We start from the raw sequence: 1016922 nt of genomic DNA on the forward strand, positions 1-1016922 counted from the left end.
GGTACAAAGATGGCAACAATAGCAACACATGTTTTATGTTGAAAGTGGTTTGGCAAGAAGATCAAAAAGGTTGTGAAAGTACTAAATATTCCCCGACATTTTAGATGACTTTCCAAGAGAAGCATGCATTCATAAGTCAAATGAGAGCACATGGCTACCAAGACACATTACTCTGTCTACTAAGGGAAAAAGAAATGGGCACAATGAGGCGTGTCAAGCATTACTCTGATCAGTAATTGAAACTCCATCTTTAAAAGAACTGTAAAATTGAGATTTGAGAACAGTTGAGACTAAAAACCTGTCACCACTTTTGGGGAGTATGTTCAGTTTCTGTGCTAATTCCCCTTAACGAGAGACCCCCCCAGCACTTTTGCTGGACTCTGAACTTTTGTTGATTTTAATCTCCTGAGTGAGGGGAACATTTTACTACTACCTCTTTTTCTGACGGATTTTTATTTGTGCAGTGGACTTCTCTGTTTAAATACACTTTTGTGTGAAAACTACAGTTCCAAGAATAGTAAGCACTTTTATCTATCTTTTGTGGGTTCAGCGCACAACACCCTATGTGGGGTGCTGGGGGGAGGGGAGGTTACATTGTAACTCCACACACTCCCGTAAATTTTCGTTACAACTGACTAACTTAAATGGCAGCTGGTAGTTTCTTTTTACTTCATTTTGTGCAGGTTACTAGCAGGCTGATTTCTCAGCTGCAGTACAGCACCCATGGGTGACCATCTTCACAAAATGGCTCCTGTTGTCTTTTATTCACCATTTTTTGTTTCAGTTCCTTCTGGGCTTTTCTATCCTTTAAAGTAGATTAGTTCTTTGAGTTTTGCCTTTGGCAGGCTTCAGCCCTGAAGCCTGCTTAGGCTTTAGTGTGTCTGGGAAGGTTGGAAGTGAGTTGCGCAACTTGCAGAACCTGCAGTTCCTGATGGGCAGGTTACGGGTAGTGCCCACCAGGAAATTGAATATTTTGTTCTGATGCTTGTATCTGTTTAGAATCACATGCTGTGCTTCTATCAGGGTAGGAACCCTGTAACACCTTCTCCCTCCTCGTCGGGTGCCGGCGCTGCACCATGCTGCAGGAGCAGCTAGGATTCGAATCCCATCAAATCTGAATCGCACACCACTGACCAGGCCTCTTCGTGTGTAAAGGCCACATCTCACCACCACTGCCTGCTAAGAGGGGCATCTAGGCCTCTATCCAGTGCATCCAGGCGCTACCTGGGCCCCACTGCCAGTCTGCACTCGAGCACGAAACAGCCAGCCTTAAGATGGCCACCCGCATCATCGTGCCCGTAATGTTTACATCGGTTGCCTAGCAACCTGCTCAACGATCGCATATTCCGGCGTTTGGAAAACCAGTGGAGGAAGCCATCGCCATAAGGCCCGCGAACCAAAGGCCCCTTCCTGTCTGCACCTGCGCTACGGCGCTGGGCTCTGCTCCGCAACTGCCTCGCCTACTTCGGCACCACGCTCTGTGAAGCCTTCCTCATTGGCGCTATTCTGGTAAGCCATCCAACAGTATTAACGTTGCTGAACTGAGCACTGCACGCCGTTATGAACGTGCACCCTTAACTGCACCGACCAGAACAAAGCCTATTGAACGTACTTTTGGGGCCAACTACCACGTCACGCGCACATTCCTGTCGCTGTAACTGTACTCCATCGTTATGTTCACAAGCCGATCTGGCTACCTTTACTGCACATGCGCATGTATGCATTTCTGTCTGCTGATACTCTGGTGAACAAACACACTTAATACCTGGTATGTTCATCCAACCCTATTGATTCTCTCCACTTGCCTGTTGTGCTCTTTCCCATACTGCCCACGTTGTCACGCCGGGCCTTATGCACTAGTTATTTGGCATGCCCAGTCAACTATACTTAGCCACGCCTTCACCATACCAATCGTGACTTTGCACATGTACCTGTCTGGATGATACTCTAGCCTTGCTATTGACCTCACTGATTGTGATTTGGGAGTACACCCTAGATGCTGCCCACCTGCCTTTTAGTCATTTGTGCCGATTTCAAACTTAGCTGCTGCCTACCTGTATTTTAGTCATCTGTGCCCATTCCAAACTTGCATATATCCTACCTAATATGACATCTGTTCGACTATTGAGTGAGGCAGTATACTTGGCACCAACATGCCACGCTATGTCAGATATCCTACATTTGAATTGCCAGAAATCTAGGTGTTACTAGCTAGCAACATTATCGTATCCCAACCTGAGGTGCTTCTCAATGTTTCGCAGCTAACTAGCTCAGCCCTACTCGGGTGTTACCGTAATGTATCTTAACCTTTCTGTGGTATGCCAACCTAGATGCTATACCAACGTACATCGGTCTAACCAGTGTTAACCAAGCCTACTCCCTGGTCACCTAACACTATTGCCACTACTACTGAGCATGTGTCCATTAATTACCAACTTGCTTGCCTGCATTTTGATCCTACTCAACACTGCACTATGGCCGAGCATGGCTCCTCAGCTACCTCAGCCACCTAACATGCTATACCCAGCTATGCCTAATACCAAGTCCTCATAACCAAATATCAATTACCCTCAAACACTGCAATTTACCAGTCTCCCTCGTTCTACGATCAATCGGAACCTAGGAGCCAGACTAGCCAAAATCTATGAGCCCCTCGCCCGCTCACTGCCAACCTCACAGAACGCGAAAACTCTACCGAGCTCTTCTACTAAAAAAATCTAACTTGCCCCAAAACTCCAACCCTAGACCTGCACTCAGCCCAACTCAGGCTACCCCTGATTCAACATAGAACAAATGCCACACCGCTAAAAATACAACCAGCCCCAAAATAAAGGGAGCCTTGATCAATGCCAGATCATTAGTAGCTCACGCTACTGAAATCGCTGATTTGATCCTCAAAGAAGACCTTGATCTTCTTGCTATCAGAGACTTGGCTACACCCAGCAGCAGGCCCCATGCTTATGCTGGCAATCCCAGACAATTACTCTATCCTGAGACAAGACCATCCCAATTCCAGAGGAGGAGGTATTGCCATCATTCACAAATGTAGTCTTACCATGAGACTAACACCCATTAATGTCCCATCATGTGAAACACTCTCAAAGTCCCACCTCACAAACACCCAAACTCTCAACATCCATTTGATCTACCGCCCACCAGGCCCCATTGGCACCTTTGAAGATATTAACACTATCCTCTCCAGTACCCTCACTAGCTCTACCCAATTTCTCACCCTGGGCGACTTTAACTTGGGCTACAGTGACCCCCGAAGACCATTCCGCCAGCACTATAGTTTACTCTTTCGGAACTAGGTTGCACACAAAGAAGTATGTCACCCACACATTCCAAAGGCAGAGCACTCAATTGGGTGGCCGATTACAACTGTCTAGCGAACATTACAAACATCTCACCATTAGCCTGGACCGACCACCACCTGGTCTCGTTCCTGCAGTCTACCGACAGACCACCCCCCCATTATCAGGGCCCCGCCTATCTTCACAAGAAACGAGAAGAATATGACAGCTGAAAGACTCATCCCGAACTTACTCCCTACACTCCCAGACAACCTCGACACAGAGACCTTAGTTGAAGAATAGAAGATCATGGCCACCTCACTGGACCTAATTGCCCCCCCTCCTTAAACTGAGACCAAGTAAACCGAATACACATCTAAACAAATGGTATACACCTTTCCTTAAAAATTTAAGGCAGCAAAAAAGGAACTGTGAGGCCACTTGGAAAAAATCCCCCTCAGCCGCAAATGAACTGAAACCTTCCAAACTAGCCACACTTTATAAAAAAAAGAAATTTACCTGGCTAAACGAACCTCCTATGACTCTCGTATATCCCACGCGAAATCAAACATCAAGGATGGAGAATAATTCCTTCAAGTAGAAACCACCATTGTACCACCTGCATCAAAGACAAAAAATGGTGCTCAAATCCAAAGTGCCCTAGCAAACAAAATTGCGACCCTCCAAAGTAAAATTGCCCGCAAAAAAGTATCCCTCAATGACACCCTCCCCTCCAAAACACTAGATAAGCCCACGCTTACAGATCTTACTTGCTTCAACTTCTCTAAAGTCACGATTCTTGAAGTAGAAGTAAATCCTGTCTCTGAAACCTTCCAACTGTCAGACCTATGCCCGGCACAGCTTATCAAAGACGCCGCTGTGGCCTCTGCCCTTTTATCACAAAACTAATCAATGCCTCCTTCACCACTGGCTCCATCCCCACCAATCTGAAACAATCCTGGGTACTCCCACTATTAAAAAAAACACACTTGACCCAGCCACGCCCACAAACTACAGGCCCATTATGACTGTTCCCTTTTTACTAAAAATCCTGGACAAGGTGGCCTATGTACAAATTCAGAAGTACCTGGAAGAACACCATCTATTAGGTTCCAGACAATTAGGGTTCCGCCCTCAACATGGGACTGAAACTGCCCTCATTGACTTGAAAGCTCAGATTGATACGCTCGGACAACGGCCAAGTTGCCCTACTGCTCTTCCTAGATCTGTCTGCGGCCTTCGACCTGGTCGATCACGCTGTCCTCTGCACACACCTCCACACATCAGCTCATTTCTCCACTGAGGCCATCACCTGGATTACCTCTTTTCTTAATGGCAGACCCCATACCAATCACTTGTGGCGTCCCTCAGGGCTCCTGTCTCCCCCACCCTGTACAACATATTTACCAAGCCCCTTTTCGATCTGGATCATCTCGCTATCACCTACACGAACTATGCAGATGATACCCAGATCCTTCTCCTGCTTTCCGGAGATTATGGAAAGGATTTGGCCTTGCTAAATAGGGTGTACATCATCATCCTGGCATGGATGGCCACCCATGGACTATGCCTGAATGATGATAAAACGGAACTCATCATCCTAGGCACCATGACCAGCATAAAGAAACTTGGCCCTGCCTACAACTTTTTCACGATCAATGGTAACATCGAGGTTGGACAAGAGGTCAAAACTTTGGGTTTCTACCTGGACTCTAATTTCTCCTTCAAAAGACAGGTGAGCTCCCTGCCTTCCTCCACGGCCTACACGTGTAAATTAATCCGCACAGCTAAACCATTTCTATCTGACACTAGTTGCCTTACCTTAGCTAGAGCCCTTATACTATCCCGCCTGGACTACTGCAACGCCCTCTATCTGGGATCCTCTAAAGCTACCACTAGCAAACTACAAACTCTGCAGAATAATGCTCTTGGAGCGGCTTTGGGCTTTTCCAGAAGAGAGCACATTCAGGACTTAGTCAACAGAACAGCTGGCTCTCCAATGACAAAATTCTCTTAAACTGCATCGCTCACTCACATATCCCTAAACAACGCTGCCCCTAGTTACCTGATCAACAGATTCCATAGACGGACCTCCCTGAGACCTACCAAAACTGCATACAAAGACTGCCTCTCTGTCCCTAACTTTAAATGTGCCACCATAGGCAGCAATAGCTTCCCAGCAAAAGCGGACAAACTGTGGAACTCCCTACCGCCTAATCTCTGAATGGACCTGCCCTACCAGAACTTCCGATCCAAGGTAGTCGCATGGCTGAAAACGTAGGCCTTCAAGGATATTCCATTGCCAGGCCGTACTTTTCTATGCTACCCACACACAATGTAACCATGTGTGCCCCATTGCTCATTTGTATATAACATCTGTGTACCTTATTGTTATGTATATAATTTCGGTGTACCTTTTCTCGCTCAATGTATACACTATGACCTATAACCAAGCTTTGCATATTCTTGGAAAGGCTGCGCCCTGATACCCTCGGGTACGCTCGTGCATTATAAATAATACAAACATGGTCCGACGTCCAGTGGTAACCGCAGAATATTGCACGTTGTCTTTCGGGGACTGAAAGGGGAAGTCGGCATAGGCATGTCTAACACTATCCCTATCATGTGTAGTGTATACAAAATCTATCACGCGCCGAGGACCCTCAAATTTTTTTTTTCCGCCCAGATAACTGGTTGCCCTATAGCACAGCTCTTACATAAGACATTGTTTATCTTAAACCGATTTATCGGTTACTCCCCCTTTAAGTCACTTCGGTGGCTGGAACAACTTCGACTAAGACTGAAGGGGATTTGTCTATGGCGGTGGATTTCGGCGGCTGAAGCATCCACGTGGCTGGGCCCTCTGGCCGGCTTTCACAGTAGGGAGTGGGGTCGTGGTGGCCATATCTTTAGGTCTTTCCTCTTTCGCCCTCTAGGTCTGGTCATCTTTGTTTGCACCTTTCGCTATGGAAAGGACTCGTTTAGGTTCTGCCTTAAGTGTAGGGTCAGATACCCGTGGAAGGACGAGCACACAACATGCAATTTCTGTCTCCCCTTAGATCATGACGAGAAGCAGTGTGCGGCTTGTAAACTCCTTCGGCCTAAGACCCTTCAGGAGCACCGTGTAAAGCCGTGGGCCGCATACAGTATGTCGCGGGCAGAACCCTCTTCCCCCACCGCCACACCCGCCGAAAGTGACAGGGGCACCTCCGATGACCAAACATCCGTTACGGATATGATAGACCTCGAGACGGACACTTCTAGGTCTGCCACACCTGTCCCTGACCCTTCAAGGCCTGACTCTAGTCTTGCTTAAGGGACGACACCCGGCGACAGGGGCGTACAAAGTACGCATCAATCTAAACACACAACCCCTCTACCTATTTCGACGGGTATGTCAAAGGGTGAAAGCGCCAGCAGGGCCGTCAAATTTCGGTGGATTCCTCTGATCGTTCAGATCAGCAGCCTTCCCTGCATCCGCAGCAGCATTTTGCGATTGGGCATTCCAAAACAAACCAGGGCGCTTCCACTAAATCAGGTTTACACGTCGAAGCGCAGACTTTCACTGCTCCGACGGTCCCTAAAGGCCCGGTAGGCCCAAAATCTACAACTAGGCCTCAAGGCAGGAAAAGTACCGCTAGGTCCTCTAACGCCACAGTAGGCGGTAAATCTACCAATAGACCTTCGGACCCACTAACTCGCGCCGATTCGGCAGTGATTGAACACAGTATCGCAAGATTTACTTCGGCGGTTGGGCTTACACCTACTGTCGCAAAACATGGGGCAGACCGCAGGCAAATCTATAGATACGCCATGATGCCCCAATTCTCGCCAAACCTACGAGGACAGTCTGGAGCCCCTTTCCAACACCCTGAGTGACAGATTTCGACGCCAAGTGGCGGAAGACAATGTTTTTCCACCCGTAGCCCCTTTTTGGTTCCTCGAAGTGGACAAGGGAGAAATTTGAAGGGTGCATGGATAGTCTTGAAAAAATTATCAATTTTTCTGAACATCCTTCCCCTAAATAAATCTTGTGGACAACCTAATCTTAAATCTGCTTCACATTTCCAAGATCATCCCTTGGTCCCCGTCCATCATGAAGACCTCGTCCAGATGGATACTTATCAGGACATTTACAGTGAAGATGAAGAACCTTCCTGCAGGGCTACAATGAGGACCAGGCAGATGCCACGGACAATTGGGAAGAAACCCAAGTGGGGATGAACCCATGAACGCTCTCCCAACAAGATCAGGACACTGTTCTGTGCCTGGATTCTCCTCCGTCCGCCTCAGCTCGCCAGGCCTCGCCTGTAGACCAAATGGCCTTCAATGCCATTTTAAGGAAGGCAGCAGATAACTTCCAAATCACTACTCAAGAAGCAGTACCTGAGCTGGACTTTGTGGAGTACATTCTCAAGGAGATACCCCCCCCCCCCAGCCAGGCCATTCCCCTCCTTAATTATGTTAAAAGAATATTGGCCCCCCTCCCTATTTCGGCCAGCTTCTTCGGACCCTCAATACGCCACCCCTGACTCCCTGGTAGTGACTACCACCCTGAAACGGGCAGCAGAACCCCTTGCTACGGGGGCGGTGCCTCTGGATAAAGAATCCAAGAGGTTGTATGCCTTAGGTAAGCGGGTTACCTCGGCTGCTGCATATACCACACGCATAGCGAATAAAACTATGCTGCTGGTGAGTTATGCAGATGCTCAATGGCACCTAGTACAGGAAGGTTTCCATGAAGTACCAGAACCAGTCAGGTCCAGGCTTCTCACCATTGTGGCCGAAGGCAGGCAAGTGAACCAGAATGTAATAAAGAACACTCTGGACACTGCTGAGACATCAGGCAGGTCTCTGGCCCAGGGCACTTTACTTAAGCGGCATGCTTGGCTTCGTAACTCAGGTTTCAAGCCTGAGACACAGGCTGCTCTCAACAAACCCATTGAAGAAACTAGCCTCTTCGGAAAGGCGGTCGATGAGGCTCTGGAAACGGCCAAAAAAGAGCATGAGACTCTTAAATCCCTGCAACAGATTACTCAAAAAACCTCACACCCCAACCTCCCTACCCCCCAACCCCCACCCCCCCAAAGTCAGAACTATAGCACGGGAAACTTTAATGCTGGACAAACATCATGAAGCCCTGCATAATACCCACCAAGCGGTCAGTGATGTGGCAGAGGTAGAGGCCCCAATCCTAGAGGAGCCGAAGCCTCTGGTCAGAAATGACCATCAGATCCAGGTCCCCTCCCATGTCGCCCCGTTCGGGGGGCGCTGAACATCTTCCTCACGACATGGGCGAGGATAACTTCAGACCAGTGGGTCATAAAGACGGTCGCCCATGGGTACTGCGTGAAATTCGCCCGACCTCTACAGTTCAGACAACCGCGCTCACAGTGCCTCTCACCGGACCATCTGGAGATCTGAATCAAGAGGTGGAAGCGTTGCTGGGGAAGGACTCCATAGAAGCAGTCTCTATTCTTCAGGTAAACAAGGGTATTTATACATTGTACTTCCTTGTACCCAAAAAGGACCTCGCCATGCACCCTGTTCTAGACCTGCGCCCAGCGAACAAGTTCATAAAACATCAAATTTTTTGCATGGTAATGCTACAGGAGGTGATCCCACGGTTGAAACGGGGGCTAGATAGATGTTGCCAGCGCACAGGAAATATCAAGGTCCATGATGGAGGACAGGCATTAACGATTCAAGGTGCTCCCCTCCGGCATCGCCTCAGCGCAAAGGGTGTTTACAAAGATCCTGGCAGTAGCAGCAGCACACCTGCGCAGACTATCCGTCCCGGTTTACCCTTACCTCGACGACTGGCTTATAACAGGGGATCATACGACACAAAAGACAGTAGACCTGTTCAGTCTGGGGCTATCTATCAATGAGAAAAAATCCAGTCTAGTCCCCAGTCAAAACAATTTCTCTGAGCTCTAATTCGGACCCTCCTGGGATGCTGAAAATTCATCGGAGGGTTCAGAACATGCTTTTTCAGATCCCTCAATATGTAGCCAGTCGGGAGGTGACAGTGCGCAAAGCCATGCATTTGCTAGGAATGATGGTGTTGTGCATATACTTGGTTCCCCACGCGTGGCTGCGCATGCATCCCATGCAAGAGTGGGTCAACAGCCAGCGGACAATGGGAACATCTGGTAGTTGTCTCGCCAGCCCTCGTTCTCGCTGCTGTGGTGGTCAAGGGAAAACATCTTGAACGGGAAAACCTTCACCACCCCTGCAATGGAAGCCACTCGCACGACACTCATCTCTCACCGGGTTGGGGGAGGGGCCCCCCCCTCACCTGTTTCAGCAGACAGCGCATGGAGTGTGGTCCCTACAAGTAGCGCCCAACCATATACATTTACTGGAGCTATTAGCAGTGTTCAAGGCATTAAAGGCCTTTCAGATGCCACTACAAGGGAAGACAGTGCTGATTCTAACAAACAGCACTACAACCATGTATTACCTGAACAAACGGGGGCACTTACTCTCCAGGGCTAGCCAAGCTGTCCCAAAACTTTTGGATGTGGGCTCTCATGTTCCAGGGGAACTCAATCTTCTGGCAGACGTGCTCAGTAGAGATTTCCCTCTGCGCATAGAATACGAATGGCGTCTGCACGAAGACATTGTGGCCAAAGTCTTCGCAGAATGGGGCTTCCCATAGATGGACTTGTTTGCGACTCAGGAGAAAGCCTATGCCAAGACTACGCCTCCAGTTACCCACAGAACCGCTCCAAGGGGAACGATCTCTGGATAACAGTCAGGGAAATTTGTCTATGCTCCACCCCATCCTCCCTCGACTCCCTTTCTCAACAAGTTGGTGCACAAGATGCACCAGGAACCAGTTACCATGATACTGGTGGGCCCGCCAACCCTGGTTCCTTCATCTAATGGAAATGTCCCTCTCCCCACCAGTAAAACTACCCTGCCCGTACAACATGTTGTCTAAGGACAGGGGGAGACCCTACGCCACTGCCCACAAACTCTGAACGTAGCAGTCTGGCTCCTGAGGTCATAGGGTAGGAACACCTACAGCTCCCTCAGGGGTGCATGGACATACTCTGGGAAGCTAGAAAACCGAACACCGTTATTGCTCTGCCAGCAAATGGAAACGTTTTGTCTTCTGGTGCAATACCAAGTTCTCCAGCATGGGGTCTGGCATGGATTCACATGCTCATGAATATTCCCCGTCGTCAGGCTGGGAATCCTCGGTAAAGAAAAAACCAGTATCAGTTTCGTTTCTGATCTGTCTTTCGTAGTAATAACCAATCACTGGTCTCTGCGTCATACTGACCACAGCCAATGACTGCCCTCTACCTAAGCACCGCCTCTGGCAGCCATCTTCAGATTTTTACCGCACGTTCATGTGTTGGGATCCTCGTGCTATTGCTCTCGAGCGTTAGTGCTATTTTTCGCGCTTTTTCACAAAAAACTTCGATTCTTTCGGTCAAAAGAGCCTCAAGCTCCACCGATCCTACATCCGATCAACGGGGACCCGTGTCGGATTCGTCTGCGCCCCTCAAGGGTGAAGATTTCGTCGAGCTACACTTCGGAGGACTCCAGAAGCTTCTCAGGCCCGGTCTCGGGTATGGCCCAGGAGAAGGGAAGCTCGACGCCCGGAAAGCTGTTCAGGGTCTGCCCTGGATGCCAGCTGCAGAACGTCTTTAAGGAGGACGAACACTCTTTCTGCCTTTACTGCCTTCATGAGGACAAGACGCACGTGGAGAAGGACTGTGCGTTTTGCGGCAACATGTCGGAACGGACCATGAAGGACCGCCATCAACGTCTCGCCAACTGGCTGGAGGGTAAGAGCCCGTCTGGCGAGAAGAAGAAATCCGAGCGGTCTTCTAAGACCTTTGAGGGCGCCCCGGCGACGGGGGCCCAACATAAGGCTAAGCACCGCGAGTCCGCTGGCACCGGGAGCGCCGAACGGTCGGGCTCTACGGGCGCTAGGCAGGGCGCCCCCTCCCCGGCACCATCAACCACGAGCCAACGCTCTGGGTCGGGTAAGAGGAAGGCCGAGCACCCGGCGAAGCTCCTGGAGAGGCCCCGGTCGAGCTCTAAGGCAGAGGAGGAGCGTGGCAGTGCCCCCTCCCTCAAGGATAAGGCGGTGAGCGCACCTTAGGTGGTGAAGGCCTTGATCCATCCGACCAAGCCCTCTATCGAAACGGTCGCGGCGGCCCTGGCTCAGCCTGTGGAGGCTGCACCAGTGTTGGCGACCTCGGGGCCCAGAATCTCCCTGCCTCCTCGGAGGGAGTCTTCTTTTGTGCCCATCGATAGGACCCCCGTGAAACCCTCCGTGGGGAAGAAGAAGAGGGGGCAGGGCGTTGTCGTAGATTCGGCCTCAACCTCAGAAGAGGAGCTGATCGAGGTCTTAAGCCACGGCCTAGGCGTGGAAGAAGGCCAGCCCGTCGGAATGGACCCCGACGCAGGTGACGACGACATCGTCGAGGATACTGACGGGGCCCCTGCTCGCCCGTCGGATTCCCCTCTGCCAGCGCCGCAAGACAACTCGGCGGCCATTTTGTTGGCCATACAGTCCTTATGCTCCGAGATAAGGACGAGGCTACCGTTACCGACGGAGGAACCTCTCCCGTCGGGGGATCCAGAACCGGGACCTTCTGGTGTTCCCCCTACCAAGAAAAGAAGGATCCATCCACCACCTCCTTTTCAACCGTCGCGCCCCGTCCAGCCCTCCTCCCCGTCCACCCGAGGGGATGATATGGGGACTGACACGGCAGCGACGGGTACGGACGACGAGGCATACGACGAGGATATTCCGTCGTCGCCTCCCGCCAGGGCTTCTCCGCCCGACGAGATCGGATCTTTCCACTCCATGATCTCCAGGGCTTCCGAGCTTTTCCAACTCTGCCCTGAGGAGAAGAAAAAGGAAGGCTTCCTTTATCAGCGGCGCGAGGCCAAGAGGAAGACGGTCCTCGCAGTGCCTCTGTTGGACGACATTTGGGATGAGGGCCTTTCCCTCCTCAAGAACCCTTCCACGACGCCAGCTAGAAGAGACCGGTACGAGAAAAAGTACCGGGTCCCGGACACGGCCCCCCTGTGCCTCCGGGCGCAGCCTACCCCGGACTCCGTCGTCTCCGCGGCAGCCAGGAAGAAAGCGGGGGGGGGGGTGCGGCCTCCACATCGACTTCCGCGCCGGATGGCGAGGGAAAGAAATTGGATGCTATGGGACGTAGAGTCATCTCGTCGGCAGCGACGACGATTAAAGCGGCCAACGCCTTGGCTATCGTGGCCCGCTACGACGGAGCTCTGGTACAAGATAGCTCCCCTGCTGGATTTTCTGCCGGACGACAAGAGGGCGGAGGCCCTTGAGATCCTGCAGGAAGGTGAGGTGGCTTCGGACCACGCCATCACCGTGGCGACGGACATCGCCGACACTGGGTTCCGCCAGCTGGGCAACGGCGTTTGCCTTCGACGTCGTGGATGGCTCAAAGCTACGGACTTTCGGCAGGACGTACAGACCAGAGTCCTGGACATGCCCTTCGACGGGAACAACCTGTTTGGGAAGACAGTGGACGATTCCCTTCAGGCCATCAAGGCGGATACTGAGACGGCCCGGGCCCTTGGAGTCCTGCAGCAACGACGGACGCCCTTTCGGAGCGGCGGAGGCAAGGGCGCCTCCAAAGGTTCCGGCGGCGGTTTCGCTTCCTACCGTCAAGCGGCCCGCTCGTCGTCGCAAGAGGCCTACAGAGGACGAGGCAAGTCTAGCGGACCCCGCCGTCGTCGCCAAGGAGGTCAAGGCGGCAAGGCCGCGTCCAAGCAGGATTGAACCGGCCGTGGGGTCGGGCCCCCACCGAAGCACCCCGGTGGGAGGCCGGCTGGCGGGCTTCGTCAGCGTGTGGGAGTCCATCTCCACCGACCGTTGGGTGCTGGACGCCCTGGCCCGGGGCCACGCGCTCGAGTTTCAAAGAAGGTGCCCGCGCGTCCCCCCCGTGGCCAGGAAAGAACTTCACGTCCCTCAGCTTCTCCTGGAGGTAAAGGCGATGCTCAGAAAGGGCGCCATCGAACTCGTCCCAAAGAGGCTTCGGGGCTCCGGAGTCTACTCGCGATACTTCCTCGTGAAGAAGAAGACGGGAGGATGGCGCCCCATCCTAGACCTGCGACGGCTGAACAAGTTCATCAAGGCGCAGAAGTTCCGGATGGTCACCCTCCAGCACGTCCTGGGTCAACTGGAGGAAGGAGACTTCCTATCGTCGTTGGATTTGGAGGATGCCTACTTCCACATTCCCATCCTAAAGGGGCACCGAAAATTCCTCAGGTTCGTGGTCCAAGGGCGTCATTACCAGTTCAAAGCCCTTCCCTTCGGACTACGGTCGGCACCCAGGGTGTTCAAGTGCCTCGCACCGGTGGCGGCGCAGCTGCGCCGCGAGGGGATTCACGTCTACCCCTACCTGGACGACGGGCTCATCCGCGCCAAGACGAGGGAGCTCGCCGTGGTCCACACGGCAAGGACCGTCCAACTCCTCACGGACCTGGGATTCTCCGTGAACTACGCCAAATCCCACCTGGTGCCCGCGCAAGACGCACTGTTTCTGGGAGCGAGGCTCGACAGTGTCCCTTCTGGCCTCCTCGTCGGAGGAGAGGACCAGGACCATCTTGGGCAATGTGCAACGGATGTTGGTGGCCGACGCGGCCAAAGTGAGGTCCATCAAGTCCCTCCTCGGGATGATGTCTTCCTGCATCTACCTCATCCCCATGTGCAGGCTCCGGATGCGCCCGTTGCAAGAATTCCTGGATGCGCGCTGGATCCAGACGACGGGCAGCTTCGAGGAAAGGATCAAGCTCGACGAGAGTTTCCGACGAGCGATACGGTGGTGGGGCACCCGCGCGCATCTTACGGCGGGCATGGACTTCCAGACCGCAGCCCACCAGGAGACTGTGACCACGGATGCCTCCCTGGAAGGGTGGGGAGCGCACACCGAAAATCTGCACGCAAGGGGACTCTGGCTCCCGACGGAGAAGTCCCTGCATATCAACGTCCTGGAGCTCCGTGCAGTGTTTTGGGCCCTCAGGTCCTTCCTTCCGTCCCTCAAGGGCAAGGTGGTGAGGATCTTCACCGACAACACCACCACCATGTTTTACATCAGGAAACAGGGCGGAACCAGGTCCCCAGCGCTGTCCAAGGAGGCGCAGGACCTGTGGCATTGGGCCGTCGCCCAAGGGATCTTTCTGGTGCCGTTTCATCTGGCAGGGATAAAAAACACCATCGCCGACTCACTCAGCAGGGAGCTGCGCTCGTGCCACGAGTGGGAACTACGGCAGGATCTGGTGGATCGCCTCTTCCGACGGTGGGGCACACCCCAGATCGACCTGTTCGCGACGGCGACGAACACCAAGTGCCGGAGGTTCGCCAGCAGGTTTCCCCAGACGAGGAGCATGGGCGATGCCTTCTCGTTCCCCTGGGAGGGCCTGTTCCTCTACGCGTTCCCTCCCTTGCCTCTGCTAATCCGGCTCGTCAACCAGCTCAAGAGGTCACGGTGCAGGATGATCCTCGTCGCACCTGCGTGGCCGAGGCAGATATGGTTCCCGGACCTTCTGGACTTGTCAGCGTCCCCGCCGATCAAGCTGCCGGCGGACGCGGATCTACTCTCCAGGGAAGGAGGCGCCATCCTCCACCACGACCCGAAGTCGCTGAACTTGCAGGCCTGGCTCCTGCAGCGCTAGAGTTTGGAGGATACGACATACCGGCCGATTGCAGAGAGGTTCTTGCAAAGGCCAGGGCGTCCTCGACTCTTAAATGCTACGGACACAAATGGAAGAGGTTCTCTGTCTGGTGCCACGCACAGAAGATTAACCCTCTACGGATTACGGCTCCCCAAGTACTGCCGTACCTGCTGACGCTGGCCAAAGCTGGTCTGGCACACGCGTCCATCAAGATTCATCTTGCTGCGATCTCCCGATACACCAGAACCACGGGGCGGACGTCCTTGTGGTCTCATCGTCTGGTGAAAGAGTTCATGAAGGGACTGTTCAGATCGTTCCCGCCGGTGAAGGCTCCGGCCCCGGCGTGGGGGCTCAACGTGGTGCTGACCAAGCTCATGGGACCTCGGTTCGAGCCTCTGCACTCGGCCCCGTTGAAGTTTCTATCGTGGAAAACAGCTTTTCTTGTGGCCATCACCTCCGCACGACGAGTGGGAGAGATCCAGGCCCTTTCCTGCAAGGCCCCGTACTTGACTTTCCACGACACGAGGGTAGTGCTCAGGACGCACCCCTCCTTCATGCCCAAGGTACCGTCGGACTTCCATCTCAACGAACCCTTGGTGTTACCTGTGTTCTTCCCGTCGCCGGCTGAGAGGACTTTGCACTCGCTGTATGTAGCTAGAGCGCTGAAGTTCTACGTGGACCGCACGAAGGGTTTTCGGAAGACGTCACAACTCTTTGTGAACTTTGGACCTGTCAATCAGGGGAAGGCTCTCTCGAAGGCTTCCATCTCCAGATGGCTCTCCGGCTGTATCATGTGCTGTCACCGGTTGGCAAACCGACCGCTGCCTGGCCGTCCGAGAGCCCATTCCACCAGAGCGATCGCAGCTACCACGGCGTTCCTATCTGGTGTGCCCCTGCTGGACATATGCAGGGCTGCTACGTGGAGGTCGACGCACACCTTCACGAAATTCTACCTCGTCGACCGGGATTCCAGGGAGGAGTCCAGGGTCGGCCAAGCAGTGCTGCGCAACCTGTTCGCCTGAGGTGAGCCTGGTGAGGAGGTAAGATGCTTAATGTTGAGTTGATGTGATGCTTAATGTTGAGCCTTTGCCACCTCCCGTGGTTGTGCATGTGTGTACTGCTATGTATTCTTTATTCATGAGCATGTGAATCCATGCCAGACCCCATGCTGGAGAAGGAACAAGTTACTTACCTGTAACTGTTGTTCTCCAGCATGGGTCTGGCATGGATTCACATGCGAACCCTCCCGCCTACCCCTCTGCGGCTCTTCACTTGGTCATATTGCCACTTCACGTGCTTCCAAATCTGAAGATGGCTGCCAGAGGCGGTGCTTAGGTAGAGGGCAGTCATTGGCTGTGGTCAGTATGACGCAGAGACCAGTGATTGGTTATTACTACGAAAGACAGATCAGAAACGAAACTGATACTGGTTTTTTCTTTACCGAGGATTCCCAGCCTGACGACGGGGAATATTCATGAGCATGTGAATCCATGCCAGACCCATGCTGGAGAACAACAGTTACAGGTAAGTAACTTGTTCCTTCACCCTCCACCTCCTTTTCAGCCGTCGCGCCCCGTCCAGCCCGTCCACCCCGTCCACCCGAGGGGATGATACGGGGACTGACACGGCAGCGACGGGTACGGACGACTAGGTGTACGACGAGGATCTACCGTCACCTCCCACCAGGGTTTCTCCTCCCGACGAGATTGGATCGTTCCACTCCATGATCGCCAGGGCATCCGAGCTTTTCCAACTCTGCCCTGAGGAGAAGAAAAAGGAAGGATTCCTTTATCAACGGCGCAAGGCCAAGAGGAAGACGGTCCTCGCGGTGCCTCTACTGGATGACATTTGGGATGAGGGCCTCGCCCTCCTCAAGAACCCTGCCACGACGCAAGCTAGAAGAGACCGGTACGAGAAGTACCGGGTCCCGGACGCGGCCCCCCTGTGCCTCCGGGCGCAGCCTACCCCGGACTCCGTCGTCTCCGCGGCGGCCAGGAAGAAAGCGGGGGGCGGGGGGTGCGGCCTCCACATCGACTTCCCCACCGGACGGCGAGGGAAAGAAATTGGACGCTATGGGACGCGGGGTCGTCTCGTCGGCAGCGACGACGATTAAAGCGGCCAACGCCTTGGCTATCGTGGCCCGCTACGACAGGGAGCTACGGTACAAACTGGCTCCCCTGCTGGACTTCCTACCGGACGACAAGAGGGCGGATGCCCTGGAAATCCTACAGGAAGGCGAGGTGGCGCCGGACCACGCCATCACTATTGCGACGGACATCGCCGACACTGGGTTTCGCCAGTTGGGCAACGGCGTGTGCCTTAGGCGGCGTGGATGGCTCAAGGCTACGGACTTCCGTCAAGACGTACAGACCAGAGTCCTGGACATGGCGTTCGATGGGAACAACCTGTTTGGGAAAACAGTGGACGATTCCCTCCAGGCCATTAAAGCGGACACTGAGACGGCCCGCGCCATTGGGGTTCTGCAGCAACGACGGACGCCTTTTCGGAGCAGCGGAGGCAAGGGTGCCTCCAAAGGTTCCGGCGGCGGTTTCTCCACCTACCGTCAAGCGGCCCGCTCGTCGTCTCAGGAGGCCTACAGAGGACGAGGCAAGTCCGGTGGACCCCGCCGTCGTCGCCAAGGTGGTCAAGGCGGCAAAGCCTCGTCGAAACAGGATTGAACCGGCCGTGAGGTCGGGCCCCCACCGAAGCACCCGGGTGGGAGGCCGGCTGGCGAGCTTCGTCAGCGTGTGGGAGTCCATCTCCACCGACCGTTGGGTGCTGGACGCCTTAGCCCGGGGACACGCGCTCGAGTTTCAAAGAAGGTGCCCGCGCGTCCCCCCCCGTGGCCAGGAAAGAGCTTCACGTCCCTCAGCTTCTCCTGGAGGTAAAGGCGATGCTCAGGAAGGGCGTCATCGAACTCGTCCCAAAGAGGCTTCGGGGCTCCGAAGTTTACTCAAGATACTTCCTCGTGAAGAAGAAGACGGGAGGATGGCGCCCCATCCTAGACCTGCGACGTCTGAACAAATTCATCAAGGCGCAGAAGTTCCGGATGGTCACCCTCCAGCACGTCCTGGGTCAGCTGGAGGAAGGAGACTTCCTGTCGTCGTTGGATTAGGAGGATGCCTACTTCCATATTCCCATCCTAAAGGGGCACCGAAAATTCCTCAGGTTTGTGGTCCAAGGGCGTCACTACCAGTTCAAAGCCCTCCCCTTCGGACTACGGTCGGCACCCAGGGTATTTACCAAGTGCCTTGCACCGGTGGCGGCGCAGCTGCGCCGCGAGGGGATCCACGTCTACCCCTACCTGGACGACTGGCTCATCCGAGCCAAGACGAGGGAGCTCGCCGTGGAGCACACGGCGAGGACCGTCCAACTTCTCACGGACCTGGGATTCTCCGTGAACTACGCCAAGTCCCACCTGGTACCCGCGCAAAACGCACTGTTTCTGGGAGTGAAGCTCGACAGTGTCCCTTCTGGCCTCCCCGTCGGAGGAAAGGACCAGGTCCATCCTGGGCAAGGTACAGCGGATGTTGGTTTCCGACGCGGCCAAGGTGATCTGTAACGCTCACCTGATTCTCGCAGAGGCGCCGGTCTTGCCTGGGCGACTACCGTATCTCCAAAGGTGATGTGTAGCACCCGGTTGGCTCTTGGGCTGGACCTCTGTGCACTGTATGCCTGATGTGTAGAGTAAGATGTCTGCAGATAGAAAATATGGGGTTAATGAACTGGGGTTATTGGGGTGTCCCTATCTCTTTCCTCTTCTCCTCTCCTGTAGACCCCCAAAGGTTAACGCTCTCACCTTAGGTAAGTGAATGCCGAGCTCTCCATCTGCCTCGGGGCAGGGTGCTGTAACCAGTTTCTTCACTGGATAGGTAGCGCAGGCCTCTTGACTTCAGAGGACTGCTGTCCGTCGTTTACTGCACGAACGGTAAGTTTCGAGTCATTCAAATGTCTTTAAAGTCTTTAGTAATGTCTCTTGTTTTGCAGGGTTCCGGCGATGGCGGATGACTGGCTGAAGTGAGTTGAAGATGGAGCCCGTGTGATGAATAGAAGCGCCTGGAAGCACGTAAGTAAGCGCTTGTTGCCTGCTTCACGATGCGCTCTAACTGTCTTTTTATTTTGCAGGTACGAGTTCGGAACGGCTGCAGGGTGCCGGAATACCCACTGGATTAGATGTGGAAAGGAGTAATGGCACGTGAGTATTAAAGTTCCCCAATGTCTTTAAACGCACCTTGTTTTGTCTTTCAGATGCGGGATGCAGCGCCGAAGGCCTCCGGAGCGTGCAAAGAGTTGGTAAGCCTTTGCCTTTCAGATGCCGGAATGCTAACCTGTTCTTTCTTGTCTTTATAGGTGTTGCTAAAGACTGGAATCAGGATGGTAAGCCTTTTTCCTTAGGCCCAGGACCGGATGCAGAAGACACGATGAGCGTTCTGCTGCAGAGGTTGCAGAATAACGCAAAGCAAGATTCATCCACCGGGTGTGGTTTAAATAGCCTCCTGTAGTGCTTCGGTGTCTCCTTCCACAGCCACGCCTAGGTAAGAAAAGAGTTCCTGCTTTCCAGAAGAGTTCCAGTGTTCTGAATCTAGGGAGTGGCTCCAGCCCCACCCAACAGGAAAAGTAGTTCCAAACAGAAGGGGATCAGAGGCTCAACTGGCAGGCAAGTAAGCAGCATGGTCTGCTGCAGGTAAGTCCACCCAAGCATTATGAGCCCGGCGCTTCCAGCGCTGGGACTGGGCATATTTATGAGCCTGGTGCCACTGGCGCCAGGACTGGGTCCAAAAGGTCCCAATTGGGACTGGTTGGCACTCGGAACCTGGGTTATGGATCTGCTTCCAAGGGAGTTGGGAAAACCCTGACCTTTTGGAAGCAGAGATCATGACAGTGAGGTCCATCAAGTCCCTCCTCGGAATGATGTCTTCTTGCATCTACCTCATTCCCATGTGCAGGCTCCGGATGCGCCCGTTGCAGGAGTTCCTGGACGCGTGCTGGATCCAAACGACGGGCGGCTTCGAGGAAAGGATCACTCTCGACGAGAGTTTCCGCCGAGCGGTCCGGTGGTGGGGCACCCGCGCGCATCTGACGGCGGGCATGGACTTCCAGACCCCAGACCACCAGGAGACAGTGACCACGGATGCCTCCCTGGAAGGGTGGGGAGCGCACACCAAAAATCTGCACGCGAGATGCCTTTGGCTCCCGACGGAGAAGTCCCTCCATATCAACGTCCTGGAGCTCCATGCAGTGTTCTGGGCTCTCAGGTCCTTCCTTCCGTCCCTCAAGGGCAAGGTGGTGAGGATCTTCACCGACAACACCACCACCATGTTTTACATCTGGAAACGGGGCGGAACCAGGTCCCCAGCACTGTCCAAGGAGGCGCAGGACCTGTGGCATTGGGCCGTCGCCCAAAGGATGTTTCTGGTGCCGTTTCATCTGGCAGGGATAAAAAACACCATCGCCGACTCACTCAGCAGGGAGCTCCGCTCGTGCCACGAGTGGGAACTACGGCAGGATCTAGTGGATCGCCTCTTCCGACGGTGGGGCAGACCCCAGATCGACCTGTTCGCGACGGCAACGAACTCCAAGTGCCGGAGGTTCGCCAGCAGGTTTTCCCAGGCGAGGAGCATGGGCGATGCTTTCTCGTTCCCCTGGGAGGGCCTGTTCCTCTACACGTTCCCTCCTTTGCCACTGCTAATCCGGCTCGTCAACCAGCTCAAGAGGTCACGGTGCAGGATGATCCTCGTCGCACCTGCGTGGCCGAGGCAGATATGGTTCCCAGACCTTCTGGACTTAGCGTCCCCGCCAATCAAGCTGCCGGTGGACGCGGATCTACTCTCCAGGGAAGGAGGCGCCATCCTCCACCACGACCTGAAATCGCTGAACTTGCAGGCCTGGCTCCTGCAGCGCTAGAGTTTGGAGGATACGACATACCGGCCGACTGCAGAGAGGTTCTTGCAAAGGCCAGGGCGTCCTCGACTCTTAAATGCTACGGACACAAATGGAAGAGGTTCTCTGTCTGGTGCCACGCACAGAAGATTAACCCTCTACGGATTACGGCTCCCCAGGTACTGCCGTACCTGCTGACGCTGGCCAAAGCTGGACTGGCACACGCGTCCATCAAGATTCATCTTGCTGCGATCTCCCGATACACCAGAACCACGGGCCGGACGTCCTTGTGGTCTCATCGTCTGGTGAAAGAGTTCATGAAGGGACTGTTCAGATCGTTCCCGCCGGTAAAGGCTCCGGCCCCGGCGTGGGAGCTCAACGTGGTGCTGACCAAGCTCATGGGACCTCCGTTCGAGCCTCTGCACTCGGCCCCGTTGAAGTTTCTGTCGTGGAAAACAGCTTTTCTTGTGGCCATCACCTCCGCACGACGGGTGGGAGAGATCCAGGCCCTTTCCTGCAAGGCCCCGTACTTGACTTTTCACGACACGAGGGTAGTGCTCAGGACGCACCCTTCCTTCATGCCCAAGGTACCGTCGGACTTCCATCTCAACGAACCCTTGGTGTTGCCTGTATTCTTCCCGTCGCCTTTGTCGCCGGCTGAGAGGACGTTGCACTCGCTGGATGTGGCTAGAGCGCTGAAGTTCTACGTGGACCGCACGAAGTGTTTTCGGAAGACGTCACAACTCTTTGTGAATTTTGGACCTGTCAATCAGGGGAAGGCTCTCTCGAAGGCTTCCATTTCCAGATGGCTCTCCGGCTGTATCATGTACTGTCATCGGTTGGCAAACCGACCGCTGCCTGGCCGTCCGAGAGCCCATTCCACCAGAGCGATCGCAGCCACCACGGCGTTCCTTTCTGGTGTGCCCCTGCTGGACATATGCAGGGCTGCTACGTGGAGGTCGACGCACACCTTCACGAAATTCTACTGCGTCGATCGGGATTCCAGGGAGGAGTCCAGGGTCGGCCAAGCAGTGCTGCGCAACCTGTTCGCCTGAGGTGAGCCTATTGAGGAGGTAAGGTGCTTAATGTTGGGTTTGATGTAATGCTTAATGTTGAGCCTTTGCCACCTCCCGTGGTTGTGCATGTGTGTACTGCTATGTGTTCTTTATTCATGAGCATGTGAATCCATGCCAGACCCCATGCTGGAGAAGGAACAAGTTACTTACCTGTAACTGTTGTTCTCCAGCATGGGTCTGGCATGGATTCACATGCGAACCCTCCCGCCTACCCCTCTGCGGCTCTTCACTTGGTCATACTGCCACTTCACGTGCTTCCAAATCTGAAGATGGCTGCCAGAGGCGGTGCTTAGGTAGAGGGCAGTCATTGGCTGTGGTCAGTATGACGCAGAGACCAGTGATTGGTTATTGCTACGAAAGACAGATCAGAAACGAAACTGATACTGGTTTTTTCTTTACCAAGGATTCCCAGCCTGACGACGGGGAATATTCATGAGCATGTGAATCCATGCCAGACCCATGCTGGAGAACAACAGTTACAGGTAAGTAACTTGTTCCATCCCCTGTGTCTAGAAACTCATGTAGCAGTCAAATGCTACCCTTTCCTATCGAAATGGCTGGTGGCAGTGGTTTTACAACAAACTAACATGATTTTTCCCGACTGCCAACGCCGGAAGTTAAAATCGCGGGAGCTATGTTTTGCAAGATGGTGCCTTAAGCCCCTTTGTTTAAAGGGGTCCCGGTCTTTTTTCGCCATTTCTTTTTTGAAAGGTCCTTCTAGTGTTTGTCTCTGCTCGTCAAACCAGGTTTGGTCCTTTTGTTCGTATGCCTTTGGTGGGCTTCTGTGCTGAAGCCCTCCTCTGGTGCCAGAGTGTATGGGGTGGGCAGGAAGTGAGGGAGGTGCCCGAAACGCCATGCTTGGTCTCCTAGGAGACCCAAATGCACTCTGGCGTGATTGGCTCGCTGACTGATTCTAAGCAAATTAACAAACATCAGAAAACATGCATTACTTACCGTAATAGCATTTCTGCAGATTGTATCTGCTTAGACCTGCCCTTATGTAACCTGACTTCCTGACCTCTATTTCTCTTGTATTATGGACAGGGAAGAGGACACTTCCTCAACCACCCTCCCCCAATATGGGCTACTTGTTGATCCCCCAAGTGTATATTTCCAGGTCCCAACTTGTAGCCAATTCCATGCTTGTCTTTACTGGTTCCCCTCCCCTTTTTGGGAGATGCTTGTATTCATGTAACGCGTCTTGATGGGAATGTTTGTGTGCAAGACTTCCTAAAATGGAACCGAAACCACTCTTGCCTCAATCTGGGACGATTTTAAGATCAATGCTCACTCTGCAGGATGCGCTGCACTAATTCTCCTCGACCTGTCTGCGGTCTTCGACACAACCATTCAATCCTGCTTGACCGCCTCCATTCCCTAGGAATTTGTGGAACCGCGCTCAAATGGATTGCCTCCTTCCTTAACAGGAAACAAGTAACCCTCCTGGGATGCTGAAAATGCATCGGAGGGACAGGGCCCCGTATCCTTTACTGCTTTGTATCGTGTGTTCTGGTGTTTTTTCTGCGCAGGAGATAATGTGGACTCCTGGCTGTGTAGCTCTTGGTTTGGTGTGCAGACCCATGTGATACACTAAGGGCACAGGGTTGTAGGTGCCATAAGGGTATGTTTTTGGGCACCTGTGAGTGGCCCTCAGAGCAGGGTATGGGTTGGTGGCAGCTCCATGCTGAATTGACTGGTGCCCGGAGCGTCCTCCATTTTTGGGATGTCCAGGCCCTGTCATTGGAATCGGTTGTTTCCTGATGGAAACGAGATGGAAGTCCCGGGAAGCCCTGACTCTGTCCCTTCCCCCTGACTGACTGTTGGGTGGAAGTTCCATATATGGTAGTGTGGGGAAGTGCGTACCAGACTGGCTGGAACTTTTCCAAATACTGTATGTTGTGGGTACACCTGTGGGTGGGACCTGGGTGAATGGAGTGTGACGAATATACACTTCGAGGGGATTGGGTCCTCCGACATATTCCATATCTGACATGTAATGTCCACAGCTGTGCTGCTTCGGAAAATCTTTGGCGTCTGCGTTGATGACGTCGATGCGCCATCCCCGAGGACCTCCTTCGACGGCCGACGTCACCCGATGTGATAAGTAGGACGCACAACGCCCATAGCCTCAGTTACGTTTTTTCCGCGAACGTGTTCGCTTCGTGAATCTCGGTACGCCTCGACTCGGAGTTTGCTGTTTTCTATTCTCGGTTCGTTGAACCTGTTCGGTTTCTTGTGAAGACCTGTTTGTGGCAATGTCTTTCTCGTCTTCAACCCCGCATCCGTGCTTCAAGAACTGCGGGGACTGTGGCTCCAAGATGTCGGTCACGGACTAGCACGATGCCTGCCTCTGGTGCCTCGGGGAGGCCCACGATACGGACTGTCGACTGCCAGTCGCTCACTGCAAAGGCCTTGCGGGAACGCAAGAAGCTGTCGGTAGGCCGGGTGTCTAAGCCCCGGAAGTAGGTCTGCGGGGCTTTCGACGGATGACTCGAGGGGCGACTCTCCGCATCATCCTCGGAAGTCCGGTGGGTCTCCTTCCAGGAGTCGGTCTCGCCACTCCGCCTCTTCGAGGCATTCCAGGAAGCGCCGGCATAGGTCGCCTTCCCCGTCCTCTTCCGAGGACTCCACCCGTCGGCGGGTCGCTTATCCCTCCATGCAAGCGACACCGGAGGAATGGGCTTCCTTCGGGAAGCAGATGCTAGCGATTCTGGAATCGCAGGGCACCGGTCGAGAGACACCGCTCGTACGCCTTTGGGCTCGAGTGGCCGGCACGGCTCGCGGGAGAGGTCATGCTCAAACAAGGGTAGCTGTTCTCGCCATGCCCGTGCCAGGTCCCGGTCCTCGACGCGCTCGAGACTGTGATCCTGTGCCGTCTTCGAAGAAGTCGACGACGCCTGTGGCTCCGAGGTCGACGATTTCTCTCAAGGCTCCACCTTCAAGGGGGTCGTCGGCGCCTAGGTTGTCGAGACATGCTCGGAGCTCCGGCTTCGAGGACTGTGTCGACGCCACCAATGCTGGTGGCGCTGCAGCTGATGTCGACGCCGATTCGCTCGACGCCTTTTCTGCCGGCGCCGGCTCGTTCGGCACCCTCGACGCCTTTTCTGCCGGCGCCGACTCATTCGGCACCTTTCGAGGCGGTGGTGTCGGAGGGGCCCCGTTGCACGGGGTTTTCCCCTAGAAAGGCTATGGCGGCTAAGGTCCGGCACTGCTTTGGTCCACAGAGGTCTTCCTCTCCCCGCCTGGAGTACGTTTCAGAGGGTGATGAAGGCTCTGATGGCGGCCTGGTTCCGGTTACGGTTCCAGATTACCTTATCTCGGGGCCATAGCCAGAAATTCAAGCCCTGCGCGAGAAAGGCGCCATAGAACTGGTGCCTGTAGCGGAGAGGAACAAGGGATGGTATGCCCCTTATTTTTTGATTTCGAAGAAAGACGGGGGATTGAGACCCATCATGGACTTGCGCGTTTTGAACTAACTCCTCAGGAAGGTAAAGTTCAAGATGGTGACTCTTAAGTCCTCCAGGCCCTTCAACTTCAGGACTGGTTGGTTTCTCTCGACCTCAAGGATGCTTACTTCCATGTGCTGATCCATCCCAAGCACAAGTACCTGAGGTTCGCGGTTGGCGACTCGCACTTTCAGTTTCGGGTCCTGCCGTTCGGATTGACCTCCGCCCCGAGGGTTTTCACCAAGCTCATGGTGATGGCAGCGCATCTCAGGAAAAGGGGATTCACGTCTACCCCTACCGGGATGATTGGTTGATCAGGGGGAGCTCTCCCGAGCAAGTCCTGGATCATCTGTCCGTCACCTGCCACTCCCTTCACAGGCTGGGCTTCTCCCTCAATTTAAAGAAGTCCCATTTGACACCGACGCAGCGGCTCCAGTACATCGGGGCAGTGCTCGACACGTCCCTGTGGCAGTGTTTTCCTCCTCAGGTGAGGGCTCTTCACATTCAGCAGATGGTGCACAAGTTTCAGCTTGCCCTGAATCTCCCAGCGTCTGAATTCTTGAGACTGCTCGGCCTCATGGCATCCTGCATTCTTCTGGTGCCAGAGGCTCGTCTGCGGATGAGATCTTTGCAGTGGGCACTCAAGCTCCAGTGGTCTCAGTCCTCCGGCAGGCTGTCGGACCCTGTTCAGGTGCCGCCCTCGGTAGCCCGGGATCTTATGTGGTGGGCCATCGAGGGCAATCTGATGAAGGGGGGGGGGGCCCATTTTGGCTGCCCTGGCCGGAGGTGACGATCGTGACGGACGCATCCCTCACGGGATGGGGAGCTCATGCCAACGAGTTGAGTCAGCGGTCGTTGGTCTCCGTCGTACAGACTCCATATCAATCTGTTAGAGCTGAGGGCCGTCAGGCTAGCCCTGAAGGCTTTTCTGCCGACTGCGTGAAAAGTTTCCTGGGGGGGGTTGGAGCGGGGGTGTCACTTCCGCTGTGCAGGGAGGCGATGCAGCTCGAATTCTGGGCCATCCAGCTCGAATTCTGGGCCATCCAGCAGGAAGTTTCTATCTCGGCTGTTCATCTGGCCGGAGACGACAACGAGACGGCGGACGCTCTGAGCAGGCAGAGTTCGATCTCTCACGAGTGGGAGCTGGCTCAGGAGATTCTCCTGGAGATCTTCGCCCTTTGGGGGACCCCTCAAGTGGATCTCTTCGCCTCCAGTGTCAACCGGAAGTGCGGAAGGTTTTGCTCGCGGAAATTTCCTCCAAAAGGAGCCTTAGGAGACACGTTCGTGGTGGAGTGGTCATTCCCACTGCTGTACGCATTTCCTCCAGTCCCCGTCATCCCGCAAGTGCTGCGGAGCTTACGGAGGTTCGGTTCCCGGATGATCCTCATTGCTCCGACGTGGGCCTGGAGGACGTGGTACTCGGACCTTCTCGACTTGTCCATCTGCCCTCCACGTCGTCTTCCCTACCGAGGCGATCTGCTCTCATGGGAGGGGGGTCAGGTTCTCCATCCAGAGGTCAGATCACTCAATCTTCACGCTTGGAATCTGAAAGGTTGAGGTATAAGGATTGGGACCTCCCTGAAGACGTGATGGAGGTGTTGCTCTCGGCCAGCAACTAAGTCTCTGTACTGTTGCCGTTGGAGAAAGTTCTGGGACTGGTGCAGAGTTCAGAATGTGGATCTTTTTGATTGTGACATTCCCATGGTTCTGTCTTTTCTGCTTTCTTAGCCCCACAGGTGCTTGCAAGTGGGGACCATTAAAGGTTACCTGGCGGCGCTGTCCATATTTAAGCGCTTGTCTGAAGAGTATTCCTATTTTAAAATTCCTTTAATTTTGCAGTTTTTGAAAGGGCTCACTAATGTGTTCCCTCAGTCACCTTTTCTGGTGCCAGTTTGGGATTTGAACCTTGTTAAGTTTCTTATGGGTGCTCCGTTTCTTATGGGTGCTCCGTTTGAGCCTCTACATTCTTGCCCTTTGAGGCTGTTAACTCTGAAAACTGTTTTTGGTTGCGGTTACTTCCGCTCGCAGAGTGAGTGAGTTACAGGCACTTTCAGTTAAACCACCCTTCACTGTTTCACAAGGACAGGGTTGTCCTTAGAGTTCGTCCTTTTCTTCCGAAGGTGGTTTCGGAATTTCATTTGAGCCAGAAGGTGGTTCTTCCGGCGTTCTATCCTCCTCCACATCCTGGTAAGGAAGAGGAGAGGCTCCATAGGCTTGATCCTAGGAGAGCATTGAGCTTTTATATCTCGCGCATGTCCCGGGTCAGAGTGGACGATCAACTTTTCATTGGTTACGCTGGAAAGCGTTTGGGACAAGCTGTGACAAAACAGACTTTGTCTCGTTGGATTATTTTAGCTATCTCCGAGTGTTACCGCTTGGCGGGTAGGGACCCTCCGGCTGGCGGGCCCATTCTACCAGAGGAGTGGCTGCGTCTGCTGCCTTGCAGAGGGGAGTTCCTATTCGTCACATCTGTGATGCAGCCACCTGGGCTTCAGTACATACTTTTGTACGTCACTATTCCCTCGATTCCATCAGAGGGCAAGATTTGGCCTTTGGCAAGGCAGTTCTCTATTCTGCAATTTGATTTGGCATGCTAAATTTGTATTCTAAATTCTTTCCCACCTCCTTGCTTTTGTACTGCTTTGGGAGTCTGTCATAGATATTGGGAGTCTGTCATAGATATGGAATACATCAGAGGACCCAATCCCAATCCCCTCGAAGAACAAGTTACTTTCTTACCGCTGCAGAATTTCTTTTGCGATTGCAGCTTGTGTTCCGCAAGGCCTTGTGTGTCTGACTGGCAGAAAACTGGTGGCACACGTTCTGGGAAAAAAAACTGAGGCTATGGGCGTCGTGTGTCCTTATCACATCGGGTGACGTCGGAGGAGGTCCTCGGGGACGGCGCATCGACGTCGGACGGAGACGCCAAAGATTTTCCAAAGCAGCACATCTGTGGACATTACCTATCATAAATATGGAACACGTTGTCGGACCATCCCATCGAAAGAACGTTACCAGGTAAGAAAGTAACTTGTTCTTCTTGTGGATGTCTATCTGGTGTTTGACACAATGACAGACAGCCCTGCCCGAAACTGGTATGAATGCAGTGTGTAGTGTTTGGTTTATTTATATTGCACGGCCAAACCCTCAGGTAACTGGGCACATTGGTCTTGAGGAGCAACATAGTTACACAATGGTTGCACATGCGAGATGCATAAACGGAAAATACAATGGGTAGCATAAGGACTGGGCTACAGTGTGGTCCAATTCGTGGCACAGGCTGACGAGGTTACAGAATAAAGTTACAGATTAAAGTATAGAAATGCATGCCGGTACCATTCTTACTGGGTAGTGAGCCAGGATTTCACCATAGCTCTGAATGACCAGAATGAAGCATCAGACCGGATTGTCAAGGGGAGTGTTCCAACATTTCGCTGCTAGCACAGGGAAGCTGTCATGATGCCTACCCCCAGGCATCCGGACCAAGCCCATCAGCCCCGGGAGCAGGCATCTAGACATTTAGTAAAACCTCAGCAGCCCCGGCTAGGGGCTATCTGGGTTCAGTCCTGGCGCCTTAGGCGCCAGGCTCATATTACTTACCTCAGGCAGACCATGCTGCAAATGACTCCAATCCGACATGAAGCCTGAAGGGGACTATTTTTCTACAGGGACTATTTTTTTTACTCGGGTGTGGTTCTAGGGACTTCTTACCTGGGACTACTTTTGAGGCTATTTAAACCACGCCCGACCAGCAACACACAGTTTGTGTTATTCTGCATCCAGTCTCTGCCACGCCCGCCTCTAATCCAGAGCTCCTAAAACAAAGTAAAGAAAGGGACAAGGTTAGAAAACAAACTTATTTCTATTCCACACCTGATTCTGGATCCATCTCGTCTCCGGACCTGTAAAGAACATCATTTCTACACGCGCCGCACCTCCAGCTGCAGCACTGTGCCATACTCGCCAGTCTTCACAGCATCCTTCGGGTCGGCGCCTCCATTTCTTCGCCGAACTTTGTCACCTAGGAGACAAAAGAAAACCACAAGTTGAGCCGAGGGAACCAACAAATATAATTCTTACCACCATAGACTTACCTGATTTGCCACCGGAGGCATCCTTTTGTGACTCAATATTTTCACGTGCCGCATCTGTAAAGAGACAAAACAACACGTTTTCCACGTGCAACATTTACCGGACAGCGCTGGGTAATACAGACTCTTGCCTGAGTGCCACCAGCTGCCACAAGAGCATCTTTTCACGAGCCAGCTGCAAGACAAAGGAAGGGGGTAACAAGAGTGAACATCGGACGTATTGAACTCTATGAATTTAATACTTACTGGTCCTCACCAGGAGCCTCAGTCAATACTCTCGAACTCTCCCGAGCCTTCAAACCAGTGAAGTAACTGGAATCGAGGCGCCCCTGCAAATCCATGCAGGATGGAGAGCTCATCTTTCAAGAATATAAGGTGAGATTGCTGTGAGGGCATTTCGGAGGTGATTAGTTGGGGAGGACTATAGGGGTGCCATCACTTGAATCCACAAGTGGCTAAAGCCATCTCTCCACTTGCAGGAGAATATTTCTACGGGTTAAGCAGACAAGATTAGGAGGGCAAATCCAGTCAGTCATCGCTGCACTACGCATCATGTGGGTGGAGACCGCAGCTGTCTGGGTCCAACCGACGCCCCTGTGGGAGCCAGGTGAGCGTAACAGAAGCTAGATCCTCCTGCTATTTTCAGATTGAATTTGGGAATGTTCAGTTGGTGCATGTAAGGTGTTCTGGTGGGTCTAGAGGTGCTATGCCTGGAGAATTTGTCTGATAAATACCGTGGGGCAGTCAGTGAAAGGCATTTGTGTGTGATGACAAGCGATCTTAGTGTTGAATGGTGTGGTACTTGTCCGAATCCACATTCTGTGTTATGAGTGTCTGGATGGAGAAGAATGGCCTGATTGCATTGTGCACCTCATTGGTTGACTGCAGAATGCCATTCTGAGTGATTGGTTGCCTGAGTGTGACCCAGCAGAATGAATGTGAGATCAACTAGTATATCCGGGGGCCTCTCACTGCTAGAAATTGTTCAGGAGCTAAAGAGCAACTCGAGTTGAAACAAGCTTGACCTTGAAGCCCTGCTGGAAGAGGAGAATGGCTGTTGCTCTACTTCGCCGATCTGAAAGCGGTTGTGTCCAAGAACTGATCGAGAGGACCTGCTAAGGAGACCTCTCTCCGAGCTACGAGGGACGATCGTGCACCACCTGATCTTTGCCAAAGCTCCCTGGTAGACCTACGGAAAGCTGCCGACCGGAGAAGGGGACTGCTGCTGAATCGCAAAGCGAAGCACACGGACTGTTGTCCGTCACTGTTGATGGCCGCCATCGCCGACCGGAGCCACAGTGCTCCCGTTGCCTAAGAACATTTGATCCAAGGACGCTCTCGTCTGCACAGTCGACCACTTTGTCCCGCAGGAGAAAGTCTAGGCCGTCGACGTGCCGAGGAGAATCCGGTGGTGGGTTTCTGCCACCTAAAGACCGGAGACTGACTCGACGCCCTTGCTGGGCCACAGTTCTTCAAACTTTGCGGTCCTGAACTATCGATATCGAGGTGCACCGCACGCCTCTTCCTTGCAGGACGTCTACGCTCTGTCGACGAGCATCGCTAGGAACTAAGCTGCCACTTCACTGCCATAGTTCACCCTGTTCATCGCCGGACGTTCGACCCGTGGCTCCTGCCTTATAGGGAGTGCACTGAAGAAGAGCGGTCTATTTCCTGACAAGGAACTCTACAACACCAGGTACTTGGGGTTGTGAAACTATTGGAAAGACTCTTTTGAACAATTCATGGACTGGGCTTGTGATGCATCTTTATTCTGCAGGTTGCCCAGGTGGGGGGGATTTCCATACAACTGTCTAGCGGTAGGGCCCAGTATTCTGCCAATTGTTCTAACTAACTGCTTATATCGATTCTTGGTTTCCTTTACAAACTGATTTGTGTGACATTTAACCGTACAGTTGATGCACTTTAAAGAGATCGAATTGTGGTACCACGTAGAACTGTAAAGATAAGCCTTTGTAGATAACCGAGTACAAAGTGAGTTATCGTGATATTGTACATAACCGTGAGCTTAATTATATAAAGACTTAACTAATAGTGTGTGGACATTCCTTTGTGGGTGCTTGGACTACACTGTACTTAAGAACCAGCCTGCATCACCTCCTGAGAAGCTAGGCCCTGATTGCTCGTCCATTGCTACAAACGATAGAGAATCTTTGCTGGGGTCCTCTGTGCCTCTCCTCTACCATATAGAGAGCAGGAGTACAGACACCCCTCCAGTCTTTATACCTCCTCTCCCCTTTTGTCTGGCTGCTCGCCCAGTTAATACTAGAGTACTGCAAGGCACCTGTTTATCAGCTCTCCTATTCAACCTCTACATGTCCACCCTCCCTGTAATCATCCGCATGCACAATATACTGTTACAACTATGCTGATGATACCCAAATCATCCTTAAACTCCACAACTCAGATGTCAAACCTCAGCCTGATCTCACGCCCGCGCAGATATCGACCGTTGGATGACCCCAAACCACCTCCTCCTAAAACCCGGTTAAAACTGAAATCTTGGTGGGCGGCAACACTGCGCTTCTCCCTCCGCTCCCTTGGCCATTTTCCATGGGCCTACCACCTGCCCCCCCTACGGCACAGTAAAAAACCTTGGATGCACTATGACTCTGACCTAACCATCTCCTGACAGATCAACATATCAAAATCTTGTCACTGCATCTCAAAATTCTCAGGCGCATCTTTACCTATCTCTCCTTCCCGAACAGAGTTCGCCGTCATGTCCATTGTAATTTCGAAATTGGGCTATGCAAACTCCCTTTGCCTAAGAGTACCTGCATACCACCTTAAACTCCAAAGAGCGCACAACACTTCTGCTAAAATATTACTCGCACTAGGTCCAAGAGACCACACCTCTCCAGCTTTCAGAACCCTCCACTGGCTTCCAGTTGGACGAAGGGCCACTTTCAGGACCCTGTGCATCACTCATCGTGCATTGCACAAGACCAGTCCTCTACCTGCACGATAAGCTAAAACCTTACCTCCCACCCGCACCCTAAGATCAAGCTCTGCCCTTTTTTTTCGTGATCCCAGCCACCAACTCCGTCGGGATCGGAGGATCCCCGGTTTCCACATTGGCCCCGGCTCTGGCTCTCGCTTCCGCCTCACATCCGATACACCCAAGACTACATAACGTTCTGCAAATGACTAAAAACATGGCTCTTTCCATGACACTAATGACAACCCTAAAGGTATGTCTGAACTCCCTACAGCCCAAAGACCAAATTCACAATGAGACTCTCAACCATGTGTTCATTGACCTCTCCTACCCACAGGTTAGGAAGGATGAAGGGAATGGATCAAGGGAATAAATAGATGTAATGAGAGAGGAATAGATCAAAATGGCGAACGGAATGGAAAGAATGTTGTTGATGCATGTATGGAGTGACTAACGGAACAAATGGAAAGGCTGGAATGAATGGAACAGATAGACGCATGTGAAATGAACTGATTGAATGTATGAATAGAAGGTATGTTTCTGATGCTTGTTAATCTGCTTAGAATCACATGCTGTGCATATGGTCCGACATCCAGTGGTAACCGCGGAGTATTGCATCTTGTCTTTCAGGGACCGAAAGGGGACATCGGCAGAGGCGTGTCTGTAACACTATCTCTATCGTGACGTGTGTAGTACCCAAAATCCCTCGCGTGCGGTCCCTCAGATTGTTTTTTTTCCGCCCAGATAACTGGCCACCCTATAGTGGAGCTCTTACTAGAGACATTGTTTATCTTTAACAAATTGTTGGTTTATTCACTGTTAAGTCACTTCGCCAATAAGAAGATCTTCGACGAAGACTACAGGGGGATTGTCTACGGGTTCGGTGCCTAAAATCCGGCGGCCGGATTTCCCACTTTGTCAGGCCCTCTGGCAGACCTATGCAGTAGGGAGAGTGGGTTCGGGGTGGCCATATTGTTTAGTATGTCTTTCCTCCTTTCCCCTCTTTTCCCTTTCGGGCTGTTCATCCTTCCCTTTTGCTATGGAAAGGACTCCTTTTAGATTCTGCCCTAAGTGTAGGGTCAGATATCCTTGGAAGGACGAACACAGGACGTGTAATGCCTGTCTCCCCCTAGAGCACAACTAGAAGCGGCGTGCAAACTCCTTCGGCCTAAGACCCTTTAGGAGTGCCGTGTAAAGCGGTGGGCCGTGTACGGTATGTCACGCGTGGACCCCTCCCCCCCCCCCCCCCACCACCACGCCAGCCGAAAGTGACGGGGGTACTTCGGATGACCAAACGTCCAACGCGGATGTTATCGACCTTGAGGCGGACACTTCTAAGTCCGCCACGCCTGTCCCCGACCCTTCCAGGCTTCACTCTGGTCTTGCTACAGGGACTACACCCAGCGACCGGGGCGTACAAGCACATCGCACTAAGCACACAACCCCTACGCCAATTGTATTTGTATTTTATTAAATTTATATAGCCCTTTAATCCAAAGTGCTTTACATAAGAACAGTAAATATACAGCAAGCATTAGATGACAAATGAACCACAACCAGATAACTGCATAAAGAGCAACTTACAGTAAGGTAGCAGTGAGGAAGGTGTGGGAGGGGGAAGGTGAGCAAGGGAGTGGTAGGTGTAAGAGGAGGTAAGTACGGAGGAAGAGCAGGAGTGTGAGGTGGAGAATGTGAGACGAGAGTCAAGCAGGGGGAAGGGAGGGAGGGGATCGGAGGGATGGAGAGGGTAGGAAGAGGAGTAAGAGGTAAGGGGAAGGGAGGAGAGGTAGGGAAAGGTGGGGAGTTAGAGAGGTGAGCGGAAGAGGTAAGATTTTAGAGGAGCAAAATGAAGGGTAGGAGGGAGAAGAGCGGATGTGAAGGGGGAGGCGGTTCCAGTGGAGTTGGAAGGAGCGGGAGGGGGCACAGGGTGGAGGAGGAGAGTAGGAAAAGATTAGCATATCGGAGAGGACATGAGGGGGTGTAGAAGGAAAGAAGTGAGGAGAGGTAAGGGGGAGCAAGATCATAGAGGGATTTTAAGACAAGACAGGAACTTGAGTTGGGAGTGGAAGGAGAGCCAACCTAGCGAGGTGAGGGAGGATGAGATGGAATCAAGAGGTGAGAGAAGGCATAGGGAGCGGATGGCAGAGTGGTAGATGGATTTGAGAGGAAGGGAGTCCAAAGAGAAGAGAGGAACAGTAGAAGAGTCTGGACAAGAGGAGGGATGTAATTAAGTTTAGTGGCGTGGAAGGTAGGGAGGGGTCAAATTTTACAAATGTTATAGAGGTGAAAGCGACAGGATTTAGCAGTGAGAGCGATGTGGTGAGAAAGAGAAGTGAGGGTCAAGATGGAGACCGAGGTTGCGGGAACGGGGAGAGGAGAGCTGGGTGTGGGGAAAGAGAATGAAGGGGGGATGGGAGGGAGGAGGAACAGTGGTAGCAGGAAAGTAAAGGAGCTCAGTTTTGTCAGTATTCAGAGAGGAAGTGTGAGGACATCCAGGATTTAATAGAAGAGAGGTAAGAAGAGTTTATCGTGAATCTCGGGAGAGGAGGAGAGGAAGAGCTGGGTGTTTCGTTGAAAAATGAGAATGCGCCAGCGGGGCCGCCAAAGTCTTCTCCGGTTCCTTCGGATCGCTCAGATCAAAAGCCTTCCCTGCATCTGCAGCAGCGTATTGCGACTGGGCTATCAAAACAAACCAAGGGCGCTACTCGAAAAGCTGCACGCGTCGAAGTTCGGGAGCCCGACTATTACCATGGCGTCAGTAGGCTGGAAAACCGACCGCTAGGCCTCCTGGTGCCGCGGACGGTATTTCTACTGCCGTCAAATCATCAGAGCCTTTGTCTCACGACGATTCAGCGACTATCCAGAGAAGCATCGGAAGAATCGCAGCGGCGGTGGGCCTTACTCCGGTTCTACCTAAAATTATGGGCCAAGCCGCGGAAAAGATTTTGGCAGATTTGATCCTCGATTCCGATGAGACTTGCATAGATGGTCAAGAGCCCCTCTCCGACACCCTGAGAGGTTCCTTGCGATGCCAGTGTGGAGAATGTCGTTTCTCCTCTCGTAGGCCCGTTTGGGTCCTCTAGGTAGACTACAGAAAAATGTGAGGGTTACATGGATCGGCTGGAGCAGATTATTGGTTCTGATCATTCTCCCCCAGAAAAGGGCTTGGGTAGACCCTAACCCCCAAATTCAAGAAGTTCAGTCATGTTTTCCAACAAGACGTGGTCCATATGGACACATATAGAGTAATCTATAATGAAGAAGCTTCTTTTCTCGAACACTATGAGGAAGATCAACAGGATAAGACTGACAACTGAGAGGAAACCCAGCTGGAAGGTAAAGACACTTGGACACAGCAAGATCGGGACACTGATATTTTGTGCCTAGACTCTCCTCCGTCCACCCCGGCTCGCCAGGCCTCTGCTGTGGATGACCAAATGGCTTTCTATTCCATGTTGAAAAAAGCAGCTGGATACTTCAAATTGCCACTCAAGAGGCGGTACCTGAGCAGGATTTCGTGGAGGATATTAAGGAAAAACCTCTGGAGAGTCAATCCATCCCCCTCCTTAACTCTGTTAAGAGACGGGTAGCTCCCTCATTGATCACACCTGCTCAGACATGGGCAGCGAACCCAAGAGTCAAAATTATTTCGGCCTTCCTCCTCTGACCCTCTGTATATCAAAGGGCACGCCATCCCAAACTCACTGGTAGAGACTACCACTCAAAAGAGGGCAGGGGTACCCCTTGCCACGGAAGAATCACCACCGGACAAGGAGTCTAAAAGGTTGTATGTCCTGGGCAAACGTCACATCAGCAGCTGCATACACCATTTGGAATGCTAATAATACTACGCTATTAGCAAGCTATGCTGATGCCCAATGGAACTTACTCCAAGAAGGCCTCCAGGAGATTCCTGAACCCGCCAGGACAAAGCTTCTCTCCATTGTTTTGGAGGGAAGACTGGTTAACCAGGATGTGGTGAAGAACACCCTGAACACTGCAGAAACAGCAGGCAGGTCTCTTGCACAAGGGTCTCTTCTGAAAAAATACGCATGGCTGCGTACATCGGGATTTAGACCTGAGACTCAGGCCTCGCTCATTAATAAACCCATGGAGGAGACTAACCTCTTCGGGAAAGCAGTGGATGAAGTGTTGGAGACGGCCAAGAAGGAGCACAAGACTATAAGGTCCTTGCACCAAATTACACAGAACCCCTCCTCCCAGAGGGGTAATAATTCTCGGCGGTCCTTTCGAGGGTGAGCCCATGCTGGTCAGAACTGCGGCATGGGTAACTTCAACACAAAACAAACATCTGGAAGCCCTACTTACTACCTCCCCACCCCAAGGGGTCAGAAACGCGGTAGAGGCAGAGGCCCCAATCCCAGAGGAGCCACAGCCTCTGGTCAGAAATGACCACCAAATCCAGGTTTCCTCCCATGTCTCCCCGGTCGAGGGGCGATTTAACATCTTTCCTCAAGGCATGGGAAGGGATAACTTCTGACCAGTGGGTCTTAAAGATGGTCGCCCACAGTTGTTGTGTGGAATTCGCCCGCCCTCCACAGTTCAGACCGCCGCGCTCATGGCGCCTTTCACCGGACCATCTGGAGATCCTGATCCAAGAGGTAGAAGCACTGCTGAGAAAGGACACCATGTAAACTGTCCCTATTCTTCAGGTAAACAAGGGTATTTATTCAGTCTACTTCCTTGTACCCAAAAAGGATCTCCCCATGCGTCCTGTTCTAGATCTGCGCACAGCGAACAAGTTTATAAAACCCCAGAAGTTTTGCATGGTAACAATGTAGGAGGTGATCCCATTGCTGAAACAGGGACTTCATGGCAACATTGGACATGAAAGATGCATACTTTCATATTTCAACGTTGCCAGAGCACAGAAAATACCTAAGGTTCATGAACCAGGACAAACACTACCAATTCAAGGTACTCCCCTTCGGCATCGCCTCGGCGCCAAGGGTGTTTACCAAACTCCTGGCAGTGTTAGCAGCACACTTGCGCAGACTATCAGTCCCAGTTTACCCTTACCTCGACGACTGGCTCATTACGGGGGACTCGTTCGACGCTCGTTTTTCGAACACCCAAAAAATTGTATATCCCCTCTTCAGCCTGGGTGTTACAATCCATGAAAAGAAATCCAGCTTAGCCCCCAGCCAAGTAAAACAATTTCTGGGAGCGCTAATTCAGACGGAAGATGGCCTTGTCTTCCCCTCCAGCGAGAGGGTTCAGAACATGCTCTCTGATTCCTCAATATGTAGCCAGTCGGGAGGTGACGGTACACAAGGCCATGTGTTTGCTAGGGATGATGGCGTCATGTATATACTTGGTTCTCCACATGCAGCGGCGCATGCGTACCATGCAAGAGTGGCTCAACAGCCAGTGGTGTCAGGCCAGCGGACAATGGGAAGATCTGTTAGTTGTCTCGCCAGCCCTCATTCTCTCTGCAGTGGTGGTCAAGAGAAAACCTTTTGAAAGGGAAGATCTTCACCACCCCTGCAGTGGAAGCCACTCTCATGACAGACGCATCTCTCACGGGGAGGGGGGGGGGGCTCACCTGCTTTGGCAGACAGCACACAGGGTGTGGTCCCCTCAAGTAGCGCCCAACCATATAAACTTACTGGAGCTACTAGCGGTGTTCAAAGCATTGAAGGCCTTTCAGGTGCAACTGCAAGGGAAGACGGTGCTGATCCTAACCGACAGCACTGCAGCAATGTATTACCTGAACAAACAGGGGGGCACTCATTCTCCAGGGCTATCCAAACTGTCCCAACACATTTGAATATGGGCTCTCAAACATAAGATGTTTTTGTTGTCCCAACATGTTCCAGGGGAACTCAATCTTCTGGCAGATGTAATCAGCAGAGATTTTCCCCTGCCGGAAGAATACGAATGGCGACTGCACGAAGACATTGTGTCCAACGTCTTCGCAGAATGGGGTTTGCGAGAGATCGACCTGTTCGCTACTCAGGAGAGCGCCCAATGCCAAGACTATGCCTCCAGGTACCCACAGAACCGATCCAAGGGGAACGGTCTCTGGCTAACTTGGTTGGGGAAATTTGTCTTTGCTTTCCCCCCCTGACTTCCCTTATCAACAAGATAGTGCACAAGATGCACCAGGAACCAGTTACCATGATACTGGTGGCCCCCATGTGGGCCCGCCAACCCTGGTTCACTCACCTGATGGAAATGTCCCTCTCCCCACCAGTCAAGCTGCCCTGCCCGTACAACATGTCTCAGGACAACTGTTGTACTCCCTCAGATGCATGGACATACTCAGGGAAGCGAGAAAACCTAATACACGTTATTGCTATGCCAGCAAATGGAAACGTTTTGTCATCTGGTGCAATTCCAAGGGTGTCGATCCCATTGATTGCCCACCCTCACACATTGTGTTGTATCTAACCCACCTGTTGGACTATGGGTTAGTCTTCAATTCCCTAAAGGTTCATCTGGCTGCTGTCAGCCTACACCATATCACAACAAAGTATCGTGGTGGAAAATACCAGCAATTAAAGCCTTTATGGAAGGGGTTAAGAGGATTTATCCTCCCATCGCTCACCCAGCCCCTGGATGGGATCTGAATGTGGTTTTGACCAGGCTCATGGGAGCTCCCTTCAAGCCCATGCATAAGTCAAGTCTGAAAGACCTGACTTATAAGACAGCCTTCCTAGTGGCTATCACTTCTATCAGAAGGTTTGGCGAACTGCAGGCTCTTTCTGTTTTAGACCCCTTTGTTACAGTCTACAAAGATAAGGTAGTTATGCACATACATCCCAGGTTTGCGCCTAAATTCATTTGGAAGTTCCATGTGAACCAGTCAATCGAACTACCAACTTTCTTCCAGAACCCTAACATGGCCGAAAGAAGCCTTCACACACTAGACGTGCGCAGGGCAGTCATGTTTTACCTGGAAAGAACTAAACCACTAAGGAAGACTAAACGATTCTTCGTTTCAGTGGCAGCTGGTAGAGAAGGGGATCCTGTCTCTAAATCAGCTATCTCAAGGTGGATTGTCAAATGCATTGCACTGTTACACTCTTGCTAAGGCAGAACTGCCCTTCAAGCCTAAAGCACACTACTCGAGGCCCTTGGGCATCCATAGCATTCATTGCAAATGTTCTTCTTGAGTCCATTTGCAAAGCGGCAACCTGGAGTTCTGTACACACCTTTACAAAACACTATTGCCTAGACACTCATTCTAGGTCTGATTCTCAGGTGGGAAAAGCAGTACTAAGACATCTCTTCTCTACTGTTCCTTCTCACAACCCACCTCCAACTCGGGGTACTGCTCGCTAGTCTATGCACAGCATGTGATTCTAAGCAGATTAACAAGCATCAGAAGACATGCATTACTTACCGTAATAGCATTTCTGATGATTGGATCTGCTTAGATTCACACGGGCCCTCCCTACCTCCCTGCTCGGGGTGGAAGGAACATAGACGTCTTACTACTTGCTCTCTTTATATACTCACTCACTATAGCCTTGGGCTCCCTCATGGCAGAATAAAATACAATCGGAGGGACCTCGGCACGTGAGGGATTTTGGGTACTACACACGTCACGATAGGGATAGTGTTAGACACGCCTATGCCGACGTCCCTTTTCGGTCCCCGAAAGACGAGATGCAATACTCCGCGGTTACCACTGGATGTCGGACCATACGCACAGCATGTGAATCTAAGCAGATACAATCGTCAGAAATGCTATTGCAGTGAGTAATGCATGTCAGATAGAGTGGATAGAATGTATGAACTAGTGAAAATAGACAAAATCAATTGAACTGAGTTGATGGGTGGATGGATGGAGGGGATTGATGGAATGGGGTTAGGGAGAATTCTCATAAATGTGCTGATTCCCTTCACCGTAGACACCCAGCAACTTTGCTGGATTTTGAGATTTTTTTCCTAGCAGGAGCGAGCCTCCCTCCCCACCCCCACTCTTTCGTAGTTTGCTGTGTGTTTTACTCTGTTTTTTTGATTATGGAGTTTTAGATAACGCCATAGGCATCATATTTTAATGTGTTACAAAGCAGCCTCAGTGCAATGACACAGGGATGTCTTTTAGACTTCCCAAAGGTTTAAATACCTTCTCTGGGATAAACTGTTTCCCAGAGAATGTAAAGTTAAATTGACTTTACTAGTGTTTTAAAATTCCTAGACCCAGCACACACCATCTTACTATAGAGTGCTGGAGGGGTTACCTAGTATCCCCTGTGTCTAGAAACTCATGTAGCAGTCAAAAGCTACCCTTTCCTATCGAAATGGCTGGTGGCAGTGGTTTTACAAGGAACTACCATGATTTTTCCCGACCGCAAACGCCGGTAGTTAAAATCGCGGAAGCCATGGTTTTCAAGATGGCGCCTCAAGCCCCTTTGTTTAAAGGGGTCCCGGTCTTTTTTCGCCATTTCTTTTTTGAAAGATCCTTCTAGTGTTTGTCTCTGCTCGCCAAACCAGGTTTGGTCCCTTTGTTCGTATGCCTTTGGTGGGCTTCTGTGCTGAAGCCCTCCTCTGGTGCCAGAGTGTGGGGTGGGCAGGAAGTGAGGGAGGTACTCAAAACGCCATGCTTGGTCTCCTAGGAGACCCCAATGCACTCTGGCCTGATTGGCTCGCTGACTGTCTGGCAAGGACAGCCACCCTGCTGGGTGAGTGACAGCTAGGCTGGAATGAAAAGGAGAAACTGTTTTTAAAAGGTGAGTCTCTTGGACTGGAAAGCAGTCGGCCACTGGAATGAAAGAACCGAAGACAAGCTGGAAGAGGACAGCTGCTGCAACTCCTGGACCGTTGATTTGCGCGGAGAAGCCCCTAAAAGGAAGACTTCTTCCTTTTTGAGTTGGTGGGACCAATCAACTCATAAGCCGCCTGGATTCTCTGGCTGGTTAGGATTAACCAGGGGGAAGGACACCAGCTTGTGTGCTTGACGACAGCAACTCGAACCGAAGATCTTCCATTTTGCAACTGTTTGACCAGTCCCTGTGCAGTGCAGGAGTCCCCAGATGTCCTCCCTTTTGTCCCCACGACTGAGGCTCAGGAACTGCGAGATCTGCCGGAACTGCCAGGAACCAACGTCTTCAGCTGCATCTTTTCTTCATATTAAGGCAATGTGCCAACCCGATTGAGAGAATTTACCGCTCGCAGTGAAAGTGTGGAACTTTCCCAACTTGCAGGCCTAATCAGCTTGTGACCCAACATGATTCTTTTTCGTACAAACTATTTCTGAGAACTTTGGCAAAGACTTTACCGTTTACTACAAGAACTGCTCTTTCCTATCCAAGACACTAGTCCATTGACTTTGGCCTAGGCCTCTTCAACTGAATCGAGTCCTCTAGTGAACTGAAACTATTTGCAATGCTTAAAGTATTTGATCTATTTTATTAACTTGTGCCTTTTTACTCCCATTGAAAATAACTGAAATGCCATTTTCCTCCTATTTCAGGGGAGCCTAATTTAATCCAACTTATTGGTTTGGTATTGAAGTGTTTGTGTATAGTAAGTTGCCTCCTTCTAGTGAATGTTTTCTAAATGACTGTGTAATAAATTAATACTTATTTTACGAAGAAACCTGGAGTATAAGTGTCTACTTGAACCACTGTGATTGTAAAACCTCTGTGTAACATCCTTTTACTGCTCACATTCCCTCTTGATGAGCCTGGCTGCTCAGCTAGTTACCACAAACTGTAGTACAGACTTATACCAAAGGTTGATTTTGCTTACACCTGTAGTCTTAATTGTATGTGGTGGTCCCAGAGGGTACTGCATGCAATTCTGCCTAACGGATTAAAAAGACAGACGATTAGAAGGAAGGAAGGGATGGATGGATGGCATGGATGGATTAGATGGATACAAATGGGGCAAGTGGATGGATCGAATGGTGTGGACGCATGAACTAGCGAGAATAGATGAAGTCAGAACTGATGGATGGAGGTGATGGATGGGATTGTTGGAATGGATGCTGGTTGGAATTGATGGACGGATAGGATAGATGACATGGATGGAGTCATATAGGGCAAGTGGATGGCATGCAGGCGGAATGCTTGGAAGATATGTACAGAGAATTGACCGTGGATGGAGTGGGCAGAGTGGATGGGGTGCATAGAACGGTTGGAAGAGATGAAATGGAAGGCCTGGATGGAGTGGGCAGAGTGGATGGAATGGGCCAAACTGAGTATAGTGGAACCCTGTTCACTTCTCTGGTCTTGTGCGCTTTAAAGATGACTATCTTATCACATCACTACGCTTAGGCTCTACTCTGCACCATCATTCAACTAGAACACAGCTATACCCCTGATTACTTTGGCCTAGCTGTTCACATATGAATGACCACATGATCACCTCATCAACCTAATACACTCAGCTAGCCAAGCACATTCCGGCCTCGTTGCTCACATATGCGTCCTTCAGGCCTAACACAGCCAGAGCCCAGTCTAGGTGTCCATCGACCAGACTGCACACACAACTATCTCCAGCACCACATTTATCACTAGGATGCAGCTACCACCCGGCAATTGCATCAGCTGCACACATCCGGTACACCCACACACCCTGCAACTCTCTACGGACCATAACTACAGTTCCCGAGGGTGTTCAACCTACCAGCGCTTTGAGGTCATACCAATGATGTATAGAGTGCTATGTAGATGGCAAGTAACATAACGGGATCCCAAAACTTGACTGCCCTTGGTGTGGCTGGCTGAAACCAGTTCTGAGCAGCTGGCTGTCCTGTAGGACAGCCAACCCCCAGGTGATTGACAGCTCAAGAGTGTGAATGAATGGGATCCAGCATAAAAGGCAAGGATTTTGGGACTACAGTTGACCACCAGAACAAGAAATCGAAGCAGAAGACGAGCAGGGACGCAAGTAGCACCTTCGAGGACTGCAGAAGCACCAGTACAGCCCTGCAGCTTTGCTGAACCTGTTTTCACATACAGTGAAGTCTTGCCAAAGACTACTCCCTTAGGGTTGGGGACCAACTAGCCTCAAGACCTTCTTTATTTTGGGCCATCCCCCAGCTTTCCTGGGCTGCAGAATCCCAATCCCTGGGTACCTGGAAACTGATAGTGCTTAGTCTTTCGAAGATTGAATCCAGCTGAAACTGCAGGCATCTGTGTGGACCTCCAGAAGCAGGAATAATTCACCAAAAGCACCCTCACCCGATTTCAGGACAGAGTTATCAAAGAGAATCCAACCAGCGATATTGGTTTCTTCTTGGTGCTAAGAAAAAAGGGACCAAAACCAGGACTGCTGGAGTGAGCTCAATCCATTGCTGCTGACCCCTTCTTCAGAGTGCCGCATAAACCCACCAGAGGTCCTCCCTTTCGTCACCATGACCAAGGAGCAGGAATCTGAGTCTGCAATGTTGCATCTAGTGTAAAGCCAGCTTCAACTTCACTTTCAAGGTACTGTGGAGCTTGGGTTGTAATTACCTTGTGCCATTTTCAGTGCATCAGGCAGGCTCTCCTTGAGCTCCTGTTAAGCTTACGTCCCGTCCCCTTTTCTCCATACTGCACGGGCGTCCCTTCTAAGGGACGGGAGACGGAACCTTTTTCACCAGAAAAAAACCTTCTTCCCCTTTACATTTATAGGCGCGGCAGGTTGCGGCCTAGGGAGCATGTGCAGCCCTGACTCTGCCCTCCGCTGGAACACCACAGTCCCCTTTTCCGCGCCGACGGAAACGGGCTGAATTAACCAGTGCTCCTGGGTTTGGCTTCGGCCATGTAATTCCACGCGCGGATACTTTGTCTTTGTTTCTTGTCTTTTATCATTCAGGTACTGTCATGCTCCTCCCGGCACATGTCGACTTCCACAGGGTACAGCAGATGTCCATCCTGCAAGGGGCTGTTCCCAACTTCAGACCCTCAAACCCCCTGCCTATGTTGCCTTGGCCCAGACCACGGTTGGCAAGCTTGTACAGCGTGTGGATCGCTGTCATCGAAAGCGCTGAAGAACAGACTGGCCAGGTGGAGGGAGCTCTTCCAGAATTCTCCTCCCGAGGACCTCAAGAAATTAGTGAAACGCCAGGCCCAAGGAAGGGCAGCTATTTTCTATCACACCCCGCAAAGGAGACTCCTTTCCAAGGACTCTCCCGCACTGGAGGGACCGTTCAGGTCCTTGTACCAGCACGTGCACCAAGGCTGCTGCAGCTACCGGCTTTCGAGCTGAGCGATCCTCGGATCCTCCTGGTGGCAGTGTTGAGGGACTGGAAGGTTCTTGTACCAGATTGTCCGAGGGGCTCTGCCCTAGTACCGGCAATACAGCCAAGGGGGTGCCTAAACACAGCTTCTACCGACCCCCGTGTCGAGGGTGTCTCACCTACCAGGCCTAGGCCCAAGGAGCAGTGCACGCCTCGTGATCCACATTCAAGAGTCCTGGAGGAGGCTGGGCTACACTTCATAGGCAGCTCAACAAGATGGCCGCTGTGCCAGAGGCACCCGTCCAACACCATTCCAGGAGTTTTGCGAAGAACGAGTGTCCGGGTGGGACTGGCCTCAACCAGGTACGTGGCCAACAGCCTATCCTTATGCGCAGGGCAGCTTCCTGCTGCGTCCTTACGGGCAGGGTATGCAGCCCCCGGCTACCCAGTCAGTGCCCCCTACCACCTCTCAGGCCAGTTAAGAGGGGTTCGTCGAGAGGTTCCTCAGGCTTATGAAGTCACCTCGGATGGGGTTTATCCTCAAGGACGCCATGAGGGAAGACCTCCCGACTATGCTAGCAGCGCCTCCACCGGCGCCCCCGACTACGGTGCAGCCGCTGTCCATGGCTCCCCAGCCGACTCAATGGGTTCTGTACCAGCTTCCTTCTGCGGTCCCTGTGCCCCAGCCTCCAGCTACTACTCCACATCCGCAGGATCCTCCTGATCTGCAGGACATGGATGTCAAGGATCAGGACATGCTATCTTCAGCCAGGGCCTTCCATGAACATCTTGCTGGGCTGGCGGAATACTTGGGCCTACCCCAGCCTGAGGTTGAGCAGCCGGCAGAGGGGGTTCTGGCTGAAGTCCTCGCGTGAGGCCCCTCTGCCAAAACGGGGATTCCTCTGCAGACCGATGTAATCTCCCTGGCCCAGAAGGGATGGCTTTAGTCCCACTCGGCCCAGCTGGTCAATCGACGCCTGGACGCAAAGTACAGGCAGATGGAGGGGGATTCACTCTTGCTCTCGGCCCATCCTCAACCACACTCCTCAGTGATCGCTGGGGCATCACTATACTCAAAGCCTCAGTCGTCCTCAGCTTCCTCTGTGGCTCTACCAGGCAAGGAGGAAAAGTTCTTGGAGGCGTATGGAAAAACTATTCCAACGCGTCCCTGCATCTTCGTCAGGCCAACGCTGATGCCATGCTGGTAGCCACTAACAAAAGGTTATGGCAGGAAATTGCGGACTTCCTCCTGGAACGCCCTATGCAGATCCAATCACATTGTAACGCGGGGCTGGCAGAGGCCAAGCTGGTGGCGCAGGACCTCATGGAAGCCACTGTGGCCCATATTGACACCTCTGGCTGTGCCATCTCGATCGCCTATTAACGAATATTAGATATACTGTTTGAAGGGGAGGCGGGGGGGCCTCGTCCAGCTCTTCGTCCGTGGTGGAGTGGAAAAGAAAAACGGCAGTCAAGCCTTTATCCATCTGGACAAAGACCACGCCCAAGTCGTACACTCAGTCACAGCAGTGCCCCGACAGGGGGCGTATGTATGGAGGGTTCCGCAGCGTCCAGGAACAGAGATCAGGCAGCTGGACCAGTCGCCGTCTCAGAACTGGCGCAAGCAGTAAAAAGGGAGGTGGGGGGGAGAGTAAGGGCTTTTTCCAGTCCCCCTCCTCCGTGACAGACCTGACGCACCCCTTTGGGTTCACTTGTCTCCAGTGGTGGGCGGGTATTTCTGGTGCCAGAATTTCACGGACCCCTGGATCCTCTCCGTAGTATCCACTGGGTACTGTCTACCTAGCCCAGCCTCTCCTCCCTCAGGTTGGGACAGCAACTCTTCTGGCGGAGATCTGGTCGCTCGTAGAGAACCTGGCAGTGGAGGCAGTCCCAGCCTCCCAGCGAGGCTTGGACTTTTATTCCAGGATTTTCACCATTCAGAAGAACCAGGCGGGCCTCAAAGTTCCGCCCGCAACCTCTCCTTACCCCTTCAAAAATTCAAGATGGTTACGCCAGCTTGTATAGCAGAGACATTGTGCAAGGGAGACTGGATGTGCTCCCTGGATCTGAAGGACGTGTACTTACATGTCCCGATTTGGCAGCCCCATTGTTCTTTACTACTGTTCAGGATCATGGGCTACTATTTTCGATACAAGGTCCTTCCTTTTGGCCTCATTTCGGCCCCCAGGGTCTTTACCAGGCTCATGAATATAGTTGCCGCCTGCCTCAAAGCGCAGGGCCTCCACATCTACCTATACCTCGACGACTGGTTAGTCAGGGCTACATCTCCGGAAGCGGTTCACCACTCTTCCCATGCCCTTTATGAACACACTGCACGATCTGGGCTTCTCGCTCAATCTCAGTCACGGCTGTAGCCCACGCAGACTCTTGACATTCTTGGGCCTCATCTGGGATACATACTCCGAGAAGGTATTTAAGTCAGAGGACAAGATCTCGGCCATGAAGAGGGCCACCACCCACTTACTCAGCAGAGGAGTGACCTCTGCATGGTGGTACCAGCATCTCCTGGGTCTCTTGGCGACGGTCCTATTAGCCATTCCACACATGAGATTGAGGATGAGGGGGATTCCGCTGCACTTTGCGACCTCATGGAAACAGGAGCGGTGCTCCCAATCCGAGATGATCAACGTTCCTACAGCTTTCCACCCAGACCAAGGTGATGCATGCCCTGCCGTCATCATTAAGGAAGCCGCTCCCAAGCTCGCCCCATTTATTACCTCCTTCATAAATGCCTCCTTTGAATCAAGCACCGTGCCTAACAACCTCAAAGATGCCTGGGTCATACCATTAATTAAAAAAGCCAATCTGGACCCTAACAACCCTTCAAACTACAGGCCCATCACTACTGTGCCTTACCTGCTTAAAATCCTCGATCGCGCAGCCTATCTCCAAATCCAGGAGTATCTCGAAAGCAATAATCTACTCGGGCTTAGACAATCCGGTTTCCGTCCCAGGCATGGCATTGAGACTGCATTACTAGATCTAAAAACCCAAATTGAGGACTTGAAAGACAAGGGCAAAATGGGACTCCTGCTCCTCGTTGATCTTTCAGCAGCCTTCGACTTGGTCGACCACCAAATCCTCTGTCACCACCTCAAAATTGCCGCCCACTTCTCGGACGCAGCTACTTCCTGGATCAGCTCATTTCTTGCCAACAGAACCATGAGGGTTTTCTCTCCACTGGCAGCGGCCGACCCTTCCCACGTCCCTTGTGGAGTCCCACAAGGATCTTGTTTATCGCCCACACTTTACAATGTGTTCACTAAACCACTCTTCGATATCCTTGACTTTCTGGGTGTCTCCTACACTAATTATGCGGATGACACCCAGATACTCATCCCTATCACTGGTGATTTTGTAACCGACTCTAAATCCCTCAACAAGGTCTACACCGTCATCCAGGCTTGGATGGCTAATCATGGGCTCTGCCTTAATGACGAAAAAACAGAGTTAATCATCCTGGGCTCCCAATCTAAACTCTCGAAACTCGATGCTAACTACAAATCCTTCACTATTGATGGGATTGACATCAAAGTGGCCAATGTCACCAAAACCCTAGGAATCTACCTCGACTCCACCCTGTCTCACGCGACAAACCAATGCAGTTGTCTCTGCATCTTCCTACACCTGCAAATTGATCACAGCCTGCAGGCCATTCCTGACTCCGGATAATTGCTTGACTCTTGCGAGAACCCTCATCTTATCCAAAATCGACTACTGTAACGCCCTCTACCTTGGGACTAGCCAAAGAAATCTGGACAAACTCCAGGTCACACAAAACAACGCCATAAGGGCAGCACTCAACTTACCTAGACGGAATCACATCTCCAATATTAGACGCAACATCCAGTGGTTACCTATCTCGCACCGCATATCACTCAAATCACTTGTGCTCACACACAAGGCACAGAACAATGCAGCTCCTGCCTACTTAGTATCACGCTTCTCGCAACACACAACCACTAGACCCTTGAGAGCCGCCCAGGTGCACACACTGGATATCCCCAGATTCAAACTACGTTCGGCAGGAGGGTCGAGTTTTCCGGTCCTTGCTGCCAAGCTATGGAACTCACTTCCCAAAGCCCTAAGGAACATTCCGCAATGCCACACATTCAAAGCCAAAGCTAAACTTTGGTTACGGGAACAAGACAGCTTGTAACTTATAACTGCACACAGCTCGTACCCCTATTCTGTAACCTCCGGGTACTGCTACTTTGTTGTTACTATCTATGTTACTTGCATCTGTAATGGTATACTGTATCACCATGTCTGTAACCTGAAACGTCCTCTCTGTAACTTGCTACTGCCTACCAAACATGCGCCCGCAAGCCTTTGGGCAAGGAGCGCAATACAAATAAATAAAATACAAAATACAAATACCAATGATGGTCCAAGGACTGCAAACTGCAGGGGGGCAAGCCCTTTCGGCCGCCCACCCCGCAGGTCACAATCACCAGACTCACTCGAGTGCTAGGGAGCCACCCTGGACGATCTCTCGGTCCACGGCACCTGTACTTGGCAGGAGCAGGAATACCACATCAATTGGTTAGAGCTGAACGCCATCTGACTACTACTCAGAAAATTCCTACCACTTCTCAGGGGCAAGTTTGGCCTCATCCAGACAGACAACTCGACTAGCATGTACTACGTCAACAAGCAGGCAGGCACCAGATCCCCTCCTCTGTGCAGACTGGCAATCGTCATGTGGGAGTGGGTCCTGGAAAACGACTGCTACCTCACGGCAGTCCACCTCCCGGGGGAATCCAACCTGGAGGCGAACAGGCTCAGCAAGTTGGGAGCAGACCATTACGAGTGGCAGCTAAACGACCTAGTTATTCAGATCTTGAACAGGTGGCCGCCATATCCCGCTGGATGGTCTCTGCCATCAAAGAAGCATGTTTGGATGCCGGCTCCAGATCTGACGCGGCTTTCGGACAGGCGGTTCTCCGGAACTCATTTGCTTAAGGAGGGTCTCCTCTCCACCCTGGGGCTACATTCAGTTGTAATCACCCATGCAGTATGGAGGAAAGGAGACCGGACGTAAGAATAATTTTAAGTTGGTCACTGTAGTGACTAACGTCCTTCGTCCCCTTTCCTCCATATGTCCCACCAACCTCCCCCTTATAATACTGGTGTCATTGGGCAATGTTAAATCTTTTGTCATCCCCGCGCACCTCTATTTAAATGTTTTTTTCTGGAGAAAAGGTTTGTCTTCCATCCCTTGGAAGGGACGCCTGTGCAGTATGGCGGAAAGGGGACTAAGGACTGAGTACGTTAGTCACTACAGTGAGTAACGTATCATTTCTTCAAGAACCACTGACTGGTTTACGTTTCCTCTAAACATCTATCAGCACCTGAACTGTCCATTTGACTTTGGCTGTCCTGGTTTCCCAAAGGCCCATCTTATTGATCCCATTGACTTTGGCAATGCTTGTTCCTCCATAGGTTTTAATTAACACTTTTATTGCTAGGAAACAGACTACCTATGTCCTTCTGGGTAGTGTACTTACCAGTTGCTAATTGTGTTCTGCCTAACTTTTAAACTTTCCCTCCCATCTCAATGTTGCAAAGATATACAAGTGCTGGTACTAACCTAAATTGACATCACTCTGTGCTGGATATGTAAAGCATAGCAAGTTACTCACCTGCATTTCTTTCTTATATAAATTGATTGCATTTCACATTGAATGTTGTTGTTGCATTTTAGATTTGCTTGTGTGTGTTGTATATACATACATTTTAATATAACTAAGGGAATAAGTATTTACTTGGATAGCTGTGTGCACTTTTATCATTGTACTGCTCTACAGCTTACAGCTCCCTCCTAAAATGAGCCTAGCTGCTCAGCCACTCTACAGACTTGTGTAGTACAGGCCTATATTAAGAGTTGGGTCCCTAATGCCAAGAGATGTCTCCACGCCCCAGTTGGACATTAGAAAAAACGTATCCAATAACCCATAAGGTGCGCACACTACATCAGCCCCATTCTTAAATCTAAAGCTGCAGAAAGTATGACCTGGCTACCACTGACAGTTTTTTTTTCCAGATGCAAAACCACAAAGCATGACTTGTACAAGAATTTTTCAGATGATGCAAATGTATTTTTTTCGTTTTTCCCAAAAACGAGTAGAAGTATTTTCACCATGGTGCATTTCACAAGTCTACATTAGCAATTGCACTTCAGATTGTCATGTATATTTTGGAATGCATATGCTGAAAGTGCTATTCTACTGCTCAAAGGGATCCGAACACAATCTGATTATATATTTTTTAATCTAACACATTCCGCTGCACCCATTTGGGGGGGGGGGGGGGATAGAGGGTCAGTGGATTAAATCTGGGTAATGCTGTGAATCGAGATGGCAGTGTATTGTGCACAGGTGAAAGTCGTCTGCAGAGGTGGTAACTGCGAGTGAATGTGCGTGGCTCCTCTCCGTCGGGGGGATGGGGCAAGGTTGGAGGTTAAGAGGGCAAGTGGTGCCAGTGTGCATGGTGGGATTTGGTGGGGGTGGGGTAGTGTCTTGGGGCAGGGGGTGCTGCAGCAGGGATGATGACTGAGGGTTTGTTGGTATTTTTGAGTTTCATTTTGCTAGCCTGAGTATTCGTCCTAGATATTTTGCTTGCTTTTTGTGCTCCTAGACTTTCTGCTGTAAGTGAGTGATATTGAAGTGGCGCTTTAACCTTAGAAACCCCCAGCTCTTTTGCTGGACTCAGGCTTTTTAATGTTAACTCTTGAATGAGTGGGACTTTTTCTGACTAGGTCTTACTGTTTACTGGAGTCTGGAAAACTCCACAGGCATCTGCTTTTTGCATTGACATAGCACCTTTTGTGGAAGTGCCACTGTACAGTTTCTTGGACTTGTCTTAATGTGCAACTACATTTTCTTGGGTCAACTACTGTTCCCAAGAATAGTAAGATGACCCCCCCCCCCCCTGTCTTACGATTTCCTTTATGGGTCCAGCACACGCTAACCTATGTGGAGTTCTGGGGTTGGATAGTAACTGTTTTATACACATGTAACATTCTGTTTGTAAAAAAGAAACCACTTCCACCAGCCATTCAAGTGAGTTAGTGTACCTTGTGCCATGTATCTGCAGGCTAAATCCTCAGCTTCAGTACAGCACCCAAGGGTGACCATTTTCCCAAAATGGCCCGGTCTTCTTTTTTGCCATTTGTCAGTTTATTCTGGCCTTTTACTCTGAATCTGGTTGAGTCCTTTGTGTGTTTTGCCTTTGGCTGGCTTCAGCCCTGAAGCCGCCCAGGCCCCAGTGTGTCTAAAAAGGCAGGAAATGAGGAAGGGTCCCGAAACTTCCCTGCCCTTTGCCTCTCGGTGTGCCTGAGTGAAACAAGTTCTGATTGGCCGACTTGGGGGACAGCCACCCTGCTAGGGCTGTGAATGAATGGTAACTTGCTTAAAAAGTGAGGTCGAGACCAGAGGCAGTCTACCACTGGACACACAACATCCGACAAAGACTTGCAGCACCCTCCTGGACCACGAAGTGCCTGGTGAAGCCCTGCCGCTGTGCTGACCCCATTTTCATTTTGATTGGGAAGACCTGCATGGGACGACATCCTCCTTTGGGCTGGTGGGACCAACTTGCCTCAAGACCGACTCCATATTGGTGGAACCCCCGACTTGTGACTTTCCAAGGATGCAGAATCGCAATACCCGGGCACCCTGGGCCACCATAGAGTGCATACTCCTATGTTCCATCCCCTTTCCTCCATACTGTATGGCCAGCCCTCGATAGGGATGGGAAAACAAACCTTTTTCACCAAAAAGTCTTCCCCTTTAAATGTAGGTGCGTGCTGTGGCTCGGGCCTGGGTGCACGCGCTCTGCTGATGTCACCCACCGGCGCCACTCCCCAGCCCTCTTTTCCATGTTGAATGGAACGGACCACTTTCACCAGTGCTCCTGGGATAGGCCTCTGGCCTTATAATTCCACACGCTCTTCCCCCACAAGAAGTTACTTTTTCTCTTTTAATCTCCATTTGTTGGGTACTGCTGTCCTTCTCCTCCAGAGGACCTCATAGCATATTTGAGGAGGAAGACCAAGCACAAGGTAGTTGCTCTGTTCTCCTCTGCACCCTGTAAGGGTGACTCCTTCCTCTGGAAGTGCCTGAGCGGGAGGGATCCCCCAGGTCCTAAAACCAGCAAGAGGACTAGGCTACTCCAGCTACTGGGTGGAGGGGTCGCAAGATCTTATCAGTCGTACCGCTGAGGGGTTGTAGGGCTCTTTTACCAGGCTCCGACCTGAGAGGCTTTGCCCTATTACCGAAACCATGTCGGAGGGTGGTGCCTGTACGCAGCATTACTGGCACCATGGCTGAGGGCACTCCGCCTCCCAGGCCTCGACATGAGGGGCAGGAAAGATCTCTGCCTTCGGTATCCAGCATGCAGGTAGACTGGGCTCAACTCATCCACCATGCCTTAGGACAAAATGGCCACCACGCAAGAGCAGATGGTGGCTCACCCGGCGCCTTTCCCGCTCTGAGATCAGGCAGTGGAGCGTGCATCCAGATGGTAACGGACAATGGCCGTTAGCTGGTCCATGTCCTACCCCTCCACTTGGCAGGGATGGTATGCATCCCCCAGCCTGGCAGGACAGGGACCGCCCAGGACACTGCAGCCTCAGTGCCGTGCCCCGTCCCCTACTCAGCCGCAAGGACAGGTTCTTCTAGAAGTTCATAAGTTCACCACAGATGTGTACCATCCTCGTCGATGTAATTGGGGACACTGGTGTCCAAGCCTTTCTAGCTGAGCCCTTGGCTCCCACACCCTCTCCAATCCTCGCAGCTCGGGCCCCAGCTCCACCCCCTCGGCACACCACAGCTGCCTGCGCCCAACACTACGGCAGACACAGACTAGAAGGAAGATCCTGGCACTCAATTGTTAAAGCATTCCATGAGAGGCTGGAGGAGTACCTAGACATTCCTCATTCACAGGCAGAGCAGCCCGAGTCGGGGGTCCTGGCAGACATGCTTACTCTGCATCCACCCCCGAGAACTGGCATCCCTCTCCAGAAGGTTGTGGAATCCCTTGCCAAAAAGGGCTTGGTCAAACCACACTTCACCCAGATTGGTAAGCGTTTGGACGCAAAATACAGGCAGATGGAGGGGGAATCCCGTTCTTGTTGGTGCACCCCTAGCCACATTCCTATGTGATTGCAGCAGCATCACTGTATTCCAAACCACAGTCTTCCTCAGGTGCATCCGCTTCATCACACCTGGGCAAGGAGGAAATGCTTTTGGAGTCCTTCAGGAATGCCTACTCGAACACCACACTCCACCTGCATCAGGCCAACGGCATGTTGGCAGCGGTTAAGCAAAAGCTCTGGTGGGAGATCGCAGACTTCCTTCCAGAGCTTCCTGCCCACCACCAGACAGGGTTCAAGGCAGGTTTGGCAGAGGCCAAAATTGTGGCCCAAGATGTAATGGAATCTACGGTGGCCCACATGATACCTTGGTCAGAGCCATATGTGTCGCCACAGGCATGATGGCCTTGCTCAAGGCAACAAAGTTCAACCTGGATGTGCAGGAGGGAGCGCATCCTCGACCTGCCATTTGAGGGGGGGTGACTTGTTCCACTAGACAAGAAAAAGAATAGGGGGAGGGAGGTGGGGGGGGGAGGGGGCGGTAGAGACTTTGTGCGAGAGAGACTGGATGTGCTCCCTGGATCTGAAGGATGCCTACCTACATGTCCCGATTCGGGAACCCAATCAGTCCTTTTTGCGCTTCAGGATCATGGGTTTTCACTTTCAATACAAGTTCTACCATTTGGACTCAAATCTCCCCAGAGGGCCTTTACAAGGCTAATGAATGCAGTGGCAGCCCTACTCTGGGAGCAGGGCCAGCACATGTATCCATACCTTGACGACTGGCTAGTCTGAGCAAGGCCCCCAGAGGCAGTACACCACAGCTTCCACTCTGATGCACACCTCGCACGACCCAGGTTTTTTCTTTCTCAATGTCACAGCTCCTGTCCACCCAGACTGACATTCCTGGTTCGGATATGGGATACAGGGGCAGAGAAAATCTTTCGAAGGGATTGTGTCCTCTGTATTCCTTATCTTTGATAGATCATCTCCCTGCTTGCTGGCCTCGGAAATTTATTTTCAGTAGAGGGCGCTGCGCGTCGACGTCCCTCGAGCCGATGTCCCTCGACGGCCTCCACGCTTCGTGGGGCCTCGGAATATCGTTGCACAGTTCTTCAGTCAAATATACCGATATATTCCTCGTGAATACCGACTCGTACTCGATGGCTTCCTCACCCGAGCCGACGACTCCACGGTCCGGCTTCAAAAAATGTCGAGACTGTGGAAAGAAAATGTCGTTGATGGATCCTCACAGGATCTGTGTTTGGTGCCTGGGAATCGAGCACCATTGTTCGGAGTGCGAGGACTGCATGTCCATGACGGCGAAAGCCTTGGAGTGTAAGGGGAAGCTCGAGGGAGGTAAGGCAGTTAAAACTTCTTCGAAAGTTTCCTCGGCGGAGTCGAGACATTAGTCTCCTCGCCATCATAAGACATTCTCGTTCTAGGTCTCGAAGCAGTTCCCATCACTCTTCGAGATCTAAGCATTCAAAAAACAGACTTCGAAGATCCCCTTGCTCGTCGTCTTCCGTTTCCCCAAAAAGGGTCTCCTGCCCCACAAAACATAGCTCTCAGGCTGAGTGGGAGGAATTCAGGAAGATGCTAAGCGTCTTCGAGAAAGCGGCCTCGACCCCCCTCGAAGACTGCTGAGAGTGATACCCTGGGTGAAAGACCCGAAAAATCAAGAAGCCGTGAGTCGCAGTACCTGGCGAAAAAAGCCACTCGAGAGCGTCATGAACCTTCGAGTAAAGGCAAAGTTGCGTCTTCGCAATCGTCTAAGATCCCTTCGACACATAGATCGTCGTCGACGGCGTTATCGAAGGGTTCTTCGACGCACAGGTCAGTCGAGTCGACGCCGTCTTCGACGCCGACAAAGGATAAACCCACGGCCACCTCACAGCCAGTGGCCATACCCAGAGCCTCGAGCACGAGAATGTCGACAACCTCGAGTAGAATCCCGATACTCTCAAGTTCGATGCCTCTAACACCTTTTTCGATGGCTTCGAAGTCTTTAACATCTGCATTGACGTTTTCTCAACCAATCATGACAAATTTGGCTCCTTCTGCTCTGGAAATGGGATTTATACCATTTTCAGGACCTGACCACTCCAGGGTCTTATCTTCTATTTATGTAGAAGGGGAGGATTCAGATCAGGTAACACCTTTTGAGTTGCAGGGATCTGCAACTCCTGCACCAGAGGAATTTACCTCTGAGGAAGGTAGGTTGAAAGACCTCCAAGAAACCCTACAGGAAGCAAGTGGGTTGGACACTTCCCCAGAAGTGGAATTTGCCACACCAGACCCAGGGGAACATGCTGAAACCCCTTACAGAACCTTGATGGCAAGAATAATAGAGTTTATGGGATGGTCCACACACTCACCTGCTTTTCAGCAAGACGACCTCACAGACATCCATCTTGGTCAAAGGTCCACAGGAGGATCCTGTGGTGCCATTTCATGCGGCATTACAAAGGAGAATATTGGCAAACTGGGAAACACCTGAGGTAATCCCAGCAGTTAACAAAAAACGATCAGCTAAATATCGGGTGTCTTCTGCTGACCCTGAATATTTATCCAAACACCCAACTCCGGAGAGTCTGGTTGTTCAGGCAGCTACTTCAGCAGGTAGTAAATTGGCTTACCCTACTGTTCCACAGGACAGGGATGATAAGAGATATGACTCTTTGGCCAAAAAAGTATTTTCTGCATGTAGCATGGTGTTGAAATCCATCAATGCTACTTGTACGCTCACAAGGTTCAGCAACACACTTTGGGAGTGTGTTTCATCAGCGGCTGACTGCCTCCCGGAGGGAAAAGAAAGGGAAGCGTTTCTCAACATCATTAAGGATGGTAAGAACGCAATGTGCGAATCCCTTCAGACGGGCATCGATTCTGCTGACAGTATCAGCAGGGCCATGGCGGCAAGTACAACAACCAGGAGATTTTCTTGGTTGTGAAAGTCTGGTTTTGTTCCAGATGTGCAAAGCAGACTCTTGAATATGCCCTTTGACGGCTCTTCTTTGTTTGGTAAGAAGGCGGATGACAGTTTAGAAAAACTTCAAACATCAAAGGCAGCAGCAAAATCCTTAGGAGCTGCAACCCGTCAGACACCATATCGCCCCTCAGGAACCTCTTGGAGAGGTAAGTCCTTTCGCTTCTATTCCGCATTCGGAAAGGGCAGAGGACAGCCGGTTCAAAGGGGTCAGAAGAAATTCACCTGAGGTGGACGGGGTAAAAACACAAAAGCCGCAGCAGGTGCCTCTTTACCCTCGGCATCAGCCGCCTCCAAACAGCTCTGAGGACTCTCTTCACAAAACACCAGTAGGGGGCAGGTTAACTCAACATCTGACGGAATGGCTGGCTATTACGTCAGATGCTTGGGCATTGGAGACAGTTGCCCAAGGTTACTACCTGCCTTTTCTATGCATCCCTCGGAGTCATCCACCGGGAAACAGCTGAGAGTTTCAGATCCGCTCCTCTGGCAGGAAATTGTAGACTGCTAGAGAAAGGTGCCATAGAACCGGTGCCTGTAGCGGAGAGGAACAAGGGCTGGTACTCCCCCCCTACTTTCTCATAACGAAGAAAGACGGAGGACTGAGACCTATCTTGGATTTACGAGAATTGAACAAGTTCCTCAGGGAAGGACAAGTTCAAGATGGTAACTCTCTCTCAGATCCTTCAGGCCCTCCAGCTCCAGGACTGGCTGGTATCTCTGGACCTCCAGGATGCTTATTTCCATGTGCCAATCCATCCCAAACACAGGAAATACCTGAGGTTCGCAATTGGCGGCTCTCATTATCAATTTCGAGTTCTGCCATTTGGGCTGACCTCCGCCCCGAGGGTCTTCACCAAGCTAATGTCGGTAGTGGCTGCAAGTCTGAGGGAAGGAATCCACGTCTACCCCTACCTGGACGATTGGCTGATCAGAGCTGTATCTTCAGAACAAGCTCAGATCCAGCTAGATTGTCTGCCACTTCCTTCACAAACTGGGCTTCTCCCTCAATTTAAATAAGTCACAGATGATACCATCACAGAGACTCCAGTTCATTGGAGCTGTCCTGGACACTTCCCTGGGAAAAGCCTCGCCACCAAAGGTGAGGGCTCAAGATATTCTGCAGATGGTCACTAAGTTTCAAAATGCCCAACGTCTCCCAGCCTTCGACTTTTTGAGCTTGCTAGGCCTCATGGCATCCTGCATCTTCCTTGTGCCAGAGGCTCGCCTGAGAATGAGATCTCTTCAGTGGGCACTGAGGACTCAGTGGTCACAATTCTCAGGGAGAATGACAGACCTTCAGATTCCAGACAAGGTGGCTCGAGACCGTCAGTGGGGGGCCTGCCAGAAAAACATCTTGAAAGGGGAACTGTTTTGGCAACCATGGCCCGAGATAACAGTAGTCACAGATGCCTCACTCACGGGGTGGGGAGCCCATATCAACGACTTGACCATCAGCGGTCGTTGGTCTCCATCGGAGTCCAGATTACATATCAACCTGTTAGAGCTGAGAGCAATCAGACTAGCGCTGAAAGCTTTTCTGCCATCTGTACAGGGGAAAAATGTCTTGATAATGACGGTCAACACAGTGGCCATGCACTATCTCAACAAAAGAGGTGTAGGATCACTATCACTGTGCAGAGAGGCAATGCAGCTCTGGTTTTGGGCAATTCAAGAAGGAATCTCTATCGGCAGTCCATCTAGCCGGAGAGAAGAACTTGACGGCGGACGCTCTGAGCAGGCAGGGCACAGTCTCCCACGAGTGGGAACTAGCTCAGGAAGTCCTTCAGGAAATCTTCGCCCTTTGGGGAACCCCTCAAGTGGATCTGTTTGCCACCTGTACCAACAGAAAGTGCGATCTGTTTTGTTCAAGGGAATTTCCCCTGAGAGGAGCTCTAGGGATGCGTTCGTAGTGGTCTGGGAGTTTCCACTCCTGTACGCGTTTCCACCAGTCCCTGTCATTCCTCAAATGATCAGGAGGTTGAGAAGATTCCGGAGAACCATGATCCTAATTGCCCCAGACTAGGTACCTGGACCTTCTGGACATGTCCATCTGCCCTCCAATTCGTCTTCCACTCAAGGAGAATCTTCTCTCACAGAAGGGAGGTCAGGTTCTCTATCCAGACATCAGAACCCTCAACCTTCACGCCTGGCTTCTGAAAGGTTGAGATACAAGGATTGGGACCTCCCTTATGACGTCATGGAAGTGTTGCTTTTGGCCAGAAGGCCAGCAACAAAGTCTTTATACCGCTGCCGTTGGAACAAGCTTTGCAGCTGGTGTAGAGAAGAGAATATCGACCCCTTTTCATGTGGTACACCAACTGTGTTATCCTTTCTACTCTACTTGGCAAATTCAGGCCTTCAAGTTGGCACTATCAAGGGCTATCTCGCAGCGCTATCAATCTTCAAGCGCACTGTGGAGGAACCTTCGTATTTCAAATTACCCTTAGTAATACAATTTCTAAAGGGATTAACTAATGTCTACCCTCAAACCTTTCCAGGTTCCTTTATGGGACTTAAATATAGTCTTAAATTTCCTGATGGGTACTCCTTTCGAACCACTCCACTCTTGTTCGCTAAGATTTCTCTCCCTTAAAACTATCTTATTAGTGGCTTTAACATCTGCTAGAAGGGTGAGCGAATTACAAGCTCTATCTTGTAAACCCCCTCATACAATTTTTCATAAAGACAAGGTTGTCCTACAGGTGAAGCCTAATTTCCTCCCTGAATAGGCTCTGTGATTCCCGAAATTATTCACGTAGATGGCTCTGATGGTATGGCTTGAGTTTGTGGGGAGCGAGGGGGAAGGACTGGAACGTATAATGTGTTGGTTTGACATTGATTACGAATGTCCTAAAGTTGTAATGTTTGGTGTGTTGCATTAAAATAATAAATAGTTTTTAAAAGAAAGTTGGTTTCTGAATTCCACAACACTCATAAAATTGATTTGCCTTCATTCTATCCACCTCCCCATCCGGGGAAAGAGGAAGAAAGGCTACATAGGCTGGACCCAAGGCGGGCTTTAAGCTTTTACATCAGCAGACTTGCTTGGTTTAGGCAAGCTGACCAACTGTTTGTGGGTTACTCAGGGCACAAGTTGGGACTACCCATAACAAAACAAACCATTTCCAGATGGATTATTTTGGCCATCCTGGAATGTTACAAACTGGCAGGGAAAGAGCCTCCTCAAAATCTTAGGGCTCATTCAACCAGGGGTATCGCAGCCTCCTCGGCCCTCCAAAGAGGGGTTCCGGTTAGAGACATATGTGCGGCTGCCACATGGTCGTCCGCACATACCTTCACAAGATTTTTCAACCTGGATTTCTCCTAGTCAGGAGACTAGGTTTGGCAAAGCCATATTAGATTCGGTTCATTCCTAAAGGAAACATGGTGTTTTACTCCCACCTCCAATTGCACACCACTGCTATGGGAGTCTATCAAAGATAAGGAATACGTCGGAGGACACAATCCCTTTGAAGAACAAGTTACTTCTTACCTTGTAACGTTCTTTCGATGGGATGTTCCTCCGACGTATTCCTTATCGCCCCTCCCATCCATCCCCGCAGTAATACTTCCCTTGTGGTTGCAGCTTACGCTCCTTCAAGGTGACTAACCAATTCATGTAAAACAACTGCTAACGTTAAAACGGAACTGAGCAACGGACGCTGCGCAAGTCTATTTATACGCGTGGTGACGTCGGCGCCGATACGGAGGCCGTCGAGGGACATCGGCCCGAGGGATGTCGACGCGCAGCGCCCTCTACTGAAAAAAAAATTCAGAGGCCAGCAAGCTGGGAGATGATCTATCAAAGATAAGGAATACGTCGGAGCAACATCCCATCAAAAGAACGTTACAAGGTAAGAAGTAACTTGTTCTTCCCTCTCAGACAAGATCGCTGCAATCAAGAGGGCCACGAGATATTTCCTCAGCAGGAGCAGTAACCATAGCCCGGTGGTACCAACACTTGCTGGGAATTATGGCGGCATGTCTCCTCGCTGTGCTACAGACTAGACTCAAAATGAGTCGTCTGCAACTTCATTTCTCAGCTTCCTGGAATTGGGACAGGGGCTCTCAGGCAGAGCAGGTCCGCATACCACAACATCACCAGGAGCTAGTCTGGTGGGGTACAGACACCAACCTGCGGGTAGGCAGGTCCTTCCATTCACTTTTATCACAGATTACCATTACACAGACTCCTCCCTGGACAGGGGAGCACATTGATGATGGCCATCTGGTTTGCTCGCAAGGATTTTCTCCCCATAAGCATCAAATCAGTCTGCATCCAAACAGACAGCTCCATCTGCATGTATTACATAATCCAGCAGGGCGGAGTGGGCACTGTCGAACAGCTTTTACTTGTCAGTAGTCCACCTACCCTGGGGGGACTCAAGGAGGCAGGTAGGCTGAGCAGGCTGGGGGATGGACAATTATGGGCGGCAATTGAACAAAAGTCCTACAGGGATCTTAAGCAGGTGGGGGCACCCCAAGGTGAACCTGTTCGCCATGAGAGAACAGGAGATGCCCACAGGTTGCTGCAGGGGCTCCTTGGGCGATGCATTACACATTATGTGGAACAATACAAACTTGTACGCTTTCCCCCTACTCTTGATTCACAAGGTCATCGGCAGGGTTGGGCATTCTCGGAACCTTTGGCTCATCCTTGTGGCCCGCAAGACACTGGTTCTCGTATCTCTTCAGTCTGTTGGTTCACCCCCCAGTACACCTCCCGGTGGGCCCTGCCCATTTACTTTCACAGCAGGGGGGGCACAGTAGTACACCCCACCCCGCAGAAGTTAACCCTTGCAGCTTGGTTACTGAGCAGGTTGCCCTGAAGCATCTGCACCTGTCACATGATAACCTGGCTATTATACAGGGGCCTAGAAGCAACTCCACCAGGAGTCCATATAAGAGCAAATGGAGCATTTTTTCTCACTTGGCAGAAGCAAAACAGATTGATCCACTAACCTTCTGCCTGGATGATCTATCTTTCTTAGCGCATCTGGCTGTCATGATGCCTGCCCCCGGAAGACTGGACCCAGCAGCCACGGAAGCAGGCATCATGCCACTTGGAGCATGCCCAGAAGCCCCAGTTAGGGGCTGTTTGGGTCCAGTCCTGGCGCCTATGGCGCCAGGCTCATAAAGATAAAGTCAGTCCTGGCGCCATGGGCGCCAGGCTCATTATTGATAACTTACCTGAAGCAGACCATGCTGCATACTCACCTGAGGCAGACCATGCTGCATGAAGACTCAAGCCAAATGAGGCTTAGGAGGGACTATTTTACTGAAGGGACTATTTTGTTACTTGGGTGGGGCTGTGGAAGAATACTTACCTGGAACTTCTTCCAAGGCTATTTAAACCACGTCCGGACAGCCACACGTGCTTCGCGTTATTCTGCTTGCTGCAGCGTAACGCTCACCGTGTTTTAAGCAGCTCCAGTCTTCAGCCACGCCCGCTTCAGTCCTGGGACTCCTGAAACGAGAAGAAAAGAAGGATAAAGGTTAGAACAGGAGTTTTAACTTTAATCCTTACCTGAATCCTGATCCATTTCGCCACGGAGCTGAAAGACAGAAGTCTTTGAAGCATCGCTTCGCATTCCTACGGCGCCGCGCTGAACTCGCCTGCTTGGCGGTACTTCAGAATTCCATCACACTCTCTCCATCTCGCGGCCGCCCTCGACACCTAAGGAGACAAAGACAGCAAGGTGAGCAAGGGGACTCTCTAAGGCTATACAAGCTACCCCCAAGTACTTAACCTGATTTACCACGGGGGTACTCACCTCATCTCGGGTCGGCGCAGTCAACTCTGCTTCATCGCCGTACCCCGGCCCCTAAGAGGAAAACCACAATAGACTTACCTGAATCTTACCAATTGCCATTTGGAAATCTTCGAGTGGATTAATCGGCAACCTGCAAGGAATCGGACAGAGTGAAGATCAGACATTTGAACTCTTATGAACAATTGGACTTTAGAGTCAATACTGGAACTCACCAATTCCTCTACGCCAGTGAAGTAACTGGTCATCAACGCGCCCCTGCGGTCGACGCAGGATGGAGAGCTCATACTTCCAAACCATCAGGTGAGACTAAGGAGGGGACATCAAGAGTGATCTGTGGGAAGACAACGGGAGTGGGGAAGGTGGGTTGACACTCAATTCCACGTGTGGTTAATTCCTCTTCTCCTTTGCAGAAGAATATTCCTGCGAGCCAGACAAACTAGGCTGGGTGGGCCAGTCCAGTCAGTCATCTCGGCGCTACACGTCACGCTGGTGGAAACAACAGCAGCCCAGTTCTGGTCAACGCCCCCGTGGGAACCAGGTGAGCGTAACACTGGCTCATTCAGTTGTCCAGGTGGATACATGCCGCACTCTGGTGACAAACTGTATCTTCCAATCCAGTTGTTGAGACACCTGGCGGATCTAACCAGATTATCTGGCAGTAAAGAGGCCACATCCAGTCTGGGACCTTAACGTGGTGCTTGGCGCACAAACCATTTGAGCCCATGGCATCTGCAGACATCAGGCTGGTTACCATTAAGATGGCCCTGCTGGTGGGCCTTACATCGGCATGCTGTATCTGTGAGATTAAAGCCTTGGTGGCTTCAGATCCTTATACGTTTCACCACGACAAGGTGGTGCCCCTAAAGGAGATAGTGCTCACAATGGTATTTGCCGACCCAAAGGATGAGGCTTGGAAGTTATTGCACTGGCTGGATGTCAGGCGTGCTCTAAGATTCTACCTAGATAGGACTAAGAGCTTCTGTAAATCAGAGGCCTTTCATCACACTTGGAGGATCAAAGCCAGGTTCTCAAGCATCCTATGCTTCCATAGCAAGGTGGGTGGTTATGGCCATTAAGGAGGTGTACAAGGGGCAGCAGACCAACCCCATTAGAGCCAAGGCAACGGTGGTGGCTTTTCAAAGACCTGCCCCATGGCAGACTATCAGCAAAGCGGCTATGTGGGCTACTCCTCTGCCTTTTGCAAGCACTACTACTTGGAGGCCAGCGTCGGGTTGGACACAGCATTTGGCCAGGCAGTTTTGAACAACTTGTTTACTGAAGAGGGGCAACACTCCTCCCTGGGGCTGCAAGTTGTAATCGCCCATACAGTATAGAGGAAAGGGGACAAAGAAGAGTAATTCTAAGTTACCGTAGTGACTAACCTACTCCTAGTCCATAGTCCTCTTTCCTCCTTATGTCCCACCATCCTCCCCCCTAATACTGGTGTCATTGGGCCATCTTAATATTGTTGACGCATCAATGGGGACTGATGAGTGGCGCCTGTGGGCGGCGTCAGGGGAGTGCATGCTCCCAGGGCCACACCCGCGCGCGCACCTAAATTTAAAGGGGAAGACACTCATTTCTGGTGAAAAATGTTCATGTTTCCCATCCCTAGCGAGGGATGCCCATACAGTATGGTAGAAAGGGAACTATGGACTAGCGGTACGTTAGTCACTACAGTGAGTAATTTATCATTTGTCCTTCGGTGTGAATCCGGCCAAAACATTGTGACCATCCAGAGGACCCTGCAGAAGCAGGAAATCTTCATCCATAGTCCCCTCACCAGAGTCCAGGACTGAGGAACTTCTGACCGGAGCTATTAGTTCACCAGCATGGGGTCTGACATGGATTCACATGCTCATGAATATTCCCAGTCAGGCTGGGAATCCTCTGTAAAAGAAAAGTTTCACTTTATTTTATAAACGGTCTTACTCCTAACTCCTGTCCCCTTTGCTCCATACGGCATGGGTGTCCCTCGCTAGGGATGGGAGATGGAACCTTTTTCACCAGAAAAAGAATCTTCTTCCCCTTTAAATTTAGAGGCTTGCGGCCCTGGGTGCATGTGCTCCCCTGACTTCACCTACCAGCGCCACTCCTCAGTCCCTTTTTCCACTTTGATGGGAACAGGCTGATTTCACCAGTGCTCCTGGGTTTGGCTTCGGCCTTGTAATACCACAGTCTTCCCTGGATATTTTCTGTCTTGTCTTCTATATTGTTTTTGTCAATTAGGTACTCAGTCCTCTGGCACCATGCTCCTCCCCGGTGCATGTTGACATCTGTAGGCTTCAGCAGGTGTCCAGCCTGCGAGGAGCTTTTCCCTCCGTCCAACCCCACCCCCCCCATGCTCTGCCTCCGCTCTGATCACGGCTGAGAGGGTTGTACAGCATGCAACACGCTTAAACTGCATGCTCTGAACAGGTTAGCTTAGTGGTGGGAACTCTTCGAGAGGTCTCCTCCAGAGGACTTGAAGGACTTCGTCAGATATAGTCCAGGCCTAAGGTAGGGCCGCTTTTTCCCATTGCACCCCGCATGGGTGACTCCTTCCCAAGGAAACGCCCGAGCGGGAGGAACCTTTCAGGTTTTTGCACCAGCTCTGGTACGAAGGCTTTTTCAGCTACCGGCCGCCAGGCTCATTGGATCCTTCTGGGCACAGTGCTGAGGGACCGCAAGGTTCTTTAACTGGTGTACACCTGAGGGGCTACACCCTTGTAATGGGCAGATGTCCAATGGTGCGCCTGCACGCAGCACTACCGGCGATACTGCCAAGGGCAACACTCCTTCCAGGCCCTGTCCTGAGGTGCAGGATAGGTCTCGTGCTCCACGGCCAAGAGTCCTGGAGGAAGCCGGCCCAGCGAGCCAAGCACCACGACTTTGTCACGCAGCTCGACAAGATAGCTGCAGCGCCAGACAAAATGGCTGCTTGTCCGACACCACCCCTTGGTGCGGAGCAGGTTGGAGAACAAGTTACCAGGTTGGACTGGGGTCAACCAGGTACGTGGCCTATAGCTTATCCTTCAGCATCGCAGGGCAGATTTACCCCTGAACCATCAAGACAGAGTACGCACCGGCCCCAGCAGCAATCCGCTACCCAGTCAACATCACCTGCCGGCCTGCGAGGACAGGTTCTTTGAAAAGTTCCTCACTTTCATGCGATCTCCTCAGATGGGGGGCCATCCTTAGGGATGTGATCAGGGGCATGCTCCCTCCACCAGCGCCTATAGTTCTTCCAAACCCCCATACAGCCCCTGCTGCCCTTGCCGGCTCCTTTGAGTCCAGCTCCCCTGCCTCCCACAGTTCAGGCATTTCCATACCAGCCTCCACAGCAACTACCGGCTCCGGGTTTCTACACTGCAGCCCTCTGCGCCCAGCACTCCTCCACCCACTGCAGACCAACCAGACACTCTGGTGGACACTGACTAGGAGGAGGACCCAGACACGCAGTCTTCATTCCAGGCCTTCCATGAATGGCTTGCAGGGTTGGCAGAATATTTTGGGCAAAGAACCGGAGGCGGTGGTCCAGGCTGAGGTCCTCAATTTACGCCCCGTAGCTAGAACGGTGATCCCGATGCAGAAGGACGGTGTCGCCTTGGCCAAACAGGATGAATTAAACCATTTTGGCCCAGCCTGTCAATTGGCGCCTCGACGCCAAGTATAGGCAATTGAAGGCAATCCACTCTTGCTGTTGGAACACCCTCAACTGCACTCCTAGGCGATTGCTGCGGCGTCGCTCTACTCCAAGCCTCTTTCGTTCTCAGCCACCTTGTCTTCTGCGCTTTTAGGCAAGGAGAAGATCTTGGAGGTGTACGGAAAGGTTTATTCCAACGCCTCACTACACCTTCGTCAATCCAACGCAGACACCATGCTGGCAGCTGCTAATTGGAGGCTTTGGCAGGAAATAGCTGACTTCCTCCCTGAACTTCCGGTGCAGAGCCAGGCACGTTTCAAGGCGGGGCTGGCAGAAGCTAAATTGGTGGCTCAGGACATCATGGAGCCGGACCAGTGTGGCGCACATTGACACCTCAGGCCATCTCATTTGCATCGCCACGGACATGAGGACTGCCTGGCTACGGGCTACCAAGTTCAACCCAAATGTCCAGGAACGCATATTGGACCTTCCATTCAAGAGTGGCGACCTCTTCCCTTCCACCACCGATGAGGAGCTAGACAAAAAGAAAAACCGTTTCCAAACTGCAAACTTATCCTCGCTAAAGCCACACCGAAGGCTTACACCCAGTTGCATGAACGCTCTGATAAGCGAGCGTTCGGTGGGTTCCGGGGCTTCCAAGAACAGGTCTAGACAGCCTGGCCCTTCTCAGTCAGCACTGGTGCAAACCGCAAAAGGGGTGGGGGCAAGGGCTTCTTTCAGTCCCCCTCCTCCGCACCAGCCTCAGAGGGAAAGAAGGCATGACGCACCCCTTTGGGGCCACGTATGGACAATTTGGGCTTCGGAGGTTCACGGACCCCTGGATGCTCTCAGTAGTTTACACTGGTACCATCTACAGATTCCTCTCCTCCCCTCTCCCACAGATTCGGACAACTCTGCTGGCTAAAATTGGTTAGCTTGTCGAAAGCCTGGCAGTGGAAGTCCCAGCGAGGCTTGGGCTTCTACTCCAGGATTTTCACCATACAAAAGAACCAGGTTGGCCTGAGAGTTGTTGGACCTTTCCACACTCAAACTCTTCCCTCTCTCCATCTTTAGAAATTCAAGATGGTTCCGCCAGCACTTTGCAGAGAAACTGTGCAGGGGAGACAATGTGCTCCCTGGATCTGAAGGATGCTTATCTACACGTCCCGATTTGGCAGCCTCATTGCTCTTTTCTACCGTTCAGGATAATGGGCTTACATTTCTGTTGGGGAGAATTCTCAGACATATGCTAATTCCGCTCTACCTTAGAGAGCCCCAGCACTTTTAGGATTTGTAACCTAGAGTGACCTTTTTCTCTTTCTCATGTGATTTGAACTGTTTCTTTTGGTTTTTGGAGTCTGACAATCTCCATAGGCATCATCTTTACATTGCCACACAGCATCTTCAGTGCAGTGACACGGGGAAGTCTCTTGGAACTCCCAAAGGTTTAAATACCTGTCTCTTGGATAACTACAGTTACCAAGAGCAGTGAAGTGAAATTGACCTTAATTAAATTTGTAACTTTCTAGACGCAGCACACACTATCTTACAATAGGGTGCTGGAGGGGTTACTTGGTAGCCCCTTGTCTAGTTTCTCCTGTAACATTTTTGTTACCCTTTCCACAATTAATGGCTGGTGGCAGTAGTTTACTTAACAACCGGTGTGTTTTTTTTTACCACGGGCTGCATTCACAGCTGCAGTACAGCACCCATGGGTGCCATTTTTGTCAAAATGGCACTGGTCATATTTTTTCAGCATTTCTTGCTGGAACGGTCGTTCTTCTCCAGCATTGGTATCTCTCATGGATTCACATGCTTAGAATATTCCCCGTCGTCAGACTGGGAACCCTCGGTACATTTATAAAGCCATTTTCCATAGGAAAAATTTCAACACTTTTGTGTCCTATCTACATCGTTTTGGGCTGCTTACGCATGCCCCAATAGGACATAGCGGTATAAATGCCCCGCCCCCGCGGCTCCCTTCAGATTTCAACCGTCTTCCAAAGTAGTGGGATCACCTCGCGTCATCTAATATTTTTGCTAGGTTGTTTTCATCGTTTTCCTAATGTCTGGGAAAGCTCTTTTTCGCCCGTGTGCTACATGCGGGTAAAAGAAAGTGTATGGAGATGGCCATATGGACTGTATATATTGTCTCCACCCTCAGCATTCTCCTTCCTGTGGACAGTCAAGTTTCTGTAAGCCTTTCCCCTGTTTCCACTCATACGGCAAACCCTGCAGTGGATTCACAGATACCGATGTAGAGTGATCTTGGTGGCTCCTTATTGGCCGAGACGGGCGTGGTTCTCCGACCTGCTTTCCATAGCGTGGCCGGTAACGTTTCAGAAAGTCCCGAACCTCCTGTCCCGGGACAAGGGAACAGTGTGGCACCACGACCCGACAGTCCCAACCTGACAGCTTGGCTCCTGACTTCTCGGAGTTTGGTACTCTGAATATTTCGTCGGACTGCCGTCGAATTCTGCAAGCCGCACAAGCTCCGTCCGCACTTCGTATGCATGTAAGTGGAGGAGATTCTGCGTGTGGTGTCAATCAGCCAGGGTTGCAGCCCCTGAATATAACTCCGGAACAGCTTCTACCATATTTGCTGCATTTAGCGGAGAGTGGGTTATCTTTCATCGATAAAAGTACACCTGGCAGCCATTTCAAGGTTCACGCGGAGAAGGCAGTCGTCGCTGTTGTTTAGTGATAGGCTGATAAAGCACTTCATGAAAGGTTTTTTGTACATTTCCATCACCGATTAAATGCTTTTCTCCGACCTGGACTCTTAACTTAGTGTTGGCGGAGTTAATGAAAGCTCCCTTTCAACCTATGACTTCTTCCACGATAAGAACTTCATAGACGAGGAAGCCATAGGTAGTAGTGGGATCACCTCGCGTCATCTACTATTTTTGCTAGGTTGTTTTCGTCGTTTTCCTAATGTCTGGGAAAGCTCTTTTTCACCCATGTGCTACATGCGGGTTAAAGAAAGTGTATGAAGGAGATGACCATATGGACTGTATATATTGTCTCCACCATCACCATTCGGCAGACAATTGTGACATCTATAAGGGCTTCTCCCAGAAGACTCTCAAAGACCGGAGTCGGTAGTTGGTGGCTTGGTTGAACGATGGAGCGGGTGCGTACCCCCCTTCGGAGGTAGGCTGCACAAAGCTTGGCCTCGACAACTAAATCTTTAGGGGCCCCCTGCTGTCGCTATGTCCTATTGGGGCATGCGTAAGCAGCCCAAAACAACGTAGATAGGACACAAGTGTCGAAATTTTTCCTATGGAAAACTGCTTTATAAATGTACCGAGGGTTCCCAGTCTGAGGGGGAATATTCTAAGCATGTGAATCCATGAAAGATACCAATGCTGGAGAAATTGAGTTACAGGTAAACTATTCCCTTCTTGAGATTTACTCTGCGCGCCAAACCAGGTTTGGTCCCTTTGTTCGTTTTGTCTTTGGCGAGATTTGCGAGTGAAGCTTGCCTCCTGGCTCCAGTATGTCTGGCAGGGGCAGGAAGTGAGGGAGGTGTGCCGAAACTCCCTGTGCTTAATCCTCTTGATTACAGAAATGCACCCAAAGGTGATTGGCTGGCTGGCTGGCCGGCCGGCCGGCCGGCCATCCAGCAAGGACAGCCACCCCGCTGTTTGACTGACAGCTGGGCTGGAATGAATGGGAGAAACCTGCATAAAAGCGAGGCTTTTTGGCTTGGAAGGCAGTCGGCCACTGGACAAAGGAATATGAAGAAGAACTTGGAAGAGATGCCTACTGCAACTCATGGACCGTTGATTTGCCCGGTAAAGCCCTGCTGCTCTGCTGAAGTTCCGATTTCACCTTTGACTAGAGAAGCCCTGCAAGGACGACTTTTCCCCTTGAGTTGGTGGGACCAATCAACTCCAAAGTGAGCCCATATTGACATCCTCTCCAAGCTGGCTGTACTTCCACTGCTTCTGCTGCTGGAACCAAATTGCCCGGGAGAGGAACACCAGATAGAGTACGTCGCTTTTAAGTCTGACCCAAGCTCCAGGAAGATCCTCCAGATTTCCAGGAAGCAGGACTGACCAGCTTGAGCCGCCCCACAGAGTGCTGGACCCCAGATGCGAGGAAAGTCTGAAGTGTTATCTGAGAACCACAGGGGTGCTATTTGCTGGAGACGTGAGTAGCTGAAGCCACAAAGTGCCACTGATTTGTAGTTTGACCATTGCTGCCGCTGACCGTCCCATTGCAGAGCAGGAGTCCCTGAAGTCCTCCCTTTTGTCCCTGTGACTGAGGAACAGGATCTGCAGAGCTACACAGGAACAGAAGCCAGCTGGAACCATTTCTTCTAACCAAAGGTACTATACAGCCCAAGACCTTACCTCTTGTTGTGTAGCCTTGTTCTCAGTTGAGACTTGTCTTGGTTGCTTCTGTAGAGTTGATTGTATTTTCTACCTCTCACAAGCCTAACAGCTTGTGGACCTACATTGATTCTACTTTTTCTACAAAGACTTGTAAAACATTGTGCAAGACTTTTACTTACCTGCAAGAAGTGCTTCAGTTCAGCTAGATTTTTGCCTAATTGACATTGGCTGGCCTGGCTCCCTGAATGACTTTTCTTACCTCTGACATACCTTTCCTCCATACTGTATAGGGGCGTCCCTTCCAAGGGATGGGAGAAGGAACCTTTTTCACCAGAAAAAACCTTCCACTTTAAATTTAGCGGCACATGGGGTGTGGCCCAGGGAGCATGCGCTGCCCTGATTCTGCCCTCCGGCACCACACCTCAGTCCCCTTTTCCGGGTCAATGGGAGCGTGCCGAATTCACCAGCGCTCCTGGGCTTGGCTTCGGCCATGTAATTCCACGAGCGGATACTTCTTCGTCTTTTTTGTCTCTTCTATCATTCAGGTACTCGGTCCTCAGGCGTCACGCTCTTCCTGGCGCATGTCTACTTCTACAGGTGTCCATCCTGCACAGGCTCTTCCCAACTTCGGCACGTACACCTGAGGGGCTCTGCCCTTTTACCGACACCATGGCAGAGGGGCATAGCCCTAATACCGGCAATACGTCCAAGGGGGCGCCTAAACGCAGCTCTACTGACCCCCAGGTTGAGGGTGTCGCACCTACCGGGCCTAGGCCCGAGGAGCAGGGTAGGCCTTGTGATCCACACGCAAGAGTCTTGGACAAGGCCAGGCCCAGGGGACTGAGCACCACACCGCAGGCAGCTTGACAAAATTGCTGCAGTGCAAGAAAGAGGCACCCGTCCGACGCCATTCCAGGAATTTGGCAACAAATGAGTGTCGAGGTGGGACTGGCCTCACCCAGGTATGTGGCCTACCCCTCAGTTGTGCAGGGCGGCTTTCCTTTGCGTCCTTTTGCCCAGGGTACTCAGTGGCTCCAGCAGCTCCCCGCTACCCTGTTGGCACCCCCTGCCACCTTTTTGGCCAGTGATGAGGTGCTCTTCAAGAAGTTCCTTGGCCTCATGAAGTCACTTCAGATGGGAGTTATCATCAAAGACTCCATCAGGGAAGTAATTCCCGCCATGCTAGCAGCACCACAGATGCCTCCATCCGGCCCCCAGGCCCCGGTGCAGCCGCCGCCTCCTCCGGTTCCACAGCCAACTCTGCAACCTCTGCCACCTCCTCAGCCTCTGGCTGCAGTCCCTGTACTCTGGTGCCATCTACTCCACAGGATCCTCCAGATCCGCAGGATACGGATGAGGAGGATCCGGATGAGGAGGATCCGGACACGCCGTCCTCAGCCAGGGCCTTCCACGAACGTCTTGGTGGGCTGGCGGAGTACCTGGGCCTTCACCCAGAACCGCCTATGCCGGCTGCTAGACCTCAGATTGGGGAAGTCAATAGGCAACGCCCCTCTGCCAAATCGGGAATTCCTATGCAGACCGATGTAGTCTCCCTGGGCAAGAAGGGCTGGCTCAAACCACAATCGGCCCAGCTGGTCAAGTGATGCCTGGACGCCAAGTACAGGCAGGTGGAGGGGGATACACTCTTGCTTTCGGCCCATCCTCAGCCACACTCTTTGGTGATCACTGTGGCATCACTATACTCCGAGCCTGTCGTCCTCGGCCTCTTCCGCTGCGGCGCTGCTAGGCAAGGAGGAGATTATCTTGGAGACATATGGCTAGAAACTCTATTCCAACGCCTCTTTACATCTACGTCAGGCCTACACTGATGCCATGCTGGCTGCCGCTAACCAACGGTTATGGCGGGAAATTGCAGCTTTCTCCCGGAACTCCCCTCCCAATGAGTCATTCTTCAAGGCTGGGCTAGCGGAGGCCAAGCTCGTGGCGCATGACCTCATGGAATCCACGGTAGCGCATATTGATACCTCAGGCCATGCCATCTGCATTGCCACGGACATGAGGCGTACAGCCTTGCTCCGGGTGACGAAATTCAACCCGGACGTCTATGAGCGCATCCTAGATCTACCGTTTGATGGGGTGGTGAGGGGGGACCTTTCCACTCCTCTACGGACAAAGAGCTGGACAAAAAGAACAGCTCACAAACGGCAAAATCCTTGTCCATTCTTATAAAGACCACACCCAAATCTTACACCCAATCTCTGCAGCGCTCAGAGAAGGGTCTTACATATGGAGTGTTCTGCGGCTTCCAGGAACGCAGGTTTAGGCAGCCAGACCACTTGCTATCGCAGAGCCGGCGCTAACAAAGCGGGGGGAGAAGTATGGGCTTTTTCCAGTCCCCCTCAGCCTCTGAGGGAAAGAAGGCATGACACGCCCCTTCTGGTCCACGTGTCTCCGGTGGTGTCAGGCTTGCTCTCCATGCACATTTCTGGTGCCAGAATTTTGTGGACCCCTGGATCCTCGCCGTAGTATCCACTGGATACGGCCTACCCACCCCAGCCTCTCCTCCCACCGGTTGGGACAGCAACTCCTTTGCAGAGATCTGGTTGCTCGTAGAGAGCCAGGCAGTGGAGGAAGTTGTAACCTCCCAGCAAGGCTTTGGCCATTCAGAAGAACAAGGCAGGCCTGAGTGTTGTGCTGGACCTTTCCACCCTCAACTCTCCTTACCCCTGCAAAAATTCAAGATGGTTACACCAGCTTTTATAGCGGAGACATTGGACAAGGGAGACTGGATGTGCTCCCTAGACCTGAACGACATGTTCTTACACTTCCCAATTTGGCAGCCCCATTGTTCTTTCCTACGGTTCAGAATCATGGGCTACCACTTCCAATACAAGGTCCTTCCGTTTGGCCTCCACTCGGCCCCCAGGGTCTTTACTATGCTGATGAATGCTGTAGCGGCCCTCCTCCGAGTGCAGGGCCTCCACATCTACCCATACCTCGACTGGCTGGTCAGGGCTACATCGCCGGAGACGGTTCACCACTCGTCCCATGCCCTTATGAACACACTGCACGACCTGGGCTTCTCGCTCAACCGCAAAAAGTTACAGCTGCTCCCTACACAGACTGACATTCCTGGGATTCATTTGGGACATGGGCTCAGAGGGTTTTCCCGTCGGAAGACAAGATCTCGGCCATCAAGAGGGCCACAGCCCACTTCCTCAGCAGAGAAGTGACCTTGGCATGGTGGTACTAACATTGCCTGGGTCTACTAGCGGCGGTTCTGTTAGCAGCCCCGCTTACGAGACTAAGGATGAGAAGGATTCAGCTGCACTTGGCGGCCTCATGGGATCAGGAGCAGGGCTCGCAATCCGAGATCAACGTGCCTCCATCCCTCCAACCGGACATAACTTGGTGGTCCATGGACTGCAACCTACGGACGGGCAAGCCCTTTCGGCCGCCCTCGCTGCAGGCCACCATCACCAGACTATGATCTCTGTCCACAGCACCTGGACTCGACGGGAGCAGGAATACCACATCAATTGGTTGGAGCTGAACGCCATCTGGCTAGTGCTCGGAGCATTCCTCCCACTGCTCAAGGGCAAGGTTGTCCTCATCCAGACAGACAACTTGACCAGCATGTACTACGTCAACAAGCAGAGACCCCAGATCCCCTCCTCGGTGCAGACTGGCGATCAGCATGTGGGAATGGGCCTTGGAAAACGACATTTACCTCTCGGCAGTCCACATCCCGAGGGAATCCAACCTGGAGGCGGACAGGCTCAGCAGGCTGGGAGCAGACAATTACAAGTGGCAGCTAAACAACCTTGATCTTCAACAGGTGGGATCTCCCCCACGTGGATCTCTTTGCCACCTGGCACAACGAGAAGTGCCCCCAGTTTGCATCCTGGCAGGGGAGGGGCCCCGGCTCTCTGGGCGACCTATTTCACCTGCAGTGGACGGGCATGAAAGCCTACGCCTTTCCTTGATCTTGCAGATTACTCTGTATCAGAGGTATGGGCGGAGTCTCACCGACTCCTTATGGATGGCTCCATGGTGGCCGGCCAGGCCATGGTTTTCGGAGCTCCTCAGCCTGAGGTGCCACCTATACACTTTCCGACGGGCCCAGCACATCTTCTGGCACAGCAGGGGGGCAGAATCGTCCACCCCGCTCCAGGGAAAGTAGCCTTCACAGTGTGGTACCTTAGCCTCTCACAGGCCAATCTGGAGCTAATACAGGGTGCCAGGAGCAAAGCCACCAGGGCCCAGTACAAGAGAAAATGGACAAGGTTCTGCCACTGGGCAGACTCCAAGGGAATTGTCCCCTTGGCCTGCAATTTGGACTACATGCTCTCCTTTTCGGTGCACCTCGCTGATTCGGGTGTACAGGTCGACACCTGCCGTACATACCTTGCAGCCATTGGGGCTTACAGGAACTCGGAGGAGGGCATTTTCTCCTCCAATCCTATCATCAAGAAACATCTGATGGGTCTCGCTAGGCTCTACCCGCCCGTCAAGAGACCGCACCCTGTGTGGGCCCTTAATATAGTCTTGGGCGCCCTGGCGCACAAACCATTCGAGATAATGGCGTCTGTGGACATTAGGCTGGTCACCATCAAGACGGCCTTACTAGTTGGTCTTACCTCGGCTTGCAGAGTCAGCGAGATTCAGGCGCTGATTGCCTTGAACCTTGTACCACTTTTTCACAAGGACAAGGTAGCCATGCGGACGCACCTGGAATTTCTGCCCAAGGTTCCATTGGCATTTCACTTGAACGAGGAAATAGTCCTTCCTACATTCTTTCCTGATCCCAAGGATTAAGCACAGAGTGCTGCACTGCTTGGATGTCAGGTGTGCTGTGAAATTCTACTTGGACAGGACCAAGGGCTTCCGCAAGTCGGACGCCCTGTTAGTCACGTTTGGTGGCTCGAGGCCAGGCGATCAGGCCTCGAAGGCTTCCATATTCTGCTGCATGGTCTATGCCATCAAAGAAGTGTATGAGGGTCAGCACAAACCGCTCCCGGCCAACATGCATGCCCATGCAGTCAGGGCCAAGTCAACAGCCATTGCATTCCAACGCCATGTCCCTTGGCAAGTCATAAGCAGGGCGGCCACTTGGGCCTCTCCCTCGGCTTTCTGCAAGCATTACTGTTTGTATACCGCCTCTAGATCTGATGCTGCTTTTGGACAGGCAGTTCTCAGGAACCTGTTTGCGTAAGGAGGGTCTCCCCTCCACCCTGGGGCTGCAATCAGTTGTAATCGCGCATACATTATGGAGGAAAGGGGATGGGACATAAGTAATTATAAGTTACTCGCCGTAGTGACCCCAACCTCCCCCCCTAATAATACTGGTGTCATTATGCAATGTTAAATCTATTGTCGTCGTGTCAATGGGGACTGAGGTGTGGTGCTGGAGGGCGGAGTCAGGGCAGCGCATGCTCCTTGGGCCGCGCCTCTAAATTTAAAGGGGAAGGTTTTTTCTGGTGGAAAAGGCTGTATCCCGTCCCTTGGAAGGGACGCCCGTATAATATGGAGGAAAGGGGACTATGGACTAAGAGTAGGTTAGTCACTACAGTGAGTAACCTATCAGCCTCATGGAATCAGGAGCGGGGCTCCCAAATGGAGCTTGTCAGCATTCCTCCTCTCCACCCGGACCTCATCTGGTGGTCCAGGACTGCAACCTGCAGATGGGGAAAACCCTTCCGGTAGGTAGCCCCTCAGGTCGCCATCACCACAGATTCCTCTCTGGAAGGCTGCGGGGCTACGCTGGACAACCAGTGTCCATGGAGTCTGGTCCCTTCAGGAGCAGGAGGTTCACGTCAACTGCTGGAACTGAAGGCTATCTAGCTCGCTCTCAAAGCTTTCCTTCCGCTCATCCGGGGCAAGGTTGTCCTCATCCAGACGGACAACCCACCAGCATAGATTATGTGAACAAGCAGGGTGGCACCAAGTCCCCTCCGCTGTGCAGCTTGGGGATCTGCATGTGGGAATGGGCCCTGGAGAACCTGACGGCTGGCCACCTCCCAGGGGAGTCCAACCTGGAAGTGGACCTGCTCTGCAGACTGGGAGCAGACAATTACGAGTGGCAATTTAACGATCGGGTCCTGCTCAGGATCTTCAGCAGCTGGCGGCATCCTCAGGTGGATCATTTTGCCTTGTGGTCCAACAGGAAGTGCCAGCAATTTGCATCCTGGCACAGGCAGGGCTCCTGCACCCTGAGCGCCGCATTCCAGATACAATGGGCCGGCATGACAGCTTATGCATTCCCTCCCACCCCCTGGTCCCACAGGGTGACCTGCAAGATAAAGGAATCGTGTCAGCTCTGCATTATTCTGATAGCCCTGTGGTGGCCTGCGAGACCCTGGTTCTCAGAGCTCCTCATCCTCTCGGACAGGCCACCCATTCACCTGCTGCTGGGCCCAGCTTACCAACTCTCAGCAGGGGGCAGGGTCATCCAGCCAGCTCCACAGAAGTTGGCCCTTGCAGCGTGGTTCCTGGACAGCTCGCACTGAAGCATCTGAGCTTGTCAAAGGCTAACCTGGACATTATTCAGGGCACTAGTAGCAGTAGGTTCTGTCACTGGGCGGCCTCTAATGTTAAAGGACATTTGTACCGCCCACTATCACCACCAGAGTGGTCCCCCGGCACTTTGGTGGCTCTGAAAGAGGAAGGGAGGGGGGGTTAGTGGGAGTGAGCCGGAAAAGTGATGTGCTGTTGACGGCCTCAGCCCGGGGTGTTTGCGGCCAAAAGTTGTCGTGTACTGTTGCGTGAGGCTGTTTTTTTTCCGTTGTTGCCTTGTAGTGAAGTTTGTGCGGTTTGTTGTGCTGAAGGTTTGTGGTTTGGTTTGGAGTTTGAGAGATGTATGCAGAGGGGGAAATTGTTAGTGCAATTGGTTAGTTGGCATCTCTATCCTGACTTCAGGCGGTGGGCTTCTGTAATCGCCCCAGATGGGTTTCGGGAGCACCCCTGCGCCTCTGCCCTGATCTGGGTCCATCCGGCCTTCAAGGTCCCTTTCACATCTGGCCCCCTACTCCCCCAGCCTGCCTCGCAGCTCTACCTATCTTCCCTTCCCACTCATACGGCCAGTGCACCTGCCAATGTCCACAGCTCAGCTATTGTGATTGCCAATATCCCGACAATTCCACTGTGGTACCTGGTGGCAACTAAGGGGCGAGCGCAGATGTTGGGTGGGGTTGTTGACTCCGTCTCCATGGGTGTCGCCTGTGTTGCACTCTACCCGTTGTCACTCGTCTGGGTGCCGTGGGAGCTTCCTACTCAGTTCTGGGAGTTGTCTGTGTCTAGTCTAGTCATCTCTTTTCCTTTCTGTTTGAGTGTGGTGTTGAAGAGCCAGGTTTTTAGTAATTTCCTAAATTTTAGGTGATCGTTTGTGTTTATTTCTTTTGGGATGTTCCATGTTTTTGCAGCTAATTGGTAGAAGGAGGTGCCTACACGTTTTTTCTTGAGGTATGGTTTTGGTTCCAGGCGGATTTCGTTGCTTGACCTGAGGAGTCTTGTTGGTTTGTAGATTATTTTCTTTTGTAGGAATTCTGCTCGTTGACCGCTGATTGACCTGTGCGTTATGCACATTGTTTTGAAGGTGATGCAATGTTTTACTGGGAGGCAGTGTAGTGTTTTTAGAGCAGGAGTGATGTATTCTCTCTTGGTAGTTTGAGGAGTAGTCTGGCTGCTGCATTTTGGATCCGTTGTAGTTTCTTCAGGAGGTATTCTGCTATTCCGAGGTAGAGGCAGTTTGCATAGTCGATTCTTGACATGATGAGGGCAATGATAGCGAGTTTTGTGCGTGAAGGAGAGGAAAGAGAGGATTCTTCTTGCCGTGTGGAGGAGGAAAAAGCATTTCTTGACTGTTGCATTGATTTGTGGTTCTAAGGTTAGGGTTTTGTCCATCAGGACTCCCAGATTTTTTACTACCTCAGATGGTGATGGTGATGGTGCGGTTCCCATTTCCATTGGCCACGGGATGGTGGTTTCGTTCTCTTGGTCTTTGGATGTGATCATGATTTTTGTCTTTCCTGGGTTGATTTTCAGGTTGTTGGCAGTCATCCAGTTGAAGACTTCTTTTAGACACTCGATTAGGGTTGCGTGATTGGCTTGGATGTCTTTGATTTTGTAGATGATTTGAGTATCATCTGCGTAGTTGTAGCATGTAATGTACTTTTTGAATATTCTGATAACCGGTGTCTGGTAGATGTTGAAGTACAGTGGTGATAATGAGGGTCATTGTGGCACTCCAGAGTCGTTAACTCTTGGAGTGGATTTGAAGGATTTAATCCATACGGTTTCTGTTCTGTCTGCTAGGAATGATTTAGTCCAGAGAAGTGCTGTGTTATGCCTATGTCTTCTACTCTTTTGGTTAGGGTGTCATGACTAACTGTCGAAGGCTGCGGAGAGGTAGAGTAGGATAAGGGCTGAGGTTGTGTTTGAGTCTGCGTTAGTTTTTAGGTCGTCCCAGATGGATATTATTGCTGTTTCCATTCCTCTTGCGGGTCTGAAACCGGCTTGAGCTTGGTCTAGCAGGTAGTGTTTTTCTACGTGTTCTTGGGTTAATTTATATACGTAGGTTTCCAGGAGTTTTGCCGGGTAGGGAATGTTTGAGATCGGCCTGTAGTTAGAGAGGTCTTCTACGTTGCCACTTGTGTTTTTCAGAAGTGGTTTGATATATGCTGATTTGAAAGTCCTCGGTACAGTTCCTTTTGCTAGTGATAGGTGCAGAAGGTTTCTATAGTATTCTGCTGCCGTTCCTTGTGTGATGATTGATTTGTAGATGTCCAGGGGACAGGGATCCATGGGTGATCCAGCTTTCTTGCTGTGTTTTACCAGCATTGTGAATGCCTCTGCTGATATTTCGGGAAAGTTTTTGAGTTTGTGCTGAGGTCCTGTGATACAATCGCTTGGTAGTATGTTGTGGTCGGTTGGTATGTTTTGTATGGTTTGTCGGATGTCATTGATTTTTTTTCTTTTCTTGAAGTGGTCTGCCAGGTCGTTGCATAGTTTCTCTGAGGGGGTTGGTGTGTTGTCACCGCCTGGTGGGTTACTCACCTCTTTAATTATGTTAAACATTTATTTTAGTGTTGGTGGCATTGGTTATTCTGTCATCATAATGCCTTCTCTTCGCCTTTTGAATTTCCTTCTATGCACGGATTTGTCTCTGGAACAGTGTTTTTTTTGGTCTGGGTTGTATTCTTTCCTCCATTCCATTTCCATCTTTTTGTTTTCCTTTTTCATGATGCTTAATAGTAGGGTGAACCATTTTGCTATTGCTCTTTTATTTTGATGGGGTGAATGGTTTTTCTGAGGCGATCTTGTCGATTGTGTCTGCAATCCATTTGTGTAGTAGCTCTGCTTTCCCTTCTAGGTAGTTGAGGGTTTGGTTAACTCCAGTTGTTCGAATAGGTTTCTTTGACGTGTTTCCAGTTTCTTTTTGTGGTGGTTGTGGGTGTATGAGGTTGGATGCAGACTTGAGTATGCAGAGTGATCACGAATGGGATGATGAGATCGTCGCTCCACAGTATTTGTATCGGCGGTGCCGTGGTGAGTTTTTCCCTTGGTGAAAATTCCGTCGAGGGTGTGTCATGCCGAGTGTGTTGACCCTTTGACTAGTCATAGTTTCATGGTAGTGAGTTGTTCAATCAGTGAGTTTTGGGAGTTGGTGTGACTGTCTTCAAGCCAGATGTTGAAGTGCCCCAGGATGATTAGGTGTTTGTGGTTGATGGCTTCTATGAAGTTGTTGAAGGTTGCATCGTATGTTGGTGGTCTGTACACCAGGATGAATATGATGTTGGTTTTTTGGCTTGCTGTTAGGTGTTTTACCATGGTTTTGCAGTTGAGGATGTTGAGCGGATCATCTGTTTTTATTTTCCGTTGTCATTTGAGTGCGATTCCTCCTCCTTTTTTGTTTTCCCCGTTTATTTGAAGGCATTTGAAGTCTGTTGGAAGGCAGCTCTGGAGTGTGATATTGTAGTTGTCGTCCAGCCATGTTTCTGTGATGAACAGGATGTCAATGCTGTTGTCATTAAGTAGGTCGAAGAGCTCTGAGTGTTTTGACATGGATCTTGCGTTTATAAGATTGCAGTGGAGTTTGGAGGTGTTGTTTGGTTTGGACTTTCTTGTTGAGGTCGTCTTCTGGTCAATCTCTGGTTGAGGTGTAGGTTTTGGGGTGTCGGCGTCTTCGAAGAGTTCTTCTAGGTTCTCTCTTGGGTTTTTGTTTTCATTGGGTTCGTCTTCCATGAGTTGTGGTTGTCGATTGGAAGTTCTTCTTGCTTTGGTGATGTGAGGTGTTATCGTATTGGTCGTGTGTTTGTTTTTTTCTTGTGGTGTTCATCCTTCTGCGTGTTCGTGTTGGGTAGTTTGATGTTGCTGCTTCTAGCATTGGGTTGGTTTGCTCTGGTGACCAGTTGTCAGCGAGGTAAGGAGTTAATTAGAGGGATTTGTCTCTTCTCTCGGTGTTGGTTCGATTCTTGTTCCTGACTGCGGGAGTGTGTTCTGTAGTTGTGGTGGTTTGTTGCTGTTCCGGAGTGTGTGTTCCCTCGGAATGGGTAGTTTGGGCAGCATTATAAGATAGTTGTTTAGTCTTTGTTTGCTGATGTCTGGTTGGTTCTGCTTTGATCTGGTTGTCTTGTGGTGTAGTAAAGGGTGTGGAGGGCTGTCTGCTAACAGGGCTATGTCTGGAGGTGGTATTTCCGGCTGATGTAGCCGACTCGTTCAGCCGCTGTCTTGAGAGAGGTAGGGGAGGTGGTTAGGTGTTATATAGTTGGGTTTTATCGGTGGCTCTCTTTAGTGTCCGTCACCCTATGCGCAGTTCACTGCAGTGAAAAAGCAGTGTGGGTTTAAGAAGGATATCTACTAGTTGAAGGTGATTTTGAGGGGCGAAGCTAGAACTTGAGCCTAAAGAGGCGTGATCCCCTAATTGGGGTGTCACTCCACAGTAATTCTGGTGGTTTCTGTCTCACTTCAGAAGTGAGTTTGTCAGCGTGATTTGGGAGACCTGTCTAGAGGTCTACCTATGAGATCTGAATATCGTACTATGCAGCCCGGAAATAGAACCCCTGCTAAACTTGAGAGACCTGTATGGTGGGAGAGGGGCCTATCGATGCAATCGAAGGAGACCCCCTTGCGTGCACACTGGACGATGTGCTCTCCTCTGCACACCTGACTCAGGGGGGCAAATAGACACATGCCGCACCTACTTGGCAGCCGTAGGGGCCTACTGGAACTCTGAGGAGGTTGTCTTCTGATCCAACCCGGTGGTTAAACATCATCTGGCGGGCCTCACCAGACTCTACCCACCCTTCAAGAAGCGACACCCGCTGTGGGATCTCAATGTAGTGTTGGGAGCCCTGGCGCACAAACCTTTCGAACCAATGGCGTCTGCAAACATCAGGCTGGTCACCATTAAAGCAGCTGCTTTGGTGGGTCTCACCTCTACCCGTTTTAGTTGGTGTGATCCAGGCACTTGTGGCATCTGAACCCTATACTACCTTTCACAAGGACAAGGTGGTCCTCAGAACGCACCCCGTGTTCCTACCTAAAGTAGTCTCTTTCCATCTAAATGAGGAGATGGTGTTGCCTATGTTTTTTGCTGATCCTAAGGACGGGTCTTGGTACTGTCTGGATGTCGGACGCGCTCTGAAATTCTATCTGGTCAGGACCAAGAGTTTCCGCAGCTCAGGCGCTCCATTTGTTGCCTTTGTGAGGGAGCGGGAATCGAGGCCCGAGTATCGAGCATCCAAGCCTCTATAGCAAGGTGGATGGTTTCGGCCATCAAGGAGGCCTATGAGGGACAGCCCAAAATGCTTCCAGCGAACATGCACGCCCATGCTGTCAGAGCCAAGGCCCCGTCCGTCACATTCCTGAGACCGGTCTCGTGGCAGGTCATAAGCAGGGCAGCCACCTGGGCCAACCCATCGGCTTTCTGGAAGCACTACTGTTTGTACGCCGGCTCAAAGTCTGCCTCGGCTTTTGAACAGGCGGTTCTACGGAACTAGTTTTCTTAGGGATGGTCACCTCTCCACCCTCGGGCTACATTCAGTTGTAATTGCCCATGCAGTATGGAGGAAAGGGGACATTACGTAGAAGTAATTAAGTTACTCACTGTAGTGACTAACATACTCCTAGTCCATAGTCTCCTTTCCTCCATACGTCCCACCGTCCTCCCCATAATACTGGTGTCATATTGTCTACTCATCAATGAGGACTGAGTGGCCCTGGTGGGCGGAGTCAGGGGAGCGCATGCTCCCAGGACCACACCCTTGCGCACATCTAAATTTAAAGGGAAGGTTTTTCTGGTGAAAAAGTTTCCATCTCCTGTCCCTAGCGAGGGATGCCAATGCAGCATGGAAGAAAGAGGACTATGGACTAAGAGTACATTAGTCACTACGATACTATTAATTTCTCCTATAAACCAATTACTGAGCTCTGGGTCATATTGACCCAGGCAATGACTGCCCTCCTCTGGCAGCCATCTTCAGATTTTTACTGCACGTTCAAGTGTTGGGATTCCTCGCATTTCGCTCTTGAGCTTTCTGCGTTTTTCACGCTTTTTTGGCTAGGAAAACTATTTTGATCAATTGAGCCTTTGTGCTCCATTTATTAATCTGATTAATGGGGACCAGTTTTCAGCAACTTTCATCACCCCTCAAAGGCAGAAATTGTTGAGCGTTTTCTTCTTGGAAGTTTCCAGAAGGCAATCGGGCCTACACCGCACTGGATCATGTCGGAAGAGGACAGGGCTTCCCTCTTAAAGCTCTGCACCAGCTGCGGTTTGCGCAATGTTTTCATGGACGACAAGCATTCCCAGTGCCTTTGTCTTCACCCAACGCACAAGAAAAAGATTGCGAGATCTGTTGTGGCTTTTCCAAGTGCACAATGAAGGATCAGCACTTTTGACTGGTGGCGTGGTTCAAAGCCAGAGCCTCTACCCTGTGTGGTCCACAGGGGCATGCCTCATCTGGATCCAGCCAGCCAGAGCAGGCTTTTAAGTCCTTTGAGGGTGCTGCATCCGTGGGGGCCCAAGTCATGGCCAAGCACTGCAAGTCTGCTTCCCTTGGGGTTGCCGCGCATGGTGTCCTGCAACAGTCCGGGCGCGTTCATAGTCTCCATCAGCCTCTCGATCGATAGCTCCAGTTCTTCGTCAAAAGAAGTCAGCTACCGCGGGGAAGCTGCGAGAGAAGCAGAAGGCCAAGCAGGACAAGGTGTCCAGCCTGCCAGGCAAGGCCTAGGTGGTCCAGGCCAAATCGTCTTCCATCGAGATGGTTGCTGCCGCACTTTCAAAGTCAAAAGGGGCTGACCCGGTCCAGGGTACCCCGGTTGCGGCCAGGGTGGCTCTTCCTCCCAGGCAGGAGGCTTCGGCCAAACTGGTGGGGAAGACTCCAAAGAAGAGGATGCCGGACGTTAGCCCGATTCCTATCCCTCGGGACCGAAAGAAGATGGGGCGGGGACGTGGAAGAGCTCCAGGGCACGGTTATCTTTGTCCGATGAGGACATAGCTTTCATCCACACTATCCAGGAGGAGGGAGGGGGTGACTGTGGCGACGAGAGCATTGAGGGGGATGCCTGCCAGAGGTGACGACTGGGATGACGACATGGACACTGGGCCCGGTGACCCTGCTCCCCAGGCACTGCCCAGAGATTTGTCGCAGGATATTCTCTCAACCCTCCACACTCTGGTGTCAGAGATTCAGAAGAGGATGCTGATCGCACCACCGGCAATGACCTCATTGGCACCGGGAAAACCACCGCTAAAGAAGAGGAGACACTGCACACCTCCGCTCCAACAGTCACTGCCCCCCACCCTCTTGGGAGACTGGGACGGACACGGCAACGACGGATAGAGACTATGGCGAAATCCCTCTGCCACCAAGGGCTTCTCCACCGGACGAAATGGGTTCCTTCCACTCCATGATCGCCTGTGCATCAGAACTCTTCTAACTCACCCCGGAAGAGGAGGAAGGCTTCCTGTATCAATGCCCGGAGGAGAAAAGGAAGACCATTCTGCTGGTACCTCTCCTCGACGACGTCTGGGATGCGGGTCTAGCACTGTTTAGAAACCCCGGCGAAGAGGAACCAGCTAGAAAAGAGATACCAGGTGCTGGAATCTGCACCCAAATGTCTGCGGTTACAACCATGGCTGGACTGTGTTCTCTGCTGCAGCTAGGAAGAAGTTGTCCAACCTGTTGTCAGCCTCTGTCCCCCTCAGCCTCAGTTCCCCCCGACCCCTGGATGGCGAAGTGAAGAAGTTGGATGCCGTGGGACAGGTCATTTACTCTGTGGCAATGGGGATCAAGGCGGCAAATGCCTTAGCGATCCTGGCCAGGTACAAGATGGATCTGGTCCTGGATTTCCTCCCAGAGGACAAGCAGGTAGAGGCAATGGCGATCCTTCGTGAAGGCAAGGTGGCGTCAGACCATGCCATCACCATGGCCCTGGTTGTTGCAGACAGTGTTCTTCCAGATCATAAACTGAGTCTGCCTCTGTCGTGGCTGGCTGAAGGCCACCAACTTCAGACAAGAGGGTCCTGGACATGCCGTTGGATGGGGACAAGCTTTTCGGCAAGGCCTTCAATGAATCTCTCCTGGCCATCAAGACTGACATGGACGCGGCCTGTGCCATGGGCACTCTGCAACAACACCGTCCGTCCTTTTGTACCTCCAGGAGGGAAGTCTGGTGGGTCTTAGAGTTTCGGCGGTTTATTGTCCTCTTACCGCCAACCCTCCCGCTCGACCCAGGAAGCCTAAAGGGGTCGTTTCAAGGCCTTCGGAGGTGGCCGGCGTCAAGGCTCCCAGGGTGGTGTGCTGGCCTCCAAGAAGGACTGAACCGGCCAAGACATCTGGCCCCACCCCTACACCCCAGTGGGAGGCCGGCTGGTGAACTTCGTCAGTGTGGGAAAACCTCTCCACCGATCGATAGGTGCTGTACGCTCTCACCCACAGACACACTTTGGCGTTTCATCAAAGGACTGTTCCATTCGTTCCCATGGGTGAAGGTGCCTGCCCCGGCGTGGTAACTGAATATGGTGCAGACTATTCTTATTGGGGGCGGCCCCCAATCGAGCTGATGCATCAAGTTCTGTTTAAGTTCCTGTCTTGGAAAACTGCTTTCCTCGTGGCCATCACCTATGCCAGGAGAGTAGGTGAGATCCAGGACCTGTCCTGCAAGCAGCCTTATTTGGCTTTCCATGAGACAAGGGTGGTGTGGCCGCACCCCTCCATGCTCAGGGTTCAGTCTGAATTTCATCTCAATGAACCCTTGGTGTTGCCTGTGCTTTTTTGCCAACGCCTTCATAGCTGGCTGAAAGGGCTTTGTACTTGCTGGATGTGGCTCAAGTGCTGAAGTTTTGTGGCCCGCACGAAGAGTTTCTGGGAGACTTCTCAGCTTTTTGTGAACTTTGGTCCTGTGAACCATGGGAAGGCCTTGTCTAAGGCTTCCATCTCCGGGTGGCTCTCCGGCTGCATCACTCATTGTCACTGGTTGGCAAACCGACCGCTGCCTGGCCGTCCGAGAGCCCATTCTACCAGAGCTATCACTGCAACGACAGCGTTCCTGTCTGGTGTGCCCCTGCTAGACCTCTGCAGGGCTGCTATGTGGAGGTCTATGCACACCTTCACTAGATTCTACTGCGTCAACAGGGATTCCAGAGAAGAGTCAAGATTCGGCCAAGCAGTTCTACACAACCTGTTTGCTTGAAGGTGAGCCTGTTGAGGAGGAAAGAGTAATTGCTTCCATTGAGCCTTGCCACCTCCCCGTGGTTGTGTATGTATGTACTGCTATGTATTCATTCATGAGCATGTGAATCCATGCCAGGCCCCATGCTGGAGAAGGAACAAGTTATTTACTTGTAACGGTTGTTCTACAGTATGGGTCTGACATGGATTCACATGCAAACCCTCCCTCCTGCCCCTCTGCAGCTCTTCTTGGTCATACTGCCACTTTACCTGCTACCAAATCTGAAGCTGACTGCCAGAGGAGGGTCTTGTGGAGAGGGCAGTCATTGGCTGGGGGCAGTATGACCCAGAGCTCAGTGATTGGTTTATAGGAGAAAGACAGTTTATAAACGAAAGGACACTGTTTTTCTTTTACAGAGGATTCCTGGCCTGACAGGGAATATTCATGAGCATGTGAATCCATGCCAGACCCATGCTGGAGAACAGTTACAGGTAAGTAACTTGTTCCTCCTTTGGCGCTGAGAAAAAGGCGCCACACACATTGAGGAAAATCCATTGCTGCTGAGTTACTCTATTGGATGGTGCCGCAGGAGCCCGCCAGACATCCTCTTTCGTCACCAGGAACAAGGGTCTGCTGCACTGCAACCAGAAGACATCCAGCTAGAACAAATTCTTCAATCACAGGTACTGTGGGGCTTGGGGTACATCAACCTTTTTGCTCTTTGTGGTGCTTCCAACCTTGGGAGTGCTACTTTCCCCTCTTTAGAGTTGACCTCCACGCACTTGCCCTGGCCTTTCAACTTCAAGGCGACTCCTATTGAGTTGCTGTGATTTTCTATTTTAACTACTTTTTCAAAACATTTGTCTAGGAATAGAGCATTGGAACTTTGAACTGGCCCATTGAAAAGTCATTGGGATGTCCTGGCTCCCTAAAAGCCCCCTTCTGGACCTGTTTGGAGTGCTTGTTCCCTTACAGGTTTTATTTGTTGAACAGTATTATTGCTGGGATAAAAGACTGCCTGCATCCCTCTGGGAGAATCAAACTTTTTGTAGAAAACCAGTATGCTGCGATCGAACTATACCTTTTCCCTCCCTTATAACTCAATACTTCAAAGGTGATGAAGTGTTATTACTGACCTCAAATGACGTTGCTCTATGTGCTGGAAAATAAGATATGAAAGAATTACTCGTCTGCTTTATTCTTTGTGAATTGAATCCTAATTTGGAATTATTGTTCATATTAGTTGCTGCTTTTTAAAGAATGCCTTAAATATCTTTGTATATATATTTCTGAGGCTTGTGGAATCTGCTTAGATCACATGCTGTGCATATGCCGACATCTAGTGGAAGCTGCTGAGTATTCGTTTTCGAAATTTGAAAAGGGACGTCAACCGGGCTTGCCAGTAATACTAACCCTAGTGAAGGACCATGTGACGTCCACTGTACCCATGGTCCTTCGCGCGTTGTGGTCCCTCAGATAGTTGTTTTCCACCATCGTAGACAGACGCTAAATCGCCGAGTCCTGGTTTTGGCGTAACGCCATTGATTATTCTTATTAGTTACTCTTCCTATCCTTTCGTTCACTGACTATAGAACATCTACGACAGTGGTAAAGAAAACGACCGTCAAAGACCTATCAACGGATCCGTTCAGCCTTGGAGGACCGCATCAGGCTTCAGCCCACACAGTAGGGAGACAGGGGGGGGGAATATTGGGAAACGTATTTACCCCTTTTCATACATTATCTTTGCCTGGCTGCCATTTACTTTAATCATGGATGGAACCCCTTTCAAGTTCTGCCCTAGTTGCAATAAAACATTTCCGTGGGTCGACAAGCACCTGGTTTACAATCTCTCCTCCCACGAGACCACGTAGACAACTGCAGAGCCTGCAGGCTCTTTAAACCGAAGACGTTAAAGGACCATAAGACTAAGTGCTGAGCCCACCATGCCTTGCAGGCCGAGGCCACCATGGACATGGAGGGGACCTACAGCGATGGCAGCAACGCCGCTTTTTTGGACGGCAAAGGCAGCAGGAGACTGTTTCCAAAGTGAAAGCCCCTGACCCCACTATAGAGGCTGGCGGCCCAGTTACAGGGACAACCCCCCGCAGCATCAGCCCTGTGGATGAACTGGTCTGGGAGATTTTCTTGCGCTTTTCCTCCCACTCCCCTCATGAACAAGGTGGTGAACAAGATTCACAGGGAACAAGCAACGCTCATCCTAGTTGCTCCTATGTGGGCAAGACAGCCATGGTATCCACATCTGCGCAAACTGGCGATGTGTGATCCCATCAAACTACGTGCCAGAGCAATTTACTCACTCAACACGGGGGGAAATTGGTGCACCCTCAACCTGTCTATGAACTTGGCAGCGTGGCTCCTGAAGTCAGAGTTCGGACATCTTAATCTACCACAAAGGTTTATGAATATCCTAAAGGAGGCCCGAAAACCTAACAAGAGGGTCTGTTATTGGACATTTGTAATTTGCTGCAAGTCTAAGCATACCACATTCTAAATGATATGTTCCACTTGCTAGATTCAGGGTTAGTATTCTTCTCCAGCATGGGGTCTGGCATGGATTCACATGCTCATGAATATTCCCCGTCATCAGGCTGGGAATCCTCGGTAAAGAAAAAAATCAGTATTAGTTTCGTTTCTGATCTGACTTTCGTAGTAGTAACCAATCACTGATTTCTGTGTCATACTGACCACAGCCAATGACTGCCCTCTCCCTAAGCCCCGCCTCTGGCAGCCATCCTCCGATTTCTACCGCACATTCAAGTGTTGGGATCCTCGTACTATTGCTCTCGAGCTTTAGTGCGTTTTCGTGCTTTTTTCATAGGAAAAAGTTCTCTTTTTTCGATCAAAGAGCCTCAAGCTCCACCGTTTCTATATCCGATCAACGGGGACCCGTGTCGGATTCTTCTACGCCCCTCAAGGGTGAAGATTTCGTCGAGCCACGCTTTTGGAGGACTCCAGAACTTTCTCAGGCCCATCTCGGACATGGCCCAGGAGAAGGGAAGCTCGATGCCCGGGAAGCTGTTCAGGGTCTGCCCTGCATGCCAGCTTCAGAATGTCTTCAAGGAGGACGAACACTCCCTTTGCTTCTACTGCCTGCATGAGGACAAGACGCATGTGGAGAAGGACTGTGCGTTTTGCGGGAACATGTCGGAGCGGACCATAAAGGACCGCCATCTGCGTCTCGCCAACTGGCTGGAAGGGAAGAGCCCGTCAGGCGAGAAAAAGAAGTCTGAGCGGTCTTCTAAGACCTTTGAGGCGCCCCGGCGACGGGGGCCCAACAGAAGGCCAAGCACCGTGAGTCCGCGGGCACCGGGAGCGCCGAACGGTCGGGCTCTTCGGTTGCCAGGCAGGGCGCAGCCTCCCCGGTGCCATCGATCATGAGCCAACGCTCTGGCTCGGGTAAGAGGAAGTCCGAGCACCCGGCGAAGCTTCTGGAGAGGCCCCGGTCGAGCTCGAAGGCCAATTCGGAGGGGGAGCGAGGCGGTGACTCCCCTCCTCCCCCCCAAGGAGAAGGCGGTGAGCGCACCTAAGGTGACGAAAGTCTTGATCCACCCAGCCAAGGCCTCTATCGAGACAGTCGCGGTGGCCCTGGCTCAGCCTGAGGAGGCTACACCAGTGGAGGCGTCCTCGGGGCCCAGTCTCCCTGCCACCGCGGAGGGAGTCCTCAACTTCTCTTGGAGGTAAAGGCGATGCTCAAGAAAGGCGCCACCGAGCTCGTCCCAAAGAGGCTTCGGGGCTCCGGAGTTTACTCAAGATACTTCCTTGTGAAGAAGACAGGAGGATGGCGTCCCATCCTGGACCTACGACGACTGAACAAATTCATCAAAGGCACAGAAGTTCCGGATGGTCACCCTCCAGCACGTCCTGGGTCAGCTGGAGGAGGGCGATTTCCTGTCGTCGTTGGACTTGGAGGATGCCTACTTCCATATCCCCATCCTAAAGGGACACCGAAGGTTTCTCAGATTCGTGGTCCAAGGGCGGCACTACCAGTTCAGAGCCCTTCCCTTCGGATTGAGGTCGGCACCCAGGGTGTTCACCCAGTGCCTTGCACCGGTGGCGGCGCGGCTGTGCCTGGAGGGGATCCACGTCTACCCCTACCTGGACGACTGGCTCATCCGAGCAAAGACAAGGGAGCTCGCCGCGGAACACACGGCGAGGACCGTCCAACTACTTACGGACCTGGGATTTTCCATAAAATACGCCAAGTCCCACCTAGTGCCCGCGCAAGACGCACTGTTTCTGGGAGCGAAACTCGACACACTGGCGCTTCTGGCCTCGCCGTTGGAGGAAAGAACGAGGGTGATCTTGGGCAAGGTGCAGCGTATGCTGGTTGCGGACGCGGCCAAGGTGAGGTCCATCAAATCCCTCCTCGGAATGATGTCGTCTTACATTTATCTCATCCGCCTGTGCAGGCTTCAGATGCGCCCGTTGCAGGAGGTCCTGGACGCTCGCTGGGTCCAGAAGACGGGCAGCTTCGAGGACAGGATCACACTCGACGAGAGTTTCCGACGAGCGATCCGGTGGTGGGGCACCCGCGCGCATCTGACGGCGGGCATGGACTTCCAGACCCCGGGCCACCAGAAGACAGTGACCACGGATGCCTCCCTGGAAGGGTGGGGAGCGCACACCGAAAATCTTCACGCAAGAGGCCTTTGGCTTCCGACGGAGAAATCCCTCCATATCAACGTCCTGGAACTCCGTGCAGTGTTTTGGGCCCTCAGGTCCTTCCTTCCGTCCCTCAAGGGCAAGGTGGTGAGGATCTTCACCGACAACACCACCACCATGTTCTACATCAGGAAGCAGGGAGGTACCAGATCCCCAGCCCTGTCCAAGGAGGCGCAGGATCTGTGGCATTGGGCCGTCGCCCAAGGGATGTTCCTGGTGCCGTTTCATCTGGCAGGAATATAAAACACCATCGCCGACTCGCTCAGCAGAGAGCTGCGCTCGTGCCACGAGTGGGAACTATGACAGGATCTAGTGGACCGCCTCTTCCGACGCTGGGGCACACCCCAGATCGATCTGTTCGCGACGGCGACGAACTCAAAGTACCGGAGGTTCGCCAGCAGGTTTCCCCAGCCGAGGAGCATGGGCGATGCTTTCTCGTTCCCTTGGGAGGGCCTATTCCTGTAAGCGTTCCCTCCTTTACCGTTGCTGATCCGGCTCATCAACCAGCTCAAGAGGTCACGGTGCAGGATGATACTCGTCGCACCCGCGTGGCTGAGGCAAATATGGTTCCCGGACCTTCTGGACTTGTCAGCGTCCCCGTCAATCAAGCTGCCAGTGGACGCGGATCTTCTCTCCAGGGAAGGAGGTGCAATCCTCCATCACGACCCAGAGTCGCTGAACTTGCAGGCCTGGCTCCTGCAGCGCTAGAGTTTGGAGGTTACGACATACCGGCCGACTGCAGAGAGGTTCTTGCAAAGGCCAGGGCGTCCTCAACTCTTAAATGCTACGGACACAAATGGAAGAGGTTCTCTGTCTGGTGTCACGCAAAGAAGATTAACCCTCTACGGATTACGGCTCTGCAAGTACTGCCGTACCTACTGACACTGGCCAAGGCTGGACTAGCGCACGCTTCCATCAAGATTCATCTTGCTGCGATCTCCCGATACACCAGAACCACGGGACGGACGTCCTTGTGGTCTCATCGTCTGGTGAAGGAGTTCATGAAGGGATTGTTCAGATTGTTCCCGCCGGTGAAGGCGCCAGCCCCGGCGTGGGAGCTCAACGTGGTGCTCACCAAGCTCATGGGACCTCCGTTCGAGCCTCTACACTCAGCTTCTTTGAAGTTCTTGTTGTGGAAAACAGCGTTCCTTGTGGCCATCACCTGCGCACGACGAGTGGGAGAGATCCAGGCCCTTTCCTGCAAGCCCCCGTACTTGACTTTTCACGACACGAGGGTAGTGCTCAGGACGCACCCCTCCTTTATGCCCAAGGTGCCATCGGACTTCCACCTCAACAAACCCTTGGTGTTGCCTGTTTTCTTCCCGTCGCCTTCATCGCCGGCTGAAAGGACTTTGCACTCGCTGGATGTGGCTAGAGCGCTGAAGTTCTACGTGGACCGCACAAAGAGCTTTCGGAAGACGTCACAACTTTTTGTGAACTTTGGACCTGTCAATCAGGGGAAGGCTCTCTCAAAGGCTTCCATTTCTAGATGGCTGTCCGGCTGTATCATGTACTGTCATCGGTTGGCAAACCGACCGCTGCCCGGCCATCCGAGAGCCCATTCCACCAGAGCGATCACAGCTACCACGGCGTTCCTATCTGGTGTGCCCCTGCTGGACATCTACAGGGCTGCTATGTGGAGGTTGACGCACACCTTCACGAAATTCTACTGCGTCGACCGGGATTCCAGGGAGGAGTCCAGGGTCGGCCAAGCAGTGCTGCGCAACCTGTTTGCCTATGGTGAACCTGGTGAGGAGGTAAGAGATGCTTAATGTTGAGTTGTTGTATTGCTTAATGTTGAGCCTGTTGCCACCTCCCGTGGTTGTGCATGTGTGTACTGCTATGTATTCTCTTATTCATGAGCATGTGAATCCATGCCAGACCCCAAGGAACAAGTTACTTACCTGTAACTTTGGTCCCCCATCATGGGTCTGGCATGGATTCACATGCGAACCCTCCCTCCTACCCCTCTGCGGCTCTTCATTTGGTCATACTGCCACTTCACGTGCTACCAAATCTGAGGATGGCTGCCAGAGGCGGGGCTTAGGGAGAGGGCAGTCATTGGCTGTGGTCAGTATGACGCAGAAATCAGTGATTGGTTACTACTACGAAAGTCAGATCAGAAACGAAACTTATACTGATTTTTTTCTTTACCGAGGATTCCCAGCCTGACGACAGGGAATATTCATGAGCATGTGAATCCATGCCAGACCCATGCTGGAGAACAACAGTTACAGGTAAGTAACTTGTTCCATCTCTATGAAGGTCCACCTGGCAGCTTTATTGGTTTACACCACCTCCCACAAAAAGGCATTGTGGTGGAAAGTGCCTGTCATCAAAGCATTCATAGAGGGAGTGCTCCCCCTCCCATTTCAAACCCACCGCCAGGATGGGATCTCAAAGTAGTTCTCACAAAGTTCATGGGGGACCCTTTCGAGCCTATGCATAAGTCAAGTCTTAAGCACCTGACCTACAAGACTGCCTTCTTAGTAGCTATTACTTCCATAAGAAGAGTTAGTGAATTACAAGCATTGTCAGTGCAGGATCCGTTCTTTATCTTGCACATGGACAAACTGGTTTTATGTACTCGCTCTAGGTTTTCCCCTAAATTCATCTCGAAATTTCACATAAACCAGTCCATTGAGCTACCGGCTTCCTTCCAGAACCCCACCAGCTCAGCTGAGGTAAAACTCCACACACTAGATGTGAGGGCGGTCCTTTACTATGTAAACAAGACCAGACAGCTAAGAAAAACAGACCAACAGTTTGTCTCCGTAGCACCAGGCAGAGAAGGAGAACATATTTCCATGAATGCCATCTCCAGATGGATAGTCAAATGTATACAACTGTGCTATTCTTTATCAAACAAGACACTGCCTTTCACGCCAAGAGCTCACTCCACAAGGAGCACAGGAGCCACTCTAGCTTTCATTGCAAATGTCCCCTTAGACAGCCTTTGTAAAGCAGCTACATGGAGCTCAATACACACTTTCACTCAGTACTACTGCATTGACACCCATTCCAAAGCAGATACTCGGGTGGGACAAGTGGTTCTAAAACATTTGTTTGCAAATTAACCTTCTCACAACCCACCACCTTCTCCTAACACTGCTCGCTAATCTATGCAAAGCATGTGATCTAAGCAGATTCCACAAGCCTCAGAAGGGATACATTACTCACTGTAATTGTATTTCTGTAGCTTGGATCTGCTTAGATTCACATGCGCCCACCCTTCCTCCCCTTGGAGAGGAGATGCCATGGATGCTTTGAGCTTGTCTGATACAATTCTGCTTGGAAACACCTGTACTCACTATACACTTCATGCTACCTCGACACGTGAAGGACCATGGGTACAGTGGACATCATTCTAGTGATAGTATTACTGGCACGCCCTGCCGACGTCACTTTTTGAATTTCAAAAACACCTGTAATTGTAACGCTCACCTGATTCCCGCAGAGGCGCCGGTCTTGACTGGGTGAATGCCGTATCTTCAAAGGTGATGTGTAACACACGGTTGGCTCTTTGGGCTGGACCTCTGTGCACTGTATGTCTGACTCGAAGAGTAAAATGTCTGCAGATAGAAAATATGGGATTAATGAACTGGGGTTATTGGGTGCCTCTCTCCTCTTCCCTTTCTCTTCTCCTGTAGAACCCCAAAGGTTAACACCCTCACATTAGGTAAGTGAACGCCGAGCTCTCCATCTGCCTCGGGGCAGGGTGCCGTAACCAGTTTCTTCACTGGATAAGGGTGCAGGCCTCTTGACCTCAGAGGACTGCTGTCCGTCGTTAACTGCACGAACGGTAAGTTCTGGGCACTTCAAATGTCTTAAAAGTCTTTTGTGATGATATCTCTTGTTTTGCAGGGTTCCGGCGATGGCGGATGGCGGGCTGATGAGAGTTGAGGATCGAGCCCGCGTGAGGAATAGAAGCGCCTGGAAGCACGTAAGTAAGCGCTTGTAGCCTGCTCACGATGCGCACTAACTGTCCCTTTTATCTTGCAGGTACAAGTTCGGAGCTTACGAGAAGCTGAAGGGTGCTGGAATACCCACTGGATTCGGCGTGGGAAGGAGTAATGGCACGTGAGTAATAAAGTTGCCCAATGTCTTTAAACGCACCTTCTTTTGTCTTTCAGATGCGGGATGCAGCGCCGAAGCCCTCTGGAGCGTGCGAAGAGCTGGTAAGCTTTTGTCTTTCAGATGCCGGAATGCAGTGCGAAGACCTCCGGAGCATGCGAAGAGTAGGTAAGCCTTTGTCTTTCAGATGCCGGAATGCAGCGCGAGGCGTTGGTGACAGCCGATGGACCAGGTAAGAGATGCGCTGCCACTGAAGACCGTAGTGCTAACCTGTTCTTTCTTTGTCTTTACAGGTGCTGCTGAAGACTGGATTCCAGGATGGTAAGCCTTTGTTCCCTTAGGCCCAGGATCACAAGCAGAAGACACGATGAGCGTTCTGCTGCAGAGAATGCAGAATAACGCAAAGCAAGATTCATCCATCGGGTGGGGTTTAAATAGCCTCCTGTAGTGCTTAGGTGTCTCCTTCCACAGCCACGCCTAGGTAAGAAAAGAGTTCCTGCTTTCCAGAAGAGTTCCAGTGTTCTGAACCTAGGGAGTGGCTCCTGCCCCACCCAACAGGAAAAGTAGTCCCAAACAGAAGAGGATCAGGGGTTCAACTGGCAGGTAAGTAAGCAGCATGGTCTGCTGCAGGTAAGTCCACCCAAGCATTATGGGACTGGGCATCTTTATGAGCCTGGTGCCACTGGCGCCAGGACAGGGTCCAAAAGGTCCCAATTGGGACTGGCTGGCACTCGGAACCGGGGTTATGGGTCTGCTTCCAAGGGAGTCGGGCAAGTCCTGATCTTTTGGAAGCAGAGATCATGACAGCACCCCCCCTCAAGGCCCCTCCCAAACCGGCCTTCTCCGGGGGTTTGGGCTTGTTAGGAAATGTTCGATGAAATCTTTTGATTAGACGAGGCGCGTGGACATATTCTGCAGGTTCCCAGGATCTTTCTTGGGGACCGTAGCCTTTCCAGTCAATCAGGTAAAATAGTTTAGATTTGGAGATCTTGGAATCCAGGATGCTTTTGACTTCAAACTCGAGTTCTCCATCAACTAGAATAGGTTTTGGAGATGTAGTTAGTCGGGTTTGAGGTTGCACGGGTTTTAATAGAGAGACGTGGAAGACCGGATGTATCTTCATGTGAGGGGGCAAGTCCAACTTGACCGCTACTGGATTTACTATGGTAGTGATGGAATAGGGACCAAGGTATCTTGGGTTGAATGTGCGTGGTCCTTTTAGAGGTAGATATTTGGTGGATAACCAGACTTGATTTCCTACTTGATATTGGGGGGCTTCCTTCCGATGTTGGTCTGCTCCTTTCTTGTATTGTTCTTTAGCCCTTTGAAGGTGAGAAACGGCTTCCTTAAAGGCTTGGGTGATTGTAGAATGCAGGTGGTCTACTGCTGGTGTTCCAAGATCTTGGAGTGGATCCAACTCCGAGGTTCGAGGGTGACTACCGTATAAAAGAAAAAACGGGGTCTTCCCATTTCCCGAGTGGACAGAGTTATTGTAGGCATATTCGGCTATCCAAAGGATATCTTTCCAAGTTTTTTCAGTTTGTTGTAGCATGCAGCGCAACTACTGTTCCAGAGTTTGATTGGTCCTCTCGGTTTGTCCGTCGGTTTGAGGGTGGTGGCTGGTCGAAAGTCTCACATCAATTTGAGCCGACCGACAGCAACTTCGCCAAAAATGAGAAATAAATTGACTACCTCGATCCGAAATTAGAACTGAAGGAAAACCGTGCAGTCGGACGATGTTTTCGAGAAATTCTCGGGCCAGAGTTGCTGCTGTTGGTAAGCCTTTGAGTGGAATGAAATGCGCCATCTTGGAGAATAGGTCCACGATTACTAGGATCGTATTGTATCCGGAGCATGGAGGTAGATCGGTGATGAAGTCCATAGAAAGCATATGCCAAGGGCGAGGCGGGATGTCAATAGGGCGTAAGAGGCCGGCTGGTTTTTCCTTTTGACTCTTGTTTTGGGCGCATACTCCACAGGACATTATAAAGTCTCTGATATCTTTTTTCCAAGACGGCCACCAGAAGTAGCGCTTGATCTTTTCCGAGGTCTTGGTCATACCGGGATGTCCTTCCATTAAAGAATCGTGATAACAAGAGATTACCTTTTTCTATAAATCTGTGCTGGGCAGGTATAACCGTTCTTGGAAATATAATAGGTTGTCCTTCACCGTAAAGTCCTTTCCCTGCAGATGCCAATTCTGTATGTCTGCTGGAGTTACCAGTAGCCTGGCTTTATCCTTAACTTCCTCTATGGATTGTGTGGCGATTACACCTAGAATTCTTTGTTCGGGAATGATAGGTACAGGTTTAGGATTGATCAAATGTTCTTCCACTCCCATCCGAGAAAGGGCATCAGCTTTACCGTTTTTTGTACCAGGTTGATAGGTAATTATGAAGTCAAACTCGGCAAAGAATAGTGCCCAACGGAGTTGCCTAGAGGATTGAGCTTTTGCGGTTTTCAAATATTGCAGGTTTCTGTGATCTGTAATCACAGTAATGGTGTGTCGGGCCCCCAGAAGATCATGCCGCCAAGCCTTAAAGGCGGACTTGATAGCTAGAAGTTCCTTATCAGTAATAGTGTAATTGATTTCAGGAGGCGAGAATTTGCGGGACCAAAATGCCACGGGATGCAACTGATTGGTTACTGGGTCCTTTTGTGATAGAACTGCCCCCATGGCAAGGCTCGAAGCATCAGTTTCAACGATGTAGGGGAGTTCTGGGCGAGGATGTTTTAAGATCGGTGCAGAGATCAATCTAGTCTTCAAATTCTGGAAAGCTTGTTCCGCCTCAGTAGACCATTCAAAACATTTGTTTTTCTTTAACAAGGCGGTGATGGGCTGGACTATTCGAGAGAATTCGGGGATAAACCTGCGGTAAAAGTTAGCGAAGCCTAGCATGCTTTGAACACCTTTTACGGAGGATGGCGATGGCCATTTGAGAATTGCATCGACCTTCTTTGAATCCATACGCACTCCGCTAGGTGATAATATGAATCCCAAGAATTCAACTTCAGTCACGTTGAAAACACATTTTTCCAACTTAGCGAAAAGTTTGTGTTGACGCAATCTCTCGAGGACCATTTTCACGTGTTTCCGATGCTCAGTTTCCGATGAAGAATAAACGAGGATGTCGTCAATGTAAACAACAACACACACATCTATGAGCTCTCTGAGGACATCGTTCATAAAATATTGAAAGGCGGCCGGGGCATTGCAAAGTCCGAAGGGCATGACCTGATATTCAAATAGCCCATACTTGGTGCGGAAGGCCGTCTTCCATTCATCGCCCTCTTTTACTCGTACCAAGTGGTAGGCTCCTCTAAGATCCAGCTTTGTATATATGCATGCTTTTCTGACTTGGTCCAGGAGTTCAGGGATCAAAGGTAACGGATATCTATTCTTAACGGTGATCTGGTTCAGGGCGCGATAATCTATACAAGTTCTAAGGTCCCCTTCTTTTTTTGGAACGAAGAACAAAGCTGAGGAAGCAGGGGACTTGGAAGGACGAATAAACCCATTCGCTAGGTATTGATCCAGGTATTGTCGGAGGTGAAGATTCTCAGGCTCGGTGAGGGCATAAATTCTACTACAAGGAGGAGTAGATCCAGGTATCAGGTCTATCTGGCAGTCATAAGACCTATGAGGAGGTAGAGAGTTAGCCTGATCCTTCCGGAAAACATCTTGGAATTCTAGGTATTCAGGAGGTAACTGGGGAGCCTCCGAGGAAATTGCTGCCAGTGCAACACCAGGTCGAGGATGACAAGTAGAGACACATTCTGGAAACTGAACCGTTCTTGCTCGCCAATCGATCTGAGGATTGTGCTTCTCTAACCAAGGAATTCCTAGAATAATCTGGAACTGAGGGGCCTTGATCACATCGAACACGATCTTCTCATGGTGTCCATCTTGACTTACTAGCGTCACTTCTTGGGCGGTATGCGTTACTGGTCCGGAGGCTATCTCCGTACCATCCACCCTAGTAATGACGTCCTTTACAGCCTTTGGACAAAGAGTCAGATTCATCCTCAAAACCATTTCATGATCCACATAATTGCCGATGGCACCGCTGTCGACGTAAGCTTCAATCGCATGTAATCGATCCGGATGTTCAGGGCTAATGAGGACCATAGGTATCACGAAATGCGAGGTCACAGAACTGGTTTTAACGCTCGGCAAGAGGACCTCTATTCTTGTCGGGCGAGGTCATTTCCCTGCTCAGAGTTTGTGACCCTGGTAACTGCAGCTCCTACTGCCTTCTTGGCTGGTTTCACCGGACAGTCTCGAAGAAAGTGCCCCGAGTTTCTGCAATAGAGGCATAATTGCAGCTGTTTTCTCCTTTCCCGCTCCTTTTGTGTTAGTGGTCCTTTCAGGCCCCCTATTTGCATGGGTTCCCCGGAGTCCACTCCTTTGGTAGGAGTTGGTGGTTTGGAAAATACTCGAGCATCAAACTTGGAACGATCGGCCTTCCTGTTCTGCAGTCTGTGGTCAATTTGAACGACTAAGTCAATATAGTCCGAACAGTCTTGCGGGGGATTCACTACTTGGGCTAACGCATCTTTGAGCTCTCCACGTAGACCTCTATAAAACAGCGTAATCCTTTTGTCCTCAGGCCATCGAGTTTCCACTATCAGTCTGTTGAAAGACGCAATATAAGCCAAAAGGTCTTGATTACCCTGTCGCAATGAAAGGAGCTCATTGTCCAAGGCCTGCCCCTGTGAATGTCTTGCAAACAGTTTTTCCATACTGAGCTGAAAAGCTTGAAAATCATGGAGAACCGGATCATCTTGATTAACTAGAGGGATCGACCAGTCTGCCGCATTGCCACTAAGGTACGAAAGCACGAAAGCTACCTTAGCTTGATCAGTTGGAAAGGCTGCTGGCCGGCATAAGAAGTGCAACCGGCACTGATTAATAAATACTGCAAACCTCTTTGGGTCACCAGAAAATCGTTCGGGCGGAGCCAGAGGTACATTCCCAGGTAGGTTGATCTGCACTGGGTTCGTAGAGGATGTTGAAGGAAGATTTGCCCCTGATGCGGGTAACGGAGTTTGTCCGGCTTGTGACTGTAGCAATTGTCTAGCGAGATCGTCTGTTCGCTCCTTGGAAATAATCAGTTCCCTTCTTAGAGCATTTGTTTCCTGATGGGCTGCATGCACTTCTGCTCTTAGTTCCCCAAGTAACTGGGCTAGCTGGTCAGTATCCGAGGTTTCCATAGCGCCTGGGTGGGAGTTTTGCGATAGGCTTTGCGTTCTGTAACGCTCACCTGATTCCCGCAGAGGCGCCGGTCTTGACTGGGTGAATGCCGTATCTTCAAAGATGATGTGTAACACACGGTTGGCTCTTTGGGCTGGACCTCTGTGCACTGTATGTCTGACTCGAAGAGTAAGATGTCTGCAGATAGAAAATATGGGATTAATGAACTGGGGTTATTGGGTGCCTCTCTCCTCTTCCCTTTCTCTTCTCCTGTAGAACCCCAAAGGTTAACACCCTCACCTTAGGTAAGTGAACGCCGAGCTCTCCATCTGCCTCGGGGCAGGGTGCCGTAACCAGTTTCTTCACTGGATAAGGGTGCAGGCCTCTTGACCTCAGAGGACTGCTGTCCGTCGTTAACTGCACGAACGGTAAGTTCTGGGCACTTCAAATGTCTTAAAAGTCTTTTGTAATGATATCTCTTGTTTTGCAGGGTTCCGGCGATGGCGGATGGCGGGCTGATGAGAGTTGAGGATCGAACCCGCGTGAGGAACAGAAGCGCCTGGAAGCATGTAAGTAAGCGCTTGTAGCCTGCTCACGATGCGCACTAACTGTCCCTTTTATCTTGCAGGTACAAGTTCGGAGCTTACGAGAAGCTGAAGGGTGCTGGAATACCCACTGGATTTGGCGTGGGAAGGAGTAATGGCACGTGAGTAATAAAGTTGCCCAATGTCTTTAAACGCACCTTCTTTTGTCTTTCAGATGCGGGATGCAGCGCCGAAGGCCTCCGGAGCGTGCGAAGAGCTGGTAAGCTTTTGTCTTTCAGATGCCGGAATGCAGTGCGAAGACCTCCGGAGCATGCGAAGAGTAGGTAAGCCTTTGTCTTTCAGATGCCGGAATGCAGCGCGAGGCGTTGGTGACAGCCGATGGACCAGGTAAGAGATGCGCTGCCACTGAAGACCGTAGTGCTAACCTGTTCTTTCTTTGTCTTTACAGGTGCTGCTGAAGACTGGATTCCAGGATGGTAAGCCTTTGTTCCCTTAGGCCCAGGATCACAAGCAGAAGACACGATGAGCGTTCTGCTGCAGAGAATGCAGAATAACGCAAAGCAAGATTCATCCATCGGGTGGGGTTTAAATAGCCTCCTGTAGTGCTTAGGTGTCTCCTTCCACAGCCACGCCTAGGTAAGAAAAGAGTTCCTGCTTTCCAGAAGAGTTCCAGTGTTCTGAACCTAGGGAGTGGCTCCTGCCCCACCCAACAGGAAAAGTAGTCCCAAACAGAAGAGGATCAGGGGTTCAACTGGCAGGTAAGTAAGCAGCATGGTCTGCTGCAGGTAAGTCCACCCAAGCATTATGGGACTGGGCATCTTTATGCGCCTGGTGCCACTGGCGCCAGGACAGGGTCCAAAAGGTCCCAATTGGGACTGGCTGGCACTCGGAACCGGGGTTATGGGTCTGCTTCCAAGGGAGTCGGGCAAGTCCTGATCTTTTGGAAGCAGAGATCATGACAGTAATGCTCTGCAGCTTCCACTAGATTTCGGCCTATGCACAGCATGTGAATCTAAGCAGATACAAGCATCAAAAATATGATTACGGTGAGTAATGTATCCTATTTATTACACGGCCTGCAGTAGCAGCTGTGTAGTTAGGGCTAGGTTGCTCAACTCATAGGAAGAGCAGTTTTTGGGCGGCTTAGAACTTTGCTTCCCCTGGATGAATCCTCACCAAACATTGCAAAAAGTATAGGTCCCGCTCTGAATTCTTTTGCTAAGTTTGTTGAGGTTTCGTCAGGGGGAGGGGGGCAGAGTTTTTGGGGGGGTGCCCACATTATTTTTTTCCATAGACTGAATGGAGAAAAACTTTGCTCACGCCTAAAGCGCAAACCGCGGGACGGATTTTCACCAAATTTGAAGCAGGAGTGGCAGCTTAGTCCCGAAAGCGTGCTTATGTAAATTCAGTGAAAACCTGTGCAATAGATGTTTAAAATGGGCGAAGAAATTATTAAAATATATGGGTCCGCTCCACAGACAGGACTCAGATTGTCCCGGGGGACACCACAGCATTATGCGGACATGTCCGTAGGCGAACAGGTTCTGTGGTGACTAGGCAGACTTCATTAGGGTAGGGGAATGGAACGTAGATGATATGCAGATGTTTGCATAGGTAGTTGCCTCTGGTAATTGTGGACAGCTACTGGAGCTGTGGGTGCAAGAGTCTGCCCACTGGCTGCAAGTAGTGTAATAGTATGTGTAGAAAACTGCACAGGGCATTAGGCGGCTGATGTATTGGATCCAAGAGTGTGCTGAGTGGTTGTACGTACTGGAATAGTATGTGTACAGAAGTGGATAGTGCCTTAGGTGACTGGCTTATGTGTGTGGGTTGTGGCCAGTGTACAGATTGTTGGGTGCATGGCTGTATTATCCTGTGTTGATTGTGAGCAGCTACTAGGCTTGCACCCAAGAGTCTGTCCACTGGCTGGAAGTAGTGTAATAGTATGTGTAGAAACATGGACGGGGTTTGTGCCAGGTGGCTTGTTGGATTGTCCCGATATTCTTGGTGTATGATAGTCTATGCAGTGGGAGGCAATTGTGGCTAGCTACTACAGTCGTTTGGACTCAAGAGTCCAAGAGTGTGTCCACTGGTTGAAGTACTGTAATAGTATGTCTAGGAAATAGCACAGGTCCTCAGGTGGCTGGTTTATTGAACCGAAGTGTGCGGAGTGGTTGCACTATACTGGAATAGTATGTGTACAGAAATGGACAGGGCCTCAGGTGGAGGCCATGCACCCATGAGTCTGTCCACTGGCTGCAAGTAGTGTAGTAGTATGTGTACACAAGTGGACAGGGTGTGTGGCAGGTGGCTTGGTGGATTGTCCTGAGATTCTTGGGTGTATGATAGTCTATGCAGTGGGAGGTAATTGTGGCTAGATACTACAGTCTTGGCTGGAGCCCATGCACCCAAGAGTCTGGCCACTGGTTGAAGTACTATAATAGTATGTGTACAGAAGTGGATAGGGGTTGAAGTACTGTAATAGTATGTATAGAGAAGTGAACAGGGCCTTGGGCGGCTGCCTTAGTGCATTGGCTGCAAGTAGTGCAATCGTATGTGTACAGAAGTGGACAGGGTGTGACACAGGTGGCTTATTGGAGTGCTCAGAGGGTTGTGGCCATTGGGCAGTTTCTTGGGTGTATGCTTGTATTCTGCTGTGGTAATTGGGTTTAAGTGGATGCGTGCTGTTAGAGTTGTGGCCACTGGGTAGATTCTTGGGTAGTACACTGCATTATGCTGTATTAGTTGTGGGCAGCCAGTCTTCGGTGCAGAGGCCATGCATCCAAGTCTGTGCATTGGCTGGAAGTACTGTAACGGTATGTCAAATGAAGTGTATAGGACCTCAGGTGGTTGTGTTGTGTGTGGGTTCTGGTCAGTGGTCAGATGTTTGCATAAGTGGCTGTATTAAGCTGCAGTGGTTATGGCCAGGTCCTAGACTCTTGGGAGTCATACACCCAAGAGTCTAGGCCCTGGCCACAACCACTGCAGCATAATATAGCCATGTAGTCAAAATTGTAACACTTGCATATGGATTGCATACATGTTTATAGAATGTAGAGAAGTGAGCAGGGCCTCAGGTGGCTGGCTGTCTGCACCGAAGTGTGCGGACTGGTTGTATTTACTGGAATTCTATGTGAACAGAATTTGACAGGGTCTCGGGTGGCTGGCTTATTTGTGTGTGTTGTGGCCAGTGTACAGATTGTTGTGTGCATGGCTTTAGTATGCTGTGGTTGTGACCAGCTACTACAGTCTTGGGTGCCCACTCGCTGCAAGTAGTGGAATAGTATGTGTACAAACGTGGACAGGGTGTGTGGCAGGTGGCTTGTTGGCCTGTCCTGAGATTCTTGGGTGTATGATAGTCTATGCAGTGGGAGGTAATTGTGCCCAGGTACTACAGTCTTGGGTGCATGGCCAGAGTGCGCCTAGTAGTTGAAGTACTGTAATAGTATGTGTAGAAAAGTGCACAGGGCATTAGGTGGCTGGTGTATTGGATCCAAGAGTGTGCAGACTGGTTGTACGTACTGGAATAGTATGTGTACAGAAGTGGATAGGGCCTTGGGTGACTGGCTTATGTGTGTCGGTTGTGGCCAGTGTACAGATTGTTGGGTGCATGGCTGTATATGCTGTGTTGATTGTGAGCAGCTACTAGACTTGTACCCAAGACTCTGTCCACTGGCTGGAAGTAGCGTAATATTATGTGTAGAAAGGTGCACAGGGCCTCAGGTGGCTGGCTTATTGGACGTAAGAGTGTGCTGAGTGGTTGCACGTACTAGAATAGTATGTGTACAGACTTGGACATAGCCTCAGGTGGAGGCCATGCACCCAAGAGTATGTGCACTCACTGTAAGTAGTGTAAAAAGTGGACAGGGTGTGTGGCAGGTGGCTTGTCCTGAGATTCTTGGGTGTATGATAGTTTATGTATTTGGAGGTAATTGTGGCCAGCTACTACAGTCTTGGGTGCATGGCCGTAGTCTGGCCACTGGTTGAAGTACTGTAACAGTATGTGTACAGAAGTGCACAGGGCCTTAGGTGGCTGGCTTAGTGCATTGGCTGCAAGTAGTGCAATAGTATGTGTACAGACGTGGACGGGGTGTGTGGCAGGTGGCTTATTGGAGTGCCCTGAGGGTTGTGGCCACTGGACAGTTTCTTGGGTGTATGGTTATATTCTGCTGTGGTAATTTTGGCAGGTACTAGTGTTGCGTGTGTTCGGGAGAATTCTCGCCCAAGTGCTAATTGCCTCAACCTTGGAGCCCTCCAGCTCTTTTGCTATATTTTGGGACTTTTAACATTTCATTTTTCAATGTGTTTTCTGTGTTTGTGTTCTTTAGATATGGAGTTTTAGACAACTCCATAGGCGGCATTGTTTTATTTTGTCACACAGCACCCTCAGTGCAGTGGCACAGGGATGTCTTTCAGACTTCCCAAGGTTTAAATACCTTCTCTGGGACTGGCTACTGTCTCCCAGTGCATGTAAAGTTAAATTGACTTTGCTAGTCTTTTTAAATTCATAGATCCAGCACAAACTATCTTCCTATAGAGTGCTGGAGGGGTTGCATAGCATCCTCTGTCTAAACCCTCCTGTAACAGTCAAATGTTGGCTTGAAATGGCTGGTGGCAGTGGTTTTAGAACGAACTACCATGATTTTCCCCAACCGCGAACACCGTTAGCTAAAAATGGGGTCAGCCATGTTTTTCAATCTGGCACCCAAGACCCCTCTGTAAAAACAGATTCCGGTTATCTTTTTTTTGCTGTTTCTTTTAGGAAAGGTCCTTCTAGTGTTTGTCTCTGCGCGCCAAACCAGGTTAGGTCCCTTTGTTCGTTGGCCTTTGGCAGGCTTCAGTGCTGAAGCCCTCCTCTGGCGCCCGAGTGTCTGGGGTGGACAGGATGTGAGGGAGGTGCCTGCAACTCCCTGTGCATAGTCTCCTAGGAGACCTGAATGCACTCTGGCGTGATTGGCTGGCTGGCTGACTGTCCGGCCAGGACAGCCACCTTGCTGGGTGAGTGACATCTAGGCTGGAATTAATGGGATAAAACTGTTTAAAAGCAGGTCTCTGGGACTTGGAAGGTAGAGGCGACCATTGGAACGAAAGAACCGAAGACGAGCTGAAGGAAGACAACTGCTGCAACTCCGAATTGCCTGAAACTCCTTCCACAGAGAAGCCCCTTCATGGACGACTGCTTCCCTTGAGCCGGTGGGAACAACCACCTGGACACAGTCTCCATACTGTTCGAATTTTCTTCAGAGTGCTGTCGAAAACCAGATAGCCAGTGAGAAGGATACCAGTTTGTGGACTTTAAGGCACTAGCACCTTAAAACCGACGTTTAGCCAAGCTTGTGGCTTCCCTGGACAGTGCAGGAACCTCCCGTCGTCTGTCTCCAAGACTGAAGCTCAGGAACAGCAAGATCTGCAGGAACTGCAAGGAACTGCCTCAGCTACAGTTTTTCTTCAATAAGGTACTGTGCAAACGCAGTGTGGGAATCTTTTCTGCCGCCGGGAAAGCTTGTGAAACTTTCCCAACTTTGGAGTCTTGTTCGCTCCTAATCCGACATATAATTCTTTTTGGCGTATTCTAACTGTTAACCATTTCTCAGTTGTGCTGGGTATGTCTTCAAGCACGTTCATTCTTGTTGGTGGATTGACATTTTTCACTATTGTGAAGTGCCTTTGCAGTATTATGGGTGCAGTTCTATGTAGTTGCGTATTTCTTGCTTTGGTATGGGCCTTGTTAGACAGCTGTTACCTTAATCTACCATTTGGTGGTTTCAGAGGTTATTGAGGTTAGTTTGTAGACCCTGATACTCAGTATTTTCCTTTTTAAGTACTATGTGGGAAACAATATACTCTTACGTCCTGTCCCCTTTCTTCCATACTATATGGGCTCCCTCTTGAGGGACGGGAGATGGAACCTTTTTCACCAGAAAAATCTTCTTCCCCTTTATAATTGGAGACGCGCGGGTTGCGGCCCTGGGACCATGCGTTTGCCTAACACCACCCACCGCCGCCACTCATCAGTCCCCCTTTCCGCGTCGATGGGAACAGGTTGTTTTCACCAACGCTCCAGGGTTTGGCTTTGACCATGTAATACCACACGCTCTTCTCCGGATATTCTATCTTTGTCTTTTTTTCTTTTAGATACTTGGTCCTCCGACACGCTCCTCCCCACGCATGTGGACTTCAGCAGGTGTCCAGCCTGCAAGGGGCTCTTCCCCACTTCAGACCCCCGCGCCCTTTGCCTCCGCTGCCTTGGCCCCGACAACGGCTGGGAGGGTTGTTCCGCCAGCAAAGCCTTGGCACCACGGGCACTGAAGAACAGGCTGTTACACAAAAAGGTAGGGTAGCCCCTGAAGTGTCAGTGTGGATTCAGGGCAATATATAACATAAAACAGAGAGGTCCACACTGTGGTCAGTCACAAAAGTTACTATCCTTATTTTACTTTTCTTTAACAAAAAATGTTCTGTGCTCATATATAGAGTCACAGGTAAGAAAATACCAAAGATATGTATGAAAAACCATTGACCATTTATTAATGATAAGACAAAGAATTCAAAAAGGTAGACAAAACCAATCTTAATAATGAATTGTTCAAACAGAGAAAAAGTACATTTTTTAGACATGAAAAACCAATTCAGGTAAATTATTACATTCAGCAATAAATTCCAGAAAAAAACACACAAAAATAATGAATAAGAACAAATACAATTAAAATAATGCTAGACAGGAACAAATCCAATTATTACTCTAAAGTGAACTCAATAACTATTCACAAACTTTAGTGAAAATATCTATTCCTAGAGGGTTCTCTAGCTGTGTCATGATCAATGTATGATCATGTTTTGTGATCAGCCAACGCGCCAGTTTTTAAGCAAAGTAATTTGTATCAGTGCTGCTGATATAAATATTCAAATAAATGAGTACTGAAGGCATGTTTCGGCTGTTGCCATTATAGTGGGCATGGATTTTGAGCCTTCCTCAGGGCAAGACGGACCTAGAAAGAGTCCTGGAAAAAAGGAGGCAGATGTATATAATTGTCTGTTTTTCAAGCATATACAAGATTTACTTACCAAGAACATTTTTTTTGAAGTGAAATAGTACTGCTTGTTTAAATTCGAAATGAAAGGTGTCTACATAATACTCACCCTGTGTGTTAAACAAGGGGTGTGTAGACTAAGGGACCTTTTTGGTTGCTGGCCCTTATTAATATTTTTTATGTCAAATTCTTTGAATCTGGATGATGAACCCTTATATAACGCCCTTCTCTTTGAATCCCCCTGACCTCACTGAGCCAAGAAGTAGGTTTATTTTGCAAACTAAAAGGTTTATTGGAACAATTAAACAATATATGTATATATATCACACTTTTATGAACAAATTAATATCTGATAGCACACTTATGAATATAATAGTGGTCAACAATGGGTAATATTACAATAGCACACTCTCTTTAATCAATGGGGAGTTGGTATAGAAAGGATAAGGTAGCAGAGAATACTTTTATGGTTTCAAGGAAATGCAAGGTGGGAAAGAATGCAACACAGAAATAAACTTGATATGATTTCATCAAGAGATAATATGATCACTTTTCCCTTGTGACAACTCACTCCCCCCTTATGCAATAGGAAGAGATGGAAATGAGGACACACAGGTTTCAAGAATACAAGTAATAATGCAGTTCAATCCCAGTTCCCACCAGCAAGCTTAGAGAAAACCGGTATGATTTTAAACAGGCAAAATACTTTTAAATGTGATTGCAAGGAAGTGAAAATATGCTAAAATGATTTTAATTCACTAAAGGAGATTCAGGGTAGGTGATGGCTACTTTTAATTGGTACAGGTCAACACTAGCAATGATTCATGAATGATTATCAGATTGAAAACAAAATAATTCAGCAGTTGCAAGCAAAAGACAGCAATTTTTAACATGTGGTGAAATGGAGCTAATTTTCAATTCGCTGCACTTTTTCCGCGTGCGTATATCGTGATTACGGAAAAACTATATGGAGTGGGAATGTTGTTTGTTTGGGTTTGTTGGAAAGCTGATGATCTTAGCTTTAAAATGAGTTAAATTCTGCTTCTAAGACATGCGGTTCAAAAGATGGACGTTTTTGTGGAGGTAGATTTTCAGAATGACAGATGGCGCTTTTACAGATTTGAAATCACAGAATGGACACACAATTTCTATGCAGTTCTGGTCAGGTTGAAATGGTTCAAATAAGATTATTTTAACTAAGAGATTGGTTCTGTACAGTTCTTAGACTGGATACTCACTCCTAGTTTTGGAATAGAATGGACCTCGTCCCAGATCTGGTCAGGTTTGGACTGCACTCATCACCAGATGGTCAGGCACTGGTTCTGCTCACAGCATGGCCTCTGGTCTATCGGCACTGCACAGCGGTCTGGTCTGGGTCTGACGGGTTCTGGATACAGCACTGCTCTCTCTGGATCTCGGTTCTGGCACAGGGTTCTGGGCCAGAAGCAAACAGCACGGCAAGGCTGTTGAATAGTTTGGTTAGGTTGCTGGATTCTGGGGCCTGCTGAGAAGGATTCAGCTTGTGGATTAGGCCTCTCTTCTCCAAGGTTCTAGATTTTAGGTTCTAGAGTTTGGTTCTGGAATCTGTCTGGAATCAGGAGTCTCAGGAGTCTTTGTCTGGATATGGTCGGGCAGCGTGTTGCGCAGGAATCGATGAGTAGTGGAAAAATTAGTGTATCTGGGTCTCAGCAGTCTCTTTTTATTTGTCCTCAAAGGGGGGGGGGTGGAGGCTGACTTTCTAAGCTCAACCCTCTGAGGGTCCTGATAGGTTAAAGGATTTACTGTCCTCTTACTGGAGAAGGGAGTAGTGAGTCAGAATGAGTCATCAGGTATCCTCTTTATGGCTGAAGGAAAGAACACTCCCCTTTGGTTTCTCAAGAAAATCATTATTTCATAATCAAACCTGCTTCCCAGATACACAAGTTGTTGAGAATACATGTAATACATGTACATATCACATATTAATAAAGACAGGTCTCTGTTTAACCCTGCTCTTTCTAAGAGCTTTCGATTTTGGTAGGTTTCGCAATATTGGTTTTGCACCAAATCTTACACGGAGGTGCACCCCCTCTCTGGGCATATTACAGTAAGTTTTCATTTTTCTAGCATAAGCACAGTGTCTACAATATTAATAAATATTAATAAATACGGGGCTTGGCCTCAGAATATCCCACAGCGTCCAACTTCGTCTTCAACTGTGAGTGAAGGTGTCATTTTAAGAATCTCAAAATTGTACATTTCTATCAGCTGGTTACAATTAGTTATCAGTATTCTTATAAAACATATATTTGCCTTCACTTCAGTACACCCATTGGTTTGTCCCCACCCATAGAAGCTTGGCTTGACTCAGAGGTCACATGTCTTGTTTTTCCTAGAGCAGTGTGGACAGTTACACCTCAAATCAGCATATTTTATTCATCCCAAAGCCCCCATTGTTCCTTCCTCCAGGCTGCAGGGAAACTCTCCTCCCTCTTAATCAACAGGACCTTGTGATATCCTGCCTACTGGTGTGGAGTCCCCAGGTGTGAAGGATTCCCGGGGACAGCAAGCCTTTTGAAGTCTCAGCTAACTCAGGTTACTGTTTAGCTTCTGAAATACAGGTCTCCTGTCAGAATTTAGATCACTAGCCCCGGTCAGTGGAGAGCACCGGTACTGCACCTATTTTTGACAGCTGTTTTACCAGTAAGCAATCCTCAAAATATACTTTGTTCAAATATAGATACACTTTTGTGGACCTCAGATTCATGTAGATTCTTGCGGGAGAATGATGTTGACCCCCCCAACAAGGAGGTGGGACCTTTTTAGTGGTTTTGGTGAGCCATGATTTTAGCAATTTTTGACATCAAATAAAACATATTTTGAACAGCTCTATATTCCTTTGCACTGATTTTGCTCTGTGTGCAGCCGAAGGATGGGGTCTGACAATGGTCTCCTGTATTAACACTGACAGAGGCAAAAGAAGATGGCAACCTATCTTTCAGATTTTTACTGAGCATTTTGGGATGATTTCTGGCGAGCAGCATGCTTTCCGGCGTCCATTATGATGTTTCCGCTGCCAGTAATGCACAGTGATGTTGCAGGGCTTGATGCGTGGGTTGAAACATCCCACAACTGGGACTAGCAGTGCAGAAACTGAAACGCATGATGCATGCGTGCGCTAGCGCATACGTGAAAGATGTATGAGTGGCTTGATGTGTATAAAGTAAAATAAACAGCATTGAGTATATTGTTGCTAGGACAGAGCGGGGAACCCCTGGGTTGGGGGACCACGGATCATAATGTATGAGCAGAGAAAGAAAGAGAAACAGAAAGAAAAAGAAAAGGAAAACCCAGGGTCTTAAACAGTCCCTGGTTAGTGACATGTCGAGGTGGATAGAATTAGTGTGTGTTCTGATGGGAAAGGTCCACAAACTCTTGCGTACCGCCATGATAATGTCGCGGTAAAAGAAGTTGGAATGAGATGAGGGGCCCGCACCAAAGGCGTGGGAAGTTCTCAAAGCCCTGCCTTGTGGAGAGGCTGAGCAAGAGTCATGGTTCTCGCATTATTGTGTGGTCTACAACCTCCTCAGGGTTGGAAAGCGATCCCAAATATGTGCCTTACGTTGGGCAGAGAAATTCTTCATTGAGGCTGTAATGAAAAGAATCTAATCTATAGATCCATTGGGCTTCTTTTTGTAACGAGCTAATTACAAGGTTTATTGAAGTTACAACTGTCTACCACCCACCACAGTATGTCATCAGCTTTGTGTTTGGCTTCTATAAAGTGATTTACGAGTGGTGCACTCAAGTTCTTACATCTTATTCTCGATTGGTGTTCACATATTCGTATATGGATTGGTCTCAAAGTCTGACCCACATATCTTAGGCCACATGGGCATTTAATCACGTATATTGCGTTTTTGGTTTTGCAGTTGGTGAGGCTCCTGAGGCTCCATGATCGATCATGAATTCCTTTGTCTTTTTTGTGAATTTGCAAGAGGTGCAGTTTCCACATGGAAAATGCCCGACTGTTGTCCTTAGATTCCATAGTCCCAGTCTCGGGGCTGGACTGGTGAATCTTGAGTGTACCAGTCGGTCTCTTAGATTGTTTGCTCGTTTGTATGTGAACCGAGGTACCGGTTCATTGGGTAAGCTCAATCTGGTAAGTGACCAATGTTTAGTTATGGATTTTTGAATTTGGGACGTATGTGTCCCATGTGTAATTACACAGGTTGTTCTGGGTTGCCCTTTGTCGATGTCGTCTTTTTCAGTAAGGAGGGCATCTCTTTTAAAAAAACCTAGCTCTTTTCTGTGATTTCGAGATCACATGATGAGGGTAACCTCTTTTTGATAAGTCTGTGGTCCAAATCAGTAGCATGTTCATAGAAGTCCCCTATATGTGCAATTTCTTCTGATCCTAAGATATTGTCCAAATGGCAAGTTTTCCCTCCAGTGTTTAGGGTGATCTCTCTTAAAATGTAGAAGAGTGTTTTCTGTCACTTAATTTTCAGAATAGGTTGCATTTCAAGGAACCGTTGTCGTTTTGGATTTTAAGGTCCAAGAAGTTAACCTCTGTATTGTTAGATTCCATTGGGAACTGGATATTTTTATCCACGTTGTTTAGCCATTGCAAAAAGTCATCCAAATCTGGCCTTGAGCCTTCCCATATACATAGAATGTCATTGATGTATCTTTTCCATTTTTTTATCTGGTTCTTAAAGGGGTTCTTTTCAGACAGTATGTTTGTTTCTTCAAACGCTGCCATGAATAGTATGGCCAAACTTGGCGCAAAAGTAGCTCCCATTGCAGTACCTTTGGATTGAAAATAGAACTGCCCGTCGAATTCAAAATCATTTTTTGATGGGCCAGTGATACTAGTTCAATTATAAAATTCTCTGGTACTCTGTTCTGCAAGTTGAATTGTATTAGGTATCTGCGTATGCATTCTATTACTCGATTCCTGTGGTATACTGGTGTAAAATTAGCAGATGTCTAAGGTTGCTAATAGGTTGGTCTTGTCATCGAAATCTATTCCCTCAAAAGTTTGAATGGTTTGAGTTGTATCCCGCAGATGGGTGTTTTTGTACTCATAGGTTTGAGAAATGAGTCTATGAATTTGCAGACCGGTTCTAGAATAGAACCGCATCCAGAAACAATCAGACGTCCGGGTGGATTTATGGGATTTTTGTGAATTTTTGGGAGTGCATATATTGATGTTATTCTTCCTTGGTTCGTGGTAAGGAAGTCAAACTCCTTAGTGGTAATCCACTTACGGTCCCTGGCATATATAGCCATTTCCATAATTTCTGCCAGAATATTCTTAGTTGGGTCCTGTTGGATTTTTTTTATAGCTTTCTCTATCAGATAAAAGGGTATGTACCATGGCTTTGTATTGTGTGCAGGCAAGGAGCACAATGCCCCGTCCCTTGTCAGCTGGTTTTATAACCAAGCCTCTGTTTTTAAATGGCTCCAAAATGGCGTTGTTTTCTTGTGTCTGAAAATGCTTGTTGGTCTTCAGTTTTCTAAGGTCAGCCATGATGCACTTTTCAAAAGCAAGAATTTCAGAAGGCATTTAATTATCCGTGGGGCAGAAGGTTGAGGGGACACGTAAACCTGAATCTTGTTCTGTTTCAATCATCTCTTCTTCCTCGAAAAACACCTTTAGTCGAATTGTCCAAAAGAATTTTCTAATTTCCAATTCAGTGTTGTACCAGTCAGTTTTATGGGTAGGGACGTATGACAGACCTTTAGATAATATCGACGTCTTTGCTTGTTCCATCTTGGCCAAGTTAAAAATTGGAATAGCTGATTCTCTTATCGGGTTCGTCTACTGCGGCCTCTGCTCCACATCATGGGGGTAAACTGGTGGAACCAAGGGGGTCAACTTGGTCCTGCCATCATAGGGCCGCCTCCTAAACAATGCTGCTGTTGGTGTTGTGGTTGTTAATTTCCATATGGTCGTGATCTGTTCTGATGACTTTGATTGTCCGACCCACTGCTGCTCGTATTTGAAAAAGAAACCCATTTTTTTCTAGTTTGATTACTTGTCTGAGAGGATTGTTGTAATTTAGCAGCCTTGATTTGCTTTATCAGTTGTATAAGGAAATACTAGTTCTAGTTTAAAGTCCTGTATGTCCTTATTTAGTTTTTTAGTTTTTTTTCGCAATGTTGGAATTTTTAAAGTCTTCTAGCAGTTTATTTTTAGCTGCTAATTGTTCACGAGTGTCTTTTATGGAGTTGTCATTAAGGAATATCTGTTCCTCTATTTCTAAGTCTTTTTGTATCTCTTTACTGATTATTTGTGCTGTGCTAATTGTCAAGACTATCAGATCCCTACCACATTTTACAGCTATATGGCTGAATGTAGTGGTGTATTCTTTCAGTTAGAAAGAGACAAGGTTCATTTCTAACAATCGGACTCGCTGGGATCGTATTGGATCGTAAATACTCTCTTAAGAAGTGGCCATGCAGGTCGGTTCTGAATTTTTTTCTTGAAGTAGGGGCACTGTTTGGGTTTGATGCAGTAGGATCAAAAATGGAGGGGACTTTTATATCTGCTGCTTCCTCAATAGTGTAACTAAAGGTCTGACCTTCAGCCATCGTATTCTATACCAGGCCGTGATTGAATTCTTTTTTAAGATGAATGCAATGACACAAAGTCGCGGATTCCCAATTAGATAAAGCCTGTCACACCTATATTTCGCAAACCAGTGCAGTTACCATTAGCCAGATGTAAAAATAGTCTTGGCTATTGCCTAATTGAATTAGGTCAAATTTAAACACTCCCTGAAGAACAGGCTAGCCTGGTGGAGGGAGCTCTTCCAGAAGTCACCTCCGGAGGACAAAAAGGAACTTTGTTAAACATAGCTCGAGGCCAAAGGCAAGGCCTCTATTCAGCATCGCACCCCACAAGGGCGACTCCTTTCCAAGGAAGCGCCCGACCAGGAGGAACCTCCCGGGTTCTAGCACCAGCACACGTACCGAGGCTAGTCCAGCTACCGGCCTCACGGCCGAGGGGTCTCCGGATCCTTCTGGCATCAGTGCTGCCCTCAGCACCGCAAGGTTCTTCTACCAGGGGTACTCCCGATGGGCAACGCCCTAGTACCACCATGTCTGAGGGGGCGCCTTCACGCAGCACTACCGGCAGCAATACGCCTACAAGGCCCCAGTCTGAGGTGCGGGATAGGCCTTATGTTCCAACACCAAGTATCTTGGACAGGGCTGGTTCCAGCGAGCCAGGCACAGCGACTTTGGCACGCAGCTCGACAAAATGGCCACCTCACCAGACAAGATGTCTGCTCGTCTGACACGTCCTCTAGCAGAGCGATTGGAGGAACGAGTCACAAGGTGGGACTGGTGTCAACCAGGTACGTTGCCTGCATCTTATCCATTAGAAGTGCAAGGCAGGTTCCCCCTATACCCCAGGCAGAGTGTGCCCAGTCCCCAGCAGCCTGCAGCCACACCGTCAATATCTCCTGCTGCCTCTTCCACCTCCGAGGACAGGTTCTTCAAAAGGTTTCTGGCGCTGATGCGAACACCCCAGATGGGGCCCATCCTTTCGGATACTCTCATGGACACATTCCCTCAGGTCATCCCACCGGTACCCATAGTCATTCCTCCAATGGCTCCGGTGCCTTGGGCCCCAGCGCTGCCCACGCTGCCCTTGCGGACTTCCATTTTGGCCCCCTGCCTCTGGCAGTACAGGTGGTTCTGCACCAGCCTCTGCAACAGCCTCCGGTCGCCACACCGCAGCCCACAGCGCCCAGTACCACGCCGCCAGTTCTGGACCCTCCGAGCACTCGGGTGGACACAGACAAGGACCTCTACATTCCATCTTCAGCGAAGGCCTTCCACAAACGCCTTGCAGCCTTGCCAGAATACCTGGGCCGTCCTCGGCCCAAGGTCTAACAGCCCGAGGAGGGGTTTCTGGTAACGGAAGGGACAGCCCAATTGGTGACAGGACTTGTGGGCTAACCGGGATTGAAACAAAGGGGGGGGGTCCTGCCATCTACATTTGACTATTCACTTTCACTAGGTCACCCTTCTGCCTGGCATACCAGACCTCAGTGAGGTCCTGAGAAAGAAGTGTGACACTTAGCACTGTCCAATAGGAGTATAATATCTAGCACGTGCTAGAACCAACAGAGCCCTGATTTTCTCGGAGCTATGATTGTCTATTTTTATCTTCCACTTTGTTGATTTTCGTACCAATATTTGTAATAGAACGTAATAGAACGTTGTCACCTGGTTATGTAGTAACATGATATACACAGCTACCTGTCATTTGTTGTGAGTCTTTTTTTCGCTGTTACTCATTGTTGTACTGCTGATTGTGTAATTACTGTACTATGACAAATGAGTCAAAAAGTCAGTCATTAAAATTATAGATGTAACAGCAAAATGAAAATTGCTGATAGAACTCTTACCAGTTCGAGTGTTCTTCTCTTACAGACAGAGCTTACCTTGTCTAGTGAAACATGAAGACTTCAAGATATTCGCATAAATAAAGTGTGAATAGTCGAATGTAGATTCCCTGGGGGAATCCAACCTGGAGGCGGATAGGCTCAGCAGACTGGGGGTGGACAATTACGAGTGGCAATTGAACAACCTGGCACTGAAAGATCTTCCTCCGGTGGGGACACCCCCAAGTGGATCTGTTTGCCTCCCAAGACAACAAGAAATGCTAGCAGTTCACCTCCTGGCAGGGACAGGGCCCCGGCTCCCTCGGCGATGCAATCCAGATACAATGGAACTATATCCTTTCTGCCCACACCCCTGGTTCACAGGGTGATTTGCAGGATAAAACAATTGCGTCACCTCAGCATCATTCGGATCGCTCCTTGGTGGCCGGCGAAACTGTGGTTCTCCAAGCTACTCAGCCTATCTGACAGGCCCCCCATTCATCTACCACTAGGCCCAGCACCGCTCCTGACCCAGCATGGGGGCAGGGTTCTCCACCCAGCTACGCACAAACTAGCCCTCGCAGCGTGGTTCCTGAGCAGGTCACTCTGGAACACTTAAACCTATCGCAGGCTAACTCGGAGATCATCCAGTGCGCCAGAAGCAACGCTACTAGGAGCCAATAGAAGAGCAAATGGTCTAGATTCTGTCATTGGGCCAACTCTAAGGAGATTGAATGCCATAGGTGCTCATTGGATGACGTACTCTCCTTCACGGCATACCTCGCCCACTCTGGAGTGCAGGTCGACACATGCCGCACTTATCTGGGAGCCATAGGTTCCTACAGGAATACGGAAGAGGCTCTCTTTTTCGCCTCCAACCCAGTGGTCAAGCGGCATCTGGTGGGCCTCCCCAGGCTCAACCGGCCCATAAAGAAGCCACACCCGGTGTGGGACCTCAATGTAGTGTTGGGCACCTTGGCACACAAACCTTTCGTGCCAATGGTGTCCGCGGACATCAGGCTGGTCTTTCCAAATACAGCCCTACTTGTGGGCCTCACCTCCGCTCACTCAGCGAAATCCAGGCCCTTGTGCCATCAGAGCCCTACACCACTACTTTTCACAACGATAAGGTGGCCCTACGGACGCATCCGGCTTTCCTACCCAAGGCCTTGTCTGTCTTCCACCTGAACGAGGAGATTGTTTTACCCACCATCTTCGCTGACCCCAAGTATGAGCCTCGGAGGGTTTTGCATCATGTGGATGTCAGATGCGCTCTGAAGAACTACCTGGACATGACCAAGGAATTCGGAAAGTCTGATGCCTTCTTCGTCACCTTTGGTGGTTCAAGGCCAGGTCATTAGGCTTCTAAGGCCTCCATCATAAGGTGGATGGTCGCAGCCATCAAGGAGGCCTTTGAAGGGCAGCACAGACCAGTTCCGGCTAATTTGCATGCCCATGCGATCAGAGCCAAAGCCACGGCCGTTTCATTCTAATGGCATGTAGCGTGGCAAGTCATCAGCAGGGTAAGCAGTACTGTCTAGACGCTGCCTCTAGGTCAGACGCGGTTTTCGGGCAGGCGGTTCTAAGAAACCTGTTTGCTTAAGGAGGGTCTCCTCTCCACCCTAGGGCTACATTCAGTTGTAATTGCCCATACAGTATGGAGGAAAGCGGACGGGATGTAAGAGCAATTAAGTTACTCACCGTAGTGACTAACGTACTCTTAGTCCATAGTCCCCTTGCCTCCATACGTCCCACCATCCTCCCCCTAATAATACTGCTGTCATTAGGCAATGTTGTATATTGTTGACTCATCAATGGGGGCGGAGTCAGGCGAGTGCATGCTCCCAGGGCCGTGCCCCCACGTGCCTCTAAATTTAAAGGGAAGATGATTTTTCTGGTGAAAGGTTCCGTCTCCCGTACAGTATGGAGGAAAGGGGACTATGGAATAAGAGTATGTTAGTCACTACGGTGGGTAACTATTAATTTAGTGTGCCCTTTCAACAGTTTTTGATTTGGTGACTATAATCACTGGGTCATGGAGGAAAAAAACTGTATAGCAGCACAACTGATGTGTTCATGGGGCAGTTGCTGTATGCCAACTTCTAGTTTCACAGGGTACAAGGTTATTTTCCTTTTTTTTTAAATTGTGCAATTAGTTTAATTTATTAAAACTTTAATCACATTTCATTTCAAAATACATCTCCAAATTATCAACATGCACATCTCTTATTTTCCTTTTGCAATTACATAGGTGATGGTTGGTATTGGGCAGTAGGTTATTATACTTTTGCACATCGGTGAGTACATTTTGGTTTCAAGAATATTAAGTAAGCACTTGAAAGATTTGCTGGTAATCTCTGCTTCAGAATAATGGAACTATCATTGCATTCAAACATCCACATTTCTTTTTAATGTATAAGGTATAGTAACCTGCACTGGTTGTGGTGCCCATCTGGTAGATTATGCCTACTGTTGTGAAGGTTTCTTGCCAAGTGATACTTGCCCGTGTGTGAAGCTAGTAAGCTTGCAGTTTTTGGTACCATCTGCATTGTATCGTAAAAGCATTGCAGTTACGTATTGGCTATGTAAGTGGATCAGTACTTAATATGCCATTGTTTGCATTTTGTATGAGCTGGTGGAATGGAATTGATTCACAATAAGGTATAGATACATACACAATTCTCTCATTAGGGACTTGTTCCTGCACCACATGACTGCAGAGTGCATGTATGTTTCCACATGTATGAAATCTGCAAGATTTCATTTATAGGTATGTTTTTGCTTTGCAGTAAGTACATTAGAAATTCTTGTGGATCTTCTTGTGTGTTTCTAGTGAATCTCACCATTCCTGCACAATAGTCCAATTGCTGCCTTATTCGTGAGACACTGTGTGTTGTCAGGTTTATTTGTTGCATTTCTGTGAAGGAGTAGCATTTGCAAACACAACTGATCCGCATCGTTTAAATGTTTTCAACAATAAGTGGCAATTGGAATAGAACATTGATTGCTGCATTTGCATAGCAATTTACACCAGCTGTATTGGAGAATTTGAATGGACCAGACAGTTGTGAGTCTGAGTCATTTGCTGGAAGTCCATGTGGATTTTTTGAAGAGTTAGTTCTTTATTTGTGCAGTTGGGTATGCATTTGCCTTTTCAGTACAATCTTTGTGGTTGTGGTAATTGGCGGAATAGCTGCTTTTAATGTTTTGGGTGGTAATGTTGAGAGATCATGTATAAGTTGTGTTTGCACTAATTTTCTTTTACAGACTGACTTTCTGAGGAACAGGGTACATTTTAAGATGGGGTGTGTAGAGTGCATGTAGTCTGTTGTACTCTGATGTACTCTGATGCAAGGAATGTCAGCCTTGACTTTATTTGCATCAAAATTGACTAGAAATAGTCCTTCAAGTGTACGTAGACATGACAGTGCTACGTAGCTCACGTAACTCATGCCTTCTTTAAAGACTGTGCTGCCAATGTCAATGCTTGATCTAGGGTTAGACTTTGCGATTTATGAATAGTAACTGCGTATGTTAGAGACGGAGAGAACTGTACTGTGCGTACATACATGTCTTTGAAAAGAAGGAATCGGGCTGTTGAGCGTCCTTTTAACTTCTGAAAGTTTGTCAGTGAATATTGACAAAGATAATGCTGTTGTCATGTGGGTATGTCTGGAAGCCAACAACTGTACCAAGTGCTCCATTATCTAAACCTTGTGCCACGTCAAGATTACGCTTTAGCATTCCTCTACAGTTTAAACACAATGTTAAAATGTTCTCCAAACCAGCTGTTAGTTTTCTAAGGTCTTTAGTCGTGCTGTGGCTTGTTGACACATAGGTACTGTCATACTATTTATGTCGAGTTTGTGGAGTAAATGTGCACTAGTGGTTGCATTTCTTTTTTCAACATTTTCATTGAATTGTGCACAGCTTGCTAGGGTTGGCATTAAGGACCTACAGTTTACATTTTTCTGTGCTAATTGTCCCATGACATCAGTAGCACATATGTTATGCCCATATAGCTCATGGGTGCATCTGCTATTTAAGATGGACTTTTCTTCCTTAGAAAGCACACCAGTCCGAATGCTTTTCAAAATGTTGGCATAGGTGAGGTCTGCAGACTGACACATGTTTTCATTTAGTTCTCTGTATTGGCAATGTTGCCAGAGATTTACATTTCCTATGCTGCCATGTGTCTTACGACACAGTTTGTGTCCTAAAGTTTTAAAAATAGGTTCACCTTTCACTGGTGTTGATTGAAGATCTCTGAAAACAATAACAGGTTTTCTTCCAAAGAGTTCTTCGTAGTCTGTTTTAAGAACCTCTTGTAATTTGAGGTGAATCAAAGTCAACATTAGGTTGTCGACCATGCGCACCTCATCTATTAGGGGCATTTTCATTTGTTTCAAAACTCTGCATAGCTCCATAGCAGCTTCTGCTGAAAGTTTGTAATACTAATTTGTTTTGGTGTTCTACTGGAAGGAGTAGCAATCGGTGTAAAGTAACACCACCTATGTTGTAGGCAGTTTAAACCTGTGGGGGCAGTTGCAACAGCAGAACACTTGTGTGTCAATTGTTGGAGGAATTTGCTGATTTATATTAAGAATGTTTTCTCTGAACCAGCTTGACCACTTCACTACCAGAGTACAGGCTTATAGTTTTGACAGGTACAAGTTTTAGTTTCATTATGCACACCATGTTAAATTTCTTCAGTTACTTCTAGGAAAATGCTACGCTGCTCATTGTTTAGTTGTGATTTCATTACTAAGTTTTCTGCAGATTGCTCATACTGACACATGGTGTGTTCTACTTCAGTCATGGCTAATTCTGCCTCATTTGCTATGAGTGGATGTCCAAGTGGTTCTTGGCTTGCTGTAAGAGAAGGTTGACTACTCTCAGGAGTGTCTACATTTAGTTGTGCTTGAAGTTCTTCTTCTTGTTGGCGTTCATTGTCCAACATGTTTTTGTACTGTGTAAACTTTATATCTGGTATAGTGCTTTCATTTGCACCGAAAGCATCTCCATAGGAGGTATGGGTGTCCAATAAATCTTTTCTCCACAGTTTAAAAAGTTGCAGTAGAGACATGTAGTACAGTTCTCCATCTTGAGGAGTTTTTAATGATAGCTTCATATGATTAATTAGGCTGGGTGAGTTTAACCAGGCTGCCCTCACAACATTTGACCATAATTTCCTTTTTTTCTCATCTAGTTTAACATTGTTTGAAGTTTTGGGCTATGTGGTATAGGCACATTGTTTCCAAAGCAGTAATCCTGTTTGGGTAGTAGTGTCTGATAAGTTGTTGGGATTGTTTTGGCTATTGTTTCTATGTCTTGGTACCATTTAAGAACTAGTTTTCTGGATGCAGCAGGACCAAGGCTTAGCCAGACTATATTTTCAGTTTTCCCATACAAGGTGTTGCTGGATAAACAATCTGCGGCTTTGTAGCAGCCACATTCTCTATGGCAGAGAATTTTTATGCCAAAGCTGTAACATTTTTGACAGTGTTTTGTCAGATATGTCATCCCAGAGGTCTTTCAGCTCTGTTTTCTCTGCTTTTGGTTAAGTAGCCTGTGATATATTGTGTAACTGCAGTGGAATTGTCTGCAATGTACTGCACATCTGTTTGCATTCTATAGGAGGGCACTGATTGCATTGTAATCATTGATGTACTTTGATGCTTCAGTTCTTTTTATGCAGTATGTGTTCTTAGTCTATCTGCCTTTCACACTTTCTAACAGAAGACATGAAACAGTTTACTTATCCTTTTGCTGAAACTGGTCTAGGGAAACTAAAGCAGCAATTGGTGCAGTATTTGCCTTTATTTTTAGATTTGCATCGACAATACTTGCCCCACTTGTTTCTTTGAAACTGCAAAATGTGTGCATGTAGGGCACTATGTGCACGTTCTGAACGGATTTCGCAATTGTCATATTTGTGAATGAACTGTAAAATAGTGGTATCAGAGTCCTGACCAAATTTAGGAGCATCCTTAATCCACAAAAGGATATGTGGTGCTCCTTTGGCTTGATATTCTTTTCTCCAAAAGAAGTGTTCCACTTCTCTGAGGGAAAGATTTGTTTTATTACAAATGAAGTACAGTATGGCAATAAAGCGATGATGGAAGTACCTTGACACATTTACAGGGTCAAGAGAGCAGAGTTCTGCTGGTGTTCATGTCTATGCTTGTGCAAGTCTTCCCATGCATACTCTGCACAACTTAGTGACAAACCATGTGGGTGGGCCAAGGTTGCATAGCATACACCGTACATCTGTGCGATGTCTGAACCAGTATTCTTTCGTATCACACGTTTGCCAAGAGATCTGTAATACTTGACTGTAAAACTTCATCTTTCTCTTGCACCTTTTGAAATAGCTGTGTAGCAGTTTAGAAAATTGGAAGCTGTTTTCAATGTATATGCATCTCCATAACAGAGTTGCTAGTTCACTTTCAAAGAAGAGGTGCAATATGTGAATCTGGGGTCTTCAGAATACATTCGTAAAGAGCTGTTTTCTGATGCTGTTATTTGTGTGCATCTTTCATCGTACCTTCCACCTTTTCCAGTTTGAAACAGTGGAGTGAAAGGCTTGTGCTTCTACACTTTTTTTCCCATATGCTGATTGGAGATCATTTGGCTTGCAGCATTTGATATGCTTCTAGTGCATAGTCTATGGTGTCTTTGGAGTGCAGTGGGTGAATTGTATACTGGTCTAAAATATTGGACACTGTAGTATGATCCACAAGTTAAAAATGGGCAGTTGCAGGGGAATCCTGAATTATTTCAGTGGTTTCTCTCAGGTTTTCTTCAATGTTTTTCTTTGTAGTATTCATTGTTGTCTTAAAGATATTGCAGTACCTCTCTAACTTTAAATCCACTAGTTGTTGCTAAATATGTCTTTTGTAGGTACACCATTCACTAGGATAATTAAAGATTTTTATATTGGCTTTTGTACTCCTAGTGTCTCTACGTTTTCTTTGCGATCTAATCGCCAATTAACTACTTTGCCACAAATGCCATTTAGTAATTCCGAGGGAGGCAACTTCGCTGTTTTCGGTTGAAGGCGTATTATTGCTTGAAATGGGTGCACTCATTGGAATTATGCTTTCATACAAACTAAGCTGTTGGGGTGGTTTTGGCAGTCTAAATATTTCCAACTTATTAGTGATAGCCCGTGAAGGCATTTGGTTATTGTCAAGTTTTTCAGTGCCGTATGTGCAAAGTTTTGAGGGGTTGGTAATGTCATATTTTTTTCTGCTATAAGATAGAGAGCTAATTGGAACCACTGGGGTTGCTCATTGTCTTCTATTTTGTATGTTATAAAGTTTTAGTGTTCTTTGTATAACAAGTGCTTCGCAACACACACATACCTGGTTTGGTATTTCAGCAGATGAGCTTTGAAACTTTGCGATTTCTTTTTTTTGTATTTGTGTAATAGAAGGTTTACATCTGCAAGGTTGTTGCTACTGTCTTGTAAAGCTACTGGATTTTGTAAGTGCTCTTCAGTTCCAAAATATTTGCTTTGGATGTGGTCTATTTCTTCGAGCACTTTGCCTGTACCATGTAGCAGAATATAATTTAAATGCTCCACTGCTTATTTCCTTTTGAGGAGCCTTTCACCGTCTGAGAGCTTCTAGGATTTGTTTTTTGCAGTAGGTTTTAAGGTTGGAGCGTGATTTCTCTCCTGTTTTTATAAGGTTCTGAAGGATTCTTTGGTGGAACATTTTTTTGTAAAATTAATTTTTTGGATTGCTTATTTGTGGGTATGTTACCATTGGTACAGGAAGTGTTTGCACTACTGGTAGTTGCATTCTTATTAATACTTTTAGTTTTACATTTTGAAAGAGGAGTCACACTTTATTTCCTATTAGCTGCATCAGTTTTGGTCACTGACTGCATTAGGTGTTTTGTTTGAACATTTTGTACAAATTCTGCTAGAGGCGGATGGCTATTTTGGATGCTTTTAATTTGATCTCTATTTCTGCGTTGTTTTCTGTGGAGTTGCTTCTTGGTAGGCATTGTGTAGTGTCTGTTGGAGAAAAAAGGAAAGTGTGGGTTTTGGGGGTTGTGCAATGTATGTGTGTGCACTGTGCATGAGTGTATGAATATGAGGGTAGGAATATGTATAGAGGTGTGTGATTGTGGAATGGGCTGTTCCTTTAGGGTGGGAAGGCTGTACTGGTATCTGTGTTACTCTATATTGGTGTTCAGATGACAATATGTGTGCGCCTGCTGAGGTCCAATGAGTAAGAGAGAAGGAAATGCTGTTGGATTGAGAGAATTTTGTAGCCTACAATAGAACACTGCGCTCGCTAGTAACAGGCAGAACACTGACAGTATTACTTTGTTGGATCCAAAGAATAGATTTCTTCTGGGTTCGATCTTCCACTTGAAATGCCACTGGCTTTCAGGAGACTGTTCTTCATTGTAATTGCGAAAGAAGGAAGGTAGTACATAGGTGTGTTAATGGAACAGTAATTGCAGTTGTACAACGCATTATTTAAAATTGAAGGAGGATTTGTTGATGTGTGTGTGAGAGAAATTGCACAGCACTGTATATGATTGGGGACTTGGGAGCATCAGAATTGCTGCTGTGTGGCCAGTGGTGTACTTATAAATGTGCCCTATGACATGTACTTTTGCACGTATGTGAGTTGCTGTTGCACTACTTGTTTTGGAAAGGATTAGTGCTAGTCGTAGTAGGGTGAGAAAAAGGCTCAAAGATGTACAGATTGGAAAGAACAATGTGTGTGGAATTCCATTAATTTCTCCCACATAAATGGCTGCTATGAGTACAGAAATCCTTTGTTTTATTTATCCACATTTACAAATGGCACTGTTTCTAATGTACACATGCATTTCTTTGTTTTTTAAGCAATGGTGCATTTTGTCAATTGTGCAAAGTATGTACTTGCTATGGTTTACCACAATACATGGTGTCCCTTTTCTGTGTGCATTGTGGGCATTTCACATAGGACCTACCACTTCAATTAGCGGTAAAAAAAAAGTCAGTGTGGTTTTCATTTTCAAATACATTAGAGAGTGGTGATAGAATGGACATTTGAAGTTGGAAACACTTATGCAAGTGGGCATTACAAGAAAAGTTTGCAAGTAGACAGTATTGTAAGTAAGTGCCACTTAATGTTAGGAGATGGAAGGAATGACAGTCCGGTTATTTGGTAGGTTATGTAAGGTAAGTGGCAAACCCCCTGTTCATATGCGTGCTATTTATGTACTTGCTGTGCTTTGGTAAGATGCATGCAGTTTTCCGTTTCTGTATGCATTCTAGGAATTTTATAGCTGGTATGTTAGTGGGGGAAGTGGTTGTAAAAATGACAGAGGAAAAAAGATATTCACAGTTTGCACATTACAATGGGTGATATGGGTAAAGAGAACTTTTAAAGCATACCGCATTGTAGTGCCACTTGATGGTAGGAGATGGGACAAATGGCAGTATTCTTATTGAGTAGGTTATAAGGGTAAGTGGCAGGTACCCTGTTCAAATGCATTTATAAAAGAGTTGTAAATGTCCTACATAAAATATATGTATACCTGTAGGTTGTGTTGATAGAAGTGGATTAATCTGGAAGCAGAAATCTTAGACAGTTTTACAGTACATTTTGTTGGCATTGCTTTGAATCACAGGAGACTTGTACTCCATGTTGAACAGTACATTTAAAGTGCTGATCAGAGTTAGATGTAGAGTTCTTGGATGTGATTGGTGGATGGGTGTGTGACTGCTTAACCAGACCCTCCACCTTATATCGATTTTGCTATCCCGCAAAATGCTGTGAAAAATTGCAGTTTTTTAAAAAAAAAGCACAAAAACTGAAATTTTTGCAAAAACACCCACAAAATGTTTTTCCAAAAAAAGGGCCAGTTTATCAACTTTTCGTTACTCAAGAAATGAAATGCACAAGCACATCTAATCACTTGCATAAAAAAAAGCAGTCCAATCCAAAAAGGACAGCTGAATGGACGCTTCTTACATGCGCCCATTCAGATGTCCTTTATCACCCCTTTGCACAAATCAGAGGGGCATTTCTGTGCATTTAAAAGAACATCCCAAATTGACGAACAAAATGCGCTTTTAAATGTGCAGAAATTGTAGGCAACCAAATATGTGTCCCCTTTGAATACGTGCACGAGGGGTGCCACTGCATTACAGGCTCTTTCCTGACCCTAATGACTCAAAATAATAATATAAGAATAAAGAAATGTAAGTATGACAGCTGCTGTCTCACTTACATTTATGTTCCCCAAATGGGATTGAAATGTGTTTTTGGGTTGCATTTTACAGTGGCAGGACTCTTAAGGGCCAATCATTGTGAAATGCACGGGCAGCCTATAGACCATTGTCGGGAGAGCGCTTCCAACACAATTCAAGGCGGCTGGCCAGTGCATCATTTGCGCATTTTGAGAATAAGGTGGCCTGCTCATTTCCAAAAATGGGGTATCTAAAAACAGCACATCCCCTGTTCTGTTTTTAGATGCCCCATTTTTTGAGGATCTGGGCCAAAATCTACAGTTTTCAAAAATTAATAAATGGTCACAATATGTGAGAGAAAGGAGAGGGGGCTGAGTAATGGGTGAGCTGTGGAGTGGTAGGAAAGAAAGCAGAGGGAGAGCAGTGGGTCAGAGGGGGAAGCAGTGGAAAAGGAGCAGAGCGGATGCAGTGGCCAGAAATCAGAGGGGGAGCAGAGGTGCAGAAAGTGTAAGGAGCGCCTATGGGGTAGTAGTGGGGCAAAAGCAGTGGGCGGTTAGCCGGAAAGAGGCAGTAAGCTGCAGATTGGGAGAATGGATGAGGGAAGAGTGTGCATGAATGGGATAAAGGATGCAAGATGCAGAAACAGCACACAAGAATGAAGGACTGTATACTGCGGTAGGAATTGGGGAGAGTAAGGTATGAGTTGGGAGTATGATTTGAAGTTTGGCAGGGACTGGAGAGTGCCAATTGTGGCTTGGCAGCGTGACAGAGCATGTGAGTATGTGTATGACTGAAAGTGAGGTTCAAAAATACAAGTTGTGATGGGGAATTGGTGAGACATGTGTTGGGTGAGAGGTGTGTGGGTGTTTCAGGGATTGGAGAACATAGAAGGGGAATATTCTCAGCATTGCAACTGATAATGATTAACCCTGCTAATCATTTTAAATAGGCATTCACATTAAACCAAAAAACATAGCCAAAACAACACTGTTCTGCCAAGTCAGAGACATCTAGGACTCTATTACATTGATACAAAAGATGCATATAATGACACCCTGGCTCTCTTGTAGCCTTGCACATGGCCTCTTTCCTGCAATGTACCAATCAGGCACCCTCCAGTCAAGAATTGTACTGCAAAAAATGCTGCCATAAATAAAAGGTTTGTGCTGCAAAATTTGCCATTTCATGCCGCAAAATCCTGGAGGGTCTGCTTAGCAGTAGCCAATGAGGGGGTGCTGCAAAGAGTGAAGTGGAAAGTGAAGAAGGGCTGCCCTATGTTACGGGGTCTGCGGACACCGCGGTTGTCCGCGGAAATAGCGTGTCACATCCGGGGCTTCTCGGCATGCCTGGTATGGAAATGGGACTGTGGGGATTAGCCAATCAGGTGTTGAGGTTGTGATTCATAGGGACAGAGAGTAATACAGTTTTGCATTGCTGTGTACAGTGAAGATGGCAGAGATGCAGAAAGTCAAGTTGCTGATAGTGATTCATTTGTAAATGATTGGGAGAAGTATGCAGAGTGAAGAGGCATTTCTGCTAATCTTGGATTTGAAGGAGTGGAGGCTTTGTGGTGCAGTGTGCCTGGCTGCAATTTGCAAGCACTGCTTGCAAATTGTAAAGATAAGGCCATTTTCAACACTCCTGATGTAGTAGTGCTGCATTGTGGTATACTGCATTTGGGATATATCTGTGCTCCCAGTTTGGTGAGTGCACTTAAGTAGTTGGTGAAGGCGATGATGCTGGTTTTTCCCAGTGCCAAGATGGTCTTCTCATACATACCACCTAGAGCAGCATGGAACAACCCCAATGTACTGGGTCCCCCCCCCGCAAGATGCCGGAAGGTGTCTTGTAAACAGAGGCATGGCTGCATTTTTGTGTAGTGCTAGAATGTTCTTTTGACAATGAGAATGCTACTTCTCTTAATGTGTACTTTTTCACTGCCGATGGCATTTCTTTGTCATCCATTGGAAATGCCATTTTGTTCTACAATCTAAAGGATGCTTTGAAGAGGTTCATGTAAGATTGTAAGGAGAAGAGAAAAACCCAAAGAAAACACAAATCAAAAGGTGTTTGTTTAGAAGCACCTTAAAAAAAAACAAAGGCTCTTTTCAGAGCCACCACTACAGAGGAAATATCCTAATTTGGTTTAAATTTTAACCCCACCCCTGTGAATTGCATGGTACGTTCGTAGACACCGCGGTAGTCAGCGGATCACACGTGCTACATTTGGCGCTTTTGAGGATGGCAGGCATGGAAATGGGACTGTGGAGGCCAGGGTATTGGTCAGTAAGGTTTCCTGGGTGTGGTGTGTAAGGAGAGACTGTGGCAGAAGGTCTGTTTACTGAGAGCAGTACAGATGGGTGTGTCTTTCAGGAGGCAGATTGTCTGGATTTTGGGAGACTCTTGGATACATTGGTAGCAGGTGTATGCAAAGCACCGTGGAGTGGCTGCAAATGTTGGATTCCATCATGTGGAGGTGCACTGGTATGGAGTGCGTGGAATGAAGTGGCTAGATTTGGTTCCTTTGTGCCAATTTGGTGACACACCATCATGCAGACATTATCATTCATTGTGGAGGGAACAGTTTAGGACATGTTACCAGAATCTCACTGCAGTTTGCGATGGAGGCACTTGGGAAAGTCATGAACAAGTTTCCAAACTCCGGAGTAATTTTTTCTTGCATTGTGCAGAGAAAGATGTGACTGTGCTCTTCTTCATTTGATCCACAAATGGAGAAAGCGAGGCACAATGTCAACAAGGCTGTTTGCACTTTTCTGAGAGATGTTGGCATGTTTTCTTTCCACAATTAATATATTACATTTCGTAGCAGCAACATTTTTTTTGCAGAGATGGAGTCCACCTAATGCTGGCAATCAGATTTATTTTGTGAAATATCCAAAAGCATTGCAACCGTTTTTGCAACTATAGGAAGCATTTTTGCAGTAGGTATTGGCCACTTCAAATCTTACAAAAACAAAGAAACACTGCAAAAAGGCTCTTTTCAGAGCAACCACTTTCTCCCAGAAAAGAGGGCAATGTTTTTGATGGAGCCACCCCTAACATTTTTCAGAAGTCTGTGGACTTCAGACTGCCCAGGGGCCTGCATCATTTCATTGGCACTTCTATTTTTAAACTGTGAAACCTGTTTTGTATTTTCTTTTGGTGGTTTTAAACACGACACACAAGGAAAGGGAGAGTACAGAAGGGGCACCAACTACAGGGATAAGAAAGGGCAGCTGGAGAGAGGAAGATGTTGGGTGGGCTTCACTTAGGTAGGTGGCAGTATTTCTCATGCTCCCGCACTGTAGCCTCGAAAGCACTTCAAAATTGCTCCCCCCTGCAGAGTACTGCGATACATTACATGCACAATACAGTGACCCTTGAAAGGTAAGGGTCTACTGCGCTGTGTATGGCCTGCGAGGCATGTTCAAGGATCTGCTGCCCCATACGAGTGTCCCTTGTGGGGACGGGAGCAGATACAGAGGATGCAGGAGTGGAACTCAACCTACTGCCCTGTTCAAAGGGAACAATCCTCCGAACTGCCACCTTGTGGATGGACCTCAGGTGTTGCCGCAGCTGTACAGCCCAGACTCATGCTGGCAGCCAGTAGGAGGGACTTCTGCTACCTCATCCTCTTCTTTATCCCTCTCCATCACCAAACCTGTTCCCCTCCCCAGGCCCTTGGAAAGGTGGTGCAGAGGCAGCAGGTGCAGCCATGGATACCATCACCAGAGGTGTCAAGAAACAGGAAGACAGCAGGAAAGATCAAGCAGTAAGGTGCAGCAGAGCTGAATAGTCACTGGTATCCAAAAACACGAGGAGCAGCAGTGGGTGTGGCCTCTTATAGGGTTCCTGGGGAGCGCTCCGTGGACACTTCAAACCCCCAAAAGGCCCCCAAAAGTTGTAATAACTGTCTAGATCGCCAGGGGCGTTGTGTAGGACCTCTGCAAGTGTGAACCTTCACCTTAAAACCCCTTGGAATGGTCAGAAAAGCACTTTTAGGGTGTCCGGGGTACGGACCTGGTCTGTAGATAAGGACAGACGCTTAGCATGGGTGCAGTCACATGGTGATGCCACGAGTAGGATGGCTATCGTTGGACACCTATTGCACGGATCAGTTATGCGTATAGGTGTCCTATGGACAGGGTTGGGATCCCCGAATTAATTAAAAGTGCAACACGCGTGCAGCAGACAGTTCCAAACAGGCGCAGTGTTCGTAGGACCAAGGCGATGAAATGTGCATGTGCCGAGGTGTCCGCTGGACAGGGATGGGCTCCCCGAACTAAGTGTCACAACTTTGCAGACAGGAGTGAAGTTCTACAGACACCTCCATTTTGAATGCGGACATCCCAGACAGGCGCAGTGTCTGTAGGACACCCCCATTTTGATTAATTGCGGACATCCCAGACATTTGCGTGCTCCGCAGACTCCTACGGTGCTTTTAAAAGAGAAAATACAGGAAAAGTATACACATATAATTTTATTTACACACCTAAATGCACCCAAATTCGGAAAGGTAAGGGGTAGCTGAAATGGAGACACATACAGGGGACTTGGGGTTTGAGGTCTCATAACATCTTTGTGAACAGGGAATTGGACGGGATGGTTGGCTGGGACAGGGGTAGGGGGTGCAGGTGGAGCAGTGGTATTTAATATTGTCCATTATATGTCTTTATACAAAATCTTTTAAGTCTGCAAAAGTGTTCATTAATTTGTCATTTTTTGCCTCCAGGCTCACTAATTGATTCTGGACAGTGTTACTTTGGTGTTGTATGTGCTCATGGATTTGTGGAGGAGCTGCTACTTCTGGGGCATGCCCTTCATTTCCTGTATGTACTGTTAAAGAAAAATATATGTCAGGTACATGTGAAGCAATGTGTATTAATTGTCTTACTTTTGAAAGTGAATTGTGTACCAATGGAGTTACTGTCTTCACTCATTTCATCCCGAGGGAAATTCTCTTCAAGCCACTCCAGGGTGCTTCCCACTTCTGTATGAAAACAAAAGTGCACGGTGGTAGCGAGTGTTATGGTTGCTTACCTTACCATAACTGGCAAATTTCTGGGGTTTTTCGGTTTTACTTGTAACCATAATATGGACAGGTTGTTATTAGTGCAAAGTAACTATATCATCCCTGTAACAAAGTTTTTGCACTGCATTTGATAGGTTTATATCAGGGCAACGGAACCATAATGTCCCTTTTTAACAACGTGTTTTCACTGAATATTATATATACACATATATATATATATATATATATATATATGTATGTATGTATAGCTGTATTTACTGATTTAATTGCGCAGCTCTACAGCTCACATTACCCCTAAGATCTCAGTCACACTAACAATTTGTGAAGTACAGGCCAATATTAAAAGGTTAATTGCCTAATACCAAGAGAAGTCTTTTGTAGTCCCACACCAGTTGGACTGCATCAATTCTTACCTAACACTTCGCAGTCCATATGGCTACTTGGGCAGTGGTGCTCTTACAAGTCACCATTCTTTCTCTGAGTGGGTTTTCTTACCCCAAAGGTTGGTAGGAGCTTTGGCTGCTGAACTCTGTGCCTTTTTTGTGTTGATCGAGGTTTGCCCCCCCCCCTTTTTTTGTAAGTCTCCCCCCACCGGCCGCCCCCCCCCCAATAATTATGATTTGGGGTCTGTTTGCACCACTAAGGCCATTCTGCCTATGTAGACTTTGCAAAGAACACAAAGGCACATTGTGGCATTTCAAAATGTGAGTAGGCCATAAGCTGTACTGCGAGAACATTAGGTTATCTGTGCGCATCTGCTTGCCTTCCCACTGCCTCACTCCCGACCCTCCTACCCTAATTGCCCATCGTGACCCATTTAGAACTTCCACCCAGGGCAGCCCTCCTGCCCGTTGCAGCTGCCTCAGCTGGAGGTGCTGAGGCAAAGGGCAGCTCCTGCAGAAGCCGCACCAGTCGCGTTGGCCAGTGAGCCAGCAGCTGTCAACCCGCACCATCTAACAAAGTGTAGCAGGGGGGCGGACAGCCATTAATGTAACCCCCAGTAATCTACCCCAACAATCTCCTAACCCACTATCTTGCAGTATGGTGCTCATATAGCCCACACGTGTGCACCTTGTAGGTTAGTTAGATTCCCCTTTACTTTGTGTAAGTCAGCTATGTCTTGCATACAAGCAAATTGTTTTAGATAACAAGGTGTACCAATTCTAGGTTTTATTGCATTTACTGGTGTGCCCCATTTTATGCAGCAACTCATATTTGGGCCTCATCTCCCACTGTTCAGGTATATCTGATCTAGCCACCTAGCACCTGCTGCCATTGTCCCAACGTATATGTATTTCACATCTAGAGGCTTGTCCTCTCCAGCTGCAACCTCTAAGCTAGGTGTTTCCCGCCAATCACTAAGATATCTCACATCTAACCAGTTTCGGCTGGTTACTTTCGTTCCAAATCTGGACATTTCTCCCACTACTCGGTTGCCACACACCTAGCTGACGGTTTCTGCTGTAACTACCTCTGATTCGTGCCCCCCCCCCTCCCAATAGTGAGATACCTCACATTTAGTTGCCCGGTACTTGTCATGGTTATCCCGGATTCTGGTACTCCTGCCATTAAGGTATCTCACATCTGGCCAACTACCACTACCTGCCATAGTGTAGAGTGTAGACATTTCCCCCACTGTGTAAGGATCTCACATCTAGTTAGTTGGGTCCCTGCTGCTGCTGCTCTCTCAAACCTCGGTGCTTTCCCGCTATCCAGGTGTCTCACAGCGTGCTGTTTGACTGCCTACTGCAGTGATATCGGGTTTGGGCATCGCCCGGACAACTCAGTAATGCCCCGCCAAACCCCCCCTCTAGCCCGAACTGCTGCAGTACCTCAGACTTGGGTGCCTCTCCTTTGTCCCAGGCACCTCCGACCTAAGTGCTCTCTACCTGCAGCTATTCACGCAGACCTGACAATTTTTCAACTGATGCAATGCTCCCTTGCATGACCATGACTGGCAATGCCAATCGGACAGGAACGCAGCGACAACTGAGACCACCTCTGCCCCACACCTCTGATCCATCTACACTACACTCACCCATAACATCATTCCCACCACAGCCACTCGCCACACTCTTCTCAACCCACAAACAAAAGAAACCCTCTGGCAAGCCAAAAAGCACCTCACCCGGCCCACCCCTCCATACTAGCACCATCATTCATGAACCCTGGCTACACGCCACAACTCCTCTCTGACTTCAACCCTGGCACCGGAATCCGCTTACACACTGACCTTTTACACCCCCTCCCACCCACTTTCAGACCAGAGGAGCTATTTGGCCAACCAAGTATCGCCCCTTCCATACCCTGCTCCTATACACTTCCGCACAACCTCCCCTCATGCCTCCCTCTCCCTCCTGTTGACCCTCATCCCCCCTGCCCACTTATACACACTGCACAACATCCACCTTTCAAGCTAGATGAGCGCTCTGGTGCTCAAAACTGGACTGCGCTGCCACTACCACATCTACACCACCTCACAGGAATTCCCCTCTCAAATCAAACATATTGTGTTTGTGTGTTGTCGGTTCCTGTGTGAGGGTGTCTGCATTTTGTGAAACTGTGCATGAGCGTTTGTAATCAGCCTGCATACTGTGTTTTACTCTGCGGCTATTGAACTGTGAACATTCAAATACTTTAGTTAGCACAGCTAGATTGATCTTTGTTGTAGTTAGCCTAGTCAGATGCTTCCCTGGCGCTGTGGGTCCTTGCAGCTGGCTTGTTACACCGTAGCTGCTTACTGCCAATCGTGAGCTGCTTGTAGTTTTGGAATAATACATTTCTCAAGTTGTTCAGCTGCAACTTCACTATTTAGCGCCAGCGTGTTGGCCAGACCGGTTTTCGCCGGTTGGTGTCCAGGGAGCTTTGGGGCTATGCAGGCTTATTGATCATACTTGCAGGTATTTTCTTTCTCTTTGTACCATTTTGTACTTCTGTGTTGAACCAGTTCTACATTGGTCCCATGCCTGTATTCGATCCACATAATATGATGCTCCCTTCACCACGCGCACTGAATATTTCCAGCAGTATGGGAGAACAGCCCCATACGGTGCATATGGCAAGTACCTTGCCACACATAACAGACATACCAGTTCAGCCATCACAGGACGGGTTACTTTGCTTTTCCCTTAACACCAGATCCTTCCTATTAGAGTCAAAATTTAGGATCTTTTGTCCCGTGAGACACTTGACTTCCTGTTAATTACTGAATATTGGCTCAATGAGTCTATTCCATTAAAGGCCACGTTGGCATTCTCACCACAGTACAACCTAGTGCGGATCGACCTGCAGGGCAAAAAGGGTGGGGGTGGGAGGAGGAGGGTTGCAATCTTTTACAACAGACTCCTTAATTGTCATGTGGTCCCTGTGTGGCGCCTGACGAGGGTGAGTGTCTGGTGATAAGTTGAAATAAACCATAAGGTATCCCGGACCTATGCCCTCATTTGAGGAACAATTAATAAGCTTTTTAAATGAACTCACTAGAGTCAGTACCCCCGTTATTATCCTTGGCGATTTCAATCTTTGGGCAGATGACCCCTCGGACAAATTGGCCTCCTCTTTGTTGGCCGTGTTGGGCTTCACAGGGTACTCCCAAGCAGTGAGCAAACCAAACACATCACTAGACGCACTCTTGATTGGATCCTCTCACACTGCCTGTCTGTGTCTGACATCTCTGTTCGATCATGTCCTTGGTCTGATCAGTTGTGTCCTCACTGGTTCATCCCCCTGCCCCTCCTCTGAGGACTAATACCACTCCTAACCTCAAATATTTGTTTAAAGGTTGTTCATGAGAATTAGCACCCATCCTTAAAACTAAGTTCATTGGGCTCGAACAATTTCATAAGGTCACTGACATGGCCCTTTTCTTGTGCATACCTTGAACAAAGCCGTCAACCTTCTTGCCCCGACTCAAACTAGAGTAATTAAACCAGCTAACATCAAGAACTCCTGGTTCAACCAGGATATCCTTGATTGGAAACTCTAAAAGTGTAGCAGAAAGAATTTGGTGTAAATCTCCTCTGCCATCTACATTGCCTTTAGTGGTGCAGCTCATTTGTACAAGGCCATCTACATTGGCCTTGTACAAATGAGCTGCACAACTAAAGGCAGGTATCGTGGCTGAAAAAAAACACTACCTTCAATCACAGGATTTCTCAGGCTAAGTCTAGTTCCAAAGAGCTTTTTACAATTCTGAAGGAATTCGAAGGTAAGCCAGTGGTGGGACCTACTCCCACTAAGGACTCAAAGTGGCATCTTGCAATCCACGATGAATTTAAGCAAAACATTCTTAAGCATCAGGAGACTATCTGTGCTGATAGGAAGGCTATGCCACCTGCGGGGCTGGACGTTTCCATCTCCAGGTCTAATCCTAGACCCACCCCAGCCCCCAGTTCACCTTCTCCCCTTGTTCTGAAAAGGTATCCCAGATCATAAACTCTCTGCAACCCACTGTCTGCCATGGGGACTTTTGTCCCTCAATGGTGTTGAACGATTGCTCGGACATCTTAGTCATGTGGGTTACCAAGTTAGTGAACTTATCTTTCTCCGAAGGACAGGTACCCCAGTTTCTGAAGGAGGCCTGGATTACATCACTTCTCAAGAAGAGCAGCTTCGATTCATTTAAAGCTGGGAATTGTCGTCCCATCACAAAAGTTCCCTTTTTGCTTAAAGTGCTGGACCCAGCAGCCTTTTTACAATTCCAGAGCTACATTGAGATAAATAACAATTTCGGCCCACATCCATCTGGTTTCTGAGCCAGACATGGCACAGAGACCGCCTTCTCGATTTGAAGTCTGTCCTTTCCCCTCATTGTGGACTATGGCCACCCTGGCTTGCTTATGCTATTGGACCTCTCTTTGGCCTTTGATTTCGTGGATCATTCCCTCCTGGTCACTAGGCTGCGAGAGGTGGCAGGTTGTTACAATGCGGCTGCTTGGTGGGGTGCATCCTTTCTCAGACCGCGCAATGCTAGCGTTGCAGCGGGTGATGCAGGATCCATCCTGAAGGCTATTTACTGTGGTGTACCACAGGGATCCTGTATCTCACTAACATTTACATCTCGCCGTTCCTGACTGTTCGATGACCTGGGTGTGCAGTATGCTAATTATGCTGACGACACCCAGGTTGTCCTGAAGCTCTCTGGTATCCACAGCCAGGACTTGGCAACTATCAATATGGTCTATGGCGCCATCCTGGCATGGATGGCAACCAATGCGTTGGTCTTGAACAAGGACAAGACTGAGCTGATTGTTGCCACAGAGCCTCTGCTGAAAAAACTACCAGCAGCTTTCCACAGTTTTTATTTTTAAAATTGTTTTTATTGGCATTTTATTTTAAACAAGAACATTGAGACTCAACAGTGTCCCTCAACTCCCCCCCTCACCGGTTTTAATGTCTTTGCACTGTCTCTGCAAACCTTGGATGGTTTTGTTTAGGCTGTGAACATATCAAGTATGCGGATGTTATGGGGGCACCATTGCTGTATATAGTCGCCGTGCAGAAATTCAATGGCTTCTCCCCAGTCCGTGGCGAACTTCTGTCTGTCCCCTTGGAGATCGTACGTGACCTTTTCCATAGCTACATGTGTCCAAATCCTTCGGAGCCATTCTTGGGTGGTTGGGGGGGCCTTTTGTTTCCATTTTTGCGCAATGGCCAGCCACGCTGCAATGAGGAATCCCATGAAATTCCGTTTTTGCGTCTTTGTATAGGATTTATCTCGGTGGGGGGGCCCACATGCCGCACATTCAAATTTCCTCTCCCAGATTGGCCGCACCCTCAAAGATTACCTGCATTTGTGCTTTCACTTCCTTCCAAAATTGTTGTATTTCAATGCAGTCCCACCAGATATGTCTCCAGGTGCCCAATGTGTCGCATCCCCTCCAGCATTTGCCTTGTGTTGTTGGGAACATTTTGTGGATTCTCTCTGGCGTATAATGCCATTGAACCATTATTTTTGTCCAGGCTTCCCTCGTTTGTACTGCCCGTGTCCATTTTCGGGATTACTTGCCAGAGGTATGACCATTGTTCCCTCATAATTCGTTTCCCTAGGGTAACTTCCCATTTTTTCATATACTGCCAGGTAATGTTTTCTTCTTGGGCGTTGATAAATTTGTATAGAGTGGATACAAATTTCGAATCTCCCGTATTGGTCATGATATAAGTCTCGAATGGGGTAAGGTCTCTTGACCAGGCCTTTGTAATTCTTGGTGAAGTGAGCCAGTGGTGGAGTTGCTCATATTGAGATCTGTCCCTTTCCGTAAGGCCCAGCAATTCCGGGTGTTTTGGAAGGATCTGAATTGTTGACCCTCCATCAAATCTCCCACTTTCGTGCAGTGTGCTTCGCGCCATTTCCTAAAGGAGCCTCTCTCCTGGCCGGGGGGGAAGTCTGGGTTGTCGAAGAGTGGGATGGGTCGATTGTCAGAGCGCCCTTTCTTGTAGCTCTGTTCCAATGGCGGAGCTGAGGTTTATGTTGTGGTGTCTGTGTTCGGGTTTCATCCAGAGGAGGTGACGTAGATTCGCTCTTTCCTGCTCTGTCCTGTACCGCCCACCACTTTTCTGAGTCATCCGTGATCCATTCGTGTAGGACCCACAGTTGTGCAGCCTCGTAGAATTTCTTCATGTGGGGAAGCGCCATTCCTCCGTCCGACTTATGTGCGGTGAGTGTTTGGAGTGAGACTCTCGGAGTTTTGTTTTGCCACACGTATTTCGAATTGGTTTTGGAGAGGGTTCTAAAGAATGTCGGTGGGACCCGGATGGGGAGAGCCTGGAAGTAGTATAGTAATCTTGGTAATATTGTCATCTTGATGACTGTGATTTTGCCCCACCATGAAATTGTCAAGGGGTTCCACCTGAGTAAATCGTTTTTGACGTCTTCTAAAAGTTTGGGGCAGTTTCCTTTGTAGAGGTCCTGTATCCGCGGAGTCAGTGTCACTCCGAGATATTTGACACCCATTTCTGCTTTTTGTAGTTGGAGGTCTGTCGTTGTCTTGTATATTTCTTTCTTGTCGCCCGCCAGTGCCATCACGGATGATTTCTGTTTATTTATCTTCAAACCCGGGATCACTCCAAAGTTGTCTATTTGCTGAATAAGGTGGGGGGGCTGTTTTGCTTGGGTCTGCTAGAGTTAGCAGCATATCATCTGCATATGCCACCGTTTTGTGCGTGTTCCCTCCCATTTCTATGCCCCTGATGTCTGGGTTTGCTCTAATCTGAGTTAGGAGGGGTTCTAGGAATATAGCATAGAGAAGGGGTGAGAGGGGGCACCCCTGTTTCGTGCCCCTGCTGATTCTGACTGTATCCGAGAGTTCTCCGTTGACTGCGATTCTGGCCATCGGGAAATTATAGGTGGCCCGTATCATGTTGATAAAGTCCATTCCCATGCCCATTTTCTGTAATGTGGCTAACAATAGTGACCATTCCACCCGGTCGAATGCTTTTTCGGCGTCTAGCGCAATTATTGCCGAGGGGATTTCCATGATTTCTGTCTTCTCTATGAGGTGTATAATTCTTCTAATGTTGTCGTGGATTTTCCTTTTAGGGATGAAGCCAGCTTGTTCCTGGTGGATTAATTTGGGGAGTAAAGGAGCTAGTCTGTTCTCCAGGACTTTTGTATAGAGTTTGGCGTCAATATTGATTAGAGCGATTGGGCTGTATGAACCCGGAGCCTCAGGGTCTTTCCCCTTCTTATGGAAGACTAGTATTTTTGCTTCATTCATTGATGGTACGAAGTTACCTGAAGTCTTGAAGGTGTTGAAAAGTGTAGTTAGATGGGGTGTTGGCGCCATCATTCCAGTGGCAAAGTGTTAAGACTCTAGGGGTTGCGCTTGATACCAAAATCTCACGTCACCCTTCCCAGGGCATCCTGTGGCTATATTAATAAACTTCTCAGCCACATCTGTCCATTCCGGACTCTTGGGAGCATGTCTCTTGCATCAGCATTGGTCAACTCATGCTTGGACCACTGTAATAGTTTGTATTTGGGTACTTCCCAGGAAAACTTGGCAGCACTCCAGGTGATTCAGAATGGGGGCAGTCTGGGGCGTGAAGCGCTTAGCCAGACGAGTCCACATTGCTCATGCTAGGAGGGAGCTTCATTGGCTCCCTGTGAAACACTGTTACTCGCAAGGCTTTAACGTTGAGTCACAAATGCCTCAATATCTAGGCCCCCCTCTTATCTTTGTTAACGCACCAGGGTTTACCAATCTGGTCACTCGCTTCGATCAGCTAAACAGGCTAGCCTCCCCCAACCTAAATTCAAATTGAAAGGGTTTGGCGGTACCTCATTCAATGTCCAGGCTCCCTTCGCGTGGAATTCTCTCTGTCTCTCTGTCTCTCTGTCTCTCTGTCTCTCTGTCTCTGTCTCTGTCTCTGTCTCTCTCTCTCTCTCTCTCTCCCTGTCTCTCTCTCTCTCTCTCCTCTCTCTCTCTCTCTCTCTCTCTCTCTCTCTCTCTCTCTCTCTCTCTGTCTCTCTCTCTCTCTCCCCCTCTCCCTCTCTCCATCTCTCTGTCCCCCTCGCCCCCTCCCGACCTTAAAAAGACCATGTCTCTGGTGGACTTCAAGAAAAAAGTTAAGACCCACCTCTTCAACCTTGTATAAACTGAGCTTCCTCTCCCGGCTTTTCTTCTGATTCGGCTTCTGTCTGGGTTTTGTCTGCGCCCTGAGACCTACGGCTGTGTGGCGCATTATAAAAATTAAAATAAGTACCCCTGCTTTAGCCAGAATTCCAAGGACCCTGTACGTCACACCATATCAAATATTCATACATGGGGATCTCTGTGTTGCAACACTAACCCCGTTCCTCTGCCGATACGCATACCCTCCCTTCCACCTACGACCAGCCCCACCTCACCCCCAGTCTCCAACCCATGAAAACCTGCCACCCCCTAGACGCCCCATCTCAATCATAACCGCCCCCGACCCCAAACTTGACTCAGGCCCCCTTCACCTGCCATGCCCCCCCCTCTATCCAGACCCCAACTCCTTTCCCTTCTCTCAGCATGGCACGCCTTGCTCTTTCCAAAAGCATTGCTTCTTCCCTTTTCCTCTGATCCACCCCACCCTTTCACACACACACCTCTTTCACCCAAACGCATACAACTCTGAATCAGAGACCGCCCTCACCCTTGTCTCTTCTTGCTTGCCCTGCATCGTTCCACCCGCCCCAGCCCAGCTGTCAAGAACTCCTTGCTAGCCACTCCCTGACTCTCCCTCTTTGATCACGTCCCCTTCCCTTACCACATCTACACCTCTAACCCCCTCTGGTCTCGTACCCTATTCATCAGCTAACCGGAACCTACACACCACACCACACCCTTGATTCACCTCCTTTGATCTCATGCAAACCGGCCACCTCCTGCTTACTCTTTCTGCTTCCAACCCACCTCACTCACTGCCCTGTCAAACAACATCCCAAACCACCACCCACCCCTCAATCGATTTCAATCACTCTGTTCAAACTTCTACTGCATGCATTGTGCCCCACCCTCCTTCCCTGCAACCGGCACATCCCCAGTGGCCACCCAGTCCTGCTAAGCCCATCTGGCCATAAACATCAGGGGAACCACACATCCCCACAAGTCACATGCCTCCTATTCGATGCCTGCTCTGTGTCCAAAAAACAGTCACAGCATCTTACAGATAGAGCATCTTTGACCTATCGTCTGACAATTCCGATCTCATCTGCATCACTAAAACATGGTTTGCTGACTATTTCAAACCAGTCGCACACAAGGCTTTCCCACCTGACTACTCGGTCATCTCCCACAATAGACCTTCCAGAGGTGGCAGTATAGCCGTCCTCCACAAACCTCACATCTCCATCTAATTTACCAAAACCCAGCCCTGCACAACTAATTGCGAACCTCACCTAGTCAGACTCACTGTTGCCCACTCTCACACAGCTTCCTACTCATCTACAGGCCACCTGGCTACAACAGACATGTTGCCAACAGTCTCTGCAACTCACTAGCCACCACTCTGGTCGAGCACCCAGCACTTGCACTGCTGGGACACTTTAATATCTGGTTTTATATGCCCAACTATTCCATGACCCAACCCCTGGTCGACAGTCTAGAGGCGCTCTACCTTTCCGGGCATATCACAGGTCACATACCAATCAGCCATACCTTTCTCTGTCTGCACACTGCCCCAAAGCTTGCCCTGGCACCCCCACCTCCGACCACAAATGTTGGGTCAAGGTAGTTAGTGTGTGTGTCTCTCTCTCTCTCTCTCTCTCTCCATGGAAGCCCGCACACAAGGCATGCAGAAGCCTGCGAAAGCTAGGTGTTTCGTGTGAAAATGCATTCCCAAATAAGGACTATCCTGGGTCGGTTCGACCTGGTAAGGGGCAAGGTGGCCAAAGGACAGGATAAAGAACCTCGTGGCATGGCCATTTTGGAGCCAGGCCACCTATTCGTGCCAAATGCAGTAACCGTGGTTTATCTGGCAGGGAAACATTAGAAATACATGAAAAGATAAGCTGCCACCAGCCCTGTCCAAGGCACAAGCCTCTGGAAAGTGGCAGGTGCCTTCTTCAACCCATAAGGCATTACCCTGAAATGATAAAGACCCTCTGGTGTTGAGAAAGCAGTCTTTTCCTTAGCATGTTCTGCAAGAGCTATTTGCCAATAGCCTGCAGTGAGGTCAAATGTGCAGAGGTATTTGGAGGCACCCAAAGTATCCACCAGCTCATCTGTTCTAGGCAAAGGGTGTGGATCTGTCTTGGTGACAGCATTCAGAGCCCTGTAATCCACATAGAACCTTAACTCAGAGGTACCTGCCTTTGAACCCTCTAGTAGTCCTTGGTCCAGCCCTGTGGTTTTGGTTCCAATCGCCCCAAGATCCAACATTTTGTTGACCTCTGTCTTAATGTAAGACCTTACTTTGTCTGACATTCTGTATCACCTATGTTTAGTAGGTACACTGTCTCATGTGTCAATGTCATGTTTGCAACAAGGTGTCAAACCAGGAGTTTGTGAGAACAAGCGGGAAATCTTGCTCAGCAAACTTTTCACCTCAGCTTGTTGATCAGAAGTCAGGTGAGGGGCCACTTTGACATCCTCAGTGGAGCTTTCTGAAGGACTGCCCTGGAACAGGTCAGGGAGATGTTCAGACTCCTCCTCCTCCTCCCTGTCTGAAGCCAGCAGCAGGGCAGCGATTTCAACTCTTGGGATGAAAGCCTTCAGTCTATTTAGATGGAAGTCTTTTGGAGCCTGTACTGCCCTTCCAAGGTCCACTAAATAGTTGACCTCATCCAGTGACTCCACTACTGTGTAAGGGCCTGACCATTTGTCCTGTAAAGCTCTAGGCCATATAGGATTCATGATCAGGACTTGCTGACCTGGTGAGAAATTGATGATGACAGATTTCTGGTCATACCAATGTTTCACCAGTGCTTGCCCTGCCTTCAGTTTCTCACTAGTCAGACCCATCAGGAGTACCATCCTCTTTCTGAGCCCTAGCACATAGTCTACTACGTTGGTTGTGATGTGGGGGGGGGGCATCCCCCATCCCTCCTTGACTATTGCTAAGGGTCCCCTCACAGAGTGACCAAACAGAAGTTCGAAGGAGCTGAAGCCAACACCCTCCTGAGGTACCTCTCTGTAGGCAAACAGTAAGCATGGCAATAGAAGATCCCATTTTCTTCTTTGGGGCTCTTGCAGAGCCCCAATCATGCATTTTAAGGTCCTGTTAATCCTTCCTACAAAACCATTTGTTTGTGAGTGGTATGCAGATGAAAGCCTATAGGTGACACCACATTCCTTCCACGTGCCTGTATATTCTTTGACATAAAGTTGCTGCACCTATCAGACACAACCTCTTTGGGGATGCCAAACCTAGTAAATATGCCAAGTAAAGCTTTTGCAACTGACTTGGTAGTCAGTCTTCAATGGGATGGAATCGGGATACCTTGTAGCATGGTCGACCAGTACCAGGATAAACCTATTGCCTGAGAATGTTTGGTGGTCAAGGGGGCCAACAATGTCGATCATCCCTACCCTCTCAAATGGTACTCCCAACAACTGGGAGTGGTACCAATGGAGCTTGGATTGTTGTGCCACTTTTTCTATATAACTGGCAGGTGGCACAACTCCTGCAGTGACTTTCTACCTGCACCCCCATCTTGGGCCAGTAGAAATGCATGGATAACCTTTGCTTGGTTCTCTTGATGCCAATGTGACTAGTAAGGGGCACTTCATGCACCAACTGCAAGAGGAAGGGTCTTACAGCAAGGGGAACCACCAACCTCCGATGGTCTCCTTCTGTAGACTCTGTAGGCTCACTGTAGAGGAGCACACCTTCCCAATAAATCCTATGCTTCCCCGGAGGTTCACCCTCAAGCTGGGAGCAGGCCTGTCTCCTTAGGCCTTCTAGAGATGGGCACTCACATTGGTCCCTACTGAATTCAATCCTGTCAGGACCGCTTTCTACTAACAAGCCTTGTAGTTCAGGATGGTCATTGGGATCAAAAACTTCAGGTAACACCTTCCTCATCAGGTTCAGGTGTTGGACCAACTACCTCCACCTCAGTGGTAGGTGAGTTAGGGGGAATATTTAATTTCCCTCTCTTGTCTTTCTTGACTTCTTTAGCCTTGGGCTTTGCATTGGACTTTGTAAGAGGATTCAATTCAACACTACAGCTAAGTCAATGCCTAGTCTGGGATACTGAATGGAAACCCTTATTAATATATCTTTATGTCCAGTTCATGAGTTCTGGATGGCTACCCCTATATAACACCCCTCTCTTAGAATCCCCCTGACCCCACTGAGCCAAGAAGTAGTTCTGTTTTGCAAGTTTAAAAGGTTTATTTGAAAAATAATTAACAGTATATATATATATATATATATTTATATCACACTTTTATAATGAATTAATAATTGAATATCACACTTAATCTGAGCAGTAATCAATAATGGATAGTCTGGCACTAGCACACTTCTTTATAATCAATGATGAGTGGGTATAGAATGGACAAGATAGCAACAATACTTTTATGGTTTCAAATAGATGCAATGTGGCATGAAAATGCAGTACAGAAAATAACTTGATAGGATTTCAGCAAAAGACAATGTAATCACTTTCTTGGACAATTCACCCCCCCTTTATGCAATGTAAGTAGATGAAGATGAGAGCACACAGTTCTTAGGAATGTAATCAAATAGAATTCAGTTCAATCCCCCCCCCCCCAGCAGCTTATACAACAGATAGGAGTTTTGAAACACAGGCAAAATGCTTTGAATATGGTGGCAATGCAGTGAGAAATATGCTGAAAATGCTTTTAATCCCCTTTAGGAGGTTCAGGGTGAGTGAGAGATACTAGGGATGAGTGCGGGCTCACTTTAGCAATGATTCAGAGATGGTGATTAAGAGGCAAACTAATTTTTAGCAAGGAAAGAAATGACTGCTGATGGTTACACGTGGATGGATTTTTAACCAAATCGCAAATCGCGGTAAACTTTGCAAGTGCGTGAATCGTGATTTTAAATAAAGGCAGTTTTTCGGATTTTAAGTGAACTCAAAATGACAAGTGACAGCTATGCAGCTGCAGAATTGACAAGTGACAACTTCTAGGGGGCAGTTCTGGAGAGATTAAAATAGTTTGGATTAGATTATTTTAACTAAGAGATTGGTTCTGCACAGTTCTGCTAGGTACTCACAATATATTTTTGAAATAGGCCTCGCCACGGATCTGGTCAGGTTTTGGACTGGACTCCGGTTCTAGTCTTGGCACTTCACAGTGATCTGGGTCAGCTCTCTGGTTCTGCTAACAGCGGTCTGGGTCACTCTGGATCTCTGGCCTCTGGTTCTGGATACTGCTCTGCCTTCTCTGGGTACAGCACTGCTTCTGGATCTTTCTGCACAGCTTTCTCTGGACACAGCGCTGATCTGCACGGCTCCTGGATGCTGCTACTGCTGTTAGGTTTGCTGGATGCTGAGGCCTGCTGAGAAAAGTTCTCAGTTTGTGGGTTTAGGCCCTTGCTTTGAGTTCTGAATCAAGTTCTTTGGAGTTTTAAAGTCTAAGTGTTGGATCTGGTATCTTCTGGATGTTGTGTGGTCCGGCAGAGCGCGTTGCAGCAACTGGATTTGAATGTCCTCTCTAGCTTCCAGTGGCTCTTTTTATGTCTTTTGAAAGTGGGTGTGTGTGCAGCATCACTAGCCAGCCCCTCTCTCAACTGCCCATTGGTCAAGTTTTCCGCACTGCTTTGATTGGGGGAAGGAAATGTGTGTCATGGTGATGCTGTTTTATGGTCTGCAGAAAGGATACTCCCCTGTCAAATTGCACACAAATCTATATTTGACCCAAATACATATTTGCACAGGTACACATTTGTTTAACATTACATGCACCCATCACATATCACATGAGGTATACTCTGTTCAAACTCTGCTCTTCCTGAGGGCTTGCATCCAGAAATGGCAACATTTTGTGCTTTTTAGTGGGTTTTGCAACATCAGATTTTTCTCCAGATTTATACACATGTACACCCCCCTCCCACACATATCTCAGTAACTTTCCAGGTCGCTAGCTTAAACACAGAGTATGTGGTGTTAATAAATAGCGGGGTTTTGCCCCAGAACATCACACAAATTCCCAACGCGTCTTAAAACGTGCACAGAAAAATCACAAGAATTATGGTATCATTTAGCTAATTTTGACAAGTCTGCACCATGAGTTATACATCTTTCTTAAAATCATATTCTGGCCAACAGGGGTGTGTCTTCCCAGGTCACATGGTGTAGAAACCAGTTTCTGCCAAGCTCAGAGACCCTGCCCCTCCCAGCTTCTGCCAAGAGGAAGCTATTTTACGGTCCCCCCAATAAACCATCTGCCTGAGTCAAGGCAGGGCTTTGTTCAAAAGGAAGCCATTTACGACCACCCCAATAAACCATCTGCCTGGGCCCTTGCTTTAGTTTCTTGCAATCCCCTGGTAATTCAATCAGAGAGTGTGTGACCTCCTTTTGGCAGGAGCAACAGAATGCAGCCAGGCCTGGGAATGCATTTGTTGGGCAAGCCCCCACTCCTGTCGGGGGTAGCTGTCTGGCAGAATTCCAGTTTCCTTAAGCCAGGTTTCAGGTAAAATGTCACTTTTTGTTCCCCAGTTTAAGTCAAGACAATTTTTACATATGCAGCTAGAATGCTGATTCTAAGTTCAAAACTATGACATTTTAACAGTTACAAACTATGTGACACTCAAAAGTAGGTTACTCAGTTAATTTAAACATTTCGATTTTGGTGGTTTTTATCCAGTTTCAGTTAGGCTGCTGCAGACCTGCAGAGCTCAGCCAGTCTTGTTATGAACATTGTTTTGGGGCTCTTCAACTTCCCAGATTTTGTATGCACACATACATCATTCTGCCAGATGTCTGCTGGTGTTCAGTGAGATTTTTGGATATGTTGCAATGTTTGAAATAGGCATTTTGAGCTGGCATTCAGGGAAACAAAAGGTGATTTTAAAGTGCGGTTTTTCCTTTGGCACACATTTCACTCATGGCACCCCGGTGTCACGATCACTGCTTCCAAGGAGCCAGGACCAGCCCAACGTCCTTGGAAGCAGGCCCCTAATCCTAGGCACCAGCCGGTCCCCACAGGGACCTTTTGGACCTTGTCCTGGCGCCGGTGGCACCAGGCTAATCAGAATCATCGGTCCCGGCACTGGAAGCGCCGGGCTCATAGTATGTGTGCAGATGCTTGGGTGGACTTACCTGCAGCAGACCATGCTGCTTACTTACCAGGCACTTAGAAGTCCTCGGTGAACAGGAACTACTTTCTTACCTGGGTGGGGCACGCTCCACTCCCTGGATTCAGCACTGGAAAGTTTCTAGAACTGGAACTCTTTTCTTACCTAGGCGGGGCCGTGGAGGAAGACGCCTCATCACTCCAAGGCTATTTAAACCACACCCGATTGAACAAACGTGCTTCGCGTTATTCTGCATCTGCAGCAGAACGCTCACCGAGTCTGTTCCAGCCTTTCTTCTTTCGATCCTGAATCTGCAAGAATCATACTCACCATTCCTGTATTCAGTCGACAGCAGCACCTGCAGAGACAAGAAACAGCAGGTTAGCAAGGCAGTCTTAACTCGCAGTGCTTACTCACCTGATCCATCGGCTGCGGTCATTTCGGCACGCTGCATCGCCGCCTGCGGAGATAAAAGCATTGTATTTACTTACGGACATTCCGCGGACTCCGGCGCTGCAATCACACTTCTGAAAGACAAAAGAAGAGACATTATACAGGTATTTACTTACGCTCATCGCGCTCTTCACAATAGAACGCCTGCAAATACTCTGGTGCCTCTTCAGCACGATCTACGCTGCAAGGGAAAAGACAGCTAGAGCGCTTGCATTTACTCACGCATTTCCAGGCGCTTCATTTCATCTTCCTCAAGAGTCCTGCAAGCAAAAGGGGAGAAAAGCATCATACGAAGTCCTGTTCAAATGTTAACGTGCCTTGCACCTAAAGACTCTAAAGACTATAAAGACTAAAAAGGTGTCTGGAAACTCACCGCTCGTGCTATTAACGACGGGAACGGTCCTCTGAGTCCAAGAGGCCTATGTTTCACCAGTGAAGGAACTGGCAACAGCGCCCTGCATCAGACGCAGATGGAGAGTCCAGCATTCACCTATCTAAGGTGAGCACGTTGACCAGGGGGCTCTACGGAGAAGCTGGGGAGAGAGAGGAAGAGAGGCATTACACAACCCAGACCATTAACCCCTATATTCTTTCACCTGCAGAAACCTCACCCTACGAGTTCATCACACAGTGCGAAGAGGTTCGACCCCAGAAGCCCATCGAGTCCTGCACATCACCTTTCGAGTCACAGACACCTTCCTGCCACGACCTGCGCCTCCGTGGGAATCAGGTGAGCGTTACAGAACGCGAAGCCCACCGCAAAACTCCTACCCAGGCGCAATGGAAACCTCAGACACTGATCACTTAGCCCAGTTGCTCGGGGAATTAAGAGCAGAAGTACATGCAGCTCGTCAGGAAACAAGCTCTCTACGAAGAGAACTAATACTTTCCAAGGAGCGAACAGAGGCCCTCGCTAGGCAATTGCTACAAACGCAGGCAGGACAGACACCTCTGCCCGCTCCAGGAGGAAGCTATCCTTCTGCACCATCTGTAAATCCAGTGCAAATCAATCTACCTGGTAATGTGCCCTGGCTCCGCCCGAACGTTTTTCTGGTGACCCAAAGAAATATGCAGTGTTCATCAACCAGTGCCGCTTACATTTCTTATGTCGACCAGCTGCATTCCCAACAGATCAGACCAAAGTGACTTTCGTGCTTTCTTATCTCAGTGGCAGCGCCGCAGATTGGTCGATCCCTTTAGTCACCCAGGATGATCCGGTTCTACATGATTTCCAGGCCTTCCAGTCCAGTATGGAGAAACTGTTTGCAAGACATGCACAAGGGCAGGCCTTGGACAATGAACTTCTTTCATTACGACAGGGTAATCAAGACCTCTTGACCTATGTAGCCTCATTCAACAGACTCATAGTGGAAACTCAATGGCCCGAGGATAAGAGAATAACGCTTTTCTACAGAGGCCTGCGTGGAGAGCTCAAGGATGTGTTAGCTCAAGTTGTGAACCCTCCACAAGAATGTTCAGACTATATTGACTTGGTCGTCCAATTGGACCACAGATTACAGAACAGGAAGGCTGATCGCTCTAAATTTGATACCCGAGTGTTTTCTAAACCACAGACTTCTACTAAGGGAGCGGACACTGTGGAACCCAGGCAAATAGGGGGGATGAAAGGTCCTTTAAGCCAAAAGGAGCGGGAAAGAAGAAGACAGCTGCAATTATGCCTCTATTGCGGGAACTCAGGGCACTTTCTTCGAGACTGTCCAGTGAAACCAGCTAAGAAGGCTGTAGGAGCCGCAGACACCAGTGCCACAAGTTCTGAGCACGGAAACGACCTAGCCCGGCAAGTGTAGAGGTCCTCTTGCCGAGCGTTAGGATCTGTCCTGTGACCTCGCATTTCGTGGTGCCCATGGTCCTCATTAGTCCAGCACGTCTGGATCGTTTGCATGCAATTGAAGCTTACATCGACAGCGGAGCAATCGGCAATTATGTGGACCGTGAAATGGCATCAAGGATGAATCTACCCCTTGTCCCTAAGGCAGTAAAGGACGTCATTACTACAGTGGATGGCACGGAGATAGCCTCCGGACCAGTAACGCACGCCACCCAAGAAGTGACGCTAGTAAGCCAAGATGGACACCGGGAGAAAATTGTGTTCGATGTGATCAAGGCCCCTCAGTTCCAGATCATTCTGGGAATCCCTTGGTTAGAGAAACACAATCCTCAGATCGACTGGCGAGCAAAGACGGTTCAGTTCCCAGAATGTTTTACCACTTGTTATCCTCGGCCTGAAGTTTCAGTGGCGGCAATTTCTTCAGAGGTTCCTACATTACCTTCCGACTACCAGGAATTCCAAGATGTCTTTCGAAAGGATCAAGCTAACACCCTGCCTCCTCATAGGTCTTACGACTGTCAAATAGACTTGATACCCGGAACAACTCCTCCTTGCAGTAGGATTTATGCCCTCACCGAGCCAGAGAATCTTCACCTCAGACAATATCTGGACTAATACCTAGCTAACGGGTTTATCCGTCCTTCTAAGTCTCCAGCTTCCTCGGCTTTGTTCTTCGTTCCGAAAAAGGAAGGAGACCTTAGAACTTGTATAGATTACCGCGCCCCGAATCAAATCACCGTTAAAAACAGATACCCGTTACTTTGATCCCTGAACTCCTGGACCAAGTCAAATAAGCCTGTATATATACAAAGTTGGATCTCAGAGGAGCCTACCACTTGGTACGAATAAAAGAGGGCGATGAATGGAAGACAGCCTTCCGCACCAAGTATGGGTTATTCGAATATCAAGTGATGCCCTTTGGACTTTGTAACGCTCCTGCCGCTTTCCAGTATTTTATGAACGATGCCCTTAGAGAACTCATAGATGTGTGTGTTGTTGTCTACATTGATGACATCCTTGTCTATTCATCATCTGAAGAGGAACATCAGAGACACGTTAAAAAGGTTCTCGAGAGACTGCGTCAACATAACCTTTTTGCCAAGCTTGAAAAATGCGTTTTCAACGTAACTGAAGTTGAGTTCCTGGGATTCATATTGTCACCTAATGGGGTTCATATGGATTCGAAGAAGGTCGATGCAATCATCAAGTGGCCATCACCAGCCTCGGTAAAAGGAGTTCAAAGCATGTTAGGTTTCGCTAACTTTTACCGCAGATTCATTCCTGAATTCTCGCGGATAGTCCAGCCCATCACCGCTCTGTTAAAAAAGAACAAACGTTTTGAATGGTCTACTGAAGCAGAACAAGCTTTTCAGGACTTAAAAGCAAAATTAATTTCTGCACCTGTTCTGAAACATCCTCGCCCAGAACTCCCCTACATTGTGGAAACGGATGCTTCTAGTCTTGCTATGGGGGCAGTTTTATCACAAAGAGATCCAGTCACACACCAATTACATCCTGTAGCCTTTTGGTCCCGCAAATTCTCGGCTCCCGAGATCAACTATTCCATTACAGACAAGGAACTTTTAGCTATCAGATTGGCCTTTAAAGCCTGGCGACATTATCTTTTGGGAGCCAGACACACAGTCACCGTAATGACTGATCACCGCAATCTACAATATCTGAAGACGGCCAAAGCTCAGTCTTCCAGACAGCTTCGCTGGGCTCGGTTTCTGGCTGAGTTTGACTTTATAATCACTTATCGACCCGGCAGTAAAAACGGAAAAGCAGATGCCCTCTCTCTAGATGATGGAGTAGATGAACATTTGACCAATCCAGAACCAATACCCATAATCCCAGAACAAAGGATTTTGGGGTTAGTCAGCACTCAATCCTTTGAAGACATCAAGACTTCAGTCAAGTCACTCCTAACTCCGGCCGATTTGCAGGACTGGCAATTAAAAGGAAAAGTATTCTCAGTTGATCAAGACCTACCATATTTCCAAGGACGATTGTACTTGCCCTGTGAGAAAATACAAAAACAAGTAATCTCCGCTTATCACAACTCTCTGATGGAGGGTCACCCTTGCATTACCAAAACCATGGAAAAGATCAAAAGACATTTCTGGTGGCCATCATGGAAGAAGGATATTAGAGACTTTGTAATCTCCTGCGGTGTGTGTGCCCAGAATAAAAGTCAGAAGGAGAAACCAGCCGGCCTTTTACACCCTCTGGATATTCCTCCCTGTCCATGGCATACCCTGTCCATGGATTTCATCACAGACTTACCTCCATGCTCAGGGTATAATACCATTTTAGTAGTCGTGGATCTATTCTCCAAGATGGCTCTTTTCATTCCCCTGAAGGGCCTACCTTCGGCTTCGGTATTGGCCCGAGAATTCTTAGAAAACATCATTCGGTTACACGGTTTTCCCTCGGTTTTAATCTCCAATAGGGGAAGTCAATTCATCAACCACTTTTGGCGAAGTTGCTGTCGTCTAGCCCAAATTGATGTAAGACTTTCAACCACTCACCATCCCCAAACTGACGGACAAACCGAGAGGACAAATCAGACTCTAGAGCAATATCTGCGCTGCATGCTCCAACAAACTGAAAACCCTTGGAAGGATATTCTGTGGATCGCTGAATACGCTTACAACAATTCGACTCATTCTGGAACCGGGAAGACTCCCTTCTTCCTATTATACGGACATCATCCTAGAACCTCTAATTTGGATCCTCCCCAAGAATTCGAAACACCCGCTGTGGATCATTTACACTCTGAGATTACCCGTGCTTTTAAGGAAGCCACTGCCCATCTGCAAAGAGCTAAAGCTCAAGTCAAAAAGGGAGCAGATCGACACCGTAAAGAGGCCCCTCACTACGCAGTAGGAGACCAGGTCTGGTTATCCACTAAGCACCTGCCTCTAAAAGGATCCCGCACCTTCAACCCGAGATACCTTGGACCCTACACCATCTCTACCATAGTTAATCCGGTGGCAGTCAAATTGGAATTACCTACGCATATGAAAATACATCCAGTATTCCATGTCTCCTTATTGAAACCAGTACAACCAGAAACTCGATTGACTGAACTCCCAGAACCCGTTTTGGTAGACGGAGAACTCGAATTCAAAGTAAAGAACATCCTAGACTCCAAAATCTCCAGATCTAAATTATACTATCTGGTTGATTGGAAAGGATACGGTCCCCAGGAAAGGTCTTGGGAACCCTCAGAACATGTCCATGCACATCGTCTGGTCAAGAGATTCCATCTGATTCACCCCGACATGCCAAAGCCCCCCGAGAAGACACGCTTAGGAGGGGCCTTGATGGGGGGTACTGTCATGATCACTGCTTCCAAGGAGCCAGGACCAGCCCAACGTCCTTGGAAGCAGGCCCCTAACCCTAATCCTAGGCACCAGCCGGTCCCCACAGGGACCTTTTGGACCTTGTCCTGGCGCCGGTGGCACCAGGCTCATCAGAATCATCGGTCCCGGCACTGGAAGCCCCGAGCTCATAGTATGTGTGCAGATGCTTGGGTGGACTTACTTGCAGCAGACCATGCTGCTTACTTACCAGGCACTTAGAAGTCCTCGGTGAACAGGAACTACTTTCTTACCTGGGTGGGGCACGCTCCACTCCCTGGATTCATCACTGGAAAGTTTCTAGAACTGGAACTCTTTTCTTACCTAGGCGGGGCCGTGGAAGAAGACGCCTCATCACTCCAAGGCTATTTAAACCACACCCGATTGAACAAACGTGCTTCGCGTTATTCTGCATCTGCAGCAGAACGCTCACCGAGTCTGTTCCAGCCTTTCTTCTTTCGATCCTGAATCTGCAAGAATCATACTCACCATTCCTGTATTCAGTCGACAGCAGCACCTGCAGAGACAAGAAACAGCAGGTTAGCAAGGCAGTCTTAACTCGCAGTGCTTACTCACCTGATCCATCGGCTGCGGTCATTTCCGCACGCTGCACTTTCGCCTGTGAAGACAAAAGCATTGTCATTACTTACCGGCACTCCGTGAACTCTGGAATTCTTCACGCTGCATCGCCGCCTGCGGAGATAAAAGCATTGTATTTACTTACGGACATTCCGCGGACTCCAGCGCTGAAATCACACTTCTGAAAGACAAAAGAAGAGACATTATACAGGTATTTACTTACGCTCATCGCGCTCTTCACAATAGAACGCCTGCAAATACTCCGGTGCCTCTTCAGCACGATCTACGCTGCAAGGGAAAAGACAGCTAGAGCGCTTGCATTTACTCACGCATTTCCAGGCGCTTCATTTCATCTTCCTCAAGAGTCCTGCAAGCAAAAGGGGAGAAAAGCATCATACGAAGTCCTGTTCAAATGTTAACGTGCCTTGCACCTAAAGACTCTAAAGACTCTAAAGACTAAAAAGGTGTCTGGAAACTCACCGCTCGTGCTATTAACGACGGGAACGGTCCTCTGAGTCCAAGAGGCCTATGTTTCACCAGTGAAGGAACTGGCAACAGCGCCCTGCATCAGACGCAGATGGAGAGTCCAGCATTCACCTATCTAAGGTGAGCACGTTGACCAGGGGGCTCTACGGAGAAGCTGGGGAGAGAGAGGAAGAGAGGCATTACACAACCCAGACCATTAACCCCTATATTCTTTCACCTGCAGAAACCTCACCCTACGAGTTCGTCACACAGTGCGAAGAGGTTCGACCCCAGAAGCCCATCGAGTCCTGCACATCACATTTCAAGTCACAGACACCTTCCTGCCACGACCTGCGCCTCCGTGGGAATCAGGTGAGCGTTACACCCGGCCCATCCTGCTCACACTGGTGGGTGGCAAGGTAGGCAACCATTTTAGTGTGCGCAAACTGCGTGGTTCTCCCGGAATTTTGGCACACATGTGGGCTTTTTGGCCATCTTGGATTTTCTAAGCCCACAGCACCAAATGTTGCAGCATGATAGCTCAAACGTGGGTCAGGACACCCAACAAATCCCCCCCACGCAACTGCACTTTGAATTTGAGTCGATGGGGAGTCGGGTGCACAGAAGGTGATGACCCACGCACTGGTATGTCCGCATAATCTTCTTCCAATTGTGCAAATGGCACAGTTCAGCATCTTTTCCTCCATCTGGTACTGATCGATCGGTTCTCCTCGCCGGTGCTGATGGGAATATTGGGCGGTACCACGGGCCCCTTGGGTCTCTGCTCCTGGTCTCCGGATCGTCCTCCCTGGCCAGTCTCCAGGTTTTCTTTCTCCTAGGACGACAAAGGAAAAGCGGCAATACATATTCATGGACATTTCTCCCCCACCATTGATATAGTGGGGTGGCATATATATTTTAGAACTCAACAGATATGAACATGCACATTTTTTTTAAATTAAGAGACAGGAACACATAAACTTGAGAAACACAGAATTTGATAGGCTATACGTAGGATATTTTAGGGTTGGAATTGAATTACTCTGGAGCGGTACCCTCTGGGATTGCAGAGGACTCATCCAGTTGCTGCAAAGTGTGCCTGGGATGGCAACACTTCAACTGGTTTATGTGGACCCACTTGTCTTCCCCCTCTGCCAAACTGCCTTTGGGGATGCGGATCTTGTAGGCCACAGGGGAGATCTTGTCTATAATCTCAAAGGGTCCCTTCCATGTAGGCAAAAATTTGCGCTGTCTTGCCTGGTTTCTTTGGAAGTTGTATAAATAGACCCGATCCCCCACCTGATATTCCTTCCTGGAAGTTTTCAGGTCATAGTGGGTCTTCATACTCTCGGCTGATCTTTCTAGATTCCGCTGAGCATAGGCAAAAGCATGTTGAAGGTGTTTCCTTAAATTCTCCACATACTCATGAGTTGTGGAGGCATTTATCAACGTTTGCTCTTGGGTTCTGTAGAGCAAATGCTGGGGAAGCACCATCTTGCGTCTAGTCATCAACTCAAATGGTGACATTTTGGTTGCAGATGAAGGGGTAGATCTGATGGCCATTAGGACCAGAGGTAATCGGATATCCCAACTTGGCCCAGAATCTGCCACAAACTTTTTTAAGATGCTCACAATTGTCCGGTTGTAGCGTTCCACTGCTCCAGAAGAAGCTGGCCTGTAAGCAATGTGTAGCTTTCTCTTGACCTCCAGTATCTCCCACATCGTTGTCATTACTTCACTAGTGAAGTGGCTGCCCCTGTCCGACTCAATCCTTTGAGGTAGACCAAAACGGGAAAAGATGTGGTTAATCATCAGAGCAGCTGCTGTTTCTGCCTTGCAATTTGGAGCTGGGAGACATTCCACCCACTTGGTAAACAAGCATGTCACAGTCAACATGTACTTATTCCCCCTAGCGGAGCGAATCATAGGGCCTACAAAGTCGATTTGTAAATCTGACCATGGGAGTGTCATTCCCCTCTTTTGGAGAGGCGCCCGGTGTGTGAGGGATGTTGGCTGAAATTGTGCACACACAAGACACCCCTTCAAGTATTGGCCGAGGTCCTGCCCCATGTGTGGCCAGTATTCAACCTCTCTTAAGATTTCCAGTGTTCTGTGAAACCCCCTATGACCGGCGGTGGCCGCATCATGGGCGTGACTTAACATCAGGCTTCGGAATGAGGTAGGAACCACCCACTGATCGTGGCCAGCTTTGGATTTCCTTACCAGCAAACCGTCTTGGATTCGGAACATTTTTGGACATTTCATCAACACTCTTAGGTCCTCTTTCCCAATGTAATCGGTATCCGTCAGGGGAAAGTTCTCAGGGTCCTCAAGGTGTTGGTAAAACTTACCAATAATTGGATCCCCCTTCTGAGCTGTAATTAAATCAGCATCAGGGGTCTCCTTACTCCATTGTGTAGTTGAAAGATCATTGTGAGCATTTGTCTCGGACCTAGTGATAGCAGTGACCTGGATTTCCCCCAACAGGGACTCTATTTCGATTAGATCCCCTTGGATGGCCCCGGTTTTGGCCAGCTGATCAGCTAAGTCATTTCCAGTTTTGTCTGGTCCCTCTACTTTGGAATGACCCTTGATCTTTTTCCAGTAAATGGTCATCCCATTCGATGTGACCAGATCATCAATGTTTTGGATTAACTTCCCATGTTTCAAGGGTTTGTTATTAGCGCATAACATGCCTCTGGTTTTCCAGTTGACAAGGTGCTCCACGAACCCGTTCCGTACATAATCCGAATCTGTGATTATGACCAGTTCGTGGAGTTGATGCTGGACAGCAGTGAGGATGGCCTGATGCACAGCCATCAATTCTGCCACCTGACTACTTCGGGGACCAATTTTGTATCCAGCGGAGGGTTCTGGGAACTCCTTCACCCATGCATTCCCTACAGCAGCCACCAGCTCTTTCTCCCCGTCGTTGTCAACATGGTAAGAGCATCCATCCACATAGACAGTGGGCATTCCCTCACACTTGTCTTCTTCAAAGACTGTGTGTGGGGAATTAAGGTATGCCTCCCTGTTGTCCTTGATTTTTAGACTTTCGTCCTCGAGACAGTTTTCTCTGGCACAATCATGCAAGTCAGCCAGACCTTGCGCGAGGGGACTCTTCTTGTTTTGGCCATATCTGACCTCCACAGGAAAGCCTTGCATTGACAGAATCCAGGAAGTAATTCGGGAATTACTCACATTTCCGGCCCGGATTCTGTCACTTTGGAGATATTGCAGAGGCTGGTGTGGAGTCTCCACTATGATGTGTTCCCCATGGATAAACGGGAGGTAATTCTTCAATGCCCACACCGTTGCCAGGAGTGCCTTCTCACAATCGTTGAATTTTTCCTCCACAGAGGATAAAGTTTTGCTCGCATAGGAGATTACTTTATTGACCTTGTCATGCTTTTGGTATACTACTGCCGTCAAGCACGTATTAGAGAACCCCGTCTCCAGGAAGAACTCCTTGTTTCTTACAGGGTAAGCTAGGAAAGGAGCTTGAGAGAGGCTTCTTTTGAGTTGTCTTACAGCCTCGGATTGTTCTGGACCCCATTCCCACTTGACCCCCCCCCCCTTCAAGAGATGAATCAGGGGTCTAGTGATCTCTGCGTAGCCTTCAATGAACTTTCTGCTGTAATTAGTCAGTCCAAGGAGGCTCCTAAGTTCCCGCAGAGTTGTGGGGTCTTTCAGTTTCTGGAGTGCTTCCACTTTCTTTTCTTGGGGACAGAGACCCTGAGGAGTAATCTCATGCCCCAAGAAATTAAAACGGGTTATACACCACTGTGCTTTCTGAAAGGAAAGTTTTGCTCCGGCGGCCCTCAACTGTGTCAGAACATAACGGATCTCCGCTATGTGTTCCTCCACAGATGAACTTTTGATGAGGACATCATCTATATAAGCCAGGTTACCCCTCGCACCCAGGTCGGGCATGGCCTTATGTAGGAAAATGTTGAATTCATTGCCGGAGTTGAGTATCCGAAGGGAGTCCGGGTCCATGTGTACTGCTGGCCCTCAAAGGTAAAAGCCAGTTTGTATTGGTCCTCCCTACTGACAGGCACAGTCCAGTATCCATTGGTCAGGTCTATTGCAGTGAATACCTGTGACCCCTGGATCTGGGCCAGCCCTTGGTCAATGTAGGGCAGAGGCCATCGGGAAGTATGGACCCGTTTGTTGAGCTCCCTAAGGTCGGCGCAGAGTCTCCACTGGCCGTTTGGCTTCAATATTCCCAGCACCGGATTATTGAAGGTGCTGTGTATTGGACGAATTATTCCCCGGGACTCAAGGTTCTTAATTATTTCAGTAAGGGACTCCATGGATACGAGAGGCAAACGATATTGCTTCACAAACACTGGAGTCATGCCAGGGTCCGTGGGGATTGTTGTTGTGTGGATGTCGGTGCGGCCACAGTCATATGAGTCTACCGCAAAGAGATCTTGGAAATCCAAGAAAACTTGTTTCAACTTTTGCTTTTGTTCCAGAGTCACACAGGCATCAGCTAAGTTGACTCTCTCTTCCACCATCTGCCTGAAGCCTGGAAAGACTTCTGGTTTGGCTATCTCAGCGGCCTCCTCCAGCTGGGCGGAGAAGTCCCTGGTCAGAGTGCTGATTTGGACTGGAGGCCTCCGGTGGGAAAGGCAACGCTCATGGACCTGGAAAATCACCTCATCCCTCCTGAAGTCACAAGTCACATCTTCCTTACCATAAGGGCAGGAAGTGTACACCAGGAAGTTCCCCCCATGCCGGGTAAAAATCCTGTCTGGTGTTGTATTGTCATCACTGTCACTGTCAAAACAGTCCTTGGGGATTGGTCCTAACAGTTCATTTCCTAAATCAATGGAAAAATGTCGGTCATCAACCGTCATTCCAATAATGGTGCCTGCGGCTAGAGTAATACTCTTTAAGTCGCTGTTATCCACCTCTATTGGAATGGTGTCATGTTCTATGTTGACTAATGGTGTTGGGTTTACCCCCAACCCTTGCTGTTGGAGAGAAGCATTTAGATGTATATAAGCATCAGGGTTTTGCAATTTTTGTCCTCTTTTAACTTTCACTTCCAGGGAGAATTGTCGGGTCCTTTCTGGGATGGTGACTTCCTCTTTGATTTGAATTTCAACTGCATAAGGTAGCAATTGAGCTGACCTAAATGCTTTTTCTGGATCATCAAATCCCATGGGATTATCCGCTAATCGGGACCAAGCTTTGAAGTTTATTAGGTCCAAACTAATGGCAAAGCGATTGAGAATGTCACTGCCTAAGTAAAAGGCGGCAGTGACGTCTCGCACGACCCAACAATTATGGACTATGCTCTTGTTGCCAATGGAGATTTTGAGCATACACCTGCTTGGCAGGAGATGTTTGGAATTAGGTGCTTCCAGGTCCATTTCCCATTTGTCTATCAGTTTGAATGTGGGAATGGCTGGAGCTTTTGGGAGTTGGCGGAACATGGCTTCGCTGATGAAGCTCTTACCGTTGTTCACGCACACTCGAGCGAGAACAGAGTCCTTCCCATCATTTAACTGAACAGGGATGAACAACTGCTCTCCAATTTGCTGAATATCGGCCAGGCTCTGAGCTGATTTCACATCTTTCTGGACTATATGAGTGGGAGTTTCTGATTGTGGATTAGTAAAGAATTTCAGGGTGTTTCCTTCCAGTGTGGAATACCACCTTAAACTGGAAGGAAGGTTGATTTTCAGAAATAGAGAGGACCCCCCATCACCAGTCAGTTGTCCTACTGCTATTACTGTCACGTCTGGAATTTGGTTGTTCTGGAAGTGAAATTCTACTTGGTCAGATTTTTGTTCAACCATGTGGCAGGTGCTGTTTAAACTAACATGGTTGACACTCTGTTTTAAATTTATTTGTCGGCTAGCCTGGGTCCAAAGGACCTTGTTTACGCAATCTATTAGGGGTGACAACCTTCTCAGGAGGTCATTCCCTAGTAAACAAGGGGTGCCCTCTGGAGTCACTACTATGACCGGGTGTTTCACCTTGTGTCGCCCAATTTTGATGTCCAAATCTGCAGTCCCCTCGACAGGAATTTCCTTCCCGTCAAAGTTCTGCAGTTGTCCAGAAAGAGAGGTGAGAGGAATACAGTAATTCTTCCCACTTCCTGCATTTAGTTCATCAAAGGCCCTTTTGGACAGAAGGGTAGCTTGGGATCCAGTGTCCACCAGTGCCAAAATTGTACCCTGCCCCTGTACTTGTACCGGGGCATAGTATCTTCCCTCCTTCTCCTCAAGGGGGCACAGATAATGCACATTAATGGACAACTGGTGGGCTAATTTTCTGGTTTTGGACATTGCTAGCGAAGGGATTTGGGCAGAATTCTGTGGAGAGCCTTGGGAATCTGAAAGAAAAAGTTGGCAACTGGAGTTCAGGGCCATTGTGGGTTCCCCTGGTTCCAGTTCTGGGCCACCCCCCCCCCCTTTTTGAAGGCAGTCACCAGGATGGGTTTGAACCAGGGGATTTTCTTGCTGTTGGTTCTGGGATGAGATGGTGGGCGGCGGTAGCTCAGTCTCCACATCTTCCCAGTCTGGATTGGCATCCCTAGGGACCCATTTTTCTTTGGGAGGAGTTCCCCCACCTCTGAAGGAGAAGATCCTTTTCCCAGAATCCTCTGAGGATCCCTCTTCCTCAAATTGGAAGATCTGTACCTCCTCCACAAAGTGGGTCTGTTTGGTTCCTTTGTTTCTCCTACCCCCCCTCTGCTCCTTGGGAGGCAGGCTTTCAGGGGCAGGAGATTTTGTTTCCGGTTCCTGGTTTTCCAGGGGCTGTTTACAAGTTGTGAAGGAAGCTTCCTCCAAGGCTTTCCACCCCCCTTCCCCTTGTGCCTCCTCCCTGGGAACCGGTGGGTTATCGGGGTGCTGCCCCCGTCATTGTTCTGGAGCACCAGGGCCAGAGTTTGGGGCATTCGGCGGTGGCATGCTCATCTGAGGGTTCTGTTGAGCCCTCAGTTTGTGACCCAGATCCTGTGCCATTTTTTGGACCTCGCGCTCTAACTGGGAAACCCGCTCAGGCTGATACGGGGCTCTATTTTCTCCCCTGGGCTGATCCCGGGAAGGGTAGCTATCCCTTCTCTGGTAGTACCCCTGGTTGGGAGATTTGGGTACCCCTCCACCCTTGGCCTCCCCTCTCCCGGATTAGGTTGTCTGGGCTCAGGGAATTGGGGAAAGAAGGATGGATGATTTTGGGGCTGGAAATTGGGTGGATACCTGGGGAAAAAGTTCTGCCCAGGATTTGGAGAATTTCTGCTCTCCTGGGGGAAGTTGGGAGGGAAGTTCCCTGTGTTAGGTGCTTGGCTGGATCCCCCCCCCCCCTTGGGCTGGAGGAGTCCACACATAACCCAGGATTGGCCGGTTTCCCTTGTAGCGGGGACTTACATAGTCAGGGGGGCGGGGGACCCCATTTGTGGGACTACCTCCTCGACTCCCTGTCTGTGACTGGCCCGAGGGCCTTCTGGGCTGTGAGTTATTTGGTGCAGGCAGGTTTTTAGGCACCCCATCTCCAAATCTAAAACGGGGGCAACCTTTACCTCTGCCACCTTGGCAGCAGCAGGGGTGCTGTTGGTTTTGGGGTTTTTCGGCGCGTTATTTTTATTTTCGATAGGCTTCTGCACCTCATAGATCCGAGTAGCCTGTTCAATGACCCAGTCTAAAGATCTTTTCTCATGAAAATCTCTCACGAGCTGGGTCATTATATATTTAGGGAGAGCATGGAAAAATGTATTGACAAACTCTTTGCTGCTGTGCGCACCCTTCTGGTGGTCTGCGCAAAAGCACGCTTTAATTCTTGCACAAACTCTTGTGGGGCCTGATCCTCCCCACATTGCAAATTGTAGGCTGCCTTGCGAGCCTCTTGAGGATTTCTGTGAACAGAAAAATGTTTCGAGATGGCCACCTTATAGGTGGACCATCTTAAATGATTTTGGTCCTCCAGCCCTGCAAAGAAACTGGAGTATTCTGGGGAGATTGTCCATTTGACGTACTGGATGCAGCTACTGCTGTCCTTCAAATGGAAAGTCTCCATCATTTGCTCATAGAGCTCCAAGTGTTCCCAAACAGAGTACTTGGCGTTCTTATGATAAGGCGTGATGACACTCCTGATTGCCTTAATCTGTTTCAATGGGTCCTTAAGCACGGCCCTTTTTGCCTTATTGGCCTTTTTGGTTCGGGTAACCCTGGTCCATTCATCCTCTGACTCAGAGGCACTGCTCCCAGAGGTTCGTGTCTGATCTTCCAGGTTTTCCCGGATTCTGCGAGCCTGGGAATGGCTGGCAGAATGTGGGGACCTGGTCTCCTGTGTCCTGCGCCGTTCAGAGAAGTCTTCAGATTCCTCCTTGCTGCCAGGATTTGATGGGTACCCCCCCCCCCCCCACTGACCTAACTGGGCAGAAGTTTTCAGGATGCCCTTAATGGGCCTATTCTCCTGGGGTTCCCCACTAAATTGCACTGTGCTTGGGTGCCCATACCCGGATGCCCGCCCATCCATTCCTGGGACGTACTGGCCTATGAGCCCCATGCTTCTGGCTGGATAGTAATCTGCCATCCCTGTGGCCCGGTGCTCATGTGCGCCAGTGGACATGGGGGTGGCAGAGTCCAGGGACTGAGAGAGATAAAGGCCTCTGGTACTAGGGCTCCTGAGGTTATGCTCAGGAGTTTCCCTTTCCCAGCGAACCTGGTCTCTATTCGCCCCTGCTCCCTGTTGCAATGCAAGAGCCTGCGCCTTCAGTTACTCAGTTAAGGACTTACTAGACTCTATCAGTCTCTCCTGCATCGCTACCTGTTGTTGGAGCCTATCATTGTGCTGGCAGAGAACCTCATTCTCTCTCTGCGTTTCCTGATTGGTCCTGGAGCACTGGGCCAGTCTTTGCTGCAGGAGGGTTACCTCATGAGTCCCATCCCTACTGGCCTGCTCCTGTCTTGCCAGAGCCTCCTCCACCCTCCTGGTGTGCTCTAGCAAGTTCTGGTGTTCTTTTTGGAGGTCACCCAGTCCCTGGAGGGCCAGGTGATTTTCTTCCATTTTCCTTTTCAAGTGGCTGACTTCCTGGCCTAAGGTATCCCTTTCCTGACTAAGAGTCTGCATCTGTGTCGCCAGGTCGTCCCTTTGCCTTTGGAAGGCACCAGCTTTCTGGTGTTCTTCATCAAACTCTGCCTGGGTGTCCAGGTCTTTCAAAATCAATTTATTGCTTTCCTCTTTCTCTCTGTCTAGTTGGATTTGCAGGGTGGCTACCTGCTCTATGCATGCCCTGTTGAAATTGATCTGTTGCTCCATCTTTTTCTGGCTCTGCAGTAAGGAGTCCACACTGTCTTGGTGCTCCTTCTGCAAAGCCAGAATTCTGGTATCCTGATCTGTCTTTTCCTGTTGCAGGATATCCATATCCTTCTTTATTTTAATGATGTACTGTCTACTCTCATTTTCGGACTCCTGGCTTCTGTGCAGCCTCTGCTCAGAAGAGACCAGGTCAGATTGGGCCTTTTCTAATGCCAGCAGTTGCCTACTTGCCAGATCCTGGCCTTCAGCACATTTGTCCTGCATGGCTCCCATATGTAAATATAAATATGCCGCTACCCTGGCAATTTTGTTGTGCTCATCCTTGGCCTTAGGGGCCATATATAGTTCACTCAGGGCCACATGCAATGGACCCTGATCTCTCCATGTATCTGACCCTGTTTCAGTGACCTGTTGCGCGATGGCCTGCAACCAGACCGTTTGGTCCTGGTGAGTCCACTCACCTCTCACAAATAGCTTATGCAAGAGGTGCTCCCTCGCTATTTTTATGTCTACTAAGGTCGTCATTCTAGAGATTGATCTCTGTCCTGACTTACAGAATTTAGTATTTTATTTTTGCAAAACAGACCTTTTCCTTAGAGTGTCCCTTTTGAGGAGTGCTTTACAGCGTAACACAGCGTGGTGATCCGACCGGATGTATGTATCCCGTCAGTTAGCACACTGTATTAAGCTGCACAAGTGACAGATCTAACCCAGACGTCCGGCTCGAGCCCCCAATTTGTAAGAGGATTCAATTCAACACTACATCTAAGTCAATGCCTAGTCTGGGATACTGAATGGAAACCCTTATTAATATATCTTTATGTCCAGTTCATGAGTTCTGGATGACTACCCCTATATAACACCCCTCTCTTAGAATCCCCCTGACCCCACTGAGCCAAGAAGTAGTTCTGTTTTGCAAGTTTAAAAGGTTTATTTGAAAAATAATTAACAGTATATGTATATATATACATATATATATTTATCACACTTTTATAATGAATTAATAATTGAATATCACACTTAATCTGAGCAGTAATCAATAATGGATAGTCTGGCACTAGCACACTTCTTTATAATCAATGATGAGTGGGTATAGGATGGATAAGATAGCAACAATACTTTTATGGATTCAAATAGATGCAATGTGGCATGAAAATGCAGTACAGAAAATAACTTGATAGGATTTCAGCAAAAGACAATGTAATCACTTTCTTGGACAATTCACCCCCCCCCCCCTTTATGCAATGTAAAGAGATGAAGATGAGAGCACACAGTTCTTAGGAATGTAATCAAATAGAATTCAGTTCAATTCCCCCCCCAGCAGCTTATACAACAGATAGGAGTTTTGAAACACAGGCAAAATGCTTTGAATATGGTGGCAATGCAGTGGGAAATATGCTGAAAATGCTTTTAATTCCCTTTAGGAGGTTCAGGGTGAGTGAGAGATACTAGGGGTGAGTGCAGGTTCACTTTAGCAATGATTCAGAGATGGTGATTAAGAGGCAAACAAATTTTTAGCAAGGAAAGAAATGACTGCTGATGGTTACACGTGGCAGGATTTTTAACCAAATCGCGGTAAAATTCGCAAGTGCGTGAATCGTGATTGCAGAAAAGGTATAAGGAGTAGGAAGTCGGTTCTAGGCTTGTTGGAAAGGTTAGATTCTAAGCTTTCAGAGGAGAGTTAAACCAAGTTTGTAGCCCAAACGGTTCCAGAGATACGGACGATTAAATGAAGGCAGTTTTTCGGATTTTAAGTAAACTCAAAATGACAAGTGACAGCTATGCAGCTGCAGAATTGACAAGTGACAACTTCTAGGAGGCAGTTCTGGTTAGATTAAAATAGTTTGGATTAGATTATTTTAACTAAGAGATTGGTTCTGCACAGTTCTGCTAGGTACACACAATATATTTTTGAAATAGGCCTCGCCACGGATCTGGTCAGGTTTTGGACTGGACTCCGGTTCTGGTCTCGGCACTTCACAGTGATCTGGGTCAGCTCTCTGGTTCTGCTAACAGCGGTCTGGGTCACTCTGGATCTCTGGCCTCTGGTTCTGGATACTGCTCTGCCTTCTCTGGGTACAGCACTGCTTCTGGATCTTTCTGCACAGCTTTCTCTGGACACAGCGCTGATCTGCACGGCTCCTGGATGCTGCTACCGCTGTTAGGTTTGCTGGATGCTGAGGCCTGCTGAGAAGAGTTCTCAGTTTGTGGGTTTAGGCCCTTGCTTTGAGTTCTGAATCAAGTTCTTTGGAGTTTTAAAGTCTAAGTGTTGGATCTGGTATCTTCTGGATGTTGTGTGGTCCGGCAGAGCGCGTTGCAGCAACTGGATTTGAATGTCCTCTCTAGCTTCCAGTGGCTCTTTTTATGTCTTTTGAAAGTGGGTGTGTGTGCAGCATCACTAGCCAGCCCCTCTCTCAACTGCCCATTGGTCAAGCTTTCCGCACTGCTTTGATTGGGGGAAGGAAATGTGTGTCATGGTGATGTTGTTTTATGGTCTGCAGAAAGGATACTCCCCTGTCAAATTGCACACAAATCTATATTTGATCCAAATACATATTTGCACAGGTACACATTTGTTTAAAATTACATACACCCATCACATGAGGTATACTCTGTTCAAACTCTGCTCTTCCTGAGGGCTTGCATCCAGAAATGGCAACATTTTGTGCTTTTTAGTGGGTTTTGCAACATCAGATTTTTCTCCAGATTTATACACATGTACACCCCCCTCCCACACATATCTCAGTAACTTTCCAGGTCGCTAGCTTAAACACAGAGTATGTGGTGTCAATAAATAGCGGGGATTTGCCCCAGAACATCACACAAATTCCCAACGCGTCTTAAAACGTGCACAGAAAAATCACAAGAATTATGGTATCATTTAGCTAATTTTGACAAGTCCGCACCATGAGTTATACATCTTTCTTAAAATCATATTCTGGCCAACAGGGGTGTGTCTTCCCAGGTCACATGGTGTAGAAACCAGTTTATCCAGTTTCTGCCAAGCTCAGAGACCCTGCCCCTCCCAGCTTCTGCCAAGAGGAAGCTATTTTACGGTCCCCCCAATAAACCATCTGCCTGAGTCAAGGCAGGGCTTTGTTCAAAAGGAAGCCATTTACGACCACCCCAATAAACCATCTGCCTGGGCCCTTGCTTTAGTTTCTTGCAATCCCCTGGTAATTCAATCAGAGAGTGTGTGACCTCCTTTTGGCAGGAGCAACAGAATGCAGCCAGGCCTGGGAATGCATTTGTTGGGCAAGCCCCCACTCCTGTCGGGGGTAGCTGTCTGGCAGAATTCCAGTTTCCTTAAGCCAGGTTTCAGGTAAAATGTCACTTTTTGTTCCCCAGTTTAAGTCAAGACAATTTTTACATATGCAGCTAGAATGCTGATTCTAAGTTCAAAACTATGACATTTTAACAGTTACAAACTATGTGACACTCAAAAGTAGGTCACTCAGTTAATTTAAACATTTTGATTTTGGTGGTTTTAATCCAGTTTCAGTTAGGCTGCTGCAGACCTGCAGAGCTCAGCCAGTCTTGTTATGAGCATTGTTTTGGGGCTCTTCAACTTCCCAGATTTTGTATGCACACATACTTCAATCTGCCAGATGTCTGCTGGTGTTCAGTGAGATTTTTGGATATGTTGCAATGTTTGAAATAGGCATTTTGAGCTGCCATTCAGGGAAACAAAAGGTGATTTTAAAGTGCGGTTTTTCCTTTGGCACACATTTCACTCATGGCACCCCAGCCCATCCTGCTCGCACTGGTCGGTGGCAAGTTAGGCAACCATTTTAGTGTGCGCAAACTGCGTGGTTCTCCTGGATTTTGGCGCACATGTGGGCTTTTTGGCCATCTTCGATTTTCTAAGCCCACAGCACCAAATGTTGCAGCATGATAGCTCAAACGTGGGTCAGGACACCCAACAACTTGGCCAGTGCAGCCCTGGTCTGTGACCTTGTGCAGGGGGTCTCTGCTGTGTTTCCCACAAGCCCTGGAGATCTAAGATCATTCCCCAGCAAGACCTTTCCTGGGACATATCTCTGAATGCTCACTGGAATCCTGACCACTGTACCATTTATAGTAAGATTTACAGGCATAACTGAGAACTTGAGAGGTGGGCCATCAGCCAACTTAGTGGGTAACAGGGGAGCTCTGGCAACTTCCTCTGGGTCTACCCAGGTCGAATCCACCACAGTTCTGCAGCACCCACTATCCCTAAGGGCAGGGGTATCTACTCCATTAAGCAGCACATTGTCCTTAAAGTAGTGCTTGGTATTATCAGGAATCCTAGCATAAGCCTCTAAGACTTTAGGCTCCCAGGGAAACTAAAACTAGCTTAGAATCTAGCCCACTGGGGAACGAGTCTGAGGTGAAGGATGCCCCTGTAATCTCTTCTTCCTCATAGGAGGAGAAGGCCAGATTAGCAGAGTGGACCCCCAAGGTTTTGACCTTACACCTGGGTCCCCTCTTCACAAGCCACACAAGATCCACTGGGTCTTGGGACATAAGGAGTCTCATTGTAACCAGAGTTCTGTTTTGGAGGATAACCTCCACTACCTTGAGTATTCTCTTGTGACTTACCCTTACGTTTCTTTTTCTGGCTCTTTTGGGAGGAAGTTTTATCAGATCCCCCACTTTACATATCTTTGGACCCCCCCCCCCCCTCCGGCTTACCTGGATGAGTCTTGTCCTTATTGGACACTGTGACACCCACAAATCTGCTGCTATGGCCAGCTTCTTAGGTTCTAACTCCTTTGAATCTGCCAGATGCTGCTTAAGCTCAGGGGAACAGGATGCAAACATATGTTCAAGCATGACAAGACATATCATACTCTCAATGGTGGAGACCTAATAGCCTTCAACCCAGCCAGTCAAGTTCTTTAAAGAATCACACATATGACACCCAAGTACTTCCTTCTTTCTTCTTGCACTCTCTAAACCTCTTTGTATTGGGCAGGAGTCTTCCCAAGCTATAAGATGAGAGTTTGCTTCAACATTGCAAAATTCTACTCTTTCAGCATTTCCATAATAGCACTGCAGCCAGAATGGGGTAGTCTGATGAGCAACCATGCAATCTTATCAGCATTCACAACCTCTTGAACTTCACATGCATTCTCAAAAGCATTCAACCAGTCCATAATGTCATTCTTCTCATCATACACACTGAGCAGATCTTTAGGAAATCTTGGATGAGAGGCGGATCTAGACCCATGTCCAGATCTCTTGGATCCATTTGAAACTTGACGCTTGGCCACTTCCAACTGGTGATCCCGGTCTTCCTGTCTTTCTGCCTGCTCCATCTTCAGCTTAGTCATATGAAAGTTAAGATCCTTCTGCTTAAACAGCTATTGTTTCTTGAATTCCAGCATGGCCTCAGCATCAGAGCTTGCAGAGGGAATATTGGACATTGCATCCTCCCTGTCCTCATGGGCACCATTGATGAGGGCAGCGACAGGACTGCAAGTTCTGCCAGTGGATGCAGCTCCACCTCCTTCTGCACTCTCATCAGAGGTTATGGCCTCAAGTTGCAACTCTTGCCATTCCATGCTTCTCTGAATCATTTCCACTTTTGTACCTTGAGCAAGTAAGCCTCTCTCAGTACATATCTTTCTCAATGTTTCTGATCTAGAAGCATTTAAGGTTATAAAGGTGCTTGTTTCCATTATATCAGACAGGTCTATGGCCTTTACAGTTATCACTACTAGGTCACCAGGATATGTGTGCTGGGTAGGAGTAATCTGAAATGCCTTCACCAGTGTGCACCACCTTCAGTCCTATCCCACCGCTGTACACCAATTTGTTAAGATGGATTTCTGAACTCTGACCTTGTGGGGAGGGGCGAGGGTGACTGAAAGAACTCAATGAGCACAAATCACTCCCAGTCAAGTGTATATATATTTACAAATACATTTATTTCAATGCCTTTGAGTTTCAACACAATATTTATTAACAGTAACACTTTTACACCAACACAATCCTACTAAAATACATATATTCAAGATCAAGGGGGGCCTAAAGGGTTAATGCACGAAATGGGGCCACAACCTAGAAAAGGGAAGGAAGCAGTGCAAAGAGTCTTTAGGCAGTTCTGCAGTAATCACAAGCCTAACTGAAAGGCAGTCCAGTCCCTAACATAAGAGGAGCCTATTGCTGAAATGTACTTGTAATGCTGGCGCATGCGGTAGTGCAGATGGGCGAAACAGGATCTCTTGTAGGGTCTGTAGCAGCTCAGGAAGGTGGGTGGGTGAGGTGGTGCAGAATAGGTTCCTACTATTTGTGGAGGGTCTCCCTGAGAGGGCAGAGCAGGTTCCAAGAGTAGGGAATAGTTTTCTAACTCAGGCTAGCTGTAGAAAGGAGAGGGGCCCTCAGGGGCCCCTCATGCATAAAAAGGGATGGATGCAATTACTCACCAACCCCTGGCGCACTCCGGACTTAACTTCGGCAGTTGTGTCCCATTTGGTTGCAGGTTTAAATGTGGTAATCTCGTGGCTCTGCGGCTTTCAGCGACAAAGTTACAGCGTTGATTCCCAAACGGGACAGTGGCGATTCTCTGCTCCTGGTGGATGTATCAGGACAGTTTCACTGTAGCAGGCTTCAGGGCACAGAGGGTCACAGCTGCAATGCACTTGCAAAGTTTGTCACCACGTCTGGGCAACACGGTAACCGTGTGTACTCCAGTTAGGGCGCTCTCTTTACTCCAGACCTGGGAACGCCAAGTGTACGAAAATGGGTGTGAGAGTGCCATGATCACAGGGCCTCCTCGAAACGGTGGAGGTGACAGAGCAAAGGTCCTGCATAAGCTGGTCAGCCCACTGGTCAGCCCAGGGACACTTCTGAGAAGGCTTAGTTGCAGGGTTTGATGATGGTGCTGAGAATAGTTGGTCCCACTATTCCTTTTTCTTCAAATCTTTTTATTAGTATGTCAACAAATATAATTCATCCCAATATGATACAATGGTTTCAGTTTACATCAAGAACATAAACTTTCTGTCTAACCATAGTACAAGAAGTACATATTTCAAAGTATACATTATAATTAACCCGACACACCCCCATAGACATACTTAACATTTTCAATATATGCAAACATTAAAAATTCCAAAATATATAACCACCACTCCTAACAGAACACAAACACGAGACTACACACAGACAAACACCAACCAAACCACTGTGAAAAAGAGAAAAGAAACTGATGAAGGAACATAAAGAGAAGAGAAGAGAAAGAAGGAAGAAGACAAAAAGAGAAGAGAAAAAAAGATTTCCCATTCCTTAAAAATCAACCACCTCTTAGATATTCAGTCATATAAGGCATTAAATGGTCCCCATATCGAATTATACTCCTCCTCCTTCTCTTTTGCTTTGAACAAAACTTTTTCATAATTAGACAAGGTCTGCAACTCCACTAACCAGTCCTCCACTGAGGGTTTTTTCCTGGTTTTCCAAACCCAGAGAATCAGTCTCATTGCTACCAGCAGAACTATCAATCCATACGCTGTATTTCATAGAAACTTCACACCGACCTTTATGCAGAAGAATAATGTTATTAACCGCCGACCTCTGTAAAATTACACTCGGGGTCAACTCAATTCTGTCAATTACCTCATTCCAAAAGCTACAAACTCTCCGTCAGATCCAAAAAAGGTGTAACAAGGTACCTCTGTCACTCCCACACCCCAACACAATTCATCTAATTGCAATTTCAATCTATACATTTTAACTGGAGTCCAGTATACCCTGCCTATTAGTACAAAAAAGAAGGTGGGTGAGGCGCACACTCCCGGTCCTACTCAATTAAACCTGTTGCAAAAAGTAAGTAGCTTGGTCACATCCCAAAACGGACAAATATTCACAGGGTTAGATCCCTTCTGCTGCAAATCAGGTACTCGGTATTAACAGGGTTAGATCCCTCAGCTGCAGTTCTGTGGTCTGTAGTTGTTCTCCTCCTAGCGCTTTCTTATCTCAAATAATCATCAGGGAGGCTGTTAAGCACGTGTGTCTAATTAGACTCAAAGGATTCTGGTAGCTGTAGTGAAAAAGGGTTTTTCTGTTCAGGTGACCAGCAACCGACACCCCTCCAAAGCACAAGTCCTTCCCAATTTTGGGGGAGGGGAGAGAACCATCTATATGATTCTCCAAAGTGGGGCACAGTCACCCCGTGGCGCTGCCTCTGGAACCCGGGACTCCCATAGCATTCAGTACAAAAAAGAAGGCGGGTGAGGCACGCACTCCCGGGCCTGGTCAATTAAACCTGTTGCAAAAAGTAAGTAGCTGGATCACATCCCAAAACTGACAAATACCCTGTTAATACTGAGTACCTGATTTGCAGCAGAAGGGATCTAACCCTGTGAATATTTGTCAATTTTGGGATGTGACCCAGCTACTTATTTTGTGCAACAGGTTTAATTGACCAGGACCGGGAGTGCGCGCCTCACCCACCTTTTTTGCACTGAATGCTATGGGAGTCCCGGGCTCCAGAGGCAGCGCCACGGGGTGACTGTGCCCCACTTTGGAGAATCATAAAGATGGTTCTCTCCCCTCCCCCAAATTTGGGAAGGACTTGTGCTTTGGAGGGGTGTCGGTTGCAGGTCACCTGAACAGAAAAACCCTTTTTCACTACAGCTACCAGAATCCTTTGAGTCTAATTAGACACACCTGCTTAACAGCCTCCCTGATGATTATTTGAGATAAGAAAGTGCTAGGAGGAGAACAACTACAGACCACAGAACTGCAGCTGAGGGATCTAACCCTGTTAATACTGAGTACCCTATTTGCAGCAGAAGGGATCTAACCCTGTGAATATTTGTCCATTTTGGGATGTGACCCAGCTACTTATTTTGTGCAACAGGTTTAATTGACCAGGACCGGGAGTGCGCGCCTCTCCCACCTTCTTTTTTACCCTGCCTATTATTTTCTGTCTGATCAAATGTAGATTTAAGTCCACTCCTAAGGTGGCACTCACTAAGTATATCCCTCCAATCTGTATCCGTAAAGTTTGTATTCATATCCACTGACCAAGCCTCTCTTAATTTCCCCCAAGTCTCAACATGTCTATTATCCAAGTACATGAAGTTCATGTATGTACGAGTATTATACTCTTGTCCTATAAGTAGTTGGCACAAATCCGGTCTAGTTCCCATTGAACAATTGAACATGCCTCTCCGAAGATTAATTAACGAGCTTAGATCCGCATATCTATTTCTTTCTCTAATATTCAGACCAAATTTCCTCTGCATCTCTTCAAAAGACAGCAAAGGATCTCCATCAGATAAATCCCCTAAAGTGAAAATACCCTTCCTAATCCAACTTTGCCAGTTAAGACATCTGTTATTGAGATGTAGAACTTCATTATACCATAGTGAAGCATCTTCACTAAATCCATACGACTGCTTATTCTCTCCAAATAGTTGCCAGTACCGATTTAAGTTGCAGTCTATTAGTCGACAATTTCCCCATAGTATAAAGGCTCTTCAAATGATATGGACTACATATATCCTTTTCCATGCGCAACCAAATAGGTCCTTTACAACCATCATCTCTATAATAATCAGATCCTTTCTTAAGCAAGAATGCCTTACAGTATTTGTGCAAGTAAGGATAGCCAAACCCACCTTCTTCAATCTTCTGCATTAATACATACCATGGAACATGAGGTCTTTTATCCAAGCACCATAAACAATTATGGAAAACCTTATCAACTCTTAATATCTGCTTCTTACTGATCAAAAATGGGATCGACTGAATAATATAGAGTAGTTTTGGTAATAGGACCATCTTAAAGGCATTTATTTTCGCCCATAAAGAAAGTTGAAATCTTTCCCATCTTCTTATAGAGTAAGTCATATTGTCCAACACCTTATCGAAGTTATTTTGCACAATTTAATTTAAATCATCAGTAATATGAATACCAAGATATTTAACCCCCTCAGGGGGACCATTTACAATTCCACATATTCAGAATTTCTTTATTATGATTTCTAGATAACGGGAAAAGCTCAGTCTTGTCCCAATTCACTGTATGTCCAGATAACGTACCCACTTCCTCAAACATCTGTTTCAATAACAACCCACAAACTTCCGGGTTTGACAACATGAGTACCATGTCATCTGCATAGGACAAGATTTTAACCTCAACTCTCCAACACACAATCCCTTAATTTCTTCACACTGCCTAATATAAGCAGCTAACGGTTCAAGTGCCAAGTAAAATAAAAACAGAGACAGGGGGCATCCTTGTCTCATTCCTTCAGTGAACGGAAAAGACTCAGAAATCAAACCATTCACAGATACTCTCGCTTTGACCTCACGATGAACACATGTAATCATAGACATGAAAGTCGGCCCAAAACCCATCCTCAGCAAGGTACATTCTACAAAAAACACCAATTAACCTTGTCAAATGCTTTTTCTGCATCAAAAAACCCTATGATTCCTTTTGAGCCCTTGTTATAATGCTTCCCAACAACGTTCAATACTGTCCTGATGTTATCATATCCATATCTCCCTGGAATAAAGCCAATTTGGGATTGATCTACCAAATCCTTCATATTCGCCATACGCCTATTTGCCCATATTCTTGTAAATATCTTAAAATCCACATTTAGTAATGAAATCGGCCTATAGCTCCCACATTTCCTGTGATCTTTACCAGATTTTGAAATAACAACAATTATGGCGTCCGTCATCGATGCACAGATAGATCCTGTCTTTAAAAAATCATTAAAAAATGCACACAAAAATGGTGAGAGCTGTTCAGCAAATTTCTTATAAAATTCTGAGATAATCCCATCAGGCCCCGGCGATTTTCCATCTTTCAATTGTAGGCTAGCTGTATTAACCTCTGTCACAGTAATCATTGATTCAAGTAGCTCACATGTATCCCCTTTCAATTTAGAAAGATTTATCTTATCAAAAATATTCTGCAGATCAGAATCATCAGGATGCAAATCCTCCTTATATAACTTCTCATAATAAGATCTAAACGTTGTACAAATGTCAGCACTCCTGTGGAACGACTCCCCTTCATCATTATCGATGGAAGGAATGTACGTATCGGTCATTAGACCTTTAAGCTTATTTGCCAATATCTTACCGTTTTTGTCACCAGATTCCCAAAATAATTGCTTTGTATAAAACAATCCCTTCCCCGCCCGTGTCTGCTCCTGATTCCTTAAGTCTTCCTCAAGTTTTTTCAATTTAGATTTCTTGAAGGCAGATTCAGCTTGTGCACAACATTGTTGCAGTTCCACCACCTCATTCTCTAGACGCTCAACTTCCTCCTTTTTCTTTGCATGTGAGGTTCTGCAAATCATTTCACCTCTCAACACTCCCAAACCACCTTGATATCTGACGTGCCCACATTCTCCATAAAAAACATCTCAATATAATTATCTAAATCTTTACCAATTACTGAATCATTGAGAGCATTCCTTTGCATTTTCCACCTATTATTCTTCCCACCCATATCAGTTAAGCTAATGCTCAGGTCAATTAACGCATGGTCAGAGATAAGTCTCGCCTTAATATTAGAACAGAGTGTTTGATCAACCAGTTTATCACTAATTAAGAAAAAATCTATACGTGAATAAGAATTATGAATCAGTGAGTAAAATGAATATTCCCTATCTACTTGATGTAGCACCCTCCAAATGTCCACAAGATTGTACGTAGACGCAAATCGTTTCAATTCCATACTAAATTTCTCACCATTGTACCTACAATCTGATCTCCTATCCAGTGTACTATCCATTACCAAATTGAAATCACCACTATTCCAATGGGTCAATCAGATGCAGAGGGGACCAGCAGGACGACTGCAGGCTCAGGGTGCCAAACCTTCCAGTGGGTCACCAGCGGTTCCTCAACTCAGCTTCTTAGTTTCTGGATACTTTGATCCTAGCCTTCATTCAGTGAGAACTCAAGAGATCGACATGGTATGGTTGTTTGGAGCCCTCTTATCCAGAATCTCCTTTGCGTCAAAACGAAGAGGACCCAATGGGAGATCTGCTCACATATAGGCACACCATATGTGGACCAATCACGGAGCACAGTGGTCCCAGGCATTCCGAGAACACCAGACTCTCTGGCACCCAGGATGTGTATTGGAACCAGAGAGTCCAGCCCACATCCTGGAAGCACGCACACAAGGCATGCAGAAGCCTGCGAAAGCTTGGCATTTTGTGGGAAAATGCATGCCCAAATAAGGACTGACCTGGGTCGGCTCGACCTGGGGGAAGGTGAAGGGGCAAGATGGCCAAAGGCAGGTCAAAGAACCTCATGGCAAGGCCATTTTGGAGCCAGGCCACCATCCTGTGCCAACCGTGGTAAATGCGGTTTTGCATGGCAAAGGGTTAAAAATATGTGAAAAGATAAGCTACCACCAGCCCTGTCCAAGGCACAGCTGCACTTCTCCTAAAATATCCTTTGAGAGTATCTAGGGACTTTTGAAATGGCTGGAAGACCCAGGTGCACTATACTGGAAGGTACATTGTGCACTTGCAACATGTTCCAGAAAAGTTGCAACATTAACAAGGCCTAAGGGAAACAAAGTCTCCCAGTACTGACTACTTTGACGACACCCAAATTATCCTGAAAATCCCCAAAACGAGCTCCAATTCATGACCCGACCTAGCAGCTTGCTTCCGATATAGACCTATAGATGATGAGAAACTACCTCCTTGTGAACCCAGGGAAAACGGATCATGGTATGCAGCAACATAGCTCTACTCCTGCAACCACTCCCATGGACCACCTCAGCACTCACCCCCCACAACCTCCAACACTGTCAGGCTGCACAATGGACTCTGACCTAACACTGTCCCACCAGATCAATAATGTATCTAAATTCTGTCACTACCATCTCAGGCTTCTGAGACCCATTGTCCCTTACCTTGTGTACCCCAACGGATTGGCTGCTATTCTCCCCATTGTCATGTCCAGACTGGACTATGCGAACTCTACTTGGATGCACTGGCCTACCAACTTAAACAAGAGTCCAAACGTGGCTGCCAGACTCCTTGCACTAGGACTAAGGGATCACATCTCGTCTGTTCGCCGCAGTTTCACTGGCTACCTATTGGACAAAGGGGCACTTTCAAAATCATATGCCTCACCCACGGAGCAGTGCACAAGGCCGGCCCCGCATACCTACACAAGAAGATTTCTCTACCTCCCAACATACACCCTAATGTCAAGCATGGCCCACATTTGAGTGATTCCAGCCTCCAATTCAGCCAGGATTGGAGGGTCTGCCTACTCTGCCTTGGCACCAACACTGCAACTCACTGCCTCCCCACATTTGACACAACCAGGACTACGTGGCCTTTCGTAAAGCATTGACAACCTGGCCTTTTCCCTGAACCATCCACCAACTGCCAGAATTCAGCTAGAATGGCATTTACTCAAAGTAAAAACAGGTGGGCCCCGGAAGCCAGCTAAGAAGGCATCACCATGGAAAAATAGGAACAGTCGGGGCAAAAAAGCGTCTCCAAAGACCAACAGGCTCTGGGCTAGGCAGCTGTGGGTTTGCCACCCCCTGGCTCGCCTGCAGTGGCCTAGCAGCCCCCCTTGTGCCAACAGGTTGGCCATGCCCCCAGCGCTCCCAATCCTATGGCCCATGAATCCAAACCTAAGACTTGACATCCCTATAATCATATGCTATGACCGGGCAAGCTCACTACCACTCGACCAGACATGCCCGAAGACTCAGAGATGTCTGTCTGTACACATCAACCTAGAGTCTAGGGCATAACGGAGCTTAATCATCATTCTCCTATAGGCAAGCACAGTGATATCACTCCAGGAGATGCCAACCGCTGTTATAAAGGCCTAACCACAGACTCCTGCATTCCTGGAGCGAAGCTTGCTCCTCAGACAGCTAAATGTGATTGTGCCTGCTCCTGTCAAACTTTACCCATTTGGGAATTGGCACACAGAGCCACTGTCGCGGCCCAATCTGTCAGCCTTATATGTTTGACCATGTCCCTGTCAAACCTGTGCCAAGCTCTGTCCATCTGGGAATTTACATGCAGTGCCACTGCTGCAGAACCTCCTCACACTTGTGGTTCGGACATTGTTTTTGGGTCCTGACTTGATGCCTATTGGGTACACGGGACGGTATATGCTCAGGTTGGGCAATCGTGGCCTGCCTGGGAGTGAGGCTGGGAACCCCCATACGGAGGTGGTATAGCAACCATGCTCGGTTGTACTCTCCTGAGATTTGAGCAGTAACCAGAGACGTGTCAGGAATTACCCAGCCACCCGCCATGCTATGACCAATGGGTCCTGTGACACCTACAACAGAGCCTTTGGAAGAGAGACCACCCAACTAGGCAAACACAAAATACTCTGCACCAGCCAGAGAATCTGAGATCCACTACTGTGAATTACCAGTACAGACACTACCAGCTCATAGGGTTCTGGAAGGTAGCCAGGAACAGGGGTCTCCTACCAAGAAGCACAGACACTCCTACCAAGATGCTCATTCTCCACTTTACACCAGGAAACAATAGAACGCAGCTATACCCCGTCGATAATTTTCAGCCTAGCTGCACACATACCTTTACTGCTCCTGAACACCCACTGTCTGTGTGCAGCTAGACCGATTTATTTGCGGGGTATAACTGCGTTCTAACAATCTTACACAGGCCCCACAGCAGCCAGAATGCAGACTGAGGCCAACTACCTTTCTACTCATGTTCCACCGATCTCTCAAAATTACCACACCTAGCATTAGAATGCTGGCATCTGTGGGCAAACCTGCACTGGCTGCACACATACCAAATGCACCCTAGCAAAATTGCTACTCTTTCAACGCTGACCTGGACTGTGGTCCACAAGGGCGTTCAACCCACAGCGCTTTGAGATCATATCAATGATATATAAGGCGCTATACAAAAACACAATAACCGAACAGTATCTAGTTTAAACTGGTTGCATGCATCTGTGTATAACTGAGAATGGAGTTTAACTTACCAATCGAGTTTGGATGGGTGCCAACATGTTGAAAGGTGCACATGTGTGGATTGGTGATCACAGCTAACCCTTCCTGTGTCTCTCTAGGGAGAGGCCTTGGCCAATTGTTTAGATTCGTTTTCTGATGCTTACCTTGAAAGCCGCTGGAGAGATTGTATGTTCCTGAGGTTGGCTATACTTCTGATCTTTCCTTTGCAACTCTACATCTCTGTGCTGTCACATCTTGCTTCAATTTCTTCACCTTGCATCCAGGAGTCCTTGATCTGTGCCTGCAGCTTCTGGTGCACCTGTGAAGCTCTCTAGACCCATGCTGTTCACCTGACCTGAAGTGGGAGCTCCTGCTTGAATGAAACTGGAGCAGCTTGCTGTTATACTGCCAAACGTTCCTGCTTGATTGTGGAATATCCTGACTAAGACTTTTTAGATGTTTCTTGTGGTAGGCCAGTTACTGCAGCCTCTCAAGAGTCCCTTTGTCCTTACCAAAGCCTCCTAACACCTGGCTTAGTCACTTCTTTTCTTCCTTGCTGCCCGTGCCATGCCCTCTCTTTCTTGAATTGCTTGAAGGAGAGGGTTCTGCTATGTAGATTTCCCTGTCCTGCCAAATTCCAGTGCTTTGATTGTAAAGCCAGAGTCTGGAACTGGCTGCTACCTGACCAAAATCCCAATGCCTAGAATATGTTCTATACCTGAGACTCCTGGGCCTTCTCGACGGCACTCTTCATCGCGAGTAGCCTTCCCTCGCTAGTCTGGTCTCCATCTTGGCCATTCAGGATCTGTGGGCTCCAGGTGCAGTTCAAGGCCCATGCTGACCGGGATTATTTTCTTCAGTGAGGTTGATACTGCTCTGTAACCATCCACCCTGGACTTCGGTTTATTGAACCCAGGTCTGAATTGTCTTCTAGTGGTGTCCTCAAAGACTCCAGCTCAATGGCTTCCATCTTTTTTGCTCCTGTTACCATTAACACTTTACTCATGGTTATAGTGACAGTGTAGTTATCTATTGACTTTCTCCATTTGGTTTCTAGGTATTAAATTTCTCCAGCATGGCGTCTGGCATGGAGTCACATGCTCATGAATATTCCCAGTCAGGCTGGGAATCCTCGGTAAAAAACAGTTTCACTTTAACTTACAAAACTGTATTTCTCCCATAAACCAATCTCTGTCCTCTGTGTCATACTGCCGCCAGCCAATGACTGTCCTCTTCCTAAGACCCTCCTCTGGCAGCCATCTTTAGGATTTTACTGCACACTTCAGTGTTGGGAGTCCTTGAGTTTTTCTCTGCAAGCTACTTCTAGATTAGTGTTTTTTTCACAGAAGAGGGTTCTATTTTTGTTCCAAAAGAGCCTGTGTGCTCTTCTATCCATCTGCTGACAGCGGTGATCCATTGTCAGTGAAGTTCAGTACCCCTCAAAGGCGAAGATCGTTGAAGTTTCTGGAAGTCCATCGGGGCTACTTTGCTCCCTCCGACTATAAGGGCGGAGAAGAAAGAAGGAAGATCCCTCACCTAGCCCTGCACCAAGTGCGTACTCTGGAACGTATTTGTGGGGGACAAGCACCTACAATGCCTCTACTGCCTGCATCAAGAAAACAGGGAAGCGGATTGCAAGATTTGCTGTGGATTCCCCAAGAAGACGAAAAAGCACAGGCACTGTAGACTGGCAGCGTGGCTGAACGCCAAGGCCTCTGTCCCATGCTCCGAGCAGGGACATGCCTCACCCAAGACCAGTCGGTCTGAGGAGCTGTCTTTTAAGTCCTGTGAGGGCGCCTCATCCGTGGGGCCCAAGATAAGGCCAAGCACTACAAGTTTGGGTCTTCTGGGGTTGCTGCAGAAGCCAGTCTCACAGCAGGCAGGGTGCAATCGACATCACCCTCCGCCTCCATTGCTAGCTGGCAATTGAGCTCCTCCAACCCGGATGAGCTGCAGGAGAAGCCTGAGAAGCCGCAGATGTAGGAGTAGGCCGAGCTGCAAAAGAAGGCCCAGGCGGCACCAGAAAAGTCTTCATCGACGATGGAGCTGGTGGAGGCTGCTCTTTTGTAAACGAATGGTGCTGACCCTGAGAGGGTAAACTCACAATGCTGAAGGTATCCCTCCCTCCGAGGCGATAAGCCGCAGTGGTGACTTTGACAAGGTCTACTGGCACTCCTGAGGAGGGGACACCCCCTCAGAATGCAGTTCCAGCCCCTCAGGTTGGGAAAAGGGGGGCAAGGAGGCCCCCCGGATCAGGCCCAGGCCAGTGCTCAAGCCATGGAAATTTCGTCCACGCAGGATGAAGATATGGAGTCCCTGCACACGGTCCACAAGGACGTGTAAGAGGACGAGGGCACATGGCCCAGTGCTCCGATCACACCAGTTCCGCAGAGGGATGTGTCACTGGACATCCTATCAACCCTCCACACCTTGGTGTCAGAGATCCAGAAGAGGATGCCACAAGGGCCTGTTCCAACAGTCCCACATCCCCCCGATCAACCGCCTACGAAGAAAAGAAAGCGCCATCTGACGCTCCCTTTTCAGCCTCCACACCTGCGTCCGGTCCCAAGATTGAAGGGAATTCTCCCTAACATGGTGAGCGTATTTGCAATTGGGAAAGTAAATTAATGCTTCTATGTTCATGAGACTATGTATATATGTGAAAATGTTGATTTTTATGCGTGATTTTTGTTGGTCTGAGAATGTTCTAGCCAAGACAAAAAATTAAAAACAAAGTGTTTTGTTAAAAATGGGTGGTAATGGCAAAATCGGCAGTGTTCTGCAAATACCGCCATTTTATTTTTACTTCTTTATTTATGAACAGCACAGAGGAGAACAACACAATAGCATTACATATTACCTAACAGAGCATGTAAAACATAACCTCCCATCCCCCCACCCCATGGTATCGCCGAGGCATTGTTCCCGATCTTTATTCGGCCTGACCAGGTGGCGAGGAATCACCCATAGATTGGAGGGCTCTCGCTACCAAGCGTGGCTTAAAGGTCAGGGCCGGGTAGTTCTGGTCATAGTCCAGTACTGGGGTCCAGATATCGGTAAATCAATGGAGGGCCCGCTCTTGCTGCCATGACCTTTTCGGCTATCAGGATATCCCATAGTTTAATCCACCATAGGGTCATCAAGGGTCCTTCCACAGACTTCCAGGTGCGGGCCACCGTAATTTTGGCGGCCAACAAGAATTGGGATATCAGCATGCCCCCCCCCCCTCCCTGTTCTCGGGTAAGCGTCAGGGAACAGGATCCCTAGGAGGACCTGCTCAGGCATTAGTGGAATAGCCACTTGCGTGATGTCTTTTATGGTGGCAAGGTACTGGGTCCAGAACTCTCTTACCTTCGGGCAGGTCCACCACATGTGGAAGTAGCATCCTGGACGGCCACAGAGGCGCCAACAGTGAGGGTCCAGTGCCTGATGGAAGTGATGGAGGTGCAGGGGGGGGTGGGGGGGGGTAATACCAGTGCAAAAGCAGTTTATGGGCACATTCCCGGTTACTGATACAGCGGGATGCTGTGCGCGTCCTAGTCCAGATGTCCACCCAAGTGTGGTCCTCTATGTCATGGCCCAGGTCTGCCTCCCATTGGGTCATATAGGAGGGCTTAACGCGAAAGGGGTCTTCTTGCAGTAGTTTATAGAGGGCTGACATTTTTCCCCCAGGCGGGCAGGTCATTCACTGTGAGCTCTAGTGGGGTGAGAGGTCGCACTGCTGCTACTCGGGTCTGGGGGCTGGAGCACCAGTGTCTTAGTTGGGCGTAGGTAAATCTGTCCGTCTCCGCTAGTCGGAAGGTCGCCTTACATTGTTCGAAGGTGAGGGGGGTGCTCCCTGTGAAGAGCTGCCCCAGCGTTTCGAGGCCTCCTGCGACCCAGTTCCTGAAATTCGCTGGGTGAGGTCCCAGAGAGGCGGCCGGGTTGAGAAAAATCAGGGAGAGTGCACTTAAGTCTCCTGGGATCCCTCCATATCTGCGGGCCCACTCCCACACCTTCACCGATTGCCTTGTGGCCGTCAGGACTTCCGGCCAGTTCCAGCGTAAGGCGGCGGGGACGAACGAACGGAAGGAAGCGAAGAGGGAGGGGGAGGCGGGATTGTTCGATGTCTACCCATTTTGGGTGACTTGCAGCCAGCCCTCATGCTTGAAGGTTGGCCAGTTCTGCTGCTATGTGATATTTACGGAGGTTCGGGACTCCTAACCCTCCAAGTCTCGTGCTGGTCACCATTGTTCTCTGGGGAACCTGCACCTTCTTACCCCTCCAGATGAAGTCGATCATTTTCCTTTGGAGTCTCTGCAGGGGGGGGGGATTAAGATAGGGAGGGAGGCGCAAGCATAAAGGAAGCGGCGGAGGAGGTTTATTTTGCAAGTCGTTATGCGGACCAACAGCGAGATTTCTTGCGTCCGCCAGCGGATAAGGTCCCTTCCAATTCCTCGAAGAGTGGGGGAAAGTTGGCCTGGTAAACTTTCATTGGATGTGCGGGGATCTGAACCCCAAAGTACGGGATCGCTCGGGCGCTCCATTGAAACGGGCTCTGCTTCTTTAGGGCCTCCCTTTCGCCTGGGCTGAAGCCCACTCCGAGGGCTGTAGATTTGGAGAAATTGATGGCAAACCCCACTTCCTCCCCAAAGCCCTGGATCTCCGTCAGTGCCGTACTCAAGGCGGATCTGATGTTTGTGATGGTTAGCAAGACATCGTCCGCGTAGAGAGCGATCTTGTGTTGCGTGTGGCCTATCCTCAGGCCGCTGAGGGTGGCTCCATATCGAGGGTGAAAATCAGGGGGGATAGTGGGCATCCCTGTCTTGTTCCGCATGTGAGAGGGATTGGGTCCGACAAATGCCCATTCACTCTCAGCTGGGTTTTGTGGGATTGGTAGTTCTTTAGGATCATTGTCCTGAAGGTTGGGCCGATGGCGAAAGCTTTGAGGGTAAGGCGCAGGTAGGGCCAGTCCACCTTGTCAAAGGCTTTAGTTGCGTCCAATGCCAGCAGAGCCAAATACCGCCATTTTTGCCGTTGGCCCAATTCAGAGTTTGCTCAAATACCATCAGCAGTATTCCACCGAAATACCGATGGCAGTGTTTTAAGCAGACTTATCAGAAAATCTGTTTATTTTTTCCTCCACCTAAGAGGTGAAGTTAAAGCCAAATTGGACAACATTTTGGGGAAACTGTTTTTCCTGTACAGATGGAAGTCCAGACACTTTATTTCAATAGAGTAAAACATGTTTTACAAAAGGCCATGGCCCACGTTTTGCATAAAAGGGTCAGAATGGACCCTTTTGTGCAGAGAAAATGTACAGTAGTTGTATAAATCACTAATGTGCATAATCCATTTCCACCTTTACTTTGAAGGTGGAAATGGCTGTTTAAAAAAAAAAAAAAGAATTACGACATGCAGATGCGGCATTTCTAAAATACCTCAGAGGTATTCCAAAATGACTATCCATCAGTGGTACATTTCTCCAGTGAAATAAATCCACCCAACTATGAATGACTCCTTTAGTTTAGAGTCCAAAAATAAATACTTGAATGTTACATCTTTCTGTGTGTGATTTTTCAAATGTGCCCAATGATGAGTACCACAAACAATGCAACAGTCATTTCTATAAGCCTTATATAGTACTATCCATCAGATCTATTCAGAGTGGTTTTAAAATCTTACTCTTACCTCCCCTTTCCTCCATACTGTATGGGCGTCCCTCGCTAGGGACGGGAGACAGAACGTTTTTCACCAGAAAAAACCTTCTTCGCCTTTAAATTTAGAGGGGCGTCCCTGGGAGCATGCGCTCCCATGACTCTGCCCACCGGCGCCACTCCTCAATCCCTTTTCCTGCATCGACAGAAAAGGGCCGATATCGCCAGTGCTCCTGGGTTTGCCTTCGGCCATGTAATACCACATGCTCTTCCTCAGATACTTTCTCTTATTTTTTTGTCTTCTTTTTGTCAATCAGGTACTTGGTCCTCCGGCACCACACTCCTCCCCGGCACATGTCGACTTCAGCGGACTTCAGCAGGTGTCCAGCCTGTGAGGAGCTCCCCTACCTCTGATCTCCACTCTCTTTACCTATGCTGGGAATGTTGTACCGTGTGCAACGCACTTACTCCATGCACTCTGAAGAACAGGCTAGCTCTTCGAAAGGTCGCCTCCAGAGGACTTCAAGGACTTCGTCAGACATAGATCAAGGCCCAAGGGAGGGCTGCTGTTTTCCACTGCACCCTGTAAGGGCGACTCCATCCCATGGAAACGCCAGAGCGGGAGGAACCTTTCTGGTTCTTGCACCAGCACACGTACTGAGGCTAGTCCAGCTACCGGCCTCAGGGCTGAGGGGGTCATCAGATCCTTACGGGAACAGTGCTGAGGGACCGCAAGGTTCTTTTACTGGGTGTACACCAGAGGAGCAACGCCCCAGTACCGGTCTAATGTCAGAGGGGGCACCTGCAGGCAGCACTACCGGTGACTCTGCCGAGGGCAACACGCCTTCCAGCCTCTGATCTGAGGTGCAGGGGTAGGTCTCATGCTCCACTGCCAAGAGTCTTGGAGGAGACCGGGTCCAGTGAGCCAAGCACCACGACTTCGGCACGTGGCACGCAGCTCGACAGAATGTCTGCAGTGCCCGACAAAATGGCCCCCTGCCCGATGCCGCTCCTAGGAATGGAGCAGGTGGGAGAATGAGTCACAAGGTGGGACTGGTGGCAACCAGGTACGTGGCCTACAGTTTATCCATCAGCAGCACAGGGAAGGTTTGCCCTGCAATCGAGACAGAGTGCGCACTGGCCCCAGCAACCTCCTGCCGCTCCGTCAATATCACCTGCCAACCCTTCAGCCTCAGCGGACAGGTTCTTCGAAAGGTTCCTAGCTCTGATGAGAACTCCTCAGATGGGGGCCATCCTTCAGGATGCTATCAGGGACATACTCCCTCTGGCCCCTCCGCTGGCGCCCATAGTCATTCCTCCTATGGCTCTGGTGCATCAGGCCCCGGTGCAGACCCTGCTGCCTCCCCTACCTCCTCCCCTACCTCCCACAGTTCAGGCGGTTCCGCACCAGCCTCCGGTTCCGGTTCCTACACCACAGCCCACGGCGCTCAGCACTCCTCCACACGCTCCAGACCAACTAGACACCCTGGTGGACACAGACTAGGAGGAGGACCCAGACATGCCTTCGTCAACCAAGGCCTTGCACGAACGGCTTGCAGGTTTGGTGGAATATTTGGGGCTTTCTCAACGCGAGGTCGAGCAGCCAGAACGGGTGCTGGCCGAAGTCCTCGCTCTACACCCCCCAGCTAGAACTGGGATACAGATGCAGAAGGATGTTGTTGCCTTGGCCAAGAAGGGGACGCTCAAGCCAAACTCAGACCAGCCTGTTAATCGGCACCTCAAGGCCAAGTATTGGCAAATGGGGGGGATCCACTCTTGCTGTCAGCACACCCTCAACCGCACTCTTCAGTGATTACTGTGTTGTCACTTTACTCAAAGCCTCAGTCGTCCTCGGCCACCTCGTCCTCTGCACTGTTAGCCAAGGAGGAGATGATCTTGGAGGTGTACGGAAAGAAGCTGTACTCCTCTCGACACCTATGTCAATCTAACGCGGAGGCCATCCTGGTAGCCGTTAACCAGGGACTTTGGCAGGAAATAGCAGACTTCTTTCCAGAACTTCCAGTGCAGAGCCAAGCATGATTCAGGGTGGGGCTGGCAGAGGCCAAACTGGTGGCACAAGACATCATGGAGTCCACCACGGCCCACACCGATACATCTGGCGGGCCATATGCATCGCCACGGACATGAGAAGGACTACATGGCTTCGGGCTACTAAGTTTATCCCTGACGTCCAGGAATGCATATTAGACCTTCCATTCAAGGGTAGTGACCTCTTTCACTCCACCAACGATGAGGAATTTGATAAAAAGAACAGTTCCCAAACTGCGAAGTCTTTATACTAACGAAGGCCACACCCAAGGCATACATCCAGTTGCATCAATGCTCCGATAAGGGGCGGGTGTTCAGGGGGTTCTGGGGCTTCCAAGAATGGAGGTCGAGATAGCCTGACCATTCTCTGAGCCAGCAGCGGCGCAAACAAAGGGTGGTGGGGGGCAAGGGCTTTTTCCAGTCCCCCTCCTCCGCAACAGACTCGGAGGGAACGAAAGTATGACGCGTCTCTTCGGGTCCACGTGTCTCCAGTGGGGGCAGGCTTGGCTTGAATGCACAGTTTTGTCAACAGAAGTTCACGGATCCCTGGATCCTCGCGTTAGTATCCATGGGGTACTGCTTACTGATCGCTCCCTCTCCTCCCCTCCACTCCCACAGATTGGAACAGCAACTCTGTTGGTGGAAATTCGTTTGCTCGTAGAGAGCCAGGCAGTGGAAGAGATCCCAGCCTCCCAGTAAGGATTGGGCTTCTATTCCAGGATTTTCACCATACAAAAGAAGAACCAGGCTGGCCCGAGAGTAGCGTTGGACCTTTCCACCCTCAACCTCTCCCTCCCTCCCTCTTCAAAAATTCAAGATGGTTACGCCAGTACTCATTGCAGAGACACTGTGCAGGGGAGATGTGCTCCCTGGATCTACAACTGGCTGGAGCTGAAGGCCATCTGGCTAGCTCTCAAAGTTTTCCTCCCGCTTATTGGTATCAGACAATTCCACCAGCATGTACTATGTCAACAAGAAGGGGGGTACCGGGTTACCTCCACTATGCAGTCTGCCTATCGGCGTGTGGGAATGGGCCCTGGAGAACAACATCTACCTCGGGCCATCCACCTCCCGGGGGAGTCCAACTTGGAGGCGGACAGGCTCAGCAGACTGGGAGCAGACAATTACGAGTGGCAATTGAACAATCAGGTGCTGCTGGAGATCTTTAGCGGATGGGGGCATCCTAGAGTGGATCTCTTTGCCTCCTGGGACAACATGAAGTGTCAGCAGTTTGCGTCCTGTCAGGGGCAGGGCCCAGACTCCCCGGATGCCGCATTCCAGGTACAGTGCAATGGCATGTCAGCGTATGTCTTCCCTCCCACACCTCTGGTCCACAGAGTGATCTGCAAGATAAAAGAATCTTGTCACCTCAGCATTTCTGATGGCTCCATGGTGGCCGGCGAGACCATGGTTCTCAGAGCTTCTCAGCCTATCGGACAGGCCACCCATTCACCTGCCGATGGGCCCTACCCATCTTCTGGAGCAGCAAGGGGGCAGGGTCATCCACCACGCCCCACACATTCGCTCTTGAAGCATGGTTCCTGAGTAGGTCACGCTGAAACTCCTGAGCCTATCACAGGCTAACCTAGAAATCATTCAGGGTGCTAGGAGCAAGGCTGCTAGGAGCCAGCACAAGGGTAAATGGACTAGGTTCTGTCATTGGGCGGTCTCTAAAGAAATCGACCCCACCCCTCTTAAGTGCACTTTGGGTGATGTGCTCTCCTTCTCTGCACACCTTGCTCACTCCAGCGTGCAGATTGACACATACTGCATCTATTTGGCAGCCATAGGGGCCTGCAGAAATTTGGAAGAGGTGGTCTTCTCTTCCAACCCTGTGGTCAAGTGGCATCTGGCGGGCCTCACCAGGATTTACCTGCCCATCGAAAAACCCCACCCCGTGTGGGACCTCAATCTAGTGTTGGGCGCCTTGATGCACAAACCATTCCAGCCTATAGCATCCGCGGACATCAGGATGGTCACCATTAAGACAGCTCTGTTGCTGGGCCTCACCTAGCTCTGGTGGCATCAGAGCCCTATACTGCCTTCCACAAGGATAAGTTGGTCCTGAGAACGCACCCCCGCATTTCTTGCCAAAGTAGCTACTGCTTGGGCTCTATCCCCTATACCCCCTCCACCATCTGCCATTCCCGCACCCCTCCAGCCCAACATGAAAATTTCACATCCCTAAGTGCAGCCTGCACAACCTTGACCAAGACTACCCATTCAACAGACTCTCACCACCCACTGCTACCACCTACTGAAGCCCCTCTACTCTGACACCCTGCGGCAATCCTCCCCACCCTCCCTCTGTGACCTCATCCTTCCCCCCTCTCCTATACCCTCCCCCACCCAGTCCATCTTCTTCCCCACCCTGTCCGTCCTGTTCTCCACCCTGTCCATCCTCTTCACCACTCTGTCATCCTCTTCCCCTCCCCATGAAACTCCAGTAGCCCCCTCGCCCCTTCACCCCGCACAAGCAGCAAGCCTCCTTGCTCTTCCCTAGTTCACCTCTCCCCTCCTCCCACCCTTCACCCACTGTCTTCATACCCCCCCACTGGTTACTCAGTCCCACCCACAGCACAATCCCACCCCATCTCCAGGCCACTGCTCTCTGCACCCTATCTCATGCATACTCATCAACGCTAGATCTGTCACCAGAAACAAAAACATGATTTTTGACCTTTTATCTGATGTAAACCCATACATCTTCCCTGAAACGTGGTTCTCGGACTTCCTCCCCACTGCGCATGAGACCCCCCAAGCCCCCTCCCTGCCTATCCCCGCCACTCCCCATGCCGAATCCTACAGGATCCTGCCCTGGAACAAGATTACTATCACCCTCCCTACTCTCCCCCCTTCCCACTCTCCCCCCTCCAAGTAGAAACCCCTTGGCTTTTGATGAATGACTCTCTGATCCTCTATCCCCTCTAACCCCACCAGACCTCCCAGCCCCGAACCGCATAGGCCCTTAACCAGGTGGTTTAGACCGTTCCTCAAAACCCTCAAGCATCGCTTGGAACACCATTGGTGGACCAATCCTCCACCATCCCCAAAACAAAGTCACTCTTGCTAGACAGACCAGAGCCTACTGATTAGAAATCAGGGAAGCCAACCATTCCTTATACAGCTCTGTTATATCCAACATCACTAACCCCTGCAAAGAACTGAACAAAATTACTGAGTTCCAGCCCCCTCTCTGTTCAACCTCTCCTTCCTCCATCTCCTAAGCACTCTGTAATGCCCTATCTGACCACTACTTCAACACAGCCATTGAATGGAACCTTGCCACTAATACTAAACTATCCGCTCCCCACCTCGTGCCTCACCCCCTATCAGTGCTCCTGACACACACCCTCTTAAGCTGCTTATCTGCAATCTCCCAAATTGAATTCTCAAGGCTACTCTCTAATAACTGCCCCTCAGGATCCTCTGGAGACCTCTGCCCCCCAGCCCTCCTCCACCTACGCAGTTAGCCTCGCTAGATCTATAATCAACCACTCACTGACTCATAGGACCTTCCCAGAAGCATACGAAATCTGACGTCCAACTGCTGCTACTAAAAAGCCCTCCCTTCACCTTCTCCTCCCTTCCAATTACCGCCCCATCTCTAACAATCGCTTCTTAGCCAAACTACTACATCTCCCAGCCTATTCATAGCCTCTTCATAGAATCCCATGGCCGCCTTGACCCTTCCCAGGAAATCTTCAGAACCCTCCATGGAACTGAAACCTCCCTTGTCTCAATCTCGGATGACCTGAAAAGCACACCATACTCTGAAGGCTGTGCTACACTCCTCCTCCTGCACCTCTCAGCAGATTTTAACACGATCAACCACTCCATTCTCAAGAACAGGCATTTTGTTTTAAATCTTATATTTTTATAATTCTATGAATTCTGGAGAGCTAACGCAGGATAAACTTGTCCAGCCATCGATTATGCCACAAGTATTAGACCAAAAAGGAGCACATGGTGTGAGCTGGACCAGAGCTCACGAACATCTGAAGGAGGAAGATGCGAGGCAAATCAGTTCTAAGAGGCCTTCTTGACAACACTTGTTTTTTTTGTCTTAACCAAACTCTAAACTAGTTGGATACATTGGGCCAAAGGTCGTTATGGTTTTTTTTTTAGAAAAGCAAATCACAATTCTCTATGTGTGGCTGATGTGTGTATATATTTAAACATTCTTATCAAGCGTGAAGTGTATATTGAGGCGGGTCTGTGCTTCTTAAAACATGACACTTAAAATACAGAAAAATTCATAAAGACTCAAAATAAAAAAAGACAATCAGTAAACGCAAACAAAAATAGAAAACAAGTCCGCTACAAAGACGGGGGAGTGGTAGGGGCATCAAACCTGAAAGATCTTAAGCGCTGTCCCAAAAAACCAGGTCTTAAACCTTTTCTTGAACCTGTAGAGGTCAATGTCCTGGCGCATGAGAGGAGGTATAAGTCACAGCAGCTGCTGAGAAACCTCTCTCTAGTGTGGAAGTGCAACAAAAAAGGGTTTATACCCCTCTGACCCCTGGACCGTCCTGAGACCACGAGTTTAGGGGCCAGATGACTGTCTCAACAGTGGCATAACACAAAATGTGGGGGCATCCAACACGTCTCCCACCCACCTTGACAAATACTCTGTGTCGCAGTGTGTCGCAGTGTGTCGCAGTGTGTCGCAGTGGACCATGAACCAGGCCAGTGTGTAACAAAGAAATATTTATTTATTTAAAAAATTCAAAGGAAAAATCAGAGTGAAACAAATGTTAGGGCAGCAATCACTAGTGTTGTGACAATATAATGCAAAATGGTATACAATGAATTCAGCTTTCTGACTTCATCTATATAAACAGAAATGGAAGCAAAATTACTTTATTTTCACACTCATTGATGGCACTTATGTTATGCACTCCCCTGCAACACTCCCCCCAAACACCTGCTAACTGAAATCTGTGTGGATGGAAAGCAGTGGCAAGAAGAAGGAAAAAACTGTTTAAATTCGACAAAACCACCCCAGGAGAAGAGGTCAAAGAAGAAAATGAAAACCTTAAAAATAAGCAAAATAGCATAATCAGATTATACTAGTTACTTAGAGATCAGTTTACATTTGTGGTAGGATAGGTAGGACGGCAATTCGTGTGGCTGCAATAAAGAGACAAGGAAGCTTACAGGCTATTGATCAGGGTACTAAAGCAACATGAACACAGGTGAGGAAATCGATTTTGGGAGGAAAACAATGCAACAAAATCACACGCGGCAGAATTGCAATTTCTTATTTCACAGAGGCTTTAAATTGGGAAACAGCTAAGAAAATGGGGTTAGCAGGCAAAATCAGAAATCGGTTTTAGGGATGGGAACAAAGACACAGAACAGACAGTATACTAAGGGGAAGGGATGATTCTTGTGGGATGGTGATGTGCTTTTTTTTAATGGGAAATGCAAATAGGATTTTAAAAGGAAAGCAAATACACTGGCAAAATTGGTTTTGTTAACACAATGATTAGTTCCACTGAGACTATATTTTAAAGACTATGGGCCTCATTACAAGTTTGGCGGTAAAACCGGCAGGCTGCCGCCAAACCTGTAATTCTTTCCGGCACCCGCGAATGGGCAATTACCGGGTCATTACAGCCCCGCCGGACCCAGTAATTGCCCATTCGCGGGCGCCAGAAAAAAAATGTTCCCCATTCCCATTGAGCCCGATAGGGTTCAATGGTAATGGGGAGGTCGGATGCACCGGCACCATTCAGAATGGTGCCGGTGCATCTGACATGCTCTGCTCGCGGGTGCCGGTCTGCACGCCAGGTCAGACCTGGTGGGCAGAGAGGCACCCGCGAGCACAACTCGTAGTTTGTCAGTCCGGTAGCAACGGTCATGAAGAGGTCGAGTTCGAATTACAACCAAATCACTATGAATCTCTTTATAGGGGAATTAATTTGAGTTATTCCAAATGATACTAGGGACTTACACAGGTAACTGTAGGAAATAAAGAACAATCATGCTAGCAGATATGGACATACACAGATGATTCTTCTAGGGAAAAGTGTGAACAGAGGATACTGGCAATTTGGAAAATGACTAGGGTTTTTATGGGATTTAATGGGGTTTTGAACAAGATGCCAGGTAAAATAGCTAGATATGCATTTTTTGGGTACCGGGAGATAGGATACTTACAAGGCAAGCCTGGGTTTGGTAATTTAGACAGCCAGCACGGTCTCTAGGCAGCAGAGCCACAGATCTGGTCACGGGCTGTGGGGGTCAAGAGATCAGGTTACTAGGTCTGCTGGACTCTGCTGGTTAGGAACAGCTGAGCAAAGTCTGGTCACTGTGGACAGCGGGATGGGTCAGCTGGGCAAAACGCTCTGGTCAATGGATTCTCCTAAAGGGATCAGGAGCCTTTCCTCCTTTCTCCCTGAATTATTAGGATGAAGGTGGTTCTGGATAGGTTGTTCTGTCTGGATCTGGGTCAGCTACCTCTGGACCTGGTTCTGGAGTAATGGAATCTTGCAGGGGGAAGTTTGAATGTTGACTATCCCTGTGTCTCCCTGTCTACCCTTTAAATAGCCAGAGTGACATCATAGAATGTTTACAATATGGGCGGAAGCACCCTGGATTTTACCCCTTGCATGGGAGAGGCCAGGCTATTGGTGTCGCCTCCTCACTCTGGGCTGATTGGTCCAAGGAAGTGACATCAGTTTAAGTGTGTGCATTTTATGACTTGCTTTGTCTCACCACAGTTACTTTTTACCAAAATAAGTTATGGAACAAAAACCTCATATTTACAATAGTCACCATCATAAAAATTAGATAGGCAGATCCCATATTTTACAAGGAATATGCCGGTTCAAATGCCAATTCTGTGCGATGTTGACACGCTCTTGCGCACAATTTCAGTTTTCAGGAAAAACATAATACCTAAAATTCTGCAAATGGCTCCACATAAGCATAATACGATTTGGCATATTTTTCACAAGTTTAATATCCGTGCCTTTTATGCTTTCCCCAGAATTGCATTTTCCCTGCCATTTCATTTCCCCATGTGCCAGAGAGATGCACATAGTCTTATTATTCTTGTCCAAAAATCACATTAAAACTATCATAATATCACATTACTGCTTAACAGATTGCAGAGAAAAATGTCTTAATATGAAAAGGTCTTTAAATCAAATGGGCTGGATTTGTCCCCAAATGTGGGCGGTCTTTCCAATCCCCCCAGCCAAAATGACTTCCCTTGGTCAGCTTACACAGGGGTCGCCATGACTCCATGTTTGAAGTCTGCCAGTGGATACTGGGGATGAATGGAGAGGAAATCACACCTTACTGTTATGCCCAGCCCAACCTGGCCTCTTTTGTTCATTCTGGCAGAGTTGCCAGTCAGGCTGACGAGGCCACGAACTTCCACACTTTGGCCCATCCATATGCTCATGGGGGCTGGTCCATTTGTGGAGGGAATTATTTTCCCATGGGGGGCAGATCACCTGTGAAGTGCCTGCCTACGCCTTGCTGATTTCAAAAATATTTTTTTTTCTTCCTTTCAACAGAAACCAAGTCTTTTTGGTAATAAATATAATATTCATTTTAGAGCCAAACCCCATCCCCACATATATAATACTGTTTCTGTGTGAGCAATGGTATTAATTCACATTTAGATTTCCCAAGGTAATTTTTTGCTTTGCAGCAACAGATTTACATTTGTTCATTTTTTTTCTCATGTTCATTTCAGAAAATGCGTGTTTTCCCGCTCACTGCTTTCCTTTGCATTTACTTTCTAAAAGGCCTTTTATAGATCTGATCAGTTTCTGGAAACAGAGATATGCTTGAAAATGGTTTCTTAGTAATTGACACGAAGCAAGAGAGCATATTTCCTTTGAAGTACTTTCCGTGAGTTAGTTTATTTCAAACAAGTAAATCGAAGCTGTGCAAACTTGAAGCAGAATTATTTTGCTTTTCATGGACTTTACTGATGAAACATCTTCATCTTGTATCCTGGCTTGCAACATTATGTGTTACTACTGACTTCTGCAATTGTATTCTCTCTCCACTCTTGCTTCTCCACTCTTTTTGACTGCTTACTCTCTTTTCTCTCTTCCTTTCCCTTCTCCCTTTTCCTATCTCCTCCCCTTACTTTCTTCTATGCACTTACTCTTTCAGAATTGACCCTGGACCGAATATGATAGCAACCTCGTCTGTTTCCTCTACCCTCCCATTACTGTTTGTTTCCTCCCCACCACCCCTCCAGCACTATCTGAAAAGTCATCAGGCCTAGTATGATAGTCGCTTGTTTTGTTCCTCCCCTCCCTTTCTGCACCCCTCTCCCTCACCTTTTATTTTTCTCCGGCTCTACCAGAAATGTCGTCAGGCCTAGTACGGTAGTCGCCGGTCTGTTTCCATTTCCTTCTCACTCTCCATCTCCCTTCCTTTTCTAAGTCTTAGCTCTTGCACAAACTGAAATGTCGTCAGGCCGAGTATGATAGTTAATTTCACATCCTTACTGTTCATGGCCTGTAAGAATGTGGTTGTATTTTCCCTTGTTCCCTCCCTTGCCTTGAAGCGCTTTGAAACACATTGTGTATAGGCGCTATATAAATAAACAATCATATCATAACAATGCTGTTCTGGGAAGGATGGCCTTATCTGATGGTGTTCAAAATGATATACAAGGCCAGGACTGTGGATTAATAGAACAAAACAGTGTGATGTTTGACATGAAAGTAGGCACCAGTGCGATGCCGTTTGAAATGCAGGTCATATTCTTATGCAGCTTTGAATGTTTAAATGACAGTAGAGCAATGCACAGCCATTCTGAATTTGATTTGTTTTCTCGGGATTCACATGAATGAAAACAAAATGCAGCTGTTCTTGGGGTGGCTGTGTTAAACTCTCGCCCTAGGTGTGCTCAGCAGACAAAAGCACAGCCATTTATTTTGTAACTGCTAAAATGTAGTTTTTGTTATAGGGAATTTCTGTGGGGCTGGTGAATGTACCCCACAATCGTCAAGCCGAGATGCACGAATTAGGGAATCGAGGGCACACGCAGTTTGATAGAGTTGCTGGGGTGACTCCTCATTAAAAAGGCACTGCAGAATGGAGGGGGTCACACTGGGCACACTCAAATCTGAGCACAAGTCCCGAAAGCCCAGCTGGAACTTCAAAGGCTGGCAAATCCTGTGCCCCTACAGCTCTTCCAACCCTTGAATGCCATCAAAGGACTCGATAATGGCAGGACAGCACACTCCCAGCTGAGACACAAGATGGGCCATTCCCAAGGGCAGAAACCTCGAGGGCATTCCTGGACAATGTGGTGGCCCTTCCTAAGAGGAGCCTCAGGTAACATACTCTCGATGGCATGGGCAAATGCAAGCATTGATGAACCCCCGCCTCCTCCAGTTCTACCTACCCAAATTCATACATATTCTATTTCCAATAAAAATTTGCGTCAGTGATGTGGTCCAGTGGTTTTGTAACCTACCTAAAAACCTGCATTTCAATCTCGGCACTGGAATTACTTCAACGTATTGTATAATTCTACAGAAATATTTAATCTCCCTGTGCTATGTATAATGAAAATGCCAACTAGACTATTAGGCTTTTAGAACTGCCCACCCACTGCCAACACACATCCTTCTGACCAATCACATAGTGGTGTCTTTAATCCGGTCTCAACTAGACCCCACATGACAGACTATGCTCAGCACCTCTTGCTCAAGATCCCTCACCACAATAAATGTGTTTGTAAAGCACAGTGAAGTGCCTTGAAACCAGATCAGCCTATATCAACTACCTGTTAGTAATTTGCAAAAATGGTTGTATTTGAAACTGCACATATCCCATCCGGATGGATTATGGAAATATATATATGCCACTTTGTAACCGATTTCTTAAGCGCCCTTCTACCTCCGGGTCTGGAGCGCTATATAAATAAAATAAACAAACAAACCTACAAATGCAAAAATGTTGGTCCCTGAAAATTTGAAAGAAAAAAATGTGTGTGCTAAAATGCACATATAACTCTAAAATACTGTTATTAGTAATTAGTAAATACTGTTAATAGACGTCAGACCCTTCAGATAATAGATGCAGAAAGCTCCTAGTTCTTCCTGCGGTCCGTCGTTTGTTGAGCACACTAGAAACAGGGTTAGAAGTTCAGCAGCGACTGCCGCCTCCAGTCAGGTGTCAGGGTGAGGCTGGGCTCGGGCAGGGACTGCCTTCCTTTTCACCCACACTGCACATGCGTACGTTGTGGAGCGCACACATGTAGCAATATAAAAGGCCGGCGGCAGCCCTTCCTGACCCTCATCCTGCTGTTGATGCGTCTGCCTACCGACAGTGTCCCTCCACCTTTATGGTGTGTTTCCCTTGGCGGCGGTAGACACAGCAGCACCCCCAACAGAGAGGAGCACGAAACAGCGAGCGATGTGGCTGGCATGGAGGCCCTCCGCACCGCGTTGGCCCCTGCTATGCCACTGCATCTCAACAGCTTAAAGGGCCGGGAATACCACTTTGGATTATCCTGGCACTAAGCGATAGCTAGCACTTTTGCATTAGGATGGGGATACATTATTATATGAGGGGTGTGGTGGGTGTGAGCTTTAACACCTTGCATCTTCCTCTTGTTGGAATTATTTTGTCATTATTGTAAATTATGCATTTTTAGTTTCTGCCAGACTTCAATGTGTTGTGTAATCCTACCCTCTGGTGTCTTCCTACTTCTACACCAGCCTCTATGTATATTTTGTTTGTCACCAATTTTGACCAGTGACTCATTCCTCAATTCTGATTTCTTCTTTTGTTACCATATTTTACACGCCGGCACGGCTGCGCACATGTAATCCTACATACAGCAGTCTAAAACACAGCGCACAACATCTCTGCCATCAGAACGTAGCCAAGTCCCACAACAATTCGGTCTAGCTGGTCACATACTGAGTCTCCTGCACTTGGGCCTTCTCCTGACCACCTCTCAGCAGCCATCAACATGCCTGATCAAAATGGGGCCCTGTCATCCCACCCAACTTCCTTTGGTCAGATGCACACATGCATTATAACCTCTCTGACAATTTTCCCATACCTTGGACTTCAGCTTTGATACCATTCCAGTGGGATAAAGGCACTTTATAAATGACAATGCTAGTTGTGATGAATCCTATGGTGTCATCACTGAAACCCAGGATAAAGTCTCCTACAATGTGACCAGTGAAATGCAGCCACTACCTAATCCTGACCCTGGGATCAGGTGGGATCAGGTACGATGCGGTATTCTTCTCTTTCCTGTGAAGAAGACCCTCTAATTCCAGAATTCCTGATGGCATTTGTCATTATTCAGAACCCTTCAGTTGCAAAAGCCTGAAACCCCCTCTTGTCAAGCATTCTAGACAGAATACTATTAACTCTTAATGTGTACATAACACCCCATAAACACATTTAACATCAACTGTTCAATGGTTGTTTTTTAAACAAAGGTTTCCAGCAAGATTACTTAAAATGGTTTAAAATTCCTGGTACTCCCGAGTGCCAGAAATTCTCAAGTACTGAGGCAAAGAAGAGGAGTAAGGAGCCAATGTGCAATGAAAGTAACATCAAGCTCAACGTGCGGTCAGGTTCACGGGACACTTTAACCTGAAGATCACCTGCAAAAGGAGAGTGCAGAGGAGAGCTGCAGAGAATGGGAAGCGGACCCAGAGGCAGACACACTGAGATGAGCTGTGTTAGAACAGCCAAACGCTTAAAGACAACCGCTTGGAGGTGTACCTTATTGGAGGAGCGGGAGTCCGGTAAACCCACAGCGGATGCCCTGGAGGGACCGCTGGAAGAAAGACAGTGCTGCAAAACCGTAGAAGACGCAGTGCTGTGATATTACCTTGGTTCCATCTACGAGTAGGTGGAAAGCTGCCACTGGAACCGAACGAGAGTCTGCCTGAAAGGGGAAGCCTGCCCAACGGTAAACCTTTGCCACAGCTGCATGTTACACCGGTGAGTCACCCAGAAAATGTGGGGGTCCGGGACGTGTAAATATTTTGAATACCAACCGAGTAGAATTGAAGGGCATAAGCAGTACAAATCTCTTTATATGAGATGTCAATTTGGGGAAAATCGGAAAGAAGTTGACAGACATAACTTGATCGATCTCCCATATATGTCAAAACGGGGGAAGTTGGTCAGTGAAGAAGTGCAACTGTGTTCTACTTGACAGGAAAGTGAACATTGTAGAAAGATCTAGTGAAAGATATACATCAAGCATTGAACCCTTTTTGGAAAGAGATACCTGGCAGGAGAATACATACAGCAGGGGATCTGCAAGAACCAAAGGGGGGGGGGGGGGTTCCTGGCAGGGGAGTACACTAGGGAATCATTTGGGAGCAGTTGTGTGAAAGAGAAACTGTCATTTTCAAGCAGTTGCTGCAATTCAAAAGATTTTGCCATCCTATAAAATAGAAAATACTTCTTTTTGCTAAATTCCAATCAGTGTTGTGAAAAGGATATTGAAAGACATTTTCATTAACTTTAACAGAACATTGTTGGAACAGAACATTTCGAACAGTTTTACTGAAACGTATCCAGGGGTTGGTTCCCTTCCCCTGAACCAAGTTTTGTTTTTGTTGGATTTACACATTTGGAGGCAGCCCTACAGACCCTACCCGGATGACGTCACCGAGGGAATAAACCTGCAGACGATGAAATGACTGAACGAGCTGTAATCATGAAGAAGGTAAATGATGTCATGGTTGAGGCAAACACACCTAGGTGCATTAGACACTAAGCATATACACAAACACTATGTCAAACCAAACTTAGACACGAAGAACATGCTTGCATCCAGTAGGCTACAAAACATACTCTCTTTTCTATGCTGAAACGCAAGACACACAAGAATACACATTAAGCTTGCTTAAGGCAGAACGCAACCAAAACGAGTGGCCATGTAAACCAATATGGAGGGGCAGTCACACTTAGGTGAATGGGGGACATCGAGAAGCCTCAAGACTGCAGAGGGACACTGGCCCGCTGAGCCAGCAGAAAACCTAAACCTGAACAGCTCAGACAGCAGGTGCACAGTTTGCCAAGTGTACCAGGGAAGGAAAGGCTTGGACTAGCACTCGAAAAACACAGACGGTAAACAGGTGCCAGGCGTGAGACACAATCCTTCCAGAGGAAGCAAAGAAACAAATGTAGCTGGAAGCTCAGATTCCCACCAACTCAGACCTGACATCAAAGGAAAAGTAGCTCAAACAAGCCTCTAGAGGCCAAGGAAGGTAATGACACTCACATTAAAAGGGTTAAAATCCTCATAAAATACTGAGCAGCATCATTTGAAATGCGGTCTCTACACATGGGACATGCAGCTGGCAGAGAATGCCCATTCATTAGAGCCAGATAGAGACCTTCATTCCCATCCATTTCTTTGGGACAAAAGATACAAGACAGAATCAGAAAATGTTAACCTTACGGGGACAAGCAGCACTGGGGGGACATTCTCATCACCTTCAATTGCTGCTCATGTGCTGGTAACCGTCCAGGGTGCCAAGGCTGAAAAAGCCACCACTGACCAATCCCTCTTCTTCTTTGACGTCCTTCTAAACAGTGTTGCAGCCACCACTCACTAGTGTGCCCTGATGACATGTTTCCCCATGTATCTTTTTGTAAGTGGTCTCAGGCGGAGCTATTAGACATGGCCTGACCAATCGGTGTACAAACCCCCTATAGAATCCATAATTAGTTGAGTCCCTTAACCTATCCCTATTGAAAGAGATTGGAAGTTGCAGTGACGTCCATTGCTGTCCCTGCTTCATATGTTTTTGTTGAATAAAACACTACTTTGTTACATTACTAGACTCTTACGTTTTTGGGCGTGTTAATCCCCCGGGCCCATCCGTTTGTTTATTCATAGGAGGTTTGCTCCCCATAACATATGGTAGCAGAGGATGGATCGCCAGTGCCCTTGGTAATTTACCACTTTTTCCTGCTGCACGCCTGAAGGACTGCATTGTGTCCGGGGAGGAGCGTGGTGTCAATCACGCGTGAACTCGGTCGCCAGGAGCACCCGTGGTGAAATTCCTGGCAACTCTCTGCGCGACGCCCTGCAGAACAGGAGGTGGAGTGGCAGATTGTGGGAGAGGCGGTTCCAAAGGCACCAGCTGACCAATGGATGCAAGTATGAGAATATTAATCTGACAAAGGTGGGAGGGAAGTGTTGTGTAAGTTGTGGGGAAGAAGTGATCGGCTGTCTGTTTGTGAGAGTTTTCCTCTAGTTAGGGCTGTAGCCACGGTTGTGGAAGGTGGCACCTTATTAAGTATTATGGAAAACATAAATTAAAAAAAGAAGAGAAGGTTATCCTGTGTCGAGGCATAGAAGAAGGGCCATGCCCCTAAGGGACAGGTACAAGAAGAGAACGATGCCTTGTCATAAGTGAGACAAGAAGACGGCTGTGGGTTTCGGGTCTTTTCGTTATTGTGTTGTTTAGGGTGTGCATTCATATGTTGCATGTGTATAGAGGTTATTGACGTCAGAATAGAGAGACGAGGAAGATTGGCGGAGGAGTATTCACCAGAAATAGGATTTGGAGGATTGATAAGAGGAGGTTGTTATCTCATGGTAGGGGGCACATAGATTGTAGTGAAGTGACAGCAATAATCTTGGTCTTGTGGCGTGAGGTAATAGCCGGAGAGTGGGGAGCCGGCTCGAGGTTGTGAAAAGGTTATTTTGGTATTGGTGTGGGCTCCAGGAGCACATGGAGGTTTGGGCTTGATCTTCAAGGGCGGAGTTCGAAGTATGGGCGGCGGTTTTGGTGTACACCACAATTTGTGTTGGTGAAGCCAGAGAGGCTTGTGGTAAGGCTTGAGAAGTGTTGAAATTTGGAGAAAGTATATTGATTGTTGATAAAAGATTGTGAAAATAGAGTGAAAAAATGTGGGTACAAACAAAAGCCCATTTTGAGGTCAAGTAAGTATCGGCAGTCAGAAGTGTGACATGCCATCATGGGAGAAACTCCCCTAATGCATCTGTGCAAGTCCCTTCTGCGGTATAAAATTAGGATTTGTAAGTATAGCGTGGAAGGGACTCGCGAGACTGGGCAATATGGTAAAACCTTTGCCCCAGGAAGGCAGTCTTTTGAAACCTCCGCTGCAACAGATGGCCACGTACTTGCATGCCACATACAATGTCAAGAAGCTGCAAAGCAGGATAGCAATTCTAGAATTATGGAAGATGTTCGGAGACGAGGTGGAGGACCCACTTAGTAGAGAGTCGATCCTAAGTCAGCACGATGTGGGGGGATGCGCCCACGGCTCCTCCTCCGCAGAGCAGCGATCCATCACTTGAGGGACATTGAAAGAATTTAAAGCAGCAGAAGCAGCAGCTTATACTAACCCTGTGTATGCACCCCCTGCATATAGAAGTGAGCCAAGTTAAATAACTCAAAGGCACTACCCGCGCGCAAGCTGCAGGCAAAGCTAGCAGAGAGTGATTTTGAAGGGACAACAGCGAACACGAGTGAGCGGGTGTGAGGACAGATTTTGCCTGAACCAAATGGACAACAAAAAAGCGACCCCAAAGACAGAGAAAGAGAAGCTTAAGACAAACAAGAGGAAGAAGAAGCATGACAGAGAAAGAAGAAAGAGAATGGGAAAAAGCGATAGAAGAGGTGGAGGGAAAGGAAGGAAAGAAAACAGCAGGAGCAAAGGAGGAGGGAATTAGAAGCAAAGAGAGAAAAGGAAAGAAGACAGGCAAACGATGAGAAAAAAGGAGGAGAAAAGGGAAAGGCAGAAGAGAGGGCAAGATGGGAAGGAGAGGAAGAAAGGGAGACACGGGTGCAATTGAGCAGAGAGAGGAAGAGAAGGGAAGTTGAAAGCCCTTTTCTGAGAGCGGCTACGCAACAGTGAGGAGAAAAGTAAGGGTCAGGAGCGGGAAAGAGAAAGGAGTTGGGAGAGACAGGTTAGGGAAAGGAAAGAGAATGAAAAATAAAATGCTTCCTGACGAGGATGAGAGATGGGGGGATAGGAAGGAGGTTTGGGACATTATATCAAAGCAGAAGGGATAGTGGGCTACCCTTAAGGTAGCGAGGAGCACAGCAGGGTGTGAATAATCCTGCAGCTCCTTCACTAAAACCCTGCCTAAAGTCTCCTCCCAGGTAGCTGATCCTTACCTTGGGGTTGGTATACTGAGGAAGGAAGGATCACCTGGGTGGAGACAGGGCCCAGGGTAGTGAGGAGATTTCTTGGGATGAGACAGTATTTTTACTCTGAAAGGAATACTTTTACCACTATGCCAGAAGAGGTATGGCTTATTGTCAATTTAATATCTCCAAACCTCCTGATAAAATGGAGAGGGTAAATCTTAAGTTTGTAACCCCACAATATATTATAGCAGAACAACACACCTTGTTTATCCCTAAAAATGAATGTCTTCCTCAATACGAAAGGTACACTACATGGAATGGCGGAAATGTTGCCTTCTCTACACCTTCTTCCTCTCATAATGTTGAAACCTACAAAATGATAAGGCAATTAATCTACCGTAATATTATTATAGAAGTAGAACAATCTAACTTCACTAAAGTGCATTACATGTTCCAGAATCCCGTAGGGACTGAGACGAAGAAGAGGGCTGAAGAGGCATGTAGAAGTGAAGGACAGGCAAGTAGCCCGAGCAGCCTTTGCCAGGGCCAGGCAATTAACATTAAGGGCATGCACCTGAAATTAATTACCCCACCTGAAAGGCATAAAAGGCTGCAGCAGGTGGGGGAAGAGAGAGGCAGCATGAGAAAGAGCTGGAAGGCTGGCAGTAGTAGCAGAAGAGTACGAGGCTGGCAGCTCATGAGGAAGTGTGATCCCTTAAGGGACGCTGGGATAAGAGGAAAGCAGATTTCACCTGCACGTTTTGAGAGGGTCTTGTGTTCACAAACCCTGCCCTGCTGTGGCTGCACTGAGAGAGACGGTCTTCCCAGGTGCACCTAGTGGTTGTAATTGCAGAACCGTGATCATGCTGCAACCCGAGGCTCATGTAAATAAGCAAGCTGAGGGAAAGAGGAGTAAAAAAGACTCCCCGTTGGTAAGGCCAGACCCAAGACACCCATACTGCAGAGGGGTGTGGGTCCCGAGTGTGCCTACCGTGTTAGAAGAAGCAGAAGTCAGAAGTGAAAGCAGCTCACAACCGCAGTGTTCCTGGAGCCGGTGAGTGAAGCTCCATTTTCAGGATCACTCTGAAACCCTTGCCAGTAACAGGTAGCAAGCTCTTAATTAACTCACGTAAGATTGGGAGCTAGTCGAAACTGTTTGTCGTTGTGACGAGTCCTGCAGAAAATGGAAATGTATCACGCAGCCTTCTAGTAAAAGTTGGAGTGCTCGCGTATAAAGGAACACTTTTTTTTCCCACTGTTGAATGTTAACGGAGTGGTCGCTTGTCTACAATTAAAGGGGAAGACGCTTTTCAAATCACTTGGAATCCTAACTTTCACAAACTCTTACATGATCTTATTACATCAAAGAGAGGTTCTGTGTGAACAATTGTGGTTCCTGACAGGAGTCGGAGAAAATCTCTTTGTTAATAAGTGGGAACACCATTATTTACGGTTCTTTAAGGTTAACAATGCTCCTTAAAGAGTGGTTGCGTGTACCTACATCTGTTTCTCTTTTGAAGATTGAACCTTGTAACACCAAGAACAAGTATTCTGTAAAAGTAGAAGTTGTTGATCTGACGACAAGAACATGCAAAACCCAAGCCAAGAGGCGAACCCTTTCTATAGTGAAACCAGCCTTGTGAAATCTATCCACCTGAATTCTGAGGTTGCTAAAGGTCCAGTGTCCTCTGATACAAGTGTGACATTGTTATCCCAAGCTGGCAATACGGTTTCAGGGTAGCTACTGGAACCAAGAAGGTGTGAATGAAGATGGGGAAGGGAGCTGGGTGCTTGTAAAAAGATTACATCAATAATCTGTAATGCTGAGACTGTTGAAGTTGAGAGAAAGGCAGTCTGGAAGCAAAGGAAGGTTATAACAGTGGCACTAAGACAGACAGAAGAGGCAATGAGGCTGCCCTTTTCTTATAGCATAGGAAAGAGGAGTGCCTTGCCTACCTGTGGAGGACGAAGAGTCTTGTCTTAAAATGCCTATTCATCCTAAAGTATAAAGTTGTAGATGAAGTACCTGAACTGTGGATGTGTATAATACTGTCAGTGGATGCCACATGGAAATAGTAGTACACTGTGGCATCATGGAGTCCATTTCCACAGTAACAGTAGTAGAAGGCTGGTTGTCAAGAGGAAAGCAAAATCCTAAGAAGCATCCTGGCCATTATACGCAAGACACTGCAGAGGTCATAAATACTTGGAAAGTTGTTGAAGGAGTTGTTCATTTATTCTTTGAACTGTGGCAAAACAATCTTGGAAAGAGGATATCCAGGATTACCATTGGTGCTGTTTTCTTGGCTGGAATTGGAAATTGTACTTTTCAAGAGAAAGCTCAAGAACTGTTACAAGTGGATTTTTGTTTGGTGAACTTCTGTTTCATTTGGAACTTATAAGAACCGGTTCAAGACTTTACTTTTCTTTTTGAACATTTGGGGAAATTGACTTGGAATTATCCTGGGGAAGGAATGTATCCAGGACAGGTGAAGGTCAACCAAATTACTGGTTGTTGGTTATTCACTTGTTTATGGTTTACTCTGAATGTTTTTGTGTGGTTTAGTGTGAGGGCCAGTTTTGCTTATGCTAGGAGTAATCCCCTTAGTTATTAGACTAGGTAGGGAACTCCGATATAGTAGGTTTAGTAAGGGTTTATTTGGACTTTTTATTGTTAATAAAATGTTTAACTCTGAGAAAAACACAAACAGTTGTCCGCCTCGCATTAGTGACCCCCTCACAAGGGTCTCCCTAAAAGGCAGAAGCTGGGATCGTTAGAGCCATAAATGGGCGGCAGGGGAAAAGCATATTAAAACGGTTGAATTTTGAGGAGGAAGAGGAGAGTTATGACAGTTCTGGGACAATGGGGTCAGATGAGGGAAAAGGGGGCAAGTGAAGATGAGGAAGAGAGGAGAAGCCCACACTGCCCCTCCGACTGGGCAAGCCTAGAACAGGAGGCAGAGTGGTCTGAGGGGGGAAGAGATAGAAAGAGAAAGGTCCATACTTAAGACACAAACCAAGGTCCCAAAGGGCCATTCACATAGCCTAGATAAAGTCACTCCGTATGCCCAGAGGTTGAGGGCATTACCAAGATGAAAGAAGGGGAGCATGACTGGAGCATTCAGACTAACGAAAGGCATGAGTACACCCATGAGTTAAGCAGAGATAACCCAATTCCCGCTATTAGAGAAGGGGGAGGATGGCCACAATACATACCATGGCCACAAATGGACATGGATAACCTGAGATGTAAATTGCCATTGTTATCAGCATGGGTAGGAAAATGGATTTATGAGCTAGAGAAACTGACAGCAGGGATGACCTTAGCAGTGTGACATTAAAAGCTTGCTCGCTGCCATTCTTGGGGAAAGGGCTGATGACATCTGGAAATGGGCGGGATATCCTGGGGTGACAGCACAGAACACGATACATGGCTAACTCCTGTTCAAATTCACTCTGGTCACTGATGATCCTTTTCAGGTGTAGCATTTGCCAATAAGGTAAATTCTGTAGAGTATTTTGCGGATGAAATCTCATCCGTTGTAGCAGATTGTTTCTGTCTGTAGGTTTTGTAAACAAGGATGTTGTTATCTGTTGGTTGTGTACATTGACGTTTATGTCCAGATAATGGATCCCAAGGTTGCCTTTCTCAGATGTAAATTGGATACAGTGGTCTATGCTGTTAATGTATTGAAGAAAGTCTTCCAATGCTTCCATTGTATCCAGCCATATACCAAAAATGACGTCAATGTATCGTACCCACAGTTTTAGTTTATCCTTCCATTGTGCTTTCTGTAAAATGTGTGTTATTTCGAATTGATACATAAAGGCATTTGCGTATGATGGTGCCATAGTTGCTCCCATGGCTGTGCCAGAAGTTTGGATGCAATAGTCGTTCTTATATTTGAAATAAAAATTTGTTGAGATAAAAATCAATAGAGCTAAAATAAACTCCTTAATCGCCCCTATCTCGCCTTCCCGTAAAAGGAGCCACTCAACTGCTTCTTGGCCTAAGTCATGAGGGATGCTCCTATAAAGACTTGCAAAATCAATTGTGAAAAGAATGTCTTCATCTGTTAGCTGTATGTTTTCAAGAATATTTAAGAAGTGTGTACTATCCTTGACATAGGTTTCGGTTTTCTGTATGATAGGATTGAGGAAGTAGTCAATGTAGGTTCCCAGTGGTTGTAATATTCCCCCTGTTGCCGCTACGCTTGGTCTTCCGGTGGGTTTGTTTATCCCTTGTGGATCTTAGGTAAGAGGTAGAAATGTGGGGTAGTTGGTCTTGGTGTCTGTAAGTATGCGTTGGTCTTTTTTGTAATCATTCAATTTTCTTCTGCTCTGGACAGAAGAGTTGCCAAGTTGTTGCAGATGTAGTCGGTGGGATCTTGTTCAATTTTTGAATAAACTGTGTTATCATTTAATTGTCTCATGCATTCGTTTTCATAGTCTTTCATGTTCTGAATCACCAATGCTCTGCCCTTGTCTGCCGGTCTTATTGTTATACTGTTGTCAGAGTATAAATTACGTACTATTGCCATTTCGCCTCTGCTTAGATTTTTCTTTTTGGGTGCTCCATATTTGATTTTTTTCAGATCAGACATGACCATTTTTTCAAAAATATCGATAGCGGGGTACACTGACGGGTGGTGTGAAGGTGCTTTTTGGTTTAAACTAGTGTAGTTCAGTTGGTTCACTTTCAATACTCTCATGTTCCATTTCTGAGAAAAACACTTTTAATTTTAGTTTTCTTGTCAGTTTGTGGAGTTCGACCTTCGTGTTGAACAAGTTGGTACCAAAGGTAGGTACAAATTTCAAAACTTTCTGTAGTACTGCTTCTTCTTGTTGGCTCAGTGTGCGGTTAGAGATGTTAACCACCAAGTTGCTCGAGCTTGGTATCTTGTTGTTACCCCCGGACCTTTTCCTCTTCCCCCCTCCTCGTTCGCTTTCTCTTTGGTTTCTGTCTAAAAAAGGCTGTGACGCTGTGCCACTTGTACTTGGTCTTGCAGATCCACTTGCCCCAACTTCTGTTTCTGTCATCGTTTGTTGTGATTGTGGATTTTGTCCGTCCCTGCTGGAATCTGTGTCCGAGCTGCTGTTATCCGAGTTAGGGTTTGGATTCCTTGTTCGTTGCGGTTGGTTTTGATATTTATCGGCCCAGGTGTAAACTTCGTCTCGCAGATAATCAAATGTATCACGTCTAAATTTCCCTATTTTTCTTGCTTCCAAATCTGTTTTGTAGCTCTCTAGTTTGTTGTTTATGTCTGTCAGAATATCCTTGAATGTGTCCGCACTTGTAAGTGCTGTGATTTCGGTAGTCCGTTATTTCTTGCTCCAAAGACAGTAGATTTGCCGAAAGCTCTTTGATAGTTAGCAAAATCAGATCAAGGGATCACTTATTGAGTATCTGCTCCCATTTCTGTACAAACTCTTTACTTTCCTTACATAAGGTGGGTTTCAATCCAATTCTGAGTCCTCACAGTATTCTCTGTGCCTTGTATTAACGACCTAAGGTCATTGCATGTAATTTGCGATTGATGGTTTTCCTGATGATGTATTCTAACTGTTTAATTTTTTTGTTAGGATCAGTGTCCTGTGTAGTAATGTTGGTTTCCTTTATAAGTCCAAGGATTGCATTTGCCTCTTCAGCTGAAAAGCCTAATGTGGTTGCTCTTAGATTAGTTAGTTTCTCGATTTCATTGTAAGACATTGCAGCGTGCTACTCCTCAGTTAATAGCATGGAAGTGGGATTACTGAAATGAAGAGTGGGAGAGGGCGCACAGCTAGTTTCAAGAATGCTTAAAAAATTAGTATGCTTGGTGCTCACTTTAATTTAGTGATACTTAGTAGGGTGCAGCCCACTATATAGTGCCTCTGTGCTGGGCGCTCGTAATAGACTGAAAAAAGAAAGGACCTAGGCTAATTTAGCCGTCGGTGTGGGCCGCACACCTGTAGTTCCCACTAGGGGTTAAACATCTTCTGATATATTTTTGAAAGTAGTAAGAACCATTTGCAAAAAATGTTCTTGATAAATGCTTTTATTCAAAAAAAGATTTTCCTTTATATGTCATTTGGCACAAACAATTGATTCGTCATCAACAATTTATTTGATGCTGTTTGTTTCTGCAAATGAAAAACTCTATGGCTAATGCATTTCGGAAAATGTATTACTTCCTCAGAGCCAGGTTTAGCTACACAGTATTTTTAAACCATAATACATTGCAAATATACATGGCAGTTTAGCAAAACAGGGTGCCCACAAGTGACACACAAACACGTAACACAAAAGAAAAAGAACATATATGCCTATTAGTGACTTGAATTTGAAAAAACTTTTGCTCTTTAGTTTGTCATCAATCTCATCAGGTATCGTGGTTAAATGTTAACACTGTTGTGCTCTCCCAATACCAATACAATAGCCATTATACGTATCTAGTAGGATGTTTAGCTGGGCGTTTGCGTAATACCATGTTAATGTGGTTAATAAATCGTGAGTTTAGGTAGCTATCTAGTGTTAGGTGAATCACCCTCCTTCACCATGCCGTGACACTGACCTGATAGATGTTCGTTTCACTGAAAGCTGTTTGTGATGGATTGCATTACTCGTAAGCGTTCGCAAAACGCTGCAGAAACAAAACATAGAGTCACTCTTTAGGCGGCTCCTTAGCTGATGTGAGATCTGCTTATTAACATTGCTCTCTGACTATAAGGGTCAGTGTAACTGCTATCTCTCTACAGGGATAATATTAGCCCATGATACGCTCGGGAGATTCTTGGGACATTGGCGTTCGGGGCTGTTCTGCAGCCTAGTCACTGCCTGCAAATACAGACGTTGCCTTGGCGACGTTTCTAAAATGGACGTTCCTAGATGAGCGTGTCAGCCGTAATGTCGGCCATACTGGTGTGGGCAGGGTGCCAAATGTTGGCCAAATACATCAGAAGATGTTTAACCCCTAGTGGGAACTACAGGTGTGCGGCCAACTCTGACGGCTAAATTAGCCTAGGTCCTTTCTTTTTTCACTCATAAAAAGGACACCATAATTTCTTCAAGACGACTTGGCACACATGCCAGCCACCTTGTGGATCAACAGTCCTTATGACTGTCTACGTAAGGGAGTAGGGGCGGTAAAGATTAAATTGAAGTCAGGAGCAATTTTACCCAGAGTGACGCAATATCCCATGTCCAGAGAAGCAGATAAGCCTTTTTTTTAATGATTTCAGTGCTAGTGCCATCGGAGTCCCCATGTAACACGGCTGTGTACCCAGTGAAGAAAGCAAAGGGTGGCGGGGGGGCGGGTCCATGGAGATTCATTCAGGATTTGCACCCCCTAAACAATATTGTCAAATATTGACAAAATTATATATTTTTTCCACTTAAATTTAATTGAACATTTTCCAAACATCGTAAACATCGATAAATGACAAATGACATCCACAAAGTTCCAGAAATAAAACCCAAACACCCTCCACCCTCACCCACCCCCCGCTCATATACAACCAAACCCATATGGGTGTTGAAGACTTAGTTACAAATCAGCCAGGGACCAAACAAATTACATGGGCTGACACGGAGGGCTCAACCAAAGAAAGGAAAAGAGGTGTCAGCTGTTGGAAGGCATAAGCATAGCTTCGATCAACCTATATGAGGAGGTCTCAGAGTCTCATAGATCCACAGTCCTTGTGAAGCAAAGCCACTGTCCAATCTTGAAGAAATGCACTCATAGTATCGTGGGTCAATGCTGTAAGCTTCTCATAAGGGAATAGCACCAGAGTCTGGCAAGCCAGTCTGATTTAGAGGGCATCAAGTTGTTTTTACATTTCTGAGCAAGGGACAGTCTTCCCTGCTCGTAACATGGCCTGGATCACTCTAGGCAGAGCAGATGAGTCCGCTTCCAGGGCAGGGCTACCAAAGAGAAGTTCGAGGGCCAGCAGAGGCAGGGAAATGCCCACAAACTCTTTAATACAGCTCAGGAACTCTGACCAATATACCTGTATAGCAGGGCATTCCTACCAAAGATGGAACCACGTTCCGCGTTGACCACATTCCCTAGGACAAAGGGGGGCACCAGGGTACATTTTAGTGAGTCTCTCTGCGTGAGGTGCCATGCGTGGAGTATCTTAAAGTTGTGCTCCATGGCTGCTGTATACAAGGAGTCAGAGAAAAGGGATTCAAAGATCGCGGCCCAAGTAGTTTCTTCCACCACACTCCCCACCCTCTCCTCCCACTGCTTCTTGAAACCCTGCATACCCTCCACATCCGCTGTAATTAAGGAGTTATAAAATCTGGACAGGGACCCTCTCCTCGATAAGGCTTCCACAATGATTTTTTCAAGTGGCGTAAGGGGATGGGCAAGGGCTTCTACCCTCTGGGCATCCGTCAGGATCCCCTTCACCCGATGATAGTCAAAAATCGACATCAGACTATCCCCCATTCTTCCGCAAGGCTGTCATAATCGATGAAGGCACCCTGTCGGAAGAGCTGAGCAGCGTGTTCCAGGCCTAAATCTGACCACCTATGCATCCCTCGCAGACCCCTTTTGCCCAAGTCAATGGCGGGGACCCCATAAAGAAGACAAGGGGGATTGCCAGGAAGAGAGAGAAGAGTTCGCTTTGTCATCTCTCCATAGCGCCCACAAGACAGATAAAGTGGGATGATTCCAAATGTTAATTGGGAGGTCCCTTACTTTTCTGGGGTGAGCATGTACGTCCTCGATATAGGACCAATAGGTTTGCATGTCGTCCCTCGAATGCTCCAAAATTACTCTTAATTGGGCTTCCTTGTGGTAGAGCCGGAAGTCCCGTAGACCAAACCCCCCGTAGGATCTCGGGAGCATCAAGGTACCGTGTTTAACCCTTGGTTTTTTGCCGTTCCAGATGAAACGCTGGACCATAGAGTCAAAGGATCTGAAATATGAGTCTGGAATGGCGACTGGAAGGGAGGCAAAGAGAAAGAGATAGAGAAGCTGAGGTAGAATATTCATCTTGATTGACACCATGCGCCCAAACCAAGAGAGAGTCAAGGGGGCCCACCGTTGCATATCAGAATTTTATCTTGGCAAGGATGGGAGGGTAGTGCACTTTAAACAGGAGGCTCAAGTCTCTCGGGAGGAGGGCCCCTAGGTAAGGCATGGCTTTCATTGGGTTGATTTTTAGCCCGGAAAGGGCACCGAAGGAATTGATCAGGGCTAGGGGGTTTAGGAGAGAGCTCTGAAGGTTGGTTATGTAAGCCAGGACGTCATCTGCGAAGAGTGAAAGCTTAAAGTCAAGATCCCCACACTGGACCCCCGTAATCCCTTGGTGATGTCTTATAGCTATCACTAAGGGTTCCATTGCAAGAGCATAGAGAAGGGGCAATATCGGACAGCCCTGTCAGGTCCCTTGGAAAGAGAACGGAGCAGAGACCGTCCCATTCACCGCCACTCTAGCCGTTGGGCCATTGTACAGGGCGGCAATCCACCTGCAAAATCTAACTCCCAAACCCATCTTCTGCAAGACCTTGCTCATGTATGACCATTCGACACAGTGGAAGGCTTTTTTTCAAGACCAATGACAGGAGGTAGGCCTCCTCTTCGTTAACAGCTACATTGTGCATCAGATCTAGCGATTTCCTAATATTTGTCTGCCCCCTGCCTCCCAGGAATTAAACCAACCTGATCACCATGCACCAGCGAAGGAAGGTGCTGGGTCAGTCTGTTAGCAAGTAGCTTAGCCAGGACTGTCACGTCCGCGTTGAGTAAGGAGATAGAGCGATAGGACTGGCAATTTGTTGGATCTTTTCCTCCCTTAGGGATGACCACAATACGGGCCGATAACAGACTGAGGGAGGGAACTTCAATCTAAAACTGCGTTGAAGAGGCATAGGAATGGGGCTAGGGCGGAGCGGAAGGATTTGTAAAAGAGGCCTGTGAATCCATCATATCCCGGGGTGGTGCCTGCCTTCATAGAACTGATAGTATCAATCACTTCTTGGGGTCTAATGGGTCTCTCCAGAGGATCTGATTTCTCAGGGGGGAGGCGGGGGATTGGTATGGCGTCCAGGAAGCTATCTATATCAGCTCCGTCCCCAGCGTATTCGGTCTTGTACAGGCGTTCGTAATATAAGCAAAATTGCTCCGCTATCCCAGGGTCATCATTACATTTCGATCCACCTGGAAGAACCAATGAGTCTACCCTTCTACTAATTCTAAGCTCTTGTAGCCTCCAGGCTAGAATCGTGTCGGCTTTCTCCCCCTTCTCAATGTACCTTTGCTTAAGAAAGGATGGTTTCCTCTCAGTTTGCTCAACTAGGAGAGTGGCGAGTTTTGATTTTAGTTGCTGGAGCTCTGCCCACTTACCCGGAAACATCTGGGACTTTAGTTTACCCCTGGGCTGGAGGGCCTTAATTTTGTTCCTAAGAAGTGTCTGCTCCCTGCCCTTCTCCCGCTTTCTCGTTGCTCCCATCTCTATGAGAACACCCCTGATTGTGGCTTTAAAAGCCTCCCAGACACCTGCCACCCCCACTTGCCCATTGTCGTTGATTGCGAAATACTCTTTTATGGTAGAAAGGAGAGACTGAGACAGCTCCTTATCCTTTAACAGGGGATCATTACATGTCCACCTCCTAGGCCCTGGGGATTCAGGGGAATCCCTAATTGAACCATAACTAAGTCGTGGTCCGACCAAGGAGTCAGTTCTACACTCACTTCAGTAATCTTCCCATAGAGCAAGTTGTTGACCAGGATATAATCAATTCTGGAGAATGACGAATGGGCCCCAGAGAAAAATTTAAATAAAGGGTCCTGGCCAACACGTATCGAATGGGAGTCCCTGAGCCCTAGTTTGTCATTGGTGTTTTGGAAAGAGGTGGCCAATCGCCTCCGTGTCTGAGAGTCCGTTTAAGGCCGCTCAGCTCTCCTGTCACAGTCCGGGTCCAGAACCATATTGAAGTCCCCTCCCACCAAGAGAGCGCCCTCAGTGAAGGTCATGATTTTGGACTTCACCTCCAACCAAAAGCAGTCCTGGGCTTTGTTAGGGGCGTAGATTGAGATTAGGGTCACCTTGGAGCCCCTAATTTCCCCTTTGACCACGATATAGCAGCCCTCCGGATCCCTGCTTTGGGCCTTCCGGGAGAGGTGTGCTTTCGGAGAGACCACTATCGCCACCCCTCTTTTCTTAGCTTGGCATGAAGCATGAAAGATCCCTTTTATAGTCTTAGCTTTGAGGGACGGTTCACCACCCCTTACCCAGTGGGTGTCTTGAAGAAACAAAGTCCAGCTTCAACCTATTAAATTCCTTCCCAACTAGGGACCTCTTATGCGGGGAGTCGAGTCCTCGCACATTCAGAGAGCCCAAAGTTAGCGAGTGATTTCCTTCAGCCATCAGGGGGGAATCGTCTAAACCCTGATCCACTAGGGGTGCAAACTCCTCTGAGGCACCCCACCCCGCCCTTGACTGGCTCTCCTCAGGCCCCCACTGAACATGTCAAGCTCCAATGAACAGAGACTCCAGACGGTTGGTACAAATAGTTGTAAACTCCAACGAGATGTAAGAACCCCTTCATCCCCCCTCCCTCCCCTTTCCCGAGCGCCTGGACTGCTTGCGATATTGGAGATGCCGCATGACCCGGCCACCAAAGACCGCCTCCACTAGGGTGGCTAACAACAAGAAACCCCAACATTCTGAGCCCCCTGCCCCCAAAAATTTTAAACAAGACCAATTGCTTCTGCCATCCCAACCCCCCTCCCTTCCATTAAGCACAGCTGAATGCATAAACAATACCACCATGAAGAATATCCTTGGACGGGGGTGCCCCCCGTCCCCCGAGTAACCCAAGAAAGACACCCAGGTCCGAGCCCCGCTTCACATCTCTCCGGAGCAAAAAGAACCTGGGACCTGATCAACTAACAGGCTGGTCGGGGGAGGTCGGTGCTACTCTTCTGTATTTTCTGTGGCCACAGACAAGGCGCCTTCCTGCAAATCTGTTAGTATTTCGGGGTTCCACTGCATCCTTTCCCCCGCTCTCTTTGCCTTCCCCAGGGGGGATCCCCCAAGAGCTCCTGAGTCACTCTCTGTATGTCGTCCTCCGTGACCAGGGAGTACTTATAACCCTCAAACTGAAACGAGAGCGAAAATGGATGTTACGCTCACCTGGTATCCACAGGGACGCCACCCAGCCGGGTTACTCGCTGGTATGCTTCTCAGCTTTGCCCTGATGTGGTCTGCAGGGAAGGTTCTTCCTGAAAATACAGGAGGACTGTGTTCAAGACTGACAGACTGGGGTAAGTATCCTCTCTCCACCCCTGTATGCTTTCAGTCCCTCTGGCGCCCTCTCCTTACCTTGTGGTAGAATTAGGCGTGCTCTCCGTCCTGCCTTCTTTGCAGGGGCGCGTTGTCTTACATGGGCGAGTGCGGTCCAGTTACTTCACTGACGCGGCCCGTTTGATATTGTTCAGGTAGGTCTTATTGCTGTTCTTTAGTTTTGTTGCTATCCTGCATGCCTTTCTTTGTTTAAAATGTCTCTTTTTCTCCCTTAAGTATGCGGAGCTTCAGCGCGGCGAACTTGGTTGAGCCCCGCTGGTAAATGATGGCGCATTAAGAGCGCTATGATGCGGTAAGTAAGCGCTATGCGCAGCGCTGCAAAGTCTTGCCTTTGCTAACCTGTGTTTTCCTTCCTTGTAGGTCGTGGTGTTCTTTAGCGCAAGTGGAATGTCCGGAGTGGTGCCAGCCGAGAGGCGACCAGCCAGGTAAGCCTTTTGAGCAGTTCGTAATTTGTAAATGTCTCTACAGCTTTCTTTAATGTTGCCTCCATCTTCCTCTTTCAGGTCGTTCTGACCGGGAGGCGTGCAGATTCGAGGAAGCTGTTCTCAGTAGCTGCGAGTGTTTAAAGATGAAGACTGCAGGTAAGATGATGCTGCTAATGATGTTCCTTTTGTCTCCTTGCAGGTTCTGCTTCTCCTAGTTTCGAGGGAACAGCTGGATACGGTGAGCGTCACGTTGCAAGCTGCAAAGTAACGCGAAGCGTGTTGTCTTGCTCGGGTGTGGTTTAAATAGCCCCAACAACATAGTCCAGGTAAAGTAGTCCCTAGGCTACCACACCCAAAACACTAGACCGCATAGCTTGGTTCTCAGGAACCAAGCTATGTGGATGCCTCCATGTTGGCTGACAATACAATAAAGTAGTTCCCAAGCACATTGTTTTTCATGGTGTATGAGCTTGGCGCCATAGGCGCCAGGACTGGCCCCATGAGGGCTTTTGAAGAGGATGCCAGGCTCTAGAGGCCCGAGTCCTGACTCCACCTGGCCAATGGGTTTGCCAGAGGGGCTTTTGGGCGAGGGTCGTGACAATGGATGACCCCACCTGTATCTCACACCTCTGAACTGTAGCCATTTCGTTAGGGGGCCGCATAGCCGCCGGCGCGCTAGAGTAAAGGCGGAGAGGTCTTGGTAGATCGTGACTTTGGTGTTTTCCCAGTCAATGGCCCCTTCTTCCGTGCGAGCTCCAGAATCTTAGCCTTTTCCGAATAGTAGTGAAATTTTGCAAGAATCGATCGGGCCCTCTAGTGGAAGCCCCTACTCTATGGGCCCTATCCATTGTTGGCTCGCTAGTGTTGCCCTCAAACAGTTTACTTATAGCCGCATTCACTATCCTTGTGATGTTCGCTTGGGTCTCCCCCTCTCGTTCAGGAACTCCCAGGAATCTTAAGTTACTGCGCTGCTTTCTTTTTTCCAAGTCATCCAGTTTGAGAGCAACTTTCTCCTCTCGCCTCTCCAATTCTGATAGGCGCATGTCGAATTGGGTCTCAAGGAGGTCGACCGAGTTTTGATTGGCTTCAAGGGCTTGGACTCGGTCGTCCACAGAGTCCACTTTTTTGTCCAATGAGTCCAGTCTTTTGCTGATATCAGCCCTGAATCCACGGATCTCCTCCAACAAGGCCGTCATACCTCTGCTCATTGATTGGGCATCCATAGCTTCTGGCTGGTCCATAGCAGGCATGATACGCTCTTCCCGTGACACCTTAGGGGAGTGCTGGAACTTTTGCAGGGATTTCCCCCAGTCCATCGGGGGGGTGGGAGGGGAGTCCTCCAAGGCAGTCCCTCCCGATAGGTGCGGGAATGCACCAAGTAGGGGTATTGTTAAAGGAGCCCTCCGAGGGTCTCAGAAGAACTGCAGGGGCGACCGTAAGAGGGGTCTGCTAGTGATCAGGTAATCGAGGTGTAGCCGAGGTTCGAAGATCTTGTCTGGTCCAGGGCTCTTAGAACTGCTCAGAGAGTCATATGCAGTGGTAGCCGTGTTATGGTTCAAGTGCTCTCCTTTCTTCTTTATTCCAGTGTATATTAAGGGAACCTGGGCCTGGGCTCAGCTGGGGGCCAATGATCAGACAGCTCAGGGGGTAGGTAAGGATGATGACTTCCACAAAAGTTAGCTGGGACAGGGAGGGGAGCCGTCTGTCATACTCTGGGAGGGCAATACACAGTTCAATCAGGCTCTCAACCAGATCGGGTTCGCGAAAGGTCCCGAGAGAGCAGAGCTCTCCTCAGTGCTGGGTTCAAGGGTGATTGCTGCACGTTGCAAGAAAGGTCCCAATCTACACTCGTTCAGGACTGCTGTATGGGGCTCTCCCATCGGTGGCTCAGAACTAAGGAGGTTCAGCCCCCTGTCCGAGGGTCCAGGGATGACTCGGGAAGCCCACTCCTTTGCTTGCTTAACACAGGATTTGAAGGGCTGCGCCCCAAGGAGTCACACTTTCTCAGGGGAGGCACTGCGTTGGGGGCTCCGCTCGGTATGCCTCTAGTGCTTAGAATCAGTGGCCTTCTAGATCAGCATGGCCTGCGCTAGGCTGTGCTGGGCAACAGACTCAAGGTGGGGCACTGGAGACCGGCTGCAGGCTCGAAAAGACACAAAGGCTTTCAATATTTAGTGACCACCAGGGACCAGGCACAGACTCAACTTAATACGGGACTAGGAGCCGCCTGTACTGATGAGTGATGGCCCCACTTGCAAAGTCGGGTAAGCTAGTGCGGGTGCTTCGGTCAGCCTAACCATTAGGTCCTAACAACCTCCCACAAGAAGTGTGCGGCAGGAGCTCACCTTGATGTTTGCGGCCGGGGAGCTGTCACACCCCCTTTGTTGTCGAAGGGCAGGTGATGTGAAGCAAGTTCTGCTCGAAGCTCTCAGCTGACAGGGGTGGGGGGGGATATTCTGCAGGTCGAATTCTCCACGGGATGCTGTGTGCCACACAGATGGGGGGGGGGGCGATTACTCCTTCAGCCACATGGGCCCCCGTTCAGCCCAGGGCCGGCCACAACAAGCGTTGCCAGGCGGGCGGGGCTAACAAGGCAGAGACACCGGCAACCAGGGCATGCTGTAGCACTGAATACTCTGGCTTGTTGAGGCGACATCGGCCCGTCCTCGCCCCTCACTGGGTGCTGGAGGTTGCGAAGATCTCACTGTGATGTTTAGGCACCCCTCATCCACTTGGCGCCCCAACACCTTCCGGTGCTTCGGCTGGCCTCTTCTTCCAGATGGGGGTGTTACTCCTCTTGAAGACCCTTCTTGCTCAGGGTGCTCCAAAGTGGTGTCGGGGGACGGGGAGCTCAGACGATGCTCCACGGAGACAGGCTCCCACTCCAACGAGTGTCTCTGATGCGCGTCTTCCTGTCAGCGCCGCCACCTGCAGGGTGCCATGTAGAGGGGGTGCTCTCCCCGTCACAGGATGCAACCCTTCCGGGGGTGGCAGATCCCCAGCCACTGTCGTATTCAGAGGACCCCCACAATCAGGACTCCATGCCGTCCGACTTAAACCGCCATGTCCTCTTGATAGTAGCGGGCCTCAGGAGAGCGCGTCCTAGAGCGGGAAACATCGACTTCTCGCTCTCAGTACGGGGGCACAAAATTCAGGTTTGCAGGCCCCCCCGGAAGACCGGGTTTTCTCTCAACTGGGTCTCTGTTACTCCAGGGTGCTTGTAGGGGGGGGGTTGAATCTCGTTCCAGGGATTATTAGGGGGGCTCAGACCCTTAAATTCGCCCTTGAGGAGGAGACTGGTTTAGAGAAGTCAGTACATCTCGGCACCCCATGGTGGCTCCGACAAGATTATATTGAACAGATTACTTCAAATGGATTTGAGGAACGTACACATGGACAGCGCAGTAATTCAGTATGTGGGCGATGGTTTGGTGTATAGTGAGACAGAAGAACAGTGTTGAAAAGACTCCGTACAGGCAATGACAGTCATGGCAGACAAGAGGGTCAAGGCCAAATTACAGTATTGTCAGAAGGAGGTTCTATATATTAGGCAGTTGATCTTGCAGGAAGGCAGGAAAGTGACCCCACAAAGAGCAGATGCGATCACCAAAACACCACAGCCAAAGCCGGTGAGGGAGATGCAGAAATGTTTGGGGTTATGTAATTATTGCAGGTCATGGGTTTTTGATTACAGCACGTATGGTAGGCCCCTCCTTGTAGCACTTAAAGAGGCTCAGAGAGACGACAGCGAAATAGCCAGGACAAATGAAAGGATAGAAGCCTTTGAGGAATTGAAACAAGCAATATGCACAGTAGAAGTTTTGGAAAACCCTGATTACAATGAAGAATTCTATCTATTTTCACAGTCCAATGGGGTTGGTGATGACACCAGTGTTCACACAGAAGACTACTCTGGAACACTTACTACAGCAGGCTTTTACATCCAGTAATGAAGGGTCATTACCCCTGTGAACAAGCATTGGTTGTGGTAGCCTTTGCACTTGAGAGGTCCGCAAATATTACAATGGGTTGCGGAATAACGCTGTATGTGGAGCATGTCCTATTTGCCATTCTTGAGAAACCCAAAAACATATTGACAACATAGAGAGTATCTGACTATAAAGTAGTGAATCCAGCCACCTTCATAGCAGAACCAGTGGAAGAAGGAGATTACGTACACGGCTGCGCCAAATACACTGAATACTCTGACGATATATCCCATGTCAGAGAAAAAGCCCTCGGAGGGACGGAAGTTCTTTTTATTGTCGGGTCCTTGACAACTGACCAGGCTTCACGGGAAAGACACACTGGGATGGCAGTGGTGAAAGCGAGGCAGAGTGAGATCTTTGAGGTAGTGGAAAGATTGTCCTCACACTTTTCAGCCCAAGCAGCAGAATTAGTGGCGCTTATTGTAGCTTTCGAGGCACACAAGGACAAGGAAATCACAGTGCACTCCAACTCTACCTAGATGACATCAACAGAACACGCAGGACTGTCATGTTGGAAAAGGCCCTTCGTGCTGACAGCACACCAGTGCAGCACGCGCCCCTACTGAACAGGCTCATAAACATACTACAATTCCCAGCAGCCATTGCCGTGGTGAAGTGTGCTGCCCACACAAGGGGGAGGACTTAACTTCCCACAGCAATGAAGCCGCAGACACAGAGGCCAAAAAAGCAGCATATTTTCCTGAAATTACTGAATTTGATGCCCCACCCAACAAACACACGCGATCGTGCAACATGATATTGAAGGAAGGATTTAACTCACTGCCTGTTACACAGATATCCAGATAATAGAACTACAGGGAAGAGCCCCACCAGAAAAGCAGCAGCTTTGGAGGAGGATGGGGTGTTCAGTATCCCCACAAATGCTCTATGGCAACAGTAGAGTACCGGTAAACCATGTATGCCCTCTTGCATTACTGCAGGTAGCATTAGAGCAACTCCATCATCCAACCCATACAAGTAAAGAGTTGCAGTGCAGATTGTAGAAGATTGGTTCACTCCAATTTTGGCAGAGCATGTTGCTCACTGGGCCATTCCAACATCTGCTTATAGATTATGTGGATATGATTCACAACTGTAATGGCTACAAATACACGCTAGTAGTCATATGCCCTTACTCTCACTTGATTGAAGCTGGCCTGTGCACCCACCCTGACTCCATCTGTGTTGCAAAATTCCTCACACGAGAGGTATTCCCGCAAATGGGGTGTGTGTGAAGTCCTCTGGTCTGACAACAGACTGAATTTTGTGAGTGAAGTCTTTGAGCATATCACAACCCTGCTGAGAATTAAGCATACGTTCTCCTGCGCTTATCACCCACAAGTTATTAGTTTGTGAGCGTCTCAAGGAGAAAATAGCAAAACTAAAGAAAACATTGAAAAAATGATGGCTCCATTGCCTGCCCCTAGTCCTTTTTGCACTACTCAACCAGCCCGGCTCATACCACCACGTAACTCCTCAAGAGGTGGTGACAGGATGCCATTTGCTCCTCCCACTAGAGCGCTAACCAATGCCCAGAATGCTGCTGCTGTTGTTTTGGGAGCTGAAAGACAAACAAATTTCTTTTATTTCCCAACAGCTTTGAGCGCGGCAAAGGAGGTCGGAGAACAACAAAGAAGATGTATGATCAGTAGACCGACAAGAACTGCTCAACCCCCCCATATCCTGGAGACACAGTTTTGCTGAGAAACTTTAATAGCATGTGGCACAAGCCGCGTTTTGATGGACCCTTTACCATTGATAGTGTCACCCCTGCAGCTGTTAAATTGGTATGTAGAAGTTGGTTCCATTTTTGAGACGTCAATCTCTGTACAGGTGAGACCCCCTTCCCCACGTCCAAGATGAAGCAGCGCAAGAAGAACAAAGAGTGGAGACACGTGCCATGACAAGAAACAATTAGTGTAGGCACACTGGGCCTAATTAGGAGTTTGCTGGTCCAGAAACAAGGGTGCTGGTAAACTCACCGGCAAACTCTGAGTCTACCTGCCGTGGCCGCTGTGCCAGACAGTTCTGACCCTGCCGGGCGCAGCGGCCACAGTAGGAAGACCCGTCACGGAAGAACTGGCAACATTAGCAACAGTGCTTGTGCTTTCGTGTCCCCACTCCCATAGAGTCCCATAGAGTCCTCTGGGACTCTATGGGAATGGGGACTTACAACTTACCGGCGCCTGACTTCCCGTGCCACTGGACTCGTAATCATCCGGTGCCGGTAAAATATTGCAAGTCCGGTGGCAAACCGGCGGTAGCACGGGCAGGGTTACCGCCGTACTCGTAATGAGGCCCACTGTCTTTTTTTACACAAGCAATCAACTTACTTGCATGAACTGCCTCTCTAAAAGATTTTTACCTGCAGAGTAAAACAAGGAGTCTTTAAGAACAAATGTAAAATGTTGCCCTTTCAGCTTTTAGTCTATGCCTTTCTCAAATATGTAGAAATATCTACACAGTACTGAAGAAAAGCAAGGTACCCATTACTGCCTTACTCAGCAACCCAAAGACCCAATTTGTCTTTGAGCGTATATTATTGCCAATTTTGAGTCAATTATTTTTGTAGAGTTTTAGTATTTATAAAATAAGGGTGCGAACATAAAGAAGAGAAACACAATACAATGATGGTACGCAATGCCGTATATTTTGCTAAGCATTGAGTTATAGCTTACAGACAAAGAAATGGGGGTGCACACTTCAACACATGAATTACACTATGTGAACGCATTATGAAGTAAGACAGACAACAGATTCAATGTTAAATAACACTTTAATTTACTTAAATGTCAGCATGGAGTAAGGCCCAACTTGCCCTATACTAAGGTGGGATTTCCCTACCTAAAGAAACTAAGGATAGTCTGAGTCAGTAAGTTCAAATTAAAAGTCTGTCTAGGTCCAAAACCTGTATTTGCCCGCACAACTAAAGCTAAACAATGCGTAGGAATGTCTGCACTAAAAGAAACTGTGTTAAAAGTAAAGTTCTGAGCTTCGGTCAGCTGTAGTGTGTTTCAACTTCCCCTAGTTCAAAAAAGTTCCAAAAACGTCTCAGGGTTCCCTTCCACAAGTTCAACACAGTTCCAAGATATCTCAGGGTTCCCTTCCTCAAGATCAAGTCTTGTGGCTTTCAATAATACTTTCAATTTAGCTTTGTAAGCTTTTAGGCTCTTTAATAGCTCAAACAGATGATTTATTTCACTTCAGCACTTATACCACACAGCCTCGGTATCTTGGCTTTTCTTGGCTCATTCCACGTAGGGGCTATTCGGTCTTGGTGCAGTTATCGGATCACACGGTCCACCCATCACAGGCCACGCAACCGATTGCCCATGATACTTGGGTATGTATCTTCTCTGTCAACCTGCATCAATTGTCACCACTTTGTGCCACTCTTCTTTACCGACTTCCTGATTTTGTCTTGATACCATTCGTATTTCTGACACTCTGTTAAGTCTTTTGCCAGCACTGACTCCCTCTCTCTGAACCTGTGTCATAATCAACATGTGCTCTGCTGTTTTCTTTGATAGTCCTTTGGCTTGGCTACAACTTGTATTCAATTTATTCTGTGGGGATTAACCTCTTCCACCACCTTGCTTTCTCATTGTCCATTCAATTCAGCAACTTGTCTTTCACAAATACTTCACTTATTTCATAAGTATTCATTGCAGGCTTTCACTTTGTTCATCAATGCTTTTAGCAGTCACAACTTTCATTACAGCACATCATTCCCTTTTCACTCGTACTGCAATTTCACATAATTTCCATATCTTTTCTTCTGTTCGATATTCAATATATGTTGTTGTATTTCACAAAATACTTGGACATTTGTTTGTGATTCAATATTCCTTTGTTTGGGTTCCAAACCCCATTCTTAACAGATTCATTTTGTCCGGTATCAGCAAATGCCATATTACCACCTCTGGAGTGCCCCAGCCCAAGTGTTCCCCCTCTTATACTCACCAGGGCTGGTCTGCTCCTCCGGGCGTCTTCCTGCTTGTCTCTGGCTTCCTTTTGCTTCCCGGGTATGCGTCAGGAGCTCCAGCGAGCAGCGATTGCCACCTGTGAACCTTGCGCCAGCAGCCCACAGCAATTCAGGGTCTTCTGTGTTCCCCAGCTCCAGCTGAGGACACGCAGCAGAGGGGACTGCAGGGGCTCTGACCTTCGCACGGCCCACTCGGGTCGCAGTGACTCTTTCACCCCTCTGCAGTACCCAGTGTCCTCTACACCGGCCCCTGTCCAACCTGCTCCTCCCCTGGCAGCTCCAGCCTTCTCAGCAGGCAGGTTCTCCTTTCCTCTCTGCCGGTCTCTCCATGTATGCACCTGTAGCCTCTCAATAGGTTGCAGGTGCAAGCCCTTTGCCTGACCACAATTACACCTATTAATGGGACATTCCTGACCTTTGCAATGACTTTCCTCCCTAGTCCTCTTCCTCATCTCAGTACCAAAGAAGTGAAATTGACTAGAAGTGTGCATCACTCTTAGTTGCCTCTTTCTTGTCCCAGTGTTATCTGATTGTGGAACAATAAGTGTGTGGAAAAGACTGACAATACTCTACGAAGGCAGGGGGAGGGTAGGACTCATACGGGAAAGGGGGATACAATGTCTCACCTGAAGACATCCTCTCCCCAATCCCCAAGGTCCCTCCACCCAGGTGATCCTACCTCACATATCCACCCCCAGGATCAGGATCCAAAGGAAATGGCCTTTCCTTGGCCACCTGAGAGGAAGATGCTGGGGAGAAGGAAGTGAGGACGCCCTCGGGTTTCTCACAACTTGTAAGGAAGGCATGGTATCAACAGTAAGACAGACACAAGTGTGATGAATCACCTTCCGGGGCACCAGGGGTCCCGGGATGAATATTGGTTCCTAAACCATCAATCAACCCTACACTCTAGTACACCAGATTGGAATACAAGTGAAATGTAAGACCTCCTTGTCCAATTTTGGTAAAGTGGACAGAACTACAGGCTTATCTACGCAAGGTCCTGGATCGTTGGTTAGTTGCAACACAGCGAAAATACAATTATTACCCAATGATAAAAGGCACTGTCCAGTCAAGATTGTATAAAAATATCTACTTTATTACTACAACAGACAGTTCTAGCACACTACAATTACGACCCACCCTGTAAATGAACAGAGAGGACAGACAGTTTCACGAAGGGATGCATTCTCGATACTGACAATATGGTAGTTGGTAAAGTAATCAGTCTTACTGTTCAAGGTTACTCGGTTCCAGCACCAAGGGAGCAAAGCGTTGTAACGGTCTCTAGGGGCCTTTGGAGAAGGACCAGGGGGCAGAACCAGAATGTAACTGGTTCTGAAGATATTCTTGGTCCTCAACATCATCGAAGCGGTTTCAGGGCGCTTCACAGCCCTTGAGACAGAGTTAGTGGTGGGAGACAGCTGCGGGTACCCAGCGACAGGCAGTTCGGCAAGCGAGGCTGGACGGACATCTGCAGGCCCTCCGGCACGGCGGCTCTGTCGACTCTTGTGACTGCAGTGTGACAGTCTGTGGTGCAGCTGTAGGTGATTCAAGGGCTCGACTATCGCAAAAATGTCCTTAAAAGATGGACGCTGGATGATGTTTGTGTGGCACTCCTCCTAGCTTCTTCGCAGGGCTCATGTCCTTTCAATGGCCCAAAGCTCGGGAGAGTGATTGCAGGTAACTGGCTTGTCCTTTGTCCAGAAGGCTCCTGCACTTCCCAACTAGGAAGCTTGCTGGCAGAACCTAGCAGGGCAGGCTGTGTGCTGGCTGGGTACCAGTTCTGGAGCTGCTGGGCGGGTCCTCGTATCTCCAAGGGAGATGTTTAGGGGAGGGATCTTGCTTCCCTCTTGGAACTCCTGGCCTTCCTTCACTGCCAAGTGAGGTAGCCTTTGCCTTCAGCTCGGGTCCAAATGAGTCCTCCTTCTTACTCCTTTCAAAGTCTTCAGATGATCTGCTAAGTGAGGGGTTCAGCCCTCTTTTAAAGCCAACGGGGCCCATTGATTGGTGCAGGCTAAACCTACCTTAATGAACCAATCCTGGGTCCCCACCAACAATCTTCTGTTATGCAAGAGGTCAGGACCAGGGTGTTCTGCAACAGGACAGAGAAGGGGTGACAACATATACCTAAGCCCCACCAGTCTTCCTGTCAGTTAACCAGAGAGACACTTTGATCTACAACAAAGTCCTCTGACTCTTGATTAAAGCACAGGCTTCCCTTGCAGTATGTGCTGAGAGCAGACTTCCTGTCTCTCTCAAATCACATCCTTCGTCCCTCTGAAAGGGGTAACTGCTGGACCCAGACAGCCCATGCACTGCCTTTCATACAAAGAGTTGGGAACTAGCTTCAAATTGACACATTGCATACCAAAGGGGTGTTAGTCCCGCCTTCCTGTTGTCTCTTCTGGCAACCAAGCCTCTCCTGTAGGCTTGCTTCAATTATCTCATTAGTATGCACTGCCACCACCCAGAGTAGTCAAAATCCATGGAGCCTTTGAAATTTAAATGAGGCTGCTCATGGCTGGAGGAAGGTGTGCCTTCACCCTTCTGGAGATGCGTTGATGTTCAAATTCCAGCTAAATATGGCTGTCACATGCCAGCTAAATATGACAGGGGAAGACAGCACCTGTAGGCTGTGCCTTCCCGGAGTACACGTGACTATGCGTTTTGTGCGGGAAGCAGATGGACTGTGTGCGAATGGCCTCACATAGTCCTCGGAGGTTGATCTCCCATCACTCATTCTTATTATTAAAAAATCAAAAAGCCCAGGCGAGTGCACTTTCCCCGTGCAGATGGTCGAATTCCTCACAAAAAGTGACCACAGTTCATAAACTTCAAATAGGGTTTGAAAACCACCTATCTAATCATAAATCGAAAGATGAGAGCAAGCTACGAACATCAAATAATAATAACGCAGTTCTAGTGGTGTCTTGTCAAAATGAAAGGGCCTATACTAATAAACCTATTGCCAATCCTTATCTCTAAATACAAACTGTGTGCGAAACAATGTCCACACGACCTATTTAATCTTTGTGTTAATCTTTAGTTATTACACGATTTCGACAACACACATTTTAAAGATGGCGCGCTGCTTCAACCTCCATTTCAGCCCCAGGGACTATTTCTAAACATAAGCGCATGGCTCAGGTTGCATAGCAACTGGATGCATTGCGGCATGCGGACAGCAGCACTGCCTGAGCGCGCCTGTATCGTCACTCCGCACCTGCATTGGTAAGTCTATGGACTCACTCGTCCCACTAGCATAACCTAAGCACTGCCTCGTCCCAGAGTGAGCGGCAGCACCAGATTAATTTCCTGGACACTTAAACATCCGTATTCCATCTTATTTCTTAACAGCCTTTTTGTCCCACAGGAGTGTATCTCACTTTATACCTATAAAGTGAACAGGTTTTAGCTCTGCAAAGCGGTCATGACGTGGGACCCAGCGCTACTATCTAGCGACTTGTCCAATGTTTAACCGCCCACAATTAACTATTTCTGCATCTTGTCAACTCCAACAATCTAAATGCAGTCAATAGTTTGTCACCAGATACGGCGAAGGTCTACCCAGTTAGTGAAGATTTACTTTGTCTCCCTGAAAACTCTCAGGTCAGTTAACTGTGCGCACAGGACACACAGGATACTTTTCCTCTTGCAACGAACATTATTACTTATACACTATCACTTTAATCCACAGCAGACACATAGAACCATAGATATAACTTACCTGATGAAGAGCATTATCGCACAAAACGCATCGTAGCGAATAGGAGAGACGCTGAACCATACCACCTTGTTTCAGCCTAGAAATTGTCCCCACTGAGATATCTGTTCTCATGAATTCTTCAATTGTGAATGTGACCATGTTATGTTACAGTTGGGTACTCAAATGTACTTACCAAATTGGCTAACTCACAAGTAGTGCAAATTGTGTTAACATTGAAAGCTTTTTTCTTTTTGGAATGAAATGTTAATTTCTGTGTTCTGTAACAATTGAATTGCCATAATTTTCATTCAATCCTTGTAATAACTTTTCTTTATCAGTAAATAATTGTACACTATCTAAAAAAAATAAAATTGTACTGTGATTGAATTTATCCATGCAATTGATTTTGCCGTAGCATGCCCAGGTCGTGGCTCCCGAATTACTTGAGGAACCTCTTTTTGTACCTTAGTTTTGACCTTGTAGCCAAGATCAGACTGGGAGCACCTAAACCCTTAATCTTAATAAGCAATAATCTTGGAACTATTTCTTGAAACTGAGTAATTGAGTGTGCACCACTACACACACCTTTCTCTCTGATTCTTCAGAGGGTGTCACTTCTCCCGAAGCGAGAACCCTCCTCCATGAAGATAGGGAGGTGAGGCAGCTAACCAATAGTTCCCCTACGGGTGGTAATATGCGGGAGGATCTCATGGAGAGAGACTAAGGACTGATTGGGAGGCACAGCCCCTTTAAACCACAACCCGGTGGGCTGATAATAGGACAGTGAACCTCATGGGTCTAAACTGTGGCCTTGCACAAGTTTAGTACATGCAAGCTGCACAGCCCCCCCCTTAAAACAATATTCTTGGTATGGCTGAGGCAGGAACTGGTGCCTATAGGGCCCCCTCTGACAGAAAGCCCTGGGCCACCGCACAGACTGCCCATGCCTCGGCCGGCTCTGGGTGCAAGATGTGATAACCATAGTAAAGCAATACAAGGACACAGAGGTAGAAATGCAATAGGATTTCCATGCATTGAAAACAATCGAGGGACCATGTGTAAACACTCTGATAGACCCACAGATTAGACAACAATCTTAGGCCTGTTGCATTTCCTGAGTGTTTCCATGTATGTGCATTTTACTAAACGTGGGTTAAGTAGGACGGGGCCATGGAGCATTTTAAGATTGTACATCATGTAAAAGGCTTGGATAGAGGAAAGTGCGCACTTTTGAGTAGATCTTCTCCATGGACACACGATCCTGAGCAGAGGATCCTTTACACGTCTGCCCAGAAATACACCCGCTACTCCTCTCCCCTGCAAGAATTCTAAATATTACACCTCGTCCAAGCTTCTGCTTCACCAATCCTCTGCAGCCTGCCTCACTGTAGGGCTTAGCCTGGAGCTTCCAGTCTGTTCTTGCAGAGGTTCTCTGGAGCTCCTTACCATAGTGCACCCAAAATTTGAGGGAACCCTTCTCTGCCAGCGAGGCAATTAAGACCCGCTTTTCTCCCTTTTACCTTTCTGCTCCCGCTCTCTAGTCTTAGCCCTTTAATCTTCATTATGTCTTGCACTCCAGCCCGAGATCCCACCTCGCTCATAAACACATCAGATTCCGACCTTTCCTCGAAAACTAGTTAATATCAAAATGCCCTTGCACACAATTACTGCAGAAGTGAACACACAAGAAGCGGGTTCTGCATTGCTTTGCATTGTGAATCAATAACATAGTTTAATATCTGAACAGTAAAAAAAAAAAAAAGAAAAGCCACTGTTGCACTGGTGGAAATGCAACCAACACGCATTAACGAGGCGCTTGGAAAACCTCATACAAGATCTGCTAAATTCAAGCTTTTGGCAGGTTAGCAAATATCAAACAATACTGATTTCAAACCACAAATCCTACGTCCATGAAAGCAGTTTCTCAGTTCTGTACGCGGCACACACAAGTCTTTGGATTGGCATCCAACCACCATTCGCCCAGCAGGTACTAGGGGGCGACTGTTCAGTGCACAGCACTATCAGGGCAAAACGGCCTCAAGTCACGCCCTCCCAGGCCCGCTTCAACCTCCCAAAATCAAACAATGGTCTCCTTTGAGTTCCTCTTGAAGGACTGAAGGTTTAGCAAGGCCTGCTGGGTGGAAGGGATTGGGACAGTCCTTGGGATATGGAGTATCACTCTCTGATTGGTCCGGCGCCATTCATTATATAATCGGCAGTGGTATCTGAAAGACACCTAGGGAGAAAGGAAACAACATGTCATGGTTTCATCACGCGGGATTCATGTCTTTACAATATCAAAGCTCACATGGGAATTTCAAATGCGTAAGAAACACGGTATGGAAAGCAACCGCCCTGTATTCCACTCTTTCTTTCTTTTTTCACATGCACCCTACATCTTCATACAGTTATTTCTGACGGCCTCAAATGTAAATGAGCACTACTAGGACAAAAAACAAGGAGCAGCACTCGAGAAACCACAGCACACAACGGGCATAGAAAACCTCATTTATTGTAGGGTTGGTGCACTGGGTCTGGCAAGGCAGGTGCACTGTGCCTAATCGGCGGCTGAATTCTGCCTCTTGGCCAAAAGGATCTTTTTGCAGACTCGCTCGGATTTTAGTGATGAAGAAAACACCCCAATGTCAAGAGACCGAAATGCACAAACATCCTGTTTCAGGTTCCAACGGGTAATACGTCACAGTCCTGGCAGCGCAGAGGCAGGAAATGGAGTGGTGGAGCTAGGCTATGCCCAGACTCAACAAGGAAGGGGCACCGATACATACTGTACAGCATGCGCGTCTACCATCCTTAACACAATTAGAACACGTGGACACTAACACGCGCCTTTTAGATAATGCCAAAACTTATCTGGCAACGTCATCACACATCTCTATAGTATGCACGCACTGGCTGCAAACGCAATTCATTTTTTGTCATAAACCAGGCACTGTAAGGAGAGAAAATATACCCCACTCCCAATCACATAACATGCCACAGTCCTTTTCTATGAGGAGAGGTTTCCTATTTGCCAACGCTTTAGGGAACACACTTCCTTACTTTTGTTGTGGACATTTTCGTTAGGAGTCGTGCTACCAATTCAGAACAGCAAAATCCCATTGCTGTCTATGCTTTCCTATTTCAATCTCCAGTATTCGAATTTCCTCGGGAAAAGCACTGCCACACTGTAGGGCAGTGGTATTCCATTTTTTTTCTACTGAACTTTTGAACTTTCTACTGAACAGTTTGAAGCACTTGTGTATAGGCGCGTTATAAATGCCATATCATAACTTCCTACCACCGTGAGTAAAAATATTGTTTCCAGTAACCCCTGCCCCGCCCCTTCCATGATCTGTTAAAAGCAGGCAACGTCATCCAATCCCTTTTTAAAGAACCCCCGCATCCCACCTTGGCTTCCTTCAGGCCCCCCTCATTCCTGAGGGGCCAGCCCCACAGTTTGAAGACTGCTGCTTTAGAGTGTTTAGGGTGTAGTGCCCGTGTTCTTTATAGTTTTCATTTGCTACCAATGCAATTCGCTTTTGGGTCTAAAGCAGCCTGCAAATTGAGTAGTGTGTGGCATATCTCCATAGACAGGAAGGTGCTGGCGCAGCCAGAGATGTCACCAGAGCAGACAGGAATACGCTACTTCCGTGTAACGCCTGTTCTCCAGCATTGGTATCTTTCATAGATTCACATGCTGTAGAACAAGTAACTCTCTTACCTGGTAACGTTCTTTCGATGGGATGGTCCGACGACGTATTCCATATCTATGACAGGTAATCGGCACAGCTGTGGTGATTACCTGTCATAGATATGGAATATGTCGGAGGACCCAATCCCCTCGAATTAATATTTCCGGTCGTCAGGCTAGGAAACCTCTGTAAAATAGAGCAGTTTATTTTTTAAACTGAAACTGCAGCCATTTAGTGCGCTAATATAGTAATTTCTTGGGGACATATCGCCCACAGCCAAAAGAAAGGGCTCCCTTAGCTCCGCCCATGGAGGCCATGTTTAGATTTTTTTTACTGCAATTTATGTGTTGGGAGCCCTCTGAAATCTCTCTCAGAATATTCAACGTTTTCTTCTGTTTATACAAGTTTTTTCATTTTCATAATGTTTGTTGAATCCTTGACTAAGATGACATCTGTGGTTGCTCCTGTTCCAGTGGCAATTGCCCCATCAGAGCGGATTGTCGACTTCTACCGTGAGGCCTTCATCCAGCCATGGCAGGAAGTTACGCTGTTCACGCGTGCAGAGGTAAAGGGTACATTCACTACAATGATGCCGTAACAGCTCGATTGGGCCAAGGACCTAATTTCAGAGAGTTCGGAAGGAGTAGCAGTGCTCCTTTTGCATGCTGGGGGACTGCTCCAGCAGCAAGGAATGCTGGGTGTTGGCCCTGGCATGGTAAAGATCCTGTCCTGTGTTTGAGTGGGGTGATAACTAAAGTGGATGCTGCTGGTGCGGTCATGGGATCAGGAGTGGAGCCTTGCAGTTGGAGAAGTCGTGTGTGAGGGGGTAGAGTATGCGGAGAAAGCGCTTGAAGCAGTTTGCTGTAGTGACTTTAGAAGGGTTTGTGCAGCTCAAATTTCCTCGAGTTATTCTAGTCTCCAAACTTGGTCATACTTCTGCATTCTCTGTCGGTTCCCAAACAACCACATAATGCAACAGCGGGCAGAAAGAAAACTAAGTCCTTGCTAAGGATTTTGCGGAAAACCTATAATATCAAGAGGCATTTAAATATAGTATGTTTCGACTGTATGCCCAAGTATGGTACAGGAGGTATAACTAACAGGACTAACAGATTGAATCCCGCATTTATTTTATCTCCATCCTAAAGATGGTATTACAAATATGAGACACACAAAAAAAGATGTTGGGGACCCCAAATAGATGGATAATGTGGACAGTTGGTGAGCAGGTGCAAGTGAGTCTAGGTCAAGTGGCCTAAGCCCCGCCAAACTGTCAATCACTGCTAAACTGTTGCTGCCTTCCTGGTTTGCTGCCCTTTTCCCCTACTTAAGCAGCTCTACAGCCTCTTTTCCTTTGCAGTTCGTGAGCAGGTGCAAGTGGATCTAGATCACGTAGCCTAAACCCCACCCACCTTCTTAGCCCTGTCTCTTCCTTTCTGTTCTTAACTCTTAGATCAATGGCGTCCAAAGTGAAGGGCAGATGAAGAAAAGGGTATTTCCTGTTTGGACTGGGAGTACCCAGGGCCCAAACCCCTGCTCAGACAACAGGTAAGCACGCACTGACACTTGTTTTCTCCCTCTGTCCTCACAGGCCATCGCCACCATCACCAGGCAATGCCAACGACATCGTCCCTTCTGTAAGGCTTGCACTCAGCAATGCTCACCCACATCAGCCTCAAGCCCATCAGCACCCCCTCACCATGCCCAACACTGAAGTTGATGCTCGCCAACATCCGCTCAGCTATCACCCATGCAGCAGGCGACGCCATCTTCATCACCGAGATCTGGCTGACACCCACCTCCACCCACATCCTAGGCGTCCTTGTCCCTGATGGCTGTGGCATCCAACACAGAGACTGGCTGAACAAGACAGGCGGAGGCCTCGCAGTCATCCTCATGGCCCTGCAGCAGACTTGACATCGACAACATTACAGACCTGGGTATCAACCATGAACCCTGAGGGCTACTCACCTGATCTCACCTCCTGTGCCAAGTCCCTCAGATTCCACATAGACAAACACCTCTCCTTCAAGACACACATAAGTAAGAAAACTCAAGACAGCTTGGTATCAGCTCTCCTTCCTGCAGAAAGTAAAGCCCTTCCTCCCTCCGGACAGCTTTAGACCCACCTTTCAAAGACTGATCCTATCCAACCTGGATGGGGGCAATGCCCTCCTTGAAGGCCTCCCATTGTCCTCCCGTGTGCCCCTGAGAAGTGTCCTACATCAAGGTTCTACGCACAGACTACATCACACCGGCCCTCAACGACCTTCACTGGCTCCCACTGCACGCACAAATCACTGGCAAGTCTTGCTGCATCATCTATAAGGCAGTTTGTCCTGAAATCGCCCAGTCGCCGAGAAACTCAGCATCTCCGGCAGCCAGCGCACCACCAGATGCCAGGACACGTGCAGACTTGAAATCCACCGCAGCAAAAAGGAAGAAGCCAGAAAACAAGCCTTCTCTGCCTACACCCCAAGACTAAGGAACCACCTTCCCGTCAGCATCAGATTCGCCCCCACACTCCTAAAATTCCAAAAATAACTCAAGACCCACCTCTTCATGGAGTCTCTCCTCCTCAACACCTAGGACATCATGTCGCTCTCTCTAGACGCCATCGGTCCCTCTCCTCCCTGCCATCCTGTACAGCTGCACCCCTCAATTCCCCTCTGTATCCTACCTCGCTGTATGTCTGTTCTGTTACCCCTGAAAAGATCTCTGTTATGTATCTGCACTGTTGTATACCGCTGTAAAGTGCTCTGTTGCTTCTGAAAGCTAGGTCTGCGCTCAATTAATACAATATTAATAATAATGTGACAAATACTCCATTAAATCAGGGCATAATCGTTTGACATTGGTTCAATGGTTCTTTTAGGTCTTGTGCATCATGTTAATGGGTTAATCCCAGTTCGGTCTACTCATTCATCCCACGCGGATGAATGAGTAGACCGAACTGGGATTAACCCAGTAACAATCTCATGATCAATTGGTGCATGTCTTTAATGGAGTATTTGTCACATTAGTAGAACTAGCGGCATTTGCTTTTTAATGTGATACCCACATAAGACGCGACAATGAAACTTTAGAGTTATTAGGATTCAAGAAGTCGCAGAGTTTAAAAGTTGGATTTAAAAAGTCCCTTTCTTTGTGTGAATACAATATTATTAATAATCTAAGATGCCCACTTTCTTACCCCACTCTGGTTTGCAGAGAAATGCACAGATGGTTTAATTAATGGCCCTTTTGTTCATCTTCCTGGAACAGCAGTTGTGTGAACCGCTGCGCTCCTATCTGAATTTCAGTTTATCAAATAGGGATAGAAATGCATTTTTTTCCATGTTAGCGTGCATCATTTCCAAAATACTGCACGTCTGCTATGCATTTGAGGCTCTAGAGGCGTTAAAACGCATAATCCTGAACGAGCCCCAGATTTTTGCATTCATTAATGGGAATTACAGAATGCGGAAATCTACTGCAGAACAACGCAAAACTCCTAACGATAGCCTAAGCCCAATCAAAGGCTCTGCAAATAACGAAATGCTTGTGGGTATCAAAGACCTATGAAGCGACCCATAGTTTGACATCAACAAATGCACAAGATGAAGACAGCAAAGCACTTACTAGTGTCCAAAAGAGGTAAATAGTGAAGAGTGCAACAGTTAGTGCGATGAGGCCGACAGCTTCGAGCCGGCTGCTAAAGTGCAGATGGTCCACGGCCCCGCGCAGACACAGCCATCCCGAGATGGTGGCCAGTGGCGTTATGAACAGGAAGCACACCATGTCGCCGAAGAGAGTCCGCTTCTCATGTTGCGGACCGGGGTTGCGCAACCACTGCAGAAGGAAAAAACAGACCACCAAGTGCATGAGCAAAAACAGGTGTTCGGCTTATGAATGAGACAGTTGTTTTAATCTGAAGGACATTCTTTCGTTGGAAAAAACTGCAATAAATGTTCTTTGTGTTCCACATCATCCTCTTTTGACCAGTAACATATGCGCACAACCGGTGTTGCATACTAAAAACATCTGTTTTACATAATAAACATTGCTGGTATGATAAAAGGAGGAGTTAGCTCCTGAAAGGTGTTCGCCAAAGAAAAGGAACCATGAGACATTGCTAAATTAAAAAATCAAATGGCCGTATTTCCGCCCAGTTAACATTGTACTGCAAATGTAAAGAGCTCAAGTGCACACCTTAAATTGTTATGATTTCAAAAGTATTTGTGTAAAAAATGTCTATCAATGTCCAAATAATTCAGGGTGCTGTGGAGGTGCAATCATCCCAGGGACATGGTTAACCCTGTACTGCAGCCCATTCTGCATCCATCTTATAAAAGGTATGAATTGGGGCACACCATTGGGTTAATCAAGCTGAATGTATGCCAGGGTAATCTTCACGACACCTACTCATCATCGTCCCAGTATTACTCATGAAACGTCCTGTTTTAATTCTAACCAGTTCCCACATTCTTGGCTCCCACATGCAGACCCCTATATGGGTCAGGGACGTATCCAAGAACCTCATGGCCTATAGCAACATAACCTTAAGTTACCCAGCCCTAGTGGAGGAGGCGTCTGTACTGGGGGAAGGAGTGCGACAAGGAGCGAAGATTACTACTCATGGCATTATCCCCACACCCCTCTTTCTCATTACAGTCCTTACTCATTAAGTATACTAAAAACAAATCAGCAGTGCTGGAAATGGACAAAAGGTACTGGGGGAACTTGGGAGGGGTGGAGTTTTTGGATTTTCGGCAGTGTGGGTGGGACTCGGGCTGGATTGTCAGTGGTGTGGGTGAGTTGAGTTGGGTGGGTGTTCGTGAATATAGGATGCTGGCATCTTTGCATAAAACCAAAGTGCATTTTAGGAACATAAGAATGACCATCAATTCATCAAACAGGTGTCTAGACGGAACGGCACTCCGGCAAGACAGTTTTTGCTGGAGCACAACTCAGTCTTGTTCTGGCCCAGTTCCTCCCCTGCAAATCAGTAGTGCTTAAAACCCAAATTAAAACATAAACACTGAAACATAAACATACTTCACGCCTAGTGATCTTTAACCAGTGAGAGTTCCTCAGAAAGATACTGCTTGAATAACAGAGTGGCTGAAACCCTGACCCATCTGACTGTGGGTATGGGGTGGGAGGGGACTATATACCTGCACAAATGTAAAAGGTAACGCCCAAGTGGCCATTTTACAGACTTTCATGAAATGAATGCCTGTCATCCTCTCAAAGTAAGAAAGACCGTACATCCAGGCATGCCACAGCCATGGCATCAGCCAAGCCCCCCAGGAGCATGGTTATGACTAAGTTCTTGAGAAGGGTGGAAAGAGGACACCACCTTCGGCCTACAAATGTATTTCGCAATGCAAGATTATACTACATAGAAGTGAGTAAAGGAGGGCCCCTAGTTCCCTAATCCACCTTGCTGATGCAATGGCCACCTTGATGCGTTTTTAACCTGAAAATGTTCAAGTCCACAGTAGCTGAAGGCTGAAAGGGAGCCCCAGAAAAGCCCTCAAGACACTTGGGAGGTGCCAAGATCGATCCACAAATCCCAGGGGCGAGCAAGAGCAAAACCTTTCAGTAGAATGGTCATGAAGGGTTTGCCTCCTTAAAATACCCTCCCGGGATCTCTAAATGCCTGTATCACAGCACAATTCTCTCGGAGAGCGGAACGTGCAAATCCAAAGTCAATTCTGCCACCTCACACTCCAAGGGTAGGACCTCCTGTTTCCAGGCATCAGAAGACAAAGGAATCTCAGTTTTGGGCAAAAGACTTAAGGCTTGCCATCTTCCAAGAACCCTGGGGACCATCTCACAAATGCCCCAACGCCTCAGCCCCTCCATTTCAACAGCCAAACCTCAAAGCCCAACTGTTGTTCAGTGGAAAGCCCACCGATTCCAGCACAGGTGGATGAAACTGATGCAGAAGAAACACCTGATGGTCCACCAACTGGATTGGATGCGGAAGTTAGGCTCTCTTGGCTCACTCGGGTGCCAAGAAAATTCCCCAGGATTTGCTTCCCCAGATTTTCTGGATAAAAGGAATATCGGAAATCTTGGCTGCACCCAAAACAGATGGCATCGGTCGCTCAGCCTTTGACTCCTAGGTAGAGGAAACATTCCCATGCTAGGCAATCTGATTACCGGAGTGATTAGTCTGAATGCTGCCCTCAACAAACACCCATCCGAGAACGTTGGAAAAGATCAGCTCATGGTGTCTGCCAGAGCGGTCCCCACCCTGCAGATATGCGCACCCCAGAGAGATCGTAGATTGGCTTCTGCCAAAAGCTGCAGGGTCCTGGCAGCCAGTTCCAGAACCCTGGATCTGACCCCTCTTCGACCCCCCACCCCTTGCAATAACAATCCATGGTAGACGTGTTGTCTGTCCTGATCAGAACCGGACAACCCCAAATTACTAGGATAAAGACTAGCATTGCCCAGTGAATATCCTTTAGAGCCTTTTAATTTGAGGACATTGATCGCTCCTCCCGAGTCTAACAATGTTGGGTTGACCTCTGTCCCATGAAGGCACCCCAACCCACAAAGTTGGCACTGATAGTATTCAATACTGGAAGTAGGGGAATTGAGAGGGAGATCTTTCCCTCCCCAAAAAGGTTTGCTGAGCCCAGCCACCACTGCAACTGACCCCAGAGTTCCTATCAACATAGGAAGCTTGAAATCCTGAAAGCTGGGGAGCCATTCCCAGCGGAGGTGTGACAAAACTGGGTGCAGATGTAGCAGAGACCACAGGGTCACAGACTATGGCAGCTATGAGGCCATGAACCCTCAGCAAAGACCGACCAGGAGCCCAAGGATAATGGCATGACCCTCCACACTGCCTCCCCGAGTATGACACCTCGGGGAGGCTGCACACACCCTACTTTGGTGTGGAAGACAGTGCCTATGAATGACAGTCTCTCCGTCTGAACCAGTTGATTTTTTCAGATTGTTGAGACACCTATGCTCTTAAAACCTCAAATCCTGCACACACGTCACTTGACGAGACAGCCCCCTGCACCAACCAATTGTACAGGTAAGGATACAGTAAGCTCTCCCCCTCGTGAAGGTGGCCCACCAATGGCACCGGAACCAAACTCTAGGGCACCACTTGAAACTTAAAGTAGTCATGCCCCACTGCAAACTGGAAAGAGGAATGGTGAACTTGGACAAGGGAGCTAGGCATTGATGAAATGCAGTGATGCCAACCAGCCCCTCTGGGACACAAGGAAAATTATCATCTGTAAAATCTTCATCTTGAGCTTGAGATTAAAGAACTACTGACGTGAAGATTTTTCGGAGGATTGACCTAGATAATTGGTGCTCTCAGAACAGGGAGGTTCCATGTGATCTTACCGAAAATAATGTTAACGAATAGAATATTATCGGAAATGTAAATAATTTTTTTTATTTGGGAGGACCCCCCCAAACCTCTGTTTGCCCACGCTTCTAACCCCACCCTGAACCAATCCCTACCCCTTTACCCCCACCCCGGCATATTTAGTATTCTGTATTTTTTGCGGTAACATTTCACTCATTATCTTTTCGATAACATCACTGGATACCCAACAAGGACTGTGTATTGGTGGGATGTGGTGACAGTAATCTTCCATTCTTTTTGAGCATTTGTAAAGACTTGACTAAGGGTTCTTTCAATTTAAAATTAGTAGTGGGTCTCAAGTAGGACCTCTAGCACATTTCCGGATGTGGTTATGTGCAGAGTTTGTATTCGATTCTTTTGATTGACCTGGCTTTGATGGCTTTTGCTGCTAGATTAACTGCTCTGTAATTTTGGTTTGTATTTGTTTCTTGTCCCTTTTATGTTGCGCTCTAAGTCCTTCGGGTGTGTGGTGCTTTAAAAATATTCAAATAATAAAATAATAATAACATGGAAAGTCTCCCTGTAAGGCTGGACAACAGCGATTATGCCTTTACTGAAGAGGACAGTTTGGCTTCTTCTGGTAAAGAATACAATGTACTCACAAACTAGGGGGATCAAGAGCCTCTTTGAGTCCTTCCTTTTTTAAGCCGGGATAAGAGGAAACCCTTCTTAGCACCGTCCTCAAACTGTAGGACAGTTGCTCTCCCTCCTTCATCAGAGGGGTAACATTTTCAAAATTAATAAAGGTGCCACATGCATTAGCGTCGTGGACACCGCCTTACAATCAAGAAGTTTCCTCCCGTGCTCGCCTTCCTCATCAGAATTCAAAGAGGAGGAAGAAGTGGAAAAGTATGAGGACCTCTCTTCAGCTAGTTTCCCCTTTACTTTCTCAGTCTCCTTGTGTATGGCATCACTAATAAGCCTTTATCCACTCATTAGATGAAAAGATTCTCCCCTTGGCCCTTTCCCTGGCTGGGAGATTCCCCATTTTAGCACTATTCCTCCCCATCTCAGTGCTTCACATGAGACATTGCCAACACCCTAACGCTCCAGAGTCCTGTAGAGTCACTTTTAAAGGTCAAGGCCCGCGGAAAGAACATGAGACAGGCCCACTCCTCAAGCCCCAGGCAAGGAATAGAGCACTCACAGCTCAATGGGAGAGGCTGCAGCCTTTCTCCCCCTCCCCACACTTATCCCTGCACAACAATAGGGCTACTCTTGAAGCATACGCACTTGAGGAGAGAACGCCCCGAGAACGGGGTCCTCAACTGATGCAGCCCCAGTGCGGATCATAGGGCTGTTAGTGGCTCCCCGTAGCCACCACATTATGCCCAGGCGACTGTGCTACAGACCTCGGAGCTGCCGGCCTGGCTCGGGGACCATCACAGCCCCTGTTGTACTGCCTCTGCTCACTCTGCAGGGGAGAGGAGTGGTCCTCTGCATGCCAGCAGACACAGGGGTATCCCCCAAGCATCCAGAGTGAGAGGCAAGCCCTGCAGGCTCTCGGAATCACCGCCTGGAAGGACCAGAAACAATAACAAGAGGATCTTGGTAAGTTTCTTCCTTTCTAGGGGGTCATGGGTGGAGCAAATAATTTGGGAACTAGTTGGAATTACTGAGAGGAAGGTGGGAAGCTTTCATGAGTAAGGGATTGACGAGTAAGGGGGGGATGGGAGTAAAGAACAATCTCTTGGCATCTTGTGTACGAGCGCAATAGAAATAAAATATCAATATCAATTGGCCCAGAGCCAAGGAATTCATGGCATTCCCCCGAGAACCTCTCCATGAAATAGTGCACTAATAAATGGTCACTTTCAATTACATCATCTTGAGCATCTAGGTAGGGGCGCAACTAGATAATGTCAGGGCTTGGGGGGGGGCCTAAACAATCAAATGTTGGGAGAGGGGCCAACTTCAGAGACAATGGGAGCGAGGGATACTTATTTGTGTGTGGGCATATAACTTCTTTTCACACTCTAATGAGACTATGCTGGTGGAGCTCCAATGTTAAAAGTTGTAACCCTCTCCTTCACGCCTGAAACCAGACACTTCAGGACTGCTATGCGAGTGACCTTTCTCCAGCGCCTCCTACCCTTCTTATCACTCCCCCGACATGAAACACCCCATCACGATTTTAATTTCCTAAAAATGTATGAATACGAATGCAGTTGCTAACACTGAAATGCCTTACTAATTAATTATTAATAATTAATAATAATTGCCGGGCCTTTGTGAACTGTACAGCCGCAGTTTATTGTCCGTGCCCTGTCCAGCTCTGTAGGTCAGCCAGGCCAGGTCAACATAACCCAAAGATCTGGGGGATGCTAAAGCCCAATCTGCCAAAGGGTGGTTGCACCACTGCATCTCAGACACTCCCCCCATACCAAGATATCACCCTCAGAGGGAGTGGGCACCCTGGTCACAAAACTTGAACACATGATCACATCTTGTGCAATTCCGCTTGAGCATAGGGTATGTAATAGCAGAACATGTACAGCATTAAGAGACAAAGGTGCTGGTGAAAAATCCTCATGTTTTTTGTGCTGAATAGTATTGATCCCCCAGAGATGTCCTGGCAGTGTGCCAATGACTCCACTGCTGTGCACAATAGTGCCAAAAGGCTCATTGGAAGGATTGAGTGTACTGTTGTGTATGTGGAACCTACAGATGGACCCAGCGATGCACCATTTAATACCACGTGCAAAGATTCTGGAATAAAATGAAAATCTGCTCAGGAGGGTGTACGGGAACCTGCCCCATTGCAATTTCGACTGTCCTTTCTGTAACAATAGCGTTACTGGATGTTGTGGGGAGTCAGAAATGGAAGGCAGACAACTTTTAGAGGATTTTTCAAACAATGTAATTTTATTAAATCAAAAGTGCCAAACTAACGCCTCACTTGCGCCACTCCAACAGGGATTTCCCAGCCTAAATAAACTAAGGAAAACACTCCAACATAACATTTCTGGCCCTAACACTTATGCACAAACATAAAAAAAGAAAATATATGGCAATTCACAATGTCAATACTTATTTGAAACACCTTCAAAGTCTTTGACTGCAACCTGAGCGATAAGTCAAAGTCAGCTTCGTTGAATAACACAAAACAACAAGGAAATCAAGGAGTTCCAACACAGTTCTTGATAAAGTCAGGTTGTTAAAGAAAACTTCCAACACTCCACAGTTCAACACCGACAAAGGTCCTTCTTCTGCAGGAAATGTATAGTTCACATTCCCTTAAACAGTACCAAAGGGATTCTTGGTTAGGATGATTTCTGTTGCAACTCGTATGATTCACAAAACACAAATAGGCTAAAATGGACTTCTCTTCAGTGCTTCTCTTGCAGCACCATGAGACACCACAACTTCTTTGTCCAGGAATTGCAACAGTGTTTCTCCCTTCGCACAGTAAACACCACCGACTCTCTTCACAGTGCTACCCTCTTACCACCATGAAACACAACTTCTGTTTGAGAATCACTTCACAGCAAATTTAACTTCTTTGTGGGTAATTCAGACCCAGTATTCTACTTCCAATCTGTCTGGTCCACCCTCCTGCCACACCTAACTCCTTCAAAGATACACCATGAAGTTGCACTTTTCTGCTTCACACGGTTTCAAATGTTCGGCTTCTGGAGTTTCAGCTCCAGTGACACTTCCAAAGTGTAACACTTCTTCAACTTTAAACATCTTTAAACAACTCTTTACAACTTTGTAGCAAGGACAAGATTTATACAAATGCCCCTTTACCTCTGCTAGACAAGCAATGTCTCTATTTCTTCTTAACACCAACTTTCTTCCAAGGCTGCTTTTCAACCAATCTTGCATTTTGTTAAGCCACCAACCAAGTACTTTCAATTTAACCTCTATTGACTTTGGCAAGGTGAGTTAATGACTAATTGCTGTTTCCTCCACACCAAGGTCATTCATTTAAAAGCACTAACTTTAAATATGTTATATCAGCCCCTTTTCCTCTGGTAGAAACAGGTATTGCGAAAGAAACCTTTACTTTAGTTTCTTTTGACTGAGGGCAATGATTGTTCAACTCTGGGCTTAAGGTAATGCTTGTTTGTTCTCTTCGTTTCACAATTTTGAGGTTTAACATTTGGTTTCACAGGATAGAATATTATTGTGGCTTTATTTAGGCTTAGTTTTTGCATTAGACTCACTTTTAGGTACACACAATCATTAATGACATTGTTAGAGCTGTTTTTATAGTGTTCGAAACCTCCTTCCACAGCGTATTTATCTATACGAGAGTACTACAACTGTTGCACTCCATTGTTTGACACGCTCCGATCAGCTTTCTTTAATTTCACTCCCTCGCAAGTGAAAAGCAACTGGTTACAGTTGCCCGCCTGCAAAAGCTTGAAGGCTTGGGAAAGCGCAGAAACACTCACCGGGTCCTCGGCCGCTGTCACAGGCTGCAGGACTTCTACTACGTGCCTTTTCTTGACCGGGCACACTTCTCTCAGCAAGTTGCCTTCGGTCTCCCACCACACAGGCACAGAGTTCGGCTCACCACGACCCACTGGAGCACACCATCCTCCAGGCACGGTCTGATGCATGCTTCCCACTGCGTAACCTCTGCAATACAGACTTTGCGGGAAAAGGACCAACTCGGGACTGGGAACTGGAATAAGCTAATGGAAAATCCTGGCGTCCCTTCTTTGCTCCCACGTCTGTGGATCCTGCCAGCAACGTGCTTTCCTCTGCCACTTTCTCCTGTCCCAGCAACAACTACTACTTCTGCTGCTACACCTGCTACTGCTCCTCCAACCATGACCGCATCTAACAATCTACACTCGAGAGAGCTTTTAAGCCTCTCTCAGGTGTGGGCTGCTAAGCCCAATTGCCTGATCTTTAGGCCTGCACTGGTTGTCAGCCCTCTTCTTTGTCCCAGTACCCTTGGGATTATGGAATGTGGATTCCCAAGTAACAAAAATGTGTTCTAACTGGTAATTTACTACTTTTAACTTTTAAACTATTTTGTTTATACATTTTTGCAAATGATACATCATGTTTTATCACAGAAGGGGTAGGCATTTAATTTACCCCACCAATTACAGGTTTCCTTTCTCTGTACCTTTGGGAACAACGGGTATTTTTTAGCCATATAAGGTTCAACAGGTTCCTCCTTAAGTGGGGTATTTAAAGATGTTGAACCCACTTTGCCCAGGTTTCTAAACTTAACATGGGGTTCCGGATAAAATATAATGGCAATAGGCCATTGTATGTCTTGGTATATAAGAAAGGTTAATCCCTTTCAAAGAAGAATACCGCATCTCATCCCGCGAGATCCCTTCCGCACCCTGGGCCTGGTCTCCTTGCAGGTGATCCTCCCGCATTACACCACCCCAAGGTCCGGATCAGGAAGCGGTGCCTTTCCCTGGCCACCTGGGAGGAGACTCTAGGCGGGGGTACAGCAAGGGATCCGTAGGATTCATCAGTGCTTTTGAAACAGTTGTTGCATAGTTATTCTTTTCATTGAGCCCCTGTGTGTGTTCGCTGCCTTCACCCTCCGGCTGCCCAAGAGTTGCCTGTATCGACACTCCTACGACCTTTGTGCACATCAACTTCCGGACTCGCAAGCTGGTTTGGCACAGCATGTACAGATTATTACAGTTATCCTGAGGCCAGCCTTCTCTCAGCAGGTAAGCATGCACCAACATGTGTTTACACCCTCTGTCCCCACTGGTCATCCCCACCCTATCTGGTCCCCCCATGTTGTTCCCTTGTGCCCCTCCCCCACCCAGGAGTCTGTCCTGATGTATTCTGGTTTCACCATCACAGTCTTGTGGCCAATGCTGGATTTCACTTTTATGGACTTCATTGACTCACGGTGCGTCACCCTTTCTCAACTCTCATGCTGGACTTCCTTTGCATCTTGTACTCATGGTGACCCTGAATCATGCTGTTCCCATCTTCTTCTTGTATCTTGGCTGCAACATTATGTGTTACTACTGACTTCTGCAGTTGTATTCGCTCTCCCCTCTTGCTTCTCCACTCTTTTTGACTGTTTATTCTCTGTTCTCTCCTCCTCTTCCTTTCTCCCTTTTCCCATCTCCTCCCCCCCTCCCCTTACTTTCTTCTCTGCACTTACTCTATCATAATTGTCCCTGGACCTAGTATGATAGCAACCTCGTCTGTCGCTCCCCCATCCCCTTACTGTCGGCCCCCCCACCCCAGCACCATCTGAAACATTGTCAGGCCTAGTACGATAGTCGCTTGTTTTGTTCCTCCCCTCCCTTTCTGCACCCCCCTCCCTCACCTTTTGTTTTTCTCCGGCTCTACCAGAAATGTCGTCAAGCCTAGTACGGTAGTCGCCTGTCTGTGTCCATTTCCTTCCCACTCTCCCCCTCCCTTCCTTATCTATGTCTTAACTCTTGCACTATCTGAAATGTCGGCAGGCCGAGTACGATAGTTAATTTCACATCTTTACTGTTCATGGCCTGTAAGAATGTCATTGTATTGTCCCTTGTTCCCTCCCTTGCCTTGAAGCGCTTTGAAACACTTGTGTAGTTGCGCTATATAAATAAACAATCATATCATATCAATTCCCAGGAACCCAGGACCTTCAGGATCACAAAAGTGTCTCCGCAATGTGTTCCTTCTGAGCATCTTTGGAACTGAACATGTGTTTTCCAAACTTCGGGGATGCCATAAAGTATTGATGGACAAAGTGAATTAAAATGGATTCCGCACCTCAAATCAAAAAACAAGAAGGCTTGCAGAATATGTTCATTTAGAATGACATTGTTTTGAACTTAGCTGAAGCACGCACACTTCTGTTTTTTGTAGGCGGCTGACTTGGGTTTTCCAAGTGCCTCTGGCTCAGGCGAAACCAACTAACGACTCAGTGGGTTTAATTACTAATAGAGATTTCAAACGTTGTATTTGTATTAAAAGAAACGGCTTCTAGAACTAAAATGTCTTGCCACAGCTGTACTCGCATAGACAAAAAGTCTAATAAAGAAAATTCTGTTTATCGGGTGAAAATGCAATCAAGAGGGCCGCTTTGAGTAGTATACCCCTTCGTCATACGCTGCTTTCGAGACAAGACAACGTGGTTCGTGCTGTACACCAGGATTGTCCAGTTGGGAGATTTTTGATTGTGCAACATGGCTTTATCGTTGACTAGACCTTGAGAAACCTCTGCAAACCAATTCCAACTTTCCTGGGCAAGACGGCAGTCCGAGTGCTTCTATTTATGCCAAATAACCTCACTCAGCAACAATAGCTCTTATAAATGCTGGTTTGAAACCTAGAAGCTGTATTGACCAAGAGGGATTCTGAAGAAAAGCTCACACAATGAGGTCAATTACCCTCTAACCGACCCATATGAGTATTGTGCACTGTTAAGGTGAAACTAGGTGTGCTAAACTGCACAACTCTTATGTGCAGTGTACGTGCAGTGTACATGATTGTTAGGCAGAAAGCCCATGTTGTGCTACACAAGATAGCCCCCAACACTTTTTGCTGGATTTTCTGGGTCTTGGGACTTTATTTTTCTCCCAGTCCGTGTTAATATAAAGCATGGGAGTGAAGCTCTAGTTTGATGTGCTCTGTTTTAAGAGTCCTTTGACTCCTAAGTCTGCGGTACCCCATAGTATCCCAGAGAGAGTTCCTGCTCTATTAATCATGTGGCTCATGTCCCTCCCCGTGAAATCTCTTCACCCTGGACAACATTCAAGACACTCTCGCCAGAGGACCTGGTAGAAACCCTGTCTGCACTCCAAATGTACATCATATACAGACAACATCCTCCCAGCAGCTATCCTCAAGACCCTCCCCACAGAAGCTCTCCTTACCTACCTGGAGATCATCAACAGCTCAAGGCATCTTCCCATGGACCCTAAAAAGAGGACTAATCTTCCCTCTACCAAAGAAGCCCACTCTGGATACTGACAACCGAGGTAACTATCGCCCCATCACCCATCTTCCCTTCCTAGGTAAGATCGAGAAAGCGGTAGCCACACAACTGCAGACACGCAACACCAACAATCTCTTCCAAACCTACCAATCTGGGTTCAGACCCAGATGCAGCATGGAGACTACCATAGAGGTGGTCGACGACGCCCTCAACATCCTTAATGACGGCATCCTCCGCCTCCTGGTTCTAATCGACCTCTTGGCCACTTTCAACACAGTAGACCACCCGGTGCTTACGGACACCCTACATTCCCGCATGGGGATAAGCAACCTTGTCCAAAGCTTGTTCAAGTTCTACCACCGTTCAAGCACTGCTCCTATCCCACCTGAATGGGGGCAATGCACTTTTTGAAGGCCTCTCGTCGTCCTCCCTTGTGCCCCTGAGAAATGTCCTACACGCAGCCGCACGCCTCATCAAGGGTCTGCAAAGATACGACCACATCACCCTGGCCCCCATCGACCTTCATTGACTCACACTGGAGACACAAATCACCTTTAAGTCTTGCTACATAATCTATAAGGCAGTCGCCTTCAAGTCACCCAGCTACCTTGCAGAGAAACTCAGGATCTCCGGCAGACAGCGTACCACCATAATCCAGGACATGTGAAAACATGAAATCTGCTGCTGCAAAAAAGAAGACCAGAAAACAAGCGTTCTATGCCTACGCCCCACGACTATGGAACGTCCTCCCAGTCAGCATCAGACTCGCCCCCATGCTCCTACAATTCAGAAAAGAACTCAAGATACACCTCTTGAAGGAATCTCTCTGCCTCAACACCTAGGCCATCACAACACCCCTTGCGCCACCTGACTCGCTAGATGCCGCCCGTCCCGCCCCAACACCACCCGGTACAGCTGTACCCCTCCTCTGTATCCCACCGCTGCTGTATATCTGCTCTGTTACCTCTGAAAAGCGCTCAGTTATGTATCTGCATTGTTGTATACCTCTGTAAAGGACTCCGTTGCTACTCGAATCTAGATCCGTGCTCAATAAATACCATAATAAAAATAATAATAATGTGGCTAGGCTGTTCGTGGCTTTTACATCACGTAAATTAGTTTAAAATGGTGGAATCCATTTTGCCTGGCTGGGACCCCCTCCTCCATTCACCATGTTGTCTTTGTTTGCCTCAAAGACTTGAGGGTTTCATAGACCTATCCCTTGTGCCTCTGTGTAGGAAGAGGCAATGTTGGTCCTGTAGTCAGCCTGAAACCAGATGTCTGTCTGGGATAGTGTGGATTCATTCTTTTGTGTGAGAGGCACTTCCAGAATGCACGGGTGTGCTTGGAGGGATCCTCTGTGAGGACAACAGTATCACGGCTCCTGCTCGAAGGCCTAGTCTCCCTGAGACTAATCCCTTTGTCGCCGGATTCCTAACACTCTTTGCTGAACCGACCTTAGAATTTGAAACCCAGGACTTCAGGCACGTGCACCAGTTCCATCTCCCTGACTGTTAGCTCCCTTTGTTCTTGCAAACGCACTGCCACACTCTCCTGGCCATTCTTACATGGCGGACGCCCCTCCAGTGTGCCTTCAACCATTTTTGAATATGGTATTCTTCCCTGGGGCCTCTTCAAGCCAATCCCATCCTCAGAAGCCAAATCAAATACTCAAGGATGATGTGGGAACCCTTATTCGACTGCTTAGAAATCACCAAATCTTTCCCGCTGCTTTTGCCCAGTGGGTCGTGGGGTCCCTCCTTCATCAGTGTGTTATCACCAAAAGCCTCAGTGGTTTCTTAACAACGTGAGCAGCAGCCTCCTCTAGAGACCGCCAACCTCCTGCTGCAGAACTGCTTTTTTGTTGCCAGGGTATTTTTCTCCTGGCCCCCTGGTGCTGCTGGCAAGTGATTTCTTCATACATTTCTTCCCTGGACTGCTTCAACCTCACAGATTTCCTCGGAGACTCACTCCACCAGAAATTGCTCGCTCCTTGCAACACCGTCACAAAAGGTGACAGTCTCTCACCAAAAACTGCCCAAACCTGCACTGCAGGTCTCTCTTAAACTTGCCGGCGTACATAAGAAAATTGTGGTCATACCAGGTACTGAATTTTCTTTTATAGGCAGGACTCATATTGAACTCTAAATAAGTCTTCTTGAAACTGTTTTTTCTCACCTAAACATTATGGAATGTTTGCTTTACAAAGTGTACTTACCTGCAGTGAATCCGCCCCCCTCTACCCTTCACATTGGATATAAATAAAAAGTAGGCACTCTATCGGTTAACCTCCCAAGTCCACTCCACCTCCTGAGAGATCGTCCTGGGGTGCTCTGTCAACACCTACCAGGATGAGAGCCCGGAGAGCTGAAGAAAATCACTAGCAGCACTCGGGTCACGAAGATGCACCTAAAGACCGTGACCACAGGACTTAAGGAAAATCTCTCCAACAGGGATGGAAAGAATGAAGATAATGTGCACGCATGTGATGAAAACGATAGCTGCTCATTACATCACTACCTCATTACCCACGGACTAAAATGCATGTCATGAGTGTGACCATCCTGAATGGGAACTTGAAAGCACAAAGGCAAGAAAACCATTCAAAATCGAGATAAGTTAAACATCCAGTGTTCTAAGAACCGGGACAGGAAGTTCATTGCTAACTCCCCAACGTGGATCCCGCCCTGTCTAACTGCATCTCCCCTACTAACGCTTTACATGAAGAACATGAAACAAACCGAACTGAACCTCCCTCTTGCTGCAAGGTGAATCCTTGAGAAGCTGTTCAGCTGTCAAAGTGAATTTGGGTGGTGTTTGCCTACCATGCCAGGTGCCTACTCGGGCAGCACCTAGCCCTCTCTGGTAGGTTACCGCACGGAAGGGTTACCATGGTGAACATCCATTACTTTCAGAGCAGCAGCCTTTGCGTCCACACCAAGACTGCATTTTCATCACATAGCACGACATGCTACTGAAAGCAGTGTAACATACTGTTACTACTAAAGTTGCATTAGCCTGTTACACACAAGAAAGGGAAACGGGGTTTCCCCTTATCTGTGTTCACCCAGCACAGGTTTGCTCTTCACACGCAGCAATTTGCAATCAGGCTCCTCTCCCCTATAAATGTAGGTTGTGTTCAGTTATGCTAAAACTGCCCAATGAACAGGCCTTTGGGGGCTTGACCATCTGATGAAGACGTCTATGAGACTCTGCATGAAAGCGAATGCATTGTTCCACTCCTGCATAATATTTCCAGCTAGTGCAATAAAAGGTCGCAAAACCTGCTTTTTTCTATGAGCTAGCCTAATAAATAGTGTCCGCAACAAGCTGTAATAGTTTCGTTACAAGACATTCCCTGGATCACTTCCCCATTAACACCGTGGCAATTGGTGCACACAACTCCTTCGCTTCATGGACCAAAACAAAACAAAAGACTGAAACTACTGGGATTCCCGAGTGCTTTCCATTGAGCTCCAAACGGGGCCAGTTATCTTGGCAAGGGGGAAGTAACCTCAGTCTGCACAGGCGTGAAGAGCGATTGTAATAAAAATGGGAGACCGAACAGTGTTGAATGTTCAGACGCTCCTGTGTCCTTCATCGGCTTCCTGCTACATCAGGCCCAGGAAGAGCAGAGCAAACAGGCGTTTCATCATAGGCAGCCGGTGACCTTGCCTAGCAAGACCGCTCTGCTGCAATCATTAATGTTTACATTCAGTGTCTGCCCTGCAGCAGCGAGCCACTTGCGGCAAAAAGTACAACCTGATTTGGGATTGTTTATGCTAACTAGCAGATAAGTGCCCACCTCAAGCCCCTCCTCTGTCTTATAAGGAGCAGACTGTTCAGGTCAACCTTACTAGTTTTGTTTTAACCACTTAACTACCAAGGGAGAGCATGTTCGTCCTGAATTCCCATAAGAAATCATGGTATGCTCCGCCCACTTCCGCAGTTAAGTGTTTAATGGAATCGGCTCAATAGATGTGCTCACAGACTGGCAAGTGCGTGCACACTGGATGAGAGGTGGGCTCCGATTAGCATAGCAAGATTCTGGGTCTAATGGTGGAGCTGCAGCCATTGTATGAGAGCACCGTGGGCCACATCACATATGCGCTGCAGTGACTAGCAATTTTGCACTGACATTCAGTGGAGGAAATGGGCCGGAACAAGACGGAGCGGAGCTCTGGCAAAAAACATCTTGCCGGAGCGCTGCTCCGTTCCCCAGACAAAGGGTGGGGTCCCAGACACGACTTCCCAGACACGACTATCGCAGATTCTGTGCCCAGTGCTTTAAGTGGGGTAAGAAATTGAGGGGGGCCCTCGTTTGGGGGCGTGGCCTAAAAGTGCACAACTCATAGTAAGGTGCGCAAAAAAACCTAAATGTATGTGAGCATTTATGTTTGTATGCGTACTACTATGATTTGTGTACTTTTCAAGCCATCGTTTATAAACGTAGCAATGTTACATATTTCTATGTTTATAAAAGGTGGCTTGAAAGTGCACAAACCATAGTAAGTTATGCACACTTGTGTGCTTACCTTACTATGGTTTGTGTACTTTTCCAGCCACCTTTTATAAACCTAGACATTTGTAGCATCATTCTATGTTTCTAAAAGATGGCTTGACAAGTAAACAATTCAAGGCATCTTTTAAAGAGTTGATGACGGACAAAACCCAAGGTGGCTTTGTCCGTCGACAAAGCTTTATAAAAGATGCCTTGAATTGTGTACGTTTCAAGCCGTCTTTTATAAACATAGAAATATTTCTACGTTAATAAATGGCTTGACAAGTAAACAATTCAAGGCATCTTTTATAAAGCTTTGCCAGCGGAGAGAGACGCCTCGGGCTCTGTGATCTTTCTGCTCTGAGCAGAGATCACTGAGCCCGAGGCGCCTTTCATCCTCTGCGAAACCTCGGGCTGCGTGATCTGATCTGCATATTAGATCACAGAGCCCATGAGGGTCAGTGACCTGGGGAGGACAAACAAAGGGACAGTAACTTCCTCTGATGACCCCAATTAGGGGTCATCAGAGGAAGTTAAACTGACTGACAGAAGAGCCAGCCTCAGCGTCGCTGTGGCTGGCTGGCACTTCTGTCAGCTTGCCTGACATAATGGCGGGCGCATCACCCGTCGCGGCTGGATAATGCATCCTGCCAATGTTGTGTGGGACTGGGGGGCCCCGGCTCAGACCCACTTTCTGGAGACTGCCAGGGCCTGGCCCCGCTAGGCCCCGGCCCACTTAAAGCACTGCATGTGCCTCATCGAGCTGACCACTTTCAGAAGGCCCAACGTTTGTAACCAGTGTTCAGAACATGCAGTAATGGAGCCTGCACACAGAAACTACCGAAGCCTCACGTGCAGTTTTGCAGCTGTTCAAAATGGTATGCATGTCCTGCATTTTACAGACATCTCTATTAGGGTGAATATAGTGACCAATCAAAACAGAAGAGTCCATTATTTGCTTAAAAGGTTTTCTTAACTAATCACTATGACATGTTTACCATTTAAAATTGTGGACATTAAGTTGTTCCCATAATGCTCTTTGTTTTTATGCAAATCGGCAGGATTGGGTTCTATATAGAGATACTGGGCCTCATTACGACCCTGGCGGAATGGGTTAACGGGTGCCACAAATGGATGCGGACCCGTTAAACCCATTCGCCGGATTACGAGATCCCCTCGCGGGACCCGGTAAGGACGCCTGGTAAAACCAGGCGTCCTTACCGGGCCCCGCGAGGGGACCAGGGAGCTAACAACGGGCCGGTCGTAATCGGCCCGTTGTTAGTTCCCTGCACCCATTCCCATTGAGCCCTATGGGGGCTCGAATGGGAATGGGGAAAGTCCAGACCGGGCTTCCCTGAGGGAGGAATTACCGGGCCCTCCAAACTCAGAATGGCCTGGTAATTCCCTATTCAGGGAACCTGGACCCGGTTTTGGAGGCAGCCATGCCGGATGGCTACCACCAAAGCCGTAATGAGGCCCACTGTGTTGTGCAACCTGGCCGGGGGGCCATGCCGCTTGGTCCCGCTCCCTCCTTCCCAAAGCCCCGCCCCTCCTAAAAAGTGACGGTTGCCCAATAAATGTTTTCCATTTCCAGCACTGCTGACATTGACCTTGTTACAGTGGTCTCTTGGTGCAGATGTTATGATTGTGTTAATTGGTTGTTGTAAGTATTGCAAAACTCGTCTTCACTGGTGCAAAGCTTCTGTCCCTGTGCCTTGGGGGAGCGAGGGCAAAGGCTCAACAGAAACCATCTGTAAAAGTTTCCAGGACCCAAATGCAAGGACAGTAGGAGTGAGACTTTGCGCATGCTCTGTAGGCACCCGCAGATCAGCAAAACAGTAAAAAACAATCCTACAGCTTTGACTTGGGTCCGAGTTTCAGCTGCCAGTTAGGCTTTACCAAGCTTCGACTAACACCAGGACATGAATGGTGCGTGGGGGCATTGGCGGGGTGGGGAATCTTCTTTTGGAAGTGTACCCTCATGCCAGGAAGAAATATTTAATAATTTCTGTGTTAGTGATTTTGAGCCAGAAGAATAAAAACAAAATCCGCCATCTCACAGTTCCAGCACATTTCCTTCGCCTTCTACTCTTAAAAAAATAAAAAAAAATATAAAAAAAAACACCAAGGCTATTTATTTGTGCATTACCATGTAGATATATATTACTGTGCTCAGTGCTTTAAGTGGGTGGCAGAATCGAGGGGAGTTCTAGGTAGGGGGCACGGCCTAAGTACGGGTGGATGTACTCAGGCCACGCTCCCTAGCTAAAGCCCCCCCCCCCCCTGATCCCCTTTTTGCTGGTTATTGCGGCCTAAGTACGGGTGGATGTACTCAGGCCACGCTCCCTAGCTAAAGCCCCCCCCCCTGATCCCCTTTTTGCTGGTTATTGCTTGGCTCCCAAGCAGTGGGAGTCAATCAGGAGAGCTGAGGTGCACTGGCATTATACCTTCACCCAGCCCCTTCTCTCCAAATCACGGGCTCCGAGGCCACTGGCAGGCTATTTGTGGAAGAGGAGGGTGGGGAGGGGAGCGAGAGCCTGTGATCAAGAAACCAAAGGAGAGGCTGGGCGTGCCAAAGGTATGATAGAAGTGCGTCCCAGCTCTCCCGTTTCTTAATGGGAGAAGCTAACTCCCTGCAGGGAGCCCTTTCATTCAGGGAGTGCATGGCTAAAGGGCTGCCTACTCGGGTCGACTGGCCAGGGGTGGATTGGGAAGCAAACGTGGGCCTGGAAATGTTTTTCAAAGTGGCCCCATTTTACAAGGCAAGCGAAAGTAGGAAGCACCTACGAAGGGGACGAATGCCAGAGGCCACCTTCGCCCAGAAATGAATCTTTACGAGGGAGACAGAGTAATGTTCCCATGTGGAAATTTGGTCTAAAGCTTAGCCAAGGTCATTGGTGGACTGGACCTTACCAGAGTGTTAGGATTCCAGCCATAGGGCAAGAGCGTTATGTCCACTATGTATTCTTAATCTATTTCTCTTTAAAATATTTATTTGCACAGGTAGCACAAACCTTTTTCAATTGGGGATGGAGCCACAGAATTAACCACAGGAGTGAAGCCATACATTTTCAAATCTAAAATCATCATCTCTCTCAAGGTAGGCAGTGCCACCCCACGTGAGAACAGCAGTTTTCCTACTCTGCCTGAAGAAGCCCTGCACTGAAACTGCAAAGCATTGTGCCATTTCCCTTCTCCATTTTCAAGATAAACACTTAGAGCAGGCCATCACCGCCTACCATCACATCTTCACTAAAGGCCAAGGCGCCGTAGGCACTTTTCATACTGGTCTTTGGTCTGTCCAGTGAACAAGCACATTGACAGGTGTTCTTGATGAGCTGTGGAGGGAGATGGATGTTACTGCTCTTTGAGCGCCGAGCTTGATGCAGTCCTTCAGGAATGCCTAGAATGGTGGGGGCCTTCAGAGTACAGCCATGAATTGAATTCAGACCACTTTAGAAACTTCCCATTAGAGTCTAGTTCTCCGGTCCACTTTATTCCTGGTAGAAGGTAGTACAGGTGTCTCATACGGATCCTCTTTGTCGCCTAGTTCCTTAACCTCCTCTTACTCATCTTGGAGTATGCTTACCAAAGTTCTACTTCGATTCGAGAGAGCTGTCCCGATAACCTTTCAGCCTGCGCTGTCTCTCTGTGATACACTGCTAAACATTCCTCAAGTTCTCAAAGTTGAACTTTTACATCTGAAATCATTCCAACAGCTCCAGAACTGGCCCTTGTGCATAAAAGCAGCTAGCATGCAACCATTGTCACTTCCTATTTGCTCAACATCAGGATGAAGCCTTGGAATCTTTATGGAATCCTTATGGATTGTAATCGGGTATCCAAATTAGCTCAGACTTCTTAGGCCTCAGGTTTTGGGAATAGGTTATGGACAATCTCTCCATTGTTCATTCAGGCTTCAGTAATAACGTCCACCTTGGTCTTTCCCAGAAATAAACTGCACAACCCTAGTGTATTCAACAGGCTTACGTGTGGCAACTAGGAGGTCCCGCCCCTCCCCCCCACCCGCTCTACTGGATACCCGTGACCAGCCAAAAAACCTTTAAACTATGACGCACACATAACATGAAACTAAACCTGTGCTCATCACAGTAAAACAAATCCTCTATTGTGTATAATTAGCAGTTGACTCAGCATTGAATATCTGTATTTTGGGCAACTAGAGATCTCACACTGGAGCCTGTGTCTTCTCTGTGCAGGCTGCTGTACTTTGGAACTCCATCCCCAAAAAGGGTTGACAAAGGAACATCTATGCTTCAAGGGAACAGTAACACCTCTGTTATACTCTAGTGCACCAGTCTTCGTTTGCAACAAAAATGTCCTGGAGACGGTGGCAGGGGTGGGACGTATGATTTCTGAATGTGTGAACCTCAGTTTATGGCTGTGAGGAAATGCCATCTGTACGGGTATGTAAGGCCAAGCCTTTTTGACTTTTGCTATTTAACAATGCTAGCTTTCTCTTGCAGAAGGTGAGTTTTGTTAATCAGGCCTCACTTTCTAAAGGCTTCATGCTGAAACATTACAGTGTCCTCTTGCCTTGGCACTGCATACTGGCACCCCAGCAGCTGCCATGTCGTTTGGCAACATTCCTGCCACAGAATACCGTGCATTCCCGACAACAGCCTGCTGGAATCCAAATTAATTCCAATAGTCATGGGTTGCCTTTAGCAGGGGGCAACCATGATTTACATTATGTATCGCTGTGTATCCCCAAGGCCTAGATATAAAGCTAACCCTGGATTGATTTAGTGGCCTGTGAGGCAACAGTTATACGTGGCTAAAACCATCTGGTGACATTTTATTATTAACCGCTTTTGTGCATTAATGCCTGTGGATGGGGTGTACCCACAACAGGCTGCTGGGCCCAGCATGGCGGCCTCTTCGGTTTGCTGGCTAGGAAGGCATGACACCGTCCCAAAGGACAAGGCATATTCCCAAGATGTAGGAATGGAGCCAGTGCTTCAAATGAAGCTGCCAAGCCAATGGGGAAGTTACACCACGGGGGGGGGGGGGGTAATTACTGGAGTCTCTATGATCAGGCATAAGTGGGGGGGGAGTATAAGGGAGGGTAGGACCGGTTATGTCACCAAAGGAAGGGTCCAAGCATCTTGGAAATGTAGATTTAGGGAGCACTTCTTCCTGCAGACAAAGCACTCAGCGGGCTGTCATCAGACAGCAAAACTCTTGTGACAGCAGTATGATTGCCGCCTCTTACAGAATACTTGAAATGGACCAAACCACTGTTGCAACATTTCTATGTAAGAGGCGAGATGCCCCTCCCCCGAATGGAATCATCTTTGGACCCGAGAAGGATTTCACTGGCACCTTATAGGTGTTATCAGTCTACCCAAAGTCCTCTGCCATTGGGGTGAATAGAAGGATTTCCACTGAAGGAGCAAGACCTTCCACCTACCCACTTATGGGGAACATTTGGAGAGCAGCTGCTGGAAAGCCTTCCTGCAACGGACAGACCAGACCCGTCCCCCAGTGTTCTCGGGCCACCTTCTTGGCTGGGAATGATAGAAGACTTGCCTTTCTTCCGACACCGTGAGCTGCGTCGCACAGCAATTCAGGAGCTAAAGGAATGTAAGGGGGGAGCGGGCGTGGAAAGAGGGCGTTCTAGGCACTAGCAGGATATGTTACAGGGCCCTGTGAACCTTTCTGGGCGACTTTCACAAAAAGTCCTAAAATTCATGGGACTTCAAACCTCCATGAAAAAGTGTAATGCCATGGCAACACCAGTCCGCGGAAGTAACTTAGTGAAGTAAAGGACTACTTGCATACTGAAAGGGTGTGTGGTGTAGGCTTGTTTTTGTATAGCACGGATTATCTGCTGCAACACATGCATATACAATACATTCACAACAGCAAACAAACGGTATACATACAAGAACCACTGAATTGCCTTCTGCAACAAAGCAGCCAGCTAACTCGGAGCAAAGCTTACATTATAGTGACGAAATTACTGCATTGCACTGTAAAGGAGATTCTCACTTTGATAGTGGACCTTGAGCTGTGTGACCCGAGATATAATGCATCATTACAGTGAATTCATCTTTGCATTATATGCTATAGGACAGAGGTTTCTGAACTTTTTGATGTCGAGATCCTCCTCCCGACCCCCAAGTAAAAAATGTGTGTTCCACCTCCCTCCCCAAATGCCAGATTTGCCTATATTTATTTTTTATTAAAAACAGTCACACGCCACCCTTTTCAAAGAGCCTTGTGAGCCCTCTGGTAATCCCCCAGAGCCCTTTGAAGACCACTGCTACAGCTTCACATTTTTGAAAGATGACGTAATTCAGTGGTGCACAGCATATAGCCTGCATGTGAGAAGCAGTCTTTTGGAGCAGGATTTATTGTCCACGTCACTGGAATGAGCCTCCTGATTTGATTTCTGAACTTTGGAGCTCGAGCAAAAGAAACCAGATAAACACAGGTTGTTGCATGTTCATTCTCTACTTTATATTTTCATACATTGAGAGGAATACAATCTCCCAGCCAAAAACAAAACATTTCTTTGAAAGCAGGCAACAACCGTGCACAAATGTGGCTGTGTGTGACACCTGCCACTTCCCTATGTAACAAATCCTTCAAAACACTAGAAATTCATGTTGATGTCTGTACTCTAACTGAAGATGCTGTGGCTTGAACCCTCCAAGGACTCTCCCATTTATTTTTTCCCCTTCAAAGTTAAACTCTTAGGATACGCCACTTCCTAACGTCATGTCTTCATTAATTACCATGACACCATAGGTTCTTGTGTCAGGCACTTATGACACTGCTTGACACAGGGTCGACATAAAAGATGGTACTGGTTAAGTTAAACGTCAATGTAATGCAAACTTGTAACATTCAAGTCTAGTAATATTTGAATAAGGCAGGGGAACACCGATGTACAGATCTGGCATCTTTTATATTTATTTATTGTTTACAATAAATGGAACTGTTTGTTATTACATTTAAAGCATATCATCAGGTGTGATCTTGGCCAAATAGTACATTCAGAGAGCTTGTATTAACAGAGAAGAAAGGGAAACTTTCATCCCATTGAGACAGATCAATTAATTGCCATGTAGCCCTGTGATCCTTAACTCACGTGTTCCATTGGGGGAAATGGATGAAAACAAATCCTCCGGAGGTACACACATTAGAGTGCAGCCTTGTAATATATGACAAAGAGTATATTCTGAGCTTGTGCGTTTCATTCATGGGGCTCCATAGTAAAGCTATTGTCACATTGTTTTACAAGGAAGGGAAACAAATCAGCAAAAGGCAGTGAATGGATTCAATGCAACGCAGCCTCCTCACCATCTTTCGTGATCAGTGTTTTTAAGCGTCTGTATTCCAGCCATGGTGTACAAACCAATCAGCAAAGCAATCAAGACTGGAGTTGGAGGGATGCATTATAGTGTTGCCTTGTGATCTTGGGCAAACACTACATCCAGAGTTCATCAGTTGTAACCAAGTAGAGGAATGCAAGAAATCAGCACAGGAAAGTGAATGTATTATTTCAGAGCAGCCTTGTGATCTTGGCAAAGCGTATTCTGAGAGCTTATGCTCCATTATGAAACTTGACTAACAGCACTGTGCAGATGCCTTTTTTCCAGTTAAGGGGTCATCTTCGATTTCAGCCACCATTCCCAAAATCCCACCCTGCATATGCGGCTAGGCTTCTCCGATAATACCCTAGACTTTGTGTGAGAGGTACTGCCAGTGGGTAGGATTAAGGCTCAAGAACTTGCATGCTGGGTGGGCACAGGCTGCTGCCAGTTTGCCCGCCCCTCTTCTCTCCCAAGTCCAATTACAAATTACTACAGTGCACCCTTTCCAAACGTGCAACCTTTTTGTAAACTAAAATCAGATTTCGAACTTCAGCTACTTGCCAACAGCAAATTCTTGGCTTGACCACAGATAGACCTTGTACGATTTTCCAACACACATTAAGTAATGTTTTCATTTTTTACACATTTTAAAGTCAACAATAGAGAAATAACGGTAATGAGTACACCTCAAAATTTATTTTTTGTAGTTTAAAAATAAAAAATAAAGCTTTGCAGGACAAAAGCAGCTGCCTGCCTCACCATTAAACTCGTGTGGGGCTGAGGAGGGGGTGGAAGAAGTAGGGGCTTGGAAAAAACCCTTTCACCGGAAATATGAAAGTAAGATAGTCAATTTGAGCCAAGTGACACATAGTGGCCATCGCTGAAGATCACCTCCGGTTCTGAGCCACAACAGCAAGGCATTGTGGGTATGGAAATTAGCCCAAATGCTAACCTTTTCTCCAGGAAGTCCCACCCAGAGTGCCTGTTTCTGATCTGATTTGCCCCTCATTGAAGGCTGGAATTTTGTAATGAATTTAAAGAACATTCACTGGAGGTCAAAGGTTTCTAGTCTAGTCTTCTGTGCAGGCATGTTAACCCCCTCAGATAAAAGTAAACGATTACAATTTAGTCATGGTCTTTAACTTTGCTCTCCTCTAACGTATTGCTCTTCTGAACTTCTGGGGCTTCAAGGCCAATGCCCTCATTGCTCCCCATTGTCCGGGGAAACTGGGCATCACCCGATGCTTGCGGGACTAGAGGCCCTCAAGGGTCCCAATATAGGTTTGTCACCACGTGCCTCCTGTGGACGTAGCAGGGCATCTGTACCTTCAGGTACACGGCGCGTGCCACGAAGAGCCCGTGCACGCCAGGTTAACTAACGGGTGGCAGCTTTGCATGACATTGGTGAACAGTGCATAATGGAGGAGCATGGTCCCAGTGGCAGTAATGCACAGGCCATGCACTATTGGCAGCTTGCTTCCTGCTTCCTGGGATGCTAATCCAGGAGCAGCACCGCATGCACCTGTCGACTACAAACCACAAAATCACTTATTATACCATTGCTGCATTGAAGTATAAAGTATCCTCCAGTCAAACATATTGTATTTCACTTAGAGGAAAACAAAAGCTTTTAAAATAGACAGATACGGATCCGATGAGTAGAAGAGAATTACCAGCAAAAGACACATTAATTATTAACTGCCCCATGCAGCCTCTGGGATACTGCCAGTTGGACTGAGCCCCAAATACTTCACCACTGTTTCATTTGAGTCCTTTTTTAGGTTTGGCTCTTAGGTGGCGCTTTGACCTCTTAACTGCCAACATATTGCATATGTATGCTTATACAGATGTGCCAAGGTATACATTACTTTTGATCATAGTCTCTCATTTCTGGGATTTCTTCCCCAGACAGCAAAATCTTGCCAGATGAGCAGGTAATCCCAGAAATGCTCCTGCGAATCACTCTGAGCCAAAAGATAGACGGGGGTGGTAGCGTAGGGATTTTTACCTCCTGTCTCACTACCACCCGAGAGAGAAGCTTGGTTTGCGCCTCTGCTGGGCCTTCCTGTGTGTGACTTCTCTGCCTTTGATAGGGAGGCTGAGGAGCAGCGGCGGAGCATGGGCAGAGCAAGGATGGCACACTCCTCTCAAGACGGCCAGCGCCTTCAGTGCTCGTGTGCAGAACAGTACTGCACCATCCTTTTCTGCACAACCTGATTTGCAAAAGTAAAGATACAGTGCAAGGATGCTGCTCACCCATACAGGCCCACGATGGAGTACGTAGACATGTGATCGTGTCTGGCAGATGTTGCAAGTACCTGGTCTTTTAAATGCAAACCCTGGTATAGTACCAGCATCTAGCTTAGAATGTCAGTATCTGACATAGGGTGCAAAGTCCCTGACCGTGTGCCAGCCATACCTTTCAAATAGTGCAAGTGCTGATCAAATGAGAATACCTTGCAAATGGTTCAAGTGTTTTGGAAAAATATGGGAGCACCTCAGTGCTGGAAATGAAAGTGATTTACTGGGGATCCCACTAGTGACGCGGGGATGTTGGGAGTTAGGGGGTGTAAGGAACTCAAGGTGGCAACAGTAAAGACAGTTACAAGTGATCACATTTCAAGGGTGTTTATTAAACTACCCGGTGGTGAGAAAAAAAGCCTACACTAAAGCTAAGAGGTGAGCATGATTCGACCATCAAATAATAATAAGGCAATCCTAGTAGCATAATAAAAAAGGTCTATATAAAAAAAAAAAACAAAAAAAAAATAAACATTGCCAAACCTTGCCACTAAGTTACAAAAAGATCATGGGATAATGTTCACCAGAAAAGAAAGAATTGTTCACAAAATGATAAGTCAGGATGGTATGGCGGGGACTCCCTTCCCCACATTTGTAGCACGGGACAAGGTGGGACTCTGAGCACAGCACATTCCTGGGCCTCTGCAGCACGAGGTTCACTAGTCTATTTCACGATACCAGAACCTTCAAGGGTGAAGCCACATTCCTCAAAGTCTCTTGCCTTAGAATGCTTGCTGGATCAAAACAACAAATTAAAACAAAAGTTCCATCGATGATCTTGCTCCGGGGGCGATTGCTCTTCGTCCCTAGGACATTCCTCCCCCGGGCTTGGATGCTCTTTGCAAAATGGGCCTCCCTCCGTTGGGTTCACTACGGCCTTCTTTAACACAGTTCATGGCTTCCCTTCTCCTTGCTTTCTTTTGGCATCCCTCTGTCGGGTTTACACTTGCATTATTCCACAGTTCACAATCTTATCAGAAAGTGGGGTTCCCTTCCCCTAGCTTTCTTTCGGCAATGGGTAAGAGACTTTCGATTGTACAAGGGATTTGACGTGACCCTTTAGGACCACTCCGACATCTCACGCCGCCCTTTCTTAGGGCCTTCTGGTACTTGCAGTTTCAACACAAAACAAAAGGGGCCAGCGAGAATCCTTCAAACGAGCACTCCTGCGGCGCCTGAACACTCTGCAGCTGGCCCTTGGCTGGGCTTTTCCAAATGTTCAAACACACAAGTTCTTTCTTCTCAAGTTCCTTGCGTTCATATAATGTTGCCATTCGCAACATCGGGCTCAACCCAGTTCTGTTTGCTATCAGCTTCCTCCTACTCACCGGCTGTGTTGAACCCGTTGGCTTGTCTTGCTTCTGGAGTCAAGGACGGTACCACGGTAGCCAGCGTGCCTCCCCGCCTGTGTTATTAATGTGGGAGGCCTCCATGCACCGTTGGCATCTGTTCCTCCACACACCAGCAGTGACTCCCGGTTTTACGATTTCCCCTTCAGAGGCTTTGTGGGTCAGAGTTGAAAAGGGCAAAGGCAGTTCCCCCTTCGTCATCCCTCCAGGTCTCGCTGCCTTTCTCCTCTGTTTGAACTGCCGGTCTGGTATAGCTGTGTCCTCGTGCGTTCGGCCTTGCTCAGTGTGCTCTTGTGCTCCGCCTGTGGGGAAGGAAAAGGGCCATCAGGTGTACGTGGTTATTGCAAATTGCCTGACTCTGCCTGACCCGTGTGTTGGCACATGTCAGGTAAATGGCTCTGGTGTTAGGCCGTTGCCTGTTACAGTGTAAGAAAGTGTTCGTGTCAGAAAAGGGGTGGTGGGTAGAGCTTCCAAATGTCCTATAGGGTAGGATGGGGAAAAGGTGTTCCAAGGAACGGGGTACCGCATCTCGCCCATCAGTGTCCCACTTCCACTCCCCGAAAACCCCTCATCCTGGTGATCCTTCCCCACTTGTCCACCTCCAGGAACAGGATCCAATAGCGGTGGCTGTGTCCTGGCCACCTGGATGACAGATCTCCGGGGACTAGCGGGTGAGACACCTTCAGGTTTCTCACAGGGGGCACAAGGCGAGGCTGGATTTTTATCAACCTCAACAAACTAAAATTTGCCTTTCAAAAGAGGTTAATCATGAGCTCCTGGAAAAGAACCCACAAGAGGAGCGTTTAATTTCCTATTATGCTGCAAGCAAAGTTTAAATGGTGCACACTTTTAAGTGACTCGACTGGGTTGGAATCCTGTCTCGGTACACAGGAACTCCTGGTAACTTATAAGCAGGTCAAGAACACTGAAATCCTTGAGGGTGCAAATAGATTTGCCGGGTCCCATTTAGTACATGCAAGCAATACCTGCCATATGACGCACCTACATGGGCATATTTTGCCATTTATTGGAAAAACAATGGCAATGGACATAGTTGTCTTATGTTGGCAATGCTGGGTAGACTATGGGGAGCACTGGGCATTTCATAACAGAACCTGGCACAGGGTGGGAATGCTTGGCGCAAGACGGCAAATGACAGCAAATGGTGGGAGTACTTCGGCATCCAATGCAAAATCTTGTGAAGAACCTGTGTCTAAGATGGTGATATACAGTATATGACAAAAATGATGGGCAAATGATGGCAGAGCGCAAGCATGTCATGGCAATATTGGTCAAAAGATGGTAATACCTGGAGACCTAGAAGACAATTTCATAATAAGTCAAAATAGTTGGTCAAGTCCATACGTGTGGCTAGGGCTGATGGGAGTTCTAGTCCCAAACATATGCAGAGCCAAAGATTGGAGACCGCTTATTTAGGTGGTTGAACAAAATCTGGGAAATGTGGTTTGTTATTCTAGTATGCAAAAAGCAGTGTTCAAGTATTCCAAAATCCTTTTCGGAGTGGTAGTGTGCCTGACCGCAAGGGATGTTCTGTGTCCCACCATGAAAAACAGAGCATGCTGCCCATGTTTTGGAATTGGTGATGTATCTTCGGCAGCTTACACAGGGTGCTGGGGTGGAAGGAGGAACTTGTTTCTGCAGCAATGGCATAGGGAGTAGTCCAACGAGACGGTGGTTGGGGTTTAAAAGATGGCTGAGACCCTTCATCTCGGCCGGAGAACTATGTAGGAAACTCTTCTGAGAAGGATGAACTCATTTATGTTCCGAGTTTCCCTCTCCGTCTACTTCTAAATGTCTTTACTGGTGGGGAAAATGCAGATTTGTTTTTAAATACACTTTAATGTATTCGGGCATGGGAGACAACATGCAGGAAATGTACTCTTTATTACTTCACGTTACAGCAGAAGTTCTTGTAGGAGAATAGGGAGAATACATCCTTCTGGTCCAAGCTCCTATGCTGAAGTCCTGAGCAACGGTCACACTCGGAACCACCAGTCCCTTGCCTTCCACATTCCATCAGGCTTCTCAAAGCAGCAGCTAGCACACAAACATGCAAGATAGCACACACCTCCTTCCCTAACTGAACACAAGAACCAACCTAACACTCAAACATGCACAACCACACAGAACCAAGCCCTTACAGACCACAATGCACAACAGGATAACGCACAATCTAAAGTCAACCAAATACTTCCTTATGCCCTGGCCTGCCACACCTGGGCCTCAGGCCTGCCACACCCAAGCACGACCTACCCACAAGAGGGTATAACCTGCGACACAAAAGCAGCAAATTTACTTACGCTCACACCCCATCAAAATGAAACATAACCTCTTTTTGTCCTGGTCTGCCACACCAGGGCCTAAGGTCTGCCACCCCCGAGCGCAACCCTGCTTAACTACACAGAGCAACCAAACACTCAAACCGAAATCCTATCATGCCACCAACAACCTTACAAACGTTGTGAGAACACAACCGCCACCACAAGCACTACAAACCAACCACAATCACCATAACCAAAAGCTCAACCACATATCCAACCCCCTGAGAAATAAATATAAGGATGAACGAAAATAAAGTCACTCACTAGACGAGGAACACATTCAAATTAATGTAACTGCAAGGGAGCAGCACGTCGAAACCCACAAATATGGTTGACTAGTCCATGTTCACGTAGAAACCAAACCTCTAACCCAGGCACAGGTTAGTCACGCCTTTGCCCCAGTGACACTCCAATATATGTACAATAAAACATCACCATGCTTTAAAATCTGCATTAACATACCTCTTGCATGACAGTGCACTAATGTGCACTCCTTGACTTTTATTTACTGTGTATTTGTAAAGCGCTTATACAACAAGTAAATTGTCTTTCAAAGCGCCCACATGGCAACAGGGAGGGAACATGGGATTGAAACAATACATATACTGGAGGATAAAGACAAACCTACTCGGCCTTGTGAGTATTCAGAACGTGCAAGTGCAGAGAGAAGAGGGGATGAGGGATTGGGGGTAAGTGCTGGAATGTCTGTGCTCGTGGGTGAGCATCAGATGTAAGTGCCAAGTGTATAGTAAGTGCTAGGGAGCGTGGAACTGCAATAAGTGCAAGCCTACAGTGGGGTAGGCCAGTGGGTGCCGAGGCAAGTGCTGTGTGTAGGCAGAAGCTGAGGCGATTGGGTGTGGGAGGCCAGGGCCCCGAGGACACATAAGAGCCCTGGTAACCAATTGTAGCAACTGTGATGTTAGCAAATGAGGGAGGAAGGCGGAGGAAGTAAAAAGGAAAGTTTTGAAAAGCTTCCGGAATTTGAGGAGGTTCAGCTCAAGATGAAGGGGAAGGGAGATGCTGTTCCACAAGAGGGAGCCTGCTGAGGGGAGAGATCGGCCTCCACCCCTCTGTTTAGCGAAATGATTAACACACACAGTTGGTGCCAGAGTAACGTAGGTCTAGTGGGACAGTATTTAGTGATAGCAAGTTGCAGATAGCAGAGGTCCCCAGCCCCAGACAGCCTTGTGGATAATGCAGAGGGATTTGAATTGAATCCGTCCAGCAACTGGAAGCCAGTGAAGAGTTTTTCAGGTTAGGAGAGATGTGGTCCCTGGGCTTGAGGCCAAGGATAAGTCATGTTGCCCTATTCTGGATTAACTGGAGGGGTCGTAGAGAGGAAGAGGGTAGATTCAAGAATAGGCGGTTGCACTAGTCAAGCCTAGAGAGAACCAGCGCTCTGGTAACACTGAGCTTCTAGGGAAAGTGAGAATTCCTTTGAGAAGGAAGAGTTGAAAGTTGGACTCTTTGGCAATGTCCTGAGTGTGAGGGAGGAAGGAGAAAGGAGTCAAAGATGACTCCAAGGTTTCTGGCTTCAAGAGAAGGGGGAGAGTCCATAGAGGATGGCCAGCATGAGGGGAAGAAAGAGGGGGCATTAACTCCTACAAGCACATAACTAGAACTGCACTTCAAACTTTATGCACAACAGTGCACTAATGTCAGCACCCTGACATCAACAAACTCAAATGACAATTAGCTTCTCTACAACTTCAAACTCCCTGCACAACAGTGCGCTAATGTCTACTCCCTGACATAAGCAAACTCCTAGCACCTTCAAAACAACTCCTACTCACGACGTCCACCACTCCTGCCCATAAATTGCCCACCAGAGCATCCACCGCACAACTTCCTTCAAACTGCCCACACCATTTCACAACATGCATGTACAGCGAGAATAACATTTTTTTAAACTTAAACGCTAGTGGTGATCAGGCACTACCCTCAAATAACATTCCAATAAAACATACATTCTCCTAAAGTAAAATAGTGAAAGATACTAAACACCATCACTAATGTTGAAACTCACATACATGTTTGTGTTGTACGCATTACCCCGCAGCACACAGTACCACTCTTCATGTTGCACCAACTACACCCAAAAGCAACTTAAACTCACGGTGCATAAATCTGCACACAAAAACATTCCAAACCTGCCTTGAAAGGTGTACTCTATCCTGCACAGTGTAAGCAACATTCATGGTGCACAAATTACCCCCAACACAATAATGCACTAACATTGAATAAGGTACCAACACCTAATAACGTACTAACATTTCGTGTTTCTAATTTTAAATCCACGCATAAAATGCATCACCTGCTTCTTCTCATTATTTGTAAACACTCTACATTACTTCACACAACCCATCATCAATATCGCCGCATTGAATATCTAACGTGCACAAACGTATAAACCTCAAAACGTCAACCCGTCATTAAACATAACAGTTGCTAATTTACACTGCAGATCATCAGGGGTCTACTTCCGGAATCCAAAGGCACGATCTGTACCTCAAAGCGTGTATGCTAGCAAGACGCTTCTGGAACTACGCAGCAACTGTTCTAAAGGACAGCGTCACAGCACCAACCGGAAGCAAGGCATTTTCCAGAGCTGCCGGAACTCCTCCAGCGCCACTGCACACACTTTAACAAAGTGCCTCACGTTTCATTAGCGCAACGGCGCTCACCAACCGCAGGTCTCGCGGCCCTATAAAGTACCATCAGTGTAATTCCTCCTGCTGGTTAAGAACGAAGCTCCATACAGAAATGGCCCCCCATTGGACTTCTTCCCGCATAATCCGCTATACGTGCTGAATCCGACTTCTTCCTGCTTTGTTTCAGCATAACCATGACGGGGCCTGCACTACTTCTGCACTCCCGCTGTATGCGATTAAGGACGCCAGAGCTACACTCCATGTTCACCGCGATGAGCTCTTTGCGCACCAAGACATCAATAGATGCTTTCAGGCCATCAATACTTCGTCCTCTTTTACGGCACAGAAGGTTCAAGAGGAGTTGCAGGTGTCAGGATTTTGGAGGACTAGAAGGGCCCGGATGGTGCAGAAAGAGCCTGGAGCCTGGATATGTTGCTGAGCGATGTTGGAAAGAGGCCAATTTGGCAGATGTTAAGGAGCCACAGTGGAAGTTGGTTGCTGCTTTGTGGGAGAGGCGCAGAGGTCCGTGGCATGGAAGAAGGACGGAGTCTTGTAGAAGAGTCAACATGGTGCCTGCTGTCGGCAGCTTGGAGTCGGGAGGCCCTGTGGAGTTGGAGGTGCCACGGTCGTGTGCAAGGGCAAGGAGGAGGTCGCGGTTGGCTGAGGAGCACCCCGGATGGTTGCCTGAGAAGTCTGTTGGTGTCGTTAGGAAGACGGGAGCTCTGACTGATGACTTCACCAGAGTGCAAGTGATGCAGTCATTGTACTGCTTGTGAGGTATGGCGACTGTTCTAACTTTCTTTGAACAAGAAACCATACAAGGCCCGGCTGGTGGGACATGAGCAGGAATCTTATGGCAAGGCAACCCTTCTGGCCTCCATGGCCTCAGACTCGAGTGGCAAAATGCTAGAGGTAAATCCTCCACCTCAGCGCCAGAAAACTGAAAAATCGGTCAAATTACCGCCGGTGGTAATTCCTGCCGAAATCACTAAGAGCAGAATATAAAAAAATTGCGATTTGCACCGGCTACCACCAAATGTAATCACGCAGTAAATCTTTGGGACCAAGTGGTGGTAACGGTAACTTACCACAGAAATACCGCCAAACGTGTAATGAGGCCCATTTTCTTTAATGAAGCTATTAAAAGCATGGGACAGACATGGAGGAATGCCGCACTGCATACAGCAGCGAGCTACGTCACCAATACAAGGTGCTTCCATCACACTGCTGCAGTGCATACATTTCTGTGATGGCTGCCCTTGAAAACATTTATCGCCTTTAAAACCACCTGCCTTTTTTGGAAGATAGTGCATTTGAAACTCTTGGGTTACAGGTCTTTGAAGCAGATGTTGTAGGCCAGAGATGCTAGAAGCCAGAATTTCTCAAGCCACTATCTGCCAAGTTTCTGAAAACAAACCGCCTGGCAAAAGGTCTTTACAATATACGAAACACATCTGGGATGCAGTGTCTGCCCACCCTCAACAGGAACCAGACCTTCTAAACTGTATAAAGGCACGCAAGGCACGGTTAACTCAACAACTCCTGTTACGCTGCTTTATCAACATTTTCAAGTTATCAAGTTATTCCTTTTAGTTTAACTCTTTTCATTCTGCAGCGTGCAAGGTGGGGTTATTTTACTGGGTGTTATGCCACCCTCGGATGCTATGTGCATGGTTTCCAGTCACTCTGGCAGAAGGGGGTGTGGGGATTAAGTTAGTCTTGAGAGTTGGCAAACACAAGAGAACTGTTGCTGTGTTGATGCCGGAAGACCAGAAGCAGCCTGGGCTTGTCTTCTTGTAGGTGTTCTGTGATGCCTATGGGAGGGGGCCCGGGTTGGGGGTAGGGAGGTGATTTGGCGTGTACTTAGATGGGATGTGCATTGTGCAGTGGAATATAGAACTTAATCCTGTTTAGGAAGAAGTCAATGGAGACCTCCATCCAGTGAGGACATGTCAACATCCCAGAAGGGAGCTTGCGAGGAGAAATCTTCAGACACCCTGGAATGTGCAGATGGTCCTGGCAGTGGAGAGCATGCAAGGGCGTTGTCCCCAATCACATTGAGGGGCTGGGGGAGACATACGGGTGCAGGCGGCACTTGGTACCAAGTCAACAGTGCAGTGAAACTGCTCCAAGGGGGAAAAGCCTCTAAAGAAACCTAGGAGCAGAAGTGAGGAGGGGCAGCTGGGAGCAACATTACAATGAGACACCCAGTAAATAAGTCACAGTGGACAGATTCACAGTGATACACCTGGGAGCAGAATAGATAGTGGAAAGTAGAATGGTAAGCAGGTTAGTGAGGAGCACAAACCAGCCACACACAGCAAACTATAGCAAAGCTTAATAAAGATATACTATGTGAAAAGTATAACAATGCCATTAGTATTCATAGCTAAGCCTTAAAGGGCCCTGCAATGTAGAACTGGCAGGTACCCTCCCTGCACTCCTAGCACTGGCCCCTGCAGGCGACTCCCATTTCATTTTCTCATTCCACACTGCGAAACCTGGCATGTATGTATGCATCCATGCATGTCATTTATAAACTGCAAATCTAGCTAGGAAGCAGAAAACTGAAGATGGGAGTTGCACAAAGGTGATTGCAAGAAATGCTGCGGCGATAGCAAAGGAGCTGGAATGCATAAGGGGAGCAGTGGTATGAAGAAACTCCAGACCAGAGGGGTAACATTAGGGCTGAGGTGAGTGATCCGCGATTGGCAAGAACATTCTTTGAATTCTAGAGTCTTCAGGTTCACCCTGCACTGTAGGGTGGAGGTAGTCAGTCTCATCTGTGTTGATAACTTGTTCCAGAGGCAGGGTGCCTAGCGAGAAAAGGCCTGTTGACTCTTTCATTCACCTGCAGTTAATTATTTCAAGCCTGGGGTGTTGCACCTTCTGTTGATGTGCTAAGCCTCCAGGCAAGGTGAGTTTCTCGTCAGGCAAAGTGGTGTTTTGGTTGCCACGGCTTTGTAGGCGGTGCAGACAGCTTTGAACAGGGGTGCATGAAGGGCTAAGCCAGTGCAGTTTCTTGAGGACAGATATGATGCAGTGGAATGTTCTTAGTCCTGTGATGGGGTATGCTGTAGAATGATGATTGACTTTCAGAGTGTTCAAGATGGCATCTGGGACTCCTTGGAAAATGGTCTGAGGTAAGGGAGAGGCAAGGGACCATCTTTCAAGGGGGGTGGCAAATAGGAACGTAAAAGAACCCAGAGGGGTCCAAACAAGCAGCTTAATGTGTGCCGAGGAAGTGCTGCTCGCATAGTGCTCTACAGTGGTTAGGCGTTTGTATACTAATTGACCTTTTCACAATTGACCTCGGGAGAATTGACCTAATTTAGAAGGTCAATTAGGACATATAAGCGGGGTAAACCCCCTGCAACCCCCCACCCAATCCCCTTATATTATTTATAATCCAAAACCAACCCAAAACATATATAAAATAACTAAAGTAATATAAAGGTCAATTGTGCAGAAGGTCAATTAGGATAACTATAATTAGGTCAATTGTGCAAAAGGTCAATTGTAAAAGGTCAATTTGGGTAATACCGGTTAGGATGCTTTGCCCGTATGCTTTGGCATTCTCAGCAGATCTAGGGTACTGTCATTTAGAGGGGGGGGCACAACATAAAGCCTCCTTTCCTTGTGCACCTTATTCCTTCCCAGAATAGGAGACGTGATAAGCAACGGTATCCTTTAAGCACAGGGGTGCCATCCTAATAGAATGCAAAATCCCGTACATGGCGGCAAGTGTTAGTATGGGAGTTGGCGGAGCCTACGATGTTAACAAATGAGCTTTGATCTTCAATAGGACGGGTCTGTTGGCCATCGAGCCCTTGAACAAGGTTATGTGAATAGTTCTTACTGTGCCAAGGCTTGTGCGAAAAGGTGGGGCATTGTGCACCCACCTGCGATGAATGTGGCCATGGTCTGTGAAGGGAAGGGAGTAGGAAACGAACACGACGGACACATGGAAAGCAACAATGGGGTTGGGGGCTGGGGGTCTAGTACGATGATGAGTGATGCTGGAGATTGAGCGCAGTTGTGTTGTGGGCAGTATATGGGCTCACACTTGCCTTTGAAGTATGGAGGTTTCTTGACCAGATAAAGCTGATAAAACAGCCACCTTTTCTTTGCGCAGAGGATAATCTTGGAATTGCCAAGTTGCCTGGCATAAGGGCCAGCACCAAGAGCTGTGTGAGGGCTCCCAGACCTGCAGCGAGTAGAAGCTTCCTGGGTGAGAAAACCGGTATCAATGATGGGATGTTATACATCGATGCACACCAAGCCCTTACAGTGGTGTGTGTGTGGCTCCACGCACAATAGCCTTTTGTGTAATATACAAAAGGCCATTAGTTAGAAATCTTAAGTAGTTAATAACAAGTCTGTAGCTAAACACGGGTCAAACAAAGAAAATAATTCTGTGAATAAACAAGGCATATAAAGCGAAAAAAATGACCTGCCCTGTGTCTGGTACCAAACCTTGGATGCATGTGTGTAATTATAGGGGGGGGACAAGTCCCCCCAACATTTGTGGCCTGCCAAATTGCCCCCCCCCCCGTCATTTGGCAGGGGCAGGGGGGGGGGGCACATTGCAGCTGCTGTATAAGTAATTAGACAGTGCGAGCCTGGCTGGGGCGCCCAGCTAGGCTCAAGCTGCCCATTAAATAAAGCAGGCAGCAGGTATACCCCCGCGCGGCTCAGCCCCTCCCCCTGACTGGTGGCCTGACTCAAAGTCCGCAGCCACTGCCAGGGTGCTAGACTGGGTGGTATTCATATGCTTGCATTTAGTGTGTTAAATAAAAATAAAGACATTTTGGGGGAGAATGTCACATTTTAGTCGCATCATATAAAGCATGCCTTTGTCAAATGATGCAAAAGGTTAGCATATCGCCTTATCTTTTGTTATGATTAAGTCTTCAAAGGCAGCCTACGAGCCATTTTTTCGAATTATGTGGAATTGCATTCTGGTATTTGTAGTCTTCGAGATGGGGTAAAAAATAAAGCAACATTTGTACTCTTATTGTTTGACATATTTCAAAAAGGATTCCTATATTGCTGGAGTACTTTTAATATGATGTGTGTGCTTTTCAGGTCCGATTTAGAGTATTGTTGAAAGCCAAACTTCGTGGTGAGGAGGGGAAAGGATCAGAGGGCACATTTGTTGAGATTATTTCTCAGTTCCATGGATGTTGGAAGAGAGGTTCATGAACTGAAGATGGTCTCCCTGGCCCTGTGCTGATTTTCAAAGTACAAGTTGAGATAACATGTGGGTTGACAGTGTCCGCATCCCCCTTGTGTGTTTTTGAGGCCAGCATGCAAAAAAGCTTCTTTGAACAAGTTTTCTCCCATCAGCATTTGAACCCACAAAACCACATGAAAGTGTCTTCAAAGCACATTTGGTATTTTGCTTTCCGTAGAATATTTCAATATAGATTTTTGGGTTAAAAGGGTGCACACCTTTTATACTTTATATGCAGCAGTGTTCTCGGAAAATCTCCTCTAGCTGTTTTTTCTTTTTTTCGGCTATTTATTCACTCTTTGAATGACAATGCTCATTTCTATTTAGAATTTTCTTCTATTAGGAAAGGCCAGTTGAATTAAATTTGTGTATTCCACTTTAGGATGTGTTCAGTCCCTATGCGTAAGTTAATGATCCCCCGCACTTTTTTCTGGAGTTGAGCCCTACTGATGACATTTGTAGACCTGCGTCATTGCTTACTCTGACTGCCTCAGTACCTTTCCGGTAAATAGGCTTAATTACGATTGCACTATCCTGCAGCAAAAGCACTTTGCCCTGTCTGGCCCCGGGCCAATCCCTGCCCTTACATCCTTGGAACGTGTAGTCACATTAGGTATGTTTGGATTATTTACCGGTGATCTTCCTTACTCCTAGTCCAGCTTTTCCTCATCACAGTACTTTCTTTTGAGGTCCCCGTCTCTACCAATGATTCCGCTCCCTTTGTTTGGGTGCTCCAAAATAAGCCTCACTGCTGATATTAACTGTAATATTACGTCAGTTTATTTGATCCCTACGGATATTAATGAAACATTTTTTAACATAATTTTCTGCGAGGTGCCCCACACATCTTTTGCCACCCTGGGCCCGCAAATCCTAGGGCCGGCCCCGACTGCGGGCTAACCCTGTAGTGTAGGGGGGCTAACCTTTAGAGACTGCGAGAGTCACCGGGAGAGGGGCAAACTTTGTGGGTGCATCTGCATATTCTAATGAGACTGTTCTAGTCACCTTAAATGTTAAAAGCTGTTGACTACCTGTGTCAGAAACACACACTTAAGAACTGTGAGAATGAGCTGCCTTCTGTCTCCCATGCCCTGCTCACTCCCCTGACATGCAAGTACCAAGTCACCCATTATGATTTCAATTGCCTTAAAATGGATGCATACAAACTCAAGTGCTAACAATGAAATTACTAATTGCCAGGCCCTTCTTAAAAGTGCACTCCTCTCGCCCAAGCACTGTTTGTCAGGTCCTGTCCTGCCATGGCAATGTAGTTTAGCCAGGTCAAGTCAGCGTAGACCAACATTTCGGGTGTGTTGTCTTTTGTGTCTGAATGAATGATAAATAATGCATTGTTTGTATGTTCTGGGTGGAATTAAGTTTGTGAATGTTATGTTGTTGTGTCAATGGGTGGTTGGCAGGCAAGAATGAAGATGGTTGGGGGGGCCCTGCTTAGAGCGAAAACAGTCTTGAGGCACCCGTAGCTCTACCTTGAACTAATGCAGTTTCCCTGACACACTGGTTCTTCCTGCACTTTTGTCCTGTTTCTTTATGTTTGTCCAGTGCGTTTTTGTTTGTGCGCCCTGACACCTGCGGGCTTTGGCACCCTATAAATCAATGAATAAAATAAATAAATAATAATAATTACAATGGTGCCAAAGATAAGGTTAATAGCCGCCAATTATCGCGCGGTGAGCTTAAACACTAAATACCCACTGAAGAGCTCTAACCCCTTCTTTGTCAGCAAATGGCTGATATGGAGGAACCAGTGTTTGAAGGCAATGAGGTGGTAACATTTCGGTGTATCCTGTGGGAAGAGAAAATGCACTTAGCAATGCAAGTGCTGCAAAGTGCACATTTTAAGCCCCAGAACTAAAATGGAGAGAAATGATAATATATTGCAGTCTTACAAGACCGCTGAGTGCTGACTGGCAACATGGGGGCAGGTGCTGGGGGCCACCCCTGATGTTCGAGGCCCCTTTTGAATAGGTTGAAAGGCCCGGATGTCGTCCATGGGTATGAATTTTTAGTGTGTATGTACGAATGTATATATATGTGTGCACGAGAGGCGCTTGGCAGGTGCAGCATTTGCTTATGGGCCTCGAGAAGGCAAATATGAAATTTTACATAGCTAGACTCAGACTGGCATTTTGGGGCAGCCAGTCTAGCCCTTTCTTACTGTGACATGACTTTATTCTGGGCATCTTGATAAAGCATGCATGGTATGTGTTATTAATTGGCTAGACTGTCACTTTTTACTGTTGTCCATGCAGTGAATTCTAAAGACACAAGTGTTAAAATTCTAAAGAGACACAAGTGCTAAAACTTTCAGAAGACTGGCGTGTCTTTAGAATTTAATTTTAAAGATACGCGACCAGTCTTATGCAAGTTATGACAGAACATCAGCAAGGCACTGTGGTGTCGTACTTTAGCGTTATCCCTCAGCGCCACCATCCACCCTTCCTCCACCCCGCCCCTTTGCTTTGGTTGTCATGTCCCCCCCAACATTTTCGGTAAAGTTGTGGTAAAGTTACTCCACTGCTTGGATGGCCGTTAGTAAAGGCATTGAAACAGTTCAGTAAGTATGAAAGCACTGTATTCAAAAACGTAATACATGAAACGGGTTGGAGCACGTGTCCTGAATAGACCTGCACGCTGAGGAAATTACCCCTCTCCTGCCACCCTTGCATAAAGGCGTTAGGCAGCTAACAGGAGACCATGTTTGCAGAAGAGACTGGCAGCGTTCTTCTTACCCCAGTTTTCCCGTGACGCGGTGGAAAGATGCGTTTCTGGAAAGGTGATTTAATGCAATAATCATAATACAGGAGGCGATAACTGTCGCACTTGCATCCCCACCGCAGCTGCAGTGGCAGTGTTCTCTAATCCCAAAGGCAGTCAAACACCACCAGGCTATTAACAGGAAGAGGAAATCACAGCGACAAGGCATTAAATATACATGGAGGTTTTTATTTAGCAGTTGAATTATTTGCACAAATCCGATGACAGCGGTGGGACCTGAGAAGGAGTCAGAAGCAATGACACGGGAACCAAAAGAGATTCATAAGGCGGATGCGTGGAGCCTAGAGGTCTGGATATCAAATGCCAGGTCACCAGCGGAAGGGCATCAGAGCCAGGCGAAAGAGGGTAATGGAGGAGAAGGGCCTCAGAGCCAGGTGCAAGAGGGTAATGGGGAGAAGAGCATCAGAGCCAGGGGCAAGAGGGTAATGGGGAGAAGGGCATCAGAGCCAGGGGAATGAGGGCAATGGAGGAGAAGGGCATTAGAGCCAGGCCAAAGAGGGTTATGGCGAGGAAGGGCATCAGAGCAAGGTGCAAGAGGGTAACTGAGAGGAAGAATATTAGATCCAGGCAAAAGGAGGTAATGTGGGGGGGGCAGGTTCAGATGAAAGAGGGAAATGGAGAGGAAGGGCATCAGAGCCAGGGGAAAGAGGGTAATGGGGAGGAAACGCACCAGAGGCAGGGGGAAGAGAGGTAATGGGGGTTTAGGGGGGCATGACAGCCAGATGAAAGGAGGCAATGGAGAGGAAGGGCAACAGAGCCAGGGGGAAAAGAGGGTAATGGGGGGCATGAGAGCCAGATGAGAGGGTAATGGGGAGGAAGAGCATCAGAGCCAGGGGAAAGAGGGCAATGGAGGAGAAGGGCATGCGGCTTTCCAGGTGTTTTGTACTACTACTCCCATGATTCCTCACCATTGACCTTGCTGGGTCAGTCTGATGGGAGTTATTCCAAAACATCTGGAGAGCCAAAGGTTGCAGACCTCTGAATAAAGGGAAGCAAGGGCCAGGAGCAAGACAAAAAACTCGAGAGAGGGAAAATGGAGATCGTGGAAGAATACGGGTTACAGGTCCATTTTATAGAGACTCAGAGTACTTGAACAACGCTGTGGAAAAGAGAATAACTTGATCTCAATCAAAACACTTTCTTTGGATGGAATGACCGGTATTAAGTGCATCTAGCAAGCGGCAAATTAATTGGCATTCTAACCACTTTCGGGTCCCTTCCTGGTAAAGGAGCTGCCTACTGCCCCATAGCCACTTCTTGTGGTTGCGTTGTTTCGTATTTGGCCCCTCACTGCAAAGGAGTTCCACTGCGCGCCAGTTTATGTTACTGGGTCTTGCTGTAGTGCAACATTGGCTGTCTGCATACCCACTCAACGCTTTATTTATTCATGTTTGTACATGTGTAATAGATTGAAGAGTTGTTACAAGCATGAAAGATATTGCAATACATTAGTGGTCAAGAGAAGACATTCCTGAACAAGGGCAATCCATCACTGTACAGATGCAAACGAAGAGGACGACTTTACCGCTCCTGTGCAAAGAGCCAGGTTTTAAAATAAATTCTGACGGTCCAAAAGGAGGGTTCTGCTGTTAGGGTTGGGGGCATGGAATTCCATAGTTTGTCAGCTCGTACTGGGAAACTGTTTTCCCCTGCTTTTTGTAGTTTAAATATGGGGATCTTCAGCAAGTGTACTCGTAAAAGTGTTCATTGGCTCCTAAATGTGAAAAGGTGGGTTCCTAGGAGAGGAGAAAGTAGAATAGAGGTTGCTGTTGGATTGGCTGTGCGAGGCAACCTGGACGTAACTGTGGGGTATGCAGTTAAGAGTTTTCAGTGGATGTTGGATGTGCAGTAGTCCATAGCCCATTGCCCGAGTACATGTTAGTGCAGTGGAGCAATGGGTAGGAGTTGGCCAGTGATGGATTTTGGAAAGTGTAATTTACAAGGGAATGCTTCATTTGTTCGAACAGGAAGGCAGCGCAGGGTGCTTGCGTAGAGCTGCATGGCTGTTGGTTAGGGTGGGATTTAGGCTTTGGTCACAGATCAAGATTGCATACCATGCACTACATGACATTAGTCGGTCACTAACACTGCACCAGGTACCAGTCAGTGATCACATTCGCAACGCACATCAATGCATCTCTCAGCCCAGAATGATATAGCAGTTAAAAGTGAAACGCATCAAATCGAACAGGGCATGTCGAGGATCTTATTGTGGCATAGATTGCGTTATCAGGCATACCGAGATGTGTGGCGTCAGAGGGGATCCTAAAAAATTGTCACAGCCAAATGGAGTAGCATTCATTCTACTGTAGCCAATCTAAACACAAGTTAGCACATCCTGTAGTATTGGATAGGGTTTCTTATTTCCAGCATGACAACAGAGCGACTGGTGTAGGTTTACTGTAAGGTTTTGTGGTGCTGGCAGGTTAGAGGTTATCATTGCCTACGCACAGGTGATTAGGCTTCAGATGCCCAGTGCCCAGCAAAAGCTTGCACAGAGCGATTGCCTGTGTGCATGTGAGGCTGTGCTCCGAGAGGTGCATTATAGAATGTCCGGATGTGAAAGCCTGGTACCTGCTGTAAGGGGTCAAGAGTAAGACTCTGACACAGTGGCATGTTTGTTGGTTGCTATAGACTTTTATTTCCAGAAAAGAATAAGGGTTGGGGGGGAATATCCTTTCTATCCCTAATCCTAAAAGGGGTTTCCCGGCCTCAATAAAACTAAGGACCGTCTGTGTCAGGATGTTAAACAAAAGAGTGTCCTGTGTCTAAAAATCCTAATCTTCCCCTTACACTCTAAACTTAGTATAAGGTGGTACAGGGAGGCTCTGGTAAGCTATATACTGGCAGGTTGCTTCAAAGGTTCTCAACATAAAAAGGTTTAAGGTGCAGAACATAAATACAGGCGAAAGTGGGCACTAGTGGCTGAATCAACATGCGCAGCACTGAGTCTTTAGCCATATGGTTTGTTTTAGGTTTTGATATTTGGATCAGCAGCAAGTTCACGGGAGGGAGAGGTGTTGCCCACACCTCTTGTATTACCATGAAAGGGTTGGACCCCGTAATGCTTGCGCTGATAATAAGGAAGATAAAATGTTTCTTATACAGGATTCAATGAGTGATTTAAGTAGGTCAGCTGACACTTGTTTTGACACATCAGGGTCTTTCTCAAGGCTAAATTGATTCTTGGCTGTCCATGGTTGATGGGTGACTGGCTTGCTGGTTCGACAATCTGTGCCTTTCGCCTGCTAATCTCCCCAGCTGGCCTTTATCCTGTATATGAACAACTAGAAAAACACCATCCTCCTTATCAGTCCAAGCACACTTTCATTTTAAATGAAATACAGGGTTCCACCAGGAAAGGGGTCATGAGTCTTCCTTTGAATTTCCTTCAAGCATGCAGTTTCTTTACAATGTTACACTGTGTCCACTTTCTACCCCTGGTGTACTCTCCTGCAAGGGTTTCAATCTTTAAAAAGCGGTATGTGTCTTCCCCTCCTGGTTTACTCCCTTGCCAGGATATCACTTCCCTTCTCCTCTCTCTTCCTGGTTTGCTCTCTTGCCAGGATATTGCTCTACTTCTCACTCCCGGTTTATTCTCCTGCCAGGATATTTCTCCACTTCTCACTCCTGGATTACTTTCTTGCCAGGATATCACTTTGCTTCTCACTCCTGCTTTCATCTCCTGCGCGGATATCACGTTGTTTCTATCTCCCCCTCCTGGGTATGAGTCTCAAACTCCCCATTTTCCTGGTGCACTAACCTGCCACGGCTTTCTCTTTCTTTATTCACTCTTTCATTCATCCACACCACAATAGCTTCCACAGTTGGGTCACTGAGCCCTTTCCAATTGAGTTCGTATTTAATTTGTCTCCCCTTTCCAAGGGTTGGGTCTCCGACCCCTTTATAACTCTGTCCGTATGTATAACAGTTCCTCTTTTATAGTTTTGGGCTTCTGTTTCACTTTCAACAATGCTCATATACACATAATTTCCTCCTTTGGAATACGGGATCACTGACCCGTCTTCAACAATGTTCTCATTTATATCAGTTCCTTTACTATTTTCAATGGCGTCCTCTCGCGTGCGCAACCCGCCGCAGCATTCGCTGTTAGGCACCACAGTAACCCATTACGGGGCTTACCAGGTGTCTCTGGCAGTCCTCGCGTCACCCCTTTGGCTTCTCATTTGGTCCCCTGGCTAGGCATACGTCCTGTCAGACGGTCCGTCTTTGCTCTGGTTGGTTTCTCTCACTCCGGGGGGGGGGGGTCCCGCTGCTCTTAGTCACCAGGCGGTGTGCTGCTTTTGGTTTGGTTCCTCCTCACACTGGGCCTCCGTGTTACGACTTACAATCTGGTGTCTTTGTCGGCGTTCGCATTGGTTTCTAATGACCTTGGACTCTGCCATCCTCTCTCATTGCCATTAGCTATGGTAGTTTTAAACTTCCTGGAAATGGTCAAAGGTTTCCAAAGACTAGAAAACGGCATTGGCTTACCGCTTCTAGGGCTTTTCATTGCTGCATCTCTCTTCCTCGGCTCAGTACTTAAAAGTGTTTTCCTACCTCTTTGGAGTTGGTCTTCCCCTATGTGGCCCTCCGGCACAAAGCCATCCACAGGGCCAGAGACAGGTAGCTGCTTCCTTTCCCTGGCCACATAAGAGAAGCTTCCCTTCAGAGAATCAGTGGCGATTTCGCTAGATTCGTCACATTGCGTACAGACTAGTGTAGTGGTGCAGTGATCAGAGTTGCTGGTGGATGTCAGGTGGCATAAATAGTGTGTGCGCGCGTGATTTGCAAGACGTAGGATGGGAGATAATAAGAGGGCAGGAGAAGGTTAGTGTAGAGATTAGTTGGTACTGGTTAGGGTTCAACGTATGATAACTTGATGTTGTCTACAAACTAAAGTGTCATACGTTGCATGACACAGCATGGATTGCCAGTATTACAGCAAGTGGGATTCTTGGGCATAAACTGGAAGGCCGTGCAACTGGAGTATGCATTGCAGCAAAGGTTCGAAGCCTGCCGTCCGGACATGTATTCAGATTATAAACACACTCTTGTCAATATTTTACATGCTACAGTTGGTGCACAGAGAACTGGACTGTGCTCCCACTGTCAGATTCGCACACAGAGTTTGTTTGGCGTCACTGAACACCGGAGGCGTTGCTGGGGGGGTAGGGTGGGAGGGCTGAAAGGGCTATAGCCCCGTTCTTTTGATTGTTGCCCCAGATAGAAGCTCAGGGGCTACAACCAAAAGGCTAGCTAGCCCAGAGTCCTGACAGTCCTGACATTAGCGTATCCCCGGATCTTTTCCAGACCTAGCAACACCCCTGCTGAACACACTGTGGCAACGTGGTTGAGGTTTTCCAAGCTACAACAGACCTCACACTTGGAGGGTTACCAACCTTTATGTGGGTATGAACCACCACAAAGCCGAGGGCATTCATTACTGCTGCATCTCTATCGTACAGGTGTAGCCTTCCCACAGTTCGCAGCGTTCAGCTGCCTGAGGTGAGGCTTGAGCACCATAACCACGACTGTTGTGAGACACAGGACTGCATGAATGCTAGTCGTTTTCATTCTAGGCTACTCATGGAGGAGTCTAGTAATGGCTGTTGTAGGCACAGCCGCCTAGTGTCATGCTGAGAAAGTGGTGCCCCTGTTCAACTCCTGTGAGAAGTTCAAGGCCGATTAGACGCATACTCAGTCAGAAAGGCTGGGCCCGAAAGGTTTCCGTTGAATTATTGCTGACGAGTAAAATCAATCACTTTCAATCTTTCATGAACTTATTTTCCAGTTAACAGCGATATTTACATCCAAGGAAACATTTATTGAAATTAATTTGGAACAATTAAAGAACTATCAAGAGGAATGATTCTCGAGTCTACTCTATCAATGGACCCTCGTTTTACTGGTATTTCTAGGTCAGTTAATTCCTGGCGCATGCTGCTAAAACAAGTGAGACCTTTGTTGGCTCCACTAGACTACTGCAACTCCCTTTATGTATATATCATCCAACACAACTTCCATTGCTGCAAGCACTTGCCAGGGTATCCAGCACCCAACGGTCGGTGGAGATGGACTTCCACACGCCGACGAAATTCGTCAGCCGGCCTCCCACCAGGGTGCTTCGGTGGGGGCCCGAGACCACGGCCGGTTCAGTCCTGCTTGGAGGTGGTGGCCTTGCCGCCCTGGCCACCTTGCAGACGAGGCGCTCCCTGCTTGCCGCGACCCCTGTAGGCCTCCTGAGACGAGGAGCGTGCCGCCTGGCGGTAGGACGACGAGCCACCACTGGATCCCTTGGAGGCACCCTGTCTGCCTCCGGAGCTCCGAAAGGACCGACGTTGCTGAAGGGCTCCTAGGGTGCGGGCCGTCTCCGTGTCCGTTTTTATGGCTTGAAGGGATTCGTCCACCGCCTTCCCGAACAAGTTGCTGCCGTCGAACGGCATGTCCAACACCCTGGTCTGGACGTCCTGACGGAAGTCGGTCGCCCGGAGCCAACCCCGTCGTCGTAGGCAAACACCGTTGCCCAGCTGGCGGAACCCGGTATCGGCAATATCGGTTGCCACCGTTATGGCGTGGTCCGACGCCACCTCGCCCTCTTGCAGTATTTCCAGGGCCTCGGACCTCTTGTCGTCCGGCAGGAAGTCCAATATGGGGGCCAGCTTAAACCAGAGCTCCCTGTCGTAACGGGCCACGATCGCCAGGGCATTGGCCGCTTTGATCATCGTCGCCGCCGACGAAATGACCCGCCGCCCCATGGCGTCCAACTTCTTTCCCTCACCGTCCGGAGGGGAATTCGACGTCGAGGCTCCTGACCCCGCCGCTTTCATCTTCGCCGCCGCCGAGACGACCGAGTCTGGCGTTGGCTGGGCCCTGAGGCACAGGGGAGCGGTTTCGAGGACCCGGTACTTCTTCTCGTACCGGTCCCGTTTGGCTGGTGCCGTGGAGGGGTTTTTGAGCACCGACATGACATCTGGGAGGAGGGCATCGATTAGAGGCACCGCGATGACAGTCTTCCTCTTGGCCTCCCGGCGCTGATAGAGGAAACCTTCATTTTTCTGCTCCTCCGGGCAGAGCTGGAACAATTCGGACGCCCTGGCGATCATGGCGTGGAATGAGCCAATCTCGTCGGGCGGCGAGGCCCGTGCGACGGGAGACCCGTTCCGTCGTCGCCCTCAGAACCTGTCGTCGAGCCCAACGCACCGTCATCTCCCGACTCGTGGGAGGATGAGGAGGGAACTGTAGGCCTTACGGGGGCGAGCGGAGGAGAGGGTTGGGTCCTCCGTCGTTTGTTCTGAGGACTTCCCGACGGGCCAGGTTGCGGGTCCTCCGGCCTGGGCCGTGGGAATCTCGTCCTTATCTCAGAGCATAAGGACTGGATCGCAGACAAAATGGCCGCCGAGCCATCCTGAGGCCTAGGTTCCGGCTGCGCCGGAAGGGAAGGCTGCTCTTCCTCGCCATCGTCGTCTTCCTCGGTTATCTCCAGAGGATCTTCCTTACGGGATCAAACCTTCTCGAATTGGACTTCGAGGTTCCTCACGGCCTCGGTCAGTTCCTCCTCCGAGGCTGACTCCGAGCTCGAGGAGGCTACCGTGCCCCCCTCGCTTCTTCCATCATGGCAGCCACGACGATGGGCTGAAAAGAGGATTCCCTCCTTGGCGGCAGGGAACCTCTAGTCCCGGAGGCAGTCTCCGCTGGCGGGGTCTCTGCCGGCTTGGCCAGAGTCGCCACGATCGCCTCGATAGAGGCCTTTGCCTGCTGGCTAGGGGCCTTCACCACCTTAGGTGCGTCCTGGGCCTTCTCCTTAGTGGGAGGGGCGACGCCTCGCTCCCCCTCTCCCGAGATCGGACGGGGCTTCTCCCGAAGCTTACCCGGGGTCTCGGACTTCCTCTTCCCCGAACCGGAGCGCTGGCTCGTGGTTGACGGTACCGGGGAAGGGGCGCCCTGCCTGGCGACCGAAGAGCCCGACCTTTCGGCGCTCCCGGAGCCAGCGGACTCGCGGCGCTTGGCCTGGTGTTGGGCCCCCGTCGCCGGGGCGCCCGCATGGACTTAGAAGCCCGCTCGGACCCTTTCTTCTTCTTCTCACCCGTTGAGCCCTTCTCCAACCAGCTGGCGAGACGGGATCGACGGTCCCTCATGGTCCGCTCCGACAAGTTCTTGCAGAACTGGCAGTCCTTCTCTACATGAGTCTTGTCCCCATGAAGACAGTAGAGGCATTGCAAATGTTCGTCTTCCTTAAACACATTCTGCAGCCCGCATCCAGGGCAACAGCGAAACAGCTTGGGTCCGGGCGACGAACTCGCATCCTGGGCCATCTCGAAGTAGGCCGCAAATCTTCTGGAATCCTCCAAGAAGTTGATTCGACGAAATCTTCACCCTTGAGGGGCGTAGGAAAATCCTGCAACGGGTAGCCGTTAACGGGAGTAGAAACGGTGGAGCTTGAGGCTCGATTAACCGAAAAAATGTGAAAATTCACCTGAAAAAGCGCGAAACACGCAGTAAAGCTCGAGAGCTAAGCACGAGGACTCCCAACACTTGAACGTGCGGTAAAAATCTGAAGATGGCTGCCAGAGGCGGGGCTTAGGAGGAGGGAAGTCATTGGCTGTGGTCAGTATGACGCAGAGATCAGTGATTGGTTACTACTACGAAAGATAGATCAGAAACGATACTGATACTGATTTTTTCTTTACCGAGGATTCCCAGCCTGACGACGGGGAATATTCATGAGCATGTGAATCCATGCCAGACCCCATGCTGGAGAACATAAGGAAATAATGTATTCATGAAGTCAGAGTGAATAAAAAAAGAAATGTTTTCCTTTTGAAGTCTGAGGGGACCTCGGACATGGATTGGCGGCGCCCCCCCATCCCTCGCCCTCACACTGGGTAGGCCATTTGTGACAGCTGGACACTCTACCCAAAGAGCTTCCACATATAGAGGATCTTCTGACCTTCAGGAATCAAGATAAGAGCAAGCTCTTCTTCCTTATGTTGGTCCATAATATTTAACAACACTCTTTGATACCAGTGGTCGACTTCAAATGTGACCCAAAACGCACGTGGGGACTGGGGAACGGGTTCATTTGCGTAGGGGGTGAAAGGCCAAGGAAGGGGGCAGGGGTGGGGATATGAGTCCCGCCGAATTAAATGCAAAGAGAAGTTTTCTATTGTATTGTTTATTCATTCATTTATATGGTGTAAAACTAAATGCAAAATAGAAATATTTCTAAGAACCTACTTCATGAAAAACAGGCCCTACAGGGAAAGATGCAGGGATTCGGAAGTGTTTGCGCTAGAGAAAGCACCTGATAGGATAAAAAAAAACATGGAGAGCTGTGAAAACGGTGTCGCCATTACAGACTACATGCCATCTTTCAGTATGCCGCGCCGCTCCAACAGAGCAGCCTCTACTCGTGACTCTCAAACATAACAGCTGCACTAAAGACTTCCCAAACACCTGCACCTGAGCCATCCTGCTGCTGCCCTTTACAGGACATTGCCCTCATCAATCATCATTACCAGCGGCTCATCACTCTGACAGCCTCTTCGTCATAACTCGGGGGAGCTGTCCTTGGCCTGCTGGGATAATGGCATGTTGTGCCAGAGGTGTCGCGTGGGCGCCTGCGCCTCTGTTCTGCCCGCATACTGTCCCCACCGGAGAGGGCAGGGTCTGCAGCAGGGGCCAGGAGGCAGGTGGCAAACGCAGGGCACACTGCAGTGGCTAAGGGGCTAGTGTGTGCCCCTTCACGCACAGCCGTTGATTGAGTTTCATTCGATGTTTAACTATTTGTGTGCAGGAGAGGACATTTTCCAGTACATCTAGAACTCACATGTATTAAAAACATTATCCACAGCACCGTAACTACTCCAATGGCCCCTCCCGATTCACTGCGCTAGTAAGGGCTGATGGGAGCTGTAGACTAAAACATCTGAAGAACCAAAGGTTAAAGACAACAGTATTATGTTAGTGAACTTTTTTTTTTAATTATTGTATTTGGTTTAAAACACATTTAAAACCTTTACAAACTTATATAAAACACATTTCATCATCATACAATAAGATACATCACTAAAAACAGTTCATATCTATACATCAAACAAATAGGTCCTTTTCAACAAAGTTTGCACAACTTTAAACATGTTCCAACCGCCACTCCCATGGAGCCAGAAATCCCATTAACCATAAACAACCCCAGTATTTCCACCCCCACCCTTTCCACACTGTGCAAAAAATTGCCGAATGCTTTAAGACGATGTTCACGCAAGCTGGGACAATGCACTAAAAGATGTTTTAGGCTCTCGATACTACCAGGCTGTTTACAGAATCGACAAGATGACTCTGGCGCCGTTTTGTTCCCAGTACATAGCACTTCAATAGTACTGAGTACATTGCATCGGAATCTCATAAATGAATTCCTGTACTTTACGTCGGGGAATCTATAAACCTAGGCTTCTACTCTCCCAGCTTTTCTTTAGGGATTTTAGTTAAATGACCAGTGAGCATTTAAAGTGCACCCGTCACTACCGTAGTGTCTTGCAGTACAGAGGTTTGACAGGACACTGGTGTATTGTGCCCCCGCCTGGGGCCAACCAGAGCTGTGGAGAAAAGGAAAAAAGGGAAACTGACAGAATAAGAAAGGCAGCATTAGAAGGGAGATGACTAGACACAGAAATGGAAGTGTATAAAGGGCTTTAGGGGGACGGGGACAGGATTGTGATAGTTGGGGTGCATGTGTAATCACTGGTAGTGAATCAAATAAATGAACTTGAAAAGCGGGAATTAAACCCACCAGTGATGTCAACAATTTTCCAAGAGGCAATTTTTTTCTGCACATTCATTATACGGTATTAGACAATTCATGGTTGCTTGATGGACTTAAGTAGCCCTCTAAGTGTGGTGTGTTCAATAGATGTTTTTTTTTAATTTATTTTTATTATTTTAAACAAACGAAACCAACAAACAATACAGCTTTTCGGGACGTACATAATCAATATCAATCCGTCACATTATACAGTGTTATTCTCCGTCCTCTCCCCACCCACCCCATAAACTTGAGCCGGCTCAACCGTGTCATCTACGGGAGCGTTTTCAAGAATCACAGTGCTTGTAGACTCATCTGAGTCTTCTATTTCATGGTTAACCTGATGGGGGTTTACCATAGAGGTCACTAATTGTCGCCAGGCTATCAGGGGGCCCACTTCCTCCTCACCCCCCCTGGTAACGGCTTCGAACCATACTACTGATTCTGCTTCCGCCCATCTCAGGAGTTCCGCCCACCATGTCTCCACCCTGGGTCTGTGGGCCGCCTTCCAGCCCATTGCAATCCTGCGCTTGGCCAGGATGTAAGCCAGGTCCTTCATCTTGCTTATGTGCTTTAGATTGCGTGGCCTGGGAAAAATACCGAGCATGCATGCCCAAGCCGACCCCACATGCAGCACCACTCCCCCACCGGCCATCTTAGTCTTTATTTCGTCCCAGAATCTGTGCACCTCGGGACAGGCCCAGAACATGTGTAGCAACCCCGCCTCCACCTCCCCACACCTGGGGAATTTCTGTGTGGCCGAGCCTCCAAACCAAGCTATTTTCCCGGGGGTCAGATAAGCCCTATGGGTGACATACAACTGGATCTGTTGGAGTCTTGCAATTTGGGACACCTTTTTATTGTACCTTTGAGCTCTCTCCCATTGCCCCTCTGTCATGGGTCCTGTTCAATAGATGTTTGCGTTATTGTGCATATTCAACAACTGCTCACTTGTATAAAGAATGCCAGACTTACGATTTTTTTTGTGTTTTCTTCTTCAGACCAAAGTGATTTGATTGCAAAGAGAATGTCCCCAAACCAGTGGCAGAGCCAGGAAAGTGGTAGGGGGGGCGGACGCCCCCACCCCCTGGCTCTCCTCTGGTGCCCTGTGCTTGCACAGTGTGCCTTCTAGCTATCCGCTGGTGCCCAAATATCCACCGCCGGCACCAAAAGCTGCTTCCGTTACTGCCCCCAAACATGTTTCTGACGTGCCTATGCACTTCATCAGGATACATAAAGGTTTTGAAGTGTGAATACTACTTTTCATTTACTATATTAAATTCCAAATGGTTCATCATTTCAATATAGTTCCAAAGTGAGATTTAAATGCTCGGTATAGCTGGACGTTTCCTCCCAGTTTCTCTAAGAATGCAGAAGAGTGGGGGAAAATACATTGTTTTTCATTGTGCATCTCTAGCAGCCAATGAGCACCCCTGCTCCACCACCACCTCTAACTCCACAACACCCAGTATTTGAGAGACCCAATGGCAAATTCTGCTGGTGGCCCCCAAACCTGCCTGTGGTTCATAAGAAGCTGCTACATGTATGTGGACACATGCAACCAAGAGTTGGGAAACCGTGGATGGGTGTAGAGAGCCGAAATAACAGCCCTCCTGGACCGCAACATTTTGTGCTGCAGTTGAAAAGATACAAATGAAGAGTGTCAAAAGTGCAATTATGTGTTCACAAATGCAAATCCAACACCGCTCACCACAATACAGTACAGAGAAGTGTCTATAGCGAGTAAAGAAGCAAAGTCGGAAAGTCTCCCTTAGGTCACATCTCAATGACGTGCTGTATTTTAGCCATCTAGGGTAACTATTCTCTAAAGCACGACTCACTCCCCTCCACTTCAGTGTCTACTCCTTTCCCACCTAAAACACCCGATGGCAGGTGTGCGAGTAACAGACCATCATTGGGAAACTCACTGAGGGTGCTGTTGTGCCACTTCCCAACAAGTACACACACCCCAAAAGGCTCGGGGGTACAAATATCAACCAATTGAAAGGGTGAAAAGGGTGCTTATCAAACAACGGGAAGAGATTTAGGGGCACATCGTACCCCCCTTCCATATACTCCAATGATATATATATATATATATATATATATATAATGACGGTTCCCTGTACATACTATTGCCACCTATTAATCTCCATCGTCCTCATTTCCGGTTCCATCCTAGCCCCTCAGCATTAACCATTAACAAGTTCTTACCTGCTCACAGGACTACTCTGTTCTCTGCAAGGTTCCTTATGCGTGTGTTTCTGGTCGAAACACCACATCTTTGTAATAAATCCAAAATAAAGTAGTTCTCAAACACCTGGAAGAGTTTCAGGAATAGAGTTAAACATTTACAAGAGCCATTGCAAATCGATTTGATCCTATGCTTGCCGGTGTAGGAAACTGCAAAATGTACCAGCGAGCGCAAATGAGACTTAGTACTATATTGTCACCCGGAAACAAAATTATTGCTACTAATTTTGCACAAATATCTTCATCAGATGCAGTCAATAAGAGTTCCATTGCCTGTCCACTAGGTGTCGCCATGTCATTCAGTGGAAGGGGGAGTGGGTTGATATACGAGCAGGCACATCGCCATTGTCACAGCATTGGTAGGTGGAAGTTAGAAACCTTGCTTGGAATAGGGAACCTGCGTGAGCTGTGGGTTCAAACATTCCCATCAATGATCTATTCATCATTACATTTTTCTACGCCCATTAGTGACAAAACTTCTTTCAGCAATAATGAGCTGTTTAAGCAACAGCACAACACCAACACACATTCTTAACGCGTAAGCAGATTTGGTCTAGGCATTGGTAGTCTAGGGAAAATGGTTGTGGCCATAGAATGCCATCAACTACATGTCCCTCTTCCTCGTCTCAGTGCTTAATCGCGAAGGTGGTCTGCCTTCCGACAGAACCCGTTCACAAAAATCCTGTGCACTTTTCCTAGACCCCTCACGTTCAAGGTATAAAGCACCCTACTGTTTTGCTTACTGACTTTCCGGATAGTTAAACCCGGGGACTGGTGGTGGGGACTGGTGGGCATGTACTTTTTCTTCCCGAGAACCGATCTCGCTGCTTGGGTTTGGGGGTCTGATCGACTAGGACCATCACTGTGGTAGATCACTCCCAAGCCCTGGTGAGTATTGGTGGCACAGCTCGACATATTGTCAAAGATGCCCTGGGCATGGACTTTGATGACTGTCCCTTGGCCTACTACTGGCAAGTTCAAGTTGCACCTGGGATTCTGCATCGCTGGATAGAAAGGGCCCTGGCTCAGAACATGCCATGCAGAGGGAGTGCAGTATACTGGTGGTATAGCATGCCAACTCCCAGGGGGTATACCTGTATCTAAAGATACCATAAGTATGCTGTATAGCGGGTGGCAAGTTTAAAGAATGTTACAATTCAGCCACGGCATGGAAAGCAGGGACGATCTAGCTGGCATGATGTTTGGGCCCACACCCAATTTTGGGGGGTCGAGATGGATGGAGGTAATGGGGCCATATCGCAGGGAGGAAGCATCATAGTAGGCAAAGGTTGTGCTGTTGCTCCCTTAAGGCGTGCTTCACGAGCAGTAGGTCTGCCTTGGACGGGAGCGGGCGAGGCGCTCTTTCCTGCAGCGTGGTCGTAGTGTGTATGGGTTAGATGAATAGTGTTATGGTTCATCTTAACCCGGGATGCTCCCCATACCCGGTTTACTTAGATGGTGTACTCAGAGATGGCGATAAGACCTTTTAACCTTTGCAGTGCAAAGAGGCCTAAAACTACCCCCCTGCCTTGAACTATTGTCCCTATGTTGGCATTCTACTTATAAAGCAAATGCTTCTTTCATTTAGTACATTAAATGTGCGCTTTGCAGAGTGCATGTTACAAGCTGCCTTTTATGGTGACATCAGGCTTCGTCCTTGCGGTATCCAGATGAACGCTGCTTCTTATCACCTTATTCAATAGCTTTTCAGAAGTAGACATTTGGGGTTTGAGCTCCCCAATGATTGCCTTTCTTTTTTCTGGAGTGCACAGGCCAATACACTCCATCATCCTTTCCTGGACAAACTCCTGGAGGAACTAGCCAGCTCTCAGCTTACCCTCCACATACGGGGATACTTCATGTAGGGTCTTCTCAACAGATACCTTGTCTCAAGGACTCTTCGTGGTATAGGTATCATTACTGGCGTTGCACATGCCGCAATTTCCGATTTCCAGCATAGAGGCAAAAAAGGGGCGGGACTTCCTGTAGAGGCATTCGGCTGCTCCTCTACACTACATACCTTTTAAATCTTCTCTCCACCATCAGACATTTCAACACAGCTTGCTTCAAAACTTACCAATTTTCGTAAATAATGTATAAAGGCCATTGACCCATTCTAAGAATCCACAGTCTGAAACAGCAGGTAATTGCAAAGATGTTCAAGATGATAATGCTGAAACAACAGTATTTATCAGGACTTGAAATTGGTCGTTCCAGGAGCCTGTGAGACACTTCGTCCCCCCCACCCCCATATACCCGAGGTGCCATTAAGCAGAGTGCTGCTCAAACAGCTCCCTGGAATCCGGACAACCGCTGTCATCCACTTTGGCAGTGGCCCATGTCCAAGCCTACTGCGGCAACAATCAGGGCTTTCCGTCAAATCATCCGGCCTATTCCCTGTCGCTTGGTGGGGGATCGCAGTTTGTGGACTCGTGCTAGACGCGCCACTGCAGGCAGATTGCACGTCTCTATGGTGCCCCAAGTCATCCAGGAAAACTGACTCCTACTTGACCAACACTGAAACCTCATCTTAGCTGTTGCAGAGTACGTGGACTCTAGGGATGTCCGGCTCATTTGTAGTTTCTAACGCAAGGCTGAGGATGACCAATGGAAATCCAATTATGATCTCTGTGGACTCAGGCGATTGATCTTAAGACCCCCAACCGTCTGCTCTTAAGAGAAGGTAAAGATTCCTCAAATCAATCTTCTACCCAGTAGAAGGCAGAGGACACAATACTTCTTGCTCCTCTTCAAACTCTGGGTGAAATATCAGCCAATTAGAGCGCTCCACCACGAAGCAATCAGAGAAACAATTCCCATCTCCGTAGCATAGGTCTGGCAGAGGCATACCTCCGAGTAGCTGCAAGGTGGATCGGAATGGTCAAAAGAAAAACGATTTATTTACTGTCGTCTTACACTGGACTTCGCACAACCCATGTCACCTAAGAGCACTTCAATACATCAAGATGGATTCTCTTTCTGGCCCTAAGATCATTTCACTTTTAATGTCATTTACGAGGACAGATTGTTAGGTTTTAAACTGACAGCCCCATGAGGTTCTAGTGGAACGTGCAAGCTACAAGCCTCCCAATGCCTTCCTTGATGTTATTCAGGGAGCAGGAGAGAATAATGTGGAAATGCCAATGAACAGACTTCACCATGCCCCACATGGACAGGAGCTAAATCACATAGTTCCAGTTGCTACTGGGCACCTGTGGCATTCTGGCTATATCATACTTCTGCACTAGCTCGCCTTAAATGTTTCCATGCAAGTATGTCTTCCCTTGATCCAATAATTTTAATTGTCTTAACTAGGGCCCTTCAAGTCTGCACTTTTACTTCCGGTCTCTTGTTACGTACAGGTACTACAACTTCCCAGATCTCCCACATCAGTGTCAGAAAGGAGGGCTAGAGCCCCACCCCTCGCCTTAATGGAAGCGGCTAGAATCTTTCTTACCCTACCGTTAGCTCTGCGAAACCCTGACGGGCACTAAGAAGGCTACAACGAGTTCACAGTACGAGAGGCAAGGTCCCTGCTTCCATCATTAAGCTTTGGAAAAAAGTATAAATGCGCTCAGTCACCACATTGACAATGGAATTTCCTCTACACAATCTATGATTGAAAAGTCATTCACTGAAAGCAATGCACTCTGCCCAGAAAAATAATCCAGAGAAGATTTCCTTTGTCCAATTATCCACCAAAGAGCATTTTGAAGGACTGTTGCCCCATCGCGTAAAAGAGCCACGTAAGCAAAGACGCAACAGACTCTAAATACTGTTCCGGCCACTTCAGATAAGCCCACCGTAGCAGCCATGGCTCAGATGTGAGGTTTGTGACATGGAAAGCTGGATTTCCAGCAGCCCTTATGCACAGCCATGGGAGTCCGTGAACGGCAGTTCTCCGTGCGCAGGCATCCTTCATACCATATAAAATCGGACAATGGACATGCCTCTCCAATTATACGGAGGAGTGATGTGCTAGGAGTTCAAGCAGAGAGGCTTTTCACAGACTTTAGTTTAACAAACTGTGTCCATAAGCAGGAAGATTGCTACAGCTGAAGAGATTGTATTATAAACAAACGAGCTAAACCAAATCCTACCAAAATTCGAGTTAGTTTCATGTGGTGCTCAAAACACATTAAGTTTCAGTGTGCCAAAAAAGGAATGAGCTAAAATTGTGTTTTTGGTTTTATTACTGCTGCTCTTTGGAGATCACAGCGCCACATAATAATGTTCTTGCGGCAACTTTCTTTACGACTGCACTTCTATAAATGAACTGAATGTTAAAAATAAGAAATGGACTCGAATTCTAGATCGGGAATACAGTGGATATGAGCGCTCATATGCTCCAGAAATCTGTGCCGAGTCTGGAGGTCATGGAAAAACTCAGCCTTTCATTCTCTGGCATCAGTGTGCAGCCCACCATGGAGTCAAGTACCAGGAATTACTGAAGCAAATTAGGGGTTTTCGAGGGCATGGACATTTCAGAAGAACAAATCCTGAATGTTAAAGTCTAGAAAATGAAAGGACAAAACACAACCCAAAAACAAGACAGTTTGGATGTTCTAGGCATCGAAAGAAAGTCGGCTACTAGCTAAGATTATCCAGAGGGTGAAGACATGTGTGACACGTCCATGTGTAATAGCGTCATAAAGACTATGGATCTTTTTGGGTATGCTCTCTATGCTTTCCAACACCTTCATGAAGCACATTGGCTTTCGGTAGGTCATCTGTGTGGAAACTGACCAAGACACAGGCATGGGTGACGCCAGGCATAGGCTTGGGGGGGGGGGCTAAAGACCCCCTCCCTTCCCCCACTTTGATGCAGCAGGCATCACTCTGCTGAGATGCCCAGCCCGGGCTCAGACAGCAAGAACATGTGACATTTCTCACCTGGGAGAGCGTGTATTTGCTTAAACAGTAATTGAAGTGAATGTAGAGGCAGAGGACAAAAGCCTGGCCAGGGGATATCAGTAGGCCCCACTCCCTCATGCCCCTATGTTGTAGGCTTAACTGCTGGCTCCCATGCTTTCAATAATTAGCATTAACTTAAAAAAGAAAAAGTATGTTTGTGTGCATGCAGGATTGTATGCATGCATGTATAAATTAATATATGTGTGCATGCGAGGGAGTGTGTAAGTGGATGTATTATGCTAGGCAGTGTTTGCAATTGCACACATATGAATGAATGCAGTGTGGATAGTGTACCTGTGTGTGAGACTGCGCATGTTAATGAGAGCGCAGTGTAAATGTTCTGGGTGCTTGTGTGAATGACAGATCAGCAGTGTGGGTGCGTAACTGGAGCGTGTGTGGGTGCGTGTGCTCGTGCGTACGTGCATAAACTGGGGCCTGGGGAGCGGCATTATGAAGCCAAAAACATTTAAATGGATACCTGCTCCTTATGCATTGTAATGCCCGATTGATTTGCCGTGGCCATTTGAGGTAGTTTTACATCGAATGAGTTCTATGACGTGGAACTGGAAATGGATCTTCCACTCATCGGGCGTTAGTTACCCTGCATCAAGAGCAGGTCCCCTATATTTACATGTTTTTGGCTTGATAAGTTGTTACAAGATCAAATGATGAATGTTTGGTCTGGGTCAAGTGGGTGCATTAATTGTACACAAACTGGACATAAGTCGATTTGTGTGTCCTATTGTGTTGTGTTAAGTGGTTTAGGTGTATGCTTGATTGGGGTCATGTGTTTGTTTTATGATTTGTGTATTGAATTGTTTGCTGTTGGTGTTTTTAGTCACTGTTTTAGATGTTTATCATGCTTGAGTCAAATATGAATGTGTAATAAAATGACTGTGGTTTTATGTTTGTGCTATTGGGTCAATTTTTTTCAGGACTGGGCTTTTGGGGCCTAATAGGAGATTGCCACCTGGATCATCTTGTATCAAAAGTTTTTCTTTTCCCTTCTCTTCTTTTTGCTAACATATCTTGTTGATCCCAGACAGTGGAGTTAGGTACCCTTTTTGGGTAGTCCTGGGTGATTTGTTACCTGTGTTATATCAGAAGGTCAAAGACAACATAAATATTCTTAAATGGGGAGGTGGGAATATAACATGATGATTGCTACAAAAGGATTCTCATATGGGTCATTTGTGTAATGATAATATGCTATTTATATAGCGCTTTTTCCAAAGCGCTGTACAGAGAACATATTTACATAAAATGTATCACATAACCGAACTCTGCACTCATTTATCTAGCTTTGAAGTACAAAATGCTGAGTTGACCTTGCTGGGATTTGAACCTGCAAATCACACTCAGATGGCAACAGCGAGCGCTCAGCCCGCTGAACTCGCTTACCGGCTAGCCAGCAAGAACATGTTTTCTTACTGTGGCATTGCAGTTTATTACTGGGGTTAAGGCCGAAGGCAACATGAGTGCTCTTACATTGGGGTCGGGGCATTCGTGCAGCCTGCAAGGCAATATTCTTTTTTTTAACTGCGACATCACATGTTTTACTGCTGTTCGGGAGAAAATACAACATGATCAGAGTTCTTATATGGGGGTGGGGGATTTGTGTAGCCAGCAAGGATATGTTTTCTTACTGTGGCATGGCTTTTTACTGGCATTAAGGCAAAGCCAACAGGAGTATGTTCTGACATGGGGATACTGGCTTGTATTGGCAGAGCCAGCATAAACATGTTTTGCTCTAATATCGTTACAGGCCTTATGGACAAAGCAAACATGAGTATTTTCCTATGTGGGAATAGTGGCATACATAGGTGCACGAGAATGGACATGTGTGGGCACAATCAATAGGAAAATGCTTTATGGTACTGGCATATAGTGGGGAAAGGCATTCTAATGATTTTTTATGTCTTATCCTGCCTAACCGATTGTAAACTGTGTGGACTTTCACCAAATTTATCACAGAAAGTGCATTGTATAATGCACTATTTTCACCTATTATTTAAAATCTATTCTCAAGGGGACAACCCACCTTGATTGGTTTGCCCTCCCTCACTACACTCCGTCACTCCAGTGCATTTGGCTGGGGGCAGAACAAGTGCCCTTCCTTCTGCGGGCTCTTCCTAGGGTGAGCCCTACTGGATTAGCTCCAGGCCCCACTTGTTACGCTATCCTGGCTACGTCTCTGGGGAGTTGGGGTGAAAGATGCATCTAATGGGCCAGAGAAAGGCGTAATACCTACTCAGCCTCCTGGGCTTGGCAAGCAGGGCAAGGGGAATGGATCAATAGCGCATTAGGTTTTATGCCCCGTCTCACTAACAGTTTTCAAAACTGCCACCCAGCCCCCAAAAATGTTGAGGCTGGCTTCAAAACTGGACACAGGCAGGCAACCAGAATATCAAACAAAATGCGTGCAATGTACCAAAACAGACTAGGTTCGAACCGTTGCATAATATAACAAGACTGTGACCCAACACATGCCATTACCCATGAAGTGGGGTTGGGAGGGGTGGAGCATTTATACAAATGAAGAGAACCACGTTGACCTATATCCATATGAGGCATCAATACCCCAAAAATGGTCACAATTTGTTTTCATAAAGTCCTCTGCTCAAGGTGTGGGACCTTGTCCGTGTAAGGAACCTTTAACTGTTTGCGTCCTGATGGAGACCTGCGCTCTTGAAGTGCAAGCAAGGATTAAAACTGCATGTCGACACCAACCTGGGGCAGGTTTGTTTAATCCCCCAGGCAATCTCCATTGCACTAAGACCACTTAGGTCTAGGCACGTTGCAGCACACCAAGGACTCACCCACTCACTACCTACTTGTTTTTTGTACAGGCACGTTATTATAAATGACTTATATCATATTACCAATGTAACCGTGCGTTTAAGATTAGGTGGGTATTTGAAAAACTGTAGAAATATAGAAGGCTTAATAAAATACTACGTGCAGGGCCGGCCTTAGAAGCCGTAGCGCCCCGGTCGGCAAATAAAACATGTTTTACCCCTCCCCTGCTACCCCTAGTCATGTGGCAGGAAGTGGGGGGAGCGCCACACTTTAATAGGCACGGCAGGCGCCCAATTGTTATTACATGCACTCCGCTCCCGAGAGTGGAGCGCATTTCATTTCACTTGGGTGCAGGCCGGGTCCTCTCCCACTGCGCCAGCTCTGGGAGACGTTGAAAGACTCCCCAGAGCTGGCGTGGCGGGGGACTAATGGCAGAGCGCCCCGGGCGGCCTCCCGTGCCCTAAGGCCGGCTCCGAATGCGTGCATTCTTAGAGTAGAACGAGTTACACCTATAAACACATAGATCCACCCCCTCCGCCCCCTTTTAGTTTGGGGAACAAACATCCATTACTTACAGCCAAAAAATGAACATCAAATTACAAAATCAGCCGTTTTTTCTGTTCTACAACTGCGCTGCCACACAGCACCTTGTGTGTTTGACGTCTGCAGCATAATAGCACACGAGCGGCGCTTTTTTTGGTACACACAATTTTATAGAATGAACTAGAAAATACACCTACATGTGATGTACAAGGAACCAGGCAAAACAAACACTACGTGGTGTCGTGCAACCGCAGCGGCCGGCTGGCAAAAAACAACGTCGGCCGCGGCGTTCACAGCAAACGTGAAGCGTGAGGCACGCATAAAAGAAGCCCCACGCTCCTATCCCACAGGGAGCGGGCGCGTGCAGCCCGCAGCCCACAAGGCCAACGCGAATAGGGCGCGTGAAGCAGCACTTAGGCTATTCAAGTCTGCGAGTGCGCCGTGGTCTCGCGGAGGAAGAGAAATGCTGAAATAGCCTCACAAAGTTCCCAGCGGGCCACGGCCAGACCGCGAGAGCGTTTGCAAAGGCCCATTGAGAAAGCTCAAACAACTGCTGGTTGCAGTTTTGGTCATTCTGTTTATTTTTAAGTGACGAGCTAACCCCCTCCCCGCCAAATGCCACCACAGGACTGCAGAGTAATTTAATGAAAAAAAAAACATGGTCATGTATACAAAGGGTTGCACGAGGACAGTACCAAGGATTAAGAAAAGCTGTGGAACATAGCGTGGGCACCCCAGTGCCTTGACCTCCCCCCCCTCCTCCATGCCCTGGCCCCTCACCCCCCCCCTCCTTCCCGCATACCACCCAGCACATGTCATACATTACACTTTGAAAAAACAACTCAGACAACTTATAAAGTTGGAAGGGTAACATGCCTCAGCAGCTTTATTTTGCATAAAGTCTTGGAGTTCTCTTACAGGCGATCCGTAATTCACCACCACAGGTATACTACTCTGTGTGCGGCTACCTAGGCATCCCTTGCCCTCCCCCCCTCTCCCTTACCCTCCTCGTCCGGTGGACGCCTCAGGTTGAGCCCGGCCCTTGCTATTAACCTCTCTCTGCCCCTGGCCGTTTGTAGATTTCCTTTGAGCGACTTTTGACATAGGCCCCCCCTTTTTTCTCTAGGTCTTTGTTGTGAATCCCCGGCACCCCCCCGACACTTCACCGTGTCCTGTGTTTGGGTCTAGGTAAAACCGGCAGCCACGCGGTGCCTCGCTAGTAACAGGTTCCTATACCGGCACCACCACAAGTGCCCCAACATTACACATATCCCACATCCGTACGTTAAAGCCGTATTACACCGCCCTCCGGTGCCGGCCCACAACATTCTGCCTGCCTATATGGTCATCGCTTTGCGATGCCCGTCTAATATTGGCCTTTCTACTCTACTCTGCCCCCCCCCTCCAACCCTCAAGTGCCGCTTGTACCGGAAGCCCTATCCTATCCATGCTGCCCCCCATGTCTCCCATCCGTCTTGCCAAGCCCCTAAATCCTCCCAGTTCCCTCTCCCCCAGGCCTCCCTGTGGAGTCTGGCCCAGTGCCGCCCCTGCCAGCGTAATATCTCTTAGGTGTACCCTATCCCATCTCCTTTCTTCCCTTCCCTCGCTTGCTCCTCCACTCACCAGGTCCCCAGTTTTTGGGTCCCGCCAACCCCCCCCTCCCTGCCGTTTCTGCCCCTCCATCTCCTAGCTCCCTTTCCCCCCAGAGGCAGACCTCCCAGCCCTGTTCTTCCGTACCCCGTCTCCTGTCCCCCAGCTTTTGGTCCTTGCCCCCCCCCTTATACCTTGGGGCTGGCTACCTCCCCCCTGTTCCCTCTGTTCGCCTAGCTGTCTTATCTTGGATCCTCCACCTCCCTCCCCCTCCTGCCCCCCTCCTTCTGTGAAGACTTCCCCTTGCTGATTTTTTCACCGTTACCTGAGCCCCCGTAGTCTCCACTTGCTCCCCCCCGACCGACTTCCCTTGATGGCCTTGATTGTAAGTTTATGTTGATTCCTCCCCCCCGCAATTTTGGGCTTGGAATTGGCTCCCAAGTCCCCTACGTCCCTCCCCTTTTTTCCAGGGCCTCCCCTGAGCCTAGTACTCTTGGGGCGCCGTAAGATCTAAGCTGTTGGCTGAGCGTTCCCCTATGGGCCTGCCAGTACTTCGCTACAGGAATCGACCTGTGACTCCTCCAAGACTCTCTGCTGGTTGCCGGCGGCAGAGAGTTCCCCCAACCTGCACAGGTCGCTCCATAGCCGACCCTCATTTCCTTTGGTTGGAGGTCAACTTGATTCAGTCTTAACACTTACCCACGAGGCATTGCCAGCTCTTTGTCCCCCCACCACATACCCTCGTCTTGCCCCATGACATGACACTTTTCTATCCTCCTATACCCTGCACGTCCCTTAGCCCACTGTCCCCGGTGCGGCACCCCGAGCACCCCACTCCCCAGAGACTCTGCTCAGGGTGAGGGGGCTCGAAGCCCAACCCCACTGCGAGCCCGCAGATCCTTCCCCCAGACAACTGCATGCCCCGTGTTCCTCCCCCGCAGCAACCTCGACGCCACCGCTGAAACCCAAACCGCCCCCTGCTGGAACTCTGCACCTCCGGGAATGGAAATCATGCCCCTGCCGCTCGCCGACACCAACCCGCCCAGCCACAACAAAGGCAGCCGTCGTGCACTGGTCCCGCCCGGCTGAACTCTGTCCTGGTGTCGCAGAAGTTCAGAAGGCCAACCCAATTACTTGGAACACGGTAACCTCTGGGCAACCAGACCAATCACGGTAGCGATCGCGGCGGTCAAGACTAGGTCTCAAGAGGGGTGAGGGTGACTGAAAGCCCGCAACGAGCACACAAAGCAAGATCACTTACAAACTACTCCAAACAGGTGTTATATCAAAACGTGGTTTTTGTGCTCTCACCCTTGCCCACCCCCGCCAATTCCCGGTGTCTGGTTCCGTACCCCTTAATACTGTGCCCCCTTACTCCCTCTTTTGCCGGAACGAGCACCCCAATCCCCAGCCATTCTCTGCACGGGGTGAGGGGGCTCGAAGCGAATGTGTAGTGCTCCGTGTGGTCTACTCCCAACATTGGTCAAAACTATTGGCCGCATAGTGAAGTAACTCGTCAGCAGTGCCATGGAAGTGGTTTAAGGTTGAATCCATCTAGAAAGAAATTGCGCTTTTTTTTTTGTTTAAAATTTTTTTTTTTTTTTTTTTTTTTTCTTCTTTCTTTCTTTCTCCTTTGGTTGGAGGTCAACATAGTTCAGTCTTAACACTTACCCCCAAGGCATTGCGAGCTCTTTGTCCCCCCACCTCTTACTCTCGTCTCCCCCCCCTGACATAACATTTTCTTACCCTACAACGCCACGCGCCCCCTGAATGAGCTCCATGCCAGGTGATTCACCACAAGCCCTGCGCCGCGCTGAGTTTGAATATTTTTGTTATAGCATTTTCCACCCACGGAACAATGGTCGTGGCTCTGCTATCCCCCGCAATTTTTTGCCTTAGGGAGAAAAGGATCCAACATGCGCGCCCTAACTTACTCCTTTTTTCCCAGCCATTGCCCTTGCTGTTTGAGTACTCCGCACCATTGTAATATCTAACAGCTCCGTTTGGGTGACTGCAGCATTTTCCTGTTTTACTTTACCTGTTTTTTGGGCTGTTGTGTCTCTTCGTCTTCTGACCTATATGCGTCCTATTGCCTAAACCGATTATTCACTCACTAAACGCAAGTGCATTTGCCCTTCTGTGCCCAGGACCGTCGTCTTGTAACTGTGGGCCCACCTTTCCCTTATGTTGTTCCCACACGTGGCCACCTCACATGGTTATGAATTTACCCAAACTCTGCCCAATGTCACACCGCTCCCCTCCTGCCAAGCAGGCACAATCCAGTGCAGCGCCGTCCACCGTGTGCAGCACATTCAACCCACAGCACCGCAGCTCACCACCGGCAACGCAGGCACACTCCACTGAACATGTGCACAGACAAACACACCCCTGTCCACAGGCTCAACCAACCATGCCATTGATGCAATGAAGGCCTAATCCATCCGCGATCGTGCCACCCGCAGACACCCCCCCAGTACTCCACCATAGGCACGATCCGCTGCACCTCCGCATGAACCGAAGGCATGTCAACCCACTGCTCTCCATGATGCGAACACACCAGAAGCGGCATGCACGGTGCGGTGGGCGCCAAGCTTGCCCACCGCAACAACCCATCCAACAGTGCCCGATCATGCGCTGCCCATTCAAAGCTGGCCTCTTTCAACCGCGCGTTCCCGACCACACGCGCGTTCCAAAAGTCAACACTGGGCCCCACCGCAGCAAGAGCAACACACACCGACTTCACACTGTGAACACCGGTGGACCCGGAACCAAAAGAGGCCCTGAAACCAATGTTCAAAGTGGCCCCCACCACACACCTTCAGCAAGCCCCAACCCCATCCAATGAGAAAATGTGAAAACCAAAATAAGCGACCACACAAAAGCCCAGGGCGCAGAGGCCCCCCCACAGGCCAGCCCACCCGACTGCGAAAAGACCAATCAACCGACCATGTCATGGCATGCCCAGGGGCACTCCGCGCAAGCCATCCCCGCCATGCCACGAGTCCATGGGAACACCCCACTGTCCTCCATCGCAACGCCCAGCTGCGCGGCGGCCCCCACCACCACGCTCCCCCCGAACCACAGCCAGCACCACGACCAACCAACCGCACTTCCCCAAGACGGCGCGACGACCACAAACATCACCACCCACACCTCCCTGCACCCGGCACGGCGGCCTCCCCACCCCTCACCCCATGTCCGCGCCACAAAACCACACCACTGCAACGCAAAACCACCCCGGCCCGCCCAACTCTCCCCGCGCTGCGCCACCAGCATCCACCCACCCACTCCCCCCATTGGCCCCTCTGCTGGGCCACCCAAACTTCGCAACTTCTACACCGCAACCCTCCCTCTCCCATGGTCGAAAGCAACCCAACATCAATTGTCGCTCCCATGGCGCCACCCCCATCCCACCTTTGCAACCCCTACACGACACTCGACGCCCGCACCTGGCGATTCAAGAGCGTGATCCCCACCACCCCCCCTCCCTCCAACGCGCCAAATGAAGGCCCCCTGGCCGCACACAACAAACCCTCCATGCAATGCACACCGCGCCCCGCCAACGGCACCCACTCCCCCACTCATTCACCAGGCGGGGGGGTGTTACCAGCGGGGGCACCCGGGGAATGTATCGGCAGGGGGAAGGGGTGGCCTCCCGACCCCGCGTGGTCAATGGCGGAGGGGACCAGGGAGACGGACCGAAAACGGCAAGGCCGGAGCTTGGGCCAATGGCCTGAAGTCTGAACTGTTCCTAGCTTCACGAGGAGACGGCTGACAAGGTGGGAGGGAGGGTTTTTCCAAACAAGGCTCCATTCCAATGGATACACTGGAATGCATCCGCCTCACGCCCAGAGTCCTCGTGGGCCCCCTTCCACCCCACTGTGTCAGTTGTCACCCGCTCCCGACCCACTCCGCCGCGTGCACACCTGCCAAGTGGCTCCAGCACTTGCCCAGTAAATCAGGGACTCCTGCAGCCTGACAGAATTTCACTTACCCCAACATAAAGAAGTAGCTGCCTTCAAGTGTATCCCAGGGCAGTGGACCGTGTATCAAGGGCGATCATGCTATCCCCGCGCGGCCAGAACCACATTCAAACACAGTTTGCTGCCAGGGAAAAGCCACCCGCCAAGACTACCGCGCTCGCTACCAACCCCCCCCTCCCCAACGCCAACCAACGCTGAGGCCCTCCTGTGCCGCACTCCCCGCCTCCGAGCCCACCACCCCCCACGCTGCCCGCGAAGTGCAGCCAAACCTCAGCAGCCCGCTAGGTTCCGCTCCGCCCACCGCGCCCGCACACCAACGGCCCTCCTTCTCTTTGTTCACCCAGCTGCCCTCCCCGTCATAAACCCCTACATACCGAGCCCGACGCCAACGACGCTCCCTCTCCCGACGCTCTCCCGGAACAAACGAAACACGATCCCCTCAACTCCGAGATCACAGTCCCTCCTTTCTGCACGTTCCACACGAACTCTGCTACTCCTGCCACAGGAACCCCAGACGACTTCTCCTTCCTGGAACTGTATTCCCCCAAACAAAACCCACGATCCGGTGGGGGCAGGAAACCGAGGGAGAATGTGTTTTGAAAAAACCCGTGCCCTTTATGAGGCCGGCTTCTCCCTCGGCTCCCCGCCCCGCCCCTTACATTTGGCGCGCTCTGTGTTCCTCCCCCACCCCTGCCCCCCTGTCCTGCTTGAGTGGAGGGGGGGGGAGGAGGCCGGCTGGGCAGCCCCCACTAAGGGGCGGCGCCCGCCATGCCACCTTCGCTGGCGCATTCGCCCGCCAGAGTCATCAATGGGTTTCTGCAGCCCAGCTGGCAGGCAGGATCAGCATTCAGTAAAAAAAAAAAAATGTATTCACTTGCAATGGAATACACAATATTAATACGTTTAGTATGAAAGCAGCACGGGAAACCTTATTGCGTGCCACAGTTCTCCAAGTTGGGAAAATATTAACCACTTTTTAGTTTGGGCTATTAAGTGTCGCTTGAGCCGAAACTATTGCAATAGAGTACAAATAGGGAGAAATGGCATGAAGAGGGACACAGCCCTTAGGTGGTGTTTGGTTATGTGCCCACCCATTAACTGCCCGTGGCCATGCTAATTTCTATGGCCATTCCCATCCAGTTCCTGCTCCTTCCCGAACACCTCCTCTGGGGAGCTCTTTGAGCTCGCTTTAATCAAGCCTTACTGTGAAGATGTGCACTCAAAGTGCCTGCAAGTGTTTTCTCAAAACAGTCTTCTGAGAGTTAATAACTTAATTGGAGCAGTAAACGCGCTAGTGGTGTAATACAAATGTTCTAACCAGACCTGCCTTCGCCCATTTGAGCATTGGCAAAGCCAACGGTTTTGGCTTGTGTATAAGTATTAGGCATTTGCCAGGCACTGCTACTTGATGACCAGGAACTCGCACTATTTTGCACCTGCTTCTATCAGTCGACAGTTAATACCACTACGGCTATGCTTGGCAAGTGCCTTTCCCATGCCTACACAAAAACCCAAACTGTTGGCATTGCCAATATGTATTTTTGGTTACATATGGATATTTTATTTCCCATGCGCCCTTCCTTCAAATTAATGATGCTCTCGTCACAGTCTCGTATAGCCTACATCTCCAAACGGGGACAAACAAACCTCACGCTCATCCGGACACCAACATGTGCCAAGCCCTACCCTAGACCTTTACACGATTACTAGGATATCCTCCACTGCCATATCTCCATGCTCCATCCCTTGCCCGCTTTCGTTGACAGATTCGTTTTCTTCCAATACAGCATGTCGATCCCAGAGAGGACCAAAGACGAGAGGGGATTAAAGAGTCAGGGAATTCACTGGTGCCGCCAATGCAGTCACTTGGGTCCAGCTCCACGTCTACCCACAGACATGGACATCGCACAAATATTTGATGAAAACAGTGATGCGTGAAGTTCTTCCACTTCGTGTGGCAATGAACTCCTACAATGGACTCGATCCACTCAATTATATCTGTTTTGTAGCTTAAAAGGATCCTGTTTAGCTATTTCAGTATAAATAGATGCAACCATTAAGCCTCCTCTATTGGTTCCAATTTCTTGTCCATCCAATTTTACATTCAAGTGGCCGTGCAAAGTCAATGGCATCCCTCTGTGGCATAATTACTGTGGAGGATTTACTGTGATTCCCTCTTCCGTAATCAGGTGGCTATCAGTGCAGACTGGAGCTGCAAATGCATGTAGACTATCCACTTTTGGAAGCCATTCCCTTGACTCGACCATTCCACGCTTTTCGCTCTGTTACCATGAACGCGTTCTTGCTCTGGTGTATGGTAACCAAGATCCATTTGCCAAAGCCCTTCAGACCCTTCCCAATAGATGGGACCACCCATATGGGTAGACCCAATACCAGTTTTTCCTTGTATTCCTCGTTTGCCTGTTGCGAGGTATGATCCACTTTTGCAGTGGCCACTGGAGGACTTTGCAGTGAGAGGGCGCCATGCCAAGAAGCCAGGGGGCAAAGCCACCCTATTGTGTAGGGGAAGGATCTCTGGATTTCAGACCAAAATTAAACCGTTCTATCTTAATAAAAAAATACACATAATGTAAAGTACCTACTCCATTACTTCTTCTAAATTACTATTAGGGATAACTTATCAACCATTCTGTAGTTCTCTGCCTATCGCGTGAATTGTGATGGATTCTACGTTTCCCTGAATCCTAGCTTCCTCCTTCATTCATTGGTAGCACAATAGGAGAATTCATTTTCACAGAGCATCTGGCAGGTCAATAACGTTTGATGAACGGCTGCTCCGTGCGGTCCTTCGCAACACACACACAGACGCGCACGCCTTCCGACCCCGCGCCCACCCTAGATCCAGCCAAGACACTAGTTTCCCTCACACATCTCCAGAAAGCGGTAGGCTCACCCAGATCAGAACCTATGCCCCCAACTGCCCTCTAAGCAACGCAACCGGCCCGGAGGAAAGCCAGCAAGCTTGACTGATGGGAGCAGACCTCAGCATAAATTTTACATGCTGTGAGAGCTAAATGTGGTGAGTTGCATTACAGAACGACATCCCCTACATTAAGACATATTCAGCAGATAAGCCAAGTGCTAAAGAGAAACCCCAAATACCCCCAGGTCGACGTGGATATAAATATGCAAAAAAACCTTAAGGAAGTTCTTTTTTATTACATTTAAAAATAAGATATTGCTAGACATCCCTATTCCTTTTCAGAGTCAAGATTTTAAGAATATAATCTGGCATTTAAATGTGCAGATGAAGCTCCACTATATTGTTAGGACTTCCCCTCCCGTAAACCCCCTCCACCCCAAAAAAACACTTGATTGGAAGACTTCGATACCTTTTAGAAATTATGAGGCCCACATTGTGGGTACCTGAGTTTTGGATCACTAAAAATAAACCATCATCTGACTACTGCATTCTCAGTCTCTCCCTCTCTCTCTCTACATAAAGCAGAAATACACATAGCCATCCGGAAGCCGACTCACCCATGCATATAACCTTTGGCAACACACTGATTAGCTGGTGTTCTTGTCACCAGTCAGCTTCAGGATGGCTATTAGGTTTTTATGACACAAGAAAGAGTCATCTGGTTAACTCTCCCCTACAACTCCTAGGCACTTGAGTGCACCTCAAGGCCATTACGCAACCAGAACACGCATACACCACCACCAGACTAGCAATAGTCTCCATGAACGTTCTACCGGCCATCAAGGGAAGCTCTCGTCCTCAATCTAAACACTCATCATTAGACGGAACGGCAGGCTTATCTCCGCAAGGTTATGGATCGTTGGTTAGTTGCAACACATCATAACTACAATTATTACCCAATGATAAAAGGTTGTATGAAAATATCTATTTTATTATTACCCAACAGACAGTTCTAGCACACTACAAAAATACAACCGACCCTTTAAAGGAATGCAGAGGACAGAGTTTTAGGCAGGAAAAAGGATGCACTCTGGATACTGACAGGAGGGTAGTCGGTAAAGTAATTAAACACGATAGGTCAAGGATACTTGGGTTCCGCACAAAGGGAGCAATGTGTCATAAAATGTCACTAGGAGCCTTCAGAGAAGGACCAGGGGGAAAGAACCACAATGCACCTTGTGTTTGTAGACGTTCTTGGTGCTCGACAGTGTAGAGTCGGTTTCAGGGTGCTTTGTATCTTCTGTGACAGAGTTCAAGACAGGAGACAGCTGCGGGTATCAGGCGGCAGGCAGTTTGGTGAGCGAGGCTGGATGGATGGCTGCAGGCAGGCCTACACAGCGGCTTGGGTCAGGAATCATTGTCCCAGTGCTGGTTGGCAGGTCTGAAGCACTGGTCGAGGCATCTCGGATGAAGTGAGTGACTGCGGCGTGACAACAGTCAGCTGTGCAGTCGGTTGCAGCTTGAGGGGCTCAACTTGCTCGAAAAATGTACTTTAAGGCAGATGCCGATTGATGCTTGTCGATGCACTCCTCCTAGATTCTTCACTGGGCTTGTGTCGTCTAAGGCGGACAGCCCAAAGCTGAGGAGAGTGTTGCAAACAGCTGTGTGCTTGGTTTGGTTCAGGGGCTCTGACACTTCCCACCTAGGAAGCTTGCTTGCAGAGCCTAGCAGGGCACATTGTGTGCTGGCTGGGTACCGGTTCTGGAGCTGCTGGAGGGTCCTCTGGATTCAAAATCTCCCTCTGTTCACTGGGAGATGTTTAGGGGAGAGATCTTGCTTCCCTCTTGGACGTGCTGGCCTTCCTTCAATAGCGGATGATGTAAGGCAGCCTTCAGCCACGGTCCAATTTAGTTATTTGTGTTGAAAGGTCTTCAGATGATCTTCCCAAAAGAGGGGCTCAGCCCTCTTATAAAGCCAAGTGGACCACAGTGATTGATGTAGGCTAAGCCTACCTTAATGAACCAATCCTGGGTCCCCACCAACAATCTCCTTTGTGCATGAGGTTATAACCAGAGTGCTTTGCAACAGAAAAAGTAAAGGAGTGAAAACATGTAATACCAAGTCCCACCCATCTTCCCGTCTGCTATGGACCAAATGGTCTCTCTGGTTAATTGAGCTCTCTGTGGTTCCTAATTAAAACAGCAGATCTTCTTTGAAGTTACGGTGCGCCCAGACTTTTGGTCACATCAAAACCACATACTCATACCTTCTGAATGGGGTTTCACTGCGGGGATGACTACTATAAACAGCTGTCCCAGACAGGACAGGTCGCTGCACTTGATACTGAGAAGTGGGAGCTGGCTTCAGGTTGACAGTGCATATCAATGTGGTGTTGGGGTTTTCCTGTCCTTGGTTAGTCCTGCGACCAGGCTCCCGTGGGCCTGTTTGAATTAACTCTGAATAGTATGCAAGGCATCCATCAGCAGCTATCAAAGGAACAGGTGGATCCATGGAGCCTTTGTTAGTTAATAAGGCTGTTCATGGAAGGAGAAAGGTTTTGCCTCCCCCTTCTGAGATGCCTTGATGTACTCTTGGCTGTCATATTCCAACTAAATATGAAAGGGGGGATGGCGCCTGTAGGCTGTGTCCGCCCAGAGTACATGGGTCTATGTGTATGTCGTGTGGTGAGCACAGGAAAATGTGAGCATACACCCACCGTGCGGATGGTCGAATTCCTCACAACAACAGTGTGCATGAAGAAATGTCTTCTGTTGACATGCTGAATATAGAAATACGCAGTGTGGGACAGTGGCACAGAACTGCACAGGCTGCATCCTCAGTCAATATAAGGGAACACCAGCCTAGCTGTTGCTTATGATAAGACTGTTTATTAAAGCCTTTGCTGCCCCAATTCTGTATTACACTCACTGGAATCCCATGAGTTATATATGGTGTGACAACAAGCCATGTGCTAATTGCAAAGTGTGGTATTCTGAAAATTGCACCAGGCGTGCCTGTGAACACACTGACCTAATTTCATAATCGCATTTAACCAGCAATACTTAGAATTTATGAAGGGCAACAGTCTGATGTGGACGACTTTTATGGCTTTAAATAAAAGCATCATATCAGATGTTTTCAGTCACTATCCAGGATAATGCTCTGATTACTTACTGGTAATCTGCATTACTCCTAGTCCTACACACCATAGATCGTACTCACTCATGAAGGTGATCCTCCTTCTGCCAGAAACCTTTCCCAAAAAAATCTTCTATTTTTCTTCTTTCTTTAGAAGTCCACCCCCACGCAACCAAAGTTTAAAGCGCCTGGCCCAGCCCACAACCCTCCTGCCATATCAGAGTTAGCAGAACAATTTTACAAGTGGTGAAGAGAGCACTACGGCTAGGAAGAGTAGGACTAGGAGTAATGAAGGTTATTGGTGAGCAATTACAGCAATACCCACACTTCCCTCTTCCTCATGACAGTGCTCACTCAAAGCACGCCAAAAATCCAAAAGATCGACTTGAACATAAAACCAGACAGGAGTGGAATGGCATCCCTATTTGGCAGATGGGGAGCAGGTGCAAGTGGATCTTGGTCACCTGGCCTAAGCCCCGCCCACCTGGTGCCTTCCTGGTTGCTGCTCTTTTTCCCTACTTAAGGAGCCCTCCAGCCACTTTTCCTTTGTAGATGGGGAGCAGGTGCAAGTGGATCTTGGTCACCTGGCCTAAGCGCCCACCAACTTGGTGCCTTCCTGGTTGCCGCTCTTTTTCCCCACTTAGCAAGCCCTCCCACCTGGTGCCTTCCTGGTTGCCGCTCTTTTTCCCTAGTTAAGGAGCCCTCCAGCCTCTTTTCCTTTGTAGATGGGGAGCAGGTGCAAGTGGATCTTGGTCACCTGGCCTAAGCTCCGCCCACATGGTGCCTTCCTGGTTGCTGCTCTTTTCCCAACTTAGAAAGCCCCGCCCACCTGGTGCCTTCCTGATTGCCACTCTTTTTCCCTACTCAAGGAGCACTTCTGCCTCTTTTCCTTAGTTGATGGGGAGCAGGTGCAAGTGGATCTAGGTCACCTGGCCTAAGCACAGCCCACCTTCTTAGCCCTGCCTCTTCCTTCCTGCTCTTAACTCTTAGATCAAGGGCGTCTCTCGCCCGGGCGTCCGAAGTGAAGGGCAGTCGAAGAAAAGGGCAATTCCTGGTTGGACCAGGAGGATCCAGGGCCCAAACCCCTGCTCAGACAGCAGGTAAGCATGAACCAACATGTGTTTACTCCCTCTGCCCCCACAGGCCATCCCCACCCCTCTGGTTCCCCCCATGATGTTCCCTTGTGTCCCGCCCCCCCTTCTCGCACACAGGTGTTGCCTGTTTTGCTTGATTCTTCTACCCTGATCCCCCTCCCTCCCCTCCAGCCTACTTCTGCAGGAGTCTGTCCTGATACATTCTGGTTTCACCATCAACGTCATGCGACCAATGCTGTATTTGATTTTTATGGACCTCATTGATTCACAGTGTGTCACCCTTTCTCATGGTGGCCCCCGAATTATGCTGTTCCCATCCTCATCTTGTATCCAGGCTTGCAGCATTATGTGTTACGACTGACTTCTGCAATTGTATTTGCTCTCCCCTCTTTCTTCTCCACCCTTTTTGACTGCTTACTCTCTGTTCTCCCCTCCTCTCCCTTTTCCTATCTCCTCCCCTTACTTTCTTCTATGCACTTACTCTATCAGAATTGCCCCTGGACCTAGTATGATAGCAACCTCGTCTCCATACTCCCCCCTTCCCTTACTTGTTCCCCCCCACCCCCTTCCAGCACTATCTGAAACGTCGTCAGGCCTAGTCCGATAGTCGCTTGTTTTGTTCCTCCCCTCCCTTTCTGCACGCCCTCTCCCTCACTATTTGTTTACTGAGGCTCTAACAGAAATGTCGTCAGGCCTAGTACGGTAGTCGCCTGTCTGTTTCCATTTCCTTCCCACTCTCCCCCTCCCTTCCTTATCTATGTCTTAGCTCTTGCACTATCTGAAATGTGGTCAGGCTGAGTACGAAAGTTAATGTCACATCCTTACTGTTCATGGCCTGTAAGAATGTCATTGTATTTTCCCTTGTTCCCTCCCTTGCCTTGAAGCGCTTTGAAACACATTGCGACATTCAGATCGTGCAAGTGCAGGGAAGAGGAGGGATTGGGGTGGGGATGCCAGAAGGTTAAGCGAGTGCCATGGGAGGCCAGGTGGACAGAGCCCAGGGAGAAGAGAGTGCAACGGCACAAGGTCCACATGCTAAGTGCAAGGAACAGGGCTGGAAGGGCTCAGGGGGTGCAGGCCCAGCCAGGCTAGTGAAGGGGGAGGGAGCCCAGAAAGGCAAGTGCAAGTTGAGGGTGGGGGGGATGTGCAGTGGTAGACGTCTGGGATGGCCTGGTGCCCTGTGAGAATCTGAAGGAACCAGGCAGCCAGTCAAGAGGCAGAGGAGGGTATGGGGAGAGTGAAGGAGGAAGCGAAAAGGAGGGTCCTGAGAAGCTTCCAGAACTTAAGGAGATCCGGCTTAAGTCTGAGAGGGGCAGGAAGGCCATTCCAGAGGGAGGCGCCTGTGGAGGAGATCCACCTCCCACTCTCTGCTTGGAGAAGCGTCTGACCTGCAGAGAGTTGGAGTTAGAATATCAAAGGGCTCTAGCAGAGAGGTATTTAGGGAGAGAGAGAGAGAGTTGGATGTAGCAGGGTCCCAGGCCCCAGAAAGCCTTGTGGATGATGCAGAGGGGTTTGAACTTGATCCTCAAAGCAACCAGGAGCCAGTGGAGAGATTTTAGGGCTGGAGAGATGCGGAACCTGGGCTTGAGGCCAAGGATAAGTCTTGCAGTCTTATTCTGGGTTAGTTGAAGGGGACGAAGGGAGGAGTTAGGTAGGTTGGGAAGAGGCTGTTGCAGTAGTCCAGCCTGGAGAGGACAAGAGCTCTGGAGACATTGAGTTTCTGGGGGAGGGTGAGGAAAGGGAGAATGCCTCTGGGGAGGTGCAGCTGAAAGTGGGCCTTTTTGGCAAGGTCCATGATGGGAGGAGAGAAGAGTCGAAGATGACACCCTATGCAGCAGCAACTGAATGAAGACACTAAAGCAAACCCCAAGGAGAAGAGGGGGAGTGGGCAGCAAGCACTGCACTGAAACCAATTGGGAGGCCTCTCATCCGTACTAACCCAAGTAAGCCAAGAGCCCTGGATAAGGACATCCCCAAACAATCCAACACTGCAGAATGCCAGAAAATCATAAACAGTCCTGGAATCAAGCAGGTAAACAGTCCTCCACAGGAGAGAGAAACATAGGACTGCTGCTCTCCAAGCTTCCTGCTAGAGGAGCCTCAAAGACCAACACATGCAAGAAGGGGACCAACATCCGTTTCAGCATAACGGTCAATGAATCAGACTATTTGGCGAGTCAAAGGAACAAGAAGAGCCCCCCAGTAAAGATCCCTCTTACTTGAGTAACCATATAAACTATTGCCCAGCAGAAGGTTTAAGTTACTGACCTGTAACTAATGTTCTCCAACATGAGTCTGGCATAGATTCACATGCTCATGAATATTCGCAGTCAGGCTAGGAATCCTCGGTAAAAGAAAAAAACAAACAGTTTCACTTTCACTACAAAACTGTATTTCTCTTATAAACCAATCACTGTCCCCTGGGTCATACTGCCCCATCCAATGACAGTACTCTCCCTAAGCTCCACCCCTGGTGGCCAACTTCATATGTGGTAAGCACATAAAGTGGCAGTACAGGGATCGATATTGAGATTTGATAAGAAAGAGCTAAAAGCAGCTCCTGGGTATCCAGCATTCACCAGTGACCAGGAGCTACGAAAGGGGTACCAGAAGTTAGTACACAGCATTCGACGAATTGAACTTCCACATAAGATACAATCCTATCAATCTGTCAATTATTTATGGCCCCTTGTGCTTTAAATGTCATATCGATGTGTCCTAATGTTTAGTTATAGATTGCCACAAATGTGCAGAGTTAAATTCTCATAGATGTGTTTGTTCAGCATCTATTGGCCTGGGGAGCCAAAAGTGGCTCCTAGTAGCTGTTGGTGCGACACTATCGAGGATCTTCTCGGCTACAAGCAGGAGCTAAATAGCTCCCAGCTTCTCTCATTTTCGAACCCTGCAGTATGAACCCACAGAGGGTAAGGAGGGAAGGTTTGCATGTGAATGCATGCCAGATCTCTCCATTGGCTCCCAGTGGATGCAAGGATTAAATTCAAAACCCTCTGCATTGGCCCTAAGGCTTTCTGAGGCCGGGGTCCAACATACCTTCAACTACCCTCCGCAAATACCTCCCCTCTCGAGCTCTCTGCTCCTCTACCTCCAACTCCCTCAGGGTCAGTCGTTTTTCAAAGAAACGAGCTTGTGGTAGATCTCTCTCTTCGGCTGGGGCCTCCCTCTGGAACAGCCTCCCTGCCACTCTAAAAATTGAGGAGAACCATCCCTGGTTCCGGAAGCACCGCAAGACCTTCCTCTTTGCTTCTGCCTTCACCCCCCTCTCCCCTGTTGATTAAGTTCTCCCTCGGCACTGTGCAACTGGCTACCCTCTGTTCTCCGGGCCCAGGTACATGCTCAACCTGTCACCCCATACCCCCCCGCACTGCCTCCGGGCCACCCCTTGCACTGGGGTCTGTATCTGTACCCATACAGTTCCCCTCCTTCTTTCTTCCTGCACGTATCAGACCTACCCAGTCTGCTGCCTTATACCCAGTACTTGCCACTTGCTGGCTGCACTACCACTGCTTGTTGCCTTTATTATTTATTGATGTATTTATCATTATTTATCTGTTTTCTCCTTGCTCGGCACTCTCCTTTTTCCCCCCCTTCCATTCACTTCTTCCCTTCCCCATCTCCCATGCACTTGCACGTTCTCAATGTCACTGGGCCTAATAAGATCATTATTTTGTTCTTCCCTGTTCCCCTTCCCTTGCCTTGTCGCACTCTGAAACACTTGTATATGAGCGCGATAGAAATAAAAGATCATATCATATATCATACCCATGCAGGAGAATAGTTACAGGTAAGTAATTTAAACCTTCTCCAGCATGGGGTCTGGCATGGATTCACATGTTCATGAATAACGATTACACAGCAGTACATACACAAAACCACGGGAGGTGGCAAGGCTCAACCGAAGAAATAAACAATCACCTCTGGAACAGACTCACCTCAAGCAAACCGGTTGCGCAGCACTGCTTGGCCAACTCGGGACTCCTCCCTGGAATCCCTGTAGACCCAGTAGAACCTCGTGAAGGTGTGTGTGGACCTCCATGTAGCAGTCCTGCAGATGTCGAGCAGGGCACACCAGAGAGAAACGCTGTCATCGCTGCAATGGCTCTGGTGGAGTGGGTTCTCAGCAGGCCAGGCAGCTGCCTGCTAGTCAGTCGATGACAGTGCATGATGCAACCGGAGAGCCACCTGGAGATGGTAGCCTTCAACACGGCCTTTCCCTGATTTACCGGTCCAAAGTTAAACAACTGAGAAGTTATCCGAAAATCCTTCAAACGTCCCACGTAGAATGCAAGGCCCTCTCTGCTGGAGACGACGGATTCGGGAAGAAGACAGGTAACACCAAAGGTTAGTTGAGGTAGAATTCTGACGGTACCTTTGGCATAAAGGTGGGGTTTGTACACAATACCACTCTTGAAGCCTGGAAAGACAAGTAAGGCTGCTTGCAAGACAGGGCCTGAATCTCCCCGACCCGCATGGCCGAGGTGATAGCCACAAGGAAAGCCGTCTTCCACGAGAGAAACATGAGAGGAGCCTGATGCATAGGTTCGAAAGGCGTTCCCATGAGCTTAGTAAGCACAACATTGAGCTTCCAAGTCAGGGCAGGCACCTTCACCGGTGGGAAAGTCCTGAAGAGCCCCTTGAGCAACTCCTTGACGAGTCTGTGAGACCAAAGCTAAGGTCTGCCCGGCGACCTGGCGTACCTGGATATGGCAGCGAGATGCACATTGATAGAGGCGCAGCCAGTCTCGCCATGGCCAAGTAAAGCAAGTATGGTAGAAGTTGTGTCACCATGAACCAAGAGCAGCTCCCACTCGTGGCAAGAATGTAGTTCCCTGCTGAACGAGTCCGCAAAGGTGTTCTCGCTCCCGCCAGGTGAAACAGAACAAAGAATATGACTTGACGAATGGGCCACCGCCACAAATCCTGGGCCTCCTTGGAGGGTACCGGTGTGCGGGTCCACCCCAGCCCCAGTTTCCGGATGTAGAACATGGTGGTGGTGTTGTTTGAAGGTTCTCACCACCTTGTCCTTCAAAGATGGCAGAAATTACTTCTGGGCCCAGAATACAGCCCGTAGTTCCATGACGTTGATGTGCAGCTCCTTTTCCTCCTGTTGCCAGAGGCATCCGGTGTGCAACTGTCTGGTGTGGGCTCCCCATCCCGCCAGAGAGGGGTCCGTGATGACCATCTCCTGGTAAGGAGGAACATGAAACAGAGCTCCTTGTACGAGGTGCTGGCAAACAAATCATCCGACGGAACTCTTCATTGAGAGCGATCTTGTGCATAAAGTTCCCTGACACTTGCATCCACCTCGCATCCAGCAACTCTTGGAGAGGGCTCATGTACAGTCTGCAGAGGCAAACAAGGTTGATGCAGGAGGACACCGCACCAATGCTGTCTGGGCCGACACGCGCTGCACCTTGCCTTGTATGGCTTTCTGCCTCTCCTCGGAGGGAGACGCCAAGCATGTGTTGAGTCACACACCTAGGAATAGAGCATCCTGAGATGGCTTCAAGCAATACTTTGGATAGTTTATGGGGAACCCCAGCTCTGTCAGCAAACGTACGGTTTGCACCGTGTGTTCGCTTGCCAGAGATTTGAATCGGGAACATACCAGCCTATCGTCCAGGTAGGGGTAGACGTGCATGCCTTGCAGATGAAGATTTGCCGCCACCGTAGCCAGGCACTTCATAAACACCCTCGGGCTGACTTGAGGCCGAAAGGCAGAGCCTTGAACTGTTAGTGAGGACGCTGCAGGGCTTTCTATGAATGATGATGTGGAGGTAGGTGTCCTCCAGGTCCAATGACGTCAGGAAATCCCCTTGTTCCAGCTGGCTGAGCACGTGCTGCAACATGACCATCCAGAACTTTTGGGACTTTAGTACTTGTTGAGATTACGTAGATCCACAATCGGCCCCCAAACCCCTGTCCTCTTTTGAACTATCTGAGAAAGTATCTGGAATATATTCCGGAGCCGCTGGGGGACAAGCCCGATCACCCATTTCCTCAACATGGTCCACACCTCCTGCAGGGACCGGGGCCTGTGTAGTTCTTGCCACTGAATAGGAGGGATACAAGGACACCTGCTTCGGGACTCCAAGGTGTGTCCCTTTCCGAGAGCATCCAGCACCCATCTCTCCATGATGATCTTTTCCCACACGCTGATGAACTCCGCCGGCCGGCTTCCCACTGGGATGCGTAAGTGGGGGTCCGGAGTTTCGGCCGGTTCAGGTCTGCTTGGGGAAGGTGTTCTGCTTTGTGGACGGTGCCGCCACTGACATTCGCTGCCTTGAGAGGTCCCCCTGTACATTTCCCGGGTGGAAGAGCATGAAGGTTGTCTGTAAGCGGTACTATAACCCTTTGAAGATCTTCCTAGCTTTCCTCTGGAGGAGTGAAAGGACGAGGATTGTCACTGTTGCAAAGTTCCAAGGGAGTGTGTCTGTCTTTATCACCTGCAAAAACTCATCGACTGCCTTTCCGAAGAGGTTTTCTCTGTCGAACGGCATATCCAGCAACTTAGTCTGAACGTCCTGGCCGATGTTTGTAGCCTTCAACCAACCTTGAGAGTGCAGAGACACCCCGTTCCCCATGTGGCGGAAACCTATGTCCGAGATATGTACCGACACTGCGATGGTGCGATCATAGGCCACTTCCCCTTCCTGAAAAAGTTCCAGTGCCTCGACCTTCTTGTCTCCGGGACCAAGATAGAGCCCAGCTTGTACCAGAGTTCCCGGTCGTAATGGGACGAAATGGCAAGGGTGTTCACTGCCTTGATGGTAGAGGCTGCCATGTAAATTATCCTCTTGCCCATCACATCCAGCTTCTCCTCCTCCTGGTCCGGTGGCACCATGGCTGCCAATGACGAGTTCACCAAGAGTTTCCTAGCTGTGGCCGATACTTCCAAATCCGGTGAGGACTGAGACCTTAGGCAACTGGGAGCCAAATGCGGTACCCTGTACTTTTCCAATCTGTCCCACTTGGTTGGGGTCGCACTTGGAGTTTTCATTAATGCTAGGCCCTCCTCCCAGATGTCGTCCAGGAAGGGAATGGACATGATGGTCTTTCTCCTCAACTCTCATTGGTACAGGAAACCCTCCTTCGTCTCCTTGGGAACCAACTGAAACAGTTCAGAAGCCCTCAACATGACCGAATGGAAAGATCCCACTTCACCCGAAGGGGAGGCCCTATGGTGCTCGTCCGCGTGTGGCGTCTCCCAGTCAGCTGCGATGAAATAGTCGTCCTCGTCAGTACCAGTAGCCGTGGTAGCTGTGTCCGTTCCCATGTCCATGTATGGGTCCGGGGCTCCAGTAGGAATCTTCTCGCAACGAGGTGGCGTAGGGGCCGGATGATGGCAGGACCAGCACACCCCTTGGACTTTCTCTTCCACGTGGAGAGTTTACCTTAGGAATTCTGGAGGTGCAGGACACAAAGAAGGCATCCTTTGCTGCATCTTGGTAACCAGTGTGTGTAGGGTTGATAAAATGTCCTGAGACACATCCCTAGGTCTATGGGTAAACAGAGCCTGCAGAGTGGGATCTGGGCTGATGCGTCTCCTCTTCCACACAGGGGACGGAGGTCCTCCTTCAGGCCCCCCCTCCTTCATGGTCTGAGCAGCACCCATTGTGCAGATCATTGTCTTTGGCTGTACTTGAGTAGATCTGCACTGGTCTATCCTGATTAGCCTGTCAGTCCACGTACCTTGGGGTTCCACAGGTGTGACCGTTTCTCTCTCCCTTTCAGGAGGTTGCTGGGATGGAGCGGCCGCCTGTTCCTTCCCTGGCCCTGGTTTGTTTGCCACTGTTTCCTCACCCGTATCTCCCCTTGGGGGCAAGGACACCCATGGAGTGGGCTGGCACTTCTTTTCTGGACCCAATCTCTTTCAGAGCCGCAGTGGACGTCATTGACTTAGATGACAAGCACTTGTGCTCGACTACGATGACTTGGCCTGGTGTGAAGCCTTAGCCAGCTTCGATGAGTCCTCCTGGACTTTTTCCTCGTCTGATTATCGGCAGACAAACATAGTTTGGATGCGTTAGAGACCTCCAAATAGAAGATGCTCCTTTTTCATTGGCAGGCTCACCGTGGAGGATGATGCTGACAGCGAACACCTTTTGTTCGAATCGGGACTCGCATCAGCAAACCCAGCAGAGCTAGTGTTGCGGAGCATGGCCTTCTCTAGGACCCCTGCAGGTGGGGCGTCCTCAAAGGATTTCGACCTCCTCCCAGGTGGAGAAGGCTGATCGGACCGGCCGGTCCTGGATGAGGTTTGACCCTGCCCCGAAGCTACGTCAGTGGCTTTGCTCAACTTGAGCCATGCCGACAGTTTTAAGTCTTTTTTGGTTTCCTTGGAGAAGCCATGGCACACCTTGCATCCCTCCTCGTCGTGGTCTGGATGCAGGCAGTATGAGCACTTATGGTGCCGATCCTCCACAAAGACGTTTCTTAAACCACACTTCGTGCAGCGCTTGAAAAGGCTTCGGCCTTCCAAGGCTGGGCTTTCTCGAAACTTCAATGATTCGACAGTAGATGACGATCTTCACCGGTAGCAGAGCCCCGTTGCCAGCCTCTGTCCGTCGAACACGATAAGCTAAAAAATTAAAAATTAACATACCAGTCAAAATTCTATTTTTGAAGAAAAAAAAAAATTAAAAATCTCTAAAACATGAAATTAGCTCGGAGAGCAACTTGAGGACTCCCAACACTGAAGCGTGCAGTAAAAATCTGAAGATGGCCACCAGGGCTGGAGCTTAGGGAGAGGACTGTCATTGGATGGGGTCAGTATGACCCAGTGGACAGTGATTGGTTTACAGGAGAAATAGAGTTTTGAAGGGACAGTGAAACTGTTTTTTCCTTTTACAGAGGATTGCCAGCCTGACCACCGGGAATATTCATGAGCATGCAAATCCATGCCAGACCCCACGCTGGAGAAAAACACTACTACTACAAACTCTGTAAACTCAAACGGGTCACCGGATGCACGACAACCCTATACCAAAGACTATAGTCTGGGGCTCTCCCATAAGAAAAAGTAAGCCAAAAGGCACCAATGGGACTGACATTGCAACCCCTAGCATGTTTCCCAAATAGATACTATTCGCTTCCATAATACCTAAAGGATCCAAGGCTAGGAGGCAGTACGGAGGATAAGGCTAGGAGGCAGTACGGAGGATAAGGGTAAATCAGAACAGCAAGTCTCAGTTCACCAAAGCAAACACAGGAAGTACCACCAAGTGTAACACCACCCCTGTAAAGCTTAATGAGTTAATGGTGACAAGCCACCTTTCATCAAGCAAACCCCACATCAGAGATGGGTAGCTAGAAAATGGTTACTAGCAAGCATGCGTACTGACTTGATTTTCATAATGGGGCAGAAGTTCCCCCACTCACCCGGGCTGAGTGGGGGACTGCGAATACGAGGATGTGGGGGAGCCCAACTCCCCCTAGATCAGTGGTCTTCAAACTTTTTTGGCATGGGCCCTCCCTGAGCAAAGTTTGGGCAGGCCGGGCCCCCCCAAAAGTGCCAGATGGACAGTATGTAGAAATGGCCATCAACTTTTGCGTGCCGTCACCGCACCCTACTCCCAGTACAGACCCTGGGCTCTCCACCTTACTCCCACCACTATCCCAGTAGTACCGCCCATCCTGCTCCCACCACAGTCCCATAACACAAGCATACACACATCCATACACCTTTAAATAAAAAATAAATCACCATAAACGTACCTTCTGCAGGGGCCTGCACATGGTTGTTAAAATGCCCCGCTGCAGATTGCTCTGCCCGTATGTGCGAGGAGGCGCAGGAGCACCCCCTCGCACATACATACATGCAGTGCTCCAGCCAGCATTTCCAATGAGCTATGCAAGGCTGGTGAAGCAAAACACCCCCAGCATTGCATGGCTCAGTGATCTTGTGCGGCTGGGGAAATGAACTGTCAAAGGCAAACAGTGTTTCCCTTTGACAGTTCAGCCAGACCAGGAGCACTCCCTCAGCTGGAAAAAGCAGCTGAGGGAGTGCTCAGTGTTTCACTGGACTGGCTCCTCGGCCCCTCCACAATGGGTGAGGTGGCCAGTGGGTAGACGCCCCCTCATCCATCAAGGATGAGCTGGCAGGCTTGGACTGGCCTATAGGGCAATAGGGCGATGACCGTACCAAAAATGCAAAATGCTAGTGTAGGCCAGTCAAAATTGGCCACTTTTTTGGCCAATGTGGGCCAGTTTGAGGAGTTACTTCACTATGCAGCTAGTAGTTTTGACCATTGTTGCAGAATAAAGATTCTTTAAATATCACAATTTGTTTACATTTGAACAAAAAACAACCCCTTGGGTACTATTCAAACAGTCTGACTAAAGGACTGAATATCCATTATCAACTGCTGGCCATTTTTTCATTGATGCCTAAGACCCCAGTCTGACCATGTGAGCAGCCCCTTCCCATTTCCTCCAATCTAAAAAATAATTTTAAAAAAAGTAGTGTTTTTTTTTTTTTTTTACACATTTCATGCTGGGCTCTGGCACCCCCCCTGGGATGCGGCCGCGCCCCCCTGGGGGGGCGCGCCCCACAGTTTGAAGACCTCTGCCCTAGTTCGAGGCTGTGCAGCACGTTTCCAGAGAAACTGAAATGAGGAGGTAGGATTCACTGGGAGCTCTTTACATTCAACATCTCAGCAACAGTCGCTCAACCCACTGAGCTAAATTTGCAGCTGTTTGCTTAAGGAGTCCTCACTAAATTATTAAACAATTCGATTCCAATGTGGATCCCACATAGAGCTAAACATTGCTGCATTACCAACCATACATTTCATCTACATAACTTCAAAGCCAACAGTGTTTCACCACCGGCCACATTTATTTTACTTTATTTATATAGCACAGGCCATGGACCCTGAGGCTTAAGGGCACTTAAACAAAAGACACATGAATCATACATTCATCGGGGTGCATCAGCTAGTCGGGAGTAACTGCGGTCCTCTATAACAGGCATCAGGAGAACAGTAATGTCTTCAGTTTCTTTTTGAAGACCTCTATAGCTTCTATGCTTCTTAGCTCCAAAGGTAGATCATTCCATGCCCTCGGCGCACAGGCACAGAAGGCTCCATTAATGGCTTTCTCTGTTCTACCCTTAGGGATCATCAACTGATCCTGCTTGCTTGACGTTAATGTTCTACTGTGGGTTATATTCACAATCAAGGCTTGGAGATAACCCAGCATTTTCCCCCGTCTACACTTTTGCGTTAACATTGAACGCAGTCTCATTTAGGGTGCACAGATGAACACTGAAAATCTCTCGAAAGGGACAAAGGGAGGGGCCTGCCCCCGTTGCAACAGAAATAAGGGGGCAATTGCTCCATTATACTCAGCGCCCACGCTAGCAAGCGTACAGCCGAAGACTGTACTTAGTATTCCACGGCACAAGGTCACAATAAAAAATATAGCACGCCAGCAGGGCTACTGAAACCAGAATGCAAGACAGGGCAACTACCACAAACCCATCATGTGATAGGTCACCATAAGACCAATTAAAGGAACAGTGTCCGCGGCATGGCTATGGAGCTTCTGCTGAACCACTGCACTGTTAGCACAACACGTAAGGTTGCAAAAAACAAGCAAATCAGATGGTCGTGCCCTGCAAACAGCGCATCGATACCCTGGAGGGGTTCAAGCAGCAGCCCGGTGAGCTGCATTAAACCCCCAGGGACCTCACCTACCACCATGACAGCCAGATTTCCCCTTGACCTGCCCCACTCCAGCACAGAGATCCGAGGGCTGGGTCTTCCCGTGGCCTGAAGAACTGGTGAGGCTTGCAAATGGTAAAGACTCTGGATCGAGCAAACTCCAGGAAATGGCGCCGTGCCACCTCTCTCCAAGCAAGAGAATCTGGAGAAGATGTGGCCCCATTCCCTGGCCATGCGGCAATAGGAAGCGATGGAATTTCAACACAAGGGGCACGTCGCTGCATCCAGCAGGTGGAAGGTAGTTACCCATTGTTGCTACCATTAGCTCCTTTCCCAATCATGGAGGGAGTTGAGGCTCAGGAGTGCTTGTGCACCCCCTGGACTATTTGCCATAACTTTCTTTGAAGAGGGATGCGCTGTGAAAGCCACCAAAGCGAGCACAGAGGAGTTTTCTTAGTTCACCCCGATGTGAGACAACGGACTCTGCCCTACTAGTGAAGGACTGGATAAGCTGCAATAATGTACACAGATGTAGAAGGGGCATCGGGCGGGCCCAGCATACATGGCTGCCCGGCCCCTAGCAATACTCTCAGAAATGACAGGACAAATGTTCAACATGTGTCACCACTAAATTTGAGGGGCCGTCCTGCGATTCCTCGGTGAGTGCCATTCTGCTCACTTTTTTCCCAAACTGTATTCTCCAAGAGCATGATGGATCATGAGCGGACCCGATTACGGTGCCATAGACAAACTACTCAACCCCAATGCTGCATCAGTTGTAAGCGGGGGAAGAGAAAAAGTAGATCATCATGGACCCAGTTTCCTGTGGAATCCACCCAGCGGGGAATCTGGGAGGTCATCATGTCCTCAAAGGAAGAAAGCTAGCAGTCACCCACACGACCACCCTCACCTGTACAGACCTGCCCAATTTAACAGAGACTTGTGTGCAGGGGCAGGTGAGGGAACCCACTTCTTCCTCAAGGTCTGAAGTAAGTGTCTGCATATCAGAGAACTAGAGACAAATTGCACTGCCCTACAGCTGTGTCCTTGCTTCAGCAGCACAGCCCACTCATTCCTTCACCAAACCAGCTCGCTCACGAGTCCACCCGTCCGGGAACTCTGCAGACCGTCTGATGCACACTGACAAGCTCTCCTTTTAGCCAGAAGCAAATCTTAAGGGGTGAACTCTCTGTAGTCAAGCACAGTCCTGGACACCTTAGGTGCTCATCACAGCTAGAACCCACAGAGGTGCCTGCACGTTTTGCTGCAAATGGGGATAGAGAGCGGGCATCCTTATAATCCCAGATCTGCTCTTACATACATGGAGCAATATCATACGCCTTTTTACTTGTGCATGCCACTTTTCAAATCTTCTACAGTGTAAACTTAGGGTTGAATAGTATCTGCATGAACAACGCTCCTCAAGAAAGATGCCCTCCTGTAATGCCAATGCTCTCATTAAGCAATGCGCCCCTCAAGCAACATACTCCAGGGCAGACCTAACAGTCACCAGCGCCATGACCCTCAGATGCAGCTCAATCCCTGTCCCGTGCCAAATTGGAGGATTATGGCGAGCAATCCGCGACCAGCTATGCCCTGCACATTTCTAAAGTTGCACCCAGCTGGGTCTCGAGAGGCACCCCACACGCCCAGCAGCACAGGGACACCATCTCCCTCCAACGTCCACACCCAGCTGGATCTGAGGTGATGGAGGGGTAAGTAGATCAGAACGAAGCCCAGCAGTGGATCACGCCCAGAAGGCAAGATAGGTAGCCCAGCAGACCTCCTCTAGTTTCTCTGTGGCAAGGACCAAGAGCAAAACAGGGGGATTTTTAGGTGCTTTACATGTCCTGGTTGTGAGTGGGAGCGGCTATAAAGAACCACGCAACACAGAAGACTGGTCTGCGGGAAGAGCTCTGCTGGCAGGCAGATCACCTTCACGAGTACCGTGATGAGGAAGAGTGATGTGGGGGTAATGGGAGTTCAGAGTACTGGCCAGACATGCCTCGGATAATGTGTAGTGCAAGGTCCCTTTCAATGAGCCTAGCTTCCAGCGGGTGTTCTCGTTTCCCCCTGGCCAGTAATCCGGCATTACCTGCAGTACTCGCCTGATCCCTTGCACCATGCATGTGTAATCCTTTCTGTAACCTCTGGTCTGGTTTCCATGCATGTATTCCCTAAATGGTTAGAGGGATGTGCAATGGCGCCGATACTGCACAGGAGAGCGACCATTACCAAATATGGGGCAGAAACCGAATGCTTTGATGTTTCAGACACATCAGGGTGTATATATAGCGTGCTTCCACTTTGAGTAATAAAGGCTTTTCAATTAACAATTGAACAAGACACAGCAACTCAGGTGGTTAAACCCTTTTCTTATTTTCTTTGTTGTACATCCATGAACAATACAAGTGGACAATAATTATAAACAAATGTATGCAAGTTTCCATACAGATGCAGTCGTTCTGGATCACTCACTTCTGCTTTTTGTAAAACACAGATTTGCTTTCTGCAGCTCTGTCCGAGGACTACAAATCCCAGCGTCCCTTTCTCAATCTTAGATCTGGTGAAGGGACTCGAGGCTTGTACTCTTATGCCAAGCGTGTAAAGCAGTCTTGGTCTGAACACTAGTGGGGGAAACACAAAACACTAGTGCGGTAATAGGGGGAGGAGAAAAACGCGTGCAAGTTAGGGCTTCAATGCCAGTACATTAAGCATAGACATAGTAGAAATACTTCAGTTCAAGTCTTTCTACTAAGTTTAGTCTTAATGTAATGCATTGTGTATTTGTACATAAACAAATACTGGCATGCTGAGGCAGAGCCATTTCAGGCATGTTCTTACATGAGCTATTATTGGCATGTTGGAGCAAAGCCTTCACTAGTGTGTCCTAACATGGGCAAATACTGCCAATATTTAGGCAAAGCCAACACACGTTTTTTCTTGCAGTGGTATTACTGGCATTTTTGTTCTGTCTATACATTATACCTACATAATGTCCCAACACAGGCCTGGGACTCCATTAATAATACTGCAAGTTTATTCCTTTGCATATTTAGCAGTTTCCGTTTGCCCTCGTTTTTTCACACGGACATACCGGCCAATGAAATACATTGTGGCCTATCAAAGACCCGCAATAATAAATAATTATCCATTACAATAAAAATGTTTTTAAAAAATGCTAAAATGTGCCAACTACTAGTGGCATTGCCACTTTGATTTGTTATTGAGGCTGCTTAATATATTCATACGGTTTCACGTGTGTGCTGCACTACACGGTGTTATGATCCTAACCCAATATGCACTGGTCAGTGGCGTAAAGGGTGTGAAGTATATTAATGAAGGGGTGCCATTGTTTAGGTCGTGAGTGCGTTGGCCTGTATGGGTCAGCATGTGTAACCATCACTGGTGAGCGTATTTGAGCAGCATTGCTTCTACTGTGCGACTATGAGCGATTTCAGTTCCCATTCATTCGCGGGTTCATGTCAGTATGTGTGAGCATCTTGAAAAGTGAACATTTAAGCCAGATTATCGAAATGTCTGTTGTGTGCACTGATTCCATTTACGGGCTAGGGGTGTGCGAATGGGCTTGTAAATCGAGCTGAAAACTGATATATTTCTCCCAAAAGGCTGTTTTTGTATCAAGGCAAAACCCTGTGCAAAAACAGGAATCATACATGCACCTTTTCCATCATGAATGCATTTCTCACCCTTCACATTTGGAAAGTAGGCCGAGGTAAGGCCAAATATTTTCTTTGCCAGATGTGGTGCGCTTTCATTGACAAGGGAAAGAAGGGGAACTGAACATGCTCGGGTGGAAATCACGTGCTGCTATCAGTTGACACCCAGTAGGAGTTGCATGTTTTTTTAAACGATGGTCCTTTTGAACAAGGCTGAGGAAGAAGGGTGCAATGCCAGAGGCTGTGACTGGAGTTCCCTGTAGAGCAAGGCTTATACGTGATGTGTAGTAGTACATTGCCCCTGTAGTAGGGACCCTTTAAAGCATGCCGCATGCTTAAAATGCAATGCAGTACACTTGCCACGCTGTGATAATTCACTCACTGCCTGTGGAAACACGTGACATCGTCAGCAGAGCACGGAGGGAGTACAGTTCTGGTGGTGATGCCCCTTCAACTGAAGTGTTTTTAGTGATTTGTAAAGTTTTATAATCATTTATTTTCCCCATTTTTTGTATAACTAGACAACAAAAGTAAACAATGGGGTAAGTCCCCAACTTTAGGGTCAACATTTCAACACAAAGAAATTAAAGGCAGTTACCAACATAATGACAACTAAAGCAAATCCCCTCAGTGTTCTGACCGGTATTTTTTAGGGGGAGAGAATTCACTAAAACAGTAAGTAGGTTGTAAGCAATGGGTCTCCACTCCGACTAAGTATGAGATATCAAACAATTCAATGCTTCACATCCAGATAATTTAAATGTACATACATTGGTACAATGTAAGACTGTGAGAACCCATAGGGGCCAAAGACTCCCACCCCCTTTTGCAGACGGCAACTGCTCCCATGACCTGTCAGGACCACAAAAACAAATATTCTGTATCCTGTAGGGAGACACAAAATGTGGTTGGCTGAATGAAGCAGACCTGCACTGACCCCTTTTGCCAAAAACTGTTTAATCTTGTTTAACTGCTGGGCCTCGTATCTGAACAGGACAAATGGTACTGAAGAAAGCCCAGAGTGGGAACGTCGAGGGATGAAACCAGAGGTCCGACCCCAATTTACGCAGTAATGGACTTGAGTGAAAAGGAACCAGTATTGGTGGGTCTGCCTGTTCTCACCCCGCCATAAGGGTCTGTCTTCACCATCCCACACTCCTCCAGGAGCAACCAGGTACCTTCTGCTTTGAGGCGTTGCTCCTCCGGTCAGGTGTTTAAGTGGGCTGATGCAGTCTCCTCCAGTCAGATTACCCTGTGTCGGCTGGAGGAGCTGGCACTCGCTTCCCGCGGTTTCCCTGCAGGGCTTTGGCAGTGGTTCTCCATCTTGCTGCGACTTGGTGCTTCCGGTGTCCACCACAGAGTCTCTTGCGCTGGGCCTCTCCGGTCTGCACTTCGGCCGATTTGCTGAGCGCTCCACCATGGCTCTCCTATCTCGGCCACACCTCCCAGGATGAAGTATCTCCCGTGCAGCTCTGCTCTAGACGTTTTAAAGGAAGCAAGTTTGAAGATCCCGCCTATGACCATGTCCCACATGCTGGGGGCACACTGGTTCAGAAGAGAATTGCCTGATGTTTTGGTGCTGGACTGCCCTTGTCGGGGGGACCGGACTGATAGTCCAATGAGTATTGCTCCTCTGGTAAGGTGCAGGGAACTCAAAGAGGGTTGTAGATGCTCCCGAGTGGGACACGTGCCATAGCACCAGTTATTTGGCTGTGTTCTTCTCCAGTAGTGGATTCCCATCCTTTCTGCAAACTCTCCCTCCTACTCCCCACTCGATAGAAACTCAAACTTTTCAAAGAAATTCAGGAGTTGGCTTTATATTGATTTCCGAAAGTTGCTATAGATTGTTTGGAAGGTGCAAAAGGTATAAGCATCTCAAAAAGTATTCTTATGGGGAGTAAAAGACGAAAATAAGTTTATATCACGAAGTAATATTTTAATTCATAAGATTTAAATGCTCGGTTACGTCTCCTTGTGTATCTATGTAATGAGTCGCGTGGACACGCTGAGCCAGTCTGTGTAGAGGCATGTGGCCACGAAGAAATTCTCAAAACGTCTGCCTGCTGTACCACATCCCGCGGCCCTATGCCAGATCCCCGGCTTCCCGAAAGCCGGCACTCGGCTGGAACCACAAGGATGGTCAGAGAAGGAGTCGTCAGAAAACCACGCTCTACACACAATGATTACAGGCGGGTGGGCCTTTCTGTGGGTAGACACAAGCTTCTCTTCTGGCAAAGCAGCGAAACCGAACTAAAAACAACAAAAAGGAGGAAGAAAGAAAGAAAAAAAAAATCAAGCAAATTGAAACAAAGACCTAAACAAAAAGTAAACTCCATCAAGTTCCAAAAGTATAAAGTGATAAAGCAAATGATGCGAACAAATGCTATTCACAAACTACTCCTGGTATTTCAGATGCGAGTCAGAATTACTCAGTGTAACGTCTTTGTGAACCAGCCCTTAAGTATTTTAGTTTAGACGTTTTGTTTTTCAGTTCTTATTTAACAGCCTTAGATGCAGTTTCAAAAATGCCTTTGTCTGAAGGCCCGAAAGTGTAAAGAAATATTGGATCCAAACCCGGGCCTTTAACATTTGCATGTTTTTGTGAATACTTCCCATGTTGGCAAATGGCATGAATTCACTAGCCCAATCAGCCCCACCTCCATTACATCAACAGTTCTAGGATGGCACGTGTCCTATCCCAAAGCCAGCTCAACAAGTTGGGCACCAACAGATCCCAGATACCCTAGGGTGTGGCGCGCTTTATAAATAAACAAAAACAAAGAAAGCCACCCTGTAACCTGCAGAGTCACAGAAGTGGTTAACCTAGCCCAATTGCCTTCAACATCGATATGGGGCCACTCGGAGAACTCCTCGCTAAACTTTGCAACACAATCCACCAATGGGCTTATGACACCCAGAGTTCAGCCTGCAGCCAATTTCCATGAATTATAGCCATCAACTAAAACACAGCCTCACCCCGCCAAGCGTGGTTTTCATGCACTTATCTGCAATGGAAGACCACAAAGACAGACATCCTCCTCCACCATCCTTTCTACTGGTGCATGGGTGACGCACCTCTCTAGTGCAACATTTTCGGTGTTCTCGCAATTGCGGTCACATTAAGGTGATTCAAAAGAGGCATGTGTGCTGGCAAAAGCTTGTTTCTGAAAGATAATTGGCTAATTGACGCTATTGGAGCTGAAAGGGCCGTTTGCAATATATAGAAGGGGAGTGCTTGACATGTCCGTGTGCTTGCTGGGTGCCTTGAAGCTGGTCACCCACCATACGCCATCTTGGAAGAGCTGCGTGGGCATGCAGAAAACGTTGACGAGATGCTATTTTCTGCTGTGGCGGAAGGAGGCGGCGTGAGGCTGCAAGTCTGGGATTTCAAGACTCCAGTGTGTAGCAACCGCATCCTGAACGGAATTCGCAACACGGCAGCAAAGTAAGTGCTCGGCTGGGGAATAAATCCGGAATTCACAGCTCTTAATTACACCTCAAACTGTACTCTGGCAAGAGAACGTATTCCAAACAAAGGACTGGCACATGAACCCAGTCCAAGTCTGCATACCAGATAACCCTTCCAGCGACGCCTTCAAGACTCGGAACAAACACCTGGTTGTAGTTGTAGGCGTTCGCTGGAAGCAGACAATGACACTTCCAAACCAGAGGACACGGCGAGAAGAGCAGACATTTTCCTAAAGTGTAGAGCTTAATCCAGAATGCCTGCTGGGCACCAACTGACAGAGTGGGGTGGCCCCAGATGCCAAAGGAAAACCAGAGGGAACCCAAGGGCTGGAGGATTAAACGTCTTCAAAGGGGGCGCTCAGAATGCACTCTTGTCATTACACAATGCATCTTTTGTGTAGCTTCGCGCTCTCAACACTTCTTCATTTCAGTTTCCTACACACCAGAACAGTGCTATTCAAATTCTGCTATGCTGAGCCCCCCCTTCCCCCGCATGCTCCATCTGCTTATTTTTTCTATGAAAAGCCTTCAACTACTCCCTTTTGGTGGTAGATCCTTCCACCCCCCTGGACGTCCATCAGGCACCCGTATGGGGACCAGGCCCACAGGTTGAAGACCACTGCCCTTGGAGGTGCCATATTAATGTGTTATATTAGCACGCGAGCTACAGGGAGATTGTGGAGGCTTCTGTAGAGGACTGTGGCCTGTACCCGGAGGGAAGCGCTCTTGTGCGAGAGATACCCGAGACACAGGACTTTGCCACCGCCTCCCTGAGAAGTCGGGGGTCTTTTTAATAGCTCTAAGTGGGCATGCATAGTAGACTCCTCTACTGGGGAGGGAGCTATGGGGGCGGGGGGAGGCATGCTGCACTACCACTGAATCACCCATGAAAAGGCCACACAACAAAATACTTTGGTCTCCCCACGTTTTTTAAAGAAAGATTTCTGGTGGAATGCTAGGGTTAATGGGATGTCCACATGAAGGAGAAAGCACAGCGGGGAGCCGGGGCTTGAGGCCACTTCTTATTGGTGTGGCACTTCAATGTGCAAAGGGGAAGCCACTCAAAGCCCACTACATAAAGCTGTCCAACCAAAGAACAGCACTGGGAAAAATCAAAATACATACAGGCACACGCGCACACACACACACACACACACGCTGAAAACCAATGGTTTAATATCATTTGAATATCATTGTTAGGGAAGATTTCTCTTTACTGCCCCTTTCCTTCCATCTTGATGGAACCCCCAAACTTGGTGCTTTTATTTTTTAATCCGACCTGTACTTTGTACAGTGCATTGAAGCCTTAAGCTTCACTGCACTGGCTTTTGCTCCTATGTCATGGGTACACTGAAATGGGCTTCAGGCTGTTAGTACTGGGAAATATTGTTTCCCTTAGTCGTGTTACTATGTTATTACTTTTCGCTACTTTTGTATCACGTATGGCAACGTTTTATCATTGTGCAAAGCAGCTTACACTGCAGTACAATGGGGTGAATTTCTGTTTTGCCCTAGACTAAACACTCAGAGGATTTCTGGTTACTCTATGTGTGATAAAAGGATAGGCTGTGGCATCAGTGACTTTTCCCCCTCTTTTTGGGGATTTTGGTTTTAGCCTTACCGTGTTTAGCTACTAACTGTGGCTACTGGTCGAACATGGTCGTGCCACAGGATTTTTCGATTGTCGTTTTGCCATCTTGTTCTTTAGCCTTCTTCCTGGCCTCAGAGTCCAGGGAACTCCTTATAAGGACTTCCAGTGCCCGGGAAAGCAGAAGCTTTTGGCAGGCTACTGGAGGCCTATGCGTGTTTGCTGCAGGATGTGGGCTGGATCTGTCTGGCCCCAATCCACAAACTGGTTTCAGTGTGTTTGAGTGGTATGCATGAATGTTCCCGCCAGTGGTCCTGATTAGACCACTACTGGGGGAGGGGGGCTAGTCCTGCTATTGGCTAGTGAGGGCAGCAGCTCTTACCTGGCTTTTAGGATAAGAAGAGGACCCCTGCACCCATTCTTCACAGAGAAACCTGAAGGAGCCAAGCATCCTGTCCAGCTGTGAGACCCACGAAGATACCTGAGATCTGACTGAAGGAAACACACTTCTGCCGCTGTCCTGGAGGAGCCCTGTCTTGCTCATGATCTTTAGTAGTACTGGGAACGAGCTACGACCCTTGGAGTGAAGGGACCATCCATTCCAGATGTCTGCTCGGTGCCCTGCCAAAGGACGCCTTCGGAAGTGTCCTGGAACCGTCCTGTGGCTGACCAGCTTTGTTTTTAGGCTACTGTGGTGCCGGCGTCACCGTACCAAGTCTCGGCTCACTGTTTTATATCTTTGCAATACTTTCCTTTCTGCGCTACATTCAATGTGTGGGTGTCTGGTACAGTTCCATCAGCCATTATGTTCCACACGCGGGGGGAGGACCACTCTTCACACACCCCACACCCCTGCCACTGTCCTCTACTATTGACTATCGGATTGTTGGGGATACTTTTGGGCATTAGTCTAACTTGAACTCTAACTTTAAGACCCCAGATGCCCTACCTGCATGTTTTCCTGCCTCCTAACTTCTGCGGAACTTTAACCTGAACTATTGGGCAAAAGGCCCCAGGCAACTTAGGCCTGGACAATTTTAGTTAGGGATCATCTCTGTGGACCTTTTTGTGCATAACACTTGTCTAACCTTTCCTTTGCAGGAGTTTCCGATATGTATTTTGCCCTATAACAAAGTGAATGCATGTATGTATTTGGTTTGATAGTGTTGTGTTACATGTCTACTTGCTAGTAGTAATTGTTCTATAGTGTGTTTTGGGCATAAATAGATAACTATATTTTTATACATCCTGTCTAAGTGTAATCTGCGATTTCCATTGTGTGACCTCATTGTGGACCCCATACAAGCTCACCCCCCACTGAAGAACTTAGCCTAGACCGACTGTCACTGCTACCTAAAATGGTTTGGCTACAGCTTCACAGAGTTGTCCCCGTCACAATATAGGTTGGCCTTCTATACATCTGTCCACCAGGCCAGATTATAGAAAATCAGACCTAACCGTCATCACAATGTAATTAGGCGTTCCTGCAGCAGATATGTCAGCTGCAAATATCAGGTGCTATTAGACCCAATGTAAGGGTGCTCAATGTATGAACCTTGGAAGAATTCATGGAGGACTGAGCTCTGGCCAAATTCAAATCTGTGGATGGTGTGCTTAACTATGGTAAATTAGACTTCCAGTGCGGAGGCTGTCAGAGAAAAGGCTTGCTGGACTTCACACTCCACACCCTGCTGAGCATTCCAGGTTATCAACAGCCGGGGCAGGACACTGACAGTGTGGCCGAGTGACCGGTTTTCCTTGAACTCGAGTTGCTTTGCCAACTGAAAGGTGCACACACAACGTAGGACTTGTGCAAGCTGGGCTTACTTTTAAGCTCCGTTCTCCAATTCATTGCTGCTGTGTTGAAGTAAAATGGGCACATGTGTACACCCATAAACACTGGGCGTAGCAGATGCAGCTGAAATATGTTCTCCGTAACCTGGCACACGGTTAGTACTAACAGAATACTGCATGTTCAACAAAAAACAAACACTGTATTTGGACATGCAACTTTGAATCTGTGAGGAATTCAACCATCCGCATGGGGAGTGTAAACTCGCATAGGCTTTTAAAAATCTTTTTGGTAATAAAAATGAACGATGGGAGATCATCCGCCAAAAATGTGTGAGGCCATTCCGCACACATTTTCCCTGCTTACTGCACAAAAAACACATTCATGTGTACTCCGGGAGGACACAGCCTACAGACGTCGTGCTCCTGTCATGTTCAGCTGGAATGCAACAGCCACGGGTACATCAAAGCATCTCAAGAAGGTGGAAGGCACACCTTCTTCCGGCCACGGACAGCCTAATTAAAATATCAAAGACCCCAAGCATCTGCCTCCCTATTTTCAGTTAGGCTGGGGGCAGTGCATACTAATGAGAAATAATTAAGGCAAGCCTGCAAAGGGGCTTGGTCGCAGGACAGACAACAGGAAGGCAGGGCTAACAACTCTTTGATATGCAATGTGTCAACTTGATGCTAGTTCACACCCCTCTGTATGAAGGACAGTGAGCGGCATGTCTAGGTCCACTAGTACCGTATGCAACCCCTGCAGAGCGGACCCCCTTCAGAGGGAGAAGTACGTGATCTAAGGGAGACAGGAAGTCTGCTCTCATCACAAACTTCATGGGAGACATGCCTTTTGATCAAGAGCCACAGAAGGCTCAGTTAACCAGAGAGACACTTTGATCTAGAACAGACAGGAAGATGGGTGGGATTTAGGAGTACATGGTGTCACCCACTACCTTTCCTGTTGCAAAGCACTGTGGTCCTGACCTCCCGCATAAAAGAAGATTGTTGTTGGGGACCCCGGATTGGTTCCTTAAGGTAGGCTTAGCTTGCACCAATCACTGCGGCCCATTTGGCATTAAAAGAGGGCTGAGTCCCTCGTATGCCAGATCATGCGACGACTTCGAAAAAAGTAAGAAAGACTCATTTGGACCCTGGCTGGGGGTACACTCTACCTTACATCTTCTGCCAGTGAAGGAAGGCCAGCATTTCCAAGAGGGAAGCAAGATCCCTCCGCTAAACATCTCCCAGGAAACAGAGGGAGATACCAGACTCAGAGGACCCATCCAGCAGTTCCTGAAAAGGTACCCAGCCAGCAGACAGAGTGCCCCGCTAGGTTCTGCCAGCAAGCTTCCTAGGTTGGAAGTGCCAGAGAGTCTCTGAACAAAGTACAAGGCCGTTGCGTGCAAACACTCTCCTCAGCTTTGGCCCGTCTGCCTTGAAAGGATGCTACAAGCCCTGCGAAGAAGCTAGGATGAGTGCCACACAAGCATCAACCAGTGTCCATCTTTTAAGGACATTTTCAAGGCAGTCAAGCCCTCAAACCGCCACCAACTGCACCGTTGACTATTATCACGCTGCAGCCACTAAAGCCACCCGAGAAGCCTCGACCAGCATTCCAAATCAACCAACCAGCACAGAGACGATTCTTGACCCTGAGCCACTGTTTAGGCCAGCCTGCAGCCGTACGTCCATCCTCGCTTGCCAAATTGCCTGCTGCTTGATACCCGCAGCTGTCTCCTGTCTTGAACTCTATTGCAGGAGCTGCAAAGCATCCTGGAATGGACTAAACGCTGTCGAGAATCAAGAACCTCTCAAGCACCCCTTGCACTCTTGGTGCTGAAATCAAATAACCTTGAACAGTTAAGATGGATTGCTTCACCGATTACCCTCCTGTCAGTATCCAGAGTGCCTCCCTTTCCTTCGTGAAACTGTCTTTCCTCTGTGTTCCTTTACAGGGTGGGTTGCATTTTGTATTGTGCTAGAGCTGTCTGTTGTAATAATAATACAGTAGAAATGTGTATACAACTTTGACTGGACTGTCCCTTTTATCATTTCATTTGGTAATAATTGTATTTTCACTGAGTTGCAACTAACCAACGATCCACAACCTTGCAGAGATAAGCCTGCCGTTCTGTCCACGTTACCAAAATTTGACAAGGAGCTTTATAATTTACTTGTGTTCGAAACTGTTGAGATCCCGCCTGGTGTACTAGAGGTGTGGGGCTGATTGATGGTTTAGAAACAGATATTCATCCGTGGATCCCTATTTTGCCTCGCAGTCTACCGTTTGCATTTACCTTGCATGTTCTTCTGCCACACTGCACATTAATTGCATTTACCTTGCCAATTCACTTTTATTAAAGCCAAGTTTTGATCATCATCCTTGGTGCCAGTAATCATTGCCTTGAGTCTGCAGTCATTGAAGTGTGTGCATTATGTCACCCATTATCTTGTTTCATTGTGAATATGTTTCATTTGCTACAATTATTTTGCATTGGTTCTTCATTGCCCACTGCATTTCTGGATGTGTGACATGGACTCCAGTCCCCTTCTACCCTTACTTCAAGGGTCTCCCATTGGCGAGATCTGCACTGTGGCTATTCCTGCCGCACTGTTGATTCAAACTCAGGAACATTTATTCGGTCATATGATCTGATATGTAATTCATAAAGCATCTCTACACAAGTGTTTCTAGGCATGACAAGACAAGGAGGGGGGACAGAGGGAGTGCAAAATCACAATTTTACTAGTCCTTGTGTCATTCAGATTGTGCAAGTGCGGGAAGAGGGAAAGGGAGAAGTGCCAGGGGGGAGTGTAAGGGGGAAGTGCAGTTAACTCACAAGTGCAGCCAGCGGGTGGCTCATAAGTGCAGAGAGAAGGGACTGTACGGCTGCAGATACAGACCCGTAAGTGCTGGGGGAGCCAGGAGGCAGTGTGAGGACAACTGGACATGCAGGAGCCTGGGCCCGAGTTTCAGTGGGAGGCCAGGTGACCAGTGTGCGGAGCAGTCGGGGACATCAGCAAGGGAGAGGAATAGAGAAAGCGGAAGCAAAAAGGATGGTCTTGAATTGCTTCCATAACCGGAGGTGGTTCTGCTCTAGTTTGAGAGAGGCAGGGAGGCTGTTTCAGAGGGAGGTCCCAGCAGAGAAAAGAGATATACCTGCACTCTCTACTTAGAGAAGTGTCTGACCCTCAGAGTTGGAGGTGGATGATCGAAGGGCTCGAGAAGGAAGATGTTTAGGAAAAGAAAGTTGGAGGTAGTGCAGTCCCAGGCCCCAGAAAGCCTTGTGGATGATGCAAAGGGTCTTGAACTTAATCCCTGCAGCCACTGGGAGCTAGTGGAGAGATTTCAGAGCTGGAGAGATATGATCCATGGGCTTGAGGCCAAAGACAAGTCTCTCAGTTCTGTTCTGGATAAGTTGTAATGGTCAAGGAGTACAGACATGCAGATTTAGAAACAGAGGCTGGTGCAATAGTCCAGCCTAGAGAGGACCAGGGCTCTGGAGACAGGGAGCTTCTGGGGGAAAGTAAGAAAAGGCAGAATACCTCTGAGGAGGTGCAGCTGATAGTGTGACTTCTTGGAGATGTGAGGAGAGAAGGAGAGGGTGACATTGAAGATGACACCAAGCTTCTTAGCCTCACAGGAAGGAGCAGGAATAGGGCCCAGGCTGGGCAGCCAGAGAGAGAGAGAGGAAAGGAGGGAGCTGGTGTACCGATGAGAAGGATCCCAGTCTTACTGGCATTAAGGCAGAGATCATTGGTGGCACACCACTCCTGAGTTGCATCCTGACAGTCTGGTATGAGAGAAGGAGCAGAGGCAGCTGAGGGAAGCCGGAAGGAGAGCTGGGTGCCATCCGCATAACACTCAAAGTTAGAGCAGAATGTAGCGTTGGGCAAGAGGTGCCAGGTAATGGTTGAAAAGGCGGGGAGAAAGATTCGACCCATGGGGAATGCCACAAGTAGAGAGCGAGATAGAAGAGATGAAAGACCCAAGTTGGACTTGGGAGGGTCGGTCAGTGATCAAGGAGGCCAACCAGGCCAGGGCCTGACCAGAGATACCCAGGTTGTCAGGTAGGCAATTGAGCAGGAGGGCATGGTTGACTGTGTCAAAAGCAGAGGATAGATCGAGGAAAATGAGGACAGAAGGAAGGTTAGGGTCAGGATTAGAGAGCAGGTCTTCACAGGTGTTCAGGAGAGCAGTTTCTGTCCTTCTTGCCACTGTGAAGCCAGACTGGTGGTCGTGGAGACAACCAACAGATTCAGTATGCAGATTAAGCTGGGAGATGGCCAGCTTTTACAGGTGTTTGCCCAGGAAAGGAGTGATGGAGATCGGGCGATAGTTTGCCGGAGAGAAAGGATCAGCAGAGGGCTTCTTTAGAACGGGGTGCACAGGGGAGTGCTTAAGGGGGGGGGGGAAGGGAAGGTTCCAGTGGCAAAAGATTGATTGCAGAAATCGGCCAAGGCTGGAGCAGGGGTGTCGATGTGGTCCTTGATGGTTCTGGCTGACTAAGGGAGAACCTGCTTTGAAGAGACTTTCATAGATCGGACTTGTCTAGAAACAAGGTTACCCATTTTTCATTCAGTGCTAATTTCATGAAGGCACTCTCTAGAAAGAACCCTTGTTGGTTCAGGTCCTCAACCTGGGAGGACCCGTTAAGTAATCTGCACCCTTTATATAAACTTCTGTTACAAATATACATCCTGTTTCTGATTAAAAAACTAAGACACCTTCCAGGGACTGCTATAGTTGGAAGAGGTCTCTTTCGCTTCCAATTCCATTCATGAATAAGGAAAAAGAGACTGCTATACACTGTCTCACTATGAGCAACGAATAATTAGTTTCTATTTCTGTGTTTACAGTTTTAAAATAATCTGATCTGTATGCATCATTAACAGATGATGTAAGCATACACCATGTCCCTCAGGAACTGGAATCTGCATTGAAAACAAAAGTAGCCCTACAAAAGGGGGCAGGATCAGTTGTTATATTTTTAGATTAGGTAGATGATAATGAGTAAAGAAAAATATAGTCCCATAATGCTTAAAGAAAATGGAATGTCCCTTTCTAGAATAACCTGCCTCGTGTCCAGTGATACGATGGTGGCTGAAGAGAAAATGCAGAAATCGTTGCCACAGTTAGATGGGGTGGGACTATGGCCTTTGGGATTCATTCAATATTTATGTACAATTATGCAAAATAAAGTGTTCAGGCAGCCAGGGTAGGAGCGGCTGTAGTGCTCCTAGGTATGTCAATTTACAAGAGAAAACTAGCTGCGCGACCTGCCTTGTCATTCATACATTAGGAGCAAGCGCGAAGAATTCGAGCTCCCTCCGCACAAGGACAGTAAGAAAAACGAATGTGTAAAACAAAAGGAAATACAATCATTTTTAAAAAAAACAAATGAGTGTAGCCAGACAATGGAGTTTGAGATGCACAGTGCAGTGAAGGAATAGAATTGTTAGCAGTTCTAATTTGGAGCATCACAGGCTTGCATCCTCTTGCAAACTCAATTAGCTGCATGACCTTATATTTGACTATTTGGAAGTGCTTACAGTGCGGCTGAATAAACTAAATCAATTTTCTTCTCATTTAGGCGGATTGACTTTTAATATAAAATGCTCTTATTATTCCAGAAGGAGAGCATGAAATAAGGCAGGAGCTGATGACTGTGCATGATCTGCTGGCACTGCTCCCAGATCGTGACCTAGTGCAGGACTTTAGGCCCGACCTGGTTCCCTTGCTTTCACCTCACCTGCCCTGCCACTAACCGTCCCACAGGTCAAGTTAAATATGGTTTCAAAGTAACATTCACCACACAAAATTTTGAGTTAGCTCACCAGTTTTATATCTTTGCAACACTTTCCTTCCTGCGCTACATTTACTGTGTGGATGTCTGGTACAGTTCCATCACCCACGTTGTTCCACACGCGGGGGAGGTGGGTGGTGTCTGGCAGGGGTAGGACCAAGGTCCTCTGCTATTGAAGGAGGGAATTCCCCCACGTTTCACCCATCACAGCACCCCTTACTCCCCTGCCCCTCTTTCCAGGCTTTGGGCCTTCTATACTCTTCCTGCCTTCTTCATTTCCTCCACATCATGTAGCCTTCCCGCCACCTTTCACCGGGGAGCCTGTGCCATTAGCAGGGTGGTGAAGCTGCCACGGTATACACCTACATTGCTGATGGCACAGCATGCACCACCTTCACGCCACTCTTCCTAATGTACTCAACTCAAGTCATGTCTGGTCACCAAATCCTTTCCTTTACAAACCCCACTGTTTTTTCTCTTAATACTCAGATTTCTGCATTTTATGTATATATATTATAGTCTGTTTTAGCAACTCTGTAGTCTCATGGTTAAGTAGGGTTCCCCATGGAGAAAAGTATTTCAGATGCTGATAACTAGGGCACCACTCTAGTATTATGAGCAAAACACTTTACAAAACAAATTAACATTCAAGTTCCTTATGCAAATTCTCATAAGCCATATTTGTGCTACAAAAACAGATGATGGACGATTGGCCCTGCAGCACCTGATCTGACATGCAAGATTTCCTTGGAATGGTAAAAAATCCCAAGTTTAACAAAAAAGAAAAATTGCCAAAATCTTGTTGGGTATATTGTGAGCTTGCATACCTATTTGTGGACCCACATGGCAACGTTTAGGACTTGGAACGGCCCTTAGCTTTTTAGTGAGGGGAACGCAGATTTGCTAATACGAAGGCAGCCATTTTGATTGGTTTGGAATCAGAGAAAAATGTCTAAATTGACAAACGGCTGATATGATATGGCATTCATAACGTGCCTGTACACAAGTGTTTCTAGGTGCGACAAGACAAGGAGGGGGAAACAAAGGAGGACAAAACAACGATCTTACTAGGCCCTGTGTCATTTAGATCGCGTAAGTAGGGGGAGGGGAAGGGAAGAGGTGCCAAGGGGGAGCGAGGGGGAGATGTGCAGGTAATCAAAAGTGCAGCCAGGTGTGGCTCAGTGAAGGTAATCAGAAAGTGCAGACAACGGGTAGCTCATAAGTTCAGAGAGAAGGAACTGTAGGGTGACGGATACAGACCATTAGTGCTGGGGGAGCCAAGAGGCAGTGCGAGGTGCAACTGGACAGGCAGGGACCTCGGCCCAAGTTCAGAGGGTGGAAAGGTGACCAGTACGTGGAGAAGACAGGTCATCCGCAGGTGAGAGGAAGAGAGAAAGTGGAAGCGAAGAGGAAGGTCTTGAGGTGCTTCCGGAACCGCAGATGGTTCTCTTCGAGTTTCAGAGAGGCAGTGAGGCTGTTCCAGAGGGAGGCCCCAGTCGAAGAAATAGATCTGCCCCTAACTTTTTGCTTGGAAAAGCGACTGACCCTCAGAGTTGGAGGTGGATGAGCAGAGAGCTTGAGAAGGGAGATGTTTAGGGAGAGTTGGAGGAAGTGTGGTCCCAGGCCCCAGACAGCCTAGTGGACAACGCAGGGGGTCATGAACTTGATCCTTGCAGCCACTGGGAGCCAATGCAGAGATTCTTTCAGGGCTGGAGAGATATGATCCCTGGGCTTTAGGCCAAGGACAAGTCTTGCTGCACTTGTGACCCGCACATTTTTGCAGGATCTTATGGACCCTCCACCCTCATGCTACAGATTTATTTATTTATTTTAATTGAGGGATACTGCAACCTTCTCCCGACCGTAGGCAATCATGGGGGAGCAAGGCGTGGGAGGGAAGAGATCACAGAGGTCTGTGGTTTGAGCCAGCCCAGGACTGGTGCAGAGTTAATGTTCCATTTGTAGCGTGAAGGAGTAGGCTCATGTTTGAAAAATATTTAAATTACAGTGAGTATTGGTAGTAACTTTAACATTTTTAGTCCCAACGTTTGTAGACTTCACCTTTAACATGAAAAACATTTTTAAAATGTTCCACTAATTTTTGCTTACTTTTTTGTGTTTGACTGTGCTAAGTAGTTGTGTGGTGTTGTATGTGCGTACTGTACCTACTCATACTCAGAGTGTGTTGTTCTGTGTTTGCATATTGTATGTTATATCACTGTTTGCATACGAAGCGTATTTTCTGGGCACCCATTTTTTTCTGTGCAGATTTGATGCACTTGTGCTTACCCATTCAGAGTGAATTGTAAGCATTCATGTATTTAAGTCACTTACGTTGTCAGCGTACTGTAGTTACTCATTTCAAGTGTGGTGAATTTATGTGCGTGTTGGTGTTTTATATTTGGCTTATTTTGCTTACTCCTGGACCAAGCATATTGTATGTACGAGTGTGTTGTTCTGACTTCTGTTTTGTGCTTATTGTATTTGTTAAGTGTGGTTATAGACTAAGTGGATTTCATGTGGGTGAGCCTGTGCCATTCGGACTGTAGTGGAGTGACAAAATGCCATCTGGTGAAGACAGAAAAGCCAGAGCTTTTTTTTTCATTTTTAACACTAAAATTATAGTTAAGGCTTTCTGAAATGGAGGTCTGCTAATCAGACACCCTCCTTTCTTAAATGCTCCATGCCAAAATGATAGTGCACACATGAAGCTTTCCTGTAACCAGTTCCTGACATCCACAGCACCAGCTCTGCAGGGGCACAGAGCAGGTTCAAAGGTCCCATGTGCAATCCTAACTGCTGTTGGAACACAATGTTCTGGCAGGCAGAGGTGACTTTTTAATCTTCTGCACCAGGCTCCGAACTTAATTGTATGCCTAAGTCAGTCTAGTGGCACATACATCTTTAAATATAAGCAATGCATGGTTTTGACATGGTGACAGCTAAAATCACACAATTATACAGCCAAAGCAATTTGATATCAAACTAGTGTCAGCTCTGATCAGGCCCAGGTATTATAGGACTGATGTTTATGAGTGTGTGTTGTCTGACTGTCTATGCTACAGCCATGTGAATCCATGGCCAGGGGTGCTGCACCTTTGATTCTCCTGCAGAAAGGTTAACACCTTCCCTCAGGGCACAGTAACTTCCCCCTAGAAGCGCTCATGGAAACCGCTGCGTCAAAGGCAGCATTGTCTAATAAAGCCACTGTCACACCCTGGTGCTGAGCAATGGAGTCCCTTTGAAGACAGCAGGCATGGGAATAGGGCAAAGTAATCAGAGCCAGAAGTGAGAGGTGGGCTGTGAGACAGGCCCCGCCTTCTTGGTTTCTGTTTGGACCCCCTTCCTTTTCCTGCACACTCCATGTCCTGCTTCCAGGACATTCTTGATGTGATTTCATAACACTTAAGGACTGAACCCCTTACAGCAGCCTTGTTTTAGACCAGTACCCTGTGACATGTTGCCTTTAAAAGGAGAGGGGCGTCCCCTCATTCTTCGATTCATCCTTGGACTTTTGCGAGGTCAAGAATGATTCACTTTGATGTAGTCAGTACTTCCAACAGAAGCAAAGTCCTCTGCCATAAAGGTGAAGACCGAAGGAATCCAAGGCAGAAGAGAGCTCTGTCCCTCAACCATCCCCATTGAGCAGTGAGGGCGACTGCTGTTGGACCAAGGCTTCACTGCTGGCTGCACTGCAACTAGAACCCCGTTCACTGGAGGTGAAGGATCTCCTGTGGGTGCCTAGTCATGTTCCCCGGAGTGGGGGTGCAGAACAGGAGTACCCGCCTTGCTGTGGATTGGGATTGTTCTCGATACCTTCAAGCCGTAACAGGACATTCAATGCTGCTTTTGCTACTCTAAGCAAACGTCAAAACACTTCTTGCATTTCGAGATGGTCAGATGACGGCTCAAGCCATTGCCATGGACATTCTCAAGCAACATGACCGTGGGCTCACACCCATCCTGATAATATACGCTTTGCTCGGCCCGCGCCACCGAAGGAAGATAAGGAAGGGGCTGTGCCCATTTCATCTTTATGATTGGGATCGCTGCTGAGTTGGTAGTAACGTGGTACGACTTATCGCTGTTTTACCGCAGAGCTCTAGTCATTTTGCCACAATTGGCCATGCGGCACGTGATGCGCTTACTTTTGCACAGCATATGTTATGTGCATAAGTTCCTTCCTTGCATAGTGTTGCTAGTGATAGTGTGGGCTTCAGTGCACACGTGTGATCCAGCGGATGCACATTTGTTCATAATCTGGATTTGATGTGCGGGGCTGGATTGTTCCAATTGAACAGCTCAAGTTTGGATGAGATTTTCAAAATATCTGCTCTGTCCAGGATCCAGGTAAGAGTTAGGCGTGTGCCATAAATCTTGAGCATCGAGTTTTAAAATCTGCATCTCAGCGTGTACTTTTTACTTGGGTCTATTGTAAACCAATGGAAATACAATTCTGCATTTTATTTTAGATCAAAACATACACTAAACTTCAAAAGGTGTGACATTCGTGTTCAAATACGATCGCACACTTGCTCGCAAATTTCGTAAACTTTCATCGACCAGGTAAAAGTTGGAGTCATAGGCTTTCCCATAAAATGATATGAAGTGACATGTAACCATAACTACAGTGTTGCTGAGCCAACACTATTATATTACTTATAAACACAGACACTAAAAATTGAATGTCAATGTTTATCAACCGTAAGCCATGGCCCGCATATGTTGGACCATTGTTTTGAACAGCATTGCCACTGGTAGGTTTAACCCCTTAACTGCCAGGCTATTATGTAAGTCTTGATCCTTCACTTCCACTCTCCTCCAGTGGTGGCAGTAGGCACCCTCACATGAGCTTCCTCTTTTTGCACTGTGATTTTTGTAAAAGATTTGGGCCCCAGCAATGAGTGCACTGGTAGAGATGGACACTCACCAGTTAACTGGACAAGGTCCCTGGTTACCCCTTCATCCTACCACTGCAGGTACTGGACTGGATTTGCTCAGATTGCAAGTCGGTTAAATGGCGGAAGATACAGCAGCGAGTGGGTGACTGGGAGAGGCTGCTGACTGTTAAGCAGAGCAGGTGGTGGGTGACTATAAAGTGCGAGGGGTACATATGCTATATGATATCAGAACTAGGACAAGCAGATAAACTGTTTTTTTTTAGGCTTGCATTACTTTGCATGCTGGTAAGTGTAGACTTTCATTCAGGATACCAAAAAAATCTATAATCAACTCTTTGCTCAACGTCGCTGTACCAATGTAAGCAGGAGGTTGGTTTATTGTGGAATTTCTGTACATTTTAATTAATCTCTACAAAACCTAGTGCTATTTTACTTTAGCCCAGTTTTTACATATTGTTTTACAAGCCACCACATACCTGTCATGATTCCACCCCGCCCCCCAAGATCACCCACCACCCCGCCTAGGGTAATTGGGTTCCCTTCTCAGCACTGTATCCTAACACCTAATCCCAGTGGACACAAGATTTGTGTGGATTCTACAACGTAGGGTTTTTCTTACAGCTAGGCCGGGTTTTCAGGGCTCTAAATCCAGTGCTTTATGTGCACAATTGAAGCCATCTTTTATAAAGCTTTGCCGACGTACAAAGACGCCTCAGGCTTTGTCCATCGCCAAAGATTGGATTGAATTGTGTATTTTTCACGCCGTCTTTTATAAACATAGATCTGTATTAAAAAGATGGCTTGAAAAGTATGCAAACGGTAAGATATGCACAGAAATATTAATAAATGTTATATACTTGCGTGCGTACCTTACTATGGTTTGTGTACTATGCAGGTCATCTTTTATAAACATAGAAATATGTTACATATTTCTATGTTTATAAAAGATGGCTTGCATAGTACACAAACCATAGCAAGGTATACACATAAATATATAACATTTATATATATTTGTTTACATACCTTACGGTTTGCGTACTTTTTTAGGCCACGCCCATCCCACAAGCTATGCGCCCAAATGAGCGCCCCCCTCGATTTCTTACCCCACTGAAAGCCCCGTTTAAATCCATTATGCTTAGCCACTCCTTGTTTGTAGAATATGAACTGCCACTCTTTCACTATATACGTCACTTGAATTGCTGTGTATCAAATACAGATGTTCCAGAAACACGACAAACCCAGAACGTGTGTTTGTACTGCCTTGGACACGAGCATCTTTCACTGACCTCGGTCAATGGACGTGGTTTGCGCTCCACTGCAAACCGGAAGTGGCACAGCTCACAGTAACTGGTGTTCGAGGACGAAAGCCAGTGCTCCAGGCAGCTGCGGTGAATCGTCCCCAGCGTCCCCGTGCATTCGCAGGGCGAGAGCAGGTCTTCCTGCGTGCTGCCTTCGTGACAGATCCTGCAAATCGGTCTATCGTTGAAAGGGCTGCAAGACAAGCAGGTGAGATGATTAAATCCCCAGAAGCCACCACCTCAGAGACGAGTGCAAACATGACTTCAAATAATGGCTCTTCTTCAGACCAAGAAGCATTGATATGCATATGGCACAACCTTGACGCCAGAGCTGCGCACCTTCGAAACGGCGCTGCCATCGTAAGCTGGTTGCCATGACACCCGAAATACTTAAAAGGCATTCACGATTTCGTTTAGTGATGTTTCATACATTAAAGGGCAAAACTAAGAAATGCCTAAAAAAATGTCTACTCTGGGCAATGCTTTGCAGGCTGCGCTAACAAATTCATCTGTATGAACCTGATTTTAAAATTAACAAAAGAATGTGTTAAAATAATCTTCACTTGTTGCATTCAAATTAACATCTATGAAAAAGTAAAATATAATAGTGTTCAGTTTTCTATGGCAATTTCGCTGTTTCCCATTTTAGGTTTGCATAAAATATAAAGATATCGAATGAACGGGACACTATACATGGGCTAAAATACACTTGGCTGGATGTTAGAAGGCTTTTTACAAGTCACTGAGGAGTTACCTTACACTGCAAAAGCCCAAATCACCCTTTTCAGATCACAGAACTCAGTGGCAATGTAACTTGCAATATATAGTTGGCAATATTGGGATTCCCCTACAATATAAGCATGCCAACCGACGCAATTGCTCACAAATCCCTGCTCCTAGTATTTTCCTTTCCCCACTTGTTAGAACTCTGTCCTGGTGGGCAGAGGTTCAGAAGGCCGGCCTAGTTTCTTGGAACAGGGTAACCTTCTGGACAAGCCAGAGCAATCAAGGTGGCATTGGAGGCGGTCGAGAATAGATCTCAGGAGGGGGTGAGGGTGACTGAAAGACCTCAATGAGCACACAGAGTAAAGGACACAACAAATCACTCCCAGTCAGGTGTATATATATTAAAAATACATGAACTTCAAAGGCCTTGAATAAATGTACAACACAAAGCAATCATCAACAGTAATACCTTTAAACCACACAACACTACTATAACACATATATACAATACCAAGTGGCCTAAAGGGTTAAAGAACAGAATGGGTCCACAACCTAAAAGGAAAGGGAGCAAGCAGTGCAAATAGCCTTTAGCAGTTCTGCATCAATTCCTAACTGAGAGGCAGTCCAGTCCCTACGAAGAGTGGAGCCTGTCGCTCAAATGTACTTTCAAATGCTGATGCACGCGATAGTGCAGAAGGGCGAAAACAGGGTCTCTTGTAGGGTCTGTAGCAGCACAGGAAAGTGGGTGAGGTGATGCAGAATAAGTTCCCACTATTTGTGAAGGGTCTCCCCAAGATGTCAGAACAGGTTCCAGGAGTTGGGAATGGGACGGTAGCAAAGTAGCAAAGGCTACCTGTGGAAAGGCAAGTGGCTTTCAGGGGACACTTGTGCGTAAAAATGGATGGATGCACTAGGGGCCACTGGTAAGGGTTGTAAGTACTCACCGACCCCCGGCACACACCAGATCAAACTTCAGCAGTCGAGTCCACTTTGGTTGCAGGTTCAAATGCAGCAATTGTGCAGCTCTGTGGCTTTCAGCGGCAATGATACAGCAATGATTCCATTGCGGGACAGTGGCGATTTCTCTGTTCCTCGTGAATGGATCAGGCCAGTTCACTGTAGCAGGCTTCAGGACAGAGGGGCACAGCAGCAAGGCACCTGTGAAGTTCATCACCATGGCTGGCCGACACGGTAACCGCGTGTACTCCGGTTCAGGCGCTTTCTCTTTACTTCAGACCTGGGAATGCCAAATGTACGAAATTCCGTGTGAGTGCCATGAACACAGAGCTTGCAATGTACCAAGTTTCAAGGGTCTCCTCGAAACGGCAGCGGTTGCAGAGCAAAGGGCCTGCGCAAGCTGGTCAGCCCACTGGTTTAACAGGGACATTTTCAAGAAGGCTTACTTGCAGTGTTTGATGAAGGTGCCGAAAATAGTTGGTCCCACTATTCAAATGGGTCGAAGCGCATTTGCAGACCTTCTTGTTCGATCAAATGCAGAGGGGTCCAGTGGGACAATGGCGGGTTCAGGGTGTCAAACCTTCCAGCGGGTCTCCAGTGGTTCCTCGACTCGGCTTCTTAGTTTCAGGATACTTGGATCCCATCCTAGGTTCAGTGAAAACTCAGGAGATCAACCTGGCCTGGGTGCTTGGAGCCTTCTCTTATCCAGAATCTCCTTCACGCCAAAATGAAGAGGTCCCAATGGGAGATCTGCCCACATACAAGCATACAGATGTGGACCAATCACGGACCACATTGGTCCCAGTCATTCCAAGCACACCAGACTCTCTGGCACCCATGATGTGTATCAGCCCACATCCTGGAGGCACACACACAAGGCATGCAGAAGCCCGCGAAAGCTTGGCGTTTTGCGAGAGAATGCAGGCCCAAATAAGGACTGACCCAAGTCGGCTCGACCTGGGGAAGGGGCAAGATGGTCAAAGGACAGGACAAAGAACCTTGTGGCATGGCCATTTTGGAACCAGGACATCTTCCTGTGCCAACCACGGTAAATGTGGTTTGCATGGCAAGAAAGGGTTAAAAATAAGCGAAAAGATAAGCTGCCACCAGCCCTGTCCAAGGCACATCTGCACTTCTCCTAAAAAATCCTTCGAGAGAGTCGCCTTTGCAAATGAAAGGAAGACCCACACGCACTGTACTATAAGGTACATTGTGCACTTGTAAAATGTTGCAGAAAAGCTGCGACATTGGCAAGGACTAAGGGAAACAAAATCCCAGTGGAGTGCAGCTGAAGGTTGTGCTTCACTGGCAAAATCAGACTATGATGTTTAAACAGCAGCAAAAGGTTGGGGGTACACAACTGGAGTGAAAATTACACATAAATGGGAAACTTTCCCAACGCCGCTCTATCCATTTTCCACATTTTCATGGTCCATTGTGGGGTGTAATCAAGGGCCCCAAAACAACAGAGCTGAAAGCCTACCTGTCACTAGCAAAGGAAAAGCAGCATTTTAATTAACAAAGGAAGAAGAAATTCAAAGGTCCCTTTCACACGAAAAACAGGATTTTTAAACACTGACGCAAAAACTGCTTTGAATGTGTGTTTGCAAGTTAAAGTAAGACATGAGAAAAATGTCCCACTGCCAACATAAAGATGTCAGGGAAAAGACATGGTGTATGTGTGTGTTGAGAAAAAATAAGGTAGATTATGCTTCACATGCAAAATACCGGCAAAACATTTGAAAAGAAAAGCCTGCTCGTTTTCCATGAACAGTTCCCGTAGACCCATTTAGGCAGACTGTGTGTGTGTCTTTCCGCAAGGGAAATCCAGAGAAGGCTAAAACAAAAATGTAAACCAAGTGCAGATTGGAAAAGCATATCACATTACTGACTGAGAAATAGAATGCTGCATTTTCAGTGAAACTGCCACCCATCAAAAGGTGGTGCACTGTGACGATTCAGACTCACTATTCAGCAACTCACTTTTCAGCAGGAAAACGAATAGCAGATCATGAAAAGTGTATTGTATTAATGATTTAAAGAAACAGGCCTGTACTTTCAGCAGAAAAGAAAAGTGGACCCTGAAAACACACCATATGTCAAGGAATCAAGGCTGATGTTAGAAAATGCAATGTGTGAGTCCATTTCAGGCCAGGACAAATGGTGGGGTTCTGGGCAAATTTTACAAAGAACTCCCCCACGGCCAGCCTGGTCTGTGCATCCCAACTGTTCACAACTGCAATAAAATGGGTCCTGCTTCAGGGCTGTTGGAAAACAAACTTTCTTTCGACTTGCTGTCTCTGCAGGACCATTTCCCTTGGCTAGGTCATGACCGGAACGTAAGGAGGGAGGTGTGAAAATAGGGGCTGCAATCAAAACTGAACTCTGAATTCAAACAACCGACTTCAAAGAGACTAATAAAAACCTCTGTTCACAGGCCGGCCCAGAGAGGCAAATGCCACTGAGGACAGGCGGTTGCGGGGAACTCCAACTTGCATATCCGAAAGATGTGCTATTAATGTAAAAGGAATATTATCATTTAGGCCTTTTTCTCAGCAACCATAAGTCATACTTTCTTGATTGACATGTCATTCTTCAGGTAATTCTCGGGTGATTTTGGTGACATAAAATTCATCCACCTGCGACTTAAGGAACTGTAATATGATGTGATAGTTTATTTATATAGCGCCTATACACAATGTGTTTCAAAGCGCTTCCCTGCAAGGGAGGGAACAAGGGAAAAATACAGGACATTTTAATATGGCCATGAACAACAAGAATGTGAAATTAACCAACATACTTGGCCTGGCGACATTTCAGATAGTGCAAGTGCTAAACACAGATAAGGAAGGAAGGGGGTGGGACGGGAAAGGGAAACAGACAGGCGACTACCATACTAGGCCTGACGACATTTCTGGTAGAACCGGAGATAACAAGAGGGGAGGGGGAGAGAAAGGGGGCAAGGGACAAAACAAGCAACTATCATACTAGCCCTGATGAAATTTCAGATAGTGCCAGTGGGTGGTGTGGAAACAGGTAAGGGGAGGGGGAGGAGACAGACAAGTGTTGCTATCATACTAGGTCCAGGGACAATTCTGATAGAGTAAGTGCATAGAAGGTGAGAGGTGGGAGCATAGAATAATGCAGTGAAGGGGGAGAGCAGAGGGGAGAGAGAAACAGTAGCAGGGGTTCGTAAAATACAATATTGCAGAGAAGAATTGTAACAGGGATTCAAGAAGGCGATGGGCACAAAAAAGAAACCTGGGCCACCACGCGTAAAAGTAGAGATGGTGAGGCACAAGAGTTAAGTTTCCAGAGGTCAGGTGAAACAAGGTCTCGTGCGTACGAGTTGAGAAGGTGAGGCACAAGAATCAAAGTGTCCATGAATCAATCCAGGCGTTTGCAACAGGTTGGTTAAAGTGAAACCAATGGCAAATCCAGACAGCACCTACAGTGAAAGGTGTATAGTGGGGTGATGGAAGAGAGCAGGAAGCAGGGAGAAAAGGGGGGGGGGCGGACATCATGAGGTGTCCGGGCTGAGGGGATAGGAGGAGCTGGGGGATGCGGGTGCAACAAGAATATCAAGAGGGACAGGGGGGCTGAAGGGACATCACGGGCGACGGAGGGTGCAACAAGAACATCACAGGGTGTGCAACAAGAACATCACATGGGACGAGGGGTGCAACAAGAACATGATGGGGACAGGGGGGCTGAAGGGACATCACGGGGGAAGGGGATGCAACAAGAACATCTCGGGGTCGGAGGGTGCAATAAGACCATCACAGGGGACAGGGGGGTTGAAGCGACATCACAGGGGATGGGGTGCAACAAGAACATCACAGGGGCAGGGGGTGCAACAAGAACATCACAGGGGACAGGGGGTGCAACAAGAACATCATGGGGGACGCAACAAGAACATCACAGGAGACGGGGGGCTGAAGGGACATCACGGGGGAAGTGGGGTGCAAAAAGAACATCACGGGGGACAGGTGGCTCAAGGGACATCACGGGGATAGGGGGGCTGAAGGGACATCATGGGGGAGGGGGTTGCAACAAGAACATCACGGGATGGGGGTGCAACATGACCATCATGGGGATGGGGGTGCAACATGAACATCATGGGGATGGGGGTGCAATATGAACATCACAGGGACAGGGGAGCTGAAGGGACATCACGGGGGACTGGGCGTGCAACAAGAACATCACGGTGGATGGGAGGTGCAACAAGAAAATCACAGATTGATGGGAGTGCAACAAGAACATCACAGGTGACAGGGGGCTGTAGGAACATCACAGGGATGGGGTGCACATCATGGGGACAGGGAGGCTGGAGGGACATCACGGGGACAGGGGTGCACATCATGGGGACGGGGAGGCTGGGGGGACAGAGGGAGCAACAAGAACATCAGAAGGTATAGGGGGGCTGAAGGGACATCACAGGGGATGGGGTGCAACAAGAGCATCACGGGGGATGGGGTGCAACAAGATCATCATGGGGACAGGGAGGCTGGAGGGACATCACGGGGGACGGGTTGCAACAAGAACATCAGGAGGTGCAGGGGGGCTGAAGGGACATCACAGGGGATGGGGGTGCAACAAGAACATCACAGGGACAGGGGGCTGAATGGACATCACGGGGGACAACAAGAACATCACGGGGATGGGGTGAAACAAGAATATCACGGGGATGGGGGTTTCAACGTCACGAGGGACGGGGGACTGAAGGGACATCACGGGGGACAGGGGTACAACAAGAACATCACAGGGGACAGGGGGCTGAAGGGACATCACAGGGGATGGGGGTGCAACAAGAATATCACGGGGGACCCATCTAAAATGGGTTTCTCGCTGATCTGAAAATGTTCCAAATTGGAGAGTTACCGAACTGGTGGAGGATAAAATTAGGAAGATTGATACTAAATTGCATGTTCCCAACGATTATGCTTTTTGTAAAAATGGCTAAAGGGCTGTGCAACATGGTACAGGCCCAGCTGTTGTCTTATTAAATTCACCCAGATTAGATGAATCTGAATATATATATATATATATATATATATATATATATATATATATATATATATATATATATATATATATATATATATATATATATATATATATATATATATATATATATATATATATTATGGCAGTTGCTAGTAAAATTATTAATTTTTGCCACATAACTCGTTTTTGCCAAAAATTTGACATGAGAACAAAGCGGATTGCAAATGGGAATTGCCATAGGTCTACTCCAGACTCCCAAACCAATCCTTAGAGATGGGCTGGATTTGGGAGGAGAGAAAAGGGTAAGTGACCAATCCCATTTGCGAGAACTCTTGCAGGGTACTCCACAAGATTATAAACTTGATGGTGGCATTGCTGATATATTAAGTTGATGCACTATGAGGAAGGGACAGAGCTGCGCTGAAACTTACCATCTGACAGCTGCCAGAAAATACCAAAAGGAGACTTTGCAGAGATTGCCTCTGGGTGGAGCTGTCTATTTCTGGGAAAGCCTAAAAGCTAACTGGGTCCTATGGTGGAGAGTTTGAGGCTATCCTTGAGAGTGGAGGGACCAGCCCCCCCTGCCCTGTCCTTCCAGAGAGTCCTGCAGCTGGCTTTTCTGACTTAAAAACAGATTTTCTATGTAAGTAGAATTGAATCCTGGGAGACCAAATGGTGGGGGAATCTGCATGCCTTAAATCCTTTCCCTTTATAGTGGGTGGGAGGGGGCAAAACGGTATAGATCCTTAGCTTGTTTAACTAAAAATATTAATTCCCCTTGGCAGTACACTAGAGGGTGAAATTTGTTAAAAACTCATTTGCAGTGTGCACCGAAAACTGTAGACTGTGATTTAATTGGGTAATCTTTCTGTCCAACTTCCCCAACACAGGCCTTTAAGTGGAGGGAGGTATGAAATCCCAAATTCTTAAATTGTCCCAATTTTACTGTCCAACTTCCCCGACACAGACCTTTCAGTAAGGTTGGGGAGATCTGAAGACAAACCCGCTAAATCACCCTGTGTTTATTTTAAACCAAATGCGTGGGTGAAATCATAATTGCCATATGGATTTGTACCAATCTATAAACCAAACTGCTCGCCTTTTAAGTGTGCAGGAAAATCGAAATTGCACAGCAGTACATATGTAAATGATTTTTGTTCATTGACTAGTTTGATTATTTCTTGCAATGTAATCTGCAAAAAAGAAAAGTATTGTAATTTATGGGATTTATTTGTGTAATAAGAAGTTAATTGTGAGCAACAAAGAAGGTGGTGTGTGTAGTTTATTGTGGTTTCCATTACTTCTAATTCAATAAATACAAATATATTTCCTGTGCACTGGCCTGGTTCTTGGCTCAATGGTAGCTCAGAGGGAGATCCAAGGGGTATTAGATGAACTGGAAATAGGGCTGAATAAAAATAACCGATATTAACTGTTTGTGTGACTCTTAGCTTGGGTAGGGAAGGAACTCCCTGTGTTGAGGGTGGCCTCTCAATAAACTGTTACACCATTCATTCATTTTCTCCGCTTTTTACCTCTTTTTCTCTCACGTTATGCCCTGTGTCAGATTGCCTTATCTCCTTATAGCTTGTTTGCCTTGTTTTTTCATTTAATTGTTCAATTTTCTTATGCATGTTATTTTTTTGGCATTTCGTTTCTTTAATCTCAGTCTTCTGCTATTGGACTTTTATGGAAGTTACCCCTTTTAAAGTCCATTGCATTTCTCTCCTGTCCCTTTTTTGGCATTCCTTTCTTCCAACGTCTGACTCGGTTTTATTTTGTGCATTTGTAGGTCTGTGCAAAAGCTCTGTATAGCAAAAACTGTTATAAACAATCAGGAGAAAAATAACGGAAAGAAGGAGAGGGATAAAGGTAAACTAGAACAAAAGATACGCATATTATTTTCAAAAAACGTTGGCACATATAAATCATACAATGGACCCCATAGTGTCAAGGGATTTTCTTCTACTGAAAGCGAGCAATGTAGTCACCATGTGTTGCAATTAGTACCTGGAGAAGACATTAACCACGTGATTACTTGTTCACATGTTGCCTAGGGGTAACAGTCACTAGATGAAGCACAGAACGGGTGGGGGGGGGACACCGGCTGTGTATTTTACACAATCTCCAAACTAAAGATAGGAGTATACCTAGAAGATAGATGTGTGGTACACGACTACACAAAATATCAAAAGGATCATTGCTATTAATTTTGAAATCTTCAACAATGTCAACAAAAGGCATCCTTTAGTCTTGGGGAAAGTGCAACACTAGTGGGTTTCAGGCCATGCGGGCACCTTTCCTTCGCATGGAGCAGGTATCATTACCAAGGAGGTGAATCTTCATAATGCCAGCATGTTTTCACTGACACTGCAACTCGCGGACTGATAAGCATCCAGTCGTAATGTTAAAAATTGGAGGAATAATTTAATTGGCTATTTGTGATGATGTCACATCTAAAACATTGTAACAATACTGTGCGTGGCGATGTTTGCTATGTAAGACCTTTGGCCACTTTCCTCACAGGACTAGAACCATAAAGCTCGTATGTCAGGGGTGCAACAAAACCTTCATTCCAGTGTTCCTGTGGGAGGGGGGCTAACCCTTCCAATGTTGGGAGAGGTGCTAACTTCAGATACATTGGGGGAGGGGCAAACTTATTTGTGTGGGGAATCTAACTTCTTCACACATTCTAATGAGACTATTCTAGTGCAGCTTCAATGTGACAAGCAGTTAACACTCTCATTAATGTCTGAAAGCACCCACTTAAGGAGTGCTGTGAGAATGAGTGACCTCCTGTGCCTCTCTACCCTTCCAATCTCTCCCCTGGCATCCAAGTACTAAACCCACATCACGATTTCAAGTGCCTAAATACCTATGCATATATATATAATATATATATATATATATATATATATACACACACACACATATATATATATATATATACACACACACAGGCAGGGCTTTAAGTGGGCCGGGGCCTGCCGGGGCTGGGCCCCGGCAGGCTCCGAAATTTCGTTTTGAGGCGGGGCCCTCTAATCTCCCCGGGCAGCCCCGGCCACTACACGAAAAGGCATTTCTTTCTACAGCCTGAAGCTCTCGCTCGTGTGCGAGAGCTTCAGGCTTCAGAAAAAAATGCCTTTCAGCTATAATGGTGGCGCCGCACCTGCGAGGCATCCCTTTAATCAAGGGATGCACGTGGGCCGGCGCCACCATTATGGAGAAACGTGAGGCCGCTGGAAGCAGAGGCCTTGCTTTCTAAATACTGAAGCTCCCGCGGATTCGCGGGAGTTTCAGTCTTTAGCAAAAAGGCCTCTGCTTCCAGTGGCCTCACCCTTTCAGCCTTAATGGTGACGCTGCCCCTCCCCAGCTGGCGAGGGGCAGCACCACCATTAAGGCTGAATAGGCGAGGCACTGTCCCCTGCCAGGCAAGCCTATACAAAATAAATGCAGAGATCAGCACCCTCTCCCCCATAGGGGAGAGGGTGCTAATCTCTACAAAAGGCTGCCTGGCAGGGGTGCCAGTAGCCCATTGAGCCGGGGCTCGTCAAGGGGCCGTGGCCTAACGGCCCATCAAGACCCCGTTGTTAGGCCACGCCCCCTCGATGGGCCCTGGCTCGATTTGTAGTGCCACTTAAGGCACTGTACACAGGTGCTAACAGTGAAATGTGCAGTAATGTGCTGGTTCCTGCAGAACCTTGAGCTGAGCTGGAGTGCATGGGCCAGTGTTTCACTCCAGCCCAGCTCACTCGCGCTCTCTCTAGCGGTCCCTTACCAATAACTTACCTGATGTGCTGCAACATGCATGAGAGAAGAAGCCCACCTTGGTTTCTTCAAAATGCAATTATTTAACAAAGGCCTTGCAATTACTAACATCTGTGTCCTGTTCTGTCCGGCCGCGACTCTGTAGGTCAGCCAGGTGGGGCCCACATAAACCAACATTTGAGGGGGAGGGGTGAGGCCTTAAGCCCAGTCAGCTCAATGGCGTTGCTCAACTGGCCCGTGTTGAGGCGCGTGCTGTAAAAGCGCGCGTGGAACCCATTGTCTCCAGGTCCCAGCATGGTGCAATTTATTCTTTCAACCCTCCAAGGTCTATACAAGCAGAACCACTGTGTTAATATCTGTTAGTTCTTTGGCAGTGTTTATTCAGATACAAAACAGTTATTGTTGATACATGTATAATGTATCGCCATTATACGTCCACCTTCTGAGACCCAAGGCAGCAGTTATAATAGATTATTCATGTGTGACGGGCAGCTGAATGGAGTGGAGGGTGGGAGATCAAACTGGGAAATCCAACCTCGAGGCAGCGCCGGAAGCAGCAGCATGCGCCCCGGACCACAAGAGCCGCGCCTGCACCAAGCGACTCGCCAATGGAAGCTCTGCCCGGCGGCTCCTGGGGAAGCAGGTGCTCGGGGTGAATGTCCGGGACACACTATCCCGCTCGGTCACCTTGACCAGCACGCGCATTAATGAACCCACTGAGCTATACCACCTGCTCACTACTGTGCTCCGATACTTCAGCGGCCCTAGGCCTGCAGAGTAGCAGGTGCTGGGCGTGAAGTACTGTGACCGCTCTCTGCCAAGAGCACGGGGGGGGGCTTTGGTTAGCAGCCACTGCAGCGTCAGCTCTGGCTGAAATCGAGACGCTGCCATTGTCAGCGCCGCATCCTCTCCACCCCGCGACGGAGACGGCAGTGCGCGTGGACCCAACCCACATGCAGCAGCAGGCAGTCGCCTTCCCTTCCCCTAGCGCTTCGAACCCATCTCGGAGCAGTGTAGGCGCTATACAGACAGCGGACATATGCAATCTCCTCAGCCGATTCTTCCTCGCTTTCTCCACACCGTGGTTTCAAACGGCCTCAGTGGAAGAGTTATTGGAATAACCTGGTAGCCAACATATCATGTCTGAAGCGTTTTCTGGTCAATGTAAGCGCTATATAAAACCAACAACAGAATTGATCACGTTACCTGCTGCCCACCCCCCGCAGCCGCGCGCAAACATACCTCTGGTTGGCGAGGGAGCGCACCACGGAGGACAGCAGCTGCCCGTCCTTGGCCGACACTTGCATGACATACTGAGGCTGCCCATTGGCCAGGCTGCCACAGTCCTCCACGCTCTTCAGGCCAGTGCAGTCAGGCAGGACCTCTGGCAAGTGGCTGCAGCGGCTGGTTGTCATGGCGACAGACGGCAATTACCCTGCTAATGGCTCCCGCGGTTGGACATCATCCCCATCTAGGAGCGAAAGAGCACAGTTCAAGTCCGAGATTTAAAAAAACAAAAAAAAAAGAAAACAAATATGACAGGTATACGCCACGCTGGCGGCATGTTTACATCGATGCAGACGCCAGACCGGCATCTGCGCGCACACAACGCCTCCCATTAGAAGGCACGATATAAAGCAGGCAACAGACAAGATCCATCATGCAGTCGGACTAATCTAAGTACCAGAAGTTCTAGCATGCAAATTCAAAAAGGCGAATCTCCCATTCACATGGGGTCACAGGCAAGTACAACCAACCTCTGGGGAGATAATGAAAAAAAGGGGTGGGCCTGTCGGGGTCGGCCTGAGACCGAAAAGACTCCAAGGAAGCGCGAGGAACCAAGTCGTGGATTGTGACTTTTCACACAAGGGCCTCATCGCGATGGGGGAACAGGCAGCATTGGCAATAGGGCCTGCTCTAGCACGCCGCAGTAGTGCGGCTTTAGTTACAGAAACTGTGCAGCCGCCTTCTTTTATGTGGATGCAATTACCTTGCCAAAATGCAGCATTACCCGTGCAGTATTACCGCAGGGTTTCAATCGAGTGCAGTGGGACTTTACACAGGGAATCACTTTCGCGGTTTCCATGACTAAATCATGCAGACCCCATAGTTGTCACTGTTTTTTCTTTGCATTTTGGGAATTGTAGCCCGAGTTTTATAACGGGAGAAGCGGAACTACAGGTCCCAGAATACAAAGAAAAAACAGGACTGGATAAGCCCCTACAGGTTGGAATGGGTCATGTTGGCATCTATGATGACCTTTCCACTTACAGCCTCATTACCGCACGCGGAGACTGCCAATTGTTTCGCACTTTTACTACAGACCAAACTCCTAACGAGCCTCCGGCACCCCCCCCCCCCCCCAACTGTATAAGCAGTTCCCGGGGCGCCTTATTTAGCAACACATGATGGAAATGGTAAACTTCAAAGCATATTTAGTCTCTAGTATTGGCTGAAACTACCAGTGGCCTTGCGGAAAAAGTAATTGAAGTGGCCTGGATTGGTCCAGAAAACGGGCCCATGCTGGCTTAGCAGGTCGGCCGTTTAGCATTGCCTTATGGGCCAGTCTGAGTTTGGGTAAGGGAGTGGGCAGGGGCGCTGCCAGCCACAACATTTGGAGGCAGGTGCTGGGGTGGAGCTGCATGGCAAGTTTTGAAAGCTAGTAGTGTGTGGGGCCATTAAACCTATCGTGCTCTTGATCCCATCCCAAGCCCAGGAGGCTGAATAGATATTGTGCCTTCCTTAGGCTCATCACATGCATCTCCCCACCCCCACCCCCCCCAACTCACCAGAGGCATGACCAAGTGGGGCCTGGAGCTAATGTATTAGGGCTCACCCTAAGGGGACCCTCCCCCCCGCCCCCCAGAAGAGGGAACTGGACTTGTTCTGCCCCCCATGATCCTGTAGGAGCTTCAATGTTTAAAGGGGTTAAAATGGTGCATTTTACAGAACACTTTGTGATACATTAGGTAAAAAGCCACACAGTTTATAATCGGTTGTGTGGGATAAAACATGAAAAAGTCCATCAGATGCCAAGTCATCAACAATGTACATTTTCAAACACCCTTTCATAATGCCTGTGCCCACTGTATGCCAGTACTCTGCAAGTGTAAAAGACATTTTCATACTGACTGTGCCCAAACATGTCCATTCTGATGCACCTATATATGCCAGTATTCCCACATACTCCTGTTTACTTTGCCCATAATGCCAGTAATAATATTATAACAAAACATGTTCATGCTGGCACTCCTAATATAGGCCACATCCCCAGGTAAGAACATGCTCCTGTTGGATTTGGCTTAATGGTAGTAAAAAAAAAAAAAAAAAAAAAAAAGTTGCTATGCCACAGTGAGAAAACACACGTATGGTATGGTATAATAATAGCTCAGCGGGTTGAGCGTTCGCTGCTCCATGCTGAATGTGGTCTGCAGGTCGCAGGTTCAAATCCCAGCAAGGTGAGCTCCGCCTTTCAGTCTTCCGAGGTCGATAAATGAGTCCCAAATTCAGTTGGGTGATCATTTTATATAAACATGTTCTCTGTACAGTGCTTTGGCGAAAGCGCTATAGAAATAAATCATTATCAATATACAAGTGCCCCCCCATATTAGAACACTCATGTGGTAGTTGCCCCCCTAACACCAGAAAAAAATGTCATGCCACAGTAAGAAAACATTGCCTTGCGGGCTGGCAACATGCCCCACCCACCCCCTGTGTGCTCTCACACCCATGTATACCATTCACACTGCATTCAATCATATGCGTGCACTTACAGACACCCCGGCACATCCAAACATACATACACTTACACCTCCTCACATACATGCACGCATACATTTATAAATGCATGCAATCTTCTCATACACACAAACAAAACCACTATTTTTTTTCTTACCCGTTTTCAACGGGCCCGCTCAGACCCTACACGGTCTACACAGCTGCATCTCGCAGGTTATTCATTTTAACAAAGCAACGCTAATCACGGGATGCACGGACCAACTAAAAGTTGAGCCCCGCATTTAAGCCTTTGGCTTCCATATGGGGGATACCATCCCCTCGGGAGGCTTGTGTCCTCTGCAAGTTTGCTGATGCCACAGTCACGGTAACGACCGTTTTCCCGCCTTTGAGAGCAGTCTATTTATTTACGTTTAAAGTTTAAAAAGAAAGTTGAAAAGTAAGTAAATACACAGCTAGCAGAGGTGAGAAATGTGACGGCTTCTTGCCATCTGATCCAGGGCTGGGCCTCACAGCAGAGCGATGACTGCTGCCTCAAAGTGGGAGGGCTTTAGCCCTCCCCAGTCCATGCCTGGCCCCGCCCATGGGAGTTGGGGGTGGGTGAGCAGCCCGACGGTGGACTACCCCTCCATCAATTTTGACACATTGTTCATTGGGTTCCCTTCCTTCTGGGTGAAAGCCCACACGCTCCTCCCCCACTAGAGCTGGGGGAGCCAGGGAATTCATGGGTAGACGCGAGGCAGGGCCGAGGCAGGGCCGACCCTGGGGGTCAGGCCTGGCTTTAGGAGCCCACCACAGGCCGAGCCAACAGCCGCTATCGGGGCCGCATTTTCTTTGGGGGCATTTCTTTCCATTTTGCCCGTGCTGTGTGGGTAAAATGGAAAGAAATGCCCAAAAATGAAAAACGTGGCACCTGAGCCGTCACCAGGAACACATTTATTTTTTCCATTTTGTGCATTTCTTTCCATTTCGCCAGCGACCCTCTCGGCACCCGAGCCGCCATCAGGGCAGCTTTTTCTTTTTCCCCCTTTTTTGGGCATTTCCTTCCATTTTGCCCGCACTGCTTCAGTCCCTGCTTCCTGGACTGCAATAGCACTGGCACCCCCCCCCACCCACCAAATGCAAAATACGAAAGAAACGGAGGCCAGAGTGCAGGAACGCATCGGGCGGGGAGTGGGAGAACCCTCCTTAATCTGTCCATCGTAGCTGCTGCACTCCAGTCTCCTGCACTGCCCAGCCGGGGTGCCGTCAAGCCTTAAAGAGGGCCGATATGCCCGCCTGTCTGTCTTCTTCTTCTTCTTGCTGATAGATTTTATCCATCAGCTGTGATTTTTGGATAGCAAAGCTTGAGCCTCATTACTCCATCTTCTCGGGTTGAGTGTGTAGTGGTGGGTTTGTATTCTTGGTCTCTGTGGACTTGTCACAGTGGGGCTGGTTTCAGAGGGTCTTCGCCATGATGGGCCGCGGGTTGCCGAGAAATGCCTCTCCCATCAGTCTCTTTAAGGCTGCTCCGGTGACTCCCTGTTCTGCCCCCAGCCAATCGTTTTGTCTGGGGGCAGGACAAGAAGTCCTGGCTCAGAGGGTGGTGTGTGGGTGGACCTGCTCACAGCGCAGTCTGCTTTAAAAAAAATCTGTTCTTCATGTGACGCGACACGATCATCACACAGTGTGGGCAATGGGCAGCCATGGTGGGGCCCATCGTAGGCCCGTGGTGTTCGGAGGACCGACCGTAAACAAGGGTTGGGCTGGAGCCCCCGTTTCAGCCTGGGCGGGCCCGAGACCAGCCAGGCTCGCCCACCTCTATCCCCCTCTTGTGCCTTGTAGAAACATACCAGCGCACACAGAGCGGGTTGTTTCTCCACTTAACACTTCAGCTCCCTCTCCCTTACTGGACCTAGCCCCAAAAGGTTGGAAGCCGCACAATACTGGACTGCTTTGCATTGCAACGTAAAGAACATTTCACCTTGTCCTTTGGTTAGAACAAGACTGCAATAAGGAGCAGGTTCTCTGTGGGTTTTAATCAGTGCTGGAAATGGGGAACATACTCTGGAAACGCCCTCCTCCTTGTGAGGAGGGGCTGGGGCGGGCCAGGGGGTGTGGCTAAATGGGCATGGCACAGGCACATCACAAAACATGCAAGACCAAGGGGGGCTCTGGGAGTTTCTCTACTACCAGCCTATATCCTGGGTTAGAGTCTCAACCAGAGTCTTTAGCTCACCATGCTTTCACAGAAGAGAAATGTGCACTACATATCAGTCTTTGTCCTGCCCAAGGGCAGTCCAGCACTGAAATGCCAGGCAATTCTCTTCTGACCAAGAGTACCAACAGCAACTCCAGACACGTGTTTCGGCCTGGTTGGGCCTCATCAGTGAGGTGGAGCTCTGCCTCTCTAAGAACAGTGAGCAAGGGTTCCACGGCTGGTAGTAGAGAAACTCACAGAACCCCCCCCCCCCCTTGGTTTTACATCACAAAACACGCCATCTCTTGATGGAACCAGAGTCTGGCTATTTGCTCAAAAGCAAAGAACATTTTGGAAATAAAAAAGCACACTTTTATTTTAAATAAGACTGTGGAAGGGATTCATGAGGCAACCCTTTGACTGAGTAATACATTTGGGCAGACTCTAAAAGGGAAGCAAGACTTCCTCCAGGCAGTTTCTGCATTCAGTACCTGCTGAGTAAAATACCAGCTGTTCGTCGTGAGAGCTCGGTTTGGAACAACCCACAGGGTTTCCTGGCCTAGCCCTGGGCCTTGGGACGGAACAGAGTTCCTGTAGGGCTCCGGCGGCTAGACAAACCTAGCCAGAACTACTCTCTGCCATGTTCCAACCCATTTCCCTACGCTGGGTTTGACACTTTAGGCTTTTGGGGAAAAAAAGCAAATTGATCCACCTTGCTAAATCCAGTAGGGCTGTTTTATTTCTCAAAGCAGTGTTCGGAGACCAGTCACTCGCTATTGCAAATCCATGGACGCAGGTCTGCACAGAATTCTCAGATTCAAAATGCATTCCAAAGAAATCATTATCATTAAGGCATATTGGAAAAATCGTGAAAACGCCATAACGACAGGATGCTCATGTAACCTGCTCTCTGAAGAGTTAGTAGAAGGCTGTGTGAGACATCTGAAGGGAGCGTGCATTCCATGCGCAGAGCCCAGAGGTGCGCTATCGAGGGTTCCTGGCAAGAGAACGGTTAACTGTGTCCTCTCTGGGTTTCTGTTTCAAGTCCAATCAGAATGTGCATTTCCACAGGAAGAGGCCTTGGTTTTTCTGGGAAGTCGGTGCAGTGACCGAACCCTAGGGATCTGAGGAGATCAGGACCAGAGCTCAGGGAGACCCAAGGGGGGGACATCATGTGCGCATGGAAATGAGACACATACAAAGAAAAGGCACAGGCCAATGCAATCCCTGTGACAGAGGGCCTCTTCATTATGGCAAGCCCAGAATCCCCCGCCCACCCCCACAACCACTGGATCAAGCAGGGATGTCTCCTCCATTAATTCTGTTGACTACTGTTAGCATGGCCTGGACAGACGGGAAAGTCACCAAAGAGACAAAGAGATGGGCAGGGTTTAGTCCTGCCCAAGCCTGGACCTTTGAACCCAGGAGGGACCAGAGACAGAAAGGCGTTGGTTCCCTATAAAATCTTTTCTCAAGACCAGCCAGCTTACACCCTGAATGGGTCCTGTGCCCGCACCAAATATATATATATATATATATAACAAGTCTGAGATCTCCAAGGTAGGCCTGGCTGCATGCCTTGGTTGTTTGATCTAGGAAGTACTTCCAGTCTGAAGCTGTTGACCTTCGGCGTGTATTCACTACAAAGCGTTCATCACCGAAGATCTAATGAAACGTTCATTGGCCTTATGGATTTTATCCAATTATACAATTTACCCACATATGCATTTAATGACAGACTAATGAGGGGTAAACAGACTGCATACAAGTTCCTGTGTGAGCCCCCTTGTGGTTTCCATGCTCATTTGTTTAGGGTTCAAGGTGTATTAACATGTTTATCAGCTGTATTACCCTGAGGCAGAAGTCTGTGTATGGGTCCCCTCGTAAGGGTGCCTGTTCAACGGTGGAATAGGTGAAGGCACTGCAACACGGATCCATCATGATGTATAGAACTGCACATAAATACTGCACGTTCTTCTATATTGTAACCTTTTGTATACATATAATTATTGCAATTCTGAATTCTTACTGTATATCATGCAGCAACCATTGTAACTCATGCCTAAAGCATACCTTGTAACTTCCTGATGCTTGCGCCCAGATACCTCCGGGTTTGGTGCGCCATACAAATAAACAAACAAACAAACAAACACTGTATGCATTTCCCGACAATATAAATTCCAACCTTACACTGGTAGGGAAGCAAGCAGGCCCTCTGAAAAAACAGGCTTTCCTCTTTCTTCCCATTTAAAGAATTCTACTCAAAAGTTTTAAAAAATGGACACTGTAAAAATAATCATGTCTTGGGTGGGTTCAATATCAGATAGGTGCTTAGCAGGCATTACTTGGAGGGAGAGGCAGTGCTGAGTGGTAGAAGGGCATTGGAGAACCTTGAATTGGAGGTCAGCTGGGAGCTAGGCTACCGGGTTCTATGAAGAGGAGTGACCCCTGTGCACTCCCCCCCCCCCCCCGAAACCCCAACTGTACTGTAGCAGCAGACTTGACATGTGTGGCAGAGCAGCGTCAAAGTACGGACAAAAGGAATTTCAAGTCTACCATTATTCCTCTCACAATAAAGGTACTCCCACTCACTCACAATTCATCCCAATAATTACAAAGCGTTTTTGAAAGGGGATTTCCCATTCAAAAACACCTTTGTAAATCAGGCTGTAAGTGTTTGCTGACAGTCTCTTCGAAGCGTGACTCGGTACACACCTTCCCTGCATTTTGTTTGATAACTAATGGGGTTTGGGCTTTCAGCTTCTCCCCTTGGTGTCCGTCACGTGGCAAGGTAGTCAGCCATTTTGAACTTTGTCAGGAAGACTGTGGAAGCCGCCATGTGCCGCTGTTACACCACAGAGGGGGGAAAAATGGTTGCTGGGTCAGATTTAAGGAAAGTCACTGCTTTTCCTTCTGGTGCAAATTGAGATTCATCGTGCATGGCAAATCTGCCATGTAGTAAAATCAAACAAAGCTCTTCCAGGATTTTCCGAGCAGCTCTGAATCTGAAAAAGACGGTATCAGCCCATTACTGCGCATCGCCAAAATTTCGCATTCGGATGGGTACAGTTAATAATAAATGGGAAGGTGGAATGGGGGCTGCCTGCGGGGGTGTGATATATATATATATAAAAACAAAATGCGTTTTGGAATGCGCAGTAAAAAAACGTGCAGTGATCACATAGATCCAAAAAGTCGAGCCTCAAAACCAAAAATATTAACATTTATTTAGATTGATTTTAAAGTTAAACGTTTACTGAAATTGTGGTCCCTTGACACCAAAGAGTAGGAAACTAACTGGAGGGAAAGAACAAGTGAGGGGGTGGTGTTGCGAGGGATGGATACGGAGAGCTGCACTGTCTTACTGGCCTTTGCAAGGTGTGCTCCTCCAAGACTAGGGTGGACTTGGCTACATGTTCCAGATGAGAGCAGCAAGGACAAAAAAAAGCAGGGCCCCTGGATAGAGCATTGCAGTGTGCGGGTGTGTGTAAAGAGAACATTGGAGGAGGAGCAGGAGAAGCAGAGAGGCCTGCACAGGGATCAAGGCTTGAATTGCTGGGAGATTAAGGTGGGGTCTACAGACCTGTGCCCCGTGAACAATGCTTAGTTCTTTAAACTTAGACATTTTGGCAACAGGGAGCAAGTGCAAAGAGGAAATTAACCAGTTGATTTTGTCCAACACAATGTGAAGACCCAGTAAAATGCCTACTTCAACCTGAATGAAATGAGGGTGCGGATACCGGGGCCTGTAGGGGACAGAAATCCATGGGAGCACTTCCTTCAAAGTGTGCAGGGAGAAAAGGCAGGTGCGGGCTACATGAATAACTTCCTGAGCAAGGGAGAGATTTTTCATCCAAGCAGAAAGAACGGTTCCTTGACCTACACGAAGGGAACGGGGAGAGGCTGAAGAAGCCAATGGGAGGAATTCCAGTTATCATAGCAGTGGTTGAGGAGGATCACTTCTCTGTTAATCCAGGATGGCCACCCACACAATCTTATTGTACAGGTCAGTTGAAGCCAAGGGCTGAGCAGAGAGCATTAGAAGGGACACCACTGTCAAGCATGAGAACGATGTAAGAATAAACAGTGAATTTGTAGGCTACGATGGGAGATGTTAGAGGAAGGAGGCAAATTGAGGAAAAGATGATAAGTAGCTTGGAGTATGCCACAGAAGAGGTTTGAAGGAGCGGGACAGAGCCATGAGGGTAGGGCAAGGACCAGAATGCTGCCAGAGAGGAGGGAATGGGAAACCCAGAAAAGGACAGTGGCTCTGACTTTAGCAGACTTAACGTGTGCAGGGCGAGCGTGCAGGGCGAGCGTTTGGAGGCCATGGAAGTAGAAAATGGGTGACCAGACTGCTGTGGTCAGACAATATTCAGAGGAGATGCAAAGATGGGTTTGGTGCCAATGGCAAGACAGACTGGTGGCTGGCTGTCACCTACCAGGCTGCAGGACTTAAACTAAGGAGTTGGAAGCAAACCCTCCACTTCCCCCGCCCCTCCACTCCACTCTAGGAGCTTGCAGGGGATGGGAGGATACATAGAAGACAGTAATTCTTAGGTTCGCTGGGGCCAAAGACCCGAGATGGAACATGTATTTCCAGAGTTATCTTATTGTGCTTGGGAAGTTCTACCATCATCTATGGCCTCGACTGGGGTTCATGTAGTATATTTGTTACTGTACATGGCTGTGTGCCATTATGCATTAATATGCATTTTTATACATTTGTTAAGAATGAATTATATATTTTGAATACAATTTGTGATATATATTTATGCAGAACAATTTTCTGGAAGTGATTTATTATGTATAGAACATAATACGCCACAGGAAAGGACTCTCATGTTATGTATCTCGACTGTGCCATGTCATGGGCGATGGTATCTTGTAGCAATAGAAGATAAGATAACGGTTTATATGTAATCTACATCGCCTAGACTAATCTAAACCGAGATGGGGAGCCGGGAGATGAATGCTCTTCCGGATATCTTTGAATCTCTTTCTGTAGACTTGCCAAGCTCCAGGGCCTACTCTACATGAAGTGATGGGGACTGCCGGAATCAACATACAATAAAATGTGGTGGCAAGGGGGACACCAAAAATAAGAAGAATTCATTAACCAAATAATAACTAATATGAAACAACTAAAAGAATAACCAGCCTGGGATAGAAAATAAGTATCAGTTTATTTTCATTTCATTTCGTCATTTGTATAACGCCTTTCACTATGGGTATGGTCCCAACGCGCACTGTAGGTTGAAAGCCCTCAGAGGGACCAAATTTGGATGTATGGGAAAGGTTAGGAGGTGCTACTATGCGTGTATGTATAATGGCGATAAAAGGATATGAGGGCTTGGCCGAGTCCCTGCTAGCCACCCATATCTAATTGGCATGTGTATGGGTGGAGAGATGTACACTAGGGAAATAAGCTGGAGGATGTGTGTAAGAGGATATTTATTTATGTGTGTATTTACAGTTCGAATTTTTGTCATGAAAGGTAGCTACATTCTTACGACAGAAGTGTTGTGCAAAGTGCCATTCGAGTTGTATGTGAAAGCAGATGCATGCGGCCGCACCTTTGGCTAATTCCAAAAGCGTGGAGTCCGAGAGGAAAAATGCACTGGTTATAATCAAACGAAAGCCTAGAATTGGTACATATGGCAAATTCTAATACATCTGGTTGATCAATTATGGTGGATATAATCTGCATGTTTCGCGCTATCATTAGGCGGCTGCATCCAAGACTCCACTGAACAGTAACAGCAGCATTCTGCCAACACCTGCATTCCCACCTGCATTCCCTGTAGTGGAACACATTCTGCAATTGCCTAGCAACCATCGCGTGGTCGCCCTCATGGACTCGAGTAAGTGCAGCACCCTGGCCAACCCTTCCAAGTGATATACAATGGCTATCACACAAGCTCCTCTGGTACAAAGGCTACAAACTGTGCAATACAAAGGCTAACCCCACAAAATCCTCCGAGAGCAACACCCAGGTCGCCCTCCCGAATTATTCCAAGTGCATCACAGTGGCTAACCGCAAAAGACTTCTACGTGTAGCATGTCGGCTGCCCTAGTGGTTGTTCACAGGGCAAAACCTTGGCCACACTTATAAATCATCTAAGAGCAGAAGCAATGGCCAACTTTCTAATGATGTGGTTCAACACATTGGCCACCCTAACAAATACCTCCAGTACGATAAATTGTCAACCCACCACAATCCATCTAAGTGCAATAAATTGCCTACCCCCAAAATTCATCTAAGAGCAATGCATTGCCTACCCCGTATCCATCTAAGTGCAATACATTGCCCACCCCAAAATCCATCTGTGCAATAGATTGCCTATCCCCCAAATTCATCCAAGTACAATACATTGCCCACCCCCAAAATCCATCAATTTATTAATTTATTTTATTCATCTATAAAGTGCACAGCAGCCCAAGGGCATGGTGGCGCTGTTACAGAAATCTGAAACATAAGTTACATGACGTATACATACAGTTGCAGTTGACATGAGATGGTACACATACGTCTTATTTGAACAGCCATGTTTTGAGTGCTTTGCGGAAGGCCTCGTGGGAGGATTCTGCTCTGAGCAAGGGGGCAGCGAGTTACATTGTTTGGCCGCAATATAAGGGAAGCTTGCCCCTCCTGCTTTGGCGTGTTTGACCATGGGGAGTAGCAGTCTGTAGGTGTACAGTGTTCTAGTGGGCCTGGAGGAGTGGGCTCTGCTTATTTCCTGAGAGAGGTAGGGCGGGGCTGAGTTGGCGAGGCACTTGTGAGTAGGGGTGTACCGAATAGTGAAATTACTATTCGGCCGAATACCGAATAGTTAGCAAAACTATTCGGCCGAAGCCGATTAGTGCGCCGAATAGTTGTATTTTTTTAATACATTTTCCAGCACGTGAGAAATACTGCTTCACAAGACAGTAAAGAGCATGTGAATGCATGCATCATGGATGCACACATTCAGCTGCCATTTTCAATCCCATTTGAGCATTTGCACAACCCAAAGAGACCCTGGAAATAATTTTAAAATTGGCCCCATATTACACATTTTCAGTAAGCCTAACCCTTTTCCTATGGGAAAATGTTGAAATACCACAGAAAAGAGGCCCAGTGTGCCAAGGCCTCCAGGAAATCCCCAGAGTTCCCTACAGGCCAGTCCGCCCCTGGTGACACTGGCATTTGTATCCCATCTCTCAAACGGGGCTAGAAGTGCAGTGACTGGTGCAGGATATTTTTCTTTTCCCCTTTCCTTCTTTAATAGTCATCTGTAAGTCCTGCTGTCTACCCTAGCAGCGGCTTGTTGGTTATTTCCAATTCCTCCGGTTCACTGTTGCCTACGCTACATGACTCCTCTCTGAGCCCACACCCACCCGATTTTGGCGTGCCACAACTCCCTCCTTTCTCACGCTGCCTTGCGGTACCCTGTAACACACCAACCCCTGCCCTGCTTGTATCTGGGCCTAAATGACACCTTTCATTCTTACCCTCCTACTGTTTCGAGGCGTGCGCAAACGTCAACGCATGAATTGCTGAGGCTTGGTTCTACTGAGTGTGCAGGTGTATTGCCAGCACTTTGCCTTCAACTCCTAGTCTACACTTGCTCAGTGCCCTTACCTATCTAAGGACGGCGAAGAGAAAGGTCCAAAACTTTTAGGTGCACGCGCAGTAGCGCTGAGGCTCCTGTAGCCGGTTAATGGTGAATGTGTGTTTGAGTCCATGAGGCGGGGGGGTCGTAAAGACATCGACGGCGCCTGGCGACAGAGCCAGCACCCAGCGCAGGTCAGAGGCCATGGCTGCTGTATTCAACATCGACCTGGACCAACCCGACGAGGCGGGCTCAGAGAAGGAGGAGGAAAAGGTAAGGAGTGTTTGGAAAAGAGTCTAATCCTGCAGCTCTGCGGAGGCATTGCACCAAGGTTATGTTGGGAAAGGAGCAGGCAAAGCCTGGCATAGTAGCAGGACAGTTCTGAGAAGGGACGAGGGGCTTTTTGGCTTCCAGTGGGGGGCATGTTGCTCTTGATTGAGGGGGTCAGGACCCGCGATGAGTGGAGCTTAGGCCTTGCAATGTATGCAAAGAACGACCAAAGTACACTGAGGTGTGTGTGTGAAGTGAATATTTTTTTTTTCCATTTTTTTTTTTTAGAACTTCGGCTTCGAGTAAGTTTTCCAGCAACCTTCGGCCGAAGCCGGATAGGTGGTTTTCAGCCGAAATTCGGTCGAATACTTACTCGAAGCCGAAGTTCGGTACACCCCTACTTGTGAGTGATGACCAATGTTTTGAACAGGACCCTCTCTCAGCCAGTGAACTTCCCTTCTTGCTGTTGTGACGTATTCCCTTTTTGGGATGCTGAGAGCTGTGCAGAGCATATTAATTTGGATGACTTGAAGTTTTTGTAGGTTTTTGGACCATGTGCCAGCGAATAGGACATTGCAGTAATCAAACCTAGAGCCTATGACGGCTCTGGCTATGGAGAGGCATCTCGTGGTGGATAAGAACAGTTTTGCTGCGTTCAGTAGTTTGGTAGAGTATGCTGTGGATGAGGCAATCGCACTGACTTGGCGGGATATTGAGAGGCTGGCATCTAGGTACACCCCTAGGGTCTTAACAGCGGGAGAGACCGGGATCAGTATGTTCACTATTAGGAATGTGGAGTATTGGCTTTTGAGGGTTTATGTCACTGGGGGCCCTATTAGCTCTACTAGCAGGATTTTGGTCTTGTTCCCGTTAAGGCATAGGCTGTTTGCTACCATCCAGATCTGGATGGTGGAGTAGGCTGTATTGAGGGCCTTAGAGTTTTCTTTGTAGATGCCTGCGAGGGGGAGGAGGACTTTGGTGTCGTCAGCATAGTTGGTATAAGCTATGTCGCTGGAATCCAGGATGTCAAATAGCGGTCTGGTAAAGATGTTATATAGTGTAGGAGAGATGCAGTAGCCCTGTGGGACTCTGTACGGAATGGGGGAGGAGGAAGCGCTCACATTCTCTGCAAACACTCATGTGTCTGCCTCCAAGAATTAGGCGATCCAAGTTGTTGCCTCATGCGAGAAGTGGGCCGATGTGTGAGGTGGCGGCAGAGTATTTTGCGATCCACTAGGTCGAAGGCGGCTGATAATTCAAGAAGAAGGAGCAGGGCAGGTTTGCCTTTGTCTCTGATTTCGTCCATCTGATTTTTTAAGCCCAGCAGCGCCGATTCGGTGCCATGGCCGGGTCGGAAGCCTGATTGGTGTAAGCCTAGTATGTGGTTTTCTTCTAGGAAGTGTTGGATCTGAAGGTAGGCTGCTCTATCAAGAATTTTCGTAGACAAGGGACTGTTGTGATGGGCCTATAGTTGTCGGGTGCTGAGGGGTCTAGTGAAGTTTTCTTTTAAGAGGGGGAGTATCAAGGCTTCTTTGAGACTGGGTGGGACCAATCCTGAGGCAAAGGAGGCGTTGATGAAGGCAGCAAGGAAAGGAGCTACGATGTCAGCGCATTCCTTAATGATCGTGGCATGAGATACATCACCTTTACATTTTGATGGTTTAAAGTGTTTTAGAATGGAGGGAACTTCGGATTCCGACATGTCCTTGAAAGAGAAAAGAGGTGTGTCTGGGGTGGATGCGTTTAATGCAGGGGCTGCAGCTATAAAGTGGGGTGCACCCAGTCTGTTCTAGTTGGTGCCTGTTTTATTATTGAGCATGTCTATGTTGCTAATCATGGCGGTTTGGATGTTGGTACACCAGGCTTCGTATTTGATAATAGATTGTGGGACAGAGATTGGGGTCTGGAGGTTTGGATGTTGGTACACCAGGCTTTGTCTTTGATGATAGATTGTGGGACAGAGATTGGGGTTTCAGGTTTTATGAAGATGGTGAATACTTCCCTGACATCTGATTTCGCATTTGTGAGTCTAGTATTGAAGTAGGTGGATTTGGCCAACATAATTGTTTGTTTGTAGACTCTAGATGCTTTGGCAAACTCCCCTTTAGGAAAGTCAGTAGGCTTTTTGTATCCAGGCGGATTGGGCTATCCGCTTTTTATTTCAGAGTTCGAGTAGCTCAGAAGTTAACCATGAGTGGCTAATGGGTTTCACTTTCCTAGCTGTGAGGGGAGCAATGGTCTCAACTGCCTGCTTATGCATGTAGGTGTATAAGACTGCGAGTGTGTTAGGATCCTTGGAGAAAGGCGGTTAGAACTCCGGAATGTCTAGGAAGGGGATTAAGTTATCTTTTGTCAACTTCGTGAGCTGCACGCTAGTGCTGGAGGTAATGAAGTGGTTGCAGGCTTGTCTTTCCTGGGACGAGGGATGGAGAAATGAAAGATATGGTGGTCTGACCACAGGCATGGGGCGTTGCATGTGATGAATGACTGACAGTTGAGGTCTGCTATCCAGTCCAGAGTGTGGCCTTTGTTATGTGTGGGGATGGTGATGCGATGCATGCATCCTAAAGTGTCTAGAGCTTCGGCAAGAGCCTTGGCTTGCAAGTCTTCAGGGTCATTAAGGCCAAGGTTCAGGTCACCTAATAGAATGATTTTGGAGGAGTTCTTAAGATTGTCATTAAGGAGGTGGGGGAGATTTTCCTGGAAGCTGGATAAGGGGCTAGGGGGGGCAGTAGATAATGTGGTATGTGATAGTGCAGGTGGGAGATATGGCGAGCTCAGTGGAGTACCTTTGCTGAAAATGTTGGGGGGGACATGACGTCTGAAGAAAAGGTGCCCCAGCCAAATAAATGGGGACAAAAATCGTGTGCCATGAAAGTTGGGGGGGGGGACAAACACCCCTGTCACCCCCCCCCCTAAAATGACACCCATGTGCGAACTTGAGTGACAGGATGTCCTCATCTCCTTCTAGGGAGGAGTTGATCTTTCTGAAGGGAAGGGACTCTTTAGCTACGAGTGCTCCCCCTCCTCCTCTGGCACTGGGGCGGTCTTGCGATAGATTGTGTAGCCTCTGGGGAGAGCTAGCGATATGGCAGGGCCTGAGGCCTCCTGGAGCCAGGTTTCTGTGATGGCTAGGGCATCCAGGTTGTAGGAAAGGTGATGTCTAGGGCATGTGCTGGAAGGGAGTGGCCATTGATGAGGGCAGAGTTCAAGGGGGGCGTGGTGAGCTTCAGGTTCTTGTGTTTAGATAGGGTGGAGTGTACAACACATTGGGCAGTAGATGCAGGTGAAACAGCAACATTTGGCGCAACACCCTGGGCAGTAGATGCAGGGGTAAAAGCAACATTTGGCACAATACACTGGGCGGTAGATGCAGGTGTCCCAGCAACATTTGGCGCAACACACTGGGCGGTAGATGCAGGTGAAACAGCAAAATTTGGCACAACACACTGTGCGGTAAGTGCATGTATAACAGTCAAGTTCAGTTTAGAGGCAGAGGGCTTGTGAAGTACATTAGCAAGCATAAGGCTGTCACTGCGTAACAAGGGGTAGGGCATTGTCAACATTGTGCTGGCTGGTGCTTGGTGTGACGGCCGGCTTAGAATTTCGGGTCAGAGAGCCGGAGAGCACTTTGGATATACTTGTGCCTCGCCGGGTGTTATGGTTCCTTGGACTGTCCGTTTTGCAATTTGGCCTTGCAGCTGCAGGGGTGGATCCTCAGGGTCTGCGCTGGTCATTAGTGAGAGGTTGCAGCTGTATGGACTTTGGTGCTGGCATCTTCTTGAGGGGAGGGTGGCCGCTGGAATGCTTGGGCCGAATGTTGGGTGCTGTTGGAATGCTCGAGATGGCATGTTGTGGGCCCCTTGAAGGTGAGGGCAGGGTGCCCAGACTAAGTAGGAGGTTTCTTCTTTCGGATGTCTGTGGAGGGGAGGGTCTGATCAAAGGCCGGGTTCGGGACAGCAGTGAGGGATTGAGGGCGGCCAGGAATAACTGCGAGTGGGCAGCAGACTCTGAGGCTGGTTGAGGATTGGCCGTCTTTAGGAGCTCAAAGTTTACAAGGGACCTTGATCTGGGCATGTGTGTAGTTGCTTCAAGAGTAGGACATGCCGTTTTTGGCCTGGTCTTCAGCGGAGCAGGGCTTGAGATGACTAGTAGGGTAGTGGGGGTTGGCGCTTGGGTGTGACAGGCAATGAGGGGTGGGAACAGTGCAGGTGGATGGAAATAGGAGGGGGCGGGCTTCAGTATGTGCTGCGCACAGGTGAGCGTGATCACACTAGGGATAAATGGTGGCAGTGGGAATCTCAAGATGCAGAAACGACTGGGCCCTCTGCTTACCTTCATTGCAGAATAGGGAGGTGAACGTCGTGCAGTTGAGGGGTGTTGTTCTGAGGGTTCCACTAGCTACCATGACACGCCGGCAGAGACTCCTGTTGTGGGCCTTTGCTTCTGGCCTTCGATTATGGCCGGCTGCGCCTCCCGGCTGGGGCATCTGCACAATACAATGCCCACCCCCAAAATCCATCTATGTGCAATAGATTGCCCACCCCCAAATTTCATCCAAGTGCAATACATTTCCTGCCCCCCATTAAATGTAAGGGCAACCCACTGCCCACCCCCAAAAGGCCTCAAGTGCAACACAACACCTGCCCTCCAGAATACATCTATCAGGCTATCTAAGAAGTGCAGCAGGTAATCTACACAATGTTCTGATTTGACTGTAGCAATGGAGAGCGGCAGGGTTTTAATGGAGCCCAGTAATGGCTGTGCTCACCGACCCGTAGCAACATACGGTTAGGGTCCTCTACTATAGTCAGAGCCTAACCAAACGGTGAAGTCTTATTGTGACAGAAATAGATTGAGCAAGTGTCTATGAAGGATTTTAGCTGCACCAGTTCAGGGCATGGAGGAAACCTAGCCATCATGCAGCAGAGGTACAGTTGCACAGTAAAGTTACTTCCTTATTTAGTCTTTTTGGGGAGTAAACATCTAAAGTGGAAGCCTGATAAAGGTACAACAGCTGCTCGTTTCACAAAAGGAAACTCTCCAGGAGGAAGCAGGGGCTGGTGGAGCATACACCAGGTCGATGCAAGAAGTCAAAATCCGCTCCAGACTGTTATTTGGTTCTCGGTGGGGGTCCAGGTGGAGCACGCATTTCTGAAGCAGAAGCTGATATTACATGAAATACCTATGAACACCCAGAAGTGACAGATGGAAAACCTTGCCTCAATCAGAATCACTGGGTATTCCTACGGGCTGCTTCCCAGTTGCAGCCTCACAGAATAAGCCACCCATATGCAAATCGGTCTTGCTCTTGCCACCAATAGAAGCAGACCACATCCCTTATTGGCACGGACATAAGCCCGGATATGTTTCTGCCTTGAAGGGCTTCATCAGTGTGGTGTTGCAAACCCTCTCCCTTTTAGAGAGACGGCCTCTCGGGTGAAGTGTTGGCAACTTAGGACTGCAAAGATTGCCATACCTAGAAAAGAAGCTGGAGGATTAGGATAGTCAAGACTATCTGGATGGTGGTGCTGCAGGAAGCAACATGATCAACACATCCAGTATCCCTAGTTGATTATTTTGGATTCAAAATGTTCATGTTCTCTTTAACTTACCAAAGATGCTGGGACAAGACTTCTACTTCAACCAGCCTCTCTACACCGCAGAAGGGGCTCAGCTCTCAACAGGCCTTTGAAAGTAAAGAGGACAACACCAAAAGAGAAAGCCTTGAACTGGAGCTGCCCAACCTACATCTTTCTCTGGTGAATGCCTTCAGTAACTAGGCAGAGAGTTTAGAGGGTCTTCCATCAAACACACAGGACTCTTGATGCTATGATTGTGAAAGTTTGCTCACTCAACCCTATACTTTCCTCTGGAGATCCCTCCTCCCCATCTCCACTACCCCTACATACCATGCTTTTAACCCTGAGTGTGTCCCCTGTGTGCGGCACTCTCTGGCTTCCCAACTAGGTCTGCGCCTTATAAATCCCGCACCTACATTCAGAGGGGCGAGGGTATCGAACATGTGACAGGCACCGGTTCTTCCGGCTGAACCCTATACCAACGGCCCCATTGTCTCAGCAAGCAGATCCAATGAATTTGGTAGAACAGTCAGAAGTTAAGACTGTGCCACACCCTAGAACTCATCTTACTCTAGAAGCTCTTATAGACGTTGCCAAAGACAATCGCGAAACTGTGATCCAGGGCCGGCAAGCGAACTGGCTCCGCTCAATCTATCACATGGGGGCGTGAAGACTGCACCATTCAGGGGCCTCTGGACGGGGCCAACCTACATGTGGCACAGGCAAGCTTTATTGAAATCAGTTGAAAACAAGCAGCTGGTGTTTCCGGTCTGGTTTCTGGCTGGTGAACGGCCTGTACTGCTGCATGCTGGGAAGTGTGGAACTACTGGTGCGCTCCAATCCGTGGATAAAAGGGATCTTCAGACCTTGAAGCACATTGCTGAATGTAGGTACTTCAGCTGGCTGGCAGAAGAGACCTGCACCAATGCCACGTATGCCCTGGCATTTCCTTCTGTGGAAAATATTTAATGAATATTAAAAATGGCGTTTACTTAAGTGTGAGCCTCCGTACTACACCCATTGCGGTTAAGCTACGATTTAACACCAAGTGCTCTTCGCCTTGTCATAGAAATATGCCACAGGGTAGCTTTGATAGAGAAACTCATATGACGTTGGCTGTCTTTTTATAGGGCCATGGAACCGTAGAGGTCAAAGCCGAGGTCACGGAAAGCGAAAACCGTGAGCTGCTTGCTGAGGGAGGGCCGATTTTAAAAGCAAAAAACTGGGACAGTGCAACTAACATAAAAGTAGGCCTAACTCTTGAAAGTGGCACTCAAGGCACGACAGACGAGGAGAGTTTGGAGGAGAAGGGGGTTTCAGTGTTACTGTTAAAGGAAACACATATTTTAATTAATTTATCACAAACTAACACTATCTTAAGTTGTAAAATGCAGCATTTCTTCGGTGCGAGATTGTGCATTCCTGCTTGCCAGCCATGAAGGCCTACTACAAACAACCAAGATCACTGCAGCAATGCTAACACCATCTTGAGAATGGGGGTCAGATCACCAAATAGTGGGACAGTCCCGGCAACACCGGGACGTCTGGTCATGCCATCAGCTTGATGCCAGCTAAGAGCTGGGGAGAAGCACTATCAATGTGTAGCCGCGGGGTTACTGCTGCCCACCTGCCGTGTAGCACACTGAAGCTAGGATTGCATTGATCGGCCTGGACCAATGGCTCATCCATTCTTGCACTGGCCATTAGGCGCATTATAATGGCCTGCAGTAAGAGCAGCAGCTCCCTGAGGCTTGCAAAGCTTTTAGCGTGGCATGCATGGGGGTGAATGGAGATGCACACAGGAGCATGGCGTGAGCGTGGGAGGTTCACAGTGACTGATGAGGGCTCGGGCCAGTGCTTAGCGGGGTGCCGGAGGAAAGGGCAAGATGTATGGAGCACGCGAGAGACGCCTACTCTGCAATAAGCGAGCCAGGCTGCTCCGACGGGTAAATAGAAAGGTCTAGAACAAAGCGAGGGTGCGTGAAAAAGCCCCAAAGTACGAGACGCAAAGGAGCACCGTGCACTGTGCCGTGCATGGAAGTGGGAGCTCTGTGTGCAACCACACGCATGCAAGCAAGAGCAGAGTGAAGCGTGACTCTCATGGAAATGGCCCCCGCGCAGACCACATACACTAAAGCAGGCTGCCACGTAGGTCCCGGGGAACCGGCAACTGGCGTGGCCCAGCCCGCCTACGCTACAGGGTGCTCTGCGCATCAAAGGGGGACAGCCTCCGTATTGGGGCCACACGGCCAAGAGCCACCATATTCGCATGCTGAGGACCTCGCATTTAAAATCCTCATGCACCAGTTAAACGTTATCTGATGTGACCAGGGTAACACAACATCAAATAACAGCACAATCAATATCATGGAATGTTTTGCACGTTTCAAAGTGGCTTTGCACTGCCCACACAAACCCTGATTCATGGAACTGTGCAAAGTGTATTTTTGCAGTGCAAAGTCATTTTTGCAGTAACATTACTTTGAACGGCAAAAATACACTTTGCACAGTTCCACGAGTCTGCAGGTTTGTGCCGTGCAAAATATTCCCTGATTCGGGCCCTACGCATGCATTGGCGCAAAGGACTCCGTGGAGCTCACGTAGAATGCCAATTTTTCTTTCAAAGTGGCGGCGCTGGATGCGAAGGGCTGCGTGTTCCCGCGAGCTTTCATTTAGGGGATTACCTGCGTTCTACAGGTCGCACTTTCCGTCATGTATATAGCGGCGTACAGAGCCCTGCTCCGCCACGTGATCCACCGGGATGGCGCGCTGGCCTGGCCTGCTCTTTAAGAAATCCCAGAACTCGCCTGTAACTAAACCCCAGGCCAGGGAGTCTCTAAGTGCAGGCCTTCACCCCAGGAAGCTCTGACAAGCAGGATCGGTATCACACACGAGCATCTCTAATTTAGAGCCAATCTGCATTCTCTAGCACGCGGAATTGCATTTCCCGAACAAGGGTTGCAAAACATGGCGTCTAAAGGTAAATAAAACGCCATCCGAATATCTTCCGCTGCGCCACCGTCAACACTCTGCTAGGAGAATCGATTGCGCTCAATTCATAGCTGGAGAGGTTAAATGATGTTTTCACAACCATTGTCCGCTGCTTTAAAGCTTGTTCCTGTGAGGAATTCAACCATCCACATGGGGGAGGGGGCCGGCGTGGCTGAAAATCGCGCTCGCCTGGGCTTTTTGGAAATGTTTCATGACATTGGATGATGGTAGATCGACCTTCGGAAAATGTGTGGGGCTAAACCACACACATTTTCCTATGCTCACCACACAACATACACGTAGACTTGTGTACTCTGGATGGACACAGCCTATAGGCTCAGTCCTCCCCCCATCATATTAAATTGTGATAGGACAGGACGAGTACACAAGACATCTCCAGAAGGGGGATGAACAAACCTTCCCCATGCCAGGCCAGCCTGATTAACAGGGGCCCCATGGATCCACCCCCTGCCCTTTAGTTCAGCCCTGCAGCTGGTGGCAGCGAGTAACATAATTAACATACTTATATAGTGTACTTCAAACAGGACTGCAGAGGCTAACAAAGGAGACAAGAAACCCCAACAACCTTTCATATGCACTGTGTCAACCTGAAGCCAGCTCCCGTCCTCCATATCGATTTACAGTGAGCTGTCGTGTCTTGGACTTTGCATTTACAGTAGTCGAAGCCGCAGGGGGACCGTATTCATAAGGTACGAGAATGTGATTTGCAGCAGCCAGAGAGTCTGGTCTCGCCACAGCTTCAAGGGAGACCTGCCGCTTTGATCAGTAACCACAGAGAGCTCCATTAACCAGAGAGACCCTTTGATCCACAACAGAAAGGAAGATGGGTGGGACGTATTATTACATGTTTTCACCCCTTTATCTTTTCTGTTGCAAAGCACTCTGGTTATGACCTCACAAATACAGGAGATTGTGGGTGGGGATGCAGGATTGGTTCATTAAGGTAGACTTAGCCTACACCAATCCCTGTGGTCCTTTTGGCTTTTAAAGAGGGCTAAGCCCCTCTTTTGGCAGATGATCAGAAGGCTTTACCAGAAGCAGAAAGAAGAACTCATCACTGGACCATGGCTGAAGTTAGTCTGCCTTACATCTTCCACCAGTGAAGGAAGGCCAGGACCGCCAAAAGGGAATCAAGATTCCTCCCTTAAACATCTCTGTTAGGGAGAATTCTCAAAACATGTCAATTCCTCCCACCTTGGAGCCCTCCAGCTCTTTTGCTCAACTTTGGCACTTTGAATTTTCAATTCAATGTGTTTTCTGTGTTTGTTTCTTTTTGGTTATGGAGTCTAACCAACTCCATAGGCATCATCTTTTTCATTTGTGTCACCCTCAGTGCAATGACACAGGGAAGCCTTTCAGGCTTTCCCAAAGTTTAACTACCTTCTCTGGGATAAACGACTGTTTCCCAGAGTAAGTAAAGTGAAATTGACTCTACTAGTCTTTTAAATTCACAGACCCAGCACACCCTATCTTACAATAGAGTGAGTGCTGGAGGGGTTACTTAGTATCCCCTGTGTCTAGTTACTCATATAGCAGTCAAATGCTACCCTTTCCTCTCAGAATGGCTGGTGGCAGTGGTTTTACAATGAACTACCATGATTTTAACTGACCGCGAACTATTCGTAGCCCCGGTAACGTTAAATCGCGGGAGACATGCTTTTCAAGATGACGTATGAGCCCCCTCTGTAAAAACAGGTCTCAGTCTTCTTTTTTTGCCATTTCTTTATGGAAAGGTCCTTCTAGAGTTTGTCTCTGATTGCCAAACCAGGTTTGGTCTCTTTATTCATTCACCTTTGGCGGGCTTCAGGAATGAAGACCGCCTCTGGCGCCCGAGTGTCTCGGGTGGGCAGGAAGTGAGGGAGGTGCCCGAAACTCCCTGTGCTTAGTCTCCTAGGAGACCTAAATGCACTCTGTGGTGATTGGCTGGATGACTGTCCGGCAAGGACAGCCACACTGCTGGGTGAGTGACAGCTAGGATGGAATGAATGGGAGAGAACTGAATAAAAGGCGAGTCTCTTGGCTTGGAAGGCAGAGTCGACCACTGTAATGAAAGAACCGAAGACGAGCTTGAAGAGGGCGGCTGCTGCAACTCCTGGACTGTTGGTTTGCCCGGTGAAGCCGTGCTGCAGGTCCGAATCGCCAAGTTCACCTCGACAGAGAAGACCTGCAAGGACGACTTCTCCCTTTGAGTTGGTGGGACCAAATCACTCAACAGTAAGCCACCTGGACACCTATCTCGGAGCTGGTTGAATTTTCCTCAGAGTGCTGCAGGAAACCTCATAACCAGGGAAATTTACACCAGCTTGTGTGCGTTACTTACAGCCACCAGAATTGAAGTTTGCCAGTTGCAAGCTTTTTGACCAGTCCTAGTGCAGTGCAGGAGTCCCCCGATGTCCTCCCTCTTATATCCACGACTGAGGCCCAGGAACAGCGAGATCGCTGGAACCGAAGTAATTTTCTTTTTTTTTTAACTTAATTGAAAGGTACTGTGAAACGAGACAGAGTACTTACCTCTCGCAGTGAAAGTGCTTGAAACTTTTGCAACTCGCAGGCCTAATCAGCTTGTGACCCAACATATGATTCTTCTTTTTACAAACTACTTCTGAGAACTTGTGCAGAGACTTTACTGTTTACTTACCAGAACCGCTTTGTGCTATCCAAGACTTTAGCCAATTGACTTTGGCCTACCCTATTGAATAGAATGGACTCTTCTGGTGAACTCAAAATATCTACACTGTCTAAGAATAATTGTAACCTTTTATGTTCTAATAATCTTTGCCTTTTACTACTCTTGAAAAGTATTTCTAAAATAGTATTGAAGTGTATTTGTGTGTTATATAATTGCCTCCTCCTTATGAATGTTTTATAACTCACAGATAAATCAATTAGTAAGTATTTATCAAAGAAACCTTGAGTGTAAGAGTGTATTTGAACACCTGTAAGTGTAGACCTCTGTGTAACATCATTACTGCTCACATTCCCCTCTTGAGATAAGCCTGGCTGCTCAGCTCCGCTACCAAAACTGTGTAGTACAGACTTATACCAAAGGTTGGTTTGCTTACACCTGTAGTCATAGTTGTGTGTAGTGGTCCCAGAGGGTACTGCACACAAACTCTGCCTAACAATCTCTCAGTGAACAGAGGGAGATACTGAATCCAGAGGACCATCCAGCAGCTCTAGAACCAGTACCAAGCCAGCACACAGTGTGCCCTGCAATGCTCTGTAGCAAGCTTCCTAGGTGGGACGTGCCAGAGAGTTTCTGGACTTGAAACCAAGGACAAGGCAGCTGCCTGCAACACACTCCTCAGCTTTGGCCCGTCCACCTTATAGGACGTCAAGCCAGGTGAACAAGCTAGGAGAAGTGCATCGAGTAGTATTTACTGACGTCTGCCTTAAAGAACAATTTTGAGCCCGTCAAGTCCCTCGAGCTGCATTCGTCCGCAACGCTGGCTGTTACGTCGCAGTCGCTTAAAGTCATCTGAGATGTTGCGACCAGTGCTTCAGAACTGCCCACCACCAGCACTAGGACAACGATTACTGGCTCCCCGAGCCGTGTAGGCCAGCCTGCAGCTGTCCATCCAGCTACGGTCCCTGAACTGTTTGCCACCTGATACTTGCAGCTGTCTACCATCTTGAACTTTGTCACAGAAGCTGCAAAGTGCCCTGAAACAGACTGAACCCTGTCGAGCACCAAGAACATCTACAAGCACAAGGCACATTGTGGTTCTGTCCCTCAGGTCCTTCTCCAAAGTCCCCTAGAGACATTTTAAGACCCATTGCTTTGTTTGTGCTGAAGCCAAGTATGCTTGAACTGTTGCGATTATTTACTATACTCACCACCCTCTTGTCAGTATCTAGAGAGCATCCCTTTTCCTTCTTTGAAACTGTCTGTCCGTTGCATTCCTTTGCAGGGTGGGATGCATTTCGTAGTGTTGCTAGAACGGTTTGTTGTGATAATAATAAAGTAGATATTTTTTATACAACTTTGACTGGACAGTCCCTTTTATCATTGGATAATAATTGTATTTTCGCTGTGTTGCAACTAACCAACGATCCACAACCTTTCGGAGATAAGCCTGCCGTTCAGTCCACATTAGCAAAATTGGACAAGGAGGTTTATAATTTGCTTGTGTTTCCAATCTGTTCAGATCCCTTCTGGTGTACAAGAGGTGTGGGGCGGATTGATGGTTTAGAAATCGATATTCATCCCTGGACCACTGGTGCCCCCTGGAAGTTGATTTGCCACAGTTCTGCAGTGCCTGTTGTGGACCAATCTATTGCCTTTATATTTTTCATGCCTCACCCCTCCCCACTCTGACACAGTCCCTAAAAGTTGGTCTTTTAAAAGACAGTGCCACAAATGATTATTTAGAAGTAGGAAAACAGAATTCAGCAGTAGGTGCAATGGCGTGGACCGGTGGGGAAAATGAGCTACCATGCCCAAAGCCCAAAACCTGGCCCGACATTCCCCTAGGACTGAAGCAATATGGGTAATTTATAAATTGCATAATAATTTGGGCTTCTCCTACTGGACAGGATCTTGCAGAACACCTCCAAAAGCGTCACAACAAAGGATATATTTTGCCACATTATTCTGAGGGTTATTTGTGAGGCACATCACAGCCAGTCAGATAGCACAGCGAGTAGAGCGCTCGCTTTGACATCTGTGCAGAGACTGCTGACGCAAGTTCGAATCCCGGCAGGGTCAAACTCAGCCTTTCATCCTTCCGAGGTTGATAAATGAGCACCACAGACCGGGGCTAATAATAAGCAGCGCTCAGATACCTGAGGGTTCGTAGTGCTATATAAATGCAAATTATTATTATCATTGGTAAATGGCCTTCTGGCATGAACTGTGTAGCTAGCAGCATGGGACCTGAGGCCCCATTCATGAAAACATAGATTAAGCTCATCACACTGGCATTTGCTAATCAAGTTTATGGAATCATGCTTTTCAAATTAGATTTGTTTGGTGCCTAATTTAAGGTTTTGTTTACCAAACCCGTGTTTTGGTGCAGTGTTGGGGGGGGGCGAGGCGCATAGGAAGTTGGTAAAGCAACCTGTGACCTATTTTTTTCCTCTGCCTAACATTTATGCACGTATTTGTGAGTGGTCAGTGAGGTTTCCCCATTGTTGGGTACTCTGAGCTGGAGACACTGAATGGGTTTGGTCGGGGAAGGGGGCGCAGGGGGACTGAAATTGGGGCCCGGGCAGTGGATGACGGTGAAGCATGAGTGCGATACTGTATAGGGTGGCTGAAAGGCCAACTCAATGCTGCGTGGCTATAAAGTTGCCCCAATACTCTGCCAATAGACTGCAGTAGCATTATTTTGCCAAGCTATTGTGATACGCCCCCCCCCCCCACCCCATGCAGCCACTAAGAGGAAGCCAGGAGGGAAGAGCCAGACAAGCCCCCCAGCCCCCCCCCCCCCTAGCCGAGCCCATCAGAGGGTGAGTTGCTGCAAGGGAGGCGTTTGGCATTGAGCGTTGAAAGTGTAAGGATGGGTGAAGTGCCAAACGTGAAATAAACTCCGAAGACACGGTGCTATAGGACGCTGTGTAGAGGGGTTAAGAAGCTACTCGGTCATTTGCCGGTGCGCAGGTGAATGGATGAAAATCGGCGCGCGGAGTGGCTGCTTATCACACTGGCAAGGAGGCCCTTTCCTCCTGCATCAGAAACTCCTGTTGACCTGTGGCACAGGCAGGTCACATGCAATGTTATCCAGTGTTTTCCCCGCGCACTGTCCTATAATGATGATAATGAGGTGTTATCTATATAGCGCCTTTACAGAGCACATATTTACATACAATATCACCCAACCGAAATTGGTACTCATTTATCGACCTCGGAAGGATGAAAGGCTGAGTCGGCCTTGCCAGGATTCGAACCTGCGACCTGTAGAACACGCTCATATCGCAGCAGCGAGAAAGCTGCAACCGGATCAGGCAAGATGTGCGCAGGGGCTGGCAGAGAGTGGACAGGTACTAGATGCAATGTGAGCTTCCAGGCGCTACAATAGATTCAGAAGAATGTAAGCATTCTGCAAGGCGTGCTCAAATAGCGTCTTCCGTGCTCAAATAGCGTCTTCCTTTATTTCTGATGCGCTTAGCCTATACCACTGGCCACTGACCAATCTAATGGCTGCTGTGACTGTCAGCTTCCCCAAAGGGAGGAGGAGGAGGAAGTGCTTCAGATGATGGCACAGGCACCGTCAGTAATCTAATGTCTGGTATGTCCTCTGGTGCTAGGCTTCTAGTCTTACCCAATCACCGCCCAGTGGACATCACGGAATCCAATAATGCTCTTGCCTAAAGGTGCCTCACCCTGGGACGGCCAGTGCACACATTTCGAAGAGAAAGGACTTAAAAAGAAGTCGATAGCAGGCACCTCCTCCTTGAATACGAATTGTCGCAGACCCACCTGCACAGATTCTGCAAAGCGGCTTCGGGAGATTAGGAAAACAATAGTCTAGGTGGGGGGCAAGAGGAAGTAAAACTAGCTGTGAGTAAGCGGGGGAGTGGGTGGGCGAGTGGCAAACCACGCAAAGACCCTTTCGGCCGCCAAGTTATCGGGGAGTGTCAGCCATTTCGAGCAATCGTTTTTGGGGCGTTTGCAGATTCTGTTTTAGTGATGTCCATGGACCGCTCCAGGTAGCGCATTCCGTGACGCGTTGCGGGTGTGCTCTGCAATCCCCGCATTTTGAAGGTGCCGCTAGCTCGTGCGCTTGCCCCCATGCTATAGCTCACAGAGTGCTGCTAAATCTGAAAGCAAGCACTACATCAGAACCAGGCCCCGCAGGGTTCATGTCCAGGGGGAGTCTGGTTGCTGTGCTGGAAAACGCAGGGACTTGATAGTCACCTCACGCTCCACAAGGCGGCTGCATGTTTCAGCGCTCGCTTAGAAATGACCGCAAATCCAGGGGCTGGCTTCATTCTGAAGCAAGTTCATTTTGGGGGTGCGGGCGGAAGGGCAGTTTGTTGAACACCGGTGGGAAGGGAATTGCAATTCTTGAACCTGGGGCGGCGGGGGACTGCTTTCACGAGTGAAGCCTTCAGGTTAGTGTTGTGGCCTTGAAGGACGACAGGACGCTGTAGTGAGTCTACTCTACTTTATTAAATAACAACTGGTGTGGACTGGTATATGTCCAAGTTCTCATCAAGCACGTACTTACAGTTCAGTTAAGTTCAGGACTTCACCAGTTGAGTCACTGAGGGAAAAGGGTGCACTAGGATGGCATGCTGTAAGCTTCTAGGGCCCCCAGGTAACCTCCTGTGGCTGTGGTGTTACACCCTAGAAGCTGTGCTGTACGGCTGCTGGAAGTTCTTGCCTTCTCGGCTCCTCATCAGGAGCAGCGCTCTGGTGCGACCGCTTCATCTGGCGGGCTGCCAGTTCTGAAGCGGGAAACGTTTTCCCGCGGAGCGTGGGCTCGCGAGAACACGTTACGTGCGATCTCGCGAGAACACGCTCCCGCGATCGAGTGATATCTCCACAGTTAGCTCTGAGAGCGGGGGCAAGTTGGACTACTAATTGATGGTTACGCATTTTCACGGCGGGAGGTATTTGTGGATGTAAATGCATATGCTGGTCAAATACAAAACCTCCATGTTGTGGATAAAATGGATAGAGTGGACCACACAAATAATGGCGGCAGGGGGAGTTAGCAGTGCCTAGCGTTTGACATCCCACGTAGGACGTCCAAATCAATCCGCAAGACGTCAGTCGTTGCAACAGCATGGCTGCCCCCTTCCAGTCTCTTTGCATGGACTGATCTGGGCCATAGAATCCTCACCACCAGGAAAACAACACGACTGTAAAATCCAGGTCCTAGGCTGCAACTCTATTGCAGGATTCCTAGAGTTTTTAATGTTGCCATATCTGGTCCCCTTTGTCCGGAGCGTTGTGCCCCTAAAGCCCAAGTGTAGCCCTGACATTTCAAAAGAGACGCGCCCCTTGTAAACCTCAGCATTTTAAATCGATTGCCGGAAGCACGTGCTTACTCCATGGGAGTGCCTACTGGCCCCTCCCCCTTTCGGAAATCCAGGGGAGGGACTTTACGTGCGACCAGATCACTGCGCTTTTAGAGGAGGCCACAGATGGCCGTGACACCACTGCTTAGGAGTTCCAGAGGCCCCGGCCAGCAATACAGGCGCCTGGCGTGGATATCCGTGTGCATTACTGTGCCTTGCATGTTATGCCCAGAGATGTGCATATCGAATAAAGGCTCTGAACTGAACGGATGCTCATCATGACCTTTTTCCCCGGAAGAAAAACCAGCCGATTGTAATTGCGAGCACCACCGATTGGGTGGGTTCTAAAAAGTGAAATAAATGCAGCAGATTGACTGAGGTTTAGGGCGGAACCCGTACCAGTTCCCCCCAGGGCCTGCCTGCCACGTTGCCATGACAATGCGTGGAAGAAGATTCCCGCCGGACGGTGGAGTAAGGCAGCCTGGCTGAAGGTGCAGAAACAGCCCAGAAGATGACATCTGCATGGTACTCAGAGAGCACCATGCACGAGTTCACACTTTTCATTTTCAGTGCCGAGGCAAGATTTTTTATTTTGCATTTGAACGTTCTTAAACAGATTCGTGCAAAAGTTAGCACGATTTGCATCAAAAATGTGTACACTTCTTAAAATCGTTGGTTAAAACATGGGATTCTTTTGTAAGGTGTCTAAACAACCATAGCATCATGCTTTGCGTCTTTCAGGAGACAAGCACACACAAGGCATTCAGAATGTAATAGTGTATTGATATGACAATTATTACAGGCAATCTGTTGATGTTTGACTGTTTTCACGTAGATTTCCGGTCTTATAGAATCCTCCACAATGGCGTCCATGTCTAAAAGTTGCACTAGATTAGTATAACCATTTTAATCCAAGCAATGCCAACGACCCAAAATCTGCCCAACAGACCATACTGTGTATGCCCATTCAAGCCATGGCCTCACAGCTGAGACAGCAAACAATGAGGTCCCAGCCAGCACCAATTTGCTGTCCCAAGGAAGGCAGACAGGACTATCTATCCCAGCAGAGGCCACGCCGCGTGGCAAAAACACTGACCGGAAGAGTTGCTCAGAACATGTGTTCTGCAGCTTGCGATCGGCAACTGCCAGGTGAATCTGCCTTGCCCAAGTAAGGGATCTTAGAATTATAGTCTGCTAATTGACATCCAACTGGAGGGGTGCAGGTTTTGGAGCAACATATTAGAAAATGGAACTTTAGGACAGCCCTGTTCACATTCTAAACTCACCTACGCCTCTGCGAGGAGTTGGGCCCATGAAACCTAGCAGTAGAAACATCGTGGAGGCCTAGAATCCAAATGCCTGGGGAATATTCACCGGCGAGCACTGAAGTACTACAGGCCTCAGACTAGGAAACACCACGGGCCCTCTGAGCCGTAAAACTTCAAAGTAGGCAACAGAAAGCAAAGCCTTCCTGGCAGCACAAAAGGCCTAACTTGATGTAAACCCGATCAGTTTCGCAGTGATGGAGAGGTTGGGCAGGACAGGGTTTGCAATTGGTGGAAGCTGGGCGCCATTTACCTCATCCTTGTAGCCTGGAACAGCCACTTTTCAATTCTAGGCCAATGGGTGGCACAGAAACATAGTTTTGTGACATTGTCTCTGTGTGGTTGGGAATGTGTATAAACGAGCATTCGGACACTCCCCCAAGCCACTGGAATTATAATGGGTCATATAAAACACAGAGGCCTCGTGTTCATCGCATGTCCAAGAGATATTTGTGCGCACTACAGAATAGCTCATCGTTCCCTGACAGCAGTGCCCGCTCACCGACACCGATTGGGATTATTGATCATCGGCAAATATCAACCCGCTAAAAGGGTTTCATTTGCCCATAAGTGAAAAGCAAGAATGCTCAGACTAGGGCAAGTAAGCATAGGGAAACGTTATTTTTAAATTCCAGGAGCCGCTCTATTATTTCCGATTCCAGATAGGTTAAGGTTTGCACCTAAACTTCTGCAAGGCTGCACATTTCTTTGAGGAAAGGCCTGTTTTCATCTGATGGCTTTGGGCGATTTCTTTATTCATTTGCATTTTTAAAGCGCTCACACAGACCGCGGGCATAGAGGCGCTGTTACAGGAATTGTTTTTGTTTAGTTGCGTAATTGTTTTTTTCATGAGGTCAATTTCTACCGGTTTGTGAACTGGGAACATCACAGGTAAATAAGGTGTGTTGTGCAATTTGGAAAAAACAAACTTTTTTTGCCTGCTGCTGCCTGCTACTGCTGCTAGCTGTCTTGCGCTGGGAGTTTCCAAGAACTCGCGCTAAGACACACGCTTGCTTCCAGGAGGAGGCGGAGCACCGTGGCTGTCACGTGAACAGTCACATGACCTTTCCTTGCCACAAAGCACAGCCCAATCCAAGCGAGCGGCGTGTGTTTTGCAATTTGGAAAAAAACGAACGCTTTTCTTGCCTGCTGCAGCCTGCTACTGCTGCCGGCTGTCTTGCGCTGGGAGTTTCCATGAACTCGCGCTAAGACACACGCTTGCTTCCAGGAGGAGGCGGGGCACCGTGGCTGTCACGTTAACAGTCACGTGACCTTTCCTTGCCACAAAGCACAGCCCAATCCACCCTTGCGGCGATAAGCCCATCGGGGTAAAGGGCGCTGGCTGTTGTGCGGCTGTTTGACGCTGGAGGAGTGCAGTATAAAGGTAACTGACTGACGGATAAACAACATCTGAGTGTTCTTACCCAGAGCTGAGACTGGAGTCCGGTTGAACTCAGTGCTTCGGATAAACAAGGTGAGCTAACCCCGCACATTAAGTAAACATCTGATACCATCTTTTTCTGAAAGCCGAGCAAAAAGCGCATAACGCCAGATTCAAATAGTCTATTATTTGGGTGGGGTGTTCTCGGAAGACTGCGGGGGGCCTGACCCCTTTGATTCCTAATCCCCCACAGTACGGTGATCATTCTTAATCTGAGCTGAGCTGAACATACAACTGTACAGACTCGAGCACTCACCCCAATAAGAGAATGACCGAAACACAAGGCCCTATTGGAAAACTTAACGCGTACCTAATAGCACGGAATAAAATGGCGTCTGCTGGCTGCCTACACGCGGAAAGTTTGCTACACCCACAAACAAGATTACAGTTGCGACGATGGAACTCGCTGGCTACCTCACGCAAACCCACACGGCGGCAGCCGAGCAAGCCCGATTGCAAACCCGACTGCAAGTCAGACTGTGACTGCACGGGGGAGATAAACTGTTCATCAGCATCTGATCCCGAAAACAGACAAGATCTAGACCAGACGCAAATAAGAGAAGGACAATTGGAAACTCCTGATGATATAATCACTAATCAGCTGCGCACTACAAGTGCGCAGAACACGGGGATAAACCGGATAGCGACCTGCCCAGCGGCTTTATGTCTCACTCTCCTTAACACAGAAGGAGCCCCAGAAAGTGACCCTTCAAGTGCGCCCCTGAGTAATGATACCTGCGACGCCGAGTAAGGTACTAATGCTTCTCCTGGCAAACTACTTCTAGAAGTCGACGTGGGCCAGGCCTTGATCCCCGATGAAAGTGGCATCATACCACAGGTCATCGAGATGGAAGCGATGAAGGAAAGCTCAACCACAAATAGAGCTGACTCCTCCCCAATCTCCTCGAAGAATTTACCGGCAAACGGAGAAGTGCATCTGCATCTAAAGCAAAAAATGGGACTCAGGGATGAATGGTTTGGCTCACCTAAAGACGAAGTTTTCCTTCAAGCACGTCACGACACAATCGAGACTCTTTGCATCAATGAGTCTACTGCTATGGGATCCAACAGGAGAAATTCACTGGAGGTTGTTAACAAGATACTAAACGACATCACACTAATAAATAAAGCACAAGGCTCCACAGTAAAAGACAGACCGGACACTCCGATCCACGAGCCCAGTGTCACTGAGGCCATTGAAGACATTGCAGATGTAATGAAGGAGACCTTGGGAGCTCCGCCTCTATCGCAATGGAAAAACGCCTATGGGAATCTCCTACCCTACCGTGTTCACAGAGAAAAGGCACGAAAGTCCCTCTACAGACTTTAATGAGACCAACAACATCCCCATCCAGGCACGGAGGTGCCCTTGAGACGACACAATCACCCCTCCCTTCATCATCATCATTGTCAGACTCTTCTTACTCAGAGCAACAGTACAGCAAACCAAGGTGCCCCAAATCCCGAACGCACTTAACCCCACAAAATAAGCATGAGGAGCTTTCTTCTGAACTAGTCGGATGTATAATCAAAGAGATTCAACCGCTAGTGATGTCTTCTCTTGCAATAACTATAGCTCCGTTTCTAAAACTATACGAGCAAGTAGACGGGAACCTCAGAGATCTGTCCACACTAGTTGCAATGATCAACTCAAAACTGGTAGGTCTGGACATGGAAATCACATTAACGAACCAAGTTCAACGAGACTCCAATAAAAGAATTGAGGCTTACCTGAATACTCTTCTGGATCAAAGGAAAACTAACGGATCGAAAAAAAGTTGCTGGCAGAAATCACTAAAGAAGCACTCAACCTCTTAAAAACAAGGAAAACCCCAACAGAGTTTGCCAAAGATAAAAGCATTAGTATCCATCCGGATTCCCAAGAGATTATCTGCATGAATAACAAAACATGTGATCAGGCGAGCACCAACCTGGGGCCCGATTTGAATAAACGCGATTCTCCATTGCAACAACCTGAGAGCATCACAACCGGAATCCAAGAGGTGACTAGCCCTCTGCCACCCCCGATAGATCTAACTAAAGATGATGCCACACAGCAGAAAAGTTCACATAAAGACATAAGATTGGAGGAGATAATGAATCCTGAAGTACTTGATAACGCGACAAAAATTATTCCACCTAGTATGCACTTACAGGAACAACTTAACAAGCCTTGCTTTCAAACAATCTTAGATAAAATGAGATCGTCACTGAATCCAGCCTCCCTCGACCCACAAATACCAACTACCTCAACTGACATCAAGAAATGTGGCAGACAGCAAGATTGTGCCTCCGGGAATCTTGACACTGAGGCTGAAAGGAACAATGGCATCTTTGCGATTTTTAAGCGAAACATTAATCAGATTACTAGGACACATAAATCAACGCATTAAGAACTCTCGACGTGGCAACAACTCCAGAAAGTTCTTACGTAACATAAAAACAGTAAATGTAACTGTAAACCAGAACATAAAACCTGTGGATCCAACCCTGAATAAAAAGAGCTTAGAAAAGGAGGTGACAGGCGAGGTCTCAGATCAAAAAAGCGACGAATCTGACAAGGAAACCGATCAAATGAACGAGCTGATGAATATGTCAACCTATGAGGACACTGATGAATTGGAGCCAACGGAACCTAAGACTTCAACTGGGTCACCTTCAAGTCAGAATGAGCCACCACAAGAGACAGAAATAACGAGTATAGAACCAAACCCAACATCCACATTGTTGTCTTCACATGTTACAACATCACAAAGAATTTGTACAATGATCCCCGAGATCGCAAATACCGAAAAAGCCCTACCTGTGGAGGCTAGTTCTATCTTCCTCACTCTGTCAGAAAGACGGGAAAAGATGCTCAAGAAAAACGAGGCTAGAGAGTGTCAAATGACAAAAGTACCCAAAAGCTTTCCCCAGCCAGAACACAGGAACGAAAATCGTGAGTTTTATTCTGATGTTCGAAAATTTGCACCAAACAAGTGCAATGGGAAAGGACTATCGGCGATCAAAGCTCCTGCTATAAAACAAGCGTCTTGCGAACACAAAGGAAGTGCCCCTCACCAAAATGAGCAGTCAGGCAACAAAACTTCCACATCCATCTATAAAATAAAGATGAAAAGAATAGAAAGTCTGGATGACATGATCATGAACCGCAATGATGTTCTACGATTACTCCACTGCATCCTGTGTCTGAGAACAATACAATCGTATGACATCCAAACAGTGGAATTTCCACAGGAAGGCCAAAATGATCTTGTAATACTACATCTGAAATCAAAAATGATAACCAACAGTATCTTAGATGCCTGAGCTGATGTCGCTTGGATTCGACATTCTGGAATTAACCAACGAAGACATTTACAAAAACCACTTTAACAAAACTACAGAACCACAGTTAGTCTCCCCCTTTTGGAAGAAAAGCAATGAAGTAAAGAGCTCTGAGAAAACGCGAGAGGTTGGCCGACATAATAGAAACCAGAGCAATGACAGCGATTGTGGCCTAAAAGAAGTGGAATACGCTCAAAACGACTTGGCGGAACAAATCCAAATCACAGACGTTGGTAATCAAGCCATCAACAAGAAAAACTGCATAGCGGAACTGGAAAATAACGAAAACGAATCACCGGACTACTGGGGGTGGCTTGCAAAAGCACTGAATAAATCAACTCAAAGCTAATGCCAACTAGAAAACTCACTCCCGACTGTCAAGTTGGGCTCCTGGAACACCAGAGGATTTGTGCATTTATACCAAGAGAGCTGCTTTCCAGGGTTGGATGTCGTGTGCCTTCAAGACTTGGCTGGACAACTGTCCCATCTCTGGAGAATATGATATCGCATTCAACCCTGCTATCAAACAACTGATCGGTAGGCCCATGGCAGGCCTTACTACCCTGGTAAAAAAAACCTCCAGATACCAAATCCTCAATACCGAAAACATGACTCCCTACATTCAGGCAACGACAATCGCACAAAGTAACGTAAGAAACAAGAAAATCCACATCCTGAATCTATACTGGAACCACAAGATAATAAGCGGCAGTGGATATATAGACCAAGTTACACCTGTCATAGATGATTGGTTCGAAGCAGACGCTGGCGCTGATATTGTGATCTGTGGAGACTTGAATATGAACTGTCTAACATCAAACATTGACTCGAATCCAAATAACTATAACAAAACGCAACTCGCCAGTCAATGGGCGACAGAGATGGAGCTAAGAAACCTCATGCTAATGAACGGAAACTTAGCAGGTGATATTCCAGCTAAACCAACTTGGTCTAGCGGCACCCAACGATCGACGCTTGACTACTTTTACGTTAGTGAGAAAATACACCAACACTCGATATCACTCATGGTGCACCCTATGACCAACAGTGATCATGACTTAGTCATTCTGTCATGTATCACAGCCTCTGGAGCTAAAACCTCAACATGGAACTTCCATGTTGAGGTTTTAAAAGAGGTTAAAAACATACTAACCACATATGTGGATGAGCAAAAGGAGACTGAATACATCCATCTCTTAGACGACTTCAAAGAAAAACATCAAGGATCCAAAGCTCGTGGCTTTGTTGCAAAACATAAATTTGACCTAGAGGTGAGAAAAAGAAAGAGAATTAAGAGCGCAAATAAGACATGTACCGAAAACTGACACCAATAGTTTTCTAACTGCAAAAAGAGAGTGTTAACTAAAGTACAAAAACTGGTTACGAACACACAAAGCAGATATGATGCAGAACGATTCAGAACTAATAATGGAAAAATTGCAAAACAAAAATTCCTCGAATTTCTGGAAGATAATCAACAATGAAGGAGCCCCGCAGTTGGCATTACTGACAAATGTAATTACTGAAGCTGAGTGGATACAACACTTCTCGAAAGAACAACCGCAGTAGAGACTCCATCACCTAACCTAGAAAAATGGAAAATAGATTTTGATAAAAACTACATCGAGGAGATAATAAAGAGAGTTCGCTCCTCCAGAGCACCAGGCCCAGTGGGTCTAACAAACCACACAATCAAAGAAAATCCAGAGATGTGGGCAGAGCTATGCCACACGATGTTCAAAAGAATAGTAGCCAATTGCAAAAGCCCGGATTCATGGAAATGCGCAATAATCATTCCAATCTTCAAGAAAAGGAACTGTTCTGACCCGACAAACTATCGACCCATTGCGCTGCTAGACATGCTAGGCAAAGTATGCGACTCTGCTACAACAACTTGTGAAATGGGCAGCTGACTCAAAACATCTGGACCCACGACAGACTGGTTTTGTCAAGGGTGTAGGCTGCGCCTTGAATCTCCTCTTAATCAATCTTCTCAAAATGGACGCCATAAGAACAAGAACCAAGGTGTACCTTGCACTGATAGACTTCTCACATGCCTTCGACAGCATAGATAGAGAGCTACTATGGGAGAAAATGAAGACATGGGAATGTCCGGAAGATCTGAAAGAGCTCCACACTGATACAAGCATTAAAATTTGCCTGGATCAAAAAGGCACCCTGTCCAAAGCGATAAACACCTTCTGCGGGGTTAAACAGGGTTGCCCACTAGCTGCCATAATATTCAACTTATTTTTATCAGACATTGGAGGAGCAATTGACAGCGTACGTTCCTTTTCTCCAAAAATACACAGAGCCCCACTAAGTTGGATGTTATATGCCGATGACCTAATATTGCTAGATGTAACACCTATAGGCCTACAGCGAAAGATTGATGCAGTGGAACTATATGTGAGAGCTAACGGCTTACAAATCAACAAAAAGAAGTGTGAGGTGCTAACGCTGCAAAACTTGAAAACATCAAAGCACAAAAAACCTAAATGGCACTTGGGAAAAGAGTGGCTAAGCAACACAACAAACACAAGATACTTAGGCATGCAAATCAATTCAAGCCTGAACAACAGTCAATGGGAACAGGTAGCCAAAACCAAATGCCGGCAGTTTGCATGCCAAGCTAGCGTATTACACAAGAAATATGGAAAATTCTCAATAAAACCAGTAAGGAACTTCTACTGCCAAAAGGTAGTGCCGGCCCTGATCTTTGGAGCAGAAAACGCTCTTGGATGCTCTGCGGATGTCTGGTCCAACCTAGAAAACATCTTCTGGGTAAGAGTTTTGCAACTACCAAAGGGTACATCAACTGCATGTATCAGATACGAGCTAAACTCAATATCAATCAATGCACGAGTTAGCTGGAACCTGTTGAGCCTCTTCAGAAAGGTGACCATGAAGAAAGTGGCCTTGCAATTTGAAATACTACAAAATCCAAGCAAAGGAAATCCCAACTGTCTGCTGTCGTTGTGGTATAAACGCTGCGAGGAAATATTGGCTTTCTACGACATCGACCTAAAAATCCTACACGACAACCCGGATGCCGCAAAAACGAAGGTCTGGCGACTGGACTGGATTGTGACTGGGAATTTAAGATCAGCTAACAATCTAATGAAGGATGTCCCGTGTGAAGCTAGAAACCTAAACACTCTACAGTCTTATATCTAATTGTTCCCAGATAATAGCAGCAGAGCCCTGTTTTTACACTTTAGACTAAACGCATTTAAAACAAGAGAGTGGTCTAGAGAGCTACGCAAAACAGAAGAACTCAATATAGCCTGTAGATTTTGCAATCAGATGGAAGAAACCTTAAAACATCTGACACTCTATTGCAAGAGACTACATCGGGAGAGAACACTGACATTAGGGCCTCATCTAACAAAATTTCAAACGCCAAGCGCGGACGACTGGTGGCAAGCCCTGTTCAACAGCCGGGAGAAACAACTGAACTACGCGTTAATTCGCTTCCTGAGCCTGTTGAAAAAACTATTGACATAATACCTAAAACAAGGGAAAAACTGTGAGAACGCATTAAAGAGGCTCCCAGCTGGCGAAGGCTCGAATGCGGCCTGTGAGCTTATGATGTTAAGGTTTTAACAGATGAGAGTTACCCGGACATTTAAAGGGAGAGAAGTGAGAACAAATTGTAGTGTAATATCTGTTGTTCTTTTTTAAAGGCATTTTTGCCAATAAAAATAAAAAAATAAAAAAAGTTATTGTTTTTTTTGTCTTAGTTGTTGTTCTTGATTCTCAAGTATAGTTAGCGTTGTGTTAATCTTTACTGTTGCGTTAAAAAGACAGCAAACATATCCACATACTCCATGTGCTTGGGAAAAAACATGATTAACTGCGTTTAAAAGAAATCTACTGCACCTGTGGGCATTTAATTGTCGAATTCCTTTGGTAAAGTGAAGCAAATGATGTTTTCGAGTTTGCTTTGTTTTTAAGGCCCCTCGTGGTGGCCCTGAGCGCCTAAAAGAGGGCTAGCACACAGAGCACCAAGTCCAGCTATGGCACGGTTTTGTGGTTTATGCAAATATATCCCATCATATAGTTGAACGCTGGACACTTGCGGATGCAAGTCTCGGGTCTTCGTTTCCCGAGCCAGCCAACAGACTACTTCTCAAAAAGGCACCCGAAGGAAGCAGTGCATAACATGAATGAATTCGGCATTTTCGCTACACCAAGTGGGAGAGACTTGGGATTAAGAGAGTCCTGAAGAAGTGTGCACAGGGTGTAACAGCAGGTCCAGGGGGCCCCTATTATTTGCCTGCGTGTGCTTATGGGTGGCTGGAATTGTGTTCTCTAGCCTAGACACGCACGCCTATGGGATACAGTGGTGATGCGCACAAGCATGCATTGTTCCATTCTCCTCCCCGCCCCTCATTGACGGCCTCCCATTATGGTCATTATGGTCACATCCCTTCCTCTTTTGATTCCATCTTGGCCCGAATGTTGCCAGGGGCACGGCAAGACCAGTCGCCACACTTTGCAAGGAGGCCATTTTCTGTGGCGTTACACCACTGTGTCGTAAGGCTCAGTGTAGCCGAATTCTGTACCCTCAAGCATGTACAGGCCCAAGTGGACTGAGGCTGCACAGTGGGCCTGGAATACCAGCCACAGCTCCTTCACAGCCAAGGCGTGCACATTGAACCATTACCTCAACCCAGAAAACACTGGCGCGCTGACACATCCAATTACTGCGCTGAAGTTTCAGTTAGGCGCAGAGAGTGTGTTATTCAGTGATCTAAGGGACCCAGGATGGTTGGGATCCACAGGACGCAACCCTGGACTAGCATACATGCTGTGTCTGGCTCAAAGGAATTATTTTATTTATTTTTACATTTGTAAGAACGCACTTAACCCTAGGGCGTCTAGGCGCTGGTTACGAGCATTTAGCAACTGGCCGTTGGTTACATGCAGTTAGCGAACGGTAAGGTATGCTAATTGCAGGGAGGGACAGAAGGAAGGGGTTTTCTCTTTTTTGCTCTGTGCTATAATGGGGGAAGGGGTCACCGCAAGTGGGATTCCACTTTCCCAGTCCCATTGTGAAACCAGGTATGCAGTTGTCATGGCAGCCTTGCAAATGTCTGTCATGGGGTGATGAAGCCATGTATAAAGTAGCACTGCCATTTTAGACAGACAATTTTCTGGAGATAAAGGTTTGCATTTGGGATAATTTGCACACCCACAATACCCTGCTGTTGTGGATCAGAACTGGAGGTGAACCTCCAGCGATGTTTACTAGGTGACATTGTGGAAAGTTTGACTTGGCTCAAATGGGCTTTTCTACTAATATATATATATATATATATATATTAATACTAATTGTATTTTCGCTGTGTTGCAACTAACCAACGATCCACGACCTTGCAGAGATAAGCCTGCCAGTCCATCCACGTTACCAACATTGGACAAGGAGGTCTTATAATTCACTTGTATTCCAATCTGTTCGGATCCCTTCTGGTGTACTAGAGGTGTGGGGCTGATTGATGGTTTAGAAACTGATATTCATCCATGGACCACTGGTGCCCAAGAAGTTGATTCATCACACTTAGCCAAGCATATGTGAATTACGCAATCCGTGCAAGGAGTTTTCTCCACTTTGAGTCTGCAAGGAGGGTAAAGTCAGATGCACATCATTTTTGTACTTGATCCCACTGGAACAAATATAGAGCATTTGGGTTTGGTGTGAGTAACAATGAATTCAAGAAGACCACCATCCAAATAGGGGATGGTGGATGCTTTTGTGGTGGGACTGTTTGGACAGAGGCGTGCTGCAATGCCTCACGTCCCAGATTGTTGAAAACAGAAGAGTTGTTAACAGCACATGTCCTGACCCAGGTACCTTGATCAGCAGTAGTAATGTTTGCACTCAACAAATAATAAAACAAACAAAACCAAACCTTCAGTTCGTTCAAAATTAATTATTTCCATTGACTCTGCCTTCCCTCTCTTCTTCCTGCCCCAATCACTCATGTCTGCTCCTCCCCTTCTTTTGTCTCTCACATATGTTCTGGGTTTCCCTACTCCCTTTCATGGGCCTTCTTAAAACATAACCTTTCATGGGCCTTCTTCCTTGGATTCCTTCTTCCTTCTGCATCTCTCCTAGTCAGTCTCTTCTCAGTCCCTTTTCTCGGCATCTTCGTTACACCTACCCATAAAGTTTCCCTTTCTTTCCTCCCCTCCTAATCCATTACTCTGCCCCATCCTTTCTATTTGTTCTCTTGTCACTCGCTTTTGCCACTTACCCTCCCCCTCGTGTCTCTTGGTGCTCCACCTCACTCAGTCGGTCTCTTCTCTTTAGAGCCTGCCATTCTCATGTAAAAGCCATGACCTTGTTATACATCCATTTCCCCACTTACTGAATCTAACACCAATGATGCCTGGGGAAAACATAGGCTTCCTGTGTCAGGCCTTTCTTAGGTCTGGATAGAGCACATCAGCTCTCTGCCTGGGCTCTTGCTGCATTGTAACGCAGGACCCTGATACCAATCAGGTTATGGCTCAGTTCATCACAATTAAGGCTTTTTGTAAAAGCCCTGGGTTCAAGTGGAAAGGCCGCTAGCCAGACAGCCCCAGCAGTACGCAAAAACTGCTCCTGAATCGGGGCTTTGCCGGGGCTCCGGTCTGTCCCCAGTTGAAGGGGCTGCGAGGCAGTGTTAGGTGCTGGCAGCAATTGCTCTGTCGCACAGCGCTTAAGGGGTCTTTTTGGTTTGGGGCAGGCACCCACCCTGCTGTTTCAGGCAGGCCAGACCTTGGGGCAGGGCGGGCCAGGCGACCGCCCGGGGCGCCATGTCACCCAGGATGCCATTAACCCCCCCCCCCGCCACGCCAGCTCGGGGGAGTCTTTCAAGGGCTACCCTGAGTTTGCGTAGTGAGAGAAGGCGGGGCGGGTGCCCTTTTGTTATTAAATGCACTGCGGAGGCGCGCGGTGCATTTAACAACAATAGGGTGCTGATGCAAAGCATCAGCACCCTACTGAGATGATTATCTCCCGCTCCTACGCTGGAGCGAGGCGGTTTTCATTGGAATAGGGCGCTCATGCTAACGCATGAGCGTCCTAGTCCAGCGATTAAACTCCCTGCCAGGTGACAGAGTGGGGAATTAGAAAAAAAAATGTGGCGCTCCTGCCCCCGCCCCTCCCTCGTTTACCAGGGGCACGCGGGGAAGGGGGGCGCCAATTTGCCCGGGGCGCTGCTGCAGCTAATGCCGGCCCTGGTTTCAGGACTGCTTGAGCACCCGCTCCAGTTTATGTGTTTGTGTCTTGCATGCACGTCACATTTTCCTCGACACGTGGCGCAGGCCACAAAACCGCTAACCGGAGCGGGTGCCCAAGCAGTCCTGAAACAGCCGCGCGAGCGACTGCCCGAACGACCCCTTGAGCGATGGGCAGATGAAGGAAGTTGCTCGCGGCACCAAACACCTCATCTTAACCCCATCCAGTCATCAACAGAGCAGGCGGCTGGTGAACAAAATGTTCCCAGCCGGGGCTCCTGATGGGCCGTTGTGCACTCTTTGTGTTTCGAGGTCTAAGTACCGGCATGGCTCTGCTTACTATCAGCAAGGCTTTCAAACCAGGAAGTCCGTTCTTGATACCTGCAGACACAACACTCAGTGGTAGTGTGAAGGAGGAGCAGGCTGCCAGCTGTTACAGATAATAAACAGATGACCATATGCATAGCATTAACAACCCTCACCTGGCACTTCGGCGTACAATTAAAATTCTTAAACAATAGCCCACAGCGCCTGCACCCTCCTGCCTCCTGAATTACACTTCCAACACTGTCCTCATGAAGCAGCATCACACATGTCCAGCCCTACGCTGAAATAATACACTGACACACACATGTCATTGGGAAAACATACGCCGTAGCTGTTTTATTGGGCAGGAGTTCATTTACAGGTAATCCGTAAAACGGAGAACCTGCTTCTGTTTTTTCTAATGATGAGCTGGTGTGTGAGGCTGTTACAGTATATCAATAATGTATATGTCAATCTGCGAACGTTTCGGTTCTCTGCATTCTACTGTTCTCGAATGCAGAGAAGTGAACGTTGCAGATTACGGCGGTGAGGCCTGACGACGGCAGCTGCCGGGGACTCTTAGAATAAACTTCAAGTTAAACTACTAAGCAGTGTTAAGAAATTTGATTATACAACAAATGGCGACGAGGATTAACGGCACGTTCGATGAGAGTCCCCGACTGGATGCGCACATCTATTTATGATTGCAGTACACCACTACGAACCCCAGGATAATATGTATAACTTAATCCTCAGGATAACAAAAGCGACGTGACAGGTATGGGAGACAAAAGAAATTTACTTGTCTCTGTACTTTATATGAGAATCGTTTGAATAACGCAAGTTGAATGTGCGCGCGGACTGCCAACGGCTGTATAAGCGAGTCGTGTATGAATTGCTAGAGGAAAGGACCCAATAACGTGAGTGAACGTGCCTCCATTTTGTATAATCCAGCAAAGTAACCATGGCAACTGCATGAAGAATGGATGCAGAGCCTTTGTGAAGCTAGACATGCAAGGATTGCATTGAAATGTGCTGGGACTGAAGATTATGAATAAATATAGTTCAAGGAACATTTGCTACGACAAGCAAGGATATGTCCAGTGTTATGGCTGTATGAGTGGTGCAGCAGTGCTTATAAAAAACTAATGGGGATTGCACTATTAAAAAAAAAAAAAAAAAAAAAAAAAAAAAAAAAAAAAAAAGGACATAAACAAGCAGAGGAGCTAAAGAAAGATAAAACAAAAAAAGGAGTTCCGTTTGGTTACTAGTGCATATAGCATCATTGGCCATGCAGAGTGTTGTGGCTCCAATGAAATTCTTACCTTTGCCTGGAAATCCGACGTGCCCCTGGGAACAGTGGCTGGACAGCTTTCAAGTGTATCTGAGAGCAGTAGGTGGTGCGAAATACAATGATGATGTCAAGGAAGCTACTTTGCTGAACTGTATAGGTGCAGAAGCCTTAAGAATATTTAGGACTTTGCCAGAGCCCAGTTATAATGAACTAGGGGCTGGAGACTCTGCTTCCACGTCAAGGAAATATGAGATTGCGTTGTTAAAATTAAACAAACATTTTGGGAATAAAACAAACATTGTTTTGGAAAGATTTAGGTTTCTGTCCAGGAAGCAAGGTAAAAGTGAGTCGGTTGATGATTATATAGCAGCTCTCAGAGGACTCATTTCGACATGTGAATTCACTGGTATAGCCGACGAGTATATGAGAGATCAATTAGTACTTCATGTAGCTGACAACCGTATACAACAACGTCTTTGGCAAGCTAAAAACCCATCTTTGGAACAGGCTATTGAAATAGCAAGGACGTTTGAACTTGGAGAGAAGTGCATGAAGGAGATACAGAACAAGAATGACAGTGTTGATATTAAATCTGTACATGTCAACAGTGAAGGAAAATACGATGGTAGTGAAGAAGCACTTGTTGCTGTTGTAAAAAAAGTAGTGAAGTCAGATTTCAATTCAAATTGGAGACAAAACAGAGAGACATTTCAAAGATCACAGAACAAGTGTTTTAAATGTGGGTTGTCAAAACATGTGAACATTGAGAAAGAATGCCCGGCTCATTCAGCAGAGTGCTACAAGTGTGGATACGTGGGCCATTTTGGTAAAGTTTGCCGCAATACAAGAGGAAGAGGCAGATACAATTCACGTTATAGCAACATGGGCAACAATGGTCAATGGAACAGAGGCACCAAGGCATCAGTAGGGGCAGTTGAAGGAGCCTCTACATCAAACGACCTAGTTGCGATTACCAGTGGTATGGAAGACAGGGTACATATACTTACTGTTGCCACAACTGGGAGCACTATGGGCTCATGGGTGTCCATGACAATAAACGATACTATGTTGGTGGTGATGGTTGACACGGGATCACCTTACACGATGGTTGATATAAATACATTCGAGAATGTGTTGAAGATGGACATAAAGGAGCTTCATATCCCCACTGTCAAAGCTACAGGATATGGGAAGACTCCCATTGACATAATTGGATACACTTGGGTAAAGTTATGTTTCAAGGGAAGGAAGACTTATTGTAAACTTTATGTTGCTAAGGAAGGTTACTCAATAGTTGGTTGGTGGGAGCAAGCATCACTAAAAATAAGAATACATCCAGGGGAAGAAGAGCCTATAATGAGTATAATGAGCAATACATATAATTCTGCTGAAGATCTAGTAAAAAACTTTCCCAAAGTTTTCAATGATAACATAGGAGCTTTGAAAGGCTTCAAGCATCGAATAATATTGAAGAGGGGAGCTAAGCCAGTTGTCCACAAAGTGCGAAACATCCCCATTGGCACAAGAGAAGCTCTTCAGAAGGAGTTGGATAAACTATGTTTTCATGATATTATTGAACCAATTGAAAGTTCCGAGTGGCTTTCTCCAATTGTCATTGTAAGGAAACCTGAAGGATCCATTAGGATGTGTGTAGATTTGAGAGATCTCAACAACAACATATGGATTGACCGACATCCGTTACCCAACATAGGAGAGATGTTAACAACGATGGAACCAGCAAAAATATTCTCTACCTTAGACCTGTCATCAGCATACCATCAGGTTGTATTAGATGAAGAATCTAGACACCTCACATCATTTATAACACCTTTGGGGGCGTTTCGATATAAAAGGATGCCATTTGGCCTGGCATCGGCAGCCGCGGTGTTCCAGAGACTAATGCAACATTTGTTTACTGGTCTAAAAGGCGTGCATTATTTCCAGGATGATATTTTAATATCAGCCATGAGTGAAGAAGATCATGATGCTAAATTGTTAGGGGTCCTGCAGATAATTCAACAAAAAGGTCTAACATTGAAAATAGAGAAATGCAAAATTAAAAGGAAGGAGGTTACATATTTAGGTCACTGTATCAGTGAAGAAGGTATAAGACCCAAGGAAACTCTGATTAATACCATTTTGAAGATCTCTGATCCTGCAAATAAGGATCAGCTGAGGAGTCTGCTTGGTCTCACTGAGTATTATTCTAAATTTGTTGATCATTATGCAGAAAAAACTGTTCACATGCGAAATTTGATGACCAAAGGCACAAAATTTGATTGGTCAGCAGAATGCAAGAAGGAATTGGACAATATAAAAAATCTGATCAATAAGGCACCCACACTAAAAATGTTCAACCCTGGGGCCAGAACTGTGCTGTCAGTAGATGCAAGCAATGTTGGTTTGGGTGGAGTTTTGGAACAATTCCATGATGGGTCGTTTGTTCCGATAGCTTTTGCCTCAAGATCCCTAAAAGGAGCGGAGAAAAATTATTCCACTATTGAAAAAGAAGCACTAGGTGTTAAATGGATATTAGAACATTTCAAGGGATTAATTTGGGGAGTTCCCATTGAATTGAAAACAGATCATAAACCTCTTATTCATGTACTAAATCCCAAGAACTCCCATTTAACATCACCTCGCATTAGAAGATGGACTTTGATCATTATGCAATATAATGTGATTATAAAATATACTCCTGGCAGATCCAACAAAGTTGCTGACTGTTTCTCCCGTTTGCCTTGTAAGGATGAATACCTTGAAATACTAAGTGACGAGAGTTTAGTTGAGGATCAAGATATGGATTCCATTATTGCACATATTCATCCAAGTTTTGATAAAGGAGAATGGATGGCAGCCACTAATTCAGACCCAGAACAAGAGATGTTGAAAAAGGCTGTAACAGATGGATGGAAAATTGTACAAGAGGGAATTAAACTGTGGGAGAAGATTAAAGATGAAATATCATATGATGATTTATATGTTTATCGTGGTGATCGTATTGTACCACCAGTGGCATTGAGGAAAAGAATTATGGACATTGCACATGAAGGACATATTGGCAGAGATTTGACAAAAAGAAGAGTCAGAGAAACATATTGGTGGCCCAGTATGTGGGGTGATATAGAGTCACTTGTTAAGGAATGTTCTGCTTGTGCAGCTAGTGATAAAAGCAAAGTAATAAGAGTCACACCCCTTCAGCCTGTAACTGTGCCTGATACAGTATGGTCTAAACTAGCCATTGATATTTCTGGCCCGTATGAAGTGTTGGAACCCATGAAAATATATTTAATAGTGTTAGTCGATTATACATCGAAATGGATTGAATGTGGAATTTTAGAAGACTCAGTTTCGACATGTAAAGTTACAAAATTCTTGGAGGAGATCTTTAGTAGAGAAGGTGATCCACAGGAATTAATTTCTGACAATGGTACTCAATTTGTGTCACAGGAAATTAAGACATTCTTAAGTGATAGAGCCATCAAACATAATACCACAGCTTTGTACCACCCAATGAGCAATGGACTTGTGGAAAGGATGAATCGATTCATAAAAGGAACTATTCAGCTGGCAATAGCAAATAATCTGCCGTGGAAAGATACTTTGAAAGAAGCGTTGGATACATATAAGGTTACACCCCATTCTGTCACTGGTATAGAACCATTCACTTTAATGAGAGGTAGGATTGCAAACAACAGACTCAAACCAGCTTGGATGTCTACAAGGAAAGATTTTAACATTAACATGGATGAGGTTATGGAGAGAGTTAAGAAAAAACAAGATCAATACAAAAAGTACTATAATCAGCATAACCGTGTGAAGGAAAATAATATCAAAGCTGGTGATTGGGTTAGAGTAAAGGAACCCAAAAGAGTTCTGAAGGGAGAGTCTAAGTTCCGTGCCCCGCAAAAAGTTATTAAGCGCCTCAGAAAATCAGTAGTGTTGGAAAATGGGGACAAGTGGTCTTGTGATGATATCATCTCAGCAGAAGAAAATGAATTAAGACATTTTGACAATGATTTTGTTAGATGCAGACAAAGTGTGGATGAGAGAGGAAGAGAAAAAAGATCTGGAGAAGAACCAACTGGAGAGGACCAAAGAGTTTCCAGAAATAATGGTGGAGAGTGTTCAAGACCCAGGAGAGTTGTACCTAACTTTAAGGAAGGGTTCATTTATTATTGACTATATTCATACATCAGAGTTGTTATTAGAATTTGGAGGCTATGCTGATGAAATCAACAGTAGGGTGTATCCTTTATACTACAGTGTTTCATATATATAGTAGAGATAAGCATTTCTTTTTAGTACAGTTATGTTGTAGGACTGGTTGAGATTTTTTTCCACAGACATGTGTTTTGTTTAATGATTAATCTTCAATCTTTTATTTCTTTTCTACTTGTTCTCCTTTTAACCTTTGATTCCCCTTCCTACCTTTCAAAACGATATATATATACATTTTTCTTATATTCTGGTGTTCCTTGGTTGTGTATTAGAAAGGGAGATGTTACAGTATATCAATAATGTATATGTCAATCTGCGAACGTTTCGGTTCTCTGCATTCTACTGTTCTCGAATGCAGAGAAGTGAACGTTGCAGATTACGGCGGTGAGGCCTGACGACGGCAGCTGCCGGGGACTCTTAGAATAAACTTCAAGTTAAACTAGTAAGCAGTGTTAAGAAATTTGATTATACAACAGAGGCCTGCACCCAAGGAGTGAAAATCGTTTACTCTCCTGCCCAAGGGTATCCCTTTCTAACCCTGCCTAACAGTCCTCTCTTTATACTTTTCCATGCATTTCAGACAAACGTACGTGTTACATCACGGTTACTTAGCCCCCTCTGCACAGTTGCCTTAATCGTCTCACTTGACCAGCCCGACTTGACCGAGGTGCGTGCCCACACCAGCCTACATTCCAAAACGAAAAAAACGGATATCTGTGCCACAGCAAGGCCACGCCCACACATATTCAACATCACAGCAAGGCCACGCCCACACATTCAACATCACAGCAAGGCCACGCCCACACATTCGACATCACAGCAAGGCCACGCCCAGGCCACGCCCAGACATTCAACATCACAGCAAGGCCACGCCCAGACATTCGACATCACAGCAAGGCCACGCCCAGACATTCAACATCACAGCAAGGCCAGGCCCACACATTTGCAAGGGGTTATTTATTGATGCAGTGTTGCTCACATTGCTTCCACGTCTAGCCCAAAGAATGAGCTGTTGCCCACCTCCCCATCAGGACTCACGCTAAATGGCTCCGACCCAATAGCCGCATTTCACTCTGACAAAGAGCATTTCTGTGCTAGGAGGAGCAGGCAGACGCACAGATGGAACTCTTGGAAACCTGCGCTTATTTTAACCAGCCATCATCTTACTGTTCCTCGTCTTTCGTTGTGGCCTATCGCTATTAGCAGCTATGAGAGTAAGAGTCATTTTCTTAAATCTCTCTGCTTGATAAGGGACGTGCACTGGAGCGGAATTCATTTCAGATTTCCAGGCCAGCAGCTCTGGTTACTACCGCCTCACTCGCATTCCCCGGGCACTCCAGCTTCTGAAAAGCATGTGTTAAGCAGTAGAGAGAGCAGCGCACATAGTTACGGGCAGTGCAGTGGAGCGACAGGGCTAGAGGAGGAGGGGTGGTGCGAAGAGACATGATGTGACGCCGGAAAACCCAGAGACGCCACGCTCTTACCCGGAGAAGAGCGTAAAAACCCCGAGTCTCCGGGCTACACCCGGAGGTTAGGCAGGTATGTGCATGCCCCCCACTCCCGCACACAGGTTTTAGGGGTGGGAAGGTGTTTTACTCCGATCCTGTCTCCCATCCACCCCCTCCTCCCCGTTTTTACAATTGTTATGAAGTTGCGTGCCGTAGCTTCGGAGGACCTGAATATAAAAGGGTCTCTGGAGTCCTCCCCGCCCCCATGGGTATCCCGCCTGTGCTGTTGCCCCGCCCCTTGACCAGAAGCTTCTGCCCCAGAAGCATCTACACAGCCCAGCCAAAACTGGTTGTTGCCATCTTGCGCTTCCCTGGCCTCTAGGTTCGGGCAAATGCTGCTGCTAACAACAGAGAACCTTTAAGCCATATTAATGGCGTGTTCTGCTATATTTCTTTTGCTGAAAGTCTAAGTTTCCCCAAAATGGGGGAAAAAAAGCTGCAAATAATCACACTTTTCTTTTCATGTTTCTATTCCAAATTATATATAGTCAGGTTGGTTTCTGTGGCTAAGGGCGAACTGGCTGAAATCATATCAGTGGGAACTGCTGCAAACATTGCTGCAGACACCAACATTGCCTGGGAGGTGGATTAGACCAGGAGGAAGACTCAAATCTAAAGGGAACCCGGGGAGGTAAATATAAGGATGGATTCTGAAGGTCTCCATGACTGAACCTGGAGAGGCCATCTAACCAAGTCCCGATGTTTCTGCCGAGAGCCCAGAAGCCTTGCTGTCTTTTGCCCGAGCGCAAAACCCAAAGATATTCTATGTAAGTAAACATGTCCAACCAAACCAAGTCTTGCGGGGATCTGTTTGATTTAATATTTATAGTTTATAACTTTTTTTTTTTGCCATTTTTTTATTTGTCTTGACAACTCACAGAAAAACACAAGGAGCCACATGACTCCAGCAGAGATAACAGTACATATACACCATTACCAGTGTACCTTGAACATCTTATGTACGAAAGCAGGAGATTCAGACAGCACATACAGCATTGGCAATCGAGATAAGGAGAACAAAATCACAGAGTGGGCATATTATGGGGAACAACCTGGAGAAGAGTGAGCAGAGTTTGAAGGAGAAGCCATGGCAGACATGTATTCACAAAACCTTCGCCAGGTGTCTCTTGGCCTTGTGTGTGGGTGCTGCATTGCACACCAGGCTTCTTCCGTGTCGTGTGCCCCTCTAATTGTTCTAAGCCACTGAGTATGTGGGTGCCTTAGGTTGGAGCCAGCATAACAATATACATCGGACCGCCAACAACAAACAGAGCCCAGCCAATTTCTTCGAGTCACGTCCCAACTGGGTGAAGTCATGGAAGAGACAATGCAGTGGGGTGGGGGTAATGGTGTGCTCTAATACATCCGATAACGTGGTACATATGTCGGACCAGAATTGGGTCAGGTTCGGGCAGTGCCAGAGCATATGAATGTAGGTCACCTGATCTGAGCCGCACCTGGGGCAGCCCGGAGGGGATTCGCTGAACATACGATGAAGTCTCTTAGGTGTATGATGATACCTCTGCAGTACCTTGAATTGTATTAGCTTACATTTCGAGTTGTAAGACACATCATGGGTGCGAGCGCACATTCGGGACCATCTCTCGTCCGTGATCTCGACCTCCAGATCCTCCTCCCAGCTGCGCCTCAATTTAGTAAAGGATGAGGCCGCCCTAACCTGCAATTGGGAATAAAGCCTCGATACCTTTCCCCTGAAGGAGGAGTAGGATCAGAGTTCCGCAACTATGGGTTCATCAGGAGGTAGTGTGGGGAAGTCTGGGTATCTCAATTTGAGGTTCCTACGGAGGGAGGAGTATTGTAACCACGCTGTGGGTCGACGACTGAGGGAAGGGGCGAGTTCAGACCACTTAATAAAGTTGTCCTGTGTGTATATATAGTGTAGCGACAGGAAGCCAGCATCTGACCAGCGGGTAATGATGGATTGTGGAACGACGGGGGGATGGAGGGCCCAGGCCAGCCCACGGCCGCAGGAGCCGGAATCCAGCCGCGGAGGATGGCAGTCCGCTCCCCCACCACCCGGCCTCCTTACCTTGGTGTTGGAGCGTGGCGGAGCGCCACAGGAGGGGGGAGCGAGGGAGAAGGGTGGACAAACAGCTCCGCAGCATTGGGCCCGCCACAGCGGCTCCAGCCGCCCGCAGCTCCAGTCCCGATCGGGAGGGGGAACAGGTCACGGGCTCCAGGCACCAGTCAACAGGGTACAGTATATTCGTAGGTCCGCCGGGGGAAAGGGAGGGTTGTGCGGCTGCTCGGCGCGGGACACAGGTCTCGGTGCCCTTCCCCCATGCAGGCCGCCCGCGCCAGGGTGTCGGGTGGCCTCACTGGTCCGAGCCCAACGGAGCTCTGTCCCGGGGTGAGTCAGGCGTCTACAGCGCTGCGGCGCCAGTGGTGATAATGGGACTCAAAGTTGGCTCGGTTGTGGGGTGCAGCCTGATAACGCTTCCACGGCAATGATGGACGTTCAGCTGTATCCAGCGAGGTAATAATTAAGGATATATGCCTCCACAGTCCGGAGCTACACTCTCAGGCGGCCATCTTGCTTTGGCGCAACAGCACCCCCCCCCCCCCCCATAACGTATAACTTATTGATTGCGTGGGCAGAGAAGTAGACCCTTAACATTTTTTACTAAATAATGATTTAATTAACTCCCATAGGCAAAGAATAGGGGGTGAGCTCGGGGGAGTTCGAAGCCTCGGACCCCTCTCCTAGCGCTGATTAAAGGTATAGTCATTTAAAATAAGTGGGTATCCCTTACCTTATTGTGGCCAACTCCACAAATCCCCTAAAGGGAAGTGGTTTACTTATAAAAACTAAATTCCTAATTGTTCACTATTCCTCAGACCCTGCCTTAAAGCAGAGGGGTGATAAATGTAAACTTAATATCTGGGTTTGTGCGTGAGAGGGGGCTGAGAAGTGTCTTGCCAAATTAAATAAAGTGAAGTCCCTGAATAAAAGCCTACCCTCTACAGACAGTGAACAAGTGACCCCTGGTAGAAGAGAGAGTCTTCATTGCATCGTGGTGAAGGAAGAAGGGTTCTATATATATATATATATATATATATATATATATATATATATAGAGTTTTACACTGGTAGCATTGGCAAGTGCGCAAGGTGCTGCGTGTGTGAAATTGCTTTTACCAATGGGAAAGTGTTGCATGTTGTTTAAATTAAACTTCATGTAAAGTGTACTGCCAAGCGTATGATCCGGTCAGGTTTCAAGGTGCTACATGTTCTAAAATAAACCCATGCAAAGTATCTGAAGTACTCTAGAGACCTGTGTTTCTATGCAACCAGGGTGGAAATAACCAAAGAAGGGACACTGTACATGCTGTGGGGTTAAAGAGTCTGGTCTGTGTTCTCCTAAAGCAACTGGGGTTTTCAATTTGTGTGAAAAGTGAACTGTCAGGAAAGAAAAGCACTTGGGCCCTGGAGTGAGGTGGCGTGTCTTGAGATGTGTGCAAATATACATTTTCCCCATTTATTTATGAATATTTATATATTTTTTCTACACATCGTCCCGATTCTTGGCTTATCTATTGCACAGGGGTGAGGGCTGATTGTGGTATGAAATGAGTCGGGGGCGAGTATAAAGACTGGTAGGGGGTGTCTGTACTTCTGCTCTCTATATGGTAGAGGAGAGGCACAGAGGAACCCAGCCAAGATTCTCTATTGTGGTAGCAATGGACGAGCAATCGAGGCCTAGCTTCTCAGGAGGTGATGCGGGCTGGTTCTTAAGTACAGTGTAGCCCCGAACCCCCACAAAGGAATGTCCACACACTGTATTACTGAAAACACAGTCTTTATATAATTAATATTCAAAGGTATGTACACGATCACAATAACGCATTTTGTACTCGGAAGTCAGTAATGATAAATATATACAATTCTAAAGTGGTACCACTGTTATCGAATCTCATTAAAGTGCATCAACTGTACGGTTAAAATGTCACACAGATTAATAACGAGGAAACCAGCAATAGAGATAGGCAGGAACGTAAGATGGTTAAGACAACAGGCAGAATGCTGGCCCCATTACCTAGACACAGTTCTGTGTGGAGATCCCCCCCCACCTGCGGAACCTGTAAAATAATGATATATCGCACAAGCACAGCCAATATGTTCAATAGTCTCACTTCTTCCTATTAAGGTTTAACCCCCCCCAATGTACCTGGTGGAGTAGAGTTCTCCGACGATGCGTCGACCGATCCTTCTTAAGTGCCTCCCTTTCAGGCGGGAGCCACGGATCGTCGAGAGGTGTCGGGGGAACTCGGCGTTTGGTGTCGGGGAATCGACGGCCCTTCTTGAGTGCCCTCCCTTTAAGGCAGGAGTCACGGGTCGTCGAACGTCCGACGGTGAACAGGGTGAACTACGGCAGGGAAGTGGCAGCTTCGTTCCTAGCGGTGCTCGTCGACGACAGAGCGTTGGCGTCCTGCAAGGAAGAGGCGTGCGGGGCACCTCGGTGACGATAGTTCTGGACCGCAAAGAGATGATGAAGAACTGTGGCCCAGCAAGGGCGTTGAGTCGTCGGCGTCTCTGTGGTCTTTAGGTGGCGGGAAACCCACCGGTGGATGCTCCTCGGCGCGTCGACGGTCGGGCCTTCTCCAGTGGGAGACAAGCGGATGACGATGCAGGCGAGAGCGTCCGATGATCAATGGAAGTTTTTAGGCAAACGGGAGCACGGCGGCTCCGGTCGGCGATAGTGGCGGACAACAGTCCGAGTGCTTCTCCTTGGAGTTCTGCAGCTGTCGAAGGTCTGTCTACCAGGGAGCGTTGGCAAAGATCAGCTGTGCACGATGGTCCCTCGTAGCTCGGGAAGAGGGTGCCTTACCAGGTCCTCTCTGGTCAGTCCTTGGAAACACAGCAGCTTTCAGATTGCGAAGGAGAGCAACAGCAATTCTTCTCGTCCAGCAGGGCTTCAAGGTCAAGCGTCAGTTACTCATCGTAGTGGACTTCAGCTTCTGAACACAATTCCTAGCAGTGAGAGGTCCCCAGATATACTGTTGATCTCCCATTCATTCCGCTGGGTCACACTTAAGCATCCAATCACGACTTAGGGCATTCATGCAGGCAGGCAGCCAATCAGGCACACGAGGTATTCAGGCCATTCACTTCTCTCCAGACACTCACAACAAGTTATGTGTATTGGGACAAGTACCGAGCCATTCAACACTCCAAGCTGCATTCATACCGGTTTCGGGCAGGGTTTCTCAGTCATTGTGTCAACCACCAGATACTAGACACCCACAACACAGAATGTATATTCGTCACACACTCCATTCACCCAGGTCCCACCCACAGGAAGTACCCACAACATACATCACCGGGAAGGCTCCAGTTAGTCTGGCCGGGCAAAGGAGCTAGGAGAGGGGTCCGAGGCTTCGAACTCCCCCGAGCTCACCCCCTATTCTTTGCCTATGGGAGTTAATTAAATCATTATTTAGTAAAAAATGTTAAGGGTCTACTTCTCTGCCCACGCAATCAATAAGTTCACAACAACACCATATATGGCATTTCCACCCAACAGTCAGTCAGGGGGAAGGGACAGAGTCGGGGCTTCCCAGGACTTTGGGAAAACAAGGTAATGGGTAATAGAAAGCAAGAGGCCACAGGGGCCATCTTGTTTCCCATCAGGAATCAACGGATCCCAATGGCAGGGCCGGGGTATCCCAAAATGGAGGATATTCCGCGCACCTGTCAAGTTCAGCATGGAACTGCCACCAGCCCATACCCTGCTCTGCGGGCCACCCACAGGTGCCCAAAAACATACACTAGGGGTACAGGGTTGTACCCCCACCCATGGGTGCCATAAGGGTATCCCACGGGTCCGTTCACCAAACCAAAAGGAGAGAGCTGCACCACCAGGAGTCCCATCTGAACTCCTGCGCGGAAAACACAACAGAACACAGGATAAAAAGCAGTAAAGGACAAGGATACGGAGGCCCTGTCCCTCCGATGCATTTCCAGCATCACAGCGACGTTAGTGAAAGACCAGATAAGTGAGTTATTGGTGGGGCGCTCTTCATTGGCCAGGCAAAGAATTCCTTGCATTGATTGTTGCCGCAGAACTATCTCCTACAAAACCTACCACAATTCCAAAATGTTCATAAGCATGGACAGTTATTCCTGCAGAAAAAATAAGGCACAGTCAGGTCACAAATCTTGATCAGCTGGGCAGGGAATATGGTAGGCTTGAACAGGGTGGGGAGGGTGACTGTCCATAATAGGGCCGGATGCAGTTCAAGACTTATGGTCACTTACTGTTAAGCAGGATGAAGCGTCAGCCGCGTTCTTTCGATTTCTTTTAAGACGAAATAGTAATAGTGATTTATACGATGCATCAATTCTGACTGAACTGGGTGCGGAAATCACGCACGCTGCTGTCCAGGAGTTGGCTCACAGTATCCTCGGCGAGTCACAATAACAAGGAAGCCCCAGGAAAATGTAATCATGCCTAGAACTTTCCTAGCATTGTAAAGTCCAGGAAACTCCATGTTGCGCCATCTACTGTGTGAAACTGTATGAGTGGTCGTCTGCACTGTGGCAAAAGTGAAACAACTCCTGTGCAGAGTGACGCAGAGGTCAAGAGGACACGTCCTGAAAGGAAATACCAGTCAGTGCTGAACGCTTCTTGGAAGTAAGCATGCAACATCTGTTTCCCTCAGCTGCGGAAACATAGAGATCAAGCTAACACTGGGTGGTCATTGCATGCTCTTGGTACTCTGAGACCCACACAGAACTACCTTGGTACCTGATGCTCTGGCCTTAAAACATAACATAGAACACCACAAACTCTACCCACCAGCTTGAGAACAAGTATAACAAAGCAAACATGGAACAGCAGCAGACTGGCACTCTAGCGGGGACATGACTACCAATACCACATTAAACGTGACAGAGCTTTGCCAGTTCCCATCTTTAGCTTTGTCATGCCTCCCTCCCTCCCTCCGTTTCCATGAAGCCAGAAGTTAGCCCAGTGACAGAGGGCTGTGATTTATCAGAGCTTGGAATGTCCCCTTTCTGGCAATAACACATTCCAAAGTGTTGCCACCAAACCACCTAGAAGCAGGCTGCCACTCAGGACGTGGGTACTTCTGACACCCACTCCACTTCAGCCTTTGCACCTGCCTACCAGTCTATCCCACTAACAACCCCTATTACCTAGGGCTCAATTCGAGAATACCTCGCGAGTGGACGGCGTCCACCCAATTCTTCCAGAGGATGGACACAGTCCTCCTAGGTATTTTAGTGGCTGGGTGTAAAATGAGACACCCAGACTGTCTTTTTTAACTTATGAATTTACACCATCCTCGGGACTTGAACCGCGGTCACCCGGTTCGCAGGCCATGCACTGCACCACTGCATCAGATAAGCTGATGAAAAATAGCTAACAACTAAAAGTGAAATGTCACATTTCAGGACTGTATGTTTCAGGAAAAACATTGGCTTTGATTCTTGGAGTTTAAAACATGCACACCTTTTACATTTTAAAAACTCTATTAGAAGAAAATATACCCTTTGTTTTTTGTGTGTGTTGATTTTATGAAAGGCAAATGCCATTCGTTCAGTGCAATTTGTATGGCTATGCAAAGCCAATTGCATTACATGTGCATCTTTCACCCTTATATGCTTATTTCTGGTGACCACATATCAGATTGTGTATGGCAATGAACCCCCCCGTCCCACAACACTTTTTTTTTTTAGGACTTGACCGCTGCCCCTTTCTCTTCTTTTTTCGTGCAGAGGTTCAAGCAACAAGGCCACACACATGCCAGAGGTGCGCCCAACACAAGCACCCTTTACATTACACAGAAAATCCCCTCCTTTGACAGCAGAGTATTTTCCACTGGTCCTCTGACAGACCCCCAAGAGAGCAGTTCTGACATTAGATGCTGACCGTGGTAGAATTTTCCCCGCCTCTAAAATCCTTTGCATGCTATAATGCGCCCTCCCTTTCAGAGGCGCAAGGTATTGGATGCGGCTACTGCCCTACCTTCCCTTTAACTCTATGAACTTGCAATCCAGCAAATCCTGCCAGCGAGAGCTGTGCCAGGCACTTCATTGGGTGTTGGACCCACCACCAACATCCTGAGCGAAGATGCAGGGATATGGTCTTATTTGGGTCTAACTTCAAAGAGTCCAGGCGGACTGCATGACGGATACTCGCTGGCTAGCTTAGCTGGTCGGTATGATGAAAAAAGCCACTGCCTGGACTAGACTTCCCGACTCTAAAGACATACGTGGGACTACCTTGGAGAAGTAGTGTTGACTCATGGGATCCCAGTAAACCATACCACCTACCCGTACCAGGTGCCTCTATGCAGTGTCCGATGCGAGCAGAGCTTTTGGTTCGACCCTGGTTGCTACAATGGATGTGGTGCTTGAAGTTCTGAAAGCACCGTTGTCTGGACGGTTGTATACGAATTGTTCGTTTTACAACTGTTCGAATGACAATTGACCTTTTCACAATTGACCGAATTGTGAAGGTCAATTGTACCATATATGTGGGGGGAAACCCCCCACAAGCTCCCACCCAACGCCAAACCCCCCAAAACCCCTATATATATAAATATATATATACATATATATATATATATATATATATTCGGTCAATTGTGAAAAGGTCAATTGTGACCCTTTAAATTCGGTCAATTGTTCATTCGAACAATTGTAAACGAACAATTTGGGTAATACCGTCTGGACACTGTCAATCAGGTGAATATCTGGTGCTAAACAGAGCTTAGAAGCCGTCATTTTGCATCTGAATAAAGGGGCTGCAACTAATGCAATTTCAGGTGATGGCTGTTTGTGATTGGACGAGAACCGTACAACCTTCTGACAAACAGGGGCAGAGTCTTTGTGAACACTGCCTTGGGCCCTTTGTGGTTTTAGAGAACGACTGAAGTACCACAACGGCCCTGCGACTGCATTAACATATGACTTTCCATTCACGGCCTGATAAACCCCTTACATTCTGGACTGGGAGTGCCCAGTCTAGGTAGGAGACCCAGCCGGCCGGCTCACTGTCAGAGTATCCATAAATGTACCTAGAACACCAGACAGATCACTTGAATGGATTGCGAAAACGAGATGTTCTTCTAGGCTAGCAGTTCCACCCAAGGCATATTACAGCATTTCCATCTTTTGATTATTCATAGTTTTGATAACTTATATTTAGGGGACATTTCACGGTTTTTGAAAGGTTCTATTTTGTAGTACTCTGCTGGGACACCATTTATTGAAAGGCAATGCATGAGTTATGTTGGAATCAGAGGCTGCCCAACCGGTTTCTGCAGTAGAGCCTTTTCGGCCTCGCTATCAAATGGTGAGCCGGGTGTACTTGTGAAAAACCTGTTTTCCCATAGATTGAGATGTGTATGCTGCATATCAGGGATCTTAAAGAACACCACCTTTGGACTAACCCCAAACCCACACTGAATTATCGACTCAATGGCTACTAGAAATCCTGATGTCCCACCTGCCGGGCGGTTTAGCCACACTTTGCTGCGTGCAAAGCAGCCGGGAACATCCAAGCAGCAGGTCTTGAGATGCAGCACCTGGGTGATCCGATCTCCATTATCTGGCTCTGATATCTTGGCAAAATCAAAGAAGCCTATTATATTTAGGCGAAGGGCCTTGGGCATATGAATTGTGAGGGAAAGCACAGCCTGGGTCAACAGACCTGTGCTGGAGGGTGTGGTAACATAGCATGACAGAAGCGCTTCTAAGATTAAGAACACAAGCCAGCAATCCACTCTCAATAGTTCTGACAAGGGGTAGGGCAAAGAGGCAAAGTAGCCCCAAAACACAGCAGTTGTGACATTAAAATGACTACGTGGGGGTTAATGTATTGCTTTGATACAGCAGTCTGTACTATGAAATAATTAACTAACAAGCTGCATGCAGTCTGTCTGCAGTGACCATAAGACCTAGTTCTCTGGAGAGGCAATTCCACGCAGCTGCCCAGGGCAACACCAGCAGGTGGCATCCCAGGGCGCCAAGACGCCCCGAAGAAGAGCAAATGTAGCCTGCATGGAAGGTGCTTGGACACCAAAATGGCAGTTTGCCAGAGGCAGCAAAAATACTTTCGCTCTCCCTGGTCACCACCTGTCAGGCGCGAAATAACTGTTGCATATGTATGACATGTTTTACTTCGAGCCGGTCGCACAAAAAGGAAACTGCAGATACAGGCTGCTTTCTTTATTTGAGGCTTGCAGGTATTTTTATGTCTGTGTGTGGTACAGTACCTAGAACAGCTGCCCGGGCACCAAGGAAACCCAGTTGATATCATTAACAGGACTAAAATAGGCATGGATACAATCATCAGAAAGCCTGATTTAGTAGAGGCTGTACAGCTGCTGGGGAACTCTCTCCATGGATACCAGTAGGACCGCTACAAACACAGCCGACGCGTCGCGGACTTGGGTCAGTGAAGTTCATTGGGAAACAGGTCATGCGTCCTCAGTGTAAATGTGCTTTGAAGTACACACATCACATTTAGTGTCAGGCTGTGCATTTAGCAAAGCCTGAATTTACTGCTGGAAAAAAATATCTGGATTTCAGGAAAGAGGGAGGACAAGATCTCACGGGAGGGTGGCCCATAGGCCTTGTTGCGTGCCTTCAATTCAAAACCCAAAGCCTGAGAAAGTTAGGCTTTATCAAACTATTTGTGCTTTCGGCTTCTATTGAAATATTACTTTTTTTAAAAAAAGTTCTCTCTAGTGAGTGGTTCCAAAGAAAATTGTTGGATAACTACATATTTTTTGTGGGCATTAGAACATTAACACATGTGCTTACTTGTTCGTGTTATCGAAAAATTAAAATAACAAGCATGTATATCAAAATACCAAGAAACTAGATGCAGTGTTCTGTGTTATTTGCCCCATTACAACTTCCAGTGTATGTATTTTATTGGTACTCCTCTCCAACCCCGTTGCACTTCACTAGACATCATACAAAACTCTTGTCTATTTCAAAATTATTAAAATATCCTTGGCACAAAAATCTATATCTTGAGCTCTGGCTAAACAATCCAGATTTAACAAACGCCAACAAGTCACACACAGTTAAATCACTTGGGAGAATCAGCAGGCCTACGAGTCTTCACGAGGACCGGGTACATCCTTTTTCCAATCTGCTGCTCAATCTCATGAGTGATGTGCTTGTAAGAACCCAGTTGTAACGTATATTCTTTATTTGAATGGAAATGCACATTTGCCAAAGTGTTGTACATGGGTAAAACAAATCAAGATTATGGGGCGAGCAAAACAAGTCAAAGACACCCGGGAAGTTATTGTTTGCGTTGAACAGGTACCCGACCAGAGAAAGGCAAGAGACAGGAGGTGGGCTTTATGGGGTGTTGGAAAAGTGAATAAGATGGAGGATGAAGAATAGTCCCACGCAGATTCCAGTAAGATAAAATAACCTTTATTACAGGTCATGGAGTACAGACCCCCAGCTCAACCTTACACCTGGCTGGCTAGTGCAAACAGTAATAGAAGCAACATTAAGAGTAAACATTCTCTGGCCACAGGCAGGCTCCGACACCCTGCTCAGAACTATATTACACTGTGGATTTCCCAGTGGGCCTCTCCAATCTGGGCCTCGTTTGTATTTTATTTTGACATTTTCTCATAGGAAAAGGGTTGGACTTGCTCAAAATGTGTAATATGGAGCCACTTTGAACATTATTTCCAGGGCCTCTTTTGGTTCCCAGTCCACCCCTGCATTCCACATAGAACTTCCTACATCATAAACAACGAACACCCTTCTCTCTATGTTTAGCAAGCATGGCCATAACCATTTACATACATTGAGACAACGTCATACAGAGCAGAAGCAGAGGCCGGGAAGGTAGGTAAAGCGCAACAGATTGCCTCAGATGAGCCATCAAGGTGCTGGAAACAGATCTCAGTTGCAGGCCGGCTGCCAATTAAGAGTCAAACTCTGCGGAACAGCCGGATCTTCAAGTGTCTCCTTAAAATGCAGTGGTCAGACTCATCCCGAATTGTAAAGGTCAAAGAATTCCAGAGAGTCGAAGCCTGGACAGCGAAGCTGCAGCCGCCCCATCTCTCTGGAGCAAAGAGGTTGTCCTGGAACATACTGAATGAAATGTGTCCTTGCGAAGGGTGAGCCCGTTTTGTAATAAGGTTTATGCCTTCGGCACAAGGCTTTACATTCCACTATTTTAGCCACAGGAAGCCAATGCAAGGAGCAGAGCGAAGAGAAAATATCATATTTCCTAAGGTGAGTCCATTAATGTACAGTAGATGCAATGTGAAGAAGCACTGCGCAGGCAGCCCGGGCGTTAACTAGGAGGGTATGGGAAGAGCAGCACAAAGTCTCGGGAGGATAGCTCTGGGGCAACATGCTCGCCTTGGAAGCAAGACGACACGGAGCACCACGGGTTCAATCCCCAGTTCCGCACTTAGAAACGACTGGGTATTAAAGGCGTTATAAATGACATATCATAAAGGGAGCCCCGGGTATCCGGAAAGGGCAGTATGGTTGTATAGGAGATGAGGAAGGGCCAAGGACGCATATCGAGATAGAGCGAAGGACAAAGGTTCAGATCAAATGAAAATCAACGGGAGAGAAATGTGGTAAGAAGGGGGTAGTTTCAATAGGAGACTGTTGCAACAGAGTGATATAAGGTGGTGGAGATGTAAAAGGGAAGACTATCAAGAAGCGAAGCGTGAAGAAAGGTGAGGAATTAAACAGAGTTGCTGGAATCTTCAGCAAGACAGGCAAACGAGAGACGGATTGAAAACCACATAAAAAGTAGCACGTAGAACCAGGCGGGGTAGTGAAATGGGAGGGGCGAGTTGAATGAGCAGTCAGGAGGACATGCCGGATCCCCTCCAAATGGATGCCACTCCCCTCCATCCATCAGCTCATCTGGTGAGGCACGTTGGAGACTTCTTTCCCCGTTAATAGAGCAATGTTACCCATAGCAGTATGTATAGCTGCCCCCAAAAGCTTATACAATCTCCTAGAGAAAAGCCACAACCACTAGCTTCTATGAGGGAGCGAACACAACACTACGGTGTATAGGTTTCATCTCTCAGGAGTAGACTACGACCCGCATACAAGACTCGGTCATCAAGTAAGTATGAAACCTAAGGGGAAAAATGCGTATTACCTAGTTACAAGGTCTGTGGCCGAAATGGGTAAATATGCCGCCCTTCACGAGCCGCCATTTCAAGCCCACTGCCATCTAACATGGGAGCACGTTTAGCATACGCATGTTTAGCCTTCAACAGTTATGTTCTTTTAAAAATGAGTGGATCAAACGCCCCTCCTAAAATATACAAATATCGCCACCAGACAACAAGGTGTAAACAGAGACGGCCTTTCACAAGCTAGAACTGGTTGTAGGGCTGAAAAAAGCTGCCCCGATAGGGCTCCTATAAACAGGTGTATAAATGGAATAAACAAACGCTACTGTACTTTCAGTTTTGATCCGCTGAAAGCCGCGTGTTTGTATTTGTGCGTTGCTGCCATGCGTATCACAGTCATGGCTACAGATCATAACAATTGCTAACAGACCGGCGGGCAACAGCAGCCTGGGTGGTTTCTAAATAAAGGATCGCTTGGGATCCCGCCTCGGGCTCGCTCCACTCTCCCAGCTCACTTGGGATCCGGTCCAAGCAGCCCTGGAGGAGCAGGGCACGCTCTATGCCGTTGCGTCTCTCCATGGTAACGGATTACCGCAGAACAGCTGTACTGGAAAGCATTACAATTCCAGCTCAAAACAAAAACTCGCACACAAAATTCCCCAAAGAACCCTCATTTCGCTTACCAACTTAAAGCAAGCTTTTACATTTTTTTTTGTTTTAAATACAATTAAACAAATTTGCGACAAAACAAAACTGCAAAAACAGATTGAATGCCATTTCAGAGTCTGAGAAAGATAATCATCCAGTTTGGTGCCTCTTCACAGAATGGGTCTGCTCATCGAGGAAAATAAAAAAAATAAAGAAATCTACATCATCCCCAATTATTCGTTTTTTTTTTTACTACTGGGCCAGCTCAACATCTTAGTCGTCTCCCAAGTGCGCAAACGTTTGCGTCAAGGTGCATGAAGACCCATCCAGGTACAGCACGACCTTAGTCTGCATAATAAGGACTATATACTTTAAAGCAGTCAGACGGCCAGTACAGACATTCACAATTCTTCTCAAACTAAACACAGTGGGCCTCATTATAAGTTTGCTGGTCCGGGAACTATGGTACCAGTAAGCATTACGGTACCGTAGTTCCCAGACTGTCAAACTACGCGTTCTGATCGGTGGTGCCATGGCGGCCGCCAAGCCCCGCGAGCAGTGCCTGTCGGATGCACCGGCACCGTTTATAACGGTGCCGTGCATCCGACCTCCCCATTCCCATTGAGCCCTGCATTCCGTTCGGCGCCCGCAAAAGGGCAATTACCGGGTCCAGCAGGGCCATAATAACACGGTAATTGCCCATTCGCGGGCGCCGGAAATGTTCAGAATTTGGCGGCAGCCTGCCGGTTTTACCGGCAAGGCTACCTCCAAGCTTCTAATGAGGCCCAGTGTCATTTTAATTGTGCTTCTGTTGGTCAGGGGCAGGCCACATGGTGTCACTCAGGAGAGCACCCATAAGAACGAGGAGGAAGACAATAGCCTCAATGTAAACTACTTGATGCTTTGCATAAAATGAAATTGCATTTTAGGAACATAAGAACAAAACACACATTTATATACGAGATATCTGTGACAGAGAGTCAAGCCTGCAACCTGTCTGAGTACATAATGTGCACTGGCCTTTCTGCTCGTTTCATTTAAGATAACACCCCACCAGTGAAGTGATGGCAAACTAAGAGTCATTTAAATTTGGAAGAGTTACCCTTTGGGAGTCCGGTGCTGGCTTTCCAGCTTTAGCATGCAGATGGCTTCTCTGCATGCATTTATTTTATAGATTCCTACCGCACACTAACACCGTTGTTACTGAACTTGCACGTTCCTAACTAAAATCGCGCCAAGTGCTGTGAGGACGGAGGGAGCTACAGCAGCACCCTGGCTTAAAGATATTTTTTGGAAACTCCCCGGGTTCTGTCCATCCATCCAGCCCCAGCCCACTTAAACACTTAAAAGAGGTGTGCCTCTTTGCCATGTTGCATTGAGGTGGAATTGTCAGTTTTCTCCCTCATGGGCACCCAAGAGCTCATAAAAGGACTACTTTTTAAACTAATCTCTACAGCATCCTTTTTATCCGAAAGGACAGTATAAAACCACCTCCAAAAATCTGTGCGTTTGTTAGCACCACGATTGTTAAGTAAATCCTTGCACTTTCAGGGAAAAGTCCTGGTGGCGCTCAGGCCTAATAATCTCATGACTTAAATTCCATAAACACCTTCCTATGCACACTGTCTGCCATGTCCGAGGCCCAATTTCCAGCTGTTTTGCAGTTTGCCAGATGCCCAAGCCTGGGGTTTCACGAGTATCATCTCCATGGTTTATTAACTCATAAGATATTTCTCAGACAATGGATTTACATTAATAGTAATGCGCATATTGTGGACACTAAATGTAAGTATCCAAAAGCCAGGCAGGTGTTTAAAGCAAATATCTTTACCCCATACCAAGATATCGTCTTGGAAATATTCTACACCTGGCACACCTCCAAACAACATCTGCATAAGCCTCTGAAATATTGCAGATTCTGATGCCAACCCAAAAGGCATCCAACAAAATCAATACGCCCGAAGGGCGTGACAAAAGAGGTTAGGGCTCGTGACTCCTCATGCAGATTTATTTGGTGATAGGCGGAGGATAGGTAAAACGTGGAGAACAGGTTGCATTCCCTACAGACGCCAGGAGCTCATTAATGTTGGGTAGGGGTGGCGATCGACCCATATGTTGGTGTTGAGTTGCCTTAAGTCCACACACATTCTTAGGTTTCCAGCCGCCTTACGAGCCAACACCACTGGTAACAACCACTCTGAGCATTCAATCTCCTGAATTATGCCTGCACTCTTAAGTTTAAGTTCATTTTTGAATCCCTCCCTAGCCATCACCGGTATCTTCCTAACCTTGTGGGCCTCAGTCACGGCACCCCTTTTTAGTACAATTCTGTGTGAAAAACCATTCAGCCTCCCCAACTTCTCAGAGAATACAGTGGGAAAGGCCTCTTTAAAAAGGTAATCAGCCATTATAATCCCCTCGGTCATTATCCCATCACGGCCCTCTACACATGACTCAATTTCTAAGGCAGCTTGCTCATCCCAACCCAGAACTGTGTCACTCTTGTGTGCAACATTCCCACCACAGTGCAACCTTTAAACTCAATCCTTGCCCATTCCTAACCTTGCACTTTTATCGGTACGCAACCATATGCGTAAGGACTTATGTCAGAAGGGATTGGAGAGTATACCTCCCTGCCGTAGCTCTTAACATGCAATTCTGGTGACATCATGGTGTAAGGTGAGCCCAGGTCGACAAGCATTCGCAGTTGAGCACCACTAACAGTTACAGTGGTCCATGGCCCTTTCCTTTGTGCCACCACTGCACTCGGCAACAATTCTTCGTGCAACCCTTCGCTCACATACCCTACAGCACCATATGCACTTCACAAGACATCCATCATTCTCACTGTTTGTTTACTCTCTGCAAGTTTTCTGCACATCCATGCAAAGTGTCCCCTTACCTTGAACCTTCAACAATCCGCATTCCAAGCTGGGCATTCCTTGGCTCCTGTAGCATGCCCTCTCCAACTGCACTTCCTGCACACTTTTCTTGTCGTGAGTGTCCCTCTGTTGTCCATATTGGAAAAGTTCTCTCCTCTGTTAAATATCCCGTTTCCTTTTCCCATGCCTTTCCTGGCCATGACTGCGTGCACAGCTGCACCTTGGTTCTCCTAGTTATTTCTTTCAGTCACTTCTTGCACGCTCACTCGTGACTCTTCGATTGGCCAAGCGATTTCAATTTCCAGAGGGAGGTCTCTATTGATCCATAGTCTCTCCCTCACCTTGGCATTGCTTGACCTCATCATTTCTTGATCTCATATATTCTTCTAGGACGCCCGTAAACTTGCAGGTGGCAATGAGTGTAGGCAATGCGGTGATGTAGGCGTCTGTTGACTCCCATGCTCCTTGTGCTCTTGAGAAGAAAGGGTACCTTTCTGGTACTATATTTGGCCTTTTTCGAAACGCCATTCAAGCCTTTTGAGTGCTGTCTCATACATGCTCACCACCATTTCTCCTTCTCCGGCACCCGGAAACGTACCTCATCTCCAGGTAGGTGTCTAAATAAGCGCAGCCTTTCTGTCCTTAAGCAATTTAATAACGATGATTCTTTCATCATCCGAGTCCTTGGCTCCAAGGCATCAATCCAGAGGTCCCATGTTGTGGGGATTTCACCCGGGTGGGCATGAATGATGGTGGGGGCGGGCGCTGCTTTGCTGCATTGTAGGGTTCACTCCTGCTGTTGTTGTGAACGTTCCTTTAAATTGTATTTCTGCTGCAGATACCTACTGAGATGCACCATAAACTCCTTTTTTTTTCTTGGTCTTTCAAACGGGCACTGTTTCCCTAGTTAGAGTACCCGTGGCGAGGGATTTCTTTGTTCCTTGAGCGTGTTGATGTAAAAACAAAAGCATTTTGTTCGGTTTCCTTGGCAATCATATGCGCCTTGTGCGTAGGCCAACGCACGTAGGGCCTTTCCTCTAGCCGGACCCTTGAACGTTGCGCTTCTAGCGCAAGGCTTCTGTCGCTCGTGCTCGGGGTGCTTCTCCTTCACCCCTACCACCAGCCCCTTTCACCACAGGGGGTAGGGGATCTTATTTGCGCACAGTGGCCAGGGAGCGTTGGTCTGCAGGGAGGGGGCTGCTGCCCTCACCTTCTTTCAGTTTTGGCAGAGCCCCTCCCCTTTTCTCTTCTCCTTCCCTGCTCGCACACAGGAACGCCGGCCCACTCTTCCCTGGGCGATGCCAAACTTGGCGTTCCCCTGCACAAAGGAGGACGTCCACTCTGGGAACATAGTGGCGTGGGCGTGTCTCACAGTTGCTGCTGGGCTCACCCAGGGTGAATCTGGTGCGCTGAGCGCTGCACACATGGTTCTGCCGGGGTTGGACTCGCAAGGCTGCGGATCCCCGTCACCAGTGAATGGAGGCCGTACATAGGTAAGTGATGGGTAAGTAGTTTATTGATCGACAAACCCCAGCACCCAGCCGCTCCCACCCCATACAGTAACTGAAAAAGAATGTGGAACCTTGAACATGATTAAGCAGTCCAAGGTTCCATTACAACACAACCCTTAGACATCAGATTAATGTATACAATTGAGTGGGAGCTTAGAAGCATTGCAACAAGGGTGTAACCCTCCCCCTAATGGCCGAGAGACTCTGCCAAAGTTCTGAGAAGCCTTGCCAGCTAGGCCGGAGTGAATGGCTCGGGTTTGACATGTGGTGTACAAATCGAGGCAGTAACAAAAGCATCGACTGGAAGGCTACATCAAGTGCAGTCAAACTCATAAGCAAGTATGCCAAGAGAACACAATAAGCCCTGAAAGGGTTGAGTGAGCAGTAGATTTCCATCATATGATGCTTAAGTGCAGGCAATATTTTTGACCAGTCCATTTCCAAAGAATGCTCATGCACTGAAGGTGTACTTTTAACTGAAGCAATTCGGACTTGAAGAAAACAGAAAAAACTTCCAAACAACTGAAACAAAGCAGGCCCTCTACACAATGGCATGAGCACCCATGTACAGTCAGGAAAGAGCCCGTGCCCATAACATTCAGCCCCGTGCCTTGGCATGTGAGCGATAGCCTAACTGCGGTATTCATTGCTTATGTGGGTACTTGTCAATCTTTCGCTGCAGTGTTTTTTTCACCTCGCAAGTGAGTCTATTCCACTAGTTGCTTAGGTTGATGGATTGCTATGCTGAAAACATGTTCTATCTTTTGCTTTACAATGAAAGAATCCCCCCCCGTTGAATATCCCTGCCTGCGTAAATTTATGCACAGATGTAGAAAGACGTAGGGGAATAGCGCTCAGATGACAACACTTATGCTGTAGGAGTCCATCACCAATGCTTGCAGAGGCCATAAAGGTAACAGAAAACCTCCCTAAAAACGGGAACATTATTTGCAGCCCTGGTTAGTTTCACGTTTTACAAAATGTTTATCAACACACGCTGTACAGTCGCTCACACCCTCACAGGGAAGTGCCATACGAGCCACTTTGAGTCCCTAAAAATGGTAAATTCCCCCCTCCCCCCGGAAAAAATTAGGGAGTAAACCTACTCCTTAAAAACAGTAAACAATGCACACAGAGGATGCAGTCTTCTGCTTCCACCCAGGCAGCTGCAAGGATATGTTGGGATCAGTGGTACTGGTAAACACAGCTTCGGGAATGATATCCAACATGGACGCTGTTAGAGCTAAAGAGAACTTTAAAGTAAAAAGTATCTGCTTATTTACAAGAATTACTCATTGCAAAGAAATATGGACTCCGAGATTGGCTTTGGCGTTACAATATAGCTCCACTTCCCTACAAAATAGCACAATCAGGATTGGGAACTACTTTTTTACTACCTAAACATTAATTTACCCCGACTTTAAAAAAACCGAATAATAATACTATTTAAAAATCGTATATGGATCCGTGGTTGGTTGTATATGGATCGTATATGGATCCGTGGTTGGTTGCTCCCAGAGTCCAAAAACTAGGGGTAGGAGGTTTGAGACACTGGGCAGGTTCTAGATTGTATTTTGAAATATAATCTCTGCAGTCTTGAGGCATTGAAAATCATGGAATTGAAACAATGCCCTGGCTGAGCTGCGAATACATTCGGAAAACCGGAAAAACTCTGGACACTCCAAGAACATAGCAGAACAATTTGCTGGACAAGATGCCCTCCTAAATTTTGCAGTAAAGGCTACTCTCCGACTAAGGCACGTGCCAAACGAAGAACTGGGAAAGGAGCGGAATCCATTCCAGCTGCAAATGCCAACAAACCAGGAGGGAATTAGCACAACCACAAGGTTCGTGGGACACTCGGCTGACAATGCTCCAACACAAAAGATTAGATTGGAAAACAGGTGCTAAGGTTACACAATCTAAAATGCACGTTCACTGTTCAACAACATTGCCCTTTTCTTTGTAAACGTTCTATTTATTTTGAGAATTCAAGCAGAGGGATCTGATAATGGGGTCATGTTTTCAGTTTTGCACCAGCTGTCAAACCTTTCCCAGGGACAGTTTCCTCCTTATTGTGCAGATCCTTCGCTGACATCGAACTCCTTTAGCCAGAGGCCTCTCCGCTCACAATGGCCCCGTGTGCGGCTTCCAACCCAGCAATAGTCAAACCACAAAACTCTCAGGAATCAGTCAACTCAAATTCCCACGTTCCGTCACTCAACCACACTAGGCAGCTGAGCCGGTGAGTTTTTGCAGCTCAGCACTGCAACACACTAATCACAATGCCAAAATAGACAGTTTAGGGGAAAGGCTAATGACGTGGTCTATGCAATGGCCTCTGGGTGAATATTATACATTCAGGTTTGGTCTATCAACATCAAAGAATGCGTGCAGATCAGCCATTAGAAGCGTAGTGACAGTGCTATGTGTGAGCTATTTATGAAATGTCTAAGAATGCATGATCTATACACACACAAATGTATGCAAAATGGACATTTTAGCCAAGTTGTGTACAGCCCACCCCGCCCCTTCAGTAGCCATTACTCGGGGTTCATCTCCAGTTTAGAGCCAAATGGGTGTGGGTATGCACATTATTTCAAATGTCAACCCTTTTAATGCCCCAGGAAAATGCTTTAACGTATAGGGCAGTGCTAGTATTTTATACACAGCATTTTGCAACTCGACACAGATAGCTCAAGGATTCAGACAACTGCAAACACGCTGTGAGAAATTTGACCATCCGCACAGTGGTTGTGAGCTCCCCTGGTCTTTTTTGAAATTTTATATGAAATTGAATGATGGTAGATCAACCTCTCGAAAATGTGTGGGGCTAATCCGCACACATTTTCCTATGCTCACCATACGACATAGACCTGTCGATACAGCCTACAGGCGCAGTCCTCTCCGTCATATTTAGTTGGGATCTGACAGGTGGAGTACATGATGCATCTCAGAAGGGGGAGGGCCAAAACCTTCCTTCTGCCATGGCCAGCCTAATTAACTATCAAAGCCTCCATGGATCCGCCCAGTTCGTTTTTTTACCCTCTGCAGATGGTGGCAGCAATTAACATACTAATAGAGAATACTTGAACAGGCCCACATGGGGTCTGGCTGCAGAGGTTAACAAAAGACAGGAAAACCACAACAACCTTTGATATGCACTATGCTAACATGAAGCCAGCTCCCACATCTCGGTATCAAGGGCAGTGACCTGTCATGTCTGGAACTATGTATTTACAGTAGTCATCCCCACAGGGCGACCCCATTCAGAAGATAAGAGTATGTGGTTTGGCAGATATCAAAAGTCGCGTCCCGCCGCAGTTTCTTGGGAGACCTGCAGCTTTAATCAGGAACCACAGAGAGCTCAATTAACCAGAGAGACCCTTTGATACACAACAGACAGGAAGATGGATGGAACGTAGTATTACATGTTTACACCCCTTTACCTTTTCTGCTGCAGAGCACTCTGGTTATGACCGCACGCATACAGGAGATTGTTGATGGGGACCCAGGATTGGTTCATTAAGGTAGGCTTAGCCTACACCAATCACTGTGGCCCATTTGGCTTCAAAAGAGGGTCGAGCCCTTCTTTTGGGCAGATCACCTGAAGACTTTGCAAGGGGTAATAAGAAGAACTTACAGCTTCCGCCAGTGAAGGAAGGACAGAATTTCCAAATAGGGGAGCAAGATCCCACCCATAGACATCTCCCAGGGAACAGAGGGAGATCCGGAATCCAGAGGACCCCTGAGCAACTCCAGAACCGGTACCCAGCCAGAACACAGCGTGCCCTGCTGGGCTCTGCAGCAATCTTGTTATGCTCACCTGGCATCCACGGGGACACCACCCAGCCAGTTGGTCGTTGGTATCCTTCTCAGTGATTCCCTGGTATGGTTCTCGGTGGAAGTTCCGCCTTGTTGTAGAAGTTGGCGAGCTCTCCGTCCTGCTTTCTGGGCAGGGGCGCGTTGTCTTTCGTGGGCGTGTGCGGTCCAGTTACTTCACTGACAGCGGCTCAAGTAATGTCTTTCAAGTAGGTCTTATTGCTGTTTATTGACTTGTTATTCTTGCATGCCTTTCTCTGTTTGATAATGTCTCTTTTTATCTCCCTTAGATGTGCGGAGCGTCCGCGTGGTGAACTGGCTAAGCTGGGCCTCGCTGGTAAATGATGGCGCACAATAAGCGCTATGATGCGGTAAGCGCTTTGCGCAGAGCTGCAATGTCTTGTCTTCACTGACCTGTGTTTTCTCCCTTTTTCGTAGGTCGCGGTGTGCTCCCAGCGCGTGTGGATTCCCGGAGCGATGCCGGCCGAAAGGCCATCAGCCAGGTAAGTCTTTTAAGCAATTTGTGGTTGAAATGTCTCTAATACCTCCTTAAATGATGTCTTTTCTTCCTTTTTCAGGTCCTTTGGTCCGGGCGGAGCGAAGATCCAACAGAGCTACCCAGGAGCTGCGAGCAGTGAAGGATGGAGATCGCAGGTAAGATGCTGCTGCTAACGATGTTCTTTTGTCTGTATGCAGGTTCTGATTTCCCAGGCTCGCGAGTAAGCTGGACACGGTGAGCGTCACGTTGCTAGCTGCAAAGTAACGCGAAGCGTTTTGTCTTGTTCGGGTGTGGTTTAAATAGCCTCTGCAAAGTAGTCCAGGTAAAGTAGTCCCTGGGCCACCACACCCAAAACACTATACCGCATAGCTTGGTTCTTAGGAATCAAGCTTTGTGGATGCCTCCATGTTGGATGAAAGCCTAAATAAAGTAGTTCCCTGAGCAGATGTCTTTCACTGTGTATGAGTCTGGCGCCAAAGGCGCCAGGACTGGCCCCAAGAGGGCCTGAGACGTGGATGGCAGGCTTATTTGAGATCTGAGTCCTGATTCCACCTGGCCAATGGGCTGCCAGTGGGGATCAGGGCTGAGTGTTGTGACAATCTTCCTAGATGGAGAGTGCCAGAGAGTCTCTGAAGCACACCAAGGACAAGGCAGTTGCGTGCAAAACACTCTCCTCAGCTTCGGGCCGTCCGCCTTAAAAGGACATTTTTGAGCCAGTCGATCCCCTCAAGTTGCAACCGACTGCACTGATGACTGTTGTCATACCACAGTTGCTAACGTCATCCGTGACGCCTCGATGAGTGTTTCCCCACCAACCAGCACTGACAACACAGTTCCTGATCCCGAGCCGCGGGGTAGGCCAGCCTGCAGACATCTGTCCAGCCTCACTCACCAAACTGCCTGCCGCCTGATACCCGCAGCTGTCTCCCACCTCGAACTCTGTTGCAGAAGCTGCAAAGCACCCTGAAAACGACTCGACTCTTGAGCACCAAGAACTTCTACAAGCACAGGCTACGTTGTGGTTCTGTCTCCCTGGTCTTTCTCCAAATGCCCCTAGTGACATTGTATGCCCCATTGCTACCTTTCTGCTGAAACCGAGTATCCTTGAACTATTGGAATTATTACTTTACTGACTACCCCCTCCTGTCAGTATCCAGAGTGCATCCCTTTTCCTTCTTTGAAACGGTCTGTCCTCTGCCTTCCTTTACAGGTTGGGTTGTATTTGTAGTGTGCTAGAACTGTCTGTTATGATAATAATTAAGTAAATATTTTTGTGCAACCTTGACTGGACAGTCCTTTTTATCATTGGGTAATTGTATTTTCCCTGTGTTGCAACTAACCAACGATCCATAACCTTGCAGAGATAAGCCTGCCGTTCTGACCACGTTACCAAAATTGGACAAGGAGGTTTATAATGTGCTTGTGTTTCCAATCTGTTTGGATCCATACTGGTGTACTAGAAGTGTGGTGTTGATTGATGGTTTAGAACCTGATATTCTTCCCTGGACCACTGGTGCCTTGGAATTTGATTCATCACACACGTATCCTTACTAGGGATGTCAGTGCAGTATAATCTGAACCCTTGTGAATGGAGCATTGTAGCACGACTGCATGCTATTGGTGGTGCTAGGTTAGCCTCAATTCTGATTGTGCTAAAGAGAGCAAAGAGGGTACAGGGTACTCTGGCTCAATGTATTCACCCAGCTGTGTGTGGCGAAAACTGGGTTCCCCCTGCTAGTTTTGAAGCAAGCAAACACACCTGAGGTTTTCATATCACTAGTGTTTTAAAGTGTTGGGTACGTGTGCCACTTTAGTAGTCAGTGCCAATATCATCTCTTCCTGCATTTCTCATCGGGGGCTAGAACACATCATCACGTGTTATGTGCATTATACCTTAAACAGAGAGGCATCAGTAGTGGTTGGTAAAGATTGAAATCAAATGAAATACCGCTCCTGAGGCCTCTGGCAGCTGGTTACATTTTCTATGAATATGCAGGAGGGACTGAGCACAGTGAGGGAGCGTAACCCAACCACGGAGGGTTTGTGATTCCCCCTGACCGCCATCCTCCCTCACCCAAGAAAATGTTTCGAATGATGGGTTAAAACGGTGCATCTTGCAGCACACTTGAGGGAAAAATTGGGCAAAACGCTATCGGTTTTGTAGGGTAAGACATGGATGCCAAGTCACCAACAGTGCACAAAAGCATTTTTCAACATATTGCCATAATGCCTTTGCCCACTGTATGCCAGTATTCTGCTAGTGTAAATAAAATGTTCATGCTGAATGTGCCTATACATGTCCATGCTGGCTGCTCCAATATATGTCAGTATTCCCACATAGAACAAGCTCCTGTTGGCCTTGCCCTTAACCTCAGCATAAAATGCCATGCCACAGTAAGAAAACATTCTTGCGGGATGAACACATGCTCACTCCATATGCTCCATATGTAAGAAAACTCATGTTGATACTGCTATTAATGCCATTGTAAGAAAACATGTCCTTGCTGGCTGCATGCATCAATGCACCCCCGAGACACCAGCCTATCACACGCGGACACATTCTTACAAGCAGACATGCACCCATACAACTGGTCTCTCAAGCAACCTTTCACATGTGCATCCAGAACATTCGCATTCACTCGTGCAGTGCACCCATACACACCATTCACCCTGCACTCTCGTACGTGGACACCGCCTTAAACGCACACATAGATCTGCCATTGTTGCAAGCACAATTACACAAACAACACTTTTTTCAATTACCAGTTTCCTCCAGCTGCGGACTAGACTCTACTCTACTCTACTCTAAAGGCCTCCGGCTCCCGTGTTACACACAGACAGAAAGAGGCAGGAAGGGCTCTTGACATTGCGCGATCAAGTCAGATCGCCTCCATCTCACCACCCACATAGAGCTGAATGAACAAGTGTACCCCCTACACACATTTAGGCCTGCAGTTCACCAGCCTGCATCCCAAACGGGCCATGAGAAAGCAAAAGGCAGTGGCCTTGCATGGCTCACTGGGGACCTGAAATGTAAAGGGAATTCACGTTTCCCCTTTATATGCTTCGTAAATTCACAATAACGGGCGGTAGGTTTGCGCCCTTTGCCCAGTACAGATTTTTATATCTTTAGTATTGTTTTTACATATAGACTTTGCATGTGAGTTATGTCTTACCTAGGTTTCAGATTTGAATGCCATAATGTTGCCCAGTTGGGCAGGTGCGGTTGGCTGCATACTCCGATTGTCAGGATAAGGTTACTGGGGCTAAACCAATGGGTAAGAATAAGATTCTGGAAGTCCGCCTCGCCAGAAACAATATTTCTGCTGCTCCTTCGTTATCTTCCAATGGCTCCATGAAATCGTGCGATAGCTCCTGCTTCCTACAAATGCCAAGTTTCCAGAATGCAAACCTATAACGCAGTGTATGATTGGACGCTAAGATCATGATACGTCCAGTAGACTGGCAATATTATATAAAATGTGATTGCCATCTGCAAGGGTGTGAAAGGCTTTTCTGATTTTATTTTTTTAATTTTTTATGATGTGGGTAATTCTGTTTAGGAAAGGGAGGGCTGATAATCAACAATCCCTTTCAAAATGCTCCATACCAAAACTATAGTGCACAAAGGTGCCTTGAAGTAACCAGTCTACTGCCATGACTGCCAGTCTACGCCAACGCCGTGGCTTAAGACTTCAATCAGCTCTTCCTCAGAGGTTGAGGCCGAATCGGCGACGACCTCCTGCCCCCCCTTTTTCTTCTCCGTCGGAGGTTTCACGGGGGTCCTGTCGATGGGCATGAAAGAGGACTCCCTCCGCGGTGGCAGGGAGACTTTGGGCCTTGAGGTCGCCACCACTGGTGTAGCCTCCACAGGCTGAGCCAGGGCCGCCGCAACTGTCGCGATAGAGGCCTTGGCCGGATGGATTAAGGCTTTCACCACCTTAGATGCACTCACCGCCTTCTCCTTGGGGGGAGGGTCACCGCCTCGCTCCCCCTCCGATGGGGCCTTCGAGCTCGACCGGGGTCTCTCCAGGAGCTTCGCCGGGTGCTCGGCCTTCCTCTTACCCGAGCCAGAGAGTTGGCTCGTGGTTGATGGCGCCGGGGAGGATGCGCCCTGCCTGGCGCCCGTACAGCCCGACCGTTCGGCGCTCCCGGTGCCAGCGGACTCGCGGTGCTTGGCCTTCTGTTGGACCCCCGTCGCCGGGGCGCCCTCAAAGGTCTTAGAAGACCGCTCGGACTTCTTCTTCTTCTTCTTCTCGCCTGACGGGCTCGTTCCTTCCAGCCAGTTGGCGAGACGTTGATGGCGGCCCTTCATGGTCCGCTCCGACATATTGCCGCAAAACGCACATGTCCTCATGTAGGCAGTAAAGGCAAAGGGAGTGTTCGTCCTCCTTAAAGACATTCTGAAACTGGCATCCAGGGCAGACCCTGAACAGCTTTCCGGGCGTCGAGCTTCCCTTCTCCTGGGCCATGTCCAAGATGGGCCTTATCAACTTCTGGAGTCCTCCAAAAGCGTGGCTCGACGAAATCTTCACCCTTGAGGGGCGTAGACGAATCCGACACGGGTCCCCGTTGATCGGATGAAGAAACGGTGGAGCTTGAGGCTCTTGACCGAAAAAAGAGAAATTTTTTGAGAAAAAGGGTGAAAAAATAGCACTAACGCTCGAGAGCAATAGCATGAGGATCCCAACACTTGAACGTGCGGTAAAAATCTGAAGATGGCTGCCAGAGGCGGGGCTTAGGTAGAGGGCAGTCATTGGCTGTGGTCAGTATGACGCAGAGATCAGTGATTGGTTACTACTACGAAAGGACAGATCAGAAACGAAACTGATACTGATTTTTTCTTTACCGAGGATTCCCAGCCTGACGACGGGGAATATTCATGAGCATGTGAATCCATGCCAGACCCCATGCTGGAGAAGCTGTATTTCTATAGAGCTGCCTTGTGGAACAACAGCCAGGATCCTGCCTCCGTCAATTCGCCACGAGGGAGGGACACACCTTTCCCCAGGGCATAGGAACTTCACCAGTAGGTCACCAGGGAAGCTTGCTTCAGAGGCATCACTGACATGTCAAAACCGGTCTCACACCAGCATGCTGATAACTGGAATGTTTCTGAAGCCAGCAGACATGGGAAGTGGCAGGCGTAGAGTAGCCAAAGAGGGAAGATGGAGCAAACATCTTGCTTACTGTTTGGACTCATTCTCTTCACTTTTCTATCCCCTCCATATCCTGCGAGAAAACGTCTTTGGGTTTGATGTAATAAGGGAAAGGGCACTTGTTACAAAAATGATGATTGGACCCATTGCAGCAGGCTTTCTTTGAACCAATTCCCTGTGGCAGTTTGCCCATAAAATGAGAGGGGCATACCCTCATCCCATGATTAATTCCTGGACGCTATAAATAACAAGAAGAATACACTTTGAGATCTCTGTTGAGTGCAATCCATTCCAAAGCCCTCTGCCACAGAGGGAGAGGCCGAATGCATCAAAGGCAGACGAAAGCTCTGTCCCCTAACCATCCCCTGGAACAGTGGGGGTCACTGCTATTGGGCCAAGGCCCCTCTGTTGCTGCATTGGAACAATGTCCCTGTCACTGGAGGTGAAAGAGCCCCTGTAATTACCAGCTAAACTCCCTGGGTTAGGAGTAGGACAGGAAGACTCATCTTGCCCTGGAGCCCCTGGTTTGGGACTTCCAGCAGCCACAGAAGCAGGAAAGCAGCCTCTGGCTCTCTCCCTCACTGCACCACCTCTATGCCGGTTTGAGCAACTTCAATGCTTTCCAACTTGTTGCAATGGAACTACTAGAATGATCCTTGATCTTGGCCCGAGACTGCCTCTGCATCTCAGAGTTCGCTCTATAGGAAAAGCTCAGCCATCTCTGCATTTCAGACCCACTAAGTCTTCAAGCACCCCTAAATAAACACTGCTGCGCGGTCACCATTTTCTTCGAGCTCCGAGCCGCCACAACTGCAGTGCCCAGTCACAGTTTGAGCCAGCGAGTTCATCAAAGGCAAGTCTCTGCTTCTCCGTCTCCTGTGTCGCAGTCTTCCAGCGCTGCCGACCCAACCACCTGCCATTCCCAGCGTCTTCATCCCACAAGCAGACACTGCTTTGGAACAGCACCACATCGTTAGGACCTGCTGCCGCTGATCCACAACTCAACCTCAGCTCGACATCACAAGCATCCTGACTCCTGGTTCAATGCTGAAAAACCTGGCTCAATGCTGTTGAGCCCAAAAGTAAGAAATACAATACTGTGAGGAGGTCCTCTCCCTTCTGAGCCACGTTTTGGAACCATGGTGACAAAACCCACCGATACTTCCTTTTTCTCACATGACATTTTCTTGAACACTGACATTTTGCCAATTGAATGCTTGTATATACCTGCTCATCTACCCAGAGTGCTATTTTACAGCAGCTTGCATTTTCCGTTTTTCTTTAAAGGGGTGGGTTTTTAGTTTTATTTCTTGAGTTGATGGTCTGCATTTTATTCTATTCTATTTTAGTCTTTATATTTATGGAACCTTGATTGGACATGGTTTTACTTTGGAGTCTTCGTACTGTTGTTTGGGTTGCTACTGTTCTCAGCTCACACACCTCGGCCGGTGCTACCTGCTCACAGGCTCGGGAGGTATAGCTCTCGGGCTGTGCCTGTTTCACCTTTATGTTTGGAATCACTGCAGTGTGAGGCTGAGCAATAATCATTTCTTAACACGTCTCTATTCAGTTTTCCCACAGAAATCTCCCCCCTCTCTGGTACTTATTTCACACTCTGCACATTGCATTATTATAAAGCAACCTGCAAAGAGATTTTTCAATTCACTGTTGACCGCTTATGCACAGCATTTCTGATCTACCGACTTATCCTGTTCCTTCAATGACTAAAAATACAAAAATGTGGACTGGCATATTTACTACAATTTTGAAAGTCTATGTGTACCCGAAGAAATCAGTATTTAGTACATGTTCACAGATAGAATGAATGACAAACAACTGTTGGATACTTGCAAACAATGTACCGCAGAAACAAGTAGACAAAGTAATAGGCGAAGGGGGAAACCAAATTATTTCAAAAGGCAAAGTGATCTGTGAACAAAGTGCCCCCATGCCCAATCAAACACAGTTCCATATGAGGAGAAGGGCTTCTTCCAGGCACTCCAGCTCCAGCAATGGTAGTTTACCATTAAAAACATGAAGTGTACATGCATTATAAAAGAAACAAGGGAAGTGATATTTGTGTTATACTTCCTGGCAGAGATTTAACATCAGTGGTGCTGCCTCTATGCATGGGGATTGGGGCGCTGCCCCCTTGCCTGAGTGACAGGCAGCACAGTCCCCTGCATGCTTTATTTGCACTGGGGATTGTGCTTCCTGCCTCTGAGTCGGGCGGTCATCTGCTACTGCAACAAATGTAGCACAGAATGGGAGGCATCGGTCATTGGAAGACTGGCCCAGCCACCTCCCATTGTTGCGCTAGCAGCTTAGATAGCTGGACTGACAGGAGAGAACTCATCCCAGGTCAGGCAGCTTGTTTACATTGCTGAGAGAAGGGGGTGGACATCCGGTCCTCCCCAGGGCAGCGTGTAGAGGGTGCATGCAGGTAAGGTATGTTTATTTTTAACTTAATATGTATTTATGTCGCTGCGCTGCTTACTGTAACCAGCACCTAGATGCCTTCGGGCTTCTATAAATACCACAAAATCCAAAATGAATGTGTGCATGCAAGGAGTTGTATGATGTGTGAATACAAGGGTGAAAGTTGTGTGTGTGTCAGCCCCCACGCCCAAGTTGAGGGGCCACACTCTGTGGCATTCCAATTACCACAATATAGGCTATGTTATACATTATGGTCCACAAATCTAGGGGTTACTGCATGTACTGTTGTGACCTCATTTTAAACCCATTCCCCCTCAATCCAGATGCACTAGCCACTGTTGCCTCAAATGATGCACTGATCAGACTCTCTCAAATCCAGCCCTCCCATCTACAGTAGTATCTCAATCACAGCCACCCCAGTGCCTCCAACCCGCCCACCTCCAGCCACACCTTTACAAAACCATGGTGATCAGCAGACTCTCAAGCCAGAAATACGCACTACCTACATCCCTACCCCCTCACCTTCATGTACATCACTACTGCACTCACCCAGACTCACTCGGGCACACACTACCACTCACACCACACCGACCCTCCCACACACAAGAGCATTTCTGAAGCACTCCAGAAAACACCACAACCACCCCACACCACCCACCCTCACTCTTGAATTCATTACCACACTCTCCCAGAATCATGTACTCCAGAATACACCACACCCGCCATATACCACCCACCCTCGCATCCTCATTCTCGAACCCATTACCACAGTCACCCAACATCATGCGCACACACACAGCCTCTCACCACACACCCCCTACTCTCATACACATGGAACTCTTAGGCACTCCACAACACACCCCATCTGCATTTCATCCTCCACCCTCATTCAGAACCCAGTACTGCACACACCCAGGATCCCTCACATACACCCCCACCCTCTCAGCACACTGAATACGAGTAGGCCCTCTCTCCCTTTGGTGACAGACAGGTGAACGGGTCATCCAGGGCCTGTGTCCTGCCCCCTGGCCCAATATTGCAAATATGAAAAATAATATGCACTCAAACAACTGTATTATCCATACCCTAAATAGAAATAGTGAGGATAAACACGGTGTGAGCAAAGGATGACAGAAGTGACGTAATCTCACCTATCACACGTGTAGCTGATTAAAAGACCAGGCAAAAATGTATTAATTACAAAGTTACACAGACGTTAGGTCAAACTGTGTTTAGATATGAAGGCTATTACCCGCATTCAATAGACACCAGACATTAGAACATGTAGTGCTGAAATACATGCATAATATAGCTATATTACTGCAACAAATGTCCATTCTTTTTAAAAAATGGATACAACAATATGCATTACAAATGGCTACATGCCTTAAGCCTTAGGGAAAGTCAAAAGGGCTGAAAATCCAGAGTTGTTGGAGCTTAGACAGAGTAGCCAGCAGCCTAAGACAAGGTTACAGGCTGGGGCCTGGGCAAGCCAGGTGCAGGACTTGGCAGCATCAAATAGTAGAATATATTATTTTCAACTCTGCCGCTCAGAAATTAAACTGGCAAAAATTCAGAAAAAGGTAGAGAAATTAGCCAATGAGAAACCAGACAACTAATCTATGTCCATGGCAGGCTCTCTGGAGCAAGCGTCATTTCCAAACTGCTTTTAAACCAGTTCTTAAAGTTGAGAAATATGTCTTGTGTTCACTGAAATAAGGAATAGCCCGAGCCATTGTGACAAGGAACAATCATGTGTTTCAGAAAGCATTTATGTCCAATGAAAAAAGGTGATGCATTTTGCTCATAAGAAGCCTGGCCTATCATATTGTACGGTACATTTAAGAACACAATTCATGTATGATGTTTTTTGTCTATAGATGTATATTGATGCAAAGAAACAAGGAGAGTTTCTTCAAGCTTGTGAACAGTTGATTAAACATATGCTTCCATCCAGCTGTCTTTATCTCTCTTTCTCCCACAGTGTGTATTTACAAGGATGGCTGGCTGCATGGGGGTATGTCTGAGGAATGACCTCTTTTTAACAACACATTACCCCACTCTCATACAAATGGTGCTTTCAGACATTCCCATTTACATCCCACCCAACCTAAATCCTCCACCCTCATTTCTGAACCCACACCACACCCCACAAAATCTTGCCACCTCTGAGCCATCCATTCATACCCCACACACATACCGACCCATTGCCACCAAAGCTCACGGCACACCCTCCAACTCGCTGACCAGAGGAGCTCCCTGACTCACCATAAGTCACCCACTGCATACACCCCTATCAACTATCGCAGCTGACCCTCATCCAACCTCCAAACCCTCTTCCCCGCCCACCCTTACCGAGAACCCACAGCCCCCCACATCCTCTCAGCCCGAACCTCCAACACTCAGACCGGAGGGGCACTCTGTAGCAGCCAGAAACAACTGATCCCTGGACCATTCTTATCAACCCCTGTCCATTCCCTCCCTGTCCCCCACCTCCCCTCTCCACTTCCCAGGCAGAAGGCCTTTCCCGTTAGAAAGCGTCCCACCGCCCAGCGTCCAACTCTCAGACCAGAGGAGCTCTCTGACGCTCCAAATAACATGCCCCCTCTGCCAGCTCAATCCCTGCACCGTCTTTCGCCACCTCAGCTACAGACCCAGAAACCACCACACATCGGCCTCAGCCCATCACTCACATGAGGGGAGGCTCCCCTGGCCCAACTGCCCCTTATGTGCTCCAGCACCCTCCAAACACACACACCACACACCTCTCCCCCCCAGTCCCCACTCTCTCACCACAACCATCCCAGAGGAATCCCTGGGGTGCTGTGACAGCTTATGCTCAACCCCTTCCCTATCCGGCACTACCTCCACCTCCCTTGCCCCAACCTTCCCCACTGACCCCCCCAACCTCCCCACATGCACAAAACTCAGAGGTAGACAATGACCTTCACCCTCAACTCTACATGCCTCACCGACTCTGCACCTCTCGATCCACCTCCCCTACCCGACTACCACGTCCCCTTTAACACCCCAACCTCCCACCCCCCTCCTTGAAGATGGCATCCCCCTTCTCTCTCTTTCAACGCTCATATTCTCCCCCTTTCCCAGCACCCGTGCACCATCCCCTAACACCTAGCCAGACACCTCTGATCTACCCACCACCTCTCACCAGGCCTCATTCCTCCGAGCCTTTCGCTACCTACCGAACCGTCCATCCCATGCCAAGATCTGTGACCGCCCACCATCTCTTCCCAGTCAATAGAACCTGTGAACACCTGTGCAGCCACTACAGTATCTCCCCCTGTGACCACCTCTGTCCGGCTTATTTCACTGCCCTTTCCAAGAAACCTTCTCCCCACCACCAACCCCAACCTTCCGACGACCCCGACCATCCCAGCCCGGCCAACTGTGGACACCTGGGAAAATACTCCCCCCCCCCGACTACATCTCACAAAGTCACCTGCCTCCTCTTCAATGCCCGCTCCGTAGCCAAAAACAAACACATCTATGATTTCCTAACCTCTGAGATCGCCAATCTTATCTTCATCACCAAATCCTTGTTCCACTCGACCTCAAGACTATCGTTCACAAAGCATTCCCACCTGAATACTCACTCATCACCCACAACAGACCTTCCAGAGGAGGCGGATTAGCCGTCCTGCACAAACCTACATCTCTATTACCTCCACTGAAACACAACCCTGCACAGCTAACTGCGAAGCCCTCCTAGTCTAACTCTCTCTCCTGCCTACTCTCACACAGCTTCCTACTTGTTTACAGGCCCCTGGGCTATGACGGACACTTTGCCAACAGCCTGTGCGACTCACTGACAGCCATTCTAGTTAACCACTAGGCACGCACCCTACTAGGAGACTAACATCCGGTTCGACCTCCCAACAACTCCATGACTCTACCCCTGGTCGACAGCCTAGAGGCACTCAACCTCACCCAGCATGTAAGAACACCAACACATACTGCTGGCCAAACCATCAACGCCATTTTAAGCTCTTCCAACCTCATCACCATGTCCACTCCCAAACCCCTCACCTGGACAGACCACTCTGCCATACCTTTCTCCATCCTCACACCACCGCCACCCCTCTCCCCCCCCCCCCCCAAGTCATCCTCTACCCCTATATTTCAGTTCAAGTGCTGGAAGAAGGTCAAGGTAATACCGGGCCTGTCCGAGGCACTGCTAAGGGCCCTCCTGACTACAGCTAGACCCTTGTCCATAGAGTTCGACTCCTGGTTAAATGACTCCCTCATTCCCCTAACCCCCCTCCTGCAAAGGACCTACCTCCAAATCATTCACCCCCACCTGAAGACTCTAAAATCCCATAACCGCTCTCCTGAGCGCAAATGGCGAGCTTCCAGAACCCTTTAAAGAAAATCAGTACTCGCCCACCACCACAGAAACTACAAATCAGAGATCCGAAAGGCCAAAAAACCATAGTGTAATAAAAGGATCCTGAACTGCTGTAGCGGCAGCCAAGAGCTCCACAGGATCATCACAGAAATCCTGAACCCGCCCTGCACTGCAGCCCCGACTGTCTCCTAACAAATGCTCTGCAGCTCGCTGTCTGAATGCTTCTACAAAACAGCCGTAGACAGGAAGGCCACCCTCAATTCCAAACTTTCCCTTTTTTCCACCCGATCTACCAGACTCCATCCGTCCCCTGCACCCTGAGAACCCTACTTTCTGCTCTTTCAACCCTATCTCGAGCAAGGAGTTTGCAAAACTACTATCCATTAGCCGACCCTCCTGCTCACCCCTTGACCCGCCTCTCTCCTCAAAAAAATCTTCACCTCCACCTGTGTAGGAGAATTGGAGAGGTCCAGTCTCAATGACTCCCTCACCTCCGGCAACTTCCCAGACTCCTTCAAAACTGTGCATGTCAAACCTCTGCTTAAAAAAGTATCCCTCGACCTTCTACTACCAATCAACTACAGGCCAAAAACTCCAACACCAGATTCCTGGCAAAACTCAATCGATCGCACTGCTTATTGACAGCTTAATGGTTTAGTGGACTCTAAAATCCCCTAGACCCCACGCAATCAGGCTTTCCTCTGCGCCACTAAACAGAAACCACACTGATCTCTATCTGGGATGACCTCAAAGTGACAGCAGACTCGGAAGGAAGCACAGCTCTTATTCTTCTTGACCTCCCTGCAGCGTTTTACACCATCAACCACATGATCCTCCTTAACCGACTGCACTCCTTTGGAATACGTGATTCAGCTCTCTCGTGGATCGCCTCATTCCTCTGTAACAGACAGCAAACCACCCCTCACCCCACTTTTCTCTCTTGTGCACGCCCAGTAAACACTGGAGTACCCCAAGACGCATGCCTCTCTCCCCTTCTCTTCACCCCTTACTTCACCCCCCTGCCCAGGATCATCCACTCACACAAACTCACTTGCTATAACTATGTGGATGACACACAAATCATGCTGAGACTTCTTAAATCGACCATCTACCCCAGCCCTGACCTAGCAGCATGTCTCTCAGACATTGACCTCTCGATAACGACTAACCATCTCCTTCTGATCCCAGGTAAAACAGAGATCACGGTATGCAGAAAATCTGTTCTGTTCCCCCAACAGACTCCCTGTCCACCCTCACTCGGCATCCCCCACGACCGGCACCATTGATAAAAACCTTGGCTGCACAAAGGACTCGGATCTAATTCTGTCTCACCACATCAACAATACATCCAAAGCCTGTCATTTCTACCTCAGGCTCCTGAAGCGCATATTCCATTACTTTATCTACCCGAACAGGCTGACTGCAATTATGTCCATTGTCATGTCCAGACTTTACTGTGCAAACTCCCTCTACCTGGGTGCACCGGCATACTAGTTAAACTCCAAAGAGTACAAAGCTCAGCTGCCAGACTGCTCCTAGCATTGGAACGAAGGGACTGCATCTCACTGGCTCTCCCGCACCCTGCACTGGCTCCCAAACTGTTGCAGGGCCACCTTTAAATTCCTTTGTATTACCCAGCAAGCTGTGCACAAAGCAGGCCCCAAATTCCTACAAGAAAACATTACGCCTTACCACCCGACTCACACCCTTAGGTCAAGCACTGCCCTCCTCCTAGTGGTCCCCACCTCTAATTCTGCCAGGATCGGGACACCCTTCTCAACCCTGGCATCTTGTGTAACTCACTGCCTCCCCGCATTGACACAGCGAAGACTAAAGGGCTTCCCGTAAAGATCTCAAAACCAGGCTATTCACCTAACAAAACCACATAAGGGAATGCAGTTAATCACCCACGATCGACAACTGGTGTGGTACCCTGCTGATTACGGGTCCTGTCATAGACCCTCAGGCCTGACGATATCCAATGACACTACCTGGAGCCTTTGCCAAGACTTGAATCCCGAATGTACTTGACAGAATTTGTTAATCACCTCATCTGCAGAAACTGAGGCCTAGAGTTATCTGTCGCCATTGATCAGGGCTGATTGTGCTAGACTTGTTACCCAAGCACCAATAACACTCATCAGCTTGCTCAAGGCTATGCAATTATGCACTATGCGATCAGTCCAAGAAGGCACATGCCTTCTATCCTACGCACCTGGAAATACAAGAGCAGAATTAGATACCAGGGGGTCCGTCTAGCAGTTACTCGGCTAATCACACCTATCAGTAAATGTATGTAGCAGAACAACCTACCGGTAATCTATATATCAAAACTAGCAACCCAAGAGCTAATAGCACTTATGAACTTGATCATTGCCCTGTAAATACGCACTACGCTATCAGCCTAGGAAATGCTCTTGCCTGCTAATCCTACACATCTGGAAAACCCTGAAGAGAATTATATGGCAAGGAATGTTCCAGCACTTATTCTTTGCCAATCCCAACTATCTGGGAATGTCTTGATAGAACTACCCATCTAGTTCTGCCTGTCACCACCCACCAGTATTCACCAAACAATCTGACCCAACAAGAAACAGGGAGATACCACCCCCTCGACAGGCTCTGGAAGCTCAACGGGAACAAGGTCCCCCTGGAAAACACAAAGACACTCAAACACACCACTATACTAACTCTGGTCTATGCACCAGAATGCAGCTACATCCCTCAATTAATTCGGCCTAGCCGCACACATACTTATACACCTCCACGCTGACGGCACCAGTCTTTAGAACGCAGCTATACCCTCGAAATCCTTCTAGCTGCACACATAACGTCATTCTGAAACGCCAACGCCGCCAGAATGCAGATACCCAAATCCATTGGTCTTGCTGCACACATTCTTCTGAGCTTTCACAACCACTGCAACACGCCTAGCCATAGTAAATAGCTACACACCATCTTTGCACAATGGCTGCACACATATACCGAGTGCACCCAAGCACGTTTTACTACATTACTCTCTCTACTGTCCTGGACTGTGGTCCCCGAGGGGGTTCAACCCAGAGCACTTTGGAATCATACCAATGGTACAAGGCGCTATACAAATGCCCAATAACATAACACATCATGGGTAGTTAGTTATAGGTTAAGCGTTACCCAGTCAGGTCTGATCACGCTGCCTTCTGTGAACGTTTGTTTTGTTTACTAGTTGAGAAAAGTGAGGCAAAATGCACATAAGAACAGCAATAATCAGTCATGCTGCTGCGTTTAGGTGCCCCTCGTACATGGTGGTTATGGAGCTTGCTCAATCTGTGGCCCACTCTGCTGTCACCTAGTGGCTGCAGACAAGGGAGAAGAAGGATGCTGTCATCGGATGCTTGGCCATGGAAGATAAAATACGGGAAATTAAGGCTTTGCAAGCAAAGGGTATTACCGGCGTATTAATCACTTTGCAGAGTCAACATAGGCATATGGACCGGTTGCAACACACTGACTAAAATAAAAATGAAAATGTGATCCTATTGGTATCGCAAAAAAAAAAAAACAATTATAAAATTAAAATATTTTAAAAAAAAGAACTGGGAGCTATGTGCCAATGCAGGCAATGGGTCCGCTGGTTTGGAGCAGCACTCCGTATACTAAATATGGTGCAAGTGCATGTGAACATTAAGTGTATTTTCATTCCATGCTGGGGGTAGGAGCAAGGAGTTTGATACTCGCACAGACAGTAAATATGGATAGCTAAAACATAAGAAGGGGTTCTACACCCATTTTAACCCCTAATGTTGACCCATTTAATGAGAAAGGTGAACGACGGAAGTGGCGAGCACTGGCCTTGCATTGCTGGCGTCAAGCAAGTGGCGTAAATTCTGAGGGCGTGTTAAAGCAGATGGTTCAGCTGCGAGAGTAGATTTGCGTCGCTCCGGTGATGAAACAACATCCGATATAAAAATGAACGGGCTTTTGATAACACAGGACTGCCCTTCAAGCGGCCTGCGAGCGAGACAGGGGGAGTTGCCATTGGCGAAAGTAATGATAAAATAGAGAAAACTTGCTATGAATGCGTTTTCCCACCAGACAGTTACAATGCTGCATGTTTCATTTAATTTCAGTAATGTGTGTCTGTCTGCGGCCTGCGCGCGGCGTAAACCTCACGCTGAGGCTCCACAATGGCGACGAGGTAGACAGCCCACCAGTGCCGTGTCGAGGTCCACAGCCGAGCGGTTCAGCGCGTTGGCGCGCCTCGGACACATCCAGCAGCTGGGACCTCCAGACATCCGCCGACTGCAGCGGGGAAGAGGAGTGCTCCGGACCACGTTGCGGGCCCCCCCCCCGGGCTGCAGGTCAGCGCCCGCGATACGGCGCAGCTCATAAGCCGCCGGAGTACAAAGGAAGGGAGGGGTGTGGGGAACGAGCGCCCGCTCCTCTACGCGACACCCGGCGCAGCATCAAAGCTGCCTGAGAACGCGTGAAGGGAGGGGCGCGCGCAATAAGCGCCCGCTCCACACCCGCCACGGCTTCACACCGCCAGCTAAAAGTGAAGAAGGGCGCAGGGAATAAGCGCCCACCCCCAGAAAGGCACAGGCTCCCAAGGCGACATCGCAAGGGGCATACTACACGGGCAGGCACAGCCCCAACACATGAGCACGTGCACAAGCTCACTAGGACCGTGAGCATCAGCCAAGCTCACCATCCGAGGCAGTTCAGCCGGTGCAAAGAAATCCAAGATGTCGGACTCAGCAAGCACGCCCGCTTCATCCTCGGGAGGGGCAGGTACCACAACAGCCCCGTCAGGAGGAACAGACGGAAATCAAGGCAACAATCTGCCCACACACACGGAAGGAGGAGCAGCACAAGTGATGCATATGCCAAACCCCTTCGAAGTAAGAGACACATCAAATTTAGGACCCCGGTGGGCCATATGGCTCAGAGACTTCAAGTTCTATACGGGGGCGATAGGGCTAACCGATGATGCAAGATTGAAGAACACGTTGTTCATGGCGGTTGGGCCAGCGTTAAGGGACATCGCCGGAGAGTTACTCAACGTTGACACAGTCACATATAGCGAACTCCATTCCAAATTATCTGAATACTTCGCCCCACACGAACGTCGATTATTCCACACGACCAGACAAGAAAGGGGTGAATCCATAGACAACTTCGTCATGCGCCTGCGCATAAAACTAAAGCATTGTGAATTCCACAAATATTCAAACGAAGAAGCACTCAGATCGCAAATGATTGCGGGATGCCTCTCGCAACCTTTTCGCAAACAACTCCTGCAGAAACAATGGTCACTTGAAGAAATTCTAGCACTGGCCCGCATGGAGGCCGCAGTAGACTCGCAACTGGACAATCTGAGGAAAGTCTCCATACAACAACCAGGAGAACACACGGAATCAGTTAAACTCCACACAAACCCCGTTCAAGGAGGTAAGCGCACAGAAGCCACCTGTTACAAGTGCGGATACGAATATCCACACGCAGGGGAGTGCCCAGCCCTGGGACAACAATGCGTGGCGTGCGGCGGCATGGACCACTACAGGGCCATGTGTAAGAACGCCCCAGTCCATGCACAGGGCAGACCCCGAACACAAGAGAGGCGCCGATACAGTCGACAGAGCCCGCCCAGGCCCAGAGGTGAGAGCGACCGGAAATCGACGAAAAGAGAAGACAGCAGTAGAACCAGCCACTACTCCCGAGATGACAGACGCTCGTCAGAGGACACGCGGCGCTCTCACAGAAGACGGTATGTACGATACATAGAAACGCGATCCCCCAGCAGTAGCGACACCCCGTCCTCAGGAGATGATCAAAGGAAGAAGGGCTATGTGTGGGCCATCAATACCAACACGGCAGCCACACAACACAGCCCTATACTCACGCTAAACGTAAACAACACGCCGGTGAAGTTCCTCATAGACACCGGGGCCACTGTGAATATCATCAATGAACAAACTTACGAAGCGCTGACTCCACCACCTAAAATCAAGAAAGCCGAGATAGACATATACCCGTATGGATCCACAACTCCCCTACCGTGCAAAGGCACAATCACGGCGTGGTCCACCCACAAAGAACACTCCGCGAGAATCCCACTACATATCCTCAAAACGGAAGCCGACAGCGGCTGCATTCTAAGCTTCAGGACCGCAGTGGAAATGGGCCTGGTACACATCCTCTATCAGCTAATGGCTCATATGTACTTCGCCAAACCGGAAGCGATTGAACAGACATTCCCCAAACTATTCGACGGCCTAGGAAAGCTGAAACATAGGAAAGTACACCTACACATAAACCCACTCATTAAACCAGTAGCCCAACACTACCGAGGGATCCCGTTTAACATTCAAAGACAAGTGGAAGAAGAACTCGACAAGTTGATCAAGATGGACGTTATAGAGCCCGTATCGGGGCCCACTCCCTGGGTCTCACCCATTGTCCCCGTCCCCAAGAAGTCAACAGACGGTCCATCCGTCTGTGCGTTGACATGCGCAGAGCAAACACCGCCATCGAGAGGGAGAGGCACCAGGCGCCCAGGATCACAGACATGATCCATCTCTTACACGGATCAAGAGTTTTTTCAAAACTGGACTTGACAAAACGGTATCACCAGATCGGAATCGCAGCTGAATCCCGATACATCACCACTTTTGTTACTCACCACTGCGCTCGTTCCTGGGCCTAGCTAGCTATTGCTCCAGATACCTGAAGGACTATGCCACAGTCAGCAACCCTCTTCGACTGCTCACGCACAAGGACACACCGTTCGTCTGGTCGAAGGAGTGCCAAGAGGCGTTTGAAGCCATCCGGAGAGCTATTTCACAGGCAGAGGACATGGCGTACTTCGACGCCCGCCGAGACACCGAGGTAATTGTAGACGCCAGCCCGGTAGGCAGCAGGAGTCTGACAACCACAGAACAGGCATTCTCCCAGGCAGAAAAGGAGAGTTCGGCCGTAGTATGGGCCTGTGAATATTTTCATTTGTTCCTTTTCGGCAAGAAATTTACAATAGTCACGGATCACCAGGCTCTCCTGACCATCTACGGAAATCCCAAAGCCACCATGCCACCAAGGATAGCCCGATGGGGCGTGAGGCTGCAAGACTACCAATTCACTGTAAAACACCAGCCCGGAAAGGAGGACAATCCTGCTGACTATCTTTCCCGCCACCCAGCGGCATCTCAACCCTCCATCGCTGACGCTTACATTAACTATGTCATACACCACCTACAACCGCTGCCCATTGGATGGGCAGAAATAGCAGCTCAGTCGGAGTCGGATCCGGCACTACGCATTGCTAGACACTGCCTACTAGCAGACAAGAAGGCCCTGATGAGGCAGCAGGCGAAGGCGGAAGCGGAGGAAATCAGGGAAGAGGTCAAATGGCTACATCTGGTCCGTGATGAACTGACAGTGGTGGAGGACAAGGTGCTACTGAAAGGGTGCAAAGTCGTCATTCCAAGGACACTCCGGGAGAGGATGATACACCTGGCCCATGAAGGACATCGTGGGGTAGCGGCCACGAAACGACTCCTTCGGCAGAAGGTGTGGTTCCCACAGCCTGGTATAAACCATTGTAGGGGGATGTCACATCTGCGCACAGGTAGCTCCGCCTCCACATCCAAATCCGCTACAAATGTCACCGCTTCCCAACAATGCATGGGAGGAGCTAGCAGTAGATATGTTTGGACCACTGAATGACGGCACGCACTTCGTGGTACTCATGGATGAACATTCGAGGTACCCCGACGCCCAGATCGTGGAAAGTAGTGCAACATCAAACGTCATTCCTGCCCTCGACCGGATGCTGTCAGCGTACGGGATCCCCAAAATCATAAAGTCGGACAATGGTCCCACTTTCATAAGTCATGAGTTCCAAAAGTTCGCAAGATACATGGGATTCCAACATCAACGGATAACACCTCGATGGCCTCAGGCAAATGGCATGGTCGAAAGATTCATGACCAACGTCAAGAGAACATTACAGATCACCCACATCCAAAACAAACCATTCAAGCAGGCCCTCAATCAACTGCTCAGGGAATACCGCCACAGGCCCCATAGCACTACGGGTACATGCCTGGCAGACCTGCTATTCCGGAGGCCGATCACCCCAAGACTACCAGAGGACCCAAGACCAAAGGAATCGACAAGCCTGGAACAAGAAGCAAGAGTCAATGACGAAAGGAGCAAAGCACAAATGAAGGAAGCAACGGACAGGAAGAGAAGGGCCCAAGAAAATCTCATGCAGCCAGGTGACGAAGTATGGCTCAGACAACCCAAAAACATAAAAGAAGAAGCCACCTTCGCACCCACCCCTCTCGTCGTCACCCACAAGAAAGGAACGATGGTCACAGCACAAAGAAGTGACTGCATGTCCATAACCCGAAACAGCTCACAGTTAAAGCGGGTAATGCCCCACCACGGAGAGCGGTGGGAATGGGACAAAGACAGAGACGAAGTCAGTCCGCCGGAGGAACCCTACCATGGAGATGGCGAGGAGTCGGAGGCAGAAAGGGACAGTGCAACCCCTGTCATGGACCGAGCGACACCGAGCAGGACGAGACGTCCTCAGAGGAGCCACATCAAACCGCTCCGCCTCATCGAAGAAATGGGGTAAGAGGACATGAGAATCTCGCAGGTTAAAAAGGGGGGAGAGGTCAGCCTACCCGCATCGTTGTGCGGGTGCCGGCCGCCGTTGCGGCCGTATCGTAGGACGTCCAGGACGTGACGTCAGGGGAAGGGGAGGGACAGGGAAGGGGTTCCGGCAGTTACCGCCAAGTTAGATAAAGAACGGTTGTATGCAGACCTGGCTCCCGCGTATTATTGTAAAGAGGCCTGTGCGCGACGTAAACCTCACGCTGAGGCTCCACAGTGCCCAGGTCTGTATGCCAGGGCCAGTCGTCGTTTACATTCCGTAAGTGTGCATAGTATTTCGTTCTAATGGGTCAGGTCACGGGACATTTGCAGGGCTGTTTTTCTCTTGATTCACAGTCAACTTGTTTATTTAATTTAAGGACATTAGAGTGTCTTTCTTCAGTCAGTTTAAACTAAAGTTTGACGTGTGTCATTTTTGGAAGCCGTTTAAGGGGCGAGCTTGGCCTTGTCTGCCGCCCAGATGGTGGCACTTAAACTGCTCTGTGGTAGCACCCAAAATCCTGAAAACAAGCAAAAGGGTTCCTTTTGAAGTGTAAAACATGGAGATTTGCCTCCATGAAATCCTGATAAAAGAAATATTCACAAGCAGACATAAGCGTCAAATGGAGAGTGGTGCTGATGCTCCCTTGCCCGGACAAATCAAAGCTGACTGGGAAAGAGCCATTAACACCCAAACGCCCCTCATTCTGTGGATACTCCACAGTAAATGCCTGCAACGCATACGCCTGATTTCTTTCCTAACTAGTCTGCAATGTGACTAAATTGACATGAAAGCAGTGAGGTAATAATTCTTAGACAGTTGCACATTTTATACATGCTTCTGTGAAACAATTCCGTAAGTGAAGACAAGTAGGGCAACACACACATTTCTGGTTGTCTTGTGCAGGCTAGAAAATGTCATGCATCAGGGTGTTGTAATTGTTTTACGGACTTCTTGGAAAGGAGGTGTTTTGAAAAAATGGAGACGAGCATGGGTACAACTTTAGACAGAGTGCCACCACTGGGTCTGCAGCTTTTCGTCAGGATGGCAACCAACTTTTTCGATAACGTAGAGCCATAGCATATAATTTACACACTTACCCTGGATCCACCTAATGTATTTGCCCATGAGCTCAGTCTAGTTTCTTGTCTGGGAGGCTTTAAGGCTCCCATTCAGAGGCTGCAAGCCCATGGCAGGAGAGGGGTCATCCACACACGTGTTAACATGTATAGGCCTCTTGATGGGTTCTATACTAATAGACTTTTTCACAAATGACCTCGGGAAAATTGACCTCAGGAGAATTGACCTAATTTAAAAGGTCAATTAGGACATATATGCAGGGTGAAACCCCCCCGCAACCCGCACCCAATCCAAAACCCCCGCAACCCACCAACCAATCCTCTTATATTATTTATAATCCAAAACCAACCCAATACTTCTATAAAATAACTAAAATGATATAAAGGTCAATTGTGCAGAAGGTCAATTAGGACCACTATAATTAGGTCAATTGTAAAAGGTAAATTTGGGTAATACCTCTTGTTGTGCAGGAAGTCCCTTTTGCCCACAGGCACTCACACAAGCCATCTGTCAGTGCCTGAGTTGAGGGGGGAACAGAAACGGCGCTCTGATCAAAATTTGCATAGAAAAAAGCGCCCCTCTGGGTCAAAGCACAGCTTGGTTCAGATACGTCAATGTCATCTGGCAAAACAAAATGGAGGCCTTTGTGCTGAAGGAATTATTTTCCACCATATAAATTGACCAGGCACAAGTTTTACTTTTTTTCCGTTCTAGTCCTCAGAATTTGTTGTGAATTGTACCAGCCATATAGCTCAAGCTGTGGACCAGATTACCAGTGGGAAGGAAAGAGAACACATGTCGGGGTGAGGGCCAGAAGCAGAACAGTGGGCAGCTGCACCGTAGGAGTGGGCAGAGTGTGAGCAACGAGTGTATGTGCAAAAGCAGCATTTTAAAGGTGAAGGAGTTATACTGACTAAGAAAGGAAGATTTGGTGTGACACGGGTAAGATGTGAGAATATTGTATAAGAGGAAGGGGGTGCGCAAGGGAAATAGGCTGTGTGTGAAGGATGGATATCAGTGATGAGAGGAGAGGGATTGTGAACATGGTGGGTGGCGAAGAGGCAGCGAAAGATTAAAACAGCAGAGGGTAAATAGAGAGCAGATGTAAAAGCAAGGGCGGAGTACAGACGAGATGGACAAAGGACAACAGGGGTGAATGGAGAGGAAGAACATAAAAGGTTAAAGAGCGTGGAAGAGAAAAACGAAACGTGTGGGAAAGGGGGCTAGATTGGAGTAATATCATGAGGGTGGGGAGAGGGAGAGAGAACAGAGCCAGAATGGAGAGACAAACTGTGTAAGAGGAGGAGCAAGAGTAGAGAGTGAAGAAAATGAAAACTCTCCAGTCAACAGATGTATATATTACAGAGTGGTGGTCACTGCCCTATACGTAAGGTGAGTCGTGCGTTCCAAAGGAAATAGAAAAAATGACTTGTTTATAACTTTTGAGCCGTTTAACGGATTTAGCTGAAACTTTGCTGAACATTTTGTACATTTCCCCTCTCCACCACCCCCTTCCACGACTGGAAAGTTTGGGAAATATTTGTGACATCGTTACAAACTAAGAGAGTTTGTAAGAAAACAACAACAAAAAACACTTTCGGCCTACTCCAGATTAATTTTCCCATATACAAAAAGGGTCAATTTCTGCTCCATTGCACAGCAAAAACTGCTGGAAGGATTTGGACAAGGTCGAAACAACTTGGGCATTAAGCTTTGACTCGCATTCCTTTGCGGTTTGGTTATTTGGTTATTCTGCCCCCTTCTCTTGAAAAATTTGCTATCCCCCTGATGCACTGCGGCAGAGATGATTTTCAGAAACGAAAAAGCTGCACTCTTTTTGTTTTCCTATGCAAGAGATAACCGCGGCTATACCCGTGAATATCAAAACAAAAAGCAGAAAAATGGCATTTGGAGGTGGAAAAAGGGTGGAATGGCATCAGGCTAGACGTGAGGGGTGGAGGGAGAGGGCACCATGTGAAATTTGGGAGTTGGACTAGGCACCGAGGTTACTGTAGTCACGGTTATTCGATTCGAGAATCACAACTACCAGAGAAAACTAGATCAGTCAATGAAAGTGCATCACACAGAATAGCGAGTGTTTGAGGGGGTATGGGAGAGCGGTGGGGAGGCAAATGGGAGTTTGTGGGAGTGGGTGGACCTTGCCATGACAGAAGGTGCAGCAAATATACAGTGGGCATGGCTAAATGCCATGGCCAGTGGCCCCTAAAAAAAATGATGTTATAACAAAACCCTTAAAATTCAAGGAAAAAACTTCAGTTGAGGCGACTAAACATATCGCAACAGAACCCTTGAAATTCAGTGCATTGGGAAACTCGGGACTGGCTTAAGTCGGCGCGTTCACGTTGCAAAGCCCAAGAACACATTTATATTATAAGAGAAGGGATTCACAATGCCATAAAAAATGGCTTTATGGGGGCTATGGCATTATGGGGGAGATCAACAGGAACGCACAGAGTTAAGCTGCTACTGAGTTTCCCCAACGCGCTGAATTTCAAAAGGTTTTGTAGTGTTATGTTTAGTCACCTTAACTGCACTTTAACTAAAGTTTTTTCTATATATGTCGCAATAGGATGGGCGAGGGGGTGTGGAGGGCAGTATTGGTGTTTGCCCAGGGAGCCAGTGTCTTTTGACACAGTCCCAACCTTCACCCCAAATCTACAGTTTCTTCCATTCAACACTTCACAACTTTGCAACATAGTTACCCACTTGGCGTTTCGCCAGTACAAGCACCCACAGTCATAGCTGGCAACTGGCCGCATGTTTTTGTGACCCCTTCAGCCAGTCCTAGATTTTCAATCAACATCACCTTGTATTATGGCGCGTGTCATTGTGGGCTACCCATTACAGTTACATGCTTCAAGATTCAGAATACCCAATAGCTGCTGTCCTCATGTCTTCTGTCTTGTTCCAGCCCAATTCCTCCCCTGCCCTGCTGTGCCTGCCCACCTTTTATTCATATGGTGAAATCGGCATCTGTAGCAAAAACAGTTCACTAAAAGCATTCCTAAAGATCCAGCAAAAACCCATCTACAATGCTCTTTAAGATATCGCTCAACCAGCTTTGCAGCAATTTGATTTACAGAATTCATAGCATCTATCCTGCCACTTCTATGCAGACGATTCTCAAATCTTTCTCCCTTTCTGAGTTCAATGATGCCCTCCGCGCTAATGTTTCTGCTCGTCTTTCTGCCATCCAAGCTTGGATGGCCTCTCACTGTCTTCACTTGAATTCCTCCAGAACAGAAGTTCTGTATTTTCCTTGCACATCACCATCTCCCTTTTCATCTCCTTCTCTTCTTTCCCCACCTACCCAACTTCCATTTTCCACCACTGTGCTTAATCTTGGAGTTCTTGTTGATTCTTCTGAAGAGAGGGTCCAAGGAATGCCCCTCCTCACCACCATGAATCAGAAAGGCTGAAGAACCAGGAACACTCGAAGTCAACCATCATATTTCGGCCGAACGCCAAGTGCACCCCTGCCTGACTCGTATGCAGGAAGGTATCACCTCAGACAGCCATTCTAATCTTATCCAGTCCAGATCCTTCCTAATCCAAAGAACCCGATGGAGGTTGAGGACCCAAACACCATAATGGACTGTCTCGATTAAGTACTGAGAAGCCACTGTGCTGATGTCATTAGTGACACCACGGCGAAGCAGCGTTAGCCATGAAGAATATACACATTGCACAGCATTACACAAACACACATTTGCATACACGAAGAACATGCTTACACAGTTCTGTAGGATATACATACTGTCAAAGCTTTTATTATTTTTTCATTAGCCAAATGCAGTAACACATTAACGCAAGGCAACAAGAGATCCTGAACAGGCTTGCAGATGCTTCTATGGGACTACAGGAGTATATATGGAGCCTGGTAGGACCACGTATGACTAATCTATAGGAAACATAGCATAGCACAAGCATGGAGAAATCGCATTACAATTCTAAGGAAAATTACATAAGGCCTCAAGCCACAGAGCGCCAGACAGAAGGAGCAGGCTCAGGCTGCACAAAGCGCAGATCGAACTCACAGACAAGGTCAGAAATAAACAGTCACATTCCAAACTCCAGACGACAAGGAGACAAGCTGCAGGAAAACTGAATAAATCCTCATAAATACAGAACCCAGTGGCTAACCTTTGTGGTCCACAACCACGTGATGCAGCCGAACTGGACAATGGGCATTCACCCGTGGTGGAAGACGAGCTGTTCTCAGCAACCCAGATGAGAGGTGAAACAGGTGTTGCAACGTGGAAACGCACGCTCATAGGCAAAGGTGGTATATTACCAAGATACAATTCAGACACAGTCGTTTAACATCACCTTGAAGAGGTGCAAAGAAGGCAGGGAAACCAAACTGGGTCCCAGGCCTGGGGAGACCAGCTCCAGCCAATCACGAGACAGACATCCAGGGATGGATGGCATGGGGCAAGGGCCAATGGTAAGTCCACTAATCTGCAACAATGTAATAGATAGTTTCTTGGAGCCGGGGCAGGTCCGCCTTCTGACAAGCGAAGACCGGTAGAATAATCTCTATAGGGGATAGCTATATGGGTTACCACTCTCAGCACCCAATCAGTAATGGGGATAGGTTTTTGGGAAAGGGCCCAGGTGATGACCACATACAGCATCAAAACTGGGGAGCTAGCTTTGTGAAGCTGAGAAATACTGGAGAATCCTGATTGGCTTGTATAATCCCTGTTGGTTGTTTGTAATACACCGCAGTCTAACTTGCCAAAGGCTGAGTCTTCAGTTTATTCTGAGGAAAGGGTTGTTGGGCCCTTGGGAGTCAGACGGACCCCCAAATGACCTCTGGCATACCTGGTAACCATCCCAACACTTCCCTCTTATTCCTCCCACATTTCCTTTACTGCCCGTAATTGCCACTTTAATTTTAGTCGTGCTCACCCGTTTCTGTTTTTTGAAGCCACTAAGCACCTAATTTTCGCCCTTATTTTCGCTCGTACTGGTTATTGTTCTTCCCTGTGGATTGGACTGATGGCCACTCGTCTTACTCCTCTTCATTCTATCTATAATTCGGCTATTTGCTTACTTTTCAATCTATTTTCTCACTCTTCTATTTCTGATGCCCTTTCTTCTGCTGCTATTCTGTCCTTTGAGTCTTGTCTTCTCTCTCGCTTTCTTTCTATTGCTTTCAAATGTCTTCACGGCCTTGCTCCTCCTCATCTTACTTCTCTTGTTTCCTGTTACATTCCGGCTAGATCTCTTCAATCTGAATCCACTTATCGGCTGGTTGTTCCCAACCCCTCGCCACCCCGGGCCTCATCCAGTTTCTGCTCTTTTTCTCTTTTGGACCCCCTTCTCTGGAATTCTCTTCCTCTTCTAATTCGTTCTTCTACCTACTCTCTTCCTCTTCCTCATAACTTGCTTATCTTATTGCTCATCCGTGATTGTACCATTGATATTTAAATTTTTGTAATGGCGCTTTGGCAAAAGCACAATATAAATCACAATGAATAAAAAAATAAATGCAATGAACATCCTTATATCACCACAAGTATAACGCCACCTCTGAATTGAAAAGACTATTCAAATTCGGGCTCCCCAAGTTGTTCAAAGTAGTGACAAACACTGTTGCAATACCACTCTGAAACAGACACTTAACAGTATGCAAACAGATAAATAAAATCAATAAGACCAAGGATATCAATTGTGCTTTAAGATGAAAACCAAACTTACTGTGTGACTTTGTGGGTTAGTATCAGTGCAAGTGCTGCAACATCTAGTGGTCACGATGGTAACTCCTCAGCCTCCGTGACTCTGTTCAGTGGCTAAAAACAGACAAAATGGTGCCACAGGTTAGCAGACCGGTATCATCAGAGTTTGTTTGTGGTCACTGTCGATCACCTCTGAATGCATCTGCCATTAGTGCGACTAGCTGAATTGCCAAGTAATAAGACATTTCGATTGGCGAGACCTCCCTTGGGGAATTGGAAAATGCTGTGAAACCGTATATGGTAAAACCACCATTTAGCTACTAGGCATGCCCATTCACATGTTATTGTGACTGAACAAGAAAGGCTCTTCTATGGACCAAACGCGTCATTCTAAATCCAGTTCACAACAAGTCAAATCACACGCACTCAGCAGAACAAGTGGTCTACCAAAGAGGCTTGTTTTAATACCCGACCATGCCTAGCACTCCTGATGTAGTGACTTCTAGCTGGTCTACTCCAGACTACATAGATAGTAGTTTGAACACGACTTCAAAATGGTGATCAAGCATTTGCATATTCTCCAAATTGATTGTCGGCGCAATGGTGACTGTTTTCCTGGTCAAATTAGGGGTTCTGATCTACTAACATTTAGGTAGATCAGCAAAAACCATATCCAGGCCTGTATTTGAACGAGATAGTTTACAGAAGTGTTCTGTTACCTGGGACTTTGGCCTGTGACACCCATGATACCATAACATTAGTTTTGCTGGTTAGGGCTGATGCGAGTTGCAGTCCAAAATACCTGGAAAGCCAACAGTAGTAGACCCAGAGTCTACAATGTCCGTATGTGCCCAGGAGGACATGGATCTGAATATCAATTTGCATTAACTTTATGGCACAGTCGGATTTCAGCAGCCAGTTGGCAAAGGTGAACGTTGAATATTGGCCACAGGGAAGCTTCACCTGGGACTCCATACCACAACTGAGACCTCAAAACTGTTTCTTCCCAACATTTCTTGCTCTGCTCTTTCTGATAACTCATTCAACTATGGAAGGGCCCTAACCAAGGCAGCAGTGTCAATTGCATTGAAGGATGCAGTGAAATCTAGTTGATCAAGTGGTCCAATATGACCTTATTGCCAAACTCTCCTCTCGGATGTCCAGTAAGGAGAATGTCGCACCTTAATTGGGGGGAAAAACAACTGACGGCCATGAAAACCACCCAAACTTACTACACTATCCCTTCTTGTCAGCAAACCCCTTAACATGCTTGTGGGCAAGAGGAGGGAAGACTGGAGAGGGAGCGAAATGGAGTAACCACTATTCCGTTGCATTATGCACAAGATCTAGAGCCACAACCAGAAACTATGAAGAATCACCCCATTCCTGCTTTATGAACAGCACAATCCAAACTGCAGATGGGCAACAAGTCAAGCATGTGCCCAACATGTGATCACCTCCAAAATAGGTCAGAGTTCTCGCCACACAACACCAGCAAAATACCAGCTAAGTAGTACTGACCCAACATGGACGTGTTTCTTCTGCCCAATCAGCCACACCATTGGGCTGTAAGGGTGGCAAACTAGTAGGAACCCAGATTTCCCTGCAGTCTTGCAGCAGGTGGCTAGAGGACAGGAGCAGCCCAACAGAAAATGGCAGGCAACTAAACAATCAGCAAAATGGTGCTGGGTGTTAGTCCCAAACAGACCATGTCATGCTGTTTGGTGGTAGAATGGGTTTGCCACTATAGTACTGGGGGAAACAATGGGAACGTGGAGGACGGTTACAGGGGGCGGGGGGGCTTGAGAAGAAGAGAACAGTAAATACCATGTTGGTGGGTGGCGTAGCACTTTAGATGGTAGTTGCTTTATTACAGTAAATCTCACACCAATCTAGGAGTATTTTATTATTATTATTAGGGTATTTATTGAACGCAGAGTGCTTTACCGAGGTATACAACAGTACAGATGCATAACGGAGTGCTTTACAGAGGTATACAACAGTACAGATGCATAACGGAGTGCTTTTCAGAGGTATACAACAGTACAGATGCATAACAGAGTGCTTTTCAGGGGTAACAACAGAGCATATATACAGCAATGGGTAGGATATAGAGGGGCAGAGAGGAGGGGTGCAGGGGGCAGACGAGCGAGTTAGGCGGCACAGGTGGCGACGCGATGGCCTAGGTGTTTTCTGCTACTGGGCTGCTTTCCTACATTTCCCCCTGCTCTTCCTTGGAGGCTGCCCTCCCACCACCCCTTCCTCTACCTCCAGCCTGTCTCCTGGCTACTTTCCCTCGTGTGGTCTCTCTGCAGCCTCCAGTCTCTGCTCCTCGTGTTGTGTTCCTGCAGTCTCCAGTTCCTGCATATTTGACTGTGCTCATTCAGTCTACATACATCCCAGCTCCATGTTTTGCTCTTATGCCGCTTTTTTAGGTCCATATAGTCTCAAACTTTACCCTGCAAAGTCAGGCTCTGTTTCCGTTGCTCCCGTTTCTCCGTTGTCTTTTAGTTCAGAGTCCCGAGCTTCCGCTTTCTAGAGCTCATTTGTTTACAGTCCAGTTCTACTGCTTATTTGTTAACAAGATTCAGTTCCTTACCACAGTTACCTTGCTCTAGTCCTTTGCTTCGGGGTTCCTTGCCCATAGCTCTTCAATTCCGTTTGTAATTCTTGTTTCCTTGATGGTTGCTTCTCTCCATTACCTGCCTCCTATCCGTATTGGGTTCCAGTACCTGGTAAGTGTTCTACAGCAGGGATCTGTAACCTGTGGCTCGCCAGTTGTCGAGGACTACAATTCCCATGATCCCTCGGCATTAATTAGGCTTGCTAGGTAGGATGGGAGTTGTAGTATACAAAACATCAAGACAGTTGCAGATCCCTGTTCAACGGCATGGGGTTAAAATTGGAATTTTTAGAATAGAAGCTGGGAGATGCTCCTCGGTGTCGGGCTTTTTCTGTAACCAGGAGCTGTCAGTCTCCTAATTGAGTTCTGAGGATGTTTATGTGTAATAGATAACCAGAAATATATATATTTTTAAAAGCATACCATTTTAGACGGTAGTTGCCACAGTGCCTTGTTAGAGTGTAATATCCCATGCCAGTCTAGAAGTCTTATTTTTGATGTGAACTAAATTATTGTTATAATTAGGGTTTTTATTGATTGATGACCTAACTTTGTGAAGCAACTGCGCGCTTTACAATCATAGGGGGAGAACACAGTGAAGGAAGGAGAGAAAAATGAGGGGGGAGCGAAAAGGGGAGGGTGGGCAATTGGCAGCATGGCGGGGAAGACTGTGGGTAGCAGATCACTGAGTCTCGGGTAGGGTGGGGAGGGCAGGGTATGTGGACCTAGGTGTTAAGGAGGAGCCATTCTGTGAAGAGGAATGTCTTAGCTCTTTCCTGAGCTGTACAAGCGATGGGGCAAGTCTGCGGTTGACATGGAGAAGGTTCCAGAGTCTTGGAGTGTAGACAGAGAAGGCCTGTATTTTGGTTCTCTCCTTCCTGCACTGTCCTAATTCAAGTCCCCAGTCAATTCAAATACGTGTTATGCCCATTATTACAGATATGAAAATAGATTCCTAAGAGGACAGGCAATCCCTTGTGTAGGTGTACATGCACAGGTGCAGTAATTCACCATATGCTGGCCTGGATTGTAACAAGCTCACAGGAGCCATATCTTTCCAAGCCCCAAAGATCGGCTGCCCACGGGTAACCTGCATTGCTCAAAGGGTTTGCCATAACCATTGTGTGTTCTACCGCAACGTGTACCCTAGTGTTGTTTAACAGATGTCCTCATGATTCTCTACAGTGGACTGCATTCCTACTGGCCCCATAGTCAAATGTTGATGTGTACTTTATTATCACCCCACGCTTCCCCAGACCACCTTTACCGGACTGCATTCTCATAATTGATGTAATAGAAATAATCAAAGTACATACTAACTAGATAGAGGTGATTTTAGTTTCTGCAAAAATATGGTCTAGTAACATTAATGTAAAACTACAAAGCTCTCTGTAGCAATGTATACACACTGGCCATCCTCGACTCCCATCCCCAGCAGCTGTACAGGTGGCCACACACACAGAGGGTCCTCAATCTCCATCTGATTTATCCCATGTTCTCATTTTTTTCCCTTCCAGCACATCTGAGGTTTTCCTTTTTCTCTGTGGGACTATCAATGCTGGCAAAGCACCCTTTCCACTTCCTGATACTGAGTGGGGTGGTAAGCGGCGGAGGGGTGGGAATGGTAGGTTGGCTAGCCTAATGGCAGCGATGTTTATATATTTTTTTTAACTAGTCAAGACAGGTCTTAGGGTTTGTTGCATCTGTTGTGTCCATACAACTCCTTCCGCCCATACTCCCAGTGTAGACTATTTCAGATCGGCTCCAATTGCGCACTCCAAAGAACACACTAGTACGTATCAACAAGAGTAGACTTCATAGACCAGACTAATATGATGGGATCGAAGTCTCCCAATCCTACCTTGCATTGTAAGCAACGAGCATTACTGTATCAAAACAGACAGTATCTTAAGTGCTCTCATGAGCACTGGTCGCTCAGCTGCACCGAGCAGAGAAGCACTGCAGCCATGATTAGTAAGTAATACTGCATGGCACGACGGGGAAAAGCAATCATTGGTTGCCAAAAATTGAGAAAGCCAGTAGGCTGCCCAGGTGTGACGTTAATCCCTGCACGGGTCATTATTGGCAGACCCAGTGACATATGAGGCGACTTTAAAGCAAGGCCTACTTGCCTCAGTACCAGAATAAGTCACGTGCATGGTAGTCTCTGGACTGTGGCTTGTTACAAATGATGGAGCAATCCACTGCAGCCGGAGACTGTCACATGAGTAGGAAGAACATAATTGAACAGGCACAACGTGCTGCTAAGCCAGGACTCTAAAGGTTGAAGGATATTCCGTTAGGAAGTGCATTGTTTTATCAAAACTGTCAATATGTAGCCTACTGTTTTATGTAGAATTCTCATTGTGTAAAACCAAACCATCGGCCCCGTCAGTTTGTCTGCAGCTGTAAAGAAATAAAAGCAGACTGTTGCTGCTCCTGTGGCTAATGTATTGGATTTATATTTTTATTTACATTTATGGTTTAAACAATAAACCTTTTTGCATTAAAAAAGAAATCTGTGGCATAAAACAGTAAGAGAAATTAGTACTTTTCTATAAATCGGATACGTTTGTTAAAAAATTCAATGTTGCAATATTCAAAGATGGATATCTACCACCAATAATAAAATCCCATAATGATTTTGAATATCAAACAAATAACCGCCATTTAGAAGCTAATGTAGGACAGGACATAAACAAATGTTCCAAAGTTTTGGCAGGTGGACTCAATTGCGTGGAATCTACAAGTAGGAAAGATATTAATGCACTTACTTCTAATAGCACTAATTTCATCAGTTGCAAGCACATTAAGTCTAAAACAGAAAAAATGTAATCGCCATCGTCGATTCGGAGCTTCTGCGAGGTATGTTAGAATTTGACGCAGCTTTTTTCACCTCCCAACAGAACATTCTAAACAATTTATATTTCATATTTAGAGCTTTAGTTCAAATCTTTGTTTTTTTCTTTTACTGTAAGAGTATATCTGAAAATCTATTTCTATCAAATCTAACCTCACAAGTAGATTCTGCACCAGATTGGACATCTTTGTTAAGGTCTAGACATGATTTTTTGATTGATATGATAGGTTAAGTAACCTATCATATAATTTTGCATTTGGAAGGTCCGCTAACATAAAAAATAGAAGGAGGAGGATTCAACATTTTACTACATAGCAGAAGGAATGTCCAATCTACTGAGGATTGCACAGAGTTCAACCCCAACTCGGCACGAATAACAGAGATGGATACACCCTAAGCAAGTTCAAAACTCTACGTTAAAAACTCTACGCCAAAGGTTGCTTTCAATTGTATCCCATTCCACAGGGACTGAATACATTTCCACTCCATATGTTAGGAAAGGGAGCGCCTTCGCTCTATAAAACCTCAAAAGCAGGCGAATAGAAAAAAGTCCAAATTTGATGTGGATTTTGTGCATTTGGGGCACTAAATCCAGGGATTTATCTCGCAGAACGATTTCCCTGGCAAATCCGGAAGTTTGGCTTTAAATCATAAACCCTAAATATTTCCAAATTAGCTACCACTTATAACCACATCTAGCCTAGAATTGTGAAGATAGGAGTTATAATTACAGTTTTTGGTAGGACCAGATCTATTATTTATTACGATCTTTGTCATCAGAGTTAATTTTGAGGTCCAAACTGATCATAAATTGAGACAGAGTATTCAACAGTCTTTGTAGACCAATAGGAGTGGGGTTGAATTAGACAATATCATCGGCATAAACCAAGTGCCGACTTGGATGTGGCCCAAATTTCGGAGGGCATGAATTATAGCCTTCAAGGACGGCAGCCAAATATGAAATCTATAGATTAAACAATGTAGGGGCCAGCACACACCCTTGTCATAGTCCTCAAAAGGAGGGAATTGGATAAGAACATTTTCCACTGAGATCAAGGTGAACCTGGACCGCCGCATCTGAGTGCAAGTAAGGCAGTATATTAATAATAGGGGTAGGACATGCTGCTGAAAAAGCTTACACCAAAGAAGATCTCTAGAAACACAATCAAACACTTGCATCAAGTAAACTAAAGCCATGTAAACAGGCTGCCTGCGCTCAATACACTGCTGTTGTAGCAAAGTTCAAATCAAATTATTTGCAATAGTGTCCAACGCTTTTCTAAAGCCTGATTGAAATGGGTCTTCGAACGAATGTTGAGCGATCGTCCTGTTTAGATTCCTAAGAATCATAACAGAGAATATCTTACTTGTTGCATCAAGGAGAGCAATCAGCCTGTAATTCAAAGGGCTATCTCCAATTCCATTTTTGGCTTTACACAGTGTCATGGGGATGCCATCTGGCCCAAGTGCACAGGAAGCTTTAGGTTTAAGTATGGCTGCATAAATGGCTCTTAATCAAAGCCTAAAACGTCACTCTGCATCCCACAAAGGGAGCAAAGGCAAAATCGGAGAGATCATAGGCACATAAAGTGCTACAGAGTGCACCTTCCAAGATTCCGATGAGATTCCATTGCTCTCTGCCTCAAGCTGAAAGGTGTCAGAACGGTTGATAAGTTCCTAGAAACATTTTATTCACGAGGGAGCGAGCACTGTGAGGATCTCTTCAGCATCCCTCTGATAGAGCGTGCGTTTATTGGCCTTCAACCAGTAAGTTCACTTTTTTAAGGGTCTTAAACTGGGTGGATTTGGTTTTGCAGAGAACTTGCAGATTTCTTCCATAGCTCTTTCTTTTTGTTCTGTACATTTTGGTTAAAAACATGAACCCTGGGGACATTTTCGTTTTGGTTTTCACACCTGCTTTTGCTCTTTATAGTAAGTCCGACACATGAGCAATAAACTGCAATGCAGGAACGGTAAACATGCAAAGCCGAGTCAGACACTAATTGCTCCTTCCTGATGTGCCATATGGGTCCGAGAACCACCTGGGCTCCTCCATTCCTCTACAACCCGTGCTCCACTTATCTCTTCAATCTATCTAATCAATGGGATAAGAGCAGACTGGCCTGGAGGGGTTCGATAGGAAGCCAATCGGGTTTGACCCTTACAGAACAATGCCTACATTTGGGGAACCCTTAGGTATGTTCAAGCCTCTACACATTTGCGGTGATACCGAAGGTCTTAATGGCAGGAATGGTCACTAACTCTCTATTAAGAGATTGCTTAAGACTCTTAAACTTCTCCTCTGGAGAGTTTGTCTATTCGCCAAAGTGCTTTTGCACTGTTTCTTTCCCTTGCTAACCTAACTATTTAATGACCCACACATCCATGCCTTGACTACCACCATTGTAACATACAGGATCAACTATCCTGTTGACCCACTGTATAGTATTTTACAACGATTGAACAATGCACCAATTTTCCAAACCCGATCATTGGGTTTCCTCCTCCAAAGAGGCCATTTCTATGTGACCATCAACTGGGATACTCATTAACTAACAGATGTTATGCCCCAATGCTCCTTCCTGGCTGGAGATATATGCGAGTTATGCTCTCCCCTCGGACAAGGAGGGCCAGTCTCCACTTGACAAATTCAAATCCCAGCTGGATTGTCTCGGGCCTCCTCATCCTTCCAAAGTCGCTAACTCGAATACCATTACAATTGCAGAGTAGCCGCTATTTTTACAGCACGTAAGAGGATGAATCCTGCACGAAAAATGATATAAAAAGTTGATACTAAGAGAAAATTTACTTGGTTAGTGTGATGATCCCCCCCGCCCTTGAATCCTATGTTGACAAATCCACTCAAACAACCACCCTCGATGTTATCAAAAATTATAATGTCAATGTAAAAATGATTACCTTTCCCTGTTGCTGCAGGCAAAGGGAGGGAAACAGTTAGCCTTTGCCGGAGTAAGCCATCATGAAGGAGGAAAGATCATATTTCTTTGCCGATAGCGCAGAAAAAAAGGAAAGCATCTTGGAAAAGCCACAAGTCAATCTATTCTTTCTGCTTTACCAAGAAGATTTAGACTGTGTTAAAGTCGCTCTTCCCTCTGTGTAGCCAGTATGTGGGCCAATTCACACAAATCCAGGAAGGAGTGACCAATAAAACAAGCCAATGGAGCAGAGCTAGAAACGCATCTTACGTTCATTATTAAAATTGTTTATTTTGGATTTTTATCCCTAAACCAAATACCATTTATTTGATACAATAATTAAAAGTTAAGATCTAAGACATAAGTACATTAGAATACTTCTACAACTCCAAAAATGCTTTTGTCCAAGCCTGACCTATATATTAAGACCACGGAATTGTCATCTATAAGGAGAAATACATATTTGATACAATACAAAGAGCAGTGTGTTTTCCAGTACAAACACACACTAATTCATAAACATACTTCTTCAGAGTAGCTCATATATAAGAAATAGTTTCAGTGTAGCTGAATCACCACCACTGTAGAGGATAATGCAGAGCGTGTTTGGCCTTACAACCAAACAAAAATAACCCTCACGCAACAACTGATCCTTTAGGTAGTAACGCCTAGAATCTGCTACAACTATACAGCATTGACTCAGATGGTCACATAACCATTATTTGAAACAATTGTTTGAATTAGCAACAATGGCTCATGAAGTGCAAGTGACAAAAAAATGCAAAGTTACTAGAATTAATGAATCTGCTCAGTGGTGACTGTGTCATGGCTTATCTGTTTTGCGGTCCATGCTTATGGAATCGTCTTGCGAGGATAGCTCACGGGCAAGGCGCTCGTCTTGGAAGCAAGACACGGAGCAACACAGGTTCGATCACCGGGTCCATGCTTAGAAACCTCTAGGTATTAAGCGCGTTATAAATAACCAATTAAAATGATAAATTATGGCAGCAATTCCTGGGTACAGAGCAGGAACTGGCTTGGCAATTTCACTCCACCCAGAACACCTTCCCCCTCTTTCCTCATTCCGGCATGGCAGTGGACATTTCCTTCCCGAAACAAAATGGCTGCAGACTACATCCAGATTGTGGTAGAAGGGAAGTCTGGCTCCAGTGCAAGAGAAGATATAATGTGGTCATCAATGCATCACAGTGCTCCTTGCATGGCTGGACCTGTGTGTTGCTCTGGTTATCCTGTCTCTCCGCCATTGCATCACCCTCTGCCACGAGCCATTGTTCTCCTTAAAAATGCCTCTGAGCTCCAGTACTTTGGCCCTGCTGCTAGTCTACAGACATCCATTACTACGCTGCCACTCAACTCCTTCTGGATAAGACGATTTCCAGCTGTCCTCTTTTTCCACCCTCTGCTTTTAAGCACTATCTCCTATACCACTTACCCATCAGCGGTTGTGTTATCATGTGGGAACAGTGGCTTCGGAAACACAAGGAACCTGCTCATCGTGTGCAGGTAAAGTCTGCAATTGACATTGCGTTCAAACCACCTGGAGCCTCCACCTGGTTATTTGGTCTTCAGGCACCAGCAATAAGAAAAACGCAGGGTGGCGCGGTATGAAATCGCGGGCCTTCTAAGAACAATACAATATTTGCAAGCAGAGGTATACAAGCACACACTAATAGAAAATGCATTCCAGTTTATATCACGATAGCGCATGCAGAGCATTGGCACAAAGAAGTATGCACCTGCCCATGTATCGTACATTGGCAGCGTGTTACATCTCAGCCACACAATTCAACTTTACCACTTGTTTTTTCTAGTGCTACCTGGGTGATGAGGACACCAGGCTGGGAATCGTACGTAGACTGCTACACGGGTGTGAGGCCAAGAAGACTGTGGAAAAACAATCACCACAACTTGAATAGTTGCAGGGTTAACCACCCCACGCCCCCCATAAGCCTGCTCTTTTACACAATTGCTATAGATTTCGCTTTGCAAACCTGCAAAACGTTTTTGCAGCTCTAAATATTGACCTGTGTGCCTTAAATATTGTTTATTCAAGGGAGCAGCCCATTTCCAATTCCCATCCAAACGGATTCACAAATAGCCGAATTCCTACACTTGTGTGTCGGTCGTGTTACATTTCTTGGCAATTGGTAGGGCCGGCTGCAGTACCAACACAGACCAAGAGGAGCCATGACACCGAAACTTCAACCTTTAAACATGAGAAGTCAGTCAGGCAAATACAGGCAGGTGGACATTTGTCTAAGCCGTCCTTGTGACACGGGAGTGGGGCAACATGGAATTCTTTTAGAACGCGCGTGGGATCCAGGGGGACATTTTGGGGGGCAGTCAGTGTGTATGTGTGTCTGTGAGGCAATCCCCACAGTGGCCCCCTGCCTTTGCCAGAATGCAGGCATGCCAGTGGCCAAATAGGGTGCTGTTGGAGCGACTGAAGCATCTTACTTGGTATGTCTTCCACCTAAAACGCGAACTTACCCAGACTGCCTCTCTTTTTTTTGCATAATTTATGCGGCACCCTAAGCTATATACATATATAGACAATGTATTCCACGAGCAGATGGCAGGCAGTTAGATGGTGTGTGCAGGGTGAATTTACTTCATATTTTCATGTGGCAGGCATGGAAGCGGAGAACGCTGCCAACATGAAAGAAGAAATGCCTATCTGAACTGTGTGCGGCCTGCCTTTATCAGCTGGAATTAGCCTAAAGTGCTCCGACTGCGGATTAAGAATAAAAAGAAATGGCTAGGATGTGGGCCTGGTTCACAGAAGCGGTTTTTTATAATGGCGCAATCCCATAGGAAAATGATCTGTGAATCAGGCCCACAGTGTTTTCCGTGTTGAGGGTGCGAGGGAGCCCCGAATTGCAGAATGAGTCCATCCAGCGTGGCAGAGCGTTTGATGAATCAGGCATCGGGACAGGCAGAGGGACTCCAGGGGCGACCCCAGCTGTGAGTATTGGTGGGCAACATTACTGCTGATGGGAGAAGAACAGATTGTGGGAAACAGTGGTTTGGGGTATAAAGGACTGTCTGTGGTTACAGAATCCGGATATTAATGTATTCAGATCCAGGGCCACCTCTGATTTTCCAAATCGCATATGGCAAAAGGACAGAGCATGTTTGCGAAATGAAACATGGCTTTTCTCCAGTGGTTTACCTGAGCTGTGGCTGCAAGCCCCACAGCACCATCTAAATGTCTATCTGTTGAGCTTGGTAAGCCAACAATTTGGCCGATCTGTAGTATGCTCTATAAAGTACTCCAATCTGCCCATGCACTGAAGAACTAAATGAATGACTAGTGCCAGGGCCGGCCCTAGCGGCAGCAGCGCCCTGGGTGAATTGGCGCACCCACTTCCCCACGCGCCACTGGTCAACAGGAGGAGGGGTGGGACGGCCAGGAGCACCACATTTTTTTCCCAAACTCCTCGCTCTGGTGCCTGGCAGGGAGTTAATCACAGGAATAGGCCTCTCATGCTAATGCATGCGTCCCCTATTCCAATGAAAACTGCCTTGCTCCCGCGTTGGAGCGGGGAGGGCCACGGGCGCCTTTAATAACAAAAGGGCACCTGCCGCGCCTTCTCCCACTACATCAGCCTGAGGGAGGCCTCGAAAGACTCCCCCGAACTGGCATGGCAGGGGACTAATGGCGCCCTCGGGGCATGGGGCCCCGGGCGGTCGCCCGGCCCGCCCCGCCCCGCCCTAAGAACGGCACTGTCTGGTACAACTGGCGAGCCCAGCCAAATCTACTGTTTTAACAGATTGGTAAACGTGTAGTTGACTAACCCGGAAGCAATCTTAAACAGAGTGAAGAAAGCAAGTTTTCTAGAACACACCTACTGCTTACATACCCAATCTCACTCGGGTGATAGTGGTCCAGTCCTCGTTTAACTTTGCATTTTGAAACTTGTAATCCTGGGCCTATAATGGGGAAACCATGAGCACAAGTCCCAGAATGCAAAGTTAAAACCAGGACTGGACTAGCATCTTCCGAACGCAATGGGTCACGGTTGACATGAATGCATCTGTGAAGAAAGAGGGGAAAAAAACCTCAACCCAGTAACCTTTGTTCCATCAATTTTCAGCCAAACGAGCTTGCAAATCAAGCCTCTGCCTGTCGGATGCAGCAAATGTCTGAGTCGGACCATATAATCATACAGAAAAGCGCAAATCCTGTGCCCTTAGTGGGTTTCTTCACCCTCTGGCAGCAGAGTGACTCATGCTCAGTGTGTGCTCCCATGTCTCTGCCAGTGCAGCACTTCCTCGGCCTTCATATAATTTACACAAGATAATAGCAATGCTGCCTTTTGGTAACTACACACTGCTCTGCCCTTCTACACACGTTACGGATGACTCAAGCGAGTGGAATTAATATTTAATTTCACCTCAAGCCCTGGCCTGATGGAGGGGCTTGGAGCGCGCAGACACGGCCAGCCGTGACCTCATGGCATAAATCGCCTTCCCTGGGGCTGCCCATTATGATAATGGCCGGTTTGTGTTTATTCAGACTCCGCTGAAATCACAAAGGGGACGTTAATCTGCTCCCGAAGATGCTGCACTGTCACTACACGGCTGCAAGGTCCATGCTGTGCGCCATAACTTCGCCACACAGAAACCAAAGAGCACCAAATACAACAGCTCTGCAGTACAGCCTACTCTTTCTACCACCACATCCAGGGTTGGATTGTCACTATGCCGCCACTCCAGTGGCAAGGTGCCCCGAAGATGCTGCACTGTCACTACAAGGCTGCATGGTCCATGCTGCGCGCCATAACTTCGCCACACAGAAGCCAATCAACACCAAATACAACAGCTCTGCAGTACAGCCTACTCTTTCTACCACCACATCCAGGGTTGGATTGTCACTATGCTGCCACTCCAGGGGCAAGGTGCCCCAGAAGATGCTGCACTGTCACTACACAGCTGCACGGTCCATGCTGCGTGCCATAACTTCGCCACACAAAAACCAAAGAACACCAAATACAACAGCTCTGCAGTACAGCCTACTCTTTCTACCACCACATCCAGGGTTGGATTGTCACAATGCCGCCACTCCAGGGGCAAGGTGCCCCCGAAGATGCTGTACTGTCACTACATGGCTGCACGGTCCATGCTGCGTGCCATAACTTTGCCATACAGAAACCAAAGAACACCAAATACAACAGCTCTGCAGTGCAGCCTACTCTTTCTACCACCACATCTGGCAATAGGTGGCTGAGTGGATCAAAGGTTCCAGCCAAAGTAGTCGCATTCCTACCATCTCCCTCTTTGCTCACGGGCTTGGCAAATGTTCGACATGGCAGAGTGCCAGAACAAGGCATTTTCCCAGCTCATTGAACAGTTTAAGTTTTTTGGCTTTAGAAGACAAATTCACCAAACACACAGCAGTGCTGTCCCTCTTCCACTAACGCGGTACATTTGAACTATGACAAACCACCGCCCCCGCAGCACAATGGGCGTGCAGGTCTACAAAGGAATAGCCACAAGACAAGAAGCCCACCGCCCCCCCCCCCCCAACACCTGGAATACAGTGAAGGTGCCAAGACAAATGATGAACGTGGCCGCAGGGTTTCTCGTGGCTAAGAGCAACTGGGAAGATACAGAGGTCCACATGTTCAAAGCATGAACGTAATGGAAAAGGTCAGAACCTTTCCCTCTGGGAATGTCCTAAACAAACAAATGGCTTGCTCCTGATTGTCAAATAGAAACCAAAATGAAGTCTTCTCAAAACACTGGTCAGGTGAATTCAGCATAGGCCTACTTACATTGTAATTGGACACAATCCTTACGTCAGCTTCCGTATTAATTGTATTGTTTCAGTTTGACAGAGCACACATTTACAGAGAAATCTTGGCTCCTCTGGGAAGTATGTTTTGCAAATGTTCATTTGCGCAAATACATACGTGTCTCAATTGAACGCGACTCGACGACTATCAAGAGAGGCTAGGCACACAAGCGTAACAGGGACCACCGACGGGGAAACAGGCTCTGGGTTGCAGGGGTCGAGTGTGCCGCACGCTCGCCCTCCCCTTGTGTGTGCCAGCCTTGGCTGGCCTCCGTGGCTGTACCATACTTTGGAAGGGAGGGGCGGTGAAAGGGCTCCTCAGTTAACTTCCCATTTCTGGTTAAAGAAGACACAGCACGAATGGAGTCTGCTGCCAAGGCCACAAAATGCAATCGTGACGGCGGGGGTCGAGAGTAGTAGGACATGCCAGAGGGTACAGTGGAAAGATATTCCACCTGGGTGAAAAAGAGGGCGCAGGGTACGGCCGTGGAGACAATGCAACTATCTGGATGAGAGCTGTTCAATATCAGGTTGCATTTCAACTTTAAATAACAGAATAACTGTGCCTGAAGGCGTGCATTTTACAACAGCGCAGACCCTATTACACAATGGAGAGGAAGGGCGGCCCAGGGATTAAGCTATCAGTGATGACAGAGGCCATTGGCGCCAATCTCTGATATTTCTTTGGAGAAAACATGAATGTTCTGTGAGCTAATTTAAAGCTTTACTAACACTGAATTAAAAAAAAAACCTTTAGGGGAATGTTAAAGTCGATAGGTTAGAAAAATGAACTTTAGATGAGTGCCCGAGTGTCATTATCCTTACCGAGGACATGAGCCATCACCGAAGAAATGGACCATCACGGGGAGAGCGTTTGATCTTTCTCTGATCCTTATTCTCCAATGGGCCCCCGTCCCACATTTCACTTGAGTCTTTCACTCAACCTGTCCAATAGAGTCATGTAATGTTCCCTATATGCCCAATTCACCTATGTCTTGTGATGAACCTCACTCTTCAAACCAGCCACACAAACCGGTTTGCATACACACTACCAGGGCAGTCTGCAAACTACAAGGGGGTGGCCAGCGCATGTAAGCAACATTTAATCAATGACCTACCCAGATCCCGAGGGCAACCACCAGGCCCAACAGCTGGAGACCAAGAGTCAGAGAATCGTTCCCATCCAGCCTGATCATGCAGCGCTGGGAGCCTGCGTTCTGTTACAGAGGGGAAATGCAATGGAAGATTGTGGCCTAGGGTTTTCATCCATTCCTGTCTCCGCCCTTTGCCAGTGACTTCATGCCCAGAAGCCCCAGGACCCACCACAATGACACTAAAGGCCAGAGACAAGACAGCAGGAAAGAAAATAGAGAACCAATGGAAGAGAAAGATGACGGGAGGCAAGTCTACTATATAAGAAATCCGCGGCAATAGGTAGGATATTGGCGTTTAGGAGCAGACAGGAGAAGGTGTTACAATTGCTGATGCCGACATGGATCGGACCTTGCCCTAGGCTGGAGGAAGCCTCGAGACGGCAGAGTCATTGCTCCTGATCCTGGGTGGAGGCTCACATCTACGCACACGGTGTGAAGAGGCTGACGAGAGACTGGTAATTTGGAGATTGCAGACTCACTTGAAACCTGAACACATGGGAAGGCTAGAGGGAGCCTTGAGAATGGAGAGTCTCATTGTGAACGTACATTCTTGTTGCATCTGCATTTATTTATTTATTTGCATATATACAGGGAAACAACTCTTTTGGTCACAAAGGAGCGTGCAAAATGTAACAGCAAATACACTGGAGACAGTGAGCCTCTTAAAATGGAGAGTTTGAGTGGCAATATGACCGGGTCTGAGAAGGCCTAATGCAGTGGGCAATGCCAGCGGGTCGAGAGCCTATCTAGCTAAGCATGAGCCGTGAGCTCAAACTATTAAGTGCTAGTGTAGAGAGGGGAAGAGTCTGGCTAGCAGTGAGGAAACGTGCAAGTAGCAAGGCTGGAGAGGTAATTCAAGAGGATAGCTCGGAAGCGAGGAGGCGGGCTTTCAATTTGCTTTTGAATACATCGATGTGGAACATGTTTTGAACTGCAGAGCGGAGGGAGTTTCTAGTAAGCGGAGCAAGAAGAGCGGAAGTGAGAGAAAGCACAGAGTGGGCGAGGTGCCACAGGGGCAGTGAAGGAGGCCGAGTGACGGCTGCAGAAGGTTTTTTAGGGGTTGATGGAAGAGGATAGCTACAGCAGTGCCTTACCATGGATGCATTCATGGACTCATTGGAGAATGTTGAATTTTGTCCCGTTTTGCAGTGGCGCTACAGTAAAAACAAAATGGAGGCCCATCATGAAGGAAGGCCTTGGCAAGCATCTGTTAACTCCTGTACACTTAAAAGTGTGCACAGTGACGGTATGCTCCTAGCTTGGAGTTGACCTATCTCACGACCTCCACTCAAAATATCATGACAAGGCATCGCCTGACAATACAGGCCAGTCATGCTACTTGTTAGGATAGGTCATTTCCATTTGACTTGTCGCAGCACCCCGGTAAGCACCCAAGTGGGCACCCACTTTGGGATGCCCAGTAAGCTTGGTATTCACAGGATACCCAGAGTTTAGCCAGTCACAGAAAACGTCCACATTGGTATTTCAATTAAGCTGGATATTGCCAACAAGATTCCAATGTGGCATTCCCAGGAACCTGGACTTTCCCTGTAACCGCCCATTTTGACATTCCCAGCAAGTGCAGAGATTCTCATTCCCAGTACGCTGCCCGTGTATAGTGCCCTGACTGATCCCAAAGCAGCCCACACGATATGGAGAGTGAGCGTCTGCTGGCGAGATCCTGCTGGAGCCTAGGCACATAGACCAGACCCCAAGCAGCAAGTAGAGGTTTGGGGCCCATCACACGGAGACCAGTCTTTCCAAATACTCCAAAAGAGGTGCGTGCCAATGAGCACAGAAGCCCCCACTTTTGCATTCCCAGGTAAAGTATTCCCAGAAAATGCAGTGTACAATTCCAGAGTAGTGCAGAGAAATCCGAAATGAATGACATGCCACTGAGATCAAGCTCCTGCTGGGAGAGGCCATCTTATGCAGCTCAAACTGAAAAGACAGCACATATCCCTACTCCTCCGAAACAAGGCATTCAAATAATCGAGCAACAAAGTATACCTATGAGACCTCAACTCTCCAATTGTGCATTATCAGAAAACGGGACATTTCTGCTACCTCCAGCATGCTTGACATTCTCACTAATCTCGCATTATGTCCCTGTAAACTTCCAGTTTGTAATGCAAACTAAGCTCTCAGTTTCCACAATTCCTGTGAGTCTCTCTCCCGGGCCTCTGTCCCTCGGCCCCGGGTCTCTCTCCCTCTCGGTCAGTCTCTCGCTCTGTGCCCCTCTCTCTACCCCCGTGGCCACCTCTCTCTCCCTCCATGACCCCCTCTCTCGCTCTCCCTCGCTGTGTGCCTCTTCTCCCTCTTTGCCCCTCTCTCTCCCTCCCTGGCTCTGTGTGACCCTCTCACTCTGTGCCCCTCTCTCTCCCCCCGTGGCCACCTCTCTCTCCCTCCATGACCCCCTCTCTCGCTCTCCCTCGCTCTGTGTGCCTCTGTGTGCCTCTCTCCCTCCGTGGCCCTCTCTCTCCCTCCCTCCCTCGCTCGCTCTGTGTGGCCCTCTCATTCCGTGACCCTCTCTCTCTTGCTCTGCGCCCCTCTCTCTCTCTCTCTCTCATGCTCTCTGCCCCTCTCACGTTCTGTGCCTCTCAACTTTACCTCCCTTATACTTGCTCCATCTGTCCTTCAATCTTTTGCCCTAGGTCCATCTGCCGCATGCATCGGTCCATTTGTGTTACTATCACTCTACCTCTTTCTATTGTAGACCTGAAAAGACCTTTATCCAGTGCCCAAAGACCATTTATTACCCACTCAAAAATCGGTCTATACCGCTAGAGGGTAAACAGGAGCACCCACATCACACAACTTTGTGTTCCCCTGGAATCTTCTCAATTAGGCCCCATCATGCTTCTAGCAGTAGCCAGTGCAGTTGGAGGCAGTTCGGGGTGTGTAAAGACTGGAGGGGTGGGGGGGGGGGATCTGTACTTCTGCTCTCTATATGGTAGAGGAGAGGCACAGAGGACCCCAGCCAAGATTCTCTATTGTTGGTAGCAATGGACGAGCAATCAAGGCCTAGCTTTTCAGGAGGTGATGCAGGTTGATTCTTAAGTACAGTTTAATACCCAAGCACCCACACAGGAATGTCCGCGCACTGTATTAGTTAAAACACAGTCTTTATATAATTAATGTTCAAGGTTATGTAAAATATCACAATAACTCACTTTGTACTCGCAAATCTATACAGTTCTACGTGGTACGACAATCACTATTCAATCTCTTTAAAGTGTATCAACTGTACGGCTAAATGTCACACAAATCAGTTTGTAAAGGAAACCAACAATAGATATAAGAGGAAAGCAGTTGGTTAGAACAATTGGCAGAATAATGGCCCCGTTATCTAGACACAGTTCTACACCTGGGCAAGCTGTAGAATAAAGATATATCACAAGCCCAGTCCATATATTGTTCACAAAAGTCTTTCCAATAGTTAAGCAACCCTAAAGTACCTGGTGTTGTAGAGTTCCTCATCAGGAAATCGACGGCCCTTCTTGAGTGCACTCCCCAGGAGCCACGGGTCGTCAAACATCTGGCGATGAACTGGGTGAACTACGGCGGGGAAGTGGCAGCTTCCTTTCTAGCAGTGCTCGTCGACGACGGAGCGTAGACGTTTTGCAAGGAAGAGGCGTGCGGGGCACCTCGATGATAGTTCAGGACTGCAAAGAGTTTGAAGACTGTGGCCCAGCAAGGGCATCGAGTCGTCCGGCGTCTCTGTAGTCTTTAGGTGGCGGGAAAACCACCGGTGGATGCTCCTCGGTGCGTCGACGGCTTTGACTTTCTCTGGCGGGACAAAGTGGTCGACGGTGCAGACGAGAACGTCCTTGGATCAAATGTTCTTAGGCCACGGGAGAACTGCGGCTCCCGTCGGCGACAGCGGTCATCGACTGACGGACAGCAGTCCAGGCGCTTCTCTTTGGGATACCGCGGCAGGCCACGTCTCCGGTCGGTAGCCTTTCCTAGGTCTTTCTACCAGGGAGCTTTGGCAAAGATCGGCTGATGCACGATGGTCCCTCGTAGCTCAGGGAGAGGTCTCCTTACCAGGTCCTCTCTTGGATCAGTTCTTGGAGACACAACCGCTTTCAGATCGGCGAAGTAGAGCAACAGCAATTCTTCTCTTCCAGCAGGGCTTCAAGGTCAAGCTTCAGTTTCAACTCCAGTTTCTCTTCAGCTTCTGAACGAATTCTAGCGGTGAGAGGCCCCCAGATATACCAGTTGATCTCTCATTCATTCTGCTGGGTCACACTCAGGCAAGCAATCACTCAGAAGGGCATTCAGCAGTCAGTCAGCCAATCGGGCATACAGTGCATTCAGGACATCCTCCTCCCTCTCAGACACTCACAACAAGGAATGTGTATTGGGACAAGTACCCAGCCATTCAACACTACACACTGCATTCATACCAGTTTCAGGCAGGGCTGTCTTAGTCATTGTGTCAAACACCAGATACCAGACAGCCACAACAAGAAGTGCATATTGGTCACACACTCCATTCACCCAGGTCCCACCCACAGGGTGTACCCACAACATACAGTCAATGGGAAGGCTCCAGCCAGTCTGGCCTGGACTTTACAACAACACCATATATGGAACTTCCACCCAACAGCCAGTCAAGGGGAAGGGACAGTGTCAGGGCTTCCCAGGACTTTGGGAAAACAAGGTAACAGGCAATAGAAAGCAAGAGGCCACAGGGGCCATCTTGTTTCCTATCAGGAATCAACTGATTCCAATGGCAGGGCCTCAGTATCCCAAAATGGAGGAGACTCAGAGCACCTGTCAAATTCAGCATGGAGCTGCCACCAGGCCATACCCTGCTCTGTGGGCCACACACAGGTATCCAAAAACATACACTAGGGGCCCAGGGTTGTACCCCCCCACTCATGGGTGCCATAAGGGTATCCCATGGGTCTGTACACCAAACCAAAAACAGGAAGAGCTGCACTGCCAGGAGTCCCACATGGACTCCTGGGCAGAAAACAATACAGAACACAAATGAAAAAGGACTAGAGGACAAGGACAGGGAGGCCCTGCGCCTCGAATGCATTTCCAGCATCACAGTGATGTAGTCCAATTTGGGAATTCCTTTGATGAGTCATGCTGTAGCATGTAGGACACATCTCTGGGGTGCCAGGGTGGCCATTGGAAGGAATTCAAGAAGGTCATTGTCACCATCCAGGTGGGAGAGGACCAAGGCTTGGGCATCTGATCTGAAGTTGTTTGCTGAGGTGTAGGGCTCTATTTACTGCAGGAGGAAAAGTTGGTACCAGGCTGTTTGTACTCTCTTGCACAGAAGCCACTCACACATAAAAGATCATTTAGCTCTGGGTTCCTTAGAAGGCACAAAGTTCAAGAGTGTCTGGGGTAGGGGACCAGGGATTTCGGTCCCAAGCCCAATTGCCAGATGAAGCTCTGAGGACATATGTTCTTTGCAGAAAGTGCAAAAACAAAAAAACAAGTTGTCCCAATGGGAAGAACACCTGTCAGAGGCAGCACAAGACTCCAGACTACTCTCAGCCCGCACTCTAAATCCCAAGAAAGGAAGCACGGAATCCTTTGTCCTCCCATCCTGGGTAAGAATAAACATATTCATGCTTTCAAGAACCCCCAGTACTTCGGTTAAGAGGGAACGGTCTTAATTCCCCCTCTCTAACCCACCCCTCTTGTTCCACGATCCTCTTCTAACCCATTCGAGCATTCCCTGAGCTCTCCCAATTTGTGGGAGAGACATTGAAGCAGGAATGGTCTCCAGAGGATCGTGGAACAAGAGGGGAGTGGATCAGTGTGTAAGAGAAGTGATGGTTGCAAAAGAGAAGAGCAAGGGAGCGTTCACCCTGCGTACATTCAAAATGGCTTCCAAGTTTTTATGCTTGAATGCTTAGATTTACCCTTAACTGGTTTGTGGGTCAAATTCATCAGGAAGTCAAGCACTCACTGCTACCTGCAGAGCATTATTAACTGTGACCTTCATGAGTGAGGGAGAGAAGTCTGCACTGGAGTGGGCTGGTGTGGCAATGTCTGGAGTGGGCAGCAGTGCCAATATTTAAACAAATGTTGCCTCAATAAAAGTGCTTGGGTCTTGACCTTGGATGACAATTGGTGACAGCATCTCGATAGGGCCGTTAATAAGGGAAGGTTAACTGTACATCATAAATCTGGCACATCACCCTCTCCACAGCCGCGTCACTCTCTCCACAACAGAATGTCAGTAGGAAAACCACATCTACATACAAATCTCGTCCACAAATCAGGGCACCGGGAAGAATTCCAACGACCGTCCCGCCCCCAAACACACTTATGTCGAATGCCTGTAGGAAACCAGCAACGTCAATTTGCCACTATTCCCCAACAACTACAAGTGCTAACAGGCTGTATTAAAGGCATAAAAATGAGAACTTTTTAAATAGTGACTAGCAAGAGGGAAAGGGACAAGCCCACTGCTTTATGGTATAGGCCTCCAGCATGTACAGGATACCACGATATGCTATACAAGAGTCCAGCAGAAAGGGAGCATTTATTCCCTTAGGATTGTTTTTCATGGCCAAGCCATTTGAAGCAGACCCTAAACATATTTTATTTCATACAGATCCAACATTATAAAGTTTTAACAAAAAAGTACACAAAAAGTACACAGGCAATGTAAACTGAAAACAACAAGTACCTTCAATGCAGTCCATTTCAGAAAACTCCTCCCTTGTTTGGGTTATTCATGTGTGTCCCAACTTCAGAGCAACTGGTGATTAAATCCCCAACACGGGACCATGCACAACAAACTTCTTGACACACCAGAATGTCAAAATAGTAAACGTCAGACATTAGAAACTCGCCCACAGATGTTTTCCTTTCACAGACAGGCATACGGCGATCTGTGCACATACGGATGAGACTGAGGGCAATTGAAGGGGGGAGAGAGAGAGAACGAGAGAGAGAAAGAGAGGGAGAGGGAGAGAGAGAGAGAGGTGGCATGATGGAATAAAGAGGCTGACATGGCCTTCCTATTTTGGCTATAGACTATAATTAAAATAAAGAAAAGAACTTCTTCTCTCCCTATTACTATAGGGGCCTTCCCAACCTCAACATAGAATAACTCGGGCGCCTGTCAGGATATATGTCAAAAACCAAAACACTGTCCTCTGTTCAAACCAATTACTCCATCTCTACCACTAAGAAATAAACAAAAAAGGATTCAATGAACTTCTTATCAAAGCCACCAGGAGCATGGCTCCCTTTCTCCTGGTGAAACAATTCAGTCTTAGGCTGACTTAACAGCAGTCTCTTGCAATTGGGTCTGATTTACCAAATACACTTAGACCAGGTGAATGACTGCCTTCTCCAGGTTTATTTGGAAGGGTTGTGGATACTGTTCCTTGATAGTCCTTCGTACATGTTTATAGAAGTCTCTTTATTTCCTCCCAAGGATTTGCGCACAACAGAGTTAAGGCTTTATCAACTCTTCTGATTGCAGGCACTTTTCCAGGACTTTTTCCATCTTGAATATTGGGGAGATTACTACCTGACAGTTCTTGGTCCTTTCGGTGTGTTGGTTTTCCCACTGTGACGAGGGAGGTCAATCCTGGGGAATACTTGACTCTTTGGGCTCCCTCAGCCCCACTCGTCTTTTCCGCAACTCACGTTACCTGTATCTTCACTGGGGAGCGCTACCAGTTCTTCCCAGAGTCTCAGGCCACTATTGGTTCTGCATGCGCTCAGCACATATTCCTGCTTTCCTCCTCTTTGGTCTATGCAGCACCACGGACTAGTTGCTGCAGAGGTCTCCACATGTTTTATGGACTACATCGTCTACCTCAGAGAGAGGCCATGCTACCGCTGGATTCTTCCTGCTTCTGCAGCGAGTCGGGTTTATCCCGACTCACGTGGTTCCTTTCGGCTTCTCCTTCCAAGACTCGACTGTCTCTCGCTGCTTCAGGCACCACAAGTTTGAAATTTGAAATTCCCAGGCCCTGCAGGACGGATGCCAAATTCCCTCGCTGCTCTTCCTGCTCTTGAACACTTCTAATCCTTCCTCGGCATGGGAACGCTCCCGCGTAGCTTCAATGTTTGTTGTCAATGCCTCTGAAGTTATCTTCATGCCTCCTACTGGCCACCTGGTCACAGTTCTTTGGTAATCTCTTCTACTGTTCTCTATGTTTCTTTGGTTCTTCCCCTCAGTCTCATCTGGTGCCACAGATGAGATGATAGAGCCTTCACAATAACACACAGCAGTAGTTTCAGGTTAGCAGCCATGAGCCAAGAAACTCAGGGAGCTGGCTTCTGAGATAAACTAATAATGGGAAAATATGTTTCCCAGAATGCCCTGGAGAAATAAAACCAAGACTGGATCCGGAAAGCGGAATTAGGGGCTAGGAAAATAGTAAACCATCCAATCCCTCCCTTTAAGACAGCAAAGTCACCAGAAAACCGGTCACTGAACCCAAATATCAAGATCACACAAACAAACCACCCTCACAGGGGCTACATATCCCCACACTACCCTTCTCTCCCAATCAGAAAACCGGAACAGACTAGGGAGGTTAAGATGTCCCTTCAAAGTACACAAAGTCCTTTTGACGGACAGGGAGACCCCCTATGAGAAACCCAAACACCCCTAGAGAACCCTTAACCCACTTACCTGTGCAACAGCAGCACAGTCACACAAGCTGCCTCCTCAGCTTCTGCCTGCATACAGAATTTCAAAACGGCCACCAGGGTTTTTATAGAGTCAGCACAACCCCCAAGCCTAAATCTGAATACCAGTAAGTGAGAGAGACCAGCCAATCCCCACACTCCCACCCTTTAAGCTCACAGCTGCAGACTATCAGCCCTAATTGCAATCAGGGGGAGTGCCGCTATATAAGCCTAGCAGCCCCGTCTAGTGAGAGAGTTGACAGGAGCAGGCGGCTCCTACTGTTTGGAGAAGGCTGCCGAGGAGCAGCGCCACAGAGATTTTAGAGACAGGAGTCTGCCAGAGAGAGGAGCTGCAGAAGGGGCAGCAGGAGAGAGAATGAGGTGATCCTTATAGAAGAGAAGATTTTTGGTGAGATTTAAAGGTGAGGCAAACCCAGGAGAGGCTTGTGAGCTAATATTTGAAGAGGGTTGGAAATGTGTATTAGGAATAGAGGACAAAAAGTGGGAGGAAAACACCAGAGTGGAGTTAAAGAGGGAAGTAGGAACAATGCAAAAGGAGGAAATAAAACTTGAAGTGGAGTTGAAGGATGGACTAATAGAAAGTTCGCGGTAGAAAGTAAAACCCAAAGTGGAGTAGGAGGCACTGACTAAAGGCCAAAATAGTAGGAAGACATTGAGAAATCAGCAGGAGGAGGATGTAGGAGAAAGTGAGGAAACAGAACAATACAGCTTCAGTTGACCAGAGTGAAGAAGATGATTTAAGGGTTGATGAGCTTTGGATGAGAGAGTTTAGTAAAATACAGAAAGGAGAGGCAAAGAGCCAGAGACTGACTAGTCATTTAGAAGTAGAAGGTTGGAGAGGGCTAGGTCAGGCCCTAGGTAGGTGTAGAAAGGCGGTGGAGGTTTGAGCGGGTGTCAGGGAGCTTAGTGATAGCTCAGAGAGGTGGTGGAAAGAACCAAGTCAAGAACGAAGGATAGTGCAGAGTAGTCCTTTTGCCTCTCTCCTTGCTAACCCCAACAAGATTCCTAAACCACCCCCAAAGATCTGACAGATCATTAAGGTATGGTTTAGTCTTGGTGTACGGGACCCCGGAATGCCCCCAACTAGGCTCAGAGGAGCAGAAGAAAAGTTTGCAACATATTTGTGATGAATCAACTTCCAGGGCAACAGTGGTCCAGGGATGAATATCGGTTTAGAAACCATCAATCAGCCTCACACCTTTAGTACAGCAGAAAGGATCCGAACAAATTGGAAACACAAGCAAATTATAAACTTCCTTGTCCAATTTTGGTAATGTGGACCGAACGTCAGGCTTATCTCTGCAAGGTTGTGGATAGTTGGTTAGTTGCAACAGAGCGAGAATACAATAATCCAATCATAAAAGGGTCTGTCCAGTCATGGTTGTATAAAAATATATGTTTTATTATCACAATAGACAGTCTAGCACACTACAAAATACAACCCACTGTTTAAAGGAATGCAGAGGACAGGTTCATAGAAGAAAAAGGGCTGCTCTCTGGATACTGACGGGAGGGTAGTTGATATAGTAATTAATCACAATAGTTCAAGGATACTTCGTTTCAACACAAAGGGGGCAATGAGTCGTGAAATGTCACTAGGGACCTTGTAGAAGGACCAGGGGAACACACCCACAATGTACCTTGTGCTTGTAGAACAGTGTAGAGACGGTTATGGCAGACGTCGGTAGATGCTTTTCGATGCAGTCCTCCTAGCTTTTTCAACTGACTCGTGTTGTCCTTTAAGGCGGACAGCCCAAAGCCGAAGAGAGTGTTGCAGGCAGCTGCTTTGTCCTTGGTTTGATTCAGAGACTCTCTGATACATACCACCTAGGAAGCTTGCTGCAGAGCCTAGCATGGGAATGCTGTGTGCTGGCTGGGTACCAGTTCTGGAGCTGCTGGAGGGTCCTCTGGATTCAGTATCTCCCTCTGTTCCCTGGGAGACATTTAGGGGAGAAATCTTGATCCCCACTTAGCAATCCCGGCCTTCTTTCACTAGCAGAAGATGCAAGATAGACTCTACCTTCAGCCAGGGTCCAAAGCCGAATTATTCTTCCTACTCCTTGCAAAGTCTTCAGATGATATACCCAAAAGAGGGGCTCAGTCAAATGGGCCACAGTCAAATGGGCCACAGTGATTGATGTAGGCTAGGCCCACCCTAATGAACCACTCCTGGGTCTCCATCAACAACCTCCTGTATAACCATAGCCCTGTGCAACAGAAAAGGGAAAGAGGTGAAAACATGTAATACTTATTCCCACCCTTCTTCCTGTCTGTTGTCGAGCAAAGGGTCTCTCTAGTTAATGGAGCTCGATTAAAGCGGCATTTCTCCCTTGAAGCTGTGTCGGGACAAGACTTTCTGTTGCTGTCAATCCACATACTCGTACCTTCTGAATGGGTTCCCCCTGCAGGGATGACTACTGTAAACATGTAGTTCCAGACATGATCTGTCACTGTCCATGGATACTAAGGGTGCGAAATGGCTTCAGGTTGACACAGTTTATATCAAACATTGTTGGGGTTTCCCGTCTCCTTTGTTAACCTCTGCAGCCAGGTCCCGTGTGAGCCTGTTTGAAGCATAATCTATTAGTATGCTTATTATGTTAATCCCTGCCACCATTATGCAGGGTTGAACAAAAGGACAGGGCGGATCCATGGAGCCTTTGTTAGTTAATTAGGCTGGCCATAGCAGGAGGAAGGTTTTGCCCTCCCCTTCTGAGATGGCATGGTGTACTCTTGGCTGTCATATCCCAACTAAATATGATTGAGGGACTGCGTCTGTAGGCTGTGTCCACCCAGAGTACACAGGTCTATACGTATGTCGTGCGGTGAGCATAGGAAAATGTGTGCGGATTAGCCCTACCATCTACCATCATTCAATTTCTTTTGAAATTTCAAATAACCCAGGCGAGCGCTCATCCACTGTGCGGATGGTCAAGTTCCTCACAATATGAAGTGGGGAGTGAAGTAACTTCCCCACTACATTTGGAAACAGTAGCGGAAATCTGACAATGAACTTGCATCCTGACATTGAGAAAACTATTGAAAGAGATGCTGAAGGAAGAATTCACTGTTATTTTGTTAATTTCACTGGGAAAGATTGCGTTTACATTTCAGTTGGCCCTCCCCTGTACACAATCTCTAATATAATTCGTTAACTTTGAGTACATGGTCTTGGCGTACTTCTTGCTCCCAAATGTCCAGTTCGTGACAGAGTTAATAGGGCCATGGCTTCTGGGAACAAGGGTTTAGGTAGGTCTTTCACAGGACGGGTGTCCTTATCCCCATGACGGGAGTCTTTCCCTAGGAGGTCCTCCTGCTTTTTACCACCCCTGTGGGGACTATTGGTCATCAGCCTCACCTCCCCAGCTTCACATGGAATCGTCACAGAGGACAGCGGGACCCAGAGACAGAGAGGGGGGACAGCAGGACCGAGAGAGACAGAGAGGGAGGACAGCGGGCCCAAAAGACAGAGAGGGAGGACAGAGAGCCAGAGAGCGCGAGAGAGAGAGAGAGAGAGAGAGAGAGAGAGAGAGAGAGAGAGAGAGAGAGAGAGAGAGAGAGAGAGAGAGAGGACAGCGGGCCCGAGTGAGAGAGGGGGGACAGCGGGCCTGAGAGAGCGAGCCAGAGAGAGAGCGAGGGCCCAAGAGCGAGAGAGAGCGTGCATGAGGGAGAGAGCACACATGACAGAGCAAGGGAGAGAGCGCACGAGAGAGGGAGAGTGCGCACAGGAATGGGCGTCCTTGCCCTCTAATGGGGAGTCTCTCCCAGTGAGGTCCCACTTGTCTGTACCCCTTGGAAGGGCCTTGCGGAGCGGGCTCACCTCCCTAGCTTCATAGAAGGGACTCCCTCTTAGGGAGAAGGGACGAATTCCCTTGATACATCACAGAAGGCATCACAACATGTCTGCTGGAGTGACATAATACTTTGAGGGACACATGATGCTTCCCAGGTCTGGTAATCTCTCTTAAAGTGAATGGAATCATTGAGTCTGGCCAGAAGTGAAGCCGCATTCTGGGGTGTGAGGTTGAAAAACAGTGAGAGGCAGAGAGGGTGAGAGCGGGAAAGGGAGCGAGAGACTTGAGGAATGCAGCTGTGGCCAGAAGTGTGAAGACTAGACTGTTTGTGAGGTGTGAAATGCACAATGAGTGAGACTGTGTAATTTACAGCTACTTAGTGAGACTGTACCCTCAGAGACAACACTTATGCTAGCTGAATAGGACTGTGCTACGTAGTGCGAGACTCTGATCTAATGAGCTACACTGTGCTCCCATGTGCAAGACGCACCTAAAGAGTGAGACTCTGCTGAAAGAAGAGAGACTCGAACCAAGTGAATGAGAATGATCTTGACTCATACTCAGGGAATCGGGCTGTGCGTCGAGGTGTTGGATTCACATAAAAGGATTGAGTCAGCTCACTCAGAAGCTCTTGGGTGTGAGGCTCACACTCAACGAGAACAACTGTGCTCCAAGGCGCGAGACACACCCCAAAGGGAGAGGGACTTCTCTGAGATATGGGACTCTAATCCAATGAGAGAGAATGTGTGTGTAGGTCTGAGACTTGGGGTGTGAATCAGATAAAATGATTCAACAATTCTAAGAGTAGTGCGAGCCACACCAACAGAGTGTGTATTCTCTCTCTCGCTCTCTCACTTCATCATCCTCCTCCTCCTCCTCCTCCTCCTCCTCTTCCTCCTCCCCCCCACCCCCACCCCCACCCAACGAGTAAGCGAGTGTTTCCCAGAGACTGGGGCTCTAGTATTGATGAGACTCGTTCTGTCAAGTGTGAGACTCTCAAGTAACAAGTCAGATTGTGCTCACGGGTAGGAGACCAGCCCTCGATGACAGGTAGTTCTCCAAATGGCGAGGCTCCCAATCAATAGGAAAGACTGCTCCCAGAAAAGACTCGCAGACAGAGCTTAAAACGGTTCCCCCAGTAGTGCGATTTACAGGCCACAAATGAAACTGCGCTCCCAAACGTGAGACGTGCACCCAGTGAATCAAACTGGGAAATGTGACACACTCACTCAGTTTATGAGACTGCTGAGGTGTGAAACTAGCCCCTAATGTGTGAAACTGTCCCCTTATGTGCACGTGCCCCCAGGGCCGGCACTAGCGTGTGCGGCTGCATTTGGCCCCACGCCTGCTACGGCCCCGCTCTGCGCTAGGCATGTGCGACTGCAATTGGCCCTGCGCCGGCTAGGGCCCCGCTCTGCGCTGAGCGTGTGATACTGCACTTGGCCCTGCACTGCACTAGACGTGTGCAGCATGTGCAGCTGCACTTGACCCTGCGCCTGCTGGGGCCACGCTCTGCGCTAGGTCTGTGCAGCAGGTGTGGCTGCACTTGGCTCCCCCGCCTGCTAGTGCCCCGCTCTGCGCTAGGCATGTGCAGCTACACTTGGCCCTGCACTGTGCTAGGCGTGTGCGGCATGTGTGGCTGCACTTGGCCCCGCGCCTGCCAGGGCCCGCTCTGTTCTGGCCGTGTGCAGCATGTGTGGCTGCACTTGGCCCCGCGCCTGCTAGAGCGCGCTCCGGCTAAGCGTGTGCAGCTACTCTTGGCCCCGCACTGTGCTAGGTGTGTGCAGCATGTGCGTCTGCACTTGGCCCCGCGCCTGCTAGGGCCCGCTCTGTTCTGGCCGTGTGCAGCATGTGTGGCTGCACTTGGCCCCGCGCCTGCTAGAGCGCGCTCCGGCTAAGCGTGTGCAGCTACTTTTGGCCCCGCACTGTGCTAGGCGTGTGCAGCATGTGCGTCTGCACTTGGCCCCGCGCCTGCTAGGGCCCGCTCTGTTCTGGCCGTGTGCAGCATGTGTGGCTGCACTTGGCCCCGCGCCTGCTAGAGCGCGCTCCGGCTAAGCGTGTGCAGCTACTCTTGGCCCCACACTGTGCTAGGTGTGTGCAGCATGTGCGTCTGCACTTGGCCCCGCGCCTGCTAGGGCCTCTCTCTGAGGGTGCCGTTGACTCACTCTTTTTGCATGCTGCACCGTGGGCCGTGTGCTCATAGTAGCTAGACTTGCTGCAGTGCGCTCTGAGCATACAGGCAGCCCACGTTTCAGCATGCATGATGGGGAAGCTTGCTGGTGTTGTGGAATATCTTTTTCAAATACGGCTGTTCTACCTCGATGCTGAGCACCCTTATTGTTTGTCCTGTGAGGCAATGTGTTACATCTCAACCTCCTGCTGTGACTCTGGAGAGACAAATACCCCCCCTCCCAGCGGCCTAATAGGCGCTGCTGATCACTTTCGCTTAAAGCCGAGCATTTAAAGCGGGCGATGGTTTATTTAAGAGACCATTGTTTTGGACAACGCGTTCTTAACGTGTTAAGAAGTGCAAAGGGACATTTTTGTTTTGAAAGCACATGCAAAGCCCCAGTTAGCTGCCTAAAATATGTGCCCGCCTGCAGCACGTTACGTTCTGAGTTGTTTACATCAGAGTGCAGAGTCCCAAAAGCAAAGAATACTTTAAGAACACCAAATGTCTACAACACAGGGAATGCAATGTAGTTTTCATTGTTAGCACCTGCATTCATATGCATACATTGGGTTTAGTACTTGCATGCCCGGGGAGAGATTGGAAGGGTAGAGAGGGGACAGGAGACTGCTCATTATCACAGTTTCAGATGTGAAGAGTTAACTGCTTGTAACACTGAAGCGTCGCCAGAATATAATAGAATATAAATAGACTGTGACAGCACCCCAACTAGCCCCAGCACATGTTGGGGTGATCATCGGCTCCAAACAACAGTGCAGGCCTGTCCCCCTTGCAACCCTTCAGGATAACGTGCTGTCTGCAATGTGGGCAACCCAGGTAGGCATTCACCCACCAATCCCTTAATCCCCAACTGGGGAAAACCAATAGAAGTTACTAGCAGCACCATTTAAATGATTGAATCTTGACAATATCTGGTATATACATGTATTTGCATGTGTACGCTGCTGCCTACATAGACAGTGGTCATCCTGTGATGTCACTTCCTGTGATGCCACTTCATGCAAATTCAGGGCTCCCGCACTTTATGAGCTGCACTTGGCTCCACAAATCCTAGGACCGGGCCTGCATGCGCCAAATGTGTCTGTCCTCCAATCGGCAGACCTTGCAACAAATGAATGAGACAGTCTCCCGTGTTTGGGACTCCCAATAATAAGCAAAAGCTATGCAGTCTACAAGGCCCGGGGAAGGAGGGGTTGTACGTTATTTGATCGAAGTGAATTACTTTGTGACTTTTATTTCGTGTTTTGTATAATGTGGGATCCCCCAAAAAACGTCCTACATGATTCCCACCCCGAACCCCTACCCCCTACCCTTGCACGTCCAATACCATATTACCCTGAAACATGCCCAACATAAATTACTTGGCCTCCAAGGAAGTGCAGTGAGTGAATTACACCGAAGTATTGCACATGGATGAAACAATGGCCTATGCATGGGCAGAGCCATAGCTGCGTGCCTCCCATGATGCGTGGAGTGTAGTGCCAACCACTCACTTCAGCACCAACCCCGTGTGTACTCCACAGCATCGCGGAGCTCAGAGCGTGCTCTCTTCAGTGGACAGAAGGGATAGGAACGATAGGGCCCGATGACTGCGGAAAGGCATTTTATGTGCAAATAAATGGAAGGAAAGGACATGTGGGTGCAAGCTGCGTCTAGACTTCAGTCAGTGATCGTCGGGCATTCTGTGGCCCATTTAGGCATAGGAAGCCTGTGCCAGAAATGGGGCGCGGGCATTGTGGTCGGCAGTAACCGAGTGGGCAAGAAATCTGTGCAGATACCTGTGACTAGGCATTTTGCTGGACAGTATCCAATGGGAAAGCATTACACGCTCAGTAACTGCATCTAAAGACCAATCAATGTATGCCCACTGACTGGCGAGCGGGCAGGCATACTCCCAGTCGTTCTCCTCAGGCCTAAAACAGCCACACTCGGTCTGGATAAACGCGGCCAGAGCGAATACATACTCCTGATCTCTCAACCACCACACCTACCGCTAAGAAGCAGCTACCACTCCAATTCCGCACCAGCTGCACACATACCTGGTGCGCACTCGCACCTTTGGACTCTCTCGACTCGCTCTACTGATCCGAACTTCGGTTCCCAAGGGCGTTCAACCTACCAGCGCCTTCAGACCATACCAATGGTATATAAGGCGCTATATAAATGCAAAATAACATAACATGAATGGATTAACGGGCATTCTTTGGCACAGTGGCCGGCATGCCTTGTTTGGCATCGTCAGTGATGGAAGGGTCTTCTGTATGGTGGGCAGATATTCTGCGCATACTACCGGCGTTCATAAGTGGGGAGCAGGCTTCTTTTAGAAGAGTAGCATGTTTGCAGGTAGTGTGTGCACATGTATGGGCGGTCAGACCTCCTGTAGCACTAAGGGAAGAGGCATGCTTTTGCGTGGTACAGTACATCTGGTTAATGTTCTATGGTGCAATGTCTAGTGAGGCAGCAGGAGCGTAGGAACGGTGGGCAGATAGGCTCAGAGCAACTAATGGGCCGGTATTGTGTGGTACAGTAACTGCTGGCCATCCATTCTGGCCTCATAGAGCAGTGCTCATTCTGGTGACCTAGTAACTCATAGCCGGTCTCTTGCTGTACTGCCAGGCAATGGAAGTAATATCCAGCAGAATAATTCATGGGCAGGCTTTTGGGGATGGAGACAGGGATATTCTTTGGGATAGTAACTGGCATGCATTCTGTAACAGAGTAATACAAGTAGATGTTTAGATATTTATAAAGTGGTGTCACTGCGCTATGCTATGGTGCAAGTATTCTGATGTAAATAGTGATATAGTCATTCCGATTTCAGCAATCCCAGAAACCTGGACATATATTTCTGTCACGTGGCGTCAGATAAAAGGTATTTTTTTTTACCCCATGAATTCTGGTGGATATATAAAGCAGTACACTATACTCCCACGTCGGGATGGAGGAGTCATATTTTTTCCCACGTTCATGGGTTACGATGGGTGATTTGTCTTCTGTGATATGATTTCTCATGCGGCCTCGCCTAGATCTCTCCATGGTGTGTGACGCTCTATGAAAGAATCTCCCTCATGTACATGAATAGTTTACACTGTTAAGAGGTCGGTTTTCCAAAGTGCATAACTATTGCCTGCTTCAATGAACCATCATAGCTGAATGTACCAATTCTTTAATCTGCCAAACTATGTTGCGCTCCAACTGACCTCTTTGCGCTACAACTTGTAAAGGAACTGGAATCCGCCACCTCCGCTCACCACTCAGAGACCTTGTTCAAACACTGCCTCAACTGGCACCTTCCCAGCGGTTTACCAACCAGCCAGTCATAACCCATCATAAAAGAATCAAGTGATGACCCCAACAGACCGGTCTCTCCTTCCTTACCACTCTATTATCCTCAAGAGGGTGGTCTTCAACCACATAGCCGACTATCGCAAGGTGCACGCACTTGCGGACTACCTCACATCTGGAAACAGATCCTAACACTCCACTGAGACTGTGCTCATCCATGTTGCCAACTCTTTGTCCATTGCCCAACACTCTCACCTCCTACATCCTCATTCTACAACTTCCTGCTACCTTTGGAGCCGCAGATAATGATCCTTTTACACTTTTTCCCTCCTTGGATTCAAGGATACGTATTCAAGAGGGGGTCCCATCCCCCTAACTGCTCCTTCTCCATCTCATGGGATTCCAGCACCTCCTCCCAGACACCTCACCACAAGGGCATCAATCAAAGAACAGACCTAGGGTTACTCTACTTCACCCTTTACAGCCACCCCCCCTCTGCAAAGTTATTTCCTCCCTCCACCTCTTTGCACTATGACCCCCCCGCCCCAAATCACTGCTGCCGAACGCATAACCAACTGCATAACTGCCACCGGACGGCTGTATGCTGCCTCGTGCTCAACTTTTCTCCCTGATGCCTCGTGCATCTCTTCCCACCCTCCTGCCACCCTGACCTCCACACCTCTCACTCAGCTTGCAGCATTGGATTCTTCGACACAAACCTTAAACTCTTCCAGTTGATCACAGCAACTGCCACCACAGCCAGACTCAACCCCCCTGAACAGTAGAAAAATCCACCCACACCTCACGCACCAATCAACTCAAACACACTTTTACTGGACTACTACTCACACTTATTTCTTGGCCTTCTTCTTTACTATTTTTCTCTCCTCAACAAAGTCCTCAAATATGAGACATTCCTCCTTTTCAACCTACCCTGACCCTTTCCTACCTCCGCCTACTCTTCACCATGCTCGATGGCTATCCATGCAAAATCCCAGAATTCCTGATGCCCTGCTATAAACCCATCCATTGTGGTGCCCCCCGCGATTGCTGAAAGCATCTCGTTCCACTCTACCCATTGAACCCGCTGCTTCTCTTTCTACAACCTGTCAGGTCCGCAGCATTCTGCCTCCTCTCACGTTCATCCTCCCCCCTGTGCCCCCCCAGTTACCCACTCCACTGGAATACTCGCTCCCCATCATCAACACCAGCTCTTCAGTGGAACATTTCAAAACCGGGTGCAAACTCTTCCTGCTGGCAATGGAATGAGCCCCCAAACTGTCAAACCTAGTAACCAAATAAACTGCCCAGCCTCCCTCTTCTGAATTCTGCCTCAGGACTACTGATGTCATTTGTAAAACTAAATGCCGGGATCAGGTGCCCAATCTAAAAACGACTGCTCTGTCCTCCAGTCCCGGCCCCTGTCCTACTCTTAACCCTTTACCACCCAGAACATGCCATTCAATCCAACAATGCTCTTATGCAGCACCTTACCCTAGGACTGTTATTGCCTACTGCGCAAGTCACTCCTGTTCCAATTGACACCCAGTTCATTACTAAATACAAATTAAAGTAGCAGATGGGTTTAAGAAATCAATGCTAGAACAATCTCTGGTGCCTAGAATCATTTAGCCAATTCGGTTGGAAATGTGATTTAAAAAGCAACATTGACGGTATCTGTCAAGCAAATTATAGCAAGTCATCTATGTTTTCATCTTTTCAGAACTCGGGGCGAGGGCCCCCGACATACCGTACGGACCTGATCTACTATGCAATCGTTTTCGAGCTTTGAGGGAGTGAACGTTTAGCACACGCCACATAAAATATAATTAAAAGCAGTTTCCTTGCAACAAAAAACACTTTTCGTAAGAACCGTGTAATTTGCCTGAGAAATCACTCACCCAAATTTCAGTCACCAGCCCCACACACCAAAGTCCCCGGGATGTCCACTTCAGTTGGTCCCGAAACGCCACGCACCCGCGAAGCCCTTGAAAAACGTTGGACTTTTCGCAGGTCTCTGGAGAGCTAGAACCCAATGCCGCTCCCTCCTCAGACTGGGCGCCTTGTGCTGCTGCGCAGGTAGAGTTATATAGTCTGTGAGCCCGACGCCATCCCCGCAATTCTCCCTGGTGGAGACGTAATCACAGGTTGTGCAACGCTCGCAACACTCCGTTGGCTGACATGCAGAGACTGCCCGAGGGCGGGGGACCGGCTCCCCAAGATTAGGACGAGCATCGAGTAGTAGAGATTCTGTAAACCTCTTCCAAGCGCCTCTTCAGGGCACGTGTGAAGTGATAGTCCCTGGGATTTCTCTACTGACGCATTGAAGTAAATCTGTGTTTACGGGATGTAAAAATTACGAGCGTCCCATAAGACGCCGCATTTCAGATTTCAGCGAAGGGTTCTGGTGATCCCATAAACCGCAAAACCAGGGGGTTAAGGAGCTTCGCCTCAGAGCCTTGGGGCGTGGCGACCGCGCCCTACGCACTAAAGATCGAGGCCTGAGGCTGGGCTTCAAGCGGAGCCCTGAGACCGGGCTCTGGAATGAGGAGGGCATCCGTTGCATTTCCATAATCAGCAATCATCTGGCTGGAGTGGACCTTGGTCACAGACCATCCAGTGAACATTGCAAAATGGAGGAAGCAAACTGGATGAAGCGTCACTTCGTGGATTCGCGTGGACATCAGGATCAGGAAAGGGACTTTGGTTTCATCAGGATTAAAAGAGGGGGGCCAGAATGGATATTTGACAGTTCAGATAATTTTGCTCATAGGATTGAAAGTAAATATGAACCCATGGACATAGAGGTGCACTGCAGCAGGACGTCAAAAAACAGGTGGTTGCAGGGCGGCATTGTGTAGGCTGCACACAACAGGTGCATTATAAACAATAGTTTCCTGCTGTGAGGAATTTGACCATCCACATGGAGGGTGTGCACTCATAATATTTAAGAAATGGAATGATGGGAGATCAACCCTCAGACAATGTGTGGGTCTAATCCACACACATTTTCCTATTCTCAGTGCACAACAAACCCATAGACTAGTGTACTGTGGGGGGGACACAGCCTACAAGCACAGCTCTCCCTGTCACATTTAGTTAACAAGTGGCAGCCAGGAGCACAGGAAATCGTCTCAAGAGGTCAACACCTTCCTCCAGCCATGGCCAGCCTAATTAACTATCAAAGGCTCCATGGATCCACCCTGCCCATTGTCAATCTGCTGGTGGCAGTGCATACTGATGAGAGTTAATTGAAGCAGGCCTGAGGGAGGCCTGGTCTCAGTGCTGACACAGGGGGAGGGGAAACCAAACACTTTTTTGATATGCACCTGTGTCCACCTGAAGTCAGTTCCCACCCCTAGTATGAAGGGCAGTGAATGACATGTCTGGGACAACTGTTTACAGTAAGCAACCCCTGCAGGGGTGTGACTCATCAACTTCCAGGGCACCAGTGGTCCAGGGATGAATATCAGTTTCTAAACCATCAATCAACCCCACACCTCTAGTACACCAGAAGGGATCCGAACAGATTGGACTACAAGTGAATTATAAGACCCACTTGTCCAATTATGGCAACGTGGACGGAACGGCAGTCTCATCTCTGCAAGGTTGTGGATCGTTGGTCAGGAACCAGGAAGGATGCAGTTTACTTAAACTGGATCATCAATGAAACTACTTAAGATCTACTAAAAGGCAGGGGGGGGACCTCTTGAATTTTGAAAAAAAAATTTAAAAAGCCAAATAAGTGGATATTCAGGACACACTCATATAGGGGGCCTCCAGGAGAGAGAGAGAGAGTCGAATGGGCATTCATTGTACACTAAAATCTATGTTTCCTGTCTATTGCTTGAATATGCTGGCTACAAACTCCTCTATTTTGCAACGCCCTGTTTGCAGTACTATTTTTAGTCATACAATACTGCATATTTCTTCGACTTTTCTGCACGCTGCAAGTTGCACTACACTATCAATTAGGACATACTTATTGATATTGTGCACTAGTAATTGGCATTCCTATTTCTAGGATTTACTTGCACCTTACTTAACATTGCAACCGTAATGGGCGGCAGCTATAGGTACAATTTCACAGCACTTAAAGGCTGCACATGCTGCAGCTCAGAGGTGTGTACCCTACAGAAGACAGAAGACCAGAAAGTATCCCAAACTAAGTTTGCAAACAAACAAGAAAAGGACATCACCCATAATCCTCGCCCGACACCCCATCAGAGAAAGACCTGGATGGGTCTAGCAAAATGCGCTTACAGATTTGGAATCAGTACGATAATAGGGAAGACCACAGTAACATTTTCCACACCCAAAAGGAGGAAGCATTTGGGAACACGTTAGCCTTGCCCATTGGATATCCGGTGGCAGCAGGAAGCCCTGGCCTCACTCATACAGTCAGTGGACAAACTGAGCTCTAATCCCTTACCCCACTACCAGGAACATTGAGGAGAAGAGAACAATTGAGGGAGACGAAATCACCAGCAGTCACGCCCTTCATTAAAAGCAAGATAAAAGATACCAGTATTGCACCAAACAAAGGAGAACTTTTTTCAAAACCTGCACCCTAAAGGGGCAATTCCCACTACATACCCTGAGCCATTTGGCACAGGAGCTCACCAAAACGAATTTCAGAGAAAGGAAACTCTCCAGCCCGAGACAGGGGAGCAAACCAACAGCTCCTTCCCAGCCAGCAACAAAGAGACAAAAGCAAAGCTCTCAAGTTTCCTGTGGACACCCAGCTCCCTCCCCCGCCCCCCACACCTCTTTAGATTCTGGGACTTGTGTTTTTTTCCTTTCTCGTTCGACATTTAAGAAATCTACAAGGCCCAGAATTCCAGGCAAAAAATGGACTGGATGGCCGGCCTTCTCACACATGGCCATGGGAAACTTGAGAGCTCTGTTAAAGTGGTATCCCCCCACCCCATAAATAAGGGTCAGCTCAAATGGCAAGAGAGGAAGGGAGTTTTGTGCTACAGAGAAGGTGACAGTGGTGTTTAGGAGAAGGAAGATTACCAGAGCAGAGATTAAGATTGCTTGGCTGACTGTAAAACCTGCAGTGGAATAACATATTCTAAGACCTAGAGAAGAAAGGAACGCTCCTGGACTGGTTTTAAGACCTGGAGTGGAAGGGCCTATTGTAAGACGGGAGGAGTAGTAATGAATTTTAACTCCTAGAGAAGAGAGGCTGATTGTAAGACCTCGGTAAGGCGAGCCCGATAGTAAAATCTGGAGAGCAGAAATACATGAGAGGAAAGATGGAAGCAGAGACCAAAAAGACAGGCAAATGGCGACCTGGCTACAGCCCTAATCAAGAAAAGGTCAGAGGAAGCAAGGGCAGGGGCCTTTGCAGAGTAAAAAAGACAGAAGGTGAAGACAAAGGCTCTGACCAAGGGGGAGGACAGCAGGAAAGGGCAGAGGCGCAGAACAGAGGAGGAGGAAGTGACCCAGAGGCAGCAAAGAATGAAAGCATAGTGACTGACTAGAAGACAGAGAAGGGGGCCCTAGAAGAAAGCACAAGAAAAGTTGAAGGCCTCAACCAAGGAGAAGATTAAGCAAGGAAAACATCCCCTTGGGCCCAACCTAGGAAGGAATTGTCCATGGAACGTGCCAGGGAGCACCATTACTAACCCAAACCATCCCGATGCCATAAATAAAAGGCATAGAATTGAAAATCATTGTGGCGTAATTGTTTGCAGCTATGCGGCATTAACTAGACCGTATCAATGCTTTCTAAATGGAACAGCACCGAGTATATCTATTCATTTGGTGTTTTCCTACGTCATTAGTGTTATAGTCTTACCATAGAAAGTTCACATAATGTCTACTAGATCAATGGACATGTTGTGATGTTATGAACTGTTCATTGTTTCAGTGAGAAAATGTGATAAAAATGCAAAGATTTAGTATGAGAATTTTATTTGTAGAATTTTGCCAGTTACACTATTGAACCATTATATTTCAACACTATTATATTGTTGTATTTATTTGATGTAAATGTCTTACTAGAATATGGCTCGATTTAGAGAATTTAAATGTTGTCTATTCTATGACCACTTATGTTTAGTAATCTGGACACTCTAATATTAAATTCTTTACTGGCAGAACGTCCTGAGCCAACCGCAGCATGTTCTTAAGTGGGGAAACTGGCCTATTTTGGCACAGCCGACATGGACATGTTTGAGCACAGCAAGCACGAAAATTGTTTTTTACACTAGCATGTACTGTGGACAAAGGTATCATGAAACTGGAGACTTGACATCTATTGGAGCTTTTCATACATTACACCACAAAATATATTGTAAACTGTAGGTTTGTATCACTTTTTCACAGAAAGTGTGCCGTTTAATGCACCATTTGAACAAATTACTGAATGAACTCTCTGCAGAAGAATACCCTCAAACTCCGATAAGGTTGGTCGGGGGAGCCTTGCTATGATTGGTTGAGCCCATTCATGGGAAATGTTTACGCTCCTCCAATCAAGCTCACCGGCCCCAACTGCTTCCACCCCCCTAACCCCGGTGCATGGACGCACTAACCAACAATAAGCACACCATCTAGTCACTCAAAAAATGCTGGCATGAAAAGAATAGGAATGAGGACCAGCTCACCCTCAAGACCTCACGCCGTATGCACTGGTCTCGCATCATCAAAGACAAAAGCGTATATATTACTCATCAACTGTTTTGGTGGCTGCCACTGTTTTGGTGGCTCAATGTTCAAACCCACTGCCTGATGTGATAATCCCTGAAAAGAAAGCAACAATAATAACATTTCAAACAAAAAGATAGCTAATATGCAACAGATATACCACAAAATCAGTTGGCCAGCAACGCTCATGATCGCACAAGTGTATACATACCTTGTTTGCATTCACTCGGGATCTTGCAGGCATCCTTGCATAACTTAACCAACTGTAAACAAAGATGATTTTTCCCCTCTGCCCTCCTAAAGCAGGTCAAGTGGGCCACCCTCACCTTCTGCCTGAAATAGTAAATGCTTCCCTCATGCAAAGCAAGGCATCTTCCCAAGCACCCTAAAAAGACGACTAATTTGGGCCCTTCTAAAATAAAACACACTGAAACCAGACAATCTCTCAAACTACTGACCAACCCTTAAGCTAGCATTCAATGGAAAAAGCATTGAGCAAGGCAGTTGCCAACCAACTCCAAGATCGGAATGCCCTGTGATTACCAATCAGGGTACAGACCTTAATGTAGCACAACAGTCACCATCCAAATAGAGGGTGCTAGAGCTATTGCCACAGGTCACTCATGCCCCCTGGTTCTCTTCAGCCTCTCTGATGCATTCAACACAGTCAATCGTCTCCTAGTGACCAGTCCACTCGTGAACCAAATTGACTTCTCAGGAACAGTTCAACAAGTTCACAACCTACCACAGGCAGCAAGCCGTCCAGGAGGGCAATTTCAAATAAGACCGCTTCCTGGTCACCCGTGCAGTCACACAAGGCTTAATACTCTTCTCTGTGAGGCGTAATCTCCACCTGTAGCCATTCAGGTCACTTTTCTTAGACTTCTTCTCACTCCACAAATATGGAGATGATACCCAATTATACTTAAAGGTATGTGGTAACCAGGCCATCTCATGCCCAGGGAACTGCCTCTTCCATCCGAGCCTGGATTACAAGCACATGCTTGAATCTCAATCTGAGAGACAGATTTTGTCCTACTCAGTCACCTATCTAAGCGGGATACCATTTAAGGGTGATTAAATGACATTAACCATGACTGCTTCACACCTCACTGAGCCAGACTGCCAAACCACACAGGTTCACGTTAGACAGGACTGTCGCTTTCTGTCAATATAACAAAAGGCTGAAACCGCCTGGTATCAGCAAATCCTCACTTGAGGAAAAAACCTTACTTGCACCCAAGGACTTCAGAACCACAGTCCAGACCACGGGAATATCCTACATCGATGGTGGAAATGCTGTCCTTATCAGCATTCCAGCGACACATCAAGCTACACTTAGAGCTGCCCTACACACCGTGGAACGAGTGAAAATGGTAAACAAGAAATTCAAACACATTTCTCCCATCCTGGCCAGAACACTCGAAGACGGCCCGATTGACGTAGGAGACAACCACCACTCGCACCTACCAAACCGGCTCCATCATCGCAAGCCTGAGACTTTTTTGATTTTTTAAATTAAAATAATGTGTGTGTTTCGGGAGTTCTGCTAATCGGATGCCCCCCCTTTAAAAAATGCATGATGCCAGATTTATAGTGCTGTACAAAGAAAAACAATATCACAGAAAACCAGCCTGCTCTTGGTACGCCCCTACCTACTGGAAACTGTTCCATGGCAATCCAGACCGGAGCATGTTCTTGAATTTCAGGAAGGAACTCAAGAACATACTCTTAAGTCCATAACTAAGTGCCACCTATGCTCTATGTTCGTCCATCAAATCCCACCCCCATGGCTGAAACACCCCATGCTGCCACATAGTGTAACCCTACTCGCCCCATAGCTCATACATTACCCTCAAAAGCCAGTACAGTTCTCGGTTGCTTCTTAGCTAGGCTCAAAAACACAATACAAAAACAAAATCCCTTTTGCACGAGGCCACAAGAAACCCCAGGCATACTTTGGTGGTTACATGTGATTTCATCGCTGGGAAAAAACATCGAGGGGTTCTCGATATTTTTTTTAACCCACTAAACACCATTTCCAACATATTTTAGGACTAGTGCAATTATATAAACAAGTTCCGGTCCTACAATATTTGGGGAAAGTGTTGGATAGTGGGTTACAAAAAAAAATATGGAGTGCCTCTCAATGTTGTTTTCATCTATGACATCACTGAATACCATTTTGGCTCCAGTGGGAATAATCAGTGAGGTGTAGCTTGGGTCTCAAGGCACAGCAGGCTTGGGTCCGCCATCTGGGCATACTCGTCACTCTATGGGTGACATAAGCAAAACTGAAGGTTCATAGTTGGAAGGTTTAAATTAATCACATCAACTGGCATTTCTCTGGTTAATGGTACACGGACACTGCCACCACCAAAGAAGCCTACTGAGTGGCCATGAAAATTCCTTTGGGCGTTGAGCCCCGGTGGCCCATGGCATGGTCAGAGCCAGGCCCACAGCTCGGCTCTGAAGAGGGAGCAGCATTACATCACTTAGCAGAGCATTTCAAATAGGTCTTCTTTCTTCTGGCACAATGTTTAGATTGTGCACCAGAAGAATACATGGCAAGCGTATAACACTTACCACATTTCATTGCTGTATAGCAAGCGTGTCTACTGGCTGCACACTTTTCTGATTAGCACCTCCAAGTATTTATGGAACAGGAGTAACGCTTATGGGTGCTTTGGCAGAGTTTAAAGAAAATGGATTATTTCAAGCGTTTCGGGTCTCTTCCCGCAAGTCCTGATTGGGTGCGACGGTCTCGGGCCCTATATGGGTATTGCACACTTTTCAGAGGCTGCCTTTGCTTCCCATTCCGATTACTGGCACTTAGAATTGTTAACCATCCAGTGCTCAAACTCTTTTGCAAGCAGGCACATTCTCTACTACTACTTTATATCCATTTGATATTACAGGGCATGTAGAATAGCACTAAAAGTAGGACCCATCCTCTCATTCATATACTACAAGCAAAGTAAAAAAAAAGTCAAAAGATGACAGACATTATTAAGATATAAAGAAAGGAAAAAAGGGAGCTATACACAATGATGTATATATGTGCTTCGAAGGTCACAGATAGTAGCTTTTTTACCACATACATCCAAGATGTCAGTTCTACAGATCTGCAAGCGTCTCCTGCCGCACATTCATCACTGAGCGCTGTAAACAATCACACCATGGCAGCATTCCTGAAGTTAGAGTACGCATTAAATGTAATTACTTGTCTTCAGTTTAGATATCTCTCTCTGGGCCATCTCCTCTATTAATTATTTCTAAAAAGTACTGGAGAGACAAACACATTTTTTAAAGTCCCATGCTAGAAAATACGTCCTTCATACGCATAACTCTGAGTGTACGTCAGTCTACCCTCCGTGAAGGTAATCCGCTTCTGAAGCAGTGCATGTGCTTCAGAGAGAATCAGGGGACAAGCGGGTGCAGGGCAGAAGCAGCAAGGAGCCACCCACTTCCTAAGACAATGTTCACACAGTGCAGATGCTGGTCAAGGGCAGGCATGCATACTGAGTGTGACCTACTGTTTTTGAGCATGCAGGTTAAACACCCAAGCAGAAGCAAAGCAGGTTACACACCCAAGCGGTATACTGGAATAAGCAGCACTAGATAAGGGCACAATGCCCCACCTTTTAGGAACCTCGTCCAGGGAGAGGGCCCATGTCAGTGCGTTGTTGTTACGCTATGGTGGGCCAACTTTCTCTTATTTCACTTCCATTTCAGTCCAAGTGCAGAAGGATGGGGGCTGCTTTATCACTCAAGGCAGCAACAAAAAATGCTACAACCATCAGACAATCCGACTGCAAAGGAAGGTCTAGAGAACCCGAACAAAGGTCTGAGAGCTTGCTTCTAGAATTATGTTTAGAGGCAGCATGCAAAAGGTGCCCACATGGCTGTCCAACACATCTTCAAAATTGGAAAAGTAGAACACGTTTCCTTCCTGTAGGTAAGCAAGGTAGACATTTGACTAAACAGAACCTGATAAAGAATGGAAAAAGCTGATCAATTCCACTTTGCTCTCTCTTGCCCAATTCTCAGGACTATTTCATTCTTCTTGGTTTTTATTATCTGAAATTGTTTCAATTTCCTATGAGGCTTCCAATTTGAAAGTAAAAAACTCAAATAATCAGAAATGAATGTGCATAAAAATTGGTATATAACCAAGCTCTACCTAAGCGATATGTACTCTATATGGCAGACATTACTTGTTCTTTTCAGGTAAAACACTACTACTCACTATTTGTCCTGCTACCAGGGTGGTAGCAGTAGAAATAGTGAGTAGGTATGTTTCTGTAGTGCCTATATGGGGAAGTTGGGTGGGAGCATGGAAGACAAAACAGATACGAGCCACAGAATAACTATTAGTTTGTAATTGCCTTTGGGGGCTTGTAAATATGTTACAACTTGCATGCTTTGACTAGCAAACAATACCTGAAGTTGGCGGGTGAGCTGAAGGAACAGTTGTAAATAAATGTTTTAAAATAGTTTGACCCACTTGTGACTCTGCCCTTGCTTGAGTGTCTATGCAATAGTCTTTTCTGGCAGTATGTATTTAACTCCATGTTTCTGCTCAGCAAAAGGCTTCCATGGGAACATTTGCAATGAATGCTAATGTAGCTCCTTTACCTATTGTGGAGTTAGTAGGAGTGAACGATAAAGGCTTCAGCACCAGCTTATAGCATTCTCGGAAACATGCAATGCAGCATGCAACAACGGACTTGGTAACTGCAGCATGTTAGGAAATTGTTGCACGTGCCTTTCGGGCATGCCTGGCAGAGGGACAAGAAGGAAGACTGAGCAGCATGTAAGGAGTGAGATAGGGGGAGAAGGGTGGTAAGCTTTCTTATGGTGGAGGGCACATAGCATGACCTAGCGGGAGATGAGGGGTTGCGGGGTGTCCCCTGTACAACAGAGGTGAAGTGTGTAGTTAAGGGGAGGGTCCATGGGCAGCGCCTGCAGGGGGTTCCCATGCACAAGCAAGGATCTCGGGGGCGGGCGGGAACAGGAAACAAACAAAAATTGCTCGCAGTGCCAAAACCGGTTGCAGGAAACTGCGTCTCAGCAAAAGTGGCCTGCAGGCCATTTGTGCAGGAACATGAGTGTGAACTAAACACAAACACATCCAAACTAGTTTTCAGCAAGTGTTTTTTATGTGTTGCAAGTAAGACTGTTCGGCATTCCAAACAGTCTTACTTGCAACACATAAAAAATGAAAAGTCACTGCATACAAGCAGTCAATTTATGTTCCTTTATCTTGTTGCACGTGCTGTGCTTCTATGAATGCCCTTTACAATATGCACCAACGCCAAACCAGCTAAGCATTCTAACAAAGCCAGAGAATGTTTTTCTGCCATTTGTTGAAGTAAAACATGGCTGTTGTGTTGTCAGTCTTGAGAAGTCCACTCTGTCATATTAGAGGTTGAAACCGGCGGCGCACCTCTTTCACTGCTGGCACTTCTAGTACATCGATGTGAAGGTGTTTGCTGGGGTAACCGCTTCCCCTGGACAGCCGGATTGACAGTGGCCGCCTCACCCTAATATGGATACATCTGTCATGTTGGCCACGTGTGCAAAAAGTTGCACAAATGGACAGCATTTCAGCCTTTTAGCATATTGGTTGGTGTCCCCTCATGCAGAGCTTAACGACCATTAGGGATATGACCACTATTTAGTTGCATAGGACCATTGAGCTGCGAGGCACTTCTACAGGATGGCGCACTTTTAGGGCCTCATCACGAGTTGGCTGGTATCCCAGCTGTAATACCGCCCAACTGTAATAGCCTTATCACCAGCTGGTCCAGAGTTATTAGCGCCAGATCACGGGTTGGGTGTTAATGCTAAATCCCCCTTGGGCAAATACTGCACGCTTATACAGCTGGCGGTAATACCTCTGAAAAACAGGGCGCTAAATGGTGGAGGTAAAACAGCCCATTTAGCGCCCAACTCGTGATAGGGCCAGCCCTTAAATGCAGCGGTAATACTGTTACCACTGCATTCAAGGGCTACCACCCAACTCTTGATGAGGCCCTTAGTCATGCATTAAGAAAGGGGAAACACAAGACATAATTCCAAACCACTTCATGACCGTGCATAATGAGACAAGACTATTGAGGCGAATCGAAAGCAAATTGCATCAGAAGAGCTTGAATCCTTTCTTGGGACTGGAAGGTAAAGGGTAACCCTGTTTCAGAAACTTCTTGTTTTGGATTAGTAGAAGACTTGACTTCCCTACATTTATTGAGAAGACTAATTGATGTAGTCGGCCGATTGTTGCATCGACACTGTTTAGCGATGCTCCCTGTTAGGAGTCAGTCGTCCAAGTACAAAACACTTGATTTCCCTTTCTTCGTAGCTGGGCTGCTACCATGGCTTTTGGTCCTTAACGCAGATGCTATCCCAAACAAAAGCACTTTGAAATGATAACGTCAGTTGGCCACGTACAACTGTAGGTATTACAGATGGGCGGGGAACATGGAAACATGCAATTATGCATCTTTCATGTCCAAGGTGGTCACCTCGTCTTATCAACTGGATCCCCCGCTGAAGAGTACTAATGCTGAATTGCCCTGAGGAGATAGGCATGCTCCTTTGGGAGGTTGCTTGCACTTTGTCCCGCTGTGCTTCATCATAATGGGCCAGTAGGTCCATTGAATTTGTAATTCTCAAACTGTAAACTACTGTAAAAGCCATTTTACAAACCACGTGGTACAGCTTTTTTCCCATTCTGCCAAGAGGCATACCACACCATTTTATTGCCATGGTAACCAGTAACCAATCAGGGATTATTTTTTCCTTGACAGAACTAGGGTCGTCAGGGGAGGGCCTGTATTTCCTTTTAATGTGTACATGGACAGATCGGCTAGTGGCGGGTGTTTGTAACGTTAGGCTATTTTGTCTTTTGAAGGACCATAACGTAACGTAATGCAATGGCCATGGGTTTGGGGGGGTCCGCCAAGATATCCTCCATAAAGTAGCACCTCTTTCTGAATCTTGGATGTAATTCCACATGTTGTAGCAGCCCTCTTTTCTTTTTAATTTGAATTCAGCTGAAAAAATTCAACTTTTTCAAAACATTGTTTTTAATCATTTTATAAATATTAGTTTCAAAACATAAGAACAAGAAAAATATGAGATATAGAAAAAAGAAAAGAAAACAGCATAAAATTACAAACTGAAATACAAATCTTAAATTCTGCATTACCTAAGTAAGCCCAAAAAAAAGAATCAAGACATAAATTAAAACACTAAACATGATCGTTATTCATAAAGGCCCTAATAAAATCTAATTAAACAGCTCCAAGAACAACAGCAACGTTGCATGTAAACAATTCATCCAATGCTCTAGTCAATCTCCGTATCTTTAAATGCACCTAAATTCACTGCATTAAGAAAATTAAAGGTGGCAATTCGAATGCTCATATTTCGAGACTCTAGAACAATAGACCAGCGATTTTCAGGAGACACCAACCCAAAATAGGTTAAATGCTTCTTAAAAGATTGTACTCTTTGATTTATCAGAGCTGTGCATTCTACAATGATACGTTTCAGAGTTTCCTTTGTGTCTAATTGACCGCAGAATCTACATAGATTGTCTTTCGGATCGAGAAGATTCCATCTAACAAGGATGTCTCGGGTCAGATACAAGTTGAAACGTAAGCGCAATATTACAGATCTCAGTTGTGGAGAAGGGGCTCTACACAAGTATGGTTCCACAACATTCAGTTTTTTCTGATTAAAGTTATTAGCTTTAAAGTCCCTATATGTTAAATATAGGGCTGTAGTCTCTATCCAATCTGTATCATAAATCTTAACCTTTGCACGATCCGGATTAGTCATCAACATTTCAATCGACACATCAGCCCTTGCTAATACTTCAAAGATATATGAGGACTAAGTGTGAACAAACAAATGGGGTGACGTTAGCATATACCCTGCCAAGCATGCAAAAATAGTCTCATGTTGATGGTACATTAAACATTTACAAAAAAGCGCACAAAAGGCGCCATTTGTAAATATATACTAAAGAAGAAACATCCAATTCATGGCGCAGCCACGGCCCTGCAATACATACTGGGAGGTGAAGGACGCTTCGCCAAAATTTTGCCTCTACTTTATTCAAAAATATAGCTGGAATAATATTTTTGGTCTCTAATCCATAGAGAATTGTCAGAATCACCTTTTGACGCCAGTATGTTACCGCAGGGCAAATAGAACATTTGCCATATTTATACAATATAAGCCGTGTCTGCGAAATGGCTGAATTGAGTTTTTGCATAATCATCTTTAAGTGAGAGTCAGTGTGACATGAACCATCAGTTAAAACACCTAAACAGAGATACGTTGGAACAATCTCAACACTCACATTTTTAACCTTCCAGTCCATTTTAGCTCTATGATTTAGCCTTGGCGCACACAATACAATTTCAGTTTTTGTTAGGTTGATGATCAACTCATTCTCATCCAGTTTAACTACTTAATGTTGACAATAGAGTCTGTAAACCTGTGGGAGTTTTAGAAATTAAAACCAGATCATCAGCATACCACATTGTTTTAAACCACTTGCCTGCAATCTTTGGCGAATCCGAACATAGCTGGGCGAATACATGCATTACATCATATATAACAAAATTAAAGATGGCCGAAGCAAGGATACATCCCTGCTTCAACCCTCTATAAGTTGCAATTTCCGCCGACAGGAGTCCCATCATAGACAGCCTAACCTCAAAGGAGGTGTTCGAGTGTAGTCCATAAAGAATATCACACAATGTTGCTGGACAATTTGCACTCAGCAATTTCGACATAAGCTTAACTCTTGAAACTGAGTCGAAAGCTGAGTGCAAATCAATGAAAGCAAAATAGAGTGGTTGTTTGGTGGTATATGCATGCGTTTTCAAAGCATTCAGCATGAGAAGATTTACAACTGTGCCCAATCCCGCGACAAAACCTGTTTGATCGGGGTCGCGTTGTTCACATAGTTGTATCCATTGAAGGAAGTCTCTCAACACTAACCTTGAAAAGATCTTCCCCAGAGCATCGAGTAGGGCGATGGGTCGATAACTTGCTGGAAGACCACGATCGCCCTTTTTAAATATGGGCATGATCAAAGAGGACTGCCAAGATTTCAGTAGAACTGTACAGTATAATATTTGTTGGAAAAGATTATTAAGAATACAGGCCCATTTTTTTGGATTTTCCTTAAACATATGGTTAGACAGGCCATCCGGTCCCATTGCACGAGATGTTGAAGATTTATGTATTAGGTCTTCAATTAGTTCCTCCGAGCATACAAGACCCCACTTCGACGTCAATTGAGTTTGGTACTTATATGCAGCAAAATTTTCATCTGCATATAGCTGAGCAAAGTGCGCAAGCCATTGGGCTTCTGAGACACCACATAGTTGTGCACTTGCTTGCGTTTGGTTTGTTATACTACCAAGCAATGCCCAAATCTGTGCTGCATTTTTATTGGAGATTACACTCATGAAGGCCTCACCATCAGATTGAAATAGGGTGGCCTTCCTAGCGCATAACCAGTTACGATATCTGCATTTAATATTGCGTCCAACCACAATACATTGATCTGTAGGAAGTTTCAGGGCTGCCCTCAGATCCTTTCTATACTTTGCTTTAGTTTGATGAATAAGCAAATCAAACCTATGATTGTGATTTAGCCGATGCATACCTTTACCAAAATGAATATTTTTAAAGGCAGTTAGAACGTCCACATAGGTCTCCCGAGTGGAGTCTTGATCTATATTCAGGATGGCTTCATTTAAAGCTTGCAAAGAGGACTCGGTCCATTTAAAGCGGGACTTTGCATTGTTGACTACTTGCATTTGATTATGCCACTGCCATGTATTTCCATCCAGAATACAATCCAAACGCCACTGCAAGGATAGCAGATTATGATCACTAGCTATTTGAGGAACAATTGTGAATTTTATTGTCTTATGAAACAAGGAGTCAGACAGATAGATGTAATCTATGATGGATTTTGAAGAACCCCTTTGCCAGGTGTACTGTGCCGGAATATCACCCAACACAGAACCATTTACCATGTGAAAATTACGATCTTCAACAAATTTAGACCATCTAAGTATTTTGTGATTATGAGAAGGTTTTTTCACCCGAAGGCGATCCAGATTAAGATCACCTGCCAATATTATACCCAAGATATTTGGTAGTTGCAATGCTAATTCTACTGCAACCGCAAGATCTTTGTAAAACACCTCATCTGATATGGCAGCTGGGTTACGATAGAAGTTAATTACTCCTATAGCTTGACCAGAGTTGCATATTTTAACCATTTGTATAAGTTTATTTGGGCTAAGCCATTCGGTCACAGTCAAACCGCGACTTTTTTTGACCGCTACCATTAGACCTGAAGTTGGTCTCCCTCTTTGCGCTGGAATTGCTGATAAAAGTAGGACATCATGGTCGTCCCACATTGGGGGCACCGACAACCAGGTCTCCTGGAGCATTACTATATCAAATTGATTTATAATATGACAGGCACCCCATTGCAAATGGATATGCCCCCTGGTATTCCAACTGGCCACAGAGATTGGCTTTGAGGTTGTATCTATTAATGGCTATGCCTTCATAAATTGTACCTTCTGTTGGTGCTGCATAGAAGGACCACAATACAGGCATAAACACGACAGGGCACATTTTTCCTCTGCAGTCATGTTTTCCTTATTCACAGTTTGCGTTTTCCTGTCTTGGATCAAGCGCTCCGGATCTTGTGCAACTAAAAAGCCCAGTTTGAATAAATCCATTTTAGTCTTCCAAATCATGTTCAGAACTAAGCCGGATTTAATCCAAAAATGAACAATGGATAAATTATGATCACAAACAAACTCAACTTGATCCAAGTCATTTGAAGAGATCTCCTCTAGGCCATCTACATCACCAAAAATATTCAGTATGCTAGTGCGACATAAATCATATTTTTCAAAGGATTCATCACGACATTTCACAATAATAGAATGACAATTTTTAAAGGAGTTTTTGGAAATTCCCTTAGACTGCGCATGATTCGAGCTGGTCGATTCTGGGTGTCATGAAAACAAGATCCTGTACAAAGGCTCCCGTCATCCTTCACATATTTAGACGCTGAGAGACTAGGAATAGTTTCATGATATGCAAGATGATTGATTTCCACCACTTCAGGAACATTTACAGTGGCAGTGGACGGAAGAATTTGAGTACCCATAGCTTGGGATACTCGTTCCAACAAATATTCGCCCACAGCTGCTTTTAGCGCTAAAGTGCGTTCACGCAAATCACAATCATCTGGAAGATCATGAGAGTTCTTTAATCTAGAAGCCTGAGCACTTCCACTGATAACTGTACCAGTAGTAGGAATGTTATGGCTTTGTGTATGAATCCCCTTATTGGAAATTTCACCAATTAGGTCCACTATCTCTGTCAACGGAGCATAATTAGACGGTTGAGCACCAGAAATCTGAGTAGTAGAGAAAATACGAGCTTCAGGCAGAGTAGACGGTAATATCGATGGAACAATAGGCACAGAACTTACAGCCGAGAACTGTGTCACTGTTGTGCTCATCGACTCAGGTTGAGACAGTCTACACGTGGATTGTAAATGGTTTTGTAGACTAGTTTGAACTTGCTTGGGTGAATGACTCGAGTAATTTGGTAAGGCAGGGGGGCTTACAGTATTGGATACATTTTGCAATAGTGTCACTTGTGAGGGTACGCCCAAGCCTATTCGTTTCCCATTAGCAAGTTTGATCTGAGAGCCTTTCCGTACCCGACAGGGTTTAAGGTTTAGGATTGCCATGAGAAGACCTCGCAGGCTATTCAAAGGTCTGTGCGACCGTTTTTTTGGACTCCCATCTAAGCTGATCCAGGAGTCATTTAAGGTCACTACATCAGGAATAGGATGGTCAACAGGCCCTATTATGTTCTTGTAAAGAGGCAAAACAAAAGGGAGGGAGCCCACAAATATCGGCCCAGTAGACATACCTTGTGATCCAGACAACCCCTCTTTAAAAGGACTGTGTTTTTGATGGATGGTCTGAAGGGGATTTTGAAATGGGTTGTTCTGTATCCTCTGGAGAGTCAACAGGGGACTACTCTATGGGATCCTCCCCTTAATCTTTATTTTAAAAAACGTTCATATCATCTGGGTGTATATACAGGTTAGCCTTGTAGTTTTGGGCACGTGCACCTCTTTCTCTTGTGTCTGTGACTCTCTCCTTTCATGATGAAAGTTATTCCTTCTTTTCCAGCATGTCTTGCTAGTAGTAAGGATGGTAAGCAAAGGGTGAATCCACCTTTCTACAGATTATGAGGTCATCCTCAGAGAAGAAGTCAAGAGTGATAGATGGTGGTAGAGAGACAAGCTGTTGACAGAGGTGCCAATACGGTTGAGGAATGACGTGATGCCATATGTTTGGTGATGGAGACCAAATAGATTGTACACTCTGTTCCATAGGAGAATGGAAACTTGTTTAATCATCCCTGTCTGGGCAGATCTATTCTTGATGGCATGCTTAATGCTGTCTTTTTCTGTCTTGCCTGTCTCTGTCCCTGTGTCTGCAGCCTTCTTGGCATGTGTTTGACACTGCTCCATAGTCAGTGTCTTAGGAGTGTGGTTTATGTGTAAGATGTCCTTGGCACCTTATGGTTGCTCAGTGCCATGTTTTGAAGCAGATTTACAATGGTCGGCTCCATCATTAGAGGTTGCCTCAAAGACCTGGTGCCATGTTTGCGGGCCAACCCTCTGGTGCTGTGAGCTCCAGTGTCCATTGTAGTCCTCAAGGCTATAGTGGGATTGGCATGCATGGACTAGGATTTGGGGTGTTTGTGTGTGGTACAGCCTCATGAGCGCCATCGTCCCCTGCATCGATTTATGGATGCTGTGGAGCTGGGGACTGACTGCAAGGAGACTTACTATCCCTCCTAACACGCCTCTTTGGGGTCCAAAATGTTTCCCTCTCATGGGCTGTTGACATCGACCACCTAATTGGTACCTAGGGCTTCTAGTTGTTCCAAGGCCTGTGCCTTCATAGAATATGCTCCCCAACATTTTTCAGTCCAAGCTTTGAGAGTCTTGGACTTAATCTGACACGTCAAGCACTTATGCTCAGTTTGGTCTGGGAGCAGACATTTGTTAGACATTCAGAGTGAATGTGCTGTGTTGAGAAAACTTGGTTTTGCAATCAGGGAAGAATTCAAACAGAGTATTCTCCATGTGTGTACCTTGAGCCTGGGCAGGCCAGCGAAAGACACGAAAGGAGGAGGAAGGCATTCTTAGGTAAGATAGATGACCCATCGCTCTGTCCCTTTGCTGCACCGGTTGTCACTGAAGCATACACTGGTTCAAGGTAGTTGCAGATGTGCGCTGATAGCCTTGGCATTTAAGTGGGGTACACAGCTATTCATTTCTGATGTCAAGCTTTTGCCGTTACTCTAGCAACCACACTCATGGATGAAAGGAAACAATTGAGGATTTGGACACACGTAGGGTAGGGATAGTATGGCAGCTCTACCCATATCTATGCCCTTTTACTTTATAAGAAACAACTTGCGACACTCTGTACAAACAACCAGATGGCGGCCTATGCAAAACATGAGAATAAACACACTGGGTCTCATTATGAGGTTGGTGGTTAACCCACCGGTGCTACGGGTGGGTTGCCACCGACCTAGTAACACCGTTTCCACCGCCTGATTTCCTGGTGCCACTGGGATATTACAAGTCCTGGCGGCCCGGGATGTCAGGCAGCAGGAACTATAAGTCCTCATTCCCGTGGAGTCGCACAGGACTCCATGGGAATGTGGACACAGAAGCACCAACAACGTTGCCAACGGTGCCAGTGCTTCCCTGAAAACCATGCCTGCAGGGGCCGCTTCTTCTGGCAGGTCAGACCTGCCGGGAGCCCCGGCACCTGCAGACATTCTCTTAGTCTGGCCGTCCGGAAAGGGTGCCTGTATGTTGCTACCAGCACCCTTATTTCTTGACCGCCATACTTGTAATGAGGCCCATTGACAAGCCTCATATTATACCTGGTGAAATATGTTGTTAAAGGATTAGGGTTGCAGCACAAAAATCGAAATAAAATTAAATGTGCCAGTTATGGTAAGCTCTGCAACCACAACCCACACCACACATACACTGTTTAGACGAACACTCGGGACAAAGATGACATAACAAATAGCATCATCGTTGACATTCTTAGAAGTTATTTTTCTTTTGTGATAGTAAGCAGTTTGAGCAGAGGACTTGACCTGGAGGCACTGCATTGAAAATAAGACATGGTGCTGTATATGTAGGCCTTAAACATTCAGAATGTTCTTAAATCAGTTTAATTTGGGTTTGGCCTGAGCTTGTGGTGCAATTACATGGAACAATAAGCAGCACCCTGACAGATAGTACGTATTTAGAAGCATCCCTGGTCATTCATTTCTCCCTTACTAGAAGTTACCAGTCTGTGCATTATGTGTGTGTGAATTGATGCTCCATTTATATGTACACATGTTGATAGTAATTGGGCCTTGAATCCAAGTGTAACATTACTAAAGCTTCTGAAAGGATTGGGATTTCACAGGTCAAATCTACCTCTATGGTTCATGCTGCAGCCATTGCCTATGTTAATGTACTTTTCAATTGCTATATTATCGACAGAACTTCAGTAGACCGTGTCTGGTTGAATATGTACATTTTATGATAATTGGACTAGATATTGAGTGGCATACCCATCATCCTTCATATGATGGTAGCAATACCCTAAACACAATCCCTTGTATGGACACTCCATCAGGATTGTTACAGATTGGTGATGTTATATATGTCGTCAACAGTGATGCCACTTGCAATGTCATATTTGATGTCAATGTGTTGTCTGAGCAGTGCATGGCGGTAATGCAATTAAGGTTACAAAGCTTGCCACCACCAATGACTTTCTTTGGCGTTTAATTGTTTTGCGCTGAAACCATAACATCTGCTTAACAATGTTTTTCCACTGAATATGATGTCGCATAATGTTCCAGCACTGTATGCGACCATGGCCAGTGGCAACAATCCCTGGGTTCTGAGCTTCAGCCATACTGTAGACCTTGCCAACCAATGTACAGTAGAAATTGGGCAGGGCAACTTAACCATAACACGCCATTAACCACATTATTTTCAATGTATTACAACACTTTATAACTGCAGATATTTCATTCTATTCCAGTGCTGCAGGTTATTAAAAATTCCTCTTAAAAGCTCATGAAACTATAAAGTTCATTTTACATATTTTGTAGCACAAACTGATGTTTGTCTCTTTGAGCAACGTATGCTACGGAAGCAAGTTATGGGTGCATTGTCTGGTATATGAGGTTCGGCCATGCCCAAAGTCCCTCAAGTCACCCACAATAGCCACTGGACCTATCCTGTGGTTTGGTGTAGTGTCCACTATGCCATAATGGGAATGTAGGCCACTGCCTACGGCTTGTAGCCCTGGCTTCTGGCCACACATTCTGGGGCATAAGCTTCAGTCATGTTGCCAACCCTGCAAAGCATCCTTCTGTAGAGATTGCACCTGGCCCAGTGGCCACTATATCCCGATTGTGGGACTTTGTTCCCCTGCCCATGATTTGTGGCTATGCCCAGTGGCCACACTCTAGAGCAAGAGAGTCGGGCCGTGTTTCCTGGCCCATGAACCTACCCACAGTAGACATTGGCCATGACCTACAGCCTGACCCAGTGCCCGCGTTTGCCCAATAACCAGACCATCGGCCATGGCTGGTGGCCACAGTTCCTAAGGCATGTGCTTCAGCCTTGTTGCAGGCCCTGCTAAGCATGTCACAGTAGACATTGGGCCCTGCCACAGGCCGGGCCCAGTGCCCACAGCTGGTCCTTGGTGGCCATTGCCAGTGGCCAGATTGTCCCGAGTGTGGCTGAGGCTCCAAGATTATATTCCATTTATTTTTAATGTATTTTTTGCCTCTTTTGAAAAGCATTTTTGTCCTGGATGAAGCTCCTCACTCACTTTTGGTGAAAATTCATCTAGCGGTTCAGGCTTTAGATGCAACACATTTTTCCCCACATTCAAGTCAAACTTAATTTTCAAAATGTTGACACCCCTCACCCCTTAACTAAACCCCACCAAACTTTCCCAAAATATCTAGTTGGTTGTATATTTTTTTTGGGGAAGTTTCTTACAGATTTGCCAAATGGCGCAAAAGTCATAAGCCACCCAAAAAAAGTGCTCTTCCTATGGGGAATATATGAAAATAATAATAAATAGAGCATGTGTACTTACGTTTCCAAAACTTCTTCTGATAATATCTATTGACTCACTGGACGGATTTCTATTAAATCTTCCAATAAAAAAGTGTGTCGGCCTCTCCCACCCAAACATGACATTTTTATGACAAACTTGATAAATGAGAAAAACTTAAAAAACAAACCAAAAAAAATATTTTTTCATCCTTGTTCGATTCATTTTTCCATAGGAAGAATCTGAATCGATTGAACACAGGAAGCGCGAAAACTACTTGATGGATTTGTAGCAAACAAGAAACAACTTGGGCACAAAGCATTCCAGCCATTTCTGTTGCTACTTTGGGAAAAATCCATCCAGTTCTTATTAAAATATTAGATGGAGAAGAACGTGCCCCTGTTCCGAAAAACATGTGTATGTCCCATGGTGCTTTGCAGTAGAGAGGCGGAGAGGCTTTTCAGAAATGAAAGGCCGCCTTTTTGTATTTGCTCGATGCGAGGGATTCTGGCAATAATATCGGGGGAAGCCAAAGTGCTCAAAATGTACTATTCTGGAGGAGGAAAAAGTTTGCAATCACATCAGGCTAAAGGTAGGGAGGGGGAAAGAGGACACCTTATGAAGTTGGGAGCTGGGGGGTGGACTGGGAGCCAGTTATGGGTTCAAAATGTTCAGTTTATCAGGGGAATAACGGGGAAATCTGGAAATCTTGCAAGATTACTGAGGCAACGCCACAAGATGCCATCGGACAAGAAACCGTTACACAAACCGAACTGAAGAGTGATAGGGGGTAATGCGAGGGGGTCAGGGAGGGAAAAAGCAATTGCAGGGTGTGGCATTTTTTGCATTGTCCCAGCAATCGGCACAGCGCTGCACTACCGCAGGAATCGGCATAGTCGGAAAAGAATTCCAGAAAATTATCATGGGAAAAGGGAGTGGCAAAAATATATTTTACACCTGCAGCACTCACATCTACTAGGCAGGGGGCAATGGGTCTTTTGGAAAAAGTTATTGGTGTAAAATGCTTTGGCAAACCAGAAGAAGATGTGCCATGATAAAGACGTTTTATTTAAAACATTTTAAAAAAACACACCTGTCTAGCCATATCGCTGTGAGTTCCCTGCCTAACAAGCTGAAAAAGTAAGGGTGCTCGTCAAAGTGTAAAAGTAATAGTCCTTAGTTCCACTCCTATTATCCAACTAGTCTCTACTACACTTAAAATCTAAAAGAAAAGGGAAGGCCGGGGCAAAGACCTCTGCTCTTGACTTCTGCCTGGTCCGATAACTTTGATGGCTCTTCAATCAGTTTTAAAAGTGTGTCAGTGTCCCACAATACAGTTCCCAACCTCTCTGCAGGTTCTGTATGTCAAATCTCAGTTCCATATGATTCTCTATCCCCATGAAGAAAAGGTTTTCCTAATACAATTCCACCATTTCTGACTTGGTGCTTTACAATGTTCTCATTTTATACTTAAGGACTGGAACCTTCCAGGTTCTCTCTCTCTCTCGCTCGCTTCGGTTCTGCTTGCTATATGTTGTGTTTCTTGGACTTCCCAAAGTCCTCTTGCCCTCTGACAGGCTTACTTTATCTCGGTGGGACGTCTGGCAGTTCGGGTTTTTCTTGGCCCCTGTAACCGTTGTGACTTTCCCAGACTCGAATGTTAAAAGTCTCTTGGTTTCTCAGGGCTCTCCAAAGCCCTGTGGCACCCTAATAGGCTTACTTGCACTTGACCTATATAGGTCATCTTGCTGCTCTGGTTTGTCAGGCTGCCATTGGATTTCCCAATCTCCAATATCAATGTCTTGCCCCTCTCAACAGTGTTACCTCTTCAGGAGCTTTCGCTTCACTTCTGCTGCTCGGCAGTTAATGCACTTCTCGTGCGGAGCTCTGGGCTCTCCGCTGAAGTCCGGTCTCTGCATCTGTCAAAGGGCCCCAGGCCCACTCCGGCTTCCATGTGGTCGTACCACCAGGTGGGATAGTCTTCATACCGCCCCAGTCTCCTTCTTGACATAGGCTTCTTTGCCGGTCAGGACGCTAGTCTTCCGGCGTCTTGCAAGCATTTTGTTCGCTCTCCATGCTACCGCTGTTCCACAGTCTAGCATGGCTCTACCCCTCCAGGACATCTTCACATCAGAGGCTAACTCCTGCGAATGATTCGCCCTCCTATATTCCACGTCCCTAGTGGTTTTATGTGTGTCATCACAAACATATATTTTTTTATCTTTGGCTCAAGCCATTGATGACTATCGCGTATGTTGGTTCTGTAGTGGGCCTTTGCCTCCTTGGCTGTTCTTCATGTCAGTGGCTACGTCAAGTCCATGTGGACATTTCTCATTCTTCCTCATCCCAGTATGGTCTGCAGGGATGGGGTTCTCTACACTACAGAAATGCATAGATGAGTCGGGGAACACAGAGGGATAAGTGGAAAGAGGGGACAGAGATGGGGGTACTGTATACTGCGTTCTCCCCGGATATTTGTCACTAGTCCCATGGATGGGCCCCCCCATGAGATCCATCCCCGGAGGGAATACCGGGTAGCAGCTTCACCACCCTGACCTCATGGGGTGGGGCTCCCCAATGGGAGCAGTGACAATACCCTGTGATTCGTCACAGTATCCATGAATGACCTCAAACTTTTGTGAAGTTCACAAACTTCACAGCCATGTTCCCGAACACTTGAGATGTTCGCAAACCATGGTGGGGGGGGGGGGGAAACACATTTTTGGCATTTTCTAGACCAATTACATGTCATCCTTCCCAACTGTCACCTCCCCATCGGTTGTTCCATTTTCAGGACAAGTGTAATATTCGGTTTAATATTTTCTGTTTGAAGACTACGGGTGCAGTTTGCGAATCCAACAGGGTGTCAGTTTCAACATTTTTTTTCTCTCAATTAACCAATCAATCAGCACCTTTGCGCGATGTCCGCAAACACTGCATATCTCCAACTAGTCCAGAGCTGCATGCGGGCACCGAATCAGGAAGTGAGTCCGCGTACTTAACAGAGCCCATTCATTTTTTACCTACTTTTTGGCCATTGTTAAAAACTCTGATGAACCCGCTTACACCAAATTTACAAAAGCACACTTCTGGGCTCCTCGTGTAAGTTTGGTGCAAATCCATCCAGCAGTTTGGGGTGTAGCTGTGAGCAAACTCTGTTCCTGCTTCAAGAGCATCCGGATTGCAAACATTTTGGGAGCCCTATTAACTTTGCTCCCTCTTGACGAAGCCGCACCAAATGCAAAATCATTCATAATAAGGTCTACTTAAAAAATAAAAAAAGGTTTAACAACGTTTTGAGTGAATTTGAACGGCGCCAAAGTTATAAGCCACCCAAAAATCGCTATGCCTATGGGAAAGCCACTAAGCCAACTTAACCGTAACTGCGGGTCATGACTATTAACGAGGGACAATACAAATAAAAAGACACTTCCAATCAAAAACTTGAACATGTGGCGTTGAAGCAGTGCCAGGGCATTCAAACCTTTTTGATGTTCCTTCGGGTATCCCTTGTTACGAATGAGCCTTCTTTCCCTGGTCCAGATGTCCCTCAAGTACTTCCTGGCATGTCAGGAACATTAACTTTACACGGAACCCAATCATATAAATAAACTAAATCCCAGAGTGTGCCTCGCTTCCACGCGATTCTATATCCCTTAGTGATTCATCAGAAGCCATTTTGAAACACGCTTTGGGTGTTAGTCTCTCTCTGGATGAATTTTCCACTATACTAGCGTAGTCGCATAGTGCTGGATGGGGGCCAGCCTTCTGAAGCCCAATGCCTTAAAAGCTGCAGTAGTGCTGGGAGCCTGAGATGGGCAATTCATTAAAAGTTAATACTACTGGAGGTCCTTCATGCTGTGTCCGAAACTCCTTTGTTGGCAGAGCACCAGGCTAAGCACTCTTGAGTGACACTGGCCAACCCAAACTGCGCATGATCATGAGCCAGCAGAAATTAAAAATATATTCTGTAGTCTCAGCGTGCTGAAGAGAACATTCTCCAGGCCCTTTAATATCATTCATAAGCAATTATTTTTCGATGATTCTAGACAAGAATAGTTTCCAGGGGGGAGGGTCTTCGAGGAAAACCGGAACGGATGATCATACAAGGGGACTGTGCCAAGGGTGGCTAGCTGCGGCTACACAAGTACAGCGTCTGTCTCCAACAGTAGGGCACACTGCACTGTACAACTGTGGTCTTGCCGCAGGATGAAACGCAGCCTTTCCTGATTCGACGGTTGATAAATCAAGTATTGCCGGCGGAGAAGCTGTGGGGAGTCTGGCATGAAGTGTCATAACACAATATTAATATTACTATGCACACAAAAGCCTTATAAGACAAATGGATTGAAGCTTTCTGCAAAAGTGTTGCCCTTTTGTGTTTTGATTCTGAAAGCCAAAGGAAGTACGGCCCCAAGGAATGTGCTGAGCGACTGGAACGAACCACCTCCAAATATAGGGACCATGGATAGGATGTGGAAGGGTGAGAGCTCCACGAGGGCAACAACTTCCGTTTGGATGAATTCAAAGGTTTCAGAGTAACGCTTTATGTAAGTTGAGGGTACACCGCCATGCTAAAGTGGATACCCAATACTGGGCTAACAACCACACTGGCAGCTGAAAGAGTTAGCCGGGTCAAGAGGTAAATAGGGGGCCTTTCTCAATGCTTTGTTCCATATGTTGTAGGATCTAAAAGCAAGTCTTAAGCTATTATAGTTACCCAAATTAGCTGTAATAATTGTACTTGTTAGTATGAGAAGGGAAGAGGGCTGGTTCATGAGTAAAGCAAGATGGCCTCATGGTGGGCACTTGGGAGTGCTAGCAGAGGAGCGAGGAGCGCCGGATGGTACCTGGCAGGAGCCAAGGCTGCCAATGCAAAACACTTGTGTGTGCAGCACATTGCCAGAGTTCTGTTCTATGCCACAATCCCATCTCTTTTCATTCTTTAAATTAGCATAGGCGTGGGCGGACCCACGCAGGCGCTTCCCCATCCTATTGGATGATGTGCACCTATCCACCATTCAGCATTCAACCCACGTAAACTCACAATTCCTCCCACCGCCCTGTCTGCCTCACAAAATCCAACAACACACTACTCCTCCTCCTGCCACTCACCCCGTCACCTCCCAACAAAGCCTTCCCACTCAACTCAGCCACACCCTGCGCAGACAACCGAACCCTCATCAATTCTCTCTCTACAGCATGTCTCTCACACCTAAACAGAAAATGTTCCACAGTCTCAGACACTCCACACACCGCACAGTCCCTCGACTCTCGCTTCCCCACTCTAATTCAGCCTCATATGCCCTATTCTCAATCGATTCAGCATCACCTCCTCCCCCTCCTCCATTCTAGACTTCCCGGATCCACCTTTACTGACACTTTCTCACAAATACCAAACATCCACCTGCCTTTCACCCCACTCACCCACTTCTCCTGCCACTCATCCATGACCCGCCTCACCATCACTGCCTTCATCTCATCCACACTCAAAGGCAACCTTACATCAACCGCTTCCCTTCTCATACCCTCACCCGCCGCCAGATCCACTAACTCATTTCCCAGAATGCCGCTGTGACTGGGGACCCACGCCAACTCCAGATCCATTCCTCCACACACACACCTATCAATCTTTCTCCTGATATCCAAAATCACATCCTTCCTATAACCATCCCCTGCCACAATCGCCTGCAACCCACTCAACGAATCTGAAAACACCACTACTTTCTCAAACCTCAACTCGCACACCCTTTCAATCGCCATTGCAATCGCCACCAACTCAGCCATACAAATTGACACATCATCCGTCAGACGCCCCACTTTATACTCCCCAGTGCTTTCCAAATAATACGCCATTCCCACTCTTCCAGATACCGGATCCTTTGAACCATCCGTGAACACCCTGCACCCTTCTTTCTCTGCCACATATGCCTGACCCAAAGCTTTGATCTTGCCCCGCAATCCCCGCTTCTTTGACACCACACTCGTCAACTCCAAGCACACCTTTGGAGACCCCATCATCCACATCGGACACCTCACCAGATCCATATCTGTCACAACCATCAACTCGCCCACACCCCACTGCACCCCCTTCTCCCACATGTGAAATCCCAAAGTGCCCCCTTTCCTCCTCCACAGATCCCCATAATAGTCAAACCTCCAATTATACCGCAAAAATTCACGTACCGGATGAGCCACACTCTTCGCACTACACTTCACCCACCACCTCATATTCAACACATCCCTTCTCAACCCCAATGGCATCTCCCCCACAAGTACCTGAACCGCATTCACTGGAGAGGACCTCATCACACCCGAACACACCCTCAATGCTCTCGCCTGCACCCTATCCAACCGCAACTTCTGACTCATTGTGAAACCCACTGCCACCTGACATCCAAAATCTAACACACTCAAAATCAATCCCTTATATAACATTCGTAAACACTTCTGCTGCGCACCCCACTCTTTCCCAGTCACCGCCCGCAACAAATTCAGCCTGCGTTTACACTTGTCCATCACTCCATCCACTGGCACGTTCCAATTCAACTTTCTATCCAGAATCACCCCCAAGTACCGGAACTCCTTCACACTTTTCACCCTCACACCTTTTAAAACCAAGTTCAACTCCTGCTGCACTCTTCTCCTCGAGAACACCATACTCACACTTTTTTCCACAGACACCGAAAAGCCCCATTTCCCACGCCACTCCTCCATGCGTACTATCACAGCTTGCAACCGGCTGTGCACCATCAACAAACTCCGCCCTCTTACCCATACCACACCATCATCTGCAAAGAAATCTACCTGACACCCGATTCCCATCATAGCCCGAATCAGCCCATCCACCATCACATTAAACAGCATTGCACTAATCACACTTCCCTGCGGTGTCCCATTCTCCTTCTTCCAAACTTCAGACAGCACCCCCCCTCACTCTCACCTGAAAGGTCCTATCCGCCAAAAATGCCCTTATCCACTGAAACATCCTCCCCTTCACACCCATCTCCAACAATCTTACCAACAACCCACTCTTCCACACCATATCATATGCCTTTTCCAAATCCAAAAAGAAACGCTCCCACCAACTCTCCATCACATAATGCCTCCTCCACCCCAGTCACTAATCTCACTAATGGATCAGCCACCGACCTATTCTTCCTGAACCCACTCTGAAAGTCACTCAAACACCCATTCGACTCCAAATAAAACCCCAATCGCTCAACCACCATCCGTTCCATAACTTTACACATCACAACAGTCAACGCAATCGGCCTACACAACTAACACTCCGTTGGAACCTTTCCACCCTTCAAAATCGCCACCACAATCGCTCTTTTCCACAACTTCGGCAAAACACCACTCTTCCAAATCTCATTGATCAGAGCTAATACTTCCAACTTCTCCAAAAATACATACATAACACCATCCACCCCTGGACTTGACCACTTCCCCTTCCGAATCGCACCATCCAACTCCAACATCGAAAACGGGACCTCATATTGCTCTTCCCAAGGCCCAACATTCGCCAACACCTCCCGCATCTCCTCCTCTACCACACCCATTCGTAACCTCTCCGCTTCTGGGAAGTTCCCCGAACTGTGCACCCCCGCAAAATACTCCCCCATCAAATTCGCCTTTTCCCCCATCCTCACTAATCACCTCTTCTCCTTTCAACAACACTGACATTCCACCCTGTGGTCTCGTTAATCCAGACATCCGCTTTAACTGTTTCAATACCTCACCCACACCAGAATCACTCCCCAGGGACCCACAATAACCCCTCCATTAACCACGCTTCTGTTCCCTAATCACTCTCTGCGCCATAGCTTTAGCCTTTTTATATGCCACCAAATCCACTATCATTCCTGACCTTACCGCCCTGGCCCTAGCCTTCTTACGTTCCGCCACAGCTCTCGAACATTCCACCGTCCACCAAGGTACCTCAATCTTCCCACTCTTCCCCTTCTCAATCTCTGGAACTGCCGCCTCAGACGCTGTTCTCATTCCCTGCACCAAATATTCATTCCATTCATCCACCCCCCCCCATCTCTACCTCGAGGAACAATCACTTCCTGACACACTCTTTTATACATCTCCCAATCAGCCTTCTTAAAATTCAACCGTCTCCCAGTCATCCGTGGCCTGATCCCTACCTCACCCCTTACAGTCACCAAGATACCAGAATGATCACTCCCCATGTCCCCATCCACACGCACCTCCCAATCACATTCACCCGCTATTGCAGCAGACACCCAGGTCAAATCCAAGCACGACAACTTCCCAGTCCTCACATCCAACCGCGTACCTGAACCATCATTAAGCAAAACCAGACTCAATTCATCCGCCATGTCCTCCAACAATTCTCCATTCGTATCTGTCCGATCGCTACCCCACAACGTGTTGGCACTGTTAAAATCGCCACACAAAACACAAGGTCCCACATGTCCCCTTATCACTTCAGACAGCACACCCACTTCCACCACCTCACACGGATTATAATAATTCAGCACCAATACTTCCAATCCTCCTACCCGTATCCCCGCCCCAATCGCCTCTACTGCTCCATCCACCACAATCTCCCTTGCTACCAACCCCTTTCAAACCGCTAGAGCCACACACCCCCCTCTCCTTTCCAACCTATCCTTACGAAACAGCTCAAAACCCGGAATCACAAACCTCAGATCACCCCTCAACCACGTCTCCTGAATACAAACCACGTCAACATTCAATTCCCCACACAACACTGCTTTCAACTCCTGTTCATTCCTCAACAAACTCCTCGCGTTTCACTGCAAAATCCTCATGCCGGGACCCCACTCTGCTTCCATATTTTAGCAACCATCTTAAATTCGTCCTCTTCCACCACATCCACAACACTCAAATACCTCATCCCCGCTTCCACCACTCCTTTCGTAAGATCCGACACACTGATAGACGCATTCCTCTGAACCAACTTCAGCACACTCACTATGAAGCACATAAACTCAGTTTTCGGAACAATCACCATTTCTTTGCCTTTCACCTCACCCATCACTTTCTTCCTTCCCACACCCTCTTCCACTACCAGCTCTTTCGCACTCACCTCACTTACTACCCGTGCCTGTTTCACCTTTGCTACAGCCTCCGCATAAGACAAACCTTCCGCCGCCCTAACCTGCACCACCTCTCTCGCCACCCTGTGACTCTCACACCCCCTAAACGCAGTAGAATGCCCTCCCCCACAATTCACACACTTCATCGGGGTCTCCACCTTGCATTCCTTAATATCATGGTCCCCTCCACACCTCCCACAATGTCTCTCATTCCTGCATACTCTCGCCATATGCCCAAACTGTTGGCACTTATAACACCTTATTGGCATCGCTACATAAGCTTTCACACGGAACGTCTGATATCCCTACTCCACCATTTCCGGACACTCCTTCCTCGCAAATCTCACTGCTACTGTCGTGGATATTACATCCCCACGTGCATCTCTCCTCCCCAACCTCCACGCTTCCACCACCCCAACATCCACCAATTTATCTTCTATCTCAGACATATTCACAGCCACCGGCACTCCATACAACACCCCCTTACACGACACACCACTGTGATCAATCGCATGTACCGCATGTCTACCCAAACAACGCACCTCCAGAATCTTAGCCTTGCTATCAGCATTCGTTCCCTCCACTAGCAACCGACCCCCAGCCACCACTAGCACCCGAGTAACATCCCCCCCAGCGGCCTCTATCCATCTAGCAATTTCCAATGGATTCACCCCCAGAAAAGTTTTTTCGCGACTATCAGGCTTCAATACCACCTTCCACACACTATCACACTGCATCTTCTCCTCCTCCAGCACACCGCTCCCCAAAGACCCCAGCTCCTCCAAACCACCTTTTTCCTGAGACTCCGACCCCGAGATGTCCTGAACCAACCCTCCTTCATTATTCCTCTGAGGAGACCTGCTGCGAAGCCGTCCCCCATTTCCCCTTTCCCCTCTTCCACAGATGAGGATCTCACAGATGACACCTTCCCCCTCTTCTCCCCTTCCTCCACCCCTCCTTTCTTTCCAGGCTTCCCGTCCCCCTTTCCCATCCTTACCTCCTCCTCTGGACACACTTTCCCCTTGCTCCCGCCTAAGGATACCTCTCAGCCTCCTCAAGCCCAACACCCTCCTCCCAGTCACCGCTCCGCCCTGCCTGAGTCCGCCTGGATCGAGTTACTCCTCCGCTCATTGGTCGGACGGTTAGATTCAATCACCAACTAGCCATCCCGTTCCTAACTGCACATAGGACCGTTCACTCTTGGATGCTCACAAGCAGGCAGCCATGTCTGAAAATACAATCCCATCTCTTTGCCCCCATTTACAGCGTAGTGTTCTACAGCCATTTGCCACTCTGCCCTTAGTTGTATCCCCCTTTCCCCATTTGTTCCTCAGTGCCCAATCCTGCCCCCACTTGAGGCAGAGCCTAGTCCCACACAGTTTTGGGCATATGTCCCAGTCCCATTTGTCCACAAGAGGCCAATTCTGTGCCGATGTGCATCTCAGGTTTGGGGTCTGCTCCCATTTGGCCTGCCTACGCAGTTCCATCCCCATTTATTAAATCCTTGGCTTGAACTCTTGATTCTAACCTCAACTTCAAAAGACCTATTTCTCGTTTATCCCAATCAAACTTTTTCACTTTTGTTAGAAAGACAACCATTTATTTCCCCTTTGGATTTTCTCATCACCACCCAAGCTCTTGTTCTATCTCGCCTGGGTGGCAGTAATGCCGTTTCCGAAGGCCTGTCCTGCTCGTCCCTACCCTGCTAAAAACGACGAAATTCTGCTTCCCCTCTGATTTTGGGCATTACAAAATCTGGATTCCTCACCCCACATTTCTCTTTATCAGCTTTCTATTCAGTTTATAGCACTTTTCAAGACCTGCTGAATGACTCCCAAGGCTGTGGTTTTGGGTCCACTGGCTAATTGGCAGCAAAGCTGAATAGTTCTGGAGGGTATGGAAACGTTGATCTCTGACATGCTAGAATTGTTCACTGCTCCACCCGCCATTATAAACTCGCTAGTTAGTCTGCCAAGGCTTTTTCTGCTGCAGCTCCTCATGCCAGGAGAGTGCTCCAGCTCTTTCACTTATTTGCTTCCTACACTGTCAAGCTTTTCATAAAACGGTATTCTCTCACTCATCCCATAACTTTATCTTAATTTTCAATTTCTTGTTTGTACTTGATTTTTTATAAAGTTCTGTGTCCCCGTTGCTGTTTTTTTTCCTTCTATATTATATTGTCATTTAAAAACTGTTGGCAACATTTTGGAAATTATGCATTTGATTCTTCTAGGTTAAAGCATTTTTATTATTGTACAGCGCATTAATGCCCCTGGGTTAGGATGCATTTAATGCATACATTCGCCCCTGAATGCCCAGTTCTGACTCGAGGTGGTGTTTACGGCGGCAACATTACCACCACCCCCAGCCCCCCGCCAGCCCTACCGTACCATGAAATCTGTGCATGCAAAATAACGCTCCATATTTTATATTTAAAATGGTGCCAGCTGTTCTTCCTTTTATCCAGCCGTCCCTTAGTATCCTCTGCTAAGGAGGAAGAAAAGGACATCACCCGTTTGCCTCCATCAAGGTCTAGATGTGACCAATGACCAGATCTCCTGCTTTTCTTCAACAGGGAGACATTAACCTACGTCTCAAAGTCACATACCATTCCCATGCTCTCATGGGTCCAGGTCCACCAAGAGAACCTCATCCACATCCCCCTCATCACCACTCTATCTCAGCTACTAATCAGTGCTCACTCGGCCGTCCTTCAGTCCAACATCGCGAACATTTTCACATACAAGCTTGCTGATATCACTATAACATGACTCTCCCCCATCTCCCCCCACATCTAAAGTCCTCCCCCTACCCTGGCTGGTACATCCAACATGCTAACAGCACAGAAAAGGAAGAGGGGTTGTGGCAGTCATCCACACATCCAACAGTGCCTGCACTGTGCTCAACTGGGTGCTTATGAACTACATGGAGCGCCTCACTTGCGACTTCCCACTATTGCGCAGACTGCCACTTTCGACCGCCATCCTCACAGCTGTAGATCATTCATTGATGATCTCTCGGATCTCAATCAGTGCCAAAAACAAACTAACATCTCCCTTGGTGATTTTACCTTCCCAGGAACCAAGGCCACCAAAAACAACCAAGCAACATGGTTTTTCATCAGCTTTTCATTCAAAAAAGCATCTCCAAAATGGCTGACACCTCTTTGACCTAGCGAGCAGACCAACACCGTTGGGCTGCCCCTCAGCGATTGGCTGCCTACATTCTTCAAGAGCCAATCACCGACAGGCGGTTGCCGGCCCCTGCATCTCAAAGGCCCCGTTTTCCAAGGCCCTGTCTGTGCCTGTCTGGGCCGTGTAGGGCCAGAAAGGCCCCCACGCCCCTTGCTCTGCAAAACAATGAATCTCCCATATGATGCAGTTGGCCACTTCGTACAAACTTGGGCCCCTGCACCCTGACCTGTGAGCAATGTGTGAACATTTCTACCGTAATTCACAATCCGATTCATAACTGTGCCTTCCTCGATCTGCCTTCCCTGGCTCACATGTTCTACCTCTCCTTTCCTTCACTGCATTCTGAGCCCTGTTTTTAAATTTCGAATTTGGGTATGTGCTTTAACATCTTGCACCCCACTGCTGCATTGCATGTGGTGTCCCCTGTAACCACTATGCCACATGGTAGCTTGGGCTAGGACTGTGCGTTACAACCTCTAACGACACTCACCATCTGTCCTATCTTCTCTAACTGGTACTCTATCACCTACCCTCCCTCTCTTACGAGGGCAGGAAGAAAAAAAGCACACAAAAAGGACATTCTGAGTGCCAACCCTGGACTACCCATCACAGGCACAGCGCAACCTCCAGAAAGGTCTTCACCAATCCCCTCTTTTCTGCCCCCTCCCCTGATCTATGGACTCCTCATCTCCACTCTCCCCCTCTCACATCCTCTCCCATTAATGGTGGCACCAAGTGGGAAGTCCTCTTGGTCGGCTTTTCGTCATTACGCTGCATCATTGATGTCTACCACACAGGTATTATCTTGGTTCAGGGTTCTCAAACCAACCTCCTTCTCCTCCTCCTCCTCCTCCTCCTCCTCTTTGATCCGAGCACGCCATCCATCATTAACTTCCTTCCCCTGCCTCTCCCCCTACTATTCTCTCTATCCCTCCCCCTCTGACTGGTGTACCAAGCCCCTGTACTCCACCTCAGAAATCCTCCAAAGGCAGGGACCTCCTCCACCTGGCTAACCTCAACACCCGCTCAGCCAACAATCTGCCAACATCTGCCACCTTGAAGAGACTGACCTCAACATTCTCGTTCTTACTAGGATATGGTTCAATGCCAGCTCAGTCACTGCTTTTGACTCCATTCTCCCAGGTGGCTTCAAGATCATTTCCAAGCCACAACCTCACCGTGCTGGCAGTGGGGTTGGCTTCCTCCATCATATCCACCCAGTCCTACTCTTCTTTTGAGAGCCTGGTCTGCAAGTTGGGCATCTCTCCCTCCGACCCTCTGACCCTCGCCACTATTCTACAGGCCCCCCGGTACTAGCATCCTGTTCTTCTCTGAATGGACTGATTTCTGATCCTCTCAACCACCTCCAAACTCCTGCCCCGCTGGTCACACCACTCTCTTGGTCAGATCATTCTCTCCTCTCCGCTCACCTGGGTCCCCTTGGCCCTCTGACCGCACCTCCAAAAGCCCTGCCAACCTCGTTCACGAACATCCGTCCAATGAAACGAGTGTCAGCTGCTGCCTTCACATTCACCTTCAACCCCCCCTCACTCCACACACCAGACTCTACCACCGACTGCTCTCAGCAACCTCCATTTGGCCATTACCAACACCCTTGACATTCTTGCCCCAGTCATGAGGATCCGCCTGAAACCTGCCTCCAAGCATAACACCTACTACGACTCTGAACTTGCAGCCCTGAAATGCAAGTATAGAGCTGTGGAACGGAAGTGGCAAACCTCAGGTTCACCCTCTGACAAACTGGCCTGCCGCCTGCTCCAAAGACAATACAGACTCTCTATCCGTGCCAAAAAGGGGCCCCCATCCAGGCACAGGTATCTGGTTCATCCACCAACATGGCTGAACTCTTTAAACTCTGCAAGGAACTACCCAACCCTTCTGAAGTCTCCTCCTGCCCTCTTCCGTCACAGGCCCTCTGCAACACACTGGACACACACCACTAAAACCCTGGACATCCTAGGCACCCTTGCTACACTCTCCCCAACCCCTCCCTCACTCACTCACTCACTCTCCAGCCTCCTATGACCTCCAACCCTCCTTCTCTCTTTGTTTCTTCTCCCTGTCCCACCTGATGAAGTCACCAGAACGGTCCACAGTATGAAGGTTTCATTCAAACAGGTTTCCCCTTGCTCCTCCAGAACCACCAAGAACAACATTGTCTCTCTTGCCCTTGCACTCACTGATTTCCACAGTATGAAGGTTTCATTCAAACAGGGTTCCCCTTGCTCCTCCAGAACCACCAAGAACAACATTGTCTCTCTTGCCCTTGCACTCACTGATTTCTACTACCACTCTTTCTACTTGATCGTTCCCCTCCTCCCTCAAGCACTCCCTTGTGCACCCCCTCCTGGAAAAACCTTCAGCAGACCCTACCTGTCCAGCCAGCCTATCTCTATGACCCCCTTCCTCGGGAAACTGCTGGAGAAGCTGGCCTTTCCCCAACTTACCTCACACTGAACTTGTCTGCGATCTCCACGACCATCAATCTGGATTCTGAGCATTCAGAGGCACGAAACTGCTCTTCTGAACACCTGTGAAGAACTGCTTGCATCTCTGGACTCTAACTCTCCAGCTGTCCTCATCTTACCCAATCTCTCCTCTGCCTTTCACACAGTCAACCTCTCCATCCTCATAAAACGGCTCCATGATACCCTGGATATCTTGGAGCGGGCACTGGACCGGCTGTCCTCCTTCCTAACTGACCGCTCGTCCCAGATCATTCTAGGCACCTTTTCCTCACCTACCTCCTTCTCCACCTGTGGTGTCCCCCAGGGCTCAAACCTCTCCCCATGGCTCTTTAACACTCACATTGCTGAGCTGGCACTTCATTTCCTCCTTCTCCCCCAACTTCCAGTGTTACACAGATGACACACAACTCTTTATCAAACCTCCTGCTGACCCTCTTGCATCTTCCATCATCCCGGACTGCCTATCTGCCATCCAGTCCTGCTGCACTTCCAATGATCTCTGCCACAATGACAGCAAGACTGAGATTTTTCCTATTGGGACCCCTGCTCCCTCTTTTTTCTCCTCACTCTGGCCATCCTCTATGGGCACTCCCCCTTCTCCTTCATCTGAGGCCAGAAACATTGGAATCATCTTCAACTCCTCTCTCTCCTTCCTCCATCACACTCAGATTGCTGCCAAGAAGTCCCACTTTCAACTCTTCCAAAGAATTCTCACTTCCCCCAGAAGCTCAATGTTACCCAAGCCCTGGTTCTCTCTAGGCTAGACTACTACAATAGCATTCTCCTGAATCTACCCTCTTCCACTCTACGACCCCTCCAGCTAATCTAGAATAGGGCAGCAAGACTTGTCCTTGGCCTCAAACCCAAATACTGCATCGCTCCTGCACTAAAAACCCTTCATTGGCTCCAAGTTGCTGCACAGATTAAATTCAAATCCCTCTTCATCATCCATAAGGCTGTCGAGGGCCAGGGACCACGCTATCTGCAACATACTCTTACTAAATTCTCTCCCTCTTGACCTCTATGCTCCTCGGGCACCAACTCTGTGTGTAAAGTGTTTTGCTAAACAGAGGGTCGGTGGCCGATCTCTTTCTTCATCTGGGTCCATTTTATGGAACAGCCTCCCCCCCCCCTTTGTCTTCATTAAATTCCCGGAAGCTCCTCAAGACTTTCCTCTTCACCTCCTCCTTCTCCTTCTCTCCTCCCTCCTCTGCTAATCTCAGTCGCTATGATTGGTGACCAGGGCCACTAAGTGTACTGCGGGCCCTGGCCTTCCACACCCAATCGCCTCAGCAAGCGCCCTGCACTTGCCTCGGCTCCCACCTGCCTTCGTTCTGTAGGCTTGCACTCACCTACCTAATGTGATCCACGCCACTTAGCACTTACTATGCAAGGCACTTCATCTGCTGTTCACCCACGAGCACGGACACTCCAGCACCTACCCCCCAGCCCTCCACTTCTCCCTCTTCTCTCTGCACTTGCACGTTCTGAATACTCACAAGATATAGTAGGCTTGTCTTTATCCTTGCGCTGCATTTATTGTTTCCAATCCCATGTTCCCTCCATGTTGCCCTGTGGGCGCTACCAGAATTAACTTGCTGTATAAGTGTTTAACAAGTGCATGATAAAATAAAATAAATGAACAGGGATGCAATTTTTCATCTCACGAAATCCATGAACACAAAAACATGTTCAGAACCTCACCCACATCGGTGGAAGCCTTCTCAACCTCATTTTCTCTGCATCTTTCATGTGATAAAAGGCCTCAACCCGATCAAACTTGCCTGGAAAGACCATCCTCCTTATGCATACCCTCCAGACTAATAATGGACTCGGAGGCCCACTATGCACCCTGAAGAACTTCCTACTGGAAGCAGTAGAACTGTTTTGCAACGCTTGTCAACCCTAAACCAAACCATGAAGTTACTGGTAGACATACCTGCCCCTCTGAAGCAACCTTCTATCAGGGTTCATCGTCCTGACTCCCGGTATACCCAATAGTAGAATTGCTAAAACACAAGCACAAAGACCTGCATACATTAAAAGGTGGAATGCAGTACTCACTGGGCACTACTCACTGAAGCCAAAACTGTGTACTAATCCACAAATGTTACAGCCACAAAAGTCTTCCTTATGGCACCAAGCACTGCGCCAACCCACGGTCCAAACTGTAATCCCTCAGCCCACAGGAATAGACACAATTTGATTAATCAACATGACCCGTTCCGAGATTAACAATATGTATTTAGACCCACCTCCAGTATGGAAAATGCCACCATCCAGGTCATAGATGATGCACTCCAAGTCATGGAGGAAGGTGACTCCCACCTCTTGGTCCTACCCGACCTCTCTGCTGCGTTTGATGCGGTGGACCACTTCTCACTTAGAAGCCTACTTTGCAGATAGGACGGGGTTCACAGGCACATATCTCAACTGGTTTGCCTCCTATCTTTTGGACAAACACCCAGTCATTCAGATAGGAAACTTCAGATCAGACTGTCGCCCGGTCACGTGAGATAATTAGTCTTTCCAAATGAACCTCAATAACTCTTTGCAACCACTTGGGTCACTTCTCAATGAGCCCAATATCTCACTTCACCAATGCACCTAGAAAACAAGTTATACCTCAACCTGAAATTGTACTTGAGACATTGGACTCTTCAGAAATGCATCAACTCCATTCAAGGATGAATAAGAACCTACCTAAAACTCAAAATGGAGGTCACCCTACTAGGCCATCCAAGATAGTTTGACTTGAGTTGGCCCAGTGTACTAGATCACTTGGGCTCATCATAGACGGGAATCTCTCCTTCTGGCAATATAGCAACCAAATAGCTGAAACTGCCTGACACCAACTAGCACTGCTCCAGGAGATAAAAAAAACCTTCCTCCCAGCTGGGGATTTCATTGCCAGGGTCCAGTCCATCTACATAATCTCACACCTCTGTGGTGGTAAGGCCCTCCTCAGGAATATCCTGGACCTTCCTGCCCTAGCCCACCCCTGCATGCCTCACAGCGGGAGCTTAGTAATTTGATCACATCTCCTCTTTTTAAAGAATTACATGGGCTACCTATTACAGCCAGGACACTCTTCAAAACTGCCTACATCACAAAAAAGGTAACTACTTCCAAAACACCACTATGCAGCCCCACAGATAAGGGATGCATCGGCTACTTTACTCCCTAAAAACTGGCAAATACACCCCCCCCCCAAAAAAAACTATCACAAATACTCCCCAAAACAAACAAAGAATAGCAAACTGACCCATAGGAGTTCGTACCCCTGCTTTCACCCACACGGTTCCATGGGTATGTGGATATGTGTGGGCAAGTAGGAAGAAAACAGGAAGAAACTACTATAATTACTGCCCGATCCCAAGGGATACAAATGCATATTTTAATGAGCATGAATAGCTAGGTGCAAAGATATATTACAAAAACATTTTTACTCACCTATGAAATACTCCTATTAGGAATGGGGCTTACTTTTTTAGGGAGTAAAAAAAGTATTTTACTTCTAACTTTGAAAAATAGGGAGTACAACTCTCCCATTTTGAAATCTTATCTTATTCACAAAACACACAGGTGGGCACACTCCTCTAGGGCTCAGGCCTCTATGAGGCTTGAGACTAAACTAGCATGCAAAGAAAACAGGCCTTCCCTTTCCACACCTCAGCCTACTGGAACACAATCCTGCTCACAATCATGACCGCTCCAGTGCTCCCAGGGTTCATGATGGAACTCAAGACCCTGCCCTTCAGCGAACATGTAGGGGTCACTTCAGACCTGTTAGTCCTAGATCCAGACCATCCCTGTAGCATAGGATGTCCAAGCTAGGATAAAGTGACAACCCTATCCGCTAACCACTTGTAAGCCCAAAATCCTGTGCAGTGTTCCGTGCCATATAAACCCAAATAACCAATACCAAAAAAAAAACATTTTTTGAAAAGAACACTCTCTGCCCAGTCTCTTGGCTCTTCTTCCAGACAGTGCTGGAAAACATGCAGAGAAGACTGACAAACTCTCTCTCCCTCTCCGATTTTGGCCTCCAGAAGTGACCTAGACAATGCCATGGCCTTGTCCAAGTGGGGACACAAACCCATCTTAAAACCGGAGGCCTAGGGAGAGGTCAATAGCCAGTCATAAACCAGAGGACGGGGCACCTGAATAAACCTCAATTCATACCCTTTCCCCCCTGTGCCTGCATGAGGATTAGCAGTACACCTCTCTCTCATGCCATACCTCTCAAAACGACTGTTTGCCAGAATTGTTCCATCTTTCACAGGAAAGCTCAACAAGCGTGCTGGCAGAACCAGACCGAGCCATCAGTGCCCCACGTGAGTCAAGAAGAAGTCAGAATCACCAAAACCTGTTTTGTCGAGGACAACCCTCCCCGTAATCTCAGCACTGGTAAAGTAGCGGCAATAGGCAGCATGCCAGGAGATCAAGCAGAGGAACCACAACAGCAGCAATCCAACAGAGAAGCAGCTCATGCTCAGCTCATGGACTTCAGCTGGACCTCACCCTGGGATACTGGGGAACCATTAGACCACCAGAAACAATCCCAGAAGACTCAAACGCCCCCCTTTGGGGAGTTTTATCATAGAGAAAGCGAACAGAGATGCCTACCTAAACCGACTTGGACATTTGGGACAGCCATTGCTGTGCAGCAGCAGCCCTGTCCGGAGACCGGAGGAAGGCTTAACACAGCATTTCATGCATTTCTTGTTCTGTAACACCTCCCTTGCTAGGTTAGAGCAGGAGGATTGATGGTGGGGCTTTGGTCAATCACATGGAAGTATAAAGCAGGAAAGAAGAAGTAGAAGGTTGCTTGGGTGAGGTCAGAGGAGGTGGATGTGATGGACAAAGACCAGCAAGCGGAAGGAAGGAGCGGCGGGGTGTGGAGGCGCTTAATGGAGAAGGTGAGGTGTTGGCTTAGTGCGTGCAAGGGTACTGCAGTGAGAGTGTGTAAGTGTGTGTTGCGAGTGGGTAATTAGAATACTAAGAACTGGATAGAGTAGGGACAGCTAGTAAGTCTGGGGCATCTCTATTACAAGACAATTGCTAAACCTCTACGGGTTACCGTTCGGTAGCACTAACTGTGGATATGGATGCCTGGCTTAGGGAAGAGACACCATGGGAGATGAGAGCAAGGGATGGCTGTAGGGTCCACGGAAATACATTTAAAACTTTGAACTGTGTTTTAAGAATTTGTGTAATTTTTTAGGTAACATGTTTCAGTAGTCTGAACACTGAAAAATTGAAACTGCAATCAAGTCTAGCTTCTCTAGATAAATGCGTGATCCTGGGCAAATGACTGCTTAAATGGGTGTTTAAATAGGTGGTCTTTCCCTTGCCTAGCAAAACTGGTATCACCTAGAAGCGATTCAGATATGTAACATGGGCAATGCACTCCATAAGCTGAATTGCCCCTTATTTCGCGAACGGCAACGTCACTTGCAAGCACAAATCTCAGAGAGAAAGGAAAAATAAAAAATGACAATGTTTGGAAAGAGAAGGGGCTTGCCTGCGTCATAGGTCTTAAGCAGGTAACAAACACTATGGCACACTTTATTTTGCTCGCCCCAGCCCCCTCCAGGCTTAACAAATGTTGCCATGGCATCATCACCTGATTTCCCATTTGTGCTTGGGGTGTTTGGTAGGAAAGTGGGAGTTAAGGACAGGGTGGCACAAGGGTCTTGAGAGATACTTTCCAGGCCTGTGGCTTGCCCCCACCAACCAATGTTTGCTTCCCTCCCCTTTGCCCCTCTATCCAGGACATGTGGGTGCTGCAAATTGCTCCCACTTCTGCCTGCTAAGAGTCAGATGTAAACTCCCAAGACTTCTGCCTACTGGCCGCTCTTTTTCACTGTCCCCTAATCATCTACACAGTTGGCCATGAGCTAACCTATTGCCTATTTTATCACATATGAAATAAGTGGCTTTTACTCTGGATGAGCCATTAAGGCAGAATATAAGGATCCATGTGTTAAAATCGTGGCAAAAATGGCCGCGGGCACAAAATATCGTGGCAAAAAGGCTGCCGTTTTGCCGCCGCAATCCATGTAACCCCCTGCTCCCCTTAAATGGTGTAATGGGGTACACCTTTAACGGGTCAAACCACAGCATTTTTGCTGCCATTTTATCACTGCATACCGAATATAAGCATGTGATCTACAGCTTGGATAACTATCTCGGCAGCAGGTTTGTCAAGCATCTGAGGTACCATAAAACATTCATTCAAACCCATTGACCAGGCTTACCTACTGGCAGAGGTGTTGCTGGGGGGCATTAAGGGGGTATAGCCCTGCGTCTTTTGGTTGCAGCCCTGGACGGAAGCTCTGGGGTTACAACCAAAAAGGCTAGCTAGCCCCTATCCCAACAGTCCCAAAATTAGCGTAGCCCTGGATCTTTTCCAGACTTAGCAACGCCCCTGCCTACTGGACTGGTGAAAAAGAAGGTGCATTGCAAATTCTGTGGAGGGAAACCGAGTAAAACCAAAAAGTGATGGCAGTCTGAATTAATCATCTCCACCATATTGGAGTCGTGCAGCATTCCACACCCTTTGTAGCCCAACTCTAGCATTCCAGAAGAGGGCCAATAATCCACAACTTAGTCTGGACTGGACTGCTCCTATTGGCGGCCGGATCCAAACTGCTAGGCCTCATATGCACATAAACACATGCAACCCTGTGCATGCTATAGCCCAATGGCCTAGTTGTTTGTGCTAAACTGCTCCCATTGGTAGGACTGAAACCGATTTCATACAATGACATAGATGGTTGCTCAGGGTAATGTGGTTACAATTGAGAGAAAGACTGACACCCATCTTTTCTTTTTGTTTTAGTTTGTCTCCTTAAGCGAGAGAGGATATGCCTAGAGGCCAGTCCCCTGCGTGGTGAAACTACTGGACAAAGTGTCACTTCACATAAAGGCAATCCCATACTTGGGGCTGCTTGCACTTCCCTGCATAGAGAATACTGCTCAGCGGTTTGGGGGTGGACTGTTCCGATGGTGGCAGGATCAAGACTGGTTTTCCTATGGATAGTCCCCTCCTGTGATGGCGCAGGCACGCTATAACATGATGATACGCAAGGCTGGCTGCCCCGAAAAAAGGTAGCGATTAATTCAAGAACAGCCATCCAGGACGTTGGTTTGTAAGTTAAAGAAAAAGGCCAGGCAGTCGCATACATGCCTGTGACGTCACTAACCATTATGACACTTCCCGTGGCATCAGCTAGGGTTGGTAAAAAGTTCACTCCGACTGTCCACATTGCTCTGTGGAAACACGGGCCCGGTATGCCGACCACAGAGGAAGTTACATTTCAATAATTCATGTTACTACAGCTTAGTACAGGAAAGGCGGAACTGGTTGCTTCACGCGCCGTTGCACACTCTTTGCGTGGTCTGTGGCTGTTACCAGTCGGCCTTCTGCTGCAAGTTCCCAAGAAGGGTGAGTGAGCAGACTTTCACTTTCCTGGAAGAAATTATAGTCTGTATGAAGTAAAATCACGCACAAAATGTCTTCCGCCAGGCCCCCGTTCCTCATGGGCTGAAGCCGCGTCCAGATACGCAGCAGCTTAAAATTGAGCCAGTTGCCATTTGTAAATTATGCTGAGAGGAGTTTATTGTTCAGGTCACACAGCAGTGCTGGCAAAGATTGCACTCCAAGGTCCTTTCTGTGGCTACGGCCCAAACGCCACGCAGTGCGCGCGAGCTCCTCCAAGGACTACATTATGGTCAGGGTTACTTCTCTAGGCATCTACCGGGAGAAAAAAAAGACAACCCATCAAAGATGCAGAACTGTGTGACTGCCGCACACCGAAGCCGTCCCGAGTGCCCAGTCGCATCGCAGCCACCAGATCCTGAATCAGACTACAATGGAAGTGGCAATTCCAACCCTGATGCCAAGTGTCGAATCCTAATGAGTTCAAGAAAAATAGTAAGATCTTGTACACTGCGGACCGCCAGATGTGATCGCCCGATTTCTTACACGGCTGGTACACCCAAATGGCCAGTGGAACTGGAAGGGTTTACACCCAAATGGCCAGTGGAACTGGAAGGGTTTATGACATCGTTACCAGCCCGTTTAGAAATTGTTATGTTTTCCCTATAGACCAGTAAGTCTGAAGCAGCCAAAAGCCACGTGAAAAAAACTGCCTGTGTTTTATACCAACTGCACAGAAGACCTCCTGGCTGTCTCTGGAAATCCCTGGAGAAAATAGCTATTTGGAAATATTTTTAATGCATGAACTAAAATACACTTCTCTTCGCTACTGGGAAATATTTAATCTGGGGGAGGGTCAGTAAAGGGTCAAAATAACGTGCATTATCACAGGTCTTAATCCCGCCTGGGTAGAAAGGATTTCCCAGTTTACATGCTGGCCAGATCACCGTGTGTCCAGCTGCGGGTGGTGAAGTGCTTAGGGCAGCGTGTCGACTTGGAAGTCAATGAATTTCATTTGTTTAGTGATCGGTTTTAAAGCAAACCTGCTTGTTGCTTTTCAACAGTTTCCAAGTGTATAAACTCCCCACATTACCATTTCTCAAGTTCACCTTGAGTGACTTCTTAATGTGAAAAAGTGCTTTCCCTCCCGAAATGTTCCAAAAAAAAATAATAATACTTAAAAAAATAAATAAAAAAAAGGTACACAGCTGTATTTCTGTTTGGAAAACAAAATCATTTTTTTTCAGCACTGCACATTTTATTCACATAACGCGTAAGCATGGGCTGCACGCCCGTTTCAAACAAGGATAAAAGCAGCCTCCTTTTTCTGAATAATACAACCCTAGAGTGTTTACATTTACAGGCATCTCAGGTTGTCTTGAATATCACAAATGCCCCCCTGCGCTGAGAAACTGAACACATTTAGACCCCTTGGGTTATTAAATTGCCTTATAGTTGGGCTCTGCATCAGGACCTTCAAATATTAGACCACCCCAGAGTTCTTTCTTTCTGTTATGCTTCTGCCATTATCAATGCTAAATTTAAGGTACCATAAGATACGGGTACAATATTGTTAAGAAAAACTTGCCCCATTGAAATGGACTCATTCTAGGCTAGCTAGGCGCGAGCAAATGAGTGAGTGAGGAAAAAACAAACACATCTGAACTGAAAATCACCTAAACCTCAGCGGGTGCCGCTCACGGATAGATGCATGGATGACTTGGCCTCCAACCACAATTTAAAGCAATAATCAGAAGCAGGTTCTTTCTCAAAGAGTCGTAGCAGGCCATACCCAGACGGAATTTTGGCAGACACAGCCCTCGTACCCTCAAGAGTGCACTCCCCCAATAGCCTTGACTGCCATACCTGCTGAAGGGTCTACAAACAGTAAACGGCTCCCTAGGTTCACTCTCATGGTGTAATATAGGGCCACTTCCAAAAACCTTTCCAGGGTCACTCTTGGTTCCCAGTCCACCTCTGTTGCCAACACCCTGTGATCCCCTGCGGGGCTACACACATGCCGAAATTCATCACTAGAAACCACTTAGAAAAATGCCCTCACGCAAGAAACCCATTCTCCCAGCCGGCATTCATCCGACCTTCAGGATTTGCACCAGACTCCCTAGTTCCACCTACAATAAAGTGTCCCTGAGCCCCTTTTTCTTTCAGACTCGTGTTAAGCAACCTCCAACATGCCAGTAGCTGCACTATACGAGGCCACTACACCTCGCACCGCAGCAGTGCTAGCCTTCTGCAGCATTCCTCTCCCGGCTACAAGGCTCTGAAGCACACGCTTCCTCCAAAAGTAAACCCTTAGTGCTATCTCACCCCCCTCGACACCCCTCTCGACTACTGTCAGCCATGAAGGGTTTCAGTAGTGGGAGCACCCATCAGGAGAACCCAGTCAGAGGCTGCACACTGTACTCTTTAAGCAGCTCTGCCAAGAAATAGCCCCTCCCAAATGCAAACCTGTGTCCCAACTCTTCCACGCCTCAACATTTCTACTGTGGTGGCTTCCCCCGCAGGGATGCCAGCCCCAGCAGAGCCGGACACCACCCCCCAGGGAAGAATCAACTCACCCCCCAAGTCACTGAAATGGCTCGTTTGGGCACACATGCATTTTGGGAAAACAGCACGCTTTTGGCCTAGCCTTCTAAAGATTTGTAGGGTCCTTTCCATTGTTTTTTGTTTCCGAGCCACAGACCAATGTGAATCAATTAAGAACTTAAATCCCCAGATATTTATATAGGTCTTTATGTATAGGTCATAAATACCCTGGCTTTTTTTTTAATGAATCAAACCATGTGGATAATACATCTCAGAAAGGGCGGTCTGCAAACCAGACCCACCTTTCAGTCAACTACATGCCAATAGCATAGAGTACACCTGTGCCCCGCTGCATCAGTACCCTGAACTGCAGCGCCTACTCTCCAGTGGCACGGAGCAGGTTCAGAGTATGCAGGTGTCTTGTTTGACAGCTGCTGCCGCAGCAAAGGCACTGCAGTGCAAAGGTTACATTTAAATCTGCCCCTCTGTTTCAAATCCATCATTATAATGATAAATGGAAGCCTAGTGGCAGGATCATTTGGAAACATAAGCTATAGCTAGATATTGGTATTGTGGCTCATAGTTTACAATAATGAAAAGCACATCTGATTTGTAGCACACCACTGTAAACTCTGGTGGCTTGGACCAGCTCTGAGATGTGATGTGGATTCCAGGCACCAGATTGTCTGCATTCCAAAAATGGGACAAATTACACAATGCCTGTCTCGGCCGACTCTCGGGGAGGAAGGGTATGTCCTCACTGCCAAGATCTAGAAGCTCACTACAAGGGATCTCTTGGGGGCCTGGCTTCAAAGAGGCAATTCAACAGCAAAGGCATGCCTCACAAGAGATGGTTACACAAGGGAGCCCTTGAAGCTGCAGGCTGAGGAAGTGCCAGAGTTAGGACCACCAGGGAGCACAAGTGCACTTGAAGAACAGTTCCTCCATCTTGATTCTCAGTGGACTTTCCTCTCCTTTCGGCCTCCTTTCCTCCTGCAGAACAAGGTACTCTGGGTTTGACATCAGAAGGTAAGGGTCACTGGTCTCAAGGATGGGGATTGGACTACTTAAAGCAGGTTTGCTTTCATTGAATCCCTTGTGGCCTTTTACCTATAAAATACTGAGTCTCCCACTTCTTAGTTGATTCACATTTGAACCTTCAAAGACATCACGAAGAATTCATTTGGATTATTTTGTGAGAATGGTCCTTTCCAAAGAGTTCTAAGGCCCAGGAAAGCTGTAATCCCCAGGACACATTGCAGTGACTTTACTAAACGACCAATGCCTACCGCTCCCCTAGCAAACTTCCCTAGGCTGGGAAAGCAGGTACGGAAAATGGCTAACCTTGTCCTAGAGCCCGGGACTCCGCATCGAGAGAGCGATAGCACACAGGTCTCCTGTTTTCCATTGCTTGAACCAACTTGAACTGCATTTGAACTGCATTTGAACCGCGTTCACCATTTTTAAACATCCAGGGGGCCAGTGCTGCCTTTGGCACTCTCCTTCAAACTAACTGCGGTTCATGCATAATCAAACCAGCTCAACGCTGCATCGTCCTAGCACATCCTTGACGCCTGTACTGCTCGAGCCCCAGTGCACTTTGCACTGCCACAAACTGCGAGGACTTCTCATTGCAGCTTAACTTGAACTGCTGGATCATTGCATCAGTCACTGACCTGAGCCAGTCACTGACCTGAGCCAGCGATACTCCGTCTCAAAACTATGCTCAATCATCGAACCACTCTACTTCCATCGCTCGACGCTGCCTTCAAACCGTATGGACCACCACTCAAACTGACTTGACACTGACTCGCTGTACTAGACTCTGGCAAACATTGCATCTCAAAGCCTGGTCCAACCTTGAACCGCCCAAGAACTGGAATGAGGTGCTATTGAGAACCTCTGACCCCTTTGGTCCATTTATGGGGCCTTAGTGACTGGTTAAGGCCTTTGTGCTCCTTTTTTCAAGAAACATATCCTTGCAAGTGACATTAATGCAACTCTTGCCTTTTTTCCTCCCTGCTAAAGTATCCAGAGGGCCTACACACTTTGTCTTCTGAGTGTGTCTTTACAGCGAGTTTCTTATAGGTTTCCAATCCAATTTCTAAATGTAATTCATTCTTTGCAGGACTGGATGCAGCGCGTGGCCAGTAATGTAGGATCCGTTTGTGGATATGAGTAGTGGAGGCAATACAGACTGCTAAGCCGTCAGTTAAGCAGGAGATTCCCTTTTATAAACAACTGATTCAAAAGCTAAGTGGGTAATATTCCAGAGGCAAAGAGAACATGAGAGGTTTGAATCAGACCGGCCCTACTAAAACTCAAAGAATGAGTACTAGTGACCTGGTTAACAGTAACCGCGGTTATCCGCAAGAAGAGGCAATTCAGTCTGAAGCACCCTCATTTTAGTGGTACCATTACTGTAAATAAGCACTGCGGTGGGGGAGCCAACCAATCGGATTGCTTGGATCGGGGGCTCAATCCCACGATCTCAGCCCGCATTCCGTGCAGCCTGATGGCTGCTTCCCCCGCCATCTTCTCCCCTACCCTCCCTCTGCTTCCCCCCTCAAGGTTTTGAAATCCCTTCCCACCCCGCCCCTCTTTCCCGATTACTTCCCCGGCCACCCGTTCTGGGGGCTCCACCGGCTGGCAGCAGCCTGGGATGCCAAGTTATAGGACCGAGCGAAATCCTCCAGAATGGGCGCTAATTGCTATATTATATTGTGAAAAAACAACCACGAAAGCAAGGTCCATGAAAGGCAAAGGAGGTCCTGATGTAGAGACAAGACGCACAAAAAAAACCTTCACACGACAGACCTTCCTCGTGCTGATCTGCAGGGAGAAAAAAACTATTTATGGAAGGAAAATCATCTACTACCGTACAAGGCCCAGTTTTAACTTGGACCAAGAATTTCACAGCTCCCAAACTTGGTGTCCAGCAAAGCCTTTTAATATGAACCACTTAGTAGTTCAACAAATCGGGCTAAGAATATTTCATTTAAGTGACTGCGCCTCCTGAACATATTGTAACTGTAGTAACAGAATGCACCAACAGCGCGTGCTGCTGTGCACTGGCACCACTTCAGCACATGGTCTTTTCTTGGAAACGAGGGGTTAGGGGAGGGGATGGAAACTTACTCTCTCCCCACTTTAGGAGGACCTAGTGGGAGCCAGTAGCCATGTGACCGGCGCAAAACAAAAACAGATGGAACAAAAAGAATAGACCAAAAGCCCCCTCCTAAAAAATAAATCGCATTTAATCCCAATCAAGAAGCAACGCCTATTTGTACCTATTAAGGTTGTGCGGCTAAAAGAGAGACGAAATTGCATTCATTATAATCAGTGGTAGAAGTGTACCAACAAAAGTAGTGGAACTGTGACTCTGGTGGAAGGGTATGTGGGGTGAGCAAGTGGCCACACGAGTTTCAAGCTGTAGAAACTGCCAAAAGAGTGGTAAAATAAAGAGGTGTGCTTTAACTTCCAAGAGAACGGTTCGGTTGTGAAAAGAAGTGGGGCTGTTAACAGTAAAACATGAAAGAAGTGCTACTCCCCTCCCGATAGCTCACGTTGACCTCTAATTTCGCACAGGAGAAATTGCGAGCACAGACTTCTAGCCTTGTAACGGTGGTAAGAACGCGCTTGCCTGCACAGAAAATAAAAAGAAACCAGGAGTCTCCCCCGTCGCATAATTGCCTCCCCGGCCACCCTCATTCATCTGGGGGTTTCATTAGTTCACCTGAATGGAAGAATCCCCCCCAAGAGCGCGCGAGAGCTGGCGCGCGAAGCCTCCATGCGCCACGCTGTCTGACAAGGCCCCAGAGATGTTTCAATCGAGCTGAGGCCGGGCCCGAGGAGGTGCCTTTGCGAGGCGGCGATTGCACGGGGGCTGCGGCCTTTTCATTTCCTAAGGTAACGTTAAGTGCATCTAGGAGGGGCAGGAGATTTACCCAACACGGTGACGGAGGACGAAGCAATGCGTGATGAGTGATTGCTGTGCCCAGCACTGCCAAAGCAGCAATAAAACGCCCGCCCTTTCATTATTGCAACGCAGCTAGTCAATAAAATGTAACAATTCTATTTAATTTCGAGGTGTCGCACAAAGTTAATAATCGATAGGCAGTTCCTAATGGGTCTAGCTCGTCCCCGGCATCATTTTTTTTACAGACTTCCCACATTAGAATTCAAGGCAAGGCCTGAGTTTATAGAAGGACGTTCATGGGTTCCGCCAGAAAACAAGCAGAGCTGTAAAATGATATTGCATCGAGCTGCAAAGATCACAGTTTCTCCGAGGATCTCTCCTTAGGATTCTCTAGCTTTGACTTCACCAGTGCCCATTATATGCCAGTCCTCCAGCTGAGAGGCCGGGCGCACTTTCTCAGGCCGTTTCTTGGCCTGGGGGCGCATTTACCTTGGGGCGGGCACCGTTGCCTTGGGCTGTGCGCCACTGCTCGAGTAGAGGCAGGTGCTGCCTGTGAGGTGCTCACGTAACGTTACGTGCATGCCCCGGGTCACCATACTCGCAGCTTTCGCCTCACTGCTTGGGGGCATAGAAGGGTGCCTTGTGTTCGTGGCGGCTTGGAAGCCAGCGCAGCATTTATTCGTTAATAACAATGCAAGGTTGGTAACATGTTTACAGAGATGTTGAATGGCAAGGGAGGGTAAGCACATGCCTACACACAAAGATGGCAAGCGCATTTAGTTAAGATAGCATTTGTTGTACTCAGCGCACTTTCCGGATGTACAAATCCTCGTCCTTTAAGGTGACAGAGGTTGGGGGTATCCCTCGCTTGCTGCATTTTGGAAGGAAGTTCACAGTGAAATTAGGGCACTTCTTGTTAAGGAGATGGTGGTTTGTAACTCGCATTTGCAAAGTCAAGTTGAGTATATCCTGGGGGAAAGGAAAGCGAACCGTAAGGATCTACATGGTTCTGCTCTTGCACCAGGAATTCTAGTTTGTGCGCTGTGCTCGGTTCTGCAATACGTGGTGTTCTAGGTCTGTTTAAGGAACCATGAGCAGGCTGAAGAAACCACAAGGCGTGAACAAAGCATGTCTGACAAAAAAGTGCCAAACAATTCCAAGTATACGAGACACACAATCAAATAACGCAAATTTCAGCCCACGCATGCTTGATTGTGAGTGTGGAGACTGGCACAACAGAACACAGGCAGATTAACAGCACGTCCTGTTGGCAGGTGGACTAGAAGGTGGCTTTGTATTTTCATTTATTTAGCGCGTCATTTTATTATGTATCTCGTAGTTATGTTATTTGTCGCCTGTCGGAGCATTTTCAAAGGGAGTGGGATATGAATACATTTGTACAGGGTCGCTAAATTCTGCCAGGATCCTGGTTGCCATGCCATCAATGCATAGACTCAATATCAGTGACACTTTGTCATCCGTCTATCCATTGATCTATGCGGCTGTCTCTGGTTATCCATCTATGCATCTACCTGCCTGTCCCCGGGTCGCTATCTATCCATTCGCCTGTCGCTTGGAAAAACAAACCACCCTTTGTTACCTTAGAGGGAAGGGCAAAAGCATGATATTCTCAGTCAAATTCTCAGTACACTTTTGTGTTTTCCATGTGTGGGTTTCGGCAGTTTATCTATATTAACTTGTAATCCCTTTTTGTGTTTATACAGCCATTACACAATATTGAATATTGAAGTTGGTGGATACACCAGAACTTTAATGCAGAGGTGTGTTTGTAAGGTGCCAGTGCTATGTTCAGAGGCGATGGTTCCACTCCGCCTTTCAGCTTTCCAATGTTGATGGAGCAAATACCATTAGGTTGAGCCTTTGATTGCATCACTCTACGTAAGCACCGAGGTGAATGGCGGGTGGAGATGAGTAGGAGGAAGTATGGTCAGGATTTAATGTTTTAAAGTAATCGAAATGGATAAAAGCGGGCGACAGACAGTTCAAATAGTAACCAAATGCAGCAGACTTTAAACTAGTACCCAAAGGGGAGTTTTTTGATAAAATGTAATGCAAATTAAAGACCATTTATTCAGCAACAATGGCCAGAACTACTACCTACATAGTGAAGTAACTCATCAAGCTGGCCCACATTGGGCAAAACAGTGTGCAGCACAGTCATCGGACAAAACCACTTTGGTTGTTTCCAAATGTGTCTGTTGCCATGAGGCTCTTACTGACTATTCCAATGGCGAAAGGAGCTTCACTAAATTGAAATTGATAAAGACTTACTTGCGTTCCACAATGACTGAAGAAAGGCTATCAGCCCTTGTAATACCTTTAATTGAGAGTGAACTTGTTGAACCCATTGATTATGCAGCAGCAATAAATGCTTTCACAGCAGCAAAGTCAAGGAGAGTGTCCTTAACATAGACTAGTATGTACTGTTTGTGCACTCTGCTTTGTCATAGGAATTACTGCAAGGTTCTTGAATCACAATGTAATAAAACCTGTTTAAATTTGTATAAAAGTGATTTATTGACGTTGGGTAGGATTTCACCGCAGGGTGTAGTTTGGGAGTGGCACACATGCCGAGTGCGTGCGGGGGGGGGGCGCAATTTAGTATTTCGCTTTAGGCACCAAATACACTAGAAACTGCCCTGCACTTACTGGCAGGAAGCACCCACTGTACTAACTCGCGGACAGCAGGCACTTCCCAAAAACAAAAAGGCAGCACAAACTGTGCTACGTTCCCTTGATTTCTGGTCAGGCACAGTGCAGGAAATGGCCTGGAAGAAGATGGAGTGGCGCTCCTGGCCAGTGTAGCGGAATAGGGCACTAATGGAGCTACCAGGCAAAGGATAATAATCCAGGGGGCCATGGCACTGCAACACACCACCCACAAACTTTGGGCTGTGGAAAACAGCCAAACAGAGAAATGGAAGGGCAACCTTGGCGCCCATCCTTTCCCACCAAACAGCACACCAAGCACTGACCCAGCAAGGTGTCAGCAGGGCAGGGACAAACACTAGGGCAGGAAATACAAGGACAAAAGGGGGAAAAGGAGGCCACACCTAGGGTTGAATGGCCATCTGCACTAGCCGGCCAGGAAACCCCTGAGAATGCATAGCCTCAGGCAAGGAAGATGGGAATAAAAGGAGAAAGCTTGGAGGAATAAGCCAGTTCTCTTTGGTCCTCCGAACTGAGCACCAAAAAGGCATCCTTGCACACAGGAGACTTCTTTCTTGAGCATTGTACTGCTCTAAAAAAACTTGAAGCTGTCCTTCAGCTTTACCTTGCTCAGAGCAGCCATCTGCAGGTTTCCGTGAGCTTGAACTTGCTCTGAACAAACAACCACAGGTTTCCGCGGAACAGGGGATTTCGAATTGGAGGTTATTTTCAATACGCAAAGTGGCGGTATATACAAACTCAAAATCAGCAATACAGGCAGAAAACGAAGACTTTCAGAAATGCAGCGAGAGAAGCAAACTTTCCAGCTTAGGTCCAACCGCAGAATAAATCCGAAGAAGGCCGGCAGACTCCAGGACGCAGCGGCAGGCTTTGAGACATCGAACGGCAGCGACTCAGTAAGGAGACAGAGAGGAGAAGGTGTGAACGAAGCCCGGCCAGGGTTGCCAGGAAACCAGCTTGAGAGAACGTCAACGCCCGGCAGAAGTATAAGTGGCAGGCGAGGCGCATGAAACAAAGTTGTGTCAGTTGGAAGCTAACTCACATGCACTGGCGGGCATTCCATGGCGCTTAATTGAACAAACTTAGGTAGCAACTTTTGGAATACTTTGTTTATTCTGGCAGGCGAGTAATGCAAGTGTGCAAGAAGTAGCCAGAAAAAGCAGAGGAGCAGTCTATAACGCGGAATGAGCAACTGCAAGGCCCACCCACAGGAACAAATCAGCCCGGACAACACTGCGCGCACGGTGTAGGAAGAAAAGGTAGCGGGATGAAGCAGCTCAGTAGGGCGCCTGCAAAAACACAGCATAAGAGAAAAGAAAACCAGAGAAGGCCTGATTGGCTTTAAAGTAAACACAGTTGGCTCCAAAAGAAAACAAGTGCAAGTGGACAGCACAAAAGGGAATGAAAGATGGCAGAGAAAGAACCGACAGGTGCAGAAACAAGAGGAAGCAGGCTCATGGAATGGGCAGCAGTGGCCGGGAAAATTCACAGATGGGTCTGGGGTGCGCAAGAGATTGGAGGATGACACGGATGAAGAGGATGACAGTATTGAACTGGACAAAAGGGAGCCACTAAGGAAAACGGCCAAAGAAGGGGCAAAACCAACCACAACAGAGGAAGCAGATGAAGAGGGGCAGAAAAGGAAAAACAAAGGTAAAAAAAAGAGACAGATATGAATGCATTGTTGGATAGTTTTGTAAGCAAATACATGGCACAACAGGAATTGATAGTAAATGCGAAGTTTAATAAACTATAAAAAATGATGAGATCTGGGGAGAAACGAGTAATGGAAATGGGGCAGCAGGCAAAAAAATGTGACTGAATGTTAGGGTGTGTGGCACGCCCTGGCACCATGAATGGTGAGAGACTGGCACTTGAACAGGATGTTCCGAGGCACTATGACACACATTCTGGACATCATTGTGAAAGTGTCACTGTGGTTATATTGCCATATGTTTGCGCACAGATACTGTAAAGTGTTTTACAGGCCAATGCTGCAATATTTGATAGACCGTTGACATGAATGTGTGCTTTACATTTGCAGTGCTAGCAAATATTATGAACAGGACACGTACATGAAAGTATTTTACAGTGGCCATACTGGCATGTGTTTCATCACAGGCAACATGAAAACATGTTTAAAGTGAATGCTAGCATAGTTCATATGCAATAGTTCATAGACATGTAAATGTATGTTACATTGGCAGTGCTAGTGTATATGTTGGGTACCATCATAAAAATGTCTCACAGTGGATATACTGACATATATGGTCAACGGCAGTGTGAAAATGTTTTTCATAGGGCAATGCTAGCATAGACCCACAAATAGGACTCAAAAACATGTGTTTTTAGAGTGACAATGCTGCCATAATTGTACAATGCACTGTGTACACTATGTGACCTGGGATCCATCAATAACAATTTTTCACAGAACCAATTGTAAAATGTCTGGCTTTCTATCAAGTTGTCTATGAACAATTGCACTGTTAAAGTGCACCATTGTCAACTATTATTTAAACACATTCCTCGCGGGGGATGGGGGGGGGGGGTGAGCCACACTGGTTGGTTCTGGCTCCCTCCCTACACTCGGTCGCTCATGCAAATTCAGTGGAACCATTAAAGAACCATCAATGGAAAAAATGCACAGCTGCCATTGACCTGGTATCCTTTGTAATAGAGGTGCCCTCAAATTCACCTCGTTACACCTGGCACCAAAAGCTGCCTCAACTACCCCCACCACTGCAGCATAGCAGCACCCTTCACCAGGCTACGACTGCGCAAACGATGAATGAACTCAGCTGGGAAAGCGTGCAGGCTGACTTTCTAATGGGTAGTGGTAGAAGAAAATGGAGAAAGAATGCTTTCCAAGGGTATACTGCTACTCTTAATTTAATTCAGGGATAGGTTTTTCAGAGGTAGAACACATTATCATTTGCATGTTGGGTTTTCTTCTACCAATTTTCTTTCATTCACCTTTTTCATTCCTCCACAGTTTAGTCAACCAAATTATTTGGCGAGTAAAAAGAGCGTCCACTTTTTTCAAATACAACCCTAATACTGCAGTTACCAACCCATGTGTTTTCCATTTCATATTGATTCCACAAAGGGCTGGTACATATCACACACAAGCTCTGGCCATACATGGCTAACCCCAGAGCAATCGCTGATAACCATGGTGTGTTAACTATCATAAAACTGAGACGTCTCCCAGAGTATCCTGCGTTTAACTAACAATCATTTAAGATAACAAGTCCTAGCATGCAATGTGTAAAGCTAGGACTATTTGAAAGGGACTATTGTGATACTGGGCCACTTGACAGCTCTGCACCTTTTTTTTTACTGTACATAGATCTTCATAAGAACCTCACTTCAAAAATATGAAAAGAATGTTTAAAGAAATGCAGGCATATGGGAAAGAGATTGGGCTTTACAAATGTTAAGCGCGATCTCGGTGTTAGAGCAGCATGGGCAGTTCTCAGCTGCAGCATGTGCAAGCACTCACTATCAAGCTTCCTCCTCTGGGACTAATGCTCAGCAATACGAGCACTGTGGCATACAGTGGTCCGGCGAGCATTATGATGATCTCTGGCACAAGTAGCATCGATTATGCTTTACAACCTCATGATGCTTTTGGGCAGAAGCTGCATGAAAATGCTTTGCAGTGCTAACACATATTATTTGCAATTTTCTTTTAACACACCTAACTGAAAAGAGGACCTGCACTGGCATGTAGTCCTCAGAATGGTCTTTTTTTTTTTTTTTACACAGACAACATGAAAATATTTACAGTGGCAACGCCTGCATGTATAATTTGGACAGGACTTAGAATATTCTTTGGGGGCAGTGCTGGTGTAGATTAGTAAGGAAATCTCCACAATCGACCGCTTCCTAGAGCATTGAGACTACTAAAGGATACAGGCTGTTCTAACAACCAGAAGTAAACACACGGTGAATAACACGATTTAGAAACTGCTAGTGTGAGCATTTTATTACAATTATTGACTAAATTGGGAATGTAATAAAATGCGTTTAATATCATTTTAGCCCCGCCCCTAAAGGTTGAGACTCCACCCCTAATTTCATGACTCCACCCCCTCGCTGTTGCACCTTTCAAAATTGTTGAGAGCTGCCCAGTGGTCTACGGTTTCACTCCCTTCGCCACTGCACGGCGCCAGCAAACACGTGTCAAATGCTTAGCTCGAACCGCCGTCCAAAATACCAGCTTCTTCATCGCCGCTCCTGTAAGTTGATCGACCCAACCCTGGTGTTCCCCCGAAGAGCGAGCTCTGATCCTCTGCATACCAATCCACTGCGCATCATGGTACCAGTTCACCACCATCAAACGGCGACTGCCGACTGAACCTGGGGACCACCAGACCCGAACAGCGAGAGTAGACAATTCGGGACCCCAGCCACCTTTCGTTCGGCCCCCGACTTAACGGCAGCTTGTCGCTGGGCTTTTGCTGCATCCTCGACTCGAGCCAGCACTGTAAGAGGTGCATATAATTCTGGTTCTGCGCTGCCGATCCACCAAGAACTTCAAAAGGTGGCACTATGGACTTTTTAATGCCTCATTGGTCCATTTTAGGCACTAGAGATTGCTTAGGTCACTTTGAACCCTTTTTGCTCCCACGTACCCATCTGTTTTTTTGAACATTGTGTTCTCTAAATTGTTTCACAAGGTCTCCTCGCCCATAGTGCTGCATCGATTCTATATGTGCATATTGTGTGTTTCTTATACAGGGGTGGATTTTTTACTGCGTCCTCTGGTGTACATGGTGTGTTTTATTAAAGTATGTATTTTTATAGACTCTTGATTGGATATTACTTTATTTTGGACTGTTACACTTCGCTGTTTGGGTTGCTACTGAACCACACTGACACCCCTCGAGAGTACCCCACGATACCACAAAAGACGAAGGAGGAATATCTCGCCACTGCGCCAGTTCTACCCTTACCATTGTGTTGGCTCTTGGTTTGTATTAGTGTGAGGTATGAGTGAGCGTTTTAGCCTCCACTCATCCTTGTACTTCTGCAGGGCAGATGTCAATCCGTCACACCTTCAATGACGCTTTCTGTGCGCATTAAAATACACATGGTTACAAAGTGGTAAAGGAGGAAATAAAAATCAGTGTTGACGTCGAGACCATTGCTCCTCAGGCACGCTCAAAACGTAACGAACGCATCAATTCATCTAGGTTTTCGGTGTTTGCTAAACCAATGTAAAGTAAGGCACCGGTATAGTGAAACGTTTACATTCCAGACTAGCGATCTTAAACGCTGCGAACTGTGCTAGAACGCCATTGCCAGTTTACATTATGCCTGGTCATAAAATCGCTTTATGATCCCTTGGAGAACCATATTCTACACCTACATATACGCCACACTTGCACGAAAAACTTAGAAATTAGCTTCCAAATGTCATCAAGCGCCTGCTGCCATTGGGGAAACTCTGCTCCTACTCCACACACAACCGTACAGCCTAGAGAAGATTATGGCAGGCGATGGGAACGCATTACACTGAGTAAAGGCTTTCAAATGCTTGGGGAAAAAGATTTTTGGGGAATACAATGCCATATGATGGCAACAGCCACTGATGGCACCTCAAAATAAGATTAATGGACATCCCAAAGCTGGCAGAATACAAAGAAAGAGGTTCTACACACATATACACACACACACACATACATACATACATACACACTAGCACCCACCCACATGGAAGGAATTTATTACCGAAGTCCAGTGCCTCTTTTTTGTAGGTTACGTCTTCCAATGGTACCAATATGGCCTCATAACCATGCTGTATACAAAATGAATTGTAGGAATTCTGACCGCAGTCTGAAACTAGAAGATCCAGCCTCATGTACGCCACATGAGACTAGACCTTAGCCTGGATACGTTGCACCTACCTCTTGGTGGTGGCTTGCGGGAGGGCAAACTTACAGCCGAGAATACAAAGCGGGCACATTCCTCCTGAGATTCCACTATAGTGGCTCGGCAGTCTCAGTCTGTTCCACCAATATTTTGGAGGATTTTCGTTTTTGAGTCGTTTTGCATTACGCATGTGAAATGTTAGACAATTAAGGGGCCAAAACGTTTTGTGGCTCACTTATTGGCAGAAATTGTGCATGCCTAAATGCAAAACCAGGCAAAAAAACATTTTGGAACTGAAAATTGTCAAAATTGACAATTTGGCTCTGCTGGCAAAATGGTGAAAGCGGGAGGATTTTGTTTCTGCCAGGTGAAATGTGGCAATTTCACCCACTGCTAGCGGTTGCCGAAGTAAGTTTCAGAGAACTCTGCTTCATGTGATTACTAGCAAAAGTACCTGTTCTCCAAATGGGTTCTATAGACAGACATGATAACACTCCTCAATTGTTGAAAATCAGTGATCCTGTAGGTCACTTTTCCGATTTGTTTATTGCTTGATGTGCTTATTGCTTGATGTGCTTTGCACCCCGAAGTAAACTGCACTGAGAATGGGCGTGTGTGGCTGGCAGACATACCCCGGAGCAGACATTGGGGGAAAGCGAGAGTTGGTGTGTTGCTGCATACTGGCACTTTCTGTGCTCTCTCCCCACCTGTCGCCTCACCCTGCTGTGGTGCAGCTCATTGCGGTGCAAATATCTTGGAAACCATGCATCCTAGGGCCTTGAAACGTGGACCTTGAGTTTTGTTCCTTGTGTTGGGGCCAGTCCTTCCAGCTCACGCGTGAAGGTGCTGAAATCCAGGGAAAAGGTTGGGGTGTCCAAATGTCATGTAGCCAGTAATGTCCGGAGCGTCATAACCGGTAACTATGCAAAATTTGGTGCATATTTGTGAAACAGTGTGGAATTGTATAAGGAACAATGGTTTGCCAAGCCACAAACCCACAAACACATGTTGAGTTTTACTGCTCTTGTTATTCAGGTTTGTTCTTTGGAGTCCTTAACACGTTTTAGATCAATCATGAAGACTTCATGTGGCACTGGAGACAGCAATGGAATCGACATATGGCACACTAAATTCATCTATTCCAACCAGCATCTTGTTGGTCAACATCTGAACAGCAATACGCTATCCGGCACTACACAATAAGTGCCACTCACACGTGATTTAATGGATGGCAGTATTCGCCACTGTATAATGTTATTTGTGTGGTCGGCTGATTTGTGGCATGGCTCACTCATGGCACCATTGTCCTATCCAAACCGAAGGGCAAGGTGACTGATATACTGCAGTATGGGTGTGGAGGGCGGGTCTGGGACTTGGCCCTGATTGGGTGGCAAGTCTCCCTATGCAATTGCCTTTCTAGCCCTGAGGTCTGGGAGCATGTAGCTGTGGCGAGTCTACTTGCTGCCATGTGTGTGCCCAAGGCAAGAGCGCACACTGACCTTGAGCATCGCTTTGGGGAGTGCTTGCACTGCAGTTAGGAAGTTTACGTCTAGCGAGAGGTACACCTGGGGGAGGGCGTACATTTGTGTTGCTTGCTCCGGGCACCATATTGCCCAGAAACGGCCCTGTGCATAAAGACCAATGTATGCCATGTATCGCAGGTCTTTGTGCATTGGCTTCTTTTTTTAGCAAAACTGGTCAAAACCCCTCCCCTTATATAAATTAAAATGTTCTTTAAAAAAAACGTGATGTTATTGCACATGCAAAGACATTCAGGCATTTCGGTGCACAGGGGCAATGCAGCTGTAACCCTTCAGGAGTCTGGGGTCAATCGGTTGGGAATAGCATTGGGTTGGAATCTAAGTGCAGCTGGGATGTTACTTGGCATATTGGCAGCTCGCTGGCCGCAATGCCAGATCCTGGAAGGATTGCGGCTCTGCCTCGTTGGGACAATGGCTTGCCGAACGTGCAACTGGAAAGAGCACTTCCATTCAATGGCTGATGAAAGGTTTTCAGGCAGTCTGCGGCCTGCTGGAGAGAAAGGTTTCAAGTAGAGAAACTAGTAGCCTGCAAGGCTGCCTCTTCAGTGATCCTTTAGCGCGAGAGGGCGGGATTGCAACTTTTGACCACCCATCTGACATTTCTATCACTTTTCACTTGGTCAGTCGCTTTAGCAATCAGGTCCTTGGAGGGTGAAGTGTTATTAAGGGGAAGTGGTGTCCGATCTCTCGTCATTGGGTTGTTTTGGAATATATTATTAGTTCTTCTTTTATCACAATATTCTAGAACACACACACCTTCGCCAGCTACTTTAAAGTACTGTATGGCTTTGTATATATATGACTTTTTGGGGGTAAGGATTTAAATCGCCATTTGTAGCTTTAAACACGTGTACCATGGCTACATCAAAATATTTAAATAAAATAGATCGGGAAAGAGTAGGAGTTAAAAGAAAAAAAGGACTACGTAAATTACCATGAAATGATTTACCACATCGCAAAGTAAGTTCTTTCGATTAAAAGACATAGAACACACGCAAAAAATCCCACAATTATGGTATAGCTAGAATGGACATCGGCCATGGTAGTCCTAACTGAACAAGTGCTGTAACACGAATGGTGCAAACTAATGTACCTGGTACAAAGTAAAGTGTCCAGATAAATTGTGAAAATAGGTTCCATGAAAAAAACCTTCACCACTGGTTTCATTGCAAAAAAATAATTATGCTTGCCCCATGTTGACTTGCATTTGACGGCAGAGCAATTGTCAAACTGTTGGCCCTTGTGTAACATACTCGTCGTAACAGATGTAATAATCCCCAATAACTCATGGGTAACAATTTCAAGATGCAAGCCACTAGCCAAGCCTCTCCGAATGCCCATATGCACAGAGAACGCCATTTATTCCTTGCAAATAGGCAATTATTATCAGTCGTTAACGGCTAGCAGAGTACACATTTTGAGACCTGCAATATTTACAATTTTTCAAATCATGCTCATCCGAGTCTTACCTTGAAGAAGAGCCAGCTTTACTTCTTGAAAGAGTACTTTGTAGTAGTGATTGTCATACTGGTCCTCTCGAATGATAACTTCTAACACAGGAACCTGTTAAATATGTAAAGATCAGTCAACTACAGAGAAATCATAATATGTAGTCAAGTCAGGCTATTGACGAGGGTATTCAAATAAGTACACACAATTTTAGTGAACGGGGTAACATTCTGCCAACACCTCTACTACGTGTAGTGCAATCGCCTAGAAGCCATAACTTGGTAGCCCTTCTGGACTCGAATAAGTGCATCACCCTGGTCAACTGCACAACCCTTCCAAGTGCTATAAAAAGGCTATCACCAGAGGCTCCATCTAGAGAGAAAATACTGGCCACTCTCAGTATCAATCCAAGTGCAATATATTGCCCACCCTCAGTGTTCATTTAAGTGCGATTCGCAGCCCACTCTCAAGTCCTTCCAATTGCAATACATTACCCCCATCAGGAAGTTCAGGGGCAGAGTAGAGAGAGAAAACCAACCCACAAAAAACATTCAAGAGTAATGCATTGCCCACCCCTAAACAATCCAAATACAGTGCATGGTCCACCCCCAAATCCATCCAAGTGCCCAACCTCAAATCCAAGCAGGTGCAATGCCTTGCCCACTTTCGTAGTTATTCCAACTGTGGGATGCTGGACGCCCCCAAGACTCCTCTTGGCGCCATACCCTAGCTATTCTGATGGAGGGAGAGCAGTGGGACCGGGGAGAGAATGAATGAAAGGCCGGGAGCAGGCCCCAGATGAAAGGAGTAAAGCAAATGTAATGAACCTGATTATGTCATCACTCCATTCCTGGAGGGTGCCTCTGCCCATGTGGCCAGGGGATGGCAGCTACTACCTGATCCTGACCCTGGGACGGCTATATGAGAGAGGACCACATAGGGGAGGTGACCCTCAGGGGGATGACCCCAGCATTGGGAGATGAAAACCCATATCCTCCTTTCCCTTTTAGGGATATCCCCTCCATTTCTCATGTCTTTATGGCATACTGTGACAGTCCTCTTCAACCACCCATAAAAACTACTGATGACATCTTTCAATATTCTGTGAATAGAATGTCAAGATCTGCCTACCATTCCCATATATATAGAAACACTGGGATGAGGAGGCTGAATGGAACGATGAGGGTCGGTGAAGCTGAGAATCCCAGGATGCGCTCTAGCGGTTGCGAGCGTATGATAGGTGCTGGGGCATTTAAAAACCCTGACCAGCATGGAGGACAGAGACACTGTCTGGAGAATCTTTGTCCTCTCTGTGCTGACTGAGGGACTGTTGAGCCACAAGTGAAGACCGTGGAGCCTGGAGGCTCGGGGAGACGGCGGAAGGAGGGTGGCAGGAGCGGGTTTGCCGTGCTGGGACGTAGCCGGAAGAGAAGAGGAGACGTCTTCCTGGGAGCCACAGGAACCGAAAATCTGTACCAGCACCGCCTGAACATGGAGAAGTGCTCAGCAGCAGAGCATGAGCCACGAAGGACGTGGAAGTCGCTAGGCAAAGCCGGTGAGCCCGTGAAGTGGAGGAGATACCAGAACGCTGCTTCATGTTTACCGGTAAAGGACCGGAGAATGCCACAAAAGGGAGGCGCGTCCTAAGAATGGAAGCTGGGACACCGGGGTGCTTCGGCAACAAGGACAGATGAGAGCCAGTGAAGTGAATGAAAGGGATTTGAAATCGGAAACGTTATAAGGAATAACAGAAGTCAAGTTTTCAAGTTTATAAAGTGGACTGTACGAGAAGTCCTGCCAGCAAGTATACCATGAAGAGTCTAGCTTGCAGGTGTATAAAGTGAACTGTACGAGAATGTCCTGGCAGGGGTATAACAGGCAAAGTCAAGTTTGCAAGTGTGTACAGTAACCACATGAGAAAGGCCTAGCAGGAAAGTACACCAGGCAAAGACAGGCTTGTCAGTCAAATTACATTGAATGTGGCGAAGAACCTGGCAGGGGAGTGAGTATACCAGATGTCCTGTGAGGCTGGGACCTGCATCCAAGTTGTTTTGCATCAAGTTGTTTTGTTGAACAAAGAATCCCAAGGAAGACTTATGCCCTTAGGATTTTAAATTGTTTGAACATACCTGGGGAAGGGAGACATTTCCCTAGGAGTGGAGTGCAACGCCAAGAGGAGGGAGTTATCCTCTTGGGCTATAACAAACATTGATTGTCTTGTTGATCTGTTGAATTGGTGAAGAGTAACCTGGGCAAGGGGGCCATTCCCAGAATCTGTAAACACTATCCATTGGGAACTTTTGTGTTGGAGTTACACCTTTCTTTTGAACTTGGACATTTGTGCACTTTTAAGGCCAGAGACATTACCCATAGCAGTTTAAGAGTTACTTTTAGAATGTGAGGGCTAGGATAGGAGTTTGGACGAAAGGCATTTTGCATTGGACATCTTGATGTAGGACAGACCCTTCGTTTTGGATGAGGTAGAGAAATCCCTCCTAGAGTAGGGACAGTGAGGCATTTTTCAACCCCTTTATTATTTTGAATACAAGTTTGTAACCACAATCATGAGTCCAGTGTGTCCGTGTCTCATTCCTGGATCCTCACACAAAGTAACTAAATGGAGAAGCAGTGGAGCGGGCGGTTTAACGGGTGCAGGCCAGTCAGTGTGTGTGAGGGGTGGCGGCAGGGTTTCAGGTTGTGGGGATGTGAGGGGAGAGCCAGGTTTTAAGGGCCTAGCTGAAAAAGAGGTGGTCCTCTATGAGACAGAGGGTGAAGGGAAGGGAGTTCCAGAAGGTGGGTGCTAGGACGGAGAATGAGAAGCCTCCTAGTCTGGAGACTTCTTAAGTGGGAGACCACCAGGAGGTTTGCAGAACCCGATCTTAGAATTCGGTTGGGGCAGTACGATGTAAGTTTATTTTGGAGGAATTCGGGGCCTTTCTTGTGTAGGGCACGATGGGTAATGCACAAGGCTTTAAAAGAGACCCATCGGCTGATAGGCAGGCAGTAGAGCGCCGTCACAGCAGGGGAGATATGTTCTCTGGGGGAGAGTGCAAGGAGGAGCCTCGCTGCAGAGGGTTGGAGCTTTCCAAGTTGAAATGCAAGGATGACTAGATAGAGGGAATTGGCATAGTCTAGGTGGGATTAGGATGCCGGCCATGATTGCAGACATTCTAGGAAGGTAAGAGGGATAAGGAAAGATCCTCTTAAGCATGTGGAGTTGGAAGTGGCATGATCTGGAGATGGTATTTATGGGGCAGGATAGGGTTAGGTCCGAGCTGAGGGAGCAACCCAGGTTTTTGAAGGAGGATGAATAGGCTTTGTTTTGCCAGGATTGAGGAGGAGGTGGTTGTTCGTCATCCAGCGGTCTATGTCCGTGAGGCAGGATGCAAGATCTGGGTGGGGTGAAGGCAGGGAGTTAGGGACTTAGAAAATGGTCTGTGTGTCATCGGTGTAGTTGTTGCAGTTGAGATTGTGGGAGTGGATGAGTTCGGGAAGTGGGGATAGGTAAAGGTTGAAAAGGAGAAGGAAGCTCCCTGAGGGACCGGCATGGGGAGAACAGATCTGAAAGGGTAGAGAATGGTGATTTGGGAGCGGTTGGAAAGGAAAGAGGGGATACATTTTCGGGCAGAGTCCCTGAGGCCTAGGGAGAAGAGTCAGTTCGAGAGAGTGGTGTGGTTGATCATGTCGAAAGCTGCCGAGATGTCAATGATGATGCGCGTGGCGCAGTCTTCTGATTTTGCTGTTCTTTTCAGGTTGTCCCAGATTGAGACTGAGCTGGGAATATGCTGTGCGATCCAGTAGTTTGGCAATGAACCAATTGTTAGAGATGGGGCCGTAATTGGAGAGGAGGAGAGGATTAAGAGAGGGCTTTTTTAGTAAAGGTTTGACGTGAGAGGTTTTGTATGTTTCTGCTGGGAAAATGGCAGATGTCAGTGAGTGATTGATTGATTATAGATCTGGCAAGTCTACCTGCATGTGGAAGAGAGAATGTTCTTAATGGTAGCGGGGGTGTGGGGTAAGGGTCTCCAGGGGATCCTGAGGGGTGGTTATTTGAGAGGAGCCTTAGGAATTTGGGGTGTGAGATGGCAGAGAAGGAGCAGAACAGGGAGCATGTCAGGGACTTTTGTGAGGAATTTAAACCTGTAGCTGGTGGCAGCATTCGCATACCAATCAGAGTTTAATTCCAACAGGCCCATATGGGGCATGGTTGCAGAGGCTAACAAAGGAAACAGGAAACCCAAACACCCTTTCATATGCACTGTGTCAACCTGAAACCAGCTCCCACCCTCAGTATCGATTGACAGTGAAATGGCATGTCTGGGACTGTCTGTATTACAGTAGTCATCCCCTCAGAAGAGAATGTGGTTTGGGGAAGCAAGAGTCTGGTCTCGCCACAGCTTCAAGGGAGACCTGCCGCTTTAATCCTTTAAATCGGGAACCACAGAGAGATCCATTAACCAGAGAGATTCTTTGATCTCGAACAGACAGGAAGCTAGGTGGGACTCAGTAGAACAAGTTTTCACCCCTTTTACCTTTTCCGTTGCAAAGCACTCTGGTTATGACCTCACACATACAATATATTGTTGGTGGGGATCCAGGATTGGTCCATTTAGGTAGGCTTAGCCTACACCAATCCCTGTTGTCCATTTGGCTATAAAAAGACGTCCGAGCCCTCTTTTGACCGATGTGAAGGGTTTACCAGAAGCAGAAAAAAGAAATCATCATTGGGCCCTGGCTGAAGGTACAGTCTGCCTTACATCTTCTACCAGTGACGGAAGTCCAAGACCCCCACGAGGGAAGCAAGATCCTCCCCATAACATCTCCCAGGGAACACAGGGAGATACCGAATCCAGAGAACCCTCCAGCAGCTCCAGAATCAGTGCCCAGCCAGCACACAGCATGCCCTGCTAGGCCCTGCAGCAATCTTCCTAGGTAGGAAGTGCCAGGTCTCTGAACCAAACCAAGGACAAGGCAGCTGCCTGTAACACTCTCCTAGCTTTGGGCCATCTGCTACATCGAGCTGCAACCAACTGAACCATATGACTGTTGTTATGCTGCAGTCACTAAAGCTGTCCGAGACGCCTCAATCAATGCTTCAGATCCGCCGACCAGCAATGAGACGATTCCTGACCCCAAGACACCGTATTGGCCCGCCTGCAGCTGTCTGTCCAGCTTCGCTCGTCAAACTACCTGCCGCCCGATATGCATCTTGAACTCTGTTGCAGAAGCTGCAAAGTGTGCTAAAACCAACTCAACCCTGTCGAGCACCAAGAACACCTACACCACAAGATGCATTGTGTTTCTGTCCCCATAGTCCTTCTCCAAAGGCCCCTAATTACATTTTACAATCCATTGCTCTCTTTGTGTTAAAACCAAGTATCCTTGAACTATTGCAATTATGTACTATACCGACTACCCTCCTGTCAGTAACCAGATGCATTCCTTTTCCTTCTTTGAAACTGTCTATCCTCTGCATTCCTTTACATGGTTGATTGTATTTCGTAGTGTTCTAGAGCGGTCTGTTGTGGTAATAAGTAGATATTTTTATACAACTGTGACTGGACAGCCCCTTTTATCATTGGGTAACAATTGTAATTTTGCTGTGTTGGAACTAACCAACATTCCACAAACGTTTGGAGATAAACCTGCAGTTCCGTCCACGTTACTAAAATTGGACAAGGAGGTTTATAATTTTCTTATGTTTCTAATCTGTTTGGATCCATTCTAGTGTACTAGAGGCATGGGGCTGATTGATGGTTTAGAAACCGATATTCATCCCTGGACCACTGGTAACCCGGAAGTTAATTCATCACAGGCGTGGAGGGAGAGGGGGGAAGTTTGCTATTTATTGAAGAGGGGGAGGTTTCTTTCAATAGAGTGGTCTGACAGTGCATCGCATAGTGCTTGGAAGACAGAGGGAGGAGGAGGTGCGCAGATAGGGGTCTTGAACTCTGTGATAATCCTGTGGCGTTCCTTATATGGGTTGTTGGCATTGGTGATGTGGGTGCTATAGTGGCACAAGTGAGGGTTAAGGCTAAAAGCCTGGCTGCACAGGGCATTATCAAATGGTCCATTTTCCAACTTAGATTCGGCACCTCAGTCACAGATTTATGTGACATTGATAACATGGAAAATCTGTTTTATAGACTTCAAATCCCCATTGCTGGAAGTTTATTCATAGAGTTTTAAGTGTTTATCATGATGTTTATGAACGGAAAAAGTATATGATTATGTGATGATTTATGTTCCTTCTCTTTTTTTTCTTTTGTTGGATTGCTTTTAATCGTTATTTTTACCATGTACTTTGTAAAAGGTGAAAGGAAGGTTTACAGTAACCCAAACACAAAATAAATCAATGAAAATAAGATTGATCGTTTGGATTTCCTAATTTCCATCCTGTAGGCACTGATCGGTCTAGCAAGGGTGGCTTTGTTCTGGGAGGAAGGGCTGCCCCCCCCCTGTTGTTCCAGGTGGTGGATGAGGATTTTTAGTGATTTGAGGCAGAGTGTGAACCACCAGGGAGAAGGGCCTGTATCGTAGGAGGCAGATCTGGTGGCAGAGGCATCCAAAAGCCATCAGTCGAAATTGGTCAGGAGAGGGGGTTCCCACCTAGAGGGGGATGAGGGAAGGGAGGAGAGTAGGGGGTTGGAGGAGTGCAGGAGATAATTAATTTGTTTCAAAGTGGAATCCGGGAGGATGAGACAGAAGGGGAGGCGGGGTGGAGTAGGGGAGGGTCTTAGGGGTGAGAAAAAGATGGCGGAGTGATAGGTCCAAATTAGGGGGCGGGTGAGGGGGGAGGAGATTAGATTGGTGGAGCTGAATACAGAATCCAGGGTGTGACCTGCTATGTGCGTGGGCCCTGAAACAAGTGGTAAAAAGTTGAGGGCTGCCAAGTTATCAATGAGATGATGGGAAATGGGGTTGGAGGGTTTGTCGAAACAGATGTTCAGATCACCTGGTAGGGTAAGTGAGGGGTGAATGAGCATGATGTCAGCTACAGAGTCACTAAGAGAATCTGGGAAAGTTCTGTTTAAGCCTGTAAAGGAGGTGGAAGCAGTGGGTAAAAGAGGGTTGAGATTTTGAATTTGACAAGCAGGGAGTCACAACAGTCACAACAGGGTTGTTTCTCAGAGTGTAAGGGTGTGAGATGAGGTTTGTGAAGGATGGCTATTTCCCCTGCTCAGCTGCATCTGTGGTTCACGATCAGGGAGTAACCAGGAGGGAAGGCCTTCTGTGCAGTAAGATGGAAGGTGTCGGAGAACCAGGTTTCAGTAATGAAGAGGATGTCTGGATTTTCATCCGAGGTAAGATCAAATATCATATGTTGGTTTCTGGCGACAGATCTGGCATTGATGGGTATGCAAGAATAGGGGGTGTGGTGGGCGTTGGCCGGAAGAGGGTATAGTCTGACAGCGGTATGGGATTTTGAGAGTGGGTGCAGGGGCGAGGATAGAGGGAATGTGTGGGGTTGTCTGAAGAAAGAGCGGTTGAAAGCAGTGAGGGAGGAAGAGGTGAAGGAGTTAGTGTGAGAGGGTGGTAGAGAGAAGAGAAGGGGGGCTTGCACCATGGGGGGGGGGAGAAGGAGTTTGAGGGCTAGTGGAGTTACCAGGAGAGTGGAAGTGAGGGTGGATAAGATTGTGAGGAGGGGTGGGGAGTGGCAGTGTAGGTGAGTGGAGCAGGATGCAATCATGGGTGGAGGGAAGGGAAGTGTGTCCACGGGTAGAGGTGCTTCTGTGTCAAGGATGAAGTGAGGGTGCCAGAGGAGTAGGAGTTAGGGTGGGATGGGCTGCTGAGAGGGGCATCTTAGCCAGGGCTGCGCTTAGGAATGAGAAAGATGAGTGAGAGGCAGAAGACGGGGAGGCGAGTGGAGAGTGCTGAGGGTGGGAGGTTGGATGAGGGGCTTGGATAGGAGGGCTTGTGCGCTTAGGGGGATTGGGTTGGTGTAGTGGTGGGGTTGGTGGGGGGTGCTGGTTGTGGTTTGTTGTGTGGGTGGTGGAGAGAAAAGAGGAGGGTGGACAGGGTTGGGGCTGGTTTATGGTACACCAGAGAACTCCTCTAGCTTTGGAGCGGTTGGTCATGGTGGAGGAGTAGTCAAGGAGTGGAGGAGGTCAGAGGGCTGGGACTTTGACTACTGAGATCAGGGAAGGGCAGGTGGCGTTGCCTGAAACACGGCTAGATTCAAAAGGTGCACAGGACCTAAAATGCAGCCGCAATCTAATAACAGGGCTTAAAATGCCTATGTTCAGAACATTAACAGTGTGACTAAATGCCTATCTTAAATATATGAACGGTGGCTAGAAATATTTTTAAATGCAACACTTGAGCAGTACGCCAGAACATGGAGGTATAGCCTAGGAAGCAGGGAAGGAGCATAGCAAGACACAGCGTGATGCAAGTTTCAATATATGCAGGAACACCTAAGTAAATTAGGCATTGGGGAACATGGGCAAACAGGGAGCTGCCCTTTGCCGTGGCCCTTCACAAGGCTGCCCTGGGAGGGCCTCTGAAATGCAGCTGTTCAATCACGTGGGGAGGACACAGACCAATGAGAACTGAATGGGCGGGAAGGGGGGGTGGGAAGGGAGGGTCAGGGAGTAGATGAGGTTAAGTCAGAGGGAAGCAGTCAGAGAAGGCTGCCAGGACAAACAAAAGGCACACCTGACTGCCTTAGCCAATTGCTAAGGGGTTGGGTGGGGAAAGGGAGAAAGCCAGAAACAAACGACTACTACACAAAGAGAGGGAACTATAGCTGCAGACCAGCCCAAAAACCGCATTGGAAGTCAGTGCAAAATCACACACAAATCCCTCCAAAGGCCACCAAGCAAACCATACTCCTTACCCAGTTTTGTTGTGCAGGACAGCTACAGATAACTACCAGCAAAGGTAGAGGAAAGCGGTCAGACAAGGCTGTCCAGACAAAAGGAAAGGCACACTTGACTTCAACCAACATGCCTCTTTGAAAGGAGCAGTGCGATGCATTATCTTCCCATTTTTTCAGAAACGATTTATTCTGGAATCACAGATAACATTAAAAAAAAAATCAGCCTCCTCTTCAACCGAGTCCCCTTCTTCTCAACCACTGATGGACACCTACCTTTCCTTTTCACCCTTATCCTAGATGGAATGTCTCTCGCTAGTTGCATGAAGTTCTCAGACAGGCTTCACAGCAGACCCTTGGCCCCTGGCTATTGTCAACACACTCCTCCATCTGTAATCAAGCCCTCCCCCTCTTCTTCTGGATAGCCCTTCCTTGCAATGCTCCTTAACGACCAGTAGTCCAAAGAATTACTAAAAAATCTAGCTCACATCAGACAAACCCAATTAACGCCTGCACTATCTCCAACTCTAAATTCATTGTTAAGTGAGCAGATACGGTAGTGCGTGCCCAATAATGAAAGTCACAGCGAACTATGTGCTCATAGACTCAGCCCAAGCGCATTTCAGACCTGGCCACAGCACTGACTCCCTACCTTTCTCAATGTGGGGTGACCTTAACATGATTGCCCTTTGGCAGTCATCCACCATGATCTGGTGGCAGCCTTTGAGCTAGGAGGTCAAACCATTCTAGAAGCCTGCTTCTTTAAGATCAGGCTCGCAGATCTAGCCCTGGAGTGGATCATCTATTTTCTTAACAGATCACAGTACATAATAAAGGAACATTTCCAATATGCCATTAAGTAGTGCCTGTATGTTTGGGGTTCGTCCAGGTGCTTCACTATTACCCCTCTTCTTCAATCTTCCACCCTTCATTAGAATTCCGTCTAAACACACAGCTCCGCAGACAATGCTCATCCAATTAAATAAATATACTACCTGTTATTAGCATTTCTGACTTCATTAAAAAAAAACATAGAAAAATAAATGCACGGATGGCCTACATCCATTTCCTAAGCCCCGAGAAAACAGAAATCCTTGTTTCTGCTGAACCAGCTAATTTCTCAACCTGTAAGCAGGCACCCAATCACGCTAGCCTCCCATTATGCGCATTGGCACAAGTTAAGAATCTGGACATGCTAATGGACGACCACCTTTCGTTGGGTCCACACAACACAGCTGTGGATTAACACGCATTTGGACACCTGAAAGGATTAATAATAATATTTCCTTCAGTTGCATTTCCTCAAAAATGCACAGCAATCATTGTGACAGTTGTCTGAAGATTAGTCTTATGCTAGCAGTCTTCACCTTGGCTCCCCAGCCTACTTAATTGCCGAACTCCAGTGAACCCAAAAGGAGACTTTCCGAATGTGAATGTGCCTTGGTTGTAGAGAACACTTCTCTTTAACCCTTCCCTCTCTCCACTGGCTCCTGGTGAGTAGGAGAATTGCCTATAAATCCGTTACATTCAAAGTTGCACTGGGCCTGATGTTGCATAACATGCATGTTAATTGCAGTCACACATCAAATCACAGTGTAAATGGGTCGGTACCCATGCAGCTCAGTTTTTAAACAGTTCTGCATTTGTCTTTTTATAAAATCTGTGGCCACTCTCTTGCATGTTAACAATCAGTCTGTTTCATAAACATGTTTAGAGGGGTACGTCAGGACGACATGTGCTAGAATGAGTATGGCAAGGCTGGCTTAGATCGATGGCTTTTACTCACTTCTTAGACGGTGGCTTTAGCAAGTCATCGTTCAAGGGCCGTCCAACATCCCAGGGAAATTGCTCAGAATCCATTTGAACTTGGCATCTAGAGACTGCGAGACTGGAGTTACCATTTCACAATAGTTCAGGCGCCCTAGAAGGTAGTCCTCCTTTCCATTTGCTGTTGATGTATAAATGTTCATCCCACCAAGTGGCTCTGCCTATTTCACGGCTCAGGTTCTATTTTATGATATTCATTACACAGGCAGAGAGTATTTTAACAGTCTACATGTTCATCACGACACCTTGATTCCGGTTAACCCCCTATCCCATTTGCATTGCATATAAAGTTTGCATCAAGCAATAAGAGCATGGGCAAGTCACCGCACTGCACTGTCTAGGGCACCCTGTCTTAATCACACAGATGTCGGAGGTTATTCTTCATTTGCACAAACATTATAATAACAGAACATTGAGAAATTTTACATTTCTCAAAATACTCCCAATGTTCCTCTCCTGCCCAAGAAACAACCAAACTTCGGCCTGTGAAGTTTCTGGGCCTCATCTTTTCCTCGCCCCCTCCACCGCAGTCCCAACAACTCTTAGTTTTTGGGTTCCTCCCATGCCCCTTTTCATGACATACTCTTGGTTTCTACACTTCGGTCAGTTGGATTGGCAATGCCAAACCAAACCATTCTCCCAGCGCAACGATGGACCTTTTGTGAACTGCTCTCCTGAAGAAACCTCCAACCTTCCAGAGGAAGCTTGAGCACATCTTAACCATGCACGGACGAGGTCTACTACCGCTCAGCAATGCACTAGACTCGGCCATTACAAAACATGCTCTGCTTCACGAGCAGGTCTCAATGACCTCCTAATCGGCACTCCGTCTGACCCATCAACATTGCTCACACGCGCATCCCTGATACCACAGCCACATCCTCTTCCTCCAACCGCATTGTCTCTTTCCGTCAGTCTGTTGCCATAGACCGTGGCCAATACAATCCTGCACTGGCAGGAGGCGGTGGGGAGGTAGGGGGTTACACGACCTTGCCTCGGAGCACCACTAGGTAGAAGGAATCAGCTTTCAAATCGTGCTGCCTATGTGCAGCCTAATAATGCCGTCTAGGGGATATGGGAAGTGCGACACAGAGAAGAGATAAACACTTCTGAGGGACTGCTTCCACCACACTCGAGTGTCATGAGGTGCAGGAACCAACTCCTCAGGTTCAGCTATCTCGTTTCTGCGTTCTCATGACAGATGCCTTATTGTAAGATATATCCCTAAACTCTACATTTTTCATCCTTTTCCCTGAGAAGAAGAGTTTGTGATGGATCAGGTTTCCTCCTGCTGGGCACTGGCAGCGACCTCAGTGCATTGTGAAACTTGCCCTTGCAGCTCCCCCAACATTTCCAATGGCACTGGCACTTTATAACCATCTTACCTCTATTGATCCCTATGGGTTATGTGATCTCCAGTTTAACCCAATACCCCGAATAACAGCTAGAACAATTGGAGTAATTTAATAATAATTTTGCATATAATTCCTTCATCTGGAAGCATGCATGCCTATTTCCTGCTCCGCTAACCAAATCTTGGAAGAGTTTGTCCCTAATGGATTAACCTAGCTGCCACAAATCGGTGTATAGTTGGGGGGTGGAGGCTTGAGTCTAGTGCAAAGAGCCCCGTCCCTATTTTTGACTTCAGGCTAGGGGAATTCTAACAGAAGGTTGATCATTTCCACTCTCTAGGAGCACTAGCGGTTTTCTGGGTTTTCGGAGTACGACCGGCCACTGCAGGCTCTGTCCCGTCAGGGTAGGTAGACTGTATATAAAGAACAGGCCACAGAGCCCCAGGGTGATGGTTTATCACGGAGGGCAGAAAGATAAATACACATTTGCCATTTGTGAAGTGTCTTGGAAAACTGCTTTACCATGCTTTGGCTTGAGCACAGGACCCTTGAAGCACGTTCATTAAAGGTTATGGTTGCTTGACAATGTGCAACAGTCGGTCTGTCACGTGGCACCACTTGCCTGGCAAAAGAACCCATGACGCCTTCAACAGGGCACCCCTCAAAGACTGCTCCTCCAAATTCAAGAGTGCCATATGCAGCAGCACAACTGCTCAGTACCTCCAAAAGCTCCAATCTACTCCCGGTCGCACCGTATCATGGTCAAATTGCTCTCCATACCACCATCGACGCCTAACCTAATCCAGGAAGGGAAACATAGTGATGATGTCACGCCTATTTTATCCCCATATTCAAACCCTGATCCTGTCCAAATCAGTGTATATGTGTAAATGCTAAAAACATTTTAATGTTAAATTGAGTGTTGTGGTAAATGATATGGGGCACCAAGCCTAGTTTGCATTATGGAGGGTGTGATTGGTAAATCACATCACCATTACCAGAGTGGGGGACAATGCACGCCCCTACCTATTACACCAAGTTCAAAAACAACACAGCTAGGAATGTGCCACGCCATCACTCATAACAATTAGATGGACAGGAAAGAAAAAGTGAAAGAACATGCCTACCCATAGGACAACCGGATACATAGAACAATTACAAGGACTAAGAGACATATAACCCACTAACTCAAAGCTCAAATCTCTGCATACTTAACTCACACAAAAACCCACACAGCAATCTTCTCACTCACCAAACCGCACTCACCTCACCACACCGCAACAACAAACAAACAACACATAAATAGCACCAACAGCACACGAGGTCTAGCATCGATCCGATATTCACACCCAAGCTCAGCGCACAATGAAAACGGAACTGAAGTAGCCAACAGCACACCACTTTCCTATTCCCTCTTCACCCGACTAACCCACCCTGCCTTCTTGTTTGCAGATCTGCCTGGGGACCAATTCCGTTGGTGCGTGTGCGGTACAAATACCTTTAACATTAATATAAACATAAACATTACACCTCAGTATGGAACTCCCTCATGAATGACTTGAACTACAAAACACACATCATATTAGCCCTCCACTCCACGATCCCTCTTCCACCCCCAAACCCTCAAACAAATGGGACACATTCCACCCCATTGAACAAGACACCATCATTACCCCACAGACATTCAAATTCCAGCCTTCTTTCTGCATGAGGTATAGCCACCTCAACCGAGTCAGGCCCCATCTAACTGCATCACCACCCTGCCTACACACTTGATCACATAATCAACTCCCGTCTCTCACAAGGCTCAATCCCTTCCACACTAAAAATAGCACAAATCGGCCCAACACAAGAAACCATCCCTTGAAACCCCCCCAAGGGTTGTCGAATCGCAATCCTGCCATAACTCACCAGAATTATGGAACACTTTGTCACAAGCCAACTACAACAGAACATCATCACAAACAACCTTCTCAGTGGCTTCCAAACAGGTTTCCGTCCCGGCCACAGCACCGAGAGAGTAACACTTTCCTAGATGACCTCCACAAAAACAAAAAGCTAATAAAGGGCACACAGCCCTTCTAGTCTTTGACCTTTCCAATGCTTTTTTTCCAGCATCTACCACATCATTCTATCCTACAGTCAGAACCTCTCATGGGGGAATGGCGCGGGAAAGGATGGGGTTGTGCTGTTTGCACAAGGGTGCCACCCCGGGGGAACAGGTATTGAACCTGGAGGGGCATGGCCCCGGGGAGAAAGCGGGACGCCTGGAGAAGTGGTAAGGAGACGGTAGGGTGCAAGGGATAGTTAGGGAGGAAGTGGAATTATATAATTATTTAATTTTTGACAAAAATGAAAATGTTGAATTATTAATTGGTTGTTAAAATATTTTGTTAGTCTGTAAGGTCATGGATCCAGGTAAGTGGTTAATTTTAAGCTTTGGCCTGTCACATTAAAGCAACCTTTTCCACTTTAAATGAGTCTGGGTTTTTGTGCATTAAGCCAAAATGTGCCTTCACCAAATGGCCACCTAGAGCCTGAAACACCAACTCATCACGCTTCCGTACCACACATTCCACCATCACCTTCCGATAAAGCCTCAAAACACCTTTCCCCACACCAAATCCAGGCAGACCGCCTGCCCTGCTATCCTGTACCTACCCCAATCCTCATATCCAGTTCTGCAAACATTGCAACATTTTTCCCACCTCCCCTTTTTTGCAAGGTGCTCCGAGACCCTCTGTATATGTCTCGCACTTTATAAAACTTTAAATAAAGTAAAATATGGAGGTGGCAAAATGGATGTACATGTAGTTTAAATATTATGCTCGTAATCTTGAGAAGATCACCACATGAAAGTCTAAGCTGTGTGGTGCCAAAATATGTCTTGTTGAACATTAAAAGGTCCCCAGGTGAGTTATTTCACTTGGTAAGGTGTTTTAGGAATTGGAATGCTTGCTTTGACCTCCACACTCAAGGAGCTGGTACATGTCAAATCCAGGACTACGGCAGGCGAAGAGGTAATCAGAAAGGCATACACATTCTGCCTTCCACACCTGTTCCTTCATGTGGATTTTGCAGGGCTGGTAGAATTGAGAATAATTTTGTGGCCAAGGTCTAGCAAATGGAGGCAGTGAGTGACAAGGTCAGTCAGGAGAACGGTGTGCGTTGCCTGCAATGCAGTTTGTGGTGATGTTGCGGGTCAAGTGTGAACTAGACTTCCAACCTCCAGGTTACAGGGTGGTTTCAGTAAGCTTTCCTCGGTGGCTGTGGTGGTAGAACAGGAATGGTCATGTTTCCCCAACTTCACAGGTCAAGTGCTGGTTTGGGAGGGACCAGGCAGGGTAACAAGGTACTGCTGACTGGCTTAGTGGTCCATGCCAGACAACACTATTCCAGAGAGCCTGAGGAGAGTGGAGGCGCATTTTCGTTAAAAGCCAGCAAACAAGGGCCAGCTCCACCTTGACATCTATGTGGGGTCAGTCCATTGGGGTCTTTTCTCTCTCACCCTAGTCTGCTTCACAGTGTTAGGGCATACCTATTGGGGGGAGGTGCCACATAATTTAAGTTGCTGCCCTGTTCAACTCCAGCCATTATGCTGTGATACTTTTCCGTCTGTACCCCGATTGTTTCAAACCTCCAATTAGTGCGCATTTTTGATGATACTGGATGAGCGTCCGTGAAAGGAGAGGGCAGTGAAACAGGCAGGCTTTCCACCCCTCTCATCAAAATGTAGCTTGAGCTCCAAATTTGCACTCTGATCCTGCACTGTGTGATGCTTCCAAATGGACATTTTTTGTGTTGTGCCTCAATTACAAAAAAGTAAAACGAGAACGCACAGACACTTACTTGCGACAGAAACTTGCACAATTTGGGTGCAGTTGGAAATAACTAGCAGTGATAGCCTTAGCAGGGACATCCCACAGCTGCGCCTCCCCGGACGCTGGCAACATTACCACATTCATAACCCATACCCACTCCCCCCACCCTCTTAGACCTCCAGGAGGTTCCTTAGAATAACGAGGCAAGACCAGTTTTCAAGGTGGAAGTCACTATGCTGCAGCAAGCTTTATTGCATAAAGTCAGGAGTTATCATACAGGTGATCCGTTTCTCCACCACACTGCAGGATTGTTCTACACTGGGTGTGGCTTCTGTGAGGGGGAGCAGGACCACGAGGGTGCACCTGGGGAGTTGTAGGCTTTATATAGCCTGCACCTCTTCCAGCTCCCCCCCACCCCCGCCTTCGGTAGCCCTTTGTGACGTGCATCCTTGTGCGGCTTAGCCCGCCCCGCACCTCAGGGCCTATTGTAGGCCCGTGTTTTTTTCCTTGGGTGGCTGGGTGGGAGCCCCCACTAAGGGCAGCGGCCGCCATTTGCCGCCCGCCAGGAGCTATAGGGCTTACAGGGGAAAAAGTGCTTCAAGGGCAAGCACCCACGCATCCAAATGAGGCTCTAGGCTATGCACGCTCATAAGCATGCCATGGCCGCCTTCGGCCCATACCACAGAAACCGTTCTGCCTTGTGGCAACAACCACCCATGCCACCTCGGGCCACAGAGTGTCTTCCTGAGGACCAGGCAGGGCTAAAGTCGGGGGTAAACGGGGGTGGACGGAGTCCACCCACTTTTTTCAGAGGGTGGACTCTGTCCCCCACAGCTAAAATGAGAAACATTGAACGTCTTCTTTGAATTTATGAATTAAAGCCGATCTCAGGGATCAAACCACAGTCATCAGCTTTGTAGGCCAGACACTTCTACACTACACTACACTACATAACCTAATGAAAAATAACAACTAAAGGTGAAATGTCTCATTTCCGTACTGCAAGTTCCAGGGAAGATTGGTATTGGTTCTTGGAGTTTAAAACATACTCACCTTTTAACGTTTTCAAAAACACTATTAGAAAAAAATATCCTCTCCTGGTTGTGTGTGTGTGTTGATTTTATGAAAGACAAATGCCATTCGTCCTGTGTGATTTGGGTGGTTATGCAATGATTGAATGCACATTTAATGAAATGTACATATTTCACCTTGATATGCTAATTTCTGGCGACGTCACATCCCATTGGGTTTGTTGAGGAGTCCCCTCACTTTAATTTTTAGGACTTGACCCCTGGGACCAGGGAAAACAAAACCTAGATATCCGTCACAGACAGTATGATGGTGACGATAAAACTAGAGAAAAGGTTAATAAATGTGTCCTGTTGCCTAGCTGAGGTAATTGCTTCTCAGCTCTCATCTACAGAGCTAGAAGCGCCGCCCAGACGCCATAAAGCAACACTTCACACCGAGCCCCCTGCTAGGAGCACCCCGCTCGCATATCACGCGCGCGCGCACACACACACCGCATCGAGAGTCTACACGGCGCGCGAACTCAACAGGTGAAAGACAAGCTTTCGGTGCGCGTGCGAATGAAACTTCACTTGCACAGACTGTCGGGAAGCGGGCACCTTCCAGGCACCACCGTGGAGAGGTCTGTCTACAGCTGCCAGGAAACACGAGGCTGTTATTTCCTCAAGGTTGTGTGTGGGTTGGACCAGCTCCACGCGCTGAAACAGACAAGCCACACAACCCTCCCCAACATACTTCTAATAAAGAACCGTGCGATTGCGGCTGCCACGGAGAATGTAAGCTGCAGAGTGAAAGGGCGAGAACACAACAGCGCCGCGCAACGTGGGCCTAAGCCATCTGTGGAAACCGTAAAGAATTGCGTTCCCTGTCTGCAGGGCAGTTTCTAGGCACTATTGCGGCCAGGTGCTCTACTGCTACCCCGCACCGCGCCCCCTCTAAAATAACGCAAGCATTACAATTTAAATACGTTTTTTCGACTTTTACTTAAAATGTATAATACAATATTTTAGACAGGAATTCATTTTCCATCTTTGATATTGTTTCTACAATAATTCTTTCTTTTCTGCCTTTGCACATACATGGTTTCACAGTAAATAATACACCCTCGCTCCCAAACATACCAACTCAAACAGTTTAACAAGGTGACTTGACGTCACCCGAGGACCTATTTCCAGTCATGAGCTTTCCTGTAACAGATCCATGGATTCTGGGAGCTGTAGTTTTGTTTTTAACTGTATTGACATACCAGAAAAACGATTTTCAAAAGAAACGCCAGTGGTGTTCAGATGACGGTGTCACTCATTTTATTTCTCTAAAACATACCACAAACAAGAACATGAGCCTAGTCGCCTACTTAAAGACCAATTATTTTCGATTCTTCCCCTCCTCGTATTATAGCTTCCTTTTGCCATGTACTTCGGTCTCGCCACAAATGCCTACTTCTGCAGGTGCGCGCTGGCCCTTTTGATTAATTCGTTTCACAATGGGATGCTAATTTGGGAGGCGGGAGCCTTCTTAAAAAAGTCTCTCAGCAGAGTATTAAGCCATTGGCAGCATCGTAGGAGGTAGATGGATATGGGCAGGGCAGGCTTTTGTCCCCTGTGTCTTCCCGTGTAGTACTCAAGCATGTTACATGCGATGGGTCCCTGCTCTCTCCAGGTGGTAGATTAAAAGGCTGTCTGCTGCTGTCTTTGCCCCCCTCCACCAACTGTGCCCTGGGCCATTGCCCGGTTTGCCCGCCCCTAGAAACAGGCCTGCCTGTAATCGCTCAAGTGCAAGTCATGAATTTTGTGTGGTAGCAGAAGTATGCAACACGCTTTAGAAATGACAAGTTTTTAAATAGTAGTGCATTCTGGATACCTCCAGCTTCTATGCGCTGTAATCCTAAGTGTTTTATTACCCAATGGTGGTACTCAATTTTTTGATTTCTGAGGGAGTTAAGGGCTGGCGTGGCTCTCGAGATTCGAATCTGCATCAGACCGGATGATCCTGTTTGCCTGATCAGAGCACTTAACACGCTGAGCTCTCCTACTGCAAATTGTGGGCAGACTTGCCATTTCCCTTATCAGGAGAAGCCCCACTAGGCCCGCTTCATCACATTCGGCAGAGCTGAACCAGGACTGCGGTAGCCACCACTCAGGAGAAACCACTGTGCTCTCTTCCCCTCCATAAAAACGCAGACTGCACAGGGCGTGCTGAACTGCTCCCGACGAGCCCTCCATTGTATTACAAGCCCTACTGTCGGCAGCAATTTTGCAAACGTTAACTGTGCCCTGGGTGTTGAGGTTTTATAGTGGGGTGCCAGGGCCGCTAGTAGGATGCTTGTCGACCCCCATCTGCAAGTACCAGAACAGACCAGAGTTAGACTAGGTTATGTTTTCTGGAATGAATGCCAGGCTGATTGGAGTGGATTGCGGTCTTAAGAAATCTACCCTGATCATGGTGGTAAGTGGGCCAAGGGACACAGGAGAGATGTTGGGTAAAAAGCCCAATTTTTACTTGATTGTGGAGCCCTTGTAATTTGTGCCGGGTTTTTGGACTAGGTTTCTCCAAGCCAAACGTAATCTAAAGCCGTTTCAATGTGCTATGCTTTAAGAGTCCTTATGACTCCCAAGGCAGGGGTAACTCAAAGGTGTCCCAGAGATGGCCCCCCTCTTCTGAGGCAGTCACGTGACTAACGCTGTTGGTGGCTTTTTCACCTGTGTAATATGGTTCCACTGGGGAACCGAAGGGGGAGAATCCTTTTTACCCGAATGGGTCCTTTTAGACCCCCCCCTCCTACATTCTCCAAAATGGAGGTTTCTTTTCTTGCCTCGAAGACCTGGGGGCTCACATGACCAGCTTTTTCCCTTTTTCTGTGTGTGGTGGTGGTCCTCTTTGGCTGCTGGATGTGCGTCTCCCAGCCCTTAGAGCTAGTCAGCCTGAAATGAGCCCGGACTAGCTCATGCAGATGGTGTGGATAAACTCCTTTGTGTGAAAGACTTTTCCAGAATGCAAGGCTATGCTTGAAGGGATGGTCTGCTATTGGATGAACACTCCTGAATGATTCTTGGTGTCTGAGTGGGTGCTGTGTTCACTCACTGCTGACCCGTGGGGGATAAATGAAGACGGCCCCCGGCCCACTCACTTTACCTAGTGCTGGAACACTGCACCTGCATTACTGCAAGGTCTGCTGCTTGAGGAAGGACCGAAGCTATGCAACACCATCCTTTGATGCTCTGAAGAACAAAACGGCACAACTCTGGCTCTCCTGATGGACCAGAAGGAATCCGCTGCAGCACTATTTCCCATATACAGTGGGGACAACTGGGACCACCGCTCCTGATGAAAGGCCTCATCTCCGTGAAGCTCCTGTACATGCTTGCATCATTGGATCCAGAAGCCAGTGCCCCTTTAGTACCAGGACCCTCAAAACTATGGGCCAAACAGATTAGACTCTTCCTCCCTGGGCATCTGTCTAGTGCCCAGATTAATCTCCCCTGGGAAGCTCCTGTGGACGGTGCTGTTTCTGACCCTGCAACCACAGTTGGCTCCCCTCTGGTTTAACGTCCGATGCTTTTCTTCAATGTCAGTTCTTCCTAGGGGTCTTCAAGCCAACCACGTGCTCAGAACCCAAATACTGTGCAGGAGGATGTGGGGAACCTCGAATCAACAACTACTGCCGACCGCAGTCTACCGTTCACTATTTGTGAGCAGACCCTCAACTTGAAATCACCAAATCGTGAATAGTAGTCCTTCCCTGAGGGTTTGGGGTTCCTCCTCCATCGGTGCGTCATACCTTCAACCCAAGATGGGCACTAAACAACATGCACAGCAATCTCTCTGGAAACCGCTATTTTGGAACAGCTTCTTTTGTCCCAGTATACTGTTCCGACTCTCTGGCATTGCTGGAGAGTTCGATTTTAGTTTCATCATTCCTGTGCTTCTCTTTATCAAGAGTCTTCCATGGACCTCACTCCATCTAAACTTTCTAAACTCCCCTATCGGACAATTTCATAGAAGGTAACGCTTTCCAAATAAACACTGCCCCAAATCCACACAACCAGTATCACTTAGTCTCTTGAAACTTTCTGTTCTGGATAGGTAAAGTGCTGCTGCTTTTTCTCTTCTAGGAAACACTGTTTAATGAACACTGAAAATTCTTCTTGAAACAGTTTAATTGTTATGCTGTGGCATTTTATTTTACAAAGTTTACAGATGGAACAAGTTACTTACCTGTAACTATTGTTCTCCAGCATGGGTCTGGCACGGATTCACATGCTCATGAATATTCCCCGTCATCAGGCTGGGAATCCTCGGTAAAAAAAAACAGTTTCAATAATAAGACAGATCAAACCACTTCTTCACCTTAAGTTAGGGAGAAAACTTTTGGGGGTGGGGGGTGAAGGGGGGAGTTCAACATTTATGTTATTCTTTTATTCCTTTCCTCTCTATTGTTATCATAAATGAGCACTGGCATTGAAACGTGCTGAAACCCCAAGTAGGGGTAGCGAGGAAGCGACATGTAAGAAGTATTACATATATGCTATTGATTGGTTTATTAATGTATGTATGCCTATGTGCTCCAAAATTTAAATAAAGTTGGTAAAAAAAAAATGTTAAAAAAAGTTTCAATTACAAACTGCATTTCTCATTTAAACAAATCACTGTCCTCTGGGTCATAATGCCCACATCCAATTACAGTCCTCTCCCTGAGCCCCTGCCCTGGCAGCCATCTTCAGATTTGTTAAGCACATAAAGTGACAATATAACCAAGAAGAGCCGCAGAGGGGACGGAGGGATGGTTTGCATTTGAACCCATGCCAGACCCATGCTGAAGAACACTAGTTACAGGTAAGTAACTTGTTCCTTCTCCAGCATGGGGCTGGCATGGATTCACATGCAAACTCTCCCTCCGTCCGTCCACTCTGCGGCTCTTCTTGGTCATACTGCCACTTTACATGCTTACCAAATATGAAGATGACTGCCAGGGGAAGAAATTAGGGAAGAGGACTGCCATTGGATGGGTGCAGTGTGACCCAGAGGGCAGTGATTCACATGCTCATGAATAACGATTACATAGCAGTACAACATTACACAACCACGGGAGGTGGCAAGGCTCAACAGAAGCAATCAACTCTTACCTCTGGAGCAGACTCACCTAAAGCGAACAAGTTGCGTAGCACTGCTGGGCCGACTGTGGACTCCTTCCTGCAATCTCTGTCGATGCAGTAGAATTTTGTGATGGTGTTCGTGGACCTCCACATAACCGCGCTGCAGATGTCCAGCAGGGGCATACCAGACAGGAACGCCATCGTCGCAGCGATTGCTCTGGTGAAGTGGGCTCTTGGACGGCTGGGCAGCGGTCTGTTCGCCAACCGATTACAGTGCATGATGCAGCCGGAGAGCCATCTTGACTTGGAAGCCTTGGACAACGCCTTCCCATGGTTCACAGGACCAAAGTTCACAAACAGTTGAGAAGTCTTCTGAAAACTCTTCGTGCATGTCACGTAGAACTTCAGGGCACGAGCAACGCCCAGCGAGTGCAAAGCCCTTTCAGCCGGTGACATAGGCTCTGGGAAATAAAACAGGTAACACCACAGGCTCGGTGAGGTGGAATTCCAACAGAACCTTTGGCATAAAAGAGGTGCGCGTCCGCAGCACCACCCTCGATTCGTGGAAAGGCAGGTATGGCTGTTTGCAGGATAGGGCCTGGATCTCACCTGCCCTCCTGGCAGAGGTGATGGCCACAAGGAAAGCCTTTTTCCACAAGAGGAACCTGAGAGCGGCTTGATGCTTAGGGTTGAAGGGGGCCCCTGTGAGCCTAGTCAGCACCACGTTGTGTTCCCGCGCCAGGGCAGGAGCCTTCACCGGTGGGAAAGATCGAAACTGTCCTTTGAGGAACTCCTTGACGAGTCAGTGAGACTAAAGTGAAGATCTTCCTGGAGACCTGGTGTAGTGGGAGAAAGCCACCAGATTCACCTTGATAGAGGCATGCACGAGTCCGGCCTTGGTCAAAGACAACAAGTATGGAAGAATATGCGGGGCTGTGACCCTGAGAGGGGTCATCTTCTGAGACCGACACCATGTAGCAAAATGTTTCCACTTTTGACTGTAGCACTTCAGAGTCGACAACGCCCTGGCCTTGGTGCGGACCTCGCTACAGTCCGCAGGCAACTCATATCCTCCAAACTCTAGGGCTGCGGGAGCCAAGCCCTCAGGTTCAGCGATCCTGGGTCGTGGTGAAGGATTGCGCCTCCTTCTCTGGTGAGAAGATTCTGAACCACTAGCAGCTTGACCAGAGGCAACGCTGACAGGCTGAGAAGGTTCGGGTACCAAATCTTCCCCGCCCACACCGGGGCGATGAATATCATCCTGCATTGGCACTGTCTGAGTGTGTTGATGACTCGTAGCAGGAGAGGCAACAAAACGGATCGCACAGGAGCAACACGCTGGTCTTGGAAGCAAGACCACGCAGAGCAACAGAGGTTTCAATCCCGACCCGTGCTTAGAAACCGATCTGAGGTAGGGTATTAGGCGCGTTATAAAAAATAAAAAAACGAACAGAGGAAACGCGTACAGAAACAGGCCTTCCCACGGGAAGAAGAATGCGTCCCTCAGGCTCCTCGGTTGGTGGAATCTGCTGGCAAACGTCTGGCACCTGGGGTTTGCCGCCGTCGCAAACAGATCGATCTGGGGCCTGCCCCACTTGACGAAGACACTGGCCACCTGGTGCTGCCGAAGTTCCCACTTGTGGCAGGAGCACAATTCCCTGCTGAGGGAGTCTGCAATGGTGTTCTTGACTACCGCTAGGTGAAGAGGAACACGGAATATCTCTTGTCCGATGGCCCAGCACCACAAGTCCTGCGCTTCCGTGGAGAGCGCTGGGGATCGAATGCCCCCTTGCTGCTCGATATAGAGCATTGTGGTGGTGGTGTTCGTGAAGTTTCTCACCACCTTGCCCTTAAGAGACGGAAGGAAAGACTTGAGGGCCCAGAACACTGCCCATAGTACCAGCATGTTGATATGGAGATCCTTCTCCTCCGACAGCCACAGGCCTCTGGCGTGCAGACGCTCGGTGTGGGCTCCCTAAGCTTTCAGGGAAGCGTCTAAGGTGACTGTCTCCTGGTTTGGAGGGTTTTGAAACCATGTGCCCCGGGCGATGTTGGAGTGGACACCCCTACCACCTTATCGCTCTACGGTACTCCTCATCGAGCGGGATCTTGTCTGCTAAGCTTTCCGTACATCTGTATCCAGCGAGCATCAAGGAACTCCTGAAGAGGTTGTATCTGTAACCTGCAGCGCCAGATAAGGTAGATGCAGGACGACAACGCCAAGCAACGACTTGATGGTTTGCACTGTGGCATTCCTTTGAATGGCCGTTACCCTCTCCTCCGAGGGAGCTGGCAGGCAGGACACCGTATTGAGTCTGGCTCCTAGGAACAGCGCGTTCACCGATGGTGTCAAGCAGGACTTTGAATAATTGATGGAGAATCCCAGGTCCGTCAGCAGCTGGACGGTCACCTCCATGTGTCCGACGGCCAACTCTCAAGAGCGGGCCCGGATGAGCCAGTCGTCGAGGTACGGGTATACGTACAAACCCCATAGACACAGATGGGCCGCCACCTGTGACAGGCACTTCGTGAACACTCTGGGGGCCAACTTGAATCCGAAATGTAGGGGCTTGAAATGGTATGCTGTCCCTACACTATGAAGCATATAAACTTTGTGTTTCCTGTGAATGGGGACGTGGAATTAGGCGTCATCCAGATCCAGCAATGTCAAGAAGTCTCCTTTTTCCAGTTGGCCGAGCACGTGTTGCAACGTGACCATCCTGAATTTTTGGGACTTGAGGTATAGGTTCAGACGTTGCAGGTCTAGAATGGGCCTCCAGCCCTCTGTCTTCTTTCTGACCAAAAAGTTTCTGGAAGAGACTCCGGAGCCCCGTAGCCGCTGGGGAACTAGCTCTATCATCCTTTTTCGCAGCATGGCCCGTACCTCCTCCAAGAGCTGAGGCATGCGTTGTTCCTGATGGACCACCAGAGGGATCCGCAGACACCTGCTGTTGGGGTGATTTCCCGGGGGCCGGCAGGGCCGTCCACGGACCTCAGGGGCTGGGGAGGCCCCAACTCCTCCCGCGTCCCAAAAGGAATATGAGGCACACACAAGAGCAAGGTAGATACTGCTGTTTATTACAGAAACAGGCAGGGGCGAACTCTCAGAGCCAGATGCATCTGGGAGACTCATCAATAGGTGGTTCGCTGGCCCTTTTTACCGTTGTATGACGCGCTATGTGCATCACCTGGGAAAACTATCCCCAAAACCTAGCGCCACTGCGGGTTGGCTCCCCGAGTGGTACGGTCAGTATGGGTACCTATAGGAAAGGGTGTTATTGGGTCCGGTGGTACGCTTGGGCCATCCCTAACAATTGCTACAACAAATTTGTTACAAGGGACACTTGGTGATTGGCTAGACTATATTGGCATCATGATGCGCCCCTCGTATTCTGATTGGTTCATCCGCAAGCCCCCAAGCCTGGGACCATCGTTGTTCCCTGCTCACGGTGTACCTGGTGCTGGCAACAATGTGTGACTATGTGTCAGTGCCGGACAATGGACAGGTCTGACTAGTGGCTAGTGTGCATGTCTTTCCCATCACTGTAGGTGTCCAATTTGTCACTTTATTGTTGCGGACTGTGTCCCAGACGTGAGACCCCAGCGCTCTTCTGTCCGGTAGGCTTGGCATTGTGTCAGGTCGGCTTGGTCACGTGTGGCGAGACCGTGGCTGGAGCAGAATTATGAGCATTTGATTTGTATTTCGGCTCTTACGGGCGTTTAGCTGTGGCAGGTGTAACCTTGGCGCTGGGAGCTTGGCATGTAGATTGCAACATCGCGGCCTTGGCTGTGTTGGGGCTCATTCTGCGTGATTAGCGCTTTGCAGTTTTTGTCTGAGAGGCTTCTGCCTGGGGACCCTTGCTTTGCGGCCTACCTGGGCCTAGTTTCTGGGTGGCGGTACATGATCCATAATATGGGGGTTGCGAGGGGTGACAGAGGGTCACCTGCATTAGTAGAGATGTAGGGTGGTGTCTTCATGGCGTTAGTGGCGAGAAAGCGTCTGCAGGCATATACACGAGCTCTTCAGGCATCTTGCGTTTCTGTGGTGCTGCAGGTGACCTATGTGGAAAATAACAACGATGCATGTCTGTGGGTGTATACGGTCCTCTGTGTCATAGCACCGAGTATGTTCTTCGTGTAGGTTGGTGTGTGAGTGACCGATGTGCATGGTGGCCGTGTGTTCTTTTTTGTAAGCTATGTCGTTATGGCATCTCTAACAATGATGGCGTTTGTGGTTACTGTCTAATCAAGTTGGTCCATAAGGTCGATGTCAGTGCCACCTGAGGTTCCCGCATGTGGTTTCATTAACGGGCAGGCTCCCTGGCCGTGTGGGGCGTGACCACAGTGGATCTTGCCGTCTGGTGTGGAAGTGAGCAGGTCAAATTCCTCTTGCGGGGGCTGCTTGGGCCGTGACATCCTAGGCCATGGTTTGGATGAGAATAGAGGGAAGGGATTCTCCCATTTTCCCTCTTCACTGCGCTGAAACTCAAGGGTATGTCCTTGGTCGAGAGCGTCCAGCGCACATCTGTCGGTGGCAATCTTTTTCCATTCACTGACTAACCTCATCAGTTGGCCTCCCACCGGGGTGCACGAGTAGGGGCTCGATGTCCTGGCCAGTTCAGGCTTGCTTCGGCACTGGCGTCCTACCTTGCGGGCGACGGCAACGCTGTCCTCCTCCCCATAGGCCTGGGAACGGCCTCTGCAGGCTACCCGAGTTGTAGATCTGGAAGGCGGACGGTACGATGAGGAGAAACCTTTTGAAGACCTGCTTGGCTTTCCTCTGAAAGAGCGAAAAGAAAAGCCATGCTGCTGGAGGGTGCCCAGGGAACGGGACATCTCTGTATCTGCCTTTATGGCATGTAGGAACTCGTCGATGACCTCCCTGAAAAAGGTTAGCTCTCTCGAAAGGCATGTCCAGTACCTTCATTTGGACCTCCTGGTGGAAATTCGTGGCCTTCATCCAGCCTTGGCGACAAAGACATTGTTTCCAATCTGCCGGAACCCGGTGTGGGCAATGTCCAGCACCACTGTGATGGCGTGATCCAATGCTACCTCCCCTTCCTAGAAGAGAGTGATTACTTCCATCTACTTGTCATCAGGGAGGAACTCCAAAATCGTCCCCAGCTTGTACCACAGCTCCCTGTCGTACCTGGCTAGGATTGCCAGTGCATTGGCCACCTTGATGGTGATTGTCATGGTGTAAATCACCTTCCTTCCCATGGCGTCCATCTTCTTCCCCTCACTGTCTTGAGGGACTGAAGACGACAAGGACAGGGTAGCCGACCGTTTCCTCATGGCCACTGAAACCATAGAATCAGGTGATGGTTGCGGATTCTGGCACCCCGGACTTCTTCTCAAGCTTATCTCGTTTGGCCGGAACCGTGCAAGGATTCTTCACGAGGGCCAGGCCCTCCTCCCACAAGTCGTCCTGAAGGGGTACTGCCATGATTGTCTTCCTCTTGGCCTCACACCTCTGGTACAAGAATCCCTCCTTCCTGGTTTCTTCATGCACAAGCTGGAATAGCTCGGAGGCTCTGGCAATCATGGAATGGTACAACCCCACCTCATCAAGGTTTATCAAGTTATTCAGGCTTGGATGGCCTAACATGAGCTCTGTCTTAATGATGATAAGACAGAGCTCCTCATCCTCGGCTCACAAAACCGGATCAACAAAGTGAATCTGGCTTTTAAAGCCTTTAACATTGATGGTAACACCATTCAGGTCTCACATAATACCAAAACCCTTGGAATCTACCTCGATTCCACACTCTCGCTCAACAGACGAACTAACGCTATCATTTCAGCGTCAGCATACACTTGTAACTTGATCTCAGCTGTCGCCCTCTCCTCACCACCTCCAACTGCACCATACTCGCCAGGACACTGGTGGTTATGTCCAAACTGGATTACCGTAATGCACTTTATCTGGGAACTAGCCAACGTAACTTAAATAAACTTCAGGTCACTCATAATAATGCCATTAGGGCAGCCCTTAACTTCCCTAGATCTTCACACATCTCAGACACCAGGCAAAGCCTTCATTTTTTGTCGGTCACCCAAAGAATTATCACTCAAAACGCTTGCTCTCACACATAAATGTGTAAACAATCAGGCCCCCACTTACCTGGCTAATCACTTTACTCACCATTCCTCGACACGCCCACAGAGATCCGCCCAAATTCAGAGTCTTATCGTACCCAGATACAAACTCCAAAAAGCTGGTGGGATGAGTTCCCTGTACTCGCAGCCAAATTATGGATCTCTCTGCTCATCCTTATCAGGAACAAACCTTCTTTCCAGGCCTTCAAGTATAAAGTCAAGACTTGGCTGGTGACCCAAAATGCCTAAGACTGTTCACTTTACATTAACTCTGCATGTACATTACTGATTCCATCATCGCCCCTACAATGCTTTAATTCTTCAGTGCTTGCCTCCCTTATGTACAGTCTTCTATATTCTTGCATGCTGCGGAGCTTGACTGCTTACCTTTCACTCATGCTTCTTGTAAATACTTATTGTACACTGTGCAATTGTACATTTCTTTCCATACATAACTGTAACAAATGATATGCGCCCAGATGCCTTTGGGCCAGGCGCGCTTTACAAATAAAATAAACAAACAAATCATCCGGTGGGGACGCTCTAGGCTGCGGAGAACCGCCGCCCGCTGAGACGATATCATCGTCGTGGCTGTATCCGTCCCCATGTCTGGGTCTGCTGGTGGAGTTGTTACCCGACGTGGATGTGGAGGCTGAAATGGGGCATCAGATAACGCTTCCTCTTCTTCGCTGGCGGCTGATCGGCGGCCTGGGGGACCGTTGGAACCGGGCCCTGTGGCATAGTCCTCTGGATCTCAGACACCAAGGTGTGGAGGGTCGACAAGATGTCCAGAGACGCATCCATCAGTTGAGCTGGCGTCATCGGAACACTAGGCCCCGCGCCGTCGTCTTCCTCCTCTTCCACGTCCTTGTTGACCGTGGGTAATGACTCCAGGTCCTCATCATTACACCTTTTTAGAGGGTCTGATGCTTGAATTGCAGGACCACAAGCAGTTTCAAACCCTCAGACCTCTGTGGTCCCTTGGTAGTACACATTTATAGTTTCTACTAATACACGAGTGCATTTATTTTTTAAACAAGAAATACATTTTGAATATGTGCTTCCAATACCATAGAGAAAATTCTGCCCTAAACTTTTGAATGAGAGTACAGAGTTAAAGGATGCTTTACTCATTATTTTGAGTATAATGAAGCCGTCAATCCTCGCTGTGCCTCCTCGAAATCTTTGCAAATTTGAATACAGGTAGTCAGTCGGATGTACTTGTGTAGCTCCCTGGAGACAGGCCCTCATTAGTTGGCTGGTCTGGAAATAAGTGCCAGTAACAACATATACGGCACCTTTCCGGACCAGCCAGCTACAAGTCTGCCAGTAGGGGTTCTGATCTACCGGCAGGCCTGACAGGCCCCTACCAGCAGATGAATGCCTGAATCACTGGCAATAACGGTGCCAGTGATTCAGGCAACCCCATCCCATGGATCCCTCTGGGACTCCATGGAATGTCGAGTTACCGGCGTCTCCGCCACCTGTAACATCCCGGTAATACTGGGATATCGGGCCGCAGAGATGGTACGGTAGTTTGCCAGTATCCCGCTGGAATTACCAGCGGGATACCGGGAAACTCATAATGAGCCTCTGTGTCCATGTCATCTGTAATGGCGTTGAGAATATTAGCTGAAATATATGTACTAGAATTCATAAGATAGCACTTGACAGAAAATAAAGGTACTAGTTCCCTGGTATTCCATTTGCAAAATGCACAGTCTACCGGTTCTCTCAGTTTCCTATGCTTTTAAAAATCATGTATCAGACGTTTTCCTTCTTATGCATCCTTTGCATATCTGAAAGCCGGGCCACGAAGGGGAAATGGTGCCTGTAATCCAGCTCACCGAATAACGGGCAAGGGACGCCATTTTTCTTCACACCTCACTGCCATAGCACCTTTCCAGCCGTGAACTGGTCAGAAGAAAATATATAATGCTTAAGTGCCAGTTCCAAAAAAACCTATCCAGGAACAAAAGCTAACTCTTTGAGAAGATCGGAAACACCTCATCTAAAAGAGTGTTGAAAAGTCCTAAGGAACAAGTTACTTATCTGTAACTGTTGTTCTCCAGCATGGGTCTGGCATGGATTCACATGCTCATGAATATTCCCCGTCATCAGGCTGGGAATCCTCGGTAAAGAAAAAATCAGTATCAGTTTCGTTTCTGATCTGTCTTTCTTAGTAGTAACCAATCACTGATCTCTGGGTCATACTGCCCCCAGCCAATGACTGCCCTCTCCCTAAACCCCGCCCTTGGCAGCCATCCTCAGATTTTGTAGCACGCCAAGTGGCAGTATGAGCAAGTGAAGAGCCGCAGAGGGGTAGGTGGGAGGGTTCGCATGTGAATCCATGCCAGACCCATGCTGGAGAGCAACAGTTACAGGTAAGTAACTTGTTCCTTCTCCAGCATGGGGTCTGGCATGGATTCCCATGCTCATGAATAAAAGAATACATAGCAGTATACACATGCACAACAACGGAGGTGGCAACAGGCTCAACATTAAGCAATACAACAACTCAACATTCAGCATCTCTTACCTCCTCACCAGGCTCACCTTAAGCGAACAGGTTGCGCAGCACTGCTTGGCCAACCGTGGACTCCTCCCTGGAGTCCCGATCGACGCAGTAGAATCTTGTGAAGGTGTGCGTCGACCTCCACGTAGCAGCCCTGCAGATGTCCAGCAGGGGTACACCAGACAGTAACGCCGTGGTAGCAGCGATCGCTCTGGTCGAATGGGCTCTCGGACGGCCGGGCAGCGGTCGGTTTGCCAGCCGGTGACAATGCATGATGCAGCCGGAGAGCCATCTGGAAATGGAAGTCTTCGAGAGAGCCTTCCCTTGATTCACAGGCCCAAAGTTCACGAATAGCTGTGACGTCTTCTGAAAACTCTTTGTGCGGTCCACATAGAACTTCAGCGCTCTAGCTACATCCAGCGAGTGCAAAGTCCTCTCGGCCGGCGTCGAAGGCGACGGGGAGAAAACTGGTAACACCAAGGGCTCGTTGAGGTGGAAGTCCGACGGCACCTTGGGCATGAAGGAGGGGTGCGTCCTAAGCACTACCCTTGTGTCATGAAAAGTCAAGTATGGAGGCTTGCAAGATAGGGCCTGAATCTCTCCCACTCGTCGTGCAGAGGTGATGCCACGAGGAACGCTGTCTTCCATGACAGGAACTTCAAGGGCGCTGAATGCATGGGCTCGAATGGGGCTCCCATGTGCCTGGTCAGCACCACATTAAGTTCCCACGCCGGGGCAGGAGCCTTCACCGGCGGGAATGAACGGAATAGTCCCTTCATAAATTCCTTTACCAGCCGTTGAGACCACAAGGACGCCAGTCCCGTAGTCCTGGTATATCGGGAGATGGCAGCCAGATGTATTTTTATGGAGGTGTGAGCCAGTCCAGCTTTGGCCAGCGACAGTAAGTACAGCAGCACTTGAGGGGCCGTAATCCGCAGAGGGTTAATCTTCTGTGCACGGCACCAGACAGAGAACCTCTTCCATTTATGACCATAACACTTGAGAGTTGAGGACGCCCTGGCCTTTGCAAGAACCTCTCTGCAATCAGCCGGGATATCGTACCCTCCAAACTCTAGCGCTGCAGGAGCCAGGCCTGCAAGTTCAGCGACTGTGGGTCGTGGTGTAGAATGGCGCCGCCTTCTCTGGAGAGAAGATCATCGTCCGCCGGCAGCCTGACTGGCGGGGATGTTGACAAGTCCAGAAGGTCCGGGAACCAGATCTGCCTCGGCCACGCCGGTGCAACAAGGATCATCCTGCACCTGGACTTCTTGAGCTGGCTGATGAGGCGGAGCAGCAACGGCAATGGAGGGAAGGCGTATAGAAACAGGCCGTCCCAAGGGAATGCGAAAGCATCGCCCATGCTTCTCGGCTGTGGGAACCTGCTGGCAAACCTCTGGCACTTGGAGTTCGTCGCCGTCGGGAACAGGTCGATCTGGGGTTTGCCCCATCGTTGGAAGAGTCGATCCACTTGATCCTGGCGCAGTTCCCACTCGTGGCACGAGCGCAGCTCCCTGCTGAGTGAGTCGGCGATGGTGTTTTTTATTCCTGCTAGGTGGAAGGGAATCAGAAACATCCCCTGGGCGACGGCCCAGTGCCACAGATCCTGGGCCTCCTTGGATAGGCCTGGGGATCTGGTGCCTCCCTGCTTCCGTATGTAGAACATCGTGGTGGTGTTGTCGGTGAAGATCCTCACCACCTTGTCCTCGAGGGACGGGAGGAACGACTTGAGTGCCCAGAACACTGCACGGAGCTCCAAGATGTTGATGTGAAGAGACCGGGGCTCCGGGAGCCAAAGGCCTCTTGCGTGGAGATCTCCGGTGTGGGCCACCCAACCCTCCAGAGAGGCGTCCGTAGTCACCGTCTCCTGAAACGCCGGGGTTTGAAAGTCCGTGCCCGTCGTGAGGTGAGCCCGGGTGCCCCACCATAGGATCGCCCGACGGAACTCCTCGTCGAGGGGGATCCTGTCCTCGAAGCAGCCCCCTGCCTGAAACCAGCGGGCATCGAGGAACTCCTGTAGCGGACGCATCCAAAGTCTGCAAAGGGGTACAAGGTAGATGCAGGAGGACTTCATCCCGAAAAGGGACTTGATGGACCTCACCCTGGCCACGTCCGTGGCTAATAGTCGCCGTACCTTGCCCAGGATGGTTTTGGTCCTCTCCTCTGAAGGGGAGGCCAATTGCTCCACTGTATCGAGCTTCGCCCCCAAAAACAGTGCTACTTGCGACGGAACGAGGTGGGATTTGGGGTAGTTGATGGAGAACCCCAGCTCCGTGAGCAACCGGACGGTCCTCGCTGTATGATCGACGGCGAGTTCCCTTGACCTTGCCCGGATTAGCCAGTCGTCCAGGTAGGGGTAGACGTGGATCCCCCGCAGGCGCAGCCGCGCTGCCACTGGTGCCAGGCACCTGGTGAAAACCCTGGGTGCCGACTTTAATCCGAACGGTAGGGCTCTGAATTGGTAGTGGCGTCCTTGAACCACAAACCTGAGGAACTTCCTGTGCCTTTCTAGAATGGGGATGTGGAAGTAAGCATCCTCCAGGTCCAGCGACGATAGGAAGTCGCCTTCCTCCAGCTGTCCCAGTACGTGCTGGAGGGTGACCATCCTGAATTTCTGCGCCTTGATGTATTTGTTTAACCGACGCAGATCTAGGATGGGGCGCCAACCGCCTGTCTTCTTCCTGACGAGGAAGTACCTTGAGCATACTCCGGAGCCCCGGAGCCTCCTGGGGACGAGCTCGATGGCACCTTTCTTGAGCATTGCCTTTACCTCCAACAGCAGTTGAGGGACGTGATTCTCCTTCCTGGCCACAGGAGGAATGCGAGGAACCTTCGTTAGGAATTCCAACGAGTGCCGTTGGCCAGGGTGTCCAACACCTAACGATCGGTGGAGATGGACTCCCACACCCTGATGAACTTCATCAGTCGGCCTCCCACTGGGGTGCTACGGTGGGGGCCCGACCACCCGGTCGGGTCAGTCTTGCTTGGAAGCGGCCTTGCCGCCTTGGCCTCCTTGGCGACGATGGCGGGAACCCCCTTGCTTGCCGCGACCTCTGTAGGCCTCCTGGGAAAAGGAGCGTGCCGCCTGGCGGTAGGTGGAGGAGCCACTGCTGGATCCTTTGGAGGCACCCTGTCTGCCTCCAGAGCTCCAAAAGGGCCGTCGCTGCTGAAGCACCCCAAGGGCCCGGGCCGTCTCTGAGTCCGTCTTGATGGCATGTAGAGACTCATCCACCGCCTTACCAAAGAGGTTGTTGCGTCGAACGACATGTCCAACACTCTGGTCTGGACGTCAAGTCTGTCGCCTTGAGCCATCCTCGTCGTCGGAGGCAAACTCTGTTGCCCGGTTGGCGAAATCCGGTATTGGCAATGTCCGTTGCCACCGTAATGGCGTGATCCGACGCCACCTCGCCCTCCTCCAGAATTTATAGGGCCTCCAGAGCTCCCTGTCATAGCGGGCCACGATCGCTAAGGCATTGGCCGCCTTAATCATCGTCGCCGCCAACGAGATGACTCGTCGTCCCATAGAGTCGAACTTCTTACCCTCGCTGTCCGGTGGGGAAGTGGAAGTTGAAGCCGCCATGCCCGCTGACTTCTTCTTAGCCGCTGCCGAGACGACCGAGTCTGGCGTGGGCTGGGCCCTGAGGCACAAGGGGGCGGCATCGGGGACTTGGTACTTCCTATCGTACCTGTCCCTCTTGACGGGTGTCGTGGCAGGGTTCTTGAGGACAGCAAGCCCCCCGTCCCAGATGTCGTCGAGTAAAGGCAACGCGAGGTCTGTCTTCCTCTTAGCCTCTCGTCGTTGGTACAGGGGGGGGGGGAAATGACGATGGGATGTCTGTGTGTCATCGGCGCCGTCGTCGTCCGTCCCCGTATCCTCTCCCAGCGAGGGGGATGAGGGGTCCACCGACCTCGTGGGCACGAAGGGCGGAGAGGGGTGGACTCTCCTCCGCTTGTTCAGAGGTTTTCCCGACGGGCCTGGTTCTGGATCCTCCGTCGGGGTCCGTGGTAATCTCGTCATTATCTTGGTACATAAGGATTGGATTGCCAACAAAATGGCCGCCGAGCTATCCTGGGGCTCGGGCAATGGCTGAGCGTACGGTAAAAATCTGAGGATGGCTGCCAAAGGCGGGGCTTAGGGAGAGGGCAGTCATTGGCTGGGGCAGTATGACCCAGAGATCAGTGATTGGTTACTAATAAGAAAGACAGATCAGAAACGAAACTGATACTGATTTTTTCTTTACCGAGTATTCCCAGCCTGACAACGGGGAATATTCATGAGCATGTGAATCCATGCCAGACCCCATGCTGGAGAATATTTGCATTCTTAAAATATTTGAAAAAGACTACCATGCTAAAACAATGAAAGGCAATAGCTAGGCAAATAGAAAGTTAGAAAGTTCCCCCACCTTCTGCTTTTCATGTGAAAGAAGAAAAAGGCTGCCAGCCTAGCAAAAAGAACTGTATAAGTCCAAAACTGGTCAAACGCAGTCAAGTGAGTTACTCTGGGAGACGTTCAGGGAAAATTAGAAATCCAAAGTATTTTAAAAAATTAATTTAAGGCTCTGCATATTTTAAACAGTGCAATCTATGAACGTCTTAAGCTTTCTGGATCCTAAGGTTTGGATGTCGGGAGGATTTTTATAGACTTGAAAATGTCCATGAAAAAGGATTCACCAAATTATAATAGCGTACCTCTCGCTCTTACTTTGCAACCAAGTGTATCAGGATCGTCTTGGCTGAAAATCTTCCATTCAGCTCTGCTAGCCCTTTCAGCATCACATCACCTTTTCACTCAAAAGGCTAAAAGATCATGGTAGTTGGAGTACCAATTACCTTAAGGATCAAACAAGCCATCCCCCTCTCAGATGACTTCCCTTTCACATCCCTCTACCCCACATCATAAGCTCGGCCGCGAGATTCTGGTTAGAAAGAGAAATTCTGTTTTGGCCACTGAAGGTGGTCTACAATGGCTTGTGAATGCTGGCAAGGACCTCAAGAAATTCATGTCTGAAGGCCACACAAAAAGGTTGAACGCCCACTGGTGCAACCTTTTGTACGCAGCCCTCTCCCCTTCATTGTTGGCGGTCCCCTCCAAACATCCAGCTGCTATGCGGCAACCTCCGCCCCCCTCCATCAGCTACTGTTCCCGTCCCCTCCCCACTTACATCCTGTGGGCTCCAGCCAGTGAATTCCTGGTTCCTTCGGTGCTTTGCAGAGCGCGTACCCGGGAGCCCGGGCCACAGCACGGCGTGCGCAACCTTTTGTAACCCAGGCTTCCGGGTACACGTTCTGCAAACTGCGAGCGAGAAATTCAACTTCATCCATGAGAGGCATGCAACAGACCACACTTTCTGCCCTTTTTACAACTCATGCACAAACATGCCCACAGAAGAAACATTTTGTATCGGAAGCAGACGTAGAAAATCTGAACCTACGTAGGGTTTGATAAGAATCAAATCCCCCAATTATCTTGGAATCTTTTCATACAATGTAGCCAGCAATCATCCTACATGGATGGGAGCTTACCTGAGCAAAGAAGCAGTTTGGCACTATAGCGATGGTAATGTTCACTCCTGCATATGGATTCAGCCCTGTGCAGCAATAGCATGTTCAGACACTATCCTCCTCTCGAGCTAAAGGTCATTGTAAGGATGGGAAGACATTTTTTTTAATAAAAGGGGATTGCCTTAACCTTTCCAAACTCTATTTACTGAACTGTTGCATTTGAATATTGGGAACGAACATCGAATATATGCGATGACAGGACTAAGATGGCCTTAAACGACTCCAGCCTACTTTAGATCCACAGCAGGCGTCCTTGCTCAAAAGTGCAAGTAAGCTTAACATCAATTGGTTTTGGTGGTGCCTTGAAATTGCAACTCTTTGTGTAATGGTCATAGCTCCTGGTCCCTAAACCCAGCTGTAGGCTTTTAGATTACAACCAGGGAGCAGCAATCGGTCGCTGCATACAGGATCATACTGCAGTGGAACAATCATTTATTTTTCAACATCATCACCCACAATTACTGTTGCACAAATTGAATTCTACAACCATGGCCTATGCTTGCTCCTCAAAAGGTACCATGATCACCCAGTGCCCGCTGGCATGCGTGTGTTGTACTAGGAGTGTCACAATGAGCGTAACCATGGTAACTTATTTCCGATGCACAATTAATAACGGAGACCAGTCTCTAATTGCGGGACCGGGATTCGAACCGGTGTTGCTCTGCTTGCTTCCAAGACAAATGCGTTGTCCCAGAGCTGTTCTACCAGCAAAGTGACAGAGTGAGCGCAGCACACCAGTTTGCAGAGTGCAGAGGAACAGGATCCTATTCTTCAAGATTGCAGCCACAGGAGGACAGCGCATCGCCCTGCATTGAACTGCGACAGGGCGTTCAATATGGCGAGAGCGGTTGCCATAGAAGCACTTGGTTCCTAAACGATGGGTCTGTGCGAGGACCCAGATATTCCCAAAAGGAACACCTGAACTATTTCAGGCAGCAGAAACACACAATGTTTGTTTGTTTGTTTGTTTGTTTATTTATTTATTTTGTATAGCGCTCCTGACCCAGAGGTATATGGGCGCTTAAGCATCAGGTTACAGGCATAGGTAAGAACATTTGTACATTTGTGCAGCATATGTATAGTTACAGAAGCAGTTATGAAAGCAGTTATAGTAGAATTAGTAACATCGTAGCGGATACATACATACATACATACAGTGCTAGTTATTTGTTGAGTAACCAGGTGATGATCTTAGTTCTGAAAGGTTGAAATGTAGGGGTAGATTTGATGTCCAATGGAATAGTGTTCCATAATTGTGAGGCTAGAACTGGGAAGCTGGATCCACCAGCTCTTTTTAGGGAGTATTTGGGCACTGTCAGTTGTAGTGTATTAGAGGATCTGGTGGTTCTAATATTCGGTCTTAAGGTGAATTTATCGGTTAAATAAGGTGGGGCCAGGTGGTTAAGAGCTTTGTAGGTGAGGCAGATAGTTTTTAGGTCTATTTTTTGTTGGATGGAGAGCCATTTGCATGTGATTCTTGTGGCTGAGATATGTTCTCTTCTGGGAATATTAAGGGCGGCACGGAGTGCATTGTTTTGTAGAACTTGCAGTTTATTGACAACCGTTTTATTGGCACCTACATACAGGCTGTTGCAATAATCCAGTTTGGATTGTATAAGTGCTCTGGCTAGAGTAAGGCAATTGTTGGGGGATATCAAAGGTCTGCAGGCTCTGATTAGTTTCCCAGTGTAAGCAGTGGCTGAGGCAGTCATATTAATTTGTTTGGCGAAGTTGGTGTTAGTGTCGAGATAGAAACCCAGAGTTTTTACACTTTTGGCAGTGGGAATGGTGTTGCCGTCAATGATGAAGCTATAGTGGCTAGGGCTGAGATTCCGGATAGTGTTGGGTGAGCCGACAAGGAGCAGTTCAGTCTTGTCATCGTTCAGGCAGAGGCCATGTGTGGCCATCCATGCCTGAATGATGGAAAAGACTTCACCGATCCTGTTGGCGTCCGCGTTGTAGTTGCCTGATAAAGTGAGGAGTATCTGGGTGTCATCTGCGTAGTTGGTGTAGGTGACACCCAGATGGTCCAGTTTATCGAATAGGGGCTTTGTAAATATATTATATAAAGTGGGTGAAACACAAGATCCTTGTGGGACACCGCAGGTAATGGGAATAGGCTGCTGCTATGGGTGAGAAGACTCGCATGGTCCTGTTGTCCAGGAAGGATTGGATCCATGTGACCGCCGAGTGGGAGAAGTGTGCTGCCGATGATAAGTGGTTGCACAAGATTTTGTGGTCAACCAGGTCAAAGGCAGCGGAGAGGTCGAGGAGAAGCAGGATGGCAGCCCTCCCTTTATCTTTGATTTCGTCTATCTGGCTCTTGAGATCAACAAGGGCAGTTTCCGTCCCATGTTGGGGACGAAAGCCAGATTGGCGAGTACCTAGTAATAGGTTAGTTTCAAGGTAATCCTGAATTTGTAAATAGGCCACTCTGTCAAGAATCTTTAGTAGAAATGGGACAGTGGTAATGGGTCTATAATTTGTGGGTATGTCTGGGTCGAGGGTCTGTTTTTTTAGCAAGGGTAGGACCCAGGATTGTTTCAGATAACTTGGGACCATGTTGTTAGAAAAAGACAAGTTTATTAATTTGGTGATGAAGGGGGGAGAGATCCCTGGCAGCATCCTTGATAATCTGTGCGGGGCAACTGTCCCCCTTGCAGTTCGAGGGTTTCAAGGATGCTATAATTTTTTGTACTTCAGGTATGGTAACCTTTTTGAAGGTGAAGCCTGAGCTAGTGGCGGTGAGTGGGGGATGGGTGGGTCTGGAGGTGGGGTCATGAGTGAGCTGTTGCCGTTTGTTTCCAATTTTAGTTTGGAGCCCTGAAATTTTGTTGGCAAGGGCATTCTGGATCCCTGTGCACCAAGGTTTATCCTTTGTGCAGGTATCTTCGGGAGGAGTGGGGTTTTCTAATTCCTTTAAGATGTTAAAGAGCTCTTTTGTGCTGGAGCCTGCCTGTGAGATACTGGAATTAAGAGATTCTTTCTTAGCGCGTGTGATCTCATTTTTGTAGAGGGTGGAGATATTGGTAAGGTTGGTTCTATTGTCTACTGAAGGCACCGATTTCCATAGTGATTCAAGTTTGCTTTTTTGTAGTCGGAGAAGTTTGAGCTCTGGGGTGTACCACGTATTCAGGTGCGCTTTAGGTTTCCCTTTGCGCATTTTTAATGGGGCAATGGTGTTGATAGCTTTAGCCATGGAGTCATTATAGGCGTTGACCAGCGAGTTTAAGTCAGTTGTAGTTGGTAGGGCGTTCAGAATGGGGGTCACCAGAGGCATTAAGGCTTCAGCTGTGATGTTGTTCTTTTTCCTAGTTAGGCAGGCCGGCGCAATAATAGGCCTTTTGTGCACTAGGTTGTTGATATTAATGTCAAGGGGGAGGAAGTGGTGATCCGTCCAGATGAGCTGTACAGGGTCCTTTAGGGTGATGTTGCAATTGAGGGCGGTTACCCAGTCAAGGATTCTGCCTTTCGAGTGGGTGGGTTTGGAGCAGAGTTGAAGGAGGCCATGCTCCTCTAATGCCGTGGCCAGGGCAATGGCAGGGGTGTCAAGAGGGTCATTAAACCCGAGATTGAAGTCTCCCAGTATAATCATTTGTGCTGAAGGTTTGGAGCTTTCGGCTACTAGGGAGGTGATATCTTCCTCAAATGAGCCAGGTGGACCCGGGGGTCTGTAGATTAGGTGCATAGTGATAGTACTCTTCGGGGAGGTTTGTAGTTTAACTGTAAGTTGTTCACATGAATTGAGTAGAGGAGAGGAGCCTAGTCTGATATCAAGTGAGGACTTAAAGATGAGGGCTACACCACTTCCTCGAGCGTTAAGTCTGTCTACTCTGAGGATAGTGTAGTTGTCAGGGATGGCTAGGGTAAGGGATGGTCCCGCAGCCTCATGTAACCAGGTTTCTGTCATAGCAAGGAAGTCTAGGTTGTTAGTCAGAATGATGTCGGCGACTTCTATGGAATGGGCGACTAGTGATCTAACATTTAGAAGAGATCCTTTTAGTGTATGGAGGGTAGAGTTGATGGGGGTTATAGTGTACTTGTTAGTTTTGTTGGGTAGTTTAGCTGGGCGTTTGCTAGTTTTGTGGTGGATTCTGGCACCAAGTCTATTGTTGCGATCGGTAGGGATAAGGGTGGTTGCTTGAGAGACAGTAAGGTCGGTCATCGTGGAGGGGCTGTGATGATGGGTGGGGCAGGGTGCTCTAATGTCGGTAGGGTTCTGCTTGGATCTATCTGCACTCTTATTGTCTAGGACATCGTAATGCTGTGCGTGGTCATGGGTAGGATAAGCAAATTGTGAGACCGGGAGGAAGGCTGGAGTAGTGGGCAGGAATGGTGTGGGGCATACCATAGGGTAATGTCTTGGGCAGGCGGGTCTAGCTAGTCCATTTTTATGGGTTATGTAGCTGTTACCGTTGCAAAGTATATTACTTTGCGTGACACATAAGGGGAACATGATCACGGTAAGGCAAAGTAGCATAATGTGTGTGCTAGGGGCGATGCGCCGTGCAGAGGATTGGCGGATGAAGGACATCGGTGCGACCATAAGGCACAACACAATAGTGTGGTCTAAATGTGACCATAGGGCAAACAGTAGCGTGGTCACTATGCGACCATAGGGCATAACACAGTAGCGGGGTCACTATGCGACCATGGGGCACAACACATTAGTGTGGTCTATATGCGACCATAGGGCACAACACAATAGCGTGGTCACTATGCGACCAAAGGGGACAACACAATAGAGTGGTCTATATGCGACCGTAGGGCACAACACAATAGAGTGGTTTATATGCGACCATAGGGCACAACACAGTAGTGTGGTCTAAATGCGACCATAAGGCACAATACAATAGCGTGGTCACTATGCGACCATAGGGCATAACACAATAGCGTGGTCACTATGCGACCATAGGGCACAACACAATAGCGTGGTCACTATGCGACCATAGGGCACAACACAATAGAGTGGTCTATATGCGACCATAGGGCACAACACAATAGAGTGGTCTATATGCGACCATAGGGCATAACACAGTAGCATGGTCTAAATGCCACAACAATCAATACAACAAACAGATGTGGTATGTATGTGACCAGTACTAGAGACCATAGACCCATCTAAGTGGGAGTGGCTAAGAGTCCATGCATACAGTAATGTCCCGGTACTTGCATGTACTTACAATGCGTTCTCCTTATGCGAGAGGGTTCTGGCAGTGGGTAAGTTGCAAGTTGAGCAGAGGTGTTGGCCACTCCGCGCTCCCATGCGCGTAACAGGCGCAGAACAGGCCTTTGTATGGCCTTAGGACTGGCCGGCGATTCCGCCTGCCGGCGGTTCTTTCTGTTCAAATCGAGGTTCAGCCTCGATATCGTGCCGCGATGCGCCCGGCATGGGCGAGTCAGGCACCTTGTATGGACAGGGTCAGGCAGGCCCTGCTCAGATAGCACGCTCCGTGCCTGGGTCCTGATCTGGATCCTCTGCTGGGCTGGGGGTCTGGGGGGGCTCCTGCCCTCACCCCTCTAGGTGGATGATAGAAGTGGGGGACCTGGGGCGCAGAACAGGCCTTTGTATGGCCTTAGGACTGGCCGGCGATTCCGCCTGCCGGCGGTTCTTTCTGTTCAAATCGAGGTTCAGCCTCGATATCGTGCCGCGATGCGCCCGGCATGGGCGAGTCAGGCACCTTGTATGGACAGGGTCAGGCAGGCCCTGCTCAGATAGCACGCTCCGTGCCTGGGTCCTGATCTGGATCCTCTGCTGGGCTGGGGGGCTGGGGAGGCTCCTGCCCTCACCCCTCTAGGTGCCGCCTCCTAGCATCAGCCCGACCAGAGCCAGGCTGTCGAGCCATGGGCCACAGATTACCCAGCGGCCTCTAGCCAATCCAACAAAAGTAACTTTAGGAGCAAGTTTAAAGTTTCACAACCCCCCGGTTTTTTAGTACACAGGGTTATAGTACCAACCTCAAATGCCTGAAGTATTATTGCAGGCTGCAAAGAAATAAAGCAAGCTTACGGTTGAGTTAAAGACTGCATCACCACACTGCAGACTCTACGCGTGTGCAAAGGCCTCCCCTTATCACTGCTAAAGCAAAGCTCTGCTGAAAAACTAGGGGCTGGGGGCATTTTAAAAAAAGTGAGCTTCCAAACATCCGCCATAGCATCGCTCCTCATGAATCCGTTTTTCCTCAGGCTCACAGGTGTTGAAGACATGTTAGTTTGTTAATAACACTAAACTTTGATGGTTCCATTGGCATCCGATTGGGACATCTCTACAGGCCAGCTGGACCTTGGCAACAGTCACCAGATAGGGCCCTGAATCACAGTTTGACCACTCCTTGGCCAAGACAAAGAAAAAAATACAAACAATCCCATAATGGATCGGCAGGAACTCTGGGAACCCGACTACCTAATCCACAAACACCAAGACTTGTATGTGCATATACACTGGTTTATTAAGGATGCGAAGAAGGAAAGCAGATCTTCCAGTATTCAATACACAGAATGCTTTAGCAACTACTGTGCACTCCTTTCTGTCCAGAAGATTGCCAGAGATAAAAGCCAACCAGACTACTGACTGCTTCTCTGCAGCCCAAACATGTGACTCCACCCTGGGTGTCTTCCCAGATAACACTGCCTAGAAGATAACGCACCCTTAAGCGCCTTGCTCGTGCATATTTCTTTTTGAATGTTTTTATTTTTACATTTGTATAGTGCACAGGCAGCCCTCAGGCATTGCAGCGCTGTTACAGTGAGAAGTTGCAGGGATACATGACAGGAATACTTTCTTAGTTACATCACATGGATGAATACTCTTAGTTGCATGATAGGCATACTCTATTAGTTACATCATAGGATACTGTTCTTAATTATATAACGAGAATACTTGTTCTTGTACGTTACGATAATACTTTGTTACATCACAAGAATACTTTCATAATTGCACGACAAGCATACCTTCTTAGTTGCATCATAGGACAGCTTTCTTAGTTACATCATAATAGCACTTTTTTTTAATTACATCACAAGAATCTTGGTTACATTACGAGAATATTAGTGGTTTGTAAAGGTGGCAGCAACCTTGCCTTAGGACCGTGTAGATGTAAGGGAAAAGAGGGGGTCATCCTGGGAGAGGGGGCCTATATCCTCACCAGCGGCTGCAGAGCTAATTCCTGCAGTGGGAGAGTGCATAGTGCCTGCCCACGTAGCAAGGAGGCAGGCATGCACATGCAAAGGTATGATAATAGCACAGCTTCAGGGGGAAGGGGGTATACCAAACATCACGGGGAGCCAGGAGAGAGGTCAATTGATAGAGTTTCGACTTTAAAAGTTTGCATGGGGCGAGTTCAGGTCGATAATCGTACCAGCTAGACATTTGTAACGCGAGTGGTAGTATAGTGTGAGAAATTGCAGGCAAAAATCAATATGGGCAATGCATTCAGCATTTGTAATAGACATTTTAGCATTAAAGTACGCCTGGGGTAAGTTGTAAACGCTGAGCAGACGCTAGGTGCATAGTGTTTGCAGTATGACATTTGAGAGCACACACTAGTGTAACAGTAGGGCAAAGTCATGAGTCCTTTGGGGAAGTTTCGGGTTCGGAGGTGAATGTTACCGCTGTAATACGAGAGTCCTCTGTGGCTTGGCATAAGCTGATTAGGTGTCAGTCAGCATAGAGCTGTGAACCTCATGCAGCTGGAGCCCATTCTGAAACACTCTGCTCTGAGCCCTCCCAGCAATTATGATTATTATTATTATTAGGGTATTTATTGAGCGCAGAGCGCTTTACCGAGGCATACAACAGTACAGATGCATAACGGAGTGCTTTTCAGGGGTAACAACAGAGCATATATACAGCAATGGGTAGGATATAGAGGGTCAGAGAGGAGGGGTACAGAGGGGCAGACCGCATCGAGCGAGTTAGGCGGCACAGGTGGCGACGCGATGGCCTAGGTGTTTTCTGCTACTGGGCTGCTTTCCTACATTTCCGCCTGCTCTTCCTTGGAGGCTGCCCTCCCCTCCACCCCTTCCTCTGCCTCCAGCCTGTCTCCTCGCTCCTTTCCCTCGTGTGGTCTCTCTGCAGCCTCCAGTCTCTGCTCCTCGTGTTGTGTTCCTGCAGTCTCCAGTTCCTGCATATTTTACTGTGTTCATTCAGTCTACATACATCCCATCTCCATGTTTTGCTCTTATCCCGCTTTCTTAGGTCCATATAGTCTCAAACTTTACCCTGCAAAGTCAGGCTCCGTTTTCGTTGCTCCCATTTCTCCTTTGTCTTTTAGTTCAGAGTCCCGAGCTTCCGCTTTCTAGAGCTCATTTGTTTCCAGTCCAGTTCTACGGCTCATTTGTTACCTAGATTCAGTTCCTTACCACAGTTACCTTGCTCTAGTCCTTTGCTTCGGTGTTCCTTGCCCATAGCTCTGCAATTCTGTTTGTAATTCTTGTTTCCTTGATGGTTACTTCTCTCCATTACCTGCCTCCTATCCATATTGGCTTCCAGTGCCTAAGTGTTCTACAGCAGGGATCTGTAACCTGTGGCTCTCCAGTTGTTGTTCAGGACTACAATTCCCATGATCCCTCGCCATTAACTAGGCTTGCTAGCGGGATGCGAGTTATAGTATACAAATCATCTGGAGAGTTGCAGATCCCTGTTCTACAGCATGGGGCAACACTGGAATTTTTAGAGTAGGAGCTGGGAGATGCTCCTAGGTGTCGGACTTTTTATCTAACCAGGAGCCACTTGCTGGTTTCAGTTGAGTTCTGAGGATGTTTATGTGTGATGGATAACCAAGAAGAAACATGGTTTTAATTTTTTTTTTTAAATCCACAAGACTAACAGAAAATCGGGATGTCGATTTAACAGATGGATGTACATTTCAGAACAGCCCCCCTCAAGTGCCTGAGAGATGGTTGAACCTTTTCCCAAACCCTGGCCTGCAACCGAACATGAACATGTCACAAGCGACTTCGCTGCTTTACGGGTGACCCTTTCGGGTGCATCCTCATGCATTGCTGCTTCACAGTTTTCCCTCTTTGGCTTCTTCCTTGCACTCCTTTTTAAAGGTCTTACTCGTCAGTTCTTCTGACTCGCTACTACGTCTCTGTTCGCGCTTATTTTTGCCACTACATCGGTTATTGCAGGACGCTGCTGACCTCTCCTTACAGCCACAACATTTAGTTGTTTGGCCTGTTATTTTTTTGATGCTGCCTCACCCAAAAGGAGACGCTAATATATACCTTATGAAGTAAAAGGACCACATTTATTTTCTAGAGACTAGGCCTTTAACATGAATCATACAGAAGAGTTTAGCGGAACCATACTGAAGGCGGACGGCAACATGGCCAATGCTTTTGCGGCCCAGATGGTGGGCCAGCAGGGCGAAATCTGCCTCCAATATGAGATACAAGAAAAAAATCAGAACCACGCACCACAGCATTTAATATTCTGCTGGAAAAATACAAGTCGCCCAAGATCTTCCCCATGATGGGCACAAAAACGTGTCAAGCGCAGCGTGGGTTTCCTTAGCATTTTTTTCAGTTTTGCAATATCCCACATGGTGCTACTGGCACCAACTGCTGTTGGCCAAACACTGTTTGTAACGATATAGCCACATATTCTGAAGTGTAACTGGTTGAATTAATTGCGGTGCTGCCCACGCCATTTCCATTGCATAGCGTCACACAAAAAGAACTTCCACAGGAGACCAAAATGATAACTGCACCCAGAACATGGGACCCCTCATGTTTCGCATGTCTTCTAGAGGTTTCCTAAAGCACTCTGGGTACAAATCCCCAGACACCTAGTGAGTGTCGGATAGGAATAGTTGTGCGCCACCAGCTGGCTTCGGGAGCCAAACCTAACTCCTGGTAGCTCTTGGTGTCATGTTAACCAGGGTCTTCAAGGGTATACCAGTAGCTAAACAGCTGGCAGCAGCAATTTGGAACCCTGCTACGGCCTCCTCACTGTAACAGAGTGTATGCCATAGTACAGCCATTGGCTTCTTTATCCCAGGACGCAATATGTGCCCCTTCTCCTGCCCTACATGCAGTCCATAGTGTTTTGATCTTACAGGCGATTATTGTTTCCATAGAAGGCATCCATTATGTTCCAGCAGGGCCCGCATAGGCTGGCCTCGTCTAAATAAACTCCTAGTTTGTGCCCGAGGGTCCAGACACAGAAGCCCCTCTTGCTGTCCCTCTTTCCTGGGCTTGCCGAGTGAACGGATGTAGACCATGCAGAGAGGCCTTCGGCTTTCCTGTGCGTCTGTGCATAGTCTCAAGTCCGTCCTTTGTACATCCCTAGGGAGATGGTTATGCTAGCGCATGGATCCCCGTCCCTTCATGGCCGCCATCTGGTCTCGTTTTTTCTACTGGTTTATATTTTCCTCGCCGGTTCTTCCTTCTGGTTTGCTCTCCCGCTGTGCATGCTTTGCCCGTCTCTTCATATCAGTTTAGTAGTGTCCAAACCTAGCCAGGTTGTTCCTCCTCCAGCCTTTTGGCCCAATCGCCGCACTATTCAAGTGAGACCCCTGGTTTCCCCTTCTCACGCCCACAAGTCTTTCGTCCCAGCTCCGCCTTCAACAGATCTTCAGCCTCAACTGCACAAGCAAGTTGTACCCGTCCAAGGGCCAGAGGGCGCCCACATTATCATGCAAATCAGTATTTCTTTCTAGCATTTGCCAGATTTCTATCCCACAAGTGTGCCAGCCTTGTAGGGGGAATTGCTTGCAAGGCAATTCATCATTAGGAGTTAGGCTCCCGTTCCTCCTCTTTTTTTTAAACCAAGACTAGGCCATCCAGAAGTTTACTGGAAGTAATGGAAAATGTACTTGGAGCTTGTGCCCTTTACAGCCGCGTGGCAACCGTCCCCGCCCCCCCCCCCCCACCGCCCAGCACGAGCGCATAGTGGAAGCCCTCCACTCACAGCTCAAATTCCCATGCCAGCGGACAAATGTGCCGTTTAAAAAAAAAAAAAGAATGGTTGGATGATCATTTCAGCCACAAATAAGGAAATGTTTAATTCCTTAATTTTCGGTTGAATCGCAAGAGGATTCTATTGCAGGAATCGGAGATGGCGACACAGGCAGGTTTAAAAAGATGTTCAACTGAAAAGAACGTTCTAGTAAAGGTGCGCACCAACGTTTGCAATATCCAGGACGGCTTCCTCAATAGCCGCCCTCCGGCTGATGAAGCCTCAGTAACAGAGGGCGGGTCAAACCGTTCTTGCTTCATGCAGAAACACTGGTCCACAGTGAGATTTGTGTTGTGACTGAGGTACACTGAGCTTACCCCTCCACACAAAGCAGGCACCTCATCTTCCGGGCCATGCACAGGTTTAAGCGGGCACTACTCTCCAGGCTCATCCTTTGTGAAGGGACGTAGAGTTGGAATAGTGTGCCTGAGCGGCAGCCCTCACTAACAACAAGTTGCTTTGATATGTTTTTAGAACTATTGGCCAAGAATGGGAGCAGGGCATTTGCAGTCCCACACATTTCAGTAAGGGAGGGAAGGCGATGGATGTTAGTACAGCTGTGGGTAACTTCCTGTTATGACCTCTCAACTCAAAACTGGGTGACCAGGTGCTGCAACAAGAGAACATGCTTTGCCATGTACACTAGTGCTAGATCACATGTCTAGCAGATGAGCAAACTTGTTTTCTTTTCCCGAGGTAGTTGGTACCTGGCAAAAGAGGAAACCCAAACAGAATTGACATAGTACAGCAGCTTCCCTGAGAGTGGTAGCTGTAGTGTAGCCTGCATAGAGAGGGCCAAGATAAGAAGTGGGAAAAAGAAAGAATAGGCATTGCCAATGCCAACAGTTGTGGCCTATGCGAAAGCATGGGAAAGGCATTTGCCAGAAACTGTCGTAACGGTACAAACTGGCCATTCATAGTAGCAGTATCAGGGAACATAATAGCTGCTGGCAAATGCTCATCTAATGACTGCACACAAACCACAACTGTTGGCTTTGCCAATGCATTTTATTTTTTTTTACAGGACTTCAGCGAAGGACACAAACACTACTTGTAGTTCAACGGTCTGAAGGCAGACCTGCTTAAGACATTTTTATTACACCAGATGCATGTCTACAGCTCCAATTAAGCCATTAACTCTCAGGAGACAGGTTTGAATTAGCAGAGTCAGGCACTTTACACTGCAAAGGTTCATTCTGCTGCTTGATAAGCTAGCTCAAAGAGATCCCCAGTAGGATGTGTTTTGGGCAGAGAGGGGCTGGAAGTGGGGGGAAAGCACATAGGGATTAGTATGGCCATAGGCAGTCAATGGGTGGGAAAATAACCAAACGCATACAAGGTTGGTGTCCTCCCTCAAATACTCCCGCACCGCCCTCCCCATCCCCCCCAAGCTGTACTCCAATGTAATAGTTCATGAGCGGATGAAAACCGAGATAATTTAAACGATCGTGATGATGGAAGTATACATGACACATTTAAGAAGATGGCGTCAATAAAGGAATACCCGACCAAACTCAGATCGGGAAAAGTGACCCAAATAAATGTTGAAAATATGCCATAAAAGCCCTGTGGAGTCCTTGAACAACATACCTATAGGTGATCAAGTAGGAATAACCATTGCTTGCAACAACAAAGTAGGCAAAGTAAAAAATAATAAAAAGGATCTACCTAAGGTTGATGAAAAGGACCATTGGAGTTGGATTGCTGGGGCTCTGGGTGGCTGTAATTACAGCTAATGCCAACAAAACCTAAAAAACCCTATACCAGATTGGCACATGGAATACAAGGGGCTTCGCCCATCCGTTCAATAAAGAGTCCCACAAACTGAAGTCGTTGGGACATATTGTGCCAACCTGGCTCGCTGTGGCACCCATAGTTGAAGGTTATGAAATAACCATAAATCCGGCTATTAAACAATGGCTGGTCAGATGACGTTGGTAAAGAAAGTGTGGATGGCGCGTCATTAGCACAAATAATTTGTCCTCTTATATAGTACAAATTACTATGATTGAATTGCAGAGTAGAATGAAAGACATTGGGACCAAAGTACACATTTTTTGTGTGTACTGGCAGCATCATGTAGTTGGCACGTTAGCATTCATCGACCAGATGTCTGAGATAATAGATCAAATCAAGTCCACAGACTTGTGCCCAAATATCATATTATGTGGTGATTTCAACATTGCGTGCACACTTACCATTCAAAATGGGAAGTCTAAAATAGAAAAGGTAAAATGTTGCAATCAACATCGCTACTCGATGGATGGATGAAATAGAGGCTAGGGATCGGTCCATGTTAAATGGTAATATCCCGGGTGACATTCCACCACGAGCCACCTGGGAAAGGAATCTGCAAGATTCCATTCTTGATTATTTCTTCATCTCGGAGCAAATTGCTAAGAGAACTGCCACACTGCAGGTCATCCCGACTGATCAGAGCGACCATAAACTTGTAGTAATAACAATTCATGGATCCACAAATACCAGCTCAGCCATCTGGAATCTATCATTAACGGTAGAACCTAACAGAAATAGACTGCGGCCGGATGCCAATAAGGTGAATGACATCACAAATGCTCTGCGGAATGACAAAAGCAAAAAGAACCGTGACAAAATGGAGTATTATGCCTTGTTAGAACAATACACTGAGAATACTAAAGGTTCACACAATACGACGTTCAGAAAACAACATGCTCATGACATTGCGATCCTAACAAAAAAAAGAGCTTCGAAAAAAAAATGAGATCCATCATGAAGTCTGACTAAGCAAATCAATTAGAAGAGAAAGAAAAGTCAAACAAAGGTGTAAAAATTGGCTAATCTCACAGACACATAATAGCACAGCACAATGCTGAGGTCATGAGGAGTATTGTGTCACAAAAACAATCGAGGGACTTCTGAAGCTCTCAAATGATTTAAATGCTCCTCAACAAGCCATTCTAAGCAACAAGGTTTCAGAATTCCATTGGGTACATCATTATAATGAGCTTTTGGCGAAGAAAAGTTCTATAGAAGATCCCGAACTTCCACCTTTGAATCAATGGAACATTCAAATGGAGAAAGATGACATCTTAGAGAACGTCACCAAAATCAGCTCTTCTTGAGCCAAACCAAATGCTAAAACAAAATCCAGAAGAGGCGGCAAAATTCTGATCATATTATTTACAATAACACTGAAAGAATGTGCAATCCCGGAGACATGGAAGTGTGCAATCGTGATGCCCATCTTTAAAAAAGTCCTAAGATCGGAGCCAAAAAATTATCGCCCTTCTCAACATCATAGGAAAGATCTTTGCCACCCAAATTCAACATCATGGATTAAAACTTATGGCACATATGATCTAAGGCCAACTGGTTTTGTTTAGGGCGTGGGATGTGGGCTGAATCTGCGACTGATTAACCGGTTGAAGATGGAGGCAATTCGGCAAGGAACAAAAATATACCTTGCGTTCATTTACCTGGCTCACGTCTTTGACACCTATTAAGACCTATAGAGTGTTAAACAGGGGTGCCCATTGGCCTGTTTTGTTCAACTTGTTTATATCAGAGATTGGTCCAAAACTGGAAGCTGGGGTTGCCTTTTCACCCAAAAATCAATGGGCACCATCTCGGTTGGATGCTATATGCAGACGATTTGGTTCTTCTAGATGTCATCCTCATCGGTCTCCAACGAAAGTTGTCTGCGCTTGAAAAATACGTTGACGCAAATGGACTTAAAATAAACCCTGCAAAATCTGAAATCCTATTCCTCCAAAATCTCAGAGGAAGTAAGGGAATGTCCAAAGGGAAGCAACGGTGGTACTTGGGAAATTAAGTCCTGAAATGCGTGAATCATACTCAATATTTGGGCATGTGGATCAACAGCAACATTAATGACGCTCCGTAGGTGGAAAAGGCAAAAAAAAATGCCATCAACTAACAGCGCAAGGCATGGCAATAGACAACACATTTGGCAAGTTGTTGTTGAAGCCAACAGTCGACTTTTATAGGCAAAAGGTCGTGCCAGCTCTGAAACCCTTTGAGCAGAATGTGCACTGGGCCGTTCACATACACTATAGCCATTCTTTAAAAACAGCTTTCGGCGAAGAGTGCTGGCACTCCCTAAGGGTGTTCCCACTGCGTGCATTAGATACGAGCTGGGCCTCATATCTATAAATGCGAGAGTGGCTTGGAATATGCTGTCGCTTTATAGAAAAAGTATTGCTGAAGACCGTCCACTGTAATTCAATATACTACACAATCCAAGATGCAGTGGGACGAAAACAACTTTGTGTCAATGGGCTGACCGATGTGAAAATGTGTTAGATGTGCTTGAAACTGATAACACACTGCAAGTCAACCCAAACTCTGTTAAAAAGAAATTGTGGATGCAAGTTTGGGTGGGCACTGTTGAACAGAGATCATGACAAACTAATGCAAAATGCTGCATTAGAGTCAAGAACCTTGAACAAGCTTCCAAGCTACTTGGAAGCTTATCCAAACAAAGGCCAGAGAGCGATATTTATGAAATTTCGACAAAACGTATTGGAAACCAAAGAGAAGAATTGCCTAAGGAAAAACAACCTGCCATTAGATCTCAAGTGCAGCATGTGTAATTGTGCTGATGAAACTCTAAAACACTTCTTAACTTTATTTTGTCCGGCACTTAGACCTTTAAGAACAAGGCACTTGGGATCCTTTATAGCTGAATGACCTTCTATGTGTGCTGAAGATTGGTGGTCTGTGCTCTCAGATGGAACAAACAAAAAACGTACTATTCATTGATGTTTTACTTAGACCAAGTGTTTAAGTTGTTAAAAAAGCTTGATATGAAAACAAATACCTTAGCCATTGAGAAAAATCTTATCACTTGAGACTGAACACTTCTGATCTTGAACGATGAAGTGCACATTTTAACATTAATTTAAATGTAATGAAATGCATGTGAAACGAGACAGGAAATGGAACTTGTGTATTTTTTTAAAGTTTGTAATAAACTATACAAAAATAAAAAATAAAATAAAAAATAGTTAATCTAATAGTCAAAACTAAAAATGGAAGTAACGTACTGGAAAAATGGGACAGTTTGAATTACAGCAAGCAGGAGGAGAGACCGCAGCTTCAATAGAAGTAGGCGATGCACCCCTGGTGGCAAAGACAGGACATAGTGTAACCTGTAACCTTTTCTTTTTTATTGTGCTATAGTTTGTATAGAAAACGTTTCGCAAATACCAACAATTACACACATACAAATAAGAAGGGTATCCTGTGATAAAGTCCAGTGGGAAAATGTCGCCAGGGGGTGACATTTCCCCAAATTTGCACTCTCAAGAAAATCAAATACTTTACCCAAATATTCTAGGATTGGAGTTAGATTTTAAGTAATGCCCATCCTAGAATATGTGGGGGTAGGCTTTTAGGGGTAAAGGGGAAAATAAATCACCTATATGGTGACTTTTACCCAGGGGACATTTTCACATAGAACCATAAAACGACAAACCGTTCACAGATACCAACAATTACATACAAACATATCTTAAAAAATGAAAACCAACGGACTGTCTTCTGATAACAACTGATAACGATTCATCTGAATCCAGACAATCCATTTAAAATATGTTCTTAAATTACAAATTTGATTCTATCATTTCATACAAATGATCTTAAAAATCTACACAGTGCTAAGATCAATGAAATATTATTACCGTCCACAAACCTATTGCACATAAAAGAAGCCGTCATTTCCAAATATATTTGAACATTTCACAAAGTATACACAAGGTAACTGAAAGGTTTCCTGACATTCTGTAGGCAGATGTTTTAAAGATTCTATTATCTTAGTGTTTCTACACAATCTACAGAAACATGGCTACCTTAATATTTGTAAACACGGTCGTAGTACTTATCTTGTGGGGACCAAGTTAAATGTAAACCTCATGTATGTGATTTGGAGTTGACTCGATGGAAATCCAATTAAATACTTTGGTAGTTCTTGCCAAGGGCATTCACCACTGCAAGGCCCCTATATAGTGAGTAGGAATACATCACTTCCATGGTCCGCACACAATCCCTCCGTGAAGCTTTCTTCTAACCATCATTGGGTTATACTTCAGCACCTCTATGTCCAGTCCCACTAATATACCCTCATTACAAAACAGTACATTTATTAAGCTCCCCCTTATTTTTGACGTGCGTATATTTAAATCTTCAAATACCGAATTATGACGGGGATCAACAATTTTTGCATACAATTTTAGTCCATCCATACCCAAAATGTGTTAAGAGAAATCAGACCAAGTTTATATCTTATAAACACAGCTGTGTAGTAACTTAGGTATTCCCAGCACACTTTTCCAAATCATCCCTTCAGCACTATTTAAGACTATTCCTAAATTCTCACATTCCAACTCCAAACCATAGAGCAGAAATTGGACACATTTTTATGTTGTAAAATGTAATAGACGCGAAACTTGTAAACTTTGAAGATTCATAAACTATTTGTTTGAGTTGGGTGACCCTAGCCTTCATTTTTTCTTTCAATGTTTCTTTAAACATTTTCATTGAATGTGTATTTGAAAGCAGGAAGCCCAAGTATGCAAGCTCCTTTACTTCAAGTTAATCTTCCACCAATGACTACCTTAACTTTTTCGGGTACTTTTTCTTTGAAAATAAATAAAAATCTCAGATTTGTTGGGGTTTATGGCCAAATTCATCTTAACCATGTAATCAGAAAAATCTGACTATTTCCTCTGCAAGCCAATCAGGCTCTGATCAAAGAACAGCCATTTGTCGGCATACACAAACTGAGTCGAAGATGGGCAAATCTAATGGAATAGAAAGTGACATTATTACATATATCTTGAAATGTTCACTTTAGAAATTGAAGAGCAGGGATGCTAAAATCCCCTGCTGCCTTAATCTAACACTGGTGGCTAGAGTTCCTTAAAGGTCTCTGTCTAATGTTTACTTATCACACATTTTCTGATCAGAATAAAGGAGGATGATATTTAGTAGACATGTCTGGGGTGTTCCATGTTTTCATGTTCCATCAAAGCAGATTTCTGTTAACCCTACTCAAAAGCATTAGACAAACCTATGCTTGCCCTATGGATCATTGGGCCATTTGAGTCCGTAGCTAAAGTTTTTAATAGCTTCACTATCATTCCATTTGGGAACGTTCCCAGGTAAAACCCACTTGGTATTTAAGTATGGAGTTCTCCGATTTGCAAGTTTCTATCTATTTTAAAACTATAAACACACATATTTTGCTTGAGGAGTCTAGCAAAGATATTGGCCTATAGTTTTTGGAATTTGTCTTGTCCCCCCTTTACAATAGACTTCCAAGACGATGTTATATTAAATTCTTAAAGAATCTGCCCACAACTCAGGATCTTTCTTAATAACAATGGGAGCAATTTGATCTGGTCCAGTGGTTTGAGAACCTTTAATTCCTCTAATTATTATTAGTATGTCATCCTTAGCTATCGACCCTTGCCATCAATTCACTGCTTTACAATTACCAATTGGATGGGATTCAGTGCTCCTACTTTCCTTATAAATTTGGTTAAATACTTGTAACCTTGTTTCTTGCACTATCACCCAGGTCAGAGCATTTCCACTCTTATTTAATGTCAGTTTATTAATAAGTTCCCAACATTTCGCAGAATTCTTCCCATGAAGCCTATTCAGAAATAATTGATTATCTCATAGATGAACAATCACTTTGCAGGACCTAATCCAATTTTATACTCGTGCTGTATTTTCCTTTTTTCGTCAATGAAACCATTGACTACCATTGAAACTACTATGTATCGCAAATTAGCCCTCTTCTTCCTCTTCTTTAAACCCATCAAATCAAAAACATGATTATTATCCCTTCTTGTCACTGTGCCTTTCTTTATAAAATTTGAAAATAACAGTAGCGTTTGATTTACTAATTTTACCCTAAACATTTTTAGGTAACCATCATATAGACTATGTAAACTGCAAAGACCAGGAGAGAGCTTATGTATAGTATTTGCCTGCCATCTTGCACCATAACCATTGTTAGACACAACACAGTGCCTCAAGTCTTGCACTGGATGTCTTTCCACCTTTCCCAAGTACAGGTTACAAGAGTTGCGCGTGATCACTGAATTTAATAAATGCTGATGTAATAGGAGAACCAACTTCCAAAAAAGGTTTGGATACAAAAATATAGTCAGTCTGGGACAAGAACCTTTCATTTCGCCAAGTTGCTTTTTTAACCATATCCTCCCATTCTACTGTTAGTCTTTCCAAACCTCAAAATGTCATCAACCTTTTCCGTTCACCTCCTCTCCAAACCCATGTTTTATTTCCAAATTCAGACAGATGTTATTTACCCTCTTTTCAACCACTCTTCATCACAAAAACTATGTAGGTCACCTGCAATCCAGATTTACAAACCTTTCCCCTCAAAAAGCCACGCTTCATACAAGTCATCTATGGCTTTTTGTACAGATACTGCTATCGGATTCCAATATATGTTTATGATCACACATTCATGCAAAATATTGCATATGTTCATCTTAACATTTACAGCAAGAATTACATCAGATGGATAAGGCCATAAAGAACACCCATGCCCCCCAAATTATGACCCACTGCTATTAACCCCCTGCTTCGTCTTCCCTTCATTCCACACAAAGCTGGTACTGAGAACATTTTATATCCTTCTAATAATAATTGCTTCCCTAACCAAGATTCCTGTTGCAGGATTAACCCATAATCCCACAATACCAAATTGAGGATTGCATTGGTCAGAACAGGTTTATGGCTCAACTATCCCAAGACGTCATTTTCATACATTTTCTACTAAAGATTGAGCAGACTCGCCACCCCACTTCTCCCCCTCATGCCCCCTGTCCCACCCACAACTCCCCCCGAGTCCAGGTCTCCTTATTGGCACTACCTTGTGATGACACAAAGTCTTGGGTATCCAGGACCAATCTTCACTTTGAGCCTCCCCCTCAACCAACATACTTGAGCAAAAAACCTTTCTTAGGCCTATATTATCCACCTTACAACTTATTTTTACCAACAGTGAACTCACCCCGCACCACTTTCTCCCTAACGCCATACAGTTAATATTCGTTTTGCCCCATGAAGGTTGTGGGACAGACATATCGATGTCCATTAAGCAGAAAGCTTCAGCATGGTTTCATACAAGCAAGGGATAGACAGGAGCTGCACGCACTTGAGGAAGGAGAGGGACAAAGAGTGGCCCAACACAGGCAGGAGGCAGATGGGGGAGCCTGCAAGGGAACTAGTGATGTTGCAGGGGAGTTTGACAGGGGCCTTACGGAGACCTGGAAGTGGCATACAGAAGTAAAGATGGCAAAGAGAAAGAGGGAAAGAAAGATGGTACAATACACAAATGGAATGAAGGGAAAAGGGAATAGGGAGGAAAGTGCTGGTTTAACATTGCACAAGATGGATCAAGAGAAATGCAGAGAAGACAGTTTGTGGGAGAAAATGAAAAGGATCTGGAAAAAAAGCTGCAAGTAGGGAGAAGGGGAGAAGGTAAAAGGAGGACTTTGTGGGTCAAAGAGGTTACCGCATTTGGGGATTACAAAGCCTCTGGGAGTCTGTACTGCGAATAAACGGAGACATGTAGAGCTTTTAAGTATGCACACTGGTTTAGAAGGGTGCATACAATTTGAGGGGTGGGGCCCGACTATGATCTGACTGGGTCGTCTCCACCTGTGGCAGAAACAGGCATTTGCATGGACGGTATGAGGAGAGGTGGGGAATGGACACCGATTTGTGGGTTCAGCAGATGGCACCCCACGGCCAGTGGGCTCCAAGTGCCTTATGCCTCCCCTTTCAAGAGTGACCCACTCAGGTGGTGGTGGCAGCACAGTATAGTATCTAAACAGATCGTTTTGGGGTATGGTGGATTTATACCGGGATGCGGGAGCATCTGCAAATGGATGTAGATGTTCCGGCAATAATGTACCAAGGGGGTGAAAAAAGGGGGTAGCACAAAGGGCCTAGCATAGGAGAGGGAAAAAAGCTCCCCCCCTATATTATGGTGGATTTTATGGACAAAAGAGTGCAGTGAGCTTTACTATATTATACAGAAGACAGTTTACCCAATCAAGGCACGGAAATGGCCACATGTGATATCAAATTGGTCTTAAGCCTTTTGCCAGTTTGGCATCTGCTGGGCATACAATATTGAGGTCAACTGTTTGTAGACAATGCAATGTCCACGGGTTCATGTGCCGTGTTTGAGACATTCAGCGTCGCCTGGAATGGGCAACTGAGCAGACGTGTGGGTTGTCACAAGTGATGCAATACCTATATAATTTTCTCCTGAGTGTCTGGTGATTTCCGGAAACTGATGCAGCAGTTCCAAGAAGCGGCAAGGATTCTGGAGTACTGCTGGCTCCTGGAAAACGGAGGGTCCAGTGACTTGACAATTTTTCTGGGAATTGACAGGAGTCAGAGGTTGCAGTGTCTCAACTCCCATTGGACAATTTGATGAGCCTAGAAACAATGGCTATGTCAAGAACGTGAAAATTCAGAGAATTGCAGCATTTGCTGGGGCATCTTAACTTTGTATGTCTGGTAATGAGACTGGGGGGTGCATTTTCAAGAAACACTTTATTTTTATTTATTGGATATTTATAATGCAACTATACAGCAAATGGAGTTTATTGTAATCAAAGGAGGGGTTGAAAGCACATTACTGGGCCAGGATCAGTGCCAGGCCAAGGGAAGACCTCAGAATCTGGGAGACCTTCATTGTGTATAACAGTGTCTCAATGTGGTGGGCTGGAGGCAATAATGGATTGTTGAATGTGCAGATCTTTTCAAATGCAGTCAAGTCAGCTGGATTTTGGGTTTTCTAGGAAGGAAAACGGTGTGCCTTGCTGTAGCATTGTTGTTCTAGAATGTTTCCCCATTTTGTAGCAGTTTGCAAAATGTCCTTTTAAAGGTGAACAACGAGTGTGCGGTGGCAACTGTGAACAAACTGTCAGAGGATGCGTGGGACAGCCATGGTTCTTTTGTTCTGAAACGGTTGTAATTGTAATGGGTTATTTATAACGCGCTTAATACCCAGAGATTTCGAAGCGCGGACCCGGGGGATCGAACCTGGGTTGCTCTGCATCATCTTACGTCCAAGGCGAGCGCGTTGCGCCCGAGCTATCCTCCCGCGACCGAACGTTGTTCGAGGCTTCCATGTGCTCTTATGGAGAACTGTGCGCGTGACAGCCATTTCCCAGGGGTTGCGGTTCCATGGATTGGCTCTACCGCCGGCACCGATGCCTGAAGAAATGTGGCAGACGGGCATTCGAGGGCACTGAATTGTCGCGGCAAAGTCGCTGGCAGAATCCACACGTAGCATCCTTTGGAATTAGCGTATCAAGACGCAACTGTAATTTACTAAAAGATCAATCAGAAAACCATCATTTGTGTGTACAAAATAAAAAAAGTGAACGAACGCACACATTCTTCCATCAAAGAAGTGTTTGTTTCTATGCACAACCATCATGAACAGGTATGATCTTTCTTGAGTAGAGGTACACACTAGCTCAACATGAAATGGGGATAGCGCGGAATTAAAAGTACCCTGTTTATTGTATAGCTTTACTTCTTCAATTTTAACCAGGAAGCACACTTTGCAGAGTAAAAAAAGCCGAAAATATGACCTGGGAGAAAGGGTTACAGGCAGGGATGAAGAGATGGTCAGAAGCGGGGAACAGCAGAAGAGCAGCTGGATGTAACAAACTATTTACTGGACCCAATTGACAGGGGCTTGGCTCCAGCCACTATTAGTGCCAAGTTGGATGGTGTGGCATTTGATGGGAAGTGGATCTGGGAGGTCTAAAGACAGCTGGAAAAGCAACCCATTCCCATTGTTGACAACGTTGGTGGTTGTTTTAGGGCAAGCTTGGCCTCACACTTTGAAGTAAAAAATTGTAAGCAGCAGCTTTTGGGTTATTTGTTGTGGCATTTTGGGTATTTGAACGGGTAAGGTGGAAGACATGGGGTGGGGTTGCAGGTGGAAGAGGTTGCATTTGAGGAAAGGCAATGGAGGGGTGCTAAAACCTTCAATGGCTGATCTGTAAGGCAATGGCAGCCGGTAACACTGGGAAGGGCTAGAGAAGGAATAAGGGGTGGGGTAAAGGGGGTGGGTGACAAGGATTAGACATAACATCATCTGGGATGACTTTTACTTACTGCCGGAAAGGTAGGCAGATGGGAATTATTGTAAAGGTTTTTTTCCATGGGTATGTTATATTCAAGGTTAACGTTTAAAATGGGAAGGCTAAACAAAGGGATGGGGGGCAGTCTTGCAGTTAACCTTTGGGTGGCAGAGAGGTCCAAACGGTGTGGAAAAGGTGGATTTAAAGACACAGTGGAAAACTGACCAGAAGTTCAGTTGGCCGAGGAAAAAGGAACCAAGTCACTAGATTAGGTCCTGGTTGGCCAGGAGGTAAAACCTTGGAAACCTTGAAGGAAAAACAAGGATGGGGCAGCAACCCACAGTGGCCTTGTCGGTTGTTAATCTTTTTGAAGAAAGGTGAAGGTACAGAAGGATTTGACTTATTAGGAAGTGTTTTAGTGAATATTAATGTGTGCTGCAGGAAGGGAGAGGATGACCGCTGCTGTAAAGCTCAACAAGCCTCTTGTCTTATTTGCGTCACTCCCTCTCAATGGGAAATCTGAGCTGGCCTCGCCGCCCGTGCTTCATGTGCAGTGTTCCACTACCTGAGTTTCCCAGAGCTGCGCACTGAACACAAAACAAATTACTAATGCACCACTCTGCCACCAACAATGTGATAGGCTTGTTCCCCTACCCCCAACCAGTTGGTATGTGGGTTTTATGCGAGGACCTTGTATTTGTATCTCAGCCGTAGAATGGAATTACAGCCTCACACCTCAGGAACATAAAGGACTTATCCGCACACTTCGCTACATCAACCAAACTAATGTAATCCAGGCGTTTACTGAAGAAGCTCGAGATCTGCACATGTTTCAACAATTCATGCGTGTGGTAAACCTTTATTATCTTGACAAGGCCTGCGTACATAATAGGGCGCCTACCATGAAATGCCACCTTTTATTCGTTTACTTATTTTTTTTAATGAATTTATTGTGTGCAAAACGGGACTCACACATCGATTTACATGCATATCACATTAACAATTTAAGAACCTTTAAAAGATAAACATAATAATAAATACAATTCCTTTAAAATCCTTTTCACATGAGTTTTTTTTTTTAAACACAAAAAAAACAGAATTCATTCCCTTTACAACTCTTTTAGAACATCTTCCAAAAATTCCAATAACTGTATAGACAGTGAGAGCTCATTAGTATTTAGAATTATGATCTACAAGTCCTCTTCGGTTAGTCTAGAACACAGCTCAGTTTTTTCCTCCCACACACGACGTAGGTCCGGACATGGAACACAGATGTTTTAAGCAGGTCTCATCCTGTAGGGCACAGTAACGACATAGTCGTTTGCCTTTACGTACCTACTCTCAACATTTTAAACCTAAATTCTCACAGATGTATCCTCGGGTATGGGGCTAATATATTGTCATTTTTTAATTGACCAATTTAAATCATCATCAAAACTTTGATATTACAATAGTGCAGCCCTAAACTGAATCCACACATCTGAATAATTTCAGTTTTACTGTACTAGGATTCAGCGAGAGTTCCTTCGTCGAGGATTCAAATATTGAGAGAGTCTGCGCACACCACTCCACCCATTCCATTAAAACCCTGCAGTTACCCTATACCCACATTTCATTGAGGAGAGTAGAGACGGAAACCTTTGGAGCAATGACAATACTGGCAAGCATTTCCAGCTTTCAACAGCCAATTCATGTCTCAATTGGGAGCTGTCCCTGCTCAAATAAAATACCATACACTGGGACAGAGGCCGGTAGGTGCAGAACTTTTCTCCATAGTTTAGCCTCCAGCTTAGCCCGGGGGGTACAATCTTCTCTTGTCTGGCCGCAAAAATAGGTTTTGCCACAATTTGCTGTCTGAATAGTTTAATTACAGGTAGAAACGAGTACCTTCCAACCTTAAAGTCATATTGAATTAACTAGCTAGTGGCTGTCAGTAATTTAGACTTTACTTCAGCATCAGGCGCGTTCCTACTCGTTCCATCATAAATAAACAATCCCAAATATTATCAACCACCTTCAACGATTGGCATTTGAGGTTCCAACCAAATGTTTTCCACTTACACCCTCCTATTCAGCATCAGCATTTTCGATTTTACGCTGTTAACTTTAAGGTCCCGCTGACCAAGGAACTCTTCCACCACCTGTAATGCTCTTTGCAGTCCTATAATGGTCATATTGCAGGCGACAATGTCATCAGCGTATGTCAGAAGTTGTACTTTTTGATCCGCTAGTTTAAGCGGGTTAGTCCTGATAGAGTTCCAACAAATAGGCATATCCTTTATATAAAAACAGAAAAGAAACGGACCGAGGACACACCCCTTGCAGAGTCCCTGATTAGTCTCTATCCAATTAAGAGTATGGGTCCCGAGAGTCTAATCTCACTTTTATATTTGTTCCTGAATGCAAAGCCTCCAGAATTCCAATTGGTGGTTGAGGGCATCCATTATCGTACATACTCTTTCAAAGAATTGCCCTGTTTACATGATCGAAAGCTTTAATGACGTCAAGGAAGGCCAGATATACTGGTCTCCCCTGTTCCTTTGCTTGACCAGATAACATGGCCACGACAAAACTATTCAAAGCAGTTCCCATTCCTCTCTTGAAACCCACCTGACATAAATCTAAGCAATTGGCTCTTCCTGGCCAGGATTGTAGTTCTCTCAGAATTATTTTAGCAAAGATTTTATTGGACGCATCCAATAAAGAACTAGGCCTATACTGTGTTGGGGACAATCTGTCTCCTCTCTTAAAAAGTCAGGACTATCAAGGCCACACACCAGGTCACCGGAAGCCATCTCATTTCCAAAATGTTCTTAAACAAATGTGACAATAATTGGGCCCATAGTATAACATAGGATTAGAAGGTCGAATTTGACTAACCATCAGGCCCGGGCATTTGTCGTTTTACACGATTTTATCAAAAGGGCAATGTCATCTAGATCCCAACCGAAATCCCCTTGCCAACTAGCATTAACAAAAATAATAATAATTAAAACAAATGTAAAAAACAAAAATCGGCTGCTTCCAACATTACCTGGAATAACATACACCTCCGTGAAATACTTCACCGATATGTCCTTTGATATTGCTTGAGTTGCAAGTATTGGTCAGTTCCACTAGGTTTTTTTAACTGCCAGAATCTTGTGGTATCTTTTCCCAACATACAGCTCAACATTTTCTCTGCATCATTGATTCCCATCAGGAATTTATGGCCCTTTAGCCAAGTTTTATAGTTTTGCTTTATGATGCGTACTTCAATGTGCTCTCCTAGATGCCTCTTCCTCCCTGCATCCCTCATTTCTTGGCGTATCTGCCATTTACACGCTCTTACCAGAGGGTCAAAGGCATGTTTCAACCCCGCCATCCATGCTCCTTTTTCCAAGTGCTTAACTGGCACTAGGCCTCCCCAGGACAGTCGAGATACAGGGGTGAAACCATCTGGAGAGCACAGAACATCTGTCACTGAACAAAAGAGATAGATTCCTGATCTTTTCCATCGAAACCCCAGATATTTTTGGTGACCACTTTACTGCGTGGTTTCTAGGATTAATCTCCACATTCAAAGGTTTTACCTCAGTTTGTCTCACCCCGGAAATCATCAATTCGCAATAGACCATGTAATGATCACTGAACTCTGTACAATTAACCTTCAATTTTCCACTTTCTGAACCAGACCGGCAGACATGAAGTGTAAGGCAGAATTCAACAGACCATTACGCCACGTGAAACTGGGGGGGACATCACCTGAAGAATTTCCATTTAATGGCAACATGTCAAATGCATCTAACTCCTGTTGTATCAATGGTCCCCTCCTAGGGGCTTCAAATGAAGTTTTTTTCCCTAATCGAGGAATGATTCCAAACATCATCCAAGCATTCCGCATTAAAGTCTCCCAAGATAACAACAGAGGCATCCTCCAGGAGTAAGAAGGAAAGAGCAGTTGGAGCCTCCCTCTTCTTAACAGATCTGGGTTCAAATACACATTCATCAACAAACACTTGCTGAACTCCCCCCACGCCCTGATCTGGCCATTCAAGCAGTACTGCTAGCATATCCCTGATTTCCAGATCTATTTTTCGTGCTATGAATCCCTGATTTTGCCTAATGGTCATTAGTATTCCACCAAATGGGCGGCACCTCAGACCGCGTTCCGCCTTGATATATGTAACATCAGAACCCTCTGTAATCGGGTTGTCCAACAGTGTTTGCAGGAAACACACAATGTCCTAAGAGATAAACAAATCTTGATTATTTATGATATTTACAAAGCCCTAGATTTCTAAGATACCATAGCTACCCTCAGATTTCAGGCTTCCTGGCTTATGATGTTGTCCCCAGTAATCCCATGTTATACTGCCCATCGCTAGCCTTATTTTGTGGTAAATACACCTGATGCCACAAAGGCTCACTCACATCTACTCGCATAGCGATTAGTTCCCCGCCTCCCTTTGTCCCACCCAAGGTTGCAGAGGAGCAAATTTAGAGATGATCGAAGCACCTGTATCCGCTACTTCAAAGGCTAAAGTAAGAAACCATTTGTGTTTGGCCAAATCGCATTTTTGATAATTTGTGAGAAGAGATGTAGTTTGACAATATCGAGGCAGTCCTCATGGACAAATTCCACTAAACTTATGTCACCAGTAGTTAGCAACCTTAAACTAAGGATTTCAAACATCAGTGACCGAATATAGTGTCTATTTAGTAGAATTCTATTAGAGCTTTCAAAAAGGTGGCTTAAATAGAGACATGTCACATCTTCCACCAACATCTTTTCAGCATTTCCACCCACTGACATTTTAACATCTCCATTAACTTGCCCGCCCTTCATTTGAAGATTGGGAGCGGAAGCGATACCCAATGGTAATATCTTACTCTTGGGTGCGCCAGACCCCTTTTCTTCAATCCTACGCGATGGTGGCACAGGCATTTTGTCATATGTACCCTCAGCTGGTAATTTAGCATGCACAATCATTGGTCTTGAAAAATAGAGTAGAGCTTCTGCCCCTTCCCTGGTGCCAATTCGTCTGCCACCTTGTTCATCTCTACCACTGACTTTAAAATCTTAGGTCCAAGTAAATGGTTAGGAATTGAATCCCTCAAAACACAAACTTTGCCACCTCCCCTACCCACTATTGTAACAGCCTTGATTAAATCCTTAGGCTCACCACCCCCTTCCACCCTGTGCAATTCCTTCTCAACTGAATATGTTGAAATGTCTCTTAAGTCAAAAGAAGGACTATCATCAACTTGATTAACTTTCTTAGGAACATTCAAACCAATCCCCGGCCGCTCACCTGGTAGTGGACTGGTGGCAGGCGCCACGGTCCCCTTCACCTTCCTACTTTTGAAGAAATCCTTCTTCCCTTCCAAGCCCGAATCCCAGCTCTGCTCGACCTCCCTCCTCAACATTGTCACACATTTGCGTTTTCCCCTGTTTTGCTTTGGGGGTAGCTTACAGTTTTTAGATTTATTTTTTTCAGCCACTGTGACGAATCAACTTCCAGGGCAACAGTGGTGCAGGGATCAATATTGGTTTCTAAACCATCGTTCAACCCCATGCCTCTAGTACACCCGAAGGGATCTGAACAGATTGGAATACAAGTGAATTATAAGTCCTCCTTGTCCAATTTTGTTAACATGGACAGAACCGCAGGCTTATCTTCGCAATGCCGTGGATCGTTGGTTAGTTGCAATACAGCGAAAATACAATTATTACCCAATGATAAAAAGGGACTGTCCAGTCAAGGTTGTATGAAAATATCAACTTTATTATTACTACAACAGACAGTTCTAGCACCACTACACAATACAACCCACCCTGTAAAGGAACACAGAAGACAGACAGTTTCACGAAGGAAAGGGCTGCACTCTGGATACTGACAGGAGGATAATTGGTAAAGTAATCAGTCTCACTGTTCAAGGTTATTGGTTTCAGCATCAAGGGGGCAAAGGGGCGTAGCCATCTCCAGGGGTCTTCGGAGAAGGACCGGGGGGCAGAAACACAATGTACCTGGTGCTGAAGAAGTTCTTGGTGCTCGACAGCATTGGGACGGTTCCAGGGCACTATGCAGCCCTCCTTGAGGCAGAGTTAGTGGTTGGAGGCAGCTCCAGGTACCAGGCGGTGCGGCAAGCGAGGCTGGCCGGACATCTGCAGGTTGTCTGGCTCGGGCCAAGAATCCGTGTCTCTGTGCTGGTTGGTGAATTTGGAATGCTGGTCGAGGCAGCTTGGACAGCTCTTGTGACTGCAGTGTGACAACAGTCAGCGGTGCAGCCGGTTGCAGTTCGAGGGCTCAACTGTCTCGAAAATGTCCTCAAAAGATGGACGCTGGAGGATGCATGTGTGGCACTCCTGGCTTCTTCGCAGGGCGCGTGTCCTTTCAAGGCGGACGGCCCAAAGCTCAGGAGAGTGATTGCAAGCAACGGCCTTGTCCTTTGTCCAGAGACTCTCTGGCACTTCCCACCTAAGAAGCTTGCTGGCAGAACCTAGCAGGGCATGCTGTGTGCTGGCTGGGTACCGGTTCTGGAGCTGTTGGACTTGTCCTCGGATTCTGGTATCTCCCTCTGCTCCCTGAGAGAAGTTTAGGGGTGGGATCTTGCTTCCCTCTTGGAACACCTGGCTTTCCTTCACTGAAAGAAGATGTAAGGTACACTGTACCATCCGCTCGGGTCCAAATGAGTCCTTCATACTCCTTTCAAAGTCCTCAGATTGGTGTAGTGAGGGGTTCAGCCCTCTTTAAAAGCCAAATGGGCACCAGTGATTGGTGCAGGCTAGGCCTATGTCCCCACCAGCAATCTTCTGTTATACATGAGGTTAGGACCAGATTGCTCTGCAACAGGACAGACAAGGGGTGATGACCTCTACCAAAGTCCCACTGATCTCCCTGTCTGTTGTAGATCAAAGTGTCTCTCGGGTTAACTGAGCCCTCTGTGACTCTTGATTAAAGCGCAGAATGCCCTTGAAGTTTGTGCTGGGAGCAGACTTCTGGTCTCCCCTAAACCACATACCTCTCCCCTCTGAAAGGGGTCAGCTCTGCAGGTGTTTGCCTACGGTAAATAGTGTACCCAGACATGCATTTCACTGCCTTTCATACAGAGGGGTGGGAACTAGCTTCAAGTCGACACATTGCATACCAAAGGGGTGTTAGCCCCACCTTTCCTGTTGTCTCTTCCGGCAGCCAAGCCTCTCCTCTAGGCTTGCTTCAATTATCTCATTAGTATGAGCTGCCACCAACCGGAGTAGCCAGAAGGAATGCAGATCCATTGAGCCTTTGATATTTAAATTAGGCTGCTCATGGCTGGAGGAAGCTGTGCCTTCCCCCTTCTGGAGATGCTTTGATGTACCCAGGGCTGTCACATTCCAGCTGAATATGACGGGGGAAGACGGTGCCTGTAGGCTGTGTCTTCTCAGAGTACATGTTACGATGCGTTTTGTGCGGGAAGCAGAGGGACGGTGTCTGCGGAATGGCCTCACACAGTCCTCTTAGGTTAATCTCCCATCATTCATTCTCATTATTTAAAAAAATCAAAAAGCCCAGGCGAGCGCAGTCTTCCCGTGGAGATGGCCGAAATCCTCAAAGATACTGGTGGCAAAAGCTCTTCAACTAAAACCTGAGATGCCTCTACCTGAGGCTTATCTATCAAACCCACTGTTCCAACATTAATCACCTCTAATGCCTTTCCAGCATGGGTGGGCCTCAGAGGTGGGTCAACCCCCCCCCCCCCACTTTGACATTTGGCACTAACTCAGGCCGTAGACCCTTGACGAGGCAACTATGAACCCACCCTCCTCCGCCATCCATAGAGTCCAAAATTCGGGCCAATATTGGGAAGGATAATTCATCAACCACACACGATGTGTTCCCCCCCCCGCTATCATCTGGAACCCCCAGTCTCCCACACACACACACACAATACATTTGTAGGGGTGAGCAAGAAGTGTACACTCGGCCCGGGTTCAATTCTTCCGACTGATACAACATTATTTCAGTCAATCCTTGAGCCTGTGCTGGTGACTCCGGAATAGCCCAATGATTTGTCTTAAAATCCAGGGGCAATCTTACACGTTTTGCCTAGGTCATGTGACATAGCTGGAGCCAAAATAGACACATCTGACACCAAATCCTTAGTTGAAACAAAGCCCTCTTCCACTATGTTATTTATGTCGTTTTAAATTGTCGTCAATCCTCGATCAACACTTCCTGTTGCCGCCTTCAAAGAATTATCTGAACTATTTAATACCCCTGTCTGCTGTCCATCTCCAGCTACTACCAGCACAGGTGGAGTTCCAGCCTGCAGATGTCCTTACTTCTATTGGAACATAGGCCTCCAGAGATGCTGAGTTTCTCAGTGAGGCAGCTTTGCAACCTCAGGTTGACAGCCTTGTGGGTGATGCAGCAGGATTTGAAGATGATACAGGCTTGCTGTGGGAGCCAGTGCCGTTTGAGGAGGGTTGTGTGATGTAGTTGAATTTGTGCAGTACTTTGAAGAGTCATGCTGCAGCATGCAGGCCACATCTCAGGGACGCCAGGGTAGTCCCCAGACGGCAGTCGCCCCAAGGCCTTCCTAAAGGGCATTTGCCACCATCCAGGTGGGAGAAGAGCAAGGCTTGGAGAGCAGATCTGAAGCTGTTTTCTGGGATGAAGGGCTTAATTTTCCACAGGAGAGAAAGTTGGTACCAAGTAGTTTGGGTCTTCCTTGCGATGTGCTCTGTGAAGGAGAGGTGTGCGTGTCAATGTCAAACCCAAGGGATTTAGCGCAGGTGGCCAGCTAGGGTGTGAAGCCCTCAAGGTGCACAGCAGAGAAGCAGGTCTGGATGTCTGTGTGTTCAGTGATAGCATTCTAAGACCTGGGAGCACCTCCCTGGGATAAAAGGCAGTGCTTAATTTTGAATGTTGACTTTTGGAATGTTCTTAACCTTGGGGGACAGGGAGTTACAGGGAGAAAAGATGGGATTAAGCGCAAGTGGGAGAGAGCAAGGAATGGACGGTGGGGACTTACGTTGAGATGAACTCAAAGTCAAAGAGTCTGAGGGGTAAGGGCAGGGAGATACGTTTGCGCCACCTATCTGGCTTGATTTTTGGTTGGAGATAAATGCATGAAAAAAATAAGAAATCTGAACAGGAAGCAATCTGGCACGAATAATCCTCCCACATGACAGGTGTAAACAGAGGACAGGGATCATGGGAAGTTCTTGGGGTTATGGGTAGCACATTTAAACCCCTTTTTGCGAGGTTGGGGGCGGTTCAGCCTGCTGAAGCCAAGGGCAATGAGAGTTTAGGTAGAGCGAAAGTGGAGATGACACGGGTGTGGAGCCGTTACAGATATGATGAGGTTAAGCCTGGCTGCTGCAGCAGTGGGGTGGGGATGGGTGAAGCGCTGAAGATTCTAGTCGTTGACAAAGATGAATAAGTAGAGGTTGAAAGATACTGATGGCAGGTTATGCATGTCACAACAAGCAGGGTACACACAGATGGACTGGGTCAGCCCACTTGGCGCCAAAGCCAAGAGTGGCCCAGACCATCCAATTCCGAGGCCAGACACTGTCCCACAAGATCACATGAAAGAGACATCACCGTCTCTTATTGGGATTTTGCTTTGCATGGAATATTTCAACACAAACTCTTGGGTTTAAAAAGGTGCGCACATTGTATACTTTTTCAGAAATTGTATTGCAAAATCTCTCTCCAGTTATGTTTTGTGTGTAGATGGATTTTATGAAAGGCTAACGGTCATTTGACCTGTGCAAGTCCTTGCTTTGGGAAAGACCACATTTATGTAACTTGCAAATTTCACTTTAGATTGGTTCACTTCAATAGATCACTTCCCACTGCACGCGTTTATGAGTCCCCCAACCTTTTTTGGACTCTTACCCTCACAACAAAGCTGTTCACTTATGACGGACGATTTCGACAGCAAGGATTCGGGATGGATATTCAAAAAGCATGAGGCGGGTTTCAAGTTCGCACAGGAAGCAGGTTCTTTTAGGAGCTGTTTACATTTGTAAGCTGGGGATTCACTGGCGTTTCCCAGAGCTGGCTGGACACGTGCGTCATTACATTTCCGTGCCTCAACGATCTTGTGTCGCAAACACATTAGTTTTCAGTAAGGCGCTAAAACACGTGCCCACTTAACTGAACAATTGCCATGAAAATATGCTGCTCGAAAGAATTTCAACTTTTTTTAGGGGGAAATATTTTCACATCGGCACATTAAAATCGTGCGATATTGCCAAAAACAGCACGCACAGCAATAAAGCATCCTGCAACGATTTCCGGTTACAGGATACATGTTTTCCGGTCACTATTATCTGAAGGTCACCCTCCCTGCATATGGTGCGTAGGAAAAACATACCAGCATACTGCCCTGTACCCCTATTCGACAGATTAAGGTCTTGGTTTGACAGTTGTAACCAAGACTTGGTGACAGCATCAACAAGCACTGGAGGCAAGTTAACGAAATGATTGCTGGGGCTGCAATAGAACAAACAGTTTAAACATGTGTACGAAACCAGCATTGCTTTTTCTTTTCTCTAATCTGACACCTAAGTCAGCCGTGTAAACGAGCAGCGCTTCGGCTAAACCTGCTGCGTGATGTCTCTTTATTCAAGAACAGAAGAAGGGCAGGGTTGGCCAGGCTCTCCTTTTGTTTCTGAGTAAAGAGCTAACATGCAACAGAAAGCCCATTAACCACTCTTGGTTAAAGGGCTTCCACTGCGTGTTAGCTCTTTACTCAGAAACAAATCGAGAGGCTGGTCAAACCAGCCCCTACCTGTTTCGGAAAAAAGAGACATCACACAGCAGGCAGGCCACTGGATTGAAGGAGCAATGTGGTAAAAGGGTTGCCTGCGAGGGTCAGTGACCCCCTGCAGGCAATTCTTTAACCACAGCATCTTGAATGCATGGGCTTGGGGAGGTTTCTTGTTGGAGGCATGGCCTAAGCACTTGTACTTCAGTTCAGGCACGTTATAAATGACTTATGTCATATTATACTTAGGCCACACCCTCTAACAAGAACCTCCCTTCAATTAATTTACCACTCCACTAAAAAAAAACAGTGGTCTCCCACCACTTCTTTGAAGCATCTCTGGAATCCAAACCTGGAAGATTTCACTGGACCCTGCTTATGGAGCAGTCCTTTCTAAAGTCCTCCAGTTGTGAGGTGAAGGCAAGTGTTCCAAGGCAGAGGCGAGCTCTGTCCCCATAACCATCCCCAGGGAGCAATGGGGTGAACTCTGCTGCTGGGCCAAGACCGCATTTCTGCCAGCCACCGTGTTGCTTGGGACCTCTGAAGGTGTGTGCCAGCCTCCCCCCACGTTTGCGAACCGGATAAAAGGACTAACCTTGCCCATGGAGACCCTGTAGTGGGACTCACATCTCCTGAACCCCCGAAAAGCCAACATCTGTGTGTTTGACACCCACCTGGTGCAAGCCAAGATTAGACCGTGTTTGACATCGAGCGAACCTCCAGGGCCCTTCGAAACCGCTTTGGTGTTAATCGTTCTCCAAACTACTGTTTGCTGCTCGACAGTTCACCGCCGGACCATGCCATCTGAAGCTTGTTGATCTCTCAGCTCAAACAAAGGAAGGACTGCTGTCTTCAATTCCTCAAGTCACTGTTCAAAGCACCAGCTTCTTCATCAGAGCTCCTGTAAGTCGAGCGACCGTGGGGGGTCTCCCAAACAGGGACATCTGCATTGAATAGACTGCTCACCCTGGTATCATCTCAACCGCTGCCAAACCTCGACCCCCACTGAACCTGGTGACCACCCGATCAGCACTGCTCAAGTAAACGCTTCGAGACAAAAGCTACCTTCTGTTCGTCCGTTCGTTCGTTCATTCGTCCCGGGCTCAACAGCAAATTGCTGCTGGATCATCACAATCAATGCATCCACGAACCGAAAATAACCTGCGAGCAGCGCTGAGAAGTCTGGCTTGACGCGGTCGAACCACCAAGACATTTGCAAAAGGTATTGCTGATATTTGCCCCAACCGCCCAATCCATTTTTGAGCCCTAGAGACTCGATAGGTCATTTTAATCCCTTTTGCAACTTGAAGAAATATCCTTTTGAACATTGTGGTGTTTTGAATGCCTTTCTCCCCTTGTCTCATCAACCAAAGTGCTGCACCCAGTCTATTTTTGCATATTTTGTGTTCCTTCTACAGAGGTGGGTTTTTACTGTGTTTTCTAGTTAGTTATTACTGTGCATGGTGCGTTTGATTAAAGTATACATTTGTATAGAACCTTGACTGAACATTCCTTTATTTTGGACGGTTATATTTCACTGTTTGTTTGGGGTGCTACTGAACCACATTCACACCCCTTGCACGAGTATAGCCTTCCCTCGGACCACGTTACCACAAAAGGCAAAGGCGGCGTCTCTCTTAACTGTGCCCGTTTTACCTTCATGGCTGTGTTGGCTCTTGGTTTGTAGACGTGTGAGGGCTGAGTGGGCGCTTTAGCCTCTGCTCATCTTTGTAAGCCTGCCAAGCAGAAGCCAACGTCACAACCTGTTAATTGCAGTCTGTAGAATCCCATATAAGAAGCCATTTGTGGGGCTCAGCGCCATGCGCTCACAGCAAGTAGGCCTGTGTCAACAGGCATGGTGACACCGTCTCATACAGACTAAAATGCAGCCACCGTGGCACACTTCCATCGGTCTGTCCGCGCAGGGACAGGTGTTCAGCTTCTTAATCCAGGCCAAGGAGACGGCTTCCCTCGGTATCCAAAGCAACATTGCTGTGTGCCATTTGCGTGTGTGTACTGTTCTAGTCACATCATTCCTAGAGGGGGGACACCGTGACCTACCAGTACATTTGACACTACACACTTTCCTGCATGTTCTTGGAATGCTTACACAGACACTTGTACAATGCATTAAGTGGACAACCCCACAATGCACCATAGTACGCATTGGAAGGGCCTACCCAGCCGCAATATGCCAGAAGCTGATGCCGTTGATAACAGTGGCCACTGTGAAAGCTCGGGTTCAAAACACCGTTCTGAACTTTGCTAATAAAAACGGACTCCTGTGGAAATAAAATGGCAGATATTCCACAGAAAAGGAATCAATAAAAAAGCCTTCTGTCAATTACAGATGGCCAGTTATAGACCACTTCCAGTGGACCCTGCGGCGGGCACACGGGTTTGAGGTCAGAGGCTGCACTGCCTGCTCTGACCCAAATTCCAGTAGTTACTAGTTGGGTCTTGATTCTATAGTCATTCAGCGCAACTAATAGCTGGAAATGCAAAAGTTATGTTACGCAGGAATGTGTAAACTGCTAAACGATGCAGTTGTAACCAGCAGGTGCCAATTGCAGCCAGTCAGCTGAAATGTACCACAGGAAGAGAACACTCACCCACACCCATCCAAAAAAAAAAAACACATTGTACTCAAAGCAATTGACCATGAGCAAAGACGAGCATTACAGCCAGATAAACACAGAGTGCCATCCTACAGAACAGGCAACCTTACAGTCATGGTAAACAGCTGACCGGACTCATTAACATACACAAGTGGAAGTGACATCACTGGAAGCAGCCCCATCTTAATGTGAAATGTGCAAAGTGAATGCCATCGACCTTTAGCAATCCTTGAAAAAGCAAATAATAAATTGGCATATGTCTTTCTGAAAATTAGACCAACAACCGAAAAATAACCAGAGGAGATTTGCCTTTAATAATTCTAGCAAACTTAAAAAAAAAATGGCACAAACCTTTTAAATCTAAGGATCTATATCGAAATATTTCATGGAGGAAAATCCCACTAGGAGACACTTGTTTCGCTCCTCTGCATACGGTCTAGCGGGTACATTTCTAGGGTGGAAACCTGACCACCTGCCTACAATGAAAGGTACATACAGCCATCCAGCCTCCGAAACATGCACGGGGGACGGCTTTTGCCTTCTGAAAAAAGTGGGCACTTGTTCCCAGTTTGTAGCCAATGACTCACATGGTCACTAAAGCAGCGTCTCACGTGCTTGGACCCGAGCTTTCACAGTGGCCACTGTTATCAACGGCATCAGCTTCTGGCATATTGTGGCTGGGTAGGCCCTTCCAATGCGTACTATGGTGCATTGTGGGGTTGTCCACTTACGGCATTGTACAAGGGTCTGTGTAAGCATTCCAAGAACATGCAGGAAATTGGGGAATATTAGCACATGGAGAACGTTATTGACCCCTCTGCTCTCAGCCAACCAGAATGGTTACAGTGTTATGCTAATGTGATTTACAGCATGCACAGCTGCCATTTTCATGATCTCCAAGCACTCAGGTCGATCTTAGAGGAAAGGGGGTGTGGTGGGTTTGTTAGAGGGAGAGCTTTGCTGTATTACTGGTAATTTCAGTTCGGAAAACAGGTCAGTTTGTGTGGGTGTGCAACTAGTAAGCATGGGTCAATGGGTGTTTGAATCTGTATGAGATGTCATGTGTCAGAGGTAAAGGGTGTATCGACCATGTTGTGATTGTATGAGTTTTTGGTGGAGGAGCAGTGTGACGAATCAACACACCGCGGCACCAGTGGTCCGGGGATGAATATCGGTGTCTAAACCATGATTCAGCCCTACACCTCTACTACACCAAGAGGGATCCGAACAGATTGCAAACACGGGCAAAATGTAAACCTCCTTGTCCAATTTTGGTAACGTGGACGAAACGGCAGGCTTATCTCCCGAAGGTCGTGGATTGTTGGTTAGTTGCAACACAGCAAAAATACAATTACCCAATGATAAAAAGGGACAATCCAGTCAAGGTTGTATACAAATATCTACTTTATTATTATCAAAACAGACAGTTCTAGAACACTACAAAATACAACCCACCCTGTAAAGGAATGCAGACGACAGATAGTATCCAGAGTGCATCCCCTTTCCCTCTTAAAACTGACAGGCATGTAGTCAGTAAAGTAATTCAATCGCAATAGTTCCAGGATACTTGGTTTCAGCACAAAGGGAGCAATGGGTCGTAAAAGGCCACTAGGGGCCTTCAGAGAAGAACCAGGGGGACAGAACCACAATGTACCTTGTGCTTGTAGAAGTTCTTGGTGCTCGACAGGGTCGAGTACTTTTTAGGGCGCTTTGCAGCTTCTGCGACAGAGTTCAAGATGGGAGACAGCTTCGGGTATCAGGTGGCAGGTAGGTCGGCGAGCGAGGCTGGACGAACGGCTACAGGCTGGCCTACACAGCAGCTCGGGGTGAGGAAACATTGTCTCAGTGCTGGATGGTGGGTCTGAAGCACTTGTCAATCCGTCTGAGACGCCTCAACAACAGTCAGGGCAGTCGGTTGCAGCTTGTTGGGCTCGACTGCCTCAAAAATGTCCTTTTAGGTGGACACTGGTTGATGCTCGTCAGTGCACTCCTTCTGGCTTGTTTGCTGGGCTTGTGTCGTCCTTTAAGGCGGGTGGCCCAAAGCTGAGGAGAGTGTTGCAGGCAACAGCCTTGCCCTGGGTTTGGTTCAGAGACTCTCTGCCACTTCCCATATAGGAAGCTTGCTTGCAGAGCCTAGCAGGGCACACTGTGTGCCAGCTGGGTATCGGTTCTGGAGCTGCTGGAGGGTCCTCTGGATTCAGTATCTCCCTCTGGGAGATGTTGGGGGAGGGGGGGTCTTGCTTCCCTCTTCGAATTCCTGGCCTTCCTTCACTGGGGGAAGATGTAAAGCAGACTGTACCGTCAGCCAGGGTGCCAATGAGTTCTTGCTACTCCTTGCAAAGTATTCAGATGATCTGCCAAAAGGGTATCGGGTAATAATATCCCTATATATATGGTCGCTGTATATAATGTCGCCGGGAAAAGGTTGAGGCGACATTATATATGTGACCATATATATATAGGGATAGGGGCAGCAGGAGTTGCGGGGGTGTCCCCCGCTCCCCATGAAAAATAAAAAAAGGTTTGGGGGTCACAGGGATGTTCCATGTAATAATGTCCCCACAAAAAATGGCAATTTTTCAGCGATTTATTTTGAATGGCGATATTTTTGAGGGGGCATTATTAAATGGAACCGCCAAAAGAGGGGCTCAACCCTCTTTTAAAGCCAAATTGTCCACAGTGATTGGTGTAGGCCAAGCCTACCTTAATGAACCAATCCTGGATCCCCCACCAACAATTTTCTGTTATGCGTGAGGTCATAAAACAGAGTGCTTTGCAACAAGAATCGTAAAGGGGTGAAAACATGTACTAAGTCCCACCCATCTTCCTGTCTGTTGTGAATCAAAGGGTCTATCTGGTGAATTGAGCTCTGTAGTTCCTGATTTAAGGCAGGTCTCTCAAAGTTGGGGCTAGAACAGACTGTCACCATCAAATCACATACTCCTACACTCTGAAAGGGGTCCCCCTTTGGGGGTTGCCTACTGTAAACAAATGTACCAGCCATGACACTTCACTGCCCTTGATACTGAGTGTCAGGAGCTGGCTACAGGTTCACACAGTGCATATTAAAGATTGTTGGGGGTTTTCCTGTCTTTTGTTAGCCTCTGCAGCTAGGGCCCATTTGGCCTGATTGAAGTAACTCTATTAGTATGCTAATTATGTTTAATTGCTGGCACCATTCTGGAGGGCCAACAAAGGATAGGGCAAATTCATGGCGCTGTTATTTAATTAGTCGTGCCATGGCAGGGGGAAGGTTTTGCCCTGCCCCTTTTGAGATGCCTTGATGTACTCCTGGGTGTCACATTCCAACGGAATGTGACAGGAGAAATGTGACAGGCAGGACTGCCCCTGTAGGCTTTGTCCACCCATAGTACACAGGTCGTGCAGTTAGCATAGGAAAATGTGTGCAGATTAGCCCCCCCTACATTTTCCAGAGTTGACCTATCCTCATTCAATTTCATATAAAATTTAAAAAAAGCCCAGGTGAACGCACACCTACCATGCGGATGGTCGAATTCCTCACAGCCTCCAAGTATCAAAAGACTGATGATGCTCCTTGCAATGTCCTTTTCTGTGAAGTCAGTACTGTTGGTACAATCCATATGAAAATTAGGAGGTTTGTATGTATGGCATGTGTTATTACTTGGCTACACTGGCATTGACTTTCTCTTTATATTCATCTACCTTCTCGAGCCCTCCACTCATCCACCTCCAACTCGGAGGGTCCGACGCTTCTCCAAGCAGAGAGTGGGGGGTAGATCTCTGTCCTCGGCTGGGGCCTCCCTGCCTCTCTTAAACTTGAGCAGGACCAGCTAAGGTTCCGGAAGCAACTCACAACCTTCATTTTCACTTCCGCTTTCTCTCTCCCTCTCCCTTGCTGATGCCCCCTTCTGCTGTGCATACTGGTTACCTGGCCACCCACAGAACTTATGGGACAAGGCTCCTTCATTACCAGTTGCCCTTGCACTGCCTTCGGGCCTCCCAACCACGTAGGGACTGCGTCTGCAACCCTACAGTCCCCGGACTCCCTGCACTTATGAGCCACCACCTTGACAGCACTTGCGCATTTCTTGCACTCTCCCCCCCCAACACTTCAACCTCTCTGAGCCCGAGCCCGCACTTGTGAAATCTGAATGACAAGGCCTAGTAAGATCATCGTTTTGTGCTCCTTCTCCTGTCACGCCTATAAGGCACGTTATAAATGACTGAACATATCATTTGTGGGGGAAGCCAGTCGAACCCTTTCTTACTGTGGTATGGCTTTTTTTCTGGGCATCCTGTCTAGGTAAGCAGTGTTGCTGTGTGCCTCTGCTTGGCCTGGCTGCCTGTAGAACAGCGGTCTGGAGCAGGAGACAGACATCATTGTGGCCTATACCCTCCATGCACAATGGGAGGCATAGCAGGAGAACGCTGCAAGTCCCACACCAGGCCCTGGACTGCACTGCAGGCCCAATAAGGGGAAGAGCCAGATGCAGAGCAGGAGCACACGGCTCCATGCCCCACTCGTGTCGGAATGTTGAAGGGAGAGGTTTCGGACTCAAGTTAACATCGGGGCAGGAACGATTGTGTGGTCGTTTAGCATGGGGGAAGGGAGTAAGTAGCAGGACCTTTTTCGTGGCTCCCACACCTCACTCAATGCTGGATAGTACTCCTCTTCTAATTAGACATTGGGTTGCTATAGGAAGGTCCATGGTACCGCCTAGTTCCCCCACTCGGGCCACTGCTTCCCGTCCCACCACTGCTGCGTAAAGTTACTGCACATTCCCAATGGGAAACCGAGCCTCAACAGATGGAAACGATCTGCAATACTGCTGCTTAAAAAACATAAGCATAGCACTCCAGCTCAGAGCAGCTGCTTCGCGGAATCATGAAGGCAGTCTCCACAGCTCCCAGAGACAAGCCTGAGAAAGTACCAGGTATGCCCCACTCACCCACAGGACGGGACCAGCTCGCAGTGCTTACTGCAGGCATTCCAGCGGCGTTAATGCCCATTACGCATTCTTGCAACTGGGTGATTAACGGGCCCTCTTTACACCCACGTTAGAACAGCTCTAGAAGCAACGCAGATTGCCACCTGCAACGTTTAAGGTCACAACATGAACCCACACACACATTTTTATTTATTTCCAATGCAAGGGCCTCCTACTGTACAAACTGGAGGGGGCATAATGATGACCAGGTGCGTAGGAGAAGAATAAGCAAGATACCCGGAGTTGAATAAAAACATTATATATCAAAAAGGCCTGTAGCCGGTGTGTGTTGTTCCCTGAACTGGCCCTGGGCTGCAAAACCCACTAGATTACGCCCGCCCCCTCGCCCCACCCTCAGCAGGTGTAATACTTGGAGGACGTGAGAGCGGGCACTGGCGATTGGGTGCCGTTAGACTGCAGAGTCTGCTTGGGTTGGCCTGGCTGTAGAATTAACAGACACTCTACAGCAGAGGTCGCCAAACGGTCGATCGCAGGCGACTAGCAGCTCGCCTGAGCCTCTTCAGTCGCCCGCGCTGAAAATACTGAAAAATAAACACCTTTTTAAAATTAAATTATTCAATACTGTGTTTTGTGGATATTTTCCTTAATCAGGATGCAATTGCGGGCCGGCAGCTTGGCTGCTGTGCCACATGGAGACTGCTTGTAAATTCCTGACAGATTTCAGTATCCCGTTCTGCTTCTGCAAGCCGCCTGTAGTACCAGAGTTGGCCTTGTGCGCCCCTCGACACTGTCTTGCTTAATCAAGCTGCTCTTGTTTGCCGAGATGTCAGAGGGGCTGGTGCAGGATCAGGATCTTTGTGACCAGCAATGAAAATATCACAGTAGCACTGCCGCTCGCCTGGAAATGTTCAGTTCAAAATAATAATAAAAAAACTGTGCAATTTCTTTCATGTGGCTTCTTTCCAAAACCCACTATTAGTACATTATGCGATCGATAGACACGCTGTACAGTAGAAGCCTACCAGGCTAGCTCAGCAGGTTGACAGACCGATGCTGAGATGTTATATATTCAAAACTAAATGCTGTATCATATCATAAGTGTTTCAAGGCGAGACGAGGAAAGTGAGGGGGAACGGAGAGAAGACAGACAATGATCCTACTAGGCCAGGTGTCAATCAGATCGCGCAAGTGCATGGGAAGGGGGAAGGAGGAAAGTGCGGGGGCGAAGGGAAGGGGACAGTGCAGTACATGGGATAATAAATAAATAATAAGTAGAATCCCGCCAGCTGGTGGAAAGTGCAAGGGTAGTGCAGATATCAGGTGTCAAGTGCTAGTGGTGGAACTTTAGGGGTAAAGAACAGTCCCTAAGTGCGGGGGGTTGCCAGGAAGGCAGTGCAGGTGTGCGACTGGTATGGGGGGCCTGGGCTTGAGAGCAGGGGGGTTGTCAGGTGACCAGTGCAGGTGACCAGTGCAGTTTCAATATCGGCCAGGAAGTCAGCAGGTGAGAGGAGGAGAAAAGGCAGAAGCAAAGAGAAAGGTTTTGAGGTGCTTCCGGAACCGGAGATGATTCTCCTCAAGTTTCAGGGAGGCAGGGAGGCTGTTCCAGAGAGAGGCCCCAGCCGAGGAAAGAGATTTACCACCAACTCGTTGCTTGGAGAAGCGACTGACCCTTAGGGAGTAGGAGGCGGATGAGCGAAGAGCTCGAGAAGGAAGATATTTTGGAAGAGAGAGCTGTAGGTATTGAGGCCCCAGGCCCTAGAAGGCCTTGTGGACAATACAGAGGGTTTTGAACTTAATCATTGCAGCCACTGGGAGCCAGTGCAGAGATTTCAGTCCTGGAGAGATACGATCCCTGGGCCTGAGGCCAAGGACATGTCTCGCAGTCCTGTTCTGGGTGAGTTGAGAGGGCGGAGAGTAGAAGCAGGCAGATTTAGAAAGAGGCTGTTGAAATAGTCCAGCCTAGAGAGAACCAGAGCTCTGGAGACGGTGAGCTTCTGAGGGAAGGAGAGGAAAGGAAGAATGCCTCTGAGGAGGTGCAGCTGGTAGTGTGACTTCTTAGAGATGTCAGAGATGTGAGGAGAGAAGGAGAGTGTGGAATCGAAGATGACCCTGAGGTTTTTAGCCTCATAGGTGGGAGCAGGAGGAGGGCCAAGGGAGGCCGGACAGAGAGTGACAGGAAAGGAGGGAGCAGATGTTCCAATGAGGAGAATCTCTGTCTTACTGGCATTAAGGCAGAGATCATTGGTGGCACACCACTCCTGGGTGGCGGACAGGCAGTCAGAGATGAGGGAGGGAGAAGTGTTGGCTGAGGGAAGCCTGAAAATGAGCTGAGTGTCGTCCGCATAGCACTGAAAGCATAGAAACGTGCTATAAAATGTGTTTGGCCAGGGTATGGGTTGTGCTGGTTGCTTGCTTATATTCAGGGCGGAGGTGGGGATATTTATGCCCCTGTAGTGAAAGTCAAAACTTGGCACCCATGAACCCACAGTTCCTCAAAACTGATGTCAGCACAACAGAAGCATTTATTTGTGATTAACCAGTTTGACAAGCATATAACATCTTTATAAATATAACCTGTGCTAAAACACAGAGGGGCACACAAATAACAGAGTATGTGTGGTGTCTGACAAAAATGTCAACGAAAACTAGTGAACGCAAGGAGCATTTTTCAATTTGGAAAGAACATTTTTTTTGGTTTATGGAAGTGTGAAATGCACATTTGGAAAACAATAGTGTGCCTAGCATGTAGAAAGCCTGCATAAAACGCAAAGGAAGGGCACAAAAATAACAGGATATTTGTGTCGTAGTCCAACAAATATCTGTCTTTTTGAGACAGCTACTAATAAATAATAATGCAACAAAGAGGTTTTTGAAGTTCTTAATATAATCGTGAAGGCATATGTTATTCTCTCTGTTTATAGAGAGGAAATAATTGGGCCAAAAAAATATTGGTAAAAATTCAGAGGTGTATAAATATCCCCACCCCGATATCGCCCGCTAGTAGCTCTCCACTGTTGACCTCCACTACAAGTAGCTCTAGCTAACGTAAAGGTTGGAGACCCCTGCTCTACAGTAACAGTGGGACAAGATGGACGACGCGCTGAGGGATTGGCTGCAGGCGGGCCTTTCCAATTGGAGCACATCTACTATCAGCATGCAGCCGGGGGTGGCCGCGAGCCACAGCTGTGCCGGGATCCAGGGGCGATAATTACACAGTGTACGTTCTGGAAAGAGCGGCCTATTGAAAAGCCACCCACATGCCCAACAGCTCCATTGCCGCAGTCCGGTATTCAACTAGATAAAATAATACATTATCAATAATAAATTAAATGCCACAAATGATATTGAAATCAGCTACCGATCGAGGCCATGTCTTGGTCGTCTGAACCATTTATTATAGGAGAGGCAGGGAGTTCAAAAACACAACAATAGCTTGCAGAAATGTGACAGGCAGAGGTTAAAATCATCAAGAGAAAAGAAAAACACACGCCCTAAGCTATGTGTCTTGTACATAAGGCTCTGGATATCACTCTCAAGCCTACCTACCAGAGGTCTTCCTGGTATGGCAACCAATCCACCATCGAAGATCCGCCTTCCACAGCCGTCAGACCACCCGCTGCACAAGACAACTATGCAGCTGGGCGCTTAATATAGAATAAACTGCCTAACGTTTCACAGACCGGTTAAGGCTCACATCCTTTGAAGCTTCCAGAACCTTATGTAGTGCCAACTCCCTACCCTTGCACCAACACCTGCCGGTCAGATGCCCAAGACCAACCCAACAAGCCTATCAATCAAGGTCAAACATCAGGTTTAATCACTCGTCTTCCCAATGCAACAGGTTCTATTCTTGGGCAACACAATGGGCCCAAGCGGCCAGCCTAGTGGAACACGTCTTGTGGTGGTTTTACTGTGGATTCCACTCCTGCGCCCGCGTGCACTACTCACTGGGTGCTCTGCAGAAACATTGAGCACTTTAGAAAAACCTTGAACTAAATAAAAATCCGAGAAACCTGCCTATGCGCTGCCGCAGAGCCCACTGGGGAGATCCCACATTCCAAGAAGAAGCTGGAGCTACAACTACTGAACACCCTCCAGCTTTCATTCTATGCCCAACCTGGCCCTCTTCTGCTGACGCCTCTGCTCATCTTCACCATGAAAATTGAGCACTTGCCTACACTCTACCCGCTCATGCCCCCCCTCTCATAATTATCGCCGGCACTAGTAGAGTGTGGGCAACATGAACCCGAAGAGAGCATCAATAGCTTTGAAATTCTGTTTTTTTCGGTAGAGGTGGAATACAAATACATGGGATTCATTTATAAGCTTTTTACCTGGAAATGTAAAATAGAAAGGATTGGATTGCTTCAACAAAAAACCCCAAAAAATGGAGATTATGGGGCGGTGACATGGCAATATTGACCCTACAGAAATGTGGGAGTAATGGCTGGATGCCTCACACCTCAAGCATGTTCCTGATATGGGGCAGGCAAGCACATTACAAGTTCAAATCTCGTCAAGTCCGACTCAGCCCTTCCTACTTCAGTGGCCAATAAATTGGATAAAAGTAATAACTTTATTACAGCACCTAAAGATAAGGGGGATCTGGCATATGCTAATCTGATATTATATTATGTTTAAAAAAAACAGAGTCTACACAATAGTATCAGACAAGGGAAATGGGCAAACCTGATGTGCCTGGTGGCCTTCATCTGTCAACATTATCGACGGTGTCAATGCACGTGCGTTTTTATCAGGTGGGACTAAAGTGCTCATCGTCACACGGGGAGCCCAGGGGTACCACATCAAAGAGACTGAAAGAGGGAAGAATTGGAACTAAATAAAGAAGCATTGGCAATGTCAACAGTGTTGGCTTTTGTGTAGGCATGGGATAGGCATTTGCAAGGCACTTCCGTAGTGTTATTAACAGCCCATCGATGGTAGCAGCTACAAAATGGTGCGAATACCTGGGCATATGACAGCAATGCCTGGTAAATGCCTAATCATTATACACAAGCCAAAACTGTTGGCTTTGCCAAAAATGGTGTTTATAAGGGTGAAGGACATGCTTATAAATCGAGTGGCTGAAGGCAGACCTGGTTAAGACATTTTTATTACACCAGTAGCACCTTTACAGCTATAATAAAGTCATTAACTCTCAGAAGACTTGAAAAAACAGTGGCCAGGACTTTGAGTGCAAAGTTTGATGGTCAGTCTTGATTAAAGCGAGCTCAAAGAGATTCCAGGAGGTTGTGTTTTTTAGGCGTATCCAGGGAATTCGTCTCTTCTCCCCAAGGAGGAGCCACCCTCTTTGGGACTAGGGAGGCTAGCCTACTGCACGATACCCTCCCTAAGGGTCAGGGCAAGAGGGATGCCACTAGGGGTGACCCTCCTACCCCCTTGGGGACAAGAAATGCCCAAGTCAGGGTTTCATCCCACCTCCCTTTCATTCCAAGACCTCCATGCTTGATGCAGTGGTGGAGGCAGCTTTTGGTGCCGAGATGGGGCCTGGGAGGGGGGGAAATAATAGGACACCAGCAGGATATTGGAGGGTGTACTGGGCACCATGTTGGAGCGGCCACCCCCCTGCCCTCGCCACTGATTTGTTGGTTATATGGGAATTGAACATGCAGATTGAGAATAATGTACAGGGCCCCTTCAAAGTGGACGTCTGGGTTTCTGACCTGTAATAGTTACCACCTCTTGATGAGATGGATGACCAATGAAGTCTTCATCTCCATTCAAGGAAGGACATTTAAGCGAACAGGAAGCCAGCCAGAGAATCAGTCGGAGAATGCGGGACACCAGCCTGCACAGAGACACAGAGGAGGGAGGCTGTCCGTCCGACGAAGAACAGGAAACCACTCAGAGGACCTGGTGAGTGGAGACCCAAGACACCGTGAGGAGCGGGTCTACTTCAATGAAGGCGGAAACACCAACAAGTCATGGGCCGCTGAGGCAGGAAGTGAGCAAAGAAGCAACAAGAAGCACCAGCGTCATGTGGTGTAGATGCTGAAATCCCAAATGGGGAGAAGAGAAGCCAAACAGCCACCCGCACAGACCAAAGAGAACTCGAGAATGCAGATCGGCAGTGACTAGGTAACCAGACTCCAGTACCGCTGCTGCAAAGAAGGTAGGCAGCTGCATATGGGAACTGTTTGGAGGGCGGTGAGGCCAACCCTGAACGGGGTTGAACAAGCCAGCAGCCCACCTGGGGTTAAGACTCGGAATACCCCACAAAGGGGTAAAGGAAACATACTGAACAGGGCTAAACACAGCTGTTGCCCACCTGCGGCGCAGACTCTGAAGACTCCCAGAGGGAATGAACGATGCTCATCGAGATGGGCTGAACGAGCCTGTAGTCAAAGAACGGCTGAGAATCTGAATAACACAGGAGAAATTGAAAGTATCAAAAGACAAAAGCAGGGCTAAAGGAGCCCTTGGCCCCTGACGGGACGGAGAGATCAGACGTCCCGCAAGGAGGGTATAACAAGAGATAATCCCAATAAGGCAAAGCAGGCCAACAGCCTACCCGAGGCGAAGATTGAGAAACATCGAGAAACGATGAAGAGACATGTTTATTTTGGTTGGAATACCGATCTACCCAAGCCAAGGGAATATATCCCTGAAGGAATAAAACTGATTTATTTGGACTACCTGTTAATACAACGTCCTCATCTAAAACAGACATTTATTTTGCTGGCTTGGGTTTTGACCAGTCTATGAAACCGGGATCTGAAAGGGACTGTGAGAACACTGTGGGTGGAGGTCAGAACACCACCACTAAGTTTCCCAAGGGTGAGTAGCGCTATGATGAAATAAGCTGAAGCTTAGTCCCTTTTTCTTTTCATAGTGGTAGGGCAGAAATAGGTTAGCAAAGGTTTGACGAATTCATTAGAGAAATAGGGCCTGGAGGAGAGTTTTCTGTAATTTGTTTAATAAACCATCTTGTTCAAATATGTCCTCTAGTCCGTCTCAGGTCAGACTTTCGACAGTGGGTAAAAAACCAAACACTTGCAAGCGTTGAGTCCCTCCTCATAGCTATTTCTCCTTAGATGTACTCTAATGCAATATAGGTGGCGCCCCACCTAATAGCCCAAACTAAAAAGTGCAAACTACCAAGGCACAGTCAAAAACGGTAAAGTCGAAAGGGGAAGTAAAGGCACGTTTGATGCACTAGGTTTGATAACCTCCCATTTCACATACTCTTCGTTTAAAACCTCCATGTGAAAATGTGGTCAACCCATATTTCCGTTGAGTTTTGTGCAACTCCTGTGGCAGGAGAGTTGCCTTCCCACAGTCTTAAATGAGGTTTTGATTATTCTCAGCAAATTGGAGGTTTTTTTTTCAATCGATTCTCTATATTTCTTGCTGGAGACCAAAATCCTTGCAAAACTGCCAAGTTCCTGGTTAGGGCGTGCTCTTAGTTGGCCCAGTAAACGGCTGCAGGGTCGGGCAAGGTCCGTTCAATTGGCGGTTATTGGCATCACTGGTGTAACTTGCTCTGAACAATATTTGCTCTGTGTCTTCTCATGTTCCTGTAACTGTCCGTCGCCATTTCGGTTCAGGTTTTAGCAATCTCGGTGTTGAGAAGTGAACTTTGAAATATTCGTGTAATGGTTCGGGCCTGGCTGCAACATGCTGACAGAAGGAGCTGCGGACGAGAAGGAGGGCAATGCACTCCAGTCAACATCTGATGGGCCAGCTACATGAAACTTTGATAGTTTTCATAATGGTACACACCTGCCGTGCAATTCAGCTTTCACATCTGCAGAGAGAATGCTTCAGGACTACAGCCTGTAAATTGGCCTTGATGTGGCGGTACTATGGCCACTCTGTTCTCTGACCTCCCCCACCCAGTCCCTCCCCTTCAGTAGGTGGGAGTCCTGGCATCCTGTACTACAGTTCCCTGCCGAGCGATATCTTTTGGAATATTTAGGTCTAACAGGGACAAGCAATGCCATGGCCAGTCATGCTGGCGCCAACGCATGGCAATTAGACGTTGCTGATTCCACCAAAAAACGAACCCTCGCGTGCAACTTCCAGAACCTTTTTGAGATACTTAAAAGAAAAACGCACACACACAAATTCACATGAATGACCTTAGAGATAGGAAAGTGCAATACACGACATTACAGGCAGGGCGGGGAGGGCAGCACCTCTGGCAGAGCCCAGGGTGACAAAACAAAATTTGGCTCCCTGCATCCCCTGGGTCAAGGAGTGGGAGGGTGGGGTGGCATCGCATTTGGGGTTGCTCTGCCACACCAGCATGGGGCAACCTTTCAAAGGCTGCCGCATGCTGGTTTAGCAGCAGCACCCCTCTTGAAATGAAAAGCACCCGCTCCCGTGCTGGAGCACCAGCGCCAGCATGAGAGTGGGGCGCACTGCATTTCAATAAGGCACCTTCACCACACTCATACGGGGGCTAATGTGGCGCCCCGGGCGACTGCCTAGATTGCCCATGCCTAAAGCCATCCCCGTTTAAAGGAGAGGCTGGAACCAAAGCCGCCCGTGCAGCATCATCATTTGGTAAGGTTTACAGTGTGAACATCTCCTGATCCATCCATGATTAAGGACAGTCCATCTTGCTGGGCAGACTGCAGTGTCATTTCACGCTACAGTAGCAATATAGCAAATGGCACATATTTGAATACAAAGCCATCACGCTCAGACCGTGTCGTATTTAGGCTTTCTGCTACCCTAGGCCCAAATAAGTGAATGTGCCCCCCCCCAACTTTGCTCTACCTCTGCCAGACTCTGCACCTTCACCAGATTCCCCCCTTTCAACAAACAATATCCGCGTTGTCCAAACTACGTCCCTTCACCCCGATTTTGGCTCCATAACATTATAAGGACGTTTTTAAGGTTGTAGGGATTAGCAAGTTATTGCTTCCTCTCTATTAATTAAAGCCGGCCATCTTCCATGCTATGTAAATTGAAAGAGTGTTTTGAGATCGCTGCTGCCCAAGATTTGGAGAAGGCAGTGTGTTCTACAGTTGAGTGCATTAGAGTACATTTTTATGGTCAAATTGTCTACTTGCAGTGAAGATTGAAAACAATCTTTTAGAGGAAGTGATAAGAACATAAGCTGTCTGCCAACTGGACACAAGTGAGAAAAGGTTGGAATGAGGAATTTTTGTTTCAATGCAAATATCTGGTTTCTCTCCTAAATTGCCTGCTGTCACTCAATAAGAAGCACCTAGACTACTCTGTAATATTAATGCAACATAACTACATTTCTACATCCCGTCCTGTCGAATGGTAAAGTTTACATATGAAATATATGCAAGCGGTACAGGCACATCTTATAAAAATGTTCAATAGAAAGAGCTCCACCCCCTTTTCATGGTTACAGCTCTGCTGTTAGCAGGGGGCAAAATGGAAATAAGGCAAGTTGCCTGCTGCATGCAATGTACCTCCAACCCGTTGAGCTGGAACGCCATAAAAATATGGCAAAAATCACAAGTGAAATTTGTAAACTCTGCCTGGGCATACGCACCTCAATAAAGACATTTGGAGAAGGTTCTTGGAATCTTTGGCTGTGCATTCGGACGGTGGAGTAATGGATACGGCGACCCTGAACATTCATGTGTGGGAAGCAAAATCATTCCTCGTAGATGCACAATGCAGGCACCTTGCATGACAAATTAAGTGGTACATTACTCGTTACATCATTGCTGTTTGTGCAATTGTTCAAAACACCCAACATTCCAGGAGTAAAATTAAGCAATGGGTCGGGCTTTCCAGCACAATTTTACCTTTGTGGGTTTGGTTTAGGCTATGGGTCTTGCCAGCTTGCATTTAAAATGTTTGTTAACTTCATAGAGTTGGTTGTACTGTACAATACATGGGAACATTTTGAGATGTGTGGGTTGTGAGAAACCTGAAGGTGTCTCGCTAGCTAGTTATCCAGGTGGCCAGGACACGGCCATCGCTATTGGATCCAGTTCCTGGGGGTCGACCAGTGAGGGAGGATCAACTGGATGTGGGGGGTGGCGGGAGTGTCTGTGGGGAGTGGGAGACAGACGGGTGAGACGCAGTACCCCCCCTTCTTTCAAAACCTTTTCCCCACCCTGCCACGTAGGATGTTCAAAACCACTGCCCCCTCCCCCACCTTTTCCTACACAAACACTTTCACACAACACCAAAGACAATGGACTAACACAAGAGCCGTTTACCGGACATGTCCCAATATAAGAGTCAAGCAAAGTCAGGCAATTGACCAGAACCCCACACACCTGATGACCCTTTCCCTTTCCCACAGGGATAAAAGGTGGAGTACGGGAGCACAGTATGAGCAAGGCATACTGCACGACGAGACAGCTATCGAGGCACGGCAGTTCAAGAGGAGGAGAAGGACGACTCGAACCAAGAGGGTGACAAGGAGAGAAGTGACCTTGCCCTTTCTGAGCAAGGCCTGCAAGACCTACGTTTGACTGACAAACCATTAAAATGCAAGGGAAGTGAATCCCACATCAAGATAAAGGAAAAGGAATTGTAAAGTGGCAAGTGTGAACCCGGCGGAGGGATGCCAATAAAGAGTGGCGAAGTCTAAAGTCCCAAGAAACAGTTTGTTGACAAAAGTGAACTCGACAGAGGGACGTCCACAGAGAACTGTTTAAAAAGACATTAAGATTTGTGAATGTTAGGAAAGCCATAGTGAACCCGGCGGAGGGAGGCTGAGATTCGAGAGGGGAAGAAGGGGAGCCAGGGGTGATAAATCATCACCCTAGGTACTACAAGGAAACAAACTTGCATTCTGTTAGTTGGAAAGCATCAGCTCTTCAAAGGCAACAGACTTATAGAAAAGAGACTTAACCAACGAAGAAACCGATAGCTGGTACAAAACTGTTGGCCCATGCTGGAAGAGCTCGAGTGTGTGCTCTGCTGTGGAGATCCGCCTTGTCCCGTGCTCAAAGCGTGGGGAAGGGAGACCCCGGGCAATCACATCCTTTATTATTTGTAAACACTTCTTTCTTTATTGAAACCTTTATCCCACACTCTATATTTAGCTGTAAGGATTGGCAATCATTTTTTTTCTTAGCATAGGCCCTTTATTTTGACAACACCACAAGGACTGCCTTATTTTTCATTTGATGGTCGTAGCTTGCTCCCATCTTAGATTTAGGTTTTGAGTAGTCGTGTTTCCAACCTGCATACTGTTTAAATAAACACCCTTGAATCGTGATCACTTGTTTCTGTCTTTACTGTTGCCACCATGAGTTCCTTACAGGGTATAGATGATATGATATGGGATTTATAACACAAGTGTTATACAAGTGTTTCAAGGCGAGGTGAGGCAAGGGAGGTGGAACAGAGGGAAGACAGACAACGATCCTACTAGGCCAGGTGTCATTCAGATTGTGCAAGTGCTTGGGAAGGGGGAAGTGCGGGGGAAAGTGGAGGGGACATTGCAGTACATGGGATAATAGAATAAATAAACAATAAATAAAAAGTACGGCCAGCAAGTGGCAAGTGTAAGGGTAAGTGCAGGCATCAGGTGACAAGTGCTGGTAGTGGGACTGTAGGGATACAGAAAAACAGTCCCCAGGACCCAGGGGTTGCCAGGAAGGCAGTGCAGGTGTGCGACTGGTGGGTGTGGCAACCTGGGCCCGAGATCAGAGGGTGAACAGGTAACCAGTGCAGTCTCAGTTTCAGCCAGGAAAACAGCAGGGAAGAGAAGGAGAAAAAAGATGCAGATATCCTGCTGTCGTTTGAAGTACTTTTTCACAGTAAAAGTCCTACCTTGTATTTAAAATATAATTGATGTAAAGCTTACTTATAAGGATCACAGTTATGCATGTGCAATCTACTTTGCAGTTGGTTCTCCTGGTAGTACTGAGCGTGCAGCAAAATGTCATCAAAGACACATGATAAACCCAGCAGGGATATCATGGTGCCTGCTTAGCACTGAGCAGCTTCTGTAAAGATGGCTGAATAGATATCATAATGGGACACCTTTACAGCTGTGAAACAGTGTGTACCTTTGGCACAGTTTTTGTTCTCATCCTTCTATGGCTTTGGGTATCCTTTTGAAAAGAGGGTCCCCCGGATGGTCACTGTGTCCCCTATGCACATGCCAGCCCGAAGTATGAGAAACGCGATGCCAGTCGCTGCTTAGCCAACCCCCGGGGAGCATTGGGGGGAAGGGGGGGTGCAGTGTATTCCACATATGGGAACAAATACTCTCTTTGACAACCGTTCAAACCCTATCCAGCTGATGTCGTCCCAGATACAAGTGCCTCATCACTGGACCAGGTTAACTAATGAAATGTCTAGCTGTGCTGATGTCATTTGTGACAACACGACATAGCAGTGCTGGTCACGAAATAAACTTGCACTCCTGCACGAAGTTATGCAGGCACACATGCATACACGAAGAACATACACACGCCGTTCTGCAGATAGAGTACAAATACATATATATACTGTCAGAATCCTTTCCTTTTTCACCAGCCAAACGCTGAAGCGCAAGAGAGCAAAGGTCACACAGAGCAAGCTTGCAGCTGCTTATTGCAACTATCCATATGGAGCTACAAGGACGTATAAGGAACCTGGAAGGACTACAGTACTACTAACCTGTAAAGAGAATAATAGAATATAGATATATAAGGAGATCATAGACTGACTGTAATGAATTCACCTGAAGCCACATACACATAGGGATGCAAACTCTGCAGCATAAAGCACCGAGCTAGTGCTTGCAGCCAAGGACAAGGGAGGGTGGAAAATTCCTGACTCCTGGGGCAGGCAGCCACCTGCAAAATAACAAGAATAAAAACCTCACCAATTGCAGACCAAAAAGCTCAGATTTGCGGTCCTCACCCACGTGACTCTACCAAGCCGAACAATGGCCTTATACTCGCAGTGAGAAGTAGAGCCATTCACAGCAGAGACAGACAGAATTGATACATGAGTTGTCCGCCAAACATGGCAACCGGCAGGCACTCTCTCAGGCTAAGTTTCTATAAAGGTGGCAACAATGGGGACACACAGTCTTTCCCACTACCTTGAAAAGGTATACAGAGCGCTGTGAACAGGACATGGTCCCAGGCCTGGGGAGACCCGCTTCAACCAATCACGACACCCAAATCCCAGGGTGGTGTGTTAGAGTGCAGGGGCAAATGGTAGTCCTGCGACCCTGCAACAATATAATAGTTTTTGGGGAAGTCTCAGGTGAACCCACCTGACATCGAAGGATCAATTGACCAACTCATACACAGGACTTCTATAGGTGTTATTCCCCAAGCTACCCAATGGGTTTGGTTCTCAGGTTTTTGGGGAAGGAATGGGGGAATTGTAACGTCACTATGGGATAAAAGCTTGTGACAGGCTCAGGAGCTGTGATTGCTGGAGATTCTGTAATTTCCTGTATGATCCCTGCCCGTTTGGAAAATAAAAGGACAGTTCTAACTTTCCCCATGACCGAGTCCTCTGTCGTTGCTAGGGGAGGGTTTGATGAGCCCTGGATACTCTGCTAAGCTATGATTTTCTGGTACAAACGCCTGTTTCTCTCTCTGGCATAGCTTACACTTTCACAGGTTTCTTGATGCACTTTTTCATTCAAATTTACTCATCGCCATTTTAACTTCTCTATGATCTATTTCATGCTTGCATCTTTTGGGCGGCCAGAGACCTCTGAAATGTGGGGCTGGGGAGGGAAATGAGTGCTTGCTGCTGAACATTATTTTAATGCCACCTGTGGGAACTCTGTGCTGGACTTAAGCATAGGCATGCATTTAATATTGTAAAATGATGCACCATTTTTAACCTTTACTTTTCCAAAGGGAAAACACTCATTTTTGCAACAGTTTATAAAAAATGCATTTTGTGTATTTGGATATAAAAGTGATTGATTAACACAGTGTGTGTGTATTGATTAGAAAGAACTCCAAAGGTAATCTGAAGATGCACCAATAAAACCAATGAGATTTTGGCTCTTTTGCATATTAAAGAGCATTTTGGGAAGATGAGAATGACCGAAGAGTATAGATCCGTTATATATGTCTGTGAGAGTTGTATTACAATCACTACATACCTAAAGCATGCTGGGTTTGGTACACGTTTCCTTTTATTTATTTATTTTTTAAACAAAAGTCACTCTTACAATAAAGCGTTTGCAAATATCAAGAATATATATAAGTGTGGCCATGAAAGACTTCAGCTGTCAGAGTGGAATGACTGCTAACAGCTCCATAATACTCAGTGTTGTGGATCAGCCAGATGAGGCTTTATATTTAAAAAACGACAATCAGTAAATTGAAAATAAAATGCTGCTCCTCTGGCGATCTGTTGGCCTTGTTGTAAATAGGGCTATGCGCCGCTCAGACTCATTTATTAATCCTTCCAAGCAATGCTATTTTAGGCAACAGATGTTACCCGAAAAAGTGTCAAATGAATATATAAATTAGGAAAGTCAACATGTCCTCTGCAAAAAATCGATTGCAAGTGAAGCAGAGTAGATCGAGTGTCGGGGGCATGTACACGGGCTGCGATGGAAAGAGTCGCTTAAGACCTTGAAACTGAAGAACAGTTAATTAAATATTCTCTGCCTCTGTCAGCGTTCTTTATTGGCGGTTTTCCGGACCATATCCTGCACAACAGTAACAACGTTGCCAATTGTCTGCAGCCTGTTCCTTCTTGCATCCATCCCAGTCTGCTTGCTATTCAGGCGGCATTCTTCAGCTCTTTCTACTTGTGGTTACTAAGAGCAAAGATGCACACACACATGATGATGCTTGGGTTTCCGTAATGTACTATTATTTTCAGAATAGGACAAAATTACTGATGTAGAAAAGTTCTACCACCAAATGTCCGACCCCCATTTATTCTCATATGTATATGTGGGGGGTGGGGTAAAGTTAATTAAATTGTATAGGTGTAAGGTGGGGGGTATATATGTGAAAAAATGGGGGTGGACAGACTTTTGGTGGTCGGACTTTTCAACTCGGTAATTTCACGCAGATCCTTATTTTCAAGGCACTGGTTGCAAGCGTATACTCCTTGTATGAAGACCTTGGGTTCCTGTGCAATAGGTATGGCCTTGTGCTTGAAGTAGTGCTTCTTTGGGATGTGTAATCATGTAGCCGTTTTGCTTATGTTGATCCTATATGTCAAAGCGCCTCTGTCTCACTGGTTCCACAATATACGGGGTAGAGTAAGGGGAAAGAACTATGTGATATACAAGTCCCGCTGAAGAGCGATTTCAAGATTAGACAGGACCAATATACGCTACAGAAGAGGAGGTGGTCTTCATACAAGAAAAATAAGCAAACAAGCCGATGGGCCTGAATTTGTAAACATCAATGCTATGATATGCGTGTAAAGCCCAGACACGACAACAAGCTTACTGCCTGAATTTGCAAAGCCAAAACCCATTTGTTTTGCTCCAAAAGATCATTTGTGATGCATTTTTCCTCACAAGCATCTATCATGCGGGCTCCAGAAATCAGGCTAGTCTTGTATTTGCATCCTCATGAAGCCATATTCGGATAACACGCTCCTGTAAATCCGGTTATATTTTCACATAGGATGTTACAGAGGGTTGCGTGGATAGACAGTGCCGCAAAAATAAGCATAGTCACCCTAACTTTAGGCATTTTCAGAAATAGGGCTTTGTATACACCAAACATTTCTAATTTACAAAAAGGTTGTTTGGAACAAAACACCTATAAACAATATCTGAAGCGGCTTTAACTAACCTGATGTATTTTCTCAATAGCACATGGAAACAATTACATCATCCTGCAAATAAACTCATTTGTAAGCAAAATGGCTCTCGTAGCACACACCAATGATCCATCCACTATTATCTATGACTCAGTGCTGCAGCTCAAAGTTGCGATACACAAGGGTTGACACACACAAGTAAACTATTACATTGATGAGAGTGTCCTGCCATGCCAATATAGTGCTTGTGAAAATAGTGCTGTAGTTATGATGCAATCTCTCCACCTTATGGAAGATTTCTATTGATTGGGGCATTGTTAACGGCATCGTTAAAAACACTACAATACACAAATGTGAATTAATCAATATACCAAGCAGAATGAAAACTACCTCTGAGCGCACAGTTGCGTTTTACAAAACTGCCGACACCATCGCAGAGTGTGCACCATGAAATCCTCTTTATGCATCATGGCGCAGGTGCTGGACACAATGCCGATCTACATACTGCATCCCCAATAGGTTCGTCTTAGAAATCTTTGAGGGTCCTTGTTGGGGCTGGGTTCTCTCAGGATGGCGGCGCTCCATGCCCAAGACAAACCTATTCAGGCATAATTTGCAAAAATACTATGAAGATGATCCCAACAGGAACCACCTTAATAATTTGAGACAAACCTAATGAGGCGTACTTTGAAATAATTTTTGGAAAAGATCCTAACAGGAACTGTATTATAAATCTAAGACAGACCATATAAAGGAACAATTAGAATCAGTACACATAAGATAACCCAATCAACCCAAGAGAACCTCTGACTCTGAATAAGATAAAGAATCGTGCACTAAAATGCACTAATAGAATTGGGATCACTGTAAAATCATGGCTATCCAATGGACTCCCTTTAGATCTCAGAACTGACCAACCTTATTCTAGTTTCAGACGGAAAGTCCTCACCTGGCTACGCTCCAATGACGTTTAACCTGACTGCCTTTTCCCCACGACCTCTCTTAATACCCCCTATGATCACTACGTCTTGCCCTTGCCTAACACTTATCCTGGCATCCATTGCAGGCACCTCGGAACTCCATTTATTACTATCCCGGGCACGGACAACTTATGACTGTAGATACACCACCTTGTGCCTCAATTATTTATTATTCACTGTATGTAACCACCTACTCTTGTAACCAAGTTTCTCAAGTATTCTTGCTTTGTTCTGTAACTAAGTACTCAAGTATTGTTGTACTGCTCGCGCCCAGCTACCTGAGGGTTTGGTTTTGCGCTATACCAAATAATAAACAAACAAACAAACCAGCTTCATAAAACTATGACAACTATAAGGTCTTAACCACAGAAGGAAGAACAGATCCCGTTCTGATCTCTACAGAGCTACTAAGCAGGTCTACTTGATTGTCAGTTGCTCAGAATCTAATGTACTTTTATGAAGTATTGATGCATGATTAATATGAGAAAGTCACCATTACTTTAGTTATATATTGAATGTAGAATTTGTACAGGATTGTACTCATTGAATCAAATACACATCACTGTATGGTGTATATATAACTGTAACTGTGCCTTGAGAAAGCCTGGTTATGGGCGAACAATTGCACACGCCTCCAACTGGAGTGTGTTGGCACTTTTCGAACAAACCAAAAGTTTACTTTGGTCTCCAACCAATAAACTACGCATTTATACATTCTATTTTTAGAGTTTCTGCTTTAGGCTAGGCGCAAGCAACCCAACATACCCATGTTATTTATTCCCGTAACAATCTAAAATGTATTTCTTACCCCAGATGTACCCCCGAAGATGGACGAAGGTGTCCAAATAACATGGGACCTGGAAAGAGCAATGAAGTTGGGAGATCTGTTCCCGGATGGCGGATTTGTCTCTATATCTGACTTCAAGGAGAAACTAGGGAACAACCCTATAAAAACGCTACAGTACTATCGAATGAGAGCTGCAGTACGACGACACTGGCCATCCTACCCTAATGTAACAGAATCCAATGAATGCCTTGATCATACAAAATGACGACAGGAAAGGGCTCCTGGCCAGGCTGTATGCTAAAATACAAGATGAAACCCCGATTAACCCCTAACTCAGGGAGAAATGGGGGGAAGACACTGGATCAACGATTGACGAAGTAAAATGGCAAAAGATGTGTGCTTTTTTTTTTTTTTTTTTTAAAAACTGTTTTTATTAAGATTTCATCAACATACCATACATATAAAACCAAACACATGACAAATTAACACTAAACTTCCCCTCATTACACAGCACCTAGGGTCCCCACCCTCCCACCCCATCCCCAAGGCCTACAATCGTCACAAACTTAAAACAATATGACCAAACCGACACTTAAGCAAGGTTGACATCATAGAAATACAATAACAAGCACGAGCCGTCAATCGTAAATCCAAACCTCAGCTGTGGCACTGTCTCATGATTTCCATATGGGGCCGCCCAGCATGGCCGCGCCCCACCCACATCTCACCGCTAGAGTCCAGCAATCACACAGGCTCAACTCCTGCATCCCCAGTGCTGCAAGGATTTCCAGGTTGGTCGTCCACACCCTGCAGCAGGGACCGAGTATTTCCCTCTTCGGACCTGTAGGCTCTAAAGGGGGACCATTAGTCTTTCGGCCTGTAATGCAGAGGTATTATTAAATTAAATTGTGTCTCTCTATATTCACAATTAGATATGACAGAGAACCAGTGCCATGCAGCGCCCCAATACCGGGCCATTAATGATCTAGACACCACTGAAGACATACCCACCAGCCGCTTTACAACTCCAGAGCCCTCCTCCATCAAGGCGAGTAATCAAATCTCAGGGGTTAATCGTATGTGGGCGTCTAACATTTTTGACATAGTCGCGGCTATCCTTATCCAGAAGGGTTGAATCCAGGGGCATATACAAGCCAAGTGGAAGAAATCTGCCTGCACCAGATCGCACCTCCTACAGTTTGAGGGTCTCTGTGGGTAAATCTTATGTAATCGGAGTGGGGAGTAGTATACCTGATGTATGTACTTGAAGTGTATCAGGCGGTATCTATTACATACAGAAATAGATTTGGGCTGCATGTGTATCTGTGACCACTGCCCATCCGTCAAAGAGTGCCCCAAGGCGGTCTCCCACCTATCCCTATGAGGAGCTACACAGTTGAGGCCAACGGGCCGAGCAAGCCTGTTCAAAGTAGATACCAATTTCCCTCCAGAAGTGGGCGTGGTTATATAATTCATTATCGGGGATGTAGCAGGTGCATCCGGGAAGTCTGGTCACCGAGTGCGCAATGTCTCCCGGAGACTCAAGTACAAAAACAGAGTTATCGTAGACCACTCTCCCTTTGCCTTCAATTCTTCTCACAAAATTAACCTACCCTACGGCGCTATATCCCCTAATGCCCCAACCTTCAAGTGGGTGAAATGTTGAATAAAAATCGCCTCATGTGTAAGGGGAATGCCCCTCATGCGATAAAGGGACATAACTGGGGAATACCACTGCTCCAGTCCCATCAGACCCGCCAACCTGTCCCATGCCCTCAGAGTGATCGCCATTGGTTGTACTTCCACTCTATCCTGCCGTTCCCGAGTACCCCAGAGGAACCCCCTCAGGACGTCCGGGCGTGCGAGAGCCCATCGATGGACACATGTGGTAGATCCGCGTGGGGGCCCACCACCAGACTGCATACTGGGGCTGTGCCACCAAGAAGTATAGGAAAAGGTCAGGTACATCAAAACCCCCTGTGATCTCGGCCGACAGAGGATAGCCAATGCGAGGCGAGGGCACCCACCAGTCCATAGCAGTTTATTCATCATAGTCTTCAATCTGCTCCAAAAGCTCACAGGGGGCCATATTGGGACATTGTTAAAGATATATAGAAGTTTAGGTAAAATTACCATTTTGGCGAGAGATATCCTAGGCGCTTGTGAAACGGGGAGCCGTGACCAAGTATCCACCTTGTGCTCCAGGTGTCAGAGGGCCGCTAAATAGTTCTCTTCATATAATCTTGCCGGAGATGTCGAGACCCGGATACCTAGGTAATGGATTCCCTGCGGGCACCAGGCGAAGTCGCCACCGACATCCTGGGGAGATACACAAGAGGTAAGAGGGAGGATTTCTGACTTAGTCCAGTTGATCCGGAGTGCGGACAGGGCCCCGAATTTGGACATTTCCTCCATCACCGGTTGCAAGTTTATTTGTGGGTGTTTAATGTATATTAACATGTTGTCCGCATATAACGAAACGACAGAAGTTTGCGAGTGTAATGTTATCCCCCTATGGCATGGTACTCCCTCAAGGCACATGCCATTGGCTCAATAGCCAGAGCAAACAGAATAGAGGAGAAGGGGCAGCCCTGCCTAGTGCCCCGAGACGGAAAAATCGGGCTGGACAAGTTATGATTAGTATATACTAAAGCTCTTGGTGCCGTGTAGAGCAGGCGTAGCCAGCGTAAGAATTTAATACCTAAGCCAGCACGGCAAAGTACCTCAAAAAGAAAAGGCCATTCTACATAATCAAACGCCTTTTCAGCATCCAGGGTGGCAACCGCCAAGGAGACCGATTGATTCACATTGTGCATCAAAGTAAATAATCTACAGAGGTTATTTTGTGCGGAGCGGCCTGGTATAAAGCCCGCCTGGTCGGGAAGAACCAGGCCAGGCCTATAGGGCAAAAGTCTGTCGGCTAAGAGTTTCGTTATGATTTTATTGTCCGTGTTTATCAGGGAAAGGGGTCTGTAAGATAAGCACCTAGTAGGGTCCTAGTCCGGTTTAAGCAGGACAGTCACCAGGGCCGTTCTGGTGGTCTCTGGAAGGACCCCTTCCGAACAAGCTGTTTCAGACATTCTCCTCAGGTGGGGGATAAGAAGGCCCGGAAAGGCTTTATAAAGTTCGGCAGTAATACCATCCATGCCTGGTGCTTTCCCACTTGGGAGAGACTGAATGACTAAGAAATTCCTCATCAGAGGGAGGACTGTTTAAAGAGGAGCCGTGCTCTGGGTCCAGCCAGCCCAGCGCGACCCTGTCCAAGTATTGAACAACATCATCATGTCCGGCCCCTAGGTGAGTTGAATAAAGTTCTGCATAGAATTCTCGAAATGTACGATTCACTTCCCCCGCGTCCCGAATGCGGTCCCCATCCTGGGCAACAATTTCTACAATAGGGATGTGACGCCGCTACTGTTTAATGGCCCATGCCAGGGTCTTACTGGGACGATCACCTTCCACATATCCGGCTGCAGCTATGGGGTCTCCCAAGAATCGATCCTCACTATATAACAGGGCACGGATTTCCTCGCGTTTAAGGGCTATATCAGACTGTAACTCTGAAGCATCCCTGATTGCCTGGGTAGTCTTCAAGTCTTTCAGCTCCTTCTCCCTAGAGGCCAGAGCTCTGCGGATAGTCTTCAGCACCCCACCCTCCTGGGAGATACACCACCCACGAATAAAGACCTTGAAGGCCTCCCACACTATCCTGGAATCTGGTACTGAGTCAGCGTTAATTTGAAAGAACTCAATAACGGCCTTACGAATATCTTCTCGGAATGCTACATTTTCTAAAGCACGGGCTCTAAATCTCCAACGGCGATCCCTCGGGGGGGGGGGGAGTGACGGGCTGTAAAATGTACAAGAACTGGGGAGTGGTCAGAAAGGGTTTGTGGCAAAATCTGCGACCTGCGGGCTACCCGGGTAAGCTCCGAGGATAAGAATATGTAATCTATCCTGGATGAGCTCCCATGAACCCCTGAATAATACATATACTCCCGACCCTCTGGGTGCAGAAACCTCCACACATCCATCAGCGCATAATCCGCTGCTATGGATCTCCATCTCTGAGCCGCCCTGGGAAGGGAAGTCTGAGCCGAGGAGGATATGTCCCATTGCAGTGATAATGCCAGGTTGTAGTCACCCACTCATACCACCTCATAACAAGGGAAAGAGTGGAGATGTTCAGAGCAGGTTTGGAAAAATTCCGGACAGTCATAATTAGGACCATATATGTTAATAATAAGAAGGGGCCACCCCGCTATCTCCCCCGCGACCATGACAAACCGACCCTCATTATCCGTCCTCTGTGCATGCAGTTTGAACTCCAGAGAGAGGTGAATGTATATTGCCACTCCGCGGGTGTGAGAAGTATATGATGAACCATATCGATGAATACCCCACCCCCCGCAAGGCAGGAAGACACTGATCTCTATGTAGGTGGGTCATCTGGAAACATAGGACATTTACGGAGTGGTTCCTAGCATAGTTTACCAGGAGCCGAGTTTCTCTGCTATTCGTAATGCCCCGAATATGCCAGGTCAAAAGCTTTCTTTCAGTATTAGCATGGTGCCCTGACCATTGTGAGTCTGTTACAACAGCACCGAAGAGAGATGACTGACAACCTTAGATTTGTGCCCAGTGTAAAATTTTAAAAAAGAACCAACTCTCGCCCACAGTGTCGAATATAACAGATTTGAGGCCTTGGTACCCCATTCCCCCCCCCCTCTCGACCCACACCCAAGTGCTGTATCACGGTGAGCATTAACCCGCAGACTTTCCCCTTCACCCCCACCCACGCCAGAAACCCCAATCTACGGCTGATCTTGCCCTCTCCCCACCCCCAAAACATTGACCATAACTACTTTGCCGCTGGGCATGGGGGGTAAGCCGGCGGACGCAGGGACTGTTTCAGTCAGGAGGCCAATTACCACATAAACAAATTAGCATGTAAAAACCCCATCAGTCTTAATGTGGTTACAGTCAGTACCAAGGACAAGTTTTGGGCCTGGGAAAGCCCAATGCCATGAAGATCCATCAGCCTAGGCTTAAATGCATACATGTCAAGAGGGGCCCTGTGGGAGGGTGCCAGAATCCGGTATCTCCGTCGCAAAGCGTTCCGCCGCCTCCGGGGAGGTAAAAACATTGTCTTACATTCATGGATGTTTTGCTGGGTATAACATTGCATACTTGACCCCCTTTTTCCACAGAACCGTCTTGGCACTTTGAAATGTTTTTCTCTGTTCATGAACTTGTTGACTGAAATCGGTGAACAGACGAATCGTCGCTGACCCCCATCTCAGAGACCCCTTCCCCCTCGCCGCCTTGAGCAATATATCACGATCCCGGTAATTAAATATGCAAGGGATGATAGCCCTTTCAGGGGCCCCTGGTGGGGCCTGACAGCCAAAGAATGATGAGCTCACTCTACCATAAATAGGTTTGTGACCGTAGGATTATACAGGACCTCCAACAGAAGTTTTTCGACACATTTTCCCACATTATCTATAGGGGTGGTCTCTGGAACCCCCGTAATCCTTACATTATTTCTTTGAGACCTTCCCTCCAAATCCTCATTCTTGGCCATGACTTTTTGCACAACCTGTTTCACAGAGGAGACTTTGCGCTGCAGCACGCCAATTTTATCCTCGCCCTCCAAAATCCTGTGCTCCGCTTCAGTCATTCTGACACACAACTGGTCTATCTGGACTGCAGAAATATCCACTTTACAGTAGAGGGCATCAATTTTCGCCCCTAAATTGTCCGTGCTGCTCTTCAGCGCTAAAAGTGTCTGGTTTAGGGCTACAATATCGAGTCGCACCAAGGGCAATGCAAATTGGCCAAACGTAATGTGTAGAAATTGTGTATGCTAATAGCCAAGTTATGAGTCATGTAGGACTTGCAATTTTTTTTTCCTGTACCCCCCCCCCCCCTGGGGAGACCCGGGAGGGGCACTGCCGGCTGTGCCTCAGGCTCTGAAGGTCCCAATGTGAATTTTCCCAGAAGATGTGGCTCCGATATCTAGCACGCAAGGTCACAAAGTTCTCAAATGTCCGGGACTACTAACATGGCGGCACACCAGTTTGTGCAAATGCCTGGGAGGGAGATGGCCCAGTCTATGGGTATAACAGTTCTGTGACCGGCCCCGTGCTAAGAGCCCTCCTTCCAATAGCAAATTGGGGGTGGTAGTAGTGACAAACTATAGTGTCCAAGTCCAAAAGCTGCTGTCGGAATTGCCCACTCCCTGCCCACGGGCACGTCCTACCTTGTCACCAGGCCTCCAGATCTGACGTATGCAAAGTCTACCAGGCGTGGTGAGCGCAGAGACTGAAGGACCAGTGACAGGCAGAGACCTGGATCCCGGCGGTGAGGCCAGTCCATGGCCAAATGCTCCTCCCCACTCCGCCGCCCGGAGGCAGCAGGGACCATGCAGCAGAAGCCCCGGCTGAGCCCGCCGCCACACCAACGCCGCAGCCACATAGCTCGCAGAGAGCACCTCCGCCCGTGGCCACACACCACCGAGCCCTGGCCAATACAGCAGATGGCAGGCGGTGCGGTCCCCAGCTCCGAACGCGGCCGAGCCCCAGGGGTCCATGAGGGGGGACAGCAGGACACGAGAGCACCCTGCTCAAGCCCTTCCGGCGCAGCGCAGTCCCAGGCCCAAAGAGGACGTTGGGGGTTGGGCTTCCCGCTTCACCCCGGCAGGCACGCGCCAAGGACTTGATGAATAAAACTCTGATGACTCTCACGGGGCCAGGGCTGCACCTCCAGAATCAGCAGGTATTCCCCCACGTTATCACATCGGGTTCCCGGATGTAACCACTGCATCAGACAGGATATTCCACCAAGTATTCTGGCCTCCAACTGAGCCCTCTCAGGCAGCGGCCATCTTGCGCGCCACGCAACAGCGCCCTAAAAAAAAAAAGGATGTGTGCATTGACTAAGGAGGTATCACTCAATGCCCGATTGAGACTGATGCAATATAAAGTCCTCAATAAACTACACTACACCACCAAGCACATAACAAAATTTAAACCACAAGAAATACAGACCTGTCTGAAATGCAAAAAACAAAGAAGCAGACACAATACATATGTTCTGGCACTGCCCTCAGATTGCTGACTTCTGGAAAAACGTTGCACAAGCACTATGCGAAATGTTGACTATAACACCAGCACTCCATCCACTAAAATACTTGCTAGGAGACATTGGAAAGACCAATGTAAAGACCTGAAGACTGTTTAACATGGAATGCATAATCGCAAAGGACTGTGTCTACCTCAAATGGAAAGCCACAGAAGCGCCCACACTGAAGCAATGGCTTACTGAAATGGCACGGGTTAACGAAAACGAAGAAGAATACGCAACCATAGTGGCAATCTCAAGACAAAAGGATATCTGGGCACCTTTCTGTGCGTTCACTGGAAAAGAAGCCCTAACAGAGCTTACTGTTCATAACGAGTCATAAACACTCAACGACCTCAGACATTTGGCTAGACGCCCTTTTGGATACAAATATCACTGACATTTTGTTATTGCTTGTGCTGTATGTAGAAATACTTATGACCTTTGTATTTGAACTATGTTGATGCTTCACGCTGTATGACTCTGCCACAAGTTAAAATAACATTTTTTTTTTTTAAATGTGTTTCTAGCTTTCCTCGGAAATGTTCTGAATCCGTAATTGGCGAGCTAGTGGCTTATTAAATTAGATATCGGGGTAGACCATTTCACATTCCTAACTATTATAATTTTTGCCTAAATGGCTAATAAAACAGACAGTTTGCACGTGCAACATCCTGCCAAAACTGGAATCCTTTTCATGAGTATGGCAGGAGTAGAGGAGTATAAAAATATCTATGTTATTATGTTTATGTGTAAAACGAAGAAAGTTGTCACTTAGAACTTTTTCAGTGTAAAATTACATGTGTAAAAAAATGTCATGCAAGTGGGTGTATCCATCTTTCGCATCACTTCAATCATAGAACTCCAAGGGCCTACCGGTAGAGGGGTTTGAACCTTGGAGGAGAGGACCATAAAGGTGCAATAAAAATTCAGTGCTAATAAGTTAATACCTCCTGATCTCAATATTTCGGGGTGGGGTTAAAATGTGGCTGCACAAATATTGAAGGCCTTGCCCTAACATCATCTGGGTAAAATACTGAAGGAAGGTGGCAGAATTTAACCTTGCCAGGATAGCTGCCTAAATATCTGGGTGCAACTATTGAACGCTGAATGGAGATTTAACCTTGAATGGAGAAAGACAAAAAAAAAAGCTGGAATTTTTGCTTGGAGAGCAGGAACAGAGGGATGCATGCTGGTGGCTATCTTTAACTGAAGTCCCTGACCAGATTTCTGTGCTTCTCAAGAGAGGGTCCTGAAACGCTGGTGTCTTTTCCTGAGATCCAAAAACCAAGACTCCAATGTAAGTAGATTAATCCAAATGAAACCAAGTGTGTAGGGAGGGGACGGGCAGGTCTTTAAGTGGGCCGAGCCAGCCGGTGCCCAGCCCCGGCAGTCTCCAGAATGGGCTCCCAAGCCGGTGCCCACTCCCAACTAGCCCCAGCCAGCTGACACCTCAAGCAGCCCGTGTAGAGGCTACACAGTTACACCTGTTAGGTGCAGGTGTCAGCACTTTGCATTAGGAAAAAAAAGGCATTGCCTTTTCTTTTTTCCAAACCGCAGTACTGACACCTGCAAGCAGCAGGTGTAACCATGCAGTGCGAGCTGCCTGATGTCTATGTACTCGAAACAGGAGGAGGGCAGGACTGCCCAGCTCTCCTTTTGTTTCTGAGTAACTAGTCATCACCCGGCATGCTACATGCTGGGTGATGACTAGTTACTCGGAAACAAAGGTAGAGACTGGGCCCTCCAGCCCTCCGCCTGTTTCAAGTACACAGACACCAGCAGCACGAACACCTTTCATTCAAGAAGGCCGTAGTTACAGCCGACTCCTTGAATTAAAGGGCTGCCTGCGAGCTGGGGCACACTCGTGTCACAACTTTTGGTGTGACAAGCCCCTTCTTTTGTTTAAAAGGAGGGGCTGGGCGCATCAAAGGTAATAATGCCGGTGTGCCCCAGCTCCACCTCTTTTACCACACGTCCCCACACCCTTTATTGAGGGGTGCTCTCATTAAGGGGTGTGTCCTTAGGCCACATACCCTAACGAGAGCCCCTGTCGATTTCCATTCCCACTTAACGCACTGAGGGCGCGTGGGTCTGCCTACCCTAATATTTTCCCTTAATAATGGGCGGGGGGGGCACCTGTGCATATTAGCATATTTTACTGAATAATAAATTAACTCCCACATAGATAGGGGCAGCTGAGGGAATTAAAAACCACTGCCCTCTTTCCTATTGGGAAGTTAAGTGATATTCACTTAAAGTAACTGGGTACATCTATTTTTCCCGTCAACCCCAGACTTCTCTAAAGAAAAGGTGTGTCCCTGTTCAAAAACGAAATTCCTAAGTCACCAGTCCCTAGACCTTTCCTTTAAACAGAGGGGTGCTGAATATTACTGAAGCCTGGGTTTTTGGTGCTGGGTAGAGAAGTGCTGGGTTAAATGAAACCAAGTTTCATTTCTAATTGAAGAATGCACAATCTCTCCTGAGAGTAAGTGACCCCATCTTGTATTGCTGTGGGGTGAAGAAGGAAGAAGGGTTCTATCAATCAAAAAAGTGTTCTCAAAAGTCTTTCAAAGAAAACGTGTGTTTTGTTTTGAAGCTTTGTTTTGTGCCACAGAAAAAGTGGTGTGTGTAACCATTTAGTGAAAAGATTAATTGAACCTATAAATTAAATAAATACATATTCTTCTGTACCCTGGCCTGGCTCTTGGCGTATTGTTGGCACAGGGGCAGGCATCTACATGGCTCTATAGGAGTCAGACCGGGCTAGCTGAACAAAATGAATCGATGTGCTGCGCGACATCTTAATTGGGGGTCGGGGTGGGCAACTCGACATGGTGGTCTCCCATTATATCGTTACAGTGGAAAGAAAGGACCGAGAGGGCAACCCGGTCAACAACAAGGGGATAGCAGTGTACATATGGTGTGTGTGTTGGGGTTTTTGTTACTTCTGAAAAGCACTCATGTGCTCCCCTGTACCAGGGTGGACAAACAGCTCAAAGAAAAAGAGAGTCAAAGATGTATGAAGGTATATAATACATCCAGTTTTTTCAGAGAAAGCACAACGATGTGTAAGTACTATACTGGAGGATTTAAAAGGATGCAATGAACATCAAGGTAGATCATGAAATCCGTGCTGTTTCAAATAAAGAACACATGAATGCATTGTGTGCAAGGATTGGTACACAATTTCAAAAAAGTTACATTGGGACTGTGTGCCCATATAATACAGGTTGTGTCATCTGTGGGAAGTCTAACGTGCCGCCCAAGCCGATTTTCAGAAGGTTAATTAAAACTACTTCAGTGCTGGAAATGGAACAAATGTACTCAGGGAACCCACCCCTCCTTGTGGGGGAGAAAAGGGTGTAAGCAGGTGGGTATGTAGGCGGGCCTAAGCACATGTCATGCAGCACCCTATCTCGCCAAGGAACCCAAGCCTGGCGATTTGAATTCAAGCAAAGAGCATTTGGGGAACATAAGAATGCTCCTACGATGATGATCATTTTAGATGCAAAGAGACCCTTTCATCTGGTACAATGCGGTCACTGGTGCCTTTTGCCAAAGTCACAGAGCACTGACCTCCTTGACTTTGTAAAGTTTGCAGGTTTCTCGTCCCAGAAAACTAAAAAAAAAGTATAGCCTTTACTGTCTCATCTAAACAATTTAAAAAAAAAAGGTGCTTTAAGTGCCTTGAAGTCAGACACAAACGTTATTTGTGGGGCTGGGTTGAAACAATGCTCATTGCTGAAAATGAATAATGCACTGGGGAGACAGATGTACAAGTGTTCACCACTGGGTTAATTGTGAGCCCAGATAATAGTGTTTGCTCCATCAGTACATATATTAATTACTGAGGTTTTAATTTGTGAATAAGGTCACACTGATCGTGAATGCACATCCTCAGAATAGTTTTGCCCAGGATAAAAAGGCACTCCAGGGCAATTTCCCAACCTCGGAATGCCTATGAAAGTGAAACTCAAAAGTACAATGCAGTGCACACTTCCATTGAGTGATGCAAATAAGAAAACAATGCTTGTCCGTCAAACTAATCACAAATCACTCAACTAAGGAACCGTCACCTTTATTTTGGCCAATACACTTACCTACACTATTACAAAAAGGTAAATGGACGTAAGTTGTGCTTGTTTCCAATTATATATGGGATAAAGTACCCCCTACCCGTACGTTATAAGGATATTGAAATTCACCAAGCAGTTCGGACTTGTTCTTTTATAAGGCCACAGAACTCGGACGTGACTTGCAATATCCTTTTTACTTAGGATAGTAGGTATTTTATTACTTATTAAAGGGGATGAATGTGTGTGTGTGTGTATGCATTATATCTGGCCTCTTGCTTAATCTAATGTAAGAGCTCTTCCATTTGCTGATCCATATAATCAATGTACAATTTGTTTGGATTTCAAAAAATCTAATATGCAGCTTTGGATGTGTTGCAGAAAATAGTTCAAATATTTTAATTAAGTGCGTGAAAAACTTTCATTTTGTACTTTAAGATGAGTAGTAACATGCAGCTTCTTGCACACGTGTTAAACTTCAACAGTGCACAAATTAAACATGCTACCATAAACAGTTTCTTGGCGATTCATCGCTGTAAACTGTCACAGAAAACAAACAAGCAAGGAATTTGAAAAGCTTGTAACGGCTTTAATTAACTGCTGCAGTGACAGCTGGAATTCTGAACTTTGCTGGCTCAAGCAGCAGGTATTATGAAGTCACAACTGATGCCTAATAAGCAGTTGTGTTGTCATTTTCTCATTACTGGCCAGTTGTGATGTCACAACTAAGCTGCAATAAGAATATCATTTCCCGGCTTATACATTTATTGCAGGCTGCAATGTATATGCAATTGTCCTCAATCTGGTGGGTTCACAGTGCATTGAGTCCTTTTGATGAGGTGGGTGGAGCAGTGTAGATTATGCAAATGTTTGGAGAGCAGGACATGGGAGTGCGGGCAACACACAACTGACCCTCGAGCCCACTTTGAACAGTTGCCATCTATGTATTTGAAACATGTCTGTGATAGTGATTCAGCAAGAATCCCCCGTTGAAGGAGTAATGCAACTTGGGCTCTCTGCTCTTTTCATTTGTCACAATACTCACCCTAATATATTGCAAGACATATATTGAACAGCATGTGAGACTTAAATGTGTGAGCTCCGTGAAGAAACTGCCAATCAGTCTCCCATGCCGCCCCAGTCTAGTGAAGCGTTGGCTGCTTGTGGGTGACAGCGGCAACCGATCTAGGAGTTGCCTGGGCTCTGTGTTGTTCCAGCCCATGGCCTACCATGTTCTTCTTACAATACATCTTTGACACCAGTTCCATTACCCAGAAGCGGGCACAAGACGCAGGTAACTCACCAAGTAATAACGTGATTTAAATAACATTACGTGCAATGAATTAAGTGACCAAAACGTGGGCTAGGCATCCAGGCCAAAATTGGCAGAAGGACGCGGTACAAACCCACTTTACCTCACATGAATTGGAAGAAAACGCGATCTCTCTAGACAGACAGAATAAACAGCTAGCTTACATTTGAATTGCATTGTAAAACGCCCCCACTTCGACGACCAACAGCAGTAGAGTCAAATACACTGCAAATCTGCATAATGATGTTAAAATATGTCCGATAAATGTTGGCAGGAATAATTCTGTCATACTCATTAAACATGTAGCTAGGCCTGGCTGGAGACGTGTGCGGCCCACGTCAACCTGGTGTTTGCCCACCCGCCCTGCTTATACCAGAAAACAGTCTGTGGTATGCATACATTATAATGGAGACAAAGAAATACAGCCGCCGATTATCACTAGAGGGCCAGCCAGAAGGGAGCTGAAACACTAAATGCCCACTGAAAAGCTATACATCCTTCTTTGTCAGCAAGTGGGTGATGTGGAGGAACCGGTGTTAAAAGGCAACAAGGGGGTAACAGTTCTGTATACCATGAGGGAAGTGAAGGCCCGAAGGGGTCCAGCCAACACTGGAAAGCGCGCATTTAAAGCCCCAGAACGAAAGCAATACAGAAAGACATATATTGCCGAGTTATACGACTTCTGACTGGCAACATAGAGGCAGTTGCTACTCCCCCCGCAACCCCCCCCCCACTGAGGATCCCAGCCCCTTTCAACTGAAACATTTCCCCGACGCCCTCCCCGTTCACTGGATGGGGAAAATCCTCACCATTGTATGGGCTAAAACGCCATACAATTTGAAACATAATTTTTAAAAAAGCTGCCAATAAGTCTGTGTCTGCAGCTCATTACAACTAATAAACTACCAATCAGAATGCGGCTTCCTTTCCGTGGATGTACTAATTAAGGGGCGCGCATACACTGTGCAGTACGGTATCTGCCACCGGGCAACTAGTGCAGGCGGAAATGCTCGTCCAACGCCCTGACAGGGGGACAGGGAATACGTGTTTGCGTGGGACGAGCGAGTTCTAGCCCCGTTTTTTAAAAAAAAAATGTTTTTACTAACAGTAAAAACCAAGGCAGGGCGCGCCACGCACACGCTCGTTGTGCCTTATTGACAAGTATGCATGCATATTCCCGTTTCCCCTTTGGCGAACTGTCAAAAATACAGCACGCCAAGCCTGGCAGAGCCTGCGTGGCAAGTGCCCTCCGCCCCCACTGGCATGCACATGGGTGAACACTGCCCCTCCCCCAGAGCCCCACGCACAGGGCAATGTGGCCCCGGCAGCGGTGGGTGTTCTGCAGGTCTGCCGTCCGGCTGTGGTGGGCTGCGGCGCTGTGTGCAGCTGCACTCCCCCCCCCTCCTCCCCCACCGGCGTGTTTTATCACTGCCTCCAGTGAGCGCGCAGTGTTTTAACAGATGGGCTGTAAAGCCTGGGAAGGGGTTCTGTCTGCGCTGGATGGCGTTGAACTGAAGCCTCATAAAAGTTCACGGACACAGCCAGCCCCAGACAGACCCGGCGAGCACAGCCAGACAGACGCACTCTCACCCCCAGGCATCACACAGCTCCCCCCAATCACCACCCCTCACCCCGCCAGTGGGAAGTTCAAGACTGGGCTTCCCAAAAGACATTCCAGTAGCCCACCTCCCCCAGAACGCATTAAGCTCCAGGCAACACAGCAACAGACAGACGTTTTTTTCTTTTTAACAGCATAGGCTTGCCTTGGTGTATACGTGTACAGCGATGTCAAGAAGCGCATGTCAACTGCAGCCACTCACCCAGTCCTATGTTAGGCTTAGAATTCTGGTACCTGTAGTCCCATTAAAAAGGTCAAAATCAACAAGAGCGCTGACAACTTCCATGCGTGCGAATGTACAGAAATAAACAGTTCATACCACACACGCCGAGGCGTGAGCTTCAACATCATTAAGTAGCTCTCATGTGCAAACTTCGGCGCTGACAGTTTGCAACGAACCTAGCCCGAGCATGCCTACGCATGCATACCTTGCATAGAGCGGTGTCACATACCTTCCCATGTATGTCCCTTCTGCCACTATGAACAAAACAGAGACGATGCACGGAACTCTGTAATTGCAATACATCCCACTTTCTCCTAGACATAATCCAACGTCTGTGCCTTCTCCATTAAACATGCACAGTCCGTGCTCAATGCAACAGGGAATGCAGCAGCACGCGCGTTTTGCAGTTCCCTGCACGCTTACCCTGCTGGAGGTCTGCTTTCAGAATACCGTTCGCCCTGCTCCCGCAAGTTTGTCCACCCTGGAGGCGTTGCGCTGGTTGCCATGTGCAGGGCGGCTGTCAGGGTGCGTCCATGCAGGGTCCCTGGTTGCAGCAGGAATCACGTCTAGCCGCCCGCTCCCCTGCAGCGCCGCGCCTCCCAGGGCTGCACAGTCAGCTCTGTGCCGTCTGCAGCTGCACGCCCCAGTCATTGACCTGCCTTTGCTCCTCCTGCAGCCGCTGCAGACAGGGCGTTCGGAGGGGGCGGGGCCTGTGAAGCCCATACCGGAGATTGGCAGGTCAGGCCAGCAAACCAGGAGCAGCCGCGAGGAAGAGCGCGCGAGTCACGCACAGCATGGGAGGCGACAGGGCAAACGGGTTGGCATGGGCGCCTCGCTGGGGGGAGGGAGGAAGCATTGGTCAGACCCCCTAAATGCCAGTTTAGTCCAGAACGAATGGCATGTTGATAGGAACTGTGACTACTGTCGCTGGGAAATAGAAACTTTGGAAAATTAGTTCGTGACGTGCGAGGAGTACAGGAAACGAGGAACAATAATGTTTAAAAAATTGACAAAGCAAAACAGGAGCGCGCTCATTAGTTAATGTGTAAGAAGTGGGCACGAAAAGTCCGAGATGGAAAAGACGAGGACGTTGGCATTTATTACAAGGTTAGAAAAGTGGAGGCAAGTTGTGTAATGAACCAAAACGCAATAAATAAATAAAAAATGTATATCAATGGCAAGAGACGGCACATATCACTCGTTGATGCAAATCACAAAAATACAATTTTATGGAGGAAAAAAAGCATTGGAAACATGAATACGTCTCGTTTTTTTAGTATATCAGCATGACGATGTGCTGGATATGGTTACACAATACTGCCAGGAACATCCTGCCTCGTATTGTTGGGTTCAGCAAGTATAGAAGTATGGAATGGCCCGGGGACAACTCTTTCACTTCTGGGGGAATATAAGGCACAGTATTGTGGAGTGTGAGAAGGGTTTCCTTAGAAGGGTTGTCATATGCATGGGAGCAGCATCACGGTAGTATGTGTTTAATGGTACTGTTTGAGGCGCCGTGAGCCAGCTGAGCTGCAGCATTTATAATGATGCTGTTGGGGTGCCATGCATGCAACTTTCAACGCTCACAAAGGTAGATGTAATCATGAAGAGCACATTAAGGCAAACATCGCCTTTGCTCTTCACTCTCCACTTTGTGAGACAATCTGCTACCTGCAACTTATGATTTGCAGGTGGAATTTTAGAATGGATTCCAATGGATTTCTCTTGCTATTTAACAGTTGTAAATGTGAGGAGTATTCCATTGAAATCTTCTGGTTTTACACGTGCATGAAGATCTGATGCAGATGTAAACCCGAGTGCTCTTCCAAGACAGAGAAGGAAAGTAAAGTAGAGGTGCAAACTCTGGGTTTCTCCCCTCCTACGCCGGAGAACAGCACGAACATGGGACAGAGCATTCAATTGCGGCACAAAAGCATTACACCTCACTTTTTTTAATGCATCTCTTTAATGAAATGCCATGATGAAAATGACCCCCTGAATGGTCTCTCCACCTTCTCCTTCCAGCTTCCTCCTCACACTTTCGCAAATTCTTCACAACACCTACCAAACTCCTCTTCCAGAGTTTCTTCACCTCCCTCCTCACAATGCCTACCAACCTATTCTCCTGATGTTCACTTCATCACCATCCCCACAACCCCTTTCAATTGCTTCCTCAGAACTCCTTGCAACTTTCTCCTCATAATTCCTGCCATCCACCTCTTTAGCTTTACCAACAACATTCCTCCTAATTCTCGGTTTCCCTTCTTATGCCTTCATCCTACTAGCCTTCTATCTCGAAAGCCCTTCCAACCCTTTTCTCCTCGCTGCCACAAACTACTCTCCGCGCAGTCTCTGAGCCTCCACCGGTAACTCCTAAAACCCACACTGAGGACAATAACATACTAGTAATCGGGATTACTTGAATATTATTATTATTGTTTTAACATTGCATTCCTGGATAACCCGTACAACAAAAAGAATCCAAAAAGGGCAAATTACCCATGCATCACTTTGCAAAAGTAAATAAAGTTTCTTACATGTAAAAGTCTCAGAGGGTTCCCGTAGGACCCATCTGACACGGAGCTCGTCATAACCCAAAAGTTACAGGTTATATAGTGGAAAACCGCACATTAACATTCAGACATTACAAAGTCATCCCACCTCCCTCATTGGCTACCTCCTATATGACATGCTAATATCCCCCTATAGTCCGTTGACCAATTGGCCACACCTTCTCCAAGCCCATTCTCCTATGCATGTGGCCCACTACATTGTCACTATTAAATCCTAGTACATGTTTGGCTAACAGATATAGTGATAAACTAATACATTTCAACCGTCACGTGATGTGCAGCCCTCCGTCCCAGGCACGTTTAAAATAAGACTGGTAAGGCCAAGTCTGCTTTGATGGAATAATGGGCCTTCTCATTATACAGGAAGCCGCGACACACACAAACTGCCCCCCCCACCTTGAACTAAATGTACTGGCATCACCTCTGCTCCTCCTATGCCTCCTAGTCACGGCATGTTCCAGACACAGCTCTCCTGTAATCTTCTTCAAACTCCAGGTGCCCAGTAATGACATGACCAGGGCACCCCTCTTAAGCTTCAATTTCAGGGATTTATTTGCTTTGGTTATGCATCTACTTGTAGTTCAAATAGGGTGACGCTCCTTGGGCGACGGCATAAGTGCTCTAAATCTTTGTCTATACTTTTGGCATCACAAAACCTTGTGCCCTGTTCTCAAGAATTTTTCCTCCAAAGGGCGCATCCCTGCCTGGCCACCTCACATCTAACATTCCATTCCCACAGCCTGCAAGCTCTGCAGCTGGATCTAATTGGCGTTTAGCTGCGCAGTGCGGGTGCCTGTGACCTCGGCTTTTCTCTTGGGGGATGGAATAGGGATCTGTCTTGGACCTGAGCGAAACAGAGCCGTAGCTCCACATCAGGGCCTTCATTATACTCATCATGTATTGAGGCCTTAAAGTGGAATATGGTGGCACTTTTGCAATGTCTACCCGCTGACCTCGTGTTTACCACAATGACTTTCCGACTCAGATTTTCACCTGCTTCAGCTCCCTTCTCGCACCTCACTGAAAAAGTAGCTTTGTGCACTATTTCTCACCACAGAGCCTATGATACACTGCCCTATCTATGACTTCTGCAAGAGCAACATTAATACATTTGTTGCTCCTTCTGTGTTGCTATATGATGCATCCATTTTGTGTCAAAATGACTACAAGTGATATGTATGCCTTCCACCGAGCAAAATTCAACTGCTCCCACTAAGGCACTTGCTGATAGGTTTTTCTCAGCCTAAACATTTTTGCCTGGCTGGGACGCTGTGCATCCCAACACTTATCCAGCTTCTGAAGTAATAATAATAGGTGTTATTATAATCCCATTTTGAACAATACTTTATTTACTAGATATCTTTGATTGAACCTATTAGGTATTAATGCAGGCCCACAGTGGTACTTGAAATTAGCTCTCACAACAATCGCCTGCCTTCTTGGATTAGACATTTGCTGATCTGCTGCAGGAGGATGACCCTCCTGTACGATACCAGTTCCAGGCTGCAGTGGCGTTTACACTGCACTATACACTGCCAAAACAGACACAGCCATTCCCTCAGCTGCTAAAGTGGCTCTTACTCTGTTCCTCTGCCCACCCGCTGATCAAAAGATGCAATGTTAGCATTTTGGGTATCAGAGCAACTTTAAGAGTTATACATTGAGGCATCCCATAAAGGGACAGGCTTTGCAAAGTAAATGCCTCCATTGACAGTCCTCAGCCACAGAGCTGGAGCATGGTGGGATCCCCCAAATACCATCCCAGAGTTCAGCATCACACCGCAGGGGGGAGGCACCCGACCCCTGTGACCATCCCCTGTAGCACCCCCAGAGACGGGCAAGGGGCTTTGTTGCATAAGGTAAATGTCTGTGGTGTAGTGCAGCTCATTCAATGATGGCCTCACTCAATGGAGTTATATCAACCCCCAATATTAGCATGTCTCAAATGTATGACAACTCATGTTCAATTGCGGCACAGCTAGCCAGGTACCTAAACGTATACATTTGAATTGCATTCTACTTGATCTTGTGGCAATTGCCAGAACTTATTAACAGTTTACAGCAGTTTTAAGATCAGGCTTTTCTGTACTCCTTCCAAATTAATCTGTGACCTTGCAGCAGTATGGTGACATTCCAGGGCACTCCCAGTTTAAATGAGCGAAGGTCCCCTCTGGGGCTTAACATCTATGGTATTGCGGCAGATAATTGCAATCTATTTTGTGTTTAATCATCATCAAGGAGCTATACAGCACATCTGGCATATTACATTGTATCTGCTCCACTCGGGCATTATGAAACTCTTTAGCATGTTATTTATATCCATTCCTTATCTGTGAACCCTCTAGAACAAGTTAGAGGATAGCCGATCCTCTAGCCTTTGCAGGGAATACCAGCCCAGTGTATCAGACTGCTTCTGTAAGTTTGGCAAATTGCAAATAAAATATCTTCTCTTTCCCCTATTTTGAACACATCCCAGTGAAGGTGTGGCAGCTCTTGCCACAGATGGCCTTAAGATCACCCAGATGACAAAGGAAGAGTCAAAGGTTTCTTATTTTCAGAATGGCCCAAAAAACATTTTTATTCTTGTGAGAGGGTAGATCAGGTTCTAGGCAGGGTCCACTAACAGGCTTCTTTCTCATTTCCAGTGGGATCCCTCCACCTTTACCCAGGCGTCGCTACACCCCAGGTTTTTCCAGCTAGCGATTGGTAATAGCTACTATCTAATGCTTGCTAGCGCTGAGCCTTATCTATCTAGCCCCCTTCAGGATTTTACTAAGGGTTTCCTCACTTAACATTTCCCAAGGTTTCTCAATAGGAGCTGATGATTTCGGGTGTGCCAATGTCAGACACTCTGGTCCAGCCTCTCCCTCAGTCATGCCCTTTTTCTCCTCTTCCTGATATTACTGCACCCTCTATTCTAATCTCTCTCTTTCTCTCCCCCTCTCATTGTGTCTCCACCCGTTGATCTTCTTCCCACTCTCTCTCTCGCTCTTCTGTCCCTCTAATGTTGAAACTCTCTTCTCCTATCCGCTTCTCCTCACCTTTCTCCATGCCCCTCTTCTCACCATTCTTCTCTCTCTACACAAGTCTCCTTCCTGTGGGCTGTTGCTTCTTTGTTCCATCGCTGGTTCAGCTGGTATTTGTAGTTTCCTGAAACAACCAGAGAGAAACGGGCCAGCATTTGGAAATGCAGGTATTGGCTGATCAAGAGTGGTGTCATCGTCAATCATAACATTAAACAGAGGGGTAGAGTGATAATACAACCTGTATTGTGATGTAGTAGGTCAAACAATAAGTTAACAAAAATAAACTTTATTCAGAGAATTCAAAATTTAGTAAAATATCAATAAACCAAAGAGGCAATTTATAGATAACAAATAGTAGACAAGACAAAGCAATATATTGTACGATTTATGTACCAGAAAAGTGAATCTGGACCTTTCAAGGTTCTGTCACTCTTCTGAATGGAGGCTGTTCTGGTTATAGGGACATATATTGTTTATAATCTCAGAGAAAGTGTTGATTACTCTGCATAGTTGGATTTTATACACACATAGCCTCTGCCATTGGCATATTCTGAACATGTTTCTGTTCACGTTCCAACAGATGGGGAACATTCGTCAGGAGATTGATAGTGAGGTTACTAGTAATAACAGGACTATGGAGTTTGGAGTCCCGTCAGTCTCTAACAGGTCAATATCCAGATTCAATGGTACTTCTGGCTGCTATCACATTACAGACTCAGTTGGTTAGTGGTGGTAGTCGGGTAGTGTACAATCTTGTAGTTAGACCCCATTCTGAGTACACTCTGAAAAACATGTCGCTGGTGGATCCCTAGGTTAGCCTCAGCTGGTAAGGTATGAAGTTTGTTGACTCAGATCGCCTCAGTAGTCAGCGGTGGGCCTGTATGGTAGTACGTTTTTGTTTCCATATAGCAGATATCCATCGGATGGATTTAAATTCCTCCTAAGCTTCGCTGTCCTTGTGTATGCGTCTCATGTGCGGCTCTCCCATATCTGGTGATGACTCTGGCACACAGAGAACGTACAGGAACTGGGCCCTACCAACTGCCAGCTTCCCCCTCTGGGGTAGGACTGGCTCTTGCTTCCACCCTCGTAGGCTTTCCGCCCTAGGCTGAAAAGGATCCCCCATCCCTTCCTGACAGGCATTGGGACACACCCTCAAAAAGGCTTTAAAGGCCACCACACACAGGCTCCTGTGGCCTACTAGGAGTCCTTTTCGTGAACATGCCCACATAGTTAATCAATGTTCAAGAAAAGGAACACATGCCTGCGATCTCAATAATGTATCCATCCCTTGCATTCTGACACTTGTAATTTGTCCAATGGCAAAAGCATATTTTCTAGAAATAAAAGAAAAAACACAGGATTGTGTTAACTGCTGCTAACTACATGGAAAAACCAGAGATCCTTCTATCAACAAAACTATAATCAACTCCCCAATCTCGAGAGTCCTGTACATAAACCGTGATGCCCTTTTCTTTGTACTGCTGCATAAAATCACTCTGAAAATACCTTGTTCCTTCTGTTTGAGAATACTGAAAATCAAAAAGCATTGCTCTGGGCAAACTTTAGAGCCCCAAAGCTTTCTGTGGGGACCTCAACCCACGAGATTTCAGCGCCCGATGTCTCGCGAGATTTCGCACGGGAAGCACGCTTGACGGCGGTAAACATTGACTACACAAGGCCAGCATAATCAAACAGCCCATCCGCATGGCTGCTGGTTGCCCTATGAGACTTTGGTGTGAGATTCCACACCAGCAGACATAATACCAGGGCAGTGGGACCAACTGCCTTGGTTGTCTGTGGATTTATGCTTTGTGCTATGAGTACCCTATTTGTTATCTCTGTAAATAAAGCCCACCACTCAAAGCTGATTGTGTCCAGTGATCATTGGGCCACTACATAAATTGGCGATGAGAAACCAGGACCCCGCCCCCCACATGGCCATCTTGCAAGGTGCTACACCACCCGTGCTTTCCACCAATTGAGCGGACCAGGACTCTTGCCCTTAGCCTATGATGTAGTGCTCAATTAGAATACTTTTTCTTTATTTTCAACGAATTCGGATTGAGCTCACACCCCCTTTTACAAATACCCTGGGTCACAATGGACAATGAACCAGGCTGGTTGGTGCAAATACATTATTTATTTTAAAATCAAAGAAAAGCACACACTTAATATTGGGCAGCAATCACCAATGGGGTGATAGTTACAAAGTAAACTATTGAAATACACTTGGTTGACCTACTACAAGAACATATCCAAAGAACAAATTAATAGGAACACTTTTTATATTCAGGTAGATAGCACCAGAGTTAAGATTTCTCCTGCAATGCTCCCTCAAACCTCAATTAATCAAATTTTGAGTGGATAGAAAGGAGCAGCAAGGAGTCAAGGATATTAGGCAGCAAACAGAATCAAAACCCTTTGCAGTTGCAGAAAATGCCATTCGGAATTGGCAAATGATTTGAGTGCGGTTGAATAAATGAGATAAATATGGCTTATCACAGTATCAGGGATGTAATATCACTAGCAACTACAAGGCAAGGTATCAACTGAGGATATACATTTCCAAAAGCAACTTGAGAGTAAAAACACAGTGCAGCCAAAATCACACGTTGAAAAGTTGCATTTTTCTCTTTTGCAGTTTTAAATGTCAAAACTTTTTATTTTTAAAAACGGGTGAAATAGACAGAATGGGAATGCAGTTGTTAGGCTGGGGGGAGTGGTAGATGCACATCACAGGGATAATACAGAAGTGAAAGAGTGACCCTAGCTGAAGAATTGGATGAGATTTTCAATATGGAAGGAGATTTGGTTATGGGAAAATAAATCAGTTAAAAGCGAAAATCGGTTGGGAAAGGAAAGGACAAGTTTTACTTATACTAGATTATCAAGACTAGATTGTTAAAGAAAGACACGGTATGCTCCAAGGTTAATTTGCAACTTAACCTTTTCACCCCGTGTTCAGCTCTATGTGGGAATTACTTAAATTATTCAAAATATGACTAAGGATCTATGCAAGACAAAATGAATGGAAGAATTGCGCTAACACTAGAAAACCAAGGACAGGATGCACAGAGAATTCAGACTTATCTTAAATGAGTCATCAGGGTATGGATGGGTTTACTTAGAGAATAGGACAAAGACAAGGTATCAAGGTAGGGTAGGCTATGTGTTGTTATGGGATGGGGAAATACTCACAATCAGCGCTTAAGTTGGGGATTTGGGACAGCCAACCGGGTTCTGGACTCAAAGGCTCTGGTCACTGCACGGCAGACTCTCCTGGCAAAAGACAGCTGGGCAAATGTCTGGTCACGGCAAAGCGACGCCTCAGCTACATGGCGCTGGTAAGCAGGGCAAGCAGGCATCACTGGAGAATCCCAAAGCAGGCTCAGCCACCTTTCCCCTTTCTCCCTGAAGTTAGTGGGATTTTGTTATGGGGTTTAGTGCTGAAGGGTGGTTCTGCCTGGATAGGAAGGCCTGGATCAACTATCCCTTTTCTGGCTGTGGGGTCTGGAATCTTGCAGAGTGAAGGTGGAATATCTGGATACGCAAGAACTGAAATATTCAGAAGAGTGTGTGTCCTCCTGTGATCTTTCCCCTTATTTATAAGATGGATGACAACACAGGGTTTATTGTTGGGCAGAACTAAGCTAGACCTACCCCTCAGAACCGGATAGGTCAGCCCATGTTGTCCGCCTCCTCAAGGAGGGGACTCAGTTTATGGGATTGTGTTTTATGAGTTACAAATCCATCCCACAGTCATTTTTGTCAAAAATCAATTTAGACATAAATCGCTCCTTTTTACAGTTGTGGCACTTTTGCAAATTACATAGGCAGATTGCATATTTCAGACAGAACATGGTAGTCCAACTCCCAAGTTTGTAGGACTTTGTTTCGCCCTTCTAATAATTTGTCATGCTTTTTAGGGGCAACCGCGCTTCACTCAACCTCCCACAATTTTAGGTATGTGTACATATCATCATAGAGCATATTTCCATTATTTTTTAACGTTCCACCATATGTACTTTTCCTATGATTCACATTTTCCTGGCGTTTCCGTCCCATACATGCTATGGAGAGCCGCAATATCTTGTTTTGAAGCCACAGAAATTACCTTTAAATTGTAAAACTTTTACATTACTGCGTTGCCCGGTTATAGAAACATTACTGCGTTGCCCGGCTATAGAAATAACAGTCTTACAGTTTATTAATACAAACAGTCTTTTAAGCCAGATGGGCTGGGCCTTTGTCCTCCAAATATGGTCCTGTCTTGCAGGACTACCACCAAATGTCAGTTTAGCCCAGAGCTGCCATGGAGTTTCTCAGTTTGAGTGAATGGTAGGTGTCACTTCCAAAAGTAACACATAGGTGTCCCAGAATCTATTGTCTCAAGCTGGAGCACAGACACAAGTCTGACGAGCGTGTGAGATGCATCCTCTTGGCCATTCAAAGCTTCCAAGGGCAGACAGAAAGTAACATGTCGGTGTCCCAGAAATGTATTGTGGCTCCTTTTGGGGGGGGGGGGGGGCACTGCTGTTGCCAGCACAGAATTGTCATTTGAAGCCATGCAGGAAACCTATTTGGCTGGTTCCCCAGTACAGCCAATGCATTTATTTACTTATTTATTTAGTTTCCCTGAGCCCAAAAAGCAAGGCTGTTAGATTAAAACATCATATTATATTTAAACCAAACCCCCCTTACATTTCTTGGCAAGGACAGGGCCTTATTCAACATTACACTTTTAAAACAGATATTTTTCTGGTTTGCAACAGCGCATTTTGACACGTTGGTAATTCTGCTCGGATGTTCCTTTCAAATTCGGTTTTCTCTTCCATCTGGAGTCCAAACATTGTTTGCAGCCCTAGTCATTTTCTCTTACACAGCAATCTGTTCAAGGCCTAGGTCCACTGAAATTGACATATGCACAGAGAGCTAGGGTTTCTTTTGAAGCGTTTATTTTTGACAATTTGTAGCAAAAGTCAAGCATTTTCCGTACGGCTGAGGGTAAAGTTTCTGGTGATTTCCCAGATCATGCCTGACACAGCCTGCCATTGAGAGATGCTTTCATTGGATAAAGCACAACTGGAATATTGCTGGGCATAGTTGGGCCTTACTGGATCAGAACTGTATATTGTTTAACAGATGAAGAGCATCAGGGCACCATCTCTTTAAACGCCAAATATTTCCTTTATTAGAGTGGAAATGTGGAGAAATGTGGAGCTAGCAGCACAGCAGCGCTGCTTTTTGATTTTCTTCTTGCATGTAAGAAAACACACTGGCAGCTTTTCTCAGTGTGCCCCCTGTTCCTTCTTCGCCACTAGGTGCTAGGTGCTTGGCAAGACAGTGCAAACATCATTTTGTAGCCGCAAACGCAGTGTTGATGCGAGGCAATGGTGCTCAAAGGAGCCAGCACAGCCATTCTGCTGATAACTGCTGAAGTGCAGCTTGGAGATGGAGGGGAATTCTGCTAAGTGGGTAAATGTATCCCACAATTCCCCCCCGACTCTTCTGAGACTTCTTGTTGAGGGAGAGTAAGGCAACGTGGGGTGCATCAGGTGGAGTCCTTTTTCTATCCGGGAGTGGTACATCACGATCCTCCCGTTGTCTCTCGTTGCAGCGTGGAGCGAAACCGCTTTTACTTCGGTCTTTCTTTGTGGTGTGGAGCGACACCCACAGATCTTCCTTTGGTCTTTCCTTTCCAGGTCCCCGGGGAAGCCCTCCTTGGTCTATGAAGGGGTAGAACCAGTACGAATCTAGTGAATAAATCAGAACCAGTTACAACATTTTCCCACTGACTGCATTCCCGGAAGGTTAACGGCAGTGGGACGCACATGCATTACGATCATTACAGTATGGAGACAATAACCACACATAAATAATCCTTCACAAGACACCGATAAACACTAATTTTTACTAGAATATATTGTTTTGTTGATGATACCCTTTTTGCACTGATAATAAAGAAAAATACTCCCTGTTAGATAAATATACCTATAAACCTACCTGATTCCTTCTGGTTCTTCTTTTTCTTGTTCTCATTTTCCAGATGTCTCCTCTACTTGACTTTCTCTTGGCTCCTCAATCAGCTGCAAAGTGTGCCTAGGGTGACAACTCTTTAGCTGATTAATATGGACCCATTTCTCTTCTGTCAGCTCTCCTTTGGGGATGCGGATTCTGTAGGCTAGGCCTGGGATGGTGATCTCCTTTCCATTTTCGAACCTCTACTGCCTACGGTAGCACTGGGGCTGACCGTAAGGCTTTCTTTAGGATTGCCAGGGCCCTGGGATTTACCCTCCAGTTGGGACCGGGCTTGGCAATTACTAGGATCCAAATTAATTTCGAGTCGGTTGAGGATATGACTACTCATGTAAAAGGCAGAGGGGACACCTCACACGACCCAACAATTCTGTTCTATGCTTTTGTCACCTACAGATATTTTGAGCATACAACTGCTAAACAGAAGATGTTTGGAAAAGGGAATTTCCAGCGCCCCATACCCACTGATAAACTGACTCAACAGCGGGCAGGGTCTGGTCTTTTGGGAGTTTCCTGAATAATACTTTGCAGATGAAGCTTTGTTCGCTATTCGAGCCAACTCTGGCAAGAACAGACTCCCTCCCCTCATTTAACTGAATGGGGAGGAAGAGCCATTCACCCTTCTTCTGAATGCCAGCTATGCCTTGAGCTGGTTTCTCGTCACTTTTCACTATGGAATTGGGATTTTCAGATTATGAATCAATATGGAATTTCAAAGTATTTCCTTCCAGGGTGGAATGCCACTTAAAACTGGAAGGAAGGTTGATTTTCAGGAATGGAGAGGAGTTCCCATCACCAGTTTGTTCTCCTACAGCAATTACTGTAATGTCCGCGGTTTGATTATTTTGAAGATGAAACTCAATTTAATCCGATTTTTGTTCAATCATGTGGCATGTGCTATTTGGAGTGCATGAGTGTGTTGAGAAGACCGGAGTGTGTAGCAGACGGGGACGCATGGAATAAATAAAAGTCCATAGAACGGACTGGAGCGCATAGAACTGCGCGACGTAAATAGTATGGTCTGGAATGAAGGGAAGGTTTGAAAGAGCATCATATCACACCCCACGCTTACTCTCTTCTTTACACCACCACTCAACTAGAACACAGAGATACTATGACACCATTCGGTATAACTGTTCTCATACCAACATCTCCCGCTCACTCCCCATCATTCTAAGTAAGCACTGCTGGTTACACACCCTCCAGCCAGGCGTTCTCCTCAGGCACTAACGCAGCCACAGTCGGTCTGGATAAATCCTGCCAGAACTAACACATACCCCTGATCTCAACCACCAAACCTACCACTAAGAAGCAGCTATTACACGAATACCACACCAGCTGCACACATAACCGGTGCGCACACGCGCCGTTGAATCTCCCTACTCTCTCTACTGACCTGAAATTCGGTTCCCAAGTGCGTTCAACCTACCAGCGCCTTCAGACCATACCAATGGTATATAAGGCGCTATATAAGTGCAAAATAACATAACATTTAAACTAACATGGTTGACACTCTGTTTTATGCAAAGGATGTCATTCCCTAGTAGACAGGGTGTTCCCTCTGGAGTCACGACTATGACTGGGTGCTTCATCTTGTGTCGCCCTATTTTAATGTCTAAACCTGCAGTCCTCTCGACAGGAATTTCATTCCTGTCAAAGCTCTGAGTTGTCCAGGAAGAGGGGTGAGAGGGATCTGGTGTCTCCCCATTCCTGAATTTAGCTGCTCAAAGTTCATTTTAGAAAGAGGAGTGGCTTGGGATCCGGTGTCCACGAGTGCTAAAAGTGCACATTGCCCCGGCACTTGGACGGAGGCGTAGAATATACCTGCTTTCTCCTCCAATGGGCAAAGGTAATGGGCATTCTGAGCCACCTGGGCGGTTAATTTATTTATTTTGGACTCCTACACGGGGGTATTTTGGACATAATTCTGTGTCGGAGTTTGGGAATCTGAAAGTAAAATTAGGCATTCTGATATTTGGGGAGTTTCGGGCTCCCCTTTCTCTCTGGGTTCTGTACTGTCCCCTTTTTCTCAGAGAGTGTAACCCGAATTGGTTTGAGATGTTTGAGAATCCCCTTCGTCTGAGTCTGGGCTGCACCCCCCCCTTCTTGGAGGCAGTCGCCAGAATTGGTTTGTGATGTTTGGGAATCCCCTTTTTCCTCTAATCCTGGGCTGCCCCCCCCCTTCTGGGAGGCGGTCACCAGAATTGGTTTGTGACGTCTGGGAATCCTCTTAATATTTTATTCTCTGGATGACCATTCTGGAGTTCAGGGATGGGCGATTCTGAATCAGTCCCCACACCCACCCAGTCTTCATTCAGATCTCTTGGGACCCATTTTTCTTTGGGAGGAATTCCCCCATCCCTGAAGTAGAAGATTGTTCTCTCAGAATCCTCTAAGGTTTCTTCCCCTTCAAATTGGAGGACACAAACTTCCTCCACAAAATGGGCCTTCTTGATGTCTTTATTTCTCCTACCCACCCTCTGTTCCCTGGGTTGCAGATTTTCTGGGGCAAGAGATTTTAGTTACAGTTCCTGGGCGTACAGGGGCTTTTCACGGGTAAGGAAGGAAGCTTCCTCTAGGGTTTTACGCCTCCCTTGCCCCTGTGCCTCCTACCCAGGAACCAGTGAGTTATCAGGGTTCTCTCCCAGTCATTGTTCTGGGGTGCCAGACCCTTAGTTTGCAGGGTTCTGAGCCGCCATGTTTATCTGGGGGTTCTATTGAGCCCTCAACATGCGACCCAGATCCTGTGTGTTATTTTCATTCTGTTTGCTGCCTCATATCCCCGACAACCTGCTGTGTCTTTCTATCCACTCAGAATTAGATTGTGGGTTGAGGGAACATTGCAGGGGGAAAGCTTAACTCGGGTGCTATCTATCCTAATTTAAAAAGTGCTACTATTCAATTGTGCTTTGGATATGTTCTTGTAGAAGGTTACCCAAACGTATTTCAGTGGTTTTCATTGTAATTATCACCCTATTGGTGATTGCTGCACAATATAAAAATGGTGTGATTTTCTTTGAAATTAAAATAAAGAAATATTGTGTTATCACCCACCGGCCTGGTTCATGGTCCATTGTGACCCAGGGTATTTGTAAAAGGGTGTGTGAGGCCGGTCGGGTAACGACTCAATTTGAATTCGTTGAAAATAAAAGAAAAAGTATTTTAATTGTGCACTATATCTCAGGCTGAGGGCGTAGGTCCTGGTCCGGTGTGTGACGCCCGATTGGAATCCTTCACAAATTGGGTGCTCATAGCCGGATTGGGTTGGTTTATTCACCCGTGACAGCTTAAAATAGCAGGCTAACCTTCAAGGTAGTGATACTTTGTGTGGCTGGAACACTGTTACGCTGTAGAAGCGCCTCCCCAAAACAGAAATCCGAAGTAACAGGCCTGTGTATAAAATTAAAGCTAAATCAACCCTAAAAATAGACAAAAGCAACAGCATACAGATTACCCTTCTAGAAATAAATTAATAAAGAAAGAACACTTTCCAAAATGGCCACAGTAGAGATCAATATAGCTAGGGAGCACCTTCTTCACAACTTATTTGTCAGGGGGGAATGGCCAGAGCAAGATGAAAAAGTCTGGCTAGAAGAAATGGTGCAACAGGTCACCGCCATGAACATGGACATTTGTCACGACGGTGGCCTATTACACCAAGCTTTGAGTGAGCTATACATGACTCCGAAAATTAAAGAGGGAGCAGATTAAAATTGTCAGAATCGCAGCCTACATGTATCCCATATGGGAGTGATGCGGGAAAAGCATGAGGAAAATACAACTCTTACGCAAAATCAATCTGAACTCTTAACTAAAATCCAGGCTGAACTAAAATTAGCGGAACAAAACTTTCAAAAGAGCCAGGATTCTGAGGCAGAATCTGGAAATTACATTAAAAAAATTAAAAGAGGACTTGGCTCTCCAACAGCAGAATAATGTAGACCAAGAGGCCCAATTAGATGCATTAAAAATAGAGTGTCAGGAAAAGGTTGACTCTCTGAAAGAGAGTCAACAGAAGCTGACTCAACAAATAACTTATAACAGGGGCTGCTCAGGACAAGTAACCATGCTGCAAGATCAGGTCAAAAGGTTGGAAGAGGAGAATAATGAACTCATTATTAAAGAACTCCACTCCCAAGCAGATTTTGATCAGGAGCGCCAGAAATTAAATACCATCAAGCAACAAAGGGGTGACCTGGCTGAACAGAGGAGCACCCTAAATCAGGAAGTAAGCAAGTTAAAAACAGAGTTACAGGAAAGTGAGTTGAGCCTCCAGAAACTAAATCAACTAAAAATATGGAAAGTTATTGGAGCACACCAGAAGGATAGAAGGTGTTCTGGAAGAGAACACAAACTAAAAATGCACAAACGCAGGAGGTGAGTCTCCTGCAACAAAAGTTGGTTCAGTGTTCCCAAACTATACAGGCAGCACAAAGAGATAATGAGGCCCTCTGTGAGGAGAAAGATGGGCTCCACAAGGAAGTGGCAGCTCAAGAGCGGGTCATAGAGGCCAGTAAAGCCCTGATAGCCGAGCAAAAGGCTAAGATCTTTGCCTATTATCAAGAGGTAGGGGTTGAGAAGGAAAAACTAGTGAGGTTGGAGAAAGGGTATCCTAGATCTAATTCAATCTGGAGGGACCCTGAACACATAGAGAGGGAGAGGGCAACCCCTGATCATAGTATGATGACCTCGGTACTGAGGGACTCCAAACCCATTTAATACTTTGCGCACTGCTGACTTTATGGCTACCGGTTCACATGAGCCAGAAACCATGAGGCCATCAGAATTAAATAGGCCTAGCATGATGGAGCGGACAGGTCAGCGCTCCCCTGAAATTGATAGAAAGGCATCCCTGGATAGACACAAAAATATAATGGCTGATGTCTCTGACCCGGAAACCTCCTATGAGGAGAAAGTCAGGGAATTCGATCTGCAGAATCACTACCTCCAAAGGGGTCAGTTGGTTCGATTTGCACAAGAACAACGGGAAAAGAGGCCCAAAAAGAGCATCCTGAAGACCTCCACCCAATCAGGGCAGTGGGGGAGATACTCTGCCAACCCTGGAAGCAGGGAGGAGTCAGAAGACTACTCTCCTGTGCGCCACAGGGGAGAAGAAACTAGGCCCCACCATTCTGCGAGCCCCTCTCAAGCTCACAGAATCAGGAAGCGCCTAGATGATCATGAGGGGACCTGAAATAGCAGTGCCTAGGAGTCGGAGCGAATGGACTCGGGTGACATGGCAAAAGAAGACAGATAAACCAAAAAGAGTTCTGGTGAAAGACCCCATTAGGCAGATCAAGGCAATCAGGAATTTCATGACACTGTACAATAAAAATTCAAAATATTCTGTCTGGGAGCATTTGGAACTCTATGAGCAAATGATGGACACATTTAACATAAAAGATAGCCAGAACTGTGTAGATTATGCCAAATGGACATTCGCTCCAGGCGTACTCCAGCTTCTTTGCTGGACGGGAAGACCGAAAACATTCAAGATGGTCCACCTACAAGGCACCCATCTTGAAACACTTTTCCACCCATAGAAACACCCAAGAGTCTCGCAAAGCAGCCTACAATCTACAATGTGGGGAAGAACAGGCCCCACAAGAGTTTGTGCCCAAACCACCAGGAGGGTGCGCACGGATAGCAGAGAGTTTATCACTACCTACTTTCATGTGCTCCCAAAATATATGGTGAGGGATTTCCATGATGAAACATCTCTGGACTGGGTAATAGAGCAGGCTACCCACATTTATGAAGTCCAAAAACCTGCAGAAATAAAACCCAGACCAAAAAACACCCCAAACCAGCCAACATCCCTGCTGCTGCTAAGGAGGCGGAGGTGAAGGTTGCCCCCATTTTGGACCTAGAAATGGGGGAGCCTAAAAATGCACCAATCCCAAACCAGCAAAACCAGAGGCCAAGAAGGCCTTCAGGCCAATCACAAACAGGTGGTCAGGGAGGTAATCCCACTAATGGGACCCCCAACTCTCCTGATTACATAAATCCCAGATACAAGGGCAACCGGCCTATTACGGGGTATGTATGGACTCCCCCAGCGCGGGGAGGGCCGCCAGGTAAGTATTCCCCCAGGAAACCTCCCTCCTAACTTCCCTCAGGAGGGCAGTAATCCCCCGAATCCTGGGTTAAGTTTCTTTCCCCCGTATCCACAAAACCCCAACCTGCAGGACAACCCTCCTTTCTTTCCCTGGTTTCAGGAGTCCAGGTTGCCCAATCCGGGAGAGGGGAGGCCAAGGGTTACAAAAATCCACAATTCCTAGGGTACTCCGGGAGAAGGGATAGTTACCCTTCCAGTGAACCACCTAGATATGAACAGAGACCCCCTTACTAGCCGGAACGGGTGTCCTTACTGGAGCGCCAGGTCCAGAATCTCACACAGGAACTGGGTCGCATGTTGAGGGCTCAGCAGAACCCTCAGATGAACATGGTGGCTCAGAACCCCACAAATCAAAGGTCTGGCACCCCAGAACAATGATGGGGAGAGAACCCCGACAACTCACCGGTTCCACAGGAGGCCCGGGGGGAAGAGGGAGTGTAAGGCACTAGAAGAAATTTCCTTCCTTACCCATGAAAAGCCCCTGGACACCCAGGAACCTGAAACAAAAATCTCTTGCCCCCGAAAATCTGCAACCCAGGGAACAGAGGGTGAGTAGGAGAAATAAAGACAGTAAAAAGGCCCATTTTGTGGAGGAAGCGAGTGTCCTCCAGTTTGAAGGGGAAGCATCCTTAGAGGATTCTGGGAAAGAAATCTTCTCCTTCAGGGACGGGGGAACTCTTCCCAAAAGAAAAAATGGGTCCCAAGAGATCTAAATGAAGACTAGATGGGTGTGGGGACTGATTCAGAGACACCCATCCCTGAACCTCAGAATTGTCATCCTGAGAAGAAGAAAATAGTAATGGAGGGATCCTCCCCGCAAATTGATTGCAGTGACTGCCACCCAGTAAGAGGGGCCAGCACAGAGCTAAGGGAAACAGGGGATTCCAAAATCTCCACTATTTCAGGATGCCACATTTTTATTACAGATTCCCAGACTCCGGCACAGAAAATTGTCCAAAATGCCACAGTGTCAGAGTCCAAAATAAAGAAATTGACCACCAAATTTGCTCAAAATGCACATTACCATGGCCCACTTGAGGAGAAAGAGGGGAGAGATTTTGAAATGTCCAATTTCCGCACTGATGGACACTGGGTCCCAAGCCACTCTTCTGTCAAAAAGGGCCTTTGAACAGATAAATTCAGGAATGGGGGGGGGGGGGCATACCAGATCCCTCTCACCCCTCTTCTTGGACAACTCCAGAACTTCCCGTCGAGAGGAGAGCGGATTTGGAAATAAAAATTGGGCGACACAGTGAAATACCCGGTCATAGTCGTGACTCCAGAGGGAATACCATGTCTTCTAGGGAATGACATCCGGCACAGGTTGTCCCCCAAAATAGACTGTGTGAACAAGGTCCTCTGGACTCAGACTAACAGGCCAATAAAATTAAAACAGAGTGTCAACCATGTTAGTTTAAATGGCACATGCCACATGGTTGAACAAAAATCTGATCATATTGATTTTCACCTCCAGAATAATCAAATACCTGACGTGACAGTAATTGCTGTAGGACGACAAACTGGTGATGGGAACTCGTCTCTATTCCTGATAATCAACCTTCCTTCCAGTATTAAGTGGCATTCCACACTGGAAGGAAATACTTTGAAATTGTATACTGATCCACAATTTGAAAATCCCAATTCCATAGTCAAAAGTGATGAGATACCAGCTCAAAGTTTAGCTGATATTCAGAAAATTAGAGAACAGTGGTTCATCCCCATTCAGTTAAATGAGGGGAAGGAGTCTGTTCTCGTCCAAGTGTGCGTGAACAACGGAAAGCGCTTCACCAGCGAAGCCATGTTCAGAAAGCTCCCAAAAGAGCCAGCCATTCCCACATTTAAATTGATCGATAAGTGGGAAATGGGCCTGGAAACTCTCAATTCCAAACATCTCCTGCCTAGCAGGTGTATGATCAAAACTTCTATAGGTAGCAAAAGCATAGAACATAATTGTTGGGTCGTGTGAGATGTCCCTGCTGCATTTTATTTAGGCAGTGACATTCTCAATCGGTTTGCCATTAATTTGGACCTAATAAATTACAAAGCATGGTCCCGACTATGGGGCAATCTCATGGGCTTTGACGATTCCGAAAAAGCATTTCGGTCAGCCCAATTGCTGCTGTATGCAGTTGAAGTTCAAATTGGAGAGGAGGTCACCATCCCAGGACGGACCCAACAATTCCCACTTGAATTAAAAATTAAAAGAGGACAGAAACTACAAAATCTTCACGCATATGTACACCTCAATGCCCATCTCCAACAACAGGGGTTAGGGTTAAACCCACCACCATTAGTCAATGTAGAACGCAACACCATTCCAATAGTGGTGGATAACAGCAACCTCAGGAATATCACTTTGCGCGCAGGCACCATTTTTCCATGGATCTAGGAAATTAACTGATAGGACCAATACCCAATGACTGTTTTGACAATGACAGTGACAATGACTTACCACCAAACAGGATCTTCACACGGCAAGGGAGGAATTTCCTGGTGTACTCTTCCTGCCCTTATGGGGAGGAAGAGGTGACTTGTGACATCAAGCAGGATGAGGTGATATTCCAGGTTCACAATGACTGCCTCTCCTACCTGAAATCCTCTGTCCAAGTCAACACTTTAACCAGAGAACTCTCCACCAAGCTGGCGGAGGCCGCTGAGATAGCAAAACCCGAAGACTTTCCAGGCTTCAGGCAAATGGTTGAAGAGCTGGTCAACCTGGCTGATGCCTGTGAGACTCCGGAGCAAAAGCAAAAGTTGAAACAGGTGTTCTTAGATTTTCAAGATTGCTATGCTGTGGACTCGTACGACTGTGGTCAGCCCGAAATCCATACTACAACAATTCACACAGACCCTTGAATGACTCCTGTGTTTGTGAAGCAATGTTGCTTTCCTCTCGCATCCATGGAGTCCCTGGCGGAAATCATCAAAAACCTTGAGTCCCGTGGGTTGAATCGTCCAGTCCTCAGCACCTTTAATAATCTGGTGCTGGGGATTTAAAAACCAAATGGCCAATGGAGACTCTGCGCTGACCTTAGGGAGCTAAATAAATGGGTCAAATGACTGGCCCAGATCCAGGGCTCAAAGGTATGCACTGCCATTGACCTGACAAATGGCAGTGAGGTAGGCAGGACTAATACAAGCTGGCCTTTACCTTCGGGGGGCTGCAGTACAAGTGGACCCGGAAGCCCCTTCAGATACATAACTCCTGCAACAAATTCAACATCTTCCTACATAAGGCCATGACCGACTTGGGTGAAAGGGGTAACCTGGCCTATGTGGATGATGTCCTGATAAAAGGCTCAACTGTGGAGGACCATATAGCAGAAATCCGTTATGTTCTGACCCAGTTGAGGGTTGCCGGAGCAAAACTTTCCTTTCAAAAGGCACCGTGGTGCAGGACCCGTGTCAACTTCTTGGGGCATGAGATAACTCCTGAGGGTCTCTGTCCCCAGGAGAAGAAAGTGGAAGCACTCCTAAAACTGAAAGAACCCACAACTCTGCGTGAGCTAAGAAGCCTCCTTGGACTGACTAATTACAGCAGGAAGTTCATTGAGGATTACACAGAGATCACAAGACCCCTGATCCATCTGTTAAAGGGGGGTCAAGTGGGAGTGGGGTCCAGAACAAGCCGAGGCAGTAAAACAACTCAAAAGAAGCCTCTCACAAGCGCCTTGTCTAGCTTGCTCTGTCAAAAACAAGTTCTTCTTGGAGACAGGGTTCTCGAATACATGCTTGACAGCAGTATTATATCAAAAGCATGACAAGGTCAATAAAGTCATCTCATATGCAAGCAAAACCTTATCCTCTGTGGAGGAAAAATTCAACGATTGTGAGAAGGCACTCCTGGCAATGGTGTGGGCAATGAAGAATTACAGCCCGTTCATTCATGGGAACACATCATAGTGGAGAATCCACACAAGCCGTTGCAATATCTCCAAAGTGACAGAATCCGGCCCGGAAATGTGAGTAATTCCAGAATTACTTCATGGATTCCGTCAATGCAAGGCTTTCCTGTGGCGGTCAGATATGGCAAAAACAAGAAGCGTCCCCTCACGCAAGGTCTGGCTGACTTGCATGATTGTGCCAGAGAAAACTGTCTCGAGGACGAAAGTCTTAAAATCCAGGACAACATAGAGGGGTACCTGAATTCCTCACACAAGGTCTATGAAGAAGACAAGTGCGAGGCAATGCCCACAGTTTATGTGGACGGGTGCTCCTACCATGTTGACAACAACAGGGAAAAGGAACTGGTGGCCGGCATTGGGAATGCCTGGGTGAATGATGCCCCAGAACCCTCAGCTGGTTACAAAATCCGTCCCCGCAGTAGTCAGGTGGCAGAGTTGATGGCAGTTCATCAGGCCATCTTCACTGCCGTCCAACACCAACTCCACGAACTGGTCATAATCACAGATTCAGATTATGTCCGGAACGGGTTCATGAAGCACCTGGTTAATTGGAAAACCAGAGGCATGCTATGTGCTAATAACAAACCGCTTAAACATGGCAAGCTAATACAAAATATTGATGATCTGGTCACCTCTAATGGGATGACCATCTATTGGAAGAAGATCAAGGGTCATTCCAGAATAGAGGGGCCAGACAAACTGGAAACAAACTAGCTGATTAGCTGGCCAAAACTGGAGCCATCCAGGGGATTTCCTCGAGATCGAGTCCCTGTTGGGGGAAATCCAGGTCACCACTGTCACTAGCTCCCAGACAAATGCTCACAATTAACTCTCAACTGCCCATGGAGTAAGGAGACCCCAGATGCCGATTTAATCAAGGCACAAAAAGGGGATCCAATTATTGGGAAATTTTATCAACACATTGAGTACGCTGAGAACTTTCCTCTGACGGATACCGATTACATTGGGAAAGAGGACCTTAGAGAGTTGATGAAGTGTGCAAAAATGTTCCGAATCCAAGACGGTTTGTTGGTAAGGAATTCCATATCTGGTTGTGACCAGTGGTTGGTACCTACCTCATTCCGGAGCCTGATGCTAAGTCACACCCATGACGCGGCCACAGCCGGTCATCGGGGGTTTCACGCTACTCTAGAAATCTTGCGGGAGGTTGCATACTGGCCACACATGGGGCAGGACCTCAACCAATATTTGAAGGGGTGTCTTGTGTGTGCGCACAATTTCGGCCAACTTCATTCACACACCGAGCTCCCCTCCAGAAGAGGGGGATGACACTGCCTTGGTCAGATTTACAAGTAGATTTCATTGGACCCGTGATCCGCTCCTCTAGGGGGAACAAGTACATATTAACCGTAACATGCTTGTTTACCAAATGGGTGGAATGTCTCCCGGCCTCAAATTGCAAGGTAGAAACAGCAGCTGCCTTGATGATCAACCACATCCTCTCGCGTTTTGGCCCACCCCAAAGGATTGGGTCAGCCCGAGGTAGTCACTTCACCAGCGAAGTGATGACGAAAATGTGGGAGATACTTGGGGTAAAAAGGAAACTCCACATTGCATACCACCTGTTCTCTAGTTGGGGAGTTGAGAGGTACAACAAAACCATTGTGAGCATTCTAAAAAAGTTGGTGGCAGACATCCGATAACCGCTTGTCCTGATGGCCATCAGATCTACACCTTCTTCTGCAACCACGATGTCTCCATTTGAGCTAATGACTGGACGAAGGATGGTGTTACCTCAGCATCTGCTCTACAGAACACAAGAGCAGACACTGATAAACACCCCACAACACACGAGTATGTTGAGAATCTAAGAAAACACCTTCAACATGCTTTTGCGTCCGCTCAGCGGAATCTGTGAAAATCTGCAGAGGGGATGAAGACTCAATAGGACTTAAAAACAACCAAAAAGGAATACCAAGTAGGACATAGGGACTACTTGTAGAATTTCCAAAGGAACCAGATCAAGGTGCGGAAATCTTTACTGAGCTAGCCTGATCCTTTTGAAATTGTAGATCAAATTCCACCTGTCGCCTATAGAATCTGCATCCCCAAAGGAGAACTGACAGAAGAGAAATGAGTCCATATTAATCAGCTAAACAGTTGTCACTTTAGGCACACATTGCAGCAAATTGAGGAGCCAAGAGAAAATCAAATAGAGGAGACATCTGGAACATAAGAACAAGAAGAACCAGAAGGGAACAGGTAGGTTTATAGGTCTAATTATTTAACATTGTCAGGACGAAAGGGATTCTCAAAAATTCTAGTCAAAGCAGTAGTTATCTATGTCTTGTGAGTGATCATTTGTCTTTATCATCAAAGTACTGCTATTATTGCAATGCATGTGTGTCCCACTTACGTCAACCTTCTTGGAAGCCAGTCAGTGGGAAAATGTAGTAACCGGTTCTCATTTATTCAATAGATTTGTACTAGTTGTGCCCTTCATAGACCGAGGAGGACCTCCCCGGGGACCTGGAAAGAAAAGATCAAAGATAAATCTGGGGGTGTCGCTCCACACCACAAAGAAAGAACTAAGGGGAAGCTGTGGGTGTCGCTCCCTACTCCAACGAGACACAACAGGAGGATCGTGATGTACTGCTCCTCGATGGAAGGACTCCACCTGATGAACCCCACTTTGCCCTACTGAAGAAACCCACTTTGCCCTACTCTCCCTCGACAAGGAATCTCAGAAGAGTCGGGGGGGGATATATTTACCCACTCAGCAGTACTTCCTCACATCATCCATCTGCCTTTCAGCAGAACCAGCAGAATTGCTGTGCAGGCTCCTTTGAGCATCAGGGCCTTGCCTCAAAACTGCGTTTTGCAGATACAAAAGGATGGCTGCACTGTTTTGCCAAGCACCATTGGGCAGGATGGAACAAGGGGGCACACTGAGAAAGCCTGCCAGTGTTTTTCTTACATGCAGCAAAAAGAAAATTGAGAAGCAGCACTGCTTTGCTGCTTGATCCACATTCCCCTTGAAAAAGGAAATATTTGGCCTTTATAATGATGGCATCCTGACGCTATTTGTATCTTTTCAACATCACACTGCTTTCATCAATGAGGCCCTGCCATGCCCACCCATGTCCAGATTGTGCTCCAGCAAAATAGAACTTTATCCCTGTATGACAGGCTGTGCCAGCCAAATCTGAGAAATCAAAAGAAGTTTTAAGTTTCAGTCGCACGGGAAAACACTTGACTTGAGTTACAAAATGTCAAATATCAATGCTGCAAAAAGAGGCTCTGGCTCTCTGGGCCTATGTCAATTTCAATGGACCTGTGTCTTAAACAGATTGTTGTATAAGTGAAACTGACTAGGGCGGCAAAACAATGGGGGACATTCAGAGAGAAAACCTTTTGAAAAGGTCAGCCCAGCAGACTTCACCATGTGTTAAAATGCGCTTTTGTAAATAAGGAAAAATGCCAGTTTAAAAAATGTAATGTTCAAAGAAGGCCCTGTTTTGGCCCAGCAATGTAAAGGGTTTTTCTGCTGGGAAACATATGAGATGTTTTATGCAACAGGCTTGCTTTTGATTTAAAACAAAATAAAATAAGAAATAAAGACATGGGCTGCCTTCTGAAAAGTAGCCAAACAGGTTTCTGCTTGGGGGGTTGCTAGCAACAGAAGGAGCTACAATAGATTCTAGGACACGAGTGTTAATTGCTACCTTGAAAAACGCTGAATGGACCCAAAAGCACTAAATATCCTAGGCATCAGACTTTTGTCTGGGCTGATGCCTTTTACAATAGAGATTCTGGGACACGGACATGTGAAATAGGAAATCACAAGTCCCCACACCTTCTACTGGGAACTTCAAAGTCAACTCAAGAGCAGCCTTGGAACTATGCCCTTATATGATGAACAATGCTGAATATTGTGGCTCTAAAGACTATTTTACTAATAAACTTTTAAGACTTCTCTTTGCAACAGGACTTTGCAGGAATGTAAAAAGTTTCATTTTTTGGGTTTTAATTTAAGACGCGTTAGCTTTCAATAGGAAATAGCTTTCCTATTGGGAACAGAAATGGCAGAGAATTGGACAGTTTGAGGAAAGTCTACATGATGCCACTGTGAAATTCAATATTTACATGCCTTATGATAATCTCTACCCATGTATAAAGTTATAGAATTTTAGGTCGAATATTTATCACTGAAAAGCGGGAAAACTATTAGACGGGCAAAGCAAAGTCCTACAGACATGAGGGTGGGACTGCCATGCTCTGCATAAAACATGTAATCTGCCTATGTAATTTGTTAAGATGCCACAACTGTAAAAATGTGCCATTTATGTCAAAACTCGATTTTAGCTAAAGTAACTGTGGGATGATCCTAGGCATTGTAAAGCCACACAATAAAGCTCATGTCATGTCTCTAAAAGTCCAACCAGCTGACAGCAAGGAGATAAAAATAACCCCTGGCCAATCCAGTTGTTGGAGGCATGGCCGGCCTAAGCTGGCCCCACCATATAATTCGATGATGTCACCATGCCTTATATAGAAGGGTGGCTGACAGAACTCTAGACACACTTGCTTCTGAATTTTCCAGCGCCTGCGTATCCAGATAGTCCACCTTCACTCTGCAAGATTCCAGAAAAGGGATAGTTGACCCAGGCCTTCCTATCCAGGCAGAACTACCCTTCAGCACTAAGACCCCATAACAAAATCCCACTAACTTCAGGGAGAAAGAGGAAAGGTGGCTGAGCCCACTTTGGGATTCTACAGTGCCGCCTGCTTGCCCTGCTTACCTGCTCCATCCAGCTGCTCAATCGCTGTGCCATGACCAGACTTTTGCCCAGCTGTCTTTTGCCAGGAGAGCCTGCCATCCGGTGATCAGAACCTTTTGAGGCCAGAACCCGGTCGGCTGTCCTAAATGCCAAACTCTGATTGTGAGTATTTCCCCCTCCCATAGTAACAGCTAGCATACCCTATCTTGACCCCTTTGTCTTTACCTTATTTTCTAAGTAATCCTATCCATACCGTGATAACTTGTCTAAACTGTTCTAATTCTCTGTGCACCCTGTCCTTGTTTTTCTAGTGTTAGCGCAATTCTTTCATTCACCTCATCTAGTAAATCTGTAGCAATATTTGGAATAATTTAAATTAATTCCCACATAGATCTGAACGCGGGGTGAAAGGGTTAAGTTGCAAATTAACCTGGGATCGTACCATGTCTTTCTTTAACAAAACTGAACCTGAACCTCCTTTTATCTTGCAAATCTCATCCAGTTCTTCAGCTATAGCCCTCCTTTCGCTTCTATATTGTCCCTGTGATGTGCATCTATCCCCCAGCCTACAAACCGCATTCCGATTCAGAGTATTTCACCAGTTTTTCTGAAAAGCCATTTTTGACATTTAAAACTGCAAACTAGAAAAAATGAAACTTTTCCATGTGTGATTTGACGGCACTGGGTTTTCAATTCAACCTGCTTTGTGAACATATGTACATCATTATTTAATTACACATATAATTAATTATTTGTTAAAATCCAAGTGTCATTTTAGGCCATTGCAAAGGCCTATCCACTCGATATTAATTATGGGTTGAGGGAACATTGCAGGGGGAAAGCTTAACTCGGGTGCTATCTATCCTAATTTAAAAAGTGCTACTATTCAATTGTGCTTTGGATATGTTCTTGTAGGTTACCCAAGCGTATTTCAGTTGTTTTCATTGTAATTATCACCCCATTGGTGATTGCTGCCCAATATAAAAATGGTGTGATTTTCTTTGAAATTAAAATAAATAAATATTGTGTTTTCACCCACCGACCTGGTTCATGGTCCATTGTGACCTGGGGTATTTGTAAAAAGGGGTGTTAGACGGGTCAGGTATCAGTTCAATTTGGATTCGTTGAACATTAAAGAAAAAGTTTTCTATTTGCGTGCTACATCTAAGGCTGAGGGCACAGGTCCTGGTCCGGTGTGCAACGCCCGATTGGAATTCTCCACACTGACCCTACTCAAAAATAGAAATGCTACTGGCTTCTGGGCAACTATAAATGCTATAGGGTCCTCTCAAACTAGTCATCAATTGAATGCGTTTCCGAGGCTGACTGGGTCTCCCATTTTGAAGCTCTGTACTTGAACTTGTCTCAACTAGAGGTAAGCTCGGAGTTAAATATAATACATATTTAATAAATTAATTTTTAATAAATATAATATTTATGATATAGGGTAGTTTAATAAATTGGGAGCTTTGTATTGACAAAAAGTTTGTATATGATGTCCTATTGAAAATTAGTGTTTTTCTAGCCCAAGGCCCTAACTCCTGTTCTAACAAGCTGTTTAAGGGGGACCCTATTATTTGGTCTGCCGCCCTAACTATACTGTTCATTGAAATCATACAGGTTGAACAGTTTCCTAAACCATGGTGAATGTAACGTGTTTTTCCTATTTATAAGAGGGGTGCGAGGACCGAGCCGAAAAGCTACCGGCCTATAACCATCCTGGATGCAGATAGTAAGGTATTCACATCCCTCTTATTGCATCACTTGGCGGTATGGGCAGCCAGCGAGGGCAGAATAAATAAGTCCCAAACAGGCTTTAGAGATGACCACAGCACACATTTGAATGCGCTTATAGATTGGTGCCTTCAGGATTCAGTGTGGGTTGGTAATTAAACTATTTATGTGGCCTCTATTGATCTCTCTGCCGTTCTTTGACTGAGTTAATCAGCATGTGCTGTGGTCAAAGTTGGCAAGATGGGGCATTCTCGGCAGCCTCTGAAGACTAAGTAAAGGCCTGCACAGACACTCCAGAATACAGGTGTGTCTGGATCAGGAGGGGACGATGTCTCGAGAGATTGCTACAAAGACTGGATTGAAGCAGGGGTTGCATACTTGCTCCTGATGTTGCAGAGTATTTGATTCCTACCTCTTTTGCTCCCCAAAAATCAGCCCATATTGAATGGTCTGGTTGGCGTTTGGTCTGGTTGACGATTTTCTATTATTTGACCGAACCCCTATTGGGCTCCAAAAACTACTTTCTGCCTTTTGCAATTACACTAAAATTAATTCCCTCATCATTAATACTGGGAACACCAAGGTTATTCAGTTTTTGAAACATAAGAAGAAGCCCAGTTATAAATGGCGTATGGAAAATGAATGTCTGTCCCTGTAGGACAATCTAGTCTTTCCAATCTGTGGCCTCCCTTGTAACTATTAGTTATCAGCCTGCTGAAACCTAACGCTCTACTCCTTGTATCTCAGATGATTAAGATCAATCTTAGATATGGTAGGTTCTCAATTAAACCGGTCTTGAGCTTTTACGAGAGTAAAGTTACTCCGAAAATAACATACGGCTTAGAATTCTTTTGTCCCTGGGTCTTGGACTATTTAGATCAGATTGAAGATTTGATTTAGAGGATATTTGTTTAAGTTGCTAAAGTGGTTCCCTTCACTGCCATAAGGTATGAACTTTCGCTCAGATCCCATTTGTTGAGAGGTTGATGAAAACATCATCCATAGCTTCTGCCCCTCCCCAGTTCAATACTGCACAAATAAGAAACGTTATTCACTAAGACAACCATACCAGCCTTATCCTAGGCAGCAAGAGCAGGAGATGGATACAATTGAATGCTGAAGATGGTATGAATAAACCAAACCAACGTTACAACAATAGATGTGCATGCACTAGACACAAAGCAAAGGTGCACTCAACATGAAGAATGTGAACACTAGGTAACGTACATTCATACATGAGAAATATTAACATAGCAGCCATAAGACATGAAAAATACTCACATAAGCAATGTATAAACTGAATAAAACATGAACGACATGCAAATATAGCTCACCAACATAGAAATTCAACAGGGGCGCCCAGCCAGTCTTGCGCTGTCCATTAAATAAAGCGGGCAGCAGGTGTACCCCGCGCAGCTCAGTCCCTCACCCTGGCTGTTGGCCTGACTCAAAGTCAGCAGCCACTGCCAGGGTGCTGGACTGGGTGGTATTCATAGTATTCATATGCTCGCATTTAGTGTGTTAAATAAAAATAAAAAAAATGGGGGGGCGGGGGGGAGTCACATTTCAGTAGCATCATATAAAGCATGCTTTTGTCAAATGATGCAAAAGGTTAGCATATCGCCTTATCTTTTGTTATGATTAAGTCTTCAAAGACAGCCTACGAGTCATTCTTTAGAATTTTGTGGAATTGCATTCTGGTATTTGTAGTCTTCAAGATGGGGGTGAAAATGACGCAACATTTGTACTCCAAGTTTGACATATTTCAATAAGGATTCCTATATTGCTGGAGTACTTCAATTATGATGTGTGTACCTTTCAGGTCCGATTTATGAAACAGGGTAGTGTTGAAAGCCAAACTTTGTGGTGAGGAGGGGAAAGGATCAGAGGGCACATTTGTTGGGATGATTTCCCAGTTCCATGGATGTGGGAAGAGAGGTTGATGAATTGAAGATGTTCTACCTGGCCCTGTGCTGATTTTCAGAGTACAGAGTACAAATTGAGAATATATGTGGGTTGACAGAGTCCGCTCACTTTTTTCAGTGCCGACTCCATCTCCCTTGTGTGTTTTTGAGGCCCGCATGCAAAAAAGCTTCTTTGCTCACGTTTTCGCCCACCAACATTTGAACCCACAAAACCACATGAAAGTGTCTTCAAAGCACATTTGGCATTTTGCTTTCCACAGAATATTTCAATATAGATTTTTTGGGATAAAGGGGTGCACACCTTTTATACTTTGCAGCAGTGTTCTAGAAAAATCTCCTCTAGCTGTTTTTTTTCTTTCGGGTATTCATTCATTTTTTGAACGACAATGCTCATTTCCATTTTGAATGTTCTTCTATTAGGAAGGGCCATTTGAATTAAATGTGCATATTCCACTGTAGGATGTGTTCAGTCCCTGTTCGTATGTTAATGATCCCCCACATTTTTTTCTGGACTTGAACCCTACTGACGACTTTGTATACCTGCGTCATTGCTTACTCTGACTGCCTCCTTTCCGGTAAATAGGCTTAGTTACGATTGCACTATCCTGCAACAAAAGCACTTTGCCCTGTCTGGCCCCGGGCCAATCCTTGGAACGCGCAGTCATATTAGGTATGTTTGGATTACTTACTGGTGATCTTCATTACTCTTTGTCCTGCTCTTCCTCATCACAGTACTTTGTTTTGGGGTCCCCATCTTTACAAATGATTCCGCTCATTCGGTCGGCTGCTCCAAAATAAGCCTCACTACTGATATTGCTACAACAGTAATATTACGTCATTTTATTTGATCCCTACAGATATTAATGACCCATTTATTTATATAATTTTCTGCAAGGGGCTCCACACATCTTTTGCCACCCAGGGCCCCGCAAATCGTAGGGCCGGCCCCGACTGCCGGCTAACCCTGTAGTGAGGGGCTAAATTTTAGAGACTGCAAGAGTTGCCAGGAGAGGGAAACAGTTTGTGCTTGCATCTGCATATTCTAATGAGACTATTCTAGTCACCTTAAATGTTAAAAGCTGTTGACTCTCTGTGTCAGAAAAACACACTTAAGAACTGTGAGAATGAGCTGCCTTCTGTCTCCCATGCCCTGCCTACTCCCCTGACATGCAAGTACCAAGTCACCCATCATGATTTCAATTGCCTTAAAGTGTATGCATACAAACCTGGGTGCTAACAATGAAATGCGTTAAATTATGACTAATTGCCAGGCCCTTATTAAAAGTGCACTCCTCCCCCCCCACCAAGCACTGTTTGTCAGGTCCTGTCATGGCAATGTAGTTTAGCCAGGTCAAGTCAGGGTAGACCAACATTTCAGGTGTGTTGACTTTTGTGTCTGAATGAATGATAAATAATGCATTGTTTGTATGTTCTGGGAGGAATGAAGCTTGTGAATGTTATGTTGTGCCACTGGGTGGGTGGCAGGCAGGAATGAAGATAGTTGGGGGCCCCCTTCTTAGAGCAAAAAACAGTCTGAGGCACCCGTTGTTCTACCTTGAACTAATGCCGTTTCCCTGACACGCTGGTCCTTCCTGTGCTTATGTCCTGTGTCTTTATGTTTGTCCACTGTGTTTTTGTTTGTGTGCCCTGACACATGCGGGCTTCGGAGCCCTATAAATCAATACATAAAATAAATAAATAAAAATAATTACAATGGTGACAAAGAAAAGGTTAATAGCCGCCAATTATATCGAGGAGACCAGCCAGCAGGGAGCTTAAACACTAAATACCCACTGAAGAGCTCTAAACTCTTCTTTGTCAGCAAGTGGCTAATATGGAGGAACCAGTGTTAGAAGCAAAGAGGTGATAAAACTTTGGTGTATCCTGTGGGAAGAGAAAATGCACTTAGTAATGTGAGCACTGCAAAGTGCACATTTTAAGCCCCAGAACGAAAACGGAGAGAAATTAATATATTGCTGTGTTATAAGACCGCTAAGTGCTGACTGGCAACATGGGGGCAGGTGCTGGCGGGCACCCCTGAGGTTCGAGGCCTCTTCTATTTGAAAAGGTTGAAAGGCCCGGATGTCGTCCATGGTGAATGGGTATCAATTCTGAGTTTGCGTGTATGTATGTAAATGTGTGTGCGAGAGGCGTTTGGCAGGTGCAGCATTTGTTTATGGGCCTTGAGAAGGCAAATATGAAATATTACATAGCTAGACTCGGATTGGCATTTTGGGGCAGCCAGTCTAGCTCTTTCCTACTGTGACATGACTTTATTCTGGGCATCTTGCTAAAGCAATCATGGTATGTGTTATTAATTGGCTAGACTGTCATTTTTTACTGTTGTCAATGCAGTGAATTCTAAAAACACACTGTGGTGTTATAACTTTCAGAAGATTGGCGTGTCTTTAGAATTTAATTTTAAAGATACGCCACCAGTCTTATGCAAGTTATGACAGAGCATCGGCAAGGCACTCTTGTGGTGTCGTAGTTCAGCGGTATCCCTCAGAGCCACCATCCCCCCTCCTCCACCCCGCCCCTTTCGTTCAATTGTCATGCCCCCCTTCCCCAAACATTTTCAGTAAAGTTACTCCACTGCCAGCAGGGACCTATGGGCGCCTGAATATAGGTTTTCCTTAAATATACTGTCAGCCGAAGCACTAATAAATGCAGTGCTTCCAGTAACATTTTATTTAATGAAAACACTTCAGAATCAGTACTTGGGTATGTCCCGATTCCACACAAATGGGGAGTGCATTGCTTTGTCCCCATGTCATGTATTATAAGGGCTAATGCCATACAACACTACCACCTTGTGGGCTTTTGATGAAGGAGACACTAACACAAATCAATAAAACATGACATTGTTTTGACTATACAGACTTACTTATTGGCAGTGGCGTCGCCAGGAATCAAATTTAGGAGGGGCACAGAGGGGGCCGAAGACAAAAGTGGGGGGAGGGCGCCTATGCAAGTTAATGTGTGACGTCACAAACACTCCTGCAGAGAGGCTTTTGTGCACACCAACTACCCACACTCCACTGCACCTACCAATCCTATCAGAATGCACGAAACCATTCAGAAAGTAATGGCCCCTCAGCAGTTTCGTGCACTACATTCTGATGGGAGGGGCTGCAAGGTGCTCTGCACTCTATGGAGGTTCCTGTGCAGAAGCTGGGCAGGAACACCTGAGAAGTGGCTCGTGCTGCTAGCTTTGAGACAAAAGGGATATGCAGACATTTGGCTTAGTGAGCGTTACAAATAACACCACGAACAGAGAACAAGGTCACTCCTCGCCTTAGGTGGGGGGGGGGGGGTACAAGGAGGGGCCCAGGATTTCAGGGAGGGGGAACGGCCCCCCTTCCCCCACCTAGCGATGCCACTGCTTATTTCACTGAATAATTGCAATTTACCGCCTTTTAACAATTACACAACGCGTTTACATCGAAATCTATTTAAAATACAGCATTGTCTGCAGACTACATCCCAACTTTTGTGTGCATATTCCAGCACAAGTTCCTATGCGTACAGGCCTGTGAGAGAACGCGGGCACGCAAAATACGCGAGCACTTTTATTTTTAACTTGAAAAGGCGATTCAAGTTTCTTTTTTCATACAAGGCAGACATTTTGTGAGCCTGTGATCAGAGCCGTCCTTAGGAGTTGGGGGGGGGGGCGGCAGGCTGGGCAACCGCCCAGGGCAGTAAATACCGGCACGGCTGCCGCCGGAGTCATGAATTTACCGGCACCTGGCAATGGGCAATTACCGGGGCATTCCGGCCCCGACAGACCTAGTAATTGCCCATTGCTGGTAAATATTAGTCCCCAATAGGGCTCAATGGGAATGGGAATGGGGAGGTCGGATGCACCGGCACCATTCGTGAATCAGACATGGTCTGCTCGCGGGTGCCGTTCCTTCCGCCAGGTCAGAACTGGCGGGCGAAAAGGCACCCGCGAGCAGATCTCGTAGTTTGCCGGTCTGGTAACAACGGTACCAGCAAGCTTATTGGTACCGTTGTTACCGGACCGGCAACCTTATAATGAGGCCCAATGTCTTGACTGTGCATATTGTTGGTGGCACTTTATTCCTTAATGTAATGGATAGGAAGGTTTTTCTGAAGCCCTCTAGTTAGGGATTCAAGCAGACCAACCCTGTTTTGTGCAAAGGGTGTCAACCAAGTTTTTCCAAACTCTCTAACTAGTGATGTTACAGAGCAGTTGTGTTTCACTCTTAGGTGTGAAGAGTGTTATACCAACGTGCAGATAGTCTCAAACAAGCAGAAAATAAAAGAATCTATTATAAAGCCATGCAAAGTGAAATACACACTTAAGGCAAGTACTTTAAGTTAGGGATATGGCCATTCCCCATGCCTCTTTCTGGTGACCTCTAGTGGGCTGACTCTGGGGGCCAGGGACCTCCCTGATCTAGTGGATGATGGAATCGGGCCAGTATGGGGAGGATCCCTAGTCACCCCCTTAGTGCCCATCACTGGGCAGGAGACCGTCACCTGCCGGACAAAGGGGCTACTGGTCTCAGGGGTCGAAAATGAGATTCGATAAGCAGGAGAAAAGAGCAGCTTCAGGGTATGCAGTTTTAACCAGTGGCTAGGAGCTACCACTGGGGAACTAGGAGCTAGTTCATAGGATTCCCGAAATCAAACTTCCAAATTAGATGCAAACGTTCCATTTTGTCCATTATTTATGATCACTTATGCTTTAGCTGTTGTATGTCCTAATGTTTATGTATAAGCTGTCCCAAATGCATAGAGTTAAATTCACATAGATGTGTTTGATCGGCATCAGATGGTCTGCTTTTGGTAGATATCAGTTTAAAGCTAACCAGGCTCTTCTAGGCTACAAGCAGGAGCTAAATATCCCAGCTCCTATGAATTTTGAACTATGGATCCTTAAGCAACCTTACAAAAACAACCAGAGAATCAAATATCGGATCCTAGTAATTGTACATCGCCCACCAGATAAGCTGTATCTGTAATACACATGGCTGGACAAGTCTCATTATTTTTAACCCGCTCAATGTTCATTATAATGTCCCTCAGAAAGAACTAAACTATCCCCTCAGAGATGGCAATAGTGGCCCTGGGCCACAGTGATTTCTGCCTATCTAAAAGGGATATATATTCCCTCCACAAGGACAGGAGTTCTTATCTACTCCATTTGTGCCCCAAGACAATGGAGTGAGAATCGGATGAAATCTCTCCAGATTAAGCACTGTGCGCCTGTAATAAAGGTATTTTGAAAAAGACAGGTATGTTTTTAAAGACAGAGTTTAGAGGCTACATTCGGGCAGGGATTTTCTCTCAATTTATTTCCTCCTCCCCAGAGTGTGTAGCTGAACAAGTCATTCAGTGCTATGTATATTAGAATTTTTTGTTTTTATATATATTTTAATCTCTTTCTTAAGGCATCCTACAACCAAAATAAAGGATATCCTGGCAGTAGTCGACCGGTTTCAATGATTCTGAAGTTGTGTCACCTTCATCAGGACCGCTGCATACCCATATTGCTTCAGGGATCTCATGGGTATTTACGGGTACTCCTTTAAGTACGTTCCAACGTGTATCAGGGACAAAAATTACAGGAAAAAAAACAATGTTTCTTCCCATTTCCTTAAAATCCTATTTATAATCACTTAATAATAAGCGAATAAGCACTATACCCATTATAGCAAGCTAACCTACAATTTACACAGACCTCACTCTTTATGGAGGCTCGGTTGCTCGTGTGTAAGTAGAGTGTATACATCCGGTTGCATGGTCAACATAAATCTGCACAGAGCAAAAGGGGTAAAAGGTGCTCTACAACTAACGAAACATACACTGCTTATTACATTGCGAGAGACTACATGCGACGTGATGGCAAGGCACATTCATCTTCACAACAAAGTTACCTGTGTGTAAGCGACTGCCAGTGACAATAACGTGGTACAGTACTTCTTGCGTCTGCGGCAAGCCGGCCCTCATTCCTCATTTTGCAATCTAGTCATCATGGAATGGTACTCTTGCTGGTCACATGATATAAATCTAACTTGCTGCTCACATGTTCATATTACGAGATATCCAAGTCAAAACAGCAGTAATGCTAAGTGACCTGCAAACTTGGAATAGTCTGATAATGGTCAGATTTAACTGTGGACAGATGGAGCAGACCACCTCCTGTTCCATCCAGATCATGATGAAGTTGTTATTGGTCCATGTATTCTCTTTTCATCATTATGTAAAACTTCTGATCAGTTTCTGACTGCTCAAAAAAAAAATATACATTTAATTCAATGTATACTTGTTCCTGGCCCTGCATTTAAGTGGGGTAATGTGTGCTCACCCGAAGCTCTACTGTCCCTCAAATGGCTCCAAAAACCTCCCTGCCCTGAGTACATACTATTTTCCAGCCTTCTGGTGGGTCACATGATAAAGAATCTACTATGTTGTTCATGGGACCTTCTTCAATTGTGCTAAAATAAATCCTTGTGATAGTGATATAAGCATGTTCGTCATCATAAAGGGATATCCTGGTGATAATAGATTAATTAATGTAACTATAAACTGAGAGGTCATATATACAATGTTATCCTTTCTCAGAACGTTTGACTATACAAGATCTTCCCTTAGTTATGGTATAATCCACCTCACCACTAATTCTTAAGAACATGGCAGAAATACCAATGGATTCATATTATTTTAACCTCTCATAGGGCAGACAGTCTGCTGAGGCCGAGGAAACACTAGTTCTTAAAATCTATATGTAGTTCCATGTTCATATGATCTTATTTATATATTGTGTATTTTGTTTACCTGTGTTCACGGCTCAATGTTGGATAAGACCTGATCTGTCACTATATCATCTTGCCAGGCGGGCTCATAATCTAGTTATCACATTTCTATAGGACTGCAAGGTCATGCCTTTGAGTTTCCTCATTCAAGCCCTGTTCATCTGTGTATAGTTTTAAAATCCATCGTTGTTCCTTTCTCAATAAAATGGCTCAGTGGTCCCCCTCTCCTAGGTGTCTGAATCTTCTCCAGCACAGTAAATTTTAGCTAGTCTGGCGTAGGTCCTTCTAGCACAAAAGGGGTGCTGTGAGCTTCTTTGCCCTAATGCACGATTTGTGCTCTATAATTCTTTTCTTAACAGGTCTCAACGTCATCCCAATATATCTCAGATTACATGGGCAGGTTATGCATGACACTTGCAGAGCTCCAATTCGCAAAGGTTGTTTCAATCCAAGGTGTATGCCACCCAATGTCAAATGCTTTACTATGTACAGTTTGATCACAAACGGAGCACATTCTGGAGGGTGAATTGCCTGACATCTCACTCAGATTCCATAGATCTCTTGGGACAGCACACCATGTGTTACTTGCATCATGTGTGGCATGTACCACTATATCATGAATGTTGCTGCTCCGCTTTATTGCAACACAAGGTCTTTCAATACGAACGTTGCCTGTGTTGAGAATCAGCCATAGTTTAATAATCTCTTTTCTGATTGTATTAAACAACAGTGAATAGCTGACAACGGCTATGATCATATCAGAACTAGTTCTCCTCTGTGCCTGTTGAAGGGTTACATCTATCAGGACGTTCTGAGCTCGTTTTGAGGCCTGTTTTAAGATCCTTTTAGGATGTCCTCTCCTCTATGTGCAAGTTGTCCCAGCAGGGACTTTGCTTGTTGTTTATACTCTTGTGTACTAGAGCATGTTCTTCTATACCTTAAGAATTGTCCAAAAGGAAGATTCTCACGTAGCGTTCTCTGATGGCAACTACTGTACAGTAAAAGGGCATTGCCAGGGCAGTGAATACCCTCCCAACAAAATATAGGCACTAACATCACCAAAAACTATACACTGACAGAGGTTACCATGGGTACTTCTGCCAATGTGGCTCTGCTCCAGACAACAAAGGCCTACTCGCATTTGCAGACTCAAACAAACAAGAAATCTAAGGTGGTGGAATGGCTACCTAAAGTTGTGGCTAACAACTAAACATAACAAAAATCAGAATGGATTTTTTTAAAACATCTAAAACAATCATATACACATTTCATATCAACAACATACATCATATAAAACGTTCAAAGCATGGCAAAAATTATTAAATCGCAAAGGAGAATAATACAATGTAACAGAACAGTGTGAAGAATCCTACGGATCCCTCACTGAAATCCTGCCTAATGGCTCCTCCCAGGTGGCCAGGGAAAGGCAGACACTTCCTGATCTAAACCTTGGGGGTGATGTACTGTGGGAGGATCACCTGGGAGGAGACAAGGCCCAGGGTAGTGAGGAGATCCCGTGGGATGAGACACAGTATGGGTCCTTTGAAAGAGAACATCTATCTAAATTGCCAAAACGGGTAATGACTTATTGCCATTATAATGTATCTGAACCACACTTAAAATCTGTGGCGCTGGGTATAAATACCATGAACAATAGAGAACAGAACTGTTTTTTGCTACACGGTGGCCCTATGATGCACTCCTAGGGGGACAACAGTCCCACTGAATGTTAAGATAATGTGTTATGTGGTTCTCCCATAGTCAGGGGAACCCAGAGCTCACACAGAAATGCAATATTATTGTTATGTCCTGATCAGGACGCATGCAACCTTTGTAGGATTAAAGATTAAAGTCAATAAGGACTCCTTATTGTAGTAATAAACTCACATTCAATGTTAAAAGTATAGAAATTCGGAATTCAGGTTTAGTTGAAACATATCCTCATTTTTCACATCAAGATCAAAATAACAATGGTATGGCTGAGTATCAAACTGTTTACTAGCACAGGTACAATAGTAACTTACATTTCGAAATGGCAAGTATTGTGCATAACAAAATTAAATCAATATGAATAGTCCTCTATTTACAACATTCACACATGGACAAGTAATCATAACACTAAATATTCAAATACAATCCACTATAGCTCCTCATAGGTTTGTATGTAGCCAACACGTTTCGGATTCCCAACAATCCATCTTCAGGGCAAAGGCTATCTGTTCCTATCAAATTAGTGTGCTTCTTCCGTAGAGTCCTAAGTGGTCATAAAAGATAACAATTCAGTATAGATAATTCTAATGCTGGTCTAGACGACGCAATCAATATCCAATGGAAAAGGTACTAACCTCCACATTCATATAGTGGTGACACAAGAAGCGTCATACCTGTTGGGTAAAAAATTCCATTGTACACGAGTTATATCTAGTGATAAATTGATTCTAGATTCAAAGGGATTCAACAGGAGTTGTAGCAATTTGGACTCACCCAGCCGTGTGGACGATAGCGCCCGCTGGGCAATGGTAGGAGAGCAGTTGAAGTAACAATCTAATCACTGGTTGAGAAAAGGGGAAAGAACGTCAGGATTATTAAAGGCGTGTAAAGTAAAGGGCCAGCGCACATGATATTTACTGTAGTGCAATCCTCCAAGTGCTATTAACACCCTAGTTGGATACAATATGACAAGCTTTGGCGTATAAAACGTAGATGGACAAGTCCTCGCTTGTAATAATAAATACCATGAAACCTGAACAAACCTTAATAACAGAAAGATCGTTCAAGGTGCCTCAGGATAAAAACCCTCCTTACTCCCAAAGGTACAAGGTAAAAGTATCTAGCAAGATTGCCTTAAGCCGACTGTCTTCCTCTGTAACTACAAATTCTAATGATTTATCCTTAAAGTTATTTAAAAAATGAACTTTGTAGTTGGGGACTACGTGTCCCATAATTCCATAAGTACTGGGACGAGGAAAAGAGCTGAGGAGGCATGCTGTAGCGGTAGACAGGTAATTAAGCCTAAGAGCCCACATCTGAAGAAACCTGGGAGGCATAAAAGCCCTCCCCAGGTGCAGGCAATCAGAACGAGCTGGGACTGTGACAGGGGTGTGTGTTGTAGCAGTAGAAGCAGAAAGAAGAAGGCATGGAGCTGGCAAACCAAGCAGAAGTGGGTAAACCAGAGGGACACCAGAATGTGGATACAGCAGATTTCACCTGCTTGTTCTGAGAGGGTCCTATTCCCCCAAACTCTGAAGTGCAGAGGCTGCGCAGCGGAAGGCGTGCAGGAAGGCTGTCTTTCCTCATGTGAGCCCGATTGCCGTGGTTGCTGAGCACAGAAGGTGTCGGAGACTGAAGCAAGGAGGTGTGGGTGAGTCGTGGGTCTCAGGAGCGGGCGGTGACTCCTTAAACCTGTGGCCAGACAAGAGACACCATCAGCGAGGAAAGGTGTGGGTCCCAGTCAAGCCAGAGGCAGAAGAAGTTGTGGCAGAAGGCGCAGAAATTGTGTTACCCGCAGAACAAGGATTACAGAAGCCGGTGAGTGAAACCTAGCAATTTGATTCCTTGCCTGAGTACTGCTGGCAACAGTATCCAGTTTACTATTCACTCGCGTATAGTCAGAATCGAGCTGAAGTTTTTAGTTGAATCTTTGAAAAGGGAACAATGAAAAAGTAGCACTCGTGTGTATTGGGTAATTCCTTGGTATTCACGTGAAAAGTAAATGCTGCTAAAGTTCAATGTTACATCCCTAAAAACTGTAAACCTTATGAAGAAGTGGTTGTGTGTCTCTCATTAAGAGGAGTGAACGTTGCAGAGACCATTGCTGAAAATCTAACATTGAAGTAGATCATTTTAAAAACTTAACCTTTGAAAACTATATGAAGAAATGGTTGCGTGTGCCTAATTGTGGTTTCTAAAGGAAGATTGAACTCTGTCCTGTACTTAATGCTGGCACACCTTTCCTGTTAAAGAAATTAAGCAGTTAAACAGTGCATCTACAATAAAAGAGACAAACAAGCATTGCCCAAGCCAAGAGTCTCCCCATACTAAAAGTGAAAATAACCTTTCTGAGAACCAAAAAGCAATCTAACAATTACTGTGAACCCAATAACAGTTCAACCTGGCTTAAGATACAACTGTGCAAGCATTACCTGAAGCCAAGTGATTCGCACCAAGGCTTCTGGGTAATTACTTAGGCTAACATTTGGCAGAGAGGTGAATATAAAGTTGGGGAAGGGAAACTGGCTGCTTGTAGAGATTATATTGACGTTGACAGAACCTATATTGCCAAAGACTAAGAGGTTGGTCATAAAGGCAAGTCTAGGTTGTTATTGTGGCAGACAGACATGAAGGAAAAAAGGCAACTCCTTTTTTAACAGATATGCAGAGGAAGAGTGCCTTGCCTGCTTGAAGGTGCTGAAGTCCTTAAAGTCAATCTTGTCAAAACCTGTCTTGAATGACAAAGTACCAAAGCTGTGGTGGTATATGTAGTTGTCAGCAGATGCAACCTTTCAGTGTCCGAAATTAAGTAGAGTACTATGAGGCAAAGGACACTGTTTATGGTAAATGGAAGTAGCCGTAAAGGTTGTTGCAGCAGAAGCAGCACACTGTGAAGTCATCCTGACATAAATACCTATTGTGAATCCTAATCCTGTAACTAATGAAATTCTAACTGTTAAACAAGAAATGTGTTTAACTGACAAAGGTAGAAGTTGTATTTCTGTGAACTGTGGCACATCTTCCTGAATTATTAGAAGTGGTGACAAAGCATTGTGGCTGGGATTACCATTGGTGCTCTTCGGAGGAAGTGGAAAGTACATATTTCATCAAGGAGAAAATATTTGCTATTGTTGGAACTTTTAGTTAATAAACTTGACATTGACATTGAAACATCAAGAGCCGATTTGAGACAGTCTTACCTACAAGAATGTCCTCATTCCTTTCTTTGGTTGAACATTGGAACATAAGTTCTTTGAATCCTAGGGAAGGGAACCTACCCAGGGTGTTGAGAGGTTGTCAAGAAACTGTGAATGTTATTTATGTTATTTGAATTGCCATATATTTTCTTTCAGTATTTGTTGTTCCGTGTGAGGGTCAGACATTTTATATTATAGTGTTTCTCTTTAGCTTTGGTTAGGGAGGGAAATCCTCAGCAGAGTAGGGATAGTGAGGCATTTTTATTTCATCTATTTTTTAATAAAATGGCAAGTTTTGACAAATCAAACAGTTGTCTGCCTCGCATTACTGACCCCTCACAACACTCTCTAGTGAGAAGAAGCGAGTTATAATCCTATGTGTCATAATATACTGTATGACATCATCTGATCTTATTCTATTTCCTTATTTCTGTAGATCGCAGTTCGACGGCTGTGTAGGAGATTGTGGACCCTAGGTAATTCATGTTTCAAAAATAGGATATTTTATGTACACCAGATTCTCAATATCAATTCACAGTGTACATTAATTCCTATGACAGTTAAAGTCATTGTTGATCTTGAAGAAGGCTGGGAACGAAAGATGGAATTCCCATCAACAGAAACTCGAGTTGACCTTTACAAAAGGATCTGCACATTTTGCAACAAAACAGTGGTCGATTAACCACTTCTGTGTTAGGTTTCATACATCAATAAAGGCCATGTTTTTTCTTTTTCTAATATATAAGATGCTAATACAGATAGAGGGTGAATCATGATTCCAAATTATTTATTGTAATATATCAATGAATGTCTGTTATGTCATATTGTGTTGTTTCCATTTGCAGTTTACATATTTTTGATATAGTGATGAAGGAGTTTTTAACATTTATATGGTGTGTTTTGCATATGAAATTTGTGCGATTTTGTTGAACATTAAAAAATGAATTTTCCATTATTATTTTTGAAAAGGTCAGATTTAATTATTAGCTCTAAGGACATTATTTTTGTTTTTAAATATTGTTACCCCCGTTCCAATAGGTCCTGAAATATTGTGGGCTTCAATACAATCTTTTTGCATTTTACTTTATTTAATTAGTTATGGTCCAGCCTCTCGGGGATTAGACACTAAACAAATATGCTACACATTTGAGGCAAAGCAATTCCTCTGCAACTAATGAAACGGAAGCACTAATAAGGATACACACAGCCAGGCCCTAAGATGCAGACCGGCCCAAGCGCAGTGTCTGCTGGGATATAAAAGGGAAATCCAAGGAAGGGGAGGTGTGGGATTTCAGAGAAAAAGGTTGTGGCAGGAAAGAGTTTGGAGGGATAGGCAGAAGTGGAGAAGCCTGGATGTAAGAGAGGAAAAGAAACATCATGAAGTAGTAGAAGGAAGAAAGAAGATGTAAGGAGGAAGACATCAGAAGGTGGTGTAATGAAAATATCAGGAGGAGGTTAGAAACCAGGAAAAGGCTAACAGCAGGAAGGAACAGGAGGGCATGCTTAGACCAAGGCAGGGAGAAAGGAATGTAACCCTCATGAGAAGGGTTTGCACCCACAGTGGGTAGAGGAATAAGCCTAATGATTGGCATCAAGGAGGAACAAGAAAAGAAGAGTAGGGAGGGGAGAAATTAGGACCCTCGGAAAGAGGGTGATAGAACCCTCTTAAGCTCCTCTGTGGAAAAATGGGACAAGCAACCCCAGCTGTCCCTGTCATTGAGTCAACGAGAACCTCTGCGTGGATCTACAACTTGTGAAGACACAGTGACATCTACAAGCCCTAGAAGGAAAATGCAGTTGGTCCTATCCCTACTCGACTAAAGCAGGGACTCTGACCATTGTTGAATTGTGGGTAACAAAGGAAATTAACACATTAGGGAATGTTCTGCTAAGCCTATCCTTTGTTCCTGGTTTACTTAATAACCCTTATTAAGAATATTCACATTCAATCATTTTATTAATCTGTATCAGAATAACAGTTTAAAATGTCCATTGCAAATTTTCCATCAATTTCTATTAAATATCCCTGTACATTCTAAAACCACCAGCCCCAGCCACATTTAGGAGGCATTAAGATGCAACACCCGAGTTGTACTTATTTCAACCCTGTGTGTTTGCATACTTTCAATCATGGCTCCAGATCCTAGGTAGAACCTGATTCCTCATTTCCCCCATGTCTTATTTTTCAAATACCCAGTACTTTGTGTCCCTTCTGTGGTATTATATTGAAAGGAAAAAGCTCTTGACTCCAGCTTTCTTGTGATTGTCTACAATTTCATTTATTTGTAACCTACTTGGTCATCCAACTGTTGGGTTTGATTTCTGGATCATTTGCCGGCAAACGATTCTTAAAAAATGCAGTGGTTGGGTGTCCTAGGCGGTTACAATAAAACTAAGTTCTAGATGTTAGGACAGTTTTTCTGAAGTCCATCTAAGGGCTTAGTAAAACTATTCAACTGACACAGTACAAGACTCCACTCTTAACAAACGGCTGTACCACCTGAGTATATGGAACAAGTTACTTACCTGTAACTGTTGTTCTCCAGCATGGGTCTGGCATGGATTCACATGCTCATGAATATTCCCCGTCAGGCTGGGAATCCTCGGTAAAGAAAAAATCAGTATCAGTTTCGTTTCTGATCTGTCTTTCGTAGTAGTAACCAATCACTGATCTCTGCGTCATGCTGACCACAGCCAATGACTGCCATCTCCCTAAGCCCCGCCTCTGGCAGCCATCTTCAGATTTGGTAGCACGTGAAGTGGCAGTATGACCAAGTGAAGAGCCGCAAAGGGGTAGGCGGGAGGGTTCGCATGTGAATCCATGCCAGACCCATGCTGGAGAACAACAGTTACAGGTAAGTAACTTGTTCCTTCTCCAGCATGGGGTCTGGCATGGATTCACATGCTCATGAATATAAGAATACATAGCAGTACACACATGCACAACCACGGGAGGTGGCAAAGGCTCAACATTAAGCAATACAACAACTCAACATTAAGCATCTCTTACCTCCTCACCAGGCTCACCTTAAGCGAACAGGTTGCGCAGCACTGCTTGGCCGACCCTGGACTCCTCCCTGGAATCCCGATCGACACAGTAGAATCTCGTGAAGGTGTGCGTCGACCTCCACGTACCAGCCCTGCAGATGTCCAGCAGGGGCACACCAGATAGGAACGCCGTAGTAGCAGCGATCGCTCTGGTCGAATGGGCTCTCGGACGGCCTGGCAGCGGTCGGTTAGCCAACCGGTGGCAGTGCATGATGCAGCTGGAGAGCCATCTGGAAATAGAAGACTTCGAGAGAGCCTTCCCTTGATTCACAGGTCCAAAGTTCACAAACAGCTGTGATGTCCTCCGAAAACTCTTCGTGCGGTCCAGGTAGAACTTCAGCGCTCTAGCCACATCCAGCGAGTGCAAAGTCCTCTCGGCCGGCGACGAAGGAGATGGGAAGAAAACAGGTAACACCAGAGGCTCGTTAAGATGGAAGTCCGACGGCACCTTGGGCATAAAGGAGGGGTGCGTCCTAAGCACCACCCTCGAGGCATGGAAAGTCAAGTACGGTGCTTTGCAGGATAGGGCCTGGATCTCTCCCACTCGTCGTGCGGAGGTAATGGCCACCAGGAATGCAGTCTTCCACGACACAAACTTCATCGGTGCAGAGTGCATCGGCTCGAATGGGGGCCCCATGAGCCTAGTCAGCACCACGTTAAGTTCCCACGCCGGGGCCTTCACCGGTGGGAACGACCGGAACAGTCCTTTCATAAACTCTTTCACGAGTCGATGGGACCACAGGGACGTCCGTCCTGTGGTTCTGGTATATCTGGAGATCGCCGCCAGATGAATCTTAATGGAGGCATGGGCTAGCCCAGCCTTTGCCAGCGATAGAAGGTACGGCAGCACTTGAGGGGCCGTAATCCGTAGGGGGTTGATCTTCTGTGCTCGGCACCAGATAGAGAACCTCTTCCACTTGTGACCGTAGCATTTGAGAGTCGAGGACGCCCTGGCCTTTGCAAGAACCTCTCTGCAGTCGGCCGGTATATCGTACCCTCCAAACTCTAGCGCTGCGGGAGCCAAGCCTGCAGGTTCAGCGACGCCGGGTCGTGGTGGAAGATGGCGCCTCCTTCTCTGGAGAGAAGATCCACGTCCGCCGACAGCTTGATGGATGGGGACGTTGACAAGTCCAGAAGGTCCGGGAACCAGATCTGCCTCGGCCACGCCAGTGCGACGAGGATCATCCTGCACCGGGACCTCTTGAGCTGGTTGATGAGTCGAAGCAGCAACGGCAACGGAGGGAACGCATACAGGTATAGGCCGTCCCAGGGGAACGAGAACGCATTGCCCATGCTTCTCGGCTGGGGAAACCTGCTGGCGAACCTCTGGCACTTCGAGTTCGTCGCTGTTGCGAACAGGTCGATTTGGGGTTTGCCCCATCGTCGGCAGAGTTGATCCTCCTGATCCTGGCGCAGCTCCCACTCGTGAGACGCGCGCAGCTCCCTGCTGAGCGAGTCGGCGATGGTGTTTCTTTCTCCTGCCAGGTGGAAGGGAACCAGGAACATCCCCGGGGCGACCGCCCAGTGCCACAGATCCTGTGCCTCCTTGGATAGGGCTGGGGATCTGGTACCTCCCTGCTTCCGTATGTAAAACATTGTCCTTGAGCGACGGGAGGAACGATTTGAGAGCCCAGAACACGGCTCGAGTGTTCCAGGATGTTGATGTGCAGGAGCTTCTCCTCCGGGAGCCAGAGGCCTCTTGCGTGGAGATCTCCAGTGTGGGCGCCCCAACCTTCCAGGGAAGCGTCTATCGTCACCGTGTCCTGGTACGCCGGCGTCTGAAAGTCCTTGCCCGCCGTGAGGTGCGCTCGAACGCCCACCACTGAATCGTCCGCCGGAACACCTCGTTGAGGGGGACCCTGTCTTCGAAGGTGCCCGTCGCCTGCATCCAACGGGCATAGAGAAATTCTTGAAGAGGGCGCATCAGTAGTCTGCATAGGCGCACCAGGTAGATGCAAGAGGACATCATCCCCAGGAGGGACTTGATGGACCTCACCCTGGCCACGTCCGTGGCTAGCAGGCGCTGCACTTTGCCCAGAATGGTCTTCGTCCTTTCTTCCGACGGTGCCGCCAGGCGCCTCACTGTATCGAGCTTCGCTCCCAGAAACAGGGCCACCTGCGACGGCGCCAGCTGGGACTTTGGGTAATTTATGGTGAATCCCAGGTCTGTGAGTAGCTGGACGGTCCTCGCAGTGTGTTCGACGGCGAGTTCCCTCGTCCTTGAGCGGATGAGCCAGTCGTCCAGGTAGGGGTAGATGTGAATCCCCTGCAGGCGCAGCCGTGCCGCCGCAGGTGCTAGGCACTTGGTAAAGACCCTGGGGGCCGACTTCAATCCGAAAGGCAGTGCTCGGAATTGGTAGTGGCATCCCTGGACGACGAACCTGAGCAACTTTCTGTGACTTCTGAGGATGGGAACGTGGAAGTAAGCATCCTCCAGGTCCAGCGACGATAGAAAGTCGCCTTCCTCCAGCTGTCCCAGCACGTGCTGGAGGGTGACCATCCTGAACTTTTGTGACCTGATGTATTTGTTCAAACGACGAAGGTCCAGGATGGGGCGCCAGCCGCCCGTCTTCTTCCTGACGAGGAAGTACCTTGAGTACACCCCGGAGCCTCTTCGGGACGGGCTCGATGGCGCCTTTCCTGAGCATCGCCCGTACTTCCAACAGCAGTTGCGGGACGTGATTTTCCTTCCTGGCCACAGGTGGAACGTGAGGGCACTTCTTCAGGCATTCGATAGAGTGTCCTCTTGCCAGGGTATCCAGCACCCAACGATCGGTGGAGATGGACTTCCACACGCCGACGAACTTCGTCAGCCGGCCTCCCACTGGGGTGCTTCGGTGGGGGCCCGAGGCCACGGCCGGTTCAGTCCTGCTTGGAGGTGTTGGCCTTGCCGCCCTGGCCACCTTGCCGACGGCGGCGAGGCGCTCCCTGCTTGCCGCGACCCCTGTAGGCCTCCTGAGACGAGGAGCGTGCCGCCTGGCGGTAGGATGACGAGCCACCGCTGGATCCCTTGGAAGCCCCCTGTCTGCCTCTGGAGCTCCGAAAGGGCCGTCGTTGCTGAAGGGCTCCTAGGGCACGGGCCGTCTCCGTGTCCGTCTTTATGGCTTGGAGTGATTCGTCCACCGCCTTCCCGAACAAGTTGCTGCCGTCGAACGGCATGTCCAACACCCTGGTCTGGACGTCCTGACGGAAGTCGGTCACCCGGAGCCAACCCCGTCGTCGTAGGCAAACTCTGTTGCCCAGCTGGCAGAACCCGGTATCGGCAATATCAGTTGCCACCGTTATGGCGTGGTCCGACGCCACCTCGCCTTCTTGAAGTATTTCCAGGGCCTCGGACCTCTTGTCGTCCGGTAGGAAGTCCAATATGGGGGCCAGCTTAAACCAGAGCTCCCTGTCGTAACGGGCCACGATCGCCAGGGCGTTGGCCGCTTTGATCGTCGTCGCCGCCGACGAAATGACCTGTCGCCCCATGGCGTCCAACTTCTTTCCCTCGCCGTCCGGAGGGGAATTTGACGTTGAGGCTCCTGACCCTGCCGCTTTCTTCTTCGCCGCCGCCGAGACGACCGAGTCTGGCGTTGGCTGGGCCCTGAGGCACAGGGGAGCGGTCTCGGGGACCCGGTACTTCTTCTCGTACTGGTCCCGTTTGGCTGGTGCCGTGGAGGGGTTCTTGAGTACCGACAGGCCCTCCTCCCAGATGTCATCGATTAGAGGCACCGCGATGACAGTCTTCCTCTTGGCCTCCCGGCGCTGATAGAGGAAACCTTCCTTTTTCTGCTCCTCCGGGCAGAGCTGGAACAATTCGGACGCCCTGGCCGATCATGGCGTGGAATGAGCCAATCTCGTCGGGCGGAGATGCCCGTGCGACGGGAGACCCGTTCCGTCGTCGCCGCCCTCAGAACCCGTCGTCGAGACTACCGCACCGTCATCTCCCGACTCGTCGGAGGATGAGGAGGGAACTGCAGGCCTTACGGGGGCGGGAGGAGGAGAGGGTTGGGTCCTCCGTCGTTTGTTCTGAGGACTTCCCGACGGGCCAGGTTGCGGGTCCTCCGTCCTGGGCCGTGGTAATCTCGTCCTTATCTCAGAGCATAAGGACTGGATCGCAAACAAAATGGCCGCTGAGCTATCCTGAGGCCTAGGTTCCGGCTGCGCCGGAAGGGAAGGCTGCTCTTCCTCGCCATCATCGTCTTCCTCGGTTATCTCCCGAGGATCTTCCTTGCGGGACCGAACCTTCTCGAATTGTACTTCGAGATTCCTCGCGACCTCGGTCAGTTCCCCCTCCGAGGCTGACTCCGAGCTCGAGGAGGCTACCGTGCCCCCCCCCCTTTTTCCATCATGGGGGCCATGACGATGGACTGAAAAGAGGATTCCCTCCTTGGCGGCAGGGAAACTCTAGTCCCGGAGGCAGTCTCCGCTGGCGGAGTCTCTGCGGGCTTGGCCAGAGTCGCTGCGATCGCCTCGATAGAGGCCTTTGCCTGCTGGGTAGGAGCCTTCACCACCTTAGGTGCGTCCTGGGCCTTCTCCTTAGTGGGAGGGGCGATGCCTCGCTCCCCCTCTCCCGAGATCGGACGGGCTTCTCCCGAAGCTTACCCGGGGTCTCGGACTTCCTCTTCCCCGAACCGGAGCGCTGGCTCGTGGTTGACGGTGCCGGGGAAGGTGCATCCTGCCTGGCGACCGAAGAGCCCGACCTTTAGGCGCTCCCGGAGCCAGCGGACTCGCGGCGCTTGACCTGGTGTGTGGCCCCCGTCGCCGGGACCCTTTCTTCTTCTTCTCACCCGTTGAGCCCTTCTCCAACCAGCTGGTGAAACGGGATCGACGGTCCCTCATGGTCCGCTCCGACAAGTTCTTGCAGAACTGGCAGTCCTTCTCTACATGAGTCTTGTCCCCATGAAGACAGTAGAGGCATCGCGAATGTTCGTCCTCCTTAAACACATTCTGCAGCCCGCATCCAGGGCAGCTGCGAAACAGCTTGGGTCTGGGTGACTAACTCGCGTCCTGGGCCACCTCGAAGTAGGCCGCGAATCCTGGGCCACCTCGAAGTAGGCCGCGAATCTTCTGGAATCCTCCAAGAGGTTGATTCGGCGAAATCTTCACCCTTGAGGGGCGTAGGAAAATCCAGCAACGGGTACCCGTTAACGGGAGTAGAAACGGTGGAGCTTGAGACTCGATTAACCGAAAAAATGTGAAAATCCACCTGAAAAAGCGCGAAACACGCAGCAAAAGCTTGAGAGCTAACCACGAGGACTCCCAACACTTGAACGTGTGGTAAAAATCTGAAGATGGCTGCCAGAGGTGGGGCTTAGGGAGATGGCAGTCATTGGCTGTGGTCAGTATGACGCAGAGATCAGTGATTGGTTACTACTACGAAAGACAGATCAGAAACGAAACTGATACTGATTTTTTCTTTACCGAGGATTCCCAGCCTGACGACGGGGAATATTCATGAGCATGTGAATCCATGCCAGACCCCATGCTGGAGAAGGTAGCATAGACAGAGCAGCCATGCTTATCTTAGTAGGGAGAGAGGGGTGTAGAATCAGTACAAAGAAATTGTAGTACACATATTTTATGTTAATACGTTTATAAAGCGCATTTTCCGCCGAAGGTATCTTGGCGCTGGGACCGAACGTGGCTAAGCACTGACATCTAGAAAAGGAGGGTTTTCAGGGATCTCCTGAATTGTAAGTGGTTAGGAATAGCTCTAAGTGCCCCCGGCAGGTCATTCCACAGCCGAGCTGCAGCTACCAAGAAAGCCCGACCTCCCATTCGAGAACGACGGAAAGGCGGTACACAGAGCAAGTCCACTGTGCCTGACCAAAGGCAACACGTAGGGACATATTGGCTAAATTTGTCCTGAAGATACTCTGCACCCAACCCCGACATGGCCAGGTGGACCAGACAGAGATTGAAATTTCACACGCTGTGCAACGGGTAGCCAGTGAAGCAGGCGCAGGACTGGGGTAATACGGGCACCATGCAGGGATTCAATGACCATACTGGAGAGAGATCCTGAACTAACCACTGGGAAAAATAAGGGCGAAATAGAGAATGGCAACGTCCCAAACAATTTGTTTTGCCACCTGAAAGAAGAGAACAACATCAGTCATAGGGAACCCTCATCTGGGAGGTTCAAATGAAGTACCATCTGAGTTACTGCCACTCTCACTAGCATCGATCTCCTCAACAACCCAGATGGAGGGAATGATTCTGCAGGATAAACCATCACCTGATTCCCTAGGGCAAGAAGAGAGAAGAAAATCACTGTCTGTACTTTCTACCGGTTCTTTAGGTGAGCCAGAATCCTCCCATATAGAGCGTTGTTATTTTTGTGGGGATTGGGGCCATAGCATAGAGTTCTGTCCCAGAAATAGAGAAGAACTACTAATGGAGGCACAAACAAAGGAGGGAGTAGAAACCTCAGCCCTATGGTGACCTTGGTATGAATCTCCCATCCCAGAAACACTATCTGTAAGACCCTTATTCCCCACTAACACCCAACCCGATTCTTTAAGGGAAGGGTTGGAACCCACTTTAGGATATTTTCCTTCAGAACAGGAGGAGGAGGAGTTAATTTCCCTAGAGTATATTTAAGGGAATAAGGGAACATCTACCAAACCCCCCCGCCACCTTTAAAACCCACTTGGGAGAGGACGGAAGGGGAAGAGGATTTGAAGTAATCTCCTAGTAAGGGAAAGAAAAGTAAATCCCAGGGATTGTCCTCTAGTCAGGAACATTCCCGATAACCACCGCCTGAGTAACCATCATCAGGTGTTCCTTGGGCAGAGGGCCAGATGTATAGGGGAAGGGTATGTGAGAAGCCAGAGGGTATTCTCAATCCTATTCCCCCTGGATCTTCTACTCAGGTGGCCAGGGGACAGCCATCGCTGTTGGATCCAGAACCTGCGGGTGGACAAGCGGGGGATGATCACCTGGATGTAGGGTCCTTGGGGATTGGGAGTGAGCTATCCACAGGCAAGACGCAGCATATCCAATGGAGATTAGGAGCCTTTATGGGATATGGCGGGTCTGTTGTCCCTGATCCTAAGGGGAGACAAGTACATGAAACTGGAAATGAAGGAAGATAAAATAAGACAGAGACAGGACTTTGAGGTTAATATCCATTCATCTTCTACCAATCTAGACCACAGGGAATACTATCAAGACCCATGCTTGTATAACAGAACATCATCAATAAAGACTACTCTACCAATTAAATAAAAACAAAGCTAGAGGATTCCCCTATCTCCCCCGTCGATCCCCTAATAATATTTCAGTAAATAGATCTAACCTCCAATCCCAATTCACCTCCCTCTCCCCATTTCCAACATGTACTGGGACGAGGAAGAAGTGACAGAGTAGTGATGATTACCTATGAGAAACACTTTGCGAAACAGAAAGAAGACTGCTACCAACTACCATTAGGTTGTCCCTCTAATACAGTCAGGCAGGGTCAGGCATTTAACAATAAACACTGACACCTGACTCCACTTGACTCTCCTTTCAACTATTAAAGGTGTGGTTTTGTACAAACAGCAGACCGAGTTGGAGATGCTGACTGGGCCAGAGGAGCCAAGGAGCAGGGAGTTGCAGGAAGAGAAGTCTGGAGGATCTGGAGGAGAACGGCGTGCTGAGACGCTGACCCGTGTTCGTGAGGGGCTGCAGTGTGGTTAGGGAGCAGTGTCTCCAAGGAGCTGGAGCGAGGCAACCTGTCTCCTGCAGGCGGTTTTCAGGGAAATGCCTGTTCCCTTGGAACGTGTGCAAGGTTCAAGGGAGTCTGAGGGGCAGGTGGTGAGACCCTGACCTCGACCCAAACCCATTTGACCTGCTAGCTGGTGCAGCGCTACTGTTGGCGAGTTTCATGAGACAGCGAGAAACTCAGTAGCGTGCGGGTAGCTGGAGCAGGAGCAAGAGCGTTGTTGAGAGAAGAGCCCAGTGAACGAAAGCAATTGAAAGCTGGAAAGCAGTGAAAGAAAGCAAAGCGAAGCAACAGAAATGTAAAAGCAAAGCAAAGCAAGAGAAAGCTGGAAAGTGGTGAAAGAACGCAAAGAGGAATGGCAGAAAAGGTGCACTAAAGGCGCAGAAGTAATGAAAGATAGAAAAGTGCGCTGATGGCGCAGAAACAGCCAAGAGTGGGTGCGAGAGAGACCTGAAAATAAGGTGAGGGGTGCAAGTGACCCAAAACTGAGAGATAGGAAAGAGACAGTGAGAAGGAAAACGGATAGTCAAGCGAGGTTGCAAGCATCCCGAAAGTGAGAGAGGGTGCAAGTGACCCGAAAGAAATACAGACAGTGCAAGAGGCACATTAAAGGGCAAATGAAGGTGAGGAACTGAAGGTGCAAGAGAGCACAGTGAAAAGTAAGGAGTAGTGTGCAACAGACACAGAAAGGTGCAACAAAGGTGCAAGTGTGCACAACAGAAAAAGAAGGTGTGCAGGAAGCACAGTAAAGTGGAAAAGGACAGATTTAAAGAGGCACAGAAGAGGAAAAGGTGCCAGAGAATAAGGATGGGGTTAGAGGTCAGAGTGATCATGCCTGGGAGGAACAAAGAACCTGGCGTTCTCGAAAGTCTCTGATAGTACCCCCATGAAAGAACTGTACAGTGAAAGGTACATCCTGACAAGAGGACATTTGTTTGTTTGAGAACACAGGGGCCTAGGCTCGGCGAAAGGAACCATATGAGGCCCATAAGAGACATGGTTGAACTTCGTGAGGAGGGGCCTAGACTTGGGAAAGGGAACCCTGAGAGACCCAATAAGAACTATACAGGGAAAGGTACGTCCTGAAAGGAGAACATTGTTTGTTTGAGGATAAAGGGGGCCTACGCTTGGGGAAGGGAACCCTCAGAGGCCCACAAGGACATTGTGAACTTTACAGGAAAGGCCTAGACCTGGGGAAGGGAGTCATGGAAGGCCTGAATTGAACTGTGAATCCTCAGTTGAGTTGTAAAGTAAGAAACTGGGAATCCTTTGAACCCTGAGAGGCCAGGAAAGAACTTAGACTTTTCGTTTTGAAGCCAGAGGGGTCCAAGCCTGGGGAAGGGAACCCCAAGAGACCTAAAGACATTGTGAACTCTACTGACTTACAGCAATCGCCCTATGTGGAAGCTTCCAAGGGCAACCCTTTTGAGTTGAACTATTTCGAACTGACAGAACCACACATATTGCTAGACTAGCCGAAACCAGCTGTGGTTTACATTTCTTTTTGAAGCACCATTTTTCATTTAAGTAGACCCCCTATCACATTTGGTTTAACAGTGAGGGCAAGCATAGGTTTGGACACAGACAAAATTTGGTTTTGGACTTACAGACAATGACGGCCCATACAAGCATCAGTTGATGGAACAATCGCCTTAGAGTTACGGCCAGGTAGGCATTACACCAACCCCACAAAGTTTGATAATAAAGTTTTTAAAATGGTGTCTTTTGAGTCTGTGTCTCTCTTGATCCCATGCCTGTGTCACACATAGCACTGGTAAGTGACCGATTAGACGAAACCTTCTTGACCAGAAGTACACCTTGGTTTCCTTGACTCTGGGGCGCTTTCCCTCTCCTCTGTAAGTGACCTCTCTTGTACTGCATACTTGATGCCCTGCAATGCTGGGCTAGTCTTTACCTCTCCTTTTAACTTTACAGCTTCTCTATCTCTTTCCTCAGGTCTCTCGTATTTGTTCTCCCGCCTCCTTCCCAATTGTTTCTTTGTGAATGGTTATGTGCCAACCTTCTTCCCTCTCTCCCCACTAGTCTCCCTCCTCTTGCTCTTTCCCTCCAGATTTTGCACTTCTTTGGACCTCCTTCACTATTTCGGTTTTATGTTCCTCCCTTTCCCCCTGTCAACTCAATATTCTTCTTCTAACCTCCTCTTCTCCAGGTATTCCACTCCTTACCCTCCTCCACGTTGTCTGGCTTTCCTTCTTCCTATCATCATTCTGCCTTTCTCTTAGCCTCATTCTCCTTGGATCGTCTAATTTTCAATTCTGCTCAACTCCTTTCTCTTCTTTCACACAAATTCCCCCAACCTCCTTCCGTGCATATTTTCAGTACTTTTCACCCTCATTCACTAATCATTCTCCTTCTTCCTCCATTTGTGTCACCCTGCTTTATTCCTTCTGCCCCTTCTCCATTATTCTAGGCCCAGGGCTTTGCACTGTCCCATTGCTCCACTTACATTCTCTCTTCCTGATCATGCTTTTTCCTCTACAACTCCCTATGTTCCTTCTCTTCACCTCCTTTGCCATTCTCTGCTTCTCGTATCCCTTAATGTTCCCGAATGCAGCCACCTCTCTCCTAAGAGTTCCCTCGCCCTGGTACTGAGCAGCAAGCATTATTGTACCTTCGCTGACCCGCCTTCAGGGTCCTCGACTGTGCTCAGCCATGCAGTCAGACCAGCTGACTGCAGGGAATGGCCAGCATAATCAGATTGTTCTTTCTCATAGCTCCTGACTGGTCGGCCTGTCTTGGCCCTGATCCGCAGACCGGACCTTCAATACGTCTATCCACACTTTTATTGTAAGAACCTTAGGGCATGATTCATAGAAAAAGCAGAAATTCTCTGCAAAGTACTTTGCGCCTACCTGTACACAAAAGTATGTTTTGCGCGTTCCGCGTATTCATTGAAATATAACCGCAAAGTAACCCTAGGTGCAAAGGAAAATAGAGTAGCACCCGGAACACCCATGACACGCCCCCACGCAAACCAAAACCAGAGACAAGAGGAGAGCTGCACAATAATAGATACAGGAGAAAACCAAACGGGAAAGAAGCTTAGTATCGTGAAAAGAAAGAAGGTCAGGATGATGAATAAAAGAGCATAGCAACAGGATCGAGCCGTAGAGGAAATATGTAAAGAAAAGGAAAGAGAAGGGTCAAAGATGACACTCAAACTGCAAGCAGGAGAAAAAGATAGAGAAGGAGGAGGAAAAGAAAGGGAGGGAGGGGGAAGAGTAGGAGGAATCGTAGTAGCAGGGAAGACTAGAACAACAGTCTTCAAAAGATTAAGATGAAGAAAGTGGGATGATATTCACTTTTGAACTGCTGAAAGACAGTTGGAGACAGTAGAACGTAAAGTGGCATCAAAAGAAGAGAGAAAAGGATGTGAGTGTCATCAGCATAAAGATGAAAGGAAAGATTGACGGATGAGATAAGAGCATGAAGCGAAGTAGTGTAAAGTGACAAAAGGAGAGGACCAAGGGAAGACACTTGGCAGACACCGTAAAGAGGATGAAAGGGGGGAAGTGTGTCCAGCCCACGTTACTGAGTAAGACCGCTGTGAGAGATAAGAGTGGAACCATTTAAGAATTGAGCTAAATAGAATGAGAGTGGAAAGGGAGGAAATAATGGAGTGGTTGACAGTATCAAATGCTGCCGAAAGAACTAAGAGGATGAGAATAGAGGAAGATTTAGCATGACGAGCCATGAGAAAAGCATTGGAGACATGCAGGAGCGCAGTCTCTGTAGAGCGAGAAGGTCAAAATCCAGTTTGAAGAGGAGGCAAAAGAGAATGAAAATTAAGATGGGCAGAGAGACTTCAGCATAAGCAGCAGGCTCAAAAAGTTTAGATAGGAATAGAAGAGAAAGTGGGCAGAAATTAGCAGGAATAGAGGAATAGAGGGATCAAGAGATGACTTCTTCAAGATCGGAAGAATAAGTGCATGTTTAAAAAGAGAGGGAAAGCAGATAAGCAAAGTAAGATAAGTGGGAAGATGAGGATAGATTTGAGAAAGAAGAGAGTAAGGAAGAAGATCAGAAGGTGAGGCTTTAGGATGAGCACAAGCAAGAAGAGCAGAAGTATAAGAGTCAGAAGAGAAGAAAAGAAAAGGAGGATAGTGAACAAAGGTGGAATTACGGGAGAAAGAGAAGATGGGGTAGGAGAAGTAGTAAAGGAAGAGTGAAGAGTAGCTACTTTAGATGTAAAGTAGTTAGCGAATTTGGAAGATGAGAGAGATGAAAAAAGAGAAGGATCAGGGGTTAGGGGACAGAATTATGTGAAGAAGTTGAATGGAATGCATCTTCCCATCTAAATGTCATCATTGTTCCACAAACGTCCGGTAACAAGCAAGGGTTTTAGGAACAAGAGCGGGCTAGTGGCTGAAATCAAAAAGAGGAGCTTGGAAGGGTGTGGCTGGCTGTCAGTGCAGTGGAGCCTAGGTGCACCCCTTAGTACAGAGTTGGGCTAACTCTCTGTAAAAGGGGATGAATCCCTTTCAATATAGGCATTTCAGGGGTACCTTATTGTGGAGACCACAATTAGAGTATTTTAAAGTCTTTCCACTTTGTGCAACTTGTTCTGGTTCTCCTCAAACACGTCTTGGGAACCTTCACTCAGTCTCCCCGATCTTGGGTTCCCCTTTAAAAAATGAGTGAATGAGTGCCACCAACCGCTCCATGATATAGGGCCCAATGCAGGCAGACTAAATGGTTGGTGGCACAAGGGCCCTCATGGTCCCTCCCACCAGGACCCCCACCCAGCCAAAACATGTGACTTAAGCACATCTCACACAAGCAACAAAATAATCCACAGAGCACATATATATTATTTGCTATAAAGTCATGTAATGAGAAGCATACATTTAATGTAGGTAATTTAGGCAAGATACAGTATACGCTAGAAAACAGTCAGAGACCCAGAAAGGTGCTAGTCCCACTACAATCCAGCAGATAAATGTAGGTAACAACGATAGCACCAGCCTATCCTCTTTGTGAGGCATCAGCAAAGTGCTTTGCAGCGCTGTATCAAACAATAGTCTACATACAATTACAGGAATGCATTTAAAATACAGTGAAGGCTTCTAAAAACCCTAGGCAAAAAAGACACACTGAAGTTGCGGAGGTATGTCATTTTCTCTTGTAATTTTAGGTACTTTAAGAAGTTCTGGAAAGTTTGTGTATGGGGCTTACCGGGAAAGCCCAATAGATCTCACTAAATTATAGTGGAAAGGTAAGGACTCTTTACTTTACAGGTCACATGCACGAGACCCGCCACAACCATACAGCTAGGTAGTCTTGGGCTCCCAACCAGAGGATAAGCAGACCCAGATTTGACACTCATTTGTGTAGCCATCTTATCAGGATTAACCAGCCACACTCCAGTTATTCATGCACACCCATGGAAAACGTGGGTGAATTGGGCTATCTATGTGACCATTCTAGAGGGAAAACTGGCATCCATTCACACAAAGGGTGCATTGGTAGGCCCTGGACAGAGCCTAGGCAGCCGGAACAGCCATGTTGGCCATTCCTTGTGGTCAAACAAAGAAAGGCCACAAAACAAAATGGCTCTATTGTAGAATTTAAAAAAAGCGTTGACAGTTGTTTGGTAGCTCACTGGCCACTGTATATGGGCATTTGGCAACCAGTCTGGTAGAAATGCTACTAGATGGTGTAGCCAAAAATCAAAACATGTATCTGCCACCAACCTACACCCTAGTACACTTACGCTGAGAAAATTCACTAAGGGACAACATGCCACCCCTTCCCTGGTTGCTGTTAGACTACAGCTTCACTTTTGGGTTCTGGCTCCCAACTTTCTAGGTCCCCAACGCTTTTGCTGGCTTTCATGTTTTTTTACTTATCTATTGTGGCAATCGAGCCTTCTACTGAAGTCTCCCTGTCGCTGCCGCCCTTTTTCTGGAGTGCTGCCCTTAATAGCCTAGTCCAATGGTGACTGTCACCCTGCAAGTGTGCCCTGGAGTAGACTGGTGGCAACTGTGATTTAGATGTGGTTACACCACAATTACAACCACTTTTACCACATAAGTAGCCTGTTGCACCTATTTGGTAGCCCCTGGCATAGTAATACATTCTTTGAAGCCCTGATCTTGGCCATTTTGTTTTCAGCCACCCTTTGTCTAAGTGAATCATGAGGCATATACAAGACGGCCGTTTTGCTAATATAAGCTTGCCCTAAGCCCACAATGGCATAATTAGTATTAGTTGAAAGTAGAGTTGATTTGTTTCGTCCGCTGGATTTCCCAGTGGATACCCAGCGCGGGTGTCGTGTGCCTGGCCTTATTTAGGGCCAGACACCTGTTTGGATAGTCAAAAAAACCTTTGCATGTCCATATGTGATGTGATTGGTGGGCTGGCTTTGGCCAGTAGGAGTGAATGCATTATCAGTGGAAGATGCTGAGCATTCCTGAGAGACAGAAAGAGCGAGAGAGAGAGGAAGAGGGAGAGAGGGAGAGGGAGAGAGGAAGAGAGAGGGAGTGTTCTGTACCTAAATTCTTTTGCTGCTGTATATGGGCTAAATCTGTGAACGTCAAAATTGAAATTGCCTTACATTTTTCGAGAAGGTTAATCAAAAGGATTCATTAGTTTGCTTGCAAGACAGACAGTATCCTAGCCATTAACCCTTTACCAAATGACTAACCCGCCCCTCACTGCAGATCTGCCACATTTATATTGTTCGTGGCAAGTGACCCTTGAAGTTTCTAGAAGCACTTACCAGTCTTTCCAGCACACTAGTCCCACCTCTGAAACAATGCAACAATTTGTCCCAAAACATAGGCCACCATCAGGGTTCATGACGGACAGTACCATGTGATGACCCACTTCCAGGTAAATATGGTTGCTCTGGTCTACTTCCGGTATCCTCCTACTCAGGCAAGGGGCATAGGGCCTCCACCCAATGATGACGTCAGTTGCAGATAAAGGGCTCAGTGTCCCGGCCAGCTTGCGCCGGTTTGATCCATTGGCCTCAGTTCAACAGCCTTTCTCCAGTGCCCCCAGGCAGGCCAAAAGTTCACAGTCAGCAGTTTTAGCACACATGCAGTCCAGTCCAGAATGGACAAGTGTTTTCAAATGCCAAAAGGAGCGCTCTAACCAAAGTCTGCTAGAAGAAAAAGAAAAGAAACACCACGGTAAGGGACACAGGATTGTGTCATGATGGGTGGGTGCGTGTACATTTTTGACCTGAAAAAGAAAAGCCCTCAGACCCACCCCTCCTTTAATTATTTCTTGTGTCTCAGTATTTTATTTTTCTATCTCATTGAATCATCTCGGGTCTGTGTTCTTCCCCACACACCCCTTTTGCGCTTCTAGTGCAATTATGGTAGCAGCAGCATCTGTAGTTTTCCCGTCGTTCAATGTTTTGAGATTGGTAGGTGTCGGGCCATCAACTTTTGGCCCTAACTGCTCCTCTAGAATGACAATCTAAACAATATTGATGTTATTCATATCACATTTCAAACTTTCATGAATTGCTGTAGTTCTCTTTGTAAAGAATATTATTCTTCACTTATTTCTTGGAAGCACAAAGGAGTAGTACACATCATATGTAGAACTGTGGCGTGCTGGAGGTCGTTGCATTGAATAATACGGTCTGCTTCTTACTGCATCAGCTACAGCAGCATGCAATATCTGCAGTTCTGGTGATATATGGTTGCTCAGAGACTTCATTACTAATTGCACACAGAATATTATTAGGAGTACAATAATTAGTAAGGAGCCAGAGATACAGCAAAGTCAAGATTGCAGTGTTGGTGGTGGATGTTGGACAACCCATTCTACCCTCAAACCCTTTTCTTTAACTGCTAGCATGATCCTTGTACCTTCCTGCAGCTCTGACCAATGGATGCTGCACCCTGCTTGTGCTGCACTTCTAGGCATTACCTCCATCGTTTATCTTTTCTGTTCCTCATTTCGGCCCTCGTCTGAAGAATGCCCTCCAGGGTTTTATCATCATTCTGTAACCAAAGTCATGGAGATGCCTCAACATCAGGAGAGTGGGTTAATGGGGGAGGAGGTGGTATTCATTTTGGCCGGTCGCTGTGTGACAGGGGTTTGAGGCTTGTTGGTGACCCTGGCATTGATCTCCGGGAGAAACAATCAGGGATTTTAGTTCCTTCCCTGATGTGTAAATTCCCGAGCAGGTCCACTGAGCGCAGCAACTGAGCAAGTTATAGTGACGTTTGAGACAGCGCATCCTGTCAACCAATTTACCAAGGAAGCTGAAATGGATAACAAGGTTTTGATATCTTGGCAGCTGTTTCTCTGAACCAAATGTTCACTCTTCTCATACCCCTCAAACTGTGCTTATAGCAATGAACGGAGTCTTCAGAATGCCCCCTTCTCTCATTTGCCAATCACCAGGTCCTTGATGCACCCAGTAATGTGTCTCTGGGAGGGAGAGATAGGAATTAAAGAGACATAGTGAGTTAGAGGGAGTGAGAGACGGAGAAACAGAAACACAGGGTTTGACAGTGGCAAAGTGAGAAAGTAAAACGAGAGCAGTCTGCAGAGGCCAGCGGTAGGAATATGGGGAGGAGACCAATTTCTTTTGCCTAGTAGTTCGGTCTTTTCCATGGTTTGAAAGGACCTGTAATGCTTTGTTATGCTTTTATGCCATGTCATACCTTTTTAATGCTTTGCTATGCCTTCTTATGATTTGCTATATGTGGCTTTACGATTGTCTACATCCCTTACCAACCTCAACCTACTCATCACTGACTGCTCCCCCTGCACAAACACGATCAGTTTCTATGTTCCATATCAAATAAGCCTGCCACACACATTTGAACACCTCTCACAAAAAACATTGAACATCATAACACTACAACTTTGTAACCAGTTTACATAACATAGCCAGGCCAATGCACCCTAACAACATACAAGGCGCCCCTTGGGCACAAATGCCTCTATGCTCTCATTGCACAAGAACTAGAACTGGGCCCCTATGCAGAGCACAGGATACTTCCAGTGTACACGCATCAATGCTACAGCAAAGCGATCTTGCCTTTTTCTCGCTCTCCACTAACCGAGCACCTAGAAACCATGCAAAAGCAAAGGAGAACGGTATAAATCAACTAAACTTGGAACCCTTATCCTCTTTTACTCCATGCACTATACTTTTAGAAATGCACTTAGGCAAACATACTGAATGACATGCTCATACACCCAAGAATGCTGTATTATAACTGAACTCAGCTCATGCTAACACTGGTTTGCTGGCTCTGTACCACTTTCCTAAAGGCCACTCTACAACTCTGTGATGAAACCCTCTGCCTTTAGGTATTGTATAGTCCCATTCAGGCCCTACCAATCCATACAAGGCCCCTCGGAAGACCCAAAGACCAGGGGCCCAAAGAACAGGAATCTTTATAGTCTAATGGAGCTTGAAGCTCCACTGCCAGACCCAAACGAGCGAGGTAAACATTTTTTGGTTTACGTGTTAAGGGATTAAAGTTGCTACATTTTAAATCCTTCAACTAAGGATTGGATAGATTTACCCCTCCAGCAATGCAGGAAGTATTGCTACCAGTTATCGGGACCCATATAGTTCACATGATCCCCACAAACACATTGATGCACCTCGTGAATAACAAAGAAAGAAGAACAAACCCAGGTCTCTCGCACAATGGCCAAAACAATCAAACATTGCTCTCCTGCTCCAGAAAGTGTCGCACGAGTTACAATTCTCATTCGAAGAACACATGCTAGGAAAGATTAATGATTCCTCCCCACCCCCATGCCAGATGGTTTTTTGACTAGGAACTCGAACACTGGGAACTGAGTAAGACCCCGCAGGAAGCAGGGAATGGAAGAGAAAGTAGACCACACACAGATCCAGCCCAAGCTTAAAATTCAAACTGGTGGAGGGCCCCCACATAACCTCTGGCCAACTCCCTTGCAGTCCAATGGATCTTAGTACGTGGCTCAATCACAGGAACACCCAAACCCTCCTACACAGGTGCAAGTCAAGTCATGTTATTGGAAAGAGAGGAGGGAGAGCTTGACCTCGAAAAAGCTTGTCATGTAAGTAGAGTGGAGTGGTAGTTGTGTGAAACAGGAGGGAGAACTCGGCTTATTAGAGAGACAGAGGGTTATCACCTTGGAGTGGAGAGCGTTGGGTACCATCGGTGCACCTGTGAATTCAACCTGTAGATCCCGGCTCCATTTAGACCTGGTTGCAGATGCATCTGATAACCTGCATTCCACCATATTATATAATGTGCAAATGCTTTTCTAACAGTCAATACTGTTCACTATGTATGACGTGCATATGTGTGGGGGAGGCTCCTCAGGGAAGTACGGCTAGTATGATTTAAATGCAGCACACATGCAGCAATAATACAGCAGCTGAATATCTTCCCAAGTCCACTAGCACATCTATATTAGTCGATCGCCATGCTCTATTCATTGCATTGTTCATAGTGAAGGACAAGACAGATCTACTCCACACAGGATCATTTTTGTCATATTGGATACCATTGCCTTGCAATAGAAGTCTCTTCCCCACACACACACACAGTAGTGCCTACCAGGTCAAGCAGGCTCTCTAGATTTAACAGCCACCAAGTATCAATGATTTCAGGGAGCTTGCATCCATCACCATCTGTTCCAACTTCACATGTGATCTCCGGGCAGCGGCCCTATAGCAGTATGTTGCATAGTACATTTGCGCCACCAAATAATATAACTCAGAATCCGGGGCAAATATGACCACTTCATTCTGACCTGACCTTTTGCCCAAACAAACTCCGTGTATAGTGTATTGAGCTCCTTAAAAAAGGCACAGCCCGGCCACATCGGGATGTTTTGAAACATACAGAAGTTTCGCTAATGCCACCATCTTGATGAGTGACAGTCTGCCTAGCCTTGACATAGGGATCTGACCCCATCGCCGCAGTATGGCCCGCAGATGCGCCATCTATGCTGTGTAGTTCATTTCAAACGTGAGCACATGCGAACAAGATATTAGTATGCCCAGATACACAAAGACTTCGGCCGTCCACTTAAGCCCCCCTATAATGCCAGGCTCCACTGTTCCACCTGACAATAGAAATGTCTCAGATTTATTCCTGTTTGGGTGGAGGCGAGTATTCACCAAAGTTAACCACTTTGCTTACCATCCTATCCACATCAATATCCGGATCACGTACATACAACAGGATATCATTTGCATAATGCTAAATTAACTCTGGGGTTCCTCCCAGCCTGACTCCTACATCCCTGCATTTCTCCCGAACCAGATCTGCCAGGGTTCTAAGTTCATTTTTCACCAGTCATTTTTTCGATGGGTTTTTTGCCAAAATAGTTTTTTCTTCTGGGGGTGGAGTTCCCCCCCCAACCCTCCCTTCCCCATGTAATGTAAATCTACTCCCGACCCACAAACCCATATATAGCCTTCCCCACAACCCCCCTATTTTTTTTTCAATGTTATTAAAAAATATGTTGGCAAAAAAACATTAAAAAAATGACTGGTGAAAAATGAACGTTGTACCATCTGCCAGTGGCTTTATCAAAATAGCAAACAGCAGCGGGGAGAAGGGGCAACCTTGCCACATCCCTCCTGCCAGGGGAAGCGTCAGGGGCAAAACCCTGTTCATGCGCTGTCTCGCAAATGGCTTTGTGCACAGAAATGTATCCCAAGAGATAAAATTCGACCCAAAGCAATGATTACTGTGAGAAACCAGAAGGTGTCTCACCCACTAGTCCCGGGGATCTGTTATCCTGGTGGGCAGGTCACGGTCATCGCTTTTGGATCCAGTTCCTGGGGGGTGGAGCAGTGCGGGAGGATCACCTGGGTGAGGGGTTGTTAGGAAAGATTTCATAATTCTAGGCAATTTTCCTTCCATGTGGCAACCCCCAAACATTTTGCTGTTTTACACCCTGATCTAGACTTCGCCAGAGAAGCGCAGCCTTCCGCCGCACTCCTCTGGGCTTTCGCTCCATTCTTACGGGGAAACTGACATGCCCTTAAGACAGTCAGTACCTGGAGACTCGTTTCCCTTAGTCCTTTCCTCATGTTGCAGCTTTTGAGCAACATGAAAAGTGCATCGTAACTTACATTACCGCGCTCTTGGGCCTCTAGTCATTTCAATGGCCCTAGAAACTCTCGCTGGACTTATCATGAAATGTGCAAGTCTGTCACGGACAGGACTGGTGGCAGCTATCGTTTCTTTGTGTTTTGAACCCCTTTTTGCCATGTTAACCGCACTTCCCGCGTTTGGCCCAAATGGGTGGCCTGGCCTCCAAAATGGCCATGCCACGAGGTTCTTTGTCCTGTCCGCTGACCGTCTTGCCCCTTCACCTTCCCCCAGGTCGAGCCGACCCGGAGCAGTCCTTCTTTGGTCATGCACTTTCCCGTGAAACACAACGCTTTTGCGGGCTTCTGCATGCCTTGTGTGTGCCTCCAGGATGTGGGCTGGGATGTCTGTTCCCAATACACATCCTGGGTGCCAGAGAGTCTAGAGTGTCTTGAATGCCTGGGACCACCGTGGTCCGTGATAGGTCCACGTATGGTGTGAGTGTTTTGTGAGCAGATCTCCCATTGGGTCCTCTCCGTTTTGGCGCGAAGGGAACTCTGGATAAGAGGAGGCTGTAAACACCACTACCATGTCGATCTCCTGAGTTCTCACAAACAAAGGATAAGGAGCCAAGTATCCTGCAACTAAGAAGCTGAGTCGAGGAATCGCTGGTGACCCGCTGAAGGTTTGGCACCCTGCACTGCTGTCATCCTGTGAGACCCCTCTGCCTCTGATCGAACGAGAAGGCCTGTACTGGCGCTTCGACCCTTTAGAATAGTGGGAACAACTATTCTCGGCATCTTCACCAAATCCTGTACGTAAGCCTTCAGAAGCGTCCCTGGGCCATCCAGTGGACTGACCAGCCTACACAGGAACCTTGCTCTGTCACTGCCGTCTAGCTTACTGCTAATCCCGTGTCCTCGGCACTCTCACACGATTCGTACACTTGGCATTCCCAGGTCTGAAGTAAGACGTGTGCTTTGGGACTGGAATACCTGCGGTTGCAGAGTTTGCCTGCTGTGGTAACAAACCTGTGCGTGTTCGCTGCATTTGGGACACCCTCGACCCTGACTCCTGCTGTCGCGGAATCTACACGGCATCGAGACATCCTGCTGATCACATCTGAACCTGCCAGTGCCGAAACGGAACCGGAGAAGCCTGGGTTTGCCTGCATCGGGGACCGGTGAGTAGTCAATACCCTAACTGGTCGCCCTCCCGCAGGAGCCTGTGGCTCTCCACCGCTGTCGTAAACAGCAACCCTTTTCCGCATTCACACCCTGCTTCTGCCCACAAGTGGAGGCCGCGCTTGAGTTGCGGGGAACTGTTCATCATCTATTTGTTCACCTCTCTGAACTGCCTGATCTCCCTGAAGAGACTCTGCTTTGCCTGTTGGCACCCGCGTGTGCAGGTACTTTTGAGCACAAGGCTCCACCTTTCGTAGGGCTCGGACTTCCTTCTAGTTAGGTGGCCTCTGATGTCGAACTGGGTCTAACGATTACTTGCACTGCCTGTTTTCCTCCCCATCTAGGTGGTCTGCATATTTCGTGCTTCTAACTCTTTAGACCCCTTGGTCTTGTATATATATTGTATTGATTGTGATGTGTTGGTTTACTTGAGTTTTATCGTGATTCTTTACTATGGTCGATGTTACAAAGGCCTTGTAATAAATGTGTCTATATTTTTAATATAACACCTGTCTGGAGTAATTTGTAAGCGTCCTTGCTTTGTGTGCTCATTGCAGGCTTTAAGTCACCCTCACCCCTCTTGAGACCTAGTCTTGACCGCCGTCATCGCTACCCTGATTGGTATGGCTTGTCCAGAGGTTACCCTGTTCCAAGAAACTAGGCTGGCCTTCTGAACCTCTGCTCCTCCAGGACAGAGTTCAGAAATCCATCTTAACAGGGATCTTCAGGGAGTGGTACACCGGATGGTGAGATGCAGTATCCCCTTCCTTATAACACCTTTACCCCCATCCTACCAAGTAGGATATATAGGAACTCCAGTGCCACTGACCCCTTTACAACACAAACACTTTCTCACGGTCAAACTGCTATGAGAGAAAACAGACCAACACACGAGCCGTATACCTGATGTGTCCCAATACAATGGTCAGGCAAGGTCGGGCAATTACTGACCATCACACACACCTTTAAGCTTCCCCACACGGAAAAAGGCAGAGCACGAGAGCACACACTGAGCGAGGCAAAGCACACGCGGAAACAGCAGTTCCAAGACGGCAGTTTAACAAGAGGAGAAAGACAGTGAAACAGAATGGGATAGTAAGGAGGGAAGTACGCTTGACCTTTTCAACAAGGAACTGTTGCTTTCATGAACCCTCGAGATTGGAAAGCATAAGACCAGGAAAACAGGCTGAAGAATCCTGCATTGTGTATCAGAGATTCCCGGGACACTCCCGCATCAAGAATCAAGGCGGGGAGAATTACCAGCCACCGTGGTACGGTTCTTGGCTCCAAGAACAAACCAGCGTCAGTGAAATCAACACAGCCGGCGAGTTGGGGAGACTGATACAAGAACGGTCTGTGTTGAAACCAAGGTTGCAAGCGGCAACATTGTATGGCGAGCGCTGCAACGAACATTGTTTGAAATACGTGATATAGAAGACGCAAATAAAGTTGAACAGCTGATGAGTGATTGAACTTTGAAACAAAGATAAAATACCTTTGACAGAGTGGTCCATCATCACGTGGGTGCTTAATAGAAGATCTTTGTAAGGTATCGAGCTGAACAGTGAAAGAGTTGTAGAGGATTGTGAATCAAAGTGGTCCTGCGACGGGTCAAGCAAAACCATGCGCACAATCGAAGTCTTCGATGTTGATGCAGTTAAGAACATTTGTGGCAAAGTAGATAAAGTTGGTCCGAGCCTGGCAGAGGGATCAATTGAAAGCTCTGTGTTAAAGTGTGTCTGATCCCGACAGAGCGGGATCTGGGGTGGAGCGAAAATCACCCGAGAAGGTTTTGTGGTGAAGTGGGTATGAGCCCGGCGGAGGGGGACCTGGGGTGAACAGAAAAATCACCTGAGAATGTGTACATGTGAAACCCTAAGGAGAAAGGAACTTTGTTCTTTGTCATATTGCATCAGGCCCTCTGAAAAAGAGACTTTGAATGCCAAAGAGACTTTGGCACAGAAGGCTGTGGTGTTGAAGTTTTGAACTGCACCCTTGTGCTAGAGAAGCCAGAGACTGTGCTAAGCTCGAGTGTACCGCTGCCTTGTCCCATGCTGAAAACGGGGGGGGGGGGGGAAGGGAAGCCAACAGCTTGAATATCCTGACATATCATTTCTTGAACACTTTTTTTTTTGCATAACATGGTTCCCACACTATTTGTATTTACAAGGATTGGCAATAGGTTTATTAGTATAGGCCCTTTTATTTTGACAAGAGACCACTAGTACTTCGTTATTATTTGATGGCCGTAGTTTTCTCCCATCTTTAGATTTAGTATTAGATAGGCGTTTTTCAAACCCAATTGAAGTTCAACAAACACCATTGAACAGGGGACACTTGTGTCCCTCTTACTATTTGATACCATGCCTTCCTTGCATAACCCAGCACTTAAAAAAGAAATGGCCACGAGACTGTATCAAATGCCTTCTGCATGTCTAGCGATATTGCCACAGCTTGATCTCCTGCCTCCATGCGAGACATAACATTGTAAAACCTGTGCAAGTTCAAAGCTGAGGAGCGCCTTGGAATAAATCCAGACTGATCTGGGTGTACGACATGGGCCATCACTGCTAATAGTCGAGTCACTATTACCTTTGCAAAGGTTTTACCATCCACATATGACGAAAAGTGGCCGGTAGGAGCCAGTCCTCTGCAGGGTTGTCTGCCTTTAACAATAGGATAATGGTTTCTCGCAACGTGTCCTGAACACCCCTCTGCAACGCTTCCTCCCATAACTGGAGCAAATATGGGAAACAATCTCTGGATACTCTCTGTAAAATTCGGCCACCAGACCATCAGAGCCAGGTGCTTTTCCCCCTCTGCAGTTTGTGAATAGCTGCTTTAATCTCCCCCAAAGTCAGTGGGGTTTCCAAAGCCTCACACGCTTCTCTGGATAACAATGAAGTCGGATCGCCTGCAAGTACTGTTATTTCTGCCTGTGAAGCACAGCCCTTTGGCTTGCATAAGTTGGAATAGAATGAGTGAAAAGCTGCATTTATGACTGCAGTCGTTAATGACACCTTTACTTCTGCAGACCTTACATAGGATATGTTCCCATTCCCCAATTCCGTTTTAACCAATCAAGCCAGCAAACGAGCAAGCCTGCCCACTTCTCCGTATTCCTTAGCCATCATTGGCTTATTTAAAAGGTTGAATCCCCTCTGTGCAGCTTTACGAAAGCTAGCCAGCTCAGTTTTAATATCTCAAACAAAACGTACACACTGATAAGTACACGTATGCCTAACTAATATTCAGACAAAGGTAAAGAATAACAGTTTGATTCAGTTTGTAGTGTGCGCTTAACAAATACATACCAACACACAAATGAAAACTGTGCTCTTTACTTTAGTCCTCACACTGTTGCTTTAAAGGAATGTCAGAGCTTGATGTACAGAAGATCGAATGAAAAAAGGGAAATTGTACAAAATAGTGAAGGTATGTGGTGGAATATCAAAATAAATGAGGCTTTTTTTCTATAAACATAACATTGACGTCCACTAAAAAACATTTTTCAAGTCATGTGAAATTTCTTCTCAACTTGATCTGCAAGACAGAAGAAGGATCTAAAGCACAATTTGATAAGTTATAAACTATTGTTTCTCCTGATAAAGCTTTGTACGAAAGCTTTGCTTTCCCCTGGCTCTTTTGGCGCACTGATCATTTTGCTACATGTCCTTATAGATCCACCACACTCTTCCCTAACGCTTCACACATCATGTTATGGGACCCCACTTCTTTCTTGCATGCACTGTCCACTCCTGATCCCTGCTTCAGCTTGCTCTTGTGAGTCTTGGCGGACATCTTTCCCAAATGCTGCCTCTAATGCCACGGGCGCTTCCATGTCAGGGAGACCTCCGCTGCTGCCCTTCTTTCCACCACACCATTCCCACACAAGCTCCAAACGTCTGCAATATGTGCAGGGGAGACCCGCACAAATCTCCCGCAGTCCGCCCCACCCAAACCTGTTCAGACTCATCTGGTGTAGTGCAATTTCCCCCTCTTTAGCTTCGAGGCCTTCACTCCCTCCCTCATGGAATGCTGGCGCGGGGCAGGCAGTGACGAGGAGATTATGAGAGAGACTGCAGTGGTGAAATGGGACTATTCCCTCAGAACCAGTTTCTGTACTTTGCAAAGTTCTGAATTATGCATTTGTGTGTAGTGCACCCCACTGTGTTTCCTCGCACATCCAATTTAGGAATTAGGGATTGATTCACAAAGAATTTCTCTGGAGTAAATAAGGACACGACAATTAGCATAAGAGAATTTCACAAGGTGGCTTACATCATACTCCCAAACACTTTACCCAGAGAGGCCTACAGGATCTTTATGATGCACTGGAGTAAATCTTCTAATTTGCTCTAGAGAAAATGTATCTAAATCCAGCCCTCAGACAACAGGAAGTTGCTGAGTCAGAAATGTTACATTCGATCATGGCTGCTTTAGGGCCAAGCATTGGCGTGTGCCCTTATTTCTGGTAGTTAAGCAGCTCACTATTTGCTGACTGGGACGATCCAATGATTTACAAGAAAGTGATTGATATAGCAGCTTCCGACATATTCCGTTTTTTGATCCCTCCAAATTACTTATCTAAAATCCAGTCACATGCATTAGACATCCAAGAACGCAAAAACAAATATTATTAAAGAAATGTTAAATGCACCTTTGCTTGAAACATCTCATGCTGGGTCATGGCACAGAGACAGTGCTGGCAGTGTTCAGGGATGGTCCGATTGGTTTGGCCGATAAAGGCAAACATGGCAAAGTGATCCTGCTCAATCCTTCTATCTTCGATGCTGCAGATCATTCCATCAGGCTTCAGCACCAGGAATGCACGTTGCATTTCATTCAGGAAATTGACATGAGTGGAGTCTTTCCTGAAATGGACATTGAAACCAGTCGAGTCTTTCTAGAAATGAAGAAGCCTTCATGTTAGACCTGACCCTTTTTCCCCTGGTACACCTGTTCATCACACTTCAAATGCCTTTAAATACTGTGTCTTGTTTTGGCCTGAGGAAGTGAGAGCACAGGTGAGCAGCGTACAGGCTGCCTTTGAAGGAAAAGGTTTGGTTAATGAAAACCTGCCTGACTTTCAAATGCTGTCCTCGAAATTCTATACATCACCTTCCTAAATGTAAGGTTTTCTGTTTAATGTTTGCTGGACATTGTTCGGTGATATTTTCTAACAAAAGTGTGGTGTATTTGAAGAAGCTGCCTTTGCAAGTTCACAAATGCCAGTCTCTTTCCTCTTTCGGCAATCATTTAAAAACTCCTGTATTCTAATTTCCCAGCACTGTTTCACTGTAGATTGTGATTAAATCCTCAGCCGGTTTATGGGGACTTCTAGATGGGTGACCCAGACGATTCCCTACCCACCCTCCTTTAGTTCCTGCCACATGATAGGGGACAGTCACAGGGGAAACCTTACAACACATGCTGGCCAATTAAGGGAAACCCACTCAGCCTCACAAGCCCGCTCCCCTGCCCCCAGCTCCGAGCTCCCTTCTGCAAAAAAAAAAAACCTTCCCACATTAAAGGACCAGAAACACCCACTAAACAAACCTAAATTGACCAAAGGAAAAAGCAGACATACAGAATCACTGCCATTCGGCCTTCTGAACAAGACCCACATCAAACACAGACTGTCTATGTTCATGAAAGTCCTGTAGCAGAACACCAACCTCACCCCACTCTTCAAGAGTGCCTGTGGACTCCGTGGCACTACCTAAGTCGGCATCACATATAGCGAAGGAGTCCACAGTGCCATCCGGGAATGTTTCAGCTGTTGAGTATACCGGGAGCCCAGTAAGGACCCACCCGGCCCACGCAATATTCACCAACCATTTGGGGAGGAGGGGGATGGGGGAGGAGTACTCACGCTACCCATCCACGTAGCTGCTAAAATGGTGGGTCCCAAGCTAAATTTGAATACTTTAGCTGATGGTCGGATTATACAGCACGACCCAAAGATTTTAAAATCATGTATTGAAAAAACGCTCTCTCAGTAAACATTCGGAGAATATCCATGATTTGATCTTGGAGGAAAATTGGATATGTTATTCCTAACGGAGACATGGCTAAAGGACCCTTTGGGTCCGGTTTGCAATAAAGCCGTTCAGGAAGGGTACCTAAACTATCATCAGAATAGAGATAGCAGGACTGGCAGTGGGGCAGCTATAATAGCAAGAGAGTCAATTCACCTATTTAAAGCATCATTGACCTGTACTGGCTGCAATTGCTCCACCTCACTCACCCACTCCAAAAGAATGTATGAACCTTATTGTTACATACAAGCTTCCCTCCCTGGTTTCAGATTTTTTTGTGAAATCACACAACAGCTGAATACTTTGAAATCCCCTAACTCTGCCTCGCTTCTAGTGGTATTTCAACAGGTGGCGTGGAAACCCTTCGGACAAAGAAGCAATTCTTCTTGAGAAAACGATGAAGAACATTGATTACACAGTCCAAAATAGTGAACCCACAATAAAGAAGGGAAACCAGTTAGACTGGATTGTTACGCAGAATCTTAATATCCAGAATATAACAACTCAGCTGTGTATCTGGTCGTCCCATTATAAAGTTATTTTTGAAATTCATCTGCAGGACATACCTAAACCAAGTCACAGCAGAGCATATTAGGATACAGAGCAGAATTTTTAAAGGACTAGGCCCATATCAGCTGGAACCATGCCTACGAATGATAGCCGATAGCTTTCACATTGGGGACTCATGTGACCAAATGTTGAAGCATTACACTAACCAAATACATAATGTGGTGGAGCAGTATGCGCTCCTCAAATTAAAAATGGTTAGGAAAAACAATCACCAGAGCTGGTTCAATAGCAAGTTATGTGAGCTCAAGATTGAGAAACGAAGATTACAAAGGACCTGGCAAAAGGATCTGTCGTTAGATAACAAAGAACGTTGGAACTGTGCCAACTCTAAATACAGAAGGGCCATTATGGAGGCCAAATCCAATTATTATAATGAGTTGACTGAAACTGCTCCTAACCTAACCTAACACCAAGGATCACTTGGCCTCTGAAGTAGCTACCACATTAGCTAATTTAGGCTTCCTACAACGCACTGACGAACCAACCCATATTAAGGGCAGGACGCTCGATTGGATTACTGACCTTAACTGCAACACATCCATAAGTTCCAACCACGCTTGCGCCTGGTCCGACCACCACATTATCATCTTCCACTTACCAGCGACAAACCCCCACACAACTCCTACGATAGCTCCAGCCATTCCCACAAGGAACAAAAAAAGACATCACCAACGATAAACTCCTCCCCCTCATCCTTCCTATCCTGAACAAATGCGTGCCCCAACATAATGACCCCACAGTCCTAGTAGATATCTTTAATCAAACACTGCTCAAAGCCATTGACAATATAGCACCGCTCAAACTACGGAAAGCCAAACAGGCCCACCTGAACTCCTGGTTCACCCCGCAGCTAAGAACTTTACGCAAAGAAAAACGTAAGGCTGAATCACTTTGGAAGAGCCACCCATGTGACCCTAACAAAGATCGCCTCATCATTACTACCCACAACTACAAGGAAGCGATTTTATAAGCCAAAAAGGAGACCTATAACCAACACATCGTTCAAGCAGAATCTAACACTAAGGAGCTATTTAAAATCCTTAAAGAATTGGAATCTCCATCCCCTGCACCTGACACCTGCACTAAAGACAGTAAATGGTGCAACAACATCCAAAACGCTCTCCTCAACAAAATCGCCACTTTACAATCTAAAATTAACACCAAACAAACTACCCTACTCACCAACCCCCCCACTAAACCCTCCTACACTCCGACAGCTTCATTTACTCACACCCCTTTTAGTTTCACCCCACTCACCATTCCTGAGGTCAAAAACATCATTCGCAATCTAAAACCCTCCAATTGCCAAGGTGACTCCTGCCCAGCACCCATCATCAAGGAAGCAGCACATGACCTCGCTCCTTTTATAACCGCCTTCCTCAACTCCTCATTCCTAACGGGCACGGTACCTAACAACTTAAAGGACGCGTGGTTATCCCCCTCCCAAAAAAAACGACTCTAGACCCTGAAATACCAACTAACTATAGACCAATTACCACCGCAGCGTTCCTACTTAAAATACTTGACAGAGCAGCTTACCTGCAGATTCAGAACTACTTAGAAACCAATAACCTCCTTGGCTCAAGACAATCTGGCTTCAGACCTAAGCACGGGACTGAAACAGCTTTACTTGATCTCAAAACTCAAATTGAGGACCTTAAAGACAACGGTAAATTGGCCCTTCTACTATTACTGGATCTATCAGCTGCCTTTGATTTGGTCAATCACCAAATACTATGCAGGCACCTGAAGTCAGCGGCCCACTTCTCCGAAAATGCATCCAACTGGATCAGGTCATTCCTTGACAACAGGCACATGCGAGTTTTCTCCCCTACTGCATCGGCCGATCCCACACCAGTCCCTTGTGGAGTCCCGCAGGGATCCTGCGTTTCCCAAACTCTCTACAATGTCTTCACCAAACCTCTTTTTGACGTGCTTGACTATCTGGGTGTCACCTACACTAACTACGCTGATGACACCCAGATACTCATACCCATCACTGGTGACTACATTGCTGACTCTAAAGGCCTTAATGACATTTACCCTGGATGGGCCAGCATGAACTATGCCTCAACGATGACAAGACTGAGCTTCTCATCTTAGGAACACAACAGAGACTTAACAAACTAAGCCACTTGTCTGGCTCCTTTAACATTGATGGTAATCTGATCAAAGTATCCAAAGACACCAAAACTTTGGGTATATACTTGGATGCCTCCTTGACACTCACTAGACAAACCAATGCAATGGCCTCTGCGTCCGCTTACAACTGCAAATTGATCTCAGCCTGCCGCCCTTTCCTCACTGCCCAGAACTGCATCACCCTGGCCAGGACCTTGGTCATGTCCAAACTGGACTACTGCAATGCACTGTACCAGGTCACCAACCAGGGTAATCTTAAACTCCAAACGATCCAAAACAATGCCATTAGAGCAGCCCTCAACATTCCCCGATTTGCCCACATTTCAGAAACAAGAAAGAACCTCAACTGGCTCTCAGTCGCCCAAAGGATCTCCCTGAAAGCTCTCGCCCTCACTTACAAATGCATGAACTACCAGGCTCCCTCATACCTAGCCTCGCGCCTCACTCAATATACACCAGCACGAGCACTCAGATCTACACAAAACCAAGGCCTTGCGATCCCTAGATTCAAACTCCACTCTGCTGGATGCACTAGCTTCCCTGTCCTGGCAGCCAAGCTCTGGAACACTGTACCACTCCTGATCAGAACGCTACCTTCATTCAACCAATTCAAACACAAAGCCAAGCTCTGGTTAGCTACATCCTACTAATAACTGCTCCTCTGTATTGGACGGGCCATCCGGGACCCTGCTTTGTTCTGATGATCGATGCCTGATTTGTAACGTCTATTGTTTACTTTGTTGCAATCTGCTGGGACCTTTGTGATGACATGCCCGACATGTAATGTACTGCTCCTTTACTTGTAATGTAATGTTCTACTAAGATATGCGCTCGGTTGCCCTTGGGCCTGGCCTGCGCTATACAAATAAAACAAATACAAATACAAACTCGACAAGCAAACTCTTCGACATTCTCAACTCGGTTGAAAAACCCAAAGTACTGTCCCCTCCACCTATTCCATATGAGGACAACTGGGAATTGGTGCAAACGGCATTTGCAGATAAAATTCAGAATGCCAGAGAGTCCATCATCTTGGCTAGAGAAGCCTCAAAGGAGATCCACTCACCCATTGCCGCAGAATTGCAGCAGTATGAACAAACTTTAATTTTAAACCCATCTCCGAAGAAGAGATGATTAAAGTGTTGTCGAAGATGAAACCCTCCTCCTGCGCGGAAAATTTAATTCCTCCTAAAATAATTCTGGAGAACAAGGAACTGTTTGCCCCAGTCCTGACAAACATAATTAATGCTTCCTTCCAAGATGGAATTGTCCCCCTAGACATTAAGAACGTGACCATTACACCTCTGGTCAAGAAACCAGGCTTGGACCCTAAGGACCCTGCTAACCTGCGTCCTATAACTAACACCTATTCTATCCTGAAAATCATGGATAAAATAGCGACGTAACAACTACAACTCCATGTTGAAGCTAACATCATCAGCAGTCGGGCTTCCATGCTGCACATAGCACGGAAACCGCGATGCTCGATCTACAATCGTGTATGATATCCATCCTGGATAAGGGCAGGACAGGGATGTTAATGCTTTTGGATCTAAGCGCGGCTTTCGATCTTGTGGATCATCAATTACTACAGCAGGTCCTGGAGAAAACGGCAGGATGTTCCAAAGCGGCACAGGCCTGGTTGGCATCTTTCCTGGCAGATAGAGTAGCAAGAGTACACTGGGGGAGAGAAGTTCTCAATGCCTGCCCATATAAGTGCAGGGGTCCCACAGGGAGCCAGTATACCCCCCTCTTCTTTTCAATCTCTTTATGAAATGCTTATGTGTACTATTAGAATCCATCAGCGTATATTTCACCAATTACGCCGATGATACACAACTGGTAATGGAGTTAGAGGGTGATTACCAAACAGACAGTTCTAAGATTACAGCATTATATGGCATAATAGATAGGAGGATGGAAGGCAATTGGATGTGCCTAAATATCAAGAAAACCGAGTTGATGATTTTTGTCTCCCGAAAAGCGAGAGCCAAGCTAGGAATAGAATATGAGGCGTCTGTTGTTAAAGACTCATGTATTAAGGTAGTCACCCAGGTGAAAACTCTTGGGATGATGATGATGATGGAGGCCTCTTTGGGCTCAGAGGCCCAGACCAACTACCTTCATAAAAATAATGCATACTACACTTGGCTGTTGAGAGCCGTCCGCCCCCTTCTAAATGAGAAGAACGCAGCCACTATCGCTAGGGCCATTATCTTGTCGCGCCTGGACTCACTGATGTTGGGGGCCACTAAGAAATGCATTGAAAAATGTCAGATAATGGAGAACAACCCTTTACGGATGGCAAAAGGGATCAACAGAAGAGACCATGTGAGCGAAGGAAGGAGAGCACTTCACTGGCTCAGGATTGAGGATAGACGCCTATTCAAAGCCATGACGCTAGTGCATAGATACCTGCATGGGGTGGCCCAGTCGTATCTCAAGTTCATAAAATATATCCCTAATAGGACACTGAGGTCCAAAGCACATGGCAGGTTGAAGGTGCCGCTGGTTAATCGAGCGACGGGTGCCGGGAAATCATTCCCTGTTCAGGCAGCTCAGCAGTGGAACAAGCTTCCCCAGGCTATTCGCCTACAACCAAATCACAGAATTTTCAGGAAGCATCTTAAAACACACCTCTTCAAGTAGAACTCCACATAGACAGAAGCTGATTCAGTACCTTGGTTTTTTCGTCTTTTGTGTCTTGTTTTTATGTCTCTGCGCCCTGATGCCTGCAGGCTTTTGGCGCATTCCAAACACAAATGAAAATAAATAAAGGCCCAGAGAAACTTTACCCGATATTTGCATACATGCCACAATGTTGCCAATGCATTGCTCACAGGCAGACTTTACGCCCAGTAGCTGCACAGTTTCTACCAGAGAGACGAAGTTGCAATTTGCAAGCACACAAGGTTTTCTCACGCCCAAAAGCTTAGTCTAAGTGTTGGAGTTTGGAAAAGGAACTGGAGAGAGGATTTTGGAGCAGACTAGTGAGCAGACAGCATACAGAGGAAGGAGGAAGCAGATAGGAGAGCAAAAGAAGGTATTGAGAGACCAGGGGTGAGGGAAGGTGAAGAACTCCTCCCAAAGCATCATATTAGGAGATTTTAACCTTGGTCTTAGAGACCCGTTAGACACTAATGCCACTATAATCAAAAACACCCTAGAGGAACTAGGTTTTACTCAGAAAAATCATAGCTCCTACCCATACCAAAGGTAGAACCTTGGATTGGCTAGCTGTGCATCGCTGCCCACTTACAGCCTCATCTATAATTCCATAGCCGTGGTCTGATCATCACCTGATCACATTCTCCCTAGAGCCCACACCATCGTTGCAACCTAACAGCATAGCTCCAGCTGTCCCAACTAGAAATAAGAGAAATATCACTCCTGAAAATCTTATTCCCATGATCCTACGTACTCCTAACGCTATTCCTGACCATATGGATCCCTCAACCATGGTAGATCTGTACAATAAAGTAATGCTATCCTCCCTTGATGCCATAGCACTTCTCAAAGTGAGAAAGAGCAAACCTCGGAAACATGTGAACAACTGGTTCTCTCCTCACCTTAAGGCTATCAGACAGGAGACACAACGCTATGAAAAAATCTGGAGATCCGATCCATCTGAATAAGATAAACCTAAGTAATTTAGCTTTCCAGTACAAAAAAGAAATTATCCTTGCTAAACAAACCTCTTATAACCTTCGAATCTCTCAAGCAAAATCTAATACTAAAGAGCTCTTCTCAATTCTGAAAGAAATAGAAACTCCCGTCCAGCCGCCTGACTCATGCATCAAGGACAAAAACTGGTGCACAGATATTTAAAAAGCTCTTGCTAATAAAATTACTTCTCTGCAAACTAAAATTAGTAACAAAAAAGATTCCCTTCTCTCCACTTTCAAATTGTGTAACACCCGTTCTACTCCTCAACCCACCTGGACGTCACCTCCTGTGCCCACCCCCCTCTTCAACTTCAGTAAAGTCTATACTAAAGAGGTTGAAAAAGTTATTCTTACATTCAAACCTTCGAACTGCCATGGGGACCTATGCCCTGCACAACTGATAAAAGATGCAGCTCGAGAACTCTCACCATTTATCACTAAACTAATAAATGCTTCCTTTAAAGCTGGTACTATACCCAACAATCTGAAACAATCCTGGGTCCTCCCACTCCCTAAAAAACCGAATCTAGATCCTGCCATCCCTACCAACTACCGTCCCATCACTACAGTGCCATTTCTTCTCAAAATCCTCGATAAAATAGCATACCAACAAATTCAACAATACCTGGAACTTAACCACCTCCTAGGAGTCCAACAGTCAGGCTTCAGACCTCAGCACGGGACTGAGACTGCGCTCAGATCTTAAGGCACAGATAGATGAGCGGAGAGATGAGGGCAAGACAGCACTTCTGTTACTTCTCGATCTCTCAGCCGCATTGGATCTGGTCAACCACGAGATCCTCTGCATACACTTATAGTCGGCAGCTAATTTCTCCCAGGAGGCAACGGAATGGATCCAGTCCTTCCTCAATAACCGCACTATGCAAGTTTTTTCCCCTTCAGCAGCTGCTGACCCCATGCCAATTACCTGTGGTGTGCCACAGGGTTCTGGCGTCTCCCCTACCCTGTACAACATTTTTACAAAGCCCCTTTTTGATGATCTAGATGGCCTGGAGTATCACCTACACGAATTATGCTGATGATACCCAGATCCTCATCCTGTTGACGGGGGATTATGCCAAGGATTTGGCCTTTGTAAATCGAGTGTACCTCATCATCTAGGCATGGATGGCCCCTCATGGTCTATGCCTGAATGATGACAAGACAGAACTCCTCATCCTAGGCACCGTACCCAACCTCAATAAATTAGGTCAAAACTACTCCTCTTTTGTCATTGACAATAATATCATCACCGTAGCTAAGGAGGTTAAAACCTTAGGATTCTATTTAGACTCAACGCTCACCTTCAAAAAACAAGTCAATGCCATGGCTTCCGCCACATCTAATACATGTAAACTCATTAAGGCATCCACACCATTTCTCTCACCAAACAACTGCATCACTCTAGCCAGAGCATTGATCCTATCCAAGCTGGATTATTGCAACGCGCTCTACGTAGGCAGTAACAAATCTATTACAAATAAAATTCAAACCCTGCAAAACAATGCCTTAAGAGCAGCTCTAAGCCCCCCGAGGAAAGCACACATCTCAGAGACTAGAAGGTCGTACAACTGGCTTTCTACAAAAGATAACATTTTCCTTAAATCGGTCTCTCTGACCCACAAATGCCTACACCAAGTGGCCCCTCAGTATTTGATAACGAGATTCACCAGACCGACTTCCTGCCGCCCCTCTAGAAAGGCCAATTCAAACCTCCTCCTTGTCCCAAGATTCAAACGCATTATGTCTGGAGGGAATAGCTTCCCTGTCAAAGCAGCACAATTTTGAAATTCCTTACCACCATCCCTTAGGGAAGACCTTCCCTACCCACAATTCAGATCCAATACCATCCGCTGGATCAAGGAACACGACATCTAATGCTAGGACATCTAATCACTTCCACTGCCGCACCTATTGTAAATGGTGTATAAATTGTATATTGTATAAATTGTATATCCTCTCACCTCTATCCTTAGATAGATCCACAACCTGTAAACTGTGTATTTTCACCTATAATTTGTACTTTGATGCATTGGTCTAAATGCCTTCCAACACTGTAACCTAGTTGGATTCATCTACTCCGTGCTCTGTAACTTTGAACACTCCTCTTGTTGCTTGCGCCCTGCTACCCATGGGTTTGGTGCGCTTTACAAATAATAAAAACAAACAAGTTGCAGAATAACTTGCTGGGGAGAACCAGAAGGTTGGAGAATATCAAAAGCAGGCTGGAGGAGAGAGTCCGGAGAGGTTGGGAGAATATCACAAGGAGGTTGGTGGGAAATATCCAGAGGTGGGTGGTGATGGTACGGAGAAGGGTACAGAGGACAGTAAGGAGGAGGTGGTTGGCGAACAGCAGGGGGAGGTTAGAGATCCTAATGGGGTGTTTGGAGTGAGTGGAGAATTGTTTTAAGACGTTGGCAAGGAACGTTTGGAGAGGAGGATGGAAGCTAGATAGGGAGAATAATGTGGCTGGAGAATACGGAAGTAGGTGAAGAATATGAGGCCACAGAATATCATGAATGATGCTGGCAACGGTAAAAAGATTGGTGGAGAGTAGCGAGACGTTGTTGGACGAATTAGGCAGGACGTTAAGGCACATCAAGATGAGGTTAGTGCAGAAGGCCAGTAAGAGTTGGTGATAGTAGGGTGGGGGCTGAAGGAGAACATTGGGAGGTGATTAGTGACATTGAGTAGGAAGTTGGAGGGAGTCATGAGGAGGACAGAGCCTACCAAAAAGGGGAGGTGCAAGAGTCAGGTGGTGGGAGGAACATAATAGGAGGAGTGGGTTGAAGAGAGGAAGAAAGAGCCAGGAACACTTCAGGAAGAGCTGGAAATGATACACTTAAAATGATAACATGAGAAGGCTCAAGAAGGCCATGTTGAGATTAGCCAGGTGTTAAGGGTGGGAATCAGAATAAGCTTTCGACATTGAGATTACAATAGAATACGAATGGAAAAGGAGGTGGCAAAGACATAGACCCTCGGAGCAAAGGGCCAGCTGCTCTAGGGAAGTAACCCACAAGGACCTAGACTAGACCCCCTTTCATTGCACAGCCTACCACCAGGCGACCAGCTGCTCGAAGTAATTAAGGTAGCTGAGGAAGAAGGAGACCCTTTGAGTTCTGGGGAGGTTCGCTTAGAACAGAAGTTCAGCTCCATCTCTCAGTCCTTGATGAGACCAAGCGAAGCCTACAGAAGTGAGAGGAACTAGCCAGGTGACATTAAGAAGATGGGCGCACAAAATCATTACAAACCAGAGACTGAGACAGATGGAGAAAATAGTTCAGAAACTCTGTGAAACCTGCAATGGATAGTTGGGATGAAAAAGGGTTCTGGAAGTGACTGGATGAACACAGTTTAGAGGCAATTTTGTCCAGGTTCCATCATTGAAATCTAACCCTCACTAACTCTCAATGATTTAAAGGAGCAGGTCAGAAGGGTTACTATTGGGAACCAGGGGTCTACTGATTATTGACTTGATACCCATTTTTCAACAACTGACTGCACATACAAATGTCAGCTTATCATTATTTTAATGTACATTCAAGAAACCCAATCAAACATCTGTGTTCATAAGACAATTTAAACAAACAGAAGTAATAAAACTCAGTTAATTGACACATGCTTTTGTGGAGCAACTACACAATAGCACAGCATGAAACACGAGAAACACTTTCAAAGGAACTGTGCAACAGTCAAACAAATGTACCATTCCAAATTGGGAGTCTCAAATAGTGTTATATAGTTTCATATAATATAAAAGGAAGTCATGTTGGCTTGCCTATAATAATCAACATCTTGTTCAGTACATTAGAGGCAGAGTGCATTTGAAACGTTAAGGCACAGGTCTAAAAATATGAATTAAAGTCGGGCTTGGGATCACCACCGCTGCAACTGCACAGTCATCTGTATTCGGTTATTTTAGCTCCAGATTTGAGGGCACTCTTGCTGTTGACAAAGCCCCCCTCAATTATTGCGACTGCTCCCATCAGACTCTTGCTCCAGCTTCAGAAGCTGTTGTTCCAGTTTACGCAAGTTGACGCGGTGCATCATCAGGAACTGCCCATTCAGATGGAAAACAGGTATATCATACTTGTACCGATCATACAGGGCCGAGTTCTCCGGTAGTGTGATATCCACCTCCTGTAAAACAAACTGCATAGAAAATGGGAGACAATATTTAACTCAAATATTAACTCTTCATTCTGCTGCATGGTTGACATCAGAGCGATGGGGTTATTTTTGAGGATATGTAATGACAATGTGTGCCTATGATGTCCCTTCTCACTGATAAAATACTCAAAGTACAGGGTCACTGGAGTATCCAACAGTATACGCAGTGCCTTTGTCTTTCACTGGCACCCTTTATTTATCCCAGTGTTACCTGAACGAACCCTCAAACCTGCTGTGTCTCACCCAGTTCGCTGATCCACCCTCATCAACACAATGTAAACTCTCTCGATGCATTTGCAACAAATTGCTAACATTCTCTGGCAAAGCCCTATAATCTGCCGACATTGTAGCGATATATATTACAAGAAATATATACATTGAAAAAAGGAGACTGCGATAAGGAGAAGGTTGGACTACTGGTTCCGATGTAAATAACATTTGGAGTTCCGAATCAAATTCAATCCAATTCACTAAGACAGTTTTGATCGATGCTATTTCTTTTTTGGAAACAATGTACCTACCAGGCTAAAGCAATCATAACTTTTCATGTCCTCACAGCACTGGGAAGCTCCAATAAACTAAAGCTATCCAAGGACCTGCATGCACCAAAATCAAAACGCAACTCAGACAAAACCTTGTAACCGTTTCAAATTCCCCCCCCCCCGCCCCGTCTCCATCCGGGAAGTAGTTGAAATAATATCTTCCTTAAAACCATCCAGATTCCAGGGTGATGAGTGCCTGGCACCAATTATTAAAGAGGCAGCTAGAGAATTAGCGCCATTCATCACTACCCTCAAACTCCTCATTTGACTCATGTTCGGTCCCTTCTAACAAAAGACTTGTGGGTCCTTCCGCTCTTTAAAAAACCCAAGATCCTAACTTACCTATCAATTACAGGCCTACAACTACTGTCCCCTTCCTTCTTAAAATTTTATATAGGGCAGCCTAACTCCAGATACAGTCCTACCTGGAAACTAATAATCTTCTTGGTCTGCAGCAATCTGGTTTTAGACCTAAACACGGAGCAGACTCTGCCTTAATAGACTTGAAAAATAAAATGGACAACTTAAAAGGACCATGTGAAACTCGCTCTCTCTTTTAGACCTCTTGGCCACATTTGACTTCACTCCCATCACTGGTGATCATGAAATTGACTCTGCCCTTCTAAACATAATATATCTGATTATCCAGGCATGGATGGCCACCCACGGTCTCTAAATGACGAGAAGAGAAGGTTCTCCTTGTTGGATCAGCAATAAGACAAAACAATCCAAGCAATCAGTTCAAATCTTCCAATATTGATGGCAACAACATTAAAGTATCCAAGGAGGTGAAAACGTTAGGTTTCTACCTCAACTCAGTTCTGCATTTAAAGAGACAGGTCAATGTCACTGCATCAGCAACGGCATACACCTGTAAATTACACCTGTAAATTAATCAACGCCTGCAAACCCTTCCTCTCAACAGCCAGTTGCACAACACTGTCTAGAGCTCTAATTTTATCAAAATTAGACTACGGTAATGCCCTTTACCTAGGCTCTAGTAAATACAATATGACTAAACTGCAAACTCTACCGAATTACGCTCTAAGAACTGTGTTCAATATTCCCAGAACTGAGCACATGTCAGACGTCGGACACAGTACAAACTGGCTTGCAGTTAAAGATAGAATTAAATTCAAAACCTTAACTCTGACACATAAATGCCTCGCCAACTCCGCCCCTAAATATTGTATGGGAGGACAGGTCAAAGAGACCCCCCTCCCCTGCAGTCCCCTCCATATGATGTCTATGGCTCGTCAGGGTACCCCCTTCCACCAGGGCCCAGGTGGTGGGTGGACCACGGGCCGACACATGGACCAAACATACTGTATTAGGTTAGACCCAGGGAAGCATTTCGACAACCAGAACGCCATTTTAAGACATGATTCCTCATGCACTGCAGCACGGCCTCCACCTCCAGAGAGTCCTCGCCTGCCCCTGTTGTCTCTGCTCCCTGGCAGATCCGCTGAAAGCCCGTTCCCACGAACCATCGGACATGAGCTAGTGTTAGAGCAAACACTGTATCTTTCACCTTCCGCAGTGCATCATTATCCTCAGCGTGACCCGGGTAGCGGGACCGGCTTGGAAATTAACTGTAAACTGCCCTCGATGAAACAAAAGCTTCAATCCCACACCAAGAAACTTATATATATATATATATATATATATATATATTGCATTACAATGATATCCCTTCTGCACGACCCCCGTGCCACAAATCTACACAGACTGTACAAATAGAAGACTGTGTTATTGTGTGACAACATGGTCACGATACTCAAACCCCTCAGTTATGTGCACCCACTCAGTGCCCCGGGCCTCCTACTATGTTCTTCTCTAGGGGTAATGTAAAGAGACTGATATCAAGTCCTTATGCCATGACTACCCTGATGCTGCTAGAGTGCAACGGAACACAAGTGTGACAGTATTGTGAGCTCATGTAAATTGTTTAATGAGATGCATAGAATGCCATCAAATGTAAATGTACGAGTTTAACATGTATTACTGCTGTCAACTGTATTGGTCTGTTGCTCCTGCGTGCTCCACCAACCCTAATGCTACCTCACGTATCGTGTTTACAATGTGATACTAAAGCTGCTAATCTTGCAAATACTTACCCTGTAGTGACTAATGGAACTGTTGATATAGTTAACTTGTTCTGAAATTACTATGTACTGATGCAAATATTATAGACGTGTAACCCTTTAACCATTTTACATTATACATTATACATTATTACATTATACGAATCCCTTCGTCTTCAATGCAATTCAATACAATTTTCAGCTTGCGAGAAGACATTGAAGCCTGCCAGAGAAAGCAAAGGCCCGAGCTACACCGCCTCACCTCCCCCAATTCGGCTGGAGCCGCTTCAAACATTCATGATTCCCCCGCAGCTCACATGGCCATGAACAGCCACCTGAATTATTTACAGCCCAGCAGCAAAATCCGGCCATAACCAGAGGTGCCCCCTCGTAGGTCCCACGACCCATCAGTTCACCCCAGATTAATGACGCTTGTAAAAGAAGACAGCCAATATTGCACCAACATTGTGTAAAAACATCCGTCATTACTTCTAACAAGACCCAAAAAGCTCGGACAGCTTACCCCGTGCCCTGGGACCCGACCCCGTGGCTTATGATACCTAGTCAACAAGATAACAGCAACCCTGTATTGATGTATCGCCAAAGTACTCCACCTAATGCGCATGCCTCCTGTGTTGTATTAACCTGTAGAATAACCTATTGTAGGATTTACAGGGCAACTGACATTGCAGCATTGCATGAATGGGGTGTGCATGGCCCTTAGGGCAGAAAGCCAAGAAAGACATCCATCAATGACACTGACCACCCCTGACCGGACAGCGCCTCCTGGATGAGCCCAGCTGACCTGCCCACCCCACGTTGGCACCCGGCGGTGTCCACCAACCACGAAGCGACGCATCACAGCTGCACATATAGTTAGTCGACGCCACCCAATCCCCATGTACATGTGCCCCCTCTAGTGTGTAGGTGCCTATGACACTTTTTGTAAATATAAATGCCTGTCTTTGCGATCATCAGACAGAGCGCTCTCGGAGTTTGCAGAGTTCTTTGCATGCCCTATTTGACTTAGATAAAACTTCCCTTGAGCTCACCCGCACTTGGTCCTAGCCTTATTCCCATTTGTGGGAGAGTCCATTACTGCCTCTCATTGCGGGGAGGGTCGTGCTATCTGGGGACGCTTGCCTTCAATATCTAGCTCACAAATTTGTCAAAAAACTTCTGAACGCCCTACAAGAACCTTACACTCACACTGCCTGAACGTCCCGAGATATAAACTGCAAAAAGCAGGCGGAAGTAGTTTTCCAGTGATGGCCTCTAAAGTATGGAACACACTACCTGTCAACTTAAGAGCAGAATCTTCTTTCTATAGCTTTATGAAGCATATGAAATCTTAGCTCCTATCTCTTGATGTATAACTCATATGTCAGTTTGACTCTCTTGCATATATCTGTATGTAGCACTTGTAAATACATGTAATTTTTCTAAATATTACTAATTGTTTTGCTGTCACTCTGTATGTAACCTATGTAACTATGCAATGCGTCCAGATACCTCCGGGTTTGGTGCGCTATATAAATAAACACCATAGGAAGGCCAGCCACAGGCCTTATCACCTGAAGGTTACTAAACAGAATAAATGGTGCAGCAGCACCTCTGGTTCCTTGGCACGTTGTTGGCAGAACAGTTAATTCCAACAATTACTCAACATTACAATGTTATTATTTTTGCTTAGCTATCCCATCGAAATAAGCACACTCCTTCAGTTTCAAATAATTTAACAAGTGTGCCTGAGTCATGTAACAGGCACGCTCCCATAATCTCTGTATGGGTGTTGGGTGTCCACCAGGAAAGTGGTAAAGGCAAGACTTGCACAAGGTGAATTCAGACGAAGGCTTGGATATCTGGGGAACAAAGCATACATAATGACCACACCCCCAAAGGGTGAAAAGTAGGTTTGTTCTCCCAATTAGAAGGAAAGAGTTTCTATAAACAGGCGTTCAAAAAGGGCAGTGCAAAAAAACCTAAAGAGAAAATGTTTACCTCTAGGAGTGAATCTAGATCTTTCAAAAAGAACCACTCTACTAAAGTGTGAGGTGTGCATATCATCGTCCAAGAAAGGTACCAGAGACTCTGTTAATAATTGTTCCATCTTTGAGGTCTTGTTCAACTCACAGAGAAGGTGGTCAGGTGTGGAGTCAGCAGCAATTATAGTTTCGCTTGTTCCTCTGATAATGGGTCCGAGTGCAGTTTTGTGGCTTTCCAGGGGGGAATGATGATCATTTCCAAGCACCCGGCCAAATGGTGGCTGGGTGTTTTATCGTTGATTCATACAACGCATGTTGCGATCCAATAACTTCGAGGTGACCAACGCCACTCCAGTGGAATGAAGTGGACCACTTCTTGGGGTGTTTGATGATGCAGATTGTGCCAATGAAAGGTCTTTAATGAAGTTACCCGAACCCCTATCTACAGTACAGAGAAGGCTGTGAGGGTGTCAGCGCTGCAAAATGATGTGGCGGCAAGAATTTATAAGGTGCTCATACTGAAGCAGTGTGACTGTGCATGGCCACTGGATGGATCTGATGAGGAGGATGCTCGCAGTACATATATGAATTAATGTATGCAAAACCTATCCAGCATTCTGAAAACGTGTATTAACAACTGGACATTTACACCAGTTCTAACTTTTTCTAATGTTACACTGTATGTACATCCTTTAAACTGCTCCCTTTCTCAATCTCAAAATATCCAAATTAATTTCCTCTGCCGACTACCTACGATTTATGATCCTCTCACTTTTTCAAATGTCAAATGGCGTAACTTGGTAGTGTTTTGTAGAGTTATTTGTGCCTCATTTTGCATTTAATTGTGGTGTTTTACATTCTTGCTCCATTTGGAAATATGCATTTCACTACTCGAGGGGTTTTCATATATTTAAGAAGTTCAATTGTTTATAGATCATCAACTTAGAGGACTTGGAATGACCAGAATTGAACTTTGCCTGGTATACCAGCTTTTACCCTCCAATCTTGGTACAGCAGTTCCATGTTCTCAAACCCCTGAGATTCCGTTTAGATGCAAACCAGTGATATCCTCTTTAGTCACCCTCAGGAATCAAAGGACATTACAAGATGCAAAGCACCTACGCAAAGCCTGTTTGAGGCTGGAGGACACGGAACACTGCGTCTTGACCTGCCACAGTGCCAGAAACGCACGTAGCCCCTGTGGTTGCGGGAATGCCTGCTTTCTAAAGTTTGCCAAGTCCCTTTGGGGTAAGCTTATTCAGATTCCTTTACTCTCCCACTCTTTTTGGTTATGTCCTCTGCAGCACACTTGGCCTGCACCCACTAAAATGTGATCTCCTACTGCATCTAAACCTCCTTGTGTTCTAGATAAATACATTCCCCATCCTGCAGAAAGGTATGCTGGATTGTTTACTAAACAGTATCCCCGGGACGCCAGCCTCCTATCACTCCCTGGATAGGAATTGTAATTTACCTTACCCCACCATTGAATCTTAGGACCCCTACTGGCCAGTATTTGCCTAGCGTTGAGCTGGTGTCTTCTTCACAAGCTTCTACTCTCTTGACACCCAGAGATTTGTTCACGTCTCTTCTGCCAAGACCATCCTATGGAACTGCTATTATCCAGAAACCCACCTCTGTGGCTCACAAAGACATGATTATAGCATTACCATCCTGAAAGCAATGGTTCAGCCATTACTTCACAATACATCTTTGCCTCTCCGGCTTTGGCTATGCACACAACTATTTTCATGTCTAAATGTCTCAGACACCAGTTACTTTCCCACTGAAACCAGACAGCGCTGCTTTTTCAATAGATCTACTTAACTGGACTCTTACTGCATTACCTTTCTGTTTGAATAATTAATATTTGCCTAACAATGTCCATACTACATTCTATTTTGATGATATAAATGTAATTAGTCTGATTATTACGTAATGCTCCAGTCTATACTACTTCTCAATCTGGTGGTGCTTTATCAAATCTAGTAAGAGTTTCTCTTGCGCCTTCTGTTTCTCAGAACTAGGTAGTGAATTCCAGCTGGTCATATGGCTTGGCAAATTGCCTTTTTTGCACTTTAGCATAGCATCAATAATGCTGTTTTAATGTTTTCATATGATGTCAGTGTTCTTCTCCTATTTGAAACCTCATTCTTTTCCAATTGCACCCCTCATTTCGATGAGCTAGTAACTACAGGCTTCACTCTGCTCCTTGCCAATCAGCCTTCAGGGCATGGTGGTGGGAGTGATCTAGTCTTTTGCAAATCTGTCATATTTGAACTTGCCACTATATAGATGTTCAACATAGACGTATTGGCAAGTTCTGCTGGTGATATCAACGCTGTCCTTGCAGACCATTAAAAAAGCAGGTACATTAAATGATCACATTGTATCCAATTTTGAAAATGCAAAATACTCGTGTCTTCATTAAAAATAATAAAATAGGGGCATATTCCTATAAATAGTTCAAATTAGTAGATTCTTTACTAAATAGGTAATATGATGGTGTTTAAATTGTATTCTAGATATTCAACCCCCAAATATTTCACGTAATGCCTGTAACCAGTACGGTAGAAGATCTAAAGAAGGCGAGCCCTAGATTACAAGGCTCTTCAAAGCCGAAATTGAAATAGGCGAGATTTGGACTAGTACATGAAGCAAGTCAGATGTCCCACTACATGCAATTAGAATGACTGATGTTGCTTAAGCAATTGTGGACATAAGAGTACATTTAGAAAAAATGTACTAGTACTGTCCATATTTTATCTGATTGTTCAGATACATATGCATTATTGGTTAATCCTTGGAATACCAGATCAAAATATGTCTATTCATAAGGTGATGGGTTCACACTCGGAGTTGTGATGTTAGGTATGCCTCTGTTAATGGGGTTGATATACTCCTTTTTGTCATGCATTGTTAATGATAAATTATCTTAAATTAACTTTTGGTACGGAGGGGGCGCTGTTGCGCAACAAGATGGCCGCGTAAGAGTGGAACTCCTCTCTGGTGAGAAATCCTCCACAAATATATCCTGCAACTGGTTCCCCCCGAACTACAAAAACTGCTGTCCTGACCGCCAGACCCATCCTTGACCTGATCGCAAAAAGAAAGAGTGAAAACGGACCCCGTACGCCCATAAACGTACAGGCTCCCGGCCACTTCACAGTTCCAGTGATATCTACGCGGGAGTCGCGGCTCCTGACTGAGCGCGGGACTCCCTGTGGGCGGGACCGGCCCTGCGAGCGTCGTGCACCGAAGGCAGAGGCACCAGGGATCCAACCCGACCCAGACCCCGGCAGTCACAGGACATTGGAGGCACGGCGTGTACGGGGACCCTTGCGGTAGGAATAGCGCTACCTTTTCCCGCGCCCCAAGTGAAACAAACGTATTTTATCCTCACCCGCCTCCCGGCGCACAAAGCTGCTTACGCCCCCTGCGTGGCCCGGCCACAAACATCCTAATCAAACGGCGGGACTCAGACCCCGATAGGCAGAGGACATTGGAGGCACGGCGAGAACGGGGACCCTTCTGGTGGGAATAGCACTACTTTCCCATACGCCCAAAGTGAAACAAACATTTTCTATCCTTGCCCGCCTCCCGGCGCACAAAGCTGCTTGCGTCCCCTGCGCGGCCTGGAGCGGACCTGGCCATAAACATCCTTACCAAACGGCGGGAAACAACCGCCGTGCTACCAGCGACCACAGTGCCAAGAATGCGGCTAACCTAACTCAGTTTCCCCGGGCCGACCGCATACAAAAAAAAAAAAATAATAATAAAGGGAACATTTTTAAAAAAGGGGAAAGACTCTGGTGCATTTCACACACGGAGCAGCACTGATTAATCCCCGGGGGCCAACAATTGATACAAACAACCTGGTCCCGTCTGCACGGACATAATTGGCAATACACACGGGCTGACAGATAAGGAGCCACAGGAGTGCCCCCCTGGATGTAGAGGATACCTGCACAACGCATTAGACAGGTGTGCACCATACGCACAAAAGACTCCTGAAACTTGGGGTAGACAGGGCCTGCGGGGCAATTTGTCGCCCAAGTGCAAGCAAGTCCATTTGGCCCAGGACCCGGCGCCCCTTTCAACCTACACAAGGGCAAAACTGTCCCTCGCTCGCTGGTTCCACTGAAATCCGTTACCTAAGGACATACCCGGTCCTCTCCACCCCCACAGACTGCACAATTGGGAGGTCACTCATCCTAAACCCGATTTGAGAGAGCCTTGCTCCCTCCTCCCGTACCAACGCAAGCCCGACAATACGAGGACATGTGGGAGGACACAGTCCATTCTGGGAATAGCGCTGGAACCAACCTAACGAACGCTAAACGCCAGACAATACAAAAGAGGAGGTAAACCCTAGCACACCCGACCCTCTTGACCGACCCGTTCTGGACGTCCTACCGAAGAGCAGAGAGACGGAGAGGAAACAAGAACCAGAATCTTGCGACAGCTGACTTTGAGAACATACCGCCTGTTGCTTGGCACAGGGGTAGCCCTGAGGCCTGACACAAGAGGATCCAAATCTAAGCAGACACCCACGTCTAATACCCTAACCAAAACAACCAAGGGGAATACCCCTGCGATGCCTGGAAAAAACATAATTAAACGTAAGAAGACCGGGCCGATGGACTCCTTCACAAACTCACAAACAACCCCCGAGAATCCAGACCAAACGACAGTCGCCACAGCCTTGGCTACAGATGACTGCAAGTTTGACCACCTCCTAACAACGGTACAAAATGGGTTCCTGGCAATCAATGTAAAACTAGATGACATTGTCTCAACAATAGGCTCCCTCAAAGCCCAAGTAGATAAAGAAAGCGCCAGAATCTCAGACGCTGAGAACAGAATCAGTGCAAACGAGGACTCGACTCACCAAAACACCCACGACATAGCCCTTCTGAAAGGGGAAATGAACAAGCTCCGTGACAAATGTGATGACTTGGAGTCGAGGTCGAGAAGAGATAATATACGCATAGTCGGCCTATCAGAATCCTTTTGCAAAGGCCCGATGGAAATTCAAATTGAAACTCTCTTGAAGACTCTCCTGGGCGCAGACTCATTCTCCCCTCAATTCTTGGTTGAACGAGCGCACCGCACACATGCACCACCACCCAAGCCGCCCCCCCCCTCCCGAACGATCATTGTCAAACTACTGAATTAGAGAGACAGGGAGACAGCTTTGAAACTGGCAAGGGAAAAAGGGCCCCTGAAACACAGCAATGACAATATACACATATACCCCGATTTCTCAGCCGGAGTCCAAACCCAAAGACGATCCTACGAGGCCATCAAGCATCAGCTAAGATTGAGACAGGTGCCATACTCCCTTTTATTCCCAGCAAGACTTTGCATACAACACGGCGGATGGGCGCACTTCTTTGATTCTCCGGCAGCAGCATTGGCCTATGTGGAGGCCTCCGTCCCTCTCCCACCTGGAGGGAATGAACTAGATCAAAATGACCTGCAGCAGCCAGTATAGTACCCACACTTGCCCACCGATCGACCACAGTCCTCTGCCTCCTTTTTGCTTTTGTTCAACCCCTTCTTTCACCTTGATGATCTTAAGTAGTTGAACTAGCAGAAAGGGGGATCACAGTTTTTTCAAATATTAAATGGAAGCCGGATGATACGCGCTCAACTAGAGAAGCAGCGTTGTAGCACTCGCCCCCCTCCACGAGTGAAACCACACAGTTGTAACAAGGGATCATCATCATGTTGGGCCAGATGGTGTGGGTGGGGTGGGTACAGGGAACATGGAATTGTTTTGCTGTCCAGATACACTGTTATGCACGTTAATAGCCCCAGTTGGGCACCATGAGAAGAAGTTAACTGGTTTGTCTAATGTAAAAAATGCAGTCACAGTATCACGCGGTTTCCCTTTTATTAGACACCCTCCCCTCCCAGGACAAATTGGAACATGCTGAACTGGCACTGAAAACACAGACACCTACTGGGTTAGTACTCAAAATGCTTACCTGGAATATCCTTGGCCTGAACAACAGGGCAAAAGCCAGCAAAGTAGGGGCATACATTAATAGACATCGCCCGCACATAGCCATGCTCCAGGAGACCCATGCGTTGCGGGAAACCAATGAAAGTGTCTTGAAACAATGGGGCAATAACAGGTACTATACCGAATACTCATCAAAGAACAGAGGTGTCCTTACACTGATACACCCCTCATTAGGATTTGGCCTTGAAAAAAGCAAAATACACCCGATGGGTAGATATGTGGTGGTATGGGGCACTGCGGCAGGCGAGAAACTAGTACTGGTCAATACCTATGGTCCGAATTTGGACGACCCCGAATTATATGTACAGCTCCTTGATATAATCAGCTCAACGGTAGATGCATGGGTGTAGTGGGGTGGAGACTTTAATACTATTCTAGACGTCTCACTGGATAGATCCTCCAATAGATAAGACCCTCACTAGGCCGGCCACGATCATACACCAAGCCCTACAGGAACTGGCCCTGACCGATGCCTGGAGAGGGACATATCCAACTGAGCGACAATATACTTTTTACTCGTCAGTACATGACACAGAATCCAGAATAGACTATTGGTTCATTTCACACCCCCTGCTTACCTCAGTAGTACGCTGTGAAATACTTTCCCGCACACTCTCGGACCATTCCCCGGTCACACTTGAGGTATCACTACAGAATACAAAAAGACCAGCCCAGCGTTGGAGAATGCCCTCAAATATCCTGAAGGACACGAATGTTGTAGAATCACTATATACTGAAATGGAGGAATTCTTTAAATTAAATAAAGGGTCAGTGGACAAATGGTCTACACTGTGGGAAACATTCAAGGTATGGGTGAGGGGCAATCCAACGTCTAAAACAACTGGTCTCCTTAAGAGTGTTAGACTTGAATTAGATAACACTGAAACATGTCTAAAAACACATGAAACCAATTATAGTGTAACACACAACAAACACACACGGGCCGACATCAATGCACACCTTTAAACGCTCAATGAGTCAGCAACCCAAGAACAGCAATATATGTCCATTCCAATCAGAGCACGCAGATATGGTGAAGGAAATAGAGCAGGGAACCACCTGGCGTGTCTATTACGCAACGACCACAACCATACCCCTTATTTATTTATTACATTTATATAGCGCGCAGGCAGCCCAGGGGCATTGTGGCGCTGTTTCTTCTAAGGGAATTTAGGTACAGGTACATGTTGTGCCTTGGGTTACAGGGGCGCTGGTCCCCGAGTTAAGCAATAGGGAGAATCATCCAGCAAGGTACATCAAACACCATAGTACATCATACATGTTAGTCATTAAAGTTTGAGCATGTGAGGCTGGTTAGGTGAACAGGGTAGTTTTCATGGCTTTGTGACTGACGGGGAAGTAGCCGTCCACGCGGAAGAGGAAATTAATGCAGAGTTCACTAAATATTACACGAACCTGTATGCGACCCACGATACTCGTACACAGGAAAACATAAAGACGTACTTGAGCAAGATCAATCTCCCCAGACTTACACCAGAGGACAACTGGACCCTTCAACAGAAAATTACTACTGAGGAGATCGCCGAAGCGATTAAGTCACTGGCAGCAGGCAAAACCCCGGGCCCAGACGGCCTGAGCTCAGAACTGTACAAAACATATGCCGCAATACTTTCCCCGATATTAACTCATGTACGGGAAGAAGCCTTGAGCTTTAGCTCACTCCCATATGCAATGACAGATGCAGTCATAACAGTCCTGTTAAAGCCTAGACGCCCTGCCCATGAACGCTCCTCCTACCGCCCACTCTTCCTAATAAACACGGACGCGAAGATATATGCAAAAGTACTTGCTACTAGATTACTGCCCAAAATGACTAACCTAATACACCCCGACCAGTGTGGCTTTATCCCAACGAGGTCCACGGCCTTAAACCTGCGGAGACTGTTTAGTATGATGGCGCAAATTAACCCAAATGTACAAGCTGCGGCTATTTCACTAGACACTGAGAAAGCATTCGATTCTGTGTCATGGAGGTACATGTTCGAGGTTCTTAACAAATTCGGCTTCGGCCCATACTTTACACAAAGCGTCAAATTGCTCTATACTTTGCCTAAAGCCAGGGTCCTTACAAACCGTACCCTATCCACTCATTTCACGTTACACAGAGGCACAAGACAGGGCTGTCCCTTCTCCCCCATCCTCTTTGCCCTCATGATTGAACCAGTGGCGGCTGCAATCAGACTGGAACAAGAACTGAGGGACATAAAGATGGCCGGCTTCTAATCAATCCATCTCACTATATGCAGATGATGCACTACTGTATATACGAGAACCAGAGAAGAACCTGGCGCCCACACTGGCAGTGATAGAAGACTTCACTGCACATTAGTAATGCCTACAAAATTCATACTGGCTACAAAATTAATACTGCCAAGTCCGAAATGTTCCCACTGACACAGGCCACTACCTGCCCCACAGACACATGCGGCCTGAGGTGGGCCCCTACCCATATCAGATACCTGGGAATCCTCGTCTCCGGAGACAAAATGTCACTATATATAGATAACTATGAATCCTCGCTGCAAACGATCCACACCAAACTTCAAATTTGGGCCAGACTTCCCATATCCCTTGCGGGTCGAATCGCGGTTCTCAAAATGGTAGTGCTCCCAAAGCTTCTGTATATTTTCAGCAACGTCCCCATATGGCCGGGCAAACCTTTCTTTGAAAACCTACGGTCCATGGCGACCACCTTCATATGGAATGGGGGAGCCAATAGACAGATGGGATAAACTGGTGGAACCCTACGAAATGGGAGGCTTTGCCGCACCAGACTTCGAACTGGATTACCAAGTGGCACAGGCACAATATGCTAAATATTGGCAGAACCCTGCAGAAAAAACACCACATGTTCCCATAGAACGACACTCGGTCTGTCCAACGGACTTGAGATCCATTATATTTGCGAAATCTCACAATGATGACTGCAAATTTGATCCAGCATCCTGTACAATCGCAGCATGGAGTGCGATCAGTAAGCAGCTCCACATAGATATACCTTACGATTCACAGGCTCCGCTATGGAACTTCCCTGGCATTGAACCAACATACAACACCAGTGTACAGAAAGCCTGGATCCCGGAATCCGAAATTACAATGAAAGCCATGTTCCCAAATGGCAGCTTTGTAACCTTAGAAGACTTTGCGGATACTGTGGGGCGAGGCCAACTTGTTACTTTACACAATACCACCGCATGAAGGCAGCATTCAAGAAACGATGGCCAACTTACCCAATAGAACCGCCCGAAAACGCATGTTATCAATCACTACACTCGCATACAGGCACAGGTGTCTCCACATTATACAACTTAGTCCAAACCTATACGAAATCCTCAAACACCATAAAGGCCTCCTGGGAAGAAGACATGGGCACATCAATCGAAGAGGGGAAATGGGCCAGATACTGCCTCCTTACAAATAAAGTCTCACTGAATGCAGGACTCAGACTGATACAGTTCAAAATACTGAACAAGCTCCACTACACCCCAGTCAAAATGGCGAAGTTTCACGACTCTATAACTACACACTGTCCAAAATGTAACAACCCTCGAGCGGATGCATATCACATGTATTGGGCTTGCCCCCTGATAACTGGGTTCTGGCACGATGTAGTGAACATCTTGGAAGATATAACACAAATCCCAGCGCAGCTCAAGCCCCAAAAATACTTGTTTGGCGACATTCCTAATGTGTTAAACCTTTGTTGTTACCATAACATGCATTGCTGGTACATGAACTGGGAGAGGATGGGAATAAGTCACTGTTTAGATATGTACACCTCTTGCTAGAGGGAAGTTGAAGCAAATGTGATGTGATATGCAAACCAAAAAAAGTTTTTTAAAAAAATAATTCACTTTTGGTACATGGCTAGATGTTCTATACTCTGTTCGGTATTGTGTTTTGTTTTATTTTGATGTTGATTTATTTCGGATTCCCTTTTTTTGTGTGGATGCAATGATTGCAGGCACGTCGAACCCAGAGACATTTCTTGGGTTGCCCTCTATTAATGGGTTCATATTTGAACTTGTAACCATGCTGACTTTGAACTAGTTTTGTAAAACTATCCTCTCAGCTCTCCTATACGTTCCACTAACAGTCTCCCCCTTGGTTATTGTCCTTCGATCGTAGATTACCATTCTGACCTTTTCTCATCCACCTTAGCCTCCTACTCTTACAACTCCTTTCTTGGGGATTTTAATTTACCATGATCAGGAAAATGTGCTTCTTTGCACTCACAGCCCTAAGACCTTTTACTAATCCACATGCTTCAACCACATATAGTTTTCCAAAGTCATAAAGAGGGTAATAATTTAGACCTCCGTATTACTTCCTCTTCTTTAATTAGCTGTGACCAACCAGTTATGTTTGAATGGATGGATCAATTTCTTGTCCCCTTTGAGATTTGTTTCCAATTAAGAAAAACACAGTAGTCAGTTTGCCATATGAAACACACCCTTACCCTTTATTTTAAGATGGTGGTGGCAGAGGATCCTCAGATACACTCTTTGTTGTTCGCTCAAATGGCTAAAGGAAGGAATCGCTTCTTGGTTAAATTAAAGAGCAAGTGCGACAGCTTGATCTACAGGCCGGGGTGTCTGACGGGGTGTTAAAGGCGAAGATTAAAAGATGGGATAATATAACAGATCTCCAAGATGTAGGTAGATTGAGAATATACAAGGGCTATGAAATAGCGTTCGTACCCATGAAACACCCGAGATGATATGTTAGGAAATTTCATTCAGCTAGATTTGAGAATGGTACTTGAAGTTTAGACTTAATGGTCTTCCCACTTTGGAGGTAATAGGCCCCAATTGGGGCATTTTGTCAGAGATGAGATTGTGTAGATTATGGAGCACTGCAACAGAATCCTTGAAACATTTGGTAATGGACTGCTAATTTGTGTCAGAAAAAAGGATATTATTTCTGGGACCATTTGTGACTTCATTGGCTGGTGTTATGGGGGAGGACCTGTGGCATAGGTTGCTGACGACAACCCACCTCTCCCTTACATTAGCCTTGGTGAAACTACTGATATGGACTTTTGATCAACTAGAGGGTGTCCTACAGGCAGCAAGAGCAGAGGTTAATAAGTTTAGTGGCATCTAACCTGCGTGCCTCTTCTCTTTTTATCTGTCGTCTTCAAGACAATACAACAAGATAAGAATACTGTATATTTGTGTTATCTCACTATGATATTGTAAATTATCAACAATTTGGAAAATAAGAAAGTCTCACCTTGGCAGACTGGAAATACTCAATGGAAAGCCAATGCTGAGTGAAAAAGACTTCCTCGACCGATGCGTCACTCTCTATCCGATAAGTAAAACCCTGAGAGAAAGTACGCGACCGTCAGGGAAACCCTCTGGGGTAGAAAACCCTGGTAGGATGCGGAATCCAGTGTCTCGAGCGAAACGTGAGGACAGCGTCACCGATGGCAATGGAAGTTCAATGCGGGAAGGCTTCTTCTGATGGTAAAGAAACAACAGGATGAAATATGTAGCGGGAGAGCAGAAAAGATAGAATAGAAATGGACGGTTAAAATAAGTAGAACCCCCAACCTCTTAATCTGAAACTTCTTGGATACCTGAAGCGAACCCTGGAAGGCGGAATCCGGAGAGAGCTGGAGGAAAGGAAGTCTACAGAACAAAAGGAGAGGTAAGTGCGCGCACTGGGATAAGGGTAAATATCGAGTCCGAAGGGAAGGACAGGATATCGTTCTGAAATGAAAGAAATACTTACCCGAAAGGATAATGAGAGACGGAATGGGAACAGGGGCTCCCGATGACGTGGAGGCAGTAACCCCTGAGATTGGGCGAGCAGGAAGGGCTGAGAAATGGATCTGGAATCAGAGGGAAGACAGGATTAGCAAGGTAAGATTTTAGGAAAGGTTATTACAAAGATAGTGTGTAAGAGAGCACCTAGTTACGAACTCACGGAGTATCAGCTAAAACAGTAGCGACACGAAGAGCGGTCAAACTTCATGCAGTATAAGGGATCACGTGAGGCGTTCGCAGCGTCCTTGGCAAACGTGTAGAGACTGCAACGTTGCTCTCCGGCCAGACCGTACAGCGGTCCGCCATCTTGGAAATACCGATCCAAAGTGAACCGCATAGCCGGTTTTGGGACCAAAGGGACCAATGTCTTGCATGTTTAACAGTATGCCCCCTTCTTCTGGGAGGCGACCCTGGCTTCCCCGGATGTAATCGGAAAAAGCGTTGAACCAACCAGGGTGCGTGAACCCCTGAGGCTGGTTCCCAAGTTCTTTCGGCGGGAGAGTACCCCTTCCAGTCCACCAGGAATTGTAATCTACCCCTGCGATAGCGGGAGTCGCAGATGCTGGCGACTTCAAATTCAGGACCGGTATCTGTAGATACCAGAGGTGGAGGGGTTCTATCCAGTCGATGAAAACGGTCTTGTACAGCCAATTTGATCTGAGACAGATGAAACACAGGATGTATCCGAGACCATGAAAGAGGTAGAGCTAGCTTGACTGCAGCCGAACCCACCAAGGATACGATCTGGAAGGGTCCAAAGAATCTCGGAGAGAGCTTAGATGGGACCAAATGACGAGGTAGAAATTGAGATGCCAACCAAACCGAATCTCCCAGATGTAATGGCGGGGAGTCTCGGCAATGTCGATCTGCATTACTCTTGGCTCGGTCTTGAGCAGCTTGCAGTGATCTCTTGGCGAGTCTATGCCATTCCTGAATACCAGATATAAGACTATCCACTCCCGGACAACTTGAAGGAGAATTGGTAACGGCAGGTATAAAGGAAGGGTGGAATCCATAAGAGCAATGGAAGAGACTAGTGTGAAGGGCGGAATGTCTGGCATTATTGTAGGCAAACTCTGCAAAAGGTAGTAATTCCACCCAATTATCTTGAGCTGCGGATACAAAGCATCGTAAGTATCCCTCCAGGGCCTGATTTAGGCGTTCGGTCTGTCCGTTAGTCTGGGGATGATATCCCGAACTGAGAGCACATTTAATTCCTAAGGTATGACAGATCTTTTCCCAAAAAACCAAAGTGTATTGAGGACCTCGGTCCGATACCACAGTATCTGGTAGGCCGTGTCGGGAAAATATTTCCAAAAGAAAGATTAGCCATTCCTTCTGCTCCTGGTAATTTGGCCAATGGTGTAAAGTGAGCCAGTTTAGTTAAATAGTCTATGGTGACCATTATAGTAGTCTTGTTACTCGAAGGAGGAAGATCTACTATAAAGTCGGTAGAGATTATTTGCCATGTTTTATCTGGGATAGGCATCCGAGTCAACAATCCCATAGGTGGTACTCGTGGATTCTTGGATTGAGAGCACACAGTACAGGCAGCTACATAGTCTTGAACATCAGTGCGAACTCCTGGCCACCAAAAGTGACGTTGAACTAAGTCCAACATACCTTGAAAGCCTTGATGACCTGCTGCTCGGGAGTCGTGGCACATCTGTAAGACTTCATGTTGACGTGCCGATGTTGGGACCAGGACTTGGGATTTGTGAAAAAAATGAAGCTTTTCCTTGGTGAGATGATAGGTTGAGGCAATATTTTCGCAGATTGATTGGTTACCTGTGGAAGCGGATCTTAGTTCTTGTAGAAAACCTGTAATAACAGCGATAAACTTTGCTTTGGGAAACAATTGTTCTGGACTGAATTGGGAGGTGGGTGAATCTTTGCGGGAAAGGGCATCCGCCATTAAATTTTGTTTTCCGGGAAGAAAGGTAAAATCAATTCGAAACGGGAGAAAAAAATATGCCCAGCCAGCTTGTCGACTGTTGGTCGTGTGTGCATTCTGTAAAACCTTGAGATTCTGATGGTCAGTGTGGAACTCCACTGGGAACGGTGAACCCAATAATAAGTGTCTCCATTCCTCAAAGGCCTTTTTGATATCCAATAATTCTTTCTCGAGAACTGAATATTTCTGTTCTGAGGAATTGAAGGTTTTAGAAAGGTATGCTACTGGTCTTTCATCTCCTTGTTCCGTGTGTTGTAGCAAAATGGCACCTAATGCATGATGGGATGCATCGGTTTCTACAAAGAATTGCTTGTTCTGATCAGGAGTAACCAAAACGGATGCAGAAGTGAACCTTGCCTTTAGGGTTTGAAATGCTTGATTGGTTGATTCATCCCAAAGGTACGGAACCCCTTTTTTCAAGAGTCGAGTTAGTGGTAAAATGATTTCTGAAAAGCAAGGAATTAATTTCCTATAAAAATTGGCAAACCCTAAGAAGCGTTGTATCCCCTTAACATTGGATGGAATGAGCCATTCGACTATGGCGGAAACTATTTTAGGATCCATGGATATGCCGTGTGGTGACAAAACAAACCCTAAATAGGTCACATGGTTTCGATGAAATTCACATTTCGGTGCTTTGCAGTGGAGATGATTGGACTGCAGGCGTTCTAATACTGTATTTACATGTTTGATGTGCTCTTCTCGATTCGATGAATATACTAGGATGTCATCTAAATAAATAATCACGAAGTGGAACAAAATATTTGCAAAAAGATGGTCCATAAAACGTTGGAACACGGCAGGTGCATTTACCAAGCCCAATGGCATTACGTGATATTCGTAATGTCCGAATGGTGTTCGGAAAGCAGTTTTCCACTCATCTCCAGGGACAATGCGAATAAGATGATACGTCCCACGGAGGTCTAATTTAGTATAGAAAGAAGCCCCCCGGACGGCTTCAAGGATGTCAGGAATCAGCGGCTTTGGGTACTTGTCAGCCACAATGATTTTATTAATTCCTCGAAAGTCGATGCATGGTCTGAGCTCAATGGAGTCTTTCTTGGGAATAAAGAAGAGTGAAGCACCAGCGGGGGATACTTATTCCGTAATGAGTCCATTTCATAGATTGGCCTGAAGATATTCTTTAAGGACACTCTTTTCACGCTGTGATAGTACGTACATTCTCCCGAAAGGAATAGGTTGGTCAGGAAGTAAGTCAATGTGACAGTCGTCTCTTCTGTGAGGCGGTAGGGTAGGGAATTCGGGGTTGGAGAATACAGATTGGTACATCTTACGGAAGTCTGAAATAACCTCTAACTGATTAATGGTGGGTACCGAAGGAGAATTAGAGATTTCCGTCGGAATACATATGCCTACTTACTCATTGGACAGACAATGATGAACACAATATTCCGAGCCGAGAAAAAGGGTTCCAGCGGTCCAGTTTATAAAAGGGTTGTGTACCCTTAACCAAGGAAAACCTAGTATAATTGGAAAATGGGCCGCTTTGATGAGATCAAACACTAGGGTTTCTTTGTGCGCGGCGATCTGGCAAGTTACTGGTTCAGTCTGTTCTCGGATTGGACCGCAGCTTAAAGGGCTTCCATCCACCCCTTGGATAGGAGTGATCATTGCCTTGGGTATACGTGTTATTCCGTGGCCCATTGATCGTCCAGGAAGTTTCCCGCGGCTCCACAGTCTATTAAAGCAGGTATGCCTGGTAAGACTTGGTTAGGCAAATCGATGGTTACAGAAACGATAACCATGTTCCGAGTGGTTGCGGCAGTGTCAATGTTCAAATTAATCCTCTTTGGGGAATCAGTCTTATGTACCCCTACCGCTGTTCCCCCTGCGGTAGGGTTCGGAAGTTTCCCGACCCAGAAACTGGAGTACGGCGGGGAGGAACCAGAAGGCAATCTCGTAAAATGTGAGACGAAGATTCACAGTACATGCATAATCCCAGGGATTTTCTTCTCTTTGTCAGTCGCGGATAAAGGTCCTCTCACTGCCCCAATTTGCATAGGTTCTTCAGTCAGGACTTGTTTACTGGCAACTGAATGGAATTTGATATGAGGTCGTATTCCTTTATTCTTTTTTTTTTTTCATGCTTTTCATGTGAGCGTTCTTGTAAGCGGTATTCAATTTGCATAGTAAGGGTGATCAGGTCTGCTAGATTGGCAGGACGAGGAACTTTAGCTATCTCATCCTTGAGATCATCACACAATCCCCGTCTAAACAATGCGAGAAGACCATCATCTGGCCATCCGGTCTCGGAGGATAACTGTTTGAATTGAGTGATATACGTCAAAAGTTCCTTACTGCCTTGCTTAAGATCCAGCAGTTTCTCTTGTGTGGCTACTGATATTTCTTGTCTGCTAAACATAGATTTTATACTGTTCATAAAGGCAGAGTATGAATCTAAAATCACATTGTTTGATGTCACCAATGGCGTTGCCCAGGCTAAAGCGGGACCGGCAAGATGGGAAATCACAAAGCCTACTTTATCTTTTTCTGTTGGAAAGAAACAGGATTTAAAGGTGAATTGCACAGTGCAACTGTCAAGCAACTCTAGGTTTATGTGGGTCACCCTCAAACTTGCCCGTATTTAAAGTAGACAGGGGTGAATCAGAAAATGCCCGGGCAACTTGTTGCCGTAGTTGGAAGTTATCCTGCTTGAGAGATTGCATTTCTAATGACATTGCTTGCATAGCGGCCATAAACTGTTGCAATTGCTGGTCCATTGAATACTAGTCTGCCAAATCCTTTCTCGATAAAATATCTTATTTTTCTAATTTGTGGGCGTCGCTATCTGTTATCTCACTATGATATTGTAAATCATGAACAATTTGGAAAATAAGAAAGTCTCACCTTGGCAGACTGGAAATATTCAATGGAAAGCCAATGCTGAGTGAAAAAGACTTCCTCGACCGACGCGTCACTCTCTACCCGGTAACTAAAACCCTGAGAGAAAGTACGTGACCGTCAGGGAAACCCTCTGGGGTAGAAAACCCTGGTAGGATGCGGAATCCAGTGTCTCGAGCGATACGTGAGGACAGCGTCACTGATGGCAATGGAAGTTCAATGCGGGAAGGCTTCTTCTGATGGTAAAGAAACAGGATGAAATATGTAACGGGAGAGCAGAAAGGATAGAATAGAAATGGACGGTTAAAATAAGAAGAACCCCTAACCTCTTAATCTGAAACTTCTTGGATACCTGAAGCGAACCCTGGAAGGCGGAATCCGGAGAGAGCTGGAGGACAGGAAGTCTACAGAACAAAGGAGAGGTAAGTGCGCGCACTGGGATAAGGGTAAATATCGAGTCCGAAGGGAAGGACAGGATATCGTTCTGAAACGAAAGAAATATTTACCCGAAAGGATAATGAGAGACGGAATGGGAACAGGGGCTCCCGATGACGTGGAGGCAGTAACCCCTGAGATTGGGCGAGCAGGAAGGGCTGAGAAATGGATCTGGAATCAGAGGGAAGACAGGATTAGCAAGGTAAGATTTTAGGAAAGGTTATAACAAGGATAGTGTGTAAGAGAGCACCTAGTTACAAACTCACGGAGCATCAGCTAAAACAGTAGCGACTCGAAGAGCGGTCAAACTTCGTGCAGTATAAGGGATCACGTGAGGCGTTCGCAGCGTCCTTGGCGAACATGTAGAGACTGCAACGTTGCTCTCCGGCCAGACCATACAGCGGTCCGCCATCTTGAAAGTACTGATCCAAAGTGAACCACATAGCCGGTTTTGGGACCAAAGGGACCAATGTCTTGCATGTGTAACAAGTTGTGTCTTATGATTTATCATATTTTAGTTTGAAATTATCCGAATTGAAAGCGACGGATTCTAAGAAACTTGAATTTGCTTGCGATTAGTAGTTTTGTATATACACTAAGGCAATGTTGTATTTAAATCATGTTTTGGAATTTAATGTAAAAGCACCATGTGTACTAAACATTTTTAATAAAAATTAAAAATAAAACAAATGAATCAGTTTAAACGAATGTGTGTCAAAATCAAAATGGCTCTCAGATTTCTGCCCCAATAGTCTCTTCTCAGCACTACCAACAGGTCAGTGGACCGGAGAGGTTAACAACGAACTACATGACTTCAATCATCATCTAGACACTTTTGCTCCCATCTCTTGTAAGTGCTTAAAAAAAGTAAGTCACACAATGCCGGATGCCAACCCAACTTCACAAACTTTGAATACGCTTGGTGGAACTACTGACCCAACTATGTGAGCTGTGCTATTATGCTAATCAAATGAATACAGGTCCAAGTAAGGCAGCTCTAAGCAAAGCAGGTACAATGTCTTCTTTTAAACACGGTTTCAGTCTCACTGCGATCGCTCACAGCCCCTTCCCTCTGAAGCCTGCACCAAGATTAATACATTCACATTCCGTCAGAGAAATTTCATTTCATTCAAACTAAACTCGAGGCCAAAATCGCCGGTAATACTACAGTTCTTTCTTTACCCCTTTCGATTCCTTTTGGGACCCTGTTCAAAGGCTAGATCTGAGTTCTTTTACACTTTACTCAGCACACTGAAACGCCTTGCAAACCCCAGCGACGAGGATCCATGGTTGGGTTATGAAATCCAAAATGTGGGCGGAAGTGATAGCCAGTTCCCCATTGGCATGGCAGTCGTGAAACATTGCGGGCCCGGAGATTAGAGAACACACCACACCAGGAATTAAAGAGGGGGTATAGAAGACCTACCTGTGGAAGAGGTTGGATCATTGAATGAGAACCTACATTAAAGGAGGCAGAAACCTCCACAATTGCCAGGAAGCCTGGTGAGAGTTAGGACAGCATTCTGGGGAGTTGGCAACAAGGCTGGGAGATGAGCAGTTTGGCGAAGCAGGAGAAGGCAATGCCAAGGCAACAAAGGTGGAAGCTGGAGGCACAGGAGTAGCAAACCAAAAGGGCAAGGTAGTGAGAGAAAGAGAAAGAGTCGGATAGAACCCGAGGTGTCCAATCCAAAAGGGCTAGGTGGGCAGGGAAAGGCAATCTGAAAAAGCAGCAAATAGACCCGGCATTGGCCAAGCGAAAAGTGCCAGTGAGCAGAAGGCCAGCAGTGTGCAGTGCTCTTAAAGGGACATAGTTACAAATTCCTCTGTCCCTGAAATATAAACAATACTCTTTTGGGGGGAAACGGGGAGAGCATGGCCTTACTGACCCCATATTGCTGCTCCCATGATATAGGCTATAGGAGTTGCTCTCATTAAATTGACAGTTTCCTTAAATGCCACATGAGCTGGCCCCCCTGTCCTAGGGTACAGCCTAGGTGTGAATGACCGGGTCATCCTCCCTATAACACTTGGGCCCATCAGCTACTAGCTCGACGGGGGTGGTACCAAGCTTGTCCAGGAGGAAAGCTCAGTGGCAACGTGCGCGCCTTGGAAACAAGACGACACGAAGCAACACAGGTTCGATCCCCGGTCCGCGCTTAGAAACCTCTGGGTGTTTAAGCGCATTATAAATACGCAACTAAGACACAAAAAAAACAATTACGCAAACAAAAAAACAAAAAACAATTTCTGTAACAGCGCCTCGATGCCCTGTGTGCGCTTTAAAAATGTAAAATTAAATTCAAAATTAAAGCTCCCCGATTCACCCCAGTGGGTCAGCAGAGTCCACAGGACTTTAAAAATCACAATAAAGGTGACATAGTAAACAGTACATTACAAATTCAAGACAACACCCAGACAATATAATTTACACTTTTAAAATGTTTTTCACGCACATTTTCATGAAGATGTTATCCCTAATGTGTGCAACTACAGATTTTCTATGGGTTCACATGAAGGTCGTAGATGAACAAGTTACTTTCTTACCTGGTAATGTTCTTTCGATGGGATGGTCCGACAACGTATTCCATATCTATGACATGTAATCAGCACAGCTGTGGTGATTACATGTCATAGATATGGAATACGTCGGAGGACCCAATCCCCTCGAAACATGGATTTAGGCAGCGAGTGCTAACTCTAACGGGAATAATCCTCCCTCAGAGAAACAATAGGGCGATTCTCGCGAGTGATGGATGGTGGGCGCCCTCAAGCGGTCAAATGGTTTAGAAATAGCTTTGGAAGTCAAAGGTCACTGATTAAACAGCGCACATTACAATGAAGGGCTGCAACGAGGCTTCAAAGTTTACAGAAATGTTTCTGGGTCGGAGACAAAAGTCATCAGAGGCAGAGGTACAGTGCAGTTGTCCAGTAGGTGACGAGTGACGTCTATTGGCAAGGCGGTCGAGACGGTGGCCCAGCGGCGCAGTTCCGGTAACCCTACGTTACGGGAGGATATGGAAGCAGCGCTTACACAATATTGTCTGCATCCCAGAGACTGACAGTTAAATGTACTCTCCGCTACCTTCAAGGAATTGTGAAAGCTGAGCTTCCAGCTAGCCACCAATTACAAACATGCACCCTTTCAAACACTTGGTGGCCATCGAAACATTGGGGGACGCCACAATCACGCATTCCCTGGAAAATACACTAGATGTGGATTCAGTCCGGAATCCATACATTCTATACTAATTCTTCCAGATCTAGTCAGGGCTGCGCTGCCGTAGCCTAAGGCTTCCTGGGCTCCAGGTTACCTGCACTATGGCCATCCTTCTCCTTTCACTAAAAATGAACTCAAGTTTAGCTGTGCATCTCCTTCAGAGATTAATGCAAGACCTCCACCTAGTGGCTCTGTGGCATATAACAGGCGTGGTCTCTCATTCAAAATTCCTGAGCGACACTCCACGGTTCCTCGCTGCCAAAATCAGCTAGCTAGGCCACTTTACTGGCCTAGCAAAACATGAGGTTCCTTTTGAGCACCCCATCCAGAGGTTTACAGTCTCTCAGGGAGCACAATACACATGGTTGCACAGTCAGGGAGGACTGTGATGAAGACTCCAAAGGGAAAAGGTTGGTGAACCATTCAAGATGAGCAAAAAGACAAGGGGGGTCATGTCAGAGCAAAGATCAGGACTTTCACCCTAAAAGACAGTCTCTTCGGGTGCCTGTTAGGGCAAAAAACTTCGTTACACTTGTAAACATAGATGCCGGAATGCATTTATTCTTAGGTTGAGAAAACGGTTATAACGACGTGGGAGGGATTTAACTGCCCTACTATTAGGATCCTGTTCTTCGTTGGCCCAGTAGATGGCGATATAGCTTTAGGTTTGATAACGGACTCTCATCGTTCTCCTGTTTGTCTATAACCAGCGTACCAAGGTATTTATGTATTGGGTATTTATAATGCGCCTCTACAGCCAATCAGCAAATGGTGTTTCAAGGCGCCACAAAAAAAAGGGGAGTGTGGGGTTCTGGAGGGGGGTGGGTTGCGGCAGGGAGGAAGAGTTAAACAACGGTCCTACTAGACCTTGTGTCATTCGGATCGTGCGAGTTCAGTAGCAAGAAGTGCAGGGGGTGGGGTCCACGTGCTAGGTATGAGGAAGGGGCCGGACAGGACTCAGAATGTCACACTGGTCCCAAAGCACTCCTACTTGTCCAAGATTTTAGGATATAATGTGTGGTTACATGTGATTATAACTAATCAATAAATAACGAACACCACTTTAGTCTAAACATTTATAACAAAAGAACATTGTTTTTTTTAATTATTTGGGGGGGGGCTATCCCCCTGTTTCACTTTGTTGATAATCCCACCCCAACGTTTTAACCTCTTAACCCATCCTCACATATATATTTTAAATATATATATATATAGATATATAAAGATTTTTTTAGTTATAAATGGTTAGATCAAATTGCTATTAGTTATTTTCAATTCGTTGTAATCACTGCATACCATATTCTGTCTCCACTCAGGGATCGCCAGACCTTAGTCTGAAAGAAAATCAAAATAGGGGATTTGAGATGGATGAGGTGTAGGAAGGCAGAAAGGAAGAATGGAGGGAAGCTTGAACCGAAGAAAAAAGTGAATGGAGATGAACATAATGATATTGTAAATGCAGTCTGGATGCACGGGGGCTTGAGATGTGCTTGGGCTGTTCTAAGTATAATGAAGGCATGATTGACCGGGTCACCCTGCCTTTTAAAGCTCTAGAGAACTTGGCTGCCAACGTCAAGGACAACTAAGTTGAATATACATGTGTTGTTTATGTAGAAGAAATCTTGAAAAAAAGATAAAAGGAGCAGAGGCGGTGAGAGAAGATACAGGAAGCAGAGTTTCCAGGGACTAACCCTGTGTTGTTTAACTATTTTAAAGATACACGTTATACAGCGAGCATACTTTGGTGGCCCAATGACCACACCATATTAATAATAGGAATGCCAATTGTGTTGCTTTTTCATTCATGAAACTGATGGCCTCTCTTTTTAAGTGAAGGTTTTATATCATTTCAGTGGCTGATGCTAACTTGATTGTGTTAATAAATAGAGTGACTCTTAAATGATTTAATTACTTGTTCATTGGTATCAGGATTCTTTTAAAAAAACAATGCAAGACAAATTAAAGACAATCAACCTCATTATAAATTAGATTTTGCAGTCAAAAATAAAAAAAAGGTGCTAATACTGTAACTGACTTCTTTGGCAGTAAAGGAATTACCCCAATGTTTACCGCACCATAGAATTCAGAGTTCACCCCAATGTTTACTGCACCGTAGAATTCAGAGTTCAGAAGTAAATCCTCAACTTCACCTCCAAAAAGCAGCGGAATAAGCACTTATGGTAGGTCTGTCAAAATCCCAATAAAGAGTGCTATAGACTCCCAAATTGTGCATTACCTCCTCTGTTACCCCAGTTGTAATGTGTTGGTAATGATATTTATTTTTTATTAGCATTTTGTTTATTTAAACCTTTAGTTATTCACATCAGTCCTTTAATCATTTAAGATGCTTCCGTTTATCTTCCTCGTCAATGGTTCCCAAGAACTGTTCTTAAGAATTGAACAGCTGCTATTGTCAGTGAGTTTTTTTCTCCTCTTAGGATAATAGACCACCATTCTTCTGCTGATATTGATGGAGCTTCTTCTATACATTTTATGAAGAAGAAAGTCCTTGTCGTTGCAAGTGCATGACAGGTGAATATATGATACAGGTTTTCTGTGGAGCCCTCTTCCTTAAGAACCTGCATACCACATTCTTTACAGGGTCCCTGGATCTCGAGAGGATCGCTTTAGTTTTAAACAGGTTTATTATCATTCCCATAAATTGTGACCTATATTGTGGGTCAGTGAATTTCCTTAGGTACGATGGCACGCTACCCAATGCTTCCCTGTGATATGTCCTTAAACCCTTTGCATTTGGATGCCTCTTCACAAGTCAGGATCCAATCTCTTTGGAACAGTTTCCATTTGACTTTGTCTGGGTTAGACCAAGGTTCCTCTGTTGTAGTACCGAGGTTATTCAGTAACTGTCTGCATGCAACACTGCAGTCTATTACCGCTGTGCTCGCCGCTCTCTCCATCTCAGACACAATTAAACCCACGAGGGTGGTGGGATCCTTTTTTAGGCATTTCCGAAAGAAGGTAAGAGATTTCCAATCTACTCTTGCCCTCAATGATAAAAGCCCCAGCTCCTTTCTAATGACTTGAATTGGGACAGATTGTGGAAGTCCCAAGACATTTTTCCCAAAAAAGCCCTAAAAAAAAAAAATAAAAAAAAAAAAACGCTACCACTTTCGCCCCGTAGAATTCCAAGAGAGGAAGTATTGAGTAACGACAGAACTTCCCTTTCAGAATGCGTGCTTGATTTGCCAGCATTTAGGCTGTGTTTTTTAGGGCAGGAAAGTGATGGATTTCCACAGTGTTGTTACAGATTTTCATCCCCAAATATTCAAAGGTTTCCACCCTTTCAATTAGTGACCAGTCCAGGAACCCTTTGAAGTTTCGACTCTTCTTACCTCCTCCCCGCTCCATGACCAAGATTTTTGTTTTGTCTTTTTCCCGGACGTGTTCTGACAGTTTGTTCAGTTGACTTTGGAGCCCAACTGAGGTGAGATCCAAAAGGACCAGACCGTCGGCGTATAAGAGGCGGCTTACCTTTTCACCCCCTATTTCAGGAGGGAAGCACCTGATTCCTGAGGGCTGGAGCCAGGGGACACCCCCGTTTCACTCCTCGTTTCGTTGGAATTTGGTCCAATATGTATCCTCCTGCGTTTAAGCACACTCTCTGTGTGGTATCTGTATGAAGTCTGTTCAACCAAATCTCCCGGGCATTGCCAGTTCCTCCGTTTTTGCCTGTTAATGCTGTCAAATGCGTTTTCCAGGTCCACAAAAGCCAGATATATCTTGCAGTTTGTTCTTTGGACCTTGTCTTTCAATAATGACAGCATAAAAATAGGCGTTGTACCCAACCCCCCCTAACAAAGCGCGATTGAAAGAGGTCATATCATATCTATCTGTTTATTGGGACCAATCGCTCAACCTCTTCAATCGGAGTTTGGCAAAACCGCACCTGGAGTCTCTGAAGTAGGAGAGAGCCATGGAACCAGGATCACGCTGCCCAGGGAAGCTGGGAACCCACAGAGCCACTGCACACAACAAACCGGTCAAGAAGGCTGAAAAGAGCCCCCGCTCAATTGCAGATTACCGGAGAGGTAGAGACCCACGCATAACAATCAATCAAAAGGTAACGGAGGATTCCCAGCCTGATGACGGGGAATGTTCACAGCATGTGAATCTATGAGAGATCCAAATCTGGAGAAGCTCCATACCTCTTCTTCGTAACAGTACCTGGTGAAGAAAACAACCAGGTCTGCCAACCCACTGGTCTGGGTCACCCACTGAAAGAAGCTAAGAAGAAAGTGTTGTAATTAGTTTATGGCTTGTGGGCTCGAGGCATGGGCTCGTGAGGGATTCCTGTGGAGAACGTGTGTGTGTGTGGTTGCGTGTGGGGATTCCATTTGGGGAATGACTGTTCCTGCCGGGTGGGGTGTTACCGGTGTCGTTACGTACAATCTCTCTTAATGAAGGATGCCACTGTAACATGGAATAAAGTTATAACGTATTATACACTTACGCGTCACAGAGAGGTTACCTCACATGGCGAAGAGGATAACTGTCGCGGAGGGGACGGTGTAGTGGTGACGACACTGCCCTCCAGGAGACCAGCCACCCCACCCGGCAGGGCTGGCAGCGGGACAGGAAAGACGGAGTCCTGGCAGGGCTGGCAACGGGACAGGAAAGACGGTGTCCCGGCAGGGCTGGCAGCGGGACAGAAGGTGGTGACGAGAGCCATTGGAGCGCAGTGTGTGTCCCACAAGTGTGTGCTGTTGGCGGTGAGGGCAGCCTCGGCCTGCTCCAAGGTGAAGAAAGAACTTCCTGTGGCACGGATTGCATCCAGGGCCAGGCTGGTGGTGCTATAGCCAGTGGTGTTTTGGCGGTTGGGGAGCGCAGGCCAGCTGACTGCTGTTCGTCTCCTGTGGCAGAAGGAGGAAGGGCTGTGGTGGCGAGTAATGGCGGCAGTCAGGAGGTTAAAAAGTTCTTAGTGCGAGTGACTAAGGAAGGAAATGGAACGGAGCAGGGAGAGGTACATGGAGAGGTGCTGACAATTTGTTTGACGTGGGCCTATGAGGCATCGCGGAGCAGCGGCGGGGACATCATCCTACATCAAAGCTGTGCAAGGTGTATGTGCAGCAGGCGAGCTGCAGGAAAAGACGGTAATTTCTGCGGTGACTGGAAGAAGATTTATTGGCATTGGTGTTCGGCCTGCCAGGTGACTTTCTTCTGTGCTTTAGGGTGTTTGACCCTGGTGGGGTCAGTACTTAAACTTGGTCATACATTAACTTTGTGGGTTGATTGAGGCTGGTATGGTTGTGATTAGGTGGGTAGTTGTGGCCTCTGATGTGTCGTTTTGGGCCGGTGTGATGGCGTGAATGGGTGCGAGTGTCTAGGTTGTGGCCCGTGTGGTGATAATTTAATGGGTGTTTAAAAAGGAACTTGGATATCGTTTAATAACGTTTATTTGACTGTGCCTTGTTTCCCTTCTGGGGGTTGGGGCTTTAAAGAAGAAACGGATTCTGGGTGAAGAGTAAATGTAATGTGTTTTTTTCCGTTACAGCATGGACTTAAAGACTTATGGTTAATGTAGTTTTATGCACTGTAATTATGTTTACATGTATGAATTTTTTCCTTTCCAGGGGTAGGAGGTTAAAAAGTAAAAAAAAGTAAACGGACTCTGGGTTAAGAGTAACTAATGTGTTTTCCTTTACAGCATGGATTTGATGAATGGGTCAGCAGTGGGACGCTAATTGGGAATTCGGTTGCAATGGATCACGTTGGGGTTGCATAGGTTGTTTTTGAGTTTCTCCATGGATGAAGGTTGGAGATGGGTTGTGATGAAGTTTTCACATTTCTATTTATGGTTCATGTGGTAGTACATGTTTAGTTTACTTGGCATCATCTTATTAATGGTGGTATGGATGGCCATTTAGGGCTATGGTTGTCCTAGTTAGGTGGTCTAAGGTGTTCTGCCACTTTGTGAGGTCTGTGCTATTGGTGGCTTTGGTTGCTACCGCATAAGGTGTCGGCATTCGGAGTGTTGGCGTTAGGTTACTTTGTTTTGGTTATATTTTTAGGTTTATTAAGTTTCTGGGTTATCCAGTGGGGGCGTTCTCTTCGGGATGCGTTGGTCAACTGTGGCGGTGGTTTGGTGATAATGGTTTAGTTATTTTGGGTTTATGGGCTGTGATTAGACAGCAGTGGTCGAAGTGTATGAAAAGAAGTAGTGGCGCTATGTTCCCTGCCGGTCTGCTGCGCTCTCCACAAACCTCATCGCTGCATCCTCCCACACACAATCCAAACCCCCAAATAAACACCTGTTATTTAAGGGAATGTTCAGTGCAGTGCACTGAAGTGCAAGCTCCAACTTCTTCCTACACTTTTATTTTAAAACTAAACCGTTCCAGAACGGTTTCTTTTTTAAATAAAAGTATAGGAACCGGGAAAATAAAAAAGTATAGGAGCACCGCTCCCGCCCACTTCGACCTCTGGTTGACAGTGACCTAGCATTGGGTTATTGTGGATTGTTACCTGTTTTTGGAGTGTCATGTGGAGGCCAGGCTCATTGGTTGTTGCGAGTTGTTGCTCTAGGACGAGCGGGTTGTGCGCAGACGTGGCAGATCTGTTGCCCTGAGGGGTAGCTCAGGTGGTAGGAGGTTGTGCTTGTTGGGGTTAGAGTGTTAGCTAGTGTTCGTTTTTGGGAATGCTGTGGGTGTGGCAGCCCTACGTCCTGTGGGGCAGCTTGGGACCGGGGTGGATGATCATTTTATTATCTTTAGTCCTCGGTTGGTGGAGTCTCTGGAGTTGGATTGGTATTCATGGTTAAGCTCTAAGGTTGTTGATCTGGGTGGTTTAATGGCTTTAGGGTTTGAAATAACAGGGTTTAAACAATATCCTGTGGTGTTTTGTTTGCTTCAGGAAATGAAGGTAAAGGGTTCAGTAGACCTTAAGCGAGTGTGTATCTATTGAGTGAGATGGTGTTTTGCCTGCATGCATTGGGTTTCATGGTTTGGTATTTAGGTGGACTTTTGGTTCAGTGTTTTGGGTACATTTTCCACACGTTATGTAATGGGGGTGAGTTTTCTAAGGTGGTGTTCTTTGTGATGACAACGGGGAGGATATATTGTAATAAGTTTATGGCTCGTGGGCTCGAGGCATGGGCTCGTGAGGGGTTCCTGTGGAGAACGTGTGTGCGTGGTTGCGTGTGGGGATTCCATCTTTGACAGTTGTACAATCTCTCTTAATGAAGGATGACACTAACATGGAATAAAGTTATATCATATTATATACTTACGCGTCACGGCGAGATTACCTCAGAAAGCCATGGAAAAATAAATAATGTCCTCCTAGCAGTTGAGAAGCAAAGGAACCAGGGGGAGGGAGTCCCCTTTGGTGCTTTTGGACACTGGGAAGAAAGCCAGGGGAAAGGGAGTCATTTACTCCTTGCGAAGCAGAGAAACCAGGGAAGGGGATAATTCCCCCTGAGACTGTGGGACACAAACAAGGAAATTAAGATATTCACCTTAATATCGAATACCTTGAGAAAAAACAGGGGAAGGGAGATATTCTGCCTGGTGAATAGTCAAGTGACTTTTTAACCCCCTGTCCAGAAGAAGGAGCCATTCTTCTGGAACCGGTAGAGACTTTATCCTTAGTTGTTCATAAGTGTAAGAGAAGGAAATAGGTTTTTGACATGACAGTGGACACTTCATTTGGGTCATTCTGACAAACGCCTTAGTTTGTTTGAGGTAGGGAAACCCATCTTAGCTCTAGAGATAGCTACGTTTCCCCCTTCTCTTTATCATACAATAAAAGTTTGTAGCAACGACCATGCCACCTTTGTGTCGATCTCTTACTTCTGCACCCTTACAGCAGTGACCCAGAATAAGTATGCTGGCTATACTCCAATCTGTTAGCTGTAATGTAGTGCTACATTCTATATGCTCCTATGATCTGTGCTAATGATGCCATCAGCATTCATCTAGATTAAACATCAAGCTATATTCTACATGCTTCAGGATTCCCAGCTTAGCCAACTTTCTTCATTACGCCTGGGTTCCGAATCCATGACTGTACAATTAGCTAAGATTCCAGAGGATTATTCTGCATACCCTTAACACAGTGCAATGGCTACATTCAGAGTTCACTTGATAGAAATATTGGGGCTGCATTCTACTAGGTACAGGAATTAAGTGATGGCTACTTTACATGGTTGTCTAGAAACAATACATGGGTTATGATCTTCATTCACCTAGATTCAAGCTTGGATACTTTCTGTAACCTGTAAAGACCCTGGCTGCATTATGTATTCATACAGTACAAATACCCTGGTTGCACTAGGACAATCAGTTGTAAAGAAGCTAGTGTCTGTGCATTACTGGTCAATTGCCACAAGTAACTACTGACAGTGAAAGTTAGGGTGCTGCGTCTGGTTTTGGTGTCTGGATGGGGCCTCCCATGGGAGAAGTGGCTAGCTGTGGGTATGAGCTGCCACAGATGGCTATCCCATGCCCCCTGCTGGTGGCGCGGGCCGAAGCATCCTGCATGAGCCATCGAGTGTTAGTGTTTTCTGGTCATGAAACTCGACTCAGGGGGACATCGGGTTGCTGGAAGGAAGAGCCAGATTTTAAGGGCCTTCCTGAAGGCGAGGTGGTCCTGTTGGAGGTGAAGGTCGAAAGGGAGGGAGTTCCAGATTATGGGTGCTTGGGCCAAGAAAGATGTTCCTCCTGGTGTGGATGAGTTGAAAGGGGAAATCACCAGGAGGTGGGAAGAGCCAGATCGGAGGGTTCTGTTGGGATGGTAGCGAGAGTTTGTTTTGGAGGAATTCATGTCCTTTCTTGTGGAGGGCACATGGCTTTGAAAGTGGCCCATCGGCTCATTGGCAACCAGTGAAGCACCCTGAGTGCAGGGGAAATGTGTTCTCTTGCAGAATTTTTTATCCGTTGGAACTTTGAGCTGGGAGGCAGGGACACTTGGGTAGAGGGAATTTGCGTAATCCAGCCGGGAGAGGATGATGGCCAGGATTGCAGGGATTCTGTGAGGGTAGGAGAGATAGGGGACATAGGGGAAGATCCACCTGCGGGTGCAGAGGTGATAGGATTTGGAGACAGCATTGATGTGGCGAGAGAGAGTAAGGTCCGAGATGAGGTTGCATCGTAGGTTCTTTACTGAGGTGGATGCTGCGGGAGAGGGGCTTAAGGAGGGCAGCCAGGAGGCAGGATGGGTGAGGATTTCTGTTTTGGCTGGATTGAGGAGGAGGTGGTTTGTCATCATCCAGTGGTCGATATATGTTAGGCCGGAGGCAAGGTCAGGGTGCGGGGATGGGCGGGGCTGAGGAGTTGGGAATCTTAAAATTGATCCGAGTGCTGTTGGTGTAGTTGTAGCAGGTGAGGTTGAGGGAGCGGGTGAGCCTGCGGGGGAGGGGGGGCGGTGAACAGGGGGTTTAGACATCGGTTGAAGAGGAGGGGGGAGAGGGATGCTCCTTGTGGGATCCCCTGAGAGAGAGTGCGGCGGGGGTAGGAGAAAGGAGGAAGGATGATGATTTGGGAGCAGAGTCCCTGATGCCTAAGCAGTGGAGTCTGTCTAGGAGGATGGCATGGTCGATTGTGTTGAATGCTGTCAAGAGGTCAAGGAGGATGAGGGCAGCACATTGTCCCAAGTCTGCTGTTCTTTTCATGTTATTCCAGATGAGACAAGGGAGGATTCGGTTACGTGGAGTGGTCTGAAACCAGATTGGGTAGGGTCGAGGAGGCCGTGGGATTCTGTGTAAAGGGAGAGATGGGAGTACGCCATGCGATCTAAGCGTTTTGGAATGAAGCAGTTGTTGGAGATTGGGCGGTAGTTAGAAGAAAGGGCGGGTTTAGGGTTGGGCATTTTGAGTAAAGGTTTGACATGATAGGTTTTGAAGGCTGTTGGGAAAATGCCTGATGTTAGAGAAAAGTTTGATCTAGCGGTACGACGTAATTTCATCGCCTGTTGTTTTTTCACGGGATTTTTTGCCGCGGATATAAAAAAAAAAAAAATCATCTTAATTTTTGGGGGGGGGGGATGAAACAGCAGGCGATGAAATTACATGGAACCAATCTAGCGATGTTGCCTGCACAAGTGGAGGTGAGGATGCTATATTGGAGCGAAGGGGGGCAGGCGTCTCGCGGGATCCTGAATTTCAGGTATTCTGGATGGGAGATGGAGGAGAAGGAACTTAAGAGGGAGTGTAGGGGGGGCATGACAGGAGGGGTCAGTGTAGAAGAGGGTGGGCGGGGGAGGAATGTTGCTAATCTAAGGCTGATGGTGTGGTTTCTTTCAATTGCGACGTTATCAAGGTGGCCCGACAAGGCATCGCAGAGCGATTGGGAGTGAGGGGTGCAAGGGGAAGAGCAGAGAGGGGCCTTGAATTCTGCGATGATCTGGTGGAGTTCCCTGTTGGGGTTGAGGGCAATGGCGATTGGAAAACCATAGAAAGATCTTTTGGCTTTCCTGTAGGTCTTGCTTGGCTAGGTTGGCTTTATTATTATATTAGATATATCATATCATATCATATATTATATTATATTATATTATATTATATTATATAGGGGGAACGGGCCAGCCCGCCATTTGTGTTCCAGGCGGTGGTTCAGGGCTTTGAAGCATTTGAGGGAGGAGGTGGGAGGTGAACCAATTTGGAGAAAGGCGTGCTCTGTGAGAGGGGAATCTAAAAGGGGTGGGGGGGAGAGGGCATCAGAGAGCCATCGGTCGAAGCGTTCGATAGATAGTATACCTCCTAGGGGAGCAAGAGTGGGGTGGGAGGAGAGCTGAGAGTTATCTAGGTCCGGGGAGATAATTACCTTGTTCCAGAGGATACAGGGTGGTGGGGGACAGCAGGGGGCCTAGGTGGGTGTAGAGAGAAGAAGATAGCCGTCACGCTCTCAGAGGCACATCAATGCACCTCTCCCTGGGGCCCGTCCCAGCAACGGCATTGTGGCCAAGCAGCTTGCTGCTGCTATCCAGCAACAAAGGGAGCTCCGTTCCTTCGGGTTCGGCGCTCTTGGCGCCTGTGGCCAAGTTGGCGGTTGCCATGGTGCTCAAGGTACACCCACACCACGCTTCGGGGCGTTCACGCGGCACGGTTCCGATCACGTGACCTAGGGAAGCCGTCCCAATCACGTGACCAAACATGACTACCGCAGTATAAAGAAACGCTGGCCGCTCAGCACAGTGCTTCTCAGCTGTAATACTAACTGGCGAGCGGCGGTATTGAATCTTGGATTTTTTTGCTTTCTTGGATTACAACCTATTTCTGCTTCCTGGAACTGCCTGTGCTCAACCCCTGGTTACGACGTCCATGCCTGCCTGACTTGCTGGTTTTTTTAGGACACGGCTCTGTTCTACGGATCTCCTTCCTCCTAACGTCTTGTCACGTGGCTCTTCTGTTGTGTCCTTCTGACCTTTTGAAACCTTGAACTAGCACCTGGACTGCCCTTTTGGTGCCATTCTTCCCACGACACACCCATTTGTGTCTTTTCGTCGCCTGGAACCCCTCTGCATCAAGTCCTGGATTACGGTGACCACACAGCAAGGGCTTTTGGGGTCTCTTTGTTACTCACCTCTTCAGGTACCCAACCTGCTACCACCTTTCTGCTGCTGGTTCCCCTTCCCCACCTTTTGCTTCTCCTTGGGGAGGGAACACCCAGGGATCCTTTCCCCTTCCTCAGTACAGCATCGCCAGCACCCAGGGATCCTATCCCCTTCCTCAGTACAGCGTCAGCAGCACCCAGGGATCCTATCCCCTTCCTCAGTACAGCGTCACCAGCTGGTCTTCTGGTAGGTGCCTATTTCCTGTACATGCTTTACTGTCTGTGAGGGGTGTTGTACTGCACAGAGGTAGGGTTTCATGCTTTGGTTTCCTGTTTCCTTTGCAGCTGCCTGGGTTCCAGTGCTCTTGTTTCCAGCCACCTGTGGCTCCAATAACTGGTCAGTGAGTGGTTTGGCTCCTCTCGGACCGGTGCTTGGGGACAGAGGTATTCATAGTCTTCGCGGAGCTGTATTTGTGACAATAGCAGAGGGATCCGTTCATACTAGGGCGGGGGTGGAGGGATGGGAGATCAGATTGGTGGAGCTGAATAGCTTCAAAGTTGTGCAATGCTACGTGGGTGGGACCTGATACGAGTTGGGTTATGTTGAGGGCTTCCAAGTTGCAGATGAGTGGGCAGGTAATGTGGTTTGAGGGGGTGTCGAACCAGATGTTGACGTCTCCTAGCGGAGTAAGCGAAAGGGTGTGAGATCAAGATGGCCACTAGAGAGTCGCTAAGGGAATCTGCGAAGATTCTATTGTAGCCAGAGGGTATTTAGATGAGTAGGAAGCTGTGGGTCATGGTGGCGGTGGGGATTGGGGGGGGTTGTTGGAATTGAACCAGCAGAGATTTGCAGTCAGTGTTGCAGGGATGCTTCACGGTGTGTAGTGAGAGTATGGCTATCCCCCCCTGCTGTGCTGGGTCTGTTGTGTACTATTAGGGTGTACCCAGGTGGGAAGGCCTCAAGTGCAGCGGGGAGGAAATCACCAGAGAACCAATTTTCAGTAACAAAGAGGATGTCTGGGCCTTTCTAAAGAGATGAAGTCGAATAAAATGTGTTCGTTTTTGGCGACGGACCTGGCATTGCTGAGAATGCGTAAGTGGGTCAGATGGAGCAGCAACATGGGGGAGGGGCAGGGCGGCTTGTCTATGTGGGTGGGGGGGAGCATGCTGGGGAGGTGAACTTCTCAGGAGGGGTTCAGGGGAGAGGACAGTTGGACTAGAGGGGTGTACGGGGCAGAAGAGGCCTGATCAGCGGTGGGAAGAGGGGATAGCGAGGCAGGAGAGTTTCTGTGCATGCGGGTGGGAGTTGATTCTGGGGGGACAGGGATTGGGGGAAGAGTGTACATGATGCTAGGAGGGGTACTAGGAGATCAGAGTGGGGGAACAGGCAGGGTTTGAGGAGATGGAAGGGGAGGAGAAGAGAGGATGGATAGGGTTAGAATGGGGCAGGCTGACAGGGTATAGGAGATGGGGGTGGCATGGTTTCTAGGAGGGAGAATGGGGGATGAAAGTTGGGATGAGAGATTACGGTGAGAGCTGCTTCTGGGTTTTGAGCGGTGTGAAGGTGCCTGAGGTGTATGTGTAAGCATAGGCGGGGCTGTGGAAGGAGGCGTCTTAGCTAGTGCTGCGCAAGCTGCCAGTAGAGATGGGAAGGCAGGGGGGGAGGTGGTGGGAAGTGAGAGGAAGGAATTTGGGGGAGCAGGGAGGTGGAGAGGTGGTGGGTTAGTGATTAGGGGGCTTGAAGGGAGGGCAGTGGGGTGGGGGAAGAGGAACAGAGTGCATGCAGGGGAGGGCAGGTTTCTTGTGCGCTGTGCGCCAAAGAGCACCTCTGGCCTTGGAGCTGTGGCTAGGCATGATCACAATAATAAATGCACGGAGACTTAATACAATTATAGTACAAAGATGTACATAGATTCAAGAGCAATGCAGTGTTAAAATGAACCTAGATTGAAAAACAATTGCAGTACTAAAGGCTCCTAGATTCAAAAGACAGTAGCAGTACTAAAGCGCACCTAGATTGAAAAACAATTGCAGTACCAAAGCGCACCTAGTTTCAGAAGGAAGGGCAGTACTAAAAGGCTCCATTGCAGTATTAGGGGCGGGTGATAGTGAGTGTAAATGTCAGGGTTTTACTGGAGTACAGTAATGGCTGTGCTCTACATCCATACCACCTTACTTGGGTGTGTGAGTAACTCGATGGCATTCTCACACCTATTCCTCAGGGATCTACTATTCCGGTAGCCAGGGAAGGGCCACGGCTTTTGGATCTCGACGCTGGGGGTGGACAAGCGAGGGAGGATGATCTGGGTAGAGGGTCTCTGGGGACTGGGGAGAGAATGCCAAATGGCGCGACATGGTATTCCACCTGTCCTGATGACAATTCATCCTACCCCCCCCCCCCCTCTACTGTTTTAGGCTACTGTGACAGTACCTTACCCGTTGACAACATAGAAAGTACTGCGAAGAGGAAGAGGCACCTTCGAGTGAGGAGGATTACCTAGAAACCATTAAAGTACTGAGAAGAAAAGATGCAAGCAGAGGTAAACCAGTACTTTCAATACATGTGTCCCACTAACGAGGTCAGGCCAAGTCAGGCACTTAAAAATAACTACCATCACCTGCAGCCTATCAACCTTTGCTGGGAGTAGAAAATGGACAGTCAGACAACCCAGGGAGAATGGTGAACGCCGCACGTGTGGAGCAGCAGGAAGTGGTGTTGTGTCCGAGAGTGTCCCTGAGAGAACAGAGTGGCAAGTACAGGGAGGCGGACGGAAGAAGTGCAAGGAAACGCATCTGCAGGCGGTCTCTGTGGAGAACACCCAGAACTGCTGGTTACCCTGGCTGGAAGTGCCAGTCCAGGGTTGTCAGAAGCACCGGTGGAGCAGCCCTAGCTTTCACAAAGAAGAACGAAAACGCCACAGATCCAGGCGCGAACACCAGTGAGTTTCAGAGGCTGAATGAAACCCGGCGGGCGTCTAATGTGAAGATAAATTGTGACCGTGTAGTCATTTGCGGCAGGCTGCTAAGTTGTACAAGAGTGAAACTGAAGGAGTGCCTGGCCGGTAATGGAAAGGAACATAACATTGTCACAGGGCTGAATCTCCCAAAACCCCTAGGGGGAGCTAGCGAAGTGGGAGCAAAAGCCAGCGAAAAATTTAAGAACGGTTGGGGAAGTCAGAAATGGTACCTGAAGATTGGGTAAGGGCGCATGAACTTCTTATGGACCTTCTTTTTTTTAACAGAACTTTTGGCAGCAAATGTTGTGTGGATTATAACAAGAGACTATACCCCACAGGGTACACACGTTGCAATATCTTACTATTTGAACTGTCTCCTGACTTGGGAAAGGGAGCTAGCGAGTGCTCCGAACTTAAATGTTATTCACTTCTTCTGTTGAACCATCCCTTCACTAAAGTTGTCTCTTAGTTGCGAGGGCAAGAATAGGTTTGGATACAGACAGAATTTTCTGATTTGGACACACTGACTTTGACGAGCCTTAGTTTATTTAGGCTGGTCAATCCCGCCATAGCAATAGTGCCAGATTGGCATTTCACCCATCCCGATTCATTGAATAAAGGTTTTGAAACTGTATCACCGGTGTCTGTGCCTCTCTTGATACCATGCCTGTCTCACAGGTGTCGCTGCAGGATGTTTGTCAGGCATCCATGGGTGTACAGGGGCAAACAGGGAGGGAGCTGCTCAGGAGGGAGCTGGTCTTTGCGCTGTGGCCCTTAACGGGCTTTCCGGTCATGTGTGCCGACACACGGACACATGGAGAACTGGGGGGGAGGGAGGTGGAGGATGGGACAACAAAATCAAAGATGGGGCAACGGCAAGCACAAAATCCAGAGCCAGCAATGTTGAAATCACCTACCCAAGTGCTGTACCGCAGGCAAATGGAGCACAGGGCTCTGATAACTGAGCTAATAGCACTCCGATGGCCAGAAATCTATCCGGTCACATGAGCCGGTGGATGTGACCAATGTGACTAATCACTCTTATATTGTCACTTCTCCCTGGGAGGGGGACCCTTCCCATGGGGCCAGGGAGGTGCGGCTGCTACCCGATAGTCCCCCTGAGGGTGGTACTAAGTGGGAGGATCCTATGGGAGAAGCGGAACTGTAGAGTGAGAACGCAGTATTGTTTTATTTATTGGATATTTGTAAGGTGTGTATACAAAAAATGGTGTTTCAAGGTGTCATAAGACAAAAAAAGGGGGGAACAAGGGAGAAAGCTAACAGTCTTTCTAGGCCTCATGACATTCGGATCGTGCAAGTGCAGTAAGAAGAAGTGTGAGGGGGGGGGATCCGGGGAGGAGAGCTGGTCTGCGCAAATGTGAAGTGCAAGGGTGGGAAGGGAAGTGCAGGGTAAAGAGAAGAGAGTGCAAGTGAAAGGGGGATGGGGAGAGGGCCACAGGGGCAAGGCGGGTGCTAAGGGGAATCCAGGATATCAAGTCCTAGGGATTCCATGGGGTGCAGGGGTGAGGGTCCATATTCGAAGTGCGAGGAGGGGGGTGGACTGGGCTGGGAGTTTGAGGGGGGGTCTGGAGCCCTGTAGAAATCAGAGGGAACCAGGCAGCCAGTCATTGCTGCACACGGGGGTGCTAGCAGTGGAGGGGCAGAGGGAAGGAAGAAGTGAAAAGGAGGGTCTTGAGGAGCTTCTGGAACCTAAGGGGATCCAGCTCAAGCCTGAGAGGGGCAGGGAGACCATTCCAGAGGGAGGCTCCTGCAGAGGAGCGAGGTCTACCCCCACTCTCTGCTTAGAGGAGCGTCTGATCTGCAGAGAGTTGGAGCTAGAAGACCGAAGGGCTCTAGCAGGGAGGTATTTAGGGAGAGAGAGCTGGATGTAGCGGTTCCATGTAATAAAGTTGCCGTGAAAATGGCGGTCTTAGAAATAATAGCAAAAAGGCTGTGGTGTTGTGTAACGATGCGGGGGACACCCTTGTAACCCCTGGGCCCTTTATACAGCACAAGGGGAGCAGGGGACACCCCAGCAACCCCAGCTCTCCTTGTGTGGTATAATAGAAACACTTTAATCGGGTCACACCACTGTATTTGCTGAGATTGTCTGTAAAAACAGCAATTCTTCTGCAACCATATTACTAAATGCCGGATGGAGCAGGGTCACAGGCCCCAGAAAGCCTTGTGGATGATGCAGAGGGTCTTGCACATGATCCTAGCAGCAACTGAGAGACAGTGGAGAGGTTTTAGGGCAGGAGAAATGTGGTCCCTGGGCTTGAGGCCAAGGATAAGTCTTGCCGTCCTATTCTGAATTAGTTGAAGGGGGCAAAGGGAGGATAAAGGAAGATTGAGGAAGAGGCTGTTGCAGTAGTCCAGCCTAGAGAGGCACAGAGCTCTGGAGACACTGAGATTCTGGGGGAAAGTGAGGAAAGGGAGAATGCCTCTGAGGAGCCGCAGCTGATAAAGGGCCATTTTGGCAAGTTCTGTGATGGGAGTAGAGAAGGTGAGAGAGGAGTCAAAGATGACACCAAGGTTTTTTGACACACAAGAGGGGGAGTAGAGGGGACCCATAGAGGGTGGCCATAGGGTAGGAGGAAAGGAGGGAGCTGGGGTTCCATTGAGAAGGATCTCAGTCTTACTGGAATTAAGGCAGAGATCATTGGCAACACACCATGCTTGAATAGCATTCAGGGATGAGAGAGGAGGAAGAGGAGGCTGTAGAGGGAAGCTTGAAGGAGAGCTGCGTGCTGTCTGCATAACACTGGAAGTGAGGAAAGGAGGAGGAGGTCTGGTGGTCCATAGGGGCAAGGTTGATGTTGAAGAGCCACAGCGAGAGGATAACCTTAAGGGACGCCATAGATGGAGAGTGTGAAAGGGGTGAGAAAAGGGCCCAGTTGAACCTGGGAAGGTCGGTCGGAGAGGAATGAGATCAACCAGTCCAGTGCCAGGCCAGTGATGTCAAGGGTGTCGCAGAGCTGATTTGTCAGGGTGGCTTGATTGGCCATGTCGAAGGCAGATGAAAGATCCAGAAGGATAAGAACGGATGGAGAGTTGGAATCGAGATTTGAGACTTCACGGGTGTTCAGTAAGAAGTTTCCGTGCCTCTGGCTGCCCTGAAGCGAGACTGGTGGTCGTGGAGACAACCAACAGAATCAGAGTTTTGGATCAGTTGAGAGATGACTAGCTTCTCCAGGAGTATGCCCAGGAACGGGGTAATGTAGATAGGGCGGTAGTTAGCAGGGCAGGAGGGGCCGACAGAGGGCTTTTTGAGGAGAGGATGCACAATGGAGGGCTTAAGGGGTAGCAAGAAGGAGCCAGTGTCAAAGGAGTGGTTACAGAAATCGGCTAAGTCTGTCGCAAGGGAGGCAATGTTGTCTATGATAGTTTGGGAGGAGCAGGGGAGCAACTGTTTGGAGGAGGCTTTCGTAGAGAGGACTTGTCTAGGAGAGCTTATCCGGTGCTATGGGCAAGAAAGAGGAGAGTAGTAGGGAAAGGGGGCCAAGGGAGGCCTGAGGTTTGGAAGCGAGGAGGGAGAGGAGTAGAGGAGAGGATGTCCAGAGTTTTGGTTAAGAAGTGGGAGGTCAGTGAGGTACAGAGAGTCAGGGATGGCAGGGAAGAAGTGGAGACTGCAGTAGGATTGGCAAGTTCCTTGTATATATATTAAACAGTTCGCCCTTGTTGTTAGTGGCCCCAGAGATGCAGGCTTGGAAATGGGTCCTCTTCTTCAAGCGGATGGAGAGTCTGCATTGCCTTTGCAGCAGGCAGCAGGCCAGTCTGTCAGAGGATGTGCCTGATGCCCGCCAGTTCCGCTAAGCAACTCTGCACTTGCGCTTCAGAGAGGTTACTTCAGAGTCAAACCAAGTGTAGTGCTTGGATGCAGGCTTCATGCGGATCCTCATGACAGGGACACGGATGTCCAAGGTGTTGATGATAGAGAGGTGAAGATTAGCAAGGGCAGAGTCAGTGAGGGAATCCAAGGCAGGAGTGGGACCGCGAATGAAAGTGGCGGGCAAAAGCAGCAATTGACACTCGCTTCATCGGTCGAATGACGGAGAAGGAGACTGGCAGTGCAGGTAGAGCATTAGCCGGTGGACCTCTCCAGGTGAGAGGGCAGGAGAGCATGGCCAGACCAGTAGAGAGGTGTAGTGAGAGGGTTGGAGATGGGGATGTCTGCTGAGATGAGAGCATCCAAGGTATGTCCGGCTGAGTGCATCGGACCAGAAGGCTGAATGGTGGAAGAAAGTCACAGATCAAGCAGAAGAATCCCGGGGCCGAATCAGGAGAGTCAAGATGTATATTGAAGTCTCAGAAGGAGAAGCTTTGACATTGAGGCAAGAAGAGAAGAGGTGAAGTCAGACCACTCAGAGGAAGAGGGAGACCGGACCAGGGGTGCTATAGATGGTGGCAAGAGTAAACGAGAGAGCTGGAGAGACACCAATCTTGCAGGCTATGCAGTCGAATGAGGAGTAGGTCCGAGAGGGAATGATAGTAGAAGGGACCTATTCAGGGAAGATCAAGGGCGCTCGCCTCCAGACCGTTTAGGCCTAGGTTTAGAGAGGATCTTGTAGCCCTCAGGGAGGAGTTTGTCAAAAGCAGTGACAGAGCTGGCAGTGAACCACGTCAGAGCTAGAATGTCAAGGTCAAAGTCTTCAAGATGGAGACAGATAGAGTAGTGTTTAACAGCAGAGCAAGAGTTGAGGGTAGCTAAGTGAAGCTGGCTGCCACCTTTGAAGGTCTTCTGAGGAGGAGTACAGGGATGTGGTGCACTCATCGGTGGGGGAGAAGGGGCAAGAGGGGTGCAGACAGAGGGTTGGCAGCAGAAGGGAGGAAGTTGATGAGACAGAAGGCGCCTATCGAGAAGGAGCTTGTTGGGCTGAGAACCCTGGGCCATGACAGTGCTATTCTGATAGACATTAAAGATGCACCTAGAGTATGAGAAGCCAGCCAAGAGTACTTCCCATATGGTTCCACCATTAATGAGTGACGAAGAGAAAGGGGAGGGGGCAGACACCATGTGGGGAGTCCATAGGTACAGAGAGGGAACGACAAAGAGGATGTCTGCGACAGTCTGCCTAGAAGAAGCATTGACATAGATGTCAGCGATGGACAGGCCTGGATTGGAGACCAGGAGATCTTTTTTAAACTTTTACCTTCCAAGCTCCGAGAGAGGGATAGGTTAGGTGATAGGGAGAGAGAAGAGCGATGGAAAGGGAGAGAGAGAGAGAAACTGTAAAGCACAGAGAAACTGCACAATGCACGACAAACTCACCAGGCGCTCTAGCAGCAAGACAGTTGCAGACAAGTCGGGTGCACAAGATGTCCCAGGTCGCCGAAAACAATCAGGCGCATGATTGGTCGCAGACTGGGTATTGTGCTGCTCCAGCAATAGAGGAGGAAGGAAGGCAACGAAGGTTGGATGAACCCTTCACCGAAATAAAAGGAAATTGTTTTAAATCCCCCAGACACAAGGCACTTGAGAAATTGCAATGTTATGGCAGCTTGAAACACCAGCTTTAATATAAACAGACCTAGTATTGCAAACACCACATCTCTGGTAATATATAGACTCTCAATGCCATGTTGAGGCACAAACCGTCACAGTCCATGCGATTGAAATAGTGCTATCCCAAAATATACACACCATCATGCTGTCAGACATGAGTCATACAGTCCTACATATAGGACTCAGATGCCCCATCCTCTCTTTCTTCTCTTGCTTCTACTAATTTCCTCATACATAGTAATTATGCATATCAGGAAAATAAGACCATGACGAGGAAGAGTGAAGGAAGAGTGAATGTGGATGACTCCAAAGGCACTGCCACGAGGAAGAGCAGCGCGATGCAGAGCCCTACATGGAACTGACACAAACGTGCTAACCATTGGAGCTAGGAAGAAACCAGGACATGAAAGCTGATACGGGACTCTCGTCGAAATCTGTCCCCAGAGCAGCTTCACGCCGGGGAACGGAGCGCCTTCGAGAGGTCTTGCGGCAGACCCGAATGCCTGGAGCAGAGAGGGGAAGAACAACAAGGCAGGGAAGAACCACAACTTATCTGGTTGTGGGAGAAACCAGTGTCCGGCGGCAGAATCCAAGCCACTCAAGTGGTCCAGGCGACATCCGAGGTGCAGAGAAAAGCCAATGCGGTGGATCCGCCAAGAACTAAAGGAAGACCGTGAGAGCCCAGGGGAAGCCTCAGAAGCTTGCCTGTGTTGCCGAGGACCGGAACCCTCTCAGACCAAGTACAAAGGTACGCAGAGGGGTACCGGGAAAACACAGGGAGACCCCAGAGGCTTTGGTTGGGGCAAAGTACAAAGCCATCTTTCTCGTCCCAATGCGACCAAAGAGAGACAAGTTGAGAAAGGAGGGGCTGAAAGAACACCCCTATGAGAATGAAAGAGAGGCCTGGCAGGGTTACATGTCTTTATATTGAACATTTCATAGTGAAACACACATATATCGAGTATTTTATAATGAAAACCTGTATACTGAATGCATTTTTTTTGTGCATTTTTCTGGGGGTTGAGGGCGCCTCCCCAAACCCCAGTTTACTGCCCTTAAAAACCCACCCCAAGCATTTCCCCCAAAAATGTAACCCTTTACCCCACCCAAAAATAGAATCAGTATACAGGTTTTTTGTTATAAAGTACTCGATATATGTGTGTTTCAATATAACATTTTCGATATAAACACTGCATACCGCCTGGCAGGCTAGTGAACCGGGTCTAATAAAAATACATTTCAGAGCTGAAAGAGGGGTGAACGACCCAAACATTGAGAGAGACCAGTTGAGAACAAAAGGGTGAAAGAGCACCCCAAAGAGACTGAAAGATGGGCCCGGCAGGAGAGTGAACCCAGCCTAGCTCAGAGACATTACATAGTTGAACAAGGGGTCTGGTACCCACAGAACAAGATGAGAAGTCCAGGGGATGAGAACCTTTGGCATATGTTACGAGACGAAATGTCCAGGGGGAAGAAAACCTTTGACATAAATCACGAAAAGACTAGGGGAAGAGAAACTTTGGCACAACTTGCAAGAAGTCCAAGGAAACAGACCCTTTGGTACAAGTCACGGGAAGCCCAAGGGGGAGAAAGTGGGGTACTTTTTGGCACACATCCCAAGAAGACCAGAGGAAGGGAGTCATGTCCTTTAGCAGAATATAGAACTGTGATAACAAACTATTGGTAAAGAGAACCTGAGAAATGCTTGGGGGAAGGGAGATGCCTTCCCAATATTGTTTTGGATCTTGAAACTTTGAACTTCTTGAAGCATCACAAAGAAGGAAGTCATCCTGTTATAAGCAGGGTGAAGTTTAGTTATAGGGTTTTATACTTTTGACAGACATTCCGACATTATCCTTAGTTTGGTTTGAGGTAGTGAAACCCCTCTTAGTTATAGGGATAGATAGGGTTGCTCCTTATTTTCAGTTCAATAAAGGTTTATACCAAAAAAGGCATGCCACCTGTGTCCTGAGTCCCGAGTCTACTTCTTCACCCTGTGATAAATCGGATTTTGTCACCACTCCTTTCACAGTGGTAACCTCTCCCCATGTGACCAGGGGACATCAGCCGCTGCCTGATCCTAACCCTGGGGGCGATTACATGAGGGAGGACCACATGGGAGGAGGCTACCCTCTAAGAGGTGATGCATCATCGGATGAAACATGGTATCCTATCCCCCTTTACCATTTAGGGATATCCCTCCATTCCACAGGCCTTGATGGCATATTGTGCCGATTCCCTTCTACCATTCACAAGAACTATTGGTAATACATTCCAATACTTTACACATTAAAAAAAACAATAACTGCCTCAACTCCCACACATCTAGAAATACTGGGGCGAGTAGGCTGAATGGACTAATGCAGATCCCCGGGGATGAGAAGCACCAGATATATGCTCTAGTGGTTGTGAGCATATGATAGGTGCCGGGACATTTAACAGCTTTACCCAGCATGGAGTGGGAGACGCTACCTAGGAAAGCCAAGCCCTCTCGGTGTTGACCGAGGGACTGCGAGGATGCCAAGACAACTGTGGAGCCGGCAGGCTTGGGAGGAAGGAGACAGATGACTGCAGAGGCCGACAAACGTAAGATGGAAGAAACTTCCTAGCAGCCATGGCAAACTGGAAGCAGCCTTACCGCCACCAGAACACACTGCGAGAGCCCAGAGGAAAGCGCAAGCTGCGAAGGATGTGGAAGCTGTTCATGAAGCCGGGGAGCTGCGAGCTGGAGGCGGGACCTCGGAGTGCTGCCTCCTGTCTACCGCGAGGGAACTGAATGCCACAAAAACACGGTGAGTTCTAGAGAAAGTGAGAATGGGACACTAGGGTGCTTCAGCAATGCTGCCAAAGAAAGAAAAGTGATGAAGCGAATGAGAAGGAATATGAAATCCAATATTACCCAAAAAGGGTTTTCAGATGAATGTAAGAGAAAAGCAAGTTGACAATTGCATGAAGTAAATCAGATTAAAAGCCCTAGCAGGACAGTAAACCAGGCAGAAGCAAGCTTTCAATTTTATAAAGTCAAGTTTGCAATTGTAGAAAGTAAATCAGATGAAAAGCCCTGGCAAGAGAGTAAACAAGGCGAAAGCAAGTTTGCCATTTGTGAGGAACTCGAGAGCGTCCTCACTTCTTTCACCCCCTTACCCCTCAAATCCTACTCTCAGGTGGCCACAGAAAGGCCATCACTTTTGGATCATGACCCTGGGGATAGATAAGCGAGGGAGAATCACCTGGGTGGAGGGAAGTTGAGGAGTGGGGAAAGGACATCCTTGGTTGAGACATGGTATTGCCCCACTCACTTTCCAAGATGAACTTTCTGTCACAACAACCTTTGTAGGTTACGGTCAGCCTTTCCCTTCTTTTCCCCTACAAAAATTGCAGCATAAATATATTTTTTACACTGGGACAAATAAGAGACCAACTAGGAGGACACATTCTCATTAGAGTGGGATAAACATATATCTACCTCATATTCCGAAAATAAAGACGTATCAGTCTCATCTTGTTAATACAGACAAATATCAGCCAAATACTAAAGTGAGAAAGAGGCAACACAGAGTTATGAACACTTATTTTAATGTAAACCTTCCCAAACATTGCTCTGGTACTGAGATGAAGAAGAGAGCTATGGAGGAGTGCAGATGGAGCAGTCAAGCATTTCCCTTGAACTATGGTCAGGCAATTGGACTAAATGACCTACACCTGTGGTCACTTACGAAGCCTACCGGATACAGAAATGGGGGCTGTGCTCAAGCATAGGGGAGAATTAGCAGGCTGGGGTGTAGAGCCGGCAAAAGCTGGAGAGTAGCGGACCAGAGAGGCAGGTTCGGAAGACATGGGTGCTGGAAGCTGTGTCGAGCAGGGACAAGGAACGCTGGGGCCGATGCCGGCCCAGAGAAGGTTTAGAAGGCCTGCTCAGCTTCCAATGCCGGGCGCAAGCAGAAGAAGTTGTGGGCCCCCGATTACTCTGGTCGCCGTGGACCTCTAGGAGAACGAGCGGTGCTCTCCCCGACTGCCGTGAGGGAAGAGCGCAGACAGGAGGAGCTAAATGCAGAGCCAGAAGGAAACAAAGCCGAAAGGAGCTGCCACCAGGAGCCAGTGAGTGTAAACTGGGACCACTCATACCAGTGCGCTCCGGGAAGACGAAGTAAGTATTTCTTGAATATCGAATGAACTGGAAATGGCCATAAGCACTTTCTGAATGTTGAAATAAGTGCCTTCCATATTTGAAGGAACTGAAAGTAGTTTCAGGGTTGAAACAGAGGATGTTTTGAATACCGAACGAACTGAAAGACTTGATAAGCATTTATGAATGCTGTACAGAACCAAATCAAGTTATGAATTTCTCTAAATATAATGAAGCATTTCTGAATGCCGCACAGAGCTAAAGCAAGTAATGAGCATGAGTGAATAACATGAAATCAACGTGGTACAAGTGGCAGATACCACAGAGTGAACTGGTTGAAATATAAGTGTTGGCAAAGCAAATAGAATCCCAAGAAGGGGATGAGACGATTGATACAAGTAAAGTGTTGAAGGTACTGCAGGTTAAGAAGAAACCTGTATTGGCAAGAGCACAGAGTGTGTAACAAAGTGAATGGTGGCCAAATTAGCCAAAGTAAATTGTTGGAAGAGTATATTTTCACTGTCAGGGAAAACAGTGGACAATTGTTGGTGAAAAGCAGATGATCAAGGGTATTGGTTGAAAGACCTGTAATGGGGGACCGTGTGGTCCGACAATTGCGCCTAGGCCGAGTGACCCTTTTGGAAAAAGCCAATTAAAGTAACGTTAACAAAGTTTGTGCTATGCCACAATTGCTCAAGTGCTTTTGAAGTCAAGAGACAGAACTATTTTGGTTAACCAGTAAAGTGTTCTGATGACAAGAGAGTTGGAAAGATCCCCAAAAGCTGGAAGATTTGAACTCTTAGGGAAGGGAACCCCGATACTTTGTGCACTGTATTGAACTTGGAGAAGGGAAGCGGACTACAAGCCCATAGCTGGAAGAAGCTCAGAACTTTACTTTTGAACACTGTTCATTTTGATGCCGACATCCCTACACATTGAATGCATTTAGTAGTGAGGGCAAGTATAGGTTTTGGACACAGACTGACATTTGATTTGGACTTGATGTAGACTATCCTTAAGTTTTCTTTAGGTAGGGAAATCCCACCTTAGCTTATGGCAAGTTAGGCCTTAACTTTTAAAGTTAAATAACCCTTTTCAGTAGAACTTTGAATCCGTTGTCTGCGTCTTACTTCATGATGCCTTCACAAATTGTATAAAGTAAATCAGAGTAAACCAGGCAAAAGCAAGTCTGCAAATCATAAGAAAAGCCCTAGCAGAGAAGTACACTAGGCCAAAGTAAAGTGTGAAAAACCAATCACATATAGAAGTCCTGGCAGGAGAATGCACCAGGCAAAGACAAGTCCGAAAGAAAAGTTGAACAAAGTGGAAACAACCTGGCAGGGGAGTACACCAGGTATCCTACGAGGTTGGGACTTACATCCACGTTGGTTTTTGTGTACAAGTATTTTGGTGAACAAAGAACCCTAAGGAGAATTCATGTCTGTGGGGGTTTCTTGAAGAAGTGTCTTGAGGAAGAAACCTGGGGAAACGGAGTTTTCCCCTGGAACTGTGACCTTTATCCATTGGGAACTTTTGTGTTGGAGTTACACATTTATTTTGAACTTGAACGATTGGGCACTTATAAGGCCAAAGACATTAACCTTCACGTATTACAGTTGTTCTGTAGAATGTGAGGGCAAGGATAGGATTTCGGACACAGGACATTTTGCTTGGGACATCTTGACACTGGACAGACCTTTAGTCTTGGATATGGTAGGGAAACACCTACTAGAGTTGGAATAGTGAGGCTTTTGCCAACCCCTTTTTATTTTGAATATTAGTGTATAGCCAAAACCATGAGCACATTGTGTCTGTCTCATTTCTGGCTCCTCACAACCCTTACAACAATCAGAGGCGAGGGGACGGGAACAATGAGGGAACCGGGAGATGGAGAGAAACTAATGCGGGAACCCCAAGTGAAACGACGAGGTGCAACAAATTGCACAACAACCTAGCCGGCAATATTGAAATCACCTACCCATTTGTTGTACCGCAGGCAAATGGAGCGCAGGGCTCCGAGAACGGAGCTAAAAGCACTCCAATGCCCATAAATCTATCCAGTCAGATGGGCTGGTGGATGTGACTAAGCAGAGCCAGGTTGGCGGGAACAATGACGGAAGCGGGCTGGGGTGAGAAACCAATGTGGGAAACCCAAGTGAAACCAAAGATGGGACAGATGGCACAAAAACCTGAGCCAGCAATGTTGAAATTACCTACCCAAGTGCTATACCGCAGGCACGGTGGAGACCAAGCAAAGAGCGGCACCTCACACAATGACTTAATTGCCTGTGGTCAAGCTCTCCTCCACCTCAGTAGAGGCTGTGGGAAGTGGATATGGAATCAGAAGTCATGTTTTATGATAATACGCACCCCAGGAGGTGACCTAGCGCTTGGGATAGTAAGAAGTGGTGCAGGTAGCTGCTCTCCTGACACACCCACCCTGGGTGCGCCTCAGACCAGCAGCTGTCTGATTCTCTTCTTTTATGAAGTTATCTAGAGATTATAACACCTCACTCAGGTGATACTGTGAAAGCATTCCTTGGCACAGTTTACCTATGGATATAGCTTGTGTCAGGGAAGTGTTATGGGAATTCCAAGCCCTATATGGGCCCACGCAGAGTCCTGCTTTTCTTTTATTTTATTCATTCGCTTCAACCGCCGATAACACAGGTTTCCCTGATGCTCAAGTAATATTCTTGGTGCCATTGAGTTCTTTTGCTACTCTATTAAGACGCACTCCAGAACTCACCTTCTGCCTTCTTCCACTCAGGGTAGAAACTCGGGTTCCCATTACTGCAAGTGGTCTGGAACGGAGCATAATTTAAAAAAATACATCAAATGCGGGAATCTACATGCCATGTCTAACGTGTGACCACCTTTGATTTGCCATACCTGTTGACCCCAAGTAAACCATAGAGGGACAGTTTCCCGCCATGTTTGTTCAGTCATGTTTGCAATGTATTCTCTGTGAAAGATGACAGAATCTGCAACATATATGTGTTGTGCATTATGTGGCTGGGGAGGGAATTTATACTGATTTTCAAACATGCAATCCCCTGCTTGGTATGGTCTCAGTGAAATATATGGGAACTGTGCTTTGAATTCAGGACTGTCGGTTTGAAAGGGCACTGCACAGTGTTCCCAGGATATGTATGTGGGCCACAGGATGGGCTCACGTTTGACAAGTAAAAAGGGATTGTAATATTGCACATAACACACAAGGAGCCCCATTTCATGAAGATCCTCCACATCATCAAAAACATCAAAAAATGCATTTTGCGCAAATGTCTGGAGCCTAGTTCTTAACAGTTCTCTGTATGGTCTGGACACAGGAAGACTGGGTGCAATCAGTCTGGATTCATCAATCACAGAAAAGGTGTGAACTTGCAGTTGTTTAGTTGTGCCATATGTCTTAAACAATGGCAACCGCACATGACCCATAGTTAGAGGAAATATTTGTATTGAGGCTGGAGTTCCTGGCTCTTGGAGCTGTCTTTTCTCTAACATATGTGAAAAACTTAAAGGCTTTAGAACAACTTCTTTGTTTACAGGTGGAGTGGAAACATCACTCAGAAAATGCCTGAAAGTCAATGAGATGAAGAACAAAGTGAGGCTGTGACACAGAAAGAAAAAAACATTGCCAGCATTTTACACCACTGCTTCAGAAAGTCTGTCCAAACAAATAATTTCATTACTTTAGCAACTAGAAAGGCTGTTTCCAAATCGGCAGACCTGGAGTACTTCCCTGAATTTGTTGACAAAGTCAAGGGTGGCATATTGTTCCTCATCTTGAATTCCTATCAGCATCATTTGGCGGATCTCCATCTCTTCATCTTCCGCGGGCTCCTCACTTGGAAGCAGAGGATTGCGTGGAAACATCAGGTGATCCACAGAAACTTGCCTGGCACCTCTCTTGGGTGGTAATGCGGATAGGACAGCAGTTCTGGAACCTTTCACTCCGATTACTTGCACTGCTGGTCTGTACAATGGGCCAAACTGAGTTTTATCATGGATCTTCTCTAGGACCCAATCTCATGCTTTGAGAGCGTTGTCAGCAGTTGCTCGTGCCTGGAGAGTGGGCTGGAAAGAGTATGCAGATCAGGCATATACATCTTTCTCCCAAATAAGAGTTCAAATGGAGTCTTAGAGTTGCAGAGACTGGCGTGGCTAATTATGTAAACTCATGATCACTAAGGGCACATGGTCTATCCAGTTACCTCCAAGTGACAGAATGCATTTAGTCAGGCACACTTTTATGGACTGGTTCGCTCTCTCCACAATCCTGTTTTCACCTCAAACTAACGGGTGTGAGAACTGCAGCTCTGTTCCCCATGCTTCCAATGCTTTCTTCAGAGCCTGCCCCGAAAAAGCCGGACCATTGTCAGCATGGAACGTTTGAGTTGCGGTCGTCGCTACAACACCCCTAAGTGCCTGTATGACTGATTTGTAGTTGACTTTCTTTTGAGGAATCCTTCAGGTGAACCCAGTGCAAGAATCCACTATCACTAGAATGTACTTGTTCTTATTTAGTGCTGGTAGTGGGCCTATATGATCCATATATTGGATCTCAAAAGGCAAGGTTGCCTTTCTTAAAGCATGTATCACAGTTTGCTAGATATATCTTCAACTCTTGGCGTAGCCCTGGCCATCAGTAACGGTCAAGGAGTAGCTGTGCAGTTACGCTCACCCCAAAATGGGCAGATGCAAGTCCAGCGTGTGTGGCTGCAATCAGCTTTTTCCCGTCTGCTCTATTAGGGATTCATCTTTGAATAGGATCCCCTTGTTTCATAGGAATTGTGTCGATTGCTTTGTTATTTTCAATGTCATAAACATAATTACTTGGGAAACCTTTTGGCCTAGGTACAATACCTAAACAAGCCTCTTATTTCCTCATCCATTGCAGTCGTTGAGAAAGTTATGGCTGCTATCGTCTTTCTCACTGTGTACTCTTTGGCATATTTATCTGCCAATGCATTGCCTGTGCTATGAACGTGCCCTTCAGTATTTGCTCTTGTGTGCATCACCCATAGCAAAGGGCAAGTCTGTTTAAGATCCCAAACCTGCTCGCTTCCAGAGTTGCCTGGAAGCAATGGTTTTATGCTTAATGTCTCTGAAGTCATTTTGAATCCACCAATGCAAATCAGTGTTATAAGCCATGACAAATGTAATCTGAATCTGAGACTACTAGAGTGGGCTTCAATGAATCTGCTTGGCGCAATGCAAGCAATAATACATGCAATTCAGAAATCTGGCCAGACATGTCTCCCAGTTGCTTTGTTGCAATGTCAGTGTTTTTAAATACTTCTTCATGTGTGAAATGTCCTAGGACTGCTGCGCAGGAGGCAGCATATTTGAACGTGTCCCTACCGCCGTTATCGCTGCAGACCGTGAGGTGTCAGGCTCTGTGTCCATTGTCCAAGGCAATTCACTCAGTCTTTGCAGTTTTGCTTTATAGTGGTATTTTACATCTAGAGCATGTTGAGATGCTGAACTTTGAATCCATCTAGTATGTAATGCCTTTGCATTGGGCAAGCTAGCGTTTGTGGCAGCCTCAAGTTGAGATAAAGTCGTGTTTATGTGTCTAGTTCTATTTGCTGCTAATAGTCTCTCCTTCTGAATAATCATCTGAACTGAAGCCAGAATTTTCTCCTCAGGTGTAAATTTTAACTCGGGTGTGGAATATGCATGTAAATTATATGCAATTGGTTTAGTCTCCCCTAGGTTGCACACTGTCTATGTGAAAGCATTATCTCCCACCAACAGGTTTATCTCCAAGTCTTTATCTGTATTTCTGTCCTGAAAAGGACCAGTTTGAGTCATTAATGAATACACATGGTGCAGAATGGGAGTGTGTTCTGGCAGCCAGTGAGCTGCTTTGAAAGTCGATCTTATCAGAGCATACAATGGTCTCACTACCTCAGCAAAATTCAACAGCCCTAGAATAGCTTGTAACTGCCTAAGCGTGGTGGGTGGTCGAATCCTGGCACACTTTTCAAGAAAATCTGCTGACAAGCCTCTGCCCTCATCTGAAAGAGTGAATCCTAGAAAGGTAACCTCACGATGACCTATTCTTGATTGTTTTAAGTTAATCAGGTATCCATTTGTAGCCAATGTGTGAATGACTCGGTCTACTTGTTGAAAGTGTTCACTCAGATTCTCATGGGTGATGTAAATATCATCTACATATTGCCAACAGTTCGGAATGTCTGAGAGCAAGCTCTGTATTCTACTCGAGAATGTGCTAGGTGAATTTGTATATCCCTGCATTATTCTAGTGAATTGTAAATGTGTTCCCTTAAACGTGAAGGCAGTGTATTTCTGGCTCTCTACACTTAAAGGCTGTGTGAAATACACATTGCCTAGATCAAGGTTTGTTTTATATTTACATCCGTGCAAGTTGGCTACCAATCCAGAACTGTGTTGGTACCGGACTGCCTCCGTCTTAAAATGGGCATTCAAAATTCGAAAATCCACAATATAACGGTTAGTACCATCAGGTTTTAACACGGGGAGCACAGGACTATTATGTGGGCTAGCTTGCTTTAGGATTACCCCCTGGTCCATTAGCTGGTCTACTATGGTTTGCATGTGGGCAACATCCTTTGGTTTAACTGGATACTGCCTCTGTGGCAGGGGTGGTTTCAGTACTGGAATCCATCGCGCTGGACACTCCTTATCATGCCCTACATGATTTTTAAACCGCTCTACTGCTGCCAGCGCTGACCAGTTTATTTTATATTTTTGCATTAGTTCCCCACTCACTTCGTTTGAAAAAGCAGGCCTTACCACTTCTGCACCCTTGGTGCTTGTTGCACATACAATGGTGGTCAATCTTGAAATGCTAACAGTCCTTTATATTGAATGTGTAACTGTGGCCAAAACAGCGCTTCAATCTTTTTGGGGTGTTCGCCTCCCAGCTGAATAGTTACAAAATACACTTCATTATGTGCTAATGTCTGCCCAGTGGGTGTAGTGATTTGCGCATTTCTGTATGCCCTTGTGTTCTCCAACAGTGCCTTGTGGCTGCATTCATATATGGAAATGTCAGACCTGGAGTCTAATAGCACTTCAATCCAATCCGTGTGTCGCTTAGTCTTGGGAACGATGCGATGAGTGCGTGAACCCTCCATTCTGTGAAAACCTGTAGGGCTGCCGTGTGTTTTATCTCAACCTACACGTCCTTCCCCTCAGGTTTAGAACAATCTGGTATCCTTGCCTGTGGGGAAGGAGACTGACCCTCATCAGTGCCATACTTCTGTGGACTTTTCATGTGTTTCCCATCTCTAAATTCATAAATCGGCAGGTCTGAAATGGGACTGCCCCCCAGCTTACTCCATGATCGTCGATCGTCTACCCCTGTGATTGCCTTGCCACTGCAGGGCCTGCCTTATCTCCTGCAGATATCTAATTTTTTGGCCCATGCGCAGGATAATTTTCTTCCTCTATTGGCAATAACTGTCGTCTCTGTGGGTTGTTGCCCTTTTTACCATGGAACGATCCTCGTCCTTTCGAGGGCCACCCTTCGTGGTGTGTTTCCTTATCTGGCTTACCATCTTTGTTAGCCTTTTTCTGCATCTCTGCAGGTCTCCTGCCCAAGTGATGCCTGCCTACTGATTGATAAGCGGATGTCACTATGCACCCAAATTGCTCCTTTTTTTCTTGTTCATTCAATTGGGACAATTTCCTATGTACTTCTAACCTTGCAGGCTCTCCTTTTAATAAGGGTAGAATGATGCTCTCAACCATTTGTCCGTTTGTAAGTATGTGCCTCCACGGTTTGGATGAAACCGGGCTAACAATTCTAGTGACAGATTGGGTGTGGCTAATGGTCCATGCCTAGCATTAGTTTGTGGGTAAACTAGATTACCTCCAAACCAGTTGACATGATTTGTATGTGTTAAAGCAGATTCAGGAAACTGGTATAGGCGAAACTGTATGGTTTCTAAATCTCCCCACACCAGGAGAGTTGCAAATACATTATTTATTTGTCTTGTTGGCTGGGGTATTTAAGTAAGTAAAGAGCGATTCTGCTAGCAATCCACCTAGTTGAGCTACTGGGAAGTTGGTATACACTGCCTGGCAGTGCGCTGATCGAAGCCATTCATACAGCGCCATTCTACAATGGATGGGAATATGGATTTCCTGATGAGCCATCTTCTGTATAACCTCTTCTATTTAAAAAAGCTTTTTAGAAAAAATAAAATGTTCCATGTCCTTTTGTTGTGACTGGGATAGGAGGTTATTTTAACTATTAGTAATGCTATGGTCATCTCTAAGACGTCCCATCTGTTACGAGTGCCACCTGACTTAATTGCCTGTGGTCAAGGTTTATTCCTGCCCCTTGCCCTGCCATCCTAAGACAATGAAGGTAGTAGGTTCATATATTTAGAATATCACAACTATCTTCTACAAGCTCCAATTTGCATTGCACATGCTATAACAAAAGCAACTGCGAAATAGCACATTACCATACATATGAAAATGACTGCTATGTGTGCGAAGAGCATGGTTTACATTGATCTAAAATGATCACTTGTCTTTTTTTTTTAGTTTGGCAGCTTGAGTGACCTGGGATTTATACTATGTTCACCTATGCTATGGAATGAAATGGTGGAACATACCAAACGCCTTTAGTCTCAAATTGCACGCAGCAAGACTTCCACATTTAACTCACGCTTTAGGACAATATGTGCTGCACACGAATCGACCAAGGCTTCCTCTCTTTCGGGACCTGCTTATCTCTCTCTCTCTCGCCTCTGCTCTGGGATCTGTGACCGCTCTCTTCCTAGCCCCCAAGACCTGAATCTGCTGATTGCTGTGTGAACCCCTGTGTCCTTAATCCAGCTTGCCTTTTATATGTAACACAGGACTCAAACCTGTGCATAATATCCGCCCTTTGGGAGGTTAAAGCTTACCGATTAGAGTGTTCCCTTGTCTGTTGAACATATGACATTCTTAGGTGCAAATTTACAGGAAACGAGTGTTGTCTGTGTCCACTGGTTGTCTCCACTACAGTAACTGGGCTTTGTTTCAGTGAACGGGTAAAGTGTGTCAATTGCTTCCACACAACTTCAAACCCCATTATATTAAGTGGGCTTCTGAAGGGGCAATGCATGTCACTTGCTGCCACACACTCTTGACTGTGCGTGTGTATTCTGGTGTTGTGATTCCTGTCCTTAGACTGCTTATCAGATTTAAATGGTGTAAAAAGCATCTTTTGACTGCTCTGTGCCGTTTAAGACAGGAAGTCACCACTTGCGGTTTGGTTTCTATGCTTGAATGGGGAAGCTACGATTTCCTGATCATCGACTTTCGTTGAAGCTAAGGAGCAAGTGCATTCATGTGTTCTCTGTTAAACACACGTGCGTTATTTATTCCATGAGCTATATTATCTGAAGCAAGTGTCTGCACTTTTCCCTTGGAATAAGGCTGTACCTTGTTGGACAGTGTGTGCGTTTTTATCAAGGAGCATGTGTAGCACCCTGAATGTTTCCTCTGCAACTTGCAACATCGCTTGATGTGTGAACAAAATTGCCTTCTCAGGCTCACTATCCTTGACAACAAATCCTAAGGACTGGGGGATAAGTACTGGGTGGTAGGAGTTTGTTGATGGCATCCTTGTGACCCAGCATGGGGCCCACTCTCTACAGGAAGGGTACAAACAGCAAGATTAAAGTGTATACATCTGAAGGGAGAGGCTTCAGACACTTGCAGCAGGTACAGAGAAATAATACCTATTGTTTGGGCTTTTCTGAACATCAGTTGGGGGTTACCACTGCTCTCCATGTTTTTCAGATGTTTTCCACATGGCTCTGGACTAGCCATATAAGTGGCCTTTTATGTTAAACAGTCTATTATCTCACACATGGTGGCCTTGAGAGGCAGCCAATACTGAATTCTAAGAACTTAGGGCGTAGGACTGAATCCAGTTGCACACAATACCATGCCCATGTAAATATTGCTATAGAACAAAAGGTCTTTTTCAAATCAGATGGATGGAACTATTTGAGGCTTTAGCCAATTGTTTGATATGTAGATCATGTAGCTTCTGCGACTCAAGCAGAAAGCCGAGTGTTACCCCCAGCGTTCTGCCGGGGTGTCAAAAACTGGCGTTACCCAATTGTGAATCAGTGTCTGAAACCATGAGGGAATGGAAACATTTAGACTAGCTATGAAAATAGTTGGTATAATGAAGATTTAACTTCAAAGCGTGCCAAACCACCGACTTATGAAATGTATAAGAGAGAGAGACAGAGATAAAGATGGAGAAAGAGATTTCAGCATACTAGCCAAGGGAGATGCCTATCCGCTAATCACAGTTCCCCTGCAGTTTCATGCAAAGAATGTTGAGGGAATCCACGGCTGCATCATTCATGACAGATTATTACACAAGTCATGAAGTTCACCACCACCTCACTGTTACCAAGGGCCCTTGTGGAAGAGTGCAGTCTGATATCAGGTGAAAGATAAATAAAAAGCCAAGTGCCTCAAAGGTAACTTCAGCACTGTTAAAATGGGAAATCCACAGGGCTCCAAAGACTGGCTCTCAGGGGAGATGGTCTGGTTCTCAATGTAGAGCCCAATAAGCAAATACCAGGGAAAAGGATGGATGGATACTATACAGAGGACTTCCTCCAGGGACGAGCCCTTCGGTGATCGGCCTGATCAGTTCATAGCACTGTCCACGGAATCTTAAGATGGGTTTTGGGGACAGTACGAGGGCCTGCTTGCAAATGTGCAGGGACAGTAGTGGGGTGCATCCCTTCATCTGGCAGTAAAAGAGGCGCAGAACTTCTCTTGAATTTCTTAGCGTTATGTACTTGGTCTGCACCACTCGTCTCTTTGCAGGAATTCCAGCTGGATTTGCATTGTCCTAGGCCAGTGACTTGAGCAAGTGGACGTATTTGGTACAGACGACCAGCCAGAATGGGAACACAGCACCGAGCACATGGAACTTCAACGGTTCATGGGGGAGAAGAACTCTGGGAACTCTTCATGTGAATTAAGTTGCCATTGCCTTTGTTCTAGAACAGTGATTAGGCTCTATGAGCACCGCAGGATGGTCCCCAGTGTTTGATGTAGCGGCTTATCTAAAGGTTTCCCAGTTTTAGGTTGTACCAGCAGCTAGAAATCGCCCTCAGTTAAGCAGCCGATGGTGAAATCTTCCATTTATCGGGTTGTCCTTCCCCCAGTCGTGGCTGTCTATCTTTAAGAAACATATCACCAGTTACTGGGACCTCGGAATAAATGGGTATTTGCCCTGCCACAACATCCTGAAGAAGCCAAGGAATGCAAGCTCCAAAAGGTGGCTGACAAACAGAACAGTGCAGCTAAACTTTCCACGTCCTTTCAGATAACAAACAGTACAATACTATGCACAACACTATACACTTTGGAGAATGCCACACTAAATGCCCATTAAGTGAATGCTTGTTTCAAACTAAACTGAAGAGCAAGATGGTGGACACACTTTGAAACAGCTATGTTGTGATTTGGCTCATTAAAACACATGAATAAAATAAACATTAAAATAAAGGGTAGACATGGGAATGAGATTCGGAGAAAAACGATAACCAAATGTGGCTTTGATCTGAAATTTAGAGTGAATGTTTAAACAAGCCATCCCTCCACATCGAAAATGTGAATATAATATGAAGGATGGGTATGGGGGGTGGGAGTTCTGGTAGAGCTACTGATGTGTTTGTGCTTGCCAAGTTTATTTTCATTACTGTGCAAAGTGCTGTGGTCCCCCCCTTCAGCTATGAAGCATGGATGAACTGGGCCTAGGAAGGAACACTGTGTAACACATTATGTGGTGGAGGACAGATGAGAAATGATATTTGGTGTCTGAAGATCTTTTTCCATAAGAGTTTCTCTGGGTAATACCAGTTTAATAGCCACATCTGATTATATTGCACTTTGCACAGAGATTTTATCATTGGCGATTACAAAATTATCTGCAAAGTTTCATTATTTCAGTGTGTTTTACAGAAAGGCCATCTATGGACACTGAATACTGGTTGTACTGTGCAAGTTTCTGAACATCAATGAATCCAATGAAAATAAAATAAATGAACACAATTAATGAACAACAAATCCAGAAATAATGTGACTGTACCCGGTGTTTGTATGGTGCAAGCATCTCTTTTGCTTCGTCGCAGAGTGGACATGGATCCTAAGAAAAGACACAAAAAAGTTGTATATTTTATATTATCTAAGACATTAATGCAAGGAGGAACTTTTCTTGAACTAGAATAGAATTGGGTTTAGTGTAGAATGCCGCGAGTAACATCTAGGACCGCAGGGAGGGCAATGAACAGCCGAGGGGATAACCATAGCTCGAATGTAACTGTTCACATTTTGATTACCTAATTTGTTTACCACAGAACGCACAGGGATCCCCCCAACCCAGCCCCACTGTCCCTACCCACCCTATCCCACAAATATTGTCTTGCCACCAACTCAAGAGCGACCAACATGGTGGTAATAAAAGGGGGAAGAAATTGAGCAAAAGAACTTCGATCAGTTGGGGTCAAGCAGTCGACCAAAGACCACAGCAGTGATGGGCACATGCACAAACGGTATAGCACAATGGCCCTAACATTAGAGGCACCAACTAACCCTCCAAGCACCATAGTGAGCAAGCATTGGCAAAACCAATCGTTTTTGCTTCTGCATGTGTATTTAGAGACATGATTGGCCCAATAAAGAAAGGGCTCAGCTCAAAGAACATGCAGGCTGAAGGGTGGGTCATCACCCGACTATGATTATGTGAGCTATTAGTGTCTGCTAGCTGACTAAATATTTCGAAATTGGCAGCCAAGGCACAAATCCTCCATATCACACAGCACTCATAAAATGCTTTTCATCTCGATACTGTCAAGCATGGCATCATTAATAACGTTAACACACCGTCAGGAACAGATTACCTAAGAGGTATAAAAGATGTTCAACAGAAATCTGTAACTCCTAACAATCTGTTTGCTACAGGGCCAAAAAGTAGCACTGTACCACTCTAAATCTTCGTGGTCTGGCCAACTCCCCCTCCCATTGGGTGGCCTGGCCTAGATAGGCCAATCACAGCAACTGGGAGGTGAGAGCCGGCCCAGACCAACCAAGGCCCACAACAAGGCCCCTATCTGCTCCCTGTCCGCTCCCCAACCTCCCCCTGGTCGCCTGTGATGCAGTGTGTGCCCCCCAACCCTCTACCTTTGTCCCTGGGATGCAGTGTGTGCTCCCCAACCCCCTCCTTGGTCACCTGTTATGCAGTGTGTGCTCCCCAACCCCCCTTAGTCCCCTGTGATGTTGTGTGTGCTCCCCAAACCCCCCCCCCCTTGGTCGCCTGTGATAATGTGTTTGCTCCCCAACCCTCTCTTGGTCGCCTGTGATGCAGTGTGCGCTTCCCAACCCCCCCCCCCCCCTGGTCCCCTGTGATGCAGTGTGTGCTCCCCAACCCCCCCCCCCGGTCCCCTGTGATGTAGTGTGTGCTCCCCAACCCCCTCTTGGTCGTCTGTGATGCAGTGTGCGCTCCCCAAACTCCCTTGGTCGCCTGTGATGTAGCTCCCCACCCCACTCCTGTCCTTGACTTGTTCTCCCCTCCCCTCCAATCTATCTCTGCATACACATGCGACTGCTGCCCTTCAACATGGGGTAGGCACCATGTATTTTCCCACTGATTTTGACTTGCATTTGTGCGCTGCTGCTGCCCTGCAACATGGGATAGGCACCTTGTATCTGCCCAGTGATTTTGACTCTGCATCTATGTGCTGCTGCCAACTTGCAACATGGGGTCGGCACCATGTATTTGCCCACTGACTTTGACTCTGCATCTCTGTGCTGCTGCTGAACTGCAATATGGGGTAGGCACCATGTATTTGCCCATTGTTGGACATTTGCATCTCTGTGCTGCTGCCGCCCTGCAACATGGGGTAGGCACCATGTATTTGCCCACTTATTTTGACTCTGCATCTCTGTGCTGCTGCCGCCCTGCAACATGGGGTAGGCATTTGCCTACCGATTTTGACTCTGCATTTGTACTGCTGCTGCCCTGAAATATGGTGTAGGCACCATGTATTTGCCCATTGGTGGACATTTGCATCTCTGTGCTGCTGCAGCCCTGCAACATGGGGCATGCACCATGTATTTGCCCACTGACTTTGACACTGCATCTGTGTGTTGCTGCCGCCCTGCAACATGGGGTCAGGCTCATTAGATGTGATCACTATAGACCTCTCTTGCACTTGTAGTATCATGTATTATCTGTGCATGCCACCCTACAATGTGTTATTACCTCCTACACTTCATATTCCGTAACCTGAAGCACTTACTGTAACCGTATTCTTAAGTAAAAGCGCCTAGATACCTCAGGGTTTTGTGCGCTATATAAGTGTCAAACAAAACACAGACATACATTGTGTGACGAATCTGGAGACTTTGTCCCTTCTCCCCCCTTTGAGGCTAGGGAGGTGAGCCCGCTCAGCAAAATCCTCCCTAGGGATTTGGGAAATTTGGACCTCCCTGGGAGTGACTCCCCTTTAGGGAACGAGGACTCCCATTTCCCAGGTAGAACTTCGTATACACAAGATATGATCTGCCTACATGGGGTAAGAAAGGCTGACAATACATCTATGTGTTTGGCTCAAGGTAATGCTGACCTTTTCAGATGGTTGACAACCTGTGGTGAACAAGATCCCTTCTTAATATCGGAGTGAGAATAAAGGGTCAACAACCCTTGAATGGAGGAGAACCCCAAAGCAGAGGTGAGTCTCAGAGAACGTCGACAAGGGGAGGAGCCACACAGATCAGCTGCGTGGAGGGAGACGCCATGCGCCAGACGAGGTTGTGCTCAAGGCCGGAGAAGCAGCGGTCACGCAGAGTGAACCGGACCTGGAGGCACGCCCACATACAGGACGTGGTGGATCCGGAGCCCGCAAACAGACGCAGAGTCCCTGTGTCATCCACTCTCAAACCGAGAGCCAGCGAAGAGAGAGAGCAGAGACAAGCAGAATGTGAAGACAGCTAACATCCACAAGCGAAGTGAGGTAAACCATGGAGAACACTGCCATCACTTACGAGATGGACCCTCACTCGAGCAAGTGCTGCAACACAGCAGGTACGAGTGTTGCCCAGGTCAGAGGGAGAAGAGAAGAGAGAACAAGAAGGGGAGAGGGAAGGACTGCCCTAGCCCCATCTAAGGGACCTTCAATAGAACGAGAGAACGAGACAATGAAAAGGGTTACAGGAGCCCAAGAAACCCCAGCAGCAAAACCTCCAGAGGGTCACAGGGGCCCAAGAAAGCTAAGAGAGCCAGAAGCAGAGAGGGGGGTCACAGGAACCCTAGCAAGCTAAGTGATATATGGGGTAAGGGAACCCCAAAAGGATGAAGAGCACATATCAAGGGGGCACAGGAGTAACCGAAAGTTGTCAGAAGCAGCGTGGAGAGATCGACCAAGTTTGTGGAAAGGCAGCAGGGAAATATCCCTTGCCACACAAAAAGGTTTACATATTTTGCTTTTTCAGGAACTGGAGACTTTTTTCAAACTTTCGAAAATGTTGAGAAACATTTGATATACAGACTGAAACTTTTGTTTACTTCCAATAATTGGATTCAGACTCAGGATGGGTTCCTGTGACAGACTGAGATCCCTTCATGAAGAACCAGAGCAGGGCACACAACCTATTTCGTTTACGTTTTTGCTAAATGGTAGGGCCAGTTTAATTAATAGGTTCCGACCGAGGACTATGCTTACTTTGGGCTATATATGAGCACCTTAGTTCAGTTAGGAAGGGAACCCCCGTTTAGTAGTAGGCACAGGGAGGCATTTTCTTTTCATTAAAATAAAAGCTACAGTCAAACATGGTCTCTGGTCCGAGTACTTCTTCTGGCTTGCCAAATGTGGGTACACATTTCAAGTTGCAATCCACTCACTACCCATGTAAGTCACCTGCCCCCTACATTCTCCAAATGAGCAAATCACACAATTTCTTAATTGCAAGTGAATTACCACTCAATAAGGGCTACTGTCAAGTGCACATTTTGAAGCCTGCAGACATACTTGATATACGATACCAGTTGTAGGAGGACATGTACTGCTTGATAATTTCTGAAAATCAAGCATATTGTTTGTACAAAGACCCAGCATCACTTTAGGAGCCATGCCCATGCAAAGAGGCCATCAACATTCATGTGAACATTACATATCTTTATAATTGGTTATTTATAACGCACTTAATACCTAGAGGTTTCCAAGCGCGGACGCTGGGATTGAACCTGTGTTGCTCTGTGTCGTCTTGCTTCCAAGGCAAGCGCGTTGTCCCCGAGCTATCCCCCCCAAGACCGAGACATACTAGTTAGACCGGATGTACAGCAATATGCCCATTTCACGCAGAGAAATATCTGAGCAGTAATTATGCCTTATTATTTACCTCTGGGACAAATGAAGCAGCTGTTTCACTCTGTCCTTGCCTGCAATTTTCACACTTTATAAAGTTCCATGAAGACCTCAAACACCCAAACAACTGAGGTTCTCAGTTGTGAAATGTAGAAAATATTATTATCACAGAGATGCATATGGAGGGTTAGGCATGGTTGTTCCAGAATTACAGAGTGAAATTCTCATAAACAACGTGTCACTTTATGATTTCGGCAACCTGCCCCCCTTACAAAATCATCATGCAGCCTTTAAGTCTTGCTTTGCCTTCTGTTTCCATCCCAACCAGGTCTTCATTCCCAATTGGGAGAAAGTGAAAGAGAGAGAAAGAAATAGAAGAGAGACAAGAGAGGGAAAAGAAGGGAACCTACATAAGCATTACAAGGCGGGGGGGCTGGAGAGGGGTGAAATTGAGACTTTGACTGACAGAGACTGTGCCTGAGAGAATGTCTAAATAGGATGAAGGACTAGGATGAAGTGGAAGGACAAGGATGAAAGACTAGGCTGAAGGACAAATGACTAGCATGAAGTTCTACAATGAAGGAGAAGACTAGCATGAAAAAGGACTACGGCAAAGAAATATGAGGGTTTAGGACAAGGATAAAAAACAGCATCAGGGGAATAGAGCAAAGGAGAAGGATTGGGATGAAGGAGAAGACAACCAGGATGAAGCAGAAGGAATACAATATAGGAGAAGGTGGTCCAGGACAAAGGAAAGGGACTAGGACAAACAAGGTGGTGGTCCCGGGCAAAGGACAAGGAATAGGAGGAAGGAGAAGGACGGTGGGAAGAGGATGGAGGAGAAGAAATGATGATAATGGAGGTAGACCATGATGAAGGGCTAGAAGAAAGAACAGTAAATCGAAAGTCGCACAAAAATGAGAATCTGTAATGCTGCCAATGCACACCAACCCAGCTTTTCACTGAGGTTGCTGGGTGTGGTTATCATGAAGCTGGACATGCAGGCATCATATGGGGTACCCCCTGGATCCCCACCATGCCCCAGTGCCTGTGCTTTGTCGGTCCCTTCAAGGCATGCCCAGAGGAGTTTTTCATCCTGCTGCTTTGGAGTCCAAAGCATTCACACAGTCAGCCCACAGGCATTGCCAGCAGTAGGAGATTTACTTTTTCCTGATAGATGGCTGGTACCTGATCCAGCGGCATCCTCGCGACAGTGCACTGACGGTGCATACCAGATTCAAAATGGCAGATGAGCCTTATGAGTGCCCAGTCTGTGTTCCTGTGCAGCAGCAGTCATATCTGGTGGCAAAAGCAAAATGACACTTCATTGTTCAGCGAACTATCAACTTTGTGTTTACTAAGGTCTTCTCTAAACAGGCTTAATTGGGTTCTTTCAACTATACATGTTTCAGTAGTTAGCTGACGGAAACAGGTCATGTACCTCAGAAGGTCAAATTCCCATTCCGCAATGCAGACAGTATACATGTGTTCAAACATGGGCACATGCCAGTAATGGAGATTGCAGGACAGAGGAAACTATGGCGGTGGTGTGGAGAAAGAACGTTTGTTGGAGAGGAGAACCAGGAAAAGGTTGGAGGGAACAACAAGGATTTGTTAGTTGGTGGAAACATCAATGGAGAGCACGTTCGCAAAGAGTTTTGGGGCGCGTGGAAAATAATCATTGGATGCGGTGGCAAGGAGTTGTGCGGAGGGTGATGGAAAGATCCCTGAAGTGGAGGTGGCAAAGAGTTTGGAGGAGAGAGGAAAATGCATTGTGGGGAGGGTAATGAAGAGAACACTAGAGGAGACTGGCAAGAACTGTGAAAAGAATGGTGGCATAAAAGGCCAAATGTAGGGCCAGGCAGGAAAAGGGGGAGAAACAGAGGAGTGGAGAGGATGCAAGAGAACACAGAGCGGTACCAATTAAGAATGGGACTGCTGGGAATCATCAAGGGAGACAGGAGGTCCAGAGGTTCAGAACAAAAAGGTAAAGCTGTGGGATAGGGAGGAAGAGAATGAGAGACAGGAGAGAGGGGGGATGTGACCCTGCTGAAGGCTCCTGACCCATTTTTTTTTTAAACTGTGTTTATTTTTGCAACATAGCAGAGTGAATACATTACAAGTCAAATCAGTGCATGGCAGTCAGCGCCTCAACCCTCCCCGCCCCTCCACCCATCCCCCTATGTTTCTTCTTCCGCTCGGTTCGTTTCTGTCCCTTCCAGAATTCTCGCAGTGTTCTGGGGTAGGTAGGTTGGGGGGGGGGGTTCGGAACTTCCGGTTATAGTCTAGGAATGGGGCCCAAGTGTCCCGGAAACGGGGCAGCGTCCCGGCTCTGGCCGCCTTTTATCATCTCTGCAATGAGAATGTCCCACATTTTCCCCCACAACAGTGCCACCAGTGGACCCTCAGCAGTCTCCCAAGTGCGGGCCACCACAATCCGTGCTGCCAGGAGGCATTGAGCCAGGAGTGTAGCTTTTCTTCCCGATCTTGGGTAGCATCCCGGGACCGGGGCCCCCAGAAGGATAGGTTCAGGTCACGCACTGGGACCAAAAAAGTTGAACCTTCGGGCACGACCACCACATGTGGTAGAAGGAACCTGGATGTCCACATAGTCTCCAACAGGCGGGACTCAGAGCCCGGTTTATGTGATGAAACCTTAGGGGGGGTGGGTGTGGTAGTACCACCGTAGTAGGAGTTTGTATGCACATTCTCGGTTTGTGATGCAAGAGGACGCTGAATGAGTTTGTGACCAAATGTACGTTCACTCAGTTCTGGTCGGTTAGCGCGTGCCCTAGGTCCGCCTCCAATTGAGCCATTGCTCGGGTTTTGGAGCGAAGGAAGTCTCCCGAAAAGTGTTTATATAGGGCCGAAATCCTTCCTTGAGTCGGGAGATCTTGCAACGTTAGTTCGAGTGGTGAGGGCGTGCGCATTGCTGCTTACCGGGTTTGCGGGTGGGAGCACCTGTGTCAGAGCTGAATATAAGTTAACCTGTCTGCTTCTTACAGCCAAAAAGTCTCTTTGCATTGTTCAAATGTTCGGGGGCGTCCTTCCGTGAAATGTTGGCCCAGTGACTGTAAGCTTCCCCCAATCCAGTTCTTGAAATTGTGGGGATTGGTTCCAGGGGCAAAGGAGGGGTTCATAAAGACCGGGGAGAAGGGACTTGCCCTTTGGGATCTTTTGTCGCTGCTGCGCCCAGTCCCATGCCTTTAACGTGTGTTTGGTGGAAAGCAGTAGCTCGTCCCCGCTTTGTCGGAGGTGAGGTGGAGCGTGCGGGAGAAAACGCAGAGGAAGGGGCAGCCGGGATCATTCTATCTCCACTCATCGGGGGTGCCCTGAAGTCACTAGACAGGCATGGATCTGGGCTAGTTGGGCCGCTATTTGGTAATTCTGCAGGTCGGGTACTCTTAGTCCTCCCAGGCGTGCGTTCCCCTACCCAGCATTGTTCTCAGGGGGATCCGGGCCTTTCTGCCTTTCCAGATGAATTGGAGCAGTTTCCTCTGGAGCCCCTGGAGGGCAGCCGGCGGAATCGTTACGGGGAGAGCGGAGCATGCATACAGGAATCTGGGAAGGAGAGTCATCTTGCTCGCTGTGATGCGCCCCATCAGGGAGATTTCCTGTGTCGCTCACCTCTTCAGGTCTTTTTCTAGTTCCCGGAAGAGTGGGGGCGGGGGGAGTTTGCCTGATAAACTGCTTTTGGGTCCGCCGGGATGTGGACTCCCAAATAGGGGATTGCATTTTCTTTCCATTGTACGGGGCATAGTGAGGAGATGGCATCTTGGTCGCCCGGTGACAGGCCAGACCCCAAAGCCACCGACTTGTGATAGTTAATGGAGAAGCCCGTGACTTTCCCGTAGTTGTCGATTTCGGTCAGGGCGTGGCGCAGGGAGCGAGCGGGTTCCATAAGAGTGAGCAGGACATCGTCTGCATAGAGTTTTTTTTGTGTTGGGTGAGGGCCTTCGATGTTGGGGTTGGCTCTGATCCTCTGGGCGAATGGCTCCATCACCATAGCAAAAAGTAATGGGGACAACGGGCATCTCTGTCTGGTCTCACAGCCAAGCGGTATTGGAGCGGAAAGAGCGCCATTGACTCTAAGAAGGGTTTTTGGGGCTTGGTAGTTCGCTAGAACCGGGCCCGATGTGCAAGGCTTCCATAGTTTGACCCATAAAGGCCCAGTCCACCCCGTCGAACGCTTTGACAGCGTCCAGGGCCACCAGGACTAGTCTCTGCGATTTCCGGGTTGTAAGATCAATCGAGTTCAGGGCTCTGCGGACATGGTCTCCTGTGGATCTATTGACGATAAAGCCAGATTGGTCCGGGTGGATTATTTCGGGTAAGGTGGCTGAAAGGCGGTTGGCCAGGATTTTCAAATAAATGTTAGCGTCAATGTTCATCAAGGCAATGGGTCTGTATGAGGCCGGGTCTTTCGGGTCTTTTCCCGGTTTGGGCAACAAGATTGTGATGGATTCTGCCATGGAGGGAGCGACCGTGCCCGAGTCCCTGAAAGAGTTAAAGAGGGCCACCACCATAGGAGCCACCAGTTGTAGCTGGAAGATTTTATAGAATCTTGCTGAGAACCCATCGGGACCCAGGGCCTGTGCTCTGAGGGACTTAATAACCTCCTTGACTTCCTCACTTGTGATAGCCGCGCCAAGGTTTGCTTGGGCTGCCTCCTTCAGGTGGGGTAGAGTCGCCTTTTGTAGGTATTCCCTTTGTTTGCTTCGGTCTCTAAGAGAGGGGGACATCACCCGAGCCAGGTGGTCTGCCGCCAGTTGATGTTTCTCCCGCTCTGCGTAGTGGACTCTGCCCTGGGAGTGACGTAGACCGGTAATGGTGTTGGTCCGTCTTGCCTTGGCTAATTTGCTCCCTAATAGTTAATTTGCTTTATTATTTGTGGCGTAATAGAATTGCTTTGCCTTGGCCAAGAGATGAGCTGTGTGTTCGGCGTAATGCGCCTCGATTTTATTGCGGGCAGTGCGGATTGCCCGTTGTGTCTTCGGGGACCATCCCTTCAGCTTGTGTGTTTTTTCCACTTCTTGGAGCTCATTCTCAAGGGAGAGGCGGGTTTGGAGCCTGGCTTTATGGTATGCAGCTCCCTGGGCGATAGGTTCCCTATGGACCACCGCTTTCATAGCATCCCACGTGTTCGCCGGGGCGGTTTTCCTTGAAGAGTTTTCGGATCGTGGAGGCAATTGCATCTCTCAAGGGCATGTCATTGAGGATTGGATCAAATGGGGCCCAGCGGTGATAGGGTCTGATAGGGTGCGTGTTCCACTGGAGATTTCCTTGACGTAGGCCAGAGTTTGCGGTGACGTCAGTAGGAGGTAAATTCTAGAGAAGGTCCTGTGGACGTATGAGTAAAATGAAAAGTCCCTTTCTGTGAGATGAAGCACCCTCCAGGCATCCACCACCTCCAAGGTCCTGAAGAGGTGCAGGATTCCCAGGGCCGTGTTAAGATCTTTAGAGCAGGGGGGATGTGATTTGTCCTTCGTGGGGTCTGGGACTCCGTTGAAGTCGCCTTCAACCCTTCTGAGAAGGAAGAGAGGGTCGAGCCCAAGGAATCATAGAAGGCCATCTGGCCCACGTTAGGAGCGTATGTGGAGACCAGCGTGTAGAGTTGGCCCAATAAGAGGCACTTGATTGCCACATAACAGCCCTGATCTATTTTGGTATTTAGGATCTGCGGGTTTAGGCCCTTTCTGAAGAGGATCGCCGTCCCTCCTTTTTTGGTGCCATCCAAGGCCAGAAACTGTAGTGGGAAGTCTTAAGATCTGAGGCGCCCAAAGTCCCCCGGGAGCAGATGGGTCTCCTGCAATAAGGCCACACCCGTGTCTTCGTCCAGGAGTCGTTGAATGATCTATTTGCGTTTAGCCGGGGAGCTCAGGCCCTTAACGTTAAGGGAGATAAATCGGAGAGTCCGAGAGCCTGGGGGGTCCATCACAGCGGAGTGAGGAGGACTAGCCGCCATTATGGAGGGGTCGCAGCTGTTGGTCACTCTGTCTCTGAACTTTTAAAACAGAGCCTCCAACGGGAGCGCCCCCAATTTATACAACGTGGGGAGGCCTGGGGTTTCAGAATCAGACCCCGCCTTGGCCATTTTGGCCACAGCCATGCACCCCGCCAACGTGGCAGGGTCTGGCATTTGCATGAAAATGTCATTCCAAGGACTCATTGGTGGTCAGTACCTCGGAAAGGGGCATGAGCCATGGGGGGCCCGTCGTTAGGCTTGTTTCTAGAAGCTGAGGAGTTGGCATTTTCGGGAGAATAAGCCGAGGATTCCAAAGGATTCAAGGATGGCGAGGATTCACAGGAAGCGTGCGTGGAGCGTGCAGGTAGTCATTTTCTTTTCCCATATCTCGGGACTGGGGACCAAGAAGTCCCCTTGGGTTTTGTTGGGAGGCAAGGGCTTCACCAATGTTAATTATTGAGCGCACTGAGGCGCCCTCAGGGGAGCCTGAGTGTAGGATCTTCTCAGCGTTTTCCAGATGGGAAATTCTACGGAGGGATCCATTGTGGGTGAACTGGAGAGCTGTTGGAAAAAGCCACCTGTATCGAATCTGTTGGTTCTGGAGGTAAAGCGTGAGAGGCCGGAGGGATTTTCTCTTTTGTAAGGTGAGAAGTGAGAGGTCCTGGTAGATCTGAAGAGGAGCCCCCTGGAAGGATAGTTCGTCTCAGGTACGGCTTATCGCCGAGATGGCTTCCTTAGTTGTAAAGAAGTGCACTCTGGTTATCACATCAGGAGGGGAGTCTGTTGCCACCCCCTGTCGAGGGCCCAGCCTATGGGTTCGGTCCAGTAGAAGCAGCGATTTGTCTAAATGGGTGGGAGGGGGGGGGGAGGGCTTGAAAGAAGTTCTCTACGTATTCGGGGAGATCTTGGTCCAGGACGGAGGCTGGAATACCCCGGATTCGAAGGTTGTTATGTCGAATCCTGTTTTCCAAGTCTTCTTGTTTAAACTCAAGGATCTCACATCTATCTAGGAGGAATTGGATAGAGCATTGGATCCCCCCCATCGATGTTGACTGGTCCTGGGAACGATCTTCAATTTCCCATATGCGCTGTTCCACTTCTGTAACTCTTTGGTTAGTATGCTCAAGTTTTGTGGTGAGTTTCGTCATGCATGATCTGAACTCGGTTTTGATGTCTGCCATAAAGGCCTGGATGTCCTCTTTGGTTGCTAGGGATTCTTTATCGTCCAACGCCTTCTGTGGAGCCATTTTGAAGGAGGGTATCAGTTTTCTTGGCCTTATCGGCCGCCAAAAGCATTGTGGATATGTCCGCGTTCTTATTGGCGTGTGACTGCTTAGCCATGGTGGATTCCCGTTAGGGGGGGGGGGGGGGGAGCGTTGAGTTGCTTGTGTTTGACTTTGACTAGCAGGGTCAGCTAGGTGGAAGTCACTGAGCCTGCCCTTAGCAGCTCTTCAGGTTGGTGGGTGCATAGTATCCTTGTTTCGTGCTATTGTTGGGGGGGGGTGCAAAAGCGGGTGATCTCGGATCCAGTGGTGGCCAGGCGTTGCTGAAGTAGCCAGTACTCTCTGGGCAAACTGGCAGCTGGGGGTGGTGGGGAGGAGTAGTTGAGTGGGCCGGGGCACCCCAGGAAGAGTGAGGGAGAGACTCCTAGTTAAGGCTGTGTTGCTAGCCGTGTACAAGGGGGCGGGGGAACAACAATGGACAGGTGGCGCTGGCTTACCTCCGAGTGTGAAGTCCCATTATAGTTGGAGCAGATCCAGTAGGCCTAATCGCCGAGCGTCGCTGGACGGGCAGGGGTGCCTCAGGAGCAAGCTGGAGGGACCTATAGGCAGCCTCTGGGGTGCAGTCTTTAATGGGGATAGGTCGCACGCAGGGAGGTGGGGGGGGGGGGGAGATCAGTGCAGGGGCTCACTCCTCTTCCCAGAGCTGCTAAGGTGAGCAAGCAGAGCAGCTGATTGGGCCGGGGTACCCCAGGAGATGGTGGAGGGGTTCCCGGGCCCCGAGGGTGCCCAGATTCTGTGTTGTTTTAGTCCAGAGGAAGTTAGCTGGATGACGTGAGGGGAGTTTCCAGGCCAGCCCCTCTCCGAGGCGGTTCCCTGCCTCTGTGCTCCGTGAGGCGGAGGTGTCCGGTCCGTCCCCCGAACCTCTACATCCATTGGGGGCTCGGGCCGAGGCCCGGAAAAGGTGGCGGTCGGGGGGGGGGTAGAGAGGGGGACCAGGAACGCGCTTACCGCAGCGCAGGACTCTCCAGGCCCCAGGCACCACTGCCGCACCCCCTCCACAGGAGGGGGCTCGAGAAGTGCGGCAGCGGGACAGGCAGCAGCAGGAGGAGGAGGGCCCTTTATGGCCGGGGTCCCCCTTCAGGGCGAGCCAAGAGGCTGTGGGGGGGCCTCGAGTCGAGCATCAGGGGCTCACAGTCCGGTCCAGGCCGCGGTTGAGGAGCTCCTCCTCTGATCCGCTCTGATGAAATCCCTCAGCGGGGCTCTGCTCTCTTGTGCCGGGAGACCGCTTCAGCGCGAGTCCCCAGCCGCCAACTTGGCTTCATTGGCTCTCGAAGCGCGAAGTCGGGGGAGGGGATTCAGGGTCCCCCGGGCTGCGCCAGCCCTCAAACTCGCTCCCCAGGTCCTCTCATCATGCGCTCTAGCGGGAGAGCTCACAAGCTGGTGCCAAACTCTGACAAATCTCCATTTTCGGCGGGCCCAGCACGGCGGCGCAAGCGGCAGCATCGTCGGCGCTCCAAGCCACGCCCCTGACCCAACTTTTTTTAAATGCACTTTTGGGGGCAGGTGGCCCAAACTGAAGACATCTGCTCCCAATGTTTTACAAAATGCTATTTGGGGTACAGATGGTCCCAGCTGAAGGCTCCTGCCCCCAATCTATTAAAAAAATGAAATGTACTTGTGGGGAGTAGGCTACCCCTGTTGAAGGCGCCTTCTCCCAATATTATGGCACCACGCACACAGCAGTATGTAAATAAAAGAAATGTGCCCATGACAATTTTTTTTCTTCAGGGGTTTAATGGGGGGTGGTGGTTTTCGGTAATTGGCCTACAAAGTTTGAAGACCACTGAAGGGGCACCTGGCCTAACACATGGAGGATGAGAAGCAGAAGAAGTGCCAAGGGGACTTAAAACCTCAGGACTGTGAGAGACTATGAAACCATTTCACCTTTCTAGGAAGGAAGACCAGACTGGGATCTGTAAAGCAGTAACAACTGAAACCAGGGAGAAGGAATCCTGTTGTGGAACATTATTTTGAGTTGCTTTCCATTATTTATGTGGCCCAGCCATGAGCCATGTCACGGTCTCTATTAAACCTCACTTGAAACAAAGATCTCAAAATACTTTCTCTTCTATCTCTTGCTGTAGCATGTTTTGTCACCACATGATGACACTAAAGCACCACCATCGGTGACAAAATCAAAAATCCACAGACCGTGAGAACCATTTCAAAGGATAGCTTACCTTGGTAAACAGCGTTAACACTGGCATATCCTTAATGGATGTGACGAATCTTCGTAGTAATGGAACTGAATACTTTATGGAATACTTGACAACATCCAGAGCCTTGTGTTTCAGCTGTGGAATATGAGGAAAGAGACACAAATTGAGATATATCCAAATTAGAAATACTGTATATTAATTTTTAAAAAAAGAGATGGCTTGCTCGTTTTACACTAATCTGCTGTATGTACTTTAAAATTACAATTTAATTTGTGGTAAATCAGAAACAAACCACCACAGATTTTAACACCCGCAGGCTGGATGCCTCCAGTGCTGCACTGTGCGTGCACTAATACCAAGTCTCTTTTACTACGACTTCCCAAGTTCTTTGGTACAGTTTATGGCCACTTTTACCAAGTTAATACCGGTTATGCTTTAGCCCGACTGTCATGTGAAGAAACTATACGAGATATGTTCCACCAATGAGGTGGTTGATTTCTGAACCCAATGCCTTGTAAATAATCCACACTAAATTACAAGAATCTTATCCAGCCACTGCAGAGAAACCTTGCGGACCTGTTATTCAGCCACCATATAGAAACCTGTAGACCAGGAAAAGACTTCTGCTACCAATCACAAAATTCCTGTTTCAAACCTATTGATCACCATTTTAAATATTATCTTGGAAAAGTTGAGATCCTATCCAATAAAGAAAACAATAGCATTTTGAGGTACATTAAAGTCTTTCCGATAAGTATAGTGCCGGTAAAATAAGACGTACTGAAATTATAAAACATGGACAAAATATCAGAGATATAGATACATTTAAACTTACTTTTGAAAACGTATATACAACTTTGTGTTAAACCTTGTTTTATTGCTGAAAAACACACATCTTCCAATGAACCTTGGTATGTCAGTCCGCGAAAGTTCCCGAATATTCTATTCTGGATCCCTCTAATAAAAATAGTCCTGTATTGTTATGTCAACATTTCTTTTATTAAAAGTAGTCTTGAGAAAGTAGATCAGGAAAGTTCTCTTGTCTCCTATGGTTTGAAATCACAAGGCTGTTCTTAATGGACACAGAATTGTCTGCAAAAACGGAGCATCCAGTATCATGCCATCAGACATGGGCATTGTACTTCCTGCCGGATTATTTGATTTTGACAGATTGTGCCAGTAGCCCGTCGTCTGTAAGAGCAGGTGTAATCCATCACAATCAATGCCAGGATTGCAGTGACCATTGCTGCTGGACGGTACCATGTGCAAATGAGGATTTCTTCGAGGATGCTGGTAAATATCTACCGTACACCAGGACTGCACGGCTGATCAGAAATTCAGTACGGCTTGTGAAGAGGCGAAGGAGGCTGAAACCCCAGAAAGAACTCTAAAAGGGTTAGAATGATTGAAGACAGATCAATGTGTGCCACAGCAGTCACAAAAGAAACAGACCAAAGCCTGCAGCTGGGCACAGAATTAAGCAAGGTAACTTAATAACCACATTGGTAAGACCAAAAAGCAAGAATCGTGGCGAACACAGCAAACAAGGTCTAGGAATTTGGAAGCACAGCTGATCCAGAGATTGTTTTGCTGACCAATATGCCAGAGACAGCTGGATCTTTTTTTAAAGGAAGTCCAAACCAACTTCCTCTACAAAGAAAGTCGAAATTCCATTAACAAACGAGTGAGCTTTCTAATGTAAATGGCATTATTCACCCAGTGAGTGAACATGAAAACCTGGACTAAAGTATCCCACAGCAGCAAAATGTCTGAACCAAAAGCTCACAGGGGGGAGGGGGAAGCAGAAACTATGCTCTAGATTAAGAGCATGCTGGAGTCTGTGCATGCTGTAGAGTGCAGTGTGGAATATCTGAGGTGGTGTTGGACGCTTTCTAGAAGGTTTGGACCCCCTGGGGCATTTGCTGCTGAACTCTGGCATGGGGTCACACATCTGCCCATTTCAGGGCTAGATCTGCTCTGCAAAGAGGCATCTTGCTCTCCCACATGCGGCATGCTTTCCCACATTATAGCTCTTCCCCCTCTTCCATTGGGTCTTGGTGGAGCCCTTTGTATTGCCAACAGGACACGCTTGATTGGATTCGCTACCGTTGTTCTGCCTCGGACTATTCTGCTCCGAGGTTTCGACTCTGCTGTCTTCAGTGAGGACGTAAATCCTCCCTACGCCATTTACTTGAAGTGGGCCACTGTGTCGCAATAAGGGGTCTCTCTGCTTGTGTGTGGTTAAGTCTTTAATTCTGTCACCTAGATGTATGCCTGGTGCTCGGTCGGCATGACCATAGCGGTGCTTCCCTTTGGCTTGCGTGCCCTGGACTTGTCTTAATATTTCTTCTACTAAGACATTGCTGTCTTCTCTCATGCCAGACTCACAGGACGGAACACAACTTAAGTGGACCCTACTTGCTCTCGAGACCTGGAATGGCGATACTACTGGGACAGTGTTGGGGTGTAATCTGTGCACTTCCACTGGCCAAATCCGTTTAAGGTCTTTGTGGTACACTACTGACACTTGGATGAAAACGTTGATGAACATGTTGACTCTTTCTACTTCTCCATTGTCTTTTGATGATACAAGGCATCCTTGAGGTGCTTGCTATTACGTTTCTGCTAATGACATCTATACTCTGATAGGTACATCCAAGACATATTTACAAAAGCTTCAAGTAGCTCAGAATGGAGCGCTACGAGCAGTCTATGGACTGGGTCGGCGTTCCAAGTTTTCGTTTGCTAGGATGAAGCTGCACTGGCTACCAATTGAGCAACAAATTCAATTCAAGGGCGCTGTTCTGGTGTATAAATGCCTTTCAGGTAACGCGCCCGCTACCTCTCCAACAGGATAAAAAGAGCTCCTGTAAGAAGGACCCTTCGTTCAAATGATAACCAGTTGTTGCATCAGCCGCGGGTGATCCTCAAGAAGATTGGTGGCGCCAGTTTCAATGCTTGGGTACCAATTACTTGGAACTCTCTCCCCCCCCTTGATCTCAAGAGGTGTGTCTCTGTTACTCTTTTTAAAAAAACAATTGAAGACAATGCTGTTTGATGGAACATTCTAGTTAATGCCACTGTACAACTTGTTGCTTTTGAAACACCTTCTGTAATGCCTACCACTTTGTGTTCTATGTCTGTCTGTCTTTGTGAGCGCCATGAGGCCTACAGGCGAGTGGCACGATATAAAAAATAATATAGATAGAATATAGATACTCTGACGATGAGGGTTGGTACAAACGGCTTCTACCTAATGCTGTGTTTATTGCAAGTCTGTTTACAAACAATACATGAAAGATTGTCCCAGACATTCCTGGTGGATACACTGGTGCAACCAGACATTGTGTTTTATGTCCTTCAGTTGATGTTGTACAGCTATTGCTCCTGCAGGCCCCCACCCCCATGACGTCCACCCTCCCCAGCTAGAGGGAGAGTTTGACAGCCCTTTGAGCCCTACTTTCTCGCTGGGTGTGGGTTACTTTTCTATTTCACCGCTTCTTGTCATGAAAGGTCTCAAAGCCACTGAAGCCTGCATTTGACAGATTGCAAAGGTGCTCGTTCTCTTTTCGGCACCATGGATCAAACTCACCGACTTCGCTATGGCATTTCGGGAATTAAAAGCAGAAATAGAGGTTCAAATACAAGGTTTTAACATTGCAGGGGACTGTCAATAAACTAGCAATTGGGTCAACAGCCCTCATTCCCACTGGCAGTTAGTCTTTTTTCCATTCCTTCCCCATTTGGAAGTTTAGTTCAAGATAATCCAAAGCCAGGTTGGTCTGGAAATAATATTTCTGACAGCAAGTGTTTAGGTGCACAGTTAACCACACCTGCAGTGCCTACCAGATATTCATGCCTCACCCCTCTCTACTGAGAGCATAACACTTCCAACCACCATAATGTATCAGTTTTAATTTTCCTGCCATCCTGCAAGGAGCTCTGGTGGGCGACTGGGATGCCTACTGCTACAGTCGAGCTTGGAGGGTCACCAGGAATTGGCCCTTCTCCCTGCACCCCTATCATGGGAGTTGGGGTGGCTGCCTCTTAGGCCTAGTTGAGGTTTAGGTGGCCCAGTGTGGCAGTTCCTGCTGGGGTGGGCCGTCTATGCTACTGCCATGGACGGAGAGTAACTAAGAGCCCAAGTGTGGGTGAGAAGGCGGGGGACTGGCACCTAATGAGACAGTTGTGCTGGGCTTGAGGCTGTTCTTCAGAATCTACTTTTTGTTTTCTTCCCGGTTCTTGAGCGCAGCACAGTGGAGCGAGCTGTCCTGGAGCGTGAGCCTTCAAATGATGGTTGGTGCACCCCTCTCTTCTGCTCTTCGTGTGGTATCTGTCTGCCACGCCGGCTCAGATTCTCCAGTGCAGGTACAAGGCACAGGGGCTCCGGGCATGTGGGGTGTGGCTACTGTTTCTGTGTGTGTGTGAAGAAGCAGGACAAGTCGCAGACAAGCCGTAGTGCCGACGTCGCCTCGTCCTAGGCGGGTCGGCAGTATAGTGGGAGAGTTTCTTTGACTGCCAGTTTCTGTATAATGTAATCTAAAAAAAAATACATTAATAAAGATTCAGCCTTTGGAATACTTGTGGGCACTGCCTGACTGGGTCTGGCCAACGTTTCTTGACTGTGCTTGGGGGTGGCACCCGTTTGGGGTTCCAACTGAAGCCTGCAGGGGTGGGGTCCTCTTAAGCAGGTGGTAGGAGAATTAGTTTCCCATAAACTGTGAAAACGCTAACTTTAGGGAACCTAGACATCATACATTATATACAATAAACAATATGCAGACTCTTGTTTGTGTTGGCAATAAAAAGGCTGTGGCTTTTTATTAAACATAATACTAATAAACCAAAATAGGAGTATTGTGTTTATTTCACAACGAGGTATGCAGTGTTTTTATAGTTCGGGTACTTGGGCCAGGAAATGGAAGTTGCCCATCTTTGCTCACCGGGTGCCCCCCAGTGTAGGCTCCCAGATCCATGCGTTTGTAACCTGTACATTGTCTTGTGAGCACTCTTGTGCCTGCTGGCAGCTTCCTTCCAGGCCCATGCCGCCTCCCTGTTCTTCTGCTCCACGACTTCATGACAACGACTGCTGTCTTTTGCTTGCCCAAATGTACCTTTTTTTCCGAGGTGGGTGGGATCGGGGAAAACCAGAAGCTAGGTCTGCGAACGCAGAGTCCAGTACACTCAGAGCAGAGTGTTTCTTCTGAAGGACTGCTCCAGCAGCCCTGTATTTATAGGGCAAATATGCCCTGAGGCCATCACATGTCACTAGCCCCTGGCTTATGCCGACGGACACTTGGCACCTGTGCCCAAGTGCATACAACTGATACCAGTTACCTCTCCTCACATGAATAAAAGGCAGCACCTAAAGACACACTCTGAGCAAGGCGAGGCACGAGTACGAGCAGAACTTTCAGGACAAAGGCACACCTATTGGAGCAAGAGGCGAGAGCAGCGGGACGAAAACCCCAAGGGTTCCCTAGTGGACGTCTTTGTCTCCGACAGACAGCTGCCTTTTACTTCAAAGTTCATTCACAGGTCTGCCTCTCTTCGCGTCTCATCCACACACGTGCAGCCTTCACTTGTGATATACTGTTGCTACTTTATTCGCTTTAAAACACACCAGTCTCTCAGGTTGTTTGCCAACTCACCGGCGGTGTGCACTTTCTTGTTTTGCTATTTCCAATTCACCAGTCAAGGTTAGTACCACAGGCTTGGCCTCGCCTCCCCAACTCTGCCGTTAGCCTCCCCCCGGCCCGCCCAGAAGGGTCACTGGCGTCCTTGAAACACAATGCAATCTTCACTTGTGGGATCTGGCCTTCTCCACTTGTCTTTTCGCGGCTTTCTGCTAATTCAATCCTTGCCAAAACCATAATTATTACCAATGCCAGTGACCTCGACTGGGGGCGGTTTTGGGGGACCAGCATGCCCAGGGGTGTTGGATGGCTGTTTAGGCCGCTCATTCCTCCAACTGGAGGAGGCGAGTGGTGATTTTCCAAGCTCTTCAGGTGTTCTCCCATTGTAGCCCTGGGTCGGTGGCTCTGTTGCAGACGGAACAACACATTGGCAATGGCCCATGTGAACTGCCAAGGTGGGACGCGGTTGCGTCAGTTGGAGTCGCTGGTGTTCCAGTTGGGCTATTGGGCAGAGCACAATCTGCTATTTCTATGAGTGATTCACATCAGGGGAGTGGATAACGTACAGGACGACAGTTTGAGCAGAGCGTTTCCTTCCTCCAGCTGGGTGTCACACCCAAAGGTGTTTCACCTGATTTGCAGGTGGTTCAGTGTGCCAGGGCTAGATCTGTTTGCCTCTTCATGGGATGCTTTATGGTTTCGATTCTGTTCCAGGTTCTTTTGTCCGGGGATTGGGGAGTGGATGTCACGACGGTCTCCTGGTCATAAGGTCTGCCCTGCCGCAGCTTCCCAAGGTGCTCATTAAGATACTGGACTCTGGTCAGAGGTGATTCTGGTAGCACCAGTGTGGTCGGAGCCGTTTTCAGGCTTACTCTTTTATTCACAGAATCTGAACATGAGAGTTCTCTTTTCTCCAATACAGTCCTTCCCTTTTCCAAGGTCAGCTTTCCATGGGGGCCAGGGTTTGACATAGTCTGGTAATCTGGCAGTAAGGGGGTTGTGACCTGGCCTTCAATATGTCCAGGAGTACCCTTCAAGTTCCTCCTCCAGCATATCTCTTTCCTGTAATGAGAAAATGATAATCATCAACCACTTCCTGGCTCACCCATTCCATTCCTTTAAACCCCCCTCCTTTGTCATTGATTGGCGAGTATTTTCCTTTCTGCAAGAACCTTCCCCCTCCCCTAGGATCCTCCAATCTCTTTTGTTGCTGGTGGGCCCTGTCTGCCATGTTTAATTGTCCCCAAATGTCGCGGGACGCCACTCAGAATGAGGACTGCCCTGATGTGACCTCTGTGATCCGTGACCACACTGAGGTCCACGACAATGCTTGTGGCCCTCGGCACCAGGAGCCCCGCAGGGAGCCCTGGGACATCTGCTGTGTGACTGCGTGCCAATGTCTTTCCAGCGTGTCTCCTCGGCTACCCTGTCTCCATCCTCCGGTCAGTGTTGCCGGCCCACTTTACATCATTGCCTGCCCGTTTGTCACACCGCAACATTCTTGTTAACCTCTTTTGCTCCACCTGCCCGTGACTCCAGGTTGGTTCTTGCCCTCTTTCCTGTGCCCTCTCAGGATGGTTCTGAAAACTCCTGCCTCACACGTTCCGTGATTTGGAAATTGAGAGGCAGAGGTTGCGTAGGCAGGGGCAGACTCTGCTACTTGCTATGGCAGTAGAGAAAGACAGGTCTTCTAAGCTTGTGGTGTATGATAAGTCGGTGCAGGCTGTGGATTGCTCCACGTTGATGATTCTGCAATTTTTAAAAGGAGGCTAGAATATGGGCTTCTCTGGGTCCTCCTTACAGCTCAGTGGGAAGCCATTCATGCTCTCCAGAAGCTTTAGGTTTGGAATACATGGATGTGAACCACTGGTGGGTCGGATGCTGAAGAGTGTCTTGGTAGTCAGACCAGTGGTGTATACAAGGGTACTACACTGGGATCTTCCCTTGGTGTTGTGAGCTTTGCAGAAATCGCCTTTTCAACCAGTGGAGTTGGTGGTCTTAAAGTTCCTGATGTGGAAGCCTGAGTTTTTGGTGGCTAAAGACAGTACTACTGTACTATTGTGATACTCATTCTCTTCTTCCTGTAAGATTAGAAACCTTTAATATGAATACTCAGTATAAACAGGATTGGTACTATGAAGGTTCCGTGAGGAACGTTCACAGAGTCATGCAGAACACTCGTGAAAGATACTGGAATGAGAAGGCACCAAGGAGCCAAGATGAGTACTCAATTAAGGCTGATGACGTACTATGGCACTCTGCTGGTGAGGTCCCAACCAAATAAGATAAAAAGCAAAGAAGGACTCACAAAAGGGAGAAACAGGTGAGGGGCCTGTTCAACCCCGGAGATTCAAACTGGGAGAGAAGACGACATGTTGCAGGAGCAACTCAGATGCACGGAGGACGCCGACCGCAGATCGGGCGAGTCTTTCTATGGCCAAGCGAGATCAGACTAAGCTGGAAGCTTGAATCTGGGAGGCAGTGGCTTGCCCTCGAAGGAGGAGGACCGAGTGGTCCTGCAACTACACCGATACCGCCTGCCCGGAATGCCCGCAGAGCCAAAGCAGCACTACAGAGAGAAGAGTGAAGCTTAACTAGCCTTGGCTGGGAAGGCAGAAGCCTGACGCCCTGGGAAGAACCAGTAACGTGCTCCGACCAAAGTAAAGATAACAGGAGCTACGGTAGATCCGTTAGGGGATTAGAGGCGTGTGAAGAAACCCTCAGGCGTAATCTCCCTCATCTCAGTAAGCACACTGAGGATATAAAATTGTGAAGCAAGTCTCGGGAGTGGCGTCCCTCGTCTCAGTAATCACATTAAGAACAAGAATTGTGAAGAAAGCCTCACCCCAGTAATTGCATTAAGGATAAAAACAGTTGGGAAGAAAACCTCAGAAGGAATCTCCTTCATTTCAGTAACTGTTCCAACAGTAACAAAAATGAACAGAGACTCAGGAGCAGTATCCCTTGTCACAGTAAGTGGGCCAAGATTGTCAAAGTCATAGATAAAGAGTGAGGTACTTTCAAAAGAGCCTTCAGAGAAGCCTTGTGGGAGCTAGAAGAGCTCAAAAGAACTATTGTGAAAATCAGACAGAAGAATAAACTTTGAGTCACTGAACCAGGAGAAGGGAGCCATTCTCTCCTAGGTTGCATTTGTTGAATCAGAAGCTAAAGCCAAAGTTTGTAAAAGACTGTCAAGAGAGGGTTGTACTTGTAGAGCCAGGATAAGGGAGTCATTCTCCTGGCCTATTCTCTACAAGAACAAGAATTGAATTAAAACAAGGACTCTTGAACATTGCCCCTAGGGTTGATCCCTGCAGAACAAGAAGGGAGTCATTCTCCTGGTATTATTTAGGTTTCTTTCTATTGTTTATTGGTAGGGCAAGAGTAGAGGAGATTTTTGGATGGAGGACGGATATTCATTTGGACTTCCACCCTGATGACGAACACCCCAGTTATTCCTTGGCTATGTAGTGTGATGAATCCTACAGAGTCATCACAAAGACCCTACCTAAAGTCTCCTCCCATGTAGCTAGGGAAAGGCAGATGCTTCCTGATCTGACCCTGTGGTGGTATTAGCCAGGAGGATCACCTGGGTGGGGACGGTCCCCAGGGGAACAGGAGGTCTTGGTTGGATGAGATATGGTATTTATCTTCCTAAAGGAAGGAAATATCAGTAATACCGAAATATGTAATGGCTTGCTGTCAGAGAGAGCTGTTAACTTCCCAGGCTAATTATATCAATGTGGGTTAAACCAATCATAACCACTTATGCCTTAGGAAGAAGAAACCCCTTTTGTGGTCACACGCGGGAAGCCAAGAAACAGAGGTTGCTGGGCTGTGAAGGAAAGCAGAGGACCTGGAGGCAGCGAGGCCAAAGGGACACACGCGGCAGACCAGGTGAGTTCACTAAGAGATGACAACAAAGCGCTCCGTAACCGCCCGTTGGCCAGTTCTGGGTGCCTTAAGCACAACAATATTATAAGCAGGGTGAAATGGAAAGGAAAACAGGTTTTTGAATACTGAACTGATATAAAGCAGACTGATCTTTTTTTTTATTGAATATAGTTGAAATAAATCAACTTTTTTCAATTGTTACATTTATATCAAACCATTATTATAACAATAAGATAAACAAGTTTTACATATAAGGAATAAGCACAATACAATTTCAATTACAACAGCATAATATCACCATTAAAATAAACATATTTGAAGAGTTAAAAATACAAGGAGCGTTAAAAGGGAAAGCCTTAAAAAAAGCATCTTCAAGAAACATGAGAAACAATTTACTGATGCAGCCACGAGAGAGTTGGTTGTCATTCATTCCATTTCCAGGGCTGTAAGAAAATTAATAGTTGATAATCTAATGCTCATACATTCAGTAGCTGCCAGTTCTATCCATCGATGTTCAGGATCAATTTGTGCAAAACACACAAGATGTTTAGCAAAGTGAATTCTCCTCAAATGTGTGAGTTCTGGGCACTCATTAATTACATGTTGCAATGTTTCAACAACTGTTACATCTTTACAAAAAACGACACCATTTAGCATTCGAGTCAATCTGTTTTCTTCTAGCTTTAACCTCTCGAGTGGGCCAGATATTAAATCGTAAACGCAATATTGCATTTCTTGTTGCAGCAGATGGTGTAAGTTTAAATACGACGCTGTTTCTCTATAGCGTTTGGGACCAAATACTGAAGTGTCAAAATCTTTTTATTGTAAACAACTGGCCCTCGTATCAATCCATTCCAGTAAATAGAGTTTTTTTTTAGCCCGCTCAGGATTAAATATGAGGGTCTCAAGCAAAATGTCAGCATTCAGCATAATAAGAATATTTCTAGACCATTGTTTCAGAAACAATTCAGAGGATTTGAGTAGATAGCTGGAAACTGTAGCTAATGTAGTGTTGTTACATGAAGACAACAGGCATTTACGAAACAATGCACATAAACGCCAATTATACATTGCAGTTAACGAAATTAAACCGAGTTCATAGCGAATGAGCGCTCCAGGGGTGCATTGTGGCAGGTGTAGAGTAGCACTCCAAAATTTGGCTTCCAATGACATCAAAAAAGTCGGTGGGATTGTACTATATGTCTCCAGACCATATAATATTGTGGCAACTACATTCTGACTGCAGTATATAATGGCAGGCTTTATAGAAAATGTGCCATACTTGGAGACAATTAGTCTTGTTTGGTATATGGCAGTGGATAGCTTTTGTTCTATTTTACGCAGTTGCGAGAGATGGGAGGGACAACCATCAAAAATAAGACCTAAATAAATATAATTAGGTACTACTTGTAAAACAGTATTTTCTATTTGCCACACCAGTCTGTGTCTCCTCAAGCCCTTTACATATGTGACAATTTGGGTTTTATTGCTATTTACAAACAATTCATTATCTCGAAAATAAGAACAGAGTGAAGTGAGTAGATTCCGCAATCCGCTTGGAGTTTGAGACTAGAACGAGATCGTCAGCGTACCATAGGGCATTAATTTACACACCATTCAATTTTGGAGCATCTGCCACCACCTTAGTAAAAATCCATTGAACATCATTAATAAAATAGTTCAAAAGTGCTGACGCTAAACTGCATCCCTGTTTCAATCCTCTATTCGTTACAACAGCATTTGAAAGCAACCCCTCCACATTTACAGGGTAATTCATAGAATTTCGCAGAAAAGTGTCGCAAGCGGCTGGCGCAGAGTGTCCGCGTGCGATTGTCTGCGCCAGGTTCGTGCGCTAAAACCGATTTCCGCGCACAGCGTATTCATGGATTTTAGGCTCCCAAACCAGCCGTGGCGCAGAGTATCGCAGCGAACCTGCAGCAGCGCAAGTAACGCCCCCAAGAACGCCCTCGCGCAAGGAAAAGCCATCAAAATCGCTAAATCATCGCAAAGGGCAGCGCTAACCCTGGACCAGTCCAGAGGGCTGCCAAACAAGGAACGCAAAGCGGGTAACGTGCATATCAGGGGTACGCGTGAACTTATACACGCGATTAGCCAGGGTACGTGTATTACAGGGGTACGCGTGAAGTTTTACACGCGATTAGCCAGGGCACGTGTATCACAGGGGTACGCAGGAATTATCACACGCGATTTGGCTGGGTACGTGTATTACAGGGGTGCACAGGAATTATCACACGCGATTTGGCTGGGTAGGTGTATTACAGGGGTACACGGGAAGTTCTACACGCGATTCGGCTGGGTACGTGTATTACAGGGGTGCGCGTGAATTCTCACATGCGATTTGGCCAGGTACGTGTATTACAGGGGTGCGCGGGAATTATCAGATGCGATTTGGCTTGGTACGTGTATTACAGGGGTGCGTGGGAAGTTGTACACGCGATTGGCCAGGGTACGTGTATTAGAGGGGTACGTGGGAATTATCACACGCGATTTGGCCAGGTACGTGTATTACAGGGGTGTGCGGGAATTATCACACGCATTTAGGCTGGGTGGGTCCTCACAGGTGTTCCCTGTACACCCTCCACGGCCCCTGCAGGCAGCCCACAAAACAGGGGACTACCCTGCACACCTGCTCATGTCCCCCTGCATCCCCACTCCCCAGCAGTGCAGGGGCAGCCTCCACCAGGCCCCCACCCATGTCTCCCACCACCCCCACCCCCCAGCAGTGCAGGGGCACACTCCACCAGGCCCCCACTCATGTCCCCTATCACCCCCACCCCCCCTCCACCAGGGGCACCCTCCACCAGGCCCCCATCCATGTCTCCCACCACCCCCACCCCCCAGCAGTGCAGGGGCAGCCTCCACCAGGCCCCCACTCATGTCCCCTATCACCCCCACCCCCCCGCCACCAGGGGCACCCTCCACCAGGCCCCCACTCATGTCTCCCACCACCCCCACCCCCCAGCAGTGCAGGGGCAGCCTCCACCAGGCCCCCACTCATGTCTCCCACCACCCCCACCCCCCAGCCACCAGGGTCACCCTCCACCAGGCACCCACTCATGTCTCCCACCACCCCCACACCCCAGCAGTGCAGGGGCACCCTCCACCAGGCCCCCACTCATGTCTCCCACCACCCCCACACCCGCAGCAGTGCAGGGGCAGCCTACACCAGGCCCCCACTCATGTCTCCCACCACCCCCACCCCCCTGCCACCATGGGCAGCCCCCACCAGGCCCCCACTCATGTCTCCCACCACCCCCACCCCCCAGCAGTGCAGGGGCACCCTCCACCAGGCCCCCACCCATGTCTCCCACCACCCCCACCCCCCAGCAGTGCAGGGGCACCCTCCACCAGGCCCCCACTCATGTCTCCCACCACCCCCACCCCCCAGCAGTGCAGGGGCAGCCCCCACCAGGCCCCCACTCATGTCTCCCACCACCCCCACCCCCCTGCCACCATGGGCAGCCCCCACCAGGCCCCCACTCATGTCTCCCACCCCCCCACCCCCCAGCAGTGCAGGGGCAGCCTCCACCAGGCCCCCACACATGTCTCCCACCACCCCCACCCCCCAGAAGTGCAGGGGCACCCTCCACCAGGCCCCCACTCATGTCCCCTATCACTCCCACCCCCCCGCCACCAGGGGCACCCTCCACCAGGCCCCCACTCATGTCTCCCCACCACCCCCACCCCCCAGCAGTGCAGGGGCAGCCTCCACCAGGCCCCCACTCATGTCTCCCACCACCCCCACCCCCCACCAGTGCAGGGGCAGCCTACACCAGGCCCCCACTCAAGTCTCCCACCACCCCCACCCCCCTGCCACCATGGGCAGCCCCCACCAGGCCCCCACTCATGTCTCCCACCACCCCCACCCCCCAGCAGTGCAGGGGCAGCCCCCACCAGGCCCCCACTCATGTCTCCCACCACCCCCACCCCCCTGCCACCATGGGCAGCCCCCACCAGGCCCCCACTCATGTCTCCCACCACCCCCACCCCCATGCCACCATGGGCAGCCCCCACCAGGCCCCCACTCATGTCTCCCACCACCCCCACCCCCAGCAGTGCAGGGGCAGCCTCCACCAGGCCCCCACTCATGTCTCCCACCACCCCCACCCCCCAGCAGTGCAGGGGCACCCTCCACCAGGCCCCCACTCATGTCCCCTATCACCCCCACCCCCCCGCCACCAGGGGCACCCTCCACCAGGCCCCCACTCATGTCTCCCACCACCCCCACCCCCCAGCAGTGCAGGGGCAGCCTCCACCAGCCCCCACTCATGTCTCCCACCACCCCCACCCCCCTGCCACCATGGGCAGCCCCCGCCAGGCCCCCACTCATGTCTCCCACCACCCCCACCCCCCAGCAGTGCAGGGGCAGCCTCCACCAGGCCCCCACTCATGTCTCCCACCACCCCCACCCCCCAGCAGTGCAGGGGCAGCCCCCACCAGGCCCCCACTCATGTCTCCCACCCCCCAGCCACCATGGGCAGCCTCCACCAGGCCCCCACTCATGTCTCCCACCACCCCCAACCCCCAGCAGTGCAGGGGCAGCCTCCACCAGGCCCCCACTCATGTCTCCCACCAACCCCACCCCCATGCCACCATGTGCAGCCCCCACCAGGTCCTCACAATCCCCAATCATGTGCGTAATGGTCAGCCTCCACAGCCAAAAAGCCCTACCAAGTAACCCATTCACCCACATGGAAATGAAAACACATGTTACACCCCCAATGTTCATGAAGCAAATGAACCCATGTCCGTCACACACATATTTTCCAATTGAATGGGAAAACACACAACATGACATGCATGAAAGCAATGAGATGAAACCACACAGTGAACAATGGAAAAAAAAATGTATTGGACAAAAATACGAATGCTAAAGAATGAAAACTAACTACAATGTAAATGTGAAAAAATAAGCTGCATGTCCGCATAAAAACACAAAAGTAGAAAATCAAATCCAAAAAATTTTGTCCAAAGTGAAATGTAAAAACTCTCCATGCAACAAAGAACTATGTACAAAAATAACAAGGGTCCATCATCACAACTGAACTAAGGAAACCTCCTAAAAAACCTACCTAAATATCAACTATATACAAAAAGTGGAGCAGTGTCCGTCGACTCCAAATCATAAGAAAAAACAAAGGAAACCTAAAACTAAAGAACTATATACAAAGGCGGCGGGCAAGTCCAGCGGCTCACTCCGTGGTGTTCCGGGCCAGGGCATCATCGAACTCCTGTTCGATGTCCCGGAGGCGGTCCAGTTCCATGGCCCCGAGGGTCCGCAGGGACGACGCCGTCTCCTCCTCCAACCCCCTGCGGATTGCCTCGAGGCACTCGGCCCGCCTCAGGGCCCTCCGCATGGAGTTCTCCGCCCTGACCATTGTGAGCCGCGCCTCTTCCGCCCGCCGCCGCTCCGCACCTATGGCGTGGCCCAACCGCTGCCACACGGAAGACACTCTCTGTCCTGGGTCCTCCTGCCCTCCGGCTGATGCCTGCCCCTCCGATGTGGAAGGCCCCGAGCCTTCATGGCTCCCACCATGTTGCTGCTGCTGCTCTGCCTCTGCCCGTGCACTGCCTCCTGCTGCCTGCACATCCTCCGCCGGCTGGGGTGCAGTTGTTGATGTGGCCACCCCTGCTGGACGTCCGACTCCCGACTGTGGCAGGGATGCCTCCTCCACCAGCCTGGCCGCACTGTCAGAGGCAGCTCCACAGGGCACCCAGGTGACTGATGGGTGGGAAGATGGCACTGAGGACGACTGGCGCGTAGGGGGTCCAGTTGAGGAGGGGGTCGGAACAAGCCCCATCAGACGGAGGAATCCGGTCTGGGTGACCTGTCCCAGCAGGCTGACGTGGTCAACGAGCCATTCGAGATGACGTGCAGTCTCTCCATGAAAAGACTGCAGGTCACCTCGCATGGCCCGTTGACGCAACGCCACACCAGCCAGGACAGGCTCAACCCGGACCTGGATAGCCACGTCCGCAGGCAGAGGAAGGCCAGTTGACGTCAGCTCATCCCCTGCCTGGAAACGGGTCTGGACGTAGGCATCCCTGCTGGTGCAAGATGATGCAGGGACAGGTTCGGGGACAGGATTGCACACAGGCACCTCCGCGGCGGCCTGTGCTGCCTCCTGTCCCTGGTCCTGGACTGCACCACTAGCACCAGTGGGATCCCCACCTCCAGACCCCGTCTCTGGTGCTTGCACGGCCTCCTCCTCCACCAGACCCCCCACCAACCTGGATGACTCCGTGCCATCTTCCCCTGTTGGGCCCTGTGGGGTCCCAGCTGCCCCTTCTGCTGCCGAGGAGTCCAACTCCAACCTCCGCCTCTTGGACCTCCCCCCGGCAGCTGCGGCCTGGGACGCGGCACCGGACTGCTCACTCCCCGACGAGATGACAACACGGGAGGGGACCCGGGCCTTGCGTCTCCGGCTGGCGGTCGGATCCCCGCCGCTGTGCTCCACAGCACCTTCTCCGCCCTCTTCATCAGTTGACGCTGCAGACAGGGAGAAACAAAACACAGGCATCAGGGCACTGTACAATGGACACATACACACATGACAGTTGCACACGAGTGGCATTGGCAAACCTCAGACATGTCATCAAAATCCCCAACACACGTCATTGCAACTCGCACACATGAGCCATACCACAGCCATATCGCAACTGCCACCACCATCCATACACATACAACAGCATGGAGCAGCCAAAGGTGAGCCAGACATCACATGCAACACAGGAAGTGCACCACACATGTACACACACCACCACACTTGCATGCATGTGTACACCTCTGCCAAGTGTCGCACTGTTCAGACGGGCATCCATGTCACATCTGCCAATCAGGCTTACACATACGGCAGTCACATACATCCATGTTGCATCACTGTTGCACCCTTGTCAAATACACACACATGCACATGTACACAGTGCTCATACATGCAGCCCAAAACAACATACATGCGTGACATCACGGAAATGTCTACTTACATACACAAACATACAAACATGTGTGCACGCACAACTGCATTTGCCATGCAAGCCTACACACACAAGCACCATCCATGTCTCACACATTACAGCCCTCGCATGTGTCAGCCCCACGGCCATGTACACCCCCACCCATAATCGACCCCATACAAACAGATGTGCAACCTGCACAATACCGAATAATCACCACACGCACTGCTCACAATCAGATGCATGTACACTCACCGCTCGACTCCAGACGGGTCTGCTTCTCCAGGACCTGGACGTGGAGCACTGGGGATATGCGTTCCAGGACCCCCATCTGTTCTTCCGACAAGTGGCCCCGGCGCCCCTTGGCATCCGCTGCCTTCAAGAGGCGCCGGGCCTTGTTCAGGGTCCTGGACCTGAAGTCCTCCCAGCGCTTCCTGACATGTTGTAAGTCCCGGACTGCCACCCCCTCCGCGTTGTTGGCAGTCACAATGTCAGTCCAGATCCGAGTCTGTCCTTCCTTGTCGGCGCGGGAACTTCCGAAGAGGGCATCATACTGCCCCAGGACTTGCTCCACCAGGACACCAACTTCGGTGGCACTGAAGCTGGTGCCCCTCTGCCTCTCTGGCCGGGGGTTGTCGTTGGTCCCAGATGGTGTTTGCCCCGACATGACAACCCCAGAGGCAGGAGTGGGTGGGCAACTGGGTCCTGGGGCTGGGCTGTGGAGCGATGGAATCCCAGTCGGGAGTCTTCGGTTCCAGCAGGGGTGGTCACAGCAACAGCACCCCTGGCTGATGTGCAGGCAGCAAATGGCAGTGCATGTGGGCAGCAGGCAGTCAGGCAGCAGCAGATGGTAGGTGGGAGCGTGCTCGGGGCTCTGGGGGGAAGTAGTTCGGCCTTCTGGGCAGGAGCGTGGTCTTCCGTGTGCTTACGCGTGGCCAGCTTGGTACGGAGTGATTTGGCACGTGAAAATCCTGCACGTCAGCGTGAAAATCGAGGAAAGGCCATAAGCGCGTAAGCGCGTCAGCACGCATACGTGATTCTATTGGACCAAAGGCCCTCAGCGCGTAAGCGCGTCTGTGACGTGACCCGCACGGGTGTTTCCCACACAGCACGTGATGACAGAGCACACGTGGAAAGACTGCACGTCAGAGTCTCATCGCGTGTGATTGGTGGAAATGGCCCTACACGCAGAAGTGACAAAGCGTGTAATTGGTGGAAATGGCCCTACACGCAGAAGTGACAAAGCGTGTAATTGGTGGAAATGTCCCTACACGCAGAAGTGACAAAGCGTGTAATTGGTGGAAATGGCCCTAGCGCGTACACGCCGCGTAAGTGACGCTGGACGTGTGGCCCTGTATAAAAGGTATGTGTAGAACACGTTTTCCTTGTACGTGCTTTTCGTGGAGAGCGAGTGGGTGAATTCTGTACTTCTTGTCGTTTCACACGCGATTTACTTCATGGCGTTTCAAGTTCGTATTCCCTGTTACCTCTGACAGCTTTTTCTCTTTTTTCGCTTTTACTGGTTTACCTGGGCCTGTTCCCTCAAACAGTGTTCCCTTCTACTGTTGTCCTGTCTCCTCAGACAGCGTACAAATCTTCTTTTGGCGGGGGTGTTGCCAACCAAACGTGCTCCTTTTACACGCTCGTTTACCAGGCAGACGGTGAGTCACGCACGTATCTAACATCTTTGCTTGCCCCGTGTGTAGCCTACCCCTTCAGAGGTCATTCTAGGCTGCGTGTGACACGCATACGTTCATTCTTGTGTTACTGGGTGCCACAGCGTAGTGCAGGTTTCACTTTCTGCACACGTGGTTTAGGAGGGGTTGCGTGCACGTCATCTCCCTTTTTTGGGGCTCCTGTGCGTAGCGTGACCCGTCATCTTTCCCCAGGGGTTACAATCAGCCTTGCAAGAGCAGTAGGGTACAATTGCCATCTGGTACCCAACCCCTTTGACCCCCTATTGCCCAGGACAATAGTTTCCAGCCACTCCCATACGCACATTTACATCAGTGCCATGGCTGGGAGGCGAGGATTCCGTAAGGGTGGCAAAGGTGGAAGAGCCACAAGTGGTGGCCGTGGTGGATCCGGTAGGGGACGTGGTCGTTACTTGCAGGGTGAGCCTGTCCCCCCCATGTGTGGAGGACCAGTCAAGGGCACCCATAACCCCCCCCCCCCTCCCGTTGAGGCTGATGTGGCTGACACCATCCATGCTCAGCCCTTGTTGGACCAGCCCATTGTGGCACCAGATCTGGCTGACTCCATGGCTGACTTCCAGGTCAGCAGGCCTATGACACGTGCGCTGGTGCACGTTGATGTCACCATGCCACGTGCATCTGGGCCAGCAAGGTCATCTGCTGCACCAAGGAGGCAGGGCGGAGAGGCTGCAGGGGCAGCTGCGGCTCCATCCACCCCAGCCCTCACACACCCAGCCAGGACAGTGTCGGTCCTAGTCCATGCTGCTGACATTCCCCCTGACACCATCACACTAGAGCCAATGCCTGCACCAACTCCCATGCTGAGTGTGCAATCCCACACTCCTGATACAGAGTCCACCAGGGCTCCTGCCCCTAGTGTCCAGAGCGGCGCAGGACACTCAGGATCACCACCACCTTCCAAGCGGAAGAGGAAGAGTGCTCGTCCGGCACAGGCTGATGCCCCAGACACGGCTACACAGTCCGGCCCATCCAGGAATCCCAGCTTCACGGATGACGAACTGAATGCACTTGTCGAGTATGTGTCCGGACATGACAACAAGATGGTCATTGTAGCAGGATCCAAGACCACACCTGCACAACGCCAGGCACACTGGCAGACCGTTGCGGACATCGTAAGTGCCCTTGGAATCATGAGGCGCACAGCCAATGATTGCTATAAGCGCTGGAATGACCTAAAGCGCAGGGCAAAGAGTAAGCTGGCCTCAAGTCATGCCGCAACTCTAGTGACTGGAGGTGGGTCTCCAGTAGTAGACATGGAACTCACTCCACATTGGTTCAGTCCATGGCACCTAGCACTTTGGGGAATCGTGCCACACCGTAAAAATCCAGGGCGGCAGTATGCCTTTCTGCAGGTGTTCTGGGCAGGTATATGTGCCTGCGGACTGATGGGCGTGCAGTCATGATGTTCAAGACCTGGTGTAGGCAGCGTGACTGGGTGGCCTGTGACACCCCACCCACTATGGCACTTGTCCGCTGAAATGATCCAGTGGCTAAGAAGTGCAGTACATTGAGGACCTTCTCCAGGGGGCTGAGTGCTTGGGAGCACAGGGTGGGTGATGTGAGGTCATCCTCCCACTCATTCACCAGGTCCAGTATAGTGTGTGGTGGAAACCTGTACCTCCCATACACCTGGTCATCAGGCATCCCGAAAAGGCTGGTTCTGGGTGTGAATATTCTGGCCCTGACTATCCTCCTCCTCCTCCTTTGGTAGCCCACTGCCACTGCTGCTAGGAAAGGTATGTTCATCCTGGCGTCTGAGCTTGTTATTGTTAAAGTGCGCAAATTTATGCTTTGCGCGTGTTCTAGGCGAGCGTGTGACCCGCGCACCCCTGGAATCCAGTTCCCAGTCCAATAGCGTGTGGAAATTCACACGCACCACGGGATACAGCGTGTGACCCGCGCACCCCTGGAATCCAGTTCCCAGTCCAATAGCGTGTGGAAATTCACACGCACCACGGGATACAGGTTCGCTGACGTACTTGCGTGTGTAAGTGCCCGCGCACCCATTAAATACACGTACATAGGCCAATCGCTTGTACGCGCACTTTTGTCCAATTACACGCGATGACACTCTGACGTGCAGTATTTCCACGTGTGCCCCGTCATCACGTGCTGAGTGGGGAACACCCGTGCGGGTCACGTCACAGACGCGCTTACGCGCTGAGGGACTCTGGTCCAATAGAATCGCGTATGCGTGCTGACGCGCTAAGGGCCTTTCCTCGGATTTCACGCTGACGTGCAGGATTTTCACGTGCCAAATCACTCCGTATCAAGCTGGCCACGCGAAAACACACAGAAGACCACGCTCCTGCCCAGAAGGCCGAGTTACTGCCCCCCAGTGCCCCGAGCAGCCTCCCACGTGCCATCTGCTGCCTGCCTGCCTGCTGCCACCGTGCCCTGCCATTTGGTGCCTGCACATCAGCCATCTGCAGGGGTCCAGTTGCTGTGTCCACCCCTGCTGGAACTGAAGACTCCCGACTGGGATTACATCGCTCCACAGCCCAGCCCCAGGACCCAGTTGCCCACCCACACCTGCCTCTGGGGTTGCCATGTCGGGCACTTCCACATCTGGCACCAGTGGCAACCCCAGGCCAGAGGGGCAGAGGGGCACCAGCTTCACTGACACCGAAGTTGGTGTCCTGGTGGAGCATGTCCTGGGGCAGTATGATGCCCTCTTTGGATCGTCCCGCGCCAGCAAGGAAGGACGGCAGAGGATCTGGGCCGACTGTGTGGTTGCCATCAACGCGGAGGGGGTGGCAACCCGCGACGTCCTGAAGATCAAGAAGCGCTGGGAGGACTTGAGGTCCAGGACCCTTGTGAAGGCCCGGCGCCTCGTGGAGGGGGGCCGGGGCCGCATGAGTTCCTTCCAGATGAGGGTCCTGGAACGCATACGCCCAGCGCTCCACGCCCAGATCCTTGAGAGGGAGGCCCGTCTGGAGTTGAGCGGTAAGTGTCCAAGCATTACTGTGTGAGACAGGGCATGTTGCGGTGTGCTGGTTCTATGATACTTGCCTGTATGTGTGCCATAGGCCATATATGCATGTATGTGTGCAGGGACATCATGGTAATGCATGTGCGACCAGTGATGTGTGACCCACATGGTTGTTGCATGTGTTCAAATGCCGCATGGGGAGCCCTATGCAGATTTTGAACATGAGAGCATGCCAGTCTCTGTACCTGGACATGGGTGGGGGTGAGGGATGGGTGCTGATGCCAGGTACATATATGGTAGCCATGTCTGTGTGCCTGACCTGCGTGTCTGTGACATGTGCATGCCATGGATGCATGACACATGTGTGTGACAATGCACAGATTCAGTGAAGCAGCCAAATTACCCTTGTATCCGCTGTGTTTGGTGTGTTTGGGGCCAGATGGATGTGACTGAGGTGAAGTGTGTGCATGTGATAGGCATGAGCCATGATGCATGTGAGTTACATATCATTGAATGTTTCAAGAGTCCATTGGACATGCATGGAAATGTCCATGGCATGCACCATGCCTGTTACTGTGTGTGTTTTGCCTGGACTGACCCATGTGTTGTGGAGGGACATGATGGAAGTGTACTTTGACAGTGGTGCTCATCTGCTATTGCTTCCTGTCTAGGGGACCATTGTACAGTGCCCTGATGCTTGTGTTCTTTGTCTCCCTCTACGCAGCGGCTAGTGAAGAAGAGGGCGGAGACGGCGCTGTGGAGCAAGGCGGCGGGGATGCCCCCACGGCTGCAGCGGAAGGGGTGGGTGAGCCCCCACAGGGGCCTGCTATGGTGGGAGACGGTGAGGAGCCATCCAGGTTGGTGGTTTGCACAGAGGAGGAGGAGGCCGCCACTGGGGCACACATGGGGCCTGGTGGGGGCATCCCTGCTGGTGCAAGTGGTGCAGTCCAGGGCCAGGGGCAGGAGGCAGCACAGGTCACCGTGGAGGGGCCTGTGCATGTCGCTGTCCCTGACCCTGTGAGTGCACCACCATGCACCAGCAGGGATGCCCCGTCCCAGGCCCGTCCGCAGGTAGAGGGGATGTCCATGTCACCTGACTCCCCTCCACCTGCGGACGTGGGAACCCCTGGCCGTGTGGAGAAGGTCCTGATTGGGGTCGCGATGCGCACGGCTGTGATTCGTGATGCCGTGCGTGCTTCCCGGGAGGACGACGCACGTCATCACGAAGTGCACCGTGCCGACGTGGCCCAATTGGGATCGGCCATGTTCGGGGGTTTTCTGCATGTGTTGTCCAATCTGGCGGCCCTCTCCTCCTCTGTGCAGGCTATACACCAGTCGTTCTCCTTGCCGTCTTCCGGCCCAGATGCCACCAGGGCCCCCTGTGGACCTGCCCCGACCAATGCAGCCAGCTCGGTGGGGATCCCATCCCTGCCACAGTTGGGAGTCGGAGGTCCAGCAGGGGTGGACAACACAGCAACGGGACCCCAGCAGGTGGAAGATGTGACAGCATCATCAGGCAGGGCACGTGCACGACGGCGTCGGTGGTTTCCATCAGCCTGGATGCCGTCGTGCTGGCAGAGGCAGTGGCGTCGGAGGCAGCAGCAGGCTCGACGTGGGAGGCATCATGGCTCGGGGCCTTCAAGATCAGAGGGGCAGGCATGGGCCGGAGGGCAGGGCAACCCTGGGATGGTGGTGTCTTCCGTGTGGGAGCAGTTGGTCCAGCGGATAGGTGCGGAGCGGCAGCGGGCGGAAGAGGAGCGGCTCACCATGGTCAGGGCGGAGTTCTCCATGCGTCGGGCGTTGAGGCGGGCTGAGTGCCTCGAGGAAGCTCACAGGGAGTTTGAGCTGGACATGGGGTTATCCCTGCGAGACCTCGGGGCCAGGACAGAGTCCCGCCTCCAGGACATCGACATGGAGTTCGATGATGCCCTGGCCAGCAACATCACCGAGTGAGCCGCAGGACTTGCCCGCTGCCTTTGTATATAGTTATTTAGTTATTTAGTGTTAGGTTTCCTTTATTAATTTTTTTTTTTTTGGACCGCTCGGACAATGGCCACTTTTTTGTATATATTATTTTCATTAGGTAGTAGTAGGTTTCATTTATGGTGTTGGGCTCATGGACCCTGGAATTTTCGTGTATATAGTTTGCTTTGTGAAGAAATTTTTTTTTATTAATTATTGTGTTCACCATGCGGAAATGGTTTTCCTTATTTTACTGCCACATGATTTTGCTTTGGACAACTTTTGTTTTTGGATTACTTTGTTTATTTTATTTTTACATTTGTTCTCGGACATGGACCATTTATTTTGTTATCGCCATTGTTGTATGTTTGATTTTTTTACTTATTTTTCATCTTTAATACATGTTCTTTTTAACTTTCACTTGTGGCATTTTCTCATTGGTTTCATACATGTCATGATATGGGTTTTGACATTGACTTGCACCCATTGTGTATGTGTGTGTGACGGACATGTGTTCATTTACAGACTTGCCTTTGGGGTTGTATCATGTAATTGCATTCACTATGTGGGTGGATGCAATCCTTGCCTGGGTGTTTGTGCTGGGTATGCTGCCCATTACTGCCATGATTGAGTATCGTCAGGACCTGGGGGCAGGGGGACATGTGTGGGTGCCTGGTGGAGGCTGCCCCTGCACTGCTGGGGTGTGGGGGTGGTGGGAGACATGAGTGGGGGCCTGGTGGAGGGTGCCCCTGGTGGCTGGGGGTGTGGGGGTGGTGGTAGACATGAGTGGGGCCTGGTGGAGGGTGCCCCTGCACTGCTGGGGTGTGGGGGTGGTGGGAGACATGAGTGGGGGCCTGGTGGAGGGTGCCCCTGCACTGCTGGGGTGTGGGGGTGGTGGGAGACATGAGTGGGGGCCTGGTGGAGGGTGCCCCTGGTGGCTGGGGGTGTGGGGGTGGTGGTAGACATGAGTGGGGCCTGGTGGAGGGTGCCCCTGCACTGCTGGGGTGTGGGGGTGGTGGGAGACATGAGTGGGGGCCTGGTGGAGGGTGCCCCTGCACTGCTGGGGTGTGGGGGTGGTGGGAGACATGAGTGGGGGCCTGGTGGAGGGTGACCCTGCACTGCTGGGGTGTGGGGGTGGTGGGAGACATGAGTGGGGGCCTGCTGGAGGGTGACCCTGGTGGGTGGGGGTGGTGGGTGACATGAGTGGGGGCCTGGTGGAGGCTGCCCCTGCACTGCTGGGGTGTGGGGGTGGTGGGAGACATGAGTGGGGGCCTGGTGGAGGGTGACCCTGCACTGCTGGGGTGTGGGGGTGGTGGGAGACATGAGTGGGGGCCTGGTGGAGGGTGACCCTGCACTGCTGGGGTGTGGGGTGGTGGGAGACATAAGTGGGGGCCTGGTGGAGGGTGCCCCTGGTGGCTGGGGGGTGGGGGTGGTGGGTGACATGAGTGGGGGCCTGGTGGAGGGTGCCCCTGCACTGCTGGGGTGTGGGGGTGGTGGGAGACATGAGTGGGGGCCTGGTGGAGGCTGCCCCTGCACTGCTGGGGTGTGGGGGTGGTGGGAGACATGAGTGGGGGCCTGGTGGAGGCTGCCCCTGCACTGCTGGGGTGTGGGGGTGGTGGGAGACATGAGTGGGGGCCTGGTGGAGGGTGACCCTGCACTGCTGGGGTGTGGGGGTGGTGGGAGACATGAGTGGGGGCCTGGTGGAGGCTGCCCCTGCACTGCTGGGGTGTGGGGGTGGTGGGAGACATGAGTGGGGGCCTGGTGGAGGGTGCCCCTGCACTGCTGGGGTGTGGGGGTGGTGGGAGACATGAGTGGGGGCCTGGTGGAGGGTGCCCCTGGTGGCTGGGGTGTGGCGGTGGTGGGAGACATGAGTGGGGGCCTGGTGGAGGGTGCCCCTGGTGGCTGGGGGGTGGGGGTGGTGGGTGACATGAGTGGGGGCCTGGTGGAGGCTGCCCCTGCACTGCTGGGGTGTGGGGGTGGTGGGAGACATGAGTGGGGGCCTGGTGGAGGGTGCCCCTGGTGGCTGGGTGACATGAGTGGGGGCCTGGTGGAGGCTGCCCCTGCACTGCTGGAGTGTGGGGGTGGTGGGAGACATGAGTGGGGGCCTGGTAGAGGGTGACCCTGCACTGCTGGGGTGTGGGGGTGGTGGGAGACATGAGTGGGGGCCTGGTGGAGGGTGCCCCTGCACTGCTGGGGTGTGGGGGTGGTGGGAGACATGAGTGGGGGCCTGGTGGAGGGTGCCCCTGGTGGCTGGGGGGTGGGGGTGGTGGGTGACATGAGTGGGGGCCTGGTGGAGGCTGCCCCTGCACTGCTGGGGTGTGGGGGTGGTGGGAGACATGAGTGGGGGCCTGGTGGAGGGTGCCCCTGCACTGCTGGGGTGTGGAGGTGGTGGGAGACATGAGTGGGGGCCTGGTGGAGGGTGCCCCTGGTGGCTGGGGTGTGGCGGTGGTGGGAGACATGAGTGGGGGCCTGGTGGAGGGTGCCCCTGGTGGCTGGGGGGTGGGGGTGGTGGGAGACATGAGTGGGGGCCTGGTGGAGGGTGCCCCTGCACTGCTGGGGTATGGGGGTGGTGGGAGACATGAGTGGGGGCCTGGTGGAGGGTGACCCTGGTGGCTGAGGGGTGGGGGTGGTGGGTGACATGAGTGGGGGCCTGGTGGAGGGTGCCCCTGGTGGCTGGGGGTGGTGGTAGACATGAGTGGGGCCTGGTGGAGGGTGCCCCTGCACTGCTGGGGTGTGGGGGTGGTGGGAGACATGAGTGGGGGCCTGGTGGAGGGTGACCCTGGTGGCTGGGGGGTGGGGGTGGTGGGTGACATGAGTGGGGGCCTGGTGGAGGGTGCCCCTGGTGGCTGGGGGGTGGGGGTGATAGGGGACATGGGTGGGGGCCTGGTGGAGGGTGACCCTGGTGGCTGGGGGGTGGGGGTGGTGGGTGACATGAGTGGGGGCCTGGTGGAGGGTGCCCCTGGTGGCTGGGGGGTGGGGGTGATAGGGGACATGGGTGGGGGCCTGCTGGCAGGTGCCCCACAGTGCTGGGGGGTGGGGGACATGAGTTGGACATGGGTGGGGGCCTGCTGGCAGGTGCCCCACAGTGCTGGGGGGTGGGGGTGCAAGGGGACATGAGTTGGTGTTCATTAGTTCAAGGAGACATGTGCCTTTGCTGGGGGGCATGCCCATGTTGGGTGGGCTGCCTGCGGGACATGACCAGGGATGCAGGGTAGTCCCCTGTGGTGTGGGCTGCCTGCAGGGGCCGTGGAGGGTGTACAGGGTACACCTGGGAGGACCCACACTGCCAAATCACATGTGGGACTCCCCGGCACCCCTGAAATACACGTACCGTGCAGAAATCGCGTGTAAAACTTCCCGCGCACCCCTGAAATACACGCGCCCAGGCTATTCGCGAGTAAAACTTCCCGCGCACCCCTGAAATACACGTGCCCAGGCTATTCGCGTGTGGAACTTCCCGCGCACCCCTGAAATACACGCGCCCAGGCTATTCGCGTGTGGAATTTCCCGCACACCCCTGAAATACACGCGGCCAGGCTATTCGCGTGTGGAACTTCCCGCGCACCCCTGAAATACACGCGCCCAGGCTATTCGCGTGTGGAACTTCCCGCGCACCCCTGAAATACACACGCCCAGGCTATTCGCGTGTGGAACTCCCCGCGCACCCCTGAAATACACGCGCCCAGGCTATTCGCGTGTGGAACTTCCCGCACACCCCTGAAATACACGCGCCCAGGCTATTCGCGTGTGGAACTTCCCGCGCACCCCTCAAATTCACGCGCCCAGGCTATTCGCGTGTGGAACTTCCCGCGCACCCCTGAAATACACGCGCCCAGGCTATTCGCGTGTGGAACTTCCCGCGCACCCCTCAAATTCACGCGCCCAGGCTATTCGCGTGTGGAACTTCCCGCGCACCCCTGTAATACACGTAGCCCGCTCCCCCAGGCCCGATCGCGTGAGGAACTTCACGCGAACCCCTGTAATACACGTAGCCCGCTCCCCCAGGCCCGATCGCGTGTGAAACTTCACGTGAACCCCTGAAATACACGTAGCACGCTCCCCCAGGCCCGATCGCGTGAGGAACTTCACGCGAACCCCTGTAATACACATAGCCCGCTCCCCCAGGCCCGATCGCGTGAGGAACTTCACGCGAACCCCTGTAATACACGTAGCCCGCTCCCCCAGGCCCGATCGCGTGAGGAACTTCACGCGAACCCCTGAAATACACGTAGCCCGCTCCCCCAGGCCCGATCTCGTGAATAACTTCACACGAACCCCTGTGATGCACGTACCCTGCAAATCGCGTGTGACACTTCCCGCGCACCCCGGTATACATGCACACGTATTTTTTGTCAGCGGGTGTCCGTGTTTGTGGGTACCCCTTTGCACGTCATTTTTCCTGGAGGGCCACAGTATGGGACATTCATCATGGCAGTATATAGGTGCTATTTGTTGGCGCACCTTTTGGCGCACATTTCTTACAGCCGCAGAGACGCTACCGCCTCCTTTCTTGTGGCGGTCGTGTTTGTGCCTGTGCGCTGGTTTGAGCGTGCGCTTTTTTCCCCTATTCTATTCCATGAATACGTGTTGTAGGCGAGCGTGTGGGCGTTCCGCGCACTTGTGCCCTGTACTTCCCCCGTGACGCCCACGTTTTGGCAAGTTGTTCCCCATTCCGAGTGTTACGCCCGTGTTCCGCCTACTTTTGTTGCGTGCGCCGCGCTATGTGCGAATTTCGCTGTGGCCTGTGCGATTTTCGCTGTGACCTGGCGCACGCTGTTAGATGGCCTGTGCGCCAACGTGCGCCGCGCACTTTTTTATCGCACATCCGCTGGTTTTCTCGCGCACGGCCTTCCATGAATCGACGTGCGCTGCTTTTCGTGCGATTTTCGCACTTGCACTGCGATTTTCGCTATTCCACTGCGATTCGCACGTTTTTGCCCACTTGCGCCGCGCTAATTATTCCATGAATCGGCCTCTTAGTCTTATAAAAACCTTTGTTTGAGAGTGAAGCGAAAAAATAATGTCAGTCAGGGTTGAGGGACAATTCGCTTGGATCAATTTATCCATGAGTTTTGGTCTTGATACAGAGTCAAATGCGGAATGTAAATCTACAAATGCAAAGTAGACTGGCTGTCTCTTGATTTGAGCTTGGTGCCTGATAGCGTTTAAAGTGATCAGGTTCACAGCGGTCCCCAAACCGGCAACAAACCCAGTTTGTGCTGGATCACGCTGCCACACTTTCACCGTCCAGTCATTGAATTCTCTTAAAACCGCCCTAGATAGCTTTTGGGGTCCTTACGGTCACCCTTTTGTATATTGGTACTATTAAGGAAGAGCGCCATGAATTAGGAATTATTTTTGTTTGCATGATATGATGATTGGTATTATTTAGAATACTCGCCCACTCAGTTGGGTTTTGTTTAAACATATAATTTGAGAGGCCATCAGGGCCCGCTGCCCTTGACGAGGATGATTTCTTAATAAAGTCCTCGACTATTGATACTGAGCACTTAACGCCAACAGCTGACCAAGCTAGTATTGTAGTTGTAGCTTTTCATCGTCATCAGCATACAATTTAGTGAAATGGTTAACCCATTGAACTCCTGTTACCCCATTCAGTTGAGAGTTCACTTGTGAGGTAGCATTACATTTGTTTAATAACTCCCAGACCTGAGCAGAGTTCTTATTGTAGCATGCTGTTAAAACATTTTCGCTACCAATTTGAAATAAGGTCGCTTTTCTCGAGCGTACCCAGTTACGATAATGAGAATTGGCTTTTTTGATGGCTTTGGTCCGGTCAATCATAGGTAGTTTACATAGACACCTAATCTCTTTCCTATATGCTTTTTTCCGCTCATGAAGGGCCAAGTCAAAACCTGAATACTTGGGGATACGAATGTCAGCGTCCACAGATGCCCTATATCAGGCAAATATCCCAGCACTGTGGAAACCATATTAAGATCTTGTGCGCTGGGAACAGCAGAAGGTGTCCTGGATCGACAGGATGACAGCACGAAGAATGACCATTGTGTCCAGATTGCTGTATGCTTTCTGCACTCTCCCACTCAAAATCCCTGCTAGCAGGTTCAAAACGCTTCAGGGAGAAATGTAGTTTGTATGGGGAAGAAAAGGTTGCAAATTCAAGTAAATAATGTTTAAGAACCCCAGCATCAGGGGGCTGGTAGTGCCAGACACAAAAAAGTACTTCCTGGCAGCCAAAATAGAGCGTCTCTTTGATTGGGAGGCGGAAGCAGGACACACGCTGGAGAGATTAATTGTTCACAACCCTACCAATAAAATATCTGCCGTTCCTAGGTAAGAAAGCAAGGGAGACCCAGGGTAGATTCATCTACTCAAAGAGGATACACCTAAACCACTGGGACGAAGGCTTAAGGGCGATCAGAGTGACCACTGGTTTAAAACATGTGGCAGGTCAGAAGAAGAACACAGACTCTGATTTTACATCTAACTGCTGTTATTTATTAAATGAAAGGTGAAAACTCCCATCTTCCCCTGTGCTATGGGTGTTCCCTACCTAACAGAAGTAACTAGGGTGCTTGTCAGTGAGAGTCCAAATCAAGATCAGTCCATTGTCCAAACTAACCTATCCTAACCCTACCACTATTGAACGAACAAAAGCACAAGAGAATGACTCTTCTCCTGTGAGCTGGTTATTCACTAAGTTCAGTTCAATAAAATATCCTTTAGGTAGTTCTTGGTAACTACTTTTATCAAATCACACAGTTTTGATACTGGGTTCTTCAAGGTTTTCAACCTTCTCTTTCACTTGATTACTCTTGCTTTCCTTCTTGATCTCTTCTGGTTTTACTGTAGTTATGCTTGACCCTTTCCTTTCAAGGGACAAGTTTAATCCCGTCTCTTTATTCAGATTGAAGGTTTTGCCCTTATTCAATCTCCACTCTTTATCTTGACTAGAACGAGTTTGTACTATTGATTCTCTTGTCCTTCTTTCACTCTGAATATTATATCTTGACTGGGATGAGTCTTCCGGTTGTGGGAGGTGTATTTTCTTGCAGGCCTGGCTGATCGGGCAAAGTGGGTATCCCGGGGCGGGACTGCCGACCATCTCCCACAGCTACTGGCGGATACTGAATCAGGGAGAGACTGCGTTGCTTTTGGTTTCTAATTTAGCCCCTCTGTGGCCCACTCAGGTGTTACTGGTTCCTTCACTGATGTGGTTCCCTTCTCGGCTCAGGAAAGAAGCCCTTACACACAAACACACTGCCATTGCCAGCAGAGTTTATTAGTATTAGTGCACCCACAAGCTATCACTGCTGTTCTGGTAGAGGGCCCAAGAGTCAGAAGCGCGGGGGAGAACAGATGGGTGAGGATTTGCTGCGTGTCCAGATATCACAGGGCTGAGGACTGAACAGAATATAGAGTGGGACAGCAGAGTCCAGCCCAGCAGCGTGCTTCGCCAGGGTCGGGTGTGTGTGGGGGTGGAGGGTGGTTAGCCGGTGAAGACATAGAGCCTTGTCGAAGGCCCCCCCCAGCACCACAGGTAAACAGCTTTCCCATGCTGGAAAGCGGAGGCAGGAACTTGACACAACCCTATCATACCTTCTGATCAGGGGGTCGTAAACTGTGTATAGAAAGGGCTTGTGGAAATAGGATACCAGTGATTGTTAACTAAGGGCAGGAGTTGTAATGAACAAACAGGTCCCTTCCCCTTCTGAGGTCATGAGACAAGGGGCTTGGTGAAGAAAGAATAACAGGCATTCTCCTCCAAGGGCGGGAAGTGCAATGAAAAACGGGTCCCTTCCCCTTCTTATGAGAGGCCATCTTGGAAAATGCTGGGGCTGCCTGCGTTAGAGGTGACAGCAGGGGCCATAATTGTGCATGGGCAGTTATAGGTAGTTCCAATGGTAGATTATGGGAGAGGCAGACCACGGTTGTTCATAGTTATTGTATGCATTTGGTTTCTGGGGGTGCGGGCTGGCATGGGGACAGGGAAGCGGCCTAATAACTGGAAGAGGTTTTTTTTTTTTAATTAAGGCCAGGACCGTGCCCCACACGCACTGAACATTTTTTTTACAAAAGAGATCCTGCACCTCACTTCCGCCCCTTTATAGTGAGATAAATACTCACAATGGCCCCTGGAGGGTGTGCAATTTCGCAGTTCAAACCAAGTTTGATAGGAGAGCATCCAGGGGGGAAATGCATTTGGGTGGGGAGTTAGATAGGGAGGTGATTAGTAATAACCAGGGGGAGGTAGGGGATGTTAGCAGTGTTCAAAAAGGGGTAGGTCAAGGGGGCAAAGATGGTGGGGGTGATGGGGCGCAGAATGGGGTGATAGGACAGAGGGGCAAGGGGGGATAAATACCTGCGGAAGAGTGCAGGTGGGAGAAGGAGAGAGAGGTCCCCATCATTTAGTGAGGTCAGGGAGGGGCACGGAATGGCTAGGAGGATTCCGGGCAGAGGGCGCGGCGCAGCCCCCGCTGTTCCAGAGGATGAATATGGAGAGGGTTTAGGAACGGCCCCTCCTTGGTCAGCACGAGAACAGTCTAGAGGGCACAGCACGGCCCCTAGAGACGAGGACCACAGGATGGAGGAGAGCACACCTCGCCCGAGAGAAGAGGACCAGGAAGGGGTTTCTGTGCCCCCGCCGAGAAGATGCCAAAGGAGTGGCGGGGCGGACGCCCCGGGCTCACAAGAAGAGGATCTAATCAACCCGAGCATGACCTCGCATCAGCAATGGTATTTCAGGGGTTATGAAGTTGGGATGTAGGAATATGTGGGGCAGTGGGAGGATGAAGGTTATAGGGCGGTAAGGAGGAGGGAGAAGGAGAGAAGGGGTTTTAGGTGGGATGGTGAAAGACATTGGCGCCATTGGCTTTTTCAAAAGAAAAAGATGTTGAAGTGAAGGGCAGGGAGAAAAAGCTACCATACATGGGTATCACGAAACCTTTGGGTGCGCATTTGATGGCAGCGACTAAGGATAAGATTCAGGCAGGGGAATTTGTGGATGTTTTTAAGCTGATTCATAGGGAAGTGAGAGCAAAGGAGGGTTCTAAGGAAGAAGAGAGAGAGAGAACTGGCTTCGTGCCCAAGGGTCCCAGTGACAATTGAAAATTGGTAGTCGGCTTTTATTATTTACGCCAGTGTCTATTGCGAGAAATTTCCGGAGCCATGCGTGGCCCTGCTAAAATACATGGATATGAATAGGAAGGCATTTACAGGTTTTGTGGGTTTTGCGTGGGTGCGTTGTGACGAGGAGTTTAGAGCAAGGTTGGCGGAGGTCAGTCAGGCGGTTTGGGGGGGCGGGAGATAGATATGGATCTCTGGTTGCAATGGATGGTGCCGACGAGGCCAGCTCCAACGGTACACACGGCAAGCGGCTTACCCGTGCCTTACCGGCCCTTTCTTGGTCACCTCGCCCCAGATGGGGAGGGGGTAGGAGGCAGGAGTCAGCCCTCAGCAGCATGTTGGGCTTTCAATAAAGAAGGCTGCACGAGGATGATGTGCAAATTTAAACAAGACTGCTGCAGGTGTGCGGGTCGGCATCCGATTATATATTGTTTTCAGGCAGGGGACAGTGGGACAAGGCGAGGAGCGGGGCAAGTGAGGTGGGGGGACCGCATGCCTGTTAAAGTGGGGTGTTCCTGTAGGTCGGCATCAGTTTATCGGAAAAGGAGGGGGGGCACAAGGTTTGGTGAGAGGTTTTGGGGGCGATCCCAAAGGGGTAGGAGAGGGGTGAGGAGGAAGACACTTAGGTAGGGTGGGGGAGGGCTGCAGGGGGGGGGAGGTAACTGTGGAAAATGTTAAGGGGTGGTGGCCGTCATTTGGAGGGCATGGACGACAGTGGTGAAGCCCTCACGCTTGCCACACGACAAGGTGGGTAAGCTTTAGGGGGACGGTGGCACAGAGTAAACACGGAGAGACTGACGGAGGTTAAGAGGATATCGCAACTTCGAGCGTGCGGTAGTAGCCCTGGTACGCAGGAGACAGGGCACAGGATAGGGCGGGAATTGAGTATGCACAGCACGGGAGGAACTTGGCTCATTTGAAGCTTGGTGCAGCTGAGGGGAATGAAGAGAGGTGACTGCATGGACGGGGTGCAGGAGTGCCCCCGATGCAGCAGGGGGAAGGGATGAGATGGGACTGCATGGACGGGGGGTGCACTAGGGCCCCTGGTGCAGTGGGAAACATGGGGTAATGGTCGCAAGGAGCTGGACGATTAAGTTACATGGAGTGGACTGCATGGTCAGGGGTGTAGGTTTGGCCCCTGGTGCAGTGGTGGAGATGAGTAAAGAGGAAAAGGGCCTGCATGGACGGGGGTGCACGTGGGCCCCCGCTGCCGGGTGGGCAACACAGGGCCATACTTGGAAGGTGAAGGTGGTGGGGGGCAAGGAGGAACAGGAGGGTAATAAGATAGAGGAGAAAGGGGGTGGGAGTCAGGGCATTGTCTAAAGGATGGGTGTTAAAGGTGCGAAGCATAGGGGGGCACTTAGGAGAGGAGCGAGGGTGTTTCCGTAGAGGGAATAAGGATATGGCCAGGTGAGGATGGGTTGATTGAGAATGGTGTTAGGCGCAGGGGAGAATGGTGGAGGAGTGTGGAACTCATTGATTTAGAATGGGTAAGGCACCTGAAGGTAGCTGGTCGGGCTTATCGGTTGTTAAGGTGAAGACTTTAGGACGGGGACATTTGGGAGTACAAAGGGTATATTAGGGCTGGGGTAAAGCGGCTGTTTGAAATATGGTCAGGGGTCTAGGGAAGGGCGGAATGTGGTTGGGTGGTCATGAATGGAAAGTGACATTGTAATTTCTTTTTCAGATTCTGCGCAGAGGTCGGGGAGATGCCGCAGTTGTGGTTGGTGGGCCACTCTATTGTTAAGTGGGCGGGTAAGGAGGCAGACAAAAGGGTTTTTGGCAGGCAATTGGGTTGCAGCTATAAAGAGGCATTGGTAAAATGGTCCGGTTTAGGGGGGCTTCTCTGGGATCAGCGGCTGCCTATGTTGGCAGGGTTGAGGGAACGCTATGGGTCTCCAGAAGGGGTGATTATTCATGCAGGGGAAAATGACCTGGTAAGAGATACAGGTGTGACTCTTCTTAGGAAAATGAAAAGGGATTTGTTATGGGTCCGAGAAATGTGGCCTCAAGCATGTGTAGTGGACTAAGTTGTTGCCGCGGAGAGTTTGGAGGGGGGCGGGAAGTGAGGGAGCGATAGAGTGGGCAAGGAAGGGGATAAACAGAGAGATGGGAAAATGTGGTGCCTCAGCGGCGGTACAGGTTTTGGACCACAAAGAAATAGTTTATGAAGGATTCATGATATTTAGAGAGGATGGTGTCAATTTGTCAGTTGTTGGAAATACTTATCTGTCGGAATTGATCTGATTGGTGAGAGATATGGTAAAGAGTTGGAAGTAGAAAGGAATGGGGGGTGGGGCAGAAAGAACACCTCGGGGGAGGGTTTTCTGGTGCCGGGGGCATGGCCCCTTTAGATGTGGGGGGAGGGAAGCACAATGGGGGAATGGCGTGGGAAAGGATGGGGGTGGTTCTGTTTGCACAAATGGGCTACCCCGGAGTAACAGGTATTGAACCTGGAGGGGCATGGCCCCAGGGAGAAAGCGGGACGCCTTGAGAAGTGGTACAGAGACGGTACGGACCAAAGGATAGGGAGGAAGTGTAACTGATTAATTGTTGGATAAAATAAAAAAAGTGTTGATTATTAATTGGTTGTTTAAAATATGTTGTTAGTCTTTAAGGCCATGGAGCCAGGTAAGCAGTTATTTGTAAGCTTTGGCCTGTCACATTAAAGCGACCTTTTCCACTATAAGCGAGTCTGGGTTTTTGTGCAGTAAGCCAAAAGTGGGGCATGCATGTCATATTGAAAAGATGGAATGGATTCCTAATTGGTGGTTGGGAATCTCCCAAGTTAAGTACTTTGCGAGGACGAGTAGGACTAGGAGTAATGAAGATACTAAGTAACCGGCTCCTGTGCCATGGAGCCTTTTGTTCTTGTGAAAGGGAGGTATGCAGAAAACGGATCCACTCACCAAACTGCTTCGGGAAAACATTTTTGATGATGCAGTGCACAGGGAAATGAGAGAGTAGCACAGATCATGTGCTTAGAGGGGCATTCTGGTGCATCCAGCCCGCACACTGAATTTTAAATATACATCAAAGTGTAAGAAAGCCAACAAGTACTATTTGTGTTCCTGGACTTTTGGCCGTTGTAGTTTAGCTTTTTCCATTTTAAATGTAGGACAGCTCCAAGAATTCAGAAGAAAAAAAAAAAGGGGGGGGGACTGGGAAACTCGAAAGCATTTATCTTCCAGTGAATTGTGTAGGTTCTTAACGCGGAAAATACAAGCAACTTGCAATGAAGACCGCGTCCAATCTGCACTATTACACTCCTAGAGCATTGGGACTGAAAGGTCATACAGATACGCAAAATAAAAAACGAAACTGCAAGCCCCACAGTGCATGCAATACACTGGCACAAGGTGACACACTGACTTGGGCATGGGGCCACCTATGGCATTGATCATGCCCCCGACAGACACACAAATATTGCCAGCAATACACTCACCATGGTTTCACACACCCAAGCTGCAGACTTGTCTGTGAATTCTGGAGTCGTGTTCGTGCGAAAATGCCGCTTAAAAATGTATCTAAACACGCAATTAGGTCTTCAATAAAAATACATGCACTAGATGCCGTGCATTGAACGGCGCATGACTTTAAAAAATACAGCATTCTCATTAGCACAAAAAACAAACATCCCGCTCCCCTACAAACCCGGAAGCGTCTTTGGCCAATAGAAAGCCGTAGCTACTAGTGCTGCGCCTACAATGAAAACGTGCATTCACTTCCTGCCGGAGAGGGAAGCTCTCTGCAACAGCGAAAGTCAGACAGCGCCACTTGCTGGCACTTGTCAGCATCAGCTCGAAACCAGTATCACGCGACATAGAGGAGGATTCGGGCACAGTATTTTAGCAATGGTACAATTTCAAGTCGCCTGTTTCTACTGGGTGCATTCTCGCCAACATTCTGTGACCAAAAAGATGTAGGATTTTTTAAAGTTTCAAATATAATAATTTGCATAACAATGACATCACGGGCAAATACAAAACATACATTGTTGGCACGCTACTGCTCAACAGCACAACATGGAAAGATGTTCAAATGTTAAAAATGTATAATTCTGAATGGTAAGTTAACACCAAATTCAATTACCTTCACAGAAGGAAATTACACAGAGCTGGTAGGCAACGTTTTCCACTGCTCTGTAGCAGCAGCCTGGGCAATACACATGTATTCCTGCAGTGCAAGTTGATCACTGAATGACATCATAGCTCCCAACTCACACGCTTTTGGCGGGTGTCACCCGCCTCGTAAACAGCGGACTCACCCGCCAAACCTCATGCACGCCCATTCATTTCAATGGGCCTCTCACCCGCCAAAAGTAAAATCGGGTGGTTTCACCCGCTTTTGCTACATAAATGGCTGAGAGCTATGTGACATGGAGACTGATACCCCCTCAGTCTGATAGGCAGATGCGGTGTGATGGTGTTACGTTTTGCCACTTGCCTTCACTAGGGGTTCACCTAAGGGTTGTACCGGCAAGAGTGCAGGAGAGAGTCACAGAGCTGTCAGGACAGTGGATTGGGCTGTGCCCAATGAAAGTAATCACCTACCAGCCTACTGTACAGACTAATTCGTGTGTTGCATGCTTTGTCCTGGGCCTAGTCTCAAGCAGCCTGCCTTAGACTCACATAAATTACCTGCCACTGTAAAAAGCAGTAGAATCTGTCACCCAAATCTGTAGGGGTAGGACTGCTTAAAAAGCAGTAACCTACTGCTTAAATCTGTAGGGTTGGCAAGTATGTAGGTGGCAGCCTTTAAACGTTATCTGGCGAGCTATCTCCTGATTTTTTTCTGATTATATGGATCTGAAAAAGAGTCGTGACTGCTGATATTGTCGCAATCGCTATGTCAAATGAAAAACGTGTTTAGCAAGAATTGGCATCAAGCTAAAACTGAATCCTAGTTTTATTTGGTTGTGTTCTTAGCTCTCTCATTGCTCTGCTCCACTCCCCCTCTCTCATATACGGTGTCCCACATGCACAGGCGTTGCTAGGGGGGTAGCTAAGGGGGCTATAGCCCCGGGTCTTTTGGTTGTAGCACCGGAAAGAAGCTCAGGGGTTACAACCAAAAAGTCTAGCTAGCCCCCAGTCCTGACAGTCCCAAAATTAGCGTAGCGCCAGATCTTTTCCAGACCTAGCAAAACCCCGTCCTTGACCCACTCTTATTCTCCCTTTACATTAAGCTCTCAACCTTTTCTAGTCCCAGGGTAGGTGAAAACAGAAAATATCAATTTTGGCTGGTGAGAGGTGAGTCCTTTGAATTATATGGGAGGGTTAGGGGCTGGGCGGGTAAAACCCGCCAAAAGCGTGTGAGTTGAGTGGTCTGCCTCTGCTCGTAATCTTGTTGTTCTCACTGACTGCTCTCTCTCTTTTTCTCCCATAACTAACGTACTGCACGTAACTTCCTTTTCCTTCTTTTCAATCTTCGCTGTACTCGTCCATTTATCCTCTTTTATGCCTCTAAACACCTCATTTCCCAGATTGACCATTGCTCAGTCCTCATCATTGCTCATCCGGCTTCTCGTCTTACTTATGTTTGATTTATCTATAACTGAGCTATTCGTCTCCTCTTTTGTTGTCCTCCTCGCACATCTATTTCTACCTCACTTTTATTTGCCTCCATTTTACCTTTCTAATCTTGCTTCTTTTTCATTTTCTTTCTATTGTTTTCAAATGCCTTCATCGTCTTGCTCACCCTTATGTTTCCTCTCTTGTTTCTCTCTACTCTCCCCCGACCCCTTTTGCTCCTTTCGGTAATTTTTTCTATTGGCACCTTTTCACCAGACCTCTCGCCCCCTTACATTCTGCTCTTCTTCCACTTACCACATCTTTTGTACCCGACTAAAGGATCATCTCTGTTCTCTTCTTTCTAAATCTTAAAATCCAAACTGATCAGATTGTTGCTTTTTGTTTCTTTCCGTTCATTGTACCATTGTACATTTTCTTTCTGTAAAGCACTTTGGTGAAAGTGTTATGAAAATCACAATAAATCCAAATACAATTATGAGAATTTGATGTACTATCCTACAAGAAACTCAGAACTCTCAGGTGTAACAGAGTGCTTCAGGAACGTTTTTTGAGACTTTTGGCTGTGTTTATTGGAGGAGGCATAGCCTGTACTGAGCTGTCCTGAGCTGGGGGAGAAGAACTCCATGTAACCTGCCTGCACGCGAGTAGCGCAGGGTGTTGTGGAAAGCAGTGAAAAAGCAGTCTGCAGCGGGATACGCTGTATAGCAGAGCACTTCAGGAACTTTTACAAGTTTTTTGGCCGTTTTTATTGGAAGAGGCACAGCCTGTCCTAAGCTGGGGGAGAAGAACTCCATATAACCTGCCTGCATGCGCGTAGTGCGGCGCGTTGTAGAAAGCTGTGAAAAAGCGGTCTGCAGCGGGATACGCTGTGCAGCCGAGCGCTTCAGGAACTTTTTCGAGTCTTTTGGCTGTGTTTATTGGAGGAGGTGTAACCTGTACTGAGCTGTCCTGAGCTGGGGGAGAAGAATTCCATATAACCTGCCTGCACGCGCATAGCGCCGCATATTGTGGAAAGCGGTGAAAAAGCGGTCTGCAGCAGTCCGTGGCGAGAGCGGTAGAAGGGAGTGAAAGACAGGCTTCCTTACTGATTGTCACGATTCCAGGTAAGGCGTCTTTTAAAAATAAGAACTATAATTTACGAAAATCTAAACCCTATGGTAAAATTAATGTATACAAGCGAGCTGAAAGAGATTAAACTAATTATGTTGAGAGATTGAGCGCATCTCTGAGTACAGGTGAACTGGAATGACCAGCACAGCCCTTCAAGATGAGGTAGCAATACATAGAGATGGATGGTGATGCAGAATATACTCAAACATCAATAATAAAACTGACTCAGGAAGTTGGCAAAGTACGACTGTTTTAATGTCAATTATCTAAAACAGGGAACACAACTGACATCATCCGACGATGCACAACCAATTTCAAACATAATTTGAAAAAACAGCAAATTTGTCATCATTGACGTCTACCTACGTTGCAAACTACAAAAACCTATTTGGAATGGTGATAGGCTTACAAGGAACATCTAGGTATACATTACATACTGGTCAGAGAAGGCGATTGGGTATTTAACATCAGGAGGACAACTAAGTCCTCCTCTAGTGCAGATCACTATGAACGTCATGAAATACACAATGTCCCATTGGTTACACAAACTATAGGGCTCTCTATTACTGAAATACACAATGTCCCATTGGTTACACAAACTATAGGGCTCTCTATTACGTGCCCCTCTATAATTGGTTGACACCCATGTACCCCTCTATAATATTCCACATGCGTAAACAACACACAGGCTGGCATCCAGGTGCCAGTTGGCTGGTCATAACCATAGCTTCCCACCAATTAATCCGTCTTCCATCATCACTCTTGCAGTTTGCCAGTCAATTAGCCCTTTGAAGATTGGTCCTGGAGCTGTTCTCTGTGCTTGATAATAAGAGGGAGAATAGAATACTCTGTCTTCTTGGTTTCAATACAGCTCATCCCTGTGTCTAGTTTCATCCAACCACGTGACTGCAGACCATGATTTTAAGCTTTTCTGTATTTAAAATACTATTATTCATTGAATTTCTAACATCTTGAATGTCCTCACCCCTCACTAGAGACAGGAGTTCTGTTCTTTCACATATTCTGTAATTGTTTGTATGCACATCCAGGCCCAGGGTGGCCTTGACTTCTTGGTGTTGATCCAGACAAATCCTTCTTTGATTCACCTCAATGGTTCAGCTTTCAATTTCTAACTGTGACACACTGAAAAACTCTTTCTATTCACGGAATCCTGCTTTGCTAAAGTGCATTATGGACTATCTATAGTCCATTTATTTTCTATCCATGTACGTTGGTGCATCGCCGCAATCTATTCACTACACATGTGAAAGGACACTCTCTTGACTGGCTGGGCTGTCTTAATACCACCCCTACCAGCTTAGATGTGAGTCCCTGCCCCTGGTCGGATCACTTTTTCATTTATTTTGAGATGACTTCAGATAAAATTATCGATAATAAGAAACCTGCTCTCAGTACTATGTGTAGCAGAAACCTTAAAAAACTGACGCCTGCTCTAGATCCATGTACTAATACCCTGAATAGCATGATCAAAGACGACTCTTTGGTCGAAGATATTACTCTGGCCTACCAAGTTACTCTCCGAGACGCAGTCAATACCCTAGCTCCTATCTCTAACAGAAAAATAGTAATCAGGGAACCAAATCTATGGTTTACTCATGATCTTCAAGAACTAAAAAGTACTAAAACCAAGGCACTCTATAAATGGAAAAAATCTCAGTCAAAAGATGACAAAGATATCTATAATAGTCATGTCAGGGTCTATATAAAAGCAGTGATTGCTGCAAAAAGAGCTTACCTTGATAATCGGATTGCCAAAGCCCAGTCCATTCCCAAGAGGCTCTTTAAAGTGTTCAAAGAATTGGAAATAAAAAAGAACACTATGCAGGACACCATTACGAAAGATACTAGGTGGTCTAACCAAGTACAGGAAGCTATGGATACCAAGCTTAATAAAATCAATAAAGGTATCGCAGAAGCTAGAGCATCTTTATCGTGTAAGGGTCATAAGGACACTATCACTCCCTCGAAATGTTGGAAAGAAGATGAACTTTTCTCTTTCAAACCCATTACTGAGGCAGACCTTACAGTAATAATTCAAAATCTTAAACCAACTAACTGTAAGGGAGATGTCTGTCCTGCCCTAACGATTAAAGCATGTGCCACCTCGCTCATCCCTACCCTCTGTAAGTTTGTCAATGCCTCTTTCAGGGACTGTACGGTGCCCACTTGTATCAAACACTCTTGGTTGACCCTATTGTTAAAAAAAACAGATCTCCCCCCTGATGATCCACTTAACTATTGCCCTCTCTCTAATTCCCCAATTCTGCTTAAGATTATTGACAGAGTTGCATGTATTCAACTACTGGCTCATTTGAGAAATGGTAACATCCCGAATAAGAGACAGTCTGGCTTTCGGGAAAAGCATAGCACTGAGTCCACCTTGCAGGATTTGAAATCTAGGCTCCGCCTACACATGGATCAAGGCGACCCCACCATGCTGATGCTGTTGGACCTATCCTCTGCCTTCGACCTGGTAGACCATACTGTATACTGGTCTCCAGGTTGAGGGAGGTGGTGGGTTTCTCAGCGCCAGCGGCTGATTGGGTTACCTCTTTTCTGAAAGACCGCCAATGGAGAGTGAGTAGTAATCTGGCAGATGCTAACACCAAGGAGCTGACTCAAGGCGTCCCTCAGGGAGCCTGTCTCTCTCCTATCTTCTATAACATCTTTACAGTGCCTTTTCTGGACTTCCTGGACAGTAATAGCATAGAGTTTACAAACTATGCAGATGACACCCAGTGTATTATAACCATCACTTACTGGTGTCTTTTTGGATGATTAAATTAATATCAACAGGAAATACCTTCTCATTCAAAGCTGGATGTGTTCTAACGGACTGGCTCTTAACACGAGCAAGACAGAACTTATGCTTGTGGGTACTGACCCTAAGGTTCGCAAACTTGAAGACCAATACTCTACACTGGTAATTGATGACTGTGTTATAAAGGTCAAGAAAAAAGTCAAGACTTTAGGTATTTATCTTGACTGTAACCTTAACATGAAAGCGGAGTTTGGTAGCTTGGTGGCTTCATCCTCCTATTATATTAAACTGCTTTTGCATGCCCTCCCCTTATTTTCTCAAAGCAGTAGGGAAATGCTAGCAAGAGCACTGATAAGCTCCAGGATAGATTATTTTAATAGCCTCCTGATTGGCCTTCCAAACTGCGAACTGAATAGATTGCAGGTGGTACAGAACAACGCTGTTAGGGTTGTTATGGACAAGAAGAGATCAGATCATATCTCTAAGGCTAGAAGGGAACCTCATTGGCTCCCTATTAAGGAACAAATTCTGTTTCGGCTCCTGGCCATCTCTTTCAATTGTATGAAAAACTCTGTCCCCACCTATCTCAATGAGGAATTAAGGCCTAAAACGAGTAAACACAATCTCAGATCTAATAACCACTCTCAGCGAATTGTCCCGGCATGTAGATTATCGCTAAGACCTGTGCCTTCTTTTCTGCAGCTGCCGTGGCATGGAACAATCTTCCCTTGAAACTGAGAGATGAAAATTCTAATAGAGTTTTCAGAAAAGGACTGAAGACATACCTGTTTAATTAAACACTTTATGGCTTTTCGAATGTTCTCCTACAAATGTTCTTCTCTCCTGTGGCTTGTTAGCCTGTGTCTGCTCTGTGTTTGTCAGCGCCCTTAAGTCTTAGGGTCAGTGGTTTCTGCGCTATACAAATTTATAAATAAAATAAATAAATAAATAAATAGCCAGCCTTAAAGAATATGTTTCCCTACTTGCTTTGCTGCGACTGTACAATTGTGAAATGACTTGATATCTTCTTCATTATTTTCTGTAGCATGAGCAGCTTCATATTGAACCCGAAATATTGCTCATCTTTAACACCTCCTCCTTTGCTTTTATGGTATATATGTATTATTCCCTCGTCTCTATATCTCTTCTAGGTGCATCAGCTCTGCTTCTCTGTGACGTCACCAATCTGTTCTTTTGCTCGGTTTTCCCATGTCTGACGGGATTTCATTCAAATGGCCATATTATTTTTGTGTATGCGTGTATGGCTTTCTCAATGGGAACTTTACTTCTAGGATTCTCTTTGGTATGGTTATTCTTACTGGTACTTCATGTGTCTCACACTCTGGCACCCAACATATAGGCAGCATAGGGGAGGAACTTTGGGTGGGGGTACTTGTCTCCACCTTTACACCCCCCCTCTGGGCGATTCATCAACCACTCTTTCATAAGTCATCACATCTAGACATCCCTGTCTGAAGAAATGCTTCTTTGGAACCCATATCTTTATGACTCCTTTCAGGCAACCTGATGATTTCACATGCTCGTCCTTACTCCAAGACATAAGCATGCATTATCCACTTGGACTGCAGTAAATCCATTTCCCTACATACTTCTTGTGGTTCTTTGTGTACAGGAACTTCGTTTCCTCAGGTGCATGAATGCTGGCTTTCAGGTGATCTCCGATTTGTCCATATGTCAGCTCCTTGGTTTTCCGTCCTGATTCAACATCAATCATTCCTTCATTCCTATTGCTTTCTTTGCAGGCTTCTTGCACTGTGCGATTATTATCCTGATCACACAGAATCCAAGCAATAGCATCACTATCAGGGCTCTAAGGAACTTAAACATATCTGCCATCCATTGTGGAACCCATGAGAATATTGCTCCAAACCAGCTATCATCAGCAATCTCTTCCACTTCGTCTATCATCTGAACGTGTGACTTCGTCAGCATTTCTATGGCCTCTGTCAAGGTACCATTTTTGTCGTTGTGAGAAGGTATGAATGTGCAACATGATTCTCCAATTTTGGCACAAACACCTCCATCCATAGCTGTGATCATGTCCAGGACATATCTATTCTGGAGAGTCATTAGTAGTATGGCTCTCAGCTCTTCCTTGATAGCATTGCATCCTTTTATTGTAGTGTTGATCGTCTGCAACAATTCACATCTGGTTATTTGCAACCACTTAGTATTTGCATCTGTCTGGATCCTGGGCATGAAGATTATTGTGAATATCGATGAAGTCTTACTAAACAACCTGTGTTCATAAGGGATGGAATCAAAGGCTTCTATCAATTTGTCTGAGAAGTAGTTCTCTCTCTTCATTCGATTCAGGAGCTCAGCAGATCTCTTCTTCCTCAGGGGAGCATCTGCCATCGGGAACTCGCCAATATCCAGAGCACTCTTGGGAATCACCAATGCTGGAACATGGACATTTACTATAGATCATAGTCCTCCCCAATCTTTGGGCAGCTTCATATAAGCTCTGGATCCACAAGCCCAGTAATGATCCATTACCACTGCTGTTCGAATGCTCATTCCTGGTGCATCAAAGATTCAACCACAATTCTGATTTTCTCCAAGCGTTTATGGGCCATTATTTCTGAAGCACAGCTTTGTACTTTCCAAAGGCACTATCTGCAGGGGTCCTCCTCTGTCTTCGACCCATGTCAGTAGTTTAGCAAGTCTTGACCATAGAGATTTGCATGCATTTTGTACAATGTCAATGGTTGGTTTGTAGTCTCCAATTACCCATGCTCTGCAGATAACCACTCTTTCTTCCCAGCCATCTGGAGAAAGTACTAATCCCTAAATCTGCATTTGACCTCTGTTCTCCCATCTTCAAATATCTTCTGCAGATTTTCCTGGACTCTCAAGTCTTCTGTTTGCTTTCCATCTAATTTCAGCTCTTTTCACTCCAGGCTGCTCGTATTTTATCACATGATTTTTGTTGTGGACTCTTGCTCTTGTCTTTGTATCTTGCATACAATCGTCTTCATCTAGATCCGTCCATTCTGTTGCCCATCACAGGTAGGCTTTTCAGCCCATAAATTGACCTTGTGCTCTGTGGAGTGCAATGTGGGATAGACAGTGTGCTGTAAGGACGTCTATTTCAATAGCTATGAATATCTTAGTCTTCCCCATACTATAGGGCAGGAGTGCACATACATATCATTCCTCCTTAGAAGTTCATTTTCCAACCTCTTTCATGTGTTGATGCCGCATGTTATTCCCAAATGTGCTGTGCTGTCTAGGTAATCATTCAAGTCATGATCATCTTCTCTTGTACTTCTCATAGGTCTCCTTCTTGCCTCATGAGCTCTTATAATCATCTCATGAAGTATGTCAGCATAATTGCTTCTTGCTGGGGGAATCATAGAGACATTTATCAGTGGAACAGGTGTCATTACATGTGCTACTGGTGTAGGATCAGACACAAAATGTGTTTTTCTTTTGGCATACTACAAGGGTAACCAAATATCCTGAAAAACTTGCAAAGCTGTCCTACTACCATAGGGAAGCTTAGACTTATCAGTCCCAGGACTAGGCTCTTTCATATGCACTGCTGAAGTAGGGATGATTACATAAGGTCTCGGTGGTCTTACACTTGCCACTTCTGTACCCTCCTGCTGCATAGGAAAATACACACAAACTACTGCCTTATTTGGATTCACATAATAGACAGTACGCACTGTGAGAGAAAGTAGGATGATAAGCAACATAATGCATGTATATATGATATGCCAGTAGGTCCACCGTATTACAGCAATAGCCTCTTGCACGTCGTGGTACTTTCTCGTTGTTTGCCACACTATTGTTGCTATCAATGTTGCCCATTTTCTACTTTACTTTTAAGGAAGGAAAAAACAATTTTGAATCGGGCAATCTCATAAAGTATTCAGGTAATTGCTGGATCTGCTCCACAAGCTGCTCGCTGATTGCAGGACAGTTGACAGGGTTCCTGATAAATACAAAAGAGTAATCTGTTCACCAAACCAGATGAGGATGAGCTTCCAATAGATAATAAGAGACCAAGGCCAATATGTCTTCGTTCATCAACACAATCAAGATGCTCGCTGTGTTATCTCAGAAAATAGATGAACTTGCTCTATGATATCACAAAGCAATTGATTGATTGCCACTTGATTCCTGGGATCTCTCAGAAATGAATGAACGTCAGTTTGTCTTCCGACAAGATGCAGGCGTTCTTCAATCAAGAAATAAAAGACTGTTCCAACTAGTTTATTAACGTCATCATCAGATAGAGGCATTCACGTTTTCCATACAGTACTCAAGAATCTGGAGGATCGGTGCGATTATAGCTGTGAGCAGTCTCCTCACAATTGGACCATGTTTTAGGATCTTGCAGGAATAAGTGTACATCAACAGTTCTCCCAACCAGTGCAGGATAAGCACGAAGAATGAAGAGCAAAACAGCAAAAATGATCCAATTAACATTGCCATTAGGCACCACCATGGGCACCTTCAAAGATAAATTCAGTAAGAAAGGAATCGGGCAACTGCTCCCTTTTCCAATTATCAAAGATGAACTCTAGGTCTGGCATTTCTTTTCAAGACTTCAGTATGTCTCAGTCCAATGTTAACAAGCTTCTGTGGCTCAAGACAATAGCTTCTTCACTCTTTGCTTAGCAGCTACAAAGAGTGTCTCAAACAAACCACAGTCAAACAAACTCTTTATCTGTCTACTGGACAGTCTCTGCATCCTTCTTACTTGTCATCAATCTAGTCTGCACAGGTTGAACTTCTTCTCCGTTTCTTGCTTCCAAATGGGGTGGGGTTGAGGAGGTCTTGCTGTTATAGATCTTCACGTCTCCCAGGTGCAACCAAGCATGTCTTCCTTGCACCTTCACTGCCGATGGAGTGACGTCCTCTACCACGAAAGGACCATTAAACCTTGGCTGATGCCATTTGCGGACAAAGTTCATGATCAATACTCATCTCCGGGAAAAAGCTTAGGCAATAAAGGTTCTTTTGATACGGTTGTTGTATGGTCTTCATCTGTGTTCTGAGACCTGCACCCTGTCTGCTTGAGCTAATCTGAAATGACAGAGACACGTAGTCATACATGTTAAGTATGCACGTAGCTCATTTCCTAACAATTCTGCTGTTGTCTGGGCATCACTTCTAGTCCTTGATGGAGGAGTGAGAGGCGTTCTCATTCGCCTCCCCGTTACTAGTTCATGGGGTGTAAGATGGTGGTCAGAGCCTGGTTGATTCCTCAGCGCATATAATGCAAGAGGCAGGCAATGTAGCCATCCTTTTTTCAACGTTAACTTAAGCTTGGCTATCCTTTCTTTAAGCAGGCCATTGAGCCTTTCACAGAGTCTGTTCGCTTGCGGATGATAAGATGAGGAAAATGTATGCTTTATACTGAGCAATAAGCTAATTTGTTTGAATACATCATTCACAAAACATAGGCCATTATCTGATCTTAACACCTCACATATTCCCCATCTAGGAAATACTTCTCAAACTAAAGATTTTGTAGCACAAGTGGCATCTGGATGTGTGCACGTGCCAGCTTCGACCCACCTTGAGAAAGAGCACATCATCACTATCATGTATCTGTAGCCAATACAGACCTGCAGCATATCAACATAGTCAATATGTAAATGCTGAAAAGGACCACTAGGTCGAGGGATAATACCTCTGACTGTTTGAAGAATGTGCCCAGCAGTAAACATTTGACATACAATGCAATTTACTATATAAAATGCAACATTTTATAATAGATTTGGTACAAACCATTCCTCAGCAATAGTTGCTTCAAGGCTTTCCCCAGTGACATGCGCAGGGTAGTGTAACTGTTCCAATGCCACCCTTAATAAGGTTACATGCATCACCGGTTTACCAGTGCTTTCCTGTCACCACAATGCCTCAGTAGGGGATAAAGAACACCCCTCCATATCCATAGATCTTTTTCATCCTGTGGTGCTTCACCTTGAACTTCCATCAATTGGGTCTTTTACAATTTATTAAAGCTTTAGTTTACAATCATCATCACCACCATTCTTTCATTCACATCAGGCGTATCAAAGCTCATGATGTCTACTGAATATGCAACCCTTTTGGCTTCCTCGTCTGCCACTTGGTTTCCGTGTGAGATATAGGGCCTCATTCTGAGATTGGAGGCAGCCATGGTGCCATTAGCACCATGGCTGCCTCCAATACTGGGTCCGCATCCGGCCTGGTTGAATGGGGACTTACTGGGACATTCTGACCTGTGCGGACCCGGTAAGTCCCCATCCAAGCAACCATTCCCCATTCCCATTTGAGCCCCCATAGGGCTCAATGGGAATGGGGAAGGCGCTAATTACGGGCACGTGAATAGCAGGCCCGTAATTAGCGCCCTGGTCCCTTAGCGGGACCCATAGAGGACGTGTGGTCAGACCACATGTTCTTTGCGGTTCCCGCAAAGCGACATCAGAATTGGGCGGTAAGGGTTTACCGGCACCAGTCTCCTTACCGGTGCCCGGTAACCCTTACCGCCCAACTCAGAATGACCCCCATAGTCTGTTCTCTTAGTGTGCGCTGAACACTTAACTATCGCGATGGCTACTGGGAGTTGTAGAGCCTTAATAAGCCTGTCTGATAGGGCAGCGTGTTGCAATGGAGTTCCGTTTGCTCAGAGGTAGCCCCTCCTTTTCCAGCGTGCTAACCCTGTGTATACTTCCGACGTCACATGGGCGGAGTCACTATACACAGTTACTTCCTGATCTGCATGATTTTGGAGCGTGAAAATCAGCGCCACTAATTCTGCAGCTTGTGCTGAAAAGTGAGACGGTAGTGTTGTGCACTTGTCATTACTTCAAATTCCCCATTAGCCATGTGCCTTACTACAGCAGCATCTGAATATCTTTGCCCATCAGTTTGATCAATTTTCAAAGAACCATTAATAAAGAGAATTTCCCCAGCTGCCAAAGCATTTTCTTTCACCCTCGGGTCTCGTCATAGAATTCTTCATAATTTGAGCAATCGTGTACATGCTCAACCTGTGCCAGTGGTTCAGCTACAAACGTGGCAGGGTTCATTGTTTTACATCTTACTATTTTAATCGCTGAATTCGATATGACCACCTCATAGGCAAAAACTCTTTCAGATGTCAGCGTACCTTTTGGTTTTTTCAAAACCGCACATAATGCATGCTTGACAAACATCGTCATGGAACACCCCATTACTATGCTGGCAGACTTTTCAATAGCGAACATGGTGGCTGCCTAAGATTCTTCACAGGGGAAGTGACCCCGCATTACTGGGTGCAGAATCCTGCTGTAATATGCTAAAGGCTTGTACTCCAACGTAGTCCTCTGTGTGAGTACTGCTGTCATAACTGTTCCATTCATGTGCAAAAATAAAAATAATTCCTCAGAATAATTAGGAATCCCTAGAACTGGAGCCATGTAAATTGCCTTTTTTAATTCATCAAACCCTTCCTGCATTTCCTCAGTCCATACAATCTTTTCTTGATTTTGTTGCACCTTTTTCAGGGCCTGCAACAATGGCCTTGTGTATGAACAATTGTTGCATGTGCTTTATTGTGTGTGGTTTTGCAGTTTTCAAAATTGCCTCAGCCCTTTCATGTGTAACTCTCTTTCCTGCATGTGAAATTAACTGGCCTATGTATAACACTTCTTCTTGGCAATACTGCAATTTTGCTTTGTCCACTTTATATCCTTTCTCTGCTGTAATAATCATCAGCTGAATTGAATCACGTCTGCACTCTTCCTCCTACGTGCTGCTGACCAGAATGTCATCTACGTATTGCAGCACAACACTTGGCAAATGAATATTGCTTAAGTCCATTTGCAGGACTCTATTGAAAATCGATGGAGACTCACAATACCCTTGAGGTAATCTTGTGCTTTTCAACTTAGTCTGACAGAACGTGAATGATGTCAGATCTTGAGAATCTTTATGCAACAGGATTGAGAAAAATGCATTCTTCAAGTCAATCAGTGAAATATCGCGTTTCAACAGGGATACTACATAAAATCGTCGCTGGATTAGGAACTAAAGGAAACTCGGCTTCTACTATCTGGTTAATCGTGCACATGTCCTGGATTAAACGCCACAACCCCCCCTTTGATTTGTTGATCGGATACACTGCAGTATTGCACAGTGACTCTGACGTCACTAAAATGGCTTGATCCATTATGGCGGACATTGTCTTAAAAATACCTTTGTCTGCCTCTCAGGACATGGGATACTGTCGTGCTCGAGGTAAAATTGCTCCTGGCTTCAGTTTAATCTTGACTTCCCCAACTCCCTTTAATAGGCCTATGTCATAGGGGCCTGTAGTCCATAACAAAACTGGCACTTTTGCCATGTCTTCATCAAAAAATGTTGGACGATGCTGCACTTTCATCATTTTCTGTGGAACCTCGCATCTTTCTGCCCTAACCCAATATGTAATGCTCATTTCAAACACTACCTCATCATCAGATGGGTCATCTATAAATAGGTCCTCATCAGTGACTTCAGTCAATCTGTGACCCTCTCCAATAGCCATTACTGTGCTCCATGATCTCCCATTGTCATTAAAACCTATGAGCATAGCCAAGACTCCTTGTACTAGAGCTGCTTGCAGCTCTAGGGGAAAAATGTGTCCCCCCTCTTCATCCATGGGAATCTTGGGTCTAAAGAGAAACTCATCAGGTATTCTCATGGTCTTACCTACTAAACCAGGCAGCCATGTCAACAGAATGCGCACCCCATAATGAAAGACTTCTGGTTCTAACGGTACTACCCGTATGGCTATTTTCCCTGTGAATACCATGATAAATTTGCTCACATTTAAATAATGTATCCCTGATGTAGAACACACTATGCCTTCATCAGTGAAAGAAATTGTCATATTCAATTTCATCATTAAATCTCGACCCAGTATATTAACTGGTGTCTGCTTTGAATACAACAATGGAACAGACATATCACATTCTCCTATAGAGACTGGCAATTTCTCTGTAAAAGGAACTCTACTTGTAGCTCCTGTGAAACCTTGAGCATTCATGGCATTACCCGACATTAAAAATGTTCCCTCTCGCATACATGAGCGAGTTGCACCTGTGTCTACTAAAAAAGAAAGGGATTTGCCTCCTATCATGACATCAACCCTCAGTTCCTCTTGAGGATTAGGCGTTCCGGATAGTACTGAACACATCAAGTCACCCAGTGAGCTGTCCTATTGTGGGTACATGTCTATTCCTGTGCCCGGTAAAGGATTCCTGCCCTCAATAGCGACACCCCCTATCCTGGGAGTCAATAACTGTTCTGTGTTTGCGCTCTGCTGTATTTGCATGGGTGCATGCTGCGACTGCCCTTGTGGCAGATTCAATGGTGCTTGCTGTGATTGCAAAGCCTGTTGCGTTCTCAGCGCTTGTGTCTGATTGATCTTGGGCAAATCCATCCCTATTATGTGAGATATAGGCAGGTGGAAAAGTGGTTCCCCCCCTCTTGAGAATTGCCCATTCTGCACATACCCTTGTCTTACACATGTTCTTGCTATGTGTCCTGTCATTCCACATGTCCAACATAAAGGAGGAAGTCTCTGAATTTGCCCTCCCTGCATGCTCTGATTATTGTTCTGCATAGGCTGAAACCCACCCTGGTTATTCTGAAAGTTTCCCTGATTATTCTGAAACCCTCCTCTTCTGCAGAAGTTTCCCCTTCCTTGAGACATAAATCCATTCCCGCCTTAATTGAACTGCTGTTGGTTATTCACCTGTGGCATACCTGCTGTTTGCTGCGTTCCTAGCCCTTCTCCACTAGTTAACATTGCCCCTTCTATAGCATACTTTGATAGTTTTTTCTGCATCAACTTAGCCTCCTCAAGCTTCCTACCTTCTTCCTTCGTTTGGTTTTTCTCTTGTAACAATCGGCAAAGATGTGCGATGGTCAGTTGTATTTCTGGCCATGGTTTTGCCTCCATACCCACCCGTTTCTTGTGCTGTCTCTGTACCTTATCTGGTAACCCTTGATATAGTATGTGATAGAATACTGGTATAGATTTTCCCTATGGCTTGCGTGTTTCCAAGCTCCATTGCTCTTGGAAATTCTGAATGTAAATCAACGGATCTTCCCCTTCCTGCATCTTTCATGCCATTATAGCTCCCATATCAGACGTGTCTGGCTACTGCACTCGAATCGCTTTGCAGACTGCCACTCTACAATTATTAAATGCTGCTCCATCATGAGCAGTGTTTTGAGCAGTGACACCTGCGTATCCTGCTCTTGACCAAATGTCGTTAGCTCTCTCCCCAAGTATAGCTGCTAGAAGACCCTTAATGTCCCCTATAGCAAGCGTATTACCTCCTGTCATTTTTTCTAACTCATAGATCCATTTTACGGCACCCGACATCAGGCTCGGGAGTTTATACCTTAAATTATCCTTATCCATTTGGGGCCATGGTATATATTGTGGTCTGACCCCTCCTTTCTTTAATAACAGGAATTGCAAGATCCCAAAATTGTATTCATCCCCCATCGTCTGTCTGTCCAGGGACATTGGTTCCACACTGTCTTCTTCCAAGTAATGAACTTAACCTGCTCACGTAAGGTGGCGAGTCCCCCCTCACACTATGGGATCGCCCTTTAGGTCGATCTAGATGTGCCATTGGTTCTGGCATCCTTGGTTTAGGTAGGTATAGATCTGACCATCTCACTTCTCTGTCTGTCAGAGAACACCCCTCAGGACCACATGTATTAGCGCCCCCCTCTCCACGGAAGGTTTTTCTGTCTTTGGTTGACATATCCTGCCCCCAACTGGTGTGGCTTCCCTCGTTCTCATCTCTATTCAGATTCAACCTGTCAAAAGACCAGGCTTTATACTCAAGGTTAAATAGGCTTCCCTCTTTGCCTTGCAGCTGTGCACCTTCAAGTTGATCATTTTTACCCTTGTTTTTTATTCACTTTTGGCCCTTATTTCATGATATACCGTATCCATTTTTTCTCCTACAGCTCCTATGTCATAATCATCCTCTGGGTCTATTCTATACGGTCCTGGCAATGGCTCATATGTCGGGAAGAACTCCTCTAGGTCCTCCCAGGCTACTGCTGGATTAGGCTCCATTAATTCCTTTTCTATGCGATCAAGGTCGCGTGCCTGTTGCCTACTCTTTCATCCCAATTCTTCCTCAACCGCCCTTCATTTTCGAGATTCTTCTCTAGCCCTGTCCTCTTCCTGTCTCTTCACCTCTCTTCTTTCATTTGCTCTTTGCACTTCTTCATCTCTTTGTCATTGAATTCTTTTATCCCTTAATTTCTGTTCTTCTTCTCTTTTCCTTTCTAATCTATCTCATTCTTTGATTGCTCTCTGCCTGTTATCATACTTCCTTTGCTCATCTGCTTTTTCCTGTTTTTTCAACTGTTCATCTTGATACAGCTGGACTCGCCTTTGTCTACTCTTTCTCTTAGCCTTGTCTTCTTTCAATCGTTTCTCTCGTTCTTGATCTTTCCTATCTTGTTAATCCTGATCTTCTTTCTGCCTTAGTTCCTCAATGCTCTTTTCATCAAGTTTGAGCAATATCTGACCGACCATCCATTTGTTCTGTATGAGCGCTGCCTTGTCACTTTTATCTTTCTCTTCTTTCCATCTCTTTATTTCTCTCTCTATGTCCAAAGACATACCTGGCTTGTCACTTCTCTCTTTGTCCCTTTTCACCTTGTCCCATTTCTCCTTGTCCCATGGGACCTTAGGGATTAAGTCCCTTTCTGGAGTTTTTTTCGGACTCTCGTCACTGCTACATGTAGGTGACTTATACGTTGGATTGATATACCCTGTTGCTGCCTTAAGCTCTCTCAAAGGATATAATCCTTCATCTTTCAGAATATCAACATTTATCTCAGGCACGTTAGGGGGAGCAGAAGGTTCCTCACCCCCTTCTTTGCACTTGTTAAGCATCCAGTCTTCAGGAGGCGGGTCTTCCCATTTCTCCTGGTACATCTTCCAGAGCTCTAAGCTCGCTAGCCTCTTTGTTAACTTTTTCCCTGTGTACGCAGCATGCAAATATGTTAATGCTGCAAAATTGCTTTAGATAGTGATCCCTCTTGCGGCCATGGCATGAACATTTTATCTGCCGTACCCTTAACCCATTCTGCACTGTATTGCTTCAGCTTAGGCGTATATTTTGTCAGCTGTCTGCACAAGTTTATGAGCAGAGTAATGTCCTCCGTCATGACTTGAGTCACAATCGATTATCACAGTTCACTGTTATTTCGCACCAATAAATACTTTGCAGAAAAATAATACAATATGAGCGTGCACCAATCATCACAGCTCCAAACCTCTATTTCACTTTTACTTCAATCTACCTATTCAATAAAACACCATTGGTCACTAAATAAATAAATACTTCATTTTCAAATCTCATTATTTCCATCACAGTCTATTTCTTCTCGTTTTTTCAATATTTCATTTCTTTACCATGCACACTATATACAAAATACAGACAAACTTGACAAACTTGACAGACTGGCCGGCCCACATATACTGCCGTCAACACTCCTCGTGACTATTTCTGCCCCTAAAAATGACTCAGATGGAGTATGAGCTCTCCTCTTTAACGACACCTTGGTCGTTCGTAGCCTATATATGTCTACTCTGACTTTAGGACGAGCTCCTTCTATACGTCCGTGATGTAGGTCTCCGGGCTTACTATATAGATCGCTCTTCGTCTATATACTTTAAATTGTGACGCTCATTGTCTCACACTATGACACTCATTGTCTTAAACAATAAAATAGAATACCCCAACCAGCCCTCTGTTACTCTATCCTCATTTATCACCCTACCCCACTCAACACTTATTCAGTTTGCCACCTCACTCAGCCTACTCACCATTTGCGTTTTCGACTTCTGACTCTCAGGATCGTCTCCTCCTCAAACCAGCCGCTTCAGCCTTCGGTTCGCTCAGCTTCTTGTAGAAGTCGGGAGGGGAATTCCGCTTGAAAATGGGGGGCTGGTCCCACCTGCACTTGTAAGATTAATTTTAAACTAACTGCCGCTATATACAAGGAGCTTGACGTTCTTTCAGCTAAATGGTGGAGGACGTTCGATATTACTGCAACCCCAAAGCTTACTAAATCGACAGATTTTTAACCATTAGCTCTTCTACCACGTGAACTGGGGTGACCAACCCAGTCCTTTAAGATGAGGTAGCAATACTTAGAGATGGATGGTGATGCAGAATATACTCAAACATCAATAATCAATCTGACTCAGAAAGTTGCCAAAGTAAGACTGTTTTAATGTCAATTATCTAAAAAAGGGAGTACAATGGACATCATCCGAGGTCGCACAAGCAATCGCAAACATAATATGAAAACATAATATGAAAAAACAGCATTCTTATACTAGAAATTCGTCATCATTGACGTCTACCTACGTTGCAAACTACAAAAACCTATTTGGAATGGTGATAGGCTTACAAGGAACATCTAGGTATACATTCCATACTGGTCAGGGAAGGCGATTGGGTATTTAACATCAGGAGGACAACTAAGTTCTCCTCTAGTGCAGATCACTATGAACGCCATGAAATACACAATGTCCCATTGGTTACACAAACCATAGGGCTCTCGATTACGTGTCCCTCTATAATTGGTTGGCACCCTTGTACCCCTCTGTAATATTTCACATGCGTAAGCAGCACGCAGGCTGGCTTCCAGGTGCCAGTGGGCTGGTCATAACCATAGCTTCCCACCAATTAATCCATCTTCCATCATCACTTTTGCAGTTTGCCAGTCAATTAGCCATTTGAAGATTGGCCTTTGAACTGTTCTCTGTGCTTGAGAATAAGAGGGAGTATAGTATACTCTGGGCCTCATTACACGGATGGCGGAGAATCATGGCGCTATTAGCGCCATGGTTCATGCCGGTAAAATACCGGCACCGCCTTGGCGGAAAGGGGAATTACCGCCCCATTCCAAGGTTGGCGGGGCGGTAATTCCCCCTTCCACCATTGACCTTCCCCATTCCCATTTTTGGCCCATAGGGCTCAATGGGAATGGGGAAGGCGCTAATTACGGTACCGCAAACTGCGGTACCGTAATTAGCTCCCTGGGTCCCTTTGCGGGTTGGTTTTTAACACCTGCAAAAAGCAGGCGTTAACTCCCCCAACCCGCAAAGTGACCTCGTAGTAAGGTGGTAAGGATTTACCGGCACCGGTATTTTACCGGTACCGGTAAATCCTTACCGCCATCCGTGTAATGAGGCCCTCTGTCTTCTTGGTTTCGATACAACTCGTCTCAGTGTCTATTTTCATCCAACCATGTGGCTGCAGACCATGATTTTAAGCTTTTCTGTATTGAAAATACTATTATTGGATGAATCTCTGATGCCTTCAATGTTCTTGCTCCTCACTAGAGACAGGAGTTCTGTTCTTTCACACGTTCTGTAATTGTTTGTACGCACGTCCTGGCCCAGGGTGGCCTTGACTTCTTGGTGTTGATCCAGCCAAACCCTTCTTTGATTCACCTCCATGGTTCAGCTTTCAATTTCTAACTGCGACACAATGAAAAGGTGTTTCTACTCACGGAATCCAGCTCTGCTAAAGTGCATTATGGAATATCTATAGTACATTTATTTCCTATCCATATACGTTGGCGCATCACTGCAATCTATTCACTAAAAAGCCAGCCTTAAAAGAATATTTTTCCCTACTTGCGTTGCTGCGACTGTACAATTGCGAAATGACTTGATATCTTCTTCATTATTTTTTGTAGCATGGGCAGCTTCATCTAGAGCCCGAAATGTTGCTCATATTTAACACCTCCTCCTTTGCTTCTACGGTATATCTATGCTCTCTCGTCTCTATCTCTCTTCTGGGTACATCAGCTTTGCTTCTCCGTGACGTCACCAATCTGCTCTTTTGCTCGGTTTTCCCACATCTGGTGGGATTTCATTCAAATGGCCATCATATTGTCGTGTATGCATGTATGGCTTACTCAATGGGAACTTTACTTCTATTATTCTCTTTGGTATATGTATTCTTACTGGTACTGCACGTGTCTCACACTCGGGCTCCCAGCATATGGGCAGCACGAGGGAGGAGCTTTGGACGGGGATACTTGTCTCCACCTTTACACAGCCACTTCTCTCCCACCCTCATTAAAGAAGCAAATCTCTCAAAACCAACCAGCAATTGGTCAAATCACTACCTACTTCAAACCCGGAACTAAAACAAATGAAGTGAAAGCAAGTATGTCACACAAAGTGACTGAAGCTGAAATACACCCCAGAAATAATAACCTCAGCTGTTTCATTGGGGGAAATAGACGATAATTCTCTTTTGGACGTATGTTACTGCTTGTGCAGTTCATCAAGATCCAATACAGAGAAAAGTACTGTAAAAGAGCCTGAGCCCGCATTACCTGTCCCCCAAGTAAATGGGAATGAGATGACGACTAATCTCCAAAGATTATCCACGTTCCCCCATTCTCTTTCCCCTGACAATGAATTCACCTGCTAAAGCGGATGACGCTATAAGTCGTGAACTGGAACAGAGAGAAAGATGAGCGGGTGACGTCCCATATAGTAACCAACAACAAAGAGATGAAAATTCAGCTACAACTGGAACGTAAATATCAAATGGGTTACTGAATTTTGCCATTACGATGTTACTCAAGCTTTGTGACCGCATATTCATGGAGAACCATAAACATGGTGAGATTCTGAAAAGCCTCTGTGCCCAACTTAAATGTGATATCAATAGTAGCTTGATTCAAGATTTCTCTGATAATGTTCCAGTTAATACAAAAACATCCCCCATTGTCATCAACACTCAAGAAGAGGAGAACCAACAGACAAGCACACATAATCAATCTGGCTCCCCTCTCACATATCCAACTCACAAACAAAGACTTAGATATGAAAAACTATGCAAAAGTCAAGAAAAATGCAAACAGAAACTTATCTGTGTTGCGTTAGCCGCAGATAACCAAATACAACCACTCAATTCAACTACTGCACCACCCTGTATCACCAGAGAAAATAATATCTATGAATGAAATAAATATGAACCCTACAAATGTGATAAACTCATGTCTCAAAACTACGTCTGCGCCTAGAAATGTCCCAGTGGAAGAAACAGATAAAAAAGATCTGAAACAAGTTCCCAATGCCCGTGTTGTAGTGATCAGCAAAAAGGACGAAACTAGAACAAAACATATAAATACATCTGCTTTAGTAAACCTGTTCGCAAAGATACCAACACTATGCATTCTAAAATCTTGTAATTTTGAAATCATTGAGCCTATCAAAAGAAGGTTTGGAGCAGTGTCATTGTGTACGTCCATCAACAGCAAGCTTCATTAGAAGCCAAACCGAGTTATTGAGCCTCATTACAAGTTTGGTGGTAGCCTTGCCGGTAAAACCGGCAGGCTGCTGCCAAACTTGCATTTTTTTCTGGCGCCCGCAAATGGACAATTACCGGGTTATTACGGCCCTGCCGGACCAGTAATTGCCCATTCACGGGCGCCAGAATGGATCTCTCCCCATTCCCATTGAGCCCCATAGGGCTCAATGGGAATGGGGAGGTCGGATTCACCGGCACCATTCAGAATGGTGCCAGTGCATCCGACATGCTGTGCTTGCGGGAGGCTTTCTGCCCGCCAGGTCCGACCTGGCGGGCAGAAAGGCACCCGCGAGCACAACCCGTAGTTTGCCGGTCCTGGGAACTATGGTACCGGCAAGCTTACCGGTACCGTAGTTCCTGGACCGGCAAACTTGTAATGAAGCCCATTATACTTTCTAGGCTTTGAACTTAACAAAGAAATAGTAACTTTTATACCATACCAATGTGATCACAGACGTACCAAGAAGAAGAAAGAGCCTCCAATTAACAATAAATTGAAAGCATTTGATCTCAATAATCAACAAGGATGCCAATGGTTGAAAAATCTAGTACAACAAATGGAAACAACAGAAGAATCATAATTCACTATTGCCTTAAACATTTTATTGGAAAAGGTCCCTCACTTGATCTCCTAGTGAAACACTCCATCTTCATGTTGCAAGAAACCTGGCTGATTAAAGACTTTTATATTGACAGCCATGTTATCTACCAAGCAAATGCACAAAAGGGACCCAAAGGCCGACCCTATGGCGGCCTGATCATTGGAGTGACCTATGAGTTTCAATCTATGGAAATAAAAATGGCTCTTAAGAATGATAATGTACCGGCTATAGAGATCAAGGCAAAATACTCATTGGACACACCTAACATCCTGATTGAAACACTTGTGTATAGGCGCGTTACAAATGCCATATCATATCATATAATATCATAAATGCCATATCATATCATATCATTATGAATATATATGATCACCAAATAGAAAATGCACTAGCGAGATCTTTGATTTGGCTGATACGATAATTACTAAATGGGCTATGACTGGCAAAAATAAGATGATTTTATTAGGAGGTGTCATTAATGCGTGATGTGGTATCGTATTTATTGAAGACTATTACACTAATATTACCAATACCAAGGTTATGATAGATCCCAAAACTAATAACAAGGGAACTGAATGGAAAGAATTAATGAAAGAATGGGACCTTTGGTCCTTAAATGGTAGGACCCAAAGTTATACCCCAGGTAAACCCACGTGGACCGATGGTCCGAAATCGGCTACATTGGATTATATCTGCAGAAACCCATCTGTACTGCAACATGTTACCGATTTTATAGTACATGACACTCCATGTAGTGATCACTCGTTGATCTCTATTCACCTGAATATACCCTTACACTCTGTGAACGATAGAGGACTGATTAATTTGACTCCAAATAGTAGCGGGATCTGCATTAAGTGGTCCCCTGCCAACATCAAGAAAATATTCAGTGAAACACAGTGCTTAGTGGATGAGTCCTATAAGGATTTACATCTACTAAGTAGGGTATCAGGTAATAATATCGCCACATATATGGTCACCGTAAATAATATCGCCGGGAAAATGTTGTGGCGATATTATTTGGGTGACCATATATATGGCGACAGGGGCAAAAAAATGTTTTTTTTTAAATAATAAAAAAAAAAATGTGGAGGTTGCGGGGGTGTCCCCCGCATGTTCCATGCAATAATGTCGCCACAAAATAAGACCATTTTTCAGCGATATTTTTGTATGGTGATATTTTTGTGGCAACATTATTACATGGAACCCTAAGTAGTGATGAAATTGAAGAATGGATAAGGAAATTATCGATAAATATAGTGGAGTCTAAGCCGGCCCCCTTGACCGTCACAGATAAAAAGAAAAAGAATATCTTTGACAGTGAAATCCTCTTGGCAAAAAGAACCTTGCGTAAAAGATTCAGAGAAATGAAATGTAAAGTTAGTACACCAGATGTATACCTAAATGAATGGAAAAAATTGAACAACCAATATAGAAACTGGATTAAAAGAAGGCGAAACCAGAAACCTGATACCCAGTGGCAAGATATGATAGGAACCCTGAAAACAAATGATACTAGCTCTGTATGGAAGCTGCTAAAAAAAAGTACAAAAGAACCCCTCCTTCCAAATAATAAACCCCATTAGTGAAGAAAAGTGGGTGACCCATCTTGAATCCAAGATGTATGAGGAAGCCTTGGAATTAGAAACAAGGGTGACACAAAAAGAATGGCCTCTAAGATTTACGGTGAATGGTATTAGGCACACTATAAGTAAGGCCAAAAACTCTAGAGTGCCCGGCCCAAATGGCCTGGCGGCGATAGTAGTAACAAATTATCAAGACTCCTGGGCAGGGGTTATATATATCCTATTTAAGAAAGTATGCACATAGAGAAAAATACCCCTGTCTTAGACAACCTCAATTGGTATCCCGGTGCATAACGCTGGTGATAGATCAAACCCAGAAAATGACTGTGTATTATCACTATTGGACACCACTGGCAAATTCTTCTCAACCATCGTACCCGGCCATCTACAAAGCTGGATGAAGCAAAATAATTTATTACATCCCTTCCAAACTGACTTTAGGACAGGCTCCAGAACCATTCACAATATTAGAGTGCTAGATGCAATAACATCGAAAGCAAAAATAAAGAATAACCCCTCTGTACATGCGACATACGTGTATTTCAGCGCTGCCTTTGACAGCGTTGATCGATCTGTCTTATGGAGTAAACTAGAAGAAATGGGTTGCCCGAAGTGGCTGTTAGAAATCATTATCGCATTACAATCTAATAATAGCTCCCAGATCCGTTTAGACAATAAAGGGTTGCTAACTAGACCGATTAAAGTGGATAAAGGTGTGAAGCAGGGATGCTTATTGGCCACCCTACTTTTTAATTTATATCTATCTGACCGTATCAACAGACTCGAAAAGAAGACTTCTTTCCCTGCTAAAATTGGGTCCTTACGGATTACTGCAATGCTATATGCAGATGATTTAGTCATCGTAGATCACACAATAAGAGGAATGAGAGCGTTACTAGAAGAAATAGGCATATTTGTAACCAAACATCGATTAAAGATTAACTTAAATAAAACCCAAATAAAGTTAATCACCTTGAAGAAAACCCCTAAACATAAAATAGAAACAAGCTGGGGTGCCATCGACTACACAGATAATTACAAATATCTGGGCATTGTAATGCATTGCAACCCTAACTACAATCAACTTACGGAAATTAAGATCAGACGAGCTAAACAAATCACTATGTTAACATGAAAATTTGTTGTAAACTTTGCAGGATCTTCATTAAAAGGGATTGTAATGCTCTACACTCCTGTGATATTCTATGGATTTGAGGCACTGGCCATTAGTGATCTCACATGGCTCAAAAGAATGGAGGGATTCTTTTGGCGAAATATTCTACAACTCCCTCCTACATGTTCTATTCATTATGTTAGAGTTGAACTGGGTTTGTTATCTCTTAAAGCCACTATATTTAATGGGGACAGGTTTACTTGCACTGAAAGCAGTCCCTCATCCTGATTGTCCTATGCTGCATGAATTGGGAAATAGGGCAACCATCTCGGAAATACCAGTGGTAGCAATACATATAATGACCTGGTAAACAATCTACTCACAGAAATGCAGTGGTTAATCAATATGTCATGCTGTGGCAAATATAACAACTTGAAAAATGTATTCAAAAGAAAAATTAAGAAATGGGACTGGGTAAATAATTTCAATCAAATGAGTATTTTGCCATAATTACACACACATAGAAGGAATTGTCCATGTGGGGCCCAATCATATGCATTAAAGTGCCCCGACCCAGCCGTTAGAAATATCCGTTTTTTTATGCGCACTAATCAGCTCACTGTCAGAGCTATACGGGGTGCAAGATGGAAACTGTCAACAATCCAAAGATACTGCAGAATATGCAAATGTAGCACGAATCTTGAAACAGTAAGACATGCATTAACTGAGTGTCCAACTCTAGGTCCTATATATCTGTCCCTATATGCCCTATTTGTACACAATCATGAAGCGACCAAATCAACGGAATTCTGGCAATATTGCTTGAACTCTGACTCGGGTACGCTGCACATTGCACTTTAGAGAGTCAGGCAAAATGTCATCTTAGCTTTTAAAAAAGGATGCTAAAAGGCAAAGAAATTAACAAAATAATGTAAAGAAATGAGTGTAACCTAAGGAAGTTGAAATAGGATGATGATGTTTTAAAGATTTGTGTTTCATTATTTCCATTTGTTGTTGATAGATTCCTGTGAATTGTGATATATGTGTAAATATTTTAGTAGAGATATTCTTATCTTAAATGGTATTTGTAAAAGGTGTAAAAGTTTAATTGAACTAAATACAACTATAACATAACAATAAAAAAGAAAATTAAAAAGAACTCTTGTGGTAATGTGTGAGATGGCCATCCAGTACTAATTTTTTTAACTTTGGATTCTGATGGCAGATTTACTTTCCCATTTGAAATTTATGAAAACTACAAGTCCCAGAATTCCAAGCAAAAATTGATCTGCATGTCTTCCTCACTAATGGCCACGAGAAAATTGAACATACGTGCCAAAATTACCCATTCCATTTGGGAGACGATAGTACAGTGCTGTTTTTAACTTTGCATTCCGGGACTTGTAGTCTTGCCTTTCCCCATTATAAATCCAGAACTGTAGGCGTCAGAATGCAAAGTTAAAACTATGAGTCGGCTAATTTCTACCAAATGGAATCGATAATGTTGGCATGTATGATTGAGAGCTTTGGAAATGTGATTGTGACAAGCTGGAGATGAATTGAGAATACAACTCATACTCAGCCCCACACTATTACTAAATCAGCAGTGATACCAATCATAAAGGTGAAACGGGTACAGCCCGACAGGTATAGGGCCTTTGTCTATTAGCCTACTGCAGGCTGAGGGCAGGATATATTCTTCAGGAGGGATGTGAGATGAGACAGAAGCATACCAAAACAACAACAGTACTGGGGTGTGAAGGCGCTCCCCTGCATGCTCACACCAGAAGAAAATACAGCCCGCTAGGGAAAAAGGCCCAAGACACTCTTGCACGAATAACAAGTATTTATTTCTTACAAAATAGAAATGCATCCGTAAAGAACGTTCCGAGTTCTGTAGGCACGTGTAGCACATTATAAGCACAAACAATGTCAATGGTGATCCTAATTGGAAGGGCTCTATATCTGTATTGCCTGCTCCATATGGGATGACAGGCCATTGGTCCATCTGCATATGTCCATCGCCGTGCACGTAGGCGCTGCTGGGCTCGTCATCTGAGGTGAAGTTGGCCTAACAATTAATTGGCTACTAACACAATGTTATTTTATCTTCGTAACTGTGCACCTGGCAGACACAGGGGTGAGATTGGGGGGAGAGGGCTGAGGTCACACTAACTCACATGCTCCACTCATTTCCCAGACAGATCAACAACTCCCAAGGTCCTCCACCTTCGTTTTGGTCTATAATTTGTTGCCACCCAACACCTGGCTGCACATATCATATGACCCATTTGTGAAGGCATGATAGCCTTGCTTTCTGATCTTAGTGATCGATCGAGGGATGTAAAAGTTTTATGGTCGGTGGTCTGGGTTTAGATGGCCCTGTGGCATGCAGGGGTCTCAGGATGAAAGCACTGCCAAGCTATATTTCTCATGTGGGGATCGTTGGGGGCAGCAGGGCCTTGCTATCTTTCCTGTGTGATGGTGCTGCCAGGAGGCATGCTGCTCCCTTCACACGACCTTGCAGGGCGCATTCCTGATATGATATGATAGGATATGATATGGCATCTCTATCGCACCTACACATAGGTGTTTCAAAGCGCGACGAGGCAAGGGAGGGGAACAGAGGGAAGACAGACTACGGTCCTACTAGGCTAGCTGTCATTCAGATTGCGCAATTGCATGGGAAGGGGAGGGAGGAGAAGTGCGGGGGGTCAATGGGAAGAGTACAGTGCAGTACATGGGATAAGAAAATACATAAGCAATAAGTAAAGTACGGCCAGCAGGTGGCAAGTGCATAGGTAAGTGCAGACATCAGGTGTCAAGTGCTGTTAGTGAGATACAGAAAACAATCCCCAAGTGCGACTGGCTGGGGAGGGGAACCTGGACCCGAGATCAGAGGGCGGCCAGGCAACCAGTGCAATATCAGTGTCAGCCAGAAAGTCAGCAAGGGAGAGGAGGTGAAAAAGCAGAACCAAAGAGAAAGATTTTGAGGTGCTTCTGGAACCGAAGATGATTCTCCTCAAGCTTCAGGGAGGCAGGGAGGCTGTTCCAGAGGGAGGCCCCAGCTGAAGAAAGAGATCTACCACCAACTTGTTGCTTGGAGAAGCGAATGACCCTGAGGGAGTTTGATGCAGATGAGCGAAGAGCTCGAGAAGGATGGTATATAGGAAGAGAGAGTTGAAGATATTGAGGCCCTAGGCCCCAGAAGGCCTTGTGGAGGATGCAGGTGGTTTTGAAATTAATCCTCGCAGCCACTGGGAGCCAGTGCAGAGATTTCAGTCCTGGAGAGATACGATCCCTGGGCTTGAGGCCAAGGACAAGTCTCGCAGTCCTGTTCTGGATTAGTTGTAGAGGGTGGAGAGTAGAAGCAGGCAGATTTAGAAAGAGGCTATTGCAATAGTCCAGCCTAGAGAGAACCAGAGTGAGCTTCTCGGGGAAGGAGAGGAAAGGAAGAATACCTCTGAGGAGGTGCAGTTGGTAGTGTGACTTCTTAGAGACTTCAGAGATGTGAGGAGTGAAGGAGAGTGTAGAGTCGAAGATGACCCTGAGGTTTTTAGCCTCACAGGTGCGAGCAGGAAGAGGGCCAAGAGAAGCCGGCCAGAGAGCTACAGGAAAGGAGGGAGCGGGTGTGCCAATGAGGAGAATCTCAGTCTTACTGGCATTAAGGCAGAGGTCATTGGCGGCACATCACTCCTGGATAGTAGACAGACAGTCAGAGATGAGGGAAGTAGAGGAGGAGGCTGAGGGTAGCCTGAAGATGAGCTGGGTGTCATCCACATAACACTGAAAGCTGGGGCAGAGAGCGGCGATGCAGTGGGCCAGGAGTTCCAGGTATTGGTTGAACAGCCAGGGAGAAAGGTTAGACCCCTGGGGGACATCACAGGTAGATAAAAAGATAGTAAAGAGGAAGGACCCAAGTTGTACCTGAGAGGGTCGGTCACAGAGGAAAGAAGTCAGCCATGCCAGAGCTCGACCGGTGTTACCCAGGTTATCACGGAGACAGTTGAGCAGGATGGCATGGTTGACAGTGTCAAAGGCAGACGAGAGATCAAGCAGGATGAGGACGCAAGGGGTGGTAGAGTCAAGTTTGGAGAGCAGGTCTTCCCTGTGCGCAAGAGCCTGCAACTTTTTAGAACAATGCAGGATTTCATAGACTCTGTGAGACCTGATTGGGGTGGGAGGTGATGTTCTCGCTCATGCAAAGGACCTAGTACCAAGGCACATGATGCTGTTTGCCACGCTTAGGCCTAATTTCTAAAATGGCTGCTGTTGCCAAAATGGCATTCACACCCGCATCTACCATGAAGCTTGTAATGTAAGCACTACGGTGATCGCGCACCCTCCTATATGTGCACCTCACACTCCCCTGCCCCCTGGATGTGCTCTCTTCGCGTTTATTTCTCATTCAGTATCGCCTAGAGGGTGGTAAAACACTCTCTCCTTCTCATCATTCCCCACTTTCGTTTATCTCGAATTAACGAACACCCACGCAGTGCCCTTGGTAGCTATGTTCCAATATGTATTCTCCCCCCTCTGCACCCTCTCCAACGTTTTAGCTTCCAAGTATGGTGGCGACCCGTCCTTTGGAACCCATGGTCTGCAAACATCTCGTAAACTGCTCCAGACTGGGCATATTCCTCCGGGATACATGTCATGTAAATACAACCCACATCCCCAGCTAAATCAACCCAGTGATCTGTATAGTTCTCAGGATCAGGTGGGGGTGCAGTAATTGAGCCGCGGGGGTGCAAGGGATGGTACATTTCTATCATACAGGGTTTGTTTGGGTCGTCTGTCTGGCTACTGCTTTATGTGGTACCGCGAGGTGCCTTAGGTGGTACCCCAATTGAGACCATCATCATTGCGCTGTTGTGCACTGCTTTGGCACAACATCAGAGTGTCATTTGGCACGTGCAAAGGATGACCAAGAAGAAGATGATGACAGACACTAGCGCATTTTCACACTCTCCCCCCCAGCCAGGAGAGAGCCCAGGAGAAAGTTAGATCAAACCAATCTTCACCCTGTATTCCAGCTTCCTTTTTGATGCGCTCTACCAGGTTGTGTAAAGCTTTAATTATGTGTGACAGAGAGCTGTTTTCAGTATCTTCGGGAGGCAAGAATGTGCAACAGGAACCCCCTATCTTTTTTCACATGCCTCCTTCCATCGCAGTTAGCATATCCAGGACGTAGCGATTCTGCATCGTCATCAGCCTAAGAGCACGGAGTTCCACCTTTATGACGTTCAACCCTTGCTCGGTGTCATTTGCCCGCTGTATCAGTTCCCAGAGGACAATCTGCAGCCATTTAGCATTGGCCGCAGCTTGCACACCAGGTAGTAGCATTGAGGCGATGAAAGGTTCTGCTTTGCTGAAGAGTCTGCACTCGTCTGGCATTTCATTGAGCAAGTTTGATGAATCTTTGGACAGATAGCTCTTTTCTTTCTTCGCAGAGTTTCCATTTTCTATTTCCCATGGAAGGCGTGGAACTCTGGTGCTGGCAACAGGTTTCTTGTTTGTTTTTCAGATGTTGGAAAGGTGGTGGGGGCAAAAGTGTCTGTTGGCCCCCCTTGCAAATGTACTTCTGCGATTAAAAGCAAGGCTAAGTGCAGCGTGGCCAGCGAACAATAGCCCATACATGATGGTGGGAGGTGCAAGTACGCTTGTTGGCCACACACCCAATAGTAATCCATCACTGCAACCGTGCCTTTTCTGAGACCAGGAATGAGAAAAGTCTTATTGCAATGTTCGTTGGCCCCTACAAATGTTGTTCCGGCACTATAAAAGCAAAGTTCATATGTTTCTTCTCTGTGCACTTTCATTGGTTTCTCCCTGGTAGTTTTGTGATGTGTTCAGTCCAGAACGGTGCTGCTTCCACCTGGGCCAGAACCCCTTCTTTGTATCCTATTAGGCCCTCTGCCATGCAGCTAACTGTTGTTTGTTGCCATTTGTTGTTTGTGTATTTGAGTCCTTGTATTAGCAGTAAGGGTCGTTTTAGACATTGGTTGCTCTTCAGATTGTTGTTGCATTGCAGGCAATCTGGATCTACAAGTGTGCCTGAAAATGTCAATTTTGATTGACATTGTGTGCCTAAAAGGTGCCCCAGAGCTTACATAGTGCCAGTGGTCGAAGTGTATGAAAAGAAGTAGTGGAACTATGTTCCCTGCTGGCCTGACCCTGCTCCCCACAAACCCCATTGCCACAACCCCACCCACATACAATACACGCCCCCAAACATTTCCACCTGTTGTTTAAGGGAACGTTCAGTGCAGTACACTGAAAGTGAAGGTTTCAACTTCTTCCTACACATTTATTTTAAAACAGGACGGTTTCTTTTTAAAATACAAGTATAGGAGCTGTAAAAGGTTTGTTTGTTTAGGTAATTTAAAAAAGTAGAGGAGCACCGCTCCCGCTCACTTCGACCACTGCATAGTGCACAATGTACTACGCATTGTGCTTCTAGAATTGCTACTTCTTGTGGCACTAGGACCTTGGATGCCCCTGATGCATGCAGTATCAACGAACACACATAACGGCTTCCATTCACTCTGTTCCTCCCCACTGAGCTCATATCCATATACCAACTATTAGACAGTTCTGGGTGACACACTTTGTCTATGGCGTCGAGACCAAACACGTTATTAGTAGTGTTATTAATGGATATAGGTGCATGTAAATTTACAAAGCCCTTCGTGCTTGTCTCTTTGTACGTTTACGTGCACCTATATCCATTAATAAACACTACTAATATTTTTGACATCAGTAAGGTATGCGTTATATAAAGCATTAGGAAATCTGGAAAACAATAGGGACCTAGCAATATATTCTAACAGTCCGGTGCGAGGGGGTGGATTGTCAATGTGTACAGAATTGTTGGTGTGTAACGTTGGGCCTTGGGAAAAAAGCATCTTCAGTTTCATTTGAGTGATGCTCAGTTTCCTTTATGTGTAAACTTGATCTATAATTTACAGTGAAATTGTAATGTCAGCCCCTGTCCCCACTCCCCTTTCTTTTATATGTCTGCCTAATATAAAATAAGCTTCTAAGTAAATCCCTAAAATAAACATTGACATAGCAAATATACCTGCTATAAAATGCATTGCACACATATATGACTATGAAAACCTAGACATAACACTATAAGTAGAATTTTTTTTATATCTAATGAGTGGTTTGAGAGAGAGAGAGAGAGAGAGAGAGTGCCATTGTGAGAACCCACAGGGTGTCTCACCCGCAAGTCCCCAGGGATCTCTCTCTGAGGTAGCCAGGGAATGGCCATCGCCTTTGGATCCAGACCCTGGGGATGGACCAGTGCAGGAGAATCACCTGGGTGAGGGATCTTCACGGAGTGGGGGTGAGGTAGCCGATGGTGAGACGCGATATTCCCCCTTTTTTGTTCATCTAACTCATCCTATTTTTAAGAATTCTCTGAGGATCCAACTCCCCCCACCTTTTTATGGAAACACTGGGCCAAGGGAGAGGGTGACTGAGAGTAACAAGATTTAGGGCGCCATTATGACTTTGGAGGTAACCATGCCGCAATTTGTGGCATGGTCACCCCTTACCGGGTACCAGAACGGGTTCCTTAAATGAGGAATTACCGGGCCATTCCAACCTTGGAGGACCCCCCGGTAATTCCTTATTCGAGGAACCCGGACCCGGTACATCCCCATTCCCATTCGAGTCCCCATAGGGCTCAATGGGAATGGGGAGGGAGCTAACAACGGGCCTTTTAATAACGGGCCCGTTGTTAGCTCCTTGTCTGCTAGCGGGACCCGCTAAGGGCACCTCGTTTTACCAGGCGCCCTTTGCGGGCCCCGCGAGCAGACTCATAATGGGGCGGGAAGGGGTTGGCGGCTTCAGCACCATTACCGGTGCCGTTAACCCCTTACCGCCAAGGTCATAATGACCCCCTAACTCTCCAACATCGTACTGGACATGTCCCGTTTATAGGGTCAGGCAAAGTCAGGCACTTGACTTTAAGTGCATACACCTGATACCAGTTAGCTCTCCTCACACGGATAAAAGGCAGAATCTAAAGACACACTTTGAGCAAGGCGGAACACAAGTATGAGCAGAACATTTGGGGCAAAGGCAAACCTACTGGAGCAGAGCGACAGACCAAGGGACAAGAGCAGCAGGTTGAAAACCCCAAGAGTTCCCAACTCGAGGTTGTTGCCTCCAACAGGCCATGAAAGACACGTGGAGAAGGCCAGCTCCCACATCAGAAGGCTGAATTGTGTTTCAAGGACACCAGCGACCCTCCTGGTTGAACGGCAGAGTTGGGGAGGCGAGGCCAAGTCTGTGGTACTAACCTTGACTCATGAAATGGAAATCATAAAACCAAGAAAGAAACGCACACAGTGGTGAGTTGGCAAGTGACCTGAGAGATGGGTGTGTGTTAAAGAAAGTTTGAAGTGGCAACATTATATCACAAGTGAAGGCTGCACGTGTGTGGATGAGACGTGAATAAAGGCAGATCTGTGAATAAACTTTGAAGTAAAGACAGCTGCGAAATCAGCGATACAGAGTAACGGAAGGAAGTAGCCCACTCGAAAGTCTCTGTGAAAGGTGTGTTGTTTGTATGAATTAACTGCAAAAGCAAAGTAAGCAAAGTTAATTAGAGAAGCGGAGAGTGAGAGTTGAACCATGAACTTTTAGTCAAAGTGGTCCTGTGGAGGTCTGTAAAGAAAGCCACGCACATTCAAAAGTCTTCAACATCTGAAAGAAGTCTGAGCCCTGCTAAGGCAGACCCGAAGTATAATAGGTTTGGGGAAGGGAGCCCCCCTTGCAAGTTTTGCTGAACTTTGTTTTGAAGATGGCTGAGCCCGCCAGAGGGGGACTCGCGTGAACTGTGTTTTGAAGAGGTCTGAGCCCGACAGATGGTGACCCTGCATTTTGGAACTGTTTGTTGTGTTGGAAACCCAGGTCACAGTGCAATCCTGCCTACAGGGACCGCCTTACTCCGTCCTGACTAACGTGGGAGGAAAGCTGGTTCAACTACATTTATTCTTTTGAACACTGATTTTTCCTTTGCATACATTTCCCCTTTATACACTTTTTGTACACGAGATAGGGCAGGCATTAGGCTTTGTTAGCATAGGCCATTTTGATTTGACTAACTCCACTAGGACTGTTTTGTTTATCATTTGGTGGTCGAGACTACTCTCATCTTAGTTATAGGGTAAAGTAGGAGTTTTTCTAACCACAGAAACATCAATAAATGTTTTACAAATTGTACCTATATGTCAGTGGTTTTTATATAGGATTGGCCCCAAAATCTGGCCTGGCCTGGAAGTTTGGCCTAGATGTCCTAGCAGGTGTTATAGATCCAGACTTTCGGGAGACATAAAGGTTCTCCTAAAGAACAATGGCGAAACTCCTTTAGAAATACACCGTGGGGACAGAATTGCACAGGGAATTCTTGAGAAGGCTCTATTTCCTCATTTTGTGGAAGAAAGTGAACCAGAGGAAAGGTGGCTTAGGCTTTGGAGAGGCCGATGAGACACGTATCACTGAGGCAAAAAGGGAAGAAGAACCTACAATCTTTTCCAATCTAGCCTTCGCCCAGCGAAAGGATCCGGTCCTCGCAGAGGCTTTCTTACAAGTGATTCCTGAGGGAGAAGGACAAGAGAAGCCTTTTTCTTCCTGAAACAGGGATTACTGTGTAGAAGGGAAATCTCCAGAGAAGGCCTAAGTAAAACTCATTTAGTAATACCCAAAATCCATCGCAAGATCAGGGGTACATTTGGGACAGCCTAAAACCCAAGCTCAGATCATTGGGAAATTCTACTGGCCAGGTATCCATGCTACTTTAAACACGGGGACATAGGCTACCCCACCTGTCTGGCACTTGCCGGTAGTGTAATATCGCACACAGGAATCGATCATAACATTTGGTCTATCCTTAGATTTAGAGAGCACCCACGATTGAATTCCCACATTTAACAGATTTTATTATCTAGAAAATCATTAAAAATCCTATTCAGGCTGTTGTGTACATATAGCCATTTTCAACCCCATGTTTTATACGATATTATGCAAATGCAATCTTATTAAATATTCATATGACTAACAAACGGTAACACACTTAATTTGTGAGGGTTAGTACAGGTTGTGACTGAGAATGTGGTTATTATCACCAAAACATCTGTCTAGTCGACACTTTGTGGTGTTTCTGGCACGAACTGGGTGGTTTTCTGTTCGAGTGCCGTCTTCAGGACTGTAAAAGTGGGCTGAATGGTGTCACTTATGTACCCCGTGGTGGAACATCTGAGCCAATAGTTGAAGTGTCACAGGTACTGAGAAGAGGTGCAGCGTTCTTCTCTCAAGGTGCCTGATGTGCGCCTTGTATTTCTTGGTCCTATTGAAAAACACTACCTCAAACCTTCCATTAAATCTGGGGCTGTCCCACCTGCGGACAAAGGACCGTACTCAGATGGATTCTCCTGGCAGCCATGGTTGGGTGGGGAGTCAGTCATGGAGTCAGGTGTGGCACCTGGCACATCTTCTGATCGGGGTGGTGCAATCTATCGGGAAGTACATTTGAGTGCTCGGGTTAGGTTTGTTAAATAGTCTTTGAATTTGTCTCCTAAAACAGCTGTTGCTCTTTGCACATCTGATGCTTTCTTAATGGGAAAAATTGGTGTGTGACTGCGTCGACCAGTTACCACTGTGAGAAACCTGAGTGTGTCTCCCTGTCCGAACCATGGGGATCTCTTTTCTCAGGTGGCCAGGGCACGGCTATCACCTTTCGATCCAGACCCTGGTGGTGGACAAGTGTGGGAGGATCACCTGGGTGTGGGATCCTCAGCGAGTGGGGGTGAGACATCCAATGGCGAGACACTGGGGGTCATTACAAGGTTGGCGGTAAGGGGTTAATGGTGCCGATAAAGGTGCCGGTGCCGTTAACCACTTACTGCCACATTACGAGGTCCTTTAGTGGGTCACGCTAAGGGTGGCTGGTTTTACCAGGTGCCCTTAGTGGGAGCCGCTAAAGGACCAGCATGCTAACAACGGGCCCGTTGTTAGCATCGTCCCCATTCCCATTGTGGAGGGTTTTGACCCATGTGGAATCATTAGACGGGGTGAATGTGGGGATTAAGCTGTCGCTGCCCATCATTTTACCCCAGAACAAAAATAAATCATTGGAGTGGGTAAAGATGGGGATGCGCTGTCGCCGCCCATCATTTCATCCCAGAATCCAGGAGAGCTGCGCAGTTGTGCGCACACCAAAATGGTTACCTAACTTGCCACCCACCAGTGTAAAGAAAGGTCTTTGTTAACAAAATCCACTGTTACTGATGTCAAAAAGTTGCTGAAATCATGACTCATTGGACCACTTTAAAGATTCAACCCTTTTTGTGGGGTTCCACATAACCATCTTACTGTAAGGAGGCCCATCAAAACAATGTTAAGCAAGGATTTACTACCATGTAAGAACCATTCCTGTTTAGAATGCATTAATCCAAGAAAGATCCCAAAATTGCATGCAGTACCAACAAAATCCTCAAGGCGGCACTAGCGGTCTAAACTCTGACAGGAGAGCTGTCTTGCAAAACTGTCTAAGTGCAAAGAAAGGGGTCTCATGTCATTAAAAGTTCAAAGGGGTTGCCTGTCCTGAGAACTCTTGACACTTCAGAACTCAACACAAGGAGCCAGGAAATCACAGGGTTCTGTTAATTAAATGCAAAGTGGCTCCCTGGCCTCCTGATGTCAGCTTGCCAGACACCACACAAAGGACCCTTTCCTCTGAAAGGAATATGTTGATTTTTACTGTTTTACTGTCAACAAAGGCCTGCCTGCCAGAGGATGCATGTGACTGACCCACCCAAGTCTTGGAGGCGGACTCCAACACTCTGAGGACTGAATTGAAAGTAAAATATATATTTTACAAAAACACTGATAACTCTTTGTAATCAAATGACAGAAATGTATAACTTTGAGAGACTTAATTTAAAAAATGTACCTTTAATTCAAGCCCAAACTCCAAATTGTGGGATATTCTGGGACAAAACCCTGCTGTTTATTAATATTACAGACTCCCTGTTTCAGCTAGACAAACGAAAATGCATTGGTATGTGGGTAGATATGTGAGGAACAGTTGTATAAAATTTAATGAAGATCCAATGTTGTTTAGCACATTAAAAAGTGCTAAAAGTGCCATTTTTGAATGCAAGCTCTTAGAAACAGCAGATTTGGGACAGAGTATACCTCATGTGATATGTGACATGGGTATGTAATTTCAAACAACTGTGTAACTGTGAAATATGTATTTTGATCAGATATAGATTTGGGTGCACAGATGACAGGGGAGTTTTTTCAAGAGATCATAAATGGCTGACATCACTCTGACACAACTTAGCTCCCCCAATCAGGGGAGAAATGAAAGCTGGACCAATGACAAGTGAGAGGGGCAAGTTTAGTTATGACCAACACACACACCCACTTGCAGAACATATAAATGGACCACTGAAACTTAGGTGGAGACCTTCAAATCCATTTGCAGCTGGAAGCTCTGCCGGGAAAATCCATACTTTACCTCCATCAATCTCCAGAGAAAGCTGTGCAGAAAGATCCAGACTTTAAATCCATCAATCTTCAGAATCCAGAGAGAGAGCTGACCCAGATCACTGTGAAGTGCAGAGACCAGAGTCCAGTTTAAAACCTGACCAGATCCGTGGCGAGGTCCATTTCACTCAAGAATATAGTGTGAGTACCTAGAAAACTGTGCAGAACCAATCTCCTAGTTAAAATAATATAATTCAATCTAGTTTAATCTAAGTAGAACTGTCTCCTAACTGTCACCTGTCATTTGCAAAGCTGTCACCTGTCATTTTCTAGTTGCAAGCTGCACTTGTCTTTTTGAACTTTAAAATTTCAAATCTGAAAAACGACCTTTATTTAATCGCTAATATCTCCGTGACCGTTTGTGCTAGAGACTTGCAGTAACTTTCATCCGGAAGCTGAGATCCTACGCTTTCCTAGGACCCCAATACGATATTGCTAGCCCTTGTAGTTCCTCTGTAATCGCACCAGACGCATTCGCGAATTTTACCGCGATTTGCAAATTTCTCCACTTGCAAAAAGATAGCTGCTTTTGCTTTCCTCTGAAAGAAATTCGTTTGCCTCATAAAAACCATCCCTGCATCATTGCTAGTGTGAGCCTGGACTAATATTAACTTGATTTCACTCACCCTGAACCTCCTAGAGGGAATTAAAAGCATTTTAGCATATTTTTTCTTCATTTCCAGCACATTTAAAAGCATTTGGGCCTGTGTTTTCAACTTCTGTAGTCTAAGTTGCTGGGGTGAACTGAATCACATTTAATTGCATTTCTGAGAACTGTGTGCCTTCCCTCCATTTCCTTGCATTGCATAAAAGGGGGGGGGGTGAATTGTACAAGAAAGTGATTACATTGTTTTTGCTGAAATCCTATCAAGTTATTTTCTGTACTGCATTTCATTCCACATTGCATTCATTTGAAACCATAAAAGTATTGTTGCTATCTTATCCATTTCATGTCAACTCCTTAGTGATTATAAAGAAGTGTGCTAGTGCCAGATTCTCCGTTGTTAATCTTTATCATATCAGATTAAGTGTGCTATTCAATTATTAATTTATTATAAAGCGTGATATATATATATTGTTTAAATTATCAATTAAACCTTTTAACTTGCAAAACAGAACTACTTCTTGGCTCAGTGGGGTCAGGGGGATTCTGAGAGAGGGGTGTTATATAGGGGTAGTCATCCAGAACGCATGAACTGGACATAAAGATATATCAATAAGGGTTTTCATTCAGTATTATAGACTAGGCGTTGACTTAGCTGTAGTGTTGAATTGAATCCTCTTACAAATTGGGGGCTCGTGCCGGACGTTTGGGTTAGATCTACCATTTGTGCAGATTAATATAGCGTGCCACCTGACCAGATACACATATCCGGTCGGATCACCACGCTGTGTTACGCTGTAAAGCACTTCTCAAAGGAACGCTCTAAGAAAAAGGTCTGTTTTGCAAAAATAAAATACAAACTTCTGTAAGTCAGGACAGAGACCAATCTCTAGAATGACGGCCTTAGTAGACATGAAAATAGCCAGAGAGCACTTCTTACATAAGTTATTTGTGAGAGGTGAGTGGACTCACCAGGACCAAACAGTCTGGTTGCAGGCCATCACACCCCAAATCACGGAAACAGGGTCAGATATATGGAGAGTCCAGGGTCCCTTACATGTGGCTCTGAGTGAACTATATATGTCCTCTAAGGCCAAGGATGAGCACAACAAGATTGCCAGGGTAGCGGCATATTTATATTTACATATGGGAGCCATGCAGGACAAATGTGCTGAAGGCCAAGATCTGGCGAGTAGGCAACTGCTGGCATTACAGAAGGCCCAATCTGAGCTGGACTATTCTGAGCAGAGGCTGCTCAGGAGCCAGGAGTCAGAAAATGACAGTAGGCAGTATATCATTAAAATAAAAGAGGACATGGATATACTGCAACAGGAAAAGGCTGACCAGGATACTAGATTTCTGGCCCTGCAGAAGGAGCACCGAGACAGTTTGGACTCCTTACTGCAGAGCCAAAAAAAGCTGGAGCAACAATTAGACTTTAACAGGGCATGCACGGAGCAGGTAGCCACCCTGCAAAGTCATCTAGATAGAGTGAAGGCAGAGAGCAACAAGCTGATTTCGAAAGACCTGGATACCCAGGCAGAGTTTGACCAGGAGCGCCAGAAAGCTGGTGCCTTCCAAAGGCAAAGGGACGACCTGGCGGCACAAATGCAGGCTCTTAGTCAGGAAAGAGACGCCTTAGGCCAGGAAGTCTGCCATTTAAAAAGAAAAATGGAAGAAAATCAGCTGGCCCACCAGGGACTGGGTGACCTCCAAAAAGAACACCAGAACTTGTTAGAGCACACCAGGAGGGTGGAGGATGCTCTAGCAAGAAAGGAGCAGGCCAATAGGGACACAGCTCAGGAGGTAACCCTCCTGCAGCAAAGACTGGCCCAGTGCTCCAGGACCAATCAGGAAACACAGAGAGAGAATGAGGCTCTCTGCCAGCGCAATGATAGACTCCAACAACAGGTAGCGATGCAGGAGAGACTGATAGAGTCTAGTAAGGCCTTAACTGAGGAACTGAAGGTGCAGGCTCTTGCATTGCAACAGGGAGCAGGGGCGGATAGAGATGAGGTTCGCTGGGAAAGAGAAACTCCTGAGCATAACCCCAGGAGCCCTAGTACCAGAGGCCTTTATCTCTCTCGGTCCCTGGACTCTGCCACCCCCATGTCCCCTGGCGCACATGAGCACAGGGCCACAGGGATGGCAGATTACTATCCAGCCAGAAGCATGGGGCTCATAGGCCAGTACCACCCAGGAATGGAGGGGCGGGCATCCGGCTATGGGCACCCCAGCACAGTGCAATTTAATGGGGAACCCCAGGAGAGTAGGCCCCTTAAGGGCATCCTGAAAACCTCTGCCCAGTTAGGTCAGTGGGGGGGGTACCCAGCAAATCCTGGCAGCAAGGAGGGATCTGAGGACTCCTCTGAGCACCACAGGAAACAGGAGACCAGGTCCCCACATTCTGCCAGCCATTCCCAGGCTCGCAGAATCCGGGAAAACCTGGAAGATCTGACGGGAACCTCTGGGAGCAGTGCCTCTGAGTCAGAGGATGAATGGACCAGGGTTACCCGAACCAAAAGGGCCAGTAAGGCAAAAAGGGCCTTGCTTAAGGACCCCTTAAAGCAGATTAAGGCGATCAGGAGCGTCATCACGCCTTACCATAAGAACGCTAAGTATTCTGTTTGGGAGCACTTAGAGTTGTTTGAGCAAATGATGGAGACTTTCCATTTGAAGGACAGCCAAAGCTGTATTCAATATGTAAAGTGGACCTTCTCCCCGGAATACTCCAGTTTTTTTGCAGGGCTGGTGGACCAAAATCATTTAAGATGGTCCACCTATAAGGCGGCCATCTTGAAACATTTTTCCATTCATAGAAATCCTCAAGAGGCTCGCAAGGCAGCCTACAATTTGCAATGTGGGGAGGATCAGGCCCCACAAGAATTTGTGCAAGAACTGAAACGTGCTTTTGCGCAGACCACCAGAAGGGTGCGCACAGACAGTAGAGAATTCATCAATACATTTTTTCATGCCTTGCCCAAATACATAATGACCCAGCTCGTGAGGGATTTTCACGAGAAAAGATCTTTAGACTGGGTCATTGAACAGGCTACCCGGATCTATGAGGTGCAGAAACCGGTAGATAGCAAAAGTAATGCCCAGAAAAACCCCAAAGCCAACAGCACACCTGCTGCTGCCAAGGTGGCAGAGGTAAAGGTCACCCCCGTTTTGGATTTGGAGATGGGGGGCCTAAAAACCTACCTGCACCTAATAATGCTAGGCCCAGAAGGTCCTCGGGCCAGTCACAGACAGGGAGCCAGGGAGGCAGCCCCACAAATGGGGTCCCTCGCTCTCCTGATTATGTAAGCCCCCGGTACAAGGGAAACAGACCCATCCTGGGTTATGTGTGGACTCCTCCAGCCCAAGGGGGGAGATCCAGCCAAGACCCTAACCCAGGGAACTTTCCTCCTAACTTCCCACCGGAGGGCAGAAATTCTCCAAATCCTGGGCAGAACTTTTTCCCCAGGTATCCACCCAATTTCCAACCCCAAAATCCTCCAGCCTTCTTTCCCCAATTCCCTGAGCCCAGACAAGCTAATCCGGGAGAGGGGAGGCCAAGGGTGGAGGGGTACCCAAATCTTCCCAACCCGGGGTATTACCAGAGGAGGGACAGCTACCCTTCCCGGGATCAGCCCAGGGGAGAAAACAGGGCCCCGTATCAGCCTGAGCGGGTTTCCCAGTTAGAGCGCCAGGTTCAAAACATGGCGCGGGATCTGGGTCACATACTGAGGGCTCAGCAGAACCCTCAGATCGGCATGCCGGCGCAGAATGCACCCAATTCTGGACCTGGTGCCCCAGAACAATGACGGGGGCAGCACCCCGATAACTCACCGGTTCCCAGGGAGGAGGCACAAAGGGAAGGGGGGTGTAAAGCCTTGGAGGAAGCTTCCTTCCTCACTTGTAAACAGCCCCTGGAAACCCAGGAACCGGAAACAAAATCTCTTGCCCCTGAAAGTCTGCCTCCTAAGGAGCAGAGGGGGGGTAGGAGAAACAAAAGACCCAAACAGACTCAGTTTGAGGAGGAGGTACAGATCTTCCAATTTGAGGGAGAGGGATCCTCAGAGGATCCTGGGAAAAGGATCTTCTCCTTCAGAGAGGGGGGAACTCCTCCCAAAGAAAAATGGGTCCCTAGGGATGCAAATCCAGACTGGGGAGATGTGCAGACTGAGCTACCGCCGCCCACCATCTCATCCCAGAACCAACAGCAAGAAAATCCCCTGGTTCAAACCCATCCTGGTGACTGCCTCCAAAAAGGGGGGGGCGGCCCAGAACCGGAGCCAGGGGAACCCACAATGGCTCTGATCTCCAGTTGCCAAATTTTTCTTTCAGATTCCCAAGGCTCTCCACAGAATTCTGCCCAAATCTCTTCGCTAGCGATGTCCAAAACCAGAAAATTAGCCCACCAGTTGTCCAAAAATGTACATTATCTGTGCCCCCTTGAGGAGAAGGAGGGAAGATATTATGCCCCGGTACAAGTACAGGGACAGGGTACAATTTTGGCACTGGTGGACACTGGATCTCAAGCTACCCTTCTGTCCAGAAGGGCCTTTGATGAACTGAATGCAGGAAGGGGAGAGAATTACCAAATTCCTCTCACCTCTCTTCCTGGACAACTACAGAACTTTGACGGGAAGGAAATTCCCGTCAAGGGGACGGCAGATTTGGACATTAAAATTGGGCGACATAAGTTGAAACACCCGGTCATAGTTGTGACCCCAGAGGGCACCCCTTGTTTACTAGGGAATGACCTCCTGAGAAGGTTGTCACCCCTAATAGATTGCGTAAACAAGGTCCTCTGGACCCAGACTAGCCGACCAATAAAATTAAAACAGAGTGTCAACCATGTTAGTTTAAATGGCACCTGCCACATGGTTGAACAAAAATCTGACCAAGTAGAATTTCACTTCCAGAACAACCAAATTCCAGACGTGACAGTAATAGCAGTAGGACAACAGACTGGTGATGGGGGGTCCTCTCTATTTCTGAAAATCAACCTTCCTTCCAGTTTAAGGTGGTATTCCACGCTGGAAGGAAACACTCTGAAATTCTATACTAATCCACAATCAGAAACTCCCACTCCTATAGTCCAGAAAGATGTGAAATCAGCTCAAAGCCTGGCTGATATTCAGCAAATTGGGGAGCAGTTGTTCATCCCTGTTCAGTTAAATGATGGGAAGGACTCTGTTCTCGCTCGAGTGTTTGTGAACAACGGTAAGAGCTTCATCAGCGAAGCCATGTTCCGCCAACTCCCAAAAGATCCAGCCATTCCCACATTCAAACTGATAGACAAATGGGAAATGGACCTGGAAGCGCCTAATTCCAAACATCTCCTGCCAAGCAGGTGTATGCTCAAAATCTCCATTGGCAACAAGAGCATAGTCCACAATTGTTGGGTCGTGCGAGACGTCCCTGCCGCCTTTTACTTAGGCAGTGACATTCTCAATCGCTTTGCCATTAGTTTGGACCTAATAAACTTCAAAGCTTGGTCCCGATTAGTGGATAATCCCATGGGCTTTGATGATCCAGAAAAAGCATTTAGGTCAGCTCAATTGCTACCTTATGCAGTTGAAATTCAGATTAAAGAGGAAGTCACCATCCCAGAAAGGACCCGACAATTCTCCCTGGAAGTGAAAGTTAAAAGAGGACAACATTTGAAAAACCCTGATGCTTACATACATCTAAATGCCTCTCTCCAACAGCAAGGGTTGGGGGTAAACCCAACGCCATTAGTCAACATAGAACATGACACCATTCCAATAGAGGTGGATAACAGCGACTTAAAGAGTATTACTCTAGCCGCAGGTACCATTATTGGAATGGCGGTTGATGACCGACATTTCTCCATTGATCTTGGAAATGAACTGTTAGGACCAATCCCCAAGGACTGTTTTTACAGTGACAGTGACAGTGATGACAACGCAACACCAGACAGGATCTTTACCCGGCATGGGGGGAACTTCCTGGTGTACACTTCCTGCCCTTATGGTAAGGAAGATGTGACGTGTGACTTCAGGAGGGATGAGGTGATTTTCCAGGTCCATGAGGGCTGCCTTTCCCACCTGAAGCCTCCAGTCCAAATCAGCACTCTGACCAGGGACTTCTCCACCCAGCTGGAGGAGGCTGCGGAGATAGCCAAACCAGAAGTCTTTCCAGGCTTCAGGCAGATGGTGGAAGAGAGAGTCAACCTAGCTGATGCCTGTGTGGCTCTGGAACAAAAGCAAAAGTTGAAACAAGTTTTCTTGGATTTCCAAGATCTCTTTGCGGTAGACTCATATGACTGTGGCCGCACCGACATCCACACAACAACAATCCCCACGGACCCTGGCATGACTCCTGTGTTTGTGAAGCAACATCGCTTGCCTCTCGCATCAATGGAGTCCCTTACTGAAATAATTAAGAACCTTGAGTCCCGGGGAATAATCCGTCCAGTCCACAGCACCTTCAATAATCCGGTGCTGGGAATATTGAAGCCAAACGGCCAGTGGAGACTCTGCGCCGACCTCAGGGAGCTCAACAAACGGGTCCATACTTCCCGATGGCCACTGCCCTACATTGACCAAGGGCTGGCCCAGATCCAGGGGTCACAGGTATTCACTGCAATAGACCTGACCAATGGGTACTGGACCGTGCCTGTCAGTAGGGAGGACCAATACAAACTGGCTTTCACCTTTGGGGGCCAGCAGTACACATGGACCCGGACTCCCTTCGGATACCTCAACTCCGGCAATGAATTCAACATTTTCCTACATAAGGCCATGCCCGACCTGGGTGCGAGGGGTAACCTGGCTTATGTAGATGATGTCCTCATTAAAAGTTCATCTGTGGAGGAACACATAGCGGAGATCCGTTATGTTCTGACCCAGTTGAGGGCCGCCGGAGCAAAACTTTCCTTTCAGAAAGCAGAGTGGTGTAGAACCCGTGTTAATCTCTTGGGGCATGAGATTACTCCTCAGAGTCTCTGTCCCCAGGAAAAGAAGGTGGAAGCACTTCAGAAACTGAAAGACCCCACAACTCTGCGGGAACTAACGAGCCTCCTTGGACTGACTAATTACAGCAGAAAGTTCATTGAGGGCTACGCAGAGATCACCAGACCCCTGATTCATCTCCTGAAAGGGGGGGTCAAGTGGGAATGGGGTCCAGAACAAGCCGAGGCAGTAAAACAACTCAAGAGAAGCCTCTCACAAGCGCCTTGCCTAGCTTACCCTGTCAGAAACAAGTTCTTCCTGGAGACGGGGTTCTCTAATACGTGCTTGACGGCAGTATTATACCAAAAGCATGACAAGGTCAATAACGTAATCTCCTATGCGAGCAAAACTTTATCCTCTGTGGAGGAAAAATTCAACGATTGTGAGAAGGCACTCCTGGCAACGGTGTGGGCATTGAAGAATTACCGCCCGTTTATCCAGGGGGAACACATCATAGTGGAGACTCCACACCAGCCTCTGCAATATCTCCAAAGTGACAGAATCCGGGCCGGAAATGTGAGTAATTCCCGAATTACTTCCTGGATTCTGTCAATGCAAGGCTTTCCTGTGGAGGTCAGATATGGCCAAAACAAGAAGAGTCCCCTCGCGCAAGGTCTGGCTGACTTGCATGATTGTGCCAGAGAAAACTGTCTCGAGGACGAAAGTCTAAAAATAAAGGACAACATGGAGGCATACCTTAATTCCCCCCACAAAGTCTTTGAAGAAGACAAGTGTGAGGGAATGCCCACTGTGTATGTGGATGGATGCTCTTACCATGTTGACAACAACGGGGAGAAAGAACTGGTGGCTGGCGTAGGGAATGCATGGGTGAATGAGTCCCCAGAACCCTCCGCTGGATACAAAATTGGTCCCCGAAGTAGTCAGGTGGCAGAATTGATGGCTGTGCATCAGGCCATCCTCACTGCTGTCCAGCATCAACTCCACGAACTGGTCATAATCACAGATTCGGATTATGTACGGAACGGGTTCGTGGAGCACCTGGTTAATTGGAAAACCAGAGGCATGTTATGTGCTAACAACAAACCCTTGAAACATGGGAAGTTGATCCAAAACATTGATGATCTGGTCACCTCGAATGAGATGACCATCTATTGGAAAAAGATCAAGGGTCATTCCAAAGTAGAGGGACCAGACAAAACTGGAAATGACTTAGCTGATCAGCTGGCCAAAACCGGGGCCATCCAAGGGGATCTAATTGAGATTGAGTCCCTGTTGGGGGAAATCCAGGTCACTGCTATCACTAGGTCCCAGACAAATGCTCACAACGACCTTTCAATTGCACAATGGAGTAAGGAGACCCCTGATGCTGATTTGATTACCGCTCAGAAGGGGGATCCAATAATTGGTAAATTTTACCAACACCTTGAGGACCCTGAGAACTTTCCCCTGATGGATACCGATTACATTGGGAAAGAGGACCTAAGAGTGTTGATGAAATGTCCAAAAATGTTCCGGATCCAAGACGGTTTGTTGGTAAGGAAATCCAAAGCTGGCCATGACCAGTGGGTGGTTCCTACCTCATTCCGAAGCCTGATGTTAAGTCACGCCCATGATGCGGCTACTGCCGGTCATAGGGGGTTTCACACAACATTGGAAATCTTAAGAGAGGTTGCATACTGGCCACACATGGGGCAGGACCTCGACCAATACTTGAAGGGGTGTCTTGTGTGTGCACAATTTCAGCCATCATCCCTCACGCATCGTGCACCTCTCCAAAAGAGGGGGATGACACTGCCATGGTCAGATTTACAAATCGACTTTGTAGGCCCCGTGATTCGCTCCGCGAGGGGGAATAAGTACATGTTGACTGTGACATGCTTGTTTACCAAGTGGGTGGAATGTCTCCCAGCCCCAAATTGCAAGGCAGAAACCGCAGCTGCCCTGATGATTAACCACATCTTTTCCCGTTTCGGCCTACCTCAAAGGATTGGGTCAGACAGAGGTAGCCACTTCACCAGTGAAGTAATGACAAAGATGTGGGAGATACTGGGGGTCAAGAGAAAGCTACACATTGCTTACCGGCCAGCTTCTTCTGGGGCAGTAGAGAGATATAACCGAACCATTGTGAGCATGTTAAAGAAGTTTGTGGCAGATTCTGGGCCAAGTTGGGATATCCGATTACCTCTGGTCCTAATGGCCATCAGATCTACCCCTTCATCTGCAACCAAAATGTCACCATTTGAGTTGATGACTGGACGCAAGATGGTGCTTCCTCAGCATTTTCTCTACAGGACCCAAGAGCAGACACTGATAAATGCCTCCACTACTCATGAGTATGTGGAGAATTTAAGGAAACACCTCCAACATGCTTTTGCTTACGCTCAGCGGAATCTAGAAAGATCGGCTGATAGCATGAAGACCCACTATGACCGGAAGACTTCCAGGAAGGAATATCAGGTGGGGGACCGGGTCTATTTATACAAATTCCAAAGAAACCAGGCAAAGCAGCGCAAATTTTTGCCTACATGGAAGGGACCCTTTGAGATCATCGACAAGATCTCCCCTGTGGCCTACAAAATCCACATCCCCAAAGGTCCTTCGGCAGAGGGGGAAGACAAGTGGGTCCACATAAACCAGTTGAAATGTTGCCATCCCAGGCACACTCTGCAACAACTGGAGGAATCCTCTGGAATCCTAGCGGGTATTGTCTCAGACTAATTCAGTTCCAATCATAAAACATACCACATCTAGTCTCTAAAATATTGTGATTTGCATGAAACTGTCTCTTAGTTATACTGTTTTTTTTTCAAAATAAGAATGTAATGTTTCGTTATGATGAAATGCATATGCTGCCCCACTATCTCAACAGTGGTGGAAGAAATGTCCCTGAATAGGTATTGCCGCTCTTCCTTTGTCGTCCTAGGAGAAAGAAAACCGGGAGACGGGCCAAGGACGACGATCCGGAGACCGGGAGCAGAGACGCAACGGGCCCGGGGTACCGCCCAATCTTCCCATCAGGACCGACGAGGCGAACCCATCGATCAGTACCGGATGGAGAGGAAGATGCTGAACTGTGCCATCTACAGAATTGGAAGAAGATAATGTGGACATACCAGAGCCAGGGTTCAAAACCTCCCTTGCAACCGACTCCCCCTCGACTCAAGTCAAAGCGCAGTCGGGCGGGTGGGTTTGTGGAGGGTTTTGACCCATGTGGAATCATTAGACGGGGTGAATGTGGGGATTAAGCTGTCGCTGCCCATCATTTTACCCCAGAACAAAAATAAATCATTGGAGTGGGTAAAGATGGGGATGCGCTGTCGCCGCCCATCATTTCATCCCAGAATCCAGGAGAGCTGCGCAGTTGTGCGCACACCAAAATGGTTACCTAACTTGCCACCCACCAGTGTAAAGAAAGGTCTTTGTTAACAAAATCCACCGTTACTGATGTCAAAAAGTTGCTGAAATCATGACTCATTGGACCACTTTAAAGATTCAACCCTTTTTGTGGGGTTCCACATAACCATCTTACTGTAAGGAGCCCCATCAAAACAATGTTAAGCAAGGATTTACTACCATGTAAGAACCATTCCTGTTTAGAATGCATTAATCCAAGAAAGATCCCAAAATTGCATGCAGTACCAACAAAATCCTCAAGGCGGCACTAGCGGTCTAAACTCTGACAGGAGAGCTGTCTTGCAAAACTGTCTAAGTGCAAAGAAAGGGGTCTCATGTCATTAAAAGTTCAAAGGGGTTGCCTGTCCTGAGAACTCTTGACACTTCAGAACTCAACACAAGGAGCCAGGAAATCACAGGGTTCTGTTAATTAAATGCAAAGTGGCTCCCTGGCCTCCTGATGTCAGCTTGCCAGACACCACACAAAGGACCCTTTCCTCTGAAAGGAATATGTTGATTTTTACTGTTTTACTGTCAACAAAGGTCTGCCTGCCAGAGGATGCATGTGACTGACCCACCCAAGTCTTGGAGGCGGACTCCAACACTCTGAGGACTGAATTGAAAGTAAAATATATATTTTACAAAAACACTGATAACTCTTTGTAATCAAATGACAGAAATGTATAACTTTGAGAGACTTAATTTAAAAAATGTACCTTTAATTCAAGCCCAAACTCCAAATTGTGGGATATTCTGGGACAAAACCCTGCTGTTTATTAATATTACAGACTCCCTGTTTCAGCTAGACAAACGAAAATGCATTGGTATGTGGGTAGATATGTGAGGAACAGTTGTATAAAATTTAATGAAGATCCAATGTTGTTTAGCACATTAAAAAGTGCTAAAAGTGCCATTTTTGAATGCAAGCTCTTAGAAACAGCAGATTTGGGACAGAGTATACCTCATGTGATATGTGACATGGGTATGTAATTTCAAACAACTGTGTAACTGTGAAATATGTATTTTGATCAGATATAGATTTGGGTGCACAGATGACAGGGGAGTTTTTTCAAGAGATCATAAATGGCTGACATCACTCTGACACAACTTAGCTCCCCCAATCAGGGGAGAAATGAAAGCTGGACCAATGACAAGTGAGAGGGGCAAGTTTAGTTATGACCAACACACACACCCACTTGCAGAACATATAAATGGACCACTGAAACTTAGGTGGAGACCTTCAAATCCATTTGCAGCTGGAAGCTCTGCCAGGAAAATCCATACTTTACCTCCATCAATCTCCAGAGAAAGCTGTGCAGAAAGATCCAGACTTTAAATCCATCAATCTTCAGAATCCAGAGAGAGAGCTGACCCAGATCACTGTGAAGTGCAGAGACCAGAGTCCAGTTTAAAACCTGACCAGATCCGTGGCGAGGTCCATTTCACTCAAGAATATAGTGTGAGTACCTAGAAAACTGTGCAGAACCAATCTCCTAGTTAAAATAATATAATTCAATCTAGTTTAATCTAAGTAGAACTGTCTCCTAACTGTCACCTGTCATTTGCAAAGTTGTCACCTGTCATTTTCTAGTTGCAAGCTGCACTTGTCTTTTTGAACTTTAAAATTTCAAATCTGAAAAACGACCTTTATTTAATCGCTCATATCTCCGTGACCGTTTGTGCTAGAGACTTGCAGTAACTTTCATCCGGAAGCTGAGATCCTAGGCTCTCCTAGGACCCCAATACGATATTGCTAGCCCTTGTAGTTCCTCTGAATTTTACCGTGATTTGAAAATTTCTCCACTTGCAAAAAGATAGCTGCTTTTGCTTTCCTCTGAAAGAAATTCGTTTGCCTCATAAAAACCATCCCTGCATCATTGCTAGTGTGAGCCTGGACTAATATTAACTTGATTTCACTCACCCTGAACCTCCTAGAGGGAATTAAAAGCATTTTAGCATATTTTTTCTTCATTTCCAGCACATTTAAAAGCATTTGGGCCTGTGTTTTCAACTTCTGTAGTCTAAGTTGCTGGGGTGAACTGAATCACATTTAATTGCATTTCTGAGAACTGTGTGCCTTCCCTCCATTTCCTTGCATTGCATAAAAGGGGGGGGGTGAATTGTACAAGAAAGTGATTACATTGTTTTTGCTGAAATCCTATCAAGTTATTTTCTGTACTGCATTTCATTCCACATTGCATTCATTTGAAACCATAAAAGTATTGTTGCTATCTTATCCATTTCATGTCAACTCCTTAGTGATTATAAAGAAGTGTGCTAGTGCCAGATTCTCCGTTGTTAATCTTTATCATATCAGATTAAGTGTGCTATTCAATTATTAATTTATTATAAAGCGTGATATATATATATTGTTTAAATTATCAATTAAACCTTTTAACTTGCAAAACAGAACTACTTCTTGGCTCAGTGGGTTCAGGGGGATTCTGAGAGAGGGGTGTTATATAGGGGTAGTCATCCAGAACGCATGAACTGGACATAAAGATATATCAATAAGGGTTTTCATTCAGTATTATAGACTAGGCGTTGATTTAGCTGTAGTGTTGAATTGAATCCTCTTACAAATTGGGGGCTCATGCCGGACGTTTGGGTTAGATCTACCATTTGTGCAGATTAATACAGCGTGCCAGTTGACCAGATACACATATCCGGTCGGATCACCACGCTGTGTTACGCTGTAAAGCACTTCTCAAAGGAACGCTCTAAGAAAAAGGTCTGTTTTGCAAAAATAAAATACAAACTTCTGTAAGTCAGGACAGAGACCAATCTCTAGAATGACGGCCTTAGTAGACATGAAAATAGCCAGAGAGCACTTCTTACATAAGTTATTTGTGAGAGGTGAGTGGACTCACCAGGACCAAACAGTCTGGTTGCAGGCCATCACACCCCAAATCACGGAAACAGGGTCAGATATATGGAGAGACCAGGGTCCCTTACATGTGGCCCTGAGTGAACTATATATGTCCTCTAAGGCCAAGGATGAGCACAACAAGATTGCCAGGGTAGCGGCATATTTATATTTACATATGGGAGCCATGCAGGACAAATGTGCTGAAGGCCAAGATCTGGCGAGTAGGCAACTGCTGGCATTACAGAAGGCCCAATCTGAGCTGGACTATTCTGAGCAGAGGCTGCTCAGGAGCCAGGAGTCAGAAAATGACAGTAGGCAGTATATCATTAAAATAAAAGAGGACATGGATATACTGCAACAGGAAAAGGCTGACCAGGATACTAGATTTCTGGCCCTGCAGAAGGAGCACTGAGACAGTTTGGACTCCTTACTGCAGAGCCAGAAAAAGCTGGAGCAACAATTAGACTTTAACAGGGCATGCACGGAGCAGGTAGCCACCCTGCAAAGTCATCTAGATAGAGTGAAGGCAGAGAGCAACAAGCTGATTTCGAAAGACCTGGATACCCAGGCAGAGTTTGATGAAGAACGCCAGAAAGCTGGTGCCTTTCAAAGGCAGAGGGACGACCTGGCGGCACAAATGCAGGCTCTTAGTCAGGAAAGAGACGCCTTAGGCCAGGAAGTCTGCCATTTAAAAAGAAAAATGGAAGAAAATCAGCTGGCCCACCAGGGACTGGGTGACCTCCAAAAAGAACACCAGAACTTGTTAGAGCACACCAGGAGGGTGGAGGATGCTCTAGCAAGAAAGGAGCAGGCCAATAGGGACACAGCTCAGGAGGTAACCCTCCTGCAGCAAAGACTGGCCCAGTGCTCCAGGACCAATCAGGAAACACAGAGAGAGAATGAGGCTCTCTGCCAGCGCAATGATAGACTCCAACAACAGGTAGCGATGCAGGAGAGACTGATAGAGTCTAGTAAGGCCTTAACTGAGGAACTGAAGGTGCAGGCTCTTGCATTGCAACAGGGAGCAGGGGCGGATAGAGATGAGGTTCGCTGGGAAAGAGAAACTCCTGAGCATAACCCCAGGAGCCCTAGTACCAGAGGCCTTTATCTCTCTCGGTCCCTGGACTCTGCCACCCCCATGTCCCCTGGCGCACATGAGCACAGGGCCACAGGGATGGCAGATTACTATCCAGCCAGAAGCATGGGGCTCATAGGCCAGTACCACCCAGGAATGGAGGGGCGGGCATCCGGCTATGGGCACCCCAGCACAGTGCAATTTAATGGGGAACCCCAGGAGAGTAGGCCCCTTAAGGGCATCCTGAAAACCTCTGCCCAGTTAGGTCAGTGGGGGGGGGTACCCAGCAAATCCTGGCAGCAAGGAGGGATCTGAGGACTCCTCTGAGCACCACAGGAAACAGGAGACCAGGTCCCCACATTCTGCCAGCCATTCCCAGGCTCGCAGAATCCGGGAAAACCTGGAAGATCTGACGGGAACCTCTGGGAGCAGTGCCTCTGAGTCAGAGGATGAATGGACCAGGGCTACCCGAACCAAAAGGGCCAGTAAGGCAAAAAGGGCCTTGCTTAAGGACCCCTTAACGCAGATTAAGGCGATCAGGAGCGTCATCACGCCTTACCATAAGAACGCTAAGTATTCTGTTTGGGAGCACTTAGAGTTGTTTGAGCAAATGATGGAGACTTTCCATTTGAAGGACAGCCAAAGCTGTATTCAATATGTAAAGTGGACCAGTTTCTTTGCGGGGCTGGTGGACCAAAATCATTTAAGATGGTCCACCTATAAGGCGGCCATCTTGAAACATTTTTCCATTCATAGAAATCCTCAAGAGGCTCGCAAGGCAGCCTACAATTTGCAATGTGGGGAGGATCAGGCCCCACAAGAATTTGTGCAAGAACTGAAACGTGCTTTTGCGCAGACCACCAGAAGGGTGCGCACAGACAGTAGAGAATTCATCAATACATTTTTTCATGCCTTGCCCAAATACATAATGACCCAGCTCGTGAGGGATTTTCACGAGAAAAGATCTTTAGACTGGGTCATTGAACAGGCTACCCGGATCTATGAGGTGCAGAAACCGGTAGATAGCAAAAGTAATGCCCAGAAAAACCCCAAAGCCAACAGCACACCTGCTGCTGCCAAGGTGGCAGAGGTAAAGGTCACCCCCGTTTTGGATTTGGAGATGGGGGGGCCTAAAAACCTACCTGCACCTAATAATGCTAGGCCCAGAAGGTCCTCGGGCCAGTCACAGACAGGGAGCCAGGGAGGCAGCCCCACAAATGGGGTCCCTCGCTCTCCTGATTATGTAAGCCCCCGGTACAAGGGAAACAGACCCATCCTGGGTTATGTGTGGACTCCTCCAGCCCAAGGGGGGAGATCCAGCCAAGACCCTAACCCAGGGAACTTTCCTCCTAACTTCCCACCGGAGGGCAGAAATTCTCCAAATCCTGGGCAGAACTTTTTCCCCAGGTATCCACCCAATTTCCAACCCCAAAATCCTCCAGCCTTCTTTCCCCAATTCCCTGAGCCCAGACAAGCTAATCCGGGAGAGGGGAGGCCAAGGGTGGAGGGGTACCCAAATCTTCCCAACCCGGGGTATTACCAGAGGAGGGACAGCTACCCTTCCCGGGATCAGCCCAGGGGAGAAAACAGGGCCCCGTATCAGCCTGAGCGGGTTTCCCAGTTAGAGCGCCAGGTTCAAAACATGGCACGGGATCTGGGTCACATACTGAGGGCTCAGCAGAACCCTCAGATCGGCATTCCGGCACAGAATGCACCCAATTCTGGACCTGGTGCCCCAGAACAATGACGGGGGCAGCACCCCGATAACTCACCGGTTCCCAGGGAGGAGGCACAAAGGGAAGGGGGGTGTAAAGCCTTGGAGGAAGCTTCCTTCCTCACTTGTAAACAGCCCCTGGAAACCCAGGAACCGGAAACAAAATCTCTTGCCCCTGAAAGTCTGCCTCCTAAGGAGCAGAGGGGGGGTAGGAGAAACAAAAGACCCAAACAGACTCAGTTTGAGGAGGAGGTACAGATCTTCCAATTTGAGGGAGAGGGATCCTCAGAGGATCCTGGGAAAAGGATCTTCTCCTTCAGAGAGGGGGGAACTCCTCCCAAAGAAAAATGGGTCCCTAGGGATGCAAATCCAGACTGGGGAGATGTGCAGACTGAGCTACCGCCGCCCACCATCTCATCCCAGAACCAACAGCAAGAAAATCCCCTGGTTCAAACCCATCCTGGTGACTGCCTCCAAAAAGGGGGGGGGCGGCCCAGAACCGGAGCCAGGGGAACCCACAATGGCTCTGATCTCCAGTTGCCAAATTTTTCTTTCAGATTCCCAAGGCTCTCCACAGAATTCTGCCCAAATCTCTTCGCTAGCGATGTCCAAAACCAGAAAATTAGCCCACCAGTTGTCCAAAAATGTACATTATCTGTGCCCCCTTGAGGAGAAGGAGGGAAGATATTATGCCCCGGTACAAGTACAGGGACAGGGTACAATTTTGGCACTGGTGGACACTGGATCTCAAGCTACCCTTCTGTCCAGAAGGGCCTTTGATGAACTGAATGCAGGAAGGGGAGAGAATTACCAAATTCCTCTCACCTCTCTTCCTGGACAACTGCAGAACTTTGACGGGAAGGAAATTCCCGTCGAGGGAACGGCAGATTTGGACATTAAAATTGGGCGACATAAGTTGAAACACCCGGTCATAGTTGTGACCCCAGAGGGCACCCCTTGTTTACTAGGGAATGACCTCCTGAGAAGGTTGTCACCCCTAATAGATTGCGTAAACAAGGTCCTCTGGACCCAGACTAGCCGACCAATAAAATTAAAACAGAGTGTCAACCATGTTAGTTTAAACGGCACCTGCCACATGGTTGAACAAAAATCTGACCAAGTAGAATTTCACTTCCAGAACAACCAAATTCCAGACGTGACAGTAATAGCAGTAGGACAACAGACTGGTGATGGGGGGTCCTCTCTATTTCTGAAAATCAACCTTCCTTCCAGTTTAAGGTGGTATTCCACGCTGGAAGGAAACACTCTGAAATTCTATACTAATCCACAATCAGAAACTCCCACTCCTATAGTCCAGAAAGATGTGAAATCAGCTCAAAGCCTGGCTGATATTAAGCAAATTGGGGAGCAGTTGTTCATCCCTGTTCAGTTAAATGATGGGAAGGACTCTGTTCTCGCTCGAGTGTGTGTGAACAATGGTAAGAGCTTCATCAGCGAAGCCATGTTCCGCCAACTCCCAAAAGATCCAGCCATTCCCACATTCAAACTGATAGACAAATGGGAAATGGACCTGGAAGCGCCTAATTCCAAACATCTCCTGCCAAGCAGGTGTATGCTCAAAATCTCCATTGGCAACAAGAGCATAGTCCACAATTGTTGGGTCGTGCGAGATGTCCCTGCCGCCTTTTACTTAGGCATTGACATTCTCAATCGCTTTGCCATTAGTTTGGACCTAATAAACTTCAAAGCTTGGTCCCGATTAGCGGATAATCCCATGGGCTTTGATGATCCAGAAAAAGCATTTAGGTCAGCTCAATTGCTACCTTATGCAGTTGAAATTCAGATTAAAGAGGAAGTCACCATCCCAGAAAGGACCCGACAATTCTCCCTGGAAGTGAAAGTTAAAAGAGGACAACATTTGAAAAACCCTGATGCTTACATACATCTAAATGCCTCTCTCCAACAGCAAGGGTTGGGGGCAAACCCAACGCCATTAGTCAACATAGAACATGACACCATTCCAATAGAGGTGGATAACAGCGACTTAAAGAGTATTACTCTAGCCGCAGGCACCATTATTGGAATGGCGGTTGATGACCGACATTTCTCCATTGATCTTGGAAATGAACTGTTAGGACCAATCCCCAAGGACTGTTTTTACAGTGACAGTGACAGTGATGACAACGCAACACCAGACAGGATCTTTACCCGGCATGGGGGGAACTTCCTGGTGTACACTTCCTGCCCTTATGGTAAGGAAGATGTGACGTGTGACTTCAGGAGGGATGAGGTGATTTTCCAGGTCCATGAGGGCTGCCTTTCCCACCTGAAGCCTCCAGTCCAAATCAGCACTCTGACCAGGGACTTCTCCACCCAGCTGGAGGAGGCTGCGGAGATAGCCAAACCAGAAGTCTTTCCAGGCTTCAGGCAGATGGTGGAAGAGAGAGTCAACCTAGCTGATGCCTGTGTGGCTCTGGAACAAAAGCAAAAGTTGAAACAAGTTTTTTTGGATTTCCAAGATCTCTTTGCGGTAGACTCATATGACTGTGGCCGCACCGACATCCACACAACAACAATCCCCACGGACCCTGGCATGACTCCTGTGTTTATGAAGCAATATCGCTTGCCTCTCGCATCAATGGAGTCCCTTACTGAAATAATTAAGAACCTTGAGTCCCGGGGAATAATCCGTCCAGTCCACAGCACCTTCAATAATCCGGTGCTGGGAATATTGAAGCCAAACGGCCAGTGGAGACTCTGCGCCGACCTCAGGGAGCTCAACAAACGGGTCCATACTTCCCGATTGCCACTGCCCTACATTGACCAAGGGCTGGCCCAGATCCAGGGGTCACAGGTATTCACTGCAATAGACCTGACCAATGGGTACTGGACCGTGCCTGTCAGTAGGGAGGACCAATACAAACTGGCTTTCACCTTTGGGGGCCAGCAGTACACATGGACCCGGACTCCCTTCGGATACCTCAACTCCGGCAATGAATTCAACATTTTCCTACATAAGGCCATGCCCGACCTGGGTGCGAGGGGTAACCTGGCTTATGTAGATGATGTCCTCATTAAAAGTTCATCTGTGGAGGAACACATAGCGGAGATCCGTTATGTTCTGACCCAGTTGAGGGCCGCCGGAGCAAAACTTTCCTTTCAGAAAGCAGAGTGGTGTAGAACCCGTGTTAATTTCTTGGGGCATGAGATTACTCCTCAGGGTCTCTGTCCCCAGGAAAAGAAGGTGGAAGCACTTCAGAAACTGAAAGACCCCACAACTCTGCGGGAACTAAGGAGCCTCCTTGGACTGACTAATTACAGCAGAAAGTTCATTGAGGGCTACGCAGAGATCACCAGACCCCTGATTCATCTCCTGAAAGGGGGGGTCAAGTGGGAATGGGGTCCAGAACAAGCCGAGGCAGTAAAACAACTCAAGAGAAGCCTCTCACAAGCGCCTTGCCTAGCTTACCCTGTCAGAAACAAGGAGTTCTTCCTGGAGACGGGGTTCTCTAATACGTGCTTGACGGCAGTATTATACCAAAAGCATGACAAGGTCAATAAAGTAATCTCCTATGCGAGCAAAACTTTATCCTCTGTGGAGGAAAAATTCAACGATTGTGAGAAGGCACTCCTGGCAACGGTGTGGGCATTGAAGAATTACCGCCCGTTTATCCAGGGGGAACACATCATAGTGGAGACTCCACACCAGCCTCTGCAATATCTCCAAAGTGACAGAATCCGGGCCGGAAATGTGAGTAATTCCCGAATTACTTCCTGGATTCTGTCAATGCAAGGCTTTCCTGTGGAGGTCAGATATGGCCAAAACAAGAAGAGTCCCCTCGCGCAAGGTCTGGCTGACTTGCATGATTGTGCCAGAGAAAACTGTCTCGAGGACGAAAGTCTAAAAATAAAGGACAACATGGAGGCATACCTTAATTCCCCCCACAAAGTCTTTGAAGAAGACAAGTGTGAGGGAATGCCCACTGTGTATGTGGATGGATGCTCTTACCATGTTGACAACAACGGGGAGAAAGAACTGGTGGCTGGCGTAGGGAATGCATGGGTGAATGAGTCCCCAGAACCCTCCGCTGGATACAAAATTGGTCCCCGAAGTAGTCAGGTGGCAGAATTGATGGCTGTGCATCAGGCCATCCTCACTGCTGTCCAGCATCAACTCCACGAACTGGTCATAATCACAGATTCGGATTATGTACGGAACGGGTTCGTGGAGCACCTGGTTAATTGGAAAACCAGAGGCATGTTATGTGCTAACAACAAACCCTTGAAACATGGGAAGTTGATCCAAAACATTGATGATCTGGTCACCTCGAATGAGATGACCATCTATTGGAAAAAGATCAAGGGTCATTCCAAAGTAGAGGGACCAGACAAAACTGGAAATGACTTAGCTGATCAGCTGGCCAAAACCGGGGCCATCCAAGGGGATCTAATTGAGATTGAGTCCCTGTTGGGGGAAATCCAGGTCACTGCTATCACTAGGCCCCAGACAAATGCTCACAACGACCTTTCAATTGCACAATGGAGTAAGGAGACCCCTGATGCTGATTTGATTACCGCTCAGAAGGGGGATCCAATAATTGGTAAATTTTACCAACACCTTGAGGACCCTGAGAACTTTCCCCTGACGGATACCGATTACATTGGGAAAGAGGACCTAAGAGTGTTGATGAAATGTCCAAAAATGTTCCGGATCCAAGACGGTTTGTTGGTAAGGAAATCCAAAGCTGGCCATGACCAGTGGGTGGTTCCTACCTCATTCCGAAGCCTGATGTTAAGTCACGCCCATGATGCGGCTACTGCCGGTCATAGGGGGTTTCACACAACATTGGAAATCTTAAGAGAGGTTGCATACTGGCCACACATGGGGCAGGACCTCGACCAATACTTGAAGGGGTGTCTTGTGTGTGCACAATTTCAGCCATCATCCCTCACGCATCGTGCACCTCTCCAAAAGAGGGGGATGACACTGCCATGGTCAGATTTACAAATCGACTTTGTAGGCCCCGTGATTCGCTCCGCGAGGGGGAATAAGTACATGTTGACTGTGACATGCTTGTTTACCAAGTGGGTGGAATGTCTCCCAGCCCCAAATTGCAAGGCAGAAACCGCAGCTGCCCTGATGATTAACCACATCTTTTCCCGTTTCGGCCTACCTCAAAGGATTGAGTCAGACAGAGGTAGCCACTTCACCAGTGAAGTAATGACAAAGATGTGGGAGATACTGGGGTCAAGAGAAAGCTACACATTGCTTACCGGCCAGCTTCTTCTGGGGCAGTAGAGAGATATAACCGAACCATTGTGAGCATGTTAAAGAAGTTTGTGGCAGATTCTGGGCCAAGTTGGGATATCCGATTACCTCTGGTCCTAATGGCCATCAGATCTACCCCTTCATCTGCAACCAAAATGTCACCATTTGAGTTGATGACTGGACGCAAGATGGTGCTTCCTCAGCATTTTCTCTACAGGACCCAAGAGCAGACACTGATAAATGCCTCCACTACTCATGAGTATGTGGAGAATTTAAGGAAACACCTCCAACATGCTTTTGCTTACGCTCAGCGGAATCTAGAAAGATCGGCTGATAGCATGAAGACCCACTATGACCGGAAGACTTCCAGGAAGGAATATCAGGTGGGGGACCGGGTCTATTTATACAACTTCCAAAGAAACCAGGCAAAGCAGGGCAAATTTTTGCCTACATGGAAGGGACCCTTTGAGATCATCGACAAGATCTCCCCTGTGGCCTACAAAATCCACATCCCCAAAGGTCCTTCGGCAGAGGGGGAAGACAAGTGGGTCCACATAAACCAGTTGAAATGTTGCCATCCCAGGCACACTCTGCAACAACTGGAGGAATCCTCTGGAATCCTAGCGGGTATTGTCTCAGACTAATTCAGTTCCAATCATAAAACATACCACATCTAGTCTCTAAAATATTGTGATTTGCATGAAACTGTCTCTTAGTTATACTGTTTTTTTTTCAAAATAAGAATGTAATGTTTCGTTATGATGAAATGCATATGCTGCCCCACTATCTCAACAGTGGTGGAAGAAATGTCCATGAATAGGTATTGCCGCTCTTCCTTTGTCGTCCTAGGAGAAAGAAAACCGGGAGACGGGCCAAGGACGACGATCCGGAGACCGGGAGCAGAGACGCAACGGGCCCGGGGTACCGCCCAATCTTCCCATCAGGACCGACGAGGCGAACCCATCGATCAGTACCGGATGGAGAGGAAGATGCTGAACTGTGCCATCTACAGAATTGGAAGAAGATAATGTGGACATACCAGAGCCAGGGTTCAAAACCTCCCTTGCAACCGACTCCCCCTCGACTCAAGTCAAAGCGCAGTCGGACGGGGGGGTTTGTGGAGGGTTTTGACCCATGTGGAATCATTAGACGGGGTGAATGTGGGGATTAAGCTGTCGCTGCCCATCATTTTACCCCAGAACAAAAATAAATCATTGGAGTGGGTAAAGATGGGGATGCGCTGTCGCCGCCCATCATTTCATCCCAGAATCCAGGAGAGCTGCGCAGTTGTGCGCACACCAAAATGGTTACCTAACTTGCCACCCACCAGTGTAAAGAAAGGTCTTTGTTAACAAAATCCACCGTTACTGATGTCAAAAAGTTGCTGAAATCATGACTCATTGGACCACTTTAAAGATTCAACCCTTTTTGTGGGGTTCCACATAACCATCTTACTGTAAGGAGCCCCATCAAAACAATGTTAAGCAAGGATTTACTACCATGTAAGAACCATTCCTGTTTAGAATTCATTAATCCAAGAAAGATCCCAAAATTGCATGCAGTACCAACAAAATCCTCAAGGCGGCACTAGCGGTCTAAACTCTGACAGGAGAGCTGTCTTGCAAAACTGTCTAAGTGCAAAGAAAGGGGTCTCATGTCATTAAAAGTTCAAAGGGGTTGCCTGTCCTGAGAACTCTTGACACTTCAGAACTCAACACAAGGAGCCAGGAAATCACAGGGTTCTGTTAATTAAATGCAAAGTGGCTCCCTGGCCTCCTGATGTCAGCTTGCCAGACACCACACCAAGGACCCTTTCCTCTGAAAGGAATATGTTGATTTTTACTGTTTTACTGTCAACAAAGGCCTGCCTGCCAGAGGATGCATGTGACTGACCCACCCAAGTCTTGGAGGCGGACTCCAACACTCTGAGGACTGAATTGAAAGTAAAATATATATTTTACAAAAACACTGATAACTCTTTGTAATCAAATGACAGAAATGTATAACTTTGAGAGACTTAATTTAAAAAATGTACCTTTAATTCAAGCCCAAACTCCAAATTGTGGGATATTCTGGGACAAAACCCTGCTGTTTATTAATATTACAGACTCCCTGTTTCAGCTAGACAAACGAAAATGCATTGGTATGTGGGTAGATATGTGAGGAACAGTTGTATAAAATTTAATGAAGATCCAATGTTGTTTAGCACATTAAAAAGTGCTAAAAGTGCCATTTTTGAATGCAAGCTCTTAGAAACAGCAGATTTGGGACAGAGTATACCTCATGTGATATGTGACATGGGTATGTAATTTCAAACAACTGTGTAACTGTGAAATATGTATTTTGATCAGATATAGATTTGGGTGCACAGATGACAGGGGAGTTTTTTCAAGAGATCATAAATGGCTGACATCACTCTGACACAACTTAGCTCCCCCAATCAGGGGAGAAATGAAAGCTGGACCAATGACAAGTGAGAGGGGCAAGTTTAGTTATGACCAACACACACACCCACTTGCAGAACATATAAATGGACCACTGAAACTTAGGTGGAGACCTTCAAATCCATTTGCAGCTGGAAGCTCTGCCGGGAAAATCCATACTTTACCTCCATCAATCTCCAGAGAAAGCTGTGCAGAAAGATCCAGACTTTAAATCCATCAATCTTCAGAATCCAGAGAGAGAGCTGACCCAGATCACTGTGAAGTGCAGAGACCAGAGTCCAATTTAAAACCTGACCAGATCCGTGGCGAGGTCCATTTCACTCAAGAATATAGTGTGAGTACCTAGAAAACTGTGCAGAACCAATCTCCTAGTTAAAATAATATAATTCAATCTAGTTTAATCTAAGTAGAACTGTCTCCTAACTGTCACCTGTCATTTGCAAAGCTGTCACCTGTCATTTTCTAGTTGCAAGCTGCACTTGTCTTTTTGAACTTTAAAATTTCAAATCTGAAAAACGACCTTTATTTAATCGCTCATATCTCCGTGACCGTTTGTGCTAGAGACTTTCAGTAACTTTCATCTGGAAGCTGAGATCCTAGGCTTTCCTAGGACCCCAATACGATATTGCTAGCCCTTGTAGTTCCTCTGTAATCGCACCAGACGCATTCGCGAATTTTACCGCGATTTGCAAATTTCTCCACTTGCAAAAAGATAGCTGCTTTTGCTTTCCTCTGAAAGAAATTCGTTTGCCTCATAAAAACCATCCCTGCATCATTGCTAGTGTGAGCCTGGACTAATATTAACTTGATTTCACTCACCCTGAACCTCCTAGAGGGAATTAAAAGGATTTTAGCATATTTTTTCTTCATTTCCAGCACATTTAAAAGCATTTGGGCCTGTGTTTTCAACTTCTGTAGTCTAAGTTGCTGGGGTGAACTGAATCACATTTAATTGCATTTCTGAGAACTGTGTGCCTTCCCTCCATTTCCTTGCATTGCATAAAGGGGGGGGGTGAATTGTACAAGAAAGTGATTACATTGTTTTTGCTGAAATCCTATCAAGTTATTTTCTGTACTGCATTTCATTCCACATTGCATTCATTTGAAACCATAAAAGTATTGTTGCTATCTTATCCATTTCATGTCAACTCCTTAGTGATTATAAAGAAGTGTGCTAGTGCCAGATTCTCCGTTGTTAATCTTTATCATATCAGATTAAGTGTGTTATTCAATTATTAATTTATTATAAAGCGTGATATATATATATTGTTTAAATTATCAATTAAACCTTTTAACTTGCAAAACAGAACTACTTCTTGGCTCAGTGGGGTCAGGGGGATTCTGAGAGAGGGGTGTTATATAGGGGTAGTCATCCAGAACGCATGAACTGGACATAAAGATATATCAATAAGGGTTTTCATTCAGTATTATAGACTAGGCGTTGACTTAGCTGTAGTGTTGAATTGAATCCTCTTACACCATTAATGGGAATGGGAATGGGGATGGATTCCCTGAATGGGGAAATACTGGCTCCTCAAAGGTTGGAATGGGCCAGTAATTCCCCATTCAGGGAACTCGGACCCGCTATGCGGTAAGGGGGTAGCCATGGCGCTAATAGCATCATGGCTACCTCCAACCTCGTAATGACCCCACTGTATGTCTCCCTTTCTGACACTTACTCCACCTTTATAGGTTATTCTAAATCCTGTCTCGTTGCACCCTCCCTAATTCCAATAAGTACCAACTCAGAAAGGAGGTTTTTGGAGAACCGGGAGAAGAAAATGACATGTTACCCCATGTACAACAACAGGACTATCCCCTTGTTTCAGATATGACCTGTGACAAACCTAAAGGTGTCTCACCCGCTAGTCCCCGGGGATCTGTCATCAAGGTGGCCAGGACACGGCCATCGCTATTGGATCCAGTTCCTGGGGGTGGACCAGTGGGGGAGGATCACCTGGATGGGGGGTCTTCGGGGAGTGGAAGTGGGACACCGAACGGTGAGACACGGTACCCCATTCCCTGTAACACCTTTTCCCCATCCCTTCTTGTCAGTTATTTAGAAGCTCTACCACCCCTTTTCTGACACAAACACTTTCTTACACTGTGACAGACAACGTACTAACACCAGAGCCATTTACCTGACATATCCCAACACAAGGGTCAGGCAGAGTCAGGCAATTGACAATAACCACACACACCCGATGGCCCTTTCTTTTCCCCACAGGGATAAAAGGCAAAGCACGAAAGCACACTTCGAGCATGTCCAACTGCACGAGGCAACAGCTATTGCGAGCCGTCAGTTCAAACAGAGACAAAAGGCGGCGAGACCCGAAAGGACGACAAAGAGGGAAGTGCCCTTGTCCTTTTCAACCCAGACCCGTGAATCCTCCGCAAAAGGAATCAGAAGACCGGGCTGTACAGCTGGTGTGTGGTGTGGAAGATGTCAACGGTGCACAGGGCCTCTGTATCAGCGCTGATAGCCCAGGTGGGGAGGCCTGCTGGCTACTGTGCTACAGTCCATGACTCCAGAGACAAGGAACGCCCGAGAGTTCAGCACAGCCGGTGAGTCGGAGAGAGCTGATAAGTAAACCGGACTGTGTTGAGCTGAAAGTTGCAATTGGCAACATATTGTGAACGCAAGACTTGTAAACAGAGAACTTGTGTGTGTTTGAACTTTTGGGGAAAGCCCAGAGAAGGGGGTGGTACCGCAGGAGTGCTCATTCGAAGGACTCTGGCTGGCCCACTTTTTTCTGTGTTGAAACTACAAGTGCCAGAAGGCCCTAGGAGAGGGCGGCGTGAGGTGTGAGAGTGGTCCTACAAGGGTTACGTCAAATCGAAAGTCTCTGCCCATTGCCAAGGGAAAGCTATGGGAAGGGGATCCGCACTTTCTGATGAGACGAAGCAAATCATGAACTATGTTAGAAACTCATGAACTGTCTTAAAGATGGCTATGTGAACCCGATGGAGGGATGCCAATGGGAAAGCAAGAGTGAACCCTGTGTTGTGATAAAGCAAGTTGAACATTGTGATGACAAGGGGGAACCCGGCTGAGGAATGTCCACAGTGAATGATTGTTGAACTTGTGATTGAAAGGCCGTAGTGAACTCGACAGAGGGAGGCCAACCGTGAGAGAAGGATCAAAGCCCGACAGAGGGATATTCTAAGGAAAAGAATAATCGCCCACAGTGGAAATATGGCTTGCATAGTACACAAACCATAGTAAGGTACGCATACAAATATATAAATGCTTACATACATTTATATATTTGTTTGTATACCTTAATATGGGTTGTGTGCATTTCATGCTACGCCCATTCTGAAATCCACCGCCCCAAATGAGTTCCCGGCCTCGATTTCTTGCCCTATTGAAGCCCTGGTCATGATTCTACTGATGAGGAAACAGTGGGCCTCATTATAAGTTTGTCGGCCTGGGAACTACGGTACTGGTAAGCTTGCCGGTACCGCAGTTCCCGGCTAGGCAAACTACGAGTTGTGCTCGCAGGCAGAGTGGCACCCGCGAGCACAGCATGTCGGATGCAACAACACCGTTATAAACGGTGCTGGTGCATCCGACCTCCCCATTCAACTCTGTGGCCGAATGGGAAGCGTCTTTATTCGGGCACCCGCAAATGGGCAATTACCGGGTCCGGTAGGGCCGTAGTGACCGGTAATTAACCCATTCGCGTGCGCCGGAAAAAAAAATGACACCGGCGGGAGCCGTGCCTGTATTACAGACACGGCTACCGCTGCTGTCTTAGTGATTGGCCCAGTATCTTTATTCGCAGTGAACCGACATACCTGTAACAGGCCGAGTCAGGCCTGTCTGAAGTGAGCCTTTCGGCGTTTCTTGGCAATTGAAGCAGGCACAATCATGAAGATATATTTTATGAGGGTATGAGATCTCACGTAGAGCGTGTGACGTCGCAGGTAAACAATGTACCGCTTCCCTTGTTCGCCGGTCACTTTTTTTTTTTTTTTATTTCAAAAACGTTTATCAGAGCTAATGCATTTGTCTCCATAACGTCAAGGTGCAATTGCCATTATGCAAGCCTATGCATTGCTAAAGTGCCATGCGCTGATATAAAATGAAAGTTTTGCCAACACGAGTTATCGCATAAAGTTGAACGTGATTCCAAGCATTACAATACATAGATATTCGGGTGTAAGAGCACGTTACATTGATATATTAGACCATTTTATTTCATGTGAAATACACTGAACTAAAGGAAAATCAATCTACAACATAGTGATTATTGTAGCTTCCAGACATGTCTCAATGCATGTACTGTGAACCTGTGCAATTGAACAAATATATCCCCGAAGCGACCACATGGGGGAGACCGTGGTCCTTATTCTATCTAAGAATAAGAAGAATTGTGTCCATGAGTGTCTTCACAAGAATAGCCCTAGCTCGAAATTAGCTGGAATCCGAATAGGATTCGGGTTAAATTATAGGTATTACTTGGAAATCACATTAGAGCAAAATAGGTCATTGCTGGTTATAAGTCCATTAGAGATCCCTGGGCGCAAAAGATGCTCGGGGACCTGCCAAATGAGTTAAACATACAGGCCAAGGGAGATCTCATTCGAAAGTCGGTAAATAATCCACAGCTGAAGTCAGAGTTGTATTAGGGAGAACCCAACCCGACCCGCATAGAATATTGTAGTAGAGAATGAGCCCTTTTGATTTTAGGAGCATAGATTGCAAATGTTCGACTAGGATAGGGTGCATTATCCTTGGCAGAGATCTATGAATATAAACATTTGATCCATCCAAATGGGCAACTATATCGAGATGACATGTATGTTAATGCTGTCAGATGTCCAGTAGTTTCAAACCGGCTGGTGCCAATAGTACGATTGCAAGAGTCAACAAATTTGCTACGGCAATTAATACATTGCTTAATGTGACATTTACCACTGGGTAAGAGATTCAGCATGTTAGTGTTAATGGCAAAAGTACACAAGAAACAAGAGCCACATTTATGGAAAACCATGTGCTCCTTGTGTTATCAGCCAACTGGATGAGTCCCCGAAAATGGGAGGCAAATATGATGGACTAAGTAGTGTTCTGAGGGTGGGCGCCTTCTTGTAAGAGAAATTGGGGGTTTCATGGATCCACTTACTTTGCTCTAAATCCAATAAAAGCAAATGCCAATATATTTTTTTTTCAAATATGCTTTATTGATGAATTTGCATCGATACCGCATGCATAGTCAATATCTCGCGGTTTTAATAAACTTTCACTTTAAGTTTTCTATTTTTCCCCTTCCCAACAACAACTTTTAACTCCCCCTCACCCCTCCCACCCCCAGACCCCACCCTCCACCTCTTAGTCCTATGTGGCTCCGGGATCGCCATTTCAGGGATACCGTCGGGGCCTGTAATCGGGCTCCTGTATCAGTCCTCCTACCATGATCACTCATGGGGTCTATACCCCCTCCTCAGGGTCCAGATTGGGGCACCTCCATACTGCTAGTACCCTTTCCCCCTATTATCGAGCCACTCCACTCAACATCACTCCGTTCATCCTCAACCAGAGAGCTACAGTAACCCCTTCTCCGCCACCCACCTCCTTTCCCCTGTGTCGTTCCTTCCACTTTCCATCGGCAGCCTTTCCGGGTCATACCTTTTCGAGAAATGCCACCCATTCCATGTCGGGGCCAGGTCATGTGTTTGACTCGTTAGTTCCTCCATTCTGTACAGGTCCAGGGCCTTGGGAGCCCATTCTCTTTCCCTCGGGAGCCCCTCTCTCTTCCATCCCCCTGCCAGGCATGCCCTGGTAGTGTGGCATATGTGGAAGTTTCACCCAGTCCCCTTCCACCGTCTCCATCGCAAACAGCTCTTGTAGGGGGTCCAGCCTCCTGTCCACTCCCTCCAGACCCTTTATCCACCCCAGGATGTCCTTCCAGTACTTCTGCACCTTCTCGCACCCCGACCGCATGTGCCAATAGTCCGCCACTTGCCCACATTTCCTCCAGCAGTGGGGATCCGCCCCTGGGTACATCTTAGATATCCTCACCGGATCCCACTGCCACCTGTATAAGACTCTGAGCCTGTGTAATTTATATTGACATGCCACCGATGTACATAATCTTTCCCACTGTTCTGTCTCCATTTCCGTCCCCCGGTCACGCTCCTATTTCCTCTTAAATCTATCAATTACTCCCCCCTGTGCCTCCAATAATGCCCAATACATTCTGGAAATTAGTCCTCTTGTTCCCTTCTCTGTATCTAGGATCCTCTCCGTACGCATGAGCTCTCTCTGCAGCTCTACCTTCCACTCTTCTGACATTAGTACCCCTTTAATCTGTAAGTATTGGAATGCCGACATTTTCCCTATACCCAGGATGTCTTGAAGTTCCCCTATGTCTATAAATGTATCCTTCCTTAGGACCTGGCCTATTCTCTCCAGCCCTGCGTCAAACCAATCCTGAAATCTCTCATGGCCCAGTATAGGATCTCGGACCGGGGGGGCCCGTATGTGGCTCAGCGGCGATGGCCAGGTTATAACTCCCACCATCTCCCTTTGACCCTCCAGAGCCTCCAAAGTGGACCCAGAATCCTATGCAAGTGAACTCTTTTGGGGGCCACAGTTGCTGGTGCCCAGAGCCATTCTTCCAACGTGACTGGCCTAAATAGGTGGTTCTCTATACCCACCCGCTGCTTATCCCTGTCTATTCGCAGACGAGGAATCAGGGCTCTGAATTGAGCCGCTCTATAATAGGTGTGCTTTTCAGGTAGCCCTTCTCCACCTTTCTCCTTAGATTGCACCAGTAGCCTGTAGGCCACCTTTTGCTTTTTCCCTTGCCACAGGAATCTTACCATTCTCTTTTTCAGTTATGCAAAATCCGAGTCCGGCAGCTCTATTGGCAATGTCGGATATAGATATAGCACTCTGGGGAGAAGCATCATCCTTAGGGTGTTTAGCGTTCCCAACAAGGAAATTGTTAATTTGAACCGGGTTTCCAACTCACTAAAAAGTCTATGCAGTAACGGAGGGAAGTTAAGCTTGTATAAGAGTTCCAGGTCCTTGAGTATGCTCACCCCTAGATATCCTATTCTGTCCTTTTCCACCGGTATCCCTAGCCCTACCCATTCCCTGCTTTGCTCCTCTGTTTGCCCCTGTAGGGGGAGGAGAATTGATTTACTGATGTTTATCTTAAAATGTGATACCTTCCCATAGTCTCCCAGTGTCCCAAGTACCCTTTGTACTGATCCTGTCACCTCCAAGAGGTACATCAGTATGTCATCAGCGTACATGCTTACCTTATGGTTGTCTACCCCCACCCTAAACCCCCTTATCTGGTCATTTTCACATATTTTCTCCCCCAGTGGTTCCATTGTCAGTGAAAATAATAGTGGTGGTGGGGGGACATTCCTGCCTAATACCTCTGCTAAACTCGAATTCCGTTGATTTCGTTCTGTTCACGGCGACACGTGCCGTGGGTCCCGAGTAGATCGCCCCGATGGCACAACACATTCTTTCTCCCACCCCTATCTTTTGTAGTATAGCGAAGAGGAAGCCCCACGCGACTGTATCGAAGGCCTTTTCTGCATCTAAGCGTAATAGTGCCTGGTCCTCCAAGTTTCCCTTTATATGTTCCATGAGATCTAATGCCTTCCAAATTGCGTCAGGGCCCTGCCTACCCGCTATAACCCCATTTGGTCTGGGTGGACTATACGGGGTAGTTTCTCTTCAAATCGTGTTGCTAGGATTCTCATAAATATTTTCTCGTCTACATTTAAGAGCGAGATGGGACGGTATGACGAACATTGGGTCGGTCCCTCCCCTCCTTTGGGATTACCGATATTTTAGCTTTACTAAATGTTGGCGGTGCTTCTCCCGTGTCTAAAATATGGTTATACAACTTCACCATGTGTGGCGATAGGTCCCCTGCATACTTTTTACAGAACCCTATGGTATACCCGTAATCCCCCGGAGGCCTTTCCATTAGGGAGGCGCGATATTGCGTCCTGAACCTCTTCCGCAGTTATGGGACCTCTGGTCATGTGCGTTTAGTCATATTCACCCCCCTCAAGTAATCCCCCACTACATTTCCCTCGACAAAGGCTTCAGACCTGTACAATGTTTCATAGTATCGGGCAAATCCTTCAGCAATATCTTTTAGCAAGACCAGGTCACCCCCTTCGGGGACTCCCAACTTGGACACCCATCGCTCCGCTCTCTGCCCCCTGAGCCTTGTTGCCAGTAACACATCTGCCTGATCCCCCTTTTCTGAGTATTTCTGTTTAAGGTATCTCAGTTTCCATTGGGTTTCCCCCATCCCAAGTGCTTTCAGTTCTGCCCTCCTTGATAGCAGCTCTTCCCTAATCTCATCTACATTCCCGTCGGTAGCATGCATTCTTTCCTTCCCCTCCGTTATCTCTCTTCTCAGTCTTTCTTCCCTCAGTCCCCTCTCCCTCTTCTTTCTAGCCCTTTCCCTGATCAAGAGGCCCCTCCAAGTCGCCTTTCCTGCATCCCAGACCATCCCTGTGCGCACATCCTCGGTATAGTTTAATTCAAAATATTCCACTATTGCTTTGGCTAGTTGGTCTGCAAAGAGTGGGTCCCTCCAGAGTGACTCGTTACAAAACCAGGTGCCTTCTGGCCTATGCAGCCCTTCCACATCCAGGGTCATAATAACCATGTTGTGATCAGTCCAGCCCATTGGCCTAATAGCACTACCCATCACTCCCGTGCCCTTTTCCTTATTTATGAGTAGGTAGTCAATCCTAGTGTATGTTTTGTGCGGCAGCGAGAAGAAGGTGAAGCCCTCGTCCTGTGGGTGCTGACATCTCCACAAATCTACTGGGCTGCGTGCCCCCATTGCCCTTCCCAGGTGCCCCAGCTTGCCTTCCCTTTTTTTCGGTCCTTCACCCTTTGTCCTTCTGTCCCACGTTTCATTTGCCCATGAGTTAAAGTCCCCTCACATGACATACAGGTCTGCATCAAGACTTTTTATTGTATTGAATGCTCTAAGTAAGAATTCTTCTTGCCCCTGATTGGGAGAGTAAACTGCTGCCAGCAACACTTTTGCTCCCTCCAAACTACCCTGCTGTATCAGCAGTCTGCCCCCCCAGCAGATTCGTGGCCACACACTCCTGTAGCCTGCACTGTTTATGTAGTACTATGCCAGCACCTCCCTTCTTGGTGCTCAAAGATGCACAATGGACTGACCTATTCCCCCCCTCTTAGTGGTCGCTCCTCTTGCTGTATTAGGTGTGTTTCCTCCAAGAAGAGCACATCTAGTGAGGCTTAATTTTCATCTCTTCTAATGTTTGCCTCCCTGGAGCCATCCCCTTTTCCAAACCAGCAACCCCAACTTGTTATGTAAAGTAAAGGTCTCTGAGATGCCCTCTCTCTCACAGAGGGCCACTTTGGAGCGAGTTATTTTACCTCCCTCCAGCAGTTCATCTGCACTTCTTTGTTCGTCTACCCTGTATAGTATTTCTTATTCAGCTTTCACACATTCCTTTCCTCAGAGTCTCATTCCGGTCATTGTTCCGATGGCGTGGGCACCTTGTGAGGTGAAGGTCTGTTTAATCTCATGTGCTTACTCCCTGTTGGCCCTCTGCTCCTCCTTTGTGGGTCTGGTGCAGGTCTCATGCTTTCTCTACTCGTGGACGGTCCTTGGAGGCTCCTCGGTGTGGCCTCAATAGCCACTGTGAGGTGGCCCAGGGCTCCTCTTCTTCTGCCGATGTTATACGATAGTCCACCCCCTCCACCTCAAATTGCAGTGAAAAAGGATAGCCCCAACTATACCTGATCTCTTTTTCTCTCAGCCACGCCTTGAGGGGCCAACAATCTCTGCGCCTGGTGAGTGTGAGGTTTGAGAGGTCTTGATATATCGTGACTTTCGAGCATTCGAAGTCCACTTCCCGTTCAGGACGTCCGTTCTATCTTTGTAGCTCAGGAATTTGGGCATTATGGAGCGGCCATTTCCATAAGGTTTACCTCCTCTGTGCGCTCTTTCAAGTTGCACTGCCTTACCACGTCTGCTTCAAAGAGTTGATGCACTAAGGCCTGGACTTTCTCTTGACTTGCCTCAGGGTTTCTCTAGCCGTTTCTTTCAACCCTAGTACCCTTATGTTGTTGCATCTTTGTCTGTTTTCCAAGTCATCCATTTTGAGCATCATCTCCTCTTCCCGAAGTTCCAGCTCTGTCATCCTGGCCTCCAGTCTCATTTCAACCATGTCTGCATTGAGTTGGTTATGTTCAAGCCCCTCGACTTTGCTTTCCACTGTGGTCATTCTGCCAGACAGGTCGGCTAGTGAGGCTTGTATGTCCCCTCTGAGAGCCTTAATTTCGGCAATGGATGTGTCTTGAATCCTCTTTTGTTGAAAAACATGGACATTGTTATCTTCGTCTCTGAGGGTTTCTTTGCCGTCCCCCTTGCTTCCCTGATTGTGGTGTTGTGCCATCCATTTCTATCCTGCCTTCCGGTGGGGTGCCTCCTTTTTTCTTCTCAGTGGTCCGTGACCCCTCCTTTCCTTCCCTCAGGATCTTTCTCCTTTTCCTCCTTTTCTCCCATCTGTTCTCTCAATCTTCTGTGTGGGCTTCGGATCTGGCTACTCTCCTCACCTTCGCGGGCCTCGTGTCCCAACACCCTTTTCCAGCTGTGTCAGTACCCCTCTCTCCCTTCAGTGTCAGTACATCATTCACCACTCCGCCAGTGTTCTGACACCTCACCTTTGCACCTCCTCACTTGCCGGAGCTCTTCTATGCTTCCTTGGGCTGCGCCATGCATGCGCCTCCTGTACTCGATTTCCGTCTGGGGTCTCCGCTGTCCAGGCCTCCGTCCCACCCGTGCTTCACTCTGTGGGTATCAGGCAACTCCCGCTGCCGGGTCCCCAGCTTTTCCCCTTCACTGCTTCTGTACCTTGTATGATCAGCGGGGTTTGCAATTTCAAGGGTTATTATGGCTCCGCTCCGGTGCACTGCCTTGATGTTCCCTTCCCTCTTACTTCCGAGCCTCCATTTCTGGTGGGCACCCCTTTTCAGGCCTCACTCCGCTTGTGCTTGGGGATTCTTTTCCACTGTATTCCTTTCAATCACTCTTGCAGGCTCTCGCAACCTCTACTCAATCTCCCTATTGACTTGGCGACTTTCTCGGGTGCGGGGAGCCCAGATGGAGGGTCCCCCGCTATCCTCTTCACATCTGCCTGGCCCTTCCTATCTACTTCGTGGGGCTGGCTTTGCCATTGGTGGGGCCCTCTTGTCTTGTACCGGTAACTACATGCCTTATCTGCGGGGTCTCTGTGTCGCTCGCTAAGGTTCTGCACCTGTGGGCCCCCTACTGCTTCAGCAGCCGCAGCTCACGTGCACTGCCCTTCCAAGTTTAAGCGGGCCTCTTTCCTAACTGCAAATTGTCCTCTTCTGTGGGGGGGGGGGTTGCTTGCTCCGACTTTCTGAGGCTGCTGGGCCCCAAGCGAACAATGCGGTCTTTGTACGCTTGTGTCGTGCCTCCCGGGTAGTACTGTCCCCTAGGGAATGTGTGTTCCCCTAGTTCTTATCCCGCCCCCCTGTGCAGGTGTTTTCCGCTCTTACGATGAATTGGGGTCCGCTTTTGTCGAACCTTGACTTCCCCCTGTTGCCTCACTCCCTGAGATCTCGTTCAGTGGGCCGTCATCTCTGGCGCAGTTCTCTGGGCTCCAGGAGGGGTCCGAGCATATCTGAGTCGTCTGTCGGCTGCTCCCTCCATGCTCTGGGCTCCTCCCTCTACGCCCACTTCGGCCTCTTCACTGCAGGATAATGTCTCCTCCACGATAGTGGCTCGCTCCTTTCCCGCAGTCCAGCTGCTCCTTCTACGTCACCTTCACTTGACTGCAGCTGCTCCCAGTTGGCTCACCGCACTTCAGCGTGTCCCCTCCAAGGCTCTACCCCACAGGTTGCCCTTCCAGGTTTATGTTCAGGGGCCTGCTTTCTTTGTTGGCTCTTGTGGCGCACAACTTTCTGACTCACCCCGTTCTTCCAGGGGTCGTTGCTGATTTTACTGCGTTGTCCGTAAGCCTCCTGCTCACTTGGATCAGAGCTCAGCCTCACGAATCGGCTACGGACTCAGGCCATCTCTCTGCTTTCCTACTAGGCGGACCCCGCTGACACTGTGTTGCCTGATTCTTCTCTGCCGTCTGTTTTCCCCACTTCCTTCTCGGTTCCACCGACTCTACTCATACTCACCTCCTCACAAATGTGTCTTGGCACACATATATAGGGTAGATCTGCTCCATATCATCGCCGTTTTGCTGGAGGGAGCGAGAGCTATGTGCCTATGCGGCCATCTTCTCCCCGCCCCCCAGTGGTTCCCAAATGCCAATATATTTTTAACAACCTGTTCGATCTTATGGCTGTCATAATTATATCTTGTTGTGATCATATTATTTGATCTCCGGTGTTCTTGGATTTGACTTCAGAAGTGAGAAGTGCATCCTTACAGATTTTGCATAAGGTATTCTCAGCATCAAATACCAATGATACCAATTGGAAACCCCAGTTAAGAAATCTCTCTTTAAGCAATGCACAATCAGTCACAAAAGTAGCTTCATTATTACAATTCATCTGAGCCCTTATAAATTCCCCTTAGGGCATATTATGCACAACCGCTCTTCTGTGACAGCTGGTGGCATGCAAAACAGAGTTCACAGCAGTAGGTTTCCTGTAGGTTAAGGTCAAAAGCACTTGGGGACCAAAGACTATTCTTATATCCAGAAAATCAATTTGAGGGCTGTTTGAGCAACAGGCAAATTCAATTTCAACAATTCCAAAATTCATGCAAACGTTCTTGTGTCCCTTGACATACTAGAAGGATGTTGTTGATATATCTATGCCAGTCTATAATGTTACTGGCATATTCAGAATTGGCAAAAACATGAATCTGTTCAAATGTATGCATAAAGAGATTGGCAAAAGCTGGTGCATAGCTAGCCCCCACTGCAATGCCCCTGGTTTGACGATAATATTGACCATCAAATAAGAACACAGTGCGAATTCTAAGAATTGCTTGATCTTTTCCAAGTGGTTGTAGAACGAGGCTGACTGATTTGCATTAACTATAATCTATGCTGTCAAGTGCCAAATTATGTTGGATGGCAGCATTCTGTCATGCACTCTATCACGCACACCCATGTCACACAGAACACTGCTAGCATTCCCGGAGCGCGATCCCCATGGTCACGCAATAATTACACGGTCCGAGACTCACGTGGGCTGGGTGGCCCACAGGACCTATCACGGCATGCCAGGTACAATATGCAGACCCGCTTGCACCCATTCCTGCTTTGGCAGTTACCTTGGAGGTCGCACGTTAGAAGGATCGGGCTGCCGCTTCTGCGTCGCATGATCGCTCATCTCTGCTCACGTGACTCACTGCTTCGATCACGTGTTGCCGACATGCGTCACGTGACCCGGAGGCGCTCGCTACAAAAAGCCTGATACGCGAAGCAGTCTTCGTTTCACAGCTGTTTTCCAGACTCTGTTTGGCGTGACGATTCATCTTGTTCACTCGGCTTTGTTGACCACGGATTTTGCTACCTGGACTCCCTTTTGGATTACCCTCTTGCTCAGTTTACTTGGAACTGTTGAATTGTTGCCGAATCTGGACCGACTTTCACACTGCTTTGGACTTCCCTTCTTGGCATCTGTTTCTTCCTCGAATCTACGTAGTTCTTGCTTTCTGGAATCAACACTACGCAACCAAGACTCCAGCGCAGGTTGTCTTGCCTGTATTCATTCGAGGCGCTGGTCCTTGCAATACCTGGGACTACCACTTACCTGAGTCTCGGAACCAATCCCAGTGTATAGGTTTTCCATGCCCCAACATACATCAATAGGTAAGCCCCTTCAGAATTCTTGTGTATCAAGTTACTGTCATTGCCTGGTACTTAACCATATTTCCTTTTCAGCGGCTTTGGGGTCTTCGAGGTTCCGTGTTTTCAGGCATCGACATCTTCCACCTGTGGCCTCAAAGGTTGCGCAGGGAGTGACTTTGAGTTTCCCTGTGCGGCACTTGAGGACGGAACTATCTCCGGTCTACACGACACTCAAGTCACAACACATACAGTGCCTTCTAATGTTGCCAACAGGTAATCATTACGCCACATTATTGTCTTTAAACTTTGTAAGATATGCATGGTATCCCATACATATGTAGGTATTTTAACTTTCTGGATAACTTTGCTGATGCACTTAGCGATTGGTTCAGTAATACACCCCATCCCACTCAGGGTGGGTCTTCCTTCAGGAATATCATCAAAGGGTTTGTGAACCTTGAGTAGAAAGTATATGGTTACTTTTTCCACTTGGAGTTGGACCAGGCTATTTCCCACAACAGAAAAAGAAAATATTTGACTGCAGACTGTGTTAAGTGGCACTTTTTGCGATTAACAGTAAGGCTGGCTTGCCTCAGACCACAGGTAATTTCATATAAATGAAGCAGGTGCTCCTCCCAGGTTATGCTGTAGACTGCAATGTCATCCAGATATGCGCCACAGAAATGGAAAAAGGTTGCAGTGCATCAGCGGCTGAAAGGTCTCTGGGACCCCATGAAGTCCGAAGGGAAGGACTTCAAACTGAAATTGCCCTGAGGGGGGTAGAGAAACTTGTCTTTTCTCCATTAGAGAAGTTCAGTGGCACCTGCCAATAGCCCTTCATTAGATCATCATGGCGGTATAGACAGCCAATCCCAGTCTATCAATGAGGTCATCAATTTGAGGCATTCAACTTGCGGTAGTCCATACTCAACCTCCATGACTGATCTGCTTTGGCCACAAGGACTATTGCTGATGACCACGGACTCTGTGAAGGTTCAATTATATGTACAGCTTGCATTTTCTCCACCTCCTGGATGACTATCTCTTTCCTTGCCTCTGGAATTCAAAAGAGTCCAGCTTGATCACTTTATCTGGGGATGTGCAAATGTAATGTTTAATCCCTTTCAGTCGCCCACGTTCACTATTAAAGACATCTGGGAATTGGTCTATGAGATCCTGGATGTCCTGTTGTTGCTCTGGTAAATCAGAGGGGACCAGACTATGTTCCACTTTTTCTTCGGTTAATAAGATGTCCATTAGGACAGTAGAGGAAGGCACTGGGTTCTCCTTCCACCCCTTTAAATGGTTTATGTAGTGTATTTGGGTTTTGGGCCTTCTGTCTGGCTGGGCAACCTTGTAGTTATAGGGATCTGTCCTCTCAAAAATGTAATATGGTCTGTACATCATGAAAACATTTTGCACTCTGAGGAGGGTAAGAGGACTAACACTTTTTGTCAGATGGAAAAGGACTGTGGTACTGCCTGGATCTTTTGGCTTTCTTGGGCCTGCCCCGGATGTTTTTGGACCCAATAGGAATTTGCTCATTAAATCCCTGGGCAGTTTGGGACACAGGTAACACTAACTCTTCCCTTTCTTCCCACGTCTCTCAGAGCATGTCCAGTACATCTCAGGGGTTGTGCCCATAAAGGAGCTCAAAAGGGGAAAACCCTGGGGAAGCATGGGGAGCTTTTCTGATGGAAAAAAGTGACCAAGGGATCATTGTGCCCCAATTGCGACCATCTGCTTCCACTAATTTTTCAGAACGTTTTCAGGGTTTTATTCAAATGTTCTACTAAACCGTCTGTTTGAGGGTGGTAAACAGAGGTGCCTAGAGTTTTGATCTGTAAGATCTCCTTCACTTTTGCCATCAATTTTGACATAAAGGTACTCCCTTGATTGGTCAATATTTCTCTTGGAAAGCCCACCTGTGGTAGAAAAGGGATTACATGTTTAATTATCTGTTGTGATGTATTATCTTTCATCAGAAAGGCCTCCATATACTGTGTTGCATCATATAGATTGCTATAATATACTTATTCCCTAGTTTGGACAGTTCTAATGGTCCCCCTATGTGCATGTCAATTCTGTTATAGGGAGAGGTTGCAACGGGGCTGGCAGAGGGGAATGTGGAGCTGTTTTCTGGCACAAGGGGCACATGACTATAAAGTTCTTAATATCCGGTGTGAGAAACCTGAAGGTGTCTCACGCGCTAGTGCCCGGGGATCTGTCATCCAGGTGGCCAGGACACGGCCATCGCTATTGGATCCAGTTCCTGGGGGTGGACCACTGCAGGAGGATTACCTGGATGAGGGGTATTTAGGGAGTGGAAGTGGGACACAGAAGAGTGAGACACAGTAGCCCATTCCCTGTAACACCTTTGCCCCATCCTACCAGGTAGGATACCTAGACCCTCAACCCCTGCACTTTCTCAACACAAACACTTTCTTACTGACAGTTCATCATGAGCGACAACGGACTAACACCGGATCCGTTTACCTGACATGTCCCAACACCATGGTCAGGCAAGGTGTGGTAATTACTGATCATTACACACACCTGATTCCCATTACACATCCCCACACGGATATAAAGCGGAGTATGAAAGCACAATCTAAGGGAGGAAAAGCACACAAGGAAGCAGCAGTCCCTAGATGGCAGTTTAACACAAGAAGAAAGGCGGTGAGACCGGTGAGGGTTGCAAGGAGGGAAGTACCCTTGACCTCTAGAAATCGTTATTTTCACAAGCCTTGGAAAGTGAGAAGCTTAAGACCGTGAACTGAAGCTGAACAATCCTACACTGTGCACCAACGGTATCCGGGGCACTCCTGTGTCGATAACCCAGGCCGGGACAAGCGATTGCCGCTGTGGTACTGTCCTTCGCTCCTGCAAGAAAGCCACACCAGTAAAAGCAGCACAGCCAGTGAGTTGGTGAAACAGATACAAAATCAGCTTGTGTTTGAACCAGGTTTGCAAGCGGAAACATTGTATGAAGAGTTCCACAAAAGCCAGTGTTTGCAGCACATGTAATGAGAGGCGCAAACAAGTGGAAACTAAAGGAGTGAATGTACTTTGAAAAAGCCAAAGAAGATACCATGTACAGAGTGATCCGGTGCCGAGTGGGTGCTCATTCGAAGGTCTTTGTTTGGTATCCGAATGAATGGCAACTTTATTGTAAAAGGAACTTTATATCGAAGTGGTCCTGCGAACGGTCAAGCTAAACCCTGTGCACATGCGAAAGTCTTCGATAAGTGTAAAGTGTACTGCAATTGGTCCAAGCCCAGCTGAGGGAGAAAATTAAATATAAAGAAGGGATCTGAGCCCAGCTCAGGGGGATCCGCAGTAACGGAAAAGGGATCTGAGCCCAGAGGAGGGGGATCCGCAGTAACGGAAAAGTGATCTGAGCCCGGCTGAGGGGGATCTATGGTGAGACTCCCAAAGCAGAAAATTGTCAGATGAAAATAACTTTCTATTTTTGTTTTGTACATCAGGCCCTCTGAATCAAGAGACTTTGATGAGGAAAGAGACGTGGGCAGAGAAAGCCCTGATGCGTGTAATAGAACTATGTCCTTGTGCCAAAGAAGCCCAGGAGTGTGCTATGCTCGAGTGAACTGCCTTGTCCCGTGCTGAAAATGTGGGGAAGGGAGGCCAACTGCCCGAACATCCTGACTTATCATTTTGTGAACACTTCTTTCTTTTTCATGAACGTTACCCCCACACTATTTGTAACTTAGCGGTAAGGATTGGCAATAGGTTTTTTAGTATAGGCCCTTTTATTTTGATGAGACTCCACTAGGACTGTATTACTATTATTTTGATTGTCGTAGCTTGCTCCCATCTTAGATTTAGGTTTAGATGGTCGTTTTACACCTCCATGTGAAAGCTCAATAAACACCTTTGAACTGTGGTCACTTCTGTCTGTCTTACTTCCATACCATGCCTTCCTTACACTGCATAAACCCGGGCCAATAAAACCTGTTGATAATCTGCCCCTGTGTTTTTTCTGTTCCTAAGGGTCCTGAAGTCAAATGGGCCTGAGCTATCTCCAGGACAATCCTCCTATGACTTCTAGGGATGACAATCTGGGTTCTAGTTATCCCTTCTGGTGTAAGATCTCTCCTATAGAGACCAACTTGTTTCAGAAAAAAAAATATTGTCCAACCTTAGACCTTCTTTCTTTATCAGAAATTACTTTTAGGAAGGATTCTGGCAGAATAGGATCATTTCGCTGAACAAAAGCTAGATTGGGAATTATCTCTGTCTCTTCCCAAGTGACTCTCGGTTTTACTAGAGTCTCATTAGATGGGGGTTCTTCATCAGCCTGTCTAAAACCCTAGTACATCTCTCCGTAAGATCTTGTTCTTGCACTTCTATGGGTTTGGGAAAGTGGGCCCCTACTACAATTCCCTGGGTGATATTCTCCCCAGTTTTCACATGGTATGCTTGTCTCCCATTGTTCTCAATCAACATTTTTTACATCACCCCTGTAATCTGGGTCTATTATTCCAGCCATTACCTATCTCCAAGCTAGACCAGGCTTGGATACTAGGCGGATGTAGGTGCCCTTGGTGTGGATAAAATGAGATTTTTGTGAATCAACTGGCGCCCTCCTTACTCTATAGGTACATCCTGACTAGAGTTTAGGTCAAAACCTATTGATTCACTAATAGCTACAGTGGGACTAGTGGTCCGGTTGCTCAGTATGGAATGCTTCAGGGTTCCCCAATTTGTATTAGTTGAGTCAGATCCTATTTCTGACACATACGTAAGGGTGTTGAAGAAGGAAGCAGACACAAAGGTGGCATGTTTGTGGTTAAAGGCTTTTAATAATGTAAAAGAAACCCTCACTATCCCTATCTCTAAGAGGGGTTTCCCTGCCTCAAACTAAATCTCAAGGAACTGTCAGAATGTCCGTCCATTTTTATATCTACAGTATACTCTGCTGTGTGTATGTTTCCCCCAAGTAGTTATTTTTCTAATATAGATATTATATGTGTAACCTTTTAATAAAAGTGTATATTTGTCTGTATACCATTGTGATGTGTTAATTTGTGGTGACTGTTGGGAATATTTGTACCTCCCTGCTAACCTTTCTCACTCCTGAAGTTACGCCTGACTGCTCTGCCATGCTACCATAGTGGAGTTTGGTCTTTCCTTTTGGGCAACACACTGTTTTACAATTAAATCTGATGGTTACACAGACCTCACAGAAGGTTAAGCAAATATCTCACCAACAACCTGCCACCAGAATGTGTGGTTTACAATGTTTTGCAGGCTTGTCAGAGTGACCAGGAATAACAGCTCCACCATCGACCACCAACCCATTCCCTCAGAAGCCCATCTTGAGGTGGGGGCTTTCATGAAGAAGGTCTTTGGCCGCTACACCAATACAAATTGAACACAAATAGGGTGCTGGCATGGTTTTCATTATGGCATTCTTTTGAATTGGCATAGCCCAGTAGACTTGTTAAATTACTTTCCTCAGTGGTTGGAACACTTGCAATCAAAATGTACGGTTCATGATGTCGAGTGGTAAGGTACAGCTTGCATTTTTGGGCCTGAATTTCAATGTGGTCGATAATAAACAAGCAGTTGGTTTATTCTCCAAACCTATAGACTATAACACTTTCTTTCATTTACAATGTTTTCACGATAGAGGCCTACTGACCAACTTACCTTATGGACAATTCTTGCGTATTATCATGAATTGTACTAGCCACTACTGAAACTTTATAGACTAAACTTAATCAAGCACACCCCAACATAGTGGCACCAGAAGCATATAGACAGGCATGGTTTATTGAAAGTGGGGCCTTGTTGTTATCTGAATAGAAGAACACAAGTGAGTTATGTGAGACCACAAACACCAAGGTAAGCAATGATGTTGCAAATGTATCAGTAGTTGCTGGCACCTTATCCACTACATAGGCCTGACTAAAGAGAATTCATTACTTGCCTTTCAAAAGTGGTGGAATTGGAATCAACTCATTGTGTATATCTAAAGTGAACCAGTGGAAACATGCATTACCCAAGTATGGGGTTTAACATCCATGGGTCACCCAAGAACTAAATTAGCAGAGCATTTTTCTGCTGCATCCCACAGAGGCACTGATTTGAGATGTGTGATAGTGGATGCTGTTATAGTATCACAGTATCAAGTGTGATGAATCCAAGGTGATTCTCTCAAAATTCCTGGCCTAGAACCCTTCCTATGTGGCCAGAGAAAAGCAGCCGCTACCTGATCCTGACCCTGGTGGTGGTAGTCTTTAGAAGGATGACATGGGAGGGGACATGGGGCAGGCAGACTGGGGAAACCCTCTGAATAATTTCCCTAATGACCATACAGTGTTAATGGCATATTGTAAAGTTGCGTATTCTGATGTTAAACTAACTAGGAACATTATGGACTTGAAGTCCCATAATGCTCCTTGTACTCGGACGATGAAGAGGAGTTCAGAGTTTCCAAAGTGTAATGTGTGGTATGCGAGCGAGAACCCGCTGTGGGAACGCCAGAAACCGATGTTGCAGGTGTTGGAAGGCATCCTCCGCCTTACTGAAGCCAAAAACGAAGCAGAAGAGCCTAGCAGGAACCGCGAGAGGCAGAGAAGACGAAGAGCAGAGACGGACAAGAAGACAGAAAATGCTGAACAACTGCTACTGGCTTACCACAGGAGAAACAAAAGACACCAGCAAGAGCCGGGTAGTCCACCCAAGGGAAGCAGGGATACCAGGGAGCATTGACAGCCATGCCAAATCTGAATAATTATTAATTAAACACATGAAAGAGAACGAGCAAGTGAGCATTGCTTCAAAGGGTAGAACAGAACCAGTATAAGAGACTTTCAAGTTTGTGAGTGTATGCAATACACATATAAGGGAATCCCTGGCAGGATAGTATACCAAGCAGATCTAATACAAGATACAGCAAATATAAGAGACTATCAAGTTTGGAAGTGTTGTGCAGAACCCACATGAGAAAAGTCCTGGCAGGAGAGTATATCAGGCAAATTAAAGGTGCAAGGAAAACACATATATAAGAAAAGCCCTGGCAGGAGAGTATACCAGGCAGATTTAAGTCACAAGATTATAGATATATATGAAATGCCCTGGCAGGAGAATATACCAGGCAGATGCAAGTTATGACCATATTTATGTGAGAAAGCCCCAGCAGAAAAACACACCAGGCATGGTCAAGTTGAATAGTGTGTGAAAGATATTACGCCAAGAAGTCCTGAAAAGAGCACATCAGGACTAGTAAAAGGCTTTGGAAACATATAATAGAAGAGTGAAAGCCTGGCAGGAGAGTACACTGGGTATCCTAACAAGATAAAGACTAAGAGCCAAATTGGAACAAGGAAGTCTGTCCTTCTTGAACTTTTGTGTTGCGGTTACACATTTTGCTTTTTGAACATTTATACACTACTCAAGGCCAAAGACATTTTCCCTTTTCACCTAAGAGTTGCTTTTTAGAATGTGAGGGCCAGAATAGTACTTTGGACACAGGACATTTTTCTTTGGACATTCTGACCATTGACATACCCTTAGTTTTGGTTTTAGGTAGGGAAGCACCTCTTATAGCAGGGATACAGAGACATTTCCCAACTCCCTTTTATTTTAGTAAAAGTCTTTGACCAAAACCATGAATCCCCTGTGTCTGCATTTCAATCCCGGCTCCTCATATATGGTCTCATAAGTGGGATACTGACTGAAGCTGGGGAACCCACTAGAATTGTATGTACATTCTCTTAATGGTCATCTTTTATGATATTAATTAAAAAACAGTTACATGGTGAGGAATTTATTCCTGAACTAGTCACAGATGAAACAATCCTTAACATTAAGCAAGAAGCAAGCAAAGGTAAGTACGTTCCACGCCCCCATCACATACCAATGGTTCCATCTCCAAGGAAGGCCCTTACTGTATGCTTTAAGATTGACAGATTATGTGGTAAAACCCAACAGTAAGTTAAACCTTGTGTTTAAGACCAGTATAGATCTCCCACCAGTAGCTGCTTCAGGCATACAGCCTAGCCTTAGAAAAAAAACAGGGTCCCTGCCGCATAAGAGGATATGGGGGAGCCTACCAAACCGAGGGACATACCTGACCAAGAAAACCCTATAGAAATAGATCAGTCCCAAGAAAAAAGAAGAATACTTGTTTTGCTTTACAATCAGATAGAAAAATGTATTAAGGAACCTGATCTTCACACATTTGAAAAATGTATTCACTTTGTTGAAGAAAAATATACTGCCGAAATCCCTACCATCACAGAGGAACCCAAAATGGCCACTGTAGAAAATCTGTTGACACAGTTAACCACCCACCAGACCTAAGCCAGAATACGGTAACAACCTGGGCTGGATCACATTGACGCATCCCAGCAGAGACCTACACTACCCATGCAGTATTTAGCCTTATAAAGAGGGGGCAGATCTGGGAATTTTCTTTACCAATTTTAGAAGATTGGCACAGCAATTCACAGGGGAGATGACATAAAAATGTGTTATCTGGGTTCTCTATTAAAAGGGGAACTACAAAACCTGTACAAAATTTTGAATCCTTTGGGTACAGCAACATTTTTTGTTGTTGTTTTTATTGATTTTCCAGTGTTACATAACAAACAATAAAGTTAAAACACAAAAGGAAACAATAACTCAACTCTCCCTGCCCACCCCCCATCCCTTGATTAGCCGCTACATCATTCTTCCCATGCATGATCATATCAATGCAACTGAGGAACGTCCTGTCTTCAACATAATGTCCAATATTCTTAGATTCTGAGGACAACATTGTAGCATATAGTCGCCTCTTAGATATTCAATTATCGTCCGCCAATCTGTCCAAAATGTGCTAGCTTCACTCTGTAATCTGTAAGTAGCCCACTCCATTGCCAAAATACCCCACAATTTATGCAACCATTCTAAAATTGTGGGTGGTGTTTTCTGTTTCAATTTTTTTTTTTGCTATCGCTAGCCAAGCAGCTATTATCAATATTATAAATGCTTTGCCTTGTGATTTCAGAGGAATCTGTTTTTCTGGATCGAACATCCCACACATCCATTCCCTTGGAGTACATACTACTGAACCCTCCACCATTATTTGTATATGCCTTATTATTTCATTGCGAAATCCCTTCATCACAGGACAGTCCCACCATACATACCTCCAATCCCCCCTTCCCGAGCAATCCCTGCAAAATTCTTGTGTCGTGTTGGGGAACATGTTATGCTGTCTTTCCGGAGTATAGTGCCATTGCACCATTATTTTATACCAAGCTTTCCTTGTCTGAAGCGATCTCGTCAACTTTGGTATATTTGCCAAGAGGTTTCCCCAATATGATCCAGGAATCTTCTACCACAGGGTTCCTTCCCATTTTAATATATATGGCCACTTATGTTCCGTCAGCTGGTCTACTAGGATGGAATAAAGTTTAGACACCAATTGTTTGTCCCCTTAATGGGTGGTGATGAAGCGCTCATTTGGCGTCAAGGCCTTCTGGGATGCCTTTTCAATGTCGGGCTGCTTCAACCAATGACGTCGCTGACAGTATTCCATTCTGTCTCTTTCCATTAAGCCTATAAATATTTTGCAATCTTACAAATACCTTACTTCCTCTCCTACTATCATATCCCCCTCTTTTCTACAGTCCTTCTCTTTCCATTTCCTGAAGGAGCCGTGTACCATCCCTGTGGTGAACTAGGTTTTTTTTAAATAACAGTGTGAACAGGGATGGGAGCGCTGATAGATGTCCTTGTCTCAACAGTTGATCCGACACATCCCATGTTACCAATAGTACACTGCTCAAATTGGCACTCTGTGGTCTATCCTGTTTATCTTGCCACAGCAATCCCTCCAGTGAAGTCCCCACAAGTGCCCTATCCATTTTTGCCCATGATTTAGTTAGATCTCCAGTCAACCATTCCCTTATCACAGCAGCTTTGTAATATTTAGAGATGTTAAGGAGTCCTAATCCACTCCCCTGTCTAGGTGCCATCAATGTGCCCTGGCCTACCCTTTATTCTGCCAGACGAAGCATGATATTAGCCTATTAATAGTTTTAAAAAATGATTGTGGTAGCCACACCAGGAGTGCCTGGAAATAGTATACGAGTCTGGGTAGCGTGACCCTTTTTACTGAAGCTATCCTTCCCAGCCACGATATACGCAAAGGAGTCCATTTGTTGAAATCGTTTTTTATCCTATTAATTAGAATTGGGTAATTGGCTGCATACAGCTTTGAAACTACATCGGTTATCTGTACCCCCAAATACCCATTGATTTCCCCCGCCATCCTGAAAGGTGAAACCCAGATCTAGTCGCTGGACCGCCATTAATCCTACACCCATTAACTCTGGTTTAGCCATATTTAGCCTCAACCCTGCTACTTTCTCCATCTTTGCTGATTCTTCACTTAATGCTGGGATGAATATCTCTGGAGTAGTTAGGGACATCATCATATCATCGGCAAATGCCGTTATTTTATATTCTTCCACCCCAAATCTTATGCGTCTTATCCTCTGATTATATCTAATCGTCGTTAGCAGGGGTTCTAAATATATGGCATACACAAACAGTGATAACAGGCACCTTTGTCGCGTCCATCTTGTAATCCAATCAATTTGTTCACATAGATGAGAGTTAATAAACAACCAAATCGAGGGATTCAGATAATAAGCTTGTACCATTCGAATGAACCCAGGACCAAAGACCATATTCTCCATCACACTTAATAAAAACCACCACTCGACCGGGTCAAAAGCTTTTTTCGCATCAAGTGACACCAATTATCGCTGCGGATTGTCGAATGACTGTTTTCTCACTTAAATGTGCTAATTTCCCATTATTGTCCCCCATTTGTCTATCTTTTATGAAGCCCAACTGATCCATTGCTATAATGTCTGGAGGAAGAGGGGTGACCCTGGCAGCCAAAATACCTGTATAGATCTTGCGTCCAAGTTCAGGCGAGCTATAGGTCGATACGAGCCACAAACGGTTGGGTCTTTATTGTTTTTTTTCTAAAACCACCACTTTCGCCTCTGACATAGTATGGTTCTCCTCTCCATTCCTCCCTACAGAATTGAAAAGACACGTAAGTTTGGGACTCAACTGTTTACGATATTTCTGAAAGAAATTGGCTGTAAATCCATCTGGGCCTTGGGCTTTATTTTTGGGTAGTCCTTTGATTATGGCCTCAACTTCCTCCACTGTTATTTCTTCCTCTAGCCCATCCCTCTCCTCTTCAGTTATCATCTGCAGCGAGAAGCCATTAAAATACCGGTCCACTGCCCTTAGATCTGGGTCATCTGATTTATAGAGAGCCCTGTAAACCTCTTCAAATGAGTGCACTATTGAATCTGACGCTATTGTACCATCCGGTTGCTTGGTTCCCCTAATGACGTGTTTTGCATTTGCCTTTCCAATCTGTCTGGCCAACAGCCTGTCCGCCTTGTTAGCGCTTATATAGTATCGCTGTCTAATATTCAGCAGAGCCCTTTCAGCATTTTGATTATGCAGCAGTTCCAGATGAGCCTTCAACTTTTTCAATTTTCTATACACCGCTTTGTTCTTACACTTTGCCAGCTCTGGCGGGGCCTCCCTCAGCCGGGTTTCTAATTCCATTTCCAGTGCCCCCTTCATCTTCCTTTGTTGCACTTGGATCGCTATTAATCTCCCCTCTGATGACCGCTTTAAATGTTTCCCAAACCCCTTCTTCAGCCATTTCCTCGCTTTCGTTATACAGGAAGTATTCATCAATTTTGCTACCCACCAATTCCGCAGAGACAGGGACAAATAATACTTCCCTGGGACATGTCCATGTCCAGACCCGCTTACTTTCTCCCCACCCCTTCATTACAACAATCATTGGGGAATAATCTGAAGTCGATGTTGCCCCTATATTCACCTTTTCCACTTCCCCCAACATGGGGGCCGTTATCCAAACACAATCTATCTGAGAGAATGTTTGATATATGTGGGAAAAACAAGTAAAACCAATTTCTACACCCCTCTCAGATCGCCATACATACTCTAGGGTCAAATGAGCAAATTTCTCCTTCAAGGACTTCGACGGGGTACAGCCACTATGCCGATTGCTCACTCTCCTATCTAAATTTAGGTCCCATGCTACATTAAAATCCCCTGACAATACAATATCCCCCACCGCAAATCGTTCTAGTTTTGACAAGGTCATCTTTAAAAATGCCTCTTGTCCTGAGTTTGGTGCATGAATTGTGATAAACAAGTAGCCTTTCAAGACCAACATAAGCAGTCTACAAAGGGGTTGCTGTTCTAGTACATACAGGATACATTTTATCAATAACATCCAGAAAGGTAGATGTAGTATTAATGCAGGACCATATGTAAAAGGTACATGTAACCCATTATAGACAGAGAACACACATTAGCTGCCTCACAGAATGCACAAGTGCTCATGCATGGTTAGAGACCACCAATTGGAAGGAAGGAGAATGCTACACATACCGTAGCGTGGATAGTGGAGTCAGATTAGAAACTACAGGGAAAGTGTCTTTATCCAGACAGACTGAGATTAGAAGTGGGATACGGTTTTTAAATAGTGTTGCCATTAGATATCAGAGGAACAAATGCCTGTGGTGTGCAATATAAATATGCTCACTATTAACACGATGAAAACATGATTAAAGCTTTTATGACGTTCAAACCCTCAGAAGGAAATCACTTGGAAGGGCTGACAATTTTGAAAGGTTTAGGGACTGGCAATATTGAGAGGTTAGGCAATACAAGATTAAATGAGATGCCCAGTATCACACATTGGTTAAGGGGTGAAGGGGTGAAGCTGGGATGTGTGCCAACTCTGCAATTTCTGCATTTGAACACTTCCTTTTCCAGTTCCTACCATGAACTAAAACAATCTCATTTTATTAAAAAACGGACTTGGAAAGTACAAAAATCACATTACCAAACATGATCATTTTTAAACATAATATTATAGAATGGTGTTATGTAAAATGGGAATGATTCTAGCTTCATTCTCTCCATCATCAAGGGAAGTATAGAAGATCCAGCATACCAATCAATGTGATTTAACACATTTATTCTGGGTTTGTCTTTTGTATTTTAAAGCTTTAAATACTTCCAAAACAATGGATTGTGACATTTTCATTTATAAACATGCATAAAAACCTTTGACTTTTACCAAAAAGCAAACCTTTTTTTGAGTCAAACAAGCAGACCTTAAAATATGCTTGCAAGAGGCCTGCAATTTATGGTTTACTCTCTTCTGTCTACCAACCCTTCCACCCAAAAGGCCTACATAAGAAGAAAGATCAAGTAATGGGCTAAACAATACCAGCAGCATGCAAGAAGGCAAACCTCACAGAAGACAGCACAATAATGTAAGCTATATTAGATGATTTGACCAGGATCACTGTATCATCTACTGGAGAATCCAGGATACAAACATGAACGCTGTCGTTCCATAGTCTTGAATTTGGATACTTATTCACCTCTTGGACTAACCGTTTATGCCATTGTTGGAGGCGATTGCCTAGGTTTTACAACACCCCATCTGAACAAACCAATTTGTAGACCTCCACCATACGGATGATATGTTCGTTTTTACAGCAACCCCTATCTGGTACAGGTACATTGCTGGTAATAGCAGAGATTTTTCTGCAAAACCAAGTACATAGGCAGGCAGGTTTATAAACTTCAGACATAGGAAAGGCTCAGCCAGCCTTGAAGGAATGTGATATTCTAATTTTGCATATGAACTCATATCTCTGCAATGGGTGCTTCACACACTGAGCTAACCTCTGAACCATTGTGGCACTCAATTTATCAAAATGCATTTCACCATTGCCTATTGCACATGATCAACATAATTCCCACAGGAAGGAAAGAATACTACAGAGTTGTGCCATAAGGAACACACAAACTATGTATACTACAGTGAACACAGAAAGCAATACATGATGAATTGATCAAGGCAGAATGCACTTGCCAAAACAGAAAGGCAATGGGTTTTGAGCCTCAACAGCACCCTATAAAATATCCTAACGTGTGCTATTTAAGACTGGTGAACAATGGAATCTTACTTCTTCACATCAGGTAGCCTTGTGGGGCCCCCTCCAAGGTGGGGGCCTGGGCAAGTGCCCCTTTTGCCCTCCCATAAAAACGTCTCTGTCTGCAGGAATAGGTATCTGCCCTATTTGTCTACCTCTGTTCACTTATGTTTTACTTGCAGAATATCTTTGAAGCCTATCAGCACCCCTGCCGTTCTCCCCAAGGCATTTGCTTGATATATATGCATAAATTGTTGGAAACACAGCAGTGATCTATCCACCTTCTTGATATGGGTCTCCTGCAGCATAATGATGTCCGGCTGGTATCGTCTATTTTGTGCTTCTACTTTCCTGCGTTTAACAGGGGAATTAATTCCCATGACATTATGCGAGTAAATTGTTATAGACATAACTTATCCTAATAATACTCCCTATTATTCCCCTCTTCACCGAATAGAGTACCTCACCTGATGCTTCATTACCAGCTGAGCCATTCCCCACACCCACCCTTCTGTTCCCCGCACCCCTTTGTCCCCCCGTTCTCAACAAGCCAAACCCATTCCCTACTGTGAGAAACCTGAAGGTGTCTCCCTGACTAGTCCCTGGGGGTCTGTCATGCAGGTGGCCAGGACACGGCCATTGCTATTGGATCCAGTTCCTGGAGGTGGACCAGTGAGGGGGGATCACCAGGACGGGGGGGCCTCGGAGGGTGGAAGTGAGACACCGACGAGTGAGATGCAGTATCCCTCTTCTTCTGACAACGTTTCTCCAACCTACCACGTAGGATACAGAAACACTTTACCCCCCTTTTCCAACACAAACACTTTTACATATTACGAAGGACAACGGACTAACAGTTGAGTCATTTACCTGACATGCCGCAATACCAGGGTCAGGCAAAGTCAGGCAATTGACCAGAACCACACACACACCTGACTGCCTTTCCCTTTCCCACAGGGATAAAAGGTGGAGCAGTAGAGCACAATACGAGCAAGGCAGACTGCATGATGTGAGAGCTAACGCAGCACAGCAGTTCAAGAGGAGGAGAAAGACGGCGCATACCGAGAGGGTGACAACGAGAGAAGTGACCTTGCCCTTTCCGACCAAGGCCCGTGAAACCTCTGCAGAAAGAATCATAAGAGCGCATACAATAGCCAGCATGTGTTGCAGCAGATGTCAACGGTACACAAGACCCTCCTCCGCTGATAACCAAGCCGGGGAGAGATGCTTGTTTCCGTGGCACCACCCTTGACTCCAAAGAGAATCAAAGCCACGCAGTTCATCACAGCTGGTGAGTTGAGGGGAGAGTCGATAAGAAACCGACTGTGTTGAACGAAAAGTAGCAAGCTGCTAATTGAACTATGAAAGCATAAAGAGCGATTGATGCAAAATGGGAAAACCTGCAACAGAGGAGTCCGGCACCATGTGCGTGCTCACTCAGGAAACTGGGCAATTATCGATTGTTGAAACTACCATAACCAGAAGGCCTTGGGAAAGGTGAGAAGGGGGTCAAAGTGGTCATACAGGGGTCTTGTGAAATCCTCTGTAAGTCGAAAGGCTTTGACCGATGGAGGATTGTGCAGCTAAGGGAAATGAATCATGCATCCTAAGAGTTGAATAAGAAAGACACGATTGACAAGATTGGCAAGAGCGAACCCAAAAGAGGGATGCCGATAAAAAGGGGTCAAAGTCTAAAGTCCCAAAATACAGTGTTTTGACAAGAGTGAATCCAGCCGAGGGATGTCCACAGTGAACTGTTCAAAAGGACATTAAGATAAATGAATATCACAGAAGAGATTTTGAATCTTTTTTTGGCTACTTTAAACCTGTCAGGCCCTTGAAAGCAAGAAAACATAGCTATCTGAGGTCCTGGTATCATTAAAGGGATAGTCCAGTAAAATAATTTATTTTAAAAATAGATAGGCAACATTAAAAAAAATAATACTAGCACTTTTTTTAAAAAACTTCCTATGTAAAATGTTGAGCTATTCAAGCTCAAAATTCGCAAAAGCAAGCACATGGGCGCATCCATTTTGTGAAATGGATGCCCGCCTGTGCTGGCTTTTGCTTTTGCGGCACTAATGAAGGAAAAGCCAGCCAGCTGTAGTAAACAAAAGCTACCGCTGGGTGGCTTTTCCTTCATTGGTGCTGTACGCGGAGGACGGGGACCGGAGCCCAGAGCAGGAAAGCTGCAGCTGAATCTCGGTAAGTGCTATTTATTTATTTTTTTAAATAAGCACTAGCTTAGAAATAAAACCGCAGCTTTAAAAACGTTGTATTTATGTTTGCGGTCGCTTTTGAAGCGACCGCAAGCATAAATACAACGTTGTGTTTGAAAACGCTGCGGTTTTTCTTTCCAAGTTTCTCAGGCTCCTTCGAGCCGGAGGAGCCTGAGAAACTCGGAAAGAAAAAACGCAGAGTTTTCAAACACAACCGTGTTGTGTTTCTGCCTGCCTTGGCTTTCACTTTGGGTCTCCGGTGCTCCCATTGACAAAGACACCACTAGGACTGCTTTATTATTTTTTGATGGTTGAAGCTTGCTCCAATCTTATATTTAGGTTTAGATTAGGCATTTTTACAACCTACCTATACAGTTTAATAAGCACCCTTGAACTGTGACCACTTGTGTGTGTGTTTACTGTTGCCACCACAAGTTCCTTCCGCTACCCACATACCCCCCCAACCTCCACAACAACCCCACGTCCCCTTTCCCGGTGAGCACCAACGATCCTATGGAAACCCCTCAGTACCCACTTAGGGATCTGATCCTGTTATCACCATCCCTAGAGAGGGCAACTACAACCCCCAAGTGATTCCGTGATGGCGTCACCTCCCCCCTCCCTTCCGGTTGGCTGGCTCACTGCCTTCTTTCATTTCTCATTTCCCAGTAGCACCCACTACCTCATCTGCCATTGTCTGACCTACCAATATGAACAACAAGATTAAACATGCATACAGACTATTGACTGACTTCTTAATTTCCTCCTGAAGGCCCAGCTTCATCAATCCTGCCCACAGGTCCTCTCAATTTGGTGTGCCTGCCAACTCGTCGACCAGAAGCTTCTGACCAGATCCACAGCCGATTCACATCCGAAGTGGAGGATCTTGCTTTGTTTGTTTGTTTTATTACTTGTATTGCGCACCAGAACCCAGGGTATCAGGGCACATTGCATAAGACAACTTACTTGGTTACAGAAAGTACAATTACATAGGTAAATTTACATGAGATAGGTATGCAATCTGGGATAGGATGACGTTACATAGTCAGGATAAAGATAAAATGCTCTATACAATTATAGTAAACATTATTACAGAAAGTACATTAGTGAAAGTACATTTACATAATTCAAGGTATAGTCAGGATACAGCTAATATGCTGTGTACAAATTATGGTAGCACATTATTATGTACAAGGGTAAAGCAGGAAGTAGAATGGAGTCATATGCCAAATTGCTGGTCAGGGTCTTTGAGGCAATTAATGAGGTTCTTGCAGTCGTACAATAGGCCTCCTTCCCTCCTGTATGTTCAAAACAGACAGTCCTTCTTCACATGTCATGACCCTTTATTGTTTGCCTTCCCAGTTGAATAAAAGGCCAAACAGAAAAGCCCTTTTGTATAAGATTTGCTTAGCAATTAGTTCTTTAGTTACCGGAGTCATAGCTTTCCTCTTGTGCAGGGTTGTCAATGCCAAGACTTGGTAGAGAAATACCTGGGTTTCATTGACTCTTAGGTTCGGCTGTGTCCTCGCAGCTCGGAGAACTTCTTCTTTAATTGCATATGACGAGATGGCCACTAACACATCTCTTGGTCTTGTACCTGGGCCGGTTCTCTTGGGGTCCACCTGGTATACCCGATCAATCCCCACATTTTCAGGTGCAATTTCCGTAAGAAGGCCCCCGAAGCACTGCGGAGTCTTATTCTTCAGGTCCAGATCTCTTATATCCTCCATCAGGCCTTTCACTCATATATTCGACCTGCAGGAGCGGTTTTCCAGATCTTCCATCTGTATTTCCAAATTGTGGGTGGCTCTTGCCAATTGTTCAAGAAGCTCGCTATTCTGACCAACGTCTGTTGTTACTTCCGTCAGGCCCTGTTCCGTTACATCAACCCTGGCTTCAAGTCCATTGACCTCCTTCCTTACTTCTGTCAACTAGCCCGTATGTCATCCTTTAATTTATCCAGCTGAGCCTGGAACATATTCATCATCCGTTCTTCCATTCCTTTAAGACAGTCCTGAAGGTCTTCCTTATTTAGGGCCATTTTGGTCGGCTCGGATTCCTTATCACTTATTGCCAGCTGTGCTGCTTCATCCCACGAGGGATTTTCTCTGGTGTGTGATCACCAACAGTTTTCCAGCTGGCTGTCCTGGGCATTGGTAGACGTCTTAGATTTCGTGGAAGCCGTTTTCCCTCTAGTCCCTGGCATTTGGAGGTGCAACCTTTCCGCTAGCCTGAAAATATGTAATCCGTAAGGAAGCGTAAGGTTAATAAGTAGTCCGGAGTACAATCCACAGGCACAAGAAAAGATCTCGGCAGCCTCCCCCTCTTCTTGGCCAGTATCTCACTCTAGTATCTAGCCTCCTTGACTCCCCGTGTCGGTGTCTGCTGTGCCACCTTCCATTTTGTTAATATATATATGCACCAGTGAAACCACTTGCCAAGACCAAAAGGTACACCGGTATCTCTCTGCTCATTCTATGTGCTTAATATTTTAGAGTAGCACCTTTTGTTTTACCCCACTCTGCCTCCTTATATATCCCGTCAATATTGGCTGCTCCTTCATTTATCTAGTCAAGTTGAGCACCCCCTATTTCACAATGGCTCGGACATGCCTCCTCCAGCCCCCCGGAGCACAACTGTTCAATGTCTGAGGGTAAAATACACCCACCCACTCTGGGATATAATGCTTCTTTTCATATGAATAGGAGCTGCTTCTTGGGCAATGGACTAACCTGGTGTGGGTGTCTGGAGTCACTTGCCCGCACACAGCAGCTTCCTCCTCCGACTCATATTCACTCACCCAGTGTGTGCCTCTCCCCTTTCTCCTCCTTCACACCCTTCTCCAGGCACTGAGTCGCATCCTCCTCTATCCGCTCCAATCAACAATCCTGGCCGAGTTGGGGGGCCCATTATGTCCTTGGAGGCCCACAAAGCCAGTGGTACCTCTGGATCCGGCCTGCACTTGCCAGAGCCACACCCCACTTCTTATATGTTGAATTTCCTGCTAAAGCGCTGCAGTGTCCAGAAGTCACGCACATATCAACCTCTTTTGTGTCCATGACATCTTCTCCCTTTTCACAGGGTCTGCAATGCAGGTTGTAGTTCTGCAATTTTGCCGGCCTGAAGGCTTGCTAACCACCGGCCTTCTGGAGCTCGGGAAACGCACCCACACGCCACAGCGGCCATCTTGGAATCGGGAACAGCTACATTTAATGAAATAAAACAAGGGTTATTAAAAAGGGTGGGCCAAACAGATAACTTCTATAGACAGAAACTGAGAGAAATCAAACTAAACCGCAGAGAAACAACTATAGGATTGGGAGCCCAAATACATAATAACATCTCTTTATGGCTTGGAAAGAAAATCTTACCTGACGTAATAGAATCTCTAACCATCAAGCAATATATAAACTCCTTGCCCCCTTGCCTACAAAGGGCAGTCTTTCAGTTAAACAGACCTAGTTCAGCAATGGCTAAAGACAGCCCAAAATGATGCTGAAGCCAACAGACACTTAAAACACATCTACTGGGGTGAAGAAACTAAGAGGAATCAGAAAGGATTTCCCTTTATCCCCAGGAGACTGAAGACCCACAAGACACAGGAGCCAAGTTAGTTTCCATCAATCAATATTAAAAGATCTTGGAAGGGGAGGGAGAGAATCCATAGTAGATAAGGAAAGAGGGGAAATAAAACCAGAAGTAGGACAAGCCTTTAAACCAATCTCAATTGTATTTTTCTCCTTTGGACAGTCAGGACATTTAGCAAGGCAATGTCCATTAAACAAAAAGGAGGAGGCCATTGTCAAGGATGGCACTCTATTAAGAGTGGCACAGGACACCCAGGAAGGATTTGGGTGGTTGTGCCAAAGTAAAGAGGACAGAATAGTTCACACACAGCGGAAAGAAAGGAGAGCGAAGAGTAGACAAGTGTAGTAAGGGAAAAGGTACAGGATAGATTCCCTCTTGGGGTGTATGCAGATATAGGAAAAGAGTATTCCACGAGCCTTAGGAAAACTCTAACCTTCTGCACAGTTTGCTATAACAGAGGCCCACACTGTTTGCTCATGGCTTGGAACAACAGCTATGGGTGTCTGTAACGTAGAAACTAGACAAGGGAAAGGGCAGAGGTTGCCTGACGGAAACCAACAGACAAGCTCTGTACAATGGGTTTACAAACAGTACAAGAGAAGACACTAACAGATAAATCCAGGGAAAAGGAAGTTGAATAGCAAACTAGCAGAAGGAAATGAAGGGAAAGCCGTATAACAGGATTGGATAGGGAGAAAGAACTGAAGGTTGAAAACAAGTAAGAAAGCAAGGGAGCAGCAGTCAGGAAACAGAGGAACTGTAATAACTGAAAGTAAATAAATGAAGGTAAACTGATGTGGATAACAGAGGACGGTAGGGTACAAGGAAGAAAGCTCAGAAAAGCAGGGCAGCAATGGACCAGCCCAAAAGGAGCAGGGCTGTAAGGAAGGAAGCCCCGAGGGATAGGGCTTAGGGCAGCGGAGTGAAGCAGGCTGCACGGCAAGGAGCCCAGAAGGGCTGGGCAGCAAGGAGTGAGCCCAGAGGAGTAGGGCCGTAGAACTGTAGAAGGGTGCAGGAGGACTGTAGAAGGCTGCTAGACTGGAAGCCCAGCGGACGAAAACTGTAGGTTGAAGGCAATGGAGAGATCTGCTGTAAGGCAGGAGCCTGGAAGGCAATGGCGGAAGGTAGCAGCAGAGCGTGATCGGCTGCTTGGCTGGAGCCTGGAAGGCAATGGCGGAAGGTAGCAGTGGAGCGTGATCGGCTGCTTGGCTGGGGCCTGGAAGACAAGGACGGAAGGTAGCAGCGGAGCATGATCGGCTGCAAGGCTGCATCCTGGAAGGCAAGAACGGAAGGTAGCAGCGGAGCTTGGTCGGCTGCAAGGCTGGATCCTGGAAGGCAAAGACGGAAGGTAGCAGCGGAGCGTGATCGGCTGCTATGCAGAGGAACCGCATACAAAGATAACGTAGCTCGAAGCAAAAAGGCGCTGGAAGGACTCTTAATGCAAGAGACTGAGCCCCTGCAGGCAGCAGCTTTTATACTGCCCAGCCCAGCAGAGAGGCAGGCTAATTGGTCGCACCTGGCTAAGCACACCTGCAGACAATCGGCCACCTCCCTCTCTGTTCCTGAGCAGGTGGAAGCAGAGCAAATCCCTACAGCTTCTGGGGATTGTAGTTTTGATGATGACCAATAGGAAAAGCCAGGAATAGATGGTTATAGCCAAGTGCATTGTGCTTAATGAAGTTTGTTGGAAGAAATAGAAAAGTACCAAAGTCTAGAAAATGAGAAATAAAGTCCATAATGATCGCCAATGTATGCGCCCATGGCGCAGGCATGACAGCCATGGAAGTGGGGTTTATGAACAGAAGACAGTAGGAGGAGTGTAGCCTTCCTGAAGAGGAGTTTGTTGAGATAAAAAATAATTTTATTTGCAGAGTCACACCATTTAAAACTCACGATTCTGCAGTATTGAATGTGGTACCAGTTAATGCCCTAATAGACTCAGGCAGCAAGCAGACAGCGGAAAGAGCAGACTTAATCTCAAACAGAGACCTGGGAAGGTGACGTCCTAAAAGAATTATCTGCGTCCATGGCGATGAAGAAGTGTATCACAAAACCCTAGTTGCCATCCAAGTCCAGGGAGAATCCACCCAAATAAATGCTGCTGTTATTCCCTGATTGCTGGAGGAGACCATAATTGGTACCAACTTTCCAAGATTTGAGACCCTCCAAAAAAATGCTAATGAGTCCTCCCTTCCATATTCCCCTTTGGATTCCTGGGAGGATGATGGGTTTATACGTGAAAGCCCTATCTGGAGGTAGGACACCAATACTGAAGAAGTAGTTCCTTCCCTGTGAGAAACTGCAGGTCAAACCAGGCAGAATAGCCCTTGGGCAGGAAGCCAAGTCTTTAGGGGAAGGGTATGTGATGAATCCGATGGTGTCATCACTTCTTTCCTGGTGAGGCCCTCTCCACATGTGGCCAGGGGATGGCAGCTGTTATCTGATCCTGACCATGGGGGGCGGCTATGTGAGGGATGATCACATGGCGGGAGGCATCCTTCGGGAGAGTATCATGGCATCATCGGATGAGACGTGGTTTCCCTGTTTTTCTTTTGAGGATACCCCATCCATGTCCAATGCTTCAATGGCATATTGTCATACCTCCCGTCATCCACCTAGGAAAAATATTGAAAACCTTTTCACAAGATCTGTATGCAAGCCGTCAAAATCTGACTTGCCTTTTAAGACTCATAAAAACAACTTCTCAGACTCTACCTACAAGTCACCCAGAACAGAATTGCCTGTAAAGATCACTGAGAACACTTACCATGACATTACATGCAAGTCGTCAAGAATGGACTTCCATTCCCATAAATACGAGAATACTGTGACGAACAAGATGAGCCGAGTAATGAAGATCAATGGAGGCAAAGAGCACAAGCTGCACTCTGTTGTTATGAGCGCATATCTGCAGCCAGGAAATTTAAACAGGCAAAGCAGCTGATAGAGACGCGCTGGTGGTGGGAGAATGCTGCTCCTCTCGGTACTGACCGAGAGACTTTGGGGCTGAAGAGTGTTCCATGGAGCAAACCAGCTTGTCGACAAGGAAAAGGGAAGCTGACCGTGAGCAAGAACATGCCGTGGGAATGCCAGAAGCCGAACAAAAGCTTCTCTGCATTTGCAGGTGTTAGAAGGCAGGCCCAACCGTACCAAGCCCGAAACAATGCAGAAGAGCCCAGCAGGAACGACGAGAGGCACAGAAGCTGAGAAGCAGAGGTGGCGAGAAGGAAGGAAATGCCGAACGGCCACCAACGGTTTACCGTGGGAGAAACAGAATACGCCAGCAAGAGCTGGTGAGTCCACCCAAGGGAAGCAGTGACACTGGGGTTTATTGGCAGCCATGCCAAACCTGAATAATTATTAATGAAGCACATGAAAGAGAACGAGCAAGTGAGCATTGCTTCAAAGGGTAGAGCAGAACCAGTATAAGAGCCTTTCAAGTTTGTGAGTGTATTCAATACACATATAAGAGAAGCCCTGGCAGGATAGATGTTTATGTGATATGATATGATTGGTTATTTATAATGTGCTTAATACCCAGAGGTTTCTAAGCATGGACCCGGGGATCGAACCTGTGTTGCGCTGTGTCGTCTTGCGTCCAAGGCAAGCATCTTTGTCCTGTGCTATCCTCCCGAGAACGCCCCGGCAGAAAAACATAGCAGGCATGGTCAAGTTGAACAGTGTGTAAAAGATATTACGCCAAGAAGTTCTGAAAAGAGCACATCAGGACTAGTAAAAGGCTTTGGAAACATATAATAGAAGAGAGGAAGCTTGGCAGGAGAGTACACCGGTTATCCTAACAAGATAAAGACTAAGAGCCAAATTTGAACAAGGAACTCTTTCCTTCTGGAACTTTTGTGTTGGAGTTACACATTTTGCTTTTTAAACACGTATACACTATTCAAGGCCAAAGACATTTTCCCTTTTCAACTTAGAGTTGATTTTTAGAATGTGAGGGCCAGAATAGTAATTTGGACATAGGGTGTTTTGCTTTGGACTTTCTAAGCATTGACAGACATTTAGTTTTGGCTTTATGTAGGGAAACACCTCTTAGAGCGCGGCCAGAGAGGCATTTCCTACCCCCCTTTTATTTGAATAAAAGACTTTGATCAAAACGTTGAATCCTCTGTGTCTGCGTCTCATTCCTGGCTTCTCACAGTGTTTTGATTAAGATATGTTGTATATTTCTTTAGAGATGCTATCTCAGAAAATACAAACAATCAAAATATCTTTAAACAGCCCAATACATAATGTTGTTACCCGATGTAAATGCTGTGTGTCATGTGTGTCCATGCACATTACATAGTTTTCCCTTAATAGGTTGATATGTGATGGTGTATATTTGGCTGCCATGCCAGTTCCTTGCAATTGCTAATATAATTCAACATTTAAATCGAATGTATTGATTTTAAGTGTGAAAGTAAGCATAGTTAATATTATTTAATTAGAAAATGTAATAACAAAAGAAAGGTAATATATATACCTCTGGAAAATTAATTCTAATCATTAAGACATCAATAATCTCTAAAATATTTAACAGATATTATCAATATTGTATCAGGGTCTAAATGATCCTACTTCTAACACTACTTACCACAGATTGCACAAGATTCACTCCCAGTCTCAGAGGTGGTTCATGTGTTTTTTTGTCTTTGTGGGACCTATGGCCCTCTCACTCCCTCTCGTCTTATATTGAACCTTCACCCTAACCCAGGCATCCCTGACCCCAGGTTAGTAGCTACACAAGATTGACACCTACTGTCTAATTCTGCCTTCAGCTAGGTCTGAGGACATAAAGGCAGAACACATTCTCTCTCTAAACTCCCTCAGGGACTTCCAAACTTTCCCTTTACTAGCCAATGGTTAGTGTTGTACTAGGATTTAGGGATTGTGACTTTCAAATATCCGGCTTGATTCGGACTCCATCTTACATGCTCACTCTCACCTTTTCATTCCTCTTACCTACTCTAACTCACTCCATCCTCCAATCTCCTGTCCCTTCAATGTTCTCACTCCTCCTAAGTTTTACCCCTACCTTTTGATATTACTCCTCCTTGTACTTCTCTACGGCTCCCTTCTCACCTTCCTAATCCCTGCTGCAGGCTACTACTAACTCCAGCCCATTACTCTGCCCTCCAAACCACTACTTTCTCCAAAGGACAGATACTCCATTCAACTACTACTAATCAAATACTATCCTTTCACCCAGTACCATCTGCTTCACTACCACTCCTTGCAGTAAATGTTCTAAACACGCTCACTACACAAACACTCAGACTTTTGAAGAATCCTACGGATCCCTCGTAGAGATCCTGCCTAAACTCTCATCCCAGGTGGCCAGGGAAAGGCAGACACTTTCTGATCCTGACCTTGGGCGTGGTGTACTGCAGGAACATCTTCTGGGAGGCCACCGGGCCCGGGAGGAGATGAGGAGAGCCCTAGTGATGAAACACAATATTTGTCCTGTTAAAGGGAGAACCATACAAGGTTAGCAAAACAGGTAATGGCTTATTGTCATTATAATGTCCCTGAACCACATATCAGATCTGTGGCTCTGGGCACAAGTACCATAAAATCTGAGCAAGCCTTACCAACAGAAAGTCCCTTCAAGGTATTTCAGGATAAACACCCGCCTTACTCCCGAATGTATAATGGAAAGGAAATGAGAAATATTGCCTTAAATAGACTGTCTTTCTCTGGAAAACCAAGCACAAGTGGGAGATCCACATGGACGCCAGAACGTGGATGCACCACATTTCACCTACTTGTTCTGAGAGGGTTCTATTCCCCCAAACTCTGAAGTGCAGAGGCTATGCAGTGGTAGACATGCATGAAGACTGTTTTTCCCCATCTGAGCCTGATTGCAGTTGTTGCCGTGCAGGAAATGTGTTGGAGACCAAGGCAAGGAGGTGTGGGAGAGTCACGGGTTTCAGGAGTGAGAGGGGCTCCCTAATCGAGTGGCGGGACCGGAGACACCTTCAGCGAGGAAGGGTGTGGGTCTCTGTAAAGCCAGAAGCAGTAGACGTTGTGCCCAAAGTCATGGAAGTCAAGCAGAACAAGGATCACAGAAGCCGGTGAGTCAAACCTGGCATTCTGATAGCCCTCTTCAAGGGTTAATTGGGGAGGGGTGCTTTTTATTGATGGGTCAGCAACTATCGGCCAGATTTCAGGTTTGAGGCATACTGGGGCAGCAGTAGTATGCCTGGTGGATGCAGTATACAAGGTATTGGTGGAGAAGATATTACCTACGCACTATTTGTCCCAAGCAGTAGAACTCGTAGTGCTCATTGAGGTGCTTTTAGCATCTCAAGGGTGCCGTGTCCCCATCTAGTCTGATTCGGCTTATGTCACCACCACGGTGCACACAGGCCTTGCACGATTGAAGAGGAGTGGGTTTAGAAGAGCTGACGGGTTCCCAGTACAACATGCGGCACTGCTGGTAAATTTAATTGATGCACTGTTTCAACCATTCTTGACAGAAGTGGCACAATGCACCACCTATACTAATAATACAGACGAGGTCTCACTCAGCAATGCCAGCCAAGCAAGCTGCATATTTGCTGGTGCCGAGTGTCCCTGAGTATCCATTGGTAGTACAAAACAGGGCACATGCCAGATTTCTATAATTCCCTGCCAATTACCCAACTGATTGAATTGCAGGGAAGAGCCCCACGGGAAGAAAAAGAATTGTGGCTAAAAAGAGGATGTAAGCAGTCCCCAACAGATTTATTGTGGCAACAAGAAACATCGGGCAAAGCAGTTATGCCAAACGAGTTGCTGGTGGTCGTGTTTGACCAACTGCATCACCCTTCCCAAGTATCCAAACAACACATCACCACTGATATACAGGAGGAATGGTTTGTCCCAATATGCAGGAGGCATTTACTAAAATGGTCAATAAATGTTCATCATGTCAGAGTTATAGTACTGGTCTCACTTCATAAACTATCACACGTACACTGCCCCACCCTACTGAGCCATTCCCTGAGTTGCACACCGACTACTCGGACATGGGCGAAGGGTGTAATGGATCATACTATCTGATAGTCGTTATGTGTCCCTTCTCATGGTGGGTGGAGGCTGGTCCTTGTGCACACTCTGATGCGAAATGTGTGGCCACATTTTTAGTGAGAGAGATTTTTCCTCAATTTTAAAGGAAATTAACGCATTATTGAGCATCAAGCATTGGATGTGTACAATTTACCACCCCCAGGCCAACAGAGTTGTTGGGGGGATCAATGGTCTTCTCATGAGCAAACTTTCAAATCTTTGCAACAGACTAAAAAATAATTGGGTGCACTGCTTGCCCCTCGCTCTGTTAAGCATGCACACACAGCCCTGTAAAGATGATCATTTATCACCCCAGGATGTGGTAACAGGGTGCTGCATACACACGCCTCTATCTCCAATCAGAAGAGCATCTGATGCTCACAAGGCTGTGTCTGTTCTAGGTGAAAAACATCGTAGCTACTTGTGTGCCCTGACCAAAGCCATAAAATGTATCTCTCAACAGATTGCCCTGCCGAGGACGGATGAAACATCCAGCGCTGCATCTGATCCTCGACCCACGACACCACCTCTTCATTTTTTTCCTTGCGACCATGTTTTTATTGAAAATGTTGTCCGCTGGTGGAACAAGCATATATATAACAGCCCTTTTGAGGTGGTCTATGCTACCCCTCTTTCAGTAAAAGTCTGTGAATTACAGTACTGGGTGCATATCTGATGTTCACAAAGTTCCCCAGACCACACCTCCCGCCCAAAACGAATAAAGCACAGGACAGTGCGTCTTAAATGCCCATCAAATAATATCCCATCCCCACGTGAAAAGTCTATAAATTAATGGTCGACTGCAGATTGACAGATTTTTTTTTACTTCTTAAAGGAAAAAAAAGAAGGCCAAATATAAATACATATGTACCACAACAAGTATAACTCTGTTATCTATCAATCTATCTATGTTTATTTATGTATAGCGCCATTCGCCCAAAGGCCTCAGAGCGCCCACAAGGATGTACAGACATTGATTCAGACAGAGGAGTAAGCGACAAGGTGCTGATGTTAGGGAGGCAGACAGGAAGGAAGCTGGCCTTATAAATAAAAACGCAGCTATGCATTATCTGCACTGAGAGTGCCCTGTTGTTTTCTCTTTTTCTTTCTCTCTCTCTCTCTCTCTCTCTCTCTCTCCCTCCCTCTCTCTCTTCCTTTGTCTCTCGTTCTCCCTCTCTCTATTTTCTCTCCCTATTGACTTCCTCTCTGTTGCCTGTTCTCCATTGATGTAAAAAGGGGGGATAGAAAATGCAACTAGTGATAACGGATCGCTTACCAGGGGCCATGTGGGATATCTAACATGTGACAATGCTACAACTGCAATTATAAATACAACTGACACAAATAACACTGTGGCCACAATCCATCATCACAAATTTGACATAGGTCTAAATAATACTTTTGTCATCCAACAACATACAAGGAGTACTGCAACTTTGCTCATGGTATCACTGTTTCCTATTGTGTTCTCTAGCATAGTTGTCAATGATAATTTCATTTTGAATGGATCAAAACATCTCAAGAGATAAATTAGAAGGATTAAATATGATCGATACGAAGGACTTGGGTTAGATACAATGGAAGACGTGCACCGTCCAGAGTTGAGCAATAGTTGGTACGCAGACATGAGCTCAGTGGGAAAAATGAAAGTTAATGTCATGACCCACAGGACGCGCCCCTTTTGGCCTTCATGGTCCTTATCGCAACGGGCCTTGCATTCCCTGACACTCCCAACATGGCCTTCCAGCGTGACACGCCTTCCGCGGTCTATACGTTGGACGTAACGTATTCTACTAATAGACCGCACCCCCGCGGCTCTGCGCGTTTCAATGCTATTGCCAAGTAGCGATCAGACGTGTGCTCCGTAGTTCGCAGTATTGCTTTCCTGGTTCCTAGCTTTCCTACTTCCATTCCTTGCCCCCTTCCCTTTCCTCTTGCTTCCTGGACTCGTGCGCCATCAGCACGTCTTTTTCATTTCCCGGATCCCCGGATTGCTGCATCCCGAAATCTTAAACGCATGCTGGAGTCGGAAGAGACTCGCTCAGCCTTATTCAAGTCCAGGTCTGTCCGCAAGAAGACATCGCCCATGGAGTCCAGCAAGGATCGGTCTCAGGTCAGAAGGGGGGAACTCCGTGACAGTTTGAGACGCCTACCGACCGCACTCGAAGTCGACATGGAAGCGGCCGTCCAGGACCTGATGCGAGGTATGCAAGAATTAACCACCGAGGTGCAGAATTTAAAGGCGGAAAACGCTGCTCTCAGGCAATTAGTTCTATCCCGTGATTCAGCTGCAAAAGAAAGTGTGTTACTGGGCGGCATTGTTGACAAATACGATGGGTCAGCAAAAACCCTTCGTGGATTCCTAGACTCATGTTTGGCTAACTTTACATTTAAGCCCTATTACTTTTCCACTCCCAGGGCTAAGGTGGGTTTCATAATCTCTCACCTTTCCGGAAATGCTTTAACCTGGGCTACACCCCTAGTTAACTCCGGCGACGCTCTCCTAGATGACTACGATGGTTTCATATGGGCCCTAAAGACCATGTTTGATCGCCCAGAGCAGGTCTTTAGTGCCCAGGAACGCCTCTTAGACTTTCAGCAGGGATCCCAGGATGTGCTCACGTATGTAAGCCGATTCAAGCAATTGGTCAAGGAAGCTGATTGGTCTCCGGAGGCAAGTTTTACCCTTTTCAGGAGAGGACTAAGTGAGGAGATTAAAGATGAGTTAGCCAGAGTGGCCCGACCAAACTCATTCCAGGCTCTTATGGACCTTGCCATGCAAATAGACTTTCGCATCCAGTAAAGGAAGGCAGAGAAGAAAAAATCTAGAGGAAACCCTCTGAAGGTGTCCTTTGAGAGTACCTCCAAATCTGACACAAACCCAGGATCAGTCACCAAACCAGAACCCATGCAGATAGGAGCCTTCCGTGGACCCATATCCCTGCAAGAAAGGATGAGAAGGATTAATACGGGGTTGTGCATGTATTGTGCCTCAGACAAACACTTAGAGAATGCCCTCTGGCCCCTCCTCGGCGTTCGGGAAATGCCAACTCCCGATCCTAGATGGAGCAGGGCTTCGGGAGAGAGATGTTTGCTCCACATCAATTCCATCCTTGAACTCTCCTGGACAAAACAATCTAGTGATACTACAGGCCTTCCTATCAACCTCCTGGAATAAGACCTATCCTGTTTTGGCCTTGGTAGACTGCGGGGCTGTGGGAATATTCATTGATCAAGATTGGGTTTTTAGTCACCACATCCCATACGAAACACGAACCATCATGCAGCCGGTGGAAGCGATCGATGGAAGACCCCTCACTTCTGGGCCCATAAGCCTGCAGACCAAAGAGATCCAGCTTTCAATTAACCACCACCAAGAGCGGATTCGATTCGACATTATTAAGTCAGCTCATTACCCCATGGTACTGGGCATGCCCTGGTTACAGAAACACAATCCGTATATCAGTTGGACAGCAGGATCACTATTCCTCGGCTCAGAGTTTTGTATGTCTCACTGTCTAATGCTGGATCCCTCCTTGACCCCTTCCAAAGAACCACCAATAGACCATCAAGCACCTCTCATGGTTTCCAATATCGTGCAGGTTCCTAAGGCCTATGAGTGATTTGTTGATGTGTTCTCAACTGCCATAGTCCAGGCCTTACTCCCTCACAGCCCTGAAGACTGCGCCATAGACACGGATCGCTCAGCAGTGATTCCCTTTGGCAGGATGTTCATCCTTTCCAAACCTGAGAAAAAGGCCCTCCGAGAATACTTGAATACCAACCTTGAGAATGGCACCATAAGACCTTCAAAATCTCCAGCCGGAGCTTCATTGTTCTTTGTTCCTAAGAAGGACACTAAGGAACTCAGACCCTGCCTCGATTATCGTGGATTAAATCAATGCACCCTCAAGGACCGGTACTCTTTACCCTTAATCTCGGATATCCTGGAAGCGGTCAGAGGCGCTGTGATTTTCACGAAACTGGACCTCCGGGGTGCCTATAATTTGATTTGTATCCGGGAAGGAGACGAATGGAAAACAGCATTCAGAACACCCTTTGGTCACTTTGAATATCTGGTCATGCCCTTTGGATTAGCTAATGCCCCAGCAGTCTTTCAACGTTTTATGGACAGGGTGTTCTCTGACATGCTATACCTCATCGTCATCGTCTACCTGGACGACATTTTGATCTACTCCAAGGACCTTCTAAAGCATGAAGAGCATGTAAAGGCAGTACTACAACGACTCTGTGAACATAAACTCTTGGCCAAACCTGAGAAATGTCTGTTTCACGTTGCTTCTGTTCATTACCTAGGATTTATCCTTACTCCAGAGGGAATTGGCATGGACCCTTCAAAGGTAAAGGCTATATTATCCTGGCCTGCTCCCAAGTCCGTGAAACAAGTTCAATCCTTCCTGGAGCTTGCAAATTTCTACCGGAAGTTTATACCCACCTTCTCTGAGATTGTTCAATCGATTGTTGCTCTCCTGAAGAAAGACACCCCCTTTGTCTGGTCTATGCCGCAAGATAGGGCATTCCAACTCTTGAAGACAAGATTTACTCAAGCCCCCATTCTGGCCCAACCCGACATTGATTGACCATTCCTTGTGGAAACGGATGCCTCTAACTACGCCATTGGAGCGGTGTTGAAGCAAGAATTTGAGGATAAACTAGAACACCCCATTGCTTACCTTTCACAAACCCTGACTCCCAGTGAGACACACTACTCAGTCCTGGAAAAAGAACTTTTAGCCATCCGCCAAGCCTTCACGGAGTGGCGACATCTACTCCTGGGAGCTAGATATCCAGTCCAGGTCTGCACGGACCACCGAAATCTTCAAATTCTACAGTCATTAGAGTGTCGGAACAGTCGTCAGGCTCGTTGGGCCTTCTTCTTTGCCCAGTACCAGTTCCACATCACTCATGTTCCTGGATCACAAAACTTGATTGCTGACGCCTGAAAACTACCGAAGATAAGGCCTATCCTAAAATGTTTCCCCACACGATTTTTGTAGCTCAAGCAGTCAACCTCCTGCAAGAAATCCGAGTACAAACCCAATCCTCTGAACTCTGGAAGAATATTTCAAGAAAGAATCAATGGAACCTGAGAGTCAAGGAAGGATATTTGTTCAAGGACAATGCTCTGCTCATTCCTACACAAAAATTACAACAAAGAATAATAAACCTCTGTCATGATACCCTTCACTCCGGACATCGTGGAATCACCAACACCCTCCACCTCATACAAAGACAATTTTGGTGGCCTAAAATGAAGACTGACGTACAACTATACGTCCGAGCCTGTGCAATCTGTAGTCAGAATAAACATGAAAACAAGAGGCCGGCGGGTCTTCTGCTACAACCCGCACTGCCAACAAGGCCATGGGAATTTATCGCTACAGACTTCATTGTGGAATTACCGCCTTCCAGAGGGTACACCACCATCATGGTCACCATTGACTTGTTCACTCATATGGCTCATTTCACACTCCTCAGTAAGCTACCATCCTCATCTGAACTGGCTGGAATTTTCCTGGAGCATATATTCCACCTTCATTGACTTCCTTCCAAGATAATTTCCGATCGAGGACCTCAATACGTCTCACAATTCTGGAAACACCTTTGTCAAATATTAGGAATCCAACGCGCTCTTTCATCAGGTTATCACCCTCAAACCAACAGGGCCACAGAACATGCTAATCAGATTCTGGAACAATATCTTCGATGTTTTGCCACTAAGGTTCAGGACGACTGGTCGCTCCTGATACCCGTGGCTGAATTTGCCTATAACAATTCCGATCATTCAGCAGTTAAGACCAGTCCCTTTTATTCAAGCCAAGGATTCCATCCATCAGTTCTGCCCTCTGTTCTTCCACAACCCACACCGGTACCTACTTCTACTCCTGGATTGAAACACTTATCAACATACATAAGGAGACCAAAGAGCACTTAGAGAAGGCCAGAACACAGACCAAGAGATATGCAGATTCCAAAAGAAGACCCGGGCCTTCTTATTCAGTTGGAGATCAAGCCTGGCTGTCCTCACAATTACTACCCCGACATCTACGGCCAAACAAATTGGCCCCCCGGTATTATGGTCCATTTTCCATCAAGGAAATTATAAACCCAGTCTCATACCGGCTCAAGCTACCAGAATCCTGGAAAAAGATTCACCCAGTTTTTCACACCTCCTTATTAAAACCTTACATTCAATCCTCCCGGAAATCCTGCAGGCCCACTCCTGTGGTGGTGGACAATCAACTGGAATATGAAGTGTCCCAGATATGCGACTCCAGGTATAAACGGGGTCAGCTTCAATACCTGGTTGAATGGAAAGGCTATCCCCCCAGTGATAGAACTTGGGAACCACTTTCTAATCTGAATACCCCTCGACTGCTCAGAAGATACCACCTCATACACCCAGGCAAACCTGGAGGAATAGGTTTTTGGAGGAGGCATGCTGTCATGACCCACAGGACGCGCCCCTTTTGGTCTTCCTGGTCCTTATCGCAACGGGCCTTGCATTCCCTGACACTCCCAACATGGCCGTCCAGCGTGACACACCTTCCGTGGTCTATACATTGGACGTAACGTATTCTACTAATAGACCGCACCCCCGCGGCTCCGCGCGCTTCAATATTATTGCAAAGTAGCGATCAGACGTAGTTCACAGTATTGCTTTCCTGGTTCCTAGCTTTTCTACTTCCATTCCTTGCCCCCTTCCTTTTCCTCTTGCTTCCTGGACTTGTTCGCCATCAGCACTTCTTCTTCGTTTCCCAGATCCCCGGAATGCTGCATCCCGGAATCTTAAACGCACGCTGGAGTCGGAAGAGACTCAGTCAGCCTTATTCAAGTCCAGGTCTGTCCGCAAGAAGACACCACCCACGGAGTCCAGCAAGGATCGGTCTCAGGTGAGAAGGGGGGAACTCTGTGACAGTTAATGGAAGTTGATACGTGTGCTCCTTGATTCCACAGGCGTCGGGGGACGCCAAAGTATTAATGCCACAAGAGATTCTGATTGTAGAGCCCCAATGCTTACTTCATCTGACATTGTGTAGGCTGCGAAGCACGTTTCAGGCACAAATTTTACGACTAGAAGTAATCGAACCTAATAAACTGCAATGTGCCCAAAACACCAAAAGTGTGCAATGTTTGCAAAGACCATATTTAAAACCGGAAGGTGTCAGGTTTGTGGCAAACAGATGGCAAGAAAGAAGGGCACAGCTGCCGTTATTGGACAACTACTGGGTGTGTGGCCAGCAGGCACTTATGCACCTCCCACCATCATGGAGGGGAACCTGCTCTCTGGCTTTGTTGCATTCAGTGCTTCTGGTGGTCCCTGAAGAACATATAATAGTGGGACCAGGGGGTTTGTCGGTCCCAACAACCACACTAAACTACGGCACCCCCACCCCAGTGCTACCGCAGAAACATATCTTTTGCATCCTGCCAGAAAGGGAAAAAGAGAACAATTGCAAAGGAGGATATTATTGAATTACCTTTCACAAGATTCCTCACAATTACTAAAGGAAATACCAGATCAGTATCGGCTGTATTGCAAAGAAGAGACATTTTTCACATCACTATTGGTACCAGGAGTGCAGGCCGCTGTGAATGCCAAATGGATCATAATTGTGCTGCGGGAAGTGATGCAGCTGGCCAAATGACACAGAGTAAGGTCTCAACGCAATCAAGATGGAAATGCATGCAATCAGGCTGATGACGCTGCAGAATAAATACATGCTGGACCTACTCACTGTCATGTAGGGAGGGGTCTGCAAAAACATTGGTGATTCATGCTGTACCTACGTACTCCCTAACGATTCAGAAAAAGGGTCCCTTTTCCAGTATACTATGGGCCCTGCACGTTCTCGGCATGCATATGCAAACAGAAGCCAGGAATACAAGACACTGGGCCTCATTACGAGTTTGGAGGCAGCCACGGCTGCCTCCAAACCGGGCTCCATTACCGGGTTCCTGCAATGGGCACTTACCGGGTCATTCCGACATAGGAGGACCCTGTAAATCCTCCTTGCAGGAACCATTCCCCATTCCCATTTGAGCCCTTATAGGGCTCAAATGGGAATGGGGAGGAAGGTAAAAACGGGCACATTACAAGTGTCCCGTTGTTACCTCCCTCTTCCCCTCGCGGGACCCGGAAAAGACGTCTGGTTTTACCAGATGTCTCATCCGGGTCCCGCAAAGGGTACCTCGTAATCAGCCCTGACGGAATGAAGGGGGCCGGTCCCGTACCGGCCACCTTCATTCCATCAGCGCAAGAGTCGTATTGAGGCCCACTGATTGGTTTGATGGACTTTTTCTTGGGCACCATCCTGGATGGGAGCGATCTTGAAGATGTTGGTTCCCGTGATCGTGTTTGTGTTGGTGATATTCTGCACCTGCCAGCGGGGACTTCGGTGTTGTGCCAAAGAAGTGCACAATGATGATGGTTTCAATTGGGGCACAAGGGGCACCTCGTGGTACAAAAGAAAGCGCAGTTCAGATTGACGATCCAAATAAGCCACGCATGGTCGCCATAGAGCAACGTCTTCACCCCCCAGGAACCATTACAGTTCCGCCACCTGACAAGGAGCACTACACAGAACAATTGCGGTACCGTAATTAGCTCCTTCCCCATTCCCGTTGAGCCCTATGGGGGCAAAAATGGAAATGGGGAAGTTCCTTGGTGATGTTGGGTGTCCTGACCCACGTTTGAGCTATCATGCTGCAACATTTGGTGCTGTGGGCTTAGAAAATCCAAGATGGCCAAAAAGCCCACATGTGCGCCAAAATCCAGGAGAACCACACAGTTTGTGCACACTAAAATGGTTGCCTAACTTGCCACCCACCAGTGCGAGCAGGATGGGCCGGGGTGCCATGAGTGAAATGTGTGCCAAAGGAAAAACCGCACTTTAAAATTACCTTTGGTTTCTCTGAATGCCAGCTCAAAATGCCTATTTTCAAACATTGCAACACATCCAAAAATCTCACTGAACACCAGCGGACATCTGGCAGAATGAAGTATGTGTGCATACTAAATCTTGGAAGTTGAAGAGCCCCAAAACAATGTTCATAACAAGACTGACTGAGCTCTGCAGGTCTGCAGCAGCCTAACTGAAACTGGATTTAAAACTACCAAAAATTGAAAATGTTTAAATTAACTGAGTGACCTACTTTTGAGTGTCACATAGTTTGTAACTGTTAAAATGTCATAGTTTTGGCTGGGAGGGGCAGGGTCTCTGAGCTTGGCAGAAACTGGATAAACTGGTTTCTATACCATGTGACCTGAAAAGACACACCCCTGTTGGCCAGAATATGATTCTAAGAAAGATGTATAACTCACAGTGCGGACTCGTCAAAATTATTTAAATGATACCATAATTCTTGTGATTTTTCGGTGCACGTTTTAAGATGCGTTGGGAATTTGTGTGATGTTCTGGGGCAAAACCCCGCTATTTATTGACACCACAGACTCTGTGTTTAAGCTAGAGACATGGGAATTTACTGGAGTATGTATGGACAGGCCGTGTATATGTGTATAATTTTTAATGAAAAACCAATGTTGCAAAACCAGTTAAAAAATGCAAAATGTTGCCAGTTCTGAATGCGAGCTCTTAGAAACATCAGAGTTTGAACAGAGTATACCTCATGTGATCCGTGATGGGTGCATGTAATTTTAAACCACTGTGTATCTATGAAATATGTCTTTAGGTCAAATATAGATTTGTGTGTAATTTGACAGGGGAGTGTCCTTTCTGCAAGCCATTAAATGACATCATTCTGACACACAATCCTGTTCTCCAGTGAGAACGCAAAGAATTCTCCAACCTATCAGAACTCTGAAGGGGTTGGGCCTAGAAAGCGAGGCTCTCCACCCACTTTCAAAACACATAAAAAGAGACTGCTGGGACAGGTAGAGACATTCAATTCCATTTGCTGCGGAGCATGCTGACCGACGACTTCACATCCAGAGATCCTACACTTAGACTTCCAAGCTAAACAGAGACTACAGAACTTTGAACCGAGAAGGCCCACTGCAAGCAAAAGTATTTGTCAGCAGGCCCAAAATCATTTGCAGACTATCAACAGCCGGGCGAGCTGTTTGAATTCCCTGCCTAGAACATTGTTGTGTCCGGAGAAAGCGGGACTAGGAGCCGTGCGGACCGGTGCTAGACAGACCAGCAGAACCCAAGATCCAGGAGCAGTATCGGTGACCCAGAAAGCAGAGCTGTACTCGGACCCGGAGACCAGATCGCTGTGAAGTGCTGTGCGCAGTGACCGGATCTGTGACAAAGTCGCCTTCCTGTCCAAAATCTCTTGTGAGTACTCAGCAAAACTCAGAACCTATCCCTTAGTTTAATATAATATAATTCAATCTATTTAACCTAAGTAGAACTGTCACCTGTCATTTTCTAGCTGCAAGCTGTAACCTGTCGCTTTGAACTTTTAAAATTTCAAATCCGAAAAACTACCTTTATTTAATCGTCCGTAACTCTGGAACCGTTTGGGCTAGGAACTTGATTCAACTTTCCTCTGAAAGCTTAGAATCTCAGCTTTTAACAAGCTTAGAACCAACTTGCTCCTTATACTCCTTATACTCCTTCTACTTTTGCCGTAATCGTGATTCACGCATTCACAAATTTTGCCACGATTCGCGATTTGGTTAAAAATCCAGCCACGTGTGAAAACAGCAGCTTCCTTGCTTTCCTTTGCCAAAAATTTGTTTAACCTGCTAGTTACTCCTAGATCCTTGCTAAAGTGAGCCTGAACTCATCCCAAGTATATTTCACTCACCCTGAACCTCCTAAAGGGAATTAAAACCATTTTCAGCATATTCCTCACTTCATTGCCAGCCCATATAAAAGCATTTTGGGCCTGTGTTTCAAACTTCTGTAGTCTTAGCTTGCTGGGGTGAACTGAACTACATTTGATTGCATTTCTAAGAACTGTGTGCTCTCCTCTTCATTTCCTTACATTGCATAAGGGGGGGGAGTGGATTGCCAGAGAAAAGTGATTACATTGTTTTGTTGAAATCATATTGAGTATTTTCTGTATTGCATTTTAATTCAACATTGCATCCATCTGAAACTAGATAAAGCATTCTCTACCACCTTATTCTTCTGTTCCTATTCCCAAGCGTGCTACCTCATCCTTTATACTACTCCTGGGTAATCAAATCAGTTTTTTAGTAGAACATTACCCATTGTTGTTAACTGCTCATGTTCTGAAGAGTGATATTAATTATTAATTTATTATAAAGTGTGATATATATATATTGTTTACATTCTCAATAAACCGTTTAAACTTGCAAAACAGAACTACTTCTTGGCTCAGTGGGGCCAGGGGGGTTCCAAGAGATGGGTGTTATATAGGGGTAGTCATTCAGAACTCATGAACTGGACATAAAGATATATCAATAAGGGTTTCCATTCAGTATCCCAGACTAGGTATTGACTTAGCTGTAGTGCTGGATTGAATCCTCTTACAAAGTGGGGGCTCGAGTCGGACGTCTGGGTTAGATTTATCACTTGTGCAGATTAATAAAGTGTGCTAACTGACAGGAGACATACATCCGGTCGGATCACCACGCTGTGTTACGCTGTAAAGCACTCCTCAAAGGAAAGCTCTAAGGAAACGGTCTGTTTTGCAAAAATAAAATACAAACTTCTGTAAGTCAGGAAGGAACTCAAATTCCAGAATGACTACACTGGTAGACATCAAAATAGCCAGAGAGCACCTCTTACATAAGCTATTTGTGAGAGGTGAGTGGGCTCATCTGGACCAAACGGTCTGGTTGCAGGCAATCGCGCAACAGGTCACGGAAACAGGGTCAGATACATGGGGAGATCAGGGTCCCCTACATGTGGCCCTGAGTGAACTATACATGGCCCCTAAGGCCAAGGATGAGCACAACAAGATTGCCAGGGTAGCGACATATTTATATTTACATATGGGAGCCATGCAGGACAAATGTGCTGAAGGCCAAGATCTGGTGAGTAGGCAACTGCTGGCATTACAGAAGGCCCAATCTGATCTGGACTCTTCTGAGCAGAGGCTGCTCAGGAGCCAGGAGTCAGAAAATGACAGCAGACGGTACAACACTAAAATAAAGGAGGATATGGATGTGCTGCAACAGGAAAAGGCGGACCAGGATACCAGATTTTCTGGCCTTGCAGAAGGAGTACCAAGAAGGTTTGGACTCCCTACTGCAGAGCCAGAAAATGCTGGAGCAACAGTTAGACTTCAATAGGGCATGTGCTGAGCAGGTAGTCACCCTGCAAAGCCACCTAGATAGGGAGAAGGCAGAGAGCAATAAACTGATTTTGAAAGACCTGGATACCCAGGCAGAGTTTGACCAGGAGCGCCAGAAAGCTGGTGCCTTCCAAAGGCAAAGGGACGACCTGGCGGCACAGATGCAGGCTCTTAGTCAGGAAAGGGATACCTTAGGCCAGGAAGTCTGCCACTTAAAAAGGAAAATGGAAGAAAATCACCTGGCTCTCCAGGGACTGGGTGACCTCAAAAAAGAACACCAGAACTTGTTAGAGCACACCAGGAGGGTGGAGGATGCTTTGGCAAGAAAGGAGCAGGCCAATAGGGACACAGCTCAGGAGGTAACCCTCCTGCAGCAGAGACTGGCCCAGTACTCCAGGACCAATCAGGAGGCACAGAGAGAAAATGAGGCTCTCTGTCAGCACAATGATAGGCTCCAACAACAGGTAGCGATGCAGGAGCGACTGATAGAGTCTAGTAAGGCCTTAACTGAGGAACTGAAAGCGCAGGCTCTTGCATTGCAACAGGGAGCAGGGGCGGATAGAGACCAGGTTCGCTGGGAAAGGGAAACTCCTGAGCATAACCTCAGGAGCCCTAGTACCAGAGGCCTTTATCTCTCTCAGTCCCTGGACTCTGCCACCCCCATGTCCCCTGGCGCACATGAGCACCGGGCCACGGGGATGGCAGATTACTATCCAGCCAGAAGCATGGGGCTCATAGGCCAGTACCTCCCAGGAATGGATGGGCGGGCATCCGGGTATGGGCACCCAAGCACAGTGCAATTTAGTGGGGAACCCCAGGAGAATAGGCCCATTAAGGGCATCCTGAAAACTTCTGCCCAGTTAGGTCAGTGGGGGGGGGGTACCCATCAAATCCTGGCAGCAAGGAGGAATCTGAAGACTCCTCTGAACGGTGCAGGATACAGGAGACCAGGTCCCCACATTCTGGCAGCCATTCCCAGGCTCGCAGAATCCGGGAAAACCTGGAAGATCAGACAGGAACCACTGGGAGCAGCGCCTCTGAGTCAGAGGACGAATGGACCAGGGTTACCCGAACCAAAAAGGCCAATAAGGCAAAAAGGGCCTTGCTTAAGGACCCATTGAAACAGATTAAGGCAATCAGGAGTGTCATCACGCCTTATCATAAGAACGCCAAGTACTCTGTTTGGGAACACTTGGAGCTCTATGAGCAAATGATGGAGACTTTTCATTTGAAGGACAGCCAAGTGGACATTCTCCCCAGAGTACTCCAGTTTCTTTGCGGGGCTGGAGGACCAAAATCATTCAAGGTGGTCCACCTATAGGGCGGCCATATTAAAACATTTTTCTGTTCACAGAAATCCCCAAGAGGCTCGCAAGGCAGCCTACAATTTGCAGTGTGGAGAGGATCAGGCCCCACAAGAGTTTGTGCAAGAATTAAAGCGTGCTTTTGCGCAGACCACCAGAAGGGTGCGCACAGACAGCAGAGAATTTATCAATACTTTTTTCCATGCCTTGCCCAAATACATCATGACCCAGCTCGTGAGAGATTTTCACGAGAAAAGATCTTTAGACTGGGTCCTTGAACAGGCTACCCGGATCTATTAGGTGCAGAAGCCTATCGTAAATAAAAATAACGCGCCGAAAAACCCCAAAACCAACAGCACCCCTGCTGCTGCCAAGGTGGCAGAGGTAAAGGTTGCTCCCGTTTTAGATTTGGAGATGGTGGGGCCTAAAAACCTGCCTGCACCAAATAATTCACAGCCCAGAAGGCCCTCGGGCCAGTCACAGACAGGGAGTCGAGGAGGTAGTCCCACAAATGGGGTCCCCCGCTCCCCTGACTATGTAAGTCCCCGCTACAAGGGAAACCGACCAATCCTGGGTTATGTGTGGACTCCTCCAGCCCAAGGGGGGGGATCCAGCCAAGCACCTGACCCGGGGAACTTCCCTCCTAACTTCCCCCAGGAGGGCAGAAATTCTCCAAATCCTGGGCAGAACTTTTTCCCCAGGTATCCACCCAATTTCTAGCCCCAAAATCATCCATCCTTCTTTCCCCAATTCCCTGAGCCCAGACAACCTAATCCGGGAGAGGGAAGGCCAAGGGTGGAGGGGTACCAAAATCTTCCCAACCAGGGGTACTACCAGAGAAGGGATAGCTACCCTTCCCAGGATCAGCCCAGGGGATAAAATAGAGCCCCGTATCAGCCTGAGCGGGTTTCCCAGTTAGAGCGCCAGGTCCAAAATATGGCACGGGATCTGGGTCACATACTGAGGGCTCAACAGAACCCTCAGATGAGCATGCCACCACAGAATGCCCCAAACTCTGGACCTGGTGCTCCAGAACAATGACGGGGGCAGCACCCCGATAACCCACCGGTTCCCAGGGAGGAGGCACAAGGGGAAGGGGGGTGTAAAGCCTTGGAGGAAGCTTCCTTCCCAACTTGTAAACAGCCCCTGGAAAACCAGGAACCGGAAACAAAATCTCCTACCCCTGAAAGCCTGCCTCCCAAGGAGCAGAGGGGGGGTAGGAGAAACAAAGGACCCAAACAGACCCACTTTGTGGAGGAGGTACAGGTCTTCCAATTTGAGGGAGAGGGATCCTCAGAAGATCCTGGGAAAAGGATCTTCTCCTTCAGAGATGGGGGAACTCCTCCCAAAGAAAAATGGGTCCCAAGCGATGCCAATACAGACTGGGGAGATATGGAGACTGAGCTACCGCCGCCCATCATCTCATCCCAGAACCCACAAGACCGAAATCCCCTAGTTCAAACCCATCCTGATGACTGCCTCCAAAAAGGGCGGGGCGGCCCAGAACCGGAACCAGGGGAACCCACAATGGCTCTGATCTCTAGTTGCCAACTTTTTCTTTCAGATTCCCAAGGCTCTCCACAGAATTCTGCCCAAATCTCTTCTCTCGCCATGTCCAAAACCAGAAAGTTAGCCCACCAGTTGTCCAAAAATGTGCATTATCTGTGCCCCCTTGAGGAGAAGGATTGAAGATACTATGCCCCGGTACAAGTACAGGGGCAGGGTACAATTTTGGCACTGGTGGACACTGGACCCCAAGCCACCCTTCTGTCCAAAAGGGCCTTTGAGGAACTAAATGCAGGAAGGGGGGAGAATTACTGTATTCCTCTCACCTCTCTTCCTGGACAACTGCAGAACTTTGACGGGAAGGAAATTCCTGTTGAGGGAACTGCAGATTTGGACATCAAAATTGGGCGACACAAGGTGAAACACCCGGTCATAGTAGTGACTCCAGGGGGCACCCCTTGTTTACTAGGGAATGACCTCCTGAGAAGGTTGTCACCCCTAATACATTGTGTAAACAAGGTCCTCTGGACCCAGACTAGCCGACCAATAAAATTAAAACAGAGTGTCAACCATGTTAGTTTAAACGGCACCTGCCACATGGTTGAACAAAAATCTGACCAAGTAGAATTTCACTTCCAGAACAACCAAATTCCAGACGTGACAGTAATGGCAGTAGGACAACAGACTGGTGATGGGGGGTCTTCTCTATTTCTGAAAATCAACCTTCCTTCCAGTTTAAGGTGGTATTCGACACTGGAAGGAAACACCCTGAAATTCTTTACTAATCCACAATCAGAAACTCCCACTCCTATAGTCCAGAAAGATGTGAAATCAGCTCAGAGCCTGGCTGAGATTCAGCGAATTGGAGAGCAGTTGTTCATCCCTGTTCAGTTAAATGATGGGAAGGACTCTGTTCTCGCTCGAGTGTGCATGAACAATGGTAAGAGCTTCATCAGCGAAGCCATGTTCCGCCAACTCCCAAAAGATCCAGCCATTCCCACATTCAAACTGATAGACAAATGGGAAATGGACCTGGAAGCACCCAATTCCAAACATCTCCTGCCAAGCAGGTGTATGCTCAAAATCTCCATTGGCAACAAGAGCATAGTCCACAATTGTTGGGTCGTGCGAGACATCACTGCCACTTTTTACTTAGGCAGTGACATTCTCAATCGCTTTGCCATTAGTTTGGACCTAATAAACTTCAAAGCTTGGTCCCGATTAGCGGATAATCTCATGGGCTTTGATAATCCAGAAAAAGCATTTAGGTCAGCTCAATTGCTAACTTATGCAGTTGAAATTCAGATCAAAGAGGAAGTCACCATCCCAGAAAGGACCCGACAATTCTCCCTGGAAGTGAAAGTTAAAAGAGGACAATATTTGCAAAACCCTGATGCTTATATACATCTAAATGCTTCTCTCCAACAGCAAGGGTTGGGGGTAAACCCAACTCCATTAGTCAACATAGAACATGATACCATTCCAATAGAGGTGGATAACAGCGACTTAAAGAGTATTACTCTAGCCGCATGCACCATTATTGGGATGGCGGTTGATGACCGACATTTTTCCATTGATTTAGGAAATGAACTGTTAGGACCAATCCCCAAGGACTGTTTTGACAGTGACAGTGATGACAATACAACACCAGACAGGATTTTTACCCGGCATGGGGGGAACTTCCTGGTGTACACTTCCTGCCCTTATGGTAAGGAAGATGTGACTTGTGACTTCAGGAGGGATGAGGTGATTTTCCAGGTCCATGAGGGTTGCCTTTCCCACCTGAAGCCTCCAGTCCAAATCAGCACTCTGACCAGGGACTTCTCCACCCAGCTGGAAGAGGCCGCTGAGATAGCCAAACCAGAAGTCTTTCCAGGCTTCAGGCAGATGGTGGAAGAGAGAGTCAACCTAGCTGATGCCTGTGTGACTCTGGAACAAAAGCAAAAGTTGAAACAAGTTTTCTTGGATTTCCAAGATCTCTTTGCGGTAGACTCATATGACTGTGGCCGCACCGACATCCACACAACAACAATCCCCACGGACCCTGGCATGACTCCAGTGTTTGTGAAGCAATATCGTTTGCCTCTCGCATCCATGGAATCCCTTACTGAAATAATTAAGAACCTTGAGTCCCGGGGAATAATTCGTCCAATACACAGCACCTTCAATAATCCGGTGCTGGGAATATTGAAGCCAAACGGCCAGTGGAGACTCTGTGCCGACCTCAGGGAGCTCAACAAACGGGTCCATACTTCCCGATGGCCTCTGCCCTACATTGACCAAGGGCTGGCCCAGATCCAGGGGTCACAGGTATTCACTGCAATAGACCTGACCAATGAATACTGGACTGTGCCTGTCAGTAGGGAGGACCAATACAAGCTGGCTTTTACCTTTGGGGGCCAGCAGTACACATGGACCCGGACTCCCTTCGGATACCTCAACTCCGGCAATGAATTCAACATTTTCCTACACAAGGCCATGCCCGACCTGGGTGCAAGGGGTAACCTGGCTTATGTAGATGATGTCCTCATCAAAAGTTCATCTGTGGAGGAACACATAGCGCAGATCGTTATGTTCTGACCCAGTTGAGGGCCGCCGGAGCAAAACTTTCCTTTCAGAAAGCACAGTGGTGTAGAACCCGTGTTCTTGGGGCATGAGATTACTCCTCAGGGTCTCTGTCCCCAGGAAAAGAAGGTGGAAGCACTCCAAAAACTGAAAGACCCCACAACTCTGCGGGAACGAAGGAGCCTCCTTGGACTGACTAATTACAGCAGAAAGTTCTTTGAGGGCTATGCAGAGATCACCAGACCCCTGATTCATCTCCTGAAGGGGGGGACAAGTGGGAATGGGGTCCAGAACAAGCCGAGGCGGTAAAACAACTCAAAAGAAGCCTCTCACAAGCGCCTTGCCTAGCTTACCCTGTCAGAAACAAGGAGTTCTTCCTGGAGACATGGTTCTCTAATATGTGCTTGACGGCAGTATTATACCAAAAGCATGACAAGGTCAATAAAGTAATCTCCTATGCGAGCAAAACTTTATCCTCTGTGGAGGAAAAATTCAACGATTGTGAGAAGGCACTCCTGGCAATGGTGTGGGCATTGAAGAATTACCGCCCGTTTATCCAGGGGGAACACATCATAGTGGAGACTCCACACCAGCCTCTGCAATATCTCCAAAGTGATAGAATCCGGGCTGGAAATGTGAGTAATTCCCGAATTACTTCCTGGATTCTGTTAATGCAAGGCTTTCCTGTGGAGGTCAGATATGGCCAAAACAAGAAGTGTCCCCTCGCGCAAGGTCTGGCTGACTTGCATGATTGTGCCAGAGAAAACTGTATAGAGGATGAAAGTCTAAAAACAAGGACAACACAGAGGCATACCTTAATTCCCCACACAAAGTCTTTGAAGAGAACAAGTGTGAGGGAATGCCCACTGTCTACGTGGATGGATGCTCTTACTATGTTGACAACGACGGGGAGAAAGAACTAGTGGCTGGCGTAGGGAATGCATGGGTGAAGGAGTTCCCAGAACCCTCCCCTGGATACAAAATTGATCCCCGAAGTAGTCAGGTGGCAGAATTGATGGCTGTGCATCAGGCCATCCTCACTGCTGTCCAGCATCAACTCCACAAACTGGTCATAATCACAGATTCTGATTATGTACGGAACGGGTTCATGGAGCACCTGGTTAATTGGAAAACCAGAGGCATGTTATGTGCTAACAACAAACCCTTGAAACATGGGAAGTTGATCCAAAACATTGATGATCTGGTCACATCGAGTGGGATGACCATCTACTGGAAAAAGATCAAGGGTCATTCAAAATTAGAGGGACCAGACAAAACTGGAAATGACTTAGCTGATCATCTGGCCAAAACCGGGGCCATCCAAGGGGATCTAATTGAGATTGAGTCCCTGTTGGGGGAAATCCAGGTCACTGCTATCACTAGGTCCCAGACAAATGCTCACAATGATCTTTCAATTGCACAATGGAGTAAGGAGACCCCTGATGCTGATTTGATTACCGCTCAGAAGGGGGATCCAATAATTGGTAAATTTTACCAACACATTGAGGACCCTGAGAACTTTCCCCTGAAGGATACCGATTACAACGGGAAAGAGGACCTTTAGAGTGTTGATGAAATGTCCAAAAATGTTCCGGATCCAAGACGGTTTGTTGGTAAGGAAATCCCAAGTTGGCCATGATCAGTGGGTGGTTCCTACCTCCTTCCGAAGCCTGATGTTAAGTCACGCCCATGATGCGGCTACCGCCAGTCATAGGGGGTTTCATACAACACTTGAGATCTTAAGAGAGGTTGCCTACTGGCCACACATGGGCCAGGACCTCAACCAATATTTGAAGGGTTGTCTTGTGTGTGCACAATTTCAGCCAACATCCCTCACACACCGGGCGCCTCTCCAAAAGAGGGGAATGACACTGCCATGGTCAGATTTGCAAATCGACTTTGTAGGCCCTGTGATTCGCTGGTCTAGAGGAAACAAGTACATGTTGACCGTTACATGCTTGTTTACCAAGTGGGTGGAATGTCTCCCAGCCCCAAACTGCAAGGCAGAAACAGCAGCTGCCCTGATGATTAACCACATCTTTTCCCGTTTTGGTCTACCTCAAAGGATTTAGTCAGACAGGGGTAGCCACTTCAACAGTGAAGTAATGACAAACATGTGGGAGATACTGGGGGTCAAAAGGAAATTACATATTGCTTACCGGCCAGCTTCTTCTGGGGCAGTAGAGAGATATAACCGAACCATTGTGAGCATATTAAAGAAGTTTGTGGCAGATTCTGGGCCAAGTTGGGATATCCGATTACCTCTGGTCCTAATGGCCATCAGATCTACCCCTTCATCTGCAACCAAAATGTCACCATTCGAGTTGATGACTGGACGCAAGATGGTGCTTCCGCAGCATTTGCTCTACAGGACCCAAGAGCAGACACTAATAAATGCCTCCACAACTCATGAGTATGTGGAGAATTTAAGGAAACACCTTCAACATGCTTTTGCCTATGCTCAGCGGAATCTAGAAAGATCAGCTGAGAGTATGAAGACCCACTATGACCTGAAAACTTCCAGGAAGGAATATCAGGTGGGGGACTGGGTCTATTTATACAATTTCCAAAGGAACCAGGCCAAACAGCGAAAATTTTTGCCTACATGGAAGGGACCGTTTGAAATTATAGACAAGATCTCCCCTGTGGCCTACAAGATCCGCATCCCCAAAGGCGGTTTGGCAGAGGGGGAAGACAAGTGGGTCCACATAAACCAGTTGAAGTGTTGCCATCCCAGGCACACTTTGCAGCAACTGGAGGAGTCCTCTGCAATCCCAGAGGGTACCGCTCCAGAGTAATTCAATTCCAACCCTAAAATATCCTACATATAACCTATCAAATTCTGTGTTTCTCAAGTTTGTGTTCCTGTCGCTTAATTTAAAAAAATGTGCATGTTCATATCTGTTGAGTTCTAAAATATATATGCCACCCCACTATATCAATGGTGGAGGAGAAATGTCCATGAATAGGTATTGCCGCTTTTCCTTTGTCGTCCTAGGAGAAAGAAAACCTGGAGACTGGCCAAGGAGGACGATCCGGGGACCGGGAGCCGAGACCCAAGGGGCCTGGGGTACCGCCCAATATTCCCATCAGGACCGGCGAGGAGAAGCGATCGATCAGTACCGGATGGAGGAAAAGATGCTGAACTGTGCCATTTGCAGAATTGGAAGAAGATTATGCGGACATACCAGTGCGTGGGTCATACCTTCTGTGCACCCGACTCCCCATCGACTCAGATTTAAAGTGCAGTCGGGTGGGGGGGCTTTGTTGGGTGTCCTGACCCACGTTTGAGCTATCATGCTGCAACATTTGGTGCTGTGGGCTTAGAAAATCCAAGATGGCCAAAAAGCCCACATGTGCGCCAAAATCTAGGATAACCACACAGTTTGTGCACACTAAAATGGTTGCCTAACTTGCCACCCACCAGTGCGAGCAGGATGGGCCGGGGTGCCATGAGTGAAATGTGTGCCAAAGGAAAAACCGCACTTTAAAATTACCTTTGGTTTCTCTGAATGCCAGCTCAAAATGCCTATCTTCAAACATTGCAACACATCCAAAAATCTCACTGAACACCAGCGGGCATCTGGCAGAATGAAGTTTGTGTGCATACTAAATCTGGGAAGTTGAAGAGCCCCAAAACAATGTTCATAACAAGACTGGCTGAGCTCTGCAGGTCTGCAGCAGCCTAACTGAAACTGGATTTAAAACTACCAAAAATCGAAAATGTTTAAATTAACTGAGTGACCTACTTTTGAGTGTCACATAGTTTGTAACTGTTAAAATGTCATAGTTTTGAACTTAGAATCAGCATTCTAGCTGCATATGTAAAAATTGTCTTGACTTAAACTGTGGAACAAAAAGTGACATTTTACCTGAAACCTGGCTTACGGAAACTGGAATTCTGCCAGACAGCTACCCCCGACAGGAGTGGGGGCTTGCCCAACAAATGCATTCCCAGGCCTGCCTGCATTCTGTTGCTCCTGCCAAAAAGAGGTCACACACTCTCTGATTGAATTACCAGGGGATTGCAAGAAACTAAAGAAAGGGCCCAGGCAGATGGTTTATTAGGGTGGTCGTAAATGGCTTCCTTTTGAACAAAGCCCTGCCTTGACTCAGGCAGATGGTTTATTGGGGGGACCGTAAAACAGCTTCCTCTTGGCAGAAGCTGGGAGGGGCAGGGTCTCTGAGCTTTGCAGAAACTGGATAAACTGGTTTCTATACCATGTGACCTGAAAAGACACACCCCTGTTGGCCAGAATATGATTATAAGAAAGATGTATAACTCACAGTGCGGACTTGTCAAAATTATTTAAATGATACCATAATTCTTGTGATTTTTCGGTGCACGTTTTAAGACGGGTTGGGAATTTGTTTGATGTTCTGGGGAAAAACCCCGCTATGTATTGACACCACAGACTCTGTGTTTAAGCTAGAGACATGGGAATTTACTGGAGTATGTGTGGACAGGCCGTGTATATGTGTATAATTTTTAATGAAAAACCAATGTTGCAAAACCAGTTAAAAAACACAAAATGTTGCCAGTTCTGAATGTGAGCTCTTAGAAACATCAGAGTTTGAACAGAGTATACCTCATGTGATCCGTGATGGGTGCATGTAATTTCAAACCACTGTGTATCTATGAAATATGTCTTTAGGTCAAATATAGATTTGTGTGTAATTTGACAGGGGAGTGTCCTTTCTGCAAGCCATTAAATGACATCATTCTGACACACAATCCTGTTCTCCAGTGAGAACGCAAAGAATTCTCCAACCTATCAGAACTCTGAAGGGGTTCGGCCTAGAAAGCTAGCCTCTCCACCCACTTTCAAAACACATAAAAAGAGACTGCTGGGACAGGTAGAGACATTCAATTCCATTTGCTGCGGAGCATGCTGACCGACGACTTCACATCCAGAGATCCTACACTTAGACTTCCAAGCTAAACAGAGACTACAGAACATTGAACCAAGAAGGCCCACTGCAAGCAAAAGTATTTGTCAGCAGGCCCAAAATCATTTGCAGACTATCAACAGCCGGGCAAGCTGTTTGAATTCCCTGCCTAGAACATTGGTGTGTCCGGAGAAAGCGGGACTAGGAGCCGTGCAGACCGGTGCTAGACCAGACCAGCAGAACCCAAGATCCAGGAGCAGTGCCGGTGACCCAGAAAGCAGAGCTGTACTCGGACCCGGAGACCAGTCGCTGTGAAGTGCTGTGCGCAGTGACCGGATCCGTGACAAAGTCGCCTTCCTGTCCAAAATCTCTTGTGAGTACTCAGCAAAACTCAGAACCTATCCCTTAGTTTAATATAATATAATTCAATCTATTTAACCTAAGTAGAACTGTCACCTGTCATTTTCTAGCTGCAAGCTGTAACCTGCCGCTTTGAACTTTTAAAATTTCAAATCCGAAAAACTACCTTTATTTAATCGTCCGTATCTCTGGAACCGTTTGGGCTAGGAACTTGGTTTAACTTTCCTATGAAAGCTTGAATCTCAGCTTTTCAACAAGCTTAGAACCAACTTGCTACTCCTTATACTTTTAATCGCGATTCACGCATTCACGAATTTTGCCGCGATTCGCGATTTGGTTAAAAATCCAGCCACGTGTGAAAACAGCAGCTTCCTTGCTTTCCTTTGCCAAAAATTCGTTCAACCTGCTAGTTACTCCTAGATCCTTGCTAAAGTGAGCCTGAACTCATCCCAAGTATATTTCACTCACCCTGAACCTCCTAAAGGGAATTAAAACCATTTTCAGCATATTCCTCACTTCATTGCCAGCACATATAAAAGCATTTTGGGCCTGTGTTTTAAACTTCTGTAGTCTAAGCTTGCTGGGGTGAACTGAATTACATTTGATTGCATTTCTAAGAACTGTGTGCTCTCCTCTTCATTTCCTTACATTGCATAAGGGGGGGAGTGGATTGCCAGAGAAAAGTGATTACATTGTTTTGTTGAAATCATATTGAGTATTTTCTGCATTGCATTTTAATTCAACATTGCATCCATCTGAAACTAGATAAAGCATTCTCTACCACCTTATTCTTCTGTTCCTATTCCCAAGCGTGCTACCTCATCCTTTATACTACTCCTGGGTAATCAAATCAGTTTTTTAGTAGAACATTACCCATTGTTGTTAACTGCTCATGTTCTGAAGTGTGATATTAATTATTAATTTATTATAAAGTGTGATATATATATATATTGTTTACATTCTCAAATAAACCGTTTAAACTTGCAAAACAGAACTACTTCTTGGCTCAGTGGGGTCAGGGGGGTTCCAAGAGAGGGGTGTTATATAGGGGTAGTCACCCAGAACTCATGAACTGGACATAAAGATATATCAATAAGGGTTTCCATTCAGTATCCCAGACTAAGCATTGACTTAGCTGTAGTGCTGGATTGAATCCTCTTACAAAGTGGGGGCTCGAGCCGGACGTCTGGGTTAGATTTATCACTTGTGCAGATTAATACAGTGTGCTAACTGACAGGAGACATACATCCGGTCGGATCACCACGCTGTGTTACGCTGTAAAGCACTCCTCAAAGGAAAGCTCTAAGGAAACGGTCTGTTTTGCAAAAATAAAATACAAACTTCTGTAAGTCAGGAAGGAACTCAAATTCCAGAATGACGACAATGGTAGACATCAAAATAGCCAGAGAGCACTTCTTACATAAGCTATTTGTGAGAGGTGAGTGGACTCATCAGGACCAAACGGTCTGGTTGCAGGCAATCGCGCAACAGGTCACAGAAATAGGGTCAGATACATGGGGAGATCAGGGTCCCCTACATGTGGCCCTGAGTGAACTATACATGGCCCCTAAGGCCAAGGTTGAGCACAACAAGATTGCCAGGGTAGCGACATATTTATATTTACATATGGGAGCCATGCAGGACAAATGTGCTGAAGGCCAAGATCTGGCGAGTAGGCAACTGCTGGCATTACAGAAGGCCCAATCTGATCTGGACTCTTCTGAGCAGAGGCTGCTCAGGAGCCAGGAGTCAGAAAATGTCAGCAGACGGTACATCACTAAAATAAAGGAGGATATGGATGTGCTGCAACAGGAAAAGGCGAACCAGGATACCAGATTTCTGGCCTTGCAGAAGGAGTACCAAGAAGGTTTGGACTCCCTACTGCAGAGCCAGAAAAAGCTGGAGCAACAGTTAGACTTCAATAGGGCATGTGCTGAGCAGGTAGTCACCCTGCAAAGCCACCTAGATAGGGAGAAGGCAGAGAGCAATAAACTGATTTTGAAAGACCTGGATACCCAGGCAGAGTTTGACCAGGAGTGCCAGAAAGCTGGTGCCTTCCAAAGGCAAAGGGACGACCTGGCGGCACAGATGCAGGCTCTTAGTCAGGAAAGGGATACCTTAGGCCAGGAAGTCTGCCACTTAAAAAGGAAAATGGAAGAAAATCACCTGGCCCTCCAGGGACTGGGTGACCTCCAAAAAGAACACCAGAACTTGTTAGAGCACACCAGGAGGGTGGAGGATGCTCCGGCAAGAAAGGAGCAGGCCAATAGGGACACAGCTCAGTAGGTAACCCTCCTGCAGCAGAGACTGGCCCAGTACTCCAGGACCAATCAGGAGGCACAGAGAGAAAATGAGGCTCTCTGTCAGCCAATGATAGGCTCCAACAACAGGTAGCGATGCATGAGTGACTGATAGAGTCTAGTAAGGCCTTAACTGAGGAACTGAAAGCGCAGGCTCTTGCATTGCAACAGGGAGCAGGGGTGGATAGAGACCAGGTTCGCTGGGAAAGGGAAACTCCTGAGCATAACCTCAGGCGCCCTAGTACCAGAGGCCTTTATCTCTCTCAGTCCCTGGACTCTGCCACCCCCATGTCCCCTGGCGCACATGAGCACCGGGCCACGGGGATGGCAGATTGCTATCCAGCCAGAAGCATGGGGCTCATGGCCAGTACCTCCCAGGAATGGATGGTCGGGCATCCGGGTATGGGCACCCAAGCACAGTGCAATTTAGTGGGGAACCCCAGGAGAATAGGCCCATTAAGGGCATCCTGAAAACTTCTGCCCAGTTAGGTCAGTGGGGGGGAGGGGGTACCCATCAAATCCTGGCAGCAAGGAGGAATCTGAAGACTCCTCTGAACGGCGCAGGACACAGGAGACCAGGTCCCCACATTCTGCCAGCCATTCCCAGGCTCGCAGAATCCGGGAAAACCTGGAAGATCAGACAGGAACCTCTGGGAGCAGTGCCTCTGAGTCAGAGGATGAATGGACCAGGGTTACCCGAACCAAAAAGGCCAATAAGGCAAAAAGGGCCATGCTTAAGGACCCATTGAAACAGATTAAGGCAATCAGGAGTGTCATCACGCCTTATCATAAGAACGCCAAGTACTCTGTTTGGGAACACTTGGAGCTCTATGAGCAAATGATGGAGACTTTTCATTTGAAGGACAGCCAAAGCTGTATCCAATATGTAAAGTGGACATTCTCCCCAGAGTACTCCAGTTTCTTTGCGGGGCTGGAGGACCAAAATCATTCAAGGTGGTCCACCTATAGGGCGGCCATATTAAAACATTTTTCTGTTCACAGAAATCCCCAAGAGGCTCGCAAGCAGCCTACAATTTGCAGTGTGGGGAGGATCAGGCCCCACAAGAGTTTGTGCAAGAATTAAAGCGTGCTTTTGCGCAGACCACCAGAAGGGTGCGCACAGACAGCAGAGAATTTATCAATACTTTTTTCCATTTCTTGCCCAAATACATCATGACCCAGCTCGTGAGAGATTTTCACGAGAAAAGATCTTTAGACTGGGTCATTGAACAGGCTACCCGGATCTATGAGGTTCAGAAGCCTATCGAAAATAAAAATAACGCGCCGAAAAACCCCAAAACCAACAGCACCCCTGCTGCTGCCAAGGTGGCAGAGGTAAAGGTTGCCCCGTTTTAGATTTGGAGATGGGGGGGGCCTAAAAACCTGCCTGCACCAAATAATTCACAGCCCAGAAGGCCCTCAGGCCAGTCACAGACAGGGAGTCGAGGAGGTAGTCCCACAAATGGGGTCCCCCGCTCCCCTGACTATGTAAGTCCCCGCTACAAGGGAAACCGACCAATCCTGGGTTATGTGTGGACTCCTCCAGCCCAAGGGGGGGGATCCAGCCAAGCACCTGACCCGGGGAACTTCCCTCCTAACTTCCCCCAGGAGGGCAGAAATTCTCCAAATCCTGGCAGAACTTTTTCCCCAGGTATCCACCCAATTTCCAGCCCCAAAATCATCCATCCTTCTTTCCCCAATTCCCTGAGCCCAGACAACCTAATCCGGGAGAGGGGAGGCCAAGGGTGGAGGGGTACCAAAATCTTCCCAACCAGGGGTACTACCAGAGAAGGGATAGCTACCCTTCCCGGGATCAGCCCAGGGGAGAAAATAGAGCCCTGTATCAGCCTGAGCGGGTTTCCCAGTTAGAGCGCCAGGTCCAAAATATGGCACGGGATCTGGGTCACATACTGAGGGCTCAACAGAACCCTCAGATGAGCATGCCACCACAGAATGCCCCAAACTCTGGACCTGGTGCTCCAGAACAATGACGGGGGCAGCACCCCGTAACCCACCGGTTCCCAGGGAGGAGGCACAAGGGGAAGGGGGGGTGTAAAGCCTTGGAGGAAGCTTCCTTCCCAACTTGTAAACAGCTCCTGGAAAACCAGGAACCGGAAACAAAATCTCCTACCCCTGAAAGCCTGCCTCCCAAGGAGCAGAGGGGGGGTAGGAGAAACAAAGGACCCAAACAGACCCAACTTGTGGAGGAGGTACAGGTCTTGAGGGAGAGGGATCCTCAGAAGATCCTGGGAAAAGGATCTTCTCCTTCAGAGATGGGGGAACTCCTCCCAAAGAAAAATGGGTCCCAAACGATGCCAATACAGACTGGGGAGATATGGAGACTGAGCTACCGCCGCCCATCATCTCATCCCAGAACCCACAAGACCAAAATCCCCTAGTTCAAACCCATCCTGATGACTGCCTCCAAAAAGGGCGGGGCGTCCCAGAACCGGAACCAGTGGAACCCACAATGGCTCTGATCTCCAGTTGCCAACTTTTTCTTTCAGATTACCAAGGCTCTCCACAGAATTCTGCCCAAATCTCTTCTCTCGCCATGTCCAAAACCAGATAGTTAGTCCACCAGTTGTCCAATAATGTGCATTATCTGTGCCCCCTTGAGGAGAAGGAGGGAAGATACTATGCCCCGGTACAAGTACAGGGGCAGGGTACAATTTTGGCACTGGTGGACACTGGATCCCAAGCCACCCTTCTGTCCAAAAGGGCCTTTGAGGAACTAAATGCAGGAAGGGGGGAGAATTACCGTATTCCTCTCACCTCTCTTCCTGGACAACTGCAGAACTTTGACGGGAAGGAAATTCCTGTTGAGGGGACTGCAGATTTGGACATCAAAATTGGGCGACACAAGGTGAAAAATCCGGTCATAGTAGTGACTCCAGAGGGCACCCCTTGTTTACTAGGGAATGACCTCCTGAGAAGGTTGTCACCCCTAATAGATTGTGTAAACAAGGTCCTCTGGGACCCAGACTAGCCGACCAATAAAATTAAAACAGAGTGTCAACCATGTTAGTTTAAACGGCACCTGCCACATGGTTGAACAAAAATCTGACCAAGTAGAATTTCACTTCCAGAACAACCAAATTCCAGACGTGACAGTAATAGCAGTAGGACAACAGACTGGTGATGGGGGGTCCTCTCTATTTCTGAAAATCAACCTTCCTTCCAGTTTAAGGTGGTATTCCACACTGGAAGGAAACACCCTGAAATTCTTTACTAATCCACAATCAGAAACTCCCACTCCTATAGTCCAGAAAGATGTGAAATCAGCTCAGAGCCTGGCTGAGATTCAGCAAATTGGAGAGCAGTTGTTCATCCCTGTTCAGTTAAATGATGGGAAGGACTCTGTTCTCGCTCGAGTGTGCGTGAACAACTGTAAGAGCTTCATCAGCGAAGCCATGTTCCGCCAACTCCCAAAAGATCCAGCCATTCCCACATTCAAACTGATAGACAAATGGGAAATGGACCTGGAAGCACCCAATTCCAAACATCTCCTGCCAAGCAGGTGTATGCTCAAAATCTCCATTGGCAACAAGAGCATAGTCCACAATTGTTGGGTCGTGCGAGACGTCACTGCTGCTTTTTACTTAGGCAGTGACATTCTCAATCGCTTTGCCATTAGTTTGGACCTAATAAACTGCAAAGCTTGGTCCCGATTAGCGGATAATCCCATGGCCTTTGATGATCCAGAAAAAGCATTTAGGTCAGCTCAATTGCTACCTTATGCAGTTGAAATTCAGATCAAAGAGGAAGTCACCATCCCAGAAAGGACCCGACAATTCTCCCTGGAAGTGAAAGTTAAAAGAGGACAATATTTGCAAAACCCTGATGCTTATATACATCTAAATGCTTCTCTCCAACAGCAAGGGTTGGGGGTAAACCCAACTCCATTAGTCAACATAGAACATGACACCATTCCAATAGAGGTGTATAACAGCGACTTAAAGAGTATTACTCTAGCCGCAGGCACCATTATTGGAATGGCGGTTGATGACCAACATTTTTCCATTGATTTAGGAAATGAACTGTTAGGACCAATCCCCAAGGACTGTTTTGACAGTGACAGTGATGACAATACAACACCAGACAGGATTTTTACCCGGCATGGGGGGAACATCCTGGTGTACACTTTCTGCCCTTATGGTAAGGAAGATGTGACTTGTGACTTCAGGAGGGATGAGGTGATTTTCCAGGTCCATGAGGGTTGCCTTTCCCACCTGAAGCCTCCAGTCCAAATCAGCACTCTGACCAGGGACTTCTCCACCCAGTTGGAGGAGGCCGCTGAGATAGCCAAACCAGAAGTATTTCCAGGCTTCAGGCAGATGGTGGAAGAGAGAGTCAACCTAGCTGATGCCTGTGTGACTCTGGAACAAAAGCAAAAGTTGAAACAAGTTTTCTTGGATTTCCAAGATCTCTTTGCGGTAGACTCATATGACTGTGGCCGCACCGACATCCACACAACAACAATCCCCATGGACCCTGGCATGACTCCAGTGTTTGTGAAGCAATATCGTTTGCCTCTCGCATCCATGGAGTCCCTTACTGAAATAATTAAGAACCTTGATTCCCGGGGAATAATTCGTCCAATACACAGCACCTTCAATAATCTGGTGCTGGGAATATTGAAGCCAATCGGCCAATGGAGACTCTGTGCCGACCTCAGGGAGCTCAACAAACGGGTCCATACTTCCCGATGGCCTCTGCCCTACATTGACCAAGGGCTGGCCCAGATCCAGGGGTCACAGGTATTCACTGCAATAGACCTGACCAATGGATACTGGATGTGCCTGTCAGTAGGGAGGACCAATACAAGCTGGCTTTTACCTTTGGGGGCCAGCAGTACACATGGACCCGGACTCCCTTCAGATACCTCAACTCCGGCAATGAATTCAACGTTTTCCTACACAAGGCCATGCCCGACCTGGGTTCAAGGGGTAACCTGGCTTATGTAGATGATGTCCTCATCAAAAGTTCATCTGTGGAGGAACACATAGCTGAGATCCATTATGTTCGGACCCAGTTGAGGGCCGCCGGAGCAAAACTTTCCTTTCAGAAAGCACAGTGGTGTAGAACCCGTGTTAATTTCTTGGGGCATGAGATTACTCCTCAGGGTCTCTGTCCCCAGGAAAAGAAGGTGGAAGCACTCCAAAAACTGAAAGACCCCACAACTCTGCGGGAACTAAGGAGCCTCCTTGGACTGACTAATTACAGCAGAAAGTTCATTGAGGGCTACGCAGAGATCACCAGACCCCTGATTCATCTCCTGAAGGGGGGGTCAAGTGGGAATGGGGTCCAGAACAAGCCGAGGCGGTAAAACAACTCAAAAGAAGCCTCTCACAAGCGCCTTGCCTAGCTTACCCTGTCAGAAACAAGGAGTTCTTCCTGGAGACGGGGTTCTCTAATACGTGCTTGACTGCAGTATTGTACCAAAAGCATGACAAGGTCAATAAAGTAATCTCCGATCCGAGCAAAACTTTATCCTCTGTGGAGGAAAAATTCAACAGTTGTGAGAAGGCACTCCTGGCAACGGTGTGGGTATTGAAGAATTACCGCCCGTTTATCCAGGGGGAACACATCATAGTGGAGACTCCACACCAGCCTCTGCAATATCTCCAAAGTGATAGAATCCGGGCTGGAAATGTGAGTAATTCCCGAATTACTTCCTGGATTCTGTCAATGCAAGGCTTTCCTGTGGAGGTCAGATATGGCCAAAACAAGAAGAGTCCCCTCGCGCAAGGTCTGGTTGACTTGCATGATTGTGCCAGAGAAAACTGTCTCGAGGACGAAAGTCTAAAAATCAAGGACAACACGGAGGCATACCTTAATTCCCCACACAAAGTCTTTGAAGAGGACAAGTGTGAGGGAATGCCCACTGTCTATGTGGATGGATGCTCTTACCATGTTGACAACGACAGGGAGAAAGAACTGGTGGCTGGCATAGGGAATGCATGGGTGAAGGAGTTCCCAGAACCCTCCGCTGGATACAAAATTGGTCCCCAAAGTAGACAGGTGGCAGAATTGATGGCTGTGCATCAGGCCATCCTCACTGCTGTCCAGCATCAACTCCACAAACTGGTCATAATCACAGTTTCTGATCATGTACGGAACGGGTTCGTGGAGCACCTGGTTAATTGGAAAACCAGAGGCATGTTATGTGCTAACAACAAACCCTTGAAACATGGGAAGTTGATCCAAAACATTGATGATCTGGTCACATCGAATGGGATGACCATCTACTGGAAAAAGATCAAGGGTCATTCCAAAGTAGAGGGACCAGACAAAACTGGAAATGACTTAGCTGATCAGCTGGCCAAAACCGGGGCCATCCAAGGGGATCTAATTGAGATTGAGTCCCTGTTGGGGGAAATCCAGGTCACTGCTATCACTAGGTCCCAGACAAATGCTCACAATGATCTTTCAATTGCACAATAGAGTAAGGAGACCCCTGATGCTGATTTGATTACCGCTCAGAAGGGGCATCCAATAATTGGTAAATTTTACCAACACATTGAGGACCCTGAGAACTTTCCCCTGACGGATACCGATTACAACGGGAAAGAGGACCTTAGAGTGTTGATGAAATGTCAAAAAATGTTCCGGATCCAAGACGGTTTGTTGATAAGGAAATCCCAAGTGGGCCATGATCAGTGGGTGGTTCCTACCTCCTTCCGAAGCCTGACGTTAAGTCACGCCCATGATGCGGCTACCGCCGGTCATAGGGGGTTTCATACAACACTTGAGATCTTAAGAGAGGTTGCCTACTGGCCACACATGGGCCAGGACCTCAACCAATATTTGAAGGGTTGTCTTGTGTGTGCACAATTTCAGCCAACATCCCTCACACACCGGGCGCCTCTCCAAAAGAGGGGAATGACACTGCCATGGTCAGATTTGCAAATCGACTTTGTAGGCCCTGTGATTCGCTGGTCTAGAGGAAACAAGTACATGTTGACCGTTACATGCTTGTTTACCAAGTGGGTGGAATGTCTCCCAGCCCCAAACTGCAAGGCAGAAACAGCAGCTGCCCTGATGATTAACCACATCTTTTCCTGTTTTGGTCTACCTCAAAGGATTGAGTCAGACAGGGGTAGCCACTTCACCAGTGAAGTAATGACAAAGATGTGGGAGATACTGGGGGTCAAAAGGAAGTTACATATTGCTTACCGGCCAGCTTCTTCTGGGGCAGTAGAGAGATATAACCGAACCATTGTGAGCATATTAAAGAAGTTTGTGGCAGATTCTAGGCCAAGTTGGGATATCCGATTACCTCTGGTCCTAATGGTCATCAGATCTACCCCTTCATCTGCAACCAAAATGTCACCATTCGAGTTGATGACTGGACGCAAGATGGTGCTTCCGCAGCATTTGCTCTACAGGACCCAAGAGCAGACACTAATAAATGCCTCCACAACTCATGAGCATGTGGAGAATTTAAGGAAACACCTTCAACATGCTTTTGCCTATGCTCAGCGGAATCTAGAAAGATCAGCTGAGAGTATGAAGACCCACTATGACCTGAAAACTTCCAGGAAGGAATATCAGGTGGGGGACCGGGTCTATTTATACAATTTCCAAAGGAACCAGGCCAAACAGCGAACATTTTTGCCTACATGGAAGGGACCGTTTGAAATTATAGACAAGATCTCCCCTGTGGCCTACAAGATCTGCATCCCCAAAGGCGGTTTGGCAGAGGGGGAAGACAAGTGGGTCCACATAAACCAGTTGAAGTGTTGCCATCCCAGGCACACTTTGCAGCAACTGGAGGAGTCCTCTGCAATCCCAGAGGGTACCGCTCTAGAGTAATTCAATTCCAACCCTAAAATATCCTACATATAACCTATCAAATTATGTGTTTCTCAAGTTTATGTGTTCCTGTCGCTTAATTTAAAAAAATGTGCATGTTCATATCTGTTGAGTTCTAAAATATATATGCCACCCCACTATATCAATGGTGGGGGAGAAATGTCCATGAATAGGTATTGCCGCTTTTCCTTTGTCGTCCTAGGAGAAAGAAAACCTGGAGACTGGCCAAGGAGGACGATCCGGGGACCGGGAGCCGAGACCCAAGGGGCCCGGGGTACCGCCCAATATTCCCATCAGGACCGGCGAGGAGAACCGATCGATCAGTACCGGATGGAGGAAAAGATGCTGAACTGTGCCATTTGCAGAATTGGAAGAAGATTATGCGGACATACCAGTGCGTGGGTCATAACCTTCTGTGCACCAACTCCCCATCGACTCAGTTTTAAAGTGCAGTCGGGTGGGGGGGCTTTGTTGGGTGTTCTGACCCACGTTTGAGCTATCATGCTGCAACATTTGGTGCTGTGGGGTTAGAAAATCCAAGATGGCCAAAAAGCCTGCATGTGCGCCACAATCCGGGATAACCACACAGTTTGTGCACACTAAAATGGTTGCCTAACTTGCCACCCACCAGTGCGAGCAGGATGGGCCGGGGCGCCATTAGTGAAATGTGTGCCAAAGGAAAAACCGCACTTTAAAATTACCTTTGGTTTCTCTGAATGCCAGCTCAAAATGCCTATTTTCAAACATTGCAACACATCCAAAAATCTCACTGAACACCAGCGGACATCTGGCAGAATGATGTATGTGTGCATACTAAATCTGGGAAGTTGAAGAGCCCCAAAACAATGTTCATAACAAGACTGGCTGAGCTCTGCAGGTCTGCAGCAGCCTAACTGAAACTGGATTTAAAACTACCAAAAATCGAAAATGTTTAAATTAACTGAGTGACCTACTTTTGAGTGTCACATAGTTTGTAACTGTTAAAATGTCATAGTTTTGAACTTAAAATCAGCATTCTAGCTGCATATGTAAAAATTGTCTTGACTTAAACTGGGGAACAAAAAGTGACATTTTACCTGAAACCTGGCTTAAGGAAACTGGAATCCTGCCAGACAGCTACCCCCGACAGGAGTGGGGGCTTGCCCAACAAATGCATTCCCAGGCCTGGCTGCATTATGTTGCTCCTGCCAAAAGGAGGTCACACACTCTCTGATTGAATACCAGGGGATTGCAAGAAACTAAAGAAAGGGCCCAGGCAGATGGTTTATTAGGGTGGTCGTAAATGGCTTCCTTTTGAACAAAGCCCTGCCTTGACTCAGGCAGATGGTTTATTGGGGGGACCGTAAAACAGCTTCCTCTTGGCAGAAGCTGGGAGGGGCAGGGTCTCTGAGCTTGGCAGAAACTGGATAAACTGGTTTCTATACCATGTGACCTGAAAGGACACACCCCTGTTGGCCAGAATATGATTCTAAGAAAGATGTATAACTCACAGTGCGGACTTGTCAAAATTATTTAAATGATACCATAATTCTTGTGATTTTTCGGTGCACGTTTTAAGATGTGTTGGGCATTTGTGTGATGTTCTGGGGCAAAACCCCGCTATTTATTGACACCACAGACTCTGTGTTTAAGCTAGAGACATGGGAATTTTACTGGAGTATGTATGGACAGGCCGTGTATATGTGTATAATTTTTAATGAAAAACCAATGTTGCAAAACCAGTTAAAAAACGCAAAATGTTGCCAGTTCTGTATGCGAGCTCTTAGAAACATCAGAGTTTGAACAGAGTATACCTCATGTGATCTGTGATGGGTGCATGTAATTTCAAACCACTGTGTATCTATGAAATATGTCTTTAGGTCAAATATAGATTTGTGTGTAATTTGACAGGGGAGTGTCCTTTCTGCAATCCATTAAATGACATCATTCTGACACACAATCCTGTTCTCCAGTGAGAACGCAAAGAATTCTCCAACCTATCAGAACTCTGAAGGGGTTGGGCCTAGAAAGCTAGCCTCTCCACCCACTTTCAAAACACATAAAAAGAGACTGCTGGGACAGGTAGAGACATTCAATTCCATTTGCTGCGGAGCATGCTGACCGACGACTTCACATCCAGAGATCCTACACTTAGACTTCCAAGCTAAACAGAGACTACAGAACTTGGAACCAAGAAGGCCCACTGCAAGCAAAAGTATTTGTCAGCAGGCCCAAAATCATTTGCAGACTATCAACAGCCGGGCAAGCTGTTTGAATTCCCTGCCTAGAACATTGCTGTTTCCGGAGAAAGCGGGACTAGGAGCCGTGCAGACCGGTGCTAGACCAGACCAGCAGAACCCAAGATCCAGGAGCCGTGCCGGTGACCCAGAAAGCAGAGCTGTACTCGGACCCGGAGACCAGATCGCTGTGAAGTGCTGTGCGCAGTGACCGGATCCGTGACAAAGTCGCCTTCCTGTCCAAAATCTCTTGTGAGTACTCAGCAAAACTCAGAACCTATCCCTTAGTTTAAAATAATATAATTCAATCTATTTAACCTAAGTAGAACTGTCACCTGTCATTTTCTAGCTGCAAGCTGTAACCTGTCGCTTTGAACTTTTAAAATTTCAAATCCGAAAAACTACCTTTTTTAATCGTCCGTATCTCTGGAACCGTTTGGGCTAGGAACTTGGTTTAACTTTCCTCTGAAAGCTTAGAATCTCAGCTTTTCAACAGGCTTAGAGGCAACTTGCTACTCCTTATACTTTTGCCATAATCGCGATTCACGCATTCACAAATTTTGCCGCGATCCGCGATTTGGTTAAAAATCCAGCCACGTGTGAAAACAGCAGCTTCCTTGCTTTCCTTTGCCAAAAATTCGTTTAACCTGCTAGTTACTCCTAGATCCTTGCTAAAGTGAGTCTGAACTCATCCCAAGTATATTTCACTCACCCTGAACCTCCTAAAGGGAATTAAAACCATTTTCAGCATATTCCTCACTTCATTGCCAGCACATATAAAAGCATTTTGGGCCTGTGTTTCAAACTTCTGTAGTCTAAGCTTGCTGGGGTGAACTGAATTACATTTGATTGCATTTCTAAGAACTGTGTGCTCTCCTCTTCATTTCCTTACATTGCATAAGGGGGGAGTGGATTGCCAGAGAAAAGTGATTACATTGTTTTGTTGAAATCATATTGAGTATTTTCTGTATTGCATTTTAATTCAACATTGCATCCATCTGAAACTAGATAAAGCATTCTCTACCACCTTATTCTTCTGTTCCTATTCCCAAGCGTGCTACCTCATCCTTTATACTACTCCTGGGTAATCAAATCAGTTTATTAGTAGAACATTACCCATTGTTGTTAACTGCTCATGTTCTGAAGTGTGATATTAATTATTAATTTATTATAAAGTGTGATATATATATATTGTTTACATTCTCAAATAAACCGTTTAAACTTGCAAAACAGAACTACTTCTTGGCTCAGTGGGGTCAGGGGGGTTCCAAGAGAGGGGTGTTATATAGGGGTAGTCATCCAGAACTCATGAACTGGACATAAAGATATATCAATAAGGGTTTCCATTCAGTATCCCAGACTAGGCATTGACTTAGCTGTAGTGCTGGATTGAATCCTCTTACAAAGTGGGGGCTCGAGCCGGACGTCTGGGTTAGATTTATCACTTGTGCAGATTAATACAGTGTGCTAACTGACAGGAAACATACATCCGGTCGGATCACCGCGCTGTGTTACGCTGTAAAGCACTCCTCAAAGGAAAGCTCTAAGGAAACGGTCTGTTTTGCAAAAATAAAATACAAACTTCTGTAAGTCAGGAAGGAACTCAAATTCCAGAATGACGACACTGGTAGACATCGAAATAGCCAGAGAGCACTTCTTACATAAGCTATTTGTGAGAGGTGAGTGGACTCATCAGGACCAAACGGTCTGGTTGCAGGCAATCGCACAACAGGTCACGGAAACAGGGTCAGATATATGGGGAGATCAGGGTCCCCTACATGTGGCCCTGAGTGAACTATACATGGCCCCTAAGGCCAAGGATGAGCACAACAAGATTGCCAGGGTAGCGACATATTTATATTTACATATGGGAGCCATGCAGGACAAATGTGCTGAAGGCCAAGATCTGGCGAGTAGGCAACTGCTGGCATTACAGAAGGCCCAATCTGATCTGGACTCTTCTGAGCAGAGGCTTCTCAGGAGCCAGGAGTCAGAAAATGACAGCAGACGGTACATCACTAAAATAAAGGAGGATATGGATGTGCTGCAACAGGAAAAGGCGGACCAGGATACCAGATTTCTGGCCTTGCAGAAGGAGTACCAAGAAGGTTTGGACTCCCTACTGCAGAGCCAGAAAAAGCTGGAGCAACAGTTAGACTTCAATAGGGCATGTGCTGAGCAGGTAGTCACCCTGCAAAGCCACCTAGATAGGGAGAAGGCAGAGAGCAATAAACTGATTTTGAAAGACCTGGATACCCAGGCAGAGTTTGACCAGGAGCGCCAGAAAGCTGGTGCCTTCCAAAGGCAAAGGGACGACCTGGCGGCACAGATGCAGGCTCTTAGTCAGGAAAGGGATACCTTAGGCCAGGAAGTCTGCCACTTAAAAAGGAAAATGGAAGAAAATCACCTGGCCCTCCAGGGACTGGGTGACCTCCAAAAAGAACACCAGAACTTGTTAGAGCACACCAGGAGGGTGGAGGATGCTCTGGCAAGAAAGGAGCAGGCCAATAGGGACACAGCTCAGGAGGTAACCCTCCTGCAGCAGAGACTGGCCCGGTACTCAAGGACCAATCAGGAGGCACAGAGTGAAAATGAGGCTCTCTGTCAGCACAATGATAGGCTCCAACAACAGGTAGCGATGCAGGAGCGACTGATAGAGTCTAGTAAGGCCTTAACTGAGGAACTGAAAGCGCAGGCTCTTGCATTGCAACAGGGAGCAGGGGTGGATAGAGACCAGGTTCGCTGGGAAAGGGAAACTCCTGAGAATAACCTCAGGAGCCCTAGTACCAGAGGCCTTTATCTCTCTCAGTCCCTGGACTCTGCCACCCCCATGTCCCCTGGCGCACATGAGCACCGGGCCACGGGGATGGCAGATTACTATCCAGCCAGAAGCATGGGGCTCATAGGCCAGTACCTCCCAGGAATGGATGGGCGGGCATCCGGGATGGGCACCCAAGCACAGTGCAATTTAGTGGGGAACCCCAGGAGAATAGGCCCATTAAGGGCATCCTGAAACCTTCTGCCCAGTTAGGTCAGTGTGGGGGTACCCATCAAATCCTGGCAGCAAGGAGGAATCTGAAGACTCCTCTGAACGGCGCAGGACACAGGAGACCAGGTCCCCACATTCTGCCAGCCATTCCCAGGCTCGCAGAATCCGGGAAAACCTGGAAGATCAGACAGGAACCTCTGGGAGCAGTGCCTCTGAGTCAGAGGATGAATGGACCAGGGTTACCCGAACCAAAAAGGCCAATAAGGCAAAAAGGGCCTTGCTTAAGGACCCATTGAAACAGATTAAGGCAATCAGGAGTGTCATCACGCCTTATCATAAGAACGCCAAGTACTCTGTTTGGGAACACTTGGAGCTCTATGAGCAAATGATGGAGACTTTTCATTTGAAGGACAGCCAAAGCTGTATCCAATATGTAAAGTGGACATTCTCCCCAGAGTACTCCAGTTTCTTTGCGGGGCTGGAGGACCAAAATCATTCAAGGTGGTCCACCTATAGGGCGGCCATATTAAAACATTTTTCTGTTCGCAGAAATCCCCAAGAGGCTCGCAAGGCAGCCTACAATTTGCAGTGTGGGGAGGATCAGGCCCCACAAGAGTTTGTGCAAGAATTAAAGCGTGCTTTTGCGCAGACCACCAGAAGGGTGCGCACAGACAGCAGAGAATTTATCAATACTTTTTTCCATGTCTTGCCCAAATACATCATGACCCAGCTCGTGAGGGATTTTCACGAGAAAAGATCTTTAGACTGGGTCATTGAACAGGCTACCCGGATCTATGAGGTGCAGAAGCCTATCAAAAATAAAAATAACGCGCCAAAAAACCCCAAAACCAACAGCACCCCTGCTGCTGCCAAGGTGGCAGAGGTAAAGGTTGCCCCCGTTTTAGATTTGGAGATGGTGGGCCTAAAAACCTGCCTGCACCAAATAATTCACAGCCCAGAAGGCCCTCGGGCCAGTCACAGACAAGGAGTCGAGGAGGTAGTCCCACAAATGGGGTCCCCCGCTCCCCTGACTATGCAAGTCCCCGCTACAAGGGAAACCGACCAATCCTGGGTTATGTGTGGACTCCTCCAGCCCAAGGGGGGGGGTCCAGCCAAGCACCTGACCTGGGGAACTTCCCTCCTAACTTCCCCTAGGAGGGCAGAAATTCTCCAAATCCTGGGCAGAACATTTTCCCCAGGTATCCACCCAATTTCCAGCCCCAAAATCATCCATCCTTCTTTCCCCAATTCCCTGAGCCCAGACAACCTAATCCGGGAGAGGGGAGGCCAAGGGTGGAGGGGTACCAAAATCTTCCCAACCAGGGGTACTACCAGAGAAGGGATAGCTACCCTTCCCGGGATCAGCCCAGGGGAGAAAATAGAGCCCCGTATCAGCCTGAGCGGGTTTCCCAGTTAGAGCGCCAGGTCCAAAATATGGCACGGGATCTGGGTCACATACTGAGGGCTCACAGAACCCTCAGATGAGCATGCCACCACAGAATGCCCCAAACTCTGGACCTGGTGCTCCTGAACAATGACGGGGACAGCACCCCGATAACCCACCGGTTCCCAGGGAGGAGGCACAAGGGGAAGGGGGGTGTAAAGCCTTGGAGGAAGCTTCCTTCCCAACTTGTAAACAGCCCCTGGAAAACCAGGAACCGGAAACAAAATCTCCTACCCCTGAAAGCCTGCCTCCCAAGGAGCAGAGGGGGGGGGGGTAGGAGAAACAAAGGACCCAAACAGACCCACTTTGTGGAGGAGGTACAGGTCTTCCAATTTGAGGGAGAGGGATCCTCAGAAGATCCTGGGAAAAGGATCTTCTCCTTCAGAGATGGGGGAACTCCTCCCAAAGAAAAATGGGTCCCAAGCGTTGCCAATACAGACTGGGGAGATTTGGAGACTGAGCTACCGCCGCCCATCATCTCATCCCAGAACCCACAAGACCAAAATCCCCTAGTTCAAACCCATCCTGATGACTGCCTCCGAAAAGGGCGGGCGGCCCAGAACCGGAACCAGTGGAACCCACAATGGCTCTGATCTCCAGTTGCCAACTTTTTCTTTCAGATTCCCAAGGCTCTCCACAGAATTCTGCCCAAATCTCTTCTCTCGCCATGTCCAAAACTAGAAAGTTAGTCCACCAGTTGTCCAAAAATGTGCATTATCTGTGCCCCCTTGAGGAGAAGGAGGGAAGATAATATGCCCAGGTACAAGTACAGGGGCAGGGTACAATTTAGGCACTGGTGGACACTGGATCCCAAGCCACCCTTCTGTCCAAAAGGGCCTTTGAGGAACTAAATGCAGGAAGGGGGGAGAATTACCGTATTCCTCTCACCTCTCTTCCTGGACTACTGCAGAACTTTGACGGGAAGGAAATTCCTGTTGAGGGGACTGCAGATTTGGACATCAAAATTGGGCGACACAAGGTGAAACACCCGGTCATAGTAGTGACTCCAGAGGGCACCCCTTGTTTACTAGGGAATGACCTCCTGAGAAGGTTGTCATGCCTAATAGATTGTGTAAACAAGGTCTTCTGGACCCAGACTAGCCGACCAATAAAATTAAAACAGAGTGTCAACCATGTTAGTTTAAACGGCACCTGCCACATGGTTGATCAAAAATCTGACCAAGTAGAATTTCACTTCCAGAACAACCAAATTCCAGACGTGACAGTAATAGCAGTAGGACAATAGACTGGTGATGGGGGGTCCTCTCTATTTCTGAAAATCAACCTTCCTTCCAGTTTAAGGTGGTATTCCACACTGGAAGGAAACACCCTGAAATTCTTTACTAATCCACAATCAGAAACTCCCACTCCTATAGTCCAGAAAGATGTGAAATCAGCTCAGAGCCTGGTTGAGATTCAGCAAATCCCTGTTCATCCCTGTTCAGTTAAATGATGGGAAGGACTCTGTTCTCGCTCGAGTGTGCGTGAACAACGGTAAGAGCTTCATCAGCGAAGCCATGTTCCGCCAACTCCCTAAAGATCCAGCCATTCCCACATTCAAACTGATAGACAAATGGGAAATGGACCTGGAAGCACCCAATTCCAAACATCTCCTGCCAAGCAGGTGTATGCTCAAAATCTCCATTGGCAACAAGAGCATAGTCCACAATTGTTGGGTCGTGCGAGACGTCACTGCCGCTTTTTACTTAGGCAGTGACATTCTCAATCGCTTTGCCATTAGTTTGGACCTAATAAACTTCAAAGCTTGGTCCCGATTAGCGGATAATCCCATGGCCTTTGATGATCCAGAAAAAGCATTTAGGTCAGCTCAATTGCTACCTTATGCAGTTGAAATTCAGATCAAAGAGGAAGTCACCATCCCAGAAAGGACCCGACAATTCTCCCTGGAAGTGAAAGTTAAAAGAGGACAATATTTGCAAAACCCTGATGCTTATATACATCTAAATGCTTCTCTCCAACAGCAAGGGTTGGGGGTAAACCCAACTCCATTAGTCAACATAGAACATGACACCATTCCAATAGAGGTGGATAACAGCGACTTAAAGAGTATTACTCTAGCCGCAGGCACCATTATTGGAATGGCGGTTGATGACCAACATTTTTCCATTGATTTAGGAAATGAACTGTTAAAACCAATCCCCAAGGACTGTTTTGACAGTGACAATGATGACAATACAACACCAGACAGGATTTTTACCCGGCATGGGGGGAACTTCCTGGTGTACACTTTCTGCTCTTATGGTAAGGAAGATGTGACTTGTGACTTCAGGAGGGATGAGGTGATTTTCCAGGTCCATGAGGGTTGCCTTTCCCACCTGAAGCCTCCAGTCCAAATCAGCACTCTGACCAGGGACTTCTCCACCCAGCTGGAGGAGGCCGCTGAGATAGCCAAACCAGAAGTCTTTCCAGGCTTCAGGCAGATGGTGGAAGAGAGAGTCAACCTAGCTGATGCCTGTGTGACTCTGGAACAAAAGCAAAAGTTAAAACAAGTTTTCTTGGATTTCCAAGATCTCTTTGCGGTAGACTCATATGACTGTGGCCGCACCGACATCCACACAACAACAATCCCCATGGACCCTGGCATGACTCCAGTGTTTGTGAAGCAATATCATTTGCCTCTCGCATCCATGGAGTCCCTTACTGAAATAATTAAGAACCTTGAGTCCCGGGGAATAATTCGTCCAATACACAGCACCTTCAATAATCTGGTGCTGGGAATATTAAAGCCAATCGGCCAGTGGAGACTCTGTGCCGACCTCAGGGAGCTCAACAAAAGGGTCCATACTTCCCGATGGCCTCTGCCCTACATTGACCAAGGGCTGGCCCAGATCCAGGGGTCACAGGTATTTACTGCAATAGACCTGACCAATGGATACTGGACTGTGCCTGTCAGTAGGGAGGAGCAATACAAGTTGGCTTTTACCTTTGGGGGCCAGCAGTACACATGGACCCGGACTCCCTTCGGATACCTCAACTCCGGCAATGAATTCAACATTTTCCTACACAAGGCCATGCCCGACCTGGGTGCAAGGGGTAACCTGGCTTATGTAGATGATGTCCTCATCAAAAGTTCATCTGTGGAGGAACACATAGCTGAGATCCATTATGTTCGGACCCAGTTGAGGGCCGCCGGAGCAAAACTTTCCTTTCAGAAAGCACAGTGGTGTAGAACCCGTGTTAATTTCTTGGGGCATGAGATTACTCCTCAGGGTCTCTGTCCCCAGGAAAAGAAGGTGGAAGCACTCCAAAAACTGAAACACCCCACAACTCTGCGGGAACTAAGGAGCCTCCTTGGACTGACTAATTACAGCAGAATGTTCAATCATGCTACGCAGAGATCACCAGACCCCTGATTTATCTCCTGAAGGGGGGGTCAAGTGGGAATGGGGTCCAGAACAAGCCGAGGCGGTAAAACAACTCAAAAGAAGCCTCTCACAAGCGCCTTGCCTAGCTTACCCTGTCAGAAACAAGGAGTTCTTCCTGGAGACGGGGTTCTCTAATACGTGCTTCATGGCGGTATTATACCAAAAGCATGACAAGGTCAATAAAGTAATCTCCTATGCGAGCGAAACTTTATCCTCTGTGGAGGAAAAATTCAATGATTGTGAGAAGGCACTCCTGGCAACGGTGTGGGCATTGAAGAATTACCACCCGTTTATCCAGGGGGAACACATCATAGTGGAGACTCCACACCAGCCTCTGCAATATCTCCAAAGTGATAGAATCCGGGCTGGAAATGTGAGTAATTCCCGAATTACTTCCTGGATTCTGTCAATGCAAGGCTTTCCTGTGGAGGTCAGATATGGCCAAAACAAGAAGAGTCCCCTCGCGCAAGGTCTGGCTGACTTGCATGATTGTGCCAGAGAAAACTGTCTCGAGGACGAAAGTCTAAAAATCAAGGACAACACGGAGGCATACCTTAATTCCCCACACAAAGTCTTTGAAGAGGACAAGTGTGAGGGAATGTCCACTGTCTACGTGGATGGATGCTCTTACCATGTTGACAACGACGGGGAGAAAGAACTGGTGGCTGGCGTAGGGAATGCATGGGTGAAGGAGTTCCCAGAACCCTCCGCTGGATACAAAATTGGTCCCCGAAGTAGACAGGTGGCAGAATTGATGGCTGTGCATCAGGCCATCCTCACTGCTGTCCAGCATCAACTCCATGAACTGGTCATAATCACAGATTCTGATTATGTACGGAACGGGTTCGTGGAGCACCTGGTTAATTGGAAAACCAGAGGCATGTTATGTGCTAACAACAAACCCTTGAAACACGGGAAGTTGATCCAAAACATTGATGATCTGGTCACATCGAATGGGATGACCATCTACTGGAAAAAGATCAAGGATCATTCCAAAGTAGAGGGACCAGACAAAACTGGAAATGACTTAGCTGATCAGCTGGCCAAAACCGGGGCCATCCAAGGGGATCTAATTGAGATTGAGTCCCTGTTGGGGGAAATCCAGGTCACTGCTATCACTAGGTCCCAGACAAATGCTCACAGTGATCTTTCAATTGCACAATGGAGTAAGGAGACCCCTGATGCTGATTTGATTACCGCTCAGAAGGGGGATCCAATAATTGGTAAATTTTACCAACACATTGAGGACCCTGAGGACTTTCCCCTGACGGATACCGATTACAACGGGAAAGAGGACCTTAGAGTGTTGATGAAATGTCCAAAAATGTTCCGGATCCAAAACGGTTTGTTGGTAAGGAAATCCCAAGTTGGCCATGATCAGTGGGTGGTTCCTACCTCCTTCCGAAGCCTGATGTTAAGTCACGCCCATGATGCGGCTACTGCCGGTCATAGGGGGTTTCATACAACACTTGAGATCTTAAGAGATGTTGCCTACTGGCCACACATGGGCCAGGACCTCAACCAATATTTGAAGGGTTGTCTTGTGTGTGCACAATTTCAGCCAACATCCCTCACACACCGAGCGCCTCTCCAAAAGAGGGGAATGACACTGCCATGGTCAGATTTGGAAATCGACTTTGTAGGCCCTGTGATTCGCTCATCTAGAGGAAACAAGTACATGTTGACCGTTACATGCTTGTTTACCAAGTGGGTGGAATGTCTCCCAGCCCCAAACTGCAAGGCAGAAACAGCAGCTGCCCTGATGATTAACCACATCTTTTCCCGTTTTGGTCTACCTCAAAGGATTTAGTCAGACAGGGGTAGCCACTTCACCAGTGAAGTAATGACAAAGATGTGGGAGATACTGGGGGTCAAAAGGAAGTTACATATTGCTTACCGGCCAGCTTCTTCTGGGGCAGTAGAGAGATATAACCAAACCATTGTGAGCATATTAAAGAAGTTTGTGGCAGATTTTGGGCCAAGTTGGGATATCTGATTACCTCTGGTCCTAATGGCCATCAGATCTACCCCTTCATCTGCAACCAAAATGTCACCATTCGAGTTGATGACTGGACGCAAGATGGTGCTTCCGCAGCATTTGCTCTACAGGACCCAAGAGCAGACACTAATAAATGCCTCCACAACTCATGAGTATGTGGAGAATTTAAGGAAACACCTTCAACATGCTTTTGCCTATGCTCAGCGGAATCTAGAAAGATCAGCTGAGAGTATGAAGACCCACTATGACCTGAAAACTTCCAGGAAGGAATATCAGGTGGGGGACCGGGTCTATTTATACAATTTCCAAAGGAACCAGGCCAAACAGCGAAAATTTTTGCCTACATGGAAGGGACCGTTTGAAATTATAGACAAGATCTCCCCTGTGGCCTACAAGATCTGCATCCCCAAAGGCGGTTTGGCAGAGGGGGAAGACAAGTGGGTCCACATAAACCAGTTGAAGTGTTGCCATCCCAGGCACACTTTGCAGCAACTGGAGGAGTCCTCTGCAATCCCAGAGGGTACCGCTCCAGAGTAATTCAATTCCAACCCTAAAATATCCTACATATAACCTATCAAATTCTGTGTTTCTCAAGTTTATGTGTTCCTGTCGCTCAATTTAAAAAAATGTGCATGTTCATATCTGTTGAGTTCTAAAATATATATGCCACCCCACTATATCAATGGTGGGGGAGAAATGTCCATGAATAGGTATTGCCGCTTTTCCTTTGTCGTCCTAGGAGAAAGAAAACCTGGAGACTGGCCAATGAGGACGATCCGGGGACCGGGAGCCGAGACCCAAGGGACCCGGGGTACCGCCCAATATTCCCATCAGGACCGGCGAGGAGAACCGATCGATCAGTACCGGATGGAGGAAAAGATGCTGAACTGTGCCATTTGCAGAATTGGAAGAAGATTATGCGGACATACCAGTGCGTGGGTCATCACCTTCTGTGCACCGACTCCCCATCGACTCAGATTTAAAGTGCAGTCGGGTGGGGGGGCTTTGTTGGGTGTCCTGACCCACGTTTGAGCTATCATGCTGCAACATTTGGTGCTGTGGGCTTAGAAAATCCAAGATGGCCAAAAAGCCCACATGTGCGCCAAAATCCAGGAGAACCACACAGTTTGTGCACACTAAAATGGTTGCCTAACTTGCCACCCACCAGTGCTAGCAGGATGGGCCGGGGTGCCATGAGTGAAATGTGTGCCAAAGGAAAAACCGCACTTTAAAATTACCTTTGGTTTCTCTGAATGCCAGCTCAAAATGCCTATTTTCAAACATTGCAACACATCCAAAAATCTCACTGAACACCAGCGGACATCTGGCAGAATGAAGTATGTGTGCATACTAAATCTGGGAAGTTGAAGAGCCCCAAAACAATGTTCATAACAAGACTGGCAGGTCTGCAGCATTTAAAACTACCAAAAATCGAAAATGTTTAAATTAACTGAGTGACCTACTTTTGAGTGTCACATAGTTTGTAACTGTTAAAATGTCATAGTTTTGAACTTAGAATTAGCATTCTAGCTGCATATGTAAAAATTGTATTGACTTAAACTGGGGAACAAAAAGTTACATTTTACCTGAAACCTGGCTTAAGGAAACTGGAATTCTGCCAGACAGCTACCCCCGACAGGAGTGGGGGCTTGCCCAACAAATGCATTCCCAGGCCTGGCTGCATTCTGTTGCTCCTGCCAAAAGGAGGTCACACACTCTCTGATTGAATTACCAGGGGATTGCAAGAAACTAAAGAAAGGGCCCAGGCAGATGGTTTATTAGGGTGGTCGTAAATGGCTTCCTTTTGAACAAAGCCCTGCCTTGACTCAGGCAGATGGTTTATTGGGGGTACCGTAAAACAGCTTCCTCTTGGCAGAAGCTGGGAGGGGCAGGGTCTCTGAGCTTGGCAGAAACTGGATAAACTGGTTTCTATACCATGTGACCTGAAAAGACACACCCCTGTTGGCCAGAATATGATTCTAAGAAAGATGTATAACTCACAGTGCGGACTTGTCAAAATTATTTAAATGATACCATAATTCTTGTGATTTTTCGGTGCACGTTTTAAGACGCGTTGGGAATTTGTGTGATGTTCTGGGGCAAAACCCTGCTATTTATTGACACCACAGACTCTGTGTTTAAGCTAGAGACATGGGAATTTACTGGAGTATGTATGGACAGGCCGTGTATATGTGTATAATTTTTAATGAAAAACCAATGTTGCAAAACCAGCTAAAAAACGCAAAATGTTGCCAGTTCTGAATGCGAGCTCTTAGAAACATCAGAGTTTGAACAGAGTATACCTCATGTGATCCGTGATGGGTGCATGTAATTTCAAACCACTGTGTATCTATGAAATATGTCTTTAGGTCAAATATAGATTTGTGTGTAATTTGACAGGGGAGTGTCCTTTCTGCAAGCCATTAAATGACATCATTCTGACACACAATCCTGTTCTCCAGTGAGAACGCAAAGAATTCTCCAACCTATCAGAACTCTGAAGGGGTTGGGCCTAGAAAGCTAGCCTCTCCACCCACTTTCAAAACACATAAAAAGAGACTGCTGGAACAGGTAGAGACATTCAATTCCATTTGCTGCGGAGCATGCTGACCGACGACTTCACATCCAGAGATCCTACACTTAGACTTCCAAGCTAAACAGAGACTACAGAACTTTGAACCAAGAAGGCCCACTGCCGTAATCGTGATTCACGCATTCGCGAATTTTGCCGCGATTCGCGATTTGGTTAAAAATCCAGCCACGTGTGTAAACAGCAGCTTCCTTGCTTTCCTTTGCCAAAAATTCGTTTAACCTGCTAGTTACCCCTAGATCCTTGCTAAAGTGAGCCTGAACTCATCCCAAGTATGTTTCACTCACCCTGAACCTCCTAAAGGGAATTAAAACCATTTTCAGCATATTCCTCACTTCATTGCCAGCACATATAAAAGCATTTTGGGCCTGTGTTTCAAACTTCTGTAGTCTAGGCTTGCTGGGGTGAACTGAATTACATTTGATTGCATTTCTAAGAACTGTGTGCTCTCCTCTTCATTTCCTTACATTGCATAAGGGGGGGAGTGGATTGCCAGAGAAAAGTGATTACATTGTTTTGTTGAAATCATATTGAGTATTTTCTGTATTGCATTTTAATTCAACATTGCATCCATCTGAAACTAGATAAAGCATTCTCTACCACCTTATTCTTCTGTTCCTATTCCCAAGCGTGCTACCTCATCCTTTATACTACTCCTGGGTAATCAAATCACTTTATTAGTATAACATTACCCATTGTTGTTAACGGCTCATGTTCTGAAGTGTGATATTAATTATTAATTTATTATAAAGTGTGATATATATATATTGTTTACATTCTCAAATAAACCGTTTAAACTTGCAAAACAGAACTACTTCTTGGCTCAGTGGGGTCAGGGGGGTTCCAAGAGAGGGGTGTTATATAGGGGTAGTCATCCAGACCTCATGAACTGGACATAAAGATATACCAATAAGGGTTTCCATTCAGTATCCCAGACTAGGCATTGACTTAGCTGTAGTGCTGGATTGAATCCTCTTACAGTGAATGGGGAATTACCGCCCCCGTTCACCTTGGAGGAGGGCGGTAATTCCGCCATCCACCAAGGCGGACACGGTAAAATACCGGCGGCAACCATGGCGCTAATAGCGCCATGGTTACCGCATACCGTGTAATGAGGCCCAAGGTAGACTTAGCAGGGGATGGAGTATGTATATATACGACATGCACCCCTGAGCAATATGCACATGTGGGATAAAGTTTATGGTCCATTTGTAGAGCATGGGTACCCAAGGAATGGTCACCTCCATATTTAGAAGCTGAGAGATTGGAGAGGGAAAGAAGGGCTGAAAAGAACAAAGGGTTGGCATGGGAGTTTGTTAATGTAGTATAAACAAAAAGGGGGAATGTTGGGAAGGGGGGACGATCATCCCGGACCCTGGCCCAGACCCCTCAGCACTTTCGCATGAAACAGAGGCCCGGGAAGGGGAAGGTGCAGTAGGGACTAAGGGAGGATATAGGTGCGAGGGTGGGTGCATGTAATGGATGGGGAACCAAAATGCCATCTTAATTAGTAGCAGCCATATTGGAACTGAGGCCTAGCTTTGCACTGTTGCCAGCGCTGCAGGCCCGAGTCACATGCATAGAAGTAGAGTGTTTGCAAGCTGTAATAGGTTGTAGTTAGGCAGTGGCGAGGAAGGCCAGAACTGCAGAGATGCAAAGACCCTTTATTGTCTCATGTTGCCAACATTTCACAGAAATGTGCACTGCGAGGCCACAAGGGGGTTGAGAGCTCACTGAGAAAAGTGATCCCATGAGAAGGAGAGCACGAGCCTCAGACCTTCTGTAAAGAAGAAGGTGGATGCATTTTCCCTAGCTCCCGCTCCCTCACCGCCATTATTCTGGAACAGCAGGAGAAGGGCTCTGTGTGAGACCCCATGTGTTATGCCTATACCTCATCGAGTGTATGAGAGATGATATGCACTCAGACAATCATATCGAATGTACCCTTGCACTGAAAGTGTGTAAGGATGTCATATGGAAGGATGTCATCACGCACCATTCTGTATTCTGCAACATTACTCTAGCCTTAGTGCATTATCACGATTTTATTTATTTTTAAATATTTTTATTGGCATTTATGTATATATGTGCATTAGAAACATCATGTACATGGTGAGGGTTGAGTCACCTGGTATATAACATATATGCAGTATTGAGCATTGGTAAGATTAAACAACTGATAAACAACAATAGTAACACTAACTGTACATGTGTCCTCTGAGTTGTTGGGCTCCTTGGTTCCTGTTCGAACCCTCGTCTCGGGTCTGGTGGTGTCTGGCTGGAGTTAGTGGGGCGTGGTGTGGGGGGGAGTGTGAGTTTGATTTCGCAGATTCTCGGTCGAGCTTGCATAGAACGTTCGGAGGGGTGGATTCAAGGGGGTTTGTGGCTCGTTGAGAAAATCAAGTCTCTCAGGAGGGCCTTCCAGGCCTCCAGTGTGGTGCTCGGGTCTTCTCTGCCTCGACTATTCCCTTCTTCCCACGCTCTGGTTTCGGCTGCCGTCCATCTTAGCATCTCCTTAATCCAGGGTTCATACCTGGGGCCAGTCGGGGATTTCCAGGCCATGGCGATTGTTCTCTTCGCGAGCACACATGCGATGTCCATAAACTTCACCAAGTGTTTGGTTTTACTCAGCCTCGGATGGGTGCCCAGGAGGCATTCCTTAGGTGTCCATTCGTATATCTCCAGCCCGGCCCTCCTGCAGGTCCGTTCAGCGGCGGACCAGAGTTTCTGTGCTTTAGGGCAGGACCAGAACATGTGGATCATGTCGGCACGATCGGAAGTCCACCATGGGCAGGTCGGGGCGACCTTGTCGGAGAATGTGGCTATCCTGTGTGGGGTCATGTAGGTTCTATAGAGGATATTAAGTTGGATTAGCCTGAACCTCGCATTCCTGGATATCTCCTTCGGGTATGATAGGGCCCTCGTCCATTCCCCCTCTGTGATTTCAGCTCCTAAGTCGGACTCCCACCTCTCTTACAGATGTGCGCTTCTTGGGTTGGGCCTGTCGTTTATTCGGATGTATAACCTCGACGTCGGTCTCCAGCCGTCACCGACACCATACATCTCCTGCACAAGGGGGTGTGTGTCCGGCTCCTCAGGCCATACGTTCCATTTCTCTTTAGCAACATGCCTCACCTTCTGGTACCATAAGAATTGTCCTGGGGCGAGTCCGTCTATCTGTTGGAGCGATTCAAACTCCCTGAACAGCCCTTCGGTAAACATGTCTCCCCATGAGTAAAGGCCATAGTGCTCCCATCTCCTCATTGCCAATAGGTCGCTGGGGGTTTTGCATAGGTCTGCCAGCATGGGGATCTCGGGTGCGTATGAGTGCTATAGGCCAAGCATAGAGGTGACTTTTGCCCATATCTGTCGCCCCAACTGTGCTATCATGGGTAGGTTCGAGGGCCCAGCTTGCTTGTGCCATATTAGTTCCTTAGGGTGCATGGGTGATGTTAGTTGGCGCAGGAGGTTCGTTTCTGCCGAAGGGTCATCACATAACCATTTTGCAACATGGGTCAGCTGGGCCGCCAGGTAATACCTCTGGAAGTCTGGAAGCTGGACGCCACCCTCGGCGCAGGGAAGTGTGAGGGTGCTCAGCGTGAGCTTGTGCCTGGTTCGACCCCAAAGGAAGTCCCTGAGCAGGGATTCTAGCTTCCTGAAGAAGGGTGGTGGGATATAGTATGCTATGTTAGTGAAATAGTAGAGAAATCTAGGCAATATTATCATTTTGGCTATTGCTACTCTGCCCATCATGGATAGCGGTAGTTTCAACCAGAATTTGGTGGATCTGCGTACTCCGGACATAGACGCCTCCGTGTTGCATTCGTGGGTGGAGACCGGCATATGCTTGATGGTGAGGCCCAGGTAGCGGAACGCCTCCACTTGCCATTGGATCCCGATCACAGGGAGTTCCTCTGCTTTCCTGCCTTTGAGTCCATCCAGGGGGAAGGAGCATGATTTCTGGTGGCTAAATTTTATCCCAGAGTATTTCGCAAAATTGTCTAGGATGTCCAGGGCTGTAGGGGCGTTCCTCTGGGGGTCTCGTAGGTACAAAAGGACGTCGTCGGCATATAGGGAGATGATATTGTATGTTCCGCCCAGGCTGATGCCTGCGTCAAAAAGCTGTTTCCTGAAGTAGATCGCCACCGGTTCCAGGCCCAGGATGTACAGCATTGGGGAGAGGGGGCATCCCTGCCTGGTTCCCCTCTGGATGGCCCACGCCTCCGATATCGTGCCGCCAGTCTTCACTCTCGCGACTGGGTTGTTGTAAAGTACCTCGATCCATCGGACAAATTGTTCGCCAAGTCCGAATTCCCTCAGGGTCTCGATCATCCACTCCCAGAAAATCGAGTCGAAGGCCTTGATGGCATCTAGCGACAGCACAGCCAGGTCTTCGGTGGATTCGGCTGTCTGTACTATCACATGCTGAAGTCTTCTCAAGTTGGCCGTGGTGTTGCGTCCTGGGACGAAGCCAGTTTGATCTTCGTGTACCAGGGCTCCTATTACTCTCGAAAGCCTTTTTGCCAGTATGAGTCACAGTTTTCGGGTGGTTTGCCAGGCTTAAGCATTGGGACTATAAGGGTCTCTCTCATGCTGCTCGGTAATATTCCAGTTTCGTATGCCTCCGCGTAAACTTCTTGCAGTATGGGGGATAGGAGGTCCCCATATGCCTTGGAGAACTCCGGGGTAAGGCCGTCTATTCCGGGGGTTTTGTTCGTGGAGAGGGATCTGATCGCCTCTGATATGTCCTCGGGCGTGATGGGCTCTCCCAGCGTGCTTCTCTGGTCCTGGTTCAATTTGGGTAGCCCGACTTCCTCCAAGGTATCTTTTATGTCTGCCTCGGGTATTCGGTTGGTGTGGGCATATAAATCAGCGTAGTAGTCAGAGAAGGTGTTGTTTATTGCTTGCTGTGTCCTGTGGGGGGTGCCCTTGCTATCCTTAATCAGGTTTAGAGCCATCCTCGGGTGTTCCTTCCTGCATAGCCAGGCTAGCATCCTGCCTGGTTTGTCCGCCTCTTTGTGTGCCTTCGCGGATCGTGCAGAGAAGTCGAACTTCGAGAGCCTCTCCCATGCAATTCTACAGTCTTCCCTGATCTCCTTCAGCCTGGTTTCCGTCTCAATCGTTGAGGGGAGAGTGTTTTCGAGGTGCTTGATCTTTTCCTCCTCGGATTCTAGTTCCTGTCTCAATTGCCTCCTGATCCCTCCTGCCTCGGCGATTACCTGTCCCCTCGTCACCACCTTCATTGCTTCCCAAAATGTACTCCATTTGACGACTGAGCCCTTATTAAATTCTATGTATTCCTCAAGCTTCTCAGCTAGGGTTTCTTTGAATGCAGGATCGGACAAGGCCTCTGTTGGCATGCGCCACATCGGGATAGGAGGTTTTGGGCCTCTCAAGCAGAGTTGCAGTATTAGTGGGGAGTGATCCGATATTGATCTACCCAGGTAGTTAACAGATTCAACCTGTGGGGTTAGCTCATTGTCAATGAAGGAGTAGTCTATCCTGGTGTGGCGGTTGTGGGGGGCCGAGTAAAATGAGTAGGATTTGTCATCTGGGTGTAGGTCCCGCCAGATGTCGGTCACGTGTAAGTCCTCCACCGCTCTGCAGAGGGCTCCCGAGGAAAGGTTGTTGGGTGTGCTTGGCGTGGTTGACCTGTCCAATTCGGCGTTCATGACACAGTTGAAGTCACCAGCCCATATTAGAGTGTGGTCTCTGTGGAGCATAATTTTGGCGCATAGATTCTTGAGGTGGGAGGGAATACCGTGTGGGGGGAAATATGATTTCACTATGCATAGCCGAGTGTTCTCCAGCATGCCCCACATTATCAGATATCTTCCTTCATTGTCTTTCTCCATGCCCAGTTGTTGAAATGGGGTGTCCGGGCTCACCCACGTGTACACCCCTCGTGCATATCTCGAATGGGATGAGCCGTTCCCCTGGCCGCCCCAATATTTCGTCAGCTTATCCGCGGAGTCTGCGGGGAGGTGCGTTTCCTGCAGCAGAGCGAACGATATTCTCTTCCTCTTCAGGTAGGAGTGAATCCGGTTTCTTCGGAGGTAGGACCCCATCCCCCTGACATTCCACGTGATCACCTTGGGTTTTGATGCCATTGTGTGATCACACTGATTATCAGCAGGGTTGCCCACACTTTATTGCGGCTTGATTGTCTGTTGTCACGAGCCATGACCTGTTCAGACCGTGAGGGGCGAGCTGTTTCGATGTTTGATTTTGGGTTTGTTTTGGTGCAGGTAAGAGTTCTCAGAGGCAGGGGCGTTAGAACAACAGTAACTTGAAGGAAACAATTAAAACTGGTGCACCCAGCTCCTGTCACAACAGTGTGGTGCTCGGGTGCTCTCGCGCTGCCTGTCCCCATCCGGGTGTCTAGCGCGAGTGGGTATGTGCTGGCAACTGGCCTGCACTGGTCCCTCGTGGGAACGTGGTCCATGTCCATGCATGGGGGGTCCGGTGGGCCGCGCAATCGTTTAGCATGTTCTTTTGTAGTTTTGCTTCAGGTAGATCGGGGCTCTTCTTCGCAGTTCACGTTTATTGAGGAGGGCGCGGATTCCCTAGTCAGGGTATCCGTGAGTCAACCCTGGCTGTCAGCATTGTGTTGTCCGTGGGGAGAGTCGGCGAGGACCTCGGCCAGGTTGTTGTGTTCCATCCACATAGTGGCCGCCGCCGGTGTCTCCAGAAATATTGCCCTTCCCTTGTGAATCACTTTCAGTCTAGAGGGGTAAAGTACCATGTATTTCAGATTTAGTTTTCTCAGTCTAGCCTTGATTGGGACGAAAGAGTTCCTAGCTTTCTGAACCGACTGAGTGTAATCGGGGTATATGGTGATTTTGGAGTTGCCCCGCTCTATTACTCCGCCTTCTCTCGAGAATTTCAGGATTACCTCCCGGTCCCGGAAGTTGAGTACCTTCGCAATGATGGGTCGAGGGCAGGAGCCTGGGGGGGGCCTCTTCTGAAGGGACCTGTGAGCCCTCTCTATGGCGAAGCCCTGGGAAAGGCTTGCTACCCCGATCTCCTGTTGTATTAAGGATTCCACGAAGGCCGTCGGGTCCATAGTCTCTGTCCTCTCTGGTACATCCAGTATCCTAATGTTACTGCGCCTAGCGCGACTTTCCGCCTCTTCAGACCTCGCTTCTAGGAGGGACACCTTGTTTTTGAGGACTGCAACCTCCGACTTTAGGACTGCCGTGTCATCGGACCCGTCCTTCTGGGAAGATTCAACTGCGGTGACACGTTCCGTCAAGTTGTGGGCGTCCTGTCTTATTAGTTGGATATCGGCTTTGACTTCGATTCTATGGATGATCTTAGGGCTGCGATCGCATCCAGTACCTGGTTGTGTCTGGTGTCTTCCTCAGAGCTGTCTCGCGTTGCTGAGCCTGTCGATGTGGTCTGGGAGGCGGGCTGAGACTTAGATGTGACAAAAGGGTCCATGGTGGCGTTTTTGGCCTTGTTTCTTGCGGCCGCCATAGTGGAGTGTCTTGGCCTTGGTGGGTGACTCAGGGGATCCAATGTCCACTCGCAGGGAGGGGGGCGTGCCGCTTTCCACAGCTCGCCCCTGTGTATCAATTAAGCGTGTTGTGCCGCCAGTCTTGGTGCACCCCCTGTGTCGAGTGTGCGGGAGGCGTAGGTGTCCCAAGGTGAGGGCTCGCGGGTCGTTGCGGCCCAAGACTTGGGTGGGGTGGTGGTGGTGGAAGAGTCGATGCTGGTTGGGGGAGGCGGCTAGGCCCCGTAGTCCGGTTAGTGGGCTGCTGCCTGGGGCCTGCAGAGTTAATGGGGTCGGCCTTCAGGTGGGGCGGGTGGCCCCCGCAACAAATCCAGTTTGGGTTCCGGAGGAGGTTCAGCTGGGGCAGTAAACAATGGGCGTGTAGAGTGAGCGGGTCTGTGATTTACTCACTCCGGGCGAGGTGTCCTCAAGTCGATCTCGCGTGGGGGCCGCCAGTCGCAGCCGCGGCGTGGGAGTCCACTTAAGTGGGCGGCCAGGCTCCCTGGCTGGTGGAGAGTGGATCGGGCGCTCCTCAGGCCAGGGCCCCGGCTAGCGGTCCCCAGGATCCATGGAGCCGGCAGTGTCCGATCCGCGCCAGCTGGTTGGGCGCCCGCACCGTCTGGGTCGGGGGCGCAGACTCCGGGCGCGAAGCGGGAGCTCCCGCGGTGTTGTCCCACGGTCCCAGCTGAAGTTCGTGGGACCTTGCGCGTCCGCTCTGAGGGACGGTGTGGGTCTCTGGGTGGCAGCAGTCAGCGGGAGTAGTGCGTGGTCAGCTAGGCGGAGGTGCTGTGGGGTCCCAGCCTCTTCGAGCGCTCCGGGGTCATCCGCGCAATGCGGCCGCCATCTTGGGAGCTCCCCTCGGGTGGTAGGGGGAGCCGGGCCGGGTCGATTTAGCGAGCGCCCGGTCTCCGATTTTTGTCGGACAAAGGTGCGACATCCAGGGAATCGCTTTATGTGCGGCTGAACCTTAGGTTGGATGGCACAGCCACACGCGTAACGCCCGAAAACAGGATCAGATTGCGCGGCCCGGCCGGAGCTCAGGGAAGCTCCGTCCTCACTCCATGCGCGTCAGGCCACGCCCCCCAGTGCATTATCACGATACTATCACCTTTGGGACATTATGATCACCACTCTACTAAACCTAGTCTCATTAGGCACCCTACTCACACTATACCTAGTGTCCAGTCTTACCTTATGCACTTACAATATAAAGTCCTCCTACAATATGTCCTGCATCAATCCCTATCTGGACTCTCCAGCCTTATGGTTGGAACACTTTGCAACTAAACCTACTCCTAACCAACCATGTGCTCTCCATCTCAGTAATCTCAGACTAGGCTCAAGATTTTGTCAAAAAAATCAACGCACATACCACCCTATCAACACCAACTCCCACACTCTCCAGGACAACCCTATAACTAAACCCAAGCCCATAGGCACCACTACCTCAATTCCTAAATATGCCTTGTATCGGCAAGATAACAGACCCATTACTGCCAAAGATACTTTGATTAAAGGGGCTCTGGTAAATGACAGGTCCCTCCTAGCTCATGCTTGATATTGCCAACTTCATTGTTACCCCAAACCTCAATTTCCTAGCCATTACAGAAACGTGGCTACACGCAGAAGCCGGACCACTATAGCCCTTGGCCATCCGCAATGACTATACTATTATCAGATGTGATATGAACACCAACCAATCTAAAGGGGGAGGTGTTGCCTTCATCTTCAAACATTCCCTTGAACTTAGACTTATTCCGAATAACAGATCCCTTCTGCCGAGCTACTATCTGTTAAACTGCCGATATCTCCTAATCAAACTGCCATAGTGCATCTTATTTACCGGCAACCAGGACCTATACCCACATTCATTGATGACAACACATCCCTCTTTGCAGCTAACACCAAGCCTAAATCCCAAATTATACTACTTGGTGACCTCAATCTCGGCTTCCAGGACGCTAATTACCCTAAAGCGCTCAAGCTTGCCAGCACTCTAACAGACCTAGGATTTACCCATCACATCCAGGAACCCACACACATCAAAGGAGGATCCCTTGACTGGCTTGCAGATCTGAACTGTAACATCCACATGGTGTCTATCACACCTTGCATTTGGTCAGATCATCATAAGATTACATTCTCCATTAAATCCGACAACCAGTGTCTCAAACAAAACATTGCACCTTCTATTTGTATTAGAAATATAAACTGCTCTCACTTATCCTTCCCATTCTTAACTAAGCATCAGTATCTTGCACAGACCTCACAGTCTTAATAGCTATCTTCAAGCAAACTATACTAACAGCACTAAACATCATTGCCCCAATGAAACTACGGAAATCTAAACCTTGCACCCATCTTAACTCTTGGTTTACACCACACCTGAGAGAACTATGCAAAGTTAAAAGAAACGCGGAGGCACGTTGGAAAAGACTTCCCTCTGATGCCAACAAAAGCACTCTCATCATAGCCTCCTCTAATTACAAAGAGGCGATACTCCTTGCTAAAAAAGATACTTATAATAAGCGCATCCTGCAGGCTGAATCCAATACCAAAGAGCTCTTCGAGATACTCAAAGAACTTGAATCTCCCTCTGCCCCCTCTGGCAACTGCAACACTGACAACACATGGTGTACTAACATCCAAAAGCGCTCCTTGATCAAATCTCTACTCTACAAACTAAAATCAATGCCAAAAAATATAGTCTACTCATGGACTTAGAACCTAACACATCCCTTAGCAAAACACCACTGATTGCACACTCTACACACTCCTTCATACCATTTAGCTTCTCGCCTCTGTCCATCACTGAAGTGGAAAATGTTATCAAAAAACTAAAACCATCTAACTGCCAAGGTAACTCATGTCCAGCCTCTGTCATCAAGGAAGCTGCCCATGACTTAGCCCCCTTCATCACCACCTTTATAAATGGCTTGTTCAAATCAGATACTGTCCCTGACAACCTCAAGGATGCATGGGTTAGCCCACTAATAAAATAAACCTCTCTAGATACTAGTAACCCATCCTACTATAAGCCTACTACCACAGTGCAATTTCTACTGAAATTTCTGGACTGTGCCACCTACTTACAAATTCAAGATTACCTAGACTCCAATAAACTCCTTGGCCTCTGACAATCTGGCTTCTGACCTAGACACGGAACAGAAACCTCCCTCATCAACTTAAAAATGCAAATCGAAGACTGAAAAGACAATGGCAAATTGGCTCTTTTATTCCTGCTTGACCTTTAGGCAGCTTTCGTTCTTGTCAACCATCAGATTCTCTATCATCACCTTGAAATTGCCGCCCACTTTTCCAAGGAAGCTACCTCGTGGATTAGATCATTTCTGGCTAACAGAACAATGAGGGTTTTCTCCCGATTCGCTTCTGCTGAACTCTTTGATATTCTTGACTCTCTGGGTGTCACCTACACTAATTATGCAGATGACACCCAGATACTCATCCCTATCTCAGGGGACCACGTGACTGACTCTAAAGCCCAAATGATGTATAGCTAGTCATCCAGGCTTGGATGGCGCAACATGGGCTATGTCTAAATGATGGAAAGACAGAGCTACTCATTCTAGGCTCTCATGCTAGACTCAATAAACTGGACGCTGTCTTTAAATCTTTTGTCATTGATGGTAATACCATCAAAGTTTCCAATGACACAAAAACCTTAGGCATCTATCTCGATTCCACTCTGTCTCTCACGAGACAAACCAACGCTGTGGAATCCGCATCAGCCTATACATGTAAACTCATCACAGCTTGCAGACCTTTCCTTACTCCTCTTAACTGTATCATCCTTGCCAGAACCCTCATAATGTCAAAAATTGACTACTGCAATTCCCTCTACTTAGGGACGAGTCAAAGAAACATTAACAAGTTACAGGTAACTCAGAATAATACCATCAGGGCTGCTCTTACTATATCCAGGAAACAACACATCTCCGAAATCAGACGCAGCCTAAATTTGCTCCTCGTTGCTAAAAGAATATCCCTCAAAACCCTTGCACTCACCTATAAGTGCAAGTCTAACCTCGCCCCGGAATATCTTGCCAACCGCTCTACACCCCACACCTCCACCCGCCCGCTCTGATCAGCCCAAGCTCACTCCCTGCATGTGCCAAGATTTAAGTTGCTGAAAGCAGGTGGGTCTAGCTTCCCAGTCCTCACTGCTAAATTATGGAATGCACTCCCTAACCCTCTCAGAGCAGAACCTTCCTATCTCTCATTCAAGAGCAAAGTCAAAACCTGGCTCCTTGCACAGGATCAAGCCTCCCCAGGTCTTTAATAACTTCCCACAAGCCGGATATGTTTCAAGCTGGGGTCATCGGAATGTTAGTCCCTACCTTCTCTGTATCTCTGTGTATATTCAATGTATGACGTATTGTAAATTTTTCACTGTAAAAACATTTTTTTTTATTATACTGTATACATCACTGTAAATTTCTATTTCGCCTCCCCTGGTTACCCTTACCACCCTTACCACTGTATTGAAATGTACACTCTGTAAACTCCTACGAAATGCACCCAGATGCCCCTGGGCCAGGTGCGCAATACAAGTACACAAAATACAAATACAAATACCATTGGTCTTAATGGAGCAATGAGTGCAATCTGATGAGGGCAGAGTGATTTCATGGAGAAGATGTATTGAGGCATACTGAACTGATATGAAAATACTGAAGAGTGACGATATAACTGAAGCGATAAGAGAAACATGTACGAAACTATAAAGTAATTGTGAATTTAAAAGAAGATAAAGTAACTTGCTGACCAATAAGTGTAAATACAAACTAATGCAGGGTAGGAGAGATACATATAAGCCTGCTATAGAGGAATGTACAACGTGGCAAAGGCCGGACATTATTGGAAAATGGATGCCGACTCGTGTAAATATTCAATTCAACTACCTCAGAAGCAGATCAAGGTTGCAGAGTCAGGAGACGCTGGAAGAACAGCTTTGTGTGCAAAGCAAAAAGGAGTCAATGTTGGCTCGGGATCAAGGATGCTATTTTTAGAGAATAGCTGTAAAGCACAAAGGGAGGCAGACGGATAAGCCATGGATGAGACATATTTCTCTTAGATTGAAAGAGAAGAAAACATTTGCAAGAGCCAAGTATTGGACAATTAAAAGTGTATAATGTCTATACAAGGTAGAGTGAGCAAGTCTCTAGAGGCCAAGAGGAGCAACGACACCCAGTATATAATTAAAACAAATAGCAGTACATAAGATGCTGAAATGGAAAAATGTGTGGTCTCTTCACATGTGACTCAAAAGTGGAAAACAAGGGCTATTCATTAAGCCTCGAATGAAGATAGTCATGTGCTTCCACTCCCTTGAATGCCCTAGAACAGAGAACAGGCTACAAGGTCAACTACATATGAAAAACTTTGGCTCATGGCTGGTTTGATGAGAGATGATCGACTAATTGGGAAAGTGGGCAGTAATCTGACGTGATTCATGCAGATCGGTTTTGGTTTCCTTACGTGCTACTAGCTGAGTCAAAAGTCCAAGATTGGGTAAGAATGCCAAGCAATTGGTGGGTCTATGGGGCAACCTGCTATACAATGTTGCATAGACCAATCTTCTGCCATTGTGTTTTCTATAATCAGTATTATACGTATTTAGAAGTAGTTTTAGGGTTGTCTTACAGATAAGAGACAGCCAATGAAATACTAACCCGTGTATATTCTATAAGTGGATATGTTCCCCTAATACAATCCCTCACGCTAGTACGTTCTATGGTTTGCCACGTAGGATGACATCATAGATGACGCATATTGTGGTATAAGACCGCTGTGTAATCAAGTTCATGTGTGAGTGTGCAAGCATCTGTCTGATGTTTTTCAGTTGACCCTTTGTTTATTTAATCTGAGAATGAAGCAGTACTTTGCCATATTCCTTGAGTCTGTCTGGTTATTTGGTCTGAGATCTTTATTGGTAATTCCATCTAGCACAAGAAATGCTTGAAGGTGCTAGAGCACACTTCCCTGTCCAAGCTCTAAGTAATAGCACCCGAAATCCCCAGCCCCAAGACCTCCAGCATTCCAAGATACCAGCCAGTCCCAGACCACCAATACTAAAACTGTTAGACCCCCCCAATCGATCAGAAAAGATCTGAAAACAGAGATCAGTCGCATTCACCATAGGTTGCGTGATTTTTGCTGCGAGGTGCCAGGAGGGGTAAAACAACATAGTTAAAACGACAGTGCTTAACTTTGGTTGGGAACGTGTTTGGAATTGAGTGACAATTTGTTAGAAACGTTGGCCTTGTAGTATCCTCTCAGCTCATGTCTGCAGTACCAGGTGCACGTCCGGTTAGAGATAGAGCCTGTATTGTTTTTCTTCACATAATTGGCAATCAGTGGTAGCTTCACGCCCGATGATACGAAAGGAGGAACCCACGTGAAAGAAGATGGGGCTGTGCCCAATGGCCTGGCATCCCTTATGGAGTAGGTAGCCTATGTATAGGGTCTCAAGCAACCAGCCACGCGGGTTTGTACATTATGTAATTCGCGTCACTGATGACACCGTCTGCCTCTATAAAGTGTTTCTTGTGCTAATTTGACCAGTACGTTCCGTGGCAGCAGAATTCTTTTCTGACGCACTTCTATTTTCATGGAAATAAAACGTTGTTTTCCTTGCAGGAGGTGTGGGTGGCTTTTTTCCCTAGTGGGTTGTATTTTTTCTAGTGTGAGCGTTGAGGGGTCTCTCTAAAGATACCAATGCTGTGCTAATGAATAGTGTTAATCTAGATTTCTGATCCCTGCGATGTGTACGTTGATGTGTACATGAAGTTGTTGCTTGGCCCTGCCCACATACGTTTTTGAAGATGCAAATAATTATTTAGTTTAAAAATGTATGAATAGTTTGATCATAATTGCTCTTGAATTGGACGTTTTGGAGTTGTATGTTTTATCCAGGGAATGTGAGTATGTTTTTCAAGCCCACATGTGTGAAATGCTGCCACGTGTGGTGTGTGTCATGTGCTTATGTTGTTTGTCATCCTGTAACTTG

At 47.4% G+C, this 1016922-nt stretch overlaps 1 protein-coding gene across 5 annotated transcripts; it reads right to left on the minus strand.

The window, feature by feature from the left end:
- Positions 1 to 227695: 227695 nt before the first annotated feature.
- MARCHF3 (membrane associated ring-CH-type finger 3) lies at positions 227696 to 802255 on the minus strand. 5 transcript variants are annotated; one of them, XM_069625605.1, is made up of 8 exons: positions 659227 to 659483; positions 549508 to 549601; positions 492952 to 493087; positions 453050 to 453141; positions 353391 to 353619; positions 341679 to 341883; positions 233314 to 233523; positions 227696 to 228236 (listed from the first exon to the last, which is right to left on the minus strand). In XM_069625605.1, the coding sequence occupies exons 5-8, from the start codon at positions 353561 to 353563 to the stop codon at positions 228078 to 228080; spliced, it is 747 nt and encodes a 248-aa protein (XP_069481706.1). In that variant the 5' UTR covers positions 353564 to 353619; positions 453050 to 453141; positions 492952 to 493087; positions 549508 to 549601; positions 659227 to 659483; the 3' UTR covers positions 227696 to 228077. The 5 variants fall into 5 exon arrangements, with proteins under 5 accessions (XP_069481706.1, XP_069481705.1, XP_069481704.1 ...); XM_069625604.1 differs by lacking the exons at positions 492952 to 493087; positions 659227 to 659483 and adding an exon at positions 802237 to 802255; XM_069625603.1 differs by lacking the exon at positions 492952 to 493087.
- Positions 802256 to 1016922: the final 214667 nt, after the last annotated feature.

This window comes from Ambystoma mexicanum, chromosome 6p (assembly GCF_040938575.1).
Source record: "Ambystoma mexicanum isolate Mex_15411 chromosome 6p, UKY_AmexF1_1, whole genome shotgun sequence".
Taxonomy (NCBI): domain Eukaryota; kingdom Metazoa; phylum Chordata; class Amphibia; order Caudata; family Ambystomatidae; genus Ambystoma; species Ambystoma mexicanum.

Bases quoted from the DNA above. Each gene is read 5' to 3' on its own strand.
- MARCHF3 (XM_069625604.1), bottom strand. From the start codon at position 353,563: ATGACAACCAGCCGCTGCAGCCACTTGCCAGAGGTCCTGCCTGACTGC. The intron at 341,884-353,390 runs GTATGTTTGCGC...CTTGTCTTGCAG, and splicing joins CGCTCCCTCGCCAACCAGAG to CCCTTTCAACGATAGACCGA. The intron at 228,237-233,313 runs GTAAGTGCTTTG...CTTTCTCCCTAG, and splicing joins TTTACCTCTTTTGGACACTA to GTGTCTTTCAGATACCACTG.